Here is a 1153433-nt window from a genome sequence, read left to right as displayed (position 1 = left end):
TGGGGCCTAATAAACAGGTATAACTGGAAGACGAAAAAAGGCTTTGAGAGGGATTTATCCACCTCCAATTCCTGGGGTTCCATGATGAAAACAGATTTCTGCCAAAATTAAATCCATGGTGCCTCTCCTGTTTTTCCCAAAAATCCCATGGCATCAGAAGCTATCTTGGGGCCTCTCATGCATGCATTAAGAGTGGCAAGACAAGGTGAAGAATTATTCAGTTGATTGAGAAAAAACATTTTTTTCAGCAAAACAGCATCAAAGAAGAGAAAAACAGAAAGACTCTTTAAATGTGCCTGTAACTTGGATGTCCACTTTTAATTAAGCTGAGCACTGTTTAAGAAAATCCTATTAAATCTCTGATTACCCAATTTTGGCCACAATATTGTGGTCAAAATTTCTGTCTCTTGAACTTTATCAAAAGTCACCTCACAGCTGACATCAGCAAGTCTCAATTCAGACACCAGATTGGCTACAGCTTAAGACCAACTTCATAAACTCTTTTTTATTAATCACAGCTTTACAGAGAATATAAACAGTGATCCTTATCATTCCTTTTACAGTTTACAGAGGGAAAGAGAGGCCAAAGTCCAAGTGGCAAAAAAAACTCTTTTATCTTTTGCTGGCATGTCAGGCTTCTGGGTTCCCTTCCCATGAGCACAATTCTAAGCCAGCCAAATAAAAGAAAATTAACTTTTCTCAGTTTGGAGGATGCACCTAAGGGGAGTGTACTGTAGTGGGATGATACAGTTACCCATTTGTGAAGTGAGGACAAAGGAGGAAAAAGAAAAGGAAGTCTTTTTTTTTTTTCTTCCCAAAGGAGACCCCGGAGTTCAGTATGCATTTGAAAGGGGGACAGACTGAAGATAAATGGATACTCATCTAGAAAGAGAGGAGCCAGGCATCTTTGTTTCCTTTCTCTTCTTAGCAAATACCCACGGTATGTGAGAGAGAGAAGGAAAAGGTGCCCTCTTTCCTTCTTCTGTCTTTATAGTCCCAAGTTCCAGTGACCTCAATAGGGCGCCACCCATGGGTGACAATGTGGCCTTTACCCATGCTAACGGGTGACCTGGGGGTAGGGATATTCATACTTCCTTATATGCTTCCTTTCTCTCTGCCATCGGTAGCCTTCAAATTCCCTAGACCTCATTTGTGCCATAAATACTAGCATGACCTTTATTCGTGAAATGAGAGGCTTGAGTTAATAGACAGGAATCAGTCATGCTCACATGTGCTATGTCTTTTAACTTCTGTTGTCATTTGCCTATGGATCCCTCAGATCCATTTTTTTCCCCAGGGCTTCAACTTGAAGCTTGAAATTGAGTTTGGGACAAAAAAAAAAAAAAAAAAAAAAAAAACTGCCTCAGAAGTGTGCACAGACTCATCAAGCCCCAGGTGCCTCTTTCCAGCCTGGCAGTTGCCTCCTTATTCTAAGCCAAATGCTAAGGTGAAACTGTGGAACTGGGTCCTTCTCAAACAAGAAAGGGAAAAAGGGTGTCCTTTAATTGGGGTCCTGGTCTAACAAGATGCCTTCCAAGAGGAAAAACCTCTGGCATAGAGAAGTTTCCGCTACTCACAGGGATGTGTTATTAGGTTGGTAGAAAAGCAATCATGGTCCCAACCATTCTAATTAATGGCAAAAACCACAATTATTTTCATACCAACCCACCACCTCCTGACCTGGTGGAAAAAAGGAAAAAACAAACACAGCTTAAATGCAGGACTGTGTTAACTACTGACAAGGTAGAGAAAAGAAAAAACAGCTTAAGTGCAGGGTATAGAAGATGCCAGGGGGAAGAACCTCTTATTCTTATGCAAATGGGTTTCTCCAACAGGGAGAGAAACTTTTAATTGCTGTCAGACCAAGCTGGGCCCTTCAACCAGGGGAGGGGAAAACTCTGTGGACATATGGTGGGGGACACTGGGCAGCCAGCCATGCAGGGTCTGGGCCTCTAAGACTGTTCTGGGGCCCAGGAAGTGGTTGTGGCTTAGTCCTGCCCTGCATTGCCATTGGATCCCACATGCACAGGCAGCAGACACGGCCATGCACCCCAGCTGGGAGGGAAGGTGGGGGTGCAGGGAGCCACTCTTTGCCCATCCTTCCTGTGTGTACACCTGTGGCCTTTGGGGTGGGGTTGAATGCCCCAAATATAGTAAGAGAAAAGATAGGTGCTATTACAGTCCCCCCAAAAAGGAGGAAAATGCCATAGAAAAGACTGGGTTGAACTGAGGCTGATGTTCCCAACCCCTTGCAGGGGTGCCAGTTTGCCCTGCCCTCAGAAAAAGTCTGAGGATGAGAAAGCTCAGAAACAAAAGGCAAAGAGATTTTCGGGTCTGCATTTTACTTACCCTTCCTCATGTCCCTGTATAGGCTACCACAACGATGCAGAATTTTTTGCTCCTTAGTTCAGCTAAATCTGGATTCTTGTCTCATTACCAGGAAAAATTAGGCACCCAGACATATTGAAAGAAGTTGTTGCTCCTTAGTTCAGCTAAATCTGGGTTATTGTCTAACGACCAGGAAAAGTTAGGCACGCAGACATATTGAAAGGTGCGGAGGGTAAAATTTGTTAAGTGAAAGAAAAGCTCCCAACAAAAAGAGGGGTCCTGTGTGCAGGTTTTCCACTTTACAAAAATTGAATACCAGTCTACCATGCATAAGCTGAAGAGGCCTGGCTCCTCCCCTGCATAAGGTGTGCATTCCTGATGGCTCCACCCTATTTTTCCTGTGTGCATGCTGGCCCTTTGTCTGAGCCACTCCACATTGATTTATTTTCCTTACTGTGGATGTGTTAGGGGTAGAATTTTTCTCACCATAAGCATGCTCAGTCAAGCCCCCTGTGCACCATGACATGGATGGCATTTGGCTGTCTTCTGCTTCTATCACAACCATAGGCAGTTTCCCCCCCAAAATAAAGAGTTTAATTTTATACATGAAAAATACTACCTTATTATTCGTTTTAATTTCCATTTTAGAAAAGCAAAAGAGATCAATTCTCTTCATCTTTTTCTAATGTCAATTTGGAGCTTTTCTTAATGATTTGTATGATTAAATGTGAAGATATGAATAATTTGTCATATACATCCTTTTATTATTTATTACTGTGTATATCTTAAGACAGCATGCATATATACACATGTATGAATATGTATATATATTCAGTTTAAAGAAAGATAATATAATGGCTACCTATGATTCCAAAACAGCCTTGAGAAAAACATTACTAGTACCTTAAGCTCTCTTGCATGTTCATTCCTTCCTTATCACTTTTCCTCTCTCCCCATCTCAAAGGTATCCATTAACTTGAAATTTGTATAAATTATTGCCTTCCTTTTACATAACTTAAAAATGTCTAGGTTCAATTTTGCCTACCTTTGCATTGTATGAGATAATATAGTATGCACTGTACTATGGCTTATTTATTTATTTTTACAGACTTTTGATTTTAAGATTCATTCACATGAATGCATGAAGTTATAGGTCATTCACTTCCATTGCTTTATGTTATTTCCTTGACAAATATTTGTAATGTTTTTGCTGTTATATTTTTATAAGCAATGCTGCCAAAACCGCACGTGCCACCCATGTGGTTTTCACTTGGTAGGCATGCTCTGTGATTTTTCTAGGGTTATCACTAAAAGTGGAATTACTGAGGCTTCCATATATGCTTATATGCAGCTTTATTTGGTAATACAAAATTGCTTTTCAATCTAAATGTACTCATTTACAATCCCTTCAGCAATGTGTAAGGATTATAGTTGCTTCACATCTTTGCTAAGCAGTATTGTCAAACTAATTTTTGCTAACACAATGGGTTTGGAATGTTATTTTATTGTGATTTTGATTTGTATATGTTGGTCACTCCTGTTTCTCTTCTGCATTTGTGTCCTTTGACTATTTTTTTTTTATTGTGTACTTCTCTTATTGACTCATATCTTTCAATATTCTGAAAAATAACTATGTGATTATTATATGTTTTGCAATTATCTTCTTTCAGTTTATGGCTTGTCTTTTTTACTTTGTCTCTGTGTCTTTTTTTGTCTTTATGTGCCTTCTCTGAACAGAAAAACCTTGATTTGAATATAGCTGAGTCCCTCAATCTTTGCTTTATGGTTTGTGCTTGTTGTGTCTGGCTTAGGGAATCTTTCTCTGTGTCAAGATTATAAATATATCTTCCTATATCATCTTCTGAAAATATTGCAGTTTTGATCATCACATTTAAATCTTTAACTCACCTAACATTTATTTTTGTGTATGGTTTGAGGAAGGGATCTATTTTAAATATTTCCATATGGATGAACATTTGCTCCAGTATCATTTACTTCTCTTTTCTCTACTGAGCCACTATTTTGCCTTTTGCACATTTTGAATTTCCATATGTATGTGTCTACTTCTGGGTGCTGAGTTCTGCTCTTATTGTCTATTTGTCCATCTCTCTTGCAATACCACATGGTCCACTTTTTTCTTTCTTTCTTTTTTTTTCCCACAGTATAATTAGTCTTGGTATCTGGTAGGACAAATTGCAGTTTCTTGGCTTGGCCTTTTATATGCTTCTACATCAGTTTATAAATCATCTAGTCAAGTTTCAAAAAGAGAAACCCAAAGCAAAAAAAAAAAAAAAAAATGCACCCTATAGTTATTTTAATTAGAATTGCTTAAATCTTTGGAACAATTTAGGAAAAACAGACTCTACAATAATAACTCTTTCTAGCCTAGGCAACACGGCAAAACTCCATCTCTATAAGAAAAATTAGCCACGTATGGTTGTGTGTGCCTGTATTTCCAGCCACTTAGGAGGCTGAGGTGGAGGATCACCTGAGCACAGGAGGTCAAGGCTGCAATGGGCTGTGATCACACCACTGCACTCCAGCCATGGTGACGGAGTGAGACTGGGTCATTAATAATAATAATAATAACAACAGTAATAACTCTTCCTGTGAACATTATGTTCCTTTTCATTTATTTATGTTTTCTTTAAGGCCTTTTAATAAGCTTTCTAGTTTGTATGTAAAGGTCTTGCCCATCTCTGGTTAGATTTATTTCTAGGTGGCATATATTATTATGCTGCTACCATAAATATTATTATTTTTTAAACATTGTTTTCTGTTTGTTGCTCATGTCTATTGATCTTACAATTGGCAAATTTAAATATTCTTATGAACTCCATTATATATGCTATGTCAGGAGTTTTTGTATTAATTATACTATCTACAAATAATGTTTCCAATTTTTCAGAATTGATTCTACATTTAATTTTTGTTTTATAATTGTTTAAAATGTATACATAGGGCCAAGGTCAAATCTCCAAAACAGGGAATAGAGACATCTAATGTCCTTCTGCCCACATATGACTTTCAGTTTATCCTTATATTTAAAAAAATTATTCTTATATTATCAGATAAATAATAACATACTCTATTCACTTTTCTACACTTTGCTTTTTTTCTCTAACAAAACATCCTGGAGATCACTCTATAGTAGCAAATAGAGATGTTCCTTGTTCTCTTAAACAGTTGTATAATATTCCATCGTGTTGTCAACCACAGTTAATTTAATTAGTCTCCTATAGGTGGATATTTGAATTACTTCTTTTATATTACACTTGTTTTAATTAATAGCCTTCTGTAAAATCCTTAATGTTTTTGCAAGTGTGTCTTTGAGAATTGTCACTTGGAATAAGGTTCCTAGATTAAAGGACACATGTTCATTCATAATTTGGCTTGATGTGGAAGACCATATAACTTTTCATCCTCGCCAGAAATATCTGAAAATTCCTGTCTCCACACAACCTCCCCAACAAAGTATTTCGCCAAATATTCAGATTTTGCCAATCCGATATAGGAGAAATAGTATCTCAAAGTAGTTGTAATTTGCATTTCCTTTGGCATAAATAATGGTATAATATTTTTTCATTTTTCTTTGGAGTTTTGTAGTTTCATGAAAATATTTTCAGGCACAACTTTGTTTTTATTTATTTTGTTCAGGTTTCACCAGGATTTCTTAATTTGAGAGTTTCTGTCTTTTACTGGAATATTCTTAGCCTACTATATCTTTAAATTTTGTCTTTCCATTGCTTTCTTTGTTTTTTCCTTTTGGAAGTAATTATGTGTTTTTGACTTTCTTGTTCTATCCATATTAAATTGACCTCTTTTTGATATTTTTAAAAACATTTTATGCCTCATTGTAGATGTCTCTTCCTCTCCCAGTACCTTTATTCCTTTATTGGCTGAGTTTAATGTGCTATTTAAATTATTTACTGTAGCCAGGCCCAGCGGCTCATACTTGTAATCCCAGAACTGTGAGAGGCCAAGGTGAGTGGATCACTTGAGGTCAGGAGTTCAAGACCAGCCTGGCCAGTATGGAGAAATCCTGTCTCTTCTAACACTACAAAAATTAGCTGGGGGTGGAGATGTATGCTTATAAGTCCCAGCTGCTCTGGATGCTCAGGTAGGAGAATTGCTTGAAGCCAGAAGGCAGAGGTTGCAGTGAGCCAAGATTGTGTCACTGCACTCCAGCCTGGGTGACAGAGCAAGACTCCGTCTCAAAAAAAAAAAAAAAAAATTCATTGTATTTCTAATTTTAATAAGCATATTTTTCCCAAGGTGTTCTGTTTGTGTCTTTATAATACCTCTCTGGTATTATAAAGTTTGATGATTGGTCTCTTCTTCCATAACTATACTGTCCAATTCCTCTTTGATTTCTTTAAATATGTGAATACACTCACATTCTGTTTCTGATAATTCCCATCTTTGCTGCCTTTGTGGATCTGCTTCTGTAGGATCTTTAAAAACTGACTCTTAATAAGATAATATGGTACCTCATTTATTTATGGTTTTTGGTTTCGAGATGATGATGGCCCTTGGGGCTTTTCCATAGAATTTTTTGAAAACTAAATTTAAATAGTTTTGAACTAGAAATGATTTACATGTGCTCTGTCACATGCCTAGAAACTAGCTTAAGATAAATTTTTGATTTGTATTTTTCAGGCCACATAGGTAGTATAAATTCTAGCCTCAAACATGAGCTTATAGTTAGACTTTCTTAGGGGACATGTGTTGTTTCCTGACCCCTATCCAGAGCTAAGGGTGAAATAGGCAAGCCTCCTTCTGTGGGTGGGTTTTTCCCTAGTTCATTCACTGACCGTATCACTTTTCAGAGAGTGCTAGATTTATACAGTTTCTGATCCAGACCTCACACCCTATTAGTGCCCAGACTTTGTCTCCTGTGCCTTTTGCTGGTGTAACCTTTTAAAACCCAGGCACTGGGCCATCAGAGATTGGCAAATGCCAAATGTTGTATGGCATCTCCAGAGTCAGCTTAGCCCTGTCGAATTATTCTTACTCATCATTTATGGCTGCCAGTGGTCTGTTTTCCTTTATTACTAGCTTAACTTTGTGTTCAAATAGTCACTTTAAGCAGTATTTGTCTATTTTTAAATAAAAAAATAACAGACATACAAAAAAGTGCACAAGTTGTAAGTGTACACAGTATGGTGCCTTTTTACAAATTGCACATTTCCTTATCAGCATTGGATCAAGATACGATTATTACCAGCTCTTCGGAGTCTGCTCTTGTGTCTCTTCCCACTCATGACTGGATAGGACAGAGCTATGGGCTTAAGTGACTATGACTGCCCACAACATCATTAATCTCAGTGATGTAATATTGAGTGAAAGCAGCCACATGTAAGAGAATACACACAGTACCACTCCCTTTATACAAGGCTCACAGACAGGCTGGAAGAGTTCCTTCTTACACTTTGATCACCCTTTTGATGATGAGCACTCAGAGGAGAATCTCTGCATACATGGTTAGCTATTTGCTGGAAGTAGAAACCTGGTATTATATTTTCAGATACTGAGTTTTGAATTTGACAAAGCAAAGTATATAGCAAAGTATACTGATTTTTCTCCCAATGTTGTTCTTGCTATTTCATTTGAAGATAATCAGACAGCTGTGTCTCTATAATGTTTGCCAGGTTTATTGTAAATAAAGTTTCTGAGGTTTGTTTTGGTTTAGTTCATGTACTGTGACTTTCAGTTAGTTGATTGTTCCAGAATAGTTTATTTATATGGTATTTCTGGGTTATAGTGTTCTATTTTATTGTTTGTTCAAGCACCACTGTGTTGCTCTGTCTGTTCTTCTATTTTGATTATCATGGCTTTATATTATGCACTTTTTAATATATGTTAAGACATGTCTCACCTTATTATTCCCTGCTTTTCTTTAGAAAGTTTAGTTATTCCTAACATTCATTTTATTTTTTTGCAGGTGTGCATTAGAACACTAGAGCTATACCCCATCCCTACATTCCATTAGAATATTAACTAGAAGTACATGAATTTTATAAATATATTTGAATAAATTTAAAATAGCCAGCCAATAAAAGAATATGACTCATCTTTCTGTTTTCCAAATATCCTTTTATGTCTGTAGGTAATGTTGCCACACTTCATTATGGTGTGTATTTACTATGTATTTATTATTATGAATAAGCTCTAATTTTACATTATACTTTCTATAATGCTTTTCCTAACATATAGGAAAATTACGGATTTTTAAATATATTTTTTTCATTTTCAGCTGCCCAATTAAATTATTTTATATTGGTTCTAATGGTTTTCATTTGATTCTCTTGTACTTTCTAGGTAAACAAAAAATATGTACAAACAATGACAATTCTCTCTAATCTTTTCTGACAAGATATCTCCTATGTCTCATAGGGTATATTGAATTGGCTAGACCAATGACAAATAAATATAATGCTAGTAGATATATATTTTTCTCTTTTTAAGGAGAATATAAAATAGTGTTGCTATAATTTCCCAGACATGAATTTATATTTAACTGGTTATCAGCTTTTTTTCTGGCAGTCCTTATATATAGTGACTTTCTCAGTTTTGTATGTTGAATTGTGGCCAGATGGAAAACATTTTAAAATTTTTTTCTGGAGGGATAAATGATTGGCATACTATATGAGCCATAGATATGTGAAATGGAATTCTATTGTTTTCTATACAGACATACCCAGACATCAACATCTTGATTAAGTATAACGTTCTTAAGTCTTCCCAATTTTCTTTCAAAATTCTATTACTCTTACATTTTTCTAAAATGTAGAAATGATTGAAGGATGCTTAATTTTAGATAATTTATGCATAATGTATAACCTTTGTAAGTTGTTTTTATTGGCTGAATATTGGAAGAATATTTTTTCTGCCAATTTAGTTTAAATTTTTTCCAGTCTGCCTATAACATTGGAATTATTTGATTTTGTCTTCAGTATGGTGGATTATTGCAACCTGTGTGCTGATGTGTTTATTTGGCTAACAAAAATTATCTGAATGATGGCTGACTTTCTTGACTGTACCATAGTCCTCATGAACAACCATAATTCTGTGATTTAATTTTTTATTCTGTTCAATTTTATCTATAATATTAATTTTTGTATTGTCTTTTATTTCCCTGGTCTTGTTTCTTCACTCTTTCCCACTGTTTCAAATTTGGGGAAATTTTGGATTTTATTCAACATTACTAATTCCATTTTCTATAGTTTGATCTTTCTATTTACTATCATTAATTTGAATATAAACACTGTAAATCCCACAACAATTTGCACCATAATAATGCTTATTCTCATATAACAATTGACTGCCTTCCTTTGTACAGCCAAATTCTAAAGCAGAGAAAGTTAGATTTCTTATCCTCTTGGGGAGAACAGGGTTAAGATTGGGAAGGGGAGGCTAACAAAGAAATAATAGGCTTTTTAGAAGCCCAGAGGGAGAAGGATAGTTCCCTTTTCTCAGGACTGTTTCAGTTCAAATTTGCCAAATTGGGCTGATAAATAACCGTCATCCACTTAGGAGATTCTGGAATTGCTGCCATGATCCTGGGAGCCCCAGGCAGCCACAGGGCCTAGAATTGCCCCTCAACATTGAAGTGACATAAACAATCATTACCGAGTGGTGCAAACAGTGGCCAAGAGCAACATGGATTTGGATGGTGCCATGTGATCCCTTGAAATAACACAGCGCTGTTTTATGTGGTTGAATTTTGGGACTTTTACTATACTAAAGTGACTTAGGTAGATGGCAATTGATTTAGAAGTTTCTTCTGCCAACGTCGAAGACACACCTGGGAAAAAGAAACACAAGTTACAGTAGGATCTGTAGCCTGTGCTTTTTCCAAAGAAGGTTTTAAGGACTTCAATATTTAAAGGGAAAGAGCCAGCAGAAGGGGAACAGAGAAGGGAAAGAAAGGCTGGGGAGGGTAGGCAATGAGGCAAGCAGTTACTCCTAAAGCTTTGATTAGCTCAATGAATCTACATTTTACATGTGAAAAGAAAGGAGTGGGGAGAAAGTCAATTATTCCCTCACGTGCTCAGTAAATCTACACTTTACGTAAGATAATGTAAGCAAGTGAGATTACCGCTATCTGTTTGGGAACAAAGAAAGGCAATTTATTTTATTTTATTTTATTTATTTATTTTGCTTTAGGTACATGCTATATCTGGCGTTTCTCCCCATGTTATCCCTTTCCCCCTTCCCTCCCTCCCCACCCCCTCACTGTCTCTCTCCTGCCCCCACCAACTTCCCACAGTGTGTGATGCTCCTCTCCCTGAGTCCATGTGTTCTCATTGTTCAACACCCACCTATGAGTGAGAACATGCAGTGTTTGGCTTTCTGTTCTTTCTGTTCTATCAGTTTGCTGAGAATGATGGTTTCCAGATTCATTCAAGTCCCCACAAAGGACATGAACTCAGCGTTTTTTTATGGCTGTGTAGTATTTCATGGTGTATATGTACCACATTTTCTTTGTCCAGTCTATCATTGCTGGGCGTTTGGGTTGGTTCCAGGTCTTTGCAATTGTATACAAGGCTGCAATGAACATATGTGTGCATGTGTCTTTATAGTAGAATGATTTATAGTTATTTGGGTATATACCTAGTAATGGGATTGCTGGGTCAAATGGAATTTCTATTTCTAGATTCTTGAGAAATTGCCATACTGTCTTCCACAATGGTTGAACTAATTTACACTCCCACCAGCTGTGTAACAGTGTTCCTATTTCTCCGCATCCTCTCCAGCATCTGTTGTCTCAAGATTTTTTAATGATCGCCATTCTAACTGGTGTGAGATGGTATCTCAATGTGGTTTTGATTTGCATTTCTCTAACGACCAGTGATGGTGAGCATTTTTCATATGTCCGTTGGCCTCATATATGTCTTCAAACAATCCCATTCAAAAGTGGGCAAAGGATATGAACAGACACTTTGCAAAAGAAAGGCAATTTTTGCATGACTCAGTTCCCAGGCTTAACTTTTCCCTTTTTATAGTTTGATCACCTTTGCCATGATCAGAACTCAGAGCAGAATCTTTGCATATGTGGCTATTTGCTGTAAGTAGAACCCTGGTATTATATTTTGAGATACAAAAGTTTTAAGTTTTACAAAGCGAAATCTACTGATTTTCTCCCAGTGTTATTCAGGACATTTCATTCAAAAATTTCATTCATTAAATCTAATGAGTTTGGGGTCCCAATGTTTAATTTTCCTTTCACATACTCATCATTAGTTTCAGTAAATTTCCTCTTTTGCCTGCCCTTGTTTTTCATCTTGATCTTTTTCTATCTTTTTTCATGATGATCTTTATAGTGTCCTGCTCCCAGTGCCCCAAAGCCTCAACTTTTTACATCTCGGCATTTCCTTAAAGTCTCCTTCTGAACAGAAAGAGTTCATTCAATACCACAAAATCCTGTATATTCTTCTCACATGGCTCTTTCTAGCTCTATATTCCCCTGCCATGTCCATGTATTGCTAGCTCCATGTTACCAAGCCCATATTCTTTGAGCTCTGTATGTTCCAAGACACAATCACTCGTCATTAACTTCCCTGCACAACCCCCACTTACTGCGTTGTTTCTGGGAGTGGTTGAAATATATAGATATATGACTGTGATTGGGTGGGAAGGAGGCCTCAATAAAAACATAGGTGGCACTGTGCAGTTGATACGCAGCTGTCCTTTTTGGTGACACTTTTTGATCACGATTAAAATATCACAATCATTTCTGGAAGAGAAGCACACAAACATTCCACTCTTTCAATGCTGGTTGTAGAGTACCTGTGTATTCAGCAGTGCAGGGCAATAGTATCTTTCTTTTGGAAATCTGACCTCAAAAGGAGCAGATGCTTTTGCAATTTAAAAATTGCAACCAGATTCCCCCTTTGCATGAATGCTCATTCAGAACCAATCCATGCCATTTCTCCAGAATCTCTGGAATGTGCCTGTTCTCACGTGAAGGCCAGTTTCTCTCCTTTCCCCAGGGCTCTGCTTTTCCTTAGTGGGTCAGATGACAAGTGTGGTTACTCTTTGACCTGAGGTTTGTGAATGAGTCTGCATCATAAATTCTTGCTCCTCTCCATCTGCTAAAGTATAACACTCCTCCTGAAGCCAATGGGTCATGATCAACATTTACCAATAACCCACTCTGTACCTGGTACTGCCTATGCACTCATTTTTCTAATTAATTCTCATATCCACACTAAGAGAGAGTTACTGTTAGTCCTTTGATACATTAGGAAGCAGAGGATTAGGAAAAATATATAATTTCCCCAAGAACACACAACTCATGATGGCACAACCAAGGCTCAAATCCAAGTCTGTTTGACATTACAGATTAAGATCTTATTCTCGTCCTAACTCTGCCCAAAACCATCTCCAGCCTTGTTTGATCTTTAGGGATGGGGTTCCTTTGTGGGATAATATGTCTAGGTACCATGTTAAAATACCTTTTTAAAAAGTATGCAGTTAGGCTGGGTGTGGTGGCTTATGCCTGTAATCCCAGTACTTTGGGAGGCCGAGGCAGGTGGATCACCTGAGGTCAGGAGTTCGAGACTGTCCTGGCCAACATGGTGAAACCCTGTTTCTATTAAAAATACACAAAATAGCTGGGTGTGGTGGCAGGTGCCTGTAATCCCAGCTACTCAGGAGGCTGAGGCTGGAGAATTGCTTGAACCTGGGAGACAGAGGTTGCAGTGAGCCGAGATCACACCACTGCACTCCAGCCTGGGTGACAGAGTGAAACTCCATCTCAAAAAAAAAAAAAAAGGAATAAAAGAATACACAGACTGACATTCCTGAACCTCATTTGTAATTATATTCGTTGAGGAAACTATGAAATATGAGCTTTCAAGTTCAAATGAAATAAAATATCTTGTTTATAAGCATGTTGCATCTGCCTGTATAATAAGAGATATTTTCTTTAGACAGCTACCTTAAGTTGTATAACTTCTTCCTTCTTATCTAGACTACAATGAATTCATTTAAAAAATTGGAGAGACTATAGTAGAAAGGAAAAAAACATGAATACAGCATTATTGCTACAGTCTAAATGTCTGTGTCTCCCCAAAATTCATCAGCTAAAATATTGACCCTCTAAAGGGAAGGTGTTAGGAGGTAGGACATTTGGGAGATAATTAGGTCATAATGACGAAACCCTCATGAATGAGATTAGTGCCCTTATAAAAGAGGGCCAAGAGAGACTTCTTGCCCCCTCCATGATATAAGGACATAGCAAGAAGACACCAACAGTGAATCACAAAGCAGGCCATCCCCCAGACACCAATTTTGCCTTGTTTGTGGACTTTCCAGCCTCCAGAACAATGAGAAATAAATTTCTGTTGTCTTATAAACTATTCTGTTCATGGTAGTTTGTTACAGCAGCCTCAGCAGACTAAGACAATTCTTCACATGGCGTGCTGTTTTGCTAAACGGTAGTTCAACCACACTATCTTCTCACATTTTCCTGGGTTTCAGGTTATTGAGGCATCAACACTCTGACCATTTCTACTCATCCTTTCTAACTAATGACAAATAGTGTATTTGTCAGTGTTTGATATCAGAAAAGAGAGAACAAGACGGTTAAGGTGTACAGTTTGGTGTAATATTCTTAAAAAGTTATCTCCTAAAAATTAAAATATATATATATTTATAATCATATGAACATATGCTATTGTTTATTTAAAAGCTACTAATTCATTTGCTTTTAATGTTAATCATCAAATCTCTAACATTAAATTTAAATAATAAGATCTAATGGAAGTTAAGAGGATTCATAGAGAGGTTGTTTGGGCGGTAAAGAATGAATTTCATAAGCTGTATTAGAAATAAAGTGCAGACCTGGGCCAGGCTCAGTTGCTCACACCTGTAATCGCAGCACTTTGGGAGGCCAAAGTCAGGAGTCCGAGACCAGCCTGACTAGCATGGTGAAACCCCCATCTCTACTAAAAATACAAAAAATTAGCTGGGCATAGTGGTACATGCCTGTAATCCCAGATATTCAGAAGGCTGAGGCAGGAGACTCACTTGAACCCAGGAAATGAAGGTTGCAGTGAGCTGAGATCATGCCACTGCACTCCAGCCTGAGTGGTAGAGTGAGACTCTGTCTCAAAAATAAAAATAATAAATAAGAAATAAAAATGCAGGCCTGAGATGTCTTGAGAGGGTCTCATTTTGCCTTTGTAGGAATGGGATATAATTTAAGGCAGATTTAAATGCTCTGCTGTAGGTCTTCTCTCCCTTGAATTCTCCTCAAGTTGTTATTGATCTTTTAGGAAGCTTCTTACGCACACACCCCACCCCTGCTCCCCAAACACACACATGTTTTAACATATTAGAAGTGTGGAAGGGAGGAGAGAAGACACACAGAACACCTGAACAGGAAGACAAACGGAAAAGAGATATGCTCAGAAAAGCAGTTTCAAATCCTATACTCCTTCCATTAAAAGCCCTAAGTCCTACACCTTGTTTCCCTGAAATCCTAGTGATATGCATCAGACCTCTCCTTTCTTGGAATTGAAAAGGTTAATCACAGAACAGGGTGATGACGGGGCAGAGCAGTGAGACAGCTTAGAATTCCCTTTTTGTTCTATGCAGGCCTTCAATGGATTAAATGAGGCCTGCCCACATTAGTGAGGGTGAATCTTTCACTCAGCTCCCTGATTCTAACGCTAATCTCTTCTGGAAACACTCTCATGGTCACAACCCAGAAATGATGTTTTACCAGCTCTCTGTGTATCTCTTAGCCCAGTCAAGTTGACACATAAAATTTACCAGCGCAAGTCTACCCTTTAGCAACTTGGTACCCAGATGTGTCTCCTTAAACCATACTTAATCTTCAAATAATGACAATGACAAGGTTGTAATTCTACCTAAATGTAATATCACTCTTCTTCATATAAAAGCACAGCCCCTTGGGTATTTGAATAGCCCTTCCTTTATGGACTGCTTGGTTTCATGTGGTGAAATGTAGGTCATTGACCAATTTTCTTAATCCACCTCTATTAGTCATTATTATTGGGAATTCCTCCCAGAGTCTGACTACAGGTTTTCCTTTGGGCATGATATTCTGTGGTAATTTGTGATCATGAACTTTTCAGCAGATTTGTAGCTATTTTAGGGTAAGGGAGAATGAAGTTGTTAAGCAGATCCCTTTATCACTCCAAAGTGTAAACATGTTAGATGACCAAATACATGAATTTAAAAAATCTTAGGAAAGTATTTTACTTAATGCACACTTCTAATACACTGAATTCACTGGTATCCAGTAAAAATAGAAAGTGACTGTTTTAAAGTCATGTTAGATTATCTGTCAAACAAACCTACTTTATAAGGTACTGTTTTAGTTTGCTTTGTGTTGCTATAACAGAATACCACAGACTGGGTCATTTATGAAGAAAAGAAATTCATTTCTCACAATTCTTGAAGCCAGAAAGTCCAATATCAAAGCAACACCATCTGAGAAGGGACGTTGAGCTGAACCATCCCATGGCAGAAGATGGAAGGCGAGAGAGTGTTAGAGCAAGAGAAAAAGAGAGGGCTGAATTCACTTTTTACGACAAACCCACTCTCAAGATAAAATGAATCAACTCCCACAATAATGACATTAACCTATGATGTCATGAAAAGAGAGCCCACATGTCCTAATCTCCTCTGAAAGATCTCTCCTTTCAACACAATCGCACACGAGTGCATTTCCAACACATGAACGTTGGGGGCACATTCAGACCATAGCAGTGTTTTATATGGAAGTGGAAGCACTGAGCTGCATGTGTTTGTATATGTGCATTTGTGTGTGTGGCTGCCCTGGCAGCCTCTAACTCCAAGGCTTATAATAAATAAGTCTATTCTCTTTCCATAGTTTGGTCAGTTCAGTAGTTTGGTTTCCCTCTGCAATATTTTTTGCTGATTATTTTCTTTTCTTTTTTTTTCTTCAGTTTCTTATTACTCTACAGATTTCAACTCCTGAAATTTTATACCTGAAGCCTTGCCATGAAATATTCAAAAGATGCTATATTTCATACCGCTGAATAAGCACTTTGTTTATTCTCTCTTGGCAAGTGTGCTGCATAACATTGTTTCTAGAAAAGAAGTTTATGTGGCATGATTAACATTCCATTTCCATAACGTGCCGCTCACAGGCTGTCCATTCAGCTCCCAATATTTGTAGAAAACTATTAACTTATAGATTATAATAAAAACACTTCAGAAACTGACTTTCATTTCCGTTTTGCTCTCAGGTGAAGACTTTGAGGCATGAACATCCCCATTGTCCTTCAAAATGACTCCATCTGTTCTTTTATCTTTTTTACTTCTCAGAGAGAAAGAACCAATATTCCTTCTTTCCAAAGCCAGCAACGCTCTCTGTGGCTGTGTTCCTGGTGCGTGTTGTATCTTTGAGCCCTGGCTTTCTTCCTTATCTATTCTCCTTCTCAACATTTTTACAGTCTCTCTTTTAACACCCTGTTTCTTCTCTTTCTTCAAATATATGCTGGCTTCCATCTAGTAAAAAAAAAAAATTAACTTGACTCTTTTGCTTACTTCAGCTGATCCAAATAATGTCTTTTATTTTTTTTCAATCATTAAATTTGGACTTTAATCCCACATGACTTAGTGTAACCTGTATGATATTATTAAATATGCATTCAAGTTTACCAGTAACCCCCAACTGCTAATTCTGGTATTTTCACCATTTGCAGTTACTATTTGCTGATAAACTCTTTGCCTTTGAGTTCAGGCTTCCTTTACATTGATTTTCTTAATTCTTGCTCTGTTTGTTTTCTTTTCATTTTTCCTTACCTTATATGTGGCCCCTTACACTTTAACTTCTTAACGCTAACGCCTCTCTCTTTTGCTCTTTTGTCTTTAGATTATTTCCCTAGAGATTTCACTCATTTCCAAGTGTATTAGTCTGTTCCCATGCTGCTAATAAAGACACGCCTGAAACTGGGTAATTTGTAAAGGTTTTATGGACTCACAGTTCCACATGGGTGGAGAGGGCTCACAATCATGGCAGAAGAACAAGGGACATTTTACATGGGGGCAGGCAAGACAGAGCTGGTGCAGGGGAGCTCCCTTTTATAAAACCATCAGATCTCGTGAGACTTATTCACTATCACACAATCAGCATGGGAAAGTTACTTTCATGATTCAATTACCTCCCACCAGGTTCCTCCCATGACAGATGGGAATTATGGGAGCTACAATTTCAGATGAGATTTGGGTGTGAACACAGCCAAACCGTATCACCAAGGCCTCAGTGTTTGGAATTCACCCACTATTCTGAGTATATATCAAACATTATTTTTTCCCCTAATCTCCCCCATCCTTCAATTCAAATTTGCTTCTTGTTCATTTATTTTAACTGAAGGGCCTATTTTTATCCCAGAAGCAAAACAAAAACAAAATCAAAACAACAACAAAAAGCCAAGCATAGCAAGACAAACAAACACACCTAACAAAAAGCCAACAAAAACCCAAGGCAGAGCAAAATGAAAGTAAACAAAACAACCCCCCCAAACTCCATGGAATTTATTCTCCTTCCTTGGGTTAACATATTTTTGGTATTGTGGTTGATGATTCCTTCAGTTTCCTTAGCTTAATGTGGTGGAGGTATTTTTGGCTCCTCCTCCCATCTCTACCTTCTAGCAGCTTCTGAGGCAGAACCAGAGGCAGAGTAAGCCAAAGCCTAGAAATCAGGATACTGGGGAGAGTTATAATAATTAAAGCTTTGTATAGAACTGTGATGAAAATATTGATGAGAACAGCTATGTAATTTGTGGGATCTGATGCAAAATGAAAATACAGAGCCCTTTGTTCAAAATTTATCTAGAATTTTAAGTTGGTGATGGCAGAGCATTAAACCAAATGCAAAGACATCTCAGCATGGTACCCTATGTGGCTTCACAGGTCACAAGCACATGAAGCTGTCACTGCTACTCTTCCTGGGCCACTGAATCCCTATCAGTTAAAAATGAAGACGGTTGACTTAAGTGATCACTAAGACATTCTGTTTTGCTCTAAAATTCTATCCTTCTATCCCTGCAACAGCTCCTAAATAGCTTCCGTTATTTCTTTCCATCTTTCTGGTGGAGTGATACTCAAAGAATGGATGGTAATTTTTTTTTTCTTAGCCATCTCTTATCTTTCTCCAGTCCCTCCTGCTTAGATTATTGATATGATTTGGCTGTGTCCCCACACAAATCTCACCTTAAATTGTAGCTCCCCTAATTCCCATGTGTTGTGGGAGGCACCCAGTGGGAGAGAGTTGAATCATGGGGGCTGTTTTCCCCATCCTGTTCTTGTGGTAGTGAATAAATCTCATAAGCTCTGATGGTTTGATAAGGAGTTTCCCCTTTCCTTTGGCTGTCTTCTTCTCTCTTGCCTGCTACCATGTAAGATGTGCCTTTTGCTTTCTGCAATTCTCGTGAGGCCTCCCCAGCCAGGTGGAACGGCAAGTCCATTAAGCCTCCTTTTCTTTTTAAATTAGCCAGTCTTGGGTCTGTCCTCATCAGCAGCATGAAAACAGGCTAATAAAATTGTTATCTCCAAACAGTGCTTATGAACTAAAGGCTCAAGTTCACATTGTATTTAGATCTCAACATTGCTTTGCAACCTTACTGTTTACTGTATTGGTCTGCTAGGGCCACCATAACTCAATCCCACAGACTGAGGGTCTTCAACAGCAGAAATTTAATGTTTCTCTTAGTTGTGGAGGCTAAAGTCCCACATCAAGGTGTGGGCAGTGTTGGTTTCTCTGGAGCCCCTTCCTGCTGCCATACCTTACACTGTGGTCTCTGTGCCTGCGCTTCCCTTGTGTCTCTTCCTCTTCTTGTAAGGACACCAGACCTTGGATTAAGTCCCCAGCCTTTAAACATCATTTAACCCTCCAGGTGCAGTGAGTCACTCCTGTAATCTCACACTTTGGGAGGCTGAGGTGGGTGGATCACCTGAGGTCAGGAGTTCAAAACTAGCCTGACCAGTATGGTGAAACCCATCTCAACAAAAATGCAAAATTAGCTGGGCATGGTGATGCATGCCCATAATCCCAGCTCCTCAGGAGGCACGAGAATTGCTTGATCCCGGGAGGCGGAGGTTGCAGTGAGCTGAGATTGTTCCATTGCACTCAAGCCTGGGCAACAAGAGCAAAACTCTGTCTGAAAAAAAAACACACAAAAACAGAAAACAAAAATAACAAAGAAACAAGCATCGTTTAACCTTAACTTCCTCTTTAAAGGTCCTATTTGCAAACACAGTCATGATGAGAATGAAGGCTTCAACATATCTATATGGTGGTGAGAAAAGAGACACAATTTAGACCATCACAAAACTCCTTTACATGATTCTAAGCATGTTGAGAGAAAGCTCTGTGCAAGCCCAGCACATTACAGACACTAGAGCCTCCCTAAATGTTAGAGGAGGAGTGAATGCTCCCTTTCTGTCAGACTCACAACCCTCTGAACAGAAATCCCCTCTATGCATTTGCTTCTGCGTGTCTCATGTGTAAAACCAGCCTCATTTTTCTCTGGCAATGTCCTCTCCTTTATCTTTGGTTTGCTGAGTCTTCTCCACTTGACACTTCTGCATAAAACCTCACCTCTATGGGCCTTTGTGATGTCTTGTCCTTGACTGTGGTCTCTTTTTCTTCTGAATCTCAAAAATATCTAAAGTATTTGCCACCCTTTTAGATCATCTGGGGCCTCACCTCCTGCTTTGACCTTGCCGTCTTAATGAGTCTGTGAGCTCCTCTAGAGAAGACACTGTCTAGATCACAGCTTCTCAAGTTGAATATGTATATGCATCCCTGGGGACCCTGTTAAATGCAGATTCTGATTCTGCAGCTCTGGATCAGAGATGCAGCCCTGGATTCTGCATTTCTAACAAACTCCTAGGTCAAGCTGCTGTCGCCGTTGCTGCTGCCACAAACAGTTTGAGTAGCAACATGCTAGATTTCTTTGTCAAAAGCATCCCGTTTTCTACTCACATTTCCCTCACAGTCAAAAGCCTGCAGATAGTTTTATAATGGATTATCCTCTATTGATTAACCTCCTCTTAACCTTCATGAATTAAATCAGCCTGAACTCAGGATGCTGGGCAGGGCAGAAAGCACTGTCATCTCTGGAGTTAAGGGCAGGGAAGGGTATCATGTCCTTAGATATTTGTGCGGTTGTGTGTTCTTTGTTAGGGGACCAGAGGGTGATGGTTATAATAAAGCAGCGATTTCCATCAGTTAAGGTTCAATTTTCCTCCACAACGTGAAACTTTGCAGGACTATATTTCCAAGAGGGGGGTAAACACACTCTGCTGTGGGTTGGATAGAGCAAGAATGGAACATGTTGTGTTTATTCTTTGAGCCCGCAGTACATTTACTTCATGGGAAATTATTTATCTCTTAGAATTTACTTTATTCTGAAAGAAAAATATAAATGTCTTTAGGGGATTTAGTTTTGCACGGCCTATTCTTTTACTCTTGTCCTTCTCACTTTAGACATAAAATAACTTTTGATGCATTAAATTCTAATGAATAAGAACACATTTTAAAGCCCTTGCTTTGTATTTTATTCAGTAGCTGACTTCAGTTTCCTACAAAATGCTTTCTAAATTCAGTTTCTTATCATGAGTTCCATCCAGAATAAAATATACACTGCCCCTGGAGCACACCAGCTGTTTATGTACCAGGCCAATATATCTCAGGGAGAGGTCTGCGTGATGCATAGGCGATTATTTAAAAAAAAAAATAAAAATAAAAACCCAACTCAACATTGAGTATTTAGAGCTGCTCAGTGGGAAGAAAATGCAGAAAAGGAGAAAGGAAGGCAGCTTATTAATTAGCTCCTTCTGCTTTGAACTGTGAATTTCTATGCTGTTTTCAAGCCTTCTATTTTTACATATGATACTTCAGAGCACATTCTTGCATGTTTTAAAGTCAAATGGAGGAAAGATAGGGTCTTTAAAAAATGGAGTTTTTTTGGAATTAAATGCTTTCCTAATATTTTTCAGTAACAGGTTCTGGGAGGTGAAGAACGTTGTCTCTAGGTTACCACCTTTTCAAAGAATGAGCAGAGGGTGAAGAGTTGTACGGAACAACCCGCAAGCTTTTGTTCAGAAAGAGGGTCTCTTTCTAGGGATCCTGCCATCAGGGAATTCTCTCAGGGGATGTTCTCAGCCTGCCTTTAGCAAAGTGCTGATATTGTGGTGGACGCTTACCACACCGCAGCTCTTAGGTTTGCTCTCAGCTGTTTTGACATCCATCCAATCAGGTACTCAGCAGAAACTCAGCTCCAAATCTGCTGGATGGTCCATGTCCAAGGACAAAGTTTGTGACCTTGCCTGGGGCTTCCTGTTAAGCAGCTTAAAGACACTGGCGGTGAAGTCAAGCATCTCATGCTCGGCAAATCCACGTTTCAATGCCACAGCGAAGGAGGACATCATTGCCAGACTGGGGCTCTTCTTGAGCCTGATGTTTTTGGTCACATTCTTTGCCAGATTCCTGAAGGACACAGTGGGCTTGTTCATCTAGTTCTCAACCTTGCCAATTGCTGGAAAGTCAACTCTGTTAATTACTGGCAATAATGGAGTCCAGTGACAGCTTCCCTTTCTCCTTGCCAATGAAGATAGTTGGCCCAGTATAAAGTTTTCCCGGGGCATGGATGTTACCTGATGATGGAAGTCTTCTTCAGGCTTGTTATCAGTACTATATTTTGACTCATTCTAACTGTCTTGAGGGCCCAGGTCTTAACATATGAAAGTGTCTCTTTAAAAATCTTGTGATTGGTTCATTGATTGATTCACTCATTCATTCATCCATCTATTCATCTATTTATTACAGAATGCTTACTGTATCATAGAACCATGCAAAGGACTTGTGTTCAAGAGGCTCACAGTTGAGAGAGGAAGGTAGACCCATAAGATGAAGAGTAAAATAACAGTGTCAAAGTTGTAAGGAGAAAACTCAGCTCCTTGAGGGAGATGGAAACCCTCATGCAGAGACCTCTACCTCCGCGTGCCAGAGAGAGGCAGAGCCACTGTATCCACCTCCAGGGGCACTATTCACACTGCAGGGTAGGCAAATGACACTTCTTGGAGATGACTGAGGCATAGTCTACTCAACCTGCAGAGGGATAAGTGGAGCAGGGTTTGTAGGAGAAGTTGATGTTAGCCAGATGCCCAAAGGCTCAGAATGATGTTTCTGTGGCCTATAGGTAGAAGGCTGGGGGTGAGCAATGTGAAGTAGTAGTAGGAGAAAAAAATTGATTACCAACAAATTGGTAATAGTAGGAACCAGATATGATGGGGTCTTGTCTGCCAGGCCAAGGAGTTTAGACTTTATTAAGCTGAAGGATTTTCAGCAGGGCAGAGCCCTGTTTACTGGTATGGCAGAGAAGTGGAATGGCAAGACCTTATGCCCGTAGTCTCATTTGAAAGACTTCAGAGTCATCCCAATGCTGTACTAACATTCCTGGCTCCTGAAGAGCACAGGGCAGGGTTCACATAGATCTGGAGAGGGAAATGCTGACCCCCACCAACCCCCCACACCCCAACACTTCACAGTTTTACTTGTGGCTGGCTCGTGTCGTTAGCTTAGTGGCTTTTAGTGATGTTCATAGCCTGTGAAGTTGGAATTTTCCTAGAGTCCAAGAGAGTTTTCTCACCAGCTATCAGATTTCTTGCTGTGTCTTTAAGTAGAGCTGTATAAAACTCTGACCTAAACAGCCTTACCATCAGAGAGCAGTTTTATTGAATTTCTCTGGGAAGCTAACCTTGCTTAATAGCTTCAAGAGCCCAGACTACTGAAAATATAAAACGATGCTGAAGGATTGATGAATACTAGATGAAGTCTCGATGTTTTGCCTGTGCTTCTACTGTCTATGAAATGAGGCAGAGCTGTGGCCAAAGTCTCAGAGCACTGCAAGAAAGAGCTGGATTTGTAGGTTGCCCTTGCCCAAGCAATTTTGACATTGTGATAGCTTGAGTACTTAGACCCCGGATGATCGTCTACAGTGTGTGGGAATTCTCATTTATGATTGCTCCACACTTCCTCATTCATTTTCAACTCATGGTGTGGTCATTTTCTTCAGAACAACTAAAGGGTGACCTTTAAAAATATGGATTCATGGATGCTGCCCCTGACCTGCTGGACTCGGATTTCTGTTAGGAAGCCTAGGAATCTGTGTTTCAACAAATTTTGCTGTCTAGGTGATTTTATAGTTATGAAATTTTGAGAACATTGCACAGCTGTTCCTATTGATGTTGATATGCAGTCTACACCATCAAATGTCTTGCTGATATGTTTTGTGGAGCTCTTTGTTTACTAGGCTTTTATATTGGGTCATTGTCATTAAAATTATAATATTAAATTAAAACATACTATACATGAAAAATCTTGCATATCCTCTATTAATTAATTGTTGGAACTCATTCCTGGAAATGTCACATGTGTATTTTGTTGACAATTCCATTGTCAAGGTACATGTGGTTATGTAATTGTCTAATTCAAACTTCATAACCAGTTAGCATACACAGAACAAGAAATTGAAGCCTCTTTTATGCCCCACTGATGAAAGACCTTGTAGGGAGATGTGGCCACAATCCAAGGAATGCTGGCAGCTACCTGAAAGCTGGAAGAGACCAGAACCAATTCTCCCCTAGAGCCTCCAGAGACAAGGTGGCCCTGTGAACACTTTGACTTTGGCTTAGTGAGGCTAATTTGAAATGTCTTCTCTCTAGAACAATTAGAGAATAAATTTTTGTCATTTAACACTACCACATTTGTGGTAATTTCTTTCTGCAGCCACAGAAAACTAATAGGTCTGGCAATATTATTTTCTGATTGGCCATATTTCTAGGGAAAATATCATCTTCCAAAAGAGGGAAACTGTATAGTATTTAAGTACACTCTGGGATGCTGGTAGTTGGGCTCAATTCAAGTCGGAAAGCCTCAGAACCAAGGAAGTTGATAGTGTAATTCTAAGTCTGAGGCCAAAGGCCTGAAAAACCAGGATGTCACTGTTGTATGCCCTGGAGGCCCAAGGACAGAGAGCCTAGAGTTCTCATGTTCAAAAGCAGAAAGAGGAGAATGTCCTAGCTCCAGAAGAGAGAAAGAGTAAATTCTTTTCTGTCCTTTTTTTTTTGTTGTTCTGTATGGGCCCCCAGCTGATAGGATGGTGCCTGCAAGATCTTCCCCGCTCAGTCCACTGACTCCCACCCCAATCTCCTCTGAAACATGCCCTCACAGACACACCCAGAAGTAATGCCTCACCATTACTCTCTGGGTATTCCTTATCCAGTTGATACCTAAAGTTAATTGCCACATAGCCCAGGGGAATTGGGCTTTGGGGACTGACTGATGCAGAGGCTGACACTCCGGCTACTACTTTTGCTGTGAGGAATAAAGTTCTAGGATCCAGGGGTTTTCGGCTTCTTTCAGCACCTATACAACGGTGGCAGGATAATTGTTAGCTTGAAAATAGGATACAAACTTAGATTCTTCAAAGTTTGTGTGCGTGTGCGTGTACATGAGAACACGCATACACACACCGCCCCCCCCACCTCTATATATGTGTATGTGTATAGAGGTGTATATATGTGTATAGAGGTGTGTGTATATATAAACCTAATACATTTACATGTGTGGGTAAATACATACTTGTTTATGTATATATATAAGGATACATATATATTTTAAACTTTTTAAAAAGTTCTTAAAATAGACTTTTAAACTTACAGATAATAATACTGACAACTCAAATTTTCAATTACATTTCTCTCATGATTGATTCGATATATAGAATATCATATTTACCAAAAGGATAACCCTCTGTCTCCCCTAAAACAAAAAGTTTGTTAGCTTTGGTTGACTGTCTAATAGTTTGGTATTTTATATCTGCTATTAAGTTTCCATAGTGAACATTTTCAGTTACTATAATTTTCAATTCTAAAATTTCAACTTACTTTTTAGAATTTGCATTTTTTTTTTTTTTTTGAGATGAAGTCTCACTCTATCACCCAAACTAGAGTGCAATGGTGTGGTCTTGGCTCACTGCAACCTCTGACTCCTGGTTTCAAGTGATTCTCCCGCCTCAGCCTCCTGCGGAGCTGGGACTAAGGCACATGCCACCACACCTAGATAATTTTTGTAATTTTAGTAGAGACAGGGTTTCACTATGTTGGCCAGGCTGGTCTCAAACTCCTGACCTTGTGATCTGCCCACCTCAGCCTCCCAAAAAGTCAGGATTATGGGCATGAGCCACTGCACTCAGCCTAATTTGTATTTCTTTAATGATATCCTATATTTAGTGAGACAGAATTCTCACACGCTCCTTCCTTTTTTTTTACACATGAATTAAAAAATAATTTAGCCATATTTTTATAGCTATTTTAAAGACTTTGTTTAGTAAGTCCAAAATCTGAACTTCCTTGACTACCTTTTTTATTGACCTCTCTTTTTTTTGTTGTTTATACGCATTATCCTTTCCCATTTTTTTGTACATATCGTAAATTTTTGTTGAAAATGGAACATTTTAAATAATACAATATAGCAAATGTGGAAATCCAATTTCCCCACCTCTTCACCACATTCTGTGAGATTTTTGTTTGTGTTTTTTTGTTTGGTGACTGTTTTTTGTTTCATGAATTTTCTGGACTGAATCTGTATACTCTGTATTTTTTATCATTTGCATCCGCTGATGTTTGGTGTATTCAGTTAGCTTATTGGTCAGCTAATGAATGCAATCAATAAGTCTCCCAGGCTTTGCAGAGGAGTGCTCTCTCTCTCCACGTGCCAACCCCACCCCCAAGCCCCGGCACCCCTCTGTGTGTGTGTGTGTGTTGGGGCATGCCTTCAATGCTTTTGCAGGCATCTCACAGGTCCACCTTAGCTTTCATCTCCTGCTTGTACAGTGTCTCACGGTCAGTCAGAGATGAGAGATAAGGATGTTCTCAGGTCTTTCCTGTATGTAAACAGTCTTCCACATGTGCCTGGCCTGGCCTCTAGATTTCCAGATATGGGGCCTTTAAAAACACTCTGTGGACATTTCATTTCCTCGTTTTCAATTTAAAGTGTTTTGGTCACCTTCTTGTTAGTTCCAACTAGAATTACTGTCTCAGGTAGCTGTAATATTAAACAGTTACTGCTAATTGTTCTCTACAAATGCTTGCACAGAGTGAGCTCTGAGTCAGGTCAAAAAAAAAAAGACAAACCCAGAGAATAAGGCTTTTCAGGGAGATAGTAGACAGGTTAAACAGAGACAGTTCTCTGGGGATGAGGCTTTTGGAGACCTTCAACCCCATTCTGTCCTATCCAGGGACTGTTAGGTGGCTGGTTTTCATAGCTATTATGGTTGTGAGGCTATTCGTTTCCAAAGCTAGCTGACAGCTGGGAAGAGGAGGATGGAAGTAAACCAAAGTCAAACACCACAGCACTTCCTGTTCTTACTGAGATTCAGTTGTGTTTCTCAAATAATGCGCCTTACATTGTTGCAAGATGTTGGTTAATTTTCAGGGTTCCGAAAAAGTAAGCAGACCTTTTTGCAACTGTTCCTGTTGATTTAATGGAAAAGTGAATTTTCAGAGGTTTCTTTTCTCTGCCATTCTGCCATTCTAGAAGTACTTGTTTTTTTATTTTTGCCTTACTAAGCTTTATTCATCATTTCGGTTGCAGGTTAGATGTCAATTCTACTAGGACATGTCTATACTCTTAAGATTTATGTCTCTCCTAGATCTCCTAAAATGCCTTGTGGTTTTCACACTGCATTTTAAATTACCTGTTTCTTATCTCTGTACTCTAAACTCCTAGATGAAGGGATCATGTTCTGCTCACTGTTATCCCAAGTAACTAGGTAAATGCCTGGCACATTTGACGCTACTAACTATTATTGAGTGAATGAATTCCTTTGACATATTTTAAAAATATGCTAGCTTAAATAACCAATTAAATATCTAACAGATAAAATTTTGCTTGTCTCATTCCAAGTTTTAAATCTACAGGTTATTTGTTTCAGTCATATTTTATATATTTATAGACTGAAGATGTTCTTGACAATGAGATGGACAGTTGCCTATCTTTCCAGGTTTCATAAGAAATTCACTTAATTCTAAGAATTTTCAATATTTTTTCTTTCTCTATTCTCTCTTTATGTCCATCCTGACAAAAGAATTACCAAGATCAGACATAAAAGGATAAAATAAACTAAGGATAATCTTAGTAGTGTTTGTGGACCAGGAAACGGAAAATCATTCTCTTTTTCCCTTGGTGATGAAGGGGTGGTGTTTATAGGCTGATTACATGAAGATGAGCTTCATGTTTTCTTTCTTTTTTAAAAAAAAAATTCTACCACCCTCAGCAGGGTTCCTTCAGCAGAAATCCTTGATTGAGGAGCTAAAGGCAATGAGAAATAAGTGTGGCTGCTAATTAGACACTTTGAGTGAGCAGAAGGGGAAAATGAGCCATATAGAACAGCAGGGACTGCCTATATTCTTGATATCTGACAACTCAAGATTTTAAGCGGTAGAGGCAATAGACATATTGTTGTTCTCTCTGGACAGTTTTGATTTGGGAGGCTTGTCAGGCCAATGAAAATATTGGATAAATCAGGTAAAAAATAAAGCATTAAAAAATAATCCATTCTTTTATTTTTTGGGAGGACTTATTTTTATTTTTTCAACTTAAACTTTGTTTTTAATTAGTTTTATTGATATATAATAATAGATGCACATAATTTCAGGATCATGTGATAATTTAATACCATCACATAATTTGTAAGCATCACATCAGTGTAATTGGGATATCATCATCTTAAGTGTTTGTCTCCTCTCTTCTGGCTGTTTTGAAATAATACGATAGATAACTGTAAACTATGGTCCCCCTACTCTATCAAACACTAGGTCTTACTTTTTTCTGTCAGACTGTGTATTTGTACCCATCAACACTCCATTCTTTAGTGAGTGTTCCAAAGAGTATCGACAAAATACCTGGATTTTGAGTCTGATATGTCTAACGAACTCTTCTAAGTTACATATAACACATTTATGTGTTATATGTATCGTACTCTTTATCATAAGTGTTTGATACTGATATTTTAATTAACTGCTTTCTTTCTTTTTTATGCTTGTACTTTTTTTTTTTTTATCACTGTAACAGTAGCTGACTATTAACAGCCTAAGAGCACAATAACATTGTGTTACAGCCTACTATACTCCCTTAGATCCCTTATCAGGTGATCTATATCACTCTGCTCAGTCAACTTGCATTTGTAACTGATGCACTTAAATTTCTCTCATTTGTAATATGGCCTCAGAACAGGAAGATTAGTAATCAAGTCAAACACTAGAAGGTAAAACTACATGTATATTTTCTTCTGTCAGTCATCCATCCAGTAAATAACTCGTACAACCAGAAGAGGAGCACACAGCAAATACAGTAAGCTTGAAACAAAGGTTTCAAATACAGGGTGTCAAACATTTCATACAATTCAAAGAGCAGCCATTTATTCAGATTTTTTTAAAAACATGCCTGATGAACCCTCAGATGCTTTAACTGCTTCCTTTTTATTTGTTTTTGATGCATTGTCAAAAGGTTTAGCATATTAGTTACATTGGAAGAATTTTAAGAAATACTGACAGATTATCTTTTTATTTGCCACACAAATTAAAAATAACAATAATTAGAATTTAACTTTCTCTTGTGTTGATATAATGTATCCTGATTTGTAGGATTTTACTATTAGGCCAATTTATATTAGCATGTTAGGAAACTTAATTTCTAAATCATCCCGTTTTCCCCCCTTAATATTGATGGATGAGTTTTCAAGTAATGTATTTGCTCACTTAGGGACACACCTACTCTTGGTCTAGCAATGTCATTGTTCAGACTTGTCCTAGATTTTTGTGCTGGGTTCAGACATACTGCATGGAAAAACAACAACAACTAAAAAATGCAAATCTAGTTGTAAAGCTTCCCACATCTTGGATATGAGGAAAACAAATTATCATTTCAAATAAATTTTTAGTTCAATTTTCAGTCTAGTGGAACAATGTTCCTTTGTGTTCCAACAGTGGCTTGGCATGCATATTAGCTGAACAAGAATAACAGGAAAATACAGGGGAAAATTCTACTGCTCTTTAGTTCATGAGGACAAATGAAGAAAGCTTTGTCCCTACATATTCTATCTCAGCTGTCAAAGTTAGAGCATGTGTGTTGACCCACCATTTGCAAAAGAAAGTAAGTTTTAGCTGGAACAGTGCAATCCTCAAGATTATACCATTATTAGAGGCTTTCAGTTTTATACCATCTATCCCGTGTGAGTGTGTCTGTCCACCAGAGTCCTGCACTGCTATTCCGGCAGCACTGTCTTTTCAGTAGTCCTGACTGCCACACGCACAGGATGTGGCATTGCTAAATGGTAATCCGGAATTCACAAAATGCTGACCCAGGCAGTAAACTGGTAGTCACTGATGTGACTTTCAAAGAACTGCTCTATGAAATCATGAAGTGGAACCATGAAGGCTAATTAAACTCTTTTCAAGCTTTCTGGCTGAGATATTGATTCCAATCAGAAGTTCGCTATAATTCCCATTAAACGGTGATCCAGGAACCGAAGACATTTTCCTTCAGTTCTGTTCTTCAAGATAAAGAAGCTGAAAATGTCTTCTAAATAGTGATGTATCATCCATAAAGATGGCCCTTAAACTTGAGATCAGGACAAAACATGTCAAACTCAAAGTCATCATTCGAGCACTACCACTTCCATAAACTATGTGGTAAAGTTAACGCCACCACCAACACAAAACTTTCCGAAAAGAGAACTTATCATCCAGAATTTAATTCACTTTCTGTAAGATGGATTCCCGTCTTCACAGCATGTTGTCTATTTCATAAAAACTGGGGCATGTATATTCCATTCATTAACATGTTTAAGAATTAAAATGAGGTTTCAGTGTTTTATTTATTATTATCTTTAAAAGTTGCAAGCATTAATATTGTATTGCATAGTTTCTACTTTTAGTCACAGATTTATTAAATAAAAGGCTTATACAAGTAAATTACTCAATTTTTATAACCATCAATTACATTATGTAACCAAATCTTCTGATCTTATAAACAGGCCACGCGCATTATAACTTTTTAACAATCCATTTTTAAATTTTACAATGTTGAAATTAGACCGCGAAACATTGACATTTAGATGAGTCTCCAGGATTTCAAAACAAAGATACGGATTCTTAGAGCCTAGAAGAAATTTACACAACTCCCTCAGCAACTTAGTTTGAAGGCAGGACATAAAACTCAGGAGGAGAAAAAGAATTCAATGTGTGGTTAGGAAAAGATGAGATAAGATGAAAGGACCATCTAACGTTCAGATAGTCCAAGGCCAGCAACTTTAGACAAAGAATGTTTCATTTAAAAACGATGAAATCTCAGCCATGAGGGAGAATTGTGGAAGGAGGAAATAAACATTAAATTAAACAGAATGAGAAACGCTATAGAACTGAAGGGGCCCTAGAAATACTGGTGGGCGGGGCATAATGGAAAGAAACATTTCCTGCCTGTACTCCGATTTCCTGTTGCATCTTTCCCTTCCCAGTGGTCTTTTCTTTCTCTCCTTCTCTACCTGCTGGCTCTCTCCCTCTCCTGCTCTCTCCTGCCATCTCTTCTCTCTCTGTCTGTCTTTCTGTTTCTCAGTCTCTGTCTCTCTCTTTCTCTCCCCTGTCCACCTTTCCCTTTACCTGGCATGGCTCTGTTTAGGGGAAACTGGAGTGCCAAATATGTACTAAGTCTGTAATGGAAAAAAAAAAAACTGGACTTGAAAAAAGAGGAATGGTGTTTAGTTCCAGCTCTGCAGCTTGCAAGCTCTGTTACCTTAGATAGGTCCCTTAACCTCTGTGAGTTTCAATTTTCCCTGAGGCTGTATCCGTTGTTCAGGAATGTTGTGAAGCACCACAAAACGATACATGTTAGAGAGTTTCATTAACCATAAATAAGCATTATCCAAATGCAGCTATAACTATTTCTATTTCATGTTTGAATGTTGTCTTATAATTGCTTTTATAATTTTCATATCCCTCCTATAATAATAGAAAATTTTCTTGGGGTAATCACTATCTCTTATTCATCACAAAAAGCCTACTTAGCGGTTTGTGCAGAGTAGAAGCAATGATTTTTTTAAATGGAAATAACCATAGGAAATAATAATACAGTGATTTCAGGTCACAGAAGACCTTGTATTGTCAAATTATAAGTTCAGGAAGAAGACCAAAGCATTCCAAGAGGCAGGCCCTGGAGCCTCAGCTACTGGAGTGCCTCCTATTCCCAGATTCATCCTCCCTTAGGATTCCAGTCGACACATTCAGCCAATTTTAGCTTCCTTGTTTCTCTTACAACATCCCACATTGTCCTAAAGTGCTGACATTCCTGGTAGGTCCATAACTGGGTTCTCTTCTAGCAGATTATACCTTTCTAAAATTAGACAATACTAGGCATGCGATAGTATTGATTTCTGTTTCTTTTTTAAGTTCCTAACTTGTTATAGTTTGCTTGTGCCATTTTAAAGAAGAAACATGCCACTATTTTCTGATGTTGCTGACTTCTTTGGAAATACATTCATTTTTATTTTGTTCAGTGAAAGAAAATATATACTTTTCATTTCTTGTTACTAATTTACTGAATTATTATATGCTTGCAGGAATTTCGATGTGCAGAATTAGGATGTCTAGGAACAGTTTCAAAGACAAAGAAAATAGAAAGAGCTAAGAAAATCCTGTGCTGCTTTTGACCTGGGTTACCATAACAGAACAAATATATGCTGCTGAGGCTTAAAACACCTCAGCTTTCAACACTCATGAAATTCCAATATCACAGGGTGCTACAACTCACATGCATGGAGCAGTCAAGGGGTTAAGCAAGCTTTCTATTTTATGGGCCTTTAAATCCTAAGTGATGTTCTGTGTTGCACATTACGAGGGCAGCCATGAAAGGGCATATATAACATTTTTTTTATTCTTCACATCACCTGAGTAAGATTTTGAAAGCTTGGTAACATCCCAGGAGCAAGAAAAGCATAAAAGCATTCACCAGACACAGAAGGTACACTAGATGCATTAAGATTAGTCACCACTTTAAAGAATATATGTTCATGCGCATACACACGTACATGGGCACACAAAAAGGAAACAATTTCAGAAAGGTGTCAGCTTTGCTTTTATAAGAAAAACATGTGAGCTCTAGAACACTTGAAGGAGTTTTTTTTATATCAGTGTTTCTGTATAACTTGGGAACATTATCAAATATGAAAATATCTATTTAAGTTGTATTTCTAAAGATGTGGTAGAATCATTGTTTCTTGGTTCATATACATTTTTGAACCAAGAATTCAAAAATTCTTGGCTGCATGTGAGTCATCCTTATGGTTTTGCTTTAAAATAAAGTTTTACATTTCAAACCTTGCTAAATGCTAAATTCCTTGAGATATAACATTTCCTGAGCTCTCTGGTTGTACATTTTATAACTGATTTTTTGTAATTCATATTAATTATTGAAGTAATAATCTATAAAAATATTTTCACATTCTGCATTTGAAACCATTAACTTTAGGGGCTGAAAAATTATAATAGGATACAGGTCTAGGGGAATGAAATTTATACATATATCTGTGTATAATTCAAAGCATCTCCTTTTTTGTTTTGTAAAAGAAAATCAACAATGGAGTGTGTTGAAATGCTTAATGTATACTAACAGCAAAAATCTACCATCCTTTAAATGTAAGATAGTATGCACACACATTAGAAATACATGTGTCCAACTTTGCTTCAGAATTAGAAACGATGTTAAGTTGGACCTGTAGCTAATGAAAAAAAAGTGTGGTATTGGTTGTTCTGTTTTAGATAAAACTAAAACACACTATTTTAATTAAGTGGTTCAAGCTATCTTCCTTTATTGGGCAGAGAAGATGCAGAATAATATTGCTTCAGACTCAAATTTGTGAAAACTGAGTACGAAAATAATCAGGCTGTGAAATAACTATCGTAATAGTGCAGAGCTTTTAAAACTGTAATTAAGAATAAAATAATCATCAAACATTACTTAGCATAGTACTTAGTATAAAACATGTACTTTATAAAGTTGGCTATTTTTATTATTAGTTATTATTGATTTACCTATTAGTGAAATGAGGATAATCTATCTCTCAGCGGTTTCAGTAGGATTAGTGATATATATGATATGCTTCTTCTCCATCTATTTAAAAGACTACATTTTTTTACTTTTAATATGTTAATGTGGTATATTACATTAATAGATTTGCTAATTTTAGCCCTTCTTTCATGGTATAAATTCAGTTTAGGTATGTTGCATTATCCTTTAATATATTGATAGATTCAGTGTGATTACATTTTATTTAGAGTCTTTGCAACTATGTTTATGAATGAAGCTAGCCTTTTGTTTTTATTTCTTGTTTGTTTGTTTTGGTATCATAGTATTTGATAAAATATATGGGGAAGTTTTTCATTTTTTATGTGGAACAGATTGTTTTAAAAAGAATGAGTTGTATATTCAATAAATGTTAGTTATTACTATTAATACTATTACCTTTTACATCTCTCCTCTATGTGTAGTTATATCCCATTCTTCATTCCTAATATTAATTTGTCCCTTCTTTCCTTGTTTGAGCTTATTAGAGCTTTCTCGATTTTTATCAGTCTTTTCAAAAAACTACTTTTATTTTGGAATTGTTGATTTCCTCTACTACATTTTCTTTTCTTTTTCTAATTCATTAATTTTTGCTTTTTTTAAAGGCTTTTATTTCTACTTCTTTGCTTCTCCCATCCCTGATGTTTCTATTTTCTTATATAATATGCTTAGCTCATTAAATTTTAGCTTTTGTCTTTGCTAAATATGTTTTTGAGGATATGTTTCCCTTTAAGAACTTCATTATTTACTTCCAATCATATTTTTTTTCCATTTTATTAAGGATAAAAACATGTGGTAAAGTGAATAAAATGCACTGATCTTAAGCATACACTTCAAAGAATATATATATATATATGTATATATATATATACATATATATACACACACACAATATGTATATATATACACACACACACACAAACACATACACACACAGACACAAGCATTTTTCACGACAGACAAATAATTCTGCCAAGAACCAAATGTCCACTAACATTAGAATGGATAAAGTGTGGTATACTGGTACCAGTAAAAAAAGAATGATTCTTTTACACACACAATAAGGATAAATATCACAAACTTGTTTGGGGCTAAAAAGACAGATATAAAAGCCTATATACTGTATGATTATATTAAAAAGTAAAGAGCAAAAACTAATCTATGGTGATAGAAGTCAGTATAGGGTTTCTCTCAGAGTAGAATGTTAATAACTGGGTTCCGATATGGAGATTTCTGGGTTCTTGAAATGTTTTATACCTTGATCTGGGTACATTCAGGTGTCTGTATATAGACAGTCTTCTTCACATATAATAACGCAGTATATAGTCTTTTGTATCTGTCTTTTTAGCCCCAAACAGTGTTTGTGGTATTTATCCTTATTGTGTGTGTAAGAGATTCATTCTCTTTTACTCTTATCAGTATACCACAGTATACCATACTTTAGCCATTCTAATGTTAGTGGACATTTGGTTCTTTCCAGGATTATTTGTCTATCATGAATAAAGCTGGTTATAAACTCTTGAACGTGTCATTTGATGGACAAATTCATCCACAAGCTTTGCTATACAGTATTTTCATTATAATTCAGATTTCAGTGTTTTTAAATGTCCATTCAAATTTTTTAAACACACGGGTTGTTTGTATGTGTGTATATACATACATGTATATATTTATATGCATGCATTTATATATTTATACAATATACATATTTAAATTTACAAACATGTTATTTTATTGCTGTTTTTAGTTATCTGCTTTGTTGTTCATTTCAAATCTAATTGCATCATGAACAGAAAACATTAACTGAATAATATCAATTCTTAAAATCTGTGGAGACTCATGATCAATTGATGTAAACAGTTCAAGTATGCTTGAAAAGAATGTGTATTCTCCATTTGATTAAATATACTATTTGACATATATCCTTTATATCAAGTTTGGTTTTTATATCATTCAAATCTTTTATATTTGTTGCAGCTTAATGACAATGAGAGCTGTATATTAAAACCTCACAGTGATGATGACTTTTTCTGTTTCTCCTAATTGTGTTAATTTTTGCTTTATATAGTTTGAAACTCTTCTATTAGGCTTCTACAACTTTAAAATTATATCTCTGAGCCGGGTGCGGTGGCTCAAGCCTGTAATCCCAGCACTTTGGGAGGCCGAGGCGGGTGGATCACGAGGTCAAGAGATCGAGACCATACTGGTCAACATGGTGAAACCCTGTCTCTATTAAAAATACAAAAAATTAGCTGGGCATGGTGGCGCGTGCCTGTAATCCCAGCTACTCAGGAGGCTGAGGCAGGAGAATTGCCTGAACCCAGGAGGCGGAGGTTGCGGTGAGCCGAGATCGCGCCATTGCACTCCAGCCTGGGTAACAAGAGCGAAACTCCGTCTCAAAAAAAAAAAAAAAAAAAAATTATATCTCTGATGAATTTAACTTTTACTGAAACCTCTGTGTTTCTATGTCCTCATCTGTGAAATGGAGACAAAATGTATTTCATCAAGTTTTAAGGGGATTGAAATAGTTAATGTTTGTAAAACTTATACTCTTATCTGAGTGTTATGTATCTTTGGTGAATAAATCATCACCTTTCTATATCTCTAGTAATACTTTCTTCTTTGAAGTCTGTTTTTAATATTACATTACAAATATGATTTCTTTTGTTAGTATTTGTCTGGTGCAAAATTTTCCATCCTTATACTTTCACTTTTGCTGTGTCTTAATGTTTGAAGTGTGCAACTTATAAACAGGATATAGATAGAGATCTATGTCTGTGTCTATGTTCATATCTATATATATTTCTATATCTTTTTGAGTCTAACAATCAATGCCCCTTTTTATCAATTATTAGAACTGCATTTAGATTCACTTCTAGGGTGTTATTTTGTATTTCACAACTGTCATTTACTTTTCTCTCCTTCTTCACTTTTTGTGATTAATTGAGTTTCATGTACTCAATCGTATTATTACTGTTCACTTATTTCAATTTCTACCATTTAGTGGTTACTGTTGGAATTTTATAATCCATATCCAACCTAACAAAACCTAAAGTTAATCAGAATAGTTTTGCCAATCTCCAGAGCAAGGCATGGAGCTCAAAATGCTTTTATTCTCCCACCACTCTAAAAATAGGATAATAAAAGGATAGCTGTCTGGTAGAGAGCTGCACATTGTTTTAAATAACTCCACAAATTAGACATATTTTGTGGAGTGACTATATATTTAAATTTACATACGTGTTTACTAGTCTATTTGCCCATCACTTTTTTGTGTGTATCATCTGTTTCTTCTGGAAACATTTTCCTACTTCCTTGAGAAGTTCTGATAGTGCACACATTTTTATTTTGTTGTTTAAATTTCTTTTTATTTCCATCTTGGTCTTTAGGGGAGTTTTACAATCTAAGTTGACAATTTATCTCTCTCACACTTTAAAAATATTATTCTATTGGCTTACGGCTTTCATCATTTCTGTTTAAAAATGGGATAATTGTCATTATCTTACATGGGATCTGTTTTTCTCTTTGCTCTTAATATGTTTTCTCTGTGTTTTGTCTTCCATTTTATTATGATGTGGCCAGGTTGGATTTGTCTTTTATTTATCATACCTGGTTTCTATTGTGCTTAATGAATAATACATGCTATGTCTCTCATCAAGTATAGAAAATTCTCAGCTATTTTAAAAATATTGCCTTTCCTCCATTTCTTTGTTCTTTTTCTATAATTCTGAATAAGCATGTTTTAGACCCTCTCTTTCTTTACTCTATGACTTTTAATCTTTCTTTTCCATTTTGATTGCTCCTCTGGGCTGCTGTATACTCAGTAATTCCTTCAGCTCTTCTTCCAGTTCACTAATTATCTCGTCAGCAAAATCTAACATAGTTTAACAATTAATGTTTTATTTTTAAAAAATTCATATAACATAAATTATACATTTCATTGTATTATTATATTTTATGTTTATTTTCATTTATCTAATAATGTTTCCAATTTGCTGTGTTATCATTTATACATATTTTTTACTTCTAAACATTTTATTGAGTTGTTTTTCAAACTCACTGGTTAAATCAATAGTCTCTTATTTGTTATATTTTAAATTATATCTTATATTTCTTTGTATGTCAGGGAGAGAGGGGCAGTTTCTGGTGAAAATTTGAAACCATGCTAGACAAATTATAAAAGGCTACAACACTCATATCTTGTACCTTTTAAAACACTATATCACACAAAATCATTAAAAGAAAAGTGCCTTTCTATTCCTACAGCCTTGTGATACCACTGAGCTCTCAACTGCATGTTTTACACTTTGGCAGATTTGAAGATCTATCCTGTCCCTAAGACTATAGGACTTATATGTCCTAGGCATATATGGAGATCTAAGCAGTACTCCACTGGCATAGCATCAACAACTCTCTCGTATCATGTGGCTTTGCATCCTGATTTTAGCAAATGAAATTAAAGCCTACAGCAACTGGTATTCCCAAGTGGAATCCCATCCAAGTACTAAGCATGCCCGATCTTGCTTAGCTTCTGAGATCAGATGAGATTGGGTGCGTTCAGGATGATATTGCTGTAGATGAAAGTGTCCTTTTTTTCTTTTCATGCCTATGTCCCTGATTTAGCTCATTGATGGCCTGGTACCTCTCATTTCTCTCAGTGTGGTTTTTGTCCATGTGGAAGCTTGCTGTTGATTCTCCCTCATGTTGCCTGTCTTCCTTGCCTCCTCCTTTTGATGAGAGCTTAACTCTCCCCTGATAGCTTGCTCCATACCTGCATATACATCTGTTCTCTGAAGTTACTTGTCACTGTGCCTCTCATAGATTTTGAATAGGTTGCTACCTATTAAACACCGCTTATCCCCAAGCTGATTTCTAACACTTTTAGAATAGTTAAGGAAATAAAGATGCAGCAGCTGAGTAATTGGAGGCAGATGATACTTCCTTTGCTTCTAAACTTCGAGTTTACAGAGTCACTATACTTATGCTTTGGACAGCAGAGATGAACATATGTGGCAATGGATGACATGACTGTTACAGGAATAGTTATCAGAAACATCAACTTTTGGGGAACATATATTTTATTTACATAATAGTGTCATTAAACAAATATCAAATAATGCCCTAACATCTAGGTAAGCTTACTATACTTCAGTGATGTTAAGTTAGTTTATTTACGTAAATTGTTTGTGAGATCAATAAGCTGTACCATATAATAAAAGTTACAATAATGCCACTATAATTGGTTTTCATGCAGGATCAAGATTGGCCAATAAGGCATTATAACCATATTTTAATCCTTATATCGCTAAAGAAAGCCATCCTGGAAACATCACCTCTGAATTCCTACTGTTTAAAAGGATGGAATTAGTGCAGAGAGAACAAAAATTGATAGAAATATATTTTCTACACACAGCATTTGACAGGAGTGGAGTACAATCAATATGAAACCTCTAGTTTAATACTTACTATTACACATAAAAACACAATACCAAACTTTTCAGCAGCAAAGAAACATAGTAAAATCAATATTACGCACAAATATGTATTGTGCCAAAGAAAATGTCAGATGAAAAACCTGTGGAGATCAATATTAGGGATTAAAAATTTCACATATTTTCTCTATGATGTGGCTGCTAAGTAAAGAAATTTGTATTAGTGACATTGACAATGTGCAAGACTTTCTCATTAAAGAAACTCCAGCTTAATAAGTACGTGTTACTGTATTGGATTTTTTCCAACCCTCTCCCCTCCCTTGTTGGCATTTACTCATGGAGGAGATTATGATACATCTGTCGAGTATGACATGTGTTGGTTCCAGCCTGGATGTAGGAATAGGAAAAGGTAAGTCTGCAGTGGTGGCAGCCTTGACAGAGGGAGGGAGGGTGGCAGGCTTGAGTGTGTGTGTATATTGGTGATTTTTCTAGTGTGCTACTGAGGATAGTAAAAGAGAAACATAATTTCACCCTACACAATTTATCTTCCCCTGCATGATAAAATTAATATCCTCAGAATTGTTACCTAGTCTCCCCACCTCCTATCCAGAAGTAGCCTCATATGTCCGAACACAAACATTGTTAAATAATAAATTCAGCTCAGATATGTTTATTTCTGATTGATTAGAGAACAATTTTGCATTGAAGTATGTTTCCAAATGTTAGCAAAGTTTTGCGTATCACTCTCCAGAGTGACTCCCAGCATCTTTTTGCATGATGATGATTAGGCTCATGAAGTAGGCACTCTATTACCTATGATTCCCTGCTTTGTTGCTCTGGCAAAACATTGACATCAATCATCAATGTCATATTGATAACTTCTTTATGTAATTACCCATCTTTCTAGGTCTGAGGAGATATCTGTACATATTAGCCACAAGATCAAGACAGGCCATTCAATCTTTCTGGCCGTGTTTCCTAATGTGGATCATGCATGTAATATCTGACCTGCATGCTTCATGGGTTATAATGATCAAATAAAATGAGAGGCAGAAAAGTGGTTTTTAAAATTGCAAAGCCCTATGCAAACATGAAAGTGTTATTCAACATGGTACCTGCAGACATGGAAATACATGAGGATAACTCTGACTTGGTGGCCTGAGGCAACAATGAGAATTCTGCATCAACGTCCAGATCCTGTCTAGCAATAGTGAGGTTTAAGTCCCAGTGCAGGCAGCTGGCCAGGATGAGTTTTATGAGTGCTAGATGGGTCTTATTCTTTTGGTGTACTTTCTGAGTTCTTGACCTCACATGTCTGAAAACTGCCCTGGCTGGGGAGTTGTTAAACCATCATTCTCAGCAAACTGACACAAGAGCAGAAAATCAAACACCGCATATTCTCACTCATAGGTGGGTGTTGAACAATGAGAACACATGGACACAGGGAGGGGAGCACTACACACTGGGGTCCGTTGTGGGGAAATGGGGGAGGGACGGGGGGGTGGGGAGGTTGGAAGAGATAGCATGGGGAGAAATGACAGATACAGGCGAGGGGACGGAATGCAGAAAACCACACTGCCATGTGTGCACCTATGCAACAATCTTGCATGTTCTTCACATGTACTCCAAAACCTAAAATGCAATAAAATATATATATATATATATATATATATATATATATATATATATATATATGATGCTCTGGCTTTTTCACTCTCAGAATTGTTCGATGAATGAATCCAGCATAGCCTGTTCTAACCTATCAAGAAATAAATTTGCTATTATTTAAATATGCAAAATTAGAAGAAAAAAAGTCTTCCTTAAACACATTTTCAAATCATGCTGAAAGAGATTTATAATTTGACAAGGATGTGTGAATCTGGGTTCTGATGCTCAGAAGTAGAAATACAGCAATTTGCAGCCCACGTTGTAAGAACTAGAGCTTCGCATCCCCCATTCGAAAACTGTCCTTTATCTTTCCCTATTACCATAATTAACTAGTTCCTATTCATTAAACAATGAAACAGACAATTAAATAGTAATAATAGTACTTTAATTATGAAGGTATTGTTATCGGCATAGAATGTGGAAAGGGAGCTCACTTTAGCTGCATTTAAAACGTTTGCTTGTCTGCTTTATAAATACAGAAGAAAAAAGTGTTCATAATTTCAGAGCTTCTAACAGGAAAAAGGACAGAATCTATACCCCCAGAAGGCCATTTGTGATAAGCAGGAGTTGCATGTATTAATGGAGTAAGCATTGATTAAGACACGTGAATTTGTAACGTGCATCCTTAGTATTTTTTCAAGAGGCATCTTGAATAGTCCTAAGAATCATCAGCAAGTATTTTTAGACACAAGGATGCATGGTGAAGATGGAACTCCTGTGCATGATGACTTTCAGAGTTTGCTAAGCACCATGATACTCAGGTTAAATCAATTCAAACTACTCTTTAACTTGCCTTCCCTTTTTTTCTTTGAGTTGAGTATGATTTTGTTACTAGAGTTGGCTCTAGTATCACTGTTTTATGTTTTGATACAACTGAATAAATTATCATGTCTCCAGTTACACAAAAACAAGCTGAACCTCCAAAATATGTTTTGTTCCTTTACCTGCTAACAATTCTCCACATTTGGGACTTTATTTCTCAGGAAAGAACTTCAGATATAAACTACTTTCTCTCTTACCACAGTTACCTTCACCTAGTAAAACCCTAGGATGTGGACAGCTTTGGCAATTAGAAAGCAAAGCCTTGGCAATTAGAAAGGAAAGCTTTCTATTTTATAATAAAATAAAACTTAGTGTTTATTGAATGTTACATATTCACCTACAAGGGAAGTAATATTGTATGACCATTACATCTAGATTTGAATCTATGCTTTGCCACTTAAAAGCTCTGTGACCTTGAGCAAGTAATCCTCTGAGCCTATTTTCTCCATCTGTAAAATGGGGCTACCTTACCGGCTTTGAAATACATATAAAACACTCAGCATGGATCCAGGGTTAGTATATCCTTAAAAACCTCACTTGTTCTTATCACTCCAAATTTCATAGACTTTGTTTTCTGTAACAGTAGGCTCCTTGGTACAATGAACCAGTGAATCCTCCTAGAAGACATAAAGAATCAGTAAATTCTTGTTTTGTTTTTTCCTGGATTACATCTACTTTTGCTTTTCAATGTTTCAGAAAACAATGCAATTTCTCCCACACAATCCAAGCAGTCTCCAAGGCACTTAAAAGGAATTTACCTGGAGTCATTTGATTCATCCACCTGAAAGTTGGCTCAAGAATCCAGATTTTCTGACTCCTGGGCTTGCTATGTCCAAAGCATCCCTTCTCCTTAGGAAAGCAGAAGAAGGCATCACTTTTCCTCCTTCCTAAACTGAAAGGCACCGATTTTTTTTTAGTTTTTTACCAGTTAGACATTTAAAAATTATTGAAAGTTAAAAATGTAGAGGTTTAAGCAACCGCAGATACCCCTGGGAGTTTATTCAATTTTAGATTTCTCTAAAGGTAGTAATGACACTATCTTCAGGTTCCTTAGATTTTACTAGTCCACAATAAGTTGGCAGCAGAATATTAGTTGGCAAATAGTTAAAAAAAAAAACAACCCTGAACTATGGAAAATTTGATGTAAATCAAAATATCAGAAAAATCTAACCTAGATGTGTGAAATTTTAATTTACAAGGTCAACTGCAAGAAAGGTACTATCACAGAGCTCAGTGTATTCTCAGAACTCTGGATTATATTTTTTGCTCTTTGAGTACCCAATGTATCTGTCTTTAGATGGCCCTTCAGGCTAATGTTGGATGAGAGGCTCTTCTATAACCCTAAGTAAATAGATAATCTTCTATCTTTTTATTTAGAAAATAATGTTTCTTCATAAGTCTGTGTCAAGTTCTCTAATCAGCCTCACTTACTTTTATGTCAAGGAGGAGGACAAACCCAAGAAAACATACCAGTGGTCACCCCAGTATTTAATGAAGAAACCCTTCAGGCTGAAAGACAAGGTGCTTTTGTAAATGACAGTATCCATCCAGATTCCCCATTGGATCAAAGAAACATATTGATCTTTAAGGTGCAGCATGATCATTGAAAGTGCAACAATTTACTTAGACTCTTTTCTGAGTCCTATCAAAGAAGAACTGTTTAAATTAATTTAATAATGAATTTTTTTGCCAAGGTCATATTGTATTTCATTAATTCACTATCTAGTATCTTCCTTTGTTAATTAGTAAGCTCAAGAAATCAGAAAGAATGAATATCCTTACCTTTATTCACCCAATGCTCCTAAGTGATTTTCAATGTTATATATTCACAGCTATTCAATTTTGTTTTCAACCTATACTCCAGAGTTCATATAAATACCATTTGCATTTAAACCTCATCATTATTTCAGTTTATTAGAACAAATGTTTTTTGACTGTCTACTTTAAGGACCATTTTCAGGGAAGACTCCTTCATGAAAAATACATCAGCTGCTTGATTCTCTACTCAGTGAAGACATACCACCTTTTAAGGAAGGTGGAATAAAAATTATATTTTTCTATGGCAGATCCTGTGCCAAATGCCTTATATCCATTACCTTATTTAATTCTCCCAGTAAGTTATGTGCTAGGCATGACTATGTCCATTTTACAGGTATGAAAACTGAGGTGAGGGAAGTAAAATAACTTTCTGAGGATTGTATAGATTGCTCCTGTCTACACATAGTCACGTAGACACAGGGTTTTCTCATAATCCAAGAAAGAAGGACACTAATGCAATAAGAGAGCAACAAATCAATTATCATGACATTTCAGAGTAGGGGAAGATTGCTTATAACTCTAAATAATTAGGGAAATTTCACTGAAGTGGAGGCATTTAGTCAGAATCTTGACGGACAGGTGGGTTTGGGTCATGTGGGGATAAATGGCACTCCTGGTGGATGGGGTAGGTTAGGCAAGGAAAAGCCATCGGGGAAAGGGGGAATACATGTGTGGGAAAAGCGAAGAGTCAAGTTTGGGGGAGTAGGGTGCATATGAAAGAAAGTAGAAGGAGATGAGTATGAAGAAGGCAGGGCAGGAGACATTGCAGGGTGTCCTTCATACTTGCCTAGAAGATTTGTACTTAATGGAGAGTTCTAGAAGGTTTTCAAGTAGGAGAATGGCATGATTGCAACTGTGTTTTAGGCAGCTTAATCCAGGAATGCTGTGATGAACACAAGGGGCTGGCTCAGTTATGAACCAAAAAAGTAGAGTTGGGAAGGCGGGGAGTGAAACATGTCTTCAAGATTCTTGCATCTCAGTGACCATGAGGATTTGGTGACAGCCAGTGGCAATGACGGTAGGACAGAAGCTTGCGTTTATATTATGTTTATCTTATTTTATGTGTGTTTGATTCATGGGTAGAAGAGATGTGTATTTGTTTGTTAGAAGTTGAAATTTAAGTGGCCATGAGGTGTCCAAGTGGGGATATCCCAGAGCCAGGGGAAACATTCCATGAAGAACTTAGAGGAGAAGTAGAAGTGGAGAGACAGATATGGGAACCACCTGCCTCAATGCAGAGTTACAGACAAGAGGAATGAGGAGAAGCCAGCCAGGGGGAGAAAGTCTACAGCAGGGTATCACGACAGAGGTTTAAAGAATAAGTTTAAGGAATGCTTCACTTTGGGAGTGGGAGAAAGAAAGTCACGTGAAGAAGGAGAGGAAGGAAAAACAGTGCTGAGTGCCTTTCATGAGCACCTTCTGCAGAACAGAGCCAGAGATGATTGCCTTAAGCCTAAGAAATGCAGCAAACCTGCAAACCAGGTGTGAACCTCAGTTTGCAGATCAGAAAAACCGAGCCTCAGAGAAGTTAACTTGTCAAAATCTGACAATTGTATGGCAGTGATGGAGCCAGAATTGGAATTTGAAACCTGTGCATTCTTTCTGAGTTGGAGGTTGTCAAACTTTCTGTAAAAGGCATGGTAGTAATTATTAATATTTGAGCTTTAAGGGCCGCGTGGTCTCAGTCGCACCTACCTAATTCTACTCTTGCAGTGCAAAAAGAGTCACAGACCATAGTAAACCGGTGTGGCTGAGTCCCATAAAACTTAATTTGTGTGCACTGAAATATGATTTTATATAATTTTCCCTAGTCACAAAAGAGTACCCTGTTTTGATCTTTTTTTTCAGTCACTTAGAAATACAAAAGCCATCCTTTGCTTGCAGGGAGTGCAAAAGCAGGTGGCAGGCTGGATTTTACCTGCCTGCAGCAGAACAGCAGATCAGAAGAGGTAGGTGGGCACAAAGTCAGAAATGCATCAAACTACAGAAGTTTCCAGGTCCTAACTGGGCATGGTGCCTCAGGGCCATCATCCCAGCACTTTGGGAGGCCAAGGCAGGTGGATCACTTGAGGTCAGGATTTTTGAGTCCAGCATGGCCAACATGATAAAACCATGTCTCTACTAAAAATACAAAAATTTGCCAGGCATGGTAGTGGGTGCCTGTAATCCCAGCTACTCTGGAGGCTGAGGCAAGAGAATCGCTTGAACCTGGGAGGCAGAGGTTGCAGTGAGAGGAGATCGCCATCACTGCACTCCAGCCTGGGAGACACAGTGAGACTCTACCTCAAAAAAAAAAAAAAAAAAAAAAAAAGGAAGTTTTCAGGTCCATACCACGATTGTTGATTGAATCTTTATCTCATCATTTGTAGTGAAACAGATTGTATTTTAATGTCTTTGTCATGTTTATGTCCTTGAACCTACAAGAACAAACCTGTTTCATTGCAAACTCACTTCTTAGAGCTTGGAGAACTTAGCAATCCTCTTAATGGGGAGGGGGTCTCCTCAGGCATAACTCGATCAACTTCATTTTTCTCACTTCCCTCAGCATATTTTCCTCTCCTTTTTGTAATCTGTGGTTAAGGCTGACCTGTACTTCAGGCCTTTCCTGTAGGTACATGAGTTCCATTTGAACTCTGATTCTTGCATTGAAATAATTCTGCTTCTTAAGGATGAGACAATCTACCTTCTTCTTTAGTAATGAAACCTCCAACATGAGAAGCAAAACAAAGATCATTCCCTTCCCATTCTTCATTGAAAATAACTTTTTCAGGTTTTGTTCTTGTTTGAAAACCAAGCATGAGAATTTTTGTGCATTCTCCCTGTTCCCTTCTTCATGTAATTACATTTTCATTTGTTTGAATGCCAATTCTTGTGATTTAAATTCCTCTTTTATACATACATCTTCAGACCCAAAGTGGCTCTTTATGCCTGAAAATGCATGTTTTTCTTTGATTATGTTTTTCTTTCAGTGCTGTCTCATCCCCTCCTCACCCCACTCCTATTTCTGGCAATGTAATTGAACTTAACTTTACTAATTTTTAACTTACCTTTTACAGATTTCTTTTTTCATCTCACACCTGGGGAGAGTGTGTTTCATAGAGAAGAGGAGTGAAAAGGAAATCTGATGTTTTGATTAAGAGGAAGAATATTTGGCAGGGGGAGAAGTAAATTGGATTATCTCATGGCCTATCCAGTTTGTCACTATTCCTCAAAGTGGGCCATGCATCTTGGAAAGTTCAGGAAATGTTTCAATGCAGCATTGGCACAACACTGTGAGAAATTGGGCGAGTATGTAGTTGGATGATCTATGACGTGTCTTTTCAGGAATACTGTCCCCTCTTGAGTCATCTTCTGGAGATATCTCTTCTTTGTTCTGTTCTTTGCTGCCTGCAAGGCACTGACACCCAAGCTGTAGATGCAAACCGTGACTAGATGGTAGATGAAGATGGAATTGACATCATCTTTTCCCACAACTGATTAATTGGGGTCAGAATGGCTCAAGGTGCTTCACTGGCCACTAAGCTTATACCTTTTCCAAATTGTCTCTTTCTCTTTTCGGTTCAAAAAAGGGGGGCTATATTAAGTTCATTCTCTGTTGATGAATAGCATCAAGTACAGTTATGGAACTGATATGGACCATTTGGAAGCTAAAAAAACCCAAAGATGAGCTTTGGATTGAACTAAGTTTCAAATCGTTGCTTAAAACAAAGTCACATGAGTAACACTACTCTCATGAGTAAATATTTGTTATGTACCAGGCTTTGTCCTGGTGCTTTACAAACATTATTTTATTTAATTCCTACTCTTTACATGAATTTTTATTATTGTGCTTCTTTTGCAGATGGAGAAATTGAGACCCAGGGAGGTTATTTATTGTGCCAGAACTTGATCCCAGGTGTCATGCGCTCCCAAGTCTATGCTGCTGCAAAACATATTAGATCGAGACTATCCCACCTATAACGGTAACCTTTACTTCTTATTAATTTTTTTGTGACATCTGTAAATCTTTAGGGAATTGTAAGTAGGGGAGAAAAGCCACCTTTTTCTCAGGGCAGACAAAATGAAGGCAGAAGGGCCACCCTACAGAGACATTTCAAGTTTGAACAGCTTCCCTTGGGGTGGAGCCTGCGGCAGAGCTGCAAGGAGAGGCAGAGGTGTCCCTATTCCTGTAAGGGAACAAACAGGGTTGTCCCTGGGTGAGGTATACTCAGGCGGCAGGAGTGTGCCCCAGGGCTCCTGACCACCTATGAAAGAGTTAATTCTTACAACTGGGGAACGTTCAGATAGATATGAGAGGAGTAGATTCCAACAGTTAATGGGATCTTAGATGACATGTTGTATAAAATTTTCAAAGTGGGATTCTTACATACATAATTTATCTCTGTAATTAAAAAGCCTAGTTTAAAAAATAATACAGATGCAACACATAATGGTGTGATTTCTTGTCACAAAAACAAATTATTATCTTGATAATGCAATACTATAATTTACATTGCCACAAAATACAGTACTTTCACGAATTGCATGATAAATGTTGTCTAATTATTTTCCTCCCAGTTCTCTCCCTCTTCCCTCATTTTGCTTGTGAGATGATACGAATCCAGTTGTCTGTGGTGGGTTAAGCCCTTTCCATCAGCATCTGCGGGGGGAAGGACAACATTTAGGAAGGTCCCTTGGCTTTGTCTCATTGGATAAGCAAAGCAAATGCCATCGGGTGCTTTAATGTGAATGAGCGTTTTGCAGAAGGTCTCTTGAGAGGGCCGTTTTTGGTGTGAACGTGTATTTCATTGCAAATTCCTCAAGTATTCTGGAGATGAGAGTGAGGGGCCCACTGTTATGGGGGTACTTTAGCCATAAATGACCATTATATTCTGAACAGCCCCTTCAATTCCCCTGGCTTCCCTCCTGGTTACAGACCCATCATTCTCAGCCGAGAAGGGAGTGTAAATAGCTCTCCCACTGCTGATGCCTCTTAGCCGGCTGCAAATTGATGTGGATGGCTCTTTAGCTTTGGAGACTGTGCCTTTCACCTTCACAGCGCTGGGCATTCACTGGCCTGCGGCTTTGGAGCCTGAGATAAATCCTTAACTAGAGCTTTGCTCTCTGCATTGCAACACATCAGAACTCAGCCAGTGGATGGAAATTTCAAACATTTTGGAAATTTACACCTTGTCACTCTCTGAGGGCAATGATTTCAAGAAATTATGCCATCTCCACCCACCTTTGCATACTAAGGCTAAACACCCAGAGCCATTTCTAACTCCAGCTAAAGTGCTGAAGGTCAGAGAAGTCAAGATGAGCCAGCGGTTTGTGCATGTTTCCCATTATTATGCTAATCATATGCATGGTCTTTCTGCACTTACACATCCATTTCCACGGCCAAAAAAAAAAATATACATCGGTGTTTTAAACAATGCTAATATTGTACTAAAGCAGTGACAAATGACTGAATATTTCAAGTAAAGACTTCCATTGTGCCCTTGGCTTGCGACGTTTAGAAGGAAGTAAAGATGGAGCCTAAAATGTGGGTTTTAAATGCTGTTAACTCTTTTCGTGTCTTTCCTGACTTTGGTGTTCATGTCGCAAGATTCCTGACAACTGAGTTTTCCACTGCCTTGAGCTTTCTCACGATTTGGGTGGGTGCTTGGGAAAAAAAAATAGGCTATAGGTGATAATTAATATTGAGCGTGAACTTGACTGGACTGAAGGATGCAAAGTATTGTTCCTGGGTGTAGCTGTGAGGGTGCTGCCAGTGGACGTTAACATTTGAGTCAGTGGACTGGGAAAGGCAGACCCACCCTCAATCTGGGTGGGTACCATCTAATCAGCTGCCAGTGTGGCTGGGATAAAAGCAGGCAGAGGAACGTGGAAGGATTAGACTGGCTGAGCCTTCCGGCCTCCCTTTCTCCCCCTCGAGGGATGCTTCCAGCCCTTGAACATCTGACTCCAAGTTCTTCAGCGTTTGGACTGTTAGACCTACTCCAGTGGTTTGCCAGGGGCCCTTGGGCCTTCAGCCACAGACTGAAGGCTACACCGTCAGCTTCCCTACTTTTGAGGTTCTGGGACTTGGACTGGCTTCCTTGCTTGTGGGATTTCACCTATGATTGTGTGAGTCAATTCTCCTTAATACACTTCCTTTCATATATACAGCTCTCCTATTAGTCCTGTCCTTCTGGAGAACTCTGAGTAATACGCTGTATATTGAAACATCTTCCACAAACCTATCTGATGCTTTGAGAGTAACACTATTTACTAAGAGTTTGCTGGTTTTGTGAGAGACTCCAGAACAATCCAGGTTTTTCCACTCAATGTTCAGAAAATCATTGTTAGTAAATTAGCCTGCCTTCTCCAGATGAAAACATTTCAATGAATTTAACCTTTTTCGTCTTTTTAATAATGTAACGTGTCAATCATTTAAATTTTCTTTGCTAATATCTGTTAATTAATTTAACTAAGCCACTTTGTTTCAGTTGGTGCTATGGCAGGCATTCAATATATGGGAAGTGTGAGAAACTGGTGAGTTGCATTAACAACAAATAGAAACAGCATGCAATGAGTGCGACGCTCCTGATAGGAAGAATCATACTGAGGTCAGGCCCTAGAGGGCGCTGGGATTGGTTCTGTCACTTTGGAGTGTAGGAAACTGGCGAGCTTCCCAGAGGGCTCAGCGGGCAGAAGGAACAGCATGAGTGAAGCCATGGCGGACCCATGGGGACTGGGGCCTGCCGAGCAGACTGAGGAGGATGTGAGGCTGTGACGTTGGGCATCGAGAAGCAAGGTGAGTGAGGGGGCTTGGAAACCAGATGAGAAAGGCTCTTAATAATCCGCTCTGAGTTTTAGGAACAAAAACTGAGTATCGTCACTGGTTATTTCTTTAACCCATCCCTCAAATGCTACAGGCCTTATTATCTATACCAGTAACATTGTCACTTAAACTGTCTCATCTCATTAGCGTGTCTCATGCTTCCCAAGACAAAGAGGAAGTTCCATCCTGCATCGCTTCCTCTTCTCACCTCACCCCTGGCATTGTGTTGAATGCTTACTCTTCACTCAGGAATAGTTTATTAGGATTGGCTCTCTGGGGTCCACTGTCTCTAGAACACAGGATCCAGCCGCAGGCCCTTTGCGTAGGACATCTGGGTGTCTTGTGGTGGATACACTAACCCTCCATCTGCCCTCAGGTTTGCTACATTGAGCAAATTTCCCATGTCTGGAACCACATTTCTGGATTAAGTCATGGTTCTAGAAAATCGCTGGAAAAATATATTCCCTAATCGAAAGGGAGACCATGTAATTGGCCCAAACATAAGCTCCCTTAGCATGGAGCTAGTTGTCATGGGAATTGTCTCTCTAGGTGTAGTACACAGAACCCTGATGGGTCTGGGGTTTGTCCTGCAGCTGGAATCCCAAGCCACAGAAGGGCAGTGAGAGAGCCAGGACCCCAGGAGATAACAGGGAGCAGGATGTTTGAAGCCTCCATGTGGCAAGTTAGGCCACCGGGGAGCTGCCTTCCTTTCCCTCCAGCCTCCCCACTCCCTGCTGCCATGTTGCTCAGGTTTCCCTCTGATGAATTTGGGCTTCAGATTGGCCTGGGCTTCCCCCCATCACCTCATCATGTTCTGCCCATTCCCTTCCACCCACCACGCCGTTGTCTTATGGGTGCCCTGGCTCAACCTCAACTCACTGTAGCAACTCCCAGGTTGCCATTTCCTCCTGATGGACCGACCAGGTGCTCTGAGTTCCTGCAGCATCCCCAGCCCTCCTCTATACGATCATTTAATTTTAACAAGCTTCATTTGCTCTCTGTCTGACTTCACTGTGAGAGCCTCAGGTGCTGGGCAAGGCCGGGATGAGGGTGAGGTGTCTTCAGCAGTATCCTGGGGCATGGAAGGGGCAAAGAAAACCCTCCCTCATCAAACGAAGTCATCTTTTAATGTAATATCTTAAAATCAAAATTAATGCAAAAAAATCCATAATGAGCAACATTTCGGTATTTTAAGTAAAGATAGGATCAGTGTTACTGAGTTTTCTTTTTGCCTCAGGCTCCAATATGGCTTGGCACAGTCCTATTTCTGATCCTGTCTTTATTTAAAATGCTGGTATGTTGTTCATCATTGATTTTTGCATTAATTTTGTTTTTTAAAAAATATTGCATGAGATGAGCATTCATCTTGATTAGGGAGGAGAGTTTACTAGAACCCTGTTAAAATCTGTGACTGAGGATAGGGCCTCACTTGTCCTACCCTAGGGCCAGCTTTGGAGCTGGGACCACCTCTTATTCTCAAATTTGGCACAAGGCCTTCTTTTGATATGTGCTTATCAAATGCTACTTTATCTACTAGATTCAGTTGAGAATGAGTTCCAGAACATCGGCATGTGAATGTATGAATTTTACTGTAAGTCGTAGACTCATTACCAACACTCCTAATCCAATTTCTTCTCTCACTATCGTCTCAGAGGTTGGAAATACTGTTTATATCTAAAGGAAAATGGACCCCCTAGGTCCGTCTGCTCTTCAGGCTGATCCTGGGTAACTGACACCTATTTAGGGAAATATGCCAGATCCATCCATATTCCTTTAGGTATGCATTAAGTATGTACTGCACGCCAGGGGCTTCCTTGGGTATCATTACTGTTCTTGTGGAGTCTATTAAAGCCTGGAAGTAGATTGATGATGCATGAAATCATAAAAAACATGGAAGAGATAAAGAAGTAATCCAGATGAGCGAGCGATCACAAACAGAAATACCACAGTTCCCCCAGCTTGCTTTCTACTCCAATAGCCAAAGATCATAAAATAAAGATAAGTTTTCCTTCCTATTTGCTCATTGAAAATTGTTACTTACTTTGGGTGAAAGGATATTTGCAAGGCTGCTTTTATGACATACAGCTACTTTCACCTCAAGTCAAAGCATTTTAGAGATCAATTTTCAAAGCACCAGTAAAAGACAAGGGATATATATTTGTTAGTTGCCCTGAATTTCACTTCTGACAGTGATTGAAATGGCTAAGACCACCTCTACCCCAACGCATTCCCACTTGATGTCAGTTACCTGAAAAATGACTGTAGATTATCAAAGCCAAGTGCAGCTTCCAGGGGCACCAGAGGCTAGTCAATTTGGCGCTTGCCTCCATGGGATGTAGTTTGGACCATGTCTTGTTAACATATGTATGAGACTGTCAAAAAGGAGATAAAGAAAAGCCATACTGAGAATTAAACACATAATAACTATTCTATTTTTCATATATGTGTACCTTGCCCTTTGCTTGAGTCTGGCGGCTTTGTTTTCACTTAAACTTCAGGAAATGTTTACTAAGCACATACTACAGCTAGCACTGCTCTGTAGATGCTTGAGATAAAAAGATATACTTCACACAGTCTCTGCCCTAAAGGAAATTGTAACAATATGGACAGAAAGAGTGAGCAGGAGAGTCCCATAGTGATAGAGGTTTGCTATGCCTAGATCAATGTTTTTATGGAACCTGGTCATTAACAGCGGACTCTGAGGTCTGGCTACCTGGGCGGACTTGAGCAAATTACTTACCCTCTTTATTTCTCAGTTTCCTGTTCTCTAAAATGCAAGTAATATTTCTTTAACTCATCTGCTTATTGTAAGAATTGAATGGGTTAACCTATGTAAACCACTTAGAGCAGTGTTCAGTGCACAATAAGCTCTCAGTAAACCTTAACTGTCATTATTAATATAATATCATAATCAGGGGATTATGGGCAGGCTTCTGTGGGAGCACGGGGGGTGGGGGGAGTCATTTGTTCTAAACTAGCAGGAGTCCCTGGAAAAGATGACATCTGAGTTGGTCTTTAAGATTATATTGTGTAATCCAGAGGAGGAGGTGGAGAGAGAAGTGTGCTCCAGAGTGCTAAGCCACAAAAGAATGGAAAGTCACAGTGCGTGGAAGGACGTGGGGGGGAGGGAATTTTCTGGAATCTGAAGAAGTGCAGACCTGCACAAAAAGCAAAGTGAACAAACATTATGAAGACATGAGAGGGCTGTGTGATGGCTGGCACAGGAGATCAACTTGCCAGGCTGCGGAGGTCAGCGACATGTGAGGCTGTGGTGTTGAGGGGCTGCGGCTCTTGCCTTGGAAGCAATAAGACTTTGAGATAGACAGAAAAAGTAATCTCTGCACCACTCACAGCATTTAAAACTGTGTCTTGCACTTAATAAATATTGCATTAGTTGATTTGACAATCCATTGATTATTGCTTCTGTGTTATTTATAAGGTCTGCCACTTCGATACAAAAGAAATGTTGGCTTCATTGAAGTTTTCGTGCAATTGTTCATTTGGGACAACAAGTTCTTCCATGATTCCCCTACTTAATTCCTAATTTATTCCTGTGTCACAACTTCACGCCTTTATTATTGAAATAATTATCTTGGGATACAGCCAATTCAGTTCTTCTGAAAAAAAATCATTTGTAGAAAATCATTAGTTGGTTTAGTATAAAAATAAAAATTAAGGAAAGTTTCCTGTCAAAGAGAGAATAAAATGGGGGAAGTAAAGGGCTGTTTTGTAGGTGATATCATGGTCTGGGTTCATGGCTGGATAACTAGGCTCATTTCGTTTCCAAATCAAAAATATATATTTGGTATTTTCCTATTCCATTTGTCAAACACAATCAAGACACCCTTTCCACAAATTGCTACCTTAGTCTCAAATTAGATAGTTTTAATCAGCTTTCTCTTTCTGTCCACAATGTCTAAGTAATACCAAATTTGGAAATAGCATTTTAATTATGCTATCATTATTAAGGCAGCAGGTGGCTTTTAATGAGATCTTGAAACAGAGCTGTTCCCTCTATGTCCAATGAAAATCCACACTTTGCTGCCTTGACATAAAACAGTGAACTGTTTTTCTCAGTTCTGGGGAGATAAATCAATGAAAATGGTGATTGTTCTAAAAACTGGAGTTTCTGATTGAACCTCTCTTTGTGTTTTACATGATAAGGAAATATTATTTTTTGGAAATTAAACAATAACTGCACTGGGCCAAAAGAAAAGAAATTCATGCAAATTAGCCCAAATCCAGTGTGAACAATTAATTCTCAACTACAACTAAGAAGCTCTGTTTTTGAATTTTCGAACAGTTTTATTGAGAGAAACCTGAGAATCTGTGAAAATGCATCCACTTATTCAGCATGAAAAAGGGTTCTAACAATAAGAACTTTTAACAGTTTAGCTGAGCCAAGAGCTGCTATTACCTTTTAAACCCAAACAGATCTGTTGGAATTTTTAGTTAACTTTTTTTTTTTTTTTTTTTTTTTGCATATAGCTCAGAAAGTTCTGTAAAATTTCTCAGAAATTACATTATCCTTACTGTTGAAAAACTTGTTGGTTTAGAAGTAAAGAGAACCTAGATCCTCCACTAGGGAAATACATCTTCAGATTTAAGTTGTTTTCTTAAAGTTCACTATTAAACCCCTTGCATATGGGTGGTAGTAAAGAGATGACCATTTATCCCACCTATAGAAATACTTCTTGTACTGCCAAACTATTCAGAACTTTTGCGGGATATTTCAATTCTTTTATTTTCTACCTACCTGCTTGCTTATAGATGAATCAAAAGATTTACAAAATGAGATAATCTAGATTTTTGGGATTCTAAGGTAGTACTATAAAAAACGTTTAGGCTTTTCAACAGAAGGGGTTGTCTCTTGCGGATCTCCTTTCTTTCTTCCTTTCTTTTTCTTTCTTTCTTTTTTTAATTATACTTTAGGTTCTGGGGTACATGTACAGAACATGCAGGTTTGTTACGTAGGTATATGCATGCCCCATGTATATTACATAGGTATATACGGAGCATGCGTATACCTATGTAACAAACTTGCATGACGGGCCTGGTGTGATATGTTCTTCTCCCTGTGTCCATGTGTTCTCATTGTTCAACACCACTTATGAATGAGAACATGCAGTGTTTGGTTTTCTGTTCTTGCATCAGTTTGCTGAGAATGCTGATTTCCAGCCTCATCCACATTGCGGCAAAAGACATGAACTCATCCTTTTTTCTGGCCGCATAGTATTCCATGGTGTATATGTGCCACACTTTCTTTATCCAGTGTACATTTGATGGGCATTTGGGTCAGTTCCAAGTCTTTGCTATTGGGAACAGTGCTGCAATAAACATACATGTGCATGTGTCTTTATAGCTGAATGTTTTATCATCTTTTGGGTATAAACCCAGTAATGGGATTGCTGGGTCAAACAGTATTTCTAGTTCCAGATCCTTGAAGAATCACCACACCATCTTCCACAATGGTTGAACTAATTTACACTCCCACCAATAGTGTAAAAGTGTTCCTGTTTCTCCACATCCTCTCCAGCATCTGCTGTCTCCTGATTTTTTAATGATCACCGTTCTAATTGGCATGAGAATCTATCTTCTTTCTTTCATAGTATCTAGCATTGTTGTTTAGTTGTTTTTGATTTAACTTGCTATATATAAAAAAAGATAAAAGTAAGTGGCATGTTAGGTTTTAGGATTTAAGGAAATCATTATCACCTCATTAAGCACCCAGCAATGGGGATTTCACCTTCCTCAAGTCAGTTCAAACAGTGCAGTGCCAAACGGGTCACTGAACCAAAGGTAGTCCCCAAGCAATGAAGAACACCTGATGCATGGATTCCTTGAGTCCTAAGAGTTTCAATAAATCCTTTTTCCTGTCTCGCCATAGCATCTATTCGAACCAATACCCCATCCCATAAAAATCAATAAGGAAAGCTCTAATAGGCACCAGTGTCAGGCAGGAGTGAACATCTGAGAGCTCTGGTGAAGAGTGCAGTGGGGACAGTGGAGAGACACCATGCACGCCAGGCATCGGAGCAACTTGGACTTGATGTTGGGGCAGTGGAAATATACAGAGGCATTTAAAATGGGAGAGTGGTATATGCAGATTTGTATTTGGGAATGAATTTGAGGGAGCAAGACTGAGAACAGGAACAGTGCTGAGAGGGATCCAGAGAGTATGGGCTAAGAGAGAATGACAGAGGAAAAATGAAACATTTAAGAACTGCAAAACTAAACCTTATGGGCAATGGAGTTGATGGCAGTTGAAGACAGACTGGAAACAAGGATCACTTGAGCAACTGCATGGATGGTGACTTATGATATCTCTGTCTGGGAGCAGAATGAAAAATTTACAGCAGAAGCAGAATTTTACCACATTGAAAAGAAGGCAAATAAAAGAAAATCTCAGAAAAATACATTCTTAGAGGACAGAGTCCATACGCTATTTATTTGGGGTATGGTGTCCCTGGTAGAGATAGATATCTTTGGGGATCAGTAGGATTCAGTTGTTCCCGCTATATTTATTCCTTTCCCATTGGATATTACATTTCCTCTCCCCTCCGTCAATCTTCTTCTGTGTTTTGACTTTCATTTGGCTTTCTGGAACAAGGACTTAGTGCATAATAGAAATTCTATTAAAATAAATTGGTGCATAAGTAACTCACATATTAAGACACAAATTTTCTGTCTTGTAATGTGCAGTCCTAATCTTTTATAGCATACCTCTCTTGTTGGGAGGTGATTTGTAAAGAATGACCAGTTCCTTATGTGATGTAAGCACCATTTCTTCTTCTATCACTCTTATACCCAGATGTCACCATCAGGATGGGAAAATGACTTAAGACATTTCAGCAATGAAGCAATATAAAGATTTTAAAAGATGGGATCCTTTGTAGCATAATTTTATAACAGTGTTACTAATAAATTACCATCATTATTAAAAAAGAGAGAACATTGGCTTACTTTATTCAAATATGGTGGAGAAACATAATTCTTAACACTGTGAGTAATATTATTAAACTTTTAAACAAAAGTCATAATCCCTCCATTAAATATATTATTATTATAAATCTGTTTCATTTTTTAAGATTTTCAGGAATCAATATTATAAGCTGTCCATTTTCCCTTATTTCACAAAGAAAGTAAATTAGAGGATAGGATTCGATGGGCATAAATTTACTTTACAGAAACCTATTGGAATGCCTCTGGGTCAATGATAAGAAATATTTTAATTCCTACTGTGATTATGTTGCCTTTCTATGATTTACATTTGAAAAGAATGGAATAAAATACGGTTTTTCATTGTTTCCTTTACAACAGTTCAATTGTTCACTTCCTTCACTCTTTTCTACTCATTTAGTCTTTCATGTTTGAGTATCTAGTATGTGTGGACATTTCTGGCCATTTAATATTCATTCCTCCTTCTAGGAGCCCCTGATTTCCTGATAAGCATCAACTTTCCTCCACTCTTTGAAACCTTGTTAGGGTTGTAAATTAAAGAAGTTCTCTCCTATCATACAGAAGTCAAAGTGTTCCCCAGAAGCTTGGTTCTCCATATTTTTTCTATCACCACCCCAGAGCATCCAAAGTGCAGGCATCTGACCTAACCTTGGTCAATCAGACACTCCCTCCTGGAGTGATAAACTGAAGATAGTGGCATTCCAACAGGCAATTGACTAGAACTCATTCCAGTGTTGAGGCAGGAGGACCTTTGAGCATTTCCTGCCTCTGAGACCTGTTAATGCTTCATGATTCCTGTCTACTCCAAATCCTCTCTTTCTGCCTTCTCTTTTGTCCTCTCTGTGAGTTCCTTCTTACTCTTTCAAAAACTTTTCTCTTTTCCTTAATTTAACCACATTCATTTCTGATGCTTGCAATCAAAGAACTCAAACTACAAAGTCTTTTAAAAGTCTTACAGTCTTTTAAAGCATACATCACATCTTCTTATCAGAATACTTTTGAATTATAATGGATATTATGTTTCTTTCAGCCATCTATTTTTCAAGTCACCAGCATTGCAGATTTGTCAAATGCCAAGAACAGATTGTCTCCATTTGTTCAGTAAACAGTAGGCATCAAGCAGTGAATTTCTGAGCTGCTCCATTCCTCAGATGAGTAGACGTGTATCAGGTAAAATTTGATATAAGAATGAATTCATCCACGTAGCAATGGTCAGGGCTGATCTTCAAGATAACTTTGCATCTCTTCTCACTCTGAGTCATTGATGGCAGAAATAATTTGTTACCACAAGGACCAAATCTAAACACTCAACAAGTTAATGCAAAGGTCAATTTAATTTTCTTACCAGAAAGACTACTTTACATTATTTTTGGCATTTGATTGCATTCAAAGCATGTTTAAATAAAAGGAACCAAAGTGTTCAATACAATTTAGTGAAAAATAAATCTATTATAGTATATAGTTTCACTGCTTTGAAAAAATAAGGAAGAGTAAGTTTAACTTTTTTAAAAAATAAATGTAACTAGACTACTTTCTTCTGCAACCTCTGCACTAAAGGTGAAAGAGATTTTATGTGCAAATGCCAGTAACAGTTTTAAACAATATAAATACTTGCTTGAAGATGGATACTAATGCCTACTTTGGAACTATTGTGGTCTATCAGGTCAATAATATTCATTTAAAAAACTCTCCAAATGTGTTTTCATACAATAGCCCCTGAAGATAATGAAAGGCTCATTATGGTCTGCTGAGTCAATAATCTATGTTTTTAATACATACTCCAAAATTCATTTCCTCTTCTATGTCAATGTCTGTTTAAACTATTTCAATTAATTATTGTTAAGAGGAAAGGTGGTAATCGGTTTGAACTTTAAATTTAACTGCTATTAATCATTCAATTCTTATAACCAGTTACTTATCCTGATGCATTATAGATTATTACCAATAGCTTGGGGCAATAGAAGATTGCAAAAATTGGATGTTAGAGTGAAGCAAGAATAAAAATATGTGCCAGTAAAACAAAAACATAAACTCCAAAACCTTCTATAACAATACTTGGAAGAATTAGGCAAAAGCTTGTTGTGTGCTCAATTGGCCAGGTCGTTGTAGATAATTTCAAGCATTCTAAATATTTTTTAAAACTTGGCTTTGTGAGATGGTTAAATCAGAAATGTTAAATCTGGCCAACCCAACACAACCATGACCAACGGGTTCAAAATAGCCTGTTTTGAGATATAATTTCACATTTATTTTATTTGTGAGGCTAAGAAACACTTTAATGTTTAAAATACAGACATTTTAAATATAGTTTATATATTTAGTTTCTGACAATTGAGACTAAAATTGCTTATACTTTTATAGAAACTGTGCCAAGGTTGTAAGGACTAAATTGTTAAATTTATTCTGGAGGGAAGCACTGACGATTTGAAATAAGGTTACATTTATTTTTTTAAAGCGTCGTGTTTGTATGTATGTATGCATGATTTAAAGTGTTGGTATTGTGTAACTTAACTGTATGATTTCATGCCTATTGCACTTTGGATGCTCGTGAAAATGAGACTCTGGCTCTCCTTGCTTTTCTGCTGAACGGCCTTTCAACAAATATTTTCTTCTCCTTCCTCTCTATTGTGGTTTTTGTGAAAATATCTTTTAGCTTAATAATTTAACCCTGGTCTATTTGACCGGGTAGAGAGACGCTAGCATTTTTGTCTAGCTCTGTAATTTGAATCTGGCAAGGTTCGCATTTCAGTTCGGCTGGATTTTCTAACCTGCTGGTCTTCCTCTGCTGGCTACAATGAGATCCTAAAACACAGCAGCATGCGGGTGTCATGAGTGCTCACACAGCTGTGTGAGTGAGAAATGAGAGGGACTCTGGAGGGAACCGAATCTGTAGCATGAGGGAAAAGATTCAACCTTGTGGAGGTGCATGCGGTGCAGGGCAGAGGCAGGAATGGTCGCTGGATTAGAGTCAGGGCAAATTCTAACTTCATAACTCCATACCCTGACTGGCACCACCACATTTATCTTATGGAATCTATATTCAAGTTAGCAAGACGAATCGCTGAAATCAGAGCCTTTTATACCATTTATTCATTATTTATTCATTCAACAAAGAGGTACTGAGTACTCACCATGCACCATACCCTACAAGCTTGGGGGAAAGAATGGTGAGTATAGATCATGTCCAGCTGCCTACCCTCATGGAGCTTCATGAGAGAGACATTTGTAAATTATCATAGACAGAAAATGACAAGCACGATAGGAAGAGGAACAGATGGAAGAGTTGATCTGGCTGCGGCTGCCTCTAGAAAAGAAGAGTTTGGGTGAGAGCTGGAGGATTATGAAGAGTTTATAACAACAGTACTAAAGATAGCACTTTATATTGATGACAGGTAACATTTACTCAGCATTTATTATATGTTATGAGGATTATAATTATACATTATGGGCATGGTCATAATTTGATAATGTAATAACTGAGTTAATCCTCGTAACAACTCTGTAAAGTAGGTATTGTAGTTAGGTTCATTTTACACAAGGGGAAACTGGGATTCAGAGAGGTTAAGAAACTTCCCTAAGATCACACAGCTCATAAGGAAAAAAGTGGGGAATTTGAATCAACACTGTTTAGCTCCAGAGTTCTCATTCTTACCATGACCTTTGAACCTACTTAGCAAATACAATCTGGAATTTTAGGTTTCTGTCATTAGGAAAGAATTATATATAAAGTATTTCCTATTTTCCAGACACTGCTCAAAGCTCCTGATTATGTTAATTCATTTACTTTTACAAACAATTCTTTGAAATAGGTTCTATTATTACCCCCATTTTACCAGTGCGGAAATTACAGACGGTCTCCAAAGAGGTTCCTCTGGATCTCTTTGCTACTTGGCCTTGCAGGAAGAAGGCAGGTGGTGGACGTGTAGGACCCTTCTAACCATGCCATGAGAGGACATTAGATGTGTGCAGGGGACAAGAGGTGCAGCTGAGGAGACCTGCCAGAGGATGGATTAAGTGGTTTTAGAACAATTTTGTTTCTCTGTTGTAAATATATACATAACCTCATCACAAATAACAGTAATTGGTGATGAAGGAGAAGCCTGGGAACACAACCATAGATTAAAGAGATTACCCTGTGGACCAGCCTGTTGCGTACTTGCATACAAATTAACCCAAAGGTTAAAATTCAAACTTCTCTGAATCTGGGCAAAGTATTTTTTTTTAATTTTCCAAAACATAAAAGGATTTTTGAAATATTTTACTTGCATATCTCAAGATGTTTGCAAACAAATTTAGTTTATCGGCATTATAGTACCCTGTTAATCAAAAGCACTACTTACAAGCATGACGGCCATTTGGTTTTCTATAGAATGAAATATAATGTGTTATATGCAATTTTAGAGTGTAAATAGAAATATTTTTATTAGTTAATATTTGTGTTTAAAATTGCATATTGTTGTTTGCAATTTCAAAACACATAACCAGAGACAATACACATGTTACTATATTTTCTTCTAATATTATTATATTATCCTAATATATTTCTATCTAATATTAGATTCGTATGCACTTTTTGTTGTTTGGCTTTTATTTTGTTTTGGTTTCATATGCATTTTTAAAAATATTAAAAAGAACATAATAGAATGTTGAAGTTTGGTTTGTCATTTTTGAACTGGTGGACACAGAGTACATCCTTGTCATGAAAGGACACTCACTACATGACATGAGTGGGGTCAGTGTGAAAAAAATTGAAATGTTACCACGAGATTAATGGGCTCTAATTTGCCACAATTAGTCTATAGCGGTCTTCACCCGGCTAAGAACAAGAAGTTTCATTTCTAGTGACTTCAACATTCATGATCTGTAGAATTAAATCTCTTAGCATCAGCTGGTTCATAACTACTGTCAGGCCAAATGGAGTCGTGCATTAGAAGAAAACATTTTCTGAGAGTCTGAACTATGGGTTGATATAAATCTATTTATAGATGGTCTTGACGTGTGTGCAGGAAATGCACTTTGCTCTCCTGGTCTGTGATGGGGCCAGGAAGCACACAGGAGTGAGGGCATCATCCTGCCTGTGTGGCTCTGGGGGCTGAATGACAGCAGACAATTCTGGAATCCTGGACCAGGCACCACCAAAGGCGTAGAGAGGCCAGTTTCCTCTAACTGCCAAGAAAGAATATTTGGATCTATGGATATAAAATTCAAATCCACATTAGCAGTAGTGAAATTTCTAACTAAGGTGATGATTCATTTTCTAGACTTCCATTATTCCATTTCTAAAGGGTCCACCTTCCAAAACAAGAAGCTAGGACAATTTGAGTGAGCACACACATATAAGTACATGTATGAGATCCCACAATAGACATGATAGCCTCTGAAAATTCTTAAATCTGGAGGTGGATTACTATACAGTTTACAGACATGTATTGAAAGCCTTCTCACAAATCTCCAAGATCTTTGGGGGAAGTTCAGGTCCCTCTGGTATGTATTAGTCATGATCCCAGACTGAATCCAGGCTTGTTGACACTGGCTCATGGTCCTTCAGAGATAGCAGGTCGTTCTTGGTACACATTGGAGAAATGAATACAGATATATTTGGACTTGACCTCTACGAGGCTTCCAACAGAGAAATGAAGGTATACAGAAATTAAAACAATTAGGAGAAAAAGTTAAGTTTTAACCTATATATTAATAGAAAGCCTCACTGATATTTTCTCTATGCATAGCATGTAAATTGACTTTTTCCATCACTGTTAGATCACTTCTAGCTTTTGAAAAGCCATTTTAAAAAATCATTTTAAAACCCATCACGAAAAAGTTGTAAAGACCTGTCATCTTTTCATCTTATCGGCTAGAATTTATGAAGCGAGCTCTCACTTCCTCTAAGTGACTGATCTAAGAAATTCACAGACCTTTACTTAGATCACGTGAAAATAAAAACCAAGCACAGTATTTCTATCATGAGAGACATCTTTCTTTCTTCTCCTTTCACTATGTTTGATCATGGACAATGAGATATATCATTGTATGGAGACATGTACATTTACCTTTCCCAGATAAAAGTCTCACGAATATTTTGTCCATCATTCATCTTGACTCTTGTGATTTTCTCTTGGTTGATTTTCCTCGTCATATTTATAAAAGTTTCTTCCCAGACTACCAATTTTTTCTTTCTTCTTTTTTTATTATCAGTTCTGAAAAAAAGGCTGTGAATTTCCACAGAGCTGTCCTTTTTTGAGGAATTGTTCTGTCTTCAAATGCTGAGGATAGGCCATTTGTATTTTGGTGATAACGGGATAATTTTTCTTCAGTAGAATTGTCTCTTCCATCAAGAGAAGAAAACATAGCTCCTTCTTTTCCTACACAAATTTTAACACAGAAAAACTTTAACATAGATCTATTGACAGCTGAATCCACAGTAAGCCACAAATTTACCAAAGGAATTCGTGGGATTTACTGAGTCAGTAATTCCTATCTTACTCGATATTCTGAAGAGCAAGAACTAGACGCAGAACACTGAGCCCTGCTTTATAAGAATGATATTGAGGTTGTTTATGAGGGTCGTGTTTGAATTACATATTCTTTCAGGCTCATAAGTCAGAGGGGAATATAACTCCATCGACTCATCAAGTTTTTTAATTCTGTGAAACAAATCCCTCTGGAAAAATGAATATTAATAATTAGACAATATCCAATTAGAGGCCATAAGCCAGAGCTAATCCTTCCACTAAAAAGTCCACAAAGCACATGTAATAGTAGAAACTTAAGTTAACAAACCCTATTAACATAAAATTAATGATAATAGTACAGTGTGAGATATTTCAGCCTCCTCCAACTAAGAGCCTATTGACATATTTTTTTCTTTTTCTTAGGAATTCATTTTCTGCATAAGACTTTAATATTGCCCTTTGAAACAAACATATAATTTTCATTTTACGTAGTTTAAGAACCCACATTTTGATCAATTCTTAAATATGAGGCTTTTTCCTTTCAAATTAAAGACACATTTAAACCTGTATTTTCTTTTATTTTAATAGAAAAATTACGGTGTCTTCAGCAAAGTAAATGAGGAATTGCTCCATTCCTGACTCATTTAGAGATGCCACGCAGATTTCTCATAATCCTTGAGATTTCTATTAGTGTACAATTTACTAAAGACCTGGCTTTCCATTATCCCAGCAGTCTGGAACTGGAAGTTAGGAGAAGGCAAGGGTGGCCCTGATTAGTAAAATGAGGTGTGCAACGTCACCAATAAATACCGGTCAGTGATTCTGGATGTCAGGATGAGCCCGGAGTGAACTTGGTTTTTCCCTGAGCATCCAGCCCCATAGCCGCTGCTGCCAGTCACCCAGGGACCTGAGGCTCCCCGCAGTTTCGTTCCTTCATCTGGACCCCTCGCTTAGCCAAATGGAAGGAAAATACAAGAGGGAGGAGAAATAACAAAGTCAGTGTCCCTCAACCCAAGCCAATGTTCTTTTTGGATCTGGTCTAGAGATTTTCTCGACTCCTTTCCAATAAAATAATATATTTTCATATCATTCCCCTTCATTTTGGTAGAAACTTTTCAGGATATCAAGGACAAATCTAAAAAATACATCTGTGTCTTTTTTTAATAGATACAAAGCTGGAGCTTCCACATTCCAGTTGACATATGTAAATAAAGTCAACGAAATGCTACCGGGCAAAAGGTAACCACTCAGCCTCTGAACAATAAAAGAGAAAGGGCTCCAAATATATTAAGGCCTAAATTATACAGTACATACAAGTAGACACAGGAAAGAATAATCTACAAACTGTTCCCTTTATGTATAATTCAGTACACAGATGCTTTTTATCTCACTAAATCAGAATTCAATCAGAAGTGCTAAAGCTTCATTATTAAGCACATTTCTCCCCAATAAATTGCTGATGCTACTTTTCAGTTGCACAATTTAGAAATTATTTTCATGGATACATTCAATTTGCTTGATTTCTTTTTTCCTTCAAGTTTCTAGAAGACAAATTTCTATGGAATCTTGGTGTCCTATTTTAGGCTGGTCCAGTCTTTTTGAAATGAGAATATCTGTTTGCTTTAGTTGTCAATGGTCTTTGGCTATTCCAAACTAGGAACGGAGAGACAAAAGAAATAATTTTATCTTTTATCCCTTCTATCCATATTCCCATGAAGTTTCAGAAAAAGTTTAACACAAAAAAAAATTTAGCCTCAATAATTTGAACAACACAGATTGAAAACAAGAAAGAAATGCCAGTTTTAACCCGTCAAATTGGCAAAGCTTAAGAAGTATGATAATGCTCTGTGTTGGCTAGGGTGTGGAGAAATGGGCATAATTTTACACAGCTGGCAGGATTTTAGAATTGGTACAGAGTGTCTCTAGAGCAATTTAGCAACATCTGTCAAAATACAGTAAAATGTATCTAGCATTTCCTAGGAATTACTAAGGCAAATATTGGAGATATATATAAAGATATTGGTCCTGAGATTTTTCTTGTACAGTTATTTCTAGAAAGAAAACTTTGAAAAATATTCAATAATAGTGGATCAGTTAAGTAAACTGTGGCATACACAGAATATGTAAAATGATAATGTTGTATCAGAGCGTCTGACATGAGAAAATGTTCACTGTTCCCATAGAGCGTTTCTGAGTGAAAAAGGGAGCCTGTGGAACAGTATGCTCAGTGTGGTGCTGTTCAACTCTTTTGAGATCTATTTCTGGAAAAAAGAAAACCACACACATCAAAATGTTATCTGTGGTTTAATCCGTGTAGTGGATTTCAGGCAAGTTTGTTTCCTTTTGTAAAAATTTCTTTATGTCTCTCTCTCTCCTCTTCCCTTCCTTTTTTCCCTTTATTTCATTCATTCTTTCTACTCTTCTTTCTTGTACAAAAATTTGGAATAAGCAAAAAAGATTTCTGCATACCTTCCATAGAAAGCTGCGTTGTTTCGAGCATATGTTTCTGAGTTATCTGATTTTAGCCTTCCTTTGCTTTTGAGGTACTTTACAGCTCTGTAAATTGTAGAAAGCTGAGAGCAATGTAAAAAAATATATATATTTTTGTCTTGGGAAGTGCAAATTTATCCTGTTTGGTGGAATTGTCAACCCTTCTTTCTGTGAAAAAAAATCAGGTTCATGTCCATTTGTAAATTCATTTGAATATTCTTTTACTTCACATAAATTTGTGCTTGACTTGTTCTTTGAACTAGTTATAATGTCTTTTCTGGTTTCCATGTATAGTAAATCTAAATAAATCTATGGTAAAGTGAAATAAAATATTTGACAAGTGTTCATTTTATATCTATATGACCATTATAATTCTACATTTTTTTGAAAATTACCCTTTAACACTGGTTTCCTGCTTTTATAAATTAAGCATGTGTTAGTTTCTTATTAGAAAAGCAAGACAGCAGTAAGTGTGATTTAAAAGAATATATTGTTCCACAGCTCTGCATTACTATGTCTAAATGGCATTTTTATAAACCATCTTGCATTGAATTGTCTTACTATTTCTACAGATAAATTTAATCAATACTTGCTAAACACGTTATTTTCAGACCAGTATGCTATATTGGAGGGTATAGAAAGATAAGACAATGACCATAATAGCCACAACTTTCTTCCTAAATATCAAAATATCTGTCTCATTTTTAAATATGTGAAAATATCAACTGTACCTATATCTACTTTTTCAAAATGGCTCTGTTCATTTGTGGCTTGATCCCCATGTGGAAGAAACAGGCAAATCAACTGTGATCATGCATAAAATATAGCATACACTGGTTTGGAGAAAATACTAGCCGTGACCACTGCAGGATTCGTTTCTGTGCGACCCGCAGAGACCCTTCCCAAAGCAAATGAGAGCGAGGAGTTGTTAAGCCGAGTCCAGGTTTATTGGGGTTTGCGGGCAACTCGAGCGGGAGAGGGAAGAGCTGCACCCAGCAGCTGCCGGAGAGGGTTTTTATAGGGGCGGCGGCCTGTTTAGGCAAGGTGTTGTGAAGTGATTGGTGGCGGTTGGGCATGGGCGAAGGGGGAGTATTGTGGAGTGCAGGGATTGGCTTAGCTTTGGCGGGCTAAGGTGGGGAGTACAGGTGAGGTGTTATGGAGTGATTGGTGGAGGTTAAACAAAGAAGAAGGAAGAGCCATGTGGCAAGAGGGGATGGGCTCCGGAGGCGGTCCGCTGGATGTGGGTCCCGGGCATGGGGAATGGGCCCTTTCTACCTAACAGTTTCAATAATCAATTATTCTTAATACATACAAAATGAGTTCTTTTAATGTGTGTTTTTTGGTTAAAGTCCATAATCTATGAATGTGGAGAGAAATGTTATTGTTAAGTGTTTTGGAGGACCTCCTTCCCCATTCCCTTGGTTTTCACAAGGAGAAAATTGCCCTAAATCCTTCCAGCTTGTTGCTGCCCCTCTACTCTTTTCCTTGAAGGCGGGTTGAGGAGGAGGTTATGAGTTGGCCAGGAGCATTAAGCACGTGGCTTTTTCTACACAAGGAAGGAAATATCAAAAAGGGGATGAAAGGCTCTTTGCCTTCATCAAATGACAGCTAGACTCCACAGACACAGCTCTGGGGAAGCAATTTGGTCTGGAATCTCCTACTTCATAGTGGAAAGTGCTGCTGCTTTTCCTTAGTCATAGCTGCTTAGATGCAGATTGTTGCCATTTGACTTCCAAGTACCATTCATTATAATTTGCAAGAGCAAAAACAAGAACCTAGTTAGAATTACTGCATACTCATAGCTAATAGAATATATCGTCGCATAATTCTCATGGCATCCTAGAGACATGCCACGGTTGGAATGTGTCCCTCCGAAAGCATTTATTGGCAACTCAGTCCTCAGTGCAACAGTTTTGGGAGGTAGGGCCTAGTGAGAAGTGTTTGGATCATGAGAATGGAGCCCTCATGAATGGATTAGTGTCCATTATAAAAAAGCTTGAGACTGTAAATTTGATCTCTTGCTCTCTCTCACCCTCTCTTTTCACCCTTCTACTAGGGTAAAAAGAGGCCCTGACAAGATGCCAACCCCTTAATCTTGGACTTTCCAGCCTCCAAAACTGTGAGCCAATAGATTTCTTGTCCTCATACATTAATGTTTCGTTGCAGCAGCAGGTAATGAACTAAGACAGGGAAAAAGTAATATTGAGACAATGCGAAATCCTAATATTTCACAGTGTTAGATTAATTTCAGTGGCTTCTTCTCTCCTTCTAAGGCTCATAAGTAACTATCTCTGCTTTACTCAGAAAGATCTAGAAATAAATAATCAACACATATGTATCACAACAATGTATTTTGTCTCCCAGACTGATGCATTTCCTGATCTAACTGATTGAAGCTCTGTGAAGAAGGCAGCCCCTCAATTTAAATGGCCTTAGGTTTTGATAGTGTATCATATCACAGATCTTACTCTTTTGTAACATCAGGTAGAAACAAATCTTTTTCAATTTCCCTAGCTCCAGCAACAAGCATTTAAAGCCCAGAGGTCTCCAAAATAGATATAAAGTATATTCCATAACAGTCAGAAAGGGATCAGGATTTTCAGACTTTTTTTCTCGAGGTTCTTTGAACATCTTAAAGTCCTCTACCACCATATCTCTCTGTTAGACATGTGAGTCCATTTGCTGGCTTTTAATTACAATTTTTAGGTCACACTTTCTATTTCATCTTTCTCCTCTGTTAAACAATTGAACTCCCTATTTAGCATTTCCTATGAAAATGTGAATTGTGACATTTTGATTACTTTTTAATACTTCTCAGTGTTTTTCTTAAGTTTTCTAGAATTTTGAATTAGGATTTTATTTTGTAACTATAACATTTAATTATTTTAAGAAATAGTTTAATAGTTTTTTTTCTATTAAAAGTAACATTTTAAACAATAGAAAAACCTCAAAAATACTGAAAAGTATCAGGAGAAGGGAGAAGGGAAGAAGCCATCTGTATTTCTTAACAGCTAGGAACATTTTTGTGTATGTTTTTTCCCTAAAGTTGTAATTAAAAAAAAACTTTCTTTAATAGTGCTGTGCATAGATCTGTGCTACAAAAGTAGAACTAAATGGATGAAATCTGTCACTTCCTTGGCATATTCTCTGGCTCTGTCAGTGATTACTCCACCCTTTCCTGTGTTTGTTCCATGATTCATCCACTGAAGACCAGTGAGAGAAAAAGGGCACTGAAAAAATAGCCTGTGACTTTTAAACTGAACGGACGGCTGGAGGCTTTTGCTTGTTTTGTCTGTTGTTTTCCTCCACCCCAGTGTGGGGAGCGTCACTAGTTGACTATTCCTTCAATTGTGCCAAGAAGGTGAAATTAAGGCTGAATGATTTCTGGAATTCTAAGTTACCTGAATTTTTTACTTAAAAATAACCCTTTACTTTTTTCTTTTTCTTTTTTGTTTTTTTTTGAGATAGACTCTTGCTCTAGTCACCCGGGCTGGAATGCAGTGATGCGATCTTGGCTCACTGCAACCTTTGCTTCCTGGGTTCAAGTGATTCTCCTCCCTCAGCCTCCCGAGTAGCTGGGATTACAGGCACCCACGACCATGCCCAGATAATTTTCTTTTTCTTTTCTTTTCTTTTTTTTTTTTTTTGTATTTTTAATAGAGATGGAGTTTCACTTCACTATGTTGGCCAGGCTGGTCTCAAACTCCTGACCTCAGGTGATCCATTCGCCTCACCCTCCCAAAGTGCTGAGATTACAGGCGTGAGCTACCATGATCATTCTATTCTCATTTTTAAAAGAAACATGTTTATTACTTAAAAAAATCAGAAAATACAAATAAATACAAATAATGTTTTTCAATAAGCAAATACCAAATAGGATGTCATTTACCATCCATTTCTTCAGAGATAGTCAACATCACTCCTTCAAGATTTACTTGTTAAATTTATAAATATGTATTAAAATGCTTATTCTAAGCTCTCTTTTGGGCATGACAATAAATAAGACAGAAAAAGTCTCCATTTACAGGAAGTTTTCATTTTGGTGGAGAAGAGCATATGATAAACAGAAAACAAATTATGTGCAAAGTTACTTTCTGTCATGATTAGATTACCATGAAGGAAATGAGCAGGGTGAATTAACACTTACAAAAATAAAAAGGAGAATCTATCTATTTATCTGTCTCTGTCTGTCTGCCTAATCTATTGTCTATATACCTATTTACCATCTATTATTATCTATCTATATGGAAACTTCATATTTTCTGCTTTGTAATATATCTGAAATTCTCATTCTTCCACTGAAAAAAGTAAAACTTTATTCCTTTCCAAGGGGAAAAGTAGGGAAAATTTCAGAAGTATCTCCAAGTCATGGAATCATGGCTGGGTGACATTGGTCACGTCCATTTAACACTATGCATCTTAAGTTTTCCTTGTCTGTTAATAAAGGGCACAAGGTTGTCTTCTCTGAATCTGTTGTCCATGGAAGGATTTCAGGGCTCTCCTAAAGTAATGTGCAGAGTATTGTGGGTTTTTTTTTTAATATTTGTAGTTAAAAATTGCATTAAAGTTTCAAAAAATCTATAAACTCACAGTCAAGAACTACTGGATTGAATTCCCACGCATCCACTCCAACAGTCTATGAAATCTTGGCCATGGGAATTTGAGAACTGTTGGCATGCTGACAATATCAGGATGCATCCATATTTATCTGGTATATTTGAGTCAGTTTGGGTTTGAACTCATACTTTGAAATTTTATGTAAAATTTACTTCTAGTTTTCTCTTGAAGACCTACTTCTTATCTCTGTTTTTGGATTCTCTGATCTCCTAATCTGCGGATTTTCATTTTTGCTCTTACAGAGTGGATTTGCTTGTGCAGTTGTGCCTGTAAATAAAGAATCTCTCTCTCTCTCTCTCTCTCACACACACACACACACACACAGATATGCACATGCACACGCACGCACACACACACACACACACACAATCTTAGTTCCAATGAATTTAAAAAGCAAGACTAAAAATGGCTGCACAATCATATGTTATGGTCTGGAATATAATAATTTAAATTACTGATCACAAAATAAATAAAGGATGTGTATGTTGGAAGCTATGAAAATGAGAGACAGCTGCCATCAATCTTACTGGAATAAATATAAATAAACAAACAGCAAACACAACAATGATGAAAGTAGCCCAGGTCTTCAGGATGGTGCAGCAGACTCTTTGATTCCTTTATATGCTCATCTTTCATTCTGGAAAACAAATGTAACCATCTCCTTGTAATTCACCCTTCCCAATGGAAAATATAATCAATGGTAACTGTATTTATTTATGCAGAACTTTATACCCCATTGATATCCTCAAAATGAGTTTTCCAACATCCAGAGAGAAAACTCTCCAGTACGTGCCAAGGAATTTAAAGTACCTTCCTACTGACTTGTGTTATACACTGAAACCAACACTGTGTCAAAGAAAAAACACATATTCCTTCACTGACGTGTTGAGCATGCCCATTCATTTGTTTTTCTGATATTGAGTGTTGGCATTGATTCTTCTTTCCTGAAATCAAAGAGTAAGAGAGCTCCAGATTTTAGATTAAGAAAGCAAGCTCATAGATGTGTTGATTTTAGTGACAAGGAAGAAAAAGTCTCAAGATCTCAAGCTGGAAGCCTGCTGACTAATTATATTTTCTAGCTCATTATGCTGGTAACTATAGTTCATTGCATGGACAAATACAACTTACCCTATAATCTATGTGCACCTCAAATTTGTGTAAGTTGATTTCTATGTAAAACCCACTTTCTATGGTCCCTTGCTTAAACTCTGGGAGGGCAGGTGTTTGGTCTACCCTATTCACTGTGGAGCTCCTGGTATTAATGCAGTGCCTGGCATCTATAGAGACCTTAGTAGTGATTATTTGGATGAATATATAAATGAGTGGCTGAATAAAGGAGTTAATTAATGAAGATGCAGTACTAGGAGATGTTACTAGTTAAGACTTCCAGTGACTTCTTTAATTTCTATACGTGTGCATTTTCATGATAGCAAGTTCTCGAAACTCACTTAAGTACTCTAGTGATTCTTTTATTCAAAAGTCATTTTTTTTTCTCCTCTTGTTAATAGCTCCAATGAACTGAGGCTTTTGTGCAATGTCTCTACAAGATTTTATTTTCTGTTTAGATGTGGAATGACTGGGAAATGTTACAGTTTTTTTTTTTTTTTTTGGCTGAATATTCCTGATGTATGGTAATTTTGGTAAGCAGTGTTCAGTCTGTACAGTTATTCTGGAAGTTCTTATAACATGCTGTGGCTGAGAAAGCCAGAACCAGGAAGGGACAAGGGCCTGTGGAAACGTACCAAGTTCTGGGGCTAGCAATTGGATGCAAATGTGCTTATCCAAAGGCACTTGGGGAGCGCAGGCTTGATGCTCAAAATTAAGCATGGATGGTGATGTGATCTCTGAGTTCCGGCCTAGGTGGGATGCTGCAGGAGAAAGGCTGGCCTCATGACAAAACATCAATCCCAAGCCTCTATTTTGACCTGTATTAATATGACATGATCTGGGGCAGACCATAGTTTGGAGGCAGGGGCACATATACCCAAAGGGAGATCTAAGATCTGTCCTACCCCAGCTCGATGATGCTGAGCCAAATTCCATGTGGTGAGGCTAATTTCAAACTCCATGTGGATGGGCTAAGGGTTTAAATCTGCTTTCTGCTTCATTCTAGAGTAACTCAGGGACCAGGAGGGGTATATGTGTACATGAGGGTCCCTGAGTACTACAGGTGTGAGGCTTGAGAGGGGCAGACTGATGAAGTCAATCCATCAGGAAATTAGCACCAAGTGTTTGTTCCAACAATTCTCATCCGTTTGTAAATCAAAGCTCTAAGTACCATTGTTAATAATAAAATAAATGTGCGAATGTGTCCATTTCCAGTCCAACGTTACACTTCTCACAAATACTATATATTTTTTCAGGTTCCCTTCATGATGTGTGCGCACACACACACAGTCTTAGTGTTCAGGTAGGAGCTTGTCAAAGAAAAAATATATCTAGTCTTAGGATTTTATTAAAATCCAAAAGGATTCTTTTCATTCAAAAGGATTGTTGTAAAGGGAAGGAGGGGAGAGAGACTATTGCGTTGAGCGGGGCAGTGTGGGATATTGCACTGGAGTGCATCCTGGGACAATTAGTTCTGCAAAAAGGAGTTTTCATTTATAGAGAGAAGAAGACAAAGGAAGGACTTTGTCTAGGAGAGACTGGGTGTAAGGTAGCGGGATGAAAGGGCCTGGGTCAGATCGCAGATCAGAGAATGTTTGACCTTGCGGCCAGTGTGTTCTCAGGAGAGGCTGCATGCTGGCTAACACCGAGGAAGGGCCAAAGCTGAAGGACCTGCGGGGGGGGGAGGCGGAGAAGCTTGACCAAGGTTTATTTCAATTGATCAGCAGAGGAAAGCAGTTCAGCTCCTCATTTATGAGTCAAGAAAGGGAATTTTGGGATGTCTGTGTCCCCCTTGTCTTAACTTGTCGTAGGTACACCAGGGGGCAGGTATCTGTAAATCTCAGTCCTATGGTAAGAGTGGTTCTTTGCAGGAAGCCCTTTTCCAAAGCACAATAGGGTGCAGGATTCCCTGAACAGTCACTGTTTTCCGGGGTAACAGGGCTCAGGGGAGATTTCACATTTGCAAAGCTCAACGCTGGGGCAGGCTAGGGTCTCACTTCGCCCTAGGAAGGCATGGAAGCTGCTGTAAATCCTCGTTCCTGCTTCAGATGATTCCTTTTGTCTCAGGTTCACACTGCTCTAATTAGCCAGTGGAAAGAGGAGAAAGGGGGATCATGAAAGTGACAGCAGGAAGAGCATGCTTACTGGCCCAGCCCCTGGGCACCTACATGGTCAAACCTCTAGCTGTCCAGACCACTGTGGGCAAACTGCCTAACTTACTGAATTTATGAAGTTCCCAGTCTGCTGCCTACATTCCCAATAGTGAAATTCACTTACCAGGCTAAATATTTTCTGGGAATTCAGAATCTTGATAGCATGAACATTAAATTTCTGGACAACTGACTAATTTCTTTGTCTCTCTATATTATACTGGTACAGGGGGTTGGCTTTCCCAAAGCCAACTTAGTATGGTCATAAAACTTATCCTTATAGTGATCTAATGATGGAAAAAAGAAAGATTGTGGCTGGGTGTGGTGGCTCATGCCTGTAATCCCAGCACTTTGGGAGGCTGAGGTGGGTGGATCATTTGAGGTCAGGGGTTCTAGACCAGCCTGGCCAACATGGTGAAATCCCATCTCTACTAAAAATCCAAAAATTAGCTGGGCATGGTGGCAAGCACCTATAATCCCATCTACTTGGGAGGCTCAGGTAGAAGAATCGCTTGAACCCAGGAGATGGAGACTGCAGTGAGCCTAGATTACGCTACTGCACTCCAGCCTGGGTGACAGAGCAAGACTCCATCTAAAAAAAAAAAAAAAAAAAAAAAAGGTTGTAATATTTGTGTGTAAGCAACCACCAAGAAATACAGTAGCATTTTTTTTTTTCTGCATACATTTTAAAAAAATAAAGATCCATATGATACCAGGCCATTGGCCTGGGAGGCAAGAAGGGCTAGCTCAAATAAAATGTACTGTTTCTGATTAAGAAAACACTTTTTATTCATATAAAGTATTTATTAGGTATTGGATTTTATAAACTGTTTGGTCCTGGAGTCTTTATTTTAAAAAGGTTATCCTGAATGCATTACCAAGTATCCTGTGGAATATTTCACATAAAAGGAAGAAAAAATGTGTAAACAGGCTAATTGTATGCAGATATAAATTATGGATGCTGGTCTTATGAAAAAGCAGTGCTGATTTGCAGGGGTCTTACTCAGCAGCTCTGTGTCTTGTCTAAGGGGATATTTAGTATGGCTGTGATGTGCAGAATTTAAAATAAAACTGAATAACCCAATTGTGCTAAGATCGTACTGTCGGGAGAATGAGGTTTTTATCTTACCTTATTGCTGTCGACATCGACACACATTAGCTCTGCTATCCTATGTGTGCTCTTGTCTCCAGTTGCTGAGCAAAGGCAAAGGTTTGGTCAGGCCTGTTTATGGGTCTGCAATGCTTCTCAGTAATCACCGCAGGTAACACTGCCTCCAACACTCTACCTGCTTTTCAGTGCTCAAGTGGGTGTGTCATGCTCACAGCTAAGGTTAAAAAGGCATCTGGAGTCTTGGGTGATCTAAGTTACTAAGATTCCACCTCCTGACCCTCGCCATTTACAAAACAAATGAGAACATGAAACTTACAAAGGATGCTAGAGACAAAAGGCAATCACGTTGAATGGTGCAAAGAGAAAGGCCTGTGGTTTGATTACCTCTTGTGCTGGAAATGTGCCATGCTACCACCAATTTTTATGTAAGTTATAGCAACACGTTTAACCTTGAGTTAAAGAAACTGCCCATCCCATCCCAAAGCACTGAGGAAATACGGAAAATGAACAACTTTCTACATGTAAAATAATTGGTCTCATATTTTACGGTATGTGACACCGAAAGTTATAGAGATTTATGTGGACAGCATAAACCTTTATATGACATGTGATGTAAATGCTTCACAGTAAATAATTAACTAGAACAGGCTGACTTTTCTTTCCAGGAATCATTTACTGGTTAGTCCAGGAAAGAAGGACAGACTGAAAATATGAACAAAGGCATTTTGTCCTTGTTCTAAGTTATGAGTAGTAAACTTAGTATTTAGAAACAATGGGAGTTTCTAAGATCTATAAAGATAAAATATACTTTAAGATGATTTTAATGCAGTCTAAAGAAGGTAGCCACTAATATTAACTCTCTGGAGGAATGGAATAAATTTTATAGCAGAGTTCTCCTACAGGATAGAATTAAAAACACAAAGAAGGCTTGTAGTTGGGCACAGGATCTGCATTTTCCCTTGAACTGTAATGTTTGTAGCTAAGTCACTCACCACGAGAATGTTTTATGGTTTGGGTCAGACTATAGGCCAGATTATCTAGAAAAAGCTTGGCCTTGTGCTCGGTTCTTTTTTTAACTTGCTTTTCACCATAATGCTGCTTTCTGCCTACCCTGGCTGAAGAGCTCCTTATAACAAATTTCTCTTCTCAGTAACCTCCAGATTTCTTAGCTGGGACATCATATCCAGTGCCTTTCCAACACAATTTAGTGGGTCACCTAATTTAAATGAACTAGATTGTGTCAAAGTGTTAACATGTTGGTTTCTCTGAGCCAGAATATGTAGGTTTCCATTGGTAGCTGAAAAAATGAACTTTAAGCTAGTACTTTGGGGTCATCTATTTAGCAAATATTTATTGAGTGTTTACTGTAAGCAAAAGTGACACCAAAATTGTGTTAATAATCTTTTGAGATCGGCATGAGCTGAGTTTTAAAATGATAGAATTAAGGTCACGGATGCCAAGGATTTGTTGCTATCCTTTGTTGTTCTTTGTGTTTGATCTTGGACGTTTTGTGTACTAAAGTCAGTGAAGTAGAGACTAGCAGACGATTTGATTAATTTAAATGTGTGCACTGGCTGGGGTGCAGTGGCTCATGCCTGTCATCTCAGCACTTTGGGAGACCAAGGCAGGAGGATCTCTTGAGACCAAGTTTCAGACCAGTCTGTGCCACAAAGCAAGACCCCCATCTCTACAAAAACAAAAACAAAAACAAAAATTAGCCAGGTATGGTGGTGCATGCCTGTGGTCCCAGTTACTTGAGAAGCTGAGGCAAGAGGATTGCTTGAGCCCAGGAGGTTGAAGCCCCAGTGAGCTATGATTGTGCCACTGCAGTCCAGCCTGGGGGAAAGAGCAAGGCCCTGTCTCTAAAAAGAAAAAAAATAAGACCCAATATGGGGAGAGCCTGATCACATTCCAATCTGAAGTCCTGATAATCTGGTCTGTTCGTTTCTCCTGGCTGCATTGTCAGGTGATTACCAAGGCCTGTCTGTCTTGTGCTGGGTAGACTCAGCTTTGCTGTTTTGAAAACTGGAGATGGTCATGCTTTTCACAGCAAACACCACCATTCCCTGCCAGTTGGGATCTAAAAAAGGTTCCTGAAAGTGCTGGAGGATGCTTGTTTAGTTGTAAGGTGCTTATTCACCTTCCCCATCCAACTACCCCAGAAAGCCCAGTGAAAGTCCCCCCCCCCCCGAGGCAGGCGTTCACTGTGGAATAATACAGCTGACAAGTAAATGCTAAATTATAGGACATACCTGAACACTGACTTGGCTGGACAAGTTATCTCAGCTCAAAATGTGGACTTATTTCCTGAAATCTAAAGTTTAAAACATATTTTTGCTACTACTGAGATAGCTCTGTAAATGTAACCCAAAAAACCTGTTAATAATGGCTATTGGATTTGAAAATTATTGCTATAATAACTGGAACTCCATAACATTTTCTCACAATTTGACGGCTTATTTTCCCTTGATAAAAATTCTACTTGTATAAAAAAAGAACTTTTCGATGCTGTAAAAATGCAGTAATAGAATTCTGGAAGGCTACTTCCTTATGGGGCACCTAAGAGCTGAATTATCAAAGAGAAGCCAGAGAAGTGGGGGAGTTCATCCAAATTTAGAAGGGCTTAATGAGCTCATCTCGGCCGTTTCATCTATAACGGCAAATGAGCTGAGAGCTGGAGCTGTTTCACAGGCAGAACACTGGACTTTGGTGGACGGCCACAGAAGAGTACATGACCTTTCATTCAAGAAAAGATGAAGAGCTATTTCTGGATGCTGGAAATGTGAAGATGATGTCTACATCCCCCAGGGAAGCAAGAGTCCTGAACTCAAGGCTTTCTAAGCGTTTTCAAACGTAAGGCCAGATATTAGTTTAGACTAGTAAGCAGCAAAGGAAGTTTTATCGAAGCATCGAAAACAGTGTTCTTATTGCTTGTGCAACTTAATTCTCAAGTTGAATTTCAACCACAAAGTTAGATTTTGCTTTATCATCACACAAATTCAATGTGATCATTTTGAAGTGTATTCCTTTTTTTTTTTTTTTTAAGTTTACTACCCTTCTTGATTCCATCCAGAAAAATGGAAGAATTTCGATGTCAAAACAACCAGATTCTATTGTTCTTAGTTACAGAGTCAGGTCAGTTTAAAATTTAAGATCCTAAAAATGAATTACGAGCACTAGACACTAAAATACATATATAATATGCCATAGCACTGCACATGAAAATGCTGCATACATTTAATAATGAGGTAAATAAAAAGAGGGCATTAAAAAACAATTCGGTACTCCTGTGCCTGGTCCAGAATCCATCAGGCAGTTATAAAATGAAGAGCAGAGGGCAACTGACTGAAAAATGCAAAATATGTTTGTGTGTGACAATGGTGTGAAAAGCAAGCTTGTCTTGCCTTGTGAGAAATAACTGTTTGTGCCTCACAGCTGAGAGGCACTGTTCAGGATCAGTTATTCCACTGCATGAACAATGAAGCTTACAGAGTACATGTAAACCTATGATTTCTGTTGATTTATGTCTAATTTATTCATTAGTGAGTGCTGAATAAATACATATGAAACAAGATTTTTAAATAAGTGAACATAATATATAACACATTTCATTACTCACCTTAACACTGATAACCTGAAAATTTAGGATACAGCCTGGGCAACATGGCAAGACCCTGTCTCTATAAAAAATAGAGAAAAAAAATTAGCCAGGCTTAGTGGTACATGCCTATAGTCCCAGCTACTCAGGAGGCTGAGGCAGGAGGATTGCCTGAGCCCAGGTAGGTTGAGGCTGCAGTGAGCTGAGACAGTGCCAATGCACACTAGCCTGGGTGACAGAGTGAGACTACAAATTAGACTACAGGTCTAATGGCTACAGATTGGTGTCTGTCAGTGCACGTGGGGAAGGAGAAGACACTGTGTAGGCGTGTGTATCTCCTTTCGTGTTGAATGTCCTCACTAGCAACTTTTTCCTCTCCTCTGTTCCTTCCTTCCTTCCTCCCTCCTTCCCCCTTTTCTTTCTTTCCTTCTCTCTCTCTTTTTCCTCTCTCTCCTCCTTCTCTTTCTCCTTCCCTCCCTCCCATTCTTCCTTCATTGTTCCCATCTTTCCTTTCTTTCAACAACTCTCAGTGAGCAATTACAATATCCTAGACATTCTTCTAAATATTAAAGGTGCAATGATGAAGCAAAGGAAAAAATGTCAGAATAGGACTGAGTTTTTTCTCTCCCTGGCATAATAGGACAAACATCTACTTCTTGTTCATGGAAATCTGGTGCAGGTTGGAGACCCTCCTTCTTCTGGGGTTGTACCACCGGAAAAAGGCAGCTTCCAAACCATCATGGCGGTAGGGGAAAATTGGAATGAGGAAGTCACCTTGGCTCTTAATGGTTTGGTCCAGAAGTGACACGAGTCATTTCTGCTTACAGGCCACATGGCCTCCACCTGGCTGACTGAGAGACTGGGAATCCTAGGGGAGCAAGTATCCTTTTCATAGCCCCTGTCCTCATGGAGCTTTTAGGCTCTAGGTGGGGAAGGTGCGGATAATTAACAAGTGAACAAATAATTGCAAACAATGAAGGTATAGTAAAGAAAATAGGCCAGGCGCACCGGCTCACACCTGTAATCCCAGCACTTTGGGAGGCTGAGGTGGGTGAATTGCCTGAGGTCAGGAGTTCAAGACCAGCCTGATCAGCGTGGCAAACCCCTGTCTCTAGTAAATACAAAAAGAAAAAAGAAAGAAAGAGAAAGAAAGAGAGAGAAAAGAGAGAGAGAAAGAGAAAGAAAAAAGAAAAAGAAAGAAAGGGAAGAAAGGAAGAAAGAAGGAAAGAAAGAAAAGAAACAGAATAGGCAGTGGCAGGTGATAATAGACTGGGGGCTGTTAAAAAAAAACCGGGGGCATTGTGAAAGGGATCCGGCTAAGATGTGCCCAGAAAGTGCGAGATAATTCATGTAGGATGTTTTAAGCACTAAGTCTGTGGTAATCTACATGCAGCGTTAAACTACTATAAACAGTGTTTTTTTTTTATATATAATCTATTAATATCATACTTAAGTTTTTATTCTGGGCTTTTTGGACTTCTTTTTAATAGTTTGTTAAAACTGGAATACTTACAAAAAGAATATTTAAAATGTATGTCACAAATGTAAAACAATAATTCAAATACTTCCTAGCTTATGAGATAGATTTTACCAATCCTCATAGTCCCTGGATAGACCTCCACAAGCCTCCATATACCAGAATTAAATGACATCTTGAATTTTTTGTGTGTATTACTCCTCTGCTTATTTTTATAGATTTACCACATATGTATGTTCCTTTAAACAGTTTCATTTTGCTTTGCACACCTTTGAACATTTTATGAAGGAATCATGCTGAAGATGTTCTGCAAATTGCTTTTCTTTTTCACTATTATGTTTAGAACATCAACTATGTTGATGTGTGTAGCTTTACCTTATTTATTTATTTTTCTTTATTATTATTATTTTTTGAGATGAAGTCTCGCTCTGTCACCCAGGCTGGAGTGCAGTGGTGCAATCTAGGCTCACTGCAAATTTCACCTCCCTGGATTGAAGCAATTCTCCTGTCTCAGACTCCCAAGTAGCTGAGACTACAGGCATGTGCCACCACATCCATTTAATTTTTGGACCTTTTTTTTTTTCAGTAGAAATGGACTTTCATAATGTTGTCCAGGCTGGTCTCGAGCTCCTGACCTCAAGTGATCCACCTGCTTCAGCCTCCTAAAGTGCTGGGATTACAGGCAAGTTTATTTTCTTATTTTTCATTTCGAGATAGTATTTCATCTTATGAGCATACCATGATGTATTTATCTATTCTTCTCTCCATGGACATTTGGGTTGCTTGTTTCCAGGATTTTTTCTGTTATAAACATTGCTACAATGTACATTCCGGTCTATGCCTGCCAGTGAAATAGCTGGATCGTAAGTTATGCACATTTTCAAATTTTCTAGGAAATGTCAAATTATTTTCTGAAGTGTTTCTATCAAATTACACTTCCACCATTGGTTTGTGAGAGTTCCCACTGTTCTACATTCTTGCCAAAATGTGTTACTATCAAGTGTTTTTTAACTTTTGCCAATCTGGCGAGTGTGAAATGATATCCCTTTGGTTTTCTTTGGCGTTTTCACCATTAATAATGCTGCTGAGTTTTCTTTTCCTAGATGGCTTAGATACCATTTGCATTTCCTCTAATGTAAGGAGCTTCAAAGTCATGGTCATGGATTCAATCAGTTAGGCTTCCAGAAGGAAACAAGTGGCACACTCACACTGCACAATTGGAGATTTTATTTTATTTATTTTTTAGTTTTAGTTTTTTGATACAGAGTTTCACTCCTGTTGCCCAGGCTGGAGTGCAATGGTGCATACTTGTCTCACTGCAACCTCTGCCTCATGGGTTCAAGTGATTCTCCTGCCTCAGCCTTCCGAGTAGCTGGGATTACAGGCATGTGCCACCATGCCCAACTGATTTTGTATTTTTAGTAGAGATGGGTTTCTCCATATTGGTGAGGCTGGTCTCGAACTCCTGACCTCAGGTGATCTGCCCGCCTCAGCCTCCCAAAGTGTTGGGATTACAGACGTGAGCCACCATGCCCAGCCCGGAGGAGATTTTAATAAAAAGATGATTTACAAAGTTGTGGGCAGAATTCCAAAGCAGGTAACAGTGCTGCTGCTCGTTACACTCTTAGGCTGGAAGGTGTGAAGGAAGGGAGTGGTGACTGGGCCCTGAATCAATCCCTAGGGAGACGATCAGAGGTTGTAATGGGACCTGTGGAGGGAGCAGCCAGCCTCAGGTGGCCCTATTAGGAAAGAGGTATAAGGGGATGGGAAAGATAAACTCTGTCTTTCTTCTTATCCCCTGCCAGTGTTTCCATTGTTTGACTGCCTCTCCTCCCTCCAGGAGTCACAAAGGCCAGGGAACCTGCTATTATGATCCTTACAGGGCCAGAGAAGGGTGGAGAAAGGAGGAGAATGTGTCTGAGGGGGGCAACATGGAAGTCTCCAGTCAATACTCTGCTTTTCTACTGAATTGGGTGAATTTCTCTTAGTGATGTGTATGTATTCTACAAGAACAGATGTTTCTCTAGCCTCTGCCCAGCTTATTTCTGTGTGACAATCCCACTCCTTTACCAAGTACCCATTTGCTATTTGGTGTGAAGTGTTTATTTACACTGAATTACAATTTGCCTTCTTAAAACTGTGCAGTCATCCGTCATGTTCCAATTCCCCTTCAAGAATGGGCCTTCAAAATCCAGAAGACATATTCCTAGGTATTTATTTCTGTGTGTGCCTATTGTAAATGGGACTGCATTTTTATTTAACTCTGTTTGAATGTTATTGGTGTATAGAAATATTACTGATTTTGTACATTGATTTTGTATCCTGAAACTGAAGTCATTTATCAGTACCAGGAGCCTTTCAGCAGAGTCTTTGATGTTTCGTCGGTATAGAATCCTACCTGCAGTGAAGAGAAATGGTTTGACTTCTCTTTCCCCGTTTGGGTGCCTTTTTTCCCTCTCTCTCTTACCTGAATGCTCTTGGCTAGGACTTCCAGCATTATGTTAAAGAGGAATGCTAGAGTAAGCGTGCTTGCATTGTTTCACTTAAAGGAATGCTTCCAGCTTTTGCATGTTCAGTGTTACGATGTTGGCTGTGGTTTGTAATCAGATGGCTCATCATTTTGAGGTATGTTTCTTCAGTGCCTTGTTTGTTACGGGTTTTTATCATAAAGAGATATTGCGTTTTATTAAAAGCTTTTTCCATGTCTATTGAGATAATTGTATGGTTTTTGTTTTTAATTCTATTTATGTGGTGATTTACACTTACTGATTTGCATGTGTTGAACCAACCTTGCATCCCAGGAATGAAGCTTACTTGATCCTAGTGAATTAACTTTTTGTTGTGCTGCTGAATTTGGTCTGCAGGTATTCTGTTGAGGACTTTTGCAGGTGCATTCTGCAGGAATATTGGCTGGCAGTTTTCTTTTCTCATTGTTTCTTTGCCAGGTTTTGGTATCAGGGTGATGCTGGTTTCATAGGATGAGTTAGGGTAGAGTCCCTCCTCCTCAATTGTTTGGAATAGTTTTAATGTAATTGGTATTGGCTCTTCTTTGTAATTCTGGTAGTTCAGCTATATATCTATCTATATGTTCTGGGACTTTTATTAGTTGTTAGGTTTTTTGTTAACGATTCAATATTGGAATTAGATATTTGTTCAATATTTCAATTTCTTCCTAATTTAATCTTGAAAGGTCGTGTATTTACAGGAATTTATCCATTTCCTCTAGATTTTCTAGTTTGTGTGCATAGAGGTTTTCATAAAAGTTTCTGAGCAGCCAGGCACAGTGGCTTACATCTGTAATCCCAGGACTTCAAGAGACCAAGGCAGGTAGATTGCCTAAACTCAGGAATTCGAGACCAGCCTGGGCAACACAGTGAAACCCTGTCTCCACTAAAACACACACACACACAGATTAGCCAGCCATGGTGGTGTGTGCCTGTAGTTCTAGCCACTCAGGCGCTGAGGCAGGAGAATCACTAGAAACTGGGAGGCAGAGGTTGCAGTGAGCCGAGATCGCACCACTGCACTCCAGCCTGGGCAACAGAGTGAGACTCTGTCTAAAAAAAAAAAAAAAAAACGTTTCTGAGGAGCTTTTGTCTTTCTGTGAGATTGGTTGTAAGGTCACTTTTGTCATTTCTGATTGAGCTTATTTGGATCTCCTCTCCTTCTTCCTTTGTTCATCTATCTAGCAGTCTATCAATCTTGTTTATCCTTTCAGTGAGTCAACTTTTGGTTTTGTTGATTCTTTGTATGGATTTCTGGTTCTCAATTTCATTCATTTCTGTTCTGATTTTAGTTATTTATTTTCTTCTCCTAGGTGAGGGTTAGTTTGTTCTTATATTGCTAGTTTCTCTTGCTGTGTAACCAAGGAGGTAAAAGATCTCTACAAGGAAAAACTACACAATATTGCTGAAAGAAATCGTAGATGAGACAAATAAATGGGAAAACATTCCATGCTCATGAATTAGAAGAATGAATATCATTAAAATGGCCAAACTGCCCAAAACAATCTACAGTTCAATGCTAATGCTATCAAACTTCTAATGTAATTTTTTACAGAATTAGAAAAAAACTATTCTAAATTTATATGGAACCAAAAAAGAGCCCAAATCGCTAAAGCAAGCCTAAGCAAAAAGAACAAAGCCAGAGGTATCACATTACCTGACTTAAAATTGTGCTATAAAGCTACAGTAACCAAAACGGTGTGGCACTGATACAAAACCAGACACACAGACCAACAGAACAGAATAGAGAACTCAGAAATAAAACCACACACCTACAACCATCTGATCTTCAACAACGTTGACAAAAATAAGCAAGGGGAAAGAACTCCCAGTTCAAAAAATGAGTCCTGGAATATCTGGCTAGCCATATACAGAAGAATAAAACTGGACCCTTGCCTTAAGATAGATTAAGATGCAAACATAAGACCTCAAAGCGTAAGAATGCTTGAAGAAAACCTAGGAAATACCATTTTGGACTGTGGCCTTGGGAAAGAATATATGACTAAGCCCTCAAAGGCAATTGCAACCAAAACAAAAATTGACAAGTGAGACCTATTTAAATGAAGGAACTTCATTTAAATGGCTCTAAAGAAAAAGAAATTAGCAACAGAATATAGAGATAACCTACAGAGTGGGAGAAGATATTTGAAAACTAGCCATACAAGAAAGGTCTAATATCCAGAGTCTCTATAAGAAACTTGAGCAACTGAACAAATATATAAACAAATAATTCCATTAAAAAAATAGGCAAAAGATCTGAACAGTCACTTATTAAAAGAAGACATACAAGCAGCCAATAAACACAAGAAAAAAAATGCTCCATATCATTATCAGAGAAATGTAAATCAAAGTCGCAATGAGATACCTTCTCACACCAATCAGAATGGCTACTACGAAAAGTAAAAAAAAATAACAGATGCTGGTGAGGCTGTGAAGAAAATGAACACTTATACACTGCTGTTTGGAATGTAAATTAGTTCAGACACTATGGAAAGCAATCTGCAGATTTCTCAAAGAACTTAGAACTACCAACAATCCTATTGCTAGGTATATAACCAAAGGAAAATAAATTGTTCTACCAAGAAGACATGCATTTGTATGTTCACTGTAGTGCTATTCATAATAGCAAAGGCATGGAATCAACCTGGGCACCCATCGATGGTGATTGGATGAAGAAAATGTGGTACATCTACATCATGGAATATTACACTGCCATAAAAAAGAATAAAATCATATCCTCTGCAGCAACACAGATGGAACTGGAGACCATTAACATAAGCAAATTAATTCAGGAACAGGAAACCAAATACTGCCTGTTCTCACTTATAACTGGGAGCTAAGTGTTGGGTACACGTGGACATAAAGATGGGAACAACAGACACTGGAGACTACTAGAGTAGGGAGAGAAAAAGCAGGGCAAGGGCTGAAAAACTACCTTTTGGGTACTATGCTCACTACCTGGATGGCAGGATCATTTGTGCCCCAAACGTCAGTGTCACGCAAAATACCCACGTAGCAAAGCTGCACATGTACTGTCTGAATCTAAAATAAAAGTGGAAATTATTTTTTTTTAAATCCCAAATTCAGAAAACACTCTCACGACATCTTTATTTTTCCAATGCTGCTCCCCTGACTGTTTCTTTTTAGCACTCATATCAGATTGACGGTTCATACAGAGCTTGTAGTGCACTAACTGCCACTGTCCATACCCATTCCACCTGACCTGCTATCAAACTTCATCTTCTCCATCCTCCTCATACACAAATTACTTTTAAAACTAAATTCTCACTGTACATTTATGTCTGTTCTATCTTATTTGATTTGATTCCAATCTTGGACCTATTCCTGTTGGAAACTGTGTAAATTTGATTCATAAAATGTATTAGTCCTTTTTCCTGGCCTTGAGTCATATACAATCTTTATTAATGTGGACTTTGATTTAAATGGAAACTCAAATTCAAATGTGGCTCTGCCACACTGTGACTTGGTATAACTTTCTTATATTTACTGAGATTAATCATCTCATTAATAGAAAAGCAATAATATCTATCTTGTAGGGCTATTGTTCATTATTTTCAAAAAACGTTGGAGCATGGAAAGAATTAATTAAGATAACATGTGAAAATGCCTTCACAATAGCCACTCTGTAGTGTAATGGAAGTTTAGTTTTAAACATCCAATGAGTTTTCCTTTTGTGCTTTACCAAGCGCCAGACCTTTGCCCTGGCTCACCTCGGCATCCATCTGCCTAAAGTGATATTGGGATTTGTTACAGTTGAAAGGCAGAGAGAAAAGGCAATCAAAATAAGATTATGCAGCAAGAGAGTCATTTTCCCAGACCGACTATTGCACTGAGAAAATGATTTGTTCTTTCACATTGCTTTTTTCTCCTACAGTTTATGGGAAGACTCAATATACCGCATTTTCCTATAATGTAAGAGAGAGCAAGCTGGTCCACCATTAGGGCTTACCTGGAATCAGGAAAGAAATTATAGCAAAAAGTTCAAACAAACAACGAACAAACAAAAAGCTTGGCTTCTTTCCAGTCCTAGGGTGTATGGGAAGAAGTAAAAACATAAAACAATCAGCCAGATACATGTTTCTCGATTTTCCCACTTTGGACTTTGGCCCAGAAGGGAGAAGATAGTTTAGATAAGAGAAGGGAGAACCCCTTGTCATGAAGTCTTTCCTTCTGCTTGTCTGGGATGTTGAGAGAAGACTGACTTACAAACTCTACTACACTCATGTGGAACAAAGAAAGAGGAAGCCTAGATGGCCCTGTGCCAGCAGGGATACCCTCGGAGAGAAGCCAGCTCACACATCACTTCAGCTTCATGTTTCAACTCCTAGTGCCAGTCCAGAGAAAATAGAAGTCACTCCCCAGAGGAACTGACACTATCCTGCCATCCATTCTCTCTACACTCAGAGATAACTTAGGTTTCAAAATTGGAAGAGCATTTCCTTTAAATGGGACTCTTACATTAACATAATAGAGTAAATTCAAACAGAATTGGATTTGTAGTTAAATTTTTTCTACTTAGCAGATAGAGATTCATAAAGAGAATAGCTACACATAAGATAAACTTTTTATCTTTGCACAACCAGGATGTACTATAAGATGGATTTTTAAAATCTTTCTTCAGTAGAAATTTAATAAATGTTAATTTCTCATCTTTCAATTTTTCCTCTGTTGGCAAATTAAAAAAATTGTTTCATAGCCCCAGTCTAAATAGAAAATGCTACATTTTTATTGAGGATAGATGACAGGCTTGCCTTGATTAATTTCCACTTTTACCTTTGTATTTTCAATTTATTTCTTTTTTATTTTCCTGTTTGAAGCTAGAAACCCAGCTTAAATCAGCTTAAACAAACTGAAACAAAAAGGCTATTTTTTAAATCTGTATAACTGAACATTCTAGGGATTATTTTTTCAGGTACAGTTGGCTCTAGGTTTATGGTGTGTCAGGACTTGGTGTTTATTCATTTAGTCTTTCAGCTTTATTTTCCACATATGGGCCTCAAGCTCAGACTGGCTGCCTCCACGTGGTACCCCTTAGCAGTTCCAGGTTAACATCCCACCAGTGTCAAGGGCAGTGCGAAAAGAATGCTTTGGCACCAGCAATTTGGAAAAAACGTCCCGGAACTGTTCAGTTGACATGTCTCTTGCCTACCCTTAAGACAATTGTTCTAGTCAGTGGGATGGAAACACCTGCATAGTCAGGCCAGCGTCAGGTACCCACCTGTGGAGCCAGGGAGTCAAGTCAGCTTCATCTGAACCACATGGATTAAAGGTGGGAGGAAACACTTCCCCGTGGAAATCAGGTGCTGCCATTGGAAGAGGGGCCTGGCTGCTGGGCAGGAAACCCTGCACGCTCTGCCCACTGTATGCTTTCACCAGCAGTCTTCTGTTCAAAACTCACTGTCTGTGATTCCCAAAGGTTCCCCTTGAAAAGTACTCTACGTAGGTTTGCCTCAGACTGTTTCCCACAGAAGTTTCTCCACAAAGGTTTCATGATTGCAGCTGCTATTTCTTTCAGTAGCATGTAGTGTGATATGTGAGGCCTGAAGCCTTCAGTTTCCATATTCTTGACTGGAGAATCAAAAGGCCCCCTCCCCAGCTGAATATTCCACCATGGGAGTGGTGAAATCTAATTTCACCACTCTAGATATTATCTAATTATCTAGATTATCTACAGATAATCTCAAAGATAATCTCTACCATTATTGCATTCTGTCTCCTTTTGTCTTTTAAATGCATGGTTGTGTGTATTTCTATTCCAACCTTTGTTTTGTCTGAACTGTGACTGGAGATTGCTGACATCCTTGGAGCCCAGACTTTGGCTGCTCAGCTCAGCCCCAGAAGCTGGCTTGGCTTCCTGCAGCACCAGTTCCTCCCAAGAGATTCACATGGGTGGTGCTGAGCGCAGGAAAGTTGACCTTATTCTCCGGTTTGCTGGGGACAGCCCAGTTTACGCTTTTGTGGCGTAATTAGTACACAAGTGTCTTGGTTGGGATAATAAATTATACGATCACTGTAGCTACAGAGCCAATTATTAACTGTTGTGTTTGGCAGCCTTGGTTCAACAAGTCCTGAAAAATGACAGAATGAGTTTTCTTTCTTTCTATTTTTTGAAACAGAGTCTCGCTCTAACACCAGGCTGGAGTGCAGTGGCGCGATCCCTGCTCACTGCAACTTCCGTGTTCCGGGTTCAAGCAATTCTCCTGCCTCAGCCTCTCAAGTAGCAGGGACTACGGGCATGCACCACCACGCCCGGCTAATTTTTTGTACTTTTAGTAGAGACGGGGTTTCACCATGTTGGCCTGGATGGTCTCGATCTCTTGACCTCGTGATCTGCCAGCCTTGGCCTCCCAAAGTGCTGGGATTACAGGCATGAGCCACCGTGCCCGGCCAGAATGAGTTTTCCTTATTTTTATTTTTAATTTTCTTGAGATGGAGTCTCAGTCTGTCACCCAGGCTGGAGTACAGTGGTGCGATCTTGGCTCACTGCAACCTCCATCTCCACCTCCCAGGTTCAAGTGATTCTCCTGCCTCAGCCTCCCGATTAGCTGGGAATACAGGCGCGTGCCACCATGCCCAGCTAATTTTTGTATTTTTAGTAGAGACGGGGTTTCACCATGTTGGCCAAGATGGTCTCAATCTCTTGACCTTGTGATCTGCTGCCTCGACTTCCCAAAGTGCTGGGATTACAGGTGTGAGCCACTGTGCCAGGCCCAGAATGAGTTTGCTAACAGTTGTCCTAACAGCCCAGTTCCGAAATCACCAGGATACTTGTTTCTTGCTGGTTTTGTGGAAAGAGAGCTTTGTCTCTATTTCTCATGTGACACATGAATATAGAAGGTACGACTTTTCTTTCTCCTTTTAAAAATAGGTAATCTATTTATAGATCACAAATCTATAATATTCCACGTACATATGATTATTTTTCTGAGTTTCCCATACTTTTTTCTTCCTTTTCATGTAGATCCATCTTTCATTCTATTTTTATTCATATTTATGCTTCTTTTTAATATTATTGTTTCAATTCATTTTGCATAAAACAAATACCATTTATTCTAGTATTCCTTTTCCTATAATTCCAAGAATATTTTTGGTTACCCTAAAGCAATATTCATTCTTTTAGCAGAGAGTTCCTCTGGGATATAGTACCGTAACTCAACTGTTCTCTGCTCCCAAGCTCTCCAGCCCGTGTCTCTGGATCTAGCTTTACCTAAAATTAATGGAGTCAGTTTTGTGAAGCCATTCTTCAAGAATGATGCATCCCATTTTTCTATTTTCTGTTGTACTTTACAGCATTTGTAGCTTGTGACACACAACTCAGTGCTTTTTCACTGCTAAGTTTCTTTCTCTTTTGTGTTTGTTGGTATTCTTTCTTCCTCTAAATTTTTGAGCATGTTTTGGCAGGAGCTACATTTTCTGCTTTTGTGTGTGTCCACATTGGTTAGAGTGCTGGACACATAACCATAACCTCCATGGTTAGTTTCTCTAAATTCAATAACTGCAACATGAACATGTTTTTCCCTTAAGTGAAAAGTCTCCAGATCCTCATTCTTTCATTGCTACTCCTTCTGCCTTCACAGTACAACGTTATCTTTATTTAGTCTCATTTCTGATATCTCCTGTTGGTTGCTACTTATTGGAGCCTTTTGAAAAGTTTATCGGCTTTTTTCTGGTAAAAATCTCACACCAACTCCCTTCTAAGCTTCAAGTTTTTAACTTAGTCTGCTTAACTAACTCTCGGTCTAATTAACTAACTCTAATCAATATGGGACATTTGGCGATTGATTATTAGCCCATTTCTTGTCCAAATGTTTATATCTTTTTAGATTTTTAAAATTTCATATACATAGTACATTATGTGTGTTCTCATTTCTACTGTCTGCTGAGTTCTCTGTGCAGCCCTGTTATGATGATTAGCTTGTATCAGCCAAAATGTTTTGTTTCTAATGCAATTTTCTTGGATTCTCCATGAATTGATGGGTGATTCACAGCTGGATAATAATGGTTCATTGGCAGACTCATTTTATTTTATGGTGTCTCCCTCCACTTTGCTTCAGATGGCCTGCAACCTATTCATAGGATTCATGGAGCCCTGAATATTTGGCTATGTGACTTCCTCCCACATACATTGTTACCCAATGACAATGAGTTTTCTGACAGTTGTCCTAACAGCCCAGTTCCCCCATCACCAGGATACTTGTCTCTTGCTTGTTTTGTGGGGAGAGAGCTTTGTCTCTATTTCTCATGTGACACATGAATATAGAAGATACAACTTTCTTTTCAGGGATGACAGGGCATCCCTGGGATAGTAAAAGCGGAGAGGAAATAATAGCATTAAGAAGTAATATTATTATTTACACAGTGTTATCATTTGAAGGTGCATAAGGTTGACACAGTAATCTAAAAAGGTTTAAAAGCACAATGACAGAACCTGTAATGTTTATTAACAGGCAAAGATAAATGATAATTTAGTGGTTGAAATGCTGGGGCTGAACACAATCAATTTGGATTAGATGCACATTACCAAATTGAATACCTTTTATTTCTGCATAATGTTGGATCATGAATCAGAATTGTATTTATAACACTTGACTACAGAGGCAGTTGAAATTCTGAGTTCACCCTAAATTACTTATTAATGAAAAAAGTGCAACACATTTTCATATTTCAAAACACACTAGGTTACTTAAAGGTAACTATTTAATCATAGTTTAAAGAAATTTGGACAGCCAATGAATTTAATTTCATGTGAGGATAATATTTTACAATGTCAGAGGGAGAGCTTTCTTACATCACGCTAGAACTATGACAATTCACTTTTTATATATGGATAAAGGTTAATACAATGAACAGTACTTGCTTAGCAAAAAGGAAATTATAGAATACACATGATGGTAAAAGACGGTTGGTATTAATTTGGACTAACTTGCAGAGAAAAGACTTTGAAATATTCAATGATAATGATATTTGGCCTAATCCAGAAAGCAATAAAACTTTCCTGGGGCCTCCCAGGAGGGAAGTTGTCAGTGGGAACTTGGGGATTTGAGGGATATTCATGAATGTATTTAGCGAGAGAGAGTTATATCAAATGTGAACTATCAGTTCAGAAAGACCAGCCTGTGGAGCAGATGTGTCTGATCTACAGGGGAACTGAATGCCTTGAATTAAGTATATTTTATGCTAAATCAAATATTTTAAAATTTTTCTGTTGAAAGTAATTTTTTTTTTTTTTTTTGAGACAGAGTTTCACTCTGTAGCCCAGGCTGGAGGGCAGTGGCATGATTTTGGCTCACCTCAACCTCCGCCTCCCAGGTTCAAGCAATTCTCCTTCCTCAGCCTCTTGAGTAGCTGGGAATACAGGGACCAGCCACCTTGTCCAGCTAATTTTTTTGTATTTTTAGTAGAGACAAGATTTTATTACGATGGCCAGGCTGGTCTTGAACTCCTGACCCCAAGTGATCCACCCTCCTTGGCCTCCCAAAGTGCTGGGATTACAGCAGTGAGTCACCATGCCCAGCCAGTAATATTTAAGTCATTCTGCTATATGTTACTCTATTACTTTCAGTTAATATATCCTACTGCTATCCAAATGAATCTATTAATAATGAAATATTATTTAAAGCAAATATACATGGCACATCACACAATTACACATCACTGCTATCCTCTCTCCATTACAATCATTGAAAGCAGCTGCACAAGATGAATTTCAAAGCACAGCTCAGAAGGATTGAAGTGATTTCTAGAAATATTTTTAAAGGAACATCTTAGAGAGACTAGAAAATATTAATCCTGTCTGTTAAAGAAACTCCACACAAATATAAGAATTTATAACGTTTGTCCTGGTGCAGTGGCTCACACCTGTAATCCTAGGATTGGCTAAGGCAGGTGGATCACTTGAGGTCAGGAGTTCAAGACCAGTCTGGGCAACATGGTGAAACCCCATCTCTACTAAAAATACAAAAAATTAGCCAGTGGTGATGGAGTGCACCTGTAATCCCAGTTACTTGGGAGGCTGTGGCAGGAAGATTGTTTGAACCTGGGAGGCAGAGGTTGTAGTGAGCAGAGATCACACCATTGCACTCCGGCCTGGACAACAGAGTAGAACTCTATCACAAAAAGAAAAAAAAAAAAAAATAAATAATTTATAACATTCTAGGACATCTTACATTAAAAAGAAGTGTGTGAATCATATAATTAGGTTGGGGCATTGTAAAGCATTTACATTCATATTAAAATTGTTTTTCTCATAATGACTGGGCTACTATTTTTCTTTTAAAACATATTAATTTTTATAATATGAAATTTCAGTTAGGAAGTAGCTCTAATAATAAATATTTCCATCTTAGCCTCTTCTATACTTTCTATCAATTTTATTTTATTGAAGATTTTCTTCTTTGGTTTAATTACTTCTTTCATGATCCCAGAATTTACTACCTTAATGTCTTAGAGATTCTTTAGTGTCAAAGAACTGTTTTCATTTACTTCTTATTTTTTTCTTTTTACAAGCAAGACCCATAATGTCCAGCCTACCTGTGTTGTAGCAATTCCTAATGTTTTACTATGGAATGACTAGCATTTGGGTTGGCCTATTGGTCATTTTCTTTCTTCCACTTACCTTGGCCCTTCATTAACCCCTTCTTTTGCTTTCTATTGCTCCCTACTCCCTCAACTCAAAGAATTACTGTTTTATTTTTACCCCAAACTTTCTCATGTTAAAAGAATCCCATTTGACCCTGCTACTCCCTAGATTCAATTATATTTCAGAAACATTTATGGCCTTTTGTTTCTTCATATCTCTCAAACTTTATACATTATGATTTATTTGAGGCCTTCAATTCCTCCCACCTATTTTATTACTACATTCATGCATCTCCCATATCAATTTCCTTTTAATTTTCTTATACACATGTAGTGTCTTTATAAGATACTAAACCTAAACAGCATGGAGAAAGACGAAGCATAAACTGTCTTGCCAAATATGAAAAAAAGAAGTGAACAGGGTGATGGGAGTGAGAGCAGGGAATTTTAGAGTTTACAGTAAAAAAATACCTAAAACAACTTATTTGGGGCACTAATGATTATTTTCATATTATAAGATTTTTAAAAGGCTTGGAAAGGTAAATGAGTTTAAGTAATGTCATACAACAAGCAAATGGCAACATATGGACATAAAATGAAAATTTCCTAATTTGACAGTTATTGTCTTCCCTTTACATGGCACCATCATTTTCTGTGGACAAAGAGATTCCAAGTCTCCTGGCTTCTGGGTCTTTGTAGCACACTTTAGCTCACTGCCACGTATTGTCAAAGGTGATATAACAGGCTGAAGGTAGGGTATCAGACAGATATCATGGTTCAAACAGCTCTGCATTTAACACAGAATTCTGGGATTATTCTAAGAGAATTCTTATATTCTTCTAGGGGATGAAATTATAGCATGATCCTGATAAAAAGTCCCTCCATATATCTGGTTTTAAATGAGAATGACATTAGAAGTCTATGGGGGTTTATAACTTAAGATGACTGTGGTAGTAAATTTAAGCAAAATGAATACAAATGTTGCTTTAAAAATGAAAGGAGACTAAACTTCAATAATAAGAAAACATAAAACTTAAAACAACACTGATCTCCTGCTTTGGATTTTTTTTAAAAAATTCAAAATGTGGCACTGGGCACAGTGGCTCACGCCTGTAATCCCAGTACTTTGGGAGACCAAGGCGGGTGGATCACCTGAGGTCAGGAGTTTGAGACCAGCCTGGCCAACATGGTGAAACCCCATCTCTCCTAAAAATACAAAAATTAGCTGTGTGTGGTCGTGCACACCTGTAATCCCAGCTACTTGGGAGGCTGAGTTAGGAGAATCACCTGAACCTGGGAGGTGGAGGTTGCAGTGAGCTGAGATTGAGCCATTGCACTCCAGCCTCAGCAACAAGGGCAAAACTCTGTCTCGAAAAAAATGTTTTGTTAGATTGTCCGTTATAGGGAAGGGGCCCAACACCTTCAGTTTTTGAGCTGTGATGGATGTAAGAGCCCAGTGGGTTAAAGAGTGGGTGGGGAATGAAGGTGTGAGTGGAGCAGTTAATAGCCTTTTGTTTTTTGCAAACTGGCTAAAAAGAGAAATTAAGAAAAAGCAGGTTTTAAGCAGGCACAAAAATAAGAGAGTGATTTTTTCCGTTAAAATTTTAATGTTAGAGAGATATCAGCATGTTTCTAGGCTGTGGTGTAGAAGTTAAAAGAGGGCAATTTAGCTTTTGGTAATAGATGTCTTATGTGAGATCTTGGCTTCATAATTCTTCTTTGCATCTAACAATGGTGTAGACTGTGGTGTAGAAGTTAAAAGAGGGCAATTTGGCTTTTGGTAATAGATCTCTTCTGTGAGATCTTGGCCTCATAATTCTTCCTTGTATTGTTAGATGCAAGGAAAAATGATGAGACCACAATCTCACAGAAGACAGAGAGTGATCATAGGTTTTTCATTAGGGATATCCACTGATTTCAGGAGATAAAATTAAGAGGCTGAGAAGCAGGGCAGAATTTTTACTAGACTATTATGACTAGGGTTGTACAAAATAGTGTCCAAATACCACAGAAGTCCAGGGTATCTGGTAATTAATGAGGCTTTGTGTAGGAAATAAGAAGAACAGCATTTTAGGAGTAAGAGATTTTTGGTTAGATTAATCTCTATGCAGACTAAATCCCTCATTGGCTGGTTATCCTAAATTGCTAATGCTGTTAGCCACCTGCCAGAAACAAACTTAAATTTTCCCTGGAGGAAAAGCAGCACAATTCTGTTCATAAAATTATTTATGTAATAAAATTTCAAGCATTCAGTCAAAAATAAACAATCAAGGAGACATGAAAATATGAAGAAAATTCAAAAGGAACAGGTAAGGGCAAGAGATTACATGAAAACCACGTAACAGAGGAATCAAAGATAGACTTTAAAATAATTATTATTTAAATTTTCAAGGTCATAACAAATAAGAAAGAGAATTAGGATAGAAAATTCTGACAGATAATAAAAAATTAAAATAGAAATTTTAGAACTGAAAAATATAATAATTACAGTTAGGATGTCAATGAATGGATTTAATAACATCCTAGACATAACTGAAGAGAGAATTAATAAATCAGAAAACAGCTTTAAGAAAACTATTGATTTTTTAAGGCAGGTAGATCATTTGAGGTCAGGAGTTTGAGACCAGCCTGGTCAACATGGCAAAACCTCATGTCTACTAAAAATACAAAAATTAGCCAGGCATGGTGGTGTGTACCTGTAATCCCAGCTACTTGGGAGGCTGAGGCAGGAGAATCACTCGAACCCTGGAGGCAGAGGTTGCAGGAGCTGAGATGGCACCACTGCACTCTAGTCTGGGTGGCGAAGCAAGGCTCTGTCTCAAAACAAAACAAAAAACTCCAAAATATGACAACAACAACAACAACAAAACTACGGACTTTTATATATTGATATTGTATCCTGCAACTTTACTAAATTTATTTATTGGTTCTAACAGTTTTTTGGTGGAGTCTTTAGGATTTTCTATATATATGATCATGTTTGCAAATGAGGGCAAATTGACTTTCTCTTTTCCATTATGGATGTCCTTTATTTCTTTCTTTTGCCTAATTGTTCTAGCTAAAACTTCTAGTACTGTGTTAAATCAAAGCAGTGAAAGTGGGCATCTTTGTCTTATTCCATATCTTAGATGAAAAGGTTCTGACTTTTCCCCATTCGATACAATGTTAGTTGTTGGTTGCATTGTATGTTCTTGATTGTGTTGTGGTATGTTCCTTCAGTATCCAATTTGTGGAGACTTTAATTTATCATGAAGTGACACTGGATTGTATCAGATGGTTTTTCAGCATATATTCAAATAGTCATATGGTTTATGTCCTTCATTCTGTTGCCATGCTGTATAACAGTTATTGATTTGGATATATTGAACCATCCTTGCATCACTGAGATGAATCCCACTTGATCATGGCGAATAAGCTTTTTAATGTGTTGTTGAGTTAGACCTTTAGTTTTCTTTCTTTTTGTTTGAAATAATTCTTGTTTGATTTTAATATTAGGGTAATGCTGGGCTCACAGAATGAGTTTAAAATTATTCCCTTCTCTCTCTCTCTCTTTTTTTTTGTTGTAATTTGAGAATTGTTACTAGTTCTTTAAATATTTGGTAGAATTCAGCAGTGAAACTGTTATGTCCTGAGCTTTTCTTTGATGGGAGACTTTTTATTATTGCTTTAATCTTATTACCTATTATTGATCTGTTCAGGATTTCTACTTCCTTAGGATTCAATCTTAGTAAGTTGTATGTGTCTAGGAATCTATTTCTTCTAGAACAAATCAAGAAAACAATACCATTTATAATAGCTACAAAAGTAAACCAAAAATAAACAAGCAGGTAAAAGATCTCAGCAATGGGAACTATAAAGCATTGATGAACAATATTGAAGAAGACACAAATAAACAAAGATACCTCATGTTTGTGGATTGAAGGAGGTATATTGTAAAAATGTCCGTATCACCCAATGAGATCTAGAGATTCAATGCAATTCCTATTAAAATATCAATGACTTTCTTTACAAAAAGAGACAATAATCTTAAAATTCATATGGAGATACAAAAGACCTTAGATAACCAAACTAACTTTGAGCAAAAAGAACAAAGCTAAAGATATCACACTACCTGACTTAAATATTCTAAAAAGCTATAGTAACCAAATCAGCATGGTATTGACCTTAAAAAGGCACATAGAGCAATAGAAAAGAATGGAAAACCCAGAAATTAATCCATGCATTTACGGTTTTGTTTGATTTTCAACAAAGGTGCCAAGAACACATTTCATAAAAAGGATATCTTCTTGAATAAATGATGGAAAATTGCACAGTCACATGGAGAAAAATGAAGCCCGTTACCTATATCTCTATATAAAAATCAACTCTAAATGAATTAAACACTTAAATATATGACATGTAACTATGAAATTACTAGAAGAAAACATTGGAGAAACGCTTTATGAAATTGAATTGGATGAGGGTTTTGGGATAAAACCTCAAAAGCAGAGGTAACAAAAGCAAAAATAGACAAACATGATTACATCAAACTAAAAAGCGTCTGCAAAGCAAAGGAAACAATAAGAGTAAAGAGACAGTCTACAGAATAGGAAAGAGTGATTGCAAACTCTACATCTTACAAGGGATTACTGTCCAGGATATGAAAGAAACTCAAAAAACTTAATAGCCAACCCCCCCCCAAAACAAAACAAAACAAAACTCCCCAACAATGTAATTTAAAAGTGAGCAAAAGACTCATATAGACATTTCTCAAGAGAAGACACACAAATGGCTAACAGGTATATTTAAAAATGTTCAATATCACACACTATCCAGGAAATGCAAATCAAAAATCACAGTGAGATATCATCTTACTCCAGTTAGAATGGCTATTATAAAAAAGACAAAAAGACTGCATGTGGTGGCTCATGCCTGCAATCCTGGCACTTTGGGAGGCTGAGGCAGGCGGATCACCTGAGGTTGGGAGTTTGAGACCAGCCTGACCAACATGGAGAAACTCTGCCTCTACTAAAAATACAAAATTAGCCAGGCATGGTGGTGCATGCCTGTAATTTCATCTACTTGAAAGGCTGAGGCAGGAAAATCTCTTGAACCAGAAAGGTGGAGGTTGTGGTGAGCCGAGATCGCACCATTGCACTCCAGCCTGAGCACCAAGAGCAAAACTCTGTTTCAAAAAAAAAAAAAAAATAACAAATTCTGGCGAGAACATGGAGAAACATGAACTCATATACCGTTGGTGGGAATGTAAATCACTTTACAATCATTATGGAAAAGAGAATGCAAGTTCTTCAAAAAACTGAAAAAAGAAACTGTCATGTGATCAAAAAATCCCGTTACTAGGTGTACAGCTAAGAGAAATGAAATCAGCACGTTGAAGAGATATCTGCACGCCCATATTTATTGCAGCAATATTCACAGTAGCCAATATATGGTTTCAACCTAAGTGTCCATCTACAGATGACCAGACAAAGAACATTTTTGGGGTGTGTGTGTGTGTTTGTGTGTGTGTGTATGTATAGATGTATATGTGTGTATACACACAAACAAACATATGCTCTCTCTGTATACATGTATATATGTTTATACATATATACATTTGTGTATACAATTATGTATACATGTATATATGTGTATATGTAGATCACAAATATGATATATATTTATATATATATTTAGAGAGAGAGAGAGAGAGAGAGAGCAAATTTGATGTCTCTGTATATATTGGCATACTATTCAGCTATAAAACAGAATGAAATCCTGTCATTTGTAGCAACATGGATGAACCTGGAAGACATTATGTTAGGTTAAATAAACCAGGCCAAGAAAAACAAACACTGCATGATCTCACTCATATGTGAAATCTAAATATGTTGATTCTATAGAAGTAGAGAGTTAGAACAGTGGTTACCAGAGGCTGGGAAGAGTGGGGGGAAGAAAGAATGGGAGAGATTCGACAACAGGTACAGAGTTACAGGAAGAATAAGTTTTGATGCTCCATTACACAATAGGGGACTGTAGCTACTAATAATGTATTATAGCTCTAAATGTATTATAGCTCTACATAGTCAAGATAGCTTGACTATTATCATCATAAAGACATGATAAATGTTTACAGCAATGGATATTCTACTTCCCCTGATTTTATCATTATACAATGTACACATGCATTTAAAATCGCACTCTACCCCATAAATATGTACAATTATGATGTACATATAATAAATACAACAAAATGAATAAGATTGATACAAGAAAATATTCCAAACAAAGCATAGAGAGAAAAAGAAAGCATGGAGGAAAAAAACCAGAGAAAAGAGACAAGAAATATCTAAGATACAAATAAGGAAGCCTTAAATTAATGCCTTTGGAATCTCAGGAAAAAAAGAGACAATGGATTAAAACCCATATTTGAGAATTTTCTAAAATTAACGTAAAACATTAAGTCACAGAGTCAAGAATTCCGAAAATGGCAAATACAATGATTACCACATTTAGAAATATCAGAATAAACTCAAAGACGAAAAGAAAAATCTTAAAAGGCAGCTAGAGGGGGAAAATACTATCTTGAAAGGAAAAACCATTAAATGGAGAGATATTTTAACAGAAGCAATGAAAGCCAGAAGACTGTGGAATGAATCCTGATCACTTCAGAGTAGACCTTGAATTTGATCACCAATGAAAATACCCTTGAAAAATGCAGGTTAAGGATAAAAAATTTCAGATAACAAAACCGAGGAATTTACTATCACCAGATCTACACTAATATAAGTACCAAACAATGTTTTTCAGGCAGAGGATGAACGATTGCAGATGGAAACTCAAGGATAAGGGAAGGAATGAAAAGGAAAAATATGTGACTGAATAAAAATCAATAATTAGTGCAACAACCTAGTACATATATCAAGGAAAAGATTATTAGTAGAGATTAAGGGAAGTTTATTAATAACACTAAATGTAATTCACCAAAAAGATAAAACAATCCGAATTCTGGGTATGTATATATTATATGTATAGCAAAGCTGCATGATATATAAAGCAAAAATTAATAGAGCCAAAAGGAAAAACAGATTCCTAATCACAGCAGAATATTTTAAACACATCTCTTTCAGTAAATGATAGAATAAGCACCTAAAAAACGATCACACCAGACAACGACATCCTTTTCAAAAACCAGGGAGAGGTTGAAAACAGACAAAAGTAAGGGAATGCCCTTCCTCCAACAGCTAGCCCCTCAATGTGCTGGAGCTACTTGGGTCTCCTCAGTGTGCTGATCTTACACATTGCCCTGTTACTTGAACTTCCTAGTTTTCCTCAACAGGTGAATTCTTATTTATTTTTTTTCGAAGACTTGGTTCTGACATAAATCCTTTGTTATTTCTCTCTTCTCTTCTGGAATTTTTTAGAACCTGGATAATACTTGGGTTATAGTGTGGCACACATTACACTTCAGTATAGGATTTATTTAGATCTTGCACTGTGCACCGTGTCTCCTGGTAGATACCTCTAGCACAGTTCTGATATTTAGAAGATGATCTAGACGTGCTTCTTGTGTTACAGTCGGGTGTCACTTAACAACAAAGGTACAGGCTAAAACATGCATTGTTAGGTGATTTTATCATTGTGTGAACATCACAGAGGGCACTTATACAAACCTGGATGGTAGAAGCTGCTCCACACCTAGGCTCTCTGAGACAGCCTATTGCTCCTAGGCTGTGAGCCTATGTAGCATGATACTGTACTGAATCCTATAGGCAATTGTAACACAATGGTAAGTATGTGTGTATCAAAACATATCTAAACCCAGAAAAGATACAGTAAAAATGTGATATTATAATCTTATGGGCTTACTGTAGCATATGCAGTCAGTCACTGCCCAAAGCATCAGATGCGACACATGACTTCATTTGCCTGATTGCCATCATCATCTTTTCTCCCTCTTCATCTTTACTTTAAAATTAAACATCTACCCCCAACAAGTACTCCTATATAGTCTGTTTAAAGTATTTTAGACTATTGAAATTGTACCAACAGCTAAGATCATTGGATTTTAGAAACATTTAGAAATACAGAGACACTGCAAATGCCTGGAGTGTGTAGGAGCTTTCTGGCTGCATCCTGAATGTCAAGGTGAAAACCTAAGCACCAACAAATGTGGAAAGTGAAAGATAAATAATTGGGAAATGGGTTCACTGTACCATTTGAAAGTTTCTATTACCAAGACTTAATATTTAAGTAATGCTTCCTGCTTTTCACACAAAATAATTAATTAGGATTAATTGGGAATGTATTTTCAAGGTCTGAAAAAATGATGTGGAATGTGTCATTGCATGTCAGCTATATGACTTTGTCTTGTGATTTCAGCCCATGGAGAAGAGAATATTCCTTTCTCTTTACTTGATGCAGTAGTATGAGATCAAAGACTACTGGGCCAGGCAACACATAAGATGTTTTGGCCTAAGAAAATGATGGCAGCCCTATCTTCTTTCAGAATAGTCATCAAACAATGAAAACAAAACAGCAAGTTACAAAATGGCAACTTCCTTTTTTGAATAACTCTTACCTCATTTATAGCTATTAACTATGTGTGTAGTTTTCCAAAATGTTTTCTATCTACTCTATCTCTTCACTACCTACTGTATCTTTTCACTGTATCCCCAGGTTAGTGTGTTACTGAATTCACAGTGTGTGCAATAAAGGTTGGACTCAATGAATAAATAAATAAATGAATGTGTCTCTACACCACCTTTAGAATCTTCATTTTAAACCATAAAAAAATGCAAGGTGAATGTTTTCCAAGCAACAACAACAAAAATACAAAAACAATTATCATGTCATTAAATGGAACGTGGACTTTTGTTCCCAATTTTATTTTTGAATCCCTTTAACTTCCTCGTCTAAATCTTGAACATGACACATTTAAAACCCAAATCTTAACTACTCACCACCAAAGTGGCTGCCTTGTTTTGTCTGACAATGTGTTCCAGCTTTTCTTCTTTCAGACATCTCTTTCCACAGCCTCCCCTTTCTCTATAAGTTCTCTTAACATGATTCCTCAATTGCCTGACACTTCTGTACTAATCCAGTAATACATCTTCATTAAAATTTTATTTTTCTTTGTGAAGAGCTTGTCTTTTCCTCCTTATCTATCGTTAGAGCATTAAATACCCAAAGGAAAACTAGTTAATAATTTCTTGAAACTAAAAATCAAAGAACTAGAAAAAAAAAACAGATATCAATTTGTTTATTTTCTTAAGACTTGTGAAATCCCATCTTATAAAAATGGAATGCTTTTTCACACTTTATACTGTCCAGACGTCAAGGTATAACCTTTCAGTAAAACAAATAGAAAATTAATACTCCTTATTGGTATGTAAACATTAGGCTACTTTTCTTATATTGCTGCAGGAGATATTCCAAGCTATTTGTCTTTTTAAGCTTTGCAAATGTAAAATACAGTAATGTAGTTTACTTTAGTCTATTACAAATTCACCTCACTGTCTATTAACATATCTCAACTCTAACTCAATGCTACTTCTACCTGTATTATTCATTTTTCATTATCCCATAATCCAGAGGTCTTGGCTGAGACTCTGTAAAACACAACTATTAGGTCCAAACTCAGGGATATTCGTCTGTTGGGATGTGGATTAGATCATCAAGTTATTTCGGCAGGCTAACCAACTGCCACTCAATTGTAGTGTGAGTTTCCCACCAGTGCTCATTCTAACCACAATTCATGATTAAAAATCTTTGTATGCAATTCAGATTGCCTCTAGCACCAACCTGAATTAACTTGCCAAAGTACTGTGCATTTTTAGTTACTTAGCCAATAAACTGGCAGCCTAAGTTTCCTCCTGTATATTTTCATCTAAACGAGGCTTTACAAACCTCAATTTCCCCAAAGAGAGTGCACACTGAGTTGAAGACAAAAATTTGCACATTTTATCAGTCTCAGGTCAGAACATCATCTGTCAAAATCAATTGTCTTTCTTCTCACCTTTCTCCTTATTAAAAATTCCAGCAAAATATGTATGAGGTGAAGCCACAGAACAAACTTGGTAGCCTGGAAAGTTTTACAGTTTTAAAGTCAGCTCAGTGTCAGGGAAAAAAAGCAACAGACTATAGGCATGAGTTATTGTGGTTTATCAGAATACTTTAAAAAATATCTGTAAGTTGGAAACACTTAGCTATTCAGTAGTAGGAGATGAGCTAAATAGATAATATTGCATCCATTCAGTGGAATGCTATGGGATCATTAAAACTAATAATAAAATCTTTTTATTTACTTGAAAGGCAATTTGTAATATATTTTATTTCTCATATATGTGTGTGTGCATACAAGAAATTAAGGGAGATTACTAATAGTGAGTATATCTAGGTTAGAAAGTTTCAGGCAACCTTATTTTTTATTTTGCTTTTCTACATTATTGATTTTAATTTTTTATTAAAAATGAACTACTACTTCTAGAAGTAGAACATCTACTTCTAGCCATAACAGAGAATGAAGGGCCAGGTTTCCTTTTCCATTTTAAACAACTGAAAAACTAGATAAAATGTATGAACCAATGGTTTTCAGATATGGGTCCACAGGCAGTGCAGGACAGTAATGTTTGAGAGAAGAAAAATATGAGCTGGGCTTCACAAGGTCTCAGCTTATTGCCTAGGGTGAGTTTCCAGGCAGCAGAATAAGAAAAGTGGATTAGTCCATTCTCATACTGCTGATAAGAACACACCTGAGACTGGTTAATGGATATATTTTTAAAAAGAGGTTTAATAGACTTGCAGTTCCACAGGGCTGAGGAGGCCTTACAATCATGGTGGAAGATGAAAGTCATGTCTTACATGGTGGCAGACAAGAGAGAAAATGAGAGGCAAGCAGGAGAAACCCCTTATAAAATCATCAGATTTTGTGAGACTTATTCACTACGAGAACAACATGAAGGAACCTGCCCACATGATTCAGTTATCTCCCACCGGGTCCCTCCCACAACATGTGGGAATTATGGGAGCTACAATTCAAGATGAGATTTGGGTGGGGACATAGCCAAACCGTATCAAAAGGGAAGCCCAAATTGAGCCTAGAGTATTCTCAGGTTGAGGAGACAGAGCTCAGAATTTGGGGAGTACCAGGTAGCTGTAACTAGAGGGGCAGAGTACCAGAGAAAAAAGAGTGGCAAGAGACTGAGCCCTGAGACCCGTAGAGGAGTTCTCTGGAGTCCTGAGCTCAGCACTTCTCAGCTGATGCTGTGAAGAAACTTAAAGTTAAGAAAAAAATTAAGAAAGCTAAAGAGTCCCACTAAGTTGGAATTACTCTTGTTTCAGTAACCAGAGTGGAAAATTCATAATCTATAAGTAACAGTATCAGTACTCAGAAGGATATTGTTTCAGTAATGGGGCCAAAGTAACCCTAGATAAAAGATTGATCTCATCCTGCTTATCAAAGATTAAAAGTGAGCCTCAGAAGAATTGATCTGTTTCTGGGTACTGTACCTTAACTGTATCCAAAAACAAAGATCAAAAATATTTATAAGATTTAGCATCCAACAGCATAAATTCATAATTTCTGCCATCTATATGGAAATTAAAAGGCATGTAAGAAGGAAGGAAAAACAAATCTATAAGGATAAGACTCAGCCATTACAAAAGACACAGAAATGGAAAATATAACAGGATTAGAAGACAGAGACATTTTAAAAACTGTAAATATACTCCTTATGTTCACAAAGGTAGAGTGAAGAAGTATGTTAAGGAGAGATATGGAAGATAAAAAGAGGCCCAAATTAAACCACTAGTGTTGAAAAATATCATGTTCAGTTAAAAAATGTACTGGTTGAGATTAGTAGCTGATATTGTTTGGCTCCGTATCCCCACCCAAATCTCATCTCAAACTGTAATCTCATGTATTGAGGGAGGAAGCTGTAATCCTTATGTGTCCAGGAAGGGAGGTGATTGGATCATGGCGGTGGTTTCTCCCATGCTGTTCTTGTGATAATGAGTGAGTTCTCATGAGATCTGATGATTTTCTTTTCTTTTCTTTTATAATATATATGTATATGTATATATATATATATCTATATATACACACCTATGTATATATAGGTGTGTATATATATATATATATATATATATATACACATATGTATATATAGGTGTGTATATATATATATATATATACACACATATGTGTATATATATATATATATATATACACACACATATGTATATACATGTGTGTATATATATATAATTGCACTTTAGGTTCTGGGGTACATATGCAGAACATGCAGGATTTTTGCACAGCTACATCCATGGCAATGCAGTTTGCTGCCTCCATCTCCCCATCACCTATATCTGGCATTTCTCCCCATGTTATCCCTACCCAACCTGTCTAACCCCACTGTCCCTCCTCTATTCCCCCACAACAGAGCCCAGCATGTGATGGTCCCCTCCCTATATCCATGTGTTCTCATTGTTCAACACCCACTTATGAGTGAGAACATGTGGTGTTTGATTTTCTGTTCTTGTGTCAGTTTGCTTAGAATGATGGTTTCCAGATTCATCCATGTCCCTACAAAGGACACAAACTCATAGTTTTTTATGGCTGCATAGTATTCCATTGTGTATATGTGCCACATTTTCCTTGTCTAGTCTATCATTGATGGGCATTTGGGTTGGTTCCAGGTCTTTGCTATTGTAAACAGTGCCACAATGAACATACGTGTGCATGTATCTTCATAATAGAACGATTTATAATCCTTTGGATATATACCCAGTAATGGGATTGCTGGGTCAAATGGAATTTCTAGTTCTAGGTCCTTGAGGAATCGCCACACTGTCTTCCACAATGGTTGAACTAATTTACACTTCCACCAACAGTGTAAAAGTGTTCCTATTTCTCCACATCCTCTCCAGCATTTGTTGTCTCCAGATTTTTTAATGATCGCCATTCTAACTGGCATGAGATGGTATCTCAATGTGGTTTTGATTTGCATTTCTCTAATGGCCAGTGATGATGAGCATTTTTTCTTATGTTTGTTGGCCTCATGTATGTCTTCTTTTGAAAAGTGTCTGTTCATATCCTTTGCCCACTTTTGAATGGGGTTGTTTGTTTCTTGTAAATTTGTTTTAGTTCTTTGTAGATTCTGCAAAGAATCTACAAAATATCCTTTGTCAGATGGATAGATTGCACTAATTTTTTCCTGTTTTGTTGTTTGCTGGTTCACTCTAATGATTGTTTTTTTTTTTTTTTTTGCTGTACAGAAGCTCTAGAGTTTAATAAGGTCCCATTTTTCTATTTTGGCTTTTGTTGCCAATGCTTTGGGTGTTTCAGTCATGACGTCCTTGCCTATACCTATGTCCTGAATGGTTCTGATTAGATTTTCTTCCAGGATTTTTATGGTGTTAAGTCTTATGTTTAAATCTTTAATCCATCTGGAGTTAATTGTAGTGTAAGGTGTCAGGAAGGGGTCCAGTTTCTACTTTCTGCACATGGCTAGCCAGTTTTCCCAACACCATTTATTAAAAAGAAAATCCTTTCCCCATTGCTTGTTTTTGTGAGATTTGTTCAAAGATCAGATGGTTGTGGATGTGTGGTGTTGCCTCCGAGACCTGTGTTCTGTTCCATTGGTCTATATCTCTGTTTTGGTACCAGTACCATGCTGTTTTGATTACTCTAGTCTTGTAATATAGTTTGAAGTCAGGTAGCATGATGCCTCCAGCTTTGTTCTTTTTGCTTAGAATTGTCTTGACTATGCAGGCTCTCTTTTGGTTCCATATGAAGTTTAAGGTGTTTCTTTCCAGTTCTCTGAAGAGGTAGCTTGATGGGGGTAGTGTTGAATCTATAAATTACTTTGTACAGTATGGCCATTTCCACAATATTGGTTCTTCCTAACCATGAGCATGAAATGTTTTTCCAACTGTTTATGTCCTCTCTTATTTCCTTGAGCAGTGGTTGGTAGTTCTCCTTGAAGTGGTCCTTTACATCCTTTGTTAGTTTATTCCTAGGTATTTTATTCTCTTTGTAGCAATTGTGAATGGCAGTTCATTCTTGATTTAGCTCTCTTTAAGTTTGTTATTGGCGTATAGGAATGCTTGTGATTTCTGCACATTGATTTTGTATCCTGAGACTTTGCTGAGGTTGTTTATCAGTTTAAGGAGATTTTAGGCTGAGACGATGGGGTCTTGTAAATATACAATCATGTTGTTTGCAAATAGAGGCAATTTGACTTCCTCCTTTCCTAATTGAATACCCTTTAATTCTTTTTCTTGCCTGATTGCTCTGGCTAGAACTTCCAATACTATATTGAATAGGAGTGGTGAGAGATGGCATCCTTGTCTAGTTCCAGATTTCATAGGGAATGCTTCCAGTTTTTGCCCATTCAGTATGATATTGGCTGTTTGTTTGCCATAAATAGCTTTCATTATTTTGAGATATGTTCTGTCGATACCTAGTTTATTGAAAGTTTTTAACAAAAAGGACTGCTGAATTTTGTCAAAGCCTGTTTCTGCATCTATTGAGATAATCATGTGGTTTTTGTCTTTGGTTCTGTTTATGTGGTGGATTACGTTTAGAGACTTGAGTATGCCTTGCATCCTTGGGATGAAGCCTACTTGATCATGATGGATAAGCTTTTGGATGTGCTGTTGCAATTGGTTTGCCGGTATTTTATTGAAGATTTTTGCATTTATGTTCATCATGGATATTGGCCTGAAGTTTTCTTTTTTTGTTGAGTCTCTGCCGGGTTTTGGCATCAGGATGATATTGGTCTCATAAAATGTTTTGAGAAGGAGTCCCTCTTTTTGGATTGTTTGGAATAGTTTCAGAAGGAGTGGTACCAGCTCCTCTTTGCATGTTTGGTAGAATTTGGCTGTGAACCCATCTGGACCTGGGCTTTTTTTGTTTGGTAAGCTGTTAATTGCTTCCTCAACTTCAGCCCTTGTTATTGGTCTATTCAGGGTTTTGACTTCTTCCTGGTTTAGCCTTGGGAGGGTTCAAGTGTCCAGAAATTTATACATTTCTTCCAGGTTCACTGGTTTATGTGCATAGAGTTGTTTGCAGTAATCTCTGATGGTAGTTTGTATTTCTGTGGAATCGGTGGTGATATCCCCTTTATCGTTTTTTATTGCATCTATTTGATTCTTCCCTCTTTTCTTTCTTATTAATCTGGCTAGCGACTCTGTCTATTTTGTTGATCTTTTCAAGAAACCAGCTCCTGGATTTACTGATTTTTTTTGAAGAGTTTTTTGTGTCTCTATATCCTTCAGTTCTGCCCTGATCTTAGTTCTTGTCTTCTGCTAGCTTTTGAGTTTTTTGATCTTGCTCCTCTAGCTCTTTCCATTTTTATGATAGGGTGTCAATTTTAGATATTTCCTTGCTTCTCATGTGGGCATTTTGCTATAAATTTTCCTCTAGACACTGCTTTAAGTGTGTCCCAGAGATTCTGGTATGTTGTGTCTTCATTCTCATTGGTTTTGAAGAACATCTTTATTTCTGCCTTCATTTCATTGTTTATCCAGTCAACATTCAAGAGCCAATTGTTCAGTTTCCATGAAGTTGTGTTGTTCTGGGTGTTTCTAAATCCTGAGCTCTAATTTGATTGCACTGTGGTCTGAGAGACTGTTTGTTATGATTTCCATTCTTTTGCATTTTCTGAGGAGTGATTTACTTCCAATTATGTGGTCAATTTTAGAGTAGGTGTGCTGTGGTGCTGAGAAGAATGTAATATCTGTGGATTTGGGGTGGAGAGTTCTGTAGATGTCTATTAGGTTTGCTTGGTCCACATCTGAGTTCAAGTGCTAGATATCCTTGTTAATTTTCTGTCTCGTTGATCTGTCTAATGTTGACAGTGGAGTGTTTAAGTCTCCCACTATCATTGTATGGGAGTCTAAGTCTCTTTGTAGGTCATTAAGAACTTGCTTTATGTATCTGAGTGCTTTTGTATTGGGCACATATATATGTAGGATTGTTAGCTCTTCTTGTTGCATTGATCCTTTTACCATTATGTAATGCCCTTCTTTGTCTCTTTTGATCTTTGTTGGTATAAAGTCTATTTTATCAGAGATGTGAATTGCAACTCCTGCTTTTTTTTGCTCTCCATTTGCTTGGTAAATCTTCCTCCATCCCTTTCTTTTGAGCCTACGTGTGTCCTTGCATGTGAGCTGGGTTTCCTGGATACAGCACATGGATGGTTTTTGACTTTTTATCCAATTTGCCAGTCTGTGTCTTTTGATTGGGGCATTTAGTCAATTTACACTTAAGATTAAAATTGTTATATGAGAATTTGATCCTGCTATTTTAATGCTAGCTGGTTGTTTTGTCCATTAGTTGATGAAGTTTCTTCATTGGGTCGATGGTCTTTACCATTTGATACATTTTTGGAGTGGCGGTACTGGTTGTTCCTTTCTATGTTTAGTGCCTTTGAGGAGCTCTTTTAAGGCAGGCCTGGTGGTGACAAAATCTCTCAGCAATTGCTTGCTCATAAAGAATTTTATTTTTCCTTTGCTTACGAAGCTTGGTTTGGCTGGATATAAAATTCTAGGTTGAAAGTTCTTTTCTTTAAGGATGTTGAACATGGGCCCCCACTCTCTTCTGGTTTGTAGAGTTTCTGCTGAGAGATCCACTGTGAGTCTAATGGGCTTCCCTTTGTGGGTAACCCGACCTTTCTCTCTGGCTGCCCTTAGCGTTTTTTCTTTCATTTCAACCCTGATAAATCTAACAATTATGTGCCTTGGGGTTGCTCTTCTTTGTGGTGTTCTCTGTATTTCCTGGACTTGAATATTGGCCTGCCTTGTTAGGTTTGGGAAGTTCTCCTGGATAATATCCTGAAGAGTGTTTTCCAGCTTGGATTCATTCTCTCCATCACATTCAGGTATACCTATTAAATTCAGATTAGGTCTTTTCACATAATCTCATATTTCTTGTAGGCTTTGTTCACTTCTTTTCATTCTTTTTTCTCTAATCTTGTCTTCTCATTTTATTTTATGGACTTGATCTTCAATCTCTGATATCCTTTCTTCTGCTTGATCAATTTGGCTATTCAAACTTGTGTATGCTTCAAGAAGTTCTCATGTTGTGTTTTTCAGGTCCATCAGGTCATTTATATTCTTCTCTAAGCTGTTTATTCTCATTAGAATTTTGTCAAACCTTTTTTCAAGGTCCTTAGTTTCTTTGCACTAGGTTAGAACACATTCTTTTAGCTCAGAGAAGTTTGTTATTACCCACCTTCTGAATCCTGTTTCTGTCAATTCATCAGACTCATTCTCCATCCAGCTTTGTTTCCTTGCTGGTGATGGTTGTGATCCCTTGGAGGAGGAGAGGGGTTCTGGTTTTGGGTGTTTTCATCCTTTTTGTGCTGGTTTCTTCCCATCTTCACGGATTTATCTACCTGTGGTCTTTGTAGTTGGTGACTTTCAGATGGGGGTCTCTGAGTGGACATCTTTTTCGTTCATGATGAATTTCTTTCTTTCTGTATTTTAGTTTTCCTTCTAATAGTCAAGACCCTCTGCTGTAGGACAGCTGGAGGTCCACTCTAGACCCTGCTTGCCTAGGAATCACCTGTGGCAGCTGAAGATCAATGAGGATTTCTGCCAGTCTCTTCTTCTGTTATCTTCGTCCTAGAAGGATACCCACCAGATGTCAGCCTGAGCTCTCCTTTATGAGGTGTCTCTTTGGTTAGGCAGAGGTCAGGGAGCTGCTTGAGGAGACAGTCTGTCTGTTATCGGAGCTCAAGTTCTGAGCTGTGAGATTCATTGTTCCATTTAGAGCTGCTTGGCAGGTACATTTAAGTCTGCTGCAGCAGAACTCATAACTGCCTTTCTTCTCAGGTGCTCTGTCCTGGGAATGTGCTTTATTTATAAGTTCCTGATGTGCTGCTGCCTTTTGTCAGAGATGCCTTGCCCAGCAAGGAGGTAACCTAGTCACAGTCTGCAGGCAGAGGTGTTGCTGAGCTGCTGTGGACTCTGCCCAGCTGCTGTGTGAACTTCCTTGCAGTTTTGTTTATAGAGGTATAGTTAGAACTGCCTTGGTAATGATGGGCTGCATCACTAATGGTGCACTGCCTTGGTAACAGTGGATTGCCTCGGTAACGGTGGATTGCCTCGGTAATGGCAGACTGCCTCGGTAATTCAGACTGCCTCGGTAGTGGTGGAATGCCTTGGTAATGGTGGGCACCCTTTCCCCCACAGAGCTGGGCCATCCTGAGTCCAGCTGTGCTTGCTGTGAAACTCTCAATCCAGAGCATTTCAGATTACTGGTCTTTGTGGGGATAGGACCTGCTGAGCCAGATCACCTGGCTCCCTGTTTAAGCCCCCTTTCATACAGTTGAATAGGTGCCTCTGTGTCCCAGGCATTCCAGGTGCCAGTTGAAACAGCTGCCCAGATTTGTGTCAGTTTTTGTGTGGAGACCCATGCCAGCTAAAACAGCAGTGCTGGAAACTCATGGCACTTTTCAGTCCAGGAATCTCCTCGTCTGTAGGCAGTAATAACACATTCAGAAGTGCAGTGATCACCCACCCTCTGTGTTGTTCTTGCTGGGGACTGCACTCCAGAGCTGTTCCTATTCAGCCATCTTGGATCCCTTGATCTGATGATTTTCTAAGTGTTTGGCAATTTCCTCCTTTGCGTGCAGGCGCTGTCTCCTGCCGCCTTGTGAAGAAGGTGCCTGCTTCCCCTTCTGCCATGATTATGTTTCCTGAGAACTCCTCAGCCACTCAGAACTGTGAGTCAGTGAAACCTCTTTCCTTTATAACTTATCCTGCCTTGGGTAGTATCTTTATAGCAATGTGAGAAGAAACTAATGCAGTAGCTAATAATGGTGATAAAATTGAATAATTAAAAGTACACAAGTCATTCTAAAGAAGGGAGTAAAGGAGCAAAAGAGAATAAAGAATGGAAACACTAAATAGAAACTAATAGCAGGATGGTAGATTAATACATAAAGAAACCAATATTCACACTCAAGGCCTACACTTTAAACACTTAGATTAAAAGGTAGAGATCCACCCCAAATCCACAGAATATACATTCTTCTCAGCACCACATCACACCTACTCTAAAATTGACCACATAATTGGCAATAAATCACTCCTCAGCAAATGCAAAAGAACAGAAATCATAACAAACAGTCTCTCAGACCACAGTGCAATCGAGTTAGAACTCAGAATGCAGAAACTAACTCAGAACCGCACAGCTTCATGGAAACTGAACAACTTGCTCTTGAATGTTGACTGGATAAACAATGAAATGAAGGCAGAAATAAAGATGTTCTTCGAAACCAATGAGAACAAAGACACAACATACCAGAACCTCTGGGACACATTTAAAGCAGTCTCTAGAGGAAAATATATAGCAATGAGTGCCCACATGAGAAGAAAGGAGAGATCTAAAATTGACACTCTATCATCAAAATTGAAAGAGCTAGAGGAGCAAGATAAAAAAAAACTCAAAACCTAGCAGAAGACAGGAAATAACTAAGATCAGAGCAGAACTGAAGGAAATAGAGACACAAAAAACTCTTCAAAAAATCAATAAATCCCGGAGCTGGTTTTTTGAAAAGATCAACAAAATAGACAGACCACTAGCCAGATTAATAAAAAAGAAAGAGAATAACCAAATTGATGCAATAAAAAACGATAAAGGGGATATCACCACAGATTCCACAGAAATCCAAACTATCATCAGAGATTATTACAAACAACTCTATGCACATAAACTAGTAAACCTGGAAGAAATGGATAAATTCCTGGACACCTGCAACCTCCCAAGCCTAAACCTAGAAGAAGCCGAAACCCTGAATAGACCAATAACATGGTCTGAAGTCGAGGCAGCAATAAAGAGCCTACCACCCAAATAAAGCCCAGGTCCAGATGGGTTCACAGCTGAATTCTACCAGACATACAAGGAGGAGCTGATACCATTCCTTCTGAAACTATTCCAGACAATCCAAAAAGAGGGAATCCTTCCCAAATCATTTTACGAGACAAACATCATCCTGATACCAAAACCCGGCAGAGACTCAACAAGAAAAGAAAATTTCAGGCCAATATCCATGATGAACATAGATGCAAAAATCTTCAATAAAATACTGGCAAACCGATTGCAACAGCATATCAAAAAGCTCATCCACCATGATCAAGTAGGATTCATCCCGGGGATGCAAGGGTGGTTCAACATACGCAAGTCCATAAACGTAATTCACCACATAAACGGAACAAAAGACAAAAACCACATGATTATCTCGATTGATGCAGAGAAGGCTTTTGACAAAATTCAACAACCCTTTATGCTAAAAACCCTCAACAAACTAGGTATTGACGGAACGTATCTCAAAACAATAAAAGCTATTTACGACAAACCAACAGCCAATATCATACTGAATGGGCAAAAACTGGAAGCATTCCCTTTGAAATCTGGCACTAGACAAGGATGCCCTCTCTCACCACTCCTATTCAATATAGTACTGGAAGTTCTAGCCAGAGCAATCAGGCAAGAAAAAGAAATAAAGGGTCTCCAAATTGGAAAGGAGGAAATCAAATTGTCTCTATTTGCAGACGACATGATTGTATATCTGGAAGACCCCATCATCTCAGCCCAAAATCTCCTGAAACTGATAAACAACTTCAGCAAAGTCTCAGGATACAAAATCAACGTGCAAAAATCACAAGCATTCCTATACACCAGTAATAGACTTCAAGAGAGCCAAATCAAGAACGAACTGCCATTCACAATTGCTACAAAGAGAATAAAGTACCTAGGAATACAACTAACAAGGAACGTAAAGGACCTCTTCAAGGAGAACTACAAGCCATTGCTCAACGAAATAAGAGAGGATACAAACAGATGGAGAAACATTCCATGTTCATGGTTAGGAAGAATCAACATCGTGAAAATGGCCATACTGCCCAAAGTAATTTACAGATTCAACGCTATTCCCATCAAGCTACCAATGACCTTCTTCACAGAACTGGAGAAAAACACCTTAAACTTCATATGGAACCAAAAGAGAGCCTGCATAGCCAAGTCAATTCTAAGCAAAAAGAACAAAGCGGGAGGCATCACACTACCGGACTTCAAACTATACTACAAGGCTACAGTAATCAAAACAGCATGGTACTGGTACCAAAACAGAGATATAGACCAATGGAACAGAACAGAGGCCTCAGAGGAAATACAACATACCCACAACCATCTGATCTTCGACAAACCTGACAAAAACAAGCAATGGGGAAAGGACTCCCTGTTTAATAAATGGTGTTGGGAAAACTGGCTAGCCATGTGCAGAAAGCAGAAACAGGACCCCTTCCTGACACCTTACACCAAAATTAACTCCAGATGGATTAAAGACTTAAACATCAGACCTAATACCATAAAAACCTTAGAAGAAAATCTAGGCAAAACCATTCAGGACATAGGTGTAGGCAAGGACTTCATGACCAAAACGCCAAAAGCAATGGCAACAAAAGCCAAAATAGACAAATGGGACCTAATCAAACTCCACAGCTTCTGCACGGCAAAGGAAACAGTCAGTAGAGTGAATCGGCAACCAACAGAATGGGAAAAAATTTTTGCAGTCTACCCATCTGACAAGGGGCTGATATCCAGAATTTACAAAGAACTAAAGCAGATCTACAAGAAAAAAACAAACAAGCCCATTCAAAAATGGGCGAAGGATATGAACAGATACTTTACAAAAGAAGACATACAGGAGGCCAACAAACATATGAAAAAATGCTCATCATCACTGGTCATCAGAGAAATGCAAATCAAAACCACATTGAGATACCATCTCACACCAGTTAGAATGGCGATCATTAAAAAATCGGGAAACAACAGATGCTGGAGAGGATGTGGAGAAATAGGAACACTTTTACACTGTTGGTGGGAATGTAAATTAATTCAACCATTGTGGAAGACAGTGTGGCGATTCCTCAAGGACCTAAAAATAGATATCCCACTTGACCCAGCAATCCCATTACTGGGTATATATCCAAAGGATTATAAATCATTCTAATACAAGGACACGTGCACACGAATGTTCATTGCAGCACTGTTTACAATAGCAAAGACCTGGAACCAACCCAAATGCCCAACGATGATAGACTGGATAGGGAAAATGTGGTACATATACACCATGGAATATTATGCAGCCATCAAAAACGATGAGTTCACGTCCTTTGTAGGGACATGGATGAACCTGGAAACCATCATTCTCAGCAAACTGACACAAGAGCAGAAAATCAAACACCGTATATTCTCGCTCATAGGCGGGTGTTGAACAATGAGAACACATGGACACAGGGAGGGGAGCACTACACACTGGGGTCCATTGGGGGGAAATGGGGGAGGGGCGGGGGGGTGGGGAGGTGGGAAGAGATAGCATGGGGAGAAATGACAGATATAGGTGAGGGGACGGAGGGCAGCAAAGCACACTGCCATGTGTGTACCTATGCAACAATCTTGCATGTTCATCACATGTACCCCAAAACCTAAAATGCAATAAAAAAAAAAAATTTAAAAAAAAAAAAAAAAAAAAAAGGTAGAGAGAACCAGATTGGATTTAAAGACCTATATGAAAGATACTTATTGTAATTATTTTAAAAAAATCAATTAAAAGCAAATATATGAACATTGACATACTATGCTAACATTAAAAGAAAATTGAAGTAGCTATATTTGTATCAGGCAATGTAAATTTCAGAGCAGATAATATTGCTGATGATCATTTCATGATGACAAGAGTTTATTAACTAAGAGGTACATTTTTATGTACCGAGTAACAGAGCTTTAAAATATTAATGCATGAAGCAAAACCAGCTAACTAACTAAATAAATAATAAAAATAAATAAATCGACAATTATAGCTGAACATTTCAGCATTTTTCCCCTCAATAATTCCCCTCAATGATTGGCCAATGAAGAGAAAATCCAACGTTATAAAAGACTGTAACAATATTAGCAAACAGCTTGACCTAACTCATATTTATGAAACCCTATAACCACCAGCAGAAAAATTATCAAGTATAGACAGTATTTACCAAGATAGGGAATAGTCTGAGTCACAAAAACTTTCAATAAATTGTAAAGTATTGATGTTATAGAAAGTATGTTTTCTGGCCATAATAGGATTAAATTAGAAAATGGTAACAGGAAGATATTTTGAAATTTCTCAAGTATCTGAAAAATAAAACTCCCAAATAACCCACAAGTGACAGAATATTAGAAAGCATTTTGAATTGAGTGAAAATTGAAATAATTCACAAAAACTTGTGAGAGATGCAGTTATTCAGTGCCCAAAGAGATTTTATAAAATTAAATGTTTATATTAAAAATAAAGAAATACCTTAAATCTGTGATCTTACCTTCTATTTTAGAAAACTAAAAAAATAGTAACTGAAATCCAAAGAAAGCAGAAAGGAGGAAATAATAAAGAGAACAACAGAAATCAAATAAATAAAAATTGAAAAGTAATGACAACATCAATAGAAGAAAAGCAAGATCTTCAAAAAATTCATCAAAATTGATAGACATTTTACCAAATTGATCAGAATAAAAAGAGAAAAAATACAAATTACCAATATCAGAAATGAGACATGGCATATCTCTACTTATCTTTCAGAAATCATAAGGATAATAAAAGAATAGCATGAAAAACTTTATGCCAATAATCAAAAATTTAGATGAAATTGAGAAGATTCCTTTCTAGGCACAAACTTCCACAGCACATTTAAGAAGAAACAGACAACTCCATATTTATTAAAGGAAGAATTTGCATTTTAGGAACTTACAAAAGAGAAAACTCCGGGCACAGGTAGCTTTACCAGTTTATTTTACCAAGTACGCTGGGAAAAAAATATGCAAAATTTTCCAGAAACTGGGACAGAAGGGAACACTTTCAATCTCAATTTGTAAGGGCATAATTACTCTTGCAATGAAATCAGATGAATATATGTTTTATTAAAAAGGAAAACTAAAGCCTAATATCCCTCATGAATATAAATGCATAATTTCTTCAGATTTTAATGAATAAATTCCAACAATATATAAAAAAGATAATAAACATGATCAAGTAAGGGTTATTCCATGATTCCAAGTTTGGTTTAATATGTGGTTCATCATATTAACAGGCTAAAGCAATGTAATTGACCACATTACAAGCCAAAGGAAGAAAAATCACATGATCCTCACAATAGACACAGAAAAAGCCTTTAAAAAAATCCAGCATTGATTTCTGATTAAAAAACAAACAACAGTGAAAAAATCTCTCCGTAAACAAGAACTAGAGGAGAATTTCCTCAATCTGATAAAGTTCATCTAGAAAAAATCTGTAGCTCCATCACTATATTTAATGGCAAAAGCTTAGATACTTTCCCTGAAAGATTGGGAATCAGTTAATAATGTGTGCTCTTACAATTTATACTGTAGTGTGCTGCTGGTCCTAGCTAGTGCAATAAGGGAGGGAAACAAAAACAGACTGGAAACAAAGAAAACTTTCTTTTCGATCAATACTTGTTAACCTAGAAAATGTAAGAATCTACAAAATGGCTTGTGAAACTGATAAGTGACTTTACCAAGTTTGCAACATACAGATTCAATATATAAATATTTATGGAATTTTTATAGAAATTAAAATTAAAGGCAGAATGCTCTAATAAAGACAACATATTAAGGATGCATTGACTAAAGATTTGTAAGACATGTACTCTCAAAACCAAAAAAAAATCATGGTGGGAAAAAAAGAACAAAAGAAATAGAAAAGTATAGCATGTTCATTGATTAGAAGACTCAATAGTCTTAGAATAGCAATTTTGCCCAAACTGTTTCATAGCTTTAACATAATTTCATGAAACCACAAGCATGCTTTCTGTAGAAATTCACAGGTTGATTCTAAAATTTGGGTGTAAATGCAAGGGATCTAGAATAGCTAAGACTTTTCTTTTCTTTTCTTTTTTTGAAATGTAAAGAACTATTGCTATCTGCTTTCAGGCCTTATTATAAAGTTACTAGTAATCAAAACAGCTTTGTATTGGCATAACTATATTCACAAAAATCAGTGGAACATTTCAGATATAAACCTACACATACATGGACAATTGATTTTCAAAACAAATGCCAAGGCAATTCAATATGTAAAGGATAGTGTTCTCAACAAATAGTACTAGAACAATGAGATATCCATATGCTAAATCTGAAAAATATTAACATTGAGTTTTACCTTACACCACATACATAAATTAACTCTAAATAAATCATAGACCTAAATGTTAGGCCTAAACTATAAAATACGTGTAAGAAAAAAATATTTCAAGAGTTACCTTGGTTTTGTCAAAGATGTCTTAAATATGACACATAGGACAAACCATAATCTATAAAAGGAACAGCATTAATAAATTAGGTTTGACACAATTAAAAATTTTTATGTTTTAAGGCACTGTTATGTAAATGAAGAAGCAAGCCAAAGACCACAGAAAATGTTTGCAGAACATATATATGACAAAAGACTTGTACCTACAATATATAAAAAACTTTAAAAAATAAGTGGTGATTACACAAATAAGCCAATTGAAAAACGATAGTTTTGAACAGACACTTCATCAAAGGAGAGAGACAGATTAAGGTGAATATGTGAACAGATGCTTAATCTCATTAGTCATGAGGGGAATGTAAATTAAAATCATCATGAAATACTACTACATTAAAACTGAAAACACAATGGTAGGTACAAGTCTAAGATTACCCCCAATGTCCTCCACACTTGTGTAATGCTTTGCGTGTGAGTGGAACCTGTGAACATGATGAAATCTTACTCTTGTGGCAAAAGGACTTCTGAAAATGTAATTACGTTCCTAAATCAGTTAACCTTAATATAGGGAAATTACCTGGATTGGCCAAACCTAATTGGACGGGTACTTCGAATCTAGATCTAGAGGTCAGTATGGGGGAAGGAAGGAGATCAGAAGGAAGAGAGAAATTCTATGCATCTTGGTGCTATCTCTGAAAATGATGTGGGGCCACATGCCAAGGAATGTGGGTTGACAGCCAACAAACAAATGGGGACCTCACTTCTACAACATCAAAGAACTGAATCATGTCACACTGAGTGAGTTTGAAAGAGAAACCCACACTTTAGTCAGAGTGCAGGCCAGATAACATCTTAATTTTAGCCTTGTGAGATTCTAAGAAATAAATCCAGCCCCAGTGGGTCTGGACTTCCGACCCACATGAATGTGAGAGAATTCATATATGTTGTTTCAAGCCACTACATTTGTGGAAATTTGTTACACAGCATCAGAAAACCAATAAACTGACCATTACACATGTCTGCGAAGGTGTGGAGCAACTGGTACTCTCATACACTGATGGTAGGAATGGTGAATGGCACTATCACTTTGAAAAACAGTCTGGCAGTTTATTTTAAAAAGGTAAATATCACCCACCCCCAACAAAAGACACAGATAACCTACTCCTTGATATTTACTCAAGAGAATTGAAAACCACATGTCAGTTTGGGGCTTTGATAAATAAATCTGCTACAAACGTTAGTGTACAAGTCTTCATTCACAGCAAACAAAATAAATTAGCTTACTTATTTTTCATAGCCCCAGATTGAAAACAACTGACATGTCTATCAACAAGCTAATGGATGAAGAAATTGTGGTATGCAATATTACTTAAAAATATGATGGAATGAAATATGGGTAATTGCAACAACATAGATAAATTTCAAATAATTTTGCTGAGTAAAAGAAACCAGACCAAAAAAGAGATTGTATACTATATACACATATTATATGATTCTATTTATGTAAAACCCTGAAAATTTCCGACTAATCTTAATGACAGAAGGCAGATTAGCTGTTGTCTAGAGGTAGTTGAGAAAGGTAGGAATGGATTACACAGGAAGAGAAAAACACTTTCAGGGGTGAAGGATCTGTTCCTTATCTGGATTGTGGCGATTGTTTCATGGGCATATTTATATGTCAAAGCTCATCAAATTGTATATTTTAAGTAATTATACTTGATTGTATGACAATTCGACCTCAATAAAGCTGCAATAAAGGACAGATACTATCTGTAAAGCAAAATACAAACATAAGGGGATAAAAGTTCATGGCTGTCTGCTCTATTCCCCCAAATTTATTCTAACTAGTTGTGTGAACTTAGGCAAATAATATTATATTACTAGTCTCAATGCACTCCTTGAAGTAGAAAGAGCTGGTGGGATGGGATGATTTCTAAGATTCTTTCCTATGAATCTATAATAGCAGCAGCTGTCTTCTATTATATGTTTGATACGTATCAAGCACTGTACTCACTTTACATCATGGGATGTGACTTAGAGAAATCAATGACTTTTCCAAGATCACAAAGTGATTAACTAGAAGATCCAGGGTCAAACAGTTCTACCTGACCCTAGAGCCTGTGCTTCCAGCCAATCTTCTGTGCCTCCATGAACACAATTGTTTGACTTGTGCTCACCCCGTGGTAACCCTCCTAGCAGTTTAGCTGTGATATGGTCTATGACCTACCACTTGACCTATCTAGTCCCCGCAAATTTGCTATCTTTTCTGTGGTTTAACATCCAGCATAGATAATTCTTTATGTGACTTGTGGAATTTGACGGCATAGCTCTTATTAATGTTAATGTGAGTCATGGAGCAGAACTGTATCCATTGTGCTGAGAACTTACACTGAACACAATTTCATCACTAACAGAACAGCTCACAAATTACAAGGATTTAATATAATTTTGAATCTTACTTTTTCTTTTCTTTCATTGCCTTTTCACTCAAGAAGAAAAGTGGAAGAAAAGAAATTCACCGTGTACAAGATAATATGTAATTTCCTCTCTTATGGAATTTAACTTTTCTTGAAAGAAGACATGATAGAAATCCCTGAAGATCCCTCTCCTAGGAGATATCAGTTATAAGCTTCTCTGTCTTTTGTTTGCATGTATTTCTCAAGAGAGAGCATATAGTATTATCTATCATCAAATGAAAAAAGACTATGCTAATTAATTAATTAATTAATTAAGCATACGAAATGGAGGGAAATAGGCTCATCAGAAAATTTCACCACCACGAATCAGCCCTGGACCCCCTTCGTATCTTAAGTGGGCCGTCTTGCTGCTGAATTCGTAATAGCCTGGAGGATGAACTGATTAACAATAAATCGTTCAGCTTTAGAGCAACCCTTTTTCACTTACATCATGACTTACACTTTATGATGGGTCCAAGATAAGGATTTCAAGAGGCCTGTGGAGGAGCCTCCTGCCAGGAAAAGACCATAGGAACAGGCGGGGAAGGACAGCACAGAAAACCAGTCAGACTGAATTGTGCCCTTTCTTTGTTTCTTTCTCTCCTCATTTTCCTTACCTATGTTTCGTCTTTCTTCTGTCACTTATGATTCTATTAGTTCTTAAGTCCTAAGAGACAAGAGGCTAAAGCATCTCAGAACTCAGAGATGGAAGAATACGCTTCATGTCTTTTACCCTCCCTGTTCCTTTCATTCCAAATTGCTCTCAGGGCCCCAGGCACCTGCTGGCAAAAGGTCTTGGCCCATTGCAATGTGTTCTTCTTGTCCTGAGCTATCTTGAATCAGGGACATAAGAAAAGTGATGCCAGAAAGTCTTTGTAAGTAGAAGACACATTTATTTTTATTTTATTGTTGTTTACTGTTGGAAAGCATATGTCTTTTTTAAAAAGAAACTTTAAAAAATAGCTTTATCAAGGTATAATTGACCTATCATCAAGTGCACATATTCAAATCGTACAGTAAGTTTTGACATATGTACGGATGATGACACCAACAGCACATCAAGATAAGCATCCCTGTCACACACAAAAGCCAAACACACTTGTGATTTCATTTTTCCTCCTTACAACCTGTCCCCAACCCCTTCTTATCCTTGCCACCCATGTGACGGGATTCATATACACATCTACAGGTTGTATTTAACCCACACACATGTTTGGTTTGAACGTTACATAGTATTACAATTTCTAAATCAGTGTTCAAAAGTTAAAAAGAGGTCGATTTCACAGAATAAACCTAGATTTCTGTCTTTTCGAAAAATCCCAAATTCTGGCAAGTCTGGGTCAGCATTTTGACTGTCAGCTGACATTTGTCAGACCTGTGCAGTTACCAGCCTCTGAAGACAGACAGACTCTCCAGTTTCCTTCAGTTCCCACAGGCTTGCTTTCCTTATTGATGTTGTTTGTTTGGCCTTTGAATTTATCATCCCTGCCACTCAATCTACCCTCCATGCTAGCACAAATGCTTATCTGTCTCGCCAAATACCACAGACTTTTCTTGTTTTGCTTTTATTCTTGCAAAGAGCTCTGCGATTCTCTGCTTACCTAGCTCAATAGTTAGCTCTTTAGTGATGCTTTTTATTTTCAAAATCTCTTCAGGCAGAATATATTGCTTCCTGATCTGCGTTCCTGCAGCATTTTATAACTACTGTTATCAGGGAGCATGTCACCTCATTAGTTGTCTGCACATCTGGCCCTCCTGCTAGTAGAGGGTGACCTCCTCAAGTCCAGGGCAGAATTTTTTTGTCCTTGAGTCCTCAGCATCTAGCTTAGTGCCCTACACAAAGCAGAGCCCTGTGATATGTTTCTTACATGTCAAACTAATGTGATTGTTAAAACATAAGGGCTTTATTCTATTTATTATATTTAAGAGGGGAAAAGAATCTATATACATACTCTCATATTTTAAAAAATCTATAAACATTGTATCTGCAATTCAAATTTACACACACACACACACACAGACATACACACTATATATAGATATATGATTTCATTTTTCATTTTACAACCTGTCTCCAACTCCTTCTTATCCTTGTCACCCATGTGACAAGATTCATACACCCATCTGCAGGTTGTACTTAACCCAAACAGGTGTTTTGTTTGACTGTTACATAGTATTACAATTTCTAAATCAGTTTTTAAAAGTTAAGTGTGTGTGTGTGTGTGTGTGTGTGTGTGTGTGTGTCTCAACCACCTTGATGCTGATTTAGATGCAATAATTGCTGGACTTACATGTGGTATCATTGAAACAGACAGATCATATGCCTTGTAGGTGGGAAGCTTCCCAATCTAATTTTCCACATTCGGAAGGTGTATATTCATTATGTGTGCCAAACAGTTGCTGAATTAATATGGTAATTCTTCCCCCTCACACATATGTGATTAATCCTTTTATCATGAGCACAAAAGAGCTTCACACGTATGTACATTAATCAAAACTTTTCTAATTGTGAGTTTCCTTGCCTAGAAATTTTTCTAAACATAGGCAAGATTTTCATTAAAATCGTAACATTTATCTCTAGATAGCTTTCCTACCTTTTGGTGACTCTCTGACTACAATGTATCCTATTTCTGACCAGAAGCTGTCATATTTCCATTGGGTCTACGACAAAACAAATTTTGAAAAAAAAGCTTCATGCTACAAATCTTTCCTTAGATAAAATGTATTGGAGTTCAATGCTGTTTCTCAGAAGCAAGCATGAAAAAGAAAATACCTGCCTTATATTTTTCAATCCAATTCTTTTTACAAAAGCATTTTGTGAATGCCTAGCATGTTCAAAAAGCTCTGCATGCATTGTGGAGAATAAAGAAATAATAATACCCAGTCCATTTCGTCAAGAATCTCACAATGTACTGGGAGCAACTGAAAAATCTAGGAGCATTTCAGGTAATGGAAGAAAATCATACAAAAGCCCAGAGACTGGTACATCACCCAGCATATTCATAGAGTAGTCAAAATATACTACGGGCCACCTGAAGCACAGCTTATATGCTGAGGTTGGAGAGGACGTGTGAAGCTGAGGATTGGGAAGAGGTGGGGTGTTAAATATGACATTGTAAAAGATGTAAATATCACATCTGAGGAGTCTGAATTTTTATTACATTATTAAGGGTAATAGGGAACCATTAAATATTGCAGAGTGAGGGTTCAGATTGGAAATAAATGTTTGGTTATCTGCTGTGTGTCAGGGTATTGTTCTGGCATTTATGCATAGAATTTTAAGGTTAAGGTAAGTTTTGGCCTCTCTCTCTCTCTTTCTTTCTGTAAATAAAACAGAGGTTTATTGACCATCTCAAGGGTAGTTTCAAATTCATAACAGGGTAGTGAAGACCCACAGAAAATGAGCCATCTCTACAACCGAGAAAATTCTGTCTCCAAGGATGATAATTTTGTAGCATGTTTAGGATTTATGTAGTCATATAATGCTGGGCACATTTTATTTCTAAAAATTTTTTTTCTATTTGTTTTGATCTGGTATAAAAAGTGACTCCTACCTGGTAGTTCTGGGCCACTGAAGATGGAGACGATTATCCTGATGACTCCAATGAATCTGCTTGTATTTTAAAAACAGGCATTTGTGACTCCAGTACATAGTGAGAGAAGACAGGGCTAAGACTCACAGGGTGACTGCATTAGACTCTTTTTTTGTCTCTTTCGCCACTCTGATGGATGATAATAATTTTCTTTTCCCCTGCTGATAATAAATTTATGATTTCTTCTATCAGTGTGTGAATGTTTCCAGAGTTTTTCTCAGCTTGGCTTTGATAAAATTATCCTTCAGAGGAAGGCGATGGAACTTTCCGTCCTAGCCCCTTAGGAATACACCCTTGGGGACTGGCTCCTGTATAAGGCAAAGAACCAGCCTTGAGACTCTTAATATAGCTGCATTTCGTGTATCATGCAAATAGCCCAGGGCCACAGTCAAGGACCCCAAATGTAAACAGATGGCAATATTCCTTGCATGAGAGGGAACTGGGGTGGATCAGTAAGACAAGGGCACTGTAGCCTCACGGCCCACGTGCATTTAGACAGACAGTCTTGCCTTGACATTGTTTCCAGGAGGGAACCGCCACCCACTGAGAAATCTTCCCGGGCAGCAATCTCTCCAAGAGTCAGGATACCCCTCAAGTCCACACTGTTCATCCCTGTCCAGATGGGCCTAACCATGCAAACTGTCATCATTTCAGTCTAAATTTCACCTTAACCTCGATCGTGGATTTAGTTCTCAATTGTATATTTTTACCCCCTAAGTGTGAATGTTTCCTGGCTGGAAACTATTGTATTCTGAAGAGTGTTTCTGTGACATAGTCTTAAATGGAGAGATATTAAGTCTGGAGCCTATTTCAAGCTTTTGAGGGGGTCATGTCAGGGGCTGGGGGACCGGAGGCAACAGTGACAGAGTAAGAATCAAGACATTCAGCCGGGCATGGTGGCTCACACCTGTAATCCCAGCATTTTGGGAGGCCAATGTGGGTGGATGATCTGAGGTCAGGACTTCTAGATCAGCCTAATCAACATGGCAAATCCCCGTCTCTACTAAAATTACAAAAATTAGCTGGGCATGGTGGCAGACTCCTGTAATCCCAGCTACCTGGGAGGCTGAGGCAGGAGAATCACTTGAACCCAGGAGGCAGAGGTAGCAGCGAGCCAAGATTGCACCACTGTACTCTAACCTGGGTGACAGAGTGAGACTGTCTCAAAACATAAAAGAATGACGACATTTCAGAACAAGTAAAGAGCTCTCTTCTCCTTCTCCTGCTAGTTGCCCATCTCTGATCCTCACAACTAGCAAGTAGAATATCATGAACAGATTGCAGTTGAGGGATTCTTGTGTGTATATACAAGCAATCTCTCTCTTTACGAGAGAACTTCTGAGAAAATGACTGTGAGTGAGAATTCCTAGTTGAAAAAGTTAAAATACTTATGAATATGATTTTATAACTGAAGAAACCTGAGCTGAACCTGCTCACAATGATAATTTGAGGTTTAATTAATTAATGACTAAAGTACTTTGGAAACACAAAGGACTCTATAAATGCTAAATATTATTAAATGTTAATAGCCATGTTCTCGAATAACACTGATATTAATTTAAATTCCTAAACTTTATTATCAGAATGAAATGCATGCTAATGAGGCTTTCCTAATAAATATTTTGTTTATGATGTATTTAGAGTGGTATTACTTATCTTGCTAGAGCAAATATAAATTACGGCACATGGCAAAAGGGTGGCTGTCTTTTCTTCACGATAATTAAAATGGAAATGTAGAGAAATATAATGAATATATTAGGCAGAGATTTTGTGTTAGAACCACTGAGGTAGGTTTGCTTTATAACTGAGCCGGTGATTCCATTTCTTCTTCTAATAGTAGTTTCAAGGTTCATTTGTCCACTTTTGCCTTATTGGACTCTCTTAACTGGTACTGAATGAAGCCTATTTACATTTCCAAACAAATTGAATGAAAATTAAAATTTTCAAAGAAAATCGCATGTCATTCTTTGATATAATTAGAAATATTCTTGGATGCTTTCAATCAAGTTTGGGGATTTCTTTTTATACCGCTTCTTGCTGGGACAACTGACAAGTCACTATCATTGCTCTACAGATGGGAAGCGGGCTTGCCTTGCTGTTCATTTCCTGCCTCGACGGGCTGATAAAGCCAGAGTTTGCTTCTTGGAGTGCTGAATCATTTGTGTTTCAATTAGTGAAGACCTGAGTGAAATCTCAGGTAGAATGTACTCATACATTATTTATATGTGTTTTTTTTTTTCCCAAATTGCAGTGGCTGCTTATATGTAGGGTACAGATGGCTTAGTCCAGACCTACTTCAAGTTTAGAAGTCTGAAATTTATGCATGCTATCGAGTCACAGGCCTCAGACAACTTTTCTTTCAATCTTCTTACCAGTAGGGTGACCACAGCTCTTGTTCCAACATATAAAAATAATACCTAATACGAACTAGTATTGTTATGTGCTGGCACAGTGCTGTTTTTTACCTGAATTTTTTAATTTAATCATCATGAAAGCTCTATGAAATAAATAGGCGATAACAATATCTTGAAAAATAGCACACATCAGCCGGGCGTGGTGGCTGAAGCCTGTAATCCCAGCACTTTGGGAGGCCAAAGTGGGTGGATCATGAGGTCAGGAGTTTGAGACCAGCCTGGCCAACATGGAGAAACCCTGTCTCTACTAAAAATATAAAAAATTAGCCAGGTGTGGTGGTGCATGGCTGTGGTCCCAATTACTCGGGAGGCTGAGGCAGGAGAATCGCTTGAACCTAGGAGGCAGAGGTAGCAGTGAGCCGAGACTGCGGCACTGCACTGTAGCCTGGGCAACAGAGCAAGACTCTGCCTCGAAAAAAAAAAAAAAAAAAAAAAAGCACACATACCTACTTAAACGTACACATCTATTTAAAACAATCCATTTATAAATTAGAAAAACGTATTTTTATTATTGGCTTGTAAAGACACTTTATAAAGTAAGGATCATAGTCCTCTCATTTTTGGGCAAAAACTTTTCTAATTTTTCTTCTAATTTTTAAAGGTTTTGAAGTATTACATTTTAAAGAAAGCATATTATAGTTAGTTTTATCTGGCCGTGTTTTCCTTTGGGATTCATTACATTGTATCTGAATTTAGAAATCCTTTTCCTATCAGCAGATGAAAAAACAATTTGCAAATAATTTTTTCTTGCTCTTTAATCACCTGAGATTGTTTAAATGTTTTCTCTCTTTTTATGTTCAGTTCATTAATCCATCTGAAATTTATTATGATATCTATTCTAAAGCCAAGCTTCAAATAGATCTTTTCCTTCAAAGGGTTAATCACTATTTCTAGTATTTATATAAAGCACGATTAGAGCTTGGAAAGAAACTAGGATTCTCAGTGTGGCAATAACTGTGTAAAGTATCACTATGCTGCATCTGATCAACAGGTTTTTGCAGCACTGAATATGTCATACAGAAATGAAAGTAATGTTCCAAATGGCTGGCCAGGCTTGGCACATTTTGGCTGAATCCTCAGGAGGGTCAGAACCGTGTTCCTGAATCACTAGCGTGAGTGTTTGGATCCCTTGGGTGTGAAGAGCAGAAATGGCTACCCTGGAAGAACAGGAACCCTGGCTTTGTTCATGCTCCTATCATTTTTTTCCCAAAGGCCAAGGCTGAAAGTCACACACTGATATAGAAGGCTAAAGAAAGTCTCCAGATAACAAGCCTGCAATGCATCAACCCAGGGTGCAGCTGCAGTAGAGAGGAACTTTATGTCAAATGCTGCTTAATGCAGCCAGAATATTGACTACAAACTGGTCATATAGGAAATGGACTCATGTTGCCTTGTTGTTTTCTAAACAGTGGCAATTTTAAGGCCTCTAGATACTAGCTTTGCTGTTGAACCTAAACAGGAAAAATGGATGATTTCTGGAATTTTATGCATAGATGAGAAAGAAATTAATATGCATCACATCCAGCCGGCATCCAGCAATGTTGATAACGGCTAATATGCTCTGAGAACTCACTATGAGTGTGCCCTACACATTTTACATGTCATTTCCAATTCAAGCTTCACAATAATGCTATGGAAGTATGAAACTACTATCACCTAAACAATTTATCCTCATTTAATAGACATCCACCTAGAAAGTAGAGAATCAGGGATTTCAATTTGATTCCAAAGCCTAGGCACTTAATCCCTGTATTGCCTGTTTGAGTTAGGTATAGTACCTATTTAGTAAGATTTTGACTAATAGAATGAGAAATTTAATTATTGGGGAAGTATGTAAAATAACATTACCTATAAATATTAAAGAGTAAAAAAGTTATAATTACCATAGAAAGATTTATTTCTCTAGTGCAACCTATAAAATCTACTTCCACAATGTAAAAAAGTAAAACATTTACTTTTTAACATTGATACTTTGTGTTTATTCAATTATTCTATCAGCCAAAGATAAAAACTACCAGAAAAGGCCATGTGTGGCTCTCATATTTTAATACCACCAGTTATAAAAAAATTAATTTGATCTGCCTATTTACAGATTTTTAAATATAGGCAATGAAAATGTCTATATTTAAATGTCTATATGACAGGAGAAAGACTCAAGCTACCAAAATAAATGGCCAGTGAAATTCAGCTTCTCAAGAGAGTTGATAATTTTTCTTGGGTTTTTTCCTATTACGTTTATGCACACATTAAAAGTAAAAGATGCTTACGAGAAATACAACTTAAAAAGTATTCATGAAGACAGATTATCTATAGCATTCAAATGTAATGAGAAAAACCAGTGAAAAAGTAAAAGAGTAAAAATCTTAAAGAAATACGTATCTGCCTATATAATATTTTTCAGGTTCTGTTTGCAAAAATATAAACTAATATGTAAACAAATAATTGATGGATTCCACAGGTAACTATTGAAGAAGAGTTACTTCTGTTTGCACAATCTTAAAAAAACTTTCAAAGAATATGAAATTATGATAAATAATTTCACTGCAATCTCAGATATCCAAATATGTAGAATGAATATCAATTTCACATTGTAAAATTTAGTTTAGAAAACTAAAACAAAAATGAAATGAGGAGTCATTATTTCATTATTTATTATTTGTCTGAGTTTCAGAATATCAGGAATTTATGCATCTCAGGTAAAGAAATGAAGAGCGTTTAAGTCAGTTTGCAGAAATATAATGCTCCCTAGCATGGCAGATGACATTGGACACAGAGATACAAATACAGATAAAACATTAAAGATGAAAAACATCATGATAAATAAAGACAGACAATCTCAACAGGATTGTGACCAGTTAGCGATACCACTCACCGATTATCAAGAAAGCGAAGGTAGGTTAAAGGTCCCTGCACCCTGGCTGAGTCCTGGAAGCCAGGCATAAGCATAAAAGTGCTTTTCCATATCAGCATTTTGGAAATTACCTTTCTCTCAACATACAAACCATGGAGGAAGCTGCAGGATTTTAAAGCTGTTACCTGGAAAGAAAGATAAACAATGTGTTGAAAGCCATTGTAGTGCTATGAAAATCTTGGCCAGATCCTTCTTTGTGCTTTCCATATCTCCTGAAATTTATGCAGTGAAAATGTGTTTGCAGTAATTATTTAAAAGAATAAGTAGGTCCTCATATATAAATTACTAGTCTTTTAATTCTTTGTAAATAAAATTACAGTTTAACTCTAAAATTGAAATTTAAAAGTTCTTAACCCAAGCCTTTCTAATCAATCATAATCCTTTCCTTCCTTTCCTCTTTTCCTCTCTTATTTCCTTCCTTCCTTCCTTCTTTCCTTCCTTCCTTCCATCCTTTTTTCCTTCTCCAGTTATTTGAAACATTTCTACCAAGGAAACACAGTGTTCCAGATTCCTATTTATTTGGCAGATAGAAAGTCTCATAAGACAAACTTCTTGGCATCCAGATGTTTAAGGTTTCCTTGGGAAAATAGACATATTATAAAGTAATATGAATAGTATTATTAAAGTATAATCTTTAAAAAAAAAAAAACCACTGTAATTAAAGATGTTGCAGCGGGCCTGGCTATAGCAAAAAGGAGGTGTGGACACTTCTGTTTGGATGCACCAAGGAAGGATCTGCAGAGAAGGAGGCCACTGGGCTGGAAGGGAACGACGCATTAGCCACCGGGTGGATCAGGGGTGAGAGATTCCCAGGCTCTGGAGCCTGGTGTCCAACCCTGAGGGAGAACTATGCAGGGAGAACTGGATGGTGACCTAAGCAAAAGCTACTTTTAGAAGGCGGTTTAGAAATAATGTCAGAAAGACTAGTTAGTTACAAAATGCTCGTGGCTCCCATTCGCATCCCTCTTCACCCAAAAGAAGAAGATGAATTGACAAGGTTTGCAGAAAAGCTTGAGGGTCTCAGTTCCAGAGGCTGAAGTTGTTCCTGTTCTGGTCTTAGGGGCCAGAGGAGACAGAAGGCTGGGCTGCATTGCTCCTCCTCGGGCTCCTCCATTCTTCTCTCCCCTTCCGGCACCTGGCAGATTCTTTCTCTAATTGTGGCCAGTGCACAAGCTCTTGGGACTGCTTGTTCCTGGCAGGCAGCTTGGCTGCATCTCCACTGGCTCCCTTCTCACGAGATCAGAGGTCTTGATGGGCCCAGGGCTCCATTTCCCTGACAAAAACATGCACCCATTCCTTATTCACCCCATCCCTCTTCTCCCAACACCCCTTTCACTTTTATGGAAAGGCAAGCAGAAGAGGAGACTTGGAAAAAAACTTGGGCCCACCCAACCCAGGAAAAAGGAGCCTTCCTGGCTCCCTGTGATGTAACCCAGTTCACCAATTTCCAGGCATTGGGGCCAGAGTCCCTGCCAGTAGTAAAATTGCGCCTCTGCCTTATATGAGTGTCTACTCAGATATTTCTCCCCAGAAAGCTCTGAGAATGTGGTTGCTGTGATTTCAGAATTTGAATGTTCCTGAGTTTCCTAGTCAAAACAATGCCTCCCTCTCTGACTGTCTTTCTCTCTTTCTCTCTCTGTACATTGCAAGGCTAATGTCATAAGAGTCTTACATCCCTTTTTTTTTTTTTTTGATACTGTCTCACTCCATCACCAGGCTGGAGTGCAGTGGCGCAATCCCGGCTCACTGCAAATTCCTTTTTCCTGTTTCAATCAATTCTCCTGCCTCAGCCTCTGGAGTAGCTGGGACTACGGGCATGCACCACCATGCCCGGCTAATGTTTTGTTCTTTTAGTAGAGACGGGGTTTCACCATGTTGACCAGGATGGTCTCGATTTCTTGACCTCGTGATCCGCCCACGTCGGCCTCCCAAAGTGCTGGGATTACAGGCGTGAGCCACCGTGCCTGGCCGCCTTATATCCCATGCTAAGGTGGGGTGGAAGTGGGGTTATATAGGCAACCACTGAAGGGTTTTAAGCCACACATTCAGATAAGCGTTTCTAAAAGACAATTTGGGCTGCTGTATTTAGACTAGATTGTGGGGACTGACAGAGTGGGGTAGTGATCTAAAAGGCAGAGGACTAAATTAAAGATGGTAAGGAACCCAGCAAGGTAAAGTAGCACAAAGTAAGACATATTTTAGAAATGGGGCTTGGTAATGAATGGAAAATCTGATTGAGATACTGGATGTCACAATTGCCAACTAGAGAAGTTACTCAATGTGGAGAAAGACAATGGCTTGTATTTTAAATATCCCCAAATAAATGAGTTTGGGATGCCTCTGGAATAAATGTGGAGTAGATTTAAGATATGGCCCTGGCCTTTGGAAGACAAGTCAAAGCTCGTGGGAGGTCATGGAAGCCATAGACTTGGGTGGGATCAGCAGGGGAAGGTGTTTGGAATACAAAGGCCATGGAGCTGAGAATGGAAATGTTGGGAACATGTATGCTTTACCTGTATCTGTATCACTTTACAAATGCATGTACAGTGAATACAGAAAAAAGAGAGTTAGAATAAGAAAGATCAAGAAGCAATGTTCCAAGATGTAAAATTCTTCTGGAATTTCTCAATGTCTTTAGATCAAGGGTCAGAAAAATCATGGCCAGTGAACCAAATACAGCCTGCCAGCTGTTTTGTAAAACAACAACAAAAAAAAAGAAAGAAAAGGAAAAAAATGGCTTTATTGGAACACAGCCACATTCACATATTTACATATTTATTTATTTATTTTCTGTGGCTGATTTAATGATACACCAGCAGAGTTGAGTAGCTAGTAGATGCAGCAGAGACCATGTAGGATACAAAGCTTAAAATATTTACAGACATTTACAGAAAACTTACTTTAGAGACTCCTACCGTAGATCACAGAGTTGTGGCATAGTCACCATTTTTCTTAAACATCAGTGATAGAATGTGTGAAGCAGATGACTTGAAGATCTTATCTAATTCCACTGATCTTTTCAACTATTGGGAGAGTAGAACTCTGACAGTTATAAAATAGGTTCATCAGCTCCAGTATAGACTGGAAACAAAAACTGGAAATTAAAAACACCAGGTATTTATCAGGACAGATGGTGCCCTCACTAACAAATGCCCTGTCATGAGGAGAATTAAGCAGAATCTAATATTTGGTTTGGGGTTATTCGCTCAAGTTTGGGCAACTATGCTGACGATGCTGAAAGGAATATGTAGAGCAGTGTCAGAAGACATTGAATATTGAGGGAAATGGCAGAACAGGAGAATGAGGGTATTAAAATCAGCTCTATAATTTAGAAATCCAGGCATGAAAAAAAGCTAGCTGGGATACTGATAATATAATGTGTTAAAAAACACAGATTGTTCTACCAAGTCAGCACAACAACTGATTTGAAAATTGAAGGCCGGGCGCGGTGGCTCATACCTGGAATCCCACCACTTGGGGAGGCCAAGGTGAGCGGATCACAAGGTCAGGAGTTCAAGATCAATCTGGCCAAGATGGTGAAACTCCCTCTCTGCTAAAAATGCAAAAATTAGCCAGGCATGGCGGCAGATGCCTGTAATCCCAGTTACTCAGGAGACTGAGGCAGAGAATTGCTTGAACTTGGGAGGTGGAGGGTGCAGTGAGCTGAGATCGCGCCACTGCACTCCAGCCTGGGTGATAGAGCAAGAGAGACTCCATCTCAAAAAAGGAACGTCTCCTGTCCATCTTCTCCACCATGGCTCTGGGCTCTCAGTGATGAATTTGATGCTTAGTTATCCATAAATACCATAGGTGCCATTAGGAGATGCTATAATTTTTGCAGAACATTGTTGAAATAGACAAAATTTTCTATTTAAAATGTTAATATCTAAAAAATGGTGCAATTATGTGTAAATTTAATAGAAACAAAATAATCTATCATCTGGTAAAGACTGGAGAAAATTAAAGGGAACTGAGTGAGCTGGCCTTGAACTTTGGTTTCTGTTCTTCTGCATCTGCTATGCCTATCTGCTCTTAGAAGCTGGTGCTTATTGTTTGGGAAGAAAGAATACTGATGAATTCATTCTCCTGAGAGCGTTTTATGTAAGCATATTGCTTATCAGACCATAAAGGAATAAGTAGATGGTTTCTTACTATCTCTTCTGGATGAGGCTGTACAAAATACAAAATAAAAATGTGGAGCCCTTTGTTCAAAAAGCAAGAAGAAGTGCCATTAAAGGTACTAAAATATACAGCTTTTTCCTTTCTTCCATAGTCTTTCTTTCCAATTGTCACGATGTTTTTGTTTTTCTTATGTAATGTTGTTCTAAGAAAAAGTAAAATTTCAAATCATTACCATATATTCTTTAGCTTTATATTGTGCATTGCCAGTTTAAAATCCTAATATAAAAGCATGTAACTAGATGCAGAATCACTGAAGTGACAAAAATCATACATGCTCGTACATGCATAAGTAATGTAGAGAAGTAACATGAGGGAGAAAGAAGATGATAGAGTTGTTGGTCACTCGTGTTTCTTAGAGATCGCCATCACATTTCCGCCTTTGAAGCTGCTCTGGTTCAAACAGAAAGAGTGACCTCTCAGGACGGTCAGCACCTCCACCTCCTCAGTCGTAGATTAAACACATTTATACTCACATTGAGCCTGGGGGAATGCTCGCCCATCGTGAGTCCACTGGAATTCTGTGCTCACAGGACATGTGAATGGCAGCAAGGAATGGCAGGCTTGCACATTGCACCTTATCTCTCCTGCTTATGCACTGCCATGGCATCCCGTAGGGCTTCACTTACCAAACACAAGTTCAAAGATTAAATTGTTAATTTCAGTATGGCAACAGTAGGGCATTAATCCACTGAGCACTGGCCTTGTGCAGCTGCAGAGGTTGCATGTCCCATGAAGCCAGCTGGGCTTGCAGTTTTCAGAGAAGCCTGCTCACGCCAGCCAGCATCCGTCATCTCTAGGATCTGCCAGCAATGCCAGGAACTGAGTACACATGGACTTCAGATCAGTTCTAAGCCCTGAGCTCAGTTTCCACCTTCTGCAGATGCTGCTGCTGTCCCACCAGTAGAGAAACATTCCAGGGCTCTCTTCTGAGTCCTAGCAGCTCTCAGAGTCACCTAACAGACCCTCCTAAACATGTTTACATCCTGCTCAAGTGGCTCTGATGTGAATGAGACTGGGCTCTATAAACATCCAGCTGTCAAGAATCAACTAGGGTTTTTTTGTCTTTGGAAGTGCCTGCCAGGGAAGGTGCCATGGAAAGACAAAAAAAAAAAAAAAAACAAAAAACAAACAAACAAAAAACCTCTCCTCAAGTAACCCTACACTTGCCTCCTCCAAAGAGTAATAAGCCTGTCACCTTCCCCACAGCTGAGCATTGCAGGACCTCACCACATTTTGTCTCTCCAGGACAGAATACAGTGCTGCTTTTGTAAACGCAGAACGATCAGGCACAGGTTCTGGCACTGGGATGACAAAGTCTGTGGATCTGGACACTTCCCAACCAGGCTCATGGTCCCTGTCATCTGTCACTTTAGAGTGGAATAGTGAGGTTGGGTAGCCTTGTCCTTGAGTGTCCCACATAGAGACGTCTGGTGCATTTTGTATTAGATAACACTGCAGGCCTCCAAACTCATTGGAACCTCTTATAATGTCTCCCTTGGGCTCTAAGTGTGTGAACAATTTATCCACATCGTCATTTCTCTCTGGTCCAAATCACCTAACCTAGTGCCTTTCAGTACACTCCTGCACTAAATATTTGCCAGTGCCAGAGCAGGAAATGAGCAAGTGAGGGTCGGCACTCTGAAATGTTGGTTGAATTGTCAAATGCCTATATTGAGGATGGTGTCTGTCTTCTCTGAGTCTGCTACCTTAGGTCTCATTTATACACTGTTCATCTCCTCTGTGTTTCACAGCCTTTCCTCATGAAATCTCTAGTGCTGGGGGAAGAGGGCTGAGGGCAATGCTGGAGGCAGCTGCCTGGCTTTGAAGTCTCAACTCTTAATCAACTTCACGCGCATTTTGCATTCCCTCCATAAATTATCCAAATTTGTTTTAATATCGATCTACTTTAATTAACTCTGTTAAATTACTTAAGTTGCCTCTCAAACTTTTCAAAAGAGTTCATCCTCAAGATATTTATCCTGTGGCTTTACATAACATGCTCACCCAGTCTGTGAAGTCTAGATGCAAATGATGCATTCAGTTTTTAATTTTTCCCAACCAATATTAACTGAGCACTCACTATGTACAGGCAATGTGTGGAGAACTGAGGACATGAGGGTAAGTGAATATGGACACTGTCCCTGGTCTCTCTAAACTTATAATCTAGCATTGGCCAGTTTGAAGGACTGAGATAAGGCTACTGTTCTTTCACTGGAATAACACAATATAATATCGTTTAGTATTTTCAGTAACAGAGGTTCCTTAAATGCAAGAATGTGGGTCTTCTGAAACCACTTGGAGTAGTCTTTCCAATCTTCAATACTGACTCTTACAGTTTAAAAAATAAAGTTAGCCTGGAGGTGGTAGGGGAGTGGGGAGTAGGATGGGAAGAAAATGAAGACTAGGAAGTTTATTGCTCCAACCAGAGTTTCAATGTAGATTCATTAGTAAAAATGAGCTACCTCCCTGGTTAACTGAACTGAGTTTAATCACGATGAAATAATTCAGTGCTGCTGACAGACAGGATGGGCCCCATGACCTTGCTCCTTGTATTCCACTTCTGGATTTTTATGAGGCTTTTCCACCTCGCTGGAAAGTTGTCTTAGTCAATCAATTTTATGTCTTCGATTTGGATCACTTTCCTAAGGTAGATTAAGATCCAAGTGTGCTTTTGTGTTTTTAACTATATTAATTGCTTGATCAGCTCCCATTTCAGAGAAGCTCAGGGAAATGCTTTGTGCTTACATCTCTGGTCTCCAAAAGCTGCATCTTTGCCTTTTCCTTCTTGTCTATTAACCCTGCACTTGCCATGCAAATTATACAAATGTTGCACTTCTGGCACTAGTAAATTACATTTATATTTGAATTTCATTAGAAGCTTTCACGGGTGATTGAGCTTGTTTACGTTCTTTCTTTCTAATCAAATGACTTAGATCTAAGGTCTGTCTCTGACTCAATGGTATGGCAAACAAGTTTTATTCTTGCAAAATAATTTCTAAGTAATTGAAAATGGGGAAAAAGGGGGAAGAAAAAAGCGTTATTGAATGCAGACTTCTTTTTTCTTTTTTATGAGCAACTGAAATCCTAGACTTTAAAACTGTTTAATTAAGCATTTTGAAACAATCCCAGCAACCCAATGAAAAAAGTATAAACACAACCGTTTGTATAATTTCAATTCTTGTATTGAGGATAACTATGTTGACATTTCAAAAAAAACTCTCTCTTTGTAAGGGCAAAACAAAATAATCAAATGGTTCCAAATGGAGTTGGATATTCAAGAGGTCCATGCCATTAATAAGAATTGACCTTAATCTTGCCATGAATAAAATACTGTCCTCTAGTATTTATGAAGACCTTTTGTAACAGATAACAAAGCATGGTATTAAGTAAAAGTTGACATAGTCTCTCTAGAGAATTATAAGTGATGAGATTGTGTGAGTAAACAATTCACCTTTCATTTGGTATATTTCTAGCTGTGTTAAATATGTATTTTTCGATATTCTAAAATAGCACAAAAGGATTAATTGATTTACTAAAGCATTTAACACTTTGATATTTTCTTTGCAAGGAAATACAAATTACTTTGGAGATCTCTCCTTACAATAATGATTGTTCAGAAAAACAAAGAACATTAAAAACATAATTGGCCTCAGGTGATAATTTGAGATTTCTCTAAACTCCAGTTACGTAGGACTGAATTTTTATTTATGATTTCTCATGTCCTACTTCTAGTTTCTCAAATTTTTAATAAATTAGCATGTATTGTATATTTAAAACTACCCACTGTCTTTCTTTTGTCTCATCCAGCTTTTTAAATCCACTGTACTGCAGCCAAACAGGGCTAGCTGTCGGTCTGCAAACATCTCTCTACTCCCAATCTCAGGCTTCTCTTGAGGCAAATCTTTCCATTTGCCTAAAATACATTCCCCATATCTACGGCTAGCATCGTTCAGCCTGTCTTTTATTTCTCAGTACAAATACCAGATTCTCTGTCGAAGCTTTCCCTAAAGAGATCTCTCCCATCATTAAAGCACACATTTAGAATACTCTGAAAAGCAGTGTTCAGAGTGAGACCTGGGTTTAAGTTATAACTGAGCACAGGCTACATATCCTTTGGCAAACTGACCTCTCAGACTCTGTGATTTTTGTCTGCGAAATAGGAGGTACAAGGGGGAGAACCAAATGAAATAATTTAAAGAAAACTCTTGGTTGGTCCAGTGTCAGTCTCATAGAAAGGGCTCAGGATTTGTAGCCACTGCTCCAATTCTATTTCTACTCCCATTTGATCCATGACAAATCATCTACTTTAGTTGAGAGAGTACAGGTCTACTTCCCTATTAATAGATCGTAATGGTAAGAAGATGTATATGTTTCTTTGCTTTTGTCCGTCACAATATCTAATACAATGCCATGGTACTTAATAAATATTTCTTAATTAACAGTTTCTTCCATGAGTACCTTGAGTAGCTTATTCACTGAAAAAAGAAAAAAGATATCCAGTCATTCTCCTTTCTCACCCAACTTGTGAGCTTGTGGGTGTGCACGTGCAGGGGACGAGCAGGGAGAAAGTGTGTGTACACGCACATTGGCTAAGCTGGTAACCACTTCTGGAGTGGTGCGCCAGCTAACTTTGTATTCCCATGGTGGAAAAAAAAAAAAGAATGCTTCTAAAAACTAGCAATTCTCATCAATACACAGAATGTAATTAAATGTGCCAGTAAATTACATTTATATTTGAATTCAGAGCCTTATCAGCTAGGAGATAACTAGAAACAAATTTTCCTAATAATAAATTCTTAAGGATTTAATCTAGAAAAATGATATTTAGCTCAGCATCAAGTTTTCAAGCTTTTTTTAGCTTTGGAAAATTATAATTTCTGAGTAACTAAAACTTGAGAAATAAAAGACATCTTGCTAGCATAATTTGTAAAGCATTCAGTGGTTAAAATAAGAAAAATTAGCCTTTGAGTGAAACTTAAAACACGTTTGTCAAAAGCTAGCAGCCAAAACACAGAAAAGCAATTTATCCAAAATTAGATTGCTTTGAAATACTAAGGTTAATGGAATCAAGGGAGGAAAAAGGTGGTGAGATAATTTGGGATCGTTAAAACCTTCAACTTAGATGGGAGATAATCTAAGTTAACTATGTGAATATTAACTCATGTCTTAAAATGCTCCAAACAGACTGGGGGCTGGCAAGATGGCCAAATAGGAACAGCTCCGGTCTGCAGCTCCCAGAGAGATCAACACAGAAGGCAGGTGATTTCTGCGTTTCTTTTTTTTTTTTTTTAGACGGAGTTTCACTCTTGTTACCCAGGCTGGAGTGCAATGGCGCGATCTCTGCTCACCGCAACCTCCGCCTCTTGGGTTCAGGCAATTCTCCTGCCTCAGCCTCCTGAGTAGCTTGGATTACAGGCATATGCCACCATGCCCAGCTACTTTTTTTTTTTTTTTGTATTTTTTTAGTAGAGACGGGGTTTCACCATGTTGACCAGGATGGTCTCGATCTTTTGACCTTGTGATCCACCCGCCTCGGCCTCCCAAAGTGCTGAGATTACAGGCTTGAGCCACCGCGCCCGGCCCCGATTTCTGCATTTCTAATTGAGGTACCCCAGCTTATCTCATTGGGACTGGTTAGACAGTGGGTGCAGCCCAAAGAGGGCAAGGTGAAGCAAGGTGGGGTGTCGCCTCATCCTGGAAGCACAAAGGGTCAGGGAACTCCTCCCCTAGCCAAAGGAAGTCATGAGGCACTGTGCCATGAGGAACCGTGGATTCCAGCCCGGATACTATGCTTTTCCCATGGTCTTCACAACTCTCAGACCAGGAGATTCCCTCAGGTGCCTACACCACTGGGGCCCTGGGTTTCAAGCACAAAACCGAGCCAGCTGCAAGAGTTTTTTTTTGTTTGTTTGTTTTTCATACACCAGTGATGCCTGGAAGAACCGTTCACTCCCCTGCTAAGGGGGCTTAAACCACGGAGCCAAGTGGCCCAGCTCAGCGGATCTCACCCCCATGGAGCCCAGCAAGTTAAGATCCACTGGCTTGAAATTCTTGCTGCCAGCACAGTAGTCTGAGGTCCACCTGGAATGATCAAGCGTGGTGGGGGGAGGGTTGTCCATCATTGCTGAGGCCGGAGTAGGTGGTTTCCTCTCACAGTGTAAACAAAGCACCCAGGGAGTTTGAACTGTGCAGAGCCCACTGCAGCTTGGCAAAGCCCCTGTAGCCAGACTGCCTCTCTAAATTCCTCCTCTCCAGCAGGGCACTTATGAAAGAAAGACAACAGTCCCAGTCAGGGGCTTGTAGAAAAAAAACTTCCATCTCTCTGGGACAGAGAACCTGGGGAAAGGGGCAGCTGTGGGCACAGCTTCAGCAGACTTAAACATTCCTGCCTGCTGGCTCTGAAGGGAATAGTGGATCTCCCAGCACAGTGCTTGAGCTCTTCTAAGGGACAGACTGCCTCTTCAAGTGGGTCCCTGATCCCTGTGCCTCCTGATTGGGAGATATCTCCCAGCAGGGGTGAACACACACCTCATACAGGAAAGTTCCAGCTGGCATCTGGTGGGATCCCTCTGGGACAAAGCTTCCAGAGGAAGGAACAGGCAGCAATCTTTGCTGTTCTGCAGCCGCCGCTGGTGATACCCAGGCAAACAGGGTCTGGAGTCCAGCAAACTCCAGCAGACCTGCAGGAGAAGGGCCTGACTGTTAGAAAGAAAATTCACAAACAAAAAGGAATAGAATCAACAAAACAAAAAGAACATCCACACAGAAACCTCATCCAAAGGTCACCAATGTCAGAGACCAAAGGTAGACAAATCCATGAAGCTGAGGAAAAACCAGTGCAAAAACCTGAAAATTCCAAAAACCAGAATGTCTCTTCTCCTCCAAAGATCACAACTCCTCACCAGCAAGGGAACAAAACTGGATAGCGAATGAGAATTCTCTTGACAAATTCACAGATATAGGGTTCAGAAGGTAGGTAATTACAAACTCCTCTGAGCTAAAGGAGCATGTTCTAACCCGATGCAAGGAACCAAAGAACCTTGAAAAAAGGTTAGAGGAATTGCTAACTAGAATAGCCAGTTTAGAGAAGAACATAAAGGACCTGATGGAGCTGAAAAACAGCACAAGAACTTCTTGAAGCATATGTAAGTATCAATAGCTGAGTCAATCGAGCACAAGAAAAGATATCAGACATTGACAATCAACTTAATGAAATAAAGTGTGAAGACAGGTTAGAGAAAAATAAAAAAATAAAAAGAAAGGAACAAAAACTCCAAAAAATATGGCACTGTGTGAAAAGACCAAACCTATGTTTAATTGGTGTACCTGAAAATGACGAGGAGAATGGAACCAAGTTGAAAAACACTCTTCAGGATATTATACAGTAGAAATTCCCCAATCTAGCAAGACAGGCAAGCATTAAAATTCAGGAAATACAGAGAACATCACAAAGATATTCCTCAAGAAGAGCAACCCCAAGACACATAATTGTCAGATTCACCAGGGTTAAAATGAAGGAAAAAATACCAAGGGCAGCCAGAGAGAAAGGTCAGGTTACTCACAAAGGGAAGCCCATCAACCTAACAGTGGTTCTCTCTGCAAAAACCCTACAAGCCAGAAAAGCATGGGGGCCAATATTCAGTATCTTAAAGAAAAGAATTTTTGACCCAGAATTTCACATCCCCCTAAACTAAGCTTCGAAAGTAAAGGAGAAATAAAATTCTTTACAGACAAGCAAATGCTGAGAGATTTTGTCACTACCAGGCCTGCCTTACAAGAGTTCCTGAAGGAAGCACTAAATATGGAAAGGAAAACCAGCCACTGCAAAAAAATGTATCAAATTGTAAAGACTATCAACACTATGAAGAAACTGCATCAACTAATGGGCAAAATAACCAGGTAGCATCATAGTGACAGGATCAAATTCACACATAACAATATTATCCTTAAATGTAAATGGCCTAAATGTCCTAATTAAAAGACACAGATTGGCAAATTGGATAAGGAGTCAAGAGGTATCAGTGTGCTGTCTTCAGGAGACGCATCTCATATCTCATATGCAGAGACACACACTCCTCAAAATAAAGGAATGGAGGAATACTTAGCAATCAAATGGAAAGCAAAAAAAAAAAAAAAAAAAAAAAAAGCAAGGGTTGCAGTCCTAGTCTCTGATAAAGCAGACTTTAAACCAATGAAGATTTTAAACCAAACAGACTTTAAACCAAAAAGACAAAGAAGGACATTACAGGATGGTGAAGGGATCAACACAACAAGAAGAATTAACTATCCTAAATATATATGCACCCAAATAAGTAAAACATTGTTTCACTTGTTCCTTGCATTGGGTTAGAACATGCTCCTTTTGGTCAGAGGAGATTCATAAAGCAAGTTCTGAAAGACCTACAAAGAGACTTAGACTCCCACATAATAACAGTGGGAGACTTTAACACCCCACTGTCAATATTATACAGATCAACAGGATAAAAAGTTAACAAGGACATTCAGGACTTGACCTACTCAGTTCTGGACCAAGTGGACCTAATAGACATCTATACAACTTTCCATCCCAAATCAACAGAATATACATTCTTCTCAGCACCATGTTGCACTTGTTCTAAAATTGACCACATAATTGGAAGTAAAACACTCCTTAGCAAATACAAAAAAACAGGTATCATAATGAAACTGTCTCTCAGACCACAGCACAACCAAATTGGAACTCAGGATTAAGAAACTCACTCAAAACCACACAGCTACATGGAGACTGAACAATCTGCTCCTGAGTGACTACTGGGCAAAGAAATTAAGGCAGAAATAAATCAGTTCTTTGAGACCAATGAGAACAAAGATACAATGTACCATAATCTCTGGGACACAGCTAAAGCAATCTTTAGAAAGAAATTTATAGTACTAAGTGCTGTAAAGGAGAAAGCGGGAAAGATCTAAAATTGACACCCTAACATCACTATTAAAAGAAATAGAGAAGTAAGAGCAAGCAAATTCAAAAGCTAGCAGAAGACAAGAAATAACTAAGATGAGAGCAAAACTGAAGGAGATAGACACACACACACACACACACACACAAAAAAAACTTCAAAAAAGTCAGTGAATTCAGGGCTGGTTTTTTAAAAGATTAATAAAATAGACCACTAGCCAGACTAACAAAGAAGAAATGAGAGAAGAATCAAATAGACATAATAAAAAATGATAAAGGGATATCATCACTGATCCCACAGAAGTACAAACTACCATCAGAGAATGCTATGAACACCTGTATGCAAATAAACTAGAAAATCTTGAAGAAATGGATAAATTTCTGGACACATACATCCTCCCAAGACTAAACCAGGAAGAAGTCGAATCCCTGAATAGACCAATAACAAGTTCTGAAACAGACACAGTTATTAATAGCCTACCAACTAACAAAATCCCAGGACCAGATGGATTCACAGCCAAATTCTACCAGAGGTACCAAGAAGAGCCCGTACCATTCATTCTGAAACCATTCCAAACAATAGAAAAAGAGGGAACCCTCCACAACCCATTTTATGAGGCCAGCATCATCCTGATACCAAAACCTGACAGAGGCACAACAACAACAAAATTTCAAGCCAATATCCCTGATGATCATTGATGTGAAATTCCTCAATAAAATACTGGCAAACTGAATCCAGCAGCATATCAAAAAGCTTAACCACCATGATCAAGTTGGCTTTATTGCTGGGATGCAAGGCTGGTTCAACATATACAAATCAATAAATGTAATCCATCACATAACCAGAACCAATGACAAAAAACACACTATTTTCTCAATAGATGCAGAAAAGGCCCTTGATATAGTTTGACACCCTTCTTTGCTAAAAACTCTCAATAAACTAAGTATTGATGAAATGTGTCTCAAAATTATGAGATACATTTCATCAATATTTATGACAAACCCGCAGCCAATATCATACTGAATGGGCAAAAGCTGGAAGCATTCCCTTTGAAAACTGGCCCAAGACAAGGATATCGTCTCTCACCACTCCTATTCAGCATAGTATTGGAAGTTCTGGCCAGGGCAATCTGTCAAGAGAAAGAAATAAAGAGTATTCAAATAGGAAGAAGGGAAGTTGTCTCTGTTTGCAGATGACATGATTGTATATTTAGAAAACCCCATAGGTCTTAAAAGCCAAATAAGATGAAATGTCTGATACAAGCAAACTGGGCACCAGATGCAATAATTTTTCCATTCGGATTCTAATTTTATGACCTCCCAGAAGACAAGTGTCCTAAGGTGGCATTGGGCCATGCAGAGCAAGATGATTTCAGTGTAGGCACTGAGAAGCGCATGGAGGATGGCAGCTCTAATGTCTGAAGGTGGCCCCTGGCAACCCAGCCCAGTGGAAATCTGAGTACTAACAATTATAAAAATGTTGATAATAACAATAACGAGAGAGAGCTCTTGGCTCTTACATTGAACCAGAAACTGTTCTAAGGGCTTTGCATTTATTAACTAATTTAATCTCTACAGCAACCCTACAAGGTAGGTACTGGAGTAGCATTCCCCAAGTGAGTTTAAGTAACTTGCTCGAAGTCAGTGATCCAAATCCAGGCAGTCTCACTGCAGAACTCATACCTTTCAGCATGCCACTACACTCCATGGTAGAAAATAACCTGGAATCATTCTTGTCAACCTGAATTTATTTAATGGTGGGGTTATTGTTGTAATTAAGAATTTAGAAAGCAACAAAAAAGCCTCCTCCCTGCCCCACACGTAGTCAAGATGTCACGTTTCAAATGGAGCAATATCAGTGGCCAGCAGAGGATGAATTTTTTAAACAGGGCACACAATGCATATATTCTAAGAAAAACCGCTGATAAATATAACTACATCAAAATTTTAAACTTCTACATAATCAAATACATTGTAAACAAAATTCAGAGACAAATCACAGACCAGGAGAAGTACGGTGAATGCTTACAAACAACAAAGAATTGAAAAGCATTAGCATGCTGCAGTATACCTATGTAACAAATCTGCTCATGTATCCCTTGAATTTAAAATAATAGTTGAAATTATATTTTTTTAAAGCCTGAATATTTTAAAAACTGAAAATTAATAAGGCAAAGATAAATAACCCAAAAGACAAAAATAGACAAAATGTATGAAAAGGCATTTCACAGAAGCGGAAACTCAGAAGATCAATATCCATATGAAAAGATTGTCAATTTAATGAATAATCAGGAAACAAGTGAAATACCAATGAGATACCATATCATTTCCATCCAACTGACAACAAAGTTTAAGATCAACATGGCTTGATGGCAGCAAGAATACAGAGAAATGGGAGCCTCATAACCTGCTGGTGTGAGAGTGCACAACCAGACAGACATCTTTAAAAAACAACTGACAATACCTGGTAAGGGGGAAGCATCCACTTCTAGGTAGCTGTCCTAAAATCACTAGCATGCTTACACAAGAAGACAGCCACAGAAGTCGTAGCAGCACTGTTTATAGTCATAGGAAATTTCAAACAAGTGTACTTTGCAAATCATAGGACGATCATAAACTGTTTGTGACATATTTCAAGAATGGAAAACTCCACTGCAGTTTGAATGAATGAAGGGAAACAAGATGCATCAAAATGAATGGAAATAAAAATATATTTTGTTGGCTAAAAGGCAGGTTATACCATCATTATATATAAAGTGCTTCATGCTAATTTTGTACATTTTAATTTATATACACCATACAGAGTATAAATTTGAATGTACATGTAGACATACAGTACAGACATGTTAGTTTATATTTATGTAAATATATAATTTATTTTTGATTAATTATAACATTTAAGCATGAAGCTTATGCAGTACAAAAACAATTTTCTATAATGTGTAATATGTACATTATATTTATATTAAGTATAAAATTTAATTTATATACAGTATGAATTTATGTCTTTAAGTTTATGTGTTATGTGCATATTTACATGTAAGAAAACTGTGAAATACATGTAGAACAGGTAAAAAAGAAAGAAAGAAAACCCCATCATCTTAGCCCAAATCCCCTTAAGCTAATAAGCAACTTCAGCAAAATCTCAGGATGCAAAATCAATGTGCAAAAATCACAAGTATTCCTATACACCAATAAAAGACAAAGAGCCAAATCACTGGAGAACTCCCATTCACAATTTCTACAAAGAGAATAAAATACCTAGGAATAAATACAATTTACAAGGGATGTGAAGGACCTCTTCAAGGAGAACTACAAACCACTGCTCAAGGAAATAAATGGAAAAACATTTCATGCTCATGGATAGAAAGAATCAATATTGTAAAAATGGTCAATTTGCCCAAAGTAATTTATAGATTAAGTGCTATCTCCATCAAACTACCATTGACTTTCTTCACAGAATTAGGAAAAATACTTTAAATTTCATATGGAACCATAAAAGAGACTGTATAGCCAAGACGATCTTAAGCAAAAAGAACAAAGCTGGAGGCACCACACTATCTGACTACAAACTATACTACAAGGCTACAGTAACCAAAACAGTGTGGTACTGGTACCAAAACTGATATATAGACCAATGAAACAGAACAGAGGCCTCAGGAGTAACACCACGCATCTACAACCATCTGATCTTTGATAAACCTAACAAAAACAAGCAATGGGGAAAGGATCCCCTATTTAATAAATGGTGTTGGGAAAACTGGCTAGCCATGTGCAGAAAACTGACATTGGACTCCTCCCTTACACCTTATACAAAAATTAACTCAAGATAAATTAAAGCTTAAACATAAGACCTAAAACCGTAAAAACCCTAGAAGAAACCCTAGGCAATACCATTCAGGACATAGGCATGGGCAAAACCTTCATGACTAAAACACCAAAAGCAATGGCAACAAAAGCCAAAATTGACAAATGGGACCTGATTCAAGAATTTCTGCTTAGCAAAAGAAACTATCATCAGAGTGAACAGGCAACATACAGAATGGGAGACAATTTTTGCAATATATCCATCTGACAAAGGGCTAATATCCAGAGTTTACAAAGAACTTAAACAAATTTACAGGAAAAAGCAAGCAACTCCATCAAAAAGTGGGCTAACGATATGAACAGACACTTCTCATAAGAAGACATTTATACAGCCGACAAGCATATATTAAAAAAAAATCATCACTGGTTATTAGAGAAACGCAAAACAAAACCACAATGAGATACCATCTCATGCCAGTTAGAATGGCAATTATTTAAAAAGTCAGGCAACAACAGATGCTGGAGAGGATGTGGAGAAACAGGAACCCTTTTACATGTTGGTGAAAGTGTAAATTAGTTCAACCATTGTGAAAGTGAGGCAATTCCTCAAGGATCTAGAACCAGAAACACCAGCAATCAAATACCAGATTTGACCCAGGAATCACAAAATACATATTGGTTGATACTCAAAGGATTATAAATTATTCTACTATAAAAACACATGCATAGGTATGTTTACTGCAGCACTATTCACAATAGCAAAGACTTGGAACCAACCCAAATGCCCATCAATGATAGACTGGATAAAGAAAATGTGGCACCTATACACCATGAAATACTATGCAGCCATAAAAAAGGATGAGTTCATATTGTTTGCAGGGGCATTGATGAAGCTGGAATCCATTATTCTTAGCAAACTAACACAGGAACAGAAAACTAAACGTCTTCTCATTCATAAGTGGCAGTTAAAGAACGAAAACACATGGACACAGGGAAGGGAACATCACACACTGGGGCCTGTCGGTGGGTGGGGGTCCAGGGGAGGGATAGCATTAGGAGAAATACCTAACGTAGATGATGGGTTGATGGATGCAGCAAACCACCATGGCACATTTATACCTATGTAACAAACCTGCATGATCTGCACATGTATCCCAAAACTTAAAGTATTAAAAAAAGAAAAATGCAACTTGCGTAAGTCAAGAAATTTCATAAAGTTATAACTAAGTGTGTACCACATCCGTGTTTTAGGGAGGTTGGCTGTTTTTAAAAATAATTTGGAATCACTACCTTAAACCCTGTTTTATTATTTACCATTATTTCTCACAATGAGTATGTTACATATATACTTGTTTATTTGCTTACTGTTATCTTCCCTTAACTAAGATAAAATTCCATGAAATGAAGAACTTTGGATTTGTTCACCGCTAAATCTGCAGCACATAGAACAGTGCCAACATATAGAGGAATCTTTTAATATATTTGTATGAATAAGTGAACAAGTAACTTTCATTTGGCATCTTTTTTCCTTTTACTTATCATGTTTTGAGGATTTCTCCACTTTAGTAAAGAGTAAAATGCCATTTTAAGGAAGAAATCATGATGTACCTACTGATATACTTTGTCAATGTCTCCACCCAAATCTCATCTCAAATTGTAATTGCCATAATCCACACACGTCAAGGAAGGAACCCAGGGGGAGGTGATTGGATCATGGGGGTGGTTTCCCTCATGCTGTTCTTGCGATAGTGAGTTCTCACAAGATCTGATGATTTAATAAGAGGCTCTTCCCTCTTCGCTCCTCACTCTTCTCTCTCCTGTCACCTTGTGAGGAAGGAGGTCTTTGCTTCCACTTCTGCCATGATTTTAAGTTTCCTGAGACCTGCCCAGGCATGTGGACCTGTGAGCCAATTAAACCTCTTTCCTCTATTAAAAAAAAAAAAAAAAAAAAAAAAGGCTCCAAACAACTGGCGGCTGTTAGGGAAAATATTCCAAGAAAAAAAGAGCCCATGCTGATTATTATATTTGCCTTTTAGGATAATGGGAAGCCCATTGAAATTCTCTTCTGGTGAAGCTGCCTTTGCCTTACAAATAACTTGACTGAAAACGCATGTTTACAAAAAGAAAATGGCAGTTAATATTAATGTGACTACAAGTCTAATTTATAGAATCACTTGAGAAAAAGTGAGTTTTTGCTATGAGTTACTGAAATGTATCCCTGGATATTATTTGAGGCTCCTTGGAGTAACGGAGGGAAATGACAAAAACATAAAACTGTGGGCTTTGGCCATGTGGCTGCCTCATAGCACTTGCATCAATTACATATATTAATTTCATTCATCGTTCTACTTAATTAATCTGTTTGTTTGCAAGTGTTTCAATGTGTCCTGAGAAGTATGACCATTGCAAAAACTACAATAACAAACATAAAGTCATGAATTCTGTTTTCTTTTAATGGAAGTAATAACCATGTTTATTATAATAGGTCCCCTTGAGTTGTACTTAGTATTTCATATTTTTAAAGTCAAATAATTCTGTTGGCATGACCTTTTTTCCCTCCAGATCACTATGAAACTAGAATGTGTAAATTAAACCTACCAGTATCCAAAGCTATAGTATTTATATTTTTTGAAAAGAGTAATATTCTTTGTTAGAGATCTTGTTCAGTCATTTATAAATAGTCACCTTTGTAAAGCAAGCAATAACCTTGTTTAAAAAACCACTGACATTGTTGTTCTATTGTCACCTGCTGGTAATTGAAAATGTGTTTCTGTCAGTTCTACCTAAGATGGAATGTAATTCCTTCTAAGATCTTGATCTTAAATTGGTAGCAAGCAAGCCAAAAACGAAAAGCAAGAAGTCTTTGCTTGTTCTTTGCATGAGTAATTTTGCACTGCCCTTTCTGATAATGTGAGTTATTATTCTTACTGACTCTTGGAAGGCAGCAGTAGGCTTCTTTTTTTTTTTTTTTTTTTACAGCTCTGGTTTACTCAATTGATATGGAAGTGGGTCTCTGCCTGGCTTTGGAACATACATTTGTAATGTTTATTTTAAAATAAAATCCAGATTGCTTTGTTAGAACAAGCATCTATACACAGTAAATAGCTAAAGTCTTGCCACAGTCTCCTCAGCTTCACTGCTCCTGAGAGACCACAAACTTGTCTTAGAACATGTGTAACCTAATAGCCCAGAGTATAACAATGATGACGGGGAATCAGTCTTAGTCTCACGATATGCGGATCCAGGATAATCTTAACTGTTACCAGCCTCGATTAGATAACTACCCAAATCTAACATTTCAGAACGATCACAGTCTGCCATGCTTATCTATATTTCAAGTAATGCAAACAGAATTTTAATTACATTTGTAACACTGCCTGAGGTAATCATATCACAGAAAATACTAAAGAGCTCTTCTAAACTCATATATTTTTTTTCCTGTTGAAGGGAATACAGAGGACAGCTGGAAGTAAGAGTAAAATTCTTTCTTAATCACCAGAGAATTTGAAAAATAAACAAACAAGCTGATTTGGGGGAGATGATATCTTCTCAACCAAGTACAAGGAGGCACTTAATCTTGCAGTTGGGCTAAGTTTATGAGGTCACATGGGCAAATGTTTTCACTAAAGCTACAATTCCATCTGTATTATTCTGAATAGAGGTCGTCCTGACTCCAACCACTTCTAGAGACTAGGAATTACTATTTAGCAATGCAGTCTGGCCCATCCCATTTCTAAAGAGCTCTAAATGTTAAGAGAGTTCCTTATATTGAGGCAAAAAATTCGCTTCCTCGGAAACTTCTTATTATTGTTCTTAGTGCTGTCCTGTGGAATTAACTGAGTACATCTAATTAACTCCTGTTTCACATGACAGTGTTTCAAATATTTGATGATACCTACCATGACCAATGTTTGTGGGTGCTGTGGTCCAGTGGTGTTAATTTTCTTTCCTTTGATTTTCTGCACGCAGCAGGGATCTAGAAACGGGGTTAACTTTTTCCTCCTTTTTCTTTTAAAATCACAATAAAGGTGTCTTTTAAAAGAGCTACTCTTGCATTGCCTTTGTATAGGCTCTTAGCTAAATTAAGTACCATGCCCACTGTAGCCCTTTGATATGTATGATATTTTATATCAAAGTGTATATGTATTTTGATGTTTAAAATTTCTGGTCATTAGGCATATAAGCATTTGGATTTTTAAACAAAAGATCATCTCGACGATATCATGAATGAAATTAGCATACTGACTACAGTGAAGGTGAAAAACTAGAACCTCATAGGCTCCAGTTTGTTGACTTACTTAAACTTATTTCATGTGGCATACAGATGTTAGAAAAACAAATCCAAAGCTGAACCATTGCACGTTCAACTACGTCAAGGTATTGTGATAAATAAGAAGCAGCACTTAGTGAACTCAATCTATCCATTAGTAGAGGGAAGACGGGTAGGTGGGTGTCAGACATGTAGTATGTTTTTTCTCAAAGATGCAAATAAACTTATGGTTCATGTCTGGGAAATTTTCCTGGTAAGGTCATTTGCTGAGGCATTCTGACATCCACATGCTGTTGTGGATGACTATAGGAATTAACAGCCTGCAGATGGTTCTCTGAAGCCAGAAACTCCTTCATCCTATGTGCCTATGCAACATGAAGTGGGACAGCATGGCTTGAACTGGGAAATGTCAAAAGGAAACTTTCCAAGTGTTAGATTTTGATGGAGGCTGGGCATTTATCAAACTAATTGAATTATGGATCACACTGTAGAGAAATCAGATCTTACCTGGAAAATCAACCAAATCAAATAAATTGTATAGGGAACTTTCTGAGACCACACTGCAATATCCAGACATGGCTTTGTTTCTTTGCAAGTGAATCGTTGCAATGTGGTTTTCCAAATGTTGATGTCTAAAGACCAAATCCTCAAGACTTTCGGAACAAGAAAAGGAGGAAACTTTATCATGGACCTTTCACACATTTAGAGGATGAAACTTGATTCTGTGGCTGCAGTGGTGCATAAATCCCATAAAGCTAGTCAGCCATTGGCTAATATTCTAAAATCCCTAAAGCACCAGTTAGAGCAGGAGAAAGGAATCCCATTTAACTGGGCATCTAAGATGCTTTACTGACAAAGCAGGACCAACAACTCTGTCTGAGGCATTGTAGCATCCAGTTCGCCTGAAACTAATGGGATCACGGTACTCTATTAGCCTTTCTTACAAAGCTTCCATTTAATGAAGCTTTGGTAGGAATTAACTTTTTTTTCCCCTTTGGTGCCCAAATAACTTCTATCGAGTTAAGGTCACTCCGCTTAAAGCATTTTTTCTCATTACTCAAATGAATCAACAAAATAGAGGTCTCAACTTCTTGCCTCAATAGGATGGTCTGGTCCCAAATGGGAACACTGGATAAACAATGCGTGAAGAGCACATAAAAATAGTGCAACTTTGAATTTCCTGAAGCAACTGTGAATACAGTCTCATAAAGATGAATGATATGAAAAATGTTCAGTCAGACAAGGCAGGAAGCTCAAGTATGACAATTTCTCTTTCGTACAACATTGTACATATGTCGATAATGTTCTCTTTTTAAGCAGTATTTTAAAATAGAATTTTAAAAAAAGTGTGGGAATTTCATGTTTTTAAAGATTTACCTCAATCAGAATTTTGGAATGGGTGATGAAATATTAATTTAAAACCATTATAATTTTGGTTAATTTTAATGACTTAAAACTATTATGATTTGTGGTTAGATGTTTTATATGGCCTCCACCTACATTTTGGAGCTAAAAAGCTAAGAAATTAAGAAATGTCAATTATCAATCAAATATCGATCATCAAATGGATATGTAAATGTGCAAATAGGAAAGGAATAGATGACAAGGTTCTTACTTCAAAGATATTACAATCCAGTTAGGAGAATAAAATGAACACACATAGCCAGCATCTAAATGATGATGAGATAGGCATACAGTTTAATGCTAAGAGGGCATGAAAGCTAAGAAAGATGTGTCTGTATGGGCTACAGTTGTCACGGACCGTGTGATGTAGACTAAGGCTCTTCAGGACCTGGAAGCATGGACAATTGGAACTGATGTGGACGAGGAAAAAGAGTACTTTTCTAGATAACTTTTTGGAATGGCAGTAAAGGGGTGAGACTTGTTGATGCAGAAGAACAGGGGGAGCTATTGGTAGCTTAGAGAAGAAATGTGACAGAGGCCCTAAGTGCCAAGGATCCAGTCCAATGTGAGAAGTAGCCGACGACTTTGGAATGTGTTGAGCAAGGAGGAAATGGGATCACGGTGGGGGAGGAGGCTGAGCAGCACAGGGGAACCAGCGCCACCTATCTCTCAATCCCCAAAGTCCGGGTAGAGCTCAGTGTCTGCATCTCATGACCGGGATTCCACAGGACCAGCTGCATAACACTGCCACATTGACCAATGCAGAAAAAAATGCAGATGCATTTGACCAACTAGAAATTACTACTCATGTATAAGGTGCTGGTGTTTTTATATGACACTGGAAGTAGTGTTGACAGAAATAAAGATGGTTGCAAGGAGGTCGTTCAAAGACTTCATGTAAAAGCAGATGAAGACCCGGACCACATTTGTGAATGCCTCTGGATGCAACTGCGGTCTGAAATATAGAAAGTGGAATTATTGAGTCCTGCTGTATTCTAACTTCTGGTTTCTATCTAATGAGATAAATATCCTTCCTGCTTTATTAGTCTCAAAATATTCTTTGGGTCATAAACTTGTGACTCTCCATCAGCTGGTATGTTATATAAATGCCATTTGTTATAATTTGCTCAATTATTGCCTAGCGAAACACCACACGACTCTCAACAAAATGCTAATTGATAACAACTGTGATTATGTCTCACAAAAATACACATTTGAAAAAGGTTCTTACCATTAAAATGAGCTAAATGCCCCTTTAACTAGTCATAAGTTAATAACACTATAATTTTTTAAAATTTTCATTTGAAGGAGGAAAGTGAGATGTTCCCAACTGATGCTGCTCATCAGGCCTTGCACAGGAAAGTATGTTTTAAGGTTCACTTTTGCCTGATCAGTCAAGAGAGTGGAGATGATAATGATAAAGCCTTATAAAAAGAAAGTGAACATTTATCCCTAAAAGAAAACCAGCAAAGACTAATTTTTAAAAAATTCCATTAGGAAAGGAAGATAAGCAAAGTCTTGTTTCAAGTCTATATAGACTGCAGTCAGGCTGATAGTTGGGAGTATAATTTGATGGCCTCTGTATATTTGTACACATACTGTTAGCGGTGAAATGAAAAAAATCAGGTGTGTCTATTTTCTCTTTATTTCAGAGAACTCTATGAATTTAAGGCTGGAAAAATCTATCACACAAGCTTGTGATAGCAATAAGAGATAAGAACACAAGTAAAGGAAGGCCTTCCTGTAAAAAGTGCCTTAGAAATTTCTCATCACACAAAACCGATAAAAACTCAACATGTGGAGCATACTAAGAATGCCAAGGTCTGAAATGAGATTGCTCCGCAAATAGAACGGTATCGGGGAGAGTCAGTGTATAACAAAGGATGAGGTAGGGTGAGTGAGCAGAATAGCAGGGAGATACCCTTAGTGAAAAAAAGACACAGTGACAACAAATACCTCAGTTTCAGCGATGGGACCGCTCCCAGAACAGCGCTGAGATGCAAACCTTGTGGCGGGACTACTTGCTAAGCAGGGCCCCAACATTTCTGTTCAAGAACCTTCCCAATTGTCCGTTTTTATGTGAAGTCTGTTCAGCACTTCTTGGCATTTGTTCATATGCCAACTGTATAGGTCTCATCTTGTCCCCATAAAAGACACGCTGAGGTTTGAACACCCCAGTACCTGTGAATGTTACTTTATTTGGAAATAGAGACTTTGTTAAGCTGGGATCCTATTGGAGTCATGCAGGCCTCTAATCCAATCTGAATAGGATTCTTAACAGAAGGGAAGAAATACAGGGAGAATGCTGGGCTTGGGTAAAGGCAGAGATTGATGTGGCTAGAACCCAAGGAACACCAAGCATTGGCCAAGACTACAGAAGAAAGAAAAGAGAAAGGCATGAAACAGATTGTTCCCTAGAGACCATTCAGAGAGACCAGGGCTGGGCTGACACCTTGACTTCAGATGTCTTCCAGCCTCCAGAACAGAGACAAGACATTCCTGCTGTTTTAAGCCACCAGTGTGTAGTACTTTGTTACAGCAGCACAGCAAATGAACATACCACCATGATTCATTACTAATAGTCTGGTGTAAAAATCTTGTTTTCCTCAATGAAACTGCAGCCTCCATGAAGGCAGCATCCGTGTACTATACGCTTCTTCTCTGAAGCATCTAGTTGACTGTTACAATAGATACCAAGCCTTTCAATGTAACCATTGATGCCATGTAGTGTTCTGCAGTACAGAACGAAGACTGCTGAACAGGTGGCAAATGGGTGCTAAAACCTGCTGGATGCTAATTGCTAAATGGATGGAGCCTCTGGAGTGGATTTGTCCTAAAGCAAATTGCTGTATATTTTACTTCGTAATTGTTTTCTAATGATTTCTATGTTGCCTGCTTCCATACAATATTTTACTTGAGTGACATAACTAACAAGCATAAAACAGGACAATTAAAACAAAGTGGAAAATGTTGGGGGAAAAAAAGACCAGAAAAAGTGTGGCTTCAGCAACGAGTTAGTTATTACAATCGAGTGCTAACTGTACTTCTGAGCTTACTGGCAGCCAAGGAAAAAAGGTTTTATGGTTGATTTTGGACCAAAGGGAAAACATTTGACTTCACCTGAGAAGATGAATTTTATATTTCTTATAAAACCTGTAGAAGTTTTTCTGTGATGTAAATTTTTATGGAAACTTAATGCATATTTGAGAACTAAATTGTTAGTTTCTTTGAAAATTATTTGTCGGAAGACTTTGACGTGCTTTGCAAATGGACATGTCTTAAGTAACTCCTGAAAGGACATAGAGGTTATTTATGGATTTAGTCATGTATTCATCCCACAAGAATTTTAAGTACCTAAAATGTGTGAGGTGCAAGGTTTCAAGATCTATGTGCAATCCCTGTTCTTAGCAAACTTTTAGACTGGTGAAAACACAATTTATAAGATAGACATTGTAATGAAATGTGGAATTGCAATAATAAAAAAAAAATGAACAAGGCATTGAGAAACACAGAACCTAGCTCAAGACTTAACACTGGGATGTTATTTAAGGTAAGATTCAATGGGAGCTACAGGTATATTGTCCAGTTGCATTTTGTCCCAGTAGCTAGCAGGACTATTATACATCGAGAGAAAAAAGCAGAACTTAGCAATTTATGATCTGTGGGCCCAATCTCCCGTAGAGTGGCTTTTCTTTGCTCACACAATCATATAAAACTTTTTGGCACATTTGAACATTAAAAAATATTTTTGTATTGTCAATTAACAATTTGTGATGGTATAAATTTATGGGGTAGAAAAATGACATCATCATAATGGATACAATGTGAATCATTTAAGCAAGATAGTTGACATATCCACCACCTTCAATACTTAATGATTTTGTGGTGAGAACATTTGAAATTTTGTCTCTCAGCAATTTTGAAGTGTGCAATAGTCTATTATTAACTATATTCACCATGCTGTGCAATAGAACTCAAAAAAGAAAAAAGACCTCCTTGTATCTGAGACTTTGGGTCCTTTGTTCGCCTATCCCTCAGCCTCTGTAACCACCATTCTGCTCTCTACTTCTGTGATTTTGATTATTTTTGATACCATGTATGAGTGAGAACATGTACTATTTTTCTTTCTGTGCCTAAATTATTTCACTAGCACAATGTTCTCCAGTTTCATCTGTGTTGTCATCAGTGACAGAACTGCCTTTATTTTTATGTCTGAATAATATCCCCATGTGTATACGTACCGCATTTTCTTTATCTGTTCATCTGTTGATGGACACTTCGGTTGAATCTATAGCTTGGCTATTGTAAATAGACTGCAATTAATTTTTTAAAATTTCATTTCTGGCTTCTTTGGAAATGGGAAAATCTGAACCACGTAGCAACAGTTTGGTTCATGATTTGGTCATCCAGGTTTGGGAAACCACTACCCTGGATGGTCTCCCACAATAATTGGGAAACCAGTTGATTAGTGATGTGTTTGTGGAGCAGGTTCACATAACCGATATGTTCTCTATGAGCTCCAAGTGTTAACACTCTTGTTTTCCAAAAGTAACTTATGTTTATAGATTGGAGACATTCAAGTTGCATGGTTATTATTCTGTTGCAAAAATGTAAGACTAGGCTTTTATTGTTACCTGAGTGTAATGCTAAGCTACTGTCAATGAAAGAGAGTTCATGGGTACCTGAAAAATTTGCATGCATTATTTTTCTCTCAAAAGAAGAGGATCAATCTATTGCAACAACTATAATGTTGGTGCAAAGAAAGTGAGTGTTTCTTTGCCATTACTTTCAATGGCAAACCCGCAATCACTTTTGCACCAACCTTAATAAATAAACAAGTACTTCAGATTCCAGAGTTATGCAACACCTAGCATGGCCAAGTTACACAAAGTGTAGTAATGACAAAAGCCACCACTGACTGAGCATTTATAATGCATCAGGCATTGCATTTCATGCTTTATCTACATTTTCTTATTTAAACTCCACAATAAACATATGTGGCTTAAGTTACTACTGTCATTTGACCAGCAAAGAATCTGAAGCTCAGGCAGAGATTTGGCAACTTGCCTGAGGTTTCCAAACTGGTAAGCTGGCAAAGCTGGAATTCAAATCTAGGTCTGTCTGACGCCAAAATCTAAGTTCTCAAATATTGGACTATTCTATTTCCAGAATCAAAGGTCAACACAACACTACGCTATATGCAAACAAACTGTATATGTACATATGCATACACAAATCTACAGTTGACCCTTGAACAATGTGAGGCTTAGGGACACTACTCCCCTGCACGGTGAAAAACTCCAATATAACTTTGGACTTCCGCATAAACTTAACTAATTACCTAATACTGACCAGAAATCTTACCCATACCATTCAACAGTCAACTAACACATATTTTATATGTGTATTTTTTTCTGTATTCCTATAAGAAAGTAAATTAGAGAACAGAGAATGTTTATTAAGCAAATTGTGAGGAAGAGAAAATATATCTACTGTTCATTAAGTGGAACTGGATCATCATAAAGGTCTTCATCCTCGTCATCTTCATGGTGAGTTGGGAGAGGAAAGGTGAGAGAAGGGGTTGGTCTTGCTGGCTCAGGGGTGGCAGAGGTAGAAGAAAATCCATGTATAAGTGGATCTCTGCAGTTCAAACCCGTATTGCTCAAGGGTAAACTGTATATACTGTACAACACACACACACACACACACACACACACACACACACACAAACACACACACACGATACTCTGGGCCCAATATTTTGACAATTTTGACAGACACATCTTGTCTGAAATCTTTTTAAGAGCTGTTTGATGAGATATTGTGAAGTAAGTGGATTTACTGGATTCCAGCTACAAAGAGCTTAACAATCTACAGGGCCGTAAATCAATGGGGAAAAGTCAAATTGTGTAGAAGACAGTATTGAGAAAGCTGATTCTTTGTATTGAGAATAATAAAAAATACCTATAGAAATGCAGATTAAAATAATAATGATACAACACTTAACAGCTATTATACTGGCAAAATTAGAAAGCTGGAAAAAGCCAAGTGTTGGTAAGCACGTAGAAATAGAGCAGCCTTATTTGCATATTAGAAATGCCTGGAAAATTTAAATAATACTGCTGTGTTTATTCTGCACCTGGAAAGTCTGGTTTAATGAGTCTGGCTTACAGCCTAGGTAACTGAATTGATTGATCAATTGATTGATTGATTCATTGATTGATTGATTTTAGATGGAATCTTGCACTGTCGCCCAGGCTGGAGTGCCACAGTGCAATCTCGGCTCACTGCAACCTCTGCCTCCAGCATTCACATGATTCTCCTGCCTCAGTCTCCCTAGCAGCTGGGATTATAGGTGCATACCACCACACCTGGCTAATTTTTTGTATTTTTAGTAGAGATGGGGTTTCACTATGTTGGCCCAACTGGTCTCAAACTTTTGACCTTGTGATCTGCCTGCCTCAGCCTCCCAAAATGCTGGGATTACAGGTGTGAGCCACCATGCCCAGCCTAGGTGACTAGATTTTTAAAATCTCCCCAGGTGAGTCTAATATGCAGCCTGGCTTTAGCACCCCTGGGATAGAAAAGCTGCCATGGTTACTAGTGCCTGTGCAGCCATTCTTGAGAACATCTGATTGTACTTGAATTACATTTACATATATCATGTGATCCAACAATCTTGATCCTGAAGATACATCCCTGAGAAATTCTCACATTGGTCCAGGAGATACATGTACATACAACGATATTCATCCTATTGTTACTCGCAGTAATAGGACTGCAGACAATCTCTTTGTCCATCACGCAAGTCTGTTGGTGGAATTGGGGATGAGATATCTTCCCCCTAAGTATGAAATACAGCCATCAGCCAAAAATGAGAGGTGTAGGAGATGTTGGAGATTGGATAAGAGAGAAGAAGTTGTGAAACAGTCATTTGATTTACAAGAGAACTGTTGTTGTTGGCTGAATTATTCCTGTCATGACTGAGGTCACTTTAGAAGCTATTTTCCTAAGAAATCGCTTAGCTGCCCTAAAAGTCAGAACGTCCTATCTTAGTGCTGACATGTCATTGTTGTCATGGATGTTTATTTGCCTCTGCGTTCTTTCTTATCACTTCCTATGTCAGAATTTGGATTTAGAGTTAGAAACTCAGTGCCTGGCACAGTATTCTCCACATATATTTAACTGTTAAATGAATTGTTGTGCATGTATGGAAAGATTCTGTGTCAACAGAGTTGATACCTATTTTAAAGCATACACGATGATTTTCCATGAAGTCTAAAAGTGTCCTCTTGGGGATGCAAGTAAATCAAGGCTAAGAATTTAATAATCAACAATCCTGTCATCTTGACTCAAGATTTAAGTATCATTCCTCCTAGAATAATCCCATATATTGTTTTCAAATAATTGTAGCAATAATTGCATATAAACAGATATATGCTTTAAAATTCAGAGAACTAGTATTGGAGAAATGATTCACAAGGATGCGATCTTCCCAGTCCAACTTTTGTAGGATAAAATCTCAGCAAAGCCAATGCCTCTTAGCATTTTAAGTCAATGAGATCATACTTAGAGTGAAATGAGTTCAGAAACCTTGTCCTAGACCTCTATGGGCTCCATATACTTTTCATTTAGACTGCATTTTTTTTCCTATAGGCTATATTCAGATTTGGAGGAATAAATTTTCATTATATGTACCAGCTAATCCTTTAATAACTGAAACTGGTGTGGGTAGCTGACACTTAGACACCCTTAAAATTACTTTGCTCAAATGTTGGCTGTAAAACTACGTAGCTCTATACATGAGATACACAGGAAAAGATATTTTTAAAAACCTGAATCTGTCATAAACAAGTGTCTTCAGGTCCTACTCTCTTCACACCAGAGATAATTTTTTAGCTATTGAAAAATATTCCAAATCACTCTCCAGGTAAAGAAGAAACAATAAATAAAACATTGGTCTTTGGGGGCTTAGACTCATGTGATTATAGCTAAAAAGGCCTCCTTTTTTGAGTCAAAGCATGGTTGTCTTCCCTTCCTTCTTCCCTTTCTCCTTCAGTCTCTCCCTGTCTACCTCTCTCCTTCTCTTCTTTCTGTCCTTTCTCTGTCCCTCCCTCTCTCCCTTTCTTGCTCCGTCTCCCTATCCTCTCTTCCTCTCCTCTTTTCTTCCGTAGTATCTTTTTAAAAATTTATTTTAATATTATATATGTATATATATATATATGTATTTCCCTTCCCCCCCTTTTTTTTTGAGACAGAGTCTTGCTCTATCTCTCAGGCTGGAGTGTAGTGGCATGGTCTTGGCTCACTGCAACCTTCACCTCCCAGGTGAAAGTGATTCTCGGGCCTCAGCCTCCCAAGTAGCTGGGATTACAGGCACCCGCCACCACACAGGGCTAATTTCTGTATTTTGGTAGAAACATGTTGGCCAGGTTACTCTCCAACTCCCGACCTCAAGTGATCCACCCGCCTCAGACTCCCAAAGCGCTGGGATTACAGGCATGAGCCACCACGCCCAGCCTTACTATCTTTCTTTTGAACAACTATTTATCAAGAATCTACTCTGCACCAGGAAGTGGGGATATAAAAACAAATGACTTGATCATTACATACTGTGTGCATGTAACAAAATATCACATGTGCCTCATAAATATGTAAAATATTATCTATTTCAAAAATTACAAAAATAAAATGAAAGACACTGCAATAGGAGTGAAAAATACATGAATGTATAAACAACTGAGTGAGAAGTGGCAAAAGAGAGAAATAGTTTCTCTAGGAGAACAACAGGTGAAGGAATTCAAGTTTTTGAGAATAAAGGCCAAGAGCTAGTGGTATGTCAGAAAAGTCATGAAGGAGACAGTCACATTTGAGTTAGACTAGTCGATAGGTAAACCAGATTACAAACATTGGCTTAAAGAATTTCAAGGAAAATCTTACTGGACTACAGTTGTGTTGTTTATTTTCCAAATATGTGAGGTTTTTGAAGTTATTTTATCATTATCAATTTCTAATGTAATTATGTTGTGATTAGAGATTTTGAAATGTATTAAAACTTGCTTTACAGTCAAGCATATGGTCTATCTAGGTGAAAGTACATGTTCACCTGTAAATAGATGTAGTATGAAATTGTTGGACGTATTGCACTATAAGTCAGATAAGTCATTGTGGTTCATAGTGACTTTCAGATCTTCTGAATATTTTTCTCAGTTGTCAATTACCTAGAGAAGCAGTGTTTAAAATCTCCAACCATGATTGTTGATGTTTCTATTTCTTCCTTTAATTCTGTCAAATTTTACTATGTATATTTTGAAGCTCTTTTATTGAACACATAGGCTTATGATTGTTTTATCTTCCTTATGAATCATTTTGAAATGTCTTTTATCTGTTTTAAAATGTATCTATTATTTTGATAACAATCTTGTCATGAAGTTGACTTTATCTCATATTAATATGTTCATGGCATCCTCTCCACAATGATTCCATAGTGTACGTTTTGACCCTTTTAATATCAACCTGTGTCTTTATATTTAAAGTACTTTTGCTGCAAATGAGAGGGTTGTATTCTTTTATTATTGCTGAATAGTATTTCATTGTGTGTATATATCAAATTTTCTTCATTCGCTCATTTGTCGTTGGACACCTAGATTGATTCCATATTTGGCTGTTACGAACAGTGCCACAATAAACATGGGATGCAGATGACTTCGCAATATATTGATGTCCCTATTTTTTGGATAAATGCCTAGTAGTGGAATTGCTGGATCATATGGTAGTTTTATTTGTAGTTTTGTGAGGAACCCCAATACTGTTGTCGACACTGGCTGTGCTAGTTCACCAACAGCCTTTATTGTGCTGAGGCACTTTCCTTCTATATACAATTTATTAAGAGTTGTTATCATAAAGGAATATTAAATTTTGTCAAATGCTTTTTCTGCACCTATTGATATGATCATATAGTTTTTGACCTTCAGTCTGCGGACGTAATGATGTAATGTATTATGTCTATTGATATGCCTGTGCTGAATCATCCTTTCGTCCCTGGGATAAATCCCATTCAATCCTGGCATATTAACTTTTTGATTGCTGTTGAATTTGATTTGCTAGTATTTTGTTGAGGATTTGTGTGTCTATGTTCATCAGAAATAATTGCATGTAGTTTTCTTTTTGTGTTGTGTCCTTGTTTGATTTTGGTATCAGTGTTACTCTGGCCCTGTAAATTGAGCTGGAAGAAACTCCCTTCAGTTCAATTTTCTGGAATGTTCTGAGAAGAATTTATATTAATTATTTTTCAAAGGTGTGGTAGAATTCAGTGGTGAAGCCATTGGATATGAATTTTCCTTTGTTGGGAGACATTTTATTACTGATCTAGTGACTTATTATTACTCTGGTTAAGTTTTATATTTCTTTCTGATTCAAACTTAGTGGCTTGTATTTCTTTAGAAATTCATAATTTCTCTATGTTTTTCAAATTTATTGTTGTACAGTTGTTCATAGTAGTCTCTAATAATATTTCGTATTTCATTTTTTTTTTTTTCTTTTTTTTTGAGATGGAGTTTCGCTCTTGTTACCCAGGCTGGAGTGCAATGGCGCGATCTTGGCTCACCACAACCTCCGCCTCCTGGGTTCAGGAGATTCTCCTGCCTCAGCATCCTGAGTAACTGGGATTACAGGTACGCGCCACCATGCCCAGCTAATTTTTTGTATTTTTAGTAGAGACGGGGTTTCACCATGTTGACCAGGATGGTCTTGATCTCTTGACCTTGTGATCCACCCACCTCGGCCTCCCAAAGTGCTAGGATTACAGGCCTGAGCCACCGCACCCGGCAATATTTTGTATTTCTGTGGTATCTGTTGTGAAATCTGTTTTACTACTTCTCATTTTATTTATTTGGGCCTTTGTTATTTCTTAGTCTAGCTAATGGTTCATCAATTTTGTTTATTTTTTCAAAAAAATGACTTTTTGTTTTTTGTGTGTTTTACTAGACTCAATTTCATTTATTTCTGTTCTGATCTTTATTATTTCCTTTCTTCTATTAATTTGGAGTTTAGCTTGTTCTTACTTTCCTGGTTTCTTAAGTTCCATTGTCACATATTATTTATTTAAAATCTTTTTAGTTTTTTTGATATGGACATTTATTGCTATCAACTTGTCTCTAGTTATGGCTTTTACTGTATCCCACAGGCTTTGATATGTTGTTTCTCTGTTTTTATTTCTTTCAGAAAATTTAAAATTTCTTATTTCTTTACCCACTCATCATATGTTGTTTACTACATAATTTCTATGTATTTGTATACTATTAAATATTCCTATTGCTGTTGATTTCTGGTTTTATTTTATTGTGGTAAGACCCTTGTTAAAATTCTGGTTAAAAAAAATGTTTTGAGACTTGTTTTGTGTCCTTACCATATAATCAGTCCTGGAGAATATTACATGTGCTATAAATTTCTCTTGTATCTAATAATATTTCTTGTTCATATCTGCATGTTCTGGTGTTGGGTGCATGTATAATAGTTGTTATATTCTCTTGCTGAATTAGTACCTTTGTTATTACATAATGTCCTTCTTTGTCTCTTTTTATAACTTTTGATTTGAAATCTCTCTTGTGTAGTGTAAGTATAGCTGCTTCTGCTCACCTTTGCTTTTGTTTACATGGAATATCTTTTTCTATCCCTTCATGTTCAACCTACCTGTGTGTGTCTTTACAGGTTAGACAAGTTCCTTTTAGGCTGAATATAGTTGGGCCATTTCTTTTTAATCTATTCAGCTAGTCTGTATCTTTTAAACGGGGAATTTAATTTACTTATATCTAGGGTTATTACTGATACGTGAGGACTTACTCCTGTCATACTGATTGTTTTCTAGTTGTTTTATATGTCGTTTGTTTCTTACTTTTTCTCTTGTTTATTGTTGGGGTCAGATTGTAGTGATAAGATTTAATTTCTTTCTTTCTTCTCTGTGTCTCAGACCACTAGTGAGTTTTATAGTTTCATATGTTTTCATGATGGTGGTGGTTGTCTTTTCATTTCTTGTAACATCGTTCTAGTGGAGATGAATTCTGTTAGTTTTTGTTTGTTGGAAAAAGATGTTATTTCTCTTTCACTTCTGAGGAATAGCTTTGCTAGGTGTAAGTAATATACTTGGCTGGCAATTTTTTTCTTTCATTTCTTGAATATATCATCTCTTTCTCTCCTGACCTGTAACATTTCTGCTGATAAATCTGTTGTTAGTCTTACAGAGATTTCCTTCTATGTGACTTGATACTTTGCTCTTGCTGCTTTTAGAACTCTTTCTATTTCTTTGACTTTTGACAATTTGACTATAATATGCTTGGTAGAAGATTTGTTTGGGTTGTATCTATCTGTGGTTCTTTGAGCTTCCTGGACCTGGATGTTCATCTCTCTCTCGAGACTTGAAGTTTTCAGCTATTATTTTACTGAATATGTTTTCTGCATTTTTTCTTCTCTTCTCCTTCTGGAATGCCCATACTGCAAATATTTGCTTAATAGTGTAGTGTCCCATAAATCCTGTAGACTCTCTTCATTTATTTATTTATTTATTTCTCTCTCTCTTTCTCTCTCTCTCTCTCCTCCCTCCCTCTCTCCCTCTCTTCCTCCCTTCTTCCCTTCGTCCTTTCCTTCCTTCCTTCCTTCCTTCCTCTTTCAATTTTATAAAGTAGGTTTCTTAAAGAAAGATTTATTTGTATGAATAGACCTTGGAGTGTGAGTTTGATGGGCTATGTTGCATTCGGCTCTAGGAGAATGCAATAATATAGTCTCTGTGTAGTTTCTTTAGCTATAATTCATGTTAGTGATGTTTGTGAGTGATCCAGTAGTGTAGGCTAAAACAGTTTGGTGCAGCTTAGCTGGGGTTGGACTTTCTGGGCCATTTTACAGATTGAGGACCTATGCATGCGCATGATGAGTCTGCCAACTTGAGGCTAGGGTTAAGGGTATAGGTCTATTACTATGGTCAGAAGCATAAGCATGCAGTTAACCGGCCATCCTGGGGTTGTGCTTGCCAGGAGCAGCCTGCTCTGGGCTGTTGCTTGGTCCCAGAATACCAACACACAACTTCTCAGTAGGTCTGGGGGCATGTCTGCTGGGTAGTGGTGGAGGGGAAGTGGCAAGGCTATTACTCAGGCGTGGGACCTGGCTGCATGGCTTCTTTGCTGGCATGTGTGTGTGTCTGCTGGGGTTGCCCACAGGGTTGCTTCTCAGGCCTGCACGCAGGTACACAGCTGCTGGGCCAACCAGCACACCTGGTCAGCTTTCATGCAGTGAATAAGCAGCAAAAGAGCAAAGAAAGCACAAGTCAAATTTCAAAAGGAAGCATGAAAGAAATTCAACTATAATGGCTATTCCTTCAAAACCAATCTGGCCATTTAACTGGAGTGTTTAGTCATTTAATGTTACATACAATATAATTACATATACATAATGATGTGCTAGAATTTATGTCTACTATCTTACTATTTGTTTTTATTTCCTATATACTTTTTGTTATTCTTTTGTTCCTTTCTTGATGTCTTGGGATTAAATAAGTGCTTTTTAGAACTTCAATGTGTCTATTAGCTTTTAAAAAGGCTGTACCTCTTTAGATGATTTTTAGTTTTTGGTGTAGAGATTTCAGTAAACATTCTCAACTTTTCACAGACCTTTAGAGTCAATATTGCAGTACTTCATGCCAGATGTGTAAAACTTGGAAACGCATAAATTCATTTATCCCCAGTCACTGTCCTTTTTGTTAGATTGTCACATTGATTCCATTCATGCATAAATATCACAATTCAATGATATAGTTTCTAAGTAAGTCATATATATTTTAAAGAGATTAAGAGAAAAAGTTGTTAATACTTACCCATAGGTTTACTATTTCTAGCACTCTTCATTTTTCTCCCAAAATGTAACTTTCCTTCCTTTCGCTTCAGCCAGAATAACTTTATTTTCCATTTGTCTGTAGTTCAGGCTGTCACCGATGAATTCTCCTAATCCTTAATTCATCTTAAAGTGTCTCTATTTTTCTTTCATTCATAAAGGATTTTGGGGGGCATAAAATTTTGGGTTGACAGCCTCTCCTCTACTTGCCCAAGCATTGTAGGTGCGAAGTGGTGTCTCTTTGTGGCTTTAGTTTGCATTTTCCTAATAGCAAATGATGTTAAGCACCTTTTGGTGTGCTTTTTGGTCATCCATATAACTTTTTTGGTTAAATGTCTATTCTAAATTTTCTATTTTTACCCACTTTAAGTTGGGTTATTTGTCTTATTATTGAAGTATAAGAGCGGTGATATATTCTAGATACAAGTCTCTTCTCAGATATATAATTCGCAAATATTTCCCCCAGTTTATGGCTTTCTTTTCTTTCTTAATAGTACTTTCTAAAGTGTAAAAGTTTTTTTATTTTTATTTTACTTTAAGACCCATGATACAAGTGCAGAACATGCAGGTTTTTTACATAGTTATACCTGTGCCATGGTGGTTTGCTACACCTATCAATCCATCATCTATGTTTTAAGCCCTGCATGCAATGACTGTTTGTCCTAATGCTCTCCTTCCCCTCGCCCGCCATGTCCCAACTGTCCCCACTGTATGCTACTCCCTTCCCTGTGTCCATATGTTCTCATTGTTCAGCTCCCACTTATGAGTGAGAACATGTGGTATTTGGTTTTCTGTTCCTGAGTTAGTTTGCTGAGAAAGATGGCTTCCAGCTTCATCCATGTCCCTGCAAAGGACATGAACTCATCGTTTTTATGGCTTCATAGTATTTCATGGTATATATGTGCCACATTTTCTTTATCCAGTCTATCAGTTATGGCATTTGGATTGGTTCCAAGTCTTTGCTAGTGTGAATAGTGCATCAATAAACATGCGTGTGCATGTGTGTTTATAGTAGAATGATTTATAATCCTTTGGGTATATACCCAGTAATGGGATTGCTGGGTCAAATGGTATTTCTGGTTCTAGATCCTTGAGGAATTGCTACACTGTCTTCCACCAATTTATATTACCACAAAAAGTGTATTAAAAAGTGTTCCTGCTTCTCCACAGCTTCACCAGCATCTATTGTTTCTTGACTTTTTAATAATCACCATACTGACTGGCATGAGATGGTATCTCAGTGTGGTTTTAATTTGCATTTATCTAATGATCAGTGATGTTGAGCTTTTTTTCATGTTTCTTGGCCACATCAGTGTCTTCTTTTGAGAAGTATCTGTTCATATGCTTTGCCCACTTTTTGATGGCATTGTTTTTTTCTTATAAATTTGTTTAAGTTCCTTGTAGATTTTGGGCATTAAACCTTTGTCAGTTGGGTAAATTGCAAAAAATTTTCTCCCATCCTGTATGTTGCCTGTACTCTGATGATAGTTTCTTTTGCTCTGCAGAAGCTTTTTAGTTTAATTAGATCCCATTTGTCAATTTTGGCTTTTTTGCATTTGCTTTTGGCATTTTCGTCATAAAGTTTTTGCCCATGTCTACATCCTGAAGGTATTTTCGAGGTTTTATTCTAGAGTTTTTATGCTTTGGGTTTTATATTTAAGTCTTTAATCAATCTTGAGTTAATTTTTGTATAAGATGTAAGCAAGGGGTTCAGTTTCTGTTTTCTACATATGGCTAGTCAGTTTTCACAGCACCATTTATTAAGTAGGGAATCCTTTCTCCAATGCTTGTTTTTGTCAGGTTTGCCAAAGATCAGATGGTTGTAGGTGTATGGTGTTATTTCTGAGGTCTCTGTTCTGTTCCATTGGTATATGTGTCTGTTTTGGTACTAGTAACATGCTATTTTGCTTACCATAGCCTTGTAGTATAGTTTGAAGTCAGAAAGAATGATACCTCCAGGTTTGTTCTTTTTGCTTAGGATTGTCTTGGCTATATGGGCTCTTTTTTGGTTCCGTATGAAATTTAAAGTAGTTTCTTTTTTTAATTCTATGGAGAATGTCAATGGAAGTTTGATAGAAATAGCATTTAATCTATAAATTACTTTGGACAGTATGGCCATTTTTTCTATATTGATTCTTCCTGTCCATGAGCATGGAATGTTTTTCCATTTGTTTGTGTCCTCTCTTATTTCCTTGAGCAGTGGTTTGTAGCTCTCCTTGAAGAGGTCTTTCACATCTCTTGTAAGTTGTATTCCTAGGTGTTTTATTCTCTTTGTAGCAATTGTAAATGGAAGTTCATTTGAAATTTGGCTCTCCGCTTGTCTTATTGTTGCTGTATAGGAATAGTTGTGATTTTAAAAGTGCATAAGTTTTAATATGTGATATATCAATAGTTTTCTTTTATTGGTTGCAATTTGGGTGTCATATCTAAGATATTTTGCCTAACTCTAGGTCATAAAGATTTAACCTCCTTTTGTTCCTTTGAGTCTAAGCTCTCATATTTAGTTTTATGATCCATTTAAGTTAATTTGTGTATAATGCATTAGGTAAGGTTCTAAAATATTTTTTGTTTGCATATAGATATCCAATTGTCTTAGTATCATTTGTTGAAAGACTATCCTTTCTTCATTGAATTTCCTTGGTATATTTGTTGAAAGTCAACTGACCATAAAAATAAGGGTTTATTCCTGAACACTCAATTTTATTCCGTTGGCATAGATGTTTTTTCTAATGCCAGTACTTCACTCTCTTTATTATTTAACTTTCTGGTAAGTCTTGAAATCAGGAACAGATGTAAAGTCCTCCAAAGTTCGTTCTTTTAAAATATCAGTTTCTGTTCTTCTCCTGGTATTTCCTATTTGTTTATCATGATTGTATTTTTCTTTATGTTCTTGAGCATAATTATATTAGCTGCTTTAAAAATCTTGTCTGCTAATTCCAGCATCTCCATGTTGGTCTACATTATTTCCTTTTCTCTTGTGTATGAGTCCCCTTTTCTGTTTTGTTTTATGTTAGGTAATTTTGAACTATAGTCTGGACATTGTACATGCTATATTGTAGAGACTCTGGATTCTATTATTGTTCAGTTTCAAAGAGTATCATGCAATAAGTGAAGAAATAATGATAAAATTAGATAATCACCTCTTAAAACTCCTAATAAGTAATTGACTTAGGTGCCAATCACCAATGGATGATATATCAATTGAAACTGCATAGTTGCTTGGGTCCCAGATATAGGCCCACAGATTACTTGCTAATTATAAAGTGAAAAATGTACTTAACAGTGAAATAATCTTAACCTGTACCTCAACTGTTCAAACTAGTGTCACTGAGAGTCAGAATCAATGTTATATTATATGTTTCCAGATATGATATGAAGCATACAACTTTGTTTCTGAAATATTCTGTAATGTGAATATTCACATTCATAAAGACATTAAACAAATCTCTAACTAGATAAAAGAAAATGTAATAGAAAGAAGCAAGCTAAAACATCAGGAAAGAGACAATAAGACAAATGAAAAATGTGGAACAGTCTATAAAACCACTGGGCAGAATGCATCAGAAAGTTAATTTCATTAGGTTACAAAACTAGAAGGGGTTTCTAGATTAAAACAGAGAGATATAACCAAATGAAGACTAAGAACTTTAGTTGGATCCTGGTTTTAAAAGACTGGCTTTAAAAGATTTTTTTGGTGTTATTACTACTATTTGAAATTTAAAAATTCATACATATTTGTGGGGTAAGATGTGATATTTTGGCACATGTATACAATATCTAATGATCAAATCTGGTAATTCATATATCTGCCGCTCCAAACATTGATCATTTCTTTGTGTTGGGAACACTCAAAAATCTAGTTTTTTAGCTATTTAAAAATATGCAATAAATTGTTGTTAATTAAAATAACTCTATAGCTGTATAGAGCACTAAAACTTATTTTTTCTATCTAGTTGTGCTTTCGTCTCCATTAACCAAGCTTTGGCAATCCCTTCCTCCTAAAATAAATTTTTAAAGCAAAACAATCCATAACATAAAATTTGCATGAAAAAGATCCCATGATGTTAGTTTTAAAAAATGTTATCAAGTATGATCATGTTCATTTTTTTATAGAGAAAGGTGCTTTTTTTAAGGAGATGCAGACTGAAGAATGTAGAAGTGAAATGTCATGATTCCTATAACCCACTTTCAAGTTTTAAATTCAGGAAAGCAGACAAAGATTAGGTATCTACATAAAAAAACGTGGTAATGAGAATGCATACTGAATCCGGGTGATGAGTATACATGCACTCATCGTATTATTTCAACTTTAGTATACGTTTGAAAATTTTCATAATAAAATTTCAAAGAGAAAATCTCTTTCAGCATTTGGCCATCCAAGAGCTATTGGGCTTCTGGGTAAGAACTTAGCCCAACACACTTTTCCTATTCTGTCTCCTACCAGGGCTTTGTTGTTTCTTTTCCCTTGGAAAGTATGCAAGACAATTTATATGCCAGTATCTGCCTGTATCACTCATACCTGAAAAGTAATTCTTTCTTTATTCAGGTATAACATTGGACAAAATTTAAAAAAGGAGACCAGGGGAGAGAAGTTTCCATTGTCTCTGAGATCTTCCATAAGTGTGAATGATGAAGAACTGATTTTATTACTTAGATCTGGATATAAACATGAAATCTTTCTATCTGCTGCATCCATGACCTCATCATGCCCAGCACAAGCTTATGCTAACCCCAGAGTGTGACAGTTTTATTCCAACTCAGCAGTTTGAGAGCTTCCTGTGAGGGTATTCTATCAATGATTCCATCTTTCCACTACCCAGGAAGGTCCTTCTCCACTCCCACCTCTTCATTCCTGAAATAAAAGCCATTGAATAGTTCAATCGGCTTCATTAGTTGGCTAGTGTCAAGGGCTATTATAATCTCTGCTGTGATTTGATGATTCTCTTCACTTTGTTATTTTTTAGCTCCTAATTGCACCCTATACTTTTGACATCGCTATTGGACTGATGTTAATGTCAAGTTGTTCTGATTCATGTGCTTCATTGAAATCTGGTACTGAGGCAGCTGAAATATGAATTGGTTGAGGAGTTTTTGAAGTGCTCTAGCTACAAGCCTTTCTTTTTGACTTCTGTAGCACCTAGAAGTAGTTTTATTTTTGTGAACAGAATAAAGCATATGAGTTTGAAATTGTACATGAGGTTAAAAGTGCATCAACTTATGTTCAAATTAGAAAGAGTAGATATTAATAATACTTAATACTATGTAAATTTTTGGAAAAATTAAATATTAAAAAAAAACTTCATAAAAGCAATACATGCTTATGGCCAGAAAACACACACACACACATATCCCCTGAATCCAAAAATACAAAAGATCAAAGAACAAAATAAAAATTAATCACAAACATCCTCCCATTCATTATGTTTTTGCTGTACAGTTTTAGAGGTTTTCCTTGTGTGAAAATGTCTGCTTAATCATTTCTATTAAAAAATGCAGTGAGACAATGAACATTTGATTTAAATGTGTTTTATATATATTATATGCCACAGACTTCTTTTCATGCAAATAAGTATAAGTTTATAATTTTTACAGTTTTGTTATATTTTATTCTTCAGTGATTAAACAATTTAATTTGTATGAACATTTATATCATTTGAAAATTTTTCCTTAATGGTATCATGTGTCTGAAACCCCCCTGCTCCCCACCGAAGCCAACCATACAGACAGCCTGCAGCCCATTGCCTACCAAAATGATTTCTATGACAAATCCTTCCACATGTAAATGTGGGAAATGCTAATAACAAAGTAAAGTGGTCTTAATTACTCATGGGATTCTTGGGGTTCTTAATACTGTAAGAATCCCTGTGAGTCAACAAGAAGGAGATATGGCAATCATCATTTCCCAAATCCGTTTCCTCGCAGAGCATGTCAAGGACTTAATGTTCCATGGAAAACAATTTTAGAAATCATATTCTGATTCTATGTCATCCCTGTTTATATTTCTTTCTATTTGAGTGTCCTGATGCCAACTCAAGTTTAACTTTTTTCTAATAGATTTATTAATTTTTTAAATTACTAAATAATGAAAAAAGTTCATTTCAGTTAAAGATGCATTTATTGGGTATCTACTTGGTGCCATGTCTTGCATAAAGTAGTGGAGATAAAAATTTTTCATAAGCACTAAATCCATGTAGTAGAACTCCTAGTGGAGCCTAATGATTCATGAAAATTTTTAGTGGATGGTGTGGTTTGTATCTGTGTCCCCACCTATATCTCATAGTGAAATATAATCCCCAGTGCTGGAGGTGGGGCCTGGTGGGAGGTGATTGGATCATGGGATGGTTTCTCATGAATGTTTAGCATGATCCCCTTAGTGCTGTTCTTGTGAGAGAGTTTTCACAAGATCTGGTTGTTTAAAAGTGCATAGCACCTTCCTAAACTCTCTTTCTCTGCTCCCAGCCATGTGAAGTTTCGGCTCCCTTTCACCTTCCATCATATTCTAAGTTTCCTGAGGCCTCCCCAGAAGTCGAGCAGATACCAGAATAATGCTTCCTGTATAGTCTGCAAAACTGTGAGCCAATTAAACTTCTTTTCTTTATAAGTTACCGAGTCCCAGGTATTTATTTTTAGCAATACAAGAACAGACTAATACAATGGATATTCAGTGTTTTGATGTTCCAGGTCCAGCCAGTCAGAGAGTCATAGTTGCTTATGCACAGACTCCAAGTCAATCAGATGTAACTGGCGCTGTTGCTGTCACTGCAGAGAAAGAGGTACCCACTCTTTCCTCTGTATTTGAACCTGGGAGAAGCTGACTAAGGGGCTGTTGACAGTGATCGTGTTCCAATCCAAAGACTGAGGGTTGAGTCAAATTGACGAGAGCGGAACCAAAAGACAGAGGATGGGTCCTGATGCGTTCAATCCAACTGGTTTGGATTCATGTGGAATTCATTTACATGAGCCAGTTTTTGTTGTTTTTTTCTGTGACTTGTATCCAAGAGGGTCCTCACTAATATAACACAGTTTCTTTGCTTGCTAAAAATCATGCAAAATATGAAACTTTGTTGTCTGAGGATGAATATAATTAGCTATAAAGTCAAATGCTTTTTGATGATTTAGAAAAATGTAGTGTGAATCCTAAAAGTTTTTTTAAACTATTCTTTGATCTCAGTTTGTTTTCTTACAATTGACCTATTTTTTTTTGCATTAAAGTGGAAGCACAATGAATTATGATTTAAGATTTTGTTTTAGGTTTGGTTTTAGTTGACAGAAGTTTTACTGTATATAACTGTCTTGGTAAATGACCAAATAATCTAGGTAAGTTTAAGTAATATGTACCTGTTTCTCTCAAATTGATAAAAGTATTGTTACATGATCCCACATAAGCCAGGTTTCACCAAAGCCTGAAGGAGTCACTTGAAAAATGATTTACACAAGAGAAGTTTCTGATTCTGAGCTTCTCAAGTATCCTACATTAAACTAGAGACCCTCAATAACCCTAACTTGCTAGCATTTTTATTAACCATTTATTCTACAAATCCCATTTTGATGGTCCTTCTGAATGAGAACCCACTTCCCCCTGCCAACTCTGCCAAATTTCCACCTGAGTAGTTGACTGTATTCTTAATCTCATCTGTGGTGTGAGTTTTTCTGTCTCTCAAGTTCTAACTCAGTATCTCTAGCACCAGCATACCATTTGTCCATTGAAGCCTGGACTGGTCTTTTGCAGGTGGATTGGTCCAGAAATTTTTCAATAATAATAATGACAAGCTGTACTGTTTGTCATCTCAGATGAAATGGCTCTGCAAGTTTTAATTGTATTATTCAGATAATTAGAATAAACATATAATTGTATGATCTAAGTCTATAATACTAGCTGGATAGGTCACAGGATAGCATATTTCTAGATATGACAAACAGATAGGACTGCATTTCCTGGTAACTACCAATGACTTCTCCTGGAATGTGCCAGAACAGGATCTCAATGCAAAGTATATTTTTCTGAGACAGAGTCTCACTTTGCCACCCAGGTGGCAGTCCAGTGTTATGATCACAGCTCCCTGTAGCCTTGACCTCCTTGTCTCAGAGATCCTCCTTCCTCCACCTCTCGAGTAGCTGGGACTACAGGCGCTCACCACCATGTCTAGCTATTACATATATATATATATATATATATATATATATATATATATATAGTTGAGACAGGGTTTTGCTATGTTGCTCAAGCTGGTCTTGAACCCCTGGACTCCAGCAATCTGCTTACTTCAGCCTCTCAAAGTGCTAGGATTACAAGAATGAGCCACCATACCCAGTGCAGAGTAGGTTTTTCATTATATTTGGTGGGCTGTTCCTCAAAGGCAGGATTTCCCAAGGCACACTGTATGTAATATTAGCTTTTGGTCTGGTCAAGAGTGAAAGAGAACAATAATACCTATAAAATAGAGGACAAAGCATAATGTGTAATAAAAGAACAGCAGGAGGGCAGATGGAATAAGAAAATACAAAAAGAGGGACTCAGGGGCCACTTAAGAAATTTTAACAGTAACCTTTTTTTCTTTGAGAAATTTGGCAATATACAAATTTAGGCTTGGCTTTATTATTCCTTGAAAGTTGTATTTTAGGACAGTGTTAAACACAGTGTAATTTCAAGGACAGAGATTATAGAAACACAATTCTTATCAACATTAGTAGGCTAACTTTTCCAACAATGTTGTCTCTATTTCCATTCTATAAACATAAAAAGTTTGTCTTTATATAAGCAGTCTGAAATTTTTAAAAAAAATTGAGTACAAATACATTTCATAAGTGTGATACTGGTCCATTTTGTTTTGAAAAATAGATATTAAAATAATATTACACATTATAACATTACACTTTAATTTGCTCTTCTGCAACTTCTGAGACATTATTTATTGAAAATTAATAGGCTGACAAAAAGCAGAATCAATACACAACACACACAACCAGGGACAAATCTGAATGAATACTGATCAATTCAATCAATACCTGGTAAACAGAAATTAAATTAGTAAAATGCCTTCTTGAGCTGGTTTATGTAAGTTGGATACGGTTATTTGGAATTCATCCATATCTGTTTTTCTTAGAGATCATGAGCTTATTTTTAGTGTCTGTCCTTAGGCCACTGAAGAGATGGAAGTGGTCATGTGGATCACATAGTACGCATTGTGTGTATGCATGGGCAAGCGATGAGGAGAAACTATCTCATTTCAGAAGGAAAGCACGTCAAGTGCTTGTCATGCTTCACGAGACATTGCACCTAGAATGGTAGAAGATGCTGGTATTAGAATTTCATTGGAATAATTTCAAGTCACATGCTTGATTGGCTCTAATTCAATGAGTCTGATCCATCAGTTAGTTTCCTTGTACTTGAGATAAATGACTTACAGTGTATGGGAAGGTTTTGGTCATGATTGTGCTTCCAAACGTAAATAACACCGCATGAAAAATTTTCTTGAAGTTTGATTTTATATCACTTCTTTTTTAAGCATTAACTAGATCTCTCTTACCCTTATGCTTCAAGCCTCCTTCTTCTGGGTTATATCCCAATGGGAGGCCTGCTAGCTTCTGATCAGTTACTGAGAAAACCGGCATGTTTTACTAGAAGGAGCATAGATTTTCTTTCTCTTTGAGTTAACTCTGGCTGGGCCCCTCTCAGTCCTCTTTCTGACAAGGCTCTAATCTTGGGCCTTATCCCATTTATTACAGTTTTAGCAAGACTCCTGCTGAATCAGTTTAGCAAAAATCCCCTACCTTCAGTCTGACCACCCTTGATAGCGAATCACCCTGGCCTACCTTCAGCAAAAATCCCATGAGGTCAGTTTAGCAATTGCCCTTCCTCTTAGTAATTTTCCTTCCTCTGATACCCTTCCCTGATCCTTGGCTATAAATCCCCACTTTTCCTTATGCTTTCTGGAACTGAGCCCAATCTCTCTCTCCTACTATAATACAAAACCCCATTGTGGTAGTCCTTCTTGGATAAAGTCTTCCTTACCATATTTAATAAGTGTCACAAGTAATGTTTCCTTTAACAAAAACAAGGCCTATTTCCATGGGGAGGCTGCCAGCTTCTGATTAGTTGCTGAGAAAATCAGTGTGTTTTAGTAGAAAGAACATCATGTGTGTGGTTGTAAGAACTGAACGTACAAACTTTTCAATTAGGCAAGTCACTTAACTGGAGCTTCAGGTTTCTTGTGGGTAAATTTGGGCTAATGATAACATATTTCCAGGTTTTGTAAGAATTAAAGTAAGTCATGTGTATAAAATTTCTTTGTAAACTGGGAAGTAAGTCATACATTTTTGTTACTGTTAGTTAAAGCACTTTAACTCACTTATCTCTCATAGACATTTACATATCACATACTTGAAGATAAAATAAATTGCTTGAAGTCAACTAATGCATACCCAAATTAAATTTAAATGTAACTCTCAATATTTCAAATACTTGAACATATTATTGAATTATTTGTTATAGAAGCAAGAAAAAGAATCAACATATTGGTGAAATGTGAGATGCAGGGTTAGAGTTTCCTTTTATTTTGAGATGAAGCATCATTGTAGCCTAGGCTGGAGTGCAGTGGTCCAATCTCAGCTCACTGCAAACTCTGCCTCCTGGGTTCAAGCAATTCTTTTGTCTCAGCCTCCCAAGCAGCTGGGATTACAGGCACACGCCACAATGCCTAGCTAATTTTTGTACTTTTATTAGAGGCAAAGTTTCACCATATTGATAAGGCTGGTCTTGAACTCCTGACCTGAGGTGATCCACCTGCCTTGCCCTTTCAAAGTGTTGGGATTACAGGTGTGAGCCACTGTACCTGGCCTGCAGTTTGTTTCTACATCTTAACAAAATAGTCGCTAAATCCAGGAAGGCCCAAGGAGAGAAGTTATCCTGTGAGCACCTTTTTTGGAAAAGAGATAAAGTACTCATAATTTATATAGTTTTATAAAAGCATAATGATTTAAAACTTTGCCATAGTTGACAAACAGCCATATTTATAGACTACTCCTCTGGTATTAATTCTATTTCTTTTTCCTCTCCATTGCAAAAGAAGATATTTAGTGGTTTTTAAGAGGTTCCACTGGTTGAAATCTTCTGTACAATACTAGCTTAATGAGCTGATTAACAACTGTTACTAAGAATTAATGAATCAAATCACAGTGGTAATCACCATATTGCAAATCACTGTGTTGTATTAGGTTATGATGGAGCCATACATTTTATAGTGATGACTCTTTCATACGATGAAGGCATCTGAACAGATTGTATCTTAGGTCTCATTTAAAGACTGTGATAATGTTTAGGATACAGGAAAGCTTTCTGGAATTCCCTAAGCAGGAAGCAACAAAAGATTCTATTAGTAGAATATTATTCCATTAAGCACATAGAGCATTTTGATTTTAAGTAATTATTCAGAGTGCTTTTGAAATCGATGTGAATTTTATATATTTGTCATAATCCAAACATATAGAAATCTTGCCATCTAATTAGACATCTGCTTTAACATGATTTGCAGCAGAATGGCAAATAAAATGTAAATGGCCACTGCAAGGGGTTTTTAGTTTTCAGAATTTGCTGTACTGTCAGGTAGCTTTCAGTTCAGAATATTTAAAAAAATCAATTTTTGCATTTAAGGTAGTTCTTGAACTTTTAGTCTTGAGTTTTGAATTCTGTTAGAGAGTGCTCTAATAATGATGAGTTATCTCAATAAAGCTGTTATAAAAATAATGAATTTGATGATTATGATTCTGTTATATAAGCAGCAAACAATGTGTTGCCATGTGCTAATATTGAAATTATAAGTATAACTAATTGATCTGCTGTAGTAGATTTTTTGAATTTATAGTTAAAAAAAGAATTACTCATTAGCCTTATTAAGTTACAACATTTTTCTTTTGCTGTATGGCTTCATAGTTCAAGCATTTAGGAAGGTAATTCAAAATGATTTATTGCTTTCATATGGGAAAAATGGCTGATCAAATTAAAATATTTTTCCTTAATTAATGTACTCAAAGCAGGTATGCAGGTTAAATGGTGTTATATAAAGGAAAATTATCAAATTCAGAATATTTTAAGCAAATTTAACATTTATAATTTATTCTAATAAACAAATATCATTCTATAATAAAAACTGCACAGAACGCTGGTTCTCAACTTGAATTTACTGGAAAAGACCCAAGTACAAAAAAGTTTTCCAATGAAGGTCAATTCATTTTAGCGGCTAAAAAGTCTTATCGGCACAGGTTTCTAAACTATACCTTTTATGCAGCTACAGATATTACTTCTAGGAATATGTTCAGTATTATATGATTTAATTTATTGTGACTATGTGTCCATATTTCTCCATCTGTATTCAACACAAATTAACCTAGCCACTGCCTTCTAATTGCACTATGGATTATCTTTTCTGGGGAGTAGAGTGTAGAAGATGGGTAGAGGTTATGGAGCCACGTTACCTGAAGTCAAAGGCCAGTTCTACCATTTACTACCTGTGTGACCCAGGCCAAGTTACTGAATTTCTCTATGCCTTAGTTTCTTCACCTACAAAGAATTAGACTTTATCTCAATGAGACTTATGCAGAGAAAATGAGCCAATATAGATTTACTGCTTGAACACACTCAATGTTAAATAAGTGCTCAATAAATGCTAGTTGTAACAAAAGGAATGAGAAGCTAGTATATGGCAATGTTATGCCTACTACATTGTTTCTAATTCTTACAAGAACGCTGTAAAGTAGGAAACATCCCATTTGACAGAAACTAAGTTTCAGAAAGAGTAATGATTTGTTCACAGTTGCTCATTGTCATAGGTTCTAAAAGTCAGAGTAGGAATTCAAAGCAAGGTGAGTTCAAAGCTTCTTCACTTTCCTGTGGTTGTTCTGAACTCTGGCGGCATATTAGAATAATCTGGAGAAATTTTAAATGTAACTGATGCAAACTTATGGTTTCAGCTTCAACAAGTAAAGAGCTTGGATAATCCCACTCCCATCTTAACAATAGGAAAAAGCTGAATAAACCAAAAGTCAATGACTTTCTTGAGGTTATGGGGCAAACCACCACCCTGAAATCTGGAGAGACAGGCAAATCCAGGGAGTTACAGCCAAGGTCCGCTTACCTGGAGCAGAAGCACTTGGAGCCATAAACTGGCAGGAATGCTGCTATGATTTGAATGTGTCCCCCCGAATTTGTGTGTTGAAAACTCACTATCCAATGCCGGTGTTAAGAGCTGGGACCTTTAAGAGGTGATTAAATCATGAGGGCTCTGCCCTCAAGAATGAATTAATGTCAATATTTTGGGAATGGGTTCATTATCATGAGAATGGGCTTATTATAAAAGTGAGTTCGGCCCTCTCTTGTCTTTCTCTCTGTCTTGCACACTCTCTTGCCCATATGCCTTCCACCATGGAATAATGCAGCAAGAAGGCCCCCACGAGATGTGGACCCCCTTGACCTTGAACTTCCCAGGCTCCAGAACTGTAAGAAATACATCTGTTTCTTGTAAGTTACCCTGACCTAGGTGTTCTATTATAGTAGTAGAAATGGCCTGAGACAAATGCTTCAACAGCAATTTTGATGGATTGCTGGTGTAAGAGTGAGACACTCCCGAGGCTGCAGTCTTGGGTGGGTGCACTTTCACAAATTCTTCACAAGCTTCACCAGGTGAAGAGCAGAGAAAGATTTCCTCCTTGTTCTTGCAACGGAAGGGAAGAGTAATCATCCTGAAATACACCAGGGCATCCTCTGTAACAAAGACCTATTGGAGAAGGGATTATCAGAGCCTTATCCTACTTGGAGGAAGAGAATTTTTTCTACTCCAGCCCCATTTAGCCTTCCTATCTTATCTAAAAGAGATGGAGTGGGTGGAGAACACTTGTGAAGGTTACAGCCCAGGGAAACAGGCCCACTAAAAGACTGAATCTTAATCAGAAGATTATAGAGCACCTGACTTTCCCCACCACATCAGTAGAACAGTACTATAATCACAGTGGATTACGGCTAAAACTGGTGAAACGTGCAGATGCTCTCTGAAGAGGCATACTTAGGTTAGCCCAAAATCAACAGAATAGACAAAAACAAGGACTTCTAATTTGAAGTCATGGCACCTGTAACTACAGCAAACAACACAGCCCCAGGTCCTAGCCAGTTAACATACAGTCTTACACTAAAGGCTTATTTACTACCATTTTTATTACTCAATAAATTGTTTATGATTTTCAAAAGAAGTTACAAGGAAGTTAAAAGGCTGAAAAGATAAGGCAAATATCAGAGCCAAACTCAGATATTACACAGATATTTGAATTATCAGACAGGGAATTAAAAATAACTATAATTAATATGAGCTCTAATGGGGAAAAAAAAACCAGCATGCAAGAACAGATAGATAATATAAGCAGAAAGATGGAAACCACAAGAAAGAATCAAAATGAATTCTAGTGGGGAGGGGGGAAAGAAAGAATGCACCTAATGGGCAAATGAACAGACTGTGAATAGCCCAGTGAAAGAATCAGTGAGCTTGATGACAGGCTGTAAGGTACATGGATGTGCTTTGGTCAAGCAATCAGCTGAGGTGGATACCCCGGCCTGCGTGACTCAGCAAGTTTAGAGTGCAGGCATATAACTCTACCTGTTATCACAGCCATGTAGCCATAACGTGGGAATGCCATCCCTTGGCTTGGAGCCACTCTTGTCTGTAAAAGGTATAACTGTCCTGCTGACGCTGTTCATGGGGCTTGACTCTTGGGGCTTGGGTTGGCTCAGTTCAACATGACTTCACGTGGCAGGCACGCTGGTGCCCAGAGAAAGAGAGAGTCAAAGCTGTCCATCTTGCAGATGGACAGGAGGGAGCCAGGATACACCGAAGCTTGCTCATGCCCAGAGAGAGAAAGAGCCAGCCATGTAGCTGTGGTGAAGCGGGTGGGAGGGTGGCAGGAGCCACAGAGCCAGAGCAAATAGTCTAGATAAAGGTGGACAGTGTAAGAAAAGCTGCTCATCAGAAAGCTAGTTTGAGATAGCTGTGTAAGGGAGCTGCTGTTGAATAAAACCATATTCCCCCTCCTATGGCCCCCCAGATGTTCTTTTGACCCATCCACCCACTCCCCTCAGACTTCAGCATGGGCTAGTCCTGGAACTCAGGATCTGACACAGGCTAATGTAAATTTCCAAAAATGAAATTTAAAGAGAACAAAAGAGTAAAAAATCAAAACAGGTATCCAAGAACTGGAAGACAATTTCAAAAGGTATATCAGATGCATAACTGGAATCTGGAAGGAAAACAAAGAGAAAACAGGGAAAACATATTTTAAACAATAATGATCAAGAATTTTGCAAAATTACTGGCAGACACCAAACCACATATTCAGGAAGTTAAGAGAGCACAAAGCAGGGTAAATAGCCTCCCCTAAAAAGCAAACAACCAAACAATTGCCCACCCCCAAACCTACATACCTACATCTGGGTGTATAATTTCAATCTACAAACAACAAACAACAAAGATAATTTTGCCAGAAGGAAAAAAATACCTTACCTATAGTGGAACAAGGATATGAATTACAGCAGACTTCTAGTCACAAACTGTGAAAGCATAAAAAAGTGGAGTAAAAACATTCAAACTGTTGAGAGAAACAAAACATCAATTTAGAAGTCTATATCCAGTGAAAAAAATTCTTCAAAAGTGACAGAGAAAAAGGACTTTGCTAGACAAATAAAAACAGACCATCATGGCTAATACGGTGAAACTCCGTCTCTACTAAAAATACAAAAAATTAGCTGGGCGTGGTGGTTTGCACCTGTAGTCCCAGACACTTGGAAAGCTGAGGCAGGAGAATCGCTGGAACCTGGGAGGCGGAGGTTGCAGTGAGCCAAGATCGCCCCATTGCACTCCAGTCTGGGCAACAAGAGTGAAACTGTCTCAAAAAGAAAAAAAAAAAAAATACCGAGAGAATTCATTGTCAGCAGAACTGTTTAGAAGTTCTTCATGAAGAACTATAAAGAAAGGAAGAGTGTTAGAAAAGGAATCTGTGAGGGTAAAACGATTTTTAAAATTTTTTCTTATTCCGAATTGATCTAAAAGATGACTGTTTAAAGTAATAATTGTTAACAATGTATTGGAAGATTGTAGCATAGGTATAAGTGAAATGAATGACTGAAGTGTCACAAAAATGGGAGGGAGGAATTGGGAATACTGTTATAAGGTCCCTGCATGGCATACAATGTGGTATAGTGTTGTTTGGAAGTAAACTTGGATTACTTACAAATGCATACTGTCAACTCTAGGGCACCCACTCAATAAAATTCTCAAAAGTGTACTTGATATGCTACAGAGGATATAAAATGGAACCATAAAATGCTTCATTAAAATTAGAGAAAGTAAATTTAAAAATAAAAAAAGAATAAATTAACAGAAAATTATAAACATGATAGATATTAATTTATCCATATCAATAATTATTTGAAATTGAATGGTTTAACATATCACCAAAAAGATGGACGTGGTTAAAGTACATGAAAAGAATAGAAAGACCCCACTATATTTTGTCTATGAGAAACATGTGTCTCAGACTTTATTTTCTCTGGGCAACTTGTCAAGGTTTTGAGAGTACTGGTCAGCTATTTTGCAGAATGTTTGTCAATTTGAATTTGTCTGATGTTGTTCTTATGATTAGACCGGGGTAATGGGTTTGGAAGACCAAAGAGGTAATGCTAGCAGAGTGAATCGAGGGGACATTCTATCAATGTGACTTAGTGTTGTTGATGCCAACTTGAATTTCCTGCCTGGTTGTGGCGATTTCAAGAAGCAGCTAGGGTGGAGAGAACCATTGTACAGGGTGCTGCCTTGTGGATCTTATTTCCCCAAATGATTTTGATTGTCTCAAAGTTACTAGATTTTTGCCTACAGCCTCCATGGGTCTATGGGTTTGTGGACTGGAAAGTTATCTCCACCCTTTCAGACTCTCTCCTCTGGCTGTCATTGACAGGGTTACATAGGCTGAGACCCAGAATTTATCACATGTAGCTAGAAAGACATCTGTGTCAGTATATATTTTTTCATTGTACACCCATCACATTATGGTTCTACTACCTGATTTTTTGATATGCTAACTCAAGAACCTAACCAATATTTTTTTGCCTTGTTTCTAAAAGAATATTTTGCCCAAGTTCCAACAGATTTCCAAATTAACTTTGAAACACAGCTGCATCGTAAACTAGAAACTCTCTGTGTTCACCAACTCCAAACTATACAAAGAACATGAGGCAAATATTTGACCCAGTATTCAAAATGAGAAAACATTCCATTGGTGACTCTGTGCCTCTGTGAGGTGGCCTCCTACCTGCATGAGCACCGTGACTGGGAAATGAAGCAGGAAACAGAATCTGTCAAGGACACTTTGAGGCAGTCTTGGAAGTGCGGCATGGCTGTCATTAACTGGGAGGTGACCCAAGCTGACGAGTGGTGCTGCTGCCCAGCAATCACCCATAGGGTGGCTCAGTTCCCACAACAGCATCACGCTGATTGCGCAGCAAGAATGAAGAGCCACGAGTGACTGGGAGTGGCAACAACCCTTAACGAAACAGCTGACGATACCCAAATCAGTATGAGGGGTGGCAGGTCACGGGCAATCTTCTCAGAAACCATTCCTTACCTGGGAATAAATAACATCAGCCACTCACTGGTTTCTCTGTGTAGGAGATGACTTTATGCACTATGATTTTCTTTTAAATAAAAAAGGATAATTTAGAATCCATTGCTCCTTTCCTAGCTATGCAAGTTATAAATTACAGTGTTACAAAATGCAGCCATTTTCATTCCCAGTGGGTCTTGTTCTTTGCATGTGTATTTATCCAATTGTCTGATTCACTTACGTTTGTAACTATAGGGTCTTGCTCTGGGTTTTAAAAATGAATATCTCTAAAAAGTCAAAGCAACAATCAATTCTTTAAAACCCAGATTTTCCCTGCTTGGCCTAATGTAAGGAGAGCCACATGATTATCCAAAACAACACTGACCTAGAGACAAAAGATCTTGGTGACTCTTATGGCAACAGAATTGTGATTTTTCTCTTTGCTTTGAGTGGTGCTCAGTCAGTCAGGGAATACCTCTTCTGGGTGATATTGATCTCCTGTGCCTTGTTCAAAAGTGAGATGATGGGGGTCTATTTTGGATGATAAGTAGATAGGGATTATAAATCCACCTTGAGAAAAAATAAAAATAGCTCATCTGACCCTTTATTTATCTCTTACAATAAGAGAAAGTTTACCTACTTTATATGATGCAATCTTCTTTCCTGTTCAAGCATTAGGATGAGGGATAAGCCTCAAACAATCACCAATCTTTTTTTTAATTATTATTAAATCTGCCTCAGTTTGTGCTAAAAACCATCACAACAAACTTCTGAAAGAAGAGGCCGTACAAGCCTTGCAACTAGGGCCCAGCCTGATATTTATAATAAAGTCCCCTGCACCGTCCAGATTCCTAAACAACTGCCATACCATCCTACTTTTCATTTGTGAATCATAAGCTAATAACATCAATTCCATCTAACATTTACAGACTGCATATTAAGAATGCCTACAAATCCAGCCTGCAGTAAGACAAGAATCTTAGTAAGTGATATGTATTTGGTCACCGCATGGCCTCTCATAATAGCCAGCTAGCTGGGTTGCTTGCTTGCTTGCGGTTGCACACATTTACTGAACACCTGTTATGTGCTAAGCACTTGCCAGAGTCTTGGAATTGTCTTAAAACAGAACAGACATGGTGTCTCCCCTCTTACAGGCGATTTATGGGTGATGAGAGAGAAGCCCGCAGGCATTTGGGGTGCTGTCTGACATACACTTTGATAAAGTACAATCAGAATGTTCTAGAAGCACAAGGAAACAGCACCACTCATTATGTGTTGGTCAAGGAAGGCCTCTAGAGCCTAATGTGTCATGGGAACTAGAATCATTTCATCAGATTTCATATGCCTGAAACTCAACAGGAATAATAATTATTCCCTGAGCTTATGGCTCTAAAAACAAATCTTAGTGAAAAAAAAAATAGGGTAAAGATTACAGGGAGACCCCTCAGCCCTTATTTTCTAAGTTTTTATGAATCTAAAATTATTGCAAAATAAAAAGTTAAAAAACAGAAAGTAACAGAAAAAGGTAATACGTAAGGAATACTCATGAAACAACCTGCTATCTAGGCCTGACTTCATGGCTGTGTGACGTGCACAATCCCACGGGGTCTTGCTTAGAAGGTCTGGCACTTGGTTTAATGCTCTGCTGCCACCGTCTTGAAATTCTTGAGACTTTTAACAAGGGAGCCCACATATGCATTTTTCACCAGATCCCACAAATTATATAGCTGGAACTGCTATTTTCATTAAGTTTCTTGTTGTTTAATTACTTATTTATTTTTAAAGAAATGGATATTTAATTAGGAGGGTTTCTTAGCAGGAGGCTTGGGGTGTGGGAGAAGGGATGAAGAAAGAGCTCACAAAAGGGCGAGGCTAGCTACCTAAAGCACATTTATTTATTTATTTATTTATCTACTTCAGTTGTGCCTAGGGCTAACTCTTAATATAGAAATAATTCAAAAGAGTCTAGAAAAAACTGTATTACTTCTCATAAAGATTACCTGTGACTTGCTTTTGTAATATATATTTTACCTTTATGACTGCATGAAATGTTATATGATAGTTGGATTATTAATAAGACAGAAATAACTAGATTCTATTTTCCTGATCATGGTTATATGCCTCTTTTGCATATTTTGTGTATTGTTTCTCCTTAGAGACGGAAGTGATTTTGTGAGGAGGAGGTACATAAGGAATGGAAGAGAATGATGGGAAAAGACGAGACAAGGGAGAAGCGGAGGAGGAAAAGTCAGACAGGGAGGGAGACAAAGAGGGAGATGAGATCATTAGGACAACTTCTCAGCAACGGTGACATTTGAGCAGAGACTTGAGTAAAAGCAAATTCTAAGTCCCTGAGAATAGAGCAGCAGAGGATCCAGCCTGCCTAGCCACAGGGAACATGTGGGAGGATGGTGGGGAACAAGATCAGAGAGGTGTCACAAGAGACCTGAGAGACTATGGCTTTGTTCACTCTGCATGTTGAGACATGAGGTTGTAGGTCTGTATTTCTAAGTTATCAGCTCTAGTAAACTGATACACGCCTCCACCCTAGAGCTAGCAAGTCTTAAACCCTGGAACCATTAAATACTAGTTTCTAAGAAAAAAGTGATTCTGCAAATGTGAATAAATTATGGATCTTGAGATGAAAAGATTCTTTGGGATTATTTTGGGGACACTAAAGTCCATCACCAGCGTCCTCCTAAGAGGCAGAGAAAGGTTCTCACAGAATTGGAGAAGGCAACGTGACCCCAGAGACAGAGCCTGCAGTGATGCAGCCACAAGCCAAGAAATGCGGGCAACCCCAGAAGCTGAATGAAAAAATGAACATATTCTTCCTTAGTGCCTCCTTAGACAGAGCAGCCCTACTGACACCTTGATTTCAGTCGAAGGACACTGACTTTTGACTTCTGGGCTCCAGAACTATAGGAATACATTTCTATTGCTTTCAGTCACCAAGTTTGTGGCAATTTGTGACAGCAGTATACAAAGCCAATGCATTAGCCCATGGATGATATTTAAGGACATGTGCTAGATAAGGTCACCAAGGGATTAAAAGGAGGTGGAGGAGGGAAGGTGTAGGAAGGAGACCTTTGGCTCTCCAACACTTAGGAAATGGGAAAGGAAGAACGGAGCTGTCCACAAATGACATCTGTGTGCACAGCCCTGTATGTGTAGAATGGGAAAATGGTCAAATAGAATGGAGCTGCCAAAACAGAGGTGACCACCAAATCCTAGCTTTTCTAGGAATTTGCAGAGTTCTTAGATAATACACAGACCTTTCTCATAACTTATGAAAGATAACACTTAATCAATCTCTTGTATATGTGCTGTAATCAATATCATGTATATCCTAAAGGGTAGGTCATTCTAGCTGACACAAATGTGGTAATTACTTTATCTGTTTTTGTAACGTATGTTTGTGGATGTATACATATATTAAATGAAAAAATCATTCATATGAAATTTTTTTAAAAGTGTAAGTAAAATGATTCATTAAATTTTGATGCTATGTCAAGAATTAATCAGAGCCTATAGAATATGTTTTATAAATACTGGGTTCCAGTCACAGCTTAAAATGGGAATTAGTATGAGGTCATGGATCTGATAGCCTGTGCCTGTCATAGTCTGATTTATGGTTGAGCAGGCAGTAATCTCTGACAAATTTAATCTTCACTGCAAAAATATGAATCTTTTGCCTGAGTCAATGGAGACTTCCTTAAACTTAGATGATGCATTATGTCATTTTCATTAATTTGGGTTAATATTTTCTTTGTGCAAAGCAAGATTAAATGATGAAATATGCAGTTCTTATGTGAAAGAATGTGCTCGGAAGCAAAAATACCATTAATAAAAATGGAATGCGTAGAAAGCTCTTAAAGAATAGTCATATTGCTTCAACTGAAGTGAGGGGAATAGGGTGATTGGGATATTGGGTGTGTCCATATGAGTAAAACTGAATTTCTTCTTTAAGGTAATCAGTAATGTATGAAGCAGGAAACCCACACAGATTCATGGTAACAAAATAATATAATCAAAACAGAGACTCCATGGGGGAATAGCCTGCTGGATCTGTGTAGCAATTTCAAGTTACTATTATTATTTTGCTTATTTTTTTTTCCATCCCCACTTCTCTTCTTCTATTTCTTTCTCCAAGAAGATCCTGTTAGCACAGACAAATGAGGCAAGTCAATAACATCCACCCAAATAGACAGGATATATTGAGCCAATTCAAAGGTGGGTGAACAGCAGCTGTGGTCTGGCCTGTGAAATTAGCTCAGAGGTGGCTTCTGCACAGTGAAGCATCAGAGCTCTTTCATTTCTACTTTCATATATACACTGAAAAAAATATGGATTTAGATAAAAACCTATTTGCTGATATTTTAGCATCTAAGTCTATGTATGTATGTATGTGTGCAAGAAAAAGAAAGACAAACAGAGAAAAAACCGTTATTTTTCAGTCACTTAAAAAAAGTGTTTAAAGCAGAGAGCCATGAAGCAGACTGACCTTTTATTACTTCTGAATTGAGGACAGCTTCCTCTCTTCAGAGCTTCACTTATATTGCAGGGTTCTTGTTGGTTTTTTTTAATGATTTTGGAAGAAACTATGGTAACTTAGGTAATGAACCCAATCAGGCTGTTGAACGTGTGGAACTGTGTACCATAAACCTTCATAGTTTCATCAATCTGACATCAGAAATTACTCAATTACAATGATTTTAGCTTAGTTTTCCAAATGCAATTAGAGCGCAAGGCTTACAGGAAATACTGGATCTAATGAGAAGAAAAACAAATAAAACAAAATAAAGAAAAACAAATAAAACAGGTATATGTAAATTATAGACTGATTCACTCAAAAATATTTTTTCAAATTTGGAGAAAAACTTGAGAGTTGTATCAGATATGGAGCCATTTATAATTTTATGGGTGGTGGTCACATTTTAGGAAAGATTTCATTGTCTAAAAATTATATTGTCTTATTGGTTGTGGAAAATTATGACATGGAAGTGTTCATAATAAGGTTTAAGTGGGAAAGCAGATTGTAAAAATAGAAGGTATCCTCTAACATCATACAAATTCAGTTTTACCTATATATACTTTGTGTGTGTGTGTGTGTGTGTGTGTGTGTGTACAGAGAGAGAAAGAGAGAAGACAAATTAAATGTTAACAGTAGTTATGTAGTTACCGTGCCGGGCTCGGTGGCTCAAGCCTGTAATCCCAGCACTTTGGGAGGCCGAGGCAGGTGGATCATGAGGTCAAGAGATCGAGACCATGCTGGTCAACATGGTGAAACCCCGTCTCTACTAAAAATACAAAACATTAGGTGGGCATGGTGGTGCATGCCTGTAATCCCAGCTACTCAGGAGGCTGAGGCAGGAGAATTGCCTGAGCCCAGGAGGCGGAGGTTGCGGTGAGCTGATATCATGCTATTGCACTCCAGCCTGGGTAACAAGAGCGAAACTCCGTTTCAAAAAACAAAACAAACAAACAAATGAAAAACAGTAGTTACCTATGAATGTTGGAATTACAAATAATTTCCTCTTTGCAGTTTGTTTTTCCAATTTTTTTAACATGTATATTTTATTTTGCCGTGTGAAATCTAAAACACATAAACACAAATTCATTTTAAAAGAAGATAATGACTTCAAGTTCTGGACTAGGACTTACCTGCTATTTAAATGCTGGACTAAGATATACATACTATTTAAAAACCTTCTACAAAACTGAATAACATGTATGAAACAACTTTCAGGCAGAATCGGGTTGTGATCTTTGAAAAAATGAAAGTGCAAAGGATGTGCTCAACATCGACTACAGATTTTCTTCTAGGGGCTCTTTTCAAACCAAGCACAAGAAATTGAACCCAAATTGAGAACAATGGTTTCTCTGGGCAGAGGAAGTGGAGAGTGATATTAAGGCAGATGAGGTGGCTATTGAAGGCAAGTTTCCAGAAAGAAGGATGTTGTATAGAAAGAAACCCAAGATAATGTTACAAAATTTTTTGAGTCTTTGGCCAGATACCAATTTGAGCATGTTGTTGAATGCTGATGTCTAGTAGGGAACCACCACTTGGGGTTATGAACTGAAAATATCCACAGAGAGTTTGGATAACGCTGGGAGATAAAAGCTTCTGTAAGAATAGTCAGAGTGGAGAACGAGATCAACGAAAAGTTATAACTTAGGAGTAGTAGTCCTAAGTAGTTATAACTTAGGACTGTGTTAGCCCTACATAACAATATACCAAAAGGGCCCAAGTAAACTTCAACAGAATAAAGCATTGCCATAAAAGACCACATTCTTTAAAGAAAAACAATAGAATGCAAAACTTCTAACAGCACCAACAATATTCCACATATTCCATATTCTTAAAACTTTGCTGTTTATAAAGAAGTAAAGGAAAATAGGAAGTAAACAAATAGGAAGGAAATGAGAATTATTTCCAAGCAAGAAATAAAAATCATGACAATTCAAATTTTAGCATTTCAAAATACAAATATGAAATAAAAATTGTACTGGGTGGATTTGACACCAGATTGAATACCAGTGAAGAAAGATTAATGAACTTGAAAACAGGTGTACCAGTCAGTCTAGTAAAGAGACAGAAATCAATAGAAGACTATAAAGTGTAAAACAATTCTAAAAGGTCACCTAGGTCTGAGATAAGGTAGAGAGAGAAGGACAAATTTGAAAGGCAGAGCCTTCCTGAAAGCTGAGGTTTAGATCTTGTTGGAAAAGGTAGAGGTGCAGCCCACTGGATAGCAGATAAGTTTTTTGGGTTTCCTAGGCCAAAGCTGGTCCACAGTCACCAAGCAACTGGGAAGCAAACATCTGGGATGCAGGTAACCCACAGCTGGTGAGAAGGTCCTTAGAGTAAATCTGGTGTCATCATCTGGACGGCTATGGGAAATACACCTCTAGAGGATAAGCGAGCTGTAGCCATGAGCTATTGAACAGAGGAAGTCAGGATGCTGCTGCAGGTGGATGGCCCTGACTACCCAGTATCTGCATTGAGAAGTTCACAGAAAACAAACTTCTAAAGTCAGGGAAGGATACAGGGACAGGCACACAGAAGGGTCAGGTTGTGCTGTAGTTAGAATTTTGGAGCATATTGGAAGGGCTATGGGAAGGTGATCACCAGGTTGAGCCAGGATTGCAAAATTACTGACAGATTACATATTTTGGGTACATGGCTAGGGCAGAGCACAACATTTGCACTACTGACCAATTGTGCAGCAACCAGACCAACAAGAGAAGGCCGGTGATATGGTTTGGCTATGTCTCCACCCAAATCTCAACTTGAATTATATCTCCCAGAATTTCCTTGTGTTGTGGGAGGGACCCAAGGGGAGGCTATTGAATCATGTGGGCCAGTATTTCCCATGCTATTCTCATGATGGTGAATAAGTCTTATGAGATCTGATGGGTTTCTTCTGCTACCACCATTTAGGAAGAGCCTTTTGCCTCCTGCCATGGTTCTGAGAACTTCCCAGCCATTTGGGAGTAAGTCAGTCCAATTAAACCTGTTTTTCTTCCCAGCTTGGGCATGTCTTTATCAGCAGCATGAAAACAGACTAATACAACCCCATTCTTCTGAATGCTCTTTAAACACCATCTACTGAGAAGCTTAATATTATGCTTAGTGAGAATTGCTTTTAAGATTTTCATCCATTTTTGCAAAGTAGATATTGAAAGGTAATTTGGATCTAGTAATCAGTACATCGATAACTGTCACAATAGGGCAACAGAAATTATACAATTTGAGGTTTTACAAATTATAAATTATATAAATTTTACAAATCTGAAATTATGCAAATTATTCAGAAGAGAGAAAATAAACTTTACATGATTATCAGAAACTCAGTGGCCTGTAGTATATTAGAAGTGTTCTAACTTGTATGAAACTGGAATTCTAAAAGACAAAAAAGTGCAATTGGAATGGAACAAATATTTGAAGAAATAACAGCCAAAATTGTCCAAATTTAAAGGAAACCTCAAAACCTCATAATCTAAGAAAGTCAATGAATCTTTAGGAGTAAATATACAAAGAAAGTAGCACTGAAGCACATCATAACTAAATTTTTGAAACCAAAGATAAAGAGGAAAATGTAAAGGCAGTCCAAGAAAAAGGCATAATGTGCATATAGGGGAACAGCAATCAGACAAATGGCTAATAGTGTATGATATACAAGTGAAGCCTGAAGACAATGGATAAGGAGTAGGAAAAAACAGTCACTGTGAATTCTATATGCAGCAATACTATTTTTTAAGAACTGAGAATGAAATAAAGACACTTTCAGAGAGACAAAAGTTGAGTAAATGTCACAAGTAGAACCGCACTATGTAAAATGCAAAAAAAAAAAAAAAAAATAGACTGAAAGGAAATGATACTAAATGGAAGCTCAGAACTACAAGATTAAACAAAAAGCATCAAGAAATGGCAAATATTGGGATAAATATAAAATTATTTTTATTTTTATCATATCCTTAAAAGATTATTGATTATTAAAATAATTATGAATTCAGGATTTAACACATATGTAGAAGGAAAGCATTAATATATATGACAATAGGAGCATACCAGAGAGCAGAGGGGTCAATAAAATTACACAACTGCAAGGTTTTTACACAGGAATAAAGGAAATATCTTACATAGTTTATGAAAGACTATGATATTATTTGAAAATAGACCACGGTAAGTTATAAATACATATTATAATTTCTAAAGGAACATTAAAATAAATTTGAAAAAAGAAAAATATATAACTAAAGAGTCAATAGGAGATTAAATGAAATAATAAACAAAAATGAATCATCCCAAAAAAGGTAGGAAAAGCATAACAAAAGAGCTAAAGACATATGGGATAAGTTGAAAACAAATAAGAAGATGGAAGATGTAAACCTGTCAATAATTACATTAAATGTAAATGTAATAAACAATCTGATATAAGGGCATAGAGAACCTGGTTTTTTAAAAAAATCAAAATCCAACTGTATGCTATTTGTAAGAGGAATGGTTTAATATTAAGATGGCTTAAAGTAAATGGATAGAAAAAGAACACCAATAATAAAAATGTTAAAGTGCCTATATTAATATCAGAAAAGTTACACATCTAAAAATGTTATAGACATAAATATTTTATAGATGACAGAAATAGATACTTTATAATGTTCAGGAATTAGAAAATAGAGAAATATTCCATAAATATCAGTGATAATTATAATGACATCACAATCTTAAAACATGCACTTAACGACAGAGATTCAAAACAGGAAGAAAAAGTGAGATTAAAAGGTAGGAATGAACAAGTCTACAATTACTACAATTAAAATGCTGAGTTCATAATTAAAAACCTTCCTACATAGAATATTCCAAGCCAAATATTTAAGGAAGAAATAATCACAATCTTACACAGCTCAATCAGAAAATAAAGCATGAGATAAACATAAATCTGATAATAAAACAGGATAAACACAGTACAAGACCAATGTCTATCATAAAGATGGATACAAAAGTCCTTAACAAAACATGAGTAAATTAAATATAGTTATAATAAAAAGAATAATATATAATGATCAACTGGTATTTATCCCAGAACAGCAAGGTTAATTTAACATTCAAAAATCAATTAATTTTCTACATTATCAGAATTTTTAAAAAGTCATAATATCATCTCAGATGACAAAGAAGTATTTGATAATATTTAACATCCCTTCATGATTAAAAAGAAATGCCTATATAGATTTTGATTTTTTTTCTTTTTTCTTTTTTTGATTTGAGAAAATCTGGAAATGAATTAGAATGTGACTCTACTTGTAAATCCGTGAGGACTTACAAAATATGCACATTTCCATATTAAAAATGAAGCAGTTAGATGTAACTAAACTCAATGCATTAAGGGACATTTGCTACATTCATATAGTTTCAGAACATTTGTAAATCATGATTAAATTCTCAGTAATCTGATATTTTTCTTGCCAAAATCATCTCTTGGCAAACCAGAATAGAAGTTAACTTCCTCAATTTGATTTTAAACACATGAAAAGCCTACAGCTGACATTAACATAATGGACAAACACTGCATGCTTTCCCCAGAAGTAGGAACAATGCAAGGATGTACATTTCTACCAATTTCAGTATGTCCAACATTAAACTGGTGATTCTAACCTGTGCAATGAAGCAGAAACAAAATAAATAAAAGGCACACATATCAAAATGGAAAAAGCAAAACTCTTTGTTCACAGACTGGTTTTATGAGAAGAAAATCCTAAGAAATATATGAATTTAAAAAGGTCGCAATATACAAACTCTAAAGGCAAATTTTAATGTATTTTGACAGAGAAGTTAATGAGTATTGCAAAATGAAATTTAAAATACCCTTTACAATAGTGTGAAATACATAAAATAATTAAAAATATATTCAATGTGTGTGTGCAATACCATTATACTAAATCTAGATATTAATGCTGAAATTGTAAAAGATGTAAATTGATGAAGAGCTATTCCATGTTCATGGATTGGAAGATTCAATAAGATGTCAATTCTTTGCTAACTGAAGTTTAATGCCAATTATACTTTTAACAGGTATTTGGTAGAAATTGAAAAGTTGTTCTAAAATGTATAAGAAAAACAATTAATAATGGTCAAAACTATGCTGAAAAGAATAACAAGATCGTATAGTTTATACTATTCAATTTCAAGACTTACTGTACAGTTACTGTAGTTTAGACAGTGTGATTTTGGTGAGTTGATAACCAGTTGATTATTGGATCAGAATAGGGTTCAGAAATAAACATAGAGGACATGTTAATTTTTGCTCACTTAGAGGAACTATTAATTTTTGACCAAGGTGCAAAGGTAAATTAATGCAGAAAGGACAGTCTATTCAACAAATGATGCTAGACAAATGAGAAATCAGTGTAGAAATAAATGGACTTCAATTATTATATCATTCCATACACAAAAATTAATTTTAGATAAAATCAATAATGTCAATGCTCTGAAAGAAGCACATTTGAGAATTTGTTTTCAAATTTGGGTAGATAACTTCACAGAATAGGAAAAGGCAATAAACCTAAGAAAAAACCATGAGAAATTAGAGCTCCCCACACTTAAAACCTTTGTCATCACAAGACACTTAGGGAAAATGAATAGGCAAGACTACAACTAAATAGTTGACTGCAACTAAATTTGCAAAGCATCTATTTTATATCCAGAAACTATAAAACTTCAATATCTTCAAATTTTAAGTTTAATTTCCATTTTTGGCTTCAATTAAAACGCCAAAAACATTACACTGGGCCAAAGATTTAAACAATCACCTCAAATGACAGACACACAGATGATCAATATACACATGAAAATGTGATCAAAATTACTCCTCAGAGAAATGAAAATCAAAACCACAATATACCACTACAAACTCATTAGAATTACTATAATTAAAAAGACTGGAAATATGAAATGTTGGCAATAATGTAGAATTGGAAGTCTCTTCCACAGATGGTAGGAGAGTACAATGGTACAGCCATTTTGAAAAACATTTTGATAATTTCCTACGAAGAGATAAATGTATATATCTAGGACTCAGCATTCTACTCTGGTATTTTTCTCAGAAGAACATTCATAGATACTTTATTCACAGCAATAAAAAAACCCAAAGTCTATCAATGGATGAATGAATAATTTTTGGTATATTCACAGAATGGAATGCTAATTCTAAATAAAAGAGACAAACCATTGATATACACAATAACATGAATGATTCTCAAAAATATGCTGAGCAAAAGAAATCAGACACAAAAGAGAATATTCTGTATCTTTCCATTTGTAGTTATTCAAATTAGACAAAATGAATCCTTAGTGAAAACAAATCAGAAAAGTGATTACTTCTGGGTGGAAAGCATTAACTGGGAAGTGTGCATTAATTTTATGAGATGGATATTTCATGTATTGTTTACAGAGGTATGTCCATATAGAAAAAGAAATTGAATTATATGTGTGCAAACGTTATGTTAAAAACTGTAAAACTGAAAAATTGAACTCTTGTTAGATTTACTTTTTGTTGTATCATGAATTAGCAATTCTGAAACTACATTTTTAATTTTCTAGACTTGAACAAATGAGTGCATATATTAAAAATAATGAGATACATGTTTCTCACTGGAGTGTAGAATTATGACATGAAACAATAGAATGTGTCCAGTAGTGTTGAACTGGAATTGGAGGTATCTGTATGAACTCATACTTTTGTAAAGATAAGTATGGGGTGTGTGTGTGCATGTGTGTGTGTTTGTGTGCATGCATGTGTGTGTATATAAATTTCATGAGTCACACATGTCAATGAGTACACCCAGTGCTGAGATCTTGGTTTCAAAATGCCATTCTGTTCTAGAAGGGACTAGAGCTGCCTGAATGAAAAGATGATTCCAGGCATGGAGCAGGGAAAGCACATAATATTTTTGGAGCTTCTCCTGTGCCACAAAGTTAAGACAGGCTTAAAGAATGATGAAGATCATATCAAAAGCACCTAGAAACAAGCTAAGAAGGGCTCTCTTTTACCCTAGGACAAATTAAGAATCTAAGTAAATAATGATAGTAATGGATTATAATCCATTGACAAAAAGTATAAATCCATTCTGATATATATAATAAATGAACAAATAAACAAGCAAACAAACAGAGCAAAGGAAAACCTCCTTATAGTAGAATGCTGCCTTATGAATAACAAAGGGATATGGGTTCAGAGATTCACACGTAAAACCTTTGCTCATCGCAAGTATCTTTTCACATGTGGATCGATATTCACAGAAGAAAGTGATATGGTTTGGATGTTTACTCACCCAAAATCGCATCTTGAATTATAATCCTCATCATCTTTGCATGTCACGGGCAGGACCAGGTGGAGGTAATTAGATCATGGGGGCAGTTTCCCCCATGCTGTTCTTGTGATAGTGAGTGAGTCTCATGAGATCAGATGGCTTTATAAGGATGTGGCATTTCCCCTGCTTGCATGTACTTATTTTGCTGCCTTGTGAAGAAGGTGCCTGCTTCTTCTTTGCCTTCTGCCATGATTGCTAATTTCCTGAGGCCTCCCCAGCAATGTGGAACTGAGTCAGTTAAACCTGTTTCTTTTATAAATTACTCATTCTTGGGTATTTCTTCATAGCAGTGTGAGAATGGACTAACACAGAAGGCATACAATATTAAAGTGGGAATGAGATCAATTAATGCTAAAAGTATTAGGTGAGTTTATGAAGTATGGGATACTTGTGTAGTCTTAAAGTATCTCTCATAAACAGTTTACTATTTAACAAGGGAAAACAGTACCTTTATAGAAGAGAAACTTGTCAGTTATCACTTGAACCAGGCAATAAAGGTTATTGTCAACAATGTGGGGACAAATTGATGTCACATACCTCCTGATATTATTCAATAAGAAGAACACAAACATTTCCATGGCAGTCCTGAGAAAAATATATGATCATAACTGCAATAGTGAGATAATATCAGATAAACCTAGACTGAGACATATTCTACACAATATCTGGATGATATACTTTAAAAGATTAAGGTCGTGACAGAGGTTGAGGAAAACTGTAGATGAAATGCATGGTCTTCAGTTAGATCCTAGACTGGGAAATGTGTATACATAATATATTTTGTATAAATATGTATGTGTGTGTACATTCATGTCTCTCTGCAAAAGATACTATTGGGAAGACTGACAAATTTAAAAATGCACTGTGTTAGAAAATGTATCAGCATTAACTTATATTCCCTGATTTTCGTAATTGTACTTTTTTTTATTGAAGAGATGCCATTTTCCTTAGGAAGTAAATATTAAAGTATAGGGGGTGGTAGTAAAAGGTCCTGATATTTCCTGTTTCAAATGGAGAGAAGCAGAAGGTGAAGGAAGAGGAAGAAGAAGAGAGGAAGGACCAAAGGGAGAGAAAAATGGGTCAACAGGCACACAGTTATTGAATCTGGGTGAAGGCCCTGTGGAAAGTCCATGTACTATTCTTGCAACTTTTTTATAAGCTTGAAATTATTTAAAAAATGTAGAAGTCAAGGGGAAAAATGGGGAAAAGACTTGGATAGATACTTCACAAAGCAAGGTATATAAGTATATATTGTGTAATAAACAAATTAGAGTAATTAGCATAGTCATCATCATATTGTACCCCATAAACATGTACGATTATTATGTATCAATTCGGGAAAACAAGGAAATCATGAATGTGCCAGTTTGTTTCCTGGAGGACTGTTGTGGTTTGAGGCAGCACAGCTGTCAGCAGGAAGCGAACCCAAGGTGGCTTTGGGGTGGACTTCAGGGCCATCAGGTGCCATGGACTCCCTCAGAATTATTCTCAGTCTTCTTCAAAAAGCTATACAAGTTGTGGCTACATGGCCTGAAATCATGAGTACCAGTCCCACTATCTGTGTGTTTTCTTGGTTAATGATGGCATGGATAACAAATGCTGGAAATTGTATTGAGCTCTTTCTTTTCCGGAGCAGAAGTCTCATTCAGTTAAAATCAACTGTACGGAGAGAGTAACGGGGAAAATAGCTTGCTGTACAAGTTTAGCTAAATGGAAGGAAAATATATAGGTCTTTAAAGGTTTAGCCATGTTAGAAGAGATCTGGTGTTTTAAAGTCATCTTTAGAAGATACCAGATGTTTAAAGAGTCTGCAGGCCGCAAGGCTGGAGGTCACCAATGAACAGCTCACTAGATCCAACTGTGCTCTTCACAGGGAGTAGATTTTAGAGAAAAAAAAAACTGAAAGGAGAAATATAAATGTCAGAACTAGATGTCCTGATTACCCACATTATGAGAAGAATGAAACTCCAAGAACAAAACTGAATATTTATTAAATTACTAGTGGCTTTTCCCAGTAGAGCATTGGTCAGAAAGGAATCCCTGTAAGATGTTTCTCCTAAGGGTTGGCCTTCATGTGAAAAAAGTAGGTTTCACTACTCTGTGCAGATTCCTTCACTTCTTCATTCTATTCAGTGTCTCCTCAAGGGACTGTGTTTAAAAAAAAAAAAAAAAAAATCCACTTTCTCTTCCTGGGTCCTCGAGGGGTGTGGTTTCAAAGGCGGGAATTTCCCAGCTCCATGCCTTCATTCCGGAACCAGAGGGATTTCAAATGTAAAATGCTTTGTCTGGGTTTCCCGTGTGCATGGGCCAGGCAGGGAAAGCCAGGTGGGGCTCTTTGTTCCAAAATCTGGCTGAAAGCGCTGGGAGGAGGGGGCTCTGTAACTCAGAGTTGTGGATCAAGTAGCTAATCCGGTATTGAAAGAACTCCTCTCATCGTAGGAGAACATCAATGGGGAGGGAATAACTCAAGGGTTAAAACTTCAGCTGGTCCTTATCCGAAGGGATTTCCAGCTCTGGGTTCCCCTCCCACAACAGCTTGGGAGCTGTCTCTCTCTCTCTGTCTAATAAATCACTCTTCTGCAAAACTCTCTGGGTCCACGATATTTATTATGGTAAGCTCACCGTGCCTCTGAGGTCCCTTTCCTCATTCTTCGGGGTAAGAGAGGCCAAGAACCTCCAAGCTCTGGGAGCTGGGGACGCTTCCCCGGTTACATCCTGTTGCTGGAATCAAGGGCACGTATCTTGACATGAGCACTTCCTTTTCCTCCTGTGCCTACAGAAAATGTATGGATTGTTTTGAGGATACTTTCTGCCAAGTGATTATTTTGGATATCACAGCTGTCAATAGTAATTAATAGTAAAAGCAATTCCTCTACACTAAAGATGTTCCCGAGTCCCTCATATATCTGCCTTTCCCCTAGTCCTGAAAAATACCCACACTGTGAAAAAATAATAATGAGTGGGTTAGGTTGATCCACTTTCAAACAAACGTGCTACTGAAGGCAAGTGTGGGGGCCAAACCTTGGCCCCCTAAAGATTCGCTGAAAACAACTGACGAGGAAAATTGACTAATAGGAGGAAAGGCACACAAATTTATTTAATATGCATATTTGGGAGTCTTCAAAATGAAGACCCAACTCCCCAGTGAGGTACAGAAGTTGATATACCATCTTGAGTTTACAGAAAGAGTGAAGGCTTACATCTTGGCAGAACCGGTTATGGGAAGGTGAGAAGAGGAATTCTACTGACGTGCAATAAATGATTACTAGGGAAAATAATTGGAACAGAAATTAACTTGTAAATAGTTCTCTTTGGAATTTAAATCATCATTGGAGACAGTCATTATCTTGAAAAAGGGGTCTGTGCAAGTGTGGTTACATGTTTGGTCTTCTTTCTGTAGTGGATAATGAGATAGCAGGGAGGGGAACAGGAACAATTGTTCTCCTGGGCAAGTCAGTCCTGCCTTTATGTTGATAGGAGAGAACTCTCCTCTAGTTCTTATTGATCTCTATGAGGCTATAACTTAAAATACTCAGATTGCCATATTTTGGGGTGAAATATTTTGAGTTTCCTCACAAGGAGCCTGAGACTCCTCTCTCTTCAAAAATATTCTCTCTTATTTTTAGCTGAAAGCTGCTATTTCTTGGGAGATTATATTTTTGCCCAAATGGAAGCTTTATAGACTTATAACTCTTAGAATAGTGTTTTATAAATAAAATGTATATAAATGTTTTCTTTAAAGATATTGGTATCACATGGAGAAGTGTGATGAGCTCTTGTATGATTTTTACTGTCATCGAATTTTTGCAGAAGATTTTAAGCCCGCATGGAAACAATACTCAGGCTGAGCCTGGCCTTTCAACGTGAATGAAGAGGAAGTGGCTCTAGTTTGATGTGTAAAAGCACATAGCAGAGCTCCTCTTGTGAGTAATTTCTGCAGTGGAACCAGTGGAAGCCAGTTTGGTGGCTAATTCCACATAGATGTTCTGTCTGTGATTCATTTACAAACATTTGTCAACAGAGATTTGAATCCCTGTGGTGCTGGATCTGAGGAATATAAAAGGACAAATTAGTAGAACTGACTCACTCATGAGAAGCTGTAAGTTAACCTGCTTAGTGCAAGACTAGGCATCAGAAGACAGCTGTCTTTCAAATTGTGTCACTACAGTAGTCATTTCTCTGTGTGTGTGTGTGTGTGTGTGTGTGTATGTATGTGGACATGAATTGTTGCATAATTTAGTTTTCTTTTGTCGATAAAAGAGCCCAACTATGTAAAGAGGTTTATTCTGAGACAAATATAAATAACCATGGCCTGAGGCACAATCTCAAGATATCTTGAGAACATGTGGCCAAGGTTGTCGGTTTGCAGCTTGGTTTTATACATTTTTAAGAAAACAAAAGACATCAATCAAGATATGTGAGGTATCCATTGGTTGGTCTAGAAAGGCAGAACAACTGGAAGTGGGGGCAGGCTTACAGGTCATAGGTGGATTCAAGATTTTCTGATTGACAATTGGTTGAAAGAGTTAAGCTATTATCTAACCACCTGGAATTAATAGAAAGGAGTGTCAGGGTTAAGATAAGGGGTTGTGGAGGGCAAGGTTCTTATTATATAGATGAAGTCTCATATGTGACCACCTTAAATAACAATAAATGGCAAATGTCTTCTATTTGGGCCTTTAAAAGGTGCTCTAGACTCTGAGCTAATCTCTTCAGAAACAGAAAGAGAGCTGGAAAGGTAAGGGGATTCTCTACAGAATGTAAATTTCCTCCACAAGAGACAGCTTTGCAGGGCCATTAAAAAATATGTCAAAGATGTATGTTTTGAGGTAAAACATTTTGATTTGTTTTCAGGGCTTTCTGTCTATCATGTGATGCCATACTGGAGTCAGGTTGGAATTTGGTATTTAATTGCTACAAAGAATATATTTTGTTATTCTTAAGATCTCTGTTTTAATGTTAATACTGGTCAGTTGTGCCTGAATTCCAAAAGTATGAGTAAAATGAAGCATGGTCCACCCACATCCCTTCCCATCATGGCCTGAACCAGTTTTTTTAAGGTTTCTTAGAAATTCCCTTGACTGAGAAAAGGGGACTATTCAGTTGGGTGGGGGGCTTAGAATTTTATTTTTGGTTTACACTTTTATAAATCATTTTACCTCTCTTTGGTTTCCCCCAACAGTTTGTAACGAATTCAAATTTAATACAGATCTCTCTATATAATTTTATGAGAGGATTATGTGAATTATGTAAGTTGCTCATTTAACTAATTTCACTTAAATGAGTTAAATTAATACATGTAAAGTACAAGAAAATGTAGCTCTTAAGGGGAATAAAGTCATATTATTGTTAATCAAAAGGAAACAATTTAAACAGCTTAGAGTTTCCCCAAGAAAAGAAATACTCCATGAGTACAATTGTGTAATTTCTTGTGATTGTTAAAATTTATCCCTGGTTCTGAGTTAGGAGAGGGAAGGACAACAACTGTAAATTAGAAAGGGCTTAGAGAATATGCTAGCAAATGTGAACAAAAATAATTTTGTAGAAGGAAAGAAAATGGTGGCAAGACAATGGATAAGATCATTTCCTGTGACAGCCTTCAGATGGCGCTATTATCCCTTAAGAGCTAAGTTCCTATCCACCTGGTTGAACTACTCCAGCCCAGAGGGTGCAAGAGTAAAAAAGGAACAGCTGTAATTAGACGAGGGAAAAGGTAGGATGTATTCATCTGGTAGGAGACATTAGTAAAGTATATGTCTGAAACTTAGAATGTCTGTAAACAGAAATGTAAAACATCTAAAGAGAGAGAAGAGTTCTATAAATTGTGTTAGTGAAGTAGTTTTTTTTTAAATGTTTGTTTAAAGCAAAATGGGTTGAGTTTTTGGAAAGAAACTCCTGGTGGTGTTTTTCTGATGTTTCATGTATTTGATCTGGCACGTTGAGCTCAGTAAGCAAAATAATGTATGCTTGATTGAATTTATATGCTGACATGTCTAAATAACACTGGCTAGCTCACCTCTCTCTGGCCTTCTATTTGCAAGCCAATATTGCAAACAAATTAATATGTAACTACACAAAAAGGTTCTTATTTCTCTGTTGTCTTGGCATCCATTTACCTGTCCTGAGAAGAAGAACAGATCAGCCATATTTTAAAATCCATATCAAGAGAGATGATAACAATTACCTATGCAGTCAATCTGTGTCATTAAGTATAAATGAGTCTGTGATGAGAAAAGCCAAAGCTCCATTTTATTAGTCTTAATTTTAGTTTTTATTTTTAGATACCTAATTTGCTTTCACATTTGATACCTTAGACAAAAGCATAGTCAACTACTGATCTCTTGGTTTTCCCTGCCGTGCGTGTAATTGGACACTCTCTTAGCGAGGGCACAACTGTTCACATAGATACCACAAAGCAATGAAGACTGCTAGATTAAAAAGAAATCTTTTAATATATTTGTGATTAACTGGCAACCATAATAAGGAGTTGTGGGAAATAGAAATAAACAGAAAAGGTTAACAAGGTAGGACACTGAGATGATTATTTGCATGGGAGGAAGAAAGGCAAAACAATGCCCAAAGCTTTCTATCTGCATCCACTTGTTTGATAAATAAGTAATGGGGAAAAAGAATTTCTGCCCTCAGATATAGACATTTTGCACACTTCTAGCTGTGACCTTTGTACATGGCCACAAATTCTATGCTAAAGAGCAAGTCTATGAATTATGTAAAACGAGATGATTCAGAAGATTTGGGTTAGAAATATGTAGCTTTGCTTTCTTTACTGCTGTTGAGGACAGAGAGCTCTTCCAAATGTCTTTTTTTCCCCCCGTAGAGTTTTGAGTATATGCCTTTTAATTTTCTTAACAACTTTGTTTACTTACTTATCATCTAAAGACTGCCCAAAAGCTGGTCCAAAAGAAAGTCATTCCATCTAAAGAATAGCAGATCTAATTGTTAGAATAAAAAATTATTGAGATTACAATCTATCAAGGTTGATATCATAAGCTTAAACTTTAGGTTTGTATCTTTGAGGACAAATGCTAGATAAATTATAGTTTAAAACAACGCTACGTTGGCTCATTTCCAAAGGTGCCTGTCAGGAAAGTGTCAGTAATACTGAGAAGCCCTGGGAGATGTGATTCTTGACCAGATGCTTAATATCAAAGCAGATAAGAAGATGGCAAGCAATTGACCAAAACTACAGAACCCGAGTGACGGGCACGGTGATTTCTGGTAGCCGATTTCAATTATGTAAAGAAAGAGGTAGATCTAGCCATACTTACTAATGGTGAATAAAAGACTGAAAATAAGAGATACGGTAATAAAATAGCTACTACTCCTGTAAAATACAAGGCCTCAAAGCAACCCACACCAGGCTTGAAGAAGGTGAACTACTCCTACGTTTGAGGAAGGAAAGGACATAAGGAAAGTATGTCTTGTTAAGATGAGCACCCTAATTTTTTAATTATAACACTATTGGGTTGGATTTTATTTTATTTTATTTTTTAGCATTTAATGAGCCAGATGCCAAGTTTTATACACAACTATATATAATCTTTCTGATAACCTTGTGAGATACAGATAAGGAGCTAAACCACAAAGAATTGAAATAACATCCTCAAGGTAAATGAGAATTGGAATTCATACGCAGGCCAAACCTAGAACTTAGAACCAACATGCCCCGTTGCTTTCACGCCTGGTGTCCCAAGACAGCTTAGTTTCACAATGTGGTCCAAAATACATGCTTTTCTAACATGCTGTCATTCATATTGCAATCTAGGAAGACTATCTTTTTAGCATCATAGAATTATACCAACAATTATTTTCTTTTGTCATTGCAAGGTGGTTACTATGGTTTCTTCTCTTTTTTTTTGGTTTCTTTACCTGAGAACTTTATTGACATATTTCCACTACTCTGACTGGTATTCAAATCCTCTCTGCATCAGACTTTTATTATGTCTGTGCCGCCTCATTGCCTTAGGCCCTCACTTGGTAGAAAACACCCCCTGGCCTGCACAGATACATGGATTTGCACTCATTAACTCCATTACACTTAAAATAATCCGTTTATTTCTTTGGCCTTTAAAACATAGCTTTATTAGATTTGTTTAGGGGTCAGACTTTGATTATGTACCTTGAAAAAAATCAAAACCTATAATGAGACCAAAATAAAACCGGGAAGTTTCTGAGTCTGTACAGAAAAGAACACAAAGTTATTCACTTGCTCCACTTAGTTTGAATGAGCTGGTAATATTTATAGAGAAGTCGGTCTGCTCACAAAACTGTCTATCAGGAGCCTAAGTCATGATTCCTAATAAAAATGTGTTTCAACTACTTTAAGATCTGTAAGAACAACCAGGTGATTTCAAAATATTAAGAGCTATTTATTGGGACAAAATGTTTGGGGAATTTTGGAAATTTCTTTCCTATATATTAGTATCAAGCTCTTACAGCATAGCCAAAACAATCAATGTGAGTTATATTATATTGAACTTTCTCCTTTGCTTGTATAGTTATGAGTCACCTAGCAACACTCAAATCAGAAATATTCCCTGTTTGGATTCTGGCTGTGAAACTCCAGGACTAGCAGACTCAGCAAAGTCTCCAGGCCTTGGTACCAAAGTTGTGAGGAGTTGGTCTTTCGGGGCATTAAGAGAGTGTTTCTACTGTCCTTTTGAATGGTATTCTTTAACTTGGTGCACATAAACAAAAATTGAGAAGGATGATACTACAGGAAAAATATTTTGGGGTTTTCCACCCAGCAAACTTACATCTATCATTCCATTATGCATATTCAGGTATGGTTCAATCTGATAATAGGCACCACTCCATGAGAGAATTGCTAAGTACATTCATTTTAGCAGCAAGGTCTCTGCCCTGTTCCTGGTCTTAATCTCCTTCTATGGCGTTACCAATTAGTTATTTTCTTTGGTGTGATAATGGTGTCAAAATAAGCAACATGCTTTTTAATAATGCCTAAACAAGGTTAAATATGATGTTATGTTGTTATGTTATGTTATATACTATATAACATTATTATCTTCTTAGACCACTTTGTGCTACTGTAACAGAATACCCAAGACTGGATAATCTGTAATGAACAGAAATTTATTGCCTCATAGTACTAAAGGCTGGGACATCCAAGATCAAAAGGCTGGCATCTGGCAAGGCCTTCTTGCTGTGTGATCCTATGGCAGAAGGCAGAGGGCAAAGAGGGTAGGAAAGAGAGGCAAAGGGGACTGAACTTGTCCTTTTATAAAGAACTCATTCCTGCAATAATGAGCCCACTCCTGAGTTAACAGCATCAATTCATTCATGAAAGGTAGGCCTTCATGGCCTAGTCACCTCTTAAAGTTTTCATCTGTTAATACAGTTACAATGGCAATTAAATCCCAACATATGTTTTTGGGAAGACACATTCAATCCTGGCACCCACAACATGTAGTCTTCTCCATACAAAATGTAATCATTTTATCCCAATAGCCCCAAAGTCTTAACTCATTCCTTAATCAACTAGAAAAAGCCCAAAGTCACATCTAAATCAGATATTGATGAGACTCAAGGCATTCATCCTTCAGCTGTAAGCCTGTGAAATCAAATACATTATGTGCTTTCAAAATAAATCAAAAATTAACTCCAGATAGATTAAAGATTTAAACATAAGTCCTAACATCATAAAAATCCTAGAAGAAAACCTAAGGAATACCATTCAGGATATAGGCATAGGTAAGGACTTCATGACTAAAATGCCAAAAGCAATGGCAACGAAAGCCAAAAGAGACTAATGAGAGCTAATTAAACTTAAGAGCTTCTGCACAGCAAAAGAAGCAATCATTAGAATGAACCTGCAACCAACAGAATGGGAAAAAAATTTTGCAAGCTACCTATCTGACAAAAGTCTAATATCCAGAATCTACAAAGAACTAAAATAAATTTACAAGAAAAAAACAAACAACCCCATCAAAAAGTGGGTGAAAAATATGAGCAGACATTTTTCAAAGAAAACATTTATGCGGCCAACAAACATATGAAAAACATTATCACTGGTCATTAGAGAAATGCAAATCAAAACCACATTGAGATACCATCTCATGCCAGTTAGAATGCCAATCATGAAAAAACCTGGAGACAACAGATGCTGGAGAGGATGTGGAGAAATAGGAATGCTTTTACACTGTTGGTGGGAGTGTAAATTAGTTCAACCATTATGGAAGACAGGGTGGAGATTCCTCAAGGATCTAGAAATAGAAATACCATTTGGCCCAGCAATCTCATTACTGGGTATATGCCCAAAGGATTATAAATCATTCTATTATAAAGACATATGCACATGTATGCTTATTGTGGCACTGTTTACAATAGCAAAGACTTGGAACCAACCCATATGCCCATTGATGATAGACTGGATAAAGAAAATGTGACATATACCACAGAAAACTATGCAACCATAAAAAATGATAAATTTGTGTCCTTGTAGGGACATGGATGAATCTGGAAACCATCATTCTCAGCAAACTGACGCAAGAACAGAAAACCAAACATGGCATTTTCTCACTCATAAGTGGGTGTTGAACAATGAGAACGCATGGACACAGGGAGAGGAACATCACACACTGGGGTCTGTAGGGGGGTGGAGGGGCTAGGGGAGGGAAATAGGGTGGGAAAATCGGGGAGGGTTAACAATTGGAGAAATACCTAATGTAGGTGATGGGGGAATGGAGGCAGCAAACCACCATGGCATGTATATACCTGTGTATCAATCCTGCAAGATCTGTGTATGTACCCCAGAACTTAAAGTATAATTTAAAAAAAAGAAGAAGAAGATGGTGGGACAGGCCTAGGATTGGAATTCCCATTCCAAAAAAGAGAAATGGGCAAGAAGTCAGGCGTAACTGGTCCCAAGTAAGTTCAAAAGCCAACAGAGCAAACAACATTACATCTTAAGTCTCCAGAATAATTGTATAGTGTCTATGTACCACCTTTTGGACAGACTGTAGTGGATTCTGGGTACCTGAAGCCTCAAGTAGCCCCACCTTTATCATTTTGCTCAGCCCAGGCAGCGGCTCTCACAGATTGGGTCTCATGCCTGCATCTCTCTCAGGCTGGCTTTGTACACTGGTGGCCCTACGTTCTGGGGTCCTGGGGATGGCTCCACTTTCATGCCTTTTCTAGGTATTGCCCTAGTGAGGACTCTCTGAAGTGGCTTCACCCATATGCCACATTTCTTCCAGGGTCCCCAGGTTGTCTGAGCGATCCTTTGAAGTCCAGGTGGAGGTAGCCATGCCCCCACAGCTCTTGCATTCTGCATGCCTGAAAACTAAATTCTACCTGGATTTCGTCAAGGTTTACTACTTGTGCCCTCCAGAGCAGCAACTTGAGCTCTACCTTGGGCCACTTGAGCTGCCGCTGGGGTGGCCAAGGTGTACTGCATGAGAATGCTGGGTGCCCTAGGCAGCAAGCCTGTGGAGGGTAACCCCCCAGGCCTTTCCTACGAAAGCATCTGCCTTCCTAGCGCTCTGGCTTGTTGACAAAAGGGGAAGACTAAGATCTCCGAAATACCTTTGCTGTCATTCTCTCATTGTCTTAATGAACAGTACTTGCCTCCCTTCTATCCATACTCATCTCCGTATCAAATGGTTGCTTGGATACCCCCTTGATATTCTCTCCCAAACATGTCTTTTTGTCTTCACATGATCAGGCTAGGGATGTTCCAAATCTTTACATTCTGATTCCCTTTTAATTATAAATTCTGTATTTAAATGATTTTTCTTTTCTCTCATTTTATTGTATGCAGTTAAAAGAAGCCTTCAGGTATTTCTTCTGCCAGGTATTCTAGTTTATCACTCTTAAATTCTGCCTTTCACAAAGCTCTCAGGCATGGACACAATTCAGTCACGTTCTCTGCCACTCCCCAACAAGGATGGCTTTTACTCTAGTTTCCAGTTCCTTGTTCTGCATTTTCATCAAAGACCTCATCAGAATGGCTTTTACCACTCATGTTTCTATCACCATTCTGATCAGGAGCACATAAATACTCTCTAAGAAGCTCACACTTTCCTACAGCTCTTTTCTTCTGAGCCCTCACTGGAATCACCCTTAATGCTCCGTTCATGGCAACACAGACATTTCCCAGCCTGTTTCTACACATTTGTCCAGCCTCTGCCCATTATCCAATTCCAAAGCCACTTTCACATTTTTGGGTATTCGATATAACCACACCCCATTTCTCTGGTAATATTTTTTGTCTTAGTCCATTTTGTTCTCCAATAGCAGAACACCTGAGATTGGGTAATTTATAATAAACAGAAATTTATTGGCTCACAGTTCTGGAGGCTGCAAAGTCCAAAATCAATGCACTGCTGTCTTGTAAGGACTTTTTGTGTCATCTCATGGTGAAAGGTGGAAGGGCAAGAGAGGGTAAGAGAGAGAGACAAAACAGGAATGAACTTGTCCGTTTATAAGGAGTCTACTCCCATAATTAAGGCATTAATCCTACCCACAAGGGCAGAGTCTTTATGGCCTAGTGACTGCTTAAAGATCTCACCTCTTGATATTGTTACAATGGCAATTACATTTCAACATATCCTTCTTGGGGGACATATTCAAATCATAGCAGTTATGTTATCTTATGAGCAAACAGATACTCAGAGGACTGAAAAGACTTGCTCACAAAGACAATGGTCCTATGGGCAAATATTAAGTTTTAAACTCAGTCCTATAACTCTCTGAAGTCTATAGTGGTCCCTCCACTAAGCTGAATGCTTTAAAACAGTCCCATACTTTTTCAAAATTATTTTCTAACATGTATGTGCATTGCTGGCTTTTGAAGTTATTTTTTTTTTAATTTATTTTATTTTTTTAAATAGTACAGTATGGAAACTCAATTTGTTTTATTTCACTCGATATTATGTTGCCAAGATTTTGCTAGGTTGTTGCATATAACTAGCATTCATTGAGTTTTGATGACTGTTTAATATTCCATTACATGAATTTTCTACAATTTTATTTTCTCCTTCTCTTGCTGTCATTTCCCTAAGAATGAAATTATTGGGTCAAAGGGTTTAGATATGGTTTGTCTGTTCCCCACCCAAATCTTGTCTTGAATTGTAGCTCCCACAATCCCTACATGTTGTGGGAGGGACCTGGTGGGTTATAATTGAGTCATGGGGCATTTTTTTCCTATGCTGTTATCGTGATAGTAAGTCTCATGAGATGTGATGGTTTTATAAAGGGCAGCTGCCCTGAACACACTCTCTTGCCAGCCACCATGAAAGATGTGCCCCTGCTCCTCCTTCACCTTCCACCATGATTGTGAGGACTCCCCGGCCATGTGAAACTGTGAGTCCATTAAACCTCTTTTTCTTTATAAATTACCCAGTCTAGCATATGTCTTTATTAGCAGCATGAGAACAGACCAATACAGGTACACATCTATGTAACTGTAAAAGAAAATGCTCAATTGATTTCCAGAGTGGATATACCAATTTACATTTATACCAGTTGTATGTAAGCATTACAACTGCACCACATCTTTGCCAATGTTTGGCATTTTTAAGACATCTTAATTTACTACTTTAATAGTAAAAACTTATTTCTTCTGTGAAATACTTTGTCATATTATCTGCTTATTTTTCTATTGATTTGTCTTTATCTTAGTGCTTTTTACAGAAATTATTTATACGTTTTGGTCAAAATTCTTGAATATTTGTGCTGAAGACTCTCTTCTCCTGTGGGTGGCTTGTCCCACATGCCTGTTCTTATAGTAGTACTGTGTTCAGTTTCACTGGACTCATTTTCTCTGTGCTCTTTGAGACTTCTGGGTCATTCCAGTTACTTTTCTCTTGATTTTGAATCTCGAGACCGTTTTTTTCATCGGCTTCCTGACCAGCAGGGACCGGTCTCAATCTGCCTCCTGTTCTAGGAATCATACCACTATCTTTATGTCAATTCATGTGATGATAGTGTTCTTTCTGGTCACAGCTTTCTTCAGGTCTTTTTATCCCATGAGCTACACTAACTGTTATAGCCTCAGACAGCCCAGCCACTGGCTCTGATTTGTCCTGGCTCTTAAGATGCATTGAGAAAGTTACCCAACAATTATGAGAGAGGGTGGAGGACTTCTTCAAAGTATTTGAGCAGGGAGGACAATTTCTACGGTAATTACCCTCTGGAATATTGTCCTCCAAAACAAAAAGGCAATTGTTTTTTCTATTAGATTTTTCATGATGACCCTTAAAAGTATATAAAACTGTCTTTCTATGCCACGTATAGGTGATGGGGGGATAGAGGCAGCCAACCACCTTGCCATGTGTGTACCTCTGCAGCAATCCTGCATGATCTGCACATGGACCCCAGAACTTAATGTACAATTTAAAAAAGAGTAGCATCACATACAAATATATAATTATAGGTAATGGTAGGAGTTTTAAGGGAGTTAAAAGTAATGGCGAAAAACAACAACAACAACGAATAAAAAACGCAATTACTTTTACACCAAGCTAATATTATAGGGTATACGTGGACATCATTGAGAGTGAAAGAAAATGAAAAGTGTTCATAAGAAAGTGACATTTAAGCCAAGACTTACAGATAAGTACATTAAGCAAGTAAAGAGTACAATTGAGGTCTTCCCAGCAAAAAGAACAGCTGGAGCAATACGACGTGTGAGAGAGAAGTGGGCATATTTGTGTGACTACAAAGCATATGTCAGGTGAGATAATATATATTAAAGCATGTTACAAACCAAAAAAAAAAAAAAAAAAAAAAAAAACAAAACAAAAAACAAACCTGTCTTTTAAGAAACAAAATGGTTGAACTCCATAAGCAACAGCTACCTCATACATAAAACTGCTGCCTTCCTGGGCAAACTCGTGCGCTTCTCAGCATTTTCACCTCTGGCGGCTCCCTCCTGCCTCACTGCATGTACGTTATATCTGTGTTTGCGATCATTCGTCCTCACTCTGTCCATGCTCAGCCAGCTGCTTGAATGTCCTTTGTGTTAGTTCATTTTAAAACTTTCCCTTTTTGAGTGGCTGAATTGTTATCAGTTTGACTCACCTCACATGCAAGATCTGAGAAAACCATCACAGATAGCTGAACACTTAATAAATGCTTCTTAATAGTGATGAATATATACTAAAATATTCATCAGCATTAGGCTCTCACAGGCTGAGAAAGTTCTTTATGCACTATGATAAAAATAAAACCAACAATTAGGTTAAATAACTACTAGCCTCCTATAAGACTGTGGTAAAACCTAACACATCTATATGCTTGCTCTCTACGTATCTGCATTTCTTACAGTTTATTCATCCCTTCAGCTACAAACAAAGTCAGTGTTAACTGCAGCCCCATACCTCCGTGCTGAGGCCTTTGTGATTTCTGGGTCTCACCGTGGAAACATTCTGACTACAGACTTCAACTGACACACAGCTGGGATGGGCCACGCTGCCTGCATGTCACTGACAGTTTCCCACCTGCTCTGGGTTCTACCATTTCAGGGGACACCTGCATAGGCCAAAGGCTAGGCAGCTAAGAGAGCTGATGGCGCTTCTGTTCTCCAGGCCTGGCATGAGAAGACTTTGGTGGGAAAGGCTGATAGAGAGGCTCATCCATCCCTTGAGGAGGAACAGATGGGTCCCTGGAGACTCTCTCCTGGTTTTAGATTTGTCCATATTTGGACCTGCGCTTTGAGGTGATGTCAAAATTCTGGCAAAAGGACTAGTCCTAAAAGTTGGTCCACTGAGGTGGTGGGATACTGGGTCTCAGTTGTAGGCTCCAGTCTAAAACAAGAGAAAGGAAGAGGAAGGAGGAGGAAGAGGAAGACAAAAGGAGGAGGAGAGGGAGGAGACAAAGAAACAAGGAAGAGACAAGTCCCTTACTGTGAAAGGAAGTGGATGTCTGGGACTGCAATGAGTGCGATATCCCTTGTATTCGAGACCCTGACTTGTTTAAGAATGAAAATGGCACCTGCTGGCGGTTGAATAGTTCTTTACTTTGTTGTCACGCCATTTGCACTTTAATATGGTTGAGGAATCAGAAAGACAGTTTTTGGAGAGGACAGAGAAAGAATGGGGTCACTGGAAAGCAGAACGGCGAGCAGAGGAGGAACAGAATGAAATGGGCAGGGTGAAGTCACCCAGAGTCCCCTCATTCTTTCATGCGCCAAGGCTCAGCGTCCAGACTGGGGCTGCCTTGCTTCTCTTCCTTGTCCTTAAATCTCTCATCTTTCTGCACACTTCTCACAGTGACAGATGCCCGACAGTACACTAGGGGTGGGGGTAGAGCAGGGACGGCCTTTGGAGACTGACAGGCCTGGACTTGAGTAAAAGCTTCGTCAATTACTAGTCGTGATGTGAGTCCTGTTATTTTTTAAACAGATGCCAATTTAACAGGTGACAAATCATATGTCACTGTTTTAACTGGATTTCTTTGATTACTAAGATGTAAAACGTCCTGGAAAATGATATTTGCCATTGTACTTAAGCACTCCAAGCCCCCGTTTGCCCATCTGCTTGTTTCGTGCTTGGGTCTGCCCTGTGAGGGAGCTGGAGGAACTTATGCAAGACCCTGCAAATGTGCCCTGATATTTGTATAACACAGGCATCAAAAAGCAAGATAAATACAGTTCATAAAAGAGGACTTTTTTTTTTTCTTTTTGCCATTTTCCAAATGAAATACTGCCGTTGGATGTAGAATCCTTCTGGATCACTAACTCAGTGTGAGCCTGAACAAGTGTTTCTCTCTCTCTCTCTCTCTCTCTCTCTCTCTCTCTCTCTCTCTCTCTCTCCCTCTCTCTCTCTATAGGTCTCCTCTGGTGCCTCACCTACAAAATGAAGGGGTTAAACTGTATGGTTTATAAGGCCCAGTTAACCTCTAACACTCTATTACATTCTGATCACACTTATTCCTCTCCTAAAGATACACATTGTTTCCAAATGGCACGTTGAGGACAACAAAGTCACACAATATGATGAAAGTGTCAGTAACCTTTTCATGTTAAAACTGTCACAATATTCTAAAAGAAAAGAAAAAAATAAGCTTGTATTGATTAATTTTAAAAGGAAAAAAAGAAAAAAAAACTATTAGAATGATTATAAAGATACATGCACCTCTATGTTCACTGAAGCACTATTTACAAGAACAAAGACATGGAATCACCTGAAATGTCCATCAATGATAGACTGGGTAAAGAAAATGTGGTCCATATACACTGTGGAATACTATGCAGCCATAAAAAGGAATGAGAGTATGTCTTTTTTAGGGACATGGATGGAGCTAGAAGTCATTATCCTTAGCAAATTAGCGGAGGCACAGAAAACCAAAACTGCATGTTCTCACGTGTAAGTGGGAGCTGAACAATGAGAACACATGGACACAAGGGAGTGGGGAGAACAACACACACACCAGGGCCTGTCAGCAGGTGATGGGGACAGCATCAGGGAAAACAGCTAATGCCTGCTGGGCTTAAAACCTAGGTGATGGTTTGATAGGTGCAGCAAACCACCATGGCATACATTTACCTGTGTAACACACCTGCACACATTGCACTTGAACCCCAGAACTTAAAATTAAATTAAGAGAAAAGCTGTTATAGACTTGTACTAGAGCATAAGCTCCAGGAGAGAAGAGATTTGGGGTTGTTTTGTTCATGAGTGTGTTCCCAGCACTTCAAACAGTGTGTGGCACATAGTAGATGTTCAAGAAATATTTGCTGAATGAAACATGTTAATTACCTTGTATAAAAATAAGCATTTCATGCAGGAGGAAAGTGACTGCAAATCATTATTTTCAAAGACTGTTTTTATTTTTAGTCATCAAAGAAATGATGACATATGATTTGTCAACTGTTAAACTGGCAGATGTTAAAGAAATAAAAACACTCACATCATCAGTAACTGATGGAGAAATAATCACTGTTACCCTGCTAGAGAACAATCTTCCTGGAATTCAGAGTGGTATTACTTATCAAAAGACTTAAAAATGTGTACATGCTTTGACCCAGCAATTCCACACCCAGAAACGTATTTTCAGGAAGGAATTAAGACTATGCAAAGATTTAGCTGTAAGAATTCTGTTTATAGTACACTGAAACGTCCAACTATGGGCAATTTGGTAAAGGATGATATAGTCTTTGAATGAAATACTAACTAGCTATTGGACATTACACACGAATATTTATTTTTAAATATACTCATACTGAATGTCCTAAAAAGGCAGTTTATGGGATCACATGTATAGTATAATTTCACATGGAAATTCATCTAGAGTTAAAGAAAAGATTTGCTTAGCATACATATGACAAATTAATCTTGGTTATATCTGGGTAGTAGAGTTATATATTTCTGTATTCCTCATTGTTAATTTTATCATTTTTTTCTATAATGGCCAGACATTGCATTTATAATGAAACAATCATTTTAATTTAAACATTTAGCTTTTAGCTTTAACAAAGGTAGACTTTTTGATAATCTTTTATATTTTCCTAGTGGCATCTGAAGTGTTCTATGCTCACCCAGCTTTTCTTGCTCTATCACTAGCTTGGCCAAATTAATCAGATTTTAAGCTCCTTACAGGCAGGTTTGCCTTTTTTCGTTCTTCTTTAATGTACCTTGCACCCCTTCTGGCTGCTAAATAAAAATCTGCTGCCCTGAAATTCAGTCAAGTGCAATTTCAATTTCTGCTCTCATTAAATGTCCCCTATAAATCCATTTAAACCATTCTAGTAATAAGAGTATCCCCCAAGGTTGTCTTTTTTCCTTTCTATTGTAAGTCAATTCCTCACAACTCCCGACAGTAGGGGAGAAGAGACTAGTACGATAGGGGTGCGTGTGTAGAAGCAGAAAGATATTTGTTTTGTGTTGCCCCAGGGTAGCTGAACTAAGCAACAGGAAAGTGAATCCAGCTCATCTAAGGAAGAACTTCCTGATCATTAACGATGGGCATCAATAGGAAGTGACTGTAGTGAGTTTATAAACTCCCTTTCATGAGAGACACCTAAAGCAAAGACAGACAACAGCATTGCATGTGGGTGCCACCCATGAGTTAGAAGTTGGACTAGGTGACCTTTGACCATTTCTCCAAGTATAAATGTACCTTATTTCTCTTGGAGTCTCATCTGCTGCTAAGAAATCAAGGGCTAGGGGAAGGTGAAGTGTGCAGATGAATGTTTTGCTCAGCTCGATGTTCCACATCACTTACCCTTGGAATCCAGACTCAAAAATCCCTTCCCAAGGCACCATGCCATCCCTTACCTCTTTCATTTACTCCTATCTTTCTATGCACCTGTGAAGAATATTTCTCTTCCTTCTTCCAGCATCTGAGATAAATGTGAGCTGCCATTTATTAAATAATTTTTGAATGATTCTTTTTGGCTAAGCGTTATGGTACATACTTGATGTGAATTGCTTCACCTCATACTCCCAAAACAACGCAAAAAGTTAGGATTGTAACATTCAGAAAACCAAGGCTAATAAAGGTTCAATAATGGGCCTAAGGTCACACAGCTAGTATAAGCAAAGGCAAAATTTAAATTCAGGTAAGTCTGACTTCAATGTAAAGTATATAATAATGTGTGGCTGATGAAATGTCGGGGTTTTCATGGGCAACAGCATTTTCAGGAGACTATATCTCTGCCTGCTTCTCTCTCCATCCAGATTCCTTTCTGGTCTCCTCTCTGTCCCAGCCCCTGATTCTCCTTCTTGCTCCTGTTCTCAGTGGACTCCAGGTATCCCTGACATGTGTTTCTTCTAATCACCAGCTACCAGAAGTGTCCACAGTTGTCCAAATCATAGTGTCTCTCTGAGAGGCACTTGAAGCTCAGGCTCATGGGCTACTGTAAGGATGATGGTTAACTTTATGTGTCCACTTTACTGGGCTAAGGGGTGCCCAGATAGCTGGTAAAACCCAGTTTCTGGGTGTGTGTGTGAGGGTGTTTGCAGAAGGGACTAGCATTTGAATCAGTAGACAGTAAAGAAGTTCCACCCTCATCACTGCGGTGGGCACCATCCAATCTGGCCCTAATACAACAAAAAGGCAGAGGGAGAGTGAGTTTTTGAGCTGAGACATTCGTCTTCTCCTGCCCTTGAGCATGGGAGCTCCTGGTTCTCAGGCTGAATTACACTGCTGGCTTTCCTGGTTCTCTATCTTGAAGACAGCACATGATGACTTCTCGGCCTCCATAATTGCATGAGTAAACTCCCATAAGAAATGTATCTATCATTTGTGTCTGTCTGTCTATCTATCTACCTATCCATCCATCCATCCATTTATCTATCTATGATCATGCTCTTTCTCTGTATCCTTTATCTGTCTTTCTTCTATCTAGCTACCTATCATCTATGATAGCTATCTATGTATCTATCTATCTGTCTGTCCATCTGTCTGATCTATCGATCTATCGATTATCTATCTATCTATCTATCTATCTATCTATCTATCTATCTATCTATCATCTATGGAATCTATCTATCTGTCTATCTATCTATCTATCTATCTATCCATCTATCTATCTATCATCTATCTTGGTTCTGTTTCTCCAGAGAACCTTGACTAATACAATAGGGCACTCAATGATACACCTTTGTCCCTTCTCTCAGAGCAACCTCTTTATTTTAAAAGTTTCAGCATACCTCCAAAGCAGCCTTCGGCAACATCTTCTTTCACAGAGCCTCTGTGTATATCTTTGGAGTCATGTTAATACTTCCTGAAACAGGAGACCCTCCTCTTGGTTACTCTGCAATTCACTCCCTTTTGATGAGACAGGCAGGTGTGAATGGAATTAATTTTTGGTTCCCATAATTCTTGTGTTCATTTACCAACTAGATACACTGTAGTTGTTCTTTATTTCCTCCCACTTTTACAACTGGTGGCTGGAAATTCTCTCCCATCTCTGCCATGCGAGTGTTATGTGATCTTCAGTGGGACCGCTTGGCTATATTCTACTGTGGACTTCTGCTCTTTCTTTCACTCTGTATGCAGTCCCAGAATCCCAGGCACAGTGCAGAAAAAATATCTACCACAGCCAGAGGAGCCTGGGGCGCACTTATTTCATAGCTAATGTTAGGAGGATAAACATGTTTATAAATATGGATGGATACTGGTGTCCTCTTACTGGGTACTCTAAAAAAAGCTGCATAACCACCCTCTAGGTTTTTTATTTTATAGTGATATCAGGAAATTAATGCAACAAATTCCCTTTAATAATGAATATACCCATACTGTAAACTAAAGAAAATTGTCCAAAGAACACCTTTAAGAAGCATGAAGCCAAAAAGCAACTTACGGAATTCTAATTCAGTTTGGCTGCCATTTTATGGTTTAAATGTGCAACCCTTTCTATGCTTATTTCTTTAACTGCTGTACTTTCGGCATATAGTTTCTCCATTTTTTAAGCCTCTCACATTCATATTGATTCCTGGGATTAGTGTGTCGTATCAATAGTTTCTTGTACAATGTCATCCAGATACATGTGCAATCAATTTCAGTTGATTAGCAGATTTCTTTTTGGTTTTGTGACAAGGGGAATGGTTAATACATATGTCTTTCTTTGAATATCAGTATTGTATTACATTGTAATGTCTATGTGTGTGACATAATACATCCAGCTATTATCTGTTTATTATTTTCTCTCCCCACCTCACCCTGGAATCCTGGAATATAACTTCATGAGTACAGACATTGACTGTTTAATTCACTGCTATAAACTTATTGCCCAGAAAAGCAGAATATCATGAACAAGCTATGTTTATCACAAGAGTTTAATAGTTGTTTCACACTGGAAAATGTATTAATGTAATTCACCACATTAATGAATCAAAGAGAAAAACCATACAATTATTGCTTTAGTGCATAAAAAAACATTAGGTGCAATTTAGCATCCCTTCATGATATAAGACTTCTAGCAAAGTAGAATAGAAAGGAATCTTCTTAAGGTGGTACAGGGTACCTAGAAGAAAAATAAAGCATAGCATATATAAAATTTTATTTAAAGACAGTCAATAAAACACAGAGAGAGATCATCTTTGCTCACACATTGGGATGTGGTTTTGTTAATGTGTCTGTTGCCCTCAGTTGATATCTAATTCAACATAATTGCAGCAAAAACTCCAACAAAGTTTTTCATGCTTGAAAAGCAGATTCTTACATTCATGGGGAAGGGCAAAAGGGCCAATAACAGTAAAAATTACTCTTGGGAAGAAAAAGGTGAAGGAATTTGGCTTAGCAGATACCAAACTATATACAAGGCCGTGATAATGAAAACAATGAGGTATTTCTGTAGGGAAAACAGAGTCACATATATGAGTATAAGGTGACAACTTACTGCAGTGGTGGTGGAGGTGAGTGGCTAAAGATGGATCATCTCATAAGTGATGCTTATTCCTAAGTAAACGAACAAAATTGGATCTTTCTTCACAACATGCATGAAGTTAAATTCCAGAAAAATTAAATATCTATAGGTGAAGAGCAAAATGTTCAAAGTTTTAAGTATAGTATAGAAATGTATCTTTATATTCCTAGGGTAGATTTCTCAATGGGAAAAGCAGTATCCATAAAAGATTGATAAATTTAACTTTGTTAAAATTAAGCACTTTTTAACATACAAATATCTGTGAAATTTAGTACCCAAAATATATAATTTCTAAAAATTGAAAAAAAAATATAAAACGTTTGTTTAAAATAGATGCACCTAAGGAGGAGGGAAAATGCAAATGTTTAACAAGTTTATATAAAGATGCTTTCTGCCTCATTAGCAATTGGAGAAATACAATAAATGTTTAAAATACCATGTCATAGATTGGCTAAAGTTTAAAACTTTCACGGTACAATGACGATGCTGGGCAAAGGGACCTCTTCTCCTCTATTAATGAAAATTTAAACTGACCCATCCACTTAAGAAGACAATTTATCCTTGTCTTGCAACTTTAAACATGTATGAGCTTCCTGTAGTAGTGACGTCAGGGCCTTGTTCCCATCCTGTTGGCCAACGCTGGAGCTGACTGCAGGTGAGATGAACAGGCTCCATACACACTGATAGCTTCTCAAGCCTCTGCCAGAATTTGCTGGTAAAACGTACAATTGGCCTGACAGTGCCAGAGCATGAATTTCCCCCAGAACCACCCCGCACATCGAGGGACAAGAAGTGGTGGATAAATAGCCCTGCTTTCTGTCTCCATGGAGGGACAGTTCTGAGGTAGGTTTAACAATCTTTTGAATGTTTTCAGTGGGATTGGTTCCAGCTGCCCACAGCAGTAACCACACATGATTATACCATTTATTGGCGTTTCTTCCTTAGTTGCTGTGTTTCCCCATTCCTTCACTTTGCTTCCTGTCATAACTTTCCAGGTAAACTCCCATGCACAGAATTATTTGTCTCAGGACATAGATTTTGGGGAATCCAAACTAAAATACCCTATGGTCTAGCAGATCCCCTCCTGGATAAATACCCTAGAACGATTCTTGCATACCTGTCCCTAGAAGTTATTACACTGTTAATAGCAGCATGTGATAAGAAAAACTATCTAGCAACAACTAAATGCCCATTAATGAGAGAATGGATAGATTGTGATGTAGTTATTTAGGAAAATACTATACATGTGTAAATATTAGTGATCTACAGATGTATTAATTTATCTCAATAAATTTTAGAAGCATAATGTTGAGTGGGAAAAGATGCTGAGAATACATACAGTATTTTTCTTATTAAATTCAGAAACCAGTTGAACAATATACTAGCATTGATTCTATTGTATTTCTAAGTTAGATGGTAGGTTCATGGGTGTTTGTTTTAATATCATGCTTCATGGCTCACATATTTATTAATAAAAAATGAAAAAATAACAGACACATCTCAGATACAATAAAAACATTTATTACAACTCATGTTTGGAAAGTTTTTGATACCATATACTAAAATACATCAGTTAAGGGCTAGGGATATGATTATTATACCTAAAGGCATTATATATTTTCATGGGTTTTCTAGTTCATGTTTAAATGTTCCAAAATCTGTAAGATTTATGAAGAATCTTTCATAGGGAAAATCCACTCTAAACATTTCTACTGTTTTGCTAGGTATCTTCAAATAGAATAGAATTTCAATGTGATAAATTAGACTCCTTGGTTATATAGCTGACATACCCTGTTGATGTTCTAATATGTGATAATATGTTCAAATATGTGATAACACATTTTGATTTATTATAATGCTTAGTCCCATATAATCCTAAACTATTAATAGTTTTGTCATGTTTGGGATTTGTGGAAATTTCAAAGTGGTAAGCGTTGGGACATTACATGCTGGATTACTAAAATCATGCAGCACAAAATAACTTGCCCAAGAAAAGTGCACCTTGGTGCTGAATTTCCTCTTTTTTTTTTCCACTTGAAAGTATATGGTCTTAGAATAAGTATTTATATAATTTACAAAGACTAACAAAATCTATTCTTTTACCATGTTTATAAATTATTGGGTCATATTTAACAAAAAGACTGGTCTTTCTAAGTTTAAGTCAGTTTTAAAATCTGAAATTCTCTACATATGAAGAAAATGAGACTCAATCAAGTATCAAAAACAGGTGGCCAAAATCTTAAGAGAATTATGTGGAAAGAATAAATATGATGTAAAGAAAGACTTCATGTGTTATCTTCCAAAATACTATCACTGCTAATAAAAAAATCATTAAGCAAGCCAATAAAATATATTAACCTATGTTTTGAAGCATGTATCTTATAATAATAAGATTCAAAAATACATGAAATAAAAAGAGATATAAACTGGAGCTCGATCCAGATAACTTCCTGGTTTCTGTAACTGAATGTGCAAATAATTAGTTTAAAATGATTCGGTGGAGGATTAAAATGAATTGTAAATCTGGGATTTGTGATTTGAATAGTGATGATAAAGCCAAGAAAGTTGCTTAGCAGGAACAGATACCCTACAGTAACTTGTCTGGGTTAATAATCACTGTATACCTTGTCCTAATTCCTGTAAGGATGGAAAATGAAAACGCTAAAAGTGTTTGCAAAAATAGAGATGTATGTCCACTTTGAGAAATGCACACACACTGCTAATGACTGCAATGGATGAATCAGGACACCTTTCCAATTCTTTCCTTTGTTTTCCAAATGAATACGATCTTCATTTTCATTCAAGAAAAACAGAGGGGAGCTTTGGATTTGGTATTTCTTTTCTACAGTGTTTATGAATTTTCAAAAGGATACTTTTGATGTTAGATAAGAAAGCAAAGAGAAAAAAAATTGCTTTGAGGTAGAAAAAAATCTTTGTTTGACATGCCATATCTGTGCTAATAAATGATGAGAAGTTTGGAAAGTGATGAGGTGACTTTTATTGTGTACTTATTTATGCCAGGTACTGTGAGACAATGACTAAATTTCGTTTCTTTTTCTAAAACTCTTTTGTAAAAGTCGGAATCCAGAAGCAACACAATATTAGTAACAATCCCTTGCATTCACGGATTTATAATTTATTAAGCAATCCTTCTTACCTAGGGAAGAGGAAACTTTATTTACTGTATGCGGACTACATGCAGAAGCATGGAGGTTTTATGCATTAAAAAATTTACTCATGATATATTCAAGAGATGGGTATTATTTCTGCCATATTTTGGTTGACAAAGCAGAGATGTTACAAAATGTGAGTGGATTGTTCAAAGTCACAACCAGCAAGTTGTTGAAGCTGAGTTTCAAATTCAGAACTTCTCACTCTGCTGGAGAGTCTCTTTTTGGCGTGGGCAGTGGTCAAGCCAGGAGATAGCTGTCGAGATACCTAACATTGGCAACTTATAAAAAGGCAACACTGCAGGGTTTTGTTGTCCACGTTTCTGTGTTTGGCATCAAAAGTATTCAATAAACTCGACTTGCTCTGTTTTATGTGTGCCGACAGTAAAGGTGTTCATAAAAATTGCCATTGTGGGCTGGGCGCGGTGGCTCACACCTGTAATCCCAGCACTTCGGGAGGCTGAGGCCGGCAGATCACTTGAGGTCAGGAGTTCGAGACCAGCCTGGCCAATATGGTGAAACCTCGTGTCTACTAAAACTACAAAAATAAAAATTTGCTGGGCATGGTGGTAGGTGCCTGTAATCTCAACTACTCATAGGGGAGGCTGAGGCAGGAGAATCTCTTAAACCTGGGAAGGCGGAGGTTTCAGTGAGCTGGGATGTGAGATGGCGTCACTGTACTTCTGCCTGGGCGACAGGGGAGGCTCCGTCTCAAAAAAAAAAAAAAAAAAAAAGTCATTGTGATTTTTAAGAAGAAACTGTCCTTTATTTTCAATTATTTTGCAAATGAGATTCCTGCCTCTGTGGGTAATAACAGTGATTAATAATAAATCTGTTTTAACCTGTTTAAAAGTCCACACTTACAGAAAGAGAGACTTGGCCCAAAAGAGAAAAACCCACAATAAGGGGAAGGAGATGACAGAGCCTCTTACTTAAAATATTGAATGATTTGAGAGAAATGGAATTCAGAGTTCCCTTTTAAATCACAACTGGTAACCAATGGGTCTAGAAAAATAAAGGACAGGCTTTGATATTTCAGAAATCACGTCTCCCATCTTGCTGAGGAATTTTGCTCATACTCTCAAATATTAACTACAATGTGCTGTGAGAAGATTCTAACCACTTGCCCAACTGTTATTCATACTCTACTTAATTTGGCACAATTCAAAGATGATTTCCTGTGTAAAAATAGAAAAAGAAAGGAAAAAATGTCCCTTTTCAAAAAACTGTGGCATTAAAATATGACAGGTTGGAGAAATCTTGCCACAGACAATGTCTGCTTGTCTCTGGGATGGACTTAGTTTTCCCAGGTAGTGATATTGATTCCTTTCTCTTTAACCATTTGCTGTTTCCTAACACAGGAGTTTCTAGGAAGTAACTTGACTGTGATTTTAAAAATATCCCCTTTCACATTTCTCTGAATTTAACTTCAGGATACACAGGATGGCCATTAAAAACCCCAGTTCACTTAAGTACTGAAATGTTCCCTGCTCTATCCAGTATGCATCACATTTGAAAGAAACAACTGGCAGATTCTTTGCTCATGTGTTTGACAAACCATACTCTGACTGAAGAAGATGGAGTGGGATGAAATGATGAAAGACAGGAACCACAGAGGCTGAAAAGTGACCTAGAAATCTTAATTTTAGCAATCATAGCTGTGTCTGAATTTAAGTTTACAGCAGCGAGGGTGAAATTATAGTACAAATTACCATGCTAGGCCAGAGAAATTATTCTCTGCTGCATGGTTATTAAGTGATAGATAAATAAATCACACTGTAGGACTGATTGACAAAATCTAAGTGACCTAAAAGCTAAAAGGGGCAACATGCAAATAGTACTGTGTAATCACAAGGCATTTTAAAACTGAAATGAGATTTGTCACAGCAGAGAAATCTTAAAATGATATCTGCTTGAGCTATCACTAAAGTCATTCATCGGAGTCCTTAATCTCAAGGAACTTGCAACCCGATGGCCACATATTAGTGCTTATTTTTATTTTTTAAAAAAGCCACAGGGGAGCCATGTTGAATACAGCGTGGACCAGAGTTGTTTTCAAATGCCGTATTTTAGCAATTTTCAAGGACTTTTTTTTGACATCTTAACATCTTTGATATACAGTGATTTCTTAGATTTGATTAAACATAGTAGTAAAGATAGATGTATGTGGGTTCTTCCATACCTTCTCTCTTGCTTGATAAAAGGGTAGAGAAGTCTGTCAGCATTAAAGGTGAAATTTACATCATCAAAAGCTGTGTCCACATGTTGCACTTGGCGTTAACTTTCTTGGGCTTTGTTAGCTGACAGAACTCCCTGGCCCTAAACAACCTTGGAATGCAATGAAATGACAAACCGTGGTAGGAAACAGGAGTAGTGTAGCCACTCCACTGGGTGGTGAAGATAAGCAATTGAGGAAGCACCCAGTCAGTGCTGTTGAGCAATTTGTTTCCTTCTTAAATTTGAGAGTCTCAATATTGTCCAATGATACTAAATCTGATTCACATAGGGGATCTGGCTTTTGAATTTTACCAATGCACCTTTGGTTTAGTTTATCGACGAATAGATGTTTAGGTCTTTGGAAGCTATAATATCCTCTGCTATCTCTGTTCTCTCGGAGCTAAAGTAAGATAGGGACATAGGACTGACTCTTACGTATTCAAAATTATACAGCATTTGCAAAGGGACAATTAAGAAGTAATGAATCAGCTGGGCATGGAGGCTCATGTCTGTAATCCCAGCACTTTGGGAGGCCAAGGTGGGCGGATCACCTGAGGTCAGGCATTAGAGACCAGCCTGGCCAACATGGCAAAACCCTGTCTTTACTAAAAATATAAATAATTAACCAGGCGTGGTAGCGCATGTCTGTAATCCAAGCTACTCAGGAGGCTGAGATACAAGAATCACTTGAACTCAGGAGGTGGAGGTGTGGTGAGCCAAAATTGTGCCATTGCACTCCAGCCTGGGCAACAAAGCAAGACTCTGTGTCCAGATAATAAATACATACATACATACATACATACATAAAAGAAGTAATGACTCAAAGATTAGTCATCTGGCCTATAGAATGAGGGTATTTAATAAAGCAAACCTTTCTCTGAGAGCTGAAACTTTCAATTATGTCATATGACTTTGCCACCAGAATGAGGACCAGTAGGAAATGGTTGATTAATTTGTCAAAATGGGAGGTTCTGAGAGGTCAAACTTACAAGTTGTAATAACTTCAATAAAATATTAATCTTTGATTTAAAAAAATTTGAAGGTCAAGATACGATATAGAATCATATTTGTTGAGTCTTCTTTGCTAACTACAAACTACAGATATATTCCACAATCTAGTCTAGTTTTCTTTTCTCTGCTCCCAAGGACAAGCACATTTATAGATAGGAGTATATAGGTCTAAACCACACAACAGGCCTATCTATAATCGTGCTGAAGTGTATGAAAGGAAGGATGCCTGATTCAGGTCCAGTGGTTTTGATGATGATATCTATTTGGGATCTGAAAATGCATAGCTATTTGGTCCACATGCAAAAATGTGGAGTATCTGACAACTTGTGTGTTTGTTCTCTTTGTGCTACTTCTTGTATGATCAAGAATAGATTTTAATAATTTATAACTTTTGGCCTCACTTTAATCCCTTCTATTATTTTCTATTACTTACTAACAAATTGTCCTCTCAACAAAATGTTTAAGTGCATTCTCTTAGAACATTAGAGCTCATTATCAATGTTAACATCTCCTCTCCAGGAAAATACTCAATTTGCTATTAGAAATAACACAGTTTACTGCAAGTTCAGAAAACCCGTCATGATGGATAATGCTTCAGAGGATGGATGTAGAGCAGCATTTTGCCGCTCTGGAAGTATGTATCTGACATTTGACATGCAGGCTGCCCTGGGCACATTTTTGGCTTTGAAATACTGTACTTAACTTGCTTGTTTAATGTTAAAAATCTGGATTTATGGCAAAAATTAGTTTTAAATCAGATCTTGAGAAAACGTGTTAGTAAAAATCAGAAACTAGTTGAGGATTATCTTGGGTTATAACTGCTTCTACTTAATGTTTGAGTTCCCTTCCTCCTCTTCTTTGCTTTTTAGTAACCCTATTCCTGTCAGATACCCAATTCTTTCATTCTTTCTATGATTTATGCAGTTTACTACTGTATTGGACAACACCTTCCCCCATATCAATGTTTAAAAATTATTCACCTCGTTCTCTCAGAGTTCTGATTTTCTACTAGCTGACTGGATGAATTCAACGGTGATAATAGCATAACATCTACTAATGACTGACTCTTTCACACTCTAGCTGCACTTGAACCAGAGGCTACCTTAACTGTTACATTTTAGGTTGGGGTCCACAGAGCCAGTACTTACTTAGAAGATCTTCATTTCTGTCAAGTGCAAACTGCTTCCCTGCAGATGACACTCTAGGACATGGCATTTGCTTTAAGAAGTGGCTTTAATGTAGCGTCTTCATGATATGTTGTAAGTCTGTAAGCACAATGGCAGTGGGCCATGGCATATTTTGGAATCCTCCAACCCACCAATCGTAAGCAGCTGAATGACCACAGGACTGGCAAGTAAGATAGAGAAAGGATGTATTAGAAAAAAACACAAAGATCCAAATTATATGAGACTTAGTCCATGGGTTTCAATAACTGTCTCCTCTACTTTCCAAACATTTTCTTTTTAGATATTTTGTTTTACAATATTTACAAGTCATGTAAATGTCACAGAAAATAGAATATTTTTAGCATCCTTTTATCAGTTCCAGACTAGCCCTTACATCTGGAAGTTTATTTACTTGTTTATGTATGTATCAAAGCAATGTATGCACATAGTTTAAAAAGAATGACAGAAAGAAAACAAATTGTATCAAAATCTTGTGAAAAATATAAACTATTCCCTGCTTCACCCTTTCCCAATCTCATTTCCTGGAAGCATGTTTCTGATATCATTTGCTATTTCATAACCTATTTATTTTAGATATTACTTGCTGACTTCTTGTTTTAAGAGAAGGGAAATGTCCTCCCTCCAGTTACCTACCTTTTTCCTCTGAAAAGTTACGTTGTCATATTTGGTTGTAACATTGTTAAAGATTTGATTTATTTTGACCTCAAAACACTGTTTACTGTTGAGCCAAGTAGTGTACTACTTTTCGTTCTTGTATAAGTATTACTACTTGTTCTCTTTCTTTCTCCTGGTCCTTTCGGCCTAATTTCTTTGTTCCCACTCTTTTTTCTTAACCTTCATTTTCTGCTTCCTCAGACTACTTCTTACTCTGGAATTAGCATTTGCTTTGGTTTTTATATGCTTAGATTTCTATATATCTACTAGAACTTTTTTTTATATATTTGTCAAGTCACTATTAATTTTTTTCTAAATATTCCTTTTAACAGCCTTATTTCTCATGAAATAGACTAATAGTTTCTCTTTTCTAATACAATATTAGTGAGCATAATTGAAGTTGTCTTCTACTCCCTGTATTGTCTCTGTTTCTTAAGCACTTTATAGTGTTTATTTAGTTTGGGTCTGTCCTTCATTTTGGAGCCTTTCCTATAATCTATGATGATCTTGGCTGCCATTCAGATTAAAGAATAAATCACAAAGAAAATAACTGGATGAGCCTATTTGCATGGAAAGAACTTGTTATATAAGACAGCTGTGCACTGGAGTGATAAAATCATAAACTGGCATTTTCATGTAGGCATGTAAATGTCCATTTCTGTGGGGTCTACTTGGGACAATTCAGTTTCTCCAAAGAGGAATCTTTGCTGTCAGTATGAAAATCCCAACCACCACAGGATTCAGTGTTCCCAAATCCAGGCCTATACTATGTCTGTTTCTCCAGAGCATAAAGATTCAGGGCATGTTTGTCACTGGCTGTGTGGAGGTTGGGAGGGTATCTAGGTATCTAACCATTCCTTACACAGACATCCAGTCAATGCCTCTATATTCAGCCTTGAAACTCTCACCACTTTCCAGGTCACCTGGTTCACCCCACACTTGAGCCTCTCTTTGTGGGATGAACTGCCTTGCAATTTTCCCCTGCAGAAATGTAAGGTTCATGTTTCTTGTTCTGCTACATCAATTACCTATCTTCAGTCAGCTTCTGTCCTCTCAAAATTTGGTAATATCTCTTAGTGGCTGCTGTCTCTTCAACCATTCTCTTTGTCTTTGAGGGTATATTCTTTAAAAAAAAATTATCTAATTATTTTAGTAGAGTTCCACAGGTAAGCATATATAATGATATGTGCTCAATTGATTGTTTTGTACTGGTTGTCCCAGTACATACATTGAATTTCCAAGAAAGGCTGCAGTAGCATCTGTTTATTTCATGTCTTTATCATAACATTATAGTTACTTGTGTTATAGATAGCATTAGATAACTTACTATCTTAGGATAATACCGAATTATGCAAGGTGATAAATTGTATTAGAATTTTTAGATATTTCCAATCTGATTATTATATTTATAATAAGACTAAAGTAATTAGAGACTGTTAGTGATTCAACTGTGAAATAAAATTTTTCAATTACTTATATTTTACATTTGGGGATAGTTTTAACTTAAGAATAATCTGAATTCACAATCTATTTAAAAGAAAAAAATCAGTAGCCATAAGTTCTATTTATAGCCATAAGTTTTATCTTATAGCCATAAGTAGCTATAAGTTCTATTTGATGCCAATTGCAACTATCTTTAATATCACACAATTAAAACCTGTAGACGTAAGTAAGAAATAACAAGTAAATGCAATTTACTTATAAATAAAGGAAGTAAAGAAGGATTTTATGAAAAATACATTACAGCTACTGACACTCATAACCAGTTTTAAATGTTGGATTGGTCCAAGCAGTTTCATTGTTCTCACATTGATTTTATAAATGAAAAATGTTATAAATTTAAACTTAAAAGTAAATCATATAGCACTTTAATCTATTTTATAAGATGAGTTTCTCCATGAATACTCTGGTCAAGAAAAAAAAAAAATGTTTCTTGACCAAAAAAAGGGAGAAAGAAAGAGAAAGGAAAAAAATTTTTGCAAACCAGATAACGATCTTAAGTTCCTTTACAGCTCTACAATTTTATGATTGTAAGTCTCTTAAATTACTCTGTTTCACTTCATCTGTAAAGTCATGATAATAATACCTACTTTTACAGAATTATGAGTATCAAATTAGATACTGTATGGGGAGCTATAAATTCCTTTAGATGTGTAATTTATTATTAATAATCAAATCTGTGGAAATAAGAAAAGCAAAAACTCCGTGAAATTATAACACAACATGCAATTTCTCTTTCCACTACTGATATTTATATACAGAGTTGTCCCCATACGTCTCCTTATATTTTTTAATCCTAACCTAAATAGTGGTATAGCTTTAGTCACATGGTCAAATCACATTTGCTGTCAAATGCTGCTTCCCGCAGAAGAAACTCATGGGTATAATTATGCAGCCGTTGAATTTTTATCAGTAGTGCCATTCCTTTGTCAGAAGATTTCAGAGAACACTGAACTCAGAAGGTGGAAGTCCTCTGTTATAGCAGCTGAGCTCCTTCATGCCATATTCATAGAGGGGTGCAAAGAACATAGCCATGCAAGTCTGCCCAAAACCTTTATGAAACACATCTTCCAATTTCATTTATATTTAATTTTTCAGTTATTACCTGTACCCTCAAAACACCCCTGTCAAGGGTACAGGAGTGTGGAGATCAGAAGTGTTCACTGAGGCTGGGTGCAGTGGCTCATGCCTGTAAACCCAGCACTTTGAGAGGGTCAGTGTGGGTGGATCACTTGAGGCCAGGAGTTTGAAACTAGCTGGGCCAACACAGTGAAATCCTGTCTCTACCAAAAAAAAAAAAAAAAAAAAAAAAAAAAAAAAAAAAAAAAAAATTAGCTGGGTGTGGTGACATGTGACTCTAGTTCCAGCTACTTGGGATGCTGAGGCATGACAATCGTTTGAACCCAGGAGATACAGGTTGCAGTGACCCTGTCTCAAAAAAAAGAAGTGTTAATTCGGTTGGTTTTTATGGCCTTTAGTGAAACTGCCAGAATTCTAAGCATATATACTAAATCATTTAAAATGTTCTTTGTAGTTTCTTATGTAGAAAAAAATGGTAATAGGGCCAGGTACAGTGGCTCATGCCTATAAACCCTCCCAGTGTGTTAGGAGACTGAGGCAGGTAGATCACTTGAGGTCAGGAGTTCAAGACCAGCATGACCAACATGGTGAAACACCTTCTCTACTAAAACAATACAAAATTAGCTGGGTGTAGTGGGGCACACCTGTAATCCCACATACTCGACAGGCTGCGGCAGGAGAATCACTTGAACCCTGGAGGTGGAGGTTGCAGTGAGCTGAGATTGCACCATTGTACTTTAGCCTGGGTGACAAGAGTGAAACTGCATCTCAAAAAAAAAAAAAAAAAAAAAAAAAAACAATGCCCGGAGAGGTGGCTCATGCCTGTAATCCCAGCATTTTGGGAGGCCAAGGCGGGTGGATCACAAGCACAGGAGATCCAGACCATCTTGGCCAATATGATGAAACCCCATCTTTACTAAAAATACGAATATAAGCTAGGCATGGTAGTGGGCACCTGCATTCCCAGCTACTCAGGAAGCTGAGGCAGGAGAATCGCTTGAACTCGGAAGGCAGAGGTTGCAGTGAGCTGAGATTGAGCCGTTGCACTCCAGCCTGGGCGACAGAGCGAGACTCCGTCTCAAAAAAAGAAAAAATAAGAAAAGAAAAACTTAATAGAACTTCTTTTTTTTTTGTTCCAATAGAGTCTGGAAGTGATTTGCTAGAGAAGAAACAATCTGTATGGGAAAATTTCACCTTCACTTTTGGGGTCTATTAAAAGCTACTACAAATATTTGAGAGTTATTGACTTCTTACTATGAATACATGCACTATTTAACAACAACGAAAATAACCACCTGGCATCAAAACAGTTCACAACTTGCTAACCAGTTTTGAAAACGTTGTCTCATATGGTATCTATATTATTGTTAAGTGGATGTTCAGATCAAGGATCTGCTGCATTATGGTGATATTTCTCCTGGATCTGTTTCTCTCCTGACATCATTTTGCATTTTCTTCCCTCTGTGAGTTTTGAGGTATGTTTACTCTGTGATGTCCTAAAGCAGTTGACATGTCAAATAGGAGACATAAGTGAGAGGTCTTCAGTGACTGGAGCCCTTTATATTCTATTTTTAAAAATCTGTTTATAATAGAAATTTATTGAATAGAAACAGAAGCTGTAGTTGGCATTAAAAAAAAAGACAATAAAATTTCTGACAATTGTAGGCTTGCCTTCTTTTCAAAAAACTAGGAAGGAGAAATCCCACCATATGCGTCACTGAATAAGAACACCAGCCTCCCCGAGCCATCTCTAAATGTCTATTTCACACAAAAATTATACAGTGGTTCAAAAGCCCAATATTTTAAGACAATCCTGAAATGCTGTTCATTATTGATCCCAGAAGGGAAAAGAGAAGACTGATACGAGGACCACTGGGATAAGCAGATCGGTATTTAGAAAAGACGCCTATTCTTTATACACAAACCAAATGGCATGAGCAACCATGAAGAGGTCTTAACCATGACATGTAATTTTATAAACTCTCTATTACTTAACAGAGTAGTGAAGGAGGGACATTTGGGTTAATAGCAATTTACCATATCACCAATTTTTAATTAAATAAACTATTAAAAGATACTCAAAACTATACCAGATGTTTTATTTTTAGGGTTTTTTTGAGGAGATGGGCTTGTGATTCAAAAGTTATATTAGGCCCTTTTCATGCTTATTATAGACATCATTATCATACACAGAAGTATATGAAAGTACCCATCATAAGGATCAGATAAACTTAATTACGGAAAATTAAATATCACTTATGGATAGTATGTCTCACCACAGGAAATCATTAGAAAAAGAAGTGGAATTAACTTAATATCTTTTTAAGCTCCTTAAAAGTGAGTCTCAGCCTTAATTGATGGACATATGGACACATATTCTCTGCTCAAAGTATGGACCTCATTTGGAACTCATCTGAAAATTGACCACATGGCCTGTATTGCAGAAGGGATGCCCCGTTAACTCGCAGTGCAGTGCTTTGCAGTTTGGAGAACTCTAATTATTCAAAATATATGCCTACTATTAAAAGGTTTTCTTACAAGGCTCATCAATGTATTCCTTCCCATCCTTACTGTCTTTCATTTTAATCTTGTTTATCTACATATAATTTCAAAGGGTTTAAAAAAACAACTACTGGAAATTAGGTGACTAATTAAGGAAGAGAAGAAAACAGAAGGAAGGAAAATAAGAGGAATCCTGTGGTTAAGTCAGTAAGAAGAAAGCAGGACACAGGTCTTGTGCACTTTCTACAGCTGCAATTGGGTTCTGAGCTTCTGTGTTTCCAAAGCTAATGGGAAAATAGGATCAAATACTTGATCCATAGAGTGCACTGTATAAATAACCATTTTCCAGAAAATGTGTAATTATTTAGGAATTGCCGCCTGAAAAATGTCATTCATAAACTTCACTGTAAAGCAACTAATACACCAAACGTAAATTAAATGGGAGGAGGGGATACAACTTGTTGCTACAGCATCACAAATGGCACCAACTGCGACCCTAAGACTTAACAATGGCCTTTATGTCGTTATCTTCAGTTCCAGTAGAATGGACTGAACTCAATAAATGCCACCAAGTGACTGGTCAGTTGCCAAGTCAAAAGTCTACACTGAGCTCTAAGTCAAATATAATTAGTGATCAAGGGGTCAGACAAGCACACTTGGTCCAGAAAAGCAGTATTGCTCAGCAGCTAGTTCTTACATCCAGACTTTATCAGTACACCAAACCAGGAAATATCAGTGACGTCCAGACAAGTGAATTTGTGAGCCTTGCTGGTAGATTTTGAAGAAGTAAAGTAGCCTCCCAATCATGGTCCATGGGTCATTAGAAGGGAGAGATCATATAGCTGTGCTTTTTCGGGGTTTTACATTCATGAAAATCTTTATGTTTAGAATTGTCAGGGTATCTTTGAAAGAGGCCATCAATGTAGTCAGTATGTTTGTGTATCTTTGTTAAAAACATTAATTAAATATAGACACTTAAAATATACCATAATTTTTGTAACTTCCTTAGCTCTTTTTTACTTTTTACTATTCTATAAGCTTCAAAGCTATAAGTTGGATTTCTTTCAACTATTGAGAGGCCTTAGATAAATGCTAAGATTTAAAACTACTCTACATGCTCTCCCCCAGCATCATGAGTACCTGGATTACAGCCACAGATGACAATCTAGAAATAACTAAACTGACTTAAACTGGAATTGGAATGCCCACATCAGGCTAGAGAACATTGAATTACGGACCTAGCAGTGATAGTCATGTGGTAGCCCCCAAACCCCCAAGGCTCCTAATGATTCCTGTAGACCTCCTCAAACCTTACCCAAATTGATCTGTGTGACAAATAGCTGGCTGAAGTAATGGTATATCACGTCTGAGAACAGATTATAAAAAGACTGTGAAAGACTGCAACTTTTACCTGAGCATCTCTCTCTTTCTCTCTCTCTCTCTCTCTCTCTCTCTCTCTCTCTCTCTCACACACACACACACACACACACACACACATACACACACACACACACACACACACACACACACACACACCATCCATCCATCCTGTGGAAAGCAAGCTAATATATTGAGGGCAGACTTATTGATAGTCCCACATGATAAGAAACTGAGGCCCTCTAACAGCCTGTAATGAACTGAAGCCTGGCAACAACCACATGAAATAGTTGGGAAGCAGATCTTTTGACCACAGCCAAGTTCTGGGATGAATGCAGTCATATCCTGAGTCAGAATACTCCAGCTAAGCTAGAAAAATACTGATTCTAAGTAGAAATTTAAGTATATATATTGTAAACTCTAGAATGATCACTAAAACTTGTATACAAATTGATATGGTACATAATGCAATAGATAATTTAAATGATATACTAAAAACTGTTCAAAATAAACAGAAAGAAGATAAAAAAGGGGAAGGGGATAAACAAAAGCACAAACATCAAATAAGTAGTATTATAATTAAATATAATTATAATTAAATATAAAGTATATTATTATAGTCTAAGCATTTACATTAAGGGTGAATAGTCTAAAAATGTTGATTAAAGTACAGGTTGTCAGAATGGATAAAATGTATGACCCAGCTACATGCTGCCTACAATAAGCTCCTTGGATATGGGCAAGCAAAAAGGGAAGGATGGAAAAAATATACCATACAAACACTAATCAAAAGAAAACATGAGTGGTTACATTAATATCAGACAAAGTGGGTTTTAGAGCAAAGAAAAACACCATAGACAGAGAAAGATGTAACATAATGATGAAAGTATTCACTTACCAGGATAACAAAACATTTCTCCATGTGTACATACCTAAAGACAGACAACAATTCACATGAAACCAAAACTAGCAGAATTAAGAGAAATAGACAAATCTACAGTTGTTGTTAGAGACTTCAGCACTGCTCTCACAGTAATCTGGAGAAGCAGGAGACAGAAAATCAGTAAGCATATGAAATAAATGAACATCACCATTGACCAATGGGATCTATTTAAACTTTATAGAATATTCCATCCAATAGCAATTCAGAATGTATATTTTTTTTCAAATGCATTTGAAACATTCACCAAGACAGAACTCATCCTCAGGGAGATGGGGGTGGAAGTTGAGATGACATTTTAACACATGTGAAATAACTAAATTAAATAATAAAAGTAGGTTACATAATCATAATGAAAGTAAAGTAGAATCTAAGACAGATAACAGGAAAGTCTCTAAACACTTGCAAATTAAAAACACTATGATTATTAATATTCAATACTATTATTAATAATCAACACTATGATTATTTACAAAATAATCATAGAGGAGGTAGACAGGCTTAGAGGAAGCTAGAAGATGTTTTGAATTGAAAGAAAACATAAAACATGCCAAAATTTGTGTGATAGGGCCAAAGCAGTGCTTAGATGAATGTCATAGCATTAAATACTTGTGTTAGAAAAGAAAAAATAAGTCAAATAAATAATCTAAACTTTTCACCTAGGAATGTAGAAAAATAGTACCAAAGAAATCCAAAGCAAGACAGATGAAGGAAGGAAAACAGATTAGGACATAAATTAATGAAATGGAAACACAAAACTCATCAGGAACATTCACAAAAATAAAAGTTTGTTCTTTAAAGAGATCAGCAAAATCCATAAATCCTAGCAATACCAACAAAGAATGAAAGAGAAGACAGAAATTATAAATATCAGAACTAAAAGAAAATACTATACTCTGCAACTGTTAAAAAGAAATAAGAGAATACCATAAACAAATCTAGTTACATAAAACCACACATTTGAGTGAAACAGACCAATGCCTTGAAAATCACAAACTTCCAAAACTCACCTAAGTTTAAAGATATAAACTGGATAGTCTTACAACTTTTAAAGCAATTTAATTAGCTATTTTTTTAAACTTTCAAAAATGGAACTTCTAAATGGTGTTACTGATTAATTCTATCAAATATTTAACAAAGAAACCAATTCTTCACTAGTTTCAAGAAAAGAGAAGAAGAAATATTTAATAATTTATTTTATGATGACAGCATTACCCTGCTAACAAATCAGGCAAAGGCATTACAAAAAAATTGTACAAATCAATATCCTTCATGGACAAAGATTTTAAAAATATTAACAAAATTTCAGCAAAGTAAATTTAGTCATATTTTAAAAAATTGTACATCACAACTGATTGGGATTGATCACAGGAATGCAGGAGTGGTTCAATATTTGAAAATCAATCAATATTGTTTACTATATTAGTAGCCAAGGAAGTAAAGTCTTATGAACATATGAATTGACATGGAAAAAACATTTGAGAAATTCAACATCCATTTATTATTTTTTAAAAAAAAGACTCAAGAAACCAGGAATAGATGGGAATTTCCTAAACTTGCTAATGAGCATTAAAAATCCACATCTAACATCATGCTTACTGACGACAGACAATATTTTCCTCCTGAAGTCAGGAATAAGGAAAGAACGTACATGCCAACAATTTCCAGCCAACATTGCACCTTAAATCTTGGCTAGTGCAATAAGGCAAGAAAGAAAGAAATGGCACAGGCTGAAGAACAATAAATAAAACTGTCTCAAACCATAGACATGATCGTCTCTCTAGAAATTGGAATTTCTGTATAAGAAGTCCTAGAACTAAGTTAATTTAGCAAGGACACAGGCTATAAGATCAACACAAAAATCAATGGTATTTCTGTAAACTAGCAATGAACAACTGGAAGCCAAAATTTTATTATAGCTCCAAAACAGGTGGAATACTTAGATGTACAAATCTAAGAATACACATACAGGATTGCTATGCTGAAAACAATGCTGATGAAACAAATCAGAAAAGATCTAAATAAATGAAGTAACATATCTTTTTCATGTACTAGAAGACTTGCCATATTAAAGATGTTTATCATTCGCAATTGAGCTACAGATTTGATTCAATTTTAATCAAAATCTCAGTAGAATTTTTTTAGCAATATAGAAAAGATTTTAAATTCATGTGTAAAGTGAAGGAAGTAGAATGGCCAAAAAATTTTGAAAGAGGGGAATAAAGTTAGAAACAGATTACTCTTTTAGGACTTACTATAAAAATAAAGACTTGCCTAGATAAACAAAAGCTGAGGGATTTCATCAACACCAGATCTGTTCTATAAGAAATGCTAAAAGGAGTTCTTCAATCTGAAAGAAAATGATGTTAATAAGAAATCATCTAAAGGTACAAACTCAATGGTAATTGTAAGTACACAGACAAACACAGAATATTATAATGCCATTATTGTGTTGTTAACTATTCATATCTTGAGTAGGAAGACTAAAAGATGAATGTATCCAAAATAATAACTACAACAATTTTTCAAGACATAGACAATATAATGAAATATAAATAGAAACAATAAAAGGTAAAAAACAGGGTATGAAGTTAGAAGTGTACAGTTTTTATTATTTTTATCTTTGCTTGTTGTCTGTTTTTGAAATTGGTGTTGTCATCAGTGTAAAATAACAGGTTAGAAGATGTTATTTGCAAGCCCCATGGTAACTTCAAATAAAAAAAAAACCTACAACAGATACATATAAAAAAAGCAAGAAATTGAAACATACCACCACAGGAAATCACCTTAGTTAAAAGGAAGACAGAACAGAAGAAAAGAAGGAAGAGAAGACCACAAAACAACCAGAAACAGACAACAAAATGGCAGTAGTAAGTTCTTACTTACTTATCAATAATAGTAAATAAAAACCTTGAATGTAAATAGACTAAAATATCCAATCAAAAGACATAGATTAGCTGATTGGATTAAAAAAAATTGACCAAGGATCTGCTGCCTACAAGAAACACACTTCACCTATAAAGACACACATATGAGGGATGTAGGGATAGTTAATTTGTACAAAAATATACTTAGATAGAATAAATAAGATTAGTATTTGATAACCCAACAGAGTGACTACAGTAAACAATAATTTATTGTACATTTAAAAATAACTAGAAGTTTAATTGGAGTGTTTGTAACACAGAGAAATAATAAATGTTTTAAGTGATGGATATCCCATTTTCCCTGTTATCATTACTTATTGTATGCCTGTATCAAAGTATTTCATGTACCTCATAAATACAAATACCTACTATGTACTCATAAAGATTAAAAATAAAAAAAGACACTGTAAAGCTAAGTAAAGAAAAAAGTAGAATATTAGCAAAGGAATAGACCGATAGATCAATGGAACAGAATGGATAGTCTAAATATAGACCCAAACCAATACAGTTAATTAATTTTTGACAAAGGTGCAAAGGTTATTCAATGGAGAAGGATAGTCTTTTCAATAAATTAAGTTGGAAAGTCTGACACTAAAATTGGTATGCAATTGATATGCAAAACATTAAGTCTTCATTTTAAACCTTATGTAAAAGTTAAAGCAGCTCATAGATCTACATGTATAAAGACTAATACCATAAAATACATAGAAGAAAACCTAAGAAAAAATCCTTATGATATGAAATTATACAATGAGTTATTAGAAGTAAAAACACAAACCATAATTGGACTTTATCCAAATTACTTTGTGTGAAAGCAACTACTGAGGATTAAAAAGAAAAAAACCTAAAAGGAGGAAATATTTGCAAATCATATATCTGCAAAGGCCTTTATTTAGCATACATAAAGAATGCTCAAAACTCAATAGGAAGCAAAAACCCAACTGAAAATAGACAAAATACATTACACCCAAGATGATATAAATAAGGCAAATCAGCCCATGAGAAGATGAGCAACATAATTAGATGCTAGGGAAATGCAAAGTTAACTTATGATAAAATCCCACTACATATCTATTAGAGTGTCTAAAATGAAAAAAATTATGCCTATACCAAAAACTAGCAATGGAACAGAGAAAATGGGAGTCCCCTACATTGCTGGTGGGAATGGGAAGCACTAAGCAGGGAACAATTTAGCAGTTCATCGTAAAGTCAGACGAGCATGAACCACAAGACTCAGCAATTCTATTTCTTGAGTACCTACCCTTAAAAAATGAAAATAATATTAACACCACCATTACCTGTACATGAATGTTTATAGCAGTCCCATTCATAACTGCCTAAAACAGGAAAAAAAAATCTTTCAATGGATGAATGAATAATCAAACTGTCACACATTAACAATGGAAACTATTGATATTTGAAACGTCTCGAATTAATATTGAAGGCGTTTGCTGAGTGAAAGAAACTAGAGCCAAAATATTCCGTGCTGTGTGATTCCATGCTGTGTGATTTCATTATATTGCATACTTGAAAGACAAAACTCTAAGGATGAGATGAGCTCACTTGTAGTTTAAAGGCTACGAGAGAATGTGACGACAAAGAGCTAGCAAAGGAATACAAAAAGAAATTTTGGAGGCGATAGAACAGTTCTATAGCCTGATAATGATGGTGTTTACTTGAATCTATAGCTGTGTTAAGAATATATAGACCTGTACATGCAAAAAAAAATGTTTTTTACTATAATTTCAAAATAAAATAAAGATTTAGAAAAAAGCTACTATAAACAGTAAAATAACATATAATTTTAAATAACAGATATCAGTCACAAGTATAATGATGTTCAGAAATATTTAAAATAAATACTCATTGAAAAATGGAGAATCTGAGACATTTAAGACTCCTGAGTGAGCAAAAGTTGTTGAATCTCCATCCTTAGTTTTGGGACTTAATCTATAGCAGAGGACATTTCCAGTGTCTTTCTTGCTGGCAGCGGGACAGTGGCAGGTGAGTTGCAATCTGATAGAATGGAAGTCAAGTCTTAAGCAAAGCTGTGCCAGCATCTGACAAGGCAGCTGACATGAAGGAGACAGGCTGCCTGCCTTGGAGGGCTCCTCTGCAGGGCACCACTGACTGCAGTGGAAACATGATGCTCACAGCTTTGCATGAGGCCGATGTGCTAAAAATCAAGTCATTCACTTGTCGTTCAGGGCTTGCTTGTTCAAGTCACAATTAGGAAGCACCTGTGGAAAATGTCCCACTTAGCTAATTTGCTCATGGGAACAGGGTAGATGGAAAGAGATCTAAGAACAATCTAAATTAGCTTTTATGTAGGATGTAAACAGTTTTTAAATAGCTAATATAATGAAAGGAAGTACAGACTATATTCTTAAATGTAAAAAAAAAAAATCCAAACAGGATAGGTTGTACGAAAAGCCATATCCAGATGGATACTTTATTCAGTTTAAAAAACAAATAAATGAAGCATATATTTATATAAAATATATAACTGGAGGCACACCTTTGTATATAAAATATATACTCTGCATTCATTACAACAAATGAGGCAGCTATTTACGTACTGACATGATTTTGCCTAAGAGCTTTATGTTGCCTGAGTATGTTGTTCTAAATGAATCAGTTATGTTAAAAATAATTTTGTCTGAATTTATATATCACATATATAATAATATATAATAATGTATATATAATATAGATAAAATGAATGCACGTGTGTGCACGTGTGTGTGTAAGCATAGGAAAAAAATAGAAAATGTCAACAGGATTATCTGAAAAGTGGGCTTCTTTGCAGGAGATGAATGAAGGAGAAAAGGGAGGCCTTTCATTCTTTATGATTTAAAAACATGCTTTTCATCTAAAATTAAACATACACACCTATAACATAACATGGAAGAAAAGACAAAGAGATATGTAACAAATGTTCACATTGATTCTCTTGGTTTGATAAAATGAGATGTAAATTTAATCCTCTTTGTGCTTTTCTGTGTTACCAAAATAGCAGCAAATAAATATAACTTTCAAAAACATTATTAAAGTTGAACAGAACAAACTCAAATCTATGCCATAATACCCTTTTCAAGAACACCTCCACTATAATTGATAATTAACTGTATTTTTTAAGTGCCACTCTGCATATATTCCCAAACTTTTTTTTTTAATTAGGTAAACCCAATCTTCTAAAACATCAAAAGGATTGATAAAAATATTAGAGATTTCTTTCAAACTTTTGAATGGGTAGAAATGTCTTTGCAACAATTAAGAATTCATTTCTACCTTCCCATCACCCCCTGCTGCATACCATCCCAGTCCTCCTCCCCAGCATTTCAGGTTGTCTGTGGTTCAGGGTCACGTCATGCAATGACGTGGTCACATAGTCGGGATATACTGATCTACGGTTTTATAATGAACATTCCCCAATGTTAGTAGCTTCAAAGGACACGAATGTATTTCTCGCTCACGATGAGTGGTAATGCTTCATGTCCATCAATGTTTCTCTGGAACTGTGCTCTGGGTCATTTTCCCTCAGGAACCAGGGTGGAAGGACATTCTGTCTCCACGTTTCCATGTTTGTTGAGACAGGGAAAAGGGAAACCTGATAAATCACATGACTGGGCTTTAAAAACTACTCTCTGAAGTTACCCGAGTCACTTCCTCTCACATTTCATAAGCTTAGAAAGTCAAATGACCACACCTAACCACAAAGTGGAGGAAAAATAAAATTCCACCATTTGCTCAGAAGGAGAAAGGATAAAAACCTTTGATGAATAAAACTAATGAAAACCATAGTCAGAAACAGAGGATAAGCAACCATTGACATCAGTAAGAATGCAACTGACTCAGCCCATTAGATACATTTTCACTTACCAGATTAAGGTTAAATGGTTAAATAAAAAGCATTGCACTTCTAGTGCCCCAAAACTGTTGTTCTGAAAAAATGAATCTGGCTGGCATTATTTCATTTTTTTTTTTTTAATCAAAACCAAACCTTAAATGAATTAGGCATTTTCAGGTAACAGCCACTACCAAATAAATTTAGAAAAAGAGTCTCATTAGGCTAATCAGAAATATTCCCATCAGCAATTTTTTTTACCTCTTTCTATTTATTTGTTTTATATATCTAGCTATGCTTACTCACTTTCCCAAAGTATCTTTGAATGCCTACTAAGAGCTGTGGATTTGGGCACAAAGTACTCAACCCTTTCAATGTGATCATTGCTAATATTTAAGCATCATCAGTAAATATGGTATCATTTAAATCTGTCTGAAAATGTGCATAAGCTGGTATCTGGGTTATTTTGGCATAGATTCCATGCCTGGGAAATGTGATATGTGATGAGCATAGCTCCTCGAGGTTAACAAAAGCATTGACCTCAGCATCTTAAAATTCAGAATAAATACATAGGAAATGCATATGCTCGCAGAATTTAAGAAATGATGGTTTTTGACATGAAGACTGAGTTTTACCTATTTCTAAAATGTTGGTAAGTCATTATGCTTTTCCTTCCTGCCTATCCACCCTATGGCTCACCACCAATTTGAAATCTCTGTTCTCACACATTGTCCTCATGTCACATCTGATTGTCTCTGGAGAAGAGACCTCTGGTTTTAGATGTAGGGACACTGTATTTTATAATCTCCAGGGACTTAGAGATTAGAGCTTTTTACCTACATCTAAGAAATAGATGTGCTGCATATTCACAAACATAAGAGCAACTGATCACTCAAGAGGTTTGAGATCTCAGTAGTTGCTACTATTGAAGTTTATAGCCATGTATTTCAGGTTTAACTAAACCACTCCTGAAAACGTTCCAAGGTCCAGTTTTGAAATCAATCACTAACATAATAGTTAAATTCTGGCATTTGGGGATAATTTTTCTTTAAAAAAAAAGATCATCCATTGAGTTAAAAAAATATAAAAGGGAATAATGTGTATCTAATTATTAATGTACTATAGAAATTAGCTTTTATATTGCAATTTATATTGCAATTACCTTCTTTGTGTTATAAAGCAGAACAATACAGGAGAAGAACTTCTTTATTAATGCCTAATAGCATGGTAATTTAAAATATTCAAGTTTCTTTAATAAGGTAGTGTATGAAATGTTACTTAATTTGACAAGATTAATTATACAATTAATTTAAGACTGCTCTCAATTAAATTAGTAAAAATTCTTAAGCTTGCTGCTTTTGAAAAGAGTACTGGAATCTAGCATGAAGTGAGATACCTATTAAACATGGTATTAATTAAACCGTGATGAAATAATGCATGTTTTGTTAATATAATAGGCATTGTCAGAGAGTCAGTAAAGAGGTAGTATTTTATTACTTTAATAATAATAACACCCCAGCCCTCTGAACTATTTAAAGGGTCTACAACAGTACTGGAAAAGATCATGGCTTGGGATGGTCTTCAGAATTACTCAAGACAGCAATGACAGTAACAACAAAAGTGCTTCTGCAGTCCTGAGTCGGTGTATTCTGGGGTTCTCTTAAGATAGAGCTACTGTCAAGGGGAGCTGATTGGCCATCAAAATATCTTCAAGGTAGACTTATCTTGGTGAATTCACCATGATCCAGGCTCTACTCCTCAGCTTTTCACATCCGAAGGCTTAAGCTGGTCAAAGTCCCAGGGTTACTTAGGTCTCAGGGTTACTGAGAGATGCTAATTAAATTCCTAATTCACTGAAGTATAATCACCTAATTCTCATTTATATGTTTACAATGGAGAAAACAAATTTACTATTCTGGGTACCATATGGCCCAATTCCTATTTCTACAGTGATCCTTTTCATGCTGTCAAAGTACCTAGAAAAATCACTTTAGTGATCTAAAGGTTGTTTGGTGTACAAATGTGTTGAATATAAGTCATCCAGGCTATGGTGGGGCCAAAACATCATTCCTGTCTCATATAAAACACCTCTGTAGTGACTAGAATGATCCTACTATTCAGATTATCTCTCTCTTCTCTCTGCCCACACACCCACTTATCTCTCCGTCGGGGACTCTTGTGCTAAATCCATGGCTAAAGGACAAAGGGATGGCGGCTACAGTGCAGTTACCAGTTCGTGTTTCATTGTCCATGCTGTGTAACTGACAAGGAAAGACGGGCTAGGAAACTGGGAAAAAACCCATTGATCTGAGTACAATTAAGTCTTGCTCTGGGATGGGAATCATTCTTAATATTTAATGTGACTGCATGCTTTGCACAGGTAAGTCATGAATTTCTTAATTCAAACCTCCTACTTCTTGGGTAACAGAAGTACCTTGTGTCATATTTAATCCAACAGTTTCCTGAGGTAGGGCTGGGGTTGAGGGAAGACAGAGGGTCTCTACTAGTTTATATGGAGGGAGGAAGCACTCTTTCCTTTGTGGCAATGCATAATTGCATCCAGGCTTGTGGTTTGGGAGTAAGAGCACAACCCCTATGCCTCTTGAAATTTTGTGCTCCCTTGGCTCTAGGTAGGGGAGCCACTGAGCAGTGCAGGACTGCAGGACAATATGCAGAGACTCATTGAAGAGGGGTTGCAGAGGCAGAAGGGAGACTGCACATAACAGTACTACAAGAAATTCAAAGGTCACTCATAAGCATGAGAGTCACTAAAGAGTGGTTAAAAAAAAAAGAAATAAAGAAAAGAGAAAATAATTTTCTCAAGAGAGTTTGAATTAATCATGTAGGAGTCTTAGCTTCCAAATGCTGGTTGATAACAGTTTATAAATTATAATCAGATTTCAGGTGAGAACGTCACAAAAATAACTTTTTCTAAGCTCATCAGTTTCAAATGAGAAAGAAAAGTACCATGTCAATCAAGCTCACACAAGTCATGGTAGAACTGGAGCTCAAGCCCAGCTTTTCTGATGCTCAATCTTGTGTATTTCTCATTATATCTCATCATCATTAGGTAAATCCTATAACTTTGCATGCAACATAAATAACTATTAATAGAAAAATCCTCCACCTTGCAAAAACCCCTGAAAAATATCCTTTTAGTTCCCATAATGCCTACTCGTGGGTAGCTGTCCTAAGGTCTATGATCATTATGGAAGCAATATCTTGCATTTGTTGAGTACTTAGCTGTGTACCTGACATCATTCTAAGACACATCTCTTTACTATTGATTTCCACTATACATTCTCCAAAACAAGTGATGGCTCTAAGACACATAAAATAAAATTAAGATTCTTGACATAGGGTAGAAAGAGTATCTCATTAGTACTTGCAATTTCCATGCATTTAACTCTAATATCCAGCCACTTTTCAGGTATTTAAAAGTGAATTGATTAACATGTACCACACACGGATTAAAATTTCCATCTTACAGGAAGTTCTTGCCGACTCCACTGGTAGAATGTTTCAGCACAAACAATATTACCATCCTCAATTAGAGTTTAGTAGGATATAAAAAGGTCCTTTAAATGGAGTTGCTCTACTGTCTGTCTCTATCTATCTATCTATCTATCTATCTATCTATCTATCTATCTACCTTTCTATGTCTGTTGACTCTATCAGTATTACACACACACACCCCACACTTTTACTCCTGATCAAACCGACCATGATGTTCTCAAGTCTCCACAGGACAGTCCTTTCTGAGAATAATGGGTTACCTACAGGGACATTAAGTATTTAGCAGCCACCCACCAAGCTACTGCTACCTAAGGATATTTAATGGGGTTAAACAGAAAGTATCATGATGTTACACAAGTGCACAATTTATTTTCAGAAAAGCCTCTAAGCAGAAGAAGTTATTCTTTCTACCTGAAGCCATGTACAGGGTCTTCACTTTGCTGTTAGGAAGAGATGGGCATTGCTCAGCCAGGACTATGCAGCTCCCAAGGGAATGTGCAGCAGGTGTAGAGGATTCTGGCTAGAAAAAGAGAAGCAGCCACTTGCAGCCAATGTTTTCACAGCAGAATGGGGTGTGTGGAGGGGGGCACTTTCTGGAGAAAATCACTTACAAAGACCCCATACTTAAAAACTATGTTTCATTACCATGTGTCAATTAAAAATAATTTTTTTAAAATTGTGTTTTAGGCAAGAATTTAATAAACAAAAGCTTAGTAACAGTGGAGGCTGACCCAAAAGTGAGAAACACAGATTTAAAGATGAGTAGCTCATAGATAGATGAAGATTCACTTTGAGAGAAAACTAGATATTTCTCTAGCCAGGTTTCTTAGAAGAAAAAACTATTGTCTAATGTCGAACTCATATATCCTTCATAATTTAGTATGTATACATATTGTGTGCATAGGACTCTTAGTATTTATACAAGATGTCTCTTTGCCAGCTTAGAAAATCTCCCAAACTTCAACGCTGAAAAATGTTGTTTTAATTCACAGAATATAAACTCCATGGATAGATATCCCAAGGTTATGGTCACTTTGGATATCATAGCATGATTTTACTGAGTGCTTACTGTCTCCCTGCCATTATTCTAAGCATTTTGTGTATGTTTCATTTAATTCTGACAACAATGCTGTGTGGCAGGTACTATGATTACCCCCATTTCAGAAAAGAGAGGAAGTTGAGGAACAGAAGTTTCATTGTCCAAGATTATATAATCAGAGCCAGTTTCAAATGCAGATACCCTAGCTCATATCCTATACTCTTTACTACTGCACAATGCTAGCAAAATTACCCACAGACTCATGCAAAAGACACAAATTCCTTTAATATAAGTAAATGAGATGAGAATCCATTTGAGCAGAAGCAGCTACAAAGATCAGGCCATCTGGTGCCAAACTTTCAGTTTCAGAAGCAAGTTCACCTCACTTCCAAGTTTCTAGATGCTAAGAAATCCAGCATATTCCTGAGATTAATCAAATCTCGATTTCACGTTGCAATTGTTCATAGAGGGTCCAGGATTCAGGAAACTTGAGGACTATTCTTGGATTCTACAATAAGTAACTATAAAACTTTGTTTATATCTATGTGCAGGACAGTGGCTAATTTACTCCCAAATAACTTACTTCTTTACATAATCCTAAGCATTTACTTTGTTCAAAATCAAGCCTCACCAAAATAACAGATGATCACATCCCACCCTTTTGATGTTGTCTCCAAAGAGTTAAAATCAAGAATGCTAAGTTTGAGAATACTAATATTTTTAAAATTTACCTTTGCCTTTACTTCTTGACCTGTCATCAATCCTACTTCTCACAATCAATCTCAAAGGGAAACTGTCAAAAATACAAAGTAATTTATGGATAAGGTTATTAATTTTGGTGTATTTATAACAGCAAAAGGAAGGAAACAACTCAAATGCCCTTCAACAGGGGACTAGTTCATTAGCCTCTGGTACAGCCGTACAAAGGAATTCTATGCAGATGTAAAAATGAATGATAAAAATCACTATATACCAATGTGGCAGAATCTCCAGAGATACATTGTTAAGGGAAGAAAGAGAAATATAGAAAATTTCTGTATCTGTCTCTGTGTGTGTGCGTTGGGTGTGTGCGCGTGTGTGTGTGTGTGTGTGTGTGTGTGTGTGTGTGTGATTGTATTTGGGGGTAAGATTGGGAAAACACATATACACACTTATTTTTGTGCAAAGGCCTATTGGAATCGCATGTAAAAAACTAACACAAATGACTACCTATAGGATGAGGCAGGGAACAGGAGAGAGGAGATTAGGATGGAAGTGAGACTTCCCTAAAAATAACTTTTTGTTATATTTAAAATAGCTGTGCAGGGGTAGTATTGGCATTCAGTAACCAACATATATTTAAAAGCATGATTTGACAAGTTTTGACTAAGTTTCACACCCACAAAACCACCACCATAATCAAGATAATAACACATCAGTCAAGTCCAGAGTTTTTTCCTGTCCCTTTGTAATACCTCCCTTCAGCTCCTCCCCATGCCCCGACCTTTTCTCCTTCACCCGCCCCTCTGTGGTATTCAGGTAGCCTCTTGTCTGCTTTCTGTCACTATAGTTTGCATTTTCCAGAATTGCAAATAAATGGAATCCTACTACATATAATCTTTTTTATTGAGCTACTTTCACTCAGTGTAATTATTTCAAGATTTATCATATCATTGCATGTATTAATAGTTAACTTCTACTGCAGAGTAGTATTCCACTGTATAGATGCACTACACTTTATTTATCCATTCACTGGCTGGTGGATTTTTTTTTCCAGGTTTTGGCTATTGCAAATAAAGTTCCTCTGAACATTTATGTGTACATTTTGCATACACATATGCTTTCCTCTCTCTTTTATAAATACCTTAGTGAAATCACTGGACCACATGGTATGTACATGTTGAAATTTTAAAGAAATTAACAAACATTTTACAAAGTAACTATGCTGTTTTACATTAGCAACAGTGTATGAGAATTCCAGTCCTACATTCTGCAGTACTTGGGTGGGCAGTCTTCTTAATTGTAGACATTCAAATTGGTATGTAATGCTATCTCATTATGGCTCTAATTCGCATTTTTCAAATAATGAATGATATTGATAATGTCTTCATGGCTTATGTGGCCTACATTTCTTCTTAGTGATGTGCCTATATCAATATTTTGCCCATTTCTAATTGGGTTTTGTTCAATTTCTCAATAGGAATTCTAAGAGATCTTTATATATTACGGATGTAATTCTTTTATTAGATATATAATATGCAAATATTTTCTTCTTGCATTTACGTTATTGTTGCCATAAATTTCACTTTTACATGTTATAAATACCACATTACATTGCTATTTTTGATTAAGCTGTAAATTATCTTTTGAAGAGCTATTTATTTACATAAAATGAATATAAAAATATTAGTTAAATAATCACATATTTACCATTTCCAGAGTTCTTTGTTCCTTTTTGTAGATCTCTATTTCTATCTGGTATCAGTTTCTTTCTGCTTGGAAGAATTCATTTTAACGTTTCATGTAATATGTTCTGCTGGTGATAAATTCTGAAATTCATCTGACTGAGAAAATCTATCTCACTTTGGTTTTTAAAAAATGTTTTAGCTAGCAATATGGTTTGACTGTGTCCACACCCAAATCTCATCTTCAATTCCCACATGTTGTAGGAGGGACCCAGTGGGAGGTAATTGAATCATGAGGCAGGTCTTTCCCATACTGTTCTCATGACAGTGAATAAGTCTCATGAGATATGATAGTATTATTAAAGGGAGTTTCCCTACACCAGCTCTTTCTTTGCCCTCTGCCATACATAAAGGATGTGACTTACTCCTCCTTGTCTTCCACCATGATTGTGAGGCCTCCTAAGCCATGTGGAACTGTAAGTCTATTAAACCCTTTTTCCTGTAAAAATTGTCCATTCTTAGGTGTGTCTTTATCAGCAGCACGAAAATGGACTAATACAGTAAATTGGTACTGGAAGTTGGATGTTGCTGAAAAGATACCTGAAAATGTTGTAGTGACTTTGGCACTGGGTAACAGGCAGAGGTTGGAATAGTCTGGAGGGCTCAGAAGAAGACAAGAAAATGTAGGAAAGTTTGGAACTTCCTAGAGACTTGTTGAATGGTTTTGACAAAAATGCTGATAGTGATGTGAACAATAAGGCCTAGGAACAGGGCTCAGCTAGAAATGAGGAACCTGTTGGGCACTGGAGCAAAGTTTACTCTTGTTATGTTTTAGCAATGAGCATTTTGCTCCTGGCAGCATTTTACTCCTGCCCTAGAGATTTGTGGAATTTTGAACTTGGGAGAGATGGTTTAGGGTATCTGGTGGAAGAAGTTTCTAAGCAGCAAAGCATTTAAGAAGTGACTTGGGTGCTGTTAAAGGCATTCAGTTTTATAAGGAAAGCAGAGCATAAAGGCATTCAGTTTTATAAGGAAAGCAGAGCATAAAAGTTTAGAAAATTTGCCTGACAATGTGATAGAAAAGAAAATCCCATTTTCTAAGAAGAAATTCAAAGCTGGCTGCAGAAATTTGCATAAGTAAGGAGGAGCTGAATGTTAATCCCCAAGACAATGGAGAAAATGTCTCCAGGGCACGTCAGAGGTCTTCATGGCAGCCCCTCTAACCACAGGCCTAGAGGCCTAGAAGGAAAAAATTGTTTTTGGGCCAGGCCCAGGGTTCCTGAGCTGTGTGCTGCCTAGGGACTTGGTGCCCTGTGTCCCAACCACTCTGGCCATGGCTGAAAGGGGTCAACATAGTGCTTGGGCTGTGGCTTCAGAGTGTGTAAGCCCCAAGCCTTAGCAGCTTCCACATGGCATTGAGTCTGCAAGAATACAGAAGTCAAGAATTGGGATTTGGGAACCTCTACCTAGATTTCAGATGATGTATGGAAACACCCGAATGTCCAGGCAGAAATTTGCTGCAGAGGTGGGGCCCTCATGGATAACCCCTGCTGGGCAGTACAGAAGGGAAATGTAGGGTTGGAGCCTACACACAGAGTCCCTACTGGGGCATTGCCTAGTGGAGCTGTGAGAAGAAGGCCACTGTCCACCAGACCCTAGAATGTTAGATCCATCAACAGCTTGCATCATGTACCTGGAAAAACTGCAGACAATCAACAGCAGCTCATGAAAGTGGCTTGGACAGAGGCTGTACTCTGCAAAGCCACAGGAATGGAGCTGCCCAAGACCCTGGGAACCCACTTCTTGCATCAGTGTGACCTGATTGTGAGACATGGAGTCAAAGGAGGTCATTTTGGAGCTTCAAGATTTGACGGCCCCACAGGATTTTGGACTTGCATGGGGCCTGTAGCCTCTTTATTTTGGCCAATTTCTCTCATTTGAAATGTCGGTATTTACTCAAAGCCTGTACCACCAGTGTATCTGTGAAGTAACTAACTTGCTTTTGATTTTACAGACTCTTAAGTGGAAGGGACTTGCCTTGTCTCCGATGATACTTTGGACTGTGGACTTTTAGGTTACTGCTGAAATGAGCTAAGACTTTGGAGAACTGCTGGGAAGGCATTGATTGGTTTTGCAATGTGAGAACACGAGATTTGGGAGGGGCTGGGGCAAAATGATATGGTTTGGCTATGTCTCCACCCAAATTTCATCTTCAATTCCCATATGTTGTGTGAGGGACCTGGTGGGGGGTAATAGAATCATAGGGGCAGGTTTTTCCCTTGCTGTTCTTGTGATAATGAATGAGCCTCATGGGATTTGATAGTATCATATGGGGGAGTTTCCCTGCACAAGCTCTCTCTTTGCCTGCTGCCATACATGTAAGATGTGACTTGCTCCTCCTTGCCTTCTGCCATGATTGTGAGGCCTCCCCAGCCACGTGGAACTGTAAGTCCATTAAACCCTCTCCTGTATAAATTACCCAGCCTCAGGTGTGTCTTTATCAGCAGCATGAAAATGTGCTAATACAGCTATATATCAAATTTGGAGTTGACAGTCCTACTCTACCCCAGTATTATAAAGATGTTGCTCCACTGTTTTCTTGTTTGCATTGTTTCAGTTAAGATGTCTACTCTCATGATTTTCTTTGTTTCTCTGCATATAATGTGTCTTTTTTTCTTTGACTTTTTAAAAAGATTTTTAAATTTATTATTGGTTTTTGGCAGTTTTATTATAGTGTACCTTGGTGTACTTGTCTTTGTGATTCTTGTGCATGAGGTTTGTTAAGCTTAAGGGATCTGCAAATTCATAATTGTTGTCAATTTTGAAAAATTTTTGTCTATTATTTCTTTATTATTTCTGAAATCTCCCTTTTTATCCTTGAGAGAAACAATTACATGTATATTAGTCTGCTTAATAGTCACAAGCTCACTGATGCTCTTTGTATTTACTTAAAATATCTTTGTCTACATGTTTCATTTTGTACAGTTTCTATTGCTGTGCCTTGTTCACTAATCTTTTTAAAAATAATTTCAACTTTTATTTTGGATATAGGGGGTACAAGTGGAGGTTTGTTATGTGGGTACATTGCATGATACTGAGGTTTGGGGTACAAATATTATCACCCTGGTAGTGAACCTAGTACCCAGTTTTTCAACCTGCATCCCCCTCCTTCTCTCTCTCTTTTAGTAGTCCATAGTAGCTATTGTTCCCATCTTTATATCCATGAGCAATCAATGTTTAGCTCCCATTTTTAAGTGAGAACATGCATTATTTGTTTTTCTGATTCCTGTATTAATTCACTTAGGACTATGGCCTCCAGCTGCATTCATGTTGCGGCAAAAGGCATGATTTTGTTCTTTTTATGGCTGTGTAGTATTCCATGGTGTATATGTATCACATTTCCTTTATCAAATTCACCACTGATGGGCACCTAGATTTATTCCAAGTCTTTGTTATTGTGAATAGTACTGTGATGAGCATGAGTGCATGCATCTTTTTGGTAGAATGACTTATTTCTTTTTTAGTATGTACCTTTAGTCAAATGGTAGCTCTGTTTGAACTTCTTTGAGAAATTTCCAAACTACTTTCCACAGTAGTTGAATTGATTTACATTCCCACTTACAATGTATAAATGTTTCTTTTGCTTCATAGCCTCAACAGCACCTGTTATTATTTGACTTTCCATAATAGCCATTCTGATAGGTGTAAGATGGTATCCCATTGTGGTTTTGATTTACATTTCTCTGATGTTTAGTGATATGGAGCATGTTTTCATATGTCTGTTGGTCACTTGTATGTCTTCTTTAATTTTATTATTTTATTACTGTTCTTTGTGGAGCACGGCTAACTCATATGCAGTGTGCCCAGAGTCAACCTGCATCTTCTTTTGAGAAGCGCTTGTTCATGTCCTTTGCCCACTTTTTAATGAGGTTGTTTTTTACTTGTTCGATTGTTTAAGTTTCTTGTAGATTCTGAATTGCTTGTTCCATTGTTTAAGTTCCTTGCAGATTCTAGACCTTTGTCAGATCTGTAGTTTGTAATATTTTCTCTATAGTTGTCTATTTACTGTGTTGATAGTTTCTTTGCTGTATGGAAGTTCTTTAGTTTAATTAGTTCCTACTTGTGAATTTTGGTTCTTGTTCAAATTCCTTTTGGGAATTTAGCCAACAGTTCTTTGCTAGGGCAGATATCAAGAAAAGTATTTCTGGATGAATTAAATATTTCCAAGATGAATTAAATCTTTAATTCAAAATTAACTCAAGATGAATTAAATCTCTAATTCATCTTTAGTTAATTTTTGCATATGGTGAAAGATAGGGGTCCAGTTTCATTTTTCTGCAATGATTAGCCAGTTATCCTAGCACCATTTGGTGAACAGGGAGTCCTTTACCTATTGCTTGCTTTTGTCAGCCTTGTTGAAAATTAGATGGTTGTAGGTGTGTAGCTGCATTTCTGGTTTCTCAATTTTGTTCTGTTGGTCTATGTGTCTATTTTTGTACCACTATCATGCTCTTTTGCTTCTTGCAACCTTATAGTATAGTTTGTAGTCAGGTAGTGTGAGGCCTCCAAGCTTTGTTCTTTTGTTTCAGATTGCTTTGACTATTTGGGGTCTTTTGCTTCCATATTAATTTTAGAATAGTTTTTTCTAATTCTGTGAAAAATGATAGAAATATTATTGAATCTATACATTGATTTGGGCAGTATGTCCACTTTAACAATATTGATTCTTCAAATCCATGATCATGGAATGTTTTTCCACTTATTTGTGTCATCTATGATTTTTTTCAGCAGTATTTTGTAGTTATCCTTGTAGGAATCCTTCATCTCCTTGGTTAACTGTATTCCTAGATATTTGAATTTTGTGGTGGCTATTGTCAATGGGACTGTGTTCTTGATTTGACTCTCAGCTTGAATGTTACTCATGTGTAGAAATACTCCTAAATTTTGTACATTGATTTTGTATCCTGAAACTTCTCTAAAGTTATCAGTTCTAGAAATCTTTTGGCAGAGTTTTTTGGATTTTCTAGGTATAGAATTGTATTGTTAGCCAGGAAAAATAGTTTGGCTTCCTCTCTTCCTATTCGATTAGATTTAATTTCTTTCTCTTGCCTAATTGCTCTGGCTAGGACTTCCAGTACTATGTTAATAGGAGTGGTGAGAATAGGCATCCTTGCCTTGTTACTGTTGTCAGGAGAAATGTTTACAGCTTTTGCCCCTTTTGTATGATGTTTGCTGTGGGTCTGTCATAGATGGCTCTTATTATTTTGAGGTAATGTTCCTTTAATACCTATTCTGCTGAGGACTTTTATCATGGATTTTATTGAAAGCTTTTTCTGCACCTACTGAGATGATCATATGGTTTTGCTTTTACTTTTGTTACACAACCAATAATTGGTTCTTCAAAAGAATAAACAAGATGAACAGATTACTAACCAGATTAACAATGAAAAAAGAGAAGATCCAAATAAGTTCAACCAGAAATGAAAAAGATGACATTAGAGACAATCCCATACAAATAAAAAAATAACCTCAGAGACTATAGGAATAACTCTATGCACACAAATGAGAAAATCTTGAGAAAATGCATAAATTTCTTAAAACACACAGTCTTCCCAGATTAAACCAGAAAGAACATGAAAACCTGAACAAACCAACAAATAGTTCCAAAATTGAATCAGAAAAAAATAACCTACCTACCAATAAAAGCCCTGGGCCTGATGGATTCACAGCCAAACTCTACTAGATGTACAAAGAAAAAGTACCAATTCCATTGAAATGATTCCCAAAAAATTGAGGAAGAGGGTCTTCTCCCTAACTCATTCTATGAAGACAGAATCATTCTGATATTAAAATATGGCAGAGACACATGAAAAAAGAAAAAAAAAATCCAGCCAGTATCTCTGATGAGCATAGATACAAAAAAACTCAAGAAAATACTATCAAACTAAATCCCATAGCACATCAAAAAGTTAATATGCAAAGATCAAGGAGGAAAAATGATATGATGATTATTTCTGGGATGCAAGGCTGGTTCAATATATGCAAATCAATAAATGTGATTCACAAATCTTTTCTTTTGCAAAGTTTAATTTGGTATTAATCCCATCCAGTATATTTTAAATATCAAACCCTATAACTTTTATTCCTAGTAGTTCAATCTGAATCCTTTTTATATCTTCCAATAACTTTTTAAACCTGCAGTGGAAAACAGTTAACATATCTTTTTAAAAGTCATTAACTGCTAATTTTAACATCTTTGTCACTTCTATAACAGTTTTGATTGCATTTTCTCTGACAGAGATTATATTTCTCTACTTTTTTACATGCCTGGCAACTTTTTATTAGATGCCAGAGATTGTTATTTTTACCCTTTTGGAAGTTTGACATCTTTGTATTCTTATCAATATTCTTGAGATTTATTCTGGGATACAGTTAAATTACTTGGAAACAGTTTGATCCTTTTAGGTCTTGCTTTTAATATTATAAGAGAGGTCCAGATCGGTGTTTAGTTTAGAACTAATTATCCTCAGTTATTAAGGCAAGACCCTTGGGTACTCTAACTCCCGTGAATTATGAGCTTCTGTAGTCTGGCTAGTGGGAACAGGCCCTGTGTGTGTATACCAGGCATTGTTAGCTCTAATGGTTTGGGATGCTCTCTTTTCAGGTCTTGCATAGTGTTTAAACACTTATGGATTCATGTGTTGAATACTTGGAGGAGGAGCCTCTGTGAGTATCCAGGATTCTGTCTATGTATAGCTCTCTCCTCTTAAATAGTCTGTACTGCAATCTCAAACCACATTGGTCTTCCAGGGTTCATGGCTATTTTTCATCAACTAGGGAGTCTGTCACATCCTGCCTAGGTTTCTTCTCATAAGGTGTTAAGCTTGGGCAATCATAGGCTCATCTCATTTCTTTTCTGTCACTCAAGGATCAATGTCCCTTTAATGCCTGACATGCAGTGACTTACAAAGCATTGATTTATGTATTTTTGTCCAGTTTTTTAGTAGTTTCAGGAAGAAAGTAAATCCAGTCTCAATTTTGCTAAATTGGCAAGAAACAGAATTTCTCTGTTAAGTAGTTTAGTCTGTTAAAAAATTAAATTCACAAGAAAAAAAAGCAATCTCTGAAAACTGATAAAAATCTAAAATAAATTAGCATAATTAGGCATAATTATAATGCCATAATCACAAGGAAAATAATTATTCCAAGTCACTTTAGAGCAAATAATATTGTCTGTATATCTGTATTAGTATGTATTTTAAGTACACATATAGATACAATAAAATCTTAGACTTTATTTAGAAGTGTAATGGTTAATGATAATAGTTGTAATAGCATTTTAATCTAACTATCTATATTATAATATAAATAAGATATATTAATGTGATCAGGAATAAAAATTTTCGACATAAGAAAAAAGATCTATGACTCCAAAATAAGTACATTTTTATAATATTTACTTAGAAATGAACAGTTAATTAAAAACTCTCATAATTTATTTTCTTTCCAAAAGCACTTATATCTTGGTTTTGTCCATTGAAGAAGCCTAGAAGCAATGACAACTTTAAGGTAATTAACATGCTTAGGGCCAAGATTTTGGATTCTAAAGATCGTTTTCTACTAAAAGAACCAAGACTCCTTAGAAGAATGGCTGGTTGCACCAGATTTGGCCAGGAAAAGTACAAGATGAAACTAGGACCTCTTATTATGTCCAGAGCAAGAAGACTTGTAGTTAGTAATGGGCTATATGAAAAAGAAATCTTGGGGAGCCTCTCATTACTCAAAGATGGAATAGTTTGAACATCAGTAAGAATCATGAATACAATTGTAACACAATCACTACCCAAACCCATGAGTTCATATTTCAAAAGAGAAAGAAAGCAAAAATTTTAAAACCATGCACACAACTTAATTGAACACCAATGAGAAGCAAATGGAGTTCCAGCTCCAACTCTACTCTGAAAACTACCACCTACAAGGAAAGAATTATTTATCCCACTTTTCTTCATAAACTGTATTTCTAAATAGCTGACAGAGGGTAAGGTCTTTTTCACAGTAATCTTCCAGCTAGGTCTTAATCCTATACTTGCTGAAACCAGAAAGCACATATGAAAATTAAGATTATACTAGTCCTTGTCAAAGGCATAAATGTAAATGTGGGCAGAATAAAACCAGATGGAATTTTTTACCTGATTATTTTTATATAAATGTCATATTTGAAGATTCCCTTTATCAAGAGGAAGATATAACTATGACACTATGACAAATAGGCAAGGCTCTTTAAACTTAAGAATGTGATTTCTTTATTTACGCTGTAGTAAACATTTATGGGTAGTTAGGCGAGCTGGGTCTGCCTTATCAGCACATCAGTGTAGAAAACAGATGATGGTGCACTTTATCATATCAAAAAGCAAAACGTATTTGGAGATCATGAGCAAATCTATACTTTCCCCCCTGGGTTTACAGGCCATGGTGGCTCCAGCCGGAGATGGTAACCAAAGATGATGTGCGTGTACACGTGGCACAAGTAACAAATAGGAAAGAGTAAGAGCAGAAATATTATTTGAATGTAACTCAACCACATCTTGAGAAATTCTGCTAGAAACTCTACATGAAATAAAAATCGGCCATGAAAAGAATTAATGAGGTAAAATTTATTAAAGATTAGAAGGATCAAAACATCAAAGACAAAACCTTTTCTAGTAACTTTCTTAAGGCAATATATTATAGGATTTTCAGCACAGGAATTTGGGGAGGCCAACTGAGGACTAGCTATATGACTAGTTTGGGCATGTTATTTAACGTTTCTGGATGTCTATTTTCTCATTTATGATATAGGGCCATCAATTGCATCTATAACATAGGGTTATTGCGAGGATTAAATGAGTTGATGTATATGTGTACTTTATTTTTATTTTTTAAATTTTACTTCAAGTTCTGGGATACATGTGCAGAATGTGTAGGTTTGTTACATAGGTATACATCTGCCATGGTGGTTTGCAGCATCCATCAACCCATCATCTAGGTTTTAAGCCCTGCATGCATTAGGTATTTGTACTAATGCTCTCCCTCTCCTTGTCCCCCACTCCCTGACAGGCCCCGGTGTGTGATGTTCCCCTCCTGATGTCCATGTGTCCTCATTGTTCAACTCTGACTTATGAGTAGTGAGAACATGCAGTGTTTGGTTTTCTGTTCCTGTGTTAGTTTGCTGAGAATGATGGCTTCCAGCTTCATTCATGTCACCACAAAGAGCATGAACTCATTCTTTTTTATGGCTGCATAGTATTCCAAGGTATATATGTGTCACATTTTCTTTATCCAGTCTATGTTTGCTGTGGTACTATTTACAATAGCAATGACTTGAAACCAATCCAAATGCCCATCAATATATATAGGTACTTTAAAAAGAACATCCCATATAAAACTTTTGGGAATGTTAGTTGCATTCATTTCTTTGACTTAAGGTTTTGCATAAGCCTAACAACTTACAGACATAACTAGGTGAACCAATACATTACACATTCATATTGTACCGGCAAACTGAGTCTCCAAGAGTGAGGAGGTCACTTGAAAGAGAAAAGGGTGAGGGAAAGGATAACTGGGGTATGCAGGAAAGGGGTAAAATTGGGGGTGTTTCAAAGACAGGTGGTGTTTTAGTGTTAAAGACAAAATGGTCTTCTTTGTAATTATGCTAAGAGCCCACCTAATTTTCAGTTATAAGACACTCTGTTCAGTGGCAACATCAATGATAAACAGAAGACGCAGTTCCTCGTTGTAGTCAGATTATTGCTCAGTAATTGGAATAAAGAAGCCCTCCTCTGTCTTATTCATCAGTGGCCTTACAGTTTTTTTTGTGTATGTTTCAAAATTTCTCCTCTGTATGCCTCTCTTTTTCTGAAAAAAAAGGCCAAGTCATTTTTAATGCTGCGTTTCCTATTTAATTTGTTGCTCTCCTCCTCCCTTATTTGCCTCCTAGAGTATAACCAAATTCAAGAATTCATTCTTTGATGTTTTCATGTTGAACAATAAGAATCATGCAATTTCTTCAAGGAAGGACTGCTGAAGCATGATAGGTATCGTTGATCTGAACGATGATCTTAATGGAGAGCTTTGATAGTTTTGAATAAGATGCTATTAAACAGAAATGAGAGCTTATAGACGGAGGGGGCAGGAAACCATGTCAGCTTAGATAAGAACAGATGGTGCATTATTTAGATAAGCACAGTCTCTCCTATCTAAAGTCCCGGATGACTTGCCATCAAGGAACTCTAAGGATCGTTGGATGTAATCACAAGACTAATAGCTGCCATTTTTAAGAATTCTTAGTTTGATGCCTTATGCCAAAAAGATACTATCATGCTTCCTTCTTTTTTTCTTAAAGCACAGGAAAGAGAACCCAAATAATTACTGGCTAAAAATTTCTAGACTGAAAAGACACTGTAATAAGACATTCAGAAATAATTTGAAGACATCTACAGAACAGATCACTGGCATTGTTACAAACAGGTCTAGACTGATTTAATCTCCTTCTACAACAGAATGGCAGGGTGCTGGATTGAGGAGAAAAATGGATATAATGTACCTTGAGTTCAGCAAGGTGTAGTTCCTGGCTCATATGACATGCTCATTAATAATCTTGGCATGATATTCTCCATCAATGTTCTCCTGGCCGTGCTCTGACACTGGTTTCCCTTGGTCCCTGTAGCTATTCTGGGTGGTTCATTTCTGTGTTCATGAAGCTAGATGTTGGGGCCCAAGAATGTCTTACACTTGATCAAGTTGTGTCTTCTGTTGGGAGAGTTTTGTTCAACTTCCTCAGACAAGGACATTTTTCTTTTGCTTCCACACTCCAGCACAAAAGTCACTAAATCTGCTCATTCTGAACATTTCGTTGTTCCCCTGTGGTCCCGCATCTTTGTTTAGACTTATGCACTCAATTAGAGTCCCATACACTCTTGACTATATCAACTGTTTAAAAATCATACCATCTGTAAGAAAATAATTAATGTGCCAGTTTTAGTTAGTGGCTCTGTATTAGTGGATGGGTTACATGGATTTGGTTTAACAAGAAGACTAAAATGTTTTAGGTGGTATGGAAGTAAATTAACAAGAGACACAAATATAGAATGGTGCACAGAGTTTTATCAAGTTGAAGTGCATATATTCATAATGATTAAGAACAGGAGCACTGGAATCTATTTGTTTGAGTTTGAATCCTTTCCATACTACCTCACTAGCTGTGTGTCGTTGGGTAACTTACTTAACTTCTCTGTCCAAGTTTCCTTTTTCACACCCTATTTTAAATGGCATGCCTTTTCTCTTTGTTTATTCCACACACCCCTTGAATAGGAACTAAGCCAGTTTCATCTAATAAATATTGAATATATGAAGGGATGGACGAATAAAAGAACAAATGAAAACTTTGGTCCCAGCTGGGCGACTCCTTTACAAAATGTTTAAACTGGTTGAGTTTGACAGTCTTTCTACTATGTTATGAAATAATAAAATTTATGCATTAATGTCAGAAGTTAGCATCAATTATAACATTACTTTAATAAAATTTTATTGAAGAAACATTTAGGAATCAATTTGTTCCTAAGTTTAAGATTGCCACTGTAATAGACAGCCAATTCTCAGTAAGGTTATAGGTATCACAAAGAGCAGAGACAGACATATCCCTGAGGGAAATTTTGCTTAGGATTTTTAAAAAAAATTTAAAAGCAGTTTTCACTGAGTAACTTGTCCTAGTTATGCCTATTTTTAAGCCTCTTCTTTTTTCTTTCTTGTAGACAAGAAGTACTGCTTTAATACACGCGAACCAAGGTGCACTCCTGTAGGTTTGAAACTAAGAAGCCTAAGGTAAATTAAAGAATCTGTGGTTCTTGTGGGTTTTGCAGGTTACAAACTTGTTAAAAAGCTTTGACTTTATACATCCCACTGCCCTACCCCTTTGGAAAAGACCAACCCTGGGGAAGTAGAACTTCCTCTTAGCATAGTAGAATATGGGTCAATTTAGTTAGCACTAAGGCCATTACTCCCAGGGATGAGAATATCCTGATGTCTGGAAGTTCCAAAGACTATGATCAGAGGTTCTTTGCTCTGGTTTCGTTTCCTCCTTTCCCTCGATCTCTGTCTTAGCCTGTTTGAGCATCTGTGGCAGAATACCATAGGCCCGGTGGCATGTAGACAACAGAAATGCATTGCTGACAGTTCTGGAGACTAGGGAGTGCAAGATTGAGGTGCCAGCAGATTTCATGTCAGGTAATAGCCTTCTTGGTTCACAGGTGGCTGTCTTCTGTCTTCTCACATGGTGGAAATGATGAGGTCTATTTTATTTTATTTTTATCATTTTTAAATTTTTATTTGTTTATTTTTTTCGAGGCAGGGTCTTGCTCTGTCATCCAGGCTGGAGCACAATGGTTTGATCTTGACTCACTGCAACCTCTACCTCTTGGGCTTAAGCCATCCTCCCACCTCAGCCAGTCAAGTAGTTGGGACCACAGGCACATGCCACCATGTCCAGCTAATCTTTGTATTTTTAGTAGAGGTGGGATTTCACCATGTTGCTCAGGCTGGTCTCAAACTCCTGGCCTCAAGCGATCTGCCCACCTTGGCCTCCCAAAGTGCTGGCATTATAGGCATGAGCCACCGATGCCTGATCCTGGTCTCTTTTGTAAGGATACTAATCCCTCTCATGAGGGGTCCACTCTCATGAATGACTTAATCATCAACTAAAGGCCTCACCCCCTAATACAATTGTATTGGGGGTAAGGATTTCCATATATGAATTGGGGGCGGACACATTCAGTCTCTAGCACTCACCCACATTGTTATCTAGACACGCTTTTTTTCCATGGATTTGCTTGGGGCTGGAAACATAAATTAGCAAATACATTTTCAGGAAGACTACCTCAAGTACTGCTAGTGTGATAACTGCAAAAAGTATTAGAAATATTATAGAAAAGTGAATCCTTAGCATTCCTCAAGAATTTTTTTTCTTTTTTTTGAGATGGAGTCTGGCTGCTGCCCAGGCGTTCTCAGTTCACTGCAGTGGCATGATCTCAGCTTAGTGAAACCTCTGCCTTCCTGGTTCAAGTGATTTTCCCACTTCAGCCTCATGAGTAGCTGGAATTACAGGTGTGCACTACCACACCTGGCTATTTTTTCTATTTTTAGTAGAGACTGGGTTTCACCGTATTGGCCAAGCTAGTCGTGAACTCCTGACCTGGGGTGATCCTCCCACCTTGGCCTCCCAAAGTACTGGGATTACACATGTGAGCCACCATGCCAGGCCCAGAAAATATTTTAAGAGTCAGTAAAGAGAGATTGGAATCAGCATATGGAAACATAAGGGCTTCTTTTTCCTTAATATAACTTAAGCCTCTTGTTCAGCATATCTCAGACATCGAGAAGGGAGTCTATCCTCTCTTGGGAAATCCTTCTGGTGAGGGTGAACCCTGCTGGCAGGTGATGGTCAGGAAGACCAAAAGTTAATGGGGTCAACAGTAGGGGGCTTGTGGGTTACCTGGACTAATCAGAAGGTTAGCAGTGAGGGCTTGGCCTGCAGCAGAGGCAAAAACAGGAAGCGAGGTTGAGATGCAGTGAATGTAGGTTGAATCACTAAACCCAGGGGCAGGAAGGTCAGAGACAGAGGAAGTGAGGGGACTGAAGAATCCACTTCAAATACTGGAAGGCAAGAGAAGCCGCAGGCGGGGCTGTGTACAAAGATCTTGAATATTTAACTGTGTGCCCAGCCTGCTCCTCTTGCTCTGACCACAGGGGCTTCTCCCATTACACACCACATTAGCTTTTAACTTTGAGAACTACACACATGAAGACTGAGAAACATAAATAATTGATAAAAACTTAAAATTTGGCTACATTTATCTGAATAAAATTAATATTTTTTTCCAAATATGTTTAGAGGGAAGTGTTACATATTGAAATTCTGATGAACCTGGTTTTTCCACTACAACTCAACAGGGTAATGAGAAGAGCAAGTGTATGCCAATGCACTCAGTGGTATGCTTTCATCAGCCAGTGTAGAATTCAGTTAGCATCTCCCCACTCTGCGATTCACCTCTAAACCACAGCCGTGATCGCAATTGCACTCCAGCCAGGCCAACAAGAGCAAAACTCTGTCTCAAAACAAAACAAAAAACAAACAAACCAAATTCCCATAACAGCTGAGGATCATTGCAAGGATGCATATGTTAAAATGTGTACTTTACATACAGATATATTTTATAAAATCTACTAATACATTTTACATAACATATATATATTTATTTATATATATATAACATGCATATAAAATAAAACAGCAACTTGTGATACTGTCTCTAAAATAGCATACAACACCATAATAGGGGAAAAGGGAGAGGAGGAAATCAATGTATCTCATGAGAGCTTCTGATTCCTGTGCCTTCAGAAAGAAAGTTGAGAACTGTGACTTTTGGTTCTAATGAGAAATTAGAAGTCTTGAAGTCTATGGAAATTTTAAAAACTACATATACTTTGAAATAAATAAACTAGCACTTTCTTAACTTTTAAGAGATTTTTGAGACATGTTGAAGTGGAGAGACAAACAAAATATTTTCTAAGTAAACAATTTAGTGCAGGCTATATTAAGTTCTTCAAATTCTGAAAAAGAAAAAATGGCGTATAATTAAAAACTTTCCATCTGAATCAAGAACTCTTAAAAAAGATAGTCAGATCATTTTTACATTAGAGGTAGTATTTGTTTTCAGGTTTTATAGTTAAGTAAAAATGATAAAAGTAGTTGAAATATCTGACCCTTCACTTTGAAGCGTGTTTTTTTTTTAGCATAGAATTAGAATATGGGAATGCATTTTCTCTGCCGGTATTGGGAGGCATAAGAGTCTCTTATTTGGTCATACATAAAATGAATGATTTAAATGAATGAAAGAGGTTTGAATGTGAGTGCATTTTAAAAGTACTTATTTATTGATTAATTAACTTTTATTTAGAAGTAATTATAGATTCACATGAAGTTGCAAAGCCAGTACAAGGAGGTTCCATTTTTCTTTCTCCTGATGGTTACATCTGATGTAGCTATGGTGCAATAAAAAACAACAGTCTTATTTTCTATGAAAATTTCCTAGAAAACTCTTAGAACCCCTCTTTCCTACACATACACATGCATACACATGCTCATGCACTTACTTCTGTGTATAGACAGAAGAGCTATTTTATCTAAGAGTTTCAGCCTGGAGGCACCTTCAATCAATACCAGCCTGCTCCCGGAAGGAGGTTGGAAAGCCTCTAATAGTGACACCATTCCTCTTGGAATCAGGTCAAGCCCAGGAGACTGGAAACAAATGAAAGAATAATCTGGGGTCATGGCCAAGACTCCTGTATCAAAGTCTTTACTATCAGCGACCAAAGACAACAACCTGACAGATTGGAAGGACATTTTTATGATATGTAGATTTTTATCTATTATCCCTTTTTATTCTCACAGAGGACAATAGCTCTTAAGAGGTTTTGGTTCTTGAATTCATCAGAAAAGAAAATACAAATGAAGTACATGTCAGTCAGCTTGTATTATGTCTTTATTACTCTTAATATGTGTACTCTGTGAATAGGAAATATAATATTTTTAGGTCATGCTTTAAAAAGTGTAATGCATTAGTAAAAGCAGTCTGGAGCTATATGGTTGGTGAAGGCAATGAGACGACATGCACCATAGTTAGCATATTTCCTGATACTTCTCTCTCCAGAGCCTTGCCAGGCATCACTAATCATGCATAGCATCATTTCTCATTGAGCCTAATACCATCATCACACAGAGTTTCTGGCAGAAGCAACCAATTGATTTTACCTGGCATTAGAAATGGAATCTAATGTGGGGTTATTGGTGATAGGGAAAGGCTTCCCTAAGAAGTTGGTTCTGAAAGTACTTTGAAGAAACTGAAGGAAGGAGATTGGACATTGAAGATTCAAACATCCTATGGACAGAAGATCATTTTATTAGTCACCTTAAGAGTGTTTGTTCATGACTATAATTCCTAGAATTCCAAATAGTATGTATTACATTGTTGTTACTCAATACACTTTTGCTGAGTTAATGAATAAACAGGGTTTTTCCCCCCTTTTTAACCACCAAAGAGAGATATTAGAAAGGAAGCAGATTTTCATAGCAGGTCAGGTATGGATATCTCACCCTTAAGGGGTGAGGTATCCTCTGGGTCTGGTTCTTAGTTTTATATGTCCAGAAATACAATTCTATAGTTCTCAGTTTCTAGTATCATTGTTCTCTCAGTCACAAAACTTTGGAATCTCTTGGTTTGTCCTTCTACACATATGCAATCAATTACTAAGTCTGCCTTACAATAAGTCCTATTTTCATTATTTCAAATTGAATAACTTGCCTCACTAAAATTACTACATAGTGTTTTAATTACTACATTAGCTTCTTAAATTTTTAATCTTTGATTTTATGTTTGCTTAAAACTTATTTTGTGCCTTGTCAAAAGATGAATATTATAAAAATATATTTTTTTTATAACAAAAAATCTTAGGTATTGTAGAAAAATGGAAAAATTATGTAAAAAGAAAGACAATATAAAAATTATTCTTAATCCTACCTACCAGAAATGAACAGAGTTAGCATGTTGATTTGAATTCTAGTAGTATTTTTTCTTTGGTAATATATTGTCTTTATTTCACAAAAAATATTTGTTTATGTTATGCATATTTCTTAATAACATGCTTTTTCTTATTTAAAATATAATCAATACTTCCCACATACTTTGTAACATTATTGTTGGAATGGCATTTATCTTATGGATAATTAATAACTTATTAACCATTCCCTTACTTATAGTCATTTCCATTTTGTGTGGCAAAAAAACAATACTGGTATTGTAATAACATATGAGTACATTGTACAATAAGTTTTTTAGAATGATTTCTTTTTTTTTTTTTCTTTGTGACAGAGTTCCATTCTGTCGCCAGGCTGGAGTGCAGTGGTGCCATCTCAGCTCACTGCGACCTCCACCTCCCAGGTTCAAGTGATTCTCTTGCCTCAGCCTCCCGAGTTGCTGGGACTATAGGCTCTTGTCACAACACTTGGCTAATTTTTGTATTTTTAGTAGAGACGGGATTTCACCATATAGGCCAGGTTGGTCTTGAGCTCTTGACCTTGTGATCCGCCTGCCTCGGCCTCCCAAAGTACTGGGATTACAGATGTAAGCCACCATGCCCAGCTAGAATAATTTCTAAAAAGATTATTTATATAATTTAAAGATTTGAAAACTGTTAAAGTTTTTCACTATATATTACAACATTGCCTGGCAGGAAAGTCACATCAACTTAAACTCCCACCAGAAAAATGTAAAGACTTGGCAATTCAGTAGATAAATTAAACAACAGATTAGATACAACTGAAGGAATAATTTTCGAACTGAAAGATGAATCTGAAGTAATCACCCAGAACCCAGGACAAAAGGAAAAAAATACAGAAAATATTGAAGATGGTTAAGGGACATGAAAGATAGAAAAGAAAGTCCAAAATCTAGCTAACAAATGTTTATAAGGAGGCAGTAATAAAAATGCGTTAGAAGAAAATTCAAAGATATAATACTGAAAGTTTTCCAGAATTGATGAAAATATGAATCATCCAACTGAAAAATCTTAATTGGTCCTGATCAGAATAAAAAAATAAATAAATCTTGAAAATATAAAAGACAAAATATTTGAAATAACCTGATATAAAATAATTTACCATACAAAATAGAGTAATAGTAAACTTGTCAACAGAAACAACATAAATTTAAGAATAACAAAAGAATAACAGAATCACATATTCAAAGCTTTGAGAGAAACTAGATTTTATATTTATTAAGACTATTATTAAAGTGTGGGGCTAAAATTTTTTTCAGTCAAAAAATGAGAGCTTGTACTGTCTAATGTTCTTCAACAGAAGTAAAGAAATGCAGAATAAAAGAATAGTATTCCACAAAAATTATCGAGCTAAGAAAATTGGTATGCATGTGAATAAATATTTTCAAAAATCCAGTGACTAAAACAATAATAATGATGATTACTTTTGAAAGTTGAAAAGAGGAATAGAACTAAAATATCAAGTAATGACATTTTAAGGCAGAGAAAAATATTTGAAACGAAAGTTTTCTAAAGTGTTTTTACTGTTCAGAAAGATGGAAGATATATTGACTACATTTAAATTTGTTAATTCAAGCTAACCAATTAAAAATGTTAACATAACTCCTAGAGTATATTAAATGAAAAATAACATAAAAAGTAGAGAAAGGAAAAATATGAATAAAACAGGAAGAATTTTATAGAATTAAACATATACATATTTTAGGACCAGGCAAAGATATCTTAGAAAACTTGCCTGTGAGCATCAATAAATAAATGAATAAGTAAATCCATCAATTATATAAGATTTTTATTACAACGTTATTTGTAGTATTGAAAACTGAAAATTAAGTGGATAAATAAACTGGTTTATTCACAAAATGAAATACATACACAATTGAAATGAATTATATTTGCATACATCAACATGACTAAATGTCCAGAATACTGAGTGAAAAATTAAGTTGTAAAAAAGAATATGATGCTATTTTAATAAAATTTTCAGATGAAATAGTACAATATCCCTTATATATGATGTACAAAAAGTAAAGTATAAAATATAAAAATGGTTATCTTTTTCAGCTTCAAAATACTAGCATCCTCTGAAAATAAAAGAATTAGATGGAACTGTAGCTACACAAAACATTTTATTTCTTTTAAAAAGAAATACCAATTTGAAGGAAAGATGCTAATATCTGTTAAATCCAGTATGGTAGATACGTGAACACCAGATACATTATTTTCTGTACTTTGCTATGTATTCAACGCATTTTAGACTTAAAAATAACATTTAAAAGAAAGCCTTTCTCATACCCAAATTACATAAGTCAGATAAATGTTTCTAAACAGGTTGCTTCCATTTGCTGCTCAAGAACTGCTTTGCCCAAACTTTTACATCTGAAGCAAATGACATCTTTTTTAAAATAGTTTGGCTGAAGACTAAACATTTCTTCCAATAGTACTCCAATTTTTCAAAAACAATTTTAGAAGCCCTCTTTTCAAATTTCCTGAAGTCCTTTGTTATGATGAGTTACCATGAAAACGACATTGTTTCATGTATAAACTCTGTTCCAGATAGGAGTTGAGGTCAGACACTCAGCACTCAATCCTGAGCATTATCAGGGTCCCTGCCCTCCTGGGTCTCTGAGCCCAGGCATCTTCAAATAACTGTGGACTGTTTAGAACATAAAATTCTCCCTGAAAAGGAAGCCACAAGCGATCAGGGGGAAGGTGTAGTTTTTTGGGTTTTGTTGTTGTTGTTGTTGTTTTGTTTTTTGGGTTTGCTTTTTGTTTTTTGAGACTGAGTCAGGCTGGAGTGCAGTGGCGAAATCTTGGCTCATTGCAACCTCCACCTCCTGGATTCAAGCGATTCTCCTGCCTCAGCCTCCTGAGTAGCTGAGACTACAGGCACCTGCCACCATGCCTGGCTTTTTTTTTTTTTTTTTTTCATATTTAGTAGAGATGGGGTTTCTCCGTATTAGCCTGAGCCTGGATGGTCTCTATCCCCTACCTCGTGATCCCACCTTAGCCTCTCAAAGTGCTGGGATTACAAGTGTGAGCCACTGCACCTGGCCTGGTGTAGTTTTATGTATGAGGGAAAAAACAACCAAAGGATGTAAAACGTAGCAGAAACCAAAGGTCCAGTGAATAACAGGAAAGAAATGTCAAGGTATACGAAGATTACCAGGGTAGAATGAAACAAAACACAAATAAGCAAAAACTACAATGTGAAGCACTTAGTGTTCAGAAATCTGCAGAGAGAGAAAGATAAACTCAGAGGAAGACCTATGGATTATCACAGGGAGAGACACCATGTGGTACTTGCAACCAGGGCGCAGGGCAGAATGAAACAAAATGTACAGTGCTTTTTAAAAGACTGTCTCTAAGAAATGTAGCTGTAAGAATGAGAAAGACCAAAAAGAAAGATGATCTGCCATGATAGCTTTTGAATTCCCCCTCAATAAAATGGCAGATATATAACCCCGCCATTGTAAATGCCATCTACTTTCTACTCTATCCAGCTTTCTAATTCCAATTAAGTATGCTGAATTCTGTGACATATGCAGGGCTGAAAGGACAAATTTTCAACGCTCTCTTAAGAGAATTCATTAGAACTTTATCTTTCAGATCTGGCTACAGGAAACCTTGAATGCTTAGCACATGATGGAGTGTCGTTCAGAAAGAAGACAACCATTTTAAACTCAGAATCTGGGAGTCTGTTCCAAAACAAGATGGAAAACGCTTCCTGAGAGCTTCAGTTAAAACAGTGCAACAAATGTTTCAGCAGATCTCAAGTACTGTAATTTATCACGTTTATCCCCCAAAGAAATCTGCAATAAAATCCCAGCGTGTGCAAGATAAACGCGCTGGAGCACACAGGGCAGTGATTAAGAGCGTGGGCTCCCACCTCGGGCACACCTGGGCTTAAATCTTGCTTCCACAGCTTACCAGGGTATAACCCTGAGCTCAGTTTCCTCTCTGAGCCTCAGTGTCCCCATTGGTTAAGTATGGCTAACAATATCTCCATGGTCACGTTTGTTTTGGGGAAATAATTAGACTGGGTGGGTAAAACGTTTGGTGCAGTGCAGAGAGGGTAAGCATTCCTACAGCCTTGCAAAGTGCCACTAAAGTGGCAGCGGTGGTGTCATGGTGACATGAAGATAGTGACCACTCCATCACCATTGTCCTACAGGCTCAACTTTGTTGCACCAATCCAGTTCCGTGCAGACTCTTCCATGAAGAAAGCTTCCCTGACCTGCAGAGAGTATGTGGTCCCTCTGTCTAAAGCTCTCGTGTTAGCTTCATTGTATATTTGCGTTTGGTTCATGTTGCCCCCTCACTATTGCTAAGTGCTGCGCTCTTAGCACCGAGAGCTGAGGCTGACAAAATTATCAACCAGCAAGAGCAGCTTTCAGGAAAATACTGAATCATAGTTTACAGAATGATAAATGAACCATAATTATTAACAATGATTAAACTTACAGTAGACTTTCAAAACCCTTGTGCATCCGTTTCTGCAATCGGGATATGTCAGGCAGTGGAAATAGGGCACACTTTTCCTTAGTATTTGAATTAAGTTAGAGCTAAGTCATTGATTCTGCTCTTTAAGGTGAATTTCTCTGATTTCATCCAGCATGTATTTTTCTCACAGGAAGCCACTTTTCTTTATAAAAACACAACTGTTGAGAGCAAAAGAACTGGAGTGGGTAGTAAACACAGTTTGAGAAAGCTGGAAACAGAAGTGGAACTTCTCCCTCACCCAGACGCTGGTCGTCTGTGCATGTACAGCTGAATTTTATTTATTATGTCACAGTTGCATTCTTGAAAATGAGGTAGCAGTGACTATGAGAAGAAACAGGATATAGGGTATGCTGTGAAGGCAGAAATGTCCAATGGTGACCATAGGTTATGCAGGGAGTAAATAACAGCAATGAATCATCTAAGCAGAATAAGCACCTACCCTCCTGGCCACTGACCCTCCACAGTCTACGTTCCTGAATTTAATAAATTAGAGTGGAAAATGGAATTCTAAATGCTATACCACAATAAAGACAAATCACTCAAGACAAAATGAAAATACAGAAAATCAGAAAACCAAATCTATTTGTTGAGGTTCTCAACCCTGACTGCATATCAGAACTATCTAGGTCTTTCTGAAAAATGTCCTGAGGTTCCCCCAAGAGTTTCTGACCCCCAGGTAATTCTAGGACGTAGTGGCGGTTAAGAACCACAGTCTTATGTCTTTTATGATAAATCACTAGTTAGCAGTGATGGACTGATTTATGAGGAAACACATACTTTTCTTAGTGAGTCATAACAGAGATTTTTCTGTTTTAATATATTCATGTTCCAAGCAACAAGGAAAAATCAATTATGTACTCTCCCATCAACATAAAGACTTTAAAGAGCAAATTTCACTTGAAAAAAATCATCTTTTTAAAAAATGGATAAATGAGTGTATGGGAGGTAGGGGAGAAGGCTGAGGTCGCCCTATCAGAACCTCCTACAGAGTTTTTTTAAGTACAAATTTGTGGCATCATCCTCTCCGCTAAAAGGCCAAGCTGAAACTCACTGGCAGCTTCAGCACATGTGTGATTTTGAAACCTGAGCCACCTTACTAGCTCAACATCCAATTGTGTTCCTCAGCTAACTCGGGTCTTGTTTGTGTCTTCCCTAGAATGCTGAAGCCCTGATGGAAGATGAATAGAAACCAGACAATGCCGTCACTCCCGCAAGTGGCTGGTTAGCTGGTGCACCATCCCATTTACTCTTGGACTCTGCTCACTTCACCTCTCACTGTGACTTTGAGATGGCTGGGCCTGTGCCAGCCTGCTACCCCTGGACACCTGATGATATCAAGAGGACTAAGGGCCCCTGAAATGTCAGAAATGCTGAATCTGCAGCAAAAGAGATGTTAATTGATGCCCTGGGTCCTTGTAATCTCCAAGGATAGGAATCAAGAGGGCTTACCAGACAGAGGAGCTAAAAAAGAGAAAAATGTATTTTAGCTTGTGTGCAAGGAAGTCAGTACTGCAAAAGGAAAAGGTGGGCTGCTCCCCAAGGGCAGGATGTGGGTTAGTTTTCTAGAGCCTTTCTATAGAAAAGGGTTTGTCAGGGCATGAATCAGAGGGGTTGCTCTAGAGCTTGTGCAGTGGTTTTACATACTTCTTCATACATCCCAAATCACATGAGCATTTTAAATCTCCACTGTTGGGCATGAATGATTTTTAGCATTAAAATGAGGAGAGGGTAATTATAAGTTCAAGTTTAAAGCTAACTGCACATGCAGAACCTCATGGAAGGCCCTAGCCCCTTAAAGCAGGAACCTGTGGTTACCAGTTTCTTGGATCTTTTGTTATTGATCAGCTGGATGTTAGGTAAGGTGCAGCATGAGCAAGGGGCTTTTGTTCTTTTTCTTGAAACCACCTCAGAACAGGAAATCAGCCAGCCTGTCTGTCTCAGGAAGACCAATAGATGTGAATTAATCTTTGACCAGTATTTCCTGGGCTCCAAGTCAATGTAGATTTACACCCCAAAATCTTCTATTAATTTCTTCAGTGGATTAGGAGGCAATCTAATGATTCACAAATTGAACTTAACCTGTCCACTGAGTGATGTTTAAGATAACTCTAAGTGGTTTTCCAGTAGGTTTATCTGCTAGAGCAGATGAAATCTGTTCTTACTCATTGCAGGCCTCCTGAGATCCTAGTTCCTACATTTTTAGCAAGCTCTCCACCTCTTTGTTGAAGGGTGTGAAGTGCCTTCCCTGTACTCACAATAGCTACTTATTGATTATTTAGTCGTTTACATACACAAATAAGACTGTTTTCTTCATCAGCAATAAGGAACTCCCTGATTTCCTACCTGATATTTCACAGGGATGTAGTGAATAAGTACAAGCAGGTCTTCGACAACATTTCTTGCAAATAATCTGTAGGTCAATTCCTCATGTAATCAACCAGGAAAGTATAGTGCCTATGTTAGATTTTTAATCTATCAACATGCTATAGCTTTATTTGATGAAAGAATGTTCCATGCTGTGTGACCATTAAAATATGAATTATAGGTAATCACCTCATCAGAGATGAATTCTTCACGTTTAAAAAATATGAATCCTACCTTAAGGAAAACTTCTATTTTCAAAGTGAAACCTTTCTAAATACCCTTGAAACTGGAGTTATTTTCAAGTACCCTAGAGAAAGCAAACAGATGTTGAATCCTACACAGAACTAAGGGTTCAAAAATCAGTGCTGAGACTTTCCATTTTAGCCCAGCAGGGCCACCCAAGTGACATTTCTGGGGAACAGAATCAACTTCCAGTAAATTAGCAAACATACACCACAAATGGAAATATTCAATTGAATATTTATAAGAAATAAAAAATTGAAGGTGTATTGAAAAGAGAATCACTTTTTATTGTTGAAATGTCTAATGCTTCAAGCTAATAGTTTAAACTGAAAATCAGGATGTTATTGGGAAGGGAGTGTAATTAACATTTTATGAGTAACTGTGGTGTTGTTTGTTATTGTTAAAGGAAAAAGAAAAGCAAATACCTCCCAAGTGCACGTTGTTTATTTCAGTTCCCAGGGGCAGAGATTTTAATGGTGCTTGCTGGTATAATGGAAAGAGCACTGAACTAGGAGTCAGGAAACCTGAGTTTGGCCAGTGATCTCTTGGCTTTGATTTTCTGCTCGGTAAAGTGAGAGAGGGCTTGGCTAATTGTTTCTGGCACACATCTGGCCACATGACATGCCTCTTTCTCAAAGATTATGATTCAGTAGGTCTGGGAGACATGCTTCTGGAGTACTGAGGTTAGATCTCACAAGCTCATCATTTAGCTTACACGTGAGACTAACGGATGGGTCAAAACATTGAACGATTAGCAGTGTTTATTCTAAGGCAGAAAGGAAAAGAGCGTTGCTGGAAATCATGGAAGCTGAGCTGTCATATTAAAAGAAGCAATAGAAAGAATGTTTGAGCCCAGGTTATCAAAAACACAGGTATCTCCATTGTGCAGTTGTGAAAGAGAGATACAGCATGATCTGAAAGTTTCTGATGTGACTCAAGAATGCCTACGAGGAGGCAAGTAAGAGGCACCACCGTTTGCTCTGACTTCCCTTCACACTGAGCATCTCTGCTGGTTCCGTTTTAAATGCCACAGTTCAGTGGCCAAAACCTAATTGAACCGTGTATTCTAACACTACGTCCTAGAAACTGGTGAGTCTGTATTTGTTCCCTATTTCTGTATCTGTTAATGCCACTGCCATTCTCCTTATACTCTGTTTTCTTAAGTTGGTGCAAAAGTAATGGCGGTTTTTGCCATTAATAAAAGCCCATATCCAGTTATGACCCAGCTTGTCAATTCCTTTATATTTCATCTAAGATTTATCTCAGTCGTTCACCTCCCATAGCTACTTCCTGATCATAATCATCTAAATTACAGTAGTGCCCTTTTGCCTAGTCTCTGAGTCTCCATTTATTTCTTCTTCAATTCTTCCTTCAGCACTTCCTAAATTAACCTTTCTGTCTCACTGTTCTCATCCTGTTAATCACTTTTACAGAATCATATACTTTTGGTTAATTGTCTCTATAATGGCTTCAAAATTCCTTAGAGTTGGAAGGTTCTCAATAATTCAAACACACTTAGCATTAGAAATTATTTTATTCTGTTTTTCTGTTTGTTTCCTATGATTGAGCCAAACTAGAATTGTTGCTATATCATGTGAGTGAGCCCATGCTACTTTTATCTGATTTTGCCCTACTCTTTCACATTTTCTATTGGATATCTATTTTCATTTACTGAAAGAATAACAGAAGAGGTGAAACTACATAATCCTATTTCCCAGCGCAATTATTTCAATTTTTATGTAGGACTTTTACATACGTATGTGTATTTTCATCAATGCAGTCAATTTCATGTATAGTTGTGCATCCTCATTATAAGCCCTTTCCATTTGGCTACATAATTTTCATTTTTAATAGTTGCATAATTTTCCATACAGCAGCTATGCCATAATTCAGGTAAACATTTTTCTATTGATGGCCATTCTGGTTGTTTCTAATTTTTAGCTATTATAAGTAGTACTGCACATTTTAGCTGTTATAAATAATGCTGCAATTAATAGCTGCATGTATAACATTCTGTTTGGGGTTTATTACCTTTGGATAACTTTCCAGGAGTGGATTTTACTGGGCCAACGATATAAAATTTTTATGGCTTTTTGATGTACATTGACAAATTATTTTCCAAAAATGTTATACCAATTTATGCTGCCACCAATAATGTATATGAGTGTACTATTTTTCCTACAAACTTGCTGACTCAAAACAGAACTATACCTTGGTAACATATTAATTTTTCATATTTTTAGTACATGTGTTAGGAAATGTAATATTGAAATTTTAAGTATTGCATTTTCTTATGTATTAAATTGTCTGTTTACATTATTTTCTGGCTGAATTTGTAAATTTCAAAAGGTCATAGGCCATGTTAGTCTTCTTTCCACTCCGTAGTACAGCTCAGCACTGTTTGTGGTGCATAAAGACTATTCAATATGTATTTGTACTGCAAATAAATGTGTATTTATCTTTTGAGGTTTTAATATTTTTTACCAAGCCAGATAAGCTCTTCACAGACTTATGAGTATGAAGTATTAACCATAGTTAAAGTAAATATTTTTATTTATTCCAGTTAATATTGCTTTGGAAGACACAAAAGTTGTAATAGAAACTGTTGCTATATTATTTGTGCTTTCTTATATTGTCTTAAAACCTAAAAGTTGTGCTTTATAGAGATGATAATGTGTACATTCAAATTTTTATTTATTTTTCTATTTTTTGTTATCGATTTTTTGGGGGGAGATTAATTCTAACTATTCTTGAATCGAGACCCATCCTCAATGCTTCTTTCAGGTTCTGGCCAAGTGCTGGGTTATTTACCTGAAACTATAGTTACTGATGGCTTAGATCTGAAGCTTTTGGGTTGGATCCCACCTGGAGCCTTAGCTTTGCTTCTGTATGTAGGAACATTTTACCTAGGCAGGAGGGATTTAAATTAATCCAGCTAACACTTTGAAATTCAGGATTAAGTCACCCTTGCTGCTATTTTAGCCATAAACCTTTATTTCAGCTATAATAACAGAGCTTCTGCTATGGTCCCATGCTGGGTACCTGATATTTTAATATGATTATTTTGATAGGGATATTTTTACATGGCCTAGAAAAACGAATTATTAAATTTTAGGTGCATTTCAATTATCAAGAAAGAGTGTTTCACAGATACTTCCAGCCCATCCTTAAGCCTCATTCTATCTATCCATCACCTCACTGATCCCTGACCCTCCCCAATATTGAGCATCACAGCAAAATCAAAGATTAGATTTAAAAATCCAAACTGTTCAAAGTCTATCATAGTCTGAGTAATTGAATTTCTGCTTTATGTTTCCAACTTTGAAATATTTTTAGTATTATAACTCATCTGTATTAGTCAGGGTTCTCTAGAAAAAAAAACAGAACAGATAGGATATACATAGATATATAAGAAAAGATTTGTTACAGGAATTGACTCATACAATTATGGAAGCTGAGAAGTCCCACAGAATGCTGTCTTCAAGGTGGAAAACAGGAAAGCCAGTGGTGTAATTCGGTCTGGGTTTGAAGATCTAAGAGTCAGAGAGACAGATAGTGTAGCTTTCAGTCCAAGGAGGAAAGTCTGAGAAATGAGGCAGGGTAGGAGGTCCTAGGAGGAAGGGGTATTGGTGTAAGTCCTGGAGTCCAAAGACCTGAGAACCAAGAGCTCTGATGTTTGAGGGCAGAAGATGAATACTCCAGCTCAAGAAGAGAGAAAATTCACCCTTCTGAGACCTTTTTGTTCAGATGCCTTCCCACATTGGTGAAGGGGTGGGGGGGTCTTCTTTACTCTGTCTACTGAGTCAAATGCTCATCTCTTCTGGAGACACCTCACAGACACATCCAGAAAGAATACCTTGCCAGGTATCAGGTCATCCCTTAGCCCAGCTAAGCAGACATGTAAAGTTAACCATTGCTCCACTTTGGTCTAAGAGGCTCTTCAGATTCTGGTCCATGCCCCTCCCTATAAATCTTCTCTAGTGCCAATTGCCCACTGATGGCTTTAAAGGATGCCTTTTCCTGCACTTATGCCATAGGATCTAACTGAGACCGTCCTCTGACACTGTGTCTTGTCTTGGATATTTCTGCCTGACATTTCCAGCCTCCCCACCAGAACCTCCCTGCTGCTTCTTTCATTGTACCAGTCCATTGTCATGCCTCATTTTTGCTGATCTGCCAGGATAGCAACTTCATCCTGAGACATAGCTGCCTCTTTTTGGAAGTCTTCCTTGTAGCGGCCCCAGTCCATGACATCACTCCTATTCTGCCCTCCAAGGGGCCTCAAAACCACCAGTCAATTCCTATTCTTCCCAAGCTCCATAGCACTTACCTAACTTGTAATCTATTAAAGCTCTTTATATTATGCTTAGCTGATCTCCGATACATGACCAAGTCCTAGAGGGTAAGCGCCGTGCTGTTTCACATTCTCCTCAGTCACATGGTCTCATCTATGTTTTCATACAGAACGTTTAAGAGAAAACAAAAACTTTAATTTTGTACCACCATTCTTCTCTGGCCCTTCTTTGTTCCTCAAAACTCCTCTGCTTTAGTCAAATGTAGTTACGACATCCTTCTACATCTTCGTTTATATTGATTGTCCAACAGAGGGAAAGAAAAGAAACCCACCAAAACAACAAACAAATAAACAAACAAAAACTACCTCTTTTCTCTTTCTGTAAATCATATGCCTCTTCTCAAATATCTTGCGTCTCACTTCTCTGTGAGGCATTCCTCCACCTGACCTTAGGGTACTCAGCTGTTTCTCCACTTGGCAATTCCTCTCTCCTGCTTACATTTATGCTTTATGTATCAGCTAGCCCTCCCTTTACCTCCTTGCTCTCTGAACCTAGCAGGCATATGTAGATGAAAGAAAAACAAAAAACAAAAAAAACACAAGATAGTGATGCCGATGAGCTAAGTTTTTTGGTTATTTTTACTTTTTTTTTTTCTTCGTTTTTGAATTTTTTGTTAGGCTTTATTTTTAGTGGTGGTGATAAATTTCCATTGGTCCATTCACACTGCCTCATACAGATTCTGTAGTTAAGAATTTGCAGAATAGCTGCATAGAAGTAGGGGTGCATGCTTTGCTCATGGGTGGGGAAGTCACCCACAGGAAAACAAAAAAACGAAAAAAATGGAGAACAGTTATCTCCAGGTGACAAAACTATGTTTTCTATAAAGAAGGATTCTCATCTGTTAACATAACATCTGTTTTATATATTTCACAGAAGCCTCGATTGCAAACAATGGACAACCCACTGAGTTTTGTTTCTGTGCATCTATTTATCAGAGATTCAGATACATAAAATATTTTATCTTCTGTGCTGATACCACGTGCAGATAAGCATTTGATATTATTATTTATCCAACATAGATGTTAGTTCTGCTGATTTAGCTACTATCAGCAGTATTATTAAGGCTATACAGATCAAAACAAGCATTGCAATATTTTCCATGCTATGTGCACAGCCTACACAGGAAAGAAAATGGGGACAGCTTACAAAATAGAGGCACATTGCTCTGTAACACATACCCATGTTGGATAAGTGTTTATTAAAACCTTTTAAAAGTGCCAGCATTATCAAAATGAGATAATGCCTTCATAGTAAAACAAAAATTCAGATAAACAGGCAAAACAGAAACTGAGTCACAGAGTTGAAATAGAGATTTTATTTTTATCAAAACATCTACCCTTGGTCTCAGGTGACATGTTAGATGGAAGGGAAACAGCAATTTTGTACCATGCTTCTACTAGTGAAACGGCTGTGTGGTCCTGAACATTTATCGCACATTGCCAAGAAGGAAGGTTTGATGACAATAGAAAGACTGCAAGTCACCAAACCACAGGCAGTGAGTGCCAACTGCAGAGGCCAACCTGAACAATGAGCTCAATCTTTACACACATCAAGTTCATCTTTTAAATAATACATTCCGGCACTTGGTCTTGTGTTTTCAAATTCTTGTTATGTTGTTTTCTATTTATTAGGATCAATTTTATCTTTGTTAAATAACAGCTCATCACCTATGATAAAAATTTTGAAATCATTTTAATCTTGTTTTATTTGCCACATATGCCATAAAATAAGCTGGTTGCATCACCAGCCTTACTTAAAAAGAGAGAAAGCTGGAAATGTGAGTGTTGGAGCAACAAGCACAAGGTAAGAACACTGGAAATTGGCAGAGCTGAAATGCAAAGCCCTACCTCTGACTCCCTGGCCCCAGTTCTTTCAGGTTAAACTGTACTGCTTTTTTTCTGGATAAATGCTTAAATACTTTATCCCAGTTTCCTGCAAAAAAAAAAAAAAACAAAAAAAAAACAAAAAAAAAAAACTAAACTAAACTCAATGTGGATATTTTCACATATTCCTTTTCTTAGGACATTGATGTCTTCTTTTGTTGAATGAGTTTCTTTAGGAATTAACATTTATGTTGGCCAGGCACAGTGGCTCACGCCTGTAATCCAAGCACTTTGGAGGCCAAGGCAGGCGGATCACCTGAGGTCGGGAGTTCAAGAACATTTATGTCTTCCAGATAAGATGCTCCAGGGTGTGTATTACAGACGAGCAATGACGTGCCTTGGCAGTTAATGGCACTCAGTCAAAACTACCAGGGCATGTCATTATTAGGTCATAATGCCCGCCCTGGAGTGTCTTACAGCTTAATTGTTCACTCTTCCATTCCAGGAATTAGCAAAATACATATTTTAACTCATGCTTCTGCTTTGTTAATGAGTTCAGAAAGGATGAACACATGTGTGCTGCCTGTTTTGCCTATCACACGTGTATTCAGAAGCAAATGCAGGTCACATTATCTCCAATTCCGGCTTGCATATTTTGCTACACAAAGTTTGGCATGGCTTGAACACCTCTGAAGGTAAAAATCTAGTATACAACATCAGTCTAAATATTCAGACACTAAAAACTCATGAGGCTTCCCCTTCTGCCAATGTCCTTAACACTTATATTTTGATATTATCTGTTTTTCTGGTAGAAATTTCCACCAAAAGAGTTACATTTTGGTGGAATATTTTAGACTAGATTCCAGAATAGATTATTTTCAGTCTTTTCAATACATACTAATAACTAGTTGTGGTCTTAAGAAGTATTTAAGCTTAGGTGTTTTACCCATATTCACCAAAACTCTTCCATCAAAATGCAATTCATTATGTACCTTCAGTTGATTCTTCTACCATCAAGTCATGCTTTCCTTACAGTAATACTCAAAATAACAAGAAAATGGATGAGAAGTTACAAGAAGTAGCTGACATAGAAGTGTGTGGTTCTGAAGTATGGCTGCCTAGTAATAATCCCTGTATTGGCTGTGCAAACAAGCATGAAATCAGGCTCCAGATCAATGAGACAAACACCACCAGGGAGCTATCTAAAGGACACAGCTCTTGGAAAGTTTGTGGTGGAGAAAAATTGGTTTGAGATGGAGTTGCTTAGTCTTGAGTCTTACCTCCAGAATGGTAAATACCGTATAACCAATAAACAGACTGACTTAGTAATTTTAAAACTTCCCACAAAGCTTAATGCCCAGATGGCTCCATTGTTAATTTCTACTAAACATTTAAAGAATTAAGACCAATTATTCATAAGCTATTCTAAAGTATAGAAATGGAGGAAGCATTTCTAAACTCACTCTATGTTATCTATATTACTCTGATACCAAAATGAGACAAAGCTAGAAATCAAAGAAAATTTACTTAATCTGATAAAAGCCATCTATGAAAAACCCACAGCTAATCTCATACTAAATGGTGAAAGACTGAATAATTTTCTCATCAGATCAGGAACAAAACAAGGATATCTGTTGTCACCATTTTTGCCCTGGCAATGAACAATCCAAACATGAAACTAAGGAAACCACGTCATTGACAATAGCATCAAAAATAATAAAATACTTAAGAATGAATTTAACAGGAAGTACAATACTCACAGTTTTGAAAATATAAAACATTGTTGGAAGAAAATGAAGAATATCTAACAGAAGAAAAGACACCCATATTTGTGGATTGAAAGACTTAATATCAGATTTATCTACAGATTTAACACAATTTCTATCTAATTACCAGCTGGGGTTTTTTGGGCAGAAATTGACAAGCTAATTCTAAATTCGTGTAGAAACATAGAGGGGCCAGAATATCCAAAATAATCTTGAAAAGAAGAACAAATTTGGAGTACTCATAGTTTCCTACCTTACATTTCCTAGAGAGCTACAGTAAGAAAGACACTGTGCCACTGACATAAGGATAGGCATATAAATTGATGAAGCAAAATTGGGAGTTCTGAAATAAACATATACATTTACGGTTAACTGATTTGCAACAAGTATGCCAAGATAATTCAATAAAGGAAAATAATCTTTTCAACAAATTAAGCCGGGGACAACAAGATATTCGCATGCAAAAGAGTAAAGTTGAATTTCTACCGTATACCATCCATAAAAATTACTTCAAAAATTGTTCAAATTTCAATAAAAAGCTAAAAGTATAAACTCTCATAAGAAAGCACATGAAACAATCTTCTTGACCTTGATTCATGCAATAGCTTCTTAGATATAATACCAAAAGCTCAAGCAACAAAAGAAGACATAGGTAAATTATACTTCATCAAAGTTAAAATTTTAGTGCTTCAAAGGACACAATCAAGGAAGTAAAAAGACCCAAAGAATGGAGGAAAATATTTTTAAATCACGTAACTAATGACAAATGATTAGCTTCCAGAATGTAGGAATAACTCTTACAACTCACTAATAAAAAGACAACTAACTTAAAAATGGTGAAAAGACTAGAAGATACATTTCTTCAAAGAAGATGGACAAATGATCAAATGATCTAGAAACACAGGAAAAGATACTCAACATCATTATTCCTTAGGGAAATACATATCAAAATAAGAGATACAAAGAGATACTACTTTGAAGCTACTAGGATGGCTAAAATTAAAAAGACAGGCAGTAAAATAAAAAAGACAATAAAAAATGTTAGTAGGGGTATGGAGAAATTGTAACTACATATTACATGTCCATATATGTAAAATATGAACTTCATATACATGTCCAAATGTAAAATGATGCAGACACTTTGGAAAAGAGTTTAGTAATTTATCAAAATCTTAAGCACAAATTGATTATTTGACCCAGCAACATCACTACAAACTATATATCCCAAATAAGCAAAAAGATGTGTTCACAAAACCTGTATGTGAATATTCAAAACAGCATTATTCATAATAGCCAGTAAATGAGAAAATAAGCAATGTCAACTGACTGATGAATGAAGACATGTAAGTGAATAGCCACACAGTGGAACATTATATAACAATAAAAAGAAATGAAATACTGATGCATACTACAACTTGGATGAACCTTGAAAACATGTGCTAAATAAAAGAAGGTAGTCACAAAAGAATGTATTACATACCATATGATTTCACTTGATGCAATGCTTAGAATTGGCAAACCTAGAAAGATGGAAAATAGGTTTGAGCTTAACCTAAGGGTAAAAGGCTAGGATATAGGAAGTGACTGCTACTAGGTTCAGAGCTGCTTTTGGGGGTGATGCAAATATCTTAAATTTGATTGTGGTGATGCAATATATTTATAAACATACTAAAACTACTCATTTGTATACTTTAAATGGGTAAGTTTTATGGCACATAAATTATATCTCAGTAAAGTTTGAAAAAAAGAAAGTGAAACAGGAGTGTAATGAAATCATAGAATAGCAGCAGCATAAAGGCCTAGAAATTAAAAACAGGCATATCTTTCTGAGAAAAACGGGAAATGATTATAAACACTAGGAAAACAAATAGCTGTAGATGAAAGATAATAATCAAAATATGTTGAAATCTGAGATATAAGTTTTAATAACAATAAATTTAGGAAAGATAATTCATTTAACCTTGACACTTCTAACATTTTTATTCAAAGTACTAAGCCCAATGAGCTGGGATTTTAGTTTTCTCTAAGTGGCCAAACATGAGTCTATAATAAATAATACTTATATAATTATAACTTTGTAAATTATGTCAGTTTCTAGTTTGTAGAATTAATCCATAAACAGGTACAGAAGACTTACCTGTAGGTTCAGACTACATTGTGAATGCATAAAATTGGACACCATGGGCATTACTTTCCTTAGTCTTACATAGGAGAGAATCAAGAGGCCCCTGTTGTTTACAAATGAGGAAACAGAAGACTAATTATATATTTTTTAAAACATTTAAAAGCAAGCAAAAAAGAATGGAAGCTGATTTTTGAAAATCAACAAAATTTAAGATGGTTTGAACAGAAGGAGGGGATATTTATTTGCTAACTAAAACTTATAAAACAAGAAATTGAGGTAAAATCCATATTATTTATGATTATAAAGTTTGAAATAAATTTTAAAAATTTTAAATACTTGCTTCTGGAAAGTGCAATGGGGTGAGGGGTGAGTAATTGCACTTTCCATGTTTTGAAATTATGTAACATTAGAGGCTTTAAGGATCATGAAGGTGTTACTTTTAGGATAGTAAAAGTACCAGCAACAATAATAAATTGAAGTCTTCCAAAACAAATGAGAAACTTCTGAGGAATTATTTTAAAGACAAACAAACCAAAGCAAAACAAATCTCATCAGAGACCTATGGCTGGAGAGGTGCCCAGTCAGTCTGCCACACTTTGCTTTGAGTTTGAGTTCTGAAGATTTCATCCCTGAGTAGGAACTTCAATTAGTTGGTTTTCATGCTGCTGATAAAGACATACCCCAGACTGGGAAGAAAAAGAGGTTTAATTGGACTTGTAAGTACAATTCTACATGGCTGGGGAGGTCTCAGATTCATGGTGGGAGGCAAAAGGCACTTTTTACATGGTGGCAGCAAGAGAACAGTGAAGAAGAAGAAAAGCAGAAACCCCTGATGAATCCATCAGATCTCGTGAGACTTACTCCCCATCACAAGAATAACATAGGAAAGACTGGCCCCATGATTCAATTACCTCCTGCTGGGTCCCTCCCACAACACATGGGAATTCTGGGAGATACAATTTGAGTTGAGATTTGGGTGAGGACATAGCCAAATCATATCAGAACTCCAGGGAAAAGGTACTATACTCTAGGGTGGCAGAGAGTCTCATTAGAGCATTTTTTTTTTAACACAGCCACACAGCAATGAGGTTCCCATGCATTGCCCTCTGCAGAGCTGATCTTTGGGGAATCCTGCAGGCATCCACATAAGGAACAACATGAAGAAGGTAGATTCTGCAGTCCTCCAGCTTGCTCTGTATTCAACCCACAGAGAATTCACCTCTCATTGAGATTCTCCTCTCATCAAGGTTATCGGTCCAGCAGTCGATAGCACCAAACCCTTTTATCAGCCCCACTTGGTAATTATAAAATATTTGCAATTATACAATATGCTAATTCTTAGATGGCTACAAACAGCTTAATCAATTGAGTGCATTTTATTATTTCTAGTCTAAACATTATGGACTCACATGAAGTCTCTGAGATCAGTAAATTATTCTAGATTGTTAAACTGCTGCCAAGCCAATCAGAAATTTTATTTGAATTTATTAGGCTTGCTACATTATTTAGCCAGCAAGATTGAGAAAAACAACAGAAACAAAGAGGCATTCCTGGAGTCATACTGTGACGCTTGATCAGTTGCTGTGAATTACAAGGGGGAAAGCCATCGAAATTTAGGAGAAAGAAAGCCATCGAAATTCACCTGAAACCTTTACTGTCAAGTTGAAATTAATGTTAAGCTAGGTTCTTGAGGCATTCGTACTCCTTAAAAGCATGATTCCTCTGTCATGATGTGTCTGTGCGTGTGCACGCATGCAGGTGTGTGGCAGGTAACTAACATCTATGTTGTACTGTATAGATGTGTATATGCATATGTGATATATGTATTTCCAACTGTGCTACAGAGAAATAAATAAATATTTATATTTTTTCATGCCCAGAAGGGCGAACCACACTTGAACATCCCAAAACAGAGCAAGAGAGGATGTGCTCTGCCAGTGTTTATATCTAAACATATTCAACAAGAACCATATATTCTCAAACATAAGGCAAGACTTCTATCCACCCCAAAATGCATCCCACCCATGTAGTCAAATTTTTACAAGTTTTGATACCACTGACTTGATTTTTTAACAACTGAATACTCTTTGTAGAAAACATATTACCATAAAAACTTCCTCAAATAATGCTAGTTTTGGATGCTGAGAGAGATCTCCTGATTAAAAAGGTTAAAAATATTAAAAGAAGATAAGCGTAATGGAGAGATTTAGCCATTATACTTGGAGGTATAATTGCCCGGTTTCTAGGGCTAGATATTGTTTTAATAAGTTAATTAAACATCCCTTTTAAAATAATATTCTCAGTGTTATTGTTGTATGGATCATGAACATGTTCTTGTAGCACGAGTGAAAATGTTTTCTAATGTTCAAATGAAGGTATTTTGTAACCTGAGATATAACTTCTAATGTCAGCATCGTACCTAGATTAAGAATATGCTTTATTTTAAAAACTGCACTTTGAAGTGAAGCTGATGTGCCCTGAAGCAATGCTTCTCAAACTTGAATGTGCATACTTATCTCCTAGGGATCTTGTTAAAAATGAAGATCTCCACTGGGGACTAGGAGTTTTCATGTCAATGCCGCTGGTCTCGAGACCTCACTGTGAATAGTAGAACCCTGTTAGGCGACTCAAAATCATTTAATGAAGATGAAGACATTGATAAATGGTATGAAACATGCAGGTGAAGAGCTGGGATACATGTTGTCACGTAAAGTAGAACTAGAAAGCAACCATGCACACACACATAACCTAATGTGCAAATTTTAAATATGCAAATGTGAGTAACTGGATAAACAATTTAAGAAAACCTTTGACCATTCCATCCGTGTTTCTAAATGTTATATATATTGAAGTTTCCAAAAAAATTTTTCTTTGGGATACAGACAGACTGCTTTCTATTCATGGTCATCTGTATGGCATTTCTCCTGATAATTTTTTGCTCTGTTTAGCAGAATTGAGAGACATAGCCAAATTAGAACTTTTTTGAAGATCAGCTTTTTGAACTGGAAAAACATGGGAATGTGTAGATTTATTTTGGTCAATAATTGAATAGAATAGCATGCTGAATTGACTCATCTCTACCACATGATGACAAAAAGTAGTATAAGCTTAAATAAATAACATGCTTAGGCCAGACGTGGTGGCTCACTCCCATAATCTCAGCACTTTGGTAGGCTAAGGTGGGTGGATCACCTGAGGTTGGGAGTTTGAGACCCCTGACCAACATGGTGAGGCCTCATCTCTATTAAAAATACAAAGTTAGTCGGGTGTGGTGGTGCATGCTTGTAATCCCAGCTACTCAGGAGGCTGAGGCAGGAGAATCGCTCCAACCCGGGAGGCAGAGGCTGCAGTGAAATGAGATCGTGCCATTGCATGCCAGCCTAAGCAACGAGAGTGAAACTCCATCTCAAAAAACAAACAAACAAACAAACAAACGAACAAACAAACAAACATGCCTCTGTAATACAGGGTAGGCCATATTTAAAATAACAATTGTACATGGAAGGAAAAGAGGAGAAAAAAACAATTCCTACTGCTAAGCTGTGTAACCTTAGAACCAGAACTCAAATAGGAGAGAGGCTTGTGTCTCAAAAGAAAAAGCTATGATAACAAATGCATTTTTTTAAGGGTGGCAAATAAACATGAAAATCATAGACCAGTTAAAGCTAAATAAAAATAAGGTAAAATAAGCATGTTTTTGGTTAAATTCAAAAGGTTTTTTTTTGTTTTAATTATCTCTATTATTTTGCAACTATGGACACAGAGTTAAGCTGCCCTCAGAAATGTCTTTCCCCATTGGGTCTCTATTTTGTTCCAGGAAGGGGTTTCCAAGGGCAACTTCTTTACATATTTTCGAAACAATTTCACAAGGTAGAACAACATATATTACTGTTCTACTAACCACCCAAGAACTTAACTCTGCTTCTACATGCAAAAAGTAAAATAGATGTGTGAATGTAATTGATTACAGTTCTTTTTTTCTCAGTTGTGAACCAGATTGACTGATCCAGCTATAGAAATGAAAATATTAGTGTAGATTTATAATATTGTATTTTGCTTCAGCAATGAAACCATGACTCCACTGCCAAAAGGATCAATAGCCTTATAACACTTGCTTTGTTTTAATATGCACAAAATTATTTATATAAAAATTTTCAATGTCTAGCTTGTTTAAATTGGAATAGACGCAGAGCTTCCTAAAAATGAATATAGCTCTACTGCCTGAAAAAAAGAAAGCAGGCAGACTAACCAAAAAAAAACAATTAGATTTGGTGGGGGCGGGGAATCCAGAAATGAATGTAATGTCATAAACATTGTCTTTTTAGAAATAGTTATATAGGCAGAGCACAGTGGCCCATGCCTGTAATCTCAGCAGTTCGGGAGGCCGAGGCGGGCAGATCACGAAGTCAGGAGTTCAAGACCAGACTGGCCAACATGGTGAAACCCTGTCTCTACTAAAAAATACAAAAATTAGCTGGGCATGGTGGTTCATCCCTGTAATCCCAGCTGCTTGGGAGGCCAAGGTAGGAGAATTACTTGAACCGGGACCCAGGAGGTAGAGGTTGCAGTGAGCTGAGAGCACACCACTGCACTCCAGCCTGGGCTACAGAGCAAGACTCCATCTAAAAAAAAAAAAAGTGGTATCACAATTGGTATTATAAGATATTCTTGATTACAAGAGAAACTACTAGTAATATACTAGTATCTAAAAAGATATCAACAGGTAAGTATTAGAAGAAAAAACAACAAAATTATTAGAAAAAACACAAATAATAAAAATCAATGTGAAAACATTTATTTTCACTGTTAATGAAGAGTAACATTAAAAACGAAAGTGAAATAGTTTTTGTAGTTGTATCCCTTAATATCCAAATGGCAGAGGTATGTTTGGTTTACCTTTTTAGAATGTTTGACAATCTGTGTGAAGAGTCTTAAGGATGGATGTACCCTTTGGGTTGGTAATGAGGCTTCTAGGAATATATTTTAATAAACTAATTAGAAACGTAAACAAAATTCATGAACAAACACATTCAGAATAGTTTTTTTTTTGTCTTTTTTTTTTTTTTTTTGAGATGGAATCTCAAGCAATTCTCATGCCTCAGCTTCCCTAGTAGGTAGGATTACAGTCACTCGCTACCACACCCACATAATTTTTGTATTTTTGAGATGAGGTTTTGCCATGTTGGCCAGGCTGGCCTCAAATGTCTGACCTCAAGTGATCCACTCAACTTGGCCTCCTAAAGTGTTGGGATTATAGGCATGAGCCACCTTGCCTGGCTAGGATTAGTTTTTAATAGTGAAAAATTGGGAAACTCAAATATCTGACAAATTATAGAATGCCATGGCCTGTGTGTGTCTTCCCAAAGTTTGTATGTTGAAACCCAGTCACCAATATGATTGTATGAGGAGGTGGGGTCTTTGGGAGGTCATTAGGTAATGACTGGGATTAGCACCCTCATAAATGAAGCCCAGCAAAGCCCTACGGCCCCTCTGCCATGCAAGGACACAGCAAGAAGACTACCATCTATCTATGAACCAGGCCCTCACCAGACCCTGAATCTACTGGTTCCTTCATCTTGGACTTCCCAGACTCTAGAAGTGTGAGAAATAAATTTCTGTTGTTTATGAACCATCGAGTCTATCGCATCTTTTTATAGAAACCCAAACAGGCATGGTACAACTATAAAATAGTCTGTTTTATATTGATTATGCTTCAGAAAAATTTTAATAACATAAGATAGGGACACAAAGAAAACTACATATATAAGTTAAATATTACACTTATGCATATATGTATTCATAATTACACAGTTTATTTAGAAAAAAAGCTGAATGGAAGCACATCAGTCTTTTTTCCTTTTAATTTTATTCTGTTTTATATTTTGCCCTCCAAGTTCCCCTCCAAGCCCACTAAAGGATATTGTACCTTAAGAGTCAGAAGAAAACCCAACAATAAAATGTATTTGAGGTATAGGTTATATAGATTAGTTTCCAGAGAAAGTAGAAAAAAAAATTAAGATGCTCCTATCACATGAGGAGTACTAAATTATACCAGTTTGTGCCACACTGTACGCTAGTGCACCAACATTTTTCAATAATAAGGCTTTTTAGAGGAACTTCTTTTACAGTAACTTTCAGAATATCATTCAAAAATATTTCAGTTAATCAGTAGCAGATAGTGAATTCATAGATGAAACATTTATATATATACATTCACAGCAATGGTATTAAAATCATTGATCAATCATCAGGGGAGGCTATAGGAATAAATTTGTTTTGCATATTTCTTCTTATGTTTTTGCATTCCGATCTCACAGAGCACTTGTAATGCTGTCCATTAGTCACCATTACCTTCAGGTCTGGCTCTATTGCTTATTGCTTTCAAAAGTCCTGCAGCTGAGAAGGCACCCTAGAGAAACATTCCAGTCATGTAGGCACCATAGCTTAAAACCACTTTAAAAAACTTGGCTTCAAATCTAGCTTCCTGGTTTGACTTATAACAAGATGCTTGCAGTAACACCATTGCTTTCGTGAAAGATGGCAAAAGAACTATTAATGACACTAATTAAGATGTGTGAATATCATTTAGATACTCCTCCTTGTTGCTTTCCAAGTACAAGCTCTGTTACCTAACACATTAATTGGTAATGATACAATCGCATATCTTTCAACTACAAGGTCAGTTTTTAAAGCAGGGCTTTTATTATTAATGTGCTTTAAGTTTCAACACAGCCCACGTAGAAATTCCATTAACAAACTTTACTGTGCTCCCCTTTAACCTCATTACAGCCATATCCCCTCCCACCCGCTCTGAATATTATAGTATTGTGGGTTGGAACATTTCAAACCTTTATCCGGCCTTAAATATAACTGCTAAATCATTGTATATACACACAGAACCTATTTGTTTAACAGATTTTTGCCTTCTACATTTTTAAAGGTGCCCATTTCCTGTTTTTTTGACCAGTCAAACAAAATCCAAATGCTACTTATTTGAAATCTGCTATTCATCTATCCAGCATATCTGCCTAAAGTAAACTTTATGTCTCTAAAGTAAAACTTAGCATAGAAAATAAAAGAATATTAAAGTGTAACCTCTACTAATAGAATGCCCCACTTATAGATCTTTGGACATTTAAACGACATGGAATAGTAAAGCTAGAAGAAAATTTTATCCCCAGTAACTTATTTTACAGAAGACAAATATGGAAGCTCAGAAAGTCTAAGTCACTTGACCAAGTTTTTAACACCAGAAGACAAATCCTCCTGCTCAGTGTGAGGTCTCTGCTTGTAACCAGGCATCCCTCTCCGAGACTGAGCAAGGATTAAGAAAAGCCTATTGTATCCCAGACCTGTCGCATGCCTCCTTCCTATTTGATTTTAGTAAATATCTAAAATGCCAGTCAGGTAATAGGAACCTATATTTATGCAGAACTTGGTAGCAGTCAAACGTTCTCTCATTCGTAACTTCATACAATTCTCACAACGACTTATGATGTATGTGTTATTCTCTCTACCCCATAATTGCATATCTGCTCTATAGTTGCATGTCTAAAAAGGGTTTTTGGTTGTGGTCTCATATGAAAGACTACTTGCTTTAGTATAAAACTCTTGAATATTATTTCTCCTCTTCCATATCTCTGTAAAAATTCCGTCATTGTTATCTCACATTTGAAATTGGTGAAGGGAGGTCTCAGGCCTGCCTGACGTGTTCCTTTGGAAGTAATGTTTGTTTTCTCCTATGTGACATGCTTTCAGGACATTTTGTTTGTCTTTACATTTAAATATCATCTTCATATGTCTTTATGCAAATTTATTTATATTTTTTTACTTTTACCTAGGTTCATTGGATTTGAAGATATAGGTTGTGACGATTAATATTGAGTGTCAACTCAATTAGATTGAAGGATGCAAAGTATTGTTCCTGGCTGTATCTGTAGGCGTGTTGCCAAAGGAGATTAACATTTGAGTCAGTGGCCTGGGAAAGGCAGACCCGCCCTCAATCTGGGTAGGCACAATCTAATCAGCTGCCAGTGCAGCTACAATAAAAGCTGGCAGAAGAACATGGAAAGACTAGACTGGTTTAGTTTTCTGGCTACGTTTTTCTCCCATGCTAGATGCTTCCCGCCCTCAAACACTGGACACCAAGTACTTCAGCTTTGGAACTCGGACAGGCTTCTTTGCTCCTCAGCTTGCAGACGGCCTACCGTGAGACCTCACCTTGTGACTGTGTGAGTGGATACTCCTTAATAAACTCCTCTTTATATATATATATCTATCCTACCAGTTCTTTCCCTCTAGAGAACCCTGACTAATACATAGGTCTTCAATCCAAGAAACTTATCATTGCCTAAAGTTTATTATTACTTGGTTAAGTTTTGTCTTATCTCTTCTTTGAGAACATCGGTTATATTTGGGTTAGCTTTTTTCCTCTAAATTCCATATCTTCATCTTTTCTCACTACTTTTTAAAATATTTATCCTTTTCTTCTGCATTCCAGGAAAACTCAATATCAGGGTTCATATTAGTGTTTTAATTTTCCACAGCATCAGTTCTGCTCTTTCCTGCTCCCAACACTGATTCAAGTTTTACGATTGCTACTCCGCCTTAATTCATCCAAGTCACTGTCCTCTCAACACACTCTCTTTTTATTCTTGTACTTCCTGATTCACGGAGCTCATAAATTTTTGTTATCATATTGAAGACACAGAGCAATTTACTACATCCTAACAATTCTGCTTGAAGTCATTTCCACATTTTTTTTTTCAGAATGATATACCATTTATTTCACACTTTCTCTTTCTCTTTTCTTTATCTCAAATGAGGGAATGCATGTAGAGTCCTTGTGTTTGTCAATGGTCAGGGTGTCTAGATTATCCTCGTTCCTCCTACTGATGGTCCATTTGGGGGTTAATAGGTCCTCTGCGTCTCTGATTGAAACCTAAAGAACACATTGACGAGGTCACTGCTTAACCCAATTTTCAGTGTCTGTATCCCATATTTGCACAGTGAGGATGGGGATCAATGGCATATATTATTTGGGAGGGGATGTCCTCCTTGGAGAATTATATATCATGTGATTATAACTAAATTATGCACACCCTGGCAAAATCATGGTTAGGCAGACATACACAAAAGTTGGGTCAGAATACATTTAAGATGGTATGGACCATAACATGTTGAAAGGCACCGAATGGTAGTCATTGAGCCAAAAACATGGGAAAATTGAGCCACATTTCAGCTTTCTTTCCATCTTTTCTGCTTTATTCAATATTTATTCCTTGACTCCCATCCTTACTGTGCAACTTAGAGTTGCACTAAGTGACCTCTATCATGTCTTTAAACTCTAAAATTCATAAGTCATCGTGAGAATTGTATGAAGTCATGAATGAGAGAACGTTTGACTGCTACCAAGCTTCCCTGGATCTAGACACCATTGCTCATCTTTTAAATTTCTCTCTTATTTTTAAATGTGAAGTTTAATACGTGGCTTAAAGGGGGATTGCTAATTGAAGGGGTTGCAGATAGCATTCAGGTAACCTCAAAATGTAGCATGTGTGCACAGAAGGGCAGCCAAATCTCAGGTTAATACTTAAGATTCAGAATGCTGGTTCAAGAAGCAGGCAGTGGGGAAGGAAAGAAGCCCCAGCCTGTCTTCTCAGGGGAATGGGTTTGCTTCTTCAAGCAGCAAAATCTGTGAGTGCTGCCGATTATATTTCTCTATTCCTCTCTATAGGTCTGGTTGATGGAATTTTCTTCAAAATTCTGACATTTTGTGCAACATCAGTCTTGGTGCTCCATTTTCTTGGAGAATTTTCATCCTTTCTGTATCCTCAAAAGTCTTCTGGAAGAAGTAAGAAGAAGCTGCCTCAGAAACTGTGAAACACATGCCACATTAGTTCTAATTTTAGTCCCAGATCACTCAATTCAGTTGTGCAGATAAATGAATTGTCACAAACTATTTACAGAACCAAATTGAGAACAGTCCTCTCTTATCCTCACCTTACCATGCTGGATCAAATCTGCTTGGGAACAAATCTGGCATTAGATATTTCTTCTTTGGTATGAAATCATGTCAATATGTTAACTTTCCACATATATTAATCTAAAGCTTATTCTAATTAAGCAATAACTACAAATTAAAGGAATTTAAAGCGTCACTGCACAGGCAGCAGAGGTTTCTTCCAAGCCGAAACCCCATAAGAATCATAACCCGGATGATATAACAGGCCGCTTGGCTTTCCTGCTAGGAAACCCAGCTCTGTCATTTTTATGGAGTTGGACACTTTATCCTTATGTCTGCATTTTAATCTCTCTTTTATTCGGATTGTAGGTAACAAAATAGATACAAAAGAAATCCATAAATGATATTGGAAAAAGCTGTGCATTTTCCTGAATTTCAACAAAACACGTGGTCAGATCTTTCAAGTTATTCCAGGGACAAAGTGATCCGGGGTGAGGTGGATTTCTGCCCACATCTTCAGCCATAAGCAATTAGCAGTCAGCCCAGTACTGGGTACCAGGTCCCTGGGATGATGGCAGAGGAAGGCATGATTTTCCAAACTGATGGATATCATGTCATTGGGAGGAATGAGAAACGAATTAAATGTTGTCACAATCTTCACATTTTTACAGATGAAATCCAAACCGATCATTGGAAACTGCACGAGCATGGTGGAGAAGGGACACTAAAACAACATCATTTGGTCAAGTAGTTAGGGGTAGATGGGCTGAAGTCTCACCACATGTTGACCTTGTTATGAGATGGCCAACACAAATGAAAAACCAGGCATGCATAGCGTCTAGGAAAAAGAGATGACAATCTTTCACTCTTTGCAGCTCAGATCTCAGCAGGAACTTTGGGCTTCACCTGGGTGCCATTTAGAACAGTAAGGAAGTGGAACACATCTGAGTGAGGGTAATCAGAATGTAAAACCCTAGAAACTGACATGGTGTGGAACAGGGGAAGGTCCATCATACTTGGTCAGCCATTTATAAAGGATGTTACTGCTCAGACCCATGCTTAGTAGAGAGTTGCACAGACCTCTATGCTGCCTGTAAATTCTAAAATTCTAAGACTTTGGAATTATTGATTGAATAGTTTTTCTTCACTCTCCCTTCTGTCGAATACTTTGCTTTGAAAAGAAAACACCATAGCAAAAATGTCCGAATCGTATTTTTTAAGGTATATTCATTCCTACAAAGTTGTCCAACTGGAGGGTAGGATGAGAAAAACAGAGTAAGTGTCCAGACTTTACTGTTTACAAAATTGCTAACTGCAAAGGACTATTTCTATTTGTTTGGTTATTTTTTTCTAGGAAGGAAAATTTTATATTTCCAAGGTATTTTATAAACAGAAAGAACAATATATCACTCAACTTCTCTTCTCCTTCATTCCATCGCAATAATAAAGAACTAACCCCTAATTCAAAGAATATCATGTGGATGATGCACTTTTGCAACATTCTACAACTCAAAAAGATGTTGATATCAACATTTTAAATGCAGAAAAGCTTAGAACTGCCAAAACAAAAATGCAACAAAAACAAACAAACAAACAAAAATTTCTCCATGGCATCTTTCTCAGCTTGGGAAATGTTTTTGCACACCTACTATTAAATAATTGCTCCTGATAATATGGTATTCTGGTTCTATTCAGTGAGTTTGTTTGTTTGTTTTCCAGAATTAACAATCATGTCTTTATCTTTAATTTTACATAGCTCAAATGAATGAGAAATTCCTGTTTCTTTGATCTTCAGTGGTGCTCCACCAATCCCAAATGTTGGAAAAACTCTTTATAATGAGTGAGCCAAATCACTCATGCTTTTGTTTGAACCCATATTCTCCTTTTGAATTCTCATCAAAGATGGTGAACTACACATAACAGAGCTCTATGAAGCAGATCTTCACAGACTCGGCCCTTGGGAAGAAGACTGCCTGTTTTACCAGGGAATGGACGGGACAGAGTCAGCAGATTCTCTGTTGCAAGTGCTCAGGTGGGAAGTAATCTTTAAGGTTATCTAAGACAATTTCACTTCACCTCCATTGCAGGCAGACTAGTGCTCCGCTGAAGCTACCTATTTCCTAGCCCTCCAAACCTGTGAATGGGTTACCTTACATGTACTAGGACTTGGCAGAAGTGATTCAGAGCATGACCTTGGGAGGGATAAGTTATCCTGCATTACTCAGATAGGCGCCACCTAATTACATTACACCCTAAACGTAAAGAACTGTTCCCAGTTGTGATCACAGGTTAGAGAGGTGCTGAGCTGTTGGCTTTGAAGATGAAGAAAGGGGCACACAAGCCAAAGAATATGAGCAGCCTCTAGAAGCCAGAAAGGCCTCCAAGGCAGTGTATCCACTGTCCACATCTTCATTTTAGCCCCAAGAGACCTGTGTCAGACTTCTGACCTACGTGGTTATAAAGATAATAAATCAGCATTGTTGTATACCTTGAAGGTTTTGGCAATTCATACTGCAGCGATAGAACAAACAAACAAAAGGAAAGACAGTAAAGAAAAGAATATGGAACCCACACGATTTGCCTCCATAGTTCCACCCTGAAGCTTGAACTCATACCTTGTAACATCCAATCCAATTACCTTTTCCATTTAGTGATTCTGGATTCCTAATTTTTTTTTAATACTTGAAAGAAGAGAATGATCCGTTTCTACTTCTCCTTAGTTATTTTAACTAAAACTGATTTTTTTCAAGGCATGATTGTATACAAAATTTTCTTCCGCTAACAAATAATTGAATCGTGATTTGCAGAATAAAGTATTACTTGAAAGTAGCCATTGCTTTCTTCACACTGAAAACCATGGAGCATAGGACTGGTGGCTCTTTACTTCCCCCTTCTCTTTGTTCTTTGGCGCTTTGTTTTTTAACCTGTTGTATTCTAACTACTTGGCTTTAGACCTCTCGTCTCCACTCTGTCATGAATTCTCAAAGAGGAAGCATCAACAGTAATTTCTCTATGTATTTCAGGGTCTAGAACAATTTCTGATATACAGGACTACTTAATAAATTAACAAATACAGTATTTACTTTTTTAGCAAATACTTATTCAGTATTTGATTCCTCTTCCCCTATGTCCCCATATGCTACACATAGAGAATCTAAAAATAATTAAGAAATACCCACTATTTATCAAGAACACATAGCCCGTTGGGTAAGACAAGTACTTTAGCAAATAAATACTGTAGCAAATAAGTACTTTAGCAAATAAAGTATGTGCTAAAGTATCCCAAGTATCAAAATGCTAATTGAGTAAGCTATTGTGGAGATTAGAAAAATCACAAAACTCAGAGACAGAAAATCTACATTCTACCTGGGAATTAAAGGTCTCTTTAGATTAGTGCTAACCCTGGAATAAGCAGCTAATATTTATTTTATTTTGTTTTAATTTCTATAAATTTATGGGGTACAAGCATAATTTTGTTACTTGCATAGATTGTATAGCAGTGTAGTCAGGGCTTTTAAAGTCATGGCCTCCAGATTCATCTATGTTGCTACAAAAGACATGATTTCATTCTTTTTTATGGCTGAGTAGTAGTCTGTATTTCATTGTGGCGATATACCACCTTTTCTTTATTCAATCATCAATTGATAGATACTTGGGTTGATTCAATATCTTTGTTATTGTGAATAGTGCTGTGAAACACATATGGGTGCCGGTATCTTTTTGATAATAATGATTTATTTCCCTTTGGGTAGATACCCAGTATTGAGGTTGCTGGATCAAATCATAGTTCTATTTTTAGTTCTTTGAGAAATCTCTATAATATAGTAGCTAACTTTTAAAATGCCATTCTATCAGCACATCCCAAGAACTCTTTGTTTCTTAAATCACATATTTGATTGCTATTAGTTTAATTAACCAGAGTCCTAATTTTCACTGATCATAGAAACTGTTCAGGTGGTCTCCTGGGGGCTTCATAGAGTCATGGAAGGCAAACATCAAAGCGACCATGGAAATGACACCCTTCCAGTTATTTTAAACAGCTGCTGGGACACTCAGTGGGGCAAAACGTATCTCATCATTTTTAAAAATGGAAATTTACCTTTGTTCTGCACTTTTACCATTCTGTGATAAACTTACCCTCATAGGCCATGGTTCTAAAACAGAAGGGGTTGGCCCGGGGATGGGGGTAGATTTTTCTCCCCATGGGACATTAGGCAATGTACAGGGACTTTTTTTTTTTTTACTGTCACAACCTGGGGAGTGCTACTGGCATCTAGTGGATAGAGGCCACAGATGCTGCTAAATATCCATCACTACCCAAGATAGCCCCATGCAACAGAGAATTACCTACGCACAGTGTCAATAGTGCTGAGATTAAGAAACCCTTTCCTAAGGTGCACAAACTGCTATAGAAACAGAATAATAGCAGCATGCTTGTTAATATGCATGCTTATTTAATGATATTTATCACACAAATGTCACAAACTAACATCATTATCGCACAAAACTAATAGTGTTGATATCACAAAACTAATGTGTTTTAAAGGCAACTTTCAGTTTAATCTATGGCTTTTTCAACAAATCACCAAGATATTAGAATGGCATGTGTTTTGTGTTGTTCTAATATTACCAAGTGTGGGAGACTTCACTAGAGCCACAGGTCTTTGGAGGCTAAAAACAAGTACAGGATAATTTCGTGAATATGCTCTACAAAGTGGTTCTGGATGCCCCCTAAGGAAGAGGTTCATGACTGTAAATGTTAAGTTCTTCATAAAATATCCAACGTGTGACATTTTGCCAACTTCTGGAGCTTCTGGAAAAATATTTTGCCAAAGAAAAATCTGTATTTCTAGTTTGGAATTAAGAACTCAGTTAATGAAAAGGGAGAGAAACTAAGGTTCTCTCTCTTTCGTTCTTGTTTTTAGTGATACACAAAGTAACAAGTAAGCTTCATTCCAGAATAAAATGTCAAACCCAAAGTGAAATACTATCTATAATAAATGAGGCTTCTCATGGCTATCACGCAGTACATTTTCTCAGTTAATAAAGTCATTGTGTTTTGCACGGCTTTATTCTTTTAGGCAGAGGAGAAGGGAGGGGGAGGTTGTTCATATTTTGTGCTTTGCTTTTATTTATTTATTTATTTTTTGATGGGTTTCTTTCCATTCCTCTTGTGCCAATTGTAATGTTTTATGATTATTCATGACTTAGACAATGGTGCTTTAGGCAGTCAATAGCAATTATGCTTGTTGAGAAGAACATATAATTCAAATTAGACCAATATAGATTTTTCCCCTTTACTTTAATGTTTAGTTACCCAGTTAGATTTAAACTGAGTACACAACATTTAATGAATGATTTTCACTAAAACCTAACTGACATTTAAAAGTAGTGTGGTTTTTGTTGTTGGTAATACAGGAGAGTAAGATAAAACATTAATTCACTTAAACGGCATATCATATCAGTTCAAATTAAATCCCTCACGTTTATACATTGTGTGATGTATTTGTACTTGGGGCCTGAAAATGATAACTTTGTACATTATCCAGTAAGTATGCAAAAATCAGCAAGCATTAAGCATCTAAGTAATTTGTCTTAACGAACAATAAACACATTCATGGTTTAAGTTTGTAAACCTAAGTTTAGCACTATACAGAATGAAATTTCAAATACGCATTATTTACTATTCAGAAATTAAAAGCTGGAATAAGTAATAACACAAGGGTCAGATGAAAAACTATAAACTTCTATGGACTGAGCTGTACCTCCGCATTCATCTGTTGGTGCCCTAACTCCCAGAGTGATTGTATTTGGAGATAGGACATTTAAGAAGGTAACTAAGATTAAATGAGATCACATGCATGGGGCCCTAATCCAATGGGTCTGGTGTCCTTATAAAAATAGGACAAGAAGTCAGAGCTCTTTCTCCATGTTCAGAGAAGAAAAGCCATATGAGGATGCAGTGAGAAGGCAGCTTTCTACATGCCAGGAAGAGAGTCCTTACCAGAAACCAACCCTGCCCATCCATTGACCTTGGACTTCCAGTCTCCAGAACACAGAGAAAATAAATTTCTGTTGTTTAAGCCACTCAGCCTGTAGTATTCTGTTACAATAACCTGAGCAGATTAATATAGTGGAGTTTTTAAACATCTATATATATCCTATCAGCTAGCCAACACTAGGTTCAACTGAGTTAATCTTTTTGCTGAGTTCCAGACTTTATTAAGTCTGGATGAGTGACCAGTGACCTTTCAAAAACCATCAGGTACATTTTCCCTATAACAAGGATTGCAATGGTCTACTGAAGCTGATGCCCAGGGTTTTGCCTAGTGGTGCACATTATGAAAACTTGTCTCTATTTTCACCAACTGTACATGAAGCATTTAACCAAGAAGCACCAATAACTCTCTTGACTCATTTAACTTTAAAATTAGCAACGATCTTAAAATTACCCAGTTAAAACTCTCTGGGAGCAGCATACAACTGTGGAAAGACTGGGCCAGTGCCACGCAGACTTGAGCATGAATCCTGGCTCCATCATGTAGGTGCAAGGGGGAATAAGGCTGGAGACTTAGTGTCCTTGAGCTTCAGTGTCCTCCTTGATAAAAGGGGAATCATAATAATAATGATAATAATAAAATCGACCATTAATAACAATAATATGTTGATCTTCAGAATCTTATGGGATTTAGTGATAATTACTATAAGTACTGAGCATAATGCCTAGCAACATAGCAATAATTCAAGGAAAGTGGAGGCTGTCATTACTGTGACGATGCTGAAGATGATGCATGAACATCTCTCTACCTAGGAAAGCCAGAGGCTAGAGAATTGCAAATCTATTCAAAGGTGACTCTCAAAGGATATTCATATTAAATTTGAGATATAATGATTAAAATCTTTGATAATTTGGAAATACTTTAGAGGCTGAGAGCCTTGGTTATACCACAACAAATACCTTTCAACACTTTAGACTCCCCTAATTTAAATGTGCAGCTGTGTACTTTTGAATTTGGGGTAAGTGGGTAGTATTTGTTCATTTGTTCCTTTTTTTTTTAGCCTCACTAAGTATTTTTTCTCTCAGACAAGTGGCTTAGATCAAGATGGTCAAGGGGGCAGTAACAGGTTAGATTCTGGGTTTATTTAGAAAGCAAATTCAATCATATTTGCAGGCAGACTAGACATGGAATGAAGAAAAAAATCATAGTCGAGGATAACTTGACACTTTTTGGTCAGAGTAACTGAGATGGGGAAGGTTTGGGAAGAAAGATCTGGGTTTCCATTTTGGACATGGAAAGTTAAAATCATGTTGTGCTTTAAAATTATAAATAGTGTGGTTCTGCTGCAGCAGAGGGAGAAAAATATTCTGGGGAGATGAGCAGGTACAGGCCCGCAGGTCACAATGAGGAACCCAGGTAGGACCTCATAAGCAAAGGTGAGGACATGGAGGTTTGTGATATGGCTGAGCAACGTGCTTTGGAGATTAATTTACACTAGTGATAGGACAGGAGACAGAGAAACTCTAGGCAGAAAAGGGCACGTCCCTGGCAAAGCCCCATCCTCAAGCTGAAAATCCTGAGACCGAAGTCCAAAGTGAGAACTTACATCCCCGTTTTCCTGCTCAAACGTTACCTTTTCCAAAACCAACCATGTTCCTTGCTGCCTCCAGTCCTTTGCCCATAAAAACCCCAGACTCAGCTAGCAGAGAGGAAAAGCAGCTGGACATCACAGACTATGGCTGGACCTCAGAGATAAGCGCTTGACTTCAGAGAGACAACTTCATGGCATAACTTCCAAGAATAATCCATCCAAAGATAGCCAGACTTCAGGGAAAGATTACCTTCCCAACCCATCGTCACTTCAGCTCACCTTCCCTCTGACAGCCACTTTCATTGGTAATAAAATCCCCCACATTTACCATTCTTAAATTTGTTTGACCTCATTTTTCCTGGATGCCAGACAAGAGCTTGGGAGCCACAAGTGCACATACAAAAGGCTGTCACCCTTGCCCTTTGCCTTTGCTGGCAGAAGTCAGCCACCTCATTTGAAAAGGCAGAGGGTCAACTGAGCTGTTTACACTTAAGCTATCATTGCTGAGCTACAAGAGCACTGTAACACTCCTTCTGGGGCTTCAGGGATCTCAGGTGCCTCCCAGATGCTGTTGTGGGGCTGGCATGGAATTTGCTCCTGCTGGTTGGTGCCCAAAGCACTCACCCTGGATCCTGCACACACTCACCTGTACGCTCCCTCCCATGAGGGGTGGAGCGCAGTGAGTCCCAATGAGTGGAGTTCACTCCTGCTGGGGCTGAAGTGGCTGGCTGATTCCAGCATTCACGCACTCCAGTTCCTGCCTTGTTCACTCTCATGTGCCCTCCCATGAGGAACTGAAAATTGTGGGCTGAGTAAACAAGGTACCCCTGTTGTAAGTCCCATGAAAGGGTTAGGGAAATATCCTACTTCACTAATATTTTCATTTCTTTTTTCTTTTTCTTTTTATTCTTTTGAGACAGAGCCTCCTGTTGCCCAGGCTATAGTGCAGTGGTGTAATCTCAGCTCATGGCAACCTCCACCTGTCAGGTTCAAGTGATTCTCCTGCCTCAGACTCTTGAGGAGTAGCTGAGACTTTAGGTGTGTGCCACCACATTGGCTAATTTCTGTATTTTTATTTATTTATTTATTTATTTTGTAGAGATAGGGTTTCTCCATGTTGCCCAGGCTGGTCTTGAACTCATGACCTCAAGAGATCCACCCACCTTAAACTCCCAAAGTGTTGGGATTACAGGCATGAGCTACAGTGCCTGGCCAATACACTAGTATTTTTGAGACCAAAGCATTAGCTTCTTGATGGTTTCTATCTTCTTTTTTGGTTGTTTTTGTTACTTGCTTTGTTGTTGTTGTTTCATGATCCCCCAGAAAGAGCTTTGTTCACTGTTCTCACTTAACAATGTCTGTGAGAAAACAGATTTGTTGGCATACTTTATTTTTTTTGTTGGGGGGGGGTGGGCCTGGTCAAACCATGTGACTCTTCATATTTTCTCATTTACAGGATATTGCAAATTATCTCAGAGGGATATAGCAGGAATTAAATGGCTCAATTTTAGAACATTAACATTATAAATACATTCTTAAATACTAAATGATAATAATTCCACAAAAATATCTGACCTAGTTATACACTGGGAGCATGTGAAACTATGAGAAACACTGAAGAGTTATAGGGTAGGCAATTGGGGTAGGGATGAGAAGAATTAACTCCATCAGGACAGACTCAGGGTGCAACCTTAATCCTGCCTTGCAAAGAGGTTTGATGAGGTCTCAGCCCTCTTGGGATTATGGTGGTACTACCTAAGAAATTATGATATTTTCTCACTCATCTGGGGCAACTCTAATGCATTTTGAAGAAATTAAGGAATAGCAGCTTATTGTCATGGCCTTGTGGGGCCACACGCTTGGATCTTCACCATGGATGATATCTCTTTTTACCACCTTATAGAAAATTCAAATTTTGGAGCAATTAGTGAGAAATTGAGCAGCAGTATTTATACAAAAAGAAGACACTTACATTTTAAGCATAGAACATATTTTCGCATATGCTCATCATAATGAAAAATAAACAAATTGGGGCATTAGCAATGTAGCAGTCCATTGTAAAACTAAGAACAAGGCAGGAAGAAAGTTTGAAGAAATAATATAAAAAGTAGAATTGCTTAGCTGACAAGATAGTCGTGTCCTGGGTTCACCTTTACTTTTTCCTTCTCATTCTGACCTCTGAGCAGTTAGCAAATTCTTTCCTTTCTAATTTGCAAAATCTCTTCCATCTAAATGAAACTGAATCATGATATCCTCCTATGAACTAGGTTTTCCAGAGAAACAACACCAATAGGCTATCCTATCTATCTATCTATCTACATCTATCAATTTATCTAAGATATTTTAAAATTGGCTCACGTGATTATAGGGCTAGCAAATCCAACACTTCTGGGGCAGGCCAACAGGCTGGAAACTCAGGCAGTATATCTACACTGCCATCTTGAGACAGAATTTCTTCCTCTCCAGGAAATAGATTTTTGATCTTAAGCCTTTAACTGATTAGGTGAGGCTCACCCACATTCTTTACTTAAAGTCAACTTACTATAGATATTAACCCTGCAAAATAGCTTCACAGCAACACCTAAATCATTGTTTAATTAAGTAATTATGTACTGCATAGACTATCAAGTTGACACATAAAACTAATCACTACACCTCTACTTCAGACAACTTAGTTACTGCCCATTGATTCTAAAACTAAGTGTAATCTTTAGAAAGGGTATTTACAGCCTTTCTGATCTGACCACATATATTCTTTCCAGCATAATCTTACTTTACATTGTCTCATCTTAGCAGGATATTCATTGTTTTTCTGTCCGTAGCAGGTCCTGACAGACCTTCACACTTTCATAGTAAAGTGTAGGTTTCCTGAGGTAGTGACTCTGTCTCAAGCTCACTGCTTAAAACGTAGAAGTGCAACAGCTTATCTTTTTGCTCACAATTTTAGCTGGCTGTCTCTACCAATCTCATCCCTGCACATCGTATTTGACCCTACAACTTTCCTTGTCCAACGAGTTGTGAGCAGAAGTGATGAAAGACAGAAGCTGTGGGACACATCAGATGGTTCCTGTTCCTGGTTCTGCCACAGCTCTTTCCCCACCGCCAAGAGACTGGTAAGTCAGCTTGGGTCCAGGAATGAAGATCAAGACACAGAACTGTAGCAAAGTAAAATAACAGAACTCAAACACAAAAAAAAAAAAAAAAGAAAGAAAGAAAGAAAGAAAGACAGAGAGAGACATGTACTATGAGTAAGAAATACATTTTTCTTTCTCATGTGGCACTAAGGTTTGGTATTGTTTGTTACCTCAGAATAATCTAGTGAAAGCTGACTGATATAAGCAGACATCTACCTATCTGATAAATGAAAACATAAATGAATGAAGTTGAAATTCACTTCTCTTGCAATGCCTTTTTTTGTGCCATTTTCTGCCTATTGAAATTCATTCATCTTTTAAAGAAGAGCTCAATAACCATTTCCTGTTATTTTCGGCCATAATTGATGTTTTGCCAAGTCTCTCTATCCAAAAATCTTTTCTTTTTTTTTTTTGCATAGAAGATTCTTTCCTTCCAGGGGGTATTCAGGAGCAAAATTACTGGTTAAATAGAAGCATTACTGTTTAAGTCTCTAAATATGTATTTAATTCATTTTTGATTTCCAGTGACTTGTTTGTTTCCAAGTGAGCTGTTAGCTCTTTGACTACATCTTCACTGTATCACTCACATAGCAATTACAGGCTCTCAGTAAATGCACATTGTTGGTGAAGTCGGAGTAGTTTCAGGAAATAATATGACCTTATACAGATGATGGCATGAGCTATTCTTTAGATAAAAGCCAAAGAAGCTTGGGTTAAATGTAAAGGAAACATATGACAATGATACTTCAGTGGATTGCAGAAAAATCTGAAGTCAAACACAATGGTCAAAAATTAGGGTCTATTTTCCTTGATGAGAAAGCTCAGGTATAGCCATAAGTAAAGTTTCCATTGAATACATACTGAGTGTCGGTCACTTTATTATTACTTCATGTCATATTCCAACAACCATATTTTTACATATTTGGAAAATGATGCTTAGAGTGGATACATCACTTTTTTTGTGGTCACACTTCTAGAAAGCAGTAGAGCTAGTAATTAAACCCAGGCGTGCCTCAGTCCACAGCTCAATTTTAACCATACTGCTTTCTTAAAGAGAAGATTTAGGAAGATCCTTTTGAGACCTAAGCTCCCACACAGTAATCCCTCATAACAGAAAACTTGCCCTAACCAAGATATTCACTAAAGTCTCAGAAGGCATTGCCCCTGATGTAGGGATTTTACTTGAGAGTATGACAAGGAAGAGTCTGTAGCATAGTATCCAGAAAAGATGATTCTATTGAGACAGAGAGTAGATTAGAGTTTGCCTGAGCCTTGGGGTGGGAATGGACAGCAACTGTAAACAGGAACGAGGGATCTTTTTCGGGCAATAAAAAATGTTATAAAATTGGATGGTGGTGACGGTACACAACTCCAAAAATTTACTAAAAATCATTGAAGTCTGTACTTTAAAAGGGTCAATTTTGTGATCTATAATTTACATTACAATAAAGTCGGTAGAAAAAAAAACAAAGTTGTCTAACCATAATAGGCGTTTTATGTATACACATGGTGGCATGCCACATAATGACATTTTGGTCAACGACAGACTGCATATATGATCGTGCTCCCATACGATCATAATACCATGTTTTTACTGTACACGCGCTATATTCACATACACAAATACTTCCATTGTGTGACAATTGCCCGTAGGATTCAGTACAGTAACATGCTATACAGGTCTGTAACCCATGAGCAAAAGGCTCCAGGTATAGCATGTTACACTATAGCCTAGGTGTGCAGTCTGTGCTACCGTTTAGGTTTCTATAAGTCCACTCTATGATTGTACAACAATGAAATTGTCTAATGATGCAATTCTCAGACGGTATCCCCATCATTAAGCAGTGCGTGGCTGTACTTACACATAGATAGTCCCCAACTGATGATGGCTGGACTTAAAATTTTTTGACTTTATGAAGATGCAAAAGCAATAGGCATTCAGTAGAAACTCTACTTCAAGTTTTGAATTTTGATATTTTCCCCAGGCTAGCAATAGGCAATACAATAATCTCTCCAGATGGTAGACAGCAGAAGCAAACCACAGCTCCTGGTCATCCTTGCAACCCCAAGGGTGAACAACCACTACTCTATAGGGTGCTGTTGCCAATGACTCTGGCCATCTGTGGGGCAATGGAGGCATTCTGAGGACACTTAAGGCAGGATAGGCTGAGGTGTGATGTCCAGTAGGTTAGGTGCATTAAATGTGTTTTCAACTTAGGATGGATTGATTGTGACATAATCCCATTGTAAGTCAAGGAGCATCTGAACACACACAGATACACACACATACACACACATAAATATAGACACATATATATATAAGAACATACATCAATAAGCAAAAGTAGCAATTTTTTCAAATACCATCTGAGAAGTAGCCTTTTTATGTTAACAATAAATATGATAATCACAAAATATTTGTATTCAGTTCAAGTCATATAACAAAATGCCTCCCTGTCCTACTGTGTAGTTAATAAAGCTGACTTTTTTTCTAAGTATTCTCACTCAGACTTTTTGCCAGGTCAAACTGAGTTTTCCTAATTTAAGAAAACGAGAAAGTTTATTTTTCTGCATTACAGAATCATGGATGCTCTTTCAATTATCTATGCTTATGGAAAGCGCTAGCAAACTGAGTACTTTATACCCACGACTAATCTCCAACTCCTATTTTAGACCCTAAAAGTTCTGCCATACAGAGAATATGGAGAATCCATTCAAATTTTGCCTTGTACTCAACTGTCTGATACACACAATGTTCTTTAAATCTCATGGTCAGAAAAATGCTGTGGGCTTCACTAGTTGACATTTCATCCATATTTTCCACTGGCATTTGTTTTAACACTTTGCATAGCAATGGACCAAATATATATATATATATATATATATATATATATATATATACACACACACACACACACACACACATAGCCAAGACCAGTATGAGCTAACTAAGAGTCATAGGCAAGCAATTAACTTAGCACTCTGAATGTGACATGTAAAAAATATTTTTTAAACAGTTATTTAGAAGAAAGGCTAAGAGCAATATGCAGAAAGTTAAAAGAATTAAAAAAAATCCTTATTTACCTCATCACTGGTTTCTTGGATCACAGGTAAGACTTACCATACTTTACACTGTGAAACAATATGTAGATTTACATTTTAAAAGTCTTTGCAACTAGTCTAACCAGACCTTTGCTTCTTTAAATGTAATTAAGTAATCAGCTACTAGCATAGAGTCTACCAATGTGGAAGTCACACTCAGTCACTAATGAATCAATAATGCCTCCCTTCCAACCACTAGTCCTTGGGAGATTTCAGCCATATAATTTTTCTCACCTTATTACTTTCCCAAGTATAGCACCCCTTGTAGATGGGCACCCCTGTTGGCTGTCTCATGAGTCTGGTCTTTATCTTAGCTCTAATTCTATTAAATTTTAGTTACCAACAAAATTCCATGTAAATCAAGTCTAAAGAGAAGAGAAGGGTAAGGCAAAATATAATAACACATTGCCGAACTCCAGTGAACTCTGCTTTGATGTCATATTTTCATGACTTTGCTGAGTAGTGAAATTGCAAAAAGGCAACTAAAAGAAAGAAAAAGAAAAGCAAAGGGTGTGAGAAGAAAATCAGTCCTCCATGCATTAAATATGATTTGGGAGTAATATCATGTTTTCTTGCTGCAAATATTCTGCACTCATGTACTTACTGGTATTGCATCATTTCCTCCATGAGGCAGCCAAAGTGGAGGACATAGTACATGCTGAAAACAGGCCTCCATACCTGACAAGAATAAATTAAAATGACATTTGAAGAAAATGACTAAATTCAGCTATTAGTCAGATTGTCACATTCTGATACATTTATTTTCTTTATACAAATATGACATCCACTGGCTTATTTTAGATATGATTCACTTGTGACAAAATCCAAAAGGTTTGCATTTTGTGGCATTTTTCTTTCCCTGTATAATTTTGAGAACCATGTGGGGTTTTATGTTTAATAATATGTTGTAACAGATATCAATATGATCCAGAACAGAGACTGGTTCAACAGTATTGCATAAAAACTCAGATTTACAATCTAAAATATCTAAGCAGTAGAAAGACCTCAAATGCTTTCACTGTTCTGCAACAGCAGTTCTTTCTAATCTCACTTAGCAGAGTATTACATCTCAGTTTTTAAACTTTCCCTTCTACAGAAATAAGTGGGTCAGCTTCTCAGAGGCTCCAAGGTAGTCAAGTTGATCTGCAGAATGTGTTCGATTAGGTCAACCTGAAACCGCAAGAATCACACGAAAAGATTTGGAGCCAAGTATCATTTCAGTTCTGGATCATATTGATATCTGTTACAACACATTATTAAACAAAACATTCTGAAAATAATTTATATTTGCCATAGTTTGGGAATAGCATGTTCACTTATTTGAAAAAAATATTCTTTTACTCCTTAATATAATGTGTTTGATTCTCTACTGCAAAAAGGCCACAAACGGTGAGGATCAACTTGCAAAATCTAATCTATGTATCAATCAAAACTTTAATATAGCTTTATAATGAAGTTTCCATACACATCAATACAATTTAGAAATGACATTTTTAAGTAAAAAAAAAAATCATGTTCTTAAAAATCTAGAAATCCCTATATTTAGAAAGAGGTAATTAATAGCATTAAGGAGAAAACAGTACCAGAGCCGTAAGAGCTAGGCACTCAAACATTTCAGCAAACACATCTGTTCCTGTATTTCTCAACTTATAAAACTCTGAAACTTTTAAGCAATATGATGAGAAAGAGGCAGGAAGTATATATTAGGATTCCCAGGTCTTCTAAACATGCAATTTAAGGCATTTCTTTCCAGCAATCATTTTCTTTAATTGCCTGCTGAGAGATCTGGGGTAAGCCTCACTTTGCTTAGATACTGTTTTTATGTCTTTAGATAACAAATATCTCTTTTCTCAGTATATTTTAGAATGTCCTAAATAGAGTTGTATAATTTTAAGTACTTCCTATGTATCAGACCCAAAGATAGTGATTGGATGCTGATATTTCTGAAACGGAAGTCATTTTAGTATTGAAAAACATTTTCCAAGAGGAAAAAAGAACCATCTGAAGCATTGACAAATAATGTAGTGAGATGAGAGAATTCAGGTGAGTCAGCATCTTCTGCACGACTTCGTGTTCACATAAAATGATCAACAGATTTTCTTTTAAAAACTGAATGTTACACTTTAACATTCTCCAGATAGCTATGGTACATCATCAACTCCAAAAATAGCATAAGGAAAATGATATTCACCAAATGCAAAATAGGGCTCTCCTCACACACACAAAAAATTAATTAAACTGAATTAGGAAAGAAGTCCATAAATAAACTTAAAATGTGGAAGAAAAATTTATAAAATATATAATTTCTCCCTGATTATTCCTTCTACTTTAGCATCTATTTGCAATTTTTATTATAAAAAGAATATTTTTAAGTAACAAAGGAGGAAAATCAATAATATACATATATGCCACACAAATTGACAAAAACCCAATATTCCAACAGAAAAATGGCACTAAAAATGCAAAGATAATTGCAGAAAATATTAAATACAAATAGTCAATCAGCATATACAATTATTAAGCCTCACTGATAATCAAAATCATATAAATGAAACAACATTTTTTCTCTTGAATAGCAAACCCAAAATAAATTTTACATAATATGTACTATTAGACATGTAAGAAAATACAAATTTGCATATAAGAGAACTATAAACCTTAAATTGTTTTCAGAGGAAATTTTCTAATCTTTATTGAACAAATTTATATTTATTTCTTCTATTCCAGCAAGTTGACTTCCAGGTATTTATTCTAAGGATATAATAGTTCAAGTGTGCAAACATACATGAAAAAAATGTGCCCATCAAAACTTTGTTTAAATTAGAGATAAGTCAAAATAATCTAAATGTCCTGTAATAAGTTTTATAATGTTGCACGTTTCTTTCTTTATTTTTAAGACTATGATACATTCGTAAGTGAAAATAACAGCTTATAACACTGCATGTAAAGCATTATTATAGTTCTCTTAAATATATATATATGTATATATATGTAAATAGACATATATATGTGTTTATCTACATATACAAGGGGGAATAAAGGAAGAAAGGCAGATAGGGAGATTTAATCATGAAATTTTTCCAGGATATAATCTAAAACAATGGACTACTTTGAAAACATAATTAAAAAAAAAAAAAAAAAAAAAAACAGAAACCAACAAAAGTAAATGAAAAGACTGTAAGTACTACTAAGAGTATAAAGACTATGCAGAGGTCTCAGGACCAGCTGGTAACTCACACTGGGTAAACCTTCTCAAGGGAAACCTTGAGAACTGTAAGAAAGCACTATTGCTCTATGCACAGTCCTGCCCATTGCTCTGAAGTTTCCATCTTGATAAGTGTCTTAGGAGCATGCAGGTTATTCCTGAGCCTTGCTTGACTCTGCTTCACCTCATTTCTCCAGCATGCTCTATCTAATTGGCCACTAGAAGCCATATGAGCTTAACTCCCAGACTGGCATCTGCCATTGCAGCCAGTGGATAAACAGTGTCTGTACGTAATCAAGTGCCTGTAGATACTGGCACTGTATTTCCACGAGGCTGAAGAGGTGAGAATGTGCCAAAACGAGTCAGAGGGTGGATTGAGCTACAGTATTTAAAGTCAACTGTTGAAACAGCAGAGGAGTGAACTAACATGTCTCTGCCGGTGACACAGCTGCCTGAGAACTTCTCTCTCTCTGCTTTAGGATTTCCCTTTTGTCAAGGCTCTGCCCAAGAGGTCTCAGTCCTTCCCAGTCCTTCCTGGGAGAATTTGCTCCAGATCTCTTCATTTCCTTCCTCCCTTCCCGGTCAGAACTGCTGCAGGGAACTTAGGTGCTCTGCCTCCATTTGCTGCCCACGTCGATCCACTTTGTAATAGAAGGGCAGCAACTTGTCTCTCCTGGATACTTGAACTAGTTTTAATTCACAAGGTCATCCTTAGGTAACCAAATGTGTGTCTACTAATGCCAAAATGTGCATCTACTCTATGGGCATTATGTAGTATTTATTCAAATGTCTGTAGAAATCAGCAATATATTTCCATTGAATTAAGCAATTTTTATTTTGATTTTTTTGGAGACAGCCTCGTTCCCCAAGCTGGAGTGCAGTGGCATGATCTCGGCTCACAGCAACCTCTACCTCCCGGGTTCAAGCTATTCTCATGCCTCAGCCTTCCCTGAGTAGCTGGGATTACAGGCACCTGCCACCATGTCCAACTAATTTTTGTATTTTTAGTAAAGACAGGGTTTTACCATGTTGGTCAGGCTGGTCTTGAACTCCTGACCTCAAGTGATCCACCTGCCTCGGCTTCCCAAAGTGCTGGGATTACAGGCATGAGCCACCGTGCCTGGCCAGAATTAAGCAATTTTGAACACACTTTTGTATTAAGTATTTGTGATTTCTTTGATGCTGTGAAATGCTTGACTAATACTAGTTAAGACTGATGAATCTTCTATCCTTCTTCGTAAGTGGCAGTGGGAAGGGGTCAGAAAAACCTGATTTTCCATGTGTGACTGATGCTCAGACAATGTGTCTGTTTTAAATGTGTTTTGTTTTTTAAAAAATATCATCATGATGCTTAAGGGACATAGCTGATTCCAACATATATCGCTTCTATACACTGACTGAAAATATTCAAAATTTGGAGTTCATCAGGAATTGAATGACTTATAAACTGACCTGAATGTCAAAAACAATACTTGTAATAACATTTCTGTAATAAACTTTCAAATTCCAAATTTTCCAAAAAGCTTTAGATAGTTATTACCGTATGCCTCCATATAAGATAGTTATTTTACTTACACACATGTATTCTGTTTTAGCCAACTCCTCAGAACAGAAATCATGTGTTATAGTTGTGTCTCACTCACAATGTCTAACCCAGAGTCTCATATAGAAATGTATCAAATGTATAAATGTTCAAAATATTCACCTCAGTGTATCAATTACTTTTCTCCTCTATTTTTGACATATTTCCTGAAAATCGGCATCTGATGCTTTAAAAACTCTTTCATTTTTAGCCAATTTTCTGTCCTGGCTTACAAAAGTGAGGAGAAATATATATATTTGTGATAGTAATAAGAGGTGTAAGAAGCAAATTCCCACCTTCTTCTCTATAGTAACAAGGTTTATTGTTTAAGTTTCCATTTAAATTCTTTCCTGAATTTTTCCAATTCAGTCTGATTGTTCTTCATCTCCTTTGCAATCAGCTGAATCCATGACCATGAGCTCGGGGTTTCTAAGCTTTTCCAGAGTGCCCACATGCCTTTAACCCGTGAACGAAGCACTTTCTGCATAGATGGGTGCCAATGCCCACGTGGCACCTGGCAGAGGCAGAAAGTAAGTGAGCTGCGCCGGGTGGGCTTAACCCACCCTTCTTCAGCTGAACCACCTGCTGTAGAAAAATGCGTGCAACTCCTCCAATTTGGAAATGCCTCAAATGACCCAGGAAGAGGTGGGTGGGGATGAAGGAAGTTTTCTCAAAAAGAATCAGGGCATAAACAATGTAATGATAATGATGACTTTCCCTGCCTTTTTGCACAAATTACCCTAAAGGGAGAAATGCAGAAGCAGATGCAAAGGTGGATGGCTTTAAAGTGGAATGTCCTCTGCCTATATCTGAGATGGATCATAACTATCAGTTTTCTTCCAGAGTAATGAGGTTAATTTCAAAGACTTCAATCCTCACTCTCTAAACCCATACACTTAAATGCTCGGAACATTTTGAGACTATAATTTGGTGTGTTCCTTTAATAAAAAGCCTATTTCTTTCTCCTTAACAAAAGGTAGAGAGGAGGTAGCAATATACAAAATGATAAAGATGACTGTTGAATAGTGGCCCGACAGTGCTGAGCTTCTGCTGCTCCCTGACTTAACAAGGCTACTTTCAGCAAATCCCCTAAATTTTCTGCCTCGGTTGTATTCATTTGAAAACATGGGGGTAAAAATCTTTATCAAAAGGTGATAACTATCCATTTGGTTATCACCAACATTCGTCAAGCACTTTATGGCAAGGAATTCATTATTATTTAATAGTAATGTGTGTTCAAAATTCCTTAAATCCATTGGAAATATAGCGCTGGAAGTGATGGGCATTTAACTCATATTTAATGTCAACAGAGCAAGTGCCCAAACTGTGGCACTTCATCCCTGCCAGAGATGGAAAAAATAGTTATTTCGAGACTAAATGAGAACCTGATACATGCTGGAAACTTCAGGTCAATTTAGGTGCCAAGGAGAGGGAAACATTGATTTCCAGAATCAAGTTTTAGACATAAAAATGAAATGAATTAAAAATATCAGGAACGAGGAATATTTGGTCACTGGGTCATTCACAATTTTATTTGGACATATTTTATTCTGCTACCCTTCAAAAAGAGAAAGCAAAAAATAAAGGAAGGAATCCATGAAATTGGTGCATCCATAGGGCTTTCCTTTTAAACCTCAAATCTACTTTCCCAAAAGAGGTACTTACTTGAAACAGGATATTTCAGAGCAGATCAATTACTGATAATCTCTCCTGGCTTGTAGATTAGCAGTGCTGATATTATCTATAACCACATAGCTTGGCTAAATAAGAACGACTGAACAATCTATATTTTTCAATTTCCCTATGGGCTGGAATTCTTTGCGAAGAAAAAGGGTCTCATGATTTTAGGCATCTGTAACAGCAGCTCCCATATACGATCATAGGAGTGCAGTTTTTTAAATCCATGTAACTTGTGATGCATGAAACACAGCCCAGAAATATACCAGCAGCAAATATTGCAGAATCTTTGAGTCTACCAGTTCATGCTGTATCATTTAAAAAATCTCAAACCATAAAAACAACCATATTTAACAATTCTGTTGAGAATCTGCTGAAGAGAAGGTAGATGACTAGAAAGTACACCTGTGGGAGATTCTAAATTTACCTGCTGCTACATTATTGCTACAGGGATTTTTCTGTATAGTCCAATTTTTGGAATTTCAATGGAGAAAGTTAATTCCTGTTATGAATTATAACTTTAAAAAGCCATGGCATGCTTCTAATTTTTTCAAATTTTGTGTAATTTTGGTAACAAATAAAGTTAAATAGTTATTTTTTTTTTTATAGCTCTGGTCTCCAAAGTAGAGGGTGCAGAAAAATAGATTGACATATAGGGAGGAATATATATATATATATATATATATATATGATTTATAATTCATAATATATGTATAATCATATATATATATGTATATAAAATCTTCCCTGTATGTCAATATATAGGGACATATATTGACATATATATATATATACAGAGAAAGAGAGAGAGAGAGAGATAGAGAGAGAGAGAGAGAGAATCTCACTCTGTAGCCCAACCCAGGCTGGAAGGCAGTGGCATGATCTCGGCTCACTGCAAGCTCTATCTCTCAGATCCCAGTTTGAGCAATTCCCCTGGTTCCGCCTTCCAAGTAGCTGAAATTACAGGCATGCATCACCATATCCAGCTATTTTTTAAAAAAAATTTTAGTAGAGGCGGTGTTTTACCATGTTGGCCAGACTGGTCTTCCACTCCTGACCTCATAATCCATCTGCCTTGGCCTCCCAAAGTGCTTGGATTACAGGTGTGAGCCACCGCAACAGGCTAAAAAATGATGTTTTTATACATTGTCATTAAATTCCATCCTTTTGTATGCATGGAATGATTTTTTGAGAATTAGAAATTACTGTTACTATTAGAAATTACCGAAATGTAATCATTCAGATGTCCTAGGTTTTCAAAAATAAGACTGTTTCTGCATCAGGTTTGGCTGATAATTCAAAAGATGCAATCAACAAACAAACCCAAATAAGACAACATGGAAGGCAAGTATGCTCATGCTCACATAAAAAGAAGTTCAAACTGGTCATGCCATCTTCATGCTCAGGTTATAAAGGATTGAAGTTAGAGAGAATTTCTTGGGAAGAAGTTGTTGGACTTCTATGGCATATTTTTATCTGTACCTCTGTGGGGAATGAGTAGGATTTGCTTCCCTCTCACTTGAAGCTGAATGAGAGGGATTTCAAGATGACTTTGCAGGCGGGACTTTTACCCATTGTACCTCGGAAGACATATGGATTGGTGCTGTATCCTGCCTGAAAGTCTTTAGAACTTTGGTATTTGCTAAGTACAATGGATGAGGTATCCTGACACTCTCTTGAAAAATTATCAGTAAGATACTTAGAAAAAGAATGTATGCTATAGATGAATGAAAGAATTGATTTATCCTTGGGAATCTTCTGAGCTCCCAGTCTTCAGATGCCTCCACGCACAAACCCACATAAGGGTTTGGTTTGAGGATCCCGTTAGATTGCCTGGATATGTTTTTGCTGCCCTCACCTCCTGCAAGCATTATATATACATACATAGCTCTTTCAACAACACAGGATGTAGCTGTCTAGCTGACGGAAGCAAGCAGTTCATCCGTATGTCTGCTCAGGCATCTGTGAAAGTTCACAGCCTTTCTCAGAGCACTCTAGAAGTCCTGCAGCTTTGTCTCTAACTTAGCTCCTCCTTGTCTATTTCCTCCTTTGTTCAAGGCTGAATGTATCCAGAGAGCTTTCTCTGGACAGCTCAACTAAGAACCCCACAAAAGACAGAGACTGAGAGGCTGGTTCTTGAGGGTTATGATAAATGGGATTGTGGGTTTCAGTGGGAATGCGTGCTCCACTGCATACAGAGTTGTGCTCATGCTGGGGGTAATTACTGTAAGAGTATTGATAGCAATGATAGTAGTTACAGAATAGACGTTCTTAAAACTGACGGGGACATTTTAAAATGAAACTATTAAAATAAAATTGTATGAAATCATTAAAAAATGAAAACCAATGGAAAGGTTTAATAGCAGAGTATACACAGCTGAGGAATGAGTGAATTATATTATACATTGTTCATGCATAGCTGAACAATGAGGATACATTCTAAGAAATGCATCATTAGATGATTTCACTATTGTGCAAACAACATAGAGTGTACTTACACAAACCTAGATGGCAGAGTCTACTACACATCTAGGCTATATGGCACAACCTATTGCTTCTCGGCTACAAACCTACACAGCATGTTACTGTACTGAATACTGTAGGCAATTGCTAACACAATGGGAAGCATTCATGTATCTAAACATATCTAAACAGAGAAAGGGTACAGGAAAAATATGGTATTAAAGTCTTACAGGACCACCATCATATATGTGGCCAGTTGGTCAGTCATTGGCTGAAACATGGTTATGTGGTACAGGAGTGTACATATGAAGAAATTATCCAGAATGCAGGAGAGACTCAAAGAAATGGATGTTATGAAGCAGTAGTCAGCTGATGGGCATTCCAAAGAAAAGGAGAACTTAAAAGAATAGAAAGGGAGAGACAACATTCAAATATATAATAGCTGATAATTTCCAAGAATCATTTTAAGACAAATACTCAATTTCAGGAAACTCAATGAATTTCAAGCAGGAAAATAAAAATTAACATCTCTCTATATAGATTATAGTGAAAATGCAGACTACCATAGACAAAGATTTGATATTGAAAGCAGCTAGATGTTTTTCTTTAATCATGTTCAAAAGTATAACAATTAAACAGAGAAACAGATGAGTTCTCAAAAGTAACCTGTGGAGACAAGAGTAGATCAGTATCTTCAAAGTGCAGATAGATGGTATCTATTGATCTAGAACTGTATATTCAGAAAAACGTTTAAGAACAAGGATGAAATACATTTTTAGATCAACAAAAATACCGTTCATCACCAAAACACCTTTACCAAAGAAACTTTTTAAAGAAGACATACTTTAAGAAGTAGCAAAATGAAAGCAGAGTGCATACAGGAGATGCAAAATGGCGCTGTCAGTAAAGTCAGTGAAAACATGCCTGCAACACTTAAACATTGATGCCATGAAACAAAAATAGTAATATTGAATAATAATGTGTGAAGTTAAGATATCAGAGAGAAGATCTATGTAAAATGTCAAATAATTTTATATACATCATGAGGGCAGGACCAGAGATTAACATTCTAAGAACTGTTCATTTTTAGAAAAGAGGATATTGCATGGTTTAATTTTAGGATTTTAAATTTAACTATGTATGCTAAATTTAAATAAAGAGTATATCACCTTATTTGGGAGAGGAAAAATATAGAAGTGAGAATAAAATAAAGAAAAACCTCAGCTGAAAACTAAAAGAGGTCAAGAAAAGGAAAAATAACTGAGGAAGTGGGACAAAATAAAATATAAATAAATACAAATTAATTTTTCTTAAAAGTCAAAGACTATCAGATTGGATAGGAGAGTGGAAGGAAAGATTTTTAAAACTGTTTAGAAAGGCGAACTCTCCTGCACATTCCACAAGGCTAGTTTATTCTTTTTGTGATGGTTAAGCTGATTTAACATTGTGTCTCCCCGATAACCACACTTGACTAACTTAAAAAATGTTTTTAAGTGCCTTATTGATATAATTCATATGTATACCATACAATTCATCTATTTAAAATATACAATTCAATGGCTTTTAGCATGTTCACAGATACGTAACTATCACCACAATCCATTTTAGAATACTTTTAAACACCTCAGAAAGAGGCCCTGTACATTCTAGCTATCATTCTCTTATTCCTCCACCAACACTCTACCAGACATAAGTAGCCACTAATTCACTTTCTGCCTCTATAAACTTCCCAATTCTGGACTTTCATGTGAATGAAATAATATAACTTGTGGTCATTCATAACTTGCTTCTTTCTTTGATGCTTTCAAAATTCATCTATGTTGCAGTGGTTATTGCTAAAATGTTTTATTGTATGGATATACCACATTTTTAAAATTCATTCATCTTTGGATGAGCATTTGGGTTGTTTCCATCTTTTAGCTATTATAAATAATTGTGCTATAAAAATTTACGTACAAGTTTTTCTGTGAACATGTTTTAATTTCTCTTCGGTATAATGCCTAGGGCTAGAAATTTTGGGTCATGTGATAATTCTATACCTAATCGTTTGAGGAGCTGCCAAACTGTTTTCCAAAGTAGCTGCATTATTTTACACATTCCCATCAGCAATAAATGAGGGTTTCAATTTCTCCAAATCATCACCAATGTATGCAACTATCTGACTTTTTAATTCTAGTCATCATAAAGGGTATGAAGTCATATCTCACTGGGGATTTGATTTGCATTTCCCTGATGATTAATAATGTTGAAATCTTTTCATGTGCCTATTGCCATTTGTTATATTCCTTGGAGAATTGTGTATTCAGATCATTTGCCAAATTTTTAATTGTGTTAGTCTTTTTATTACTGAGTTGTAAGAGTTCTTTATGTATTATATATTATCTATACAAATCTCTTATCAGATATATGCTTTGCAAATATTTCCTTCCATTCTGTGAGTTTTCTTTTACTTTTCCGGTGATATATTTTGATTCACGTGTTTTTAATTATGAAGAAATCCAACATCTCAAAGTTTTGTTTGCTTATGATTTTGGTGCATCTAAGAGTCCTTGGCTAAATTCAAAGTTATGAATATTGTTCCTAATTTTTCTTCTAAGAACTTTATAGTTTAGTTCTTACATTTAGGTTTTTTATATATTTTTAGTCAATCTTTGTATATGGCATGAGGTATGGGTCCAAATTCACTTATTTTCATATTGCCATCCATATTACCACTTGTTAAAAAAAATTTTCCCCCATTGTGTGGTCTTGGCATTCTTGTTCCAAGTTAATTGATTATAGATGTACAGGTTTATTTCTGGGCTGTCAATTCTAATCTGGTGATCCATATGCCTATCCTTGTGCCATTATCATACTGTCTTGATTTTTGTTTTGTAGTAAGTTTCAACATCAGAAAGTATGAGTTCTCATACTTTGTTCTTTCTATACAGGATTATTTTGGCTATTCTCAGTTCCTTCAATTCCCATGTGAATTTTAGTATACGTTGTCAATTTCTAAAGAGGCCAGCAGGGGTATAACAGGATATGCACTGTATCTGTAAATCAGTTGGGAGAGCACTGCCATCTTAACAATATCAAGTTTTCTGATCTGTGAACATGAGATACTTTTCCATTTGTTTAGGTATTTTTACATTTCTTTCAGTGACATTTTGAGCATAAGTTTTGCACGTTTATGTTAAATTTATTTCTAAACATTTTATCCTTTTTGATGCTATTGTGAAAAATTGTTTTGAATTTTTTTTCAGATTGCTCATTGTAAGTACATAAAAATAAAAGATTTTATATATTTATCTTGTATCCTGAAACCTCGTTGAATACATTTATTAGCTCTAATGGTTTTATTGTGAATTCTTTAGTATTTTCTACATAAAAAATTATATGATCTGTGGAGATAGTTTTACTTCTTCCTTTCTAAGCAGGATGCATTTCATTTTTTTTCCTACCTAATTGCCATGGCTACATAAACCAATGCACTGTTGAATATAAGTGGTGAGAGTGGGCATCTTTGTCTTCTTCCTGATCTTATGAAGAAAACACCTATTCTTTCACCATTAAACATAATGTTATGTGTGTGTTTTGTGTAGATGTCCTCATCAAGTTGTTGAAATTCCCCTCCATTCTTAATTTGTTTAGTGTTTTAAAAATGAAAGGTGTTGAGGAATGCTGGGAAGATGGCCGCCTAAGAACAGCTCAGGACTTCAGCTCCCAGTGAAAGTGCAGAGGGTGAGTGGACGCTGCATTTCCAGACGAACTCTTATTGCCCACAGACCAGGAGATACCCAGGCAGAGGGGTCGCCAGCGTCGCAGTCCCAGCCGGTGCGGCTGTTTTGGCCCCCGCGGGGCTGATTCCGCCCGCGTGGCTGCTGTGACCACTCCCTGTTGCTGCGGTTCTCCGTACAAAAGCCACTGGTCTGGGAGCCCTCTTAGCTGGCGAGCAGAGCCCTGAGACGGCAGAATAGCCCATTCATCTGAAATAGCGAGTCAGGCCAGGAGATTCCTAGGCAAAAAATCCGCCAGGAGCCGGCGCCGCAGTTCGAGCCGACTCCGTGAGTCGCAGCACAGGAGATCCCGGCACCTTTTCAACAAGCGACCGGAACGCGGGGTCGTTCAATTTAAAAGAAAAGACTCTGAGTCAGGGAGCCAGGTGATCAGGCTCGGTGGGTCCCACCCCTCCACCCCCAACAACAACGAAAACAAAAACAGTAATTGGAAACCCTCTGGGTTGAGCCCTTCAAACCCAGCACAGCTGAACCGGGACGGTCTGGCTCCGTGGGGGAGGGGCTTCCGCCACTACTGAGACTCTCCACCGCTACGGAGGCAGGCTGCCGTTGCCGAGGCAACCCGCCGTTGCCGAGGCAACCTGCCACAACAGAGAGAGTCCGCATAACAGAGGCAGGGCCACCATTGCCGAGACAGTTCTAACTATGCCCATATAAAAAGGACTACAGGGAAGAGCTCAGGGCAGCCGGGCGGAGCCCACAGCAGCTCAGCAAAGCCCCTGCGGGCAGGCAGTGGCTAGGCATGCTGCTAGCTGGGCGGGTCAGACCTGAAAGAAAAATCAAAAAAGGCAGTAGTGCAACGGAAACTCATAAAGCTCCAACTCCCTGGGACAGAGACAGACAACAGGTGGATAAACCCAAAAAATGGGAAGAAACCAGCGCAAAAAGGATGAAAACTCCCAAAACCAGAACACCTCTCCTCCTAAAAGGGATCACAACTCCTCACCAGCAAGGGAACCAGACCGGATGGAGAAGGAGAGTGATGATGACAGAATCAGACTTCAGAAGGTGGGTAGTAAGAAACTACAGTGAGCTAAAAGAACATGTTCTAACCGAACGCAAAGAAAATAGGCACCTTGAAAAAAGATTGGACGAACTGCTGATGAGAATGGACAGCATAGAGAGGAGTATAAGTGAATTGATGGAGCTGAAAAACGCAACACGAGAACTTCGTGAAGCATGCACAAGCTTCAACAGCCGAATTGACCAAGCAGAAGAAAGGATATCAGAGGTCGAAGATCAGCTCAATGAAATAAAAAGAGAAGGCAAGAACAGAGAAAAAAGCGCAAAAAGGAATGAACAAAATCTTCAAGAAATGTGGGACTATGTGAAAAGACCTAATCTACGTCTGATAGGTGTACCTGAATGTGATGAAGAGAATGAATCCAAGCTGGAAAATACTCTTCAGGATATTATCCGGGAAAACTTCCCCAACCTAGCAAGGCAGACCAATATTCAAATCCAGGAAATACAGAGAATACCACAAAGATATTCCTCAAGAAGAGCAACCCCAAGACACATAATCGTCAGATTCACCAGGGTTGAAATGAAAGAGAAAATGCTAAGGGCAGCCAGAGAGAAAGGTCGGGTTACCAACAAAGGGAAGTCCATTAGACTCACAGCAGATCTCTCAGCAGAAACCCTACAAGCCAGAAGAGATTGGGGGCCAATATTCAACATCCTTAAAGAAAAGAACTTTCAACCCAGAATCTCCTCTCCAGCCAAACTAAGCTTCATAAGTGAAGGAAAAATGAAAGGTGTTGGATTTTGGCAAATGTTTTTTTCTGCATCTATTGAGATGATCATGTGGTTTTTGTTTTTTATTCAATTAGTACAATGTATTATGTTCATTGATTTTGGGGTCTTGAATCTCGCATTCCTGGGATAACTCCCATTTGGCTGCAGCATATAAATACTTTTTTATTTTTGTGGATTTGGTTTGCTAGCATTTTGTTGAGAATTTTTGCATCCAATTCCATAAGACATACTGGTCTATAGTTTTTTTCTGTTTTTCTTGTAATGTCTTTGTCAGGGTTTAGATTCAGGGTAATACTGGCCTCAGAAACTGAGTTGTAAAGTGTTGTCTCCTTGCTGGCTGAATGCTTGTGTCCCTTGCCAAATTCAAATGTTAAAATTCTATCCCCCAATATCATGGTAGTTCATCAATTTCTGCTCTAGTATTATTTCATTCCTAGTGTTTGGTATAGATTTATGCTCTTATTAGTAAATACGTTACATTTTATATGATAGAGGTTCTATATTATATTATCTACATAATATTTTGTACAACGGCTTTTGAAATAGATCAAGAAAAGGAAAAGTACTATTTTCTACTATCTTTTATTACAGTTACTTTACTGGTGTTCTTTGTTTTTTCATGTGGATTCAGTTTACCATCTGGAATCATTTGCTTTCACTCTGAAGAACTTCTCTTAGAATTTATTATAAGGTGGGCTTGCTGGCAACAAATTCCAGCTTTAAAAAAATATGGAAAAGTCTTTTTATTTTTAACCTTTACTTTTCAAAAATAGTTTTGCATCATAGAATTCTTGGTTGATGGTTACATTTCTTCGAGTGTTTGAATATGTTCTCTCCCTGTCTTCTGGTCTCCATTGTTCATGTTGAGAAGTTAGTGTTAATGTTATTGCAGTTCTCTCAATTGTGTTGGTCTGAGAGAGTTTTTATTTCTCCATTAGGTTTTTTGTTTTGTTTTCAATTTTTTTCTTTTCTTTTCTTTTCTTTTTTTTTTTTTTTTTTTTTTTTTTTTTTTTTTTTTTTTTGAGACAGGGTCTTTGCTCTGATACTCAGGTCGAACTGCAGTGGCTCAATCACAGTTCACTGTAGCCTTGAGCTCTCGGGTTCAATGATCCCCAACCTCAGCCTCCCAAGTATCTGAGACTGTAGTGTGTGCCACTATGACTGGATAATTTCTTGATTAATTTTTTCTGTAGTGACAAACTCTCACTATATTGTCCAAGCTGGTCTTGAACTCCCAGCCTCAAGCAATCATCCCCTCTTCGACTCCCAAAGTGTTGGAATTATAAGGGTGAGCCACAATGCCTGGCCAATTTCTCTATTAGTTTTAAAAAATAATTTCACTAGATAAAGAATTCTAGTTGGTTCTTTCTGTTAACATTTTAAATCTTATACTTTACTTTCTTCTTACTTGCGTAATTTCTGAAGAGAAATCTGACATAATTTTTATTCTTGCTTCTCTATAGGTAAGAACTTCCTTTTCACTATGACTTCTTGCAAGATTTTCTTTTTGCATTTGATTTTATGTAGTTTGAATATTATACGTCTAAGTGTAGAATTTTTGGTATTTAATCTGTTTAATGTTATCTGAGCTTCTCAAATGTGTGGTTTGGTGTCTGTCACTAATTTTTTTAAACTGTCAGTCATTGTTACTTTAAATATTTTTTTCCTTATGTTCCCTTTTCTCTTTCTTCTCCCATTATGGCATTCCTATTATGTGTATATTACACCATTCATAATTGTCCCACAGTTCTTGGATATTTTTTCTATATTTTTCATTTTCTTTCTCTTTGCATTTCAGTTTTGGAAGTTTCTATTGAGCATATCTTAAATCAATAATTCATTCATCCCTGTGTCCAGTCTACTCATAAGCCCATCAAAGGCATTCTTCAATTATGTTACAGTGTGTTTAATATCTAACATCTGATTCTTCCTTAGAATCTCCTTTCCATGCTTAAATTACCTAACATTTCTTGCATGTTGCCTACCTTTTCCAGGAGGTTTTAAAATCCCAGTCTGATAATTCCAAAATCTCTTTCATATCTAAGTCTGATTCTGGTGCTTGCTCTGTTTCTTTGAACTACATTTTTTGTGTGTGTATATTTTAATATACTATGTAATTTTTTATTGAAAGGCAAATGTATGATGTCTAAGGATGGTAATGGCCTCAGAAATGGGCTTCTGTTTCTGTAATCTGTGGTTGTTTGTATACCTCTGTCTCTCAGATCTGGGGAGCACCAATTTTCCTTGTGACCTATATTCTGTGATGGATCTAAAAATCAAAGTAAATAATTAAAAAATAGAGAAAATAAGTAGAACTAAAGCTGGTTCTTTGAAAAGATTAACAAAGTTAAGAAATCCTTAGCTAGATTAACAAGGAAAAAAGAGATAAAACTGGAATCATTAGAATCAGAAAAAAGCAGACATTAATACCAACCTTACAGAAATAGAAAGAAAAATGCAAAAGAATGGCTATGAATAGTAATACTTGCAGCCAGTAAATGTGAGTTCTTCAATATTATTCCTCCTTTTAAAGAATATTTGGTTATTTCGAATGCTTTGAATTTTCATGTTAATGTTATAATTAGTTTGTCAATGTCTTTGAAAAGTCCTGATGAGGTTTGATTTTTAAAAATTGTGTTCAATCTATAGCAATTTGTGGAAGACAGTTGTATTAAAAATATTGCATCTTCCAATCAGAGGTATGCTGGTAAATATTTAATAATGGGTTCTCTGGGAAAGTGGATGGTACCAATTCACAGTATTTAATCATCTCTATAGCATAAATGTTTCCATCATTGTTGATATTAAGGTATAAACATGGCATCGCTGAACATTAAGTCAGGAATATAAATGTTCACAGCCAAATACCATGATCTATTCTGAACCATCTCCAGGCTGACATTACTTCTAATCCATGAATAATATAGTATTGTTCTTTATTTATTTATGTCTGTCATTTCTCTAACAAATACTCTGTAGTTTTCATTGTAGTTGTTTACAAATCTTTAATTGGATTTATTCCTGGATAATTTGTATTTTTATGCTATTATAAATATTATACTTGTTATTTAATATTCAGTATTATTTGCTTTTTTCCTTTTGATAGTATCATGGAATACAATTAACTTTTTATATGTTGAGGATGTGGAGCAACTAGAATTTTGTTATATGCTTCATGACTATGTTCAATGGTATAATGCTTTGGAGAATGATCGGAAGTTTTTTATAAAGTTAAACGTGTGTTTACCCCATAAGACAGTTATTCCACTCTTAGGTATTAATCATGAGGAATAAAACCATCTGTTCACAAGAAATACTATATAAGGGTATTTATAGAAGATTACTTCATATTAGCCAAAATCTGGAAACAATCTAAATATCCATCCATAATAAAACTTATATATAATTTATGGTTTATCCATAGTCTAGACTTCTCCTAAACAATGAAAGCAATAAACTATTCTTACCTAAACAATCTGACTAAATCTCACAAAACAAAGGCACTCTGATGTTATTTACTTTCAATCCAACGATAGATAACATTAATCTATGGGGATGAAAAATCAGAAATGTTTGACTCTGGGTGATGGGTGGCCTTTAGACAGGAAAAAGTCAAATGACCAGGGAAAAGGCAAATGACAGCTTGTTTTATATTTGGAAATGTTTTACATACATTTGTTTTGTGTGAAGGTTACATGGGTGTATACATTTGTCAAAACTAACCAATCAAAGCCTTTTCATTCTATGTAGTCTTTTACGTAAATTATACTTCAAAAGAACAATGTTAGATGACTTTTTTAAAAAAAAATACAGTTTTTAAATGTAATGAAAAACTAGAAAACAAATGATATCCAAAGAAAAAACCTGAAAACCAAATGTGATGGTTAATTTTATATGTCACCTTAGCTAGGCCACAGTACCCTAGTATTTGATGAAACATTACTCTAGATGTTTCTTTGAAAATATTTTTAAGTAAAGCCGATTACCCTATATAATGTGGATGGGCCTCATCCAATCTGTTTTGAAGGTCTTTATAGAAACAGACTGACATTTCTCAGAGGAGGCAGTCATACCAGTGGATTGCCTTTGAACTCAAGCTGCAACTGTTGCCTGGACCTCCAGCCTGCTATTTTAATGTGAGAATTGAGGACATGAAAAGCCTCCACAATCATATGAGCCAATTCCTTAAAATAGAACCCTCTATGCACATCCCATAGATTCTGTTTCTCTGGAAAACCCTAAGTAATATTTCAAATGACAGCAAGAACCCAGGAAAGTAAGTGGAATACCAAACCCAATTTTCGTTTTAGCATATTTATTGAAGGTCAAATTGAGCTTTATATATGGTCTTCCAGACTTCGGAGAGAGATAAATTCCAGAGTCTACACAAAATGAGGAGTCTGCTAGGAGTCTCCCTCCATAAATCCAGGTCTCCAAAAGTCTACATCCTTAGTGCAAATATAAATTAGAAATAAGCTGACCTCACTGTCAGGGAAATTGCCTTAAACATTGACACTTAGAGTCAGGGGGAAGAAATATCTGCCCTGAGAATTTGTAAACAGCTAGCCCTTGTGGAAATGTGTAACCTGAATTCATAATACTTGGATCATCTGAATGAAACCCTCAAGCTAAGAATTTAGTTTAAAGTGATTCTAGGCTAGTAGGATTCCCAGAGAGTCTGGCAAAAAAAGTACAAATCATTTTGGAGGAATTCACTTCAGCACAGAACTCTAAGAAATTCCATTTCTAAAGGTCCAAGAAACTCAGGCACAAAGTAAAAAATGAAAATAAGAAATAAAAACAAAAGCAAACATGGTACTACACAAAATAAGGGATTATAAAAAAAAATCAGCCAAAACAACAGACACCAGAGTCAAATACACAAAAACTAAGGCAATAGAATTATCAGACACAGAACATAAAATGGATGTTTAGTATTTTTAAAGAAATGAAACTGAAAATATCAGTAAAAGCAAGAGACTATAGAAAGATCCAACTTCTAGAAGTAAAATAATGATAATTGAAATTAAAAATAAAATATGAAAGGGAAATGAGTAAGTTTAGGGGCTTGATATGAAATGGTCTCATCAGATTCCTAGAGGGTAATAAAAAGAGAATGGGGTAGAAAAGCATATATTTCTTTGTTTATGACTTCTGATGCTAACAATGAGTCAAAGTCTGATTCCACATAGAAATTCATAATAATTTTGAAATTTGGTTTTATGAAAAAAATGATTTCAGAAAACAATAATTGTGTTCAACAATGATTGAACACATTTATTTGCATGGATTGAATAAAAGTGATTATAGGCATGTACAAATTCAGAACTGAAGTTTTATACTAATGTTTCTCTGAGTTTTAGTTAGCATATCTTTTTTTAGGAAATTTGTTAATGAAAGTTGTTTTTTAAATATTTTTAGCAGTATAGATGATATAAAATAGCTATTCTGAAATTTCAGTTTCCTGACTTTGTAAAGCCTAGGTCTCCTTTCAGTGATTTATATTTAAATTGATTTTTTTTTTCTATCATGATGAGTAACTTTCTTATTAAAGTTGTAGAGTCTCAGATTCACAAGACAAGCCCATTTGTGGGCAAAAAATGTAAGTCATACACTCACATGTGGAGTCCTGTTTCCCATTAATTCTTTTCTTCTTCATCCAAAATGTCTTATATACATAGAAAAATTATGAAATGAAGCAACGATGACAAGTGCCACCAGCATTGTGCTAGAAAATATTCCTCTTACACAGGCGCTAAAGGATTAGACTTTTATAAGTGTCTTCATGCTCGCAAATGAGAAAAAGGCTCTTTGATGAGGAACTAGTCACAAGATTGTTCAATTAATAGCTCAAGATCACAAAATGTTTCACACAATTTCAGTCACTTGTTTTTCCAGCCTGTATGGAAATTATCAACACTATGCTTTGGCCCAGTGAAGCATAGGAAACTGAAAAGTTACCATGACTGAATGTCAATAAGTTCATTGTCAACATGTTGTATAACTTGGGACAACAGTGATCTAGAAAATTGTAAAAGAAAAATGGCTTGATTGCAGATGGATAAATCTACAGACACTATTAGGAGTGTTCAGTTAATAGTACTAATTAGAAGTCCTCAAGAGAAATGCTTTGTAGAACATTATGAGTTCTGCAAAGACCTATCACAACAAATTACTGAGGGGAAAATATTGAAAGCAATAAATAAGTACTTTGAAACAAAATATTAAACACATAACTATATATTTTTTGTGTTGATAGTCCACTGAAAGACATTCACAAAGGCTCTTTTTCAAAATGCTTCAGAAACCCTAAGGGCCAAACTTTTAGTCATTAAATGTTTCTCTGTGTAAAATGCAGTGTTATCAAAACGGTGAATCTGACACATTAATATACAATTGACTCTTGAACAACATGGGTTTTAACTTTGCAGGCCCACTTACATGCGAATTTTTTTCAATAAATATATTGGAAAATGTTTGGAAATGTGTGACAATTTGAAGAAACCTAGCAAATGAACCACATAGCAAAGAATATTGAAAAATAAGAAAACAGTACATCATGAATGCATAAAATATATGTAGCTACTAGTCTGTTTATGTGTTAATCAACTTTATGATATCAATGATGTTTCCAGTCAACAATAGCCTACCAATAATTATGTTTTGGGGTACTCAAAATTTATATGTAAATTTTTGCTGCATGGGGATCAGCACCCCTAACCTTCATGTTGTTCAAGGACAAGTATACTGTGGATTACTTTATCTCCATGTACAACATTAGATTAAGAGATTTCTTCATGTCCTTTGAAGAATCTCTATGCTGTCTAGTGGACTCGTGGGTTGTCTCCGTCTGTGGGGTCTGTACCTTTCACTGTCTTTGACCTGTTTACAACTCTGTAGAGAAGAGTTATGACTACACTAGGACAGGTACAACCTCTCTGAAAAATGAAAACTTTCAGCTTCACGATCATCTTATCTCCAAAGCAATTAAACACTGTGGAGTGGGCTCAAGTACACATATATTTTGAAAGTTCACCAGGTATTTCGATGTGCAGCCAGGATTGAGTGGAGACTATAGATTTCGAGGTAGGAAAAAGAAGGAGAAACATCGCTCCTCTAGACATGATACTATCAGAAATAGAAATGGAAAAGGCTGGTTAACAACGTGGAAGAATCAGGAAGCATGAACCCACTGATATCACCTTGGGATTTACTATAGCCATGAAAAAGAAAATTCAAACCTCTTTCCAAATCAACTAAATGACAATATGGGGGAGTGAAACAGTATTTATTAAAATATTCTCAAGTGACTCTAACGTGCACCCAAAATGGAGAACCACAGATCAAACTAACATAGGCAACACTAGAATATTTACATCTGGGATTCTTTAAAATATAGGCTCAAACAAATGGGATTGAATTCTTGGTTGTAGGACCTTTAGAGAATGGTGTTTACCTGTGAGGGGAAGAAATGCACGTAATCAGCACTGGAATAGATTAATCCTAAAACCAGAAATGGGGATACAGAGAGGTAAAAACTTGGCCTGAAACAAGATCTTCCTTGTCGTTACAAGGTCCCCGGTAAAGTTAGCCTCAACTCCAAGGCACAAGGATGCCTGAGCTTCCCCAGTATGGATTGCGACTGGCAGGAATACCATAAGAAAACCTGCAGTTAGATTTAGGCTGTGAGTTCTGAAAGCATTCATCTCAGATTGTGAAAAATACCCACAATCTGTACTTCCCACCACTTATGCAAAGAAGGTTTTGTTGTTGTTGTTTGACAGATTCCTGCTCTACCACACAGGTTGGAGGGCAGTGGATAGTGGAGCCCACTCCATTATCACAGCTCACTGCGACCTCCGCCTCCCGAGTTCAAACAATTCTCCCACCTCAGCCTCCTGAAAAGCTGGGACTAAATGTGTATACCACCACAGCAGGTTAATTTTTGTATTTTTAGTAGAGATAGGGTTTTGTCACACTAGCCAGGCTGGTCTCCAACTCCTGACCTCAGGTGATTCGCTGGCCTTGGCCCTCCAAAGTGTTGGTATAGATATGAGCCACCACGCCAGGCCTCAAAGAAGGTTTGAATTAGAATTGTATACCTGCTTATCTGTAAAAGACCATAGTAGATAATCCCATCGTGCCTTCTATTACTGTTTACTTTCTTACCCCAAAGCCATAACATCGCCAAAGTATAACTCTTAGGATGTGGCAGGAATGAATGTAGTCCCTGCCCCCTGCAACATTACTGACTTCTAAATTAATCTGCAAGTATTTACAGAGCCTTCAGAATGCTCCATTCTGACCTTAACATTTTCACATTCCCTTCTCCAAATACATTTTCTTTTTTCAGATTCTTTGAATTCTTTTTCTCCATCTTTGGGCCAAAAAAAAAAAAAAAAAAAACAAAAAAAGGCTTTGATGGTATGACTGTGTAAATGTGAGAGTTCATTCAAATGCAGTTTGAAGTTTACTTTGGCTTTTATGCCTACTCAAAAATAAACAAATTTGATTCAATAAATTTGGAAATATGAATTTCGCATAGCACTCTGACGGAAGCAGGTTGGGCTGGGTCATGTCTATTTGTAGTTTCATAAATGGGGCTAATTCTGGCTTGGATCAGCACAACCGCAGCCCTAGAGTGTTCAGAAATGCTCTGTGTTTCTATTTAGGGGTCAGAGTTAAAAGAAAATATGTGCCCAGCTTGAACTCTCTGCATTTCAGGGTTATAACGTCACAGCAACCAGGCTAAGAACTGTAAACCTCCATGGAAAAACAGAGAGAGAAGCAGGAGGGAGGAACAGATTTGGTTTGAAAGACCTGTTAAGAAAGTTGAGATCTAACATTAGCTTTGCATGAAAAAGGAGTTGAGTTGGTTAAGACCAATACCCCAAAAGTAATAATTTATATCTTTGTTTCTAATGGAATTCATCATTTTTAGCATGCCACTGAAATAATTTTAGTTGATTCATTTTTGTATATGTATTGATTTATTCTACTCACTCACTATTTATGAAGCACCTACTATGTGCCAGATGATGCAGAAGGCATTTCGGTAGCTGATGACCCACTCTTGCACTTCAGTGGCCATTTGCTATGCATGCCCAAGACAGTCTCCTGAAAACCTAACCTTCCTTCTCTTGTTCTTTAACTCCCGTTGAATCTGAATTTAAAGCAGTTCTTAACTATCAGCCCTGATCTGGATGCTGACTACAGCTGTGACTTGGCGCTTTCCCTTCTGGCCTTCTCACTCTCTCTAAGTAATTAAGTTCCCTCATGATAACGAAGCATCATTACAATAATATTGATACCTGCTGTAATCACTGGCATTCTGGCTTTTCAATTTCCAGTATTTGCCTTGGATCAAGTAGCTCTGTGCTAATGTAGCTGAAGGTCACCCGATGAAGGGGCTGATAGTGGAGAGGACAGCTCTACTTAGCATGCATGGAAGGTTATGCTTTTCTGGCGTTGTAGAGCTAATCTTTCAAGTTGTCCTTTTTTGACTTTCTCAGTTTAATCAGTTTAATCTCATCTTCCCTCTTTTCTGATTACAAGGATTTTCTGTAGAAACCTTGCCTCCACAATAAAGACCATGTGGCAATTTATTCTCATATTGATTACAACATTTCTGTTCCTCCACCAATGAGCCAATAATGGGAAAGGGGGAGGAAGGGTGGAGAAGGTTGGAAAAAGAAGAGCCAGGAGAAGGAGGAGTGGGGAATAGGAAGTGAGAGCCCTTCCATACATGCCTTAGTAGGAAAGCCACATACTCCAGTTATCTGGGAAACCTAAATCATCTTAAATGCACTGAAAGCAGAAATGACAGCTAAATTGGAAAGTCTCCACAATGATTAAAGTTAGTTAAAGACAGCTACACCAACAAGGGCTTACTTTATATTTTCACACTAAGATAGAGATAGACAAATACATAGACACACATGCACACATACCAGACACACACACACACACACACACACACACACACACACACACACACACATACCCTTCCAAATTCAGAGACATTGCAGTATATCTAAGGAGATAAATCACACAGCAACAACCTTCTCCAAGAATTCAGCAAATTCTGCTTCCATCTGTTCTTCCTGGTCAATGCAGAGCAGTGAGCAGTGTCTTGCCGGGCCCTATACAAAGAGCAGATGCATAGCCATTTGCTAAAAGAGGAGAAAAGGCAAAAAAGTGGGGTTGGAGGGAAGGTGGTGAGCATGTTTATGAGCCTTGTGAAGATGTGCAGTTAGCAGTGTGCGCATGGTTCTGGATTTCAGCAGAGCATTCTGAGGGCGATAGAAACTTGAAATAAATCAGAGTTTGCTGAGTGGATGCAATTAAAAAACAGTTGTGCTCTGTAAGTCCTATTTAACTATTACTCGTCAAACTGGTACAATTGGCTGTGTAATTCTTAAATATTCTAGAAACTCAGGGAAATTGGTTGGCCATGTATTTAACCACACCATGCCCAGTGAGGAAAAAAAATAGCACGTAAAATACAAAAAGTATTTATTTTCTTTAATAAGAAAGAACTAAGTATCTTTTAAGGCATTTAACTTATTATAAGTGGCCAAAGCAAAACAGAAAGAAAAAAAAAAAGAGAGAGAGACATTTCCCAGAAGCTCACACATGCTGGGGAATTAAAATGAATTCGTTTCCTTTTAAATTCATAATCTCTTTCCAATTGTTCTGATATAAACTGACAATTATTAAATGTTTAGTGGGTGCTGAAAACTGTAGTCGTTTGCGAAGATTACACTTGGTCCTAAGAATCACAAACCTATACATTTAAAACAGACCAAGCCATTGCCTAAAATATTTGTTTCCTTAAATGGAGAATGGTATGTGGGGCAAGAAGAGGGGGTATAGAGCCAAGTGTTTTGCACAGTAACTGCACTGCATTTCCACTGCCCCTACTGAATCTTTGTGCTTGATCTTCAGGCTTCCTGGAGATAATGATATACTATCGCCAGCTGAAAAGAACATCTGTTTTAAGAACCATGAACTTACAGGAGCCATTTGTCTGACTGATCTGTTCCCATTATTTTCCTCCCCATTTTGGACCTTTATATTTCTCCATTGATCAAATCTACACAAAATAAAGGGATTGAGAAAAACACTAAACAGCCATAATTTCTTCTCCCTTCAAAAGGTTACCCACCACCTTTTCTGTTAAATAATTCTGCTTGACATAAAACACTCAACTTTTTTTTTGCACATATTTTCCTTTCCCTTTAAATGGAAGTCTTTGGTTCAGTGGGGCTTACGGCTTAATGACAATGTGGTGAAGTTAGCCCAGGAGAACAATGCATCCATTAATCTGCCTCATGCTTAATTGGTAACTACTGTATGGGCTGGCATTTCAAACACAGATTGCAAATGTACTTGAATTAGTTACTGTTTAATTGATACAACTGGCACTCAGCCTAGAACCAACATGCAGCTACTGTAAAAAGAGACTTGAAAGCAGAGAGAAAAAGAAAAAGCAAGGTACGATTGTGATTCACTCTCTAAATGTTTATATCAATTATTTGTGAAATATAATTACTTATTTTTTATAGCACTTTGGCAAGCAATAGACCAAAACAAGCTGCTAAAAAATACCCAGAATGCTTGCTGACATAAGAAACAGCTGTGATTCCCAACACTCTCTCCTCTTTCTTCATTCTACTCTTGCTCTTCCAAGGATAGTTACGTATGTGCAACCAAGGTTGGGGAATACAATATTTATCATGAGATGAAATGCCTAAGAGGGTAATTTTGACAATGTCCCCACAATAGCAGAATTTCCAAAAAAAAAAAAAAAACTAGAATACTATTATGGTAATAATTCAACTTTATGACTATTCACACAAGTGTTACTATCCACATATTTTTAAAAGGAAAAATTAATTCCTTTAATCCCCAAATAATTTCCATGTAGGCATGCCATGCAGAAACCATTAGTTTCTACAACTTGCTTTTAAATAGAGAGCATTTTGATTCCAGAGATGTTGTAACGGTATCGATGGCTGTCACATTTCAAGCATCTTCCACCTACCCAGAATCGCACTAAGTGATTCAATACACAATTTCTCATTCAGCCCTCCAAAGTGTCATGCTTTCCTCCTCAGTTTAAAGCCTTATTTCATTGATTAAATCTGTGTAAAATAATTGGACTGAAAAAAAAGCATTAAACTGAAGTTTTTAAAACCTTTTATAAAAATTAACCTACGTGGCTTAAATTATTAAATGATTTTGCTTGATATAAAACACACAACTGCTATTTTGAATTGACAGATATGTGCTAGTCATGGAAGAGCTGATGGCTTTTTCATACCCAGAATACATGTAAAGAAACCAAAATACTTTTCTTCAATCTTCAGTAAAAATCCTTTCATTGGTTTACTACACAGTTATTGAATATCCACAGTATACCCAGCTTGGTCTTCAATTATGTGAGGTATTATGTAAAATTGATCTCAATATTATTATCAATGAGTTTCTAACTGCCAGTATCAAAGGAACAGCATCTGTTACATCTTTAAAAATGTTTGCAGTTTACCTTTGGTTAGTATTAAGTGACTTTTGTTTTGTTGAAACTTTGTAGGATTTGACATTTTTCTTGGCTTTCCTAACATAAAGCCTTTCAGGTTTTCATCCTGCCTGTCTGACTACTTTGGAATTGCTTTGAGGCCCTGATATGGTTTGGATCCGTGTCCTGCCCATATCTCACATGGAATTGTGATTCCCCAGTGTCAGAGAAGGGGCCTGGTGGCAGGTGATGGGATTGTGAGGGTGGACATTCCCCTTGCTGTTCTCATAATAGTGAGTGAACTCTCACAAGATTTGGTTGTTTAAATGAAAGAGCACCTCCCCGTGCTCTTTCTTTCTGCTTCTCCAGCCAAAGGGGCAGATGTGACTGCTTTCCCTTTACCTTTCACCATGATTTCCTGGGGCTTCCCAGCCATGCTTCCTATACAGCCTGCATAACCATAAACCAATTAAACATCTCTCCTTTATACATTACCCAGTCTCAGGCAGTCCTTTTAGCAAAGCAGGAATGGACTAATACAGGCTCCTCTAGCCAACAGTTAAACATGGGAAGTTTGTATCTCAGATCTCTTTAACTCCGTATATTTGCTCTGTGCAATCTCATTTTATTCTACTGACTTCATCTGTATACCACATGTAAGTTATACATCACAATCCCAGAGAAATTGTTTTCCTGTAAAACAATATATATGACTTTAAAAAAAAATCACTGAGTACAATCTTGGAGAAATTTTGAATTCTCTTTTTGCCCCATAGATTTCTCTATTAGAATTCAGAGCTGCATGCACAAAGCCAACTGGACTCCACTAGGTTGTCTAATGACAGCTCATAAATATATTCAACGGTGGGCTCACCGTCCAAACCTACTTCTTTGCTTTTTCTCATGTCTTTTGAAATGGTGTCTCTATTTACATTGTCACCCAAGCTACCAGCCTAAGAGTCATTCTTGATAGTTCACTGACCTTCATTTCTCTCCATCTCTGCCCACCTGATTTGATCACCAAGTCCTGCAGACTTTTTAATGCTCATAATACTTACTTTTTCTTTAAAAAATTTTCTTTATTTCTGTCCTCAATGCCACTGTGTTTGGATACTTCTTACTTCGATTCTGAATTATTGCACTAGCCAGCTAACCAGTTTTTCCACTTCTACTACCTACTCTTCTCCAATCCATTCTGTAGAGATGATTCCAAAGAATACAAATGCAACCTTTCTTGCTGAAGATTGTCCAGAACTCTCATAGGCTTAAGGAAAAGGAACTGTTGTGTTCTGATCTCTGCCTATTTCTCCAGTTTTCTTTTCCTCATTCTCCCAAACATTCCCACCATTTTCCACCTGGTAATTCCTACCGTTTCTTCAAGGCTCAATTCAACAGTCATCAGCCTGCAAAGCTATCTCTAGCCATTCTTGGCTAAGGTAGATGTTTGACTTGTCTTCCCATAGTTCTCTGTGCATAATTCCATGACAGGCTTGATCACATTGCAGTGTAACTTTAAGCTATTTTAGAGTTACTGGTTAGGCGGTTAGGCTGTAATCATATTTTGCTTTCTGGTATTTTTAACTGTTGATATGCTTTATGTATTTTTTAAAAGAGAGACCTATTTGTTGGTATCTTCAAAGAGAGGTAAAATATAATGTTCAACTCAGTTTTATACACCAGGTATGTAAATATTTGTTCTCTTATTTCTCTGTTGGAGGGGCTTTTAAAAATAGATTTAGAGGGTACAAGTACAGTTTTGTTACATGAATGTATCACGCGGCATTGAAGTCTGGACTTTTAGTGTGACCCTCACCCAAATAATGTCCATTGTACCCATTAAGTAATTTCTTATTTCTCATCCTGCTCTTCTAAGTGACATTGGGGACACCATTTAGCTTTTCTAAGTATTAGCTTCATTATCTAAAGAATTATCTTTAAGCTCTTTGTAACACAAATATTTATGTTTAAGTGGTTCTCTCCATTTTATGTTATGTAATTAGACATTTAATACAAGTTTTAGTGGTTTACTATTGGCGAATGAAAAGGTTTTGATTCAAAGTGTTCTTAGATATTAATTTTTTTTCCTACACTAAGGGATGTTAGTTTATATCTACAATGATTTTACATAATATTTAAGCTGGTTCACAAGAACATATCCCCCAAATGGTAAGAAGAAGGGGGAAAAGAAAGGAAGAAGAGGACCAAGAGGAGGAGGAGAAACAGCAGGAGTAGAGAGAATTGTGTCAAAAAGTAAATATTAATACATGTGAAAGTCAAAACTAGAAGCAAGTGAAAATACACGCCTGCACTGTAATTGCTATATGCAATCGTAATAGGTCATTTTGAAATGTGATTCTGAGCTTCCTGGTGTACAAAATGAAAAAGTAACAGTCTCAGATACCAAACACCTATCACAGGAGAAGCAAGGCTTTTCCAGCACACCTTTCCTTCTTTCTTTCTTTTTCTTTCTTTCCTTTCTTTTTTCTTTCTTTTTCTTTCCTTTCTTTATTCCTTTCTTTTCTTTCTTTCTTTCTCTTTTTATCTTTCTCTTTCTTTCCCTTCCTTCCTTCCTGTCTTTTTTTTTTTTTTTTTTTGAGGTGGAGTTTCGCTCTCGTTACCCAGGCTGGAGTGCAATGGCGCGATCTCGGCTCACCGCAACCTCCGCCTCCTGGGTTCAGGCAATTCTCCTGCCTCAGCCTCCTGAGTAGCTGGGATTACAGGCAAGCGCCACCATGCCCAGCTAATTTTCTATATTTTTAGTAGAGATGGGGTTTCACCATGTTGACCAGGATGGTCTCGATCTCTTGACCTCGTGATCCACCCGCCTCGGCCTCCCAAAGTGCTGGGATTACAGGCTTGAGCCACCGCGCCCGGCCCCCTTCCTCTCTTCTTTCTCTTTTTTTTTTTTTTTTTTTTTTTTTGATGGAATCTTACTCTGTCACTCAGGCTGGAATGCAATAGTGCGATCTTGGCTCACTGCAACCTCCACCTCCCTAGTTCAAGCGATTCTCCCGCCTCAGCCTCCCAAGTAGCTGAGACTACAGGCATCTACCACCACAGCTGGCTAATTTTTTGTATTTTTAGTAGGAATGGGGCTTCACCATGTTGGCCAGGTTGGTCTTGAACTCCTGACCTCAAGTGATCTGTCCATCTTGGCCTCCCAAAGTACTGGGATTACAGGTGTGAGCCACCAAGCCCAGCCTCCAGCACACCTTTCTAAAGTAAGTTTTTCCACACTGAGCTGCATGTACCAGACACTAAATAATGCACCAGACAATGCCCCAACACAATTCCTAAATAAATATAAGAATGAAATTGATAAAGTTGTGCTTTCAAACACCCTCCAAGAAAAGGTAAGGCCATTATCTGAAAAGTTTGTAAAAACAAGTCCATCAGTGACCAAGTTATATTTCAATTGGGTAGCCTTCTGATGATCTACTTTGATTAAAAATAAAATCCAGAATACATAAATAAATACAAACAGAACACATCCTTTTGTTAATCCTCTCCAAACATCACATTTGCTAGGTTGTAATGGGTCCTGGTGTGTGTTTTGAATAAGAGTTTACTCTAGGAAGTGGCAGTTGCTGCCTCTTTCACAGTTTACTAAAAGCAGTTACTCCCACCACTATTCATGTGGTGAATCCTGGTTCCACCACTAATACACTGTGTGACTTTGAGCAAGTGACTCAACCTCTCTGTAGTTTAGTTTCCTCATCTGTAAAATATGGATAATAACCTTTCGCTCATTGGATTGTTAGGAAGATAAAATGCAATGAAACATGTAAAATGTTTCTGGTGGTGCCTAGTAAATAGAAAGTGATCCTATATTTTCTGCCCTCCCCCCGCCCCACAAGATAGAGTCTTGCTCTGTCACACATGCTGGAGTGAAGTGGCACAATCTCAGCTCACTGCAACCTCCACCTCCCAGGTTCAAGCAATTTTCCTGCCTCAGCCTCCCGAGTAGTTGGGATTACAGACACGTACCACCACACACAGCTAATTTTTTTGTATTTTTAATAGAGACAGAATTTTGCTATGTTGTTCAGGCTGGTCTTGAACTCCTGATCTCATGATTCGCCCTCCTTAGCTTCCCAAAGTGCTGGGATTACAGACGTGAGCCACCGTGCGCAGCCAAAGTGCTATTATATTACATGAGCCTGCCTTAGATGTGCATGCTGTATGTGCGTTTCGATTAGTAGCAGCACCAGAAAAAAACATACTTTTGTTTCTGAGAGCACTATGGATCACACATTCACAGACTGTTTAAACTATCACTAGATTATGATCTTGTTTACTTTGGTGATGCAATTCTTCTTGTATTCATAGACATAGAAACTAGATTTTAAAATCTTTAGATGTCCAGCTTTCTTTGTGGCCAATCATTATCAGTTTTAAACAAAACTTGTCCTCTTGTAAGATGCAATCACATGATTCATTTACTGGAAAAGTGAACAAAGATTCGACACATTAGGCTGAAAGCTCGGTTTCTAATCCAGCTTAGTGATATCACAGCAGCCTCCTCATCTGTAATGTTTGAGCATTGAGATAGCTGCTACATGTTCATTCTGGTTTAAAAATCTCTGATTCTAAATATTCAAGTTCAATTTAAGGTCAAATATTCTTTTAAACCAAGGAAAACAAATGAATAAAAATCTGTAAGTAAAATATCACTCCTCTCTGATATATAGTTCTTATTTCCCTAAATTTCTGAATTCTGAGGAGAATTGATGCTTTCCCATTTAATATTGTTTCCTTTGAAGTTTCTGAAATTTTCAGGCTAATAAATCCCAAGGTGGCTCTATTTCAAGTGTTACCCTTTGCAGCAAAGAGCATCTCTCTGAGCTTTAGACCTAATTTTGCTGTGAGTGTTCTCACCTTATTTAAGACGGGAGCACAATTTCCCATGAATTGCCCTATCTCTCCTGTGCCATCCTATCTCTGATCAGAAGGCGAGCATTGACCTGCAGGAGAAGCTCACCGAATATGTCTGCTCCCTTCACCACACTCCTCATCACTCCTCTCAAAGGAGGAGACAAGATCAAAACACCCTATCCACAATGGGAAAGAGTTATGATCTGAATTATTCAAACCATAAGACTGTGTATTGACATAATTTTCAAACAGAGGAAGGTGGCAACACTGGAGTGTGGATTTTTCCTCTCTGGTCTCTGTTGCTTCCATGGAGGATAGAATGGTAACGAGAGCCCGAGCCATTTCCCCTTGGAGAAATCCCAAACATCTCCCTTTATCTTTAGCGCTTTCTTTCTTCCACTCTGGACTCGCTCCTGCCTCTAGGCACAGCCCAAGATCAGGTTTGATAAAGCCTGGAGGAGGAGAAACAGCACTGGGGAAGGCACCCCCTCTCTCTTTCGTTTCTTCTTGGTCTCTTTCCTCTCATCCTGGGAGGTCCACTTTAATTCAACCTTTCGATCGACTTGAGTGGTGACATTAGAGACCCACCTGGCTCAGAAAGGAGGGATGCTCCAAGAACAGCTGACTTCCTGAAGACCTGTATTGGAGAGGGAGGCCAGCGCCCAAGCAATAAAGACGTGAGAAAATGACTGGCTTGGTCAGACTTTCTCTTGTGACTATTACCCTTGGAAGCTCACCACAAGAGGTATCTGTAGCAAGGCAGGACTTAGTTATTTCTGAGTTCCCTTGCCAAATAACACCACACAATAATCCCTTTAATTGCAATTCAATTAACACAGCTACAATTTGGTATAGTTAATTTTAACTGATTCTATTATTTTCAATAGCAGCTAGTAGTTGATGGCTGCCTTTTTTTCTGTACTATTCCCTTTTGATGAACAGTAGGAGTGGAAGGGCTTTGCTTTCAAAATCTCTGCTCCTTTCCCATTCACTTTGCAGATGTAGCAGAGTCAATTAGGAAACAATGGTTATATTTTTAAAGCCATGTGTTTTAGTAACTTAATGTTGCTACTTTAGGACTTTATGCATCTTTTCCAATTCTGTTCTTTTTAAACTTTAGAATATTTTTTCTTAACTATTTCCCAACAAATCAATTTCTAAACTTTTTCATAATGATTATTCCCTATAAAATTTACTCTTCACTGACTAAATTAGAGTCTTGGGTGTGGAGACCATATCCTGTAAATACAATCTTTACCCTCTATTTTACAAATCATATAATAAGTGTGCAATACATACTGAGTAGAAAATGGGTGAAAGTTATAGAAAGATAATCACAGGAAAAATGCAAATAGCCAATAAATGTAAAGAACCTATTCGTTCTTCTGAGTCGTCATAGAAATACACACTGGAACTGTCTATAAAATCAGTAATGATACTAATGTATTCTAATATTTGAATAATGTTCTAAGAGTGACCAGAGAATGTTGTTGAATGACTAAAAAAACTTTCTGGAAAGCAGTTCATCAATATGTATTAAAAATCTTTAAAATGCATTTTGTTGAAGAATATTTCATGACATGGAACAATTACTGGCATATAATGCTAATTTTAGTATTATTCAATAAATATTTATTAGGGGCCCTCCGGGTGCCAGGCACTGCTCTAAGTGAACAAAATAAAGTTCATGTCTTCAAGGAACATCTATGGAGAACAAAGTCAGCTGGTGGTAGTGATGGCAGCCGCGGCCCGTCTGGAGCACCTGCTGCAGAGATGCCAGCTGCAGCAGGGAAGGCACTGCTGGGGCTGCCCACTCTATGGAGCCAGCAGGTGCCCAGAACAGGTGGGAGCCCCCACCCCCCTACTGAGTTGGCAGGGTGAGAGCCCCTTGCTCCCTGGAGCACTGTTGCAGCTGCTCAACTGTGGCTCTGAACCTGGGCATTCCTGCACTCTAAGGGGGCCCAGAAGTCACCCTCCTCTACAAGCTTGAAAACTCCTGCTCCCACTCCCTGGCCTCTCTCTGCTCCTGGTGCCTGCTGGGGTGGAGCAAAGTTGTGGCTGAGCCTGATGGCTGTCACAACCTGGCTGAGTGTGATTGCCCTAAGGGTGGTGCTGATGCACCAACAATCTTCCACCTTGGACACCTCTAGAATTTGGGCACAGGTAGGGGGCAGGGACCTGAGGGCAGCTCTGCACATGCCTGCCGCTGTCTCTCCTTATGGACAGCCTGGGTGCTGCAGATGGCATGTTAAAGGCAGACAAGTTCCTAGGCAGGAAGTGGTGGGTCCCTGTAGAAACCCCACTTTCAGGCCAGGAATTGGGGGCCAGGCTGCCAGTTCTGGGCAAAGTCTACAGCCCAGAGTGAGAACGTCATTGATGACTCTTCAGCCAATTGGATGGTGCTTTTTCCAGGCTCACCTGTGCCTGCCTGTGGACTATTCTGCATACACTTCCTCCATTCTGAGCACATAAAAACTCCAGACTCATCCAGACTCACGCGCTTGTCAGGACCAGCTGCTTGTAGAAAGGAGTCACCACTGTGGGTCTCCTGAGAGCTGTTCTGTCACTCTAGGCAGCTCCTCTCCACTGTGCTCACCCTCCAGTTATCCACATACCTCGTTCTTCCTGGATGTGGGACAAGAACTCAGGACCCGCTGAATGGTGGGACTGAAACAGCTATAACACACAGGGCTGAAACAAGCCCCCTGCTCACTGCATTGTGGGGACTGAGAAGGAGAGAAGAGCTGTGGCCCTTCGAAGATCCCAGACCTAGGGGTTCCCCATGCCAGGGCTGTGACATTCTTTTTGTGGCTCTGGAGTTTCTGGCACCTCCAAGCTTCTGGGTGCCACTACGTTCCCCTCATCTAGAGGCAGGTAGAAGCCACTTGCAGTACACCTGATCCAGCTGCAATCTTGCACAGAGCTGGTGCCTGAGTCAGCACCTGTGCCCATGCCGGAAGCTGTCTACCCCTCCATAGCAGCCAGTGTGCCTGGCTATGCAGGGTGGCTGCACCCCATACTTGCTCGTTCACACAACCCTCGCTGCTCCATGCCTGGCTTGCCCTCGGTAGTCATGGGATCCAGGCTGGTAGCATGAGCCGAGCATAACGTGCCAGGCTGAGTGGGCAGAATAAACCCAGTGGGCCCAAGGAAACTTGGGCAAAGGCGCTACCAGCCACAGAGGTTTCTGGCTGGAAAAGTGACACCCTAAGGATCCTGTGACAGTAAGTGCTATGAATCATATGGCCATATGCTTCCTGAGACAGTCGTAGTTTAAGGCTGTTGTCCCAACATAATTATCAGTAGCTAAGTACAACAATAGAGTGATGGGGAGGGTGTGATTTCAGGCACAGTTGTCAGAGAGCCATCTTGGAGAGGTGACTTTTGGGCAGAGACTAGAATGAAATGAAGCAGTGAGTCCCATGGTCCCATGACTCTCCGGGGGGGGAGGGGTGATCAGTCAGTGGCAGAAAGAACAAGTGAGATGGAAGCACCTCATGTGTTTGAGGATCCCTGACAGGTGAGTGTGGCTGGCGTGGAGGACGTAACGGGAGAGTGGAAGGGCATTGAATCAGATGAGATTGACTCATGGGAAAGCCTTACTTAAACATGCATCTCAGATTTCTGAAAATGTTCAAAAGAAATTTAATGTGGACTCAATCTTATTTTTACCCCCAGACATAGCTGTTCACGATGTGCCCTGCTCAGCAGAATTTGTTACTGCAGCTTGTATAATGAATGCCATGACCAGAGCACCTTCTGTTTGGAATGATATGCCATGTCCTCCTCTACAAAGAGTAAAATTGGATCTTGACAACAGAAGACGGTTGGGGTTGTGAGCCACAGTGAGCAAGACTTCGTTGTCCAACATCCCACCGCAAAGCCTTTCTCTTAGGGCACAGCCCTCATTTACTTTGTTCTCAATCCTAATTTGAAAACATTTTCAAGTCAATGTAAGAGATTAATTGGCCAAAGTTTGTTACTTATAGTTAGTGAAGGATACATTTTCAGAGGAATTTATTTTTATATTCTTTATTATTACGACTATTGTTATTAATTTTTGAGATGGGGTTTTGCTCTTGTTGCCCAGGCTGGAGAGCAGTGGCTCAATCTCAGCTCACTGCAACCTCCACCTCCCAGGTTCCAGTGATTCTCCTAACTCAGCCTCCTGGGTAGCTGGGATTACAGGCATGCACCACCATGCACAGCTAATTTTTTGTATTTTTAGTAGAGATGGTGTTTCATCATGTTGGCCAGGTTGGTCTCAAACTCCTGATCTCAGGTGATCCACCTGCCTTGGCCTCCCAAAGTGCAGAGATTATAGGCATGAGTCACCGTGCCTGGCCTGTATTTTTAAATTTAGCCCAGAGACACACATGAACCATGCAGAAGGTGAAAGCTAGGCCATCACTTTTGTTCTCTTCATCATGAGCAGTGGACCAGATTCTTAACTGAGTAGAAATTAGCCAAGAATTATGCTCCATCTGTACAGGATTTTGAAAAATTAACATCACTACTTTATACCTTCTGTTAATTATTACTTTACATTTAATCCATTTCAAACACTAGGCACCCACGAAGTGTCTCTTAAGGCAATTATTTTCAAGCTATTTCTGTATACATACCCCAGAAAATTTTGAAAACTTCAGTACACCATCACACATTTTTAAGCTTGACGTCTAAGTTTTTAATCACAAATTCAAATTACTGTAAAAGTTTAATTTCTGGTAGATTATAACTATAGACATTTAAAAATAAAACTATTATATCATTCTTTGAAATACAACAAATTGAATATAAATACCAGAGCAATTTGCTATCTACCATTATCAATTTAAAAATATTAACAAACTGTTTCAGTCAGTAATTTTACGTTATGCATTTTTCTTCTTGAATTGCTATTTCCATTATACCTAATTATTAATCTCTTCTCCCTAAAATAGCTACATAATTCAAAATTCAATTCACTTGTTTATCATTTCACCTAGCCATCAGGATATAAACATTAAATTATTTTCTGCATTTTCTTATCATTAACATTAGTAGATCACATATATTGATAAATAATTATTAAAAATAAAAGGCTGAGCATGGTGGCTTATGCCTGTAATCCCAGCACTTTGGGAGTCCAAGGCAGGTGGATCACCTGAAGTCAGGAGTTCAAGACCAGCCTGGCCAACATGGTGAAACCCATCTCTACTTAAAAAAATACAAAAAAAACTTAGCTAGCTATGGTAGTGCACACATTTAGTTCCAGTTACTCAGGAGGCTGAGGCAAAAGAATCACTTGAACCGGGGAGGCAGAAGTTGCAGTGAGCCAAGATCATGCCACTGAACTTCAGCCTGGGTGACAGAGCAAGATTCCATCTCAAGAAAACAAATTAATTTTAGAAGTGCTTTTATTATTGCTAGAATTATATATTGTCTGGCATTAAATCCATTCTCAATTTTTGCTTTTGTAGCTGTAAATGCTGAAAATTTGGTTGAAATAAATAAGTCGATCAGAATGGAAGTCTTGTTACGGCACTGTCCCTCAATTCCATACACGTCCGCTAAATTATGTGTCAGATATCACAAAGAGATCTACGATCAAACATTTTCATAATTAGCTGAAAACTTGGTTGGGGTATCCTTCAATTTTGTGGGAAACAAAATATGTTTTAAGAAACATGACTTGCAAAGGATATTATTTTTTATTGCATTTTAGGTTTTGGGGTACATGTGAAGAACATGCAAGATTGTTGCATAGGTACACACATGGCAGTGTGGTTTGCTGCCTTCCTTCCCCTCACCTGTATCTGTCATTTCTCCCCATGCTATCTCTTCCCACCTCCCCACCCCACCGTCTCTCCCCCATTTCCCCCCAACGGACCCCAGTGTGTAGTGCTCCCCTCCCTGTGTCCATGTGTTCTCATTGTTCAACACCCGCCTATGAGTGAGAATATACGGTGTTTGATTTTCTGCTCTTGTGTCAGTTTGCTGAGAATGATGGTTTCCAGGTTCATCCAAACATATGAAAAAATGCTCATCATCACTGGTCATCAGAGAAATGCAAATCAAAACCACATTGAGATACCATCTCACACCAGTTAGAATGGCGATCATTAAAAAATCTGGAAACAACAGATGCTGGAGAGGATGTGGAGAAATAGGAACACTTTTACACTGTTGGTGGGAATGTAAATTAATTCAACCATTGTGGAAGACAGTGTGGCGATTCCTCAAGGACCTAAAAATAGGATATTTTATCTTTACCCAGTTACGAAACACATCTTTCTCAGTCCCTGGAAAGAATACTTAAAAAACTTTACCAAGACAATTCAAATGACCGCAGCCAGTTACACTTTCACTTGGAGGCATCTTGTACTAAACATGTTTATATTTGATACACAATATACTAAGAAAGATTTGTTTAAAAAAAAAAGTAAAGTTTCATTTTAGAAGCCCTTCGCTAACACAGTAATTTTTTCTTTAATCTTACCATGTACTTCAAATACATTCTTGTCAACATTTGGGGATTCAGACTCAGCTCACTGAATTTATGAGAACCGTCCACCACATAAACTAAATGACAAAAGAGCCCTCCTTGTCAAAGCCACCAGTCAAGTCCAACCTCCCTTCTGCCTGAAATGTATGATTTCGCTTTTCAGTTTAAAGAAATGAGTTAATAGGCATTCCATGACAACCACCTCCCTGCTGTCTTCTAACTGCAGAATAGAGAAGAAGATACAATAATAGATAGACAGAACACAGAGCCTGGCCATAAATTTTTCCTGTGGGTGAAATTAGAAACCCCTGGTCTCATGAGAATCTAAGTGAGGGAGTGGAAAAAGTGATGGGGTTGCATGAAACAATTCAAACTATCCTTCATTTTGGTACCCATGAGACTTTTACATCTTAAGGCACTGAAACAGAAAATCAGGATAGAAGGGAGAGACATTTTATTTATTTTTCCATCTGTCTGTCTGTTTAGTAAAGTGGGAGAAGGTGATGCAGAAGAGAGAAGGGTGAGTAGGCTGAGGACACTCCCATCCTGAATCTACATTCTCAGTCCAGAGAGTGAGCACACATGAAAGTTGAAGACTAGGATGTTGATTTCTTTTAAATTCTTCATAGCTGTTTTCACGTTCAGGTGAACAGCGCCCTGGTGTGAATACGGATATTGGAGCAGAATAAGATTCCCTGCCCTCCGGGAATTTATAACCTAGAGAAGGAATGCGTGCATTTGTCAGTTCACCCATGAGTACTGATATGGGGCCTTATATATTCAGGAAACTATGGACGGTGCTGTTATGTGAAAGAAATACAGAAATGACTTAGGTATGGACTGTGCCCTCAGTCGTCAGTGAGTCTGGTCATACAAGGAAGACAGGAATAGATCCTGTGAGAGAGACAGAGAGGAAGGAATATGCAAGTTCAGAGATGGGGAAGATTACTTCCTGATAAGCCTCTGCAGAGAAGGTTATATGGGATTTGGCCATGAGAAGATAAAGCGATAGCATTCTGTGATATACACAACATTAAGAAATTCAAAGGGTCTATATAACAACAAAACCCATATCGTAGATGTTGAGTGCACAGACTTATGGGAAATAAGATTGACAAAGGAATTAAGACTAGAAGCTTGAAGGCCAGAGGATCTGATGTGTATTCTAAAGGCACTGGTATTCTTTAAATTATAGAATTATTGTAGAAGCAATACATATCTATTAGAGAAAATGTGGCAATACATTTTTTCTCCTAGAGATCCTTTATTCTTATTAATATCTTGTGTATATTCTTCTAAACTTTCTATACATACTCATATTTCTAGCACCTAGAATAGCGCCCTAGCACATAGTAGGCATTCAATAGTTCCTGAGTAAACATTTTTAAAACTAGAAATTTTATATCTGTCATTTTGCAAATTGATTTTTTTCACATGAACATATATTATACAATATTGTCATGTCAACTTGTACACCATCTTTTAGGGGTTACATGGCATTTCATTGTATGGGTGTGTGCAATTTTTTATTGTCACAGAATTGTTACCAAGTTTTAGTTCTTATAAGCAATGTTGCAATAAGAAATTACTATATATTACTAAAATTTAATTGGTTGAAATTATGCACATGTAACTTTAGAGGATCTTTGAAAAATTGTGCCAGTTCATATTTTAGTCACTGCTCACCAAATGTGTTTGCTTTTCCTTAAACTCAATTATATTGGGTAGTTTTTTAAAAACTTCTGAATAAGAAAGATTTTTAAAAAGGATGTCACTTAAGGTATGTTTCTTTGCCTTCTATTAAGGTTAAATATTATTTTTCACAGGTTTATTGGCTGTTTGTTCAGTTTCTTTTTTGAGATTGTCTATACATTGTAGACACAAGTTTTCTGCAAAAGAGGGAAGTGACATAATAAAAACTACACTTTAAGAGGTATTCAGTGGGCAGGGGGGGGATTTAGGATGAATTGGAGAAACAATTATTAGGAAAAGGCAGGAGAGGGGTTGATTCACTGTGGCAACGACAGAATAGTTTCCATAGAGAACTGTGGGCACCAGATAATGATTAGGCACTGAGAAGTCACAAGGTAAGGAATCAAAAGCTTCATCGTGCAAAGCTTTTCCATAACATTGGCTGGGAGAGAAAGGCCAGGACGGTGTGAGCCGGGGATAGAGACACGTGGGCAACTGTGTAGGCTGTGGTTACATTCTGTTGAGACTGAAGTAAAGCAGAGGGGGCCTGTGTGATGGAGTCAGGTCCGAGGGGAGGCGAAAAAGGAGAGGATGGGTAGCAGTGGGGGAGTTAGTTCTCTGAATCAGGAGAAAATGAGACACAGGGTAAAAATCTAGAGAACTTTAATGATGCATGAATTAAACAAATGCATGTTTGTGTGTGAAAACAGGAAGGAAGGTAGAATAAGGCAAGTCTGATAAATAGAATGTTAAATGTCATGGAAGCAGAGGGGAGCCAGGCTGACGGATTTATGGAAGTGGCAGCATTTGGGCTGGTCCTTGATGGATGCGTTCCTGTGGGAGCCAGGGCACTCTTGTACTAGGAAAGAATATTGATAGAGGCACAGAGACAGTCAGCAGGGCAGGAGGTTCAAAAAGCGGAAAGTAGAAGGCTTTGGGAGGAGGAGAGGGTGTGGGGAAGTTAAGAGAGAAAAGTCTGGCAGGGAAGTCAGGTCTGGGTGTGCCCAGATATGGGGGATTCAGGTATAACATCAGACGGATGCTGGGAATTCTCAAAAGGACTTTCACAGACATGATGGCATGTAAGCTTCTCTCTGACCCTAGAAAATTGTTATCTTTAATTCAGTATAACAATGAGGAAACTGAGGCCCAGAAGGCTACCCACCTTGCCCAAGATCACTGAGGATAAAGGAAAGAAGGGAACCAGAGTGGGGGGGGGGGTCTCCTGACTCATGGAGCAGTGCTTTTAGCTCACCCCAAATGCCTTTTATTTGACTCTGAGGCAGTGAGAATCCTATGAAGATTTCCGAGTGACATGATCAGAGTTTGTGGATGATGTTATAAAACCAAATATATTAGGCACTTTCAGTCCTTTGAAAGTTCTCAAAGAATCAAGTAGAACTTTGCCATGACTGGCATATTTTTATCTAGTTCAAAGGTTCATCAAAGTCCTTTACAGATTAATGAGTTAAAGTTTGCTTGCGACTGTGTAGGTAAACGGAGCAACCTAATTATGTTCTCGGCATATCAAATACTGCAGTTCACTTTGCCTAAATCTAATTTAGATATTTATACACTTTCTAAAAATAGAAAATTGAGAATTATCCATTATCCAGAACTAGTCATTCAATTAACAAGGAGATAAATACTAAAGAGCCTGCTCCCAATCATCAGAAAATGAGGGCATGGTGAGATCGAGGACATAAAATCATTGACCGTCATAGCACACCTTGGCAGGAAAGGACTCTGCTACCCTTGCTGTGACTGGCACTTTTTCAGCTATAGTCTGTGCTGAGCCTGTTACATGCCTGCTCTTTTCACACTCTGTGGGGTATAACCATTGCCCCTTTGCAGAGAGAAAACTGAGGCTATGAACCACAGATTCCTAATTTGCCCAAAGAGGCTAGGATCTGATTCCGACCCAGAATGGTCACAACAGTTCCCTTAAAAGATAAATTGGATTCCATGTAGTGTGGCATGGCACTGGTTCATGTGATTTGAGGACATATCAAAAGCATAGCCTATTTCTGCCCATTCAAGTTTATTGACTAACACAGACAAATTGATCGTTTTGCTATGTAGTACCCACAGAATTCAAAGTAAGAAAGAATGGCAGAATCAAGGATTCCTGTCCCGCTTTTTCTTTTTACAAAAGAGGAGTTACTTACTTTGAAAGACACAGATTGGGTGGGTTCTTTTAGACATTCTTCTTCTCTTAGGTGTTTGCTATACTACCTGGTTGGACAGAGGCTAGAATGACAGGTGAGGAAATGGAAATGTAATCAGTAGCTAAGTAATGTAGTACTTGCCATAAGTGCATGCTAACATCCCTTGATTTCTTCCCAGGGCTCCTGAAGAGTCCTCACGCCAAGCCTTTTGGTACTGATAGATTGAGGGATATGAACTGGCAGTAGGGGCTTGGTAACAAAAGGAAGTATTTAGCCAACTTGCTGGAACTAAAGGTTTTCATGGAGAATGTAGAAGAATGATGACATAGAGAAAAGAAATGAAGGCAGGTTTCTTCAGCCAGACAAAACTGGGTCAAATTCCAGCTCAGCCATTTTTACTAGCTGCATGATTTGGGATCTATTTATTTCACTGGTCTGAGGCTTAATCTTTTCATCTGCAAAATGGGAAGTATAGTATTTGCTTCACATAAAGGTTGTGAAATATACATGAAATAATTTTTAAAAAACACTTAGCTCATTGTCTGACACATGGTAAGGGCCTAACAAAGGTTAATGTCCCTTAATATGTAGGGAGAAGTCTAGTTAAGCAAGGAACTTCCACAGATTTGCAGTATCTCCAAAAATACACTTACATCTCACCAAGGAAAATACATCAGGTGGTGATCAGCTAATATGATTTATCCTTAATCATGAATAATATAAATACAAGTTACCAATAATTTTATTTCTACATAAATCAAAAAGTTCCAGTTATGGGTTATGTAAGTAATAGCAAAATATGCATAGTGGTGTATTTGAAAGGCTTACTATTTTGTATTCCAAGTGGATGTGAAAGAACAGTATTTTACAATAGTTTAGTTCCTTTAAAATGTAACTATTTTCAGCAGCAACCATTTCCTAACCTAACAAAACCTTCAGTTTCAGTAAACACTTTCCATTATAGGTTAAATTTTACCTCCTACTGAAAAAGCAATGATGCTAGGTGACTTTCATCACCTGTAATATCAGAAGATCAGAAAACACTCCAGAAAGACACGGAGACCTGGATTTCCACTTCCCGTTTCTCAGATTAGAGCTACAATGACAGGATCAGTTGGAAATGGATCTGGAAATCAGTTAATCAGATAGAAAGACTAAACTTGGGCTATAACCCTAAATTAAGGTAGATTACTAGTTCTATAACATAGAAGGTGATAACAGATTTCTCAAAATTGTCTTGATTGTATTTTTACATTTTTTGCTTTCAACTGGAAAATTATTTCCTATATTCTCTCCATAACGAATAAGTTATTCTTTTCCTTTCTATCCTAATTTTTTGAAAGGATAGTTTGTTGAAAAAACACAAATTTCTTGGGTTTCTGTTTCTTATCCTTTAGAGGATACTTAGATCAAGATTTTTAAGTACATTAAAAAATAGTAATATCATCACTGAACCTGTAGAATGTTAATGGCCTTGGAAAGTCATAACAGGGAGACTCTGAATGAGTGAACCCATTTCAGTGACAGCAAAAACTGTGGTGCGTATAGGACAGAAAAAAGAAAATTATGGTAAAAATAATTAGACATTTTTAAAAATGTTTTTTAAACCCTCTGGCACCATACCAGACTTTGAGATAAATGCACTCTGTGGGGCTCCATTCTATCAATTTAAGAAACAATTCATCCTTTTTATTCTTCTGCTTCGACAGTCTGAATAGAAAAAAATCAAAATATTATATTGATGTGCTATTTTTCTGCAAGAAGAATGGATTTGTGTGTAGATGTGTTCAATGCAGCTCAAAAGTAATATAAGTGAGAAAAGAATGTAAATGTATTCTTGGACTACAACGATATAAACCCATTGACTTTATTTCTTAAGAGGAAGAATAGGACTTGGAACCTGTGGTGAAGACATGAAATTTACACTCCCTTCAGTTAAAGACCAGCATGTGGAAAACAACTGACAACCCTGACCCTAAGCTGGAGCTCAGGGGCCTTCCTGCTCTTTCAGAAAGTGGGCTGGTTGTCCTGGGAGCACCTCAGCTTGGAGAAGACCCAGGTATAGAATCAGAGTTCTACCACTCACTGGTGGAGTGGCCCTGAGAAAATAACTCAGCCACTTTAGGTCTCAGTATCCTCCTTTGTAAAAATAAACACAATGGTCCCTAACTTTCAAAGATTATTACAGAGAGTCAATTAAATAAATGTATATTGCACACTGTAAAGCATTCTGATAGTTTACTTTTAATATTTAGAGCTGAGAACCACTTGCCAATATCTACTCAGTAACTCTACTGGTGATACTGAGTGAGAAGAAAGGATTAATGACAGGATGCAGACATCAATTTCAAGTTTTATCTCAAACTGCACAAATTTGAATACTGCTGCATTTAACAGAGATACATACAGCTTCAAAGTTATCAGGTCAGCCTCCAATTTTTCATCAAACTTTCTGGGGTTGTTTTGTTAATGCATGATTTCTCCTTGTGGGTCCTAAACCTATCACAATGGAGGTTCTTTAAGTTCTGTCTCTTTTTCTTTAAAAATGTAATTTCACTTTATGACATGTAAATATCAAAATAATAAATCTTATAGAGAAGATATACTATGTAAAAACCCTACAGTAACTGATACTTCAGAGTATGTCAGAAAGAGAAGGGCGTGATGAAGAAATAGAAGAAAACATTGCCAAATCTTTCATCCTACACAGAGAATCACTAAAGATTTTTCCTTTATTCTTAATATTAATGATTAAAGAGTTAGTTTCATTTCTGGTTACATTAAACTTAAGACTAAAGGGGGAAAAGGAGTATATAACCTGCAAGTTGGCTGACATAAATATGCAAAGAAAAAAAGGAAATAGATCAAAATGTGAATCTTACAAGAGGAGTTGTTTCTAAGTTAGTTGAATTATTTGGCTTTTCTGAACTTCCTAAGTTATATGTATATATATGTACACTCAGGAAGTACATTTCACTTTCATAAACAGAAAAATAAAGTCTACAAACAGAGTAATTTATAAAAGGTGCTCAAGTAGACATTCTTTCCTGCAGAGTGCACGTTGCACAGCTGGAGGAAGCACCCCTCACATCACAGTCTATGTGAAGGGCTGATTCCAGTTGTAAAGGGCACACCCAGGGCATTCCCACTCAGAGACACTGCAGGGAAGTAGCATGGTGCCCAGCCAAGCACATTGCACAACCCAAAGCTCTCTGATTGCCTCAAGACGTGGTCTCCAGGCATCTTAAGGTGAGTCCTCTTCTGGGAGATTCCTCCAACTTGTTGGTCCCTACCTGGCTTAAAGGGAGGCATGGGTAGGGTACCTGCTCTGTATTGAGCTCCTGCTACGGCAAAAAGAGTAGTCCTGCAAAATTAATTTATTTTACAACATTTGATCTTCATGAAAACTCTGTGAACTAGGTATCCTTCTTTATCTTACATGTGTGGATCCAAGATGAAACCTGGTTAGGTGACTCGCTGAAGGAAGAACTTTGTGGGAACCTCAGCACCTCTGGGAGCCAGGTGAACCCCTGAGGCAGATCTGCAGGGGAACATCCTCCTTTCTCTCTGTACATCCCCACAGGGGCCTTTTCTTCTCTGCCTCCTTCCAGGGGCTTGTATTAGTTCATTTTCACACTGATATAAAGATACTACCTGAGACTAGGTCATTTATAAATAAAAGAGGTTTAATTGACTCACAGTTTCTCATGGTTGGGTAGGCCTCAGGAAACTTACAGTCATGGCAGAAGGGGAAGTAGCACCTTCTTTGCAAGTTCGCAGGAAAGACAGAGCGCAGGGGACATACGAGACACTTCTCAAACAACCAGATCTTGTAGGAAGTCCCTTACGATCATGGGGAAACTGCCCCCATGATCCCATCACCTCCTACCCAGTTGTTCCTTAAATATGTGGGGATTACAGTTCAAGATGAAACTAGGGTGGGGACACAGAGCCAAACCATATCAGGGGTGCATTTTTCTAAACACTCAGCATCTTGATTTTGATTCCCCTTGATCTATTCAGACCTTCTGTCTGACATGCAGTGGAATTTCTCCAAAATTATCCTGCAGAAGAGTCACTTAATTGTTGAATCCTTACAAAATGTATTATAGGGCTTTACACTGAACGGAAAAGTGCTTTAAACAACTACCCCTAATGTAGTCTGAATAAGTATGTCTTGGTTCTTCTCTATGTGCCATTCATCTTGCCTTCAGGTAAAAATTGGCCATGAAACCTACTATGTCTCCTTTAATGGAGGCAACTGGATATACACGCCTCACCTCCAACAGGCAAACAGTGCAGATATACATGGCTTAGACTGCAAGGGTTTCTGGAATACAACCAGGATCCCCTGGACTCAAGGTGGACAACTTATTTGTGTCCAACCCCATGGAAACGGCCTGTTTCTGGACTGTGTTGGCTCTTTAGAAATGCTGTTTGGATACTTAATTAGGTCCACCCTCCCCTTCCGATTAACTTGACAACCTGCTGCCAGAGTTAATAATTAACAAGGTGTCACAATACGTCTCACAGTCACTCAATTCTTTGCTCACCTGCCTCCCTGTCTCTTCCTGCTGCTTCTGAATTGCTCAAACTCCCCTGGGATACAAACTCCCTATAATAAACCGTGGCACAAAGGCACAGACTTTTGTGGCTCTAACTGAAATTCACAATTGGGCAAGCCCAGGAGGCAATCACCTGGCCATTGCCCTAACCCATGTGCATCCTCAGTGCTGCCTGCACATAGGTGAGCATGAAGTTTTAATGAGGCCTTCGCTGCAAATGCATTGTGCAATTACTGTTAAGATGGGCGAACATTTGGCCTGGAAAGAATTGCATTTTAAACAGTAGGGTTTCCCTATTAGTTGTTCCCAGCTATTAATTCAACCAGTTTGTTTATACATTTTGACAATTGCTCATGTGAAAGAGACCCGGGGATTTTATTTGACCACAATTTCATTATAAGCTAACAGTATGATAAGGCTGCTAATAAAAGTTAATGTAAGTTTAGCCTACATTAAGTGAATAGTCTAAATAAAGAATGGCGATATTGCCACTATACTTTACTCTTATAGGTACATGGATCTTATTTTTCTTAACCAAAATTTGGCAAGAACAATTGTGCATACAGAGACTCTGGCATGGAACATTTGAAAATATAACCATCCTTAACAATCCAGGATGTGTGTTTGGCATATGTAAAGAAGAGTCATTTATTCATTTCACCACTCATTTGTTCCTTTGTTGAAGAAAATGTCTCCTGAATACACACTCTGTACTAGGCCTTGTTCTAGACACAAGGGTAAGGAAGAATTGTTCTATGATTCTAAGAGGTTTTATTCTCCTGGGAAGTACAGACAAAGAGACACTTCAGAAAAGGTGAGCTTTGCAGGTAAGTAGAGTTGCTATGGATGTAGTTTATAGAGGGAGCATGAGAAAAGAATGTCTTTTAAATGATCAACCCCCCAGAGGAATTGAAATGTGACAGCAGTCCCCTCTCACTCACCCTTGAGCTAAGTAATCACCTCTTGAAGCTACTTGCTCTGTGGGCTCTAGACTGATGCCAAAAAGCCATAAATTATCTTCTCAATGACATATGCTGCATACACTGAACACCATAACTCATGTTATATAGTGCAACAATGCATAGTCAATCACTAATCAGTGTTATTTTTGTAGACAAATGGGAATTCCTGAAAACTACTTTTGTAATCTCCTGCCCTCCTGATAGGTCTTTTTTTCTTTAAAAACTCAAGACTCTTGTTTGTTCCCAGATCACTTCCCAAGGTAACCTGGAAGTGTTTACAGGCTGCAGTCCTCAGTCATGGCCTAAATAAACTCTGTTTTAATTTTGCCTCAGTTTCTTTCTTTAGGTTGACAAACACATGCTATAGTCTTGAAGGGTTAGGAAAGGCTGCCCTGAAGAAGTTAATGCCCCAGGGAGAACTTGATGGTTGAGGAGAGGGGTAGAAAACAGAAATGTGGGTGATGGGTGGGGGAAGGACAAGGCTGGAAGATGCCCCAGGGAGAGTGAAAAGGATTCAATATGGCTACAGCATCCAGAGTAGGAGAATGAAATAAATGCCAGAGAGGTCAGTGGGGACTAGATGACGTAATCTCTAAGTTCCATTGGAGAAACAAATATAAAATCAAAACTAACACAAATGAACATGTTAAGTGCCATAAAGAGGTGGCAAAGTCTGAGCGCTGGGAGAGTCGGTGACTAGCTTTGCCTGGAAGAAGTCATGAAGAAGTCAAATGAGGTTTTGAAGGGTGAGGCATCGACCACAGGAGAAAGCAGTGGAGGGTTTACCACACAGAGGACGGTGCTGTGCAGTGTCACAAGGAACCACTTGAGGACGGGCAGTGAATGGTCTGAGGAGAGGAAGGATGGGGGACAGGACTGCAAAAGCTGTGTCCTGGATGGCATGACATGGGGAGGAATTTCAACTTCACTCTGGGTAAATTAGAAACCAACAAAGGATTTTAAGCTTACGCATGATGTTTCCATTTTCTATTGCTGCATAACAAAGCACTTCAAAATTTAGAGGCTTAAAATAACAGCAATTTTCAATTTGTAACGATTCGATGGGCAGCAGGGCAGTTCTCCATGTCAGGTCAACTGGGGTCTCCCACGCAGCTGCATTCAGCTGGGAACTCAGCTGGGGCAGGAAATCCAAGATGCCTCACTCATGTTGGGGCCTTGGTGCTGGCTATTGGCTGGGGTACCTTATTCCTCCCGCACAGCCCCTCTTCCTCCAACAGTCACTCGTAAACCATCCTCCTTACAGCACGGTGGCTGGAATCCAAAAGGGAAGATTTCTAAGGGACAATTCCAGACATGCCAACACTTACGAAATCTCCAATTGCATCATTATTGTTAATATGTTATTGGTCAAAACAAGTCATCTGGTCAACCCCAGAGTCAAGGTAGGTTGTGATTACTCAAGGTCATGAATTCTGGGAGACATAACTCATTGAGGAGCCACCAATGTGACCGTCTACATAGTGTGAGAAAGAAGCCTTCTTATAGCACAGAGGATGATGTGGAAGAGTGAGCAGGGGCATCATTTAGAAGCTGTTACTATGCTTTATGAAAAAGGTAAAGGGGAACTATATTCTAGCATATGGGATAAAATTAAGGCACGAACCATTGCTGAAATAGAATAAATATAACTTGGTGATTTATTTGATGTGAGGGGTTAGAGAGTGGCAGAGAGAGGCTTAGAATAAACAGCTTAGTTGGAGACATCTAGTAGAGTTGTATATTGTGTCTGGGGGTATTTTAAAAATAGAGATAGCGTTTTGAGAATGACAGCTAAAGCCAGGGTAATACATTAGATCACAGAAAAGAGAAGAGAAGTAACCATCAAAGGAGATTAAAGCAAATGGTTAGAAACATAAAAACCAAAAGAGAATAGTCTCATTTGGAACTCAGGATAAGATAAAGAAATGGAGGGATCAATACAGCAATCCCCCCTCATCCATGGCTTCTCTTTCCTCCCTTTCAGTTACTCGCAATCAACAGTGGTACAAAAATATTAAGTGGAAAATTACAGAAGTAAATATTCACATAACTTTGATGATAATATGTTGTTATAATTGTTCTATCTTATTTATAAATTAAACCCTATGATAGATATGTATGTATAGGGAAAAAACAGTATATACAGGGCTCAGTACCATCTGCTGTTGCAGGCATCCACTGGGTACCTTGGAACATATCCCTTAAGGACAAGGGATTGTCCTGTTCGTCAAATTGTACTGTATTGTGTTGATTGTACTGTATTGTCAAATTTGATGTCAAGTAAAGACAAAAATTTGTCATTGTGATTGGTAATTAGGATGACAATGATATTCTTTAGGGTTGAACGTTGAGTGCCGCAGGATGGTGACAAATTAGAGTGAACTGGAATGAATGAGATATAAAGTAGAGATAACACCTTTCTGGATTTTCCTAATGTTCTCTGAATCCAGCAGCCACCAGTGGCTGTTTGTCCTGTCCACATGGCTCTGGGAACACTGAGATCAAGTCTATCCTCCAAATGTCAAGTTGTTTGGAATGTGGTCCTAAGGTCACATGCCCAGTCAGGCATCCAATAGCTGGAGAATTGAGCTCTCACAGTGGTTATATCTCCTATCACAAGATGTCTCATTAATCTAAACAGCTATAGTTGAATGAAGGAGAGAGAAAGAGAAAGGGTGATAAGAGAAAGAGAATGAGAAATGTTTCAAAGAGAAAATCAGGGACTATTTGAAAGATGGAGGAGGTATACAAGTTACTCATGCCATTTATATTACCTATTATCTGTTATATATTATGTTTGCCATTTATAGCTGAAATCCAGTTGACCGTTATAATGCAGTGATTAGTCTGGGAACCTAGTTGGTGTCAGAAGCCATATTGCTAAGTACATTCATCTTTTATAAAGCAAAATTCCAATTACCTAAAAAAGTCATTCCAACTGTGACCAAACTTCTTTCTGCTCATGAGTGGGGTGCTTTGTTTTATCGTATACAGAAACCATTAACTCATATAAACTTAAACCTCCAAGCCATGGAATAGATTCCTTCTTTATCCTGTGTTGTATGTTAAATGTTGCAAAGATCCAAACAAAATGCCTTTGTAAATGTGATTCAAATATCATACGGGCCTCTCTACCCTTAAATGCTGGATGCTTTCACCTCAAATCTTCTCACTCTTGTACATACTCTATTCCATTAGCTAAGCCCTTCTCTCCTATTTCTGAATCCCCAAGGCAAGGTGAGGGAAAGGTAAACTCTGTTCATGGATTCCTCTACTCTCTGGGCTTCTGCCTCTTCATGTCTGTTTTCTGTTCTGCTCTGATTGACACTAGTGTTTCATTCAGCCACTTTGAATTTTTTAAATATCTCAACCCACGCAAAGCATATTTCAGAATACAGATCTTCATTAAGTTTCCCAGGGCAAGGCAGGGTTGAGCAGTCTCAGAATTGATTTATCTTTGTGGCTTCTCTATCTTCTTCCCTCATGCTCAGGAGCAGTCATCGTCTTTTCCCCTCCATTTGAGATGTAAAACAAATCCACTTCTTCTTTGCTCTCATGCAGCGACCCCCGTTGCTGCTTATCACAGCTGGTTCGCACCTCTCCAAGCAGGATCCATCCAGATCATTTGCCAGTAAATATTTTTTTTTGTACAAGGGGAAGGCAAGGCTGACACCAGCTATTAATATAACCCCCAACTCTGCTACATGAATAATATATTCTCAATGTCTGGTAATCATATGCTGGAGATTTTTCCAGGGTGATTTTATTTTTCATGCAATATTATTGTTTTTAATAAATGCAATCATATGAAAAAAGTGTTAGTGTTTCTATAAGTCTATAAACAATTATATGATATAAAATTAAAAACTGTATAGTTACATATTATACATATCCATAAATTCAAAAACATGAAGAAAATAATTCATCCAATCATGTGTTTAGTTTTTATTATTTGGAAACATGCTCATTTTACTGGTGGTAGCTACAGCGTAGAAAGGTGGGAAAAATGGATTGGAAGCCTATACAATTACTTATATCCATCTCAGGTTTTGCAGAAAGAAACTGGGAAGACATGAATATGATGTTTCTGCAGCCAATAACCATAACCTGCTTAGTCTCTAAGGGCCTACTCAACTAAGAATGACAAAGAGCTCATACTCCTCCAATGCTTACATAAGTCTTCTCTGCAAAGTTCACCAGACTGAAGTTGATATCACAGGACTTATTTCACCCATAAAGATACAGACTCTCAGAAAAGTCTGCAAAGACTATTCTCAACAATTTCTAGAATGATAGTGGAATGCATGGGCGTTTCACATGAGTGAAAAGGTAACGGCTTCTGTTTTGACTCTGGCATTTACTTTAGGGAGCTAACTTTGGGCAAATGATGGAATTCTCCTGTGCCCCAGCGTTTGAATCTGGAGAGTAACAACAGAATCTACCTCCTAGGCTCACTGTGACGTTTACATGAGTGAATACGTGTGGAGTTCCTGGAAAAATGACTGACACGTGGTAAGCACACCTTGAAATCCAATGGTCCTAGCTGTTTTCAGACTCAGGTTCAGGGGATATTCTAAAAGGTAATACTTGGAAATACTATTTGGTCTCTCACAGAAATTTGGACAAGATTCTCTGCAGTGATAATATATTTGATTCACATTGTATTGTTGCTTTGGCATTTCATTTATTATTTACTGCCAGCAGCATGAGGATTGGTAGGGTCCCCAAACACTGGGGTCCAAAAGTCCACTACAGATTCTGCAAAGACTCTGCCCTGGCCCTCCCAGGTCCTTCTAAGGACCCCTGACTTCAAGGAGGGCTTATCACCTGCAGCCACAGCAACACACATATCTCTTGTGGCAGGGACGTCGGTCTCCTGGTCATCAAATGGTACATCAAGTTAGAGGTTTTTGCCAAAATTTCTGCTTGAAATCTCAGAATTTAAATTTATGTGACAGGTATCAGCTCACAGCAATGTTTCCAGCCTCATTTCCCACCCCCCTCCCAACCAACAAAATACTGTATTTTAAATAAATGGTTCCGCTGCATTGACTTTTACAACAGATAGTTGACAGAGCCCTATAAAGCAAATTCTTCTTTCCTAAGCTGTTGTACCTGTGTACTTTGTGGTCAGGATTATATTTTTTCTATGGTCTTGTTTTTAATTAATTTTCAGTGACCCTTTATAATTAATTTGACATTAATTATAAAATATAACTTACAATGTTCACCAAAACTAAAATACGATAAAATTGAAACCACTGAGAGGCAATCACTGTTAGATTTGGTATAAATGTCCAGAATTACTTCTTGCACCACATGCACTCAGAAATACATATTTCACAAATGTGTATGATCATATAAATTATATAAATTAGGAATTATATAGATTAGGATTTTGTAACTGGATTTCTTATTTAGCATCTTTCCATGATCACAAATGGAGCTCTATGTTATCATTTGTTGCCACATACTCTGATTTTTAAAACAATCTCTTCTTAATATATATTTAGATTTTTTTCCACATAGGTTTATAAAAACTGTAAACATATTTATTTGAATTTAGTTGCCAAAATAAATATGAGGCAAGAGGAGACACAAAGGAAGAGACTAAAAAAATCAAGCATTCATATGTTTAGGTTTGCCTCTAAAATTACCTCTGTAGTTGTGTCTTGTTCTAAGCATGAAGTTACTTCTATGGCTCCTTATTCAGCCGTACATTTGATTTAAGCACTCAGGACACATGAAGCCCTTAAGCTGTGCATACTCTCTGTATTTAGGTTGTTTCTTATGAGTTTAATAATTCAGCATTTGAGGAGTTTCACTGAAGTCTATAATTACTGTTTCCATGATTCCCTTACAATAATTTTAAGGCATCTTCAGTCATAATTTTTGGCTCTAAATCAAAACCACTTGAAAGGGACCCAGCCTAGGTAGCTCCACCAAGACCCCCATGTCACTGGTCATGTCAGCCTGGGAGATGTTACGTAAAAGCAAACAACTATGACCCAATAGGCTTCACAGGATATTTATGACGAAACATGTTATATGTGTAAAGGAACTCATTTTTAGCTCTGTGTGTGTACACATACATATGTGAATTTTAGCATATATGTTCATAAACATGCATACCAACACATGTATCATGAAATTCAAACCTCTAGCAATCTTCTCCATTGTTTTGCTAATTGTCTGGAGCTTTGATTAAAATTTCTAAGGAACATATCCCAGAACAAGAAGTTCATTTTTTGAGAGTCAACTAATAATAGCCCATGCTCACTGCAGCAGCTCCCCACAGAAGGATCCCCAAGCACTCAGCAGAACACATACATAGAATTAGCATCACTCACCCGCAGAGGGAGGCATGTGGAATCCAATAGCCATTCTTCACCTGCCACGTTACAAAGCCTAGCACAGTAGGATTTAAGAGCATGATCAAAGAGTAACTTTTCTAACTGAATCTCCAGAGGAATATAGGGTGACAGTATAATTACCCCAGTTAGAATTTAGCCAGCCACAGAATTAATACTACCACTACTCTTGTAGGAAACAAAGAGACAGGAGAGGACTTGAAGGTCTTTAATGGCCAAAAGAGGTCAAGCCCTTAGTTTTATATCTCACCCCAGAGACACATGAGATATTTCCCCCCTGACCAGGATGCCATCCAAGGCTGTTCCTTCTATTTTTAACTAGACTGGAGAAATAGTCATTATTTTAATAGTGCATTGCCCTTAGGTTGCTAAGGCTACCTAGTGACCCCAAGACCTGAAGCCTGGGCAGGTAATCACAGTGGAAAAGAGCTTGGTTTCCCTTGTCATGGCTGTGGATCAAGAAATGACTTTGCCGACAAAACCTTGTTTTAAGGAGAAAGACATACGGGAGAAACGTATCCTTTAAAGGTGAAAATTCAGTTTATCTGGCTGCATTGCCATGAATTAAAACCCTTGGCATTGGGAAGCTCAGCAGACCATGAGTTGGGATGGTCCCCAACCTTTTCCTCAGTATCCTCCCCAATAGCAGCAGTAACTAGGGGCCAGGCCAGGGACTTCTCTCTGCTCTGCTGCTACTTGCCTTTAAAGGGCTGATATGGTTTGGATTTGTGTGTCTGCCCAATTCTCATATGAAATTGTGAGGCCCAATGTTGGGGGAGGGGCCTGGTAGGAGGTGACTAGATCATGGGGGCAGATTTCCCCCTTGCTCTTCTCATGAGAGTGAATTCTCACGAGATCTAGGTGTTTAAAAATGCATAGCACCTTCCCTGCTCTCTCTTCCTCCTCCTCCAGCCATGTAAGATGTGCCTGATTCCCCTCCTCTTTCCACCATGATTATAAGTTTCCTGAGGCCTCCCTAGCCATGCTTCCTGTACAGCCTGCAGAATCATGAGTGGATTATAAATTATCCAGTCTTTGCTTTATCCATTACCCAGGCTCAGGTAGCTCTTTATAGCAATGCAGCAAAAGGGTAATACAGGTGCATCCCAACCTCAGAATCCCACAGAGTCATTGTGAAGGTCTCAAGGTCAGAGAAGCTGCAGAGAAAACCCTGTGCTTCCCTCCAAAGGAAAGCTCGGTGCACATAGGAAAAGCTTTTCTAGAACTCCTTTGTAGGCTATTTTATGAAAGTTGATCAAAAGTTTTCAAGTGTTCACACATCCTTAATTAGTAGCATCTTGGGTACTTCCACCAAGATGCAGGAGGCACCCATGCCCTCAAGAAAAGCAGGCTAGATCTGGGCATTTTCTTCCTTTATGCTAGGAAGGTTTGAAGAATAATTTTACAATTAGATAACATTAAGGATGATGAAAGCTAGAGAGCGGAAAGCAGCCAGAATTAATTACTTACTTGAGGGTCTGCTCAGGCCTCTTTGGCAGTGTTCATGCTGATTTTATTATGGCAAATTAACCCTTGATATTCAACTCCAGGAAAGCTCAGTACAGCTGCAGACTCCAGAGCCCTTCCAAATGGGGAGTTCTGTGTCTTGAGCTCACCATCCTCCACAGCTCTCAACCAGCAATGGCCTCCCCACCAGGCCACTCCATTTCCTCATCATTTTCATTCTCTTAATTTCATTTGCTTGATCACTAAGTGGACATGATATTTCTACAGACAAAACTACATTTGGAAAACATTACTGCTGCAACTTCCAGTCCTCTGTCCCTCTTCAGGTCCCCAAAAGCAATTCACATGTCTGCCCTATAAGAGATGGATGCCTGTCTGAATAAATAAATGAATGATGTTCAAAAATTTAAAATTCCTGCCACTCCTTTATCTAGCACTTATTTAAGCAACATCGATTTAACTGTGCATAGGGAGCTCTTTGGGGATTTTGAGGAGCACAGACGTGTATAAAATGTGGCTCCTGACATCAAAAACATAGGAAAAGGTAGATATGAGTTCAAAAAAGAACAAATGTATGTATTCTGTTTCAGAAAATTATGCCGTATTTTTATAAAATAGCATAAAACTACCATAATGAGAATGCTGCTCTCAGTATAAATACTTGTATATCTTCAAGATAAAAATATTTGGAAAAATGCAGTAAAATAATTACTTCAGTGGCCATGTTTTATAGAAAGGCCATTGTGGATTAAACTAATCCAAGAAAACTAACACTGTCTGAATAATGCCAGGACACTAATGAAATTTCCAGCATCCCTGTGAGTTGGATCAGAAGCATCATTATCCATACTCAAATGTGTAGAAACTAAGATATATGTGATCTACTTTAAAAAGAAATGTGAAGCTGCTTAAATTAAAAGCAGATACATAATAAAAACATGAGTACTTAATAGAAAAACAGAGAAGCATGTCAGGAAGTGAACACATATATTAAAAACCTAAAATAACATAATTTCTATGATTAAGCATTAAATTCAGTGCTGAACTAACTCCCATTGTTCAAAGAAAAATTGGCAATATGATGAGAATGCAATTCCCATTTCATAATGGAAAATCCCATACTCCCTATTTAGGAGAGAAAAATTTTCCTTGTGCAAGGATCTATGTTTGAATAACACAAGGAGTGTAATTGCAGCAACCATCTTATAAAATGCACAGAAATGTTTTTTATGTGATTGTTCTTACACTGAGTCTTAATAAACACAGAGAAAAAGACAACTCAATAAAAATGGATAAAGCATATGTACAGATATTTCATCAAAGAATATATACAAATAATAAGCACACAAAAAGATGTTTAGCATTGTTAGTGATCAAGGAAATGCAAATTTCAACCTCAAGGAAATAATGCTTTAACTCATTAGAATGGTTAAAGTTAATGAGTGAAATTCCAAGGACTGATGAAGATGTGGAACCACCTGAGCTTTCACAGATTGCTGGTGGGAATGCAAAATGGTAGAAGAATTTAGGAAAACAGTTTGACAGTTTTTCACAAATGTAAATATCTTTACCATATGACAGAGCAATTTCATTCCGGGTATTTATCCAAGAGAAATAAAAACGTAAGTACACATGCAGACCTGTACGTAAATGTCATTAGCAGCTTTGTAATAGAACCCCAACCTGGCTAAAACCCAAATGTCCATCCACTGTTAAATGGATAAATAAATGGTTATAGAATCTCTGTATTATTTATACATAGTTGACAAAACCAAGTTGTCCCTCCCATCTCCAGTGTACATTCTCATGAAGACAAGTAAGCAAATACATGTAAGAATAGTGGCAGGTAGTAAATAGTATTATAAGGAAAAGTAAAAATGATCATGAATAGAAAGTAAAAGGGTATGAGAAGGCAAGAGTTGAGATTTTCAAACATTTTAGTGTGGGTTGCCAGGGAAGACCCATGAGTAAGTGTTATTTGAGCACAGCAATGAAAAAAGGAAAGAAGTTAGCTAAGAAAATGTCTGGGTGTATCTGCGCAGAGAAAACAGAAAGTTCAAAACCCCACAGAGGGATGCAATATGGTGTTAGAAAGCAGAAAGATATTCCGTGTATTCAGACCACAGCAAGCAGGGACAAGAGAGTGGAGTCGGAGCGTGGCTGTTGGGCTGTGTGAACCTTGGTGAGAAACAGGTGTCGCAAGGAGAGACACCGTCATTTTCTGTTTAGCATGTTACGAAGCTTGTCTTCCCAATCTGATATGATAGCGTTTACACGAGCAGCACAGTTGCAAGCAAATGGCAGCGTGCTCTTTGGGCTTCTCTCAAAGGGACAGAGTTCAAAAGCAGTTTCAGCACTATACATAGAGTTTGTGATTAACAATAAGCAACTAGTTAAGAAAATCAGAAAGCAACATATATTTTTGAATCCCCAAGAAAACTTTTAAACCAGCTACCACATCTAATGCAAGTTGGAGCTTTGACATAAGATGTACCGTTGCTGTGGCAACATTAACACCACTCCCTCTAGCAACTGTCAGAGCAAGGTGTGGACAGAACACGCTTTAGTGATTTTACCATCTTCTGATATAAGGAGGAATCCAGGGAGATGTTATCTCAAGTAATTGTCACTTCTTCTTAGGAAAACATTCTCAGAGGAATTGCAGTTCCTAAATCAGTCCTTCATTTTCTCTCACTTAAGGAACACTGACTATTTTAAATCCCTAGCCAAGATCTGCCATCTTCCTTCCCTTCTTCCCTGTTTCCTTCCTTCCCTTCAGCTATTTATTTCTCGATTATGTATTGCCCACCTACTGTGTGTTAGAACTATTCTAAATGCCAGAGATATTGTGGTAAATAATGCAGCCAGACTCCCTGATTCATGAAGCTCACATTCTAATGAGAAAGACAGTGAATAAATAATATCACATAAAGTCAACAGAGGTAGTGTTAAGTGCTATAAAACAATATTGGATGAGCTGAAAGAGTGAAGATTCATACGGTCTTTTAGAAGGGATAATCAAGGAAGACTCTGTGGATTGCAATTTAAGTAGAGGCCTGAAGGAATTGAGGGAGTGAGGGTTCCAATATCTGAAAAGGGAAACACGTACGAGGAATCTGGTGTTGGAATATATTTGGATTACTCAAGGAGCTGTAAGAGAGGGGCAGGGGAGGATATAAGCAAGATCAGTTTATGCAGGGCCTTGTCATAGATGGAGACATGTTGGGTTTTATTTTAAGCATGATTATGGGATGTCATTGGAGGATTGGGTTGCTAACTGGGAATGTCAAGATCTTGTAAATATTTTAAAAGTATCACTCTGGCTGTGGAGCAAAAAGAAAAAAAAAACTGTGTAATATAAATGTTCGTGAGAAAAGTCGCAGCAGAAAAGATTAAGAGGTTCCTTCCCTATTCCACGTTAGAGAGGATGGTGACTTAGATGAGAGTGGTTGTCTTCATACATTATGCAGCATTGGAATTTAGCCTTGAAGGATGGTGTGTCAGGATTATAGCCATCTGAGTAGAAATGTGATTGCCATGATTTAGACACATAAGGAATTAGATTATTTTTCCAGGAAGTAAAAAGCCTGGAAATATGCAGTTCAGAGCAAGTACCGCCACTCAGAGAAGTCACCCAACACAGGGGCCCCATTTTGCTTCCTACAACGCTGTCCTTAGCATGTGCCCCTCATCCTCTAGGTTGCAAGATGGAGGCTCCACATCCAGGCATAGCAGCCACATTCCAGACAGAAAGAATAAGGAAACATCCAGGAAAAAGGAGCAGTGCTTATATCAGGAAAGCAAAATTTCCCAGAAGCTCCCAGGGAGCTCTTGCATCTGTTGTATTGGTCTAACCTGGATGACGTGACTAATCCAGGAGGCAAGAGATTCCCAAAGATGGGGATATTTTTAGTGAGGCCCAATTTTACCACAAACAAAGTCAGGACTCTATTGGTAAGAAAAAAGAAAATTGCTATTTGGTAAGCAACCATGGACGGTAGGATTTCCGCAGGTGAGGAGTACATGGAAGGTGAAATCATTCAAGAGAAAGGGGAGAAGGGGAGAGAGAAGACAAGAATGAAGGGTTAAAAAGAGTATAGGTATTTAAAAAAAAAAAAAAAGAGGGTATCTTCAGAGGAAGTCTGCACCATCCAGCTGGCTCAGTTTTAGAAGCAGTAACTATTAGATAAATCCAGAAGGTTGGTTCAAGTCAGGCCATGAGGTTGCTAAAGGCATCTGGACTTTATGCGACAGGCAAACTAACACCCCTGCAAATTCAAGAGAATTAAAGAAAATCAATAGATGCCTGTACAATAGCAATCGCTAGCCCTCCAGCTCTAGTACAGACACACTGAGATAATTTGTGCAAAGTGTTTAGCCCAGTTCCTGGCACACAGAGGAATGAATATCATTATTACATGATACACTAAAATGGAGAAAGCCCACAGGTAGGGAGCCCAATTAGGAAGCTTATCCAGAGCCCAAAGAGGAACAGAGGGCCGGAAGCAGGCTGGATGAAAGGAAGGTTTTCATCATCTTACAGCAAACACGTGAGAGTCACTGGAAAAGTAAAAGCATGAGGCTGCTTCTCACATATTGGGAGGGAGGGGGAGGAAGCACCTAAGATGTTTGCTGTGATCCACATTCTTGAGGAACACGGACATCGGTGTGGCAGAAAATGCCATTCCATATATTCATTTGTGCTTTATTTTAACCTAGGCAGAAATAAATCAGAGGTATTTTTTCCACTGCTGTACCAACACCTCTGTGTTCTGAGCCTAGGCTTTCTGAACGACAAAGGTAGTTAACGACTTCTTATTGAAAGGCTAAAAGCAGAGATTGAAAGTACCCACAAGAAAATCTCCCACTCGGGCTGTGATCTGGGGAGTTTAGATCTATTAAGGGAAGCTTGGACTGGGAGTGGAGGGGGATGAAAGGCCAAAAAGAAGAGGAGAAAGGCTTATTTGCCTGAGACTTAGCAAGGTTCTGGAGGGAGGGGTACCTCTGTCCTCCCGAAGCTCAAAAACAAAAGAGTTTTCTTTCGGTTTGACACAAAATTAGGAAGAAGGTGGACAAAACTAATAGGTGAGAGGCCGAGCACAGAGACCAGGCAGCAGGGTGGTCCCAACAAACAGGGGTTGCTGAGGAGGTATGGGCTAGGGGGATCCCCTCTCTGAGATGGCAAAGCATGGCAGAGGTGGGGACATTTTTTTTTTTTTTTTTTTTTTTTTTTTGAGACGGAGTGTCACTCTATTGCCCAGGCTGGAGTGCAGTAGTGCAATCTCAGCTCACTGCAACCTCTGTCTCCTGGGTTCAAGTGATTCTCCTGTCTCAGCCTCTGGAGTAGCTGGGAATACAGGCATACATCACCATGCCTGGGTTGGTTTTTATTTTTATTTTTATTGGTATTTTTAGTAGAGAAGGGGTTTCACTATGTTGGCCAGGCTGGTCTCAACAGACCTTAGGTGATCTGCTCGTTCTGGCCTCTGAAAGTGCTGGAATTACAGGCGTGAGCTACCCCACTCGACCAGGGGTATTTATTTAATCCCTGGCTCCCACGCTACCCAGGAGCAGGCTCAGGCAGGACCCATCACCCCACCATGTCAGATGCAAAAATCCTCAAGCAACAGCACCTCTGTCCTGCCAGATGCTGGGAGGGGTCACGTCACCTACCTGTTCATCTCATGCCATCTAAACCCATAAACCTCCTTTAGTAACATATTCTGGATGCCTAAGGAGAACCATTGGCCAACCCATTGTTTGAAAAGTCAAGGAAACTAACAAAATGGATTACTGCATTTTAAAAGTTTGGTGATTTCTTACCTCCAGCAAAGTTGAGAAGTTAACCATTCCAGCTCCCCACTTCATGACCTCTCCGAACTTTGAAGATGACAAGTGTGAATGGCAACCCCACTTCAGGGGGCCTGCAGGTCATGTCGGCTGCAATCCACAAAAATGGATCCATGTTAGAGAGTCCAGATTTAAAATGTCATTTTAAGGTTTTATGGTCAGGCCATAAAACAAAACAGATTTATGATAGAAATAAAATACAGCTCCTTTCCTTAGCGCCTGTCACAAAAGCCTTCTTTTTTTTTTTTTTAATCCTGAGTACCATACACGTTGTGTGATGAGAAACTGCGTCAACCTCCCACCCTATGGGGAAAGAGCAATAGCCTACCCGCTGGTCCCTCTTTTTTTCTATTGGGGCTGTCTTAATTGGTCCCAAGCTGATTTGGAGAGAAAAAGCCTGGGATTCCCACCTGGAGAAGGGACTTCCATTATGACTGAAGAGCAGGGAATTACTTTGGGGAGGGGAAGTGCCTCTCCCTCACTGAGAGGGCGCACACTCCTTTGACACATTCACCCAGTGCAAGGAGCCGTGCTGGAGCAAGACATCGCTCTTGCAAATCAAAGCCTGGAAGCTGCCACCAGCTGCCCCTTCACTTTGCTCCATCCATTTTTGGTTAACTAATTGAATTTCCCTTTTATATTCTCCATGCTCGCTTCAGGCTGGCAGGCAGCAGTGCCACTGGCAGCCCACTTCTATGTATGAATTGGCTGCCACGCGCCACAGTCAGCCTCTTCGTGAACTCTCTGTGTGCTAGTTCAGAGAGCACTGTTCTACCATCATCCCACCATGGCACTTCCAAATGGCTGGGTATAATTGGGTTCAGAGGAGTTCAAAGCCATGCTCCAGCATCCTTGTATCAAAGCTCATTGAGCAACGGGGGAACCGTGCACTGAAATGCAGGCATGGGGTGAGGAGAGTTATTAGTGGAATACATTCAAATCTGTCTCGCTAGATTCCTGGGTACACAACTGGTTTTTGGTTCAGCCTTTAAGAGTTCAGGTGTGGTCCCCAGGAGAGGGCTCCTCTAATCGCTGTAAAAATATCTCATTTGTACTAATGCACTTTGCCTATTTCATAGCGGATCCTTGTGAGACTAATTTACATTTTTTTAAATGTCAAGGCTTTCTCCAGAGATTGTTCATTCATTATATTTATTTTCTCGGACATGATTTTAACAAACTTTCCCCTGAAGAGCTTGCAGCTATTAACTTTACTGAGCAGTTGCTCGAGAGAGGTAAAGGCAAATGGTCTAAGGGAAAGGACAGGGGCAGCACACCTCAGGGGTATTCATCTGCCCCCAAACTCATTTCTTTATTTCTTCCTTCCCAGGCCACCACCAGGAAGAGGGAGAAGAAACGCCTGCTGTCCTTCAGTGGGCCAGGAGATTCCACCCAGGGCTAATCACCACATTCTGGCACATTCTCATTTTAGTGGGCCATACTTTGGGACCTCAAGAACAGAAATCACGTCAAGGGAGTGCCGTCAAGGGATTCAGGACAGAAATGAGGGGAGTACGAATTACATGGGTGTCCGATGGCTGCATGATCTATCCTCACTTAATTAGGGTCTCTTGTCAACTCCACAATGGTAATAGCTCCAGCCCACACCTTGGGGAATTTCCCTCTTCCCAGAATGCATGCTGCCCACCTCCAGCGTTTAGAATCGGGGACTCTTACAGTTAAAATGGTCCTAAATAGGTCCTGAAAAACTCCCTATTCGGTGGAGGAATGTCCCCTGTTACACAACTGTTCGACGGGGCAAAGAGCAGGAGCACCCTTTCTTTGAATGCTCTCCACACCTGGAAGTCCTCCTTCTCTTAAGGCAGTGGTGTCGTTTCTTTAACAGTCGGAATTACCGTAGGATTCTCCCTCCCAGGAGCTGAGTTCTACTGCCAGCATTATCATCATTTCAGTGTCTCCTTTGCAGCGGTAGACAAGAATTTACTCTTATTCTCACAAAAATAGCTCCTCCACCGAAACAAGTACACATTTTATGCTTGTTCACCATTCACGCATTCCAAAAATATGCATTAAGTGCCTCTAATTGCCAGGACTGTGCTGTGTGCTGGGGACGTAATGGTTGTATTCCTCTCCTCACAAAACTCAGAATCCAGGGAGGAGGTTTTTTGTTTGTTTGCTTGTTTGTTTTTTGTTTTTTGTTTTTCAAATGGAGTCTCACTCTGTTACCCAGGCTGGAGTGCAGCGGTGCGATCTCAGCTCACTGCAACCGCCCCCCTCCCATCCACCTCATTAAAGCGATTCTCCTGCCTCGGCCTCTCAGGTTGCTGGGACTACAGGTGCCCACCACCACGGCCAGCTAATTTTTTTTTGTATTTTTAGTAGACAGGGTTTCACCATGTTGGCCAGGATGGTCTCTATTTCTCGACATCGTGATGCCCCGTCTCAGCCTCCCAAAGTCCTGGGATTACAGGTGTGAGCCACTGCGCCTGGCCCCTGGGAGGAGTTTGAATCTAGGATTAGAACTATGCTAAGTGTCATATCTGCCTTGATTTACTGCCCTCTAGAGAGAACGTTTCACGTCCTTCGGTGCTTTCCAAATAAAGCATGGTGCTTTACCCTCTGGATATTTTCCTAGTTAGGATGCAATTGATACATGCGGCTGAGAAATGGACACAGGTCTTCACATTTGTCTCACTTTTGTTTGTTCTGGCATTTCAGGCTAATCCGGCATTCGCAGGCACATTGTGGTCTACAATTTCACTGATGTGAAGGAAAATCTACTCTATGTTGTTCCGAAAAGGGAGGGGAAGAAAGGTATGGCCAGGGCGGAGGAATGGCTAGACTTAACTGATACAATCAATTCCCTTTGGACAATATTAGGGAAGGAGTCTAAACTCAGGCTCCAAACAATTTAGGTGAGAGGCCTTTCAGAACATTGTGCACGCCTCAGACACCGCCCGCTCTGGTCCCCCAGGTAATGCTGGCCGTATTTGGAAATCACAACAGTTGTAAGGTTTTTCTTCTATGCACCTATTTAGAACATGTTTTTATTCATAATTAAGAGTCCTTGAAGCATTTACCTAGGCAATATCAAAACAGACTTAGCAAGAAGGGAAATAAAACGAGTCACAAAATTGTCTGGAGCCCCCCTCCTGCCCATCCTCCTCCAGGACTCACTGTGCTCTCAGCCAGAGCTAACCTCTCTGTCTTTCCTGACTTCAGGTAGAAGTGGTTCCATTGTCACTTCTGAGTGACACTTTCTCTAACTCCATCTAAAGTAGCATGTGTCATCAGCCTCTCCTCCTTACCCAACTTTTTCTTTCTTCTTCTTTTTTAGCAATTATAACTAACCAAAATTAGACTGTTTGGTATTTATTTATTTATAAGTTGTCTGTATCCTGAAGCTTATGCTCCAGGAGGCCAGCAACTTTGTTAGCCCCTCAATCCCCAGTACCCAAAAGAATGCCTTGTATGAACCAGCTTTATGTTGAATGACTGAGCAGGTGAACGAATGATGGGGAAATCTGTTAAATGGAGGAAGAACTACCCGCACTACCCGGTCCCAGACCACAGGGGCCTAGGCCAGATGACTTCTAGGTACGCTGTAACAGTCTATGTTTCATATGTAAGTGAAATATTATTTTGCAACTACTATCCCTTTTAAGATTAGGGGAAGGTTGCCACAAACTCTTACTCTAAATTTATGCATGGCGCAAAGCCCACTTTAAAATCCCACAAATTCCCAGGGCCACCTCTGGCTCCAAGCTCCTTCTTCTTCCACTGAGTCAGTGTGTGTGGTGTATGGATAATCTCAGGCTTTTCTCTTCAGGGCGCATCTATTCAGCCCTGGAGTTCAAGTTTCCCTAATTTTCACAGAAAGCTACTCATATGCAGCACTATGGGGACATCTGAGAAGATAAGCAAAAAAAGTCCAGCTGCTCAATTTCCCTGCCACGTGGCTAAGCTCTTATCTCCTCCCTCCTCTCTCTCCAGTTCCCATTCTACAGCTCTTTTCTGCCTTCTCTGAAGCAAAGAAATGAATTCTGCTTTCTGATGCAGAACAATTAGGCAGTTTACACTGTCTGCCTCCCAACTCAACTCAAGTCTTATCTTCCTGCATGGAAAGACTAGTCAAAGGCTTGGGTCCTCACCCTCCTCATCACCACAGCAGGCAGAATTCTACAGAAACCCTCCTCCAAGATTCCTGTCCTCTGGTTATTCAGTCAAACGCTAGTCAAGGATCTGCTGGGAAGAGGTTTTGAAGATGTAGTTAAAGCCCGAGTCAGTTGACCTTAAGATTCAGAGATGATCTGGGTGGACCTGACCCAAACAGGTGTGTACTTTGGAATGAGAGCATTTTCTCTGGCTACTAGCTGATGAGGAAGTCAAAGAAATTCGAAGCACAAGGTAGATGGAACACACTACACTGTTGCTTACTTAAAGATGGACTCTGAGCTCCTTCTTCCACTGAGTCAGTGTGTGTGGTGTGTGGGTAATTCAGTTATTCTGGCTACTCAGTCAAACGCTCATCAAGGACCTGCAGTGGAATGCAGTGGCTTTGAGCTGACGGAAGCTCATGGCAGGCAAGGAAACAAAGATGTCAGTCCTGTGGCTGCAGGGGATAAAGTTGGCCAACAACCTGAATAAGCAAAGAAACACATTCTTTCCTAGAGCCTCCAGATGAAAACCCAGCCTAGCCAACACCTTGATTTTGGCCTTGTGAGACCCAGAGCAGAGAACCTAGGTGAGCCATGCCAGATGTGTGACCCACAGAACTGTGAGTAATAAATTCATGTTGCTTTAAGCTGCCACATTTGAGGTAGTTTCTTACACAGCAATAGAAAACTAATACAATCACCATCATTTTCATCACTTAGCATGTCCCAGGTTCTATGCTAAGCACTACATGATTATCTCATCCAATCCTGGCACCAACCACTACTTGGGTAATACAAATGTCCTTATTTTAAAGGCCACAGAGGCCTTTTGCATGAAGTCTAGATGTATATATAGTAAGTGGTAGAACCATAATTCAAATCCAGACAGCATGTGCGCCCAGAGCCAGTGCCCTTAACCAATATGTTTTTCTGCCTCCTTCAATTACCAAGTGTCAGGTCCCACCCTGTGGTTTTTATACAAAACTCTTCCTCCTCAGATCCTAACTGGGTATATTTATTTCTTCTTCTTCTTTCCTTTTTTTTTTTTTTTTTTTGAGATAGAGTCTCTCCCTGTTGCTCAGGCTGGAGTGCAATGGTGTGATCTCGGCTCACTGCAACTTCTACCTCCTGGGTTCAAGTGATTCTCCTGCCTTGGCCCCTACCAAGTAGTTGGATTACAGGCATCCGCCACCATGCCCAGCTAACTTTTGTATTTTTAGTAGAGACAGACTTTCGTCATGTTGGTCAGGCTGGTCTCAAACTCCGACCTCAAGTAATCCACCCGCCTTAGCCTCCCAAAGTGCTGGGATTATAGGCATGAGCCACTGCACCTGGCCTATTTCTTAAAATTACCTAATTGAATCATGACTTTTCCCAGGTGAACTCCTGTCTAGTTCCTCATCCCCCAAGAGCAATGTCCACAGTGAACTAGAAAAAAAGTTAAAATGTCTAGGTGAGGATCACAGCATTTAAGAAGTGATGGCTCTTTCCATGCATCCCTCAAAGCCTAGCTTTCACCTCCTGCTGTTTCACCAGGGAGGATCTAATCATGGAAATCTGGATATCCTGGCAATTTCAAGCAAATGAATCTTGAGTTCAAATGCCAGACAAGCCATTAGAAACTTTGTTTTCAAATCACAGACCTGTCCTCACAGTGAGTTGGGGTGAGTTGCTCATACAGTAAAACTAAAAGGGACATCTTAGAGAGAGAGAGAGAGAATGAATGTGTGTGTGTGCATATGCACTCGTGTGTGTGTGTTTAATAAGCAAACACTATTGCTTCCTAAAAGCTTTCTACATCTTGGTTTTTACAAATCACACATGTTCTTCATGCTGGGTTTTGACATCTAAATCTGGAGCTACCCAGAGAGGCAAGTCCTAAAGGGCATTTTAAAAGTACATGCTGCACTATTCCTTGAGAGTGATAAGTCCCTCAGCTTTTAAACAGTGAGAACCCCAAATACAAAGATACTCCCTGGAAAATATGCAGGATGTCTTTGCATTATTTTCCAGCATGCAAGACTATAACTGCATTTTTCACTGAGAAATTAATAGTAAAAATAAAATACCCCTGTGACTTTAGACATTCCCTACCCTTCCTTGATTCAAGCAAAGTCAACAAATCACACAGATTTTTGGAAGTAGGATAACCCTCTGAGCAGAGAGAGGGTGAGTGCAAACGCATTTGGGCTGGGACAGTAATGTGGTCAATGGAACTCTAGCCCATCCCCACCCTTATCACGCTTCCCATCAGGGTAGATCTAGGGTCAATTTCTTCCAGAAGTAGTGCTTATGAAAAAGGGGAAAGTTTTGTTTTGTTTTTCACTTTGGTAGAACTACAACAAAATCCCATTACCTCTCAAACATTCCAGACTTAAGTGAGCTGTCTCAGCAGGTTCACTGCTCCAAATTTCGATCTGATCCTCAAGAATTTTATAAGCCCCATAACTGAAGAAAAAAATCCTTGTTTTTGGAGGGGGACTTATTTCAGTTACTCCTAATAAAAAATAGCCAGCAATGACTAGGACAGCAGTTGATACCAACCCAGGTGTAAGTATGAGTGGGGGAATTAGAGGAATGGCACTAGGTCAAGATCACAGGGTCAAAAAAGTATGACAGGAAAGGTTCATGGCAGAAATCAAGGAAGGAAAGACCTCACTATGGGTTTCTCTAGTTTGGATTTCCAAACCCAGACTACAGTCATTGTTTTTAATCATCTCAACTATGAAAGAGTATAGCTTCTCTTAGAATCGTGTATATGTCACATGGAAGGAAGTACATAATCATGTTAAAAGCAGAACTGTGACATCAGTCAGAGCTCAGTTCAAATTTTTGGCTTCACCAAATTATGTCAATTGGCACAAATCATTTAACTTTTATGCGTTTGCCTTTCTTTTGCTGTACCTTGAAGATAAGAGTATTACAAGACCAGAATGCCGTCATGTAGATGATATAACACTTGGCATGGTGATTACATGTAGAATATACCAAATAAATATTGGCTACTATTCTTATTTAAAAACAGAATAGTCTCTGACAGCAAGAAAATATATAACAAATTACCAAGTCTTATATGGATCGCATACATGTGACATACTAAAAATGAATAAAGAAAATGTGAAATGATAGAGGCTGTGATGAGATGAAAGAAATAAGGTACATGGCAAGGGTCAGAAGATTAAAAATAAAAAAGTAACAAACAGGCCTCTGTGAGATTTTGAAAAAGATCTTCCACCGACAACCAGGTTCTCCTTCCCTGCTTTCCAAGATGTAAGAAACAGAAGTAAAGGACAGTCATCCCTGTGTGTATTTATGAGCCCTCCTGGTTAGGAGTTGCCATCACTAAGCCAAAATCCTGTTAAGTGCTGTACCACTGCAGCTTCCATCTCCTTTTGAAATTTGAGTGCTGCTTCTAACCTCCTTCTGTGTTTTTCTAGAACTAAGAGATGGGTAGAAGTCAGTGGGAGGAAACCTGCACCAGAGCACCCTAGTATATTTTAGAGACTGTGTTAAACCAGAAATGGATCTGGATCTCCAGTCAAGGCAATACTGGCTAGAGAGATATCATGGATTAAAACCCAGAAGGGCAATAAGAAATTCCAATTTCAATTTGCAGTAGGAATCTGCAAACCGATAGACTAGAAATGTACAAAGATGAAAACTTATGGTAGGCACAGATATCAAGAGATAAAGCAAAATAAGTCACCAGTAGGTTCAGCTAACTTGAAGAACTGGGAATCAGAGGTTAACAAGAAATGGAGGTGCAAAGCAAGATTGCCCAGAGGCAGGGATACCAGATCTAGCAAATAAAAACAGAGGACATCAAGTTACACTCAAATTTCAGGTGAACCAAAAATAATCGTCTCGATAAGTATAATAAATATGTCCTGTGCAGTGCTTGGGGCATACTTATACTACAAAGATAACTGGTTTATCTGAAATTCATATTTAACTGAGCTTCCTGTATGTTACCGTCAACCCTATCTAGATACCTAGTTAATTCACTAGTCATTAAGTAGTTTATGGCAAAATCAGATCAATATTAATGAGATGTTAGAAAAAGAAGTGAATGGCCAGGGATTGCAGAAAACAAAAAAGAAAAGTAAGATCGATTATAGCTGTAGATGGCAAAAGCAGGAAGGAGTAGAGATCAGTATCAGAGTTATGAATGTGAAGTCAAAACCAGAACCAATAAAGCAGATAGAGAACAGGGAATATGTATTACGGAGTGGATGTTTCACCCTAATGCCTGTCAGAGGATCTTCTTGTCATGGGTTTTCTTTGAGGTTCCAGGGCTTTCCACCCTGATTCTTAGCAATTTCACCTTCCCTCTCCACCTAACAGAAAACCGACACCTTGCCACTGTCCCAAGTTCAAAGCCGAAAGCCCAAGAGTGTGATGTCCGTTGAGCTCACTGGCACTGCTTTGGGTGGAAGGCTTTAGGGACTTCTGGAATGTGCCATTGCGGAGGCAGGATGTGCTATGGAAAGTGCCCATCAGCTTGGCTGTCTTCTGATTGCTGTCATCAGAGCCAAGTTTGGGGAAAAACAGGGATTCAATATTGCTTACTGCAGGTATGGGGGGAGGGACACTTTGGAAGACAGTGACCCCAATCAAGGGTTACCCCAACAAGTAAGCTTTTATGAGTGCTACTGGGCAGGTAGTATTTCTTGATATGGATAGAATAGCCTGCCATTTATGCAGAGTCAATAAATATATACTGAATGCTTATGAGGTGTTGGGCAGTGTTCTGTGTGCCTTATACATTCATCAGGTGTATTTTAGAGGTAGCTCGATTATGCCAAATTAACTAGGATTGCTTCTTAAGAATGCAAATTCCTGGACTCCATGCCAGCTATAAAAACCTCTAAGGGAATCTGGGAATTTTCACTTTCATAAATGATTCAAAGGAGTCCTAAATGTTTAGAATCACTGATGTACCAACTGTTTAATACAAGCAGGTATGTCAGTACCTTTGACTTATGACAAATATGTAGGAGAAAAACAAAATGCATGTAGTCATATCTGCAAAATTAAATGGGTATAGGCTGGTACCAGGTGACAATAAGGACTTTCCCAAGCCACTTGGCTAGTAAATGTCTGAGATGGAACTCACCTACGGGATTCCCATTTCGAAGTACAGCTTTCATTCCACTACATTCCAGACACACTCAAAATGAGTGCATCTGTTACATGTGTGCATTTGTGAGCACACATCTGCTGTGTGTGTGCAGGTGTGCATCATTTCAGCACCGTGACTTTGTAAGGATTTAGTAAAGGCCACTGTGATGAGGTTGCATGGTGACAATGAGCTTCGACCTTGCCAGGAGAAAGGGACAGACATTCATCCTTATGGCTTATGAAGGTCAGCAGGCACTGATTCTTTATTCTCAGTCTTCTCTAAGTTTGATTCCAGGCTGAAATGCACCTTTATATCTATGGCTCATGAGACTTAGCTGCCAACAGAAGGTGCTCTTGATTCACAGAGAGAAACTCTGAAGAGCGCATGTCACAATCCCGTCCGGACACACCTCGCCATAGCACATGGAAGAGAATCACACTGCATTCAACAGCACCACCACTGGGAGATGCTTAAAGCCCGTAATTGGCGACCTGGCTCAACCCTGCCATATGTCTGTGAAACAAAAAGAAGGGAGATGGATTTATTCCCATTTTATAGGTAGAAAAACTATAGGAGAGGAGCCAAGGGTATTTTTTTTTTCCCAAGGCACTAGAGGTCAAAATTAGATAAAAACTGAGAACAAACGTTCACTCTTTTGCTTCCTCCAATGGATTACATGGAGGTATTTTCTAATTTCTACCTATCTCTTTCCTACATGGAATACATGGCAAACTCTTTCCCAACTGACCCGCTTCAGCTCCCAAATCAAGGATGGCAGAAGAACAGAAGTTTGCAACGTAAAGGTTCAGAAGGAAGTTAGAATAAAGAACATTCTAATAGTGAGTCAGTTCTCTGTGACTTTCACAGAAGTCAAGTATAATCACAGCCTAGGATTCAACTAATCTCAACAGTAACCTCACCAAAGAAATACCTCAGGTATCATCTGTTTCATTTTATAAAAGAAGAAGCAGAGACTTAGAGGTAGGAGATAAGCTTGCGATACAGCAGATGAAAGTGGCAAGACCTGGAGGCTGAAGCCCCCTTCTCAGCCCCAGCTCCAGAGCTCCTACCACTGAAATGATTTACCAGTGGGTCTGGGAGAGCTGCCAGGCTTGAAGGTCTTTCTCTCGTTTGTCTCTGGGTTATATGGATGTGATGCCTCTTTTATAAAAGAACATTTGCCCCCACTCCAAAAACTTTGCAGGACCCAGTGTTCCTTTGAAAATCCAAAATTCAAGTCCAAGAGCTACAAAAAAGTAAAAGTATGAGAGGTATAGCTGAACAGGAGCATGAAACATAACATATCAGATAGGCTTAGATTATTATAAACCTAGATTATTATAGCTTCTTCAGGTTTTTTATAAGTAGGGTTTTTTTAACTCATAAGAAATATTCATATATACATATATATAGACACTCCCTTATAATAAACACAGAAGCACACTGTTCCCAGAATCTTTGGCTTGGCTGAAATATGATGATATTCTTAGTTCTTCATATGGGGGGTGGAAAAAGCCTCTGAGCGCTCCAGGCTTTTTATAGCTCTGGCTCATGGGCGGCTTTTGCTGCAGTAGCAGCCCTGGATAGCAAAGGAGCCAAATAATGCTAATGGGGCAAACAGAATGTAATTGCTTATGTGTGCTGGTTATATCCTGAAACAAATTGTTTCTTAATGCTGAGGTCAGACAGGGTTTAATTAGGAGAAATACAATTGGTGTAAAATTCTGCAGCAGGCTGCTTGTTTGGTGTCATGCCAAGTCAACATCTAGTCTCTCCAAATGGAAATTTTCATTAGAGGCCATTGGCAGCCCTAGTTAGGCTGAGTTTCAACTTTTCCAAGTCTCTTGGTAATGTAAACCTGAAACTCAGCATATCTCCTGCCTAATAAAGGGCTGCGCACACTGTCTTTCTCTGTTATTCACATACCCTGCTGCCCCAATCTCCCCACTAGCAAAATGCATTTCCCATGGGAACTGGGTTCACTGAAACGGTTTTCCTCGTTCCTTCCCCTTTTAACCACCTTCCCTGTTCCCATGTTCATAATAATCTTCAATCAGCATATTCTTGCTTTAAAAATATTTTCTTATGCATCAATCCATCTAATCATACCACTAACCCTGAAAGGTGAATGGTTTCATGTTTATAGGTAGGAGACTCAGCAAAGGTCATGTCTACGATGGACCAAAAGTAGGTCTCAGACGTCTTGGTTTTGAGTCCTGGGCTTAGGCTAAACCACAGAACTCAGGGCTGACACACGCTGAGACATCCACATTTGCCCACGGAAATGAACAAGCACAAAATCATCTCTGTTTATTCTTTTCTTTTTGCTTCATTTTATGTGCTATCTAGGAAGAAGTAAGAGTGAAAGGTGTTATTATTCAAAACTGCACAAATTTCCCCAAGACTTTGCAAACACTGTTGATGAGATGTGACCCTTTCTTTTGTGTCCTTTTGAGACATGTCTTTTCATACACTCCACGATCTCAGGGCATGCCTGCAGCACTCATACTGCGATTTACATTCATTTCAAGAGCCTAGATCTTCACACCTTCAAGGATAAGGTTTTATCAGTGTTTCTAATATAAATCTTATGTCTCAAAAGTTGTTTAATTTATTTGGAAAATTCTGCTTCTAGGCTTCTATTGTTTCTCTCTCTTCCGCTCTCTTTTCCTTTCAGCTGAAGGCAGTTTTCATTACAGTGACAAAGACCCACTATGGTAAAGAAAATTGCACAGAGAGATCCCAAAAATCCATCTACCCAATAGAAATCTAAGTCATTATCCCCTGCAGTATCATATCAGCAGTAACCGTCATGGGTTTCAAGACATACGGGACCAAGTTTTCATTTTGATATGTGACTCTGCTTTGCCGAGTCCCAGACTCCTTGTGAGCTGAGCCACATTTCATTTAGGTGCAGGGCCTCTGGGCCCTTGATAATGTGCCCAGTTAGGGTCAAGGTAAAGCTCTGTGTAGGGCAAGCAATTACTAAGCAATCCCTCTTCCTCAGCCCTGCTGAGCCAGGAGGCCATGGGAGATGCCTTTGAAAGGGGAGCTTTCTTAGCTGCCTGGGACTCTGTTCCAGGGTATGTTCTTTTCAAGCCTGGGAGGTACTGGAACTCTTGTGCCATGCAATGTCTAATGCAGATTTCTCGCTAATCTCTGTTCCCACAGACTGATGTCCTACTTCAGCTACCTTTGGCTTTAAACTACAGATGCCTCTCTTCTACAACAAGCTTATACCAGAGATTAAAAACACTGTTACGTTTGCTTTCTACACAGTTTAAATTTCTAGTATTTAAAATTTTTCCTGTTACTATTGTATAGTTAAGTCTTCCATAACACTTGTTCTGAAATTGGGTGTTTGTTCTAGTGCGATGAATATTCTAGAGAACAATTCAAGCAGAACGTGAATTTTGCATTTGCTGATGCTCAATTTTGTCCCTGAGAAACAGAAAACTGCATGCAGCTGAACTGAGCTGCATAGAAATACACATGCATACAACTCCAACATCTATCAGCCACTCTAGCTTATAGTGTGTGTGATTCCACAAGCCTATCTTTTTTATTTTATTTTACCTTAAATTCTAGGATACATGTGCAGAACGTTCAGGTTTGTTACATAAGTATACATGTGCCATGGTTGTTTGCAGCTTCTATCAACCCGTAATCTATGTTTTAAGCCCCACATGCATTAGGTATTTGTCCTAACACTCTTCCTCCCCTTGCCCCCAACCCCCAACATGGCCCGGTGTGTGGTGTTCCCCTTCCAGTGTCCATGTGTTCTCATTGTTCAACTCCTGCTTACATTCAGTAATCCTCTCATGCTTGTGAGCTTTTTTTTAATGCAATTAAAACAAAACACAAAAGCAAAGCAAAACAGAAAACACACACTCACTGAACACCCTAAACTTTCTATATGTCCTGGCTCAAAATGCAAAGCAGTGCCTGCAAAAAAGAAAGCACTATCTGCATTCAAAGATCTTTCGTGGAAATTGCCAAGTCCAAAAGTGGCTTCTTTTGATGTTAGTAGGGGCTGTTTAGTGGTTTCAAAAACTCTAATTTCAAATCCATGAAATAATTTCTAGCGTTAATACAGAAGTTAATTAAAGAAGGAGGATACACAATGCATCACATTCCAGTTTTGATGAATCAGGTATCTCTTCAAATACATACCCTGAAAGACTTTCATCTCAATGGCAGAAAAATATGCCCCAGGATTTCAGGATGCAAAAGATGGCTTTACTGTGATGCTCAGTGCCAACGCTGAGCCAAGAACAATGAACCACACCTATCCACATCTGCTTCTACAACTTTCCACCTAATTTCAGATAGTCCTCCTTCAATCACTTCACAATAACTCACACTGTACAATTCTTCCAAAGCCCGATTCCACAAGCAAACTTCTGTTCTTTTTTTTCTGGACAAAGTGCTGTATGTATTGTATTTATTTATTCCATAAGCATGAAACATGTATGAAACTGTAATTTTATTTTTGACATATCACTGAAAAAAGTTTAGTATTATGTCCCAACCTTACTTTTTTCTTAAGGCTTGTGGATTTTATCATGCAATTTTTTATGGCACAATGACTTTTTAGGGACACATGTGTCTGTTATAGCAGAACTGGCTACAGTTGATTCTTTTCTAGGTATTGTCACTGTCTTCAAGTATCAAATATGATGGTTTAGAGATTTCACATCTAGCATGCCCAGAACTAAATTCCTGATTATTTTCCCACAATTTGCTTCACCCACAGTCCTTACCAGGTGAGTTAATAGGTGGCTCTATCCTTTCATCAACTCAGTCTAAAACCCCAACAATTATCCTTAATTCTTCTCTTTGTCTGACTCCACATTCTGAAGGCTCTGTCTTCAGAATATATCAATTTGTCAACATCCCACTGCTCCCAGGTCACTGGATTACTCTAATAGCTTCTAAACATGTCTCCTTTCTTGACCTTTGCCTGACCCACTTTTTTCATTCACATCTATTCTAAACCCAAGCACCGAAGTGCTCCTTTTAAGCCATAAGTCACATCATGCTACTTTTCCACAGCACTCCAGTGGCTTCCCATCCAACTCCAGATGAGAGCCGGAGGTTCACAGAACCTACACCGCCCACCTGCCCCAGCCCACCTGAGATTCCTCCCCAGTCTCCTTCTACACCCTCTTCCTCTGGATCACACTACCCCAGCTGCCCTTCCTGCCCCTTGCCCTACCTCCCACATGGCAGGCTCATTCTTTCTTCAAAGTTTTTGCTCTGGCTGCTCCCCTGCCGAAATGGGATTCACTGAGGTGCCTATATGGCTGGTTCAATCTCTTATTCCCAGTCTTCGCTCAAATGTCATCTTCTCAGCACATTCTTTAAACTTGAACCAAGTATCGCCATTCCCCTTCTCTGTTACATTTTTCTCAGTAGAATTATAATTTTTATCTCCTTACATTTGTTTCTTGTTTTGTTACCCCCTTCCTCCATTAGACTATGTCTCCTGAACCCATGGAGTTTTGTTAGTTTTTCCCAGCTGCATCCCCAGCTTCTAGAGCAATGTGTGGCATCTGGCATACGCATGATAAATATTGGTTGAATAAATAAAATGAGAGAGTGGTCTCTTTGTGTGAGGTAAAACAGGAATAAGGAGGACTGATGAGCAGAAGCGACAAGGAGGTTCAATCTAAGAAATAATATCCAGGGTATTTCACAAGACTAGAAAGAACTAGACAATTTCTGTTTCTCTGTTATTAAAGTATTTAAGGGGTTGGGGAAGAGCTCCACCACACCATGAGTAGGTAGTGTGCACAGGGTACTGGTGCATTGTATTGCACCCAAGCAGGAACAACATCTTAGGTTTCTTTGTGCAATGAAAGTCTTTCATTATTATTATTAGCCTTTAAGTTCTGGGATACATGTGCAGTACGTGCAGGTTTGTTACATTGGTATTCATGTGCCATGGTGGTTTGCTGTACCCATCATCCTGTCATCTAGGTTTTAACCCCAGGATGCATTAGGTATTTGACCTAACATTCTTTCTCCTTTTGCCTCCCATGCCCCAACAGGCTCCAGTGTGTGATGTTCCCCTCCCTGTGTCCATATGTTCTTATTGTTCAACTCTGACTTATGAGTGAGAACATGCAGTGTTTGGTTTTCTGTTCTTGTGTCAGTTTGCTGAGAATGATGGTTTCCAGCTTCATCCATGTGCCTGCAAAAGACATGAACTCATTCTTTTTATGGCTGCATAGTATTCCATGGTGTTTATATGCCACATTTTCTTTATCCAGTCTATCACTGATGGGCATTTGGGCTGGTTCCAAGTCTTTGCTATTGTAAATAGTGCTGCAATAAACATATATGTACATGTGTCTTTATAGTAGAATGATCATTAATTCTTTAGGCATATACCCAATAATGGGATTGCTGGGTCAAATGATATTTCTGGTTCTAGATCCTTGAGGAATCGCCACACTGTCTTCCACAATGGTTGAACTAATTTACACACCCACCAACAGTAAAGTGTTTCTATTTCTCTGCATCCTCACCAGCATCTTTTGATTCCAGATCTTTTCATGATGGCCATTTTAACTGGCGTGAGATGGTATCTCATTTTGGTTTTGATTTGCATTTCTCTAATGACCAGTTATGATGAGCTTTATTTCATGTTTGTTGGCTGCATAAATGTCTTCTTTTGAAAAGTGCCTGTTCACATTCTTCACTCACTTTTTGATGGGGTTGTTTTGTTTTTTCTTGTAAATTTGTTTAAGTTTCTATAGATTCTGAATATTAGCCCTTTGTTAGATGGATAGATTGAAAAATTTTCTCCCATTCTGTAGGTTGTCTGTTCACTCTGATGAGTTTCCTCTTCTGTGCAGGAGCTCTTTAGTTTACTTAGATCCCATTTGTCAATTTTGGATTTTGTTGCAATTGCTTTTGGTATTTTAGTCATAAAGTGTTTGCCCATGCTTATGTCCTGAATGGTACCGCCTAGGTTTTCTTCTTTATGATTTTAGGTCTTACCTTTAAGTCTTTAATCCAACTTGAATTAATTTTTGCATAAGGTGTAAGGTCATGGTCCAGTTTCAGTTTTCTGCATGTGGCTAGCCAGTTTTCCCATTACCATTTATTAAACAGGGAATCTTTTCCCTATGCAATGAAAGTCTTTTATTCCTGTTTGTGTTGAATTTCCCAGTATTTACTTTCATTCCTCAGAAAGGGCTTAGAGCCACTTTTCTTTTAACTATTTAGTAGTATAGGAAAAGTGATTATGTTATAATAAAAAATACATTGTCCCACATATGAGTTACAAATAACATGCTTATAGACTCCCTGTCCCATCCCCCTCGAAGGCCTATGGGAAGCATCAAATAGGTTACTTATGCAAGCACTTTGAAAAAGTAACTCTAGAAATACAACATAGACATGGTAACAAAAGACTTGTGTTTAGTGTTCAATATCTTTTTTGGACTATACAATCACTTTATAGTAAAAAATGAGACTTCATGTACATTAAGGCATAATTATTAATTTTTTCATACCAAAACTGGAGTGGGAAAAGATGGTATTTATTGAAACAGAAAGTTCATTGTGCTCCTGGGGTGAGGAAACTTTTAGATGGTAGTTTGTTGCTGTTACCAAAAATAATATATTGGTTGACTTAACACCTTTAGTATAAGCTTAATAATAATATAATATCAGTATCAATCTGGATAAACTTTATCAAGATTTGCAAACTTACTTCTATCAGGGAATGGTTCAAAGAAAGGAACTAAAAATGGGTACTTAGGAGTAGTGGGAATTTTCAATCTCACTTTCTTAATCTTCTAAGACAAGAGTCCCCAGCCCCTGGGGCTGCAGTCTGGTACCAGTTCATGATCTCATGATCTGTTAGGAACCAGGCTGCACAGCGGGAGATGGGCAGTGGGCCAGTGAGCAATAAAACCTGAACTCTACCTCCTGTCAGATCAGTGGTGGCATTAGATTCTCATAGGAAGGCGAATCCTGTTGTGAATTGCACATGCGAGGGATCCAGGCTGTGCACTCCTTATGAGAATCTAACTAATGCCTGATGATCTGCTGTGGAACAGTTTTATCTCAAAATGATTCCCCATTTCTACCACCCCATGCCCTCCATGGACAGCCCCTGCCCATGGAAAAATCTGTCTTCCATGGAACCAGTACCTGGTGTCAAAAAGGTTGGGGACAACTCTTGTAAGATACAGAGAACTAAGTCTATGTCAGTGTGCAGGCTGTTCAATAACCAGCCTGTGTACAGAGCTGGCTGCTGTACTCTTCCCTGGGAAAGGAAATTCACTTCCCTCGTAAAGATGACACTGAACTAATGAGCGAGGTTTGTTGTCATGGCATTGTTAGTCATCAGCCAGCATGGACAAGCCAGCTGCCTTTGGCATATTTAGCTGAACATGTAGAAAAGCAAGAAAGGCTTTTGCTCCTGTGAGAAGCAGAAGGTGGGGAACTGCTGGATGCAGTCGGAGCTGAGCCCTGAGAATAGCCAGGTGGTCCTCTGTGGACCCGGGAATGAGGAATGAGAAAAAGCCTTCTACAGAGTGATGTTTTTGGGGGGCTGAGGAAATCACAAGGAAGCCTGGGTGAGCGGTGGAGCTCTGAGACTCCTCCTATTTGCATGCAGTTCAGGGAAGGAAGAAGCTGTTTAAAGGCAAAGATTTTAGCTGCACTGGGAGCTTTGGCCTTTTCAGTGCAGAGACCCAAGAGACTGCCTGTCAAAACGGAAGTCTCTTGCTAACACTACGTAGCTGGGAAGGCCTGGGCAGTCACGAGGGGCTGGGATGGGAGAAGGGGGGCCACGCAGGAAAGGCAAACCCATCACAGCCACAGAGTCTGGGTGACATGCAGACAGAGGGAAAGGAGCAGGACACAGGGGGAGGAAATAAAAAAAAAACAACAGGCAAGTGGCTGTGTGTCTCCAAGTGGATTTCCCCCTGGACAGCATACTGCAGCGATGCATTTTTTTTTAATTCATTAATTCCATTTTACAAACAAGAAAGTGAGTTTATTTGCATTTTCCCTAATTACATCTTCCCTGTTCTCTGTCCTATCCAAGTCTCTCGTGATGATTCCCACTGCGAGATCGGCCTGCACCAAGCCACTGTAGGGTATTCTGCTGTTTCTTTGCTCTTTCCTTTTTAAAATCGAGTCAAAGCCCCTTTCCTTCAGTAATCCCCGATGTTCCCTCAGGAGCGGAGTTAAGATTTAATTGTGAAATTTGCATAGTAACTCAGCAAATAAATTCTCCCATCTCTCATAGACCTTTCACTGCAGAGGGCCATTTTAGTTATAAATCATTTACTTCTCCTTTTGTGACTGCATCAGCATTTTGTGCCCCTGAGCAAAGTGAAAAGGGGAGAATATCCAATGACAGACACACCGAGTTGGCATTTGGCCTTTGTGTCTTTTGCAGGGCAGAGTAGAGGTAGAGGCTGGAGGAGGGAGTAACTGGCAAACACCATCTTTCCACCTGCTGCTTGTCTAAGGAAAACCCATATGGGAATGACCTGGGCGTCCAACCCATACCCAGGAAACCACACACTCCCAGTCCCCTTTCAGTAAGGGTCATGCTAGGAAATTCAAAGAAGGAAGCTGAAACTGCACCCAGGCACGAGAGACTTTCCCCACCTAAGTAACACCCTGAAGTAACACGTCTGTGCCCACAGCACAGACGATCACAGTCAAACATGGGGGAAATGAATTTGACAAGCAATGCTCTAAGGAGGGTTGTATTCCTATGGCAATAGCAAGGCTGTGGAGGAGAATGTGTCCCCAGTCTAGTCCAAGTCCACCCGGAGGCCTGCATTCCATTTGGGACTCAATCTGGAAAGTTTGTGAGGTTTTTTCTTTTTTCCAAGCTGAAAACACTCTCAATTCTGGACTGTTCCAAAGTGTGGCAAATGTGGTTGTTTTGGCCAATTCGAATTAAAACAATTTTACCAGAGCCCAGAAAACTTTTTCTATATCATCTTCGCATGTTTTGTCTTACTGTCCCAACCAGATCCCCCTTCCTAGCATGAGTCAGACCCGAGTGTGGCTTAGATTACACAGGACAGTCACAGCATGTTGCACGGCCGAGATAATCAAAGAAAGAGGGGAGTATCAGGAAAACCAGAAAAAAATACAAGAACATCTTAGGAAAGGGGGAAGAAGTATGTTTGAGAAGTCACTCTGGATATCCAACATCTCTGCCTAGAAATAACAGAATGTGAGTGATACTGACCACAGGCCACTCGGACCTGTGGAGCATCCCATGGTCCCTTAAAGCTTTCCAGTCTCCAAGAAGGAACCCTGCCTGGCACAAGCTGCAGATTTGGATTATCAGAGGTTAAACCGCTAATGAACCGAAGTCTGATAATCTCATTTTAAAGAACGTTGCTACCCTTTCAGGAAAAAATTTACGAAGAACAAATAAGGAATTTTATGCAGATAAATTGCATTCACCTAAAAATTTGAAGATGGCTGATCAAACGCAAGCCCTGTAGTCATATTTCTTTCAAACAACTGATTTCAGTTCCTTATTTATTCTGTAGCTGATCAAAACATGGTGCCCTAATTTTCAAGTTATGCTTGTCAGCCCCAGGAGATTAGTGAAGATTTGAATTCCATAGATGAATCAGCAAGTCAGCATCTCTCACAGATGTGTATCTCCTCACCGGCACACACCAAGTGGTCCTCCGATGTGAGTTCCCTATTCTCCTTTCCTAAATCTCCAATGTAAGCCAATGAAAGGTTCTAACATTGAATCAAAATCGCCTTTTTCCTCCTGATACTGTAACTAAATCAATAATGTTTCCCAGAAAAATGTTATCACAAGAAATCATAATGAATATAATATAGCTAGCTAGGAAAACAATGCCGATTTGAAACCAACACCAGGCATATGAGTGAAATACTGGTAATGTTATATTCAAATCAGGAATAAGAAAAGGTGTCAGTCATTATTGTTTTGGAAGTACTGGCTAATGTAATGAAACAGTAAAAAGCGTCAAATAAACATAAGCATCAATAATAGGAGATATCATTGATAAGTGATATGACTATATGCCTAGAAAATCCAAAACAATAGCTAAAATTAATAAGAATTATTGTTAAGCTAACAGGAAAGTATGATACATTTAAAAATCATTCTATTCGCTTTAACATGATAAGTAAAATATGGACAAGTAGAAAGAAATAGAAGGCTAGAACAGCAAAGCAAGTTTTCCTGGAAAATCCTGGAGAGTCTCACAGTTCCAAAACTCAGTAACAAGTTAGAAATAGGACAAAAAGCCTGAACACAGGAAGATTAATTGAAAAAATATACAACAGTGACTCTTCTTACTCCTCACTCCTATTCTGGCAAAGGAATCTCTGACAACCAGGCATTGAAGGCCACCATCCCTTCATGAAAGGATGGATCTGGATTAAGAAGAATGCATGATTGTCGGTTACAAAACAAATCCACCCTCATGTCAGTGGTCTCAAAGCTTAATCACCACTTCCCCATTTCATCTAAAGCTGCTAGTCCTCAAGCCTTGCCCATGTAGGAGACAGATGAGGACTGCAGTCAACTTTACAAATGCTCGATCCAGGACAGGAGCATATCACTTGAGAAAGAGTGGAACTTGAAAGAGAAAGACAAGATAGCAACATAGAACATAGCATGAGGCCGGGTGCAGTGGCTCACGCCTGTAACCTCAGCACTTTGGGAGGCCAAGGTGGGTGGATCACGAGGTCAAGAGATCGAGACCATCCTGGTCAACATGGTGAAACCCCAACTCTACTAAAAAAAAAAAATACAAAAAATTAGCTGGGCATGGTGGCACGTGCCTGTAATCCCAGCTACTCAGGAGGCTGAGGCAGGAGAATTGCCTGAACCCAGGAGGCGGAGGTTGTGGTGAGCCGAGACGGCGCCGTTGCACTCCAGCCTGGGTAACAAGAGCGAAACTCTGTCTCAAAAAAAAAAAAAAAAAAAAAAGAACATAGCATGAAGGAACAAATCAAAAGAAACCAAAGAAGCATTGAGAGAAACAATAGCCTCTCATTAGTACCCTCAAAGAAATTAAGAAGATGTTAATTTACAAAATAACAACAGCATGACAAAAAAAATGGGAACAAAAAAATATGAAAGGAAAACAAGAAAGAGTTCTTGGCAGGGCTCATGCCTATAATCCCAGCACTTTGGGAGGCTGAGGTGGGTGGATCATTTGAGCTCAGGAGTTCCAAGACCAGCCTGGGCAACATGGTTTGGGTAACTAAACCCTGTCACTACCAAAAAATACAGAAATCAGCCAGGTGTGATGGTGCATGCCTGTAATCCCAGTTACTTGGGAGGCTGAGTTGGGAGAATTGCTTGAACTGGGGAGGTGGAGATTGCAGTGAGCCAAGATCACACCTCTGCACTCCAGCCTGGGCAACAGAGCCAGACCCTATCTCAAAAAAAAAAAAAAAAAAAAAAAAAAGAAGAAGAAGCAAAGAATCTCATATGATGGTTATAAGATAAAAGCATTCTCACACAAAATGAAAAGCAAAATGAAAACATATGAGGTAAAAAAACAAGTGACAGAGATGATCCCTTCAAGAGGCAAAATAGCCAAGGGGAATTTAAGAATGAGAACAGAGAAAGCAAAAAGGAAGACACTAAAGAAATGATACAATAATGATTTCTTGGAGCTGTAGAAAGAATGAGTCTCCGGGATGAAAGGGTACCCTGCAAAGCCCAGCTGACTGACTTTCAACACATCCACAGTCTCACCAGAACACCAAAAATGAAGAGACCATTTCAGTAGTTTCCAGAAGAAAAAAGCAGGTCACAGAAATGGGAATCAGATCAGTATCTGTTGTCTCACTGGGAACACTGTATACAAGAATATAATGGAACTTAGCCTATTATATTCTAATTGGAATTGTAATTAACACCTAATTCTATGCCAGGCAACCACGCCCCTACCCTGGTGGAGGACAGAAGAGACACTCTTGGAAAGGGTTTGGAACTGAGTATTCTATGGATGTAGGGATACCAGGCACTGCTTGGGCCAGGATTGGGGGACATCTCAGAAATGGGGTTTGAGTGAAAGCCTGCACACCAACAATGAGGATCTCAGGCCTTCCTCAGTTGGCTCTCAGGATACTGGTAGAGAAGCTTATATTTTGCAGGTGGAAGATTGGGGGGTTTCTCTCCAAGGGAAATGAGAGACATTAAGCCAAGAAGAAAAAGACAGAAACTAATATTTCGAGTACAACCAATGAAAAGGCTGGCTTTCTACCCCAGCTCCCTAGGGAGAGGGCTACTGATCAGCAAGCCCAGTTTTCAGTGTCTTGCCCTTGTATGTGAGAGGACTCAAAAGGATCACCAGACATTTGAGAGAAGCTGCAACATGAAAGAAACACAGGGAGAAACCAAACCACTTGAAAGGAGATTTACCATAAAGACATAATGAATACAGAGAGGATGGGGAAAATACTTATCTTAGTGAGATAAGAGGAGACATTAAGCCTTAAAACAAGAAAAGAAAACTATAAAAATAATATTCAGTCAGAAAAATATTTTATACACTAAATTACGACAGCAGAAAATTAGAAAACATATGAATAGAAGATATGAAAAATAAGCTTAGTAAATCTCCCAGAAAGTATAATTAAAAAGGTAAAGAGATAACCAACTTCAAAGGACATGAAATTAGAAAATCAAATCCAGAGTGTCCAGTGTCTAAATATTAGGCCTTCTGAAAAGACAGAGGAAAAGGGGGAGATTTAATAACGGCACTTGGATATTCATTTCTACCTTGAGAAATACCATCAAGCATTCAGCCCATTAAATTAAAAGATGCCCTCACTTACCTATATAATTTTGACAATATGTTTTAAATACACATCAGGGGAAAAAAATAATCTTAAAAATTTCTAGGGAAAAAATAAGCAGGCTATATGTACAGAGACCTGGAATAGGAGTAATAATTGACTTTTCCAAAGCAACACTGGAAGCTGGAAGACAATAAGAAAATTCCTTCAGGGATCTGTGGAAAATTATTTCTAACCTAGAATTTTAATTCAGCCAAATTATTAATGGAGGGTGAGCGTAGCATAAAAATATTTTCAGATGGGACAAATACATTCATGGGATCTTAGTATGCTTCTAAAGGCTGTGCTTCACCAAGTAAGAAATAAACCAAAAGAGAAGAAGACACAGGATTCAGTGAACAATTGCACTGGGAATCTCCTGGAAGAAGGCCCAAGGAGGACTCAGGAGGACCGCTGTACATCAGGCCCCAAGACCCAGTGGTCCACACCGGGACAGAATGACTTTCTGAGAGAAACAATTGAACAGATAGATTTGCCAACGTATTGAGAAGAGTTTATAGTTGCATGCATGGTTTGTTGATTAATGAGAAGCTTACAGAAAAATAAATGAAACAATATGGAAAAGTAGGAGTAATAGGTATTAATAACTCCAAGGGAGTTTGTTAAAAACAAAGAAGACAGCCATTTATGCTAGAAGAGTGGTAAGACCAGCTAAACACATGTGCCTCTAATTTGTAAACTGAGTGCTTACAAATTAAGAATGGTTTAAATCTCTTTAACAGTCGTCTTCTCAAGTATCCTGGATCCCTTTTTTTGTTTGTTGGTTTGTTTTTTGAGACAGGTATCCATTGTGTCACCCAGGCTGGAATGCAGTGGTGTGATCATGGCTCAACACAATCTTGACCTTCTAGGCTGAAGCAGATCCTTCCACCTCAGCCTCCCAAGTAGTTGATACCACAGGTGCATGCCACACCTAGCTAATTTTTGTATTTTTTTGTAAAGATGGAATTTCCCTATGTTGCCCAGGCTGGTCTTGAACTCCTGAGCTCAGGTGATCCCAGACCCCGCTGCCTCAACGTCCCAAAGTGCTGGGATTACAGGCATGAACCAACACACAATGATCACCCTTCATAAAATCACAATATCCTTCATTCCCCACACCTTTATTTTATTTGTTTCATATTGCCACCTGAGACAGGTTGCAGTTTGTTTATGCATAGTTTGTGTTCCTCCACCCAGATTAGAATGAAACATCAGGAGATCAGAGACTTCACTCTCATTCATTATTGAATGGTTGACACCTAGAGTAGTACATAGAACAAACTAGTTACTCAATAAATAGTTGTTAATTAAAGGACATAAAATTCCATTCTATATTTGACATTTTTATTGTTTAAGAGGTTGATGTTTATTTATTTTAGGTTTTTATTCAGCTTTATTGAGGTGTAATTGACAAATCAAAATTGTGTCTATTTAAAATGTACAATGTCATGATTTGATATATGTACATACTGTATAACAATGACCACAGTCAAGTTATCTAACATATCCGTCACCTCACATAATTACCACTTTTTTGTTTCATGAGAACACCGAAGGTCTACTTTTTTAAGCAAATTTCAAGTATGCAATACAATTTTATTCATTATAGTCACCATGCTTTACTGTAAATCCCAGAATGTATCTACCTTATAACTAAAAGTTTGTACACTTTAACCAACATCTCTCTATTTCTCCCAACATCTCTCTATTTCTCCCAACCCCAGCCCTGGCAACCACCATTCTACTCTCTGCTTCTGTGAGTTCCACACTTTCAGAGTCCACGTATAAGTGCAATCATAGCAATACTTGTCTTTCTGTGTCTAGTTTAATTTGCTTAGCAGGTTCATCCATGTTGTCACAAATGGCATGACTTCCCTCTCTTTTATGGTTGAATAAGATCTCATTGTGTGTGTGTGTGTGTGTGTGTGTGTGTGTGTGTGTGTGCATGCGCGCGCATGCCAGCCACATTTTCTTTATCCATTCATCTGTCTGTGGACACTTAGGCCATTTCCATACTTTGGCTATTGATTGTAATGCTGAAATGAACATGGGGTATAGATATCTCTTCAAGATACTGATTACATTTCTTCTGGATATATAGCCAGAAGTGGCATTTTGGATCACATGGTAGTTCTATTGTTAACTTTTTGAGAAAACTTCATACTGTTTGTTTTTGTCTTTGAGACAGAATCTCACTCTGTCACCCAGGCTGGAGGGCAGTGATTGATTTGCATTTTTCTAATTAATGATTAGTAATATTGAGCACATTTTCATATATCTCTTGGCTATATATCTCAGGTCACTGCAACCTCTGCCTCTCAGGTTCAAGCAATTCTCCTGCCTCAGTCTCCCAAGTACCTACAACAACAGGTATTCACCATCACAGCCCGGTTTTTTTTGTTTGTTTGTTTTGTTTTGTTTTGTTTTTTAAATACATATGGGGTTTCACCATATTGGCCAGCCTGGTCTCAAACTCCTGACTTTAAGTGATCCACCTGCCTTAGCCTCCATACTATTTTCAATAGGGGCTGTACCATTTTACATTTCTACCAACAGTGTACTTGGGTTTCCTTCTCTCCACACCCTCACTAACAACTGTTATCTCTTGTCTTTTTTATCAGAACCATCCTAACATGCATGAGATGATACATACCTCATTGTGGTTATGATTTGTGTTTTCCTAATGATTAGTGATACTGAGCACATCTTCATAAATCTCTTGGCCATTTGTATGTCTTCTTTGGAAAAATGTCCATTCAGCCCCTTTGTCCATTATTTAATTAGCTATTTGTGTTTTTTGCTATTGAGTTGGAAGTTCCTTATATATTTTCGATATTAACTGCTTATCAGATACATGGTTTACATACCTTTTCTCTCATTTAGTAGGTTTCGTTTTGATTTTGTTGTTTCTTTTCCTGTGCAGAAGCCTTTTAGTTTGATGTAGTACCAGTTAATTTTTTTTTTTTGCTTTTGTTGCCTGTGCTTTTTATGTAATAGCCAAAAAAATAATTATTAAGACCAATGTCAAGGAGCTTTTTCTTAAGTTTTATTCTAGGTGGTTTATGGTTTCTGGTCTTACATTCAAGTCTTGCATCCATTTTATTTTTATGTATGGTATAAGACAAGAGTTCAATTAAATTCTTTTTCCATGTGTATATCCAGTTTTCCCAAAACTAACTGAAGAATTGTCATTTCCTTATTGTGTATTCTTGGCACTCTTGTCAAAGATTAGTTGACTGTATATGTGTGAGTTTATGTCTGGGCTCTCTACTATGTTCCATTGGTATGTGTGCCTGTTTTTATATCAATATCATACTGTTTACTATAGTTGGTAATGTACTTTGAAACCAGGAAATGAAATGTCTTCAACTTTATTCTTTTTTCTCAAGATTTCTTTTGTTATTTAGGGCCTTTTGTGATGTCATACAAATTTTAGAATTGTTTTTTTCTACTTCTATGAAAATGTCATTGAATTTTTTTTATTGCATTTTAGGTTTGGGGGTACATGAGAAGAACATGCAAGATTGTTGTATAGGTACACACATGGCAGTGTGGTTTGCTGCCTTCCTTCCCCTCACCTGTATCTGTCATTTCTCCCCATGCTACCTCTTCCCACCTCCCCACCTCCCTGTCCCTCCCCCATTTCCCCCCAATGGACCCCAGCGTGTAGTGCTCCCCTCCCTGTGTCCATGTGCTCTCATTGTTTAACACCCGCCTATGAGTGAGAACATGCGGTGTTTGATTTTCTGCTCTTGTGTCAGTTTGCTGAGAATGATGGTTTCCAGATTCATCCATGTCCCTACAAAGGACGTGAACTCATCGTTTTTGATGGCTGCATAATATTCCATGGTGTATATGTACCACATTTTCCCTATCCAGTCCATCATCGATGGGCATTTGGGTTGGTTCCAGGTCTTTGCTATTGGAAACAGTGCTGCAATGAACATTCGTGTGCATGTGTCCTTATAGTAGAATGATTTATAATCCTTTAGATATATACCCAGTAATGGGATTGCTGGGTCAAATGGGATTTCTATTTTTAGGTCATTGAGGAATCGCCACACTGTCTTCCACAATGGTTGAATTAATTTACACTCCCACCAACAGTGTAAAAGTGTTCCTATTTGTCCACATCCTCTCCAGCATCTGTTGTCTCCAGATTTTTTAATGATCGCCATTCTAACTGGTGTGAGATGGTATCTCAATGTGGTTTTGATTTGCATTTCTCTAATGACCAGTGATGATGAGCATTTTTTCATATGTTTGTTGGGTTACTGAAATTTTTATAAGGATTGTATTAAATCTGTATATGTGGGTTGTGTAGGCATTTAAACAACATTAATTGTTCCAATCCATAGACAATGGATACCTTTTCATTTGTGTGCGTCTTTAGGTTCTCTCATTAATGTCACAGGTTTCAGCATACAGGTCTTTCACCTCCTTTGTTAAATTTATTCTCAGTATTTTATTCTTTTGATGACATTATAAGTAGGATTTTTAAAGTTATTTTTTCAATACTTGTTAGTGTATAGAAACAACTAATTTTGTATGTTCATTTTGTATCCTGAAACTTTGCTGAATTCATTTATTAGTTCTAACAGTGGCCTTTTAAGGGTTTTCTATACAAAAGATCATGTCATCTGAAAACAGAGACAATTTAACTTCTTTCTTTATGATTTGAATGCCTTCTATTTCTTTTTTCTTGCCTAATTCCTCTGGTTACTACTATGTTGAACAGACATGGTAAGAATCAACACCCTTTTCTTGCTCCCAACCTTGGAGGAAAAGCTTTTAGCTTTCTACTGTTGAGTGTAATGTCAGCTATGGTCTTGTTGTATGTGGCTTTATTATGTTGAGGTACACTCCTTCTATAATGATTTTGTTGAGAGTTTTTATCAGAGAAAGATGTTGAATTTTGTTGAATGCTTTTTCTGCATCTATTGAGATTATATGAATTTTATCCTTCTTTCTGTTAATGTAGTATATCACAAGTATTGTGTTGAACTATCTTTATATCCAGAGATATATCTTTCTTGATCATGGTGTATTATATTTTTAACATGATATTGATTTTGGTATTTTATTGAGGATGTTTGCATCTCTGTTTGTCAAGGATTCGGGCCTATAATTTTCTTTCTCTGTGTTGTCCTTATCTAACTTGGGTTTGAGAGTAATGCTGGCCCTGTAAAATGAGTTTGGAAGTGTTTCCTTCTCTTCAATTTTCTGGCAAAGTTTGAGAAGTATTGATGTTAATTCTTATTTACATACTTGGTGGAATTTATCTGTAAAACTATCTGGTCCTAGGCTTTTCTTTGCTGGGAGGTTTTTGATTACCAATTAAATCTCCATATTCATTATTGGTATGTTCAGATTTTCTTTGTCTTCATGATTCAGACTTCGTAGATTTTATATTTTCAGAAAATTATTTACTTTTTCTAGGTTATCCAATTTGTTCATATATAATTGTTCATAGTAGTTTCTTATGATCCTTTGTACTTATGTGTTATCAGTTGTAATGTCTCCTCTTTCATTTCTTATTTTATTTGAGTTTTCTCTTTTTCTTAGTCTATGTAAAGGTTGTCAACTTTGTTTAGCTTTAAAAAAATAACATTTAGTTTTGATGATTTTTTTCCTTTTTTTTTTTTTTTTTTTTTTTTTGAGATAGGGTGTCACTGTTTCCCAGCTGGAATGCAGTGGTGTGATCATGGCTCACTGCGGCTCAACTTCAAGCAATCCTCCCACCTCATCCCTTCAAGTAACTGGGACTACAGGCATGCCTGGGTAATTTTTAAAAATTGTTTTGTAGAAATAGGATATTGCTATGTTGCCCAGGCTGGTCCCAAACTTTTTGGCTGAGGCAGTCCACCCACGTTGGCCTCCCAAAGCTTTGGGATTATAGCTTGTTGGTTTGAGATCTTTCTTTTTCCTTAATGTAGACATTTATTGCCCCAAAATTCTCCCTTAGAACTGCTTTGGCTGCATCCTGCAAGTTTTTTATGTTGTGTTTCCATTTTTGTTTGTCTCAAAATATATTTTTATCTTTCTTTTGACTTTTTCTGTAACCCATCGGTTTTTCAGGAATGTGTTAATGTCTACAGATTTGTGAATTTTTCTGTCCTTCTCCCATTGATTTTTAGTTTCATATCATTGAGGTCAGCAAAGATTCTTAATATGATTTTCATCTTCTCAATTTTTTAAAAAACTTATTTGTGGTCTAACATATCTATGAGTCCTTAGCATATATGTCATAAATTGTTACATAAAATTACTTTTTATCTTGATATTACTTTTTTTCTTGCTTCTAGAATCAGAAGAAGAAATGTAAAATTGCAATTTGACATACTTAAACTGAACAGCTGTATGGCCTGTTTTTAAAAAAAAAAAACTGTAACTTCAAAATCTCATAGAACTTTACCATCATGAGATGTCTACCTTTCTAACCAAAACAATTCCATGTGTAGACATTTTAAAAATGCCAAGACTCTACTGGAAACTATAAATCTCTTGCATGAGAGTTATTTAGTAAATTATGTCAAAGAGCAAAAAAAGAAAAAGAAAAGAAGAAGAATTATCTGCATCTTTGTCTGCAAGACTTTTATGTTCAACAATATTTACTAAATTTATGAGGCCCTAGTTTTGGCTTTACAAACCAAATTAAGAAAACAAAATAATTTTGATGAAAACATCTTGGACTGATGTTGGGAAAAAGGTAAAACCCAAAATAGCACAAATCTGCTCAGCTAACTAATGTAACACCAGGCCTATTTATATAATTCTTAGGAAGGGCAATTCTTTTTGAAGTAATTTTTACCCCCAGACCCCAAGATAAATTAAAAGAAGAATGGCTGGGTCAGAATACATGCAAATTTGGGGTACACATTTCATTATGAACATGAGATTGGTTGACTTAAGCAATTCTGCTTTAATATTTCACTAATTAGGTAGGGGACAGCTCTGATTGTGATGAGATTGTCCCACTCTATATCAGATTTCCTAGGAGACACATTAATTAAAGCAATTCTCCTTTCTCATGAACTAAAACTTTATGGAGACTAAGTGTACCTCCCCCACCCTCATCCTGTCACACACTCAACTCTGTGTCTCCCTCTTGAGAAAAAGAGTGACAGCAAAAAAATAAAAAATAAAAAAAGTAAGAGGCAGAAATAGCACTGCAACCCTGGCAAGCTTGTCCGAATATTTTTAGAAAATTCCAGACAGCACAGATACAATAAATCACCAATGGCTCAGAAAGACATGACATGACAGATCTTGCTATAACCAGAAAAGGAAATACCATCAAACAAAAACTTTCTAAATGTAAATATACAAAACTTCATGCAAATGCAAGAGCCAAAGAATCACATGATAAATAGGTAGAAGAAGGATTAAAACTAGGTATGTATCATCCCTTCTATATCTCCTCAGGCCATCATTCAAAATAAGGTGTTCTAGCATATCTCTATGAAGAATAGAATCACAAATATTAAATAAATCCATATGACAATGAGATTGGGCATCTAACGTAGATTATGGCACAGGACCCATGATGTGTCTGCCGCTATCAACCCCTCTATATCATGGGAAGGACCACAGAACCAGGGCACAGCAGGAATAAACTATTCTGTCTTCTCCCTCACTTCCCCCCTTTTCTATCAGGACCATCAACAGGCTCGTAAAAGTTCACTCACACATCTGAGATGTTGGGATGTGACACGTGGAGAGGGTGCAGTGAGGTAGGAAGAGCACAGAGTCTGGAACAACATTAATCAAGGCTTGCATTGCATTTCTGTGACTTCTTATCTGTCATTTCCTAAACAGTTTCTGGCCATACTTTCTCATCTTTAAAATGCAAATAATAACGTAGACTTTGCAAGTTTTCGAGCCAGTAAGACAATGGAAATTTCTCAAAAATGAGGGCTCACAATGGTAACCATTTACCACCAACAGCCAAATCCAAAGAGTACCCTTTTCACAGTCCCACAGTCCACTCAGTCTGCTCAGCATGCTCTAGGAATGAAGGATTAAAGAGAATAAACAGAAAAGAGGAGGTCAGAAAACTTCATATACAGTTATTAAGCAATATAAAATAAATATCTTGTCATTCAGTTGGCAAATATTTATTGTCCACTACATGCCAAAAAATACTCTCTATTTGTCAGAGTCCTAACCTTATCCAGCATGACTACCATGAAAGATAGGCGATGATTTGCTGGATTAGCCACAATGTGAATTAGTTAGAAGAATTTATTAACTGTATGTATTGGATTGATGTCTATTTCATTGCATAATTAAAGAGAGATAAAGAGGGAGGAGGGGGAAGAAAAAAAGAAGAGAGAGAGAAACAGAGAGAGGAGGTGACCTGTATGTTTAGGGATCTTGAAGCCAAGGCAGCAACAGTTATTAATCTCTAACATGTATCCCTGACTCTCTAAGAACATATCTGATTATAAAAATGAGCATGCAGAAGGCTGTGACAGTCATAAGGGGATGCTGAATGATTAAGGCTCAGATAAAGACCTCCAGAAAATCCCTTTTATTGGAAAATTGCACTTGAAAGCAAAGAAATAAATCAGTACAAAGGCCTCACCACCTAGTTTGCAGAATTGAGACTTTTACAGATTTTATTGACCATCTCCATAATTTGTCTGGTAATTTTCTCTTAAACCTTATTCTGGCATGAATTTTGGATTATTTCAATTCTGGAACCACCAAGGAATAATGGCATACTCACAATGAAACCCAGGAAGACCCATGCAATAGATTCCTGGGACTCAACTTAGAAGGCATGGTGGTACTCTTCACTACATGTCTGCAGTGATTTGTGGAATAAATCCCTCAGTTTTACTAATCCTACTTTCTTCTATTATTAAAATAGAAGTAATTATTCTTATGGTCTTGCCTAAGAGAAAGCCATGAGCACATACCTAGCAATTTTATAAGGAGGCTTTAAGAGATCAGGAGGAATAAAAATGGGTGGACGGATGGGAGCACAGCACTGGCTGTTACTGCTGCCCCATCTGCTAGAGACTAGGATATTAAACAGTCCAGTCACAGACTGCTGCTAAACCTGTAGGCTCTGACAAGATATCTTCTCTTTAATGTTCTGTAGTAAAACCAGGGTAAGAATTCAGAACTACCACACAAAGCTGACAAGAGAGAGGAGAACTGGTCTTACCAGGAATGTTGTTGGGGCTCCACTGGTGAGAGAAAAATGGAAATCAGACTGGTCAGGTTTTCCTGGCAAGTCCCTACATAAGAGGTAATAGGAAGCTCCTCTTCTCTAATTCTTTCTGAAACCAGGAAGAAGCATGGTGCAAGGGAAAGCTTTGATAGATGGCCTAAGTAAGGGTTTTCTTATTTCTCCTAACCCATTTTCCCAGCCCTGCTGTCCACCAGGCTCAGCAAACCACACATTTGAATCTGTCTCTGGGTTGATCTCTCATGGTAAATATCTATAGGCTCCAATTCAAATCATTTTGATGCCTAGAAAGAGATATTACCTGTTACAAAGCCACACCAAGATTGTTTCCAGCCTAAACACTTCTTTTCCCTAAATCCAGGAACTCATGTCTGAGATGTCTTTAGCTTAAAAGTCACATAGACGAAAGAAACACAGGTTTGATAGAATCTAAAATTGTATAGACATGATTTCTAAGATACGTTCTTTAAGGTTTCATAATCCAGCTTTCCAAATGTCCTAGGCCACGCTGATCTCCAATTATCTCTAGGGAAAGTATGTTGTTTATTAGTCCACTTCCCTGCTTCCTTAGCTCAGGGTTTAGGAAGAGACAAACTACCCCTCTGCAAGGCTGTTACAAGACAGGCCTTTCCTGGCCTCAACTTCTTCTGCAACTGGGAAGGGGTCTCGGAACCTGGGGATACTAACTATGACACTAATACATACCTGCCAGAATAACTTTCCTATAATAAAGACTTACTTATTTCTGTATTAGGAAGCTTGTGACTGTTTAGAGACTTTTTTTAAAGGGCTTTAAGAAAAGATAGATAAAGGAAAAATGAGAGCACAAAATAAAAGTGGGTGTTCAAATGATTTCAGTGACTTTTTTGAGGGAAAACTTGGTGACTATATAAGGCCAAATGGAAAATCCCAATATAGATTTTTAGAACTGGTTAAGAGATAGAAACTAAGAAGCAGAAATCAATGGTCATTTCTCAGCTTCAGACAAAGTTAATAGTTACTGCCTTAAGAATCTGATTATAGTTAATCCTCTAGTGCTAATTTTCTTCACTATATTTATTAACAACCTGGAAGTATAAAATGTGCTGATAAAAAATAATTACACAGTCTGTCAAGGCTCAGAGAAACTGTGAGCAGGGAAGAAATAAGTCACAAAGATGGCCAAGGAAAGAAATTCAGCTTAGCTAAGGGAAAGTGGTGCCCTGCTGGAAATCATTTTCAATAATCTTCCCCAAATCCCTTAAAGTGAATAAGAGTTGTTAGGCAGATGCTGTTACATGTAGCAAAAGCACAGTCCCCCTTGATTCGAAGGACGAAGTTTAGTTTTAGCCAAGTTAGCTTACAAAAGACACAGGGGAATTCAGAATTAGCCTAAAAAAGCTGACCCAGGTAACAACAACCAACACCAAAAAAGCTTAGATATGCTCTTCTGGGGAGGGTCGTTAACCTGTAAGTTCAAGAGGCTATACATAGTGATACAGTTTAGCTCTGTGTCCCCACCCAAATCTCAACTTGAATTGTAATAATCCCCATGGGTCATGGGAAGGACCTGGTGGGAAGGTGACCAAATCATGGAGGTGGGTTTTTCCCATGCTGTTCTGATGTTAGTGAATAAATCTATGAGATCTGATGGTTTTCTAAAGAGTAGTTTCCCTGCACATGCTGTCTCTTGCCTGCCACTATGTAAGATGTGACTTTGCTCCTCATTCGCCTTCTGCCGTGATTGTGAAGCCTCCTCAGCCATGTGGAACTGTGAGTCCATTAAACCTCTTTCCTTTATAAGTTACCCAGTCTCAGGTATGTCTTTATTAGCAGCATGAGAACAGACTAATGCAATGGACTCCAAAGAACTGGAGTGAATAATTATTATAGTAATCATTGCTGAACCTTAACTATACCTTGAATGACTCATCATGACTGTGGCTATTATTAAATATTATATCTGTAAACTGTACCCCTAAAGATAGGGCAATGATGTCAACATTAACAATTGGTAGAAGACTCATCTATTAATAACAAGTCTTCAACAGAAGGGGGAAAGAGTTAAAAGCTAGCCAGTGCAGCCTTTCCTTTGTATTTTCACCGTATTCTTGCTCTGCTTAGGCACTTGTGGGGCTTCATAGGACCTCTCAGAAAGGACCATGGTCTGGAACACTGTTTTCCTACCAGCCAAATATTATTTAATTAATTTATGATTGAGTGTTCGACCCTCGAACTTTCCAGTAACAGGGCTGAACTATGTTTTGCTTTTTGTTTTTAGAAAATAGAGAGAAAAACAGAGAAACTAAAGATATATAAGTAGACCTACTCACTTCACAGGACATTTATAGTAAAAAGACTAACAGAATAAAATTACTTAAACCAGTGAACTTTTTTCAAATTCAGATATAGAAATTAGGGTGAAATAATTGTTTACTTGTGAAAATACACATAGCATTATCCTGTAAGTTGGACTCAAAGATAACACATATTACTGATGGAAATATCAAAATAACACTTAAAGAACTACACTGACCAGAATGACACCTTTTGATATGTCAAATATTCCACATTCTCCATAATAATGTATTTATTTGTTTTTATTTCAAAAACACTTTATGCTAGGGAAAATTGTTTTAAACTAAAATAATTTGCTTTCCAAAAGGATTTGAGTAAGTCTACAAACACTTAAAGTGAATAGAATTTTAATTGCAAAAACTAGCCAGTAATTAAAATAGGTTCCTCAACATTTGCTCTCAAGCTGCACCACACAAAGCCAATTTCTTGCTAATGTTTTAATAGACCTTCCACTTGTTCTATTACCAGCCACTGAAACCACGGGGATGTGTGGGAGGAGCTGGGGAGGAACACCATATGCATGAACTTTTGGAAAATTAGACTCAAAACTTGACTCAAGAATAAGTATTTACTGAATAACATCTGTCTGGTGCTTTACCAACTGATAGCTAAGGGTATCAAATACCTAACTCTAGACACAGTACAGGGATCATGTGGAAAAGTGGCTGGTGAACTGAAATGAAAGAGGAGAAGGTGGAGAAGTTACCAGAAATAGCAGCATCATCACAACCACAGCAGGAATCGAGTTATTATAGGTGCAAAAATGAAGATTCGGAGGTGCCAACTAATTTTTCCAAGGTTGGAGGGGAGGGTCACACTTAAAAATGTGGCAGATTCAGGATTCAAAACACCCAAAATTAGTGTTTACACATAACTAGTTAGAATTTTCCATGCCATGGAAGACTGAAGCACTTCCTTTATAAGAATCCTGCTTCAAGACATGAAAACAGTGCCTAGCTATTTCTTGGGCTGCAAAGAAAGGATTGGATGGTTGAACAACTCTCTATCACTTCATGACCACCCACTGTACTATATTAAGTTCTGGGCAGAACCAGAGCAAATTTAAGAAAAGAGAAATGATCATCAAGCAGACTGCATGCTTAAGAGTTGTGATTACTAAATATTGGTTGAATTAATGTAGACAAATACATGAACGCCTCACTACTGCCATTTTTGAAGAAGCCATTTCCAAAGAACTCACTGGAGGATCTCTCTCTCTCTCTCTGTCTCTCTCTCTCTCTCTCTCTCTCTCCCTCTCCCTCTCCCTCTCCCTCTCTCTCTCCCTTTTCTCTCTCCTCTCTCTCTCTCTCTCTCTCTCTCTCTCTCTCTCTCTCTCACACACACACACACACACACACACAGCAGCAGCAGCAGCGAGTTGCCCATTGATCACATTAGACACAAGTCCTGCCCTAGACTTGGCAAATTGCCTTTCCTGCCCAACCCACAGGACTGAGAATCAGAAGTGAAGTGGAAAATAAGAGCTGAAATAAAGTTTGGGCACAAACCTTGAGAGATGAAAATAAGAAAGGAAGTAGAGGAAGTGCAAGCAGAATTACAGAAGGTGTTAGATACAAAGTGTTCTCAGACAGAGAGAGAACAGCAAGCAAGCTGCAACCCGTCGGCCCAAGAAAACAAATTCCAGGTATTCAGCGTCTCATTCTCCCCATCCGCCATGGCTTCCTCTCTCTCTCTCTCTCTCTCTCTCTCTCTCTCTCTCTCTCTCTCCCTCTGCTAGGCTAGTAAGACCAAGGAGACACCCTCCACGTCTTCCCAATGTGTTTGGGTGGGATTAATTCCCATGACGATACACAGGCTTTGTGCCAAGGCTCCAGCACTGTCATGAGAAAAGGTCGAGGACACTCAGTTTTACTCCCCGCCACTTTCAAGCCCTGGCTGCAATCATTTTTCCCTACAAAAGAGCCTCAACTGAGGGGAGAGCAAGAGAAGGATACCTCCTTACTCAGGACAAGATAGATGCTCAGAGGTAAATGCGAAGTGTTCAAGATTATTGGGGAAAATGTGTTCATCCTGAGAATGCATTCCATTGTCAAATGCCAGCAGGAAGCAGAGGAATAAAACGACATGGAAAGAGAGAAGGGAACGTCGGCTTTCCTTCTGGTGGCTGTGAGGTGGCAGTGAGTGTGCCTCACCAAACAGAAGAGTCTGCAGGGAAGGCTTCTTAGAATTCTGCCGCCCGGCGCTGACAGCCCTCGGCATATTTTCAGCACGAGATACATTAACAAATAAGGAAAAGCATCCTCCTGGGCCTCTAATAACATTTATTTCATGCATCATTTCCTCAGAGGAATAGTAGCCCGTGTATTTTTTATTCCCGGTGTGTCCTGCCTAAGAAATCATGGCCAAGCTCACCTGCCTACTTCTGTGTACTTTATAACCCTCCTTAAGCTTTGTTTGTCTTTCCCCAACCCCTATTCTTCTCTCTATGCACTCCACATTATGCAGGTCTAAATAAAAGGGACATAAATGCTAAGACACAAGCTGTAATCACTGAATCTGCAGTGTCTCGGGCAAGACAGCTCAAATATTTTATGGAAGACGCAGAGTAAGAATCCGGAATCAATACATTGAATGGGCTATGCAGTGTAGACTGAAACCAGGATAAATAAGCAACAATGAGAGTGGTTCCCAAGCCTCCAGGGATCCTATCGGCCCTAGACATGTGCCAGGTGTTCTGGGCTCTTCTGCTGGCCTGAGTTAGCCTGAACCTCAATACGGGCTCCCATCCTTAGCTGCACAGAACACCTGGCAACTCAAGCATTATTCTCAGCCTTATGGTAAGTACTGTGCTCCTGAGGCCCTGGTCTGCTGATTTAACAAAGTAGCTCCACATTCTGCGTTCCCTCTTCTCCATTTGTCCATCAGACCCGTCGGTGCTATAATCCCAGCAAACCCCAACAGGGCCTATGCTGGAAAAATAACTTTAAAGTTGATCTTCCCATGCAACTTCAAGGATCCTTTTCCCACAACTCTCAGCCCCTATGATCCCTTAAGCCCCCACCACACACTCAGCCAGAGGGGCAGTGGGAAGCCCCCACTGACCCCAAAGGACCAACCTCACCCAGCTCTAGCTGATGCTTCTTCAAAAGAAATGGTAAAACTGGGTGGAGCACACACTCTGGGCTACAAAGCCTGAAGCTGCAGCAATGACATAGAAAAATTGTTGTGAAATAAAGTGTTAAATGGAAACAGAATATGGAGTTGTGCCTACATTACAGCTATAACTACATAAAATGTATTTATTTGGTAAGAGAACACAGAACGTGAAAAAACACGAAAATGGGCATTTATTGAGATGGTGAGTCACAGGGAAAGATTTTGTTCCATTTCAACTTCCATTAACATATTACAATGTTATTTGTGCAACACAGAAAATAAATGAACTGTCTGATCCCACCAAGTTATGTATTGAAGTCAGCCCTGTGGTGAGCTGAATTTGCAGTTCAGTTTCCTCAAACCTACAAATATACTGACCTACTGTAAACGTAACTCACCACGGCACCAATTCTGCAACTTTAACTACAGAAATAGCTGACTTCGAACCCCTTCATGTTCATGCTGCTCCTGGCTGTTTTGTGTGGATATTGTCCCTCCAAACCTCCTGATGAAATTTGACCACGAGTGTTGGAGGTGAGCCGCATGGGAAGCGTTTCGTTCAAGAGGGTGGATCCCTCATGAATGACTTGGTGCCATCATCCTTGTGGTAAGGGGTGAGTTCTCACTCTGTGAGTTCCCACAGGAGCTGGTTGCTAAAAAGAGCCTGGCACCTCCTTTGATTCCCTCTTGCTTCCTCTCTTACCATGTCCTCTCTGGACATGCTGGCCTTCCTTCACCGTCACTCCTGCCAAGAGTGGAAGCAGCCGTGGCCCTCATCAGAAGCAGATGCTAGCATCATGCATCTTGTGTATCGAATACCAAATACACCTCTTTTTTTTTTTTTTTTTTTTTTTTTTTAGACGGAGTCTTGCTCTGTCACCCAGGCTGGAGTACAGTGGAGCAATCTCAGCTCACTGGGTTCAGGTGACCTCCACCTCCCAGGTTCAAGTGATTCTCCTGCTTCAGCCTCCTGAGTAGCTGGGATTACAGGCACCTGCTACTGCACCTGGCTAATTTATTTATTTATTTATTTTGTATTTTTAGTAGAGACGAGCTTTCACCATGTTGGCCAGGCTGGTCTTAAACTTCTGACCTCAGGTGATCCACCCGCCTCAGCCTCCTAAAGTGCTGGGATTACAGGTGTGAGCTACTGCACCTGGCCTACCTCTTTTCTTTATAAATTGCACACCCTCAGGTATTCCTTCTTAGCAACACACAATAGACCAAGACATTTGCCTTATCCCAACATTTATGCCAGAACAGAGGCATATGTCCTCTGCTGCCTTTTCAACCCACCAAGGGCTGAAATGCCAAGCCTTTGTTGAGTGAGTATGTGGTTATCAAGCCATATCCACATCATTTATTAGTTACCAGACTTACTTAATGTCATGTTAATTTCTATACAGACCATTTTAAATCAGTTCAAGAAGTGCTTGAATATATTGCCACATTCTCAGAATAGTACCAGGTCCTGCCAGGGACCTGAAAGAAATAAAAGGAGAAAGAGTTCTGTCTTTGGTCATATCCACCAAGTAAGGGAGAGCTCATGGCTGGATGTGGGGAGCAGCGGCAGGGCTGCCAGTCTTAGAAGATGGGAAAGAGGTGAGCCGTGCGGACACAAGGTGCACTATTTTCTGCAAGATGTCTGTGGAAGCTGAATCACTTTTGTAACTTAAGAACCATGCTCTTTATGGGATCATTTTTAAGAGGGACTACAGAACAACGCTGTAAATCATTCGCTGGGACACACTGTATGGTAAGAAAGGAGAGAGAGGGAGGAAAGTAGATGGCAGAATAATATTTATGAAAGGATTAAAAAAATAAGTAAACCGGAAAGTGAGTAATTAGGTTGAGAAAGAATTTGTGTAAAGACAGCTCCAGAAAGATTTACAGCAGTAATCCCTAATTCTTTTTCACCACCGTGGGCCACCTTTATTACTTTTCTCAGTAGGATGCACATCTTCACAAATTTCTGTCTACTAACCACAAAACATTTATTTCTTACTGATTAATTTGTTTCATCATTTGTGTTCACTGACAACATCCAGAGTGGCCAATCAGAGCTTTTAATAATTACAAACTAACTTATACTAGCAAAACTGATGGAAAATGATTTTCTCCCCCAAAACGATGACTTTGCATTTAGTCATAACAGCCTCACTGCAGATTCCCACTGAGCTTTTTGAAATATTGAAAATAGCTCGAGTCCATTACGACTTCAGAGTATTGAAAGGTGTAGGGACCCTGAGTTGGAAATTCTCAAAGTCTGCAGCAGCCATGAGAACCAGGGACCCTCAAAAGCAGACTCAGGTTGGAAGGCACTGGGCTTGTATGTGGTAAGTATGCTCAGAAAAAGAGGATTATGAATCCCACAGAAAGACCCACAGTCACTAGTGGGCATCAACAAATGGCTGGCAGCCCTAGGAAGTCTGGTGAGAGGCAGATGGCACCTCTATGTGGATGAGTTTTATTTCTTAACAGCTCCCCATATCTATCTTTTGCTACCTTTCCTGATGTTACTTTCACTAATCACATTAAGAAGTTGTTGGTCTCTCTCTTTTTTCTTTTTTTCTTTTTTTGTGAGATGAAGTTTTGCTCTTGTCACCCAGCTGGAGTGCATTTGTGGGATCTCAGCTCACTGCAACCTCCGCCTCCCAGATTCAGGCAATACTCCTGCCTCGGCCTCCCAAGTAGCTGGAATTACAGGCTCCCACCACCATGTCCGGCTAATTTTTGTATTTTTAGTGGAGACAAGGTTTCACCATGTTGGCCAGTCTGCTCTTGAACTCCTGACTTCAGGTGATTCACCTGCCTTGGCCTCACAAAGTGCTGGGATTACAGGCGTGAGCCACCACACCCACCTGTTGGTCTCTTTATAATGAGACAGTGACTTAGTATTCTTCTAGAGACTTGATGTATGTAAGCCTGCCATTATTGCTCTCAGATTAGACCCCTCTGTTCCTGCTCTGGACTTGATTGTATCCTATATGCTAGAAAGGGAAAAAAGAAAGACATTTGTGTATGTCTTATTTCAACCCCCAGTAGTCTCACAAACTGGACTGTGGACTAATGAAAGTACGGAACTGGAAATGGAGGACGCTCCCTGCAGGAGCCCACTGTGGGCCAGGAGTGTGTGTGTGGCAGCAGGATGGAAGAATAGTGGCTCCAGCAGAGAACAGGAAACAGGGAAGTGTGACTGGGAAGGACAGGCCTTCTGTACGCAAAGCCTGTGCATGAAGAAGCTTTTAGGAAGGAATTAGGTTTGAGCTACAATGAAATCACCACTATAAGGAGCCATGTCTTAAGGGGTATTCTATAACCAGTAAAGGAGAAGCCCTATAGTAAAAGACTAACATTCTTTCGCTTTGTTTAACCCAGAAATTCCCAAGGTCATTTAACCACAGAAATCTTCTATGCAATATCTAGTAAAACCCCCTCACATCCTATGAAGTCAATGGGAACAGTGAACAATCCTCATGTTGACTGACTAAATGGCCATGGGAATGCTGTGACCAGAGATGCTGACTTAGCAACTCAGAGGATTCACAGGATGAGACACAGACACTCAAGAAGAGAATATAGAAAAAGAGAAGTCAGATGAGATGAGGAGCTTCAATTCTCATTGCTACTTGGGTACCCTCGAAAAACAAAAACAAAAAGAGATAAAAGTGAAAATTATCAGAGAATGTGCATCAGTTTATTGTGGCTGCTGTAACAAAGGACCATAAACCGGCTGTCTTAACACAACAGAAGGTTATTCTCTCACAGTCCTGAAGGCCGGAAGCCCAAAGTCAGCATCACTGGACTCAAATAAAGGCATCCTCAGGGTCACATTCCTGCTGGAGGCTCTAGGGGAGAATGCTTCTTGTGCCTCTTTCAGTTCTGGTGGCTGCTAGCTTGGGTGATGGCTGCATCATTCTATTCAAGATCAGGATCTTCAAAGCTCTCTCTGCTCCGTCTTTACATGACCTATGCTATGGTGTGTTGCCAAATCCCTCTCTGCCTATCTCTCTGTATCTCTGTTAAAGATACTTGTGATTGTATTTAGGGCCCACCTAGAAAATCCAGGAAACACTCTCCATCTTAGGACTATTAAGTTAATCACATCTGCAAAGATATACCCCTCCTCTTGAAGAATTAGGACATGAATATCTTTGCAGGCCATTTTTTAGCCTACCATAGAGGGCAATTAAAATGATTTAGAAATAAAGGAAGAGGAAATTTTTAAGAAGAGAGTATGTTGTTGTGAATAGAGCTATAATGAACATATGCGTGCATGAATCTTTATAACAGAATGATTTATGTTCCTTTGGTTATATACCCAGAAATGGGACTGCTGGGTCAAATGGCATTTCTGGTTCTAAATCTTTGAGGAATGCTTACACTGTCTTCCACGTGGTTGAAGTAATTGACACTCCCACCAACAGTGTGAAAGCGTTCCTATTTCTCCGCAACCTTGCCAGCATCTGTTGTTTCTTGACTCTTTAATAATCGCCATTCTGAATGGTGTGAGACGGTATGCCATTGTGGTTTTGATCTGCATTTCTCTAGTGATCAGTGATGTTCAGTGTTTGGAGGGAGAACATTAGGGAAAAGAGCTAATGCATGCCGGGCTTCATACCTACGTGATGGGTTGATAGGTGCAGCCAACCACCATGACACACACTTTCCTATGTAACAAACCTGCATGTCCTACACATGTACCCCAGAACTTCAAAAATAATAATTATTATTCTTTTAAAAGGAATAAAGTGTGGTTAAGGTCACCAAATGCTGTGAGGATAATAAGAAAGAGAAGAATTTAGCAGTTGGAAGGCTGCTGGAGGACATGGTCAGAGCATTCCAGCGCATTCCACTATGGGAATCCCCACTCGAGAGTGCTGGGGAGAAATAGACCATGAAAAAGTATTAATAGAAACAGAGAGTTTTTTACTTTTTTAAAAGCTACATAAAAAACATAGCTACATTCATGAAATGTAATTTGATGATGGATTACAATCATTACATTATAAAGCTAAATTTGAAAAGAAAATGAACTTTGGAGTTAGTTTTGTGCTGCTTCTTTACTTGTGAACATCTCTGAATAATATTTTCCCAGTGCCTACCGCCCTCAAGTTTTCATGTCTCCTCTAATTGATGCTCTATTTTTCTTGGTCATAGTTCTCTGCCTTCTTCCTTTCTTTCTCTTACATCCTGTCCTCTGTTCTCCCACAAGACCTGGCCTTCATCCATTTCTCAGTAAGGAAACCTGAGTGTCCAGCACTTATCTAAGCATTGATAAAGAGTCATGGATGTAACAGAAAGAAGAGGATTTGCAAGAGCAAGAAAGATTTTATTATATTTTTGTTGGAAGGGCTAAAATCAGTGAGAAATAGAAAGGGAAATTAGGGAGAAAATAGGTTTTAAAACTCTTAGCACCAACCGCAGATATACATGCATAATCAAGTATGTAGAAACATGACAGAATTAGTCAAAAATAATAAGGACGATAAGCAAAATATGATTTGTACAAGTTTTCTAAAGAATTCCTGCCTTCATTATTTTTTTTCCCATTTGGCTTAGGTATTTATTCTCAGAAAGAAATGAAAACCCAGTGGCATAGTGGAAGTTCAATTTATCTCATCTCATAAATACCTTCTGATATCTAAGAGGTTAAGGAGTTTGGAATCCCCAATCTTTTGGGACAGAGGACAGGAAAGTTTATAAGAAAATTAAAAGGGCTGTGTCTTTAAATGTTAGTAAGCAGCTTTATTTTAATAGCCCAAATTAGGAAGTACCTTAACGTCCATAAACTGACCAATGAATAAACAAATTATGGTGCATCCATACAATTGAAGAATACTCAGCAGTAAAGAGGAATGAACTGTTGATACATACGGCAGAATCAGTGGATCTCCAAAACATTATGCTGAATGAGAGAGGCAGACTCAAATGCACACATTCCATATTATTTCATTTATAGAATGGATAAGAAAGATAAATGTCATCTGTGCTGAAAGGAAATACATCTGTGGTTGCTATGGCCAGGGGCTTCAGGGCTATTAGTGAGAAAGAGCACAGGGAACATTTTGAGAATGATGAAAATATTCTATAGCTTGATGTAGGGGTGGTTATGTGTATAAATTTGTCAAAGCACACCAGAAGGTACATTTAAAATGGGTGCCTTTTATTACATGCAAATTACACCTCAATGTAATTAATTTTTTAAGTGTATGATATCTTTTTTGAGGGGGTACTAATATTCATTCCTTAGAATAATATTAATGGATTTTTTCCCTCTGCTTTGGAAAAGATGAAGTAGGTTGACTACCCTGAGTCTAGCTGAAGTGAGGGAGCGAATATTCTATTCCCAGGGGCCTCGGGGAGGCAGCGCAGTCAGCAAAGCACACTTCATCTGTCCACATCCTCCATTCTCTGGGGATAAGAGAGCTTTGTTAACTGAGAGGTCAGTGCATCCAAAAATCACCCACAGAGGTAATAAATAAATGCAATAAATAAATAAATAAATAAAACATCCACAAAGTAGGGAAAGGGCAAATTCACGAATTTCTACTTTCATAGAAAGAACAACAATGATCACTCATGACAATAACAGTAACAATGATATCAAGTAGTTCCATCTGAAGCCCTCATGCCAATCATGTGTTCTGGCATTGCAGTGATCTATATAACTGAAAAACCCTGTTGCTACACAGCAGCTAGAAATATTGAGTTAAATATAGTAAATATTCCTTTCATGCAAACCTGAACTTACGAGACACTCAGAAAAATTATCAGGGGCAAACAAGAAACGAAAAGCCAAGCAAGGACAGAAGCTGAGGATCTGCGGTTGCAGAAGGTGGGAAGTGTAACTAGAGGTACTTGTATTAATCCAGGACCCCAGATGCCCAAATGGATGATATGTCAGGGGCAGAGGGAATGCCTGTTGTCACAGGTTGTTCTCCCTGGAAATATGACTATGAGACAGAGCTTAGCATGCAGGAGAGTTCCTAGGGGTGCTTTCAGGATTGATGCCTGAAGAGGAGGAATGGGAGCAGGATTGGGCAGGAAAAGCGGAACTTCCACATATCCATAGCAAGGTCTTCTCCGACCCCACAGGGAGTTCTGAAGTTGGATGGCATTTCAGAGTTGTCCTCAGTTGGGGTGCAGGAAGCCCAGCTTTTGTGCCATTGAATTCAGGCTGCTCCTAAGAAATACGCCTGACCTTTAGCTAAGGACAATTCCCAGGCTTCAGCTGTCAGCGGGTAGAACTCCCAGTAGCTGGGAAAATAAGTCCTTCAGGCCTGAAAGGCAGTGTATAAGTGGAAATCTGAGTAATCCCTGTGGTTTCAATCAGTGCCAATTTCTGGGATTGCAGAGCACATCCTAGCATATATTACACGATTTTAGTTTGTCTCTCTCAGCCTGAGTAGACCAAAAATAAAAAATAGATTCCTAGAACTATTAACAAAAATGTCTGCCCTCATATGGATTTCAGGTTTTAATTCACACTATTTAATTGGTCTGTGATCTCCCAAGCAAATGAATCACTTTAAAGCATTTCTGGACTAGTAGTAACCTGGGGTATCTGGCTTAAATAAACAGAAAAATCTTTCTGGAAAGGTACGTATTCAACCCAGGCAACAAAAGAGTTCCATAGACAGGGCCCCAAAAAGCATGAGCTTGCAATGCAAAATAAAGACATGGAAAAGTCATCTGCCATAAGCAAAAATAACAAGTAGAAAAATTAAAGGAGGCTGAGGCGGGAGGATCACTTGAACCCAGGAGGCAGAGGTTGCCATGAGCCGAGCTTGCACCACTGCAAAAAGAAATTCACTTAATCAAATTTTAAAAATAGATAATAAAAGGGATATCTACTGCTTAAGGCATTAAGAATTATTTATAAAATTAAAATGAAAAGAACAACAGAAACTATTAAAGGGATCAACATATATGAAAAAACTTTCTATATTCTTTTAAAATTTTAAATTTCTTTCTCTTTAGAGAATATCTCTTTTATTATCTATTTTAAAAAATTATATCTAAACTAGATACAGAGAAAGAGAAATTTGGAAAGAAGACAATATAACTAAAACAGAAAACACCCAGAAAAAAGAGATGAAAAATTTGAAGAGGGATTAAAAGACTTGGGACATCAAATGAGAAAACTCAAACTTTATTAATTAGGAGACAAGAGAAGAAGTGGCAAGAGGAAAAGTTGCAAGTGACAATGCCTGAGGACTTTCTAGGAAGGATGAAAGATATGAATCCTGTGATTCACAGAAGGAAAAGATTGAAAACAGGAAAAGCATGTCTACAGATTACCAAAACAAAAATATCTTAAAAGCAAACAGAAGGAAAAAGAATCTATCTAAAACGGAAAAGAAGGATAACTAACTTCTCAACAGCAGCAGTGGAGGTAGAATGCAGCAATGAACTTCTATTTTATTTTTTAAAATTTATAAACAGCTAAACTATGTTTTAAAAATTTGAGGATGAATATGACAGAAACTTCTGTCCACATAAAAATTTGTACATGAATGTTCATAGCCATTTGTAATAGCCAAAAACTGTTAACTACCCAAATGTTCTTCAATATGTGAATGGTTAAACAAACTATTGTATAACCACACCACAGAATACTACTAAACAACAAAAAGAAGTGAGCTATTGATACACACAAAAACCTGAATGAATCTCTACAGAAGAAGGCTGAGTGAAAAAGCCAATCTCAAAAGGTTACATACTTCATGATTTCATTATAACACCATTGAAATAAAGTTATAAAGATAGCATGGAAAGCTGGCTGCCAGGGTTTAGGGATGGAGGGGTAAGGAGTGGGTGTCTTAAAAAGGTAGCATAAGGGAATCTGTGGTGACAGTACAGTTAAGTATATTGACCTAGTGTGATGACATGGAGCTATCCATTAGACAGTAATTGAACAGGGATTATTGAAGGGGAGAGAGAAAGAGAGAGAGAAATTAGTGTATATATATAGGGAGTGAAATCTGAATGAAGTCTGGTTTGTACTAATACCAATTTCCTGGAACTGAAACTGTACTGTACCTGGAGAAGATGTTCCATAGAGGGAGGGTGGGTGAGGAATGCACAGGACCTCTCTGTACTATCTTTGCAACTTTCTGTAAATCTACAACTAAAACATAACAATAAAATTATTGTATTAATAATTTTAATAATTAATAAAATACATTAAAATACTAACATAATAAAAACATAGAAGAAATCAAAGTAGAATAAAAGCATGTTTAGAACAGAAAAAAATTATTTACCACTAGCTGATCCTCACTGAGGATCTATTTCAAGAAAAACAAAATGTTAGATATATTTATATTTAGTGTACATATTTCAAGATAAAGGAAAATTATCTTAGATTGAAAAAAGCCATTATAAACAAAGAAACTTGTATAAATGTAAATGAATTTCAACAAGAAATGACTATTTCAAAAAATAACAATACTATCTAATTTTGAGTGTTATGATAATAAGGTAGAAATGAAGCACTATAGTAACATGTAAGATGGCAAAAAAACTATTTGAAAGAAAGAATTTTAAGAATTATACAACAGCCTAGAGGAAACTAAGAGATAATAATTGATGTTAAGCTTTATTAGCTTAATTATTCATCTTAACATTTAAGGGGTAAACGCCAGGAAAAAAAAACATGAACAAACAAAAGACAGAAGAGGAGAGGGAAAGGAGGATAAAAGGAACAAAATAAGTTGGTAGAAGTAAATCCACTTATTCATGATCATACTAAATATAAATGGAATAAATTGCCCAGGTAGAAATTAGAGATCATCAGAGTTGATAATTGTAATAAATACGTACAAAAAGAAATAATAAACTCCAGCCGTGTTCTATTTATGGAAGTCCCAACTGAAACATAAAGACACAGAAAGTTTGAAAGTAAAAGGAAAATTTCAACCAAAATAAAGCTGGTGGAGCCATATTTATATCAGACAATAAAAATCTTAAGGTACATCTTAATCAGTATTTGTGTATTAGTGAAAAACTTGAAACAACCTAAATATTTATTTAAAAGGATGAATAAATATTGGTGAATTTATTTAAAGAAATACTATGCGATCATTAAAATCACTGAACTAGAACAACATATATAAATGTAGAGATGTCCAAAACTTAATGGTGGAGGGGAAAAGGCAAATTACAATAAAATAAATAAATTATGATACTTTTAATATAGGTTAAGAAACAAGTAACAATTTTTTCAATCTGCTATATTGTCATTGATATCTGCCTTCCTTTATATAGCTTTATGCCCATGGAAACTGGAAAACTGACTCACCCCTTCATTCAGTTCTCTATCAGGAGAGGAAAAGTCTTTGAATAGTGCGAGGCTGAGCCAACTGGCCTCAATAGAAGGTAAAATTAATCTCAAATGGTCAGGGTAGTAAGGAACTGGTCTCCAAGGGCTGAGGGTACAGCTTGGAAATAAGGGTTCCTTCAAAGCAATTTCAACCTTTCAGATTCTGCCTGAAAATAACCAATCAGGAAAAAATAGTTCTTTTTGGGGAAAAGACAATGTTGAAGAAGCAATGTCGCAAGCAACAAGCTCAGCAAATAATCAAAAACACATGTTCTATGGTCTGAATTTTGGGTCCCCTGAAAATTCCTATGTTAAAACTTAATCACCAACGTGATGGTATTAGGATATGGGGCCTTTAGGAAATAATTAGGTTTAGATGAGATCCTGAAGACAAAGCCCTCATGAAGAGGATGAGTGCCCCAGAGAACTCTCTCACTGAGTTAGTCTGTTTTATCTTGCCATAAAGTAATACCTGAGGCTGGGTGATTTATTAAGAAAAGAGGTTTATGTGGCTCATGGCTCTGCAGGCTGTACTGGAAGTATAGTGCCAGGATCTGCTTCTGGTGAGGCCTCAGGGAGCTTTCAATCATGGCAGAAGGCAAAGGGGGAGCCGCCATATCATAGAGTGAGAAAAGGAGCAAGAGAGACGCAGTGGAGGCAGCGAACTCTTCTTAACAATCAGATCTCATGTGAACTCATGACCACGGGGAGAGCACCAAGCCATTCATAGAGGATCTGCCCCAATGACCCAACACCTCCCACGAGGCCTCACCTCCAACATTGGGGGTCACATTTTTTTTCCAAGATGAGATTTGGAGGAAACAAATATCCAAACCATATCACCTGCCCCATCCACCAGGTGAGGACACAGCTAGAAAACACCAGCTATGAAGCAGAAAGCAGGCCCTCCCCAAACACCGAATCTGCCAGCACCTTGATCTTGGACTTCCCAGCCTCTAGAACTGTAGGAAATAAATGCCTGCTGTTTATAAGCCACCCAGTGTATGGTATTCTCTTATAGTAGCCCAAAAGGACTAAGACAAAATGTTCAAGTTTCCAGTGAACTATTGCATTAGCATTGGCCCATCATACCACCTCCACAGAAGAAATTACTACAGTTTATGAAGTAGTCTATGAATAAATAAATATACATATAAATGATATGTATACTTTATGTGTATGCATATAAATATATAAATATACAAATATTTATAGATGTAACTATACATATACATACATATATGTAAACAAGTATGCATATCTGTGAATGTTTACATATATGTAAGTATACCAATACGTAAATAAATATACTTTATATATATTCTGTGTGTGTGTGTGTGTGTGTGTATAGAAAGTATAGATTAAAAATGTTTTTTAAAGTGAGGGAATAGGTACCTAACTCTATGACAGGTTTATGTCCTAGGTTAACCCTAAATGCTAAAGCATCTTTTCCAGAGCCTGTTGGTCTTGTGCACTGTGGCATTTCCCCAGCTGTGCTGGATCCACACCTTCGTGTACGGCATAGTCATTCACATGTCACTGAGAAATGCTTGAAATTGCAGCTACACAGAGACATGGTCAGTCTAAGGCATGGCCAGTTTAAGGTAAGACTGTAAATCTGATTGTTACAAAAGAATACAGAATCTTGGTTCCCAGGGCCAAGAAAAATTACTCTTCTCCATGCAGCACCCATGCATGGCAGCCAGGAGCTTTTCCCTGGGTCCCACGTGTCATCAGAAGTGATCTCGCAGCAGCGGCTGACAGTGGCGTTTGATCAAGTGCACAGGGAACATCAGATCATCCAAGATGATACCTTTGCCATGAGTAATTTCAGCCCAATCCACAACCGAATATGGCAACTCTGGTCCATAATTAGAAGGACAGATTAGGATGGATGGTGTAGTTATGGTGAATAATAATGCTATCAGTGCTAGTGGACTTTTTTTCTTTTGGGGGGCGGTTACTATAATACATTTAGGTGGAAGAGGCTCTGCATGAGGTTTTGCTTCCATCTCTTCTATCAACTTGTTCTCTGTCCTGTTTTAAAAATTACTATGGAAGTGCAGTCCTATAAGGAGTCTGTTTGGAATGTAGGTTCTACAAGGAATTTCCTCTAATCCCTGTCTTGGGGAATTATTAAGACATTGCTTTATTTATCCGACAGCCTGCTCGACAGGGAAGCGCAAACAGCAAGAGCAAAAGAGAATTTCTATTTCCTCCTTCTCCATGAACGGGCTGCTTCTGCACTCCAGCCTTCAGTTAATGCCCCCACCCCCACTCCATTTCTCAAACTGGGGCCCTTGTCATCTTGTCCCTGCCCCTAACTCCATCCCTTTTAGGCACAGATAGATCTGACACTTGCCTCTCCCACCCCATCCCTCCGCCCAGGCCCTACTTCACATCCTCATCTCTCTTCTGAATTATTATCAAAGGCCCCGTGGTGTTTTCTCCCTTCTAGTGTCCTCTTCCATTTGAATTCCGCATGACTAAGAGTAAACGATCTATAGGTAAAGTCTGGCTATGCCATTTCCCTTGTGAAATCCTTCAGCGGCTTCCATGCCCATAGAATAAAGTGGAAACTCCTCAGATGGACGTGAATGGCCATTTGTAACCTGGTCCTGCCCATTTCTCCAGCCCCACTCCATGTCTTTCATTTTTCACTTCATCCAAACCCAACTGGTCACAATGTTACCAATGTCACTGGGTCTTTGTTTACATTAGACCCTCTCCTGGAACGCCCACTGACATTTCTTCCTCTCCTGACCTTCTCTTGACTTTCGAGGCATGCCTCCAGTTCTCATGTCTTCCAGGAATGCTTCCATGACCGCCTGGGCTAATTAAAGAATTCATCTCTCCACCTCAAAGCATATAGAGGGGACATGCATGGATCACAGGCATAGTTCTCAGCACACACCCTATTACAGGGAAATGATCTGTCTATTAAAATAATTTTCCATTTTTATCTCATTCCACACTGTGACTAGCATGATTAGGAAGCATAACAGGTTTTGAATATATTCAAGATATATGTTGAACATACACGTTTTGAATACATTGAAGATACATGTTTAGAATATATAGGTTTTGAATATATTGAAGATATATGCCTGGCACTCTTTCAGGCCTTTTTATATGTGTTTTCTTATTTGTTTAAAATGTTAATTACCTGCTGATCAGGTTCTTCTATTCAATGTGTGAGAAGAACTAACAGGAATCGGGCATTTCCCACTGAAGGTGAAGTGGGTCCTCAGCTTCCTCCCCCTCAACACAAGAAGCTCCCCAATGCCTCTCACATTTCAGTATTTCAAAGCAGGTTGAGGTGGAGAAAGGAAGAAAATAGTCGAAATGAAAATGGTTAAGTTAATTAATTGCAAGCGCGCTTGTAGGACCAGCACGTTTATTTAATCAGTTGCCTAGTAACCCTGCCTGGGTATGACGTGAATCTGATCAGCCTGCCGCAGAAGCAAATGATGGGCCATTTTTTTCTCTCCCAGCCACTGGTGCCCCAAGCCTGCTTCCGTGCACTTGGAGGTTTGGAAAGCCCATATTCCCCCTCCTGCCCCCTAACATGGAGATTGTGAGGTGGAAACAAATTCTCATCGTCTTTTTCTTATCAGTCTCCACAGACCTCACAGCCAAGTGAAGAAGATCTTTGCATGAACACGACCTTTCAGCTGGTGAATCAGATGACTAGAAAAATCACCCACATCAGTTTTCCTTATGGAGTGACCCAACACCAAGAAATGCTGCTCAGCTCTCAAAACTGCTGTCATCTAGATACCCACGTGGATAAACAAGTCATGTTTCCACAAAACACTGCAGGTTAGGGCCTCTGCTCGTGGCAGGATGGAGAAGGCAAAATAAAGAGGGGCTTTGGGCTGTTGGGTTTGTGTCAGGTGAGCTTTTTTTAGCGACCTTTAATGGGGAGAGAGACTCGATGCTGAGTTTAATCACGAAAGACCAGCTCAAGACAAACTGCGTAGTTTTGTTTCCTGTCTGAAAAGAAAAAAAAATAAATAAAGAACCCACGCACTAACAGGCAGCTGAACGCTGAGCACTCCGTTGGTCCTAGATTTATTGGAGGATTTGACGACAAGAATTTGCTTGTAGTTTTCCACCTTCCTCCTGCTATTTTCCTAGCCAGTCATTTTGAACGTCCCTCCCCCATCCTTATCCACCCCGCCACCACCATTCCCGTTCTTAAGCCAAATAAAAAGGAAACATCAGTGAAATAAAAGACTCATGTTTCTGCTTTGACACACCATGACCACATTTTTACACTATTATGAGGTGGGGTATTTTTTTTTTCTATTTGTCAGTCTCTGTGGATAAAAGACTCCATCTTCCATAAAGAATTCCCACCAGAAATCTTTATAAGCCCTCAATCAGAGAGACACTCTGCCATCGTGCTGTGCAAAAGCTAATCTAATTAAGACAGGATCTGCTAAATTTAATAGCCTGCTATGAATTTTTACAGACATCTGGTAGCTGAAAGTTGGAACAGCTCTCACATATAAAATTCACATTGTCCAGATGACCAATATCAGGGTCAAATATTTTCTTTCTTTGGAGAACTTACATTGTTGTGGTTAGGAATGCTATTTTCAAATCATCATATCCTACAGGTAAATGCACTGGAAAGAAGACTGTGGACTGAAACTTCTAAATCTCAGTTTTCCATCTACACAATAAAGACAAAGATACTTTCACTGTCTGGTTTTATGGATAAATCTGAACATGCATATAAAGGGCTGACCTCAGGGGTGGTAGGCAGCCTGTACAGTCACACAGCACCCAGCATTAGCAAGCCCTTGCCTGGTGCGAAACTCTGCTCTCCTGTCTTGATAATATTAATTTCTAAACAAGGAGACCTGCATTTTTTATTTCCCACTGGAGCCCACAAATTATGTAGCCAGTCCCGTGTATATAAAACTCTTTGCTTGATGCCTGTTCCATAGTAGACACAAAATAATTAGAATGTTCTCCTCCCCATCCTACCCTTCAACTTAAAATTATGAAATCCAAACTCGTAGGTTTTCTTTCACTTCTAAGCAGGAAAACCTCCTGACTGATGGTCTTATCTGAGAATCCTTACTACCACCTCCAGGAACAACGTTATTTGTGTAGAATGAATAATCATAGTAATATAAAATAGTTACATTGTATGTATGCCTATATGGTTGTATGTGCAAAAACTGCCAGTTATTACAAAAACTGACACTGATTATCTCTAAGGCAGAGAGCCGATATCAGAAATTGGGCTCCGGAAAGGGACGTATTTTGGACTTCATTTGTCCTTCTTTCTGTCTTGTTTTGCTTTACCATAAGCATGTTCTGCCCTTGAAAACATAGAACAAAACCTGATTTTGTTTTACTTAGAGCCCAATAATCCTAACTACACAGATACATATACATTCACTCTTAACTGTTGTTTGAAAAGGGAAATCTACACACTACACACTAGGGTCTGTTGGGGGGAAGTGGGGGAGGAACAGGGGGGTGGGGAGATGGGGAGAAATGCCAGATATAGGTGATGGGGAGGAAGGCAGCAAATCACACTGCCATGTGTGCACCTATGCAACAATCTTGCATGTTCTTCACATGTACCCCAAAACCTAAAATGCAATAAAAAAATAAATAAAATAAAATAAAGCAGTGTAGGTACTAGAAAAAAAAAAGGGAAATTTAAGTAAGGCATAGTGTCCTCAGAATCCAACCAATTGTCCCCAGTTCTAGAGGCATAAGTTCCATCCCAGACACAAGGCACTTACTGAGGTTAATGGAGATTTCCTCCACCCGCCTTATGTTCCACGGTCCACCCAAAAGGGAAAGAGAAGAAAGGGGTGTCGGTGTTCTTTTGATAGAGGTACCACCCCACAAAATTTTCTGCACCTCAGAAAGTTTATACACTCACGGGCAACCTTCCTACCACCTGAAAACAAGGAGAAGCAGAGGAACCCATCGAAAACGTATGTTCTCATAATGTTTTGCTCTGGGACTGTGGAGAAATATAGCATCTAATAGGCTTTGAAGTGAAAGTGGAATTCCTGTGAAATGAGATTTTTCCAAAGTATCTGATGAAGCAGCTCTTTGGCCCCCAACCCGGACCAGAGCACCGCATGAATTACCTGGGGCAGTGACAATATCACACCCCTCCCCTAATCTGCCTGGATAATTACCAGTTTAATAATTAAGCATGTGGTCTGAATTTGTGTTGCATTTCTGTTGAATTCTGTGGGTCATCCACGGGTGACTTGTGTATGAGGGTTAGGTTGACTAGCCAGCTCTCAAAATTTGAGTGAAAGAAATCTTTCATTTCATTTCATCCTAAGAGTTCCAGTCTCCCACAATAGAACCCAAGATATCTGCTAAGGAGAGAAATAAGATTCCTTCAGTATTGTTTTATTCCATTATGATGGGGCAACTATGTATTTAAAACAAAAAGAAAACACATCAAAAAAAGAGAGGGGCTACTCACTCTCTTGTAGAACAGTTATTTTCTGACTCTTCTGTCTGACAAAAAAAAACTGTAGGATATTCAAATATAGGATAATCAATTATTTTACTGCTCAATCTCTTGTTGCTTCTCTGCTGTGGTCTTTGGGGGACCAGACAGGATTTGTGTGTCCTAGAAAACACCTGTAGCAGCGTAGAGAATAACTTGTCCAAGGATACACCAATGACAGTCAGTGGGTCTTGGAAAATATAGATAAAGTTCACCCCTGGCTTCTCCCAGTCCTTCCCAGCTGTAGTCCCAGCACTTTTGCAATTCTGGTTTCTGAAAAAATCCCATCCAGGGCATAAACTGTATCTGTTATTGTAGCTGGCAGGGCCTGGAGTTAAGCTGAGCTCTCATACATGTGATTGTTTGTTTGTCTGGGTGACACCTGGCAGTGTGGAACTATTTCGTGCTTCACTTGGCTTAATATTTGCTTTTCCCTCCCAGCAATGCCTAGAACATAGAAGGGGCAGAATACATATTTGTTAAAGCAATAAATTAAGAGGGAGATTGGTATCATTCCTTTGTGTGCTAAGAGGCCCAAGGTACTTTTAACTCTAAGCCCCAACTATTTTAGACTGCCCTTACTCCTGCTTGTTAGAATAGAGGTGTTAACTACTTTCTTAGCTTCTTCACAAAGAGACACATTTTAGTTGGTTTAGGCCAAGAGTCATAGCATTAAAGGTGAAGAGCATGGACTCCAGAGGCCCAGATTTTCTGGAGTAGTATCCCTGAACACCACTTACTTGCTGTGTGACCTTGAACAAGTTACTTAGCCTTTCTGTGCTTCAGTTTCCTCATCTGTAAAATGGACATAATGCAAGTTCCAATACCATACAACTGCAGTAAGGATGAAGTAGTTAATATTTTAAAGTGCTTAGAATGATGCTAGTATATAACAAGTGCCATGAAAATGACTATGAAATAAATCAAATACTATTTCTAAGAAAAAGTAATACTACTTCATAGATGGCAAATACGTTTCAGCATGAGAACGAACTTATATTCATTAGCAGGAGATATCTGAAACCATGTGAGGAAGGAGTCCAAACCCACATTTGGGCTAAGATGCAAAGTATAACCTGGTGATTGATGAATGTCTGCCATGGATTCTGACAGAGGAAATGGATAGAAATGTGCCCTGTTTCTGCTATTGCTGGTATGCATATGATTTTTGCAACCTAACAGGTTCCAAGAACCCAAGGAAATGGATCATGAGTCTAGAAAGCTTGAGTAAATATTTTTTGAGTACACTTGTGTGGCAGATACTATTCTAAGTGTCAACATAAAAAGATTAATAAGGTAGCCACTGTTTCCAAGATGTTTACAGACCAGAAGGAGACAGGGACCTGCAAATTCTCAGATAAATACTGTGTGCAGGCATGGAGTGTAAATATAGAACTTTGAAAGCTCAAAGAGGTGGCAACTAACATACTCCAGTGTGGTAGGGAGAGAAAATAATCTTGGAGGGACTCCACTTCCTCATACAAAAGATCATGTGCAACTCCAATTTCCCTTGTATTGTATACAACCATACACATGTACAAAATATATGAAACAGTGTTTTTCAGACATTAAACAACAACCAACATGGAACTCTGATCCCAGAGAGAAGAAAAACAAATGAGGTAAGTTTTGCAACTGCTCTAGCTTAATGTCTGCAAGTATATTCAGGTCAAAGCACAAGGAGGAGCCTGGTTGTATTTTTGAGTGGAGGAGACAGAGATTGGAGTCAAAAAAGGCCAAAGCAGCTAGAATTTAAGGGCCAAGTATGGGTAAGAAGGGAGCTTCACAGACAGAAAGCTAAGGTCTGCGAGGGGCTACCTTGAGTCTGTGGCTGAATACTTCTGTGCTCACAAATTGTAAAATACATTCAAGTACATAAAAGAAAACATGAGCATGGCAAGGAGAAAACAGATGATATATACGAAGTACACAAATTTAAATTCTAGTGATAAGGTAAATCATCCAAACTAAAAATTACTTGGGACTGATTAATAATACATCTTTAACATATCAGAGTTTACCTTCAAATATCATACCTCTTCACGTACAATGTAAGAATCTTGCAAGGGTATACCTCTAACCCCTCATCTTTGTGTATTGTTACTATATACTTTACTGCTACATAGATAATAAACTCCACAATTCATTGCTATTTTTTCTTTTAAGAATCAATTATCTTTTAAATAATTTTTTAAAGAAGCAATGCCTTTTATATTTACACACATATTTATTATTTGGGGCACTAATTATTTCTTTTTGTGGGCCCATGTAATCATCTGGAATAATCTGCCTTATGCTTAGATCAGTTTTTGTTTTTTCTTAACATTTCTTTTAATGCTTGTCTTCAGTGATGAATTATCTCAGATTTTGTTTTAAAGTCAGTATTTCGCCTTCATTTTTAAGAGGTACTGTTTCCGGATATAAAAGTCCGAGTTGACATATTTGACTCCCAACACTTTAAAGGTGTCCTTCCATTGTTTAATAGCCTGCATAGTTTCAAGTGAGAAATATGCTGTCATTCTTTTTTGTCTCTGTACAAAATGTCTGTTATCTCGGACTGCTTTTTAAAATGTCTCCTTATCATATGTATTCTGAAAATTTAATTATGTTATGCCTTTTGTGCTTTTTAAAAATATTTCTTCTACTTAGGGTCCATTGACCTTCCTAGATCTGTGAATTTTTTTGTTTTCATTGCTTAAAATAATTTTTCAGGCCTTTCCTTTCAAATATTTTTTTATTCACTCCCTACATCCCACTCTTACAGTTTGGTCTCTCTCTCTTTTTTTTTTTTTTTGGTCTTTTTTTCCTCTATGTCTATTATCAATAGTTTCTATTGCTAGTACTTCAAAGTCCCTGATTTTTTTTCTTATGGTGTCTAATTTGTTCAGTAATTGATAGAACAATTAAATAAAAATGAAAATATAATGTATTTGAACTTTTTAATTTTTATCTAATTTATTTTTTTAGAATACTCCAACCAATAGCAGAAAATACATTATTTTTAGGTGCACATAAAACATTCACCAAGCTAGACCACACTTAGGATCATAAAACAAAACTCAATAAAGTTTAAAAGATTAAAATCACACAAAGAATGTCACCTGACAATACCAAAGGTAAATTAAAAACCAATAAAAGAGATTTCTAAAAAGTTTCCAAATATTGGGAAAAAAATTTAAATCCATTAAAAAATTTTAAAAATATTTAACTAAATGAAATTTAAAATATACATTATATCAAAACCTATAGAAAGAAGCTAATAAAATGTCTAGAGGAAGATTTATTGCATTACATTCTTCTATTAAAAAATCAAAAACTCTCTAAAGTCAATTATTTATGCTTATACATAAAGAAATTAGAAAAAGAAGAGTAAATGGAAGCCAAAGCAGAAGAAATTATCATTCAAGTTAATGAAATAGAAAGTAACAACAACAAAAATTCAATAACATAAAAAGATGGAGTTTTTTTTTAAAAAAGATCAATAAAACTGAGAAACTTCCAATGAGAAAGTACAAAGACAAAAATTATCAATGTAACAGAAATAATATAGCTACAGTTTTTACCTAATTTAAAAGCATAATCAGAATATGTAATGAACAATTTATGCCTGTAAATATGACAACTTAAATGAAATGAGCAAATTCTTGAAAAAAAAACAAATTGCCAGAGCTCATTCAGAAAGAAACAGATACATTGAATAGCTCTACATCTACTTAAAAACTTGAATTAATGGTTAAAATCCTCCCACAAAAAAAACTCCATTTCTAGATGTCTTCATTGGTGAATCTACCAAACACTTAAAGAAGCAATGAAGCAATTGTACAGAAATTCTTCTGGAAAACAGAACAGGCGAGAACACTTTCCGTCCCATTTTATGAAGCTAGTGCTGCCTTGATATTATAACCAGAGGAAGATATTACAAGAGAACTCTAGGGCAATATTCCAAGAAACACAGTGGCAAAAATCTTTCAAAAATTTCTAAAAATTGAATTCAATAAATGGAAAAGTATCATGACTAATTTTAGCTTATCTTTGGAATCAAAGATTGAATTGACATTTAAAAATATCAACTTAATTCACCATATCAACAGACTAAAAAAGAAGAAATATAGGTTCATTTTAATGAATGCAGCAAAAGAATTTAACAAAATTTAATGTCTGTTTAAATTAAAAACTCAGTAAACTAAGAACAGATAATAACTTCTTCAATCTAAAAAAGACCATATACCTAATGTCACACTTTCAAAAGGTTGAAAGCTTTCTTCTTGAGGATGGGAACCAGGTAAGAATGCTTTCACCACTTGCATTCACCATTGTACTAAAGGACTTTGTCAGTGCAGTGATGCAGGAACAAGAAAAAAAAAAAGATACCAAACTGGAAAGAAAGAAGTAAAGCTGGCTTTATTCAGAGATGAGATGATTGTATTTGTATAAAATTCTAAAGAATCTTTTAAAAAAGAATCTACAAAGAAGCCAGGAGAACTAATCAATGAGTTTAGCAAGATCATAAGATAAAATATCAACATAAAAATTTGATTCTATTCCCATATCCTGGCAACTGGAATTGGAATTGAAAAATAGAATGGAAATTGGAAAATAAAATGGAATTGAAAAACAAAATAAAGGAAAATCTATAATAGTGTCAAAAACACAGAATACTTAAAGATAAACTTACGAAGTTTACCTTCAAATTTACTTGTGAATTACAAACCATGGTTGTGAGACATTTAAAAAGGTCTAAACAAATACAGAAATATATCATGTTTAAGGATCAAAAGCCTAAAAAATGCTAAGATGTGGGCCCGGCGCGGTGGCTCATGCCTATAATCCCAGTACTTTGGGAGGCCGAGGCGGGTGGATCATGAGGTCAAGAGATCGAGACCATCCTGGTCAACATGGTGAAACCCCAACTCTACTAAAAAAAAAAAAAATACAAAAAATTAGCTGGGCATGGTGGCGCATGCCTGTAATCCCAGCTACTCAGGAGGCTGAGGCAGGAGAATTGCCTGAACCCAGGAGGCGGAGGTTGCGGTGAGCCGAGATGGCACCATTGCACTCCAGCCTGGGTAACAAGAGCAAAACTGCATCTCAAAAACAAACAAAAAAAAAAAGCTAAGATGTGAATTCTACTGAAACTGATCTATACAATCAAATTGTTCAACACAATCTCAGTCAAAATTCTAAAAGAATCTCTAAAATTTAAAAAATAAGAACAAATTTGTAAGCCTTATGCTACCTTATTTAGCAATTTTCTTTAAGTGGGGTATTGGCATAATTTAGATACAGATCTGTACTACAAAATAGAGAAGTCCAGTAATAAACCTACACATATATGGATAGTTAATTTTGGCAAGGATGATGATGTCATTAAAAGGGGAAAAGTATCATTTTCTTTAACAAATGGTACTGGAAGAATTAGATGCCTATGTGCTAGCCAGCCTGCAAGATGTCCCCTGATAATCTTTGCTCCTAGGTATTCAGATCTTTATGGAGTGCCTTCCCATCGAATTGCAGCAGATTTATGTGACCTGTAGAATAGAGCAGAAGTGAGCAGGAGTCGCTCTCACAATACGGAAATGAGATCATTTTTCTACCCTGTTCAAAAAACTTAAATAGCTTTGTGTCTCACCCAATACAATTCAAAGTCCTCACCTTGGCTTAATAATATCTTTGATGAATACTTCTCTGACTTCATTTTCCACCCCTCTCTCCCTTACATTGTCAGCACATGGATTTCACTGTTGCTTGAATCTGCCTTGACCTTGAAATCAGCCTTGTTTGCCCTCTGACTTGACTCTGATCTCAGATTACATAAATGTCCAAATAACAGGGAGTTTATCCTGACTACATGTCTAAAATAACCCTGCCCCCCACAATTCTGAACCCTTTATTACTTATCTCTGCAGCACTTATCACCACGTGACACATAGCGCATCTATATGTTTGCTTATTTATCCTCTGTTGCCTCTTCTTTCCACTTCAGACACTGGAATATAAGATCCATAAAAGTGGTGACTTTGTTCTATTCATATAACCCCTGATGCCTAGAAAAACACCTAGAATGTGATAGGTGCCGATGAAATACGTTGAATGATTAAATAAATCTCTGTACTTTTATCAGACTGGGAAAACAGGAATATGAGAAGTTAAAATGAGGTCAAAATTCAAAAGAGGAGAAATGCAAAAGGAAAAGAAAATGGAGGCAAGAAATTGGGGCTTATCACAAGATCATGGCAATTCCAAAGATTGTTCAAAAGTTCACAGACTGGGTCAGCTAATGAGAGGGCATTGAAGAAATATTCCAGGGTTAAGCCAAGAGAGGAAGTTTACAACTATCTAAGCAGCTCTGCTTGGAGGTACGTGGTCAGGTTGAGAAGACCCTCAAAAACAGAAAACAAATAAAATAGCACAGGAAGAGATTTGATACTATCTGAAGAACAATAATTACTCTGAAACTGTCTGATTTCTGGGTTACCATGAGAAGAAGGTGAATCATATGAAAGAGGAAGTTAACTCAAGTAAAATGAGGACTAAGGGGCAGATTATGTTCTGATTGTAGCAATTGTTTTTTTTTTTTAAGACTTTTTAATTTGTGATTCAAGAAGCCATCCTCAGCTCTGCTTCCTCTATCATCTTTCTTCCTGAAACCCTCCTACTTATTTTCCCACCAATGTCAAGGGCAGAGGCACGGTGGAGGTACCTTGGTTGAAGTGGAGACTGTTGTTTCTCAATATCCATTTTCCCCCTCTTGCTTTCAATGGGGAACCCTCTGGGTTTCAGCTCGGCACCTACCCACCCAACTGTAGTCTACAATGCTTCGTCCCACTTGATGCTAGGAATGGATTTATGACTGACTTCATGACAGTGGGATTCCAGTGAAACTCATCTGTCCAAATCCTTTGTTATCTTCTTAGCCATGCTCACCATACACTGGCTCTTTCCTGCCATCTGGTACATAGCAATGTCATCTGGCCAGCCTGGATCCCTAGATGACTTTGTGGAGGAAAACCTTCATACCTACCCTGGTCTGTTTAACAAGAGAGAAATGAACCTTCTCCTTCTTAGCTCTCTTTGCAGGCAAGCATTCCCAAACCTTGTTTCCACAAATAAAAGAATGGTAACAAAACCTGCCTGCAAGGGGCTACATGTTTACAACTTTAGAAACGTCAGTAGTGTCCCATCTTTGGTATTCGCTCAGTAAACTGCCAGACTTAACTATTACTGTTTTTGAGATGGAGTTTTGCTTTTTGTTGCCCAGGCTGGAGTGCAGTGGCGAGATCTCAGCTCACTGCAACCTCCACCTCCCGGGTTCAAGTGATTCTCCTGCCACAGCCTCCTGAGTAGCTGGGATTACAGGCACCTGCTACAATGTCCAGCTAATTTTTGTATTTTTAGTCGAGACAGGGTTTCAACATGTTAGCCAGGCTGGTCTCGAACTCCTGACCTCAAGTGATCCACCTGTCTCAGCCACCCAAAGTGCTGGGATTAGAGGTGTGAGCCGCTGTACCTAACCTAGACTTATTATTAATTGTATTGGCCACACACAAATGCCTACCAGAAGTGATAGCATGTCAGGAAAGAAAGGGACAAAGGAGAAGAGAGGCAGCAAGGTCTTGGATCTACCCGCCCAATTTGCCCCTGCCCTCCTCCCTCAGTTCTTAAGGAGTGGCACTTATCACTAGGCATTTTACACCAGATGAAGACATCCTCACAGGATAGGATGGGAAGTCTCATGGCTTCACTGGGCCCTCTCCAGTTTCCTTAATCTTACTTAAGTAAAGTTATTTTCCATCCCCAATCAATCACTTAACAGAAGCCACAGTGACAAGGCACTGCCTCCTGCTCTCAGTCATGTGCTTTCCCTTTAGCTGAAAAGCTAAAAACTGAAGACAAAGCAATACCTCCATGATCCTCCAAATAGGATTTCTGTGGTTTTAAAACCCTCAATGAGGAAATGCCTGAAAATAACTTCTCAGCTGGAACAAGACCAGTGCCGTGCAAGTCCTCCAAAAATCCCTGGGGACGGTTTCCCTCCTCCTCTTTCTAACTCTCCCTTAAAAAAAAAAAAAAAAAAATCTGTGCTTCGGATTTGCAACTTTCACATCAACTGTGGAAATCTCAGACAAACACGGGCAAAAAAAAAAAAAATCTTCCCAGAGATGATGTACTGTAATGTTTACCATTTTAAAAGAGTCACTTCTTAGTCTGCTGCACAGTAAATAACCCATTTGTTTCACTCAAATCACTTCACATAATAAAGGACTTGTGTAAATTCAGCAGGAGTTCTGTCATCCCTAGGTGATGAGTTGGCATTGGAGGATTTATCTCTACCATCCACCAGTATGAAAAGCTGGTGCTGCGCTTTTTAACATGACAAAAACAGTGAGAAAGTTGCAGTTCTGGCTTGTGAATTCATCAAGAGCTGACTTCATGAAATCTTAATGAACAGATTCAAGCAAGGGCTGGGAATAACTCATTCAGGCAAACAAAAATGCATTAATGCAACATTAAGCTCAAGAAATATAAACCTACAGAGCCTAAAAATTTAGTCAATGCAGGTGAAATAAATAGTATCTTCTTGTATATGCATATTTATGCATAGCAAGAGAGAGAAAGAGACAGAAAGAGAGAGCAAGCACACAAATAACTGTAACTCAGAATACAATGATGTAACATTGTCCAATGAATCTTTCAGTAATGATGGGTTAATAACCTCAGGTCAGAAGCTGCCCTGGACTTGCTCCAAAATATGCTGTCAGCAAGGGAGAGTTTGACCTAGCATTATAGTGAGAATTCTTGAAAACAGAATTTACTCCGATACGTGAAGGCACAGATACATAACAGGTTGGAGGTACCCAATTTGTGTCTTCTTCCTGGCTCAAGATGCTTTTCTTTGCTAATAAGCCTGACTCCCATTTGCCTTTCTCTGCCAGTGTCTCTGGGGTATGCTCTGCAGACACTGATGGTCTTCAGGAGCTCACCCTTTCAACTGGAACTCACAGCCAGGATAGAGTGAAGTCTGGGTGAGGTTTACAGCAAAAACACAGGCTGGGGTGATAATGAAACCTTGCCAATAACAGTGAAATCATGGCGGGCTCTGAGGTTCAACAAATATTTATGGAATATGTTTTTGTATGCCAGATGGTCACTTCCTTACCTCAACACTATGAAACCTCACTACCCTTGTCTCTTTCCAGGATGAGGGAGCCAAGATTGAGTGAGAGGAAGTGCTAGTGTTGTGCTCAGCTCATGAGCTGGCAGCCAACACGTTACCTTCCTCCCACAGGGGCGCCTGCATTTTTCACTCGTCAATGTTGAATTATGTCATTTCTGTCCAGTTCTGCTGTCCACATGCAAGTCCTCACCTGTGCCAAGACACATGGTTCCATTCTTTGGTGCTACCTGTGAAGTAGCAAAGGCCTAGAGTTGAGAGTGAAATGCAAAGGGCACTGTCCCCAAGGAATTCATTAGATTTACAAGGAGGACTAGACAGGACAGGTTTTGTTTCTCCCTCCAAATGCACCAGGCTGCCATGCTTCCTTTCTCTAAGCTGCCCCCACACCCAGTAGAAATCAGTCTAAGTGGTGAGCTGGTCCAAGCTGCTTTTTAAATAAAAGTGCTGGCCGGGCGCGGTGGCTCAAGCCTGTAATCCCAGCACTTTGGGAGGCTGAGGCGGGTGGATCACAAGGTCGAGAGATCGAGACCAACCTGGTCAACATGGTGAAACCCCGTCTCTACTAAAAATACAAAAAATTAGCTGGGCATAGTGGCGCGTGCCTATAATCCCAGCTACTCAGGAGGCTGAGGCAGGAGAATTGCCTGAACCCAGGAGGCAGAGGTTGCGGTGAGCCAAGATGGTGCCATTGCACTCCAGCCTGGGTAACAAGAGCGAAACTCTGTCTCAAAAAATAAAATAAAATAAAATAAAATAAAATAAAATAAAATAAAATAAAAGTGCTTCACACCTAGGACATCTCAAAACAATAAACCCAGACCCGAAGAGATAACAGTTGGACTATTTGAGCTAATGGTCATTTTAGCTCCCTATAATCATTTTATTGTTAATTCTATCAATAGTTAATATGAAAGGCTTTGTAATGCTTTCATTTAGAACTTGGTAAAATCATTCACTTGTTAGGTATATAACTGGGAGAATTGAAATACAAATGTAAGTGATCATCATATTTTGGTCACATGTGGTTCATTTTTCTTAGATAAAACACCAAGGAACCCAATATGGAAATGTCAAAATTGCCTTGGAGTGAAAAACTCAATTTGAATATTTATGTACATACTCCAAGTTGAGGCAATCCAACAAACTGTTGAATAAAGACAAAAGGATTCTGCTGTTTGTGCACTTTAATTTGCAAAACAAAGAACATCACATAAATGTGATTTAGTTATATTATTACACACTTTAATTTATTATTCATGCATCTTATTTCCTATAACCAAAACGATAAGATGTGTTGTAAAATATCAGCATTGCCAGAATTCAAACCACTTACAGGAAAACTTTGGTTAACCAGGACACAGTCAAGCTAGGATCCCAAAGGTACCAAGTGTGTGTAGATACACAGACGTGTGAACACAAGAGGGAAAGAGAAGATATTTTTAATCAGTAAAAGTAAAAATAAAGAGAAATGGGCCAGCGTGTAGAAAATCTTTAACCCTCTTGGCACCACTAGCTATTTTCCTGTGTAATGTGCTTGTTTGTCATCTCCACCCAAAACGAGAATGTACACTTTGGAAATCGAGGCTTCACTGCTCTTTTCCTCTGTTTCCCCCCTTGCCTACAGCAGTGCCTGCCTCTTCTGGTGCTCAAGTCATTCAGCTGCATGAAGGCATGAATGAGCAAGCTCTCCAGCTCAGTGTATACCATAGACTTAGGATCTGCATGGCCAGTAAGAAACGACATCATCGTGACCCCAGACCCCCGTCGGCCCAAAGTCACATTTGTAATCTGATTGTTTCCTTGGTTTTCTTAATTGCAGCAAAATATACATAACATAAAATGCACCATTCTAATCATTTTTCAGTATACAGTTCAGAGGCATTCGCACATATACAATGTTGTATTACTGTCACCATCATCCACCTCCAGAACTTTTTCATCTTGTAAAACAGAAGCTCTGTACCCATTAAAGATAGCTCCCCAATTCCCCCGCCCCTAAGCCCCAGCACCCACCATTCTTTCTGTATTTGTGATTTTGATTACTTTAAGCTCCTCATAAAAGTGGATTCATACAATATGTGTTCTTTTATGACAGGTTTATGTCACTTAGCCTGATATCCTCAAGGTCCATCCATGTTGTAGCAAGTGTCAGAATTTCCTTCCTTCTTAAGGCTGAATAATATTCCACTAAATGTGTATACCATGTTTTGTTTACATATTCATCCATCAAAGACCACCTGGCTCACATTTGGTTTCGATGGCATGTACTGTCTAGGATTTTTTTTTTTTTTTATTCCATTTAATCATTTTGAATGTCTTCAGATAGGGCATATCTTCTCCAGTTTTTCACCCTTACCCCCTCTCTTCTGACTCCTTACCCAGCTTAATCATTTACTCCTTTCCATGCCTTTCTATGAAGATTAAATTTTGCTGATTATATTCTACTTGCTAAGGCAAAAAATAGGAATAATCCATGCTAGAAGTCAAGAATTAAGCCAGAGAAGAAGTTTCTTAACTTCTATTTGGTAGTTTTGGTAAACCTCTAAGTAAAATATCTATTCATTGAGCACTTCAGACACTTGAGGTTTTATTCAGTACATTTGAGAGGCATTCTTCTCTGATTACTTAATCCTAAATCATTTTATACAATTCTAGTATGATCAAATTGGCATGTTTGTGCACTTAGCATATTCTGACCTAAATTTGGTAGGTTGCCTGAACTCCTTCTTTTTATTCATTCATTCAATAAATTTTTATTGAGTGTCTGTAACTTGTAAGGCGTTGTACTATTAGATTGCACTAACCTAATAGCTTTGCAGATACAAGCATTAGCAAAACTTACATGGCTTTGGCCCTTGTGAGCACACTCTCTAGAGGCACTGATATTGAGCAAAGAGTACTCAAAGTAATGTAAACTTTCAGCATGAAAACACACTAGGTGAATTCCAAACAGTGAAAGGAGTAAGGTTCTACTTAAGCAAATAGCAGGGAAATCTGATATAGTCCCAAATGTGGGTGTGTGGTGTGTGCTGGGGACAGCGGTGGCAAACTGGAAGTGAATGTTCTTCTCTCAGTCTGACCATGTGTATGACGTTATCTAGCGGAGGTGTAATGGATAGATAACCTCATTTCCTTTCCTTCCCATTCATTCATTCAGACATTCAGTCAGTCAGTCAATTTTATTGCACATCTATTATGTGCCTGCCATAGTGTTAGGCATTAGGGGTATAATCATTAATAAGACACCTGGTCCTTACCTATATGGAGCTTACATCCTAGTGGAAAAAAACAATAAAACACAAGTAAAGAAACAAAAACACCAGGAAAAAAAAAAACAAAATAATGGCAAATATTGTAAGAGCTATAAAGGAAACCAACTAAGACTTAAACAGAGAATAACTTGCTGGGGAAACCACTTTAAGTAGGGTGGTCAGGTAAGGCTTCTTTGAGAAAGGAACATGTAAGTGGAGTCTGAAAAGATGAGAAAGAATTGACTGTACAATGAAGTGGAAGGAAAAGCATTGTGACCAAAAGGAATGGCATAAGCAAAGCAAGGGATGAATTTGGAAAATCACTGGCTGAAAAACAATGTGAGATTTGGGACTCGGGCAGTTGCTTCCAGGCCTTGGCAATGAGCTTAGGATTTTGGTTGGTTGTTTATTTGTTTTCATGTTTCTGTTTGTTGTTTACATAATCGGAGAAGTGACAAGATCTGAATGGAAGATTGCCTTGGCCGCTGCGTAAAGCAGGAATTAGGGATGCCATTTAGGTACAACCCAAGTAAGGGATGGTGGTGTCCTGGCCTCTGCATTTTCATTGCTTTGTTTTCTTTGGAATCTACCCACCTTGTCCCCAGAATAGGATGTAAGCTCCTTGCAAGGAAAGTACTTCTGTCTGGTTTTGTTCATGACCATACATCAAGGGCCTGACAGCGCCTGGCATGCAGGAGGTGGTACTCAACAAACGCTTGTTATTGTTCAGTAAGATCATCGGCCCTCTGAATAATGCTCTTGACCTGCTTCCTTTTACACATCAAGATCCGGACCACGGTAAATTTACTGTGGTGGGGGTACTTATCATTTTCACTCGGCTTGAGAAGTCTCAGTGAACATGCCAGCAGTCTCATTCTACTCTGAAGCAAAGATTTAATATCTGGAAGCAGCAGTGAGATTGCAGATCGCTAAGGCTTCATTACCTTTACAAAACAGACTACAGGGCATTTACTTGTGTGCTCTGAAATATTATCATAAAACTAAACTGCACTTGTCAAAACAAACAAGCAAAGTAAATTCCATGAGGCATTATAGCCTCAACAGCAATTGCATTATTTTTACAAGCTAATTCATAAAACCAGATAATTCATAATGGCACACCCCTTCATAAATGTGAATGTGTGAGACCCTATAGCATTAATACATCAATGCAGATGTGTAAATAACTATACTGATCCCTCAATAAAAGTGTTTTATTCTCATTGCTATTGGATAAATATGTCACTGGAATAATTTACTTCCTTTTCCTCTTGAAATAATATTTCTAAAGGTAAACATTTAGATTCAGAAAATTGTTTAAAACTAAGTTTGATTAGAGTGTTCCAAACTTCCAAAGAGGAAAATGGATAACTAATAATAATAACAGTAATAATATGAAAGCATTTGGTATGAAAAGTTCCTGACTTCACATACTTCAGCCAATTAGACACCTGAACATTTCCAATTATTCACGTGTGTTGACATTGTGCAAATAAACCATCTGAATGACAGACTGTATTTTTCTTTTCTCCTTCAGATATTTTTATTCAAAGTTATTGCAACTTTTAGAAGAGAAGCGGTGATTTTAAAGGGTACTTTTGCACAACATGCTTTGATTTGATTTATCACCAGAGTAAAAATACCTATTAGTCATTTAGTTCATCTCTCTCTCCACAGCTCTGACTTGTTGCTTTATATATGGCGTAGGACAGGCACATCTCACAGATACTAACATAAAATAATGCTTAATATGCGTATGATCCTTCCAGTTTTAAATACTCTTTCATATTCCAAATTGAGTAAATAGAAAAAGAGACAAACATTTTTTTAGATCCAGCTGGAGTCTTCCAGAAAATGATACTTTATATATACATTATGTGCAAAAGTAAACACATTGTAAAACATGAAGATGTATATCCTGATATTCATTACATGCCCACTGGATCATAGTTCCTGTTGTAGTTGACCAGAGATTCTTATCTGAAATCAGTCACTGGAATTATAAGAGTTTCTACAATGGAAGCATCCAGTTATAACTAACAGCAACGTTGTCTTCAAGGTTTAATCGTAAGTGCATGTTTGCATCCAGTGGGTGTAATGGATCTTATGTCTTAATCCTTGTGAAACGTTTGCTTCATTTGGAATGTAAATTGGTATTTTCAATGGAAATGATCATATACTTACTAAGAGCTATTTCAAATTGGCATCTAGGAGGAAACATTGGATTGCCTAAAATATAGTATAATGTGTCTTCAGGGGTGGGGAAGTGGGGGTAGAAGAATACTTGAAAAGGTGAGAGATTACTCAATTGAATTGTGAAAAGAAGAAACAGGAAGAATTAAAATAAAATTGCAAAGAAATGAAAAATATCTGCAAGCATTCTTGAAGCAGTCTCATAAGACTCTATAATATACATTTGTTCTTGAAAATACCTTGACTTGAAAGCTTTTGAAATCCTTTGATGAAAATTGCCATCTGAGTACAAAGCAATAGCATTATTAGTAATCATTACTATTAAGACATTAATTGAAAATAGAAATACAGGAATTTGTAGTAAGTTTCACAAATGAAAATAGTATATATCTTGCTAACACTTTGGTCAAAAAAAAAAAAAGGAACATGAATACTGATTAGTATTTTTACTCTTTCTGCATGTGGAAAACAAACATTAGAACCAGATGAGTAAAACTATCAAAGATACCAAGTGACATTCAATAACAGAAATAGGATTCTTAAAAGAATGATTTCTTTTCTTACTATGATTTCATTTAACTCATCTCATTTATTCAACAATTATGTTTTGTGGACTGACGACCTTCCAGGCACTGTGCTGGGAACCGCTGACCAACAGAGCACGTAGAATAGACCCCATCTTCAAGAAACTAAAAGATCGGTGGAATATTTACACGAGTTTAACCAGTTTTATTTGTATTAGTTATAGTGAGAGTAGTATCGTTATTAATATTTGATTGAGTCTCAATTCAGTAGTAGCAAAAACAGGAGATACTTAATTTCTGTGGTTCAGGTACAGGCAGATATTGGGAGTGGTTCCCATCATCTTTCCAAGTACAAAGTGCCTGTTTCTCACTAGTCAATGGAACAGGCTATCTCGAAGGACCTCTTACCTCTACAATCCCTACTGTACACCAAAACCTGGCCTCAGTGCACTTCTCAGATATGCCCCCAAGCTCCAGAAGAAATCAATACAGTAAATAGTCAATTAAGATTTCATTTTTAAGGACCAAGATGGAGCACACAGAGATAAGGCAGAAATCCACAGATTTGGATTTCTAAATTCGGGTTAGGTTGGATTCCTAACCCAACCCCAGCAGCTTAGGGAAGACTGAGGTGTGAACTGGCTCACAGGATGATGTATCTGCTGTGAAACCTAGAACTGAACGTTCCTCATGGGTACCATGTGTACTGCTCAGATCAGGGAATCTCCCTCTGATCTGAATAGTTATTCTAGGCCTCAGTCAAATTTTAATTCCAATTGTTGTCATGTTGGAGGTTTAAAGGAGTGTGGAATAAATCAAGGAAGGATAATGTATCTTATTTCTGCCAGGGGAGTCGATTATCCTGTGAACAGAGGAAGAACTCTGGTTCAGAGCTTTCTGAAGGCAACGTGGGAATAGCTGGGGAGGAAAATGTTGCTGTGTGAGAAAGAAAAACAAAACAAAAAAAACAAAGTGAGGCAAATGGCATAATGTACAAACGAGGATAGAGACTGTGGGAACCTCAAGTGAATCCCCTGACTCCACTAATTAGACGACAATGTTGGGACTTTGCACTAAAATGCGAGGTGAACCACTTGGAGAGGATCCAGAAGAAGGCAACAATGGCGCCCCACGGTCTGGGGGCACTGGGGATACTGATGCTGTCGGAAGAAAGCTCAGAGACAGTTTCTAGTTGCTGTGTCAGCATAAAAAAGAGAATCATAGGCAGGGACGCCGAACAAGGTGAAAGGGTCAGGCGTCAGCATGGGATTTGGGTTATGCTGGTTCCAGAAATAATCACTCGTTCACATGTTTGGGAAAGGCCATCACCCAGGAAGAGGTGATTTGACGACTGCCTGTACAGAGAAGGTCAAGATCCCCGAAATCAGTAAGGGCTGCCCAAGCCCCTTGGGAGCCATCCGCCCACGAGTCTCAGTCCCTTAAGACAAGAACAGCATTTTCGCTCCTGTGCTGGTCCACCCCACAGCAGCCCTTTGCCAAATAACTGCATCAATAACCATGTCCCAGAGCCCAGAAAACAAACACAGGCTTTCGGCAAATCATGGGCCCAAGGCAGGTGCTTAGGGAATTTTCTTTATTTTTTCCCTTTTCTTTTTCTGAGAAATAGTTTAAAGGTTTTGGTTCTTTGCATTTGTTTGTTCCTGTATTTATAAAAATATGATAAATAATTCAAAAGAAAGGGAGGAGTACATAAAATACAGAACTGCACTATCCAATTCAGTCAGCCACATTGCATGTGGCTTTCTAGCACATGAAATGTGGTTACTCCAAATTGGGATGTGCTGTAAGTCTAAGACATACCTGGATTTCAAAGTCTCTCTCTGGATGAGAAAATGATGGAAAGATATTACATGGATAATTACTTTATACTGATGATAGGTTGAAATGATAATATTTGTGTAGACTAGATTATATATATATATATATATATACATATATATATACTACTAAAGTTAATGCATCCATTTATTTTTGCTTTTTTAAACATGGCGACTAGAAAATTTAAAATTAAATACGTGGTTCACCTTTGCAGCTCTCATTATTGTTCTGTTGAACAGAGCAAATGCAGAATACAAAACCAACGTCTTTAGTCTGAGCATTCCTGTCCTCAGGAAAGGCACTCATAACATTTTGTGTATTCATGGAGAACTTCTTTGATACATACACAGCAAAAACCAAAATAGAACCATTTTATCTGTATTTTACTGAAATTGGCTTTGTCTTTCACCTAATAATGTATATAGGAGATGGTTCAATGTTGGCACAGGAACATTTCTCTCATTCTTTTTTCATTTTATTTTATTTTATTTTTGAGATGGAGTCTCAGTCTGTCGCCCAGGCTGGAGTGCAGTGGCACAATCTCAGCTCACTGCAACTTTCACCTCCCGGGTTCAAGCGATTCTCCTGCCTCAGCCTCCTGATTACCTGGGATTACAGGCATGCACCACTATGGTTGGTTAATTTTTGTATTTTTAGTAGAGATGGGGTTTCACCATGTTGGTCAGGCTGGTCGTGAACTCCTGACCTCATGATCTACCTGCCTCGGCCTCCCAAAGTGCTGGGATTACAGGTGTGAGAAACTGTGCCCGGCCTCACTCTTCATTATTGCTGCATGAATGTTGCACTGATGTACCAAAAATTCAGTTAACATTCCCTTATTTATGGAATTTAAGCTTTCCCCATTTTCTTTCCTTTGTAATAACATCACTGACCTATTATTGGAATTGCTGGGTCAAAGAGAATGAAAATTTTGAATTTCGATAGAGACTACCAAATTGTTTTCTAAAAAGTAATCATCAAATTATATTACCAGATATTATGAAAATATCAATTTTTCACACCTTTGCCAAGTTTTTAAAATTGTATTCAATCTAATGGATGCAATTTATATCATTTCCATTTGGTTTTCGCCAACAGCGGCTGAGGCTGAGTAGTTTTCCAGCTGGTTATAACTAATAGAATCACTAAATAGAAAACAACTTCATCCATCCTCAAGTTTTCCATTCAAAACCAAATCTGGGACTCAGACTTTCCCACATTTTCTTCTGTGGCCTCGCTTTACGAATGAAATCTCAGAAAATCTCTCCATGCTTTCCATGACTAGCAGAAGGCAAAGTCTTCCCATCTCTTTTGGTCACAGGAACAATCTTGCTTCATGAACTGAAATGTCCAGTCAAGACTCAAGCACATGGGTAATTCTTTACTTTATTCAACTTGAAGCTGATCTGTCCTCCAGCTCAGCCTCTCCAGGTTCAAACATTTTTCCTTCCTTTCCTCCCAGGCCCAATGCGTGAGGAGCTGGTAGCTTCCTCCGATTCCCTACCCTTACACTTACTTAAAGTTATTAGTTGTTTGGGTTCTTTTCTTGATGTTGGTAGAAGAAGCTCTCTACGTATGCTGCACAAAAAATTCTTTGTCTGATATGGACGCTGAAACTATTTTCTCCCAGCCTGTCATTTCTTTTTTTTTTAACTTTATCATATCTTTTACCAAATATAGATTTTGAATGTTGATTTATCAAGCTGTTCTTTTAAGTTCAGCAGTTTGTGTTCTTAGCAAAGCTTTCTATACTTCATGATTACAGAAATAGACTCCTATTTTTATTTTTGTAGCAGCATTATTGAGATATAATTCACATGTATTACAATTCTCCCATTAGAGTATACAATTCAATAATTTTAATATATTCACAGGGTTGTGTAATCATCAACATAATTGATTTTAGAATATTTTTATCACCTTTAAAAGAAACTCTATACCCTCTAGCCATCGCCTCCCGCCAATCCTCCCATTCCTACTAGTTCTGGGAAACTACTAATATACTTTCTACGTGGATTTGCTTGATTTGGACATTTCATACAAACAGAATCAGGTAATATGTAGTCTTTTGTTTTGTCTTTTTTTTCTTTTACTTTAGGTTCTGGGGTCCATGTGCAGGTCATGCAGGGTTGTTGCATAGCTGCATACATAACCAGGTGGTTTGCTGCCTCTATTCCTTTTTCATCTATATCTGACATTTCTCCCCATATTATCCTTCCCCACCCTTCCCACCCCCAGCTGTCCCTCCCCTGACCCCAACCCAACTACCCCCAGTATGTGATGGTCCTCTCCCTGAGTCCATGTGTTCTCATTGTTCAACACCTGCTATGAGTGAGAACATGTGGTGTTTGGTTTTCTGTTCTTGTGCCAGTCTGCTGAGAATGATGGTTTCCAGATTCATCCATATCCCTACAAAGGATACAAACTCATCATTTGTTATGGCTGCATAATATTCCATGGTGTATATGTGCCACATTTTCGTTGTACAGTCTATCGTCGATGGGCATTTGGGTTGGTTCCAGGTCTTTGCTATTGTACACAGGGCTGCAGTGAACATTTGTGTGCATGTGTCTTTATAGTAGAATGATTTATAATCCTTCAGATACATACCCAGTAATAGGATTGCTGGGTCAAATGGAATTTCTATTTCTAAATCCTTGAGGAATCGCCACACCATCTTCCACAATGGCTGAACTAATTTACACTCCCACCAACTGTGTAAGAGTGTTCTTATTTCTCCACATCCTCTCCAGTATCTGTTGTCTCCAGATTTTTTGATGATCACCATTCTAACTGGTGTGAGATGATACCTCAATGTGGTTTTGATCTGCATTTCTCTAAAGACCAGTGATGATGAGCATTTTTTCATATGTTTGTTGGCCTCATAGATGTCTTCTTTTGAGAAGTGTCTGTTCATATCCTTTGCCCACTTTTGAATGGGGTTATTTTTTTCTTGTATATCTGCTTTAGTTCTTTGTAGATTGTGGATATTGGCCCTTTGTCAGATGGGTAGATTGCAAAAATTTTTTCCCATTCTGTTGATTGCTGGTTCACTCTAATGATTGTTTCTTTTGCTGTGCAGAAGCTCTGAAGTTTAATTAGATCCCATTTGTCTATCTTGGCTTTTGTTGCCATTGCTTTTGGTATTTTAGTCATGAAGTCCTTGCCTATGTCTATGTCCTGGATGGTTTTACCTACATTTTCTTCTAGAGTTTTTATGGTGTTAGGTTTTATATTTAAATACTTAATCCATCTGGAGGTAATTTTAGTGTAAGGTGATAGGAAGCGGTCCAGTTTCTGCTTTCTGCACATTGCTAGCCAGTTTTCCCAACACGATTTATTAAACGTGGAGTCCTTTCCCCATTGCTTGTTTTTGTCAGGTTTGTCAAAGATCAGATGGTTGTAGATGTGTGGTATTGCTTCCAAGGTCTCTGTTCTGTTCCATTGGTCTAGGTCTCTGTTTTGGTATCAGTACCATGCTGTTTTGATTACTGTAACCTTATGGTATAGTTTGAAGTCTGGCAGTGTGATGCCTCCAGCTTTGTTCTTTTTGCTTAGGATTGTCTTGGCTATGTGGGCTCTCTTGTGATTCCAAAAGAAGTTTAAAGTGTTTTTTTCCAGTTCAATGAAGGTCATTGGTACCTTGATAGGGATAGCATTGAATCTATAAATTACTTTGGGGAGTATGGCCATTTTCACAATATTGATTCTTCCTAACCATAAGCATGGAACATTATTCCATTTGTTTGTGTCCTCTCTTATTTCATTGAGCAGTGGTTTGTAGTTCTCCTTGAAGAGGTCCTTTACATCCTTTGTTAGTTGTATTTCTAAGTATTTTATTCTCTTTGTAGCAATTGTGAATGGGTGTTGGCTCTTCATTTGGCTCTCTGTTTGTCTGTTATTGGTGTATAGGAATGCTTGTGACTTCTGCACATTGATTTTGTATTCTGAGACTTTGCTCAAGTTGCATATAAGTTTGAGGAAATTTTGGGCTTAGACAATTGGGTCTTCTAAATATACAATCATAAGCCTGTAATCCCAGCACTTTGGGAAGCCAAGGCGGGTGGATCACGAGGTCAAGAGATTGAGACCATCCCGGTCAACATAGTGAAACCCCGTCTCTACTAAAAATACAAACAATTAGCTGGGCATGGTGGCACATGCCTGTAATCCCAGCTACTCAGGAGGCTGAGGCAGGATAATTGCCTGAACCCAGGAGGCGGAGGTTGCAGTGAGCCGAGATGGCGCCATTGCACTCCAGCCTGGGTAACAAGAGCGAAACTCTGTCTCAAAATATATATATATATATATATATATATATATATATATATATAATGTCATCTGCAAATAGAGACAGTTTGAATTCCTCCTTTCCTAACTGAATACCCTTTATTTATTTTTCCTGCCTGATTGCTCTGATTAGAACTATAATCTCTAGTCTTTTAAAACTGGCTTTTTTCCCTTAGCTTAGGGTTTTCAAAGTTTATCCATATTGTAGCATGTGTCAGCACTTTGTTCCTTTTTATGGCTGAATAATATTCCATTGTATGGATATATCACATTTCACTTATACATTCATTAGTTCATAGACTTTTGGGTTGTTTCCATCTTTTGCTATTATGAATGTTGCTACTATGAACATTTATGTACAAATTTTTGGTTGGACATATATTTTTTTTATTTTCTTGGGTGTATATGTGGGAATTGCTGGATTAAATCATAGCTCTGTGTTTAACTTCCAAAAGAACTGTTAGGCTGATTTCCAAAATGGCTGCAAGACCAGTGTATGAGGGTTCCAATTCCTCTATATCCTTGCTAATGCTTGTTATCATCTGACTTTTTAATTATAGCCACCCTAGTGGGTGTTAAGGAGTGTTTCACTCTAGTTTTGATTTGCATTTCCATAAGTTTAAGGATGTCAAGCATTTTTTTTTCAAATGCCTATTGCTCACCTGCATGTCTTCTTTGGAGAAATGTCTACATGAGTCCCTTGCCCTTTTTCTTTTTCTTTTTTTTCTTTCTTTCTTTCTTTTTTTTTTTTTTTTTTTTTTTGAGATGGAGTCTTGCTCTGTCACCCAGGCTGTAGTGTGGTGGCACAATCTCGGCTCACGGCATCTTCCATCCTGCCTGGGTTCAAGCAGTTCCCCTGCCTCAGCCTCCTGAGTAGCTAGGACTACAGGCACATGCCACTGCACCCTACTAATTGTTTTTGTGTGTGTATTTTTTGTAGAGATGGGGTTTCACCATGTTGGCCAGGATGGTCTTGATCTCCTAACCTCATGATCCACCCGCCTCAGCCTCCCAAAGTACTGGAATTACAGGTGTGAGCCACCATGCCCGGCCCCTTGCCCATTTTTTAACTGAGTTATTTATCTTTTTATTATTGAGTTTTGAGAGTTCTTTGTATCTTCTAAACACAAGTCTCTTATCAGACACGATCTGCAAATTATTTTCTTCCATTTGTGAGGCTGTTTTTTCACTTTCTAGATAGTATCCTTTGATACATAAAAGTTTTTAATTTTGATGAAGCCCGGTATATCTGGGTATACTTTTTTTACTTGGGTGGTTTGGTTTTATCATTTGTCCTTTTGGTGTCACATTTAATAAACCATCACCAAATTTGAGATCACAAAAATTCACTCCTATATTCTCTTCTAAGAGTTTTGTAGTTTTATTTCTTACATTTAGGTCTTTGGTCCATTTTGAATTATTTTTGTATATGCTTTAAGGTGGTGGGGGGCATCAAAACTCATTATTTGCATGTAAATATCTAGTTGACCCAGCACCATTTCTTTAAAAGATTGTTCTTTCCCCATAGAATTGTCTTACTCTCTTGTCAAAATTACAAAAAGCAAGACCACTATATTTTTGTTCTTATGTTTTTATATATATTTTTTGTTTCATTTAGATTTATTTTGAAGTATGATGTCAGGTAAAGGTTTGCTTTATTTTCTAAATTGATGGTTAATTGTGACAATATCATGTTTGAATAATGAATTCTCTTTTCTTACTAACTTGAAATTTTACTTTACCACATGCAGCATTCTACATAGCTCTGTTTAAGAATTTCTGTTAGGAAAGCTTTATATTTGACTGTTTATCCTTGTAACATTATCCTTGTTAGCACTAAGACATGTTGGTCTACGAACTTGCTTCTTTTTTCAGCAATAACATCATCTTCTTAGTAATTTCTCTCCTCCATCATCTCTCTTCTCTTCTTCTGGAAGATACAACTATGATAACTTTGGATACATCCCTTATCCTGAACTTTTGTCTCATGCTTTCTAACTCTTAGTGCTTTTCTATTATTTTCTGGGAGAATTCTTCAATGTAATCTTTACACTAATTTATTCTTTATTTCTGATTTTGTCTATTTCCAAATTCTATACTTGATTTTTTTACAAGTGAGTTAATATAATTTTTTTGCACATATTTCCAAGGAAAGATAACTTTCCATAACTTTTACCTGATTTTGTAAAAGTTATAGGCATGCCTCTAACAGGCTCTGTCTCCATGTCCATATATATCTCCTCATTCTTAACACAACATGCACACAAGCCAATTGCTAGCATCTGTATTTCTTTGCCTGAGGGTTTTCTTTTGCCTCTGAAGCCCACATTACTGCCAAAAACATAGGCTTCGGGGAATAAGGAATTAATGTCCCATGGGAGCAGCCCTCAACCAAATACCGACAGAAGTAGGTATAAAATGACCCCCAGCTCCTTCACCGTCAGATGGGAGACTCTGACTCATGTGTTCTCCCAGAGTTTCCCCACTGGGACTGAATCCCAGCTGCGCTGCCTGCAGTGGTTGCTGGCTCGACACGGTGCCTTTACTGGATAACGTCCCTTCCCAGGGTTACTTTCTCATTCCCCTCCTGCCGTCGCTTTCATCTCCCAAGTGAATTATTTGCACTGGAAACCTTGTCTCAGGGTCTGCTTCTAGAGCAGCCCAAACTGAGACACCCGCTTTCTATTAAGCCAGTTTCTCTGGGCTTTAGTTCTTCTACGTTTTTTTCTTTAATTCCTTTATTTCCAGTGGTCGTAATTTTTATTTGTTTATCTTCATACTTGAGAATACTTTATCTATTTGAGCTGAGCAGTTCCCCTTGGAGGAAGAGTCATTACACAATTAAGGACTTCTTTCCTAGCCTCATCTCCTCTTACACATCCACCCCACAGGGCCCCTGGCCCCAGTTTCTGACACAGCCCCTGTTGGTGGGGTGGCGTTGGGGGAAGTAGAAGCAGAGAAGAAATATTAGAAACAAGAGAAATTGTATTTGATGGGCACAGATGTAATCTTGGGATGGGGCCTGTTGAATGTGGTATATTCTCAGTGTGCATTTCTGACACATGGGGAACTTTGATGGGTTTTTCTGGGAGTTTCATCAGCAAACCTCTGGCTGCCATTTCTGTGATGCACAGTGACAACCAAAGACTCCACCCCCTAACTTGGGGCACTCACACAGACCTTCTTTGTTACAAATCATCAGTGTCCAGGGAGCCTTCCTGGGCCAGATCCCTTGTAAGCGCCAGGCCAGGTAGCAGATCTAATTGACTCACGGGTAAAGGAATTTACAGAGCAACCAAGTAAACAAAAAAAAAAAAAAAAAAAAAAACCAACCTTAACTCGCCTTAGGAGAGCATGGCTTGCTCCCAGCATAGCCACCTTTCCCCACTCAAACCAGGGCCTTTTTAAACCTTGCCATTTCTCAGACATAGTTCAAATACCAGCCCCTGTGTTCCCACCAAATTCCAAGGGAAACATGTCAGACTATCCAAACGGTCCCCTTAGTTGACTTGAAGTAAGGAGGCCACCCTTCCTGTATCTCACTTCCTACCTCAACCTTTTTATAACCTTGAGGTTTTCTTTTGGTATGGTTTTGGTGATCTTATTTAAAAAATCATTTCTAGGCAGGAGAATCGCTTGAATCCAGGAGGCGGAGGACGCAGTGAGCTGAGATTGCACCACTGCATTCCAGCATGGGCAACAGAACAAAACTCTGTCTCAAAACAAAAACAAAAACAACTTTTCCTACCCCAGTGCCTCCAGAGAAATATTTGTTTTAGGTTTTTATTCTAAAAGTTGTGTTTCTGACACTTAGGGCTTTAATAAAGCAGTGCATTCTTCATTCACCTCAAAATCACAATGCCCTGGGGATCCCCCCCTCCATACTCAACTGCTATCTTTCCATGCATCAGGAAAGGGATGGACTCCAGAAACGGGCAACTTCAGCTACAGCAAGGCAGATACCACTCAGCTTTGGTTTCAAATTAAATTTTTCTCCTAAGTGTAAAGTAAAATAGTTGTCTTGGGAACTAGACTTTGTTAAGAGAGAAATGGTTTCGACATTCCAAAATCTCCCTTTCACAACATCAAGAGGATGCCTAACCCACTTAAATGATAGACGTTTCCACCCCAACTTGGAGAAAAGTAAAGAGCTTTTCTAATCTTCGATGCAGCAAAAGGAGAAAAGAGAAAGAGCTGGAGAAGAGACCCAAAACTAACATCTAATTTGTCTAGCCGGAGGAATAGAGGATGGGGAAGAAGCAGGAAAATCACAGAGCTGTCACCACTCTACCCTTTCTTCTGGCACAGACTGTGAGAATGTTAAGTGTCCTGACGTGAGCTGTACCCAACATGGCAGCAGCCACACAGCTGGCCAACCTCACTGCAGAAAGAAGCTCATCATAGAAAGGACTGGAGATAGTGTCCTCTGTGACACCCCAGTTCATATGTAGGTGGAAGGGATCCATTTCTTCAGGCCAAAGACACTTTTCCTGCTTTGCCACGGATGCACAAGACAGGCCCTGAGAATCCCAATGTTTCCCCAGGACTTGGGGTGCAAACTGAAGACCCTCAGTGCAGCTGATACAAAGCTGCGGGTATGAAGCTATAAACAGTCATGTTCTAAGACATTTATGTTTCTCTAGGAAACATTTCTGGCTTAAAATACTTGTCCTGGACTTCATGTTTCTGTTGAGTATTCCCATCATCATTCTTTCTTTAACTCTGCTGGCAATTTTAGGGAAATCCTTGAAAGTTCCCAGGAAGGGAAGAAGAGAGTTGTAGAGTTGAGTTGCAGCAGGCCCGCCAGGACGAAGCCCACAGATGGTGAGGCAACCCTGTAGCAGGTACACGGGGAGCTCAGCTCATCCAGGATTGGGATGGAAGGCATGGCGGTGATTCAGAGGAGAGCAAACCAATGCTAAGGTCGAGGGTGCTGTGAGGAAAGGGTCATGTTCCCCCAGTTGAGATGCCAGCTTGGACCTTACTCTGTGGCAAGGCCAGAGGGACACTGCTCCTCTGATCAGAGAGAACCAGGAGAGGACACTCTGTTATGAGGACAGGCAGTCTTCTCCCTCTACCCAGCTGCCATCCTGTCAAGAAAGTACAGGGAGAGAAGCCATAGAAGTCTAAGCATTTACCTAAGAGAAACTAAATTCACCAAAGATATCCTTTTATAGGAAAGAAATTGACTCACCTAGCATAGACAATTTTTTCTCCATCCACAGAAGAATAAGGTCCCAAGCATAAGATGAGATAAATTATAGAAAATTAAGGAAAGTACATTTTCTTTCGAGATGAAAACTCATTTCAATGTAGCATCAGCTCCACCGCATATAATAGACCTGTGATAAATATCTTTAGACACTGCCTGGTTCTGGTCTGGTCTTTCTTTAAATAAATGTTTCAATGCTAGATTTTACTAACAATATTGATGATGAAATGTTCCTTATCTTTAGCATTGCAGATGTCAAGGAAATACACGTGCTCTGCTTTGCACTTGTTTCCGGTACTAGACACGGGGTGGAAACGTGTGGTTGAAGGCAGAAAGCCCACCACCTCTGCAGACAATCAATTCCTTTACTTAACTGCTATTACAGTGAGAGACCAAAACGTCCATCCTTCTCTTAGCTCCCCTATCTGCTTCTTCCTTGGGAGGCACTGGATGGAGGGGCACTTTCAGATACTGCTGTAGATAGTCTCGCTATAGTAAAAGCCTATTAGTGGGATTGCAAGACAGCCACAGTCACGGCAAAGTGTACTTCACTCGCATGCAGGACATGGCGCTTCCTAATGGAGCAACGTTAGAGTCAACCCAGCGCAGGGCTGTGAGTGCCCTACAGTGGCACAGTGAAAGGCCCTCAGTTACGCTGGACCTTGGCTTTCTGGGTCAGGAAGAGCCGAGGTAACTGCTCAGCCTGTAAGTGAAGGGACTGTTCGGGGCTACTAAGGGATACAAGGAAAAGCTGAAGTGATCAAAAGACAGTAGTAGTTAGAACTTGTAATTGTAAAATCAGGTGAAGGAAGGAGAAACTGGCACAAATAGAAGAGAAAACACTATTAGGGAAAACATTTTATTTCCAAAAAATAAAGCAATAAAAAACCAAAAGAAAAAGAAAATCAAAATGTGGCCTGCCTCTTCTTCCCTAACTCACAGGGCTAGAACCTCTGCAGAAAGAACAGCCGCTGTGTTTTACTCCAAGGGACTGCTTTTCCTTTCTCACTCCAGCCCTGGGTTCCCCCAGTTCCAGCATTAGACCATTAGGGATGGTTTGTCTGCAGCTTCTAGAGAGGTTCCCCTAACCTCATGCAAACTTAGTGAGGCATTGAGCAATAAGGGCCATAGTCCTACTTACGGTCACTTCCCTCATTTCAAGTCACCGAATGCCCTATCCCCAAACCCCTCAAAGCAGCCCACCGGTCTCAGTACTGAGCTACAGAGAAAAGTAAGTAAAGGAACAATTCCATCAGGCTTAGAGAAACAATGTTCTCCTAATCAGGTTATTTCCTGGCAGTTCCTTACCAGCTGGGCTAACCTCTAGTCATTAAGTTCACAGTGACCTTCGCAGTTGCCAGGAATGCTCCATTAAATACTTGAACAGATAGTAAGTAGAACAAATAGCACATGCACCCTAAAATTGGCAGTAGAGTTCAAGAAAGAATGAAGCAACTTCGTTTTGGTATATTGGACAGAAACATTAAGTTCAGAACAAGGATTTTAAACCAGGACACTTCCTAGGGAGACATAAATGTCTTACAATGTGCTCCCAGTGGCAGCTTTGTTTCAGATGCACTAAGAGTCCTTAAGAAACTTTGGGATGATCAGAGTCTGTCCTATATATCAAATGCAAAATATAGCAGGTCTCTTTGGCCTAAAGAAACAAAGAGAAAAGGAGGCTTCAAAGTCTGTGGACACAAGCCAGAGGGAGGGGGTCCCAGCGTTGCCCTAGGGTAGGGTCCAGCTCTCCAGACCTCCAACCCATCTGCTGCTGAATACTAATTTTGTGCTAGAAACAATGTTGAACATTTTGTATGTGTTATCTGATTTAACATTTCACCAATGCTATGATGTAATTATTATTTTCATTCTTTTTCAGAAAAATAAAGTACAACTTAGGGGATGAAGTAACTTATTCATGATCTCACAAAGAGCAATGGGTAGAGCAGAGTTCAAATCTAACTGGTCTGGTTCCAAAACCCATGCCCCTAAAATCATACCTTGGAGTCAAAGAATGCATGCTGGGCCGGACGTGGTGGCTCATGCTTGTAATCCCAGCACTTTGAGAGGCTGAGGTAGGCTGATCATTCTAACCCAGAAGTTCAAGACCAGCCTGGGCAACATGGTGAAACCCTGTCTCTACAAAACATGCAAAAAAATTAGCCAGGTATGATGGCAGGCAACTGTGGTCCCAGCTACTTGGGAGGTGGGAGGATCACTTGAGTCCAGGAGGTTGAGGCTGCAGTGAGCCACTATCATGCCACTGTACTCCAGCCTGGGCAACAGAATGAGACACTGTCTCAAATATATATATATGCTGGCCCCACTGCTGGATCTAAAGATGGTCTTATCCAGACACCTTTATTGACCTACACCTCAGGTAGCCTGAGATGAATTCCAGGAGCACATCTTAAGAGCCCCTGTCCTAAGTATAAGGATATACTACATTGAAAATGTAAACTTTCCATAAAACATTGAAGTGTGGCTGATGATACCATGAAAAAACAGAAATAATCATGAACATAGCTTTAGAATCTCTACTTTTTTATCTTTTCTAAAATGGTAATATATACCAACAGGCAACATTCCTATGTTATGGATACTGGTTTTTTTCAATCCATATGGATCTTCTGTTGACATACTGATCACAAAGTTGTTTGTAGATCACGGTTCCACATGATCCCCAACTGACAAATATTACTTATGCTCTTCTAGGGTCTCATTTCATTATCAATTAGAGGACCATGTATTTACCAGCATGGTTCATTCACAGGGTTTCTCCGGTCTGGCTATTTGGAAAGCTTCACCTTTTAGTGTACAAAGTAGAAAGTGCACATGCAAATGTTTGCTCTCCTTTTATTTCTGAATATTTACTTCTGGGCTTGACCAACAAGAGTTTCACAGGCTTCCGTTGCTCTGAGGGGAAGGAAAAGTACTCTGGGTTGACTGCACACTTTGCACTCAATGGAAAAGACACCTCAAAGAAAAAAACAAAAAGAAAAGAAACTTCACATGACCTTCATATGGACCACAGATTGGAAGACAAAGAGCCTGGAATATTTTAAGACTTTCAGAGTTCAAAAAATTTGCAAAATCTTAGATTTATGATTCTTAAAATTAAGAACATCTCTGGACATTTCTCCTAATCCTCCCGCCCTGCAAAAATATCACATTTTTGCAGAAAAATAAGGGGACTGTCTTATGGAATAAATAGTAACCACAACCAAGTGTCATGGCTCATGCCTGTAATCCCAGCACTTTGAGAGGCCAAAGTGGGTGGATCACAAGGTCAAGAGTTTGAGACCAGCCTGACCAACGCGGTGAAACCCCGTCTCTACTGAAAATACAAAAAGTTATCTGGGCATGGTAGTGTGCACCTGTAGTCCCAGCTACTTGGGAGGCTGAGGCAGGAGAATTGCTTGAACCCAGGAGGCAGAGGTTGTAGTGAGCCGAGTTCACGCCACTGCACTCCAGCCTGGGTGACAGAGTAAGACTTCAACTCAAAAAAAAAGAAAGAAAGAAAGAAAGAAAAATCCCAATACTGGTAACAACAACTACCACAAAACCCTACTAGGCATAAGGTCAGAAGACAGTAAATTAGGGGACAGTAAAATGTGAAACATAGATTAATAGAGTATTAATCCAGCATAACACTGTGTCTGTGAGTGTCTAATCAGAGAAACAGTACACATTCTAGGTGTGTCAAACACAAGAGATTTAATATAGGAAATGAGTTACATAGATGACGAATGAACTCAAAAGTCAAATGAGCGACAGTGAAGTAACTGCACTCAGGAAGTGACCATCACTCCTGCGGCCACAGAGCTAAGGGAAGAAGTGATACCCTCACCAGAATCAAGGTGCGGGGCCTGCCCACAAAAGAGAGGCTGGCCAGCACGAGGCAGGCTTGAAGGAAGCAGAGCTGCTGCCGAAAGCACCTCCCACAACAGAAAGAAAGAGGGAGCGGCCTCCTGGCTCTGCCCCACCCCACCTGCCACTTTTCTGCCAGTGCCACCCATTCCTTGAACCTTGCAAGTAACCAGAAGTTGGGGAAGCATGGGAGTCGGACTCCCTGCAATCCAGGGCAGAGCAAGGAAGGGCCAGGAAAGGATCCCAGAAGGAACAGGCAAATGGCCAGCACAGAATCTGATGGTTTTCTTCACTCATCAGGAAATAGTTTGATTCAGCTTTCACTCATAAGAAACAAAAGAGCATTTTTCAAAAGTAATCAATTCAAATTTTCAGATGTAAAAATGAGTATTCATAATCGCTGGTATTTAGTAACAGTCATCCACCACATAAGGATGTTTTCGTCAGCGACAGGCCACACATACAATGATGTTCCTACAAGAATATAATGGAGACAAAAAAATTTCTATCACCTAGTGATGGACAGCTGCCATAATGTTGTAGCACACCGCATTACTCATGTTTCTGGTGATGATGGTGCAAACAAGTCTACTGTAAGACTGGTTACATGAAAGTTAATTAAATACAGCACATGATACTGGATGATAATAAACTATGTGAATGGTTTATGTATTTAGTATTCTAGACTTTTAAATCATTGTTTTAGAGTTTACTCCTTCTAATTATCAAAAAAAAAAAAAAGTTAACTATAAATAGCCTCAGGCAGGTCCTTCGAGAGGCTTCCAGAAGAAGGCATTGCTGTGGTAGGAGCTGACAGCTCTATGCTTCTTAGTGCCCCTGAAGAACTTTCAGTGGGACAAGGTGTGGAGGTGGAAGACGATGCGATGGATGACACTCACTCTGTGTAGACCTAGGCTACTGTCTATGTTTGCATCTATGTTTTTAACAACAAAAAAATTTTAAGATTAAAAAAATCAGCCTGGCGCATTGGCTCATGCCCGTAATCCCAGCACTTTGGGAAGCTGAGGCAGGTGGAACATGAGGTCAGGAGATTGAGACCATCCTGGCCAACATGGTGAAACCCTGTCTCTTCTAAAAATACAAAAACTAGCTGAGTGTGGTGGCTGCACCTGTAGTCCCAGCTAGTCAGGAGGCTGAGGCAGGCGAATCGGTGGAGGTTTCGGTGAGCAAAGATGGCGCCACTGCACTCCAGCCTGGTGACAACGTGAGACTCTGTTCCCCCACAAAAAAAAGAAAAGAAAAAAAGCTTATAGAATAAGGATATAAAGAAAGAAAATAGTTTTTAATAGCTGTATAATGCATATGTTTTAAGTAAGTGTTGTTACAATAAATCAAAAAGTTTTTAAAAACTTCAAAAGTTCATACAATTAAAAAGTTACAGGAAGATAAGGTTAATTTGATTGAAGAAATAAAAACTTTCATATATTTCGTGTACGCTATGTGCTCAGTGTTGATAAAGTCTACAGTAGTGTACAGTGATGTCCTCAGCCTTCAGATTCACTCACCACTCACTCACTCACCCAGAGCAACTGCCAGCCCTGCAAGCTCCATCAGGTGTCCTATTCAGGTGCAGCATTTTTCAATCTCTTATGCCATATATTCACTGTACCTTTCTGTGTTTAGAAACACAAATGGCCTACAGTATTCAGTACAGTAACATGCCGTGCAGATTTGCACTCTGGGAGCAATAAGCTAGACCACAGAGCTCAGCTGTGTGGTAGGCTGGACCGCCTAGGTTTGCACAATTACACTCCATAGTGTTAATACTATAACCCAGTTCTCAGAACACACTATTTACCCTCAGAAAGAAGAAAGAATGTGTTGCCCAAATACACGTCTTCCATTAACTAATCGGCCACCAACTCTTTTGAAGCTTCTTTTCTTGACCCACGTCTCTCTCAGGCTCATAGAACAACATCTTCCTGAAGGAAGGAGTCAATGAAGACACTTTTAGTAACTCATTTTTTCCCCCAGAGCCGAAAGGGATTATTATTGGCTTTATTAGCGGTTAAAAATAAAAAATATTACTAATCAGTAAATCTCAAACTTATTTTTAATTATCGGGTAGCGTTGAATGCAAAATCAACTGCCTTGTTAGCTTTTAGTGAAATCCTTTTAAAAGGCACAACTGAAAATACATCAGAAAAAAAAAATCTTTAATGTGAATTTCCTGGGACCCCATGTCTACTCAGCATTTCCCTTTATTCCAATTGTACTGGGTCACCTGCTGCTTCAGCAGAGAGTCCCTCGTGCCTTTGATCACTACACTGATGGGGCTTTTATAACACTTGATATTTATAATCAGAGAGCTGCATGCAGGTTATTGTTACATATTCAGAATGTGCTTTTCCTTTCAATGAGAATGAGAATTATTCCCCTGATAACAATAGGAGTGATGGAGGTATTCATTGGCAAAAGTGAGGTTCCAGTAGGACCACCTTGAATTTAAGTGCCCGGGACAGGATCCTGCTTAGCCCAGAATGATGGACATAGGCTGGTATCTACTGAAGAGGAAAATGAAATGAGATCACATGAAATGAAGGCAAACTTTTATCTACTACAGAGAAAGAACCTCCTGGGAAAATATGGGCCTGCTAGGAAATAGTACTGGGTATCAAAGGTGATTTCTGTTTCCTGTAGTCAGTTCTGAACTAATTCCCAGAATGGCATGAAGGGATGCCAGTTTGAACAGAAGACAAACTGTGCTCTCTGTCCATTTGAAATCACATCACCTACAAGAGTAATACAAATGGCTTGGATTTTTTACAGTCACTTACTTCTAAGGAGGTCCAAGGGCTTCCTACCCATGATCTAATTTACTAGCACACTGTGAACTCTGTTCTCCCACGTGCAAGAGAAGTGCAACTTCCCTGGGTAGAGGAGAGAGAGGAACTCCCTCTATTCCCTCTCTCTATTTAACTCTCTCTGGACAAGCAAAGAGGAAAACACGCTGGCTGTGCCCAAACCGGTGTCATGAGAACAGCAGGGCCTTTTGAGCCAGAAGACGTGTATTCAATCTGGGCTGGCTCTGCCACTTTTCATCTGGGCAAACTTGGCCTCGTCATTTAACCTTTCTGGGCCTCGGTTTCTTTGTCTATAAAATGGGTACAGTGAGTCTTTCCCTGAAGTATTGTTACACGAAATAGAACTAATACAGGTAAAATGCCTCAAACGAGGTTTGATATATACTTGATGTTCGATAAATAGTATCATTTGCATTTATTATATATTTAGTTGATCTGAAGCCCAATATCAAGGATGCTTCTTCTCTCCCATTCCTACTCTGACATTTTCTCTCTTTCGGGCTCACTTTGGTGAGAATTTAGAAAAATGGCAGAGTAGAAGCATGGACCTGCATAAGAAAAGCCCAGGTTAACAGTTTTCCTGCCTTGATCACAAATGTACATCAAGGCCAGGGCCCCTACTCTTCACCTTTCTGCTCTTACATGAGAAAGGCAGCATTCATCCAATGAAAGTCATTCAACCAGTAATCCCAATCTTATAACTGTCGGGGAGGTACAGTAATTTCCAGAGGAAAAAATAGATACAAATCAATCTTTAAAAACTCCCTAATATTAAGAATCTAGAACATTCACTATTGAAAATTGGTGTGGCTTGCTAAATAGACTTCAGACATACTAACGTCTTAGATGTCTGGTTTCATTGGTCCCTGCAAGACGTAAGGCACTGTCTGGATACTGAGAGCCATGGTCCTCCCCGTGAGAACTTCACAGTACAGTAGGAAAATAATATTTCTACGTATATGGGAAATAGAGTGAGCACCAGCCACAGCCTTTTTTTCTTTCCTAGCCAGCCCCAGCTTGCTGCAGAGTTGAGCTAAGGAAGGTGAGCAATGGTATTTAGAGCCCTATATGTCATTCGGCGTTTCAAAATTATGTCCTTAGATTTCTTAGAAGAAGAGTATTAGCTTTGGAAGAAAATCACACATAAATCACCAGATTAGTTCTCACATTACTTACTTAAGTACTCTGAACTTTATAAATACAATACAACTTAATTATCCCTTTCTCAAGTGGTTTCCACAATTTAAAGAGCCTTTGAATGACAAAGTGTATTTTCACAGCTGTATAGTCACATAGAAAAACAGCTATTATTATCATCATCATCATAAGTTTCATGGGATGTTTTTGGTACCAAATATATTTATTCTCTAGAGAACAACAATAAAAACCTAGCTGTTTTTTCTGTCCCTTCCCTGCAGTTTGAACACCAGTGTTGCAAATGAGTTGCTAGAGAACATGTTTGTAATAGACACAGACCTCTTTGCAGTTGCTTGGGAGCATTCCCCAAACCCTCTAGGAAATTAACGTCGAGGGACCCCAAACCGTCTTCTCTGTTTGGATGCCACTCTGAGGGATCCACCCTGACACTTTCCACACCGATTGCATGAAAAGGATGTCTTGTCTGCTTTGGCTGGTTATCATTCTTGTTTCAGAATGATTTCAGAAAAGACCATAAGCTTGTGACAGAGTGAATTTGTGATCTTATCCAATCATCTGGGCTGTTTGCAAAACTTCAGTAGGTGGCAGCGTTTTGTTGATAAATGTTTTGTTAGCCAAGTGATCTCATTTAGTGCAACTGTTGCAATATTAATAAACTGAACTTATGATTGTGTTTGCCAGGACTGAAAATATTGCCTTTCTATCCAGCGGCTGCTCTTATCTGAACTGACAGCAGCATTCATTGTCTTAGAGATGAAGCGGGGGTGGTGTGATTGTGTGTGTGCTATTATAAGGAGAAAGTGATGGAGGCAGAGAAAGGAGTTAGGAAGGGAGGCTGGAGATGAAGAAAGAGGATAGAAAGGAGCTGTGATAAGAGGCCTCGCCCACTATCTGGCTGGTTCTGACAAAACTCTGGGCTGGCTCAAGTGATCACTCCTTCCATGGGTGCCTGTGTGGCTCACAATGAACTGCAGGTGGTCCCTGAGATCCTAAGGACACTAGGTGATGGTCACTGGCTACGCTGCAGCTCAGACCCTTTGCAGCAAACCTGAGGAGGCTCACGAGGGCTAAATACCCCAACACCCATTCATGAGAGTGCTCCAGATATGTTGCTACACTTACGAGGGCTGAGAAAGACATTTCATTACCTCTTTGAATTAAAACAACTTCTGCCAGGTCAATTGTGACCACCAGGACAGCTCCAGAGTAGCCTTAGAAAGATGAGAGGCGGGGGCAGCAAATCCTTCACCAAAATCTCCATCTGTCACTCAAGCCTCTTCAAATCTGCCCCAGTCAATCTCTGTCACATCCCCTTTTCTTCACTCTTCTCTGCAAGCCCTCCTTTAAAGGTTGGGAAGCGCTGACCAGTAAACAGAGCACTAAGGACACTTGAGAAAGTGTCCACTCGAGAACGTGTCCCGTCGAGAAAGTGTTCACTCTTTCAGAGGACCCGAGAAAGCTACCCACACTCAAAAGTTTTCAGATGTACATTGGCTAGGATTTCGGGAAGATCCCTTGTGGGAATCACATATATTGAGCCCAGAATGTTCCTTTTATTTTCCCAATTCCAGAACCTCGCTGTCTCTGTTCTCATTGCTCCACTAAAGTCCTTTTTCCATCCCCTTCACCTGTCAGCAAGACGAATTCCAGGACTCAAGTCCTCACTCAGTGATAAAGCCTTTTCTGATCACCCCACCTGGACTGGACGTCTTTGTTTTATGAAGACTCACTGCAAGTATTGCCATGCCAACTGTGTGTCCTTCGTGGCCTTACAACAGCAAGATACCTTGTCAATGCTGCAACTGGGCTGCAATCCCTGAAAGCAGGAGGCCACGCTGTGCCTGTGCTTAGAGGGACCCAGTGAAAACTTAGCCAGCACATCATTCCCACTGCTTTTCACTGACACACTTCACACCACTTGTTTTCACTTCATATTAAAATTATAAAAACACTGTATATATAATGCCTGCTTTCCTCTTCAGACTCTAAGCTCATTACATGCAAAAGCCTATCTGAATTATCTTTGTCTATGCTGAACACCTAGAACAGTGGCATAACAAAAATGTCCTTTGATTAATTGATGCCTTTATATTCAAATTAACATGCCAGTCGGTCTCATTGCTACCAGAGAAGGACTCTTTCAGTTCTCTTTGTAAAGCCATTCCTGAGATAACCATGGTTAATTCTTCACCAAGAAAAGGTTCACAGATATCATTTCAGCAATGGTGGCACAGATCCAGGCCTCTGAACAGTTACAGCAATGACTAACCGAACATTAAAGATCGCCTTTGCCTCCAAGTTGGCAGAAAGCCTTTTACTTAACACCAGTTAGTGATCTTTCTTATTTCTATTTATATATTTTCAAAGCAAAAAGATGACCATTTAGAAGAAGATTATCTCTTCCTGCCTTGCCAAGTCCTGTTAAAATCAAGTAAGAATTTTGGAAGATACCATAACTGGTAACGGAATGTGTTAGATACTCCCATGTGGCCCAGAAACTTGAGAGTACCCCAAGTTACTAGTTGGCCGATATACAATCAAGCCCCTTTTTTCTTGCTCAATGCCTATTGCCCAACATGAAATGCTTTTCTAACACTGATCTGTTAGTCAGTTCATCATGTCAGAATGAGTTAGAGAAGTTTAAGGGTACATGATCTCCCATGTATATGGATTATCATCATTATGTTCAATTATTTGCCTCAAATTCACAGTGAGCAGTCATGTACATGCTGAAGGTTTTACAGAGCTGGAAAAGGCAGCATGCTTTGGAGAAAGGATCTGGATGCTAGGAATAGTTGAGCAACATGCATTTGTAAATCAACTATTAATTCTGGCCATTCTCCTAGATACATAGTATGAGGCAGGAAGGAAAAGCAAGGGGCTCTGGTGGCATTTTTTTCTTTTTTGAGACAGAGTCTCATTCTGTAGCTCAGTCTGGAGTGCAGTGGCACGATCTTGGCTCACTATAACCTCTGCCTCTTGGATTCAAGCAATTCTCCTGCCTCAGCCTATTGAGTAGCTGGGATTATAGGTGCCCGCCACCATGTCTGGCTAATTTTTGTATTTTAGTAGAGACAGGTTTCACCATCTTGGCCAGGCTAGTCTCAAACTCCAGACCTCAGTTCTGGCTCCCAAAGTGCTGGGATTACAGGTGTGAGCCACCATGCTCAGCCCCTGATGGCATTTAGTCCTCCAAATACATCATCCAGGCATTTCTGCACTCTGTAAAAATATGCTTTATAAAACATTGCAGAGGTTTGAAGTGGGAAAACAACTATCTTTCAATTTCTGCCCCATCACCTAAAAATTACATTCCTTCATAGAATGTTGTAGTTAAATGATTGCCTTTCTTCCACCCCACCTTGTCCCCATTAAACCAACCAGTGCACTCGTGTGCACATGCACACAAACACACACATTCACACACAGTAATATCCTTGGATCCCCAGAGCTTTCTCACCACAGAACGACAGATTCGTGAGAAAGCTGAAAGTAGAGTTCAGCTCTACTGTCTTTAACTAAGATACCCCCAGTGTCCATCCTGTAGCAATGAACTAGCATGGGTACTCCCACCCTAGACAGATCCATAATCATACTCAAGACCAAACCATCACTGTTGTTTAAATGTCTACAGTAGCCAATTAAACCATGCTCATTCATTCTGCTTCAGACTTCTAAGCCCTGTTTCTTGGGAAACTTTGCATCCAAGTTGACCTGCCCATAGTTCACTTTAGGTCATCATGAATATAGTCAAGTCCCATCAGATAATTGGCTATCACATTCAGGGAACAACCCATTGCTCCATTCTGCAGCCCACACATATCCCAACTTGTTGAAGCAATTTAAATAGCTACACCATGGACTGGAGTAAAAAAAAAGTCCTTCGCAGAAAATTTTAATCCCTTGGCAGTGATGGCAGAAATGAAGTACCTAATTATAGGAGACCAAGCAGAAGTGGTTTGTGTAACTTGTCCGCATAACTATTTGTCCCTCCTTTGTCATCTTCCATGTAGGGGCACCACTATTACTGTGGAATAAAAGTTATTATATAATGGATAGTCTGCTAGTCTCCTATTTTTTACATTTAGCAACCACCAGCCTAATGGAAAGTCTAGAATTCGCACTGCCAACCTGACAACTTGACTGGGCTCTGGATGTGTTGGAAGCATAGCTCCTAATTTTAGGATGTAGCCTTATAACATGGCATCCTATGGAAAGGAGGAGAAGAACCTGATTATCAATTTGAAAATTCTCACTATTATTCTAATTAATGATGAAATCTTAAAATCTCACACCTTGGCTAGTTCGCTCAAGGTGTCATGATTTAAATCACTCATTAATAGAGCATTAACAATCAAATGAAATTAATTTCATATCAGTATGGCCCTCTTTGTCTGGCAGAAAGTGACATTGCAAAATTCATCACAAGAACAACTTTCACTTCATAATTGAGAGAAGTTGCGTGGTTGTCTTGAGTCCAAGAAACCAGCTGAGAGACATGCCAGAAGGAGTAGTGGGCAGGAGACAAAAATCTGGGTACCGGCTCCATTTCTATTCTAAATTAGATGGCTTTATGTAAATCACTCTTCTTCTCTGGGCTTCTGCTGTCTTACCGGCAAGATGAGGCCAGACATTTGCTAAGGGCTCTCCAGTTTTAACATTCTGTGATGCTATTAGCATTCTACGGTACTGATGCAGGAGGTCACAAAGACTGTGGCTGACCATGAAAGCCTAGAGAATTTTTGGAATCTTTTCCAAACAGATACGAACCAAAGGTAACCAGCCAGTCAGCGTGCTGACAGGAATGACTTGAGTAAATGCCCACAAAGGAGTCAACTTGACCCGGCGATGGAGGTGAGGGGAAACTAGAACTCTCCATGAAAGTTCATGAAGGTGCTTATACATGTGTGCGTAGCAGCAACCCTGGAGATAATTTTGAGCTGGATAAATCTTAATTTTGTTCCACCACCTCTCCTGTACCTCTTCCTCACTTTACTTGCCTTCCAAGTTGCCAGGACCTTTAGTGTTAGAATGTGTCTGGGGCAGATGGGAATTGTCACATGATGTTTTTTTACATTAATCATTTCCCTGCAGACTCTTTTCACTCCAAATTCATGATCACTAATCTCAAAAAAGCCCTAAATGCTGTCTAAAAAAATCATTCTAGATGCCCCTATTCCCTTAACTTTTTATTCCTCTGATTATTTCATGTCTTCTCAAAGCACTAATGCTTCCTTCCTCATCTTCACTCTCATCTGGTAAGTTTGCTTCCTACATTGGGGAGAAAATGGAAGCCTTTAGTTGGGTACTTCAAAAAGCTCTTACTGCCATATTCACCTACCTACCTGCAGCAATGCCCACGTATCCTGCTTCCTTTCGTCATTGCATGGGGCAATGCGCTCTCTGAACTAAGACCAAGCCCTCCATGTTTCCACTAAATCTCAACACTTCTCACCTATGCAAAGGCATTTCTTTAGCAATTTTCCCTGCTTTCAGCTGTTTTTCTTTTCCAGTTTTTTACTCTTTCATGGATTATTACCATCAGCACACAATTATTTCCACAATCTTGTGAAAGAAAACAAACAAAAATACTAACAAAACCCCACTTTTCTCTCTATGTACTATTTCTTTGCTCTTCTTTACAGCAAACCTCCTTAAAAGATGTGTCTATACTTACTGTCCCCAATTCCCCTTCTCCTATTCTGTCTTAAAATCAGCTTAATAATACTTTCACCTGTACCAATGCAGCCATTCCACTCAAGTTTCTTTTGTCAAGATCAACAAAGACTTTCACATCGCTAAATCCAATCATCAATCCTCAGTTTTCAACTTGATTCTTCAGCTCCGCCTCCTCCTGCTTGAAACAGTTTCTTCATTTAGCATTCATGACACAAGACTAGCTTGGTTTTTCTAATATCCCATGGTCTTTTGCTAGTTCTTCCACATCTTTTTAACCTTCTAGTTTTTGTGTGCTCCAAGGCTCAGTCCTTGAATTCTTCTCATCTGTGCTTTTATTTTACTTTAAATAGAACATATGTGCAAATAACCTCTAATTTTTTTTTTATCACCAGCTGAGGTATCTCCCCTAAACTCTAAACTCAAATATTCAATTGCCTGTTAATATTTAGATGTATCACAGAATTACAGATTCAGCATGTCCAAAACTAAATTCCTGATGTTTCTACTTAAATCTGCCCCATCTCAGTACAGACTACTTCATTCTTTCAGATGTTTGATCAAAAATTATGGAGTTTTCCTTGACCTCTCTCTTTCTCTCACTGTCCACATATGATCAGTAAACAAATTACTGGTTTTACCTTCTAAATATACTGAGAATAGACCTTTTTGTTCCCTCCTCCACAATCACCCTGATCTGATATAATATCATGCCTCAGTTAACTGACTGCCAGTGCATTTTGGCAGGTTTTTCTGCTTCTGTCTTTGCTCTTTACATACCATGGTCCATACAGCAACCAGAATGATTCTATTATGAGGTAACATAGATGAGGTCCTTCCCCTGCCTGAAATCTCAGAAAATTTGTCATCTCACTCAGATTAGAAACCAGAATCTTCTCTATCAGCTACCAGAAACTAAGTAACCTCCTTCTTCATCATTAATTAACTGATCTCTTCTTCTAGCATCTCCTCCCCATTTCTCACTAAGCTGCAACTACCTCCCATGTCTTCCTTCACACCTGGCACCTTGCTGCCTCCAGACCTTATACCAGCTATACCCTTTGCCTGAAACACTCTGTCCCTGACTTGCTGCTATGTATTTTTTTATGTATTTGTTCAAATGTCACTTTTCCAGTAATGGCTACATGGCTTCTTACTTACAATTTGTAATTACAATCCACTCCTTTGCTCCATTGCCCATACTAGATTCATTTTTTCCCATAACAATAGCAACCTTCTAATACACTACAATAGAAACTTTCTAGTAGTGGTCTTTCAATATACTAGCAACAGTAGCCTTCTAATAGTAACCTTCGAATATACTAGCAATAGTAACCTTATAATAGTAATATTCTAATATACTACCAATGGTAACCCTAATATACTACACTTCTAATATACTACATATTTATACTATTTATCCAGTTATCTTATCTTACCCTATTATAGTATATAATGATACTCTATGTTATTACACTATTTAGTCCCACTAGAATGTAAACTTTGTAGAGACTCTTTGTTTTGTTGACTGCTATAACTTCAGCAATTAGAAAAGTTCCTGGCACCTAGTAGGCACTCAGTGTCATTGAATGACTGAATTCCTTCCCTATTGCCCAATAATATTCAGGTATTATGCTTTATGATTAGCTGCCTTAATATAAATTGAGGGGGGATAGATATTTGAAGAAAGTAATTTTTTTAATCTAAGTATTTTATATGTATGATTATGGTTTTATTTCATGTTGAACAGTGGAAAGGCCTTAAATTTGAAGCTAGGAAGGACTGATATCAAATTCTGGTAGTGCTGCTTATCACTTGAATAGTCTTCAGAAAATTGTTTGAGCCAATTATGAAATTGATATAATGAGGGAGCCTGCAAGTTAAGGTTTTTGAAAAAATGATGAGCTTGAATTTAAATAAAGGATGTAACACAGTGTCAGGTCAGACTAGCTGCTCAATAAAAGTCATTCTGGATATATGAATTGCATGAAGTATTCAGGTGTGCTAGGACTTATATAAGGTTTCTCTTTCCCCAAGAGAGCACGTTGATCCAAAGGATAGACTCTTACAGGGAAAATTTCTAGTATCAGCAATAATGAAGGAGATTTTCATTGGTGTTGAAAGGAAAGACAAAAGGAGAGAGATGGGGTAGGAAGAGCAGTCTCTGGGGACTCCTCACACCTCACGGAAAACCACTCTCCGCAGACCTCTGTGCCTACATGTACCATAATAGAGTGAGAGGCTGATTCGAGAGCTCATCCATGACTCCTGTAACACAGAGAAGGACTGTCTTTGAAGATTAACATCCTACTAGGACATCCCCGAAGAGATACACGCTAGAAGAGAGAAAAGACAAGCATGCAGGGGAGGGTAGAGTTGAAGAGAGACAAGAAACAAAAACTAGAAATCATTTCTTGTGTCTTAATTCCTGTATTAACACCTGAATGGCTAACATGCATGCCCCGAGGCAAGATAAATGAGAAATTTTAAAGACTGCAAATGTAAGAAAAATGAGAACATTCGACCCTAACAGTTGGGATTCACAGGCAGACAGCAGTTGGTACATAGAAGCCCACACAAGTGGAAAGACACTGTACCAAACACCCCCCTTTCTTTAATAAGCCAATAAATATTGATTCTGACCTGGTTGCCACTTGCTCTCCTAACATCTTCATTCATTCCAAGTCTTCTCGAAACCATAAAAAGCTAATTTCCAGATTCCCAGTCTGGCCAGAAGAACTCAGTTTTTCAATCAGATCTCCCAGAGGCCTGATAGCAATCATTATGAATGAGAAAAGGCATTTTATATTCTCCCCAGCTTGCTTGCAGACAGAAGGAGCAGGGCTGGTTACCTATGGAGGCAATGTTGAAATTAAAACACTTGTACCTGCTGCTCTTCTTGGATGGATCACAGAAGATGCCGGGCAGCAGCCTGAGATCCAAACAGAGGGTCAGCCATCGCTGGAAAGTGCAGCTTTCAGGCTAAACTTATGATCAGAAAGTTAAAAATCATCCTCGTTTCTCACTTCCAGGCTTTCATTTCAGGCAATACAGCTCCAAAGAATGTGATTTTGAACAACATACATGATGACTAAATTTCAGTTTTAGAAAAACAGGCAACTGAAAGGAGAAACTCGACCTACATTTTGAGGCAAGCTTTCCTTTCTAGAATCCCTCAGTAATCGATAAGAATGTATTGAGAAGCTACTGTACACTTAGCACTGTTGAAGTAGGTCATCTGGGCACAGAGGAAAATTGCCAGACAATTCCCTAACTCAAAGAGATTTCGCTAATTGAAAAGACAGAGAAGCATGTGCACTCAGAGTTTTGGTTCTTAACATTTTTGGGATCGTGGTGCTCTTAGAGAATCCAAGGACAGTTACAGAGGTCTGTTATAGAAAATTCAAATACACACACAATTCTCATGGACCCCTCTTATGGCCCAGATGAGGTTAGACTTCCTATCACACTTTCCCATAGCACTTTTACTTCCTCTTTGGAAACACATATCATATGTTTAAAGTGTGCATTTCCTGCTTGTCACTGGGACCTAGTAGAGTTTTGTCACATAATCAATGTTGTTGAATAAATAACTGGATCAATAAGCTTAAGAATGCCTGCATTGGAGACTCGAAGAGTCAGAACATTGATGCTAAACAGTTTAGGCTCTTCTTAGGGTATAATAAATTACAGGAAAAGAAAGTTCTTGCAAACTACTATATTAAAAAAGGCATCATGAGGCCAGACATGGTGGCTCATGCCCATAATCCCAGCACTTGGAAGGCCTAGGTGGGCAGATCACCTGAGGTCCGGAGTTCAAGACCAGCCTGGCTAAAAATCTCATCTCTACTAAAAATACAAAAATTAGCTTCCTCAGCTACTCAGGAGGCTGAGGCAGGAGAATTGCTTGGACCTGGGAGGCGGAGATTGCCATGAGCTGAGACACACCACTGCACTCCAGCCTGGGTGACAGAGAGAGACCCCGTCTCAAATAAATAAATTAGACACCATGAGAAGATTTGAGCTGGAACTTGACTAATAGAGAGGATTTATATGGGGACAGGAAAGAAATGAGTAAATCCTATCACCAAATCATGACCTAAGAATGAGGACCTTTTTTTTGGTTGGAGAATAAATTGGTGCCCTGGACTGGAAAATCAAGGTATCAGTTTTTCTCTGGCTGTGTTGGAAAAGGAGCAAAACAAACAAACAAACAAACAAGAAACAAAAACAACAACAAAAAAAAGGGTACTTGGGGTGCTTGGAATCAATGAAAATCACAAAGCGTGGAGTTGGAAAGCAGGTAAGAGCCAAGAGAATCCTAGCATCTGAACAATTTGGACCAGAAACCAATCTGCAACTTTGCTGCAATGAATCTTTTCCCCCAAAAGGCTTTTGCATTGACTGATAAAATTCTAGGGAGACAGCACTGATGGGAAGAACTCACATGGTTACACGTCTGCCCCAGGTGTAGCAGATACACATAAACAGAAGGTTTGCCCCCACAGCTTCTGTAGTGAGAGGTGGCAATGAGAGGTAGGCACAGAGGAGACACTAAGAATTGCACTCCTGCAAATTCATTGATCCATTTGTTCATTCAGCTGGAAGTCAGGTGCTAACAGGAAGTGGAGGAACAAGCCAGTTACATCCTATGTAAAAATAGGCATGATAATAACAACTGCTTAAGTGTTTGACGAAAATTATATCACCATTGGGCTGGTGCAAAAAGTATGTGGTTTTTGTCATTGAAAGTCACGGCAAAAACCACATTTACTTTTGCACCGCCCTAATAAATGAGATAAGCCATGGAAAGCTTTCAGTGTGGTACTTGGTATACGCCCAATAAATGTCTACTATGGTTGTTATCATATTATTTTGCTAGATATGTACACTAAGATTTGGGCACCCAAATATATTTAACCTTGGACTCTGCATGCATCCTATATTAATTCTACATCCTAAAGGCACAGAAGGAAAGGAAGAAAGCAAATGGTGAATCGGTGAATGTTATAGAAAAAGACTCACTTATTCACACACTTTCTAAGAATAAAATAATCAGCAGCGTCACCCTCCAGAAGAATGTACTGTTTGCTCTACTCCGTCCTGACACCCAAGGACTCCTTCCACGCTTATGCAAAATTAACTGTGGTTTTTGCCATTAAAAGGGTGACAAAAACCACAATTATTTTTGCACCAATATAATATCTCCTAAAACCTGGAACTGATTTTTTCTGATTCTTTTCCTATTGCTTCAAAGTCCAGACAAGATGCTTACCCACAGGAGGGTTCTCCTGAGATGCACACTCACCCCTATTTACCACAACCCAGTTGTCCTCTAATCTACCATTTGAGTGTGAGTTTAACCAGTATCTAACCCAATATAACTTGGACTAGGTATACACAGAGCAATGTAGAGTCGTATAAAGATTTAATTGAATACTTTAAATGCTGTTTGGCTGACAATTCTTTATGGTTCAGAGTTCTGCCTCTGTGTTACAGTCATGTATCACATAACGACATTTCAGTCAACGATGGACTACACATTAGGCAGCAGTCCCATAAGATGATGATGGCACTGAAAAATTTCTATAGCCTGGTGGCATCATAACCATCAAGCGGCCATAGTGCAAAGCCTTGCTCTTGGGCTTGGGGTGATACTGGTGCAAACACATTTTCTGTGCTGCTAGTTGTATAAAAGTCTATACAAATATTGTATACTGTACATAATGATTATCAACTATTGTATACTGTACATAATGATGTGTGTAGCAGGCTCTCCCATCTAGGTCTGTGTAAGTGCACTCTGTGATATTTGCATATCAATGACATTGCCTTAGCACACATTTCTTAGAACACATCTTTATCATTAAGCATTGGATGACTGTGTGATATCATTATGAACAGTATACAATATTTAATCATGGTAATAAATAACTACGTGATGGGTTCATATATTGACTATACTATACTCTTAATTGTTGTTTTAGGGTGTACTCCTTCTACTTATTAAAAAATGTTAACCGTAAACAGCTTCAGGCAGGCCCTTCAGGAGGTATCCAGAAGAAGGCATTGTGATCGTAGGAGATGACAGCTCCATGTGCGCCCCCTGCAGATCTTCCCGTGGGACAAGATGGGGAGGAGGAAGACAGTGATGTCAATGGTCCTGATGCTGTGTTGGCCGAGGCTAAACTGTGTATCTGTGTCTTTGTTTTTAACAAAACAAGTTGAAAAAGTAAACAGTAATAAAATGTTTTGAAAATAGAAAAAGGCTTATAGAAAGATATAAAGAAAAAATATTTGGTGTAACTGTACAGTGTGTTTGTGTTTTACATGGTATTACAATAGAGTCAAAAAGTTAGAATAAATGGAAAAGTTATAAAGTAAAAATGTTATAGTCACCTAAGGTTAATTATTGAGAAAAGAAATTTATTAAGTCTACAGGAGGGTATAGCAAAGTCCTGTGCTTTCCTGTTCTCTCACCACTCACTCACTCACTCACTCACTGACTCATCTAGAGCAATCTGCAATCCTGTAACCTCCATTCATGGTAAGGGCCCTAAACAGGAGTACCATTTTTTTCTTTTATACCATATTTTTACAATACCTTTTCTTTGTTTAGATATGTTCAGATACACAAATGCTTACCATTGTGTTACAACTGCCTACAGCATTAAGTACAGTAACATGCCATCCAGGTTTGCAACCTAGGAGCCACCAGCTACACCGTCTAGCCTATGTGTGTAGCAGGCTCTCCCATCGGGGTCTGTGTAAGTGCACTCTGCAATATTTGCATATCAATGAAATTGCCTAAGAACACACTTCTCAGAACACATCTCTATCATGAAGCCTTGGATGACTGTATAGTCTCATACATCCTCCCATGCTTCTTGAGGGCAAGATCTTCACTTTCAAGCAGCAGCATAATCCTATCTCATGGGAGGGAGAGTATGACTAACACTGACACTCTAATTGGTCTCCACCATTTTTATAATGGATGCAATTCACCCCAGAGAAAAGTCTCTACCGTCTTCTTTACTGTATTTCTCCTCTTCCTTTGTTTAACCCTGGGAGAGTGTGGGTAATGGGGAGGACGAAGGATACACAGACAACATTGCTGGAATTTGGGGAATGAAGGCAAAGTGGAGAAGAAGTAGGGAACATCTTATACAGCTTTATTTTTCCAACTTCCCATACCCTAGCTGCTTACATAAATAATGGGAAGCAACATGACTGACTGAATCAAAGGCTATGAATAGTTTTTCTCAAACTTATTAAGACAAACACACTGAACATTAAATTGCAACCATCTTCATAAGTGCATGCTACATAATGGCCAAGGAGTAGTTACAAAGTTTTCATATATTTTTAAAAGCCTCCTTATACAGTAAAACCTTGCATACTGATTCAAAAGATACTGTGCTGTAAACAGATCTCATCCGATAAGTAAGGTGAGAATACCCATCTTATTATTTATGCCTAAAGATGAACAGACGCAGGCCCGTGATGTATGCTCATAATGATTTTCTGTCATCTTGATTTGCCGATATACACCCTTCTCGAAATCAGCAAAGGACACTATCAAAAGCATATGGATTGTCAACAAAGACTTAATCCGAAAATCTGGGGATATTCTGAAAGTACAAAGCTGATGATCACTCACAAAGATGTTGATGTCCTTATGTCTATTCATTTATCTGTTTGAATCAAAGGGGTAGTGAAGGAGGAGGGGGAAGGATGGGAGAAGCCCAGGAAATGATTAACAATAGGTGCAAGACAGGATAAGCTAGATTAAACTGCTCCATATGCAAATTATACAAGCCTGATTGCATCAAACCATGCGCAGTTTAATGAGTACAGTAAGACGCCTTTATCTCTGCTTGGATATGTTCCTAAAAGGAAGACTGTTCCCAGATAAAGCGCAGTTTAATAAGAAGATTTTTCATTACAGAGTCAATGAGCATTTGCATATCTCTCCCTGAGCTTGGGGCCTCTTCTCTATGTTGTGTCTCAGCCTCTTTCAATCTCTCGCCTGTTTTTCTCTCCCTCTGTCAAATTCCCTCCCCTTGCATCCACCAGTCTGTTTCTTATCCACATGGCTATTCTGATTCCTCATTTTTTTTTTTTGTAAACTGAAGTCAGTAAACATTTGCATGTTGTTGGCATATATTTTAGGAATGTGTATACTCAGTGCAAATTAAAGAGAGTCCTACACAGATGAGATTAAAATCTTTAAAATATGATTTGAGCAGTTATTTATCTCAGAGGATTTTCAATTTGTTGAACATTGCCATGTTTTAAAAATTCTGTAACTGGTTATTTAAATATGTTCTGGTAATTTACTATTTATATATTTCTGTTAGTTTTGTTTTTTATTTTCAGCTCGCTGAATTGGCGTGTAGGTTTAGAGCACACGTTACAAGTGCAGACTTTGGAGTCTGCAGCCCTGCTCCACAGCCTCCACACATCGAGTCTTCAACAAGCCATTTGATCTGTCTCTCCTCGTTTCCCTCATTTACAAAATGGTGACAACAATGTCTATTCATAGAATTATTTAAGGATAAAATTGTATAATGTATGTAAAGCAATCAACACAGAGCATGGCACATTGGACCTGCTAAATGATGGATGTTTTTCTCCATAGCACAGTTTCTCCAAAAATATTAAATGGATAACTACATGTCTGATATATACTACACAAACATACACACCTACATAAATATACATATATGTACATATAAATACATATACCTGTGTGTGTGTGTGTGTGTGTGTGTGTGTGTGTGCGCGCGCGTGTGTGATTTGGCTGCATCAATATAGCTAAGCCAAATTTCATGTCCCAGAATTCCCTCTCTGATCCACCAGAGGCATTTCAAACAAGATTTGGAAGGCAGAAGTGAGGCAGTAGCTATCTTAGTTTTAACTCTTAGAGTTCAGAACAGAGCTTAGGACAGTGGACGCAACTTGTACGTTATGTCTTATTTTTTGCCTTAGTGGATCAGCATAGGGCTGACTTTCAGCTTGCTCAGCTTCCAAACCAGATATGTGTTTAGTTCCATAGAGAGGGACACCTCTATTGTCAAAGTTATACACTTGGAATGGGCAAGAGACCATCTCAGCCTCCAGTCCAGCCTGTTACATGTCCGTGGCCATCTCCTCTTCCTGAATAGATGAGCTGGGGACTTTCAGCTCCTGCACCAAATAGAAACAAGTCGCACATACGTGACGTTAGCTGCTCCCAACATTGCATGTAAGATCAAATCCTTATTTTATTTTTATATATGTATCCTTTTGAGACATGATTCATACCTTACATAAGAATAATGACTCTTAAATGAGTTAATGGCGTAAAAATCAGTATTTTGCAGATTACCAAGCGCTACATGAAAGTTGCTTCCACATATTTTTTGGAAGACTGAAAGCTCACTGAAGGCAACCACGTGAGATTTACTTTCATTTCCTCCTCTTAACACTGAGCCTTATTAAAAAAAATCATTACAATTGGTATTTTAGAAATATTGCAGCGGTAGAATTATTTTTAGAGGGGTAGATGGGTTAGGTACCACTGATAAACAATAAACTGCACATATTTAAAGTTTAAAATGTTACATATTTTGATATACGTGTAGGACCAGGGACTCGTCATCACAACCAAAATAGTGAGCATATATTCATTATGCCCTTATGTAATCCCTCCCTTCTTTATTCCTCTCATGTCCTCAGGAAACCACTGTTTCGCTTCCTGTTACTGCAGATTAATCCACTATTTCTAGAATTTGATATAAATAGAATCATAAACTATGTATCCTTGGTTTGACTAGCTTTTTTCACTTTTCATATTTATTTTGACATTCACCAATGTTATGTGTATCAATAATTCACCGTTTATATTGAGAAATAATATTCTACTATATTAATATTTCACAATTTGTGTACCCATTTACTAGTTTATTACTTAGGTTGTTCACAAACAAAGTTGCTATGAAGATTTCTGTATGAGTCTTTCTACAGACACATGCTTCTTCTTCTTCCTCTTTTTTTTTTTTTTTAAGTAAATACCTTGGAGTAGAATGTTGGGTCATATTGTGTGTGTTTAAGGTTTTTAAGAAACCACAGTGGCTGCACCATTTTCTATTTTCACCAGCAGTTCCTGAGAGTTCCAGTTCCTCCATATCCTTCCCAAATTGATACTGTCAGTCTTCTAATTTCAGCCATCCTACTACACGTGTAGTGGTTCTTCTTTCTCTCACCTCTTAAGTTGGAAGCTGAGATTAGTAATTTAAGATCTTTCTTTTCTAATAGAGGTGTTTAACACCATAAGTTTTGCTTTAAATGCAGCTTTGCATTCCATAAATTATAATGTTTTCATTTTTTTCAGATTAAAATGCCTTCTAATTTTACTTCTGATTTCTTCTTTGACTCATAAGTTATTTTTAAATGTGTTATTTTGTTTTCAAATATTTGAAGATTTTCTTTTAGAAATGTTCATGTTACTTGTTTCTAATTTAATTTAATTGTCATTTTTAAAAATCTACTTTGTGCTATAGGCATCCTTTTAAATTTAAGGAAACTTGTTTTATGACCCAAAATAAATCTCTCTTGATAAATATTTTGTGTGCACTTGAAAATAATAAATATAATGCTGCTATTGAGTAGAGTTTAATTAAGCAAGGTTGGCTGACAATGGTGTTAAAGTCCTCTATGTCCTTACTGATATTCTATCTACTTGTTCTATCAATTATCAAGAGAGTGGTTTTGAAATTTCTTACCATAATTATACATTTGTCTCTTTTTCTTTGTACCTCTATCACTTTTTGAACATGTATTCTGAAGTTCTATTATTGGGTGCATGTGCATTTAGCATTTATATATGCTTAATAAAGTGGCACCTTTATTATTATGAAATGATCTTCTTTGTCCTTTGTTATAGTCTTTGCTCTGAAATAAGCTTTGTCTGACAATAAAATAGTAATTTCAGAATTCCTTTGATTCTTATATCTTTTATATTGATTATAATGCTTATTTTGTTTTCCATCACCGTACTTTTCATCTATTTTTGTCCTTGGATTTAAGGTATTTCTTGAAAGCAGCACATAGTTGGGTCTTGCTTTTATATGCAATCTGACAATATCTGTGTGATGTTTAGACTATTAACATTTACTGTGATTTCAATTATGCTTGTCTATCATCTTGCTATTTGTCTCTATATGTTCCATCTCTTGTTCTCCCGTTTTGGGACTAATTATTTTTACAGTTTTATTTTATCTCCTTTGAAGGCTTATTAGCAATAAATATACTGTTATTGTAGTGGTGATTGTAAAGTTTATACTATACAATTTGAACTTATCACAGTATACATAAAGTGATATTATACCTTTCCATGAGTAGTCTAAAAATCTTTCAATACTTCTATTTTTTCCATCACAGCCTTGATACTAACATTATCAAACATTTTACTGTTATTGAGATTGCTATTATTTTTGTTTAAACAATCAATTATATTTTAAAGAGTTTTAAATAATAAGTAAATAATCTTATCTATTTATCCATGTAATCACCATTTCTGGGGTTCTTCATTCTTTGTGTCCATCCATATATCCATCAGATATCATTTTTCTGACCAAAAGACTACTTTCAACCCTTTTTATATTGTTCTGCTGGTGGTGAATTCTTTCAGGTTTTGTACCTGTGAAGGAGTCCCTATTTTGCTTTATTTTTGCAAGATGTTTTCACAGGGTATAGAATTTTAGGTTGACTTTTCAGTGTTAAAAGATGGTGTACTAGCATCTTCTGACAAACTATCAGAGTTCCACCAAGCAAGGCCTGAATTCGGAAGACCATTTCAGTTTTAGGAGAGAGCACAGGTTCTAGGCAAGGAAAGTAAACAAAAGCCCAACTTGCAAAACAAAGTGAAGCTTCAGGCTACAGGAACAGCCAGGGCAATTCCAGCATATGAGGACCAAATCTTTTGACACTAAAACTGAAGATCCAGTTACAAGATGAAAACTGGAATCCTTCCTCTGCCGTGATTTATTCATTTCTGGGCCTATGAATGCAAACTATTCAACAGTGGGTGGCATTTAAGGAACTAGAGAAGACACAGGTGGGGAACATCCTAAGATACACGAGAATAAAAATTTCGAGACATAATATGTACTTGAAATTTACCAACATTTAAATTCAGGAAATGCAGAGAACCCCTGCAAAATAATTCACAAGGAGATCATCCCCAAGACACAATTATCAAATACTCCAAGGCTGAAATGAAATAAAAATGTTAAAGGTAGCTAGAGAGAAAAGGACAGGTCACCTACAAAGGCAGGCCCATTGGATTAACTGAATCTTTCAGCAGAAATCTTACAAGCCAGAAGAGATTGGGGGACTATATTAAACATTCTTAAAGGAAAGAAATTCCAACCAAGAATTTCATATCCAGCCAAACTAAGTTTCATAAGCAAAGGAGAAACAAGATCATTTTCACACCAGAAATTCTGAGGGAATTCATTACCACCAGACCTATCTTACAAGAGCTCCTGAATAAAGCACTAAATATGAAAATGAAAGACCATTACCAGCCACCACTAAAACACTTAAGTAGAAGACTAGTGACACTATAAAGCAACTATATAAATAAGCCCACATAAGAATGAGCTAACAACACAATCACAGGATCAAATTCACACACGTCAATACTAACCTTGAGTATAAACAGGCTAAATATCCCCAATTAAAAGGCACAGAATGGCAAGCTGGATAAAGAAGTAAGACCCAATGGTATGCTATGTTCAAAAGATCTCCTCTCACATGCAATGAAACCCATAGGCTCAAAATAAAAGAGCAGAGAAAAATAAACCAAGCAAATGGAAAATAGAAAAAAGCAGAGGGTGAAATCCTTGTTTGAGACAAAACAGACTTTAAACCAACAAAGATTTTTAAAAGACAAAGAAGAGCATTACATATTAGTAAATGATTCCATTCAACAAGAACTCCAAACTATCTTAAATATGCATGCACCAAATACAGGAGCTCCCAGACTCATAAAGCAAGTTATTACAGAGCTTCAAAGAAATTTAGACTTCCACACAATAATAGTGGGGACCTCAATACTTCACTGACAGTATTAGACAGATCATCAAGGCAGAAAATTAACTAAGATATTTAGGACCTGAACTCAACACTGATAAACAACCTGATAACCAACCTGATAAACCTGATAAACAACTACAGGTCTTTCCACTCCAAAACAACAGAATATGCATTTTTCGCATCACCACATGGCACATACTCTAAAATTGACCACACAGTTAAATATAAAACAATCCTCAGTAAATGTAAAAGAACCAAAAATCATACCAACCACACTCTTAGACCACAGTGCAATTAAATAGGAAATCATGATTTTAAAAAGTCACTCAAAACCATACAATTACATGGAAATTAAACAACCTGCTTCTGAATGACTCCTGAATGATGCTCTTGAATTAGGGTAAATAATGAAATTAAGACAGAGATCAAGAAGTTCTTTGAAGCTAATGAAAACAAACATACAACATACCAGAATCTTTGGGACATAGCTAAAGTAGTGTTCAGAGGGAAATTTATAGCACTCATGAGGTCAGGAGTTCGAGACCAGCCTGGTCAAGATGGTGAAACCCTATCTCTACTAAAAATACAAAAATTAGCCAGGCACAGTGGAAGGTGCCTGTAATCCTAGCTACTTAGGAGGCTGAGGGAGGAGAATTGCTTGAACCTAGGAGGCAGAGGTTGCAGTGAACTGAGATTGTGCCACTGCATTCTAGCCTGGGCAACAGAGCAAGACTCTGTCTCAAAAAAAAAAAAGTTAGAAAAATTTCATACTAACAATCTAACATTACAACTAAAAAAAAACTAGAGAAGCAAGAGGAAATCAATCAAATCAACCCAAACCAAGAGGAAACCAACCAAATCAACCCAAAGCTAACCGAAGACAAGAAATAAGAAAAGTCAAAGCTGAACTGAAGGAGGCTGAGACACAAAACCATTCAAAAGATCAATAAATCCAGGAGCTGGTTTCAGGAAAAAATTAATAAGATAGATTGCTGGTTAAACTAATAAAGAAGAAAAGAGAGAGGATCCAAATAAGCACAATTAGAAATGACAAAGGGGCTATTAACTCTGACTGCACAGAAATACATATAACCATCAGAGAATACGATAAACATATCTATGCACACAAACTTAAAAATCTAGAAGAAACGAATAAATTCCTGAACACACCCTTGAGACAGAACCAGAAAGAAACTGAATCCCTGAGCAGAACAGTAACAAGCTCTGAAATTGAATCAGTAATAAATAGCCTACCAACCAAAAAAAAGCCCAGAACGAAATGGATTTACAGCCAAATTTTACCAGATGTACAATGAAGAATTGGTACCATTTATACTGAAACTATTCCAAAAAATTGAGGAGGAGGGACTCCTCCCAAACTCATTCTGAGGCCAGCATCATCCTGACACTGAAACCTGGCAGAGACACAACAAAAAAAAGAAAACACCAGGCCAATATTCTTGATGAACATTGATGCAAAAACCTTCAACAAAATATTAGCAAACCAAATCCAGTGGCACATAAAAAGCTAATCCATCACAATTAAATAGGCTTTATCTGGGATGCAAGACTGGTTCAACATACACAAATTAATAAACGTGATTCACCACATAAACAGAACTAAAAACAAACCAAACAATCATCTCAATAGATGCAGAAAAGGCTTTTGACAAAATTAAACATCACTTCATGTTTTAGAAACAATCTCAACAAACTAGATATTGAAGGAACATACTTCAAAATAAGAATCACCTATGTCAAACACACAGCCAACATCATACTGAATTGGGGAAAGCTAGAAGCATTCCCCTGGAAAATTGGTACAACACAAGGATGCCCTGTCTTACCACTCAGAGCAGTTAGGCAAGATAAAGACATAAAGGGCCTCCAAATAGGAACATAGGAAGTCCAAATATCCTTCTTTGCAGCAACATGCTTCTATATGTAGAAAACCCCATAGTCTCTGGCCCAAAACTCCTTGAACTGATAAGCAACTTCAGCAAAGTTTCAGGATACAAAATCAATGTACAAAAATTACTAGCATTCCTATACACCAATAACAGCCAAGCCAAGAACCAAATCAGGAATGTAATCCCACTTACAATTGCCACAAAAAGAATAAAATACCTATGAATACAGGTAACCATGGAAGTGAACAATCTCTGCAATGAGAATTACAAAACACTGCCCAAAGAAATTAGAGATCACACAAACAAATGGAAAAACATTCCATGCTCATGGATTAGAAGAATCAGTATCATTAAACCGGCTATACATCTCTAAGCAATTTATAGCTTCAATGCTAATCCCATCAAATTACGAATGTAATTCTTGACAGAACTAGAGAAAACTATTTTTAAATTTATATGGAACCAAAAGAAAAAGCCTCCATAACCAAGGCAATCCTAAGCAAAAAGAAAAAATCAGGAGCTATCGCATTACCCAACTTCAAACTGTACTACTGGGATACAGTAACCAAAACAGCATGGTACTGGTACAAAAACAGACACTCAGATGAATGGAACAGTGGAGAACTCAGAAATAAGGTCACATACCTACAACCATCTGATCTTCGATAAAGCTGACAAAAACAAGCAATGGGGAAATAACTCCTTATTCAATAAATGATGCTGGGATAACTGGGTAGCCCTATGCAGAAGATTGAAACTAGACCCCTTTTTTACACCATATGCAAAAATCATCTCAAGATGGATTAAAGACTTGAATGTAAAACCCAAAAGTGTAGAAATCCTGGAAGGCACCCTAGGCAATATGAGTCTGGACATAAGGAGGGCAAAGATTTAATGACAAAGACACCAAAAGCGATTGAACAAAAGCAAAAAATGACAAATGGGATCTAATTAAACTAAAGAGCTTCTGTATAGCAAAAGAAACTATCAACAGAGTAAACAGGCAACCTACAGAATGGGAGAAACTTTTGGAAACTGAATTTGATGAAGATCTAATATTCAACATCTATAAGGAACTTAAACAAATTTATCAGAAACAAAACAAAACAAAAAACCCCCGACAATCCCACTAAAACATCACTGATCATTAGAGAAATGCAAATCAAAGCCACAGTGAGATACTATCTCATGCCAATTGAATGGTGATTATTAAAAAATCAAGAAAAACAGATCCTGGCAAGGTTACAGAGAAATAGTAGCACTTTTACACTGTTTGTGGGAGTGTAAATTAGTTCAACCATTATGGAAGCTGGTGGTGATTCCTCAAAGATCTAGAACCAGAAATACCATTTGTCCCAGCAAACTCTTTACTAGGTATACACCCGAAGGAATATAAATTATTCTATTACAAAGATACATGCATGCCTATGTTCATTGCAGCACTATTCACAATAGCAAAGACATGGAATCAACCCAAATGCCCATCAATGATAAACTGCATAAAGAAAACATGGTACATATACACCATAGAATACTATGCAGCTATTAAAAGGGATGAGGTCGTGTCCTTTGCAAGAAAATGGATGAAGCTGGAAGCCATTATCCTCAGCAAAATAACACAGGAACAGAAAACCAAATACCATATTTTCTCACTTACAAATAAAAGCTGAACAATGAGAACACATGAACACAGGGAGAGGAAAAACACACACTGGGGCCTGTCAAGGGATGGGGTGTGGGGAGAAGGAGCATTAGGAAAAATGGCTAACACATCCTGGGCTTAAATCCTAGGTGATAGATTGATAGGTGCCGTAAGCCACCATGACACACGTTTACCTATGTAACAAACCTATACATCCTGAACATGTACCCCAGAACTTAAAATTTAAAAAAAATGTGGGCAAAGAACATAGACACTTTTTAAAAGAAAACATACATGTGGCCAACAAGCATATGAAAATATCTCAACATTATTGATCATTTGGGAAATGCAAAACAAAACCTCAATAAGGTATCATCAAATTGTGATGGTATATCATCTAATTGTGATGGTATCTCATTGTGTAATAATTGTCAGAATGGCAATTATTAAAAATTCAAAAATAACAGTTGCTGGTGGGGTTGCAGAGAAAAGGAACACATGTACACTGTTGGTAGGAAGGTAAATTGGTTCAACCATTGTTGAAACAATGTGGCATTTCCTCAAAGAACTAAAAACAGAACTACAATTTGACCCAGCAATTCCATTATTGGGTATATACCCAAAGGAATATAAATAATTCTACCATAAAGACACATGCATGCATATGTTTGTTGCAGCACTCCTCACAATAGCAAAGACACAGAATCAACCTAAATGCCCATCAGTAGTAGACTGGATGTATTAATTTGTTTTCATGCTGCTGATAAAGACGTACCCAAAACTGGGCAATTTACCAAAAAAAAAAAAAAAAGAAAGAAAGAAAGAAAGAGGTTTATTGGACTGAGAGCTCCAAATGGCTAGCGAGGCCTCACAATCATGGCAGAAGGCAAGTCACATCTTATGGGGATGGCAGCAGGCAAAAGAAACCTTGTGCAAGGAAACTCTCTTTTTTTTTTTTGAGACAGAGTCTTGCTCTGTCACTCAGGCTGGAGTGCAATGGCACAATCTCAGCTAACTGCAACCTCTACCTCCCAGGTTCCAGCAATTCTCGAGCCTCAGCCTCCTGAGTAGCTGGGATTGCAGGTGCATAGCACCATGCTTGGCTAATATTTTTGTATTTTCAGTAGAGATGGGTTTCACCATGTTGGTCAGGCTGGTCTCAAACTCCTGACCTTGTGATCCACCTGCCTCAGCCTCCCAAAGTGTTGGGATTACAGGCGTGAGCAACTGCGCCCATCAACTCCCATTTTTTAAAACCATCAGATCTCTTGAGACCCATTCACTATCACAAGAACTGCATGGGGAAAGACCCACCTCCATAATTTAATTATCTCTCATTGGGTCCCTCCCACAACACATGGGAATTATGGGAGTTAGAAGATGAGATTTGGGTGGGGACACAGAGCTAAACCATATCACTGGATAAAGAAAAGGTAGTACATATACACATGGAATACTGTGCAGCCATTAAAAAAAAATGAGATCATGTCTTTTGCAGTAACATGGATGGAGCTGGAGGCTATTATCCTCAGCACACTGACATGGGAACAGAAAACCGAAAACCACACGTTCTCACTTAGTGGGAGCTAAATGATGGTAACCCATGGACGCAAAGAAGGAAACAACAGACAATGGGGCCTACCTAAGGGTAGAGGGTGGGAGGAAGGAGAAGATCAGAAAAAAATAAATACTGGGTACTGGGCTTAGTACCTGGGTCATGGAAATAACCTGTACAACAAATCCCCATGACATGACTTTACCTATATGACAAACCTGCATACATATTCCTGAACCTAAAAGTTTTATTTAAAAATTTTTAAAAATGTAAACAGAATATAAATGATTCATTCAGCACATTTCTAGCCTCCTGTAGTATACATGAGACTTTTGCCATATGAGCACAAGATTAATTTGCTTCACATGATTTATATAGTAATTGAGACCTTGGCATACTCAAACAGTAAATAATAACACATGGTACCACCTGGTGCTATTTACCTGAGTTATTCATAAACTTAGCTCTACTATTATAGGCAACTGTACCTACAATGATACCACTCAGGATTTGGATTGGCTCGGCAAGCATTTTGTACCAGGGTGAGCATAGACCAGCTCAATCAGAATCTTCCTCCATCCTAATATGGTAAGCAATGAATAGAGCTTTGGGGAGCAAGGTTTCATATATCTGCAAAACGAAAGCCATTCTTTGTTCTTATTGGTAAGGATCTTGGTGATAATTCAATTGCTGCCTGAGGTTTAGAAGAACTGAGCAAATCAATTTCATTTCTTTAGATGTCGTCCTGGAGTTACTAAATTATTTTAAAATTTAATTGCATTGGAAGAGTTATTTCTGTGCTATGTATGATCCAGTCATAGTTCACAAGCATGTGGAAGGTGTCAGTCACTCCGGAAACCGATAAGGAAGGAACAGAATCTCTTTGCAAGAGCAACTGCATTTTCTGGGTGAATCCTAACCCTAGCTTCAGGCCCAACGTAAAGTGAAGAAGAGCTTTTGTATTAATTCATTCATTCCACAGATTTCTATTGTTTATCTAAATTTCAAATACAATTTCTAATGGAAGTTATAATAGCTTCTTGAAACAACTGATCATATCTTAGAGATCTGTAGATACTTATATTTACGACCCAGGATGCTATGTTGCCCTCATTCATTTTTTTTCTGTCTTTTCTTTCTTTTCTTACTTATATGAACTAAGTAGACAATAAGCCTTCAGTGAATAAGAATCATGTGTTATAATTCTTCTAAGTCGATGCACATAAACAGATACCTCTTAATTTATAAAAAGACACTTGCCTTTTAAAATTAATTATTTTCTTAATGTTCTTTTTAGGTCTACCAGAGACCACATTACTCAAATGAGAAATCCAACTAAAATTGTTGAACCATGGGTGCCTGTGGACCAAAACAAATGCTCAAGCCTTCTTCTTAGGAGAACTGAACAACACTGACCATCAAAGCCCAAAGCTAAAATGCCAATTAACCTATTTTTTGGCAATGCTAGCCGCAGTGCATGTTGTACACTCTTTGTCAAAGTTCAAGAAATATTTAGTCATTTCAAGTAATCTAGAAAAGAGGAAATACAAATAAAATGTGTTGTTTTGTGCATGTGATGTTATTCTTTTTACAATATTTTAGACAGCTGTATAACTAACAAATCTGTAGCTTCATGTGGCCCGGAATACGTATGGAATTGTAACATAGACCCATTGCCCAGCAACCAAAAAATAAACAGTAACAGGGAGCTCTAATCTTTACTTATGTTTCTAGAAGAACATTTAAAAAGAGCTATTGAATAATATACAACACCACTCCTCAAATTCCTTTCCTCCTTCCCCTACTTCTCTTTTGTACAGCTTCTCCCAGCTTAAAATCCCAAACTGACTCCACAGTCCCAGGCGTGATGATTTTCCCAGTTTCTCATACCCTCCAGTCTTTATAAGTAGATCAGTTTATCTTCTCTGGCTTTGTCCTTCCTCCACTCTCTGGGCCTCTAAGACCCCTCCTTTCTCCTAATTCATCATCGGAAAAGATGCAGGAAACAATTCTCCTTCAGTGGGACAAAGGGATAGGGAGAGGAATATGGTAGAAAAGATCTTTAAAAATAAGTTACATCCCTACCACACACAGTAAACAGAACTAGAACAGAAGAGAATCAGGCAGTTCTGTAGATTTTGGCTACAGGTGGCAGAAAATCAAGGTCCTATTAATACGTCAACTTAATTATCTAGATATTTCAGTGATATTGATATTTAGGCAAAAATCACTGCCTTACTTCCCTAATTGAAATTAATCATGTGGCATATATCCCTCAATAGCATAATTTAACTACTAATGGCACACAAATTTTCATCTCAGAGGTCAACAGATAAAAATGTACAGGCTGTTTTTAAGCAGTCCACAAGTTAGGACTATTTTTTACATTTTTTAAATGATTGGGAAAAAGTCAAAAGAAGAATGTTTTGTGACCCATGAAAATTATGTGCCCTTTAAATTTCAGTGCCCATAAATATCGGATGTATTGAAACAAAGCCTCACCCATTCATTTACAGTTGACACATGATCAGCACAGGTTTGAACTCCATGGATTCACTTATCCATGAGTTTTCTTCCACATCTGCCATTCCTGAGAGAGAAGACCAAGCCCATCTCTTCCTCCTCCTCATCAGCCTATTCAATGTGAAGACAATGAGGACGAAGACCTTTATGATGGTCTACTCCCACTTAATGCGTAGTAAATACATTTTCTCTTCCTTACGATTTTCCTTAATATTTTCTTTTCTCTACTTACTTTACTGTAAAAACATAGTATACAGTACATACAACATATAAAATATGTATTTATTAACTTCACATCATCAATAAGGCTCCCAGTCAACAGTGGCAATTGGTAAAGTTTTGAGGGAGTCAAAAGTTATTGGTGGATTTCCAGCTGCATGGGGGTTTGGTGCTTCTAACTCCATGTTGCTTCAGAGCCAACTGTCCCTGCTGTCCGAGGCTACTTTTGCACTACGCCTGCAGAGTTGAGTGGAGACAGAGGCCATATGACCCACAAAGTCTAAAATATTTACCAACTATCTGGCCTTTCATAGAAAAAGCTGACCCCTGCTTTTCTCATAAAACTCCAGTCTTATTTGGTTCAGGAAGTTACTCCGGTGTCTGCTTAATATTTAGACAGCTAAAGGTCACTCTATGTATCTACCATGAACTTTTTTATCCTATGAAAAATAGATCAGCACAGAATTATTTGCCCTGAAAAACTGCAAGCTTCAAAATGACTAGGTCTATGAAGAAAGTACATATTTATAGAAGAAATACAGCCCTGGTTGCTCCGGACATTACTTCCATTTCTGCTAAAACAGAACCAAGGACTTTTAAAAATTGTTGTTATTACAGCAAACTTAGTTAACAGCTAGGCCAGAATTCACTTGCCAAATGGCTGCCTGTACTCTTCAATTGGATCTCACGTATCTTTCCTTCTGCTCATCATTGAAGAAGGTATCCAATTATTTTCTATTAAATAGTGGTTTAAGGCCAGGCGTGGTGGCTCATGCCTGTAATCTCAGCACACTGGGAGGCTGAAGCAGGTGGATCACCTGAAGTCAGGAGTTCAAGACCAACCTGGCCAACATGGTGAAACCCTGTCTCTACTAAAAATACAAGTTACCCGGGCCTGGTGGTGCACATCTGTGATCCCAGCTACTCAGGAGTCTGAGGCGGGAAAATTGCTTGAACCTGGGAGGAAGAGGCTGCAGTGAGCTGAGATCATGCCATTGCACCCCAGCCTGGGCAACAGAGTGAGACTCTGTCTAAAAATTAAAAAAAAAAAAAATAGTGGTTCTAGTCTACCCTGAAGATGGCTGGCTGCGCTATATGCAGAGGTTGGAAAGAAAAGGGCAGGAGGTAAGTCATCTGCCCTCCTTCCAGAAGAAGGTCCCATGTAGCCACTGAATATACTAGAAAATAGAGAGGCTCTGCTTATATTACAATACTGAAATGCTATCCTAGGTACATTTTAAATTATAAAAGTATTCCTCTCTGTTCTTTTTTTCCCTGTTCACTTTTGCTTCCTTCCCTTAATTTGTGTTGTGAATATCTCAAGTCCTGTTCTTATTTCATGCAAAAGCCAGACTCACTCCCTACACACAGTCTCCCTCTCCTTGTCTTCTCAAGTCACTTGAAAACACTCACTTACCCAGCCTTGGAGGTAAAAGTACCCTGAGAACTTCAAGGTTACCAAATGCAAAAGCTGTCTTTTATTTATTTCACAGTCAGTGTACTAAGAGCACAGAATGAAAATTCCAGTTGCACAGATCTGCCTGTTTAGAAGTGTTTTAAAAAGCAATAAGACTTCTTATGACATTAAAAAAAATTACTCAGTTAATAGCGTTGTTTATGCCAGCATAGCAGGCAGAAATGCACCGTTAAAGCTGATAAAAGAAAAGATAAACACAGAATGTATTATTATTAATGTGTTTGAAAAGCTATACCACTGGTGAGCATTAAGTGCTTGGTGTAGAAGGGGGGACATTTGAAGTTCTCAAAGCAAAAAGTCCTGAAGTCAAAGAGAAAGAAGCTCTCGCTTGAAGAACAGTTGAAGCTACTACTTTTAAATGGCGTGAATTTTGAAGTCATGGAAAAAGACAAGAAACCAAAATGTTGGAAAGCTGACAGCTGAGTGGGAAGGAATAATTGGTGAGACCTAAGCAATGAATTGGAAAGTTCCAGGAGCACAGCTTTGAGAGATCAATTAACCTGAACTGTTATCCAAGTCCCTGAAGTACAAACTTATCCTTTGTGTAAGTCGTTCAGTCTTAACAACACACAAACACACATGTGTGCACACAGACCCCTTACTTCTCAGATAAGTCTGGAGTCTGATGAAACAGACAGCTTCTAGTCTTAATCTGATAGACAAGAGGCAGGCAATATGGTCCAGGTTTGGGGAATAAGTCAGAAAAGCAGCAGTCAGTCCTGACCTGCATACCTACCACGTGTGCAACTTTAGGCAGGTGTTACAGGCTGAACTGTATCCCCAAAAATCCATACACTGCGGCCCTAAACTCCAGTTACTCAGACTGATTTTATTTGGAGACAGGGCCCGAAAAGAGGTGATGAAGTTAAAGTGAGTCCCTTAAGGCAGGCCCTAATCTACTCTGACCGGTGTCCTTATAAGAAAAGAATATCTGGGCACATAAAGAGATACAAGGGACATGCACAGGAAAGAACAGCCATATGAGGACACAAGAAGGCAGCCACTTTCATATCAAGGAGAGAGGTCTCAGGAGGAAATAACTCTGTGTCTTAGGAGAAACCACCTTGATCTTGGACTTCCAGCATCCAGAACTAAAAGAAAATAAATTTCTGTTGTGGAAACCACCCAGTCTGTGTTACTTTGTTATGGCAGCCTGAGAAGACTAATACACTCAGTAACCAGAATAGAAACTCCCTGAGGGCAGGCATTTTCCCCTTTTGTCAGCAGCTGTATTCTCAGCAATCTGAGCAGTCCCTGGCAATAACAAGCTCTCACTGTGCATTTATTGAATGAACGAATGAATTAGCGAAGCCTCTATTTTCTCATCTGTAAAGACAGAACTGTTGTAAACCTACTGCACCTGTCCCTGGTAAGTAACAGACAGAACCCATATGTATCTATTTCTTTTATCTACAAAAGACCACACCAGAAGTAGTCTTCATATGGCCTCATCGCCATCATCATAGCAGTATGCACATCACAAATTTTCCAAATCTCAATTTCATCGTAAAGTGGATATGAGAGAATTGTTTGTCTCAGAGAGGTTGTGGGAAAAAAATGAATTACCAGTTATTATCTGGAAAGAATGTAAGAGGTTTTAGATTTTAGAATTATAAACATTATTATGTGTATTCTGGGGCTCTGGTGACACATGAGTTCAAGACATTTAGTTGTCAACACACCTCAAAGCAGTCGCAAGTGCTTCCTGAAATTGCCTATGTTTCATAACTGTTTATTCAGATGCACTAAATAAACAATTATGGAACACAGGCAATTGGAAATCTCCATAAAATAGGGGTCATTTTCACAAATATTACTATATTTATTGCACCCAAGTGTATTTTAGTATAACTCTTGTAATAATGTAAAATTGCCCTCTGTTTTATAGGTAATGCTTCTCAGTTATGCTAAGGGGAAAGAAATATCAAATCCACAATGCATTTTTTTTCAGCATTCAAAATATGACCACAAGAAGTGTCATGACAATTTAATTGCTGCAAAATCATATTCTGAGATATCCAGTTCATAATTTTAAAGTAATTCATCCATGTTCAACCCTGGAATTACTAGACCATAGTTTCTTGGATTCTGTCATATTTTTTGTCACTTAAAATTACTAAGGTTAATTTGATTTTAGTAAAGCGAGTGAGCTTTAGAGACAGACATTTTGAGTTTCATTTTCCTTTCCACCACTTGATTTCCAGTAATGGGAAAATTGTGTGAAAGCCTTAGAGCTTCAGTTTCCTTATCTGTAAAACTGAGTATAATGATGTCAACCAGACTCATTACAAACATAGACTGGAGGTAGGCAATAACCAAGGTGGAAATCCTGGCTCTTCTCTCACTAGCCATGGACAGAGACACACTAATCCATGAACATTTCTGGGTCTCAAGGTCTTTCTTTGGCAAGTTGTCACACGCAGTGTATAATTTGGTGATATGGTTAAGCTTTGTGTCCTCATGCAAATCTCCTCTGGAATTGTAATCTCAAGGTGTTGAGGGAGAGACCTGGTGGGAGGTGATCAGATCATAAAGGCAGTATCCCCCGTGCTGTTCCTGTGATAGTGAAGAAGTTCTCATGAGATCATGAGATCTGATGGTTTTATAAATGGCAGCTTCCCCTGGGCTTTGCACCTTCTCTCTCCTGCTGCCTTGTGAAGAGGTGTCTGCTTCCGCTTCAACTTCTGCCATGATTGTAAGTTTCCTGAGGCCTCCAGCCATGCAGAACTGTGAGTCAATTAAACATCTTTCCTTTATAAGTTATCCAGTCTCTGGTATTTCTTTATAGCAGTGTGAAAACAGACTGATACATCTGGCATCACAGAGACACACTCAGCTGGAGGGGCAAGGGGGACACAATATCCTCTGCTTGTTGAGCCTTGTGACCTGGCAGAGCTGCCCATTGGAAGGAATGGGGTTTTACCCATTAAGATGTAATCTCCTCTCAGACCATGTTCCCACCCTTAGAGGGCCCTTTCCTAATTCACACAAAGCATTATGTTGCCCAACTTTGCCGCGTACCTGTCTCCCTTTGAATCTGTTCAACTTGGAGGATTAAATAAGATAAATGTGTAAGATACCTGCCCATGCTGGTGTGCCCCACATTAGCTGCTGGCTCTAACGCTCAACCCCTTCCTTTCCACACACATTGCCAGTGCCAAAGCAGTTCAGCTTCTGATCATTTCTTGCCACAGCCACTTCTTTAGCCTCCAAATAGGTCCTTTGCCTCCACTGCAACCCTAATACATTCTCATTCATTGGGCCAATGTAAAGGTGATGTGCCATGCCTGCTGACAGCCTGAATGGCCTGGCCAGATCTCTGAGTGTGGCTTATGGGATCCTCTGCCACTGTTGTCTGCCCAGCTCCACTAGCCCAAGCTCTCTGCTCAGCAGCCCCCTGACCAACCCACCTTCCTGCCTCTGTGTCTTTGAGCAATGAGTGTCTGGCATGCATTTCCACCCATTTCCTTTGCTGACCAGCTGCTACTCACTTTTCAAGATTACCTTCCACCACGCATTTCCAGATAAGTGCCCTAAGCCAGTTCTTTGACCTTGCCCACTCCTACCCCAAAGTAATTTGCCTAAAGCCACACAGTAAGTAGTGAAACTCGGATGCGAACCTCAAGCTACCTGATTCCAATTTCCTCACTCCTCCCATTGGGCTGTTCGGCTTCCTTTTACACAGTAAACTCAATTCTGATCAGTTTAACAGTACCTCTGATTTCCATTCATTTAGCAGAGATGAGGATGAATTGGGCCAGACGAACTTTCTCTACAGACCTGGTTTTTAACTTCTAACATGTAACGTGTCACACATTCCTAGAATTGTTTACTTTTCTTGTCTCTTCAACCTGACTGCTTGAATCCTGAGTTGGAACTGTTCTATTCAGGGGTACCCCAGGTCTGGCACGCAGTAGGCACCCAACAAGTGGGTGAAAGGGTAAGTACGTTATTGTGGAATCAAAGATGAAATAAATTTAAAAACTTTTATCAGCTGCAAAGTACTACTAAATGATCATCGATTGGCCTCGTTTGTTCTTCCACCCTTGCTTCCACCTCAGCATCATCCTTCTCTTTTCTCATCAAACCCCAAATTCTGATGCCTAGAAGATAAAATTCTGAAAGTCATCTTTGTACTAAAGAAGTAAAAAGGTAAAAATTTTCATAGATTACACTTAATATTAAAGATGCTAATCTCGTTAAGATCAGGGACTTTAACTTAAACATGTTTGTATCTCCACAAGCATCTCACACAAAACAGAAGCTCCAAAAGTATTGACAATTGTTTTAAAATCTCACATAAAGGTGTTTATGATTTACAACAGAATTCTAATATCGGGCTCTTTTTCACAACTCCTAAAATAAAGATGTAAATTTAACAAGTAAAACAAAAGCAAAAACAGTATTTTTTTTTATGATTTTGCAGCCTAGAGGCTATGAGAGTGTGTGTGTATATGTGCTTGTGAGTAAACGTGACTGCATTTTAAGGAAAAAAAATTGGAAAGATCTAGACCTTATGGAACATATATAATCCAAAAGCTTTTATCTTTAAGGAAAAAATCAAGAAAGCTTTAGAGTCCCTGTGAACAAGATATTAAATGTTTTGGGAGATTTGGAAGGAAATCCTTAAGGAAAAAGGTAGAATCTTATGACTGAGGGTGGCAAAGTTTGGAGTCTTGAGATGTACACATGGGCTTGAGCAGTGGAGCCCTGAGTGAGAGAGTCAGTGGTGCGGTGCTAAGGACCCCAAGTATCAAGGTCAGAAGGCAGGATGTGCAGAAGCACAGACAACAGCTTTGAGTCTGCTTGCTAGGCTGTGCCATTCAAGAAGTCTCTCTTGCTGGGACTCCCAACGGGAGCACTGGCTTCTGTGGGATGAAGGAGGCTCAGATTTTAGTTACTGTGGCCTTTCTGTGGCTAAGGCAGCACATGTCAAAGATGGTGGGCAGAACGCTCTAAGATGTGCGTGCAGAAGGGGAGCCTCTTGAGAGACACAGCACTGGGAAGCCTCAGCTGCTTGAAAAGGCACTGGAAACTCGATGTTCCAAGAAAGATTGCAAATTCAGAGCCCCAGCATACAACCAAGCTGACTGTGCAGTGCTGACACATAGAGGTACCATTCACATTGAGTGCACCTTCTGGAGTTGTGCAGTGCGCAACTTGCATAACTGTGCATCACGGCCTGAAGTCATATTTCCTTGAAATAACTGGCCCCAGGTGAGGTGGTAGGACATCAGAGCTGTTGTGTTATATTGGGATGGTGCTTCCTTGTTTAGTCCTTACCTGTGAGTGACTTGCAATTAAGTCACTTAGACTGAGGATTTTAAGAACTTGCTTAAGGTTTAGTAATATTCTTGGCTGCACTTTCTCAGAAATGAATTTTCCACTGAAAGGAAGCTCTCCTGCAGGAGCCTGGCCTGACTTCCCATATAATGTGGACTCCTGTCATGACCCAGGGCTGGCACCAGGAGCACCCAAGGGGACTTAGTGGGAATGCCAGTGTTTGAAAACCAAGAACTTCTGGAAGCCTTTCTTTGATACCACAAGAAGGCAGAGAAGGAAGACAACTTGAAAACTGTTCTAAAATTTCCCCTCATTATGATCCTATGTGATAAGTCTTTTCATCATCATTACACAAAGAAGTTGATGCTCACCTTCTGCTGAGCTGGTTCTTCTTGAGACATTTATTCAAAACCATGCAAAAAAAAAAAAATAGTGAAGTCCAATTTGCCCCCCAAGTCACCTGACTCCATTTTCATCTTTTGTCCCACTGTGCAGCTCTTCTTCCCCTTATGCATAGGGGTGTGTGTGTGTGTGTGTGTGTGTGTGTGTGTGTGTATACCTCAGATGGAGTCTTGCTCTGTCACCAGGCTGGAGTGCAGTGGCATGATCTCGGCTCACTGCAACCTCTGTCTCCCGGGTTCAAGCGATTCCCCTGCCTCGGTCTCCTGAGTAGTTGGAACTACAGGCACGCACCACTACACCCGACTAATTTTTTGTAGTTTAGTAGAGATGGGGTTTCACCATGGCCAGGATGGTCTCGATCTCCTGACCTCGTTATCCACCCACCTCGGCCTTCCAAAGTGCTGGGATTACAAGCGGATGTCACCGCTTCCGGCCAATAATTTTTGATTAGTTTAGCAGTGCCTCTGATTTCAGTTCATTAATCAGAGCTTAAATTCGGCCCAAAGCTGAGGTTAAATTCGGCCCAAAGTTTGCCTCCAGCTCTCCATGGTTAATCTACCATCTGCTGGGAAGATGGTCATTGTTAAAAGAGAAGCAACAGAATCCACTGTCTCCCATTCCTATCACTTCCATTTCAGCAAATATTTCATTTGGTCTTTAATGAGCACTGCATTTGGAGTTTCTCCTCAAGCCTGTTAAATGTCCCTGTTTCATAGCCCGACTTCAGAAGCATTCAAGAAAATCCTTGGGCCATGAAATGTTAGCAGATCTGATTGCCTTTCTTTTCCTTCCAGGTCACAGTGACTATCAGAATAGCCATGATGACAGCATTTTTGGACATGGATCCCCTTTACCTGAATCACTAAAGGACCCTTTAGTGGTAGTTGGTCTGAATGATGTACCAGCTTTCCAGGGCTGAGGTGTAATGATCACTTCGGCTCCACAGCATCTAAGTCATTCAGAATCACTTTAACTTAAATGGTAGAAGAAAACTCTGAAGAGTTGCCACAGTTTAAATAAAATTTAGGGAGAAAATCGCAAAAACAAAAACAAAAACAAAAAAATCATCTTAATTTAACATACAAAGAGCTATATTTCAGTTTTATCCAATTAGCAGTGCTCAATATTATTAAAATCTGTTGACAAAAAAGTACCAGATGCTCCGTTTTCCTTGATGTTAATTAATGAAGTTTTACCTCTTAAAAATTTGAAGAAACCGGATCTTTTATAATCAAATAGCTTTCGTCTACACAAAATCTACGTCTGGAAAAACATGTAAGTGTGTCAGTATTCAAAAAGGATAATTATCCTTTGAGTTCTCCAGATCTTCATTTCTCTTTCTTAGTGTTCCAACTCCAAACAGGTACCAGGTTTCCACTAAAATAAACATTGATAATAATTACGTGGTGGAAGTTACCAGTAATCTCTGGCTGACTCTTTTAAGGCAGAGATGGCTCATTGGCAGTGCTATAAAATTAAAAGATCATAATAATCCTAACAAGATACTCCACCGATTTTCAGCCTATGGAGAAGAGTTTGTGTGAATGCTGATTTTCCAGCTTTTTAATCAGAGAAAATTTCAAACATAAACATAAATAAAAGTTGAATAATACAGTAAACCCACAATTACCCATTACCCAGCTTCAGTAATTATCAACTCCTGGATATTCTTCCTTCATTTATGACTCTGTCCACTTCCCTGTCCTTCCCTTATACCATTCATGCATTAGTATTTCAGTGTGGCTCACTGAAGATAAAGATTCTTTATTAAAACACAAGTGAAATAGTTCTATAACATCTTGTAAAAAAAAATGACATCGATTTATTTATGTCAGCATACAAGGTTTCCTGTTTAGCTCCTAATTTTTAGAGGTTGTTTTGTTTCTTTAAATCAGAGCCAAATAAGGTTTATAGATTGCCGTTTATTGCAATAAACTATACCAACATTTTCCTGGTTTACAGTTATAAACATTTATTTCATGCAGGCTACATTGAACCCTGACCTGGCTCAGCTGGGCCTGGCTGTGCTCAGCCCCATTTGTCCTCTGGTCTCCAAGGCCTGGCTGAAGGAGCAGCTCCCATGTGGGGCATATCGGTCTCAAGGAGGAGGGAGGAAGATAGAGACAGAACCAAGCCACACAAGTAGATGGAAGGCTTCTGCTTGGACTCAACACCTGTCCCTTCCGATCCCATTCCAAACACCAAGAAAATCAACGATAAAAACCAAATCCAATTGGCCCCCAAGTCCAGATCAAAGATGTGTGCTCTGCTGAAGGTGAGAAAAGAGGCTGACGTGGCCCACTGAAGGTTACGTGACCTGGTAAGTGAGGACACTACAGAACAGAAGGTCAGAACACCCTGGTTCATCTGTGTTCACAAAGGCCCTTCTCCGTCAGCCCCTCACACCCCACCATTTTAAAACGGAAACATCAACATTGGAATCTGAGATCCAGGCATCTTCACTTCCTAATATGGAATTGGCAGCCTCATTGCCCAACACTGCCTTGGACAGGGCGCGGTACTCCTCACCTTGAATCACCATTTCTGGAGTTCCACAGGGTATTAGCTGCTATGAAATTTTGAAAAAGCAGCTTTCTTGGAAAACCACTGGATTAAGCCAAAGTAACAGTTTTCCTGGTCACAGGTTTTCTCAGAAACATTAATATGCACTACAGTCTAGGCACAGTGGCTCACGCCTGTCATCCCAGCAATTTGGGAGGCTGAGGTTGGAGGATCACTCGAGCCCAGGAGTTTAAGGCTAGCCTGGGCAACATGGTGAATCTCCGTCTGTACAAAAAATACAAAAATTAGCTGGACATGTTGGCAGGCACCTGTAGTTCCAGATACTTGAAGCACTGAGGTGGAAAGATCGCTTGAGCAAAGGAGGGTGAAGCTGCAGTGAGCCAAGACTGTACCACTGCACTCCAGCCTGAGCAATTGAGGGGGACCCTGTCTCCAAAAAAAACGAAAACAACACACTAAAAGCACTACATAGATAAGTCTCAAAGATGGAAATCAGCAGTTGGCAGCATTTCTCACATGCATTTGGTCACAAAATTCTTTTCTCAGGGCATCTTGGGAAGTAGTGTTCTGAGGGAGGTCTTCAGGAAATGGCGATCGGTCTGAATGACGTACCATCTTTCCAGCACGTGACAGTTTCTGAAATGCCTCCAATTCGAATCTTCCCGGCTGTGCTGTTAATCCCACACTTACCTAGCTGCATCTTCTGGGCTGCTTTTCAAAGAATACTGATGCCTGGTCCTCTTCAGATTTAAGATGCAGATTTCATTGGCAGGTGTGGGCCCTGGAGCATAGGTATTGTACAAAAGCTTCTCCAGATTATCCCAATTGAGCCCTGACCTATTTCTTGTTCATTTGCTACATGCTACGAATGTACAGAAACAAGCTACAGTTTCTCGAGCAACTGATATTTGAGATGAGGTTTGAGCACAGGCAAGAGTTAGCTTGATAAGGAGGAAATGGCTAACTGGCATTGTGGGCACCACCTGGGCAAAGCTTTAAAGACAAGCAAAGGTAATGGTGCAGTTAAGCAAACACTGGAGGGCTTAACCATTCTATGCCTTGATATTTTGATCCAGTAAATTGCTTCTTTTATCATCTCTGAGGTTCCCATAGCCACACGTCAGAAGATAGTCTTTACATGTTTTCCATCATTACTTAAATCAAACTACTTTAAGCCAGCCTGAGGTCTGTTAACACTGCTCCCAAACTGGCTGGTCATCAAAATTAACTAGGGCAATTCGAAAAATGCATATTCCTGGGTCTCAATTCGAAACATTCTGAACCAATAGCCTGATGGTAAGATTCCAGAAAATCTGCATTTTTTTTTCAAAGTTCCCCAGGTGATTCCCATGATTAGCCAGCTTTGGGAATCACTGGCACATCTGATAGGAATCCATCCTTGCCTCCCTGAGATTACTAGAAGGCAAAGAACTTGAATCTGGGGAAATTCTAACAAGGAAGCATTTCAGCTTTGCACCTACAGACCCTTATTTGGGTAAGTATGAAGTTTTAAAACTTTAAGTAGTCTTATCTTTCAATATCATGTCAGCAGTAGACATTTGTGACTGGCGCTTCACGATAACCACAGAAAGTTGGAGACCCAACGTTTTGGTAAATTTGAGGGAAAGCACAACGGCAAGAGACTGTTATGGCTTTCATCAGCTTTTTCTTGCTTATAACTATATAAATACAGTTGACCCTTGAACAACAGGGGCTTAAATTTTGAGGATCCACTTATATGTAAGTGTTTTATTCAAACAAAGGTGGATAGAAAATAGACTATTTGAGTAATGTGAAACCCACCTATATGGAGAACTTATTTTTATATACATGGATTCCACAGGGCCGACTGTGGGGCTTTACGTGAGAATTTTGGTTCATGAAGAGGTCCTGAAACCAATCCCTTGCACACACCAAGGGGCAACTGTCAATGTTAAAACAGCCCAGGGTCAGAAAACAGTTGACTCTGGGAACTAATTTAATTTTGGAAATGTATAACCCTGGCCTGTAAGCAAATAACAGACGCAACGCCCACAATTACAGTAGCATAAATAAGAGTTTTCCAACTGATAGGAGCCAAGTTTATCTAATTCAGCCTGGGGACAACTTCAGGAAGTGCTCTCTCCAGCAACCGATATTTAAGATGAGTTTTTAGCAAATGCAGGAGTTAGCTTGATGAGGACGAAAGGGCTAGCTAGCATTATAGGGTACTGCATGGACAAAGAGTGGAGGGAAGAAAAGATAATGGCACTGTTAAGAAAAAACTGGTAAAAATTAACCATTCTATGCCTCGACATTTACATCCGTAAAAGGGAATAACAATGGCTCTTACCTGTTAGGGGAGTCATGAAGATTAGAATAGTTACTGAGCACAGTCTTTAAAACAATGAACTGTCAAGTACTATGGACTCAACCAACACTAGCTAGTGTTATCCATTGTTTCTTTTATGTGGTATCAGAATGTGTGGGGAAAGACGCAAATGCATCATTCAAATATCATTTTCATGAACTTCGAGAATCAAAAACTTCAGAGAAGGATGCTATTAAAAATGAAAGCCAACTGTGTGGCACGGCGCACTCCACAGCAGGAGCAAGAAGTGACGGTCCGTATCCTTTTTAAAAATCGAACTTTTTTTTTTTTTTTCACAGAACGACCTGTTTGTGTGAGAGTTCAGATATGATTCATGGCATGAAAATGACATTTGAGGTGCCTCTGATCGCCTCTGCCTGAAGAATACGAGTTAGTGTCGGAGCGTGCAGCTGGGTCTTTTCACTCCCGATTCTGGAGGGGACAGAAGGGAAGAGGCCAGGGCTTTTCGTGCACAGGCAGCAATTATACCCTGAAACCCAGAGCCTGACAGTCGCTGCTCCTGGGCAATCGACACTGCTTCCTGCTGCTGGCTGCTGAATGCCGCAGAGGCGATGGGGCCTGAAGGGAGCGCGTGAACAGGTGGTAATTATGACTGACACAATGTCGGCCTGCGCAGACATGTAACCACCGTACAAAACACGCAGTTAGCTAACAAGAGATGGGTGGAAGGTTTTTTTGTTGGCACTGTGTCTCCTGTCTGACACTTCTGAAATTGGAGGGAGGGTGGGGGAGGCATTGCAAGCCTCGGTATTCAGAAGTATAATAGGCCAACTGAGCTGAAGGGAGAATGCTTAACATTTGTTCCTTTTGCAGCGATTATATCAGCCACTGTTTTCATGTTGATTTGGCCAGAGCGCTCTTTGCTCGCAGTTTTTCCTTTTGAAAATATGTCCTTTGGATCCCTTCTTTGATACAGTGTAGCTTTCACGCACACCCAGCATTTTGAGCAATTTTCAAACTGTTCGTGTATTTCTGGATATTACAGTTCCTACTATATACAAAAGAGGTTTGATAGTATAGACCGTCTTTTTCTCCCTCTGCCTGAAGGTCCTGTGGATATACTTTGTCCCTTTCTGTAGATAAAGAAAAGAAATATCGGGGTGTATTCTCCCATCAGTACTTCTGTTGATTCTTATAAAGTTAGTAGGTGTCAGTGTTGAGGAATGTCAACAGTTGAGTCTAAAATGAAATAGTAACAAACTCTAGAATATCCAACAAGTGCATTTGAAGATTATTACACGAGATTTCTTCCTCTCACTAGTTTTCCTTCAAAGATGTTATGGGCCCCTCATCCCCTGTGCTAGTTTATCTGGTGAAGCCAATTCTAGGTCTCACCCATTGGTCTTGATGTGAATGAACTCCAGCTTACCCTCCAGGGTCTTTTCACAGCACATGCATGTGCTAAAGAAAGTGGTTTTAGGTTCTTCTCTAAAATACCAGACTTAGTTCTATCTGCATGGCAACAAGACATCAAACAGCTATTTGGGGAAGAAAAAATGTGTCTTTGGGTGTGGACAACGGTTTATTAGCCCCTTTATCACTTTTTGTCCTGTACTGAGAATAATCCGTTCAAAATCTACCTGAAATAATTAGCATATTTTTGCTCCAATAATTATAAAAGTTAAAATTAATTTAATCCTTGTCCAATACAATTTGGAACTTTCCATCCTGTGGGTGCCTCGTATTACAGTACAAATTCTAACAGGACATATTCACAGCTCTCTGTGGCATGGTGGTGGCAGGGGAGGTCATGCTAATCTATTGCTGGTGAACAGTTTGTATCTCCATCCCAATTAAACTTCAGTTTCTTACTGTGAACTATAAGTACCAAAATCTTTCTGCAAAACCTCCCTTGAATTTGGCTTTTCTTTAGGTTCTTATGTATGGGGCGGTGTTTCTCTGAATCTCTCCTCACTCCTGTTTGTCTTTTCCTTTTAAGGAGGAGTCTTCATTTTCTACCCACCAACTCTCAGTACACTGTCAAGCTCTTTCTTTAATACTTTGCTTTATTCCCTCTAAATCCACTATATTACCTACTTTCTATCACTGTGTAAAGATAACCACCAAACTTCTGACTTAAACTTGACATACAGATGGGTTTTTAATTGGATATATTTCCTTTATCTCAGATAAACATGCTTCAAAAACGTTCTTCTCATGTGTCCCAATTATCACTCCTAACTGAAATTAGTTCTGTCTGTTGATTCTACTATTTTCTTATTCTTTCAAGCTTACCACCATTGGCATTGCCTTTGATGCTTTCTGTTATTTTGTTCTTTTCTTACACTCACCGTATCAGAGATTTGTAGTTTGAAAGAAGCCTAGAAATTGAGACCAATATTTCTACAACTGAGAAAACTTCCACCCAAATAAAGTCAGCTATCAAAGAATGCCCCAACCCTCCCAGACCTAGCAACAGAACTGGGACTCATTCATCCATGTAACAAGCATTTCTAGAACATACGCGGTGGGCCAGGAGCTGTCCTAGGTGTTGTGAATACAAATAGGAATTTGAATCCCTGACCTCTCTGTACGGAGGATCTAGTTCAGGAAATAAGTCAAAATCAGATAACTAAATAATTTTTTTAAGGGCAGCAAGGAAGTAGACAGGAAATTATTATAAGAGGTCCATGTAAGAACATCTTACGGTGAGAGAAGCAAAGGGGAAGAACAAGAGAGAGGCAGAAACTCACTCTTCTCTTTCTTCTGACCTATCCCTCATACTACTGCTACACAAATCTTCCTAGCACAACACAATTAATGTGACAGCCCCAAAACTGCTTAAGGACAATTGATATTAGTGAAGCCAGAAGATTTACATAATAAACCATGTTTTTACTTTTATTGTATCTTTATTCAATGGTGACTTGAAGTTGCATCTTATATAGCTGTTCTATTAAACAAGTTCAGTTCTGTATTATGCAAATAGAAACAAACCTTGTATTTTCTATTACATTCTTTTCAAGTAAGTTTCCCAGGCTTACTTTTTCCTGACTGGGGATGAAATTGTCCATTCCTCTTTTGGAGTCAAGTTGCCCCTTCAGGTGGCCCTAGTGGGCAAGACATCTTTTAAAATGGCTCCTGTTGGCACCTTCTGTTGGGCCCTTGTCTTGTCTGGAGACAGGGCCCCTGCCCTGCTGCTGGGAATGTACCTCTCATTGAGAACTCAGACCTCTCTTCTCAGCCAGCTTCCACCAGCAGGCACCTTTACAGAGTCCTTGAGTGCTCAGAACTCCAAGAAACACGGCAAGCTCCCTACTTGTTCTTGTGACGCTCCCTCCTTCAACTGGCTTTAGGGAAGAGGACACATGCCCCCTCACTGCCAGGGGTGGTAGAGAATATACAGCATGTTGGCCACTATCTCTGACCAGTTCTTGTGACCAGCCTCTCCCATACCTTGTTTGGAAGGCTGGATCACAACCCACTAGCATGAAGCAGATGGGTCTCATGCACAGCTTTATACTGGGAGATACTTGATACCTGTTATATTGTCTTCAGCTTTTGAGGCCTCAATGAAATGAAACAGAGACCTCAGGAGGAATCACAGTTAGCATACTATTAGATAGGAGGAAATTCTACTCTATCTCGAAGAGAATTCTGTTTCGATCTGTTATTTGGGGTGACTTATGGTGGGACAAAATCATGTTGAGGGCAGCCAAAATGCCTTACCCCAACCACCACCAAGCTGCCCTTGATACCCAACTCAACATCCGTTTCACAACTCACCTCCTGAGAAAATTATTACAACGCCCTTTTCTCATCAGGAGCGAAGTCTTGGGAGCAAATTATTTTGCAGAAATGCATGGGCCTACCTAATTCAATCAGGCCTAACTCTCCAACTTTATTCCCAGTGCTCTACAATATGGAGTCTTTTCCTTCTTTCTTAACGTGCGTCTGGTATACACTGCCTAAATGCATGCCAGTATCCTTCAAAATTCCTTCCTCTCCATCCTGTCCTTGGATTCACCATGAAGACCACTTGCTAATAAGTAAGTAAAGGATGGACAAAATGCCTTTATTCAAACCAGCAGTCACCACATTTAAAGAACTAGTGACATATATATATTTTTTTAATTTGTAACATAGTTAAATTATTTTTCTTTTTTTTTATTGCATTTTAGGTTTTGGGGTACATGTGATGAACATGCAAGATTGTTGCATAGGTACACACATAGCAGTGTGGTTTGCTGCCTTCCGTCCCCTCGCCTGTATCTGTCATTTCTCCCCATGCTATCTCTTCCCACCTCCCCACACCCCCGCCCCTCCCCCATTTCCCCCCAACGGACCCCAGTGTGTAGTGCTCCCCTCCCTGTGTCCATGTGTTCTCATTGTTCAACACCCACCTATGAGTGAGAATATACGGTGTGCGACATATATTTGAATAGGGATTTTATTGGACAATTTTTTAGATGCAAGCATTCAAAAATTGAAGTTTCCCAGGAACTACTTTGGGGCCAGAGCTCTCGGGAGTGGATTCCAAGGTCATACTCATGGCCTATACAGCATGAAAACATAAATAATTAGCTTAACTGGTGGATTGTCTTATACCATTTATTCAGGAGAATTTCAAAACAGGTCCATGAGAGACCCAGAATCTTACTTTGTAATGATTTTGAAGTACCTAAAAAGTAAGCCATGACAAAGATGGTGAGTGAGATTTTGGAGTGGAATTATAATTCTTAGCTTCAAAAAGCCATATCCTAGACTTAAAACTACTAAGGAGAAGAGAGTGAGGTGAGACCCAAAAAAGGGTTTGAGTCCTTTGAGTTTTGAAATTCCGGCCATATATTAAATACACTAAATTCCACACAATAGAAAATCACAAAGGCCTCAAACAAACATTTTAATTCAGAAAAGCTCAGAGTCAGTCGACGTGAGGATGTGGAACAGCAGCTCCTAGCGAGCCAAGGGCCTTCTGCCCCAGCCCCTGACAGCCAGGGAGGTCTACATTTGGGCACCTCCATCTGCTCTTCTGCCACATTGCCGGATTCCACCCGCACCCCATGCCATCCGCTATCCTGTGCTCCCTCACGCAAGTTCTAAGAAAATAAGCTTTAAAGTGCAAACGTCAGGGCTAAAAAAGTTTCTCAGATATCAAATGGACATTTTTTCAACTCAAAGCATCAAATATAAATGATGACCCAGAGGAAATTCCCTTTAAAATAGACTAGCAAGAGAAAACATTCTGCCAGTTTTCAACATCTTGTTTTTCACTGCCCCCAAACATTTGGAAAATGATCTAGATCTTCTATGGGAAGGAGCCACTGGCTATATTTGCTTTGTACTAATGCAACTTCTGCTTCTATATTTCTCTAAAAGTGAGGAGATTGTCCTCAATTAAACAAGTTGGTAAGGGAGAATGTACCCACAGTTCTAGTGACAGAGACATTTGAATGAGAATTCAATAACAAGTCAGACAAGATGATACTATAGAAAGAGCAGGTCTTGAAATTAGTTGTTTTGTCTGCACCTCACTGTGTGTCTTTGCTGCGGCACAGCTGAAGTTGGCTGACCAACTTATCTTTCCAAGTTTTAACCATACTTTCTGCAAAAGAGCAGTATTTGTTTCCCAAGGTGACAAGGATTAACCAATCCTCAATCTTTGAATATGTCTGTTATAAATAAATATCCTATTGGTATTAGTATTCCTTCTTTTCTCCCTTTACCAAGGGCACATGTGTAAGTGGATTGCACATATATAGGGGGATTCTACTTCAGCTGGGCTTTTGTCTACCCCACTGATTCTCAAACTGGCTGCATTTTATAACTGGTTGGGAGATTTTTAAAAATATTGTTCGCCACACCTGACTCCAGACCAATTAAATAAGATTCTTTGGGAGTGGAACCTAAGCACTGGTATATTTTGAAAAGTCTCCAAAGTGACTCTGTTGTGCAGTCAAAGTTGAGATCTGCTGACAATATCCCTAAGCCCTTTCTCTGCAATGTAATTTGTTAGAATATTTGTTCCCCACTTTCTAATACAGTTTCTGGTAGCCATGCATGGCCATGAAGTGCTTGGAATGGGACTAGTCTTAATTGTCACAAACTAGAATGTGCCGTAAGCATAAAATATGCTCCGGATTTCAAACACTTAACATAAAAAAGGAATGTAAAATATCTCATTAATAATTTTTCTAATGACTGTTGAAATGATAGTGTTTTGGATATTTTAGGTTAAAGAAAATATATTATTATTATTAATATGACTTATTCCTCTTCACTTCCTTATGCGGCTACTAGAAAATTTAAAATAACCTCTGTGCCTCCTGTTATATATACTCATACTCTGGAAGTATCCACGTCATCTGGGAATTTATTAGAAATGCAAATTCTTGGGTACCACCTCAGACTTAACTGTGTCTGAGACTCTGAGTGTGGGTTCAGCAATCTGTTTTAATAAATCATCCAGGGGATTTGATATGTGTTACATTTGAGACCCACTGCCCTAGATAATTGTCAAATTATGCATGCCTTTTCAACTGAGTCTCTTTGTTCTCTTGCAATGGGTCTACAATTTGTTTAAGGAAAAAAAATGCCAAGTGGCTCTCTTTACAGACCATCTGGTGACATCAGAGATAAGGGAACACTGCACCTAAGAGCTGCTGCTGCTTCTTTATGGGGATATGGAAAACATTTATTGCACTAAAAAATAAAAGATATATTATTGTATTTTAAGTAAAATATTATACTTGATGTTCTTGAACTCCTATTTCTATTTTTAATATTATCTACCTAAATATTGTTTAGAATCTGTTAAATATCAATAACCTTTGTATGGGAAACCATTAAACAATAAAATGTATGCTGCAGAATTTGTGTGGCACTAGATATAATCATCAAGAAGGTGTAGATTGTTTCTGAAGATGACATCCTTGGTCTCTGGCTTATTTACTTGTTCTCTGATCTTTATATTTATGCTTATAAGCGCTGTCTGGTTTCTCCAGAGCATGTTAAATCTCATCTGCCAACCCCTTTGTCATCTCTCTTTCAAAGAGGAAAAAGAAAATGATTCAAGGTCAAGTAGCTCCCACATTGCAAACAGTTTAACCTAATTTGCTTGAAAGGAGATTTGAATTCTCAAAAATAAGCCTAAATTGGAAGCTTGCAAATTAAACACTGACATTCAGTGAAAGGTAAGAGCTGTGCCCTTCTAAATAGAAAGAACATGTATTCCAACCATCTCAGGAAGCTCTCAGGGTCACAAAAGGCCATCAGGCATGAAGAACCAGATGCTCTGCTGTGGCGTGAGGAGTCTGTCCCCAGGCATGCTAATGGAAATGGCAGCAGCTGGACCTGACCACTGATGCAGACGGAGAGCTTGACGGACCCAAAATGGAACTCCCCCATGTGAAGTCAGATAAGAGATCAAACTCACAAATCCATAATTTTATCTAGATCATATTGCCTGGACTATTTCTGCTGCATGCAAATTAATAATCTGAGAACAATAAATGGAATGCAAGGAGTCCCCAGTCATTGTTCTACCCATCACCATCTGTGGAGCCTTACAACTACAAAAAGATAGCAGGTCATGAAAATTCAGCCACGTAAAAGAAAAACCATCTCACCTGAGCCAAATGAAAATGATGATATCATCTACACTAAGTATAAAACACCATTAACATTGCTTTGGTTCTTTGAAAGATTATTTGAGAATATCAGCCAAGCAATGTAGAGTAAGGGTTAAAAACTAAGGCTCCTGAATCAGCCTGCCCTGGGTAGGAGACCCAGTTCTGCAACTTGCAAGATACAGGACCTTGAGAAGTTAACTTCTGTGTCAGTTCTTACATGTAAAATCGTCTTGCTGTCATGTTTCACATGCAACTATTGACAAGATTAAAAGAGATGATGTATTTTAAATGTTTAATCTAGTACCCAACACATAGGAAGCACTCAATCAATGACAGATATTACTTTAAGAGCTATTGCTAGCATCAATACCATCCCCATTGTCACGTCCAAAACGCGTAGTGTCAAACGTATCCACGAGAGAATCAATATTTTTTAAACGTCTGCTGTGCGCAGGCATTTCATGTTATTTGAGATTCACAACACACCTAAAAGGCAGACATTATTCTCTTCCTTTTATAGGTGGGATAAGGAAATTCAAAGATATTAAACAACTTGCCCAAGACCACACAGGTAGAAAGAGAGAGCAGCAGAATTTATACTCAAATCCAGTTGGCCCTAAAATGTAGTCTTTTTATTGTACCATGTAGTCTACTTGGAATTCTTGCCATTGAGGGAGAAAAAAAAAAATCCCACTATTGCTTTTCGGAGGGGAGGAGGTATTTTTCCAGTTTTATAGAGAGTTTAATTTTAACCAGAATGAGTAGAAGTGCATTATGTTCAGAAATTAGTAAAGTGTTTTCAGGTTTTATTTGGGTACTCTGAGACTTAAGGCCCTTAAACTCTGGGCTAATACTGGGTTCCATCCAATAACAACAGGAAAACTAGCTCTCGAGAGATCTGAGATATCAGAACAGATGCCCAGTTGCATATACGTTTAATTTTAACAAACAGTTTTCATAACTATAGGATTTTCTATATTTATTAAAAAAAATCTGGCACATGAGAAAATATCAAATTGTGCTATTCCACCTCCATATGTGCCAGTTATCTATAAATATAGAAATGCAATAATTATCACTAAAAGTGTTACTTGTTAAATTTTAAAAAACAGATAAATTATGAATATGGATTTGAAAAATAGTTTAGGGAGTTAAGAAATGGAGAAGAATCTAGAATCATTGGCTGTAACTCAGATGGGACCCTGAAAGCCATCTAGTCCAGATGCAATGTTTGAATGCATTCCACCAAGTGGTTTTTCGGCATTTGCTTAAACACTTCCAATGACGGCAAGCTCACTATCTGTAAAGACTTTGCTGTTGGATCACATTATTTGTTGACACTGACTTCCTTATGTGAATGCAAATTCTGCTAATATCAATGCTACTTTGTATGGCACCACCACAATATGGCAGGCATCCTATAAGCAGCATTTGACTCCTTACCTTCTGGAACCTTTAACACAGTCTTATGACATACTCACATGTTCACATTAGACATATTGGTCAAGATGCGAAACGTGCCATAGCTAGTAAGTAGCCTGGTCCTCCTCTGCACAGCCGGGCTTGCTGGTGACATTGGAGCCAGCTTGATCCACTAAAGTAGGATACGTCAAGTTCAATCCTATTTCCACAGAATTCTTCCCCAAATACATGATTGACAGCTGTCATGTCTCCATTTGTATCCTCTTCTCTGAATTAAACACGCCTAATCCTTCATCATTTTGTGCTCATAATAAAATTGTGCATTTTTTCGATTTGCTTGTTTTCAAGGATTATGACCAGAACCAGATATGACATTCCAGGAACGACCCAAAGAATGAGGAACAGACAATGCCATCATGTCCTCACTCTGGATACTTAAGTTCCTCAAGGCAAACTTCTAGCTTTTATTACAACCCTGTATTGCCTTTAACTTTTACCATCTTTAGAGTCAATAAAAACCCCAAACGTCTCTTGTTGGTGGTGCTCCATCTAATGCCTCCTCTCATCCTAGAACATTTTCTAACCATGTGGTTTACATGGGAGGTGACTGCTTTTTACATACTAACCTCCATGGCTATAGCATTTGGCCTAGAATGGTACTTAATCTAGGCCAAGTAAAATCCTCCTAAGACATTTTTTTTCTGACTGAGGCAAGAAAATTATTTCTTTTTTGTTGACTAAACTAGAAATACGTAAGTTCAAGGGTTGCTAGAGACCGGAGTTCCTCCCTTGTAGAGAAACTAAAAAATGCACGAGGAGAATAAGAAACAAGACAAATTGAGAGATTGCCAGAGGCACTCAAATTCTGAGCCCCCCATGATTTGCTTACAATAGCAAAAACCCCCCATGTTTGTGTTTAAACAATGAGTTAGGTTTCCGTCACTGTCAACCCCAGGGATTCTGACTAGTTCACTTCTACTCTACCTCTGCTTAAATAGTTAGATGGCAGTTTGTATTCAAATACTAGAGCTGACACATATTTCATATTTTTAAGATTCAGGCCATGTTTCCAGAGTATAAAAATATTTTGAGATCCTAATTTTGTTATCCTTTCCAGCTGTATATCATCTATAAATTTGATTGCTTAGTTATCAGACTCCTGTCCAAGGAATTAACAAAAAGAATAGCATAGGCCAAGGGTGTATGACAGACCCCAAGTCAGCCATAAGACTCCTGCATCAAAACTGAACTACTCCATCCATCAGCAATGTTCCTAAGGCTTACCTGTTCCGTCAAGAACTGAGTTCAAGTGCTGATTTTCTTACAGCTAGTCTATAGTGCCAGCTCTCAGGCACCAAAGACAATCTTTCTTCTCTATAATTAAGTATTCCCATCACTGAAGTACCTTCCAGGATCGTAAAACACAATGGAAACAAATGACAATGTAATTTACAAATATCAAGTGCTGGGTTGAATAGAGAGAGAGAACAAATCGACAACGTGGAGACCTCTAGTTCTCACCGCACAGAGGAAGAGCTTGAGCATATCATCATGCAGTTTGCCAAATGTTGGAACCTTTTACATTTTAAAATAATGAATGTGAAGAATTAAAATGCTTTTCAGTATCTATTGAAATAATCAGATGGTTTTCCTTATTCAGCTATGTGCTTTTTCAATAAAAGAAAGCAATTCCTCTGTAATAATGCTAGAACCAGAGCTGACTCATGATGGATTACCTGGGAGTGGAGGAAAGGGTATTAAAAGTGAGAAGTTGGTAAAAGCATAAGGAATATAACCCAAGATCAGCTTTATGCATTTCAAAGTAGCACAGTGTCAGCTTTCTCTTTAATTTGCCTTGGTGCCCAGCAAAAACATGAATGGGTTTTGCTGAGAGATAAGCTCAGATACAAACCCCTCCACCTTTCCCACCTGAATGTTGGTGTACTACCTACACGTGGTGGCTCAAGCCTGTAATCACAGCACTTTGGGAGGCTGAGGCGGGTGGATTGCCTGAGCTCAGGAGTTTGAGACCAGCCTGGGTGACACAGTGAAACCCCATCTCTACTAAAAATAGAAAAAATTAGCCAAGCGTGGTGGCATGCGCCTGTAGTCCCACCTACTTGGGAGGCTGAGGCAGGAGAATTGCTTGAACCTGGGAGGCAGAGGTTGCAGTGAGCCTAGATCATGCCACTGTACACCAGCCTGAGCAACAGAGTGAGACTTTATCTCCAAAATAATAATAATGTCTACTTCATAGGGCTGTTGTGAGACATAAATGGTTATAACATCTAAAGAATGTTGCCCTGTACCAGGCACATAGTAGTTTCTCAGTAAATGTTAGTTCTTTTTCCTCTCTACTTTATTTCTTCTAATAATAATATGTAAAAAGATACAAAAATACCCACATTCATTTTGAAGAAGTAGGCATAATTAGTTTTACAAAATTAAATGTGGCATATGTGTGTGATGGAGTATTATTCAGCCTTTAAAAAGGAAGAAACTTCTGACATTTGCTACCATATGGGGACATCACTCCAAGTGAAGTAAGCCAGGTCACAAAAACACAAACACTGTGTGAGTCCACTGATGTAAAGTACCGAGTAGTCAAATTCATAGAGACAGAAAGTAGAATAGTGGCTGCCAAGAGCTGGGGAAGGAAGAGACTGCAGTATTACAGTTTAATGGGCATACAATTTCAGCTGGGGAAGATGGGAAACTGAAAACATCTGGGGATGGATGGTGGCGATGGTAGCACAGCAATGTGAATGGACTTCATGCCACTGAACTGCAAAGGCGGTTAAAATGGTTGACTTTTATGTTACCTATCTCTTACTGCAGTTTTTTAAATTACCTTTAAAAAAAAAAACTTTGTGGAGTTTTTGGTTATTCCCAATTCTGAATTAAAAATTTAACCTAAGGATTTCAAAGCCATATATTTCCCCATCTATAAAACTCCCAGAAAGCCCAAGGTCGGTTTTGTTAGAGGCCTGACGTGCATCCTCTTGGCTGAAGCAGAGCACAGCATGAATGCAGAGGCGGGGCCTGCTTGGAAGGACTGTTGGCTTCATCCTTGTCCGAGAACCTGCAACTTGTTGTGTCCTAAGGAGCCGCTGCTATTCTGAGTTTGGCGGGGCCGATCCTTATACCTCTGGATACCTTCACTTATATCTGCCTCCTGAGTACTGATTCTAGGCCTGAGAGAGATTCAAAACAGCAATTTTTATTGTTTTTGTATTTTCTCATTCAATTTACCCTAATTGCACCTTTATAATAATGTTTCTATCATCATAATTTTTTTAAAAGTATGTCAGGGTCGGGCACGGTGGCTCACACCTGTAATCCTAGCACTTTGGAAGGTCAAGGTGGGTGGATCACCTGAGGTCAGGAGTTCGAGACCAGCCTGGGCAACATGGTAAAGCTCCGTCTCTACTAAAAGTACAAAACTTAGCTGGTGTATTGGCATGCGCCTGTAATCCCAGCTACTTGGGAGGCCGAGACAGCAGAATCACTTGAACCCAGAAGGCAGAGGTTGCAGTGAGCTAAGATCGTGCTACTGCACTCCAGCCTGGGCAACAGAACAAGACTCCATCTTAAAAAAAAATTAATAAATAAATCAAAAGCATGTCAGTTAACATCTTAAAATTAAGAGAAAATCTTCCTAGTAAAATCCTGATCAATGTGGCTCACAGTAATCCCTACCTCCACTAAACTCTTGGCACTTACTATCAGTACTACTCAATTGGCATTTGTCATCCAGGGCTATGTAACTTATCTTCTTTGTTGTCTTGTATTGTCAACTATCACTGAGTCAGATTCAGTACATTCACTAACAAAATTTGACACCATCATTGCCTTGGGCTTGATTGCGCATCCCTTGGCTATAGAAGAAAGTCACTCACAGAACTTTTCTGTGATTGTTCAGCATATTTTCTCTGGATTTGCTGCTGAAACCAATGTAATAGAAATTGCCACTTAAGATTTGCAGTCTCCGGCCTCTCTCTCCATTCTGCTGCCAGAGTTACTACTTAAAATGCAAGTCTGGTCATGTCATAATATGCTTAAAATACAACTATCCATTTATTTTCCTAGTATGTATTTCTTGAGCAATGACTAAGTGGACCATGAGCTGACCCACCAACTGAGTGCCAAGTCCTGAGTGGGTTGCTGAGGACAACTCGATGAGAAGACATATCTCTTGTTCTCAAGAAGTTCATGGTCTAGTGAAGAGACTGGCATGATACCAACTGCAATAGAATGTAATCAGGGGGTAAATAGAAGTGAGTGCAAGACACCTTAAGACTTAAAGGAACATGGCATTTGAGGGCATAGGGAAGGTTTCTTGCAAAATGAACCTTCCTATCGGATAAATCTGATGTTGGGAATCTGCATTTTCCCTTGGCCTCTCTTGGCTTCCTTTGGACCGCAATACTGGAAGGTTGGAATTAGGCATAACCATCAGTGTCCACAGAGAGCATCTTCAAAAGACAACGCTTTTTGAGGTAAATGATTTTTCAAGACGAGCAAAATACCTGAACAAGTACTTCATAGAGAAGCTATCCAAATGGCCAATAAGCAGATGAAAAGATGTTGAATGGAAGTTGTGTATATTTATCAGGGAAATGCAAATAAGAAACACAACAAGACATCACTATGTACTTGCCAGAGTGGCCCAACTTTAAATGACTGAAAATACTAAGTAATAGGGTGAAAATATAGAACATCTGGTAGAAATGTAAATGATTACAAACACTGGAAAACTTTTTGGCAGTGTGCAGGACTGGTAGAAGAATATTCATAGTAGTTTCTTCATGAAAGCCAAGATTGGAAATAATTAAACTACCTATCCACAGTAAAATGAGTAAATATAATCTGGCATATTTGTACAATGGAATAACTAAACAACAACCACAAAGAACAACTTATACAATACACAGGATCATAAATACATCTTATAATGTTGAGCCAAAAGAGAAGCCAAAATATAAAAGAATTTTTTAAAAGGCAAAACTAATCTGTGGTAATAAGAGTCGAAATAACGGTAAGCTTTAGGAGGTGTCCGCTGGAAGAAGGTGGGATTTGACAACTTGATTTTTGTGTGTAGGGAGGGAATTCATCAAGCTATATGCTTGATATTTGTACACCTAATTATATATAGACTATTCCTGAGCAGAATCAATTTTTTGATGATCACTCTCTTTGAGCCCTGGGTATGTGAGTTGCCCCTGCCCTTTACCTGTTGGAGTCTCTATGTATGGTTGAATGCCTGACCTAGGACTGGAGGTTACTTTGTCCACAGTGGGCTGTGAGACTTTGTATCCAAGAATCCGTATTGTTTTCTACATATGCACTAAAACTTTTAGACTGTTCTAAGGGATGGTACATCTTTGATAATCACCTCTTCTTGGTTGTAGATAGAAGCTCCATGATATTAAGAGACAGCATCCATGAACAGCTGTTTCCCTGACAGAAGCGACATTATAGGGAGAACTTGAACTGGTAGAACCTCTTCCCAGCAAGGAGGAAGGACACTCTGTTCTGTATCACACACAGTTCCTTTCCATATTTCAAACACTGGGCTTCAAGTCAGGGGACAAGGCCCAAATTTCCTCTTATAAAGTAATTCTGCAGCCAAATGTGGTAGGGCAGAAATCTGTTACAGGAATTCTAGGTCTTTGACCAGCAGGGGTTGAATGCTCTCCATCTTCTTAATTGAATGAGAAAATATCTGTAAATCTGAAATACTGCAGCAGCGTCTCCAAGAATGGTTCCTCCCTTACAAACAGTGTTACCGATCAGCCTGTGTCCATTCCAAGGCCTTACAGAGCAGATACAATTAGAACAACAAGAGCTGAGGACAGAGAATTTGGTGACATTATTGTCTCATGGGACTTTCTCATCTGCATGGACTGAGTCAGTATAAGATAAATCATTGAGTCCAAAAGATCTGAAAGCTTCCAGACTGACACACTGCAGAACTGCATTCAGCAATCTGTGGCCCACCGGGAGGAGTCCTTCAGCGCATGAGTAGAGCTTGCCTCCTCTCCAGTCCCAGCTCAGCCCCTGCAGAGCAGTGCACATATGCCCTACAGGGAACATCTGCTTCCCACGGGTCTCCTTAAACACACCTTGAGGTCGGGCGCAGTGGCTCACACCTGTAATCCCAGCACTTTGGGAGGCTGAGGTGGGCAGATCACAAGGTCAGGAGTTCAAGACCAGCCTGGCCAATATGGTGGAACCCTGTCTCTACTAAAAACACAAAACTTAGCTGGGTGTGGTGGTGCGAGCCTGTAGTCTCAGCTACTTGGGAAGCTGAGGCAGGAGAATCGCTTTATACCAGGAGGTGTAGGTTGCAGTGAGCTGAGATCGAGCCACTGCACTCCAGCCTGGGCAACAAAGTGAGACTTGGTCTCAAAAAAAAAAAAAAAAAATCCAACAACAACAAAAAAACACACCTTCAAATTCGGGTTCAAATAAAAATATTAAAGACAGAAAGAAATTATGCAGGCAATCATCCTATAGGTTATCTGTATTTGAATTGTTTTCCCATCAGGACAGAGAGGGCTCTGCATTCTTAAAACAAGTTCAACTCACCTCCTTCCATAGGCAAACCCTACCCACATGGACACCAGCTTCCAATACAAAACCATGAGAATGACTAATGTCAATATGATCCATATATATTTCAATGATTATCAGACCTGATGCTATGCAAAGCCAAAAAGAGGGTGAATTTTTCAAATTTTCCATTATTTGAAGCACCACTCTTATCAAATGAAAGAGGGTGAAAGAAGATGTTGCTCCCAAGGTGAACAATGACACTCAGATCTCCTGGGGCTCCCTCAGCTATCTATGTCACCACAGCAAGCAGGAGTCAGGAATCTTAGGGTGGTTCTGCTGACCCTAAGAAACATGGTGGAGTAGGGTTTGTTTCTCTCTGTGTCCCTGAAGACCTCCTAGTCTTCATTTTTCTTTTCACTGGTCCAGGACTCCCTGTCTCTTTTAGGAATTATTCTACCACCAAAGAACCTATGAAATGCTTCACGTGACATCAGCTAATCACTGCCAACGCTAACTTTTAATAGACTTAGGCAATAGCTCAAGATGTGATGGTGAGCTCAAGATGTGATGATAGCTCCGTGATGAGCATATTGGCATTTTAGAAGAGACTGGGGAGAGACCCAGTGGCTTTTACCCCCAGGACACTTTTCTACCACTTTGCTCTCTGTGCTCTCATCTGTTGAGACAGATAACACCATCTGCTGACAGTGGCCCCTCTGCCTCCTATAGTTTTGGGTAATGGCTGAATTGTCACCTCTATCAGAAGGTGTGATGAACCTGCATGAAATTACTTGAAAAATAAATGTTGTACCAGGAGATTAGCAAAGCCAAGCCCTAACACACGGTACTACCTATCTGCAATACATCCATAGCAGAATTAAAGAGAAAAAGTTTCAGGATGTACGAATTATCTCTTTGTGGGAAAGTCACAAGTAAAGATTAAGGTACCTAGCTAGAGATACTACTGAAACATTTAGTGATTCTACACTGTCCCAAAGGTCAGGCTGTTCAAGGCCTTCTGGTCTTACTGCAAAGCTGGCCAACACACTTGCTAAATACACGAGTTTGAATTCCTATCTTCACTGTTTTCTGTAATTATAGAATGGGTGGAGGTTTTGAAGACAAGTCAGAATGGGAATTACCAATTTGCTTCTTCCTGATTTTGAGCTCTCCACAGGAAAGGGGAGAATGCGATGTGACCTGGCCTGAAAACTCTGTGTTCTGACCTGCCTGAAACTCTCCTGTTCTGCTTCAGCAGGGCTGTCTGTGCCACGCACCATGCCAGATTCTGGGGATAACGAGTTCAGTTTTTGACAGCTTGAATGTGAAATACCAGAACACAACTAAAAAGACTAGAGAGGAGTTCAGGCATGAGGTCAGGACTGAAATATGGTTTGAAAGTCATCCATGGAGAAAACATGGCTGAAGTCAGGGGCATAGAACAAAGTGTCCAGGGAGAGCCTATAGAAGGGAGAGAGCAGCTGGGTGGAGGACTCCAAGGGGAGTGTCCACATTTAAGTAGAGGATAAAGGGAAACGAGCCAGTGAAGATAAAGTCAGTATCAAAGAAGTCGAATGTAAACCAGTAGAAAACCAGAGGGTCAAGGAGGAAAAGTTAATACTGGTGTCAGACTATAGAGAGGCCAGGTCCAAAGAAGGTGAAAGCAGGTGATTTGATTTGACAATCAGAATCTAATCACTGTTGGCCTTTCCCAGAACAATTTCTATGAAAAGAGGTGGGGTGGGGGCACAGCAGTGGCAGAATCCAATTGTGTTGAGTCAAGTGTAGGTCAAGAAATAGAGGCTTTTGTTTTAGAGGGAGTTTGCAAAGGATAATGGTGGAGGGAGACACAGAAGTGTTTGTAAGATATGGTTTTCTCCTAAGATGGAGATCTAAGCGTGTTTGTAGCCAGAGGGGGAAGGAGCCAGTATACAGAAAGAGTCATTGAAGATTTAAGAAAAACAGGGAATAATTGATGTAGCAGAGACTTTGGGAAAACAAAAAGAGATATGATTGAGAGTTCACAAATGCGGGATGAACCTGCAAAAAAGTGAAGGATGGGAAGGAAACAAAACAGAACAAAAGCTAAGCTGGTAAATCAGAGGCCAAGAAGTAGACAGAATTCTTCACCCATGGAGTTTCAAGGTAATAGAGGAGGAAAGCAAGAAGGGAGCTAGTGAGTTCCATTGCTGAGACCTTCTTTGTTCTCCCAGTTTTTAGCAAGACCCAGGAACCGGTGGGTGGGAGGAGAACACTGGAGGGAAGGTCCTAAGGGAAGCCCATAATCAGAAAGGATTTCTGAGTAGATTATTTCAGAGGCAGAAGTTTACCGTATTTCTCCATGTAGTCGTGGCAAACACAAAGGCTTTCTCTAACCCTATGGGAAACTCAGCACTATAACACCCAATTGGGGAGGAAAAGTGAAAGTTCTGAATCAAGATTTGGAAACAAGAAGGAAATTAATGGACATTAATATATTATATTGATGAATACGCCACATGACTCAGTCTAGTTTTCCACGTCCCGGATTTACACTCATGTTAATTTACTGAGCAGGCCAAGGCTGGGACTGGAGAATTGAATATAACATCACCAGAATATGGAAAAGACCTTACACAATGTCACTCCATGTCACTGGTCCCGATTTTTAATTTAGTGCCTTTCATTTGTATTCTCCACTTCTGAGTGTGTATTTGCAGCATTAAGTACATTTTTTATCTTTTTTCTTTTCATCCCATTTTAATATTTTTTCCATTTTAAAATGTTTTTGATATAACTCTTCATCTGCCATCTCTCTGTAAAGTCATAAACTCTAGGACAGCTGCTGAAAATAAACTGACATTGGGACCAGATGATTCTTTGTGGTGGGGGCCATTCCTTGGGAAGAACAGAGAAAAGAAGAGTCAGGAACAATTCCCCTCAGTGCAGTCCTCCCGTCATCGTTCCACGGTAACTCTTGATACGTCCCTTTGCACATTCACTAACCCACCCTAGGTGTGAGGGATGTGACCAGTAATGGTTTGAAGGGAAACTATTTTTCCCACTCATCTTTTCTCACCATCTTGGTCTTCTGTCTCTGAATTGGTCTGCTATTTACTGAATATGATACTATTTCCATAAACTCACGTTAGGAGGATGCGCGATATATCCCAAAGAGAAGCTCTGGGATGACCACTTTGAGCTTCCAAATATATAGTCCCTCAAATCATCCTTGGGATACCACCAGGATCAAGAAACTGGGACTAGGGAGCGACAGCTAACTCTCCTTCCTCTGTAGAAGACAACAGGACCATAGCTGAAGCCTTTAACTCACCCCCAATGTGTCACCAATTCAGGGAGTCACTTCCTGAAAGCCAACTCTGACAATGCAACTGCTTTCCTTCCGACCCTGGGGCCCCTCGAGAGGAAGCTGAGACTTGCCATTTTCTCTCTGCAGGGTCATCGATACAGTGCCTTTTGTGACAACTAAATTCACTGAGAAAAAAATTCAAAATGATTTCAGTGGCAGGCAGCTTCTGAAATTTTCCAAATGTACTTTTTTAGCTCTCTATTTCCCTTAAGCCATATGATGTCATTTGCCTCTCAATCCCTGAGTGCCAAAAATTCTGCTTTCATATCTCTGAAATTTGCCAAACTATAAAAACCTCAGATCTCAGTTTGGGTTTTTATCCCCCTCGCCAAAAAGGCAAAAAATGACTTTCTACACTTTCAAAGTAAGAATATCAGACACACACACACACACACACACACACACACACACACACACACGATCTCAGTTCACAAATCCAGTAAGTCTTTTACTGTGTGTCCCCCTATTTGGGCTAATGGGTTGCCCTAATTTTATTCAGAATTTTTCTTTCAATAGCTTGTCATCTGCTGCTTCAGGACATACCTAACTCTTGACGCTCCTGACTTGACAGGTAACTAGGAGACTGATTTTTAAATGCAGTTTTACTTTGCTTTAGGACGTATTCATTAGTGATTTTTGAAGTTAGAACATTTTTCCACTGATTTGGAAGATTCGTCAATTCTTGTTATTTACTGAAGCTTTTCAGTTCGCCTAAGAAAGAGAGAGACAGAGAGAAAGCCTGCTTCCCTTTCTAATTACACTCCCATTTCCTTAGCAAGTCCTTGAAAAAAGAATTCCCCAAGTCTCTAATCATCTCTCTAGTCGTAATCTCCATAATTGTGTCCCTTCCAGATTTCTTCTTGGCACGGCCCAGAGACTGATTTGCTCCATGTGGTTAAAAACCTTTTATTTTATGCCAGTTAGGACTTGTTTTCACGGCTTGCCTTCTTGGGCCTTAACGCTACATTGGATGCCATTGATCTTTACAGGCTTCTTTTCCATCCCCGGTGAGTGACTTCAGGCCTCGTTCCATCTTCTTAATGGAGGGGCCGACTAAACCTGCCTGACGGGATTCTAACCACAGGGTTCCACTCGGGTACCGCCTCCTCTCCATTTTCTTTCTTCCATTTAGGCTATCAGTTCAATATGAAACCATTATGAAGAGAATTATTTCTGCCCTAACATGGCATCAGATAAAAAATGGTGTTCATTGGTCTTCATTCATCCTTAGAGTAGTGTTTCTGAACCTTGGACGATTTTACCCCACTCTTGCCCACCCCCACCGCACTGGGGGACACTTAGCGATGTCTGGAGACATTTTTGGTTGTCACAACTTGGAGCAGGGGGGTGGCTGCTACCAGCATGTAGTAAGTAGAGGCCAGGGATACTGCTTAACACCCTGAAATGTATGGGACAGCCCCCACCACAAAGAATCATCTGGTCCCAATGTCAGTAGTGAGGAGGCTGAGAAACCTCATGCAGATGAAGCATGACCCAACCACCACATAAGCCCAGTGATTTTCTCAGATTTCTCTGTGTCCCTGCTTTCTACGAGACTGCCTGCCGCCTGATCATTGTTTGTTGAGTAGCCCATGGAACTTAAAAAACTCTCCCTCACTGCCATTCTAATGATTATCCATCTTCAGAAGTAGCAAATTGTTCGTTTCAGTCTAGCTGGAATTCTTTGTGCTGCAGGTCAGCCCCCTTCGCCTCGTTCTATCCTCACTAAAGGGGAAACAGCCGCACACACTTTTCGGTGCAATGTGGCAAAGGTCTTCACACCCCCCCTTTGAGCTTTGGGATATGAAGTCAGGTCCGGGGACAAGGGCTCTTCTGTTCCTAAGGGCTCTGAGCTCTGCTTGAGGGATGCTACCAATGATCCTCCGGGACTGGTTGTTATGTCCTCTTCTACCTAGATTAAGGCCCCTTAAAGGAGCAAAGAAATGCCATCCTAACTGACCCCTGCAAAGGGTCTCTGGCACCGGTGCTATGAGAAAGGCAAGGATCAGTGTCACACATAAAGTTTAGGAGGACAGCTCAGGGAGCACCTCTGAAACCATCCCTAGCTGGACTCTGGTACAGAAGCTCCTGAAAGAAGGAGCTGTTAATGGAAGCCATCAGTTTAGGGGCAAAAGGGACAGGAAAGCAACAGCCAAGCAAGCAGAATCACTGATAGAGGTGGCAGAGATGGGGTGGAGGAGGTGAAAGAGGGGGAGGGGAGGTGGGAAGTGAGGTCCACATGCAGAAGGAAGCCAAGGAGGGCTCAGCAGGCCACAGCTCGGCTGGATTATTCTCCAGTAGTACTCAACCAGCTGTCTTAGAAGCACTTGGAAACATCCTAGCTTTCTTACCTTGTGGAGTCCACACCCACGGGGCCTCTGTTGCGCAGGCTCCCCGGAGCGCTCTGAGCCCAACTCCAGTCTCTCATTGGGACCTCTGAGTTTTACAAAGTTATTAAGCCACAAAACTTCTTATAATCCAAGAACATGAATGCCTTTTTGAGGCATATGAGTGCTAAAAGTTTACTTTTCCTTTGCTAATTACCATTGAGTATAACCCCTAACAGGAGAGAGAGCGTATAAAGATAAAAACTATATATATATAGTACACACATATATGCATACAGACACACACACACACACACACAGTTTCTGCACCAAACACTTCACCAGACCAGCCATTAGATAATTAGATTGGCTGGTCTGGGCTCCATGCCCTTTTATATACCCCGATCACTCTCTAAGGAAGTTCTATGAATAATGAAAAGGACTGAGGCCGAACTGCTTGTTGGAACTCTCTACTTCCATTGCAACACACCATCCCGAGTAAATTCCCGTTCCCGTTGCTGTTTTCTTTGGATCTCTTTCCTTGCATGGAGTTTCCTCATGTGTTTAGAAATTTTAAGTGGCAAGTTACCTGTTAGTCTCTCACCTTCCCCTACCCAACGTCTCTTTCTCTCTCTTTTTCCTCCTCTCTTCTTTTTTATTACCCATTCCTCCACTCCCTGTCTGAAACTTTTCTGGTTACTTCCCCTCATCTTCCTCTCATTCCACCTGCCACCTCACAGCTAGTCCTTATGAAATTTCTGGGTGATACTGGGGCCATTCCAGATGCAGCCTCCAGTCCAGCCAGCCACCCAACTTTCTCCTTGGCCATAAGGTCACTCTCTGGTCCTGCTGCAGTCTGCTGCTTAGTGCTGTAGGGCAGGCAGCAGATCCTAGTTTGGACAGGTACCATCTCTTGGGCATGGGAATGGGAGCAGGTGGTGGCACCAGATGTACCCAGCCCTAAGTTTTTGTTTGTTTGGGTTTTTCATTTTTGTTTTTGTTTTTTTGCAGGGTGTGATGTTTTGAGACAAGGCCTTACTCTCTCACCCAGGCTGGAGTGCATGGTGTGATAATAGCTCACTGCAGCCTCAAACTCCTGGGCTCAAGCAATCCTCTCATCTCAGCCTCCTGAGTAGCTGGAACTACAGGCACACACTACCACGCCCATCTAATTTGTAAATTTTTGGTAGAGACAGGTCTCACTATGTATCCAGGCTGGTCTAGAATTTCTGGGCTCGAGCCATTCTCCTGCCTTAGCCTCCCAAGCTGCTGGAATTATAGGTGCAAGCCCTGAGGTTTAATATATGAATATGGTTCAAGTGACCTGTCTCTCAAGGAGCAAGTTTCGATGTCATTTCCCACAGAAGTTAAACCATCAGCCACCAGTCCCCTCTGCTGACTTCCAGACCAGCAGGCCAACTTCACTCTGCATCTTAAATTGCTGTTATTTTTTGAGCACAGCTATTTATTTTCTATGTTTCTTTTTTTAATACTTTAACTTGCCTTGCTGGGTATTGGGAAAGAAGGGATATGCTGAAGCATGACCCTCGACGCCATCTTGAGAGGAAGACTTCCATTGAAGGCTTAATTTTATATTTATATTTATTTTTTCCACTTATAAGGATGATGAATATTCGTTGTGGAAACTGTGGGAAGCTGAAAATTATAACTCTGAAATAACTACTGTTAATATTTTATTGCGTTTCTTTTAAACATTTGGCTCTGTAAATGTATGTGTACAAACACACACAGTCGTGTGCTTACAAAATTGATTCATACTGTACTTTCAGTTGGGTCTTCTGCTTTTATTTTATTACCAAGTATTGTTTTTCATGTAATCTGAATACAATATATACTCACTGTAGAAAATCCATAAAACACAGAAGTAGAAAAGGTAAAATCTTGTCTAATTTCACCATCCAGTGGTGACCACTGTGGAAATGAAGTTATCTCATTTTACAAATTTTTAGAAATTTGAATACAATATAGAATGTTGCACAACGCTTTTATACTTAACGTGATATCATGGGCACTTTTCCAGATCATCAAAATATGATTTGCAGTGACCACACAGCTCTAATTTTGTGGGGGTTTTCCCCCTGAATAAAGGTCAGAGTATATAGCCTACGCATTTTGTAATTTTTTGAAACTTAGGTTTGAAAATTTACTCATCAACCTCCAAAAAGAATATGTATTATCAGCTTAATCTCACTATGTATATCGTTCAAATTTTTGATGCCGTTATTACTTTTTTAATCTCCATGATCTTTGAAGGCTTGGAAAATTGTGTTAAGGACTCACACAGCAGTCTTCCAACCAATGTATCTTTGTTCTAAGAACTCTTGGTTGATGTATTTAATTTAGGTAGATGGCTCTTAAAAGAACATTTTCCTAATTCACTATATCTTTTATCAAAATAAAAGGTCCTCTTTGGCTTAATGATTGTGCCTTAATTTCTGTTTTGTCTGATGTTATTTCTGCCACCACATATGGCTTTCCTTCATATTTCCCTGAAATACATTTGACAAACATTTAACTGTAAACTGTTTTTTTGTTGTTGGTCCTTTATTAAGAAGTGACTCAGAAGCAGGTGATAGTGAGATTTGATTTTACTTTTTAAAAAACCTTTGTCCTCTACTTATTGTTACACATGATACAATGGACTTATTATCATTTTATTGTTACAATCATCAGAGATTTCTTTTGTTGTTTGCTGTTAGACATTTTTTCTGGCTTTTCCTTCTGAAGCAGTTTGGTAAGAATGTATCTTATTTAGGATTCTATTAATAGTTACATTTGCAGTTTCATAAACATTGTTAAAGATCGGGTTCAGTGACAGAGGCCAGGTCTAGAACATTGTCTAGAATAGCTTTACCAGATGGGGACTGACTGTTCTCACACACGAGGAAGCGGGGACAGAGGAACTCAGGGTCACAGCTGCTCCCCAGGGTCATCCCATGGCCTGAGCTCCTTCTCTTTCTCTGCTTTGTCATCCTAAGAATGAAACTTGCACTGCATGGAGGCCTCAGCATCCCAGAAGACAGAGGGCTGCACCTTGGGCCTCCATCTACATTTTAGCAGGAATAAAGGTGAAGAGAAGGGTGGAGAGGGGCGAGAGCACACAACAGGAGGGAAGAGGCAATGGTATGGATCTGTGTAGAGACACTTGCCTGGAGCCTCCAGCCAGCTTCCTCCCTAGACTCACTGGCTAGAATCATGTCACGTGGCCATCTCTAGCTGCAAGAAAGCTGAGAAATAGACAATCTGTACTGGGTGGTTTGCCCTCCTGAACAAGGCTGAGTTTTGATTAGTAAGAAAGAATATATTTTAGTGAAACAATTAGAAATTGCTTGCTGTTACTTCAAAGATTGTCAAAGACAAGAGCAAAACTGTGCTTTGACTTTCTGCAGCTTCTGCTCGCCCAACTCCACTCCTGCATGCTTGCATTCTAAATCTGTGTATTTGTGAATTTAAACACATTTTAAATCCATTTTCTTACAAAATTATCGTTTTACATTATATGATATTTCTTCTAAAAGTTTCAAAATCACATTCAGTTTTTAAAACACATTTGGGCATTAAATTTATAACTTAAATTTATAATTATTTTCTCTTTACTTCAGATTCTTATACATCATAAAATTATCTTTTTTACACTTTGAATTTTGAGTTTTATGGGTTTTTTGTTTGTTGTTGTTGTTGTTTTACAATTTTCTAAAGTGTGTGTTTGAGTGATTTTGGGAAATATGTGTTAAGTGGTGTGTGTTCTGGGCTTTTGTGTATTAGAAATTTTCATCCTAATTCAAAAAATTCCAGAGCCTAACTTGTAGGTAACATTTGAAAATAGTTACCATTACAAAAAGCATTAAAAAGTGAGCAAAGGACATGCACAGACACTTTTCAAAAGAAGACATACATGCAACCAACAAACACGCCAAAAAAAGCTCAATATCACTGATAATTAGAGAAACGCACGTCAAAACTCCAAAGAGATACCACTGAACATCAGTCAAAATAGCTATTATTAAAAAATCAAGCGAAGATTTGGAATCAACCCAAATGCTCATCAAAGATAGACTGGATAAAGAAAATGTGGCATATATACACTGTGGAATACTATGCAGCCACAAAAAATGGTAAGTTCATGTCCTTTGCAGGGACACGGTTGAAGCTGGAAACCATCATTCTCGGCAAACTGACACAAGAACAGAAAACCAAACACCGCATGTTCTCACTCATAAGTGGGTGTTGAACAATGAGAACGCATGGACACGGAGGGGAACATCACACACTAGGGCCTGTTGGAGGGTAGGAGGGATAGGGGAGGGATAGCAGGGGGTTGGGGGGGTTGGGGGGGTTGGAGAGGGCTAACATTAGGAGAAATACCTAATGTAGGTGACAGGGGGATGAATGCAGCAAACCACCATGGCACCTGTAACCTATGTAATAAACCTGCACATTCTACACATGGACCCCAGAACTTGAAGTATAACAAAAAATAATTTTTTTCTAGGTGAAAACAAACAAACAAATACCAAAAATCAAAAATAACAGATGCTGGCAAGGTTGTGGAGAAAAAGGAACATTTATACATTGTTGATGGGAGTGTAAATTAGTTCCACCATTGTGGAAAGCAATATAGTGATTCCTCAAAGAGCTAAAAGCAGAACTACCATTTGAGCCAGCAATCCCATTACTAAGTATATACCCAGAGGAATAGAAATCATTCTACCACAAAGACACATGCACATGAATGTTCATTGCAGCACTAGTGACAATAGCGAAGATATAGAATCACCCGAAATACCCACCAATAGTAGACTGGATAAAGAAAATGTGGTTCACTACACCATGGAATACTTTACAGCCATAAAAAATAACAATATCATGTCCTTTGAGGGAACATGCATGGAGCTAGAGGTCATTATCCTTAGCAAACTAACACAAGGAAAAGAAAACCAAATACCATTTGTTCTCAATTATCAGTGGGAGCTACATAATGAGAACTCATGAACACAAAGAGAGCAACAGAGGGGAGCCTCCTTGAGGTTGGAGGAGGTGAGGAGAAGGAAGAGTCGAAAAAAATAACTACTGGGTACTAGGCTTAGTACCTGGGAGAGGAAACAATCTGTACAACAGACCTGCCTGACCCAAATTTACCTGTATAAAAAGCCTGTACATGTACCTCCTAATCTAGAAGTTAAAAAATAAATAAAATAAATACAAATAAATAAACTCACTTAGGCTCCTGATCACTTGATAACCAAAAAGTAACTTGCTCTTCTCTTAAGACCAGAGCTAACAGTGTGAATTTCCAAAACAACACATAATTTGGAAAGCATTGACAAACAGCACAGATCTTAACTGAGCTTATCTTGTAATTTGAAGGCAGGAGCTGCATTGCACACCATGCAACAGGACTTCTACAAATATATTTGTCCCTTGCACTCACTCTTTCCTTAGAGTTTCGTGCTTTATACCGGGTACCACGTCACCATTCTGGCTGCATCTTTGGCCCTCTTTGAACATTTGGCTTTCTGTTGCTCTCTGCCAGCCTCTGAAATCTATCCACTTACTTTTTATTTTAAATTTTAATTTGCTCTTTTTTGGCATACAGTTTGTGTATTTTGCCAAATGCACAGAATTGTGTAACAATTGCCCCAAACAGCATACAGGAAACATCATCCTAAAGTTCCTCACACTTGCCCCTTTGTAATCCAGCCCTCTCTCTTCCCCTGACCCCTGGCAGCCACTGATCTGTTATTTCTATCATTTTGCATTTTGCATTTTGCTTTTTTTCCCTCCCACTCTGTCACTTAGGAATCACATACTATACAGCTATTTGAATCTGGCTTTTTTCATTGGCATAATACATTTCAGATTCATCCAAGTTGTTGCATATATCTATAGCTCGTCCCTTTTTGTTTCTGAGTAATATTTCATTGCTCGGACACACTACAGTGTGTTTATTTATTGGCCAGTGTAGTAAGTGAAATTATGTCTCCAAAAAAAAAGGCGTACCCAAGTCTTACTGCCCTTTATCTGGAAATGTTTCCTTATTTTAAAGCAGCGTCTTGGCAGATGTAATCAAGTTCAAATGAGATCATGCTGGATTAGAGGGGGTCCTAAATCCAATGGCTGATATCTTTATGAAAGAAAGGAGAAAGAGATTTAGATACAGAGATACAAAAGAGACACAGGGAAGAAAGCCATGTGAGGATGTGGACAGAGATTGGAGGTAGGCATCTGCAAGCCAAGGAACACTAAGGATTGTGAGAAGTGAGGAAGAGGCAAGTAAGGATTTTCCCCTAGCACCTTTAAAGGAAGCATGGCTCTGCCAACACTTTACTTTTGGATTTCTAGCCTCCAGAACTGTGAGAAAATTAATGTCTGCTGTTTTAAGCCTCCAAATTTTTTTTTTTTCACAGCAGCCCTAAGAAACTAATAAAACCAGACGAAGGATATTTGGGTTATTTATAATTTGGGGAATAAATTATGAATAAAGTTGTGATACAAATTCATGTACAGGTTTTTGTGTGACCATAGGTTTTCACTTCTCTAGAGTAAAATAGGAGCGAGATTGCTAGACTGTATGTTAAATACATGTTTAAATTTGTTTTTTAAACTGCCATCCTGTTCACCAAAGCAGCTCTACCTTTTTGCGTTCCTTCTGGCAATTAATAAAACTTTGAGTTGCCCTTCTTCTTCCTCACCAGTACTTGTTTTTTTTTTTGTTTTTTTTTGTTTTTTTTTTTTTAAATCAGATTCTTTCTTTTAAAAAAAAAAAAAATTTAGGCATTCTCATTGTTGTGTGGTGGTAACTCATTGTGGTTTAATTTATATTACCTTAATGATGAATTGTATTAGTTCATTTTTATACTGCTAACAAAGACATACCCAAGACTTTGTGACTTACAAAAAGAAGAGGTTTAATGGAGTCACAGTCCACATGGCTAGGGAGGCCTCACAATCATGGTAGAAGGCAAAGGAAGAGCAAAGGCATGTCTTACATGCCATCAGGCAAGAGTGAAGGTGTGCCAGCAGGGCAAATGCCAGATGCTTACAAAACCATCACATCAGGTCTTGTGAGAACTCACTCATTATCACCAGAGCAGTATGGGGGAAACTGCCCCATGATTCAGTTATCTCCAACTGGCCCTAACCTTGACACATGGGGATTATTACAATTCGAAGTGAGACTTGGGTGGGGACACAGGGCCAAACCATATTAATAATGATGTAGAGCATATTTTGAGATTCTTAAATGCCATCCACATATTTTCTTTCTTTCTTTCTTTTTTGAAAGAGTCTTGCCCTGTGGCCCAGGCTGCAGTGCAATGGCATGATCTTGGCTCACTGCCACCTCCGCCTCCTGGATTCAAGCAATTCTCCTGCCTCGGCTTTCTGAGTAGCTGGGATTACAGGTGCACTCCACCATGCCCAGCTAATTTTTTGTATCTTTAGTAGAGACAGGGTTTCACCATGTTGGCCAGGCTGGTCTCAAACTCCTGACCCCGTGATCCACCCGCCTCAGCCTCCCAAAGTGCTGGGATTACAGGCACGAGCCACCACACCTGGCCCATATATTTTCTTTGGTTAAATGTCTTTACAAATACTTTGCCCATTTTTAATTAAATTGTTGGCTTTCTTATTGCTGAGCTTTTAAAAATTATTATATATTCTTACATATGCTTTCTCAGATATATACTTTACAAATGTCTTCTCCTAATCTGTGTCTCGTATTTTAATAGTGTCTTTTTAAAAGCCAAATTTTTAATTCTGATAAAGTCCAATTTATCATTTTTTTTTATGGACCAGGTTTGTGGCATCATATAAAAGGACTATTTGTTGGATCTAAGATCACAAAGATATTCTCCTATGTTTTACTCTAAAGTTTTAAAGTTTTATTTAAATTTTACAATTACATTTAGTTCTCTGATACATTTTGACTTATTTTATATAATGTAAAAGATATAAATTCTAGTTTACTTTTACGCATGTGGTTATCTAATTAGTCTGGCATTATTTATTGAAAATATTATGGTTTCTTCATTGAATTCCCTTTGTCCTTTGTCAAAAACCAATTAAACACATTTGTGTAAATTTATATGCAGACTCACTGTTCCAGTGATCTATGTGTTACTTTTTAATAAATCTTCAAACTAGATGGTATAACTCCTCCAATATTTATTCTTTCCTAATATTGTTTTGTGTGTTCTAGTTTCTGTGATTTCCATGTAAACGTTATTATATTTTTTTACTTTAAATTCAGAGGGCACATGCATTTGTTTGCTGCATGGTTACATTGCATATTGGTGGGGATTGGGCTTCTAGTGTACCTATTAGCCAAATAGTGAACATTGTACCTGATAGGTAATTTTTCAACCCACATAAAGTCTAAAATTACCTTTTGGTATATAAAACATATACTGCTGACATTTTAATTGGGATTATGTTGAATCTATATATGAATTTTAAGTGAACTGACATTTTAACAATATTGACTTTTCCAATCTATGAACACAATATACATCTCCATTTATTCAGGTCTTATTTGATCACTTTGATCAGTATTTTATGGTTTTCTGAATATAGCTCCTACATATATTTTGTTAGATTAATACCTATTTCATATTTTCTTAGTGCTATTAAAAATGGTATGTTTTATAAATTTTGATTTTTCATTGTTCATTGCTAGTATATAGAAATACTAATGATCTTTATGCTTGAATCCTGTATACGTGCTAAAATCATTTACTAGTTCTGGGAATTTTTGTAGCTTTTTGAGGTTTCCCATGTAGACAATCATATTGTCTATAAATAAGTAGTTTTATTCTTACCAATATTTGTGCCTTTTATTTCTTTATCCTGTGTTATTGTGTCGACTAAGACTGCTAGTAGGATAATGAATAGAATTAGTAAAAGCAGAAATCTTTGCCTTGCTCCTGATGTTAGGGGAAAAGCATTAAGCCTTTCACAAATAAGAATGATACTAACTATAGCTTTTTGTGGATGCTTTTTATTAGGTTAAAGAAGTTCTCTCTTTTCTCTTTTCTTCACTGAAAGCTTTTGTCATAAACTAATGTTGACTTTTGTCATATCCTTTTTGCATCTATTGAGATGATCATAAAGATTTTCTTCTATAATGTGTTGATATGGCAAATTACATTGATTGATTTAAGAATATTAAAGCCTTTCACTACTAGGATAAACCCTTATCATTTGGAATGTAGAATGCTTTCTACATATTGTAGAATTCAATTTGCTCATATTTTTCTTAAGAAATTTTGCATTTTTATTCATGAGAGATAATGTTCTATAATTCTCTTCATTTGTGAAATCTTTCTCTGGTTTTAGTCTTAGTGTAATGCTGATCTCATAAGTGAGTTGAGAATTGCTCTCATCTTTTTCATGGAAGATATTACATATAATTGGTATTATTTCTTCCTTAAGTATTTATAGGAGTCACTAGTGAAACCAGTCATGTGTAGAGTCAATGGTGAAAGACCTGGTCCAAGTTCAAAGGCCTGAGAACTAGGAATGCCAATGGCTGGGGAGAGGAGACGGTGGGTGTCCCAGATCAACAGAGAGCAAACTTGCCCTTTCTTCACATATTTGTTCTGTTCAGGCTCTCAATAGACTAGATGATGTCCACCCACATTGGTGAGGACAATCTTCTTTACTAAGTTTTTTCAAATGCTAACATCTTTTGGAAACAACCTCACAGATACACCCAGAAATAATATTTTGCCAGTCCCCTGGGTATCCCTTAGCCCAGCCAAATTAACACACTAAAATTAACCATCCAAATTGTTAACTTATTATTCTTTTAATGTTTTAACTTTTGTTTCTGATTGTTACAAGTTGTATACTCTCTTTTTTTCCCTTGGTCACTATGGCTAGATGTTTACCACTTTTTGTTCAAGGTTTTTTTCAGTTTCTCTATTATTTATGTTTTCAATTTCATAGGTCTGTTTTCTAAATTCTATTTTCTTTATTATGCTTTACGATAGTTTAATTTGCTTTGCTTTTTAGTTTCTAAAGTAGTTTAGATTACTTATTTCCATTTTTTTCTGATATAAGCATACAGCACACTTGTGACTCATAAGTCCAAGAGACAGTCTTAAGGAAAATTAGGAAATGTCTTGAACCAAATGAAAATGAAAATGTATAATGTGTATACACAATGTGTGAAATGAAAATACATAATGTGTATACATTTTCATTTTCAAATCAAAATTTGTGGGATGCAGATAAAGTAGTGCTTAGAGGGAAATTCATAACAGTAAATGATTTTGGATATATACCGATAAGTGGGATTGCTGGATCATATGGTAGTTCTATTTTTAATTTTTTTCAAGAATATTCATACTGCTTTCCATAGCTGCTTAATCATTTTACATTTCTATCAACAGTGTACCAGAGTTCCAATTTCTCTATATCCTTGCCAACACTTACCTTTTTCTAAATAATAGCATCCTAACAAATGTGAGGCAATATCTCGCTGTAGTTCTAATTTGCATTTCCCTGATAATTAATGATGTTGAGCACGTTTTCATATATATATTGGTCATTAGTATGTCTTCTCTGGAAAATTTCTTTTCAAGGGCTCTGCCTATATTTAAAATGGGTTATTTGGGTTTTTGCTATTATTAATAACTTAAATGAGTGTCTTCTAAGTTTTGGAAATTGACCTCTTATCAGATATGTGATTTTCATATATTTTCTCCCATTCTGGAGGTTGCCTTTTCATTCTGATGACTGTTTCCTTTTCTGTGCACAAACTTTCCAGTTTGTTGTCATCTCACTTGTCTATTTTTCCTATTGTTGCCTATGCTGTTAGTGTCAAGAAAACGTTGCCAAGACCAATGCCAAGAAGTTTTTCCCCTATTTTTTGGTAGGAGTTTTATAGTTTCAGGTCTTACATTGAAGTCTTTGATCCATTTTGAGCTGAATTCATTCAATCAGAGAAAAATTCAACATTCTGGTATCTAAAATGCTCCTGTCTCAGCCCCCACCAATAGCTAGGACAGGTGTGCGCCACCACACCCAGCTAATTTTATGGTATAAGGCAGGTATCCAATTTCTTTCGTCTTTTTTGTTCTTGTTGTTTTTGTGGTCATTGTTTTCTTTTTTTTTTTTTTTTTTTCTTTCACATGTTGATAGTCACTTTTTTCAATGTCAGTTGTTACAGAAACTATCTTTTCTTCATTATGTACTCTTGGAAACTTTGTCATGAATTGGCTCTTTTAGAATGTAATCCCCTTCTTTATTCCAAGAATTTTTTTGTTTGAATTAAGAGGTGCTATATTAATTTCTTTTGATTAGTTGTTTTCAAGGCATATAAATTTCCGTCTTTTTTCTTATCTATAAAATTGTATTTTTTGTAGATATATTGATTTGGGTTTTCATGGGGTTCATTTGTTTGTCTGAGGCAGGATCTCACTCCATTGCCCAGACTGGAGTACACTGGCATGATCTTGGCTCACTGCAACCTCTGCCGCCTGGGTTAAAGTGATCCTCCTGCCTCAGTCCCCACACATAGCTAGGACAGGTGTGTACCCTAATGCCTGGCTAATATATGTATTTTTTGTAGAGATGGGGTTTTACCATGTTGCCCACGCTAGTTTCAAACTCCTGAGCTCAAGCAATCCATCTGCTTCAGCCTCCCAAAGTGCTAAGATTACAGGCATGAGCCACTGTGCTTAGCCCATTGTGGATATATTGAAAATTATATATACCTGAATCTGGAATTTTTCTCTAACTGAACAATTAATTCTTTTTAACTTGGTTTAAACAATATTATATTTATTGAAATTATTGATATTTTTGAACTTAAATCAATATTTTATGTTTTGTTTTTCTTTAGGACACTTTGGTTTTGTTGCCTGACTCATCTTTTTTCTCTCTTCTTTTGGGTTATTTGAATATTTTTAGTTTTTCTTTTAATATCTCTGTGGATTTGGGGCTCTACTTTTTTGTGCTATTTCTTTAGTTGTTTCTCTTTCATAGTTAACTTAGAATTAACATTTTACCATGTACAGCCATATAGGTACCTTTTTCTTCTTTGTGCTATATATTGTCATATGTATTACAGTTACAGACACTGAAAACCACAACATAAATATTAAAGGTTTTGTTCTAAACATTCATGCGTATTTTTAACTCAATGTAATAGTCTACTTTATTTACCCAGATATTTACCACTTCTGCTGCTCTCTGTTTTTCACTCCCAATGTTCCTTTTTCCCTCTAATATTATTTCCTTTTTACCACAGTGAAATTCCTTTAGCTGCTGATAATGTCTTTATTTCACCTTTATTTATAAAAGAGTTTTCCTGAATATAAAATCCTGGGTCGAAAGTTTATTTTGCTTTTACTTTAAAGATAGTGTTCCACTGTCTTCTGAAATCTGTGAGTTTTTTGTTGTTTTTTTTTTTTTAATAGAGTTTTGCTCCATCATCCAGGCTGTAATGCAGTGGCATGATCTCGTGCAACCACCACCCCCCAGGTTCAAGGGATTCTCCTGCCTCAGCCTCCTGAATAGCTGGGACTACAGATGTGCACCACCACTCCTGGCTAATTTTTGTATTTTCAGTAGAAACAGGATTTCACAATGTTGGCCAGGCTGGTCTTGAACTCCTGACCTCAGGTGATCTGCCCACTTCATCTTCTCTAAATGCTAGGATTTAAGTGTTACTTCTCTAAGTGCTAAGTCAGGCATGAGCCACTGTGTCCAGCCTGACTTCCATGATTTCTGACAACAAATCTGCAGTCTTCCCCTGTAAATGATGTATCTTTTTTCCCTCTGGCTACTTTCTAGATGAATGTTTTAATCTTTGGGTATTGCACAGTTTGATTATGATGTGTCTGGGCCTCTACTTCATTGGCATGTATTGAGCTTCTTGAGTCTGTAAATTTGTATCCTTAACCATTTTGGAAATTTTCTATTATAATGTTTTCAAATTTCTGGTACATTTCTTGCACTCCTTTCACTTTTATTTGGGTACTTCAATAATATAAATGTTAGAGGTTTCGATATTTTCCCACATATACCTGAGTCTATGTTTGGTTTCTTGTCTAATTTTTTTTTTCTCTCTGTACTTCAGATTAGATCATTTGACTCTATGTTTGTTTATTTTTTAAAAATATCTGCATCATTCCATTGAGGCCAGATAATTCTTTTTTATTTAAGATACTATGTACTTTTATTCTAAAGTTCTATTTAGTTACTTTTTAATTGTTTCTCTTTTTCTGCTGAAAGTTTCTATCTTTCCATTCATTTCAAGCGTATTTACCTTTACTTTAAGGCACATGGTCATAAAAGCTACTTTAAAATCTTTATTTGATTATTTCAGCATCTGGGTCTTCTGGGCTTTGGGGTCATTGATTGTCCTTTTCCTTGAGAATTGCTCAAATTTTTTGATTCTTTGTATCCTGAGAGATTTTTAAATTGTATTATACATGTATGAAATATAATGTGAGACATATTGCATATAATGTAGTGAGACTCTGTATCCTGTTAAAAGAATGCTCATTTTTGATTGGTTTGTTTGGCAGCCAATTTGTAAAGCAAAGCTATTTTGGTAAAGTGCTATTTTTCTTTGAGTATGTTCCACAAATATAGCTCAGGTGGGACCTCGGGACTTGTGTTTGTCTATGTACCATAATTAGAGTATACTCTTCTCTAGCTATCTCTTCTCAAAGATTCTGCCACTCTTTGGCTATTAGAGACTATTTTACCAGTTCCTCTGGCCAGAAAGATGAGATTCTCTTTGGGTTTTAGGCCCGTGCTCTTGTACTCTTCTGTGCAATTGGGGACCACACTTGGGATAAAGGGTAAGACTATATGGGAGAGAATAAATAAAAGATTCCTGCATACTATTCAGGCTACTGGGATCCCTTTTTCCGATTCCTATCACTATGGATGTGGATTATATCTTGGGATTTATATACCCCACCACCACCATATCAAGGCAGTACATCACCATGACGGGCTGGCCTCAGGCAATGCCGAGAAAGGAAAATGAGAAACAAACAGAAAGAAAAACAGGGATTTCACTCCATATTCTCTGACTTTCAGTAACTTATTTTTGCTGGTCATCTGATTGGAAAGATGGCTTTCTTTTGGGTTTTGCTCTCCACACCTATGGCACAGTTTCACCTCTCAGACTGTTCTTGGTTTTCCACAAATCAAAGCTGAGACATAAAGGAGCAGAATGAACAGAAAACTTACCAATACTGGCTTGTTATTAACTAAGTGTTTGTGCTCCTGGAAAATTCGTATGTTGACATCTTAATCCCCAATGCAATGTTATTAAGAGGTAGAGCCTTTGAAAGTTAATTCGGTCATGGAGATGGAGCCCTCTAGAATGGGATTAGAGTCCTTATAAGAGGAGACATGAGAGCTTCCTTTCCCCACCTCTCCCTCTCGCTCTCTCTCTCTCTGCCCCCACCTGCTCTCTTTCTTTCCATCTCCCCCATATGAGGATATAACAAGAAAGTAGTCATCTGCAAAGCAAGAAGTGTGCCCTCACCAGACATGGATCTGCTGGTACCTTGATCTTGGACTTTCCAGCCTCCAGAACTGTGAGAAATAAGTTTGTTGTTTAGCCATCCTATCTATGGTATTCCCAAACTGACTAAGACATGGTTCTTCTTCAAGTATTGACTTCCTGTCTGTATTTACCTCTTATCAATTACTTTCTGAGTCTTCAAATAGTTGTCTTATGTATTTTTTCCAGAGGTTTGAGTTTTAACCAATGGGTTAGTTAAGAAATAGTGGGCTTGCTCCTCCTTGGCCAGCACCACAAATCTATCATATACTCATTTAGAATAATTTGTCTCTTGGCTTCTCTCACTTTTACTCTTTATTCTTTAACTAAATGGCATTGTTTTCCTTACTGCAATGATACTGATTCTACTGAAGTAAAGATAAAGTAATTTCCCTTCAAGAACAATATTTACCTGCCTACCATGGATTTTTATCTTTCAGTTTCTTAAAGGATGTATATAAAACTTCACATATTTAAAACTTTGTAAAGCTAAATTAATGTGATCGTTACGGCATGTGTCCATTATTCAAGTTTACTGGTAAAGGAGATTTAAAAGCCCAACAGAATAACATGGAAACTATAAAACTTTAAATTAACTATCTGCTCTTAAGTTAGAATTGTCATTTTATACAGCTAAAGATCAGTAGTCTGTAATAATATATCTCTTCCTCTCCTACAAGAATGTGATTAGAAAGACACCATATGGTAGCAGTCTGTGTTTTATATATAAATGGGGCAGGGGAAGGCGGAGGAGTGAAAGAGAGGGAAATAAAGGTACTTTTGATTGTTAACCAAGTATGATAAGATATGTCAAGATGAATTCTATTTCTCTGACAAACAGAGCACCCATATGCAAGGCAGATTTCTTGTTACATGCTGGAGGAAATGTTTTAGATGCATAAGACAAGTTTTCCTATTACTTAGGAGTTTGGTAGGAGAAACAACTTGCACACCACTGTTTTTAAGCAAGTTAAAGAGTTATAATGCCAAAAGGTGGTCAGTATAAACCACAATGGATGTTCCACCATAAAAGGGTGGATGAGTTAATCATGAAAGAGTTAGAACCCCTAAAGAAGAGTGAAGATTGGAGAATACAATGTTTCAAGTAAATGCAAAGATAATAGAATGAATAGAATTAAGTTAGCAGAAAAATATAAAGCATAGAAAGGAAACATCAGAAGATTCCATTTTCCACTGAATGTAGGAGGTAAAGCTGAAAATGTGGACTAGGATCAGATCATTAACGGTGCTAAAAGCCAAGGCAAAATAATAATAATAATAATAACTTGATAATTAGCAAAAAGCCACAATAGAAAGTTATTGAATAGGAAGAGTGGCACCACAGGAGCTATGATTTTGAAAGACCCATCTGCAGTGTGAACTATGATGATGCTTGAGTAGAGAGGAACATGGACAAAAGCATGTCAGCTGGATTGATACAATGATCTGGACAAGAGTTAGCAAGTGTTCGGCTAGGGTGATAAAAGTAGAAATGGAATGGAAAAAAGATTGATTAAAGGTAAAATCAATCATGGTCTTGAGTGCCTTGGAAATAGGAAACACAGAGGGATGACAGGTTGGGGAGTAAAGTAGGCAAGTGTAGCCAAAAATATTGAATTTGAGTTGTTCGTAAGACAATCTGTTGGGGATTCTCATCAGGCAGGTAGGACAAAAGGGCTCAACAGGACAGGAGAAGAGCCAGCTCTGGAAATGGGGAGGCGAGGGATGACAGCAAAGATGTATGGAATTTCCAGGAGGGTGAAGGGAAAAAAAAAGAGAGAAAACCATGGGAGATATCTGACTTTCCAGGATAAGAGGTTGAGAAGAGAGAGATGCTTTGAAAAAGAGGTAGAAACAGTATCAATTCTGAACAAATTCTCAGAAGACAAGGGAAGAGACGGTTTTAAGGAAGCGTGACAGTGCTGTAGGGAGATGAGGAGGGTGAGCACTGAGACCGTTTGCAACTGAGAGGCCAGTGATGACTGCTGCAGGAGCAGTTGTGATGGCAGAAGCAGCCATGCAAGGGTGACGGATTAACATGGTTTGACTGTGTCCCCACCCAAATGTCATCTTGAATTGTAGCTCCCATAATCCCCACACATTGTGGGAGAGGCTCAGTGGGAGGTAATTGAATCATGGGAGTGGTTACCCTCATACTGTTCTTGTGATAACGAGTGAGTTCTCACAAGATCTGATGGTTTTATAAGAGGCCTTTGCCCTTTTGCTCAGCATTTCTCCTTCCTGCCACCATGCAAAGAAGGACGCGTATGCTTCCCTTTCCACCATGATTGCAAGTTGCCTGAGGCCTCCCACCCCACACCACCTGCAGAACTGTGAGTCAATGAAGCCCCTTTCCTTTATAAATTACCCAGTCTCAGGTATGTCTTTACTAGCAGCAGGAGAACAGACTAAAACAAGGACCAAGAGGCTGAGCCTGGGAGCAAAGGGGCACAGTGCACATATCTCTCTTGAAAAAGCCTAGGAGCCATGACCTGGATTCTATGGTGCAACCTAAGAGAAACATGACCTAGACTGGGTAGATCTACTAAGGAATAAATTAGGTAGCAACAATTTGAGGGAAATAATTGTCCAATGATGTCAGATGTTCTGGGTAATTAAGACCCAAAACAATTATGTGGAAAACAAGAAATGATGGATCAAGCAAAAGGTTTTCCTCATACAGAGTGATACAGATTTTCTTTTCTTCAAAAATAGCTCTCATCTCATTTCATAAAAAGACTTATTCCCCTGCCTCACTGGTTTTGTCGGCTTTACGTTGCCACAGAAGGCAAAGAAGGGTGTTACATTCCAAAGATGCAAACTACGAAGAAAGACGCTCTCTTTCCTAGCAGCTGGAAGGGAAAAAAGGCAAATCAATGAGCTGGGAAGCTTTCATGGCAAGCAGATGTACCACTCTGGCCTCGCATTCCCACTTGCAGCCAAACTCATGCGACAACCTACAGCTTCCTTGCTGGGGAGTTTCTGGTGGGAAGTTAACTGTGCCTCTCGTTCTTCTTCACTCCACTCCACTTCACTCCCCAGTCGGTTTTATTATCAGCGCCTCCTCCTTGCCCTTCTCATCCCACAGCCACCACCTGCTTCCATATGACAGCGAGGAGCGCAGCAGGAAGAGCAGGAGTCTTGCCGAGAGAGAAGAAACCAACATCTCTTACTGTGTCAGCCATTAACTGGTAAATGCAGACTGCAGGCTCCTCCTTTGACACTGGGGAGCTAGAATGTTCTCCCTGAAGCACTTCTTGCTCTAAGACTTTATAAAAATGTGAAAGGAGGGCTTGGGAAAAAAATAGAAGGGTAGTAGTCTGGGTTTGGGGGCCCTCCCTGGCTCTCATTCTGCCATTGCTTACACTGACTGACACTCTTAGACACTACAGTGCCCTGTTTAAAAACATCTCTGAGGTTACTTAACACTCACTTTTTAAACCTGCAATGAAATGGAAAATGGAGAAATGGCAAGGTCAGCCTCACCCTGGCGACTCTCAGCCCTTCTTCACAGGACCCGTGTCCAGGACAGAGTGGGGCTTACACGCAAATTCGTCTCCTCCAGGACTGACAAGTGTGACAGGATGTTTTGTAGTACAGGCTATATCTAGGAATCATCAAAGAGTAAGTTCTCAAAGGAAATGCTGGGCTGGTGAGGTGGTCCATTCTCTCCTCTTTCTTCCTCTTTTCTCTGCCTTCTCTCTCTCCTCCTTTCCTTCTGCAGAGATGCTTGATGTAAGGGGCCAGGAATGCCTTCTGCCTAAGGTCTGCAGAGACATTTGATAAGATGCAGGGCAGGAATGCCTTCTGCCTGGGTTGTGCCTTCAACTCTGGAGGGATATGGAGAGCTGGGGGACGAGGAGGATGAACCAGGTCACTGTAGAGAAGAGCAAAACCCCAGCGGCTCATGACCAGCTCTGCAAGGTGAGAGTTCAGTTCACTAGACTAGTCAAATGGGGTAGGGATTGCAGACAGAGAGAAGCCCAAGGCAAAAACGTAAATTGTCTGGCCAAAACGTCTATCTCTTTCTCTGAAAAAGCACCTCTCAACAACCCAGGGAAGGAATAAGCAGCTACACAGATGCTGATACAGCCAGGAACAAAAACCCTAAGCTACTATCTTGCAGTGGGTGGGCCCTTAAAGGAGACCCGTGGAACCAGTAAGAAGGGAGGTCAGGAAGGATGAAGGAAGCACAGAAAGTCAGCAAAGTACCAAGCTCTCACGGTTAGCAAAAAATCTGCACAGGAATGAATAATGAATCATGTAACCCAAATGGTCTCTGTTGTCAATGAAGTCAAACTGTGTTCTTCCACATGAGAACTGTGGGGGGCGCTCCGCAGGGAGGCGGGGCGGTGGCTGGCTGCGGAGGGCCCCCATGGCGGCTGGTGAGCGGCACCAGGCTCAGGCCTGCTGTCAGGTGCACTCAGCAGGCTGCCAAGGGGCCCGGATTGCCCACAGTTGCTCTCAGACAAGCCTAAGAGAACATAAACAATCCGTTATTAAACATCCCTATGCTAATAGCATGACTCTGTATTTATCCAGCACTCTGCCAAGAGCCCAAACCTTCATCCAGGAGACCAGAACAGTTGATCTTAACACCTTTGAACAGATGGAAACTGCACAAATGGGAGAAGCAGGAATAGAAAAGAAAACTATACCTCTTCCGTGCTAACCTTGGCCCAGAAAGGACATAATGTGTAAAGGGGAACTGTCAAGAGAAAAATTGCAATCTCTTCAGAAGCCAATGTACCTTTAATTTCAAAAGTACAACTGAGTACCATTTTCTAGACAGATGATTCCCCACTTCATATCTCTTGCTGTTCTTTGGATAACTTCTGTTATTTCTCTTCCATCTGTTATTTTCATTTATTTCAGCTAGATTTTTCCAAATTGGAGGATCTTATTTTGGGAACGATGTATTCCAGAAATGTTACCCCATTTAAAAAGAACGATTGTTTTTTTGCAACTTGGAAGAGTATTTTCTGGGTCCAGGAGTCAAGTATATTTTCTAGTTTCAGAAAATAACAGCCTTTTAAAAATATTTGCAGAAACTTGCAGCCGGATCTCCTTACCCAGCCCCAGGGAGAGTAGTGGGTTTGACCACCCTCGTGCTGCCCCCCGGAAAGGGTCACACTCACATATTTTTCCCAGAGCACTTCAAGTCCCCTTTGAAGAAGGTCTTCCATGAATCCTAAAGCTCCATCTGAGATTTTGGCAGGCAAGGGAAGTGAAACACAAATAAGTGGGTATCTGTGCTATATCCACAAGCCAGCTCTCAACAGAAGGACCAGAACTTTCACCAGAAAAAGCAGGGAGGAGGAAAAGAGGAGGCAACGTATGCATGCACCTACAGCGTGCAAAAGAGGAGGGGTGGTGCGGTAGCAAAAGGCCCAGGGAAGAAGAGGTGCTACCGGTTCACTCAAAAAACCAAGAAACAGGAAAAGATACTCAAAGGAGTCAAGGCAGGGCATGGTGGCCCACGCCTGTAATCCCAGCACTTCAGGTGGCCAAGGCAGGTGGATCACCTGAGGTCAAGAGTTTGATACCAGCTTGTTTAAGTCTCTTCTCCATCTCCTCTCAACTTACTCCAGCTCTACCCGTGATGGATTCCTGCTGATTCCAGATGTGCCATGGGCCTTCCTGTGAACTTGCTTTTGTATGTAATGAGCCTGCCTGGATGCCATTTGCTCTTTTCTGTGCCTGACAAACTCCTGCCCATCTCCCCCAAGCCCACTGAAATGCTATCTTCTCCATGAAACTGTCTCAGCCTCCCAAACCAGAGCTCTTACGTACTCCCTCAGCTTGCTTCCCTGCATACAACTCACATCTCCGTTGTGGCACTTTTGACATTTCATCTTAATTGTTCATGTGTTTTTCCCATTGGACTGTGTTAAACTCGGGAGCTCCGTCAATACTGGAAGGTGGAATGAAGGGAGGTAAATCTGAAGGCCTCCATTCATGGTGGGTCAGTGTGCTTTATAGTGAAGGATAACATAGCCTAGAATTGAACAGGGCCAAAAGCAAGTTGCCTTGATTCGCTGTCTCACAAGGTGTTATCGTGGTGGCGATGTCTATGTAGACAGTCAGGAAGTAGCTCTATCCTCATTCAACTTGGTGGAAAACTCTTAAGACTCACACCCAACAGACACCATTAACTGGTGACGTATGTAACGCCCTAAAATCCACTCACCCTCAGTTTTCTCATCTGTCGATGTCACTAGGGTTATTTCTTTCACGTTTTCTCATGTATTTTGAGGTTAAAAGAATTCACCAACAGATGTGTAGGCACCTAATGACTGCATAGGAAAATGATGGTCTGATGGAATTTCCTTAAATTTTGCCTCCTCCTCCCATCTCACCAGTCTCCCATGTGTGTGAGTGAAGCAAGCAGGTAGGAAGATCCATAACCATCTTACCCTCTTCTGCAAAGCATGAGACACCTCTGCGGATCTAAGAACATAGTTTGTAAACCTCTACACCAATGTCTTCACATTCATTTGTCTAGGCCACAGTGAAAACAGACAAATACCTGCACTGGGGATGAGCAACTTAGGAGAGCAGTTCCATGGGAAAAAACCAATTATACACTGTTTGTATCTCATCAGAACCACAAACTAACCATCTGAAGGAATATAGTCAAGGAAACCTATAAAAAGACCATATATGTTCATTATAAAATAATATTGCAGGTCAGGCGTGGTGGCTCGTGCCTGGAATCCCAGCACTTTGAGAGGCCAAGGCTGGTGGATCACAAGGTCAGTAGTTCAAGACCAGCCTGGCCAATATGGTGAAATCCTGTCTCTACTAAAAAAAAAAAAATATATATATATATATATATATATATATATACAAAAAAAATATGTGTAGTGGTGGGCACCTGCAATCCCAGCTACTCAGGAGGCTGAGGCAGGAGAATCACTTCAACCCAAGAGGCAGCAGAAGTTGCAGTGAGCCAAGATCACACCAGTGCACTCTCTCCTGGGTGACAGAGTGAGACTCCATCTCAAAAATAAAAAATAAAGTTGCAAAGAAATTTGGGCCTTTGCTAGAGAGAAAATATTTTGCTAACAATATGAATAGTCATAAAACCCATCCTAATGAATGACTAACTACCAACACAGACATATCCTGACTCAGAGCTCTTTAGAGTCCTGCCATCCCAGGCTCTGCTGACCCTTGAACCTTCAAAACATTCAAAGAGATTCCCACAAGTCAGTGTGGAAATAATTGTACTGAGGGACCAATCCCTGCTCTACAGGCAGCCAGTGTTTAGATACACAGCAAAATTCTGATTTGCCATTGGAATACAGCTCTAAATCAACGAGAAGGAACTTTTTTAAGATTAGGTTGTATCTTCTCTTTAGTCAGTACAGTCAGGCATCTTAGTTTATTGCAACTGCTGTAACAAAATACCATAGACTGGATAGCTTATACGCAACAGAAATTTATTTCTCACAGTTTTGGAGGCTGCGAAGTCCAAGATCAGGTTGCTAGCAGATTCAGCATTTGGTGAGGGCCCCTTTTCTGCTTCACAAATGATGCCTTCTCACTGTATTCTCACGTGGTGGAAGGGGTGAAGGAGCTCTTTGGAGCTTCATTTATAAGGACACCCATTCCTTCTGTGAGAGCTCTGCCCTCGCGACCTAATCACCTCCAAAAGGCCTCACTTCCCAATATCATCATATTGTAAATTAGGTTTCTGTATATGAATGTAGGGGAGAAACAGCCTTGCAGACCGTAGCATTCGGTAACCACTTCGTCTGCCTGATGTGAGCTGAAGCCCTCTTGTAGTCAATACTAAACACTATGCTAAGTGAATCGGGAAGATTGAGGCAAAACAAAGTGCGGTATTTGCTAAAGTTACCATTAGGATGAGGGACAGGTTTCCTCTCCCACGATGAGTTCATTTTGTATAAACTTTATAAGAAAAATCATTCCAAAGATAAAGGAGGAAAGTTAAGAGGACCCACCCCAAGTGCATAAATGACCTACCTTATTTTGAATTCTGTAGTGATACTTTCATATTTTCATGCATAAAATCTAATTAGCTGCACAGTGAACACTGAAATATAACACATTGACACGTGGCATTCTCATACACAAATTGAGACATCGATTGATCCGGTCAACGCAGAAATTTAAAATCTTACCAAATCTAGGCCCTTAGTTCTCCATAATACCCGATCATGTAGGGTTTAGTTTGGCTATATGTGACGGAGGAGAAAAATATATTAAAAACAGTGGCTTAAAGAAGATAGAAAGTTTTTTTCTCTGTCATGTGAATGAAGCCCAGAGGTAAACTGTCTGGGCTTATTTAGTCCCCAGGGTCTTTTCAGCTCAGGCTTCCTCATGCCTCACCCTCAGAATCCAAGATGGTTAAATCCATCTTACAGGCAGCAAGTCAGAGACAGTGATGGAGAGGAAGAGAGCAAAGGTGCGTGCCAGCTGTCTCTCATGACCGCTTGTCAAAACCTGCTGTGGATACTTTCACTTTCCTGCCATTGGCCATGATCCCTGATTGGCAATCGTGAAATATCACAATTAAGTGGTTTACTATGGAATGCTGCCTCACTGAACTATAAAGATGACATAAATTATAAAATCACAAAAATGCTGAACTCTGAAGCACTAAGTTTTTCAGAAAAGCGAGAATGGAACAGTACTGACAAATGTTCATAGAAGTCTAGCAGTACCTAAGGAATAGATTATTACTAAGGTTATCTATTATTCTGCTATTCTAGATCTTTCCACTCCACTTTCAAATTATGCACAGTGGTAATAGGTATGATGTCTCTAACTTCCTTTCAGATCAACGCTTCTCAAATATGGTATCCATCACACACTGAAAATCATTGCAATCAGGAAGTAGAGTGTGCCACTGGTAATTTGAGTGTTAATCCCTCAGTAGTAAGGAAAATTTGATAACTAAAAGTATATTTTCTTATAAGGAGATTGAGATTTGAAAACAATATCCTTGTGTTCTAGGTGGGAATTTTTAGGGATTCCCTTCAATTATGCCAAAATAAAGTAAACATTCTTTCCTGGAATAGAGAGCTGAGATGCCAGTGAAGAGCTATATTTTAATAATGGTAACAAAAGGCATCATGGGTCAGGTGCAGTGGCTCACGCCTGTAATCCCAGACCTTTGGGAGGATCAGTCAGATGGATCTCCTGAGGTCAGGAATTCGAGACCAGCCTGGCCAACATGGTGAAACCCCATTTCCACTAAAAATACAAAATTAGCTGGGTGTGGTGGTGGGTGCCTGTAATCCCAGCTACTCAGGAGGCTGAGGCAGGAGAACTGCTTGAACCCAGGAGGCAGACATTGTGGTGAGCTGAGATTGTGCCACTGCACTCCAGCTTGGGTGACAAGAGTGAAACTCCTTTTCAAAACATAATACAAAAATTAGCTAAGTGTGGTGGTAGGCACCTATAACCCAGCTACTCGGGAGGCTGAGGCAGGAGAATTGCTTGAGCCCAGGAGGCAGTGGTTGCAATGAGCTGAGATTGCACCACTGCACTCGAGCCTGGGCAACAGAGTGAGACTCCATCTCAAAAAAAAGGCACCATGATGTATGTGGTTTTTATTTAGAGCAGAATATTGTACTCTCTGGGGACCTCAGAGGCAGTTGAAGTTCTGAGAGGGCCTTCTAAGGCATCCATTTCCAGTGTCCAGTTTTAAGATTTTTCTTCCCCACTTTGTAATATTTTTTGCAGGCTCTCTCCAAGCTCTTGGTTAAGCGTACCAAAAGTGTGGCTCAGCCTGAGAATTCAGCCACAGGCTGTGGGAGCCTGACCAGCATAAAGAAAAATAGGGCAGGGCTGAGCCCGAAACAACAGGGACCCAATGTCAGGGGCAAGAGGGAGGTTTGCAGGAACACAAAGGCCTTCTTCCGAGAGTCCCAAAGCTTTCTGAAACTTCAGAAATGCTAGTGATTGCCTACGTGAAGAAAGGAAAGAGAAAGGTACCGGGGTCTTCCAGCTGAAATCCAGACTAGATACACGCTGTGACTGAATTTGAAAGGCCAGTTGTTGGTAATCTGCCTGCCTCTATCTCTTGCCTGTCTGCTTCTTGCCCTGTCCCTGGAGACCAAGGATGAAAACTGAGAAGGAAAGGGCATTGTTCTTATAGCTACACAGGACACAGGGACCTTCTGGCAAACATGGGAGGACCTTGAAGCTTGGAAGCCTCAGGATATAGCACCCTAAGCAATGGCACTGTCCCCAGGAGAGTATCGGTGGCAAGACTGGTGACAAGGGGGGTTCCTCGAAAAGAAGGCAGTGCCACAGGTCCAAGAAATATCAGGACGAGGCTCAGTCAGGAATACAGAGGTCAACCAGAAAAATGGATGTTCCTGCTGTTAGCATGGCCTTACCATGGTCTCCTCTGAAACCTAGAAAGGAATATGACTTCGTGAGGGGCTATTACAGCCACCGAATATGAAGGGTTCCGTCAAATATGATGGGAACACACAGTGCGGAAAACGTGAATCACGACAAGGGACTATGAAGTGTTAAGTGAGGTAGAGACCAAATTCCCTGAGAACAGAGAAGATACAATGGACAACACGTAAGACATGAGATGGGGAAGGCCTCCAGGAGGAGGCAACATTTGAAGGCAGAAGTAAGTGAAAAACAAAGTCAGCATCCATATGGAGCCGACATCCTTAACAGAGAGACAAATGTGCACCAGAGTGAAGAGGCTTCACAGAGCCTGGAAGCAGCTCCCTGTGGAAGGACGTGGGGTGGCCGCAGGGGGAGATACTGCCTAATTCTCAGAAAATCATCATGATCACCACTGTGATTCAGAAAGATCACTCCTCCAGCACTGTCATGGAAACACTGGAGAGAAATTCTAGCAGGGAGACAAGTTAGAAAATCATTTCAAGGATACGGGTGGGAGCCAAGGCCAGAACTAAGAGTACTCTCCTTATTTCAAGGCACAAAACAGAGACCATTTCCTTGCTGACATCTGCATTCCCACACCCTTCTACAGGGCACTTCTGGAGACATCCTCAAAACATTTGTTTCATTTGTTTTCCTGAAATTGAAAAAAATACGTGAACAATCTGTACTGGCAATCTATCATTTTCATAAAGGCTTAAAGTCAAACGTGGGTTGTGAGGGTGGGGGATGGAGAACTTACAGATGAAATTTTATGTTGAAAGGCCATTTGAAGAAAACTGAAATTCGTGGTGAGGAAGAAGTGTTCTTGCTTAACAGTTTTAAGTTTCCTATGGGCCTTCCTGAGTCATCAACTGACTCATTCCACCTGCTCAATTTTATTATTAATTCAAAAAAAAAATCCTGATAACAATAGAGTTGAAATTATGTTTTGATTTTGTTCCTCCCATTGCATCATTCTCCAGTTTTGCCCACATTTTGGCAGTTACTCTCACTACCCATGCAACAATGAGAAACATTCGTTTAAAAATATTTCCAACCCCCTCATGTTCACATGACATTGTTTCAACTCTAACTTTTTTTCACTTCTTATATAAAATCCATTGCTATCTAATATTAGATCATTGTATTACACGTGACTTACTTCTAATGTATGGTAGGAGTTTGAAAGATCTGTTCCTCTCTAAAGCCAAAAAAACAAAAACAAAAGAGGCATTTTGTATGTGACTAATCAACCCCAATTCAATTGTTTGTTGAATTTTTTTTAGTTAAAGTTGTGTTACTTTGAGAAGAAATATATTTATTGCAACTATTCATATAGGTAAATATGAGTATGTGCATGTGTAGTATATGCCAGAAGTTTAGAGACAGAATCTAATTAATGATAAAAATTCATTAAATTTGAAATAAAGAAGCCCAAGTTGTCCTCATTTGTCCTTCAGGTGTGAACTCGGAAAGTCACTAAGATATCTAGAAATGACCACAAGGCTGATGGGACATTCCAGTGGAGGTGAATGTTTCTCTTAGTCTTCAGAATCTGGGTGAAACTGTCTTGACACTGACTGGACATTGACTATATTATATTTGAACCGAAAATGTGAAATAATCTTTGTCACCAATTTTACCAACTCAGTATAAAATTGTCAATGTTAAAAATGGTCTGGAAGATGATATTAACTTAGGTTTGAAATTAACTTAGGGATAAGATAGTTGCTTTAGGAAAATTGATCTGATTTTTTTTTTTTTTTTTTTTTTTTTGAGACAGAACGTCACTCTGTCACCCAGGCTGGAGTTTAGTGGCACGATCTCAGCTCAGCCCCCCATGTTCAATCGATTCTTCTGCCTCAGCCTCCTGAGTAGCTGGGACTACAGGCACGTGACACCACACCTGGCTGGGACTACAGGCACCTGCCATCATGCCTGGATAATTTTTTTTTTTTTTGTATTTTTAATAGAGATGGAGTTTCACCATATTGGCCAGGCTGGTCTAGAACTTCTGACCTTGGGATCCACCGGCTTTGGCCTCCCAAAGTGCTGGGATTACAGGTGTGAGCCACCGGGCCTGGCTGGATCTGATTTTTTCACATAGACTGAGAGGTGAAGAAGAGGAAGACAGAGGGCAATGGTGAGAAGGAGAGGACACAGTTTGTCCTTCCTATGTTGAGTTTTTACATAACTGCCATTCCTCAGAGGCTAGGATTTCCTCCGGAGCCCTAGCCTTGTGATTTGCACATTAATCCACTAGACCTTGGGCCTCTCCCCATGAAAATTTGCAACTGCTTAACCCAGGTAAGCCAAATATAGTAAAGCTTCTAAAAATGTGAATTTTTCTTACACAAAGTTCCAGTCCATACCAAATTCCACGTGGTTTGGTAGCACCTGCAACCTGTCTGCTCCAGTTGAAAATGCTTCAGCTTCCAGCTTTCAGTTGGGTAGGGGCTAGAGTAGGTGTGACAGGGTAGAAGTGGGGCAGAAAACAAGAACTTTGCTATGAAATCTTGGGAAAGATAAAAGATGAGATTGTGCTTATACACTTCAGTGTTTTCCATGACAGAGTAAGACTTAGAATGATCATAAAACAAAAGCTTTTTCCCAGCTCAAGTCAGTTACCTGCATCTCAGGAGAACCATGGAGGACCAAGGAGGAAGCACTGGACAAACAGACCGAGAATGCTAGTGTCAGAAAGGCACGGAGTCTCTCGTGAGACCAGACAGCAAACACCTCTTCATATACACATCTTTGCAGAAAAGCAAAATAAAATTTCTATGATCTCCTTGGAAAATCCTGAAAAGTGCCTTGTCGACAAGAGGTGGCAAAAAGGAAATGGACGTATGGATTGGTACCTTTTTTTCACTTTACATGTAAGGTAACTAAGGTTCAGAAACGTTAGGACACAGAGTTACCCATACATGTAAAATGGCATGGAGATTGCCTATCTTTAGTACCTCATCTTTGTTGATCTATTCAAGTAGAAACAAGAAACTTTACAAGCATTTTCCTACACGGGAGACTGACCATGGTTCTTTCAATCCTATTTTCTGCACAGGGCCTAACATTCTCATCCTGCAGGTTCTCCACCCATAGAGAATCTCAGCTACTCCCTGGGTTTGGGGAGAAAACACACTTGATTTTTAGCTAAAAACAGCTCTGTTAAAAATATATTTATTAATAATTAGTTACTGTTTTCCTCATCTTTATCCTCAAAAAAAAAGTCAAGAAGCAAGCAGGGCGACAATTATTATTTCCAATATCCAGATGAGGCAAATAAAATTTCAAGGGGCTGGTGATTGCTTAAGATAATTTATATAATTTATAGAGAATGCACCAAACTCAAACCTCGGTTCTCCATCTGATTGCTTGTTTCAAAATCCCAGGTCCCTCCTCTCTCTGCTACGTAAATAATTCCATGTGTGATCATAGAAACACAAACCCGCATAAAAGTTAGGCACCTCACTAATGACTTTCTGTGTGTACCTAACACCTGCCTAAAGGAACTGCTTATGTTTTTGTTTTTCTCTGTGTGCTTTTCCCCCTGCATGTATAATGGATATCTCTGAACTTTAAGAAAGGTGCTCCAGGGGTGACTATCACAAGCTTAAGGATATCTGAAAACTTTTTACAAAAGCCCCTTTGGCATTTCATCTAGCCTTGAGCTTCTCTTGTAATAGAGAAGCTATTACTGCCTATTTGGTAAAAAGACAAATGAATACATTTAGCCTCCATGATATTACTTTTCTACTAGAATGCCTCTCCTGTGTCTCTTCTTCTGTCCCCCCAACAGAATAAGAATTCATCCATTTATTAAGAAATATATACTGAGTGCATATTCTTTGCAAGGTACTAGGAGACCAGTCAACAGGGATGCAGTGAAGCCAGTTAAACCTATAGTAGCTCAGGAGGGAGGGCTGGGGCTTGTTGAGTTGTGCTAGTCTGGTTTGGGTCCTACTTTAAATAGTGATTAGGATTGAGACTCTGCTGGTCCTTCTGTGAAAATGTAAGACTGGAAAAGTAGGGAATGCCCTCCAGCTGTGGACAAAGGCAAAAGACTTATCATGGGAACGTGAATGGGCACCTATTACTCTGGAGACAAATACGGAGGTAGGTAAAAAACCTAGAGTTGAAACCAGGCAAAGTATAAGGAAGAAATATCAGGCAAGGGAGAGCAGAGTCCAAGCTGAGGATCTTGGTGACCAGCAGACTCCAGGTGGCCAGGATCAGCCCCAAGAATAAGCAACCTCTGGAAGATTCTGTAGCCCTCTGTGGCAGATATAATCAGTGTGAACCCCAAATATCACTTGCTACGACGTTCCAGGTCCTGCGGCCTGCCAAGATTGGCTGGTGTGGCAGGAAGAACTGAAAACTCTCCTGTTCTCAAGGAGCCACTCCGGGAACAAGATAAGACGGATTGGGAACAGTGGTGGCAAAAATGGAGGACTTCTCAGCTGACACAGGAGCTCCTTCTAACAAAGAGAATTCAAGGATGCTGTTTTGGACAATAAAACCAAAGACATGACTTCCAAGAAGTAGAATGCCTTTCCCACCTTTTCTCCTTTCACTGGCCCTTGTCTACCCAGACAGGGAACACAGCCTCTTTCCTTTGATTCGCCAAAGGTCCAGAGAGATGCAGGAAATTAAATAGTAATGCCACGAATAAACAATTTAAAATTAAATGTTAGACATTTCTCTTTTTCATTTCTTTTTTATTTATTTTTTTTTTTTTGAGACGGAGTTTCGCTCTTGTTACCCAGGCTGGAGTGCGATGGCGCGATCTCGGCTCACCGCAACCTCCGCCTCCTGGGTTTAGGCAATTCTCCTGCCTCAGCCTCCTGAGTAGCTGGGATTACAGGCACACGTCACCATGCCCAGCTGATTTTTTGTATTTTTAGTAGAGACGGGGTTTCACCATGTCGACCAGGATGGTCTCGAACTCTCGACCTTGTGATCCACCCGCCTCGGCCTCCCAAAGTGCTGGGATTACAGGCTTTCTTTCAGTCACCACCACTAACAGGAATTCATCACTGGCTAACATGTCTCCTCAGACTTCCAGAAAGCCAATCTCATTCTCACCTTTTCTCCTTCTTACGGCCTGCAGAGGACATCAGCTATCTCTTAGGTTCCTTATTTCTCTCCAGTCCAGTTCCTGAGCATTCAAACATTGCACCAAAAGTTCTCTATCAACATATTTTATTTAAATAAAAAGATACCTAGTCTAAGAATAAGTAATGCTACTCTCCTTTGGGCTAAAGCGGTTGTTGATTTCAATAGCATCTTTTTCCCTTTCTATGACAAATGGCTTTCCATTCACTTTAGAATTGTAAAACAAGCCCAGAATACAAAAGACATAAGATGAAAATTTATATGTAGATATATTTGTGCATAGATGTGTGCATGTGTGTCTAGCCGACCCTTGAACAACATGGGGGTTAGTGGTGCTAATCCCCTACACAGCAGTAAATTTATGTAAAATTTTTGACTTTTTGAAAACGTAACTACTAATAGTCTACTATTGACTGGAAGCCTTAGTAATAACATAAACAGTTAATCAGCACATATTTTACATGTTATGTGCATTACATTCTGTATTCTTACAATAAAGTAAGCTAGAGAAAAGAAGATGTTACTAAAAATTATAGGGAAGAGAAAATACATTTACTATTTAAGTGGAAGTGGATCATCATAAAAGCCTTCATCCTCATCAACTTCATGTTGAACAGGCTGAGAGGAGGAGGAAATAGAGGGTTTGATCTGCTATCTCAGGGGTAGCAGAAGTGGAGATATATATATATATATATATATATATATATATATATACATAATGTGTATAATAGATGCATATTATATACATATACATGCTTAGCTCATAAAGCAGGAAGCCTGATTACTTAGCTCTGTAGTGTGGTTCTCGGATCAGAAGAAAGCCAGAATCAAGACCTACTAAACCCTAAGTAAGTGGATGAAGACTGAAGTTACTGTCCCATCTTCCAAGGCCAAGACTCCTAAGTCTAAGGCAATGCAAAGTCTGTGGGTGGAGGCAAAGAAGAACGCTGACATTACACAGAGGTGGGGTTGCGTACCCAGACAGACTGAGTTTGGGGCCAACTCCACACTTACTGTAAAATGGGAGAAGTGAAAAAACATAATTAACTTTAAAAAAAAGGATAACCATGTTGGTTAACTAAAATCCCCTTTTGCCAGCCCTCAACTGGACCCTCTTGGATTCAATTATAAATAACTGATATAAAGTAGATATGACTTAAAAGACTTATCATTGAAGATATACACTTTTTGAAATATGTCTCCTCTAATGATCCATAAAATCATAAATGCATATATTTCAGAAATCTGAGATACATTCCTAATCAATGCATATTACTATAAATTTTAAAGTCATAAATGCAATTTGATAAATGCAAATTAATTTAGCAAGCAGCCATTTTAGAAAAGTGACTAATAAGCTGGTAATTTTATTTACTAAAGGTAATTTAAGCAGATACTTATAAATTCATTAAGGGGTGAATCATCTTCCACGTAACAAGTTTAGACTGAATATTTAGGACATGTGTTTACCATATTAAACTAGGGGGAAAGCACCACTGAACACGGTATACATTTAAATAATGTTATTTATGTAAAACAAGTTATATATACTGGCTCCTTTGTTCTAACAAATTTATTTTAATAAGTAAATGTGTGTGTGTGTGTGTGTGTGTGTGTGTGTGTGTGTGTGTGTGTGTTCACGTAAGCTCTTTTAAGTATGAAATTTGAAAATTTGGGCATTAGGAACAAAAAAAAAATTATTGTGGCCATATCAACTCAGGAAACCTTAGATATTGGGTTATGCAACTAATTCAATCTAACTTCCTTCTCACATGTTTTTAACAACTGTGAAACAGAGATAAGCTGTCTTTTTTTTTTTCAGTTCCCAGATGGTTTTGATGTTTAGAAGAAATATATTTGAAACATGTTCAACCATGATGATAATGGGTTAAAATATAAACAATAAAAGGCTATTTAAAACAAAATTTTAAATGATCAGCTTGATGATAACAAGGTTGGGGTGATTTCATGCAATTCCTGACAGCAATCAATATCAAACAATAGGCTATCAAGATACATCAAAATATTAAATTCTTTTAGAAATTCCTCTTGGAAAAAAGATCAAAGGAAGAAAAAGATATAAGCACAAATATTCATTGCAGTACTAACACAAAAGAAAACTATGGAAATAACCTCAGTGCCAAATATGAGAAAGATTTAATTGTATATTTTTAATTTGCTGAAATATTATAAGGAATGTTAACAAATCAGCTAAGTTTTTGCAATAACATGGGGAAATCCTGGCTATACAATGTTAATTGTAAATGTCAACTACATGATTGCTCCAAAACTATTGTTTTAACGATTCATATTATAATCAAGTAATGGAAAAGCAATTTAGAAGACAAAATAAAAAGGGATCTGCTATAAAATAAAAAGTCTATCATAAGAACTGCTCCACCCAGTCCCCAACCTCTCAAGTGGGGCCTTATGTGCCTGTTATTACAGGGGAAACATCTGCTGGTACATTGGATGCTGTTTTAAGGAAGAAATAAAAGAATTATGCACACGTGTTACAGGGAAAAGAAAGAAATAAATGGGGGAAACATTATTCTTGTTTTATTATCAAAATTAAAACATAGGTGATAATATAGCCTAAGCAGATATGTATATTGTTGTCAATTACGTGCTCCCAAAAGACATGTTTATGTCTTAAACTCCAAGATCTTGGGTGACCTTATTTGGAAACAGGGTTTCTGCCGATTTTATCAAGTTAAGACGAAGTCTTACCAGGATTGGGGGAGCCTAATCCAAGGACCGGTGTCCTTTTTAAAAAAATTTTTAATTTTTTGTTTTACTTATTATTTTTTAATTGTTTTTTGAGACAGAGTTTCTCTCTTGTTCCCCAGGCTAGAGTGCAATGGCATGATCTCGGCTCGTGACAACTTCTACCTTCCAGGTTCAAGAGATTCTCCTGCCTCAACCTCCCAAGTAGCTGGGATTATAGGTGCATGCCACCATCCCTGGCTAATTTTGTATGTGTAATTTTTTTATCTTTAGTAGAGATGGGGTTTTGCCATATTGGTCAGGCTGGTCTCAAACTCCTGACCTCAGGTGATCCACTCGACTCTGCCTCTCAAAGTGCTTGGATTATAGGGGTGAGCCATCATGTCTGGCCACTGGTGTCCTTTTGAGAGGAGAAAAATCTAGACACAGATACACATCCAGGGAGAATTCCATGTAATAAAGGCATGCCACAGGGAGCTCTGTTCACAGGGCAAGGAAGGCCAAGGAGAGCCAGCAGCCAGCAGACTGGAAGAGGCCAGGAGGGATCTTCCCTGGAACCTTCTGTCTGAGAGAGCATGTCCCTGCCAGTACCTCCACTTTAGACTTCTGGTCTCCAAAACTGGGAGAGAAGAAATTGCTGTTGTGTTAAGCCACCCAATCTGTGGTCCTTTATCACGGCAGCCTAGGAGACTAATATACATAAGCAAGGTAATTAATATCCAGGGATACTACATTCTAAAATATTACTTTCTGATTATTAATACTTATAAGGCAACAAATTCAAACACTGTTCTTTACATATTATAAGACCAGGTTTTGCAAAACTCTTTCAAAGTTATGGGGCAAGAGTGAATATCGTTTTGGAATTGTACTGGCAGCATGGCACTGTGATTGGGGGGTTTGTCACAAGACATGGGTCCCAATATTGGCTCCATCACCACTGGTGACTTTGAACAAGTCACAACCTCTCTGTGCTTATTTCTTGCTTTGTAAAATGGTGGTAAGAATTGTCTCATTGGGCTATTGCTAGAACATTAGCTAATAAATGTAAAGCAATTAGAACAGTAGCTGGCCCGTTATAAGCCTTCAATAAACGTTAGCTATAATTATCATGTCTGACTAAACATTTTGGTTCTATTCCCATTTTAGAATTACAGAAATTTCACAGGCATATATTTAGAATGCATATATCAATTTGTAAATTACTTATATTCCACTACATCAACAATTCTCTCTCCCTAACTCCAATTGATTTCTACTCATATTAAGTTACATAACCTGAGAAGCCCAGATCCTAGGTCCATGAGAAAAGATGAGTGGCCAGGAGCGGGGAAGAAACAGAATATAAAGAAAAGATTGCTGATTTGAGTTTCTCTGGAATTGAAATTCTATGAAGCAGTGTCAGGCAGGATCAAAGAGGACCAGAGGTCTGAGTGTGGCCGCTTGAGAAGCCAGGTGCTGAGATAAGCATCATCCTCGCCGTCAATGTAGGAAATGTGACATTGGTTTCACTCCTTCTCATGTGGATCCGCAACTGAGAGAGTTACTCAGATGTCTGGGCTACACTTGGCCTGTATTTTTGTACTCACTGGGGACTCTACACAGGAAATACCTTTAAGCATCAGCAGAGTGTTCTGCACAGCATCAACTCAAGTGAAAGGGTGAGCTATTTTCAGGATAATGCAGGCAAATCGGTTGCGAATTTGTCAAAGGCCTGTCCCAGCCATCAGTTTGCATATTCATCTGTTCATAGTCATACTATCTTGTTCTTAAAAGCTTCCCACAGGTGGTGGAGGTTGCAGTGAGCCAAGATCACGCCATTGAACTCCAGCCTGGGCAACAAGAGTGAAACTCCATCTCAAAGAAAAAAAAAAGCTTCCCAGAGGCCAGGGGCAGTGGCTCACACCTGTAATCCCAGCACTTTGGGAGGCTGAGGCAGGCAGATAATTTGAGGTCAAGAGTTCAGGACCAGCCTGAACAACCTGGTGAAACCCCATTTCTACTAAAATTACAAAAAATTAGAGGGGTGTAGTGGCACACGCCAGTAATTTCAGCTACTTGGAAGCCTGAGGCAGGGGAATCACTCGAACCTGGAAGGCGGAGGTTGCAGTGAGCCAAGATCACACCACTGCACTCCAGCCTGGGCAACAGAGTGAGACTCCATCTCAAAAAAAAAGCTTCCCAGATACTTCAAATATTTATTGTCACCATAACTACTTGCCCATCTCTGTGGTAATTATGCCTGCAATTCCCTAGGCCCCCTTCTTTTATTGTACATCACAGACCAGTATGAGCCTGGGCCTCCAGCTGTGAAAAGGTGGTAAGTGAGCAGCTCTCACCAGGGAAAGTGCAGCACTGTTCAGTGTCAGAGATTTCTGTAAGAATAGTTCATATTTCTGAAAGCCAAATCCAAAATTTCCTCCTGTTGAGAAACTAATTTGCTATTTAGATGTCCCTGACTAATCTGCTGGGCTTCCCTCTATAAATCGAGTATAAAATAAGATTGCTCTGCTGAGTAGTGAATACTGTTTAATATTTTTTAAGCATGCAACTTGCAGTAGAATCCAAACACAGTATCCAGGTGGAATTTAGTCCCACGAACCAGTCCAGATTCAAAGTCACCCAAGAATCAATGCAAGAGGGAAGCAAGCTTGGCAAATACCTGTGTTGTCAATAGAACAATCAAGAAAGGGGCCTTTGTAGAGAAACGAGGGGGAATACAACTCACATTGTGAATGGTGTCAGTGCTGACATGTTGCTGGCACCTAAAAGAAACAGTTTTTATTGGATGTCAGCTTAAGAAGAAGAAAAGAAAGGAAACGGAAAAAAAAATTAGCTGAATGAGTACAAGGGAAAAGATCAATAACTCTCTCTGATGTTTTTTTGGCAAATTGGCCAAGAAAGGGTTGGAGTCTTTACCGGCTGACAATCCTGGCATTTTTCCCAAATAGAAATGTTGCAGCCAGAAAATGCACTTAGTGAACTTAGTGAGACAATTAGTTCGGGAATATATATTAAAGGGAAAAGCACAGACCAACAGATTGTCATCCAAACACCTAGCTCTACCCTGATCCCACGTTAATGACAACTGGTTTATGTTACCTGGGCCAGATCACCCACTTGAGGACATAGGGACCCTAATGCCCAGGCTGCGTGCTCATCACCCAGCATAAGTCTATGATCACGCCACTTCTCACCCGAATCCAGACACCTTAGGAATGAACACAGTTGGAATGAATCATCAGGCTGGGCCATTGGGGTAAACCTGCAATCCCTCAGGCACACCACCGCATACTGACAGCCGCACAGGAACATGGGCCTCTTTCTAGAAATCCACTCATTTGTAGTCACTGACTATGGTCATTGGCCCAGACCTACCCACAAGAAATGGGAGGTAAAAGGGGAGATCACTCAAGTTAAATTTGTCACTCCTGCTGGAAAATGACCTCACATCACTTGCCCAATATGGCTTGAGGACAGCGGTGCTATTGTACTGTGTTTTTTAGACTTTTCATCTAATCAAGCAGATTTTCAACCCAGAGTTTTCATGATGGCTTAAATAGGGACAGGTGAGTGTCACTGTTATAATTAAAATGCAAACATCAACAACACAGCGATGAAGCAAAGGCATCCAGCAGTTTGAAAAGGAGGGAGAGACCTGAGTAGTCACCAAGTTCTAGTTTGCTTCCAAATGCAGAAATTCAGTCAGTTCTATTATACCATTTTTGTTCTTTCAATTTTCACTGTTTGCAGTTTTGTAAAAACTATTTTTATTACCACAGAAATGTTCAGTTTTCCTCTCCCTCATTTCAATCTGTTTCTCCCACCCAATGCCACCCAGGTAGTTCAATTTTGAATTGTAATAGATGTACATTTGTTTCTATTAAGTTCTGAATCAAGTCATGAAAATAAACTTTAAATAGATGAGTGAAATATGGAAAATAGTCATTTAGTCCCCAAGATTCACTGACCAAAAATTTCAATTTACTCTGAGCACGCCCCACAGAGGCTGAAAGCTCTAGACATCTTCCAATGTGGCTGCCACGAAATCGGAACAGGTTGTTTTAAGTGCAGCTTGAGTAACATGTATGGTATGTGTTACTTTCAAAACACCCAAATAAAGGCTTGTTTTATCTTCATGAGAATTTTCTGAGAGGTCCTAGAGAAAACACATTTATGTCCATTTTGCAGATCACGACACTGACACATGGAGAGTGAAACCTGGCTGCCTGGAGCCACAGAGTTGATTCAAAACAAATTAAGCAGTACTGCTGTGACTAACTTCTCTGCTGGCTTATGTTTTATAAAAACTGCTAACTCAATTCTGCCACCATCTCAAGCTGTTAAGAAAAGATCTGTCACCTTGTCACTCATACCCATCCAATCCTCGAAGGAATCTATTGTTGATATTTAGTCCCTGGGACACTGAACATGTAACTATGAATAACACAATCGTATGATTGGGTTTTTTTTTTATGTGCTCCTCAACTAGCATCAATCTAAATATGTAACCCAGATTTGGAGCCCAAATACGAGAGTGCTTACACCTATTTTACGTACCCTACTGAACTCAAAGCCTTTTAATTTCTAAGAAACATTTTCATAATTGCATTAGTTCAACCACAGTTTTAGATAAATAACATGCACTCAAATGTATATGTGATCAATGGATTCACCTTATGAAAATTTTAAGTCACTTCAAGTGTTTGGGTCTTCATTTTCCACATTCCCTTTATAGTGACAGCACTATAAAATTTGATATAATTTCTAGAATAATGGCAAATATTTTCAAAACCCCTTCCTAAAGAAAGGGTGATCAGGTAATGTATCATGCAAATCGGCAAACAGAACATCAGGAAAAAGGCATAAGCTGGGACCACAAATATAAAGGAGGATGCCCAGTTGCCACTTCGGGAATATATTACCTACCCCTCTAGCTGAAGTCCGAGGGACATAGGAGGAGAGATTTGTAAAGAGCTTGTTGATTTCAGATACTATGAATGTTCTTTGCTAACCATGACTTACTAAACCCGAACATTGAACTTTTTTGGTGGTAACAGTTCATGGTAAAAGAAGTTACAAAGCAATTTAAATAATATTTTCCCCATTTCTGTTAATTTGAAGAAATAGGATAGGTGGCTGTGGAAAAGAATGAGAAAGAAAATGTCTTTCCTTTGGGCTAAAGCCAAGGACAACCCTGAAGAAGATATTCTTCAGAGATGAAAAAATCAGAGAAACAACTGAATGCAACTGAAACCCTGGATGACACGTGATACGTGGTGTGGAGGGTTTTTAATACAAGAGACCTGCTAAACTTTTGGGGGTGGGCTCTGAGGCTGGGCCCTTTTTGAGGGTTGTTTTTCTTTTTTGTGTGTGGGCTCTTTGTGCTTTGAAGTTCCAGCCAGCAACAAAGAGAAAAACTTGCTCTGGTATTTTTCGTTTGGCTGAGAGCTGCGATTTAGCTAAGGCTTCCCCCATCTGCAGACCGCAGGCTGATGCTTCAGTGTTCCCCGAGCCTGTCGTAACCCTCTCAGTGGGTCTCTGAAATGGACACGGGCTTAGGATCTTATAAGGTAACTTGTGAAGCCATCGTTACTGTATAGCTAAAAAAATTCATGAACACAGCTAGAAAGAATAGCCTGTTGCCATTTACCCGAAGAGGTTAAAGAACATCCAGCACACTGCCTATTAAAATGTAAAAGCAGCCTTGAGTTCTTTCATTTCAACTCCAATTCCCTGGCACTGGCTTCATGATCCTGTAGGGACCTTCTCGTTAGGACTTGTTGCTTCCACTTTCAATGTTATTAGTGGCAAACAGTGAGGCCAACAGTTATGCCCTGTTCCTTTGTTCCTGTAGGAAACATCTGTTCTTTTGTCAGGGAGCACATGCCAAAAACTCTGCGATTCTAAGCGGCGGGCTGTTCAGGGAGTAGTTAAGGCATCACACACCCTGGAGCACAGACCTTGAAAGCTTCCCGCACTCGCGCCTGGGTCCTGGCAGCCTCCTGGAGCTAGAGAATTGCTAAGCTAGTCACAGTGAGGTCCCCTCCCTAGGCCCCCAAGCACCCAGGCTGGAGGGAGGGAGGAAGGCAAGCAGGGAGGCGAGGAATAGGGCAGAGTGGAGGTTAGTTATCAATGAAGCTACATAAAAACATCTTGAGATGATCACTTGGCAAGAGCGTGGGGGCCACCCACGTGGATCTGAACCCTCCAGGCTAGAGCTTGTGATGCCCCTCACACTGGATCCCATGCACTGCTCATGCTAGAGAGAGGAGCTAGAGGCTGCGCGCACTGGGAGCTGTGCAGAAAACGACTGAAGGCAGCACTCAGGAGCCCCTGCAGTCCGCACGGCTCCGTTCTCTCAAACGTTCAGTGCTTACGGCTCACCCGTGCTTTCAAGGGTCCACAAGCAGACTTCGGAGCCACGCTGCCTGGGTCTGAATCTGGGCTTCACCCATTCTAGATCTCTGACACTAAAGGAGTGACAAACTTACAGAGCCTCAGTTTCTTTATCTGTAAAAATACAGCAATAATGGTATCTGTCATATAAATGAGCTAACATGTAAAATATCTGCATAACAAAACAAGTTAAATCAATAATCTAAGTTTCTATCTTAAAAAGCTAAAAAAAAAAAAAAAAAAACCTAAAAAAGCAAAAGCAAAGAAAACTAAAAATTAGAGTAAAAATAAAGTAAAAAACAAAAAAAATAGAGAAAAGGCTGATTCATTAAAAATATTAATGAACTTGACAAACTCCTAGACATTATAAAAAGAAAGAGAAAAGTTCAGAAATTAAAAAGAAGATATAACTAAAATCCTTTCAGACATTAGAAAGTTAGAAAGCAAATATAAACAATATCATGTTAATACATTTGATGAATGAAATGAGTGGTCTCCTTAGAAATACAATGACAATTGTGGAAGTCTAATATTTAAGTAGCCCTCTACCTGTTAAAGAAATTGAATTCACAATCAAAATCTTTGTACAAAGAAAATTTCAGGCCCAACTGGTTTAATGCTAAATTCTTTGAAACATTAAGAGATGAATCATAGCCAACTTTAAACAAAAACACTATTAGAAAATGGAGGAGAAGGGAGCATTTCTCAACTCTTTATGAGTTCAATACTAACACAGACATTTCAAGAAAAATAAAATTATAAATAAAATGTTTTAACATATATATAAAAATTATCAACAAAATATTAGCAAACAGAATCCACAAATGTATAAAAGTAATATTATACCATGGCCAGGCATGATTTATTCAAGGAATGCAAGATCAGTCTACCATTTGAGAATAAATCAATATAATTTACCACATAAATAAATAAAGAAGAAAATTCACATAAGTATTTGAAGAGAGGCAGAAGTTGAACTTTAGAATATTCAACATCCATTCATAAGAAGTTCTTAGCAAATTAGGAATAGAAAAACTTCCTTATCACAAAGCACCTATAAAAAAACCTACAGTGATATCACACTAAACGGCAAAAAAAAAAAAAAAAAAAAAAAAAAAAAAGCTTTCTCTTGAGGATTGGGCAGAGAAAAGATATCTGCCGTCATCACTCACCACCATTATGCAGTAATGTGCTGAAGCTCTTATAAAGTGCAATAAGGCAAGTAAAAGAGAAATGGGGCATGAAAGTTGAAAGTAAAAATTATATTTGCAGAAGACACAATTATCTATCTAGAAAATTCTAAGGTATCTACAAAAAGAGCTACAGAAAGTTGAAAAGTGAATTTAATAAGATCATAGGCTATCAGACGAATGGGACACAGGAAATGCTACCCCACAATATGGTACCTTGGTTTACTGAGTATTTTAAGCCTAAGGAAACTGAGAAAACTGCAGAGTAGAAATGTCTCACTGACCTTCTCTTCTTCCTTCTTTAATCTTCTTCTTTCTTCTCTGAAATATGGTCATAAAGGAATTCTCTGACCTATGTCCCATAAAAGTAAGTCATAAGACTCTCCTTCCAGAGAGTTCTTCCCCTCTACCCAGAGGCCAAGAAGAATCTAAACTAAAAACCATCACTAAGTTCAAACTCCCTTGTTGTCCAATCATACTTCTACATGACTGCCCATTCCTCACTATATCCAAGCATAAAAATACACAGTTTTCCTGGGTTCTTCATTTCTGAAGACTCCCATGTCATCAAAAACTTTGGTTAAGTAAATTGGTTATGCTTCTCTCTCATTAATGTGTCTTCTTTTATAGAGGTGTCAACCATCAATTTTGCAATGGGTGATGAAAAGATATTACTTTCTCTCCCTTACAAGGTCAGTACACAATTACTATATACAATTTGAATTATATATAAAAAATGTAGAAACAATTTGAATTTTTAAAACAATATTTACACTAGTATTAAACAATGTACTCAGGAATAAATTCAACAAAAGATGCCAATGACTTATGTAGTGAAATCTATAAAATATTGCTGAAAAAAATAAAAGATATAAATAAACTGAGCAATATATCATATTCATGAATTGGAAGATTCTATACTAAGATAAGCATTTTCCCAAACTGATCTCAGTTTCAAGGCATTCATGATTAAAATCCCATCAGATTCTTTTATAAAAATTAATAAGCTAATAAGCTATATTAAATTGTATGCAGATATACAAAGGACCTAAGATATAGCCAAACAATTCTAGGAAAAGTCAGAGGACTTTCAGTGCCTAAGTTCAAGACTTCCTACATAAAGATACAACAAGACCATGTGGTTTTGACATAAGGATAGACACACAGGATAAAGAAACAGAATTGATTCCAGAAAAAGATCCAAATTCATATGGTCAATCAATTTTCACAAAGACACTAAGGCATTTTAGTGAAGCAAGTATAGACTTCTCATTCAGTTGTCAGTGCTCAAGCAATTGGACATTGGTATGGAAAAAATAATCCTCAATCCCTATCCCACACCTTACATAAAAATTTCTTTGAAATATATTAAAGAACTCAACATAAAAGTTAAAAATCAAGGCCAGGCATGGTGGCTCATGCCTGTAACCCCAGAACTTTGGGAGGCCAAGGTGGGCAGACCACGAGGTCGGGAGATTGAGACCATCCCGGCCAACATGGTGAAAACTTGTCTCTACTAAAAATACAAATATTAGCTAAGCATGGTGGTGCATGCCTGTAATCCCAGCTCCTCAGGAGGCTGAGGCAGGAGAATCACTGGAACCAGGGATCAGAGGTTGCAGTGAGCCAAGATGGTGCCACTGCACTCCAGCCTGGGAGACAGGGCGAGACTCCATCTCAAAAAAAAAAAAAAAAAAAAAAAAAGTTACAAATCATAAAACTTCTAGAAAAAAATAACAGGAGACAATATCTTCACAATCTTGAGACAGGAAAAGATTTCCCAGGATACAAAAACCATTAAACTTAGAGAAAAAACAAATTATATTCATCAAAATTAAAGCTTCTGCTTTTCAAATCACACATCTAAGAGAATGACAAAATACTACACAGACGAGGGGAAAGTTCAAACACATAGGTAGAGAGACTATTGGGCAGGGCAGAAATCCTCAGTTCTTAGTCTTACTTGCAAGGAAGGATTCTGCCAAGTGACAATTTAGCTAAAAAAAAAAAAAAAAAAAAAAAAAAAGATTTCATTGAAGGAAAATTGAATGCAGAGAGTTTCTTTAGAGAGACAATACGCTCTGAAAGAGAGGCAGAGTGGGCCGCTGAAGGAGACTGAGACAGCAGCACCCATTCTGCATTGGGTTTTTAGTATGTTGGATTTTTTTTCTTGAAGTTCCTGCCTCTTCCTTAAGTCTCTGCCTTTTTTCCTTGTCTAATTTTTCCTGCTTCTGCCTTAAACCCCCACCTGGACTTGTGAGACCCTCCCTTAATATTAGTTGGTGAGCGTGCATAAGCCTGGTGTTAGATACACATTCTGCCTAACAGGTACATTGCTCGTTAATGCCAGCCCAGAAAGACTGTATAGCAGTCAAATCTATATTTACTGTGCCTGCATATTTCTTAGGACTGTCCCCTTTTATGCTTCTCCTTCCTTATCAGCATGTACCTAGCACATTCTGACATTTTAACTATAGAGTGAGCGATTACTGGGCATCTTAAGGGGTGTTCCTTTCTGCATAGATATTTCTCCTTCTCTCTGCTCATATACAGTATGCATGTTTTGGATGGTCTCTAGGTTGTGAGATTTTCCAGACCTCCCTCTTCTCAGGGGCTCCCCACTCCTACTCATGTCTATTTGCCTACTCTAACAGATAGGTAGATAGATGGATGAATACATAGATAGATAGATAGACAGACAGACAGATGATAGACATAGATTAGATAGATAGTAGATAGGTGATAGATATAGATAGATGATAGATTAGATCGATTGATATAGATTCAATAGATTAGATATAGAGATAGATAGACTGATTGACTTAGATGGATGATTGCTAAATAGAATGATGGTAGAAAGACACTTTTTGCAGAGATGTATCTTCTTTGTGTTTCCCATAATTCTTGTCCCTCATGTCTATGTTATAGGAACAATGATATAGATATATATAAACCAATAAAGGGAGCACCAACAAGGTGTCACCTTTAGTCAAGGAAATAGGAACAAGAGCTCAAGACCCAAGCCTCCAGCAGGGGAGAACATAAGTGTTAAAAATCACAAGGCATTCTCTGAGAAGGAGGCAAAAGTATAGTGTGATGTCGCCTCATGCAATACCATCGGACCATCATCAGCTTTGTTAAAATAAAATTCTCTTGATGTTTTTCTGGTTTGGCCCACTCTTGGTGGTAGAACTCAAATATTTTATGCAGCAATAATTGAAAATGTTCTTGTAATCAGGCATTTTCCATTTGTATTACACATTTTGAGTACCCAGTATTTATCTGAGTACTTGAAAAATATTAGCCCATTTAATACAATGACCTTATGAAGTAGGTGCTCTTATTTTTATTTCCATTTAATAAGTGAGTAAAGGCCGGGTGCAGTGGCCTCACACCTGTAATCCCAGCAATTTGGGAGGCCAAGGTGAGTGATCAACTGAGGTCAGGAGTTCAAGACCAGCCTGACCAATATGGAGAAACCCTGTCTCTACTAAAAATACAAAACTAGATGAGCATGGTGGTGCATGCCTGTAGTCCCAGCTACTCAGGAGGCTGAGGCAGGATAATCACTTGAACCCAGGAGGTGGAGATTGTGGTAAGCCAAGAAAGTCCCATTGCACTCCAGCCTGGGCAACAAGAGCAAAATTCTGTCTCAAAAATAAGTGAGTAAAGTGATTCACAGAGCCTTGAAATTATCTGCCCCACATCACAAAGTTAGTCAGTGGTAGAGCCAAAACTCGTCCCCAGGCAGGTAGGCAGTAGTGTCTCTGGCCCCAACTTGTTGATAAGGAATAATCCCCCTTACCCCTCCCCATTCTAAAATGAGAGCTACACATTTTATGCACCCACATACAGGATGCCAAGTGGCTTTGCTCAGTCTCCAAAACCACTCACTGAGAAGTGATGTCAATCTTCTAGCAGCATCAGTAAGGGAATCATTTTAGCTGAAATGAAGTGTCTTCGTTGTGTGTCTATAGTTCTTGTTCCTCATATTCTAAAACAGTGGTTCTCAAAGGGTGATCTCAAAAACAGCAGCATCAGCACCATCTGGGAATGGGTTAAAAATGCAATTTATCCAGCCGTGCCCACGACTGACAGAATCAGAGGCTGTGGGGTGTGTTCCAGCATGTGATTTATCAAATGGCCTCTGGGTGATGACCAGGAGGCTAACACATGAGAGCCGCTGGCCTAGGGGATTGCCTTTTCACTTGAGGGCTCTGGTCACTCTTGGCATTTGTTATCCATTGACTCAAACTTCCATCTTTCAGCACTGAGGCTTTAACTTTTGATTTGGAGTGAGGGCTTCGTTTTGTAAAAATCCTGAAAGCTGGCCGGGCGCGGTGGCTCAAGCCTGTAATCCCAGCACTTTGGGAGGCCAAGGTGGGTGGATCACGAGGTCGAGAGATCGAGACCATCCTGGTCAACATGGTGAAACCCCGTCTCTATTAAAAAAAAACACACAAAAAAGTAGCTGGGCATGGTGGTGCGTGACTGTAATCCCAGCTACTCAGGAGGCTGAGGCAGGAGAATTGCCTGAACCCAGGAGGTGGAGGTTGCGGTGAGCCGAGATCGCGCCATTGCACTCCAGCCTGAGTAACAAGAGCGAAACTCCGTCTCAAAAAAAAAAAAAAAAAAAAAAATCCTGAAAGCTGGCTATAGTGTGTGATACTGCAGCTGGTAAAGGTGTGCTCAGTGTGGCTATATTGTTAACTACATTCTTATTGGCATACCAGATTTTCTTTTTTTTTCCTACTATGACCATAGAAGAAGGATGTCAAAGTCTGATTGAAATTACCAATGCAAAATTGTAACTGAGACAACGAAAGAAATCTGACCTAACCAACTCCATCTTGCTTCTAACCTCCAAGCTGTCCTTTTTCATTCCTGGGCATGGGCTAAACTAACTAATGAGAGGAACTTAGCTTCGAAACAAAGATGGTAACAGCCCTTTCCCAAAACAAATCCTGCTTCACCACAAGGTCAGAAATTATGGTTTAGGAGTCATGCAGCTGAAGGCTGAATGATTCTGAGCCTCCCCAAACTGCTCCTGTGGATAGCATCACTCTTATAAAATCTATAAACTTAGTACTTGAGGTATTTTGCAGACCCTGCGCTCCATGGATCCACTGGCACCACTCAGGCAATGAACCAGCTCATCTGGTCTTGTGACCCCCACCCAGGAACTGACTCAGCACAAGAGAACAGCTTTGACTCCCTGTGATTTCATCTCTAACTCAACCAATCTGAACACCCTACCCACCAAATTATCCTAAAGTCTCTGATCCCTGAATTCTCAGGGAGATTGATTTCAGTAATAATAAAACTCTAGTCTCCTGCACAGCTGGCTCTGTGTGAATTACTCTCTCTCTCTATTGTAATTTCCCTGTCCTGAGAAATGGACTGTCTAGGTAGCAGGCAAGGTGAACCCACCTCTGGCAGGGAAGTATTCTACCTATTTAAAGAAACAACTGAGAGTGAGTTCAATGAACAAGAATGCCATGTAACTTTCCATGTAATTCCCTTAAACACCTTGCTGGTAAGAATGCTTTACTCATTATTGTTCAGTCACTTGGGGCCATGATAACTCTTCAGAATAGGGATGTTTATGTGGGTGAGAGCTGGTGTGGGCCAGATAGAGAAGGAGGAGCAAATGACACAAACCATGAATGCAAATTTTGTTTTCCATTGTCTGTTTCTTCCCCATATGAGCATCAAGTGGGAAATGATCTGTACGTTGGAAGAAAAACAAGAGTTCTACTTCAATAAAACAAGAACACATCACCACCTACACATCGGATATTTGGCAGTAGATTGTGGCTACAGGATTTATAGGAAGCCCAGAAATGAAGAGGAGAAATAAGCACTAGCCCAGAGACTGCAGAACTCATTATAAATAGCTATCTTTAATTAAGAAATGAATAGCTTTGAGAAGAAAATAATGGGTTGTAGAAATGAGCTAAGAGAGGAAAAGAGGTTCTGATTAAAGTCACCCTCTCAAGGAGCTAGAATAAATGTTAGATATCTTCGAGCACACCTCCTGATTTGGCAAAAGGAGACAGAGTCACTCTGTTGGGAACCAAGTAATGAAGCAGGAGCAGCCGAGAGAAACAGACCTCTCAGACACCGAACTAGAAGGGAAGGGGTTTTATTATTATGGCCCGCAAGCAAGGCTTTATGTTTTGTCCAAGCGACCAAGCTCTCCTAACAAAGAGAAGCTCTGCCTTTATATAGGCTTACACTCTAGATATTACACATGAAAGGATCTTAAATTTACAGCCTTAGAAATTACAAGTGAAAGGGTCTTGGGTTTACAGCTTTAGAAATCACATATGAAAGGGTCTTGGGTTTACAGTTTTAGGAATTACACGTGAAAGGGTTCGGGTCTTCGGATGGAGGAGTGGGGTGGGGGTTTGATCTAGTTTAAGTAAAAACAGTGTCTTCCAGAGAGATTCCCCCACACCACGCCTGCTATTTTATAGGAAGGTGATTCAGGAGGTGCCACCAGTCGGCCAGCCTTTTCTGCTATTGAAATGCAGTGCGGAAGTCAAGGGGGAGGTGATCCCACAAGCCTGGGTCTCCTTCCTCAGTAATTTCCAAACCAAGGTCAACTACTCATTAGACCAAGAGACCAGAACTCAGACACCGGTCTCTTGGCTTCGATTTATTTTGGATGATTAAAGTCTTGATTTTTCTGAAACGTGCCAAATGATTGAACTTCAGACAAGGGTGAAGTCACGACCAGCTGGTCGTCCAGGGGCCTGTTCAATTAGAACAGTAAAGCTTGATTTAAGTTTTCAACAGCATGAATATCAGAGCTGTGCAAGAACTTGGTCCCCTATAAGGCTCTGGAAAAAAAAAAAACCTCATAAAGTGTGAAAAATGTTACCCACAGTCCAGGAAAACAAGGCCATAACAAGCTTTCTCCTAAAGAGAAATGCGCTAAATTTTCATTTGGTGGGTGAGAAGCCTCCCTTGGACACAAACTCTACTTTATGATCAGCCTAAGGCAGAGGCACAAGTCACAAACACAACTTCATGCTTCTATCCATGAGTCATGCCTGCCCCTGAATGAAAAGAGGGACCTTCACCAAGTCTATTAAGAGAATCTTAAAAATCAAGCACACAAGAAAGAAAAGTGTCATTGTGATGCTAATTGAGGATGCTATGTTTTGGAGTTGTTTCACACAGTTCTTTAAATTCTCATAAATAGAGTTTCTGCCTCTATTTGCATTCTAAAAAGATGGTCCTTATTCTTTCTAACATCAACATGAGATCGCCCTCCCCAATTCAAAAGTAAAATGAAAAGAACAGTTAAGGTTCGAAATGTTTAAATTATGCAAAAATAAAGGGAAATAAGAATAAAAAGCAATACCTCTTTGTTTCAGCCTGCCCTTGTTCCTGTGAAAATCCATCTCATTATATTCCTGGGTCCTAATTTAAAGAATAACAGACTCGGTGGGAGTCCAATGACTGTTAATGCTGCTATTGTTAACATCATGAATGGTGTGGGACTTTTTCCTACCCAGGCACCGCATTTTGGAACAAAGGAAAGGGAACAAGGTGGCTCTGCTATTATACAAATTGGCCTCTGGCATCCACCAGAGGAAGTGACTGAGGCCGGCTGCTCTTTCTCAGGTATCCCTGGGGAATATACACGTGCGATTAGCCTAACTGGCCACTGGGTGTGACCACGCTCCGCACCAAAGGAAACAGAGGCTGTTCTCAAAGGATTTTCCTGGCAGAGCTTAGACACACGCGCCCACACGTGCGCGCACACACACATAAGCACCGTGAAGCCTTCACCCTCGGAAGGGAAAGTTTAGAAAGTCAGTTCATGCTTGTAACTTCCAAGTATACACGTTGGGTCCACTTTATTCATTTCCTTTTCATGCTACAAAGATTATAACCCATCTTTCTATTAGGTCTCGATGAAAAAATAAGAAGCGCATTAGCAATGTATCCCAAATAACACAAATCAAAAGAAACCACCCCTTAAATCGAATCTAAACACTCCTACAGCAAAATCTGTCCATCCAAAAGTCATACACCTCTGATTCCCATAACTAATGGTGTCTGTGGCTGGATTGCGAAGACAAATATCTGGGTTTCTTTTGAAGAGCAAAGCCTAACGTACTTGCGGCAGTGAATCAGACACACCTCCACTGCAGTTTTAAAGAAAACTGATTCAGCTATGCATGACAAAGACTTGAGTTCAAGTATCATACAAGAGCACTATGCTCGATAAATTCTCATGCTGTTTGTTAATCAGCAATTTTCATTTTTTTACACACACTGAACAGTCTTTAAATGGCAGAGCAGAGGAAGGAGGGATAAAGCCTACTATTGAGTAACCACTCACATTGTTTGTTTTCTAGCATTATTGAGATGTAACTGAAAAATTAAAATTCTATATATTTAAGATGTACAACACGATGTTTTAATGTATGTAAACACTGTGAAATGATTACAATCTGGTTAATTAACACATCCATCACCTCACGTAGCTGCCATTCTTTCTGTGTGTAGTGAGAACATTTAAGATCTACTGTTAGCAAATTTCAAGCATGCAATACAGTATCATCTGCTGTAGATACAATACTGTGCATTAGAATGCCAGAACTTAATACTCCTATAATTAAAAGTGTCAGAGGCATTTGAACCAGAGCAACTCCATCTTGACTAGGGCTGAGTAAACTAAGGCTCAGCACAAGATGCAGGTCACAAAGACCTTGCTGATAAAACAGCGTGCAGCAAAGAAGCCAGCTCTATCCTACCAAAACCAACATGGCAATGAGAGCGCCCTCTGGTCATCCTCACCACTACACTCCCACCGGCGCCATGACAGTTTTAAAATGCCATGACGTCAGGTAGTTACCGTATATGGTCTAAAAGAAAGGCATGAATAATCCACCCCTTATCTAGCATATAAACAAGAAGAAATAGCCATCAAAATGAGCAAACAGCGGCCCATCTTGCTGTTCTGCATACGGAGTAGCCATTCTCTCATTCTTTTACTTTCTTAATAAACTTGCTTTCACGTTATGGATTAGCTTTGAATTCTTTCTTGGGTGAGATCTAAGAACCCTTTCTTGGAGTCTGGTTCAAACCTCTTTCCAGTAACATCTTTCTGGCAACGAAGGAAGGGAAAATACTGAGGAAACCCCGACCCAAAGGCTAACGATGGGTAAGTAGTGGGGTCTGGTTACAAAAGTTTATCATCTTTGGCCAACATCTCCCCATTTTCCTGCACCTCAACCTCTGGCAACCACTGGTCTACCCTGGTTCTAGGAGTTTGACGTTTTTAGATTCCACACATAAATGAGGTCATGCAATATTTATCTTTTTGTATCTGGCTTATTTCAGTTCGCATAATCTCCTCCAGCGTTACCTGTGTTGCTGTAAATGGCAGGATTGGCTTTGTTTTTAATGGCAGAATCATATTTCACCATGTGTGTAAATATACACATGAAAATATGGTGTGTGTGTATGTGTGTGTGTGTGAACATATATATCTTATTTTTTACTATTATACTTTAAGTTCTGGGGTACATATACAGACCTTGCAGGATTGTTACGTAGGTATACATGTGCCATGGTGGTTTGCTGCATCCATCCCCCTGTCACCTACATTAGGTATTTCTCCTAATGCTATCCCTCCCCAATCCCTCCACCCGCTGCTATCCCTCCCCTAGCCTCCCCACCCCCCAACAGACCCCAGTGTGTGATGTTCCCCTCCCTGTGTCCATGTGTTCTCATTGTTCAACACCCATTTATGAGCATTTGGTTTTCTATTCTTGTGTCAGTTTGCTGAGAACGATGGTTTCCAGATTCATCCATGTCCCTGCAAAGGACATGAACTCATCCTTTTTTATGGCTGCATAGTATTCCATGGTGCATATGTGCCACATTTTCTTTATCCAGTCTATCACTGATGGGCATTTGGGTTGGTTCCAGGTCTTTGCTATTGTGAACAGTGCCACAATGAACATTCGTGTGCATGTATCTTTATAACAGAATGATTTACAATCCTTTGGGTTGTACACCTGATTTTCTTTATGTAGTCATCCATCTATGGACACCTAGGTTGTTTCCATATCTTGGCTACTGTGAATAATCCTTCTAAAAGCATGAGAGCGTAGCTATCTCTTCCAGACGCTGTTATGGCACTGGTAATAGTGTCTTTAGCATGCTAATGCATTCCTTTGGATATATACCCAGTAGTAGTAGTTCCGTTTTTGATTTTGTGAGGATCTATACCATTTTCCTTAATGACTGTGTATCATAAAATGGTCCTGGTCCAGACCACAAGAGAGCGTTCTTGTATCTCACCCAAGAAAGAATTCAGAGCGAGTCTATATAGTAAAGTGAAAGCAAGTTTATTAAGAAATTTAGAATGGCTACTCCATAGGCAGAGCAGCCCTGAGGGCTTCTGGTTGGCTATTTTTATGGTTATTTTTTGATTATATGCTAAACAAAGGGTGGATTACTCATGAGTTTTCCTGTAAAGATAATTCTTGGAACTGAGGATTTCTCCCTTTTTTAGACTATATAGGGTAACTTTCTGATGTTGCCAAGGCATTTGTAAACTGTCATGGTGCTGGTGGAAGTGTCTTTTGGCATGCTAATGCATTATAATTAGTATATAATGAACAGTGAGGACAACCAGAGGTCACTTCCATGGCCATCTGGTTTTGGCTGGCCTCTTTACCACAACCTTTTTTATCAGCAAGGTCTTTATGACCTGTACATTGTGCTGAGATCAGCATGGATCTGCTTGGCCAGTGCCTGGCCCTGCTGCGGTGTGATGGGTGCCTCGCCCTGCTCCTTGAGGCACCCTAAGGTGTCAGGCTGGGCTCTCAGGTCCTTCTTGGTGCCCACCAGCAGGATGGGCGCATCAGGGCAGTGGTGGCACACCTCTGGATGCCACTGTGACTTAGAATGCCTAACCTGGGAATGCAGCCCAGTGCATCTCAGACTCTATTCAAGATGGAGTCACTCTGATTCAAACATCTCTGACAGCTGTACCAATTTACATTCCCACCAACAGTGTACAAGGGTTCTCTTTTTTCCACATATTGACAAAATTTGTCGCTTGTACTTTTGATAACAGTCATACTGACAGGTGTGAGGAAATACCTCAGTATAATTTTGATCATATTTCCCTGATGATGTTAAGCATCTTTCCCATTTGTATATCTCCCCTTGAAAAGTATCTATTCCATCCTTTGCTTATTTTAAACTGGATTTTTTGGAGGTTGGGTAGTTTGTTTTTTGCTATTAAGTTGTATAAGTTTTTTATATATTGTGGATATTCAGCCCTTCTCAGATATATAGCTTGCAAATATTTTCACCCATTTTGTAGGCTGCATTTTCATGTTGTTGGTGGTTTGTCTGCTTTTGCTATGCAGGAGCTTTTGGTCTGATTCAATCCCAGTTTGTCTATTTTTACTTTTCCCATTTATGCTTTTGGGGTCATATACAAAAAAATTATTTCCAAGACCAACGCCAAAGAGCTTTGTAGGGTCCAGCCCTACAGGGTCCTGTTAGCCCCTCTCTACAGGTGTGGAGACAAGAAACTGTGTAAATAAAAGACACAAGACACCAAGAAAGAGAAAACAGAGTTTGGGCCCAGGGGTCCACTGCCAACCAAAGCATGGAGTCCGGCAGTACAAAGCAGCGGGCAGGGTGGGTAGGGTGAGGTAATGTTGGTCAGTGAGAGGGTAAATCAGGTGTCTTGGAGATAGGGCCCGGGTCTTTCAAGTAGCCAAGGTGAGGAGGAACCTAATGCGTCAGCACTTTCTCATACTTGTCAAGAAAGAACAAAGACATTAAGATTTATGTGACTATTACTGATTCTATCTTCTAAGAAAAAGAGGAACCAGGTGCAGAAGTGGAACGTAAAAGTAGACATGGAATGTGACCACTGAAGCACAGCACCACATAGAGACAGTTAAGTCCCGGATGTTTGCAGGCCTCCCTGACAGCCGTCAGGCCTACCACAAGTGCTTGGAGGAGCTGAGTTTTCACCTAACTCCCCAGAGAAAGGAGACTTCTCAGATGTTTTGGATGTCTCCTTCCCTAGCTGGCTAAATAGGAGGTACTGTCCCAGCACTGAGGCTGAGGCACAGCCATGGCGCCCTCCATTAGCCCTTACGTGGGCGTGACAGAGGGCTTAGAGCATCTTGCCTTTGGATCATTTTGCTCACAATGTAACCTCAGTTGCATGTTTCATAACCCCATAATTAGTAAAATTAAAAGGTTATATTGAGTATATATATTTCTGTGATTACATATGAATATGTGATTATGGTTATATATAAAAATAATTATGTAAGTATATCTCTAATTCTTTTCTAGTTCTGCATTCACATGGGAACAGGCTGAGGCTTCAGACCCTTGCCTCCGCACTTGTGGGGTCTCCCACGGGGGTCTTGCCTCCACAGAGCTTTCTGTGTTTTATTCCAGGAATTTTACAATTTCAGGTCTTACGTCTAAGTATTTAATCTGTTTTGAGTTAATTTTTGTGTATAGTGTAAGATAAGAATCCAATTTCATTCTTTTTGCATGTAGATATTCAGTTTTCCTAACACAAATTTTTAGAGACTATCCTTTCTCCATGGTGTACTCTTGGAACTCTTGTCAAAGATTAATTGACTATTTATGTGTGAGTTTATTTCCGGGTTCTCTATTTTGATCCATTGTCTATGTGCCTATCTTTAAGCAACTAAGAAAGTATATAGGATGTAATGCTTTATTTATGTAAAAATAAAGACAGTACCATATTGTGTCGATTACTATAACTTTGTAATATAGTTTGAAATCAAGAAGGGTGATGCCTCCAGCTTTGTCCTTATTATTCAAGATTGCTTTGGCTCTTAAGATCTTTTGTTGTTCCATATGTGTTTTAGGATTGATTTTACTATTTCAATAAAAAACGTCACTGGAATTTTAAATGGTATTGCACTGAATCTATAGATCACTTTGGGTAACGTGGACATTTATACAATATGAATTCTTCCAGTCCAGGGACAAGAGATATCTTTCCATTTATTTGTTTTCTTCAATTTCTTTCACAGACATTTTATAGTTTTCAGTGAACAAAACCTTTAGCCTCCTTGGTTAAATTTAATCCTAAGTATTTTACTCTTTTTGATGCTGTTCATTCACACTGTTTTTAATGCAACCATCTAACTACCTTCATTCTCAGTTTCCAAAGTCATGCACACACATACATACATACACACATATACACAAAGATGTATGATCATGTGTACACACATGATGGAACACTTAATACTGATCTGTAGTTAAAATTGTGTTTTTCTCTTTGAGTACACACCATGGAGTATTCACTTGACTTATACCATTTGTCCCCAACAGTTCATGGTGCCTTCACAAAGCTATATGAAAGAGTAGAAATAGGTAGATTATATCTCCAGGGTTCAACATTGCCCTTAAGAACACATCCTATTTTTCTAGCATCTTATTTCAAAGAAACCCTTAATGTGTATGTGCAGTGCTCAGAAAATATTTGTTGATTGCTAATGCTGTGTCTGAAAATCAGTTGGAAAATGGTTTCCCAAGCCTGCCAGTTTACAAAGATCAGCTAAGTGCCTGGCATTCCTCCATGTTTCTTAGCTGAGGATATTTTTCTTTAAAGAAATGTTTCTGTGGAGAATCTAAAAACCTAACAACAAATCCAGTCAGAGCTCAGACTGGAAATCCTCAATGGGTCCAGGAATCATTGTATTTTTGTACTAAACACAACAACAAGGCATTTTATTTTTATATAAAGTATTACAGTCTATATAATTTCATAGTTGCTTAAAAAGAGTCAGCATAATTAATGTAATTAATGAAAACAAAATAAATCTCATGGTGCTTAAGATTTTCATCCATATTATTCCTTATTTTTTTCAGGAAAAAAAAAAATTTAAGTCACACTCATGGCCAAGAGTATATTGATAGGTATTTTAATATCCCAAGATAGTAAAAGCAGTAGCTGTTTTTTCTCAAGAAGGAAGATTTAAACATACATTATCCTTGTTGAGATGAAGCTCAGAGACCAGATTCACTTTGAGCCATTTTCTGGTACTACTCTAGACTCAAATCGATTCCAACAGTAATGCGCTAACGAGTAGCAGGGTGGTTGCTTTTAAAGTTATTTTCCATGTCAAATTGCAATGAGGGTTTATAAGTGCCAAAGATAAAAATTGACTCAATGATTACTGGCTGTAATTTTTTATCAATTAATAATCAGTGGGAACCATTAGAATTAGCAAGGTCTCTCTTCAATGGGTTCAAGTTTGAACAAAAAGAAGACTAAATTCCACATAATAGAACAGGCCCTTCCTCATTTGACCCTTGCTTAATTTTTCAGCCTCCTATCTTGACAACTCGGCTATGATCCCCACTCAGCATTCCCTGAATAGATATCCTTTCAAACATCCATATTCATTGCATGTGCTGTTTCCTGCCGCTGAAGGACTTTACCCTAGGCTAAACCTGACTGCTCAATTGGACAAACTCCTACTCACCCTTTTAGCCAGAGTTAAAACGTTCCCTCTTATATGAAACCTTCAAATACACTGTCCTCGTAGGTGCATGGGATTGGATAAGCATTCCTCCTACAAAGTATTTAACCTATTGTTTGTACAGCAATCAGAGGTAGTCACGTTTGTCTCCCACAGCAAACTGTGAGCAAGACAAATATTTTCAGGTTTGTAACCCCAGGGTGCCTGGAACGGTGTGTAGTTTTTTGTGTGTGTGAACTCGATGAGCACTGGATAAATGAATGAAGGAAGGAGGTGTGAGTGGAGTGAATAAGTAAATTAAGTAACAGACAAACAATTAAGATCCAGACTTGGGTAGGGCAATCCAGCAGGCAGGAGTTGACCTACAAACCAAAGTATAAAGAAGGCAAAAATACAATGCTGTCTCCAATATAGTGGAAATATACTCCTGAACCTCTCAAGGAAGCAGAGTCTAATATGCTTGTGAAGGTATATCCCATTACACAAGTCCTTCTCCTCTGCCAGAAATGGGCCTTTCTGAACTAACCCTTTTCCATTTCTGACCATGACTTTTGGTATAGTCCCTGAACAGTGACGTACGCCACTTGATCTGACTAGCTTACAATTCCCAAACTCCTCTTTTCCAACAATTTGGTTTAAAAGCTCCATGCTGATATATTGTTTTCTTTTTTCCAGTTTTTGTTCTAGAACATTCCATATGGTTTCTCAGCCATACACTGTGTCATGGGGCTTCATTGACAAAATAAAGTGATGTATAGAGAGTCCTATTTTTTATAAGCTAAGTTGTGAATCCTCTTTCATTTTAAAAAATTCACCCGGTTTAAATTTCCACTGCCTCAAATTTACAAGATCGACTCTTCCTTGGCCAATCCTATTATAGAAACTAACACTGTAATTCAATCATTGTTTCTGTCGCCATGGTGATGCACATGGCTCCCACAGTCACCACTGAGAGAATGGGTCCTGGATCAATAGTGTCAGCTCTGGATTCTTCCTCAAATCCTAATTCTATGTGTCTAACAGGCTATTAGTCATGTCTACCAAGATGACTAGGTGGAACTTTAAAATAGGATTCTTCCGCAAAGCAAACACATCTTCCCCAAAAGAGTTCTCCCACCATTTAGTTGTTATTTGCACATCACCTTCCTTAGTCATGTGTGCTGAACACCACCTGTGTTTTTTGCTTTCTCTCTCTACCAAAATCTGACTTTTCCTCGGATCCTGACAACCATGCCTCCATTGTCCCTGGCTGAAGCATGACCTGGGAACCCGTGTTCAGTTACAGCACACATCCCAAATGTCCTCTTCCCATCTCTCCCAGCCTTTCTGTAACACCTATAGGACTTCCACATATTGCTCCCATGATGATCTCCTACCATCCTACCATAAGCTTTTTTAATAACTCTGTGTTTGTTTCATTCTTCTAGTTTTTTATACATTGCTGGAATTTAGATGTGATTAGCAAAAATGTGTTTCTCTAATATTCAGTCAGAGCCTTGTTTACTGCACTGTTTGCCAAGTTCACACTAAGTAGGACTTTTTGCTTGGACTATTGCATCTTCTCTCTCAGCTCTTCTCCCTGACTCTAAATCTATTATTTTATCTAATCCATGACGCACTACATTAATTTTCCTATATTATTTCATCTTGTCCAAAAACTCTTAATGGCTCCTTCTTGCCTAATGAAGTAAGGAAATCTTTGTCTCACATTTTGGCCACTTTAAATTTTCAGACCCAACCTATCTTTGAATCTTCATCTCCTACTACTCTCCAAATTTTCCTTTGGTTCCTCTTACCTGAATATGGCTCTGTCATTCTTAGGATATGCTTTTCACATCTTCTATCACCTTCTTTGTCCCCAGCGAAAATCCCCAGTGAGAGAAAGACAAAGGACAGGGTGGGTCCTCGGAGCTGACCCAGGGCATGCCTTGTAGGGCAGAAGGGGTCCTAGGACTTGAAGTCCTAGCAAGCACCCCATTCCTTAGATTGGGCCACTTTGGGCAAACAGCACAACCTTCCAATCCCTCATTTCTTCATCCCTAAAAAGAGCATAAGAACCTTGTTCACAAAGTTATTTTGAAGATGAATGGTAAAAATACCAATACTAAAATTATCATCACAGTATAACAGGGATTAACTATAGTTGAGGATTTACTCCCTGACTCTTAGAGCAAGTACTCAGGATAAGACAAAATTGGGGAAAGAGAAGTTCTGAAGATGACAACCTCTCTCCAGTCTGAGGCATCTCCTATGTTAAGGTAATCACAATTTTAAAACTGCCCAAATGCCTTTCAGATGAGGAAAACCGTGAAAACTATGCAATCATTAAGCAAGGGACTAATTTTTTTAAGGAAATAAAACTCTGTGCCTTTCCTTTTCCTTTGGAACTCGTTTTCTTGGTGATTTAATTTAAAATCTAAAGCATTTATTTTAGCTGAATTTTGGCCACTTATAACCTTCTCTTTTTCTTTCTTCCGGGCCCAGATCAAGGGATCAATTCCTGTCTCCTGAAACATGAGTGTGGTTTCCTCAGAAGCCATTCAGAAGCTATGAGTGAAAAGCAGAACAAGTTTAAATAATTGCTAATGTTTCTGCCAGAGGAGGTGTGTCTAGGCAACGTGTGTGTTTGTCCACAACCCTCAAACATGCATTTTAACTGATCTTCAGGCATAGATGCTCCTACACACTCAGTACCTTTTGCTCACTCTCCTCTCAAGAGGATCCCAAGTAACTGGGATTATCACGCCACCACACCTGGCTAATTTTGTATTTTTAGTAGAGATGGGTTCACAATGTTGGCCAGGCTGGTCTCAAACTCCTTAAAGGTGATCCACCCACCTCAGCTTCCCAAAGTGTTGGGATCACAGACATGAGCCACTGCATCCAGGCTGCATTCTCTTTCTCAGTAGGATGGGTCCAAGGTAACAGGGAACTAGTCAACCCACCAAAACAGGCAAAATTCTAAGGTGGAATAAGTCAGGCTTTCAGCTGTACCAGGCTGTGTATAATGTTTGTTTTTTACCATCGTATTCCCTGCACATTGAACATAGTAGATGCTCAGTAAATAATTGATGAGTGAATAAATATAGTAGAACACTCTGAAAATTCAGATTTTATTCCACTTACTACATATGTAAGGACGTGGTAAACAAACAAACTATATTTTTGTTTATACATATCTATGTGTGTGTGCATATATATATATATATATAGTATACTATATATATACTATATATACACATATATAGTATATATATATATATATATATATATACATATATATATATGTAAAGATTTCAATGTCATTTTGAGAAACAGTAAAAAGCATGAAAAATAGCAAAACAATCTAGGAATGTTGTGAAAAAACAACCTTGAATTTAACCCTAAATCAATGTACTAATAGAGTTCAGGACACAATACCTCAAAATACAGCATCTTGGCATTTGTGGAAAGAGCAGAAGGAAAGTCACACTCACCTGCTTCCCCTTCTCCCCTAAAGCAGGCCATAAAACCCTCAGCCAAGAGATGCCCTCCCCACACCTGGAGGCAAGGAACATCCTTATCTCTGAAGACACAGAGGCACAGAGAAATCTGAACAAACAGGCCTCACTAAGTTCCACCCAGTTGATTTCCATCGCATCATACCCTTTCATCTTCCAATCATATTTCTTCATGACTGTCCACTCTTCAAAACTAAGCATAAAAACACACAAGTTTACCTGTTTCTTTGGCCCTTCGTTTTCTTACAAAGGCTCCCTGCCACATAAAACTTATAAATTCATGTGCATGGCTTCTCTTGTGAATCTGTCTTTTGCTGTAGAGTTTTCTGCTCTGAACCTAGTGATGGGTAAGAAAATAAAATTTTCTTTCCTCTGCAGTATGAAGTGAATGCATGGCCACCAATGAAAAAAATGACTAAAATTATCCAACAGTACTCTTCATTGCTTTTAACAATTATTTTACATTTGCTTACACACTTATTATAAAATGCTCAGACCAGTAAGTTCTATTTTATTTTTCACACATGTAGGAAATATGCTGTTTGTTCATTCACTTATTCACTTTTTCTTTTTCAGTAAAAAATTATTACACGCTGGCTAAAAGCTTGGGCACTATGCTAGGTAATTAATGAGAACATTCAATATACTTCTGCCCTCAGAGACATTATAGGTTCATAGAGGAAGCAGATACCTGCATAGGTCATTGGAATACAGTGGGTTAATGCAACCATGGTCTGCGATGGCACCGCATAAGCATAGTACCAGTCTACAATCGAAGAAAAGAAAAAAAAAAATTCTTTAGGGAGGCGAATCCTCACTCAATCTTGAAATTCAAATAAAACCAACCGGGAGAAATAAGTTGGAAAGAGAATGAGCCAGGTAGAGGAACAGTTCAGTACAAAAGCCTGGAGACTAACATGCCCTTGTAAGAAACGAAAAGAATCTGTGTCCTACTCAACAGTGGAGTATCACACGGAGAGACACATGGCTCAGCAAAGATTCCATCGTGTGCTCTAAGCATGACATGCCCATCACCACTCCCCGTTCCCATGTCCATGGCAGACACAGCTAATTGGTCACAGCATTCCCACAGAACTCAGATGCTGCCCCAAGCCCTTTCAGCATGGCACTCTAGGGAGTCAATTTCAGTCCATCAGAATGTAAGATGAAATATCCTTGCCATCTTTGCTATAGATGATGGGGAGCCTTTGAAGTTTATAAATAGGGGAAGGACAGTAGCCAGATTTGTGATTTAAAAGATTCCTGTGGGAGAACTGTAGATAGTGGTTTTGGGAGGGAGTCGAAACAAAAATGAAAGGATACTTTTATATCTTATATATGAATCATTATAGGACATAAATTCTTCTCACAGCCTGTATTCAAAAGGGAATTAAAAAGCAACTGGGATAGAGCCCATTTCGCTCTATAAGGTATGAGCTGGCACTGTTTGGCCCCATAATTAACAGAAATCCCAAAGAGAAAAAATATTCAGAGTTTTCCCTCAGAAATTTCCACATCTCAGCTATGCTAGCATTTGCTCCTGGAGGATGAAGGTGCTAGAGTTTCTTTAAAAAAAGAAATTATCTCATAATAAATGCTACCACCTTACTGAAGAGGAAAGAATCTTATTTGTAGCTGCTGTTTTAGCATCAGAGGGTTAAGTTCTAGAAACTTCAATAGGAAAAACTCAACAAGAAGGGAATAATAATTTAGTTTTGTCTATACTGCTTTTGCAGCCATAGCAGTCAGTGACTTTCAAAATAACCTCAGCTAGGCTTGTTGAATTAAGAGACTGAACCTTTTTCTTTTCCACCTTTATTTTTTTTATCCCAACAGAACCGCCACTTGTTAGTCGATTTAATTCCCAGGTCTCCCTGGTTTGTTTGTAGCTACTAGGTTTTTTCTTTTTAAGTGCATGAGAAGGGTTAGAGTTTTGATAATCCATGTCCCCTAAAGGCTCCGGGGATACAGGGAAACAGAGCTAAGTTGAGAGGGAATCTATCAGGAGGAGAAAACACCAGATAGGAAGGCTTGTTCTCATCGCACAAGTGAGGTTTTCACATGAGTGCTAGGGGATGACAAATCAAGAAGAGAGAATCAGATATTGGACACATTTTGCAAGAGGAGATTTCTCCAGTCGGTTTCATATTTGGGCAGAAATCTGCAGGCTTGAGGCACCTATCACTGCTATGTCTAGACTTCTGGACAGACACCAGCCTGGATAGGGGAAGGGGGTGGGTGAGAGGCAGGGAGCAGCAGGCATCATGAGGAGGGGAAATTCTTTTCCCAAAGGACTCCATACCAAAAAAAAAAAAAAATGCAGTGAGAACAAAGAGTTGTGCTCTTTCCATTGAGAGAGAAAGATGATTCTTTAAAAGTAACAGAGCAGGTTGAGTCAGGGAACTCTGACCCCACCCTCCATGGTGTTCCCTTGGTAACTACAATACCTTTCCATAACCACTCTATTTTCTATGTGTTTTCTTCATTTGATTGGAGGAGATACTGTGAGAGAAACTGAGGAATACTATTAAGAATTTTAAGCTCCTATTTTATACTTTATTCTAGAAAGGATTTAAGAGAAATTGTAATAGTAAATGTACTTCTCAAACAAGTCTATCAAAATTTAGGGAGTCTTTTTTCTGCTTTCCACATCCCAAAACAAACTCTTTTGTCGGTCACTTATCCAGTCTGCTCTTTCTCTCTCAAAAAAACAGCTATTACAGTCCGGAGCCCAAGGTTTCCTGGCTTGTGGAGTGACTGGAGAAGGGGTCCGTTGTCATGTAAGTTACACCTTTGGTCTTCCACCAGGAAGCTCTATTTCCACACAGTGCGTTGTTTTGTGAGTACATCAACAGACAAGCAAGGTCTAGCATAAAGTGCAAACCAGTCCTTTACTTTCCATCAGAGATGAGTCCACCCGAGATCAGCATGATGGAGTTCCCTTTTGATCTCTAATCTCTCTCTCTCTCTCTCTCTCTCTCTCTCTCTCTCTCTCTCTCTCTCTCTTCAACACTAACCCTCACCAAATATTCTGATTCTGCTTCACCCTCTCCAGAGAAGGATGCTAAACAATGAATCACATCATTAAGATGATCCAGAGTGGAAATTTCATGAGATAAATATTTTTTTCTTCTTAATATGAATCACCTCTCCTTAAAAACCTTGATCCAGTATTTTACATCCACAAAATGATTACTCTTTCTTTAGCTTTACTAAAGCTTGTCTTCTGGGGGGAAAAGCAGGAAAGAAGGAGAATCAGGAAGAGCCACCAACCCTGCCCAGGAGCTCTATTTTCTAATTGTGCAATATTTCTGTTTCTCTTCATTTCCACACCCAGAGGCATAGGCAGTAAGGCAGGTAGGATTTTTGTTTGGTTTGGTTTGCTTCTTGATGATTCCTGTTTTGACAAGACCTCTGTAAAGACCTGCCAGCCCAGCTGTAAAAAAAATGGTCTGGATTGAAACTTGGCATTTATAGTTGCAGTCTCTCAGGGAAGTCTTTTAAAAAAAAAAAAAACAACTATATTTTGATTTAAATCTGTTAAGATTCTCAAAATTGTAAGTATAAATATCCATTTGAAGAGCTTTATGAGATCCTTGATATTTTGTGTCCTACTGTATAGAGATTCAAATCTCTAAGAGAGAAAAGCCACCAGTCTGTGATTAACGTATCTTTCCAAACCGTGTAGGTAAATGTATCTACGTAGACAATACATTCATCCAAGTATTGCCCATGCACGTTCAAATAATGAAATGTTTAGCACACCCCCAGCCCCCATCTCCATCCCCATTAGGAACCCGATCTTTGTCAGGCTAAGAAACATGCAGGAAAAGCAGTGAGCAGCAGGAGGCCACCTAGCGTCCCTCTCTCTCTGACATACAACAACACAGGCAGCTGAGGGTGATGGAAGCCTGTTGTCTCCACCAGGAGCACAAGTCCACTCTTGGCAGCAGGCCCAGCATGGAACAGCATCTGTTGCCAGACCGCTCAACTTGTCAGGAAAGCAGTTTGGTTCCTTTCATCACACTGATGTCTCTCCTGTCTGTGCCCACCCGCCAAAGGGTTAGCGGTGGCCATGATATCAAACTCTTAAATATCTCTTATTTTCCAACATCAATCGTTAGAAAAATATTTCTGTTATCTTCTTGTGTTTTGTACAGATTGTTGTTTTCTGCTATATTAAAATGGCCCCCAAATTAAAACATCTAAAAATGCATAGAATGAGAGAAGCCCCTGGCCTCCTTCAGCTGGTGCTGTCATGTTGACCCTTACAAGAAATCATCTATGTTAGTTTCTCCTTGGTCCCTCCATGGTTTCTCTATGCAAAAGCTAGTGTAGCAACATGCTTTTTTATTTTATTCTCTTTTATATTACACCACTCTGCAGCTTACCTGTTTGAATTGACAATGTCACTCCACATTAATTGCCTAGATATTGTCCTCCCTTATATTTGACAGCTGCACAGTGTCACACTAGGTGGATGCAGAATCAACCACACACTTGGTTCTCTGTATATGTGCTGTTTTCAGTCTTTCCTTTTAAGCAACAAAGGCTTTTAAGCACAGTGGCTCACGCCTGTAACTCCAACACTTTGGGAGACTGAGGCAGAAGAATCTTTTGAGCCCAGGAGTGCGAGATCAGCCTGGGCGACACAGGGAGAGCCCACCTCTACAAACAAACAAAAAAATTAACTGGGCATGATGGTGCATGACTATGGTCCCAGCTCCTTAGGAGGCTGAGGTGGGAGGATCGCTTGAGCCCATGAGGTTGAGGCTGCAGTGAGCCAGGATGGTGCCACTGCACTGCACTACAGTCTGGGTGACAGCAAGACCCTGTCTCAAAAGAAGAGAAGAGAAGTGGGAGGGAGGGGAGGGGAGGGAAGAGGAGAGGAAGGGAGGGAAGAGGAGGGGAGGGGAGGGGAGAGGAGGGGAGGGGAGGGAAAGGGGAGGGGAGAGGAAGGGAGGGGAGGGGAGGGGAGGGGAAAGGACGGGAGGGAAAGGGGAAAGGGGAGGGGAGAGAAAGGGAAGGGAAGGGGAAGGGGAAGGGAAAAGAAAAGGAAAGGAAAAGAATAAAAGGAAAAGGAAAGTAAAAAGAAAGGGAAAGGGAAAAGGAAGGAAAGGGAGAGAAAAGTTGTTGAAGCAATGCATTCTAACTAAAAACGTGCTTTTTACTTTTATTTATGATATCCTCTTTTTCTCTTCTCCAGCTTTTTGAGTCATATATCTAGTTAGTTTATTTTCATTTTCATTGTTTTAATTGATAAAGATATTTTAGGTTATAACTGTCTTCTTAGCAATGATTTAGTTATATTCCAAAATTCTGATATGTTTTCATCATTATTAAATTTTGTATTCGGTTTACATTTCTTCTTTGATGTAAGAACTGGTTTTAACATTTTTGCTATTTCCAAATGAAAAGGCCTTGTTCTATATCAAATTGGAATTTCATTGCATTGTTTTCAGACATTTTTGCTGTCCTATTTTTATTTCATTCGAATTTATTGAAATTTCCTTTATGATGTAATTAATATGTGATCAATTTGTATTAAAGATCTATGAACTCTTTAAAAGTGGGGGCCAGGGGGTTGGTTCACTGGATATATATCCAGAGGAAGTACCTAAATAGGTTGCTTAGGTCTTCTCTATCCTTGCTTTTTTATGTTTCTTTGAAACTACTTGATGTGACTTGTACTGAGAAAGGTTACGCATAGCCTCCAGTTATGAGTGAGTTTCTTCTATCGGCTGTGGTTCTGTTTCATGAAAGCTCCCACTGTAATTTGCTATACAGATAATCTTAAATATTGCATCTTTTGTGAGTTATAGTCTTGAGCGTTATAAAGTTTCATGTCTGTCATAATTATTGCTCTTTGGCCTGAATCTCAACTTGTTTAATATTAAGATTATGACCTCCATTTCTATCTCGTTTTATTTGCATTTTCCTAGTATAACTTAATCCATCCTTTTGTTCAGCTTTTCTTAATCGCTTTTAGATGTTTCTTTTGTATACAGCATAGAGAGTTGTACGCACTTTGTAATCCAGCCTGAAATTTCTATTAATAGGTGAGTAAGTTTCTTTTTATTTATTCATACAGCAGATATGTCTGGTTCCTAGTCTGTAATATTAATTCATATTATGTTCACATATATGTATATGTATACATAATCTTCACAATGTGGTCTGTGATATTTTTTGCTCTATATTGTTTGCTATTTTGGGTTGTTTTTCTAATATTTAAAAAGTTATCCGTTTTGTTCTTAGAGTTAATGTTCTATTAATTTTTATACAATGTCTTTAATTCCATCTTTCCTTTAGACGTTATGTACTAGTTTTCTATTACACACAACAGTTTGCAAGCTCTTCCTTTTCCTTTATCATCTGATTTTTTAAAATACAGTTACTGCCTTTTATATTTGCCTTTGTGATATTACGTGAGCTAAAACTGTTTTTTAACATTTATGAATATTTTTATTTTTATTTTTTTACTTTTAAGTTTAGGGGTACATATGCAGATTTTTATTTAAGTAAACTGTGTGTCATGGGGGTTTGTTGTACAGATTATTTTATCACTCAGGTATTAAGCCTAATACCTCTTCTTTTTCCTAATCCTCTCCCTCCTCCAACCCTCCTCCCTCAGGTCATCCCCAGTGCCTGGTGTCCTCCTCTGTGCATCTGTGTGTTCTCATCATTTAGCTCCCACTTATAAGTGAGAAAATGCAGTGTTTGGTTTTCTGTTCCTGCAGTAGCTCATTAAGGATAAGGGACTAGCTCCATCCATGTTCCTTCAAAGGACATAATCCTGTTCTTTTTTTATGGCCGCATAGTATTCCATGGTGTATATGTATCACATTTTCTTTACGAATTCTACTACTGATGAACATTTAGGTTGATTCCGTATCTTTACTATTGTGATTAGTGCTGCAGTGAACGTCTGTGTGTGTGTGTGTGTGTGTGTGTGTGTGTGTGTGTGTGTGTGTGTCTGTGTCTTTGTGATAGAATGATTTATATTCTTCTGGGTAAATACTCAGTAATGGCATTGCTGGGTTGAATGGCAGTTCTGTTTTTAGTGCTTTGAGGAATCACCACACTGCTTTCCTCAATGGTTGAACTAATTAACACTCTCACCAATGGTACATAAGTAGTATTCCTTTTCCTCCACAACGTTGGTTGTCAGTATCTGTTATGCTTTTGTTTTTTGTTTGTTTGTTTGTTTGTTTTGACTTTTTAATAAAAGCCATTATGACTGGTGTGAGATGGCATCTCATTGTGGTTTTGATTCCGCTTTCTCTAATAATCAGTGATGTTGAACTTTTTTCATATGCTTGTTGGTCACATGTGCCTTCTTTTGAAAAGTGTCTGTTTATTTCCTTTGCCCACTTTTTAGTGTGGTTTTCTTCTTTTAAATTTAAGTTCTTTGTAGATAAATAAACTAAAACGTGTGCTAACTGATTCGTTGGCTTTAAAAGATAACTCATGACTATTGCCTATGTGGCAAGCAATGATCTTAGACTACTTCCCACATTTGCTTCCCGTTCTTCCATTCCTGTTGGTGTATTATTCCTACATTTTCAGAGCATCTACAATGTACTTATCATTCTGTTATGCTTATCTTTAACTTTCATTTAATCTGAATTTCAAAGTTAAACATATGTAATATTCATCACTAGTCTTTTTCTTACAACTTTTCCTATGTCCTCCTTGTTGGCCAAAGCTCATTCTCTAGTCAATTTACCAGCAAGATATGATCAAAACAATTTGTTGGTATCCTTTATAATTGTATTAGTCCATTTTCATACTGCTATAAAGAAATACCCGAGGCTGGATAATTTATAAAGAAAAAGAGGCTTAATCAATCATGGCAGAAGGTGAAGGAGGAGCAAAGGCACATCTTACATGGCAGCAGGCAAGAGAGTGTGTGCAAGGGAACTGCCCTTTGTGAAACCATCAGATCTCATGGGACTGAATCCTATCATGAGAACAGCACAGGAAAAACCTGCCCTCACAATTCAATTAGCTCTCACGAGGTCCTTCCCATGACATGTGGGAATTTTGGGAACTATAATTCAAGATGAGATTTGGGTGGAGACACAGCCAAACCATATCAATAACTGAGGAGCAACTTAGCTTGACACAGTTTCGGGTGCACCCTTTTTTACCCTTGGGTATCTCAGGTAGTTCCATGGCTTCTGCCATGAGGCATTGCTATTGAGAAGCTCAGTGATGATCTTGGTCTGGTTCATGCAGCTATAACTGAATATCATGCACTGGGTAATTTATAAAGAACATAAATTATTTCTCATAGTTCTGGAGGCTGGAAAGCCTGAAATCAATACACCAGCACCTGAGGAGGGTCTTCTCACTCTGCCATAACATGCTGGAAGCATCATATGGCAAACAGGCAAAGAGAAAGACAGACAAAGGGGGACTGAACTTGTCCTTTTATAAGGAAATTACTCCCACAATAAGGAAGCCACTCCCATGATAACACCATTGACCCACTCATGAGGACAGAGTCTTCATGGTCTAACCACCTCTTAAAAGTATCACCTCATAATATTGTTACAATGGCAATTACATTTCAACATGAATTTGGGAAGGGACCAACATTCAAACCAAAGCACAACTTTTCTTTCAAAAGAACTTCCTTTTTGCCTGGCTGTGATAAAGATAGTTGCTTCATTTTCAAAATCAAATATTGTAATAGGTCAGTGTTCACAGTTTGGGGTCAATTTTCACTTTTAATGTATACAATTAAATCTTATTTCAAGAAAGGTGTCATGAATTATAGTTTAAATGTTTCTTTTGTTCCAATGTGTTCATTTTCTTCTTTGGGAATTGCAATTATAGAAATGTTACATTGGCAGTGGCTCATGCCTGTCATCCTAGCACTTTGGGAGGCTGAGGTGGGTGGATCATAAGGTCAGGAGTTTGAGACCAGCCTGGCCAACATGGTGAAACCTCATCAGTACTAAAAATACAAAAACTTAGCTGGGTGTGGTGGTGGGCACCTGTAATCCCAGCTACTTGGGAGGCTGAGGCAGGAGAATTACTTGAACCCTGGAGGCAGAGGTTGCAGTAAACAGAGATTGCGCCACAGTGCTCCAGCCCAGGGGACAATGTGAGACTATGTCTCAAAAAAAAAAAAAAAAAAAAGAAATGTTACATTTGCTTTGCCTCCCCTCTAAATTATCTATATCCATTTTTAAAATAGTTTAATTTTTTCTTATTATCTCAGTTCTAACCTTTATGTTCCTAATCATTCTTCAAACCTTGACTATTTTGTTTCCTATAGTTTAGTCTTCATTTCTGAAATGGCCTCTTTCTCCTTTACTTATTTTAAAAAAAAAAAAATTTGTGACAGTGCCTCCAACTCCTTGGTTCAAGCGATCCTTTCACCTCAGCCTCCTCAGTAGCTGGATCTACAGACACATATCACAATGCCTGGCAATTTGGGGTTTTTTTGGAGTCATTTTGTCCAGGCTGGTCTCAAACTGTTGGGCCAAGTAATCTTCCCACCTCACCCTCCCAAAGTGTCAGGATTAAAGATGTGAGCCACCGCACACAGCACATGAGGCATTTTTAAATGCTGAAACACCTCTTGCAAGTCTGGCAGTGCCTCTCACTCTCTATATATTAATGTGAATAAAAACTGAAGGTTCATTCTCCCTGTATGCATCAAGCTAAAAATTTAGCTTTAGGAATGGAAATAGTATTGTAGGGACTGCTCTGAAAAACCTGTCTGTTTCATAGGTGACCCACACAGAGAACTTAATGAAATACTATAGAATACTATAGTCATTAATCAAAATAGTTCATTAAGTCAGATAACCAGTTTTAAAATTACATACATATATGAAATACATATGATTTTAAAATCTTGTTTTCATTAAAAAGATTAATTCACCAATCTTTTCATTAATTAATTTTCACTTTCGGATGGGTGATCAGTGTTTCGAGTTTCATGCCATTTTGTTTGTTTTTGCATAAATCACATTTATAATGTGATATCTATAACATCTCATTTCAGTTTCTTTAAAGCTGATAGAATGTAAGTCTCCTTGAGGAACAATATGGGTAGTGGGATGAGCTCATAATTTTCCTAATGTCTTATAGTCATCTCATTCACACCTAAAACAACAGGAATGTTTTATAATTTATCAAACCTTTACATAACATTTAACTTTGTTTTCATAGACAAAGAAACTCTTTTCACAGTTATATTTCATTATATTACATAGTTTAATTGAGATGTACTATTAAAATAGGAAATTCAACTAGTACAAACCTAATGGACTTTTTAGATCTGTGTGGGTGGTAAATTGAAGAGTAGCCTACTGTGGGTGGCAGTGAGGGGCCTCAGTCAGTATGTTTTACAAACAGAGTTAAGAACATTGGTTGATCGGATGAGTCAGCTTTGTGCATGCCAATTAAAGAGTATCTACTGCTTTGTGAATTTATATAGCTCCTTCTAGGGCACACCAGAGTGTCCCAGAACTCTTCTCTCGGTATCGTTGTGGAATAAGGCATTCCCTGTAAAGAGAACAGAGGCAGATCTCTTCTCCACTGCTGAGAAACACACGTTCAGAATCCTCCTACAATACGCTCAGTGAAACAGAATGATGACACTCCCCCACCTTACCCCTGTGTTCTTGTTGAATATTGAGCTTTTTTTCTGTCTAATCTGTGTGTGTGTGTGTGTGTGTGTGTGTGTGTGTGTGTGTGTGTGTCCACATCATTGCTTCTTGCCCCAGCAGTTTTATTATCTTTTTAAGAGTTTGTTGTGTTCAGGACCCTCTAAAATATACCATGGCAATTTTATTCCTTTGTTTTATTCCTCAGCATAAAGTCTACATTCAAATTGCTTTCACTGCTAATTTTCTATTTTATTTCTAGTGAGGTAGCTAAGCTGCATTGATGCATTCTCTTCGGGAGAACATTGGTTTCCATTAAGATTTATAGTTTGCCAAGAAGTTCCAGACTTTGAAGCATCAAAAAGACATTTTGAACAATTTGAGTCATGTAAATTAGCATTAAATAAAGTGTCCCTTAGCACTCATGGGAAGTAATAAGAGGTGGCAAGGCCAGCAGGAGCAGATGCAAGCCACTGCATGTGTCGGCAGTAGTACTTCCAGCACCGAGGGAGTTCATGTGAGGAGAAGACATTACTGCCTCATGGAGCCACGTGTATAGAGTTAAGTCGGCTAACTTTTTGTTTGTTTGAGAACCAAAGAACTGAGATCCTATGATTCCTAAAGCACATGAGGCAAACCCCACTTCCCATGCTGCAGCCAGTCTCTTCCTCCTTTCTTGATTTTTACATGCTGGCCTGCTGGCCTTCTTTCTCACTTGTCTTCATATTTCTATTACACCTTTTGGGGGTTTCCATTTAAAACAGTTACAAATTGCATCTTGTAACACCCTTAGCAAAGAGGTGTTACAAAATAGTATATAATAAACACAGAAAAGCCTTAGAAGAAAAACATGGTTTGATAGTAAATGAGCCAAATGGTAAAAATAATTGCTTAAACAGAGGCACATTGATTCAGAGGTAGATGAAAGATCTTAGCAAGAAGAAACAGATTAAAATCTCTGCATGCTATGATCCCATTTTTTGTAAATGTAATAAGTCTATGAATACATATGTATATATTTGTGTATGTGTGTGTGTGTGTGTGTGTGTGTGTGTGTATACTCATATACTGTGCTTTAGTGAGTGAATGCTAGGTGAAGAAGAAAAAAATTCTGGAAGAAAGTATACCAAAATATTAATAGTTATCTCCAAGTATTAGAATTTAAAAGTCCTCCTTATTTTTCTTTTTTATATTTTCTATACATTATCAGTTTTTAAAACAAGAATGAATTATTTTTACTAGAAATACAAAACTATTTACGTTTGTTGCCAAAAAGGAAACTCAAATGGACATATACTACAAGAATATGAAATCACATTTCTGACTCACTGCAGAGTTAATGTTGCCTAGGTATCTCTTGTACCACTTCCAAGGGAACTGACACATTGAAATGTTAACATACTGCTCATCTCCTGGGCATGGGTCTGGGGACACTGGAGTCAGTGCGTACGTGAATACAGATCTGTATACTGGGGAAATATATAAATGTTAGAGGAAATCATTAGTCACAATGAAGTCCATAAAATGTGATAAAACCATATTTGAAAGTCAGAACCAGAAAAATAAAAATGAATGCATTCATCAAGCACAAGGACCACCAAAACAAAGTACAGTATTCCTTCATTCTACCCATGTAGAGTGCAGCAGAGGTCATATGTATCAAGTATCACCTGTCTCAAGCAAATACTACTAAAACACAAAAATTATCTTTGTCAGCACACTACCAAAATCAAAGAGTAAGAAATTATTAATGCAGGGAAAATTCTAGGGTCTTCTATTGATCCATAAAAACATTTTTTTGCAGAAGTGGGCCTTAGAGCAAAGCTTGGAAAACAAGAAGTTCAAGAGCCCATGAAAGTATAAACTGAAGTTAAAGTAGGAATACTGAGAAGAACCAGATTGGCAGTATGACCCCCTTTCTCTGATGCAGTCCCAAGGCATGCTGTGTTGTAGGGAATGAGAAGGAGAAAACACGAAGATATGTGAGTGATTTTATTTATTTCCAATGTAAAACACACACACAAAAATCCAACTCTTTCTGGTTCATTTGAGCCCAGGTTGAAAGAATTCTTCCTACTTATTGATTTGGGAGAGGTGAAGAAGAGTGTTCAGGAGAAATGAGAATAGAAAAAGAGAAGAATCATCTGACATGATTCTGATTTACAGGTTGGATGCCAACTAGAAAGCAAATACTGATGTCCTGAGAGCTCCCTTGAGATAAGAAAATGGGGTGGAATAAATATTCCCTGAGTCCCTACCACGTGCCAAGCAATGTGCAAAAGATCTAGCAGTGTCCAAGACATAGCTTTTACCCTGAAGAAATTTACTTTAAGTTCAAAGAGAAGTTAACTAAAGAAGGCATTTCCATAAATATCTCCTTTCTTAATTTTTGAAATGTCTATTTCAAGATTACCCTATTAATGAAATATTGTAAAAGGTTCTACATAGGAGAGGTCCTGTGCCTAAAAATTTAAAACAGGTAAATAATCAAGCCTGATCTCTACCCTTGAGGATACAATAATCTGGTTCAAATTCAAACATATTAACAATAAAACAAACAAAATAGAAACCTTTAGGTTTCATAATATGACATTATCAATCTGACTCCACTCCTTAACTAGAAACATGTTGAAATAGTGGAAAAATAAATGTTTAAAGACAAAAATGGAGCTCAAAAGAAATAAGGGAAATTCTCTAGGCACTCATGATTAAAGGATTCATATTCTTTTCAGATATACAAAGAAAACTTATTATTAATCAAATATTTGCCTTAAAATTCATGGCAAGGGAATTATTTATGTTTTTTTTTTCTTTTTAGTATTTCAATAAGTAAATACTGAACTCTAAAGTCTGCAAAGAATTAGAAATGGGTTTTCATACAGGTAGTATATATTCATCTAAACTCTTTTTTATCCTCTCTATATAAACATATTTGTTTTTCTAGTAAAAAAATCATATTCACATTTCAAATTCAGAAGATACAAAAAATGCAAAGAAAAAGAGAAATCTTTTTAAATTCTAGCACTTGGAATAACAGTTTGTTATATAAACTTCCAGATTTTTTCTGTGCATTCACTCACGCAATATGAGTATATACATATTTTATGTATATTTTCATTTTTATAAACACTTAATATGCAGATAATCTTCTCTGACCACTGTTAATTAAAATTAGAAATAAAACACCATGCATTTATAACTTTAAAATTATTAAATTATTTATGTTTATCAAAATGTCATAATGCAGAATTTAAACAATATCTAAAATAGAACAACAAAAATAACAAGACTTTTTCATATCAAAACTTGTAGAACGCTGCTAAAGCTGTACATGGAAGGAAATGTTAGCTTTGTATATCAGTAAAGGAAACATTATAGAAAAGTAATAAGCTCAGCATTTAAATTAAGTTAGAAAACTAACAATTAAAGAAACCTAAAATAAACCTAAAAGGAGGAAACAAAAAAATTAAGAAAATGGAAATAATTTGTCTGGAGAATCAGCAGAAAGAAAATTTATTTGAAAATCAACAAGCTATTGGTAAGACTGATCAAGAATTTTAAATATATGTCACCAATAAACATAATTAGAAATATGAAAAATAAATGTATCACGTAGAGAAGCCATTTCAAATGTAAAGATTTACCAGATATTTAAGAAAAATATATATTGTACATAATGCAATACTTTTGGGAGAATACAAAGGTAAGGCTCTTTAACTGACTTCATATGGAACAATTTTTATGAAAAAACACACAAAGATAATAAAAGAATGGAATATCATAGACCAAGATTTTCCATGAAGAGAAAAACAAAAATACAAAATAAATATTAGAAAACTCTCACCTAGCACCCACTAAAATGGCTACAATAAAATTTAAAAAGAGAAAGAAAGAAAACAAGCCAGCATGGTGGCTCACACCTGTAATGCCAGCACTTTGGGAGGTTGAGTCAGACAGATCACTTAAAGTCAGGAGTTCAAGACCAGCCTGGCCAACATGGTAAAATCCTGTCTCTACTAAAAATACAAAACTTAGCCAGATGAGGTAATGCAAGTCTGTAATCCCAGCTACTTGGGAGACTGAGGCCTGAGAATTGCTTAAGCCAGGAGACAGAGGTTGCCAAGACCTCCGTAAGCCAAGATCATGCCATTGCACTCTAGCCTGGGTGACAGAACAAGACTCTGCCTCAAAAAAATAAAATAAAATAAAATAAAATAAAATAAAAAATAAAAATGAATAAGCATTGACAAGGATGTGGAGAAACTGGAACCCTAGTACATTGTTGGTGGGGATATAAAATGATGCAGCTACTATAAGAAACAATATAGTGCTTCCTCAAAAAATTAAAAATAGAATTATCGTATGACCCAACAATTCCACTTTTAGATATATAGCAGCATTATTCACAATAGCCAAGAGGTGACAAAAAAAAAAAAAAACACAGCATAAATGTCCATTGATGGATAAAGGGATAAACAAAATACTTTATATACACACAATGCAATATCATTTAGCTTTAACAAGGAAGGAAATGCCACTATAGATATGAATCTGAATCACTTTATGCTAAGTGACATAAGCTAGCCAGTAACAAAAAGACAAATATTATGTGATTCTGCTTATATTAAGTACACAGAGCCATCAATTTCATAGAGACAAAAGTAGAATGGTGGTTGCTAGGAGCTGAGGGGAAGGACGTATTGGGAGTTGTTTAATGCGTTTAGTTTTAGTTTTGCAAGATAAAAAGAGTTCTGGAAATTGGTTGCAAAGCAGTGTGAATGTACTTAATACTACTGAACTTTATACTTAAAAATGGTTCAAGCTGATAGCTTTTATGTTATATATGTATATATCTTACCATTTTTTTTTTTGAGTTGGAGTCTTGCTCTGTTGCTCAGGCTGGTATACAGTAGCATGATCTCGGCTCACTGCAACCTCTGCCTTCCAGATTCAAGCAATTCTCTGCCTCAGTCTCCCAAGTAGCTGGGATTATGGGCATACTGCCCAACTAATTTTTGTATTTTTAGTAGAGATGGTGTTTCACCATGTTGGCCAGAGTAGTCTTGAACTCCTAACCTCAGGTGATCCACCCACCTTGGCCTCCCAAAGTGCTGGGATTACAGGCGTGAGCTACCATGCCCAGTTGAAATTAGATCAAATTCAACACTGGCATCAGAAAGAAATGTATATGATCAGAAATCAAGAGCAACTGAAATGAAAGACATCTGAATAAATATAAATAACTTTTTTCTCCTCTTAAATTCTTTGTGAAAAACTTCATATAGAACAATTTTGAAAAAAATACATTTGACTGTTGAAAAGCAAAAACTATAACATTGCCTGTTGGAGTTTGTCAATGCATGCAAATGTAATATATATGACACTTTAACATGAAGATCAATAGGGGACAGTAAAGTGACTGATACAGTTGTAAGAATTCCATATTTTACTTAAAATGATAAAATATCAAAATCACATACAAAAAAGCCTTCAAAATAATCATTACTTTCTAAAACTAGACTTGAACAAACAGAAAAGTTAGACATCTATTATAATTACTAGAGCAAATGCCAGAAAACATGAAGCTTAAAAATCGAATAGATGAGTTAATATGGAATATTACAATAATTCAAATGATCCATAAGAAGGCAGGAAAGGAAAAACAGGTGAGCCAGAGAACAAACAGAAAATTCAAACTGTATCACTAGCAAGCATGTTATAAAGTGGAAATTATAAATGGTCTTAACATATAAATGAAAGATGGAAATTACCATATTCTGTTTTTAAAAGACCTAGCGAAATGCTGTCTATAAGAAATGTACTTAAAATATGAAGACATAGATGGATTCAAAATTTAAAGATGGAAAAAGTCATTATGCAAACAGAAAAAGAAAGAAAACTGAGTGGCTCTGTTAATATTAGCCAAAGTAAACTTCAAGAAATGAATTTCACCCAAAATAAATGGATATATTAAATAATGATAAAAGGGTCACCTTAGCAAGAATACACAACAAACCTAAATTGATATTCATTAACAACATAAATTGAAACCCATGAAGAAAAGTCTGACAGAAATGAAAGAGGAAACAGAAAAATCCACAATTATAATTGGAGACTTCAGTACTTCTTCCTTAGTAATTATTAATAGAGCAAGCAGACAGAAAATAAGTAAGGATATAGAAGACATGAGCAAAATTATTAACCAATTTAGCCTAATTGACATTCCATTCTACAGTAGCAGAATATGCATTGTTTCTGATTGCACGTGGGACATTCACTAACATGGATCATGTTCTGGGCTATAAAACAAACCTTAACCAATTTTAAAAGAGTAAAAGGCATATAAAATGTATTCTCTGACATAACTGAATTGAACTTGAAATCAATGCTAGAAAGATGGCTATAAAATTCCCAAATATTTGGAAATCAAATAGAACACTTCTGTATAATCCATGGGTCACCGGACAAGTTACAAAATAAATTAGAAAATATTTTGAGCTGAATGAAAATGAAAATGCAATATATCAAAATGTATAGAATCCAGGTAAAGCAGTTTTTAAGTAGGTGTTTACAGCATTGAATGCTTAGGGGGAAAATCTCTCAGATTAATGATTGAATGTCTGCCTTAAGAAACCAGAAAAACAACAGCAAATTAAACCCAAAGCAAGCACCAGAAAGAAAATAATAAAGATCAGAGTGGAAATCAATGAAATGAAATCTAGAGAGGGTAGTAGAGAATATCAATGAAACCAAAAGCTGGTGATAACACATGCAGATTTCTATTTCCAGCTAGAGTGGACAAACTTACACCATACTAACCATCCAGCAAAAAAAAAAAAAAAAAAAAAAAAAAAAAAAAAGAATGCAAATCAAATGTTTAAAATATATATGAAGTATCAGAGAACGACCAAATTTCCCAGAACTTGAGGTGTCAAGATGTTGGAGAAAAGGAAATTACATTGATATCATCCCAATATTCTATGACACCTTCCCACTCAAATCATTTGGCAATCTGAAAGTGACGCAGAGCTCAGAAACTAAGGAAAAGTGCAACAAAACACACTGGACAAAAGGCAGAGAAGTTGAAATTGATTTTTCTTTTTCTTTTTCTTTTTTTTTTTTTTTTTTTTTTGACTATTTACAGACATATACTGATTAAAAATTAGAATTAATGGTTCATCAAGGAGGGGAGCCCTGGTAAGAATTATAGGCTTATAGTTGGAATCTTAAAGGTCTACGCTACGAAAGTAATAGCAAAATAAACAGAGAAAGCCTACCAAAGACTGAATTCTAGCCTCAAATTAGTTTAGCTCCTGAATGTATTAATGCAAGCTGCCCCTACTCCAGATACCTGAGAAGCCCAAACACAAACGTTTTGTAGAGAGAGATCATCAGCCAGTATAATTTTTCAAGCATAATATCAAGCATTCAATAAAAAAATCACTCTGCATTATTAGAAGTCAGGACTAAGAGAAATTCAGACAAGAAAGAAACCTGCAGATATTCAAATGTTAAAGTTATCAGTAATGGACTTTAAAATAACTCTGATTAATATTTGTTAATAATGTAAAAAAGAAGAATTGCAAGAAAGAACTTAAATCTATGAAAAATAACAAATTTGAAATTCCAGGGCAGATGGTTATATATTTTAAATTAACAAGTACATAGGTGAATTTAATTTATACAAATAATGAAACAATAAGTAAACTAAAAAATAGATGAATAGAAAATCCCTAAAAATATATTTTATCTAGAAGAAAATGTCTGTAAAGAAAATATCCAGAAGTTTCACAGGAAAAATAAGGATCTGTAATATAGAAAAAATGCAAAATATATGTAAGATAACTAATATATATTCTCTTAGACTTAAATTATGTAAGTAATTATCTAAGTTACTTGAGTCTAAAATTAAATATTGCAGATATAATAACCAGGAAATTTTCAATAATGATAAAAAATAATCAAACCAATGATTCAAGTCCTGCTGTGATCTCCAGCAAGACGAAATAAAGAAAATTACTCATAGGCAAATCAAGACAAAACTGCTAAATGCCCACTAAAAGAAAATATTCTTTAAATTATCTAAAGAAGAAAAGAAATGTTACAAACAAGCGACATGAAGGTTGACAGAAAAATTCTGACAGAAAGAATGGAAGTCAAAAGAATGATATATTTAAATGTCTGAAGCAAAATAACTGTACTCTATTGTTTCTATAGCCAGTGAAAACATTTAAAAAATACTTTATAAAGAAATGTTCAAACAAATATTTAATACTTTTCTTCACTAGAACTGCCATATATATATGACAGAAAATAATAATCCCAGATGATTTCACAGAAACCCAGGAAACAATAAGAAGCAATAGAAAAGCTGAATATGTGGATTAATTTAAGTGAATACTGCTTATACACAAAATAGTAATAATTTTAAATACATATACATTTTACAATACAAATAGGAGGCAGAGGGAAGGTGGCAGAATTCAAGCATTCTAAAGTCCCTCCCTGCACTATATAGAAAATGATTACAAAATTAGTTTATATTATATTCTAATAAGTCAAGAACACATATCATTATTTCTAGGATAGCCACCAGGGAAATGGTAATAAGAAATAGGGAAAATACAATAATAAATAAATATTCAATTAACCAAAAAAAAAAAAGAAAGAGCAAAGTTGTTATAGAAAAATGTAGTAATACAGTACATGTAAAACCAAGTATACCAATAATTACATTAAATATAAAATGAATAAAAACTCCAGTTAAAAGGCTGAGATCATCAGGCTGAATTTTAAAAATTAACATGTGGTTTACAAGAGACCACTTTAAATATAATGACACAAAGTTGCAAGTAAGATTGAGAAAGAAGATATACTGTACAAATACTAACTGAAAGAAAGCTATGATAGCTCCATTAATAGCAGGAAAATAGACTTTGATACAAAAGTGTTACAACAGAAGAAAAAGAGGAACAGTTCATAATGAAACAGGGTCAACTTACAAGAAGGTGTAGTAGTACTAAATTTGAATGTATCTAAAAGCATAGCTTTAAAATATGTGATAAAAGAGGCTCTGAAGAAAAGGACAATGAACTGCCAATCATCATGAAAAATTATAATACATCCTTAGCCTATTTTAATTCATCTAGAGTTGGATAGTTTTTGGTACAACTGACAGCATCCCTACACACCTTGCTTTTCTGCCTGGGAGCTATCTCTAGAATCTTGAGAACACTCGTCTTCATATATATATATATACAATCTAGAAATACAGAGGGGTTCATGCCTCTTGGCACAACCCTCAACTAATGGAAGATGGGAGTTAGCAGGTTATTTATTTTTTATTTATTTTGCCAATCTGTCCAACAGTGGGAAAATTCTGAGGCATGTGCTATACATTATTTTTAGACAGTTGCAAATGGCATTAAGTCCTAGTTTTTAAGAGTGGTGACCACCTCAATAATATATCCTTTACTGACAACTCTCATCTTTCTTGTCTCACTTTCTCTATTCCTTTCTTGTGATATCTAGGGTTGTCATTCAAATAAACCACCTGAGCCCAAGTATTTTTTCCTCAGTGTGTGATTTAAGAGGACCCAAGGTAACAAAATAACTTGCTTAGTAGCAAGCAGTAAAAATAATAGTAAAAATATATAATTTGAATATAATTAACAAATTTTAATGTAACTGAAATATGTAGAATATTGTATCCAGAAACTACAAAATAAAAAGTCTTTTTGAAAAACGTATTTTTAAATTTTCAAACAATAGGGTATTTTTCTGTCTTACTGGTCTCTCTGTCTTACGATTTTTCTCTCTCACTGATTTCTAGGCTACTTTCATTCTGATTAGAGAATGTATGCTTTAACATTAAAATGACAATATTGCCCAAAGCAACCTACATATTCAACACTATTCCTATCAAACTACCAACGTCATTTTTCACAGAACTAGAAAAAAAACTATTCTAAAATTCATGTGGAACCAAAAAAAGAGCCTAAATAGCCAAAGCACTTCTAAGTAAAAAGAACAAAGCCAGAGGCATAACATTACCTGACTTCAAACTATACTATAAGGCTATAGTAAGCAAAACAGTGTGATACTGGTACAAAACAAACTCACAGGCCAATGGAACAGAATAGAAAACCCAGAAATAAAGCCATACACCTATCACCATCTGATCTTCAACAAAATCAACAAAAATAAGCAACAAAGAAAGGAAAGTGTATTCAACAAATGGTGCTGGGATAGGTGGTTATTCGTATGCAGAAGAATGAAACTGGACCCATACTTTTCACCATACACAAAAATTAACTGAAGATGGATTAAAGATTTATATGTAGATCTCAAACTGTAAGAATCCTAAGAGAAAACCTAGGAAATATCATTCTAGGGAAATAATTGACGACTAAGTCCTCAAAAGTAATGGCAACAAAAACAAAAATTGACAAGTGGGACCTAATTAAAGAGCTTCTTACAGCAAAATAAACTATCAACAGAGAAAACAAGTAGAAGAAAATATTTGTAAGCTATGCATCTGACAAAGGTGTAATATCCAGAACCTGTAAGGAACTTAAACAACTCAACAAGAAAAACACAAATAACTACATTTTAAAAATGGACAAAGGACCTGAAAAGACACTTCTCAAAAGAAGACATACAAGTGGCCAATAAACACATGAATAAGTGCTACCCATCACTAACCATCAGAGAAATACAAATTAAACCATAATGAGATACCGTCTCACATCAGTCAGAATGACTATTATTAAAAAGTCAAAAGACAATAGATGCTGGCAAAGCTCTGGAGAAAAGGGAAAGCTTACACACTGGTGATAGGAATGTAAATTAGTTAAGCCACTTTGGAAAGCAGTTTGGAGATTTCTCAAATAATGTAAAACAGAACTACCATTTGATCCAGCAAGCCCGTTACTGGGTATATATCCAAAAGAAAACAAATTATTCAACCAAAAAGACACATATACTTGCATGCTTGCAACACTACTTGCAATAGCAAATACACTGAATCAAGTGCTTATCAATGGTGGATTGGATAAAGAAAATGTCGTACATATGCACGATGGAATACTATGCAACCATAAAAAAGAATGAAATAATGTGCTTTGCAACAACGTGGATGTAGCTGGAGGCCACAATCTTAAGTGGATTAATGCAGGAACAGAAAACCCAATACCACATGTATTCACTTATAAGTGGGAGCTAAACACTGGATTCTCTTGGACATCAAAATGGTAGTAATAGAAAATGAATACCACTGAAGGGGGAGGGAGGAGAACAAAGGTTGAAACACTGACTATTGGGTACTATGCTCAGTACCTGGGCGATGAGATAATTCATACCTCAAACCTCAGCAATACACAATATACCCAAGTACCAAACCTGCACATGCAGCCCCTGAATCTAAAAGTTAAAAACAGTTAAACAAAAAATGAAAATACAATAAAATATTCTGTGACGTACTTTGTAGCCCAGTATATGGTCAATTTTGGTAAATGTTCCTTATGTATCTTTAAAAGGTTGCATTTTGATGAGCAAATGTAATGTAGTATTATTCTAGATAGGATTCCAGAACCGCCTCCCCCCCCAAAAAAAAGCACCATGTAAAAAAAAACTAAGGAAATTTGAATAAAGTATGTACTTTAATAATAATGTATCAATATTGGCTCATTATTTATACCAAATGTAACATGATCATATAAGATGTTAATAATAGAGAAAACTGGGTATGCACATATGGAAACTTTTTAACATCTTCACAATTTCTTTCACAGTTTTAATAAATCTAAAAGTGTTCTTAGCCAGTTGTGGTGGCTCATGCCTGTTAACTCTCGCATTTTGGGAGGCCAATTACATGTATATAATTGGTACTATTTTATTAATACATAATATTTTACATGTATGGAGTACATGTGATATTTTGTTATTAATACATGCATAGAATGTGTAATGACCAAGTCAGAACATTGCGGATATCAATCATCTTGATTATTTACCATTTTTATGTGTTGGGAACATTTCAAGTCCTTTCTTCTCCTGCTTTGAAACATAAAATACATTGTTGTTAACTACAGTCATTCTACTCTGCTGCTGAATATTAAAACTTACATCTTCTATCTAATGTGGGTTTGTGCCCATTAACCAACTTCTCTTCATCTCCCCTCCTACCAAACATCTGTCTCAGTCTCTAGTATTTATCATTCTATTACCTGGCTCCACAAGATCAACTTTTTAATTTCACACATGAGTGAAAACATGCAATGTTTGTTTTTCTGTGATTGGTTTATTTTACTTAGCATAAGGACCTACTGTTCTACATATGTCAGTACAAATGGCATAATTTTATTATTTTTTATGGCCAAAGAGTATTCCATTGTGTATATATACCACATTTTCTTTATCCATTCATCCATTGGTGGACACTTAGTTTGATTCCATATCGTGACTAGTGTCACAATAAACATGCAAGTGCAGGTATCCTGTTGATAATACTGATTTCTTTTCCCTTGGGATAAATATCCAGTAGTGGGATTACTGAGTCATATGATATTTCTATTTTTAGATTCTTGAGAAATCTCCATACTGTTCCCATGGTGGTTGTACAAATTTGCATTCCTACCAATAGTATAAAAGACTTCTCTTTTCTCCACATTCTCATCACTTATGTTTTGTCTTTTTAATATTAGCCATTCTAGCTAGGGTGAGTTGATATATCATTGTGGTTTTTCTTTACAGTTCCCTGATGCTTAGTCATGTTGAGCATTTTTTCACATACCTATTGGTCATTTGCATGTCTTCTTTTGAGAAATTATATTTATGTCCTTTGTTCATTTTTTTAATAGGATTGTCTTTTTTACTGTTGTTTGAGTTCGTTGTATATTCTGGATATTAGGACTTTGTCAGATGAATAGTTTGCAGATATTTCCTCCCATTTAACAGGTCGCCTCTTTACTCTGTAGATTGTTTTTGTTTTGCTTTCAAAAAGCTTCACAGTTTCAGCTTAATATAGTCTCATTTGTCTATTTTTGTTTTTGTTGCCTGAACTTTAGAGGTAGTAGCCATGAAATGTTTGCCTAGATCAGTGTCCTGAAGTCTTTCCCCTATGTTTTCCTCTAGTAGAGTTATAGTTTTGGGGTCTTATATTTAAGTCTTTGATTCAACTTGAGTTGATTATTGTATAAGGTAAAAGACAGAGGTCCAGTTTCATTTTTCTGCTTATGAATAACCAATTTTCCTGGCCTCATTTATTGAAGAAGGGTTCCTTTCTCCAATATATGCACATGGCACTTTTGTTAAAAATCAGGCTGTAGGTATGTGGCTTTATTTCTGGGTTCTCTATTCTGCTACATTGGTTAATGTGTCTATTTTCATACCTATATCAGGCTGTTATGGTGATTTTAGCCTTGTGACATATTTTGAAGTCAGGTAGTGTAGTACCTCTAGCCTTGTTCTTTTTTCCCAGGATTGTTTTGGCTATTCGGCTTCTTTTTCGGGGCCTATACAAAATTTTAAGATTTTTTTTTTCTAATTCTATGAAAAATTATGCCAGTATTTTGCTAGGCATTACCTTGAATCTGTATACTGTTTGAGGCAGTATGGTCATTTTAATGCTATAAATTCTTCAAATCCACGAGAATGAGATTTATTTTCATTTGTTTATGTCTACTTCAATTTATTTCATCAGTGTAGTGGTTTACCTTGTAGAGGCCTTCCACCTACTTGATTAAATTTATTCCTAGGTATTTATTTTAGCATTATAAATGGGATTACTTTCTTGATTTCTGTCTTAGCTAGCACATTATTGATACAGAGAAATGCTGTTGATTTTTTACATTGATTTTGTATTAGAGTTAGTCTCTTCCTTTAGATTTAATAATATTTGCTTTATATATCTGAGTGCCCTGATGTTGGCCTCATGTATGTTTAGAATTGTTATGTCCTCTTGCTGAATTGGTCTCTGTATTAAATAATGACCTTCTTTATTTCTTTTCACTGTTTTTGAATTAAAGTCTGATTTATTATATAAGTTTAGCTACTTCTGCTCTCTTTTGGTTTTCAATTGCATAAAGTATCTTTTTCCATCTATTTACTTTAAGTATATATATGCCTTTACAGGTGAGATTAATTTCTTAAAAGTAGCATGTACTTGGGTTGTTTTATCATCCATTCAGCTGGTCTACATATTTTAAGTGGAATGTTTAATCTGTTTACATTCAAGGTTATTACTGGTATGTGAGGGCTTATTTCTAATATTTATTAATTTATTTCTGTTTGTTTTGAATATCCTTTGTTCTTTCTTCCTCTTATGGTTTATCATTGTGGTTTGGCAGTCTACTCCAGTGATAACATTTGACTCTCTTCTCTTCTTTGTGTGTTTGCTCCACCAGTAGGTTTCATATTTTTGTCTATTTTTTTTTTTTACTTCTAGTTGTAGGACTCTCTTAAGCCTTTCTTGTAGAGCTAGTCTAGTGCTGATTAATTCCCTCAGCTTTTGATTGTCTGAGAAAGACGTCATTTCTCCTTAATTTGCTTCTCCTTTGCTGGATATAGTATTCTTGGCTAGCAATTTGGTTTGGTTTGGTTTGGTTTTTGTTTTTCCTTTTAGCACTTTGAACATATCTACCCATTTTTTCCTGGTTCATAAGGTTTCTGCGAGAAATCTGCTGTTAGCCTGATGGAGGGTCCTTTATAAGCAACTATACACTTTTCTCATGCTGCTTTTAGTATTCTGTCTTTGTCCTTTAATTCTGATAGTTTGACTATAATGTGACATACAGTAGAACTTTTTAAATTATATCTCTTTGAGGATCTCTAAATTTCCTATGTCTCAATGTCTAAATTTCTTCTTAGATTTGAGAAGTTTTCAACTATTATTTCATTAAAACCTTTTTTTTTAAACCTTTCATTTTATCTTGGCCTTCTAAAACACAAAATTTGAATATATGTCTGCTTATGGTGCTCCATATATTACATAGCTTTTGTTCACTTTTAAAATTCTTCTTTATTTTCCTCTAACTAGATGATTTCAAATAACTTCTCATCAAGTTCTGAAATTCTTTTTTCTGCTTGATCTGGTCTATCGTTGAAGCTTTTTGAGTGTCTTATATTTCATTCAATGAATTTTTCAGTTTCAAAATTTTTGTTTTATTTTTATAATATTTATCTTCTTTGGCAAATTTCTCATTCATATCCTGAATGTTTTTCTAATTGCTTTGTATTGTTTTCCTGTATGATCTTGAATTTCACTGAGCTTTTAAAAATCGGTTTTAATTTTTTATTTGATTTTGTAAATTTATTTTTGATTGGATTCTATTGCTGAATAATCATTGTGTTCCTTTGGAGATGTCATATTTCCCTGCTTTTTCATGTTTTTTGTGTCCTTACACTGATATTTAAGGAGCAGGTATAACAGTCAATTCTTCCAATTTTTTAAAATTTACTTTCACAGGAGAAGACTTTTTCCTGAAGATAAAATGTTGATAGTGTAGGGTACCTTGGCTTTGATTCTGGGTACATGCAGTAGGGTGATCTCCATATGATTTCCTCAACTATAAACAGGGTCAGTGGTGTCTGTCATTTCCTCAGTGGCTTATGACACAGCTGTTAGTGAAGGCTGTAGTGAAGTTTACTGGGGACTGGGATGCCAGGTGGACCAGTCTTTGGACCCCAGTAGGCCATGCATGTTTCTCTTTGAACCCCAGGTGGTGTGTTGGTGTTAACATGTCAAGGCAGGCCAATTCTAGAGCCTCAAAGTAGCTTATTCAGGTGCCTGGAATGAGAACAGTGGGCTGGGTGGCTGGGTGGGTCCTCAGGCCCCTGGGCAACAGGCATGGTGTCAGTGATGGCAATAACAGTGGAGGGACAACCTCTGGGTTCCCAGTTGTCCATTTTTGTGTTGGTAGTGGTTGCAATGGGCCGAATGGGTCATTCCCCATGCCTGCAGGTGGTATGTAGGGGTGAGTATCAGCTGTGGTAGTAGCAGCAGATTGGGTGGGCTTGACATTAGGGACTCAAGAGGAATGCTCAGGTGCTGGTGATGGCAAACTGAGCATTCCTGATGCCAAACAACCTCAGGCCCCAGATGACAGGTTTGTGTACTGGTGGGAGTAGAGCTGGGCTGGGTGAACCTGTCTTCAGACATACTAGTTGTGCAGTCAGGCACTGGCTGTGGTAGGCAGGTGTGGGGTGATTCCTAAGCCAATGGCAGAATGCTCAGATAGAGGCAGCAGGGGCTATATACAGGGACCCTATTTCTGGGGAGGGTCTTCCTTAGATTATCTATTAGATTATCTATTGCAGTGCTCTTCCTTAGATTATCTATTTATAGATATAAGATTACCATATTATATATGCTATGCTCACACTGTCTTGGTGCTTCTCTGTGGAAGAGGTGGGTGGGTACCAGATGCATCTACTCTGCCATCTTGAAGCCACTCTTGATCATAAATTTAAATGTAAAACTGTAAATTTCTGAGAAGAAAAAGAGATAAAATACTTGGAACAGAAGTCTTAAGACTTTATAGACATGACACCAAAGGTATGATCTGTATTTTTAAAAATTCAATAAATTGGAATTTATAAAGGCTAAAAACTTTCATGCTGTAAAAGATCCCTTTAAGAGGATGAAAAGACAAGCACAAAAGAGAAGAATGTATTTGCCATCCACATGCATGATAAAGGACTCATATCTAGAATGCATAAAATCTCTCAAAATTCAATAGTCATTTTATGGTTTCAGATATTACATTTAAGTCCTCAATTCATTTTGAGCTAATTTTTGTATACAGTATAAGGCAAGGATCTAATTTCATTTTTTTGCATGTGGATATCCGGTTTTTCCATCAACATTTGAGTGATTTTCCTTTTGGATATGACACCAAAAACATAGGCAACAAAAGCAAAAATAGACAAATGTAATTGCTTCAAACTAAAGATCATCTGCACAGCAAAGAAAACAACCAAGAAAATAGAAAAGTGAGCTTTGGAATGAGAAAAGAATATTTGCAAACCATAGACCTTATAAAAGGTTTATATACAAAATAAAGAAGGAACTCATACAACTCAATAACAAAAATATCAATAATCCCATTTATAAAATGGGCAAAGCACCTGAGTAGATTTTCCAAAGAAGACATACAAATGGCCAACAGGTGTGTAAAAAGGTGCTCAACATCGCTAATCATCTGAGAAATTCGAATTAAAATCACAGTGAGATATTAACTCACACCTGTTATGAAGGCTATCAAAAAAAATCAAAGACAAAGAGTGGTGAGAGTTTGGAGAAAAGGGGAACCCTTGTAGACTATTGGATGCAATTTGGTACAGCAAATTATGGAAAACAGTATGGAAGTTCCTCAAAAAATTTAAATTGGAACTATCATATGAAGCAGCAATCCCACCTCTAGATATATACAAAGGAAATAAAATCAGCATCTTGAAGAGATCTCTGTACTCCATGTTCATTGTAGCATTATTCACAATAGCAAAGATAGGGAAACAACCGAATTGTTTATAGATGGATGAATAGATAATTGTGGTACATACATACAATAGAATATTATTTAGCCCTAAAAAGATGGAAATCCTGCCACATCATGGATGAACCTAGATAGTGTTGTGCTAAGTGAAATAAGCCAGACACAGAAATGCTATATGATCTGACTTATACGTGGAATCTTTAAAAGTAGAATTCACAGAAGCAGACAGAAGAATGGCAGTTTCCTGGTATTAGGACATGGAGGAAGTAGAACAATGTTGGTCAAAGAGTACAAACTTTTAGTTACAAGGTGAACAAGTTTTGAGGATCTAATATACCACATAGGTGTTGACATATGTGTTAATTAATTTGATTGTGGTAATCATTACAATATATGTACATCAAATCATCACATTGTACATCTTGAATATGTTCAAGTCTTTATTTGACAAAGATGTTAAAATAAGAACAAAACTCAATAGTACAAAATATATATATATAATAAGAAAAGGGGAAAAAAATCCACAAAAAGACATTTCAATAAAGAGGAATTTATATGGTAATTAAGCACAAAATGTTCAGCCTCACCAGATATCAAGAAAGTCCAAATTATGACTCTGATGAGATGTCAACAAACACCTATCTGAATAGCTAAAATAAATAATGATAATATCAACTACCTGCAACAATGCAGAGAAACTGAATCCTTGACACATGAATCGTAAGAATACAAATGGTACAGTCACTATGGAAAATAGTTTGGCAATTTCCTACAAAACTAAAATGTTCTTACCATAGGATTCCGTAACAGGCTTCTGTCAATTTGTCTCTAAAAATGAAAAAATATGTTCACAAAGCATTCTGTATATGGATGTTCAACTGGCTTGGATTTGAGAGAATCTGTTGGCCCCCCAGCGAATTTAGCATTATCATGCTGTGGGTTCTAGTTAAACCACATTTGGAGTAATTCACCACTCCAAATGTGGGTTCCAGCTTAACTTGACATTGTACAACTCTAATGGGACTCTTCCATTTTACTGAGGTTAATCAAAATCATAGGCAGAAATCATGCACAGTAAAATGGAAGCTTCCATTCATAAGAATTACAAGAACAAGAAAAATCTAACTTTAACATGAGTGGCAATTACAAACTTCTTAAATAAAAGGAGCATCAGACAAAAAAAAAAAAACATTTGGAGTGACAATATGGCAGCTGCTCTTAATGAATAGTATGCCAAATCTGTTGGTATTTTTCTAAATGACTCTTAATGGCTGCTATCAGTCAATATTTTTTAGTATGAACATTTGAAGTTTTGTGTGGAGATAACATTGTCTGAGTAGTTTCCTTATTCTCATTGAAATGGTCAGAAATACAACAAAGTGTAAGAAGGAACAGAAGACTTAGCAAGGCTGCAGAATATGCCATTTATTCCATGTTCAAAGCAGTAGAAAAGAAACCAAGAAGAAGCCTTTATTCTTCTGTGGGAATTCTATTGTTCATCATGTCCTAATTATGAAATTTGAACTCAAAAGGATGAAAGAGAAGCTCAATTCACAGTATAAAGTGTATCTTTTGTGGAAATAGTTGTTAACGACTTAAATGGCAGGTTTATGCACCCTAGACTGACCCAACAGTTAAAGTAATACACTGTAATACTCTGCAAAGCTGCATTTCTTGATTCGTTTGTGTTCCAGACAAATTAGAAGTCTGTATGGTAGAGGGAGAAAACAGTGCTAATATTTTATGACCTATTAGATGGTTTCACTGAAATGGAATTGTGAAAACAAATTTCTCAGGTACAAAAAATATAAATGTTGTGCCACTTTTCTCAATTCAAAATGAATTCATTTATTCTTCAATCAGAGAAAAAGAAAAAGCTCTGCAAATTGAGCAAAAGAAAATGTAGGAAATTTCCACGAAAGACAATTTTTTAAAAAAGTGAAAAAAGACTTCATGAATACTTTTATTCTTTTGATGCACACAAGGGAGTCAATGGAAACTGGCCACAGCAATCCAGAATTAATGTCTTATATTTGGAAAATCAACATGTTTGGCAATATGAAAAGAGGAAAGCTAAGTGAAATGAAATAATCTTGGGTAATTCTTTTTTTTTTTATGGATAGGAATCTTTTATTGGTTTTCTCACCCGATTAGATTTAAAGATATTAATAACCTTCATTTTCAGCAGCAATGAGCCACTGGTGGTTTATGGCAGCCAGTGGCAAAATAGTTACTTAAATTTTTTATCTACCATATTTGCCTCACTCAGGCATACTCAGACATATGTTAAAGACATAACTGTCTCTACTTCCACTTGAGGGTTTTTTTTTTTCCTTTCAGTAAATGAAACTCCAACCACAAAAGCCGTTGACTATGTGAAATTACAAAAAAGCTGTCAGAAGGTTTGTGTGGGAGATACATTCACCATAAGCACCAGTGCTAGGAAACTGAGAAGCTTTTTTAATGGATTCAGAGACCTTTAGAAAAAAAAGGTCTCCTTCTCCAGTAATTGAATTTGACACCAAAGTTCTCTGGATGCTAGGGCTGTACAGGGTATTTTCCCATCCACATCTAGGCTAAATTGGAGATGGTGACCTCTGATAGACTAGAGCAATCCAGGAAGTAATAGAAACCTCACTTCATAGAAATTGGTGACAGTTTGGGATTAAATTTTAGGCTGGCCAGGAACCGTCAAACTCTTTCTCAGAGAGCCCACAGACTTCTGACAGAATGGAGATTTTCTTAAAAATTACATAAATAATTCTTTTCCCAATGCATTCTAATTAAATTGAAAATTATAAACTAAGATCAATTAAGATTTGAGACTCAAACAGGACTTAAATCCAAACAAGATGTCTTAGTTTCCTAACTTCAATACCATTTTACAGAGCTTGGTAACAATGGTGAAGGAGAAGTATTATGGAATATAGACAGGAGTTAATGCATAAGGATGTTCCTGGAACTGTTGTTTAAAATAGTGAAAAAGCAGGCATGTCTGAGGATTCAGGAGCAATAACTGGTTAAGCTAAGATATATAATAGATGGAAGTTTATGTAGTTGTTAGAATCTTTTTAAAGGATATTTAATAAGTTTCTCAAGCTACATTATTGTGAAAACAATATATAGAATTATATATCTAATGGGTATACAAATACTTGGACATATATACATAGATCACAAATCAGAAATTTGGAGTAACAATCAGTAGGCAGTCAGATTACAAATGATTTTCTTTTTATATACTTTTGCAAACTTACATGTTTATTATAACAAATATGTACTAATTTATAGCCAGAATTATGAAGAACAGTATCCGAGAGAGTGCAAATATGGTTGTGTCCTTTGAACCACTAAAATTTTTGTTATATTCACTTAATATGCTTCTTAGACAAGAATTTATTTAAAACATTGAACTTCTGAGAAAGATCTGGAGAAAACACTTTTGGCTAACTCCTCTCCAAGAAACTCACAAAAAAGAAAAAAAAAAAGAATTAAAATTATAGAAGGAAATTTTTTATGTTATAAAACTAGGGAAATGACACAAACCTATACAGCAAACCCTAAAGAATATCCATAAACCATAATTAAATGTTCCTATTAAAGAAGTATATGAAGCATTTCCCTAAATAATCCCCCTTAAAGATTAATTGATAGAATCATCGTTTGACGTAACTGCAGCATTAGAAATAATGACTTAGATTGACACAAATTAACTTATAGGGATGTATTATTAAATAAGAAAGGAAAGGCACTGAAAACTATATTATTATAGATATATAATAGGTAAAGATATACTTGTACATATCTATTATTTGTAGTTATATATTCCCATGCAAAAATATATACATACAAATAATCATATGTCTATTTATTGTTACTAAAGAATGCCTTACAAACTGTGTATGATAGTGTACAGGCATGAGAAAGAGAAAGAGATAGATTACATGGGCATAGAAAAAATATGAAAGAATTTACACACACAGGTGCTAACCTTAACAGAAGAGAGCTACTTAGAAGTCAAATAAAATAATCAAAGTTACATTTAAAATTATAGACACAAACCTCTTCTTCTTGCCATGACCTAACTGGTAAATGGACTTGTTTTCCCAACAGTTGTAAAACTGGACAAAATGTATGAGTCAACTGTTTGCAGATGATGAAAAACAGACAACGCAAGATGTAATTTTTTAGAGAAGGAAACCATATGAGATAAGCCCAACAGTTTCTCCACAATTGCCCTGATTTTCTGCCCAATGGTATTTTTCTGCCACAGATCAGGAAAGCCAAGCAGAGCAGCAGTCTTGCTGAACTGAGAAGACAGATACTGGAGTTCCAGGCTGCTGAACCAGCTGGAATTTTTAGAGCAAAGCACATGAGAAAAGAGAGCTACATGGTAAAGGGAGAATGAATATCACCCACTGGAACGCTAGGCTGAGGACCGACTTAATCATGCAATAGGGTGAGTGTCTACAAAATCAGAGATTGTCTGCTATAGGGATGATAGCTAAAACATAGTATTTGAGGTTGTGTTGTGTTAGGAGACATTGAAGTTCTATCCCTACTACATTCAAGAGACTACATTAAGCAGAGTGCACATTCAATGGATAATAATCATATTATTAAGTAAGAGTAAGACACATGCCTTAGAATGTGGTCCAAAACTGAAATAGGCCATTTTTTACAAAGAGTAAAAACAATACCTACAGGATCAAAATAGTTTGTCTGCAAAAAAAGGTAATTTAATGTCTTTCATAGTAAGACAATTTAACCCGAACTCCCCACAACATATCATCTAAAATGTCTAGCACATACTAAAAAAGTATTAGAAACGTGGGGAAAACAAAAAACAAAAAAAAAAAACAAGAAAATGTGATCCACAAGCAGGATAAAAATTAGTCAGTAGTAACAGGACCAAAAATGACTTAGATATTGGGAGCAGAAGATAAGATTTTTAAACAGCTATTATAAATATGTTTTAAGTCTTAAAGAAAAATACGGTGGTAATAAATAAAAGAATGAGAAATTCAGCAGAGAAATGTTCTAAAAGAGAATCACATAGAAATTTAATAAATGAAGTGAACAATATCTGAAATAAAAAATTCACTAAATGCGCTTCCTATCAGATTGGAAACTGCTAAGGAAATAATCAGTGAACTTCAAAACAGATCAATAAAATTCATCCAATGTTAATAACAGAGAGAGAAAGGATTGAAACAAAATGAACAGAATAGCAATAAGCTTTAAAAAATATTAAGAGAAGAAAGAGAGAAAATGGAACAGAATAAATATCTGAAGAATAGCAGAGAATTTCCCACATTTAGTGAAAAACATCAATATACGCCTCCCCAAAACTAGCAAAATGTAAAAACAGAAAAAAAATATAAAGAGATTCAGCCCTAGACACATCATAATCAAACTGCTGAAAATCAAAGATAAAAAATAAATTACACCAGGAACTGGAGATTAACCATATATTATATTCAAAGGAACTATAGTATAGTGACTAATGTCTCATGAAAAATAATGAAATTCATTTAAAAAATTGAATAGTATCTTTAAAATTATGAAGGAAAGCAAATGTCATCTCTTAACATCTAGAGAAAATATCTTCAAATAAAAGTAAAATAATGATATTTTCAGAGAATAAAAACTGAGAGAATTTGTTATTAGCAAACCTTTACTAAGAAAATTCTAAAACAAGTTCTTCAAGCTGAAGGGAAAATTATACCACATACAATGAAGACCTACAGAAAGGAATGGAGAACACTGGAAATGTTAAATGTAAAAGTGTATGTAAAAGACATCTTATTTTTCTCTTATTTTCTTTAAAATGATGTAACTTTTTAAAGCAAAACTTGTAATATTGATTAAGGGTTTAAAATGTCTAGAGACTTATAACAAGAGTATACCACTTCAGGAATAAATGGAACTAGGCTGTTGCAAGATTATACCCTCTGTAAAGGATATAATATTTACTTTAAAAACAGTGATAAATTAAGGATGCACACTGTACCTAGAAAAACAACTAAAACTAAAATCTACCTAAAAATCCAATAGAAGAATAAAAACTATTTGATTAAACAAAGAAGACATAATAATAGATGAGATCAAAAAACAGACAAGACAAATATGGAAAAAAATACCAAAGTGGCAGACTTAAATCTATCCTTGTCACTAATCGTTTTATATGCTAATAGACCAAAGACTCCAAATAAATAACAAACGTTGTAGAGCTAGATAACAGAGAAAAGAAAGCTATTCTAAATTATGTGTTGTTAATAAAAGACACTCTTTTAATAAAAAGAGGCACATTGGTTGAAAATTTTAAATGTAAGACATACCAACCAGGCCAGGTATGGTAGCTTACACTTGTAATCCCAGCACTTTGGGAGGCCAAGGTGTGTAGATCACCTGAGGTCAGGAGTTTGAGACCAGTCTGACCAATATGGTGAAACCCTGTCTCTACTTAAAAATACAAAAATTAGCCTGGTGTAGTGGTATGTGTCTGTAGTTCCAGCTACTTGGGAGACTGAGGCAGGAGAATTGCTTAAACCCAGGAGGCAGAGGTTTTAGTGAGGCAAGATCATGCCACTGCACTCTAGTCTGGGCAACAGAGCAAAACTCCATATCCGGGGGGATGGGGGAGAAGACATACCAACCAATAAGTAAAAGAAAACTGGAATGGGTATATTAATATCAGATACAATGGACATCAAGACAAGGAAAATTGCTACAGATTTTTTAAAAGAACATTTCTTAATAACATAAGGCTCAATTTTAAGGAACAAATAACAATGATGAGTGTGCATGAACCTAATAATGGAGCTTCAAGATACATGAAGAAAAACAGGCAAAAACTAAAGGGAAAATAGGCAAATTCACACTGATAGTTGTAGATTTTTAACAATATTTTGCTAAGAGAGAAGAACTAGGAAAAATTCACTAGAAATATAAAATACCTAGAATAATATTATAAACTAAACTGACTAAATTGATAGTCTAGAAAAATATATTCAACAATTTCAAAATACACAATCTTTTTAAGTGCATAGTGAACATACAGTGGTGTCATAAGTTCTAATACATTTCAAAGATTGCAATATGAAATATACTCTCTGAACAAGATGGAATTAAATTTTAGAAATAAGTGACTCTATAACTACCAAGCCTGCAGTTATTTAAAAGTTAAACAATATGCTTCTAAATAATTCAGGAATCAAAAAATATTATGAGAGAAATTAGAACACAGTTAAACTGAAATACAATGAAAATACATTATTTCAATATTTGTAGGATGTAACAAAGGCGATGCTTAAAGAGAAATGTACAGCTTTACACAGTTACACTTTAAAAGAAGAAAAGAAAAAATAGCTTCCTACTACGTATAAGAAGTTAGAGAAAAAATTAAACCCAAAAAAGTTAGAAGAATGGAAATAATAAAAATAAGAATGTAAGTCCATGAAATAGAAGACAAAAAATAGAGATTTAACAAATCTAAAAACTGGGTCTTTGAACAAAAATTAATAAAGTTAATAAATTCCTATCAAAATGATCCAAAAAAATAAGAGCTAAAATAATGAAATAGGAAGCAAACATTAGAAAAAAATCAATCATCAGAAGTTGGTTCTTTGAAAAGATTAGTAAGATAGATAACTCTAGCAAGACTGATAAAGAAAAAAGAAGATATAAATAATTAAAATCAGGATTCAAAGTGGGGATATCCCTCATTATCCCATAGACATTTAAAAGCTAATAAGAAAATCTTGTGAATAACTTTATGTCAATAAATTTGGCAACACAAATCAAATTTCTTGGCCAAACAGCATATATTAATTAAAACAAGACCAAGTAGAAAATCTAAATACCCTCCATATAGGGATTTCAATTTGCTATAAAAATCTTCTCACAAAGGAAAACCCAGGCCCAGTTTGTTTCAGTGGTGAATTCAAATACTAAGAAAGTGCAATGCCAATCTTAAATGAATCCTTTAAAAAGACACAGGAGGAAATGCATCTCAACTTATTTTATAAGGCCATGATAATCTGACAGAAAAAAACTAATGAAATTACAAAATTAGAGAGATAGCAAGAAAAGTGAACTACATTCAATTATTCTCACATACATAGACACAAAATCTCATAAAAATATTAACTAGTTAAATCCAAAACACATCAAAAGACTAATACATCATAACTAAGTATGGTTTATCTCAGAAATATAAATTCATTTTAACATTCTAAATTCAATCAAGGAGCAAGATGGTAGAATAAAAAGCTCCATTGGTCCTCCTACCCACTGACCTGATAAGGACACCAATTTAAGAACTATCTATCCAAAAGCACCCTAACAAAAACCAAAAATCAGGTGAGCCCTCATAGTATCTGGTTTTAACTTTGTAGCCTTGAAAGAGGCACTGAAAAAGTAATAAAAACAGTCTTACATCATTAGCACCACCTCTCCTCCAGCCCCTGCCCCAACCCTGGCTGCCATGCATGGTATGGGAAGCATTTCTGTATGCTTGGGGAAGGAAAGTGCAGTAATTCTGAGGCATTCCTGTTATAGCAGAAAGGAAAATTGGACCAAACTCAGCTGATGCCCACCCATGAAGGAAGCTTTTAAACCAGGCCTCACCAGAAGGGAATCGCTGATCCCACTGATTTGAACTTGAGTTCCAGCAAGCCTCACCACAATGCACTCAAGTGTTCTGAGGTTCTAAATAAACTTGAAAGGCAATCTAAGCCACAAGGACAGCAACTTTATGTGAGTCCTAGTGCTGAACTGGACCCAGAGCCACTAGACTGGGTTAGGGGCACATAATCTACTGAGATATTAGCCAGGGCAGCAAAGGGAGTGCTGGCATCACCCCTCCCCTAACCCCCAGGACACAGAGCCTACAGCTCCAAATGAGATCCCTTTTTTCTGCTTGAAGAGAGGAGAGGGAAGGGTGGGAGGCCTTTGTTTTGCATCTGGGGTATAGGCTCAGCTACAGTAGGATAGGGGACTGGTCATAATGATGAGACTCCCATTCCAGGCCCTAGTTCCCAGAAGACATTTCTAGACACACCCTAAGCCAAAAGGGAACCTGCTGCCTTAAAGGGAAGGATCCAGTCCTGGCAGCATCCATTACCTGCTAACTGAAGAGCCCTTTGGCTCTGAACAAACAGCAGTAATACCTAGGTACTACATCAAAGGCATTGAGTGAGATTCTGAGACTTGCTGGCTTCAGGTGAGACTCAGTGTATTCTCGGCTATGGTGGCTATTGGGTGAGACTCCTTCTGCTTGAGCAAAGCAGAGGGAAGAGTAAAGGGGACTTTGTCTTGCACCTTAGGTACCTTAGGTAAGGGGTAGAGCACCAAGTGGGCTCTTGGGCTCACAGATTCCAGGATTTGGCTCTCAAATGGCATTTCTAGACCTGTTTTGGGCCATAGGGAAGCCCACTACCCTGAAGGATGAGTCTCAGGCCTAGCAACAATCACTGCAAGCTGACTGAAGAGCACATGGACCCAAAGGGCACATCATGGTAGCCTGACAGTGCTCCCTGGGGGCCTATAGAGGCAGTGGCCATGGGGTGAGGTTCCTCTGTGTTTTGAAAAGGGAAGGAAGAGTAGAAAGGACTATGAATTGTGGTTTGAATGCCAACACAACTGTAGTGCAAAAGAACATAGAGTAGACTTCTAAGATTTTTTTACTCTATTCCCTGGCTCTCAGATGGCACCTCTGTACCCACCAAAGACCTGGAGGAGATACCCTGAAGGTGGTAACACCCTGAAGGCAAGGACGCAGGTTTGTCTGGCTTTTCCACCTGCTGACCGTAGAGCCCCAGGGCCTTGAGCAAACATATGCAGTAGCCAGGAGTGGTTACAGCAAGCCTTGGGCAAGGTCGAGTGCCATACTGACTTCAAGTCTGACCAAGCACAATCATAATGGTGGTGGCCTTAGGGGTACTTGTGACACCACCCCAACTTCAGGCAGCTCAGAATAGAGAGACAGAAACTCCATTTGTTTGGGAGAATGTAAGGGGAGAGAGTGAGAGTTTCTGCCTAACCTAGAGAATTCTTCCAGATCTTGTCTAAGACCAGCTAGGTGGTATCTCTATGAGTCTGCAAGAATCACAGTGTTACTGGGCTTGGGGTGCTCCCTAAAGCAGATACACCTTAGATCAAAATACCTAAGTCCTTTAAAATATCTGGAAAATCTTCCAAGGACAGGTGCAAATAAGGCCAGACAGTGAAGACTCAATAAATGCCTACCTCTTCAATGCACAACACCAAAGAGCACCTACTAGCATCAACACCATCTAGGAAAACATGACCTTATCAAATGAACAATAAGGCACCAAGGACCAATCCCAGAGAGACAAAGATATGTGACTTTCCAGACAAAGAATTCAAAATAGTTGTACTGAAGAAACTCCAAGAAATCAAGGAAAACACAGAGAGAAGGAATTCAGAATTCTGTCAGATGAATTTAACAAAAAGATTGAAATAATTTAAAAAGAATCAAGCAGAAATTCTGAAGTTGAAAAATGCCATTGGCAGATGAAAAAGAGGACGGGGGTGGTGGCTCTCTCCTGCAATCCCAGCACTTTGGGAGGCCAAGGCGGGTAGACTGCTTGAGCCCAGGAGTTTGAGAACAGCCTGGGCAACATGGCAAAACCCCATCTCTACAAAAATTTAAAAATTAGCTGGATGTGGTAGTGTGTGCCTATAATCCCAGCTCAAGAGCCTGAGGTGGGAGGCTCACTTGAGCTGGGGAGGTTGAGGCTGCAGTGAATAGTCCATCACCATCTCATCTCTTAACAGCAGAATTGATCAACAGAAGAAAGAATTAGTAAGCTTGAAGACATGCTATTTGAGTCAGAGGAGACAAAAGATTAAAAAAAGTATGAAGCATTCCTTAGAAGCTAGAAAATAGCCTCAGAAGGGCAAATCTGAGAGTTATTGGCCTTAAAGGGGAGGTAGAGAAAGAGATAGGGGTAGGAAGTTTATTCAAAGGGATAATAACAGAGAACTTCCTAAGCCTAGAGAAAGATATCAATATCCAGGTACAAGAAGGTTATATAACACCAAGCAGATTTAACCCAAAGAAGACTACCTCAAGGCATTTAATAACCAAACTCTGAAAGGTCAAGCATAAAGGAAGAATACTAAAAGCAGCAAGAGTGAAACAAATAACAAAATAAAGTTTTAATATATCTGGCAACAGACTTTTTAGTGGAAACTTCACAGGCTAGGCAAGAGTGGCATGACATATTTGAAGTGCTGAAGGAAAAAACTATTACCCAGTAATAGTATACTCAGCAAAAGTATCCTTCAAATATGAAGGAGAATTTTCTCAGACAGAAAAAGCTGAGTGATTTCATCAACACCAGACCTGTCCTTGAAGAAATGTTAAAGGGACGCTTCAATCTGAACGAAGAGGATGTTAGTGAACAATAAATAATGAAGGTACAAAATTCACTAGAAATAGTAAGTACAGCCCTTATCCTAAACAGAAGGACTACATGGTGAAACACTGAAACATGATAACTACAACTTTTGAAGACAGAGACAGTACAATAAGATGTAAATAGAAACAACAAAAAGTCAAAAAGCAGAAGAATGAAGTCAAAGTGTAGAGTTTTTATTAGCTTTCTTTTTGCCTGTTTGTTTATGCAAATACTATGGGCCATAAGATAGGATTTGCAAGCCTCATGGTAACCTCAAAGCAAAAAAACATAAAACAAATATTCAAAAAATAAACAACAATAAATAAATCTACATCACCAGAGAAAATCATGTTTACTAATGGAAGACAGGAAGGGAAGAAAGAAGGAAGAGAAGACCACAAAACCACCAGAAAACAAATAACAAAATAGCATGAGTAACCTCTTATCTATTAATAATAACATTGAATGTAAATGGACCAAATTCTCCCATCAAAAGACAGAGTGGCTGAATGGATTTAAAAAAAAAGAAAGAAAGAAAGAAAGAAACAAAACCCATTGATCTTTTACCTATAAGAAACACACTTCATGTATAAAGACACATACAGATTGAAAATAAAGAAATGGGAAAAAGATATTCCATGCCAATGGAAACCACAAGCAGCAGGAGCAGCTATATTTAGACAAAATGCATTTTAAAACAAAAACTGGAAGAAAAGACAAAGAAGATCACTATATAGTGGTAAAGTGGTCAATATATTTAAACAATTTTACATATACATGCACCCAACATTGGAGCACCCAGATATATAAAGCAAATATTTTTAGAACTAAAGAGAGAGACAGGCTCCAATACAAAAGTAACGAGGGACTTCAAAACCCCATTTCATCATTGGACCCATCTTCTAGAGAGAAAAATCAACAAATAAATATAGGACTTAATCTGCACTATAGATCAAATAAACTTAAAAGATATTTATAGAACATTTCATGCAATGGTGGAAGAATGCACATTCTTTTCCTGAGCACATGGATCATTCTCAAGATCCATGTGTTAGGTCACAAAACAAGTCTTAAAACATTTTTTAAAAAAAGTAAAATAATACCAAGCATCTTTTCTGATTGCAATGGAATAAAACAAAAAGCCAATAACAAGAAGAATTTTAGAAATTATAAAAACATATAGAAATTAAACAATATATTCCTGAATGACCAATGAGTCAATAAAGAAATTAAGGAAATTTAAAATTTTCTTGGAACAAATCATAATGGAAACATAATATAGCAAAATCTATAGGATATATCAAAAGCAGTACTAAGAGGGAAGTTTATACTTTCAAAAAAAAAAAAAGAAGAAGAAGAAGAAACATTTCTGCTAAAAAATCTAATGATGCATCTCTAAGAACTAGAAAAGCAGAAGCAAACCAAACCCAAAATTAGCAGAAGAAAAGAAATAATAAAGATCAGAGCAGAGACACATAAAACTGAAATGAAGAAAGCAATACAAAAAAATCAATGAAATAAAACGTTGTTTCTTCAAAAAGTTAAACAAAATTGACAAACCTTTAGTCAGACTAACAAAAAAAGAGAGAAAATACAAATAAAATCAGAGATGATGACACTATAACTGATACTGCAGAAATTCAAAGGATCAGTAGTGGCTAACAATGAGCAACTATATGCCAATAAATTGGAAAATCTAGAAGAAATAGATAAATTCCTAGGCATGTACAAGCTACCAAGATTGAACCACAAGAAAATCCAAAACCTGAACAGACTAATAGTAAGCAAGAAGACTAAAGCTGTAATAAAAAGTCACTGTGATGTGATAGTCATATGAATAGAAGGACATAAGACCATATGATTATTTCACTTGATGCTGAAAAAGCATTTGACAAAATTCAACATCCCTTCATGATAAAAATCCTCAAAAAATTGGAGATAGAAGGAACATATCTCAACATAATAAAAGCCATATATGACAGACCCATAGCTAGTATTATACTCAATGGGGGATCTTTCCTTTAAGATCTGGAATATGACAAAGATGCCCACTTTCACCACTGTTATTAAACAGAATCCTAGAAGTCCCATCTAGAGCAATCAGATAAGAGAAAGATATAAAGGCTATCCAAATTGGAAAGGAAGAAGCCAAATTATCCTTGTTTGAAGATGATATAATCTTAAATTTGGAAAAATCTAAAGACTTCACCAAAAAAAAACCCTATTAGAACTGATAAACAATTAAGTAAAGTTGCAGGATAGAAAATCAATATGTAAAAGTCAGTAGCATGTCCATTTGCAAAAGTGAACAATTTGAAAAATAAATAAACAAGTAATCCCATTTACAATAGCCACACATAAAATACCTAGGAATTAACTTAACCAAAGAAGTGAAAGACCTCTATAATAAAAACTATAAAAAATTGATGAAAGAAATTGAAGAGGAAGCCAAAAATGAAAAAATATTCTATGTTCATGGATCAGAAGAATAAATATGTTTAAAATATCCATACTACCCAAAGCAACCTACAGATTCAATATAATCCCTATCTATATATCAATGACATTATACAGAAATAGAAAAAGCAATCCTCAAATTTATATGAAACAACAACAACAAAAACTCAGAATAGACAAAGCTATCTGAAGCAATAAAGGACACTCAAGGAATCACATTACCTGACTTCAAATCATTCTACAGAGCTATAGTAACCAAAACAGCATGGTACTGGCATAAAAACAGACACATAGACCAATGGAACAGAATAGAGAACCCAGAAACAAATCCACAGTGAACTCAATTTGGCAATGGTGCCAACAAAGTACACTGGGGAAAAGACAGTCTCTTCAATAAGTGGTACTGGGAAAACTAGATATCCATATGCCAAAAAATGAACCTAAACTCCTATCTCTCACCATATACAAAAATCAGATCAAAATGGATTAAAGACTTAAATCTAAGACCTTGAACTATGAAATTACTACAAGAAAACATTTAGGAAAATCTCAAGGACATTGATCTGGGCAAAAATTTCTTGAACAATACCTACAAGCACAGGTAACCAAAGCAGAAATGGACAAATAGGATTACATCAAGTCAAAAAGCTTCTGCACAAAAAAAGAAACAATCAATAAAAACAATCCATGGAATGGGTGAAAATAACTGCAAACTACCCATCTGACAAGGGATTAATAGCCAGAATATATAAGGAGCTCAAAAACACAGTAGGAAAAAACATCTAATAATCTGATCAAAAAATGGGCAAAAGATTTAAATGGGCGTTTCTCAAAAGAAGACATGCAAATGGCAAATAGGCACATAAAAGGTATTCAACCTCATTGATATCAAAGAAATGCAAATCAAAACTACAATGAAATGTCTTCTCACCCCAGGTAAAATGGCTTACATCCAAAAGATGCATACTGTTCGAGAGAATATAAGTTAGTACAAGCACTGTGGAGAAGAGTTTGAAGGTTCCTCACAAACACAAAAAATAGAGCTACCATATGATCCAGCAATCCCATTGCTAGATAAACACTCACAAGAAAGAAAATGTAAGAGATACATGCACTGCTATGTTTACTGCAGCACTTCACAATAGCCAAGATTTGGAAGCATCCTAAATGTCCATCAACAGATGAATGCATAAAGAAAATGTGGTACATAAACACAATGGAGTATTCTTCATCCATAAAAAAGTATGAGATCCTGCCACTTGCAACAACATGGATGGGACTGTAGGCTATTATGTTAAGCGAAATATCCCAGGCACAGAAAGACAAATTTTGCAGTTCTCATTTATTTGTGGGTGCTAAAAATCAAAACAATTGAACTCATGGGGACAGTGAGTATAAAAATGGTTACCAGTGGCTGGGAAGACAGTGGGACCTGGTGGGGTGGGGAGTGGGGATGGTTGATGGGTACAAAAAAATAGAATGAATAAGAGCCAGTATTTATAGCACAACAGGGTAACTATAGTAAATAATAATTCAAATGTACACTTTTAAATAACCAAAAGAGTATAAAGCAATTCTCAGACACACAAAGATAGTTCCAGAACACAGGGAGAGCCTGCTGGAACAACTCCAGCTGCCACCCCAGATGCAGAACCTCTTAAGATTTACCAAAGATCAATTCTTTTCATTGCCAGCAATCTTAAGATCCAGGTTCTATCCTGGCCACAGGAAAACACTCCTCACAGTTTTCTAGCAGTTTCTTGTCCTATACAAAAAGATGAAAATCAGACCCCATATTTGTTTAAATGATATTCAACTATTTGTTCTTGATTTAGATTATGCACCTAGCCTCTGACTCTTGTCTTTTTCACACATGCCTACATCTCCCAGAGGCACACTCCAGGTAATTATTTCAGCTCTTTGCTACATACAATCAGACCATTAAACCAGAAAGCAGGAGACACCAGACAAAGGAAAGGAAGACAGACTGAAATTTAGAGAATGGTTCCACTCATCTTCTAAGCAGGTTGTGTGAGGACCAGTACATTCTGCTGAAGGTATTAGTGTTGACCAGACACCAGAAACCATTTGTCTGGTATCACAATGATCAGAGTCATTTGAATGCCACAAACAGCCTTAGCTCAGGATTTAGGACCAACTTGGGCTGCATGGACCCTATACTGGCCTTGTTCCAAGGTTTATTATTGAAGTTCTTGCTGCTCTCACTGGAACCAAACCCATAATTTCTGAAATCCAAGAAACTATACCCCCCCAAATTTTACTTTCTTCCATTCGTTAATATAGTAATACTTATTGGTACCAACCCCACAAGGAACTGTGCTAAGCACTAAGATCTTAGCAATGAACCTGACCAATATGTCCTCGCCTTCTACTAGTGAACACAGACTTGAAACAAATAATTCTAAGGAGCTAACAGAAGGTGCTGTGGGCACCCCATAATAATTCCTGCCTTGGTTTCCCACCTGTTGCCTCACTTCCTCTGGAGCTGCATTCCTACCTTACTTCCCCAGAGACTCTTCTTGACCTCAAAGCTTTGTGCCTAGCCCCAGCCTTCTCCCATAGGACCCCGCCTGCATAAATCTCTATTGGCAGATGCCATGACGTCAACACCTGCCAGAACATTCTCCTACCTGGACCCATCCTGAAACTCAGCGCTGCCTTGTTGCTGATGTTCACTTCTAATCATTTTCTTCCACCTCAATCTGTTCAGTCTCCAATCAATAGTCAACCCCAACTTGGAGAGAGAAAGTGATTAGATACAAGGAGCTAGGCATGAAATTAACAGAAGCTAAAAAACATAGAAAGAATCACCCTACGGGGAGTAGTAATCTATTAATAATATATCTGGGTTTCTAAAGAGTGATTACTTGTTTTATATTTTATCCCCACTACTTCATTTGTAATTAAACTCATCTAAATAAATAGTTACATAATTTGGGAAGAAAATTAGTCGGATTTTAATTAAGCAACTGGTTTTTCTATCCCAAGTGTTTGTCTAATAGGGAACTTTGTTTTGCATATGTGTGTGCATCATGTCAGATGTATTGGCATAAAGTTCTTTGGTATAAATTAGAGCATAAGGTACCTGTAGAACTCATATGAACAATTTTTAATTAATCAGTCCACTTTCTGAAGAGAGGGATGGAGGGTAGTATTTCTTATCTTATATTTTTGACACGGCTCATCAAGGTCTGTGCCATTCATCAAAAGGTGAGACATACACCAGCTTCCAGAGTACAGAAATTATTGACTTCACTAATTTTTAAAACTTTGATTCATCCATAAGCACAAAAAAGGGGAAATTAATTTTTGGTTGACAGAACAAATTTGACAGAGCAAAGTAAAGCCACAAATGACAGCGCTGTCAGAGCAATGAAGCAGTGCAATATAAAATGGAGCGGTGGGCACAGAGGAGAGTTACAGGCACTCATCTGCCATGATCTGCTGCTTTCATCTCTTTATATACATAAGCAGCAGCAAACTATAATCAAATAAACATGCAGCAAGTCATTGGAATAATGTCATTGAAATTTTATCTGCTCAGTGCTTCAGGAATATGTCTTTTCCTCTATTTGATCAGTATAGAGTATAATATATTATCTTACTCTGTGGGGAAACATTGATCAAAGCCTTACAAAAGAGGTATGTATCTTACTCTAATAGAGAATTTTACTCCTCTCCATTCTGCTATTGTTAGCTGCTCCATCATCAACGAGCAGCTTCTGCTTTCTTCTCATGCTTGCCTGAAAGCTCTCGGTCAGAAATTTGGTCTGCAAAAGGAAGAACAGCCTCAGAGTCTCATGAAAAGGACTCTGCCGGGTATTTTTAACAACTGATGTTTCGAGGACTAGACTTATGAGCTGACATCTCTTAGATAATTGTCAGAGGGATACAGGATTTCCAGGATGCTTTTGAATTCAGTAGTAGATAATTTCATGAAAGCTGTTTGATGACTCAAGATCCAATAGAACAAGAATAAATTAATATTGAATGAACTCAAGAGGAACATCTAATTGTGATTATTTATCGTGGAGTAAGGTTGGTAGAGTTTTTAGTGTTCCCCTTTCTGATGGCTATATGAGAAAGCTCTTTCTTTTTCTTGTTGATCTATTTTTTTTTCTTCTGTTGTTGCTGTTGTTTGAGATGGAGTCTCACTCTGTCACCCATTCTGGAGTGCAGTGGCACTATCCCAGCTCACTGCAACCTCTACCTCCTGACCTTAAGCAATTCTCCTGCCTCAGCCTCCCAAGTAAATGAGACTATAGGCATGCACCACCATGCCCAACTAATTTTTGTATCGTTAGTAGATATGGGATTTAACCATGTTTGTTGGCCAGGATGGTCTCGAACTCAGGTGATCCACCTGCCTTGGCCTCCCAAAGTGCTGGGATTATAGGCATGAGCCACTGCACCCAGCCTCCTTCTGTTTTAATTGTGGTAAGCTATATATAACATAAAATCTGTCATTTTAACCGTTTAGAATGAACAATTTTGCATCATTAATTACATTCACAATGCTGTGCAAACATCATCACATATATTTTCAAATATCTTTCATGACTCCAAACAGACTCTGTATCCATTAAGTTATAACTCTCATTATCCCTGTCTCACCACCAGCCCCTGGGAAGCTCTCATCTGCTTTCTATCTCTATGAATGTGTCTATTATAGTTATTTCACATAAGTTGAATCATACAATATTTGATCATTTTTGTCTGGCTTATTTCACTTAGCATAATGTTTCAAGGTTCATCCATGTCATACACTGTGTCAGAGTTTCCACCTCTTTTAAGGCTGAATAATCTTCCACTTATATATATTCAATGTTTTGTTTATTCATTTATCTTTCTACAGAGACTTGGGTTGTTTCCACCCTTTAGCTATTGTGAATAATTCTGCAAAGAACATTTGCAAACAAGTATCCTTTTGAGTCCATTTTCAATTCTTTGGGACATATATGTAGGATTTAAATTGTTAAATCATCTTCTTGATCTATATCAAACCTTAGTTAATAACTATGCTTCTCTATCTTGCTCTCTCTGACTCATCAAAATTCAGAAACAAATACTTTGAGTTTATTTGAATAGCAATGTGGATATTTGCAGTTGGTTCATAAAAAGTTAATCATACTTTCCATTAGAATGTAATTGAATGGATTGAATATGTAATCTAGACCATCTATGGAGTGTCACATTTCAGAATAAATCTTATTTAATTGGCTATGAGAAGCCCACTACTAAGAATCAAGGGTTGCATTTTATGGGTGGAATCCATCCCTTCAGAGTTTTCCAAGCAAATCACTTTCTTGTCTATTCTATGGCTTACAGGGTCCCAGCCTTATAGGTAGTATTACAGGTCACTTCCCGGCAGGCCAGGAAGTATAGGGGAGATTTGGGGATGCTGCAGAGAGAGGAATTCACACAAATTTGAACATGCTGCAGGCAAAATCTGATGGAGACAAATTTCTTAGGTTTGGCATCTTAGCCTCAAAATAGAACAAATACATATAATATTCTATGTAACCTCTGGAGAAGAGAGATTATTGAAAATTCAAGCCTAGGTGTCTTACAAAATTTTCGACAGAGCTTTTTTTCTGAACTTAATAGTTGCTTGACTCCATATGACTCTAGACTTGATGACAATCTTAAAGCTTATATATTTTCATTAATACTGAATGCTGAACCCATGAGAGCAGCCAAAACACAGTGAGCCCAGCCATTTTTAAACCAAGAATAATCCCTGGAGATAATTTAGATTCACAAGGAGGAAGTATTAAGAACACAATCCTTGACCTGGATGGACAAAAAGGTGACTCATGTTCTTTCAGAGTCACACCCAACGCATTAACTAACAAGACTACTCAAGAGCTAGCTGATTCTCTAGGAGTATGTAACTTAAACGAGGCATTCACTATTAATGAGGGAATTTTACAAATCTCTAAGGATAGACTTCGATCTGTGCAAAAGGAGTAACAATGCAAGTGATTTTTGTTTTATGGCACTACAAATGTATTTTTCCCTGTGGATAAAGGTTTCTGTCAAATAGTTTCTATATGGTAGAAAAGACTATCTTAAAGGTGAGAGTTATATTGCCTGTAACTGTGACATTAACAAGTCTTCTGCATTAATCAGTTTTGTATGTGATATAGAATTCTTTCTTTCAGTGAGTCTAAATACTTCTGCCTCTCCTATACTTTTCAGAGCTAACTCACCATCCTGTGGGTGTCCTCATTCATGAATTAAATTAATCTGTGGCTTGCACTCACTTGGAAAAAAAAAGAAAAAAGCTATAAGGGAATGGCAAATTAGACTAGCTGCATAATTTTGTTTAAAAAAAAATCAAGAAATTCCAGATTACAATGGAATAATATCTTTAAAGAGTACAGAGAAAATAACTGTCAACTTAGCAGTTATGCATAGTTCATATGTCATTCCTGACTGAGGTAAAACAAAGCAATTCTCAGACACACAAAGATAGTTAACTGCCTCTTTAAAATGACTATTAAAGGAACTATTTCAATGAGAAGAAAAGTAAACTCAGTAGGACTGTATATTTCTTTTTCTAAAAGCAATGGTGAAACTAAAGTTATAGGCAGCAATAACAAGAATTTGGGGGAATTAAAAGAGGGTAATACATATAAAAATCTTTTTTTCTTTTGGAGAATGAAAAAATAATGAATACGTTCAGATTTGTTTACAAAATCTGTAGTTATCTGTATTTTTAAATTTTAAAGTTATTAAAAATGTTAGACAGACAATGTATGGTTTCCAAACTAGTGGAGAGAAATAAAAATAAATAAATAAATAAATAAATAAACCTCTATGATCCAAGACAAGAGAGGAAGAAAGAGAAAAGAGGTAACGAAAAATAATAAAAATTCCAACAGGCTAAATTAAATGTTGTAGATAAATATAAATACATCAATAATCATTAAAAATGTAAATAAATTAAGCTCATCTATTAAAGAGGAATTATCAGATGGAATTTAATTCTGCTATATGGTGGTTTCAAGAGATTCTTAAAAAAAAGGAAAGAAAGAAAGAAAGAAAGAAACTCACAGAGAGATTTAAAATAAAGTCACTGAATAAATACTCGAGGCAAATACGAAAATCAATAAAAAGCCAGTATAGTAAAGTACTACCAAACAAAATAGAATGGAAGGCAAAATGATAGAAATAAAGAGCTACACTGTATAAGAGCAAAGGGAAATTATCTAGCAATAAAGTATGAAAATCATGAAATTGCAAGCACCTCCGCACATAGCTTCAAAACATGTAAAAGCAAAAGTGACAGGATTATAATGCAAAATTGATACACTTCTATCAGACAGAAAGATCTAGTCAGGAAAACATTATTGAGACCAAATATTTGAATGACAAAATAAACAAGCTTAAATCTAAGAGCAAACATAAAATATCTGTAAAAAAAAAAAATGTTCTGCCTACTAGATCACAAAGGATATTATGATAAATGTCAAAGAACTGATACTGTTGGGACTACATTCTCTGATGACAATATAATTTAATTGGAAATCAAACAATAAAGAAATGACTAAAACTGTATATGCCTGGATCTATCTTGGTCTCTTTTCCCCCATGAATTGTGGAATAATTCATAGTTAAAGAAAATATTCACAATAAAAATAACGTATTTGCAACAAAACCTCATTAAAACTACTATCATATCAAAACCTATGAAATAGAGCTAAAATGTGACCTAAGTAGAAAATATATGGCTTAGATATATTTTTAAAGAGAAATATTAAAAATAAATGAACTAAGATTCAGTTCATAAATCTGAGGGAAAATCAGTAAATTCAAAGATAAGAAAGAAGGAAATAATATATAAAAGCCAAAATCAATAAGATTGTTTGGACAATGTAGAGACCATTTGTAAGACAAGTAGTTTTTAATAACCAATTATGTAGCACAAAAAGTCTAGCAACACTGATCAAGAAATAAAAAGAGAATACCAAAACAATCATTTTAGGAAAAAAGATACACATGTAAATATACTTGAGAGTTTTAAAGCCTAACAGAATATTGTCAATAATTTCATGCCAATAAATTTGAAAACTTAGTCAAGAGGTACAACTTTCTAGGAAAACGTAAATCACCAAGAGTTTTCTATAATTATAATGGTTCATAAACCATTATATAGATTTACTTTTAGTACTTTCCCCCAAGCATAGATATAAAACCCAGATCAGTTAACAAGTATTTAATGAACACATAATTTTACATAATAGGTAATGAAATTTGAAACAATAGAAAAAGGGAGACATTTTTTCTTAGATACTAAAAAAAATGACAAGAATAGTTCGAGAAAGGAAGATTACAGGCCTGTGCAGTTGCTCACACCTGTCATCCTAGTACTTTGGGAAGCCGAGGTAGGTGGATCATTTGAGTCCAAGAGTTCAACACCAGCCAGGGCAACATGGCAAAACCCTGTCTCAACCCAAAGGGATACAAAACAACTAGGCATGGTGGCACATGCCTGTAGTCCCAGCTACTCAGGAGGCTGAGGTGGGAGGATGACTTGAGCCCAGCAAGTGGAGGTTGCAGTGAGCTGAGATTGTGTCACTGCACTCCAGCCTGCGTGACAGAGTGAGAACCTTCTCAAAAAAAGAAAGATTATAGTTTAATATTATATAGAAGTAGATGTAAAATCATAAATATTAGAAAACATAATCCATTAAGGAAACCATTATTTTAAATCCATAAAATATAACCAAAAAACCAGCATGACCAAGTATAATTTATCATAGAAATGCAAGGATAATTTTTATTAGGAAAAAAATCTGAATATAATAATAGAATCATGTCATCTGCAACGGGAGATTGTTTGACTTTCTCTCTTCCTACATGAATGCCCTTTTTTTTCTTTTGCCTAATTGCTCTGGCCAGGACCTCCAATTCTATGTTGAATAGGGGTGGTGAGAAAGGGCATTCTTGTCTTGTGCTGGTTTTCAAAGGGAATGCTTCCAGCTCTTGCTCTTTCAGTATGATGTTGGCTGTGGGTCTGTCATATATGGCTCTTCTTATTTTGAGGTATGTTCCTTCAATACTACTTTATTGAGAGTTTTTTTAAATGAAGGAATATTGTATTTTATCGAAAGCCTTTTCTGCATCTATTGAAATAATTATGTGATTTTTGTCTTCAGTTATGTTTCTGTGATGAATCACATCTATTGATTTGCATACGTTGAACCAATCTTGCATCTTGGGTATGAAACCTACCTTATCACGGTGAATTAGCTTTTTCCTGTGCTACTGGATTCAGTTTGCCAGTATTTTGTTGAGGATGTTTGCATTAATGTTCATCAAGGATGTTGGTTTTCTTTTTGAGTTTTCTTTTTTTGTTGTGTCTCTGACAGGTTTTAATATTAAAATGACGCTGGCCTCATAGAATGAGCTGGGGAAAAGTCCCTCCTTTTTGAGTATCTGTAATAATTTCAGTAGGAATTATACCAGCTCTTCTTGGTACAGCTCGTAGAATTTGGCTGTGAATCCATCTGGTCCTGGGCTTGACGCACGCATGCAAATGTTCACTGCAGCACTTCTCACAATAACAAAAACACGGAATCAACCTAAATGTCCATCAATAGTAGACTGATAAAGAAAATGTAGTACATATACACTATGGAATACTATGCAATCATAAAATAGAATTAGATCATGTCCTTTGCAGGAACACAGATTGAGCTGGAGGCCATTATCCTTAGCAAACTAACACAGGAACCGAAAACCAAATACCACATATTCTCACATATAAGTGGGAGTTAAATAATGAGATCATGTAGACAAAAACAGCAGGCACTGAGGCCTACTTGAGGGTAGAGGGTGGGAAGAGGGAAAGAAGCAAAAATATAAAAATAATAACTAATAGGTATAATGGGTACTAGGTTTAATAACTGGGTGATGAAACAATCTGTTCAACAAACCCCCAAGACATGAGTTTACCTAGATAATAAACCTTCACCTGCACCCCTAAACTTAAAATAATTTTTTTAAAAGGAAGAAAAATTACTCATCACTAGAATGAGCAAGAAAAACTATCTGATCATCCTAGTAAAGGAAAAATAAATTTTAATCATATTCAGCTCATTAATAATGACTACTCTTAATATACTAAAAATAGAAGGTAGCCTATTTTAAGTCTTAAGGATTTTTATCAAAAACTTAGAGGAAACCTTACAGATAAGGGTGACATTTTAAAAACATTCCCTGCTATTTTTATTGTACATGGTACTAGAAGCTTATTATTGCAAAAATAATAAAAAATAAATATATACAAACTGAAAAGGAAAAAACTACAATTTTTATTACTTATAGATAATGCAATTATCCACATCAGCAACCCAAGAAAATTTGCAAACACATCATTAAAATCAATAAGAAAGTTTGTGGAAATTCCTGGATTCAAGATCATCATGTAAAAGTTGTAGTTTTTCTCTTCAGTAGAATTAAATATTTCTTAATACAATAAATAAAAAACAGACACATAAAAATCTCTTCCATAACTAACTTATTATTTCTGCCTGGAAGCCTACAGGCTTTTATTCTTTATCATCTATGTTTATGAATATTGCCAAGATGTGCTTGGATATCTTTTTTTTTCTCCTCAATTCTCTTTGGAACTGTGAGCCTTTTGAATCTCAAGATTAAGTCTTCCCTTAGCTTATGGATATTTTCTTTTAGTATTTGTTTAGTAATATGGAATATCTAATATTCACACATTAAGTCCCCTGGATCTACGCCTGTCTCTTTTCCCTCATGATTTCTGTCTCTTTATAGCTTATTTTAAAGTCAGAATAATTAGGACAGCATGATACTAAATGTAGTGATGGAATTATAGATAATTGTAATAATAGAGAAGGGCAAGTACTAAACTCATCTATTTGGAACTTCAATATATGATAGTAGGATCAGTCCACCAGTGGATGAGATTAAACATTTTAAACTTCAATGTCAATTTTAGCAAAAACTGAAAGAGAAATTAATCTTGACCAATACTTGATAAGCAAACTGACATTGGCATCCTTTCCAAGTCTTTACTTCAGTAGACAAGGTCATTTACAATGGAAGTATCACAACACAGAGGAACTGCCCTCACTACCACACAGACCCTTACAAATACTGCAATACTAAGCTTACAGAGATAACACCACATCTAAGCTACGTTCACCATATCATTTACAGAAGATCACTGCAGCACAGACACTGAAGCCAGAAACGCACAAAGTGCTACAGATTGTCCACAATGTGTTAATGTTATTAAAATAAGACCTTGAAAAGACAGTTGAAATTTTACAATATTTCATAACAAAATAGGCGAGAAACTATGCAAATCTGTTCTTCTACAAAGAGATTCATTGTTGAGCTGTGGCAATTTACTTAAGATAATTGTCAAATTTACAGATGAGCTACACATTTTCTTTTACTCCATGACAAGTGTTCCCAGTTTGCTGACCTTTTCTATGATAAAAATCAGCTGTAAGTAGTTTGCTACCAAATAAATGTTTCCAAAAGAAAAAAAAATTACATTTAATATGCTCCTTAAGAAGCAAGATGACTTTTTGACAACAGTTGGAAACAAAGACTCCTTTTAAAATTCAGGATATGGATTAAACTTTTTGCAAACACGTATTTGGGGATGTTTCATCATTGTGCAGTTTTGCTACAATAATGCAGGTACATAACTATCAAATTTATCACATATTTATACTTAATACTATAAAAACCTAATTTGCTAACTTGTTCAACAGTTCTACAAATCAGACATTTTTATGAGTTTTATGGAGGAGAGAGTCCATATTACCAGAGTCTAGTGGGAAAGAGAGGTGAGTACTGCAAAATTTGGTAAGTGCCATGTGAATAGGGAATTCGGTCTAATTCAGCATCAAGAGGGAAATAAAGCTGAAATCTAAAAGACACATATGAAAAGGCATATTAGAGTAGTGAAGAAAGCGGGATGGAGAAAATTTAAGATTCACGCAAAGGTACCAGGGCATTGCAGGCCCTCTGGTTTTAGAAGAAATTTTGCTCTCCCTGTTTCTACATCATAGAACCTGGTGGGTTTTCAACTGGAGACGTGAGAAAAGGTCGCTGAGGTCAAAACCAGGTTCAGATGTAGGACAACCTCCTCTCCTCCTTTCCTTCCCATCATCTTACAATACTCTCTTTGCCTTTAATCTTCTATTGCTTAACATATTCCACACATGCAGCAGGATCAGCAACCTGAGCCAAGACCAGCTATATCTTCTCATCACTCTATTTTTGTAGCCCTTCCTTACAAACGGTTGATGAGAAAAGTCATATCTAAGATTGACATTTGGATGTAGGACAATATGTCTCTCCCCATGCTGCAGCCTAGGATACCAGAGAGCTCTCTTTGTGGGATTTGTTGCCGAATTCCTTTGTCTTTGCTCCTTCTGTATACCTTCTCCAGAAACCTCTTGGGGATAAGAGGCTGTCACCTTTGGGTCCCTGGCCCAGGAGTTTTCAAACCTTAGTGAGCACACAGATTAATTTGGGGGCCTTATTAAATACATATTCCAAATCACTAGGTCTAAAGTGAGAAACTGACTGTGCACTTATGAACAAACTTCCAAGTAACCAAAGTTCTCAATCACTTTATAGTTGGCTCCTGCCTCTAATTCTAGCACCTTGGGAGGCCAAGGCAGGTGGATCACTTGAGGTCATGATTTCAAGACCAGCCTGACCAAGATGATGAAAATACTCTACTAAAACTACAAAATTAGCTGAGCATGGTGGTGGGCGTGTGTGGTCCTAGCTACTCAAGAGGCTGAACCCAGGAGAATTGCTTGAACCCAGGAAGTGGAGGTTGCCGCAAGCCAAGATCGCACTGCTGCACTTCAGCCTGGGCAACAGAATGAGACTATGTCTCCAAAGAAAAAAAATAACACAGCCATCTGCAAGCCAAGGAGAGGGGCCTCCGAAGAAACCAAATACACTAACACCTTGATCTTGGACTTTTAACTTCCAAAACTGTAGAAAATAAGTTACTGATGTCTCTGCCACCCAGTCTGTAAAATTTTGTTAAGGCAGCCTAAGCAAATTAATATGCCCATGGTATTAAAAGAATTTGCATACCATAAGTGTGATGAAAATAGTCCAGGTACCTGCAAGTTGGAAATAGGCAGTTTCAAAACAGTCCATTTTACTTTCAAAAATGGGAACAGTTGAATTCCAAAAATTACAGATGGGTACAGTCAAAATGAATTCCCTTGACAAAATTTTGGACAGGATTGTTAAACAGGTGGTTGGTGAGCTCTTAGAAAACAGAGCCACAGTTACTAAAGAAAAGCTATGTTCACTCTAAGTCAAGCTGAGCTAACTTCCCCTCTTGTATCAACAGGGTAGTAATGGAGATCCTGAGAAGGCCGCAGTCATATTGAATCAAGATTGCAATAGGATATTTGAGAGAAGGCTGGGATATGATCCTTCAAGGGAAGATAGAAAAATAGGGACTGAATGTGATTTGGCATTGAGGGCACTTGTGGCTCACCGAAATCCATGACCCTAGGGTGTTAATCAATGAAGCATTGTCAATGAGAAGACTGGGACCCACCGTTATGCCCCTAACAATGACGAGTAAAAGTTCTCACTAATTGCATTCGCACAAACACAGAAATCATGTGTGGCAAAGACTGCTCATTGTCTGCCAATAATGAGTTTCCCCTTCTTTCAGATAATAGAATTTTTAGCTGAGCAGATGAACATACAGGAAAAAAAAAAAAAAAAAAAAAAAAAAAAAAAAAAAAGACCACTTTTCTCAGGCTTCTTTGCAAGTCAGCCTAGCCATGTGACTAAGTTCTGTGCAAAGTTCTGTGGATAAGAACAAATGTGATGTGTGTTCTTAAAATGCAAAGCTACCCCCTTTCACTTTTTGGACCTTCCTATTCACTAGAATGTGAACATGTTGGTGAGCTGGGTTAGCTGTAGGGGTGGCTGAGAAGATAGAAGGCCCCCGATTTCTGACCTCATGGAGCCTTCCTCCTAGGCTTAGACTGCTAACACATAGGCAGTTAAGAAAGAGAAGTGAACTTCCATCTTGTTTAAGCCACTGTTATGCTGAGTCTTGGTCTGAGCACCTGAACCTATACCCTAAGTAATTGAGCGTGTTTATCTGATTGGCAGAGTACATTAAGCTGGGAGGATAACCAATATAGTCAGCAGCAATCAGAAAGCCAAGAAAATCTTAATAGGCTGGAATGAAGAGCCTAACCTCACATGGTGCCTTTTAACAGCCTTGCATTTATGTTAAAATAATCAATTGCATAATAAAGTGTAGGAAGATCCGCCATAAAAGAAGTTCATGTGTTTAAAAAAGGGTGGGGGGAGATTTTCACTGACTTCAAAGCTCAATATGGGCACAGTCTTAGACTGCCTTAAGTAAATGCGATGTCCCCATCAATGACATTAAGAATCCTGCTTGTTCCATTATGATCACACCACCCAGGAAAGCAGCCAAAGGGTGAAGCAAAGTGAAGTGAAAACTGCATGATCCCTTTACAGAATGGGCTCATCTCCATCGGCACACACCCGGAATCGGTTTATCTTCCACATGTCCTTCACACACACTAAGCTGAAGCTCTCCCTTCACCACCACTTGACATCTCACACAAACTCCAGTTTTAGGGTGACTTTCACTTATAATCATAGTCTCATTTTGTTTTTGTGTTTGTTTTTTGAGATGGAGTCTCACTCTGTCTCCCAGGCTGGAGTACAGTGATGCAATCTCAGCTCACTGCAAACTTTCCCTTCCCAGGTTCAAGCAATTCTCCTGCCTCGGCCTCCTGAGTAGCTGGGATTACAGGCAGCCACCATAATGCCCAGCTAATTTTTGTATTTTTAGTAAAGACAGGGTTTCAACTATGTTGGCCAGGCTGGTCTTGAACTCCTGACTCAGGTGATCTGCCTGCCCAGGCCTCCCAGAGTGCTAGGATTACGGGCATGAGCCACCTCGCCTGGCCCATAGTCTCAATTTCATTGTTCAGAATAATCTTCAGGCTTGAAGATGGACATCGTGAGAGGGAGAAGTTTCACCATATACCTTTGGTTTTTCAACCATATGCATGTATTATATGGCAACAAAATTAACCAACTAAAATTTTTAATTCCAGTATAAATCAGAAATTCAACAGCACATTCAATTCCAACCTGCTCCCCTCCCCTGGTTCAGGTCAGCTCATGGCTCAAGCCAGCAAGCAGGAGGAAATGATCTTTTCTAGCACTTTCTCTCCTGCCTCTTCCCATCCTCTACTCCCACTCACTCTGCTTCTTCAGGCAGAGCAAGTCAGGATAGCCATGGAGAGAAAGAGAAATTAAAAGTCTTTTCGTTCAGCTGGAGTCATGGGTGTTCTCTCTTGATGAATGCCAGCTGGCTGTACTGACCTTTGTGGAAGGAATCCAAGTGCCCACCCACTCACAGAGTTGATTTAGGGGCTTCTTGGTGACCCTCCGAGCATTCTCCAAGCTGCACATCTCCATGGCCTGGTCATGGGCTTCCCTGATCATTTATTTACCTCCCTCCGTCCTAACACCTACGATACAGCCCACGGACTGACTACCACTGCCCACTGGAGAAAGGCCTGTCAGGATGGTGCACCCCACGCCCATCTGTGGTCCATGTCCAGGACACAGCTTTGGCCTTTCGGACATGAGGTGGACAGGCCACTGTCACTGCTGCCTCTTCTCCCAACCTTTGAACACAGGCAGACTCCACCAGCCCCCGGGCCTCAGTCTCCTTCAGTCAGGGAGCAGCCACCCGTCTCCATGATCACACATCCCCCCAGGCTCCAGAGTACGAGTGTTATGCTCCTTCAAGATCACCCTCACGCCCCCCGTGCTTGGATGTTCCAGAGCCAGGCTGAGCATTTCTGCCACTCCCTATGCCAGGCTCACCTTCTTACAGACACCCCAATCTCTGTGAGCCACTCTTGGATTCCCTCAAAATTATGTTGGGAACACCATTTTGTTCCCTGTGGGAAAGGAAGGAGAAAAGCGAAATTGTTCATCCTAAGTCTGTGGATCCCTATGTGATTCCATTCAATTGTCTGTTTGAACTCTGCTGGAGGTGAAGGCAAAGGATCCATGTCTTCAACCTCTGTAAAGTCCTGCGCAGATGTCTGGCAGCTCTTCCTTAGAATGTGAGGGGATTTGGGACTTGAAAGGGACTGCTAATTGTCCCCAAAATATGTTTCCCCTTCTTTCATGTAACAGACCTTTAGCATTTAGCTAAAAGTACACATTTGCCCAACAACTAACTTGATTTCCCTCACTTCTTTGCAGCTAAAGTTCTGCACATTTACATCTGCTAATGAGATGGGCTTGCATGAGACTGGGAGGTAGAAGATAGGTATGGACATTCTTCTGGCTATTGCAATTGGCTAGACAACAATTTCTTGGCAGTTCCCCATATTCACCTTTGCCTGGATGTCGTTGCTTCATTTCAGCATTATTTCCCACCTGGGGAGGCAGGGAATTCTCAAAACCATCAAGTCTTCCTCATTTGTGATTAATAGTCTTTTCTTTCACTTCTCTGTGTTCTCTTGCATTTTAGTGTGAGCAGCAGGCAGCAGCCAGAAGGCACCTTCAAGGTCGGCTTGAAATCCCTAAGCTATGAGCCACCACTTCATGAGACACACTTTGTACGGTCTTGATTACACAAGCAGCAACCTTGCTAAATGTCCTGCCACTACACAGCACAATTTCCAGACGGCTCTTCCTCACTTCCCTTCAAGTCCTCACCACAGCCTCTAGGCAGCCATGTTTCTAAGAACAATTTCTTCAAGGCTCTTCAAACTTTCACCAACTCCTTCCAGCCTCTGCCTACCGTCCAGTCCCAAAGCCACATCCACATTTTAGATGCTTATTATGGAAGCAACCACTTCCAGTTACCAAAATCTGACCACAATATGTATCAGTGTGTAATAAATTATCCCAAAATGGAGTGGCTTAAAACAACAAACACTTTGTATGTCATAGATGCTTTGGGTCAGGATTTCAGGAGCCACTCAGTGGAGTGGTTCTGGCTCCAGGTCTCTCATAAGTTTGCAGTCAGCAGATCAGCAGGAAAGGAAGCAGCCATCTCAGAGGCTAGCAGGCCTTCCCTGTGTAATTTCAAGATGGCTGCCCACCACGGCTGTGGGTATGAAGCCTCAGCTTTCACAAGTGGACTCCCCATGAATCTAAGGCCAGGGCAAGGAAAATACAAGGTGATCCTGGAATATATTATAGTATCAGAAGGTAAGAAAGGACTCCCCAGGAATGTTTTTTGGTGTTTTAGGTTTTTTGTGGTTTTTTCTGAGACGGAGCCCCTTGCTCTATTGCCCAGGCTGAAGTGCAATGGTGCAATCTCAGCTCACTTCAACCTCTGCCTCCGGGGTTCAAGCAATTCTCCTGTCTCAGCCTCCCAAGTAGCTGGGACTACAGGTGTGTGCCACCACACCTGGCTAATTTTTTGTATTTTTAGTACAAACAGGGTTTCACCTTATTAGCCAGGATGGTCTTAATCTCCTGACCTCATGATCCGCCAGCCTCGGCCTCCTAAAGTGCTGGGATTACAGTATTGAGCCACTGCAACAGTCCAAGAATGTGTTCTCAGGATGAGGGCACATGAAAAGTAATGCAAAATTAATCTGAAAAAGCTCCCAGTGGCCAGAGCGAATACAATTCGAGCACCATAGTGCATTTCAATCATATTGAATTATCATGTAAGGAATAAAATAAATATCCATGAGCACATGCTGATATAAATAAAGAAATAAACAAACAAAAGAAGAAGGACCAATCTTCCTTATGTAAGAAATCCAATCAATAAATGTAGAGGGAATTGGAGAAACAGAGAATCACCAGTGAAACACCACAGTTATCCTTGCTGCAGGCAAGACTGATTGATAATTGCTAAAATTAGTGGTTGAACTTTAAGAAGTACCTGGATATTTGCATCGTATTTGTATCCCTTCCTAAATTTACTAATGACCATTATGGTTTTAAAACAAGACTTTGATACTCTACCATCCTCCAGGAGGTAGAGTTTAATGGCCCTTTTTTTGAGTATAGGCTGGACTTAGTGACCTGCTTTTATGAATAGATGACAGAAAAGGAAAAATTGTAACTTGACAGGGGAGAAACCTAACAGACATCACATTAGCCAAGTGATCAAAGTTAATGTTACCTGCACTCATGCTGACATTATACGCCCACTGACATGATACAATGAGAAGGTGACTCTGGTGTTCTTCTCCAAAATCCACAGCCTCAGAAGGCTTATGAGAAACCATCAGATAAACCCAAATTGAGGGCATTCCACAAAACACCTGACCACTATTCTTCAAAACATCTAAAGTCACAAAAGACAAGAAAATACAGAAAAACTATCAGATTGGTGGAAACTAGGGAGACATGATGAATAAAGGTATTATGAAAGCCCAAACAGGGTCCCAGAATAGAAAGAGTACATTAACAGAAAAAGTTGAGAAGTCTAAATTAAGCTGGTGCTTTACTTACTAATACTGCACCATTGTCAATGTCTTAATTTTGATAAACATACTCTGTAACACGTTAACATTAGGGAAAGCTGGGTGAAGGGTGTATGAGAATACTCTGTACTGTCTTAGTAAACTTCATTAATTCTAAAATTATTTCAAACTAAAAAGTTTTTTAGAATAGGTAGAGTTGCAAATAATTTGGTGAGAGGTGCAGATGGAGGTATCTCTTATCTGTAAGGCAATAAGTAAATTGCTGAGAAAAATGTGGTTGAGAAAGTGGCTACAGAAGGCCTTTATTATGTCTTGCCTGAAGGTTTCTACTGCGTTAGAAAAAATTATCCAAAATGACCACACTGCTGTAACAGTGCTATGTCTCCATGTATCTGCCACCTCTACATTCTCTGGGCTTGCTGTAGTGATGGGAGGGATTCAAATCCTCCTCTTCACCAAAAGGAGAAGTTTCCTGATGGATGGTCAGAGACAAAGGATGTCCTTTCCCTGGGCTGAACGTAGATTCCAATACCCCACTGTATGATGCCAGCAAGCATCATCTCCAGCCACGGAAACCCAGGGTCTTAGGTTTAACTATGAAATGCTTCTGTCTCATGGGCTGCAAATCACCAACATAGAACGAAGATTGATAAGAAAAATACACTGTTTACTCAAAATAGGTGTATACTAGCCTACATATTTGTAATGTCCTATCATATGGTTGTATAGTTAATAGCCTCAATAATTTAGTATGTATCTCACTAACATCATTTGAAATCCCCCCCAAATAACATTTATCAGTAGTTTCATAATCTATATAGAATGGTGTCTTAAACATTTGATATGTTACACCACCCAGGTGGAAAATAGAACACAGAGTGTAGGATACACACAATCACTCACCATAAAAACAACCATATTGTAACACCAAAACATATTTATAAAATTGGTCAAAGAAATTGAATTTAACATATGCTGTTATCATACAAGTATTTTTAATGAAATAACATTTTGTATTTATATAGCACCTTTCTACTAAGGAGCAAAAATATGGCTGAGATATTATTACTCATTCTCACACCATCCTTGACAGGTGAGTAAGTAGCAACATTTACACCAAGTTTTAATCACCGGGAAACAAAGATATGCATAAAGAGAGCAAATAAACCACAAATAGTAACCCACAAAGTTGTGATTTTCTACCTGCATGCTCACTGTGGTCCACTCACTCTTTTTATCTGAAATCTTAAAAGATAGTTTGAATACTGGTGAAAAAAAAAAAAAAAAGAGGACCAGTAGAGAGAAAAAACAGGTATATACCAGCCTACTTAGGAACCTGCTGGTGGAACTCAGACTAGAAACTGCTGAAAGTTAATAGCGGTCTCCAAATCTTGAGCATCTACCTGGACAAATTTAATGTGTACCAGGGACAAATGAAAGTACTTCCTAAATATGTCCCAAATCATTGTCAAGCCTTTCTGTAATAAAGGCACATTCCTCAAGCAGCTGTCATATCATGTGCAGGTGATCAACAGAAAATCCATTAGCAACGTAGGATAAAGAAATTTGAGTAGCCCAGAAACTCTTGCATAAAACATAACTTCAACAAGACAGAAAATTTTGGATGATGCATTCCTGAGGAGCTCTTTAAAAATTCATTCAAGGAAATAAAAAAAAATCGCTTTAAAAGATAAATGCAAATTACAGACATAGTTGGAGCCTAAAAGTATGTCTTAAATAAGAAAATTACCAGAGGATGAGTTCCTTAAAAGCATGACTGTCTTTTAAGAGTTTCTAATACATTTAATCTCCAGTAAACTTTAGGATATCCAAAGGTGTAGTGCCCTCTTTTTTTTTTTTTTTTTTTTTCTTCACAGAATATGCAGTGTCTGAGAAACTCGTATCACATCTATCCATGCATTCTACTAATGTCAGCAAAACTAGATGGGAAATCATACATAAAGGGAAGGATGAAAATATTTTGTTGTAAACTTCTGAGACCTAGAGATAAGGAAAGGAAGTTAAATTATATTCTAATAACAAATTTCAATAACATGAAGAAAGAAAAATAACAGCCACCACTTATTAATCACTTCTATGCACTAGTACGGGTAATGGCACCAAGCACAATACATGCAATATCTCATTTCCTCATCACAAGCCTCCTTTGATATACATGTATTTTATAGACTTAGATTAAGACACTTGTCAGAGGTCAGGGTACAAGCAGCTGTCTGACTCCAAACCCTTTACAGTTGCTGCCTGGCTTGTTCTCTAGCCCTTCACTTCTTAATTAGTGCAGAGAACCAAGTCATGCCTTTCATTTCTTCCCCTGCACTGAAGAAAAATCTAAAAGCCATCCTTTTGTAACACTGAAAACTTGGAATCAAAAATCCATTAAAATATCATCTATAGAAACACTCCCAAAGCCTCATAGCAAGAAATTCACATAAAGGCACATATTTTCCCTACTTTGATGTGCATAAGTTTAAACTCCGTGACTCTTATTTTGATCTTCATCATTCCCTATTTGACTGATTGTTAAACTACCATGTTACACCATGGAGTAGTGAATACTATCAGGGAATAAAAAAAAAAGCAACTCCTTCAACAATCTAATTTATATGAAATATAGTAAATTATAATGATGCCTCTTTAATTAATCTAATTAATTAATTGATTGATTTAATTAATTGCTTAATTAATTAATGTCCCTGGTGGGCAAAGTTTTCTTAACCAGAGACCTTCCTTGCCCGCAGAGGAAAGGAGAAAGTAATGATCCTTCAGCTGTTTCTGAACTACAGGACACTGAGTTTCAGGGATCATGTCTACTGTGAGGTCATACAGGAAATTCAAGAATGCACTGTGCAATCCATATCCTTGACTCCAATGAATCAATTAGGAAAGGGCTATTGCTATAAACAAGCAAATAAGACTGGTCATCAAGAAATTGGTCCTCAAGGTTTTTCTTTCTTCTCCACCACTGAACAGATTTACTTTTTTTTTTTTTTCTTTTTTTTCTTTTTTTTGAGACAGAGTCTCACTCTGTTGCCTAGGCTGGGGTACAGTGGCACAATCTCGGCTCACTGTAACCTCTGTCTCCTGGATTTTTAAGCAATTCTCCTGCCTCAGTCTCCCAAGTAGCTGGGATTGCAGATGCCCACCACCATGCCTGGCTAATTTTTGTATTTTTTTAGTAGAGATGGGATTTTACCATGTTGGCCAGGCTGGTCACAAAGTCTTAACCTCAAGTGACCCACCTGCCTTGGCCTCCCAAAGTGCTGGGATTACAGGCATGAGCCACTGTGCCCAGCCCAGATTTACGTTTAACCTCATGAGATGCTGAGGACTAAGGCCTCCTCCTTCCCAGGGGCCAGCGCAAGAAAATGAGGAGGAGGAGAGGCCCATCTCCAAAGATCTTACCCTTGAAATAGGGTCTTTTTCCCACACCCCCTTGACATCTATTCCCCTTGAGCTGTTTTTATTTTCCTACCCCACACTCCATTAGCTTTAAAGCACTAAAGAACTTTTTGGCCACCCAGGAAAAAACTTGTTACAAAAGCCACCTCCTAAATGGAATTAGCTCAGCCTAAATAATTAAGTCAGGCTTTGGGCAGGCTCTGCCTCCTGTTGCTTGGTTCATACAATTGTGTTGCTCAAGTCTTCATCTTAGAACCCAACCCCGCCTTGCTAGATTCATGATGGAATTTCTCTTTGCACCTGAACAATTCTTCAGGAATCTTCTCTTTTTAATTTTGAAGAGTGTGATGCCTTTGTATCAGAAAAGGTATCCAGGTCTTAGATTCACACTCAAGCCATGAATATACTCTTCTGAGCATACATAAAAACACAATTTGCCCGGATTCTCCTTCTCCTAGCACGGAGACCAAAGCCTTCTTCTTTCCCTTTCCCTAGCCTTCTTTCTAATTCTCACCTTTCCTGGCATTTGTTTACTTGCTCAACCTTCTAACAAATGTTTATTTAACAAACATCTGCTATGATCCAGGTGCTAAACTAAGTGGCACAAAGGTGAGTAAGACACAGTCCTTGCCATAAGAAGTTCATGATCCTATGAAGCAGACCAATTATCAGACCATTAGAGCACACGGCAGAAGGGCAGAGATAAGAGTTATGCCAAGGACATTATCGGGCCCTCAAAAAGAGCCAAGTCACCCCACTGGGGACCCTGTCTCTTTCTCCTTACTCTTCGGGTGCCATGTATTTTAAGAGTTTTGTTTCTTTAACGTGTTTAAATATTTTCCTTTCTAGCAACCTCCCCCTCCAGAGAACGAGGTAGACCTTCGCAACTCCCAATCTGTATCATTGTATTACTTCCTGGTCAGCACCTCATATATTCCTAGACTCATCAACTTCTCATTATCCAGACTACCATAAACATCAGAATATCTCAAACCCCCAGAGTCCAACCCACTCCAGTCCATGTTTGGGTTTTCCAAATTCACATATCATGTGAAGAAGGTGAATTTTTCATGCAGTATGTTTTGAAATCAACAGACATATACTTAATCTTTTTGCCTCAATTTCTGATCATCATAAAGACAGGAAAAACAGAAATCCTCAGTTCATTTTAATTCTCTTAGTCCTTAATGTGATATTCCGTGTGCGTCCCCAATAACTGGCCTCTCTTTTACCATATCTGGTTTTGAATTACATTGGCTAACTTCAGAAAAAGTCTCTTTACTAAATTGTCTCTGAAAGAAAGTAATTGAGGCAGAAGATATATGCAGTCCCTCAGCAATTGTTTTAGCTGCACTGTCAGTTTTGAAATAAACAGCCTAATAAGAGGTCAGATACATGAGTTTTAAAAGCCTATTTATCATACAGTATTCAAAACCTTTAATCATTTTATAAGCCTTGCACTAAATGTCAGTTGTCCTTCTTTTTCTCATCATGATTATGTAACAAACCAAAATACCATTATGTTGTTTCTTTTCTAGAAAAAAAAAATGCTTGAATGTGAAAGAAATTAAGCTACAGAGAGACAGGCTGGAGCAGGGGATCTGGACCTAGACAACCAGCTTCAAATCCTGCTCCACCACCTATTTATTGTGTGGTTTGAAGCCATTATTTCATTGGGCTTCAGTTCCTTGATCTATTCAAGGAAGATAATAATAATCTCTGCCTCACAAGTGTTTTCAAGGATGAATCCACACCCATCCTTGCGTAATCATCACCTTGGGGAACTCCATGCCATCCCCCCTCCCCCACCCTGCCACCGGACCAGCCCTTCTTTCTGAAGCAGCCTCTCCCATCCTCAGCTGTCCCACTCTCCAAGTTTCCTGCTGCTCTGGGCTCTCCTAAGTCTCTGCGACACAGCCTACACGTGCTGGAGCTGTGGCCTCTCAGTCCTAGTCTTCATTCTCATTCATTCTCATTTCGTAGTCTCTCTTTAAGACATCTCATCCATACTGGCAGCTTCCATTTTTCAGGTGCCTCCAATACCTCATTTGAGTATCAGACATTTGTAGGCAACTATTTACACCATACCTCCTTTTGGGGGTATCTGCCACTCAACAGGTCTACATGAAGTTCAAGTCTGCTCCTAAATCTAGAAGGCTTCCTACGTTCTCCTTCTCAGCTAGTGGCCCCGCCACTCATCAAGCTGTGCAACCCAGACACTGAAGAGTCATCCCAGACCCCTCACCTGCTCCCCAACCGCAGCCATCACAAGCCCTGTCCATTCTTCCTCCTAAACAGCTCAGACAGATCCCTTCAAAACTATGTCCTCCTGGACCATCCGTTTCCTAAACCATCCCATTGTGCTCACCGCCATGCCGCAGTGGAGTGCCCTTCTCAGTGCACAGATGTTGGGCTGTTATTTCCCCAATTCTGTCCTCTCACAGCTCTGCAGTGCTCACTGAGTCAAAAATAAAATCTTTTTCTTATTTATATAAACATACGGGGTTGAAGAACAATTTCGTTACATGTAAAGATTGCATAATGGTTAAGTCGGGTCTTTTACAGATTCATCATCCAAATAATGTACATTGCACCCATTAAGTAACTTCTCATCTTCCGCCTCCACTCCTGCTCCCTCATCCTTCCAAGTCTCCATTGTCTAGCATTCTAATCTCTATGGTCATTTGTGCACATTTTTTCACTTCCACTTATGGGTGGAAATACGCGATATTTGTCTTTCTGTATCTGGGTTGATTTGCTCAAGATAATGGCCTTCAGCTCCATTCATGTTGCTGTGGAAAATACGATTTCACTCTTTTCTATGGCTGAATAGTATTTCATTGTGTTCATATGCCACATTTTCTTCATCCAATTTCGGATATTGAGGTGGACTCCATATCTTTGCTATTGTGAATAGTGCTGCAATAAACATAGGAGTGTAGGTATCTTTTTGATACATTGATTTCCTTTCCTATGGGTAGATGCCCAGTAGTGGAGTTGCTGAATCAAATGGTATTCCTATTTTTCGTTTTTTGAGAAATCTCCATACTCTTTTGCACAGAGGTTGCACTAATTTATAAGCCCACCAGCAGTGTTTAAGAGTTCACTTTCTCCACATCCTTACCAACATCTGCTAGTTTTTGTCTTTTTAATAATAGCCATTCTAACATTTGTTGTCTTAGTACTGAGTTGTTTGCTTTCCTTATACATTTTGCATATAGCCTCTTATTATATGTATAGTTTACAAATATTTTTTCCCATTCTGCAGGTTGTCTCTTCACTCTGCTATTTGTTTTGCTGTGTAGAAGCTTTTTAGTTTAATTAAGTCCCATTTATCTTGTTATAAGTTTGTTTGTTTATTTGTTTTTAGGTGGGGGATGGAGTTTTGCTCTTGCTGCCCACACAGGAGTGCAGTGGCACCATCTCAGCTCACTACAAACTCCGCCTCCTGGGTTCAAGAGATTCTCCTGCCTCAGCCTCCTGAGTAGCTGGGATTACAGGCACGGGTCACCACGCTCAGCTAATTTTTTTGCATTTTTAGTAGAGACGTGGTTTCATCATGTTGGCCAGGTTGGTCTTGAACTCCTGACCTCAGGTGATCTACCTGTGTCAGCCTCCTAAAGTGCTGGGATTACAGGCATGAGCTGTTTTTCTTTTAAAATCCTTAAGGAGACCCACAGGACCCCACAGGACCTGACCCTGGCTCCCGGCCAACCTCACCTCCCTGTACCACCTCTGTTCCTTCCACCTTAGCCATACTTTGGGTCTCCGTTCAGTTCACATCTTCAGGATGGTAGTCCATGGCCCCTTATACCAATTTAGACCATCTTTTAGGCATTCCCACCTTGCCACTTGATTTTCTGTCAGGGCATTTAGCACATCAGTTGTTGTATGACAATGTGGGCCTTCTCATCAGTGGCAGTCTCCCAGGCTAGAATGTACAATCAAGTATGGCAGGACATAGCTATATATTGCTTATCCATGAATTCCCAGTGGCAAGCCCCAGTAGAATTTCAATATGTATATACTGAATTATTAAAAATAATTTAAGTTATTAATTACTGTTTAAGTTAATATTGAGGTACGCCAGTAACATGGTTAAGAGCCCACATTCCCCAGTCAAACTATTCAGATCCATTTCTGTCTCTACCACATACTGGTTTTGTGACTTTGGGGAAGTTATCGTATCATTATCCCTGACACCTCCACTCCAAAATTGAGTAGCTTGCATAGGAAACTCAAGAAGACAAAAGTTAGCCTCCCAGCAACTAGCTAAACAAAACCCGCTTTGTAGCCAAAATGAAGAATACCGATTTAACTAAAAAAAAAAAAAAAAAAAAAGACCAGGCCAGGCACGGTGGTTCACACCTATAATCCCAGCACGTTGGTAGGCCGAGGTGAGTGGATCATGAGGTCAAGAGATCGAAACCACCCTGACCAACATGGTGAAACCTAGTCTCTACTAAAAAATACAAAAAAATTAGCCAGGCATGGCAGTGTGTACCTGTAGTCCCAGCTACTTGGGAGTCTAAGGCAGGAGAATTGCTCGAAACCGGAAAGCAGAAGTTGCAGTGAGCAGGGATCACCATTGCACTCCAGCCTGGCAATTGCACTCCAGCCTGGCAATAGAGCGAGACTGTCTCAAAAAAAAAAAAAGAACAAACCACGCTTCTAGTCCACCTTAATTCATCAAAGGATGATAAAAATAAAAAAGAAGAAAAAATAGCGTCACAGCTAATTGTGCTATGCTAACAAATACGATCTTGACGAGACCTTTGGAGGACATCAGCCAGCACCCATTTTCCATACAGGTGACTCAGTGGACCTTTGTTTCCCATCAAGACCCTTTCCTCTAGCATCCAAGCACTCCTGCAGCCTGCCCCCTACATAGCCTGGCAGCAGGTGCTTCTCCTCCAAGGGAAATAGCCAGGCCCTGTGCCCCGCATGCAGTGAACAAGACTGGGCTGTGTCCCTCTCCTGCAGGCAATCAGCACAGGCCCTCAAGCATGAGATTTAATTGCTTGTTCATTATTTTAACTTGCAGGAGCTACAAGGAAGTATGGCATTTCTGAGCACACCATCCGAGGGAACCCTGGGAGCTGTCAGATTAAAAAAATAACAACAGAGATGAGAAAGGAGCCTGTCTTTAACCAAACGGCTCCAGGTGCCTGTGACTCAATGAGAGGGCCCCCATCAAAACCCATGGCAGCCCCTCGCTGTTTGTTCCACCCTTTTCAATTCTGTCTGAGCGGGGAGGAGAGTGCCACAAAGAGACAAGAATTTGAACTCGCAGCCCCCGAGTGCACAGTGTCCCTTTTCTGCCTGATTGTATACTTAAAGTCCTCTAAAGTCAATAACTTCCCATGGTTTCACAGCAAAGCCAAAAGATTAAAAAAGAGACATTGTCCTTTTGAAGATGTGGAAAGTAATAAGTGAGCAGGCTGAATCCTCTTTGGGTTTAAAAGCCTGTGCAGTTCTGCTTTAAGGTGTCAAAATTGCCTTAAATCTTTAGCTTTGTTATACCCTGCTGCTACACAGATATAATAGAACCAGGCTGACTCTCTCAGACAATTTGGAGATCATTTTTGCTCTCTGAAAACTTTGTTGAAATATATATGTTAGCACAGATTTTTTTCTTAACATTTTCTGTTTAAAATACAGTAATTTTTCAGCTGCATCTTAAGAGATCAGAATGGTCAAACAGTAGCTCTCTTTTTGAAAAAAAAAAAAATTGTACACCATCTTCAGGTTTTAAGCACAAAGATTAGAGCGAGTTCTCCTCCCCCATTTTATTTCCACTGTTGGAGCAGATTTGACCTCGTCTCTCTAAAGGCAGAAAACTTCAACAAAGGCAGGAGGACTATTTAAAGTGATGAAAAAGATTCTGAATGAAGGATTAGGCCTTTGATGAAGCCTGAAAGAAATGCAGTGCTTAGGAAGTGGATAAAAGTCAATAGCAACAATTCTTTGCTTTGGATAAAATCTTGAAGGTGCACTTTTCCCCAGTGATATGAAAAATAACAAAATAAAAACAACCAACCAAAGACCCATAACTTTTCTCGTTCTGTGGCATCTGTACATTCACATGATAGAAACTTACTAAATCCCAAAGGGTCCCAGGCAAAGCCCAGGCTCCATGATGGGCTGGGAGCCCTGCTAGGAGAAAAGGAATCTCTAGGCTGTGGATGGAGAAGAGAAAAGCCCCTTTCCTCCCTCCCATCCCGAAAGAGAAGAAAAAACCTGGACAGCCAGATACCAGCAGCCTTGAAAAATCACTGCAGAAGAGAAAAGACAGGAAGAATGTCATCGAGAAAAAAGGCCAGGAGAGGATGCCACAAAGGTGCTTTTTCTCCCTCCTCTCTTTCCACCTTTCCAAGAGTCACCTCTCCCTCTAAACCACCCCCACTCATCTCTCTCCAGATTCTACTCTCCTTCTGGAGCCTGATCAACACATTTCCCAAAAGCAGATTTAAAAAAAAAGCAAGGGTCTCAGGCTCTGTCACATCCAACACATTCTTATGTGCCAGGGAGACACAGATCGACATTTTGTGTATCTATTTGATTGTGAATTACCATTTACGCATGGAGACTGTTATCAGCAGTGAGATTGCCTCATGTGGGCATCCTCATGCTTTAGCTGGGTGTTCACAGGTGAATAGTTACTCAAAAGTCGTCATGTAGCAAATTTGGTTTCCAAACCTTGAATTAGAGAGACTCAGGCATACACCGAGGAAATGTCTACCTCTGCGCTTCTCAGCCTCTTACTGGGCTGCAGGTCTTAGCTATATTCCGTTGGTATCACTAGGGTGTGGCAGGCTTTTGTTTGAATGGCCCAACCTGGCTGCAATCATTTTATGAGCCGACCCTATCGTTCTGTTGGCGTCTGCATTGTCTGCTTCAAAAGTCAGGCTCACCAGAGAGAGCAATTTCTTAATGGAAAGAATTTGTTATCAGTTTAGGCCACAAGCCTGAATCTTTGAAACAGCATGACTCAGATAGTTCATCACTCAGAGAATTAAGGTTTTGCATCCCTTGGTTCTAAGTGAGGTTTTTCTTCTTCGTTTGAGGACAGCAGAATTAAATGCCCAGAGCCATCTCATCGGTCATTCATTCGGTATTTACCATACCTACTATGTGCAAAAGGCAGTGGGAAGTAGAAAGATTAGAAGGAAAAGCTCCTGCCATCCAAGGGGTTAGTAGCTTACCGATCTTAGAATCACACAACTTAGAAAAACATGGTCAGCAGTTCGAGACCAGCCTGGCCAACACAGAAAAACGTGTTGAAGATTATGTATAGAATCCAAGTGCTTTATTTTACAGATGAAGAAATAAGACCCTAAACTATTCTGTAACTCCTATGGTAAACTACAGAGGTGATTCTCACACCCAGGTCTTATGACTCAAAGAAGGACTGTGACTTTCCATTCTGTTTCTAACAGCTAAGAGGCTCCAGCATCCCCAGATCACAGAGGCCTGTGTGGTCTGTAAAGCTGGTGTTGTGGTCATCAGCCAAAAGCACACCCACTCCTCAATGTATACGTACACCATGGCCATGACACACCTGGAGGTTTGGACACACACATTTACATTCACACACTTATGTAATCCTCACGGTAAGTGTTTGAGGCAAGTATTGGTATTCAGGATGTAAGCTGGAGAAGCTGAGTGGAGGGTTAAGTAACCCATTCAAGGTTAAAGGGTCCCCATGGTGAATTGAGGACTGAAAACTCAGTCCATTCTCTGTCCCTACACACCAGTAGCCTCAACTTCCAACTCGTTTGGTTGTTCCCTGTTATAGACTGAATGCTTGTGTCTGTCTCCCAAAATTCACATTAAAATCCTAACCCCCAATGTGAGAGTGTCAGGAGGTGTGCCCTTGGGGGTGATCAGGTTATCGGGGTAAAGCCCTTATGGTGGGATTAGAGTCTTTGTTAGAAGAGACACAGCAGAGATGATTGTTTCTCTTCAGCCATGTGAGTACAGCACAAGATGTCCATCTACAAACCAGAAAGGGGACTCTCGCAAGACACCAAATCTGCTGGTGCCTTGATCTTGGATGTCGTAGCCTCCAGAACTATACGAAATAAATGTTTGTGGCTGGGCACGGTGGCTCACACCTGTAATACCTGCACTTTGGGAGGCCGAGGCGGGTGGATTACTTGAGGTCAGCAGTTCAAGACTAGCCTGGCCAACACAGTGAAACCCTGTCTCTACTAAAAATACAAAAATTAGCTGGGCGTGATGCCACGTGCCTGTAACCCCAGCCACTTGGGAGACTGAGACAGGAGAATTGCTTGAACCTGGGAGGCAGAGATTGCAGTGAGTGAGAACGCGCCACTGCACTCCAACCTGGGTGACAGAGCAAGACTCTGTCTCAAAGAAAAAAAAAATGTCTGTTGTTTAAGCCAGCCAGTACATGATATTCTGCTATAGCAGGCCAAATTGACTCATACATTCCCTTTGTTTCATCTTCGTTTATTTTTGGCATCCTAGTTGAATAACGGAATCTTATAATTTTGGAAATGTCAATGTTCTCAGGGACCATGTGATCCAGATCTCTCATTTTACAGGTGAGGCAATTAGTCCAGCAACTCATATGTGCTCACGTCATGAGAGCCACACGAGCTCTAGAGAACATACATGGAACGGGAGACAGAAGCCGAGATCCTGGCCCCTGCAGACTCTAGCCGATCCATGGTTTGGTACAACATGGTGTTATCCTGGTTGTCCCAAGCCTCAGCAGCCGGTGGATGTTAATAAGATGACATTATTAATAAAAATAAGAATGAATAAATAAGCAATTAACTTGACATAGGAGCCATAGATATGCATCTGTCTACTCAGAACCTTTCAAGTCCTCATCTGGGTTTTCTCGAATCCCGTTGTCTGTCTCACAATCACCCTTATTTGTACTCAGCAACCCAGACGTCATTCACGTGTTTTCCTCCATCATGATCATGGTTGCTCAGACTTTCTCTGTCCGTGTCTGCTTCCCCTGAAAAGACTCCTCTCTCATGCCTCTCTGCTTGTGTCCACAGTGTCTGAATTGAAAGTCCTTGGTCTTCAAGAAACCAAGATTACACTGAGATCCATTCTTTGGAAGTGCCTCTCCTTCAACCTCCAGTACCACTCATCCATAAACACCAACACTATTTGCCTCTTTGTGTATCATAAAGTCCCACATTGAAACAACTCCTTAAACTCCAGCCTGGAAAACAAACCCACTGGGCTACAATAAGGACCAATTTTAGAAACAGATATCCTCCCCTTCCTCTTATGCCAGGAAGTCTGTGCCAAACTACAAACTCCTCCAAGAAATCAGCATCTAGCAGCACCCCCACTGACCCACGGAGGTTTGTTTTGTTTTTTGAGATAGGTCTCACCCTGTCACCCAGGCTGGAGTGCAGTGGTACAATCACAGCTCACTGCAACCTGGGCCTCTCCAGGCCGAGGGGATCATCCATGGGGCAAGTTTGAAGAGATCTGAAGCCCACGGTTGGCTCAGGCTGAAATTCCCACAATAAATGGATCACTAGATTTAATTTAGATGTGTCTCAAATATTACAAATTATGCAGCAGGACTAAAGATATGATTCAACAAAACTTGTCTAAGAAGGTCCTTGGTATTTTCTCTCTTTGGGAAATTGTCGATGAAAAAGCATGTTACGTGAGCTAGCAGAACTCAAACTTTCAAGGGAAAAAAGGTCATTTAATTACACACAAGAAGCATACTGGGAGTAGAAAACAACTCCCTGTTTATTGCATGTGTCAAATTATTTAGGTATCTATGAGAGAAAGGTAGATGTACCAAAAACCTAGGCTATGTGTAATCACTGAAATTGAGTATTGAATTGAGCTCTACATTTCCTGGAAGTCAAGATAAAAAGTAAAATAGATAATTTATATAATTCTCCACTATCATTCATCTCATAGAGTAACACAGCATCTGGTCTAACAACCAAAAGCCTATCATCACATAGAGAAATGGATTAATTGTCTGGATCTCTAAATAAAGGGAATAAATCACCACAGACACAAGGTCTTGGAGGGCTTGTCTGGGTGGTCCCTACCACATGCCCCACAAGAGTTTTCCATAGCAGTCAGAAACAGATTTCATCTGACTGCTCATGCAAAGCACAAGACGTCACGTTGCTTTCTTTCCTGATCATTTTAAGGAGGTGTTTCTACAAAGACCTCCTGCTCGGAACTGCCAGCTCTGCTTCTGAGGGGCACAGCTTCCTGGATGGACCACACAGGGTACCAAGCATGGCTGATGAGACCCTTGAGCCTGGCTTACGATGACCCTTGGGTGTTCATTTTCCTCATCATTTTCAGCTGGGGCCAGCTTGTCTGTCTCTCTTGGACATAGGAAGGTGCCTTGTTAACTTCTTTACCCTCTCCCATAACTGCTGCACCAAAAGATGCCTGGATCCTGGCTCTAGACTGGAGGAAACGTGCAGCTTCTTGAGTTCAGGTCCATGGAGGGACATCATGTCCAACAAAGCCAACCCCAGATGTCCACAGCAGCCTCAACAGGAAAGTAATATATGCCTGAAAGCAGGTTTTCATCACATAACATGGACTCCGGGGATGTGGAGGAAATAGAGGAGGGTGTTCCCAACCTTGAGAAGCCCAGCTGTGGAGGTAGAACTGTGGAGCAACCATCAGAAAGTTGAACTGTGTGAGGGGCTGAAGGCTAGAGTGTTAAGAATACAGGTTCCAGAGTCAGGAAGACCCAGATGTAAAACCCAACTCTGCTCTTTACTAACGACTTGGCTTTGGGCAAACTAGTTAACTTTTCTGTGCCTCCGTGTCTTCTTCTGAAAAAAAGGGAGAACTTGTTGGAATTGGGAGAGCCAGTGGAGAAGAGGGATGTAAGGCAGCAGTGTTAGCCCCACGCTGAGTCGCTCTGGGAAAGTTCTAGCTGGAATCCTTGTCTTGTTACCGTCACCACGGCTCCTGAAGTATCAGAAAACTTCAGAGGAAGAGAGATGATTGGATGCTGAAAAGAGCGAATCCTACACAACTTCACGTGGGTTCTAGAGTCAGAGAGGCCTGGATTTGAATCTCTATTTGATTATCTCAATGAATTTACACAAGAAACTCAATATCTCTGAACACCAGTTTCTTTGCCTCTAAAGTGAGAAGAGTAATGCCTCTCATGCATGTTTGTTATGTTTTTCTCTAAGAAAAAAAAAAATGTCATTTGATTACACGATACAAAACATACTTAATCTGTGGGCAGAAGACAACTCCCTGTTTATAGTCTGCATCTGTGTATTTATGCTCCTATCCGAGAAATACAGATGTATCAAAAACATAGATGCAACATATAAATCACCCTTATTACAGTCCTCAGCCTTAATGGACCCTCAGTCAATGGGAGCTACTATGAGTAATATGAGCAACTAGATTCAAGCACGACTTCCAAAATAAAGAGAATTAGACTGGCAAATGGAGTATATGGAGGAGATATTTCAGAACCAGTGGAGAGGATGAGAGTCAGCAGAGAAGGAATAATAAGCTCATTAGGTATGAGATGGATTCAGTCTGAATCTGGGGAGAGATTCATTGGGAACAGTGGCAGGTAAGATCACATAAAGAAACAGACCCGAACACTAGCACGTGGGCTGAAGAGCGAACAGAAGATCACCTTTGTGAGCTCCAAAGCAAAGAGTAGCCAGATGGGATTCGAGGTGTAAAAGATCAGCCTGGCCACGATAAGCAGAGTGGATGGAGTAAAGAGGAACTTGAGGGGTGCAGTCTTCTACAGTTAGGGACAGATTAGTACAATTCTGAACACTTCCAGCATGTACAGCTTAACTCTCCATTTCCAGCCTAATTAAATTTCATGTAGATATTCACATTCTCTATTACTGCCATTGCTATGCTTCACAGTAAAGATTTCTTTTCCAAGACCCAAGGGATGTGTAGATATGGATTCCATAAGAATTCTAGTCACTCACCTTCTACTGATTTTTAGCTTAAAACACAGTAGAAAATTATTGACATTATTTCCTTGAAAACCCTTCCCTGCCTGTGCATGTCTGTGTCAATAATTGTCATGTAGCAATTGGAAACGGGCCTTTGGCAGCTCGCCTAGGAATGTCAAATAGTCTCCATTAGGTTTGAAAGCTCTGAGTTTCAGTAATGGGTTGATACTCTGCCTGATATGATTGTACAAAATTACATAATTGATTTCTGGGACACTGCGCCACACAAATTTTATAGGTTTCTTTTATTTTGTGCCTCAAAAGGCAACTGCACGTTCCTTCATTTTCCTCAGTAAGAGGATTTCAAGTCTTGCTCCTGGCTGGTCCAGATTAACCTCAGGTATTTCATAAGGCTCTACACCCTTTTCTCAGTTATTTTACACATCAAAGACTGTGATTTTCCATTGGCTTCTAGGAGTGGGTAACTAACTAAAAAGCGGGCCTGAGAATGTTGTCTTACCACCTATATGGTGCACAAAGGATATTCTTCCCAGCCTGAAATCAGAAACGAACATTTCTTAATTGTTTCAGCATGCTTGCAGTGTTTCTTTTTCTTTCAGCTTTACCATGATTGCAAATGTAGCATGTGCTACATATCTTTAGAGTATATTTGGTTAATGCAGGCATTCTCTTTGAAAGAACCAGTTCTTTCTAATCTTGAGAAAGCCTATGGCCAGGGAACAATGACAAGGTAAGAAAGAACTGGCTTTTGTGCAATCTCTTCTCTCTGTGTCAGTGGCTCCAAGGACTAATGGGCTGCCATTCAGCATCAGTGTTCTGTCTGGGCTAAAGCAAAGAGAAAAAGCGGCACAGGCCACATTTGGTGTTACTGGGCGATTGTTCCTAATATTTAACAATTGCCATGGCAAACCTGATGCTTGGGGGAAGGAGAAAGAAGTCATTAGGCTGACTACGTGCTGGGGAACTTTGAGTACATTTTGAAAGTAACATCTTGTATTAAGAGAAAGGAATACTACAAAATGCAAAAGGCATATAAAAACAACAGTAATGTTCTTTAAAACTATTAAAAGGCAAGAAGAACTGAATTCAAAGCAAACTGTTGAATGAAAATTGTTTCATTTGTTCTTGCCAGGCACAGTGGCTCATGCCTGTAACCCCAGCACTTTGGGAGGCTGAGGTTGACGGATTGCTTGAAGTCAGGATATGGGACCAACCTGGCTAATATGGTTAAACCCTGTCACTACTGAAAACGTAAGTAATTAGTTGGGCATCATGGTGCATACCTATAGTCCTAGCTACTCAAGTTGCTGAGGCAAGAGAGTTGCTTGAACCCAGGAGGCAGAAGTTGTAGTGAGCTGAGATCATGCCACTGCACTCCAGCCTGGGCTACAGAGACACTGTCTCAAAAACAAACAAACAAAAAATATTTGTTTAATTTGGCTCACAAATTGAATGCTAAACTGAGTTACAATTAACCTATATTCAAGTAACCTGGTTTTCAGATATGATTTTCAAACCAAAGGACTTAAGAAAACTTCTCATTCCTTCTCCTTGTAACCTGCATTTCTTTTAGATAGAACTTTCCAAATAATTGATAAAAATAGATTGCTACCATCAGACAATTCCAAAAACATTTCCAAGTAAGAAAAGTGACAACCTAGAAAATACCATGTACGATCTGATCAAGACCTAATATGCTGCCTTGTGTGGTAATATTCCCACACACAGGCAAGAGTCTAATTGACAATGCTCTCACTAAAGATATAATACAGTTTCAATTCTGTGTTCAGGAGAATCCTGAGGGTAGAATTGTCTCAAGAATGCCGTAACATGTATTGTGTTACTGTCAGAAATTGTGACATTACCAGAAGTGTCGTGTTATTTTTTAAATGAAAATCATTTGAAATTTTGTTTTGAGATGTTCACAACTTCCACAGAAATACTTGAGAGATAGGCCAAGGTCTTATAAAACCAGTGCTGATACGTTTTTTTATGCCCAGTCATTATTCCATGTTTATTCCAATCAATATGAATAGATGGACTACTCTATACTAGGCACAGTTAAGTTGATAGTGAGAATTACAAATTGAGAATGATTCCTACCCACATGGAGCAGAAGTGCAATCAAACAGCCAAAAACACAAGTCTACCCGTTTGTTCTTAAAGGCAAGAATTACCCACCCAAATTTTAGACAGATAAAATCGGTAAATAAACAAGCCATCATCAGTAATTTCTCCATTTACTCAATTTCATGAACTTTAGTATAGAAATTCCTCTTTGGAGGTTAAAGTTTGAGTAGTTTTTCAGTGTAGCTTTGGAGTGGGAGGCCTTTCTGTGATGTATTTACTCAAAATGACCATGATTTTTTTTTCTACTCAGATATTAATATATTCTTAGGCAGGTGTTTGAAAATCAAACATTGTTTTGCCCTTTGAATCTCTATGGAAGCCAGCAGCTATCCTCAGCGATAGCCAGTTCTCCTCTCACTCTGGGCACCAAAAAACCTAGCTTCCTGACCCCCTGGTCGGTGCTGAGGAAGTAGTTATAGAACTGCTGCAGACCAATGTGTTGGCACACACACACCCTCCATGCCGGAGCCTTTAATTCCCATACTACACATGCTCAGCATTCTCTTTTCAAAGTGATGCCCATCCTCCCTCAGTGACTGATCTTTCAGTCTGTATCCTGGAGAAAGAACAGCAGAGAGCAGAGCTCTCTACCAACCTTGAGGGCCATATGACAAGAGCAAGAAATTGCCCTTGTAATTAGCCACTGAGTTTTGGGGATTGTTACTGCAGCATAACGAAGCCCATCCTGATTGATACCTTCTTTTAGTTTCACTGCTGAAATACTCTCAGGGTTTTCTATCCGAGGGAAATTAAGCAGGAGATAAAAGAAAATAAAGGCCCTCAGGATGCCATCAGTGGGCTTGGGGGCCTTTAAAGACATGAGGTTTTTTATGTTTCACAAGAAGAAAAATGACTTGTAAGAAGCAGGGCATGTGGAACTATGCCCATTATCCTACAGCAAAAAGGAAGGCTTTCCTCCACTTTCTTAGAGTGGTTAATTCTCTCCAACTACCTACCTCTCTCCTAGAAAAATGGCTTTAGATGGAGTTAGATCAGGAGGCAGGCCTGATAAGAGGACAAAAAGAAGTTCTTAGGAAGATCTGAGAAACCGACACCAGGAGTGCTCAGGTCAGCCAACGCAGCTGTCACACATTAGTCACTCAGGCTGAGTTTCCTAACATTCTGAATAATTTCTAGTGCTGGACCCTGGACTCTCTCTCTGCTATGAAAGTCTCCATTCTTCTGACCTCTGACTCACCTTGGAGACTTACAGGAAGTAGGGTCTGCCTCAAATATCCTTCAAGCCTTGGGAATCTCATGAGCCACCTTGAGTAAGGTGCAGTCCAGTGGTTACTACTCACGGCTGGGCAGCAGGTCAACTTGCATGGTTTTGTTAACATGCAGATGGAGGAAGGTTGGGATTCGTCACATATGGACTGTTCACCTCCCTTGACTCCGCCCCCATGTGTACTTCCAAAATATCTCACCAGTGACTTTGCTGTGTAATCAGGCAGCATTGAAAGCCACTGATATATAAATGCACTATATAAATGCTTGTCCTTTAAGATAACCAGTGTGATAACATGGAAACACTCATGAATGGCTTATAGTTCCATTTTACAAATTCCACAAAAATATTCCAAATCTCATCATCACCAAGAAGTTTGAATTCAGGAACCATTGAGCCAAGACTCTCTTATTTAACTAACCGAAACAAACAACGATCCAACAATTCACCTGCACCACATCCAAGAACTCTCACCGCACCCACCCCCCCACAGCCAGCCCCCACTGCAATAAACTCTTTTCTTTTCCGGAGTACTTCTAAGACAATCACTTTATTCATGTCATCCCATCTTACCCATCTTAGTCTGTTCTCATGCTGTTGATAAAGACATACCTGAGACTGAGCAATCTGCAAAAGAAAGTTTAATGGACTTACAGTTCCATGTGGCAGAGACCTCACAATTATGGCAGAAAGCAAGGAGGGACCAAGTCATGTCTTACATGGATGACAGCAGGCAAAGAGAGAGCTTGTACAGAGAAACTCCCATTTATAAAACCATCAAATCTCAGGAGACCTATTCACTATCATGAGAACAGCACAGGAAAGACCTGCCTCCATGATTTAATCATCTCCCACTGGGTCTCTCCCACAACATGTGAGAATTATGGGAGCTACAAAGTCAGATTTGGGTGGAGAGACAGAGCCAAACCATATCAACCAGGGAAATAACTTTTAATAATAACAACAACAATAATTTTTAACATATATTGAGCACACACATGCAATTTCTGAGCATTGGCTCATTTAATTCACATACCAATTGTATAAACTCAATACTGATATGATTCCCATTTTATAAACTTATCCAACATCACACAGGAATAAGTGGCAGAATGAGAGTGAAAGCTCAAATCCACAAAACTCTAAATGCCTTCTTTCCCAAAGCAGAATCCAAATTCCTTACTTTAAGCTGAATTTCTTTGTTTCCAATTCTAAAACACAGCCACAACCACTGGAGGTATTACCTATGGAACTCACCTGTTCTCCTCAGGGGGAACTGACTCCATGCTACCAGTCGTACTGGTTCTGAGTGAGCACACAGGAAAAGTCATACTTCTCAGCCTCCCCGGAAAATAGGCTAGGTCTCCAGGACTGAGTTCCAGCTGGTGGAACATGAGTCCCTTCCAGGCCTCTCAGAAGACATCTCACAAAGCTGTCCACACAAGCACAGCTCCTTCTGTGTCCAAAAAGGCCATGAAATTAAGGTGGCAGCAACACAGGTTAGAAGGACCTGGATTTCTGAGCCTTCTTTTAGAGAAGAGCTTCCCAGAAAAGCTACCCAGCCAGCAGCAAACTATTACAGGTGTGTGGAATAACCCTTGATTGCGAAAAGTCACTAAGATTTGGAGGTTGATCTTTTAGCAGCTAGGGTTCTTTATTCTGACAAATATATTCTCCCACAGAAATAACATGGAAACACTCATGAATGGCTTATAGTTCCATTTTACAAATTCCACAAAAATATTCCAAATCTCATCATCACCAAGAAGTTTGAATTCAGGAACCACTGAGCCAAGACGCTCTTAGTTAACTAACCAAAACAAACAACAATCCAACAACTCACCTGCACCACATCTAAGGACTCTCACCGTCTCCCCTGCAATAAACTCTTTTTTTTTTTCTGGAGAAAAAAAGACAATCACTTTATTCATATCATCCCATCTTACATGACTCTTTAGTGCGTTATGTTAGAAAACCATTTTAGAAAACCTTCCTTTTAAAAGCCTTCCAAAACCACAGCATGTGTGAGTGGGAGAAGCGTGCCAGTTTATTCCAACTGCTCACAGGATACAGAGGTTGAAGATGCTGTTCCAGTTAATCAATTACAACCCATATGGGGCTGTTTTAATCAGTGCTTCAAGATGCACCTGGAAACAATTAACTCTCGTAGGTAACAATAGCAAGAATAAAGGAAGTATTCCTGTGCTGTTGCAAATGGCACCTTCATTTTATATCCTCTGAGATTCTCAGGTGTCTCCCAAGAGCAGGGCCCCATAGCATCTTCCAAGAGGGAATGATGATTACTTTGGTCTTTGCATCCGAGTGATCATGGTACAAAACTGATAACCACTGCATGGTGGTCAGTGGGACTTAAATTCATACTGGATGATGGCTTAGGATATTACGTACACACAATCTAAATTTGACATAGAGATGTTCATCCACTTAAAATATTTTTAAAGAAAGTTTGGCAAAATGCAAGGCTGGGATGTGACCGTTCTGTGACAGATCTCTCAAACAGAAAAGATAACAACAGGGACTCTACATCACTTATGGCACAAAAATTATTAACAGGCTGAGCAATCTGAAGACTCAATTCTGGGTTTAATGTTCTCATATTTTTAAGTTATTAAGTGAATATTGAGATCTATATATTTTTTGTCTTAGGGTACACAGAGACAGAGAGAGAAAACTTTTTTGGTAAGAGTATTTGAAAATAAAGAATGGCATTTCAACCTGGATATATTGTAGATGCGGGGTATGTGGGGAAAGAGAGGGAGAACATACAGGCATACAATGCACTGCCCAGTGATGCACGGATCAGGAACTTTTAAAACTGGGGTGTAGGTTAGCTACATATAGAGCTTTCCCCGTTGAAAAGATGCTCCTTCAGTTAAAGCAATGTTTCACAAAGAGGGGTCCAAAGATACCCTAAAGGAGAGTAACCTGGGATATTATATACAAATCAGATTCCTCAGGCTAATCTCCAAGTAAATGAATCGGAATGTCTGGGACCTTGGCATCTAGGATTTTAACAATCACCAGGTGACTCCGAATCACGAGCAGTGAGAGATCAAGTAGGAGAAATATAAGATATCAAAGACAGAAAGAATTTTTCTGCACGAGAACCCAGAGAATTTTTCAAAATTAAGATTTTAAAGATCAGAATACATAAGAATTAAATGTGTCTGTCTATATAAAAGAGATCAGATGAAAGGGTAATGTGAGAAAATCATTCTGCATCCAATAGAGATAAATTTGAGGTCTACCTTTTTATTCTGCTAAACAGAAATAAAGATCATAAGATGTACAAGGTAATAATGAGACCGACAGGTATTACAATGCCCACTGTGCTTAGCAACTAGCTTAAGAAAATACCTTTTGTTCTTTATTTTATATTCCTCTCTACTTTTAGCTTTCTTCTGTTTTAAAAAATGAAGACTCCATAGCAGTTAAAGGGGAAATGTTTTGAAGCAGCTATAGAAAAACAGTTTTTCTCCCTCAAACAGCCAGCACAAGCCATCCTTCATATATCAGAACTTCACAGTGGGAGGTTAAATTCGAAAAGCCGTTGGGTGAGGATTTCCTGTTACATCTTTCAATTTATCATCTGTTTCCCAATCTACTGCATCCAAAGTGTTGCATCCAGTTCCTCCACCATTGCTGGAGCCTGTGCAAGTGCCACTGGAAACAGATGTAACTTGAGCAATCAGAACCACATTTTCAAAGGGAAAGTATGAGATTTGTAGACCACAGGGAAGTTTCAGTACCTCTGAACACCAATGAAGGTATGAGAGCAAGACAGAAACTCACAAATGAAAGTACCGCATGAACCTTGGTTATCTGTTTGTGAAACAGACTTCAGCTGCTCAACGCAATCCATGATGGCAAATGTCGCCATGCCAAATTGTCTTCATGGCATTCTAAGGCATAGCTTGAGAGAAACATACAGAAAATATTAGTACAGAAATAAGAATATAGTGCCTTTACAAAGAAAGTGACCCTACCATTCAGCTGTGAGACCATGAGGGCAGGCACATTGCTGAAATTCCCGTGAAATTCTCCAGTGCCTCACACACTCCTTAACTCTTGTAGGTATGCATCAACACCTAAATAAATTCATTTTGGAAAGATCAAAAATTAAAAATCACTACCAATAAGATGGGCTTTCCCAAAACTATCAGAAGAAACTCCAAGGCACAGCCTGTCTTTGCACCGAGTCTTACCAAGTTACTTACCAAGTATCTTTCAAAACCCACCTTGCCCCACCTCTGCCACCCTCACCTTAATCTCAACCACCATCAGCTCTTTCCTAGACAACTACAAGGTCCTTTTAAAGCATCTCCACTCATTGACAAGCTCACTTCAATCTCCTGTTCATATTTCAACCACATTCATCTTTTTCAACCGCAAATCAGATCTTGTCACATATGCACTCAGACACCGCCACCCACACATGCACACAGCCAGTTTAAACCATTTCAATAATTCCCTTACCCTTAGAATCAAGACAAAAACTCTTCCTCTGGCCACCAAGACCTGCATGGTCTGGCTGCTATCTGCTCCCACATGGTAGGCTCCAGCCACACTGGTGTGCTCTCCAGCCCTCTGGGAGCCCCAAGCCACCTCTGCCACAGGGCTTTGCTAGTTTCTGTGCCCTCCCTGGAATCCTTCTGCTCCTCTCCACTTCCTGTGTCTTTCTTTCTTTTTGCAATTACAAATCTTTCAGATCTCAGTTCACACATGACTTCTTCAAGGAGCCTCTGTCAGCATCTGTGTCCAGACAACTTTCCCTGCTGTTTACTCTTAAGTCACCTTAAACCTCTCCCTGGCAGCACTTAAGAAAGTCTTTATTTCCCAGTCATTTGTGTGACTATTTGACTAAAATCTATCTTCTTACTACACTGAATACTCTTTGAGGGCAGGGATTCTGTAATAAATTTTTACTCACAACTGTATTCATCATCTAGTATAGTGCTTGGCATTACAGTTGGTTTGCAAGAAATATTTCTGAGATCCATGAATCAATTATGGGACTGAAGATTTACAGGTATCCCACATATCTCATGGGTTCCATCTTCCTAGCCCAGGGGGTTCTGGTGCCATTGTCGTTGTTGTTTTCTTTTTACATCATGGAATCTTCCTTTTTTGTCAAATGATGTACATTTAAATGATTTAACCAAGGTAGTAATGACATAGAAAAAGTCAGATTCAGACTTTTGCTGGAACCAGTAGTCCAAAGTATTCCCAAGCAAAGGAACCCAAGAAAGGAATTTCCAATAATGACATCCACAATGTTTTGGGGTCTTTAGAAACCTTCTCAGGTATTGAAGCTAAAGCAACTGGCTCCAAAATAGTTACAATAGAATCTGATTTTATAATGTTCAGGAAACTAAGTATTAAATTGCATGTCAACAACAGGATAATATCAGTGGAAATAATTGGTATCTGCATGGGGCTTAAATAAGAAAATTAAATACTGAAACCCAGCTCACAAGCAGAATGCTCACTGATCGAGCCTCACTTCTGCGATGAGCTGTACCAAGCATAGGCAGAACATTGGGAAAAGGTTGAGCATGGCGGCTCATGCCTGTGATCTCAGCATTTTGGGAGGCCAAGGTAGAAGGATCACTTGAAGCCAGGACCAGTCTGAGCAACAAAGTGAGACCCATGTCTCTATAAAAATAAATCAAATAAATAAAAGGTTTTTTAAAAAAGCATAGTTTCCAAAGACATTTTTCTCTCTCTCTTTTTTAAAATAAAATGCTCTTTCTCAGTCTCATGAACCCAGGTACATGACATTGAACAGAATATTTGGATCCATTAAAGAGTAATTCAGCAGATTTTTTAAACTTCTAAATATCTATTGAAATATTAATCTTTAATAAATACTTAACAAATAAAAAATTAACATATATATAGAGAGATAGAACTTGGGAGTTTACGCAGTACAAAAACATTGTAAGATCGACAAATTTGTGTTACTGTATTCACAATTACACACACAAAAACTCCAAGGCTCAGTCACATAGCTTGCTAAGTGGCCCAAACAGAACTCAAATCTTTCTCAAAATCCCATGATGCCACCATCCCCACAGCCCCTGTCAAAAGAGAAAATTGTGCTGATCAGTTTTTGCAACATGGTATGTTAAATATTTTACTCGCAATCTAAAATATATTAAAGTGATCCATTTCTATCACCCAGATTTTTCATTTAAGGCATTTTTCAAAAATTTTTTCTAAAAGAAAGTCTTAAGCAGATTTTAGAATTTCATTTCACACCGAGACAAAGGATAAAATGTCTTCTGAGTTCCAAGCACGTTCCTTGCTATTTCACTCACACAGAGGTCTGCTCTTAATTTTTTTTTTCTTCTCTTTCATTCAAAAAGCAATTCCACTACCAACCTAAGGTTAGCTACATTAATCTAATGTCAACTCCATTATTGTTAATTATTTTATGGTGGCTATATTTTAAGAGAAGGGGTACAAAGATCCCTCATGTCATTTGATAGCCCACCAAGAAATATATTGAAATAACTACATTGATTTCCAAATCTCAGCAAGCAACTAGGACATAATTAAACTTTTATCTCTGCAAATTTTGCTGTCTTTTTTTTCTAACCTGGTTATCTATTGTTCAGCAGGCTAATCTTATTTTGCTTCTCAGGTGGGCCTAAAATTTCATTCAATGCTCAAGAAATAAATTAAAATGAAAGACATAAAATATCTGGTCATTTCTCAAATAAGAATTTCCATTGGCATATTTTCTGTGGGTTCCCTTTTTTCCTATTTCTTATTTGACTTTAATAAAGCTATACTCTATTGAAGTTAAATAAAAGTGCTCCTCTGAGCACTTGGAGTTAAATTAAAATAGCTGTAAGTCTAAAGAAGCAGCCATTTAAAGATTCTACTTGACCTACCTTAGAAGAGATAACCTGTAGCTATAGAGAAAGTAGGCTCCACCGGGACCCGTGCCGTGTGACTGGCTTCAAGCTCCTGGGCTCTCCCCTCCCATGCACATCTGTCACCTCACCTTGCCCCCACCTCACCCCTTGCTATTAAACTTGATGAGAAGGAAACTTTCTCCAGACTTCTAGAAATTTTTCCTTCCATCATCTTTTTTAAAAAATTAGCAAGTGAAGGAACAGTATAACGTAGTAGGAAGGGGAAAAGAAAGCCCCCCACGCTGAAAATAAACTTGAATTCATGTTCTCGTTAATTACCTTTGTCAAGCTGGGCAAGCCTTTTTATGTTCTCTGTGCCTCAGTTTCCTCATCTAAAAATGTAAGGAGCTAGATTAGATCCAGGGCTGGCATGAGGGTAGAGTGAGTAAGGAGTTTACCTCTGATGTCAAATTTATAAGGGTACCCACAATCAAAATTTATGTAAAACAAAATCCATGATGGATAAAATATCAAAATTTAAATAGGGACAGTCTCAGTATGACTGATTTTCCTTTGGTCTCAGCATAACTCTGTCACGAACCCTGATTCAGATTCATCTCCCTCTAATACCCCGTGTGACACGGGTTCTAGCCTCCGCTGGCACCTTTGAAGCAGCAGAACCCCACCTCTCCCTAAACCTTGCAAAGTGCGGTCCAGCCTAGCACAGCCCCATAGGGATATTTTCATGGTAACCTGTAAGAATGACTGATGGGCTCCTTCCTTTTAACTCTCTTCCTCTCTTCCCAGGGAGACAGTGACTTCATACTGCTTAATATCGGAGATTCTGCAGGCAATCAAGATTGAAATCACAATCTCATTTCCGTAAGAGCTTTGGAAGGGCACAGATTTCCAGCAAGCTGCCCCAACCATCGTGGACCCTGACTTGCACTGACTTGATTAAACTGCAGCAGCAGACTGAAGCCTGCACAGCGGACATGATCAAAGATTTTCTGACTGCATCTACTCCCTGCCCCAGGATATTCCTATCCCTTTCCTCCTTTTCCTCCCGTCAGGTCGTCTGGGGAATCCCCTGCTTACTGCCTTTGAGAAGGGATAGCACATAATAGAAGGAGGATAATCACAAAGGCAAACTCTACTGACTTTCGAAGGCAAAATTTACAGTCCTCTGAGGATAAATCAAAGTTCCTCCTTTTATTCCTGAGAACTCAGGAGACGTAAAATACCAGAGTAGGGACAGCTGTGAGGTGACTCAAAGCAAGTAAGGGGACCTCATAGAGATCCTCTGAGCCCCGAGGAAGTACAAGAAAGTGGCAGGAGACCTTAGAATGTCCTGAGGCTGGCAAGGGAGCAGTGGCATGATTTCCATGATCCTCTAAGTATAAGAAGTCTCAGAATTAGCCAAGTTGAATTATTTGAAAAGACAGAGAGAGCCACATCTCTCATACAACCAAGTTTGTGGCCCACTGGGATGGCTAATACTGAGTGTCAACTTGATTGGATTAAATGGTGCAAAATATTGATCCTGGGTGTGTCTGTGAGGGTGTTGCCAAGGAGATGAACATTCAAGTCAGTGGGCTGGGGAAGGCAGACCCACCCTCAATCTGGGTGAGCACCATCTAATCAGCTGCCAGCACAGCCAGAATATAAAGCAGGCAGAAAAATGTGAAAAGGCTGGACTGGCCTCGTCTCCCAGTCTCCATCTTTATCCCGTGCTGGGTGCTTCCTACCCTCGAACGTCAGACACCAAGTTCTTCAGTTTTGGGACTCGGATGGGCTTCCGTGCTCTTCAGTTTGCAGATGACCTATTGTGGGACCTTGTGATCCTATGAGTTTAATACCCCTTAAAAAATCTCCCCTTTATATATATACTTTTATATATACATTATATATTTTTATATAAATATATATTTAAAATATATATAAATTTACTTCTATATATATATCTCTTATTAGTTCTGTCCCTCTAGAGAACCCTAATACACCCACACTCTGTTTCTCCCTTGGGTGCTCTCCCTAAGAACCTTGTCTACATAGCACAGTGCAACATAGGAGTCCAGGATTATCTGGTTAGAGTGGCTGAGGCAGTCTGGATGCAGACAAGGCCCGAGAAGGCCCATCAGGGACGCTGAGGCCCTATCAAGTCTTGTCTCACATCTAGGCCAACACGCCTTCGCCATTCTCCCACAGAGGCAACATTCATAAATCTGAAGATGTAACCTTTTTCCAGAAACTATAGTTACTTAGATAATCTGATCTGCTCCCTCTATTGCTCCAGTATAGCTCATGACCTGTGATTTATAAGGACTTCAATGTTCTTCTTTCATATTTAAAAACCCTTATGCAAATCGTGCCAGCAGCACAGCCAACGAAAGTTTTTCGCAATAATGCTCCATATTATTCACATACAAAAATTCCATTTAAATCTCATTAGGCTGGGGACATAAATCCAAACAAACTAGAAAATGCCCTGTTAAGGTGGAAAAGTGACATATGTCTTCCAATCCCCTGACAAAACAATGAGGAATGAAAAAAATGATGAAGGTACTACCCATTTGGGACAGTGTACCAATGGACACATATGTTACCTTTCTGCCTTTAACTATTCACGGCCTTCCTGCTTTTATCTCAATAGCATTTAAATGAAGTATTTGTCAGCAACAATTTCTGGTAATGTGACGTATGTGATTCAGGGAGGTTGTGAGCCGAGTTTCTGGAAACAGCAGTGTCCTGGGAAAATTATAGAAGGTCTGCCTGCTAACGGCATTTTTTTTATTTCCCTCTAGGCATTTCTTGGGGTTCGAGATATAATTTATCTGTCATGTAGTATTAACAATATACTTCTCAGGGACTTAAAGATTAGTGGGGCCCCTGGGCTGCCTGTCTCAACTTGCTGAGCACTGAACGTCCTTCATATTGTCATGCCTCATCTCTAATCCAGCTTTTCCTTTAAGACAATTATAGTATCAGAGGGTTACATAGGCTTTACAACAGCGCCCTACACTCTTTATGACCATTGCTAATTGCCAATTAGTCAAAATTTTAATTCTATGATGTGTTTAGGTTAGCAATGTGGTGAGTTGGGGAGGAGCAGCTTTGGCCTTTGGCAATGCAAATCTGAGTTTATCTTCCCTCTCCATGTGAACAAGCACAAGCTCAGGTGGAACTCCGGGTGAGAGCAGTACAGTATCATCGTCATTTATGGAGGTTCCACAAAGAAAGTAATGAATTTTGGGAAAGCATTCAGCAGCTGCAGGACTCCCTCAGAAGGCTTAATGAAAGTTTCTTAAAAAGTATGAAAGCCCGGGCTGTTTCACAGTAAAATGAAGTGGCTAGCCTATGTGGACAGATTTCCAGCCACTCTCCTTGAGCCTTCAGGGACTCCATCAGAAAAGGGGACATATTTGCTTCCAGGCTCCAGGAGCTCAGTTCTGTTGCTTGTGGTTGCCAAGGGTAAGACACGTGCATGGGACTCTGTCTCTATTCATTTTAGAGAAAGACAATGAAAGAAACACAGGGAGAGAATGGAGAAATGGAGAGAGTGGTTAGAAAAGGCTATTTGATCAAAGACACAAGTCCCACACACCCACTGCCTGGAAGGCATTTACCCCTCTCACCTAATCTCAACTCAAGCAAGGCTTCCCTGGGGCACCCTTCCCCACTCCCCATGCCACAGCCACAGCTGAGGTAGAGCCCTCCTGGGACACATCACTGGGGCAGTGTGCAGTGTCGCTTCACAGCACTTCTCAGTTTGTCATCGTGAAGGCAGAGCAGTGAGGTGGGTAGGAACACGACCTCTGCAGCCACCCTGCCAGCATTTGGATCTCCACTCTGCCACGTGCTGCCCGATCCTGGGCAAGGCACTTAACCCTTTAGCTCCACAGTTCCTGCATCAGTAATATTTGAGTTACACATAGAAGACTCATTGTTACAAATGCCTAGCCCATAGGAGTCAGTAAGTGTTACATGTTTTCATTATTATCTTATATATATAATTATCCCTCTCTCCCCTAGACTAAGAGCCAGTGAAGTTAGGGACTCTGTTTTGCTCACCTGGAAACTAGCACAGGCCTTGGATGAATCCATATTGATGGAATCAGTATCGATGGATGCACATATACCAGTGATCTGAAAGCATTCTTGTAATTATTAAAAATGCATAATTTCAGATGTATCCACATGATGCTTTATTTTTAATTTAACAAGGGTATTGAGGTATAATTGACAAAAAACTGCACATATTTAAAATGTACAGTTTGATAAGCTTTGACGTATGTATACATCCACGAAATCATCACCACAGTAAGACAGTGAATGAACCCTTTGTAATCCCTTATTCTAGTGCCCCCACCCCACCCTGGGCAACCACTGATTAGCTTTCTGCCACAATGGATTCATTCCTATTATCTAGAATTTTATGTAAGTGGACTCATACAGTATGTAATCATTCTTGTCTGGCTTCTTTCATTCAGGCTATTTATTTTGAGTTTCATCTATGCTATTAGGTCTAGCAATATTTTGTTCCTTTCTACCTCTGAGTGGCATTATACTGTATGGACATACCATAGTTTGTTTATATATTTGTTTGTTGATAGACATTTATGCTGTTTCTAGGATTTGGCTATTATTTAACAAGACTGCTAAGAACGTTCGCGGACATGCCTTTGTATGGATATAAGTTTTCTTTTCTCTTGGGTAAATACTTAGTAGTGAAATGGTTGGACCATATAAGAGGTTCAGGTTTAATTTTTTTAAAACTACCAGACTGCTTTCCAAGGTGATTGTAACATCCTACATTCCCCCTACCAGTATATGAGATCGCCAGTTCCTCTACATCTTTGGTAATACTTGATGTAGTCAGTCCATTTAATTTTTCATTCTAACAGGTATGAAGCAGTATCTCACTGTAGCTTTTCTTTGCATTTCTCTAGTGACTAACTGATGTCGAACATCTTTTCCACATGCTTATTTGTCATCTGTTTATGCTCTTACTGTTGAGTTTTGAAAGTTTTTTATGTAGTCTGCTTAGAGGTTTTTTATCAGATCTGTGTTTTGCAAATATTTGCTCCCAGTCTGTGATTTCTCTTTCTATATTCTTATATAAGAGCCAATTTTTTTAATTTTAATGAAGTTTAGTTTATTCATCAATTTTTAATGAATCAAACTTTTAATGATATAGTCAAGACATTTTTTACTAACTCAAGATCACAAAGATGTCCACTTCTTTTCCTCCAGAAGTTTTATAGTTTTGGGTTCTACATTTAGGTATGTTTTATTTTGAAGAGTTTTGATTGGTAGAATATGTCTTAAAGTTCACTAATCTTGGTGATATGGTTCATCTGTGTGCCCACCCAAATCTCAACTTGAATTGTAGCTCAATTCCCACATGTCATGGGAGGGATCTAGTGGGGGGTGATTGAATTATGAAGGCAGGTCTTTCCTGTGCTGTTCTCATGATAGTGAATGAGTCTCCCAAGATCTGATGGTTTTAAAAACAGGAGCTTCCCTGCACAAGCTCTGTCTTTGCCTGTCGCCATCCATGTAAGATGTGACTTGCTCCTCCTTGCCTTCTGCCATGATTGTGAGGCCTCCCCAGCCATGTGGAACTGTAAGTCAGTTAAACCTCTTTTTCTTCCCAGTCTCAGATATGTCTTTACCAGCAGCATGAAAATGGACTAACATGCTTTGTTTCTCATTTTCTCTACCATGTTGAGCTATGTTTGTATAATGTGAGGATAAATTAACAAGTTTCAGGAATGCAAGGAATCAAAAACTTGACTTCCCTCATAGTTGTGTTTAAGATCTTATCACTAAACATGGAATCTTAGAAAGTGAGCCAACACAGGAATGTAACGGAAAGTCCTAGAGTAGGCCTTATTAAAAAGACTTAGCCAATAAACAGATAAGAGTAAATGGAAAGAGAAAGAAGGGTTAGGAGGCTTTTAGAAGAAAGGAGAATAAAAAAGGGGAGGGAGAGTGAAAACAGATATTTAGATGTGTTTGATTACTCGAAAGACTTTACAAAGCATTTGACAAGTTTTGATCTCAAAAAAATGTTTAAAGAAATAGATAAAAAACAAGCAAATAAAAAATATACAATTATTAACTTCAGGAAAAACAAAAAGTTGTACAAAAAGGAAATCTAATAATACTTGACATGGCTTAACAATAAAAATAACTTGCCTATGTTCACAGGGAGGGGAGCACTACACACTGGGGTCTGTTGGGGGGAAATGGGGGAGGGGCGGGGGGGTGGGGAGGTGGGAAGAGATAGCATGGGGAGAAATGACAGATACAGGTGAGGGGACGGAAGGCAGCAAAGCACACTGCCATGTGTGTACCTATGCAACAATCTTGCATGTTCATCACATGTACCCCAAAACCTAAAATGCAATAAAAAAAAAAAGAAAAAAAAAAGAAAAAAAAAATATCTTTTATGCTATCACCCATTAAACCATCAAAATTTTTAAAGATTCAAAAAAAAAAAAAAAAAAAAAAAAAAAAAAAAAAATAACTTGCCTAGTCATAATAACATAAAACTGTTAGGTAATTAACTGAAAATATAATATAATTCAATTAAATGAATGAGTCAGTCAAGGGAGGAGTTGTAGACAAGCTAAATCCTCAACTACCATTAAAGAAATGTAAGAGATATTGTCTCAAACTAAATAAAGACTCAACTCTATAAGCACATTTCTTAGAAATATGGAAGTCAGTATCTGAAGTTAACAGCTAGATAAAATTTGAAGTGATTGGTTCTGGGCATAGAAGGGAAGGGAGTGGGTGTCCAGTGGGAGAATTAAACCCAGGGACTCTGCGTAGGGTCAAGAAATGAAAAGATGGAAAGTGTTGTTGTTGAATCATGAACATTTATTACTTGGTTTTCAAAACTGATTTTTAAAAACGGTTAATGTAAGCAGTTACTCTTTAATGTCTTATTAGTGAGTCTCACAAACAGAACCTTTGACTAAAGAAAATTAGCAGGACAATATGGCTGCCCTGGGAGAGGGCACCTAAGTAGCGTCTGCTGTCTTCTCTGTGTTGTGAGAGCGTCTCTCACATTCCATTTCCTCTCTTAGCCCCTTTTGACTTCTCTTTCCATCTTTGCAATCTTCCACACCCTAAGGGTTCCTGAGAGGTCACTCTACTCTAAAATTGAAATAAATCATTGCTTTCAAAGAGAAAGAATTGAATGCAAGAGGGAAGGGAGTGGAGGTTCCGAATTCTACTCAAAATGCAACCACAGTTTATCCTAAATGGTGTTAGCCGGCAATAGGCTTTATGCTGCTGCCGACAAATGCAGTTCTCTTAGGACTGCTGGGTGGTAGTGACAGTGGTGTTGCTGTGGTCTTCTCTGGCCATTCTGTCAGAGGAAGGGGTGTTGTTGGTAAAAACAGCCCAGCTCAGACAATGCAGCAGCTGCCTCGACTAAGAATAGAATCCGTGTTTGATTTGAATTAGCCATTTGAAACAAGAGCAAAACAGCTCTGAAAGTAGTACCATCTGTTTTCCTTTAAGGCTGGGTCATAAATAACAAGATGAAAATATATTTCCTGCTCTGCATTTGTGACCTGAACTGCCTTACACTGTGTCGTCACTGACCACTTGTGCTGTAAACGCACATGACATGAACTGGGCAGCTGTTGGCTGTGAGGTGTGTAGACCTTGTTGTCACTTTGTTTTGTTTCCTAATCTCTATACTTATCAGAAGCTCCTTTATTTCACCTCTCACATGTTAAGGAAAAAAAAAGAGGTTATTCTTTGTATATTTTTTAAAAAACAACTCACACTCCAAATAGCAACACGATCAAACGGCATAAAACTATGGCTGACAATTCCTGCGTGGTAGAAGGATATCGTCCAAGTCAAGGTCAAAATGAATTACGAGGTAAGGGAGAAGACAGGGAGCTTATCCAGCATCTATTATTCACCAGGCTGGACTTGCTAATCCCCATAATATAAGAATGGAGGGAAGAGAGAAGCATCAAGAACAGAGAGAAGATTCCCTAAAAGCACACTTGTTCCTCCCACAGAGATCGGCACTCTGTCCCTGAGTCCTTCCAAGCTGGGCTCTCCAGCAACTGTAAACTGTGATTGACCAGCACTTTCCTCAGTTATCTTTTTTACTGTCATTCACACTGAAACAACTCTGGTTTTGTTTCCTTGATAACTCAAAGAGGAAAGGCTATGAAGGCTGGTAGGCCATTTTCTTTCTACACTCAGCTTGGCCAGTTGCCAACATAGTCTACGAGGTATTCCAGCTGACAGACATGCAAACGTGAAATGCACCATAAAAGGCTGTGGTCTGTGCAGGTTTTAGATCAGCCAACCTTGAAGGAAGCCGCACCTAACGGTGAGTGTCTCCAGGTTAGAATAACATGTTCTTTTAAGAAACAGTGTGGAGGGTAAGAGGAGGGAGAGCATTAGAACAAATATCTAATGTATGCGAGGCTTAAAACCCAGAGGACAGGTTGATAGGTGCAGCAAACCACCATGCCACATGTATACCTATGTAATAAACCTGCACACTCTTCACATGTGTCCCAGAACTTAAAGTAAAATTTAAAAACTTTAAAAATTAAATAAAATAGAAAGAAACCGTGTGGGGTCAAAGACAGACTTAGAGAAAAAGAAATGTTATAAGGCATATGCAGACGTTGAGACAGGTGTTACCTTGGAGACCTGGTGCAAATGTTGGGTCCCTGAGATAATGCTGCACACCTGCCAACACGGAGCCCAAGCACAGCAGGGACCACACCATCATCGGCTGAGAGATCACACAAGAGAGACCAGGTTGGGGAGGATCTGGTCACCCCGTGCTTGGACAAACACAAAAGACTCCTGACGAGTTTTCCTGCCTACAGGCTCTGCCTATCCAGACCACTCTGGACGTGCTGACAGATTAATCTGTCTTTTACAAAATGCTAGCAAGACAATAACTACAAAAAAGCCAACTACCTCCACTCATTTCCTGTTTCTCCAAAACAGTCCTTTCCTCCCCGTTTGTCCCCACCCCACCCTTTTAGCTAGTCTTTCATGGCTCACCACACTCCTGCCTTTGCTCCTTCCAAACCTTCTGCTTATAATACACAACGCTTGCCCCATTTCCATTGACTACCTGAGGCCTCCCACCCATCCTTCAAGACAGGATCTTACCTCCCATTTCCCAGAGTTCGCTCCACCACTCCAGCTGTGGAAGCTCCGTGGAAGAACAAAAAGATCAAATATGCTTGGGAATCACTACATATTGAGTCTTGCTTTTGGAGAGTTATTATGTAATTGTCATAAAACGCTCTGAGAAGTCACAAAGTGAAGAAACCTTTTGAATCTTTCCAGCCTGTGGTTGCTAAACATATTTAACCCCAGGACTGTGTTAATCATAAGAAACTAGGGCTTTTTTTTTTTTTTAAAGAAACCACTCAGGAAAGCACTGACAGAAACCCACCTCTTTCAGGAACACTGCATCCCATCACTCTAGCCCTGCTGAACTTAAGACTTAGTTACTGTTTGCACTTCTACTCCAGTATGTGAAATGGCTGGTCATCTTCTTATATATGTATGTGAAAATGATATTAATAGTAATCAGAATAGATACCATTTCATAAGAACTGGTTACTTTCCAGGTATGAGACCTAGAAATTATTAAACCAATGCTTATTCTTTACTACAAGGTGATAGTTTTGTGTTTAGTTAAGGGAGTAGGATAGTAAGAGCCATGTGTCCTTCCTATTCACCTTTTGTCTGGCTTGGTTTCATGTCAACGTAAAAGCTAAGTCTTATATCATTGGTAAAAGAAAAAGTACAAAGTTATATGCAATGGTTACTTTTTAAGATCAAAGAAAAATGAGAATTAAGAAAAGGACTTCAAAGTTAATTTACCAAAATCCGACTACATCCTTGACATGTGCTGACCCCAATAAGGCATTAATTACAAAAGGATTAACACTTTTCTCCATTGTAACAATGTAGTCCTCTGTCAATGGAAGGTGATAACAATATTTGCATTCATTCATTAGCATGGAAGTCACAGATTATGAGAAAGGTCTTAACACTCTTCCTAAATGAAGTTAAGCATTCAGTGAAGGGACAGAGCTTTCATAGTGACTTGAAAATTTTTCAAACGCTCAGCAACATCTTGCTCTGTGCTCTGCTCAAAGCTAGTAGGGGTGCTAGGAATCTGCTGACTGGCAGTATTTATCCTGTTTGTATGTAACGGCTACACTGCATCAGCAACTCATTCCGATGATACTATACAAGACACTATTTTCTGCATTACACACCACTCAGCCTTCCCTTTTCTGCTGCCCACTCAGATGACTGTCAAATTTCAGATTGGATGCAATGGCTCACTGAGAGAGATAGAAATAAACACTATTTCTTCCCTGAATGATTCAACATGTTGCAAGCATGTTGGACTGGAGAATACCATTAGCATGGTAAATTTTAGTTATAGACATTTAGAGTTATTTTTTTCTTAACTAAATTCCAACACCAACTCTACTACAGGCTATGCCTTGAAATAGGATTTTGTACTTTTTGTGGAATGACATGACTCTTTAAAAAATGTAGTAAATATAAGGATACTTGGGCCAGGGAAAGAAAAAAGGATTCATGAATAGTATACACACCCTCAGGGGAATTTTTCTTACTCTTTCAAGTTTGTCCTCCCATCTAGGTCAAGTCAGTAACACTGCCAAAGTCTTTAGAGGCATAAGAAAGCCTTTCACATGCTTATAACCTTGAAAGATGAATAGAAGAAAATCTAAGAACTTCCCTTAAAGGTAAAAAAGTTGATAAAAGTGCCAAATCCTACCACATTTCTGCCACTATTTAAACTAGTTACTTTATCCTATACATATGTCCTGAGGTTTGAGCTCTTAGGCAACACGTAGGGATGTGGTGGCATCATTTGATCGGCTTGGTGTGGTAGGCAGGGTACTCAGATGACTCCCATGATCTTTGTCTCTGTGTGTTTTGCCCATGATTATGTTGTATTGCATGGCCAAAGAGATTTTGTAAATGTGATTAAGGTCACTAATCAGCTGGCCTTGAATTAATCAAAAGAAAGATTATCTGACAGAGCCTCAGCTAATCATATGAGACCTTTACAGGCAGAGAGTTTTCACCAGCTGGTGGCTGAAGAGGAAGGCAGAGATTCAAAGAGTTACATGGATTCAACATGAATGGAGTCCTCTGTTGCGGAGATAGGAGAACCATGTTAAGGACTTGAGGGTGTTCACTGAGAGCTGAGAGTGTCCCTTTGCTAACAGCAAACAAGAAAATAAAGACTTCACTCTTACAACCAAAAGGATCTGAATTCTGACAACAATCTGGATGAGCTTAGACGGGAAGTGTTTCCAGGACCTCCCGCTTAATCCCAAACCCCCTGATTTTGGTCCTTTGGGACCCTAAGCAGGGGACCTGGCTGTGTCTACCTGGACTTCTGATCTACAGAACTATGAGATGATAAATAAATATTGTTTTCAGCTGTTAAATGTGTGGTACTTTGTTCCACAGCAACAGAAAAATGAGTGCAGTTAGCATTAACTGAGAACTGGTCTCCAAACTTTTTCCACTATTCGGCTCAACCAAATTGTATTTATTTTCAACCAAATTGTATTTATTAGTTCTTAAATATACCTTTTGCTCCCTCCTATTCAGTATTTACAGACATTATTTTACCATCCTGCAAGGCCCATTTTCTGTTTAGCCAACACCTTTGAGGCCAACTCAGATGTCATGAATGAAAGGCTCCTAATGCAACCTGCAGCTCTCTCTCCAAAATCGAGTACTTATAACCTGTATAATTTATTGCCAATTCATCATGTCCCACTTTATGGTACCTTTTCTATGTGATCTATATCCTTATTTTATTACTATATAATTTTGATTAAATTGGATGATGAAAATCTTGAAAGCAACGGCTCTTAATTTTTATGCCTCACTCTACCCCATATGTATACCTTGCACATCACAGGCACCCAATAAATATTTGTTCATTTATTTTGTTCTAAAGTATCTCTCTTCAATGTTAATGAGATTAAATGACACCAAAAGTCCAAAGAAAACCTCATTAGCCAAGCAGTAGGAATCTCAGCAGTGACCTACCCCACATTCTGCTTGGCCTTTAACTATCGTGACCCCTAAACACACTTAAACTGTCAAAATTAAAAATGTAACTGCAAAAACAAGATAATCACAGAAAATAATTTTTGCCAATTGATTTGTACAACTTTCAATGACATTGTAAGCACACAACTATTCCCTGAGCTGCCAATTTGCATAGAAAGGGATGTTCTCCATGGACTATATTTACAGGGAATGCATTATTCACATGAATGTGCACGAGAGGAAAAGCACAGGAGAAAATACAGAGATTTGAATGAAACGCTGTTAACAATTAAGAATAATCAACAGAACAGGCTTGAAGAAGCAAAGGCCAGAAGTTACTTGTGGCATTGCAAACGAGGTAGATTTGGTATAATCCCTTGAAATACAAATGGGACTTAAACTCCCAGCTAAGACATTTACTGAACTAAATGGACCTATTTTAAAGTTTCGGGGGAAAGCAACAAGAATGTAATTTGGAGAAATAATGAAAGTCAACTTCATTACAGCCCAGTGCTTCCCCTCTGATGTTACCATCCAACCCCATAGAACCCAGGTTGTTCCGTAACTGTCTGGAAATTAAACGTGAACCTTAAAAATATCACTATCTATTTTTCTTTGTTTCTCAAAGGAAAATGTAAAATAAAAATCAATTTTACGTGCATTTTATGTGCTCTCTAATATATATAGAATCATAGAACCTGAGTGCTGGCTGAGACTCTGGCAGGCTATTTTGTTTATTCTTCTACATTAGGCAGGCCCACACTTAATCCTTCCTTGATAGGAAAATCTCTATCATTTTTAAAGACTTTCAGAGAAGGAGATTTCTTAGACTCTCTCGAACCCACTAAGGTAGTTAATAACTTTTCTTATTATCTAGCCTAAATCCTTCACACTATGCTTAAGACTCATTTCGTCTTCTCTGACGTTCACTAGAGGTAGGAGAAAAATTTATCACTCTCTTTCATATAAGAAATACTCATATACCGATAATAATTATGGCATCGGCTCTGTAATCTCCTAATGAAATATTCCGCAGCTATTGTGGTTCTCTGCTAAACTTTCTGCAATTTCCCCTGCCCTCCTTTATCTATAAACCTCAAAATGGTTGCCAACCTCTGTTAAGGATTTAATTACCTGATACTGAAGTCTTTGATAGTTCTTGTATGTTACACCTTGGGCATCCATCCAGGGTCGTATCTCAGGAATATAGGAGGAAATAAATCATCCAAGGCTCTCCTCACTCCTGCAAATAATTTTATGAAGATAATTTAGTTGAAATGAGTATTGAGGGCAGCTATGAAATGTGAAAATAAGTCACAGAAAGGTTGCCTATATAGAAAAGAAACCTGAAAGTAAATATATCACAATGTTCATGGCAGATGTCCCTAGATGATGGTAGAGCTATATGCATATGTGGTTTTCCTTATTTTTACTTTTCTATATTTTCCAAACTTCTTGTCCTGTGTGTGTATTAATTTTCAATGAGAAGAGAGCATGTGTATGTGGTAGGGAGGGGTGTGTTGAATGAAAGGGGTAAGGAGGAACTGCCTGAGAGAGTTCTAAGGAAGGGAGGTGGTAGATGATCAACTGAAAATTGCCCCCAGTTTTAGCACTGAAAGTCTTACATCTCAGGAAAGCACTCAGATCCAAGCTCATCTGGATGGTAGATCACTCCAGAAGCAAACAGGCAAGGGGACATCATAGATGCTGCCCATGGCAAACCAGGAATGGCAGTAGCGCCCAAGTCATCATTTTTCCAACCAGCATGCAATTTGGAAAGATAATGGAAGTCAGCATCATGACTCACCTTTTCCCCATGTGAAGTGGCCTTTCATTATGCTTCCACCTCCCTCCCATATAACTTTCTCAGGCAGCTCCTCTTTATCCCTTACAATCCTCTCCTTTCCTGCCACACACACATACTGTCTACTCATTAAAAATTAACCCCTACACATAACGAGAGGTTTAGAAAATATGGAAAAGTATAAAGAAGGAAAGACCACACTATGCACACAGTTCCACCATCATTCATGGGCTGCTAAGGATCCTTAAGTTTTGGTGACTCAAATGAATGAAAAGGCAGAAACAACTGTGTGTTCCAACCACGTTCTCTTCATCGACAGAGCCACTTTGCATGTTCAGGTCAAAGTAATAAGAAATAAGATCATTGTCGACTGGATCAGAATAGAAGACTCCAGGCTTGTTTTGCTTTTTATTTATGTATTTTTTTCTATTCAGGTCACAAGAACTCAGAAACACCAAGACCACAGCTTGAGAGCCAACTCCAAGGCACAACTTTGGGTCGGCATGTTGACTCAAGTAACTTAAATTGGTTTCTATGCATAGAGCCAGCTCTGTGAAAAACTGCACAGCAGGGACACAGAGCTGGCTTTCCACCAACCTCCGCTCAGAACCAGCCTTCCCTCCTCCAGGAAGCTGGTGACTGTCCTGGGCCTTTGTTGTGGTGAGCTAACTGGTTGCCAAAAGTGTTTTGTGGTAATAGTGGGTCCTTAGGAGATGGTTTTATAACATGAGAGCAAGGTTTCAAGTGAGGTTCACAAAGCTCAGACGAATCTACTGGCACATTCACTCACTCACCTCTCAGACTCCATTTACCTCCCTAGAACAGCAGTAATAACCGTACCTACCTCATAGGTGACACAGTTACCTCTAATATCCCTGAACAGGCAGAATACATAGAACACACAATAAGCAAGTGTGTGTACATGTGTATAAAATATGTGTACACACACACACACACACACACACACACAGAGCAAGAAAAGAGCCTCAGTATCAGTCTTCTGTAATACTTCATCATTTCTTAAATGCTTATCAAATGCTTACTGGAGGGCAGATCTGGGAAGGGTGTGAAAGTGTGCAGATTAACAGGTGAGGGTGAAAAGAGCACTACCACTAGAGAAAGAGGAACCAACCACTGAGTATGAGATGCAGACATGAACACCCTTGGTAGAGACATAAAGATAAGCCATCACTGGAAAGGAGCCTTGGCAAAGGTCTGCCTTGGTCATAGCCTCAGGCTACCTGAAGACTGGGAAAATGTTGCTAGCTTTTCTGTGGATATGCCCTTCCTCTGAGGATAACTCAGCATCCAATGTGAGGGTCCTATGGAAGGTCAGCAGCGGTGATGCAGGCTTGGATGTTAGGACTGAGCCTTGAAATATCCTAGAGGATACTCTAACTCTGTCCTCATAAAAAGACAGAGAGGGGAAAGACTTTGATACTCAATAAGCTTGGGAACACAGAAGTAAGCATTCAAACAGGATTCTTTAGTGCAGGACTTTTTCAGAGGCTAATACCCAAATTGATATTATGTCTCTTCTCCAAGAGAGTGATATGATATATATTCAGAGCTGCTCTAAAAAATAAATGAATAAAGAAAATAAGAGAAGTGTGGTGTATAGCCTCTTTCAAACTTTGCAGCCACAGCCCGCTCTGCACAGGACACCTGTTGACAGCTCAAAGATCACCAGCATTCTGATGGTGACCTAAAGAAACACCAGGCAGGCACTCGACAGAACTCCAAACTTGATTCCTTACAGTGACAAAACGAAGCAGCTGATTGACCTAAGTCTGCAGCAGAACAGGTCAAATACCAAAGGGAGAAGAGCAATAAAGGAAATAAAGTCTTCCTGTGCCATCTTTCATTCATTCTGAGACACATTTCTTTTTACATTCTTACATCTCTGAAGCACGAAATCAGGACGTTTCAGAATCGGTGGCATCTGACAATCTCTGTCTGCCTTATGGCAATTGCAAGAGAGTTCTCACCATGCAAGCATGACTGAACATCAGCAATGTGGAAATAAAAATCCTGAAAAAAGGGAGGCACACTCTTGAGTTCTTGTAAGAACTCAGAATCAGCTGGGCGTGGAAGACAGGTTGGGAGGGAATGCCAGGAAGTGATCAGATGCATTCCTGAACCACGGTAGACTAGCTCTCCACTGAATTGCAAAGCCAAGTAAAGAGCTCTGTGCCAATGGCCTTTTGCTACCTTGCAGATTCTAAGAAATGATGCATCACCAGTGTCTTCAATGGAACAGGTATCTACAAAATCATGGACATCAATGATGATCAATGAAGAGTGAGGCAGAAGAACTGAACTCTTGATGTAAAGAAGCTTAGGAATATCTTAGCCAACCTTAGGAATACCTTATCCAACCAACCTTGAAATTTTCCTGGTCCTCAGGCAGCACGAGGCTGTCACAGAGACAAACACTTCCAATAAGCTTAGTCCTGTTTATTTTCCCTGTTCTTGTAGGCGTAAGAGTGACCAATGATAAAAACTTGTGTCTAAGTTCAAAGAGTTCTTTCAATAAGTACAAAATAAAATCAAAGTGCTGAGAGCTTTGGATCCCAGCTTAATGGGCAGTGATTTTTCCGTAGGGCTATATAAAATGGGAGGCATTTAAAATCATTTGTGACTTGGAATTAATAAAATGGGTAACTGGCTTTTAAAAAGAGTATTTTAACCAATTCTCTTTTTCTCTCTAAAACATTTTGTATTTTATTCTTGAATAGCTAAAATTCCCAAGGAAATTTCATTCATTTCCTTTAGAGTAAAATTTTGAGAACTGCCCTTGGTCACCTCATTCTTTAAGGTCTTGGAGTTGTCAACTCTGCTCCTGTTGAAAGTGGCAAGCCAGCCACCTCCGAAAGCAAATCTCCGTAATAGGCTTCCCTCAAGAACAAGGCTTTGCATTAGACCAAGTCTCCGGAGAAAACCTGGCCTTTTCTAAGTTTGTATTTTCCTCTGCAATTCTCTTTTTATAGTTGAAGCTAGTGGTAAGGTCATCCAGCCTCAGCTGGTCTCAATTACACCCCTCTGTCTGAAGCAGGGGCTGGGGGACACCCAGCACTGTCTCTGGCTCTTTCATTTCCCCTGTATAAAAATGACAGAATTCAATAAGATATTCTCCATATCCCTACAGCATTAATATTCTATGCTTTATGTTGACTCCTCAAAAAGACCGAAAGTATTGGTATTTCCTTTGTATTGTATACAAAACAGGTATGTTACACAAAATTAACCATTTTGCCTTACTAAGCAGATAAAGATCTTTACAACTTTCACAGCATATTGCTGAACACTGAAACATATCACACGATGTATACTGGCAATACTCTGAATTGTTTGCCTTCTGGTTTGTTTTGTTTTGTTTTGTTTTGGGGTTTTGTTTTTTTTGTTTTTTGAGACTGAGTCTTGCTCTGTCACCAGGCTGGAGTGTAGTGACCTGTTCTCAGCCCACTGCAACCTCCACCTCCTAGCTTCAATCGATTCTCCTGCCTCAGCCTCCCGAGTAGCTGGGATTATAAGCATGTGTCACCATGCCCGGCTAATTTTTGCATTTTTAGTAGAGAAGGGGTTTCACCATGTTGGTCAGGCTGGTCTTGAACTCCTGACCTTAGGTGATCCACCCACCTCAGCCTCTTAAAGTGCTGGGATTACAGGCGTGAGCCACTGTGCCTTGGCTCTGTTTTTTAAATTGGATATTTTCTCATGCTGAAAGTGACCAGATGTGCTAGATCTTAACAAGATTCCTAAATTGAGATGGGCAATGATGATGAAGGTAACTATTAATGCTGTCTACAGCTACTAAACTGCAAGGCTGTGAGATCAAGTTCATATACTCTTTATTTGCTGTGATATCCCCAGCACAGACCATGGTGTACAGTACATAATCATGAGTGCCTATTTACTGAATGAAGAAATTAATGACTCAATAGCATTGAAAAACAGGAAATAAGGGAAAAATTAATTTTTATATACCTGCTACATATGTACATTTTATATCACTGCAAATAAGTACAGATAATTTAATTAAACTAGCTTTCTTCTAAACTTTAATTAAACTAATTTTCTTCTAAACAGAAACAAAACTTGCATTGTTATTGGTCATAGAGCAATGGGTGATTGATACTGAAATCTGTAGGATTATTTGTAATATATATTCATATGTATCTTTTCAATCACTAACAATCAACCAAACAGCTTCAACCATAGCAAAAGGAGTCCTAATCTCAATATTTAAATTCTTCTTTTTATTTTTAATTTTTGTTGAAGACTCAGCCTCTTGAGAGAAATTTTGAAGAAAACATTGAATGGAGAGATGGGCCTTTAAATACCAGGATTAACTCTCCCTAGAAAAGATATGTCACAGACTCCCCAAACAATAATGAGAGTTGCTCTTAGTTGGCAGAAAATTTACTTTTTTTTTTTTTTTTTTTTAAGTGACTGGGTCTCTGTCTGTCAACCAGGCTGGAATGCAGTGGTACAATCATAGCTCACTGTAACCTTGAACTTCTGGGCTCAAGCAATCCTCCCACCTCAACCTCCCAAGTAGCTGTGACTACACGCACGCACCACCATGCCCAGCTAATTTTTTTATGTTTTATAGAGACGAGTTCTCACTATGTTGTCCAGGTTTGTCTCAAACACCTGTTCTCAAGTGATTCTCCCACCTTAGCCTCCCAAAGTGGTGGGATTATGGGTGTGAGCCACCACACCCAGCTGAAAAATTACTCTAAAGGAAGACAAAGCTAAAATTCTTGAGAGTCTCATGACAAAGGAGAAATGAGCTTTTGGGTGTGGTACAGGGAAATGGACACTCACAGCCTCTAACAGTCCCCCAGAAGTATCTCAGAGGAAACAAGAAGCCTGTTCCTAGATGCTGGCACCTTTGCGAGCAGACAGAGGAAGGAACACAGCAAAAGCATCAGTTGCCCAAAAGCCATGGGGATGACAAGAACAACAGGAAGACAGAGCAGGGCTGCCAGGTGACCTAGCAAGAAAGGAGGAAATGGCAGGGTTTGAATGCCAGTGACTTTACTGGTTTGGGGCTCTGAGACCAAAAAAACCCCACTGGCATTTGTTTTCAGGATCTTGTTTATTTCAGTTTTAGTATGCCTTAGAAAAGGAAGAATAATAATACCAAAGCTAAATAGCCTTTGAGATACACATCCAAATTCTTACTATATTCCCTAACTGGCTTGTTGAAATCCAAGAATTCTAAAAGAAGTTAATATTCTCACCAGAATTCATGAAATTCAGCCACCAAACTAATCTGGAGATTGTCAGAACAAGCTTCTTCTCATATGTCAACATCTCTGGATCTTTTCATGTTCAAAGAAAATATTGATGTGCAGAAAAAAAATAAATGGAGAGGTGGTGAGCAACGGAGAATGTAATTCTGATATTTTTCAAACCATAAAAAAATGTTTGAATCAGGCCGGGCATAGTGACTCATGCCTGTAATTCCAGAACTTTGGGAAGCTGAGGCGGGTAGATCACTTGAGGCCAGGAATTCGAGACCCGCCTGGCCAACATGGTGAAACCCTGTCTCTACTAAAAACACAAAGAATTAGCTGAGCGTCATGGCAGCTTCCTGTAATCCCAGCTACTAGAAAGGCTGAGGCACAAGAATTGCTTGAACCTGGGAGGCAAAGGTTGCACTGAGCTGAGATTAAGCCACTGCACTCCAGCCTGGGCAAAGAGCAAGACTGTCTCAAAAATTTAAAAAAAAATCAATAAAAAGGTTGAATCAGGAAATGTTGTTAATCTATCATAACAACAGAAGTGTACACCTTAGGTCTATACTTTTATGATTCTATGCATTATACCAATATATTAGCTATTAATAAGTACCACACTATAGATTTCTATAGGGTTGGGTAATTTAATTGGTCATATGTGGCTAAATATTATAATGTCGAGTAATACATTGCAACTTAATACAATCACTCAAATCATCTTTAGAGATGAGAGAGTTATATATTGAATATATGTATATTCAAGATTGTATAACTAGTAGGACAGTTTTTAACAGTATGCGGTTATTTGGTGGGGTCAGGGAGAAGTAGGAATAAAGACTTATTTCATCCAATAATTCTAATACTTATTTGTTCTGAAGAAAAAAAAATGCAATGCAACTGCTGTATTATTTGGCAGGAGTTTAGAATGTTTATTTTTACCATTCCTTCATTGAAGGAAAATTGGGTAGGGGAAGAGATGCAAGCTAAGAGCATGGTGTACAGCCCATTCTCACACTGCTATAGAGAACTACCTGAGACTGGGTAATTTATAAAGAAAAGAAGTTTAATTGACTCACAGTTCTGCAGGCTGTACAGGAAATATGCTTCTGGAGACCTTGGAAAACTTAAAATCAGGGTGGAAGGTTGAAGAGGAAAAAAACCGACTTCTTCACATGGCAGAGCAAGGGGAAGAGAGTAAAGAGGGAAATGCTACACACTTTTAAACAACCAGATCTCATGAGAGCTCACTCACTATCATGAGAAGAGCAATGGGAAAATTTGCCCCCATGATCCAATCACCACCCACCAGGTCCCTCCCCCAACACTGGGAGATTACAATTCAATATGAGATTTGGGTGTGGACACAGAGCCAAACCATATCACGTGATTACATTATTCTCTCTACATGAGTCCTCTTTCCACTCTCCCTTCCTTCTGTATGTGTGGCCCAGTCAAGTTGCTTCTGGCTCTGTGCAGAGGCCTGCAGGAAGAAGGTTTTACTGAAGGCCTCTGACCAGGGCTACAGTCCTTTGTTAACTTGTCTTTGCACCTTACTACATAGCCCTGCTCAGAGACAGGGAGACAGGGGGTGTGACACTGTGGGAGAGCCGGAGTCAGAGCACAAGCTGAATGGAAACAAGAGATGCTTGTCTGTGTTGACCCTCACCTCCCCAGCAAAAGATGAAGTGGACTTCCAAACTCCTCTCTGAGGAGACTAAGACAAATACTAGCCACTCTGAGCTAGAATCAGTCAAACATAAAAACCCTGCTGATTCTGAAAGGCCCAAGTCTTCCTAAACACCCACCAAGGAGAAACAAGTGCCTGTCTCAATGGTGCTTCACATAAATATGTAATGGATCCGTGGGTAATGGTGAGGCCCATGACATTTCATCACATTAGAAGCAGGAAAATGGAAAAGCAAGCCAGAGGGAAAGTTGAGGAAATCCAGAGATTAACAAAATCCCAGTGCAACGAGATGTATTTCTCCACTTCCAAAGAATCACAGCTCTATCCAAGTAGCATATATTTTATATAATATTTTTAACGATGTATTTCATCTGATCAAAGCTCTCTAAGCACACAGGTAAATTATATCATCAAAATGAACCCCATCTGGGTGTTCCTACCATGAAAAGATGCCTAGTCACTGATGAAGAATCACTCTCTTCATAGTCTTTTCCAAACAGTGTTCCATGAGTCAATAATAGCCATTTTGTGGGCAAAAACAAACAAAAAAGACAAATAAAAGTCCATGCTGGAAATAATTTTTCATATATGTGTAAATGCAGATCTTCTTTGCATACATGTGACAAAACACAGATGGTTCCATGGAAGGGGGATCTGAATCTACAGCTGCTATAACACTCCAACATGACTTCTGATATTAGGTGACTACAGCATCAAAAAAAAAATAATACAAATAGAGCATACTGTTGTCATTGTTTTAATGAAAATATTTTTATATGCCATATATTAGAGTAGAAAAAATAAAATGAGTGATGTTTTTACTGTGTGTATGTGTGTGTGTGTGTGTGTGTACACCATATATATATGACCCTAAAATGCAGGACCCGCTGCAGGGACATATGGATTTCACCCACTTACCTCTGGCCTGTACTACTACACAGCTGTATACTTTCAATTTAGAATTGGGATGTTGCCACTTATTTCATCTTAAATATTACTATTCATTGTTTCCATGACTGAAGGACATTTTACATGAAAATGTTTTAAAAAGTCAGATTTTGTTTTTGAATGATCTGAGCAAAACAAGCAAAATGTTAGAATACTTCAAGGAAGAGAAACTATAGTGCTCAGTTCTAAAAAATCAGTAGGGGAGCTGTACAAGATGAAACAGTAATTTTTGGAACAACCTAATTCAAAAGAACTCAACTGCTGTAACATGTGCAGTGATGTTTCTCTTCCATTTATTAAAGAAAAAGTCCTGTGGAATGACAGACTTTTGAGCTATGAATGAAACAAAGGTGGGGCTCCATGGGAGGAAGATCTGAGTCTACATCTACTATACCAATCCAACATGACTTCTGATATTAAGTGGCTATGTGATGCTGAAAATGCTACAAATATGGTATACTGTTTCACTGTTTTAATGGAGATATTTTAATATGCCACATTTTAGAATAGAAAAAATAAAATAAATGATGTCTTACTATTTCTGAATATACTTGGCTCTTAATAAAATGTAAATGATTACATTTACCTAATTTGTTTTTTGTCCTGTTTTGATAAATTAAATTTGATCATTTCTTGTAGCAATTAATTTATCCAAGAAATATTTTCTTGCTATTTTAATGCAAGCTCACATTATATCTAATGAATCCCTATTGAAGTTTCAGCAACAGATTATAATTTTTAAATGACATTATGTTAAAAATAAAATGAGTTTAGCTTTGCATTAAACACACAGCCAGAGTAGCTGTGTGTACCCAGGAGGTAAGTGAAAAGTCCACAGGACTTCCCGTTTCTGGCCTAGGATATTAGGTGCTCAGAAATTGTCACTTCACCCTAAAAAGTAAAAATCTGAACAAACTGAAAAGTCAACAACTCTTCTTAGATCTGTGAAAGATGTGAGATCACAGTACAAACTGCTACCCCCAAAGTTGGTGAAATAGAGAGGCAGATACAGAGAATCACAACTTACCAGAGCAGAATCCCCGCAGCAGAAGCCTCTGCAGAAACCAGCTAGGAAAACTTGAACTGTAATTGGCAAATTGCTAGAAGTCCAGTGTAGATCATCTGAGAGATAAAAACTCCAAAGGGACCTAGTTATATAAGGAACTCCACACCTTTGAGAGTTTTACCTACAGTCCTCACAGTGAAAATCAAGTAAACAAAAATAAACAAAACAAACAACCAAACAAAAAACCTTCATACTTCCAAAAGGAAGAGGGAGAAAACGAACCATTTGGAAATATGCCAGAGCATTCAATTCTTGTTAATAAGGCCTGTCCTCCAGAGAAACTATTTAAAAGCCTAAACTGTTGGGGTTTCATCAGTGAAACTGGGGGAAGGAGAATATCTAACTCCAGTCAGCTCTAGTGTTCATGTGGGAAAGGAGAAATACCCAACTCCAGCCCACTGTTGTGAAGAGGCACAGGCTCACTAATGAAGTGGTGAGGGGTAGGGGATGGGGACCACTGTACAGCCCTATAACTAATTATAGGGCTATAACTACTTATAGGGCTACACAATGGTCCTCATCCCCACTACACTTCACCACTGCATTACTAAGAGCCTGCAATATGATTTGGTTGTGTCCCTACCCAAATCTTGTCTTGAATTCCCACGTGATGTGGGAGGGACCCAGTGGGAGTTAGCTGAATCATGAGGGCGGTTCTTTCCTGTGCTGTTCTCGTGGTAGTGAATAAGTCTCATGAGATCTGATGATTATATAAGGCCATGAGAGATGAGCCTTTCATCTTTACCATGATTGGGAGGCCTCCCCAGCCATGTGGAACTGTAAGTCCAATAAACCTCTTTCTTTTATAAATTACCCAGTCTTTGGTATATCTTTATCAACAGCATAAAAATAGGCTAATAACAGCCTATTTACTTCCATTTCTTTTACCCATTACACCATGTCTCCCAAGCAAGAAAAAAAAATACAAGCCATACCAATTTAAAGAAACAAAACAAGCAGCAGAACCTGACTCACACATGGCAGGGATACTGGAGTTATAAGGCTGGGAAATTTAAAACAATATGTTTAGTATACTGCCATGGTTTGAAGTTTTTGTCCTGTTCAAAATTCAGGTATTAGAAACTTAACTCCCATATCAAGAGTGCTAAGAGGTGGGGCTTAATGGGAAGTGTTTACATCATAACAGCTCTGTTCTCATGACTATATGAATGTTGTTATAAAAGAGCTCACAGGAATAGGATCTCTGTCTTCACTCTTCTGCCCTGTGAAACAGAGTTTGTCCATTTTTGCCCTTCTACCTTTTGCCATGTAAGGACACAAAAAGGCCCTCGTTAGACACCAGATGGTAGCACCTTGATTTTGGACTTCACAGCCTCCAGAACTGTGAGAGAGTAAATTATGTTTTAATATAAGCGTGCAGTCTGATGTATTCTGTTATAGCAGCACAAAATAGACTAATACGTATGCTAAGGGCCTAATAGATAAAGTAGACAGTATGCAAAAACAGATGGGAAATTTAAGCAGAGAGATCATGATTCTAAGAAAGAATTAAAAAATGCTACAGATCAAAACACTGAGACAGATATAAAGAATTCTTCAATGGGCTTCTCAGTAGACTGGATACAGCTGAGTATAGATGTTCTAAACTTGAGGATATGTTAATAGAAACTTCCAAAACAGAAAATCAAAGAGAAAAAGATTGAAGAAAAAAAAACAAACAGAATATCCAAGTGTGGGACAATTACAAAAGATGTAATATATGTGTAATGGGAATACTAAAGGAAAAGAAAGAAAGAGGCAAAATGTTTAAAACAATAACGATTGATGATCTTCACAAATTAATGTCAAACACCAAACCACAGACACAGGAAGCTCAGAGAATACCAGAAGGATACATTTAAAAAAAAATACACACAGGCATATCATATTCAAACTCCAGAAAATCAAAACTAAAGACAAAATCTTGAAAAAAGACAGAAAAAATAAACTTACCAACAGAGGAACAAAAATAAAAATTATATTCAATTTATCCTCAGAAACCATGCAAGTAAGAAAAGAATAGAGCAAAATATTTAAAGTGTTAAGAGAAAAAAGAAACTCACCAATCTATAATTTTGTACCCTGAAAAATTATCCTTCAAAAGTGAAGGATAAATAGACTTTCTGACAAACAGAAATTGAGGGAATTTGCTACCAGCAAACCTGCCTTCAAAGAAATGCTAAAAGAAGTTTTTCAGAGAGAAGGAAAACAAGATGGGTTAGGAATGCAAATCCAGATAAAACAAAAGGAGAGCATCTGAAAAGAAATAAGTGAGAGTAAAAATAAAAACATTTATTTTACTTATAATTGGCCTAACAGATAATAGTTTGCTCAAAATAATAATAGCAACAAGGTATTTGAATACACACACACACAGCATATACACACTTTGCACACTTCTGTATAATTGAATGACTGAAAGCAATGATACAATGGACAGGAAGAAGCAATTAGGATTCTTTTATTATAGTCAGGTACTTGTACTATCCATGAATTGGTATAGTGCTAGTTGAAAGCAGACTTGGATTAGTTATGAATACCTACTGCAAACCCTCAGGCAACCATTAAAAAAGGAGAGAGAGAGAAAAAAAACTGATTTACTAAAAATAATGATATAAATTACACAATTAAAACCACAAAAGGCAGAAAGAGAGTGGAAGACAAAAATAGAACCAAAGAACAATGACAAAAAATAGAAAATAACAAATATGATACAATTATATCAATAACCATTTTAAATGTCAATGGCCTAAATACACCAATTAAAAAACAGATTGTCAGAAACAAGACTCAACTACATGAAATCCATTTTAAATATAAATACACATATAAATTACAAATGAAGGCATGGAGAATATATATATATATAAAATCCTTAAATATAAATACACATATAGATTACAGGCGAAGGCATAGAGAAAAGACATACCTGAAATTCACTTTAAATTTAAATACACATACAGGTTACAGATGAAGGTATGGAGAAAGGTAAACCATGCTAATATTTATCAAAAGAAAGCAAGAGTTATTGTATTAATTTCAGACAAGGTAGACTTTGGAGCAAGAAAAGACATCAGGAATAAAGGGGAGCATTACCTAATGATAAAGAGACTAATACTCCAAGAAGACATAACAGTCTTTAATGTGTATGTACCTAAACAACAGAGCATCAACATAAGTAAGGCAAAAACTGAGAACTGTAAGGAGAAATAGCACAATCGACTATTATAGTGATAGAATTCAATACCACTCTATCAAAAATGGACAGATCCAGCAGGCAGATAACCAGTAAGGATATAGTTGAACTCAACAGCACCATTGATCACATGATATAATTTGCAGCCCTTGATCCAACAGAAAAATGCACATTACTCTCAAGTTTGCATGGAACATTCATCAAAGTAGGTCACATTCTGGGTCATAAAACAGAACATAATAAATTTTAAAGTATAGAAATCACACAATGTCTGCTCTTAGACTACAAATTAATAAATGGAAAGATAATTGGAAGATCCACAAATACTTGGAGGATAAACAAAACATTTATAAATAAAACAAGCATCAAAAAGACCTCTCAATAGAAATGTCAAAATATTTTGAATTAAATAAAAACAAAAACCAACATATTAAAATGCACAGAATGCAGCTAAAGCAGTGCTTAGAGAGAAATGTATAGCATTTAATGAATGTATTAGAAAAGAAGAAAGATTTAAATCCATAATCTAAGTTTCCAACTTAAGAAACTATAAAAAGAAACATAAATTAAATCCAACATAAGAAGAAAAACTAAATAATAAATTAGAAAAGAAATCAATGAAATTGAAAATAGGAAATCAATAGAGAAAATCAACAAAATAAACAACTGGTTCTTTGAAAGATCAATAAAGTTGATAAGCCCCTAGCCAGGTGAAGAAAAAGAGAGCAGACACAAATTACTAACAATAGAAATGAAAGAGGAGGCACCACTACAGATACCACAAATACTAAAAGGATAATAAAGGAATATTATAACAACACTCTGCCTACAAACTTAATAACCTAAAGAAATAGACCAATTTATTTAAAGATACAGTCTTCTAAAACTCACACAAGAAGAAAAAGATGATTTGAATAGAACTATATACATATTAAAGAAATTAAGTCAGCAATTAATAACCTTCCAAAACAGAAAGCCTCAAGCCTAGATGGGCTTGCTGGTGAAATCAACTGAACATATGAGAAAGCAATTATACCGATCCTCAACAGCCTCTTACAGAAGATATAAGCAGAAGGGAATTATTTTCTAACACAGATAGATGTAAGGATAGCATTACTCAAATACCAAAAACAGGCAAAAACAATTCAAAAAAAAACTACAAACCAGTATCTATCATAAACATGATATAAAATCCTCAACAAATATTAGGAAATTGAATCCAACAATGTACAAGAAAGAATTGTAGGGCCAGGCTCAGTGGCTCATGCCTGTAATCCTAGCACTTTGGGAGGCTGAGGCAGGCAGATCATGAGGTCAAGAGATCAAGACCATCCTGACCAACATGGTAAAACCCTGTCTCTACTAAAAATACAAAAATTAGCAGGGCATGGTGGCACACACCTGTAATCCCAGCTACTCGGGAGGCTGAGGCAGGAGAAGCATTTGAACCAGGAAGTTGGAGGTTGCAGTGAGCCAAGGTCCCACCATTGCATTCCAGCCTGAAGGTTGGTTCACCTTTCAAATTGATTAATGTAATCCATCTCATCAACAGATAAATAAACCACACAATTATATCAATAGATGCAGAAAAAACATTTGAATAATCTAACACTCATTCATGATAAAAATTCTCAGAAAAAAATAGGAATAGAAGGGAACTTCCTCAACTTGATAAGGAACATCTACAAAAAACCTACAGCTAACATTGCACTTAATGGTGAGAAACTAAAAACTTTCTTGCTAAGATCAGGAACCAGAGAAGGATGCCCCTTCTTACCACTCCTTTTAACATCACACTGGAAGTCCTAGCTAATGGAATAAAATCAGAAAAGGAAATAAAAGACGTACAGATTTGGAAGGAAGAAATAAAATTGTCTTTGTTTCAGATGACGTGGTCATCTATGCAGAAAATCGTAAAGAAATCACAAAAATTCTACAGGAACTTACAAGAAATTATAGCAAGGTTGAAGGATATAAAGTTAATATACAAAAGTCCATTGTTTTCCTACATACCCACAATGAATAAATGAGATTTGAAATTAAAAACACCAGCTGACTCACACCTGTAATCCCAGCACTTTGGGAGGCTGAAGTGGGCAGTTCACTTGAGCCCAGGAGTTTGAGACCAGCCTGAGCAACATGGCAAAACTTCATTTCTACAAAATATATATAAATTAGCTGGACATGGTGCCACATGCCAGTAGTCCCAGCTACTTGGGTGGCTGAGGTGGAAGGATCCCTTGAGCCCAAGAGGCAGAAGTTGCAGTTGCAGTGAGCTGAGATCATGCCACTGCACTCCAGCCTGAGCAACAGAGTGAAACTCTGCAAAAAAAAAATTGAATGAATGGATGAATGAATGAAAAGGAAGGAGGGAGGGTGTGAGAGAGGAAGGGAGGAAGGGAGAGAGGGAGGGAAGGAGGGAGGGAGAGAGGGAGGGAAGGAAGAAAGGAAGGAAGGAAGGAAGGAAGGAAGGAGGAAGGAAATTTAAAACACTATACTACTAAAATAAAATATATAAATCTAACAAAATATGTTTAGGATCTTTATGAGGAAAACTATAAACCTTTGATGAAATAAATCAGAGAACAAAAATGCAGAGATATTTCATGTGTATTAATGGAGAGACTCAATATTATTGAGATACCACTTCTTTGATTTGGTCAATGCCAATCAAAATCCCTGCAAGTTATTTTATGGATATTGACAAACTGAATCTAATGTTTGTATGGAGAAACAAAAGGCCCAGAATAGACATATTACACTGAAGGAGAACAAAGTTGGTGGACTGACAGTAGCCAGTGGCAAGACTTACTACAAAGCTGCAATAATCAAGACAGTGTATTTCTTGGTAAAAGAATGAACAAGTAGATCAATGGAACCTGAAATAGAAAGCCCAGAAATAGATCCACTTTTAGAGTCATCAGATCTTTGACAAGGACACAAAGGCAAACAATGAAACAAAGATAGTCTTTTCAACAAATATTGCTGGAACAAGTGGACATTCACATAAAAAACAACAACAACAACAAAACAGAATCTAGACACAGACTTTACACCTTTCACAAAAATTAACTCAAAATTAATTGTAGACCTAAATGTAAATACAAAACTAAAAATCCTAGAAGACAACACGGGAAAAATCTAGATGATTTGGGATTTGATGATGACTTTTTAGATGCAATACCAAATGTAGAATCCATGAAAGAAAGAATTGGTAAGTTGGACTTCATTAAAATTAAAAACTTCAGCTCTGCAAAGTACATTATCAAAAGACTAAGACAAGCCACAGATTGGGAGAAAATATTTGCAAAAGACATATCTGATAAATAATTTTTATTCCAATATAAAAACTATTAAAACTCAACAATGAGAAAATAACCCGATTAAAAAATGGGGCAAACACTTAAACACTAAACCTCACTAAAGAAGATATAAAGATGGAAAATAAGCATATGAAAGGATGCTCAGCATCATATGTCATTAGGCAATTTCATATTAAAATAACAATGAGATACTTCTATGCACTGATTAAAATAGTCAAAATCCAGAACTGACAATTCCAAATGATGGTAAGGGTATGGAGCACCAGGAAGGCTCATTCATTGCTGGAGGGAATGCAAAATAGTACAACCAGTTGGGAGGACAGTCTTGCAGCTGCCTACACAACTAAACACACTCTTACCGTATGACCCAAGAACCATGATTGTTAGTATTGACCCAGATTATTTGAAAACATATGGCTACCTAGAAACCTGCTCATGGATGTCTTTAGCAGCTCTGTTCATAATTGCTCAAACTTAGAAGCAATCAAGACGTCCTTCAGTAAGTGAATAAATCAACTATGGTCTATCCAGACAATGGAATCGTATTCAGCACTGAAAACAAGCTACAAGACCATGAAAAGACGTGGAGGAAACTTAGATGCATATAACTAAGTGACAAAAGCCGATCTGAAAAGGCTGCATATCATATTATTTCAATCATACATTCTAGAAAAGGCAAAACTTTGGAGATCCTAAAATGATCAGTGATTGCCAGGGGTTAGGCAGGAGAGTGGGATAAATAGGCAGAGCACAGAGGGGTTTAGGGCAATGAAGACAATCTGTATGCTACTATAATAGTGGAGACCTGTCATTACATATTTGTCAAAGCCCGCAAAATACGTTACACTAGGAGTGAACTCTAACACTAAATGCAGACTTCGGGTGACAATGTTGGGTCAATCAATGTATGCAATAAGTCATCACTCTAGTGAGGGATTTTGATAGTTGGGGAGACTGAGGGATTTTGATAGGGAGACTATGTACATGCAGGGGCAGAAATCGCAGAACCTTTCACTCAGTTCTGCTGTGAACCTAAAACTGTTCTACATATTAAAGTCTATTTTTAACATTCTTGTTTTAAAAAATATCTGGGTTTTTTTTTAAGTTCCCAGTAATCTCTGTGGTGCTCTCTTTTTCACTGTGATTTAATAATGCTTATTAAGCATGTTATATCTGTTTGCTAGGGCTGCCATAGAAAATATCACAAACTGGATGACTTAAACAACAGGAATTTATTATTGCACAGCTCTGCAGAAATGCAAGATCAAGGAATTACTAGGGATGGTTCCCTCTGAGGTCTGTGAAAGAGAATCTGTTTCATGCTTCTCCCTAACTTCTGATGGCTTAATGGCCATCTTGGACATTCCCCATATCTGCTTTCACATTCCCATGTCATGCCTGCATGTGTATCGTCTCCAAGTTTCCACTTTTTATAAAAACACCATTCATATTAGATGGGGCCTACCCTACGTAACTACTCTTACTTAACTAATTACAGCTTCAACAACCTATTTTCAAATTCTAAGGTGATATTTCAAGGTACTCATTGTTAGGGCTTCAAAGTATGAATTTGAGGGGGGACCTAATTAAACTCATAATACATATCTATATATATATAACACTGTGCTAGATGTGCTAGGTTCTGTTAAGAATTCACAATATCATGAGGCTTCTCTTAAGAACATAACAAAAGTTATACACAGCCCTAGCATAACACAATTGGTATCACAGGACAGAATAAGATCAAGGGCAAAATGAGAAGTACAGGTTGAGATAGAACACTTACGGGTTGAGATAGATCACTTATGGGTCGGAAGCTTGCACAAAAGCTTATAGAAGCTGTAAGGATTAAGTGGGGATACATCTTATGTCAGTAAGCAGAACAAGGTAAGAAAACTTCCATGACTGCACTGGGTATGCATTCCCCTTCCAGGGTCTGTGAGTAAATGAGGCCACGTGCCGGGGATGATCTAGGTGAGCAGGGAGCAGGTGATAAAGCTGGAAAAGTCAGTGGTGAGGCCAAATTACAATAAAACCCAAATAATCAACGTAAGTTCCAGGTGAGGCAAAGCTGCTGGAGGAAGACTTCATTGGAAAGGAAATTCATTCATTCAACAGGCATTTATGGATCCCCAACCTCTGCCTGAGAGGAGCCAATAAGTATTCTTTCCAAAGTAAAAGATCACCTGCAACTAGAGTACTCATTTATAAAGAGGTAAGCCTGGGACCTACCTGAGACAGAAATCATCTCAGGAAACTGGGGAGCTGGCCTGCTTTTATCTGTTTGTGCATTTTTCTTGAGTGACATGTGCTAGAGCTTTACTTAGGAATCCTTGAAACCTGATTCCATCTTCACTCTTCACTCTGCATGTTCTGACACTTGGTGGACCACAAAGTCTATGCTAATAGATCCTAAATTGTACTCCAAAGAAGGACTGGGGTCCAAATCACAGATCTGTAGGAATCCTAACCCTCCCCCATCATGATGGATGCAGGCTCTTGAGGAGGGAAAACAAGCATAAGTAAATTTGTATTGTTCAGATTTCCAGTTATATAAATCAATGATTTTCTCCTTGATACTGTACTATATATTGTAAATCACATGGATTTATAGGTTTTAGGATTGATTGAGCCAACTACTCTGTGTTACATCAGCAAGTTCTGTATCTCCTGGTGTCAGCACAAGAAAAAAAAGAGTTACTTTTACATTCAAGATGAAATCACATTGCATTTTCAAAGCACATGTCATCTCAAAAAATTATGCTTAGGCAGGATTTTTCGTATAAATAATTCTTTACTGGGCAATCTATCAGAGGCCGCTTTTTTCTTTCTTCCTTTTTTTAAGTTGGCTAAGTGTTGTGTTTTTTTAAACAAATAAGTAAAAGGATAAACCTTAAAAGCTCATCTTTAATGGAAGGCTTGGTAAGAAAGAACAGAGAAATTATTTCCTGGAAAATAATATTCTTAAAGATTATAGTTTGTCTTCTTGATTTAATAGATAGAAACATTTTAATTCTTATCATTCATTAACATGCATTACTTTTGGCATGTTATATTTGCAGTTACCTAGAGCTGTAAATAATCTAATAGTTTATTCATCCTTTTATTTCTTCTTGACATTGTTACTTTTTCATTTTCATAAAATCAGAGATTTCAAAATTTGGATTATTAGAGATCTTCTTGACCAACTACAATTGGTCCAGAGCTTAACTATTTAGAAAAAAATAATAAAACTCATTACTCTTCTCTTGTTTTAGTGTAATTATCAAAGCAATAGAAAAAATTACAGAAAAGTTGTTTTATAAATATTATCTTATTCTTATCTTCTAATGCAGCTAAAATAATTTTAGAATATTTCTTTCTAGTATTTTCCCATATGTAAATGTTTTATCATAATTACAGTAATTATAAAACTTGGCATCCCACTTTTTTAAGTTATAGGATGTTTCTCGTGGCAATAATAATTCTTTCCAACACCGGCCTATAGCTACCCAAGTCAAGCCTAGAGAACTGAAGCCTTTCCCTTTTAAGATATAAAGCATGGTGGCTTTGGTATAAGTCAGTAGTACCTCCTTGACAGAAATCTGCCTGCCCAGACCAAGAGGAGCATTGTGGGGGAGTTCCCAAAAATAACCCCAGAGAAGCAGCACAGAACCAGATTGGGGACCTGGAGGGGAGTCTGAAGGCCAGAGAGGGAATCTAGACTTATTTCAGTGAAGCACATGAAGCCATCATTTTTTGGCCAGAAGTGAAAACTTTGGAAAGATACGGCAGAAACCGAATCAGGGACAGCAGTGGGGGGAGAGTAAACACTGGAATTATGCCAGGCAGGGGTGATAATTTCTTGGTTTAAGGTTAATGACACAGAAGTGGTGAAGAAAGCATGACTCTGAGACATTTCAAATTATGAAATGGTAAGACTGACCACTGGGGCCAGGCATGGTGGCTCACGCCTGTAATCCCAGCATTTTGGGCGGATCACGAGGTCAGGAGATTAAGACCATCCTGGCCAACATGGTGAAACTCTGTCTCTACTAAAAATACAAAAATTAGCTGGGCGTGGTGGCCCGTGCCTATAATCCCAACTACTTGGGAGGCTGAGACAGGAGAATTGCTTGAACTCGGGAGTCGGGGGTTGCAGTGAGCCCAGATGGTGCCAATACACTCCAGCCTGGGAAACAAGGCGAGGCTCCACCTCAGAAAAAAAAAAAAAAAAAAAAAAAGACTGACTGGAAGAAGACTTGATAGAGGCTGAAGAAAAAATTGACCCAAAGGTCAAACTTTAGGTCCCCATCTCAAGGAGCTTCCTCCTACCCACACTCTCCTCCGGACTCCCAGGAAAGGAGAAGCCTCCACTCATGTGACGGCCAAGTCATGCATGGGAACTGTTGATGGGGCCGCATGCATTAGTGGGTGGGGTCACTGCACCTCTTAGGGCAAAAACCCAGGCTCCATTTTCTCATAGATTTCCTCTTTCTCCTCATTTCACAGAACTGGTAAACTCCATCACTACTGGCCCCTTCCAGGTTCCATGTGACCCAGTGAAAAAGTAGACTCAGGCACTCCTGGACCTTTCCCTCTCTGTCTCACTGGCAGGCGCAAGGGAGGTTCTTGTCCCAAGCAGGAGGTGTGGAGAAGTGGGGGCAGGGAAGGGCAGAAAAGGGCAGGGAGGGAAGGGGAGGGCAGAGGAGGAGACCTCTCTAGCCTGAGCACTCACCAGGTGCACTGAACGTTCAGGAGCCCGTCCTGCCACTCACTGTTGGAGTCCGCCTCCCATTCAGATACCATCCTGAAAAGACCAGCTGGGATTTAGGCCCCAAGCCCAAGGCCAAGCTCTTCCCAGTATCACACTGCTCAAGGCTTTCATATGCAAATCAGAGCCACAGGTAGAAAAGGATCATGACAATTATTTTTGTTGTTTCAAAGTGATGTATTTTGTTGGACAAAAATTAAGATGTGGGCCAAAACTTGCATAGTATAGAACAAAGCTAGGCTGGCGAGATTAGTCACCAACCACCCGGCGAATAGTAAGTAGGAGGTGCCCAATGCCCATTTCCAGTGGAAAATTAGGATCCAAGAGCTGGGCTAGCCCAGGCATCTTCAAACTGCATTCCAGAAATCCCAAGGGATCAGCAGAGGAGCTTTAGCATCATCCACCCCTTTTTCAGTCAAAACAGTTCAGTTATCAGCTTTTTTTGCTTACACTTCCTAGTACATCTTTAAAAAAAAAAAGTACATTTTTTTTTACAATTACTATAAGTTCATAAACTGAGCTAGTCCAATCTTCTCATTTTGTAAAAGAAAAAAAAAAACATGAAGTGTAGAGCTCTGAATTGACTCCCCTCAAATCATACACAGCTATTAGGGACAGGGTTAGCCCTAAGACTCTAGGAGAGCATTGCTGTGTCTCAGGCTGTCTCACTGGCAGGCGCAGTGAGAGGTTATTCAGCAGGGACCAGGGGAAGCAGGCAGCTGGTAGCATTGGAAGTCTGCCTTGCACCAGGTCATGCAGTTTCACTGGTTAAATGCTTTTCTCCCTAACATCATGCAAGATTATGCATGTAGAGGCTCTGGGAAGTTCAAAGATATTGCTCATTTTTTCCTAGAAATATCAAGGTTTCTTTGATGTGCTCAACTGCTTCTACTTTGACTCATCTCTGAATTTGAGGTAATGCTCATTCCTTTCCAAATAGAACACTAGCCTTCATTGTCCATAAAAATTGATGAGACTTATATGGGGAGGGAACCTCCGATTAAAACAGCATGCCATGAAAAATTCAGCAGCAGAAAGTGATCTGGAATTTAACCAGCTAGAAACCTACACATACATATGAAAAGGAAACAAAACAGTTACTATAAATTAAAAGAGGGGGAAATTAAAGAAACACTTGGAAAAATATCAAATGAGAGAGAACTGTGGTGAGATATTTCATAATGCTCAGATGTGATTATTATTTATCATCATGATGAGAACTATGCTAACTGTAATGATAATTTTGACCAAAGTCAAACACGTAATTTAGTAATTCTAGACATGCCTATAGTTGTCTTTTTGAGTTTGGCACAACAGCAACTTTTTCACAGCTTTGAAATTGGTTCAGAGCCATAATATCATAAGGTTTCATGTCTTCCACTATGGTGACCCAGAGCCCAAGAGGCTCGTGATACTACTAGAGATGTGTTCCAATGTTATTGCTCCTAGCATGTTTAATGAAATTAAATTTATTATATTGCTGCAGCATTTTATTAAAACACCACCTTTTGTTCCATGACCTATCAGCTAAGAGACTATCCAACAAAACCAAATTTTGTTAGATAAAGAAAGCAGGCCAGGTGCAGTGACGCACACCTGTAATCCCAGCACTTTGGGAGGCCAAGGTGGGCGGATCATAGATCAAGAGATTGAGACCAACCTGGCCAAGATGGTGAAACCCTGTCTCTACTAAAAATACAAAAATGAGCTGGGCATGGTGGCATGTACCTGTAGTCCCAGCTACTCGGAAGGCTGAGGCAGGAGAATCGCTTGAGCCCAGGAGGTTGCAGTGAGCCAAGATCGTGCCACTGCACTCCAGCCTGGTGACAGAGCAAGACTTCGTCTCAAAAAAAAAAGAAAAGAAAAGAAAAGAAAGCACATGATTCAGGGTCTCCCCACACAAAGCTGCTAATTCGCAGCCATAATGCTTAAAAATACCAAACTTGCTATCTCAGCTACCAGTCGATTCAGTTGAACACCTAATCCCCTGCCCTGATGAAGCGGTGGTTAAAATAATTTGGTCAAATCCATTGTACAGTATGGCGTCACCTGATTTCAGCTTTCATGCCTAAAAGTAACTCAGAAGCTGAAATTAAAATTCTACCCTTAGAAAACCTAGATGTGGGGTCCCCACTGCCTATTACTTCAGTGTCTGTATCTATAAGGTGAGAACTTTTATTATACTCACATCCCAGGAACGATGCTAGAAATTTAAATAAATAATGCGCTTCCCATCACCAGAGCCTGGCAGGAAAGGGGACTCTCTCTGCCCCATGTTACATTCTCCCCTTTGCATGCTGATGAACCCAGTGAGCCTGCACTCTCTCTGCTTCGACTACCAAGCTCTGACTCAGGCTCTGCATGTGGCTGAGGAGCACACAGCAGAAGCTGAAGGGCCCCTGCTGAATGTTAGTCGCTGATCTGAACTGTGAGCTTTGGCCAAATGATTCTAAGGACCTTGGGGGATAGAGGAAATGGAAGGAGACAAAAAGCACAGCTAAAAAGCAAGTGGAAGTCGCTTTCAGGACCATTCCAGTCACCTGAGTCTCTCTAGTCCTTGTGGTACCTTTTCAACATCTCCCCGCAGCCCCAGGACGAGCATCCTACTGGACTGTGGATGTTGCATGGTCCTCCAGATCTTTCATCCCTCTCATTCCTTCTCACTGTCTCTTGGTCCCAGCAATGCTCCCCTGACAATGGGGAAGAACAAGAATCACCGTCCACTTTCTGCTTTGCATTACGTTAGATGCATGCTTTAGCTTACCTCCTGGACTATAAGCCACTTGAGGAGAGAAACCCTCACATCCACAATTTCTCAAACATACTTGTTGAATAAATGAAGGAGTGAAGTATCTCATCTTCTACCTCCAGGCAAGAAGAAAAATTACATCGGCTGGGTAGCTACCGAGTATCAGGCACTGTGAATACTTTATCATCTAACACCCTTTAATACCCAACAACACGACTTGATTACTACTGTTTTACAGATGAAGAAATAGAGACTCACACCTTTGTACACTCTATTCCTCTGCCTGGAACATCATCTGTTGGGTTGGATCCTTCTAACCAAGTCTCAACACAAAGGTTGCTGTCTATCTGTCTGTCTGTCTGTCTGTCTGTCTGTCTGTCTGTCTGTCTATCTGTCTGTCTGTCTATCCATCTATCTATCTGTCATGCTAGTTATCAGAGAGGTCTTTCCTGAACCCCCAATCTAAAAAAGGTTTCTAGTACTTATCCCATCACCCTGATTTATTTCTCACTTTCATCCCATGAGAGGCATTCATCTTATCTGAAATTGTTTTGTTCATGTATTTGTCTCCCTCTTGCTAAGACCCATGGAGCAGGTACCTTACAGAGCTTGCTAACTACTGTATTCCCATGGCCAAAAGCTATGTGTAAATATCTAAACATAGTAGGTTTCCAATCAAGATGTATGAAATAAATGAATTAGAAATTGAGTAAATGAATGAGCAGGGCAGGAGGGAAGAAGAGAATAAGGTGACTCAGCCAGTAAGACCCTAGGGCAGAACTGAAACTGACTGTCTGATTCCAAGCCTGTGCTCTTCCCACCTCTGCAGTGTCTCCCCTACCTGCTAATTACAAGAATTACTTGGGGTATTGACTTCAGTGTCGATTCCCAGACACCTTCCCTAGAGAGGCTAATGCCATAGGACCCAAGCTCTGTATTCTATGAATATGAGTGATTCTTGTGTTCCGGCAAGTTTATAGAACACTGTACTATATCACACTGTGTTATTGTGTCATCATGTCAAGGGGAGTTGGAGGCGGAGGCCATTCTTCAAAGTATGCTCTTAATGCAGCCACCTGTAAGACCAACTCCGAGAGATTCAGTCCTGTTTCCCTACTCACCAGTGATCTGCTGCGTGTTTACTGAACTTCTACTGTTAGCCAGGCATTGGCCTAGGAGCTGGAAACCTATCAGTGTGCAAAGAAGACAAACTGTCATCAACGAATAGGAGATAAATGCTAGATGAATCTATGAGTTCTTTGTAAGGGAAGAAAGAGAACAGTGCTTAGATAACGTGGTCAGGGAAGGTATCACAGAGGAAGAAACTTTTGGCCTGAGAACTGGAAAAAGAAAACAAGCCAGTCAGGCAAAGAGCCAGAGGGAATGCAAGGCAAAGAGAGCAGCAAGAGCATATTCCTGAGTGAGAAAGAAGCTGGCATGTTTAAGGCAGAGAAAGTGGCCACAGTGCAAGACAGCATGAAATAGATGAGCTCACCAAAAGACCGTCAAGGAGCAGACTAGCGTGTGCCTGGTAAGCCACATCAAGGTATGGAGCTTGGTCTTCACTCTGCATGCAATGGATGGACACTGAAGGCTGTTATCTAGTGAGGTTAACATGATGGAATGTATGTTTTAAAATATCTTTTGGGGTACAGTATGAAGGAGAAACCGGAAGAGAGAGAAGGAGGGTTGGAATGTGGGAGAGAGGGAAAAGGGCATCATTCCACAGCTGGAATGAAGGTGCTGTATCAGTTAGCGCTGGGCTTCTTGACAAACTGTTTCCAAAACATACAGGCTTAAAGCACAACCATTTTTTAGCTCATAATTCTGGGAGTCAGCAGTGTGGGCTGGGTTCAGTTGGGTGTGTCTTCCACTGGTCTTAGCTGGGCTCACTCACCTATCTACAGTCAACTTCCAGTCACCAAGCTGAGGAGGTGACGTGGGAGACTGAGCCTCATGTCTCCCGTCATCTAAGTTGGTTCGTATTGTGATCATCACTGGGCCCCAAAAGCAGTCAGAGAAAACAAGTCCCCAAAACTAGCAATTGTCAAGTCTTTCCCTGTCATGCCAGCTATCAGCCCACTGGCCAAAGCAAGTCACATAGCCAAGTTCACAGTCATCATAGCACAAAACTACTCAAGGGCTCGGAGACAAGGAGGCATGCACAAAATTGGAGGCTACTTCAGCAACCTTCTTCCTGCAACCTGGCCCATGATGGTGGAAGTAGCAACAGGGGTGGTGAGAAGTGGACACATTTTTAAAATTATATTTAGCAAGTGGAGCCAACAGAACTGGGTAATTTATGGTAGGGATGAGGGATAGAGAAAGAAGGAGAGTGGATGATTTCTAGCCTTTGAGCTTGAGCAACTAGGTAAAGTTGATGACACTTGTTCACAAGTGGAAGATAGAGAAAGCAATAACATTTATCCTTTCTCAACTCAATCTTCACATCTGGGTACAATGGTTCTCAAAACTGTTGGTTTCAGGACTCTTTCAGATGCTTAAAAAATTCCTGAGGACCTCAAAGAGCTTTTGTTCATGTAGATTATTTCCATTGATATTTCACATATGAGAAATTTAAGTGAATAAATTTCATGTTTTAAAAACAACAATAAATCCATTGCAGATTGCCATAATATAATCTTATAAAAATAGCTATTTTCTAGAACAGAAAATAGTGATAAGAATTTCACTGTGTAACAATTTTGCAGATCTCTTTAATATCTGCTTAGCAGAATGCAGCTGAATTCTCATTTCTGCTTCTGCATTTGATCTGTTGAGATACCTATGTTCATTGATGCACAGGAATAAAACACAATTTGACACAGATATGTAATTGGAAAAGGGCAGAATATTTTAGTCTTTTCAGATATTTGTGAATGTTCTTCAATACTATGCCAAAAGCCAACAAGTAGTAGTTTTACAAGGTTAGTTGTGATATGGAATCTGAAGCTATGTTGAGGAACTTTTTCCTAAAGTCCATTTGTCTATTCTGCACTTTGAATGGGTCTTTTATTCATGCATATTTTGAAAATATCTGTTCATTAATTTATGCAAATCTTTTAATTGTTGACATACATACATAATTATGGACATTACATAATATCAAAAAACCAATGGGCATTAATGCCACCAACAACCTCACCAAAAAAGCCTTTAAGCATCAAGAAACTGTCAACCTCATAGTGGCAGATATAAGTTTTCCAAAGTTCTAATTTTTGCTTGAAAGCTCAGATTTTATCATTGGCAACAAATACTGTCAGTTGTTTTCCTAGAAGTGACAGGCTCCCTTCATTCATTTTTAAAAGAAAATGTCTGCCAATACCCAAGTCTGAATAACCAGTTTGTCTGTCAGACATTTTCAAGTAAAAAATAGTGTTTCATGAAAAAAGCAACTCGTTCAGCTCACAACTCAATCACACAGTGCTTCACATCCAGGCAGCCACGGCACTTCTCGGCATGGCAGAAATGTTTTACGTGCACTTCCCACTTTTTCACACATAATATTAAAAAGATGTGTACTCAAGGTCTAGGGTTTAATACAATTCATCATTTTACTGCTTGATCCAGGACATCCTTAAGTGCAGCTGGCATTGTCTTTTTTAACACTTTTTACTGCAGGTGCTCAGTGGTGCAAACACCATGAACACTCCCACAGCGTGAGGACACTGCCTCAATTCATGCAAAGGCTCCCGCGGTTCTGTGCCATCATTGCTTTTGCACCACCAGTAGAAATGTCAAAAGAAATGAAAAGGGAAAATGACATCTAATGTTGTTACAAAAATCGTTTTGCCCCCAGACCCCTCCCCCTTAAGTGGTCTTGGGGACCTCAAAGGGTCTGTGGACCACATTTTGAGGACCAATCTACCCATTGTGAATCTAGATGGATGAGATGTATATATGAAATACATGAATTTTATAGACAGATTTTGCTTTCCCCCAACCTTCCCACCATGAATATGCAAAGTATCAGTGTCAACAGCATTTATTTGACAAGTATTGGACACATATCAATCTAAGCAGTGTGTGTGTATAACAACAGTCAAAGGTATAGTGGAGGTGAAAAGATAAGACATGGCAGATAAAACAACCGAGGGACAGCTATGGAGCAACGTGGGCTGTGGTACAAGGCTAGAGAGGGCAGAGATACAGAATGTGAGAAGGACCAGAACAGGGTGTTGTTAGATAAGAAAGCCTCCAGGAAGCCAAATTTTGATGGGCAAAGGAGATAAAGATTAAACAAAGAGGAACAAAGAGCTTTCATATAAAAAATGTTGTGTAAGCAAAGGCAGAGCTGGACCTAGAAGAGAGGAGAATGGTTGGTGGATAAGAACAACAGCTTTGGAGAGCCAGTCACTTAATCTTGAATTCAGATTCTGCTGCCTTTTGGTGGCAAAAGTCTTATGACTTTAGGTGAGTAATATTAACCTCTCTATGCCTCAGTTTCCCCAGATGTAAAATGAGTGAGATGATAGTACTGACTCCATAGGATGACCACGAGGAGTAATGTGATCATGAATGTAAAATACCTTATAGGCCATCTAGCCATATGGCAGGCATATATGTCTGCTGGTAGCAGTAGTTACAATAAGGAGTAGAAGAGAAGGAAGAAAATTAAGGCAGGGTCTGGCCAGACGTGGGGAAGGACAGTGAAGTGAAACAGCTGAGTTGGAGTGGAAATGGCCCAGAGTACTGAGAAATTATGCTGGAGATTGGGAAGTAGAGGAGAAGTTTAAGGAGAACTTGGAGTACCTGGTCAAGAAGTTGGGTGAAGCACATTAAACAGAAAGAAGTCACTCCGAGATTGGGTCAGGAGAGTAAAGTGATTTTTCAGAAAACACAGTATTTGAGGGAAATTTACACTAAACCCATGTTCCCTGGAGGGGAACAAGCAGGGCTCAGAGACAAGATGCTCTGTCTGGAGGCTTTGGATGAAGGCGCGTCAAAAGTGGAGGCTTTCAGATGGAAGTTTCAAACGAAACAGATTTTACAATAAGGAAGATGAGATGAAGAGCAGAGATGCAATGGCCCCAGCTGTATGGTGTGGATTGGTCTGTATTTGGCCAGGATCACCCACCCTCTTCTGCTAGCCCTTTCCCTCTAAATCGATCAATAAACTTTAATATGAAATCCAAGTGAAACACAAGTGGAACTGTTTCCTCATTTGGGGTGGAAGGTTAAAACGCATGCATGCACACAAAATACCAGTTGTTTCAGCTACTTAAAATTATTCAAAGCTTTCTATTACTGTTCAGATAAATTCAGTCCTCTCAGCAGGACACGCAACACTTTCTGTAGCCTCTGAACACCGGATGACCTCATGGCTTGAGACTCCCCAAATATATCTACTTTTTCAGGATTCTGGAAACCAATTCCAACTAGCTCAAGAAAATAAGTGTGTGTATGTGGGCAGGTTGGGTAGGGGAGATAGGTAGAGGAGGAGAATGAATTTATTGGTATGTTAAACTGATAACCCAGGAAGTTACCCTCCAGCCATCTCTAGATAACTGCAGTTTTCCAAACACAAGTCTCTCTTTCACCCCTACAACTGAGGCTGGAAGCTGTGGACACACACTCCTTACCATGAGACTCCCAACCAGTCTTGTTCCTGTTCACCATCTATCTCTCTGCTCTCCCAGGAGATCACTTCCTGGTCTCAACCCAGCCTAGCCCCTTCCCCACCACCAAAGTACACTCCTTCTTTCTCTTCTCCAACAGACTCCTGTGACAATTTTTGCTGGGACTTTGTCCTCTAAGAATGGGCCCCAGCATTGCTTGTAAGCATGCTAGGACTGCATAGAAGCTTAAGCACAATTCCAGACCTCCCAACTTGAAATTTGCACTTTAAGAAGATCACATGAGACATAGTATATTAGAGACTTGAGGCAATTCATGTATGACAATTCCTTATTTACACACCATTCTCCTTGAGGACAGGCATTTTTTATTTTTAGCTAAATTTCTTGAAGAGGGCCTGCAACTTACCAGGTGTTCAATAAATGCTTGCTAAATAGGTGAAGGAATAACGAATGAACAGGATGAGTGTGATTTGTTCTTACATATTTAGAAATGATTTCTTTTCTTTTTTTTTTATGAGAGACAAAGTCTTGCTCTGTTGCCAGGCTGGAGTACAATGGCATGATCTCAGCTCACTGCAACTTCTGCCTCCTGGGTTCAAGAGGTGCTCCTGCCTCAGCCTCCCAAGTAGCTGGGACTACTACAGGTGTGCACCACCACGCAGCTGACTTTTGTATTTTTTAGTAGAAACGGGGTTTCACTATCTTGGCCAGGATGGTCTTGATCTTGTGATCTACCCACCTTGGCCTCCCAAAGTCCTGGGATTACAGGCGTGAGCCACCGTGTCCAGCCATATTTAGGAATTATTTCTAAACAAGAATTCCAGTAGTTATCCAATAGAGGATTCATTCAATTTCATCAGTAGCAGAAACACTAAAACATATAGATAATACATTCATTTTAATGTGCTTATTTCTAAATGCCTGCTTATATATATAAGCCACAACTCCTCCTTTACTGAAAACTCCTGTTTGATTTTAGAGAAAAATTAAAACATCCCAATAGTTGGAAAATGCATGTATACATTCTAAGAATAAAACCATCTGTCTACATATATATTTTTTAAATTAGGCCTTAAATGTTGACCAATGAAGCTTTATGACAATTACTGACTTTATAAAGCTCCTCCTAGATGAACATACAATTGAATCATGCTTTTAAATTTTTTTCAATGTTTCATTTGGTTCCCACTCCCCCCATTTTATCTTTTCAACAAACAAAGGTAGTGGTAAGAGCAGTTTGTCATTTTTAAGGCATGAGGATTAAGCTCTGACTAATTAGAAGATTTGCCCATTATTTAAATGAAACTTGTTTGAAGTTTCATCATCCATGTGGATCCAGAAAGGCAGCCAACTGGCCCATCAATTTGGTTAGAAAAGAATAAATGATAAGGCGACTGACAGTGTTCTCTCACGGGAGACTCTCCGTGGCTGTACTGTTTCTCCAGTATTAATTATCCACGTAAATATACCTCGCTAGGCTGCACAATCATCTGCCCTGCTCTGAGCTCCCAGTCAGCAGCCTCCTAGCCTTCCTTTTCCTACATTTGCATCCTCAATGTCAGCAAGGGCTGTGCGCTGATGTGTTCGCTGTCAACAACACACCAGGAAATCTCGCTCTGGGCAGCCAAGAGTTATCCTGGCTTTAGGCTGCCTCTGAAAGCAAAGGTAGCCCTCAGCCAGGCGTAGGAAAGACTCATTTGCAGTACTGGCACCCCTTCCCTTTTAGGGTTTTAAAAGACACTGCCAGCACATTTTGTGCGTGAACTTCGAGAGATGTGCAAGGAAGTGTTATTGGCGGGGCACTCAGTAACTCAGACTACTGGTGCCACAGAACTGATGGGAAGAAAGAGGCAGGGAGGAGGAACAAGAGGAGACAGAGAGAGAGACTCAACTGGGCAACCCCCACCTCATTCTGTGAAACAATTTTAAACCATTGGCATTAAAAATTCCACCTTTCCTTCTATGAGCTGTTCAAATGGTGAAGGAAGAGTGGATTCCCATGACAGGGAGTACCGGGCTGGCTTTAGACCCAGAGAACAGAGGGAAGCAAAGAACATGCAGTGAAGTCAGGGCACATGGGACCTGGAAAGGTTCATAGGACGCTCAAAGCCAGAAGGTTTCCATACTATGGATATTAAGGGGATTTTTCTTTCTTCTCCTTCAAACAGATGCGTGCATGCTCAATTACAACTTGAGCTCTATGTTAGATCCGATTCAGAAACCCTGTAGGTGTTTCTCTACCATTAGATAATATATTAGAACCGCTTTTTTTTTTTTAACCTAAGTCAAAGTCATTCTCTGGATATTCTGCATTGTCAGTCTCTAGACAGAGCATGGATCTCCACTTTTCTGAGAGGCAGCCCAGACCTCCTCCTACCCCACACCTTACTCTGCACAACAGGCTGCACACTGGCTGTCCCCCTCCACTGGCACCCCACTCATGCCACAGGACTCAGCATGGACAGTGCTTCCTTCCCCAGGAGTAGACTGCACACTTATAGTCGCCCTCCTGGGGCTTTTCCAGCATGCTGTGCCCTCTCCCATTTAGACAGTTACTCCTGGACCCTGTGGTGCCCCTCTGAAAGGTTGCTCCTCACCAATGCATCCCAGCACAAAGCACAGTGCAGTAACCATTGTTACCACCCAAAAGCCACCTATGATGACTTATTAGTCCATTCTCACTGCTATAAAGACCTGCCTGAGACCAGGTAATTTATAAAGGAAAGAGGTTTAATTGACTCACAGTTCCACATGGCTGGGGAAGCCTCAGGAGACTTACAATCATGGCAAAAGGTGAAGGAGAAACAAGTACATTCTTCATAAGGCAGCAGGAGGAAGAAGAGGGATCAAGAGAGGAACTACCAGGCCCTTAGAAAACTACCAGATTATTACAATTTTAAAACCACCTGGAGATTACAATTCAAGATGAGATTCCGGTGGGGTCACAAAGCATAACTGTATCAAAGACACATGAAAGAACAAAGGTAGTGGAGTCAGAGACGTGGTCGGTCTCTCTCTCATTCTCTCTCCTCCAGGTTTTCTTATGTAGTGGAAGGGAGAGTCAAGTTGCGACAAACAGCAGTTCCTATCTTGGTGACCCTTCTTTGCCCTCTCCCTTTCCCCTGACAGCCCAGTTGAGGGGAGGAGGAGTCCTTTTTCCAAAGGAGGATTCTACAACCCTGTCTCCCTCCCTCAACCCGGGCAGGATGTCCCCTTCCCTGCTCCTGCCTTCCTTGGTGCCACACCTGCATGTCCCTGTGGCACGGGAGAGGCCCCAACTTCAGAAGGAAGGCTTCTAGAGCATCAAAGAATGCTTCCAAAAACCCTCCAGCCAAATGTCTGCACCCCTGCTCTCTATTAAACGTGTTTTAACTTCTGTATTTGCCAATTTTGCCCTTTTAGTCTCCAGAGGACTGTGCTTTCTTGTCCAATCTCCTATTTTCAGAATATTCACCCCAAAATAAGGTATGACTGGCTGGTACCGTTAGAGTTTGTTGGTTTCTTGTACTTGTTTTTGGTGCCTGATCATCATACAGTCAGAGTCTTCTCCAACATCATCTACCATGTAGCCCTAAAAAACCTTATGGTTTTACATATACTTCACACTACTGTATTGTACATTTTAAAATGGTAAGATGGTACATTTTATATTTTGTGGGTTTTATCACAATAATTTTTAAAATTAAACATTTAAAATGTTAATTTTTTTAACTAAACATTTAAAAAATTAAATTTGTTAAATTAAACATTAAAAACATTTAAAGGCTCTATTTTTAGGGCAGTTTTAGGTTCACACAAAATTGAGCAGAAGGTACAGAAATTAATTTACATTCCCTGTCCCTATACACACATAGTCTCCCCTATTATCAAATATCTCCTGCTAGAATGATTCATTTGGTGCAATGAATGAACCTACATTAATGCAGCATTATCATCCAAAGCCCATAGCTCACATCAAGGCTCACTCTTGGTGGTGTACATTCTATGAGTTTTGGCATACAGTGACATGTACCCAACACCGCAATATCATACAGGATGGTTTACTGCCCTAAAAATCCTCCGTGCTCTGACTATTCGTCCTTCCCTCTCCCCTAACCCCTGGAAACCACTATCTTTTCCTGTTTTCATTATTTGGCCTTTTCTAGATTGTCACACAGTTAGAATCACACAATGTGTCGTCTCTTCAGATTAGCTTCTTTTCACTTAGTAACATGCATTTAAGTTTCCTACATGTCTTTTTATGGCTTGATAGCACATTTCCTTTTAGCGCTAGATAATATCCCATTGTTTGCGTATATCCATTCACCTACTGAAGGATATCTTGGGTTGTTTTCAAGTTTTGGCAGTTACAAAAAGAGCTGCTATAGACATCTGTGTGTAGGTTTTTGGGTGGCTATAACTTTTCAACTAATTTGGGTAAATACCAAGAAGCATGATTGCTAGATCATATGGCAAGAATATGTTTAGTTGTATAGAAAACCACCAAACTGTCCTCCCAACAAGGCTGTACCATTTTGCATTCCCACCAGCAATGAATGAAGGTTCCCTTTGTTCCACACCCTTGTCAGAATTTGGTGTTGTCAGTGTTCTGGATTTTGGCCATTTTAATCAGTGTGCAGTGGTATCTCATTGTCTTAATTCAAAATTCTCTAATGACATATGATGTCGAGCATCTTTTCATATGCTTTTTTTCCATCTGTACAACATCTTTGGTGAGGTGTCTGTTCAAGTATTTGACTCATTTTTCAGTCAGGTTGTTTTCCCATAGCTGAGTTTTAGAGTCCTTTGTATGTTTTGGATAACACTCCTTTATCAGATATGTCTTTTGCAAATATTTTCTCCCAGTCTGTGGTTTGTCTGAGCCTTGCCAGTAAATTTTACAGAGCATAAGTTTTTAATGAAGTCCAATCTATCAATGATTTCTCTCAGAGATTTTCCCTTTGGTGTTGCATCTAAAAAGTCATTGCCATATCCAAGGTCACCTCGATTTTATCCTATGTTACTTTATAGGAGTTTTATAGTTTTGCATTTCATGTTTAGGTTTTTTTTTTTTTTTTTTTTTTTTGCATGTGGATGTCTAGCTGTTGCAGCACCTTCAGTCTAAAAGATTTTCTTGCTCTATTCTATTGCCTTCACTTCTTTGCCAAAGATCAGTTGACTACATTCATGTCTATTTCTAGGCTTTCTAGTTTGTTTCATTAATCTGTCTATTATTTTACCAATACTACACTGTCTCTTCAAAAACGTTTTCATTGATACATAGTAGATGTACATATTTTCAAGGTACATGTAATAATTTAATAAATTCATAATTTGTAAAGATTCAATAAATGTAATTGAAATATCCACCACCTTAAATATTTATCTTTTTTATGCTAAAAGCATTCAAATTACTCTTTCCTAGCTGTTTTGAAATATACAATAGATTATTGTAAACTACAGTCACCAGACTGATCTATCTAACACTAGTCTTATTTCTTCGATCAAACTGTATATTTATGACCATTCATCAACCTCTCTTCATACTCTGCACCTCCCTACCCTTCCAAGCCTGTAGACACTAAAGCTAATATGCTTCTATGCTACCATTTTAAAGCAGGAAGTCTACACTGTCTTGCCCACAACTTCAGAGTAGGTCTTAAAGTCAGGTAGTGACAGTCCCCCAACTTTGTTCTGTTTTAGTATTGAGTTGGCTATTCTGGGCCTTTTGCTTCTCCATATAAACTTCAGAATTCATTTGTCAATATCCATAAAATATCTTACTGGAATTTTGATTGAGATTGTCTTGAATCTATGTATCAAGTTGGGAAGAACTGACATCTTGATTCTATTGAGTCTTCCTACCCATGAACATGTAATATCTCCACCACTAATTTAGTTTTCATGAAGTCCACTTCTTAGCTCCTGCATATGAGTAAGAACATGTGATACCTATTTTTCTGTGCTTGGCTTATTTCATTTAACATAATGACCTACAGTTTCATCCATGTTGCTGAAAATGCTAAGATTTCATTCTTTTTTATGGATGAATAACATTCCATTGTGTATATATGCCACATATTATTTATCCATTCATCCATTGATGGGCACATAGGTTGATTCCGTACCTTGGCTATTGTGAATAGTGTTGTAATAAACATGGGAATATAGATATCTCTTCCATATATTGATTTCTTTTCTTTTGGGTATATATCTCAGTTGTGGAGTTGCTGGATTATATGGTAGTTCTATTTTTAGTTTTTTGAGAAAACTCTGTACACCTCCTATCCTAACTTACATTCGCACCAACATTAGACAAGTGTTCCCCTTTCTCCATATCTTCACCAGCATTCATTATTCCCTGTCATTTTCATAAAAGTCATTTTGAACTAGGGTGAGATAATATCTTACCATGGTTTTGATTTGCATTTCTCTGATTATTAGTGATGTTGAGGTCTTCTTTCATATGACTGTGGGTCATTCATATATCTTCTTTTGAGAAATGTTTCTTCAGATCTTTTGTCCGTTTTTAACTGGTTTATTTGGGTTTTCTGCTGGTGAGAGGTTTGAGCACTTGTCACATGGATACTTTGCAGATATTTTTCTCCCATTCTTTGGGTTACCATCTCACTTTCTTGTTTTCTTTGCTGTGCAGAAGCTTTTTAGCTTGATGTAATCCCACTTGTCTATTTTTGCTTTGATTGCCAGTGCTTTTGAGGTCCTACACAAAAAATCTTTGCCCAGCCCAATGTTCTGGAGTGTTTCCCCAACATTTGCTTTCTATTCTGTTCCATCAGTTTAGCCTATGGGTCTATTTTTATGCCAGTATCATGCTGATTTTGTTAGTACAGCTTTTTAGAACATTTTGAAGTCAGGTAGTTTGATGCCACCAGCTTTCTTCTTTTTTCTAGAGATTGCTTTGAATATTTAGGATCTTTTGTGGTTCCATACAGATTTTAGGCTTGTTTATTCTGCTTCTGTCAAGAATGTCATTGGTATTTTGAAAGGGAATTCATTGAATCTGTAAATTGATTTGAGTAGTATTGTCATCTTACCATTAATTCTTTCAATCCCCTGAGCATGGAATACTTTTTCTTTTCCAATCCTCTTCAATTCTTTCAGCAGTGTTTCATACTTTATATAAAATTTTCACCTCTTCATTTAAATTGATTTTTTTGGTATTTTATATTCTTTGTAGCTACTCTATGTGGAATTGCTTTCTTAATTTTTTTCAGATTGTTCACTGTTGGCACAGATGAATGATATCAATTTTTGTATGTTGGCTTTGTATCCAGCAACTTTACTGAATTTATCAGTTCCAGTCATTTTTAATGAAGTCTTTGGTTTTTTCTAAGTATAAGACAATGTTGCCTGTGAACGAGACTAATTTAACTTCTTCATTTCCAATTCAGATTTTCTTTCTTTCTTTCTCTTGCTAGCACTTCCAGGATTATGTTGAATAAAAGTATTGAAAGCAGGCGTCTTTATCTTGTTCCAGATCTTAGTGAAAAGGCTTTCAATTTTGTCCTCTTCAGTACAATGTTAGCTGTGGGTTTGTCATATATGGCCTTTATTATTTTGAGATATGTTATTTCTATATACAGTTTGTTGACGGTTTTTGTCATAAAAGAATGTTGAGTTTTATGGAGTGTTTTTGGGAATCTATTGAAATAATAATATGTTTTTTGTTCTTGGTTCTGTTACTGTGATGTAACACATTTATTAATTTTTGAATGTTGAACTATCCTTGCATCCCTGGAATGAATCACATTTGATCGTGGTGAATGATCTTTTTAATGTGTTGTTAAATTTTGTTTGCTAGTATTTTGTTGATGGTTTTTGCATCTATGTTTATCAGTGATATTGGTCTGTGGTTTTCTTTCTTTCTTTCTTTCTTTCTTTATTTTTTTTTTTTTTTTGAGACAGAATCTCAGTCACCAGGCATCAGGCTGGAGTACAATGGCATGACCTAGGCTCACTGCAACCTCCCCGCCTCCTGGGTTCAAGCAATTCTTCTGCCTCAGACTCCCAAGTAGCTGGGACCACAGGCGCACGCCACCACGCCCAGCTAATTTTTTTGTATTTTTGGTAGAGACAGAGTTTCACCATGTTGGCCAGGAGGTTTTCTTTTTTGTTGTTATTGCTGTTTCCTCATCTTGTTTTGGTATCAGAGAAATGCTGGCCTTATAGAATGAGTTTGGAATTGTTTCCTCCTCTTCCATTTTTTCAGAAGAGTTCAAATAGAATTGGTACAAGTCCTTTAAATGTTTGGTAAACTTTAGAAGTGAAGCATCAAGTCCTGGGCTTTTCATTGATGGGAGACTTTATATTAGGGCTTAGATATCATTATTCATTATTGGTTTGTTGAGATTTTCTGTTTCTTCATGATTCAATCTTAGTAGGCTATATGTGTCCAAGAATATCTATTTTTCCAGGACTTCAAATTTGTCAGCGTATAGTTGTTTGTAATAGTCTTTAATGATTCTTTTTATTTCTATGGTCTCAATTGCTATGTCTCATTTCTTATTTCTGATTTTATTTATTTGAGTCTTCTCTCTTTTATTCTTAGTCTAATGAAGGCTTTGTTAATTGTATCTTTTCAAAAACCAACTTTTTATTTCATTCATACTCTGTTTTTTAGCCTCAATTTCATTTGTTTCTACTCCCATCTTTATTATTTCTTTTCTTCCACTAATTTGGGGTTTGCTTTGTTTTTGCTTTCTTAGTTCCTTGAGGTGTATTGTTAACTTGTTTATTTGAAGTCTTTCTACTTTTTTGGTATATTTTTATTGCTATAAACTTTCCTTGTAGTGCCGCTTTGGCTGCATCCCATAGATTTTGGTACATTGTGTTTCCATTTTCATTCAAGAAATTTTTTTTTTTTTTTTGAGACTGAGTTTCGCTCCGTTACCCAGACTGGAGTGCAATGGCGTGATCTCGGCTCACCGCAACCTCCGCCTCCTGGGTTCAGGCAATTCTCCTGCCTCAGCCTCCTGAGTAGCTGGGATTACAGGCACGCGCCACCATGCCCAGCTAATTTTTTGTATTTTTAGTAGAGACGGGGTTTCACCATGTTGACCAGGATGGTCTCGATCTCTTGACCTTGTGATCCACCCATCTCGGCCTCCCAAAGTGCTGGTATTACAGGCTTGAGCCACCGCGCCCGGCCCGTTCAAGAAATTTTAAGTCCATTTTAAATTTCTTCATTGATCCATTGGTTATTAAGATGCATGTTGTTTAGTTTTCATGTGTTTTATATGTTCTGAGGTTTCTCATGTTATTGATTTCTAGTTTTATTATATTATGGTCAGAAAAGCTACTTAATATGATTTCTAATATTTGAATTTGTTGAGATTTGTTTTGTGGCCTAAGATATGGTCTATTCTGAAGAATGTTGCATGTGCTAATGAAAAGAATGTATATTCTGCAGCAGTTGGGTGACATGTTCTGTAAATATCAGTTAGGCCTATTTGTAGTTTAATTCCAATATTTCATTGTTGATTTTCTCTCTAGGTGATCTTTCCATTACTGAGAGTATGGCGTTGAAGTCCCTTACTATTATTGTATTGCAGTCTATCTTTCCCTTTAGATCTATTAATGTTTCTTCTATATACTTGGGAGCTCTGCTGTTGAGTACATACATACTTATAATAGTTATATCCTCTTGCTAAATTGACCACTTTGTCATTACGTAGTGACCTCCTTTGTCCATTCATTACAGGTCTGATTTGTAGTCTATTTTATCTGATGTAAATATAGATACTCCTGCTCTTTTTGTTTCTACTTGTATGGAGTATCTTTTTTAACTCTGTCAATTTCAGTCTATGTATCTTTACAGGTGAAGTGGGTTTCTTGTAGACAGCATAAAGTTGGGTTTTGATTTTTATTTATTTAGTCACTCTATGCCTTTTAACTAGAGAATTGAGTCCATTTACATTCAGTGTTATTACTGATAAGCAAGGATTCACTGTGGCCTTTTTGTTGCTTGTTTTCTGGTTGTTTTGTGACTCTTCTTGTTTTTTGTGCTTAAATGATTTACTCTAGTAAAATATGCTTTAACTTGTTGCTTTTTAGTTTTATGAAATTTTTATTATAGGTTTTTGCATTGTGGTTATCATGAAGTTCACAAAAATATCTTATAGATATAACAAGTTATTTTAAAGAGATGACAACTTCTCTTAGACCACAAAATGTATAGACACAAAGGAAAAAGAAAAAACAACCTCTTTACACTTTAACTCCCTCTCCCCACATTTTGACTTTATGTTGTCTCCATTTACATATTTCATATTGCCTATTTCTTAACACATTTCTGTAGCTATTATTGTTTTTGACAGACTTGTCTTTGGGGGCTTCATTATACAGTTATGAGTGAACTGCCCACCACAATTACAGTATTAGAGTATTCTGAGTTTTTCCATGTACTTAATTTTACCAGTGGGTTAATACTTACAAATGTTTTCTTTTTGCACATTAGTGAGGTTTTTTTCATATTGAAGAACTCCTTTTAGCTTTTTTTTTTTTTTTTTTTTTTTTTTTTTTTTGAGATGGAGTCTCTCTTGGTCACCAGGCTGCAGTGCAGTGGTGAGATCTTGGCTCACTGCAACCTCTACCTCCTGGGTTCAAGCGATTCTCCTGCCTCAGCCTTTCGAGTAGCTGGGACTACAGGTACATGCCACCATGTCTAGCTAATTTTTTGTGTTTTTAGTAGAGATGGGGTTTCACCATGTTAGCCATAATGATCTCGACTTCCTGACGTTGTGATCTGCCCACCTTGGCCTCCCAAAGTGCTGGGATTATAAGCATGAGTCACCACACCCAGCCCCTTTCAGCATTTCTTGTAAGGTAAGTCTGATGGTACCAAACTCTCTGAACTTTTGTTTGCCTGGAAAAGACTTTCTCCTTCATATTTGAAGGATATCTTTGCTGTATATGATATTCTTGGATGACAGTTTTTTTCTTGTAGCATATTGAAATGTCATCCCTCTCCTTCCTGGCCATATAATTTCCATAGAGAAGTTTGTCACCAGATGAATTGGAGCTTCTTCATGTGTGATTCTTTTTTCTTGTTGCTTTTAGGATCTTTTCTTTGTCCCTAAGCTTCGAGAACTGGGTTACTATATGCCTTGGGGTAGTCTTATTTATGTTAAATCTGTTTAGTATTCTCTGACCTTTCTGAACCTGGATATTTCTCTTTCTTAAGTTTTGAAATTTTTCTGTTCTTATATTTTTGAGTAAGCTTTGTAATTCTTTCTTTTACTCATCCCCTCTCAAATATCAATAATTCCTAGATTTGGTCTTTTGAGGTAATTTTATATATCTTCTAGGCAATCCTCATTATTTTTCATTCTTCTTTCCTCTAATGTCTGTTTTCAAATAATCTGTCTTTAAACTAATTCTTTCCTTTGATTGATCTACTCTACTATTGAGAGTATTGAAAGCCTCTAGTGAATTTTTCAATTTAGCAAATTTACATATAAGTTACAAGATTTCTGGGTTTTTCTATTATTTCAATCTCTTCATTAAATTTCTCTGATAAAATGTTTAATTGCTTTTCTGTATTATCTTGGAAATTACTGAGTTTCCTTAAAACTACTATGTTCAATTCCTAATCAGAGAGTTCACATATTACTGTCTCATTAGGATCCATCACTGGTTCCTTGCTTTGTCCCTTTGGGGAGATCATGGTTCCCTGCATGCTGTTGTTTCTTCTGAATGTATGTCTGTATCTTTGCACTGAAGGATTAGCTATTAATTCCAATCTTCTCTAACTGGATCATTTTGGGTTTTATTTTATGTGTTTGCTTAGGAATTCTTTGTAATTTACATGTTGATTTTCTCTTTTGTTGTTTTTTTCTCCACTAGATTGTTACCTCATTTTCGGCACAAGATACTACCTTGAACTCAAGTTTGCCTTGGTTCTAGCAAACAGAGTGCTACCTGCCCTGAATGGGGAGGTCTCAAAGAGGATATCCTGGTAATGCGGAAAGACTGGCTAGAGTTTTGTGCCCTGGGGACCAGTGAGACAAACCTCCTCCAGCATGGTTCCCATGGTTCCCAATCTGGGAGAGGTTTGCCCCACAGGTCCCCAGGCATCTGATTTGGCATCTTTTTGGCCAAGTTACGGGACTGGGAATGGCAGTACCATCCTCTGCTTTCTTCTCTGACTGTCCTCAGGGATATTTCTCCTTTCAGTCACTCCTGATGCTTCCCATGGTTTGAAGCAGGGATAGATCTCCTGCCAGGGAAACCAAGTTGGTGGAAAAGCTTGCTGTTCACCTTGATCTCACTTTTTCCAGTGTAGAAACAAGGTATAACTGGAAAATGTTTCATGTGCTTGATGCCAGGCATAGTGGGGGAGAGGTATTTTGTCTATGAATGTCCAATTTTCTTACTGTCTGCTCAGAATTTCTTCACTTCTCTGTGACCCTAGGGACAGTCCTCTCTTTGTATTTGGGTTCTGAGATGTTGCTAGTGATAATCTCAGTGCTATATATTTGTTTTAGATTTTCTGTGGTAGGGACTAAAGCTAATATGCTTCTATGCTACCATTTTAAAGCAGGAAGTCTACACTGTCTTGCCCACAACTTTAGAGTAGGTCTTGAAGTCAGGTAGTGACAGTCCCCCAATTTTGTTCTATTTTAGTATTGAGTTGGCTATTCTGGGCCTTTTGCCTCTGCATATAAACTTCAGAATTCATTTGTCAATATCCATAAAATATCTTACTGGAATTTTGATTGAGACTGTCTTGAATCTATGTATCAAGTTGGGAAGAACTGACATCTTGATTCTATTGAGTCTTCCTACCCATGAACATGTAATATCTCCACCACTAATTTAGTTCTTCTTTGATTTTTTTTATCAGAGTTTTGTAGTTTTCATCATTAAGATCATACACTAATTTTGTTAAATATATATGTGTTTTCTTTTCTGGGGTGGTAATGTAATGGTATTGTGTTTTAAATTTCAAATTCCATTGTTTTTTGCTGGTATATAAGAAGGCAATTGACTTTTATATATCAATCTTGTATCCTATGACTTTGCTATAATGACTTATTAGTTCCAGGAGTGGTTTTGTGAATTATTTTGGATATTTTACACAGATTATTATGTTATCTGTGAACAAAGACAGTTTGATTTCTTCTTCCCAATTTGTATACCTTTTATTTTCTTTTACTGTCTTATTGCATTAGCTAGAACTTACATTTGAAAATGAATCATGATGGGGGACATTCTTGCCTTGTTCCTGATTTTCTTTAGAAAGCTTTTCATTTCTCACCCAAAAAGATTTTTTTAAAATTTTAAAAAATAAAGTTCTAAAAAAAATTCCTTTGCCCAGAAATCTCCATGGCTACCTCCCTGGCAACAGAGGGTAATTTTCAGTGAACAGCTCTAGGAATTATTTCTATGTGTTGTGGGTTGAATTGTGTCTCCCAAAAATATATTTTCTAGTTACAACCTCTAGAAGCTTGAAATGTGATATAATTTGGAAATAGGGTTATTGCAAATGTCATTAGTTGAGGTCACACTACAGTATGGTGGGTCCATAATCCAATATCACTGATGAAATGAAGAGAGGCACAGAGACAGACACAGGAAAGGTGGTCATGTGGAGATGGAGACAGACTGGGGTGATGCAGCTGTAAGCCTAGGAACACCAAAGATTGCCAGCAGCCACCAGAAATTGCAAAGAGGCGAGGAAGGAGTCTACCCAAGTGTCTTCAGAGAGACTACAGCCTACCAACACCTTGATTCAGATGTCTAGCCTCCAGAACTATCAGAGAATAAATTGCTGTTGTTTCAAGTTACCCAGTCTGTAGCACCTTAAGTTGTGGCAGCCCTAAGAAACTAACATACCAGGTATACAAAGCCATAGAATATTTGAAAATTTGCTTCTGTGTTGCATAAAACTTAGTTCCTGCCCCTGACACATCCCTTCTCTCATGAGCACAAATGTAGTAGTGATTCTTTCTATTCTCCAAAGCGTTGCCTGTGCCTCAACAACATCACCTTATGTTCTCTTTTTTAGTTAACACAAGCCTAGATCCTTGGCTTTTCCATATCACCAAGTTCCCTGAGTCCCTGAATCATTTTCATTGGTCTTGCTTTACTTTCCCCATTGCTACAATATCCTTTTTATACCAAAGAGATAAGAACTGAAAATGATATTCTAAATGAGACTTCTCTGCTAGTCCTTTTCTATAAAGGTAGAATAATTCTCTTTGACTCAAATTCAATACACTCTATTCACACGTCTCAAAGCTATTGGTACATTTTTGTATAGCTTTATCATTATGGTTTCAAGTACTAGCTATTGTCACACAGGATCCACAGACTGCTGGAGGTTTAGAGGTTATAACCCATTTGCTTTTTGCCTCTCACTTCATCATGTCTCTATTGTCTGAAATTGCACACTAATAACATGTAGTTAATATACACTTCATTCAATATTACAAATTTCCATATTAATTAGATCTAGTACATGAATTAGAATCTCTTCCACTCTTAGGTTAAGGCAGGAACAAAAACTGACATTTATTGAACACCAACTATGCCAGATACTTTACATACACAATCACCATAACTGTATGAGGTAGGTATTATTATTACTATTATTTTTGTTATTTCCATTTCATGGATATAGACTCCAAAATGGAAAATAACCCCACCCAAAGCCATTGTTAGTAGTCATCAGACCAAGAACTGGAATCCAGGTCATTCTGACACCAAAGTCCACACTCTTCCTCTGGACCGCAATGCCAGCGAGTAGAGGACAGGCGGCCTTTTTCTCTCCTACTGGAGAAAAACTGAGACTCCAAAGAACATAAATAATAAGCCAAAGAGGTGGTTCATTCTGGGAGAAAGAGCACTGCATTAAGAATAAGAAATCTTGGGCTCTAGAACCATGTCTTCTCTTAAGCTTCCATAAGCTATACACTCCTGGAGGCATAAACTGAGTTTTCTTTACTCATGGCTGTGTGATCTTGAGCAAGTCACTAAAACTTTCTGGGTTTCAGAGTTGTCACCTATAAAATGAGCTATCTGGAGGAGGTGATCTCTTAGCTCCCTGGGAGCTCTCATCTTTATTAGTTCTAAAACAAGAATTGGAGAATGTTCTTCCCTTTGTGCCTTTAGTTCTATGCACATTATGTGCTCCATGTTCATCAGACTCAGCACAGAACTCTTTTAATTTCATATTAATTTCTTTTCATTTCATTTTCTTAGATTTCTTGGTTTTCCCCAGAGTGAGGGGCATACAGCAATACAAGAAGCAAGAAAGCTCCCTTCTGCCTCTCACTCAAATTCTCATGAGGATGGGGCCAAGTCACATTTGTACCACTGCGTCAGCGACAGGAGGACACTGGGGAGGGACCATTGGTCTGGTTCCTGCAGCTCAGCTAGTCACCTCTGACCAAGCACAGCAGTTACCATGGCAACCATTGCACTGTGCTCTGTGCAGGCCACGGGTCGCAACTGCAGATGCCACCACCAGCAGGCACACGCTCTTCTCCACTCCCAGCCCACTTTGACTCAGCGGCACTGTCCACACACCCCAGGAACAGGCTACCAAAAGCAATCAGTTAGAGTGAGATCAAAAGTAGATCCCAGTGTGGAGCTGTATCCCCACATCTCTATCATATCCATAATAAGCATTGCACACACAACAGAGACTTCTTTCAGATGATGGAAGAGAACCCACTGATGCTTCTCAGCCCACCCTACGGCAAACATATCAGCCCAAAAAAGGAAATTATTAAAATATCAGCATTTCCTCATTGAACTGTGAATTAAAAAGTGTCCCCTTTGCAGTTTGAGGATGTGGGTCTAAGCTTTGAAGATCCTGCCTGTGTGTTTAGAGTATATACAGATTACCTGGAGATCTTGTTAAAATGCAGATTCTGGTGCAGAAATCTGGGGTAGGCCCAAGTGTCTGATTTCTTACATCAGGGGATGCTGATGTCCTGGTCCGTGCTACTGAAGGCTTTGAGTAGCAAAGCCTTAGATCACACTAGCTCCTACTGCACATAAAGCTGACCTTGCCCAATCTCTGCCATTTATCATTTCAAAAAGGAATCAGAGTAAATATTAGCTGGTTCAAAGCACACATTTCTACAGGGCAGAGACTACATCTGCTCGGAAAAAAACATAATAGCTACGATTTATTGAGGGCTTGCTCTTTGCCAGCACATGTGTGCACATGTGTATATCCCTCATGCAACAGCTTTTGCAACACAGCTGCTATTTAATCAAAATTTAAAGATGAGGGAACTGAGGCTCAGACCTATGTCACGAATTACTCAAAGTCACACTCTCAGTGAGTGCTCACACTGGGGTTCAAATCTGCCTTTCTCCAAACCCCTGTGCCTTTCTCTTCCCTTGAGCTTCTCTGCACATCTACATAGCACACAGCAGCGCACACAATGGGTCTCGCTGCACACTGCATCCCAAGAGCAGTGGTCTTGTGAGTTTCTGTGTGTCCCATTGCCACTGCTTCAGGGAAGAACACTGGAAAATAATAGGAAAATCCCCATATTCACCTTTGGTCAGCCCCATCGGTACCATCTCAGCAATTAGGGTTTTCATTCATCGGACAAGGATTTACTGTTTCCCATGCACAAAGCATGTGGGGATTAGAAGAAGCAAAAGACATATGCGCTTCCTTCCTCATTCTAGCTCCTACCACTGATTTGTAATCTCTTCTTATCCCAGGCTCAAGGAGACTCACAATTTCTTCCCTGCCAAGGCCAGACTCTGCCATGACCAGGCTGCTGTCACCTCTTGTTGCAGGCTGAGAAGGCAGGGCTTCGAAGATGTCCCCAGTGGAGACAGACATCCTGGGGATAAAGTGGTGGAGTAACAAGCGTTTGTGGCAGGCCAGTCTGCCTGGGAGAGAAAGTCCAGACTCTGGAATCAGACATTTGGCTCCAATTTTAATTCCATTACTTACACAAAGTGTGGCCATAGAAAAATTATTTAGCCTCTCTCAACATGAGAGGTTTTTTGTTCTATTTTTCATCTTAATTTTGGGGTTACTAACATCCACTTTAAAGATTTCATTGTACTATTCTGCCAGTTTTGTAATCCCAGGCACATGATGGACACTCAGTGAGGACTAGTTTCCTTCCTCCTGCTAGTGCATGGGGCATGGTATGAAAGTGAGAAGCTCGGTGTGAACCAAAGAGTAACAGGAAAGACAGAGCTGAGGCAGAGGTGGCATCTGGTGCTTCTTTCTTTCTTTTTTCTCTTTTTTTTTTTTTTTTTTTTTTTTTTTTTTTTTTTTTTTTTTGAGATGCAGTCTCTCTCTGTCACCCAGGCTGGAGTGCAGTGGCATGATCTCAGCTTACTGCAACCTCTGCCTCCCTGGTTCAAGTGATTCTCCTGCCTCAGCCTCCTGAGTAGCCGGCACTACAGGTATGCACAACCATGCCAAGCTAATTTTTGTATTTTTAGTAGAGACGGGGTTTCACCTTGATGGCCAGACTGGTCTTGAACTCCTGACCTGATGTGATCCATCTGCCATGGCCTTCCAAAGTGCTGGGATTATAGGCATGAGCCACCGTGCCTGGCCACATCTGGTGCTTCTTATGAGAGCAAGCAGACTAGGCTGGGGAGGACCAGAGGAAAGGATAGACAGACAAGTAGACAGCAATCGCATGACCAAAGCCACACTTGACAACCAGGAAGCAAAACAAGGAAGCAAAACTGAGTTAGCCAGGTCCAACAACAGGATTCTTCCTGGAAGTGAGTTGTTCCGACAAGGTTATTGAAACTATCTTTTCCCCCTTCCTCCCTCCCTTCCTCCCTTCTTTCTTTCCTCTTATCATTGATACACTCAATCTCCTTGAAAAGTCCCAACTTCGTATGGTATCTGTTATTGCCACTATTATGACTTATTCTTACTAAAACAACCACCTAAGCTCTTGACTAGTATTCACCATAGACTAGTGCCAGTTCCTGCCATCTGGAGTCCTGCTCAGCTGCAGGCACTGAGATCCTTCCGTTGTCACGAAAGTTCAGCCCAGCAGCCCCATGCCATTGATTTCTAGCTAATAAAGAGCCTTCCTACCCAGGTTTATTGTTCAAACACTGAGAAGTGACTGACAGCCAGGGTGATTCCTTGTCCCCAACCAGTCCCAAATTTCTTTGCATCCTCATTGGTCTGCCCCTTGTCTCCTAACACAGAGTTCTATATGACGACAACCAAGTTGGGCATCCCAACAAGTATCTGCCTATTAATTGGGACTATGGACAATGGGAATTGGAGGAGGGAAGGGGGAATTTCACTGCAAGGCATGATCTGTTCTCATTCTTGCTAAGCTTTCCAATGCATTTTCACTTGGTTTTCAGACAATCTAGTATTTAAGACAAATCTACCACTCTTGCTCTATCACAGCCTTCTGATCCCACATCAGTGTTTTCCAGTATTACTCAGATGCAGGAAATCTCAGACTTCAATACGTATACAAATTGCATGTGAAGCTTTTTAATATGAACATTTTGACTCCACAGACCTAGTGTACACCCAGGATTCTGCATGCCTAACAGCTTCCTGGAAGTGTTCGTGAAGCTGGTCTGAAGATAGTACTGTAAGTATCAGGACTCTAAAGGGGGAAAAGTATGAATAAAATGGGATATATTATATTCCTGAATCACCTATGTCCTCAACTAAAGGGAATTCCACCAGATTCTGTATCACTGTCATGCTGTGAGTCCATTTCCACACAAGAAACATCTCCTTCTGTCATCTTCTACTGACATATAAGAGTGGTGCCTGATACTGCCACACCCAAGCAGAATGACCCAGGAATTTTCCTCTCCCATCTGTTATGATGGTCATAAAAGAAGAGGAGGGTTACCTTCCAGAATCATGGAGAGAGCATCTGTATTTCTTTATCAGGAGCCTCAGAGCTAATTCTGATATTTATAACCTTCAAATCATGGTGGTGGGAAGGACTCAGGAGACCCATCTTAGAAATCTAGTCCTAGTTTTTGAACATTATTTTAGCTGTAGAATCCTTTCTTCCAAAGCAAGCACCTATGAAGTTAAAAATAAAAGGAAATAAAGAAGAGGAGGTCTCAGACTGAAGAAAGATGAACCTTTCAGACGCTGAGCCTTCTTAAGAGAAATTGAAGGACTGGCCCGTGTCTTATATCTTGATAGTAGCATTAGCGGGATAAGAACACAGATACTTCTGCTGCCTTCACCTTGATTTCTACTATTCCCATTTACTTAGAGATGTGGGGTGGTATAAAGGAAGAGAAAACGGGCTTTATGGCCAGGTAGATATGGACAAATCATATCTTTACTGCTTATGGTCTATATGATCTCAGATAAGTTACTTATTCTCATTGCACTTCTGTTTTCTCATGAGTAAACTAGAAATAATTCCTAGATGACTGGGTTGTTGAGATGACACATGAACTTAAAATTCCTGTGTTATAAAGCTAAGCCAGCATCAAGGAACCCCAAACTGGTGGTTCTGATTGATGATCCACGTATAAATCTACTCAACCATAAAAATTATTTCCATTTTGGAGAAGTTTCAATCACCTCAGCCCCACTCACACTAAGGAAAACCCAACCCCCAGATACAGTATGGGGTATTGTGCATTATGTCACCACTTTCTGACTTTACTCAAGCCCATGAACGAGGATGATGAAGAAAGCCACATTCTGCCCCCATGAGACATGTTTGACATCCATAGGGGACCCTGTCAGCATGGATCGAAGGGTGCTAAGAGCACACGCCAAAGATGACCCCAGGCCACACTCTCACCCTAAACACCTTTGAGTGACACAAATAAGGGGTCAGTGATATCCCTAATAAAAGCCAGGTCCAGCGACAGCTGGAAGGGGGTTTCTGAAATAGAGAGGGGAGTGGTTTCTGTGAGGCATCTGCCAACTACGGCCAGGAGCATCATACCGAAGAGAAATTACATTATTGCTGTGCTCTTTGTGCTTTATAAAAATTTTGCTGACATTTTTGTACAGTTTTTCCAAGCACACTTTTGAGGAGAGGCTCCAATATAAAGGAACTGGGGAGCTGAGGACAAGTACCAACTACACCGTTACGTCACGCATGGCTTACATGTATGACAACTGCAAATGTCATAGAAATACAGAATAGATAAGGGCCAAACCCTGATTCCTGTAGAAAAAGCTAGATATTGAAGATGGGAGATGACTGTTGTGTCAGGAAAGAACAGACTATTTGCTGAGTAATCAGTCATTTTCCACTAAAGGCTAACAACTCACAGGTAACGCAACACTTTCCCCACATGCCTGCGGTCAGAATAAGCCCTTGGGAGCTGCCGGGAGTGTCTATTGGAAGACGCAGATCCCAGCACGCTTGCCCCTACAGAACGACTGAATCAGGACCTGAGTCAGGTAGCCAGGAACCTGCAATGCAAACACACTTGCAAGAAATTACTATGTCAACACAGAGACATTTGAAATCTACTTTGCTGAGGGCATAATGAGCACTTACTCTTCAATGAACATTAATTGACCATGATTACTTTTGCTTTGATTTGGGTACCTGGGTATTTCTGGGGAGGACTGGCTGGGGCAAGTTGTGACGAGGATCATCACTCTGGACTTTGGGTAGCCAGAGACCCTCCGGAGGTGGGAGAAGGTGAAGAGGCGAGAGTGGAAGATGCCAAGGCCCACCACAAGAAACCTCCAGATTCAGAGCCTCCATCATTCCTCCCTCCGTCTGATGTTACCACACCAAGGAAATCATGCCTGATGCTTCTGTCTCCTGATGCCCCCACCCCAGCCCTGTTCCTCCCCTTTCTCCCCATGGATGTCAGGTACCCTCTTAACTTTGTAAAACTCCCAACTCTTTAACCTGCAGACTATGGGAGTCAATTCAATTCTTCATGTTTTCTTAGGTGCTGGGATTTTTCTTTTCCTCTGTGACGGTGCCCCTCCTCCTGGAGTCCGCATGGAGAGCACGTCTCTTCATTGCTAGGTATTTCTCACACCTGGACTGTCCCACTGCCTGGACCCCCACATCATTCTACATCAGTGGAGCTTAATGTTGGCTGCACATCCGAATCCTCTAGCAGGCGTCCCCAGACTTTTTACACAAGGGGCCAGTTCACTGTCCCTCAGACCGTTGGAGGGCTGCCACATACTGTGCTCCTCTCACTGACCACCAGTGAAAGAGGTGCCCCTTCCTGAAGTGCAGTGAGGGGCTGGATAAATGGCCTCAGGGGGCTGCATGTGGCCCGCGGGCTGTAGTTTGGGGATGCCTGCTCTACAGAGTTCTTTAATGATTCCTGGATCCCAACTCCAGAGGTTCTGATTTAATTGGCCAGGGATGTGCCCTGGATACTGGCATTTTTCACAACTCCACAGATGATTCTAATATGCAGCCCAAGAGTCACTCCTCCAGACCCGATAACTGCTACACTGCAAAGAAATTTATAGGACCAATGCTTCTCAACACTGACTACACATTAGAATCACCAGGCAGCTTTAAAAATTACAAGCCCTTGGCTCTACCCCAGACCAAATGAATTGGAATCGCCCGAGGTACCGACCATGCATGAGTAGCTTTCAAAACCTCCCAGGTGATTCTAACATGCATCCAGGATTGAAAACCACTGGTACAGACCAAAGGTGTGGCCACGAGCAATCACGGACGGAAGAATTACTGAGTGTCGCCCTGTGGGTGAAAGCAACGGAATAAGGAAAATATTCTCCACTGACACAGCTGCAACAATGAGAATATTTTTTGTTTTGTTTTGTTTTTTCAGGCTCTGATTCAACTTCGTCTATTTGCCTACCTTTTCCAACTGTTAGTTGGTCACCTGCCTGCCAATATTTGTGCACAGGCTCTAGGAGTTTACAGTCAGTAAAGTATCCCACCTGCAGACTTAAAGAGGGCTATTATCTGCCGCGAAGTTGGCGTGATTGCTTCTGTATTGCAAAATGATTTTATCTGCTGGTCTTTCCCTCTATCAGTCAGAGAGGGAAAGAAGAACCCAGAAAACGAGCAACTTAACAAGCCTGGCTGTGGAAATTTGAGGTTTCTCAACATCCACTGCCTACTGTTAGGCTGTCCCTAACATCTGAGATTATTACTACCAACTTTTCTCCAGATACGTATTTTTTAATGGTAGATATTTAGGACTGTATTTTTGAAATGTCTTATACTACTTTATTACCTGTTTACCATATGAACGAAGAGGAGACATTTAGTAATGTGTTCTATTTTTAAAAGGGAAACATTTGGCACTAAAATCCAAGGTACACACATTAAGAAATAAAGATCAGGGAGTAATGGGATCACTGAAGACTATACAAGGCTAAAGAAAAGCCAGAGTCATTAAAATGGTCCCTAATGTTTCCATTTCCAAATCCACTGGTCATGCCTGTTGTTCTCATATTTATCCTGATGAAGACACAAGACAGCTCATTCTTCATTTATGAAAACACTGGGATTAATTTACAGATTTTGTTATCTCCTTTGATTTCCCTTTATCTGCACTCTTTTTATTGTCTGATGTTCACTTTACCACAAAATCAGTCCTTTTCCATAGGTTAGGAGATAAGGGAGAGAAAAGGGAGTTTCTGGAACTGCCAGTCCCTTTTCTATGGAGTGACCATTCTGATGAAGTCTCAGTGTTGGAAGAGTAGAAAATATTGATTAAGGCCAGGCACGGTGGCTCACACCTGTAATCCCAGCACTTCGGGAGGCTGAGGCAGGCAAATCACCTGAGCTCAGGAGTTTGAGACCACCCTGGGCAACATGGTGAAACCCCATCTCCACTAAAATACAAAAAATTATCTGAGCGTGGTGGCAGCCACCAGTAGTCCCAGCTACTTGGGATACCGAGGCACAAGAATCACTTAAGCCCCAGAGGCAGAGGTTGCAGTGAGCCTAGATTGCGCCACTGCACTCCAGCTTTGGCTACAGAGTGAGGAAAAAGAGAAAGAGAAGGAAGGAAGGAAGGCAGGGAGGGAGGGAGGGAAGGAGGGAAGGAAGGAAGGAGGGAAGGAAGGAGAGAAAAAGAAAATATGTCTTAAGTTAGTTTGGAGAATTATCTTAGAATTTAATATACTTTGTTCCAAATTCTTTTAGTATAATATTATAGACATTTGCAAATGCCCCACTCAAATCCATCCCTCTTTTTCACTAGCAGCACATTAGTTTCCCACTGGGCAATATACCCTTCCAGTTTTGTGCAGTCAGGTGCAGAATAGCTGCATCAAAACAAAGAATGACACAAGCCATATTTGCAGGAAGCAGTCTGTCATTGAGATATAGTGAAGGAGAAAGACAGATTATAAACAGACCTACGCTTGCCAAATTATGTTAAGTGAGAAGTAAAGGGTAAAAGAACTGTCTTTTACACGCTATCCTGTGGAACAAGAATAATTCCTGACAGCCATTATTCTGGCCTCTCCACGTTAACAACTTCTTACAAATAGCTGTGAGCAATAGTAAAAATGAATCAGCATAGAAACTATGTGAAAATATTACAATAGCAGAGAAGGAGAAAATCATAAAATTAAAAACGGAAAAAATTGCTCAAAAACAAAGTTTTTTAAATTTTCAAAGTTTTTGATTGAATTTTTCTAAGTATAAAATTGTATACAGATATTTTTGAATGTTTCAAAATTCGCTGACAGTGAATGCAAAGTTTTGAAGACATCTACTCTAAGAAACTCTTCCATCCAGGAGAACAGTTTTATCTGCTCCAGCAGTACACTAAATTCTTCCTGGTGCAACCTCAGAGAAAGAAGAAAGTCATCATATATAAATTTCAGAATACCAACAATGAAAATATCTGACTAAAAATGCTTCTTTCTTCCTGTGAAGGAATCTGTAACCTATATTTTCCATAACAGAAAAAAAAAAGTATTTTGAATTTTCACATGATTGCTGTTTCTTTTCCTTCTTCTCAAAGAAGGAGGGAGTTACAAAAGAATTGAAAACCAGTAGGGAATGCCATCTGTTAGTAATGTGTGTACAATGCAGTTCAACACATAATTCCTTAAATTGTTCACATTCGTCTGATCTGCAACGCTGCAAATATGACCAGACCTCAAATGCAGTTAACTCCAAGGTGAGCATGAGGTTGGCCTGGGGGAACCAGGCTAGAACAGCACTACTCCTAGATTACGCAGTGACCAATCACATTGGCAAATCAAGGAGAAAGAAAGTGAATTGATCCCTAAATGCCATTTTCATTAAAATCTTGCTTCTATGTATTATTATTAAACCCAATCCTTAGAAATGTTGCTGTCTCACAGAACTCTATTTCTGCAAATAAGGTCTGGAAAATTCATGGATATGAGAGTGGTGAGCTTGAACAGATAGCTGAGACATGAATCTCAGCATCCCTAATTACAGGATCTATTTAGCCAGTGAATAAACAAAATTTCAACAAACATTTTTTGAGATTATGCAATATGAAGAGATCTGATTTTACAAAGTTAAATATACAAATAATGGTGAATATCATTCTCTATTAAGAATAATAAAGAATAACAATATTGTTATATTAGAGAATATAACGTTAGAGAACATAACAATATTCACTATTAATAATATAAATAATATATTTTCTCTATTAATTCTCTTATTGTATCATCAATAAAATTAATGTGATAATATATTCATAAATATAACAATATAATTTTCTCTATGAATAAATTATGTTCTCTGTTAATACTTTTCTAATTATTATAATATTCTCTATTAATAATAGATATATATAATTTCTCCTCCTTCCCTTCTTCTCTCTCCCTCTCCTTTAAAAATGTTTTCTGGGTTCATTAGAGGTTCTTGACTCTTTTTCTATGGATTCATCTCCCAATGACTCATTAGAGTCACTTGAATCCAGAAAACATTTTTAAAGGAGAGGGAGAGAGAGGAAGGGAGGAAGAAATATTCCAGTTTTTGCTAAATAATAGTAACTGTATTTAGTCAGCTCCTCTATAATGCAACATATGGATTCCTAAATATCACTGCATACACAAAATCACACAACAAAAACCTCAGGGCTTATACAGAAAATGAGGTTAGGGACATAACACTCAAAAACTTTGTCAGTAACGTGTTTAACAGTTAAGAAATATGAATCAAAAGCCAAACAGTAGAGCATATGTTAAACAGTGAAGAAATCATATATACTACAGTAAATATGGCATTTTACCTTGAGAAGACCTGAAGATTGCTTGCAGAAGTGGGCATCACAGGTTGCGGATTGAGAGTTGTGAAGTGACAGAAGAAAGGTTATTTGCATAGGAAGTAAGTCAGGACACCACTCACCACGTGCACGGGTGTGCACAGCCGTGGCATCACACATTTGGCGAACTTGGGTAGCTGGCAGATATTTAAAGTGTGTGCGCTTTGTGTTCCCTACAAGGCTTGGTTCAGCTGGGTGCAGTGTTCTGGATTCACCTAGTGTTTCTCACTGACAAAACGGTACAGAAGCCAACACGAAATTCACATTGTGTTCAAATTGAGCCCTAACTTATCAGTCGTGCTGGAACAAATTCAGGTTTCAAAAGAAGCATTATGGCACAACTGACTTAAAATACATATGTTCATATTCTTGTCTTTAGCAAAACAGTGTTCTTCATCATCCACAAAGTATATTTCATTATTATTCTTACCTAAGCCATTCAAACAAAATAATTCTCCAAAAATTTGTATTTTAAAATAAGAACCGTAATGCCACTACTTGCTAAAACTGGCGACAGTCCCAACCCCAGCTGCGCGTTCAGCATTCCACCTGCCTCATCAAGCTCCAAGGCAACAGGATTTAAAGCTGACCTGTGGATCTAGGAGCTGGGGCCCTCAGCCCCCACCCAAGAGAGGTAGCTGTCTTTTTGTCGCTGGCAGTGAGTGCTGCTGATACCCAACTACCCTATAGACCATTTCCGGCTTCAGTAGCATCACATGCTGTGGGTGGGTGCTGAAGAAAGACAGCATCCGGCAATTCACCTTCGGTTCATCCTCTTGTCACTTTTCCTTGCACAGACTTAGAACGAAAATCATCCATTGCCTTCATGTATCCGTTTAGCATAGGCCATCTCATACCTGCTATGTGGTGGGCATTTTGGCACAAGCAGTTAAAGCAGTACCTTTAATATTTATATAAGAACCTAGGTTTCTTCTACTACCTTAATTATACCCTGTGTAAGTGCACATAAGTCTCAGGCTAATGGGTGATATATTCTTTTACATGGACTCACATCCCAATGAAGCACTGTGACTGTCTGGTTGTGGTGATTCCTCAGAGCCTGTAAATAAGTCTATTCTCTAAAGAAGCGAAGCTTTCCTGGGTTATATCGGAAAGAAAAACAAACGGAAGTACCCAAGGCACCATGGCCATAGACTTTTCTGCACACAATTCTCTCCCAAAGGACACAGGCCACCCCATGGATGGCACACAGAACAAACACCACGCTGACAATGAAACCAATGGCATCTGCCTTGAGAAAACTCCACCAACTTCTCTTTAAATGTTTTGGCTTCATTTCACTTGGCTGTACGTAAATTATTCTATGGGGTTTAATTCCTGCAAAAGAGAATATAATCCAACCTTCTGCTATAAATGCAGCTACAATTGCATTCCGGTGCCAAGCAGCAGGGAGAGAAATCAAACAGTTGGCCCCTAGTGAATTAATCTATATGCCCCAGTTTCCTAACACTAAGCATGCCTCAGACAATGGGCTGGGTTTTAACTCTTTCTCACTAAGCCTTCATCATAAGCAGTCAGACTGCATTCTTCTTCTCACTTCTCACCCCATTACTCAACAAAGAGTATCTTTTCACATGAAACCTGAGCTAACATACTCGGTAACCAATGCTGGAGTTTGCAGTAAAAAGTCAAGTCTCACCGTCAGAAGCACATTAGCATACAAAATATTTCTATAGGAAGAAAAAAAATCGGTGGATTGCAGGAGCTGCACACTCCATTGTCTTAAATGTGGCTGTTTTCAGTCAGAACATTCACCCACCTCTACTTTGAGATAATGCATGTTCAGATCGCGGTAACCTTTTATAGCAATTGTAGGCCCTGTGTAGGAAGGAAATGTTAAAACTACATCCAGTTAGATGCTACGGAAATTGGGGGAGTCTTTTAGACAGAAACCAAGACAAAGAGGTCAAAATAATCACTTTGCAAGGACTGTTCGCTGCTGTGAATGTCACTAGCAGAGAATAAACACCAACACTAGTCCATACTATGATGTTACGATGAAAACTAGGTAAAGCAATCCAAATGAAAGGAAGCAGGAGTCATTTCACAATATTCTGGATTTATCGCATCCCGCCCAGTGGTCAGTTAGGCAGGCAAATGAATGGTTAAAAGGCTCCACTGAACCATAATCCCCAATCGTTCTACTTAAACGGTTCCTCTCAATATAAAGGAGAGTCTTCAATAACCATAGATCTAATTTCTGTTAATTTTATGTAACTCTAACAGAGTCATTAACATTCGTGGAGCCCACTCCACACACAGCCCCTTCCTCCCCTCCTCCCCTTATTTCTCCTACGAGCACATCTCTTGAAAATTTAATTATTACCAGTAGAATTCCTGCACTAACTAAAGGCTTTTGCAATCAAATCAATAGTTGATGAAAGAGTGGTCTGAAAAAGCCATGTTAAATGCATTATCTGCCTTCCATTTCCACATCATCCGTGTGGCTCCTTTCATGATGTTACAATTGGAGACCCTCAAAATAACATCACTTTCAGGGAGTTAAAATGTCTAAGTGTTATCCAGAGATGGCTATTATATATTTATAAGGACTCCCCTATATGCCTCTTCTGGATTTATTAAGTGCTCTAAGGATCTGTTTGGCTTATACCAACTACCACACACTGATCAGAGAAATCAAGGAGGAAATATTCAAGTGCATAACTGGACAGAAAGGGAAATGTGTGTGGCTCTCACGACTGCTACAAGGAGCAAGGCCAGTTTTACGTGTTACTTAGAAATGGGAATAAGTCAACTCCCTGCCTTCACCCTACTCTTACACCCCCCAACGTCTGCTCTAATGGAAGAGCCCAAATGCTGTGCTGTCTCTCTTTGTGCTTTTCCACCTATGAAGAGTCTCCAGCACAAAATAACATGCCTTTGGGGAGAAAGAGAAGCTTCGGTGTTGTATCCTTTGCCGCTATCGGTGGAATGGGCTTTGGTGCTTTAATTAGGCAACTCGTGTTGCACCAGAGATGGCTCCGGAAAGCAAACATCTTATCCAGGCCATGTGCAGCGCACCTCGTGGCATTTTGCAATACTCCCCGTATATAAGCACTTTTTAAGCATCTGACAAACACATATTTATAATTGGTTACCTGGTTCTCCAGAAGGGTGGTCAGAAAGAATTGCAGACTATGCAATGCCTGATTGTACTGTGTACATTACTAGACTACTACGGACCTGGCTGGAGAGGTGCATTTAGATAGGTTCTCTGGATAAACAAGCAGAGTCCTCTCTTAAAGGGCTGACAGGCTGAATAAGTAAGTTGAAATCCTAATATATAGGACCAGGTGTGCAAACACAGTTCGGATCCTTTCATCTAAACAATAGGGGAGGGATGCAGCATCACATTGTCTGGAAAATTCAGCCTGCCACTATTTTCCTGCTAAATTGTGCAGATAATTACTTCACTGTTCCATTTCACTTTGACTTAGAAACCTAGTCACAGGATAATAATAGGTCATACAGGACAGAAGCTTATTTCCATATTTAAAATACTCGTCTATCAACAAGCAATTCTCATGCACCTTGTACTGCCCTCAGGACGTTTTATTCTAAAGGAAGTCAAAACTCAGATTCTAAAAATAATCAGTGGATGTGGACAATGATCCTTTAAAAGCAGGATTCAATGAGAAAGAACAGAATGCTGTGGGAATGAGAAGCCAGAGCTCCAGAAGGGCTTCATGGCACACTGAGGCTTACCATGGCCTCCGGCAGACCCCTGACTTTTTCACATCACCCATAGAGAATGAAATGGATATACATCATAGGGTAAATGCATGAGGCTGCTGCCAGCCAGTGGTAGCCAGAGCCACTAGACCCTCGGAACAGACCTGGTGGCCCCCAAAGGTGGAGGAGATCACTGTCTCACGACCCCTGGTGACCCACTTGAAGTCCTCTAGTTGAGAAACTCTGCTTTCAGGCAGGTATAAGCTGAGATTTAATTAAGCAGAGAGAAGGATATGAGAAGACAGAAGAAACTGTGGTATGAACTAATGTATCATTCTTTGAAGAGCGGCTATAGCTTTGGCTAAGATAAATGTAGCCAAGAAACAAAGCCTCAAAAGTAGTGTGGTTCAATGATTAGGTGCCCAAGTTTTAGAATTAGAAAGTTCTGGGTTTTAGACTCTGCCCTGCCCTGCTTCCAAATAGGTGCATGCCCTTGGGCAAATTATTTTACCTCTCCAAGAAAAGGAGGGGTTTCCTAGTCCCTACCCATTACTATAATTCAGCCTCCTACTATTTTCCTGCTAAATAAATCTCATAGACCTATGCTGTGATGAATTAATGAAATCATGTAAATAAAGCACTTTGCACAGAACCTGGCACATGCAATGTTCCACAAATTCCAGCAATGATATTAGTAATGTAAGTATTGCCAGTAATGTTACTAAGTTGTTTGAGGCTAAAAGTCAGCAGCTTAGGTAGAATGAGGGATGAAAGCATGACTTTTAAAAACTAGGAATATGCAAACATTTTACATAGTTGCTGGTGCAGAAAAAAAGAAAAGAAAAAAGAAAATTATTTCAGAAGCAGAAGTTCTGGTCAAATCAGAGGAAAAAGGAATGTTTTTGACAGCTGTCTAGGGCCAATTAGGATTTCTGTTTCAGATGACACATTCAGATGTTTATCTGTGAAGTAATCCCATTTTCCATTCTCCCCCCACCCCCTTTCTGTGCGTTTGCTTTTGCAGATGCATGGATACAACATTTAATGCAACTGCCAAGGGGGCTGCCCATCACTGTCACGCCAGCTGCAGAGTCTTTGCTGAAGGAGCTTCCAAGTGTCATTTTATTAATGTAGAGAGAAGAATAACAGATCATAAATATTTGAGGTCTGTCCAGCCAGAGTACAAGGGATTGTCTATTATCCCTTGTGCACTAAACCTAGGTAAAAGTTAGTTATGGAATTTGAGATAAAGTTGAATTTCCGTGAAACATAAGAGAACAGCATTTGTAGCCTCGTCAGTTGTGACATATAAATACACATGATCTCCAAAGGGGAACATAAATGATAAATTATCAGTACCAACAGGGCACTATGTACTAAGTGATCAGTTTAGAATGGTAATATAGAGCACCATCCTATTTGCAGTATATATTCATCAAAAATTTCTCAGAAAGAAAAAAAGATTTGCAATTGCTAGATGTCATTATTTGTACATTTTGTCTTATTTAGAAATAGACATCTGAATGCCTACAGTGAAATGTCCACGTAAAACACATTTATAAAGCACTTCATTTACCAGGTACTTTATATCTATTTATCACTCGCAATTTCCCCATCATCCAGTGAAAACTGCAAGAGCTTCTTTAACTCCATTCTACAGATGAAGAAACTGAATCTAAAGAAATTAAGTAATTAACCATGGACCATGTGATTTGAAAAGCTGAGAGCCAGCATTCAAAGATCCTAGCCCTGGACCTGGGATTAAGATACTAGGTCTTTCAACTATTGATCACACTTCAGAATCCATCCACCTCATCATATATTCTCCTACTATGGAGGCATTATTTCAGGGACAGGAAAAGTCAAGACTGAGGATGAATGGGTACCACTGTCCCCACATGGCAGCCAGAAATGTTGGTACAAGTCAAGAAAACACATAAGGCAGAAGCTTCAAGAGCGCACAGGCACAACACCAGCCTGTTGGGTGGACTGGCTCTATCTGTTAGTTTTGAAGAGGAATGTAGAATATGAGCCCTGAGGACCCAAAAATGACAGGCACAGGAGTTTGGGATTCATCCCAGAAGCAATTGAGGGACATCATAGGGTCTTTAGCTGAGGGATTTTACAATTCAATATGTGATCCAAAAAGATAAGGTTGGCTAGGGTCGGAGCCTGGATTTCAGGAAGCACCACAGAGGAACTGGGGGCTGAAAGAGGAATGGAACAGCCTTGGGAATGTCGCCTGTCACAACTCAGGGTTAGCTTTGGCTTGGGTAGTTCTAGAATGTGGAAAACTAACTCTTCTACTGAACTGTGAATTCTTTGCAGGAGCTTTGTTATTCACCTCCGTGTTCCTGTGAATTGTACAGTGCACCGCTTAGAAGACTTCCCCTCCTAGACGGCCCAACAGCACCTCACCCTCAGCCAGAACGAAGCTAAATGTGTTACTGCACACTCAAACACAGCTTCTCCCCCGGCTTTCTCTCTCCTGGCACATGCAGCACTGCCATTCCAAGAAACTTTCTCCCCCTCATCCCCAACTCCCATTTAACTAGTTTCTATATAATGCCCCTCTCCTAATATCCCTCACACCTGTCTTCTCTTCACTTTCTGTGGAGTTTGATCAGAAGCTCCTAATCAAAGCCTCCTCTGCAAACATACCTTTTTTAGTCTACCTTCAACATTCCTATCAGAGGCATCATTATGAAACAAAAACATGATTATGTCACTGATCTGCTTAAAACCCTTCTTTGGCCTACAATTGCCTAGAGTCCGCTAGAGTTAAAGCTCTGGATCATCCTCCAGAGGAAAGCAACCCCCTTCCTCACCATGAACTGGCCCATCATACCTCCAGCCAATCATCTTTAAGCATGCAAGTTCCAGTGAAATGACAGCATGCCAAGCACACTGCACTGAGCCTAGGAGACTTCACCCTTGCCCTGCACTTTGGTCTCACCCACACTCATTATCTGCCTGGAGATCCCCACTTCTGAGAAAGCTTTTCTCACACAGTTACCATCCTTTTCCAGGGCCCCAGAGCAGAAGTCATCTGTCCCTCTTTTCATAAAACTATTCCATCATTGTTGACCACCATAAGAGTTCTTGGCAGGGCACCATGGCTCACGCCTGTAATCCCAGCACTTTGGGAGGCCAAGGTGGGCAGATCACCTGAGGAGTTTGAGACCAACATGGTGAAACTCCATCTCTACTAAAAGTACAAAAGTTAGCTGGGCATGCTGGCGGTCACCTGTAATCCCAGCTATTCGGGAGGCTGAGGTAGAAGAACTGCTTGATCCTGGGAGGCAGTGGTTGCAGTGAGCCAAGGTCCAGTGCCACTGTACTCCAGCCCGGGGTACAAGAGCAAGACTCCATCTCAAAAAGTAAAAAAAAAAAAAGAGTTCTTATCCCATTGTGTTAAAGACAATTATTTTTATACTAGATGTTGCCTAATTCAATGCTCTCTTCAGTATCCAAGATTTCATACATAATAGGCACTCTTTAAACATTTATATAAATTAGAGTAGACATATTTTAAGAAAAAAATGATTGAATTTTAAAATATGTGCCCAGCCTGGACAACAACAAAGTGAGATTCCATCTTTCCAAAAAAAAAAAAAATTAAATTAAATTAGCCAGGCACAGTGGCATGTGCCTGTAGGCTGAGGCAAGAGGATCACTTGAGCCCAACCTGGGTGACAGAGTGAGACTCCGTCTTAAAAAAAACACATATTTTTTAAATGTGTCAATGCTGGAAGATTTTTGCTTCTCTATTCTCAATTACATGAGTATAGTAACTCTACTTACAGAATCTGACAACTGGCATTAGAAAGATATATAAGTACATATATATTAATACATAGGGGTGTGTGTATATGTCCTGGTAACTTTCAGTCAATTTCATTATGGCATGGTTACACTTCACACACAAAAAGTAGGTTGGCACTTGACAGTTGTATGTGGATATATGTGATGAGATTTAAAGAGCCCAAGATGAAGATATAAATCTCAACATTCCTTTAAATGAGAAAAAAATAACCTTTCCTTACTTTAGTTTTATTTCTCTTTTCTATATCAAAACTTGAGCCTATAGAGGAGATCGCTGACAGAGATTTGGTATTGTCAAATACCTCCTCCTTGCTTGATTTGACAATCCTGGAGAGCAGGAAGCCAGTCTTATTAACAGCACAGCCCCCATAGAGTCAACCACTTTGCTCAATGTTTGTTTAAGAAGTGGATGCTCACCGGCATTCGAAATTGGGCAAGACAGACACATTCTTCAAACAGTATTTGTATTGGTTTCATTACCTTAAAAATTGAGTTCATTGGTCTCCATAGGTAACAGTCATTATTAAACTGAGCACCCTATTTGACTATTACAGGTACAAATCAAGTACACAGGCATGAGTGCTAGCTTCCATCTGGCACTACAGACCCAAATGTGAAATCTCAGGAAGTGTCTAAGGAGAAGTCAGCCTCAGAATCAGAGAAGAGAAACAGTGATCCATAAATGTTGTTCCTCCATCTGCAACAGCAATAAGTCACAAACAAGTAAAGTGGGGAGTGTTATCACTGTTAACTGTTTCAGATCACCATCTGCAAAAAGAACACAACAGAATGGAAATTGCTTTTATAAAGTATTCGATACGATTTAAACATCTCATGATATGCAGTGGGGCTCTCCAAGATGTGCCAGATGCTATTAAATACAGCTTGCTCTATGAGAAAATCATGCAAAATACATTTGCCAATTGAATTACATTGCAGGGCATAAAAGGCCGAGGACATAAACAAGCCCCCATTACCTTGGTCTGTGGGCATTTTTTCCTTATAACTTTTAGATATAGAACATGAAAATAAGAATAACTATAATGCTTTTATTTTTTAGCTAACAACATGCTTTCAAAGCATCCACCGTTACAGCACAAAATACACCATAGCACGCACCCATTTCTCAATAAGAACAAGATTTACTATTCACATTTCTGTCATTTTTGCTTAGTAATGTAACCTTGGGAATTGTTTACTGGAGGAGCCACCATGGGAAAGAGGCACAGTCTCTGAAAATAATTACAGGTATCCATTCATTCATTAAAACTAGTTTTTAAATAACAAATGTTGTATAAATGTGGGAAATTTTTCTTAATCTTAATGTAGCAATTAACATTGGTAAACCTTTCTGTATTTTGCAGAGAATTTTCACTTTTCCATATTATCTTCTGAAATTAGGATTTTACCCATAAGATAGGTAAGGCAAGCATTACTCGGTGGATAAATTGTAAACATGAGAAAGAAAGGTCTCCAGGGATGAAGTGATTTACCCAAGGATGCCAAGGAACAAGACTTCACACAGAAGAGCTCCAAACCAAATGTCCCTTCCACACCCTGCATTCCTTCACTCCCCTAGGACCTTCTCAGGGGCTGCCTGGAAATGGAGGCATGGGCTGAACAGGAACCCCTAGGTCCCAAAGCTCTGAGGATATAACTCTTTTAGGTATCACTTCCGCCCTGAAGCATGTTAGGGTTAAGAATACAGAGAGAGAAATTTACAGGCTGAAATGGTAAGTACTGCAAGGGTGGTAAAGTCCAGGGTGGAGCATCCTGAGCTAAGATCAAGGGTAGAAGCAGGAACGTGAACGAGTTCACCGACATCAGGGTCCACCTATCCTCAGGACTCACTTCCATGATGCCCTCTTGGCGGTGGTCTAGTCTTCCAGCTAACATACAACTGACCATCAACCCCATCTCATGCGAAAATGTTCTGCTCAATCCCCTGTTGATCAAATACATTCTCAGCAAACTGACACAAGAGCAGAAAATCAAACACTGTATATTCTCGCTCATAGGCGGGTGTTGAACAATGAGAACACATGGACACAGGGAGGGGAGCACTACACACTGGGGTCCGTTGGGGGGAAATGGGGGAGGGGCGGGGGGGTGGGGAGGTGGGAAGAGACAGCATGGGGAGAAATGACAGATACAGGTGAGGGGATGGAAGGCAGCAAAGCACACTGCCATGTGTGTACCTATGCAACAATCTTGCATGTTCATCACATGTACCCCAAAACCTAAAATGCAATAAAAAAAAAAAAAGAATGGTTTGCTTCCAGCAGAGTTGAAAACCAACTCACAAAACTGCCGGCATCTTTTTGTAATGGGAGACGGATGAAAGGTTACTTTTCAAAGTTGTAGACATTTGTGCATAAGGCCAAGACTCTTGCTCACAGACACAGAGAGTAGAAAGAAAAGAGTCGTCCAAAGGGAGCAGGCCTTTGGTGACATACCAAACACTGCGGAACTCACCAGAACCCAGCCTGTGAGAAATATTTATTTCATTCATACATCATAAGTCATCTTTGTTTGTGGAAATTGACACAGAAGCCAGTTAGGAGAAGAAATACTGAGTATCAGCAGAGTGACGGTAGCAAAGAGGCCATGTTGAGGAGACAGGATTTACAAAGCAATGAGATGATAAGATAAAGCGTAGAACCAGGCGGGGCCATTAGTAAAGATGGGATGTCAGCTTGGTGAGGTTGTGGGGTGAGGGGCGGGGAAGGGAGTGGAATACTGCCTTCCTGAGGGGCCCCATCAGGGGCACGTTCATGGGGATCAAGGCTGCACTACCAACATGGTCGTGTGAGACTACCAGGAAGCAGGTGTGCTGGTGCTAGGAACAGAGCAAGTTCAAAGCCTGAGAACGGGGGAGACCGACTGCAAAACCTCGAGAGGAGGAGAAAAGATGATTGCGATGGTTAAGCACCTGACTCCAAGGTCAGAATGCCTACGATTGAATCCCAGCTCTGACATTTCTAGCCCTATAAACTTAGTTAATCATTTAACTTCTCTGTCCCTCAATAGCCTCGTTGGCAAAATGGAACTGATAGAAGCCTCTGCCCCACAGGGTGTGGCCATGCCATCAGTGACTCTATATTATTATATGGAAAGCACTGAGAACAGTGTCTGGTGGATACTTAGTGCCATAGAAAGAGGTGTTAGTGAAAATAGTGGAAATAATACTAACATAAATGGATGTTTACATTTGGGGAGGAAGAGGAAACCAAAATGGGGAGAACGTACCAAATAAGAGAATTTATCAAATACGATCTCATGGGAACAAAGAGCTAAGAGGGCTTTAAGCTGGAGAGGTTCATTAACCATATTAAATGCTAGAGAAAGGGCCAGGGAAATTATACCTGAGAAAATATTCCTAGATTTGGGAGGTTGAATGCCACTGATGACTTTAAGGAAAGCAGTTACAATAGACAATGGCAAGCAAGCAGCAGCCCACGTTTCAGTGAGGGGACCAGGATAAGAAACGAGAAGGGCAGGTTATTCATTCAAGAATTTTAAAGGGGAAAAAGGGGGGAAGTTCCCAGTCGGATCGCAGCGTATGAAGAAGACGTGTTTTAAGGTTGGGAAATCTTCATATATGAAACACAGAGAAGAGGCCCACAAAAAGACAGAGAGTTAAAAGCAGAGAAAACGGATGAGGCTGGACATGTGAGGAGGCAGTGGGAATTCAGCCATGGCACAGGGAGGGGCTCGTGGAGGAGGGAAGGGCCATGTCTGTCCTGGGGATAGGAAAAGAGAAGGGAAGGACAGAAGAACATGCAGATAAATATTGAGGCGGGGTCGGGGGGTGGGCAGTGGGGGAGCTGAATTTAAATGGAAACATTCTTCCCATTAAAGTGAAGTTCATTTTCTAGGGATGTTTGAGGGGTACCGGGTTGAGAGTTTGAGAAAAAACATAATTTAAAGAAAAAAAAAACACACTCCTGATTTCTGTATCTGTATTCCATGAATGCCTAGAAGATTCAATAATCACATTTTAGTGACCATCTTCAGCAACTCTTGGTCACGTGGAAGCCGGAAGCAAAATCCAAGATTGGCAAGTAGGGCGTGGCAGAAAGTCCAGAGCACAGGTGTGCCAGGACACTAAGAAGGGTGCAGCTGAGACACTGGACCAGGCTGGGTAGGGGAACTGTGAAGCCAGGAGAGACTGCAGGGACCAGAATAGCTGAGACACCATCATACTTAAGGTTTTGTTAAGAATAAAAAATACAAAAACGCAGTGTGTAGGAAGTGAATAATTAGGAGGGCGGTTATGGCAGGGAAGAAAGGCAGGGGTGGGACCACAGAACTGGAGACACTAGAAGTCTAGAGCCACCTACTAGGGACAATCCCTTCACTTCGGGGATGAGCCAGAGAGTCGTTTCAGAAGGACAGGTCCCCAAATGTCCTTGGCAAACCCAGCTCTCCCTGCTTCTGCTTATAATTCTCAACTGTGGGATGTGCCAGGAATACAACCTTTTGAGATAAGAAGGACTAGTCTAGAACAGCCCAGGCTCTGTTCCCACTCCTCTTATAATAGTGATATAGGAGTTAAGAAGAAATTACTTAGGCAGATAGTGAGGGTATGGGAGTCCTTGGTAAGGTTTTCCTTTTCAATAAAAAGCAGCCCCAAAATCATTGTGTCACAAAGAGCAGCCTGTAAAATTCAGCCGCAGACATAGACAAGGAAGCCAGAAGTTTGCATAGGGGAATGCCAGCAGGAAAAAAGCTCCCTGGGACTAGACATGTTCAAAATGGCAGCTCCATCTTTCCTCCTCTTTGCTAGCCAAGCGTGCAGTAAGAACACACAAGATTTCGGCCAGTCAGGTGGAAAGCCCATTTGCCTAATAATATTGGGGCGGGGTAGCCCGCCACCCCCACGTGCTATGTAAACATCACACCCGATCCAACCAATCTACGGCCCTACCTAAATCCGACACAGCCTCCTCCAGCCTGTCTGTAAAATCCAGTGATGCCCACCACTGGCCGGTCTTTCCTTTTGGAAGCCCCCCTCTCTCTCTCACTAGACAGACAGCTGTTCTCCTTTCTGTTTCTTTTGCCTATTAAACCTCCACTCCTGAACTCCTCACGTGTGTCCATGTCCTCAATTTTCTTGGTGCGAGATGACAATCCCCGGGTATTTACCCCAGACGACGACACTTCTTCAACAGAATGTCCTGCAGTGATTTAGCCCAGCCATCCCAGTCTTGCCCAGGATATAGAAACTCAAAGCAGAGTGCTTTGGGAATCCCCTGGAGGTGGTACAAAGTGAGGCATGCACAGACGAGATTCCATCCGCCACACGCAGCTTCCTTGATCCTTGGGAGATGAGCAGGTTCTTTTGCCCCTTGTCTGTCTGTGTTAAAGCTGCTTCACTCTATTTGTTGTGCGTGTGTTGTTTTAGCAGACTGGTGCAAGTGTTGGAAAGTTCAGATTGGTAACCGGTGCACACCAAGCCTGCTTCATGGTAGTGAATGTCAAGGAGCTGCTAGGCCTATCCTGTTTCATCCAAGAGGAAAACCCCACTAATCCTTTTCCTGTTTCTAACTTTTCTCTTGCTTCAGTCCAGAGACCAAAATTAAAATGTAAAGGGCAGGAGTCTACATGATAGATGCTATGTTTTTTATTTCTTTCTTTTTTATCATTTTTATTGTTGTCACTATTGTCCTTTAACTCGTCATTTTAAAGACAACCTTTGGAGAGATGGGGGGGAAAAAGCACATGGGCTCAGATCCCATCTCCAACAGGAACCATGCTTTTTGATTCTCAGTGTAGAGCTCATTAGTGCTGCCTGGGTTACTTCTATCAACAAAAACAACTCTGGTCTAGGACATCCTAAAATAACAGAAGCCAGAAACTCTTTTCCCGAGCTTGCCAAACTTGTGTGTTTCCATGACTTTGAAAATACCTGTGCTATAGCCTGGAACACTCTTCCTACGCTTGTCTACTTAGAATATTGTAACTTATCCTTCAAGTCTCAGTTGAAGAAGTACTTGCTCTATGCAGCTCCCTCGGATTCACTCAGAGAGCAAGTACCACAGGGACAGTACTTTTAAAACAACGCCTGAGAGTTCTTTAGTTTGGTAGGTCATGTTCATTCCCTGCACACCAGCTACTACCAAAGCCAAGCCAATAAAGCTTAGCTCTCCATCTGAGTCCTTTTTGCTTTTGGTATTTTGCTATAACAGCATATCACAGACCAGGTATTCTGTGTAAATACAAATGCTAGCAATTGTAGCAAAATACAAATGCTTAGTCCGTTTGTACTTTGCTATAATAGAATACCACAGACTGAATCATTTATAAACCAAAGAAGTTCATTTGGCTCACAGTTCTGGAAACTAGGAAGTTTAAGATGGAGGGGTCATATCTCGTGAGGGTATTCTTCCTGTGCCATAACATGGCAGAAGGCATCACACGGCAAGAGCACAGGAGAGAGAGGGGACAGAAGGGGGTCAAATTCATCCTTTTGTTAGGAACCCATTCCCACAATAACAGCCTTAATCCATTTATTAGGGCAGATCCCTCATGACTTACCACCTCTTAAAGTTCCCACCTCTCAACACGGTTGCATTGGGGATTAAGTTTCCAACACGTGAACCTTGGAGGATACATTCAAACCACAGCACTCCTCTAGCAAGAAAGAACATGTGACAAAGAAAATGTCTTTTCCAGGGAGAATAGGAAATGGAAATCTGGGCCTTTCCACCCCAGAATAGGGTAGAAAAACAAAGAGAAGCTGAAGGCAGGCAGGTAACAATTGCTTTGTAACACTGATGCATCATGGCTTCCCACTTAGGAGGTAGGTTGGAGGATTAGGTTGAAAGAAATCAAAGGACATGGGGTTTGTGTGTGCCCCAGTTTCTGTTTGGAATTCAGATGAGACTGCTGTGCTTGGTGGCCCATTAGCAACGTGGTGTGCTGCACTGAGTAAAAATGGTAGCACGTTATAGTGGGGAAGAGCTTTCGTTACCACTCTCCGGCATCCCTGGACTTCTGTGGCAGAAGCAGCCCCACCAGCCCTGTGGAGAAAGGGAAGGTAGCTGGTGGTGCTTGCCATGGACTAAATAGAGAGGGGAATGGTCATGTGGAAAGGGATGGGAAAGCCACCCTATAGCCAATGGCCTCTGGGCAGCCTTGGCCTCCAAGCCCCATGGGGTTTCTGCAGTGCCAGGGAGCACTGAGGAGGAGCCCAGTCAGTAGAGAAAGAGCCTGAGGCCAAGATAACATGGGGCACAAATCCATCTGTCCATCACCATCCTTAGGGAGCAGGCAGGTAGAGGTCACTGCATGCAAAGCCTGGGGAACATAAAAGAAAACAAAGGGTCCAGCAAACGTGCCTACAAGACATTTTTCTTCCCCACCTCCACAAGACCACGAGTGAGTCAGCCCCCACCTCCAGACACTCTGGCCATTTTGGAATAGGTCACAATGAAAGGGAAGAAAACTAAGACACTAAATGTATGTTGGAAAGAAATTAAATTACTTGTAAGAATTGATTTATGCCAGAAAAGATGGAGCTAAATTAACGAGTCTTAATTGACTACTTAGTAACTAACTTCACTAACTGGGTTGAGATAACTAACTAGTTAAAACCAACACACACATAGATGCAGACACACAACACAGATCAAGTTGGATGGGACCTGCAGAAAAGACCATTATAGAACACAGAGAGGCTAAATTTTCTATTTAATATTTGTAAGTTTATGATCCTGTTATGCAAAGCCCATACTATATTATACTATATTGTGATTGTTTACTGACACATATATTTCTCACATTAAATAGGTTTTGAGAGTTGAGAGCCTGTATGTTCAACTTCTAATTCTACAATAATTCCTGGCATACAAGAAGCCCCTAAAACTATTTGAGGAATAAAGGAAGAGAAGAATGAAGGTTGGCAAGGTAGTGTAAGAATAACCACTGGGCAATCTTAACTGACATTCATAACAGTAAATAGCCTCAAGAATGAAAGCAAGACAATCTACCGCCATCTTAGCTTTTGATGAGCTTTAGTTCTGAGTTTTCTTAGTGTCTGTTCTCCTTATTTATTTTTTTCCTTTCTTGCTCCACTGAAGCATTAAGGAGAAAGGAAAACAGAAGACTTTACCTAATGAGCTCTTCCAAATGCTTCTGAGCATCCCCTCCCCACCTCTGGATGTGTTTGGATGCTGCTGTAAAGGTTCAAGAATGATGAAGGAAGCGGGCCAGCAACATGGACTGTGAGAAACCAGGAAGTCGAAGCACACATGCATGCACACACTCACAGTTTTCTAACAAGTTACTCATAACCATGTTTTAATAACTATATAGATGTAAATGCGTGTGTGTGTGTGTGTGTGTGTGTGTGTGTGTGTATGCTGAAAAAATATATAAGCCCAGTACAGGCCAGTCTACCTGAAACTCTAGACATTATTTCACCCTACATTCTATCTAGTCTTGCTCCATGATAGAAAACAATATGAAACACTGTTAAGTGGCCTTTAAAAGTATTCTTTGTATATTAGTCTGTTTTCACAATGCTATAAAGATATTACCCAAGACTGGGTAATTTATAAACAAAGGAGGTTTAATTGACTCACAGCTCAGCATGGATGGTGAAGCCTCAGGAAACTTACAATTGTGGCAGAAGGGGAAGCAGGCACCTTTTTCACAAATCAGGAGAGAGAAGAGTGAGCAAAGTGGGAAGAGCCCCTTATAAAACCATCGGCTCTCAGAGAACTCATTCACTATCATGAGAACACGGGGGAAACCACACCATAACCAAATTGCCTCCCACTAGGTCCCTCCCTTGACAGGTGGGGATTATGAGATTTGGGTGGGGACACAGAGTTAAACCATATCACTTTGCAATTGCTTATAGGAGTGCCATAATTACTGTGACCAAATTATACTAAAGGAATCTTGTAAAATAGGACCAGGGTCTCTGTAGGAATTAGAATTGGGATGAAGGGAGGAAGGGAAGACCTAGCTAAGTCACCGTGCTGTTGACTCCTGAGCACTAATTTCTCCTCCTATCATTCCCATGCTATGCTGCAGAGGAGGACATCTAAAATGTGTATTTTTCAGGATCCTGGTCAGATTCTACTCAGAAGGAGCACTCACATGTGGTTTGGAAGGCAAAAGAGAAGCAGTCATCACAGTGGTACTCCTCTGGCACATGAAGGGTTTGGCAGATGTGGGATATTGGGGTGAACCCCAAGAGTTCTGGAGGCAGGTGCATCTGCTGGAGACCATACAACCTGCTGCCTCTCTCAAAGCTAAGTCATCTCCTGTATTAAATTCCTTCTTCCTTGAAATACCTGCAGTTGTTCCCATTTCTTTGAACATCCCTGATGCTATGGAACTTAACAGTTTATCTTATTCTATGGTGGAACAGAGAATACATTTTTAGGAAATGCTAGCAAAAGATCAGCTTTCACAAATCCCTCCCCCACTCCCGACCCCCCAGCAAATCCTTTTGCCTTACAAGTCAGCTTGCATAGCTACCTCCTAATCCTATGATGATCACTCCAGGGCAAACACCCTTAGCTCCCATCCAGTCCCCTTCATCTAACACAAGATGTAGACAGTCTCAGCACCACTGCCATTTCTGTGTCCCCTGCATTGCCCTCATGCTCAAAGGTCTTCCATGGCTATATCCTCCCACCTCAGAGCTGAAACACTCTTACTATCCAGTCCCTCCAGAGCCTGGCTGTCCCCAGCCACCTTTCCAGCACTTCCCCAGCCCATCACATCCCTAGCCGGACTGCTCTTCTTCCTGTCGCCACCACACCACATGCATCATGCCTTGCTTCCTTTGTTCAGGCTTTCCCTCCCCGAGAATGGCCTCGCTTATCTGGCTGGACCCACCACATTTTCAGAGACAGCGCCAAGTCTTAGATTCTCCATGAAGACTTCTCCAACCACACAAAATTCCATCAATACCCTGCCCCTCAGAACTGAAGTAGTTAAGCATAGCAGACCACCTGCCAGGTCCAGCTCAAATCATTGACCCAGAGACTTGGGAGTTCAATGCATGGCTATTGCTCTAAACTACCATCAGCCCTCTGTATCCGTAGGTTCCACACCTGTGGATTCAACCAAGAGCAGACAGTAAATATTCCTTAATAAAAAATTCATCAATGGCTCATGCCTGTAATCTCAGAACTTTGGGTGAGGCAGGTGGATCACCTGAGGTCAGGAGTTTGAGACCAGCCTGGCCAACCTAGTGAAACCCCATCTCTACTAAAAATACAAAAATTAGCTGGGCATGGTGGTGCGTGCCTGTAGTCCCAGCTACTTGGGATGGTGAGGCAGGAGAATCACTTGAACCCAGGAGGTGGAGGTTGCAGTGAACTAAGATCACACCACTGCTCTCCAGCGTGACAACAGAGACTCCATCTCAAAAAAAAAAAAATTCATCAGTACTGAACATGTGAACATGTACACTTTTTTCTTTGCCGTTATTCCCTAAATAATACAGTATAATAACTTATTTATATAACATTTGCATTGTATTAGGTATACTATAGAGATGATTTAAAGTATATGGGAGGATGTGTGTAGGTGGTATGCAAATACTCCATTTTGTAGCAGGCTTGAGTCAACTGTGGATTTCTGGAATCCAAGGAAGGGCGTCCTGATAACCACAGATATCAAGGGAGGACTGCACTATATTTTGGGATGGTTTCTCAGCAGACACTGATGGCTAAAGGCTGCTCCAGCTCCTACAGTCTTTTCCACATGGTGACCAGCAATGTTTTTACTCTGGATATCAAAGCACACCCCTTCCCTGCCTGGCTTCTTCTACCCCATGATCCCCAATATAAGCAGCCAGTCACTCCATTTTCATCACACTGGTCTTTTGCTCTTCCCTGAAGAAGCCATCCTGTTCCCATCTCAAGACATTGGCATGCACTGTTCCAACCACCTGGAAAGCTCTTTTCTTAGAACCTCACACAACTCCCTACCATTCACTGCATCTCACTTCTCTATTCAAATGTCAGCACCTTGGAGAAGCCTTCTCAGATATCTCATTCTACAATGCCTTCTCTCCTCTTACTCTATCTGTATTCATGCAATACTTCTATGACATATGTATTTGTTCACTAGTTTAATTTCCATCACTCTAAAAATGAAGGTTTCCGAGGATGAAAAGCCCAGTGTCTCATGGACCATTATCTCCCTAATAGTAAAAACTGTGCCCAACACATATCAACAGCTCAGGAAAGATTTGCAGATTGGAAACATGAATGATTCCATTTCAACCTGTTGGGCAATGTTTGGGACAGACTGAGTCTTATGTTTGAGAACTCAAGTTGGACCACATGACTAGAAATCTTTCTGTATCTAAAAGTATGTTTCCAATAATGAATGGATGAAATCAAATTTAACAGTTGTTTTTCTTTTTGTATGGCATTATAGTCATTTTGATGTGACACTGACATGGTTCTTTTTGTTTCCTTTTTATAACACAATTTGAATAATTTAAGGACAACTCTGCAAGATTTGCAATGATTGAAGGCAAAGCCAGATAATGTTATTTCAAGACTTGTGATTTGCAGTCCTCACCAGCTCTGTGTAATTTTGTTGTGTCTTGAGGTAAAGGCATGAGGTGGAACATGTAGTCCACCCTAGGAAGAAGAATAGGAGCAAACATTTAAACATGCAGATACACGAACATTGAACTGGCTATTTCTTTTATCGATATCAACAAGCTTTGGCTGCCCCAACATGTAGCGATACTCAGGATCGTCACAGAATTAAAGGTAGCCCAGACTTTTCTAGCTATATTCTACTTAAACTAGTCACCTAAATATTTAAAATCCTTTTATTGCAGTTTTTCCTAGAACTAAAATACATACATTTTCATCTTTCTGAAGCTAAGTGTGCCATATAAAATAAGGTTGAAATGCATTTAGCTCAAGTAAAATAACCAAATATAATCTCAAATAACAAACAAATGACAAGAGTCGGTTTGGGGGAACAACGCTGCTTAGAAATGTGTATCTACTTCCTCTAACTGTGGAACAGGCCCAGTCCTAACAGCATGTTCTGCAGACAAATAATGTCATTATGACCTTTTCAACATTCTATGAATAAGAAAGAGGCTTCGAAATGTTTTCATGAAATAAAAAGTATATAGTCAACAATAGTCAAATGCCACCTAGTTAGGACTAGAACTCACTTATGTTATAATAAAATATCAATAATTTATTTGAACATTAATAAAACAGGAGTTTATAGAATTAAGAAGACATTGTTTAATTGTTCCATGACTGCAATAGTCACTCATGCTATAAATAAATAACCAATTCCTCCATTCACACCAAGATGTTCAGTACCCACAGGAAAGCCACCACTGCCACAGATTCACTCAAATGGGCTGAGCCTGCAGGAACATGAAGGCCTCAGAGTACTTCTCCCTATGCAATAGCACCATTAATTTACCTGCGAGTCAAAAGCATATTAAAATAATATTCATTTTATCATTGGATATTGAAGTGGCTTGAATATAAAAAACAATTAGTTGGATGCCACAAAGAGCAGCCAGATCTTAAGATAAGAAGCCAAGAGGCATCAAAGGATCTAGCCTTAGTGTGCTGGAAGATGATACAACCTTAGGGCCCCCCTTAAAGAAAAAGAGTACAAAATTATAAACATGGAATTGTTCTGGAGGTATATTTTACAGATAACTGAGAAAAGAAATCTCAACAAATTACATAGACAATTTAAGCTGACAAATTCAACACAGATCATAAAAACCCAACAGAAGCATATTTTTATTAACTAAATAACCAGCATACTTCTGTAATACTTTTTTTCATAACTTTGCTGAATGTCCTTTGATCCCCTTTTCATAAGACAAGAATGGTTTAATATATTCCATACAGAGAACAGAACGATGGCTTAGTCTTTCCTCTAGCATGGTTGATAGAAAGATGCATTAACAAATATATTCTTGGCAAGAAAGAACCTCCATTTTGACTGGGTGTTGGTAAGAGACAAATCTTCTCTTACGAGTGTAACACATTTGGTGAAATTTTCACAAACTGATCCCGCCTGTGTAATAACCTTGTTTCTAACCCCACCACCAACACACACTTCCGGCTGGGGAGAGAGAGAGTGCTGGATTCAAGATGACATCCCCCAGACGCTCCTCAAGTTGGCATTCCCAGAAGCTGTTTCTCCACTTGCCCAGCCAGAAATACTCCATCATATGCGGAAGGGACTGCAAATTACAGACGTGTACTCCACTCAACTAGCAGCAAACATATGCCCATGTCATCTTCCCCTTGGGTCATTTCAAAATTGTCCACAGCAGCTCCAATATGGCCCAAGAGGAGGAGAAGTGTGGGAAGAGAAGTCGTGGTCTTAACTGACTCAAGTTTAAAATGTCTTCTTTGTGCAAGTTTTACAAATCAAATATCCATATGTGGATACATGCCTAGGGCCTCTCTCAGAGCCTTAGGAAGGGTCCCTTACACAGGACGGGCCTGACAATTACACTTGGGCAGTTTCACAGTACATCTACATCATTCCGAAGATGAAGATTAAAGAAGGAATCCCAGAGTTCAAATAGAAGATGGGTCAGAACTGGAGAGGCAGAGTGAGTCAGCACAGCCTCCTCCTGCCTGCACCACAACCTGTCTCACATGGGCTGCCCAGAAAATGTCAAGTTGTGTCAGGGACAATGAGCACCCAAACAGAGATTGTTGAAAAAAAGCAAAGAAAAAACATGTTGATTCATGTTGTATTGCCATTCTGTAGGTTAAATGGTCAAATATCTGCAATTTTATATGGTTTGACCTAATACTTATCCATACTGAATTAATGTACCATGTGCCATGTTTGTGGCACTCCTAGGCATTGTCATGGGTTGAATTATATCCCCATAAAAAAAGATGCAATGGACTCCAAACCCCAAATATCTCAGAATGTGTCCTTATTTGGAGATGGAGTCTACAAACGTAATCCAGTTGAGATGAGGCCATTAGGGTAGACTCTAATTCAACATGACTGGTGTCCTTTTAAAATAGGAGAGTTGGACACAGAGGCAGACATGCATAGAGAGAAGGGGATGTGAAGAGACAGAGAGAATGCCATCTGCAATCCAAGGCTACCAGAAGCTAGGAGAGAGGAATGGAACACATCCTTCCCTCACAACCAACCCTCAGAAGAAGCCAACTCTGCCAATACCTTGACCTCAGACTTCTAGCCTCTAGAACTGGCAGAGAACACACTTCTGTTGTTTACGCTACACTGTTTATAGCACTTTGTCATGACAACCCTGGGAAACTAACCCAGACACTGACTCCTTAAAGCTTCACGATGCTTCTGTAAAGTGAATGCTGTTACTATTACATACATTTCAGAAAACTGCAGCTCAGAGAAGCTAAGAACAGTGTCCAAGGTCACAGACAGCAGGGGAGGAAACTGAGCTTTGAACCCCAGAAGGCTGGCTCAAGGCTCATGCTTATGATCTCCAGCAGCACTAGCTCAGTGGACTTATGTTTGCATTCAGTAATTATTATTATTGTTATTATTATTATTTTGAGACAAAGTCTTGCTCTATTGCCCAGGCTGAAGCACAGTGGTGTGATCACAGCTCACTGCAAACTCCGCCTCTCAGGTTCAAGCAATTCTCTTGTCTCAGCCTCTCCAGTACCTGGGATTACAGGTATGTGCCACCACACCCAGCTAATTTTTGTATTTTTAGTAGATACAGGGTTTTTTCATGTTGGCCAGGCTGGTCTCAAACTCCTAACCTCAGGCAATCTGCTGGCCTCAGCCTCCCAAAGTGCTGGAATTACAGCGTGAGCCACTGCACCTGGCCCAGTCATTATTTTTAATTAGCAACATCCATGGGTAATATGAAGAACATTTTTAAGGACCTGAGAACCACTTATCCTCTGAAATACTATTTTTAAAATAGCCACTAAAATCCTGTCTGCAAGACAAGAAGTTTGCCTCAGCTGAGGATAATTGGCAACAAAATGCGAGTGGCACCAATTCACTTAAAGAGAATACGGAGAGAGATCAAAACTAGTGATAAATAATGATGGGGAGCCGGGTGCGGTGGCTCAAGCCTGTAATCCCAACACTTTGGGAGGCCGAGGCGGGTGGATCATAAGGTCAAGAGATTGAGACCATCCTGGTCAACATGGGGAAACCCCGTCTCTACTAAAAATACAAAAAATTAGCTGGGCATGGTAGCACATGCCTGTAATCCCAGCTACTCAGGAGGCTGAGGCAGGAGAACTGCTTGAACCCAGAAGGCGGAGGTTGCAGTGAGCCGAGATCATGCCATTGCACTCCAGCCTGGGCAACAAGAGTGAAACTCTGTCTCAAAAAAATTAAAAAAAAAAAATGATGGGGAGAGATAGCTTCTAAGACTTCATTTTGGGTGAAAACTAAAAAATAATGCATTAATTCTAAGGATGAATGGAAACAAACACTTGAGAAGCAGGTAAATTGTACTAAATTTCTAATAACATTATCTAATGGCCTTTATTTCATGTTTTATTTTCATAGTTTGATTATAAAGAAGGTTATTTTACAAAAAAAAAAAAAGTCATTAATTCTTCCAGCAGCATCTCTTATTTTTTGAAGATTCAGTTTTCATTTTGGAGAATCCATCTAGTCTTCATCTTATTGAGTTTTTCTTCTTTAGTTCTCAAGTGGGTTAACTCTCCCAGAATCTCTTTTGGAAATGACTTTGGGTAGTAATGCTTTGAGCTGTTCTCTAACCTCACTTCTGTGGACTCTATGAAATCCCACCTCTTTCGTAAGAATTACAGTATCCCTTTGTAGTTGAAACACATTGCACGGTCAGGAGTTTACAACCTGGTGAATTCAGAGGGACTATGGACCAGAAAGACACCAAGCTGGCAAAGTACACAGATGAGATGATGTAAATAGGTGTTACATGATGTGTACCAGATGCTGAAATGGGGACTGACATTACGTATTATGGCAAAATATGACTTCCTGGTGAACTTCAAATGTCAGGAACTCTGACAATCAAAACAAAAAACATGAGAGTCCTCCCATGTCTTTGCTTAGAACATCATTTCCCAAAGTCTATGCCAGTGAACTATAATCCCCACTAATCCTGGAGATGTGATTCGAAGGGATAAGTAGGAAATATGAGGAATTTATGGTTAAGCACTTCTGGGAAACACAGAGTTAAACATAGATGAATGAATCTGAATGCTTTGAGAATTCCCTGAGACTATAAGGTACTAATAACGTGCATTTTGATTCTCTAAGAGCTACATACAATATGTAATGTCTCCCAAATGTGTACATATGTTTAAAACTGTTTTCTCTACCATTGGATAGGATGAGTGTTCAGGAGAGCATCCTTTATGAGATGGTGACTTAGAAAACCCCTTTCTGATACAAGATTATACTTCAGTAAACTTAAGGTGAATGATCATGGACTCTTCTCTAGGATGTCCAAATTACTCCGATGTCATTCTTTTAAACAATAATGCCCAGAGCTCAGCTCCAAATCATCTTAAGATTAAGACCATAGAATATGATAGGAAAAGCACCAGACTAAAAGGAGAATTTACATAGTCTCATGACTTGGGGGCCTTGGTTTTTCATTAGCCAATGGGTTAGGGTGGTGGACCCCTAAGGTTCCCTGCAGTATGCAGAACCAGAACTAACAGAAAGAGAAGACTCAGAGTGACAGAGAATGCTTAGGACAGGTGGGGAGGACCCCATCAATGCTGGTGCCTTTAAAACCAATCATTTCAGAAGTCATAGAACTGAAAACACAGGATTTCTTCTGTTCTGTAATTCCGGGACCAGTCTGTAATAGCATAGAGGCAACCAACCGGCTGATTTCCTTGCAAAGAAATTTACCTTTTTTTTTTTTTTTTTTTTACGGAGTTTTGCTCTTGTTGCCCAGGCTGGAGTACAATGGCACAATATTGGCTCACTGCAACCTCCGCCTCCCAGGTTCAAGTGATTCTCCGTTCTCAGCCTTCCAAGTAGCTCCAAGTAGCTGAGATCGCAAGCAGGTACCACCCCACCCATCTAATTTTATATTTTTAGTAGAAATGGGATTTCACCATCTTGGTCAGGCTATTCTCAAACTCCTAACCTCAGGTAATCCACCCACCTTGGTCTCCCAAAGTGCTAGAATTACAGGCGTGAGCCACCACACCCAGCCAGAATTCACCTATTTTAAAAATATTTTTTAAAGTTGATCAAGCCTTATGCAAGGGTAAACATAGAATCGAAGAAGGGAGTAGAGGTGTTACCAACAAGGATGGTGGAGGATGCCAAGCCCATGACTGAGGAGGAGAGTAGCTGAGAAATAAAGTCATGCTGGTGAAACTGCTCATGTCTATGGGGCCCCCAGCAAATTAAACAACACAGCAAAACGATCTAGTCATTTCCTGGCTCACGTTGCAGTGAGCAGAGGTTCCACATTAGCATCATGTTAGTAAAAAGCCATTAGCTTTAAAATTTCACATCTCTTTTTTTTTTTTTTTTACCTGCTATTTACCATTTCTACCCTGCTCACATCCTCAAGGTGAAGTGAGTTGTCTTAAATTATTAAGTCATATAGAAAAATTCAGGGTAAAAGATCAAAACCAATTAAGAGGCAGGCATCTGGGTTTAATTAGTCACTGCAACTGAGCACGTCAGCAGGCTTACTATTAGCTAGCACTGACTTCCTACTAAAAGGAAGCATCTAAGTTCATCAAAATGAGATTAATTTATTTTCCAGGTACTGTATGCCAAGAAGACTATATTGCTGCCGTGTTTATGTAAAAAGTGATAGACAAGGTAAGTCTTCACCTCTAATGTCGGTCCTACTCCACACCTTTCATTTCTCCTTCAGCCCAAACTCTGCATTAAGGCCTCTCACAAAGGTTGCTGCCACCTGGTATTCACCTAGCCCACTCTGCAGAATCTCCAGAAAAGACTTACATGTTAAAGAAACCTCCAGCTTCTTTTGCCATCTTTCTGAAGGGTGAAACTTGAGACTTAGGGTACCTTCCCCTTAGGAGGAGCAATGGATCTGTATTCTGAAACAGGTCATTACCTGGGGTGGAGAGGTGAGGGGCTGAAGCTTCAAGCTGGCTCTGGTGTAGGCTCTGACATTCGAGGTTTCTGGATCATGCAGAGAGACTCAGTATGAGAGGAAAACAGTCTTGGATTTAGGCCTGATCTCTTTCTTGTGTTGTATCTCTCGGGAACTAACGCTGTTAGGTTGCAGGAGGTGTACACTGCTGCTAAAGAGTCACAGAAATACTCTTCATATGAATGCTAAATCACACCACACCGAAAAAAAAAAAAAACAGAAAAACCTTAAGTGATCATCGTCACAACACTTATAAAGCTTTCTACAGGTGTCTTTCATTAACTCAGCCTATCTCAGGGGCTTACTATCACATCACTCCAATTTGGAAATATTTGGAAAACTAAGATAAAATGTGTATTTGTTAACTTGTATGTTTTTTCTTCTCAACATCTACTCAAGGCAGGGAAAGATTTTAGAGACATGAGAAGAATAAATGGGCAAAATATTCTTTGGAATATCCCCTTCAAATTAAAACTGTGTTGACCTTTTGGCAAATTCTTAGTTGTTTTTAGAGTTGGCAACCCTGATAAGGGCCTTTGTATCAGTAAGCCACAGAGTCAATTAAAGAGGACTCTTTAGATGATTTGAATTGATAAGCTGAGGCTCTATGAGGAATGACGATTCATAGCATGTTAAAGTTATTATGAAAAAAAGAGAAGAATCTCTGAGTCTTTGATGCCAGATGCAGAACTGAAGACCTTATGAGAAAACAAAGCAGCCTGGTTCTCACCTTGATGAAATGCCGGCCCAGAAACACACCCAGTGTGATCCCCTCATGGCCAGGAGCAGTTCTCAACTTCAACACTCTCCGACAGGCATCCCCAAACTAAGGCCCCGCGGGCCGCATGCGGCCCCCTGGGGCCATTTATCCCGCCCCGCGCCGCACTTCAGGAAGGGGCACCTCTTTCGTTGGTGGTCAGTGAGAGGAGCACAGTATGTGGCGGCCCTCCAATGGTCTGAGGGACAGTGAACTGGCTCCCTGTGTAAAAAGTTTGGGGACGCCTGCTCTTGAAATTTGGGGCCAGATAATTCTCACGCTGGGGGAGGGGCACCAACTGTCTTGTGCACAATAGAATGTGGGAGGTTTGGCACCCTAGTACACAGCCGCTATGTGTCAGCAGTGCTCTACCCAGTTGTGAAAAGCAAAAATGCCAATGTCCCCTGGGGGTAGGGGGCACAACAACCGTAATTGAGAGTCACTGGCCCCAAGTTAGGGCCAAAGCCTTTTATAAAACCTGGATTTACCATCCCTGTGTCCATGTGTTCTCATTTTTCAACACCCGCCTATGAGTGAGAACATGCGGTGTTTGATTTTCTGTTCTTGCGTCAGTTTGCTGAGAATGATGGTTTCCAGGTTCATCCATGTCCCTACAAAGGACATGAACTCGTTGTTTTTGATGGCTGCATAGTATTCCATAGTGTATATGTGCCACATTTTCCCTGTCCAGTCTATCATCGATGGGCATTTGGGTCGGTTCCAGGTCTTTGCTATTGTAAACAGTGCTGCAATGAACATTTGTGTGCATGTGTCCTTATAGTAGAATGATTTATAATCCTTCGGATATATACTCAGTAATGGGATTGCTGGGTCAAATGGAATTTCTATGTCTAAGTCCTGGAGGAATCACCACACTGTCTGGAGGGGGGAAATAGGGGAGGGACAGCAGGGGCTGGGAATTTGGGGAGAGATAGCATGGGAAGAAATGCCAGATATAGGTGATGGGGAGGAAGGTAGCATCACACTGCCATGTGTGTACCTATGCAACAATCTTGCATGTTCTTCACATGTACCCAAAAACCTAAAATGCAATAAAAAAAAAAAAAAACCTGGATTTAAAATCTGTTCAAGTACTCTGACAGATTTTGGATTGCAACCCCCAGATTTCTGAGCCAAAGAAGGAAAGAAAATATTTTGGTCTGAAATGGTTAGGGTTAAGGCTTACTGACTGTGTATCTCAATAATTTGAAATCCCAATATGGCCCCAGGATAATTTGAGATTGTCAATAGCTCTAAATTCCATGAGCCCACCAGGCTGTTAGCTGCCATAGGTACCCGCAAGAACCACAGAAATAGTCTCTAACACGAATAGAGCTTTACATTCTACTCAGAATTTTAACATTTGTTATCTTATTTAAGTCTGCATGAGTTGTGCATTTAGAATTTCCCAGTTAGGACAAAATCTAGCTTATCTCTGAGGAATCTTGGCCAACCACAGTAATTTTAGTTTTCATACAGTAGATACTTTCTGATGATAATCAGGAAAAGAGCCATCAGTGTTTCATGGCCACTCCAGTAGGTGATGCTAAGATTATGCTGTCAACATGGAAGTGACTGTGTATCTTCCTAGTTGCTCTGACAGGCAGAGAAACATCCAAATTACCTAATTGTTGCACTGTTACTTAAATACATAATTAATAAAAGAATGGCATTGTTTCACAGCACATAGATGGGATTTTGATCCTACAAAAGACATTTCTTTCCAGCTTAGATTTTGACTACAGTATCGCTAGTTGAACTTTGAGAAACACTAATAGCCTGAGTTACATGATGAACTTTGAGAGACTGGCCCACCGGAAAAAAAAAAAAAAAAAAAAAAAAAAAAAAAGGATTCCCTGTTTAATAAATGGTGTTGGGAAAACTGGCTAGCCATGTGCAGAAAGCAGAAACAGGACCCCTTCCTGACACCTTACACCAAAATTAACTCCAGATGGATTAAAGACTTAAACATCAAACCTAACACCATAAAAACCTTAGAAGAAAATCTAGGCAAATCCATTCAGGACATAGGTGTAGGCAAGGACTTCATGACCAAAACGCCAAAAGCAATGGCAACAAAAGCCAAAATAGACAAATGGGACCTAATCAAACTCCACAGCTTCTGCACGGCAAAAGAAACAGTCAGTAGAGTGAATCGGCAACCAACAGAATGGGAAAAAATTTTTGCAGCCTACCCATCTGACAAGGGGCTGATATCCAGAATTTACAAAGAACTAAAGCAGATCTACAAGAAAAAAACAAACAAGCCCATTCAAAAATGGGCGAAGGATATGAACAGATACTTTACAAAAGAAGACATACAGGAGGCCAACAAACATATGAAAAAATGCTCATCATCACTGGTCATCAGAGAAATGCAAATCAAAACCACATTGAGATACCATCTCACACCAGTTAGAATGGCGATCATTAAAAAATCGGGAAACAACAGATGCTGGAGAGGATGTGGAGAAATAGGAGCACTTCTACACTGTTGGTGGGAATGTAAATTAATTCAACCATTGTGGAAGACAGTGTGGCGATTCCTCAAGGACCTAAAAATAGAAATCCCATTTGACCCAGCAATCCCATTACTGGGTATATATCCAAAGGATTATAAATCATTCTACTACAAGGACACGTGCACACGAATGTTCATTGCAGCACTGTTTACAATAGCAAAGACCTGGAACCAACCCAAATGCCCAACGATGATAGACTGGATAGGGAAAATGTGGTACATATACACCATGGAATATTACGCAGCCATCAAAAACGATGAGTTCACGTCCTTTGTAGGGACATGGATGAACCTGGAAACCATCATTCTCAGCAAACTGACACAAGAGCAGAAAATCAAACACCGTATATTCTCACTCATAGGCGGGTGTTGAACAATGAGAACACATGGACACAGGGAGGGGAGCACTACACACTGGGGTCCGTTGGGGGGAAATGGGGGAGGGGCGGGGGGTGGGGAGGTGGGAGGAGATAGCATGGGGAGAAATGACAGATACAGGTGAGGGGACGGAAGGCAGCAAACCACACTGCCATGTGTGTACTTGTGCAACAATCTTGCATGTTCATCACATGTACCCCCAAACCTAAAATGCAATTTTATATATATATATATATATATATATATATATATATATATATATATATAAAATTGAGAAAAGTTTCATGTTGTTCACATCATTTTATCAGCGGCCTGAGAGTAGAGCAATGATCACTGTTAAACTAGTTTTGCATAAAATCTAAACCGTTTTAGGATTAAACTCAAGGCTACAATTTACATAAATGTCCCACAGAGTTCTGACTCTGTAATTTATGTGCAATTGAGATTCCCCCTATCCAATTCTGATAGAAAAATACCTGAAGAGTTAATTTAGCAAAGATTGAGGCCCATTCCTCAGGGGAGACTCTAAACTCTGTGGGACAGAAAGAAAGAACCTCCTGGGACACTTGTAAGGTGAATGAAGGGCTTTTAACATGCAGCTGGTTTACTGCATTCCAGATAATAAGAGGCCAAAAATATGTAACACACAACAGGACTCTTGTAGAGAAGTCCAGTATAATTAGTCATCTGATCAACAAAGATGTATGCTCCTGCAGTTACAGAATCCATTGCTTGGGTGGCAATGTCCCCAAATCTGTATTTGGTATTGTTTCTGACAAGCAAACTCCAAGACTCCCTCCAAAATTTATTATAACCTGATTTTTGAAAAGGATAAGTTGCTTATAAGAATATTTGAACTTAATAAGTTTACATATGACTCATCTGGGTTCCATCTGCAGTATTATCTTGATAGCACTGTCAGGCTGCATGGTTTACTGGCAGGCTTCATCCAGCAAGGAGACAGTAGGTCCATTCGCTGCCCAGAAATGGAGCCTTCCAGGCCAGTGGTTCTGAAAGTGGCTCTGAGCACACGCTAACTCTATCAGAAGCATCTGATAGAGTTGAAATCTGCTGAAAATGCAGATTCTAGGCTTCCACCCCAGATCTACTGAACTTGAATTCTGGGGAAAGAAGTCCCTGGAATATGGATTTTAACAACCATCCATAATTCTTGAGAGCACTAGAGTCTAACTCTCCAAAGAGTGACATGAAATTGAAAGAAAAGAGGTCCCATCTTAATGTCCTTGTGTCCACAGCATCAGCTCTTTGGTTGCATGTTTAGTCAATCACGGTGACTTCAGGACAGATTTGGTTTAAGAGCTAAGTGCTTAATTTAAAACCCAGATGTCTACAGTCTCTTCCTGGTTCCCACACTCTACCTCAACCATCCTTATTGGAGGCACTACTTTACATCAAATCCATGCATACATCCACATACACACACTTATAAAAGGCAGTACAGATGCATACCTGGCACTCTTCCATGATGGACCTGTGCTGTGACTCCTCTAGAGATGTTGGTCTGGCCCTCTGAATAGACGTTGCATTTGCTAGAGAAAAACTGGTTCCCTGCCTCTTCTTCTCCCCACTTTCCAGCTGCAATAATTATTTCATTGTTGAGAGAGGCTCTCCATTCCCCCATGAAAGGCTTACAGAAAATACTCACCATAGGTATTTGAATTAGTTCTGCCTCATTCATGAACTTACACATTCTGATAAATAAGTAGCAGCTTCTCTTTTCTCTTTTTTATTGACCATCCTACAATCTACAGTTATTGTCATCAACTAGCAGGAACTATAACAGAAAAAGAAGGTGTGCCCAAGGAATGAAAAGAGCTTAACACCTGCTTACTACTGAACCTTTACATCATATCACATAACATAATGTCATTTGATTAAAGGACAACACACTTTTTCTAGGAAAGGAATAATTCTTTAGAAATGGCTACTTACAGCAGTGATTTTAAACGAGACTTTTTTTGAGAAAGAAATGCAGTGTATCAAAATCTCACTAATTTCAGCCAGTTGGCAAACCATTAAGTGTCCACTTTCTATCAAACAAATTAAACACTATCTCTGACTTCCAGGGGACCCCCAAACTAAGATTGTATTGTTGTAGAATATCAGAGCCTTCAATGAGCTTTACAAAGTGAAAAATTAGAACCCCATCATATTCCACAGCTGGTTAATAGATGAACATCACTATGAGATAGAGCAGGGCAGAGCTCCCCATAGATCTATGGATGTGTGCAAGGCAGTCTGTCACTGGGAAGCCTCTGCCACACTGAGCACAGCTGACAACAGCCAAGGAATGATACAAGACCCTCATCTTACAAAATTCTATTTGTAAAAAGAGGATTGTCAAATTCATTTGGAAACATAATCACCTACAGATTCATGAAGACATTGCTCTATCCAGACTCTGAAAATTCATACAGTAAAGACAATGCTAACCTTGTGTGAGGTGGCATTCCTCCAACTTATTTGATCCTGGAACTCTTTTCTAATCACACTAATTCCCATCCCATGGACCCACAGTTCTGCAGAGCACACTTTTAGGCAATTCCATCAGTCCCAGAAGCATCTGAGGTCCGTGGCAGCTACACAGAATGCAATTGCCACTGCATGCTGCCAGGGAGTCTGGGCTCCCTCTGCCAACAAGAGCTGTGATTGAGTCTCCAGACCATGGGGAGCTTTTCTGGGCGGTGAGGGGAGACTTGGCGAAGTATCAGGTCGGCTTCCAAGGTGATCCAGTTGGGATGCATGTCCCCGCTCCAGCAGGGCAGACAAAATGGCAGCATGAGTACTTTCAGTGGCTGGCCATCAGTCCAATCCCAGCAAAGGTAGAAGAAACAGATGAGAAAGCCCAGGACCTTGGATGTGTCATGGGAGTCCCTGGCCAACCACACCTGAAGCTGTTTATTCTGGATATTTCAGCTAATGAATTCCTTTATCATTTCAAGCAGTTTAATCTGTGGTTTTTTTATGATTGCAAACAGATACATAGATCTCAATCGACAGAATATCCAAATGTTATACACTGATAGGCTGGCCTGAGAATGTAAGTTTGGGAAATCAGCTCAGAAAGGTAACAGATGAAGCCACAGAAGCAAAGTCCAGAGAGAAAGGACAAAGTAAGAAGGAAGCAAACCAAGGATGGGATCATAGAAATCATCGCAGGTGAGCAAAACTGGAGGAGTCGGTGAGCCAAAAAGAAAGCAGCCAGGCAGGTAACATGGTTTGGATGTTTGTCCCTCAAAATCTCAGGCTGAAATATGATTCCCAATGGTGAAGGTGAGGCCTGATGGGAGGTGAATGCATTATGAGGGGGATTCCTCAAGAATGGTTTAGCACCCTCCCCTTGATAATTAGTGAGTTCTCACTCAGTTCACAGGAGATCTGGAGTTTGAGACCTCCCCCTTCTCTCTTGCTCCAGCTCTCACCATGTGACACACTGGCTCCCCCTTCTCTTTCTGCCATGATTGTAAGCTTCCTGCGGCCTCACCAGATGCAGATCCCAGCAGCGTGCTTCCTGTACAGCCTGCAGAACCATGAGCCAATTAAACCTCTCTCCTTTATAAATTACCCAGTCTTAGGTATTCCTTCATAGCAGTGCAAAATGTACTAACATGGCAAATAAGAAGAACCCCAGAAAGTGAACTATCAAATTCCCCAGGGCTAGGTAAAGAGAAGAGTCAATCTTTCTAATTTGTCTCTCAAGAAAAGGTTCTTTTCTTGAGAAATAACAACTATTATCTATTGTTCACTTGCTCCATGCTAGACAGTATTCTGGCCACATATTTTAAAAATCCTTCAATCGGCCAGGCGCGGTGGCTCAAGCCTGTAATCCCAGCACTTTGGGAGGCCGAGGTGGGTGGATCACGAGGTCAAGAGATCGAGACCATCCTGGTCAACATGGTGAAACCCTGTCTCTACTAAAAGTGCAAAAAATTAGCTGGGCATGGTGGCACGTGCCTGTAATCCCAGCTACTCAGGAGGCTGAGGCAGGAGAATTGCCTGAGCCCAGGAGGCGGAGGTTGCGGTGAGCCGAGATCACGCCATTGCACTCCAGCCTGGGTAACAAGGGTGAAACTCCGTCTCAAAAAAAAAAAAAAAAAAAAAATCCTTCAATCCTCTCACGATCATTATGGGGTGGAAGTATTATCATCATCATTGTATAGATGAGGAAGTTGAAGCACAGTAGTTAATGAACTTGCCTGTAGTCACACAGCTGGTAAATGGCAGAACTAGAACTGGACCCTGGTATTCTGCCTCTAGAGTTCACTTTTTAACCAGTAAACTCTACACTTCTCAACCCTCAGCATCTTTCTGGAACTGCTGATAGGCATGCAGGTAAGGATTCATTCAACCAAAAATTTATCTTCTACATTCAGTCCGACTTGGATGTCTGAAATACTTACACACATTTTATATTATTCCCTCTTTATGGTACTCTGTTAAAGTGAAAATAGACTAGGGGTAGATAGCTTATTTAGTCATTCACATCTTAGCATGAATTAGTTTAATTTTATTTTCTTCTACCAATGGAGGAACCTGGGTCCATATAGATGTGCTAAGTGTATGAGATGCTATACATGGAATAGCTCAGAGAAGAGATTAAGAACAAACTTTTCCCCTTCACAATTCTCTTGTGAATCAATACTTTTTTTTTCCTCTTATCCAGTTTCTATTACCTGAAGCATAAGACTGCATGCTTTACTGAGCACAGGTTAAGAGAGCAGCATAAAGGTCAGTCTTACTGTCCATGAGGCCAACCCCACAAGACACTTACAGAAGGACAGTCTTTGGTGTTTATTTTAAATGCACATCTGTCTCACCTAGGATAAAGAGTTCTAGTAACATCAAAAATTATTATGGCTATTATGGAAAATGGCATGGAAGTTTCTTAGAAAACTAAAAATGGAATTACCATGTGATCTAGCAATCCCACTTCTGGGTATATATGAAAAGGAATATATACCATTTGGTGTGTCAAAGAGCTATCTGCACTCCTGTGTTCACTGCAACACTATTGACAATTGCCAAGTTAGGAATCAACCTAAGAGTCCATCAACAGATAAATGGATAAAGCAAACATGGTATAAATACACATATTCAACCTTTAAAAAGAGCCAAATTCTATCATTGGCAACCCCGTGGATAAAGTTAGAGATCATCATGCTACGTGAAATAAGTCAGGTACAGAAAGACAAATACCACACGTTCTCACTCAAATGTAGAATCTAAAACAATTGAGTTCATAAAATCAGACAACAGAATGGTGGTTACAGAGACCGGGGGCCGGGTAATGGGGAGATGAAGGTCAAAAGGTACAAAGAGTCATATATGGGGGATACGGATTTTTTCTTTTTGGGTCTACTGCCATGCATGGTGCATGTAGTTAATCATAGAGTACTGTACATTTCAAAATTGCTAAGAGAGTACATTTCAAATGATCTCACCACAAACACTTTCCAGTATTTGAGGTGATGGATATGCTAACTAGCTTTATTTAATTATTCCACGTTGTATGAATAAATTATAATATCACATAACATCACTTTGTACCTCACAAATTTATACAATTATAAATTGTCGATTTACAATAAATAAAGGTTGTAAAATGAAGGAAAACAATTAAAAATAAAAAGTTCATGGGTTATACTTTCCAAGTAAAATAGAAAAGGTAGAAAATATGCAGGAAAATAAATACTAATTGATTTTACTAATCATAAAACTCTAAGATGTCAATACAGACTATGAGCTAAGTTAGTTGTTTTGTTTATTTGAGATGGAGTGCTCTGTGGCCCAGGCTGGAGTGCAGTGGTGTGATCTTGGCTCACTGCAACCTCCATCTCTTGGGTTCAAGCAATTCTTCTGTCTCAGCCTACTGAGTAGCTGGGACTACAGGTGCCCACCACCATGAATGGCTAATTTCTGTATTTTTAGTAGAGATGGAGTTTCACCATCTTGGCCAGGCTGTTCTTGAACTCCTGACCTCACGATCGACAGCCTCAGCCTCCCAAAGGGCTGGGATTACAGGCATGAGCCACTGTGCCCAGCCTGTTTTATTTTAAAAGCAAGGAACCACTTAGGGGAAAAAAAATTTTTTCAGCCTACATTCCTGGAGGCCCTGTCTACCCAGTCTATCCCTGGCTAAGTCCTGTCTCTCCAACATCTTCTCATTCATCACTGCCTGTGGGAAGCCTCCCAGGATAAGCCCCATCGTCTACATAGCCCTGTAATACTCTTGATTACAGGTTTTCATCATTTATTTCATAGCCATTTTCCTGTCTGAACTTTATATCCACAAAGGCAAGGATGGAAACTGACTCATTCACCACCAGCTGTTACCCCTGGGACTTGGGTGTGAAACTAGCTCTCAGGAATTAATTAATAACTGAAAGTAAAGGATCGCTACTGTACATGTAGCGATCTTACAAGTCAACAACAAAGAGGAAAACACTCCAATAGAAAAATGGGCAAAGTGAGTATGTATATAAAAATAAATGTAAAATAAAACCATGACACCATTTTTCAGCCATTTTCCCTCTCCTTTAAATTCAAAAACAAAACCAGAGGAAAACTAACACACGCATCCCTTAGATGTGGAGAATGGCCACTCTCATAGGCTGCTAACCTTTCAGTTGGGCGCCCTGGCTCTATGTATTGGCTTCTTTCAAATGTGCCTGCCCTTTAGCTCAGCAATTTTGCTTTTAGGAATATATCCTAATATACACAAATACTTATCTATGGAACAATCAGTGCAGCTTGTGTATAACAGCAAAGAGAAATCCAAATAAGCAATAATAGGGGATCGATTAAATGATGCATATGAATAAAACAGAATGATATGCAGCATTCTTAGTAAACATGTATTGATCCTTGCATGGGCCAGACACTGCACTAAGTTGGTAGCATGCGCTGTCTGACTTCATCCTCAGAACATGTTGTAAAATAGGCATTACTATGGCAGACATTTTCCATGGAGGGAAATTACAATTTAGAGAGATGAAGTAACTTGCTCAAGGTTACATAGCTAGGAAGTGGTTGAACCAGAGGCAGTCCCCAAGGCCAGGCCTTAGGTCACGAAGCTTTCTACCCTCATGTTAAAGGTGTCCAATGTACATTTAGTGGCATGGAAAGGTGTTCCTGTGTTCCTAAGAACTTTCACTGAAAAGACAGATTACAAAATCATATACAGTATGCGATCACTTTTTTGTAAAATATATATGTGCTCACATGCATAGCTGCGTCTTTATCTTTGCACAAAGACTAAAAGGAAGAATTCACATTAAAGGTTCTCTGGGATAATGGGGTTTTTCTTTTCTTTTTGCTTACTCCAATGTTTCATGGTTCTCTTTCCTTTCCTTCTTTGATACAGAGTTTCGCTCTTTCACCCAAGCTGGAGTACAATGGCGCAATCTTGGCTCACTGCAACCTCTGCCTTCCAGTTTCAAGCAATTCTGCTACCTCAGCCTCCTGAGCAGCTGGGATTACAGGTGCCCGCCATCATGCCTGGCTAATTCTTGTATTTTTAGTAGAGATGGGGTTTCACCATGTTGGCCAGGCTGGTCTCTAACTCCTGATCTCGTGATACACCCGCCTCGGCCTCCCAAAGTGTTGGGATTACAGGTGTGAGCCACTGTGCCCAGCCTGTTTCATGGTTTTCTAGAATGAAAGTAGGTCACTCGTCCATACTTTAAAAAACTTTTTAAGTTGACCTCAAAGTAGCCTAGAACTTCAGAAGTCCTTACATATTACCCAATCTAATCTTCTTCCTAGCAAGAAGATACAAACCTAGAGAGATCAAGCAAGTGTCGTCGGATGGGGTGGCTCATGCCTGTAACCCCAGCACTTCAGGAGGCTGAAGCAGGTGGATCACAAGGTCAGGAGTTCAAGACAGCCTGGCCAAGATGGTGAAACCCCATCTCTACTAAAAACATAAAAATTAGCTGGGCATGGTGACAGGCACCTGTAATCCCAGCTACTCGGGAGGCTGAGGCAGGAGAAATGCTTGAACCTGGAAGATGGAGGTTGCAGTGAGCTGAGATCGTGCCACTGCACTCCAGCCTGGGCCACAGAGTGAGACTCCATCTCAAAAAAAAAAAAAAAAGAAAGAAAGAAAGAAAGAAATCAAGACAGTGCTTCACAGTTTCTTGGCTAATTAATACCAGAGCCAGGATTGTGACGGGGTGGCCTCTACCTGGCTCCAGGCTCTTAGCACCACCTTCACCCCAGGAAGACACCTGATTATCCTCACTTGCACAGTGAAGAACAACACGACTTGGACACTCACTCATTCTTCTGAGCGTTCAGCCGTCTACCTTCACTCACAATGACTAGCATACTCAGTGACACCCTAAGTGCCCTACAAAACAACACATGCCCTGTGAGATGAAATGCCTGAGCATGACGCTGTAGCCTGGCTGTCAGATGGCCTCCAACCAGCTCTGGATCATTCTTCCTAAACCAATGGCTCTGAACAGAGATACCTATCAGCCTTCCCTAGCAACATTTTCTGAAGATGAAGCCCGCATGGAGATTCTGACTCAGTGGCATAGAGAGGGGCCTACGTCAGAATGTACTGAAAAACATTTCCATGTGATACGAATGTACATCCCCAGTTAAGGAATCCTGGTCTATATAAATCTTCAAGTGTCAGTGTCTTAACTGGGAACTAGACACAGTTGTTTTCATCCTAATTTAAAACTCTGTCTGCTGTTAGGAAGAACGCATCCCTCTCTGCCAGAAGCCTTGACGTGGGTTGGGGCTTCTTTTTAGTTATTGTTTCTAATCCTAAGGAGAAGAACATTGTGAAGGGCAAAGTGGGTGTTGGCTCACTCCCCCATGTTGCTCTAAGATATCTGGCCAAATCCCCCGTCAGGCAACTGAGAACCCAAAGCTGGTCAGCAGTGTGTGGGCACAGGGCAGACCTGATGGCAGCTTGAGAGCCAGCGCTGGGGACCAAGGCATGGTCCACAAGGGAGGCCCAGCCTGGTCGTGGGTGCTCTGAGCATCTACAAGGTTGAGCAGACATCAGAGCTCCAGAAGGAGCTTAGACCATCAACTTCCTCTTAGCATGCATAACCAGCAGCCGGGAAAACAATTCAGAAGCAAATCTTCACCAGAAACAAGATGAGGCTGGTCTTCTCTGCTTCTTTAATCAACTTGAAGGCGGCAAGAACTGTGAGGCCCTCAAGTCTTTTGCTTTCTACCTGCCTCTTTCTGTCCTGAAGGATTGGTGCTACGGGAATATTTCCACATTCTGTTAACATGGAGGAGAGAGCAGGGACTCTGGAGGTACAGTCTGGATGATTCCGCCAGCCATCGCTGCTAAAACAGGGCTGGAGGGGTCGCAGACACCAACCTCCTTCTCACTGAAGATGCAAGGATGAAAGGAAACGAAAGATGGCCCCACTGGAAAAAGAACAAAAAATGTTTACAATAAAGTGTGATGTCAAGGTAGAAAGTAGAAGGAAAGAAACACAAGAAAATTAAAATGCGCCTATAAAACTGTGAACTACATTATGCTATATTACCAGTAATTTTAGTGACTGCTTACTTAGGAATGCTTTTCTTTTAAAAGAAAAACAGAGCCAGCTCTTTCTTAGTTGAATAATAGAGAGAATGTTAAATGAGGGATTGTGTTTCCTGGTTTTTGATATTGTTTATTTGTTATTTGTATATATCAATACATAAGAATATTTTAAATAAATCCTACCCGGGAATCATTTTTATAAATTTTGATATTTTTGACAGTCCTATATTTAGCTAGACTTTTGAACTCAGTAAAATGAAGGGCTACGTTATAACTGTAAAGAACATGACAGCTAAAAACTCAATAAGTGTTTTGTTTAAAATTATAGCCAATTCTTCCGACATAGGAAGTGATAGTGGTTCCTCAGATAAAAGAATATGCTGGCCTTACTTATGAATATACACAATTTAAATGATATTTTTACATCCTTAGTAACTTCATAGTACCCAGAACAGCTAGAGCTAGGGCTACCTTCATCTCTGGTGTGGTAGAAAGAAGTCAATCTCAAGTCTGGGGCAGGTTTCAACTCCCCTTGCAGATCCAGGCTGAATATCCCCTGGTCTATACAACTTCTACAAATCAGCTTGAGCAACTCCCTCGGGCAGAGACCTAAGCTCCCCTCCTCTCCTCCTTCTAATAAAATCTCCATTGACATCCAAGGAAGTTCAGACCCATCTCAGCCTTTCTGTGACTCAAGGCTTCTATTTCTCAGCTAGAAAGCATTTGCCTCAGGGATTCTATTAAGACAGCAAAACGTTGTGGGAAGAACACCAGCCAAGGCAGAAGGCAAAGGTTCAAGCCACGGTGAAGTCTCTTCCTTGCATATGTAACACAAGGCCTCTCTGAGCCATGATCTCTCCCTCGTAGGCAGGGAGAACACCAGCCCTGTGTTCTTCACATGCCTGGGTACAAAGTCAATAGACGTCCAAGCACTCGCCACACTGCACGGCGCCTCCAAATACAAGTGATGAGTGGAGAAATGAAGACAGACATCAGCTCCGCGCTATGCCAGCACCCCCTCCGGTCCACAGCAGCCTTGCCGCCCAGGCAGTGAACCTCTCTCCCTGTGCAAGCAGGCCCAGCCACACGCTTCTCAGCAGGCCCTGAGAGCCTCTACAGGAAACTCTAAGCAGGCTGGTTTCCTGGCTGCCCACCTGGAGGCCTTGCAAGCTAGTTCTGCCAACGACTATGTGCTGACCCCAGATACTATCCATTGAGGTTTTCTCTGTCTAACATCTGCCAGTTAGTGGTGCTCCTGTTTTATGGATTTTCATTCATTGTAATCTTTGCCTGCTGCAGCAGGGGCTGGTTTAGCCCAAAGAGAGGACTCTGCGACAACAGTGTTAAACAAACAGCACCAGGCCTGGTATTTTTAGATATGTTAAAATTCTCTCTAAGCACAGTGTGAGGGCCTGAAAAACTCAGGCTGTTTCCTATGGCTGGGCGAATACTGATAAGAGCTTTATCCAATTTATAAGGCAGGAGAAGGAAATAATCATGTGTGATGGAATTGGACAAATAATCCAGTTCCAAACAATTATGAAATATAATGTAATTACAGAAGACTGTGCCAGGGTCTGGCAGTACCAGATTTTTCTCTCTCATGAATCAACAATAATCTAGAATTTTGATTCTTCCAGGCCTCACGAGTTACCCAAAACCGTAGGCAACTAAAAATCAAGACAAAGTCAATATACACAACACGTGTGTATGGCACAGATGCCCTTTCTTTTTATATTTTTGTGAACTGACTTCACGGTGTTCCAGACACACCGCTGCATACACCATCAAGTAGGAGAAAGCACTTCAATTAATGCCAACACCCCCTCTCAATCCAATTCTACATACATACCAGGGAGAAACTCATATTCTAGTTATGATTTACAAGAGAGACGGGGAAGAAGTTTCATTACAGAAACCACACCTCAGAAATGGATGAAATCCCTCAGTGGGATTTCTGGTTCTCCGCCCAGAAGTCTCCTCTCCCGCCACCAGCTCCACCCTCCCCCACTCACCATCCACTGCTATTCAGAGCAGGCTGATGCTTCTCAACTTCAGAGTTTTGTAACTGAAATCAAGACTTCTTCCCACCTGTAGTGCCTATGAGATGAGGCCCTCACGGCAGAGATCAAAGGTGAGGTGAGGTGGATGTGTGAGGCAGAATTCTTCGTGCTGCTGGAATGCAGTCTGGACTATGGTTTGGGGAAATAAGGGGAAGATCAGACAAGACGGAGAACTATAGAAAGGAAATGAAGGAAGGGGTTGGGAGAAGCTCTGCTCCTTTCAAGGCGTAGACCTACCTCCTCACCTAACCCTGGATCCTCACTTACATCTTAAGAGAGCCACTAAGCCTCGTGGAGAAAGACTAGGAGTTATGGGTATGGACTGGAGTTCAATTTGGTCTTCATCCATTTGACATGTCTCCATTTCCCACCTATAACTCAGGAAGATTCAGGCACACACCTGTCATCCGTTCAGGCACCTCCTCCAAGCAGAGCTGCTCTTCCCTTCCCTCGGAGCTAATGGGACTCTAGTGTCAGATGACTTTCCAAGGCCCTGGTGGAGAGAGCAAGACATTGGGAGGGACTGACCAATGGCTACAAATCTGAGGGGCTCACACCTCTGGCTGAGAGAGTTCTTTATTCTCACCCTGAGCTTCTTCCCAACAAGCTCCACCCTCCAGGCAGGCGTACCACAAGCTCTACGCAGGGCTCCTGCTTCACCTACAATACCCGACAGGAGTGAAGAATCAGTTCTGACCAGGCAGCTGTGCTCACCACCACCTCCGTGGCCGGCTCCCTCCATGAAGCCCTCCCAAGGCTGGTCGCATAAACCGCCCTTCACGCTGCTGCTATCCACAACCGTTCTAAGATTACAACCTCTCCATGCTCACTCTCTGTCTCCCTCTCTTTCTTTCCCTCCCTCCTTCTCTCTCTCTCTCTCTGCCTCACACACACACATCACACACACACACACACACACACACACACACACACACACACAACCCTGCATTTCTGCTTAAATGCCTTTAGTTCAGAACTTCCTTTTGCTTTTGGAGGAAAGTTCAAACTTTAAATGGCTTGCAAAGCCCTTCCTAATTTGACCTCTCCCTTTAACATCCTCTCCCCACTCCAGCCCCTTGGAGCTTTCTTAGGTTCCTTGAGGAACTAAACTCTTTCTTGCCTCAGATCCTTGCACAGGTCATCGTTGTCTTCGTCATCGTGGTCCTCCTCCTTCTCCTCCCCTCCCTCTCCCCTTCCCCCTCCCCTCCCCCTTCCCCTGCTCCCTCCCCTCCCCCTTCCCCTGCCCCACTCTGCAATGAACTAGTTCTTACCATCCTTCAGTCATCACATCAACACTCTCCCCAGAGAGGCCTTCTCTGACAAGCCCATCTAAATCAGGTTTCCCAAACACAAACCCACATGCAGTCATGATTCTGTGGCACAGCAACCTGTGGCTCCTAGCTTTGTGGCTCTTACTGAAATTTGCAATCACTCATTTCTTTGTTCACTGTTTTTATTATCCAATTAAGATGCTATTATTTCCAAGATGGCAGAGGGGATGATTCATTCACCTAGCAACAGCACCATGCATATGGTAGATTCCCAAAATCATATTATCATAAGATATCATCATAACTCATACTCCTCTCGCATCTTGCAGACAGACCAAATAGGAAATTACGCTGTATTTAGAGAACAGTGACAAAAAAACGACAGCCTGAGTCAGGGGATTTGTATTGCAAAGTCCTGGAAATAAATGTGCATAGATGTGGTAGACAGGCTTACAGGGTAGCTCTTAAAAGCCCAGATGATAAGTCTGGGTTTGATCTGGCTCAGAGCCTGGGAGGAACACTGATATAAACTAGAGGGCATTGAGAGCTTGACACTGAGTCAAAGCAGGCCATATGAAGAGCGAAGGGCTCCAAGCCTGAACTGGAAAAGAATAAGGGAAGAGGATAATGTCTTCTCCATCTAGGAGGAACCACCAGATCTGAAAGAAGGCAAATATTGGCTTCTTCCTGTGGGCAAAATCGGGTTCAATTGGTACAAGCTTTGCCCCATTACAAAAAATAAACATGTTAATACCTCAAACTGTCCAATAATGAATCTGATTGCCCCATGAGGTAGTGAAGTGCTGGCGTCCTGAGGTGATAGGCAGGGAACAGATAAGATTGTTAGGGAGATCATTTCCGTATCCAGCAGGAGACTGGATTTTTATGATCTCTTTCCATTTCAACACCCAAAGCTCAATGGAAAGCTATCAGAAGTTTTGAGCCCAGAGTAATGCGATTTTTTTTATTAATGTAACAGAAAAATCTGTGAAAGGCTGTGTAAACTAAGAAGTTTTCAGTACCAAATGAAAGAATTAGAGGCAGCCTGAGATATCAGAAGACCAGGAAGGAGAATTATTACTCCAAATGAAATTTGATTTGACGAAAACAGTGTAAGAAAATAGCGTTTGCAAGATTTGTAACAGCTATCAAAGTCACCAAGATAAGAACTTATGACTAATATCTTTAATGATAAGTAGATAAAGGCTTCTACCTCAGAGATTTTAGAACATATTTCAATAAGAATGACCCCTCACCTAAACATTCTAAGTGGGATACTCAATGACAGCCCTGTTCAAGATCAAAAATTTGTGTGATGTCTGATGTTTACACAGATTCCAACTAGCAGTTGAAGAGATTTCTGCACTGTAAGTAATTAAAATAAAGCTCTCTTACGCCACATTTAAGTTTCTAAAGGAGCCTTAAGCAACCTCTGCTACATGTAGCATGGTTGATTTAAAAAGAAAAACACCTTATTTAAAAATGTCTGAGACGCCAGCTTCCCTTTTGACTTACCATCAACTGAGAGTTTTTTTACCCATTAAATCATGTAGGACAAAGTTTCCACAAAGTTTAATAGTCAGGTTTTTTTGTTTGTTTGTTTGAGACAAAGTTTTGCTCTTGTTGCCCAAGCTAAAGTGTAATGATGCAATGTCATGATCTCAGGTTACTGCAACCTCCGCCTCTGAGGTTCAAGCAATTCTTCTGCCTCAGCCTCCCAAGTAACTGGGATTACAGGCATGTGCCACCATGCCCAGCTAATTTTGTATTTTTAGTAGAGACGGGGTTTCACCGTGTTGGTCAGGCTGGTCTCAAACTCCTGACCTCAGGTCATCTGCCCACCTCGGCCTCCCAAATTGCTGGGATTACAGGCATGAGCCACGGGGCCCAGCCTGTAATAGCCAGTTCTTAAAGTGCCCAGCCCATCTGTTCTATATCGCCCCTTTCTTTTTCTGTGCCTATGTGACTAGAAAAAGGGTCTTTGGAGGAAAGATGTCACTTGTGAAACTCTGGGTGGTGATTCAAACATTTGCAAACATTCTAACTGGTTTGCTCAAGGACGGTGGTGGATATATTTCAGCTTGCCCTAGATACACATGCACACACCCATGTCAGCTGGTGCCTCCTCCATACACACAGCGGAACTTGCACCTATTGCCAGCTGACTTAATTCTCTTTTATCATTTAAAGAAAAAACAACAAACATGTTTTCCACCATTTTCAGTGAAAGAGACTGTTTTGCCTTCTGTAGGAGAAGGGGGTTGTGAGGGAGGGAGAAAATGTTAACAGCAAATCCTCTATACAACTTCCCTTTGTCTGGCCATGACCAGGTCAGTCAAGCCAACAATCAATGGTAAATTCACATTTATGACGCGAACCAAAGCCATCACTCAAGAAACTGTAACCTTGCCGGCGAGATACTGAAATATGTGTTGACATCTTTGCAAGAGTTGTAAAGAGAGACTGGAAAATAAAAGGAAAGCCCAAGCATTTTTTTGCATTTTCTTTTTGCATTTCATTCAGCAAAGATTTTTTTAAAACTTAATAGAAGGCGATGCTGGATTTATTTCATCTGCAGTATGGCCGGCCTTTAAGTACATGAAGCAATCCTATCTAAACAGTAGCACGAGGGCCTCCGTTGCCTCAGGTAACCAGTTTGGAAACAGCAAGAGGGCTTTGGGTTAAATATCAGAAAATATTCATAAGACACCATAACCACAGAAACAGAGTCGAGCTGAAACTCCGTGGCAAAGCCGATATGTAAATCACAGCTGGTGATTTCTGTTAAGAACTTTGGTTTGGGAGGTTTCACAGCTTCGTCTCCAAAGCCCCGGTTCAAAACCACAATGTTCAGCAAGTCAGTGAGATTTCATGCTTTCATCTGAAACCCGGGCCAACAAATGCATCTCTTGATGCAATTCGGGATCTCAGATTCTCCACTAAAGAACAGAGCTAAACCATGGAACCCCATCTTGAAGCCTTGCTCTTACCCAGAGAAGGACAGTTGCCACTTAAAGGTTCGCTAAAAGGAGAGGCAGGGAAATGCCTGCTGCAACCGCCCATTAGCTGCTGCATTTAAACCCCTACCGCAGTAACCAAACGCGAGTGAGGTTTCAAAAGGAAACCTACATGGTATGAAATGTAGCAATTATTGGTCTATAAATATAGGAGGTTATTGACTGTCAAGTACTTTCTCTAAAGGAGCGGTAGGGGGAATTCTTCCTGCAAAGGTAGGTTGCAAAATTTTTTCACCTAGAAATAATTTAGAAACTGGCTGGGGCACAATCTCATAATGTCTCAGGTGCCAAAAGTTTCCGATGCTCCGGAAACAAAAGCGAGGTCGGTATCTCTCCGTCCTACCAATTCAAGCTTGGAAGTAAAAGGAGAATTTCGTTAAATCCCGGAATTAGTGAGGGACGCTAACCCCTGAACCAGGATTACTCACTGACAGAGGAAAAAAAAGATAGGGGCGGAAAAAGGAACACTTTACAAAAGATTTCCGTTGTCACGACCTTCAGACCCCGAGGCTGCAGGAAGGAGTAGGCGGCCGCGGTGCGCTGGCCCCTGCGCGTCCACGCGTGGGAGGCGAGGCCGAGGCTGCCAGGAGGCGTCCCGCACCCCAGGGCGCTCCTCCAAGGAGGCCGTGTCCCCACCCGCCTCCGCTGGCCCAGTTTTCGCTGTTTTCTCGGCGCACCGCGGCGCCTGGAGTTAGTAGGCAATCCATCCCCCGCGCGACCGCGAGTTAAGCTGCAGGCCTTTTTTCAGGGCTTCAGGTGTGAGCTGCCGGGAGCCCCATGGAGGATCGATCGCAGGCCCGGCTGAGGGGACCGGGAGCCAGGTGTGCACGCCCGCCCAGCGCCCCCCGCGGGAAGAGGCCCCGCTCCCCCACAACCCCCGGCTGGCAGCCAGGCCGGAATCAGGGCCCTACCTCGGAGCTCCCCCGTTTAAGAGAAGGCGTCCAGGGGGCGGAGCCAGCCGAAAAGCGGGTCGAGACATTCACCTGTGGTTAGGCAAAGACACCAGAGACACGGTTAATTCCTCAGGTGCCCCAGATCACAACAGAGCTTGGGAAGGAGGAACAGCTTGACAGAGAGAGAAAAGGGGACAGGAGTTGATGAGGGAGGGTGTCTGCAGAGCCTGAGGTTGGGGGATTGGGTTCCAACCAGGGAAAATAATTCTGCAAAATTTGGAACGCATAGGCCTTCTGTCTGTAGGCAAGTCTGACAAAGGGCACAATCCAGGAAATGGAATCGAGATGCGTCCCCTGCCTCTCAGCCTACTGACCCACTTTCCTCCGGATCCGTCTCCCCCAGAATCATGCCCCTCCCTAAATCTTCCTGCTAGCCCAGAGGGAGGAAGGATGAGGCCTGGGGATCACGATGTCAGTGAAACGAGCAGCCTGGGTCTATCTGACAGTTCCAGAAGTACAGAAGCCTCTCTCTCTTTCCCAAAAAAAATCCTTTCTGAGCCCCCCTTCGCTCAGTCCCACCGTTAGGTACACAATGCACCTAAAGAGACCTCCTCCAACTCCCTGTCAAGGAGCCTGAAATTCCACACGTAGTTGCTCATTTTGTTTGAAGCACAGAAAACATCTGCACCTGATAAAAGATGTTAGTGTGCCATTCTCAAAAAGAGAAGCCTTTGATCCATTCTTTGGTGTTAAAGTTGTGGCATGAAGTATTTTCCCAGATTGCAGTCTGTTATCTGAATGAAGCAAAGGTTCCGTAAGTGAAGGGAATATTGAAACAAAGTTCTAGAGCATGCAATCCTGTCCAGTTGAAGTACCGCAGGAAGAGGAAGCACACACACCTGTGCACACACATACACACTCACACATGCAAATCCTCCAAGACTGAGCCACAGAAGGACCTTATTCAATTGCCAGAAGTACCATGTGACAACCATACTTTGTTACGTCCATAAAGTGGCTGGAAAGAAACACAAGTCACAGGATCCTGGGCTGGCATGGCTGCCCCTGCCCTCCAAGTGCCCATGGGAGCAGGGAGTTGCAATGGTACCAGCATGGGCTTTGCATTAAGTATATTTAGGTTTGAATCCTAATTCTCACACCTTCTGACACAACTGCCTGAATTCAAGTTCTGGCTCTTGCTCTCAGAAGCTGTGTGATCTTGGACAGATGACCTGGCTTCCCTGCCTCTCTGTTTCCTCTTCTGCAGTGAGTGTAATAACCTCAGACAATGTATGCAAAGCACTTAGCGTGGTGCCCGCCACGTGCTCAATAAAAATGAGCTATCATCACTACTACTATTAACCGTTCGATTTTGGGTAATTTTCCTGCTTTCAGCGTCAGATTCATTTGTAACACAGAGATGATCGTGCCTACTGTTACAGGAATGTTGTGCAGGTTGAAGGAAATATTACATAGGAGAGTTAGGAAGCACTCAACAGATGACAGCAGTGATGGCAATTAGAAGGATGAGGATGAGGATGATTTCAATGTTAAATATGTTCAAGCCAAGCCAGGATATTCACAGGCACCAGCCCAAGCTCGCTGGTTAACAGGGAAGGGAAGCACCTATTCTCCCCTCCCTATCCCTGGATGGTGGCAATATTTGTCTCATCAGGTGGATTCTCTTTGCCCAAATCAGTTTTAAGCAATTAGGTCTGAAACTGCACAGGACATAACCCAAATTCAGGGAATCTCAGCTATTCAATTGTTGCTTTCCTTCTTCCCTTTTCTCTAAGCTCTGATGTAAGGTGGTGTCTCAGAGAGTTGACTCATCTGCCCGTATTTGTTCATTATAGCTGTTGCTAGGAGGTTATTATGTAAATGGCCCTGCTCCTCAATCTCCATTATGCTTTCTTATTATTGTGAAATGGACTTCAGTGCTAGCTCTGTACTTTTTCTTAGCGTCTTTTTATACTTTCTTATTTTTCTCTCCTCCTTTATCAGTTCTTTTAGAAGTTAATCCTTCTACAATTCAAGGACTTTAGAGAAGATGCAGAAATTCTTGAGCATCTTGGTGGAGAAGGGGGCTGGATTTCAAAGTGGGTTGAGCCTCTCCTTCTTCATTGTTTCAATATTTAGTACCTGGCTTTTTTAATTTTCAAAACTCAAATTTAAACCATCCCTTCTATTGGGTTAGGTAACCAAGTCTAATGAAGATAAAAAGCTTCCAAGATAAAAGGAAAAAGCAAACACTAGTACTAAAAGTAAACAATAAATTAAATAACTAGCACAAAACCAATTTGGAAATATAGGACTAGGATGTTGCTTTATTTTCTGCCACATTGCAAAAGATATTTGTTACATGTTCCAAAGTGCAGAATCAGTGTAATTTTCACCCCCTCAAGGCATACCACACATGTATGAAGATTTCAAAACCAGCCCAGCAGGCTTTCCAACAAATGGAAAGTGAGGTTGCACATTTCATTTCAGATACCTGTTTCTAAATCATTGATTTTTGTAGAAATGTCACACTGTACTGAAGAGAAGCCTCTCAATAAGCATACAGCCAACTTCCCAGAAAATGCCAACATTTTTAGTTAAGACAGAAAGCTTCAGAAAAGCCCATGAAATTCAACTCACTCTCCCACCTTATGCACACACTATCCAGCAACTTCAATTGCACACCAGCCTTCATCCCTGCACTTCAGGGAAAGTTTTAAGCCTAAAACAAGCAGTGAATTGGCCCTACCCCTGCTGAAAATTTGTGGGGAGAACAGTGGGAATCAACTACTTACTCTTTGGTTTCAATACACAGAGGAAAATAGGTTAGTCTTATTGCTCAAGATAATAAGGCCAAAGCTGTAAGGGGTAAAAAGGCTGCAGGTTTACACCTGTAGTTTTATTTTTCACGATGTTTTAACCTTCAAGCCAAGTCTTCAGACTAGAACCAGCACTCTAAGAATGGAACACATGTTCAGATTTGGTGTCCGCATCAAAACTGTGTACATCTAATTTAAAAGAAGAGACAATGGCTGGGAAAAAAATGAATAGTGGAAACAAGAGTAAGAAATTCTAGATAAATGTTGAATCTGAGTGAAGTGTCTATGAAGGTTCATTATTACTATTTTCACTATTAATACTTTTGTGTGTTGGAGAATTTTTACAAAGAAATATTTCATGGAGTCCCTTTTACTCAAAAAAGATTGGGACTCACTAGAGCAGAGGGTAGAACAACGACTCAGGCATTTATCTAGAGGAGGGAGGCAAGAATAGTTCCATTAAAGAGTGCTTACACTTTGCTGAGGCTCTTGGGCATCAGCAAAAGATGTCTGATATTCTTTGGTTAAGAGGACCATCCTTCTCAAGAATCATGTTGGTGGATTATGACTTCTCCCCACTGAAGGCTGAGCTCAGTGTGCTTATTAGCCTAATGTCACCTTTAGAAAAAAATGAAGACAATTGACTATGGCTACTGTATGCAGCACAAAGCTGTATGGGAGAAGACCATTGACTATGACTAACTGTATACAGCACAAAGCTTGGTGTGGGGTAAATAAAACATGCAACGGGGTGGAGACAGGCGGTAACTTCATAAATGCACTGAAGTGCTAGACATGCTCTGTTAAATGGAATAGTGGGGTACAGACAAGAGAGGGAATCAGAAAAAGTTTCCTGAAGGAAGTGAATCTCAGCAGCTTGCTGCACAGACCTCTGTATCTGTCCACAATACCCAGTACATTGTAGGTAGTCAGTAAGTACTTTATTGAATGTTTCTGAACACTCTCACCACCCCTTCCTCAAAACTTGTCCGTGTCTCAACTCTAGATACAAAATGAAATCCACATTCTTCAGCCAGTCACTCAGGACCCTTCATAGCCAGACAACATCCTCCTTTCCAATCTATCCAGACTTAATCTCCTGCAGTCCCATCTGATATAGTCTGCTTCGTATCCACACCCAAATCTCATCTTGAACTGTAATCCAAATTGTGATCCCCATGCGTTTGGGGAGGGACCTCATGGGAGGTAATTACATCATGGGGCAGTTTCCCCCATGCTGTCTTGTGATAGTGATAGTGAGTTCTCATGAGATCTGATGGCTGTGTAAGGGGCTTTTCCCCACTTGGCTCTGCACGTCTCTCTCCTGCTGCCATGAGAAGAAGGAAGTGTTTGCTTCCCCTTCCACCATGACTGTAAGTTTCCTGAGGCCCCGCAGTTATGTAGAACTGTGAGTCAATTAAACCTCTTTCCTTTATAAATTACCCAGTCTTGGGCGGTTTTTCATAGCAGCATGAGAACAGACTAATATACTATCTCTGCCTCCAATCAATCCCAGGGAACCCATTTCTCCAAACCTTCCTGAACCCTGATAACTCAGCAGGGCTGGGTTGCACCTGTGCCCAACCTAGCACCTCCGAAAAGTAAGAGGAAAAGAGAAAGATGCAGGACCTGAGGTGAGGCCAGGTGGATGCCATTTGCAGCAACAGGGAGAGTCAGGGGGGACCAGTGGCTTCTGCTATAGAACCTCACCAAAAAGGAGGCAAGTCTACCGATAGTTAAGAAAGATATTTCTCCTTATAAGGCCTCTGCACCCAAATAAAATCCTCCACAATCAGTTCCACAGAGCGAATGCTGCCCTACTTAGAGAAAGGTTTTCCGAAGCCTCTCTGAATCAGGAGTTCCTAAGTATTCACATGTAGAGTTTCTTTTGTGTCCTCCAGACCCAAAGTACTGTCTCAGTATCCATTCCTCCAGAGGCAAATGCTAATACAGGGATTTGGGTACAATTAGGTGATTTGGGAGGTGCCCATGGATTTACAGGGAAAGGGGTACATCAAACAGAGAAGGAAAGAAGCCATTAAGGAGTGTGTTGTGGAGCTGGTGACAACTGCAGGCAATGGGACCTTAATCCCACTGCAGAACTCAAGAGTCCATTGAGTCTAAGCTCAAGCTGAGAGTGATCCCTCCCATGGAGCAAAGTAGCTGTGATAATTGTCTATCAAGTACTACCAATCATCAGTTGATAGCTTAAGGAGGAAAGAGTCATCTTGGTTCTTCAACAGGCTTGTCCTCCTCCCCATGCAGGGCCTCACAGCTCCAGTAGCCAGAGAAAACCTTCAGGCAATGAGCTGTAAGTGTGAGAGGTGGAAGCCAGACCAGCACGCCTGGAAATTGTAAGTGCTCTAGGGATCTGAACAGTGTATTTTGATGCACACCCCCAGGTTTATACACACATATATATAAATCTGTGAACTCATGTTTATTAAACTCTAAAGTTGAAAAAAGTACTACAATGAGATCATCTTAGTACTTGATGGAGTTCATCTTCTTATATTGTCTTTCTGCAGAAGGAGTCAACAATTGAAAAACCACAGGCCAAAAAACCCTCTCCCTGTTTTTTTTAAATAAAGTTTTATTGAAACATAGCCATGCCCAGTCATTTACTATTGCTGCTTGCATGCTACAATGTAAGGGTATAGCAGTTGCAACAGAGATCATATGGCCTGCAAAGCCAAAAATATTTACTATCTGACCCTTTCTTTATACAGAGCATCTTTGTTTTCCTGTTGGCCTTTTTTTTCCTGTGGACCCATCATTCAAGATGAAGTTCAAAAGGAATCTACTTTAATTTCCTCTGGTTGGTCCTTCTACCCTTAAATAAAATGGCTTCCTAATCTGTGTGTCCTCATGCTATATCCATTCCTCAATATGTCTCTTACTACATTCACTGCTTTGTATATTCCCTTTCTTATCAACACCACCACGAGAACTGAGCCTGTTTAGATCCCTTATGTCTAGAGGGTCAATTAACGCATATTTAAATAAAATGAAATCATCTGAGGAATTTCATCTCAATGGTCACTGACCCATTACACAGTGATACTTTGGATCTGTGTCCCCATCCAAATCTCATGTCGAATTATAATTTCCAATGTTGGGGGAGGGACCTGGTGGGAGGTGATTGGATCATAGGGGCAGACTTCCCCCTTGCTGTTCTCATGAGATCTAGTTGTCTAAAAGTCTGCAGCACTTCCCCCTTCACTCTCTCTCTCTCCAGCCGCCATTTGAAGGTGTGCTTGCCTCCCCTTCACCCTTTCACCATGACTGTCAGTTTCCTAAGCCCTCCCCAGCCATGCCTCCTGTGAACGCCAGTGGAACTCTGAGTCAATTAAACCTCTTTTCTGTGTACATGACCCAGTCTCAGTTCTTTTTAACAGTGTAAGAACGGACTAATACAGATGGGTTCCAGAAAGTGCAGAGAACTTGCTCAAGATCACATAAGCAGCTAAGTAGTTTCCCTTGTTGCTAGTGCAGGATTTTCAGTTATATATTGGTATAACCAAGCAACTTACAGCCTCTGCTATGCATGTACCACATTTAACACACAGGTATTTCTGGAAGAGCAACTCAAGGTTATGACCTTAATCCACACATCCTCTTCCTGGCCAGGACCTCAATAGCTGGTGGCCATGTCTCTGTATGTGCCCCCAGAGTAGCCATGGTCTACATCTCTGAAAGTTCTCCTCCTTATATTAACCCAGTGCTCCCAGATCAAACCTCAGAAGTCTCTCACAGGTATGGCTCCATGACCTGTTATCTTTCAAAACCACCTTAGGTGTCAGTAATAAATCTTTTGCTTTCTGAAGAGATAAATCAAAGCTTTGGACATTACTAGCAAAAATGGCTTTTCATTATTTCTGCCTTATAACCACAGTGTTCAGATGGCACCTTTCAGAGCTGCCAAAATAGTAAACGATAACAGAACATCTTTACTGCCTGATGACTAGAAGCAACTTACCTTCATCAAAATCAGTCTCAGCAGATTTCAACACCCTTGGAAAGAGCCGGAGAAGACAAAAGGGAAAAACGAAACTTAGTGGAATGATATTTTATTTATCTCCTTTATGTCCTGCTTTGTAAAAATAGGATCTTGCACCCTAGAATATGGACAAAAACTGCATCCAAACAGTTCAGGAAATTTGTTACCTCCTTAGCAAATTTTTTATGAAATCCAGGAAACATTTATCCACGCTTCAGACTAAAGCCTTTGCCATAAGCTCCCTATCAGCCAAATCCCTTTGGAGACCCATTTAAAAAACCAAACATTGAGGAATTTTTTAAAATACCCAGGTCCTAATTGATTTTAGTGACTATTTTCCCCTCTTCAGAAAAGGTAGAGCTTAATTTTCAAGAGTTACAAAAATAGCTGCTTCTCCACCCTTCATGTCAGAATCCTACCTTGAAAAAATTTGGCAACAATCTATGTCAAATGTATTCAAAGTAATGCTTTGCATTCTACAGACATTTTAAAGATACTTTTCCACTTGTCATTTCCCATCTTTAAAATAATCCTGTACAGTAGAACACAGTGGCGGAAAAAATACGTTGAGAAAGTGATCTAGTTCAATTTACAGGGGAAAGAACAAAGTTCATAATAGATAAAATAAGCAGTATCATCTTCATTTTTCAAATAAGAATGGCATAGCCCGGAAAATGTTAAGTAACTTTCCCAAATTCACAATAAGCCCAGAAAAATGATTAAAGTTCAAGCCTTCCAGTGTAAGTTTCATCAGTGTCCAACAATGCTAACTGCTCTTAATTATACTTTATAAGCATTAAATAAATTTTAATTAAAATAGAAACAGCCATAATAGAGCATCTTAAGGTTATAACAAAAGCTATAAAATGCAATGAGTGAGTGGTATTTATATGGGAAGTATTATGCCCTTTCAACAGATTTTCCCCAAAACGTATTAGATATTTTGGCCCAGACTTTAAGGGAGGGTCTGGGAGAGAACAATTTGAAGGGGACTGCATCAAGGTGAAGAGGTTACCATAAAGGCCAGGCCTCCCCTCCAATATTGTTTCTTAGATGATATTTTCACCACCCCTGACTAAGGACAAGGCCTATGATCATTTAAGGACCTACCAACAACACTGCCAAGCCTGAAACAAAAAGTTTACAGAAAAAATTATAACCTCAAAATGAGCTTAAAATCATTCAGTCAAGAGCCACTCTATGGACAATGCATATACTAATATTTTAAAACAACATATGGAGAAATGTATCCACCCCAGGAGAAAAGCACAGTACTCTAGTGGAAACTTTTCTCCCTATCTGTCTCTCTCTTTGGAAAATGATTTTTATTTGTGGGTCTGAAGACAAGAAAAGCTACCCATGCATGAATAAGGATGGGCAGAGCCCACTGTAGCTCACTGAGCTACAAATAGTAGCCCCTGAGAAAATTATCCATTCAAATAATAATCTCTTAAAATGATATTTGACTGTTATATACCCAATATGGTTTATGTTGAATTTAATTTCCATCTAAATTTAAAATACAAGAGACATCTAAAGCCATTATTTCATTTGGAGTTGAATGAAGTAAGTCATTTGGAAATACAGTTCAATTTTTTAAAGTCACAGCATAACTCAGGGAGGTTTAGTCAGTCTATTTCTACTTTGGAAATACACGAGAGCAGCCTGGGATGCTTAAATGGAAAGTGCTATATTATTAAAAAAAAAAAAAAAAGGAGCAAAATTAAGTAGTCAGATATATTTGCTACATTAAGGCAAAATGAAAACTACTGTGATCAGAGCAGTTTGAGAAAAATGGATGTAAAATACTTTCCATTTAAATTACAGCAACAGCTACAATTAAAAGAGCACATTGTTACTTGCGCTGGATAGAGGAAGATGGTTTTCATTTGCAGTTTGGTGGTTTTTGTTTTTTTAAATATGCTCAGTGACTTCAAAGTGGGCCAGCCCTGCAGCCTACGTGGGCAGGTCCCCAGCCCTCCTGAAAGGCTCTCCTGAGGAGCAAGGGCTCTGCCCAGCTCCCAAAAAAGACACAATAAAGCAGAGTCCCAGGAAATCTAACCATGCCTGCATGATCCAAAAAAACCAAGCATACAGGCAAATTGAATTTGCTGAGGGGTGGTCATAGCTGTGCTCTCTTATCAATCGCAAGTGGCTATGTTGGCTTCTTCAAAATGGAGAAATTTTAATTCCCTAATATTGAGAAAGGCAAATGTAAGTCTTTTTTAGAAAATTGTGTTCATTATTAAAACAAAGATAATGGCTTTTGTAAAACGTCACTAAAAATCAATCAAAACTGCACCGTGAAGACTGAAAATCAAATCTATTCTTCACCACTGGTTAGAGTTGGTTCTTTTTAATCTTTATTTACGTATTTATTTTTTGGAGATGGGGTCTTGCTGGGTCTTGCTTTATTGCCCAGGCCGGAGTGCAGGGGCATGATCATATTTCACTGAAGCCTCGAACTCCTGGACAGCTACTTGGGAGGCTAAAGCAGGAGGATCACTTGAGCCCAGAAGTTACAGTTATATTCCCACAGAGGTTCCTGTACATTTTCACGAGACTGAGACCACACTAGGTATGCTGTTTTATGAGACACACACCCTCATGCCTTTTTGCTGACCAGGAACCTCAGGGACACCCATTTATGGCTTCCAGAACTTTTGAGGAAGGTTGCAAGCTGTGAGCAGAAATAACGAGTCTAGCATTTCTCTGAACTAAAAATCAACTTCATTTGCATTCTTGTGCAACCTCACCATTATTCCACTTACCATAGGGCCCACCAGTAAATAGAAAATTGTATTTTTTTGAAAAAGAAAAAAATCTACATATGGATGTGTGCTGATGTTGAATAATAATAACACTACAGGTTTTTGTAATATTCTTATTTAATAGTCTATAATCCAATTTGACATTCATATATCTTTGCAAAAAAAATTAGAGAAGGACTCTTTCTATATCCTATAGGTAGGTTTGTCTGATAATATAAATTACCTGAACAATTACTTCAAGCCAAAAATCAGGGTCTCTCCTCTGGAGACTTTGACTTTTAACATCGTGGATGGGGTCATTTGATCCATATTTTTACCAACTGCATCAAGTGGTTCCTGTACTCACATGGCTTGATAAACTCTGTTATATACAATAGGGAAAACTCAGGGCTCACTAGACCTGAAGAACAAAAGGGAAGGGGTATTCCTTTAAGTCCAGAATTGACTCAGAAGAGAAGAAACACATCATTTAAAAAAGCAGACAAGAGCTGAGAAGTAGCCTGCCCCATTTTCTCGTCATTTCTGTGTAGACCAGGACAAGGATGCCTATGACTCCCCTTTTTTTAGGTTTCTTACAAGTTTCCTGTTTGTTATCTTACATCATAGCTATGTTTTTCTCTATAGTTATGGGCAAAGCAACTTTTTAATCAAAAATGGGGAGTCTGAATGATTCAGATTAGAAGACAGGGTACCCGCTTTTGTGGGGAACCTAGAATGAGGAGGTGGCCTGGGTTGTGAGGACAAGAGGGGGAAAAGAAACGTAGGCAAGGGTTCCACAAGAGGTCCTGGAAATCTGTGCACGGACAGAAGTTCTGGAAAGTTCTGTGACAGGAGTACAGTAGACAGGAATACAGCACAGAAGCAGCTTCTGCTGTTTGTGAGGTAAAGTGACTTGAAGCCCCGGGAATTGCCCAGCCTTCGTGATTGTCCTGGGCCTTGCCAGGGGAGGAGCCGAGATCGGCAAGCTGCAGGCACTTGCCTGAACACACTTGGTGCAGAATGCTGTTTCAAAGGACTTGACACAGCTCCGTTCCAGAAGACACCAAGCATCTGGGGTCCCTACGATCACACCAACAGTGGCTGGGTGTTTCACGTAAACTTCAACAAATGAGGGGTACCAAAAAAAATAGAAAGAATAAATGAGGCCTACTATTTTATCAGACAACAAGGTAACTGTGATCAATAAAGATTTCATTGTACATTTTAAAATAACTAAAAGTGTAATTGGATTGTTTGTAATCAAGAGGACAAATGCTGGAGGGGATGGCTACCCCATTCTCCATGATATGATTATTTCACATTGCATGTCTGCATCAGAACATCTCATGTACCCCACAGATATATACACCTACTATGTACCCACAAAAATTTAAAGATTTAACACAAACTTCAACAAGTGAAGATCCCTCTTTCCCTTGTTATTTGTGTAAGTGACTCCACCTACCCCCTTTAAAGCCTACAGATCTAGAATATAATTCATTTTATGATTAAAAGGAGTATCTGTTCATTTTAGCAGTTGCTACTGCAAGGAAATATTTCAAACACATTTATAGTGAATGATCACACTGTATGGCACAGTCAAATTGATATGTGAAGTTCCCAAAATAGTGAGCAATTAATACTGAACGTCCTACAAATCACTGGGCCCTGGCTGAAGATGGAAGCCTTCTTCCTCACAGCAAGAAATGACCTTGTGCACCAGATGTGTAAAAGAAACACCCTAATGGGTCTGGGGGCTGTAGTTGTGTCTCTTAGTGATGTACTATGGAACATCACCACTCAGAGACAGGACAGTGAGGCACAGAAGAGGTGAGACCCACGGCAGAGCCACCTGTTCCTCTATTTAGGGTGATGATTGTGGCACATGAGCTAGCCCTGGCATAGTACAAGCTGCCCCAGAACCCACGTGATAATACGGCTCAACTTTAGAGAAATGATTTTGTGCTTTTATTGGAATCCTGCTGAAGGGATCATTTTACATTCACCTGTCATTGGTTTTTGAATTTTTAAATAGGTCAGTTTTTAAATAGAGTTCACTGTCTATCTAGAATTCTGCCTCCTTCAGTATCTATCTATCTGCACCCAGCCCAGGAGCATCAGAATTTAAAACACAGCTAAAGCAAAGTGGGATTATTTAAACAATAGTGGCCCATTTGACAATGTGTAACTTGGAAGTTAATTGTTACTGGCTTATGACCTTAGTCCACATAACGTTAATTTAATAAATGTCCTGAAGGAAAAAATACTCACTTACCAAGATCTTAATCTACTATCATGAAGTAATTCCTATTTTTAAATAATCCAGTTAGACACTTACAGTTAATTGTAATAAATAGGCAAAAATCTCCTCTCAATGACAAGACATAATTATTGCAGATCTCTACAACTGCAAAATAAAATGCATTAGACTAATAAGGAATAGAGACATTATAAAGTATTTACAGTTACACTATTTATACACATTTTCATTTTGAAAAACCACTGATTTTTAGTATATTAGATTTATTTATAGAACATCAAATGTTAAAACTGAGAAAACATTATAATAAATATTGATATGATACTTAATCATATTACTTTTTTCTAGTTTTCCATCATTAAGAAAAATTACCATCAGTTTAATATGTCGATTTAATCATTTACCTTAACTGGAATATAATTAATACAAATTATGCAACATGTTTTTAATGTTTATATAACATTATTTAGAAAAATATATTTTATTTACATGTTACTTGGATGTTGATATGCTTTAAGTTATATTTAGTCTTGGCAATTACAAAGTGATACATGCTCATCGAAGAAATATTAGAAAAGCAGAAATGAACAAAGAAGGAAATTAAAATCTCTTATAATTATCACCTAGATATAACCATATTAACATTTTATATCCTGGTGACCCATGAATTTGAAAAGGAAAAACATATCTTAATACTCTTGATGAAATTTTCCATTTTCCTTAAATATCAGTGTAGACTACAAACCACAATAATATTGTCACAGAGGAAAACTTAACAGAAATAGAGACTTAAGAACCAAATGGAATTTCTAAAACTAAAAAATACAATATATGAAATGAAAAAAATCACTGGATAGGCTTAATAACAAATTTAACACTGAAGAATAAAGCATCCATGAACTTCTGAAGCCTGCCCAAATAGAAATTATGAACTACAGTAATAATAACACTGATATTTTATAATCAATGAAAAACATATATTTTCATACCATATCACAGTTGCTACAAATATCTTAGTGCATCATTGATACTCACCAACACTTTGAAATTATATTATTAGATCTATAATTAAATCACATGTAATAATAGTGTCTTTTTATAGGTATATGATATATTACATATGACATAGTGGCCTATTTTATTTGAATCTGTACCTGGTGGTGTTTTAGTATATTAGTCAGGGTCAGAAAGAGAAGTGATAGGAAATATATATATAGTTATGATTATAGTTATAAATACATATATAGAGTAATAAATAGTTACATATATTTTTATGCATATATTATGTGTGTATATATTATAATTATATGTTACATATATACAATATATATGTGAACTTTATTGTAAGGAATTGGCTCATGCAATTATGGAGGCTACAGAGTCCCACAATCTGTCATCTGCCAGCTAGAGACCCAGGAAAGCCAGTGGTATTGTTCTGAGAACCAGAGGGATGATGGTGTAAGTCTCAGTTGAGGACAGAAGAAGACTGATGTCTCAGCTCATGAGGTTAGGCAGAGAGAGCAATTTCCCCATCCTCTACCCTTTTCTTGTATTCAGGTTCTCAATGGACTAGAGCAGGCGTCCCCAAACTACGGCCCGCGGGCTGCATGCGGCCCCCTGAGGCCATTTATTCGACCCCCCCATCGCACTTCAGGAAGGGGCACCTCTTTCATTGGTGGTCAGTGAGAGGAGCACAGTATGCGGCGGCCCTCCAACGGTCTGAGGGACAGTGAACTGGCCCCCTGTGTAAAAAAGTCTGGGGACGCCTGGACTAGATGATGCCTATCACCTTTGCAGAGGGCCATCTGCTTTCCTCAGTCCACCGATTCACATGCCAATCTCATCCAGAAACACTCACAGACACACCCAGATGTAATGTTTAATCTGGGAACCCCATGTCCCAGGCAATCTGACACACAGTCTGACATCACATTTAGCCATCAAGCAGTGAAGTGGCGTGTTCTCATCACTGGAACATCACTCAAAAGCTTTGATGAAAGACTTCCAGCTTGGGCCACTATAGACTAATGGGGATCAGCTGTGCTCTGCATAGTAAACAACCACTGAGCTTCACAAAGTGTATAAAGCAATTATTTCCAGCCATTGGCCACACATATCACAAGGCTGTGATCCATGAGATAAGGGAAACATGTGAGGTAAGCTCCACATCCACCCTGGTTTTCTGCCTGGAAGCACTTTCCAAAGTGCGGCACATTAAAGTGAGGCTACACAGAAATCAGTGGTCTCACTGGGCAACAGACACAATCTCAATGTTTGGGGATACTGAGTCAACTGGAATTTGTAGGTCAGGAAGAGTTGGACAATGAAGGATCCCTAGAAATTTGCATGAGGTCAATTGTGATAAGTCTTGGATAAAAACTAAGATGTGCATCCTCAGGGAAAGATTCTAAGAAGTGTAAGAGAGCCACCTGGGGTACTGATGCTAATTCTGGAGGTTTCACCATGATAGGAAATGGACTGTTCACCAGGCAAATAGAGATCCCATGATAAACATGCTGGGCATTCACTTAAGACCTAAGAAAATTCACACGTTGAGAGTAGTGCTATTCTAGATTAAACTGCACCCCTTAAATTAACTGTTTGGCAGGAAAAAAATATTTTTTAGATGTACATAACAGAATTCAAACTATCAACACTTTGGCATCTATGACATCCAGCATACCATTAAAAATACCAGACATATGAAAAAGCAACAAAATGTAACGCATAATCTGGAGTGAAAAAAATCACTATAGCCTCAGAGATGGCATTGCTATTACATTCAACAGACAAAAGCTTTTTTAAATTTTGTAAATATGTTCAAGGATGTAAAAGAAAATGCAGACAAATGATTGAACAGATCAGAAATCTCAGCTGAGGAATGGAAACTACTTAAAACAATCAAATTGAATTTCTAGAACTGAAAAATAAAATATCTGAAGTAAAATATTCATTGCATGAACTTAAAAGCAAATTGGACACTGAAGAAGAGATTTGTGAACTTGAAGACAAACGAAAATAAACTAAGGAAACTGACACACAGAGAGAAGATAGACTAAATAAAATGAGCAGCATCTCAGCGACCTGTAGGACGATATAGAGTACTCTAACATGTGAAATTGGAATTTAAGAAAATAAAGCGAGAACTTGTGACGGATAAAAATTTAAAGAAATAATGATATTTTTTCCAAATTTTTCTAAATTTCCTAATACATAAACCAAAGAAATTTGACATAACCCAAAAATATACACACACACAAAAATTGCACATAGAAACACCACATTCAAATTGCTGAAAACCAAAGATAAGAAAAATACAACCAACTCCTCAAAAAGGACAAATTACAGTAGCCCTCCCTTATCCATGGTTTCATTTTCTGTAGTTTCAGTTACCCATAGTCAACTGAGGTTCAAAAATAGTAGTAAATAGAAAATTCCAAATTATAGTTTTAAATTGCACACCATTCTGAGTTCCAGGATGAAATCTCTCAGTATCCCATTCTGTCCCACCCAGGATGTGAATCATCCCTTTATCCAGCATATCAACTGTAAATGCCAGCCACCCATTAGTTCCTTAGTAGCTGTCTTGGCTATCAGATCAATTGTTGCAGTATCACAGTATTTGCATTTAAGTAACACTTGTTTTACTTAATAATGGCCCAAAATCACAAGAGTCAGGAAGGTGACATATTGTAATAATTGTTCTATTTTATTATTAGTTATTTTTGCTAATCTCTTATTGCGCCTAATTTATACATTAAACTTTATCATAGGTATGCATGTATCGGGGAAAACAGAGTAACACTATATAGGATTTGGGGGTCTTGGAAACTCTCCCCCATGTTTAAGGGGAAATACTGTAATGTAGTTTTGGTTTTGAAGATGAAAGAGGGCATGAGCCAAGAAATATAAGCATCCTCAAGAAACTGGAAAAGGAATGAGAGAGATTCCTGCCATAATGCCAGCTTTATTCATAGTAATCATGCACTAGAAATAATCCAAAAGTCCATCAACAGGAGAATAACTTGTTTATAATAAAATATTTCTTGGCTTTTAAACAAATGAACAATTGATACATACAATAACATAAATGGAGGATAAAAGTAATAAGCTTAAGGAAAGCCAAATACTGAAGAGTGCATGCTATATGACTCCATTTGTGTAAAGCTCAAAAACAGGCAAAAGTTATCTACAGGAACAGAAATCAGAAAATGACCGAGGGGAAGGAATTAGGATTTGGCATTAGCCACAGCTCATTGAACTATACCTTAAGATTGTGCTTTTCACAGTCTATAAATAATACATCGTTTTTAAAAAACTAAATAACATATCAGGAAAAAATCAAAGATCTGGTGAGCAAAAAGAAATTTGAAGAATTCTAGTGTTTCTTTTTTTTTTTTAATTGTACTTTAGGTTCTGGGATACATGCAGGATTGTCACATAGGTACATACTTGGCAAGGTGGTTTGCTTCCTCTGTCCCCCCGTCACGTGTAACTGGCATTTCTCCCCATGTTATCACTCCCAGCCTCCCCACCCCTCACTGTCCCTCCCTTATTCCCCACCCCACCAACCCCAGTGTGTGATGCTCCCCTCCCTGTGTCCATGTGTTCTCATTGTTCAATACCCACTTATGAGTGAGAAAATGCTGTGTTTGGTTTTCTGTTCCTATGTCAGTTTGCTGAGAATGATGGTTTCCAGATTCATCCAAGTCCCTACAAAGGACATGAAATCATCCTTTTTTATGGCTGCATAGTATTCCATGGTGTATATGTGCCATATTTTCTTTGTCCAGTCTATCAATGATGGGCATTTGGGTTGGTTCCGGGTCTTTGCTATTGTAAACAGTGCTGCAATGAACATATGTGTGCATGTGTCTTTATAATAGAATGATTTATAATCCTTTGGGTATATACCCAGTAATTGGATTGCTGGGTCAAATGGAATTTCTATGTCTAGATCCTTGAGGAATTGCCACACTGTTTTCCATGGTGATTGAACTAATTTATACTCCCCCCAACAGTGTGTAAGTGTTCTTCTTTCTCCACATCCTCTCCAGCATCTGTTGTCTCCTGACTTTTTAATGATCGCCATTCTAACTGGTGTGAAATGATATCTCAATAAGAGAGCCTATTGTCATCTTGTAAAGCAAGATATGGAAGCAATTTATTTCACTTACAAAAATAGGTCTTTGCAAATTTAGATTTTTGCCACTCTTAACGATCACAAAGAAATAGAAACTGGCTGGATGTTCAACATGAACAAGTGTTTCCTCGGTAAAGACCACTCTACAGTGTAACATTCTTGTTCGAGCTAAGTCCTAATAGCCTTCACACCGATTTGTCCTTAAAAATGAAATTTAACTTTAGTATATCTGTACTTAAATGTATTCTCATTTAGTGTGATAATTAAGAAGCATGTATATAATTATACCAAAAGTTTGTCTTTTAACATTGTGTAAGTACATTTGTCTTAGTTCATTTGTAATGCTATAACAGAATACCAGCTATGGGGCAATTAATAAAGAACAGAGGCTGGGTACAGTGGCTCATGCCTGTAATCCCAGCACTTTGGGAGGCAAAGGTGGGCGGATCAGAAGGTCAGGAGTTCAAGACCAGCTTGGCCAACATGATGAAACTCTGTCTCTACTAAAAATATAAAAATTAGCCAGCCTGGTGGCAGGCACCTCTAGTCCCAGCTCCTCGAGAGGCTGACGTAGAAGAATCACTTGAACCCAGGAGGCGAAGTTTGCAGTGAGCTGAGATTACACCACTGTACTCCAGCCCGGGCAACAGAGCAACACTTTGTCTCAAAAAAAAAAAAAAAAAAAGAACAAAAATTTATTTCTAACAGTTCTGGATGGAGTTGGGGAAGTCCAATATCAAAGCATCAGCACATTCAGCTGTCTGGTGAGGGCTGCATTCTCAGGAAGGGAAGGACACTGTGTCTTCACATGGCTGAAGGCAGAAGGGAAAGTAAACTAAATGCTGCATGAAGCCTCTTTGATAAAGGCCTTAATCCCATTCATGTGGGAGGAGCTCTCATGGCCAAATCAGAGGCCTCGCCTCTTAATATTATCGCATTGGCAACACGTGAATTTTGTAGGAAACACATTCAAACCATAGAAATATTTAAATAGAATTAGCTTATTTTGTTATCCTATTTTTTGTGCATTTTAAAACCTTAATTTTAGAAATACATAAGCTTCATAAGACTCCATGAAATACAACAGGTTAAGAACTCATGAAAATAATTTTAAACTTTACTTGAAATATATATACAAAAAATGAATTACTTTATAGTATTTTATAACTTGCTTTTTTGATTTTTGCTTAATAATATAAAATGACATAATTTCATATCACTAGTCTTCTGCAAGACTATTCTTTTTATTTAACTGCATCATTTTTCATTCATTAGATAGTCCATAATTTTACCAGTTTCTTGTATTTGGATAACCACCTTGTACCCAATCCTATGAATATTTTGTAGAATACACCTTTCTGTTAATTCCAGCATAACATCTTCTATCTTAACATAGCCAGGCTGACCTTGTTATGACTGATGAGAAATTTGATCCTCATCAAATAGAGGAATTACGAATCCTGTGTGGTTAAGGAGAAAGTATTCCTATGGCACTTCAGTTAAGTATCTTTGTAGCACTGACTGCATTCCGCTACATAATAAGTTTTCTTTATTCAATATTCAACATATATTTGAGTACGTGCTATGCGCTAGACATGAAGGGTGGCAGGGGTTGCAATTTTAAAGGTGTTCAGCATGATACAAGATCATGTCAGAGCAGCAATGGTTGCCAGACTGCAGAGGGCTTTATAAGCCACCAAGAGGAGTCTGGCCATTTTTTTTTTTTTTTTTTTTTTTTTTTTTTGAGATGGAATCTCCCTCTGTTGCCAGGCTGGATTGCAGTGGTGCAATCTCGGCTCACTGCAACCTCTGCCTCCCAGGTTCAAGCTATTCTCCTACCTCAGCCTCCCAGAGAGCTGGGACTAGAGGTGTGTACCACCACACCCAGCTAATTTTTATATTTTTAGTAGAGATGGGGTTTCACTGTGTTAGCCAGGATAGTCTCAATCTCCTGACCTCATGATCCACCCGCCTCAGCCTCCCAAAGTGCTGGGATTACAGGCGTGAGCCACCACACCTGGCCAGGAGTCTGGCTTTTAAATCAAGTGAGATGGGAAGCCACTGGAAGGCTTAGAGCAGAGAAGAGATTTGGTCTTCTTAGTCATCAACAGAATCACTCAGGTGCTGTGCAGAGAAAAGGCTTTAACAAAAAGAGGGCCAAAGCAAGAATTATCTAGTACATGGGAGTATCTAGTAAACCTCTCTAGTTATATTTCCCCATCTATAAAATAGAAAGCTTTGAGAAAATGGCCTGTGAGATCCCTTTTATGATCCCTTTTATGAGTCCTTAACTCTATGAGCATTCGATCTGTCCATCTATCAACAGACATAATGACTTCTGTGCTTAAAGACTGAAGCTACAAAGTGAATCAAACATGTTTTTTGACTCTCAAGGAAATTATGGTCCAGTGGAGAGAGAAAAAAATAGTAAATTCTGGACTAGCAGTTGATCAAAGGTGGTAAGTGTATAAAGACAGTAAGCCACATGTGTGTAACTGTCCCATTTTATGGATGAGCAAGAAACCAGCCCATGACCAGCTAGACAGTGTTTAAAGGCAAGAGTGGGTTCAGTTCTCCTCATTTCTGGCCTTAATGGGCCCTGAGACCTAATCAGACTCAATGACTCATGCGTGCCCTTGAAAGTCACTGCACTGTGCCATACCTGGTCACATCTGCAGGGGTAACCAGGTTTGTAGAAGCCAGTTATTGACCAAAAAGATTTGCACCACTTCATATAGATGGACATGCCAGGAACAGCACTATCTGCCAAAATACATTTACATGAAAGGAGAAAAGGTCATTATGGGAAAGATTAATGTTGATTTTCCTGGCTTTACTTGGGTTTAAAATCAGAAGCTTAAGTCTTCATTAACACAGGTTATTAAGCTGATCACACCATTATAACTAGCAATCGTTCAGATTGTTTGATTATACTAATTCATTGCTGTTATTCAGACATGCTTTTCTTGTCGATGTTCTTCCATCTACACAGAACAAACGAAAAAGGAGAGTTTGTGTTTATACATTCACAATCCATTATCAGAAATTCTGTGTCAGATGGTTTCAATATTTGGAATATTTGGTATTTCAGAAAGGTGATTCGGTCCAAATATCTTTCAGTATTGTAACCCTCCTAGCAGAGTCTGGACAGCACCCTATAATCAAACAGCACAACATATCAACTGTCACATTAAGCAGGATAATTGAAGATTGGGCATTATGTGCACTCAGGTCTGTTTTGCTGCCAAATACGTCCAAATCAGCTCAAGTTTTGCCCCCGAATTAAAAACAAAAAACTCTTAGATTTTTTGGATTCCAAAACTGTAGACAAGGGATTGTGGGCTGTGTTAATTTATGTAGAGAACAACTAGCCGATTCTTACCTGAAACCTCTGTTGAAATACCTAGGTTATACACACTGACCAATAATCCGAATTATGATCAGAACTCTTTCACTAATGCTGTGTGCACTTGCAGAGAAGGAAGGAAGGGCAGGTATCTATGGCATTACTTCCTTTATTTGTAGTTTTAATGGAGCACAGCCATAACCTTTGGTTTACCTACTGTCTTTATGCTACAACAGCAAAGCTAAGTAGTTGCAACAGTAACCACATGGCCCAGAAAGCCTAACATGTTTACTATATGGCCCTTTACTCAAAAAGTGTTCTAACTTCTGATCTAGAAGTAGCATTCTAATCCTGATCTCAGTGCTATGGTCAGTCACTACTAATAATAGATCAGAGTTGACAATCAAGATGAAACTTATGTCCATGCCTGGAATAGTGTATCAAAAGTAGCCTCCATTAAGATATAACACGCAATTGCCCTGCTTAAAAGAAACAGAACGTTTCTATTATTTTATAATTTATTGATAAATTCAATGAAAATAATAACTACCTGTGTACACTTCCACAGCATGATATGAACATATGATGTTCTCAAGTCTCCACAGCCACAATGATAATTCTTTTTGTTTTAAAAAAGGATGAGAAATATAGGACAAGAAAGGAAGTTTTTCAGAACCACCAAAAAAGGTTTGTTTTTTTTCAGAATCAACTAGCACAAGATCTATTTCATTTTGTGTCTAAAAATAAGAAAAATGATGACTCTGATTTTCTCCCATGGCATATATTTGTGTAGTACCTTATTACCCTGAGGTGGGTGTGCAAGCTGAGCAGTAGAAAAAATATTCCCAGTATTAGAGTCATCCCAAAGTGAGGTGTGAATTAGCTTGACAAAATATAGCTCCACCTCAGTGGTTAATAGCTGGCCTGTTCAAGTTTATGTCAACAAGAAAGAGCTTTTTATCTTCTGCCTGTTTTTATTCAATGTAACACCATAGTGGGAACCTGTAGGGTTGATTACAACCTCATGAATGGATGTTCTTCACATAATCTAGAGCTGTTTCCATGCATAATTCTTTCCCCAAGGCCACTCTGCTGACTGGCCATGTACCAACCAACACAAATGCCACTTCCTGGAGAAGGGCGATGCCCTCACTCAATGACCATGTACACAGTGTTTCTACTGTGTCTCCAGAGCACTGTGCTAGGTACTGTAGAGAACTTTTGGAAGCATAACCCTTTCTTACTGAACTAAATAATCTTATAATTTAATTGGGAAAGCAAGGCACACGCTCATGAAATTAAACAAACAAAAGAGCTAACTAATTTTAGGCAGTTTGTGATCATTTGCCAAACATCAGCCCAACTTTCCAAATACTTCAGCACAAATCACATTGTAGCAAGAGTTTGAAACTGTCTGGAAAATCCTTCTCATCTACTATCATTAATGCGTATTTTAAATAGTGAGATTGCTATTTATTTTGACAACTATTCCCAGTGTTGGGAGGTGGCACGCAAGTATGAAAAGATGAGTAGACAGCCACTTGACAACCTAATTTTATAATATGGATTGTGAAAATATTTATGAAAGTTTTTTTATCCTATTTAGAATTTCTTAAAGAGAACCTTGGAATCCCTAAATATTATAGGTTGAGGCAGTTTAAAAGTAGGAAAGGTCACACTTTTGTCTACAAAGGTGGACATGAAGGATGAAAGAGTAAAGTGACTTCGCCATAAATCACATTGACAGTCGGAAACTAGTCTGAATGGTGTTCTAACTTGAAGCTGGTGGAGAGGAAGGATGGCTTACAATGGCTTGGACCATATAAAATTGCAGTTATCTTTCTAATAGGGAAAGGCCTTAGTTGTTTCCAGGAGATCTGTAGGGAAGAAGAAGGAGGAGAAGGAGAAGGAGAAGGTGAAGGAGGAGAAGGAGGAGGAGGAGAAAGAGAAGAAACAGCAGCAGCAACCAGCTGGGCAGCTGAAGAATCCCGTCCAAGATTCAAGGTAACCACTAAAAGACTAGCTGGTTTGTCAGGTGGTAGGACATTTAACACTGCTTTTGGAGGCAGAGTAGCTGCAACCAATTCCAGTGCAAAGGAGGATAGAATAATGTTACACAAGCTGGAAAGCAGAGTCTGGATTTATGGATCCCTTTTCAATGGGCAGAACTTAAAAGTCCCACATCCTGGGAAACCCATCGGTTCCAAGACCTTGATAGCTCTAGCAGGGATGCCACAGTGCAAACTCTGTGAGGACATTCACCAGGTTCAGAATTGGACAGACAGACCAGCTACTTCACAAGAGTTCCGACATTTGGTGCACACAGGAAAGTCACCCCTACTCTGCCTATTAAAACTGCTCACACCTCCAATTAAGTTGTTCAAACTTCCAACTAGAAAGCTATCACTGCACAGCAAGTCCACATCTGGGGACTGTCAGAGCAGTCAGCCAAATCATACAAGAAAAACACTCTCTTTTGGAATAATCTTTGCATGAGTCAATCTGGGTTTTTTGTTTTTTTTAACCAATTTAACATGGGAGAAGAAGATATCTTTGTTTCTCTTTCTCCTCTTTCTTGCTTAAATGGTACCTTTGTCAAAATGTCTGTGATTATACAGTGACAAGCACAATGCAAGTCCTTATAGGTACTTTTTCCTTAAAGTTACCTGGTATCTTAGAAACTTTATTTTTAGCAAAGTGCTTTTAATCAGAGGATTTTGAAAGGAAAGTATCAAATGCACAGGTGAGAACAATTCAGTTCTGTGCTCTGCAGGGCTGGCCTTTTTCCACTGCAGCTCCTTCCCGGGGCCATCCCTGTCTCTATCAGTTTCTGGTGAAGAAGCATAAGCCAATACAGATGCTGGCCTAAACCCAACATCACCACAGAGGAAACTCTAATGTCCGAAAAACAAGACCCTGCAACAAAACCAAACAGAAATGGGCAAATGTCATTGGACTTACATACTCCTTATAGTTGGCCAGTATTGGTTGGTCTCGGTAAGAGTGCTGGCCCATTTTTGTGATCAGGAGAGTCACTGACGTGCTTCAGTTTGAGCCTTTGTAAAGCAAGATCACGGAACTACAATGACCTCTAACAGTTTGTAGCCATGAAGACAGTGAATAACATAATTTACAACTTTGCATTGACTCATATGATCAAGATTTGGCTTATGTAATCCTGCAGGAAATGTTGGAGGGCCTTCTCTCTGCTAGATGGTATCTAGGCCCTGTGCTAACTTGTTTACTTTGGTAAATAAACATGACCCTCTGCCCACAGAGTTCACAGTCTCATGAGAAAGGGACAAGAAGCAAGTAAACAAATGAGGGCATAGGTACGAATTGGGACAAGTATGAATTGAAATGATTACATGAAGCACATGGAAAGGGAATAACAGGAGAGATGAGAAAGGCCCCATCTCATGGTTCCTACTGAAAAAGTGAGGTATGGGATAAAGTTATCAGTTTGGTATGCCCTGGGGAGAGGAGGATAGGGAAATTTGAGAAGAAAGAGTAAGTATAAAGTAGTCATGTTGAGACAGGAGCGTTTCCTGGAACCCTTCGAGGGACTTACAAGAGGGGTATGGTTTGCTTACTCGACCACTGCACTCAAACCCCTTGCAGGAGGGGGAGCACACAGGCAACTGGGTGCCGGGACCAGGACAAGTGCTTTTGGGCTTCAGCCCCATGGCAGCATCTAGGGGTGTATTACAATTCATGCTCTTTTGTTGTCATCCACAGAAAGCTAAGGGTTAACCAGCCCAGTGAAGAGTCTGGGTGACAGCCTTTTATACCCTGTTCTCTTGGTACCCAAGTCCTTGACTGGCATCAAGAATCAGGTCATGCAGACTTGAAGGATGGTGAATGCAGAGGTTTTATTGAGTGATGGAGGTGGCTCTCAGTGGGATGGGGAGCTGAAAAGGGGATGGAGTAGGAAGGTAATCCCAGGAGTGGGAAGATAATTCCCTAGGAGTTTGGCCAGGAATGGTCCTAAACTCCTCTTAACGTTCAAATGCTTCTTCTCTTCTCTTTTTCTCCACTGCACCCCTCCGTTCCTCTGCCAGTGGAATTTGGAGGTTCCATGGGTACAAGATGGGGGTGTACCACCCAGGGCATGCCAGGGTGGTATTAGAAAAAGCAACATCAGGCAGGAAAACAGGAATCTGAAGTTCTCGTTTAGGGCTGTGGGCCCAGGTTTGTGGGTGGGGCCTTTGCCAGGGAATCACCCTCTTCTCCTCAGTATTTCCCTGCCTCCTGTCTGTATCAGTCTCAGAGGGGGAAAGGAAGTTCTCAGTGAAGTGTGGTAAGATGCCCGGGAAGTAATGGGAACACTTTTGAGGTCTGAGAGCAATAATTTAAAAGGAATCCTGTCTGATGAGTTGTGGTTTCCTCCAACAGCTCAGCAACTCAGATGCAGGCAGAACAAGGTGGGCAGCTGAACTCATCACACAGTCGGTCTCAGACTGACTGGATATTAGAATGATGTGAGCATTTTTTTAAAAATTCCTGATGCCTGGCTCCTCCCCCTGAGACTCTGCTCAGTTGATCTTTGGTGGGGCACAGTCATAAGTAATATTTAAAGCTCTCTGGTGTTGTTAATGTGCTTTGGGTTGTAGGTTTCGGGGGGGAAAAAGGATAGGATAACCAAAAAGAAGCAGGTGTCGACAATTATCCTGATTGAGTAAGGAGCCTGAGCCGGACAGAAAATGTAGGGATGCTGGGAGGACATTAATGCGCCATGAGAAATTAGGGGGCTCAATTGATCACAATGAGGTCAATGAATTATCATAATGGGGGTTCCTGCAGCAGTTAAGCAGGAAAGAAAAAAACATTCAGTAGGGGCATGAACATTCGCAACTGAGATACTTATGGGATTTCTAAAAGTTATTATTGTACAAAATCTAAGATGTGGTCCTCGAAATGGGTGGCTGACCAACAAAGGAAAGAGACTAACCCTTGACATGAGAAGGCCAAGGAGCGGTGCAGACAGAATCCGGCAAGCACCAGCCACCTGGGTCTCATACTGCCAAGCACTGAGGTGGAGCAGAAGACTTTGAACTAGGAATTAGGTCTCCAGTGAATGACTAGGTGTGGTGAGAACGCATCCATGTCCCGGAGTCAGCAGAATTAGCAGGGGTTCTAGGAAATCAGGCAGGAAATGAGGGCCTCCAGCGGGGAAACAGGCCTGAACCAGACTGATAACAGGCCTCGGATGAGTGGGCTGAGGTTCGAAATCTAATATGAGAAAGCAGGTAAGATTTATACCTTTAGTTGAGTGTCTTTGTTGCATTCCAGACTCACCAATCCAGAGGCATGCTTAGTATCTGTACTGGATGTTTAAAGCCATCTCAGCTGAGCATGTGAAAAACTGAGTTTCAGATATCATGCACCTCTGCATACCCCTGAGCCTGCCCCACCAAGAGCCTTCCCAGCTCACTTGGTGGCCCTTTTATCCTTCCTGCCACTCAGGCCAACTCCCCTGAAGTCACATTGACTCTTCTCTTTCTCTCACTTCCTACGTCTACTTTTTCACCTCTACTGTAAGCCAGCATGGCCTTTCTCTGAGAGTATTGCAATTGACTCTGAACCAGTCTCCCCACTTCCACCCTTCACCCTCTACAGTCTATTATCAATCCAGCAGTGAGAGTAGTGCTTTAAAAGTTAAATCAGCTGGCTCCTCTCCACAAACCCGCCTGTGACTTTCCATCTCATTCAGAGGAAAATCCAGAGGCTATGCTGTTCTTCCAGGCCCTACACAATATGGCACCTGTAATTTTTTTACTCACCTCCACTCCTCTCACTCTGCTTCCCAAGCTCCAGCCAGGCAGTCTCCATTCCTAAGCTAACACACCAGGCCTGCTTCCTTCCTAGGACAATCTCACTTGCTGTCTTCTCTTCCTGAAGTACTTTTTTCCTAGAGAGGCACCTGGCTGGCTTTAAGTGACCTTCTCAATGAGGCCTTCCCGGACCACCCAGTTAAAATTGCAACCCTTGTTCCTGACACTCCTTATCCCATTCCCTCTTGTACTTTTCTCATAACTCTTATCATCAACTCATTGATACTAATATTACATAATATATATAATATTTTATACTTATTTTATTCATAGTCTGTACATGAGGACAGTGATTTTGTCTTTGTTCAAAATCTCCTGTGCAGAGCCAGACACGCAGGAGATACTCAACACCTAATTGTTAAACAGATGAACAAATAAATCAACAACTGCAACAGAGATTAATCAGTGTCTAGGGTTCATCCAAACGTGGGGATTTGAATTTTTATTGGGGATAACAAGACTTAGGTCAAAGAGCAAGAGACAGAACCAAAGTCCTGATAAACACTTTGATAAAGTATGACTTTATTTTCATCCCCAGAATTTAAAGGAGCGAGAAATCTTAATGGGTGCTTTCTGCCTCCATCTGTGAGGCTCTTGAGTGACTGAAAATGCAGGTGGGAGGTAAAAGAAATAAGGCAGGAACTAACAAAATTCTACTCTAAGAAAAACACTTAAAATTTGCAAGCATAGTGGAGTGCCGGGTGCTTCTGTTGGGAGAGAGGTGGTCACGTGCATAGCGCAGTTTGCTGGATAAATTGTGGTCTCAAAACATGAGTCAGAGGCCCCTAGAAAGTCTGGAATTTCTAATAATTAAGTTTCCTCAGTGCAATAAAAAAACATGATCTCATCTTGCCCTATACGCAGCTATGTTTTCCAGGGTAACAAAGCTCAAAATTTCTCTTAAAAGGATTTTACTGGATGAAATAAAAGAAAACTAATGCTCATCCACATTTCCCTGCCTAATGCCATCATCATTGCTTGGTTATAATCCTTGAACAGTTTCCTCCATTGATGATTTGTTGCCATTACTTGTGCTTCCAAAAACACTTAAAAAGTTAAAGACAATCCAAAAACCAACCACCCTACATGATTAAGGTTTTTATTACAACTAAAACGATGTGGATGATACCAGTTCATCCCTTGGGATTTCATGTCCTGATGAGAAAATCCATACTTCGAATTGGTCCTTGATCTATGGTCTATAGGAAAGCAGCCAAAGTTTAAATACAGCAAAGATGCCTCAATACAGCCAAGGCTCAAATACAGAAATGAAGTATTGGGTTGGCCCTTCTGGAGAGGGCAGTTCTGGGAAAGAAGAGAATAGGAGTTCTGGGCTTAGGGGTGGGTACGTGTGTGTTTAATGCAAAGTTCCACCGGGCTACTTTTCACCAAGAATACAGTGATTTTCTGACAAACGGTATCAATTCTAAAAGACCTGAAATTTTAAATAAGCTATAGAATATATAAGTGTGTGTGAGGTTTGTATGCTATTGTATATAAAAATTAGGTCTCCAAGGGCAAGTCCTAGGATCATGAGGCAAGTCAGATATCCCAGGGCCTGTGAGGTGGATGGTACAGATGGAAACGAACATGAAGCTGGGCCCCCTCCAGGGAAAGATATCATTTTTCCAAAATTGGGTTTGGAAGCAAATGAACTGGTGCATTCTTTCATTTGTTCACTTATCATACATTTACTGTGCATCCACAGGAGACAATTAATTTGGTAGTCCCTAATGAATCATTCCTCCCACTCTTAGGGAGTCCTCTCACATTGATTCTGGGCTTGCTCATCGGACTGGCTTTGGCCAATAGGACATGCGCAATTATGGCATAAGCATAGGGTTGATTAAGCTTGTCATCTTAGAGTGTTCTCTCTTGGGAGTCCTGCGTGGCCATTTAAGAAGTCTGCCTACCAGGAGAATTGCCTGAACCCAGGAGGCGGAGGTTGCAGTGAGTAAGATTGCGCCATTGCACTCCAGCCTGGGTAACAAGAGCAAAACTCCATCTCAAAAAAAAAAAAAAAAAAAAAAGAAGTCTGCCTACACTGGTGGAGAGATAGCACAGAGAAGGAGAGGCCCTGAGAGTACATGGAAAGAACTGAGGAACCAACTGACAGACAGAATCCAGACTCCAGACCTAGGGCCACAATCAAGCCTTACTAGCTGAGGCTTCACTGTGCGAATGAAGAAGACATCTTGGACATTCAAGCCTCTGCAGACAGAGAGCAAAGACAACATTTGAGGAATCTTGGGAGGATGAGAGTGACATAAATGGTAACCAGAGGATGCACTATAGCAGGTGGTCTCCAAAGATGGCCCACAAATTCCTCCCCTTTCTGTACATATATGCCATTCCTCACATCAGGAGATAGCGTTTGTTTTTCCTCTTCTTGAATATAGCATAGCTCTGCGATTGCTTTAACTAAAAGAAAGAGGCAGGCATGACATTCTGGAGCTTCCAAGCCCAGGTCTAAAGGAACTGGCAGCTCCTCCTTCCTTCTTCTAAGAAAGATTTCTCTCAGGGCCCTCCCTTTCAGAACCCAGTTTCCACACTCTCAGCAAGCTCAAGCTGCATCAAGAGGGCACATAGAAGAAAACTGTAGGAACAGAGCCAAAAGCCACAGCTTAGTTCCCAGCTGACAGTCATCATCAACTACCAGCCAAATGCATGAGTCATCTCAGAACTTCCAGCCCAAACAGCCCCCAGATGACTGCAGCTGCAGCCAACATCAGGAGATGTAGCAGCATTGCCCAGCTGAGCTCAGTCAACCCAGGGAATTGTGGCGGATAATGAATTGGTGTTTCTTTAAGCAGCTAGATTTGGGGGTGGTTTGTTACACAGCTTTATGTTTCCAGATTCCTGACAGATATTAATCTTTGGGACTCAGTCAGGAAAACTTGAGATCCCTGAGAATTCTTGCAAATTCCTGAAATTGGCTATTTTTTTAAAACACTTTTGGTGTTCTTCATAATCTTCACTCATGATTATGGATAGCTTAACAATGTTTTAATAAATAAGATATATTACATTTAGTAGTATTTTCAAAATACCTATAGAGAATATTCTAACACCAGAAAATGCCAGCAAACGTTAATGGGTACTATTCAAATTATTTAACATTCAAATCTCCTAGCAAGCACCAACGTCTGAACTGCCAATTTAAGGGCTCGTTTTGCTTCCAAAACATGTTTATTTCTTAGAGCACCACTCATAGGATTTGGATAAATTATACTATACATAAAACCATACTCATATTTATTTTATTTTCAATAAGGATTCACCATTAGAGACAGGGCCACGAACACACTCTTATTACATGGCAACAACTCCTGCAGGGATGAATAAGATTGTGACCAATTCTTTCCAATCTTTCCCTTTCTGGCTTCCAGGAGGGTTGACCTTTACAGCCAATTCTGTGCATTAGTGCTTTCTGCTCTTGCTTTCTACTGGACATCAGTGGATTTCCTATAACCAGTGACAGTATTAAATGTTCATTTTCACAAAACTATTGTTTTTCTCAATTTTGTGACTGAATTTTCCTAGGGTTCATGATTTGGAAAAACATGGAAATTTCCCAAGAAATGCCAAGGTGGGGTTCCCACACAGAAACACTAGCATTGACGAATAACAGCATCTACAATCAGCCTGAGTTTTTAGATACCCTGCTAACAAAAGGTAACAAAACAAACACGGTTCCTACAGTCACAGAGCTTACAGCCCAGCAAGTGAAACAGATACTAAACAAAAGAGCAGAGATGTAACTACAATCACATGTCACTTAACAGCAGGGAAACATACTAAGAAATGCATTCAGGTGATTTCATCACTGTGCAAACATCATACAGTATACTTGCATAAATCCAGATGGGGTAGCCTATTGCTCCTGGGCCTCAAACCTGTTCAGCATGTTACTGTAAGAAATACTGTAGGCATTTGTAACATGATGGCATTTGTGTATCTAAATATAGAAAAGGTACAGTAAAAGTACAATATTATAACCTTAAGCAGTTCGTCATTGACTGCAACATCAGAAGAAGCACATGACTGTATATGATTACAAACCACCATGGGTCCCACTGAAGAGAGGAAGCTGCCAATGAGAGAAAAAACAATCAGGTAGATTCCAAGAAGATAATTTAAAAGAGAAGTCCACAGATTTTTGTTCCATCAAAGTAGTGACTACTAAGTCTTCCAGAAGAATAACAACTGTGAACTCAATTGAGAGGAGATTGGGGTTTGGAAGCCATTCTGCCATTTCGCCATGAAGAACTTCAATAATAGCCACCATCCTAGGTCAACTGGAACTAGTATTTCCAGACCCCTTCCATCTTCCTCCAAGATAAAGGGGCTACTCAGCAAAGACCTACAGTGATGTCCTGATTTACATGATTGCTATTTACATTTCCTCTTAATTTCCAACTTTTTCTTCAGGCCCATTACTTTTTCTTTATGGATATAATGCACTGTCACAAGTAATGATACATTTCCTGTAATTTGTGGAATTCTCAAGTCTCATAAATCCTTGACAAGTATCTCTGTTGTTGCTAATAATTAGTCTAGAAGGAATGGCAAAGTTTCTTGTTTAAGCTTCTAACAAGTATATAGCAACTTCCTTAGAGATGTCTAGCTCGTCAAGTTAGTCTCAAAGAGATGATTCATTCTCTCACTTAGACGCCTTCTTAGTTAATGACCCATCGGACAATAAAGTTGGCCCTCTATAACCCAAGCCCTGAGGACTTGAGTAGGTTCTATCATGTGAACCCTTCTAGACATTTGCTGTGGCCTTAATTATGGCTGACTATAAAGTGTGATAAGAAAACGACCTGGTTAATTTAAGAGTTCCACTGGTTTATGCTTTCTTGCTACTTACAGAAATCTGCTTACACCATCAGGTAATTTCCCATAGGCAGGGGACAAATTTAATAGTGACCAGAAAAGAATGTCATGCCATGGAAAAAGCTGGTCCAGTCAGCTTCAATCACTCCCGTTGCTAAGCCTTGCTCTTCTGTTGTAAAATGCTCCATGATACCCGTGAGCAGCCACCACTTAGGACTCATGTTGAGATCCCGAAGATATAAGTTGAACTGACATAAGGAGAGTGAACAAAAGGAAGAGAAGGAAGTGAACAAAGGGAATTGAGGTGCTGGATTTTTTTTTCAACAATGGCTAGGAAATCTGTGTCAATTAACACTTGTATGTTTTGAGAAGCTAGCGTGGCTCTATGAAATCTTTTCGAAGATTTGGCATCACTGATGAAGATACCTTGGGTTTATACAATGAGTTGCTTTCCAAAAACACCATGCAATTCATAGCTGATCCTCGTAACATCTCAGCATGCTAGAGGAAGGGGGAAAGAGACAAAGGAGCTTGCCCAAGGACCCAAGGGCAGCAAAAGAGACTTGATCTCCAGCTCCCATTTCAGGATCTTCACTGCCAAGTGGGACCCTCCCAGCACACAACTCCAGAAGAGTGATTCAGAATCATAAATTCATTCACACCCTCACTTAATTCCAGAGAATGGTATGCACTAGAGCTTGGGAAGCCCCTTTACCTGCCTCTCCTGACCCTGCCTTGGAACCTTAACCATGATCATAGGCTACCTGAGAGTGAACATGGAGAACACTGTAGGGGAGCCAGTTTATGTGGAATTTAACCAGATGAATTTCAATCTCAATTAGACATCTTGAAACATCGTAAAATTTTATGTGGGTTATTTGATCCTCACACCTCATAAATTTAATGGAATGAATTTTGATCTACCCAGCTCCCCCCTGGTAAGACTGGTGAGTGTGGGCAAAGGAGACTCCAGTATATTTGGCATAAATGTCCCTCAGGAAAGCCTGGCGGAGCCTGGTTTCAAACACAGGTGGGCAAGCAGGGGCAGAGGTGCGGGGTGGATATGTCCACACATCTCCTCTTGGCCAGAGAGGAAACGGCACACCCAAACTTCTTCTCACCTCATGTGTCCCTTGGGACATCACAGGCTAACAGAAGTTATGTGCAAATGCATAAACAGGAAGTATTAGCCATGCTTTGTGACTCCTTCTTGCAAGCCCACATGACCATTAAATGGCCCGTCTTCCCTCAACTTACCCTTCTCTTTCCCACACCTCTTACAGGTAGGCCCTTCGGCTCAAGAAGACTTTCTATCACAGTTCCTCCACTCCGATGCCTCAGGGTAAGCAATGTCACAAACATTTCTCCTCCCAGGACAACTACCTAATTCATGGGCCCATTGCAAAATAAAAATGTGAGAACTGTTACTCAAAAGGTGTAAGTATTCAAGATGGTAACAGCAGAGCAGTAAACCAAGCTCCAGTCCTTCTGCATGACTGCCTAGGTTCTATGCCCATGACACACACTTGCTGCCTCCAACTTGGCCATTAGACAAAATGTTCCCCTCTAGCAAGCTTTGTCAATTCCCAGTCAAGCAGAGTTCATGAGTTCAGTTGATCTTTGTATTTAAATATTTTCTTACCAATAAAACTGTAAAATCATCTTTAAAAACAACCATGCCCTTTTATTTTTATCCCTCAGTAGGATCTAGCTCAGTGCTCTGTACAGAGTAGGTATCTATGAAATGACTGTTCTCAGTAAAACTAAAGAAAATCATGAATCACACTCTGATCAATGCAAGTGGCAATACCACTCATATTTAGCAAATGATATCAGACAACCTAGGGTCTTCAGGGGAGCACTAGAAGGCTAAGGCCATGGAAGGAGGGCATGTTGCAAGATTCCTCTGTGCCTGGACTCAACTTATTAGCAACTGCAGAAAGGACACTCCCTGCCAGGAAGTCAGACATTGAACCTTGTTTGAACCTGGATTCCTAGGCTGTGGCAGTAAGAAACAGGGATGGGGTTAGTTTAATGGACAGTGTGGCTCCTCAGGGGATGGCTGCAATGCCTGAGGGGTAGGGGTCACGACCACAAAGCATTTCACTTTTAAAGCCCATGCTCATTCTTGTTGTCACTTTCTCATTGAACTACATGACCAGGTCTCATCAGGGTGTATGTTTGCATGCTGATGTCAGTCATCTCTGCTTCGGGTCCCTCGCCCACTGCAGCTCACAGAGTGGAGGCGGTTCTTGCTCCCTGCTCTTTTGATGTTGGTTATTTTTTGATATTTTTCTCTGATGCTTTGATACCTATCAAGGTCTTAAATCTGCAGTGAGCACGGGGTTATCCAGGAATCAAAGTACAGAGTTGGTACAGCTGGAGGAATATGGATGGAGGGGATGTGATTGATTTCAGAGATTTGCCACCATCCATTGTTCCAGAAAAACAACGATGTTCTTGCATTGGACAGCAACTCTTCATAACAAGATCACCAAATGCTTTGCAAATATTGATTCATTCATCCTCCATCATGAGTATGAGTTCTGTTTAAATTGTGGATGTCTCTGTTAGGCCTTCAAGGAAACAATTACAGGGACACCTTATTCTTCTGAAGGTCACCTCTTTGCCGTCCTCCAGCATCCAATATATAAATGAGAACCAGGAGGTCTCTGAATGGGCAAAGGAGATGCACCAAAGCCCTTATACTCTGTTCCTAGAGGAAGCCCTCCCTTGGAACCTGATCATTCTTATTTTAAATGCTATTCTGACAAGATTGGTTATCTAGTTACACAGCCAACAAAAGATGAAAGGCCATAAAGACAGGAAAGAAGAGAAGGATGTGGGCAGGCAGAGTGACAGCAGAGATGCATCATAAATTAGAGTCTTGGGGGCAGAGGACAGTTTCCAAACTCATGTCCCAGAATCCCACGTGTGGCCACCCCTCCAGATACCATAATGCCTTCTGCAGTCACATCCACCTATCTTTGCACACGTTGAGCTCAGGACCTGGGCTGTCCTTTCCAGGATCTCTAATCAACCACCTATTCATCTTTTAAGACCCAACCCATATGGCCCCTCCATGGGAGACCCCCTCACCCTGTTACATATTTGTCCCACTTGCGACACTGAATTAAATGTAGATCTTAATATGTGTGTCTGCTCCTCTGACCAAACCAGCAGCACCTAAGAGCAGAAATCATTTGGAGTATAGATTTGAAAGCACCCTGCCTCAAACACAGAAAGTGCTCAAGAAATATTTGCCCAAAGAAAGAAGGAAATACCTACAGCAAGTGGACAGTAAACAGAGTAGCTTAAAAGATGTGGGAACCAGAGTCCCCGAAGTCATCACTCTGAAATATAGCCCCTGGACTGAATGACAATCACAATGATTACCACAGATTATTTTTTAAAGGTTAAGATATGTTCCATATCCTTTGTTTGAAAAGGCAAGTACAGGTGTAATATATTTTTAGAAAGATTTTGATAATAGCTATAGAAAAGTCATTTATTTGAAACACACTATCTGAATTAGTATTTAACGTGTGAGGAGCTACAATCAACGTTATTGTGTGTGTGTGTGTGTGTGTGTGTGTGTGTGCACATCAACATCATTTTTACTGAAAAGATCAGATTTTATCCTAAGGAGTTATAATTACATCTAAATCGTTCATTTGGCTGTTTAAGCAAGTGGAAAAAATTCAGCTAAAATAATTTTGAATATAGAAATTATGTCAATACCCTTTAAAAAGAGTGCATGAAATGTAAAGCTGATGTCGCTATTTTTTTTCTTTTTATTTAACTTTGAAGTTCAGAGGAACAGGCGCAGGCTTGTCATATAGGTAAACCCATGTCATGGGAGTTTGTTCTACAGATTATTTCATCACCAGGTATTAAACCTAGTATTCATTAGTTACTTGCCCTGAGCATCTCCCTCCTCCCACTCTCTAACCTCCGATAGCCACAGTGCGTGTTGTTCCCCTCTGTGTGTCCATCTGTTCTCATCACTTAGCTCCCACTTATAAATGAGAACATGTGGTATCTTGTTTTCTGTTCCTGCATTAGTTTGCCAAGGATAAAGGTCTCCAGCCCCATCCATGTTACTGCAAAGGACATGATCTCGTTTTTTATATGGCTGCATAGTATTCCATGGTGTATATGTACATTTTCTTTATCCCATCTGCCACTGATGGGCATTTAGGTTGATTCCATGTCCTTACTATTGTGAATAATGCTGCAATGAACATACATGTACATGTATCTTTATAATAGAGCGATTTCTATTCCTTTGGGTATATACCCAGTAATGGGATTGCTGGGTTGAATGGTATTTCTGTTTTTAGGTCTTTGAGGAATCACCACATTGTCTTCCATAATGTATCAATGTTATTTAGTCAATGCATGAACTAAAAGGAACTGGTATTCCTAAGACACAAACTCTGAACCATAACTTCAAGCTCTGCTTCTCTTGTTGACCTAGGAAGTGTCTTGTCACCTCCCCAGAGGTGGACCAAAGAAGCAGCCCTTGGTTAATAGCAGTGAGATGGGCTTTGGTCAAAATGTGCCCATCAAAACAAGAGGCAACTACAAACAAAAGAGAGTTCTGCTCCTAGAGTGAAGAGGAGAGGTTTCTTTCTTTTAGTACACCTTGTTTACTCTTCAACCCTATGAAAGTACATGGTGTTGCTGAAATATTAATAACTATACTACTTGTCCAAACAAGCTCTTTATGTTCTGCTTTTGAAAAGGTGATCAGGGTGAGGTGGGGATGGGGCAGGGAGCACACGGATGCATCTGCCACTTCATCGCCTCACGTGTAAACACAGGATGACACATTTAAATCCAACCCTAACCACACCAGGAAATGACAGCTCGTTATAAGATAATAAATGCGATATCATTAGGGGAGGTGACAAAAACCATTGTTTCCTGGGCCTCTTCCATGTATTTGGCACACTGTCCCAGATGTTTGAGATCGTTTTAATTCAGCTGTAAGCCTATCTGTTAAAAAGAAACACAAATATCGCACCTGACATCCATTCGAATTAAATACCCTGTGATTATAACCGTAGAACAGAATCACCTTTGTGCTGAACACATTGTTTAAACTCAGTTGCCTCCAGGTACCTCCACCTCCACCTCTTGACTGATTTCTGTGGTCCCAAAGCAGGTGGGATAAATGGAATGGCCAGGAGAGGACCCAGCAAAGCCCGCAGGCCCAAGGAACCTGAGCACCTCTCGGCCTCCCCAGCACCCCCTTCCCATTCTTAATGACTTTCAAGGTTAAAACACACTTCTTTCAAAGTCAAAGCAGTGGGCAGCTTCATGGCAGCTCTGCAAAGCACACTCCAGTTCTGAAAACCTGCCCACTGCCACTGCGTTAACAGGAAGAGCTGCTTTAATCTCCAGCTGATTGTCAGACCTAAAGAAAGTTATGCCAGGTGGTAGCCAAGCCAAGCTGGGCTGGCTGCATTCACAGAGAGAAGAGCACCTGGACACCTGTGGTTCAGCAAACAGCCGAGATGGTGAGAGAAGGAAGAGAGGCCAGAGCATCTTAACAGAGTCAGAATGACCCTTCATAGACACCCTGCGGAGACCCCCAAGTACCACCCCAAAGTGATCCAAGGAAGGGCCTCATGCTTAGGCACCAGGGACAGCTGTTACTGGCAGTGCTGGGCAATGCATTTTCTTTTAATTTATTTATTTATTTTGAGATGAGGTCTTACTTTGTTGCCCAGGCTGGAGTGCAGTTAAACAATTTTGGCCCACTGCAACCTCTGCCTCCCAAAATCAATGATTCTCCTGCCTCAGTCTCCCAAGTAGCTTGGACTACAGGTGCCCGCCACCACGCCCAGCTAATTTTTGTATTTTTAGTAGAGACAGGTTTCACCATATTGGCCAGGCTGGACGCGAACTCCTGACCTCGTGATTCACCTGCCTTGGCCTCCCAAAGTGCTGTGATTACAGGCATGAACCACCACACCCGGCCAGCAATGCATTTTAAGTGTACTATTATGAATGCCATTCCCAAGCCCTCTAAACATTAGCAAAATGATATTTTTTGCTAAGAATAAAAACTACAGTGATCAAAACCTTTCCATTCTCATTCTATGACCGGGAAATGAGGAAGACAAGAAGCATGGAGAAAAGTCATCCACAATTCCCACCTTTATATCACTGCCTCTGAAACAAAGCACAGGAGAAAATTCTATCAAGCAGTCTATCAAGTGGCTCCAGGTGGTGAGCGATGTACAACTGTAGCTGAGAAAATGAGGTGGATAGGTGGGCTTGCTTCCTAGATATTTGATGGTCTCTTACTCTAGGAAGGAACTGATGCTATAGAATTATAGGGGCTTTGTTTTTGTCAGACTTGAAAGGAAACTGAGAGTTCATCCTTCATCTGGTCCAAATGCCCACTGTGCATATCAGCTGGGAGGTTGCTCTGAGGCCCCCACCCTCCAGCCTTCACCTCTTCCCCAGGTTGCCTGGCCAACAGCCTCATGCCCGGCAGAGCCCATGGGAAGCACCAGCTGGATGCTGAAAGGCAGGAGAAATGGAAGAGCAGGGCATTGCTCCTCCCATCTCAAAGTCAGCAGGAGAGCCCCAGCAGAGACTGCATCTCCTCAGCGGCTCCAGGCCCAGACAAGGCCCCGCTCCACAGCCCTTGGTTCCTCTGAGCATCCCCCGTGGGGCTTTAGCCCTAGCCAGAAGACCACCTTCCCCTTTGCTCCTCCAGCCCTCGGGATGTAGATACATCTTGTTCCTTCTCATCTCCAAATGGCCTCTTTGCCCCGTGTCACCAATCCCCAAATCTCCTTGGTCGGACTATATAGAGTGGATTCTGGCTCCCTGGATCAATGCTGACTCATGTATTTAATGGATGAATCCTCTCCACAATGTTTCTCAGGAAGCGTTCTAAACTTTGCTTAAATGCTTCCAAAGACTTGGAACTTATTACCTCAAAGCATCCTTGTCCAAATGGATTAGCTGGAAAATCTTCCTTCTGTCCCACCTGCCTCCCACTCACTTTGAGCCCCGAGCTTCATAGAATTGGTCCAAGCTGCCTCTCAGCACCAGAACCCACAGGTGCCCCTGCTCTATGCAAAGGCAAGGTTGGGGTTGAGTTTGGGGTCTGATCTGAAGGGCAGTTAGAAGGTCCTTCCTGAAATCTCACCATTTATGATTCATTTCATAAGGCTAAAACACTGATACCTCAAAGTACCAACGTCATAAAAATACCGCATCCATGGGAGATGCGCTAAGCTGCCATCATGGACTGAAAGTTTCATGGGAATTTATTCTTTCTTTACAGCAATTGGCTGACAACAGGGCTCTTTGGAAAGGGGTCTTGATGAAATGAGGGTTGGGGAGGAATTCTTTTGGAGCATCAGGAGTCCTGGGGTAGAGACAGCCTGGGAAAGTGGCCCACAGCTGGAGAAAAGTCACTGAGCAGTGAGACACACATCAGAGAGCAGAGGGGAGAGTTCCTGCAAACAGCAACCACGTGACAGCTTTGCTGGGAAGATCCTACACACCTTTTCTCAGTCTACCTTCCAGGGTCCCCTCCTGCCCCTTCTGCCTCTCCAGTGGACAGAAGCTGCAGCCATGCTTATCTTCACTCCAGCAAACAAAAAGAAGGAAAACACCAATAAAATGATTGCTTGCATTTCAATGTGCCATTCCTGCAAGTTTAGCATATTTCATTGGTAAGCACTGCAGGAAGTAAAAAAAATACAGCTCAAGAAGAGATTCTATCCAGCTGCCCTCTTCCCAGAAAGTAAACAGATAATAAAATAAATCTAATCAGCATTCCTTTTCACTTAGCTGAAATTAAATTTTACTCATCATGGGTAAGTGGCTAATTACATGTTTAGTGTAAAGAAAATTCCGAGGACATTACCTTATTTACTTTCTTCTTGTGTCAATAGATGAGGGACATTGGCATTCAGATGGAGGTGGCAACAGCTGGCGGCTGATGTCAATGTACCTTTTATGGCCTGAATTCAGAGCTACACAAAGCAAACAGGGGAGACGCTGGAATTAAATTGTCTTCGACCCCAAATCTCGGCAATCGCCCATTGATTTATAGCAACTGCAAGTTCTGATGAAATTGCTTCTAAAATAGATTGATCCCTGGAGTCGAAGTGCTTTTTTAAGCCAAAATTTCTTGAGTACTCATTATGAACTAAGTATTTCTTATAGATTTTTATCACAACCCAGTAGGTAAGTTTCTACCATTTCGCAGTGGTAGAAACCTAAGCTTACAGGCTAAACACCACCTCCAAGGCCAATCAGCTGGTGAGAGACTCACCTCTGTCTGACATCAAGGACAATACTTTGCATGGTGTGGTTGCCTCTGCGGCAAAAGGGCATCTTTCGGGCAACACAGCTACCACATGTTTGCACTATGTGAGCTCAAGAGTTCTCAGGTCCTATATCAGGCATGAAAGATACAAAGGAAAACTCAAAATGCTATACTTAATCACAGAACCAACTCATCTCTCACCTGCTCAAACTTCATCTTTTGTACTGTCTTAAGAAAACATCTGGCTCCAAAGCCACCTTTAGGGTGACAGACCTCACATATGGCCACTTGCTTCTTGGTGCAATGTCACGCCCCTAAGTTTTCCACCAAGGAAGTCGCTCTTGTATGCAGCACACTGGCAGAGAGCAAGTGCTCTCTGCAAAGCATTTAGGGAATTCAGCAGACTGCACATTCCTCAGTGTTGTTAATGAGAGCTGTGTGTTTAATTCCCCATGCTCTGAGCAGGACCCTGGGGTATTCTTTTTTTAACTCGGGAAACACACAAATGCAAATAATGCCATACCAATAGAACTGCCCTGAATTACTAAGGCTTAAATGAGTCTGTGCACAATTATTCCAGCTTCTGATCATTACTAATCGAAGTTTATGCATATGTCATTACATTTTTCTTTTAACACACTCCAAACAAATGTCTCCAGTCTCTGGAAAAGAACCTTTAGCCATCTCTTCCCCGTCGCCTCCAGTTTCAGATATCCTAGGTCATTGTCAACACCCTACTAGCTTTTTTATTCCGGCTATTTTTTCTATAGCTATTTTGAATCTTATCTGGAGATACAGTTAAGTAAAATCTGTTTGAACCTAAAGACCTGAAATTTGTCACATGCGGCCTCTAGACAATAAATAAGAAGAAACAAGTCCAATCACCCTGTCTAGGTGATGGCTACAACTATGCGAGGAAAGTATTTTCCCTCCATGATGAAAAGTCCATTGCAGCAGTGATTGCTCAGCAATGAATGTTCCCATCAAACCATGCCCCCAAAGAGTTTCTCCCAGGTTTAGCATAGAGAACAGAGGCCATAATACTTTTATTTATAGTGACCTGGGAGATAGATTAGCTCACTCAAAGGGTACTAAAGAACATAACAAAAGTCATCAACTTTTGATGGTGCCAAACCCTCCCTGGGGAACAAATTCTTTCCAGGTTATGTTTCCAGAGTCCAACCAGAGTTACAGGAATAAAAGGTGTTCCCACACCACCTGAATGCAGCCTGCAAGACCACAGCTAGATCCTACTGAAAATCACCCACTTATAAAGGACTTACCCCAGAGGGAGAAATTGGGCGGTATTGGGGTACTGTTTTGGGTATCTATCCAAACTAAAACTGCAGTTTTAGAGAATCCACCAAAATATATTTGGCATCATGTTACCTGAGACCTGGTGGAGAAATACAGGTGCGAGAGGAGGAAGGCAATCCACAAATTTCAGCTTTACTGTGAATTTTTAGTCTCACACTGCAAGGACTCCTTCCTCGTCCCTACTGGCACCTGTTCTTGCCTGTAAATTAGTATGTAAAATTTACCACCCCTTTCCAAAAGGCTGAAGGTAGCGTTTGAGTTTCTTTCATTTGTGTGAATCAGTTATGATTTAACATTTAGTGAAAACCTAGGTCAGTCTATCTTCCACTCCCCCTATCTTTGTGACTCATTGGCCGCCTTCTTATCTACTCCACTCCGCCCACTCTATTTTCATTTGGGGTGATTTGAATCACTTCTTCCTCGCAAACAGCTTCTCCATTTTCTCCCCTTCCCTCACCCTCTTGGATTTTCCCTTTTGAATAAAGTAAATTACCTTATTGCTTATTATTGCTTAGAACTCTGTGCCCACTTATAAACTTCCATTGTTTAGTATTTAGAAATTTTATAAGATAATTTTGTAAGAAATGTTATAATATTTGAGGAACCCGGGATTTTATTTTTCTAATATTGCTCCTAATTTGAAATATGTGCCAAGGTGGTCTAGTATCAACCATAAATGAGCCCCTCAACACAAGAACTACCGTTTCCCAAGCCTTAGGGGTGGACTATGGGCTGACAAATCTGATTACAGTGATTTTTCCCATAACAATAAATGTGTTCCTAAAATTCTTCATGTTATGGAATTTTATGTAATTTAAAAGTATATATGGCAGATGCCATCAGTGCCTCCAACGTTTCCCCTCACCTTCTTCACATGATTGCATGAGAGCCAGACTGACCACCACCTGTCCCTGTAGACAGGGTCTCTCTGGCCTCTGAAGCCCTTTGCCTGTCTGTGTAGAGGATTAGAAGTGCTAGGGAATTCACGCCTCCTAGGATCAGCTCTAACCAAGGCCTCACAGGAGTTAGAGAAAAAATACCCCAGTTCCCTTGGCCCTCAAGTACCAGCTCCTTGACTTGCCCTGGAGAGGTGATGCTCTGGTCGCCCTCACTTGCGACTGTCCTAACATGCTCTCTGTTCATTGCCTTCTTTTCTAGGTGTCATTTCCCCACTTCCCTTCTAGTATTTCCTTCATCTCTCAGTTAAAGTACTTGCACTCGAATTTTTGTGCCAGGGTCTTCTCCTGGCGATCCCAAATTAAGACATAGGGCAATTCAAAACCTTTCTGTTTCCTAAAGAGAGAAGAGAGAATGAGAGAGAGAGAGAGAGAAGGAAGCAACAATACCATTATTAAAATGCTACCAAACTTTAAACATGTTACCTTCTAAATTTTTTTTTAAAAACTATTTTTTGATGAATTACATTGACAAATAGCAAGAGTATTCCTTAGGAAATAGATGTATGAAATGCTGTGGCTTTTGAATTATGAAGATGGGGTAGAAGCAAGGACATCCTAGTTTTCAGCACAGAACATTGCAACACCAGAGGCTGATAGCTATGGCTCACTGTCCTCTATTTCTGTCTTCTACATTGACTTAAAATAGAAACCCAGCTTTGGTTTTTTGCCAGTTTCCTTTTTGCATGACACAAAGTGATAGCCTGTTATATTTGGCATGAAGTCGTCATCTTCAATTCACTGCAGGTGCTTTTAAATCCCACTTAAATAGAGGGTAACTGCTATACACGTTATTTCAAGAATGAGAATTTAATACAGGGGATTGGTTAAATAGGTAACAGATGACTCAGAAGGCAAGGACAACACTGGGGCAACTTCAGGAAGCATCTGCCACTCCTTCGGCTAGAGACAAAGAGAAGGAATGAAGCAGGACCCAGAAGGAAGAGCATCGCATCGCTGGGGCCCAGACCTATGGGAGAAGTAGCCAACCATTCTGGCCCTGGGACATGGGCCTTCAGTGTTCAAACCAGGAGGCTCCCAGGAAAACCTGAATGGGTGGTCATCCTCCTAGAGAAGGAGTGAGGCCTGGCTAATGGTGATGCCTCAAGCACTTGGAGGAGGGACCCCACAGAGCTGGAAGACAGATCTCTGATCAAAGGGAACCCACCAGCTGCTACTGGCACCTCTGAGATGTTCCAGGAATGCAGGAAAAGGCTGGAAACAAACCAACTGTGATGTCTTTGGGCCTCCTGTCTCCTTCTAGTGCCTCCATTGACTAAGCCCAGCAAGGTGCAGCTGGCAGAGGGCCAAGCAGACATGTGGCTTGCTTCACAAATCAGGGTATGACGGTGGCCTGGAACTGGGGCAATAGCTTAATCACCAACAGTCAGTAGGGCGTCTTGAACTCTCCTTTCCTCTCTCTCTCTCTCTCTCTCTCTCTCTCTCTCTCTCTCTCTCTCTCTCCTAGCACTATTTCTGATGAGGATTCCTTTAGACCTATTACCTACTCTCTCATTCTTACATACTTTAAAACATTTTGTTCTTACCAGTTTCCCTCAATTCTTAAAGCCTTTCCTTTTCCGCTCCCTGCTTGCATTTTTGTAAGCAGGACTCTTACTCACATTTCACTTGCTGTAGTAAACCATTTTGACAACAAAAGTGCACAAACTTGGGAGGACAGCATGATACACACTCACGGGAAAATGTATAAGGGTAAACTGAGGCACACAAGAGCAGACAAGGAATGTGTGGTGAGTACCAAGCTCTTCTGTGGCTTATTTAGACTGCCTGGGTGGTATTTTTCACCTTCAACTGCTGTTTCTTGGTAGCACAAAGCTTAGTTACCTGGTGAAAGAAATCTCATTTGAGCGAACGTGGTTTTGCATTTTGGTCATTTTATTCCCCTATGTATCTAACACCAAAGAATAAATTCATGCATGGAGACAGGTATTTTTAACAGAAGAGGTGGATTAAGAACTAGGACTATCTCCCAGACATGAAGCTGAAAATGACAGAAGTCCTGGCCACATCCCACTTGGAAGTTTCTCAATGTGTCTCTGCTGGAAATAGCTTTATATTCTCTCTTCTCTCTCCCATGTACGGGAAGGAGTAGTAAGTCAAAATGTTCCTCAGGATTTACTTGATCATGTAGGATGTTTATGCATCTTAATGTACTAACTCTGTATGGATACACAGAACTCACTTACTGTGGCCGTTGTATCTTTATTTTCCAGGAATTCTCGGACTATTTCTGTCACAAATACAGCCAAGCCAGCGTTGCAGAACAACCGTGGAACTCTCAACCCAAGCAAGAGCGCAGGGTCCCCTGAACTCCACTCCTACCGGCCTATGTCTCCACAGCCTGGAGTAAAACGCCTGTCACTCTGCCACTTCCCAAGGCTTTTATGAGGAGTCTAGTCATTGGACAGAAAACTGGGATCCTTGATTTGTTTTTTTCAGACTACTTTAAAAGGCACAATGCATTGAAATAAAAACCTTTAATGACTTTCATCTTCAAAGAAACACCAACTTATGTTATAATTTATCTGAAAGTTTGGATTATTTCTGAATTGTTTCATGTTTTCAGCACCTTGCTCTATTCACATTATTCTCAATTCCTGTGAGGGTCTGGGATGTAAGCTCGGCATTATAAAATAGGTCACTGGCACTCTCAAGCCTATTCCTGCAGCCTGAAAACATTTTTAGTTCAAATGTAAGCAACCATAAACCTTGATTATGCAAGTCAAATTTTCAGGGGTGTCTGCTGCTTGTTGGAGAAATCTTCAGGGTGCTGATGCCCAGAGCACCCCTGTATGTCACAGAGGGCTGGCTTACACCTACATGGACCAAGACTGTCCTTAGGTGTAGGCATCGAATGTCGTTATCCCTATTTGTATTTAACTTTTCAGTCAATGATTTATTCATTGGGTGGGCACACACATAACAATGGCAACAAATATATCCCTGACTTGAAAATGACAAATAAAGAAAAACTGAAGGAACTTTAAATAAATTTCTTTCAGGTCATCCTTCCATCACCATTTTCTGCTTCTTCACAAGAGTTTCCCTTGGCTTTGTACTCCTCGGCGTTTACCTACAACAGTCAAAGACCCACCTGGGCCGTAAGACTTTAAAGTCTAGGCCACAAGGAAGGTAAAATCTAAGCCCAAGACATGGAAACAATGCCCTGCAAGTCAAGTAGAGCATAGGGACCATCACACCAGCAGCAGCTACCACTTGCATGTGGGACTGGATCGAGGGCAAATTGTTGAAGCCAACCAATTCTTAGCCCTTTTAGGACTAGAAGTTCCTCCCTGGACCAAATATTTCGGACTAGCTCCACTTCTAGTTCTTTGAGAGGTAGCAAGAAGTTGCAACCACTCTTAGCAATACCGAGCGGCATAGAATCCTGGGAACAGGCTCAAACACCACTGGGTAGAAGATTCACAGAAGCAGCATCTAATGGGGATACTGAGAACAAAGCCAATCACTCCTCCTCACTCCACACTCCTTGCCATTCTATTCTCCAAAGATGGCGTGAGCAATCTGCAGATGAAGGCAACCTGCCCTCCTTGCCTGTGGCCAAGGTGACATTCCCCCTTCTCCGCAAGAACCCTTGGTTCTAACCTACTCTCCACACTGTCAATCATTCCTCATTCCCCATGAGAACTTTTGGTTCTAGCTCACCTTCCATACTACCGATCACACCCCCTTCCCCCTTACAAACCCTTGGTTCTAGCCTACCCTCCATACTGTCAGTCATTCCCCACTGCCCATACCAACTACTACATACCTAGTCTTTATATCAACCTCTGGTCGTACTCTTCAAACCAACCTCTGAGACTCCAATGGAATCATTTAAGAAGAATCCAAAAGTTCAGAGTTTCTTGGTTGATTCAATTGTTTTATTTTATTTCAACTAAGGTCCAACAAAATATAACCCCCTTGAGGACAAAGACTCTATTAATCTCAGTGCTGTATTCCCATTGCTTGTCTAACAAAATACCTCTCACATAGCAGCCTCAGTAGTATTTGCTGAATGACTGTCAGATGGAAGAAGGAAAACATGTCCTAGAAGACATAATTCCAAATGTGATGTGAGCTACTGACGTAAAATTCACCCAGGTTAAAATTCTTTTCCATATTAAAAGGCATCTGGCTTTAAACATATGTGAAAATTTGAGTCTTCTATTTTATTTGAATTTTTTCTTAAAATTGCCAGTTTCACTGCTATCTCTTTTACATGTTAAATTATAATCCTAGTTCTACTTTATATATATAAACACACATATAAATATATATCTATCACATTATATCACCAAGTAATACCTGTAACACATAAAATCAAATAAGGTATGTATCTCTTTTCCTTGGACAACCTTTGTTGAGGAAGCTTTCTTTGACTCAGTGATAAAGTTCATGCAGGCAGAGACCTACCTGTTTTTTTTTTTAACTAGTAGCACCAGCACCTACCACAGTGCCTACCAAATAATAGTAGATATTTAATAAACATAAAATAAATGTATGAGATAAACGAAAATTGACCAGGCATTTGCTTCTGCCTTTTCTCATTGTGAAAGACCTGAATCTTTTATTGTTCACATTAAATTCCATTCTCTCCAAGATGCTGCTCTCTCAAAAGTAATCTCCGCTTTCCATATTTTCTTGTAACACGTGGTTTGTACCTGTCGATTATATTGTGAGTGCCTAGAAAACAAGGACGTTTCCATTTTAAAGTTTTTATTTACTTCACAGTAATAAGCACAGTGCTTTGAATGTAGGAGGGGCTTATTAATAGCAACAATGGCTAACTTTTAAAAGACCTATACTAAGTGATGGGTCTTGCAATACTTTAGTAGCTTTACCTAAGGTGAATTCATTTATTTATGTGTTTTTTTTTATTTTTTGAGACGAGTCTTGCTCTGTTGCCCATGCTGGAGTACAATGACATGATCTCGGCTCACCACAACCTCCGCCACCCAGGTTCAAGTGATTCTCCCGCCTCAGCCTCCCAAGTAGGTGGGATTACAGGCACATGCCACCATGCCTGGCTAATTTTTTGTATTTTTAGTAGAGACCGGTTTTCACCGTGTTAGCCAGGATGGCCTCTATATCCTAACCTCGTGATCCACCTGCCTCAGCCTCCCAAAGTGCTAGGATTACGGGCATAAGCCACTGTGCCCAGCTGTATTCATTTATTTATTTCTCACAATAACCCCATGAGGGAGTCGCTATCAAGATCCCATCTTACAGACAAGGAAACTGAAGCCCACAGACATCAGCTAAAAAATGGCCAAGACTGAAAATCACACATTCTGACTGCAAATTCAGCCCCCTTAACCCAGAGGAAACAAAGGGTTACCTTCACAAAGCCAGCTAGACAGTCACTGACCAGGCAGAGCTTATAGGTTAAGCAATCCTCATGGCCACAGCCCATGATAAGAGCATACAAAGAGATGAAGCAGTAATGAGATACAACACCTGTAACTTACATGTCTTTGCCTGCAACTTGCATGACTTTGATGATAAGTGGAGGAAGTATCATAAGGCTTTTGGGAAAATATTTTACGAAATTATTTCCATTAATCATTTTCCATCCTCTTACCATTCTGACTCAAGGTACACATTGTACACATTGACGCACAATGGAATTGTTCTTACATTCATAATTACACCGCACGTTAGACTTTTCAATATTCAATTATGTTAACTCAATACAAAGTGTCTCTAAGAACTCAACAAATAAGTAAATAGGAAATGCTCTGGGATACATTCTTTTTACAGACTTTGGAATTAATTATGCATTTTGCTCTTCTTTGTCAAATACACTTTGCCATCTTCAAATACAGGAAAATTGAATAGGTCATAAATTTGTGCTGAAGCCTGAACTATGAGCTAATTACTTCAACTGAAATACTCTTGTGTCTCTCACGTCCTCCAATTGCACTAAAATACAAGTGTACTGCTTCTAAACCCTTTCATTTTAGGTATTAGACCCACATGATGTTGGAATTTACTCTCACTTCACAGAGATCCTAGAATATTCTGTGTAAACAGGGTATACTATTTTCAACCACAAATAGAACCTTAGCAAGCACATGTTTAATGTTCACATTTTCATTTCTTTTTGACAGATCCCAAGTACTGATCTCATGCAGTAATTTATAATGGGATAATCAGAACTGCTGCAAAAGTTTGTTTTCAGATTTTAAGAAGATGCTCTATAGGAAGTATTTCACATGCAGTCAAATGCTCTACTACTGAGCTATATCCCAAGGAAGTATTTCATGGGAATTTAAGGCATGTGTGCTACAAAGCCAACAGCTGGGCAGGGCCGGGAACCAGCAAGTGAGTTTAGCCTGCCCACCTCTCCCATTCAGATATCATTCTGAGATTTCAAGATGCAGGAGCTTTGGTATGTGACCCTCTCAAGAGAAGAGAATCTACTTTTGTTAGAATCTTACACTGTGCAATATTTTATGGAGGCAATTTTTGATTACCTATGAAAATTAAGCTGTAGATCACCTCTGACCAAACAAATCGACCAAAAGTAATTTATACCACACATCTATTCATGCCTGTGCCCAAAGAGAAGGCTGCACATAAGTGCAGGTAACCAGCAACAAGATGCTTTAAATAAACATGCATGGCGCATCCAAAGAGTAACCGTAAAATAGATACATATAGTAATAAAGTAGGGTGCATACAAAGAGTAGATAACTGCACAGCCGTTAAAAGAATTTATTATGGTTGATTTACAACCTCATCAAAATAAACTGATAAAGTATAATAAGTAAGGTGCCAAACAGTATAGAGGGGATGACCCATGGGTGTTTTTAAAATAAGGAGAGGCATACATAAAGATGCAAGAACAGAAAACCAAACACCGCATGTTCTCACTTATAAGTGCGAGTTGAGCAATGAGAACACGTGGACACCGGGAGGGGAACATCACACACCCGGGCCTATGGGGGGCTGAGGGGCTAAGGGAGGGATAGCGTTAGAAGAGATACCTCATGCAGATGATGAGTGCAGCAAACCACTACGGCATGTGTACACCTATGTAACAAACCTGCGTGTTCTGCACATGTACCCCAGAACTTAAAGTATAATAATAAATTAAAAAAGAACTTGTGTATGCATTTCATTTCATAAAGGATTCCCAAAAATGTGGGGAGAGCAGTTGCCCGTGGGGAGCAGAACTAGAGATGGAGATCTGGTGGAAAGGGGATCTATTTCCTTTACACGCCTTTTTGCACCATTCGAATTGCTTTCACCATATTGAGGTAATAGATTTTCAATTTTAAAAACTAGGTACTGTTTTCCTACATGATTAAAATTAATATCCTTCATAAATGCTTGAGGGGATGGAGACCCCCATTTCCCATAATGTGACTACTGCACATTTCATGCCTGTATCAAAACATCTCATGTACCCCATAAATATATACACCCACCCTGTACCCACAAAAATTACAATTAAAAAATGTTTTTAAAAGAATAGACATTTTCCAATTTAACAGTATGTCAGGTGGCCAGTATTTGGCCTCCAGGTTTCTATTCTAGATGGGTATAACATCGAGCCGTAAGAGATGATCAGGAAGGACAAGGCACACACACACTTCAAATGGTTTGTGCAAAACCTCTGGATCAGGTTGCTTGCTAAGATGAACAGCCATACTTTGGGGTAGAGTTTGTCCATCTGGCAGGAAGTTCTAAGCAATAAGGTGAGAAGATTGCCCTGAAACAGCCTGGTGAGGAATATCGTTTTGTCTAGTTGGAACTTTTATTACCTATTAAAGTACATCCCACCAACACTGCCTATAGGGTGGGCCCAGCCAAATAAACCGTATGTGGCTAGAGCATTAAAATGTTAATAATATGCATTTGATGTGATGTTTTATCTCATAGAGAATGGTATAAAACACTTAAGGAGAATGTCTATATTTTAAAACATCAGCATGTTGTATAACTTAAGTCCCTAATTATACAAGAATGAATTATTAAATGAAAAATGTAATTAGATGTTTAAAATGTTACTAATAGCTCACACTAACAAAACAAACTATGAGTTACATTTTTGGGGATATAATTCAGGCACCAGTTTTATAGATTTAGTGTCCTTGAGGAATATCAGATGTCCTCAAGATTTGGAATCTGATTTAACAGAAAGATAGAGGGGAAAACTTTCTAGCCGGATGACTCCCCATTGGCTCTGTATCTAAAGAGGATCAAAAGCATGCATTATTCTAGCTAAGGTTAGCAATAATTTATGCTGAATAAATCATCTGCAGTTTAGCGTCTTTCAGCCAGGGGCACAAGAAGTTACGCAATATGAAAGGCTGTGTACACGCTCATAAACAGGTACTAGCATGCTGGGACCCAACCCGGCTGAGACTAGAAAATTTGAGCCTCAGTTCGGTTTGCTATTAGCTTGGCACAAAGCCACGTCACAGGCTCAGCTCTGAGCAGACACACCTTCCTGGTCTCCACCCACTCACCTTGCCTGACCTGCACTTGGGGCGTGTAGAAAGCATGCCTTAGAAATGAAATACAGTAATAACGTACCAGCTAGAAGTGCAAATAAATACACATGCCCCAAAAGATGATACTGATTCCGGTGACAAAATATAAATCTCAAAACAAAGGGAGGCTACAAATGCTGAGCCAGGAGGCACAAAAATGGCAGGCAGCACAAGAAGGGTTCTAGAAAGCTCTGCCCAAAGAATCTCTTTCCAGAAGCTGGAGCCATATGCGGACTGAAGGAGGGTGGGCTGGGCTCACTGTTCTTGTCATTTCTGAGAGAGCCCAGCCCATATGCTCCTCTTTGTGATTGAGTCAAACAAAGGCGAGACCTTATTAGGAGCATGGGCTTAAACAGTGTAAGAGGCAAATACATTAGTATGTTCAGTCACCTTGCGAGCTAATGACTAGACACTTTAAAGCATAGGGGATCATTATTCCAGCATATCATCAGTGAACTTTCCAGAAAAGCTAATTAAAGGATCCATTAAAATGCTTACCAGAAAGTTAGGGTTTATCACAGAATCTTACTCGTATTTGAAGAATTTGCAAGATTTTTGCCTTGCCTCCTCCTACAACCTTTCATTTCCTTTCCTGTGATCTCTACACATGCATGAAATTAATTAGAGAAGTTCTTATTTTCTTTTTATCATAATTTAAGTATCTCATTATTTCCCCCCTTCTCTAATACTGTTTGCTACCAACCTGATATGGTGAGCCCAAAAAATTAGAGGCAGGTGAATCATATTCAGACACTCCCCTCGAAGGAGTCTCTATCCAAGGTAGCAGCAGTCCACGCTTTTCCAGAAAATGTCTTTGGGGTGAAGTCCAGTTTGCTTCTGTCACATCAGAAGTTTTCTTCAGCCATTTATAGGTCAATATCCCTGATTTGATTTAGTGTCCCCCAAAGTGGGGACCCACAAACTGAGACTACAAAGGTAAGTCATTACAGTGTGGGTAGGAAGAAAATATTAACCTCTTTGTGTTTCTTTTTTTTTTTTTTTTTGCCTCATCTACATTTTAATATGTTTGGCAATAAATACAATGCATTAGGATAGCAACACCTATATATCATTCGTAAAGTCAAAATAAAATAGGCCAGGCGCAGTAGCTCATGCCTGTAATTCCAGCACTTTTGGAGGCCAAGGTGGGTGGATCACCTGAGGTCAGTGGTTTGAGACCAGCCTGGACAATGTGGTAAAACCCCATCTCTACTAAAAATAGAAAATTATCTGGGCATGGTGGCAGGTGCCTATAATCCCAGCTACTCAGGAGGCTGAGGCAGGATAATTGCTTGAACCTGGGAGGCAGAGTTTGCAGTGAACTGAGGTCACACCATTGAATCCAGCCTGGGCAAAAAGAGCAAAACTTCATCTCAAAAAAAGAAAAAGAAAAGAATAAAGTAAAAATGAATAACCATAAATCAAGAATATGGTCTCAAAAAGGTTTTACTGATGAGGAGAGCCATCTAAATGGACCACTATGCTAGCCTGGAAAATCTCAGCATCACTGTAGGGTGGCCTGACATGGCCTGGCAGCTCACTCTAAGCCATCTTGGGGGACCTACTGTGCACATATGGAACCTCTTTAAACCTCCCTAGGAGCAGACTTCATGTCCAAAAGAATGAAAAACCACTACTGGCCTCCATAAAGACTCAGAGTCATCTGTGGGTTAATCTAGCTTGCCTTATACTTGGAAATCTTAAGGATGAGCAAGTGAAATTACTAAAAGGCCAAAATGATCTTTTTCCCTAAATAGGGAAAACTACAGAAAACACCAAACTAACCTGTAAGTTTGATTAACACAACCCACAGAGCAACACCCCGGCCTTCCTCATTCCTCCAAGGGGTCCAAATTCGCCCCATCTTTTCTTTTCAATGGATTCTTTTAGATCTTCTTTCAGTTATGTGACTATCACAGAAAATCCAGAAAATAAAGATAGAATAAAGAAAACAAAGGTTGCCTGTGATGACATTTTTATTACCAAATCAAAACTCTGGAGTCAAGAATCTGTTTTTTTTTTAATGTGCTGTAGACATCATCATAATTCTTACTTTGTCTGCCAGGCTTTCCCTAACCAGGGAAAAAGAGACCCTTGCTGTGTGGGAAGGCAGGTGCCACAGAGCAAGAGGTTCATTGCTCACCCCAGGTCCCTGGTACAAGCTCAGGGACAGAGACACAGCAGTCATTTCAATATATTCTTGTGGGATGAAGAATGTTGCTGCTCCACAGAATGAAGCCCATATCTTGTTTGTAAAAATATGACAGTGAAAAAAAACAGAAATAAAGAAGTCAGACAAGTCAAATAACCTGCCTGAGATTCCATTTCCTCACTTATTCTTTGAACAAACACATATTAGGACCAATTTGAAGTCAGACCCCATGCCAGGTGCAAGGAACACAAGAATAAATTCACACATGGCCTCTTGGGAGAGATAAGAAAAGTGGTGGCTAAAATACAGGGTGTAAGAGCCAACAGGATCAGTTATGCTCTGCAGGCTGGCAGAGCCCAGAGACAACACCCCATAGCCAGGGAAGCATTCCTGGAGGGGGTGATTTCTGTGCTGGTTGAATAGACATACTAGGAATTTCCTTTGGGAAGAAGAGTGAGAAAGGAATTAATCAAAAGAGGCTTCAGCAGTATCTCTAATGTGCTATTTCTTTTAAAAGACAGTAAACAAATCAAGGTGTTCATGGCTATTAATTCAGGAGGCTGTGACAATGGATGTTTGATATATTGTTTTTGTATCTTCAACTTAATTTCTTGGGGTGGGGGGCAACGGGGTTACATGGAAGTTACCCTAGCAAAGATAAGGTAGCCCTGGGGGAAGGCAGTGTCACCAAAGGTACAGACAAGAGAACACAAGGGCAAAATGGTGAGAATCACGTCTGCCTGGCCTGCCTCACAAAGTTATTAAGTACATCAACTGAAAGAGGAAAGAGGAAAATATTTTGCAAAGCATGCAGCTCTGTTATGAGTTTTTAAAACTCTTTCATATGATTGCATTTTTATTTTATTTATATTATTCATTTTATTTTATATTATGTTTCAGAAATGGAATGTCACTCTGTCACCCAGGCCGGAGTACAGCGTGCAATCATAGCTCACTGCAGCCTCAAACTTCTGCACTCAAGTGATTCTCCCACCTCAGCCTCCCGAGTAGCTGAGACTATAGGCTAAAAAGCTGGCACCACCACGCCTGGCTAAGTTTTACATTTTTTGTAGAGACGAGTCTCACTATGTTGCCTAGACTGCTCTCAAACTCCTGGCTTCAAGCAATTCTCCCTCCTCTGCTTCCCAAAGTGCTGGGATTCCAGGTGTGAACCACCCTGGCCTGTTTTGTGATGTGGTTAGTATAAGATAACTTTTATGCAGATCAAATGACTTTTTACCATCAATTCTGGAGACCCAGGAGACAGCAATGGCTACCGCTTACCCTAATAAGCCAGTGACTGAAAGGGAGAGCCAGCCTCTGTCACACAGTAGTAAACTTTTAGGGACCAATAAGGCATCGGACATCAAATTCCACATCAATGAATAACCCCTTATGCGTATATCTCTACGCCGGCTATGTACGAAAGACCCTGGTGACTTACAATGACAGAATCTTTCTGAATACTAAAAGTATTTCCCCTTCCCTTAATCTTTGCATTCACCACACTATCAGCTATTAATGGAAAATTGATTTTGTTATTTCTGATGCTTAGTCTGTCTTATCTACGGAGAAGCCAAAGGGAAATCCCCATGGCTGCAGATGGAGGGAACCATTCTTTACACATTTTTGTATATGATTTTGAAAGCCTAAGAAAACAGAAAAAAAAAACACAAGAAAAAGAAATTTGTGTCCTGCAGAGTAAAACTCAGTACCTGGAAATTTCACCGCAGGAAGTTGAAATTGACAGATAGAAAGTAGACCAGTTTCATAATGTCACTTCACAAACTCAGAGTGAAAAACTGTTCTGAAGGTCTAGCTTTTTCACGCACAAATGTCATGAAAATGACAGAACTGAAGGGGCATTGAAAGGTCAACTTGTCCAGCCTCCTGCCTCAGTCAAAGAAGCATATTACCAGACAAGATAAATGACTGCCTACACTGTTGTGTTTTGCTTTTTCTTTTTTTCAGTATTCAGAATTTACGTTTCTTTTAATTACTTGATCAGTGTCCAGTCTTTTAAGTCAGAGAAATTTTAACTGGACTCATTTTCTTTATCTAATTCTCTATAAAGGAATGAATTAACTATTGGTATTATAAGGATATCATTTTATATACTTGAAATGAGTTTTTGCGTTTTATTTCCAATAGTATGGTAAGCTAGATACCCTAACCAAACTGTGGGCTATAAACAACTACAAATGCTTGACAAAATTTAAAACCCATTTTTACATACATTGATGAGCTGGTAAGAAAGTAAGGAGTATTCAGAAGCCAAAATTTGGGTAAAAGCCAGACTCCGAATGAGCAGGAGAGCCCCTAAGCTGCCTTCCCTTGGAGTCTTTCATCAAACCAGATGAACTTGTGTTTGGTCTTCAAGGGCAAAGCCTAAGACAGAGGAGACATAAGAGACACACGCTCCACTCCACAAGGGTAGAACCCCAAAGTGTTTATGCTCAGTAGTGGTTAACCAAAAATCAGACCTCCACCCTCCAGGACACCCCAAGAAAGATCCTGTCTTAAACCGTAGCGCTGAAAAAAAAAAACTTCCCTAAGAATTATAACTACAAAAAAGCCCCCTCAGATGAGCTTGTATTTCAAAATCATGGCAACTAGTGTACTGGAAAACCAAGATGTTTATCTTAAAGGGATTTTAGGTTGGTCATGACCCCAAAGCATCTGACTAAAGCAAATATAAATCTTCTCCAAAGGAACCCCAAACTTGACACAGATCTGATAAACTTCCCGCAGATATGGACCCAAAAACTACGGACCACAGGGAAGCTGCCAAACTCTCAACAAAACAAGGCAACCTAATTTTGAATTGAGTTTCTAGCAGACAATGAGTTTCTAGTAGGCAATGTAGAAAATGGAAAAAAAATATCATGAGTTACTAAGCATTTGTTGTTTGATGATATAGTATGACCATTTTCCAGGAGAAACAAGGTTTATTGCTACTAAATTACAGAGATAACTTTACATATAGATGGATACATAAAACAAGCACATTTGTTCATCTGTGTGTTTGCAGTGTCGTGATCAAGCTTCCATGCTAGCTGTTCACATGCGTGTATTACGTCCTCACCAAGAGGAAAGGCACCAGGTAGAAAGGTGTGGAGACCACAAGATCGTTTCCCTCCATGAGCTCATAATCAAGTAGGAGAAAGAGAAGAAATGAGTGTTCATGTTTTCTTGTTTTTCATTTGCTTAGTTTTCCAATATCTATCTCAAATATTTTTTGTATTTTATCAGATCTAACAAATACACATCAATATTATTTACCAAAAGCTCAAAATTATCATATAATTTTTTTTGAGACAGGGTCTTGCTCTGTCACTCATGCTGGAGTGCAGTGGTGTGATCTTGGCTCATTTTAACCTTCTCCTCCTGGGTTCAAGAGATTCTCATGCTTCAGCATCCCCAGTAGCTGGGATTACAGGTGTGTGACACCATGCCTGGCTATTTTTTTTTTTTTTTTTTTTTTGGCGCTTTTAGTAGAGACATGGTTTAACCATGTTGTCTAGCCTGATCTCGAACTCCTGACCAAAAGTGATCCACCCGCCTCAGCCTCTCAAAAGTGCTGGGATTACAGGCATTGAGCCACCCACCATACCTGGCCCATATAACCTATTTTTTCCCTAATAACCTTTCATTCAAACCCTCCTGCCCTCCAAGCATTCCACAATGTTTGGAAATACAAGCATGGCAAATTTACAAAGAACTAGCAAAGAATGCTAAACGTAAAAGTCAGCATATTGGCACATTTGAAAGGGGAAGGAAAGGGCAGGACCAGGTAATGAACCAATGGCCTAGGAGTCCTCTGTCACCCTCAGACTTCCTTTCCCCTACTTTCTTGTGTTTCAGCCCTTTTTTCAGGGCCCCAGTCATTCTCTTGATGTTACTGGTTTCTGTTCTCACATTGCCAGAGAAGTTTTCTTCTAAAAATGTTAATATATTATATATATTTTTTATATATCGCAATAATATATTTTAGATACATACACATGTAAATACATACATATATATGTATAATGAGAAATTCATTTTTCAGTCCTTTCACATCAAGAAATTCTTCTGTTCTACCTTCACATACGGTAGATAGTTTCTCTGGGTACAAAATTCTAACTAATAATTATTTCCCCTTAGAATTCTAAAGATTTAGCCAGAGCAATCAGGCAAGAAAAAGAAATAAAGGGTATCCAAATTGGAAAGGAGGAAATCAAATTGTCTCTATTTGCAGATGACATGATTGTATATCTGGAAGACCCCATCATCTCAGCCCAAAATCTCCTGAAACTGATAAACAACTTCAGCAAAGTCTCAGGATACAAAATCAACGTGCAAAAATCACAAGCATTCCTATACACCAGTAATAGACTTCAAGAGAGCCAAATCAAGAACGAACTGCCATTCACAATTGCTACAAAGAGAATAAAGTACCTAGGAATACAACTAACAAGGAACGTAAAGGACCTCTTCAAGGAGAACTACAAGCCATTGCTCAACGAAATAAGAGAGGATACAAACAGATGGAGAAACATTCCATGTTCATGGTTAGGAAGAATCAACATCGTGAAAATGGCCATACTGCCCAAAGTAATTTACAGATTCAACACTATTCCCATCAAGCTACCAATGACCTTCTTCACAGAACTGGAAAAAAACACCTTAAACTTCATATGGAACCAAAAGAGAGCCCGCATAGCCAAGTCAATTCTAAGCAAAAAGAACAAAGCGGGAGGCATCACACTACCGGACTTCAAACTATACTACAAGGCTACAGTAATCAAAACAGCATGGTACTGGTACCAAAACAGAGATATAGACCAATGGAACAGAACAGAGGCCTCACAGGAAATACAACATACCCACAACCATCTGATCTTCGACAAACCTGACAAAAACAAGCAATGGGGAAAGGACTCCCTGTTTAATAAATGGTGTTGGGAAAACTGGCTAGCCATGTGCAGAAAGCAGAAACAGGACCCCTTCCTGACACCTTACACCAAAATTAACTCCAGATGGATTAAAGACTTAAACATCAGACCTAATACCATAAAAACCTTAGAAGAAAATCTAGGCAAAACCATTCAGGACATAGGTGTAGGCAAGGACTTCATGACCAAAACGCCAAAAGCAATGGCAACAAAAGCCAAAATAGACAAATGGGACCTAATCAAACTCCACAGCTTCTGCACGGCAAAAGAAACAGTCAGTAGAGTGAATCGGCAACCAACAGAATGGGAAAAAATTTTTGCAGTCTACCCATCTGACAAGGGGCTGATATCCAGAATTTACAAAGAACTAAAGCAGATCTACAAGAAAAAAACAAACAAGCCCATTCAAAAATGGGCAAAGGATATGAACAGATACTTTACAAAAGAAGACATACAGGAGGCCAACAAACATACGAAAAAATGCTCATCATCACTGGTCATCAGAGAAATGCAAATCAAAACCACATTGAGATACCATCTCACACCAGTTAGAATGGCGATCATTAAAAAATCGGGAAACAACAGATGCTGGAGAGGATGTGGAGAAATAGGAACACTTTTACACTGTTGGTGGGAATGTAAATTAATTCAACCATTGTGGAAGACAGTGTGGCGATTCCTCAAGGACCTAAAAATAGAAATCCCATTTGACCCAGCAATCCCATTACTGGGTATATATCCAAAGGATTATAAATCATTCTACTACAAGGACACGTGCACACGAATGTTCATTGCAGCACTGTTTACAATAGCAAAGACCTGGAACCAACCCAAATGCCCAACGATGATAGACTGGATAGGGAAAATGTGGTACATATACACCATGGAATATTATGCAGCCATCAAAAACGATGAGTTCCCATCCTTTATAGGGACATGGATGAACCTGGAAACCATCATTCTCAGCAAACTGACACAAGAGCAGAAAATCAAACACCGTATATTCTCGCTCATAGGCGGGTGTTGAACAATGAGAACACATGGACACAGGGAGGGGAGCACTACACACTGGGGTCTGTTGGGGGGAAATGGGGGAGGGGCGGGGGGTGGGGAGGTGGGAAGAGATAGCATGGGGAGAAATGACAGATACAGGTGAGGGGACGGAAGGCAGCAAAGCACACTGCCATGTGTGTACCTATGCAACAATCTTGCATGTTCATCACATGTACCCCAAAACCTAAAATGCAATAAAAAAAAAAGAAAAAAATAAATAAATAAAATAAAATAAAATAAAATAAAATAAATAAAGTAAAAAAAAAAAAAAAAAAAAAAAAAAAAAAAAGAATTCTAAAGATTTGCTCACATCCAGGGTTGCTGTTAAGGAATCCAATGCCATTCTGTTTCCCAGTATGAATTTTTCACTGTGGAAACTTTTAGGATCTTTTCTTTCTCCTGCATGCTAGTACATCGTAATAAAATGCCTTGATGTGAGGTGTTTATTCCTTCACTGTGCTGGATACGCAATAGGTCCTTTGAATAAAAAATGTCATGTTCTGTAGTAGAAATTTTTCTAGTATTAGATCATTAATATTTCTCTCTCTTTCACTTGCTTAGTTCTTTCCTCTTGGAGTTTTTACTGGCCACATAGGACCTCCTTGGATAATTCTCTAATTCCTATCTTTTCTCCTTTACATTTCGTCTCTTAGTTTTGTGTTTTGTGGGGGGTTTTTCAGATGTTTTGTTCTGTTTTAGAAAAATGTCTTCAACTTCATTTCAATCGCTGTATTGGAATTTTATTTCTATTACCTTGTTTTTAATTTCCAACAGCACTTCTGGTTGCTCCCTTTTCACTGTATCCTTTTCTTCTGTCACACATGCAGTATCTTTCCCTCTCTCCTGAATTAACTAAAATGGATTTTGGAGGGTGGGCTGGGTGTGGCAATTCACACCTATAATCCCAGCACATTGAGAGGCTGAGGTGGGAGAATAACTTGAGCCCAGGAGTTTGACACCAACCTGGACAACATGGCAAAACCTCAACTTAAAAAAATACAAAAATTAGCCAGGCATGGTGGTACATACCTATAGTTCCAGTTATTAGGTAGGAGGTGGGAAGGATTGTTTGGGCTTAGGAGGTCAAGGCTGCAGTGAGCCATGATCACACCACTGCACTCCAGGATGGGTGACAGAGTGAGACCCTGTCTCAAAAACAAAACAAAACAAAACAGAACAGTCTCTTTTTTTTTTTAACATTTTCTTCAGTTCCCTGCCAGGCCTCTATTTCCTCTAAAGTTTCTTTATTTCTGTCTGCTTTAGCCTCTCTCATTTTGGAGACCCTCCACAAATGGATGATGATCTCAGCTGTCTACCTGTAAGACTGAAGCCCTACAAATCTAGTTGCCTAGATTGAGCTTGCTAAGTCATAGGCTTCACTATACTATGATGAGATGGTAAGTCAGTTTTTTCACTAGAGTAATTTAAATGTTAATATAAAGGTCTGTTTCTCCAGAGAAGAATTTACCAACATTCTGTCCTGAATAAATGCATATGGCAGTTGGGGGGCCAACGAGAGGGTATTAGGATGCAATGCCTGCCTTCCAGTAACTGGGGAGCAGATCAGAGGATGAGGACCAGGAAGTCAGTTATAGACATTCACTTCAGCCCCTGTACTTAACTATCCACTCCCTCCCGCCCTTCACTGTGTCTTGTTGTTGCTAACTCCTAGTTCTCTTTAAAAAATAAATTTCTTACCTCCCCACTGTGGGGGTCATCAATTGGACACATGAACTGGGACAGGAATCCAAGGGGCCCAACCACTGCATCTCCAGACTTCCCATCAATCTCCTGTTTCCTGTCTGGTGCCTCCCCACTCTCTGCCTTCCACAGGAACTGAAACCTCAGAGCCCTTATTCTGTCCAATTTCAGCAGCTGTGGTGTGGGCTGGCTCACCCCTCATAGTCTACTCTATGAAGGTCCTTGGATTGTAACTTCCTCTACTCTGCTCATTAATTTGCCACTCCAGGATTCTAGGAATATTCTCTTACTTGCTGGTGTCTCCAATCACCTTCTCTCTGTGTTTGTCGGTTTATCCATTTCTGTTCTTTTGCTCCCATTTCAATTGGATTAGGGGAGGGAAAGGAGACAAAGACATATGGATGTTCTGTGATATTTAACCAGAAAAGGTCAAGTTGAACTGTGTGTAGCCTGGCTGATCATGGGTGCCCATCATACAGCTCAGACTGTATCTCAGGCTGCCTTACTTTTGAATTTCCAATTTAAATATCTGACTTCTCCTTGAAAAGGTAGACACTGTGACACCTTTGTTCTATTTCAGGGCCTGGAACAATAGATGTTTGTTGAATGAATTAAATTTAGGTAGTTTAATTCTTGACAATCTACAACAAAATCATGACTACTGCTTACTTGTTAAACACCTTGCATATGCCAAAGCCTAGTCTAAGCACTTTACAGATGTCATTTGATTCACTTTTGCCTTCACCACAGCACTATAATGTAGATATGATTAATCAAGTTTACAGACATAAAACTGTGTCTCAACTGGGCTAAGTGATTTCGTTATAGCCATACCATTAGCTAAAGTGTGACCCAACTTTCACATCTAAATCCCCCTCAAGCCACAGATGTGACTTCTTCTACCATATCAGTATTAGTCTGTTCCTGGATTGCTTTAAAGAAATACTGGAGACTGGATAATTTATAAAGAAGAGAGGTTTAATTGGCTCAAGGTTCTGCAGGCTTTACAGGAAGTACAGTGTGGCCATCTGCTTGGCTTCTGGGGAGGCTTCAGCAATCACAGTTATGGCAAAAGATGAAGGTGGATCACACATGTCACAGGGACAAAGCAGAAACAAGGAAGCAGGAAGTGCCACACACTTTCAAACAACCAGATCTAGCGAGAACTCACTCACTATCATGGGGACAGTCCAAAGAGGGATGGTGCTAAACCATCCACAAGAAATCCGCCCCCATGATCCACTCACCTCCCACCAGGTCCCATCACCAGCACTGGGGATGACAATCCAACATGAGACTTGGGTGGGGACATAGATCCAAACTATATCAATACCGCACTGCTTTCCACCAAAATCTTTAACATCAAGAGAGTGGGAACAGCCACACGGGGACCTACGCCATAGACAAGGCATTAAAGGGCTTAAATCCAGGAAGCACACTCCAGACAAAAATGGGACACAAAAGATGATCTGAACCGCTATGAACTGTTGCTGAGTGGTTATCTGCACTTGGCAGTTCAGAGTTGAGGACCACTTTTCAAACTTCATAATTAGTATGTATTGCACATGACGGTTCTAAAAGTGCTTTCAAACACATTATCTTGCATAAATAGCTAAGCAAAATGATCAAAGGTCAACTAAATGTGAATAAGGTGCTTTTAAAGTCCTGAATGAAGAGTTTTAGAGGCATATTTTTATTATGAAAGTATAACATATTTCAGAAGAATATTTGAGTAACTGATTCCCGTAAAAATAGACAAGTCAAATGCATACTGATTAACGCAGTGAATTAAGTATCCCCAACTGTAAGTAAGATTCAACATAATATTCCTTGGGAATGTATTTGGATTTGAAATTATCCATTGAACAACATATTTTCATTCAAAAATATATTGAAATATAAGCAGTTCTCACAATGCTTGCTTTTAGAATCATCGAGTTTTGGCTTTTGGAAATTACTTCTCCCATGGCTTCAATTTCTTCTGCATACACAATTTGATACCCAAATTGTGAAACAAAAACAAAATTTTTCTCATGGCAAAGGACGCCATGCAATTACATTCAACATATTTTGAAACCTGACTGTAGATGAAGGTCTGTATTAGCGTTCTAGCAAATGTAAAGCTGCATGAGACGTGTTTCCAGACATCATGGCACTTTTGCTCTAAGAAAAGACATAAATACTTAGAGCTTAACGTGAGGCAGACATGAGCAGCACAGTTCCACACACTGACACAACATGCCATTGCAGTTTGACTGTCCATGTCCCTCTAAAGTTCGTATGTTAGAACTTAAACACAAGGTGGTGCTATAAAGCAGAAGGACCGTGGAATACTATGCAGTCATTAAAAAGGATAAATTCATGTCCTTTGCAGGGACATGGGTGAAGCTGGAAAGCATCATTCCCAGCAAACTAATACAAGAAGAGAAAACCAAACACCACATGTTCTCACTCATAAGTGGGAGTTGAACAATGAGAATATGTGGACACAAAGAGGAGAACATCACACACCAGGGCCTGTTGGGGGTGGAGAACTGGGGGAGGGACAGCATTAGGAGAAATACTTAATGTAGATGGTGGGCTGATGGATGCAGCAACCACCATGGCATGTGCATACCTATGGAACAAACCTGCACATTCTGCACATGTACCCCAGAACTTAAGGCATAATAATAAGAAAACTTTTTGAAAAAAGAGAGGGACCTTTGGAAGGTGATTAGGCTTTGAAGGCTCCACTCTCGTGGATGGAATTAATGCCCTTAGAGAAGGGCTGGAGGGAGCGGAAGCAAGCATGTCCCTTTTTGCCCTTCTGCCTTCTATCCCTTCAGCCATGTGTAGACACAGCAATAAGGCACTGTCCTGGCAACAGAGAGCAGCCCTCACTGGATGCCAAATCTGCCCATGCCTTGCTCTTGGACTGTCAAGCCACCAGCAGTGTGAGAAATACAGTTCTGTTGTTTATAAATTAGCCAGTTGGAGTGATTTTGTTACAGCAGCATGGGTGGACTGAGACATGTGCCATGAACATCCAGGGAAAAGAAGGGTTAAGGAACCAAGCAGACTGGGGTTGGGGGAAGGGGGTGGCAGTTGATGAACTGGCCTGCACAGCATTGGGGAGCTCAGCAAGCAGAAGGGGGAGCAAGGGACCTTCTGGGGAGAGCAAACTCCTGAAAGGAAGAGACGGCATCGGAGTGAAGCAACATCAGTGGTCAGATGTAAGTGCCTGGGGGATGGATGAGTGTCCTACGGTGGCCATAACAAATTACCCCAAACTTGGTGGGTTATATAAATATCTATAAATCAGTCCAGGTGACCAATTGCTATGGGAGGGCCTTCCAAACTCACCTCCCACAACTTGTGGGGGTAAATGAGCCACTTAATATTACTGGAGCCACAGCTGCTCCAGAAATTGGCTGTAAGTAATACAGCCCTGGGCAACCCTTCACCTTTGGTGCCAAGAGAAGAAAAGATCTCCATATTTGAAAAATGCCCTGCAAAATCCTAAGCAGAAGAGGTGAATCAAAAGCATTATAAAAAATAGGGAAGAAAATAAAGTCTAAACGAATCTGAAATTTGCTTTATGCACAGGAATTGTTTAGAAGCAAACCTTAAGAATGGATTTTGCAGGGCATTTTGTAATTGCCTTAATTATGAAAAACATTTTTTATTGGATTAAGGTGCAATTTGATACTCTTTGGATACTGGAAAAAGAACTTGGTAATTGTATCAAATGATGGACAGGCTTTCAGACCCCTGCACTTGTTTTTTGACTCTGTGATTTAAGTGTGAAATTGATCTGAAGTCTGTATGGGTCTTCTATCAAGTATGATCAAATATAAGCAATGCAGTTTCATTTGCACTAATTCAGTACAAAATATCTTTTTGGTGTGCAAAACTCCAATGCATCTCTTAGAATAGGGAGTCCAATTTATGTCATGCTATAATCATAGCAGTTCTAAACTAATTTAACACCCTGAAGAAGTTAATTAACATCATTAAAAAGTGCATCCAGTCAAGTATAACATGTGACCCAAATAAATAATTGAATGAACTTTCCTACTCCAGTGGTGACTTCTTCCAAGGCTGTCCTCTTTCATCAGACCTGGTCAACAATTGTTTGAAACATCTGACACCAACCACATTAGATGATTTTCATGAAGGTGTAAACCTACATGACAGCCTAATAAACAACTTAAGTTTCATGGCTGACATTGATTTATACATCTTCTAAAGAGATGGTGCATGAAATGATCAGAACAGTCAATAATGCTAGCAAAATGTATGGGCTTGAGATAAGAGAGCAGAAAACAAAATCAATGCCTTCCAGCTATTAACAGCATGCAGCAGAGTTCATAATAGATAGCACTAAACTTGAACAAGTTGCATCATTCAAATACCTCAGAGAAACTGTCACTCCAACAGTAATTGCAAGAATAGTGTTCACATAAATGAGTATATATGGCTTCGGCTTGGCCACCGAAGGCATTTTACCAACTAAAAGCTACTTAAATGAGTTGTTTGAGGTGTATTCTTATCGAAAAATTTTTAGAGAAGGTCACTAAGCATACTAATAAGAATCATTAGGTGAATAAACTTAGATAATAAAGAATGTCAATATATAGCTGTAAATCTTCACACACAAAACAAATATACAAAAGGCAAAGCGATCGGCTGCAATGGGTGAGCGTTTCTTCCTTTAAAGGAATGAAATTGAATGCAATTAAATATTGTTATCTTGTGACCAACATAGTTATTTTTAAACCCTACAGGTCTGTCTCAGAAATATAAAGTGTTCTAGTAAAGTAGTCATTGTTACAGAGTGGTTGGGACTTGGGGATCATGATGACCTGTGTTTGATTTACACCTTAGCCACTTATTATCTTTATGACTTAACCTCTCTGGGCCTCTATTTATTCATCTGTACTTTGAAATTAATTCAAAGTACCTTGCGGGGTTATTGTAGAAATGTAATAATACAGGTTGGAGGCCTGGGTACATAGTATGTCCTGAATAAACACTTTATCTTCAATAGATATATGAATTTGTTTGTCCTTATAGCAGACTTCTTAGGGACCAGTAAATTATGGGCCAGTAAATTAACATATGCATTTCAAAACAAAGTCAGTCCTTCATAATTATTTATTTACTGTGAAAATTATAATGTTCAAATTTATAGCAGTTAAGTGAATGGTCAACCTGCTCTCCAGCAATTTAAATTCATTCTGGATAACAATGTACTAACAGTGACACTCATATGCCCAGATTAGTGCTCCACTTTACCTTACTTGATAATTATCCAAGTGAAAAAGTATTCATATAATCCTAGCTTTGATTTTCCATTTAATCTTAAAACAACTCTAAGAATTGGAAGATCCTGCCAAGTATCATGTCTGCCACCCACAGCTTTGCATCTCAGTAGTACATCCCATTTTCTATTAGTATAGCTGAAACTTCAAACACAGCTTCATCATTTTGCATTGGTACCGATTATTTTTTTTTTGGTAGGCAACATGCATTAGAGGAGAGTCACATGGCACATCTCCAACAGCAATTGGTAATTTTTATCACACAACTATAAAAATTATTGCCTTTCTTTCTTCATTGGTGTCTTGAACAACTATTGAACCATATAAATATTTTGTTGAAATATCATATGAGAACATTTTTCATAATGTTAGAAATGCAAATGGCCATGTCCCAGGGCATCGAGGCTGAAATACTGGCTCTGGATAGGAAAGCATCCATGACTCTAGCCCCGTGCCGTTATTCAATAACAGAAATAGAAACGCAGACTCTCCATTAGCTGGGAAGGTGATTCTGCAGCAATCAAAGCCTTAAAAGCACAGCTGTTGCTGGGACCAGAGTCCTGATATGGGAAATTCCAGTGAAATTAAATCCCTTTCCATTGAGCCCCACAAAAAGCCATTGGTGGCCTTTTAACCTGACCTCACACTTCATTTGGTACAGCCCAGCACAAGAAGCCATAGGAGGACCAGCTCTTGAGAATAAATTATTATCTACTACCCCACTGGAAAAAGGCTACATAAAGATGCCGATTTCCATTTCTATTTTCTGAGCAGCCATGGCCTGCAATGTCAACCCAGCCCAGGAACACTTTCCGACTGGGACGAACAATAGTCAAGTTGAGAAACTGGTGGTCACCGAAATGCCCAAAAACCATATCACTAAAAATAGAAAACAGAAGCATTGGTTTGATCATTGGGGTTGAATCTTTAAATCAGTGGTTTAAAAAAAAAAAAGTGGAAGTGCAAGTGATGTTTGATAATCCCAGATCTCTCTCCTAAACAAAGTCATAGATAAAAGAAAAAACCTCATGAGCAAAATTAGTGGTGTTCAAAAGCAGGGAGAGGCAGCCTAGCCCAGGAAGCAAGTTATCCAACCTCTGCTAATCACCCTGTCTCTTCCCTGACCATGCCGGGTCCTCTGGCCACTTACTTGTGGTGTTCCTTACCCCTGGAGAATCCATAATCCCATGGGGAAAGCAACCCAATAAATATTCAGTGACCAAGCACTATCACAGAATAATTTCACTATGTTAAAGTGTATGATATAACATAAACTCTGTAGGTGCTCAAAGAAAAGAGAGATCATGGGGACAGACCCAGCAGACCCCACCTGCCATACAGCCACCTTCGCCAGGCTACTGTTAGTCAGGCTGCTTATTTCTGTGCCTTTGTCTCCATCCTTATGCTTCAGACTGTGCAGTTTCCTGACCACAGGGAATGCCCCCTGCTCAGAATGCCCCCTCTTTCCTGCTGAAGCTGTCCCAGATCGCCACCATCCACAGGTGCTCAACAACTTCCAACACCCACCCACCACGCCTTCTTCAACCATCGCTCCATGGCTATAAATATCTAAAAAGCATTTGGACACATTTGATGCTAAGGGAAGAATGCAATTCCAGATCTTCCACATACTCCTTGTAGTAGCAGAAATTGATTTGCCCGCCTTTGTACAAACCCTTTAAACCATTAATCCTTCTAATAATTTTAAAGACGTTACCATGAATGCTGATAAGGTCTTCGCTACAAGGACATTCATCGCAGCTGTGTTTATAGAGTGACAATTTGAAAGTACTCTAAATATCCACCAATAGGGAATGCTAGTGATGGAATATAATGCAGCCATCAAATGGTATAGTAAATGAATATTTATGAACATAGAAATATGTTTAACATATGTTAAGTGGGGAAAAGCAGGATACTTCACAACGTGATCCTACAATTTATATACATAAGATATATAATTTATATATAAATATGTATAGATACATATGTAATTTATATAATTATATAACTACATAATCTATATATAATGCTTCTATGCATAAAATCTGTCCGCCAACGGCTGAGGTGCTTTCCTGTTTTTACATTATTGCTTTTTTGCATTTTTCTGATTTTTCTTTGATAGAGAAAGCAACCCAAAGACACACATCATAACTATTCTAACACAACTAACATTCTCCTTTTTGTCATGAAATATTTTATTCCTACAGATAAGTCTATGAGAGCTAGTGAATACCTAAGTATTGACCACCAAGCTCGCATGACTCTATTTTTAGACAACTTTGCTTTTAAGGCAGGGGCATGCGAGACAAGCCAAAATGGGTCAGCATACTGAAATGCTGCGTGTGTTTACCCTCCAGTAATGAGAGGTTTATTTCTGACCCTCTTAAACTCAGTTTTTAACTGCCCAGAGTATCTCTAAAAACACCCTTTCACCCAGCCTCTGCACCAGTAATAGTAACATAGAATGCAGTACAAAGAACCATGATTTTCCCTATTCAGGGAGCTGTTATCATCTGCTGTGGTGTGCTGGCTGTGGGGCCCGTGCCCAAGCCTGCTCACTGCTCACCTCCTGATTTACTTAAATCTTTCTGCTTCTATCAACTACAGGGAATGGGGACACTTACAGGTAACAACTGACAATTTGAACAGAAAATACAGAGAAAAGCTGTGTAAAGCAAGTAGCTCAGATTATAGCTGTTGACTTCTAATATTATTTGATAGATGAGACTCCTACAATTATCTACTGCTCATGGGTTCCATTACTGGAACAAGAAGCACACAAAATAAGGGCAATTTCCCAAACAGTATATAGGACCACTTAACTTTGTCAAGAGCCATTTCTGCAAGTGAAGTCCTCCTTGTTAAAGACACAAAGATAATGTGCCAGCTACTTGACAAGAGCATTGAGTTCATACCACATTAACTGCCTTTTGTTATTTCTGCCATGCTCTAGTTAAGGTCAAATTGGATATTATTTTTAACTAAACGTTTGTTTCAAAACACAGTCATGGAATCTACTATTCTTCTCTAAAATAAAGTGAGGGGAAAAAAAGTTCTAAGAAAAATTTAAAATCCTTTGAACAGTTGAAAGGGTGAACAAAGTTGCCATCTTAATTTTTCAGGACTCTTCCCTGAAACCAGCTAGCCCAAAATTATTAAAACAGTTTTTATTCTTAAAAAATAAAAAATTATGTGGTTTAACCTTATGTTACCATTTAAAGATCAAAAAGAACTCTCTCTAGAAGAAAAAAAAGCAATATATTTTTGAAAGACAAAACATAAAAATAAAGTTTCCTGAGCAATGAACTGAATTATCGCATCCATGTTCACTATTAATTCATTTTGCATTTTGATTTTGGGCTCAGCCATATGGCAGAACGAGTTTGGGAAACATTACAACTGCATCAGGAATTACATTTGTTTCTCACTCCCACCTCCTTACCCATCTCGGAGAATGGAAAGAAAAAGGAAAAATCTGAAGGAGATAAGAAAATATTTAAGTCAGACAAGCACAGCATAACTTCTACAGGAACCCTGGCTGATGATTTTATGATGAAAAAAATCCCTATCGATGCTACTCCAGAATGGGGGAGGGGTAGCCACCAGCAAGCTCACCCTAAAGACACTTATCTCCTAGACAGAGTCCACACGTGCAAACTTAAATATGTCTTATTTTCTGGATTAAAATCCCCCTGAATTTTTTTCTCTCTTTATTAGTGTTGCTTTGATGTATTTCTAAGCCAAAATGTGGGGAAGTCTAATGGCATAAAGGATACTGCACTTTTTTCCTTCCCTTCCCTTTTCTTCTGTATCACCACTTTTCAACTAATAAGCAATTGACCAGACCTGACTGCTGGTAGGGCTGTGTCTCCCCCTTGACCAGGTGCTCTGAATTCTCATAGGCAGCATTTATCTGAGAAATGCCCATGTGCCCTAAAATCTGGGTCACTGTGAGCATCCGTTCATGGAGCTGGTCAAAAGCACGCTCCTCTTCAATAATATTCAAGAGAGATGGTTAAGTCTGTACAGTTTAATTATAACATTCGGGATTTTTTTTTTTATTCTTTCTCAGCTGCTGAAGTCTTTTAAGTCTCTCTTAAAAGGGCCGCTACACAAAAGGTAACTTCATCCTGGAGAGAAAGAAACTCAGACTTGACCATTCCACTTCCACTCGGGCATTGATTAGATGTCTTTTTTTTTTTTTAACAAATTCAAAAAGAAAGGGGACACGATTTAAAACTAAAATAGAACCAGGCACATTGTACAAAGGATTATTTCAAGTAATTCTCCTTGAAACTATAACAAAGGAATGTTTCCTGGGGATTAAATGGACTGTCAGGTAATCAGAAAAGTTCTTTTAGGTTTTTCCTCAGGAAGAAAAAGAGCACTTTGGATGGATTTTGTTCCTGGCATTTTGTGACACTTTACAGCTTATTCCCTGGTGTCACACCGATTTATTTTATTATTCATGAGCTCCGTGAAGGAAGGAATGATCTTAGAGGTCCACAGCTGGACCACACTAATAGATCCTTCCCCTATCCTCATCTACTGTTACTTTAATATGGATAAGATTGTTTTATTAATGAGAGCAAATGGGTTTCCTGAATATCAGCCTCTCCTTTGGCCACTCTGGAGCCTAATATACTTGATTAATTTATTTTCAACTTTTTGAGCACCCACACTATTTTTGACACTGTACTTTAAAAAAAATTCAGACATAAATGAGCAAAAGCTGTACCTCCAGGAAGTTACATTCTAATGAAACAAGACTGACTTCTATGACTAATTGATGATGTCACAGTCAACTGTCAATTATTCATGTAAAGCTTATCCAGGACACACTTTGTTGAGCACCTATCGTGAATTTCTACATCCCAGGCTTTTCCACTTCTCAGCTACACAGACTTCGGGGTTGCCATGTGAATCACCTCACCGCACTACAGATTTAGTTACAGCGCAAAGGAAGCCAACTGCCCCCACCTCCTATTGATAGAAAGTTTCATCTAGTAGAGCGGCATAGAACACTTCAAATAAGGTGCTATGCTGAGCACTACAGAAACAGATGGATTAAGTGTATATAAGGTGTACCAGCTACCCATAGATAAGAGCAGCTAATTCTGTCAGTAAAAAGAAACAGGAAAGATTTCAGCAGGAAGATGACACTTGATTTGAGTATTGAAAATAGAGTGTGTTGAGGGGTAGACAGAAAGAGAAGACATTCTCAGTGCAGCGTAAGCCAAGGCATGGAATTTTGAAAGAGTGCAGTGCTCTATGAAATCTGCAATGCTATTTAGTGCGACCACAAGGTTGACAGGTGGGAGGAGGAGAACATGGTTTCCAACAAGAGATGGAGCAGAAAAGGTAAGCAGAGAAGTGGCCTCAACAGTACTTCACTACTTTTTGATTTGAAGGGAAAGGGAGAAATCTATCATGACCCCCCATCCCATAGAATATGGCTTAGGCAAAATACTAGTCAGGTGCCGTTGCTAAGATTGGGAATAATGCACAAGAAGCATTTTCAAGGGGAAGAAAATGAGTTCAGTTTTGGACATTTCTCTCACTGTCATGCCGAGAGCCATGAATGGATTATAACCCTTAAAGCCAACACCTGGGTTCCACAGTTAATTGCTGCTGAGCTAATAGTCAACTAAGACCAACAGATTACTCTCTCACATACCTCCATTACCTGAGACAGGTCTCCGTATTCTGTGTGGTTTCTTTAGCCTAATGCTAGAGGATGCACCAATTTGGACAAGAAAAATAAATCCAAAAAGCAAGAACTGGTTATCTATATTTTCCAATCTTTTTTTTAAATTTAGTATACTTATTCTTCTGTTTTGTCTTGACACTGCATAGGCTATGTTGTGAGGCAGCTTGTTAGGTCCAAAAGACAGCATCACAATTCACCTTAAAATTGGCCTACATCGACCACAGAGAAAAATAGTGCCAAAATGGCTAGCAAATGTCACTGGGAAGGTCATATATTCATTCATCGATTTGTTCGTTCATTCATTCAACAAATATATATTGAGGGCTTGCCGCAAGCCAGGCCAGGCAACACCATAGTGAACAAGAGAGGCTATGATGGGGTTTATATTCTAGTGAGTAAACAGACCCCAGACAAGTGTTTTGTGCCGTGAAGAAATAAAATGTGGTGAGATAAATGTAGGTGGTGGCAGTTTTAGACAGGGTGGTCAGGGAAGAACCCTCTGAAGAGATGACATTGGACTGAGAGCTAGAAAATGGAAAGCAAATAAACACAGAAGCCACAATCGGAGGAAAAAACACTCCAGAAAGAAGGATGGCAGGGAAACTAAGACCGGAACTAGCATGGTAGGTTCAAGAAACACAAAAACAACAGTATGGCTGGAGCGGAGTCAGTAAAAGGGTGGGTGAAAGAAGCTGAAGGGGAAAAGTAAACCCAGCAGGTCATGGAGAGATGTGGAGAGGAAGGAGGAAGGAGAAAGTTTCCGCTGCCTCAGCCTCAAACCCCAGTGTCACCCCTCACTGGGGGACCTCAGCTGTGTGACTTGACCTCACAGGAACTTTGCCCTTTAAAACTGCAGTCATAATATTTTTATCACTTGAAAAGAATAAATGGGATCCAGTAGGCAAAGCGACTGGCACATAGAAGCTGCCTAAGACACATGAGGTTCTGCCTCTCTTCTTTCATAGCAATCAAGGAAGACAATGTGGAATGTACAAGTTTTAAAAAAATAAGGAGGCTGGGCGTGGTGGCTCACACCTGTAATCCCAGCATTTTGGGAGGCCAAGGCAGGTGGATCACAAGGTCAGGAGATCAAGACTATCCTGGCTAACATGGTCAAACCCTGTCTCTACTAAAAATACAAAAAAATTAGCTGGGCGCGGTGGTGTGCACCTGTAAGCCCAGCTACTTGGGAGGCTGAGTCAGGAGAATCACTTGGACCAGGAGGCGGAGGTTGCAGTGAACTGAGATCGCACCACTGCACTCTGGCCTGGGTGATAGAGCAAGATTCCATCTCAAAAAAAATAAGAACAAGAAGGCTTTTCTGGTCTAAATGTGTTAGGTGTTCTTCCATGCAGCTCTGATTTCTGGGGCTGACCTTCAGTGAGTCTGACTTTCAGGAACCCCAAGGGCCAGAGGTCAAGGTTGCTGATATGAATCAGGCCATATGATGGTGAAAAATGTCCCCCTCCAAGCCAGGAGACTTTCAAATTAATTTCCTATATCATCCTGGTATGTGTGAGCTGAGGTCTCACAAGATGAAAATAAAACAGTAGCTAACTCTGCAAGATAAATGCTTTCAAAAATCCACAATTACATTGAGATCCTTAGAGAAAGGTACTTTCAAATGCAGGTTCTTCTGCTTCAGCACCACCTACCCTGCCTCTTGGGGCTTGGCAGACAGGGATGGCAAGGAATACGAAATAGTACTGACTCATTAACTTCTCTCACCCAGCTACCTGGGATGGCAATCTAAGAAGGATCTTAAGATCTTTAAGAAGCTCTTTTCTTTCTAGCCTCTCCCCACCATCTTTCTGACATCCCTAAAAGTCTAGCTCTGGCCCCGTGACTTCCATCCCCTCTGTTTTTAACTTCTGTCAAAAATAGAGACATCTCCTTTTCTCCATGGCTAATGCCTTGCAATTTCATCTCCCACACATATCAGGAGCTCTCACTCAAGGGACAAATGCCAAAGCTTGCAGCCCTGGGCTCTCTTGCTGCCTGCATTTTGACTGGGAACCCCTGCTGAAGAAGAGGTTGGAAAAAAATAATTAACAACTAATTCACCCACTGTTGCAAGGGATTAGTGGATCAAAATGCTTGCTGGCTTTCTTTAAACATTTGCTAAATAATAATAATAATAATAATAATGATAATAAAAGGTCAATTCACATATAACCCTTATCTCCATCCTCATGAGCATCCAAGCCTTGGTTTTGCTTTAAAATTTGCTCAATAAAAAAGACCATTGTGGGATTTTATTATACAACGTTAATTGTTCTTCATAACATCTCTTCAAAATTTGTGAGTACTCTATTAAGTGGTGTAACCAAAAAATATATATCCACATCCTAATATTTGAAAACTATGGATATGACCTTATTTGGAAAAAGAGTCTTTGTAGGTATAATTAAGTAAGGGATCTTATGATAACATCCTGGGTAACCTGGGTGGACCTGAAATCCAGTAAAGATATCCTTATGAGAGTGAGGTAGACAGAGATTACATAGAGACAGAAGACGAGGAGGCCGCGTGATCATAGGGCACTGGTAGGAGGGCTGGAGCCCCAAGCCAAGGCATGCCAGCAGCCACAGATGCTAGATAAGGCCAAGAGTTGATTCTCCCTTCATGCCCCCAGGGCAAGTGTGACCCTGCCAACACCTGGATTTCAGACTTCTTGCCTCCAGAACCGTGAAAGAATAAACTTCTCTTCTTTTAGGCCACCAGTTTGTGGTCACCTTTTATAGCAGCCATAGAAACTAATACATTATGTTTAAAGGAAGCAGCTAAGATATCTATGGTGATTTCCTATGGATGAGGTGCTTTATGGAATGTCTCTTCCTGTTGGCAAACATCTAAGCTTGGTCCTCAAAACCATCCATACGCTCTAACATCCCAATAATTGTTCACATCTTGCAAAGAAATGATGCTGCAGAAAGTCTAAGAAGGAAGTCATTGTAATGCTCATTTGTTTTCAATCTCAGCCATCAGAAGACAGAGAAATTAATCATTGAGGAGACCTGAGAACTAACTCATTAAACGCTGAAGTATTTCATTTTAACATTGTTCAAGAGATCTTTCCAAAGTGAACCTCAAATTTGTCTGCTAATTAGAGATTAAATAAAATATAATTAAACCTTTCTTAATGAAAAAAAATTGAATAAATTTAAAGTAAATATCTGTTGCTGTGATATGCTATGAAGGTGGCTATAGAGGTAACAGATATTTAGATGGTAAATGGCCCTTCCCTTCTCCCATTATCTCACTGTCCCAGGTTTCTAAATTCTATTAATTCACACTAATACCTTTGAAGGTGATTGAACCACAGCACCTCTCTCTTTCTTTCTTCCCCCTCCCCACCATCTCATACACCACACACACACACATGCAACACACACACATACACACACACATATTTCATTCTTTCTATGATCCTATAATCAATTAGTGGTATTTCCAGCAAACCACTGAGTAGAAAGGGAGTATACTGTGACACAATGTATTCTGGTAGGTGATGTCTCAACTGGCAAATCCCACAGGTAAGGGCATATAACAAAACTATGGCTTGGTTGTGCACACTGACAATTACTGCTCTTATCGTCTAGATTGTTTTGGTATACCTAAGAGCAGGAATAAAGTGAAGGATAGCAACCACCCTGTGTAGAGCAAGTTATCTGGGCAGAACACTGCTGTCCATACACATCAGATGGAGACATGCACAGCCATCCCCTTGCCGCGGTCCTGAAAGAAGGATTCAAATATCAAATATCTCATAAAAGCAGAGAAGAGATAAAGGACCACCCAGGCCCCATCTGTGGACAAAAACAGAGTCTGGACATAATCTGGGGTTGAATAAAGATGGGAAAATATCAGCATGCAGAACAAAGGAGAAGGACCTACACCCGAGACACTCAGCAGAAGAGCAATATTTTGCAAATGGTCTACTGCAGGCTCATGAAAATGTTTAAAAAATTCTTTTTGCACTAACAGAGTACAAATAAAGCAGGTTTCTATGTACAGTAAAGAACAATACCAATAGGAGAAATCTTAATGCTTAGAATGAAATAAATGGAACAAACGCTAATAGAAGTAAGAGAAAAGAGGGCATTTTAGCATTGACCACGATACTTACAGAAAGGTGCTGGATAATGCTTCTGAAAAACTTGAATGAAAATAGCAAATACTAGTAGAATTATGAACAGAACACATTTGTTTTTCCATGATGTTTGCTCTGTGCATAGCATGATGCCAGGCTGGAAAAACAGGAACACATATAAACTTTGAAAGAAATGAAAGGAAAGAAAATGTAGCTTGTGTCCAAAATATAAAAATCAAGGAAGCATAAAATAATATGAAACAAAATGCACTGCCTATAACAATAATTTAAATGGATTAAACTCCCCAACGAGCTGAGAATCAACAGGTTAAGAAAAATGAGGAGAAGAGGAAAGAGGAGGAGAAAGAAAGGGAGAAGGAAAGAGAGAAAGGTGGAAGGGAAGGTGACACAAAGTGAAGTGTTCCCCAAAAAAGTTAAAGAATAGGTCAAGAGGTAGTGGGAACAAAAAAAAAATACTAAGAACTTTCAGAAGAACAATTCCATTTCCAGGAATTCACCTTAAGTTATTATTCATGCATTCAAAGAAAAAACTCCAATAAGAGTCATTGGTCTCTACAATAGAGGGAAAATGAAAATAACCTAAATGAGTAATAACTAAATAAAATATTGTATGTCCATGAAACAAGATACTATACAGCTATTAAAACTATGTTTTACACCAAAACAGAATATTATTGGTATAAGAATAGACATGTAGACCAATGAAATGTAATAGAGAACCCAGAAGTAAATACATGTATTTACAGCCAACTGATTATCGACAAAGGTGCCAAGAACATTCATTGGGGAAAGGGTACCCTCTAGGCCGGGCATGGTGGCTCACACCTGTAATCCCAGCAGGTGGATCACGAGGTCAGGAGATTGAGACCAGCCTGATCAATATGGAGAAACTCCATGTCTACTAAAAACACAAAAATTAGCTGGGCATGGTGGTGCATGCCTGTAATCCCAGCTACTCAGGAGGCTGAGGCAGGAGAATCGCCTGAACCAGGTAGTCGGAGGTTGCAGTGAGCTGAGATCATGCCACTGCACTCTAGCCTGGTGACAGAGTGAGACTCCATCAGAAAGAAAGAAGGAAAGAAGGAAAGAAGGAAGGAAGGAAGGAGAGAAAAGAAAGAAAGAGGCAGAGAGAGAGGGAGGGAAGGTACCTCCTTTAATAAATGGTGCCGAGAGAGCTGGATATCCATATGCAAAAGCATAAAACTAAGCCCCTATCTCTGACCATATACAAAAATCAATGCAAGCTGGATTCAAAGACTTAAATGTACGACCTAAAACTATAAAACTACTAGGAGAGAACAAGGGAAAGGCTTCAGGACCTTGGCCTAGGCAAAGATTTTATGACTAAAATCCCAAAAACACAGGCAATAAAAACAAAAATAGACAAATGGGACTATATTAAACCAAAAAGCTTCTGCACAACAAAGGAAGCAATCAACAGAGTGAAGAGACAACCTATAGAATGGGAGAAAATATTTGCAAACTATTCGCCCAACAAGGGCTTAATATCCAGAAACTCAAACAACTCAACAGCAAAATAAACAAGTAATCCCATTAGTAAGTGGGCAAAGGACAGGAAGAGATATTTTTCAAAACAAGACATACAGATGGCCAACAGGTATATAGGAAAATACTCAACATCACTAATCATCAGGGAAATGCAAATCAAAACCACAGTGAAATATCATCTCACTCCAGTTAGAATGACTAGTATCAAATACAAAAAACAATAAATGCTAGTGAGGATGCAGAAAAAAGAGAACTCATGCCCTGTCGATGGGAATATAAATTAGTACCATCATCATGGAAAGTAGTATGGAGATTTCTTAGAAAACTAAAAATAGAAATACCATAAAATCCAACAATCCCACTACTATTTATCCAAAGGAAAGAAAGTCAGTATCTCAAAACGGTACTTGCACCCCATGTTTATTGCAGCATTATTCACCGTAGACAAGATATGGAATAAACCAGGTGTTCATAAACAGATGAATGGATGAAGGGGGTTTATATAGACAATGAAATATTATTCAACCATAAAAAGATGGAATCTTGTCATTTGTTGCAACATAGATGGAATTTGAGGTCATTATGTTACGTGAAATAAGCCAGGCACAGAAAATCAAATGTCACACACTCTCATTCCTATATGGGAGCTAAAAAAGTTTACCTTATGAAGTAGAGAGTCCAAAGATAGATACCAGCAGCTAGAATGTTGTGGGGAAGGGAGGAAGAGGGGTTGTTTAATGGGTACAAGCATGAAGTTAGACAGTAGGAATAAGTTCTAGTGTTCAGGACCACAGTAGTGGCTATAGATGACAGTAATGTATACTTCATAACAGCTAAGAGATTTGAAAAGTTCCCAACACAAAGATCCTTTTACTGCTGAGTTTCTTGTATATTCTGGAAATAAATATTTGGGGTGCAAGAACATACATACGCTTGTCTTTTTTTTTTTTTTTTTTTTTTTTTTTTTGAGACGGAGTTTTGCTCGTTACCCAGGCTGGAGTGCAATGGCATGATCTCGGCTCACCGCAACCTCCGCCTCCTGGGTTCAGGCAATTCTCCTGCCTCAGCCTCCTGAGTAGCTGGGATCACAGGCACGCACCACCATGCCCAGCTGATTTTTTGTATTTTTAGTAGAGACGGGGTTTCACCATGTTGACCAGGATGGTCTCGATCTCTTGACCTTGTGATCCACCCACCTCGGCCTCCCAGAGTGCTGGGATTACAGGCGTGAGCCACCGCGCCCAGCCCATACCCTTATCTTAAACATCCTTATGTGTTCATTACACATTGTACGCATGTATAAAAATATCACATGTATCCTGTAAACATGTAAAAATATTGTGTATCAATCAAAAACATTATAAATACATTTTTAAGCATAATTAGTGATGTGAGAAAATTCCCTTGATATATTTCACAGGGATTTAAAAACAGGCTACCCATCAGACTACATTATGATCTGTTTTGGGTTTTTTTGTGGGTTTTTTTTGTTTTGTTTTTTTTGTTTTTTTTTTTGTTTTGTTTTTTTGTTTTGTTTTGTTTTTTCAAAAAAATAGCCTATTCCACAAACACTAAAAAGTGCAATCCCAGCAAATTACATGCATTCTTTGATACCTCTTTCCTTGCTGCGTTTTCTGTTTCCTGGTCTGTTACCTGTACTTTTGTCAGCAAATAATTTTAAGTTGGCCTACATCTAAGCACTTTTAAAACCGAAAACTGTCTTTTCTCGTTTATTGGAGAAAATACGTAATATAAAAGAAAAGTGAAAGTAAGAAAATGTGCCTCCCAACCCACTGCTCTCCTCCCAGGCCCATGAATGGGGCCGCCAGCTGCCCACCGACTCAAGAGAAAAGTGTAGACACCGACCTGAGCCCTCTCCTCCCCTTGACACCACATCTCCAAGTCTTACTGCTTCTTCCTCCAAAATGTCTGGCATCTGTTCTCTTCTGGCATCACCCCTGCTGCCCCCCTGAGCCACCTCACCTCCATTTCCTCCACCTCCTGCCCTTCCTGGCCCAATGCCTCTTTCCAACTTCATATCCCCTCACCCTCATCTCCAAGGCGACATGAACTTCAGAACTGGAGTGATCTTCAAAAGGAAATCAGGCCACAGCCCTCCCTTGCTGAGATCCCTCCAGAGGCTCCTCGAGGCCCTGGGATAAATGCAACCAAACAACCCCTCTCCTCCGGCAGACCTCTCCTACAGTTTCCCTTTCTCTAAGCCACCTTCCCCTTGCTCATGGGACCCCAGCACCCTAGCCCTGCCCCTCTCTCCCCTTCTCCTGCACCCAGCGCTTAGCCTCTCAGGGCTTTCACAGATGTGCTGCTCCTCTCCACATCCAACATGATTCCTTTCAAATCTCAGCTTGAATGCCACTTCTGCCTGGAGGCATGCTTTGACTCTACAGTCTAACTAGGTTCTTCCCCAATTATTCTGTCTAAAAACACCATATTGGTTTTCTTCACAGCATTTATCATGCTTTTTCATTATTGATCTACGTGATTATTTGGAGAAGATTTGTTTCCTCCTCCAGACTATGAGTTTTCTACAGACAAGGCCTTGTCTTTTCCATTATCAATGTATACCCAGCACTTCGCACAATGCTGAGCACATAAAAATAATAATAGTGACGAAATTTATATAGCATTTCCTACGCACCAAGCAGATTGTAACTACTTCAAACATAGTAACTTATTTAAACCTCACAACAACCCCATAGTGTAAATGACATTAATTCCCATCTTACAGGTGAGAAAACTGAGGCCCAGAGAATTAAATAATTTGTCCAAGGTCTTACTCATAATGAATGGTTGAGCCTGGACTTGAAGCCACAGAGTTTGGCTACATACTCCCTGCTCTTTATCATTACACTGTATCTCTTTTGATGCTCAATAATCTGCCATCCTAAGGAACTACTATTATTTCAGTCTTCTTCCCATGCATATAGAGAGTGGGTTTCTTCCATCAAGATCGTATTCTGTACAACTTTGATTTCCACTACTTTTAATTAATACCAAATAAGTATTTGGGTTTTAATGGTGGTGTACTATTCCATGGTACTACTCTATCTAAATTTATTTTGTCATTATCTTCTTTTTGAGCAGAATGCTGTTTTACAATTTATTTCTACTTTATTGCTATGTTAAATGACTCTGTAATGACATCTTAAACATAAATATTGTGCAACGCCTTATGATAAATTCCAGGAAGTAGTTCAAAGTATATGAATTTTGAGGATTTCTGATGTGTATTGACAAACTGCCTTCCCAAAAGGATGCTGTAGAAGATGCATGTCCCCACAGTTACGCCAAAAGCAGCCAGAAGCATGAGTGTTCCCCAAAACACCTGTGGGCAGAAGGCATTTACAGCATATTTGGGGTTTCTCCAAATTTAGGTTCTGATTTGAATAATATTAAAATTAATTTACATTCCTCGATGGACTGGTTGAAGGAAATAACAACATAAGAGTTTACACAGATACTAGAGAACTGACCCCACACTAGCACTTGAATAGCACATATGCTATTAATGATCATAGCTGCCACCTTTGGGGAGGGTTATCAACTTAGATTTAAACTAAAATTCAGGTTTAAAATTATAATCCAAAATATGATCTGTTATTCTTTTTCACGTAAAAAAAAACCCGAATATACATTTTTACCACCTGCTGTTAGTTCTATACTATCTCTAAAATTAAGCAGTATTTTAAAAGAATTTCCAAAATAGAGGCCCAAACAGAAAAACAAGCTGTGTATGTAGGCTAGACCACAACAATAACACTAATAGGAATGTATAATTAGACTACATTTAGAGGGTCTACTTGCTTTTCTCCTGTATGTTTTTGCTTCTGCAAACAACATGAGAAATGTTCCTTGATTGCATTTAAGAAACTGCACCTTTTTTTTTTTTTTTTTTGCATTGCATTCCCAGTGGACTGCAGTGACATCTTGGATCTGGCAAGACAGATAGCTTATCCACATATCAGATTATGTATCAGATTATGATAGAGTAAGTTTGTTTGTTTGAGACGGAGTCTTACTCTGTCCCCAGGCTGGAGTGCAGTGGCATGATCTTGGCTCACTGCAACCTCCACCTCCTGGGTTCAAGTGATTCTCCTGCCTCAGCCTCCCAGGTAGCTGGGATTACAGGTGTCAGCCACTATGCCCAGCTAATTTTTTGTAGAGACAGGGTTTCACCATGTTGGCCAGGCTGGTCTCGAACTCCTGACCTCATGTTTCGCCCACCTCAGCCTCCCAAAATGCTGAGATTACAGGCATAAGCCACTGCGCCCAGCCTGATAAAGTAAGTTTTAAGAAAGTCACCTAAATTCAATATATCTCATAGCAAGAGACAATATAAAAAACACAAATGAGCTGGGCATGGTGTCTCATGCCTTTAATCCCAGCAATTTGGAAGGCTAAGGCAGGCAGATCACTTGAGGACAGGTGTTTGAGACTAGCCTGGCCAATATGGTGAAACCCTGTCTCTACTAAAAATAGCTGGGCATGGTGCACTTATAATCCTAGCTGCTGGGGAGGGTGTACCACAAGAATCACTTGAACCTGGGAGGTGGAGGTTGCAGTGAGCCGAGATCATGCCACTGCACTCCAGCCTAGGTGACAAAGCAAGACTCTGTCTTGAAATATTAAAACACACGCGCACACACACACACACACACACACACAAATGGAGCAAATTGGAACATATTCAGTTAGTAAGCAAGGAAAGAATTAACCCAGAAAAGTTAAGAACTTGACTATTTAAAGTAAACATAAAACAAACCAGAGAAATGGAACACCATGAAAAATGGCATACCTGTTACATAATATGTTACCTATTTAAATAAAAGTTGCACAAATGAAATTTTAGTGTTCAGAATTCTCAGTGACTAGGATATAAATACCAATCCCCTTAGATGATGAAGAAATACATTATTTATAATACACATGGATTCTATCTATATAGACTTTGCAGAGTTTCTAATCAATGAAATCTTGGTATTTAGACAGTTTCTGAATTCTCTGAAGTAGAAAGATTTTATTTTAAATGCGCACACCAGTAAAAGAAGCTTTCTAGCAACCCTTGACTTATATGATGACTTCGTGTTCAACTACTCTCTCCCAGTGCAAGCAACTTGTGAGTGAGTTATACAAATAGAAGGTGCAGGTTAAATCACCCAGAATAGAATAAAGATCTTTCCTGGTATGAAAAACCATTATGTTTAAAAACTGTGTGCTAAGAATGATTAAAAAGTTGAATCCTTTTTTAAAAATAAAAAGTCTACATATGAAAGGGTTGTCAGCAGAAATTTGGAAAACCCTAGGATCTGAAGCCTGGAGATCTTTAATTGGATGCTTAAACTCTATGAGTCATAATGGACTTAGATAAATCCCCTGTGTCTATAACAGTCATTCAGGTAAAACTGTCTAAAAAAAAACCAAAAGAGGTGAGGAGAAGGAAGGGATGAAGGGAAAGGAAAAGCCGTGGTCTCCCTGAGATCCAATTTTAGTGCCTCTATTTCTGACTATATAATTTTTAAAAGGGGTAGAACGTCAAGGCCCTGGGGAAAACGCGCTGGAAAAGGAAAGACTTCTGAGATGAGTGGGTGTCGCTGAACTCTGTGTGGAGATGGAAGCCAGGAAGTAACAGTGTGACTGTGGCTCTAATAACACCTGACCGAAGTGTCTTGAAGCCTGCCTCGCTGCGCCTGCTGCAGAGTGTGAAATGCTAGAAATGCTGACACAATAATTGCTTTACAAAGCTTGGAAACTCTGCAGGTGAAGTAAAGTCAAAAACCGGAATTTTTCTTTGACTAAGACAAGCAGTCATTGATAACATGGACGATTAGTGAGTGATCTTGCTTAGGCACCTGCCTAAAAACCATCATGGCGCTCAAACTGGACTTTCAGATTACATAGTTTAGTGTTTTTGTTATTCTAGCTACAAGCCTATGTGTTTTCAGAAGAAATCTTATGCAGAAAACCATGATAGGTCACTAATGAAAAAAAAAAAAAAAGGCCCAGACAAGAATGGAAGGCCAAGGCTGGGTGTGGAGGCTCACGACCATAATCCCAGCACTTTGGGAGGCCAAGGCAGGCAGATCACTTGAAGTCAGGAGTTGGAGACCAGCCTGGGCAATATGGTGAAATCCCATCTCTACTAAAAGTACAAAAATTAGCCAGGTGTGGTGACAGGTGCCTGTAATCCCAGCTACTCAGGAGGCTGAGGCAGGAGAATCGATTGAACCCAAGAGGCAGAGGTTGCAGTGAACCAAGATTATAACCCCGCACTCCAGCCTAGGCGCCAGAGTGAGACTTTGTGTTAATTAATCAATTAATTAATTAATGGAAGACCCAAAGCTCAACCACTTGGCCCTAGTTAGTTCAGCAGTACCCAACTTGACTCCACGGAACACGGTTTGAAAACCACTAATCTGGTCCAACACTTTCATTTCATAAATGAAGAAAAGTCAGGCAGAGAGATAGAGAAAGACACGTTCAGTGCCGTGCCCAGGCTCACACAGGCAGAGCTAGAACTGGAAGTTAGTCACTCTAAGTGCTTTTTCCTATAACACATTTCTGCTAACAAAGGTATTCAGATCTTGTTTCAATTCCTCTTTCTTACTCATATGTACAGGTACCCAATTCACATATGAGCAATATTTTCAATATTTTAATGTGGAAGCTTATTTTGAATATTTTTAAGCCAATACATGACAAATTCTTTGAGTCACAAACATTTCTGTGACAACTCACCTTGATACTTCATGGAAAAATCCATTGACGAGGTGCCTCAGACTCGGGGAAGGAGAAACTTAGGCCTCAGCAGGGCTTACGTTGCAAATCCAGCCTATTTCAGGGTCCAAAGTGGTCGAACTTAGTTACCGGGGAGAGTCCTCACTTAGCTAAAGAAATAAATTAACATTTTTTTCCTAAAAGTATATGGTAAAGACAGTGAATTAATGTCTTCACTGTGCTGCGGGAAAAATAACTGACAACCAAGAGAACTGATACTCCTCTGCTATGGTAAATGTGTTGCCTCCAAAATTCAGGTGTTGCCAATGTGACAGTATAAAGGGTGGGGCATTTAAGAGGTGATTAGGCCATGAGGGTTCTTCCCTCCTGAATGCTGTTAAGGCCCTTATCAAAGAGTCTTCAAGGCAATGCTTGGCTCTCTTGACCTGCCTTTAGCCATGTGAGACCTTATTCCTCCCCAACCAAGCATGTAGCCCTCTCCAGACAACTGAACCTGCTGGTGTTTTGATCTTGGACTTTTTGGCTTCCAGAACGGTAAAACACAAATTTCTGTTCTGTATAAATTACCCAGGCTGTACTATTTTATTATAGCAGTACAAATGGGCCATGACATCATCCAAATTATCATTTAAGAGTAAAGACAGCTGGGTGTGATGGCCCACACCTGTAATCCCAGCACTTTGGGAGGGCAAAGCAGGATTGCTTGAGGCCAGGAGTTCAAGACCAGACTGGGCAAAATAGTAAGACCTTCTCTACAAACATAAGAAAATTAAAACGAATGACAAAAAAAAGAGTAAAAACAATATAAAGACATTTTTAAACATATGAAGACTAGGGGAATGTACCACCCAAGAACCTTGTTTAAAAAAAAAAAAAAGAAAGAAAGAAAGAGACTGGGCAAAATGGCTCATGTCTGTAATCCCAGTATTTTGGGAGGCCTAGGTAGGAGGATTGCTTGAGGTCCTGTCTCAAAAAAAAGAAAGAAAGAAAGAAGAAAGAAATTCAGCAAGAAAAAAAGCAGATATTGAAAATGTAGTATAAAACTTTGTTAAAAAGTTAATTTTTCAATAACGTCCATAGAAATAGCAACTAATAACTCCACATATATTAAGTCTGTTATTGTAACTGGCAGAAGGAAATACAGAATAACTGCAGTCTATGGTTAAGTAAGTACCTTTAAAATTAAAAGTAATCACTAAACACCAGAAATGTATTTTGCAACTTTCAAGTCATCTGAAGCAAAAGAAATATTAAAAACTGTTCAACCATTGTGGAACAGAGTGTGGCAATTCCTCAAGTATTTAGAAATAGAAATTCCATTTAACCCAGCAATCCCATTACTGGGTATATACCCAAAGGATTGTAAATTGTTCTCTTATAAAGACACATGCACACGTTATGTTCATTGCAGCACTGTTTACAATAGCAAAGACCTGGAACCAACCCAAATGCCCATCAATGATAGACTGGACAAAGACAATGTGGCACATATACACCATGGAATACTATGCAGCCATAAAAAAATGATGAGTTCGTGTCCTTTGTAGGGACATGGATGAATCTGGAAGCCATCATTCTCAGCAAACTGACACAAGAACAGAAAACCAAACACCACGTTTTCACCCATAGGTGGGTGTTGAATAATGAGAACGCATGGCATAGAGAGGGGAACATCACACACTGGGGTCTGTGGGGGGTGGGGGCTAGGAGAGGGACAGTGGGTGGTGGGGAGGTTGGGGAGTGATAACACTGGGAGAAATGCCTGATGTAGGTGACGGGGTATGGAGCCAGCAAACCACCATAGCATGGTATACCTATGCGACATTCCTGCAAGATCTGCGCATGTACGCCAGAACTTAAAGGATAATAATTTTAAAAAAGAAAAAAAAACTGTATTAATACAAGAAAAGTAGGTAAAGAAGGGAGGCAAAGAAAAAAGATAGTGAACAGAAAATATAAAATCGTTTAAATGTGAATATACAAGTAATCATAAAGGTTGTACATAAAGTAAGCTCACCAAAGAGGATATTCTATAGATTTTTTTTTTTTTTTTTTTTTTTGAGACGGAGTTTCGCACTTGTTACCCAGGCTGGAGTGCAATGGCGCGATCTCAGCTCACCGCAACCTCCGCCTCCTGGGTTCAGGCAATTCTCCTGCCTCAGCCTCCTGAGTAGCTGGGATTACAGGCACGTGCCACCATGCCCAGCTAATTTTTTGTATTTTTAGTAGAGACGGGGTTTCACCATGTTGACCGGGATGGTCTCAATCTCTTGACCTCGTGATCCACCTACCTTGGCCTCCCAAAGTGCTGGGATTACAGGCTTGAGCCACCGTTCCTGGCCAGATAGATTTTTTTAAAAATACTTTGGTCATAAACCACTTCTTTTTTTTTTTTTTTTTTTTTTTTTTTTTTTTTTTTTTTTTTTTTTTTTTTTTTTTTGAGACAGAGTGCAATGGCACGATCTCGGCTCACCACAACCTCCGCCTCCTGGGTTCAAGCAATTCTCCTGCCTCAGCCTCCTGAGTAGCTGGGACTACAGGCACGCGCCACCATGCCCAGCTAAGTTTTTGTATTTTTAGTAGAGACGGGGTTTCACCATGTTGACCAGGATGTTCTCGATCTCTCGACCTCGTGATCCACCCGCCTCGGCCTCCCAAAGTGCTGGGATTACAGGCTTGAGCCACCGCGCCCGGCCATAAACCACTTCTAAGAGATATAACTAGAGCAAAACCACACAGAAAAATGAAAATGAGGGAATATAAAGATACATACCCCTCAAAAACTGCATGTTCTTACTCATAGGTGGAAATTAAACAATGAGAACACGTGGACACAGGGAGGGGAACATCACACACCAGGGCCCTTCAGGTGTGGAGGGCAAGGGGAGGGAGAGCATTAGGACAAATACCTAATGCATCCTGGGCTTAAAACCTAGATGACAGGTTGATGGGTGCTGCAAACCACCATGGCACATGTATACCTATGTAACAAACCTGCATGTTCTGTACATGTATCCCAGAACTTAAAGTATAATAATAATAAATATATGTATATACCCCTCAAGTACTAGACAAAATAAAGCTGACATAGCAATGTTAATATCACACAAATAAATCTAAAGTCCAAAAAGCATTCATAGAAATACATAGGGATAGTGTATAACAAAATAAATAATTCAACATGAAAATAAACATGAAATTATTGTACTTACCATAGCTTTAAAATATATAAAGAAAAATTGATGAAATTACATGGAAATATTGATGAATGTATAATCACAGAGGGGAATCAGTACCAATTAGAATATAGAAATTTGGCACAGCAGAATTAACGAGCTTGATCTAATAACTATAAAAAGATTTCCACATCCAAAGACTATATTATCTTTTTATAAACATGTAGAACATTTACCAATATTAACATGATATCAGGATTTGAAAGAACTTAAACCGCATATATAATCCCCACCGATGGTGATATAATTAAATTAGAAGTCAATGTTGCAAAGTAACAAAAACATAATTATGTGTTTGTATACCTTAAAATGAACTCTTACAGAACTTAAAGTACAATTTTAAAAAAATGAACTCTTACATAAAGTCTGAATCAATAAAAAATTACTACATATTAAAACATGGGCAAGGCTAATTTACTATTTAAAAATAAATTTAATGGCATTAAATTCATTTACTAGAAAACAAAGATTAAACTAAACCCAAGAGGTGAGAGAAATAACTAAAAAGTAAATCTAAAGATATAAAAGCAAGAAACTAATAAGACTGTAAGAATTAACAAAACAGAAACAGCATATACAAAGGATAACACAAAATTCAAAGCTGATTCTTTGAAAAGCTAATAAGCAGACAGATTGCTAGCAAGTCTGATCAAAAATAGAAAATGAAGATAACACAAAAGGGAGACCAAAATATAGAGTAGATGTTAAATATTATAGGAGAGTACTATGAACATTATGAAATAAATTTGATACTTAAATAGACACATTTCTAGAAAAATATAAATTTCTAAAATTGACCGCAGAAGGAACAGAAAAGATGAAAAAACAAATAATCATGGAAAAAATTGAATTGGTAATAAAAAGTTCTTCACATCAAGACTCTAGAGCCAAAATACTTTATAGATGAATTTCCCTAACCTTTAAGAAACAAAGAAACAAAACTTTTATCATCCAATAGATTCTGAAAACAGAAAAAGAGGGAAATTATCTAATTTATTTTATGAAGTTGATAAAATCAGAATGTCAAAACTGGGCAAGTCAGTATAAGAAAAGAAAGTTAGGCAGCAATCACTTTAGTAAGCATAAATAGAAACAAAAAACAAATAAAATATCAGAAAAATTAATTTCAGCAGTATATAAAATAATTATTAACTTTTAAATTTATATCGTATTAAGAGTTTTTTAAAAACTCATCATTTCAATAGATGCAAACAAAGAAAAGTAACACAATTCAACCCTAATTGTTGACAAGCATGCTTAGCAAACTAAAAATAAGCAAGTTGTCTTTCTAGCAGATGCAGCCAGGGTGGCAGAGTGAAACTCCATCTCTCAAACAAAAAAAAGAAGAAGAAGACCTGAAGGATATCAAGATTAAATATATCAATCATTTCTATTTTTCTCCAAATCTATATTTATTGAGAAGTTACAAAAGCATTATACCTAATGGTAAGACTTTAATAAGCATTTCTAACAAAATCAAAAATGATACCAAAGTGGTTACCACCGCTTCCATCTACCATTATACTAAAGGTCCTAGAAATTTAGTAAAGCAATAAACTATATAAAGTTTATTCACAGGTCATATAATTCTTGGCCAGATGTGGTGACTCATACCTTAATCCCAGCACTTTTGGAGTCCAAGGTGGGTGGATCACCTGAGATCAGGAGTTCAAGACCAGCCTGGCCAACATGGTAAAACTCCATCTCTACTGAAAATATGAAAATTAGCTGGCCATGGTGGTGGGTGCCGGTAATCTCAGCTACTGGGGAGGCTGAGGCAGGAAAATTGCTCAAACCTGAGAAGTGGAGGTTGCAGTGAGCCAAGATTGCATCACTGCATTCCAGCCAGGATGACAGAGCAAAACTCCATCTCAAAAAAAAAGGAGACCTGAAGGATTTCAAGATTAAATACATCAGTCATTTCTATTCAAAATTAAAGTCCTAAGAAAGGTTTATCATGGAACACTATAGAAGATACTTACATTTGTTTCTGGAGAAAACCAAAAGGCCTAAAATAGGCAAGAGAGTTTTGAAGGCTAACAAAGTTGGGAGACTATTTTACCATCTATCAAGAATTATTTCAAAACCATGATTAGGAAACTTGGGTATTTGCATAGGAACAGACAAATGATCTTATGGAAAAGAATAAAGAGGCTAGGTGGAGAAACATGCCTAGGTGGAGACCGGATTATTGTAGAGGTGGAAGCGCAACTCTATGAGGGAAGAATAAGCTAGTTACTAAAAGGTACTGGGATAGTCAATTATAACTGGGAAGATAACAAGTCAATCCACACCTCACACTAAACACTAAGTTCAATTCAAGACGATTACAGATCTAAATAGGAAAAGCAAAACTCCTAAAAGTTTTAGAAGAAAATATAGGAATAGACATATGTAGACTTCTAGTACAAAAGAATTCCTTAGATAAAATAAAAAAACATAAAAAAGATTCATAAATCAGATAGTATTAAAATAAAATGTCAGTTCAACAAAAACAACAAAAAGACAAGCTGCCATCTGAAAGAAATATTTGCAACATATAATTGACAAATAATTAGAAATTTAAAAAATAACTCCTAAGAAAATCTTCTCCAGAAAGAAAAGAAAAAAAAGACAACGTAATGGAATGTAACAGTGAATATGCAAAGAATATGAATAGTTAACTCATGGAAGAAGCCAACCGAAAGTTTAATAAATATGTATAATGATATTAAACTCACTAGTAATCAGGGAAACATAAAACAAGATATTATTTCACACACACACAACTGGCAAACATTTTATAGTCGGACAAACAAAATTCTGATGAGAAAATGGAAAAATAAAGTTATTTTCTATAAGTGGGAAGGTAAATTATCAACATTCAAAGAGAAATTCAAACATATATACACCCATGACCCAGCAATTCCAATCCTATGGCTACCCCCTAAAATAGTAGTTCTGAATCTTTTTATCTCAGGACTCTTTACATTTTTTAAAATTATGGAGAGTTCAAAAGAGCTTTTGTTTATGTAGGTTGTGTCTAATATTCTAATATTAGAAAACAGAAATGATAAATTTTTAAATATTGATGAATTTGAAAATACCAATATTTTACCCATTACATGTTAAGATAAATTACATTTTTATGAAAAATAACTATATTTTTCAAAACCAAAAAAAATTAGTGAGATTTTTGGAGATTCACTTTAAATCTGGCTCAATTAAATACAGCTAGATTCTCTAAATGCTCCTACATTTAGTCAATTAAATTATGTTGTTTTGGCTGAAGTATATGAAGAAAATTTGGCCTTGTATTTGGAATAGATCTTTTACCCATGCATAATTTTGTAACATCATGAACTGGTCATTTAGGAAATAGTGGTTTACTGAGTTGTACAAATCCGCCAAGTGTAGATACACTTAAATGTGATATCAAAATTAATATTTGTTGTTAATATTATTGCTGATCTCATCTGAAAGAGTCCTTAAGTACTAGGAAGCCATGCAACTATGGTGGCAGATTTTACCAAAACTCTAATTTTTTTCTTGAAAGCTCAAATTTTGTCATTGGAAACAAACATTGCCAATTTTCCTCAAAGTGAAAGTCTCATTTCACTCATTTTTTAGAAAATGTCTGTGATACTGTCTGAATGTGTATCTCAAAACACATGTATTAAACTTAGTATTAAGAGGTAAGGCATTTAGAAGGTGATTAAGTAATTAGGGTGCAGGAATGTAAATAAGAAAACTAGTTCCTTGAGTAGGGGAATATATGGCTCTTAGTAACAGCATGGGAAGTTTCGGGATTACAATTCAGACACAGCAAGAAAAGCCAACAGTACAGAAGCAAGTTATATGGGAGGAAGACATCGTTTTTCTAGGCCTTCAATATAAACATTTCAGGGCTGGGCACAATGGCTCATGCCTGTAATCCCATTGCTTTGGGAAGCCAAGGCAGAAGGATCACTTGAGGCCAGGAGTTTGAGACCAGCTTGGACAATGGAGTAAGACTCCATCTCTACAACATATTTTTAAAACATGAGTTTGGCATGGTGGAAGCACTAAAGTCCTAGCTACTTAGGAGGGTGAGGTGAGAGAATTGCTTGAATTCAGGAGTTTGAGGTTACTGTGAGCTGCACTCTAGCCTAGGCAACAGAGAGAGACTCTATTTTTTTTTTTTTTTAATGTAGCATCAGACCATAACAGCAGAATTAGAACCAGAGAAAAAGATACAGAAACTGACAAAAAGATTAAAAGTGAGAGCATGCTAGCCAATCAAAAAGATAGGCCTTTTAAGAGGAGAAGGCAGAGCTGAAAGCAATGATGCATGTCCTGCCTGCAAATCATGTGCAGCAAGGTATAGCAAGTGGTGAACCCCTGATATATGAATGCAAGAAGTCTCGAAAAGAAAAATTTCACCTTGAAAAATTAAATTACCATTTTGAATGGAAAAGACAGCATTTCCAACCTGAAACTAGGGAAATCAAATAAGATATCAGGAAATGTGGCAGAAATAGAAACTCTGCAGTTTAGAAGATGGCTGTTAAAGAAACATATTTCAATGGCCAGGTACAGTGGCTCATGCCTGTAATCCCAGCACTTTGGGAGGCCAAGACAGGCGGATCACTTGAGATCTGGAGTTCAAGACCAGCCTCGCCAATATGGTGAAACCTCGTCTCTACTAAAAATATAAAAATTAGCTGGGTTTGGTGATGACTGCCTGTAATCCCAGCTTCTCAGGAAGCTGAAGCAGGAGAATCACTTGAACCCAGGAGGTGGAGGTTGCAGCAAGCCGAGATTATACTACTGCATGCCAGCCTGGGTGACAGTGAGTGAGACTCAGTCTCAAAAAAAAACACACACACACATTTTGGAAATAAAAAGTAACCTCTTGCAGTCTTACTAAGAGCACATCAATACTTAAAAAAAAAACTTGTTCTAACATAAGGCACCAAATTTTTATTTTTGTATTAGCAGATTTTTAATATCAAAACTATATTTAGAGAGACATAATTCCCTTATAATTATAGCCAACTTAATCACACACACAATTTCTCTCACAAAGTTTCCTTCATGAATCTTTTTATGACTTACTTAGACCACGAACAACATGCTTGGGATTTCCGCTTTATCCCATATTTCCTCTTTTTTAAAATAACCAGTCATTTGACATTAGTACAAAAATGTATCATGCAAAATTTTCTTCTCCTATAAAATGATTTTCTTTTCTTTTTAACATTCCATATCAATAATACATCTTTATGCCCATAACTTTCTTCACATCTTTTCTACTTACTGGTTCCTATTTTGTTTCTTTAAAAAAAAAAAAAATCTGTATTTTGAAACAACTTTTAAATAACCTCCAGATTTGAAAAATAATTATTTTTTTCAATAAAGAACATATTCTAAGCCCTTCTTACAGTGTTTGTAATCAAAAACATCTTTTGGGATATATTTTTACAGAGTTTTATATATTAATTAGAACTGTAACACTTAGGAACCTTAATTTTTAGCAAGCAATTTAGAACTATTTGTCATGTAGTATTTTATAGATGAGAACCATTTCATAATTTTTAAAAACATGTTTTCCCATAGCATAATTTTTATGTGTATTAATAGATGCAAATATATTTAATCTTTTTATAAAGTATAAGAAGCCAAGAACAAATATATTGATGTTCAGTAATTCCTTTTAGTTATTTTTATCTGATTTGGTAATGACCCAGGCAGTTAATGAGTATCTATTATTTAATTTAACATAATTTTAGAATTTTAAATTATATGAAAAGCTATAGGCATTCATCCCATTTACATTTATTAAATTTGATTAATTTTTAACAGCTTACCTAGATTACATATGAAAACTGAAATATTAGACAAAGATAGTTATCATTTCAAGTTATTTCCTATTAACCAGTTTTATAGCCTATAAAATCAATTGTTAATCTAAGTAAGAAACTTGAAGTTAAATATATGGGTATTTTGTCAATAATTTAGAAGATACAGTTTTTTTTCTTAAACCAACAATATTAAATTAGTCTTATGTATCAAAGATTTACACAAAGAAAAATCATTCTGTTTTAGGCTAGGTTAATGGTTTTATTACCTTTGTGTCAAACCCTGACATCTTAAAACATCTAACAGAAAAATATAAAATTGACTGACCAGTAAATCCAGGCAAAAATGTATGCTGACAATTCTGAAGACATTTCTCTTTTTTCTTTTAAAAATAATTTTATTTTGAAATAATTTTAAACAAGTTTCAAGAAGAGTACAAAGAACTTCCTTACAGCCTTTGTCCAGATTCAACAGTTGTTAATGTTTTGCCACATTTGCTCAATTATCTCTTTCTCTCTGAATCATTTGAAAGTAAGCTTCAAACATCATGCCCCTTTATTCTGTCAGAGATGAAAAATGGTTCCTTTACCCTTTAGATTTTTTCCTTGGAGGACTGCAAATTAAACTGATAAAGGACAGATTAGCAAGAAAAAGAAACCTTTAATTATGTTGGTAGGCATGGGAATTCTCAAGGAAATGCGAGTCAAGGAGAAGCTAGAATTTGGGAGTAATCTAGCACCTTTTATTTATTTATTTTTGAGACAGGCTCTCACAGTCACCCAACCTGGAGTACAGTGGTGCAATCTTGGGCTCAAGTGATTCACCCACCTCAGCCTCCCAAGTAGCTGAGACTACAGGTGCATGCCACCACAGCCAGCTAATTTTTGTATTTTTTGTAGAGACAAAGTTTCACTATGTTGCCCAGGCTGGTTTCAAACTCCGTAGCTCAACCAATCCACCCATCACAGCCTCCTAAAGTCCTGGGATTCAGATGTGAGCCACCATGCCCAGCCCTTAAAAACCATCTTAATTGGGAATGGAGAGGATGAGAGGACACTTCTGGGAGAACCAATAACTTCTTAGAAAGGGTTTGGGGAAAGGACCTTATGAAAAAACAAATGACTTTTTTTGAAAGATAAAGGGGGCCTTAGGAGAATAGATGGGAGATATGGTAGTTTGGTGACAAGGTCTATTGGGGTGTGCTCCAATTTCTCATCTCCATCTAAGTCACTCTCAGGGAGGGGATTCATGGCAACTGGGTTTTTTGTTGGTAGGTTCTGCTTTTAGGCAGATAAGAGATTTCAGGAACTCAAATGCCTTCAAGGCCAAAATAATTAATGACACAATGGCTTATTCTGGACTCCTTCAACATCCATACTTCAGCCTGTGTTGCTTGAGAACTTAGGTAAACACAGAACATTGTCCAAATAAGGTCATTCAATGCTATTAGCCCAGAGCTGAGACCCTGTGCCTGTTCCTCCAGTGCCTCTCAGATGGCACTTTTTGTTTAGAAATGAGGTTGGCTAAGTTTCTTGTAGCTATGTGAGGACTCTGTCTTAGTAAAGATTTCGAAGATGCCTAGTCTGTGCCAAATAGTGTTCCAGACACATGACTCAAGTGATGTTTCATAGTCACATGAGCTCTGAATTTTTCTTGATGTGATTTTGCCCATCGGTTTAAAAATATGCACAAGAACAGGCCATAATACGCAGCCAGCTGGAGTCCTAAAAAATCTGGCATGCCTTAATGTTTGAAAATCCCATATCATTTTTTATTAGTCTTTTGATAGGTTAATTAGATAATGATAATCTCATCTTGAATTGTAGCTCCCATAATCCCCACATGTGATGGGAGGACCTGGTGGGAGGTAATTGAGTCATGGGAGTGGTTTCCCTGATGCCTTTCTTGGGATAATAAGTTCTCATGAGATCTGACGGTTTTATAAGGAGCTTCTGCTCGGCTCTCATTCTCCTTCCTGCCATCATGCGAAGAATGATGTGTTTTCTTCCCCTTCTGCTATGATTCTGAGTTTCCTGAGGCCTCCCCAGCCATGTTGAACTGTGAATCAATTAAACCTCTTTGCTTTATAAATTACCCAGTCTTGGGTATGTCTTTATTAGTATCATGAGAACAGACTGATACAGTAAGTTAGTACTAAAGAGAGTAGGATGCTGCTATAAAGATACCCAAAAATGTCACAGCAACTTTGGAGCTGGGTAACCGGCAGAGGTTGAAACAGTTGGGAGGGCTCAGAAGAAGACAGGAAAATGTGAGAAAGTTTGGAATTTCCTAGAGACTTGTTAAATGGCTTTGACCAAAAGGCTGAGAGTGATACGGACAATGAAGTTCAGGCTGAGGTGGTCTCAGATGGAGGTGAGAAACTTGTTGGGAACTGGAGCAAAGGTGACTCTTGTTATGCTTTAGCAAACAGACTGGTGGCATTTTGCTCTTGCCCTAGAGATTTGTGGAAATCTGAACTTGAGAGAGATGATTTAGGGTATTTGGCAGAAGAAATTTCTAAGCAGCAAAGTATTCAAGAAGAAACAGAGCATAAAAGTTTGGAAAATTTGCAGCCTGACAATGCAATAGAAAAGAAAAAAGACATTGTCTGGAGAGAAATTAAAGCCAGCTGTAAAAATTTGCATGAAAAATGAGGATCCCATTCCTCATTATTTATGAGGAGGGGAAAAAAATGATTTCATGGGCTGAGTCCAGGGCCACCATGCTATGTGCAGCCTAAGGCCTTGGTGCCCTGAGTCTCAGATGCTCCAGCCATGGCTAAAAGGGGCCAAGGTACAGCTCAGGCCATGGCTTCAGAGGTTGCAAGCCTCAAGCTTTGGCAACTTCCACATGATGTTGAGCCTGTGGGTGGACAGAAGTCAAGAATTAATGTTTGGGAACCTCCACCTAAACTTCAGAGGATGCATGGAAATGCCTGGATGCCTAGGCAGAAGTTTGCTGCAGAAGCAGAGCTCTCATGGAGAACCTCTGCTAGGGCAATGCAGAAGGGAAATGTGGGTTCAGTGGCCCCACACAGAGTCCCCACTGGAACACTGCCTAGTGGAGCTGTGAGAAGAGGGCCACTGTCCTCCAGACCCCAGAATGGTAGATTCACCAACAGCTTGCACCATGCACCTGGAAAAGCCACAGACACTAAACACCAGTCATGAAAGCAGCCAGAAGGGGGGACGTACCCTGCACAGCCACAGAGGCAGAGCTTCCCAAGGCCATGGGAGCCTACCTCTTGCATTAGCATAACCTGGCTATGAGACATGGAGTCAAAGGAGATCATGTTGGAACTTCAAGTTTTAATGACTGCTCTGTTAGATTTCAGTCTTGCATGGGACCTGTAGCCCCTTTGTTTTGGCCAATTTCTCCTATTTGAAATGGGTGTATTTACCCAATGCCTGTTTTATTGTATCTAGGAATTAACTAGCTTGGTTTTGATTTTATAGGTTCATAGGCAGAAGGGACTTGCCTTTTCTCAGATGACTCTTTGGTTTCGGACTTTTGGGTTAATCCTGGAATGAGTTAAGACTTTGGGAGACTGTTTGAAAGGCATGATTGTGTTTTGAAATGTGAGAACATACGATATGGGAGGGGTAAGGGGTGGAATAACATGGTTTGGCTAGGTCCCCACCCAAATCTCATCTTGAATTGTAGTTCTCATAATCCCCACATGTGATGAGAGGGACCCAGTAGCAGGTAATTGAATCATGGGGTGGTTTTCTCCATGCTATTCTCATGATAATGAGTGAAGTCTCACAAGATCTGATGGTTTTATAAAGGACTTTTCACCCCTTTACTGGGCATGTCTCCTTACTTCCACCATGTGAAGAAATGACATGTTGCTTCCTCTTCTGCCATGATTGTAAGTTTCCTGAGGCCTCCCCAGCCCTGTGGAACTGTGAGTCAATTAAACCTCTTTTCTGTATAAATTGCCCAGCCTTGGGTGTTTCTTCATAGCAGCTTGAGAACAGACTAATACACCTCTCAAGAGAAAAGAAAATCTTATAAATCTTGTCAAGAAATCTCAGCAGTTTAGATCCATGTCTTAGATGGTGGCAACCACCCTGGTAGCTTTTAATTAACTGTCTCATACCTACCATTTTAAATATTTATTTTGTTCTCAGAAGACTTTAAGAAACAAATAAGAGAAAAGAGTCAAATCAGGCATATGTAACCAAAATGAATCCAAGAGAAGAGGGTTAGAAAAATTTTAACTCAGGCATGCAGATCAAACAAAGTATTAATCTAGGCATGCAGACCAAAAGTTAATTCACCAAAAAAGACATGCCTCACAGACAGAATGTAAATTATGTAGAAACCAGAGTACTCAACCCAAAAGACACTATCTTTGTTTCAGAATGGATTGATCAGAAAAGAAAAAGTACTTTATCATCCCAGAAGGAATGTAAGGTGTTTCTTTTAAGGGAGATTTATAACCAAACCAGTACACAAATGAAATCAAAAATCTTCTAAAAGAGGGAAGTTCAGCCTGAGAGAAGACTCATCGGGGCAGAAAAGGTGAGCTGTGGAGGCAGAAAACCCAAAGAGCTCAAGTGAGTACTGCACACTTGTTTCAAGAATCATTGACTCCTTCTGATAGTGATCTTGCTAAAGGTCCCACTTATGACACCATTGATACTGCCCTAACTAATAAACAGAGAGAGACTCTCTAAAAGAGAAAGATATTTATTCTGGAGTAGTGTATAGCAATGAGAATACACATGCTGTAGTAAACTATGTGCATACTAGGGGAACTAAAGGAAGATGAAGGTTTTGAAAGGAAGAGTGACAAGGAGTCCCAGTTGTTTTCAAAATGATTATTTTTGGCTACAAAGGTTAATAACAAGAGTGACACATTTCTGAGGTTGGACAGAATGTTGCTGCACAGATAGCCTTGCAGAAGTACTTTTTGTGTAAAGTTTGGATGTTCTTTATGCAAGGCTGTGGTTTTTGCAGAGTCCTTTGTGATAGTTTTGTTATAGGGCATAGAAGCATGAGAACCTTCTCTTTTTAACCTTCCCCAGATATGTTTGTTGGGTATTTTTTTAAAAACATTAGTGACTTCATTTTTATTCTAACACCTTTCACAAACCTTTAGGAGGTGATTAAGTCACAAGGGCAGAGCTTTCATGGATAGGATTAGGACTCTTAAAAAGGGCTTAAGGGAGTGGGTTTGCTCTCTTCTGCTCTTCCATCATGTAAAGACACACCATTCAGCCCCATTTGTCCTCCCATTTCTTCCACCATGGTGTTTCTAGCACGATCTTAGAAGCAAAGACCAGGGCCTCCATCAGAAACCAAACCTGTGAGTGCCTTGATTTTTGACTTCTCAACCTCCAGAACCATGAATAAACAAATTTGTGTTATCTATAAATTATTAAGTCTAAGGTATTTTGTTACATGAGCACAAATGGACTGAGGCAGTTGGCTAAATGCCCAATAGTTATCTGTTAGCTTAACCATAGTTTATCTAACATTCTTTCCAGCAAAATTGGCATTCCACAAAAAATCAACTAGTTTGGCTCATAACAAACAATTGTTCTAATATAAGCAGAAGTTCTTTATGCATACACCCCAATGTGGCATGCAAATTTTAAGAAGACATCTATTCAAGACATGTTGAGATTTAATGTAATTGATCATTTTTAGTATTTCACCAAAGATATTTTTAAATAAATAGATTTTTATGCCAGTTCATGGTGGTAAAGAGTAAAATGACTACTAGCACATTTTGTGCCACTGCTTTGCTTCATGCTAAGCTTCAGTGGTTTGACCCATCATTGGTTTTGACCATCAGTGCAAATATCAGCATAGTGAAAAAGGCAAATAACATCTCCCTATATTATGCAAATGGTTTCATTGCTGGGCACGGTGGCTCACGCCTGTAGTCCCAGTACTTTGGGAGGCTGAAGTGGGCAGATCACCTGAGGTCAGGAGTTTGAGACAAGCCTGACCAACATAGAGAAATCCCATCTCTAGTAAAAATATAAAATTAGCCAAGCATAGCTGTGCATGCCTGTAGTCCCAGCTACTCAGGAGGCTAAGGCAGGAATATCACTTGAACCCGAGAGGCAGAGGTTGAGGTGACCGAGATCTCGCCATTGTACCCCTGCCTAGGCAACAAGAGTGAAACTCCATCTCAAAAAAAAAAGAAAAGAGAGAAAGAAAATGGTTTCATCTTTGAAGACCCCCTGGAAAAGGCAACATGGACCCTAGGGTTGGGTTCACATTCTATACTTTGAGAATCACTGCTTTAGGAAACTCTTATGCTTATGTACACGCAGCTGTTAACAATTCCATATTATTTGTATAAGAAAAAATTGGAAGCAATCCAAATGTCCATCAACAGGGGAATGAATAAATAAAACAGTGTACATTTATTCAAGGGCACGCTAAATAGCATTTAAGGCTGAATGCACTAAAGCTATATCCATCAACATGAATAATTTTCAACACCATAATGATGAATTGAAAACAGCAGAAGATTTAGTATTACGCCACTAATAAAAAGTTAAAAATTTTTAAAAAACTATATCATATACTATCATATATTTTATAATTATATTATAGTAAAAATACAAAAACATACCTGGAAAGGATAAATATTGAATTCATCATAATAGTGGGAGAAAAAAATGAGATCAAGGAGAAATTGTAAGGGCAATTAATTGCCTCAATGTTTTATATCATCAAAAAATATCTGAAGCAAATATGAAATCATGTTAAGACTTTAAATAGAGATGTGTGGCAGATATATATGTATACTTACATTAACAACTATTCATGTGTGGATGCTTGAAATCTTTAATAATTTAAAAACCATTTTCTAAAATAAATTAACTTTAGATTTATGATTTTTTTAAATGAAGAGTCTTGTCTGCTTTTTAAAATCACATTAATACATATAAAATAAAATGACATCGATGTTTCTTAAATTTAGATGTGGAGAAGAATTAAAATTTTAAAAACAGAAAAGTTATATTGATAAAAGGATTCTCTTCGGAGGTTGAGGCAGAGAAACAGGCATTTCCCTGACATCACCAGAAACGTAACACGACCAGAGAGAAATACTCTGGGGTAATCACCAACACTGACATTATTCCATTATTGATTCCAGCCCACAGCCTACTTGTTTATTAGTGAAATTCACCATGGTTAACTTACACTGTTGATTTTGGGAAAAAAAAGAGAAGCATCCTGGGGAAGGGAGATGGAACAGGAATTAGAAGAAAGTACCTCATCATGAAGAGGACCCAATGGCATAGTAGGAAAACCAACATGCTGTGTTTAAGCCCTGAAATTATTCACAAAATATTAATAGGAATTAATCTTCTTTCCTACTATAAATTCAGTGAACTTTAATCTTGAATGTGAAGTCTAAACTCTTTCCTAATTAAGAAGTTTTGTGCATGTATTGATTTGCCACATATATATCTAATTTTTTATTATTAAAGAGATAGTATTATATTCTTCAAATATAACTAACGAGTCCTTGATTAATCAAGAAAAGAATAAGCACCCCTTTTCATTCTCTTCCTTATCTTTTTATCTAGCTCTCATTTCATTATTAATAGGACAGTTTCCAGAATGTGGGCAGAAAAAGGGAAAGGATACAGAACATAATTATAGGAATTTTGACATGAGTAGAAATTGAAGCTATTAAATATATTAATTTTATGGTAACATTGATTTTATGTAGTCATTTTCTGTATTTTGTTCTATCCCCACAATTAACTTCTAATTAATTTTATTAAGTATCCCATCATATTTATAAATACCCTGCATATTATTTACAAGTGTCTTATACCAAAGATGAACCATTTAAGATGTGGATCAGTTGATGAGCTCTATAATCCGGCTCAAACTATATCATCCCTGATACTGCAATCAGTGTTGTCCTCCTGTTAGTGAAGCTTGGTCCCATCAGGATGCTTATCACCTGCAGCAACTCAAGAAGAATCAGAGGGTAAATGAGATTAAGACAGAGTACTGCACTTGGTCTAGTGGGAAGATGTATATTAAATAAGTAATTGTCAAAGTAAAAGGATATTTAAAGTGACTTTTTCCTGGGACTCAAATCTAAGGACAAAGATAAGTCGCACATACACACACATACAGCTGAAAGAGGACCAGATAAGTCCTCAGGACTTATTAAGTATCAGCCAATCTAGTCTTAAAAAAGAAAAGATTACCGAGAGTAGAGAAAGCTAAGAAAGACATTGGCAATTTATGCAGGGATGGGGTGAGTACCATGATTTCTCCCTCCAGAAGAAGACAGGGATTCCATGAGAATGTCTCCTAGATGTTGGGAAACAGGCATCTCCTCACCTTGGCTGGGCATCTGCTTAGGCAAAGGACTGCTGGTCTGCCCTCTGTGGGGTGGGGGTAGGAGAGAAAAGAATTGGGAAGATAACGGCAAGGCAGATTGGCACACAGAGGAGCAGTCTGTTCCCCGCTATTGTGTGCACCAAAGATGCATGACATTTCCTAGCATGGCATCAAAGAAGGGGTCCCACCTGAGCCATGCTGCAGATGTGCTATGCTGGGGGCTGGCCTGGCCACCCAGGCCACTTTCACACACAACAGAGGCTGTGGGGCATTTCACAGAGGAGGGAGCAGAAGGATGATTCTAAGAGGTCACAAAGAGAGGATCTCCCGTAAGGAAGACTGCACAGTGGGGACAGAGCCCTCTGAAGAATTCACAGCACTAGAGAGAGCTGACAGTTTGTGTGTGTGTGTCTGTGTGTGTGTGTGTGTCTGTGTGTGTGTGTGTGCGTGTGTGTATGTGTGGGGTGGGGTTTTAACTTAGGGCTAGCATTAGCCAGTGGAGCCAGCATTAGCCCAGAGAGGAACCTCAGCTGGAGCCAGAAATTCAAGAGGACCCCTGACTGCTCTCCTGGCCCTTTTTCCCTCCCCAGCCCAATGGAACTAGGGCCAGAGAAGTGGGGAAGAGAGGTGAAAGAGGAGGGGCCCCTGCGGAAAACCTCAGGCCCCAGCTGGCGATGAGAGTTGGGTGGAGGAGAGTAGAGAACACATTTTAACATGGAATTTTAATAACCGAAAGGGATTAGAGACCTAAGAAATCTGCCTGAGATGTAATTAAGAGATGAAACTGATAGAGTTAAGAAAAATTGATTAAGCTGATAATTAAAATAAACAAAACAAAACAAAACCATGTCTTTTTCATGCCTGTACCAAGTTCAGACTACACAATAAATGAACTGCATAGATTGGCTAGGTGTAGGGAAAGAAGCCAGGGTGATGTGGGAGCCTGTAGAAATGAGCAGTGCAAGGGAAAATTGTAAGAGAAGGAGGAATTAACCAGGCAAAGGTCAGAAACAGGCTGAAGCCAGGAGAGAGGAGCAAATCCAAGTAATCATGGCTGCCGCTGATATGACGGTATTGCTCCACTGATCCATCAGCTCAACCACATTCAACAATAAGCCAACTGTTTGCTCAATTTTTTGTTGTTCTTATATTCCTCTGCTCTCTACCTTCAACCTCAAAGAACTCATCCGCATTCCATGCCAATTTTTAAAACAAGCCTGAGTTGAAAAAAAATTGTATGTAATGATTAAAAGCACAAGCTGTAGAGCCAAAATGCCCAAGTTCAAATCCTGACAATGCCACTTAATAATGGGGTCCTTCAGTTTCCTCATCTGTAAAATGGGATAACAATAGTGTCTTCCTTTTGGCGTAGTTGGAAAGATTAAACTAGGTAGCTAGTATAATGCCTGCCATTTAACAAAAGCGCAATAAGTGACATTAGATGATTAGCTGATTAATGTATGGCAAAGCCCTTTAAAACTGTAAATTACAGATGATTACAGATGTCTAAGGCATTATCATGCTTGAGTTTTGACTGTATTTAAAGCCACGAGACAGTTCTCTTGTGGACGTGAACTTTCTGAAGGAAAACATTAAGTATTGGTGTGCAGGTGCTGCACAAAACTCAGAGCAGAGAGAACTCTTGAGAAAAATTCCAATTTGCTTAACAAGAAATTTATTCTCATATGGCTATTTGAAACATTTTCAATATATGAAGCATAATCAAATACATAAATACATATATAATGGCCAATAGCCTATGTACAGGTACAAATAATACACTCAAAGTATACATAATGAATGTATTCCACAAATGGAACTTCATTTTAACATTCTAATGAAATCAATCTATTGCTAAACTGGTACCAAGTCTACTGGAATCATAACTATGCACATAGTAGGTGCTCAATAAATCTTTGTTGAGGATGCTGACAATGTGATGACTCCTGCATTTTCAAGGAGATTTTTTTGTTTTCCCTCAATGAATGACTTCTTTCAAATTGCTTTCCCAGTGTGTTTACATCTTGCATGAATTCCATTAGTACAAGGCCACACTGAATCACTGTCATGAGTAACCTAAGGACAAAAATCAGAATCACCATTTATTTTTTCCTGAATCTTGTTAAAAATAAAACTGCGCCATGAATTTTGAACAAATCTAATGCATAAATACATATTTGGGTGATTCAATGCCAGCATATCCAATTCAAATGCCATTGTATTATAAAACCAACTGATGACCATCATTTGTGTACATTCTGAATACCTGTGAGTTACTTCACGTCCCTTTCTATTTTTCCTTAAAAGGAAGAAACTGAAACCTAATAATCAATACTTCCTTCTAATAACCCTAAAGGAAAGCCGCTCTGAGCCTGCGAGCCAACAGTCACAAAGTTGCCATCATTTTATGCGCTCTGTTGCCTCCCCTGGGCGCTCAACCTTGGTGGCCTGGAATTAGTACCTTGATGCCCCCCTCAAACAACTGGAAGCATTTCCTACAGAAAGCCCATGATCTGCCTAAGAAGGGATCATCACCAGATAAGCCATGATGCGTATTTTGTCAGGGAAAAACAGTTGAATTAAAGTGAACTGAAACCTTCAAGAAAAAAAAAATTAGAAGCAACATATGTTAAACAGCAGAAGTATACACTTGTCATCTATCTACCTCACACTTAGGAACTGTTGCCATTTTTGACACATGGAGGTATGCTATTTTATAGAAATAGAATGACCCCAGTATAGAAAAAAAAAGGGGAGGAGGGGAATTAGAATAAGAGAACTTCAAAGTGACATGCAGTTTGGTCTGCACGATTGCAGATGATGAGAGAGAGAGAGAGGAAATATAGAAACTTTTGTATTTTTATAGATTAGTGGTACAGGTGCAGTTGTGTTACATGGATATATCGCATAGTGGTAAATTCTACGCTTCTGGTATACCCATGACCTGAATAGTATACACTGTACCCAGAAAGAAATACTTTATCCCTCACCCCCTTCACACCTTCCCACTTTTTACAGTCTCCAGTGTCTATTTCTCCACTTTATATGTTCATACCCACTGTAGAAACATACTGAGATGGGATTAACAGATGGGCCCCAAAAAGCTCGATTATAGTACAAGACAACTCAGAAATACTGATGGAGTTCTTAGGTCATCAGAATGTGCCAGATAATGACACTGCTCATTTCCTAAGGGTCTACTCTGCTGCAGGCACTGGGTCAAGCACCACAGCTGACCTCTCGGGTGTAAATTATCCCATTGAATCCTCGGAGCCTTTCATCGGCACAGAGGCTCAAAGCAGTTCAGAGGGAAGAGGGACGTTTAGAGGCATGAGCTGACACACCTTAGTAAATGGAGTCCAGGGTACAATCTCCAGACTCCTTCCTCCAAGAAAAGTATCAGGGCTTCATGATTTGTGCTATTGGGTTTGAGGCAGAATCAGTGTTGTATAACCATGATATATCGGGATAATTTTTCTTCACACTCTCTGATTGACAAGATGCCTAATTTCAAAAACACTACCATGAATTTAGAAAATACTTTAAGGAAATCATATTTTCTTAATGAATATTTGACACTGGTAGTATACAAATGATGTCATACATGCAGTGGCTCAGGTGACAGACAATGCCTGATACATGCAGAGTCCTCATCTAGCCAAGCAGCAGGGTCCAAAGGTATTGGTGGATAACAGAGCAGAGACAGACAGTCCCAGACTCCACGTTCTGGCTGGGTCTTCTTGATCACTCTGAGCCTCAGCTTTCTTCTTCTGGAAAATGAAGGTATTAATATCTCATAAATTACTTCAAAGATTAAGTAAGATGGCATGTATTAGATTCATCACAGCATACCCAACACCTGAATAATGTATATTGCGTATATTTGTATAGTGTATATTGCTTACATACAACTCTTTTTTCCCTACACGAATGGCAGTTTCTGTGATTCAACCTTTTACACAAACAGTACTCACACAATCTGACACATTGGAAGGATTCATTAAATCCTAGTGGTGGGAATGATGAGGAGTTACACGTTCATGAAGCCTTAGCAATAACTCCTTCCCACTCCTGCCTATCCAAGAGTCTATGGCCATCAGTAAAGAACAGGAAGCTGAAGAATCCATTTAAAAAGACTATATGCAATTGGTTTTGCTACCACAGGTGACATCGTTGGTTAGGTAGAAAGTTGAAGTGGTTAATAGGGAATCGGGGTTGCTTGAATGTATGGCCTGGGTCACCTCTGCCTTGTGGCTGTTCAGCCAAGGGTTGGCACCATCAACTAAGCACATTTCCATTGCACATAAAATGTGAGAAAAGGACTGAAGCAGGGCAAAGGTGGCACTACTCTATATGGCATCACATAGAAAAAGCCAGCCAAAGATGGGCGTAGAAGTTCAAGATTTCACAGCCTGCAGAGCTCAGACAGGACATGTTCTTGGGATGCTTTTATTGTAATCAAATCTGTCCTCTCTTTCCTCCTTCATAGCTAAAACTGTCAACTGGTGGATCACTATTGGATTCTATTCCAGATGGTAACTTAGTGAAGGGAGAGGAAGAAGGAGAGCATCATGCAGGAGGGCAGGTAGCCGGGTTCTGGGCTATTGACTAACAAGGCTTCTGTTGTTTCACTCTATTTCTAAGGTTGGAAGGTTGTTTTGCCCCACTTTCTGAATATCATCACAAGTACAAATTCGGGATTTGTATCAGGCAGGCACCACCTTCCAGGACTCAGTAGCTTATTTACTGACAAATAGAGAGATCCCTTGACTTCTTCGTTTCCCTGCCATATAGAAAATGCATTTATCAACATAAAAAAAATGCAGGGAAGCAAATCTTCATGACTAGAAGACTTTTGCATTAGACTAGGATTTATTTATGTTTAACAGTCATCAAGATCTTTCAGTATATTCTTACTAATAAGCTTCATAATTTTCTAATGTTTCAAAAACCCACCAAGTGACATTTACATAATAATCCTAAAACTTGCACAAAATTATAGTTGCTAGTATAAAAATAATTTAAATAACACAAACTTATAATTTATCTTATGGTTAATTCAGTGCAGTAATAATTAACAGGTTCATTCTGTATATACAGTACTTTTTTGAGAGCCTGATATAAAAATGAATATCTGATTTATGTCATTAAAAAGCTTGTAGTTTAATTTAATTATTTTCAAACAACAATACATGAAAAAACATAGAGTCCATGGCCCTACCCACCAAATGTTCTGACTTAGTCTGCCTGGGAGATGGGTGCAGAAATCCGCATTGACAAGGAAGGTGCAGGGTTCATAACACTCTTGGAGAAGCACTAATGTACGAGCTAGAGAGAGTTGACTGCAAAGCCTTGGGTTACCCAGACACATCACTGTTAGTGCTTTGAGCTTTTCCCTGAATTTTCTCACATGATGCAAAGTAACACTAGGTCATAGACCCTAACAGCAAAATTCCCTCTCTAACAAGGTCCTACTTGATTATGGAATGAGTGTTGTATTAAGACTTACTCATAGCAAAGCTCCAGTTCAGCAATTCTATCTAATTTGAGGAGATATACTTTAAGTCCATTTGATTTAAGCCTATTTAAGCCTACTTCATTTCACACTCTCCTTTGGTAGCCACCAAGAAGAGCCACAAACCAGTGCCTACACAGACCTTCACGTTCTGGAAGACCAATGTGAATTCTCTGTCTGACGTTCTCTTTCATAGCTCTCTAACCCTATTCCTTTAGCATCTCCTTCTAAGCTTTTGATATGGTTTGGCTGTGTCCCACTCAAATCTCACCTTGAATTGTAAGAATCCCCAAATGTTGTGGGGAAAAACCTGGTGGGAGAGGATTGAATCATGGAGGTAGATTTTTCCCATGTTGTTCTTGTGACAGTAAATAAGTCTCATGAGATCTGATGGTTTTATTGAGTTCCCCTGGTGTGCGCTCTTGCCTACTGCCATGTAAGACGTCCCTTTGCTCTTCCTCCATCTTCTGCCGTAATGATGAGGCCTTCCCAACCATGTGGAGCTGTGAGTCCATTAAACCTCTTTCCTTTGTAAGTTACCCATTCTCAGGTGTGTCTTTATTGCAGCATGAGAACATACTAACACAGGTTTATTTCCCAAATCATTTCCACTGCTTCACTCTAGATCCAGACCACATTCTCCAAAGATAACTGGCAACAAGAGCTACCATTAGCCCATAGAGCAAGTTTACATCAATCAGAAAATGGTGCCTCTTCCTAAAACACTTTACTTCTTGTCAAAAATACTGATTTCGTTAGGACAGGTGACTGCTCTCTGCCAGAAGTCTGTCCTCATAAGTATACAAATACCGAATCCCTCAAGTGTGCCGTCCTCTGCCTGCACACCACATAGGGTGGCCCTGGAAGATGAACTTTGGGGACATTTCTGTTGTTTGTTGAAAATTTTCCACTCTAGGTTCAAACACTGACATTTCTCCCCATCAGTGAAAGGGAGGTAGAATAGATCTTTGGATGGTAATTATGACTTACATCTTCAAGCCGGATTCTATTTTTCCCTCACTTGCTGCCTTGTGGGTGGAGTGTTTGGAATAAGTTAGATTACTGAGAAATTAGTCTTTTTGTAGGCATCCTATTTATGGAAATAAAGGGATAGTGTCAGTTCAAGTTCTCACCATTTAACTGGAGAGAAACACAGGGTGGGCAAAATCTGCATCTATACAATGGCAAAGAAATATTTTGTCAAGAAGTAAACTGCAGTACACAGGGATGAGTAATAACGTCTATAGATGTGCCTTAATCTACAAAATGAAGTGGAGAATTAATGTAATCAAGCTTTCTTTCTTTTCTCCCTCCCCTTCTCTCCCACTCTCCTCACTTTCAAAAAAAAGGACCATATGAATAATTGAGGCAGGAGGAATTTTTTCCTTGAATAATTCAGGAAATTGCCTCAATTTTCCTCTTCACTTTTCACTACATTCGCTTGTGTAGACTCAGACCACATCTACATAATGAGACTCTATTGCTACAGTACAATCAACAAGGAATTTTTTTCTTTTGCCTTAGTTTTCCAATTGATTATTTATAACACAAAAAAAGAGTGTGTGACACTTAACTGTATAACCATACATTGATCTGATTTCTTAAGAGAAAAAAAAAAGATGAGGCTGCTCGTCCTGGCCTTACTTGTCCCACCCACCTTAGCTCTAGGTGCCTGCACCAGGTGGTTGGTGATTTCAAAGCAATGAGCAGTATTCTGTCTACTAGTATATGTTATGATGTTATTAACAAGGTTGACCTGTTCATTTGTAAGTAAGTAGGAGCTCAATTTTAATTCTGGGAAACTGGATACGAGATGATGCAAGAATGTCCACAAGTTTCTTTTGAAAGCTAACAGAAAGTTGATTCTCATAAGAACCATTGTAGGTTCTGTAACAGAAATTTGGTTTTGAATTAGGAAATGGCTTGGGTCACCACCAGACAAGTTTCTCAATTTAGTGAGCCTGGCTTATGTCAGTAATTTTTCTGAAGCCAGATCTAACAAACTTATAGATTCCTGTTTATTTAGATTTTTGTTGTTGTTGTTGTTGTTGTTATTTCAAGTGTTTCAATATGTCTGATGCATTTACAAATATTTTAATGTTCTTTCACCCTTGTTACTGTATAGTTTATGGGAACTTTCCCATTTTATTGTTTCTGAGTAATCTTTTCTCACTAATGAAATGCTCACAAGACATAAACCCAAACCTTAGGCCAGGCACAGTGGCTCATGCCTGTAATCCTAGCACTTTGGGAGGCCAAGGCAGGTGGATCACGAGGTCAGGAGTTCGAGACCATCCTAGCCAACATAGTGAAACCCTGTCTCTACTAAAAAAAAAAATTCAAAAATTAATCGGCTGTGGTGGCACATGTCTGTAGTTCCAGTTACTGGGGAGGCTGTGGCAGCAAAATTGCTTGAACCTGTGAGGTGGAGGTTGCAGTGAGCCAAGATTACGCCACTGCACTCCAGTTTGGGCAGCAGAGCAAGACTCCATCTCAGAAAAAAAAAATCCTTGCTTGGTCCAGAGGTTTTCTCTGGAAACACATCCATAGTTGTTGGCTTCAAAGGGAGCATTTCCTGCAGGAAAGCAAGTACATTTTTCCCAGATGCAGAATGTGCCTTTAGGTCCCATCCCTGGCTTTAGTAAACATGGCGTGATCCCTGGATGAAAATCAACCCTGGCCCAGCTGGGGACTGAATCATTAAATATGGCCACTTTTAACATCCACATGGCATCTGTGTGTTGACTCTGAGACCATCGATTCTCCATCCTCGGGTTTGAGTTGAACCATCTGCCCTCCTCTCATTGTCTATTGCTCCCTCCAGCTCTGTTTTTCCCTTAATTCAATTTCTTTTTTCTTTTCTGTCTTTCCTTCTCCACCTGTCTTTTTCTGTGTGTTATACACACATTTTTTCCCTTTCAGTCTATACCTTTTTATATCCTCAATACATTCTTTTCCCTTTAATGTTCTTGGGTAAAATATATATATATATATTTTTGCCCTTGGCCCAACCCCGGTATACACAGGAATGCTCTTCAACCTCTTGCTCTCTTATTGGAAAAGCTTATCTAGCCAAGAATGTTCCTTCTTCAACCCAAACTCATCTCTCCCTGCCAACTGAGAAAGCCCTTTCTCACTTCTAAACTCTCACTTCTGCTCTCAGAGGGCAAGGACCCACATACTCCCAGTCTCCCTCCGTGTCATGCGGGATTGTTGAGGTCATGAACTCTAGGGTGAGATAGACCTGCACTGGAACCTCAGCTTTGTGATCATCAGGAAGTTACATAAACCCACAGGTCCTCCACCTCCTCCTCCATAAAATGGGGTAATCCTGATCATCGCTGGTGTGAAGATTACATGAAGTGATGAATGAGGGCACTTAGCACCATCCTGACAAATACCCATCCTCACCTGCAAGCTAAGGTTGGGTGAACACTTCAACAGGCCAGGCGTGGGCTAAGCTCAACACTGGAGTTACGTCACAGCGATGCTGTGGTTACGTATTTCCTTACCCATACCCTCTCAATAAGATTAGCGAAAACCAAAGTAAATGCTCTAGTAAACATCTCAGTGACAATTATGACCGTAATTGCTGGCGCTGGTGAGCAAGGGCTCTGTGCCACGCCCACTTGTAATGGACAAGATGTGAGCCTCATGGCTACCAATCTGCATCCCAGGGCAGTGTCTGTCTCAGCTACTTGGAGACTCCTCTATTTGTTTCGACCCTTGGAAACTAGATTCAGGTGCACTGAGGAGGCACACAGCAGCCTCACACATGCTACCAAAAATGTGGCATCAGGCAGGGTGCAGTGGCTCATGGAGGCTGAGGTGGGTGGATCACTTGAGGTCAGGAGTTCAAGGGCCAGCCTGGCCAACATGATGAAACCCCATCTCTACTAAAAATACAAAAATTACCCGGGTGTGGTGGGGGGTGCCTGTAAACCGAGGTACTAGGGAGGCTGAAGCAGGAGAATCGCTTGAACCCGGGAGGTGGAGGTTGCAGTAAGCCAAGATCGTGCTACTGCACTCCAGCCTGGGTGACTCGATGAGACTCCATCTTGAAAGAAAAGAAAAGAAAAGAAATGTGGCATCACACTAAGCAGCAGGGGAAGTCACCAGAACCCTCAAAACCTGCAGAGCAAAGAAAATGCAAGTGTAACTGAGGCTTAACCAGGCGCTGCTGCTCGCCTGGACTCCCCTTTCACAGTATCCCACTTCTTTCTATGGGGCCACCTCTAGTGGACCCCCAAGGACTCAGTAGGACATAGTTTGCAGACTTCAGCTACAAGCAAAGGCAGACATTTTCAACATCATTCACAGTAAGATGTCTTTGAAAGTTTAACCTCTGGTCCACTACGGCCTATTCTAAATGGGTAATCAGACCTGCAGGTATTAATTAAACTTATGGTTCTATTTATTGTCGGACTCTGGGGATTGAGCAGACAGCAAATAGCAATAAGTACTTCTGAATGTTCTCTTTGGTTTAATTACTGTACCATAGTTAGTCCATCAAATTGATGTACAATCAACAAGGCTGTACTTACTCTATACTGCTCATTTGGAGTGAGAACACTCGGGAGCTGCCAACATCTTTTCTCTTGATCTCATCCGAGTCCACTGGAGAATCAAAGCAGGACCAGCCTGTGGAGGCTTTAAACCAGCCTATCACAGATCAGTTGGTCAGGGAGTGCCTCTTCTCCCAGCCAGCATCTTTCTTTTTAGGCATAACCATGATTGGCACTGGATGTCCCTCTCTTTTAACTCCATTAGCAGATGCAGCCCAAGCAGGACAAAGACAAGAGCAAGTTTTCCCAGCATCCTGTGGTTTCCCAGGCTTCACATATGGCTAACGTGGAACAGTAAAAGTATAGATTCCTGAAACCCAAAGGGACTGTAGAGGTGATCTAATTCAATGACCTCATTTTATACAAGATGAAACTGAGACTAGAGACACAAAATGGCTCAACTAAGGTCACACAATATCTGAGTAAGGGAATTTGGAGTTGCAATAGAGACCCACTCAAGCTAGCTGAGTTTAGTAAAAGAAAATTCATTTTAAGAGTACAGGGGACTCTCAAAGGATTCAGTGGGACCTTGCAAGAAGTGGAATGCCACCAACCTCTCCCCTCTGCTTCCTCCTGAGTGTCTACCAAGCTCTTAATTCTTGTCCCTCATGACTTCAGATTGCATATGGCTTTGAGTGGCCACAGTACCAAAATCTGATCCCATCCTCCAGCTTCAATGCCTAACACACGGGTCTCATGTCTCTTAAAATTTTGCAAATCATTTGATTGACTCATGTTGGGATTAAAGTTCAGACATGATGCTGCAATTCATTGCAGCCAAGAGCCTGTACCACCTAGGCTTCCTCTTCAGCATGGACTGGGGGTGGGGGAGTTCCAGCAAAGCCGTGAGATATAAATGGACACCTGAAATAATAGTGGAGTCCACACCTACATCCAGATTTTCCAACCCTGCATCCAAGTCCCGTCCCACCATATTATGCCAGCTCTAAATTTCAGGACAAGGATTACCCTTCACTTGAAGGAAAATAGAGTTTGCAGCTAGGATTATTTAGGACATGGTGGTGATATAAAAGTGGCCTTAGCATGGCCTCCTGTAAAACATCAAGAAACCATTGCATTCCCCGTCCATAATACAATTAGAGAAAGAGAAGCAGAGAGACAAAAAGAGAGAGAAAGAACAAATACGAATAATCAAAACACAAACGCCAGGCTTCCTTCTCCGTAATCCAATGAAAACCACATCTCAGTGGCCTTAGCAGATCCCTCAGCAGGGTGAGTAATTCAGGAGATGAGAAAAACGCCTAACATCACCCTTCTCTCCTAGGAGAATCCAATCGTGATTTTTACATTTCATCCTCTGATATCTAAACTACTTCAATTTGCTATTATTGTTAAGGAAGAAACAAACTGCCATTTTAAATTCAGATTTCAGTTCGTTCTATTTCCTCCCTCCCATCAGACTAAATTTTCTTCAACTTAGTGAATGAAGCCAGGTACAACACATTCATCCATATTTCTCTGTTGACCTAACTCTTCCTGGACTTCCTCTTTCCAGAAGGCAGTCTTATTTTACAGGTAAAATAAAGAGACAACTTAAATGAACCCATGCAGGTAAGTAAAAGCTATATATATACATAAGTGTGTGTGTGTGTGTGTGTGTGTGTGCGCGTGTGTGTGTGTGTACATAGATATATCTTGCTATATATATATATAAGTAAATATATATATGTAAAAGCAATATATATATATGTATATATATACATATGTGGTGAAAGCTTGGGTTGCTATCTTCAAAAGGAAAGTCATGTCAGTGGGAAAGGTACTAAGCTGGTGGTTAGGAGAACTGAGTCCTGTCCTCGGTGTAAAGTTAACTAGTTGTGGGGAAAAGACAGCATTGCTTTTGGAACTGAGTGTGGCATTGTACAGTGTGCAATCAGTGATCTCTCTTTTCAGAAATGACCAGCTACACCGTCATGAGCCCTGGTTACCCTAGAAGGTCCTGTTCACTCCCCAGCCCACACCACTAGCAATTACCACTATGTGGCCAAGGGAGCCTGAACCAGAAAGCAGAAACTCTTGTTCAGCTCCTGGCTCTGGGATTTACTACCTTCCGCAGGCCATTTACCTTCTCTCCCATTTCCTCATTAAATGACAGGGAATCTGGAACAGAACTGTAGATCTTGGCCTTTCCAGATTGCAGGCTCCTTTGAAAAATGTGATGCACACTATGAACCCTCTCCCCAGAGAAATGCACAAACACCTTAAGTGTTTTGCATGCTTTCAGGAGGCCCATTTAACCATCTAAGGCCTTTGAACTTGGTTTGTTTATTCACTTGTTTCTCCTCTTTCTTTTTTTGAGACAGAGTCTCACTCTGTCACCAGGCTGGAGTGCAGTGGCGCTATCTCGGCTTACTGTAACCTCCACCTCCTGGGTTCAAGCAATTCTGCCTCAGCCTCCTGAGTAGCTGGGATTACAGGCACATGCCACCATGCCCAGTTAATTTCCGTATTTTTAGTAGAGACGGGGTTTCACCATGTTGGCCAGGATGGTCTCCATCTCTTGACCTTGTGATCCACCTGCCTCGGGCAGTGTGTTTCCAAAGTGCTGGTATTGCAGGCGTGCGCCACCGTGCCCAGCCTTATTCATTTGTTTGTTTGTTTGTTACACTGTCACCCAGGCTGGAGGGCAGTGGTGCAATCATAGTTCACTGCAGCCTCGACTCCTAGGCTCGAGACAACCACTTTCCTCAGCCTCCCAAGTAACTTGGAATATGGGCACATGCCACCACACCCAGCTAATTTTCTGTATTGATTTTTTTAAAGACAGCGTCTTGCCATGTTGTCCAGGCTTGTCTCCAACTACTGGACCCAAGCAATACTCCCATCTCAGCCTCCCAACATGCTAGGCTAACAGGCATAAGCCACCACATATGGCCTTGAACTTGGTACTGACTCATAAACCCCAAGTTAATTTCCGTTGAACTAGACAACCTCTAAGGCATTTCCAGCTCTGGGATCCTGAATACCAATTATCCCCAAGTCTACCTATGGCATAAAGGAATTTCAGCATTTTGTGCAACCTGAGAGATCAACTCTGTCCTTTCCTTTTGCACATAAAGAAACTGAGGGCCAGAGAGCCTGAACTGGTCGTCTGTGATCACAGAGCCTACAGTGCTGGGACCAGAGCCTCCAATGTCCAGTGTAGGTTGCATGGCACTCTGAGGTGGGTGCTGCAGAGCACTGGCCACGCCTGACAACTGTAGGCTCATGAAGATACGGCTCCTCCCCTGGCAGCTCTCTACTTGCCAGGCCCTCGTGGCTGTGACTTCCTGACTTCAGAGAGCTGGTCAGACATTGTCCTGGAGTTCCCCACATTGCAATAAGACACCGGATGCCACCTTGAGACATTTTGGTTGCAGTACCACCCAGCGCTAGGTGTCAATGAGCAGAGCATGAAACCAGGGCATGGCTGGCGAGAAAACTGTTATATGCCAAACATGGTTTCATTTCAAAAGGCAGATGGAGGCAGTGCTCATGTGTGGTGCCTTAATGGCACCATCGGAATTCCAATGATGCCAGCCAATCCGGGGTAAGAATATGCGCATCATCTCTTATCAGCGAGATCTGTCGCTTGAGAAAATAACAGAAAGTTCGGTTATGCCTGCCTCACCTGAAACCTCGGCTTTTTGATAACTACACTCCGGAGTTGTGTCATATTCCATAAATCACACACAGAGAGGAAGGCTTGAAGCATTTTCTCAAGTGTGTATAAAATTTGGAGGTTTTTTCTTTTTCTTTTTTGCCAGTCTCGACGAGCAGTGGGTGTCTGGGTGGGTGGATTGAGTGACACGTTAGTGAGAAAGTTTCCTCCCCTTGAAGAGCGCCTCCAAAAAGGAGTCAGAGAGATATCATTTGGGAAAGTGACAGGCAGATCACGTAGCTCCAGCGCTGAGGAAAAAGGGTTTAAATCTGTCAGAATCCTGAATTCAGAACAGCGCTGGTATCAAGAAGGGAGTGAACCGAGCCCCACTAACCTCTGTCAGTGCCGGTTTTTTATTTCACGCAAACCCCTGGAGGAGCATCTCAGATCACTCCTTCCTCTCTTTCAACATCCTGCAGCTAAAAGCGAGACCCCAGCAGCTCCACGGCAAGAGGGGCGTCCTTCACCTTCCATTTGTTCCCGAGGAAGTCTCCCCCCTTCCTCGCCCTCCCTGCACTGGCTGCAAAGGTCTCCCAATTACCTCCTCTACCTGCCACATGAGAAAGTAAAGTACGTGAGTTGCCAGAAATTCAGAGAGTCTGAGGACATGCCACGGTGGCACAGCCATGACATGAGAACAGATGGAAAACTTCTCAGGAACAAAATGTGCACACAAAAAAATGGATTCTGGCTTTGAAGTGGATATTCACGGTGCAGCTTTCAAGTCTTCTGAAAAGCCCAAACTCAAATCTGACCTACTTAGGCAGTGTTCTTATTTATGTCTCAGACGAAGGAGCTGTATATTTAGCAAATGAGAACTTTTCATCCCCCATGCCCATTTCTTCATGTTTATAGAGCAGAGCAAATTTCGCTTTTTAATTTCTCCCCAGATTGTCTCCATGAACGTGGGGATCTACGCTCAGCACTGGTAAAAACCCTAGGTTCCAGGAATTCCGCCTAAACGCATTCACATCTTCACTGAGTGTGTGGGTTAATACCATTTAAAAGAATAAGAATGAGACTACAGTTGATCCATGTTTGTCGTCTTAGTTGGCAAACCAGCTGCCTGGCCTATTATTAATGCTGCCGTTCAGATTTACTGATATTCCGACAGGCAAACAGTGTAAATTTCTGCTACAGAACCTACGTGAGCAGAGCAAAGCGAAGCACAGAATTGAGGCTATTATCTAGCTGTCTCAAGCCAAAATAGACATTAGTTTCAATTATCTGGATTTCCAGGAGAAAGCCTTTTAACCTTCATTATCAGGATAATTACTTCAACTCTCACCCTTTGTACATGCAATCAAAACCATAAAGTTTTAATCCCTGTAGGAAACAGTCACCTCAAATTTGTTTTACTATACACATGCAAAGAGCACACCTTCTAAAGAGAATGCGCATTCTTGTAGCTTTGTTAAAGGCATCCTCCAAAGAGGAACTGCTCTTTAGCAAAGCAGTTGACACAGGATGTCCCATCACTCAGCAGTGAGTCAGACCCTTTTGGATTTTGTCAGAAACAGAGAAAGCCAACTTTAGGAATCCAGGGCCCAATATTTGCATGGACACTAAAACATATTATTTTTCTTCCTGATAAACGTGTTAATCCTACCCCTTCTTCTTTTTTTAATGTTTCAAGTTTTTTATAGAGATGGGTTCTCTCACTATGTTGCCCAGGCTGGTCTCGAACTCCTGACCTCAAGCGATCCTCCCAGCTCAACTCTCCAAAGTGCTGGGAAATACAGATGTGAACCACCTTGCCCAGCCCCACCCACCTCTTACTGAATAGGGAAGGGTTGGATGAATAGCAGCTGAGAATAAAAAAATAACGTATGCAGTCTTATAGGATGTACTCTTTCAATTCTCAAAACGAGTTTATGTCCAGTGTTTAATAGTACATTTTTATCAGTCCAGTTCTCATCTTTTCAATTCACCAAATGTGCATTGCAGCCCCAGGGTATGGTCCTGGCTGTGTCTCCCAGCACCTGCATCCTCCTGAGCTGCAGCCACCAGAGCCAGAGTCTCCTGTACATGGTAATATGGCATCATCATCATTGCCATCACCCTCACCACAAGGACCCTGAGCAGTGATCTCACCTGAAAGTGTGACTTCAGTGTACACACCTTCCTCTCCCCTCACTCCTCGCCCTGGACCACATCCCCTTCCTAAGAAGTTGCTCTGGCCTGAACAAAAAGCCCTCCTCCCTCCTCTCAGGAAAAGACGAGCTTCATTTCTAGGTAACACTCCTGAGTCTCTGCCTGCAAAGTTGGCATCCTGTACTCAGCCTATTTCGCCCAGCACAGTTAGATGAAAATAAATGCGGGCATCAGAGTATTTCTCTTACCCCCAGCTGGCTCCCAGGTCATGCCGTGTCAGAGCTGGCACCCTGATCTTGGAGTTCCTGACCTCCAGACTGAAAGAAATCAATTTCTGTTGTGTAAGCCACTCATCTATGGGATTCTGCTATGGCAGCCGGAGTAGACTACAGAAAACATCCTCTGAGTCGCTGCATCCACCTTGCCTCTTCTGAGCCCCATGTTCCTCTTTTCCCAGTTATTGCCCCATCTGAATATCTGGACTTGCTCTGAACTCGACGATTGACCAGGAACCTACTATGTGCTTGATGTTTGGGGGCTAATTCTTGTAAGACCCTGTGCCCTCCAGTTAAAACAACTGATATCGGCCTCCCTGTGAGATGCCTGCGGTCCTGCTAACATCAGCTGTGACTCTGGGTTCAGAGAGCAAAGTAAATGAAATACAGCTATGTTGGCTTCTGCCCCATTAGGAAAGGGAAAAATCAATGTTTGCCAAATGTGGAAGGACAAAATCAATAACGAAAGAAATTTTATTTTCAACCTTCTAAGGGAGTATTACAAAGAAGAGAGAGTGAAAAATATTATTATTTATTGATGTATATAGCACCTTCTGAAAGCCTCAAAGTGTTTTATAGAATTACAAAGTGCCTTAGTCCTTTTCTGTGTAGAGATCGCTTTGTTCTGCTCCTGCGAAGCCCTCGCTAGAGGGGAGTGCAGGAAGCACTAGGGCAACATGATGCCACAGCGACAGGGGATTACTTCCAGTTGGCACCCTATTTATTTAGGGAAAAAAACACCAGAAAGGAATAATTAGTAGTGCAGTGAGGTCAGCACACCCTAGTCTTGCCGAAAGTTCCTAAGACGCCTCCTCTTTTGATGTTTAGATGGCATCATAATATATGTTGTTTGGCGGAAAGAGAAAAACCTCTCTTGACCCTTCTCCAACGTTCCTTCACTGGAACAAGCAGCACATTTGGGGAGAATCAGCCACCTGCTGCCAACATCTTAATGCAGTTCCTGGCAGAGGAGTTTTGATAGATGGATTCAAAGTCATGAGTGTAAATGACTGAACAAAACTTTTGAGGGGATGAAACGCCAAAGGAACAAGGCTCCTACAAGCAGGGCCTTCCGAGGTTGGCAGCTGTCTGAAGAATTCACAAAGGGAATAGTCAGAATGAAATCCTATAAGGGCAGAGTGATTTCCACTTTTCAAGCTCCTCTCACCTGTTTTTTTCTCATTTGAACTTTGTAATGATCCATTGAGAAAGAGAGGGCAGGAGTCATTCACCCCATTTTACAGAGGCTCATAGACTATAGGTGACTTGCCCCTGAATATTCATTCAGCTGTTTACTAGCAGAGCTAAGAATGAAACCTGGTCTCCAAGATTCTCAGAGCCAAAAAGATGAGAGATCAAGTAGCTCAACTCTTTACCCCAAAGAAGAATCCCTTCCACAGCACTCTTGAGATCAGCAAATCTGGGAATGCTGAATTCATCACTTCGCAAAAATGGCATTCGCTTTTTAAATTATTATTTGATTTTTTAAAATTAAAATATAAAAATCAGCCCAGCGCTGTGGCTCACACCTGTAATCGCAGCACTTTGGGAGGCTGATGCAAGTGAATCATAAGGTCAAGAGATCGAGACCATCCCGGCCAACGTGGTGAAACTCAGTCTCTACTAAAAGTACAAAAACTAGCTGGGCATGGTGGTGCTCACCTGTAGTCCCAGCTACCTGGGAGGCTGAGGCAGGAGAATCTCTTGAACCCGGAAGGCAGAGGTAGCAGTGAGCCAAGATCACACCACTGCACTCCAGCCTGGAGACAGAGCAAGACTCTACCAGAAAAACACACACACACACACACACACACACACACACACACACACACACAAACACATGTAAATCTACCTCCACACGCTGTCCTCTGATTTCTCCTAATTTTGCCATCCAGTCTTATCCAATCTGTCTCACTTCCATGTAACGACCCTGAAGAGGAGGAAGGCTGTTAGATGTGCACCACTGTCCACCACTCTAATAAACATCTCCAGCTCCCTCAAGCACTGTTCCTATATTGCGGTTTCCTGATACTTCCCTCTCCTACCCTGGACAATTTCAATTTGTCTATTACATATTAAAATACTATGCTAAGAACTCAACAAAAATTCCAAATATCATCTGACATCATGAGACAGTAAGACGATTTCCTCTGGTTTGCAGGATACTGCAAGACATACTTTGAGGGGAATCTTTATTCACACTGTTGACTTCAAGTGATGAACTCAAAATCCAGGGACTTTTCATGGGAACTGCCAAATTTTCCAACCACCAACACCCCATCCTGTGTCTTTGCAGTCAATCTCTAAACCTCAGTGGAGGACATTAAGTTTAGAAGTATTGAACTCTCTCTTATTCATGCCCACTAGTTCAGCCTGTTGAGCTCTTGCAACTGCTGATTCTGTCATCTAGCACACGGTCCCGTGTAGATTTGTGAATCAGCCCTCCTACAACTTTCTTCAAATTAGTAACAAATCAATTCAATGAAAGAGAGCTTAGAATTGAGCTCTATGAGAGGCATTGGTAAGTTTTTTATTGGTTGGCATTAGCTCATGAATCCACACGCTGGTTATCCAGCTAGCAATTAACTTACCCAACTAGTGCTCAGCGCACGTATTTCTTGGTAGGTACTGCTCTAGGGTCAGTCACAGATAATAGCTACTTTAAGAATAAGAGGGATGAAGTATGTAAAATCTCTCTGAATTCACTGTTGCTACTCCCTTTGCTTTCTGTCCCTGGCTCCACTGCCACTCCAGCTTCTCCCCAAGCCCGATGTCCCCACTTCTGTTCCTGTAATCACCTTTCCTTGGAGTTTTGATGTTCCTGTGTCCCCGTCCCAATGAACCACCTTGCCCAGTGTAGACTTCAGTGCCTACTTGAAAGCTCTCCCTCGAAACCAGGTGGCCTTACTCCATCACCCCCTTTGTCTCTTATGATGTCCCTTATTCCTGCAGCTCACACAGCTTCATCTCGTCTACACAAACATTATAATAAACTAAGTCAAAATCTCTGATAAAATCCAAATATAGCATACAGTACCATTCAGTTATCTATCAAGTTTGGTTGCCTTATCAGGAAAACAAAATGTTCACCTCTATATGGATTGCTGGACCACAGTTAGTGTGTGTAAAGTCCACCTCCATGTGAGCTTAGCTCCCCTTCTCCTGGAAGCTACCACTCTCCTTCACATGCCATCTACATGGTTTCATGTAGCACAATGTGACCCCATGCTCAGGCTCGGTCGATTGGTCCAGGTGACCACCTGCCCCAGACTGAGCCAATTACATTTCTTCTATGGAAACTAACCCAGAAACTGAAGCAAAGAAGCTAACTTCTCCTGGGTTACTGGACTCAAGATGTGGTGCTTGGAGACCACTGGCTGCCATGTTTACTGTCCCGTGGACCAGGAAGAAGCCCCCTGCCCATGAATGGAGAGAAGGCGGCAGACATGGAAGGGTTGGGAGGCATAGAGACACCCGACCATGCAAATCCTAAAAACTCAGAGCTATTTACTGTTTTGTTTTTTTTCTGAGATGAACTATGTTCTCCTTAGATCTGAAGAGACCCCCAACATTTTTAAAAACAAACTCCTTTTTATTTTAGTAGTTTTAGTTGAGTTTCTGTAATTTGCCACCAAAGAGTCCTAAGGGATATAGTGACAAGCACGACTCTCACCCCCAGCGCCACCCTGCTTCTCCAGGCTTTCTGGACGGTACCAGTGAGTCCTGCAAACATAGTCAGCCCCAAAGAGTTCTGGGCCTGGAGGAACAGAAAGATTAGTGAATAAATGTATCTCACTTCATCCGCTCTGGGCCATTGATAACAACAGATAAACAAAGCTTTAGGGTCTTTCATATCCGTGAGCAGTACAATCCCTTTTTATTATGCTGTTTATTTCAGTCTACTTTCTTTTCCTTTTTCTTTCTTGATGGCCTCCTATTTCCAGCACAGGAAATTCCCTCTACCAGGCCACAGTCCAAATCACGGACTATTATGGGCCACAGGGAGAGAAAGCCTGGCGAGACACAGGCAGCTGAGAGTATCTGCTTATTTTGGTGACTTCAGTTGAACAGTGAAGGGAATTTCCAGTTGAATAGCCCTTCTGAGCACAGTGCAAATGTTTCACGAGTCTCCTATTCACAGCCCAGGCAGGTCCCCTGGTAAATATCTGAGACAGTCCCTTTTCTTTTTTTTTTTTATTATACTTTTTGGTTAAAACCAAACAGCTTCTATGAGGGAGAAAAATAAAATAAAAATGAATGAACTCTGCACAGTCCTAAATTCAGTCAACTTTACAGATGCAGACACAACAGCTAAATATAGAAAGGCTCCATCCATCCAACACCAACCAAGTGTGTCCAGAATCTGCCCTTGGAATCTCCTCATCACGTGGGAGTCACCAGCCCTCCAGTTCAGAAGGAAGAAACTCACCCTCAAGCCCAATCTGTGCATCACTAGGCAAAATGAACACGACGACCGTCAGACTCAGGGGCCACAACAATGTCCCTACAATGTTCTTGAGAATATGCGAGAAAAGAAAACCACAGGGCTTAGGTTCTAAGTAACTAGAACAAATACATAAGTTCCTTAGGGTCATGGTCCCTGTTTGGTTTACTATTTTTCAGCTCTAATAGCTCCTAAAATTGGGAGCAGGTAAATAATTTGCAGAGCCCACTGCAGAATAAAAATGCAGCACTCCTTGCTCAAAAATTAAGAATTTCAAGACAATGACAGCAGCGCGTATAAACAAAGTGTGGGGCCCTGAACGACTGCATAGGTTGCATATCCACAAAGCCAGCCTTGTCCACAATACCTTGGCCATGCTTTGTGTAGAATAAATGCTTATTAATGAATCAATGAATCAAATGACCAGGACCAGAAGCAGAAGGGAACCAAGGGGAAAGAGGATGCTCCCCTTTAAAGCAAGCAACTCATTTGTATCTCCTGTGGGCTTTTGCTTGGAATCCTTTTAAGAAAGGTTTCCAGTGTTACATAAAGTTTGAAAAATGCTGTACCATGAAAGCATTTTTTGGTAGAATTTAGAGCACAGTGTCACTCATAACTAGATTCTTACTAAATCAAATCAGGTATGGATTGAACAGACGAAGCCATCAAGACAGAGCATCATAGAAAATACACAATCCAACATGAGGAATTTAAATCTCTTTTAGAGCATGCTGCTCACTTATAAATAATCCGTGAGTTCATGGTTTGCTCTGCCCACTACCCTGCGCTAAACATCTTACCAATGCGATTTCATGCCACTTCTCCAATTTGTTCCTTTAAATTCTTATTTCTACCCAAGGCCTCAGTCCACATTATTAGCACGTCGTATCAAAGTACCTGTCTGTAGGACTGTTGCAACCAAGCGTTCAGTCCTTCGAGAAGCTGCATGTTGCAGTAACCTTGGTTTGCTCTTTAAAAGCAAAGGATGGGGATGCTGACCAAGCATTTTCCAAGAAATGAGTGTAAATTGCAGGAAACAGTGTATAAATTAAAGGAACTGCCTCATATAATTAGCCACACAGGAAATGTAACAGGTCTGAAAAACAAAGTGTAATTTATGAGGAAATATCAATTGGAATAATGTAAATAATGGAGTTTTCACTGTGGTTTCTAGTTACTTATGAAACTAAGGTAGTAATGAGGCAAGGAAGTGCTTATCGAAATCTAGAAAGATTCTCTAAAGATTCTGACTCAGAATGCCACCCCACCTTCGGGAAAGATCCTTAACGAACGGTATGATTTTGGTAAGATCCATAATGGGCTCAGGTGCGTCTCCTCACTCCTCACATTGTACTAACCAGGCTTAAGAAACATAGCCTAGCTCTTAGCCAGGATTCTCAGGGGAAAACTCTGTGCTATGATTTCATTTGACACTTATTTCCCGCTCACCTTGGCCTCATCCACACTTCTCACTGTTTCCCTCTGACGTGGTCAGATATTGGCAGCATTTACTTGTTTAATATCATACATATAAATAAGAACCATTATTGGTGTTCTTGTATGCCTCTCTGCATGTTAATTTCACCAACTTCCTCCTCAGCCTCACCTTTTCTGTCTTACCAAGCAGTTAGGTTCTCGACACACACAAAATACGTATATATTTTATAAGCCCAGGGGCTGACTACATAAATGGAAACAGAATACAAGCCTCTCAGCCATGATGAGCTGCGTCAGCTCTAACCGGAGCTCAGACTCAGACACAGATCCTTTTTAATTAAAGAAAAACAACTTGTATTTGTTCGCGTATATCTTATTTTACTATAAAAACCTGATGGTTACTTACCCTGAGACCTTAACTCTCCCCTAGCGTATTGCAAAAGCGTTGACTGGAGTAACTCAGAAAAATAACGGCGGTGAAGGCAAACGCCCTCAGCATGAGTGCTGCCTGAGTTCGCTAGGCCGAGGTCACTGACGACACAAACTGAGAAAACTACGAACAGAGCAGGAAACAAGAACTATGCTTTGAATCTCTGTTTCTGTTCCATGGCCATTTCTCAAATAGGAGACCTGCCACCCATCCAGCAGCAGCCACAGACTGATCCTTCTCTTCTCTTTCTCTTCTTGTCTCCTGTGATGGGTCCTGCGGTCTGTGCACTCCACACACAGTCGGCCAGCACACAAGAGCCCTCTCCGGCTTGGCACCCTCCACCGCCCCACCCACTCTCTTCTCTAGAGGCAGAGGCCACAGAGCTGCTCTCCCTTCTCCTGCGTGGAGAATGCCCCCCTTCCCCACCCTTCCCCTGCCCACACTGGGTGGCTTAAGAGGTCAGGAATATGATGCTGCCTCCCCAAAACACTCCAAGTCTACGCCCCAAATGAGCACTTTTTCATACTGAACAACTCCTAAGAAGAGAATGAGAAAGTAGACTCTAGATTGTTTTTTTAATTCCTTGGTCAACAAAGGGTCGAAGGTTAAAAAATTGAGCTCACCAAACTTTTCTGGCCTCATCATCCATGGGTCTTCTCTGATCCTGATAACAAGGGATGATTGGCTTTTTGGTATCCACACTGTTTTAAAGGTAGAGATAGTGACATACATTTCTACACAAAGAAAAAAATATAGCCTCTTCCTTACTCTTACTTCTGGCCATCGCAGAGATTCTTCTTTATAATTACTTGGGCTATTGCTATTATGGCCATCATTTTCACTGTTTACTATTATGGGTATTTAGAGGCTCATAAAAATGTGAGCTTCTTCAACGCTTAGACAGCACGAGAGATAAATCAGAACACTGGCTGACTGGATGAAACCTGACTGGAAGCAGCTGGATTGCTCTCTTGACTAAATATTTACAAAAGGCATGATTATATCACTGAGTGACACTGTGTGAATATAACAATTTATCAATCATCTTGTTTAACGCCAATCCCCGCAGGAAGGGCTGCATTCCCACTTAACAATAAAAAACTACTGTATGCTAATTAATTTCCTTATTTTCACTTAAGGTTATTTCAGACACGTACACCCCTGTGCTTTTATAACAGCGCATTTTACACAGAGACCAAACAAATGTTTTATAGGCCAAAAGGTGGGCGGTGGGTGTCAAGTTCACTATCAATCTCGGCTCACACACAGTCTTTCGGGGTGACAGTCGAGAAGAGTGGACACATGAAGGTGTCGTCTAGGGATCTGGTTACAGAAGATGCTGCTAATTCTGAAGAATTTAAGAAAAATGAAAGGACAGAGGCTGGCAGTAGCCTCGTGAATCTGAATAAAGAAACGTGAGCCAGTGGTGATTTGTCAGACAAGCAGCCATGGTGAGGTAGGTGCATCGTCACCATGCAGAGCACTGCCCAGTAATGAGCTTTAGTGGAAGCAGAGGGATGCACGGTCCCTGTCCTCCAGCACCCGTCAGCCTCATGGGAGCAGCTGGATGGATCCAGGCTGCCTTGCACAATATCACAAATGCAAACCTCTACAAAACCAGTTAGCAGAGGAATTCTGGGAAGATGGCTGTGGTATTAACAGCACAATTTTTCATCTTCCAGAATTGTCATGCAAAACAGAGCAGGTAGATAGCAAAACCAACAAAATACATGGACAACAACTGTAAAAAAACTAAATGACAAGGTTTTGGCCAGGCACAGTGGCTCATACCTGTAATCCCAGCACTTTGGGAGGCCAAGGCGGGTGGGTCGCCTGTCAAGAGTTCGAGACCAGCCTGGCCAACATGGTGAAACCCCATCTCTACCAAAAAAACAAAAATTAGTCAGGCATGGTGGCAAGTGCCTATAACCCCAGCTACTTGGGAGGCTGAGGCAGAAGAATCACTTGAAGCTGGGAGACAGAGGTTGCAGTGAGGCGATATCGTGCCACTGTGCTCCAGCCTAGGTGACAAGAGCAAAACTCCATTTCGGAAAAAAAAAAAAAAAAAAATGAGGATTGTAGATAATGAGGTTTCTCTACAAATCCCAAAATACAAGTGGGTGTCCTAAAGTCCTGACTGCCCAAGACCAACATGTCATTGGCATCTGTGAGGAAGAAAACAGAGACAAGGAACAGGACAGGCTTGTGAGCAGAACCCCAAATGAACAGCAGAGATTCCCAGGTAAGTGTGCTGGGCTGATCTGAGAGGAGCCACCGAATCTGGAAAGGGTTTTTCTCTGCTCGTGGGCCTGCAGCTACCAGACCAGAGGGGCTCAAGTCATCTAGCTCCTCTAAACCCTCCAAACTGACCAGCCGAGCCTCCCTTCCAGGAAGGGGCCCGCATTGAGGAGACACTGTCAGGAATGCAACCACCATCAAGGAGCAGAGGGACAACAGAGGCAAAGGAAAGAGAAGGTACAGATAAAGGCATGGCAGCGTGGAAGGAAACGGCCAGGAAATAGCAAGCCGGTTGCCGCTTGTTTCCTATCACTATAGAAAAGCAACCAGAGAGAGAGGCACAAAGTTAGCACCTCGAAGAGCTTACTCTTCTAAACAACTGGGGAAACTACATCCACATAAAAGTGAGCAACAGAAAAACACACAGTTCGATTCCAATAAAAGGTGACTGTAAGAAAAAATAAAATTAGTATCAGAATGACATCCGTAAACACAATGAAAGCAAACCAGAAAGATGTACTGAAAAACAAAGAAAGATCAAAACCATAAGAGACTTTTTCAAAATAAGCTAAAAGACGTTAAGAAAATGATATGATATGAAAGACCAACATCTATCAGAATTAGAAAAACTCAAACACGGGGATAAAACTCAAGAAAACATTATACGTTAAGGAAAATATTATTTTAGAAATAAGTCAAAAGTATTAAGAACACAGGAAAATAAACACAATAAGTAATGCCTTCTCAAGGTATAAAGGAGGGGATTTTTAAAAAAGAAAAATATTTTCAAAAAAAATTTTTTCAGTTTTAAGAAATGACAAATACTGGAGATGACCAAAGAAATCTAAATGTGAATAATAAAAGTCCCTGAAAAAAAGAAAATCAAAGCAAGAGAGCAGAACAAATAATAAAACAATAATTCACAAAACATTCCTCAAATTAAAAGAAAAAAAGGTATGAGATCATATATTTAAAGAACTCTGTGTATACTTGAGAAAATCAACCCAGAATGATTAATACCAAGACATACTCTAATAAAATTGCTGGACTTTAAAGAAAAAAAATCCTTCGGACACTGAACAAAATGAGATTATGATTTATAAAATGATGAAATTAGGTTTTCATCAGAAAATTAAATATCAACTCTAGTGCCAAGAGAAGATAGAAAAACATATTTAAGATACTTAAGGAGACCAGTGCAATGGCTCACAGCTGTAATCCCAGCACTTTGGGAGGCTGAGGCAGGCAGATCAGCTAAAGTCAGGAGTTCGAGACCAGTCTGATTAACATGGTGAAACCCCATCTCTACTAAAAATGCAAAAATTAGCCAGTCATAGTGGCAGGCACCTGTAATCCCAGCTACGCAGGAGGCTAAGGCAGGAGAATTGCTTGAACCCAGGAGGTGGAGGTTGCAGGGAGCCAAGATCTCGCCATTGTACTCCCTGGGTGACAGAGTGAGACTCCATCTCAAAAAAAAAAAAAAAAAGAAAGAAAAGAAAGAAAAAGAAAAGATACTCAAGGAAAGAAAATATTAGTGAGAGATTTTATACCCAGCAAGCCTGACCTTCAAGTAAAGAGGATTCAAACTCTTACTGACATGCAAAACTCAGGAAATATTGTGTCCTTCAGCCCTTCCAAAGGAATCTATTAGTAAACACGATTTAGAAAAGTAAAATGACTAGAAGGGCTTTCACAAAAAGACTGTGATGAACATTAAATATATAATTACTTGTAGAATCAAGAGTAAATGGGAACCAACAGGGAGTGACTGTAATATGTAGTAGCTAAATTATCTGACATAGTAGATACAGAACTGTAGATAAATTTGAACAGCCATTTTTTTTAGTGGGAGAACAATGAGTATAACATATTTCCTATAAATTGGTGAGAACTTACAAGTCTCTGGATTCAGACTTGATCAGATCAGATTTTATTCCTTTAAAATAATTTTAATTGCCTTTATGTTCTTTCATCAATAATCAACATGATGTCAAGTTTTCATTCTTTTTTAATAAAAACCTTATGTAACTATTTTTAGTAATTCTATTAAACTGTTTAAGTAATCAAAATCTGTGGTGGTACTATCAGTATTGCTATTCCTAGGTCTTTTTTAATGTGTAATTAAATTAAACAAATGATAATCTAATTCTATCATCTCCTGTGTCCTTCTTGATGTGGAATAAAAAGGGTACAGAGATAAGGTAGAAGAGTTTATGTAAAACATAAAAAATTCTGCAGTCCTGAATTTGAATTAGAGATATTAGTCTAAACATAAGACGTATTTTAAATCTAAATACAAGCACCCACACAAAATTTATTGCCTAGCTCTGTCCACTTGAAAAGCCTAAAAAAATGAGCAATCCAGGAACAGTGAGTATTTTTGGTTCCTACGTTGTGGTCTTGAAAAGTCATTTTCCATTATTTTGTTGTATGCTTTTTTTTGAGACAGAATTTCACTCTTGTCACCCAGGCTGCAGTGCAGTGGCACAATCTCAGCTCACTGAAAACTCCACCTCCCAGGTTCAAGTGATTATTCTGCCTCAGCCTCCTGAGTTGCTGGAATAACAGACATCTGCCACCATACCTGGCTAATTTTTGTATTTTTAGTAGAGTTGGGGTTTCACCATGTTGGCCAGGCTGGTCTCAAACTCCTGACCTCAGGTGATCCATCTGCCTCAGCCTCCCAAAGTGCTGGGATTACAGGCATGGACTGCCACTCCCAGCCATCGTTAACTTCCTGGAGAATAGGTAGTGTAAGAAATGTAAACATTAAAAGCTGAGCCCACTACACCTGGATACACAAGATAGCAAGAAAGCCATCAGGTACATTGAACTTCAATCAAGATGACAATTGCCATGGACTTAATCTAAACATATGTATTTATATCCATGGTAATTTTAATGATTTATTTTATATGATATACTTTTAATCATTTATTTAAGTGGCATTTTTTTAAGTGGTCACAGTTTGAAGATGGCAGAGAACCAATGAATTCTTCAAAAGATAGGTAAGTAAAAGTAGAAAATGAAGAATTTATACTGACTTTCCTAGATGAGCTTCATCACTGGGTAACCAATAGTAGATGAGAATAAATATTATCTTACAAAATTATTCCAGCTAGTAAATAAAAATAAAAAGATAGAACATCACTATTTCCAACCCTATAAATCAATGGACTTAGGCATTGCAAACCATTTGCTAACATCAGAACACAGTGGAAGCAGGCATTATGTTCCTTCAGATGAAAAACACAAGGCCATCTATAATCTTACCAAAGTGGTCAAACCTGAGTCTAACCCAGCCTCTGAATTGAGCTGGCAATTTATAGGGAAAACAGAGGACAAAACGATGTATCAAAATGTCCCTTGCAATTATATTTATTCGTTTTTACATTGCTGCCTGTTTAAGTGAATGCTCATCCTCACTGGGCTTTTTTTTTTCTTTTTACTTTTAAGTTCAGAGGTACATGAGCAGTTTTGTTAAATAGATAAACTTGTATCATAGGGGTTTGTTGTACAGATTATTTTATCACCCAGGTATTAAGCCTAGTATGCATTAGTTATTTTTCCTGATCCTATGTGATATGCTTTGGCTCTGTGTCCCCACACAAATCACATCTCAAATTGTAATCCCCACATGTTGGGGAGGGACCTGGGGAGGTGATTGGCTCATGGAGGCAGATTGCCCATGCTGTTTTCATTACAGTGAATGAGTTCTCACAAGATCTGGTGGTTTAAAAATGTGTGGTATTTCCTTCTCTCTCTCTCTCTCTCTTTCTCTCTCTCTCTCTCTCTCTCTCTCTCTCTCTCTCTTTCTCTGCCACCATGTAAGACATGCTTTGCATCCCCTTCACCATCTGCCATGATTGTAAGTTTCCTGAGGCTTCCCCAACCCTGCAGAACCATGAATTAATTAAACCTCTTCTCTTTATAAATTACCCAGTCTCAGGTAGGTCATTATAGCAGTGTGAAAATAGACTAATACACTCTCCCTCCTTCTACCCTTCACCCTCCAATAGGCCTCAGTGTGTGTTGTTCCCCTCTACGTATCTATGTGTTGTCATTATTTAGCTCCCACTTATATGTGAGAGCATGCGGCATTTGGTTTTCTGTTTCTGCATTAGTTTGCTAAGGTTAATGGCCTTGCCTATACAAGCAGAAAAGTCTTGACTCCAGGAAACTCAATTGCACAGTTCTTCGACATATCAATTTTAAGGAAAAGCAATGGATGATCTATAGATTATAAAAGGTGTATCAAATAAAAATGATGTCTAGGATGCATAACTGAGTGACAAAACCATTTTTAAAATGCAAGGGAGTGATTGCGCCGGGAAGGCCAGGTTTCGTGGTGGGCAATGGTGGGGACGAGGCACATGGAGGCCCCCAGGGCGTCTGGTAAAGCTCTATTTCCTGACTTGCATGGCATTTACAAGGATATTTGTTTCACCTTATAAAACTTCATTAAGCTACATATTTGTTTTATGTGGTTTTCCATATCTGTATTTTATTTTACATTGAGCAAGGCTAAAAGAAAACAATAATCTCAATAAAAAGATTCAAATCCTATTACCATATAAAGAATTCTAACCATTGAGTCAGACAGGAATAGATTTAAGGCTTGATTTCATACACACACACGCGCGCAAGCACACACGCACACACACACACACACACACACACACACACACACACAATGGGACCCCTGACTTCCCTGAGTCTCAGCTTTTGGTTTGAAAAATGGTAATAATGGAACATAATAGTGCCAGCCATCTACAGGTACTCCATACATATCAGCTTTACTATTTTTTCCCTTCCTTCTCTTCTTAAGTGTGTCTTGGAATGTTTAGCATGGCTGAAACCATGTGGGATTATTAGCAAAGAATGCAAGAGGACTCACAGAGGAGTCCTGAGCAGGATTGCTAAATGACAGAGATGGGCTATTAACCAAATGTTGTGGGTGGTGACCCAGGGGGGAGCGGGGAGGGCAGGTGGAAAGTCACTGAGCTACACACATGGAGCTCTGTGAGTGAGTTTTCCTGGGGGAGGTGATGAGGGCAAGTTTGCCAATCCAAATGCCCACAGAGTATGGGAAGTAACACAAAGGAAGGACCAGTGTTGGGTTTTAAAAAAAATACCATTTAGATGTTATTCATCAGAGGCATCTGAACCTGAGTGAACCTAACCAAACCACTGCAAATCCAGCTGAGGTACTAAAGTGGGGTGGCAGATGGCATCTTCCAGCCCACTGGCTGCACCACTCACTTCCTGGAATGAAGAGGGCACAGAACAAGGAGTTTGAGGACTGCTTCAGAGTCCACTTCCAGCACTGACCAGCTGTGACCTGGACAAGTGGCTGAACCTCTCTGATTCTCTGCTCTCATGCATCAGATAAAAGCTGAAAATATTCCACTTCAAGGGGAGCTGCTGTTCAATGGGTATAAAGTTGTGATTACACAAGACGAGTACGTTCCAGAGAGCTGCTGGACAGCACAGGAGCTAGAGCTTGAAATGAGGTATTGTTACTTAAACAAGTGTTAAGAGGGTGGATTTCATGCTGTGTTAATACCATAAAAAAGGACATAAAATATTTGAAGAGTTGATAAATCTATTTATCTGCATTGTGGAAAGTAACATGAGTTGTATACATCTGTCCAAACTCACCAAATTAGATAATGATGTGCAGTTTTTTTTTTTGGTATACCAATTATACATCAATAAAGTGGAGGAAAAAATAATGAAAAATAAAGTATTCCACTCCACACTGGTTGTTTGAAAGGTTCAGTAAGATCATGAGGATATATCAACCTACAAATGCTCAAAGTTTGTCTTCCTCCTCTTCCTTTATCCTGACCTGCTATGAACTTCACCCCCGTACACAGCCCGTCCCCAATTGGAGCACTGTCTAACTCCAAGGCCACTATTACCTTTAGTTTGGTTTTGCTTCTCTTAAAGTGCCCACACACCATCCCAGGTTCAGCCCATCTGAGAATGTTTACCCCTACAGCATTTTCGAAACTGGTCCAAAAGCTCCATCAGAATCTGTTCTGGAAATAGTATCATTCCTCAAACAAGTTGTGGTCACGAGAAGACTCAAGAATGTTACAGACAGACTTCTCCAAATGCCATCTGGAGACTGTCCCTTTGAGCAAGAAAACAGCTAATTCAAAAGAGTCCCTTTCCTGCCACGGTGGAATGTAAAGCAGAGACGGCAGCCACTCAGATGTTCCCTTGGCCTTCCTTTCTGTCCAGTCTAGGGGAAAGAGGGATTCAGGAGAGCAAAGCATTTCCTTTTAAGTTCCAGGGTACCTGTGCAGGACACGCAGGTTTGTTACACAGGTAAACGTGTGCCGTGGTGATTTGCTGTACCTATCAATCCATCACCTAGGTATTAAGCCCAGCAAGCCCATATTTTTCCTGCTGCTCTCCCTCTCCCCACCCAGCCCTCCAGTAAGCCCCAGTGTATGTTGTTCCCCTCCCTGTGTCCATGTGTTCACATCGTTCAGCTCCCACTTACAAGTGAGAACAAGAGCAAAGCATTTCTTTGTTCTGCACCCAGCACCCAGCTGAAGAGGAGGAGCAGGCGGGACCGAGAAGGGGTACGTCCCATGTTGCCCAGGGTCTCAGGCTGGCACACACTTCCTGGTGAGGGCCCAATACCTGCCTCTCCAAGACCTTGTGTCCTGAGATTTCACCAACCTCAGGAAAAGAAAGAGGAAATGTTAAATACCGTCTAAGGTGCCTGCTTTACCTTACTGAAAGCCTTTGGAGGAGATGATTAACTTCAGATGAAAACTAAACTTATCCTTACTGCTTTCCCTCCCAATCCCAGAGAAGGCCCACGCTGGGGCGGTCCGCATCATCAGGGCCCCCTGGGAAAGCGGCCAGGCCTTCATTCCCACGTCTAGGTGCTAACTGACTCTTACACCCACTCTAGAAAAAGAAAGGAAGTGGGTGTTTCCTCCCCCAGAAGCACATGGCTTCTCTGGGTAAAAATACAATTACTATAAACTTACAGGTAAAGAATTAGAATAAAAGAAGCAGAATATAAGAAACTACACTGAAAATAAGTTAGCTTCTTAAGGGTCTCCAAACTGCCAAACTTTACCCTTAATGAGAAACTCCTGAACCCAGACAAAACTACTCCCGTTCTTACTACTTGTACCAATAAAGTGCATTATAAAACATTTAGGTGATAATATACAATTATTCCTATACAGATTTAACTGAGCAAAGGGCATTTTTCCATTTCTCCATTTATGTGTATAAATTTGTCGTGCATAAATTTAAATGATGTTATTTTTAAATTGTATATTTATTATCAATATATTGGTTTGGAGACTCTTTTACTTAAATGGAGTCTTCAGGCTTTGCCCCCCCGATTCCATGTCTAAGCCAAAGTCACCAGAGGATTTTCATGCCAGTGTCTCGCGCCTCCCACCCTTCTTTTCATCACATTCTCAAGTCTCCCCTCATGGCTCTTGGACTGAGCTGTTTCTCATAGATGTCAGCTAAAACAGCCTTAGCTGCACTGCTATGGTTCTGTGACCTCCTCTGACCCAAGCTTGGGACTCAGGCCTCTGCCCAAGGCTACACGTCCCCATGCACCCCTGGCCTGGCCGAAAGCAGAGGGGCCTATTCCTCAGGCTCTCGTGGGCCTGTCCTGAAGAATTCCAGTATTGGAGCGGGTGTGGTGTGGGCATGTTGTACCCCACAAAGAATCCTGGCAGAAAGACAAATCCAGGAGGGCACCACTGGGAAGAAGCCACACAGACTCAGCTCCAGCTGGCCCTGAAGGGGTATCTGACCCCACCTTACCACTGGAGAGAAGGAACCTGTCACAGGCCTCTCAAGAGACCCACTGTTGCCCTCCTAAGACCTAAGAGTGTCCACATAAGTAAGAGCGTTGAACCCTCCCTGGTCCCTGCTCACAGTCAGCCTTCAGGAGTGGCTTCTGCACCCTGCTGTCCTCCCACACCTGACCTCAGGGACTCTCGGGTCCTTGGTCATGCCTAAATCTCACTCTCCTGCCCTATTTCCTCTGCTGCCAGGAGCAGCACTTTCCAGCTATGTCATAGGAAGGGAGATTTTGAGGCTGGCTTTGATTGGAACTGTCAACTTCTGCCCAAAGTCTGAGCAAACCATCCTGAGGACCGGGCCATCCTGTGTGAGATCACAAGACACTCCCGGCAGCCCTGGCCTTCGTCATTTAGTCAGGGCCTGTGATGAACACCACAGAGGCTGCTTGTATAGACTCTTTAAAACAAGCCAGCTAGATACTGAATTACAGGAAAATCCACCCATCTCTCTGCTCCTTGACATTTCTATACCATAAATTAATGAGGTGTGTCCAATTGAAAATTCAAAACCAAATATATTCATTCACAATCTAAAAATAGATGATTCCCTATGTGATGTTAAAGCCCGTAGGCTCTTGTTCCAATGTTGATTGTCCTGGTTTTGCTATAATAAAAACAAGAAAAATAATCTTTTAAGGTTAATAGCTCTGAACAATTAGTATAAATAATCACACGCTTGATATTTTCTGCAATATTAATTTCAGAACTGAGTCTATATTTTGCCGAGCCGCACAGTACTAAGCTAATGAGGATTTTTCTTTCTCATTTCATCCATGGAAGTGAATCATGATGTTTACCATGTTAGATCAATGTTCCCATGCCATCTTGACTCTACTGGCCTGACATGGGTTTTTTTGTTTTGTTTTTTGCTGGTTTTTTTTTTTTTTTTTTAGACAGTCTCACTCTGTCACCAGGTTGGAGTTCAGTGGTATGATCTTGGCTCACTGCAACCTCCACCTCCTGGGTTCAAGTGATTCTCCTGCCTCGGCCTCCTGAGTAGCTGAGACTACAGGTGCATGCCACCACACCCAGCTAATTTTTGTGACCTGACTCTTAATGGTCTTGTCTACAGGAGGCCACAGAGTCTAGCTGTGCTTTACCATCTGGTCAAGAAATAGTCTTCCCCTCCTTAAGGCTGTGCAGGAGACACTCAACAAGCGTTCACTGGGCACACGAGTGGAGCATGACAGTTTCAGGTGCTTTAAGAACACTGGCACCCTGATTTTCTTAGCTTCAGGGCCTAGCACAGTACCTGGTCTGCAGGAGGTATTCAATACTTAATTGTGCAGATTGGAGTAGAAATAGACAGCACCCACACCCACAGATAGCCCCAGGTTGGGGACTATTCCTGCCCACCTGAGCCACGACTTACATCTCCAGTTTCCTGTGGAACCAGGATGAAGCCAATGGACTTAGGTATTGGTCCTGTTCACGGGGCCTTAACTAAAACCCCAGACTGAGGACTAAGGCCCAGTGCTTTCATCAAATTCCCTTATTCTTTCTTTTTGGAAGGTAAAGGAATCCTATAAACCTCAGTAGGAATAAAATCTGACCAGATAAGTTTTATCTCAAGAATGTAAGGGTAGTTTAATATTACAGAATCTAATATCATAATCTATCACATCAAGAGGTCACTTAAGAAAAACTTCACCAAATGCTTTCAATGCCAAAAAAATTATCTGGTACTATGCTGCCCAGTTTCTATTAGAAAGATGAAGAAGAGAAGGATGGATGAACAAGTGGAAGCACAGACACATCTTCAATGTAGTCAAGACAATCTACCTTATACTACCAGTTACGATTTAATTGCAAACATTAGAACTCAGAGAAGAATGCTTGCTATCACAATAACTATTTAACATTCTGCTATAAATTCCAATTAAACAATGAGATATAAAACAAAAATACACATAATAGAATGGATATTTCATATGACATATGATATGTTATCCAGTATGTTTTATATACATGAATAGATGCATTATAGTGATTTATAAATATTATACACCTCAAAATACCAAGATGTTTTTATAAACTTTGAAACTCACTAACAGCATTTAAGAATAGTTAATATAGGCCAGGCACAGTGGCCCACACCTGTAATCCCAGCACTTTGGGAGGCTGAGGCAGGCTAATCGCCTGAGGTCAAGAGTTCGAGACCAGTCTGGCCAACATGGTGAAACCCCATCTCTATTAAAAATACAAAAATTAACTGGGCATGATGGCACATGCCTGTAGTCCCAGCTACTCAGGAGGCTGAGGCAAGAGAATCCCTTGAACCCAGGAGGCGGAGGTTGCAGTGAGGCAAGATCGCACCACTGCACTCCAGAGCCTGGGTAACAGAGTGAGACTCTGTCTCAAAAAAAAAATTTGTTAATATAAGATAAAGATTCAATAATCAATAGCCTTCGTGAATATCAGTAATAAACAGAGCTTCTAAAGAAAATAGAAAAAAATATTCACAAAGCGTTCATGCCACTGCACTCCAGCCTGGGTGACAAAGCAAGGCCCTGCCTCAAATATATATATATACAGATGTATGTATGTATGTATGTATGTACATATGTATATACACAGAAAAATCCTAAAAATAATCTTAACGATAAATGTATGGTATTAACGAGAAGAATATCTAAAACTTCCCTGATAAATATAAAAGAAGAATTGAACAAGTGGAGTGACACAGCATGTTCCTGTGTGAGAGGACTGAGGGCCAGAAAAATACCAATGTTTCTGAAATTCATTTTTACCTCGATCAGAATCAAAACCAAAACTTCAGTGGGAAGCAGCAAATGGGAAAGTGGGAGAAGTGAAAAATACATCTGAAGCAATGAAATACGCCAATGGCTGGGTGAATTAAGAAGAAGAGTAATAAGAGGAACCTTACTCTTCCAAATATGAAAACATAAAACCAATTAAAACAGTATGATGCTGGCACAATGATCACTCTGCAGTGACGATTCATTGATTACCAACAGAGAAAAAAAAATGGAGAGTCATCAAACAGCCCTCGTACATATGTGAAATTAATGATAAAGAAACCATCACAAATAATGAGGGGGAGGAAAACTATTCAAAAATCTGTACTGAGAGGACTGGCTATTTTCAAATAAATCAAGTGTGAGCTAGAGTTCAACCATGCACCAACAAAAAATCCAGATGTATAAAAAAAGAGTTAAATGTTAGAAGACAGAGAGAAAACCAGAGAGAGCAAGGAGGAATGAAAGAAAAGAAAACTAAGGGAAAGGGAGAGAAGAGAAAAGAAAAGTCACAAACTCAAACTCAAGGACTTTCTAAGCATAAAAGAAGCAAGGGAAGAAATATTTTTTAAAACAGACAAATAGATCTCACCACATAAAAGTTTTCACAAAATACTTTCAGCATAGTGTTTAAATGAAAATCATTGCCAACAAATAAACCAGAAAATAAATTCCCAGCAGTCTGATAAAACATGTAGATCTCTTATAAATCAATAGGAAAAATATTAATACTCCACTTTTAAAAATTCAGAGAAAATAAACGGCACCTCAGAGAATGAAAATTGAAATTTCTAAAAACTATACTCGTTAGAAATCAAAGAATATGCAAATTTTTTTTCATTTTAAATTTCTTATCTTGATTATATTAAATAGTACAGTTTTAAAAAAATAAGAAATGATTAGAGTGTAGGTAACAAATTAGCTGGGCGCAGTGGCACATTCCTGTAATCCCAGCTACTCAGGAGGCTGAGGCAGGAGAATCACTTGAACCCAGGAGGTGGAGGTTGCAGTGAGCCAAGATTGCACCACTGCATTCCAGCCTGGGCAACACAGCAAGACTCCATCTCAAAAAAAAAAAAAAAAAAGCAAAAAAAAAGCAAAATTTTTTAAATTGTGTACCACTTCACTCTATCAAATTGGCAAAATGCGTTAATTTTAAAAATAAAACAATAATTATAAATGTGGTAAATGAGCATGCCATAAGATGGACATTCTTATAGGCTCCTGAGAAAAACATGATAGACACAAATGTTTCAGATTGCAGCTTGAACATACATATAAATGGCTTTTTGCCCTAGTAATTACACTCTCACCAATTTATCCTAAGAAAACAATCAGATATGGACAAAAATTTATATACAGGAATGTTAATAATGCATTATGTATAGTGGTGAAAAACAGGACCCAATCTAAAAGGGAGAGGGTTAAATTTCTTATGGGTTCTATTGACTATAGAATGGAATATAAGTAATATAATAGAGCCAGGAAAAATCATATTTTATAAGACTATAAAATGGATTACTCAGAATGTGTGTAAAGACTAGCTATGTACACAGACACACAAACACATAAATTGGAAAGAAATATACTAAATGGTAAACGACATCTATTTCTGAGTAGTTGGATCATGAGTGACTTTAATTTCTCCCAGTAATTTTCGATATTTTCTAAATTTTCTAAAATAAACACATATTATATTTAAAACATTGTCATGAGCTAATAACCATTCAGTGCTTATTTCATGCCAAACCCTATTCAAAGTATCCAGTATGTATTATCTCACTTAATTCTCTCCACAAATCTATGCATTATCTAATGCACTCATTATCTAACGAGTGTTATCCTTATTCCTATTTTACCAATTAATAAACTGAGACCCAGGGAGAGTAGGGAGCTTACCTAAAAATCACATTCATGTGACAAAGCCAAGATTCAAGCTCAGGTCCTGTGACGTCAACACTAACCATCAGTCTATACCAGCAATTCTCAAACATTCCAGAATAGGACCCAGAAAAATAAAGATAGTAAAAACTCTCTTAAAAATTATTGAGGTCCCCCAAAGAGCTTTTGTTTATGTGGGCTATCTCTATTGAAATGTCTGCTGATATTTACTGTTTAAAATACTTAAAACTGAGAAATGTTTATTTAAAAATAATGACAAACTCATTACATGATAACATAAATTACATATTTTTAATTTTTAAAAGTCACTCTAATTCCAAAACAAAAAAAACGTTAGTGATATTGTTTTATCTTTGTCAAATCTCTTAATGTCTGGCTTAACAGAAGAGAGCTGAAAAGTCATCATCTCTGCTTCTGCACTTAATTTATTGCAATATTACATGTCATGTAGCCTCTGAAAAACTCTGCTATAAATTCATGAGAGAGCGTGAAAAGGTCAAATAATGTGTTAGAACTATTATCCTAATGTTCTGAATCTTGTGACCCTCTTGAGCAAGTCTTGGGGACCTCCAGAGATCCTGGAACCACACTTTGAGAATCACTGGTCTACACTGAGTTTTTGAAAAAGAATACACTGCCTCTCTAGTATTTACGGCACACTATGCAGTCATCACCCCTTCAGAGGTTCAAAGGGCACCAAGGCAGCAGTCCATAGAGGAGGGGGAGGCATTGTGCTCTGACCCGACTCCTTTGCCCAGACCATCTTCTAAAATGCCAGTCACCTCCAACCCGCTAGCCAAGCTGCAACAAAAAATTGGGTCAAAATAGAGTTCTGGAACTCTGCTAACCATGTACACATCAGATCAGAAGAGGCAGAGACAGCAGGTGAGACAGGCAGAACAGAAAGAACCAGCCCCAGGGAGCAAGCGCTGCTGTACACAATCAGAGAAAATCCATGCAAGAAGCCGAGCACTGTTCTCATGAAGTAGGTTGTAACAAGTCATTCGTTCATTCATTCATTCATTCATTCAACAAACATTTGTGGATCACCTACCAATTAGAGAAACTGTGCTTAAGACCCGTGCTACAGAGAGAAAAGGAAAATGCTGGATGAGAGTTAGATAGATGGACATAGGGACAGATGGAGAAATGATCCCATCACTGCCCTTGAGGAGTTCACTGTCTATTGGCAGAGACAGACGTGTAAACAAGAAATCACCATGCCTACAGCCAGTGTTTGAGCTGAGGTGTCCAAATAACAAAATGTGAGTTTCAGCATGTGCACCATCACCTTGAAGTCTCCGGAAGAAGGCAAGTGGAGGAAGTAAAGATGGTGGGTCCTTCCAGAGGGAGAAGGAGTGCTGGCGGGAGCAGGCCCATGCCTGAAGGCCTGTGTCCTGGCTGGATGTACGGGCACATGGATCATGGTAGGAGCCCGGTCCCTAGTACAAAGTCTGGCCTTGTGGCTTGGTTATCAGGCTAGGGCAGAGACCTAGGTACCAGAACTATGGCAGAAGATTGGAGAATAACAAGCAATTCATTCAACCTGATCTGATGGCAGGTTATCTGAACCCCTGAACCAGTGCTTCTAACATCCCTCAGCATGTGTCTTAGTCTGCTCTGGCTGCCATAGCAAAAACACCATAGACCTTTGGGTGGCTGAGGCAGGCGGATCACAAGGTCAGGAGTTCGAGACCAGCCTGACCAACATGGTGAAACCCCATCTCTACTAAAAATGCAAAAATTAGCTAGGCGTGGTTGCACATGCCTATAATCCCAGCTACTCAGGAGGCTGAGGCAGGAGAATCACTTGAACCTGGGAGGTAGAGGTTGCAGTGAGCTGAGATTGCACCATTGCACTCCAGCTTGGGTGACAGAGCGAGACTCCATCTCAAACAAACAAAAGAAAAAACACCATAGGCCAGGGGGCCTAAACATCGAATATTTACTTTACACAGTTCTGAGGCTGGAAGTTCAAGATCAAGTTGCCAGCAGATCTTGGTGCTGGGTGAGAGCATGAATCCTGGTTCACAGGTGGCCAACTGCCTGTTGTGTCATCATATGGCAGAAAGCAGAGAAGCTCTCATTTCTCCTCTCTCTCTCTCTCTCTCTCTCTCTCTCTCCCTCTCTCTCTCTATCTCTATCTCTATCTCTCCTAACAGGCTGGAGTGATCTCAACTCATGCACTCATGCACTCATGCACTGTCACTGCAGCCTCGACCGTCTGGGCTCAAGCAACCCTCCCACTTCATCTCCCTAGTAGTTGGGACTATAGGCATGTACCACTGCACCCTTTCAATTTTTTTTTTTTTTTAATATGGAGTTTCATCCTTGTTGCCCAGGCTGGTCTCCAGCTTCTGTGTTCAAGTGATCCATCTGCCTTGGCCTCCTAAGGTGCTGGGATTACAGGTGTGAGCCATCACACCCACCCTTTCTTCTCTTCTAATAAGGGCATTAATCCCATGACGAAGGCTCTACCTTTATCACCTGATCCCTTCCCAAAGACTCCACAGCCCAGCCTGCAGGGGAAGGCTACATGGTCAGGGCAGACAGGGAAAAAGGCTGAGGAGCAGGGACCAGACTGGGGTTCTCCTTTCCTGCCCCAGCCTCTTCCACCCATCTCCCACTAGGCAGCTCTAAATAGTTAACCACTGTTAACCCAACCATTGCTAATATTAAGTCACATTAAAATAAATAAAACAACTATTGCATACACAGCCCAGAGCCCAGCATGTAGCTGGCTCTACCACATCTAAATCCAATCATTCATTCCTACGACAGCAAATCCCAGACACTGCAGATGTCCACTAACAGCACCCTACTGTACTTCAATTCCCAAAGCAACAAAGGCTGTCAATGTTCTTCGAGTTGAGGTATAAATAGGGTGAGACAATTTTCAGTGCTATGTGGGAAAGAAATAACACAGTATTCTCAGCCTCAAAATAGTTGGATTTGTCACAGCAATGTTGTTTTGTTTTATTCTTTTGTTTTGTAAAAAGTCAAGTCCATTCTTTTACATTTCTAGGTAGAAAAGATTTGTAAGCTGTAAATACAACTTAATGAGCTCAAATGCTCACCTGTGTAGCACTTTCCACACCAATCTCCCCAACGTACCTCACCCAGAATCTAGAGCACCGCACGTGTTTGAGAATATGGCACATTAAATAAACATATCTCAGGCCATGACCAAAAGCAGAACTCCCCAGCCCACTGAGGCTAGAGAGGAAAAAGAGTCCAGAACTCCACACACAGCCATTCCCACGCGTATGAGTCGACGGTGCTGGCTTGCTGCTACACTCCAGACCCTTCTCAGGGTCTGCCCCACCAGGAGAGGCACATAGCTCTCCACCAGGAGAGGCCACCAGAAGTTATGTAAGTGAATCCCTTCCATAACTAAGGATGCTTAGTTATGGAAGGGATTCAATATGACAGCAATGAGAGTCGTATTCGCAACGCTTTGTAAGATGGAAGACCAATGAAAACCATGACAAATAAATACATAAAAAGAAGCTGATCATCAGTGGGACAAGGGGAAGTCAACTGCCCAGCCATCTCCAGCTTCCCAGATCTGAAGACTTTATTAAACTCAGTCAGCATGTGCACCAAACAAAGAATATATGCTATTCAAAAAAAAACTTTTTTGGCTGGGCATGGTGGCTCACACCTGTAATTCCAGCACATTGGGAGGCTAAGGTGGGAGGATCTCTTGAGCCCAGGAGTTTGCCTGGGCAACATAGCAAGACCCCATCTCTACAAAAATAAATTTTAAAAATAACTAGCCATAATGATGCGTGCCTGTAGTCACAGCTACTTGGAAGGCTGAGGCAGGAGGATTGCTTGAGCCCAGGAGTTTGATCACACCACTGCACTCCAGCCTGGGCAACAGAACAAGACCCTGTCTTAAAACTAAAATAAATTTTGAGATAGAGGCCCCACTGAGTGAGAGCAAGGATATGGAGATCAAAATATCCCCCCAGGTGATACAGTCATGGACAAAACATCTCAAACCTCATCTATTAGCTCTGTTTCTTTTAAAAAGAAGGGTGATTTCCAAGCTGCCACTAAACGAGAATTGCCACAAACCAGAAGATCCCTCTGCTTCCATTATACCTTTTGGCATGACTAGAGCTCCCAAATCTCAGCCTCTTAAAAGCTTAAGCAAAAACATAGAGTCACTTATAGCAGGGAGGGAAGAGAGAAGAAATAGAAAAACCTGAAGATCAGAAAGATTTTCCTGCTTTTGAGTGACCTTTATCAGCTCTCTTTTCCAAGGTAAATTTCATCTCTGCTAATCTCAGAGGCTAATATTAAAACTAAATATGACAAACTGCTTCATATAACATTTCTCTCTATGTGGCCATCCCCAAGACTGTATATTTACTTAAGAAACTCCCATCGGACTTCCAAATTGAACTAGATCTAACAGCCCAAGAAAACAGGATTACCTCTATTTACATATGACTTAATCACACTTGCAGACTGGTTGTCCTTTAAGCATAACTCCGTTTCGGCAGATGGGTGTAGAATAAGCCATCAGCTCCAGGACCTACTCAAAATGCTTTCAATTAGCTAAAGCTGCAGCACCGTAAACAATACTTTAGGAACCTCAAAGAGAATGCATCTTCTGAAAGGCCGCATCTTATTGGAAGTTGAGGCGTATTTAGGCACTGGAAGCACTTGGTTCAAAATAATTAGAGGAGAAAAAGGGCTTACGAAACCTGTTTACTTTATATCTACTTCCCGACTTTGACATGTGGTATTAGACCTAATTAAAATTGTGGGTACATACTCAAGGAAGAGTTTCCTGAAAGATGCAGGAAACCACATTAGATTAGAAAGAATTTAAGTATTTTCCTTTACGTAGAACTCTGGCTTATATACAAAATTTGGATGAGTGAAACCAATTTTCGGAGCACTGAATTTAGAGAATGGAGTGAAATAAGCTAAATGGGCCTATCTGATTGCAAGAAAAATCAGCAAAAAAAACTAGAAAGTAGAATTAACAAAGGTAAGAAAAAGACAAACCTATAAAGACAGTAAAAGATGAGGGATTCATGGGGAGGAGGAAGGAACAGGTGGAACACGGGTAAAACCACTTTGTAGGATACTGCGATGCTAGATTCATGACATTACGCATTTTTCAAAATCCATATAACAGTACAACTCAGAGGGACCCACAATTAACAGTGGACTATAGCTAATAAAAGGTATCAATATGGGTTCATCAACTGTAACAGAAGGAGCACACTAACGCAAGATGTTTCTAAGGAAAGCTTTGAGGAGTGGGGTATGTGGGAATTTTTCTGCTTGATTTTTTATGTAATATTCCATTCTCACATTGCTATAAAGAAATACCTGAGACTGGGTAATTTACAAGGAAAAGAGGTTTCACTGGCTCACAGTTCTGCAGGCTGTACAGGAAGCATAGCGGCATCAGCTTCCGGGGAAGCCTCAGGGAACTCACAATCATGGTGGAAGGCAAAGGAGCCAGCACTTCACACGGCCAGAGCAGAAGGAGGTGGGGAGTCGCCATACACTTTGAAACAACCAAATCTCATGAGCACTCCAACAGGAGAACAGCACCGAAGCGGGAAATCTGCCGGCATGATCCAATCACTTCCCACCAGGCCCCACTGCCAACATCGGGGATTATAATATGACGTGAGATTTGGGTGCAGACACAGATCTGAGTCATATCATCTGTTTAAAATGAACAGGAGGACATGGAGCAGAGAATGGGAGAAAAGGAAGACTGAAGTTAGGTTACACAACCAGTATAGAATCCTGAAGGAAAGGAAAAAAAAATGTTATAAATCAGTATTGGTTAGGGTATAAATACCCATACACATAGAGCAGCCCAGCCACTGGGTGCCCTATCCATTCTATTTCACTTTCTCCAGGCTTGGCACTGCCTTGGGTATACACGTGTTCAGAATTGGGAGGCAGTCCTATTTTTGCTATACACCATTAACAGAGCAATAATAATTATCAATGAGTACACCTCAGCATAAGTAAAGAAAAAGCTTGTCTCCCAAAGGTATTTGGAAGAGACACAAACTTAAAATCTATTTTCCTTTGGCCTGAGCGTTGATACTTACATTAAGAAACAGAAACAAAATAAGGAAAATACCTTTTTGTTGTGTAGAATGAAGACTCAGTTTTGCCACATGCCCTGAATTTAAAGACCAGCAATTTAAATAGCTGACACTCTCCTACCTTCCCTGCTGGTTTTCTGACTTTCTTAAACTCCGTAGAGGCTAGCACCATCAGCACTGATACATACTTAGACCTAAATTAGCCAATTTCATCAAGCATTTTTAGAAATCTAAATTAAATACATGGCATGATTGAATGTTTCCTTTATTTTGACCTAATTTTTCTCTTAATTTCAGTTCAAAATTCATTAAAAATTTTAGTTAGGCAGTTTTTTCTGTTTATTAACAATAATAGCTAACATTGATTGAGAGCTTAGTTCTAAAACCAAGCACTGCCCTAAAACAGGAGAAACAGATAACCAAATCGTTCTCTAACTGAGCAATTTCTGTTTTATTCTCACTGCAGGAGGAATTTTAAGAGGATGAAAGGAATTATTTTTCCCTTTCTCTTTCTTCTCTGCCTGGGCATGAGGATGGGGGGTGGGAAGGGTTTTAGCATCCCTCCTATTTGGGGGACAAAGGAACAGAAGTCGGCCAGGCACAGGTGAACCTTCCTGGATTTTGTTTGCAAGTGAAGGCTTAGAAGAGCGGTTTCCACCAGGGACCAGGCTCATGCACGACTCTGATGAGGCTGGACACGGGTCCTAGGGAGACGGGACACTAAGAACTGATGCTCGAGGAGCCGGGGTAGGAGCTCTACTTCCCTCCTGCCACTAGAGAACAGAACTGCCAACCTGGGCCAAGACATCTCATTGGCACTGTTGGTGGAAGACTTTTAGAGCTCCTTCTGCTTTCCGGCACCTGGCATGCCTGAAATGTTAGCTGATCCTCTGATGGGAGAAGGAAACCCGTGCCATGCTGGAGCCGGCCTCACTGGCTCAGTAGAGCCAGTTACTAAACTTGTGGGAATTCTTTGGGCCAGTTGTTAAACACAGCCATCATTAAAACTTAAATCATATAACCTAAACTTACCAATAAATAAATTACATTAAATGCAAAGGCAATAAATACTCAACAGTCATGGCTTCCTAAGTGTTTGACTACATTTCACCATTGTCCACACTCTTGGTGTCATTTACCCTTCACTAGATCTACATGATGGAAATGCTATTACAGGGTGAGATTGTGAATTATCCTGAGAAATGGTTCTTCAGGCTGCACAGAAAGCATCGCGGCATCCACAGCATCCCGAGGATATTTGGTCTGCATCCCAGTTCCTGTCACGGAGCTCCTAAACCCTTGAAATTTGCCACGGGATAGGAGCATCTTTTCTTATTCGTAGCAAGCCTCTCTCACTCACAACTGAGTTTATGCTAATGAGGTGTATTTGGAAAGCTTCTAGATAAGGACAGGATTGGGGTTCGTTGCCAGAGGAACCATCCTTGTGACTCCAGGCTGGAGCTTCCGGCCCCAAGACTTCCAGAGGGGGAGAGGGACGGGAGAGTGACTTCATCACCAAAGCCCAGTGATTTAACCAACCTACATAATGTAACCTTCATAAAAACCCAGCAACAGGATTTGAAGGACTTCTGGGTGGGAAAACAGGTGGAAGTGCTGGGGGGCTGGGGCTCCCCGAAGGGGCGTGGAAGCTCTGTGCCCCTCCCCACGCCTTGCCTTTTGCAGCCCTCAATCTGGCTGTTCCTGAGATGGTATTGCTTTACAATACAACAGATACCTAGTAAGGAAACTGTTTTCCTGACTTCTGTGAGCCATTCTAGCAAATGATCAGACCCGAGGAGGGGACTGTGGGAAGCTCCGATTGGCAGCGGGTGGGTCAGGAGCACAGGTGACAGCCTGGACCTGCAGCTGTTGTCTGTGGTGGAGGCAGCCTCGCAGGACTGAGCCCTGAAGCTGTGGGCGCTGATGCTGTCTCCGGGTAGAGTGTCAGCATCGAGTTAAATTGTAGGACGCTCAGTCTGTGTCCACTGAAAAGTGGAGAATTTCTTGGTATGGGGACCAAAAAAAAAAACCCACGTCTGGTGTCAGAAGTGAAGACGTGTAGACAGAGCAGAGGGTTAACAGTGAGGAGTCGACCTCTCCAGGGGCCTGTATTTGTGTTTGAATAGCACAAAAAATTAAAGAAATATTCTTCCGATAATCAAAACTATTATCCAATTCAGTAACAAAGATGTTCCCCTCTAGTGATGTTGCAAACTACTGAAGCTTTAAAATACATCTTCATTCTTTCATTTTCACACAACTCATTAGCATAAATGAAAATATCAACCAGCATCGATCTCAAAACCGTACTCAGGGAGCCCGTTGTTACACATTTAGCGACAAGCCCATTACTGAATCCAACTGTATAATCCTGTTGAATTGCACACCATTTTGGTGAATGGTGTGCCTTTCTACTGAGTGTTTGGTTTTCAAAAACAACCATACATTTCTTGCAAGTGTTACTTTACAAATATCTGATGATGCTGGTATGATAATCCCACTGAAGAGGTGACGTGATGAAGAGGCTAAGAAACATCACACAACATTGACTCTAGGATTCAAACCTAAACTACTGAGAAGCTGAGTACACTCACTAGAAAAATATAGTTTTCGGAGCCATTTGAGAAAATACACCATAATTTTAAAAGGAAAGCAATTGTGAACTCAGTTATACTTTACAGTAAGTTTATATTTTATTACTTACATCATCAATATATATTTGAAAAAGTGATACATGAAACATTGACCCATTCCCCAGGCATCACTCGACACAGAATCACAAGCCCCTTGTAACAATGCAAGAGTGACTTCAGAGCCCTGCAGCCAAGGGCCGGCAACTTGGGCAGCGATTCTTGTGACTCATCTTGAAGATTGCTCCTGCTGAGAGGTGGATTCTCCACCACATACATGACCCCCGACTTCACTCCCTCCCCGTGAACCATCGCTCACCGTCTTCCTGGAACTCAAGTTGGTTACATCAGATCCCCCAGCCTGATTCCACGGTCGGCACCCAGGGGATGTGCTTCTACCATGGGGCCTTCCACACTTTGGGGACCTCCCGCAGTGGCAGGGGGTGGGGAGCATTGAAAAGGTTCAGTGGTGAGAGAGCAGGCACTCCAACACTCCAGCAGGCACAGACACCCCAGCAAGCAGGCTGGAGCCAACAGGAGTGAGGGATTTCAGAAGGAAGAGGTAAGAGGCCTCTGAGAACAGTTCTAAGTTGATAAATTACACGGTCTGATTCAAATGATGTCACCAATCTCTGTCACAGACTGAATCCCACCACATCCTAACCTTCACCCTCACCCCAGACAGAGTTATTCTCTGGGCCAAGATTAGGCCCAGAGACCTCCAAGCGTGGGCAGCACAGGAGGGCAGGAGAGCAGAGTGACTGGAAACTTCTGCGCAAGAGGCCAAAGTTGGAGTCTGAGTGGTTGCAGGGCAGGGAGGCCCTGGCAAAGGTGCAGCCATGAATCCAAGAGCCAAGGTTTCATGAGCAAGGCCAGGTGACATGGAGAGTCAGCCTAGAGGCCCTGGGGAAAGGGCTCAGAGGCACTGCTGTCCTGCAGGATGCTGCCCAGGAGGCCTGGCCGGAGAACTGAATGTAAAGAGGCGAGACAGGGCTGGGTGCAATGGCTCATGCCTGTAATCCCAGCACTTTGGGAGGCCAAAGCTGGTGGATCATTTGAAGTCAGGAGTTCAAGGCCAACCTGGCCAACACGGTGAAATCCTGTGTCTACCAAAAATACAAAAATTAGCTGGGTATGGTGATGCACATCTGTAGCTCCAGCTACTCAGGAGGTTGAGGCAGGAGAATCGCCTGAATCCAGGAGGCAGAGGAGGAAGTGAGCCGAGATCACGCCACTGCACCCCAGCCTGGGTGACAAAGCGAGACTCTGTCTCAAAAAATAAAAGAAAGAAAAAAAAAGAGAGAGAGATGATACGGACACTGATCAGGCACAGAAAAATCAGGTTTCGGTTTTTCTTGTTGTCTTAAGTCATTAATTATTGTGGTTTTGATAACAACGGACTGAAAAAAAACCACCATGAATTCCATGGAATGCATTAATCAATTACTTAATTCAAGAATGCAAATAATCTAGACCAAAGCAATGTGCCGAGGGCAGTTGCAGTGTTCTTTGTCTGGAGCTTGGGCAGTGCCAAGCCTTTCCACAGCCTAGTCGTCTCCATGTGGTCATGAAGCTCAGATGTGTGTTGGTTCACTGAAGACAGATGGGAAGGACAGACGAGTACCTGCCATCCGCAACCCCCACCACCAGCGCCATCCAGGGAACACGAACACAGAGGAATAAGAGGACCACAGCTGCGATGCTGGCCTGCAAGCTTGGATGAGAAGCATCTTCGTAGCTGTTTTTGTCCTTTGAGTGAACGACATCCTATCAGGAATTAATCTCTGCAAGGTGTGAGTGCCTTCTCAGTCACATTTTGCTTTCCAAAACCCTACTTAGTCCTTTGAGGTCACACATACACTCCTATCATTGTGCTGAAAACCTTTTCGAAGGGGCTGCCCGTGATGACCATACTGCCAAATTCACTGAGCCTTTTAAGTCCTCATTCGTCTTAGTTTCCACAACACATGACTGCTTCTCCATGCAATCAGAACTTTGTCAAAAGATAAAATCCAAACGATTTGATATCTGCAACATGGAGACGGAGGGAGAGGCCGGGGGCGAAAACCACCTTAGTAGGCACGTGTGTCTAAAATGTGTTGCCAAAACAGAAAGTGGGAAGCCAGGAGGGAAGTGTGGTCTGGGAAGAGCCCTGGATGTATTCAGCAGGCTCTTGGAGACCTGGAGTCCAAATCAGGTTAGGGGCCGTCCATATAAACACATACATAGACACATACACACAGACACATATGTACACACAGACATACACAGACACACAGACACACACACACACATACACATACATACACACACATATACACACACATACAGACACATACACACACACGCAGACACACATACACATAAATACACATGCACATACATACATACACATACCTACACAGGCACATACACACAGACACAGACACTTATACACACACATACACAGACACATACACACACAGACACGCATACACACAGACACACACACACATATACATACACACACATACACAGACACAGACACACACAGACACATACACACATACACACACACACACACACACACACATATATATATATATATATATATTTTTTTTTTTTTGAGACAGAGTCTCACTATGTCACCAGGCTGGAGTGCAGTGGCATGATCTTGGCTCACTGCAACCTCTGCCTCCCGGGTTCAAGCAATTCTCCTGCCTCAGCCTCCGAAGTAGCTGGGTCTACAGGCACACACCACCACACCCAGCTAATTTTTGTATTTTTAGTAGAGACGGGGTTTCATCATGTTGACCAGGATGGCCTCTATCTCTTCACTTCGTGATCTCCCCACCTCGACCTCCCAAAGTGCTGGGATTACAGGCGTGAGCCACCGTGCCCAGCCCATATTTTTTTGAAGTTGTTCGAGCCATGGAAAAGAATGTGGGCCTACCAAGAAAAAGTGTAGGCTGCCTTGAATTCAGTTCCCCTCTGTTCAGCCCAGTCCTTGCCACTGACAAATTTTTGTAAACACTGTTTATTTTCTCTAGTTCAAAATCAACTCTTCGCTGATTCCATTCTAAAGCCCCTTTGCCTGGCATTCAAGGCTCTAAGCCTCTAGTTTTCCCACTGGATTACTCACTGCTCTGAGACAGCTCATGCCTTCTAGGAGCTCACCCCTGCCTTGGACAAGGCCATTTCTCCCATCTTCATGGGGCTCCTCTTTTCTTCTGCCTCCAGCCAGGCTGTCTTGCGCTGTCTCCATATCAGGTGTCATGAGGGTCACCTAACTCATTACTGAAACATCACCTTCCATTTCCCTTCCTTCCTCTGAGTGCGCCCTTTTCCCAATCAAATTGGCAAGAGGGTTGTGTCTTACATTACTTTTATGATCTCCTGACTAGAGTTTGGATATGTTTGTCCCCCAGACGTCATGTTGAAATTTGATCCTCAGTATTGGTGGTGGGGCCTAACGGGAGGTGTTTGAGTAACAGGGACAGATCCCTCCCGGTGTGGCCTTGTGGTAATGAGTGAGTTCTAAAAGGAGCTTGGGACCTCCTCTCTCTCTCCCTGGCCCTCCCTCCCCCCCCCCCTCCTCCTCCTCCTCCTCCTCCCTTGCCATGTGAGCACAGCACTGCCAGCTTTCCTTCCCCTCCCATCATGAGTGGAGGCAGCTTGAGGCCCTCACCAGATGCTGGCATCATGCTTGCTATATAGGCTGCAGAGCCATGAGCCACATCAACCTCTGTTCTTCGTAAATCACCAAGCCCTGGGGATTCCTTTATGGCAACACAAATGGACAAGACAGATGGACCCCCTGACATGGGAAAATAGGCCATAGTAAAACTAAAACATGATTATTTACAGTGTTGAAGGAGTTTCTCTTTGCAAAATTAGTCATTATATATATTTTGGTTTTTGGTTTTTGAGACGGAGTCTCGCTCTGTCGCCCAGGCTGGAGTGTGGTGGCACTATCTTGGCTCATTGCAACCACCACCTCCCAGGTTCAAGTGACTCGCTGCCTCAGCCTCCCAAGTAGCTAAGACTTCAGGCACGTGCCACCATGCCTGGCTAATTTTTGTATTTTTAGTAGAGACAGGGTTTCACTATGTTGGCCAGGCTAGTCTTGAACACCTGACCTCAGGTGATCTCTCCACCTCAGGTTCCCAAAGTGCTGAGATTACAGGTGTGAGCCACCTCACCTGGCCCATTACATGTTTTTTGCTGTGGTATAATTGGCATGACATAGAATTTACCATTTTAACCATTTTTAAATGTGCCGTTTGGTGGCATTAATTGTATTCACAATGTTGTGCAACCCCCAGCACCACCCATTTCTAGAACTTTTTTATCATCCCAGACTGAAACTCTGTACTCATTAAACTCCCCATTCCCCCTCCTCCCACCTCCTGGTCACTTCTATTCTACTTTCTGTCTCTATGAATTTGATGACTGTAGGTTCCTCATATAAGTAGAATCATACCATATTTGACCTTTTGTGACTGGTTTATTTCACTTAGCAGAATGTCCTCAAGGTGATTACATATTCTTTTAGCAGGTTCCCAGCTAAACTTAATATACATTCATTTCTAAATATTTGACAGGTAGTATGGCATGAGCATTGACTACATGGGAAGAAATCAGGACCAATCAGAACAGGTGTCAACCACAGATGGCCCATTCCCCAGCCCTGCCTTTACCACACCAGAACCCTTCCACGGCTTCTTGGAAACACATCTGTTCTGGAATACAAGAAACGCTGCATCTCAAAGTAATTTAGCAAGGAACCAGCATCGTGCAAAATTCTCTATCATCTTCACTGAATCATCACAACAACTAATGGCTTGGGCTTGTATTGTCCCCATTTTAAGTATGAGGAAAGCAAAGCTGAATGAGACCCAGCAATTTGCCCTAAATCAGAGTCAGGAAATATTGGAACTGAAACTCAAACACTCAAACTGCTGTCTGTTTGACCCCAAATGCCACATTCTTAAACACCCACCACAATCACCCCATTACCCCACCCAGTGTACAAAACAGCAAGGAAATCAACGAGATGGTCCCAAAAGTAGAACCTGAGAGTGGTTTGTAGCATTTAAGTGAAGCACACTGAGAAGGTGACTTTAAAACAGTCTGAGTGTATAAATTGCAATCAGACTATTAAAGTCTCTTTTAAAGAGAGAACAAATGAGCTTCAACAGTAGCAGAAGGAATTTCATTATCAGACGCATTATCTAAGGGTTGTGAGTTCCCTTCCCGGGAGATGGCAGGAGCAGGAACGGCTCGAACCTGTCTCGTTGCAGCCTGCCTAGAGGCAAAGAGCTAACCCCGTGATCCTGTGCAACTCCCCCAGCAGAAGAAGTCCCCGAGGTAACACTTGTGAAGCCTTTGAGCTCCTGGAAGAACGGCTCTCTGGAAACACTAGGCAAGTGTCATAAATATGCATGTGTATTTTATCTTCTGTTATCATTATAGTCCTACTGGGTGGGGTGCATGTCTGACACTCTCAAAATTTAAGGGGCAATGTCCCCTTTGATTACAGGGCATTCTGCAGTGAACTAACTTCCAAACTATCTCCAACTTGCATTCAAGTAGCATCTTTTAAATTCAAGCCAAGCAGTGAGTTTGCCTTGAAGTGACTATTTCACTGAGCAGGGAAGATGCTGGCTTTTCATTTCCATGCCTTTATAGCTGGTTCTCTATGCATTGCCTCAGAGGCTGAGTTTGTCAAGATAAGTAAACAGCAAAACCCAGTGTGCTTTTTCTCAGGACGACCTCATCTTCTGAGGCAGATTAAGTCTAGTGAAGGTTGACTCCCAGGCCATCTCACCTTCAGAAATTGTCCAGGAGGGAAAATAACCCAAAAGCATGCCCCTTCTAGGTGACAGGAGGCATCTAAATGTTCCAGGCATTCTTAGGGGTCAGTTTATGCCCAATGTAGGGTTTTTCTGCAGCAGATATGTCACCTTTGTCTTACCTGCATGCAGTCAAATATGTGCACTTTTGAGGTTCGTGTTCAATTTCTGCTATTCGTGTGGTTTTAAAGGGACTCCAAGTGAGTTCACATCCATTTAGTTTGTTAAAAGGGCTTGTTGGCACCACCATTGTGTCTACCTTCTTGTGCACATTTCCTACTGATGATCCATCACCATATAATCCTCAATATAATGTGTATGGCGTTTTAAAGCCACATGCATTCTATGGCTTCTGGGGTCACTTCATCTTAGGGATAATCCAGATTTTCATTGTCTAAAACAGTTATTTTGTATGTGGCAATTATATAAACATCTGGATGAATTCAGACTTGTATTTGCTAACTTTTGTACCAAATGTAATTGGCTCCAAAACACTGGTACATATGGGGGCTAAATGGAAAATCATTTCTGTATGAAAGTGTAGAAATTCTGTTTTCTAAAAACATGGTTATATCTAATTCCCAAGATTAATGTCTTCCTAGTATTTACAGAGCAGCTGATGTCTATGAGGGACCTCTAACCCTAGATTGTAGACTTTTTTAGCATGCAGTCAATGTATTGACAAACGCTGTAGGCAGCTTTTGATCTATTGGCATTTCTGTATTAAGAGGAGTCAAAACACATATACACACAGCCACCGGAATCAACCTTGACACAGTCAAGTCAGTTATTTCAGCTACCTTTTCCATGAAGTACAGGGTAGGACCACAGAGAACTCCTAACAATGTAGCAATACATACTGACCATTAAAACGGATGCAAGGTCAGGATACACAAGCCATGACCCAGTCATCTCTGCTTTAGAGGCATGTCCTGCACCTTCCCTCAGGAAGACATCAATTCATGTCGACTTCCATACCACCAAGCCATTCAGTGGCTATTATCAAAGTGCCTGAATTAAATGGGTGTAGAGTATCTCCCAGAAATTCACCTCAAACCCATGCCAAAGCCAAATGTCAAATTCACAGTTGTTATTCATTGAGCGGAGGGAGCACTCGCGCCCTGCTGCCGGGGAACATGGAGCTCCAGAGTTAACATTGTCTACTCTAGCGTAGCAGAGGGCACGCGGCAACTGTGATTGTGCAGAGGGGAAGAGGGACAAAACTGAGATACACAAATTTGAAGACAACATTGTCTTATGCCATTGAAATGTAAAATTGGTATCTGTAGACTAAGGAGACATGCAGAGCCTCCTAAAATTAGAGAAAGAGCCACAGGCCTGTATGACATGACTGTCACTTGGTCATTAGGTTAAATAGCTAAAGAAAGACTTGATCAGTCAGGAGGAGTTTGACAATCATGAAGACACAGAGAAGGGAGCACCTCCAGTCCTGATGGAGAGGGAGGGCTGCCTGGCCCGTGGACACAACAGCTAGTCTTGGGGGCAGGTCACCTGTGAGGAAGGAAGGCGACTGGGGCTGCTTCTCAGAACCTAATGCCATAAGCAATCACGTCCTTTCACCAGGCCCCCAGTGAGAGGTGCAGGTTCCACACACGACCTTCTGACTACAATGCACCTTCCCAGGCCACGTGCACATTTCAAAATGATCAACTGGCCTTCTGGTGTATACATCAGCCTTTTGGAGTTTGGTAAATGTTGGTGCATCCAGTGAGACACAGCCAGTATTTAAACTGCCTTCCTTCATCGTTAGCTTCCTCCCCCTTTATAAGCAATAAACACATATTATTTACAAAAGTGGGTAAACATATACTAATACACTTTCCATCATGATGCCTGAAACACTGTGATGGCACCACAAGGGCAACAATCAGAATAAGAATAAAATTATCCTATTTGGGGAAAAGATGTTAATTAAGTAAATTATCTTCTCACCTGACTGGCTTGTCAGCAGCTGGAAGGCAGAAGCTGGGTTTTATATTGGATATATCTATACTTTATGTTCATTTTCTCCTTCACTGTGCCCAGCCCAGTTCTGGGTATATGCACATGTAAACATTTATTAGTCAATCGAGGGAATGAACAGCAGCAAAATAACACATTGCAGCTGACCACAACTACGTGATGCAAACTGAGCCAAAAGCCCAGATGCATGAAGCCAAGGGGCAAAGCCTCAAACTTCAGCGGCCCCAAGAGGTTTGCTCCTGACTCTTAAACAGGACTCAGGCCATCCTACCCCAGCAAGCAGGCACCAGGCTCAGCTGCTTGATTTCTCTCAGCCACGTTGTCTTCAGCCCCCCAGCAGTATGTGAAGGAGCCAGGAAGCCTTGGTACTAGGAGGCCACTGAGGGCCCATCTCTGACTCCTTCTGAGGTCACTGCTGGTACTGGGACATCTTGGGTCCTGGGATGTCTCAGTGTCTAGATGCTACCGCAGGCGGCAGCAGTGTTGACGGAGCATTGTCAGCTCTCTCTCTGCTCACTGGGCGAGAAAAGATTTTTCATTTCATACATCATTTACAACTTGCTGCTGTGACTCTAAAAAACCAGTGGGCTTTATCAAGTTAATGAGCAAGAAAAAACATATTTGGTGAGTGTGTTAATTTTTTGAAAGTTCTGCAGAGCCCACGACATCAGGCAACATGCATGGGGCAGCTGGGCACATGGGGGAGTCCCCTGCCCCCACAATTTATCCTACCCAGCTATGGGGACACCTGCCATTTACTAATAAGTCAGCAAAGGTGTCTTGATAGAAATTCAACAGCAAATTCATGACTCACTTTGTGTTCTCTGTACGTTTTCTCTCCTTTTTTTTTTTTTTTCCTCTTTTTTTAAACAGAGTTTTGCTCTTGTTGCCCAGGCTGAAGTGCAATGGCGCAATCTCAGCTCACTGCAACATTTGCCTCCTGGGTTCAAGCAATTCTCCTGCCTCAGCCTCCAGAGTAGCTGGGATTACAGGCAAGTGCCACCATGCCCAGCTAATTTTTTATTTTTAGTAGAGATGTGGTTTCTCCATGTTGGTCAGGCTGGTCTGGAACTCCTGACCTCAGGTGATCCACGCCCGCCCCCTCCTCGGCCTCCCAAAGTACTGGGATTACAGGCATAAGCCACCATGCCTGGCCCTCTGTACATTTTCATGTGGGAGCATTTGGAACCATGCGCAAACGTTACCAATGGCCTGACTGAGTTTCTCTTCCTATACAGAGCAGCCTCGACCACAAGAGAGAGCAGCACGGAGGAGCAGCTACAGTGACATTTCAGATCAAAAGGAGAAGGAAACGTACTGAAGCCTGGTGTTCAGAATTTCTGAAATGATATAAGACAATCTATCTCAAGAACGAAGCAGTAATGAAGGTGAAAGACTAGACATTTGGATGAAATGGCTCTGTCAGAGCACCAAAATAAGATATTGAAATAAGTCTTCATTTATTAAAGGATCCTTTTAGAGTTCTTATTCTTATCTATCAAAATCTGATACTTTAAGCTGGTTAAATACATCTCCGAATTAATCTGCCCGTGAAACCATTGAACCGGGTGGGTCCATTACATTTTACAGTTTCTGTCTTTGAGTTTCATCATAAATTAGACATCTGAGACTATCCCTAGCAAGTTCATGGTGCTGGCAGAACTCACACCCAGATCTGAAAGAGTATGTCTGCATTTTTCTCATCTCTTTTCGACACACTGGAGAGGTGCGAATTTGTGTCTTATTAGATATGGGGAAATGTTTGCAGCATTATTAAATCGCAACTATGTGAATTGAATTGAATTTTAAATTGAAATACAAAATGATAGTTACTACTTCAGGGCTTTGACTATTCTCCTCTCTACACAAAACTGACAATGGATGGGGCAACATTTTAATATGTCATAAAATTCACCTAAAGAGGGTCATTTTCTGGACTCCCAGCTATCACAAAGATTACCACCTATAAACGCACACACACACACATACACAATTCAAAACTCCCGGAGACCATAAATAGAATAGATCATTTAGATTAAGCAAATGGCATAGGAGACAGAATACTTTTGCTGAGAATCGTTGTGCTAAACTAGTTTTTTTCTAGATAAGACAAAATGTAAAACAGTCTATTTCAGAAAAGATACGAAATAAGTATCCCTATTTTGGGGAGGAACATAATTGTGTTTTGCTAGAGAATATAAATCCAGGAAACACTTTTGTATTTTGATATTTAATGGCATTTTCTATTCCTTCTTGCTGCGGTGGTGATAAACCTCTACCTGACAAAGAAAGGCAGTTTTCAGTAACTGAACCCACAGCCAAGCTATCAGCTCAGGAAGGTGCGGGCTCACACACCCAAAGACAGGACATGTCTGTGGCACCTGGTGATTCTTCAAGAATGTCAGTAATAAATGTCTTGATTTGCGACTCATTTTTGGAGAAGAGATTTGAGAAATGTGACCCTCAAGAATGAGGCCGAGGAAAGCAAAGAATCAGCACTGCCTTGGGTGTGAAACGCCTGCCTTGGATGCCCCACTTCTAGGACGAAGCACACGACCTTCCCTGCATTCTCTCAGCATCCCGCTCACCTCCCTGGGCAGGCAGTGGAGCCAAGTGTCAGCCCTACGCGAGGGCCTTATGGGCAGGCAGCCCATGTCCTGCAGCACGACCCTTAGGCCCTAAATAACTCCTCCATCTAAACCTTAGGCTCACTGTCCTCAGCTCACAGTAGTAAATGTTTGCAGGTCTACACTGCAAAAGTAAAGCCTGGCCAGACCACTCCACGGGAAACCTCCAAATCCCCAGCAGAACCCATACACAGGTGGGGAGAAGCAGTAGCAAATGAACGATGGGGAAGCTGGGCAAGAGACAGCTGCCTGGGGCAGGACCTGCCTGCAGTGGGGAGAGAATATTCTGGAAAGGCTGGAAGAAAGCCTCCCTCCCTTCTCACCGTAGTAGGAGTCTTAAACGCCACCAACTTCCAGGTAACCAAAGCACCCCATCCCGCCCAGCTTCCAGCTCTGTAGGGACACACCCTAAGGTGACCCCAGTGAGTCACACCCTCAAATCCTCCCCTCCCCTGATACAGACAGAGCCGGTGACATGCTTCCAGCACAGAGAAACGGCAGAGGCGATTGGACAGTCCTTCCTGTGACTTTGTCACATTAAATGCAACTCCATTTTAGCAGACTAGAAGGAGAGATTCTCTTGCTGGCTGTGATAGGAGAGTAACGCTCCCCACCCCACCAGAGATGTCTATGCTCTAACTGCGGGGGCCTGTAATGTTACCTCGTATGGCAGAAAAGACCCTGTAAGCCGGGTGTTGTGGCTCATGCCTGTGATCCCTGCACTTTCGGAGGCCAAAGCAGGAGGAGTGCTTGAGCCCAGGAATGAGAGACCAGCCTGCATTACATAGGGAGACCCTGTCTCTGCAAACAAACAAACAAACAAAAAGTAGTCTGCAGACATGATTAAGGTTGCAGACCCCCAAATATGAAAATTATCCTGGATTATCCAGAAGGGCCCAATTTAATCACATAAGCCATTAAAAGCAGGGAATGTTCTCTGGTTGGAATCATGGAGATATTGGCAAAAGGAAGGCAAAGAGGTTTCTAGCATGAAAGGGATTTGAGGCACCCTTGCTGGTCCTGAGATGCAGGACCCATGTGCAGGGCTGCTAGGAGCAGAGGGTATCCCTTGGCTCACAGCCAACAAGGCAGTAGGGACCCAGTCATACAACTGCAAGGACCTGAATCCTGCCAGCAACCTGAATGAGCCTAAAAGCCACTAGCTCCCCAGCACCTCCAGAAAAGATCGAAACCCTGTCTATACCTTCTAGGACCTGGAGTCACGAAGCCAGCTGAACCATACTGTGCCCAGACTTCTAACATGTGGAAATTATGAAATTATATACTGGTGGTGTTTTCAGCCACTAAATGGTGGTGATTTCTTATAGCAGCAATAAAAAACTAATACACTGGCCTTGAAGAAGGAGTCTGTCATGTTGCAAAAGAGCCAACTGGCAAAGAGCTGACAGCAACCCCACCTGACAGCCACCAAGGAGACAGAACCTCAGCCCCACAATCACACACACCTCAATTCTGCCGGCCACTGCAAGAGCTGGAAAGAGGACCCTAACCCCAGACAGGAATTCAGCCTGGCCAGCACCTTCCTGGGAGCCTTGCAACACCCAGACCCCCATGGCTCAGCAACTATGGGATGGTGAATGGAGGTTGTTTTAAGCCATCAGGGCAATCTGTAACCAACACACCCCCTCCAGGACTGTGATCCAGGCTGCTTCCTGACTAACCATCCCAACACGTAAACTCACTTTCACTAATTGAGGATTGGGAATGTAGAGGCTTGTATGTAACATACAAGAGTTTAGGATAAAGATCTAACATGACTGAGCACCAATTACATGCAAATACAGTCTCTTTCCCAGCAGCATTTAAATCATGTCTGTCTAAGTCTACAGACCACGCCCTGTTCTTTTCACAATAGCGGTACAGTTCTCCAACACGGTCCCCAAACCGTGATGAACTCCTTTTCACGGCATTTGCATTCGGAGCCTGCCTCTGAGTCATGCAAGAGCACCATCCCATTACGTTACTCCAAATGTTTGCCTCCTAAAGTATCTTACCCAGTTGGATGACAATGTCAGACAGAATCCTTTCATTTATAAGTGACAGAAACTCCAACTCAAACAGGCTTGAACAAAACAAATGGATAAAAAATGACGACAAAAGGATTGAAAGGTCCAGAGCCAGCAGGGCTGCTGGCTCCGGGCTCCTTGACGCCTGCTTTGTTCCCCGACGGGCTGCCCTCTCCCCTGCAGGGTAGTGGCCAGCAGCCCTGGCTCTCCTTCTCCTCTCACCCCAGGAGTTACAACAACGGCCAGGGCTCAACCCTGGGTCATGTCGCTCCTTCCAGAACAATCAGCATGGAGAAGAGGACAGAGATTGCCAACTGGCTAAAGCGGGGGCCTCCGCCCACTCCTGCAACATGGGGTGAGTCTGGCCTGGCCAACTCTGTGGCCTGAGAGCCAGGGAAGGATGCTTTCTCTAAAGGGAAGTTAGGGAGCAGGGCCAGAAGGAGGGAAACAGACATCATATGTGCAAAACCAACAGCTCTCCACTTCAGTGAGTCACCATATTCATCAGATTGGACTCCAACTGATGCTGAGTAATTTGTAACCACCCAAGAAATTTTCCTAGAAAAAGTTATCACACCAAGAAGACACCCATATACTCTGTCTGGACTAGACCACGGCTGGGAAGGTCCTTCCATCTTGAGAGTCTATGACTCTCTCATTGGAGCCTACTTGGAAAACATGTGTGGTCTCCCAGCGTAAGTATCTTTCTTTTTTTTCTTTTTTTTTTTTTTTTTGAGACGGAGTTTCGCTCTTGTTACCCAGGCTGGAGTGCAATGGCACGATCTCGGCCCACCGCAACCTCCGCCTCCTGGGTTCAGGCAATTTGCCTGCCTCAACCTCCCTAGTAGCTGGGACTACAGGCGTGTGCCACCATGCCCAGCTAATTTTTTGTATTTTTAGTAGAGACAGGGTTTCACCATGTTGACCAGGATGGTCTCGATCTCTTGACCTCGTGATCCACCTGCCTTGGCCTCCCAAAGTGCTGGGATTACAGGCGTGAGCCACCGTGCCCAGCCTATCTTTGAAATTGTTTTTGAAAGGACAAACATTCACCTGCTTGTAAAACCAGTCCCATCACTTCTTAGTGGCCCTCGAGGGTCCCTTCCTCGCTTGCTCCAAGTTAAAGGGTCACTGTCCCTCTGTCCACTCCCGCTAACCCCCAGACGCTGACTCCCAGCAGCCATGAAGGGGAGGTAGGTGCTTGGCAGAGTGCTGAGCACACACTTTCTCCACTCTCCGAACTTTCTTTTTCAAAAGCAAATTTCTTCAAACAAAGCACTTACAAGTCCTTAGACCGTTGAAGTTTGAAGACAAAGATAGCTTTGAGTTTTCTAAACACATACGAAAATAAAGGTTATTTTTTAACTTTCAAAAAAGACAGATCGATTCTTTTGGTGTTCAAATACAGCCAAGCAGAATTTAACTAAAAACTTTCCCCTGAGTACTATTTTTGTAAATGAGACCAGGCACCTAAATGTTTTAATCTGAAAGGGTTTTTTTTTCTTTCAAAAAAGAAAAAGATATTGTTGGAAGAAAATGAATAAAGGAGCTAAATAGGAAAGCCTTGCCAACCATGTAAGTGCCTGATATTAAGGTATAGTCAAATGAATTGTTCATACCTTCTCGTTAGATGTCATTTTTGGATCCAGATGATAATTTTAGCGGAAATCACTCAAACTTCCTTGAGGTAGAACAGTCACTAAATCTTTTCCCATCTCAGAGATATATTGTACTATTCTCCTATTTTTAGTGCCCTGCCCTGCCCTGCCTCTTCCTTGGCATAATCTGGGCAGGTAAGGAGGGGAATGTTTAATCTCCCTGCACACGCCACCACATGTGTTATTTTCTAGTACCTATGTATAATTATCGGTGTTATTTTAATAATCAATTTTAGTGTAACGGCAGGATTTGCTTCAGTTGCATTTAAATCATAATAAAGCTCAATAAAAAGAAAATGAGAAAGAAAGAGAAAATATCATTCAGAGGATTAGCCAAACACTGCAACAAAAGAGACCTTTTTAATTTTCATGACGTGATAAAGTGATAGCCTTTTGAATAGACAATTAGGCTCATAAACCTGATACACCAAGGGCTTAATTCACAAACACACATTGCCGCTAATACATTTGCAGAAGAACTCTCTGCTTAACAGGATTAGAATACAGCAAATCATTCATTATTAATGGGAATCTACATTGCCTAGGTCTTCATCCCTAGATAGACCAGTATTTAAATCAAATAATTTAGCACAATTTCAGGAGCTTAATTCTGCACATAGGTTGCTCATGGGCAGCTCTGTGTTTTTGTGCAGAGAACTGGGAATCTTCACTAGGGGCACTGCTAGCCTGCTGCCTCAGCTCTTGTTACAGGGAGGATTTAGATTTCAGAAGCTCTGTGCCTTGCCCCATTCACCCATAAAATGAGAAGGAACCACCTGGCTCGTCCATTTGTTTCTGGAAGAGGCTGTGCGCGCCACGGTATTCCGTGCTCCCTGTTTTTACTTTAGCTCTGGTCAGTGATTTTGCAAACACAGAACACACGTCACAAGGGGATTCGGACAAAACCTCGTCTAGAGCAGAGATGGAATTTACAGAGTTGTCATTTCAGCAGTGTTGTCAAGGGCGTTGTTATCCCACAGAAAGGACATGGGGACTTCCCTCCCTTTGCCTTACAACAGGTGCAGCTGCCTTTATCGGCAGGTGTACCGGTGTGTGGTGTAACAACCAGGGAAGGTGGCACTGGGAAGTGATTCATCTTTATCATTGAGCATCTAATTTGTCCCAAGCATAAAGTCACCAACTGTCCCAATTTGGCTGGGACTAAAGGGTTTCCCACAGCACAGGACTTTTAGGCTTAAAACCAGAACATTCCTGGGCAGACCGGATGAGCTATCACCCAAGCAAAGCAATGTGCTTTCCATTATTTCATAATACTTTCAACCTTATGAAAGAGACACCTTTACGTTTGGAGGTAGAAAATGAGCCTCAAAGAAATCAAATAATTTTCTCCCACATCACAACCAGCAGGGCTGGTATGCAACCCCAGATCTCTCTAACTTCTCTGCCCATCACCTCCCATTCTTCTTGGGCAGCCAAACACCCACCCAACCTGTAGCACCTTGCTCCTGAGGCTGCTTCTGTAACCACCCAGGTCATAAGCTTCCCTGCCCATGGGAAATCAAGACTTTCTAGGTCTTAAAAGCTTCAGATGATCTGAAAACTAACCAGACCTCTGAGCAAGGCTTAACTAAGCGCCAATTCAATTAGCACCTCACTGCCACCCCCGAGGGTCCTGCAGATATTACTATCCACTGGACGAGGGATGTACAACAAAACCACTGCAGGAATTTTCAAAAACAAAAAACAAAAATGTCTCCTACCCTCAACCAGGAGATTTGGATTCAGTAGGCTTAGCGGTGTGCCTGACACACCTAGTGGCGTTTTCAGATAAAGACCTCAAGTCCCCCACGTGATTCATGAAGCCTTGATACCCACCCAAGTGCTTGAGACCCGCCCTGGGCTAAATAAGTTGGAGGCTTACTCCACAGCCTGGTCACCCTCTGGGCCTCGTAAATATGCCCAGGATAAGACTGTGCAAGCCTCTGTCTGTGCTCAAATAAACCATGTGGAGGGAAAAGTTTGGGGAAGAAAAAGTATTCCAGCCCTGCTATACAATGCTGGGTAAATCCCTTAACCTCTTAGCACACCCACATCCTCATTCAGAGCACGAGGATCACACTGTTGCCCACCCACAGATGGCGTACACGACCACGGATAGTGTACATGACCACGGATGGCGTACACGACCATGGACGGCATACACGACCACAGATAGTGTACATGACCATGGATGGCATACACGACCACGGATGGCGTACACGACCATGGACAGCGTACACGACCATGGACGGCGTACACGACCATGGACGGCATACATGACCACGGATAGTGTACACGACCATGGACGGCATACACGACCACGGACGGCGTACACGACCATGGATGGCGTACATGACCATGTTCGGCCTACACGACCACGGATAGTGTACACGACCATGGACGGCATACACGACCACGGATAGTGTACATGACCTCGGACGGCATACACGACCACAGATAATGTACATGACCATGGACGGCATACACGACCACAGATAGTGTACACGACCTCGGACGGCGTACACGACCATGGATAGTGTACACAACCACGGACGGCATACATGACCATGGACAGTGTACATGAGGCACAGGGCACACGGACTTGCCTGGCGCTGGCTCCCATCCTCTTTCCACCCTGGCACCCACTCAACCTCAACTGAGATCCTCAACAATCGCATTATTTTGTTTCAAAGAGGTTCCACCCCCATAGACAGACACCATGGAGACTTGCCCATTTTGTTCTGGCCTCCGTATGGCTGTCCATTTTCATCTCACTGTGAGCCCTGATTAGCCATTGCTTTGGAATAAAGGTGTCCTTCACTCCTTTGCAGAACCTGGTCCAGCAAGAGAGGCTTGGTGGGCGTGGGGGGGCAACCGACAGATGAAATTACAAACTCAAAACATTGGATGTTAAGTGGTGGCTGTTTTGTGAAGTAAACATCCTTTCCTAAAAGGATTAATGAACGTGGGTTTTTGTCTGTCTGTTTGTTTGTTTGTTTGTTTGTTTTTTGAGACAGAGTGTTGCTCTTGTCGCCCAGGCTTTAGTGCAGTGGCATGATCTCGACTCACTATAACCTCCGCCTCCCAGGTTCAAGTGATTCTCCTGCCTCATACTCCCAAGTAACTGGATTACAGGTGCTTGCCACAACACCTGGCTAGTGTGTGTGTGTGTGTGTGTGTGTGTGTGTGTGTGTGTGTGTGTGTATTTATTTTTAGTAGAGATGGGGTTTTGCCATGTTGGCCAGGTTGGTCTCTAGCTCCTGACCTCAGGTGATCCGCCTGCCTCAGCCTCCCAAAGTGCTGGGATTATAGGTGTGAGCCACCATGTCCAGCCAAGTTTTAAAAATAGAGCCCAAATTGCGTTAGTCATTAGTTTTGAGTAACAGTCACTATTAATATATTTCCAGCCTCTAAAATCCAGAATCCTTAAGACCTGGTCTCAGGAAGCTTTCTGGCTTGTGGAAGAAAATAAAGTTCCCTGTTCACAATCCCCTTCCTCTTTCAGTCCTCTGTGCAAGTTTCCCGGCCCCTGCGGGTCTTCGGGACCAATGTGAGGGCCCTCTCCCTTCACCCCCTGAATTTTCTCTCTCTAGGAGATCTCATCTGTTGTTGTTTTGTATCTGTGCCCAGACTTCATTTCTGAATGTCAAGGGCCAATCTTGACCTAGAGGTCTACATGTGTCTCCAAGGTGATGTACCTGTTATGAGTTGAATTTTTGTCTCCCAAGAAAAGATCTATTGACTTCCTAACCCCCAAGACCTCCAAATGTGACCTTCCCTGGAAATAGGGTCATTGCAGTTATCATCAGTTAAGAGTCAGTCTCGGTGAAGTAGAGTGAGCTCCTTATCCACTGTGATTGGTATCTTTATAAAAAGACGACCACAGGAAGACACGAAGACACAGGGAGACACCGTGTGAAGATGGAGGCGGAGGCTGGATTAATGCTGCCACAGACCCGCCAGAAGCTGGAAGGGAAAGGGAAGGCGCCTTCCTCCAGTTTTTAAACACAAGCAGGCCTGCTGACACTGATTTCAGATTTTTGGATGCCAGAATCGTGAGAGACTACATTTCTGCTGTTTTTGAGCCACCTGCTTTGAGATCCTTTCTCATGACAGCCCAGGGTGCTCATACAGCTTTGAACCGGGTCTCCAGTGTCCCCCTCAGGAAACGGGACTTCCTGCACTCAGCTGCGGGTAGCAGACACCTGGGCTCTGTCCTCGGGCCTCCCTCTCCTCTCTATTATCCAGCCCGGCCCAGATCCCTGCATTCCTGCCATTTCACTTACAGCCACCTCCACCTGGTGATGGCATAGCCTCCTGACTGGCTGTCGTGCCCATCTGGCTGCTCTGGTCCACCCTCCACGAGCATCCGGATTGGCCCTTCTCCATGTGGGCTCACATCACCTCCCTGCTTATTAACACCCCGTGGTCTCCACTGCATGTCAGGTGACACCCACGCCACCACAGAACTGCCCTGCATGGCGTGGCATCTGCTGTCCTTTCTGGCTTCATCAGCTGCCACCACCGTCCCCTTGATCATGAAACCGGACAATGCTGGCCTTTGGGTCTTCCTTCACGTGGCTGTTATTTTTGCCAAAGTCTCTAACTCCCATTCACCATTATGTCTCAGCCCAAAAGTGACTTCCTCAGAGACGTGCCACCTGTTTCCAGCCCTCCTGCCACATGACCTCTCCTCACAGTCCTGTTTCCCCTCGGGCATTTGTCACAGCTCTTATTTATTAGTGTGGGGGTTGTTCATGGCTCTGTTGCTTTCCATGTCTTTCTCTGCCTTACTGTGGGCTCCATGTGAGCAGGGACCGTATCTATTGGTTCTCCTGGTATTGGCAGAGAGTAGAACAATGCCTGGCTCCTGGACGGTGTCCTATAAACATTTGTGGAATGGTCCAACCTAAATGCCTCTCTTTGTGGTATGACGAGGCACAGGGATGTGTTGACTCTAAATGAACACTGTTAGCCCCAGCACTAACTCTGCTCACACCAGGAGGGCTGCGAGAAGACAGAGCTGCTGAGAAGCACCACGACAGGACTGCTGCCTATGGAGACATAGCTGGGCATCTGAGTCCTTGATTTTCTGTGGCTTACAGGGTATGTCCAGCCACAGACTTCTGATATAAGGGACTGCCTGATTGGTTCTTGAGGCTTTGCAAAGCTCTTCCTCAAGGACAACCTTAGTGAAACTGACAACAACCCCATGAGGGAGGTCCTGTAGGCATCACTGTCCCCATGTTCCAGGTAAGGACAGATAAGGACAGAGGGGAAGGGCTCATGCAGCTCATCAGGCCTGGTCTGGTCTCCTCACTGTGGGCGGAGACATCCTTAACACAGAAGGAAGTGACACAGCTTCTAAAGAATGACTTGGACAAAAACAACGTATGAATTGAGCAAGGAACTGATCCTATCATATGGGATTATCATCTGGGGTCCATCAGAGTCACTCCTGTGGTCACGCGACCATTTTCTAGCAGTGTCATCAGAAGCAGCTGGTGGTTATCCACAACTCTTAGAACAAGAAGAGAAACATCAGCCTGAGTGTTTCCTGTCTACACGTCATTAAGGCAATTTCACTTACTCACTAAGAATTAAAGAAATAGGCCAGTGCAGTGGCTCACACCAGTAATTCCAACACTTTGGGAGGCCAAGGCAGGTGGATCACCTGAGGTCAGGAGTTCAAGACCAGCCTGGCAAACATGGTGAAACCCCGTCTCTATTAAATATACAAGGCCAGGCACAGAGGCTCATGCCTATAATCCCAGCACTTTGGGAGGCCGAGACAGGTGGATTACGAGGTCAAGAGATCGAGACCATCCTGGTCAACATGGTGAAACCCCATCTCTAGTAAAAATACAAAAATTAGCTGGGCATGGTGATGCACGCCTGTAGTCCCAGCTACTCAGGAGCCTGAGGCAGGAGAATTGCTTGAACCCAGGAGGCGGAGGTTGTGGTGAACCGAGATTGCGCCATTGCACTCCAGCCTGGGTAACAAGAGCAAAACCCTGTCGCAAAAAAAAAAAAAAATGTATATATATACACACACACATACACAAGAGTTAGCTGGGCATGATGGTGGGCACCTGAAATCCTAGCTACTTGGGAGGCTGAGGCAGGAGAATCACTTGAACCAAGGAGGTAGAGGTTGCAGTGAGCTGGAATCATGCCATTGCACTCCAGCCATGAGCAAGAAGAGTGAAACTCTATCTCAAAAAAAAAAAAAAAAAATTCAAGAATAGACAAAACACTGGATTATTTTTAAATGAATCTGTAACAGCAACAAGAATTTTAGTTCTACCTATCCAGTGAATGAGAATATCCTAACAAAAGCAGCATCTCCACCCACAAATTGAAGTTACCTCTCTGGGACCTGCAATACTCTACTCACTCAACAGAAGCAAAGTGTGCTGGCCGGGCACAATGGCTCATGTTCAAAATCCCAGCACTTTGGGAGGCTGAGGCAGGAGAGTCACTTCAGCCCAGGAGTTTGAGACTAGCCTAGGCAACATGGTGAAACGACATCTCTAAAAAAAAAAAAAAAAAAAAAAAAAAAAAAAAAAAGTTTTTAAAATTGTCTTAGCATGGTGGTACATTCCTATAGTTCTAGCTACTCAGCAGGCTGAAGTAGGAAGATCGCTTGAGCCTAGGAGGTGAAAGCTGCAGTGAGCCATGATCATGCCACTGCACTCCAGCCTGACAACAGAGCAAGACCTTGTCTCAAAAAAACAAAACCAAAAAACAAACAAAGAAAAAAAAACATGCTCTTCTGTTAACTCCAGGCTTTGGCAAGTCTAGAAAAGGTCTCCCCTGCTCGCAGAACACTCAACTTACCGACAGTCACTGCGGTCACTCAGCGCCTCTCAATCCAGCCACTCTCCCCATCTCCAATTACACTGCCTCCGTGCTAACCATCAGCTCTCACCTGCCTTGCCACCAAGGCTGCTAGCCAGGTCCCCAGCCTCCTCACCCCTCTCCACGTCAGATGTGTTTTCAAACATAATCCTGCAGCTCCCAAACTCAACTGTCACTGAAGCACGTGGACAGTGCTGTGGGCCCCCTAGGCTGGCACAAAAGTTTTGGAGGAGAAAAAGCAGTACTCAACACCTGCCAGGCACTGCCAAACTGCCAGCTTCAGGTAGCTCTCACTCTCCTCAGTAAGCCAAGCTATGTTTCTTTCAATGATACCATAAGTGTATGATGCTGAGTTTTCCAAACTGCTGTCAGAAGAAGTTAAGTACCTTCTTATACACCCAAAGGAACTGAACACAGGAACTCAAAGAGATGCTGGTTCACCTATGTTCAAAGTAGCACTATTCACGATAGCCAACAGGTGGAAACAACCCAAATGTCCAATACCATGTAGTATTACTCAGTCTTAAAAAGAAAGGAAGAACTGACACATACTACAACATGGATGAAACTTGAAAACATGCTAAGTGAAAAAAGCCAAACACAAAAGGATCAATATCATTCCACTTATATGAGGCACCTAGAGGAGTCAAATTCACAGAGACAGAAAGTAGAAGAGCGATTGCCAGGGACTGGGGGAGTGGAGAATGAGAAGATATTGCTTAATGAGTCCAGAACTTCCCTTTGTGGTGATGAGAAAGTTCTGGAAGTGAATAGTGGTGATGGTTGCACAACATTGTGAAGGCACTTAATGCTATTAAATTGTGCGCTTAAAAAATGGTTAAAATAGTAAACTTCATGTTGTACATATTTTATCACAGTAATTTAAAAAAAATACATACCATGAAAAAATCCAGATGAAAGAAGAAATGAAGGTAGCAGTGTTCCAAAGTTTGAGAAGCCATTTGATGCCCAACTATAAGTAATTGTGATATTTAGGAATGCAATGAAAATTTTTTTCACTTAATTTATGTTCATTGGTTTTCAAAAAACTGCAAGTTGTTAGAGCATAAATACTCATGAGGCTGTTTGAATATCCTGCTTCATCAACAGAACTTTTTGGGTATTCTTTTGCTTTAAGGGTACCTTGGAAAGGTTATTGACACTCTAGGGCTGTGAACCAAGACACCACCTATAAAATTTACAAAACAAACCTGAATCTCACCCACCTTCCCATTTACAGTAAGTACAGGAGACAGAGGAACATGTTAAATGACACCACAAGGAAATCATCACCATATCTAAACTGTGGGAAACACAGGACAAAGAATCCCTGTTCTTGAACAAATATACTGCAGAGAAATAAGAAAGAGAGAAAGATGACTTAAGAGACATATCAACCGACTGCAATGGATCCTGATTCAAATAAACTGTAAGAATTGTTTTTAGAAAAATCAGAAGAAATTTAAGAACCACCTGGATGTTTGATATTATTTAGGAATTGTTCATTTTTAATACAATAATGAAATCATGGTTCTGTTTTTTCAGCAAGTTCTTCTCTTTCAGAGATACTGTTAAAATGTTATCAGGACCTTCCTTCAAAATAATTTAAGTGGGGAGAAAGAAAGTGAGTGGTACAAGAGATAAAGCCAGCTGTGAACTGAACAGTATAGAAGCTATGTAAGGGTTACCTGGTGAGCTCGGGATGAAGTTTGGACTCAGGAGCAAGGCACCAGACCCCCGAGCACATTCTCGGTGCCCCGACACTGAACCCCAGGCTGGTCCCCAGACTGACAGCTCCCTCTCACCTGTGGTCTTTGTCAGAGACTGTTTCCTTCGATCTTATTCTTTCCTGCCTCCGCTTCATCTGAAAACCCTCCACATCACACACATCCCAGCACACTCCCTTCTCCTCCTGGGATACTGTCTGATGCTCTCTCCATCACTGGATTGGGAGCTTTTCCTAATGCTTTGTGGTCCCTACCACACAATTTTGTAAACTGCACTTTAATTTTCTATTAACTGATTGATTGGACTGAGTGTCTGGTACATAGTAGATATTCAGTAAACATTTGTCAAATTAAGAAATTTAGCGACTAGCTCAGTGGTTCCAGAACTTCAACAGCGTCAGAGTCACCGGAGGGTTCCTTAAAAATATGCATCCCCAGGAGCGGCGCAGTGGCTCACACCTGTAATCCCAGCATTTTGGGAGGCTGAGGCAGGTGGATCACCTGAGGTCAGGAGTTCAATACCAGCCTGGCCAACATGGTGACACCCCATCTCTATTAAAAATACAAAAATTAGCCAGGCGTGGTGGCTCATGCCTGTAATCCCAGCTACTTGGGAGGCTGAGGCAGGAAAATTGCTTGAATCGAAAAGGCAGAGGTTGCAGTGAGCTGAGATCACAACACTGCACTCCAGCCTGGGTGACAGAGCAAGACTCCCTCTCAAAAAAAGAAAAATACAGGTCCCCACACCCCATAGCCGAGTTTCTGATTCAGAATGCCCGGGGTGGGGCCAGGAAATCTTTGTTTTCCAGGCAAGTTCCCGGGCAATGCTGATGCTGCCGGCTGAGGACCACTGTGTGACCCAATCTCCATCCAGTCATTAGCCCTCTCAGAGCCTCTCTGCCTTTCTCATCTGTGAAATAGAAACAAAACAGCTGCCCCACCACTGTCGCTGGAGGGATTAAAGAGAATGTCCACAAAGCACCTGGCACAGAGCTCACTCAGTACACAAGGCACCTCGCACGTACTCGCGAAGCAGAAGGCTCTATTATTAGCCGTGTTACAATGGCGGTGTCAGCGTGCTGCCTGGGTGCAACCCTGCGCTGGCCCGACCTCCCCCCACCTAGTATTCTTTTTTTCATTTTTTGCATTCTCAAAATGTGTAACCACCAAAAAATAAAAATGTGCCTTCCTGCTTTCTGCACTGATTCCAACCCTCTGGAGTTTTCTTATAGAATGATGCTTATCAGAGGAAAAACATCTGTTCCACTTTCTTTAATCTCTAATTTATCTAATCTCCCTTTATAAAATAGGTATATTGCTAATGAGTAAATTCCTGCCAAGGGAGCGAAAACGCCTGTTCCAATTACTTATTCTTCTCATTGACTTCACCCTCTGTGGCCCAATATCACACAACATAAATATAATGGATGGGCCACTTTTTTCTGGCATCCTCATCACAGGCCACTAATAGAGAGCCTTTCAGTATCGGAAGTTGTCATTTCCCTTGTCTCTACCAGAAGCACCAGACACACGTTTGCTGGTATAAACTGGTATAAATTTCTTCCTGAGACAAGTGAGTGAGCTCACCCAACCCAAGGCACAAGCCCCGGAGAATCCTATGCGGGTGGCGACGGTGATGGGGAGAGGCCACCAGAGGGCGCGGCAGAGCAGCAAGGCTGCCCCCTCCAAGGCCTGCGACTCGGCCACCTGGGCTGCACCAGCCCCGCCTGGGGTGTTTATTGTTGGAAAGGGTGTTTTTCAGAATCTGTAGCACGTTGAGGGTTCGTAATTTTTTTTGTTTATAAGAAAATACAATTTGCTCCCATATGTTTATAAAAAGTAATCCAAGATGACATTATTTAAAGGAATAGAACCAGATCAAAAGAAAGTGAATGAAATTTGAGAATTGTAGCACTGTGGGGGTAAGGTGGGGGCAAGGTGGGGGCGTGGAAGGCCATCTGGAATGAACGCCTCATTTTACAGAAGAAACAAGGATAGGAGCCCTCACAGTCACAGCGACTCAACGGAGGGTGCCACAGCCAGGCCCAGGCCCCGGCAGCTGGCTCTGCCCCTGCTCAGCCGCCAGGCTCAGGCAATGCCAGAAACGTCAAAGATGAGCAGACGGTCCATCAGCCCCCATCCCTTCTCATTTCCATGCTCTAGTCTCTCTCACCCTAGGAAAAAGAGAGCTGACATTTCATCCTGTAACCTGAATTTTTACCATTCCTTTCCATGGTTGTTGGGGTTTTTTGCTATTTTTATTGTGGTTGAGTGAGTATAGACAACATAAAATGTACCCTTTCACCATCTTTGGGGTACAATTCAGTGGCATAAGATAGATTCACGTTCTTCTGCAACCATCGCCAACCATCCATCTCCAGAACTTTTCCACCATCACTAAAGGTTCCCTTCAAATTCCCTTCAAATTCACTAAAGGACCCATCAAATTCCAGCTCCCTAATCCTCCAGCCCCAGCCCTGGGACCCCCATTCTCCTTTCTTTGTCTATGAATTTGCTTGTTTTTGGAACCTCATGTAAGGGGAACCCTGCACTATTTGTCCCAGTGCATTTGGCTTCTTTCATTGAGCACAATGTCTTTAAGGTCCAGCCACGTTGTGGCAGGTGTCAGAACTGCATTCCTTTTATGAATGAATGAGACTCTTGCACCTTTGTTCCTATCCTGATACCCTGAAAAATGCTACAAGGCAAAATGGAGGGGTCACTCTGTTCATCTTTCAGATGAGGACTCTGAGCCCGGTGCTCACCTGTCCACAACCACACAATGTGCCAGCAGATTGCAGACTCACATCCGGGGCTCGTTGCCCTCCTTGTCCTGGGATTTTCCCAGGCACAGAGAGTGAGTGGCCTTCCATCATTGCTCTCCTGCACACAGATGTAGAGAGATGCCTCCTTCTCAGGAAGGGTAACCCACCTAACAAACATGTGTGGCATGTTCAACCCACCCAACAAACATGTGTGGCAACGTTTGCATAGATTCTACCACCCGGTCACAGAGCTCTTCTATGCCTGGGGTCTCAATGTTCATAAAAACTTAGCTAGGGACAGGGAGGTAAATATTCTGTCTTATCCCAACTGAGGTTAAGACAAGCCACCATGTATGCCAAGGCCTTTTAGTCTTTAAAATCCTGGCTTCGCACTTTGGGAGGCCGAGGCGAGCAGATCACAGGTCAGGAGTTCAAGACCAGCCTGGCCAACATGGTAAAACCCCATCTCTAGTACAAATACAAAAATTAGCCAGAAGTCGTGGTGTTTGCCTGTAATCCCAGCTACTCAGGAGGCTGAGGCAGGAAAATCGCTTGATCTTGGGAGGCGGAGGTTGCAGTGAGCCAAGATCGTGCCACTGCACTCCAGCCTGGGCAACAGAGTGAGACTCCATCTCAAAAACAAAAGTCCTGGCTTCTGCTGAGAGCCCTCAAGGGCAAAGTGGCTGGATGTCTTTATTCCAGTGAAGTTTCCTGGGGCCATAATTCACAGACGGCCTCTGTCCTGGAGCCACTGAGGATTAATTTTACAAGTGAGCTGTTTCTCACGTCTATGTTTTACAAAAGCTCATACTGTGGTTCTCTCAGGTTCCCATTACCCAGATGACTGTTATTTGTTATCTGTGCACTTTACTTACGTCACCTCAGTTAATTCCTGCATATGCTCTGTGCAGAAACGAAGGTTTAAAGATCATGTAACCAGATAGGGGTTACATGGCTGGTAAACCATAGTGGGGATTCCAGCTCGGTTTTAGGGCTCCAGAGCCTATCTTGCCATCATGGAGCTAAGTTAGCTCATGTTAAATCCGTCCCGGCTGCCCAGCAGGTAGAAGCTGCCTTTGAGAGGCATATACTCTCTCCCCAAAGCCAAGCGTAGGCAACTGGTCCAATTCAACGAGATCCGTTCCTGCGCCTGCCTTTCCACTGCTGTGGCAGATGCTTTCAGGAAGACCAAGATGAAGGGGACAGGCCCCCCGGGGCCCACATCCGGTGAAAACATACTTGTTGAATTGTATCAGTGGCCGGTTGGACTTAGAAGTAATACAGAATTTTGAGTGTAGTGATTTCCTGGTATGTTGTGAACAAAATGGAGAAATAGTTTATTGGATGCCATTCAGGTGGGAAAACATAATACTGTGATTTTTACTAAAACACTCTCCCCAAGCATTTCCAAACTTCCTTTCGTGTTTCAGAGATATCTGACATTCCACGAGATTTGTAATCTCGGTTCAATCGCTTCAGTAGTGTGCAAAAGAGCATCACTTGGTGAAGTGGGGGTGGGTGTTGCCAAGATTCCAGACAAAAGGTGTTTCAAAATCATATGGGTATTTTCTGAAATGGTATTTACTCTAGAAAGACTGGGAGAAACAAACACAAGGAAAGCAAGCCCGAATCCGTCCTGCTTTGTATTCTAAATACTGAATTTCCCTGAACTCCAAGAATTTACATGAGATGAAGCAACACTCAGAAAAGGTTGGCTGATCCTAAAAGGATTAAAAACCCTGTCTCAGTGGTCCAAGCGCCCTTTGTAATTTCAGCTGCTCATCGCCCTTGACTATATTTGCCAGTGTTCTGATATGAAGATGCTGGAGGTGTGCAGCACCATGCCTCAGTTTGGGAGGTCTGCAGACACAGTGGTGGGAAGAGATGCTGTCTGATTTTTACACTTTGATTCCCCCGACTCCCACCCACCGTGTTACCAAGGAAAAGGAGGCGTATTCTCTAGTTCGTGGTTAAACAGGAACACTTGTACCAATAAATGAGAAATATAAAGGCAGAGTGCTTTTCCTTCTACTAAATAGCCTAAGACAAAAAATAGGAAAAAGTTGTTACCCAGGAACAATGTTTCATTTTAATATCTATGTATTCTAAGAATGGGAAAATGATATACAAAGGTTATTTTCACTAAGAAAGTCACTCTGAGGGACAGGTGTGGTGGCTTGTGCCTGGAATCCCAGCACTTCGGGAGACCAAGTGGGGAGTATCTCTTGAGCCCAGGAGTTCAAAACCAGCCTGGGCAACATGGCAAGACCCCATCTCTACAAAAGATATAAAAATTAGGTAGACATGGTGGTACATGCCTATAGTCCCAGCTACCCAGCTCCTCGGTGGCTGAGGTGGGAGAATCACTTGAGCCCACAAAATTGAGGCTGTAGTGAGCCCAGATCACACCACTGCCCTGCAGGCTGGGCAACAGAGTGAGACCACGTCTCAAAAGAAAAGAAAAAAAAGAAACTCACTCTCAGTATAACTTTTAGGTAATATTCTAAAAGAAACTGGGGGGAAAAAGTCCTACAAATAATCTAGTCAATACCCAACTACTTACTTAACATGTATAATCACGTGGATGGTTCCAAGGTATCTCAAACTGAACATGCTCAAAACCAAATCATGATATTTTTCTGTCAAATATGCGCATTCGGTGTTCCATTGATCAGTGCCCTCCTTCACCCAGCTACATAAGGTAAAAACTGGGGGAGAGGGGTCATCCTTGACACTCACCCTCCCGCACCCACAGAGTAGGCACCAAGGTTATTCTTTTGGCCTTCAAAATCTTTCTCCAACCTGCTGTCTGTACCTCCAGCCTCCCACCACCATCCCCTCACCTGGAGCATTACCTGAGCTCCTTCTTCCTCACTTATTTACTCTTGCCCCTGTTTCAGTCCAATGGCCACACCTTTCAGAACAGATCTGATTCTGTTACCAGCAATCCCGTGCACACGTAAAACTCTTCAAGAGCCCACGGGAAGGGGCCCTAATCCTAATTATTGCTGCTCTTCTCTCTCTGCCCATCCCTGCAGGCTCCTGGCTGAGGTTTGGTCACAGGACTTTGTGATCAGAGGTGGCATCTGCCTGAGGGCCGTGCAGGGCTTTGTCAAGGCTCTTCTCCCTCTGCCACAAGATGGGCATGGCCCAAATTCAACCTGCTTCTTCAGCCTGGGTCCCACAGTGAACAGGGCCTGTCTCTACTAAAAATACAAAAAATAGCTGGGCATGGTGACGCATACCTGTTGTTCCAGCTACTCAGGAGGCTGAGGCAGGAGAATCACTTGAACCCTGGAGGCAGAGGTTGCAGTGAACAAAGATCACGTCAGCCTGGGCAACAGAGCAACTCTGTCTCAAAAAAAAAAAAAAAACAAGTTTTGGAGTTCTATATTAGGTTCAAATCCTGAATCTACCACATTCTATAAGCTGCAGCTGGCCCAGAGTCAAGATGGAACATGAGAAATAAACCTTTGTTACTGAGAGCCATGGAGATCTCTGCATCTGTTTGTTACACAGCATTACCTAATGAATGCTAATACACGGGGCTCCTCAATACTCTTCTGTTGAAATCCAAATTCCATAACTTGGCTTGAAAACCCTGCTTCCATTTCTTTAAGTTCACCTTGCCTCCTCACACCAGGCCCGTGTTCACCCTCCTCAAAGCCCCCCTCCCTCCTCGGTTGTGTTGGCAATGGTCACTTTCCACTTCGGTTTAGAAGCCATTTCTTCAAGGAAGAGGCTCCCTGACCCCTCCATCAACCCACCACATACTGCTCCTCCAGAGAATGGATCCTATTTGTCAGTTGATTTTCTTGTTTGATTGCTATCTCTACTTCTTCTAAAGGCCCTAACCACCAAAAAATGTCTTTGCTTATTTGTTTAATGTCTGTCCTTCCTCTAACCTCCACACACTCTCAAAATCTCAGAAGAACAGATACCTTCTGGTTTTGCTAACCATTAAATTCAAAGGCTAGCTAATTGCCTGGCACATAGTAGGTGTTCAATGCATTTCTGTGAATGAATAAACAATTCACAGAGGACTAAACACCATAGCTTAAAAATGTATTCTAAAATGTAAACATATCAATTATGAAAGCATTTGCTGAATTGAGTAAATGATTAAATGCTTGTATTTAAGAGCAGTAAATCTAGATACCTGTCTTCTCCCATCTCTTCACCATTCCTGCCTGTGAAGGGCTGATCATAAGTAACACCCGACTCTCATGTCACGTGGCCTTATGGCATTGGTTCTCAGATCCCAGCCTGCATCAGGATCAGCTGGGGCTCGTTAGACACACACAATGCTGGTCCCACCCCCAGAATGTCCGACTCCATACTATGAGATGGCACTCAAGAATGTACATTTCTAACAAGTCGCGGGGGAGTCCGACGCTGCTGGCCTGGGAAAGCCGCTGCCTTAGAATTCACAGAGCACTTTGGCTGGGAGAGGTGGGAAGAGAAGAGAAGCAACTTCTGTGCCCCAGAAGCTTCCCGTTGGTTACTACGCAGACTCCAGAAGCAACCAGAGACTCCGACTTAGACGTTCCCAGTCCACGTCCACCCACAACCCATGCAGGAGCCTCTTCCATCCAACAAGTCCGAACCTCTGCTCTGAAATGTCCATTCTTAAGCGTGCCTCGATTTTACAAAGGAGAAACAGACACACCAGAAACCACCATCCGATGTTTCCTTTGCACATCTGTATATTACAAAATGTTAGGTTTGCTCAGCAGAACTAGGAGAGCAAAGGAGAAGTGGGACCCTCACTTCCAATTGAGTAGAGGTTAAATTCACCTGTGCTCAGGAATGAGATTGGAACATGAGGCGCCCCAGAAACACTGAGGCTCTGAAGCGCCCCACCCTACCCACTCCTCCCTGAGTGAGGGGCTCCTTCCCCTGCTGTAGCGCATGAGGGCTCTCCTGCTCCCTTCAAAACCAGCTCCCAGGTTCAGGCTCATCCCACAGGTCTCTAAAACAGTATCAGGGAAGCAGGGTCTTTTACGGGGTCTATACCTTAACCCAAAAGAATTAAAATCTGAACAGGAATTTCAAGGTAACCAAGAGCACTTTTCTGGGAGTCCCAAGTGGGAAGAGAGACGACATCCATGGGGTCAGGGTTGGCAAAGTCGGAGCAGGTGAAAGAGGTGCATGGTCAGCGAAGGCGTAAAGATGCAGCCAGGGGCTATCATGGGAGGGAAGGAGGGAGGGGAGCAGCTCAGGGGGACTGGCATAGGGTCCTGTGTCTCAAAGGCAATGTCACCCCTGATAAGAGGAGCTGTCTGCTCTGTTCCCTCCTGGTCCCACCCAGGGCTGGCCACATGTCGGTCCTTGGTCCTCTAGGGCACTTTGGCCACTTTTGATTGGTTAGTGTCATGGGCTGAGAGTTGTGTTCCCTAAAGGTTCACATGTTGAACTCCTAACCCCAAGTACCTAGAACTGGATTCCTTGGAGATATGGTTTCAAGAGGCAGTTCAGGAAATCTCGGGTCATTAGGGTGGGCCCTAATCCGGTATAACCGGTGTCCTTGTCAGAACAGGAGCTTAGAGCGCAGGCACACTCAGAGGGACAAGCTTGTGAAAATGCAGGGAGAAGTCAAGCACAGAAGTCACAGAAGAAGCTCCCCCTCCGCCACCTTGATCTCGGACTTCTAGGCACCTGAACTGTGAGAAATCTCTGTTGCTGAAGCACCCAGTCTGTGGTACTTTGTCACAGCAACCTGAGCCGACTAGCACAGTTAGGACCCATGTCTGTAGAGGTGCCTAGAGGAGAGTCACCAGACAGGGGTGAGCGGCAGGGACTGAGGGAGGTGTGGAGACAGCCCTGCCCATCTCATAGGCTGAAAAGTCTGGCCTCAATATATGTGAAACGGGGCCGCTAGAGAGCTTTAAACCTAAGGGGTAAACAGGAACCATGTTTTCTGCAAAATCCTACTGGACAGAGTTAGGGTAATGACCCTGGCACCCCAGGACTGGGGAGCCCCCCCATGGGAGATCCCCATGCTGTCACTGAAGCTTCAGCTGACAGTGAGTGACAAGGAACAGGAAACCCTGATTCTACTGGGGCCAACACTGACACATCAGGTCCCACTGGGGTTCGTGTAGCATTTTAGTCACTCTAAAAATATATTGCACTGGTCCTATCAATGCTTCATTTATTCATCAGCTGCTATTCCATGCCTTACTCTCCTTTTGCTGATTGTGATTTTATGCACAATCCGAAAAATGTCTTTCCTTCAGCCCCAAACCCCATGCATTTATTTTCCTGAGTCTGGAAAACCTGTTGCCCAGGCTAGAGTGTAGTAGCGTGATCTTGGCTCACTGCAACCTCTGCCTCACAAGTTCAAGCAATTGTCCTGCCTCAGCCTCCGGAGTAGCTGGGATTACAGGCACACACCACCACACCCAGCTAGCAGCCCATTATTTATGTGTCAGGCACATACAATGTAAAGGAAGCTTCCTACAGAAATCTTGATTGAAAAAACAAAGTCTGCAGCAAACCACCATGGCACGTGTATACCTATGTAACAAACCTGCAGGTTCTGCACATGTATCCCAGAACTTAAAACATAATTTGAAAAAAGAAAAAAAAAGTCTTTACAAAGTGTTTCTAGCAGTGTTTGCTGTAGAATTTCAACATAAAATAAATAATAACCTCCGGTTAAATAAGCAAACACTTAGGCAATATAAGGAGGTAAGAACTAAAAATACGCTGCCTCCTTTTCAGTCTCAGCTGTCACCAGCCTCCCTGGGCACTGCGCTCATTGACTTTGGGTGTCGTGTGTCTCCCCCGACCCCAGCTTTGGGCCCCTCCCCAGCTCTCCTGGGCACCCAGAACCCTGCCTTTCTCTGACATCCCATTGCTCCAGCTCACAGCCAGAACACTCGCAGAATGAGGGAGGGGACATTCTTTCAAGACGTGCTCAGGGCCCTCCCTTGGCATAGGGACCCTCTCAGCAGGACAAGCTCCTGGGATGCACTCATAGAAAAACTAAGCTGCTGGCCAGGCGCGGTGGCTCATGCCTATAATCCCAGCACTTTGGGAGACCGAGGCAGGTGGATGACCTGAGGTCAGGAGTTTGAGACCAGCCTGGCCAACATGGTGAAACCCCATCTCTACTAAAAATAAAAATAAATTAGCTGGGTGTGGTGGCAGGTACCTGTCATCCCAGCTACTTGGGAGGCTGTGGCAGGAGAATTGCTTGAACCCAGAAGGCAAAGGTTGCAGTGAGCTGAGATCGTGCCATTGCACTCCAGCCTGGACAAGAGTGAAACTTCATCTCAAAAAAAAAAAAAAAAAGAAAAGAAAAGAAAAGAAAGAAAGAAAGAAAAGTCAAGCTGCCAAGCCCCAAAATAAAGGCCAGCGCATGGGCACCTGGCAGATCTCCAGGCCATTGCTCGTGACAACTTGGTAAGACGGCTGGCACACTAGCTGCCCCATGCAGGCAGGTGCCTGAGAAACTATACAGCTCTTAGTCACTCTAAGAATATATCGCTTTGGTCCCATACATGCTTCATCTATTTATCTGCTGCTCTTCCTTGCCCTCCAGTCCTTGTGCTGATTATTTTTATGCACAATCGGAGAAATGTCTTTTCTTGAGCTCCAAACCCCATTTCTTTCCCTGAAGCTGGAAAACCTGGTGTGACCAGCACATTCCAGGCACCCGGCCCACGTTGCCTCACCTCGTCACCGTGCGCTCCCAATGCCTCTACTGCATGCCCCACACAAGGAATGGGATGTCCAGACTCCCCAAGAAAAAGTGGGAACAGGGCAAGGGGAGTTTTTTGATTCCACCCTCATCAAACCCCATTTCAATCCCTGAAATGAACCTTTCTCACTTAATCCCAATTCTTCACGCTTGTTTTAGGGTGTGATTTAACACGAAATGTGAAATGCTTGCTTTGCAACACTCGTCTGGTCTGCACACCAATTCCACGGTGCTAATCCCCTCGGAGCGCTGCAATTTAAGACTGGAGCTGCCAGGAAGCACCTCACTCTCTGGGGCGCTGCAGCCTGTCTGTGAAACCTACCTGGGAGAGAAACCAGGGAAAGGGAGAGCGAGCAGGAAAGCCATCATGTCCAAACTCCCCCCAAGGGAGCCCTGTGCACCCCTGACCCTCACAGCTCCATAGCACTCAAGGACCTCCCAGAAGCAGGAGGCCAAGTTTACCGCCTGTCCTCTTTAAGAGATGGAAAATACAGCCTCGTACACTCTTTTCCATTTTTCTGTCCCTTTTCTGAGAAGCAGCAATGGGAAAGAATGCAAGTTTTGGGGCCGGGCGCATTGGCTCACATCTGTAATCCCAGAACTTTGGGAGGCCGAGGTGGGCAGATCACCTGAGGTCAGGAGTTCGAGACTGGCCTGGCCAAGATGGCAAAACCCTGTCTTTACTAAAAATATAAAAACTAGCTGGGCATGGTGGCGCACACCTGTTGTTCCAGCTAGTCAGGCGGCTAAGGCTGAGGCCTGGGAAATAAAACTGATTTCACAATTACCATGGTGTAAATACTGCCACTATGGTCATTTGCAAGTTGCCGACGTGATTCCACTGAATGCAGAGCTGGGAAGGGAAACACAGTGTTAGGCCTATGGCTCCCAAGGACAAGGGGACAACAGGGAGGAAACACAACCGAAGTCAACTTGAATCCCAGAGGCGGCGGTTGCAGTGAGCCAAGATCACGCCATTGTACTCCAACCTGGGCAACAGAGCAACTCTGTCTCAAAAAAAAACAACAAAAAAAAAGTTTTGGAGTTCTATACTAGGCTGAACCCAGGAGGCAAACGTTGCAGTGAGCTGAGATCGTGCCATTGCACTCCAGCCTGGACAACAAGAGTGAAACTTCATCTCAAAAAAAGAAAAAAAAAGAAAAATCAAGCTGCCAAGCCCCAAAATAAAGGCCAGCGCCTCTATTTTGAACCTATACTAGGTTCAAATCCTGAATCTACCACATTCTATAATACCTTGGACAAATCATTTTAAACTTTCAGCAGATTTAGTTTCCTCCTCTGAAAATTGGGATGGTAGCATCGATTCCCTAATGATTTTGTAAAAATTAAACAGTAATTTGTGTGAAACACCCAGGATAGTGATAGTAAGTACAAAGAGATCAATCCATGATAGTTGTTAAAACTCTTTTATTGCAATTATCACAGAGAGTGCTTCTAAAGAGGAAATGAGGTGGTTGTGGTAGTTATAAAAGATGTTGTTGGTGCTTTGCTTCTGCTAGGTACCATGTCTTTGTATTGTTCAGATGACTCTTGGATGCCTCCACATCTGTAGTTTACTGGAGTTGTCTTGTGTAGACCTCTGCACGGCAGAAATAATGCATATTTGTGGCTGTCAGAACTAATATTGTATTCATTTTACAGGTAGAAAAACAAAGACAGGATACCTATCTCTTGTGCGTGGCAAACCAACATGAAAAATGAAATCCCAGCTTCATAATTCACCATATACTAGTCCCAGCGGTGGGCCTGTTATTGATGCTTTGGAGGAGCTCCCAGAGAGAAACCCCGTGACACTGGCAGCAGCAAGAACAGCAGTGATCTTCTCATTAGTTCTGCTGATGGTTTGCCTGGGAACACAGAGGCTAATACATGCTACTCCAGTGAGACATTGATGGTGTGACCCTCAGTTCGGTGTGACCCTCAGTTTAGAGTATACCCCAGTGCCGTGGGCTGCAAAATCAAGGCAGATCTATGAATGTGTTCTATGAACATGAACATGTTACTGTTGGGATCAGGGATGTGGGTTTGACACCACTGCTTACACCATGCCAGGGGACTCCATTCAGATACTCTGGGACACAATACACTGACTGATGCTCCCTGTCGTTACACAAACTGTGGGCTGAATTAAAAAAAAAAAAAGAGAGAAATGACTTCATTCCTGCTCCTTCCCAACCATCCAAGTGAAAAGCTAGAGCCTAAGGGGAAAATGAATTCATGATCCCTGGAAGCAGGAATAGCCAAGGGAGTTTCATGAACAGGAACGGCTGATATTCCACTTTTTTTTTTTTTTTTTTTTTTTTTTTGAGATGGAGTTTCGCTCTTGTTACCCAGGCTGGAGTGCAATGGCGCAATCTGGGCTCACCGCAACCTCCGCCTCCTGGGTTCAGGCAATTCTCCTGCCTCAGCCTCCTGAGTAGCTGGGATTACAGGCACGCGCCACCATGCCCAGCTAATGTTTTGTATTTTTAGTAGAGACGGGGTTTCACCATGTTGATCGGGATGGTCTCGATCTCTTGACCTCGTGATCCACCCGCCTCGGCCTCCCAAAGTGCTGGGATTACAGGCTTGAGCCACCGCGCCCGGCCTGATATTCCATTATTAAACTGTTTGTGAACTCAATGGGGATGCTGCTCCACATCCATCCGTGTGCTGACAGTTTCTTGTTCCACAGAGGGATTAGGGCATGGTGTGCTGGGAAATGTTCAACACTTTGCTGCCTGGGAAATAAAATTGATTTCCCCATTACCATGGTGTAAATACTGCCACTGTGGTAATTTCCAAGTTACCGATGTGATTTCACTGAATGCAGAGTTGGGAAGGGAAACAGTGTTAGGGCCATGGCTCCCAGGGACATGGAGACGACAGGGAGAAAAGACAACAGAAGGCAAATAAGAATTCGAAATTAAACTCTGAAGAGGTGTGACTCAGGAAATGGAAATCACTCCTAAGAATCTTGGTGCATATTTGAAAGGATTGCTGATTTTTCTGCTGTGCATAGGTCTGCACAAGTCAACCCCGATGAACTACAGATGCGGTGATAGCCAGGAGTCACCTAAACAATGCAAAGTCATGACACCAGGAGGGCCAAAGCATCAGCAAAATCTCAGCCGAAGCACACAAGAGATTACTGAGGAGAGGGGTCTAAAACATTTTTCTTATTTATGAAGCAAAAATATATATACATAAATATATATACATATATATATTTATATATATTTTATATATATATATATATATATATATATATATATATATATGAGAAAGCTGAACAGTATAAGATTTTCTGAATTTAATATTGGAGCATACTTATCCAAATTCTATTCATCTCTTCAATTGTCTCTTTTAAAACTCTGTCACTTGCTCCCCAGGCTTCCAATTGTTCTTGCCTCAATTTCTTCCTCTATGAAATGAGTGTGCTAATCATGAATTTTCTATCCCACAGCATGATACAACTACCTTTTAATTTTTCTATTGATACATAATATTGTACATATTTATGGGGTACATGTGATATTTTCTTACAGGCATAGAACACACAAGGATCAAGTCAGGGTATTTAAGATATCTATCACCTCAAGAATTTATTATTTCTATGTATTAGGAACACTTCAAATCCTCTCTTCTAGCTACTTTGAAATATGCAATACATTACTGTTAACTGTAGTCACTCTATTTGGCTGTCAAATATTAAGAAAGTAGCTTTCCTATATAACTGTATGTTCTACCTATTGACCAACCTATCTTCATCCTCCCACAAACCACACACCCTTCCCAGCCTCTGGAATCTATCACTCTACTCGCTGCCCCCATGAGATCAACTTTTTTAGCCTCCACATGAGTGAGAACATGTCAAATTTGTTCTCTGTGTCTGGCTTAACATAACATAATGACCTCACTTAACATAATGACCTCCAATTCCATCCATGTTGCCGCAAATGACATTATTTTATTCTTTTTTGAGGACAAATAGTATTTTATTGTGTCTATACACACATTTTCCTTATCTATTCATCTATTGCTAGTTATCTTGGTAGATTCCATATCTTGGCTTTTGTGAATAGTGCTGCAATAAACATGAAGGTGCAGGTGTCCCTCAGATGTACCAGGTTCCTTTCCTTTGAATTAAAACCCAGAGGTGTGATTGTTGGATTGTATGGTAGTTCTGTTTTTAGAACACTTTTTTGAGAAATCTCCATACCGTTTTCCATGGTGGCTGTCCTAACTTACATTCCCACCAATAGCATCTGGAACCCCCTCCTGCCTACCTTTTAAAATGAATATGAAACCACAGAAAGTTCACTGAGGACATTTTTTCACTCACACCTTAGATTGCAAGAGTTTGGAATTCACAAATGCTCACCTTTCAGAATTATAAATTCTAGAATCCCTAAAACTAAGTATCAGCAAACAAAACCTGAAAATCAATTTTTTAAAGAATGTCATTTGAGGGTAACCTGGACAAAATTTGAGAAACCTCTGTTCAAAGGTATCAGAAAACAACCAAGACAGAAAAGAATTGAAATGCCAAGATCCCTAAAGAGAAAGGAAGTCGCTGCATCACTTTTTCCCTGTAGGCACTTCTATTTAAAAGTAACAGCAGAGAGGCTGAGAAGCTGAGCAAAGATTTCAGGTGCCTCACAGAGCTGAGGAGGCAAAGATTGGGATATAGCACTCACCAAGAAAGTGAGTCCTACTAAACATCCGATGGTTTTAGATGGAACCCCTCAAAAGTTATTCCTAGGAAGATACATGCCTTTCTATAAAGGAGTATATGGAGATATACGAGCCCCTAGAAATACTGGAGATGAACTTGAATCAACTCAACACCTGATTAAAGTGATTACTTTCTATACTTACCACCTACCAGAAACAAAAATAAATTTTCTTGAGAGGAAAATAAAATAATCTCAATAATTTTATATAAATTGACATTTAATCAAAATAATAATTTGATCAAAAGTAATGAGGCAAAGCCAGGCATGGTGGCATACATTGGTAGTCCCAGCTACTAGGGAGGTTAAGGCAGGAGGATCACTTGTGCCCAAGAGTTAAAGACCAGCCTGCAAAACATAGCCAAAAAAACTATCTTTAAACAAATAGAAAAATCTATAAAAAGTCAAGAGTGTGCCAAAAAGCAATAGAAACAAAAAGAAATAGAAGACACAAGAGATCAAGATATAGTATTAGAATTATATACATAGATGTTAAAAAAAAAAACTTCAATTAACATGTTCAAGAAAATAAGTGAGAATATGAATAATTTCAGTTGAGAACTATAAATTATTTTAAAAGAATAGGAAATTATGGACAGGAAAAAACTAATCACAATTAAGAATTCAATGAATGTTTTTAATAGCAGATTCAAAATGATAAAAGAGAGGTTTAGTCAAATGGAAGGTAGTTAGTAAGAAAATATATAAACTGAAGGACAGAAAACAAAAAGAATGCAAAGTACAAAATAGAGCATAAGATATATGGGGCAGCCAGAAAATGTCTCCTATTTGTACTTGGAGTTTCATAAAGAGAAGAACGAGAGAAGCAGGTGAGAGATGAATTTGTATCGTGCAAACTTAGCCAAGCTGGTATTATTTTTGCTAGAATTTTCTTCCCTGAATAGCATGGGTTTGTGTGAGTTACAAGAGATGTTTTGTTCCAGCTTCAGAAAACAGAAGTGAGGTAGCAGTCATACTCTCTTCCACTCAGAAGGTCATAGCAGGGCACTGAGTGCTATTGCCACTCACATACCTCATCACTTACCTGTGAACTAAAATCCTGTCAGATTTCCTCCTTCCTGTAGAGGAGATGGTGCAAGATGGCTGAATAGAACTCTCTAGCAATCATCCCCTGGCCAAAACACAAAATTGAACAACCATCAAGGCAAGAAAGCACTCTCAGAAGAACCAAAAAGTCAGGTGAATGATCACAGTACCTGGTTTCAACATAATATCAAGGAAAGAAGCATTGTAGAGGGTAAGAAAGACAGTTCTCCATTGCCTACACCACCCCTCCACCAACCCCAAGAAGCACAGCACAGAGAGGAAATCTGCATGTTTGTAATGGGGAGAGTGAAGTGAGTATAGGACTTGGCATTGGAACTCAGTGCTGTCCTGTCACAGTAGAACACAAAACAGGACAGAATTCTGCTGATGACTATGGAGGGAATATTCAGACCAGTCCTGAGCCAGAGAGGACACTCTACCCCAGTGGGAGGAAACTGGGTCCCAGCTGGTTTCATCACCAGCTGACTAAGGTGGTCTGAGGCTTGGAATAAATATGGCTGGCAGTCAGGCCACAAGGACTATAGTCTTTGGGCAAGCCCTGGTGCTGCACTGGTCTCAGAAGCAGCAGATTTGTGCTGCAATCAAGTTGCAACCAGCTATGGTGGCCAAGGAAGTGCCTGTGTCACCCCTCCCCCAACTCCAGGCAGACATTCAGAGAGAGACTTCCCTTCTGATTCAGAGAAAAGAGGTAAGAGAGTGAGAGACATTGCCTGATAACCCAGGGAATTCTCCCTTCTCTTCCCCAACAGACCATTTTTAAAAGCAGCAGAACAACATCAAATGCTGGTAAATATGTAGAGCAACAGAAACTCTCGTTTGTGACTCATGGGAATGCAAAATGGCGCAACTACTTTGGAGGACACTTTGGCAGTTTCCTATAAAATTAAACATACACTTACCATGTGATCCAACAATCATTCTCCTTGATATTTACTTAAATGATTGAAAACTTATATCCACATAAAAACTTTCACACAAATGTTTATTGCAGTTTATTCATAATTGCCAAACTAGAAAGCGACCAAAATGTCCTTCAGTAAGTGAATGAATAAATCGTGGTACATCCAGACAATGGAATATTATTCAGCACTAAAAAGAAATGTGTTATCAACTCGTGTAAAGACATGGAGTAATCTTAAATGCATATTACTGAGTAAAAGAAGCCAGTTTGAAAAGAACACATATGTATGATTCTAACTATCTGACATCCTAGCAAAGGAAAAATGATGGAGACAGTAAAAAGGTCAGTGGTTTTCAGGGGCTAGCAGGGAGGGAGGGCTGAAGAGGCACAGCAGAGAGGATTTTTAGAGCAATGAAACAGTTCTTTATATGATACTGTAATGGTGGACACATGGCATCATACATTTGTCAAAACCCATAAAATATATACCACCAAGAGTCAACCCTAATATAAACTATGGACTTTGGGGGACAATGGTGTACCAACGTAGGTTTATCAATTCTAACAAACATACTACTCTGATGTGGGAGTTGATAGTGAAGGAGACTGTGTGTTGGGGGAAAAGGGTATATGGGAATTCTGTATTTTCAGCTCAATTTTTTTTTTTTTGAGACAAAGTCTCATTCTGTTACCCAGGCTAGAGTATAGTAGCATAATCATGGTTCACTGCAGCCTCTACTTCCTGGGCCCAAGTAATCCTCCCACCTCAGCCTCCTGAATATCTGGGACCACAGGCACATGCCACCACGCCTGGCATATGTTTTGTAGAGACAGGGTTTCACCATGTTGCCCAGGCTGCTCTTGAACTCCTGGGCTCAAGTGACCCTCCCACATCAGTGTCCCAAAGTGCTGGAATTACAGATGTGAGCCACCATGCTCAGCCTCAATTTTTCTATGAATCTAAACTGTTTTTAAAAATAAAATCTATTTTTTTAAAAGCAGCAGAGGGAGAAAAGCATATTACCATCAAAGGAGCAACAGTAATTCTAAGAACATACTTTTCAATAAAAATAGTGGAAACCAATGAACAACAAAAACCACATAAAAGGGCTAAAATAATGTAACTGCCAAACTTTAGAATTATATTTAAATTTTATACCCAGCAAAACTACCCATAAAACCTGAAAGCAAGCTGCTTGGGGATATAGAAAACTGAAAACAGCACTGCTCCCAGACTAATACGATAAAACCATACAATCTGAAAGTTCATTACTTTCTAAAAACTATCAGAGAACTCAGGTTTCAGAGAAATCAAATAGCCCAAAGTCTAAAGAGATCTAAATGTAAGACTGTCAGGGAAAGATTAGATATAAGCACTGGTTTCCCAGAGGTAGATATAAGTATATGCTCATAAGAGGAGTTCAGCTAGCATAGTTAGTGAATAGCTGAAAGCTGAGCATGCACTGGCAAGTATGTGAAGCTCCTACAAGTAAAAGAAATTAGAGAATGTTGACTGGACGCGGTGGCTCATGCCTGTAATCCCAGCACTTTGGAAGGCCAAGGCAGGCAGATCACTTGAGGCCAGGGGTTCAAGACCAGCCTAGCCAAAATGGTGAAACTCTGTCTTTACTAAAAACACAAAAATGAGCCAGGTATTATGAAACATGCCTGTAATCCCAGCTACTCAGGAGACTGAGACAGGAGAACCACTTGAACCTGGGAGGTGGAGGCTGCAGTGAGCCGAGATCATGCCACTACACTCCAGCCTGGGCAACAGCATGAGACTCCATCTCAAAAAAGAAAAAAAAAAAAGAAACTGGAGAATCTGTCCCTTCTTCATGCTTTTTTTCTATAGACCCCACTGGGAGCTCACAAAAATTGAAAAGGGTCCTACAAAAGTGTTCCTTGAGGTATAACACTAGAGAAAAGAAGAGCAAACACAATGGAGAGAGGTGAAAAATCCATCCACAGCTTTGTCTTCTATCACCTGTCTGAAATAAATCCTTAATCTGTGCAGGGAAGGGCAACAAATTCTATTTTCCTTAGGGCACCAGTGAAAATACATTGCAGCTAGTGGAAGAAAACCAGAAGAAGAAAAAAATACCCTATCACTATGAGGAAAGAAGGGAGTAAGAAATATGTGCTGGGCTCAGCTCTACAGCCAGCAGAGCAGCAGGAGCACTGAAAAGCCAGCACTTCTGAGTCTTAAGGACATAGCACCCACCTAAGACTGAGGTTCAGTCAAAACAACATAGAGCATTCCCCTCATTATCCCACTACCACAAGGCTGACTAGCACTGAATAACAGGTAATAGTATAGAATTCCTGGGACAGGGAGAGAAGAGGAACAAAGGCATATAAAGAGACTTTCTCTGGGGAAAAAAAAAAAAAAAAAAAACCAGACAGAAGGCTTTAAAATGAGCATGGAACACACATTGAAGGAAAAACCCTCTGGCAAATCTGCCCCTTCTCTAAACAGTAGATGTCATTAGAGAAATTTAAGGGAAGATAACCACAGCAACAACGAACCTTCAGTCCAACCTCACCCCTAACTAGCTTACTTCACATCACTGCACAAAAGGCCCACCAGGAACCAAAGTTGCGCCAGCCTGCAAAACAATTGACCCTAGTTTACTGCATATGTGAGATAACCTGGCTTTCAGCAACATGGGAAGAAACATATGAAAAGGCAAGAAGAAAAATAACACTCAAAGAGGCAAAGCACTCATCAGAACCAGACTCAACTATGATGGAGATTTCTGAACTATCCAACAGAAAATTTCAAGTAATTTTGATTAATATATTAAAAACTCTAATGGAGAAGGTAGACAACAGGCAAGATCAGATGGGAAATTTCAGCAGAGAGACTGAAACTCTAAGAAATAATTAAAAGCAAACACTAGGTGTGACGCAGTGGCTCATGACTGTAATCCTAGCTCTTCGGGAGGCGAAGGTGGGTGAATCACCTGAGGTTGGAAGTTCAAGACCAGCCTGGCCAGCATGGTGAAATCCCTTCTCTACTAAAAGTGGAAAAAATAGCTGGGCATGGTGGTAGGTGCCTGTAATCCCAGCTACTCAGGAAGCTGAGGCAGAGGAATCAAGTGAGCCTGGGAGGCAGAGGTTGCAGTGAACCAAGATTACGCCATTGCACTCCAGCTTGGGCAACAGAGTGAGACTGCGTCTCAAAAAAAAAAAAAAAATGCTAGATATTTTAAAAACAACAGCAACAGCAACAACAAAAAGTAGCAGAGATGAAGAATGTCTTTGATGAACTCATCAGATTTGACCCAGCTAAGGAGTGAACCAGGGATGGGGATTCATAGAATTTACCCAAACAGAAAACAAAAAGAAAAATGGGAACATGCAATACACACATATACACATATACACATACCCTTCACATTTTATATTTAATCTGCTGAAAACAAAAGACAATAAGAAAACCTCGAAGGCAGCCAGAGAAATGACACATTATATATAGGAAAACAAAGTAAGAATTAAACAGCCTTCATATCAGAAGCTAGAAGATAATGGAGTGACATCTTTCAAGTGACAAAAGAAAAAAAAAATCTGTCAATCAGAATTCTCTATACAACAAAATTTAAAATGAAGGAAAAATACAAACTTTGTCAGACAAACAAATACTAAGGGAATTCAAGGGCTGGCAGATATGTTCTGGAAGAGTGTTAAATGAAATTATTTAGCCAGAAGGAATATGACTTCAGACAGAAACTTGGGCCTATGCAAAGAAAGGAAGAAGACTAGAAATTGAATGAATGAAGGTAAAATAAAGTGTTTCTTATTTTTACTTGTTCTAAAAGGTAACTGATTTTTCTAAAGAAAAAAATAGGCATGTATTGTATGTTTAATACATATAAAAAGAAAATGAATGCCAATCACAGCATTCAGGGCAGAAGGAAGAACTGGGGATGGACTGCTGCCATCTTCCACTACATATAAAGTGATATACTATGCTTTGAATGTAAACTTTCTTAAAGATGTGGGTTTAAACTCTAGAGCACTCACTAAAACAAACTGTAAGATATGAATAATATCAATCAAGGAGAACAATGGAAGTTTTTAAATGGTCACTACACATAAGAGAAGGCAAAAAGGGAAGGATTAAAAACAAAGACAGGTGGAACAAATAGAAAATGGCTAACAAGATAGATTTCAATACAGATACATCAGTGATCACATTAAACGTGAACAGTCTAACCACAACAAAAGACAAAATTGACAAATTAGATAAAAGAGCAAGACCTGTCCACATAATATCTACAACAAACTTCCTTTAAGCAAAAATACAAAAATAGGTTCTTAGAAAGTGAAAAAAAAAAGATATACAAACACTAAGACAGAGTTGGAGTAGCTATATTAATATCAAACGAAGTAGACTTCAGAACAAGAAATATTAAGGATAAAGAGAAACTTTATATAATGATAAAGAATTCCATTCTCCACGATGACAAAACTACCCTAAATGGACCTAACAACAGAGCTTCAAATTACATGAAGCAAAACATAATGAAACTGGAAGAAGAAACGGGCCAATCTACAATTATAGTTGAAGACTTTGATATTCCTCTCTCAGGAATCAACAGAACAAGTAAACAGAAGATCAGTAAGAATGTAGAGCTAATCAACACTATTGATCAGATTGACCTAAAGCAGAATACACGTTGTTTACAAGTGTACATTCCTCAAGAGAGACCATATTCAGACCATAAAACAAACTTCCACAGATTTAAAAGAATAGGAATTATACAAAGTATGTTCTCAGACCATAATGGAATTAAACTAGAAATCGGTAACAGAAAGATTTCTGTAAAACTCCAAAATATTTGGAAATAAACAATACACTTCTAAATTACCCATGAGTCAAAGAGGAAGTATTAAAGGAAATCAGAAAATATTCTGAACTGAATGAAAATGAAATTACAGTATATCAAAAATTGTTGAAAGCAACTAAAGCATTGTTTAGAGAGAAGTTTGTAGCATTAAATGCTTACATGAGGGAAGAAGAGAGGTTTTAAATCAATACTCTAAGTTTTCATTTTGTACAACTCGAGAAGAAAAGCAAATTCAACCCAACATAAGCAGAAGGAAGGAAATAATGAAGAGCAGAACTCAATAAAATTGCAAACCAAAAAACCAAAGGCATGAGAAGGACATTTTCAAACAGAATCTGACAGATGTATTACCACAGGCCCATAGTTCCATAAAGAAAATGATTAAAACAAGTTCTTCAAAAGGAAGCAAAATGATCCCACATGAAAACATGGAGACAGAGTGTTAGTTTCCACTTGCTGCTGTAACAAATGGCCACGAACATCATAGTTTAAAATAATGTGCTTGTATTATCTTATGGCTCTGGAGACTGGAAATCTGCCATGGGTCTCACTGTGTCCATGGGGCTGCATTCCTTCTGGAGACTCCAGGGGATAGTCTGTTTCTTGACTTTTCTGGGTCCAGAGGTCTCCTGTGTTCCCTGAATCAAGGTCCTGTCTGCCATCTTGAAAACCAGCAATGTTGGGCTGAGGTCTTCTCACACTGACTGCCCTCTCTCCTTCTCCTCTCCTGCCTCCCTCTTCCACAGTTAAGGCTTCTAGTGGTTAATTGGGCCAGCCCAGGATAATCCCCCTAAACTGATGAGCAGCCTTAGTTCCTCCTGGAATCTTTATTTCCCCTAACATATTCACAGTTTCCAGACATCAGAATGGAGGCGTCTTTGTGGGGGCCATTGTTCTGTCTGCCACATGCAGAAAGAAATGAAGAACAAGAGAAAGGATGGCTACAGAGGTAAATCTGAAAGAATACTGGTGTCGATAATGACTGATATTTTGTGAGGTCTTACATATATTTAGAATTAAACCTGCACAAAAGGCAGGATTGAAGGGAAATAGAGTCAAACTTCTTAAGGTCCATGCATTGTCCAGGAATAGATATGCAACTTTATATTCAATTTTAGTAAGGCAGTCCTACTGTAACCTCTGAGCCCTTGGATAACCAGTAAAGGAATGTATAAATTAACAGTTGATAGAGGTGGGACATGGAATTTGGGTTTTTTGTTCTTTGTTTTCTCTGTCACCCAGGCTGGAGTGAAGTTGCATGATCATAGCTCACTGCCGACTCAAACTCCCGGCCTCAAGCAATCTTTTTACCTCAACCTCCAGAGTAGCTGGACTACAGGTACGTGCCACCACACCCAGTTAATTTTCTTTTTTAATAGACACAGGTGTCACTGGATTATCCAGGCTGGTCTCAAACTCCTGGGCTCAAGCAATCCTCTCACCTTGGCCTCACAATGTGCTGGGATTACAGGCATGAGCCACTGCACCCAGCCATGAATAATCCTTAAATGCATGAATAATCCAAAAAATGGGCAATAAAAGAGATGAAAAGGAACGTAAAACAAGTGAGATAAATAGAAAACAAATTTTAAGATGACAGATCTAAGTTCCAAGAGTGTCATCTGAGAAATCCATAGCTCAGAACTTTAAGGTAAGTTGCCCACAATGACAGGGCTTCTTAGTGGACAAGAACAGAAAGCAATTCTGAATCCCAGTCTCTCTCAACCAAAGAAAGCTCACTGTGCCTAAGCCCCGGCCACCTCTAGGGTGCTCCCTGAGCTCCTCCACTGTCACCTGGGTTCTCCTGGTAATGGACCCCCACCCTTGCTACCAAGGCACCTACACCTCCTGGATCAGTTTCAGCTTAATGGGAAGTTCTTTGTTTCTATAACTGTATGCTGTGGTCATGTAGGGGATGTCTGCTAAGATTTATGACCACAGCCAAACGTCTGTCACTGAGCCCTTCTGAAGTGGCAGCTGAGGTGCTGCTTGTGCAGCAGGGGCACCCGGGAAACACACCTCATAGAACAGTAAATTACACACCTGAAGTGAAAGAACCATTTCCAGGCACAGGCAGATCCATTTTGCACTCAGAAGCATCCCACGCACAGCCGTGAATACTTGCATTAGTGCCAATTAATCTAAGGTGGTACCAACTCAGACAGGCCTTAAAAGTGGAGGTAGGGGAAGCAAGGAAAGAGAAAGAAAAAATAGAGTTTTCCCTGCCAAATGGAAGCATCTCTAGGAGAGCCCAGCAGCTGGATGACTTGGTTAAGGAGTGACCCTCCCTCCCCACCGACATTCTTCAATTGGATATTTTACTTTCACCAGCTAAACCACAACAACAAACAGAAAAGAAGGGGACAAGGAATGGTTTCGAAGCAGGATCACCTGATGTTGCAAGAAGGAGCATCGTGAATCAGGACCTCTCACCACCCATGCCTCACGAGGCTCAGAGCATTTCAGCCCTAATGAAAATCAGGCAGCAGCTAAAAATTCCAACACTGCTTTCCCCTCCCACCCACGGCCAGGCCCCCGTGTGGGGCGAGGCAATTCAGGTATGGTATTGTCCCTCAGAACTCTTCATTTTTAAAATTATAATATGCTTGATTTTTGTTTTTCAACAGTTTTCATACTCTCTCTTTAATAGGACCTTCCCGCCGCCTTGATACCCTTCACTGTGCTTCAAGGTATTTTTTAGATGAAAAAAATGTGTTTTTAGATGAAATTCATGACCATTGGTGCCTTTACCACTACAGAAAATGAGAAGTAAAGAAGCAGGCCACACTCACCTTAGCTTTCCCTCCGCAACACCATCCTGGCCACTGGAGAGATTTGCTGTTCAGTTCAACAATGCACGTTGAAATGTACATTGTCCCGGACTCTGCTGGGAGTTCAGACTGCAAAGATGACTAAGACCCGACCATCCTCAAGCAGCTCTCAGTGCAGGAAGAGAGAAACACCTGTAAGCGGACTCTGCAGTGTTAGGGGGCTGGGTCATTCAGAGACAGCCTCAGAGAATGCTGAGCACCAGCCCTGATCACCACTGACAACCAACTCATCCCTGAAGGTGAGCACATTTTTCTTATGAAAAATCAACTAATCCCAATGGGATCACGTCAAGTTAAAAAGCTTCTCCACAGCAAAGGAAACAGTCAACGAAGTGAAGAGAAAACCCACACAATGGGAGAAAATATTTGCCAATTATCCATCTGACAAGGGATTAATAACCAGAACATACAAAGCAGGCGTCCCGACTTTTTACACAGGGGGCCCGTTCACTGTCCCTCAGACCGTTGGAGGGCTGCCACATACTGTGCTCCTCTCACTGACCACCAATGAAAGAGGTGCCCCTTCCTGAAGTGAGGCGGTGGGGGGGGGGGGCGGATAAATGGCCTCAGGGGGCCGCATACAGCCCGCAGGCCGTAGTTTGGGGACGCCTGATACAAAAAGTTCAAATGACTCTATAGGAAAATATCTAATCATCCAATTTTAAAATTGGCAAAAGACCTGAATAGACATCTCCCAAAAGAAGACACACAAATGGCAAACAGGCACGTGAAAAGGTGCTCAGCATCACTGATCATCAGAGAAATTCAAATCACAATTACAATGAGATGTCATCTTACCCCTGTCAAAATGGCTTTTATCCAGAAGACAGGCAATAACAAATGCTGGCAAAGACATGGAGAAAAGGGAACCCTCCCACACTGTTGGCGGGAACGTCAATTTGTACAGCCACTTTGGAGAACTGCTTGGAGCTTCCTCAAAAAACTAAAAATCAAGCTACCAGAAGATCCAGTAATCCCACTGCCAGGTATATACACCCAAAGGAAAGGAAATCAGTATATCAAAGAAAGATTTGCACTTCCGTGTTTATCGGAGCAGTATTCACACAAAAGCCAATGTTTGGAAGCAGCCCAAGTGTCAATCAACAAATGAATGGATAAAGAAAACCTAGTACATATACACAATGGAGTATTATTCATCCATAGAAAAGAATGGGATCCTGTCATTTGCAACATGATGGAACTGGAGATCATTATGTTAAGTGAAATAAAACAGGCACAGAAAGACCAGTCTTGTGTGTTCTCACTTATTTGTGGGAGCTAAAAAATACAACAGTTGAATTCATGAAGATAGAGAGTAGAAGAACGGTAACCAGAGGCTGGGGAGAGTAACAGCGGGGTGAAGGGAAAGGTGGATGGTTAATGGGTACAAAAAAGTAGTTACAATGAATACGTTCGGTATTTGATATCAGAACAGAGTGACTATAGTCAATAATAATTTAATTGTACATTTTAAAGTAACTAAGATGCCATAGGTGGATTGTTTGTAACACAAAGGATAAAAGCTTGAGGTGATCAATACCTCAATTACCCTGTTGTGATTATGGCACATTATACACCTGCCTCAAAATAACAGCTCATCTATTCTTCTTTCTGCCTCCATCAGAAACCATTTCAAACAGCAACTAGAACTCACACACTGCCTAGGGGAAGACAAAATGGTACCACCAATTTGCAGAACTGTTTTGCAGTTTCTAGAAGGTAGATATACATTTACCATGTGGCCCAGCAATACGCCTAGGTTCTTACCCAACAGAAATGAAAACTTAGGTCCACACAAACACCTACAGTTAAGTTTGTATAGCAGCTGTGTGCACTGCAGCTCAAACTGGGAACAAGTCAAATGTCCAGCAATCATTGATAAGACAAATTGTGGTACATTCATAAAATAAAATATTCATGGATGAAAAGGGGAAAAAACTACTGATACAATGTAGATGAAAAGACAAACACACATACACTATTCCAAGAAAAACAATTACTAAACTGCACAAGCCTTTCTAAATTTTAAATATTTTTGGAATTCAAAACTGTATGAATATTTTAGAGTTTGTTTCTGAATGCCGAAACCAAGAAAGTTATTTTTTATTTTTTATTTTTTTGGTAACTAGAACAGTAACAGGATAATGACCAATAATGCAGGTAAATTCAACTGGATCATGGGTTGGCCTGCCCAACTCTATGATTAATGTTGGTTTTGTTTTTCTAAGAACTATGATAAGCTCACAAGCTGACACGGTAATGTTAAGGAGGGAAGACCAGTGCCTTCCTGATCATGTCACTGAATTAAGGGTTCCAGTTGTGAGGTGTCCAGGTTCTTGGCATGTCAAACAAAGAATTGAATAACTCAGACAAATGAGAGGTGAAGAAGTGAATTTACTAGAGCAGAAAGCAGTGAAGGAGCAAAAGCAAAAGTATACTCCACAAGATGACAGCGGCCTCTAGCAATTGGCTCAAGGGCCCTGGTAGCAGTCTTTGGAAGCTTAAGTACCTCTAGAGGTTTCTTGCTGGTTCCATCTGTGTAAATGAAGGACTGGCTCATAGCCAATCAGACACTTGGGTGAATTGGCCCATGGCCAAGCCAGGACTGATAAGATTTGGCACCTTATGCAAAGGAAGGTCCTAGAATGAATCAGTCATTGGCCAGCATGCAGATTTGGCCTGTGGCCAATCGGAGGCTGAAGTGGTTTGGCAAGTTATGCAAAGGAAGGTCCTGGAATGGGCCAATCATCGGTCAGTATGCAGACTCTTCAGCTCCAGGGAGTCTGTGCAAGTTGTCCCTAGATCCTCTATCTCCAGACCCTATTCCCCTGCCTCAAAATAAAGTTAATTCATATTACAGTATTAATACTAATTCTGAGTATTTTTTAAATAGCCCAAATTAGGGGTGACTTATAGGTGTTTGCCTCTGTAAATGCATGTGATATCGATGACATCACAATATCAAGGTATCAAAAGACCTCGACCAAAGACTTTTACGTCCCTTTTTTCTGTAATCAATAGTTTCAAGCAAAAGTCAACCCTATACTACTGAAATATGAATTGTTTTTCAAATATCTGAATTGTCCTGGATTATTCAGCTGACACAGCCTGCTTGGATTATTCAGCTTACAGATATAGAGGTGTTTTCCATGGACTTGGTCTAACAAGTACCCAGGTGGGGAGAAGGATGGGAGGTTCTCGTTCCTTTTCTTCCCTCTTTGGGGAAGAGACAGGAGTTTAGGGCTTTTAATCATGAGGTACTGTTGGGCAGGTGACTCCCTGTACTTCAACTAAATCATAAAACAACAAACTAGTAAATTTCCTAAAAAAAAAAAGAAAGAGAGACATTTTGAAGAAGTAAATGTTCTGATGTGACCATTCGCCCATGTTGCAAGACTTAAGTATCTTTGGAAAATGGATTCATTCATCTTGGTGTAATTTGAATAAGAATAGTGACTAACTACTTTGCTCTCAAAAAAAAAAACCGCAAAAAGAATTGTGACCCTATAATAGCAGAGGATCTTGAGAATTTTTCAGGGATCCCCAATAACATCAAGTAATTGCATTAAAAAAATACTTAGGGTAACAGGAAACAACTAACTCCTAATTACAGGAGTTTTAGGCACATTTACAGTTACAGGCTGGAAGCTTTGGGATTGAGAATAAGACACTTAAAATCCTACCACATCAAGTGAAAAACAAACATCCATTTTTTTCTTATAACCTCACCTCATGTGACTGCCAAGATATGAATCTGTTAGGGCTCAACCCTTGACAAGTCCCTAACTTCTTTTGTTTCGCTTTCCTCCATTGTGGAAGTTTATAACAAATCAGTGTTTCTCAAACATTAATAAGCAGCACCGTCACCTGGGAGGTTGTGTAAAATGCACACTCCCGGGCTTCCACCCAGGTAACCGGATTTATTAGTTCGAGGATGGAGCCCAGAAATTGGTCTTTTATGCCCTCTCCTTAGGTGATAGAAATGAAACACGCTTGACCAAATGATATTTGATATTTATCCCAGCTCTAACGGTTTATGATAAGCCATTTAAAAGTGAGGCTAGAGTTGGAAGTGGTATCACTAAAGCTATAAACACTTGAATGACAACAAAACTAAGAAAAGTTTCAGGAAAAGGTCTTTGGCCATAACCAGAAATATTCTGATTAATTTTTCATCACTACATTTAAACAACTAGACAACTTAAAAGCACATTACTTTGTGTCATCAGATCCAATCTTCACAAGTGAAAGATTGACTTAGAAAATCTACATTTAACCATAGGGATGAAAAACAACACCTTTTCCGTAGTTGATTTCCTGGAAAATGTGCATATTTTTTACATTAGATATTTAACATAAAATAAATACCAGGACCAACTTTTAAAATATGTGAAAGCTGGATGTGCTGGCTCATGCCTGTAATCCCAACAACTCAGGAGGCTGAAGCGGAAAGATCACCAGAGCCCAAGAGCTCAAGGCTTCAGTGAGCTACGACTGTGCCACTGCACTCCGGCCCGAGCAACAGAATGAGACCTGCCCCGTCTCAAAGAAAGAGAGAGAAGAGAGAAAGAAAGAGAGGGAGGGAGGGAGGGAAGAAAAGAGAAGAAAGGAAAAGAAAAAAGAAGGTTACAGTGTGCATTGATCACCAGAATTGCAGTGACCGTCTCCAGTGCCCGAAGAGTACCCAGACTTACTGAAACTTGAAATTCCACAATGGAAGTTCTATTCCTTTCTTTTTAATCCATGCCCATGACTCTAGCTAATTTTTTAAAATCCATGAGGAAGGTAATCCAGTAAGCCTGAGGTGGTAATAAATGGCTCCTAAGTGCCCACTTCCCCAAGCCCCATCCGTGTAGACATTGATAATTAGTCACAGCACTCTTTCCTGTAAGCCAAGATGAGGCTTCGTTTCAGTGCTCAGGGCAGCCCCATTTTATGTGTCTGGAGTTGCCCTAAATTTCATGTCATTTACAATAGTCATTCAATAAACACTCATTGTTGTCGACTGTGTGCCAAGCAGAATGCTCAGATGATTCCCTGAGAGGAGAATAAGGGTAGAAATACATACCAAAAGGCACCAATGACAAACATTGTCCTACTTTTTTGTCCTCCGGCGTTGCCAAGAGTTGCCCAGAGTAAAGATGCAGCTTGTGCCAGTTTTTGGTGAAAAAACAAATACATAAATTATACTATATTCAGAGAGTGAAGTAACACCCAGCAGTAAAAACTCACTACAGCCACTTGCTACAAGATGAATGAATATTAGAACACAATGAAAGACTGAAATAAAAAAACTGAAAAGAAAAAAGAGCTAGTCCCAGAAGACCCCATGAGGAACGTACATGGAAGGGTAAAGAAAAACAGGAAACACTATAAATGTTCTATTAATGGGGATGGGTGGTGAATCTTCAGGTATCCATTATTTTATAATAAGTAATAAAAGTTGTGCATGGATTAATAATGAGACTGTGCCATAAAGCCAGGATTGTGGCTAATCCAATTCCCCCATACTGAGGTCTATTCTTGGGAAGAAAGGACACATTTTAGCAACTTTGTTAAGAAAGCCAGACTAAGGATCATAAACGCTACTGCCTACATGTTACTTGAACCAAACCTCAGGAATCCACCTCACCACAAGAATTTATAAGGATAGACTCTTAAAGACAAGGAGCACTGCAGAAAGGGCAGTGCATGAAGTTCAAGTTACTGGTATGAAAAAAATCCCAGAAGCCAAAAAGTCCTCAGCCAATATGATGAACTAATTCATGTTACTCATATTTTCTTTACTTTTGAAAGGAAGTTTGGAATACCCACAGGAGCACTTTAGTTCTGAAATTGCCAGAGTAAATAAAAGAAATGTTATATAACTCATTTCTAAAAGAACAAGAGAACTATATTAACAGATTGACAGTATTCATAGGTTAATTAGGAAATCCGTTGATGCTGTTAAGAAACTCGGCATATTTTAATTTAGATTGACGTTCTTCAAGATATAGGTATAAGCGATGTTCATTCAATGATAGATGTCACAGAGTGTAAGATTGATGTCTGGAAAGAGCTTACAGTCAAGTAGTACATAAAATGTGTTCTGGATCATGAGGATGTTTTCAAATCAAAGCTATGTCTTTGAAAAAGTATTCGGGATGTGAAATTGATGCACACTTGAGATAAAAGAAAGGAGTTAAAAGAAAAGTCTTATTAGACTGATTTGAAACCGGTTTAAAAAGGAATCATCTAACCAGGTGTATTCTGTGGCTAACATTTTTAATATGGCCACTAGAGCTGTTAAGGGGAGGGGTAGAAAAGTTCTCTTAATTATTTATTATGTTATCTATTAGACTGAATTCTAAAGAGTCAGATGAAAGAGTACACTCTTTGCAGGAGCAATGCAAACACTTCTCTACTGTCATTCAAAGACCAAGTGATGGCTTTCAGAAATAGTTGGATCTTTTCTTTGAATTTTTATACTCCTCACCTCACTTAGTCCTCAGAACCCTCTAAGATGAAAGTTCTTCTTTCCCACAATTTCAGATAAGGGTTACAGAGATTAAGTAACTTGTTCTAAATCACACGGCTAGGGAGCTGTGTGAGCAGCACATCTAAGACAGAAGCAGGTCTACCCAACCCAAAGCCTGGATCCGCCATTATCGGGCCAACATGGTATAGGGGCATCAGCAGCCTTCAGAGAGGGATTCCTGGATTGGATGCCCTGCTGACCTGGTGGGAAGGAGAAGCACTGGAGCGCATGCTCAATATAAGGTCTCTTACTGGATTAGCTGTTATTGCTGTGGCCTCTGCCTTGAGCTGAGCCTGGTGTTCCCTCTGCTAGAGGAACTGGCGTTGGGAAGAGTTCTCAGTGCTTCCTAGGTGGACTTTCAACCAATCCTCCTGTTTTTGCTCCAAGAGGTGGCTGATGACATCAATTCCTGAGGCTTCCTGGAAGCTGTGGATCAATTCAGCCTGTGTCTCGGTTTCCTCTTGACCAGCTTAGGTTGTAGGTTTCCCCTTCTGCAAAATCAGTGACCAATATATGCATCTGGTTTAGAGCCTCTCCAGTGCTGTTACTTTCCGTGAGCATGTCCTCCTATTCTCTTTGTCCTTGTAGGTCTATGCCTTTTTTATTCCTTTTTTATCATTCTAATGCAATTTTCAGAGGAGCAATAAACATATTTGTTCAATGCACTATGCTTAATTGGCTCTTTGAAACAAATTAAACTCATGGACAAGAAAAATTTGCACCTAAGCCCTTATGTGAGCTAAGGGTTTTACACAAAGTCTACTTTCAACATGCAAAACATTAGGGCCCACAAGCTCTAATTGTAAACAGGTAAGCTGTGTCCTTACTGCAGACATTTTTGCAAATATGACCACCTACAATTATACGGTCTATTTTCAAGCTTGGAGAAAGCACTGAGAAAAGCCAGCCCTATCCATTATCAATTGTTCATGTCTCCAGTAACAAGACCATCATTTACAGCATGAGTTGGACCATTTTTCACGAAGCTTAGCCACTGTTATTTTAGAGCAATGCTGTGAAATGGTGCAGCCTACTAAATTGTACCATTGCCAGAGCTCTGGACACTTCGTATCTAAATTTTGGAATTGTAAAGTAGAGCAATAATATATTACTTGCAAGAGAATGGAGGTAATTTCCTTCCATGGTCCTTTAACACCAAAACTGGGTTAACCAATCCAGTTGTCTAGTTATGTTTCCGTAGCCCAAAGGGAGAACTTAGTTGATTGCTGATATTAACTGGGCAGTTTCTCCACCTGACCTTGCTCCCTGGCATGGTCAATAAGAAGTGGGCAGGAAAAGACTCGAGCATACAAGAACCACAAAACCTACGTTCCTGACTCTTCCCCACACGCACACTAGAAAATAAAAGGTATAACAAAGCAATGTTTTAAGATGTCACTTCTACTGCTCACCCCATTCTAGGAGACCCTTAAGGACCCTTCCCCTGAGAGTATCCTAAGAGACTTTTTGTCAATTTGCCATGTGATAACCCTTCCTTCATTTGAAATTATAAGTTCTACACTATTTCATGTCCCAGAGAAAAGGTATATAAATTACAAAAAAGAATAGGAATGAAATGTGAACATGTTCTATAAATTTCTAACATCATGCTTTCTTGTCCTAAAATCTTACGCACGCTTGAAATTAGAGAAAGCCCACCTCTCACATCCCTACAGAAAGAAGGAAAATCGCAATGGATTTCATTACTGGCCATCGTCTCAGATATAAACAAGAAGTAAGTAAAGATGGTCCACACTATATGTCATTAGAAAATTGCAAACTAAAACAACAATGAGATGCCAATACATACTTACACACCAAATACTGTCGAGGATATAGAGCAACAGGAAGTCTAATTCATTACTGGTGGGATGCAAAATGGTACAGCTACTTTGAAAGACAGTTTGGCAGTTTCGTACTAAGTTAAACATGCTATTACCATGTGATCCAGTAATCATGCTCCTTGGTATTTACCCAAATGAATTGAAAACTAATGTTTGCTTGAAACTGCAACAGATATTTATAGCAGCTTCATTCACAATTGCCAAAACTTGGAAGCCACCAAGATGTCCTTCAGTGAGTGCGTGGATAAATAAACTGTGGTACATCCAGAAGGTAAGATATTGTTCAGTGCTAAAAAGAAACGAGCAATCAAGCCATGAAAAGACATGGAGGACACTTAAATGCATATTACTTATTGAAGAAGCCATTCTGAAAAGGCTACATACTGTATGATTTCTACTGTATGACATTTCTGGAAAAGGCAAAATCATGGAGATAGTAAAAATATCAGTGGTTCCCAGGGGTTGGGAGTTGGAAGAGGGTTAAATAGGCAGAGCTCAGAGGATCTCTAAGGCAGTGAAACTACCCTATATGATACCATAATGGTGGATCCATGTCATCAAACATTCATCAAAACCCATAGAATGTACCCCACCAAGAGTGAAGCCTAATGTAAACCATGAACTCTGAATGATAACAGTGTGTAAGAACTGTAACAAATGTACTACTCTCGTGTAAGGTATTGATAATGGGTGAGACTGTGCATGTGGGGGATATATGGGAACTGTCTTTTTGCTCAATTTTGCTGTGAATCTGAAAATGTTCTACAAAAAAATAAAGTATATTTAACATAAATCTTAAATGAGTTCATCTCATCTCAGGGAAGCAATAACCAGATTCCATCCACAGAACATGGTCAGGTTTGTCAAGGAAGGAAGGGAGGGAGGGAAAGAGAGAAAGAAGGAAGAGGGAGGGGAGGGAAGAGAAGAGAAGGAGAGGGGAGGGGAAGGAAAGGAAGGAGGGTGGGAAACCCTCGTTAACAGAGGGCTGAGAAACCAGGATGGACGATAACTGACTATTACTATAGCTGACCCCTAGAACAACATGGCTTTGAACTACGCTGGTCCACTTATATGAGACCGTTGCCAATAAAAGTTACACCAAGTGTGCCTGCCTCTTCTGCCTTCCCTTCCACTTTTCTGCCTCTTGCCACCTCAAGACAGCAAGACCAAGCCCTCCTCTGATAACTCCCCAGCCTACTCAACATGAAGAAAAGGAGGATAAAGATCTTTATGATGATCCCTTTCCACTTAATGAATAACAAATACGTTTTCTCTTCCCTTTGATTTTCTTATTAACATTTTCTTTCCTGTAGCTTATATTATTGTAAGAATATAGTATATAATACAAATAACATACAAGATATGTGTTCATCAACTGTTCATGTTACAGGGAAGGCTTCTGGTCAGTAGTAGGCTATTACTAGGTAAGTTTTGGGAAGTCAAAAGTTACATTCACATTTTTTACGGCATGGGGGATCAGCACACCTAACCCCTGCTCTGTTCAGGGGTCAACTGTGTATTCGTTTTCTGTTGCTGCCCAACAAACGACCACAAATGTGGCTTTAAATACCAGCTTTAGGCCGGGCCGGTGGCTCAAGCCTGTAATCCCAGCACTTTGGGAGGCCGAGGCAGGTGGATCACGAGGTCGAGAGATCGAGACCATCCTGGTCAACATGGTGAAACCCCGTCTCTACTAAAAATACAAAACATTAGCTGGGCATGGTGGCGCGTGCCTGTAATCCCAGCTACTCAGGAGGCTGAGGCAGGAGAATTGCCTGAACCCAGGAGGCGGAGGTTGCGGTGAGCCGAGATCGCGCCATTGCACTCCAGCCTGGGTAACAAGAGCGAAACTCCATCTCAAAAAAATAAATAAGTAAATAAATAAATAAATACCAGCGTTTATTGTCTCATAGTTTCTGTGTGTCGGGAGCATGCCAAGGCTTAGCTGGTTTCTTCACTCAGAGTCTCACAAGGTTGCAGTCAGGGTGTCAGTGGGGCTGCATTTCATCACAGGCTTAACTGGGAAAATTTTGCTTTTGAGCTCCCCAGGATTAATTTTCATGCAGTTGTAGAACTCATAACCACTTGCTTCTTCAAGGCCAGAAGGAAAGAGTATTTCTGACATCAAGGAGGGTCCCAGTTCCTCTTTTAAGGGCTTTCACCTTTAATTCAGACCCATCCAGAATGATCTCTTTGATTAACCCAAAATCAACTGATTAGGACCTTCATGATACATCCATTTATCTTTGCCATGCGACGTAACAACATAGCAGCGGCATCCCATTACCTTTAACACATTCTATTGACCAGAAACAAATCACAGGTGCTGCAAATACTCAAGGAGAGGAGACTGTGGAAACCTGTGACTCATTGGGAATCCCTTTACAGTGCATCACCCACAATTACTCCTTTTTTTTTTTTTTTTTTTTTTTTGAGACAGGGTCTCACTCTGTCACCCAAGCTGGAGTACAGTGGTGCAATCATGGCTCACTGCAGCCTCGACCTTCCAGCTCAGGTGATGCTCCCACCTCAGCCTCACAGGTAGCTGGGACTTACAGACAGGCACAGGCCACCACACCCAGCTAATTCTTTGTATTTTTTGTAGATACGGGGTTTTGCCATGTTGCACAGGCTGGTCTCAAACTCCAGGGCTCAAGCGATCGACCTGCCTCGGCCTCCCAAAATGCTGGGATACAGGTGTGAGCCACTGTATTAGTCCATTCTCACACTGCTATAAAGACATACCTGAGACTGGGTAGTTTATAAAGGAAAGAGGTTTAACTGACTCACTGTCACATGTGGCTTGGGAGGCCTCGGGTAACTTACAATTGTGGCAGAAGGCAAGAGAGAAGCAGAGGCATATCTTGCATGGTGGCAGGCGAGAGAGCATGAATGAGTGAAGGAGGAAGAACCCCTTATAAAACTATCAGATCTCAGGAGAACTCACTCACTATCACGAGAACAACATGGAGAAAACTGCCCCCATGACCCAATCACCTCCCACCAGGTCCCGCCCTTGACTAATGAGGATTATGGAGATTATAATTCCAGGTAAGATTTGGGTGGAGACACAAAGCCAAACCATATTAGCCACCATGACTGGGACGTATTTTCTTAAGTAGAAAATAAAATGGAGTTGTTATGAAGGATTTTTAACTACATCAGTCTCTTGGGCTACTGATTCATTTCCTTGTTGAACTATGAAAATAAGAAGTTAATTAATTTAGGGTCTGGCTAGGACAGGAGAGTCTGTTTTAATCATTGTTCAAAAACTTCCTTCAAATACATCCATTGACCAGGCATGGTGCCTGTAATCCCAGCACTTCGGGAGGCCAAAGGGAGTGGATCACAAGGTCAGGAGTTCTAGACCTGCCTAGCCAACATGGTGAAACCCTGTCTCTACTAAAAACACAAAAATTAGCCAGGCGTGGTGATGCGTGCCTATAATTCCAGCTACTCAGGAGGCTGAAGCAGAGAATCGCTTGAACCCAAGAGGCAGAGATTGCAGTGAGCTGAGAGATTGCACCATTGTACTCCAGCCTGGGCAACAAAGTTAAATTCTGTCTCAAAAATAATAATAATAATAATAATACATTCAACAGGGTAAAGGTGCAAGACATAGTAGCCCCTCTGGCTGTCTTTTGACTGTCAGTCACACAAGCCATTGAGAAATGAGCAGACACCATGTTTACGAGATGAAAAAGAGCAGTATGTTGTAAATGAGTCATCTACTTTTCTTTTTGCCTTCGCTAACCTGCTCTATTTGAGACATTCATCGGCCTGAAGGATGGCTAGGATTTGATACTAAAAGAATGCCAAGAGAAGACCTTAGCTTTTGACACACAGGCAAATGAAATTTTTCAGCAAGCAAATAACTTTATAGTATAGACCACTCCCTCCGGATGGAATTGTTTGTATTCCTTCACTTCCCCTGCTGGACATCAAGGGCCAGTTTGGCAGAATGGGCCATAAAGAGGCCTTGGGCTGAGAGAGAACGTGCAGTGTCGGAACCCCAGCAGCAGGAGGAGGTGGCCCCACAGCAAAGGCTGGAGGAGCTGGAGGCTTGCAGGCTGGATGGAGGATGCTTCTGAGAGCAGCAGGAATCACAGGCGCTGAGACAGCCAGGAACATCACAGGCTCTGCCCAAGCCCAGCCAGGCAAGAGTGACGTTACCCCACTGCAGATGTCGCTGGGAACAACAGAGACAAACTGCTGCCAGTTGAGCTGGGGCCATAGCCCTTGCGTCCGAGGAAGCAAAAACACTGATTCCAAAGACCCACACTTCCTGTAGCAGCTCCAAGAGAGCGTAAGCCATGCCCCTCCAACCCATGCACCTGCACACCCTCTTCAGGCAAAGGGGAGGCTGAGAAACTGACCACATGTAAAGAATGCTCCCATTTGTATTTTTAAAATGAGTTTATAAAACAATGTTATATATTTTGTAGTAGAATAAATCTGTATATGTAAGTTCCTAGAAGTGGGTCTAGATGTATACAGACCAGACTCCGCAGGAATGAGGCTGGACTGAGAGCAACTTTACCAAATACAGATTTCTGAATTACATGTATAATCAAGACTTAACTCACAAAAGAATCACTTGGGAAATTTGTTAAAAAAAAAAAAAAAATACATACTCTTTGGCCCTACCCTGAACCTTCAGAATCAAATTGTACTAGGTGGAGGACTGGGATTCTCCACTGTTCAGAGGTAGCTCAGGGGCCCATGAACCCGAGCTACTGATGCAAACCTCATCTGCAGACCTGCATTTTGGAACTGCTGCAGAAGGTTCTGCTTTTTCCAACACTGATTTCCTAAGCTTGGTCAACAACAAGTATTAGGTTTGAGTCATATCTGAATGATCTCCTGATCTGTCAAAGCAGATAAACAGCAAAGTTTCATTCCAACTGTGAAAGCAGTCTTTACTAGAATGTGAACTTCATGAAGACAGGGATGGTATGTGTTTTGTAGTTGACCGGATGAATGAATAAATGACGAGCCTGCAAACCCGTTCATGTCCCCAACAGCAAGCGAAATAGCCACATGTCATGAGATGTCTGTCATGGCCTCAAAATTTAAGGGATTTATTTCCTTCCCTATTCTTTATGCTGCAATACATCTCAATAGGAGAAATCAAATTACTTCTGCCTTCTAAAGTAGCTGGGTCTCCGAGCAGCCTTGCTTTCCTCCAACACTAACCTTGCACTCTGCCACATGCACCACAAAGAGACATAAACCTATTCCAGAAATCCTTGCAAAGTCACATTTTTACTGATGACTCTACAAGAGTCCCCAAAGGGAGAAACACAAGGAGCAAAACCTCCCCCAAATTCCATTCCCCTATTTCTCCTTTAGGAGTCTTGGCATCACATCGCAGCTGCCCCGACCCCTCCCCTGTCCCCCAGCTTGCCAGCCTGCACTCGCTCCCCCCCAACCATGCCTCCTTCTTCTCTGCTGCCCCACCTCCCCCTCTGGCCTTTTTGATCTCTTCCACTTTTCAGAGAGTAGTAACCCCACACCCTCTTAAATGACTGGATAGTAATAGATTCACACTCTTCACACAACTAACGCCAGCTGCACCCTGGAGTTCTCTCTTTCTATACTTCTCAGATCAACAGAGGGGGTCCAGGACAAAATAAGAAAGAAACTTCTCAAAGGCAAGAGAGGTACACACGCTACAAATCTATGAAGTGGATAGTTTGTCGCTATGGTCAATTAAACCCAAAATGAGACTCAGAATCTGTCTCATGAGTCATCACGAAACAGGCTTCGCATTAAATGATTTTGTCCAACTCTACAGTTGAGTCAGGTAAGTGTTCTGACCATGTGTGAGGAAGGCGAGGCTAAGCTGTGATGTTCAGCAGGCTAGGTGTACTAAACACATTTTCAACATGATATTTTCCATTTACAGTAGGTTTATTGGGACATAGCCCCATTGTAAGTCACAGAGCATCTGTATTTGCAGATTAGGTGCTGGATACATATTTGCTAATTTCCGAAAAAGCTTCAGGTAACACACCTGCCTTTTCCAAAAAGAATACGCCTGGGGAGTAAAAAAGCAACCAAGTCATTTCTGAATACAAAGGACAACTGTGTATGTAAATATATGATAGGAATAGTCATTCAAACATGAAATTGATCCTGGAGGACTCATAAAATAAACTGTAGGCGATCCGAACATCTCCTGTGGATTAGCAGCCAATTAATTCTACTGACACTGTACAAGGAATGTTTTTTATTAGAGTGGGCTTTGAAAGGAGGCCGTGGCAAGTCATTGCCCAATATCCACCTTCCTAATGGGAAAAGCGTGTCTGGCTACTGGACCAGATTTCCATCCATGACTATGTCCTGCCGGTGGATAAACCCCAGCTGGACGGGATTATGCCTGCGGAGCCCAGATTCAGGGAATCTGTCTTTTCCCTCTGGTCCCCAACATACCTGAGAAAGAGGTATCCTAGGAGGAGGAAGAGGAGGAGGCAGCCATCAGTATGGTATAAAGGGAGAACTTAGCAAGGGTTTTAAGCTCATTAGTACGGAATGGTGCAAAATAGTCAGATGCAAGAAAGCAGGTTACTGAGAAAGAAAGGAGAGACTCCCAGAGAAAATCATGCTCTTCACCCCGACACAGCGATTCCTGGGAGTGGAGCGCAAAGTCTTGTTGTGTTGTTTCTCCACACACACTCTCTGAAATGCAAATTGGCAACAAATCGCCTTGCAGGCCGGCGAGAGCAGCCGGAACGCTCAGCCTCCGAGCCCTGTCAAGTGCAGTTCACGCAGAGCAAAATTAATGCTGTAAACGAGAGGCAAAGTTCACTTATGAGCAACTCTCTAATGGGCAATTACCTCTTCTCTTTGCTTTCATTCCTTTTTCCTTTTTTTTCCCCCCTAGCGTTAAGGTATAGTAGGCAATAGAGGATATGAAGGAGACGGCAGTTTTATTTAGTCTGGCTACGAAGGCAGCTTTTATGCGTTTTCTGAGGTGTGTATAATTACAGGTGCAGTTAATGTGCTTAAGAGCTTAGGGGAAGCAATTGTATATGAAAGATAACTTCCTAACAGACAGCTTTATTACAGCTGGGCCCGGCAGCCTCTCGGCTCCGGAATTATGCACACTTCTCCGCTCTTCCCGTCCCTCCTGTCCTAGCGGGGCTGAGCCCGGGAAAGATGCTGTCACCTGTGGAAATATTTCAGCGAGGCCTCAAGAGTCACACGTGTGCTTAATACGCATGCTCAAACCTCTCAGCGCTCCCTGAAAAACAGAAGCCCGGAAAAGGGCAGGCCAGGACCAAAGATCCTAGCAGCGCACCCCTGCCCCAGAAGGGACCCGAGCAACCGCGTGGAAGCGTCTTAAGAACCCAGATGGGAAGCTCCATTCAGCCGTTCTCAAATGAAGATGCGATTGGAGTGGTAGGAGCAGCGTTCCGTGGGAGTCACTGAGTCAGGTGCCACGCAGCGCCCTCCCAAAGTCCCATCCGCAGCGATCGCGGACAAACTGCTGTGGACTTAACAACGTCCCCTCCCTGAAGGACCAGATGGCCAGGTGAGGAGCATGTTCTCTGACAAGGCGACAGGCCCAAACCAGGCACAGAATCAAGACGATCATTATGGAAAATGCAATGTGGCTCCGTGCTTTCATGGGGCTGGATCAGGAATCAAACCCACGGGAAGAAAAAACTAGAAGGACATGAAGAGCCAGGAAGGGTGACAGGGAACGTGAGAGGAGAAGCAACAGACGCAGAGTCGCCTCTCTCCCTGTCTCTCTGCCTCTCTCTGTCCCGTCCCTCTTAGTCTATCTCTGTCCCTCTCTGTCTCTCTCTGTCCCTCTCTCTCTCAGTCCCCCCATCCCTCTCTGTCCCTCTGTCTCTCTCCAACTCTCTCTGTCTCTCTGTCCCTCTCTGTCTTTCTCTGTCCCTCTCCATCCCACTCTGTCTCTCTCCGTCCCTCTCTGTCCCTCTCCATTCCTCTCTGTCTCTCTCTGTCCCACTCTGTCTCTCTCCATCCTTCTCTGTCCCTTTGTGTCTCCATCTCTTTGTATCTCTCTCTGTCCCTCTCTCTGTCTCTGTGCCTCTCTCTGTTTTTCTGTTTCTCTCTGTCTCTCTCTGTTCTTGTTTCTCCCTGCCCCTCTCCATCTCTGTCTCTGTATCTCTCTCTGTCCCTCTCTGTCTCTGTGTCTCTCTGTCTCTGTGTGTCTCTGGTTTTCTGTTTCTTTCTCTTTCTGTTCCTCTGTCTCTCCTTGTCCTTCCCATCTGTCTTTCATCTCACTCTATCTCTCTGTTTATATCTCTGTCTCTCTGTTTCTCTCTGTGTCTCTATCTCTCTCTCTGTCTCTTTCTCTCTCTCTCTCTCTCTCACACACACACACACAAAGAGAGAGATAGAGAGAGAGAGAGAGAGAGAGAGAGAGAGAGAGACAGACAGAGAGAGATTTGCCAAAACCACTAACTGGGACAGAGACACAGATGCACAGAACGACGCACTGAGAGCCTCGGCCATGAAGACTCCCGAGAAAGCTGCAACTCGAACTGTCCTTTGCCCTTCAAAGGCTGAGACAAAGACTGTTGGTTTTCTTGTTTTTTAATGTCAGAGCTTTGTATTTTTGTAAATGTAAGCACAATTCATGATATCATCTCCTGGTACTTACTACATGTTCTGCCTGAAACGGAGCTAAGAACACCCTGTCCCTGTCCACACGGGTTGCTAATGGGAAAAGCAGTGGGCCGAGGCCTAGACTAGCTGTGACGGTTGATAGCCTGCATTTTCCGGGTTTTCTTGTAATGATCCTCTTCAACTTCCTGGAGAAACAGAGTCCATTCCAGAACTTATTTTCTGAGTCTTTTGTCTCATTCCTCACTCACTCAAGCCCCATTCATATGGCTTTTTATCTGGATCCTTCCTCTCAAAAAGTATTTGTTTCACAGAGAATCCAACACTTCCACCCTTCAATACCAGCAGCCCCGTGCCCAGTCTTTCACTCCCAAAATACTGTGCTGGGTAAGTGTTATGAAAATGATCTGGGATGGCCTGGGCGCAGTGGCTCAAGCCTGTAATCCCAGCACTCTGGGAGGCCGAGACAGGTGGATCACAAGGTCAAGAGATCAAGACCATCCTGGCCAACATGATGAAACCCCGTCTCTACTAAAAATACAAAAATTATCTGGGTGTGGTGCCATGCGCCTGTAGTCCCAGCTACTCCGGAGGCTAAGGTAGGAGAACTGCTTGAACCCAGGAGGCAGAGGTTGCAGTGAGCCAAGATCGTGCCACTGCACTCCAGCCTGGCAACAGAGCAAGACTCCATCTCAAAAAAAAAAAAAAAAAAAAAAAAAGAAAGAAAGAAAAAGAAAAGAAAGAAAACGATCTGGGATGGTGCTGGTCACACTGCTTAATGCAGTGCCACAAAGGCACCAGCAACTGCTGCCTTTCTGCTTTTCCATGTGAGCCCACCCGTCACCACAATGTCACACCACAGTCCACAGGGGCTGCCGGACCTCCCCCATCATGTCCACTTGGAAAGCCTACAAGGGGCCTCTCCCAGCTGAGTAACTGTCCTTACAGGGCCTCCTGAAAGTCCCCACTCACACCTCTGTTCACATATCTTGGTCAGCCTAGTCAGCTCCTCGTATCTTACTGCAAGGGAAACTAAATGGTCCAGCCTTTTACTGCACCTCATTACTCCAAGTCAAACGAGGGTGCTGTTATGAAGGAAGAAGAGAACGTTGGATATCGGAAGGCAACTGATAAATTACATTTAAGGTAAAACTGAAATGAAAAACCTTTCATTCATTCAACAAACGTGTATCGAATGTCAGCTCAGCACCAGCTCCCTTCTGCAGGGTCCACACCCAGCCCTCTGGGGATGCTGTCACTTTGCCCTGACAGATGCTGGCTGTGAAGTTGACTCCAGGCAGCCATGCTGTGGTGGCACATGGCAGGGGCAGCGACACCTCACATCTCGATCACCTCCTGGCAGACATTCAGTTCCTACGTGCCCAGACTCCAGGGAACACATGTCAATCCTTCTGAATAATTCTCCAGAATCAACTCCCAATAGAACTTGTGGAAGTTCCCCATGGTGGGTTTAGGGAGGGGACCCAACACACTGACACCCTCTCCGAAGATACCCTCACCGTCAGCCTCTGGCTTCTAGGGTGGCTTTGTACTATATTCTCCAGAATTCTCTTCTGTGCATCGTTCTAGGCTAGGCTGGGCCACAGAGACATTTTGCACAAGATTTAGAAGATGGAGGTGGAACTGCGGAGTGGTTTAGATGTCCTGAAGGCAGGCTGGCTGCAGGATCATCTGCTGTCTCACCTCTTTGCCATGGGGCAGTACTCACATGCCCACCCTCTCCAGCTCCCCTCATGTCTACTCAGCCTCTCCAGGTCCTTCGCCAACTGGGTGCAGCCCCCAGGCCTACAGCTCTGCAGGCCCCCACAGCGCTGAGTTGACACCGGTGAGAGTCAGGGCCGATCCTTGCAGGTTTCCGTTGCCCTTGTGGGTCCCAGCTCATCTCACATTTCATTTTCCCTCTGCTCTCGTTCACATGCAATGTCCCTTCCCACTGCTCAGCTGCCTGGTCCTCGGCTGGCTCCAGCTCAGCAGCAGGCACAGAGGAGCAGCCCCACGGCCGCCCCGGCTCCCACGGCTACATTGCGTCTGACCCTGTGACATTGCCCATCACACAGAGCAGTGACGGTTCTCCAGCCAAACCCTGACTGAGATGCCTCCTAATGAATTTTCCGCTTCTCTTACAGAGCCTGATGCAGGTGGCCACTGGGCTGATGCTCGCGGCGCCTACATTTCCACACTCCCCTGTGCAAGGCCTGCCTGGGTGATTAGCACCTCACTTCAGAATGAGGTTACGTGTGACAGCGAATGCTTGTTCTCAGCCTTTGGGGTTTAGTGACTTTCAACTGAAAGTAATTGCCTGGAAGAACTGTGTTTAATATGCTGTCGTATGTGGTAGTAGATAGAAGGTAGACAGATGAGAGAGAGAGAGAGAGAGAGAGAGAGAGAGAGAGAGAGATAATGTTAAAAATAAATACGCAGGCTGAGTGGGGTGGCTCAAGCCTGTAATCCCAGCACTTTGGGAGGCTGTGGTGGACAGATTACTTGAGCCGAGGAGTTCGAGACCAGCCTGGGTGACATAGTGAGATCCCATCTCTACAAAAAATACAAAAATTAGCCACCTGTAATTCCAGCGACCCTGGGGATTGGGGGGAAGATCACTTGAGCCCAGGTGGTTGAGGCTGCAGTGAGCTGTGACTCTGTTACTGCACTCCAGCCTTGGTGACAGAGCTCAGAAAAAGGAAATCAATAATTTTTAATTAAAAATTAAAATAATAATAAAATAAATATGCAGAATTCCTCTACAATACTGCCCTGAGAGCTCAGGCCATGGGGCTCTCTAAAAAAACAAACACTATAACAAGCTCCTTGCCACTGAGAACTCCTGTGGCCCTGATTGTATTAATGGAAATACGAGAACCCACTTTATGTTCATCTCTCCATTACATTGAATAATATAATATTCAGTATAAATATGTCCCAAATATGATTTGACTAAACTTGAAATATTATTATTAATATTGAAAAACAATTCATACCTCAAATGTTTTCTTAGCCATATGTTAGCTTATAGTTATCGATTAAAAATCATGTTCGATAAACTTAAGTGCTTTTATAGATAACAAAATGATTGCCTCTTTTATAAGGGAAGGACATTGTTATTTAATTGTATACATCAATTTAATTTAATTTTAAATAAATAAGATTCTGATAGTAGAAGATTACATGGAATACTTCTTGTGTGTAAATCAACTAAGAATTTAAAGATGATCTTGACAAAACCATGCTCAAAAGCACAGCATTTCCCAAACTGTTTTACAGAATGGAATACTAACAAGTGTTACTTACAAAAATAAAGAATATTTCTTTGGTCAAATAGGTTTAGGACCCACTGAGTTAACAAAATTCAAATTGATTTCTTTACCTCAAGGATCCTAGTGTCCTATACTGGCATTCTTAAAATTCATCAAGAAGAAGTATAATTAGAAGCAAGATTTTCCAACTTTATTTGCCACTGGAACACTTTTTGTAAAGTATTTTGGGAAACCAGTTGATATGGTTTGGCTGTGTCCCCACCCAAATCTTACCTTGAATTGCAATCATCCCCCCACAACCCGCAATGTCAAGGGTGGGGCCAGGTAGAGATAATGAATCATAGAAGCAGTTTACTCCATACTGTTCTCCTGGTAGTGTATAAGTCTCACCAGGTCTGATGGTTTTACAAACAGGAGTTCCCCTGCACAAGCTCTCTTGCCTTCCGCCAGGTAAGACATGTCTTTGGTCCTCCTTTGTCTTCCACCATGATTGTGAGTCCTCCCCAGCCATGTGGAACTGTGAGTCTATTAAACCTCTTTTCTTTATAAGTTACCCAGTTTCAGGTATGTCTTTATTAGCAGCAAGAGAACAGACTAATACACCAGTGTACTAAAGAACACACTTTGGGAAAATATCACAGGAAAGTTATATAATTTCTCAAAACAATTTTGAGTCAGTAATGGACAACATTTAATTATATATCATATACATACTAAATATATATCATATACATGATATAAATACATATAAATTTCAAGTTATATACTGGCTAATGTCTTGACTGTTTTATTGAAGTCATTATTTTATCATGACAACTCTATAATATTACTCCTACATACACAATGCCGATAACACTATAGCACATTCTAAAGTCAAACATAAAGGACTAATTTAGGAAATTTCACTTCTAATAACACAATAATTTGTAGAGCGTTTACTGCCAATAATGTGATTTTGCTCTTTATTTACCAAATTATTTCTCTTTAGCCTAGATGACACTAGAAGGCAGGAGTTCAGTGCTGACATGTAAGAAAAAATCATGATCATTCTATCTATTAGGTGGAATAAATAACCTAAAATCCTCCCACTAAAACTATGCCTTAAAATGTGAATAAAGTACAGGAAGTGCTCCATATCTGTGAGTTCCCCATTCAGGGATTCAATCAACTGTGGATGAGAATATTCAAAAAATAAAAGTAAAACAAAAAATAATAATACAATGGTTTTTAAAATACAAATTAAAAACAGTATGGTGAAACAACTATTTGCACGGCTTTTTAAAATTGTATTAGGCATTATAAATAACCTAGAGATGACTTAAAGTATATGGGGGAATACGTGTGGAGTAAGTTATATGCAAATACTAGAGCCGCCATTTTATATAAGGGACTTGAGCATCCACAAGATTTTGGTATCTGCAAAAAAACCTGGAACCAATTCCTGACAGACACCAAGGGACAACTGTATAGAAAATATCCTGTGAAATTCATAGTGAAACTGATTTAAAAAAAAAAGTAAAGGAATCTCCCATGGGCTATAAATGAACTGGAAATTAGAAACTTGAAAGTTAAGACTGTCTGTTGGAGCAGCCGTAGCTCCAACGACACCAAGAGGCTTAGCTTTTAAGCCTCACAAGCACAGAAAATAAGAGCTTAGCCCCAACAAGACTGGGAGTTAGAACTGAGACTTCCTGATGAAGACAAAGCCCTCGAATGGTTATATTCTCAACAAAAAGAAGATTTTTAAAAATCCATTTACTAGCCCAGAGAAACATCAAGGAAGCTCTTTAATTCTTAACTGAGCTTTGGCTGGAAATAGCCTCTTAGAATTTGCAATGATGAACTTACCCTCACTCAAATTTTTGGTTTGAATTTATACGCTCAGGTGGTCCAGAAACCTCCATGCCAAGAAAGTAAGATAGAAATATTTCCAATATGCTTATATTCTTAAGGTGTCTTGCAGAAGAAAACTCAAAAACTACTCAGGAGGTGGGGGTGGGGGTTGCATCACAAACTCATTCCCCAGAAAAATTCACAAAGAGAAATCCACCAAAGAAATACTCATGACCTGGAATGTAAAATACATGAGGAAAAAATCCACTATGAGAGAAAAGGATCAACAAGCACCCAAAACAACACAATTAAACCCCTAAGAACTCAGGATAATAGAGCAATTAGATATTCTATATATGAGTGTATTTTAAAAAGACATAAAAGAGGAAACAAAGACATAAAACCAAGACACTGCTTTAAAAACAGACTTTTTTTTAACTATCCAAAGAGAACATCTAGAAATGAAAAATGTAGTCACCGTGTTTTCAAACTAAACGGATAGGTTAATTAGACAGCAGGTTAGACAGAGGTGAGTGAAGGAATTGGTGAATCAGAAGATATTTCTGTGAAATTTTCCAAGAATGAATAACAGAGAGATGAAGAAATGGAAAATGTTTTAATTTGAGAAACATTGAGGATAAAATGAGAAGATCCAACGATTTTCTAAAAGAAGATTCAGAGAGAGAAAATAGAAAGAGGAAGAGGCAATATTTTCAGAATTAAAGAAAGACAGGAATCCTATAATTCTGGAATCACTTCAAATACCAAACATAGTAAATAAAAATAATTCTCACTTAACACATTCAGAGAAATACTGTAAAAATGCTAAAGACAAAGAGAAAAATTTTCTGTGAAGCATAGGACAAAAACATAGATTACTCACAGAGGACCAAAAGTCAGATTGACAACAGAGTTTTCAACTACAATAATAGAACCCAGCAAGCAATAGAAAATATTTTCAAAGTATTAAAAGTAAAAAAAAAAAAAAAACACTCATCTTAGAATTCTAAACCCAGCTAAACTAGAATTGAAGAATGAGGACAAATACAGACATTTTCAAACAAAGACTTCACTTGAAAAAAAATGACAATTAAAATATTATTTCAGCAAAAAGAAAATTAAACATAGAGGAAAAGATTGAGGTGAAAGTTGAGCAAAGAAATTAGTAATATGTGGATATTTGTAAAGATGCTTTGACTAGTATAAAGCAATGATGATAATGAAACATGAGATGAAAAAAAGTAAAACTAAAATACTGGGCGCAAATATTTAAAAATGGTGTATTAGTCTGTTCTCATGCTGCTATATAAAGATACTACCTGAGACTGGGTAATTTATAAACAGAAGAGGCTTAATTGACTCACAGTTCCATATGGCTGGAAAGGCCCTCAGGAAATTTACAATCATAGCAGAAGGTGAAGAGGAAGTAAGGCATGTCTTACATGGCGGCAGGAGAGAGAGAGTGCAGGGCAAACTGCCAAACACTTTAAAAATCATCAGCTCTTCTGAGAACTCACTCACTATCTTGAGAACAGCATGGAGAAAACTGTCCCCATGATCCAATCACTGCCCACTTGGTCCTTCCCTGGGGATTACAAGTCAAGATGAGATTTGGGTGGGGACACAGAGCCAAACCAGATTGTTCCAGCCCTGCCCTCCCCCCAAAATCTCATGTCCTTTTCACATTTCAAAACAAATCATGGCTTCCCAACATTCTCTCAAAGTCTTAACTCGTTTCAGATTAACCCAAAAGTTAAAAGTCCAAAGTCTCATCTGAGACAAGGCAAGTCCCTTCCACCTATGAGCCTGTAAAATCAAAAGCAACTTAGTTACTTCCAAGATATAATGGGGGTGCAGACATTGGGTAAATGTTCCCATTCTAACTGGGAGAAATTGGCCAAAACAAAGGGACAACAGGCACTATGCAAGTTCAAAACCCAGCTAGGCAGTCATTAAATCTTAAAGCTCCAAAATCTCCTTTGGCTCCATGTCTCACATCCAGGGCACACAGCCCTGGATGGCTGTGTAGGGTACAAACCCTGAGGCTGCTTTCAGGAGCTGGTGTTGCGTGCCTGTGCCTTTTCCAGGTGCAAGGTACAAGCTATCGGTGGATCTACTTTTCTGGAGTCTGAAGAACCATTGTCCTCTTCTCATAGCTCCACTAGATGGTGCCCCAGTGTGGACTCTGTGAGGACTCAAACCCCACATTTCCCTTCCACATTGCCCTAGCAGAGATTCTCCATGAGGGCTCTGACCCTGCAGCAGACTTCTGCCTGGACGTCCAGGAGTATCCAAACATCCTCTAAAATCTAGGCAGAGGTTTCCAAACCTCAACTCTTGTCTTCTGTGCACCCGCAAGCCCAACACCACATGAAGGCCACAAAGGCTTGGGGCTTGCACCCTCTGAAGCAACAGCCTGAGATGTACCTTGGCACTTTTTAGCCAAAGCTGGAGCTGGAATGGCTGGGATACAGGCCACCAAGTCCCAAAGCTGAACGGAGCAGTGGGGCCCTGGGCCAGGCCCAGGAAGCCATTTTTCCCTCCTAAGCCTCCAGGCCTGTGATGGGAGGGGATGCCCTAAAGGTTGTCGACATGCCCTGAAGGCATTTTCCCAATGTCATTGCTATTAACATTTAACTCCTCATTAGTTATGAAAATTTCTGCAGCTGGCTTGAATTCCTCCCCAGAAAATGGGTTTTTCTTTTCTTCTACATGGTCAGGCTAGAAATTTTCTAAACCTTTACACTCTGCTTCCCTTTTAAACATAAGTTCCAATTTCAAACCATCTCTTTGTGAATGCATATGACTGAATGTTTTCAGAATAAGCCAGGTCAACTTTTGGATGCTTTGCCACTTAGAAATTTCTTCTGCCAGATACCCTAAATCATCTCTCAAATTCAAAGTTCCAAAGATCTCTAGAGCATAGGCAAAATACCACCATTCTCTTTGCTAAAACATATCATGAATGACCTTTAATCCAGTTCTCAGTAAGTTCCTCATCTCCATCTGAGACCACCTCAGCCTAGACTTCATTGTCCACATCACTATCAGCATTTTGGTCAAAACCTTTCAGCAAGTCTCCAAGAAGTTCCAAACTTTCCCACATCTTCCTGTCTTCTTCTGAGCCCTCTAAACTGTTCCAAACTCTGCCTGTTACTCAGTTCCAAAACTGCTAGACATTTTCAGGTAATCTTTATAGCAGTATCCCACTATGCTGGTATCAATCTTCTCTATTAGCCCATTTTCACACTGCTATAAGGATACTACCTGAGACTGAGTAATTTATAAACAAAAGAGGTTTAATTGACTCACAGTTCCACATGGCTTGGGAGGCCTCAGGAAACTTAGAATCATGGCAGAAGGCAAAGGGGAAGCAAGGCATGTCTTACATGGTGGCAGAAGAGAGAGAGTATAGAGGAAAATGCCAGAACCCTCAGCTCTCATGAGAATTCACTTACTATCACAAGAACAGCATGGGGGAAACCATCCCTGTGACCCACCAGGTCCCTCTCTCAACTCCTGGGAATTATAATTTGAGATGAGATTTGGGTGGGGATACAGAGCCAAACCATACTGAATGGGAAGGGTGGTTAAAATTAAAATATTCTAAGGTACTAATCAAGTATTATTAGTCAGGAAGTATGTAAATAACGCTTACCTTGATACTAATATGAAGTATCATGTTACACTTTTAGGATAATCAGCAAAAAAAAATAGAAATAGTATGCATGGCTTCCAATGAAATCAAGAGGTAAGGAGGAAAAAAAGAGTGAAAACTAGATTAACAAACAAAGTGGATAATAGGGAAGTTAAAGCAAAGAAAAGGTAGAAAAAGTGAAAAGGAAAAATTGATCTGTAATCATAATAGGTATCTATCTACCAGGTAGAAGAAAGATTCTTCAATTACTTTTTAAAAATCAAAATATGGCTACGTGTTTCTATAAAAGCTATGTTTGGCCAGGTGCAGTGGCTCATGCCTGTAATCACAGCATTTGGGAGGCCAAGGCGGGCAGATTACCTGAGGTCAGGAGCTTGAGAACAGCCTGACCAACATAAAGAAACCCCATCTCTACTAAAAATACAAAAAATTTGCCTGGTGTGGAGGTGCATGACTGTAGTCCCAACTACTAGGGAGGCTGAGGCAGGAGAATCACTTGAACCCAGGAGGTGGAGGTTGCAGTGAGCCACGATCATGCCATTGCACTCCAGCCTGAACAACAAGAGTGAAACTCTGTCTCAAAAAAAAAAAAAAAAAAAAAGATATGTTTAAAACACACTAGTGAAACAACATTATAAATAGAGAAAAAACATGCCAGCTGGGCACAGTGGCTCACACCTTTAAACCTGCACTTCAGGAGGCTGAGGTAGGCAGATCACTTGAGATCAGGAGTTTGAGAACAGCCTGGCCAACATGGTGAAACCCCATCTCTGCTAAAAATATAAAAATCAGCCAGGCATGGTGGCATGCACCTGTGATCCCAGCTTTTTGGGAAGCTGAGGCAAGAGAATCGCTTGAACCCAGGAGGAAGAGGTTGCAGTGAGCTGAGATTGCGTCACTGAACTCCAGCCTGGACAATGGAGTGAGGCTTTGTCTCAAAATAAATAAATAAAAAGAAAAGAAAAAAACACATCAAATGTAGGTTGGTATTGTTACATGATATGAGGCGGCACAGACGTTGAGATGAAAAGCTTAACCTAGGGAAAAGATGCTCACTACACAGTGATAAAGGGAAAGTTCCTCATATTTAATATATTAATTTAACAAAACAACCTCAGAATATGTTAAATTGTTAGAATTATAAGGAAAAAGAGACTAACTGAAAAACATTGTGGGAGATTCTAGCACACGTCTCTCTGAATGTCTGGTAGATTAAGCAGAATAAAAAATAGGGCCAGGCATGGTGGCTCACACCTGTAATTCCAACACTTTGGGAGGCCGAGGTGGGTGAATCACCTGAGTTCAGGAGTTCGAGACCAGCCTGGCCAACATGGTGAAACCCCGTCTCTACTAAAAATACAAAAATTAGCCAGGCATGATGGCAGGCACCTGTAATCCCAGCTATTCAGGAGGCTGAGGCAGGAGATTCACCTGAGCCCAGGAGGCAGAGATTGCAGTGAGCCAAGATCATGCCATTGCACTCCAACCTGGGTGGAGACTCCATCTCAAAAAATAATAATAATAAATAAAGGATGTAGGAGATTCATATAGAAGGATGTAGAAGGTTGGAGAACAGCAGCATAATTACCATGGGGTTAGAAGGATGGACAGATAGATACACAGATGATAGACAGATAGATACATTACCTACATATGTAGTTAATAGATGATAGATAGATAATTAGATGATAGATAAGTGATGGAGAGAGATAGGATTATTTTCAAATGTTTTTTATGTATTTGAAAATAAACTATATTTTCTAATTTGAGAACCCAGTAATTGTCTTAATAATGGCTGTGGGTAATGTAACTGAGACAGGAGAGCATCAGAATTTTGAGATACTCTTCTCAGTCTCAACAGCATTTGTCAGACTTTTATTACAAGCCTCATGTTTCACGCCGCTGCACTGCAGCCTGGGTGACAGAGCAAGAACCTGTCTCTAAAAAACAAACAAAAAAATTTTTTTTTAAAGAAGCAGCATCATCTTCTGTTCAGGATACCCACCAGGAGGTGAGGGACAAGAATACAGAAGAGGCTACAGCAAAGAAATAAAGAAAACTTAAAAGTTTTAGAAAAAGACTCCTTCCATTCAAACCAGTGGCCTGGCGCTCATACAGACTTTCTAAGAGGCTAAGATAAGAATTTGTTTCCACTCCAGACAAGATAATGGGATGTGAGAAAAACACTCTTCGCTGAGGTTAGCTCGAGTAGAACGGAGAGGGATTCAAGGTAAGCACAAGAAACATCTCTCAAATCCAAGAAACCATGTGCAGGTGGCATTCCTGATGCCCTCGGGAACCGAGCCTCTCTGCCTCTCAGGGTGACACAGCATCCCATCCATCTTCCGCTGCTCACTGCCCCACTCTCTTCCCTACAGACCAGCTTCCTAGGTGCATTTTTAGTCTGCTAGGGCCCCAGACAGGCCCCTGCCCCAGACCAAAGTCTACTCTCTCTCATTTCCTCATTCCAAATGACTGGCAAAGAGCCAAGCCATGCAAGACTTAACTTCCCGGACAGGGCAGAGCCAGGAACCCACCCAGCCAGGAACCCACCCAGGAACCCAAGGCCAGGAGGAGTGGCAGATTTTAATGGTGGATGGCCATTTACAGCAGGAAAAGCTGTGGGCAAAGAAGCTGTAATAGACCTATCCTCTACATTGAGTAACATGAGTCGCTCTACTCAATTTCCAAGAAGATGCCATTTGCAAGAAGAGATACTAAGCTGGATAAATGAGAAGAATAAACTTAGTGGAGGAATTGTAATCACTTTGATATTCATTCAACTCGTGTTTATTGAACACTTAGTGTTTGCCAGGGACTAAAGCAGGCAAGGGTGATGCAGAGGTAGAACCCTGCCCACAAAGAACTCACACTATCCTAGAGCACATGGCCAAGAAAAGCAATGCCATCACCTTGCCTAGGAAATGTAAGGATCAATTCTTCTGCAGAACTTTAAATACACTAGAGTCCAAGGCATTCTAACTATTCTTGAATGCCCCCTTGAAATGTCACTGCTCTCTTGCTTGTACGGGATTCCGTGTGAGCCTTAGGTTTCTTGTTACTCTAGGGATAGCTGCTTCATCTTAGGAAGCCACCTGTAGAAAGGCAGCTAGAATCAAGCACGTTTATATTTTGTTGTGTTTATTTTAAAAGTTCATAAGCCATTTAGTCAATTTTCTTTTAAAGTGTGTAGTATAGAGACCTAGGATTCACCAGAACACATGATCTAATATGACAAAGTCAGGGCGTCTTCAGCCTGTCACATTTTTACTACCATGGCCATCTGTTCTGCAGACAGAGTGCTGCTGGGTTTGTACAGTAGCCTCCTGCTCTGGGCCGCTCAGAGAACATCACACACATATTAGCCCTAATGCACGACTACATTTCTGCTAGGAAATAAAATACTACCTTCTGGTGGGAAAGTTAAAGTACAGTAAGAGGACTTACCTCGCTGCACAGAATTCGTGGGGAAAGAACCCTAGGCTCCTAATTTCTAGTCTCGAGTGAGAACCAGAAGACCCACACCCCAGGCACTATCCCAGATCACCTGCTTCTAATTATCCCCTTTTGTGGCGATGAGTTACTCATTAAGGTCAGAGTTTGTAGAACAGAACCAGAAGCAGCAGAGGTAAAATTTCTTTTCCTTAAAAGGGTCTGGAGGGCACTCCACGCAGCCCTGCAGGGACCCCAGCGATGACAGTCTCCGTTCCTCTTGTAGCTTCTCCACTGATAAGCTTTGAGGTTACAGACCTGCCCAGAACCCGGCGTGCTTGGGTCTTGGATTATTGATCATACAAACCCCTTCAAAGGCTTGTTCGCATGCCACGTCTCTGATTGGTTGAGAGGGTTCAAGGAAGGTAAGCGGGAAAAGAAAGCTGGGTGCTTAATACCAATTAACTGGGGCTTTGGGGAGTCTGCTCACTGGAGTGTGAAACCTGATCTCACACAAGCCCACGCTGGAACTCTTCCAGGGGGATTCTGTTACCAAAAGCATCAGCATATGAACTGTTTTCGAGCATATCTCCCTTCTAATGCACCCTGCCTGCACGCCCTGGGGCCAGAGATGGAACGACCCCCAAATGGGGCCTCAGCTGAAGTGCCACTTGGGTCTCCTTGAGAAGGACTCTTCTCAGAGTTGGCAATTTTGACTATGACTTCATTTCTACTGTTCTGTTCCTAGAATTTGTCATCGTGAAGGTTATTTTTCCAAAACAATAAATGGATCAAACTTGATGCAGAATCACATTGAATAAAGTCCATTGTACTTTCTAATTTATTTTTTTTTAAGAACAGCTACAATGCGTCTTACTGACCACCTTTCTGGCCAGGAGGGTCCATGAAGCATACCCTGAAATGTCCACACTATTGTCCCACCATATGTATGAGCCATAACCTTGAGGAAATTATTTGATTGATGTAAGCCTATTTTCCCATCTGTGATATTAGGATAATAATACTACCCATCTCGTGGTTTGTAGACTAAATGAGAAAATGTAACCATCTGGCAACCACCACAGTAATAATTGTTTGAAGCAAGAATCATCCATAAATGCTAAAACTAGTGGGTGAAAGTACAATGAGCAAGTCAGCTGGGAAGCAGATACTTACCTAGTCTCAAAGAATCTCTTCAAGAGATACCAATTAATTACAAAGTGAAAAATAGTAACTTTATAGAGAAGAAAATGGCCAGACACCACCCTAGTCAAGGGATCAAAGTTAACAGCACCCATGGTAACAGACAGAGGCATAGCACACTCCTCCTGACACACAGGATTGAGAACACAGCAACAGAACCACCTGCAAACATTGCATCTGGATTAGTCCACTGTCACACTGCTGACAAAGACATACCCCAAAGACTGGGCAATCTGCAAAAGAAAGAGGTTTAATGGACTCACAGTTCCATGTGGCTGGGAAGGCCTCACAATCATGGTGGACGGCGAAAGTCACATCTCACATGGCGGCAGACAAGAGAAGAGACCTTGTGCAAGGAAACTCCTTTTTATAAAATTATCAGATCTCATGAGACTGATTCACTATCCTTAGACTAGCACGGGAAAGACCTGCCCCCATGATTCAATTACTTCCCACCATGTCCCTCCCACAACACATGGACAGTTGGGGAGCTACAGTTCAAGAGGAGCTTTGGGTAGAGACACAGCCAAACCATAACAGCATCTCTGAACCGAAGCATGTGGAAACACGATGAACTCAAACCAAGAAAGAGTTCACAACACAGCTGGCCTGTCTCCTTCAAAAACGCCAAAGTTACTGCAGTAGACAGAATAATGGCCACAAATAGTACCTGGAACTTGTGAAGAGGTTAGCGTGCATGGCAAAAGCATCCTTGTAGATGTACAGATTATCCTGGATTAGCTAGGCAGACCCAATCTAATCATGTGTGGCCTTAAAGGGGAACCCTGACTTTCCCAGCAGTGGTCAGAGGTCAGATAGATGTGACAATATGAGAGGGACTCAACTAGCCATGGATAGCCCTGCAGATGGAGAAAGGGGCCACACAACAAGGAATGCAGGTGACATCTAGAAGCTGGAAAAGGTAAGGAAACAGATTCCTTGAACCCTCCACTCCCCGCCAGAGCCTCCACAAGGGAACACTGCCCTGCCCACACCTTTCTTTTTAGCACAGGGAGATCATATTAGATTTCTGACCTACACAGCTGTAAGATAATAAACTTTTGTTGTTAAAGACACTAATTTTATGGTAAACTGTTACAGCAGCAATAGAAAACTAATACAGTTATAAAGAACAAAGAGTGAGAAACAGGCCAGATGCTGCAGCTCACACCTGTAATCCCAACAATTTGAGAGGCCAAGGCAGGTGGATCACCTGAGGCCAGAAGTTCGAGACCTGCCTGGGCAACATGGCAAAAACCCATCTCTCCTAAAATACAAAAACTAGCTAGTTACAGTGGCTCACACCTGTAGTCCCAGCTACTTGGGAGACTGCGGCATGAGAATCACTTGAACCCAAAAGGTGGAGTTTGCAGTGAGTCAAAGTCACGCCACTGCACTCTAGACTGGGCAACAGAGCAAGACTCTGTCACAAAAACAAAAACAAAAACGGAACAAGGAGCTGTTAGAGACGAAAGGTGCTTGGTAGCTAGATACAAGGTGTGATCTTGGATTCACTCATGGATCAAAAAGAGACATTAATGGGGCAACTGGAAAACTCTTAAGATCTTTCATGTAGCTAATACTCTTGTATCAATGTTAGTTTTCTGATTTGGGTCATTGTAATGGTCATGGAAAAAATGACCTTGTTTTAGGAAATACACACTGAAGTACTTTGAGGTAAAGGAGCATCATGTCTGCAAATTATTCTCAAATGTTTCAAATATATATGTGCATGTGACACACACATACAATATATATACATACTTATGGAAAGAGAGAGAATGAGAGGGAAGTGTGGTAAAATGTTAGCATTTGGTGAGTCTACGTGAAGAATATACAGAAATATTTTACACTATTGCAACTTTGGTGCATCTTAAATTTTGCAAAATGAGAAATTTGAAATATAGAAAAAGTAATAAATGTATGTAAAATCCTTAGCACCCTCCCTGGCACTCAGTAAGTGTTCAGTAAATCTCGACTTTGGTTATGATTTCAGGGTTTAGCACCCACGCCCTCCTTGCCCATGACAGGAGAGAATCAATGCACAGACCTGGAGCCAGGCTGGGTTTCAATCCCAGCTTTGCCATTTACTGGGTGTGTGTGACTTAGAACAAGGCATTAGCCACTCTGACCTTCAGTTTTCCCATCTATAAAAAGCAGGTAATATCTATGCCATAGGCTACGAGGATTCAATAAACTGATTTATGTGGAGTACATAGAACAGGGCTGGGCCAGTCATAAGTTCTAATGTAAGGATCACCTGAGTCCAGGAGTTCGAGACCAGCTTGGGCAACATAGTAAGTCCCCCCCACCAATCTCTACAAAAATAATTTTAATTAGCGGGCATGGTGGCACGCACCTGGGGACCCTGATGAGTCCAGGATGGTGGGAATGGAGAGAAGAGAATAGTGGGAGACATTGCTAATCAGGTGACTTGGAGGTGACAACGAAGAGGGAGGCCAACCTAGGGCACTGGGCTCCGAGCAGGAAGGTGGAGTGTGGTAAGCAAGACAGGATACCCAGATCCTATCCAATTCACTCAGATTTCAGTATCCAGCCTCTGTTTGTCCTGTGTGTGTTTAATGACTATGAATTCTGTGCAGATTGCTGAATTGAGAACCAAGCATGGATACCTGTGGGTCATAGATGATCCTTGCCCTCAAGACACTCAGAATTTAGTAGAGAAAAGAGGCATCCTTTGCAGCAATTAAAGAGTATCAACCAGAGCTGGGAAAAGGGCGGAGAGCTGAAAGAAAAGTAATCAGTCTCACATTTTGTGATGAGTAACACCATGGGACCTTTGGCACAGAAGATATTAGGGACATGCTGGCTCTTAGAAGCAGAAAACAAATGAGCTGTGCTAGAGAAAGATTACTTGTAAATCCCTAACCAGTGGTGGAGCTGTACTACGCATCATTCCTGGTTTCTCAGAGAGTCCACAAACTGGAAAAAAAAACAGAGGGATCTCCCCTCACCTCCCAGGCAAGCAACTAAACATTTTCCCTCTTTTACAGGGCTCAGCACACCAAAGGTGTTCATCATGTGATAAACTCTGGGTGTTTCTGAAAATACGGACAGACCATAAAAAACCTCAATGTGATTCAGGCAGTATGTTGCACTAAAGATACTGCAGCCTCTTTATTCTAAAAGATCGATTATCATCTATTAGTTCAACAATTCTCATCCCATCAAAATTTAAAAATAAAAATATTTTACATGACTAATGAGCTATTCTGCTCCGTTGGGTCATAATCTTCATTTTAAAGTGTCTGTATTCACAAGAGCAGGGTAAACTGAACCTCACGGTGTCATTGTTACTGACTTTGTGGTAATTAATGGGGAATTTTCAAAATGTCTGAATCTCTATTTAAATGATTTATATAATGGACTTTCACAGTTGCCGTTACAATCTATCACATTGCAGTAAAGTAACTTAGGTGTGTTTATTACCAATTTATAGGGAATATAGCAGACTGGAGGTGATAAAACTTCTTTTCTCTTTTGGTTTTCTTACAGTTCGAATATTCTGTGATTGGAATAAACAGAACAGACACATCTTAGCATGTGAGACATTTGTAGTCTGAAGCCAAAGGTATTTTTATTTTAGGTGCTGGCCAGTCCCATGATTTATGACATTGTTTCACTACAAATTGCTGTAAGGACAACCATTGCTCACCCACGAAGTGTTGTACGTTCACTCATAAATTTTCAGGAATTAGACAGCTAGGAATGTGTGTGCTAGGAATGACTGCATACTGTTTGCTGTTCCCTCCAACTTTGTAAAAACAAAAGAAGGCTTTAGGAAATTGGGCTTTCGGAGTACACCTTGAGAAAAGAGGAGCGATCCAAGCTAGCATGTGCGTGTCTTCATTACATCCCAAAACAGACACAAACAGATAGGAACGATGTTCTTCCATCTATCAGTATGGAAGGAAATCTGCAGGACTAGAGCAGAGTTTCTGGAGAAATATCAGCTCCTTTAAGGGTTAAGGCCAAGTTTTATTCAAATTTCTTACGCCCTAAGCCTACGGCATTGAGTGACTGGAAAAAGGTAGTTGCTCAATGAACACAGAATTTGAATTTATCTACAGAAGCATTCAAGCTGTGTGATATGTATTTGAAAAGTAAAATCAATATCCAAAAAAGTCTTTATTTGAAAAGTGCATGCAATAGGGAAGTTTTTGCAAATTATAAGATATCTGAATATGATTTAAGGTCTTGAGTGTGGTACCATGTTGAATTCTTAATATCCTATCTTTTATGTTTCTTAAATATTGTAAATATGCAAAATGATAATTTTCATCTGACACACACTGAGAGAAAATAAACAAAATAACAGTTTTAATACAAAGATGATGAACAAATACAGTGTTTCCTATTTCAAGCAAGCTCAATATATGAAAATGTCTAGATATACAGAGTTCTTTATGCCACTATTTCTACTTTTGTGCATATGACATTTTGTAATTAAAAACAAAGTTTTAAATTCAAATTGTTGAGTTTTGCTAGTCAATTTCACTACAGAAAGATTTACCCAGGATTGGGAGGCCCTCAAAGCATTTTTTTAAAATCAAAGCATTAAGTCTTTTACCATATACCCTCTCTTTGAAGTTCATTTTTTTCTTTCTTCTTAAGTATTTTACAAGTTGATAAAATTTAAATTCTCTTTATATGTGTATGTCTAAAAATGTCTCCTCTTTTATACCCACTTATTTTTCCTTATATTTATTTAGAAATAATTTACATACGATGAACTGAAACCATTTAGATGAGTCTCATAAAATACAAATACTCATAAAATACCCACCACAATAGATACAAAACATTTCTATCACCCCAGAAGATTCCTGGTACCCCTTTGCAGCCCATCATTGCCCCTGCCCCAGCCCTGGGCAACCATAGATCTGCTTTCTGTCACTACAGAATTCTCCATGGTTTGTATAAATGAAATAATATAGTAGGCACTTGTTCATATCTGGCTTCAGCATGACTGTGTAACTGTAATTCAGCATGATTTACAGATTTCTCCATTGCTGCTGTATGTTTCAGTAGTTTGCTCTTTTTGCTATCAATATTCTACATATTAGATATACAATATATTATTTATCAGATGATAGATATTTGGAGTTAACCTAGGGGTTAGCTATAATTATTAAAGCTTCTATGAATGTTTTTTTGTTTATTACTGCAGACATACATTTTCATTTCTTTCAGGTGAATACTTAAGAGTGGAATGATCATATGGTAGCTACACATTTAACTTTTTAAGAAACTCCCAAACAGATTTCCAATACTGCTGTATAATTTTGTATTCCTAACAACAGGTTATGAGAATTCCCCTTGTCCTGCAACATTGCCAATACTTGGTTTTGTCAGTCTTTTTAATTTTAGAAATTCTAGTGGGTCAATAATGGTTTGTCCTTGTAATTTCATTTTTGCATTTCCCTGATGGCTGAAGACATTAGACACCTTTTCGTATTTTTTTTGTCCAGTCATTTTCTTTTGAAAAGTGTTTAAATATTGTCTATTTTGTACTCAGTTGTTTGCTTTTTAATACGAATTTTAAGACTTCTATATGCTCTGCATACAAACTCTTTTCAGATATATGTGTAACAAATATTTTACTTCACCCTGTAGCTTTTTAATAGGGTCTCACTCTGTCGCCTAGGCTAGAGTGCAATGCAATAATAGCTCCGTGTAATCTCAGTTCCTGGACTACAGTGAACCTCTCTCCTCAGCCTCCTGAGTAGCTGAAACTACAGGTGTGAGCCCCTATGACTGGCTTAAGCTTTTAATTTTCTTAATGGCATCTTTTGGAAAGCACAATTTTTGATTTTGATAAAGTTCTGTTATCAATTTGGGGGGTTATGTTTTATGCTTATTTGTGTTCTAGCTGAAGAATCTTTATCTTTCCCAAAGTCACAAAGCTTTTCTCCTATGTTTTCTTCTAGTTTCATGGCTTCAGCTTTTCTATTTAAGACCATGATCCACATTGGTGTTTTTGTATTATTTTTGTTGTTTTCTTTTTCTGTTTTTTACCTGCTCTGAAAAGTTAACTTAGCCAGATGCAGAATCTAACTTTCTGGTTGTTTCCCTTCAGTACTTTTTTGTTTTGTTTTGTTTTTCAGATGGAGTCTCACTCTGTTACCCAGGCTGGAGTGCAGTGGGACAACCTCAGCTCACTGCAACCTTTGTCTCCTGGGTTCAAGCAATTCTCCTGCCTCAGCCTCCCTAGTAGCTGGGATTACAGGTGTGTGCCACCACACCTGGCTAATTTTTATATTTTTAATAGAGACAAGGTTTTGCCATGTTGGCAAGGCTGGTCTCAAACTCCTGACCTCAGGCAATCCACCTGCTGCCTCAGCCTCCCAGTGCTAGGATTATAGGCGTGAGCCACCATGGCCAGCCATCCCTTCAGCATTTTTAAGATATTATTCCATCATCATCTGGCATCTGATGTTCCTATCAGTCTGACTGCTCTTCCTTTGTTAAGTAATCTATATTTCTCTCTGGTGCTTTTTATTTCTTTGTTCTTACATTCTGCAGTTTTACTAGCATGTATCTAGGTATGAGGTGTTTTGCTCTGTTTGACAGACAAAATGCCCTTACAACCCCAGGATTATGTCTACATTTAATTCTAGAAAAGTCTTTAGCTATTACCTTTTCAAATATTACTTCTCTTCTATTCTTGCTATGGTGTTTTAGAAATACCTATTGTAACAACTTGCAATTTCTCAACTTACCTTTCATTAAAGGTCCCTCTTAATTCACCTGTCTTTATCTCTCAATGCTGCATTCCAGATGATTTGCAAAATTCTGGCTTTCATCTCAATTGCTTCAACTATGTATTCAGTTCAGTATTTCATTTACCAGGGTTGCTTTTCAGGGTCTCTATTTTTCATTCACAAGATTTCTAATTGGTTTTTATTTGTATTTATCTATTATTGATGTAATTACCTACTTAATTTATATTTTATAATTGTTGCTTATCATATTGAAAATTGTAAATGTATTTACTTTAATGTAATTTTCAGATTCTTCTATTATTTGTAGCTTTCCAGGCATGAATCCTTCCAATCTTGTTTGAAAGTTCATACTGCATGGGAGTTGCCAACCTAGCAGTCATTCCCCTCTTCTTCACTAATAAAACACAGTTTTATCTCCAGTGGCAATATGTCCAGCCAGCAGATGCTCCAAGACACACCTGCTCTAAGACACTTGTGACCATTTGTTTCCCTTTGCCAGATGTTCAATTTCCCAGTCTCCTCTGCAACCAAGTTCATCCTAACAAGACGTGATGGGGATTCTGTTTAGGAGCTTCTGAGAAGATAGGAATCACACGTGATACCTGGAGCTGCAACAGCCATCTTATGACCTAAGGCAACAAACAGCAAACTAAGCAGAAAGGAGAATGTTAGAGGAATCCTGGATCTTCATGGCATTGTTTAGCTGCTAGGTCACCCTCAGGCAGCCTACTTCCATTCTCTTACCACTTGCTGCTAAAATCATTTCACACTGGTACAGGAGGATTTTCCCATCCCTAGGCAGGGATGCCTCAGCCTGACTTCTGGGAGATCAGAAGCTCAGAAGTATCACCTCACCCTCCTGGGTCTTTATGGTTCCCAACCTTAAGCCAGGACAGAACTTGGTTCACCTCCTGGTCACGTAGGTGCCTCTGCTTCCACCCGCTGCCATACGTAATCAGCTGGTTTACTTATTAAGCCTAGTAAATATATAAACCTGCTGAAACCCCAGGTGGGTTAGCTGAAGTTTCGTCCTCTTCCAATCACCTGCATAGAACCACACTCCCCGCACTGGCTTCATGACAGCAGCCTGAGGTGAGACTCACCACGCACCTGCTCTGCTCCACTCCCACTTTGACATCCTAGATCCCAAACTGACTACCTTCTCCTCACCTCCCACAGGCCTCCAGCCTCAGCCGACACTCACTGCTGGGGGACTCTGGCCCTAGACATTCCTCTTTTCCTTTATCACAGCTATGCAGTTCTAATTTTTGTTTCTAAGTTGCCCCTAATTTTGTGTATGTATGGGACAGAAGTTTCCACATCTACTCATTTTGACACCTTGCCTGAAAGCCATCCCAATGCATTTTTTAATTGTTATAGTTGAGCTTTTTACAAGTAGGCCTACTCCTGTAAAACTTTAGAAGCCCAAAGAAATGTAAAAATAAAAATCAACCTTAACCCACCACCACTATTAACATTTAGATGCATTTATTTCTGGTCTTTTTCTATGCATATCTATAAACATACTGTTTTACAAAATTGTGGCATACTTATAGACAGGGTTATATCTTACTTTTTTGTTAATATAAACACTTTCATATATGTAATATGTAATATCAATTTATCGTAATTGCCCTACTCCCCTATTATGAATATTTTGTTGTTTTTAGTTTGTACCCACCATACATAATATTGCATTATAAATATTTCAGTATTTTCTTAGGATAAAGTCCTAGAAGTAGGCTTACCAAGAAAAAGGATACGAACATTTACACATATAGGTACATATTGCCAAAGCATTCTCCCAACAAATGTTTATCCTCTCAGACTCTAGTTTAATAATGTTTCAAACTTGCCAATTTGATAAACAAGAGTCAGTGTTCTTTTAATTTACATTTCTTTGATAGTCATAAGTTTGAACATTTTTTATGTTAATTAGCCATTTGTCTTTCCTTCCAGTGCATTTTAAATAACACTGTATTTACAACTTTGCAGAAACAGCTATTTCACAAATTAAATCAAAAAATTAAATCAAAATATCTCTTTATGCATAGTAAGTTTATAAACCAGCCTCAAAATTGTCCATGTTGATATCTGTTTCATAATAGACATCTCTGTTTTTCAGGTTGAAATGTCATCTTCATTTTAGTTTGGGTTCAAATTCTAATTGAACTCGGTCTTTAGATAATTTACAGCAAAGGTGTGGTAATGTAGAGAAGATATGTATGTGAACACAAGTGACAAAATTGTGTGTCATGTGTGTATATATATATATATATATATATATATATGTATACGTGTGTATTTATATACAGTCAATAACATTTCGGTCAATGGCAAACCAAATATACAAAGGTGGTCCCATAAGATTATAATGGAGCTGAAAAATTCCTATCACCTACTGATGTCATAGCTGCCATAAAGTCATAGAGCAATGCATCACTCACCTGTTTATGGTGATGCTGGTATAAACCAACCCACTATGCTGGCAGCCCTATGAAAGTCTAACACATGCAATTATGTATACTACATAATACTTGATAATAAATATGTTACTGGTATATGTATTTACTAAGCTATATTTTAATCATTAGAGTATATTCCTTCTGTTTATTTTAAAAAAATAAAAACTTAACTGTAAACAGCCTCAGGCAGGTCCTTTACAAAGTATCCAAAAGAAGGCATGGTGACCACAGGAGATGACAGCTCCATGTGTGTTATTGTCCCTGAAGACCTTCCAGTGGGACAAGATGTGGGGCTAGAAGACAGTGATAGGGATGACCCTGACCCTGAATAGGTCTAAATTAATGAGTGTTTATGTCTTAGTTCTTAGAAGAAAAGTTTTGAAAGTAAAAACTAAATTTTAAAACAGAAAAAAAGCTTACAGAAAGGATATAAAGAAAATATTTTTGTACAGTTATACCATGTTTGTGTTTCAGCTGTGTTATTACAGATGAGTCCAAAAGTTTTTAAATTTTTAATTTTATAAAGTAAAAAAGTTACAGTGAGCCAAGGTTAGTTTATTATTGAAGGAAGAAAACGTTTTTGAACTAACTCAGTGTAGCCTAAATGTACAGTTTTTATAGTCTGCAGGCATGTACAGCCATGTCCTATGCCTTCATATTCTAGTACTGTAAGCTCCATTCATGGTAAGTGCCCAATACAGGTGCACCAATGGGGGTTTATGTTTTTTTGTTTTGGGTTTTTTTTTTTTTGAGACAGAGTCACCCTCTGTCACCCAGGCTGGAGTGCAGTGGCGCAACCTCAGCTCACTGCAAACTTCATCTCCTGAGTTCAAGTGATTCTTCTGCCTCAGCCTCCCGAGTAGCTGGGATTACAGGCATGCGTCACCACACCCAGCTAATTTTTGTATTTTGTATTCTCCTGCCTCATTCTCCCTAGTAGCTGGGATTACAGGCACACCACCAAGACTGGTTAATTTTTGTGTTTTTAGTAGAGGCAGCTTTCACCATGGTGGCCAGGCTGGTCTCGTGACCTCAGGTGATCCACCTGCCTCAGCCTCCCAAAGTGCTGGGATTACAGGCTGAGCCAGAGACAGGTTTCACTATGTTGGCCAGGATGGTCTCAAACTCCTGACCTGAAGTGATCTACCCGCCTTGACCTCCCAAAGTGCTGGGATTATAGGCATACTGCGCCAGGCCCATTTTTACATTTAATACTGTATTTTCTCTGTACCTTGACTACGTTTCCACGTGTGTAGATACACAAATACTTACCATTGTGTTACAATTGCTGATCGTATTCAGAACAGTAACAGGCTGTACCGGTTTGTAGCCTAGGAGCAATGGGCTCTACCATATGGCATAGGTATGTAACAGGCTGTACCATCTAGGTTTGTGTAAGTACACTCTATGATGTTTGCATATCATTAAATCATTGAACACCACATTTCTCAGAATGCATCTCCATTGTTAATAGACACATGACTGTGTATATATATATATGTGTGTATATATATATATATATATATATATGCAACACATACACAAATAATTCATATGTAGTTAACCACAGGTACAAATGATTTTTAATCTGTGCACTTCAATATAATTATGCCCTTCCATGATATGTGGTCATGTACAAACTTGCTCTGAAATCCATTAAAAATGACATTTAAAAATTTCACCATTTTGGCCCCAGGCACAGTAGTTCATGCCTGTAATCCTAGCACTTTGGGAGGCTGAGACAGTGGACTGCCTGAACTCAGGAGTTTAAGACCAATCTAGAGAACCTGGTGAAACCCATCTCTACTAAAATACAAAAAATTAGCTGGGCATGGTGGCTGGTGCCTGTAGTCCCAGCTACTCGGGAGGCTGAGGTAGGAGAATTGCTTGAACCCAGAAGGTGGAGGTTGTGAGATCATGCCACCGCACTCCGGCCTGAGCAACAGAATGGGACTCTGTCTTATAAAAAACTGAAAAGAAAAGAAAAGAAAATTTTACCATTTTGTCTCATAAACCACAAATTAAATCTAAAACTAAAGACAAATGCTATGTGGTTGACTAAGAGTCACCCCTTTATACATTCAGCGATACTGAAATGGCTTTACATCGTGTCTATGGAAACTGAAAAAAAGTATTTCGGGGAGATTATTAGGGGAAAGATGAGTCCAATTGCAGGTAGATTTTTTTTTCTTTTTTGAGATAGAGTCTCGCTCCCTTTGCGCAGGCTGGAGTGCAGTGGCGTGATCTCAGCTCACTGCAACCTCCACCTCCTGGCTTCAAGAAATTCTCCTGCCTCAGCCTCCCTAGTAGCTGGGATTAAAGGCACACCACCAAGACTGATTAATTTTTGTGTTTTTAGTAGAGGCAGCTTTCACCATGGTGGCCAGGCTGGTCTCGTGACCTCAGGTGAACCACCTGCCTCAGCCTCCCAAAGTGCTAGGACTACAGGCTAAGTCATCATGCCTGGCCAATTGCAGGTAGATTTTAAGAGTGGCTGTGAGGGGATGGGGCCCTCCTCTGCAGAGAGGCGTGAGAAAGGTCGTGGGTTTGGGAGGAGCGTACAGGTCAAGGTCAGATGCAAGGGCCCGGAGGACCCGGTTCGGATCCTGGCTCAATCGTGCCCTTGGTGTGTCCTTACGCGAGGGAACAGACATCTCCGCGGATAACGAGTTAGTAATAGCAGCCACCTCACAGTTTGGCTTTCAGGAGGTAATAACCATGCGTAAAGCAACTCAGCGCAACGTCCAGGCTAGAATGTGTCTTATTAGGGTCACTTGTCAGGTTTGAGGTAGGCTGCTGGGGACAGACAGGGAGCAATGTCCTGCCTGCTCAGACCAGGGCTGTTCACAATTCCAGATTTGGTCCCACACTCATCACAAACAATTAAGCGTCATCACCTGTGTGTCTGAATGTGGCACTGGTTTCTCAAGTCACAAATTTCTTGTTGGTGGTAAAAGAACACTTCTGAGGCTTCCTAAATTTCGAGATACCCTGTCTCGGCAAAACTTTATTTAGAGGCATCTGAGTGCTCGCACCTGGTTCTGCTAAATAACACACCTGGAGGAGCCCTTAGACTCCAAAGAACCCTGATGATCATGGTTTCAGAAGTCTCAGATGCTCCCCAGGGAAGTGGAGAAACTCTGCTGTATGAACCTCCCACCCAAGCCCGCTATCACCGGTTTGCTTCCCATTTGCCAAATTGAGGTGAAATTTACATTAATTCAGAGTTAGGAAACATGCTTTACCAGATTTTGTTGGTTTATTATTTAAAGCAGTATAATTTTTTTAATCCTCTTAGTCCCTCCTCTATTCCTTTCTGCTTTTGGACAACCTGAAATACATAATGTTTAAATTATTGGGCTAATTTCTTAACAAACTTCTTTTTTTCCCTCAGGGAGACCTAGAAAAATAATACCAAATAGTGAAGATGAAAATTTGATCTGATAGTTCAACCAGTATTTTAAATCCATTTCTTGATCATTGCCAAAGTATTTCACAAAAGAATCAGCCCAAGGAAACTGGAGTTATTCTTTCACTTTTTTTTTCTTTTTTTCATGAAAAAGCTTAAGTAAATGTTTCTTGAAATTGTTCTTCACATCTTCTTGTCAAGGTAAAAAATCTCCCTGCAGACAGTCTTGCATACCTCGGATCTGGCTGAGTGGAGGACCTGGATGTCTGTCTCCTTCAAGCCCATTTTAATCATTTGTAGCGGGAATGTCTCTTAATAAAACTTAGTTTAAATGCTTCTAAAATAGAAGGGAATCATGATGGGGTCATGGAAGGGCCTAGGTGTGAAATACATGACAGTTAAATCTTGTGATCTGAGTTGCCTCATCAATTAATATAAGATGGCATTAATAATAATAATCCAAGCTTCAAAAGATTTTGTCAGAACTAAGAACATATACATATATATTCTTAGGAAAATATATATATTAATGGAATATATATAGGATTAATATATATAATATATAAGAATATACTATTATATATAGGAATATATTATTTATATATAGGAATATATTTTTTCTAAGAATCTATACATTATAAACAATATATAAATATAAAGTACCTATTGCTAAGAAAATATAAACTATAAATATACAATATAAATAATATATAAATATATAGTACATGTTGCTAAGAATATATATGCTATAAATATATATTATAAATAATACATGGTATATATTACTAAGAATATATAAACTGTAAATATATATTATAAATAATATATAAATATATAGTATACGTTGCTAAGAATACATACACTATAAATATATATTATAATAATATAAAAATATATAGTATGGGCTTTGGTGACCCCATCACTGGGGTGTGTTTATTTGATGGTTGATTTTGCTGTACTGGGTATTTCCTTTCCAATTTTCTAATCATTTATTAACACATGCTGACTCTTCCCTTCCCTTCTCCTTTCCCTGGGAAAATACAATGAATAAATAAAGACTTATTGGTACTCAAACTGTCAAAAAAAAAATATATATATAGTATATATTGCTAAGAATGTATACACTATATACATTTATAGTATATATATTAGAATATATATATTCTAAGAATATAGAAATATATATTATATATATACATATACGTAGATATATATTTTATATATATTCGTCTTAGAGAGAGGTTCATTGCCTAGCATGCAGTAAGGGTGCAATCATTGCCTACATCCATATTTTTTCATTACTGTGACCTCCTTTTTGAAATCAGAACATGGAATTTTTCATCAGAGAGCCCTGAAAATTCATGATCTATGTGCATAGCTACTACCACACCTCCAACTTTCACTCCAGAACACTCGCCCTAACCTCAGCTCTCTCACCTTGTAACTCAGGCGAGTAGCCAGAGGTACTTAATAAATCTCTATTGATGGTAAGCCAAAAGGTTGCATATCATAGCAGCTTTGAATGGCCTTGCCTCACTTAAACAAGAGCCAGACGCACGAAAAACAACCACCAGAGTTCTGCACCCCTCTCTGGATTCCATCTGGACCACCTCCCAGGCACAAATTCTTTCCTGGCGAATCTCACATCCATCTTCATCCTGGGTGGTTCTCTGAGTATTCTTTGGGAATGTGCCTCAATTCCCAATGCATAGTCGGTCTGCTTGCCTTTGCGGCCCATGTTAAACTCACCTTTCTCATGCAGTCTCCTGCCTCTCCTTTGCTCATGGTTCTGGCCTTTGCCCCCTGCTCTCTCACCCTCCACCCATGGAGGAGACCTATCCTTTCTATTTCGTCAATATAGGAAGGAGAACCAGACACTCAGGAGTTTCAGGACAATGTCAGGTGTGGTGCAACCAAATAATGCAAAAGAATGCTTTCTAGAAAGATTGGATACAAGAGCGGCCCAAATGGGCTAGAACAAGGAAGGTCTGAACTGGTCATCGGCAGATGGGCGCAGGGCTGGGCTCAGAGCATGAAACCAACTCCAAAGATGGTCAGATGAAGATGGCACACAGGGCCAAGAGTCCAGAGATGAACCAAAACCAGGAAGCTGTTGAAGCTGTCAAATCTTCTGCCAAAGATCCAGACCCAGCCCAAACCCAAAGGGCCGCTCTTGTCAGGGGAAAACAGGTGATCCAAGGGATTCAAGTAGGCACTCGGGTGGCATCGGGGGAGCTGAGTACTGCAGATGCTGCGGACAGGGCAGAGAAGCACAAGGCTGTCATTCTAGAAGCACTGAGGACAGGGCAGGGCCAGGTCCTCTCAGAGGCTCCTGCAGATGAAGAAAAGGGTTGGTTCAGAGCCAAAGGCAGAGCTGAAGCCACATCTTCCAGGTTTCAGTGCTGACACAGGTTGGGTGCTGGACCATGCACCAGGCAAGCCATTCTATACTAAGGCTCCGCGTCCTAGGCTGTCCTGTTGCCTGTCAGATGCATGGTTGTCACTGAGGAGCTGTCTCTGATTGGGGCCCGGCCTACACCCTGGCAGATGGAGAAAGGTCCAGGGGGAGGCCCTGAAGCCTAGGAGTGCTGCGATTTCTCTGTGAGCCCCTCCTCTGCTAGAGCAGCCATCTTTACCCAAGGGAAAGAACATGGAGGGCTCATGGGAAACTAGGGAGAGTTTGTGGGTCCGCCAGCTGTCTGAGCAGCAGGCAAGCATGTCTGTCTAAGATGCAGGACTTCAGAGGTGGCCCATACTCCAGACTTCGCGGAAGGGTCTGGGCAGGCAAGAAACACATCATCAGCTTAGTAAGACATCAAGCACAATCAGAGGCAAAGGAGGAAGTGGGTAACTCCCAAGTGTACACAGGCTTGATGGTAGAGCTGGCCATAAAACTCACTTAAGGGGCCAGGTGCAGTGGCTCACACCTGTAATCCCAGGACTTTGGAAGGCCAAGGCAGGTGGATCATCTGAGGTCAGGAGTTCGAGACCAGCCTGACAGTGAAACACTGTCTCTACTAAAATGCAAAAATTAGCCAGGTGTGGTGGTGGGCACCTGTAATCCCAGCTACTTAGGAGGCTGAGGCAGGAGAATCACTTGAACCCGGGAGGCAGAGGTTGCAGTGAGCCAAGATCGCACCATTGCACTCCAGCCTGGGCAACAAAGCAAGACTCCATCCAAAAAAAAAAAAAAAAACTCACTTACAGAACCTGCTCTTATTTCCCCCTAAGGCCATCTTGGATCCCCAGGCAAGATCGGTGCTAAACGATGGCTTCCAAGTGCCCGTTCCTGAGGCAGGCCGTCATTGCCATTAGCCCACGCTTGTGTATTGCCACCTCTCTGCTCACAAGAGGTAAAAATGCAAGAACTCCTGCTTAATGCTGGTTTTCTATGTGGCTCTTTATTATCTGTTCTTGATTCAACCACCATTTGCAGTTAAGATTTTTTCACCTACACGGATGATGGTCACCATTTTTTTAGTTACCCCCTCTCCAGGGCTTTGACTGCACAAAACTTACATCCAGCCCTTTAGCTAAAGTTAGATTCACCTTGTGTCTTGGCTCTTAAGATTTTGACAAGTTGGCTGGCCTTGCTTGAACTCATATCTCTGCAAATACAAGGTCTATTGGAAATCTGGAGTTGTCACTTTTTTCCCCTGGGCAATCAACTGTACAATCACAGGGAATGCTCGCGATTGCTATTACTGTAACTCTCGGAACACAGGCACCATATAACTCTGCTGAATTTAAAAAAAAAAAGAAGAAGAAGAAGAAGAAAAAGACTCATAACTTAAGAAGCTGCCAGGGTTTAAAGTGGCCCAGGACTGCTGAGCCACTAATGCCTGAAACGCTTGAGTCTGAAAAGAGACATAATGTATATTAGCATTCTCAGCAAAAGCACTTTAGCCAACTCTGTTTTCATATGGCTCAACCCAGTTCCTTTGAAAATGAAAGTAAAAATAAAGCAATACTCCTTATAATTTCCGCAAGACCTTGGAGTGTGGGTTAAAGAAAATCTGCTGATTCTGCTGACCTTCGAAAAGGTGTCGTGGGGGCGGGGAGGAGTCACTGCATTTGGGTCTTGTGCGGGTCCCTAAGAGCTGGGCTTTGCCTGTGCTTCTGATATTTTCTTTCAAACTTGCCATTTTGCTGCTGCAGCTGGGCTTGTCAGTTTCCAGTACTAATGGGTTGTGATGGGGTGTCAGGGGAAGTCAACAATCAATGCTTGAAAAAAACTGGTGGGGGCGGTTGGGGAGGCCCATCACTGCTGACATGGCCAGGAACAGAAATACAATGGCCTCCTTTTGTAGAAAAATAGACAAGAAACACTGCACTGTGTTTTGCTTTTAAGATTAGTATAGATTTTTATCCTTTGATGACTGGGGCTGTCTGCCCTTCCCCCACTGTAAGTTTGACTATCACACAACACGGATTCTGGCTTTTAAATAACCACTTTACAGTATAGTTAACATTACAATTCCTGGTGTGAATGGAGTTGTTTCTTGCAGGAAGATGAATGAAGATTGGGGAAATGTCTGCCGAAACAGAGGCATGAAGGAAATGCTGAGAGATGGCTGGGTCTACCTTGTGAATGGGCCTGTTTTAGGAAAAGCTCATTTAGACCCCAGTGTTGTGTGACAGTAGAATACCATTACAGTAACATTTAGCTTGATGACTCTAATGGCAAAAACATTAATGCCTGGCTGAAGTCCACATCCAGGGCAAGAAATCTCATTGAGCATCCTTTTCCCTAATAATTCAGTAGAACCCTATTGTGACCTGGTATCAGAATGCAAGAATAATATTTGCCTTGGAGGTTGTTTTATTCAAGTCATATATCAGGGATTATACATGGAAAATGATTTGACCCTACTGTCATATAATCTGTGACAGCAAAGCACTTTCTAAACAGGGGTTTACTGTATTACTAATGTGAATTCTATTGATACCAAGAACCCCAGAGTGATGATCAAGTAAAATTATTCCGAGTTGACTTTATACAACACGTGAGTTCCTGAAAATCTGGGGGTGACTCAGAGTAAAACTCAGAATCACATCCTTATCTGTTCACTTTGTAAATCCAAATCTATAGGTAACAGGTTTTCTTAAAGGAAAGTTCATCTCTATTCATCTTTCTTTATAAAACTGAAAAGTTTTGCCTGTAATCTCAGCACTTTGCGAGGCCAAGGCAGGTGGATCACTCGAAGCCAGGAGTTTGAGATCAGCCTGGCCAACATGGCAAAATCCCCTCTCTACTAAAAATACAAGAATTAGCCAGGCGTGGTGGTGGGCACCTGTAATTCTAGCTACTTGGGGGACTAAGGGTGCAGTGAGTCGAGGTCGCAACAACTGTACTCCAGACTGGGTGACAGAGTAAGACTCTGTCTCAAAAAAAAAAAAGAAAAGAAAATTTTTGTTACAGAAAAAAAATGTGAGGCCTGGCATGGTGGCTCACACTTGTAATCCCAGCACTTTGGGAGGCTGAAGTGGGTGGATCACAAGGTCAGGAGTTCAAGACCAGCCTGGCCAACACAATGAAACCCCATCTCAACTAAAAATACAAAAATTAGCTGGGCGTGCTAGCAAGCACCTGTAAATCCCAGCTACTCAGGGGACTGAGACAGAAGAATTGCTTGAACCCAGGAGACGGAGGTTGTAGTGAGCCAAGATCACACTACTGCACTCCAGCCTGGGCAACAGAGCTAGACTCCATCTCAAAAAAAAAAAAAAAAGAAGAAGAAGAAAGAAGAAAAGAAAAAAAGGAAAAAAATGTGAACACAAAATGTCTGAAGTTGTAGTGAAATAAAAAGCAGCTTTCTAATCCCGTATTCTTACCTGAACTGTGTTTGTTTCTGTCACATACTTCACAATCTTACCCAGCCCAATTGTTACTCTCAATTTCATCATTTCTATATTATAAAGATTTTAATAAGCATATAGTAATTTAATGATTGGAGTAAAATAACACAACAAGTTTATTTTTAAAAAATCATCCACCAAGAAGATAGGGTAGCTGTACTTCTTTTATTTCTCCCACTAATTGCAACTAAAAACCCTAGACATTACCTATGTATATAAATCAAATGTAAGAAGACTCTGAATGGTGAATGGAAGGAGGTAGAATGAATAGGGACCTTGGGACGCAAGGAATGAAGAGTGTTGCGTTCCCTGGGTTTTCTTTCTGTCTCATATACCCCAGACTTGGAAAGAAAGAAGCTGGCAACCCTGAAACCAATGGGCGTGGACAAAAATAACCCCAGCAAAAGTCTCACTGCCCTTTTTCTTATCTGCAGAAAATTCTTGATCTTAGTTGATATGCTTGTTACATATATATTAAATATTAATTAACAAGACCATGTGTCTGTGACGTAGCCTATCTTATAATGCATGCTGCAAAAATGCCTGCCTGTTCTTACTGATTGACCCAGGAAAACTCCCCTTCCTTCTGGTGTGTTGGCTCCAGATCTTCTCTGCAACATCTGTGCTCAGAGCTCTGGCCCACGGGTCTCTGTACTCCGAACCTGGGGTTCACACTACTTGAGGAGGGGCTTGTTTGCAGCTTTGGTAGGAAGAGAGCCTGTCTGTCTGGGATGCAAGCTAGAAACAGATTCCACTGCCTCAATTGCACAGCAACATCTACATCTTGCCTGTTAGTGTATTAAGATTTAACATCTTCCTGAGCTATAGGAGTTCAGAAAATTACTATTTAGTCCTCATAGGCTTATCATTGTGTAGGCTATAAATGGTCAGAAAATATTGAATGAACAAATAAATATCTATTGGCACCACAGGTAGTTGAACAGAACTGAAAGTACACACACACACACACACACACACACACACACACACACACACCCAAATACTGAAAATGCTGGATAAACTATTTTTTAATGCATACTCAAAAGCAAGAAAATTCCCTGATGTCAGGAATAAAGAACAACTCAAAGAAAAAGACGTGAGTGCGAGCTGAAGCCAGACGAAGGGGTGCTGTAAACAGACATAGCCTAACAGGTGTGGGACTCAAGTTTTAACACCTGTATGGGAAAAGTAGATGAGGCTTTGGGCTCGTGCGAGACACAAAGCTGAAACAAAGCTCCTGTTTAAACTGGAAGTCATGAAGCTTTGCCTGGAGGGTGACAATGAGCTTAGAAAGTTGACGCCCTGGTTTAGAGAATCAGCAAGAAAGCTCGCCATCAGCTTAGTGCAATGGGGAGAAAGCCTCACCCATAGGAAGCTGGAGCCAGTGCCTGCTACACACATGTGTAGTGTTCACATCTCTATTACCTACTTGAGGAGAGAACCCCAGCTGAGAAATTAAGACAGACACTGATGCAGCAATCCGAATTCTCCAAGCATATCCACAACAACTGAAAGCAGGGTCTCAAAGAGATGTTTGAACCCCCATATTCATAGCAGCATTATTCACAACAGCCAAAAGGTGGTAGACACAAGTACCCAGGTATCTATCAGTGGGTGAACTGATCAATAAAATGTCATATATACATATAAGAAATATTATTCAGCCTCTAAAAGGAAGAACATTCTGTCACATAGATGAATTTTGAGGACATTGTGCTAACTGAAATAAGCCAGGTACAAAATGACAAATACTGTGTAATTCCACTTATATGAGGTACTTGGAGTAGTTAGAGCTCATAGAGACAGAAGGTAGAATGGTGGTTGCTAGGGGTGGGGAGAGGGGAAAACAGCGAGTCACTGTTTAAAGAGTATAAAGTTTCAGTTTTCCAAGATGCAAAAGTTTTGCAAATTGATTGCACAACACCGTGAATAAAGTTAATGCTACTGAACATTACTGTAAACTTAAAAATTGTTAAGATGGATGAGGTGCAGTGGCTCACACCTGTAAACCCAGTAGTTTGGGAGGCCAAGGTGGGAGGATTGCTGGAGCCCGGAGAGTTTGAGGCAGCAATAAGCTATGATCGTGCCGCTGCATGTCACCCTGCATGACAGAGCAAGACTCTGTTTACTGAAAAAAAAATTAAGATGGTAAACTTGCATTATGATTATTTTACCGCAATTTAAAAATTAAAAAGAAAACTGGTACAGACCAGGGAAAAGCAAAGAGCAAATGGAAAACAAGAATATCTAGGATCCGATGTCATCCCAGAAAATCAATTCCCACCGAAGATGAGCTCACACACAAAGATGACAAGCCACATAGGGAAATGAGTCACTGTGGAATAATCGGCAGAGGCAGCAAATGGAAAAATGTGTTCTCTGAGAGATATAAAGCAAACATTCCTACCCAAGATACAAAAGATTGTCTATAAACCATAATAAAAGAACAGAAAAGTAATGAGGTTGGGAGAGGGAGAAGGAAGAAGTAGCATTAAAGAATAAAAGACAAACTAAATAGGAATTACAGGAATAAGCAAATAGACCGTCATTACAATTTTCAAAAACAACATCATTGCATGGGTTAAACACTGGAATAATTGATATTGCTAATGAATCCAGAGCATGGGGAAAAAAAAAAAAGCAACATGTTTTATTCAGGCTCAGACCTTTTCCTAGCCAATTGCATGATTTATGAGCCATGATGCAATACCATTCTACAGCCAGACACAAAATAATATCAGGCAATTCCTCCTGTTCATTCTCAAATATTCAAACTTCAGATCAGGCACTATTTTTAAGCCCTGAAAATACAGTTGCAAATGAGACAGACAAGGTTTTCTTCTTCAGGTTCTTGCATTCTAGTAGTTTGTTATCTAGAAGACAATAAATAGGCATAAATAAAATAATTTCAGATATTGATAAGTATAAAAAAATACAGAATATAAGAGAGAGAGTAATGGAGCTGTCATTGGGGCCACCTTAGACTAGATGTCCAGAAAAGGCCTCTCTATAGAGGCGGCATTTAAGCTGAGCTTGGATGAGAAGGTGCCAGTCAAGCCAAGGTCTTTGAGAAGAGCAATCCAAAGGGAAGAAGGGTTGAGGACAGGGGCTCTGAGAAAAAAAACGAACAAAAGCCTTTGGATCATGGTTTAGGATGGACAGAGTAGAAAAAAAGGAGAAGGGTGTTTTCGATGAGCCACAGAATGTAAAATGCCCTAGCTCAGATCTGCCCTGCCACTTGCATTGCCATATTGCTATTGGTTAAAGTTCAAGTTATAACTAGGTTCTAGCATACAGTCTGGGAGAATCAAAGCCCCAGGCCAGAATGACACTGCCAGGGCAGACACAGAACTGTGTTTTCTCAGAATTCCCTGGGTGACTCTGTACTGCATATTGCCTGCCCCTGCATAAGGGCACAAGTAAGTTGATGCTAAGCACCCTCAAGCTCCATCCATTTTCTAAAACAACAGTGGCGACCTTCTGTAAAGGGGCATCTAGTAATGGTTTGGGCTTTGAATATCACAAGTTGCAAGTGCCCAACTCTGCCATGGTAGCACAAAAGCAGCCAAGATAATACATGACCAAAGGAGTGTTGCTGTGTCCTAATGGCACTTTTATAAAAACAGCCGGTAATTGGCCAACCCCTGTTCTAAAGCAGTGGTCTTGAAAGATGAGCCTTGGGCTGGGTGCAGTGGCTCACATCTGTAATCCCAGCACTTTGGGAGACCGAGGCAGGCAGATCACCTGAGGTCAGGAGTTCAAGACCAACCTGGCCAATGTGGTGAAACCCCATCTCTACTAAATACAAAAAATTAGCCAGGCATGGTGGCACACGCCTGAAGTCCTTGCTACTTGGGAGGCTGAGGCAGGAGAATTGCTTGAACCTGGGAGGTGGAGGTTGCAGTGAGCCAAGATCAGGGCACTGCACTCCAGCCTGGGCAACAAAATGAGACTCTGTCTCAAAAAAAAAAAACAAAGATGAGCCTCGAGACTTGGGGTGTGGTAGGGGAGAAATGTTAGTACTTTTGTTTATGATTTTTATCCCCCACCATCAAAAAAATCCAGAAAGACACTAATCTATTAATATTGAATATACAGGTTGACACTGGTGGCCTCAATCTGATGTCAGAGCATGAGATCACATCAGGCGTCCCCAGACTTTTTACACAGGGGGCCAGTTCACTGTCCCTCAGACCGTTGGAGGGCCGCCACATACTGTGCTCCTCTCACTGACCACCAATGAAAGAGGTGCCCCTTCCTGAAGTGCGGTGGGGGGCTGGATAAATGGCCTCAGGGGGCCACATGTGGCCTGCAGGCCACAGTTTGGGGATGCCTGGATCACATGGTAGGAAAAGAATCATGAGAGAAAAGAGCTGCCCAAGCACAGCCAGTGGTCCTCAGTCTTTACTTTCAGTGCCTCATAGCACATTACAGTTTGTGGGATTTCCACAAAGAAACCTCGGACTGAAGACAATACCAACAATACAAGCACAAATGATAACACAAACATGACAGAACCCACACATCTCCAAGTCCCAATATGACATGTGTTAGTCACATAAAAGACAAAAACAGTGGAAAAATTAATCATACCTGAAAAGCAGTCCACGAAACTATTCAAATCTGTATTACCTATTGCTGTCAAACAGATCACTGCAAAACTTAGTGACTTAAAACAATAATAAGGATTTAGTATCTCACACAGTTTCTATTGGTCAAACTTTGGGTGCAACTTCTCTGAGTGATTCCGGCTTAGAGTCTCACAGAAGACTGCAGTGAAGACATTGGCCAGGGCTACAGTCATCTGAAGGCTTCACTAAGACTAAAGGAGCCACTTCCAAGATTTACTCTTTTGGCTGGCTTTTAGAAAGAGGTCTGAATTCCTCATCACATGGGCCTCCCTATCAGGCTGCTTGAGTCTCCTCACAACATGGCAGCTGGCTTCCCCCAGACTGAGTGTTGCAAGGGAGCAAGGCAAAAGTGGCAAAGTCCTAGCCATAGAAGTCAGCACCATCAGGCCAGCTGCGGTGGCTACTGCCAGTAATGCCAGCACTTTGGGAGGCCAACACGGGTGAATCACCTGAGGTCAGGAGTTCGAGACCAGACTGGCCAACATAGTGAAAACCCACATCTACTAAAAATACAAAAATTAGCCAGTGCACTCCTGTAGTCCCAGCTACTCAAACTAAGGCAAGAGAATCGCTTGAACCTAGGAGGCAGAGGTTGCAGTGAGCCAAGATTGCACCACTGCACTCCAGACTGGGCAACAGAGCAAGACTCCTCAAAAAAAAAAAAAAAAAAAAGGAAGAAGAAGTCAACACCATCACTCATCACTCTCACCATATCCTGTTGGTCACACAAACCAACCCGGATGTCAGCCTGGATATAGTACAGAATGAACTACACCTGGAGGTGAGGACCACTGAGGGCCACCTTGAAGGCTGGCTACCATAGTCCACCCTCTGGCCACTAATAATTCATGTCCTTCCTACATGCGAAATACACTCACTCCCTCTCAAGTGTCCCAAAAGTTTCATCTTCTTACAGACGTCATTCAAAGTCTAGAGTCTCATCATTTATATCAGGTCCAGGTGCACATGAGATTTCTCAAAGGCCAGTGAAATTTACCCCAAAGGTACCTGAGGTTTGGAGGTTGTGAGATATTTAATGAGAGCAAAAATTAATCATACCATGGTATTAGTCTGGGTTCTCGTGTGTGTGTGTGTGTGTGTGTGTGTGTGTGTGTAGAGAGAGAGAAAGAGAAAGAGAAAAAGAGACTGATATTATCAAGAATTGACTCATGCAATTTACGGCAGCTGAGAAGTCCCATGATCTGCCATCTGCAGGCTGATGACATGAGAAATCTGGTGATAAAATTCAGACCATATGTGAAGGCCTAAGATCCATGGTGTAAGCGCCCATGTTGCAAGTCCCAGTCTGAGAAGACCAATGTTCCAGCCCAACAGTCAGGCCCAGAATGTGCATCTCCCTTACTCTGCCTTTTGCCCTATTCAGGCCTCCAAGGGATTGCATGAGGCCCCCCACCCTGGGGAGAGCCATCTGCTTTACTCAGTCTACCCATTCAAGCATAATCTCATCGAAAAACACCCCCACAGACACACTCAGAATAATGTTTAACCAGATACCTACATATCCTGTGTCCCAGTCAAGTTGACACACACAATTAACCATTACAACCATTAAAATAAGATAAAATAGGCTGGGCACGGTGGCTCACGCCTGTAATCCCAACACTTTGGTAAGCCAAGGTAGTCAGATCATGAGGTCAAGAGATCAAGATTATCCTGGCCAACACAGTGAAACCCCGTCTCTACTAAAAACACAAAAATCAGCTGGGTGTGGTGGCACACGCCTGTTAGTCCCAGCTACTCGGGAGGCTGAGGGAGGCGAATCACTCAAACCCGGGAGGCAGAGGTTGCAGTGAGCCAAGATCGTGCCACTGCACTCCAGCCTGGTGACAGAGCAGACTCCATCTCAAAAAAAAAAAAAAAAGATAAAAGAAATTAATGTTTAACATATTATCTCTCTCACATGTCTCATCCCATTTACTTATATTTTTATGTATGTTTCATGATAGGCATAATGCAACTATGCATAATTACACGTACATGTAATACATCTAAAACACACATACATATACATTGTGTGCTTACAGGATTCTTTCTGATAGAGGCACAGAATGAAAACAGGTTTGGAGACAAATGGTGTAAAGAGCCTGAAAGGTAAAAGAAAATGCTCACCCATTCTTAGCTGCTATTTTCAGTAATCATTGTCAGGGCTTCTATCTGGTGTTTGGTAAGTAGTATCAAAATATAGTTACCAGCTTGACTGCCTTATGGGAAATGGCAGAAAATGACGTGGTTTTTGAGGGGAAGTAAATGTAAAAATCACATCCAGAAAGAAGAGGTGGTAGCTGTGGCAAGCATTTAGCCTGTTCTTGAAGATGAACAGAAGACTTACAGTCAAGGACAAATTTCCCTTTTAAAAAGCCCTGCATGACCCACTTACAAGACTAGAACAATAAATATACCTAAGAAAAGTACTTGGGAAGGTGTTGGGGGGAAAAGTTTATCCTTTCCTATAAAAATTGTGTCTTCTTTTTTAAAGGAGTGGGGAGTGTAGAGAGATGGTGGAAAGAAGAAAAGGGAGGGAAAAAAGGAGGGAAGAAATTATCAGTGTCTACCACCGTTAGCTGCCAGCTCATTATGCAAAATGTTTTGTTTTGTGTTGTTTTATTTTGTTTTGTTTTGTTTTTGAGACAAAGTTTCACTCTTGTTGCCCAGGCTGGAGCGCAATGGTACAATCTCAGCTCACCGCAACCTCCACCTCCCATATTCAAGCGATTCTCCTGCCTCAGACTTTCAACTAGCTGGGATTACAAGCATGTGCCACCACGCCCAGCTAATTTATTTTTATTTTTAGTAGAGATGGGGTTTCTCCATGTTGGCCAGGCTGGTCTTGAACTCCTGACATCAGATGATCCGCCCTCCTCAGCCTCCCATAGTGCTGGGATTACAGGTGTGAGCCACCATGCTCGGCCTATCCAAAATGTTTAATTCTCTTCTCCCTTTGCTGCTCCCTTTCATAAAACTTTGCATTTATAGAATCAAAGGTCACAGGAACAATCTTACTGCAATTCTTTGCCAGCATGGCATCCACTACGGTAGTTCAATCAAACACCTCTCTAGTCACCATAGGCACTCCAAGAATCCTACTCTTATAAACCTGCTTTCACCTAGCTAGCCACTGAGGACCAGTGCAGAATGTCCCAATTAAATTTCTCCAAGGGCCATCTTACCACAGTCTGAACGCTTATACACACAACTACTGTTACCCACATGGACAGTGTGCATTGTGCAGTAAGTCATGTAAGTTCATACATGGTATCACCAAAATGTTTGTATAATTTTTAAATGTCTTAGTTAAATCATTAAGTATTGCAGTCTAGGCTATAAATGACATCTACCATCTACTGAGTGGGATCCATTGTTGTTCCATAAAATTTTAGTGTTTTTTTTTTCTATTTCTGTACTAAATGCCATCAGAGTTTCTGTAGGGATTTCATTAAATCTGTATCTTGCTGTGGGCAAGATGAACTTGTTTTCAGCCAAACACTCTTTATATGTGATTTTCATACATTATTATGTCATTTCATCCTCACACTAATTGTATGTGGTAGGTTTGACTACTATTTCCATTTTTATGGAGAGAAAATCAAGGCTGAGTCCTCTCACAGCAAAAACTTTCAGAACAAAGTGCCAAACACTACCCATAAGTGGAACAGAAGTGTTTGACCACTAAAACTGAAAAAAAAAGGCAGAATTTTAAATTAGACTACTGGATATAATTTTAGACTTAGACTACTGGATATAATTATCACCATTTAAATTTGGTCTCCCATATATTTTTCCTAAACATTTGGTACTTGTACCACTATCTGCTCTTAAGGAAGAGTTGGTAAAGGAGCAAACACATACTAAGCAATCATTAAAGAAAAAGAACCGATCATGTCACATTTGACAGCCCAATTTTGGGGGGATTTTATGCTTGTGATTTTATATTGCACTTACATGGTATAGTCATATGTTCTGCTGGTAAAGTTTTCCCCGACTTACATGATGTCACTGAATGTGTCTCTGTACCATGCGTTTATACTGGAAAGAACATCAAGACTTCTAGTTACACTACCGCCTAAACAAGTTTATGAACAACTGGCCCAGCTCTCTTTAAACACGATTTTACTTACATCATTTCAATGATATACATTTATTATGTAAGATGGTATGTGAAAGAAACACCAACTTCTCTCACTGTGAGTTGAAATTGTTGTTTTTGTAGTTCTTTTCCTGTTGCAAAGCAATAATGACACCACCTAGGAGGACCACATCTCTGAGAGCCATGAGAGAACTCTCCGGGAGAACTCGTGCCCTGGGCTCCTGATGTCATCACCTCTGCTCTGCAGAAGAACAAGGGACATGGCTCCCCAAAGAAAGAGAAAATGAATGGGAGCACCCTGGAGAGGATATTGGAAACACAAAGTTAGTTGCACGGTTGGTGGAGCGAATGGAATGTAAAGAGGCTGCAGGGATGACTAAGTCTAGATTCTCGTTGGAAGTTAAGACACTGAGCTTCTCTTCTGGATAGAGTCAGCTTTCACTGTCAATTAAGTGTCAAGCTCAGTAGTCAGTTCAAGAAAACAGCTCAGAAGGGAGGAGTGGGCCTGAGCGAAAGGAGGCAGGAATCTCCCGAGTAAGGGCAAAGGAGGTGGGGGCAGAGGCGTCCAGGGCTGCACAGAGCCCAAAGGCAGCCTCCAGGAGCCCAGAGGTGAGCAGCACTCCCCACATACCCCATCCACTCACTCAGCCTTGATGCCACCAAGACCCTGGTCCTGGGACAGTCTCCCCAGGTGGATGGAGACAGCTTGTCTCATGGAGCCACAGCGCTGCCCACTTCCACTCTCATTGGGCCCTTTGTGATATGTCAGAATCTGCCCTCACCTCCCATCAGGGCTGATTACAAATCTGTCGTCATCTTTTCCATTCTATGCATCCCAGACAACATGGCCACAAGGACGCTGGGTGGATGCAGTGGGCATTTGGATGCCTTGACTTAATGAAACCTGCAGGTCCACAGCCCACTTCACATCCAAGAACATCTGACAAGGCAACCGATCTTCAATCAGAAATTGACACAGAACAAATGGAGCACAGGGAGCTGAGGGGCTACTAAGCAGAAAAGTGGGTCAAATGCAAGTTAAGTCGAAAAGAGGAAGGAAGCTCTCCTGGGGAACCTCAGCTTGAACGGCAGAAGGCCATGGATGAGTGTTCGGGCACCATTCTGGGGGAAAAAGGAAGGGACGGGGCAGACCCACTCCCAGGCTTCCCTGATCAGCCAGGAGGGCCCTCCCAGGTAGTGAGTAAATTATATTAAACTGTTGGAGAAAATATCCACATGTCTTTTTTTTCTTTTTCTTCTTTTTGAGATGGAGTTTCCCTCTGTTGCCAAGTTGGAGCGCCAGGCTGGAGTGCAGTGGCACAATCTCAGCTCACTGCAACCTCCGCCTCCCAGGCTCAAGCGATTCTCCTGCCTCAGCCTCCCAGGTAGCTGGGATTACAGGCACCCGCCACCACACCCAGCTAATTTTTGTATTTTTAGTAGAGATGGGGTTTTACCATGTTGGCCAGGATGGTCTCAATCTCTTGAGCTCATGATCCACCTGCTTGGTCTCCCAAAGTGCTGGGATTACAGAGGTACATCACCACACCCAGCCCTGTATACGTCTTTAAAGTGTTCCATGCATATATGCCAATGTCATCATTATTGCACTAATGTTGTGGTGGTGATGACTGATGGAATTCCTCACTTAAGAATGGCTCACTCATATTGAACAGCTGTCATGGCCATGCACCCTTCTAAGTGTAATTTCATTTAATTTGCCCATCTGCCCAATGAGGTAGGCACTACTGCCTCTATTTTACAGGTAAAGAAGTTGATTCTAAGAAAGGTTAAGTAACTTGCCCTCACTCAGAATGAGCAGTGAATGATCTGAGCCATTCAGCATAGCCACGCAGTCCGGGGTAACACCATGGCCTGGAGGGACAGCCCTGCTTTACAGCACAGCAAAACCAGTCCATGCAGAAACGCCCCGAATCCCTGAGATAAGGCTACATCAAATGTGGGGAAGCTATTCAAGAAGGCAAGAGTTTAAAACATTTTAGGAAAATCACTATTCAGAATGATGAAAACAAACTAAAGTTTCATGCTCAAAGAAGTGACGTCGGTGGGGCACGGTGGCTCATGCCTGTAATACCAGAACTTTGGGAGACCAAGGCGGGCAGATCACCTGAGGTCAGGAGTTTGAGACCAGCCTGGCCAACATGGTGAAACTTCGTCTCTGCTAAAAATACAAAAATTAACTGGGCGTGATGGCGGGTGCCTGTAATCCCAGCTACTCGGGAGGCTGAGGCAAGAGAATCGCTTGAACCTGGGAGGAAGAGATTGCAATAAGCCGAGATCATGCCAGTGCACTCCAGTCTAGGCAACAGAGCGAGACTCTGTCTCAATAAAAGAAAAAGAAAAGTAAAAAGAAAAAAAAGAAGAAGTGACGTCAGTGGGCTGGAAAACATATTTACGTGGAACACTAAGCCTGGATGAGGCTGGATGAATGAGGAGTCACCACATTAGTAATAGTAATTCAAGAACAACAGAATGGAGATGAACAACATTAGTCAAACTCCACTGGCTGGACAAATTGGTGCAGGAGAGAAGGGAGAATCCGAGAAACACGGAAGTCATTTGTCTGTGGAATAGCCTCACGGAAACCTTGATGACCCAGGCTACCCCACCCGCTTCCTACCACAGTCACTGACTGCTCAGAATGCGATGCTGGAAGCCAGGCACGCACCTGTAGTCCCAGCTACTCAAGAGGCGAGGTGGGAGGATCGCTGGGGACCAACCCCTAGACAACATAACGAGACCCCTGTCCATTAAAATTTTTAAGAAAAGGAATTATAAAAAAGACCAGAGTGGGTTTTTCCAGGTAATATGTTTATTTCTTGCAACAAACACTTGGCTCTTCTCCTCTAATTTTGAAACCCCTGACTCTGGGTTCCTCTGTCTTCAGCACTGCCGGGATTAGAAAGTATGTATGTGCTGCAGCCTTTGTGCACAGTACAAGGCTGTAGTAAAAGCACTGATTCTCCTTGTCTGGTATATTTATGCTGTGCAGCAGAAAACCAATAAGTGCATGACCTTGTTCCACACACAAATATGTTCTTTTAACGGGTCTGCACTGACTAAGAGAACAGAATGACTTTTCCTTTTAAGAAACGTGTACGATGGTACAGTTTTTTTCCAGCCATATTCTTTTGTCTTTTATTTTCTCGGTTTCACAAAATATACTCATAAAAGCATATCCCTTTTTTTCACATGATGACGTTAGCAGAACCATCGTGCTGAAGGGCTTCCCGCCCAGGGTTGCCAGTCTGGTTTTATCAGGTGCTGGAAGTATACCCCCGCCGCGGAGATTCACACCAATTCAGATTCTTATCAGTTACATTAGAGGCACCATATTTCTGGCTGTTTTCCTATCTGACCTCTTGACTGTGCAAGTCACATGGATATATGGATGGACAGAAAGACGAATAATGAGACTCTACAGGTCAATAACTGCTTTCAAACCACTACTATAATTAAGAAAGCACTGGTTTGATTTTCCTGCTCCTACATAACTCTTGTTTGGGGTTGAGCAAAGTTGAGACTGATTTATGCCACAGCACTCCATGAATAGAGCTTTGAAGTAGGAAAGTGTAGCCACAAACGTTGTATGTAATTCACATGTGTATTAATCAGCACTCAGCTCCACGCCATAGCTCCTGCGTGCTTCACGGGAGCGAGTGCACCGTCAACATTCTGTGGTCGACACTCACCAGAAACCTACTCTGTGCCACGCACTGTGCTGGGTGCTGGGTATTCAAAGACAAGCAGAAAAAGAAACGAGAAGAAACAAAAAAAGAACCTGCAACGAATGGGGCAGCACCACACACTCCGGATCCGCAAACACCGTTTGTGAAAACTGCTTGAACATAGTTCTGTGTTTCAAACGGAAAACCACCCCTTCCTCCCTCCACCCATGAATCAGTCAAGAACAAAAGGAAATGATTCTGAATTTTTCCTTTCTTTCCAAGCACCTTGGGAAGAGCCAGGCATACAGCCAAAAAGAAGAGGGATTTTACTAAGGAAAAGCACCACCCTGTTTGCCTTTGATGGGGGGAAAAAAGAAAGAAAGGAAGGAGCAACTGCATCGTGTATAGAGGCTTGAACGATGTGTATGAGAAGAGCGTTTTTACGGATAACAGCCATGGGCAAAACAGCAGATCTAATCAAAAGCACTACACACATGGATGTTCCCGGCCTCTGGGAGAAGGGAACTCTTACAACGCTGAGTTTCTCCATTTTTCTTCTTCAATTCAACACAGAGGTTAGGCAGCCTTACTGTGCATAAAATATTCCTCACAGCCTTCCCGTCCTCCACAAGAAAAAAAAAAAAAAAAAAGACTCCATCACTGAGACAAGCCATTAATTCCAAACTAATAAAATACCCTCCTTGCCATCACACAGGAGAGTTGTGGTGTGAATACCCATGTGGTTCTGCACATATGAGCGCCAGGAATCGCCACCGCAACCTGCCTCTCACTTCCTCAGAGCCCAGGAACGCGGTCCTGGCTAGGGGAAGCAAGAAGGCTAAGAAGAACGTTCCCCCTTCTTCCCTCCGCTCTTCTTCTCCCTGTGCCCCTCCTGCTCCCCTGTTGGAGAGGCTGACTCTCTGTGAACAGCCCCCATGGGGACCAGCAGTGATGGGAAGCAGCAGCTGCTGTCACCCTCCACAGGGCATCACATTCTCCTGGCACATAAGGCTTCATGGAGGTCACCTGCTCAGGTTCCTGTTCTCTCTGTCATGGGCCCAAGACTCAAGGCTGCCATGTTTTAGAAAATCTGAACAGTGAACAACAGACTGAGCAGACAGGAGCCAGGAGGAAGTGACCAGAGAAGTCAGGGCCCAGGAGGAGGCGAGGGGGCTCCTAGCACGTGCTGGGAAACAGCAGGCCAGACACCAGGGCCAGACAAGACAGCAGGACACAGAGAACTGGTATTCAAGAGTCCAGGGCCGGTGTAGTGGCTCACACCTAATCCCAGCACTTTGGGAGGCCAAAGCAGGCAGATCACCAGAGGTCAGGAGTTCAAGACCATCCTGGCCAACATGGTGAAACCCTGTCTCTACCAAAAATATAAAAATTAGCTGGGTGTAATGGTGCATGTCTATAGCCCCAGCTACCTGGGAGGCTGAGACAAGAGATTATCTCAAGCCCAGGAGGCAGAAGTTGCAATGAGCTGAGATCACACCACTGCACTCCAGCTATTGGAAAGCCAGACAAAAGATACCAAATCCACCAGGAAGCTTCTTGACTAGACCCCTAATGGGTGATTTTGTTCTTTTTTCTTCTTCTTCTTCTTTCTTCTTTTTTTTTTTTAGACAGAGTCTCTGCTCTGTCGCCCAGGCTGGAGTGCAATGGCATGATCTCGGTTCACTGCAACCTTGGTTTACCTCCTGGGTTCAAGCAATTCTCCTGCCTCAGTCTCTCAAGTAACTGGAATTACAGGTGCATGCCACCACACCCGGCTAATTTTTATATTTTTAGTACAGACTGGGTTTCACCATGTTGGCCAGGCTGGTCTTGAACTCCTGACCTCAGGTGGTCCGCCTGCCTTGGCCTCCCAAAGTACTGGGACTACAGGCGTGGACCACCGTGCCCGGCCAAAATAGTTGCATTTTGAAACCAGATCCACACTCCACTATTTCCAACATCACTCTTGACCATCCCCAAATATTCTGACCACAAGAGCTGATAGAATGCTGGTGCCCTGGCGGCATACCAGGCGCCTCGCCCGTGTTCACCTGGATCTCTGCATTCACTGCTCGGGCTGCTCTGGCCTACATGCACTTGTTCCCCCACTTAGAGAGGAAGAGGCAGAGACCCAGGGTAAAAACCTACCCAGGTTTGCCCAGCCAGCAAGGACCAGAGCTGGGATTTTCGCCCAGCTGATTTGATTCCAGCGTCCACATCCTATGTTTTTGCCATGCTTTTAGAAACAGCCGGAAAAATACATTTTTGTAATGGGACAACACAGCTAGGTTAAACTGTAAGTCGGAGAATTTCCTAACCTGTGTGGTTCTGGCTTAGGACTGGCCACCGGAGAAATAGATGTGAGATCTGTAAGGCAAGATCAAAGCCACAGGCTGCCACTCAGAAGTCCCACGATGGTACAGTCTGCTAGCTCGGGTGCTGGCCTGGGGCCTCCTCCTCCCACTGGACCTCCCCCTCCAGCTTTTCTGTGTGCTGAGCCAAGCACCACATAACTCCACTGCAAAGGATGCCAGCTTCTTCCGGTCACTTGTGTCATCCGGGTTGCAGGTGACAAGAGACAGACGCAAGTGACCGCTTGTCTTTTTTTATATATATATAACTAATCTTATGACAGATTTTTTTGGTTTTGAGATCCAGTCTCGCTCTATAGCCCAGGCTGGAGTGCAGTGGCTCAATTTCAGCTCACTGCGGCCTCCACCTCCCTGGTCCCGGTTCAGGCAATTCTCCTGCCTCAGCCTCTGGAGTAGCTGGAATTACAGGCATGCACCACCATGCCCAGCTAAATTTTTGTATTTTTTGGTAAAGATGGGGTTTCACCATGTTGGCCAGGTTGGTCTTGACCTCCTGACCTCGTGATCTGCCTGCCTCAGCCTTCCAAAAGCTGGGATTACAGGCGTAAGCCAACACGCCTGGCTGACTGTTTGTCCTTGTGGATTTAGTTTGTCTTCACAGTTTCCAGTTCATCCTCAATTTCCTGTGCTTCATTCACGTCTGGCTTTCCTTCCCAACTTCTGGTCCTGCTGACTTAGAATAAACCCCCCCACCCACCCAACACAGAGGTTACAGGCTTCCAAGATGTCTTCATCAGCTTCTGTGATTGCATACAGCCCAACTGCCATAAGAGATGATCCCAAAGGCACATCACTCACAGTGGTTCAGCTTCTCTGATGCACATACTGGGGCTGGCAGTGGTTTCAGGGGAACAGAGCTTTGAAAATGGATTCTTTGACTTGGAACTGGCTTATCTAGAATTGGTTCCCTGATCTGATTAGATTTAAAGGCACTAATGGCCTATGACCATAGCCAAGGGCCATTGGTAGCCTGTGACGTACAAGGGCAAAATATTCACTAAATTGTCATTTGTGATCAAGTGTCTGAAAGACAAGGCTTCAGGTGACCAAGTAGTTGCTGCTATAACACTTAAGGTGAAAATGAAGAGTCTTAATGGAGTTGGTTGCTTTTAAGAGTAGTACAGAACTTAGCAAAAGACAATGAAGAGATGGGGACTTCCAGTTCTCAGCTCAAGGTCTGGAGAAACAACAACATGAAGCTTCTGGGGCTTCCCTAAAGGATCTCTTTTCTTTTGTAGCCAAGATCTCTGAAAAACAATCATAAATTCAATCCTAAGGACTGCTGAATGACAAAGCGCATTGAATTCACAATCTTTCAAAAATCTTATAATGTAAAAATCAGGACATGGATTGGGTCCCTGAAAATGTGAGATCATTTCTGCCAGGCCTTTTTTTCAGTGGAAGCAGCCCTTCCTCCTTGTCTGAGCTTCCTTTTTCTGACGTCTTCCTGTGCCTGAGAAACTTGTCATGGTCTCCACTGAGGTCACTGCCTTTCAGGGACCAATTCTCCCCTGACCCTACCCAACTGCTTCCCATTGCTTCTAGACCTCCGACCAGGCTTAAGTCCTGGCAGACCTCAGGAGCTGGGGCACAAAGTGTAACTCACGGGAGGCACCATATGCACCAGAAGGACCAAAAGACAGTAACCTTTATCCACATATCCTGGAAAACATGTTTGGGAATGAATCCCCATGGTGCTGGATTCAGGTGGAAGGAAGATTCCAGATTAAGCCAGATTTTTTAACACAGATATGCTGAGCAGAGACTGGATTCAGTGTGTTAATGTGAGCAGTTGGGAGTGGCTCTAAACATCTGTACAGCTCACTCCTTGAAACGCAGGAACAAAAATGGCCTTTACTGACTGACATTGAAAGGCCAGCATTTCCTCAGCAAACTTTAAAAGATGAGATCCAGAGGTTTAGGAAATCGGAACTGTAGCATGAATTTATTACTTAAGATCTGTTCAGGCTGGGCATGGTGGCTCACGCCTGTAATCCCAGCATTTTGGGAAGCAGAGGCAGGCAGATTGCTTGAGGTCAGGCATTCAACACCAGCCTAGCCAACATGGTGAAACCCTATCTCTACCAAAAATACAAAAATTAGCTGGGCGTGGTGGCACACACCTGTAGTCCAGCTACTCAATCTGGAGGCTGAAGCAGGAGAATCTCTTGAACCCAGGAGGCGGAGGTTTCAGTGAGCCGAGATTATGTCACTGCACTCCAGCCTGGGCGATGGAGTAAGACTCCGTCTCAAATAAAAAAGATCTGTTCACCCATTCCTAACTATACCTGCCAGGAGAGTCTAAGGCTGATAGAAAATTACATATCTACCAGAAGATAGAAGAGTTTAGGGTGGCTCTTCTCTGCAGGCCAGGAACAACAGTGGGAACTGCAGTCACCGAGTCGGACTGCCAAATTCATGAGGACAGAAATGTCAGGTGGCAGATGCCCTTATTCACAGAGACAAGGATGGCACCCTGTCATGGGCACCAGAGCTGCCAGAGAAATCACAATGGTTTGACCCACGGAAATCTTTGGTGTCTCTAGAACTGAAATAAACATACCACCTGCTGGGTCTGATGAATAGAATTCTGACATGAATAACCCCTAAAGAATTGTGATCCCTCAACCAATTTCTAGATTTGAGCCAGCAGAAGGCCTCAGAGCCACTTTGATGAGAGTAGGCTGGTCCCCTTTGACAAAGGCCATAGTTACATCACTAATGGTTAACTGATGTGTCATCTCCTGGAAGTCGGTCGTGAGTCCTGGTTGCCAAAATACTTCCCTTTGGGTGAAATGCTTGGCACCACTGCTGGCCCTCGCTTTAAACTTCTGATCCTGGCCTCCCCAGTTCTTCTGCCTCTTCTGCTGCTCCTCTGACTCTCCTCTGTGGCTTCCTCATCTTCTTTCTCAGCCCTGGATGTGAGAATCTCTGTGTTTCTGTTCTGGTGTCTTTTGTCATTTCCTAAATACCTGTAACTCCTCTAGGCAAAAATTCCAAGCTTCCCTCTCCAATACCAACTTGTTCTCTGACCATCATCCCTGCTTTTCCACTAGCTAAACACCAACACCTGGGTGCACTCCCACCACCTCTAAAGCATCCCATATCATTTTACTTCTGTTTTACCATCAGTTAGGCCGCCATCTTCCCGGTCAATCAGACGTGAAATATCAGACATCCTTGACTCCACCTCTCTCTTCTCTTCCCATATTTGAACAGTCACAGACTATTAGCCATTTGTTTGTACTATGTCTAACCTACCTTTCTCTTGCAGAAACCGAGCCCTAGCTCAAATCGTGTTCTCTCTGGAGGAACCATAGCAGGTGTCCACTTGCGTTCTACCTCCCAACCAGCCAGCCTACTCTCAGCATAGGTTCTGTTTTGGTGTGTGCAGTTCCATCATTCAGAAACCCACCAGGACTCCTCCTTGCCTACACAGCACAGTCCAAGCTTCAGAATTTAGTATTCCTACCGTTTAGTATCAACTCGCCGATCGTCACTTTTCGTGACCCATTTTTTATCCTTTACATAACCAATATTCCAACCAAACTCCACGATTCCCAGAATATAGCCCACAGTTTCCACCTCTACATCTTTATTTGCAGCACTTCCTTTATCTTTCCTACCTTCCTCCTCTCCGCCTGTTCCCTTATTCCATAAATATTATTGAACAGCTCCCCTGTATAAGGTCCGGTGCACATCAGGGCATTGGTCTTCCCTGGGGTTGCTTAGAATTCAGCCTGCTGAAATCCTGCAAACCCGCAAGGTTTAGTGTAGGTCCCACCACCTTCACGGACTCCTCTTTTATCTCCCAGCCAGAAGTGACCACTGACTGACCATCGCACTCTTGCCCTTGCTCGTGGTATTTTCTCAACGCCAGATGCTAGTCCTGCTTCCTTGAAGGTCTTTGGGACAGCTCTTCCTCTGGCTACCATGCCCGTACCAGACTCCATGTAGCCAAATTCTCACTTCCTTCAGTCTTCACTCAAATTCACACCCTCAGAGGCCTCTCCACCACCCTATCTAAAATGTCCTCCAACCCTTACCCTGATTCATTTTTCTTCCTTGAGGTTATCCGCACACACACAGATGTAAGTGTGTACGTGTGTAGTTTGTCATTTATGTGTGTACATCTTCCCCACCAGGCCACAAGCTCTATGAGAACAGGGATGCGGTATCCGAGAACTGTCCCGGAAACACATCACCTTTGCCTCATCTTCACTCTTAATTTCACAAAGAATACACAACTCCAACATTATAGTTTCTATGTTCTTTGGGCCAGATCAAATTCCTAGACAGGGCTTTCTTTCCCCAGTAATTATTTCCACAAGCAGAAAGGGAGAGAGAGATGCATTGATCATCTCCTGTCCAGCTCATTGCTTTTAATTCTGGTTACCTCTAAAACAACCACTGCCCTCTCTCCAGGCTTAGCAGACTCTCAAGTAAGAACTTGATGAATGTCTCTTGAATGAATTCCCCCTACCCAAGAAACAACCTCTAACATATCTTTTCCACAGCTCAATATCCTCCCCGTGGCCTGAAATATTGACAGTGCAGACCACTGCCCACAATTTTCTCTTTTAGAGCAGCTGCCTTAAACAGGGAGTACCACAGTTCCTTCTCACAGAACAGCCATGGGGCCCAGGAACTGCAAAACCAGAGAACACTAAAAGCCAGAACAAAGGTGCTCAACCCCACCTGTGCCTGGCTTTAAGACCGAGCCACCCCTTGGTGTCACATTCGCCCCCCAAAGTAAAAGCACTGGACGTGAGCCTTTCCTCCTGACCCCCCTGGACTCTTAAGAAACTTTCTCCTTTAATTTTTCATCTCACTAGGAGTGAGTATTTTTGTAACCATCACTGACTGGGTATAAGGGCTCTGTGTGGAGACCCAGTCGTCCTAAGTGGCAGACACAGCTCGTTCCTCCACGGTGTATCTTTCTGAGAACAGCACATTGGTAACAAATTTGTTTCGTTCATTCCTTTTTCCCGATATGATTTTGAGCACCCAGTGGAAAGGCAAGCCTTGGCTATTCTTCTGCGATGGTGTGGTTCCCTACTGCAAGATCAGACGCAGAAAGGCCCCTCTGAGAGGAAGAAGTGCCTAGCCCGACAGTACTGGGACACCCAGAGCACACCATGTAAAGACCATGAGCACTGCAATCAAGGCTCTCCAGGAAACACCCAAGCCAGGACAGTTCCCTTTTGTGACCTGCAGTGTTGACCATTTCCAGCGCCTTTATCTGTGGTTCATTGAAGGCTCTGTGTCACTTATTATTGGCACCTGTGACACAGGGTCCTCATGGTACACACGTCTGAGCCTTTATTGCCTGTCTTCTGTTCAGCCAGATAGGCACCTTGCACATCTCCAGTACGTGCTCTGTGTCTATGACTTAATTATCTAGCCTAGATTAATGTAATTTGCCATAGAATCTGGCAAACTGAAAACTGTCAGTCCAAAGACATTCTGTGCAGCTCCTCTGATGGCCACCTGAAGGTAATAACAGCCTGTCACTTTTAGACAAGCCATTTGAATTCTCTGGGCCTGGGCTCCCTCGCTAATCAAATGAGAGGGATAGAAGCCATTGGTGGCTCGAACCCTGGCTGCATATTAGAATCACCTGGGGAACTTGTAAACTAACCACGGTGCCTGGGCCCCTCCTTCCCAGACCAATTAAGTGAGAATATGGGGGCGGAGGTGGAGGCCAAAGCCCCAGTATTTTTTAAAAGCTCCCTAGGGAATCCTAATGTGCAGCCAGCATTGGGGAACCAGCAGATTGGAGGATCCTCAGGTCCCTCGTGCTTACCTCACTCTGCTCCTCTAGGTGCTCAGGACGGGCCCAGGAGCATCTGCTGCTGTTTGAGTGACTGAGCTTGGAGAGGCATTTCTCAGAACGGCTTGCCTGGAGTGAAAGAAAGCCACAGGATGGGGTCCACCCCCATGGAGAATGCAGGATCGGGGGTCTTCAGGATTTTTCAGGAGTTTCATCTCACCAAATAGTGCTCAAAGGAGAGACCTGTCAACCTAACAGTGTAAGGAGCCCTATCATCTACAAGTGGCCTGGTACCGTCTCTGCAAAGGTGAATGTACCCAGCCTTCGAGGCCCACCTAAATCCCACCTCTCTGTTTCTGCTCTCTTTCCCTACTTTCCCTCATCTGTCCATTCATTCATTCAACAAATGTCTATTTCAGTGCCTAATTTATTGAGGCACTTGGGAAATATTAGTAGACAAAAGCAGAGGAAAAACAAAGGAGAGTAGGCTAAGGCTGAGGAGCAGAACTGGGAGAAACACCAAGGTGTAAACTGCAATAATGTACAGGTGGTGGGGCTCAACCCCGCTGACCAGGTGGGAGCTGAGTGAAAACCTGAAGCTGTTCCTCTCAGTTCTGCTCCACAGTTCCCTTCCACCCAGAATTATATATGGCTGGCCGGGTGCAATAGCTCACACCTGTAATCCCAGCACTTCAGGAGGCCAAGGCAGGTGGATTGCTTGAGCCCAGGAGTTTGTGACCAGCCTGGGCAACATGGCTAGACCCTGTCTCTACAAAAAACACAAAAATTAGGTTGGGCATGGTGGCTCACACCTGTAATCCCAGAACTTTGGGAGACCAAGACAGGCAGATCACTTGCAGTCAGGAGTTCAAGACCGGCCTGTCCAACATAGTGAAAACCCATCTCTACCAAAAAATACAAAAAAAAAAAAAAAAAAAATTAGCCATGCATCGTGGTACATGCCTGTAGTCTTGGCTACTCAAGAGGCTGAGGTGAGAGACTTGCTTGAACCTGAGAGAGTTTGCAGTGAATGGAAATCAAGCCATGCACTCCAGCTTGGGCAACAGAGCAAGACCCTGTCTCAAAAACAAATATATATATATATATATATATATATATATATATATATTTCAACATATATATAATATTTATTTCAACATATATATATTTCAACATATATATATATATAGAGAGAGAGAGAGAGAGAGAGAGAAGAGAGAGAGAGAAAGAGAGACTACTCTCTATATATAAAGTAGCTGGGTATGGTGGTGTGAGCCTATAATTCCAGCTACTACTATAATTCCAGCTACTAGGGAGGTGGAGGCTGAGACAAGAGGATCACTTAAGCGTGGGAGGTGGAGGTTGCAGTAAGCAGAGATCAAAACAGTGCACTACAGCCTGGGCAACAGAACAGACCCCACCTCAAAAAAGAAAAAAAGAATTATCTGTGGCTCCATGTTACTATTTCATATGTTAGTGACTTCCTCCACGAAATTTTAAGCATCCTAAGGGAAGGAATATGGCTTATACTGAACCTGCTCAGAACAGAGCAGATAACACGCACTGAGGGGGGAAAATACACAAACCTTTGATATGAGGAAAGGCAAAAATAAGGCTAAGAGAGTGTTTTGTCTTATCCGCATTACAATCAGACACATACACACAGAAGGTTTTTGGTTCCGATCTTAGATCAAATGGGCTTAATTTCATAGAATCATAGCATTTTAGACTGGACAGGGACCTTGCAAATCACCTAATCCATATCCCTCATTTTCTAGGTAAGGGGCCTTTGGCCTGAAAGTCTGGGATTCTCCCAAGCTGGCGAGTGGCAGGCATTCCCCCAAAGGTCACGATGCTGCTGAATGAGCTGTCACTGCCACTTAGGAGCACCAGAAGCTGCAGCACCAGCCAGGGCCACCCCTCACCCACTCAGCGATGCCTTCAAACAAACACTCACCCGCAGTGCAAGGCGGACATGGGGGCAGCTCGAAGCATCACCACGCCACATGACCCTGTCTCTGCTGGGCCCTTCATGGCACCGGAGCTCCCTTCCAATTCCCTTTAAATCCAGAAATTTGGCCCAATCAATTTACAGAACAAAGAGTTTTTTTCAACATACTGTGTTTTTCTGTAATGAACCTACCTGCACCTTGGTGTCTCTCTTGGAGAAGACCTAGGTGGTAAGTATCACTTTAAATGAGCAAGGAATTCGTAATAAAACTGAAATCTACAACAGTCTTTTCAATCTGTATTAACCCATGCCCTCTAAGATAAGCACAAAATCACACACTCCTTTAAGGGTCATTGAAGTTGCAAAATAAACCACATACCACAGCTAAGTACGAAACAGTAATATTTAAAATGCGCTTTTATCTTGAAAGAGACCTTAACTTAAACACATGTTATATTACTATGAATACTAAGTCTGCTTGCTTACTTGCTCCTCAGTTTTTTTAAGAGGAAATAGAAATAGTCAGTTTTTTTTGTTTTGTTTCTTCCAAATACAAAATACTGTAATATTGACAGTGCTTTTCTAAAACTACATAGGGCCTTATTCGGTGTTCATGGAAAAAGGCAAAGCTATATTTTAAATTCTGTTGACCTGAAAGTTAAATGATGCCAGAACACATAAGACATTTTGGAATGAGCACACAGCTTGGAATCTGGCACCATGTATTTTAATTCAGATAATAGGGGCATTTGGCAGTGACGGCTTTGCCAAGCCTGCATGAACTGACTCTGCAATCACGAGTTCTGAAACCTCAAGCTAATTCCCAAGATTACTGAGATCTTGGGGTTTGTCGTCAGCACCATCCCCAACCAGAGTGGACAAAAGATGAATGGAAACTGAGAACCACGTGTGTAGCCTTGAAAAAAAAAAAAATGGTTTATATGTCTGCGGCCTGCCAGAGGCTTATAATAGAATCTCAAATAATAGCCAAGCAGAGAAATAGGCAGGGGCCTGTAGTTTCATCCCCTGTAGGAAGAAATCATAATACTGTCAAGTAGTGAGAAACATGAAAAATTGAAAATGTTACTGACAAGAACGTTGGGCTGAACAGCAGACTGTATTACACTTTGTTGTCCTTTGTATTCAAAGATAATGTGCCTGACAGTGATTGTTCTCTGAGCCTCAGAATGTGGCTTAAATACCAATGGGAAACTCCAGAGTCTTTTCCATGCTCCATAAATTGTTCCGTGGTTTGCAGCCACCACCTTCTCACTCTCTGTTGCTCTGCTCCTTAGATTCATGGGTAACCTGAAGCCTTTGGTCCAAGGGGAGGGAGCTCATGGCTTCCTGCCCACAATGGGATGGTCAGCTCATGCCTCTGGTTTGACAAAAATTGATGCTACAAAGAGTAGCTTGGGAAGCCATTGCTGCTGTAGGAGAGACATACCTCCTTCACCCACAATAACCCAGGAAACAGCACGGTTACCAGGAAACTGCTCAGCATCCTAGTGATAAGTGCATTGAGTTGAGAGCATGGACAAGCTCCAACCCCACAGCGCTGCCCAAATGAAACTTGAGCTTACGAGAGTCCCCCCACCACAGCTACCATCTATCAACCATCTATGCCAGGAGATTTACAAACTGCAAAATCAATAACTCCTCTTATAGCCCTCAGAGAAATGAGGCCAAAGGCACACTGATGCCCCAGAATGAGAGAGTCAGGCAGGCAGATACAGAAAATCACATCTTACCAGATCAGAAACCTCTGCGGGAACCAGTACAGGGTAGAAACCCCAGAACTGTAACTGATAAATTGTTGGAGGCTCAGTGTGGACGATCTGAGAGTTAAAAATTCCAGGACAACCCAGTCACAGGGGCCCCCCACACTTTTATAAGTTTACCTTTAGGAGCTCAAGTAGCTGCACAGTGAATGTTAAAGAAAGAAAAACCCTGGCCTGACGCGGTGGCTCACACCTGTAATCCCAATACTTTGGGAGGCTGAGGTGGGTAGATCGTGAGGTCAAAAGATCAAGACCATCCTGGCCAACATGGTGAAACCCCGTCTCTACCAAAATACAAAAAATTAGCCAGGCGTGGTGGCGCGTGCCTGTACTCCCAGCTGCTGGAGAGGCTAGGGCAGGGAAATTGCTTGAACCTGGGAGGTAGAGGTTGCAGGTAGTCGAGATTGCACCACTGCACTCCAGCCTGGCAACAGAGCAAAACTGCCAGAAAGAAAAGAAAGAAAGGAAGGAAGGAAAGAAAAAAAGAAAGAAAGAAAGAAAGAAAGAAAGAAAAGAAAGAAAGAAAGAAAGAAAGAAAGAAAGAAAGAAAGAAAGAAAGAAAGAAAGAGAAAGGAAGGAAGGAAGGGAAAAGAAGAAGAAAGAGGGAGGGAGGAAGGAAGAATAGAGGGAGGGAGGGAAGTTAGGAAGGGAGGAAGGAAGAAGGAAGGAAGGAAGGGACTCCTTGAGCTTTCAGCAAGGGGTGGGGTTGAGATAAAACAGAGCATTCTGGCTGGGCGCGGTGGCTCAAGCCTGTAATCCCAGCACTTTGGGAGGCCGAGGCGAGTGGATCACGAGGTCGAGAGATCGAGATCATCCTGGTCAACCTGGTGAAACTCCGTCTCTACTAAAAATACAAAAACTTAGCTGGGCATGGTGGCGCGTGCCTGTAATCCCAGCTACTCAGGAGGCTGAGGCAGGAGAATTGCCTGAACCCAGGAGGCGAAGGTTGCGGTGAGCCGAGATCGCGCCATTGCACTCCAGCCTGGGTAACAAGAGCGAAACTCCGTCTCAAGACAAAAACAAAAACAAAAACAAAAAAACCGAGCATTCTGTTCTTCTAAAAAGACCTGCCCTCAAGAGAAACTGTTTTACTCGAGCCTCACCTGGCAGGTGTTTTTCAGAGCCTAACAGACCTGGAGAAAGGAGATAACCAATCCCAGCCTGCTCTAGCCTTCCATGTGGGAAAAGGGAAAATCCCAGCTCCTACTCCCTCATATGAGTTAGTATGCAAAGGGTTTTAATGAAGAAAGTAGACGACATGTAAGAACCCTGGATAATGTAGGCATAGAGATGGCAAGTCTAAGAAGGTATCAAAAAGAAATACTAAAGATCAAAAACACTGTAACAGAAACAAAGAATGCCTTTGATGTGCTCACAAGGAGACTGGACATGGCCGAGGAAAAAAAAGTCTCTGAGCTGGGGGATATGATAGCAGAAACTTCCAAACTGAAACACAAAGAGAAAAAAAGACTGAAACACACTGAATAGAATATCAAAAAAACTATGGGACAATTACAAAAGGTGTAATACATGCATAGGGGGAATCTCAGAAGGAGAAAAAAAGAAACGAACCGGAGCAATATGTGAAGCAATGACCATGAATTTCCCTCAATTAATTTCAGACACTAAACCACAGATCCAGGAAGCTCAGAGAACATAAAGCAGGAAAATGCAAAATGGAAAAAAACTATACCTGAGTATATCATATTCAAACTTCAGAAAAATCAAAAGGAAAAATCTTGAAAAACAACCAGAAGTTAAAAAAAAAAAAATGAGGGAAATTGCTGCCAGTAGACCTACTTTGTAATAAATTTTAAAAGAAGTTCTTCAGAGAGAAAAAACAGTGATATAGGTCAGAAAGTCAGATCTGCAGAAAGAAAGGAAGAGCATCAGAGAAGGAATGAGTGAAGGCAAAATAAAAACATATTTTTCTCATCCTTAATTTGTTTAAAATAATAGCAATAATGTATTTATCTGTGTGTGTGTGTACATGCTTGTGTATACATACATATGTGTGTGTGTTTTTTATGCTTACATATAAGTGAAATGAATGACAGCAGTGATACAATGGACACAAAAGTGGAATCAGGACTGTGTTTTGTTATATTTGTGGCAGGATGTAGTGGTTCACACCTATACTCCCAGCACTTTAGGAGGCCAAGGCGAGCAGATCACCTGAGGTCAGGAGTTTGAGACCAGCCCGACCAACATGTTGAAACTCTGCCTCTACTAAAAGAACAGAAAAAAAAATTAGTCAGATGTGGTGATGCACGCTGGTAATCCCAGCTACTCAGGAGGCTGAGGCAGGAGAATCGCTTGAACCGAGGAGGCAGAGGTTGCAGTGAGCTGAGATCGCACCACTGCACTCCAGCCTGGGCGACAGAGTGACAGAGTGAGACTCTGTCTCAAAATATACATACATACATTTTTCTTTTTCTTTTTCTTTTTCTTTTTACTTTCCTCCTCCCCTTCCCCCAACATTTTTTCAAAAGATATTTGCATTACTCCTGATGCAGTATAGTGTTATTTGAAAGTGAATTTGGATTAATTGTAAGTATACATTGCGATCTCTCAGGCAACTCAATTTTTTTAAAAAAGTGTAATTGATAGCCGGGCGCGGTGGCTCAAGCCTGTAATCCCAGCACTTTGGGAAGCCGAGACGGGTGGATTATGAGGTCGAGAGATCAAGACCATCCTGGTCAACATGGTGAAACCCCGCCTCTACTAAAAATACAAAACATTAGCTGGGCATGGTGGCACGTGCCTGTAATCCCAGCTACTCAGGAGGCTGAGGCAGGAGAATTGCTTGAACCCAGGAGGCGGAGGTTGCGGTGAGCCGAGATCGCGCCATTGCACTCCAGCCTGCGTAACAAGAGCAAAACTCCATTTCAAAAAATAAAAATTAAAAAAAGTGTAATTGATATGCTGAAAAAGGAAAGAAAATAGAATCATATAAAATGCTTAATTAAAACTGCAAAAGGAGCCTCCCCGCCTTACCTCCGCTGTCTAACACCAGCACGGCCTCTACCTCTGCTCCGTGGAGGAGGGGGCCTGAGCCAGCAGACCTCCACACCTTGGTTCCTGGGAAAGCCGGCTGCCGCAAGGCCGCGGATGCAAAGCGCCCAGGAAGCCACTGCTGGCAGAGTGCGCCCTCTACCGGAGGGGCAGAGAAACGCATGGCCCCAGGCCCGGTGCTGCGGCACTGCAGGAAATCAGACGTCATCTGAAGTCCACGAACTCCTGCTTCGCAGACTTCCCTCCCAGCGTCTGTAGTGAGAAATTGCTCAGGACTTTGAAACCGATCTGCGCTTCCAGAGCGCAGCTGCTGGTGCTTTGCAGGAGACAAGTGAGGCCTTTCTGAAGACACCAATCTGTGTGATACCCAGCCGAATGTATAACAATTGTACCAGAAGACATGCAGCTAACATGCCCCATGTGTAGAGAATACGCTTAAGGACCACTACGATGGGAAACATTTCATTATCTTCACCTGTTATTGACAGTTCTAAAGATCCACTATGATGGGAAACATTTCATTCTCAAAAAAAAAAAAAAACAATTACCTTCACCTGTTACTGATAGTTCTGAATGTTAAGATTTTTTTTTCCCCATGGGATCAAAAGAAACCTAAGTACATGATTGTGAGTGGAAAAACACAGGACTTAAATCAGGTATTGGCAGTTTTTCCATTTTTATTTGTGTGTGAATTTTTAATATAAATATAGGGACATAAGGCATTAATGCAAGTCAAAATGTTTCCGTGAACAAGTTTCAGCGGTTCGACTTTATAATCATTATAAACAAACCTGTTAAATTTTTCTGGACAATGCCAGCATTTGGATTTTTGAAAACAATTCCACTTCTATGGATGGCAACCAAATGGTGTTTGTAGCATTTTTATCACACAGTAGACCCCATTTATTCACTATTCTGAGTTATCCTATGTGAGAGTACATGTTTCTAATATTGTCTGTCTTCTGTGCTGTTCCTGTAAATTTTAAAATGCATTAAATTATTTTAAAAATTAAAACATAAATTTAAAAAAACTACAAAAGGCAAAAAAAATAGGTGGAAGACAAAAATAGGAACAAAGAACAAGAGCAACCAGTAGAAAACAATAACAAATGTGGCAGACATCAAGTCAGCTATATCCATAATCACCTGAAACGTTAATCATCCACATACACCACTTAAAAGATAAATGGAGGGCTGGGTGTAGTGGCTCATGCCTGTAATCCCAATATATTGGTAGGACAAGGCAGGCAGCTTGCTTAAGCTCAGGAGTTCAAGATATCCTGTCCCAGCTACTCAGGAGGCTGAGGCAGGAGGATTGCCTGAACCCAGGAGGCGGAGGTTGCGGTGAGCCGAGATCACGCCATTGCACTCCAGCCTGGGTAACGAGCGAAACTCCGCCTCAAAAAAAAAAAAAGATATCCTGGGCAACATGCAAAACCACATCTCTACAAAATATATACATATATATATATATATATATATATATATATATATATACAAAAACTAGCAAAGCATGGTGGCACATACCTGTAGTCCCAGCTGCTCTGGAGGCTGAAGTGGGAGGATCACTTGCACCTGGGAGGTCAAGGCTGAATGAGCCAAGTTCCTACCACTGCACAAAAGATAGATGTTCAAAGTGGATCAAAAAACATAACCCAACTACATGTCGTAGACATAAAACCCACTTTAAACATAAAGACATAAGTAGATTAAAAGTAAAGGGATGGAGAAAGATTTATTGGAGAAAGTGAGATTATTTATATTAATTTCAACAGAACAGATTTCAGAGCAAAGAAATTTATCAGGAATAATGATAATGACAATTGAGAAGTCAATACTTAGAGCTAAGACATAACAATCCTTAAGGTGCATGCACCTTACAGAGTGCCAAAATACATGAGGCAAAACTGATCAAACTGCAAGGCAGAATAGATAAAAGCACTATTATATTTGGACACTTCAACACACGTTTATCAGAAATGGACAGATCCAACAGGTATAAAAATAAAATCAGTAAGGACATAGCTGAACTCAACAGCACCATCAATCAACTGGATATAATTGACATCTATAGACTACTTCATCCAACAACAGCAAATTATACATTTTTCTCAAGTTCACATGGAATATTCTCCAAGATAGGCCACATTCTGGTCTATCTTAGGCCATAAAATATACCTTAACAAATTTAAAAGAATAGAAATTATACAAAGTATGCTCTCAGACCACAATGGAGTTAAACTAGAAATCAATTACAGAAAGATAGCTTTAAAAATCCAAAATACTTGGAGATTTAACAACACATGTCTATGTAGCACATGAGTAAAAGAAGAAATCTCAAGATATAGTTTTAAATATTTGAACTAAGTGAAAATAAAAATACAACTTACCAAAATTTGTGGATATAGGAACAGCAGTGCTTAGAAAAAAAATTATAGCATTGAATGCATATATTAGAAAAGAAGATTAAAAATCAATAACCTAAGCTTCTACCCTAGAAAACTAGAAAAAGAAGAAAAAAAAATAACCCAAAGTAAGCAAAAGGAATAATGTAACTTAGAGCAGAAATCAAGGAAATTGAAAACAGAAAATTAATACAGAAAAACAGAAAGGTGTGGTGACACACCTGTAATCCCTGCACTTTGGAATGCCAAGGCTGGTGGATTGCTTGAGTCCTGGAGTTCTAGACCAGCCTGGGCCACATGGTGAAACCCCATCTCTATTAAAAATACAAAAATTTAGCCAGGCATGGTGGCACACACCTTTAATCACAGCTACTCAGGAGGCTGAGATGGGAGGATGGCTTGGGAAGCAGAGGTTATAGTGAACTGAGATAGCACCAAATGCACTCCAGCCTATGTGACAGAGTAAGATCCTGTCTCAAAATTAATAATAATAATAACAGAGAAAAGCAACTAGAAGTAAATCTTGTCCTTTGAAGAGATCAATAAAATTAATAAACTTCTAGCCAAGCTAAATATTTTTTAAAAGAGCAAGAAAACACAAATTACTAGTATTGCAATTGAAAGAGAGAACATCACTACAGATCCCATGGACGTTAAAAGGATAATAAAGGACTGTTATGATCAATACCAAACACAAATTTTATAACCTAGATGAAATGTACTAATTTCTTAAAAGGCACAATCTGCCAAAACTCACACAAGAATAGACAATCTGTACAGGCCTATATCTGTTAGAGAAATTAAATCAATAATTTAAAATTGAATCAATAATTTAAAAATTCCTTGTATAAAGCACCCTGTAAGAGTGAAAGCACCAAACCCAGATGGGTTCACTGGTGAATTCTACCAAATAGTTAAACTAGAAATTATACCTACATGACTTACAGATACCCTCTCTTCCAGAAGGTGTAAGCAAAGAGAATACTTTCTAACTCATTCTATGAGGTCGGTATTACCCCAATACCAAAATCAGACAAAGACATTGCAAGAAAAGAAATGTACAGACCAACATCTGTCATGAGCATAGAAGCAAATATCCTCAATGAAATATTAGCAAATCAAATCCAACAATATATAAAAAGAATTACGCACAACTGAGTGGAATTTATCCCAGGTATGCAAGACCAATTCACTATTCAAAAATCCGTTAATATAGTCCAGCACATCAATAGGCTAAAGAAGAAAAATCACAAAATCATATCAACAGATGCAGAAAAACCTTTTGTCAAAATCCAATACCCATTTATGATTAAAACTCTCAGCAAACTAGGAATAAACAGAAATTCCTCAACATGATAAAAAACACCTACCAAAAACCTACAGCTAACATCATACTTAATGGTGACAAACTCAGAACTTTCCCACTAAGATCACAAACAGGGGAGGATGTCCCCTCTTGCCACTGATTTTCAGCACTGTACTGGAAGCCCTAGTTAATGCAATAAGACAATAAAAGGTATGCAGATTAGGAAGGAAGAAATAAAACTGTATTCATTCAAAGGTTACATGATTGTTTAGAAAATGTTTTAAAAGACCAAAAAAAAAAAAAAACAAAAACAAAAAAACCCCTTCTAGAACTAAAACTAAAGAGTGATTATAGCAAGGTTGCTGGATAAAGGTGAATATTAAAAAGTCAACAAAGATCTTCAACAAAATACTAGCAAACTGAATTCAACACATTACAAACATCATTTATCATGATCAATTGGGATTCATCCCAGGGATGCAAGGACAGTTCAACATATGCAAATCAATCAATGTGATGCATCATGTCAACAAAAACTGCATGACCATTTCAATAGATGCTGAAAAGACAGACATTCAATAAAATTCAACATCCTGCCATGATGAAAACTCTCAACAAACTGAGTATAGAAAGAACACACTTCAATACAATAAAAGCCATATATGACAAACCCACAGTTGTTATCATACTGAATGAGGAAAAACTGAAAGCCTTTACTCTAAAATCTGGAACAAGATAAGGATGCCCTCCTTCACCAATTTTATTCAACATAGCACTAGAAGTCTTAGCCAGAGCCATTAGACAAGAAAAAGATATAAAGGGAATCCAAACTGGAATGGAGGAAGTCAAATTACCTTTGTTTTGCAGATGATGTGATCTTATATTTAGAAAAACCTAAAGACCCCATTCACCCAAAACCATTAGCACCAATAAACAAATTCAGTAAAGTTGCAGGATACAAAATCAACATACAAGAATCAGTAGCATTTCTATATGCCAACAGCAAATAGTCCAAAAAAGAAACTAAGAAGTGATTCCATTTTCAATAGCTACAAATAAAACATCTAAAAATAAACTTAACTAAAGAAGTGAAAGTTCTCATACCTAGAAATAAACTTAAGTGAAAGTTCTCATCAATGAAAACTATAAAACACTGATGAAAGAAATTGAAGAAGACACCAAAAAATGGAAAGATATGGCATGTTTATGGATTACAAGAATCAACATTGTTAAAATATCCCTACTACTCAAAGCAATCTACAGATTCAATGCAATCCTTATCAAAATACCTATGACCTTCTTTACAGAAATAGAAAAACAATCCTAAAATTCATATGAAACCACAAAAGAACCCAAATAGTTAAAGCAATCCGGAGAAAAAAGAACAAAGCTAGAGGCATCACATTGCCTGACTTCAAATTATACTACAAAGCTACATAACCAAAACCACATGATAACTGCAATAAAAAACACATACATAGACAAAGGGAACAGAATAGAGAACCCAGAAATTAATCCATGTACTTAAGCCAACTTATTGTCAGCCAAAGTGCCAAGAATATGCACTAAGGAAGGGACAATTTCTTTAATAAATGGTCCTGGGAAAACTGGATATCCATAGGAAGAAGCGTGACACTGGACCCCGGTCTATCTCTCACCATATACAAAAATCAAATCAAAATGGATTAAAGACTTAACTCCAGAACTTAAAACTATGAAACTACTAGAAGAAAACTTTGGGAAAACACTCCAGGATGTTGGTTTGGCCAATGATTTCTTGAGTACAAGCTCATAAGCACAGGAAACAAAAGCAAAAATAAATAAATGGGATCACATCAAGCTAAAAATCTTCCGCACACCAAAGGAAACAATGCAACAGCCCACAAAGTGGGAGAAAGTGTTTGCACACTACCTATCTGGCAAGGAATTAATAATCAGAATACATAAGAAGCTCACACAAATCAGTAGGGAAAAACAAAACAAAACAAATAATCCAATTAAAACATGGGCAAAATATTTGAAGAGGCGTTTCTCAAAAGAAGATATAAAAATGGCCACTGGGTATATGAGAAAATGCTCAGCATCACTAACCATCACAGAAATGCAAATTAAAAGTACAATGAGATGTCATCTTGCCTGTTAAAATGTCTTTTATCAAAAGGGCATAACGTGCTAACAAGGATGTGCAGAAAGAGTAACCGTCGTGCACTATAGGTGGGAATGTAAATTAGTATGGCCACTATGGAAAACAATATGGAGGTTTCTCAAAACACTAAAAACAGAGCTGCCATACAACCTGGCAATCCCACTGCTAGGTATGCATCCAAAAGAAAGGAAATCAGTAAATCAAAGCAATATCTTCTCTTGCATGTTTCTTGCAGCACTATTCACAATAGCCAAGATACGGAATCAACCTAAGTGTCCATCAACAGATGAAAGGGCTTTAAAAAATGTGGTACGTATACACATTGGAATATTATTCAGCCATGAAAAAAGAAGGAAGTCCTGTGTTTTGCAACATGGATGGAATGGAAGTTACTATGCTAAGTGAAGTAAGCCAGGTCCCGGAAGACAAATATCACATGTTCCCACTCAAATGTGGGAGCTAAAAAAGTGGATCTCATTGAGGTTCAGAGTAGAACAGCAGTTATCAGAGAATGGGAAGGGGAATGGGGTGGGAGGAATGAAGAGAAGTTGGTTAATGAGTACAAAAATATAGTTAGATAGAAGGAATAAGTTCTAGTATTTAATAGTATACTAGGAAAATTACAGTTAACAATAATTTATTATATATTTCAAAATAGGGAGAAGAGAAGAATTGTAATGTTCCCAACACAGAGAAGAGTTATGTGTTTGAGGTGATGGATATCTCAGTTGCCTAACTGCCCTCACATTGTATACATGTATCAAAATATCAGACATCTCCCAAAATATGTACAACTATGATATATCAATTTTAAATATGCAAAACTCCTTCTCTGGGAAAGACAATGTCAAGAGAATAAAAAGCCAAGCCACACGAGGGGTGAAAAAAATTTGCAAAAGATACTTTTTTTTTTTTTTGAGACAGAGTCTCGCTCTGTCGACCAGGCTGGAATGCAGTAGTGCAATCTTGGCTCACTGCAACCTCTGCCTCCCAGGTTCAAGCAATCCTCAAGCCTCAGCCTCCCGAGTAGCTGGGACTACAGGCACATGCCACATGCCCAGCTAATTTTTTGTATTTTAGTAGAGTCGGGGTTTCACCATGTTCCCCAGGCTGGTGTTCAGCTCCTGAGCTCAGGCAATCCTCCTGCCTTAGCCTTCCAAAGTGCTAGGATTATAGGTGTGACCACTGCACCCGGCCTGCAGAAGACACATCTGATAAAGGAATGTTATCCAAAATGCACACACACACACACACACACACACAAAAAAAAAACTCTTAAAATTAAACAATAATAAAAGAACAACCTGATTAAAAAATGAGTGAAAAGCCTGAACAGATAACTCATCAGAGATGGCAACTCATCACACAGATGGCAAATAAGCATATAAAAATATGTTCGACTTCATGTGTCATTAGGGCATTGCAAGTTAAAACAAAACTGAGATACCACTATATACCTATTAAAATGACCAAAAGCCAAAAGCATCTGTGACAATACCAAATGCTGGTGACAATGTGGAGCAAGAGAAACTCTCCTTCCTTGCTCATGGGACTGCAAAATAGCCACTTTGGAAGACAATTTGGTGGTTTCTTACTAAATACACTCTTATCACATGATCTAAAAATCCTTGTTATTTACTCAGAGTGAAAACTTATGTCCTCACAAAAACCTGCACATAAATGTTTATAGCAGCTTTATTCTAAATTGCTAAAGCTTGGAAGCAACCAAGATGTCCTTCAGTAGATAAAGAAATAAATAGGCCGGGCGCCGTGGTTCATGCCTGAAATCCCAGCACTTTGAGAGGCCGAGGTGGGTGGATCTCCTGAGGTCAGGCGATAGAGACCATCCTGGCTAACACAGTGAAACTGTCTCTACTAAAAATACAAAAAATTAGCCGGGCATGGTGGTGGGCGCCTGTAGTGTCAGCTACTCAGGAGGCTGAAGCAGGAGAATCGCTTGAACCCAGCAGGTGGAGGTTGCAGTGAGCCAAGATTGTGCCGTTGCACTCTAGCCTGGGAAACAACAGTGAGACTCCATCTCAAAAAAACAAAGAAAAAGAAAAAACATAAACCGTGGTGTATCCAGACAATGGAATATTATTCAGCAAGAACAACAACAAAAAAAGAGCTATCAAGCCATAAAAAGATATGGAGGAAACTTGAATGCTTTTTTTTTTTTTTTTTTTTGAGATGGAGTCTTGCTCTGCTGTCAGGCTGGAGTGCAGTGGTGCCATCTCAGCTCACTATAATCTCCATCTCCTGGGTTCAAGCAATTCTCCTGCCTCAGCCTCCCAAGGGCTGGGACTACAGGCACACACCACCATGCCTGGCTAATGTTTTGTATTTTAGTAGGATGAGCTTTCACCACGTTGGCCAGGATGGTCTCCATCTCCTGACCTCGTGATCCGCCCCCCTCAGTCTCTCAAAGTGCTGGGATTACAGGCGTGAACCACCGCACCCAGCCTTGAATACATACTACAAGTGAAAGAAGTCAATCTGAAAAGGCCACAGGTTGTGTGATTCCAACTACATAATATTCTGGAAAAGGAAAAACAATAGAGTAAAAAGATGAATGGTTTCCAGGGGTTAGGAAGAAGGGAGAGATGAATAAGAGAGCATAAAGGAATTCTAGAGCAGTGAAACTCTTCTGTGTAACACTACAATGGTGGACACATGTCATTATACACATGTCAAAACCTGTAGGATGTATAGCACCAAGAATGAAGCCTAATGTAAAATGTGGACTTTGGGTGATATTAACAGGTCAATGTAGGTTCATGGAGTGTGACGAATGTACCACTGTACTGGGAGATGTCATATTGGGGGAGGTATGCGTGTGTGGGGACAGGGGTATATGGAAACTCTGTATTTTCAGCTCAATTTTTCTGTGAACCTAAAACTGCTCCAAAATATAAAATCTACTAATTTGCTTAAAAAGTTAAAAAGTACCAGAGCTAAGATTTTATCTCAGATGGAGTCAGCTCTAAAATTGTTCCTTGATTTGGCAATGCCGGCAGGCCTCGGAAAGTGCTGGGGTTACAGAGGTAAACCACACCCAGCCTTCAGTCACAGTCGCAGCTCCCGAGCAACGGAATTGGACCCTGTCACACTTCACGATTCTTGGACCCTTTCTTCTTAAGGTTTTCCAGCTTTAACTTAACTTCCAGCAGCCAAAGACCTCACACTATCAACCAAGCCACACATCAAGGAGCTATATTACTACAAGCAGGCAAAAATAATCAGGGAGGCTGGGCACAGTGGCTCATGCCTGTAATCCCAGCACTTTGGGAAGCCAACGCAGGTGGATCACCTGAGGTCAGGAGTTTAAAACCAGCCTAGCCAACATGGTGAAAACCAGAATCTGCTAAAAATACAAAAATAAGCTGGGCATGGTGGCGGGCATCTGTAACCCAGCTACTCACAAGGTTGGAGCACAAAAATTGCTTGAACCCGGGAGGCAGAGGTTGCAGTGAGCCGAGATCATGCCACTGCACTACAGCCTGGTCAACAGAGCGAGACTCCATCTCAATAAAATAAAATAAAATAATTAATAAATAAAATAATAAAGGAAATCTTTATTCACAACAACCAGTTCTAAATTCTAATTTGTATCAGGTATCTATTGCTGTATAAAAGCCACATCCAAGACCTAGTGGCTTAAAATAACAACAGTTTATTCTTACTCATGATTCTGGGGCTTGGCCAGGAAGTTCCATTGCTCCCACTGGGCTGACTTATCCAACCAAATTCTGCCGGTAGACCAGCTGCATTCTGTGCTCTGCTGAGTCAGCTGAAATAGCTGTGCCTCTCTCTTCACACAGTATTTTATGTAGAGGTTTTTCACGGCATGGTGACCACCAAAGTCCAAGACAGAAAAGTACAGGCCCCAAGCCTTTTAGGCTCTAGCCTCAGAAGCTGGACAGGGTTGCTACTGCTGCATACCATTGGTCGGAGCCAGTCCATTCACTCAGCCCATATTGAAGGAGTGAGGGACTAGATGCCACCTCTTCATAAGAGGAGCAGCAAAGTCACATCACCAAAAGGCATGAACACAAAAAGACATGATTCATCAGGGGCCATTATTGTAAGTATTATTGGGTCACGGCTTCCATTCGGCCCCATTGATTCACGTCTCCTTCACATGCAAATCCCCAAAGTTTCATTCAATCCCAGCATCAGGCTCAGAGCCCATGATCTCATGCAAATCACCAAGTACCAATACAGATGAGGCTACTAAAGAATGGCTCTTTGGTGGAGCAACTCTTTTTTTATTTTTTTGAGACGGATTTTCACTGTTATTACCCAGGCTGGAGTGCAATGGTGCAATCTCAGCTCACCGCAACCTCCGCCTCCTGAGTTCAGGCAATTCTCCTGCCTCAGCCTCCTGAGTAGCTGGGATTACAGGCACGTGCCACCACGCCCAGCTAATTTTTTGTATTTTTAGTAGTGACGGGGTTTCACCATGTTGACCAGGATGGTCTCGATCTCTTGACCTTGTGATCCACCCGCCTCGGCCTCCCAAAGTGCTGGGATTACAGGCGTGAGCCACCTCGCCCGGCAGGTGGAGCAACTATTAATCTACAGCTCTGTGAACTAAAAAGACGATTATCTGCCCCACAGACACCCCATGTACAACAGAAAGGCAAGGATAAGATAACTGCAATTGATACTTCCACTCAAAAACAAGGGGATGGGAGACACAGAACTGTCCCTGGTCCATAAAAACTCTGAAATCCAGCTGGGCACATGTTTCAGGCCTTCTCTCCTGGGAATAAAGAATGTTCCTTTACTGGGGGCCAATTCTGCTCCCTAAGATTGGTTCTCTCTATTCTTATCCTTCCCAGCTCTTGGTTCTAGTCTTGTGGCCTTACCCTTTGAGACGCCTTTCATTTATCTTCAAAAATGGCCCAAGTTTGCAGCTAAGAAGCTTTCTTAGTCTTCTTTCTGCCCATGGAAGGTTGAGAGTCCAGAGGCCTCTTTTTAATTTTGAACTCTCTCTTTCCCTTTCAGTCCAAGCTGATGGTGCTCTCACAGATACAACACTCTCAAAAAACTTCGTGGGTTTCCTATTAATTTTACAAAGTTTCTCTCCAAGCCCAAAAGGCATATCTATAATTCTTTTCAAGACATACCTCTACTTTGGACATGTCAAGTTGCTATGAAACCATGCCCTTAAGATTCTTTGTCTGGTGACAGAGGCTATTAGGCACCTCCTTAAGCTTTTCTGAAGTCTTAACAACAGCCATTTCCTCACCGTTCTTCCAGCATCTGCTAACAAACTTCTTGCTTCTATTGCAGCCTCTACCTGCCAGCCAGTCACCAAACCATTGTCACATGTTTTAGGATTTTGCTACACTTTCACCGACTGCCAGTTAACAATTTCTATTTCAGTTTCTCTGACAAAAAGCAAAGGCAATGCGGCGAAGCAAAGATAGCCTTTTCCACAAATGGTGCTGGAACAACTGGACGTCCTCATACAAAACTCCCTAAAACGTCATGGTTTTCAACAACCACAATTTATTATTTCTCATGATTCTATAGTTTGGCTGAGGAATTCTTTTCTGGTCTTGCCTGGGTATAGTCAGCTGGCGGTTTACTAGGACTGAGCTCTCCTGGGCCTTTCTCTGAGGAAGATGTTTCTTCTTGAGCATAATTATTCACAGCACAGAGTGAGAGCAGCGAGAGACCAAACAGAGACGCCCCCCAGCCTCTGTCAGCCTGGCCTCAGAAGACATCCAGTGTCACTTCTGCCAGATGCTATTGGTCAAATCAAGTCACAAGACCAGCCTGCAGTCAAAGAACGAAAAAAAATGTAATTCTCCTTTTGTTGGAAGGAGTAGCAAAGAGCCATAAATAGAGGGAAGTGTAATTCACAAATTGTTAGGGGCTATCCTAATAATCTCACACACACATAATGTAGGGAAATATGTGAATATGTGCACATGACTTTTTCACACCTGAATTTGGAATCATGATATTGGCTTTACTAGTTTATTTAGATAAATGTAGTTGAGTCATATATTTTATGATTGCTAGTGAATGGCCCATAGTATATTTGGCAAAAGTAATGGATTCTTAGTGATTTGAGATTTGCCTAGAGCACCTGGCTATAAAATGTTTCCTGTAAAGTAAAATGGTATCGCTGAGGAATTTTTGTGGAAATTACAGAGTTTATAGATTAGCAAAGTGAGAATTAATGAGGTTCCTCTGTCTTTACTGCAACCTAAGAACTAGAACTCCTATAAAGAAATCAGTTCTAAGAGTGAAGGCCTTTTTCAGATCATTCTGGCAAAGATGACATCATACTGAAAGCAAAAGATTATAAAAGCCAAAATGTGGCCATAATAGAGATCATTTTTACGGCAACATATAATAGGTTAATTAAATTTTCACATGGATAACTTGGCAATAAAATTATTTATAATCTAAGTATGTCTGTAATCTTACTAGGAAATATTTTTTACAAAGGTTCGAGACAATGTGAGCTATAGTTTTCTATGTTTCTCAGTCACTTTTACCATTAAGAAATTTTTATACATTAAAGTGTTGTTTCTCAGATATTTGTAACTGAAACAAAATATTATTTTTACTATCTTCAGAAATGTGTAAGATGAGTGATTATAAAAATACATCATAATGTTTACCATCTTCTCTCATGCATTAAGGGAGCTACTAACGAAGTCGTACTGAGGAATATTGAATAGGACTATTTCAGTTGGAGGACATTTAATTTTGCATACGGGAGAAAGATCCAATCAAATCAGATAGATTCTCATGACACAATTTACACCCGTAGTGCTATTATGCCATCTTAACTGTTTAACGGTCTTCATCAGGCAAAAAGTTTTGACCTCTCTCATCAACGATGACTTAAGACACACTGATATAGCCAGCTTCAGAATACATTATACATTCACAGAAAATTTTAGAACTGTGTGCAGAACACTTAAATGCATTAAATTTTTCAGTAATTCATCCTGTACAATCTTTCTCCAGTAACATTTCAAGTCTGACAGCCATTCTGCCAAAAAGTTTAAAATGTAAAATGATTATATGAGGTACCCAAAGAAGTTAAATTAATAGAGACAGAAAGTAGAATGGAGGTTGCCAGGTGCTGGAGGAAGGGGAAATGGGGAATTATTGGAGATGGATGGTGACTGTTGCTTGCACAACAATTGCAAATGTACTTAATGTCCCAGAACTATACTCTTTAAAATGGTTAAAATGGTAAATTTTATGTTGTGTATATGTCGTCACAGTAAAAAATATGAAATGAAATTAAAATACTGCAATTAGAAATAAACGTTAACATCTTGGAATGTTCGTAGGCACAAAAGGAAGCAACTAAGATTACAGAACATAATCACCATCAACGATGGCACCAAGATGCAACCATAAAAGTCAAAGAAAAAAATCCCTTTGGAACCAACCCAAATGCCCATCGATGATAGACTGGACAGGAAAAACGTAGCACATATGCACCACGGAATACTATGCAGCCATAAAAAATGATGAGTTTGTGTCCTTTGTAGGGACACGGATGAACCTGGAAACTATCATTCTCAGCAAACTGACACAAGAACAGGAAATCAAACCCACATGTTCTCACTCTTAGGTGGGTGCTGAACAATGAGAACACATGGACACAGGGAGGGGAGCATCACACACTGGGGTCTGTGGGGGGGACTAGGAGAGGGACAGTGGGGGATAGGGAGTTGGGGAGGGATAACATGGGGAGAAATTCCAGATATAGCTGATGGGGATGGAGGCAGCAAACCACATTGTCATCTGTGTACCTGTGCAACAATCCTGCATGTTCTTCACATGTACCCCAAAACCTAAAAATGCAATTTTATATATATATATATATATATATATATATATATATATATATATGTGCGCATATATATATATATATATATACACATATATATGAAAGAAAGAAAAAAACTCCCTTTTCCAAAATAGGAGTGACTACCACCTACCACCACTAACAGACTGAAACTTGCTTCAGAGGCCCAGTCAGATTCAGGAGAAGCGTTGCTGACAGACATGAGTGCAAGCAGAGCACATTTAGTCTGCGAAACAGCTCACAGCTTAACAGGTGACTAAGTCTTGCATTAGTCACTCAGTTTAAAATTTTGTTTAAATCAGGTAGCTTAAGCATCTCTACATCTAGGTATCTTTACAGATCTCAGGGCAAAATCAGGAACCTCCAAACAACATCTCAAATACTTGAAATTCCATTATTTCTTCCTATGTTTCTCCATGCCGTGGCCTTCACCTGGATGATGCACATTTATCTAGATCTCAACCCAGACTCTCTAAGCACGCTTCCTACTTTTCCCCTCTCTGATGGCTTCCTTAGTGTTCAAAATCACCCCAGTTTCCCTACCAGTGTTCCCCCGATTACCTGTGGGTCCTTCCCATAAGACTGGAAGCCATTAGAAGGCTGCAATGGAGCCTTGTTCATCAGTGTATCCCCAGCCCCTAGCACAGTGTTTCGCCCAGAGTTGACAGTTAATACATGTTTGCTGAAGGAATGAATGAAGAATTACATGAATGAAACACATGGATCAAGCTTCTTGAAGAGGGGTCAATTTCAAGAGACAGGCTCAAAACCAAAGACGAATCTGGGGACCCAACCAATCCAATTGGAATGAAGTATTAAAAGCCACCATGGAAATGATACAAACCGAGACATAGCAGCAAGAGGTTGGAATGCAACTTTAGCCAGCAGCTCATCAGAAGATACTACACTTCCCAACTGGTGCCTTCCAGAATGCAATTTCTGTTCTGGAAGGTTGTTGTAATTACCACATTCAGAATACACTGTTTGAAAGTCCTATGAAGAGCTATGCAGAGTAACTGACCCATTTGCTCATAAAAAATATTTTTCCCTGGGCTTCTTATGTGTATGTATACCTGTATCAACAAAATTAAAAAAAAAAAAGGTTTTGTTTTTTATCTATGCAAACATTTTACTGTAAAGACAAGCAAAAACACAAAAACATGCAACTCAAGATATTCCCAGAATCTCTACACTCCTAATTCAAGTAAATATCCAAGTGACACGGACTCGTCCTGGGATCCACCAAGCCACTTACCCCTCTTCTCTCCCCACTCAAAGCACCCACCTGTTCTTCTCCACGTCTGTCTCTGCCTTTAAATTGCCAATGTGAGATTTATGGGGTTTTTCTTTACGTGTATGATATTTATTTATACTTTTTTCTTAGATGAAGTTTCACTCTGTTGCTCAGGCTAGAGTGCAGTGGCACCATTTCAGCTCACTGCAACATTTACCTCCCAGGTTCCAGCAATTCTTGTACCTCAGCCACCCAAGTGGCTGGGAATACAGGCATGTGCCACCACCCCCAGCTAATTCTTTTGTAGTTTTAGTAAAGAAAGGATTTCACCATGTTGGCCAGGCTGGTCTCAAAATCCTGGATTCAAACCATCCACTTTGGCCTCCCAAAGTGCTGGGATTACAGGCGTGAGCCACTGTGCCCAGCCTGTTTATTCAATTTTTAAAACAAGTTAAAGTTTAGAATTTCTTTCAAAAATTAAGTTGCACTGTATTTACTTGTGAACCCCAATTGGTTTCCTGCCCACAGCTCCCGTTTCCTGGAATCATTCCTGGTAGCATCACCTGCAATGGAAGAAAGGCCTCTGGTGACCGCAGTGACCCTAGCAAACAGGGTGCACAGCGCCTGCAGCCCAAGTGCCAGCCCTTCCACATGAAAATCATTGTTTGCGCCCGACCAAGGGCCGAACGGCACTGACTCTATTATGAACAAGAAGATGCATCTTCCAAGTGATTAGCTAGTGCACAGGTGCTAAAATGAATACAGTAAGATAGTGTATCTTCTCATTTTAGCGGCTTCTAAAGCCGTGGAAATTTGTTCTCCTGAACTCTTAAAAAAATCCCAGGAAAGGTAGACTACATCAGAAAAAAGCTGAAAAAAATATCCCTATAATCAAAAGCTACCTCAAATCCTAGATAAGTTTTCCTCCCTCTAATCAGCATGTTACAGAAAATAAACAATGTTTTGCTTTAACAACAGATAGTTTCACATTTATTATTCTATGCCAGAACCCAGCAGTGCATAAACGGCTTCCCCTTTTGAGAAGTTTCTTCTCTGCCCAGCTGGACTCTAAGCCTCCTGAGGAAAGGGCTTACCAAATTCCATTTTTATGTAGCTGCAGCTAGTTTAATAGCCTTGGGGATAAGGGCTGGCGTGGCATTGGGAGCATCAACGAATAACAGGGACGGGAGGGAAGGGGTAAGGAAGAGATTGCTGAGCAGCTAGCTTATTTCATTTCTGTTTATTCAACAAGCAGGTTTAGTACCTACTGTAAAAATTTTTTTTTATTTGCACATTTTATATATTATCTCTCATGGTTCTGTGGACTGACTCAGCTCAGCTGGACAGTTCTTGCTTGGGGTCTTTCATGCCATTGCAGTCAGACAGCACCTGGGGCTGGAGTCATCAGGGGTTTCGACAGGACTGGCCATCCAAAATGGCCTATTCACTTGGCTGGCAGTTGATGGTGTCTGTTGGCTGGGAGTGCACTGCACACCGTCAACCTGCCCACCTGATGATCTCACCTACACAAGATCCCTGATTCCTGAAGACGGCAACTGCATCCTGAGAGGGAATGCTCCAAGAGTGAGCATTCCAAGAGGCCCAAGAAGACGCAGCAAGATTCTTACAATCTAGCTTTGAATGTCATAAAGCATCAATCCAGCTACAGTTGAGATTCAAGGAGCAGACTACACAAATTCAAGTAGCAGACGACACAAGAGTGTGAATAAAGGAGTCAGGGTTTCTGGGTTTGAGAAATCTTAGGAGAAGGAACAAGATAGATGACAGATAGATAGATACATACATACATAGACACATACATAGATACATAGAGGATAGATACATAGATACATAATGATAGATACATAGATGATAGATAATAAAATTTTTATATATAGACATATATGTATATATATATCCTATTATACAGTGTGCTTTACAAACATTATTTCATTCACAAAAGTGATTCCTGGTGGGGAGACATAAGCACCCAAACTTTACAGATGAAGAACCTGAAGCTCAGAGAAGCTAAGTCACTTATCTGAGGTTACCCAGCAATGACTTTTCCTCTGTGAAATCTAACAGGCCATCTGCCGCTATTAACACAAAGTGCTCAATGAGCTCTCTCTACTATTTTCCAGTTGCAAGGTTTTATTCTAAGGAGCATTACTGGAAGTAACAACGACAGAGGAGATATATCCCCTGCCTTCAAGAATTTTATAATCTAGCAGAGACCAAAAATATTGAGATAAGAGACTTTGTGGCTGAGCAAGGAAACCTCCTTATAACAGATCCCCCTTTATCCAAACTACTGAAATCAAATGTGGGAACACACAAGGGAAATTTCCCTGAGAAATCTCTTTGACACTTTTTATGTACTTCAGCGAGATGGAAAGAAAAGTTAAAAATAAGATGAGTGAAGGGTAGGACTAGAATGCAGGAGCCCTCGAGGAGCTTCTATAAGGCTATGGAAAGGAAGGCTCGGGCCAGGTGGTGGAGCACGCCTGTAATCTCAGCACTTTGGGAGGCCGAGGCGGGCAGATCATGAGGTGAGATCGAGACCATCCTGGCTAACACGGTGAAACTCTGTCTCTACTAAAAGACAAAAAAATTAGCCGGGAGTGGTGGCAGACGCCTGTAGTCCCAGCTACTCAGGAGGCTGAGGAACCCGGGAGGTGGAGGTTGCAGTGAGCTGAGATTGAATCACTGCACTCCAGCCTAGCAACAGAGTGAGGCTCCATCGAAAAGAAAAGAAATAAAAGAAAAGGAAAGAAGGAAGGAAGGAAACAAGGAAAGGAAGAAAGGAAGGAAGGAAAGGCTCCACCACCATTGCTCTCTGGATTCTCTCACGATAATGAAGGAAGTTTCTTTGTTTAATGTGCAAATATGTAAATGCTATTGATTTCTTTCTAAAAGGCTATGCAAACAGGGTGTATATTTGTGCTTTTCTGCCAAAGAGTGAGTTTAAAAAGCCCTTTTCCCTTTCCCACTGTAGTAGATGGAGAGTCATAAAACCCTCCACCGTTTTATCACACTGTTGATCACTTTCTCTACCTACAGGGCAATAATTTTCCACTCTGTAGCCCAATCAATATGCTATCTACCACTAACTCCCCTTGCTACCCTTCTCCTCAACCTCAGTTATCAGATTTTTTTAAATTACAACTTTTCTTAAGTTTCAGACAGTTTAAGTCCGTGGTATCTTTCAAGTTACTAGTTTAGTTTTTTAATATTTTAAGTGTCTATGTTCCTGATGTCAACTGCTAAAAGCTGGAGAGTTTAGTTTCAAGCACTTGAGCCACAGTACACCTTATTTGTCCCCTTGTGTCTCGCTACTGCAGCCCTAGGTGTTTTGTATAATGCATGAGTGAACCCCGCTTAGAAATAGAAATGCATTTTCAATAAGTATTTATTATGTTGTTCTGAGCATACAGCTTTAAATTTGCCCGCTGTAGCTTGAAGCATTACACAAACTGTTGGTCTGCTGACTGCCTCTCTGGCAGCAACACACAGAGAAAATAGATTGCTAAGGGTTTTTTCCCCTCCTCCTCCCCCTCTCCTCTCTCTCTCTCCTCTCTCTCTCTCCTTTCTCTCCTGTTTTTTCCTTTTCTCTTTTTGAAACAAGTCGTGGACATTTTTTAATCTTGTGGCATTTTTAATCAACACGTATTTTCTTCCAAGACCTATGATCCTCTATTGATTCCCATTAAAATGCTTTTCTTTTCTTTGCCCCCTCTGCTGATCGAATTTCAGATCAGCCACAGGAGATGCAACTAACCTTCCGGCACTACTGAACCCAGCCGAGCGAGGGTGATCAAAAGGCTTGATGCATTCATTAAACATTCCCATCGCCCGGGCAGGAGCTCTAATGGAAGCTCTCTCTCTGCACTGCAATTTTTCCCCCCTTTTTTGCCTTTCCCCCCACCTCCAAAAAATGTTTTTTGCCTTTGATCGCAGGGGGCGGGGGGAGAACATGAGAACAAAAGAGACCTATCTTTTTCCCCGGGGCTGACGTCAGTTTGATTTTACTGACAACTATTCGAGCGTGTGTAGCAGTTGGAAGCGGCCCCAAACCCGCACCCCACCCCCAACCTTCCACTTTTGGGAGAAAACAAGACTTTGAGCGGCTCCAGAGACGCGCCCTGAAAATGGCCCGCTCGGGCTCTGCGCTCACTGCCCTCCCGCCCGCTCGGCAAAGGGCATTCGAGGCTTATTTGTGTGGCACGATCTTTACTGGGGCGGAAAACACGCGGCGGGGGAGGAGCGGGAACAGACGCAGGCCGGCGGGGAGAGCCAAGAATGTTCCTCCCCGGCGTCGGGAGCAGAGAGGACACGGGCAGAGAAAATAGTCCCCGCCCGGCGCGGGGCGCACGGGGTCCGGGTCCCGGGCGGCTCCGGGCGGGGCGGCGGCTCGAGGGTTCCGGCCGCGCGGAGTCTGGGCGCAGGGAGCCTCCGACGCCGCGGGCGCGCGTGCGCGGTGCGGCCCCCACGCCCCGGCCTCGGCGGCGCCAGCCTCGGGCTCGGCGAGCGCGGCGGTGGGCGGGCCGCAAAACCTGGGCCGGAGCCGAGCACGGAGCGGAAGGCGCCGCGGAGTTTGGGCGGCAGCGCGGCCGTGCGAGGAGCTGGAGAAGCCACCGGCGGGGGGACGCGCGCCCCGAAGAAAGGCCCCTCTCCCGTGTCCCCTACTCGCTCCTGGGGGCTGAGGAGCGGGGCTCGCTCTGCCGGTGCAAGATTTCCAATCAGGCCTGGGAGGAAATGGACGCAGTTAGGGCACAGCCCCGTCCCGCAGTTGCCAGGAGCCTGAAGATGTATGACCGACTTAAGCCATTTCTGGACGAGTCATATTTTCCAGGCTTTCGTGAAATAGTCATTGCTCCTATTCTAAATCTGGAGGCGAATGTGCATCTATTTCAGGGAGAATGAAGGATGTGAAAAGTAGCCTGGGCTCCGGGAAATGTGGGTAATGGGACTGGACCCGCGCCTGGGGCCCGCCCACACGTCCTCTCCCGCGAGCCCCCCGACGTGCGCCATTAGCATAGGGCGCGTTAAGCGCTGCCACCGTCCCGAAAAGGCGAATTCGAAAGGATCGCTTCTCCTCAGGATCTTGACTTTGACTAAGGGGAAACGTGCTTTAAATAACAGCCAGCGAGTGCTGGCGTGGCCGTGGCATTCCCTGGGCGTCTCTGCTGACCTCCATTGCAGCCTGGACTACGCTGGGTTCCAGTGCTGTCTTCCTGTTTCCCCGGGCTGGAGACTCCTAGCGGGTGGATACCAAGACTAGTTGTTATTTGTGTCTGCCCCAGCCCGCCAGGGCACACCGTAGGTGCTCAATAGATGCCTCCTACAAGAGTACATATTGGAGGTTATCGTAAAGTGCTGCCACGCACAGGGGAAACAACAGTTAAAGGGTCAGACGGTGCTTTGTGAAAGGCCAGGCATTTGAGCTGGATTCTGAAGACCAGCTCTAGATGACAGTAAAGGCCACTCCAGGTTGAGGGAATAGCACGAACAAAGCAGGGAATTGAGTAGGAAAGTGGTGAATCTGCACAGGGGGTTACTCAAGGGCCACAGAAAAGGAAGCCAGGCAGCCACCGAATACCCTGCCACACAGGTAACAGCCAGGAAAAGCACAGAACATGCTGCTCAGGGTTTCTGGAATATACGCATGCAAATCTGTAGTAAAATGAGGAATGTGGATGTACAGAAACAAAAGTCAAAAGAAGAAAAACAGGACAGCTTATAGGGGAATTTCAGAAAAATCACATGAAGTAAAAAAGAAAGTCAAGGAAAATCCCTGGCCTGAAACTCCCAGAACAAAACATTCAATACCATTTGTGGGGGGTCTTTATGAAAGAGGGAGAAAGAGTAACAAAGAGGAAGTAGCGTTTTGATTAAAGATCTTTGACCGCAACGTTTCTCATCAGTGAAACATAAGAGACACAGGAGATTTCAGACATCACTGTTAAGAAAGAGCTGGAACTCAGAATTAGGAAGAGAACAGCGATAGATTGAAAACAAGATAAATGTGTATCGTTAAGGAATTTTAAATAAATTGTCCCACAGTCACTCAATAGAATATTATGCAGTCATTGAAAATGCAGTGTTTTTATTGGAAGGATGTTCACAGTCTGTTGTTATGTAAAGAAACAAATTACAGATGAGCAGATCTGGAGGGACATACTTCAAATGTTAGCAGCGGCTCTCTCTAGAAGTGTTGATTGTTAGTGATTTTTCGCCTTCTCCTTCATGCCTGTATTACCTGAATTTTTCAACGAGCAATTAATGAAACAGTAAATAAATGAACACAAGATTAAGCAAAGTTTTAATCTTGTGAAAATGTGTGTGGGTTTTTTGTTGTGAAACAGAAATGATGTCTGTGGCATTGGAAATCCTCAAGGCAAAGAAGGAAAGAAGACAGCCTCCTGAGTCACACTCATCAGAGGCCGGCAGAGGTGCTATTTGTTACTCCCTGTGCTATCCAGCTCAAGCTACTTCAAGACCTGTCTAGGCCTCAGTAACCTCATCTTGAAATGAAGGGAATATTAGCATCTACCTAACAAGTGGCTGTGAAGACCAGAAATGGTACCTGTAAAACCCTTAGTGCTTAGACCCCACGAGATGCTCAGGGCTCAGCAAGTGGAAGCCCTCATGGGAGTGAAGCACATAGGCTTTAGAAAATGCCTTTCTTAGGCAGGGCATGGTGGCTTACTCCTGTAATCCTAGAACTTTGGGAGGCTGAGGTGGGCAGATCACCTGAGGTCGGGAGTTCGAGACCAGCCTGACCAATATGGAGAAACCCTGTCTCTACTAAAAATACAAAATTAGCTGAGTGTGGTGACGCATGTCTATAATCCCAGCTACTCAGGAGGCTGAGGCAGGAGAATCATTCGAACCTGGGAGGCAGAGGTTGTGGTAAGCCAAGATCGCGCCATTGCACTCCAGCCTGGGCAAGAAGAGTAAAACGCTTTCAAAAAGAAAGAAAATGCCTTTCTTCTCGGATCCTTCCTCTACCACTGTGGTGGTCATTGGAGCTGCCTGCAAAAATTCCTTCTCTCCCTCTCAGCTAAAGAGAGTGTACTTCCTCACCCCTCTGAAGTTACACCACGTGACAGCCTCTGGCCAACAAAATAAAGCCAAGGAACGTGTCGGCATTGAGCACTTTGCTGTGTTCTCTTTCTCCACTTGCATGACAACCAGCAGTGTCCTGGTAGTGTCTGCCGAGGTCCTAGATTGAGGCAGAAGGGGAGCCTCCAGTGACCTTGGTAGACATTGAGCAGGAGGGAGGAATAAATCTTTGAAATTGTAAGCCACTAATATTTGAGAGCCCTTTGTTATCAAAACCCAGTTTAAGTCATCCTGACTGACACAGCTACTTACTAGTTTTGTGACCTTGAGAATGTTACCTAACTGCTTCCGTTTGCCATCTCTTCCCCTACAAAATCTAGGCGTTGGCATTCCTATTCCATAGGGTTGGAGGGCAAAATGAGTTCCATGTCCAAAGTGCTTGGCACAACCTGGCACCGAGTAAGTACACATGGAATGACAGGAACTGTTATCATCTCACACACCGGCTTATCTCCCAGCTCTTTTTATTTTTATTTATTTTTTTTTTTTTAAGGAGGAGTTTCGCTCGTTACCCAGGCTGGAGTGCAATGGCGCGATCTCAGCTCACCACAACCTCCGCCTCCTGAGTAGCTGGGATTACAGGCACGTGCCACCATGCCCAGCTAATTTTTTGTATTTTTAGTAGAGACGGGGTTTCACCATGTTGACCAGGATGGTCTCGATCTCTCGACCTCGTGATCCACCCGCCTCGGCCTCCCAAAGTGCTGGGATTACAGGCTTGGGCCACCGTGCCCGGCCCTCTCCCAGCTCTTAAATGGGAGCAGGTGTCGATGCCGAGGGGATCATCTGCTGCTTCCACCTTGTCTTCCTACCACTGGATTCACTTTACGGCAGCCATATGAATGGAGATACCTCTGAATAAGAGATGGTGGAGGCAACGTAGGTAAGAAAACTCATTTGGACATTATCATGTCCTTTTCATCCTTGGAAGAAATTCCAAATGTTCATGTCCTAGCAGAGTCAGCAGCCACATGGCCAGTAGGACAGGTCTCTACCACGATGACCAAGAGAGTCCTCTGGAGAACCAAGAACACCAGAAAGTTCCAGTGGCCCTCAGGGTCACACAGAGAGCATGAATGACATTTAGAGAGATGGCTATAAGAATAGTGATCACCAGTTTCTTCTAGAATAAACTAGTTTTCTTATCCTCTCTGGGTCATAAAAAAGCAAGTGGTATTGAGTGTGTGTGTGTGTGTGTGTGTGTGTGTGTGAGAGAGAGAGAGAGAGAGAGAGAGAGAGAGAGAGAAATGAGAGTTGAGAGTTGTTTGTCAGGTTGTTCTGATGCTTCATGGGTTTCCATGCTTAGATCAGGAAGTGGAGAACATGTGGCCATTTTTTTAAAATCTGGTTTTCAGGGCACAGGAAAGCTTTGTTTCCATTACTACCTAATTAGGAAGGCTGGCAATTCTGACAGCAAAAGAGCAGTCCTGGGAGGGTGTTTGGGCATGAGGTCAGACACCTCAGAGAATCCAGGAGTGCAGTGAGTGGCTCTTCTCCCCAGCGGAGCTCAGCGGGGGGTATTGTCACACCTTCCCAATTCAGAGAGGGATATAAGCCCAAGGAAATTCTCAGGCAGTGCACAATGGAGTCTCTATTACCTGGATTTCAGTGACTCAAGGCTCACGTGAAGGGAGGCACTCAGAAAATCTCTTCACCACCTCTGAGAAGAGTAGCATTCAACAGTAAGTAATGAGTAATGAGGAACCATAGCTTTACATTTCAGGGCAGTTTCTAGTTAACCAAGTGTCTTCACACGCATGGACTCGTTTCATCCTTACAATGAAAGGATCAGTCACATAACAGAGAAGTTTTTTTTATTGTTTTTTTTTTTTTGTTTTGTTTTGAGACAGAGTTTTGCTCTTGTTACCCAGGCTGGAGTGCAATGGCGCGATCTCGGCTCACCGCAACCTCCGCCTCCTGGGTTCAGGCAATTCTCCTGCCTCAGCCTCCTGAGTAGCTGGGATTACAGGCACGCGCCACCATGCCCAGATAATGTTTTGTATTTTTAGTAGAGACGGGGTTTCACCATGTTGACCAGGATGGTCTCGATCTCTTGACCTCGTGATCCACCCGCCTCGGCCTCCCAAAGTGCTGGGATTACAGGCTTGAGCCACCGCGCCCGGCCTTCAAATTTCCTCTTTTTATAAGAACACCAGTCATAGTGAATTAGGGCCTGCCCTAATGACCTCATCTTAACCAATTACATCCACAATGACCCTAATTCTAAATCAGGGCCCATTCTGAGGTACTAGGGGTTAGGTCACCAACATGTGCGTTTGTAGTAACACAAGTCAGTCCTTCACAGACTGGGTAACAAAGGCTTTGCAAACCATACAATTTCCAATATTTTGATTTCAACAAAACTGAAGGAGGATCTAGTAAACTTTTCAGCAGACAGATCATTAGAAAATCATCTTTGATAATAGATTACCGTGTGATTTGAGGCAATAAGTCAGAAAAGATTATTTACCCCAAAAGAAGAAAAATTGAAAGACATTTTTACAAAACTTTTCCATTCCCCTCTCCTTATTTATAAGAACAAGGATTTCTTATCTCTCAAAAATGAGAAATAGAAATAGAGCCAATGCAACACAGTCATCCTAGCAATCTAGCAATGAGCAGCATTTATCCACAGTCACATCTCACTGGAAAAAAGGAGAGCCATCATCTATCTCATTAAGAAATGCAAACTTGTGCCGGGCGCGGTGGCTCAAGCCTGTAATCCCAGCACTTTGGGAGGCCGAGGCGGGTGGATCACGAGGTCGAGAGATCGAGACCATCCTGGTCAACATGGTGAAACCCCGTCTCTACTAAAAACACAAAAAAGTAGCTGGGCATGGTGGCGCTTGCCTGTAATCCCAGCTACTCAGGAGGCTGAGGCAGGAGAATTGCTTGAACCCAAGAGGCGGAGGTTGCGGTGAGCCGAGATCGCGCCATTGCACTCCAGCCTGGGTAACAAGAGCGAAACTCCGTCTCAAAAACAAAAAAAAGAAATGCAAACTTTCGGTAAAACTTTACTTTTCATGTTAGCGTTTATCAAAATTTGGTATTCATTCAGATTGTCTGGATCAACTGTATAACACTACTCATTGCAATGATAACTCAATTCAGAAGACACTAGAGCCTATGGTCAGAAGAATTTCAAAATATATAAATTTTAGTTTGTATACATATGTTTGATAGATAAAAGTACAATGAAATATTCAGTAAAAGACTTTCTATCATTACATTACATTAGCATAAAATTCTGAAGGGGAAGTAGAATGGAAATAAAATTTCAAAGAGAAAATGGAATTGAATTTTTACTTGCTGAGGACAAGCTTGCTTGTGTATTTCTTAAATGGATGATGGTGGGTAACAAACTGTGATGGAATCTGAATTTCATCGAGATGCATTTAGAAGAGTGACATCACAGTTTTCTTTTAAAATGTCAACATTTACAATATGCGAGAATTCACAATTTTATAACTATTCAAATGTATGATAAAATTATAGGTATCCATTTTTAAATATGCAAAGAAGAGCACTGTTTTCTAAACTACTTTGGGGTTCTTGAGCAAAAACTTTAAAGACTAATTCAGCCATCAGTGCCAGATTTTGTATTGCTCTTTAGTTGCCTGGGTGTCTTGGGGGATATTTAGAATGTGGTTTTCTGTAGCTCACTGTTAATCCAGGGAAATTAACAGAGCTTTTGTCTTTTTTTTTTTTTTTTTTTTTTTTTTAGGCGGAGTCTTACTCTCTAGCCCAAGCTGGAGTGCAGTGATGCCATCTTGGCTCACTGTAACCTCCATCTCCAGGACTCATGCGATTCTCATGCTTCAGCCTCCTGAGTAACTGGGACTATCGGCACGTGCCACCATACCCAGCTAATTTTTTGTATCTTAGCAGAGACGGAGTTTCACCATGTTGCCCAAGGTGGTCTCAAACACCTGAGCTCAGGCAATCTGCCTACCTTGGCATCCCAAAGTGCTGGGATTATAGGCACGAGCCACCATGCCCAGCAAGCTTTTGTTTTGACTAAGCATTGTCACCATTTTCACCCACAAGTGGAATGGTGGGATTGGATGCAAGCTTGAAATCTTTGATTCCCTTCAAAGAGGTAGTATGGTGGCATGAAAAGCACATGGTCTCAAAACCACAGTGAGATACTACTTCACATAATAGGATGGCTATTATCAAAGAGAGGGCTAGAGAGAAGAAAATAAATGTTGGCAGGGCTGTGGTAAACTAGAACCCTTGTGCGATACCAGTGGAAATGGCAAATGGTGAAGCCAGTGGAGAAAGCACTGTGATGATTCCTCAGAAAGTGAAAGTGGCACTACCACATGATCCGGCAATTCCGCTTCTGGGTATACATACCCCAAATAATTGAAAACAGGGTTGGCCGGGCATGGTGGCTCACATCTGCAATCCCAGTACTTTGGGAGGCCAAGGCAGGCAAATCGCGAGGTCAGGAACTAAGACCAGCTCACCAACATGGTGAAACTTCGTCTCTACTAAAATACAAAACTTAGCCAGGCATGGTGGCATGCGCCTGTAATCCCAGCTACTCAGGAGACTGAAGCAGGAGAATCACTTGAACCCAGGAGGCGGAAGTTGCAGTGAGCCGAGATCGTGCCACTGAACTCCCGCTGGGCAACAGTGTATTTTATCACAGTTTTTTAAAGTATGTGGTCTTTGCATTTGGAAAGATCTAGCGTCAGATCCAACATCTCCTAGGTATGACCTACAGCAGGCTGCCTACACTCCCCGAGCCTCAGTTTCCTCCTGCCTAACAGGTAAAAAAACACCTAACTTAGAGGATTTTTATAAGAATGAAAACATCAACAGATCTGTAGCGGACGCTGTGGAGAGCCCCCCTTCAGGACTCAGGCGCCACTGCCCCAGCTGCTGGGAATGTTCAGTGCTGGCCGCCCATGGCTGCATCCTCTCCAGGCATCGGCTCCCACAGGGAGCTGCCTAGCCCAAGTTTATAACCCCTCTTTGGAGACGGCAACTGGTTGGTGCCAGTTTAAAAGGTCCAGCCCTCTTGCCTCAACTGGAGAAAACTCTGAAGGGTCCTCCCAACCCCACAGCTTCAGTGGGATCAGTTGGAGTCTCTGTCGAGATACCCACGTTCTCCCTCTTCCCAGTCCTGCTTCTCTCCTGTTCTTCCGACTTCTGCACGTGCATCTCCAGCTCAGCATCTATTTCCAGGTAACCCTCTCCTGCTCAAAATGTTCCAAGAGCTGCCCTTGGCCTCAGAATGAAACCTGCAATGACTGTCATTTCCTGCAAGACCTGACACAGCAGAGTCACTTACCCTCTCTATGGTTTCTTCTGCTGCCCCTCCGCCTGCCTCACCCCATTCCAGCAGCCCTGGCCTCAGGAATTCCCACAGTGCCTCTATACTTACTGTTCTCTGCCTGGACCCTCGTCCTCTGGGGCTCACTTCATTCTCCCAGGCCAGCTCGTCAGAGAAGCCTGTCTAAAATATCCCCAGCTGGACCCCAATTCCCCCTCTTTCCCTGTACCCTGCTTGTTTTTCTTGATAGAATGGATCATTCCCTGAAATGATCGTGTATACTCATTTGCTTATAAGAACTAGAATGTTCCCAAAGGCAGGGACTTGCTCTGCCTTCTGCCCTATGGTTCTCCCAGCAACTAGAATGCCTGGCACAGAACAGGGACTCCAGGAACATTTGTGAAAATAATTAATGACCTTGGGATAATGCCCACTGAGCATATAACTCAGTGTATACCGTATGTCAGGGCCTCACGGATGGTACATTAGTGTTTTATTATATTTCTTGTCTGTCCAATTCAGACAGAGAATGTCAGACAGGGTCCTTCTTTTATAGCCCCTTCTATAGTCCTAGGCACAGATTCCCTTATAAAAGCTTAACTAGACTTCTTATGTTCTAAAGCCAGTGGTGAGCTAGCACTGAGATGATTTTTGTTCTGGCTGGCTATCGGTTCTATTTCATTTGAATGGCCAAGATTCTCTCCCAGCACATCAAGTCTCTATTAAAATTAATTATGATCAGACTCTATCCATTCATCACTTAGGGAGAAAGGATGACAGAGGTGTCCCTCCAAAGTCATCCTGGCCACTCCTGGAGGTGGAGGGTCGCTCTGAGGCCCCATGAGACATTTCTTCACTCTAATCATCAAATATTTTAAAATATTACTCAATAATCTCCAAGAAACTACAAAAAGGGAGGTAATCAATGTGAGCTCTGCCCCCCAAATCACTTAAAATCTAAACTTGGCGGAGAAGAGAGGCCCCATCACTCTGCACCTGTTCCCTAACCAGTGCTCATGGGCCTGAGCGGTTTCCCCTTTCGCTTCCCCTCAAGGGGAATGTACCACCGAGCACTCCTACCTGGTTTGACACCCCGTTCATGGCTGGATAACGACAGTGCACTTTATGAATTCTGTGGCCTGCAGTATCTCCTGCTCTGCCATGTTCAGGAAGGAGCGAATACACAAGCATAGCTGAAATGCCCTGGACAGTTACCATGTATCTAACTCCATTCAGCGAAACAAGCCTGCAGAATGCTGTGAGCATTCTTTGTTCTTCTTTCTTTTCTGCAGATGCAAGCAAACCTAAGAAAGGGAAGCCATGTCCCTACCACTAGGAACGCCTTCAAAAGAAGGAAAGGATGTGACAGCTGGGTGCCAGGTATAGTCCCAGAGAAACTGACATCCACTTTATACTTTTTTTTTGTTTAACTTTAATTTTCTAAGACTTGGACTGCCTGACCGTTTTGTACTTTAATCCACATCAGGACACTTTGAGGTAGCTGGTGTTGTCTTCAATTTGCAGGTGAGGAAAGAGGTTAAAGAAATTAAGTGATGTACATTGAGTCATGTGGATGATAAATCATACACCAGGATTTGAAGTAAGCTTCCTCTGATTCCAGAATGTCTTCTAAGAATCTGCTACACTGCAGCATGCCCTTGGGCTGGTTCGCTACTCCCTTGGGTCCAAACTTGGTTATCCTTAATGACTCCCTCTCTGCTCTGCATCCTGTTTTTTAAAATCAACAACTGTAACAAGTTGCCCTACCAGACTAAAAAATGTCATCAATCTACAATAATTAAAACAGAATGGTGAGCAGTAAAATCGCAGAGTTCAGATACAAACTCCGGTTCTGATAAAGGGAGCATTTCAGATCAATGGTGGAAAAGCAGATTTTTCTATAAATGATATTGGAAAACCTGGCTAGTGAAACAATTAGCAGATGCCCAATACGTGTTTGTAATTTGTTTACTGTAAAATTAAATGAGCTAACACATGTTCTCCAGCTTCCACAGTAACTGCTACGAAAAGAGATTCAGTAAAACTTTCTGAGGTCTGGACTTCTTAAGTGTCTCATCTAGATAGCGCTCTGACCTTAATTCCTCTTGCAATCTCCTACAATACTTCCAAATTTACAAAGTGCTTTCACTACCCTATTAGTGCAGGGCAGGTGTTCTTATTCTCACTTTCTATATATGGACACTGAGACTCAGAGAGGTTACAATTGCAGCTGGCGTGGCCGTGTGAAACTTAAAAGACAGCTTCCTGGTTCCTTGTCTTATTAGTAAACTCTCTATATATAATCTCGCCCCACCCCCACCCTCATGTTCACACCACACAATTTAAAAATGGAAAACAAATAACATCAATACATTAACACAGTAACTAGGCTAATTTCTATGTAATCCCAGTCAGTCTTTGCCCATAGCACACATTTTACATCATTATCGTCATAGCTTAATTATAATTTAGTGGCCCATTTTCCCACTTAACAATGCTGGTTACAGTTTTGTGGCAAATGACTGATGTGCATCTTTCCTGTCTCTTGCATGCTTCTCTACGTTAAAGTCATCCATGTAAATCTCCATCTCTAATCCTATTGCTCTTAAATGAATTTTGTTCACTTGAGTGACTGCATTCAGTTCTATGCCCCTTTACAGGCAGTCATTTTTATCGCTCTTCCCCTGATAAGAAGTCCTGGTCGTCTTTCTTTTCCCAATCTATAGGTGACTTTAAATGTTGCGTTTGGTTTCCTAGGCTTTTGGGATTTCTCTCCTGCAGGTAAGACACCAAGAGCTCTTTTTCTGTGGGTTCCTGTCTAGGTGTGAGTAGCAGAAGGAACTGTCTCTCACCTTCTTGGAGTCATAACTACGGCATTCCTGTTAAAGAATCACTCTTCACTCCTTTTTGAACCTGTGGCTTTCCAATTTCACTTCCCCAGGGCAGTCATCACTAAAACCATGACTCACCTCCATGGTTTCCTCTCTAGCATGGGAGAAATTTCAAACCTGAACATTTGTATCACCATTATGTATACAGTATGATTCATGCAGATTCTATTAAAATATCAAATAAGTCATTATTTTCAGTCATCCACACTATATATTTAAAAGCAGAGACATTTTATTGCATACTTAATGTACTATTCTCCCCATTTAGGACATGGAAATGGTCTCATAGAAACATATCTGACTTAAATGGTCTCTGGAAACAATACAGAAAGACACACATAAAAGATACATTTTTAGGTCAGTGCTTGTCCTAAATGCTCCAAAAGGTCAAGTTCAGTCAACTTGAAATAAGGAGTTGTGGGGTCTTAACAAAGTAGCGCTCAAATAGTCTATCAGTAAATATCTACTGAATGTCAGCACGCAACTGTAGAAATGGCTGATGGGAAATGGTGCTCAAAGCCACGCTGTCTGACAAACACATACACTGGCAAAATCTGCCAAAAGAGGGTGACCTAAAATGAAGGTTGTTTTAAAAGGTTGGTTTTGATCAGATTATAACTGTAAAATGCTTTCACTTAGTTAAAATAGAGATGATAAAACTACAGACTAGCAATAATAGTAGTTGGGAAAGATGCCATTGTGATTGGTTTTGCTTTCAGACATCTCCTGGTAAGAGTTTTGTGCAAGGGGAAGGGCAAGAATCATTTTTCCCCAAAAACTCATTTAATCTATCAATAAGTCTAATACTTTTCTTTTCCACCATTAAGGAGCTTTTCCTGGAGAAAAAGAAGTCCTGGCCGGGCGCGGTGGCTCAAGCCTGTAATCCCAGCACTTTGGGAGGCCGAGGCGGGTGGATCACGAGGTCGAGAGATCGAGACCATCCTGGTCAACATGGTGAAACCCCGTTTCTACTAAAAATACTAAAAAGTAGCTGGGCATGGTGGTGCGTGCCTGTAATCCCAGCTACTCAGGAGGCTGAGGCAGGAGAATTGCCTGAACCCAGGAGGCGGAGGTTGCGGTGAGCCGAGATCGTGCCATTGCACTCCAGCCTGGGTAACAAGAGCAAAACTCTGTCTCAAAAAAAAAAAAAAAAAAAAGAAGTCCTAATTTCATTTTAGCAAAGGAAGACGATTTTAAAAAATTGTGATTTAGCATATCTTAGACAGGGTGTAACTTTTCATGACACAGCTAACATAGGTTAGGAATGGCCAAGCATGTTTGAATATTATGCTTTTTCAAGGCGTGGGCATTGCCAATAGTTGAAAGTTATGGTAGCTGTAATTCAGAAGCGGGAATAGTAGTGTCAACCTGAGAAAAAATGGAGCACTATAGTAACAAGCCAAATTGCTGGCATTGTCAGTAGCTGTGATTTCACTATATTGATTGTCCCCTGTGAAACATGAGGCTCTTTATTTAAATCATTTGTATCGGTGTCATATTGGGTTAATTGCAAAGCAATTGGATTTAATAATAATATAATGGTGTATCCATGTACATCGATTGCTAGAATTGTGAGAGGTGCATTGTGCTTGATCATGAGGTTGTGCTTCCCGATGCTACAGGATGAGCAAGTCCCAGGCTAATCGTGTAAATTTAAGCTGCCTAGGGTGAGCTTTAACTTATATGCCAGTTTGGATTGTTATTGCAAATGCTTTATAGGCCTGGAACATGACTGGTTATAAATGGGATGCCCTTGAACTTGAATTGTTTTAAAAAGCATAGCTTCATGTTGAGTTAACAGCATGCAGTGAAGATCAGTACCAACATAAACACAGTGAATGAAGGTTTTCTGTTGGCCATGCTTTCTTGCAGAATTTCATATTCCTTAAAACTATTTCAGTCTTAGCTAAGTTGCTTAGTCCATTAAGTAAGGAATGCAAGAAAGATATTCTCGAAATGGGCAGAAGTTCCCTGAACAGCATGGTCTCATGCCAAACAAACAAATCAATGACTGAGTTAATAATTTCATAATAATTAAAGATAAAATATATCTTTGCACAGTTATTTTAAAGTTTAAAATTGGTGGATAGTTTTCACTTTTCTAGTTGAAGGATATTCCTTTCTGAAAGGGATGAAGCAAGAAAATAACAGATTTTTATGGGAAAATTTCACATCCAAGAGATGAAAGAAAAACTTAAAAAATCAAGACAAATCTGAGTAGAAAAACTTAAGAGGTTCTAAAGAAAGAAGAAAAAGGAAAATGAGAGGAAAAAGAGAATGAGAAACAGATGAGTTAGACAATGAGAAGGTTGGCTGGGCACAGTGGCTCATACCTTGGGAGGCCAAGGCGAGCGGATCACTTGAGGTCAGGAGTGAGACCAGCCTGGCCAATATGGTGAAACCCTGCCTCGACTGAAAATACAAAGAAATTGGCTAGGTGTGGTGGTGCATGCCAGTAATCCCAGCTACTCCGGAGGCTGAGGCTGGAGAATCACTTGAACCTGGGAGGCAGAGGTTGTTGCAGTGAGCTGAGATAGTATCAGTGCACTCCAGCCTGTCTCAAAAAAAATAAGAAAGAAAATGAGAAGACTGAGTAACTGTAAATGTTGTCTGACACAATATAGGCACTCAATAATGTTTTTGAATATATAATTTGTTATATTTTTGAATATATAATTTGATTAACTAAGTGAAAAAAGATAATAAAAATGTGATTTATAAATCAAAATGTATTGTCTAGACTGTTGTCTCTGATGTTTCTAAATAGAAAAAATAAATATTCTCTCTTTAGGTCAAGCTTTGCCACATGAGTTTACACTAAAATATCATTTCCACCAGTTATATTGGCTGTGTTCATTGTTTAAACCAGTACAATCTCTATAACACTTTCTTCATATCATTTGATTTCATGATCAAATTAGGGAGATGACTGGGAGAATCACTAACTTCTACAATTCATCCAAAATCGAATGTAAAATCATTCACCCAAAGCCAGTACTGCTGGAACCAAATGCCTCTCATTTCCCTTCTGCTTTGGTGTATCTGACTTTCTTACCAACTTAAACATCATTTTGGGGGGTACTAAGTGAAACATAAAACTAAATACACCAAATAAGTGTATTTATGTATTAAGATATTAGCTATGTTTATTAGTTTCCTACAGGCTGGTTTTTCTAAGACCACAGACCAATGCTACAGATGTTTATCAAACATTTTTCCGAAAGCTGTTCACATGAATGTGTTCAGGACTGAGATGGAGCCCCTTTCTAACTGCTAATGAATTATATGACCATGTGCTCAGAGCTGCCCTGGAATGAAGTTGACAGCTGAATCAGCTGAAAAGGAACAGCAGCAACAGAAGAGAAAGAGAGACTAAAAAGCTACTTTTATCTTTTACACAGGTCTTTATTTTAATTTAATATACATGTAGTGATAATATTGCAGACTTAGGTGGACTTCGGGAATCCAGGGAATTCTAAAAGGGAGGCCTGAGGGAGATTAAACATTCTAATACTGAGAGGAAAATGTGTGTTTGTGGATAAAGTTCCAGGCCTGGTGTTTTGTAGTGTGATGTGGACCACAGAAGTCAGCCCTCTCTGTTGTGGCTACAGTTCCAATCTCTAGAGCTCCAATCTCTTGCGGTGATTTTATCATGTAGATGCCAGACACTGAATTTTCTTAATCAAAGCAAGACTGCTTAGGCCAAAATAGTAGAATGATGTGAATTTAAGCAGGTATCAACAAAAGAAAAGCAACATGAACACAATGAATCTTGTCTTACTATTCAAACATTTAGCTAGCTCCATATAAATACTCCCATTTTATAAAAATAAATTTTTTTCAGGTATTATGATGAAATTTAGGCCTGATACCCAAGAAAAGTTAAAAATGAAATAACCTTCTCATCCTAAGCATGTCCTTCCTCTGAATGATCTGAATGGGTTAATATTATTAAATACATAGTATTTATTGTGTATTCTATAGGCACCTTTTTCTTCATTCATAAGCATTTTATTCATCATTTGGAGAAACAAAAAACTGAAAACTCTATTTGCTTTTAGTTTCTTCTACTTTCTTGGAGTCCCATCTTCCCTTTTTCTATGGCATTTCTATGCCCTTGCTACTGTAACAGCAAAGAAAAACAAGATTGTCAGGCATGGTGGCTCACGCCTGTATCCCAGCACTTTGGGAGGCCAAGGCAGGAGGATCACGTGAAACCAAAAGTTGCAGACCAGTCTAGGCAACATAGCAAGATCTCATCTCTACTAAAAGTAATTTTTAGAATTTAGCCAGCCATGGTGGCACACACCTGTAGTCCCAGCTACTTGGGAGGCTGAGGCGGGAAGATCGCTTGATCTCAGGAGATGGAGGCTGCAGTGAACTATGACCATATCACTGCACTCCAGACTGGGCAACAGAAAGAGACCCTGTCTCAAAAGAAAAAAAGAAAAGAAAAACAAGACTCCTAGGGCCGGGCACAGTGGCTCACGCCTGTAATCCAAGCACTTTGGAGGCCAAGGCGGGCAGATCACCTGAGGTCGGGAGTTCAAGACCAGCCTAACCAACATGGTGAAACCCCATCTTAAAGAAAAAAAAGAGAGAGAGAGAGAGAGAAACAAAACAAAAAATCTTAAAAAAAAAAAAAAAAAAAAAAAAAAAAAAAAAGACTCCTACAGTGTTTGTGTGCAAAATCCAACCAAATTGCTCTGCCCCTCCAAAACCTGTGCCTTGTGTCCCTGGGCAGAACACTGGCTGAAAAATTAGGACTTGGGAAGGGAGAAGGTGGGAGGAGATTATAAAAAGTGAAATGGACCCACAGCACAGGGAATGCTGCTGGGGTCTCTCTTAGGCTTCAGTTCCTGTCTTATAAAAGATGTGCAGTTTTTATCCTGTCACAGAACAAACAGAACCATGACTGTCGTTTCACAATCTGTGCAGCTGATTGCATATACTGGTTACACATTTCTGATTCCATCACATTTCCAGCAGTTGCAAATGTTTCTACCTCTGGAACAGCAGGATGTTATATTGGCTTACTATTGGAAGAAAGGACAATATAACAGGGAGAGAGGGCAGGAAGCTGGGGGGTGGGAGAAGACACATACTCACTGCTCCACTTGATTCATTGCTTGGCCATCTTCTTCCCACTTCCACACACTTGTTCATGTCTACACTGACCATATTTCAGACTCAAAAGAGAGGCACCCACTCTAACAATTATGACTTTATATGCATAACCTGGGTTATATTTGAAATCAAAACTATTCCAGAAAATCTAGAACATGAGATAGCCCTATCCATAGCATTTCTTCCTCTCTAGCCATCTATTAAAATCTACCCCATTGTCTAGGGACTAATCCGAGCAGTCCTCCTTCAAAGAAAACTGCTTTAGCTATTCCAATGTGGTGTGAATCTCCTTCTGAACTGGTAGTTTAAAAAATAGTCTTATTATAATATCAATTATATCTATTGAGTATGATATTATATAATCACTTCATCCAGATAATTTTTACCATGTAAGGGAAATCATGCATGCTATTTCTATAAAAGTGTAAAAAGGGGAAGTTTTTCTGAGAAATCTGTATGTATGCTATGGCATTAGGCAATAGCTCTAATATATATGTTTCCATGTAGCATCTAAATGTTGACCATTGCTTAAGCACTGCTTAACATAACATGCTATAGTGTTGGAGGTCTTCGTTTCTGAGGCTGTTCATGTTTATAAACTACTTTGCCTACCCCACTAACCCTCTAAAAAGAGAGATATATATATTCAATTTGTTTCAGCAATGATATTAATAGATGAAGGCATAGATTAGTAGATAACCTACCCAAAGATTATTTTTTTAACAAGTTTTAAAATTACAAGCCGAGAGGAGCATCATCAGTATGGCACCTAGCAGCTGGGCCACTCTGTAGACACAGCTATAGTGCTTTGTATTTGATGCTCTGTGTTTTCTTGTCTCCTTGTTTTACTATCTCTATGTTTTGTAATAGAATTATAATGGTTTGATGTTTGAAGGGATCAAGTATCATGCCTTCCTTCCACTACTGCTGTTACCTAGAATGTCCATTGACATTGTCTATATTAGAAATGTGCACATAAGACATTTCTAATATTGATGTCATGTCCACATTGTCAGAAAGTTTATTCTTATAGTCAACAAACAAAACATTTGATCCATTACCCCTAACTTATTATTATTATTTTAGACAGAGTTTCATGTTTCACTCTTGCTGCCCAGGCTGGAGTTCAATGGCATGTTCTCAGCTCACTGCAACCTCCATCTCCCAAGTTCAAGCAGTTCTCCTGCCTCAGCCTCCCAAATAGTTGAGATTATAGGCACCCACCATCATGCCCAGCTTTGTATTTAGTAGAAACAGGGTTTCACCAGCTTGGCCAAGCTGGTCTCAAACTCTTGACCTCAGGTGGATCCACCTGCCTCGGCCTCCCAATGTGCTGGGATTACAGGCGTGATTACAGCCACCACACCCAACCCCATTACCTCTAACTTCTAAACCTTGGTTCTAAATATACTCTCTGATGGAATAATAAAAAAAGAGTACTCCCACTTTTCCAAGAAAGTGCTTCATAAATCCATAGCTTTCTCACTGTTGCACATGAATATTCTCTTCTCCAAGTCAGAGGGCTTTGATTCTTCCAATGGTTCTTTTAGGCATTTCAGCGTTCTTCTCTTTCATTCATTCAATCAACTTTAACTGAAGATCCACTATGTTTAAAGCATTGTGCTACATGCTATCTGTATAATGATGAGCAAAATCAGACATGGTTCCTCTTCTCATGGAGCTCAGAGTCAAGACAGGGAAGACATTTATCATGTAATCACACTAGTGGATTGATCATTAAAAGCTCAGATAAGGACTCAGAAGGAAAAGACCACCATTTATGCAAGCGTAAGACAAAGGAACCTGCCTCTGAGAACCCAGGTAAGATTTTTCTGATAAAGAGATGATTGAGTTGAGACATGAAGAAATAGCAGAACAAAGGGGTGAAGGGAGGAAGACAAACAGAGGAAAGAGCATGTTCATTGATTTCATGGATGCTGAAAAGACAGGGTGCATGGCACCCTCACAGCATGAGAGAATAGCATGGTCAGGGTACAGAGAATGAGGGCTACAGAGGTGAGAGGTAAAGTCAGAGAATCCAGCAGAAATAATATCTTCAGCAGACCTAAAGGCCTGTTAGAGTTTGAGTGTTATCCTCAAAACAATAGAAAGTCACTGACAGTTATGGCAAATTGTATTACTGGTCACCAAATACCCTTGCTGCACTTCCTCCTGTGCACCTCCCTGTAGCTGTCAAACTCGGAAGAGACTCTGTGACCTGCTTTAGCCAATGAAATGTAGGCAGCAGTGATGAGCATCTAGGCAGAAGCTTTAAGAACCTGCATATGGGTTGCCCTTTCTCTTTTTCCTCTACCTTAACCAGCAATGTTCTACATAGAGGCCACTTCCTTAGCCTGAATTCCAAAGTTTCCATGGAGCCGGCCACAGACATACCATGAATGAGCAATAAGCTGTTCTTGTTGAAAGCTAATGAGATTTCTGAGGTTGTTTGTTACCACAGTGTTACCTCACTTACTCTGACAAATACAAAAGGTTTTACAAGGCCTAAGGGAACATGCCTGTTTTAGTCCATTTGGGTTGCTACAACAAAATACCACAGACTTAGGTGGCTTATAATCAAGAGAAATTTGTTTCTCACAGTTCTGGAGGCTGAGAAGTCCAAGATCAAGGTGCCAGCAGATCCAGTGTCTGGTAAGGAACCTGCTTCACGGTTTGCAGATAGCTGTCTTCTCCTTGTATCCTCACATGGTGAAGAGCAGAGAGAGTGAAAGTCACCTGTCTCTTCCTAAAAGGGCACTAATCCCATTCATGCAGGCCTCAACCTCATGTCCTAATCACCTCCCAAATCTCCGACCTCCAAATACCACCACATTGGGTATTAAGCTCTTAACAAAAGAATTTTGAGGGAAAACAAGTATTCAGTCCATGACAATAATGAAATTTGTATTTTAAAAAGATGACTAACTGCTATTCTGGAGGTAGATTGAAAGGCAACTAACGTAGATTCTGGGAAACCAGTCAGGCAGTTATTATATTCACAAACAGAGGATAATGGTAAATTGGACAATGGTGAACATAGAGATAGAAAGCTGTAGATATATCCAAAAGTGGTTTAAGAGGTAGAGTTTTTAGGGCTTGATGATATATATGGATCTTTTCTGGGTGGCAGGGAAGAATGGAGAAATGAAGGTATCAAGGATGATGGTGACTTACGACGAAATGCGTAAAATTAAAGGAGGAAAATATTTAAGGGAAAAGATCATGAAGTTAGTTCAGAACATGTGGAATCTGAGGTGGCTTTGACACAGCCAACTGATGCTGAGTAGCGGTTGGCTACAAATCTAGGACATAATGAAAGCCTGGGTTAGATATAAAAATTTAGGAATCACTGACGTGTAATGGTAGCCATAGGCGGTAGTGAGTTTGTCTGGGTATAAAAGAGGGGGGAGAGATTTCATGACTAACGTTGAAAAGCTCCAAATTTAACATCTGAGTAATAAACTTATTCATATTAAGAGGGGCTAGTCAGAGGGGAGAGAAGAAAATCAAGAGAATACACTGTCTCAGAAGCCCCTAAAGACAAGAGTATTTTTGAAAAAACAGAGCAAATTAACAGTTGCAAGACTGCTCAAAACTCAAGAAAGATGAGGAACAAAAAAGCCTCTATTAGATTTTTTTTTTTTTTTTTTTTTTTTTTTTTTTTTTTTGAGACGGAGTCTCACTCTGTCGCCCAGGCTGGAGTAAAGTGGCATGATCTCAGCTCACTGCAACCTCCACCTCCAAGGTTCAAGCGATTCTTCTGCCTCAGCCTCCCAAGTAGCTGGGACTACAGGAGCGTACCACCACACCCAGCTAATTTTTGTATTTTTAATAGAGACAAGGTTTCACCATGTTGGCCAGACTAGTCTTGAACTCCTGACCTTGTGATCCACCCTTCTCAGCCTCTCAAAGTGCTGCGATTACAGGCATGAGCCACCATGCCTAGCTGCTTCTATTAGATTTAGCAACATGTGGATCATCAATGGCCTTTGTCACAGCTGGTTTTTGCTAGAATCATGAGGCAGAAGTCCACTGGTACCGAGCCACACACAGCCCTACAGAGTCCCTGCAAGCTGTGGCAAGGACATCAATGAGTGGGAGGTCTGCATGCTCAGAGCATGGTATCCCCACAGGAGGATCACCCTCTTACACGCAAGTCCTCCCGATGGGGCTCACTACCATGCCCTGAGCCTGTGTGGACACAGGATCCCTGCTTCCCTTCCTGTATCTTCTCCAGAAGTTAAAAGGAAATTATAGCCCCAAGTCATTATAAAACAATTATTTAACATCATTTTGCAGATAGTTAGGAAAACAGGATTAAATACTGACACAGATGCCATGATATCCAGCTATGAAACCAAACAAACCCTCAACAAGTTTATTCACGTCACATCTACTTAATAAAAAGCAAGCACCGGAGGCCAGGCATGGTGGCTCACGCCTGTAATTCCAGCACTTTGGGAAGCTGAGGCAGGCAGATCATGAGGTCAGGAGTTCGAAACCAGTCTGGCCAACATGGTGAAACCCCGTTTCTACTAAAAATACAAAAATTAGACAGGTGTCTTGGTGCATGCCTATAATCCCAGCTACTCAGGAGGGTGAGACAGGAGAATCACTTGAAACAGGAGGCAGAGGTTTCAGTGAGCCAGGACTGAGCTGCTGCGCTCCAGCATGGGTGACAGAGCGAGACTCCAACTCAGAAAAAAAAAACTGAGTCTCTGTAAATGAAAAATATGGTAATTTAAATTAAAACTCAATGAACAGGGCCAGGGGTGGTAATCCTGTAATCCTGCTCATGCCTGTAATTCCAACACTCTGGGAGGCTGAGGTGGGTGGATCACTTGAGGTCAGGAGTTCGAGACAAGCCTGGCCAACATGGTGAAACTTCATCTCTACCAAAAATCCAAAAATTAGCCCTGCATAGTGAGGTGAGTCCATAATCCCAACTACTTGGGAGGCTGAGGCATGAGAATTGCTTGAACCCGAGAGGCAGAGGTTGTAGTGAGCCAAGATTGCACCATCGAACTCCAGCCTGGGCAACAGAGTGAGAATCCAACTTAAAAACAAAGAAGGAAAGGGGAAAGGAGGAGAAGGGAGGGGAAGGAAGGGGAGGGGAGCGGAAGAGGAAGGGAAGGAGAAAGGGAAGGGAAGGAAAGGGAAGGGAAGGGAAGGGAAAGGCTAGGGAGAAAGACTTTAATGAGCAGGGTAATGAATAGATAAAAGTGAGGAAAGAATCCATAAATCAGAAGATAGATTTTAGGAAATTTCTCAGAATGCAGAAAAAAAATAGAAACTATGAAAGTGATGAAAGTGTGGTTAAGATGAATATATATCAAGCAGATATTCCAGGCAGAACAAAGAACAGAGGAAGGGGTATGAGGAGGGGAGACAATATTTTAAAAAAACAGCTAAGAATTTTTCAGAACTAAAGAAAAACATAAACAAGTCTTCAGATTTCAGAAGCATACAAAAGCCCTAGAGGTATAAAAATCAAGCATTAAAATGTCACAATTTGCTACACTATGATGAAACTTCAGAAAGTCAATGATAAGAAGAAAAATCTTAACAAAGGACAAAAGCAAATCTCCTAAAAGCAAAAAAACATCCAATTAAACCATCATCAAATTGGTCATCAGTCTCCATAGACGTTTGCAGGAAATGAATGGCATCTTTGGATGGCATGGTGCTAACAGAAGGTAATTCTCATCCTAGATCATGCTCATTCTATACCCAAATTCTCATTCAAGACTGCGAATAAAACAAATACATTTTACGCCAACAATCTTGAGAGTCAGCCACACAATAACTCTTTCTAAAAGAGCTACTAGGCTGGGCGCGGTGGCTCATGCCTGTAATCCGAGCACTTTGGGAGGCCCAGGCAGGTGGATCACCTGGGGTCTGGCATTTGAGATCAGCCTGGCCAACATGGCAAAACCCCTTCTCTACTAAAAATATAAAAATTAGCTGGGCATGGTGGTGCAAGCCTGTAATACTAACTACTCGGGAGGCTGAGGCAGGAGAATCACTTGAACCCAGAAGGAGGAGGTTGCAGTGAGCAGGGACTGGATATCATCCCACTGCACTCCAGCCTGGGTGACAGAGCAAGACTCCATCTCAAAAATAATATTAAAAATAAAATAAAATAAATGACCTACTGGGTTTACTTCAGTAAGGAAAACCACAGAATCTAGACGGAGAAAGTAGAGGACAAAATCCAAGGGAGGATAAAGAAAGTTGTGCACATATTACCAAGTAACAGTAAGAAATACCGATAACTAACTTGAGAAGACTTTAAAAAGAAGATAATGCTGAGTACCAGCCGACACCAACATGGAGGACTACAGAGGAAAATTTAAGTGAAAAATTCCTAAGCTCCTTTATTAGTCTGGAGGAGAAGGAAGATACTAATTAACTTTACATTGCTTAAGAATTTTTTAAAAATCAATATTAAAAGAATAGAATTATGATGCATAATTTATAAACCAAAAGAGGGGGAAAGAAGGAAAATAACAGAATATAACAATGAGATATTGACAATTCAACGAAAGACGGGAATGAGAGGGATGGGAAAATACCCAGAAATACAAAATCCAAATCAATTCCAAATAAATCTAAATAAACAGCCTAAAAATATATTGAGTGATGCATAATAAGTTATATGAATACATACATATTTTTAAAAATAATTAAATATAAAATATTGTTCATGGCCAGATATATGAAGAAAAGCATAAAAACAGGCCTGGCATGGTGACTCATGCCTCTAATCCCAGTACTTTGGGAACCCTCAGCAGGAGGATCACTTTAGTGCAGGAGTTTGAGACCAGCCTGGCCAACACAGTAAGACCTTGTCTCTACAAAAAATCAACAAAATTAGCTGGGTGTAGTGGTGCATGCCTGTGATCCTAGCTACTCGGGGGGCTGAGTGGGAGAATTGCTTGAACACAGGAGGTTGCACTGAGCCGAAACTGTGCCACCATACTCCAGCCTTGGCAACAGAGCAAGAAACTGTATTAAAAAAAAAAAAAAAAAAGGAAAGAAAAAGAAAAACATAAAAACATGGGTGGGAAAGATAGTCATCAATTTCAAGAAAGTGGCTCTCTCCTGCAGGGAAGGAAGGATATTGAAATTGAAGACAGGTATAAAGAGGTTTCATGGGGGTACCTTCACATTTTTTCTATAATGAGAAACTAAAAACGAAGACAGAGAAGAAGGAGGAGGAAGAAGAGGAGGAAGGAAGGGAGATCAATGATGAACCATTCAGTCCAACAAGAATAATTGTACGAAAACAGGTAACAAGAAAACTGCCCCCTCAACAAATTAAGAAGCAAAGAAAAACAGATAAGGCATGAATACAAAATAAGACCTATGACGGTTGATTTAAAAAAGTTTGTCAGCTGGGCACGGTGGCTCACGCCTGTAATCCCAGCACTTTGGGAGGCCGAGGTGGGCAGATCATGGGGTCAAGAGATCAAGGCCATGTTGAAACCCAGTCCCTATAAAAAAAAAATAAATAAATAAAAAGGAAAAAAAAAGTTTGCCTTCAGTTACTGGCATTGGCTTTGACCTCCTAACTGGAAAAGAAAATGAATTTGCAAAAAGATTGATACTAGAATGAAGGATGACTATTGACTCTTGGATATTTTAATATTTGACAGAGTTTAGTGTATATATTTTAGAAGAGTCTTGTTTCCTTGAAATATTTACATATAAGAATAATTTAGGCCGGGCACGGTGGCTCACGCCTGTAATCCCAACACTTTGGGAGGCCGAGGCGGGTAGATCACGAGGTCAAGAGATCGAGACCATCTTGGTCAACATGGTGAAACCTCGTCTCTACTAAAAATACAAAAATTAGCTGGGCATGGTGGCACGTGCCTGTAGTCCCAGCTACTCGGGAGGCTGAGGCAGGAGAATTGCCTGAACCCAGGAAGCGGAGGTTGTGGTGAGCCGAGATCGCGCCATTGCACTCCAGCCTGGGTAACAAGAGCAAAACTCCGTCTCAAAAAAAAAAAAAAGAAGAAGAAAAATTTGACTAATTTAATAAAGACCTCTTTCTGAAGTCAAAAGGGTACAGTAGATCATTGGTTCTCAAACTTATTGATCTGAAAATTTGGGGGTAAAAAACTGCAAATGGTGCTGAACAAGTAAAAGACCCCTCAGGATGCTTCCAATTATTTTTTCTTTCTTTCTTTCTTTCTTTCTTTCTTTCTTTCTTTCTTTCTTTCTTTTTTTTGAGACAGAGTGTCACTCTGTCTCCCAAGCTAGAGTACAATAGCACAATCACGGCTCACTGCAGTATCAACCTCCTGGGCTCAAAATATCCTCCCTCCTTGGCCCCCTGAGTAGCTGGGACTACAGAAGCATGCCACCACACCTCGGTAACTTTTTAAAAATTTCTGTAGAGACAGGAATCTCACTATGTTGCCCAGGCTGGTCTCAACCTCCTGGGCTCAGCAATCCTCCCACCACAGCCTCCCAAATGCTGGGATTAAAGGTGTGAGCCAATTCTAAAACCCTCAAGCTAGGGAGGTCCCTCCACCCACCACCATTTGCCAGTATTAAGTAGAGGAGGAGGAGGGAAGGGAAGAAGGAGGGAGGAGAAAGGGGAGGAAGAAGAGGAAGAACTCAGAAGTAAAACTAAATCACTCACCTACTTTTACCTACTTGTTCTCTATCATTTCTCACTAAGGCAAAGAGATGGATGCAAAGAGAATTTGAATAAATTTGATAGCTTTCTACGCAGTTCTTCAGGTATTGGCCTCCTTTACCTTGGCCAGAGTCAAGAGAAAGGAGAATAGAATTATTTCTCTTTCAAACCAATGATCAGTGGGAAATTTTGCTACTGGTTTTTATTACTAAGTTTATGGCAGCTAAAAATAGAGCTTCTGGGCCAGGCGCAGTGGCTCACACCTATAATCCCAGCACTGTAGGAGGCTGAGGTAAGCAGATCACCTGAGGTCGGGAGTTTGAGACCAGCCTGACCAAAATGGAGAAACCCTGTCTCTACTAAAAATATAAAAGTAGCCGGGCGCGGTGGCTCAAGCCTGTAATCCCAGCACTTTGGGAGGCCGAGGCGGGTGGATCACAAGGTCAAGAGATCAAGACCAGCCGGGCACAGTGGCTCAAGCCTGTAATCCCAGCACTTTGGGAGGCTGAGGCGGGTGGATCACGAGGTCAAGAGATCGAGACCATCCTGGTCAACATGGTGAAACCCCATCTCTACTAAAAATACAAAACATTAGCTGGGCGTGGTGGCGCGTGACTGTAATCCCAGCTACTCAGGAGGCTGAGACAGGAGAATTGCCTGAACCCAGGAGGCGGAGGTTGCGGTGAGCCGAGATCGCGCCATTGCACTCCAGCCTGGGTAACAAGAGCGAAACTCTGTCTCAAAAAAAAAAAAAAAAAAAAAAATATAAAAGTAGCGGGGCATAGTGGATTACATGCCTGTAATCCCAATTACTCAGGAGGCTGAGGCAGGAGAATCGCTTGAACCCAGGAGGCAGAGGTTGCAGTGAGCCAAGATCATGCCATTGCACTCCAGCCTAGGCAACAAGAGTGAAACTCCATCTCAAAAAAAAAAATAATATATACATATATATAGAAAGAGAGAAAGAGAGAGAGAGAGAGAGAGCGTTTCTGCTCTTTTGTCTTTTCTCAAAGTGATGACAAACGTTTTTACCCAGACACCAAGACCACCAGACATTATTTCTTGGGCCAGACCTGTAAAGGCCTTCACTAACTGCAGGAGGGTCCCCTGGCACTCTGAGGATGATATGACCTCTACCATTCCAGCCAGAGGGAGAGTCTGAAATGGCATTTTTTCCCCAATACTCTTTTAGTATTGAGGTATAATTTACATTTTATAAAATGTACATAATTTAAATATGCAATTCTGTTAACTTCGATGAAACTATATACCCATCTCAATCAGGATACAGTGTAAAATCATTTTTAAAGGGAGTTTATTACCTGGATAGACCCAATAGCAATGAAGCACAATAACTTCTTCAATTTCCAAATCTTCTATTTGAAATGGTAGAAATAGCACCAAAGACTTACAGCTAATTAGAGACAGTGCAGCAAACTGCATTTTACCCCATCTGTAAGAACAGTTCTATTTTCCATAGTCACTTAGATAAGCAACAGTAAATGCTATAAATCACTGTAAAGTGATTTGTACTTTCAAGTACAAATCTTAACATTTATATGCTGAAAAGCGATTCATCATACTTTATTTCTTTCAAATTTCCTTACATTGCCACATGAATAAGCGATACATCTTATCTTCTGTCCTATCTGAAAAATCTGGATTAACAGCCTTGGCTGAATTCTATTCTAGCCACAGGGGTACAGGGCTACAAATAGTTCTTTTTAAGCCAAAAGAAAATAACAACAAATAACAGGCACACCTCACTCTGAAGTTCCTTTATTTTGGCTTAAGCCTCTCTTAACAGGCTCTTTTCAACCCTTTGGAGCATTATTAAACGATCCTACTATTGATTTTCAGCACTCGGTGCTGGTGAAAATGGAGCAACTTGCCGCTCTAATGACTGAAGTCCCCTCACTGTCTAAAGAACAGGTACAAAGGCAGAAGACGCACTTGGAGTTCATCCTTACAACCATCCTCATGACTTAGATTTCAACGCCTGGAAATAGGACAGGTGGGAAATAGGACATTGAATTCAACTCATCTCTCTTACTTAAATATAGCACTGCTGCTATTTCTGTTACTTATCTTGTGAAATTTTGTAAGTATTGGTATATTTTGCTATTCAGCATGAAGCTGTATGCTTCATTTCCACCTTTGAAATCCAAATTTCTAAGTAATCACTTTTAGGAAAGCATTCCTCTATTTTCAGCTTCATTCTCTATGGACCATTTATTTATTTGTGATGCCAAGCCATTGAGTAACCAGAGGTTACAGTAAGAATTCGTCATGGCAGTTTCCATCTTAAAAAGAAAAGCCTTCAAGACAAACAAACCATATTTTTAATGGGTAAAAGAAATGAACAGGCATTTCACATAAGAGGGAAAGAGAATAGTCTCATAAGTTCAACCTCATAAATCATCAGGAAAATGCAAATTAAAGCCACAGTGAGACACTATTTCACACCCCATCAGATTAGCAAAAATCTGTAGTCTGACAACACCAAGTGTTGCTGAGGATGTAAAACTACAGAAACTCTCACACAAATTGGTATGGGGTGGGGAGGTGTCTAAATGGGTAAAGCATGTTGGAAAGCAATGTGTATTACCTAGTAAAGTTGGTGCACACACCCTCTATCCTAGGCATTCTGTTCTGGGAGACATATGTACACACACACACACACACACACACACACACACGACTGTATGTTAAGGTTAGGTGATATTAGATTAGTGTTCATTTTATTGTGTGACAATTCTGAAGTATTTAGGAGTGAAATGTCAAGATGTCTACAATTTTTAAATGGTTCAGCAAAAAAAACTTTGTAAAAAAATTGTGGAGAGAGACAAGGAGAAAGAGAGAGAAACAGAGAAAGCAAATGTGATAAAATGTCTTGAAAAGGGAGCAGCAGGCTCTGGGGGCAGAGTCTGCAAGTTTGAATCATGGCTCTGGCAATGACTGATTGTAATCTGGGTCATTTATTGAAGCTTTCTCTACCTTGGCTTAGTCATCTGCAGAACAGGAGTAGTACTGGTATATACTTGATAGAGATGTGGCATTAAATAAAGTAATTCATGTGAAGTACTCCAAGCAGTTGCTGCTTTCTCATAGCCTTCAATAAATAGTAGTTATTACTTCTGTTAGTTCCATTCTGCAGATGATATAAGTTGAGACTCAAAAAAGTGAAGTATCTTCTTGGGCCATGTAACTGGCTGTTGGTGGTTGAGCTGGAGGACCAGAGCCTCGGGGAAGCTCCCTGACTGAAAAGCAGATGGCCCATGGGCCGGGCACAGTGGCTCACACCTGTAATCCCAGCACTTTGGGAGGCCAAGGAGGGCAGATCACAAGGTCAGGAGTTCAAGACCAGCCTGATCAACATGGTGAAACTCTGCCTCTACTAAAAATACAAAAAATTAGCAGGGCACGGTGGTGTACACCTGTAATCCCAGCTACTCAGGAGGCTGAGACAGGAGAATCACTTGAACCAGGGAGGCGGAGGTTGCAGTGAGCTGAGATTGTGCCACTGTGCTGCATTAACATGAAGAGTATAAAAAACTAAATCAAAATACCTTCTTTATTTTATTCTGAAAGATTTTAGCTGCTCTAGTGACAAAGGACTGATTAATCCACTAAAGTGACCATGAAGAAGATAAATCAGAAATGTTTGGGAGTCGGGTACATTGGCTCACATAATCCTAGCACTATGGGAGGTCGAGGAGGGTGGATCACCTGCAGTCGAGACCAGCCTGGCTAACATGGCAAAAACCTGTCTCTACTAAAAATACAGAAATTAGCCGGCTGTGGTGGTGCATGCCTGTAATTCCAGCTATTAAGGAGACTGAGGCAGGAGAATCACTAGAACCCAGGAGGCAGAGATTGCAGTGAGCCGAGATGATGCCACGGCACTCCAGCCTAGGTGACAGAACAAGACTCTGTCTCAAAAACAGTTTTGGTTTAAAACCACATTGAACTTCATCATGGCACTTTTTATAGGAGTGAGAAATTACTATCTAGATATTTAATAGGTGAATAGTAATAAACCAAATAAATATTCTTACATCGAACAAATTTGCAGCCATTAAAATTGTATTTTTAATGAATATTTAGTGATAAGATGAAATGTTCACTGTATTATTATAAATTAATGTTATATTAAATTTAAAAATATAGGATCCTCAAACATTAAATATAATTATAAATGTATACATAACACAGAGCTACAGATGCACACACATAGGCATATGTGTGTGTATATGTGTATATAACATATATGAATGCATACATGACATATAATGTATTTATGTGTACATAAGTGATTTCTGCATTTATGTGTACATATATAGAGGCATATATGGTATACTGGATTCTGTGTGTGTGTGTGTGTTTAGCACAGAAAAACCTGGAAGTTTATATACCAAAAAGATTTTTAAGTAGTTAGAAGTGGGTTTCTCTGAATGTAGAGATGGGGAATGACTTTTCCTTTTTTTTTTTTTTCTCTCATTGACTGTGTATTCTTATGTTTCTACAGTGAAAATATAAAACTACTGACTCTGGAGAACAATTTGGCAGTATCTAATAAAGTTGCAGATTGTATACATAAAATCCTGAAACATTTTTACTCCTGGATGAAAGTCTTTACATGTGCACGATGCAACACAGACGAGAGGGTTCACACCAACACAGTTTACAACAGAGAAAAAGTAGAAACAAGGCTAGGCACGGTGGCTCATGCCTATAATCCTAACACTCAGAAGGTGGAGGCCAGAGGATTGCCTGAGCCCAGGAGGTTGAGACTAGCCTGGACAACATTATGAGACCTCCTCCCTACAAAACATAAGAAATAATTAGCCTAGCGTAATGGTGCACACCTGTGGTCCCAGCTGCTTGGGAGGCCGAGGTAGGAGAATCACTTGAGCCCTGGAGGTTGAGACTGCAGTGAGTCGAGATCATGTCACTGCACTCCAGCCTGGGTGACAGAGCAAGACCCGGTCTGGGAAAAAAAAAAAAAAAAAAAAAAAAAAAAAAAACCAAGATGTAAACAATTTATATTTATATCCATCAACAACAGAAGCATGGCCATTCTAGACAATGGATACCTCAGCAGCAGAGCTGCTGTCATCAATGTGTATATATAGAAAAATATTGGGATATAGCTGGAGTGATACAGCTGCCAACTGCAGAAATATAAGCACAGTATGATACCGTTCATATAAAGATGGTTTAAAATGCAAAATAATGGCCAGGTGAGGTCGCTCACACCTGCAATCCCAGCACTTCAGGAGGCCCAGGGGGTCGGATCACAAGGTCAGGAGTTCGAGACCAGCCTGGTCGACATGGTGAAACCCATCTCTACTAAAAACACAGAAATTAGTCAGGCATGGTAGTGTGCACCTGTAATCCCAGCTACTTGGAAGGCTGAGGCAGGAGAATCGCTTGAACCTCAGAAGCAGAGGTTGCAGTGAGCCAAGATTGTGCCACTGCACTCCAGCTTGGGCGAAAGAGCAAGATTCCATCTAAAAAAATTAAAAATGCAAAATAACACTTTATGATGTATTGTTTATGTGCATATGCCTGTACATATGTAGTAAAAATTTAAATGCATGGAAACAGTAAACTCCTAATATAAGGTAATGCTTATCGCTGGAATTTGAAGAAGGGAAATGAGATTAGGAAGGGGACGGGTCAGTAGTGAGGGGCTTCAATTACATCTGCAAGGCCTTATCTCTTGGGCTAAGTAGTGGACTACATATGGTGTGTTTTTGTTTGTTTGTTTTGGGTTGTTTTTGAGGCAGGGTCTCCTTCTGATGCCCAGCCTGGAGTGCAGTGGCGCAATCATGGCTCATGACAGCTTCAAACTTCCTGGCTCAAGTCATCCTCCCACCTCAGCCTACATGTGTTTATTATAAAATTCTCTGTAGGTGTTTGTCTGTATGCCTGAAATGTTTCATAATTTGAAAGTAGTACTCATATAATGAAATTCATTAAAAATTAAATGTGTCTCTAAAAATGTAACTAATTGAAGGTACAATCATAAACTTTTGAAATAATTTGAAAAAATATTTTTACATTTTTATTTTTGGCAAAAACAGGATTTCCAAACCATTTAATTTCTCCAAAACAAATTATTTTTAATGAGAATACTTGATTGTCATTATTACTCAATTTTTTTTTTAACCTCAAAGTGTCTCCACCGGAGGGAAAAATTAAGACAAAACACTTCCCTTCCTAAAAAGAATACATGTCTAAAAGAGAGAGACAGTGAAGCCACTGTATATGTAAAAAGTGGTAGTCATTTTATTCCACCAACATATTCTAAATTGAGGGGGAAATCCATGGCTAGAGCAGCCCCTGGGTGACTCAGCCCAGTTTCCAGGCTTGGCAGAGCCGATCAGCACAGCGTGGCCGACTCCGCCAGGGGCTGGATTACACATCTGCACGTGGTTCAACAGCTTCGTCAGTGCACCGGAGTCAAGCTAGCTTGAAAAGCAGGTAAGGAAAACACTCCGCGCAGTCCACATTTTCCCTTAAGGATAACTGCACTTTCAAGTCATGCTGCATTGTGCATGTCTGGGACCTCCAAAACACTATTTAAATTATGTGCATAAACCATTTCATCCCCTGTGAAATATATTTGTCTCTTCAAGAGAATTAAGGGACGACCCAGTCCCCAAGGGGCCCACACGTGAGGTGAGGACCCCCGCTCCACAAGATCAAAGAAGGTGGGTGTTTCAAGGGATCCACACTGTCTTTTTTTATTTTTATTATTATTTTTATTTTTACGTACTAACTTTTTTTTTTTTTTGAGGCGGAGTCTCGCTCTGTCTCCCAGGCTGAAGTACGGTGGCGCCATCTTAGCTCACTGCAACCTCCGCCTCTCGGGTTCAAGTGATTTTCCTATCTCAGCCTCCTGAGTAGCTGGGATTACAGGCATGCACCACAACACCCAGCTAATTTTTGTATTTTTAGTAGAGACGGGGGGGTTTCCGCCATGCTGGCCTGGCTGGTCTCGAACTCCTGACCTCAGGTGATCCACCCGCCTCAGCCTCTCCAAGTGCCGAGATGACAGGCGTCAGCCGCCGCGCCGAGCCATTAACTTCTCTTACAGCACACACTCTGTCTCAAAGGCTGGAGGGTTTAGGGACGCTCTCGTCCTTTCTGTGACCCACCCACCACAGTCTTGGGGTTAAAAGCGCCGGCTTAAAAGCTGGGAAATTCTACCTGACGGCCACGCGGTATCAGCAGCTCTGGCGAGTGGGAAACGTGGGGTTACAGGGCGGAGAAGCGCATCAGAAAGGAGGGCTGAGGCGAGAAACTACAGACTGAAGCTGGGAGGTCACAGAGCCTGCGTGGGGGCGGCAGGGGGGCGCGCGCGCTCCCGGCACAAGCCTCTGCGTCCGCGCGGGGCTCCACCGCGGGGCTCCTGGAACTCACAGGCTCCCCCGGAGCCTCTAAGAAGCGACTTGATTGACAGCAATTCTGTTTACACACCACACGCCCTCGGGGAGCCACACACCAGCGCCGGCGTTCCAGACGCTTCCTCTGCGCAGAGCCGGCCCGGGACGGCGGCGGGGCGGGCCCTGTGGCTCAAGTCCTCTCTCCCGCCCGCGCCCGCTGCCCGGGGAGGCGCCGGCCGCGCCGCAGGCCAGCCTGGGAAAGCGCCCAGCGGCTGGAGGCCTCCGGCTGCCTGTGCGTGCGCGGCTCTGCACTGCGCTCGGGACCTGTCGGGAGCACCGCACCGACACACAGACACGCACGTGCCGACGGACACACACACGCAACACTGCGTCGGTAGGAATAGCTCAGAGGTTCCCCTTCTTTCCATGCTTCGTAGCTGAATTCAGCGAGAAGAAATCACCTAAAGGTAACCCTTGCCCTGAGCCCTCCCTTAGGAAGAACGGAGAGATCACTCCGGAAAAGCCTGGAACCTTCTCCCGCTTAAGGGTGCGGGACAGCCCCCCGCGTCCGCTTTGGCTAGGCCAAAGATTGCTCCTTCCGTGCTCGCTTCGGCAGCACGTACACTAAAATAGGAACGACACAGAGATTAGCATGGCCCCTGCGCAAGGATGATACGCAAATTCGTGAAGCGTTCCATATTAAAAAATAATAAAAAAATTTTAAAATTTTAAAAAGATCGCTTCTTCCTTTTAGTCCTGGCTTTCCCTGTCACTAAAAAGCCTGCCTCTAACCTTAAATCTCATCTAAGCTTAAATATTACTACTTGCTTTGCAGTCGGTCGTAGAGGAATGTTAGTTTCAAAACTAAATTCAACACCTATTATGCAGAAGCCCCACACGGGAAAAATTCGCAGAGCTGAAGGGGGTTGCTGTGAATATCTCCTTAGATATTCAAGACAAGAAAAAGGCCCGTGGCGGCGCTGGTATTTGTGTAAAATCGTGCAGATGAGCTCATTGCGGCACAACCTATTTGAACTCAAGTTTCAGTGCAATGTAAATGAGAACTGACTTCATTCTTGACCTTTCTTTTTCCCTCCAAGTATTTCTCACTAGCCATTTTCATTTCCTCCTTTTCCTTCCATTCCCACCCTCGTCTTTCTGTCGTCTTCTTGAAGCAGAGCGCTTTTTCTCCACTCTCTGGAAGGCCAGAGAGGAGACAGGATTAGAGGCCTGTACGCAGGGGAAATCCTATCCATTTGAAAAGGACGAGAGCAGACCAGGGGACTTCCGCGCTTCTCCTGCCAAGTTCATACGCTAGGAGAAGCAGCTGGGTCGGGTCTGTACACGCTTTTCTGTTCTGCAGCTCACAGAATTTTTTTGTCACTTAACTTCAGTGATCTGCGGTGCCGCCGAAGGCAGGTAGCACACCTGAATCGTAAAGCTTCAGAGGAGTTGAGTTCAAAGTTTTATTTTCTACTTGTAAAGCCCTCAATAAATTAGGGCAAAGGTACTTGGAACTCTGCCTTGCCCTGGCGTTCCTCTGGGATCGTTCAGATTGGCTAAGCAATCTGCTCTTGAGAAACCAGGTGGAGAGAGACCTGGGTGGAGAGATGCGGGGGTTGTTTGTGGAACTTTCTCCTCCTCTGTGGCAGCCGCCAGCGTCTCAGGAGCAATCCTGCAGCCTTACCACCAGGGCGAGGTGGTGTCGACCCGTCTTTGTTGTGCAAGTGGCTGATCACAGAGTGTCCCAGCGGAGTGTTCCTGGCCGGCGCATGAATGAGGAAATGGGTCGACACGATTTCTGGGCAGCAGGATTGGAATGCAACACGCCCCCCAACCCCACCTTCCTTGCACCCCCTTCTTCTTTAGATAGCTCACAAAGAGAAGCTAAATGCTTCCTGTCGATTAAAGTGATATAGTAGCTGTGTAGTCAAACATTCTGAACAAATCTAAGCTGATCCGTAAAAAAGCAACTAATTCTTACTGTTCTTTTTTTGTTTGTTTCTGAGATAGAGTCTTGCTCGGTAACCCAGGCTGGAGTGCGGCGGCACGATCTTAGTTCACTACAACCTCTGCCTCCCGGGTTCAAGCGATTCCCCTGCCTCAGAACTCCCAGGTAGCTGGGGTTACATGTGCCTGCCACCACACCCGGCTATTTTTTGTAGTTTTAGTAGAGATGGGGTCTTACCATGTTGGCCAGGCTGGTCTCAAACTCCTGACCTCATGTGATCCACCCACCTCAGCCTCCCAAAGTGATTGGATTACAGATGTGAGCTACCATGCCCGACCTAATTCTTACTTTTCAGTTTCTCTTATCTTTATGTGGAATCATATTTTGTTCTGGCTCTCTACGGTTTTTACAGTTCCAACAAAATAGTTTTTAAGATTTTTAAATTTATATTAACAGAGGAGTTCTTGTCTTTTTTCTGTGAACACTGTCTGCCTGCATATCCCCTGATGCTCTAGCAACTAACATGCCTTTGAATCCTGGCTGCAGAGGTGACACTGGTGTCATTTTCCAGGTGGTGCTGACTGTCTCCCCAGGGACAACGTGGAGACCCTGGGACTTTGTATGTAGGATCTGAGACACAGGTGGGAATGTAGGGCAACAGAAGAAGTTCTCTTAGGGTTGCTTCATTCCAGACCCCTGGGATGCCCCCACAGTTACAACAAAATTCTGTTCTGAAAGATCTGTCCATTCAAATCAGGCTCCCAAAGCCAAGACAAACAATGAAACCCATGACCACAGCAACAAAAGTAGGTGAGAGTATGAACCATGGTGAGATCAGCCCCCTAAAGAGTGAGCTTGTTGATTTCATTCACGTCTTCTTTTTGAATGGACTGGAAATTAGAAAAAAAAAAAAGGAGACTTTCTTCCAGAAGAAAACAAAAAGAGAAACTGAACCACTTTCTACAGATAAAGGAAATATCTCTCATTGTGCTTCATGAAAGTGATCTAAAATTATTGGAAGTGAGATCCAGAAGACATATAAACTCACATGGATGAGGCTAGCATGACCGTCCAAGGCAGTCTCTGTGATCGTCATGGTGACACCAGCCACTTCTCCTCTCATATTATTTACTAGTAGGTAATATTAGTCCATTCTCACGCTGCTCTAAAGAACTGTCTGAGACTAGGTAATTTATAACAGAAAGAGGTTTCATTGACGCACAGTTCCACATGGCTGGAGAGGCCTCAGGAAACTTACAGTCATGGTGGAAGGGGAAGCAAACACGTCCTTCTTCACATGGAGGCAAGAGAGAGAAGTGCCAAGCAAAGTGGAGAAATGCCCGTTATAAAACCATCGGATCTCATGAGAACTCACTATCACAAGAACAGCATAGGGATAATAGTCCCCATCATTCAATTACCTCCCACTGAGTCCCTCCCACAACACATGGGTATTATGGAAACTACAATTCAAGATGAGACTTGGGGACAGGCACAGTGGTTCAAGCCTATAATCCCAGCACTTTGGGAGGCCAAGACAGCTAGATCACAAGGTCAGGAGTTAGAGACCAGCCTGTCCATCATGGTCAGGCCAACCTGTCTCTACTAAAACTACAAAAGTTAGCCAGGCGCAGTGGCAGGCACCTGTAATCCCAGCTACTCAGGAGGCTGAGGCAGGAGAATTGCTTGAACCCAGGAGCCGAGATCACGACACTGCACTCCAGCCTAGGTGACAGAGCAAGAGTCTGTCTCAAAAAAAAAAAAAGAAAAAGATGAAATTTGGTTGGAAGGTGGGGGCATAGCCAAACCATGTCATAGGTGTTCTGCTTAGGGCAAAGAATTTCTTTCCACTTTACTCAAGAGAATGGTCGTGCTTATAGTAATTTACCTCAGTGTCCTCTACAGCATTTTGCTGAGGAATCAAATTCATCTGTTGTTATGGGAAGCGTGCAGATTTTTAGGGAACTGAGATGAGAAAATTCTTTGGCTGGAATAATTTGTTCTTTATTTTACTAAGTCTCTCAGTAACATAGTGAACCTATCCGGGTGGTAAACAGATTCAAAGTCATAGGGGAAATGACCCAAACATTTTATTTTGTTTTTGCTCTTTTGTTATGCTATCTAAGTAAATTAGAAAATCGATACTCCAAGCAAAGTAGGCTTTACTTGCACCCTCACAAATAAACTAGACACATGTCCTAAAAAAATTTAAAAAACAGCCAGGCACAATGGCTCACACCTGTAATCCCAGCATTTCAGGAGGCTGTGATGGAAGAATCACTTGAGGCCGGGAGCTAGAGACCAGCCTGGGCTGCATAGTAAGACTCTGTCTCTACAATAAAAATTGAAAAAATTACCCATGTGTGGTGTCATATGCCTGTTATCCCAGCTACTCAGGAGGTTGAGGCGGGAGGATTGCTTGAACCCAGGAGTTTGAGGCTGCAGTGAACTATGATTACACCATTGCACTCCAGGCTAGGTGATAGAGTGAGACTTTTGTCTGTTAAAATTAATTAATTAATTAATTAATTAATTAATTAAAATAAGCCAGCTACAGTGGCTCATGCATGTAATTCCAGCACTTTGGGAGGCCAAGGCAGGCAGATCACAAGGTTAGCAGTTCAAGACCAGCCTGATTAACATGGTAAAACCATTTCTCTACTAAAAATACAAAAATTAGCTGGGTGTAGTGGTCCATGCCCGTAATCCCAGCTACTATGGAGGCTGAGGCAAGAGAATCACTTGAACCCTGGAGGTGGAGGTTGCAGTGAGCAGAGACTGTGCCACTGCACTCCAGCCTGGGTAACAGTGTGAGACTCCATCTCAATAAATAAATGCATAAATAATAAAATAAAAAACAACTTTTATTTTTCGAGACGGAGTTTCACTCTTATTGCCCAGGCTGGAGTGCAATGGCTCTATCTCAGCTCACTGCAACCTGTGCATCCTGGGTTTAAGTGATTGTCCTGCCTCAGCCTCCTGACTAGCTAGGATTACAGGTGCCTGCCATCACCCCCAGATAATTTTTTGCTTTTTTAGTGAAGATAGGGTTTCATCATGTTGGCCAACCTGGCCTGAAACTGCTGACCTCAGGTGATCCACCCACCTTGGCCTCCCAAAGTGCTGTGATTACAGATGTGAGCCACCGTGCCTGGCCAAAAAAACTCTTAATTAAATAATGTTGCAAAAAACAATTTTTTATAATCAGCAGACCAAAGGACCATTCATAGAATAAGAGATAGATGGACCATTCATAGAATAAGAGATAGATGGATTGGACTGATGGGGAAGTAGGGGGAATTAATTTAAGTTACTGATTGTTCCTTTTCTCAAAATTCTTTGGCAAAAATTAAATTACACCAAGTGTCTATGAGTTATATGATGATAAGGCCATCAAACTTGTTTCATTAAACATTTCCCTTATCTTACAACTGTCTAAACAGGAATTTTCCCATTGAGCACCCTACCAATCCAGAGTTAGGATTATGCTGCAATCTAGAAGGTCTTGTGTATCAAATGTTAATATTTGCATAGTTATTAAAACATTTGATATTTTATACAGGGGATCTGTAAAATTAAATATAGCATGCTATTTATAATATTGGGAAAGAGTATAAATAGAAAATTATGTTCTAGCCTTTGGTGTTTTGTTTTGTTTTTGAGATGGAATCTTGCTCTGTCGCCCAGGCTGGAGTGCAGTGGTGTGATCTTGGCTCACTGCAACCTCTGCCTCCCAGGTTCAAGTGATTCTCCTGCCTCAGCCTCCCAAGTAGCTGGGATTACAGGCATGTGCTACCATGCCCAGATAATGTTTGTATTTTTAGTAGAAAGGGGGTTTTGCCCTGTTGACCAGGCTGGTCTCAAACTCCTAACCTCAGGTGGTCTGCCTGCCTCGCCTCCGAAAATGCTGGAATTACAGGTGTGAGCCACCACACCTGGCCCCTAGCCTTTGTTTTTTGCTGGAACACTTGTAAGATGACATATGCAAGTGGTAGGTATAAGGATACATTTTTAAAGTACAACATTTAAGCAAAAGCTTTCATGTTATGTTGTGTCATGATCTTCAGACTGCATCTATTCACCGACTTGTTTTCCAAGCAAAATATTAAATAGAAGCCAAATAAATAAAACAAATGTAAACAGAGTTGTTGAGGGAGCAGTGGAGGGACATTGGCCATCTGCACCCTCTAAAGGGCCACAAATGTCCCTCCGGACCTCGAGGAACATGAAAGCCGGGATAGTAAGGCTTATTTAAAAGAAAATAAATAGGCTGGGCGAGGTGGCTCACCTGTAATCCCAGCACTTTGGGAGGCCGAGGCGGTTGGATGAAAGGTCAGGAGTTTGAGACTAGCCTGGCCAACATGGTGAAATGCTGTCTCTACCAAAAATTTTAAAAAATTAAAAAAAATAGCTGGGTGTAGTGGCGGGCGCCTATAATTCTAGCTACTTGGCAGGCTAAGGCAGGAGAATCACGGAATCTGGGAGGCAGAGGTTGCAGTGAGCTGAGATCAGGCCACTGCACTCCAGCCTGGGCAACAGAGAAAGATTCTGTCTCAGAAAAAAAAAAAAGAAAAGGTGCTGTTTAAGATCACATATTTTTTTCTTCTAACTGCATGCATGAATGTGTTTGTGTGCGTTTGTGAAATACTATTCAATTAATATCCAGTTCTTATTTCTATCATTGTTACTTTCAAGCTGTAACTTTTGTGCCATTTTAGGATCATGCAATACACAGATAAAGAAATATTTGTCTGTAAGTTTCAAATTTCATTTTTTAAAAATCTCGGCAGTACAAAAAAGGTCGAAGGGCATGCAAGGGCCAAAATGCATGTGGCCTGGAGGACATTATTTAGATACACATTTCTATTTTATAGAATAACAGTAGCATCTCAATAAGTGTCGAATTATGATTGGAACTCTAGAGATAATTTCACCCATACCCTGATTTTTTTCATCTGAGAAGGCTGAGGGACTTCACGAGCTCACAGTGATGCAAACCAGACCAGAACACAATTATCTTTCTCCCCAAGGCATGTGCTCGTCCCACACGCCATGTATTGCACTGTTGAAATAAACATGAAATTTTTACAACTTGAAAATATCAAAATCAGCTATTGGCTGAAATCGGCTGAATCTTCCTACATTTGCTTGGATGGTCAAGAGAACAGATTGTGTCCAACTGGAAAGGGTATGAGCATCCTTGCACAGCGTGTCACCTGCCGAAAAGATTTCAGGAGCGAAGGTATAGGAAATCAGGCAGAGAATCAAAGAGTAATGAGACACACAACATATTCACATCTTCTTTATAAAGCAGAGGTTGATAAGCACACAAGTTTGCCAATGTGAGGCTGAGAAAGAAAGGCCGAAACTTTGGTTTAATCGGATTTGAAGTTTTCCACTTTTGGAGAGTACTTTTCCCATGAAACTCAAGCAGAAATTGTGGAAGAGACAAAACCAGAAACAGACCTCCTCATAAATCCAAAGCATTAAATCTTAGGCTGAATAGGAAGGTCTATGATTTTGGCCTATTACGTATGTACAGTTAAAAATAAGAGAATTTCATGTGACTTTTATCTAGCATAAGATTCTTTATGTATATGTCACATACATTTTCAAATTGGATGCTCAGTGCTACATTTCTTTAGACACGTCATTCTCTGATTCAAGCTAAGTTGGAATTGCTTAAGTTCTTTGGGGGCTTTCAAGAGAAATACTAGAAAAGAATCTGCTGTGAACCAAATTAATACACTCATCTCCATTTTAGGTTTTGGCAGCTTTGCTTCTGCCAGGGAATACTAGCTCCTGTAATTGTAGTCATTGTGCAACTAATTGTATATACAATTATATTGCATGCATTTTGATGTTTGTAAATGCAAATGCTTTAGAGTGAGAAACCACTACAGACTGAAATGAGGGAGATGGACCAGTGGGTGGATCTGTGGGTGTGGTCACCTGGCCAAGCCTATCCACTGGGTCTTGTAATTCGGCTCCAGCTAGGAGCTTCCCCACCCTTCAACGTAGTTTGGCAAGTGGAGGATACTTGTCTTTGTAAAAGCATCTGGGGTACTTTGGGCAATGCTAATATTTCCTATCCAATTTATTCAGATTATATTATCTAAGATCTTTATTTTAAAATTAGGTGTATTTTAAAATTAGGTGATCTATACAGTATTTGAAGTTTCTTAAGAACATAGGTAAAAGGAAAAGGAAAAGTGTTTTGATATGTTATGTAATACTTGCTCAGCCTACCTCACAGAATTAGTGTCAGGATCAAATAAATTTGAAAATCGTAAAAGACATTGCAAACTGTAAAAAGCTATTCACATCTATTGATCTATATACAACTTTGAATTACATTTCAGCATTGAAATAAACACGAAAAGTTCAGATGACCACTTCAGCCCCGTCCTATAAGAACATGTGATGTTCATATTTTCTTCAGAAGCTTTATTGAAGTATAATTTACATAACATAAAATCCATTTATTCTAAAAATACAGCTCAAATATTTTTAGTAAATGTATACAGATGTGCAGCTCTCGTAGAATCCATTTTAGATTCTATTTCAGGACATTTCTAAGACCCTAAAAATGTTCTCCTGCCTATTTGCAGTTAATCTCTGCTCTCACTCCAAGCTCCAAGAAATTCCTGATGTGTTTTCTGTCTCTATAGATCTGCCTTTCCTGGACATTGCATATGAATAGGGTCATATAAATATAGTCTTTTGCATCTGGCTTCTTTCATTTAACGTATTTTTTCAAGATTCATCTATATTGAAACATGTATCCGTTTTTGTTTCTTTTTATTGCTGAATAGTATTCCATTGTAGGACTATATTACATCTTGTTTATCCACTCACCAGCTGATGGACATTTGGGTTTTTTAAAATTTGGGACTGTAATGAATAATGCTGCTGTGAACATTTACATACATATCTTTGTTTGAACATAGGTTTTCATTCCCGTTGGGTAGATTATTAGGATTGAATTGCTGTGTTTATAGCAAACTGATGTTTAACTTTTTAAGAAACTACCCATCTAGCCAGGCACAGAAGCTCATGCCTGTAATCTCAGTGTTTTGGGAACCTGCGACAGCAGGATCACTTGAGGCCAGCAGTTCAAGACCAGGCTGGGCAACATAATGAGACCCTGTCTCTGCAAAAAATAAAATTAGCTGGGCATGCTGGTGTGCTTCTGTGGTCCCAGTAACATGAGAGGCTGAAACAGAATAATCGCCTGAGCCCAGGAGCTTGAGGATGCAGTGGGTTACGATGGTGCTACTACACACCAGCCTAGGTGCGGAGCAAGACCCTGTCTCAAAAGGAAGGAAAGAGGGAGGGAAAATGACAGTCTGTTATCCCAAGTGGCTGTATCATTTTACATTCCCACCAGCAACATACACAGCTTCCAGCTTCTCCACATCCTCACCAACACCTGGCATTGTCTGGCTTTTTGATGATAGCCGTCCTAGTGGTATGTCATGGTATCTCCTTATGATTTTGATTTGTAAGATTTGCATATCCCTGATGCTTAATGAGTTGAGCATCTTCTTAATGTGGTTATTAGCCATTCGTTTATCTTTTCTGTTGAAATATCTGTTCTGGTCTTTTGACCATTATTAAAACTGTGTCAGGCTGAGTGTGGTGGCTCATGGCTGCAATCCCAGCACTTTGGGAGGCTGAGGCGGAAGGATCACTGGAGTCCAGGAGTTCGAGACCAGACTGGGCAACATAATGAGATGCTGTCTCTACAAAAAATTTAAAAATTAGCTGGACATGGTGGCACAAACTGGTAATTCCAGCTACTGGGAAGGCTGAGGCTGGAGGATTGCTTGGATTCCGAAGTCAAGGCTGCAGTGAGTTGTGATCACACCACTGCCCTCAAGCCTGGATGACAGACATTATTTGTTCCTTACCATTAATTGTCACTTCACTTTACACTGTTTTGTGGCTTCTTTTATTCTGTTGTCTTCCACTGATATTAAACTTCTGTACTGTTATTTACCTTTTAATGTACATATTTTTTCTTTCCCAATCTTGATTTTTAAACTCCCTTAAGAAGAGTACTTCTACCTTATTCATTCTGTTCTACAGTAAGCCTAACAAAATACCCTGAAAATAATAAATCTTCAATAAATATTTCTGACAGAAATAATAAAAAGCTCATTGTCTTTATGTAAATATTGTCAGCATATCTGGTATCATAATTTAATATGTTCCATTGAATTTTGTTTCTTTATTGCTTACTGTGGACATCAGAGTCTTTAGTTTTAAAATCAATTTTGAAGCCTCAGCACTTTGGGAGTCTGAGGCAGGAGGATCACTTGAGTCCAGAAGTTTGAGACCAGCCTGGGCAACAAACAGAGACCCCACCTCTACAAAAAATGCAAAAATTAGCCATGCATGGTGATGAATGCCTCCCATAGTGTTCTCAGCTTCAGAGAAGGTTGAGGCAAGAGGATCACTTGAGCTCAGGAAGTCAAGGCTGCAGTGAGTTATGTTTGTGCCTCGGCACTCCAGCCTGGTGACACAGCAAAACTCAATGTAAATAAATAAATAAATAAGCAGTTTTGAAAAGAAGAAGTGTATCCGAATGTAAACTAGGACAAACAGATTTAATTACCAGAGAAACATTTTTTAAAATTCTAAGGCTGGTTGCAGTGGCTCACGCCTGTAATCCTAGCACTTTGGGAGGCCAAGGTGGATGGATGACCTAAGGACAGGAGTTCAAGACCAGCATGACCAATATGGTGAAACCCCGTTTCTACTAAAATTACAAAAATTAGCCAGGCATGTTGGCATGCACCTGTAGTCCCAGGTACTTGGGAGGATGAGGCAGGAGAATCGCTTGAGCCCAGAGGCAGGGGTTGCAGTGAGCCAAGATAGCACCACTGCACTCCAGCCTGGGCAACAGAGTAAGACTCCGTTTTGAAAGAAAAAATAAATTCTAAGGAAACTCTAAAAGATATAGTAATTAATAAGCTTAAATAAAATAAATTCAAAAATTTAGGCACTCTACTTTTTATCCAAATATCCCTGCATACCTTAACAAAAACAGCAATCACATGATTGATCACAAAGGGGCAAGTCTCTCAAGTGCACCGAAGGCTAAGTAGAAAGCAAACCAAACACCTCACCTATCACCAGTACTTTGGACCCAAAAGTAAAGATTTCAAATTATATATATAAATTTACTTATGTATAAGCCTGAGTGTAAAACAGAAACAACTTCCCCTATTACTAGTAAATAACAGGAAAAAAAAAAAAACTTTCGAGCCTTACCTGGAAGGATGCCAAAGATATACACTTGAGAATATTTTAAGGTAATTAGCATTTTTGTCTCTGTGTCAGTTAAAATAGGCTTTTGCCTGCTACTAATTTTCTTTGGGTTACTGAGACCATTGTATGAATGAAGGGCTGTTAAAGGCCATTGATATTGTGCAAACAGAGGCACAAATTAGAGAGGGCATGTTAATAAGGAAAGGGGGCTTATGAGTGCTCAATTATGAGCCCAGAACCTGTTCCTATTTTAGAGGGATAGAAAACACATCAATCTTGCTTTTAGAATATTTTCAATTAAAATGAACAGCACACGGCACACTAAGAGCCAGCAAAGGCTGCGGCCTTGTAGGTTTTGAATCATTCTTACATACCATCTTAGTATCAAAACTGATATACGTATAATGGGCTAAAATATCATTTGAGATCCCAGAAGGCCAAGGTCCCTGAGCTGCATAAGAAATTCGAAAGGAGAAGAAATATAAAACTGGACCATCTGTTTCCCTTTTCAACATGCAACCTTTGGAGTAGAAAATTCGGAAGAGGATGCTATTTAAAACCTGAATAGGGATGAAATACAGTACATACACTCACAACATATCATTAACTTCCTCGCTCCTAAGCATAATCAATAGCGTCTGCAAGCCTAGTTCTGCATGTTAAAAACAAAGCACGATGTTAGCCGCACAGAGCAGCTCACGCTTCTCCCCACACAGAGACAATAGTGAGTCGTAATCGACTCACCAGGCAGACTCACTCTCCAGCCCCGGGCAGTGCCTCCTGCCTAATTGGCGTAAGCAAAGGGAGGCATCCCCTCTGCGCAGGCAAGCATTTGGGAATCGAATTCGAGTTTGCATATCCAACTATATATCTGAGCCTGGTTTTTGCCCCTGTGTTAGCCATTACATCCAGTGGCCTGCTATCATGTTCCTGATATGTATTTATGAAAACATTGCAAGATATTGTCCCCAAAGCTACCTTTTCCCCTCTATGAAATACCTACTTTGGATTTATAGCTAACGATGTAGCCAGTGTTCATATAATGTTCTTAGAGTGGAAATGCACAAAATAAAACAGTGACGGGTGGCAAGAATGAAGGCCTTTACTCTCAGAATAGAAAAACCACTATGCCCCAATACTATTCAGTAAGCCCAGTGCTGAACTTCTGCTACCCATAATTGTAGCGGATTTTTGGGCTTTCTTTTTTAGGTGGCACCAGTCCTATCTCTTGAAACCTTTGTAACTATTAAGGTTGAAGTGCCATTTAAAGAAAAAGGAAGGCAAAGAAGTGAGCTATAGGAAGCCCTGGTGAGTCATTTGTCAATGTATCCTTTCTTGAGCTCATTGGGGAAGCAGGCTTCAGGGTGATGGGATCATAGGCTTTATTTTGAATTTGTCTGTTATCACCTTAAAGCTTTCTTCAAGGGAAATACATAGGGTTCATGTCTGATATATAATGTCTGTTGCTATGGAAAGGTTTATACCTAATCATATTACAGTGTTCTGTTAAGGGCGTGGAAACTGGGGTATCAGTTCATCTTTTTCCAAAAATCCATGTGTTTTACGGGAAAAAAACAAGACCAAGAACAGGTACAGCACATGTTTCAGACATTAGAGTAAAAGTTGAAAGGTCTTTTTTACATTGTGTGTATTGAGATGCCGTTCCGCATTCAAAAATGCATAGTAGCCTCTTACTGCAGAAGTTAATGATAGAGATGTCAGTTATTCACAGTATATTATCTAAGCTCTTCTGATATTTCCGTGTCTAAATTCATGCCCATGTTGCCTTTCTCATTTCCACCCAAATGCCTGTTGTTGGTTCCACAAGAGAACTGTCCTTTTGGCAAGTGATCTCGTGCTCTGTTCTTGGTGAACAATTTCACTACACTGTGATTGTACTGTGAACGCTTGCTGCTCACGAGCCCTTCCCTGTTGGAAATAGAAAGATGGAGGCTGCCCTCATATTGTAGTCTTGGCTTTTCTAGAAAAATGCAATTGTTCAAACACAATCTAAACATGTTCAACATGCGTTGTCAGTTAGACTCTTAATATTATTTGTGGGACACTGAAAAGTTCCCCATTTCCACAGAGTTTTCAAACAAGCGTCCACACTATCCGAGTCTACCACTTTTAATTCCTCTGAGTTAGCAAAGTAGTTGCATATTCAAGAAGAAAGGCAGGCCAGGAGCGGTGGCTCACACCTGTAATCCCAGCACTTTGGGAGGCCAAGGTGGGCAGATCATCTGAGGTCAGGAGTTCGAGACCAGCCTGGCCAACATGGCAAAACTGTCTCTACCAAAAATACAAAAATTAGCCAGGCATGTTGGTGGGCACCTGTAATCCCAGATACTTGGGAGGCTAAGGTAGAAGATCTCTTGAACCCAGCAGGCAGAGACTGCAGTGAGCCTAGATCGCACTACTGCACTCCCGCCTGGGCGAGAGAGTGAGACTGTGTCTAATAGAAAAAAAAAGAAAGAAAGAAGGCAACAGTAAAAATTGTAGGATGATGAAGATATTCAACAATGTAAATATTCAACAATTTTGCCTTCAATCTGTAATGACTGCGATTCCCTTTCAGCCCACTGTCTCACCAAAAGCTCCATTTTGGTTCTAGATGAAATAAATGTGAAAACAATTTGTCCTGGCATATGTGTTTTATGTATGTTAAAAAATATATCTTTACATCAACTACTTTTTTTTTTTTTTTTTTTTTGGCGAGAGGGTCTTGCTGTGTTACCCAGCCTGGAGTATAGTGGTGCAATCTTGGCTCACTGCAACCTCCACCCCCCAGGTTCAAGCAATTCTAGTACCTCAGCCTCCAGAGTAACTGGGATTATAGGTGTGTGCTGCCATGCCTGGCTGGTTTTTTATTTTTGGTAGTGACGGGTTTCATCATGTTGACCAGGCTGGTTTTGAACTCCTGGCCTCATGTGATCCACCTGCCTTGGTCTCCCGAAGTGCTGTGATTACAGGCATGAGCCACTGCACCCGGCCTCACATCAACTACTTTGGTGCAGTGAGTCCTTCCTACTCACAGTTCTTACATGTTATCAAATGTAGAACGAGGTTAAAAAATAATTTTGATAATTAACCACAATATTTATAAGGCTTTACCAGTATCCCAAATTTAATAAATGTAGGTGTCTAGAAAAAGACAAAGAGCTCATTTTGTAGACATCCAAACTGATGACCAAGGTTTCACCCCAGACCTGGAATTCATTGTCAGTGTTTCGCATTTACCGCAACCAACGGAATCAATATTAGTGGGACCCTTTTCTTTATGCAAGACATAATTTGGTACTGTCAAGTCAATTTCACTACAATCGAATGGAAGTTTTTGTTCTTTCAATGCTGTTTCAAAAACGTTTTATTTATATACGATCCCTAGTGAGGTCAAATTCCCCTGTAAATATTATCTAATTTATTCTCATAACTTCTCAAGTGATAAGATGCATTTGTCTTTATTATTAGCATCTGGCATTAGGAGATTCACATTTACTTTGTTGGAAATCACCAGGAATAAATCTCATGTAGACACTAATGGAAAACATAATAGGAGATAAATACAGGTATGTCTGCAAATGAAGATATTTTCCCACCTTTGAAATCTGTTGACTAAAAAGATAAAAAGTGGAGCACCTTATGATGATTGAATAGTAATAAAAAGCAGCATTTAATCTAAATCTCTCCTTGCCATGATTACAGCATGCTAAATATTACTCAATACTAGGAAGTCTGCTGATGAGCTATGTAAATGTTTTCCAATAAAATTAAATAGATTAGATTTGGAAAGAGAATGTTAATGTTTTGAAGGCTTTTAAGGAGTCTTCCTTTAAAACTTTTCTGAAAAATATCATTTAAGACCATGCATCATAGTTTCAATAGTCCTAGCAGAGTGAAAGCCATGGTTTCTGAGTGGATAGAACAGGCAGAGGCAACCATGATGCTGATATTCGAGAAGTTCTTGTCATCTGTGATTCTTTATTGTTAATTCCCTTCATGTATTTTGCCTGCTGCTTTGTTTTGGTTGTCAGAGTTTGTTACTGAGACAAGGCTAAGATCATCCTATTCTGACAGTCGCAGATTGACTTGGCATGACGCACTATGAGGTGAGATTAATTGCTGTTAATATTGGAAGGATGAATAATCCTATTAAAAAGAAGAACAGCTATAAAAAATAAATAAGTGGAGGCAAGTCTAGATTACATGAAAGAAGGACAGCTTGATGAGGGGAAACCCATTAACCTGAAAGGCGACAGTTCTTTGCTTCTAATTTAGCAGTTGGGAGCAAGACTGAATTCGTACCAAATCAAAATGGAAACAATTTTTCTGTATCATTTATAGACTTAAATATTAGATGTTTTTATACAAGGGAAAAGAGATCCTACTGTGATTCTTAATTGCTCATAGAATATCACGATGCCATGTTAGGTGAGTTGATGTTGTTCACAGAATAACAAGATGCCATATTAGGTGAGTTTTTCTTCCCCCATCGTGTTCTTAGATATTACTACTGAGTCAAAAGAGGTAACTCTATGTTAGGTTAAGAGCACAATGCTCGACACCAGTGCTTCTCGAACTCGAATGTGCCTGTACCTCACTGAGATCTCAATACACTGAGGATTCAGATTCAGAGGCTCTGGGACGGGGCCTGAGATGCTGTACTGGAGAAGCTCCCAGGAGATTCCCATGCTGCTGATTTACGGCCACTCTTTGAGAAGCCAGGCTTCAGTCAACTATTTTATTTTATTATTATTTTATTTTTTGAGACAGGATCTCACTCTGTTGCCCAGGCTAGAGTGCAGTGGTGTGATCTCAGCTCACTGCAACCTCTGCCTCCCGGGTTCAAGTGATTCTCCTGCCTCAACTTTCCAAGTAGCTGGGATCACAGCTGCACGCCACCACGCCTGGCTAATTTTTGTATATTTAGTAGAGACAGGGTTTTGTCATGTTGGCCAGGCTGGTCTTGAACTCCTGACCTCAGGTGATCCATCCGTCTCAGCCTTCCAAAGTGCTGGGATTACAGGCGTGAGCCACTGCGCCCAGCCCAGACAACTATTTTTTTAAAAAACTCTGCGCCACACAGGGTCAGTTGTTTTATCAAAGTCTGGGATTAGTAAAGACTCAAGACCATAGGAGGAATGCCTGGATGGGCAGACTCTCCAATCTCACAGTCAAATGCCACCTCTATGTACTATGTGACACCTCCTAAGACAGTGATGAGTTTCTTTTATCAAAGTCAAGTTCACCCATGCTAGGCTCATTATTTTAGGAAATTGAATGGCATCAGTATAATAAACTCAAACCACTTGTTCTGGAATGGCAATGGAGAGAATAAGCAAATTTAGTTTCAAAGACTCCTTTAAGGGCAACTAGAATCACCACTAAGACTGAAGAAAAATGGAGCAGTTTGGAAAGTCAGGAAGTCTCCTGGTTTCCATCAGAGCTTTATTCATGGGCTCCTTCAATCCCTTTCTTCTTTCCTTCCTTATGGTCATAGTTTTTTGTTTTTGTTTTTTAGACCGAGTTTCGCTCTTGTTACCCAGGCTGGAGTGCCATGGCGCAATCTCGGCTCACTGCAACCTCCACCTCCTGGGTTCAGGCAATTCTCCTGCTTCAACCTCCTGAGTAGCTGGGATTACAGGCACGCGCCACCATGCCCAGCTAATTTTTTGTATTTTTAGTAGAGACGGGGTTTCACCATGTTGATCAGGATGGTCTCGATCTCTTGACCTCGTGATCCACCCGCTTCGGCCTCCCAAAGTGCTGTGATTACAGGCGTGAGCCACCGCGGCCGGCCCATGGTCATAGTTATTAGATGGCTACAGGAAACATGGAAATATTCTGCCTATACGATATACTTTACCACTGAAATTCATGATGCCTTAGTAAGAGAGAGCAGTAAGCTTCTCCTTCCTCCTCCCACAGGCTAAGAACACTGCGAGAAACGCACAGCATACACATCTCAGCCATTCAGCCTGTGCCCAGGACATGCTATTTATTGGTGGTTACATATTGGTAAGATCATCCAACACCCCCGAGCGTGAAGTCTGGTGTTGTGGGCTCTTGAATGCATTAATCTTAATCAAACCTCAGCTGAATAAGAGGGAGAACATTGAATTACTTTGAATAATTAAGAATATATTTTGAGTCAGGAGAGCTTTAAATGGGAAAAAAATAGGTTTCAGAAAATTGACTGCATGTTAAACACTGTGCATTTTGGGTTATCACGACTATCATTTATTACTTATCTGGTTAAGTGTGTAGGAAAAGCATAAATATAAAGCATAGACTTGCTTGAATAGATGACAGGAAAGCAAATGACAGCTAGATGGACATTGGGTGCATTAAAGGTCCTGGAAGTTATTAGTGACTTTGCAATTATAATACAAGACGAAGATGAGGACTTTTTTTTCTTGCTTTTCAACTTACAATTATGTACCTATGTATGTGTATGTGTATATACATACATATGTATAACATTATATGTCTATATCATATATACATATAAAGTATTGTCTCTGAAACCATGAACCACTGCATATATCACACTGATATCCTTAAATCTGGAAAAAACAAATCTGTGATGATCGTTTCATGATATTATTGAAGGTTATTTATTCTAAAATGAATTTTTCTTCTACCCACAACATAACCTTTTTTTTAAAGAAAGGACTGTGACAAATTTATTAGCTACTAACTCGTATAATTTCTTTGGCCTTGCTCTACAAAGACAAATTTAATTCTAGCGTGTTAGAAAAATATCTACTACTTCTAGTGCACACAATTAGAAAGCAAACACGGTAGATACACATGACATGGAAAGCTTTCCTTCCTTCTGCCAGGTCAGGAAAGTGATGGATAAAACAAAACAGCAAACTCAGACATTGTCTGAAACTGATACCAGACTGGGCCACATATTGAGAGGTCTGGATTTATAATATTTGCTTGGAAACCTAATCCTAAATCCATTGTCTTGGAATAGGACACTAAGCAAATAAATTAACATAAAAATAGGTCCAAAGACTTTGAAACCCCTGAGGGATCTGATAGAAGCAAATGCAAAAGTGCTCTGTGAGGTCACTTTCAGAACATAGCGGTCAGAAGCTGTATTAATTGGCTGGGGCTGCCAAACAAAATACCATAGACTGGATGGATTAAACAATGTAAATTTATTTTCTCATAATATTGGAAGTTGGGAAGGCCAAGATCAAGGTATCAGCAGGTTAGATTTCACCTGAGGACTCTTCTTGACTTCTAGAGGCCACCTCATTGTACCCTCCTCATGCACATCCCTGATGTCTCGCTTTTCAGAAGGACACAGCAGTCATGCTGTATGAGAGCCCCACTCTTACGACCTCATTGAACCTTAATTACCTCTTTAAAGGTCCTGTCTCCAAATACGGTCACACTGAGTGTCAGGGCTCTGTACTCTTGTGTTCTCCAAAGAAACAGACCCAACAGAATATCTATGTATAAATAATGAGATTTATTTTCATATGTATACATGTATGTGGAAAGTGATTTATTATAAGGCATTGGCTCATGCGATTATGCCAACTGGGACATGATATGCCTTCTGTAAGCTGGAGCCCCAGGAGGCCTATTGTGTGGTTTAAGTGCCTGAGGCCACAGAACCAATGGTAATGATTCCAGTTGAAGTCTGAAAGCCTGAGAACTAGGAGGGTCAAGGGCAGGAGGGTGCTATCCTGGCTTAAGCAATCAGGCAGAGAGAGAATTTAACCTTCCTTCATGTTTTTCTTATTCAGTTCCTCAGTGACCTGGATGATGTCCACCTTGGGGAAGGCCGTCTGCTTTACTCAGTTCACCAATTCAAATGCTAATCCCTTTTGGAAATGCCCTCAGGGACATGTGAGAAATGATGTTTAATCCACTATCTGGGCATTCCATGGCCCAGTCAAGTTGACATGTAAACTTAACCATCACAGACTTCAACATATAAACAAGGTTTCGGGGAGGGACACAATTCAGCTCTCTCTGAAACCTCTCTCTAAAAAACAAATGAAAGCACTGAAGATGAATACAAAACAACAACCACAAAAAATGTTATAAAGTAAACGAAGAATGAAACGACCATAAAAAAAGTCATCGGAGGCAAACATCAAGAGAATAAGCACCAAAACAATTATAGATAATAGAACAAAATTTTTAAAACTCTAAAATAATATGCTTAAAATGAGTAAAGGGATTTTTAAAGGAATTGAAAACATAACAACACAATAGGACACTATGAAAATAAAGAGTAGGCAAATCTGAAGACATAGGGTTGGGGGCAGTGGCTCATGCCTGTAATCCCAGCACTTTGGGAGGCCAAGGTGGGTGGATCACCTGAGGTCAGGAGTTCGAAACCAGCCTGGCCAACACAGTGAAACCCCACCTGTACAAAAAAATACAAAAATTAGCCAGGCATGGTGGCACTTGTCTGTAATCACAGCTACTTGGGAGGCTGAGGTGGGAGAATCACTTGAACTCAGGAGGTGGTGGCTGCAGTGAGCCAAGATTGTGCCACTGCACTCCAGCCTCAGTGACAAAATGAGACTCTGTCTCAAAAAAAAAAAAAAAAGAAAGAAAGAAAAAGAAAAGACATAGAATGTCTACAAATGAAAATTATAGTCCCAGAAATGTTAATGGATATGTTAAACGGCATATTAGACACATCCAAAGAAAAAATTGGCAAACTGGAAGATATATATGAGGAAATTGCCCATAATGAAGTACAGAAAGAAAGAGAAGAGATTAAAAAGTGGTTCAGAAATAAGGAAGATGGAATGAGAAGGTCCAACATATGTCTAATATGTATCAGGGAAACACGGGAGAGAGTAGAAAATGGGATGATAATTTTCTATAATGAAATACAGGAGTCTAAAACTTGAAGAAGTACTCTGATTCTCAGGCAGGAAAAATAGACAAGTAAGTATATATCTAATTTGAGAAAAGTTCAATAATTTCAGTGTTTTCAACAAAGGATATTTCAATCGACAACACAACATTGGTTACATATAGAACACGTTCTCTGGTCATACGGCAGCAAAATTGGAAATTAATAACAAAATAATAGCTGCTTGGAAAATGAAAATGACCATAATATCAGTAAAAAGGATCTGAATAAAATACAAAATACATTAAAAAACTGAATCATTTTAACTATTTCTTCACCTCTATATATACAAGAAAACCTTTTTTTTTTTTTTTTTTTGAGATGGAGTCTTGCTGTTGCCCAGGCTGGACGCCTCCCAGGTGCAATCGATTCCCCTGCCTCAGCCTCCAAGTAGCCGGGATTATAGGAGCACACCACCACCACACCTGGCTAATTTTTTTTTTATTTTTAGTAGAGATGGGGTTTCATCATGTTGGTCAGGCTGGGTTCAAACTCCTGACCTCAGGTGATCCACCCGCCTTGGCCTCCCAAAGTGCTGGGATTATAGGCATGAGCCACCATGCCTGGCTGAAAACAAATTTTTAAGGTACAATATATGGCATATAGCTATACCTGATTATTTATAATTCTGGTTTTTTTGTTTTTGTTTTTGTTTTGAGACAGAGTCTTGCTCTGTCACCCAGGCTGGAGTGAAGTGTCACAATCTTGGCTTGCTACAACCTCCGCCTCCCAGGTTCAAGTGATTCTCCTGCCTCAGCCTCCTGAGTAGCTGGGATTACACGAACCTGCCACCATGCCCAGCTAATTTTCGTATTTTCAGTAGAGACAGCGTTTCACCGTGTTGGTCAGTCTAGTCCCAAACTCCTGACCTCAGGTGATCCACCTACCTCAGCCTCCCAAAGTGCTGGGATTACAGACGTGAACCACTGCACCTGGCCTATAATTCTGGTTTTATAAGCAAATAATTTTCTTTTGCTTCCTGAGACTACTTTCTTAACTTCTGTCTGATCTTGATGCTAGAGGACTACATTTTGTTGGTACTTTACAAACTGCTTTTGCCTACATTCCTGTCATCGCCTAATTTCCCCCTCTTGGTGATGTAAATGAGAGATGCATTTATGACATCCTTAACTTAACTAGAATGCAAATTACTTAGCAATATGCAAATGAATGAATACTGCTAGAGTCAGAAATTTCTTGTAAGTAATTTTTACTTCCTGTTACAGCATATAGAGACTTCATTCAAGTATGCCCAGTGAGTACAGACTTACAGTGGAAACTTACTGACATTAAGGATAGAAGAGCTTAAAGATAGTATTCTCCCACAAGTATTAAGTATTAGATACATGTTATAATAGATTTGTTGGTTAACTGATTTAAGAAAAGAAAGTCTGAATAGTCCTAAAATATTTAATAATAAAATATAACAGAAACATTGTTTCCTTTAAAAATGTAACTATGGCCAGGCACCGTGGCTCACTTCTGTAATCTCAGCACTTTGGGAGGCTGAGAAGGGAGAATCACTTGAGGCCAGGCCAGTTCAAGACCAGCCTGGTCAACATGGTGAGACTCATCTCTCCAAAATGTTTTTTTGTTTTTTGTTTTTTGTTTTTTTGAGACAGGGTTTCGCTCTTCTTACCCAGGCTGGAGTGCAATGGCGTGATCTTGGCTCACTGCAACCTCTGCCTCCTGGGTTCAGGCAATTCTCCTGTCTCAGCCTCCTGAGTAGCTGGGATTACAGGCACGCACAACCATGCCCAGCTAATTTTTTGTATTTTTAGTAGAGAGGGGGTTTCACCTTGTTGACCAGGATGGTCTCGATCTCTTGACCTCGTGATCCACCTGCCTTGGCCTCCCAAAGTGCTGGGATTACAGGCTTGAGCCACCGCACCCGACTTCTCCAAAATATTTTTTAAAAAATTAACCAAGTGGCCGGGCATGTTGGCTCACATCTGTAATCCTAGCACTTTGGGAGGCCAATGTGGGCAGATCAGCTGAGGTCAGGAGTTGAAGACCAGCCTGGCCAACATGGGGAAACCCTGTCTCTACTAAAAACACAAAAAATAGCTGGGCGTGGTGGTGTGTGCCTGTAGTCCCAGCTACTCCAGAGGCGGAGGGAGACAAATCGCTTGAACCCAGTGGGCAGAGGGTGCAGTGAGCAGAGATTGCACCACTTCCAGCCCAGGTGAAAGAGTGAAACTGCAACTAAAAAAAAAAAAAAAAAAAATTAACCAGGCATAGTGGCACACTTCTGTATTTTCAGCCACTCAGGAGGCTACGGCCAGAGGATTCCTTGAGTCCTGGAGTTCAAGGTTACAATGAGCTATGATTGCAACACTGCACTCCCAATTTTGACATTAAGACCTAAACTTCTACTGAGGATTATATTTGTGTCATTTCTTTAATAAATAACCCATAGAAGGCTGGGCATGTAGGCTCATGCTTGTAATCCCAGCACTTTGGGAAGCCACGGTGGGTGGATCACTTGAGGTCAGGAGTTTGAGACCAGCCTGGCCAACATAGTGGAATTTTGTGTCTACTAAAAATACAAATAATTAGCTGGGTTGGTGGCGGGCATCTGTAATCCCAGCTGTTCAGGAGGCTGAGGCAGGAGAATTGCTTGAACCCAGGAAGCAGAGGTTGCAGTGAGCTGAGATTACACCACTGCACTCCAACCTGGGCAACAGAGCAAGACGCCATCTAAAGAAAAATAAACCAATAAAATAACCCATAGAAGACTGCTTTGGAAGTATTTTCACTTCTGAACATGTCTGTAGTGAACTTTGGCTGCTGCTCCAGACAGGCAGGCAGTGTGTCAGGAAATGCTGCACAGGCCTGCGAGGATTCACAAGCCCAGGCACAAACAAATGGCAAAGCACTGAACAAATCATTCTGGTAGTTTTTATTGCCTATTTTTTGTTAGGTCACTGATGTGTCTGTTGTCCTTTTCATCTAAGTTGAGCTGAATATTTCCGCCCAGAGCCAACCTTGACACAAACTCTTTCTCGTCACTGGCTTCCCCAAGCAATCCAATCAGTCCAATATCCCTAAAGATTTACTGGAGGCTGATGATGGCATCACAAGGGGTTACGTCTCACACTGTGCGAACTTTCATCTCCAGACCTGTTGAGAATCTCTTACTTTACCTCTTCTCCCAGGTCTCCAGGCATCAGGAGTCACCTTTTCTGGGGCACTCACCAGCACAGCCTCACGGCTCTCTCGTTCCTCCAGGAATTTTTGAAAGGGGAGTTGACTTGCCACCTGTCCTTCAGTCCTGCACTATTAGGCAGAGTGATTCAGTCATCCAGCCCAATGTTCTTATTTTATCACTGCACCTAGTTAACTGAAGGCTCTCCAGCTACAAGAATTTATCCTCAGAGAGCAATGAGGGCTACAACCAACAAGAATTCTGCTACATAAAAAAAATAAATTATAGGCCGAGCGCAGTAGCTCACACCTGTAATCTCAGCACTTTGGGAGGCTGAGGTGGGCCGAACACAAGGTCAGGAGATTGAGACCACCCTGGCCAACATGGTGAAACTCTGTCTCTACTAAAAATAGAAAAATTAGCTAGGCATGGTGGTGTGTGCCTGTAATCCCAGCTACTCAGGAGGCTGAGGCAGAATTGCTTGAACCGGGGAGTCGGAGGTTGCAATGAGCCGAAATAATCGAGACACTGCACTCCAGCCTGGGGACAGAGCAAGACTCCATCTCAGAAACAGTAAGATAAATAAATTCTTTATTAAACTACTAGTACTAACATTTACCCCCAAACCATCTTTGCCTTATAAAGAAATCAAAATGCAAATTGGAGTAACTTTTAAAGAAATACAATAATCTAACAACGGATTAGTTACATTCCCAATCTGTTAATATACCTTGGTTAGCTGGGAGTGGTAGCTCACACCTGTAATCCCAGTACTTTGGGAGGCCAAGGCGAGTGGATCACAAGATCAGGAGTTCGAGATCAGCCTGGCGAATATGGTGAAACCCCATCTCTACTAAAAATACAAAAATTAGCCGGGCATGATAGTGAGCACCTGTAGTCCCAGCTATATGGGGGCTGAGGCAGGAGAATTGCTTGAACCCGGGAGGCGGAGGTTGCAGTGAGCTGAGATCATGCCATTGCACTCCAGCCTGGGCAACAGAGCGAGACTCCGTCTCAAAAAAAGAAAAAAAAACAGATAGATAGATAGATAGATAGATAGATAGATAGATAGATGATAGATAGATAGATACACATATATACACCTTAGCTAAAACTTGGATTTATTTTGGGGTAAATAAAAACTTCAGGATTAAATCTTTTTAGATTTGGGGCTTCTGAGTAGTTTCCAAGCTTGGTGAGTATCTAAGGATTTTAGAACATCCTGCTCTCCCTTTACTCAGATTTCAAATGCTTTTTAATTTAGCTCTTATCTAAATTAATCTCAAGAGGTGGCCAATAGATATTTGTTTAACACCTGAAAAGATCTATATATGTTATCACCTCCAGATAATCCTTATATCAAAGTTTGCCTATCTTCTGATATGTTTACGTTTTTTAACTTTACTTAGTCAAAACCAAAACCAAAAGACATTGATCTCCCGTTTCCAAACAAGCAAAAAGAAAATATAAATGTTAATAAAATAACATCATACATTATAATAAACTTACTTTGCAATGTTAAACAAAATAATGTATTAAATAACCTTACTTCACTTATATTTAAAAATAAACTAAGACCAGGAATGGTGGCTTATGCCTGTAATCCCAGCACTTTGGGAGGCTGAGGTAGATGGATTACCTGAGGTCAGGAGTTTGAGACCAGCCTGGCCAAGATGGTGAAATCCTGTCTCTTCTAAAAATACAAAAATTAGCCGGGGCATGCACCTGCAGTCCCAACTACTCAGGAGGCTGAGGCAGGAGAATTGCTTGAACCTGGGAGGCAGAGGTTGCAGTGAGCTGAGATTGTGCCACTACACTCCAGCTTGGGCAACAGAGTGAGACTGTCTCAAAAAATAAAAATAAAATAAAAAATAAAAATAAAAATAAACTAAGTATGCAGGGCAGGCACAGTGGCTCACGCTTGTAATGCCAGCACTTTGGGAGGGCAGGTCATTTGAGGTTGGGAGTTCAAGACCAGCCTGGCCAACATGGTGAAATTTCATCTGTACTAAAAATACAAAAATTAGCCAGGGCGTGGTGGCAGGTGCCTGTAATCCCAGCTACTTGGGAGGCTAAGGCAGGAAAATCACTTGAACCTGGGAGGCAGAGGTTGCAACCAGCTGAGATTGCACCATTACATTCCAGCCTGGGCGACAGAGCAAGACTCTGTCTCAAAAAAGAGAAAAAAATAAATAAACTAAAAATGCTAGCCTAGCAACATATTACTTTTTCTGTAATATATTTAATTATATTTGATTTTAATTTAGTTACTTTATTACTATGACTGCAATTGTCTAGCTTGTTTGGTTGGAGGATATATTTATTTCTTAAATTAGTCCACTAATTACCTAATTAATGGTTTTAAAAAAATAAGCCATTGAGCATCTAAAACAATTTGGAACTTGAGGCAGTGGTTTGTAAACATAAGTAGTTACTTCCATATAAAATCCTAGACTCAGAAGGTCATAGAATTTTAGGGGTTAAATCATAGAATGATGTGTTTCTCAGAGGTTTTGAAAAATTAAAGAATTTCATTTTACATAATCCAGCATTTAGTATTTATGCTATTTCATCCAGCATTATTGTTACTAATTTTCCAACTCAAACTGTTTCAGAGATAAGACTGTTGTGACCATTAGTTAAGTCAAGGTTAAAATGTAGCTTCTCTTAAACTGCGTGTACAGTGATCTGAGTCTTTAGCAATGACCTTCCTATATAATTGTGTGTGGAATCTAATGATGATTAACTTTTAAGTCAGACCTTGGTCCCTTCAAAAAATATAACATTTCAGAAGATATGTGAGATAATTTGGAAAAGAGGGTATGGGTAAAAAGAGGGAATTTGGAATATGTCCTCTAAAGAGGACATTTCAATAGAAACGATAAAGAAAAAATTTGGCAAAGTAATTAAGAACAAAGTTCTGAGCAAAGCTTGAAATCCCCATGAATGTTCTATTTCTTATAGTCTTAATATATTTTATTCTAAAGGTTTCATGATACATGAAGATGGTCATCATTATTCTTTGACTTTTCATTGTTCTTTCCTAATTTTTTTCTTCTTTCTGAATATAAATCTATCTTGGAGGTAATGACTATGTATTAAAGTTACATCAAACAACTATTTTAAGATTAAATCAAATAGAAGAATGCACTTTCTTTGGAAAAATTGATTAAATCCAGTTTCCCTAATGAAATATTTAAATACGAATGATTTTAAATCAAATTTCTCCTGGATAAGGAGTCTACTGATAAAACTAGGAATTTTCTTTTCGATAGACTATTTGTTAAACATTCTTGAAAAAATGTTTTATTTTTATGACAGGGTGTTAATTTCCTTAATATCCAAATGTTCTTAAATATTAATTAAAAGGGAAACAAGTCAATTTTAAGATAATAGCTAGTTTTGTTTGAAGGGGGAGAAAACCCGACCAATAAACATATGCAAAGTTCAAATTCATTTACAAGCGAAGATACGAAAGTTTCTAAAATTGAAAAATGAATTTTCCTCTTTCATATTGCCAGTAGTGAAAACATTTGTTGCAAGTGGGAAATCCACTCTCTCTGGTACCATTACCAGCAGTGCAAGTTGATAAAATCTCCTTCCAGAGCAATTTGGTTGGATGTATTGAATGTTAACCTATACATTTTACTTTTCAATTGAAATAACACATCGTTTGATCTTCTAATTCCATTTGAAATTTATCCTGTGTTTTTTTACACATGCACAAGCATAACCATCACATGATTTTTTTCTTTTGAGCCGGAGTTTTACTCTTGTTGCCCAGGTTGGGGTGCAATGGGGTGATCTCAGCTCACTGCAACCTCCACCTCCCAAGTTCAAGCGATTCTCCTGGCTCAGCCTCCGGAATAGCTGGGATTACAAGCATCCACCACCATGCCTGGCTAATTTTTGCATTTTTAGTGAAGACGGGATTTCACCATGTTGGCCAGCCTGATCTTGAACTCCTGACCTTAAGTGATCTGCCCTCCTGGGCCTTCGAACGTGCTGAGATTACAGGCATGAGCCACCACACTGGCAACATTGTTTTGTAAATAACCAAAACCCAGCTGAAGGTCCATCAGACAGGATCTGGGGTCTTCTGTGTTATGGACATCTTTGCTTAAAGAAAGGAAATGGAGCTTCATGTGCTCTTAGAGAAAGATGTCCAAGATAAATTGTTTCATGGGGAAAAAAAAAAGCAAGTTGGAGAACAATATATAATCTAATCCTATTTGTCTAAAATACTAAAATAAATAAATATTTTGCTGGAGTGTGAAAGAATGAGAGTTTTTTTTTTTTTGAGACGGAGTCTCATTCTATTGCCAGGCTGGAGTGCAACGGCGTGATCTCAACTCACTGCAACCTCCATTCCTTTGTTCAAGCGATTTTCCTACCTCAGCCTCCTAAGTACGTGGGACTACAGGTGTGCGCCACCATGCCCAGCTAATTTTTGTATTTTTAGTAGAGACGAGGTTTCACCATGTTGGCCAGAATGTTCTCGATCTCCTGACCTCATGATCCACCCACCTCAGCCAAAGTGCAGGGATTACAGGTGTGAGCCACAACGCCCGGCCAGTGCTTTTGCCTTATACATTATTCTATCCCATACCATTTCTTTTCTTTTCTTTTCTTTTCTTTTCTTTCTGGTTTTGTGGTGGTTGCTGTTCTGTTGGATTTCTTTGTTTGCTTGTTTGTTGCCATAAGCATGTATAATTTTTTATATTATTTATAGCTAAGGATGAAAGTCATTTTTACCTAGATTCAATAATTGGTTTCAATGTCTCTCAGTCTTCTGGGAACCACAATATATGTGCTTTTTCCAAGAACAGGAACTAGAGTTAGAATATTATCCGTCCCCTCCCCCCACCCCGCCGCCTTTTTTTTTTTTTTTCATTTCTCCTCTGTGGCATTCCTGGTGGCGAGGCTCTTCTTTAGTACTTGACTAAAGTACTAAAGAGAGAAAGATGACTCCGAGGTCAGAGAGGATGCTCAGAAAATTAGCATCACTGGGTCTGAGGGGGCCAAACTTTAAAAACAAAAGTTACATGTGCTTTTATATGGTAAAAAAAAATGTATACTTACATGCAGCACTTTTTAAATCTCTTGTCATACAGTCTCACTTAACAGCCATTAATTAAAAGTCAAGGAAGGCAGAGAGGAATTAAAGGCACACAATGAAGCGAATATTTTTAAGCTCTCTTTTCTGGGGTAGACCTATTTCCAAATAACTCTTCCAATTCTAAATAGCAGCAACCACAAGAACCAAAAGTATTTTGCTTCACGTCATGTAGATGTCAGTTATGTGTTGAGAAAAAAATAAAATATTCATGCTATAGGAGAGTGGCTTTTGCAGACTGAAAAGCAACTGTGATGCACTTAGAAATGCTTATTTCAATGAGACTTTCTGCTATCAGACTCGGTACATTGAAAGAAAGAAGCCAGCAGAGAAATAGGTTGTCCCAATAGCTGTTTTATATATTCCTCTTATTTTCCTGTTTGATCACATTTTCTTGCAAACTCCTTTGTAGATTAAAGTTTATTTGAGTAGGCGATACCTTGGTTAAAGCTGCTTTGCAGTAAGGAGGAGGATGGATTAAACTGCCCTCTTCCTAATTGCTTGGTGAAGCCTTCCTCTCTCCCTAATCTCACTGTAGTTTCTTAAGAAATGAGGCACTTACATATCCCAAGGGCTTAAATGGAGATTTCTGCTGCAGAGGGTAAAGTAGGGAGTTTGCTGCATTAATCATTGAATAACATCAATCACGCATCCACTTGGGCAGTTAAATTTCGGTTGAACAAAGTACAGAAGTACCTGGGGAATGTCTCCCTTTTTATAAGTGGTGTCATTAGACATCTGTTGTGAAGATCTTGTAAAAATAGATTTTAGATGCAAACAATGTCATTTTAATGTTAACACAGTGCTAGGCACATCGTAATATTCTATAAAAAGCATTGAATAAATAAATTAAATGCCAAAATAAATTATTGTACCAATTCCCTAAACAGACTATTAATTACCTCCTTACTCCAAATTTGTCTGCCCATTGCAGCAGGAATATCTTTTTCAGGCATAATTTTTATTTCAGACTCATTTTCAGAAGGTACAATAGGTCCAAATTTTTGCTCACAGAAAACCTATATTAATGATTCATCTTGAAAGGTTTTCTAAGGATTGGTTCCCTTCTCCCTCATTCCTCTTTGAAAAGATGATTATATATTCACATGGTCTTTGCTAGCCTAGAGCACATGTGAATTTGCTTCATGATTTGCTTTCTCTAATCCAAATGCCATCTGCAGTGCCTTTCACTGTCTCCTTTGCCACTCCAGATCAATCCCATTCTTCTCTTCTTGTCACTTGTCCTCTCAGCCAACTTTGCAGAATTCAAGTACAGAACAGTGTATTTATAGTAACAAAGTATGGAGAGTTTTATTTCTGTTTTACTTGACTTTATGTCAACTCCATACAGTCTTCATTATGTTTGGCGGAATATAAGCCCACTGAAGGCAAAGGTTGCTTTTACGATTTCCTCATTCTCAAAAAAATGATTGACATATACAAGAGATCTCATGACTTGATTTCAAGGGTCTAATAACGTCTCAGCAAAAAGATGAAAGTGACTTCACTGGAAAATAAGAAATGTATTAAATATGAATGGGAAGAGTCAATAATAAAAAGTGTTAAATATTTGGAAATTAGTCCAAAAGTATAATGAAATTCAAATCGAAGTCTCAGTTTTGGTGGATTTACATATTTTTGTTTGTTTGCTTTGTTGGAACATTAAAAGCATTCTAAAGGCCAGGAACAGTGACTCATGTCTGTAATCCAACAGATTTAGGAGACTGAGGTACAGGGATCTTTTGAGGCCAGGAGTTCAAGACCATCCTGGGCAACATGGTGAGACCCTGTCTCAACAAAAAATTTAAAAATTCGCCAGACAAAGTGTCATGTACCTATAGTACTATCTGCTCAGGAGGCTGAGGCAGGAGGATTGCTTGAGCACAGAAGTTCAAGGCTGTAGTGAGTTATGATGGTGTCATTGCACTCTAGCCTAAGTTACAGAGCAAGACCCTGTCTCTAAAAAATTAAATAAAACAAAACAAAATCACTCTAAAATTCATCTTAAATGGTGAATTTGTATTTATAGAAAAAATATTTTAAAAATTTTATGAAGGAGAATATACCATATCAGTTATGATACACTATTCAAAAGGTAGAATAACTAGAGCAATGGAATTGGTGGAAACATAGATGTATAGGTCAACATAGCGTAACAGAATTGAAAATGGTCCATGGATGTAAGAGAATTTAGGTTTTTCTACAGAGCATTTTGTATCAGGAGCTAAAGGATGATGTATTCAATAAAGGTTGAGACATTTGGTTAACCATTTGGAGGAGGAAAAATTTAGATTCCTGCTGGGCACGGTGGCTCACGCCTATAATTCCAGCACTTTGGGAGGCCAAGGCAGCCGGATCACCTTAGGTTGGGAGTTCAAGACCAGCCTGACCAACATGGAGAAATCCCGTCTCTACTAAAAATATGAAAATAGAAGGGCGTGGTGGTGCATGCCTGTAATCCTAGCTACTCAGGATACTGGGGCAGGAATCGCTTGAACCCAGGAGGTGGAGGTTGCGGTGAGCCATGGTCATGCCATTGCACTCCAGCCTGGGCAACGAGAGTAAAACTGTGTCAAAAATATATAGACAGATAGATTCTTACCATATAACAAAACAAATGCTAAATGGATTAACAATATCAAAGTAAGTAAAATAAAAACAAGACAACAAATAAAAGTACTAGTGGATTGTAGGCACATCTTATCATTATTAAGAGAAAGAGAACTTTCCTTTTTTTTTTTTTTTTTTTTTTGAGACGGAGTTTCGCTCTTGTTACCCAGGCTGGAGTGCAATGGCGCGATCTCGGCTCACCGCAACCTCCGCCTCCTGGGTTCAGGCAATTCTCCTGCCTCAGCCTCCTGAGTAGCTGGGATTACAGGCACGCACCACCATGCCCAGCTAATTTTTAGTATTTTTAGTAGAGACGGGGTTTCACCATGTTGACCAGGATGGTCTCGATCTCTTGACCTCGTGATCCACCCGCCTCGGCCTCCCAAAGTACTGGGATTACAGGCTTGAGCCACCGCGCCCGGCCCAGAGAAAGAGGACTTTCTAAAGATGATACCAACATCAGAAAATAAAAAGGAAGAGAAATCCTAATATTTTTGAATGGAGCACAAAATATGATAAACAAGTTTAACAAAAAAACAATAAATGGACAGAAGGACATAGTTATAATATGTAAAACAGACAAAGGGTTAAATACATAGAGTCTTCTTTCAAAATCAGTAGGAGCTGGGCTTAGTGGCTCACACCTGTAATCCCAGCACTTTGGGAGGGTAAGACAGGAGGATCAGCTGTGCCCAGGAATTTGAGACCAGCCTAAGCAACATGGGGAGACCTTGTCTCTATTAAAAATGTTTTTTATTTTAGAAAATAAAGTTTTAAAAAAAGCAAAAATTAAACTTGTTCAAATCCAGCAGAGCTTAAGGGTAAGAAAAATATTTATTTAAAATTTTAAATATTTAAATATTTAAAATTTTATTTAAAATTTAAAAACAAAATCAATAAGAAAAATGAATAAAAATATAAAAATGAGCAAAGAACTTAAAAAACATCATACACAAGAAGAAACACAAATGACAAGAAAATATTTTAAAAATATTTAGCCATACTATTAAACAAAAGTGTTGTTATATTTTTGGCCTCTCACTGGGAAAGAGTGGAAAGGACAATGGCTGGTTTTGGAATAGACATGGAAAAATGGAGCATTTTAAACTCTGCTCATGGAAGAGTAAAATGAAACAGCCTTAAAGAGTGAAATTTGGCAACACATCACAAAAGATAAGCTATATTCTTTAACTTATACATTCCATTAGAAGTAGAGAAATATATGCATACAGAAATGCTTCTAGCTGGTTATCATTATAGCCAAATATTTGGGAAAACAAGAATTTTCAGGAACATTTCAAATAATAATAGTTAAATAAGGTAAAAATGTATTTCCCTGCCATGTAAATAAAGTCATGGGATAAGCAATCCATCGCTAATATGGCAACTCCATGATCAATAGTGACCCAAGTTCCTTGTATCTTCTATCTACAAATCTCTTCAAGAAGATTCTACCTTGTGGTCAAAGTAATTACTTGATCTCCAAGCATCTCACCCATATTCTGGCCAGCAAGGAGGACAGGAAGAAGGAAGGTGCGGTTCGTCTCTTCACGGATACTTCCTGAAAGTTGCACATAACACTTCAGTTTGGACACATTGCCACACCTAACTGCCAAAGAAACTGAGAAATAAGTCTATTCCAAACAGGATTTACTAGCTAAAAACTAGGAGTCCTATTACTAAGGAAGAAAGGCAGAAGGGATATTAGGAGACAACTAGCAGCCTGTCACATAACCAAAACGTTAACTCCTAAATGGTTTGACAACAAATTGATTATAGTACATTCAAACAATGAAATACTACACAATGTAAAATGGTGACGTGGATCTTCAGTTATTAGCATGGAAGGAGATCCATAACATGCTATTAAATGACAAAAGCAGTTCGGGACATTGTTTCTATAGTATGATCTCATCTTTTATTTATCAAGTTGCCTTTTCATATACTTTACCCATCTGTGTATCTACATAAGTATCTATTTTGAAGGGCTTCTTGGTTTCTAAAATGACAGAATTTCTAAAATACCTTTTTGGGGTTTTTACATTTCTGATTCTGACTATATTGCATTGTAATATGAAATGTGCTCTGTAGGAAATGAATACGTTGGCATTTGGGTTTTGTTTATTTGTTTTTTTTTTTTATCTGAAGACAGGGTCTCACTCTGCCACCCAGGCTGGAGTGCAGTGGCATGATCTCAGTTCCCTGCAGCCTTGACCTCTCAGGCTCAACTGATCCTCCAGCCTCAGCCTTTGGAGTATCTGAGACTACAGGCCTGCACCACCGCACCTGGCTATTTTTTTTGTATTTTTTGTAGAGATAGGGTTTTACCATGTTGCCCAGGCTGGTCTTAAACTCCTAAGCTCAAGTGATCTGCCAGGCCTGGGCTCCCAAAGTGCTAGGATTACAGGTGTGCACTGCTGTGCCTGGCCTCCTTGTATTTGTTGATGTCTTTGCTGTGTCTAGACTGTGGTCACTCTACTGATTATCTGTTTCCTGTAACTAGTTGGGGCAGGATTCTGTATATGTCCATTAGAATGTGCTTATTGTGTTGTTCTAGACATTTCATATTTTCTAGTTATTTGTTGGCTTGCTATATCAGTTTCTGAGAGGGCTGTGTTACAAATATCTACCATGTGTGGTGGTGGGAGGGAGAGCATTAGGAAAAATAGTTAATGCATGCTAGGCTTAATACCTAGGTGATGGTATTAAGCAAACCACCATGGCACATGCTTACCTATGTAACAAACCTGCACATCCTGCATATGTACCTGGAACTTGAAAAAAAAGAAGAAGAAAAATAAATTACTTTTTACCAGCCATGCAAAAACAAACAAACAACAACAACAACAAACTACCACGATTAGGGAATTTAACAATTTCTTTTAGTATATCTATCATTGTTTGTATATTTTTGTGGCTATATTGTTGGGTGCATACAAGTTCAGGATTGTTTTATTTTCTTGGTAAGTATTCTTTTTATTTTTAACTAATAACTTTTTATACCTAATTTTATTGCCTTAAATTCTATGTTATATAATTAGTATTGCTACATTACCTTTGTTTAGTACTTACCTGAAATATTTTTCCATAAGTTTACTTCCAATTTTAAGAATCATTGTATTTTATGCTTCTGAAGAACATGAGAGCATAAAACATAAAGTTTATATTTCAATTCATATCATCTCTGATTTGTAACACGTGGTTTCAATGTTTACATTTATGAAGACTGCTTATATCATCTTATTTTATGTTTTCTAGTTACCACAGTTTTTCTTACTACTTGGGTTTTTACTTTTTTCTGCTCTCTACTAGATTTCTTGAGTTTGTTGCCTTTTTTTTTTTTTCCTCCAGTGGTTTGAAAGACATGTATTTTATTCCTTTTAGAGGTTACCTTTAAATTTTGAATGTCATGCTTGACTTTTAAAAAAGCTAAAGCTAAACAGTACCTCCATTCTCTCTTCCCATGTTATTATTATCTAACTTGTTAGTTTCACCAGCTTTTGAAAGTCTCCCTAAATTAGCCTTTATTATTAGAGTCGCAGGGTATCTCATATAAGTACTTCTCTTCCTTTCTTGAAATCAGAATCCATATGGAGAAATAAGGATGGAAAGAGGCAAGAATGAGAGGGCTGAAAATCAAAATACAATGTTAGCTTTATTTCAGGTAGTTCTGATTACAGAGAGAGATTTTAGATCTGTGGCCAGATGAGTTTGCTGATACTGTATTCCTGAATTAAATGGACTTCGTGCCTGATGGCAGAGTGGGACAACCACACGTGTCCCCAGTAAGGCCATTTAAACAGACCAGGCAGACAAGAAGGTAGCTTCTCTGGGGAAGGCAGCTCTGAAGGAGAGAAAACAGTAGGGGCTGAGCCGAGCACGTTAAGGCCTTTCTTCTAAACTTTGCGATCCCTCTGTCTTGCGGAGAAATGGTTGAGGAAGCAGAAAGAAGTTCAAAGTATTCTCATATTATCACTTGACATTAAGACCTTTCTCCTCTCTATGGACATATGAATGGGAAAAAATTGTTCCTCTAACCATTGTTACTATTATTGCTGCTATGATTATGATTAAAGTTGTTTTCTATATTGCCTGCAAAAGTCTGATTTACCTCGGAGATAATATTTCAGTTTCAGGATCCCTAGCCCGCAAAGACACGTCCAAGGTCCAGGAAGAAGTAGCCCCAGGAGAGTTAGAGGAATGCAGCTCTGCCAGCCTGGAGGTCACTTTGCTCACCCTAGTGGTAATCCTGGAGCTGCAAATCCTGTGGGGGTTGGGCACCAGGCCCCAGCGACAACTTGAACTTGGTGGACTTTATGGGACCTGAGCCTCTTCCCCAAGGAAAAGAATCTGAGACACAGCTCTACTCCCAGCCCAGGGCCATGTGACTGGGCTTCATGGTCCCTTTGGGACACTCCATTCCTGACAACAGCCCTGGCAAGGGCGAGGGTGGGAAGAATACTGGGTGTGATAAAACCCAGTCGACCTTGACCAGCTTGCTGTGACTGAGATCAAAGGGCTGAAGTTATGTCTGAGGATTCCCCTTGATTACCAACAACAAATCATGAAGCTAAATAAACTTTTCTCAACTATGACTGATTAAAAACAATTAAACACATTTTGCTACTTGGGGAGCTAAGGTAAGGAGGATCACTTGAGGCCGGGAGCTGGGGGCTTCAGTGCGCCACAATTACACCTGTGAATAGCCACTGCATTCCAGCCTGGGCAATACAGTGAGACCGCATCTCTAAAAACAAACAAACCAACAAACCACAGATACTGGCCTACTGTGTTAGAAAACTAATCTTTCCTTAGAAGACAGATTTATCGTTCTACTTTTTCTTTTTAATAGAAGATGATACTTAAAAGTCATTGTCATTAAGAGGCGATCAAAGAATATACAGCCAAAATATGTAGGGAATCAAGTGTATACAAAGGAGGGGATTGGTTCTAATAAAATAATTGAAGATTGTATTATAGTCCTGGATTTTATGAGGTTTGAGGCATTTAACTACAATATAAATTGTGATTTTTATTCTTATTCTCAGTAAATGTAAACTTTTGTACCTAGGTATTTATTAATAATTTGGTATTCTTTTCTTTAAAAAGAGCCCCCAAACTATTAAAGCTTTAGATCCCACAAAACATGGGCCAAACCCAGCTTTTTTTGTTTTACAAAACATGTTTGCTGAACTAGGTCCAGCGCTCGTGCCTATAATACCAGCAACTGGTGAGGCTGAAGCAGGAGGATTGCTTGAGGCCAGAAGTTAAAATCCAGGCTGCAAAACATAGCGAGATCCTATGTCTCTACAAAAAAATTTTAAAGGGCCGCATGTGGTGACTCATGCTTGCAATCCCAGCACTTTGGGAGGCTGAGGTGGGAGGATCACAAGGTCAGGAGTTCAAGACCAGCCTGACCAACGTGGTGAAACCCCATCTCTACTAAAAATACAAAAAATTAGTTAGGCATGGCAGCATGTGCCTGTAACCCCAGCTACTTGGGAGGCTGAGGCAGGAGAATCGCTTGAACCTAGGAGGCAGGGATTGCAGTGAGCCAAGAGCATGCCACTGTACTCCAGCCTGGTGACATCCAGACTTCATCTAAAAAAAAAAAAAAAAAATTGGGGCCGGGCACAGTGGCTCAAGCCTGTAATCCCAGTACTTTGGGAGGCCGAGGCAGGTGGATCACGAGGTCAAGAGACTGAGACCAGCCTGGTCAACATGGTGAAACCTCGTCTCTACTAAAAATACAAAACATTAGCTGGGCATGGTGGCGCATGCCTGTAATCCCAGCTACTCAGGAGGCTGAGGCAGGAGAATTGCCTGAACCCAGGAGGAGGAGGTTGCGGTGAGCCAAGATCGCGCCATTGCACTCCAGCCTGGGTAACAAGAGCAAAACTCCGTCTCCAAAAAAAAAAAAAAAAAATTTTTTTTTTTAATTAGCAGGGTATGGTGGCATGCACCTGTAGTCTCAGCTACATGGTAGGCTGAGGTGGGAGGATCCCTTGATCCCAGGAGTTTGAGGTTGCAGTAAGCTATCATTGCACCATTGCACTCTAGCCTGCAAAACAATGAGACCTTGACTCAAAAAATAAATAAATGAAAAAAATAAAAGAACGTTTATTTATTTATTTTTTGAGACAAAGTCTTGCTCTGTTGCCCAGGCTGGAGTGCAGTGACGTGATCTCAGCTCACTGCAACCTCTGCCTCACAGATCCAAGCGATTCTCCTGCCTCAGCCTTCTGAGTAGCTGGGACTGCAGGTGTGCACCACCACACCAGGCTAATTTTTGCATGTTTAATAGAGATGGGGTATTATCATGTTGACTAGGCTGGTCTCGAACTCCTGACCTCAAATGATTCGTCTGCCTCAACCTCCCAAAGTGCTGGGATTACAGGCATGAGCCACTGCACTGAACCTATTTACTTAATTCCTTTGCTTACCATTTCTCCTTCTTTTTCCCATCTCTTCTGGGTCCATTTTTCTTATTGATCAGGTACAGTCCTGCAGCATGTCATGATGGATTGTCCATATGATAATGGTGCCACAGATTGTAACAGAGCTGAAAAATTCCCATGTAACATCACAGTCACTGTAATATCATAATGCAATTGCATCACTCACTTGTTTGTAGTGATGCTGGTGCAAGCAAACGTACTGAGCTGCCAGTCATAGAAAAGTATGGCACATACAGTTACACACAGTACGTAGTACATGATGATAACGAATGACTATGTGCCTCATGTATTTACTATATTATACTTGTTATCATTATTTTAGTGTGCACTCCTTCTAGTTATTAAAAAACAGTTGACCAGGTGCAGTGGCTCATGCCTGTAATCACAGCACTTTGGGAGGCTGAGGTGAGTGGATCATGAGGTCAGCAGTTCAAGACCAGCCTGGCCAAGATGGTGAAACCCTGTCTGTACTAAAAATACAAAAATTAACTGGGTGTAATGGCAGGCGCCTGTAATCCCAGCTACTCGGGAGGCTGAGGCAGGAGAATCACTTGAACCCAGGAGGTGGAGGTTGCAGTGAGCCAAGATGGCACCACTGCACTCCAGCCTAGGCGACAGAGTGAGACTCCATCTAAAAAAAAAAATTAATTAATTAACTGTAAAACAGCCTCGGGCAGATCCTTCAGGAGGTATCCAGAAGAAGGCCTTGTAATCACAGGAGATGACAGCTCTCCATGTGTGCCATTGCCCTTGAAGACCTTCCAGTGGGACAAGATGTGGAGGAGGAAGACAGTGATGTGGATAATTCTGACCCTGTCTGCGCCTAGGCTAGTGTGTGTGTTTGTATCTTAGTTTTTAGCAATAACGTTTTTAAAGTTTTTTCTTTTTTTCTTTTCTTTTTTATTTTTAAATAACCAAAAATAAGCTTGGCCAGGTGCAGTGGCTCATGCCTGGAATCCAGCTGCTTTGGGATGCCTAGTGGGAGGATGGCATGAGGCCAGGAGCTTAAGACCAGCTTTGGGCAACAAAGCAAGACCTCATCTCTACAAAAAAAAATTTAAAAATTAGCCAGGTGTGGTTGCACACACCTGTACAGGAAACTGAAACTGGAGGGTTGTTTTTTTTGTTTTGTTTTGGGGTGTGTGTGTGTGTGTGTGTGTATGTGTGTGTGTGTGTGTTTAAACCTTGTCTCACTCTGCTGCCCAGGCTGGAGTGTAGTGGTCCAATCTCAGCTCGTTGCAACTTCCACCTCCTGGTTTCAAGCTGTTCTCTTGCCTCAGCCTCCAGAGTAGCTGGGATTACAGGCTCGTGCTACCACACCTGTCTAATTTTTTTTTTTTTTTTTTTTTTTTTTTTGTATTTTTGGTAGAGATGGGGTTTCACCATGTTGGACAGGCTGGTTTCAAACTCCTGACCTCAAGTGATCTGCCTACCTCAGCCTCGCAAAGTGTTGGGATTACAGGGATGAGCCACTGCATTTGGCCTGGAGGACTGTTCGAGTCTGGGAGTTCAACACTTCAGTGAACCATAAAGGCGCCACTGCACTCCAGATGGGGCATCACGCTTGTGTCTTGTTTTTTGATACATTGTGTCTTGTTTTTTGAAACAAGAGTGAGAACTTGTATCAAAAAAGAAAAGAGTTCATAGAATATGTATATAAAGAAAGAAAATATTTGTGTGCAGCTCTTTACCATGTTACTGTTTTAAGTGTTATCAGACGAGTGAAAAAAGGCCAGGCACAATGGCTCATGCCTATAATCCCCAGTGTTTTGGGAGGCTGAGGAGGGAGGATGGCTCTAGGCCAGGAGTTCAAGACCAGTTGGGCCAATAAAGCTAGACTCCCCCACCTCCCCAATCTCTAAAAACAATTTTAAAATGAGCTGGGCCTGATGGCAAGTGGCTATAGTCCCAGTTACTTGGGAGGCTGAGGTGGGAGAATTACTTGAGCTCTAGACTTTGAGGCTGCAGTGAGCTCTGAGCCCAATACTGCACTCCAGCCTGGGAAACTGAGCAAGACTTTTTTTTTTTTTTTTTTGACACAGACTCTTGCTCTGTCACCCAGGCTGAAGTGCAATGCCACCATCTCAGCTCACTGCAACCTCCATCTCCCAGGTTCAGACAATTCTCCTCCCTCAGCCTCCCAAGTAGCTGGGATTACAGGCGCATGCCACCACACCTGGCTAATGTTTTGTATTTTTTAGTAGAAACAGGGTTTTGCCATGTTGGCCAGGCTGGTCTCAAACTCCTGACCTAGGTGATCTAGGCACCTTGGCTTTCCAAAGTGCTGGGATTATAGGCATGAGCCACTGTGCCTGACAGAACAAGATAAAAGAAAGGAAAGGAAAGAAAGAAAGAGAGAGAGAGGGAAGGAGGGAGGGAGGAGAGGAGAGGAGAGGAGAGGAAAGAAGGAAGGAAGGAAGGGAAAGAAGGAAAAGGAGAAAGAAAGAGAGAGAACGAAAAGAAAGAAAGAGGAAAAGAGGAAGAAAGGGAAGGAAGGGAAGGGAAGGAAGGAAGGAAAGAAAGGAGGGAAGGAAGAAAGGAAATCAGGAAGGAAGGGGAGGAAGGAGGGAGGGAAGGAGAAAGAAAAAAGAAAGAAAAGAGTTAAAAAGGTTTTTAAAAATTAAGATTATAAAGTAAAAAGGTTACAGTAAACTAAGATTAATTATTACTGAAGAAATAAATAAATGGAATGTAGCCTGAGTGTGCAGTGCTGATAAAGGCTCCAGCAGCATACACTAATGTCCTTGGCCTTCACAGTCACTCCCCACTCACTATCTGGTGCACCCCAAGCCACTTCTAGTCCTGCAAGCTCCATTCATGATAAGTGTCCTATATAGGTGAACCGCTTTTAAATCTTTTATATTGTATTTTACTGTATCTTTTCTATGTTTAGATATAGAAAATGCTTACCGTTGTGTTCCAGTTGCCTGTAGTGTTCAGTACAGTCACAGACCGTACAGGTGTGTATCCTAGGAGCAGTGGGCTGTACCGTACAGTTGAGGTGTGGCGTAGGTTACATGTTCAGGAGACTAATCTCTTCACAATTGTGTATTTAGCAAATATCTCATCCCAGTCTGTGGCTGGTCATTTCATTCTCATTATACTGTCTTTTGAGAAATAGATGTTTGTTTGTTTTGTTCCTTTGAGACGGAAAAAAAACTTGCTCTGTTGCCCAGACTGGAGAGCAGTGGTGCGATCTCAGCTTATGGCAGCCTCCACCTCCCAGGTTCAAGCAATTCTCTACCTCAGCTTCCCAAGTAGCTTGGATTACAGGTGTGTGTCACCATGCCCAGGGAATTTTTGTATTTTTAAGTAGAGACAGCATTTCACCATCTTGGCCAGGCTGGTCTTGAACTCCTGACCTCATGATCCACCCGCTTCGGCCTCCCAAAATGCTGGGATTACAGGTGTGAGCCACCGTGCCTGGCCGATAAATAGATGTTTTTTATTTTAAATGCACGCCGATTTGTCAATTCTTCCTTTGTGTCAATTTTTGTTTCCTGTCTAAGGAAATGCTTACATCCCTAAGATCCTATGAGTATTTTCCCAGACTCACTTCTAAAATTTCTGTAGAGTTGTATTTCACATATAGCTCATTAATCCACCTAGAGTTGGTTTTTGTGTGTGATGTATCCGTGTAAGTTCTAAGATTCCTTATGTATTGTGCCCTTGTTTGTTTTTACATGTATGTTCTTATTTCCCATCTCCCTTATATATACAGCTATATTATGGGACATAGAAAAATGGTATTTTTTGAGAAATTTATAGACTTAATGCTTAAAAGATGAAAATTAAGTAGTTATGTTTTCAAACTTGAATGTTAAAGAAAGAACAGAAAAAAAAATCACAAAGGAAGTAGGATGAAGCATGCTATAGAGATAAGAGTAGAAACCAAATAACTGCTATATAAATAATAGATCAATTAAACAGAAGTCAATTAAATAGGAAACACGTAAATAATAGAGAGGCTCAAGAAATCCAAAATACTGCTCTTTGAAAAGTCTAACAAAGTAGATATCTGATAAGACCACTCAAAAAAACAAAAGAGAAAAGGGCAAAATAAATATTGTTAAATTGAAAAGTGTCATAAATTCAGATGCAGCAGAAATTAAAAGGTTAAAAGAATGCTTTTAATCAACTGGATGCCAATAAAATTAATTCGGAAGAAAAAAATACTCATTTCCAGAAAAATGTACATCAATTTTGCATCTATCCAGCTAAGCTCTCTTGTTAATTCTAGTAATTTCCCTGTGCATTTTCAGTATAAAAGTCACTACTAAGTAATCCTTTATTATTTGGAATGGTCCTTCTTCTTTTCTACCTTTATTAAAGGAAATTGCCCGGACCTAACCTTTTTGTGTTTGGTTCTGTAGACTTAGTTATGTATCCTCAAACGTGAAGCCTTCTAGCTGTGATGAACTGGCCTGGCTGGCGTAGGTAAGAAGGATGATGGCATTAATATCCAGACTGGTGTCCTGGATCCTGAAAGCCACATCTCCCTCTCCTTGAGTCATCCTGGTCCCTGGTCCCTTCCAGCCCCTGGCTCCCCATGACACCAAGGTGAACTCCAGCCTTGACTGTGGAACGTCTGTCTCCCTGTCTACTCTCTCACCTCGAGCAGCCCGCTGACTGCCAGCTCACAAGTGTTTACTTACAGCATGTAGGATGTAGTGGAAAGAATTTGTGAAGATCTGCGTGAAATACAGTCAGCAGCCCTGGAGCAAGAACCAGCACGAGAGAGTTCTACAGAGGCCTTGGCCAGAGTGACTGGGGCGTGGGGAGCAGTCACCTCGGTTATTTGCAATAATTTTTAGTAAACTTCATTTTCAGTAAGTGTTAATATACAAAGATAAATTTTTTTTTTCCTATTTCAGTTGTACTCAGATAATTTCAAAATGACATTGAGTTGAGCATTGGAGAGGGCAGAAAGTGTTTCATTTTCTTTTTTCTTTTCTTTTCTTTTCTTTTTTTTGAGATGGAATCTCACTCTTTTGCCCAGGCTGGAGTATAGTGGCACAATCTCGGCTCACTTCAACCTCTTTCTCCCAGGTTCAAACAGTTCTCCTGTCTCAGCCTCCCAGGTAGCTGGGATTATAGGCATGCAACATCACACCTGGCTGATTTATTTTATTTTATTTTTTGTAGAGACAGGGTTTCACCATGTTGGCTGGGCTGGTGTCGAACTCCTGACCTCAGGTTATTCACCCACTCAGGCCTCCAAAAGTGCTGCGATTACAGGCATGAGCTACCATGCCCGCCATGCATAAAGTGTTTTTTTTATGAATATAGAAAACATGCCCTGTCCTCCCTATTAGAAGAACAATCACAACACAGAGACCTGGGTGCTGAGGGTTCCGTGGCTGGCTGGAAAGAAAGTTTACATTTGCTGCAAGGCCCCTGCTGCTGAACTTGTAGCCACCTTCACTGTGGAGTTTTCATATGGAGGCCATGTATGTATTTCCCCAAAACTTACATTTAAAAATTTTCAAAAGAAAAGAAAAGAAATTAAATCAGATCCTGACCGAATAACGCAATGCCAAGATGCATATCACATATAGCATCTTAAACTTGAGTTAAAAAAATTAGAAATTAAGCCAAAGTATCTAAAAAAATACATCACAACTCAGCTACAAATAGCTTATTTTTAGACCCATCATGCCAATAATTTTATTTCTCTGTAGTGCAAGTAAATAGCTAATATCTATATCTAATAATTTTAATAGTGTGAGCTCTTTGGCAGTATAGTGAAAAAGCGTTTTCAACAGGTTTTTAATTTTTTTTTTTTTTTTTTAATCCCAAGTCCGGATGTGGTGGCTCACACCTATAATCCCAACACTTTGGAGGCTGAGGTGGGCAGATCACCTGGGGTCAGGAGTTCGAGACCAACCTGGCTAACATGCCGAGACCCTGTCTCTACTAAAAATACAAAAATTAGCTGGGCATGGTGGTGTGTGCCTGTAGTCTCAGCTACTCGGGAGGCTGAGGGAGCAGAATCTCTTGAACCCATGAGGCAGAGGTTGCAGTGAGCTGAGACTGAGCCACTGCACACCAGCCTGGGTGACAGAGTGAGACTCTGTCTCAGAAAAACAAAACAAAACAAAACAAAACCCCTCAATTCTGTAATGGGGCACGCAGACTTTTTGCATGTCATTTAAAAATTATGTATGTATTCCCCATTGCAAAACTTTTATTTTCTCTGTGTTGTCTAGAAATTTTCCCATGTTGACTCTTGCTACATAGAGCAGAGAACTTTCCTTGTATAATGTCCCAAGGCAAATTTCTGCATTTCAGAGGTAGGGCGCCTAAGGAGGCCCTGCGGACTTGGGGTTCCCTAACTATGAGAGTGAAGTACTGGCAGAGGAGGGTGGTTGCCTCACATTCTCCCTCCTGCACAGACCACCCTGTAGTATGTTCAGAGGAGCAGAGTGACTGGCATGTGTCTTGAAAAAATACGGGTCCGGCAAGTGATTTTCTGAAGTCATGGCCCATGTTTTTCTGCTCAACTTCCCTAGAATAATGGATTGATTGGCTGGCCTCAGTGGCTCACACCTGTAATTCCAGCTCTTTGGGAAGCCAGGGCAGGAGGATCAGTTGAGGTCAGGAGTTTAAGACTAGCCTGGCCAACAGGGTGAAACCCCGTCTCTGCTAAAAATACAAAAATTAGCCAGATGTCATGGTGTGTGCCTATAATATCAGCTACTCTGGAGGCTGAGGCAGGAGAATCACTTGAATTTGAGAGGTGGAGGTTGCAGTGAGCCGAGATGGTGCCACTGCACTCCAGCCTGGGCAACAAACAGAGACTCCATCTCAAAAAGAAAAAAAAATAAAAGAAAGAAGAAAAGACAAAGAGAAGAAAGAAAGAGAAAGAAGGAAGGAAGGAAGGAAAGAGAAGAGGAGAGAAGATAGAAAGAATAATGGATTGATTGCTAAGGACATAGTCTTATTCACAGGGGCCTTGTGCCTGCTCAGGAAGTGTCGGGAAAGCTCAAATATATCAGTCACATTGGTCCCCTGATTGGAGGAGTGGGCATTGTCCTAGTACTGCTCTGACTGGTTTCACAGGTCATTTATTCAGTGGAGGACCAGGTCCTAGCTTAGGCCCTAGATATGCAAAAAGTGTGGGGTGTCCTTCTGGAGCACCCTTTTTGGGTGGGGACATGAACACTCACAAATATTTGCAACATAATATAATAAAGGTTAAGGTCGTGGTGCCCAAAAGCTGGTTCCATAGCTCCCAGGTGAGTGCCTCATAGGGTGTGTGGGAACTGTGATCAAGGAGGGCTTCACAAAGGGGGTGACATTTGGGCTGAGTTTTGAAAGATGGCAGCTTCTTACCAGGCAATGGGAAAGGACACAGGAGGGAGCAAAGGTAAAGGCAGAGAGGTGTCAGCAAGCCCGGCGGGGCAGGGATTAGCAGGGGAATTTGTCATGGACCACTTCTCAGAGAGGGCGAGTAGTGAGCCTGACTTGGGAGCAGTGGCTGGACATTTGGGGGAGTGACATGAACCAAGGCGCGGAGAGAGGAACCAGCAGCAGTGGGTGAGGGTGGAGAGGCCAGGGCCATCCTGAGGGGCACCATGGTGGGCTGGAGGGCCATGGGGCAGTGGGCCTCCAAAGAAAAGGAGCAGGTGGGGGCTGCCGTGGGGTTGGAGGCCTGTGGCTAGGAGGACAAGAAGTTGGTGAAGTAAAAAGAAAGCGTGGAAGAAGCTCGAATGGCCTCGGGGCAATCAGGGAAGGGGAAAATAACTTGGAGACTCACAGAGCCATCGGTGGCCACCAGTTGGTCCAATCGCCACATTTCATAGTTAAGGAAATTGAAGTCTGTGAGTAGGTGCCTCTTTCAGGTGGAAGATCACCATCTGTCCTTGAGACTTCCGTCCCACCTATGGCCCTGCGTCTTCGTGTACATATCTGGCACGTAGAAGGGGTTATATCTTGCAAACAGACCTCCTATTTCAGCTTTAATCAGCAGGAGTAGGATTAGTCATGAAACACCACGCTCCAGATAACAATACGTATTTCCAAAAGATGGAAGCAGGGAAATCCAAGAAAAAACAAGCGAGTTTTTCTAGAAGAAAGAAGGTCATGAGAAATCAGAGATGGAGATTTTCCAGGGGCCAAATGAGGCTAGAAAGTAGAATGTGGCAGGAGTTATGGAATAAAATGGAGTCAGCGGGCCAGTTGCTCAAGGAATTTGTCCCTGGAAAGTCAGCAAGAAAGAATACTAATTGGAAAGGCTAAGAGAGTCTTACTCATCTTCTACAGTTTTATGTTTGTTTGTTTGTTTCTGAGACAGGGTCTCTTGCTCTGTTGCCCAGGTTGGAGGACGGTGGTGTGATCATGGCACACTGTGACCTCCACCCACCAGCCTCAAGCAATCCTCCCAGCTCAGCCTCTCAAATAGCTGGGACTGCAGGAGTATACCACCACACCTGGCTAATTTTATTTTGTTTTTTGTAGAGGCTGGCCTTGAGCTCCTGGCCTCAAGTCATCATCCCACCTAGGCTCCCCAAAGTGTTGGGATTACACATGTGAGCCCCTGCAACCATCCACCTTCTACAGTCTTAACCTCAAGCCTAAAATTTCTGACTTCCAGGAATTATCTCACATGAGTAAGAGGATCTAGCCTAGCTAATGATACATGTATCAAATGATGTTATAGTTTGTAACATTGTATTTTTTTCTAGACCGAGTGATGTCTTGATGTCTTTAGTAACAATCTCTCTCTCTCTCTCTTTCTCTTTCTCTCTCTCTCTCTCTCTCTCTCTCTCTCTTTCTCTCTCTCTCCTCCCTCTTCTTCCCCACTTCCCTTCCCTTCCAGTTTCTTCCTTCCTGTCCTCTTGTCCACAGCACTGTGGGCAAGGTGGACTCTCATCTCTGTGCATGCACCAATCCTTGTCATTGCAGCCAAAGGGACCCACGTGGCCCCATAAGACAGGGTGCAAGTTCCAGGGGCCTATGGCCAGCAGCTTCCTTTTCTTCCCTCTTCCTTCCTGCCTTGGTACAAGCCTCCCTCTGTAGCGGTAGAAGATCTATAGTGCTTCGTCATCACCTCTAAAGTAAAAATTCTCTCCATCATCTCCTGTCCTATGTAGCCACAGAATCATGGAATTAACTTGGGCTTGCCTGGAAAAGAGTCCCCCTACTGCGTGACCCTCCTCTTCAGTACCCATGTCCATCTATCAAGAGTATCCATCTCCATCTACCATGACATGGTCAGCGGTGCAAATCCTGGGATTCCAGCCTTCAGGGAACGGGTTGAGGATCCATGAGGCTGAACTGTTTGGACAAAAAGAAAAACTTTTCCAATATTTAGGTGTGTTACCCTTTTCATACCTTCAGCTCATTAATACCTAGGGCTGGGTCTGAGGAGATAATGTGCAGAAAATAGACTTTGTCCCCACCATGCAGTCTCCCATTCACTGAGTCACTCCCCCAGCTTCAGTTCACCTTCTCTCTGGCACCCACATCCTCTTTCTCGTCTCCCCTCCTTCGTCATCAAAGCAGGCTTTCAGAAACAGATCCAAAATCTGTTTGTAAGAAGGTGTAAATACATGATACAAGTTTAAGGTATTACTCATTAGAAGCCAATTTGTATTTTGACAAGGCTCAAAGCCTTTGTGGAAAAGAATAAATCCATGAATCTTTAATGGAGAAAGTTTAATTACATAGCAGGAAAAATGCTTGGGGTTGAGTGGAGTATACCTGGTTTTCCTAAAAGCACACAACACACATTTATTCTACTTAGGAATTAAAACATACACACACATTCTCAAACCTCCTTACCTGTTTAATTCCAGGCAAATGATATGAAGTCGATATTTAGTGTTTCACCTTCCTCCTGGTACACAGGAAGGTCAATAAATTGCCCAAACTTGCACAGTCTGTAAACATGGAGCTGGGATATGAATCTACCTTCTTTCCACAGATCATGAAGCCCCCACCAGACTCCATCTGTGTGGCGAGGAGTTTTTCTGTTTGCCTCCTGGGTTGCTTGGTTAAGGAACATAGAGAGCGTTAAGTACCTTTTCTCATAAGTCGTCTTTAAAAGGCCCCTTAATCATCTTTGTTTTTCTCTGAACTCCCCAGAGTCTGTGTGTGTCATCCTCATTATGATTTGCCTGAAATGAAACACAGTGGCCTGGTCTATTTTCACTTTTCAGCCTATGCAGGATATAAAAATAAACAGCATATGGTGAAAAGTTAATGAGATTTAAAAAATAAGTTCATTTAAAATAATCCACGGGGTTTTCTACATGTGTTCTTGGTCTGGTTTCAAAAACCACAGGAGTTTTACTATGCTTTAGAAAAGGGTAAATATTTTGCATTGTTTCTGTTGGGGTCAATGGGAAACCAATCTTGTAGAATCAGCACTAATAGTCATGATGTTTGTAAACAACTGCCATGCTAGACTAGTACAGATCAAGCCTCACTGTGATGTGCCCAAGCGTTCAACACGTTCACAGCAACTCTGCAATGCTCTGTACAGTTGTGAATCTCATGCCTACACAATAGTCCTTTAGCTAACAAGAATGAGGATGTCTACCTGGAGGAAGATGGTAAATCAGACAGAGCTCCTTTCTTAGAGTAGCCCTCTGAACACAGCTGGAAACATATATTACTTTAACAGGTAGAAACCACTTTTTAAGGAAAATCCTCTCTGCCTTTTTATTCTATTTTTTGGGGGAGAGGGGGTTGGTGCAGGGACAGGATCTTGCTCTGTCTCCCAGGCTTGAGTGCAGTGGTACAAACATGGTTCACTGGAGCCTCAGACTTCCTGGGCTTAAGTAGTCCTTCCACCTCAGTTATCCAAGTAGCTGGGACTACAGGTGCGTGCCACCATACCCAGCTTTTTAAATTTTTTTGGAGAGGTAGTGTCTTATTATGTTGGCCAGGCTAGTCTTGAACCCCTGAGCTCAATCAATCCTCCTGCCTGGGCTTCCCAAAGTGCTAGAATTACAGGTATGAGACAACATGGCTGGCTTTCTCTGCCTTTTAAGTACTTTTTTAAAAAGTTAGGGATCCTGTATTTATTTGTTTTATTGAGACAGGGTCTCACTCTGTTGCCAAGGCTTCTGTGCAGTTTTGTGATTACTGCTCACCGCAGCCTCCAACCTCCCGGACTCAAGCCATCCTCCCACCTCTACCTCCTGTGTAGCTGGGCCCACAGGCAGGTACCATCATGCTTAGTTTATTTTTGGGTTTTTTTTTGGTAGAGATGGGGTTTCGCCATGTTGTCCAGGTTGGTCTTAAACTCCTGGGCTCAAGCAACTCACCTGCCTCAGCTTCCCAAAGTGCCAGAATTACAGGCATGAGCCACTGTGTCCAACCTGTTTTTATTTTAAATGACCAGCATACAGAGTCATTGTTGTGTTACCTACATCAGTTCTCTGGATTGAAGGAAACAATTAATTTGAAAATGCATGAAATAATTTTATTTGCATGTTTGAATTCAGCCATAAAATTATGTTGACAATTGAGTGCCCACTGTGGGTTTAGGAATATTCTCAGTGTGCTAGACAATACAAGAGAAATTGAACACAGGGACTTTGCCCTTGAGAAACTGATAATCCAGCTAGAGGGATGTCAAGCACCTTAATAAAGCAGAGTTGTCAAACACTTCCGGTGCACTAGGTGCTGTGCTCAGAGCTTTGCAGGCATTATTTCATTGAATCCTCAGAAGCCTGGTGAAGTCAGTACTGCTATGATCCGTGTTTTATACAGGAGGAAATCAAGGTTTGGGACGTTTACCTCTTCAAACAGCTGCTGTGAGGATTATGTGAGAAACCATAATGCATTTTATCAGTTGGGTTTAGGTGTGATTTTCTACTTAAAAAAGAAAGAAAACGGTGGGGGTGGGGGGAACAAAACAAAGCAAAAAATACCAGTAGCTTAAAGAAGATTAAAGTTTATTCTTATTTCTCATACATGAAGTCAGGAGGTAGACAGTAGCCGAGCCACCCTAAAGCTCCACTTAGGCGTGTGGACATACTGACTTCCAAGGCAGTCTGCAAAATGTAGCATTTGTTTTTTGTTCAGGTGGTCATGTGTCCAGCTAAAAATTGGGGCTCCTACATCTAAAGGTGGGAAGAACAGATATTGGGTTAGGCAACTTGCTTCTCTGCCATAAAAGTGCCAGACAGGGGATAAACCTACAAAATGGTAAGTAATAACATTTATAAAGCCCAGTGCAGCCTAGAATGGTTTGGTTCGTTGATTAAACATAACTCTTTGTGTCTGAGGCTTTCCCTTTTCTAGGCTTGCGTATGATCCCTAGATAGGTAAGTGAATGAGAATGAGGGATGGGTGCACCACAGGCTGGGGGCATCCCCACCTCGGGCCAGTCTCTCCTTTATGCTTTCCAGAGATTCGAGGTGGTTTGCCCTAAGGTTTCGCACCTGTGTGAAAGTGGCAGGAAGCAGCTAAGTCATGACGCAAAACAAGGATGCTGCCCAGGTCTGGGCATTTCGGCTTTTGCTTGCCTCTCCTGCTCCCTCTTAGCGCCTGTGAATGACAGTTCAGGTCTCTGGCAAATGGGAAAAACAGGGGACCTGCCAGTCACATTGGACAAGACATCCTCAATATCAATGACAACAAGCAAGATGTCCCTGGTGCTGTGCAGGCAGGTGGCCTAAGGGGGCTAGTTGTGACTCATGGCTATGTGTCTTGAATTTGGTCCATTTATTGTGAAAGGTTTTCCATGGATCATCTCAATCTCACAAATTCCTAGATAAGGGAGAAGATGCTCAGGCTACAGAATGTTCCCACTGTGTGGAGCTGAGGAATTGTACTCTGCCTCTTAAACATTGAGGCTTGTCTTTTCTTTTTTGAGACAAGTTCTCACTCTAATGCCCAGGCTGGAGTGCAGTAGTGTGATCACAGCTCACTGCAGTCTCGACTTCCCAGGCTCAGGTGATTCTTCCATCCCAGCCTCCCAAGTAGCTAGACTACAGGCACATGTGACTATACCTAGCTAATGTCCATATTTTTTTTGTAGAGATGATATTTCACCATGTTGGCCAGGTTGGTCTTGAACTCCTGGGCTCAAGCCATCCACCTGTCTTGGCCTCCCAAAGTGCTGGGATTACAGGCAGGAGCTACTGCACCCAGTCTGAAGCTTTGTTTAGATCAAAGTTTCTATCACGAGCAGGGTTGGCTTATCAGAGCAGAGGTGGGAGAGCAGGCTGGGTAGGACTGATGGGTAGGGTGGAATGGTCTGGACAGCAGGGATAAAAGCTGGAATTTCCAGTTGCTTCATATATTGATTTGGGCAGGAAAAGGTGGAGAGGAAAAAGAAGAGAGAGAAGGCCTTGACCCAGCCATCCTCTCACTTCCTAATCTAATCTATAACCTCATTCTTCAGTGTTACCTCCTCACTGTCTCTGTCTTGGAGGCCACTGCTAGCATACGTGGAGCTTTGTGCAAGTTAAAAAAAGACATCCCAATCTCCAGTGGATTCAGCTCTGTGCCAGGACTCAATGAGTGGCATGCAAGGCCCTGGCTGAATCATAGCCCCTGCCCACCTCCTTGGCCTTGAGCACTGAGCAACCTGCACATTCTGAAGCAGTGGACTCTTTGGGGTCCGTTCACTTATCTCTATCCCTATATATATCCTTCCTGTGTCCATACAACTCCACCATCTCTCTTCTCTCACTTGGGCTATGCACAATCATCACAGATCATCAGGAGAGCCATTTACAAAGAGGCCTACATTTAGACTTCGGTGTTGTTGCCAGATAAGGTTATACTTTTAGTCCCAGAGATACAACGACTAGACTAAAAGATGTTCATCATGTGTTTTGCTTTTTTTTTTTGAGATGGAGTCTCACTCTTCTCTCCCAGGATGGAGTGCAGTGGTGCAATCTCGGCTCACCACAACCTCTACCTCCTGGGTTCAAGCGATTCCTGCTCCAGCCTCCCGAGTAGCTGGGATTACGGGCATGTGCCACCACACCCAGCTAATTTTGTATTTTCAGTAGAGACGGGGTTTCTCCATGTTGGTCAGGCTGGTCTCGAACTCCCGACCTCAGGTGATTCACCTGCCTCAGCCTCCCAAAGTCCTGAGATTACAGGTGTGAGCCACCGCACCCAGCCCGTGTGCTTTCCTTTTTAGCTTGGAATCTATTATCAGATCACACTATCCTATGAATAAAAAAAAACACCAAGATTTATTCTACAAAAGGCATACTTGTACGGCACTGTATTCTTGAGTCTGTACATTAGGAATTTAAAAATGTAAACATTAAAAAAAACATTTTTATGATCCTCTTTTCTGGTTTCTTAATATCATAACATCCTCAGAGCCTCAATAAATGAGTGTAGCTAGGCCTCCCTGGTTCCAGAGGTCTGAGCCTGCACGCCCAGGACCTGCCCCCTATTCTAACTCTGGCTGTGCCTCCAACGCGCCGCAGTGGTTTCTTGCCATAACCCAGATCTGATGTTAGACCCCTGTTTAAATGCCACGGTTACTTCCCACTGCTTTTGGGTCACAAGCCCTAATTTAATTGGGCCTGGGACAAGCCTGGTGATCCCCATCTCAGCAACCACTCACAGCATTCCTGTCCTCATCCTGCTCTCCGGCCCCACTGGCCTCCTGGCGTCTGGGGCACTCTTTCTCTTCTTTATTTGATGTTTTCTCCTCTTTCTTCAGTGTTCAGCCCAAGTGACATTTCCTTACGGAAAGCTGTCCCTCAGATCCCAGTCTTCATCAGGCTCCTTGGCTATTTCCATCATAGAACTCTGTACCTTTCCTTCAGAACCCATTGCTTTGTAACTTTACATTAGTGATCATTCAATGTGGTCAAGTATTATGAGTTTTTATTGCTCACTATGGTGCCCGCAGTACCTAGCACAGGGCTGGGGCAGAGTAGGGGATAGACAGTTCCTTGTCAAATGAATCATCAGGGTTGAGGCAAGGAGTCCTCTTCTCAGCTGCTCCTTGTGGGTTATGCTTTGGGAGGGACATGTTTTGGCATGTCTGGTCCTTGATAAAGAGGGTCAGGTATACTACACAGAGTACAGTTTGACACAGGTGTCACCTGAGGGTCTGGAAGATGCCAGGGAGAGCTGAAATTTAAGTCTTAAGAGTTACATGTTGCAATGGGACTTCAAGTTAGAGAAAAACATTCTTTATACCTAACTTGGGCATTTTTAGAAGAATGTGTTAATAAGCCGATTCCTCAATTAAATTACATCATTTTGTTTATAAAAAGCATATAATCAAGTCCTCTGGCCCTGACCAGGACAATCAGATGACTGTCATAAACCCTTAAAGGTGCTCACTGACTCACATAATGAATTAGGAACAACGCCATGGGACATAAGGTGAACTAAAAACCAGGAACCCACTACATTAATGCATGAGTTACTGTTATTTGGGACTTACTGTGTTTGAAACATAGTCTTATTTTCAAAGTTTACCTGTACTATGGAGCAATTAATCATATCTGTGAGAGACCCAGAAGGCCTTCAGGTAAGTTGCTGAAACTTTTCTAGAAAATTGAGGTGATTCAACTCCTAAGTGACTTTTTTAATTTTAATTTTTTTATTTTTATTTTTTGAGATGCAGTCTCATTCTGTCACCCAGGCTGGAGTGCAGTGGTGCAATCACAGCTCACTGCAACCTCCGCCTCCTGGGTTTGGGGGATTCTCCTGCCTCAGCCTCCTGAGTAGCTGGAACTAGTGGCATGTGCCACCATGCCTGGCTATTTTTTTTGTATTTTTAGTAGAGACTGGGTTTTACCATATTAGCCAGGATGGTCTTGATCTCCTGACCTCGTGATCCACCTGCCTCAGCCTCCCAAAGTGCTGGGATTACAGGCCTGAGCCACCACGCCCCACCTTAAGTGACTTCTTTGTATACCTGATTATATACGTTTACTCCAAGTATTTATTTTTGAGGAATTAGAGAGAAATTACCTACACAGGGCCTTTAGCCAGTCAGACAGCGTGTTATCACTCAGGGCCACATAGATGACTATGTGACATGATATAGAAGGAGAATATTGGAAAACATTGGTAGGTGCTCAGTAAGTGATTTTCACTGATGGCAAAATGATTGAGGACAGTACTGGAAATAAAAGGAAAGAAGTGCCATTGAACACACATTTGTCTAAAAGTTACACGAAATTTATAAATGAGGCTATAATAAAGTCATTCAAAAGCAGACAGTCCAGGATGAAATAAAAAGTATAATGTATTAAAATGTAGTAATGTTTTCTTAACCTATTTCAATGGTGTTATTATGCTTTGAAGGACTTTAAACTGCAGTAGCCTGATGTTGAACTTAAGGTTCTGGAAGTCCAATCTCCACAGTGGTGGGCTCCAGGGGTCAAGTGGGAGCTGTGTCAGAGGAAGGATTAGGGTCAGGTGCCTGCTGATGGCAGCCAGCAAGTCTCCACTGCAGGAAAAGCTGTGGGATGGGGAAGGTCTGGGTTTGCTTCTTTACTGGCCAAATCCCCTGTAACATTGAAGGGCAGACCTTGGTAGGTTTGAGTGATCATCTCCCCTATGAAGGACAGGACCAGGATAATATTTATCTTTTAATTTTCAGGTCACAGCACAAGGTAGACTCCGGGTAAATTTGAATGACTATGTGCAGTTTATAAGTCCATCTAGGTTCATTCTCCCCACAAGAATTTTCTTAGTAAGTTCAATAGTGCTACTGCCTGCCGTAGTTCCCAAATTTACTTAAAACTATTTTTTTTGCCCAGGTTTTTTGCAAATCCTAATTGTTTTGCACAGTTGTTTCAAAGCAACTGCTACATCCCGTATCTTGCACTGACGCAGAGTTATTCACTGCTAACGTCTAAATCGGAGAAGTGAAAAGGACAATTGTTTCGTGCTTTAAGTCCCTGACCAAGATCAGTGGGGAAATCCCATTAGCTCCATTCATTGCATTTCTCATAAATCTAAAAGGAAAGCAAGTATCCAAAGCTTTATTCTTTAATAGTTCTTATTTGTAAAACCTTGACAGGGCTTTATTCTAAATTGCTTCCAAATTACATAAAGAATAGTTAGAAATATGATGGGCAGTGAATCGTGATAGTTGCAGTCATCGAATAAATAAGCATAACAGTAAAAGGGAACTAATCCAAAGCAAACAGAGTATGATGGGCTACGGTGAGGCAAAAAGAACCGAACTGTGGAATTCTTCAACTACCATCTGGCTCAATCCTCTTTAAGTGGCCAAGTTGAAGAGCCTTTTATTCAGCGCCCTAAAACTTATTCAAAAGGCGCAGTATTTGAATATTAATATTTCCATACAGTTAAAAAAAAAGTCTTTTGTAACCAAAATGGAATGTTTAACAAAATAATGGGTAATCCTCTGGCTAAACATGAAGGCGTGGGGAGCACCCTGTGGGTGGGAGGTCGGCTGGGACCCAGGGCAGTGGCGGGCAGCCTCTGGGCCCTTACCTCATGGGTTCTTTGTGGTTAGGGTAACTTATTAAAGTTGTCATTGTGGTCTGAAATTTTGGTAAGAGGTGTAAAATAAAGGAATTCATTACGAAAAATGAGCGCACTGATTTCTTGTACCTTATTTCATAAAAAAGAAACAGTAAGGTAGAATTGCCATATGGGACAGTTGAGGCAAGGAACACAATGGAAATTCTAACCTGTGGTTGAAATTGTACTTTTGTGTAATGGGAACCTATTTCATCACAATAGGCATTTTGTTTATTAAGCCCTGGATGTTTAAATGAAATCCCTGACAATTGGCATTTTGTTTATTAAGCCCTGGATGTTTAAATGAAACGGTGAGGCTTTTATTTTGTTTTCCTGAGGTGCGTTTGAGAAGTTGGACACATTCAAGTGGACTTCTTACCTTCAGCAAAGATGCTTTAAAAAGGTATTTTAGCATTCTCTGTGGTTTAAAAGACAAAACCAAGTCCTGTCGGCTTTGTGTGGTGCTTCTCCTACAAGCTGCAGCGCCTTCTGTCTGCTTTAGGGTGTGGCATCTGCCACTGGGGAGGAAAAACTGGCATGTGTCGCCTTTTATAGCAGACTGATTTCATTGTGCTGGGGGCCTCTAGTTTATAGCCTCTTAGTTCCAATCTTCTAGTTGACTTGCTGAAGCAAATGGAATTAAAAGAGATTTTGACTACTCATTTTTTTTTTAAGCTTCATGATTTTCCAATACGAAAAAATATTTTAAGGAAAAGGGTGATGGCTGAACTTGGTGACTCACTTTCCCTTTTAGGATTAGTTGTGAAAATAAGCTACAACATATGGCTACACTTGTATGAGCTGACTTTGATCTATTTTATCAATTTGAAAAAATGCACTTTTATGGTTATGTGTACATACTTAGTTTGACTATAAATGTCTAAAAGCATAAATATGTAATTGATTTGAGAATATATGTATATACACACAAAACAGACGTATATTTATATTTGCATACGAAAAACTAAAAATTCAACTTCTGTGGTGTAATGTGTATAATTAGTATGTATTTGAATATATAAAGGGAGAAAATCCAGGAAAAAATGTCAAAAAGGCACACTAACAAAGATGTAGTATTCTCTTGGCAAAAACTGATGAATGATTTGGCACGAATTCATCTTACGGTTCTGTTATTCTCTCTAACACATGATGATATACCCCGTTTTCCAGTTGTTTGCGTAGAATTGCAATTTGTTGTTTCTACACTCTGTAATGACCCTTGGGTGTGCACCTGATTCCCTCCCCCCCACCCCAATTAGTCACCAGCTTTCCCGTCTATCCTTTTCTATTTAGTCATGTAACATATTTACACTTGGGTCAAACAAATAACCACTGCAGTGGAAATGAACCAAAATAGTTTTTATGGAAAGCTGAAGAATGAAATAATTTTGGAAAACTATGCCCTACCAAAACCTTAAATATTATTTCTGCCAGCTTTTAAATGGTTTCTCTCCACGAAAACTGAGTCCACACTAGTACAAGTGGGCCATTGCCTAAGATTAAGAAGTCTTGCTTTTCAAAATGTTACTAAACGATTAATAACAATGCAAATATTTAAAACACTAATAATAATGCAAACATTTAAAACATTGTAAAATGATAATAGACACCATTTTTTTTTAAGAGAACAAAGTATGGAACATTTCTTCTTTAGGATTAGAGTTGACTGTTTTATATTATTATTGGTTACATTTATTAAATACAATGTCTATATTTTTGTTTCGTTTCGTATTTCTTTGAAATGAATGCAGATCAAGAGGGTTAACTGTGCACATGAAGCTCTGAAATAGGATGAAACGTGTCATGCAGATTTATGAAGATACAAGCTAACCCATAGCTGTCGCTGTTCTGGCACCAAGAGTTAAATCTGCCTGAGAAAGTTGGAGCAGAAAACACCTCTGTACATACTCGAGAGAGGACATCCAAGTGAACATAAGAAATATGCTCCTTTGGGAGGAGTTTTCTTTGACAAGCCTACATACGTGTTTAAGGTTCCTTCAGAAAGAGTTATGTAAACATTCTCTTTGGAATGAGTGATAAGCATTTATTAAGTACCTGCTGTGTACCGAGCACAGGGCTCTCTGACCGGGGCTAACCTTCATTTCAAATCTTTACTAATTCTGCAGTTGGAAGAAGTTGTGGGAATTACGCCGATGGC

The 1153433-nt window shown here is 39.6% G+C and overlaps 1 protein-coding gene, 2 long non-coding RNA genes, 2 other non-coding genes and 1 pseudogene across 5 annotated transcripts; 4 read left to right on the top strand and 2 right to left on the bottom strand.

Moving 5' to 3' along the window:
- Window positions 1–37977: 37977 nt before the first annotated feature.
- LOC120363363 (5S ribosomal RNA) lies at window positions 37978–38096 on the bottom strand (annotated as a pseudogene).
- Window positions 38097–226203: 188107 nt separating this feature from the next.
- LOC141584238 (uncharacterized) lies at window positions 226204–898002 on the bottom strand. Its single transcript, XR_012517148.1, has 5 exons — window positions 897717–898002; window positions 674137–674245; window positions 367492–367608; window positions 306702–306775; window positions 226204–226878 (listed from the first exon to the last, which is right to left on the bottom strand). It is a non-coding gene; the product is annotated as an uncharacterized LOC141584238 (long non-coding RNA).
- On the top strand, window positions 355272–369112 carry LOC141584239 (uncharacterized). The gene is made up of 3 exons (XR_012517149.1): window positions 355272–355405; window positions 358197–358342; window positions 368849–369112. It is a non-coding gene; the product is annotated as an uncharacterized LOC141584239 (long non-coding RNA).
- Window positions 754728–754802, top strand: LOC120363462 (small nucleolar RNA SNORD28). Its single transcript, XR_005579008.1, has one exon. It is a non-coding gene; the product is annotated as a small nucleolar RNA SNORD28 (small nucleolar RNA).
- Window positions 898003–1087482: 189480 nt separating the features above from the next.
- Window positions 1087483–1116202, top strand: LOC141584182 (uncharacterized). The gene is made up of 4 exons (XM_074397087.1): window positions 1087483–1087620; window positions 1090839–1090910; window positions 1096169–1096839; window positions 1108809–1116202. Exons 1-3 carry the CDS (start codon window positions 1087483–1087485, stop codon window positions 1096811–1096813), a joined length of 855 nt encoding a protein of 284 aa, XP_074253188.1. The 3' UTR covers window positions 1096814–1096839; window positions 1108809–1116202.
- On the top strand, window positions 1096973–1097076 carry LOC120363407 (U6 spliceosomal RNA). Its single transcript, XR_005578963.1, has one exon. It is a non-coding gene; the product is annotated as a U6 spliceosomal RNA (small nuclear RNA).
- Window positions 1116203–1153433: the final 37231 nt, after the last annotated feature.

The sequence above is a fragment of the Saimiri boliviensis genome, chromosome 4 (assembly GCF_048565385.1).
Source record: "Saimiri boliviensis isolate mSaiBol1 chromosome 4, mSaiBol1.pri, whole genome shotgun sequence".
Taxonomy (NCBI): Eukaryota; Metazoa; Chordata; class Mammalia; order Primates; family Cebidae; genus Saimiri; species Saimiri boliviensis.
This window is presented reverse-complemented; position numbering and strand designations above follow the sequence as displayed.

What these genes read in the sequence shown, in the direction of transcription:
- LOC141584182 (XM_074397087.1), top strand. Translation starts at nt 1,087,483, where the DNA reads ATGGGGGTACCTTCACATTTTTTCTATAATGAGAAACTAAAAACGAAG. An exon ending in GAATAATTGTACGAAAACAG is followed by an intron (nt 1,087,621 to 1,090,838) that starts GTAACAAGAAAA and finishes ATTGATTTTCAG; the next exon opens with CACTCGGTGCTGGTGAAAAT. An exon ending in CCTCACTGTCTAAAGAACAG is followed by an intron (nt 1,090,911 to 1,096,168) that starts GTACAAAGGCAG and finishes TGGGGTTAAAAG; the next exon opens with CGCCGGCTTAAAAGCTGGGA.